Source organism: Schistocerca serialis, chromosome 1 (assembly GCF_023864345.2).
Source record: "Schistocerca serialis cubense isolate TAMUIC-IGC-003099 chromosome 1, iqSchSeri2.2, whole genome shotgun sequence".
NCBI lineage: Eukaryota > Metazoa > Arthropoda > Insecta > Orthoptera > Acrididae > Schistocerca > Schistocerca serialis.
Genome location: NC_064638.1, coordinates 702,459,894 through 703,613,326, shown reverse-complemented (window position 1 = coordinate 703,613,326; position 1,153,433 = coordinate 702,459,894). Strand labels below are relative to the sequence as shown.

The 1,153,433-nt window shown below is 42.0% G+C and overlaps 2 protein-coding genes and 2 pseudogenes across 2 annotated transcripts; 2 read left to right on the top strand and 2 right to left on the bottom strand.

Annotated features, from left to right (window-relative positions):
• The first annotated feature begins 42,460 nt into the window (after positions 1-42,460).
• Positions 42,461-42,578, top strand: LOC126427004 (5S ribosomal RNA; annotated as a pseudogene).
• A 190,208-nt stretch (positions 42,579-232,786) lies between these two features.
• Positions 232,787-983,656, bottom strand: LOC126480902 (uncharacterized). Its single transcript, XM_050104302.1, has 15 exons — positions 983,553-983,656; positions 707,002-707,960; positions 367,542-367,603; positions 348,241-348,359; positions 332,096-332,302; positions 329,933-330,232; positions 329,102-329,443; positions 327,750-327,988; positions 321,281-321,411; positions 316,135-316,266; positions 308,413-308,532; positions 302,387-302,452; positions 286,293-286,418; positions 250,760-254,194; positions 232,787-234,832 (listed from the first exon to the last, which is right to left on the bottom strand). Exons 2-14 carry the CDS (start codon positions 707,814-707,816, stop codon positions 250,881-250,883), a joined length of 5,973 nt encoding a protein of 1,990 aa, XP_049960259.1. The 5' UTR covers positions 707,817-707,960; positions 983,553-983,656; the 3' UTR covers positions 232,787-234,832; positions 250,760-250,880.
• LOC126425494 (5S ribosomal RNA) lies at positions 912,369-912,487 on the bottom strand (annotated as a pseudogene).
• Positions 983,657-1,084,411: 100,755 nt separating the features above from the next.
• LOC126480892 (protein CLP1 homolog) lies at positions 1,084,412-1,143,976 on the top strand. Its single transcript, XM_050104291.1, has 9 exons — positions 1,084,412-1,084,658; positions 1,088,675-1,088,836; positions 1,094,139-1,094,358; positions 1,103,300-1,103,470; positions 1,112,637-1,112,827; positions 1,123,128-1,123,347; positions 1,128,691-1,128,784; positions 1,139,269-1,139,394; positions 1,142,569-1,143,976. The coding sequence occupies exons 1-8, from the start codon at positions 1,084,566-1,084,568 to the stop codon at positions 1,139,378-1,139,380; spliced, it is 1,263 nt and encodes a 420-aa protein (XP_049960248.1). The 5' UTR covers positions 1,084,412-1,084,565; the 3' UTR covers positions 1,139,381-1,139,394; positions 1,142,569-1,143,976.
• Positions 1,143,977-1,153,433: the final 9,457 nt, after the last annotated feature.

Sequence of the window (1,153,433 nt, the reverse complement as noted above, 5' to 3'; positions counted from 1 at the left end):
TGTCTGTGAGAAGATCGTGTGAGCTGGCGAAACGTGTACCAGCATGTGTCGGAATTCGATAACAATAGAATCTTAGCCTGCCGAGACTGCAGATTACGGTTCCACGATATTGTTCCCGGCGTTGGTCAGTTTCCGATGTCCGTCATGTGAACGTAGAATCTATGAGTTCCGAAGGGTCATACGTATCGTGACTAGCACGGTACAGGACAGATATATTGTTCGCTCGGCCTTCCAGGATCGCAAATCCATGTCACGTAACTTCAGTCTAGAAATGGTTTTGTTTGCAGCTAGAAAAGAATCAGCAGTGCGGAAACGTCTGGAACAGCCTGGACTGTGGGAAAGGCTACCATGCTTGCGGCTTCCCCTGATGCGACAGTAGAGAGAGGCGCGCCTACAGTGGCGTGTATGACGACAACAGTGGACACATGAGGGGCACCAAAATATCTTTTCAAAAGAGTCCCGGATATGAGCACAGCATCAAGATGGACATATCCATGTTTTGAGGTTCCCAAGAGGACAAACATGTCGATGTCCAGCCTGACTGGAACCACAGTTGCTGCCTCAGGTGGGAGCTCTGTGTATAAAGTTCGCACAATGTGTATTTAAAAATTTAGCCATGTGTTCTTCCTACTGTACTGTACAGGCACAGTAATTATTATTACGTTATTTTATGCCTTTCCAACTGTTGCAAATTTAATGCCCAACGGCGTAATACTATCTCAGTAGGAAGGGTTGTCCCCCAGGAACCATAGACTATGCTGAGGTGGAGAGTCTTGCGTGCCTCAGCGATACTGAGAGGCGTACCGTAGGTGCATGCACACCGGGACTGTATCTATGCAGAGGCCAGACTAACCCGTGGTTTCTGAAGAGAGACAGCCTTATTAGTAGTTGCAGGGGCAATAGGCTGGATGATAGACTAATGTGGCCTAGTAATGCAAGCCGACATGGCTTCGCTACACTCCTATTGACAACGGCTGACAATAAGGGCGTTCACTTCTACTGCTTGGTTAAACGATCATGCCATCACCTCGAGTAAAATATTCTGGTGGTAAAAGAGTCTCCTATTCGGGTTTCCGGGTAGTGACTATTCAAGAGGATGACGTCATCAGGAAAAACCGAATTTGGGCATCTACGGATCGGAGCTTGCAATGTTAGACTTCTTAATCGGGTAGAAAGGTTAGAAAATTTAAAAAGGGAAATAGGTGCGTCTAAGTCAAATATAGTGGGACTTGGGAAGTTCGTTGGCCGGAAAACAATATTTCTGGGCAGGTGAGCATACGGTACAAAATCAAATAGAGTTATAAAAGAGTAGAACTTAGCAATGTGGATAAGCTGCTATAAGAGTATGGTAAAAGCGTTGTTGTAGCAAAGACAGAATAAAGGGAACTCCTATCACACTGGCACAAGTTTATATGAGAACAAGCTCCGCAAATGATTAGACCTAAAAGAATGTGTGATGAGACAGAAAAAATATTAGCACAGTTAAGGGAGACCAAATTTTTTGTGGTGCGCTGTTATTCGATAGCAGAAAAATGAAAGGAAGGAAAAATAGAAGGATAATGTGCACTACGGAAAAGGATTGAAAGAGGAATCACCTAGTAGAATTCTGCACAGACCATAATTTAACCATCTCTAACACTTGTTTTAAGAATCACGTAGCAAACTGTGTAGGTGGAAGAGCCCTGCACATAAAGATTCAGAATGATTACATAGAGGTAAGACAGAGATTCGAAACCAAATATTAAAGTGTAAGATATTTCTAGGGGCAGATGCATATTCTGTTCATAATTTACTGTTGATGGACTGCGGATTGAAACTGCAGAAATTGCAAAAAGGTAGGAAATTAGGATAGGACCTCGATAAATTTAAATAATCAAGCTTTTGAGAGTTTCAGAGACAACATTAGACGATGATCGACGGAATCAGGATACAGAAATACAATAAAGACGAATGGGTAGCTTTACGAGATGCTATAGTGAAGACAGAATAGGATCAAATAGGTAAGAAAGATCATGAGGTATTGTAGAAATTCCTGATAGCGCAATAAACAGTGAATTTAAATGAGAAAATATACAAATACAACAAAGGAAGCAAGTGAAAGGCAAAACAGACGTTAAAAAATGAGATTGAGAGAAAGTGCAAAATGGCTGCTAAGGCATGGCTAGAGAAGAAGTGCGAGGCTGTAGAATCACGCATAACTAGGGGAAACAACAGGTGCCGCTTATAAGAAAATTAAAGAGACCTTTGGATAAAAGATCTGTAGAAGGACTACACGAGGGAAATGAACACAGCATAATAGAAAGAGAAAACGAAGCAGTTGAAGATGGGATGGGAGACGTGATACGGTAAGAAAGGCAGATTGCAGAAACTTAACTCGAAACAAAGCCCCAGGAGTAGACGAAATTCCCTACGAATTATTGACATCCGCCCGGGTTCCCGGGTTCGATTCCCGGCGGGGTCAGGGATTTTCTCTGCCTCGTGATGGCTGGGTGTTGTGTGCTGTCCTTAGGTTAGTTAGGTTTAAGTAGTTCTAAGTTCTAGGGGACTGATGACCATAGATGTTAAGTCCCATAGTGCTCAGAGCCATTTGAACCATTTTTTTATTGACATCACTGGGAGAGTCAGCTTTGACTGTTCCGTCTCGTGTGTAAGATACATGAGAGAGGCGAAATACTCTCGGACTTCAAAAGAATGTAGTAGTAATTGCAGTTCCAAGAGACACAGTTGCTGGCACACATGAATGTCACCCAACAATCAGTTCAATAAGTCATAGTGGCAAAACACTAACACCAATCATTTACAGAACAATGGAGAAACTGGTAGAATCCGATCTTGGGGAAGATCTATTTGTGTTCCGGAGAAATGAACACGCAATGCAGTACTGACCCTACTACTTATCTCAGAAGATGGGATAAAGAAAGATAAACCCAAGTTTATAGCATTCGTAGATACAGAGAAAACTTTGATTGTAATACGCTTTTATACATTGTGAAGGTAACGACGATAAAAAATACGAAACGAAAGATTATTAACAATCTGTAGAGAAACCAGACTCCCGTTGTAAGAGTCAAAGGATATGAATGGGAAGCACTGGTTGAGCAGAGTGTGAGACACTGTAGTAGCCTATCCCCCATTCTCTCAATTTGTGCAATGAGCAAACAATAATGGAAACCAAGGAGAAAGTCGGGAAGGGGATTAGTCACGGGGAAGAATTAAAAAATCTGAGGTATGACGTTATTCCGTCAGAGACGCCACAAGATTTAGAAGAGATTGATAGGATTTCATAGTTTCTTTAAAATGAATTAGAAGATGCTTATCAATAAAAGTAAAACAAAGGTAAAGGAATGCAGTCGAATGAAATCGGGCAGGAATTAGACTAGGAAATGAGGTACTAAAAGCAGTGGATCAGTTTTGCCCTTTGGGCAGCAAAATGACCGAAGATGGCCAAAGCAGAGACAATGTAAGACGCTGACCGCCCAAAGAGAGGAATTTGTTGACATCAAATAGAAATTTAAATGTTAGAGACTATTTTCTGAACGTTGTGCCATACAAGAATGCTGAAGATCAGGTGGGTGTATCTAGTAATTAATGAGGAGGTACTGAGTCGAAAAGGGAAACAACGAAATTTATGGCACAACTGTATTGGTAATGGAGGAAACTGTGGGGAGGAGGCGAGGTGTAAAAAATGTAGAGGGAGAGCAAGGGATGAAAACAATAAGCAGGTTCAACTGGATGGAGGTTTGCAATAGTTATTCGGAGTGAAGAAGCTTCCACAGGATAGAGTAGCTTGGAGAGGTGCATCACACCAGTCATCGGACCATACACCACAATAAAAATAATTTGTCTGTTTGTTTAACTATTGATTAAACGTTGCGTCGACAAAGATATCGTTAGAGACAGAAAAACAGTAAAAGCTTCGGGCAGTTTTTAGAGCAGCGAAGCACTGTTTTGATCGTAAGCATACGAGGGGCACGAATCGACGGAGAATTGTGAGCATGTCAGATAGAGTGGCAGAAACTGGACCAAGATGTGTATCTAAATGGAAACTCAATTATCGAATCCCTTCGTTAGACCTCTAGTCACGTGGTGTGAATCGGTGACTGAGTCGGTAAGTGCCGGGTTACAAAATCGCAAGATTTTTCTGTCACTAATTACCAATGTCATCTCAGGTAATGCTTAGTGTTCGCGAAAAATGCAAAATTTCACAGTTTTTCAGGTTCTACGATAAACTGTATGTCCCAGTAAAACTACCTGGGTAAATTACTGTAGTTACAAGTCAGAGAAATATAAGGTCATACCTCTTGCATCAGGATGACGCCTAGTAAACCAAGGTTGTCTTTAAACCCAGCTTGAGGTTGAGGACGACTTCACTTTTATTTTTTTTTATTTTTTTATTACCGGGTGATGCTAACTGGGTGAGTAGTAAGCCCATCATCCCTGCAGTCCTTACTGATTCACGCTGCAGCATTTTAACCTTCTGACATCGTCAGATTCTCTGGTGGTATCATCTGTTTGGTACCAGACGTTAGAAGTGAGTCTGTTGATACCAGAGCCACATATATACTTTTTTTGTATTGGCATCTGTACACACTGTGGCATACAGGGGAATGCACGGCACATATGAACTTTTTCGAACAATAACTTCCCCTTAAATGCGTTTTTGTGGTATAAGACGTACTGTGTTTCGTCATTTGCAAAATCCTTGTTTTACAATTTGCAGTATAGGGTGGTTATTAGCAAACAGCTGCCTATACATATACTATAATCAGCTGCGATTCATTTTTTTGTAAATGGTCAGTACAAGTAAAACATTGCTTAAGATGCCATTGATTGCATATTCTGGTATGTATTACTGCCAATGAGGACCGGCTCATGTCATTTAAGCCGCCAGTCTTTCCCTTGGTTTCGTATTGTCTTCCATCTCTTCATATCTAGTAATAAATTTCCCATACTTGCACTCTTATCGCATTTAACGTCATGAAAATCTATTTTAATTCTAACCTTCGTTTGCCACTATAATGTTTTCCGTCTGTTGTTCCTATGAAAGCAACATTACATTTCTGAAGATGGCTTGTCACTTACGCAGTCAACATACTCCTTCTTCTGTCAAGCGTTGTTCGTCGCCTATTCTTGCTCACAACTCCTCATATCGTATTACATATCGCCACTTCATAATCTGCAGCACATTCATAACGCTTCCGTTTTTTCCTCTGGTTTCCGGGCAGTACATGTCTCTGTTGCACACAAAGCGGTGCTCTCTAGAGTTTTGGATAAACCATCTAGGTTTCAATGTCAACATTTGATTCTGATAACCTTCTACTGCTGAAGATAACATTATTCGCCTCTGGTAATCTAATATAGTCTACGAGCCTTAAGCAACAGCGACGACTAGGTATTACACTGTCTTCAATTCTTAATGCCAAATTCGTTTTTTTTGTCATATTACCGGTACCTGGTCTTTTTAGATTTTACAGATTACTCGTCTGTCACTGTACTTCACTTTTGTTCTCTCAAGATCTGAAATATCTTGATCCACCATAAATTGTCGAAGACTTTCTCAAGCTTGATAATGCCTTGGAAATACCTGATTTATTCTATTTCTTCATTCCATCATTGAGCACGAAGTTACAACAGCTTCCCTGGTACCATTACTTTTCGTGAAATCGAACTGTCATTCTTTCAGTACATCTTCAACTTCTCCAGTCCTTATGTTTTCTATAAAAATTGGAAATAAGACGGAAATGGGTAAGACGATTGGTAATTAAAGTAATTTAGAGTAATGCAATGATGGTGGAGTCTTCGTTGTGTTAACAAGTCTAAACAGTGAAAGCAAGGTGATGTAAATAAAGGAAACTTCATAAGAATCTCCTCCATACATCATTTTCATAGTAGACACCAGTCAAATTTGCCGAATAAAGCCGACAATTGGCACTCGAGCTGTAATATTCCTTAAGAATATTTCCGGTGACGTCATATAAACAACTATTTTCGGCTTAGGTAGGCATTTTTAAGTGGTTGCTTACGTCATTACGTATGGTGATAAATAAGAAGTTGCACATTCACTACGTTTATCTTGCTGGAACGTCTGAAACTGAAGTAAAAGTGCGTAGATTATTATACCCACTTATTCTACTGTCAATAAGGACATCAGAAAATGAGTAACTGTTATGCTCACTTATGTAGTACATTCGAAATGAATTTGCATGCAAAAGGCTACGAATAGACTGAAATACCTTTAGCTTCCTCCCTATCAGTGTGACAAGTGACGGCCACCTAAGTGGTTTGGTTAGTTGTTGGTGAGTAAATTCCGTCCATGGATTTCCGATGGGTGACCTAAAAGAGCGCATTGTCTGTATGGAAACGCACCGAGTGTGGAAACATGTTTTTGGAGACAATGCTTTAGCTCAGAAACAGACTTAATGACTACTATAAATGTTTAAAAAACGGGAAGAACATCGACTGAAGACGATGGTTCTGGTCGGCCGTCGACATCAGAAGATGTTCAGACGGTGAGAGACAAGATTCTGCAAGATTACAGACTGATTGTTCTCGACCCCTACACCACGAGAATGTATTCAGACAGAAAATTTGATAATGAGAAGGCGTGCGGCGAAGTTCTTGTCGCGACTAATTCAAGAAGGTCAGTAGAAGCGACCTATGGAGGCCTGTAGGGAACTTAAAACTACTGATTCAAGAGGATCCATACTTCCAAATGTCGCTGGTGAAGGAATTTGGTTTATGGCTATAACTCTGAAACTAACTAGTCACTGGCGCAATGGAAGAGTCACTATTCGGCTCTCCAAAAAAACAGATTGACAAGCCAAGAATAACATCATTAAGTCGTTGTTGAACGGCGTTTTATTTATTTTTTTTTTTATTGACTGGGATGTTCATAAAGAGCTCGTCCCTTCTGGTCGGACGGTCAACAAAGAGCTCAGTGGCGATGTTCTAAGATGTTTGAGGGAGCACGTGAGGATAAAACGTCCACAGAAGTGATGTACGAAGATCTGCGTACTCCACCTTGACAATACACAGTCGCATACAGCATACACTATGTTTTGTCGACAAACTTCCTGGCAGATTAAAACTGTGTGCCGGATCGAGACTCGAACCCGGGACCTTTGCCTTTCGCGGGCAAGTGCTCTACCCAAGCACAACTCACGCCCCGTGCTCACAGCATTACTTCCGCCAGAATCTCTCCTCCTACTTTCCAAACTTCACAGTCCTGAGTTTGAGTCTCGGTCCGGCACACATTTTTAATCTGCCAGGGAGTTACATATCAGCGCATACTCCGCTGCAGAGTGAAAATCTCATTCTGGAGGTTCACAGTTGTTCTCCAGTTGACATAATGACTAAACTTCGACCTTTTCCTCTACTCCATGATTACGATGAAGTTGACGAAGTGGAGATTTGATACTGTGGATGAGATTCAAGTAGAATCGCAGAGGTTTCTAAATACCCTAATAAAGAAAGACTTCCATTATACAGGATGATCAAAATTAAACTTTCAAAACGGTGTAGGAATAACACCACTGGTTAGAGTGGCGTCAAATTGCAACGGAATATTATCGGAGAAGGGGGAAAATGTATGGCAGAAGAAAAAAATAGTGCGAATATTGATCAATAGATGGCGCTGTATGTGTCAGAATACGTAAATGAAAACACCTGTCATGCGCAGGACCCATTGAGGTTGGTATAAACACGCCGGGTACACGACTTTTCCTCCTTTCGCGTCCGCGACGTTCGCCATGCTGTCTCAATGCAGGATAGCGTTCTGCTTGTAAAGCTATGTAATACAAGAATGATGGTTGTGCACACGTCGCTCTGCAGAAGTTCCGGACTCTGAAGGGTTTGAAAAAAGCCGTTGGTCCGATGACTGCCGTGGGTCTGGAGGTAATGAATCGGAAATTCAAATAGACGGGTTCTATTGGAGTGCAACCTGGTAGAGGAAGGAAACGAACTGATTCGACGTCAGTGGAAGCAGTGGCCACAGCAAGGCAGGAGAAAACGAGTTGTGGTGTGCAGACGTGTAGTGCACGGAGAATTGCCCGAACATTGGACATACCCGTGAGCAAGGTGTGTAAAATCCTACGAAACATCCTTCTTTGCTTTCCATTCAAAATCACCCATGTGCACGAGTTGCTTCTGTTGACCTTCCGCCGGCCGCGGTGGTCTCGCGGTTCTAGGCGCGCAGTCCGGAACCGCGCGACTGCTACGGTCGCAGGTTCGAATCCTGCCTCGGGCATGGATGTGTGTGATGTCCTTAGGTTAGTTAGGTTTAAGTAGTTCTAAGTTCTAGGGGACTGATGACCACAGCTGTTAAGTCCCATAGTGCTCAGAGCCATTTGAACCATTTTGTTGACCTTCCAGCAAGAGTGCTTTAGGAATTCTTGCTCGCATGGAGGTGGACAATGAATGGTCGTGGAAGATTTAGTGCACAGACCAAGCCCACTTCCATCTGACAGGATATGTCAATATACAGAATTTTCGAATATGGGCAACGGAAAATCTACACGCAAATCAAGCAATGCCACTTCATTCTGAAAAGGTCATTGTGTGGTGCGGGTTTACAGCATCATTTATCATAGGACCATATTTTTTCGAAGAGACAGATGCTTCAAGTCCTGTTACCTGTACCGTCACTGATAAGCGCTATGAGTGTCTTTTGCGAAACCATCTCGTTACAGCTCTCCAACATCGTGGATGTGTGGATGTTATCATTTTGATGCAAGATGGTGCACCTCCGCAGATTGCAACTACAGTTAAGCAGCTGCTGAAGCGCCATTTCGGAAATGCTAGAATTATCAGCCGCCATTTCCCTACACCCTCGCCATCCCGATCATCTGATCATAATCCATGTTACTTATGGCTGTCGGGCAACTGGTCGCTGTGACCGAGCGGTTCTAGGCGCTTCAGTCTAGAACCGCGCTGCTGCTGCTGCTACGGTCGCAGGTCCGATTCCAGCCTCGGGCATGGATGTGCGTGATGTCCTTAGGTTAGTTAGGTTTAAGTAGCTCTAAGTCTAGGGGAGTGATGACCTCACATGTTAAGTCCCATAGTTCTTAGAGCCATGTGAACAATTTTTGCTGTGTGGCTATCTGAAAGATGTGTTCAGTGTTCCGACTGCAAACTTTGCTGCATTGAAGGCATGCACTGCGCAACACATTCTGAACGTGACCCCGGAAACACTTCGATCAGTTGTGGAAACTGGCTGTTTCTCGGTTTCAACTTGTTGCAGAAAACGATGGACAGCACACTGAACATGTTTTGCGCCAGTCACACGGGAATAAATAATCTGATTTGATTTTTATTGATGCTTTTTAAGCGGTGTTTGGCCTCAGGACGTTTAAAAACCGATGTGATTGATTCTTTTTATGCGGTTTTTGGCCTCAGGACAATTAAAAACTCATGTGATTGATACTTTTTATGCGGTTTTAGGCCTCAGGACAATTAAAAACCTATGTGATTGATATTTTTATGCGGTTTTTGTCCTTAGGACAATTAAAATCGATTTTTCCCTTCCAATGTGATATGACCTTGCCGTGGTGGATGGCGTCACGTAACTAACAAGTATCACAAATGTACACCCATGCCGGCCGCGGTGGTCTAGCGGTTCTGGGCGCGCCGTCCGGAACCGCGCGACTGCTACGGTCGCAGGTTCGAATCCTGCCTCGGGCATGGATGTGTGTGATGTCCTTAGGTTAGTTAGGTTTAAGTAGTTCTAAGTTCTAGGGGACTGATGACCACAGATGTTAAGTCCCATAGTACTCAGAGCCATTTGAACCATTTTTTTTTGTACACCCATGCACACTGAGTACTACAATTTGTTTAAAGTCGAACGTACACCTTACGCATTGTTGTAAGATTCATTTGTCATCTGTAGTCGACCACTATTAAATTATGAGGCTTACAGCGCCACCTATAGCTACATTTTGTAACTATTTATTTTTCTTCTGCCATACATTTTTCCCCTTCTCCGATAATATGCCGTTGCAACTTGACGCCATTCTGACCAATGGTGTTATTTCTACAGCGGTTTGAAAGTTTAATTATAATCACACTGTATACTTCAAAAGTGGTAGAAACGTTGGACCATGTATTCATTGCAAAGAGACGATGGTGCAGAATAATATCTAGGTAAAATTTTATAGTTGTAATTAATAAATTTCGGGAACTTTTGAAAGGTACCTGTTATTACGAAACAAGGCATAACATTGAAATTGCATTTAAAAAAGTGTTACATTACCTACTTGAAACAGAAACACAATATTGCAGGCAAAGAAAACGGTAATATAGTTACCCAAAAATGATTACAATTTCAGATTAATTGGATAATTTATTCAAGAGAAAGAGCTTCGCGTATTGAACAAATCAATAACGCGTTGGCCGACCGCGGTGGCCACGAGGTTCTAGGCGCTGCAGTCCGGAACCGCGCTGCTCCTGCTACGGTCTCAGGTTCGAGTCCTGCCTCGGGCATGGATGTGTGTGATGTCCTTAGGTTAGATAGGTTTAAGTAGTTCTAAGTTCTAGGGGACTGATGACCTCAGATGTTAAGTCCCATAGTGCTCAGAGCCATTTGAACCATTTTCAATAACGCGTTGGTCCAAGCAGGTAATTCGTCTTGGCGTTGATTTTTAGAGGTGTTGGATGTCCTCCTGAGAGATACTGAAGCTCTTTGTCGTGAATAAATCATCTATTTTTTCTGAAGTTGTAATCATTTGTTTGCCTGTACATGCACAATCACATCTACCGACTTCCGTCCCACTCGGATAATTCCTTTGTTGTCCGTCGTCCTTTATACCTCAGAGTGTGGAATCACAATTAACCCAACTGAAATTTGATAAAATTTGCTGCCAATCTTTGAATAAATGTAGCAACCTGCTATCAGTCTATCTCGTAGGGTTGGGCTAGTGGACGATCCTATTTCGGCACTGCATTCTTTTGCATCTGCCTGAACGTGTCTCTCCATATCACAAAATTTTTCAGTCTTGAAATACGGTAGAGTGAATTCTGATCAAGAACAATTTTTACTACTTCAAAATGCGGAAACTCTTGTGATATGGAAAGCCAAGACGGGAAAACGAAGCTCCGTGTAGCAGGGACTGCGAATGACTTACCCTCCATGGTGTCCCGCGACGACGCCGGCAACTCTGGGGGATGGGCTGGCTTGCCGCCCCCAGGCAGGATGGAGCATCATAGCTGGCGCCACCACAGCTGGCGCTATCGCTGGCCACCCTGAAACAGTGCGGCCGCCACGGCACACTTCAGTGTAGGGTAGTGAGGTTCACTTTTGTTGCTGCTTCTCTAGTTCATCCAAAGAACGGTAAAAGACCATGAATATCTTTAGAATAGAAGTGAAGTATAGCAGAGAGTCACTGAACCACAGCTTGTCTTTTCACAAGTCGAATTCAGCTAGTGGACAAATAGGATTAATCGACCATGCCAGATGTATAAAATAGCTTTAAAAATGCAGGCCACGTCCAATGTATAGGTAGACGTTCAATTTTCATTACTCCAACAGGGAAGCTTGTTCCTCCAGTAGGGTCTAAGCAGAAGACTCCTAGTATAGAACAACGGAAAACGCAAAGAGCTGTATGGTTACGGTGCATTACATGATGTAGAAGTCAGTTGGTTAACAACCTTCACGAATTGAAGCACGGCAGGAAGTACTGTGTGGCTGTAAGCAAAGTATAGCTACTCAAAGACGTCCCCGACTGTGGGCTGGAATTATCAAAAATGGTTCAAATGGCTCCAGGCACTATGGGACTTAATATCTGAGTCCCCTAGACTTATAACTACTTAAACCTAACTAACCTAAGGACATTACACACATCCATGCCCGAGGCAGGATTCGAACCTGCGACCGTAGCGGTCGCGAGGTTCCAGACTTAAGCGCCTAGAACTACTCGGCCACTGCGGCCGGCGCTGTAATTATCGTACGGCACTGAAACTTGGTATATATTCTAATGCATTAACGTAAACCTGATATACCCTGGAAAAAATTAGTTCCAGTTTTAGTCACGATGTGCAAATCTGGTGCTGTAGAGCATCTCGTCTATGTCTGTGGTGCTCATATTTAACTCACTGTGAAACCGGCGGTTCATAATATCGACATTATTCCTTCCTCATTTGTTTGACCTTTTCTGTCCACGTCCCATTGCTAATATATTACGTATGGGAAAGTTTCTACATGTCTTTCTTGCATTCACAGCACCAGGTACGCCCCTGGTACCCAAAACTGGAACTAATATATTTCTAGCATAATTCAGTTCCGCATTAACGCATCAGAATATCTACCAAGTTTCGCTGCCATACGACAATTACAGTCCGCACTGAACTTCTAAAACTAACTGCATATTAATCATAATGACCTGGTACATTAGGTCCAGTGGGAGCGAACTTTGGACATCATGTCGCTCTACGTGGTATACAGAACGTTCAACATCAGACTTGCAGATCACTACCAGTCACGGCTGTATCTCGTTTAGGTCTAAAGTAGCTGTGCCACAGGCAGGAAGGAAGGCTGAAGTTTAATACTATAAAATATCTTACGACACTCCTCTCCTTGTGCTCCAGCGTAGTTGGACAACCATGATAAAGGAAACATTCAGTACTTGATGAGTGTTCCATACCTGGATTCACCTTATGTGATTTATGGACACAACAAAACGCCATGTTGCCCCCAAATACGGGTCCGGTGTCTGAGCCATCTCGGTCTGCACGTAACTGGATCAAATGGTGGCTAAACGTCTCCGCTTCCCCATCGCTACCAACACAACCACACTCTTTCATTGGTCTTGGGGGAACACGGCCTAGACAGAACGTAGCTTGGAGCCTGTATCTATGGTAAATGACCTGGTTATGAGCAAACGGGTGACAGTTATGATACATCACCAAGAAGTTCCTGCCAGCCCAGAAAGTCACGCTCTGGAGGGAGGCTTAAATCTTTCGCTCTGAGGACACTCTTATGGCACGCGTATCAACGACCGGTACTTAGTTTTTGTGACCGGTTGTCGCTAGCCCAAGGAGACGATCTCAAGTAATATAGCGAAACATTCGGCTAAAAGTCGTAAGTATTGAATTTCCATTATCCGTAAACATCGTTTCTGTATATGTAACATGAATGTATGGTTTTTTTTATAACAGCATTCAACTCACAGTTACTTTGCACTCAGAAATTGTTTAGAAGATTTTCAAAATCGCTTAGAATCTATCGTTAGATCCTTAAACATTTTAAGGCTTTGACTGCTGATCGGGCTTGGTAACGAACGTCTAGACTAGTCCGCCCTCCACAAATCTCTTCCTTTTACAGCTTGAATCTTTCGTGGAAGTAGATATCAAAATTTTAATATGATGGTAACATAAAAAAATAAAACAAATTTATGTTACTGTAGTACAGTTCTTTGTGAGGCAAAGGTACAGATCTAAAACTCCTCCTTCACGTACCAAAAATTAATGAACCAGAGACTGTCTAAACGTTCTCTCTGACGCTCATGTTACCATGTAAGAGAGACGTAGTGAGATGAAAATTACAGAATATTAATGCAATTTTCTATCGTTCTTCCTAGAATACGACTGTTCTTAAAAGAAGCATGTTGTAGAACACTTTAGCATATATCTTGCCGCTTTTAGAATTTCTTAGCTTCTTCCAGACAGTCAATAACAGTACGTTATAAAATACAGGTTTCCAGTACCATTGAGAGCATACATCGGCGTGCTGTCTTAAATAACTTTCATACATCGCTTTGTCAACTGCAATCTGAATGTGACTTAGAAAATATCAAACTGGTTCGTTATATCATAAAATGCTGCGTACAAAATTTATAAAAAGCGTAATGCTGTGGACTTCCCATGTTAATAATGACACATCATCGCATTAACAGCAGTTCCTAGCACTCTCTATAAGTTTGACAACATTTTGTGTGACATATGGCACCTCAGAGCTCTCTCGTTGACTTTGTCGTTTGCACCTGAATGTTATCTGTACTTTAAAGAGAGCCGAATATGGTACAGAATTCTCCATTCTGGATAGAGCTCAAACATACATACATACGAAGGAATAAAGAATCGTAACATTACAATGGCAGTACAGCGACCGGTTGTATATACGGTGCAACGGTAACAAATCGGGCAGCTTTAGGTGTATAATTAAAATCTCTACGCTAAGTCATATATTCGTCCAGTAATCGTATCCTACAAAGGACCAGTAATAAAATTTCTGAAGACATATTTCCGTCTCCGGCAGCTGGTAGCCGGTTAATTAAGCTGGTGAAGGGTCGGCAGCGCCTGGTCCTTTCTTTTCCATTATCTTCCGAGTACCAGCGCTAGTGTTGTTACCAGAGTGGCTTTAACTCAAGTGAGGGAAAGTAAATTTGGGACTTGTGACAAAGTTTCCCTAGTTATGGCTGAACTATCACCGTGAGGAACACTCACCACTCCGACAAAGCGATGTATAGCTGACCGAATCTTAACAGATACACGTATCTGTTGCTCCCCGCTGTTAATGTTTAAGAAGTTCGAATTCTATTTCTTCAGATTATGCGGTGGCATAACACTGTGCGAAGTCTGGGTCAGTGGTAAGCGTTTGGCAGAATGATATCCGAATGAGACTCTGCGGCTCCTTAGTGGTTCTAGGATAAACATAGAGTAGATTGATACCCATTGCAAACGGATACAAACAGATGTTTTGGTCCTATTATTTTGCAGTTACTGCGTCAGGAAATTTGAATAAAACTGCAGAGAACGCTTTACTATTCATGAAATACCAGTTGCTGTAATGAGATCATTTTATTTTTTAATTGACACGATCACTCAACGTGATTTTAATGACTTCACTGAACAATACAAAGACAGTACCAGATTCAGGACACCTGCAATGTCAACGAAGTAAATACAAATTTACGAGTGTCTTTCAATAAGAAATTCCCAATATTGTTTTCCAGAATATATTCATCCGTAAGATTTAGACTTTGGTGACAATAACAATCAACTTTTGTTTACATTAGTGCAGTATTTTTCTACATGGTCTCCATGATGTTCTATGGCCTTACCCTAGCGTTGTGTAAGACCAGATGTTGCCTACTGGTAAAAACTTTTGTCCCGTACTCATACCAATATTTTCAATGCATGAATCACACTTTAATGATCTTCAGAGTGCTTCCCACGAAGAGAATTCCTAAGTGGTCAAATTACAAGGGCTATTCGGAAAGTAAGGTTCGATCTGTCGTGAAATGGAAACCAATGTGAAAATCGAAAATGTTTTATTTGCATCTGTTACCTACACGCTCCAGCTACTTCTCCACATAGTCACCGCTCCGACTTAGACATTTATCGTACCGTTGTATCATCTTTCCAAACCCTCGTCACAGAAACCAACATCCCCTGCTTTCTGCCAATTTTCTAACGAGGAGGAAGAGGAGGAGGAGGACAAGATTAGTGTTGAACGTCTTGTCGACAAAGAGGTCATTAGAGACAGAGCATAAGGTCGGATTAGGAAAGGATAGAGAAGGAGAGTGGCTGTGCCCCTTCGAAGAAACCATTCCAGCATTTGCCTTAAGCGATTTAGGGAAATCACGGAAAACCTAAATCAGGATAGCCTGACGAGGGTTTGAACTGTCGTCATTCCAAATGCGAGTCCAATTTGCTAACTACTGTGCCACCTCACTCGGTACCAATTCTCTACACTGGTCTACAGCTGGTTATCTGCGCCGAAATGAGGTCTTCTCAGACAGCAGCTACATGTGATCAGAGACGAAAGGGGAAGCCGATTATGGACTGTATTGTGGGTGAACAAACACTTCCCATCGAAAACGCTGCAGAAGGATCTTCATTGCCTCTGCAGAGTGCGGCCAAGACTTTTAATGAAGAAGGAAAAGCATGACTTATGCGACGTCTTTACGTACTCACTGTGAGCTCAGAAGTGAAAAGAGCGATATGACACGGTCAACGGATATACTAGAGACACTGCCCAAAACATCGGCGCAAAGCTTCATCGGATTTTCTCTGCGGTTTCCGTTTCGCGCCCGATCAGACCTTCCTTTCCTAATAGCCCCCGTACACCCACGTCCGACGGTGACAGGTCTGGGCTATAGGGTGGATGAGGAAAAGCTGTCCAACCCCATTGGCGATGTGATCCCGTATTCTGAGACTTGTGTGTGGGCGTGCATTGTCGGAGTAAGGTTTCTTCTGGATTCTTGTCAGATAGAAAAGGTCAGAAACGGTTGTTGAGTTTTTTCATAGTCTTCACATATGCTTCTGAACTAACTGTTGACTCTTTTGGCAATAAATTCACGACAATGACACCAATACTGTCGCAACAGACTCTCATCATGACATTTTCAGCAGCAGGAGCCGCCTTAATTTTTTTGTTTTTTGATGATTGCGGGTAGTTCCACTCCACTGACTATTGTTTCTGGCTGAAACTGATGCACTCAGGTTTCGTCACCTGTCACGATCCGTGACAGAAAGGCCTCTCCATTGCTCTCAAACGGCTCCAATAGTTCAGGTGAAGTAGATTTTGTTCGAAATCCGTGATCGGTTGTGAGCATTAGTGGAATCAGTCTTGAGCGAACCATAATATATCCAAGAGTCACAATCACTGCGTACGCACATCCAACACTCGCCGATAGCTTTGGGGCCAAATGTCGAGTTGTGATGCGCCGGTCTGCACGAACAACGGAATCCGCGCTATTCACCGTGTCGCGAGCAGTGGCTGACACGATGGTCCGGCCGAGGCCAGTCACACAGCTCAGTTTCTGAACTTCCTGACGCTTTAACTCTCTTTAACCCACCGAGCGTGGTGGCGCTGTTGTTAGCACACTGGGAAGACGACGGTTCAAACCCGTGTCCGGAGACCCTGATTTAGGTTTTCCGTGATTTCCCTAAATCGCTTCAGGCAAATGCTGGGATGGTTCCTTTGAAAGAGTCCGCCCGGTTTCCTTCCTTAATCCGAGCTTGTGCTTCATCCCTAATGACCTCGTTATGGACGAGTCGTTAAACACTAATCTCCGACTCCTATCTTTAACTATCGTCCAACAGTACTCCTATCGACTGCATTATTACAACATACGGCACACAAACGTTAATGGATGTTCGCCACGGTTTCTTTTTCCGCAGTTACGAATTCAGTTACAACTCGTTCCTCGTAACGCGTGACTTGAGTAGGCGCCGTTTTGATGGTTCACTACGGCGCTGTCGTCTGTCGGAATTGTTTGGAGCTTGAGGCACTCGCAGAGGAAACACCAAATTTAAATCACCTAAAGGAAAAAAATGTGGCACTGCTTATTGAACGAGCCTCGTATAACTATTTATAGTCGTTGATCAAGTTTCTAAATAACATTGTATATTTGCCGACTCTGATAATAAAAAAAAAAGTGCTGTTTTTGGGTTCAAGCATGGCTTTAAAACTACTGTTTCTATTACGAAGCCATACTTGTGCTTTACGGCAAGAAGCTTAATGATCAATGGCAAGCATACCATCTTGCACCGGAAACAGAAAGCTCATCATTCGGGATTTTATCAACAGATGTTCGATTCCGGCAGGTCAGAATTGAGGCGAGCTAGACCTACTGTCTGTGGACAGTCATCCATCCATGATTCGTCTATTATTCCCTCCCTATAGCTCCAATTTACAGCTGATCTCTGTGGCCCATCTGCATGTGAATCGTGTAAATTTTGTTCCGGGTAATACCGTATTTTAGCTATTTGTGTTTTGTGTTTCTGTGACGAAAATTGGGAAACTGTCCCATACTTGCTCAGAAAAGCCTGTGTAACATGCCAACGATTATTAATCGGGTCAAGGATTCGATCCAGGTGTGGCTCACCCTGTATCACAAGATGACGTGAACTTAACAAGCTTCATCTTTAGTTTGAATCAGTTTCTAATAAAATAACAGCATGACTCGTGTTCGAAACGTAATTAATTCAAATCCCAGACCAAACTACCTGATTTGGGTTTATGATGTTTTTATAGATATTGTTATAGAAAAGTTGCAGTGGTTTCTCGGGAGACGCTACAGTTAATTCAACCGCTAAGCATTGCAAATGGCCAAACATACACGTAAAATTGGCTAGAAAATTGTGTATCACTAGATACAGGTCGATCACGCCGACTGGTTTAATACAGTGAGGCACCCATAAAAGTCTCTGGTGATCAGCGGAAGGCCACTATCGTACACCTGTGACCATCGCATGCCTGTCACTATCGCAACCTGTGCGGTAGTGTTCGTCTTGGAGGTAAGCCGCTTCGAATCCTGGTGATGGATGAAATTTTCACTGCCAGTATTTGGCCAGCAAGGGGGGATAGGCGTTAAAGTATAGTTCCTGGTCACCAGTCTGCGTCGCTGTTCTGAATGAAATTCCAGACCTCGCCGCAGTGTCTCATGGAGAAAGAACATATTGATGGCGATCCGGAACGTTGTTAAGTTCGGCAGCCCCCTCGGCGATATTCGATGGGAGTAGGCTATTTGTCGACACCGGATTTCGCCTTCTCCCTTTTCACATCATCAACACACAACGCAGATATAACACTACACTATAAACGCAAAAAAAAACATGTCACTCATGCACACTCAACAAATACACATACGACACAACTGTGGCATATCCGCAAGGAAAGAGGCCAATGTAAGCGGAGGAAGGCCACTCTTTCCAACAGGCGCTTGGGATATCCCAGCCAACAATGCCAAACGACTTTTAATTTAACTGTAGGGGAGGGGGGTGTGCACCACCTGCCGGTCGAGGTCCCTGTGAACCATGTCTCTGAGCGTTACAGCGCTGTGAAGAGGGCGGCACAGCCTTCGCCTCGCGAGAAGCCGCGAGATGGCGACACGGAACTGGAGGAGCTGACAGCGCCGCCTGTGCGCCCTACACCAGAGGGGAGTTGTACGGAATACGGACTGCTACGCATCGAAGCGGCCACCCGCGAAGCCGAACTGCTGACGTGCTAGTGTAACGTTAGGGAGTGAGCGGCAACACGGTGGGTCGCTACATCTTCTGGAATCTGTACGTTGGCCTGCTGTGAGAATGCACCTAAGTGTTTCATCGATGCGGAAGGACACTCGCAGGAATGCTATGCACATGTTGTCTCCTGTTACTGACGATGCTGTTGTTAGTTCCGCCCCTGCTCGGACTGCTGGCAAGTAGTTCACCAACTGAACTCGTTACAGTTACATTAGTATGCTCAAACGAGAAGATTTTGTAGCACAGTTTTGTAAGGTGTCATTTTTAATTGTGTAGTTGTGTAGCGTTTGTGTGATACATCATTGTCCTTCAACCTGTGAGTCGCGACCCCCTGGGGAGGTCTCATTGTCTATTTTGGGGAATCGCGGTCTCAGGAGGAAAGAGTTGCAGTACGGCCGATGACGTGTGTTTCTTGTCGAGAGTCTGCCTTCTTGGAAATGTCACACAGAAGTGACAAGGTTTCGTAAAAGCACATTGTAAAATCGCTAACGTTCAGAGGTGGTACTTATTTATAGTAATGAATATCTGTTTAAAACTATTGAAAACTTCAAATACGCAAAGGTTTGCAGCAGTGAGAAATGACACGATGTCGTCAGACTCTTCTGACATCTGCGGTAGGAACTAGAGCGGCGAATGGGTCAAAAAGTCTTGTACAGACTGTGTTAATGAGTTCATCTCTGTAAGGTTTGTGTGAAAGGGGGAAGGACATTCTTAGCTTTCAGGTCGAACGGCAATACGGGGAATTCGTAAAAGCGTATTTAAAAGTTGCTCACGTTGAAATGTAATACAAAATGGTTGCTGCGAGAGACACACACATCTCATATGAAAGACTTCGCAACGCTGTTACTACAATGCATTTCAGTATTCTTACTTAGAACTGGACAATAGGTCGCTAGCATTGTCAGCAGTGAGAGAAGGCACGAAGCACAGCAATTTTTACCGAGCGGCTCCAGGACGGTTTAGCTCACTGCAGATTGCACAGTATTTGACACGTTGTGTGTTGTTTCCTATATTCTGTGGTTTCATCGGGATTCTCACAAAATGGTCGTTGCTTATCGCCTGGTTCATTTCTCATTTCTTTTGTGTTGTTGATTGTGATTGCCGTGAAGTGAAACATTCTTATTTTGATCGTGATTTATAAAATAATTGAAAAATATATTCTAAAAACCTAATACAACGATTTTAACTGAATATACAAAACATTCTCGCAATTAATTAAAGCGAAATGTCTTATTCTGAAACTGATTGAAAGTAAATGAAACAACCAGCCCAGTCCAGGACTGAATACTAGAAGTTCTGTAATTTAAATTAAATTTATTTTTCATTAAAATTATACAATTTCTTGTTAACATTAATTGTGAACTGAACGTAGAATTTTTATAATAAATACACTGTGTTAATGATGGATTAATCCAAAATCTGAAAACTGTTTTCAGGAGCCGATCGATAAGTAAATAAACGAATCCAGTAAGCAACTTTGAGAAATTAGAAAAAAAAAACTCTTAAGCAAATAGACGTAAAAATAGGATAATGTGTTCTATCCCCAACAAAATACTTAAACAATTTATAAAATAAATTCTTGTCCACTCTTCAAATTGAGTGTTAAGCACTCATCTAGAGGAATCGGAATGATGTCAAGGATTAGGCTGGCTGCAGGCACCTATGACGACATCGCAGATTGTCTCTATGAAGGCACATTTTTAAGATTCTCAATAAAGGTGCGCGAGTGCCGCCGATAATTTTGCCGTGCTGGGGTGGGGTGGGGATGGGGGTGGGGGGTGGAGGTGATAGGGGCTCAGAGGGATATCCATTGTCGTTATATTCACGCAAGTGTTAAACGAGGATGGGAAACAAAAAGCCTCAAAATATAAGTAGCCTTTGCTTTCAGATCTCGTCGAATGGTTTTGAATGGTGCCTTGTGGTTCCAACCTGACACGGGAGTAAAAATTGCGGCCGCATTGCACTCCAAAGGGGTGCGATCATGTTCAGTGGAAATGCAGCCCTTGGAGAAGGGTTGAAACGTCTGGGGAATGTCAGCAGCTCCAAAGGTTGTCAAGAACGTCGTCCTGTTGGTCATCGCACTGAGGACTGTCGTTTCCGACCGCGAAATGTGTGAACCATCGTCCCATAGGAAAAGATAGTTTCATTGACGTCACTTATGCCACAGTCTGAGGGACGTTCGTGTCGATTCTGAATGGCAGTGCTCTGAAATGCTTTTCTCTGCTACCCATAAGAAAATCGCGTGATTCCAATACTGAGTGCCAAGGTCCTGACCTCCATCGTACAGCCATCAAAAGAAGGGGTGAAATGCATGTGAGAGGTGGTGTGACAACCTTCCCATCGCGTGACCTGCCCACAGTGGTGCTCGACAGAATTATGGTGAAATTTGTTGCCAAGGTGACGTCATTAACCCACCTCATACGTCACATGAACTTCTGAGCTGTGGCTTCTTTTTTTTTTCGCATGCGTCGATACCTTGCTTTTTGAAGCGTTGCCAAGGCCGTGGGTGACGTCGCAGAGCGCCACGCTTTTACGACCGTCACAGAGGAAGGTTGCAGGCACCTTTGAGTTTGTGTGTCGCAATGGGGCATAATTATGGTTTTTCGCAGGGTATCAAAAGGTGCTTTTTAGCTTGTTTGTCTCCTGTTCACCAAACATAATGTCAACCGTATCCAGGCCTGCTGGCAAAATAAGATTTTCGGTATCTTTATACAGCTTCCCTCCTTTAGCGACTCAATATGCAACTCGGTAGCTAGCTAGTAACGCTATCTCGTTGACACTGGGTACCTAAGATTAGTTGAAAATATAATCAATAATATAATACTATTTTAAATTAAGAAATAACAATACTATTTTATTACCTGAATCATAGCAGTTCGCTGCTGATTAAGGATTTTCAGTTTGTTTTCGAAGAAACTCAGCTACCTTACGATGTTTAGTTGAGAAATGAAGGATAAGCTTTCTTGGTTTCATACACACGTGACAATACTTCGTCGCAAATTACACACTGTGGTTTATTATTCACGACAGATGAAACCATACTTCAAGTTGTTGTCGTCATAAAGTCCATTTCTTTATATTTTGATGTTCTTTCGCCACCGCCGCTTGTGCCACTAGTTGAGGGCTGCGCAGATCTTCTGCGAAACCTCTCCATCTTATGCTCTCTCGGAACGAAGCGCAAAGACACAATAACCACGTCCCAAATCGATGGCGTACTCAGACGACTGATTGAAGTGAATAAAAACCCGTGCTTATGCGACCACGGACCACTTCTCCACTGCGGCACTGAGACTGCCTTGCGCAAGTGCACTTGATTTCCCGATCAGTATAGTATCAAAAGTAAATACGTTGCCTTTGAAATCACTGACATACGTTTATTAAGGGTCTGGGAGGGATGGGGGGAGGGTTCAAAAAATGGCTCTGAGCAACATGGGACTTAACTTCTGAGGTCAGCAGTCCCCTAAAACTACTTAAACCTAACTAACCTAAGGACATCACACGCATCCATGCCCGAGGCAGGATTCGAACCTGCGACCGTGGCGGGTGGGGGTGGGGGTGGGGGTGGCGGTGGGGGGGGGGGGGTGGGGGGGGGGGGGAAGGGAATTGCAGAATTTTTTTTTACTTCGAAAGAGGTACTCTGAAAGGGGGGCGGCATATTCAAAAAGGTTGAAAAGCACTGTGATACACTAATCAGGCTGCACGTATATGGTGGCTGTTTAGTTTTGCTATAAGTAAAAATAAGTGTTTTCCTTAAATAATAAGCACACGTTCGAGTTAGTTAATTTTTCAATTCAAAAGCAAGTTTATTTTTCTTAAAGTGAAAGATAATACGTAGAGAGGTTATTCATAATTTCTCTACTCTTAACAAAGTTTGAGCCGGCCGAAGTGGCCGTGCGGTTAAAGGCGCTGCAGTCTGGAACCGCAAGACCGCTACGGTCGCAGGTTCGAATCCTGCCTCGGGCATGGAAGTTTGTGATGTCCTTAGGTTAGTTAGGTTTAACTAGTTCTAAGTTCTAGGGGACTAATGACCTCAGCAGTTGAGTCCCATAGTGCTCAGAGCCATTTGAACCATTTTTGAACAAAGTTTTCCAAGCGGTCAGTCATCGTACTGGTTTGACGCAGGCACCACAAATTTCTCTCCTGTGCCAACCTCTTCATCTCAGAGTAGCACTTGTACCCCACGTCCTCAGTTGTTTGTTAGATGTATTCCAATCTCTATATTCCCCTACCGTCTGTACCCTCTACAGCTCCCGTTACTACGATGGAAGTTACTACCTGATGTCTCAATACATGTCCTACCATCCTGTCCCTTCTTCTAGTCAGTGTTCTCCACATATTCCTTTCTTCGCCGATTCTGCCGAGAACCTCCGCTTTCCTTATCTTAACAGCATACCTAATTTTCAACATCATTCTACAGCAGCACATCTCAAATATTTAGATTCTCTTCTATTCGGATTTCTCCACAGTTCGTAGCTACTACCATAAAATGCTGTCCTACAAAATTACATTCTCAAAAATTTCTTGCTCAGATTAAGGGCTATGTTATAAGACTTTTTTTGGCCAAGAGGGCCTCTTCACCTGGGGTAGTGTATTTTTTATGTCCTCCTTGTTTCATCCGTCCTGTTTATCTTGCTTCCAAGGTAGCAGACTTCCTTAAATTTTTCTTAAGTCTTGCTTCCATTACCAAATCAATGTCAGAAACGTCTCCCTGGTGCCTTTACTTTCCTTAAAAATGGTTCAAATGGCTCCGAGCACTATGGGACTCAACTGCTGAGGTCATTAGTCCCCTAGAACTCAGAACCACTTAAACCTAACTAACCTAAGGACATCACACACGTCCATGCCCGAGGCAGGATTCGAACCTGCGACCGTAGCGGTCTCGCGGCTCCAGACTGCAGCGCCAGAACCGCGCGGCCACTTCGGCCGGCTTACTTTCCTTAAAGTATCAGATTTGAACATTGTGACCATTTTAATGGGTACTGGTGGGATCTCCGTAACACCGAGCGAGGCTTTCTGTCCTCTCCTCAGCGGAGTGTACGAAGTGTGTCTGTTTCCTATATACGACAGCGGTTAATGCTTGTACAGTGGAGTGCTTTTATTGTTATAGCTGATTATTGCTGTCAGAGAAAGTGAGATGATTAAAATCTGCGGTAGCACACAGCGTTCGCCTTCTGAAAAACAAGAGGATTGAAGAGACTACAAGTGGGATCCAAAAGTGGCTACAACTCCTTTCCTGTCAGAGGAGAGACTTTCTCAACGGCCACTGCACATACTTTCTTCACGAATAGCTGCGAATCAGTTGACTCATGGTCCAGTTAAGTTAAAAGTGCCAAACTCACGGCTGCACTTGCGAATATTGAGCCATTGTCATTGCCTATCAGCCGTCACCGTACATTGCTACCTCATCTACTTCATTTAAATGACGCCGAACATTCAGACAATTAGGTTGACTCCCTTTGTAGGTTACAGGCAAATAATTTCCTTAATAAATACATATTTTCAATGGCTGAATGTTGGCAACGTTGTTGTCATACTCATATTAGCCAACAAATCAAGCGTCATCTAGTACTAAATTTTCAGGAACAATTATTATCATAATGACTAACTCATAACATACACTTTGCGATCAATAGTATGTGGTCACCTGGCTGTAAATGACTTAAAAGTTCGTGGCGCCCTCCATCGATAATGCGGAAATTCAATATGGTGTTGCCCCCCCCCCCCCCACCCCAGCCTTGATGACAGCTTCTACTCTTGCAGGAATACGTTCAGTGAGGAGCTGGAAGATTTCCTGGGGAATGACAGTCCACACTTCACGAAGTGCTGCGCTGAGGAGAGATATCGATGTCGGTCGGTGAGGCCTGGCACGAAACCGGCGTTCCAAAACATCCCAAAGGTGTACTATAGGATTCAGGTCAGGACGTTGTGCAGGCCAGTCCATTACAGGAATGTTATTGTCGTGTAACTACTCCGCCGTAGGTCGTGCTTTATGAACAAGTGCTCGATCATGCTGAAAGATGCAATCGCCATCCCCGAATTGCTCTTCAATAGTGGGAAGCAAGAAGGTGCTTAAAACATCAATGTAGGCCTGTGCTGTGATAGTGCCACGCAAAACAAAAAGGGGTGCAAGCCCCCTCCATGTAAAGCACGAACACACCATAACACTACTGCCTCCGAATTTTACTGTCGGCACTACACACGCTCGCAGATGACATTCACCTGGCATTTTCCATACCCATACCTTGCCATCGGATCGCCACATTGTGTACCGTGATTCGTCACTCCACACAACATTTTTCCACGGTTCAATCGTCCAATGTTTACGCTCCTTACACCAAGCGAGGCGTCGTTTGGCATTTACGGGCGAGATGTGCGGCTTATCAACAGCTGCTCGACCAACAAATCCAAGTTTTCTCAACTCCCGTCTAACTTTCACAGTACCTGCAGTGAACCTGATGCAGTTTGGAACTCCTGTGTGATGGGCTGGATAGATGTCTGCCTATTACACATTACGACCCTCTTCAACTGTACAGACGTATGACAGAAGTGACACCCAATCACCTGACCACATTCGAAGTCCGTGATTTCCGCAGAAAGCCCCATTCTGCTCTATCACCATGTCTAATGAGTACTGAGGTCGCAGATATGGAGTACCTGGCAGCAGGTGACAGCACAGTGCATCTAATATGAAAAACGTATGTTTTTGGGGGGGTTCGTATGCTTTTGATCACAGTGTATACCCCGCGAAGCGGCGAATGATTTAAGACAGGCCTTTATAATACACTCCTGGAAATTGAAATAAGAACACCGTGAATTCATTGTCCCAGGAAGGGGAAACTTTATTGACACATTCCTGGGGTCAGATACATCACATGATCACACTGACAGAACCACAGGCACATAGACACAGGCAACAGAGCATGCACAATGTCGGCACTAGTACAGTGTATATCCACCTTTCGCAGCAATGCAGGCTGCTATTCTCCCATGGAGACGATCGTAGAGATGCTGGATGTAGTCCTGTGGAACGGCTTGCCATGCCATTTGCACCTGGCGCCTCAGTTGGACCAGCGTTCGTGCTGGACGTGCAGACCGCGTGAGACGACGCTTCATCCAGTCCCAAACATGCTCAATGGGGGACAGATCCGGAGATCTTGTTGGCCAGGGTAGTTGACTTACACCTTCTAGAGCACGTTGGGTGGCACGGGATACATGCGGACGTGCATTGTCCTGTTGGAACAGCAAGTTCCCTTGCCGGTCTAGGAATGGTAGAACGATGGGTTCGATGACGGTTTGGATGTACCGTGCACTATTCAGTGTCCCCTCGACAATCACCAGTGGTGTACGGCCAGTGTAGGAGATCGCTGCCCACACCATGATGCCGGGTGTTGGCCCTGTGTGCCTCGGTCGTATGCAGTCCTGATTGTGGCGCTCACCTGCACGGCGCCAAACACGCATACGACCATCACTGGCACCAAGGCAGAAGCGACTCTCATCGCTGAAGACGACACGTCTCCATTCGTCCCTCCATTCACGCCTGTCGCGACACCACTGGAGGCGGGCTGCACGATGTTGGGGCGTGAGCGGAAGACGGCCTAACGGTGTGCGGGACCGTAGCCCAGCTTCATGGAGACGGTTGCGAATGGTCCTCGCCGATACCCCAGGAGCAGCAGTGTCCCTAATTTGCTGGGAAGTGGCGGTGCGGTCCCCTATGGCACTGCGTAGGATCCTACGGTCTTGGCGTGCATCCGTGCGTCGCTGCGGTCCGGTCCCAGGTCGACGGGCATGTGCACCTTCCGCCGACCACTGGCGACAACATCGGTGTACTGTGGAGACCTCACGCCCCACGTGTTGAGCAATTCGGCGGTACGTCCACCCGGCCTCCCGCATGCCCACTATACGCCCTCGCTCAAAGTCCGTCAACTGCACATACGGTTCACGTCCACGCTGTCGCGGCATGCTACCAGTGTTAAAGACTGCGATGGAGCTCCGTATGCCACGGCAAACTGGCTGACACTGACGGCGGCGGTGCACAAATGCTGCGCAGCTAGCGCCATTCGACGGCCAACACCGCGGTTCCTGGTGTGTCCGCTGTGCCGTGCGTGTGATCATTGCTTGTACAGCCCTCTCGCAGTGTCCGGAGCAAGTATGGTGGGTCTGACACACCGGTGTCAATGTGTTCTTTTTTCCATTTCCAGGAGTGTATTATTGGCTATCTGACCTAATGTTGAGACCTGCTAAGTCTGAAATATTATATTGAATTATTGGTAAACACGCATTCCAGCCAAATAATGCGGTGTGTGGAAACTGTAATATTGTGCAATAAGGGAGAAACTCAACTGCGCGACACCTAATGCGTCCTGATCATGCACTTTGGCGTGTGTGTGTGTGTGTGTGTGTGTGTGTGTGTGTGTGTGTGTTTGTGAGTGTATGTGGTCAACACCTGAAAAGACTGCGAAATAGGTATTTTCTACCTCTTATTGACTAGCATTCGAGAACAGAGACTTCAGAACAACCTGATGTGAACGGGTGGCCAGGCAGTCTGAGGATGAACATCCATGAAGAAAGATGCACAGTGTGAGCGTTCTGTACACAGTATTGATTTTAATTAAGTTTTACTTCAGTTGTGACTGATTGTTATTCACAGTTACTGTGAATTCACATCGTCCGCATTCCACAAATATAACTAATAAAAAATAAGAATTTTGCAATCACTAAAATATGTTTGAATGACCATTGCCGATTGCTAGTCTGCCGATTAATAATCACTTACAGCGACCGTGTGACACCTTCTGTGTAAGGCACACGTCTACAGAAGACACGAGGTCAGTGGACTGAATGTTCGCGACGTGCACCTGAAGTGTTCGTGCTCACCTGCAACGCTCTCGTGGAATATTTAGCTCACACTGTCACGTTTCCGCCACTAATGAGAAATACACTAAGGTGACGAGTCATGGGGTAGGTTCTCATATCCCGTCGGTCCTTCCTTTGCCCGGTGCAGTGAAGTAACTCGACGTGGCGTGGACTCAGCATGTCATTGGAGGTTCCCTGCAGAAATATTGAGCCTCTCCTGCCGTCCATAACTGCGTAAGGGTTGCTGGCGCAGGATTCTGTGCACGACTTGACCTCTAAATTATGTCAAGTGATCTGGGTGGCCATATAATTCTCTGAAATAATCCAGAACGTTCTTCAAACCGGTGACATGACGCATTGTCGTCTATAAAAATTCGACCGTTGTTTGGGGACATGAAGTCCATGAATGGCAGCAGATGGTCTCCAAGCAGCCGAACATAACCATTTACAACCAATGATCGGTTCAGTTAGACCAGAAGACCCAGTCTATTCCATATAAACACAGCCTAAACCATTATGGAGCTACCATCAGCTTGCACAATACCTTGCTGACAATTTGGGCCCATGGTTTCGCAGGGTGTGCTCCACATTCAGATCCTACTATCAGCTCTTACCAACTATAATCCGGAATCATCTGACCAGGACACGGTTTTCCTGTCGTCTAGGGTCCAACCGATATGGTCATGAGCCCAAGAGAGGCACTCGCGTCGGTAGTCTGCTGGCATAACGCATTAACGCCAAATATCGCAGCACTGTTCTAACGGATAGGTTCGTCGTACGTCCCATATTGATTTTTGAGGTTATTTCACTCAATGTTGCTTGTCTGTTAGCACTGACAACTCTACGCAATCGTCCCGCTGTCGGTAGTTAAGCGAAGGCCGTCGCCCACTGCGTTGTTCGTGATGAAAGGTAATGCGTGTAATTTGGTATTCTAGGCACACTCTTGACAGTGTGGTTCTTATTGAATTCCCTAACGATTTCCGAAATGGAATGTCCCATGCGTCTAGCTCCAATTCCCATTCCGCTTTCAACGTCTGTTAATTCCCGTCGTACGGCCGTAATTGCATAGTAAAGCTTTGCACATGGATCACATGAGTACCAGTGACAACTCCGCCAATGCACTGCCTTTTGTACCTTGTTACTGATACTACCGCCATCTCTATATGTGCAACCCACGACTGTCTCCTCAGTGTGCTTCAGTTGTGTTTGATACTTACTCACACTTGCTGTGAATACGAGTGCTACACAGTCCAGAAGTATTATTGTAAAAACTAAGAAGTGTGTTGGCATCACTAAAATATGAATTCTCATTGCCAATACCCAATCTGCCTATTAATCCTTTGTAGCGATCCTCATTGCTCTCAATGTGAGTGCTACTAACGACCTACTACCGGGTGATATGTTCAATGTACGGGAGACATCCATGGAAGACAGCGTGTTAGTGGATAGAACGTTCTTGACGTGTACCTGAACTCCTGCAATGCTCTCGTGAAATGTTTGGATGTTACAATATGCCCACATCACCACATTTCCGGTGGTAATGACAAGAGCAGATTTGCACCGTGGATGGAATACAATCTCAGTTAGATGAAAACTTAATCAAAAAGTTTACATTTTTAATAAATTTGTACTAACTACGATAGTATTTCACACTGATATCAGCGGTGACTTGTAATCATCGAATCGCTATTACACCCCAAACGTTCATTTGCGGACGGAGGTTTACTGCTCAAAGTATTTTTTAAGCCATGTGGCAGTTTTCGCTATTAATTATTAATACACTCTGTAGATCCATGTGAGTGGAAATGGGAAGAGGGAAAACGATTTTAACTGACGAGGAGAACACGGCAAGAGCTATAATCCGATTTCCGAGAAACTTCTCTCGGTGGAAAATCAACGAACACGTGTGTCGGCTTATCCGTAGATATTGGACCGCCTCTGAGAAAACGACGGTCAAAGTTTTCAAGGTGCTTTCTGTACCTTTTAGCGAGTAAACAGACCAACCGAAGCGGTGGCAGAGTGACTAGCGTCGCTGTTTCATACATTTCCGATCCGCGTTCGAAACCTGATTCTTATTTTTGTTTTTGTTTTTCTTTTATCTCCCTATGTCCGCAGAAGATATCTACGCGAATGTTCTCTCATGTGTGTTGAAATGACATTGTCGTTATTCGTCTAAAAATTGTGTGTCTGGTGAGTGAATTTAAAAAATAACAATACATTAACGGAAAAGTTAGCTAAAATTGTTTTTGGTGAAATTCCTGCAGTGTATTATGATCCATAGTCAATTGAAAGCGCCAGTTTTCGGAAAAGTGACCTGTTAAGCGTTGTTTGTCACGAAATTATTGCCGACGTGTGAAATCTTTTGCAGTATTAACGATGTTTTTCTCCCGAGTGAGATTCATACAAAGAAATGTCACAGTGCCTAAGCTGTCTTTGCGGGATGCTTGTGGTGTTCGGAGTGTCCATGTTTTGCATGTTTCTGCAATGCATATCATCCAAGGGAATGCACCAAATCTTCCTGAAGAGTAAACAAAAGAATAAAATATAGGGATTAAGGGGACATTGTATGTCCCCATGCCGCCAATGTTAATTATCGAATTTTGTGACCCATTATCTTGGAAACTTTTTAAAACACAAACTCACAATTTTCCATAATTATTGAATGCACCTTTCTAGATACACTGAACTAGAATTATTACTAAAATTGTATTGTGGGGCATGTTATCTTTTTTTTCTCAAAGACTCAATTTTTTGACAGAATTTTGTAAATAAACGAACATAAAAACAAAACAACTAAAGATATTTTAATTACTCTAGTTCCATATGTGTTGAATCTCACACCTGGCATGCTGTGAAAATTTCATGTCTCTACCATCAGTACTGTTTTAGAAAACGGGTCATTTATTGCAAAAAATGTAGCTCACAGATATTGAGGTTTAAAACTTTTTTATTACAAATTCTTATACAGACTTACATTTCTGCGTCTTTTATGCACCAGAATTGCCCAGGTCCATAGTGTGTGTCTTCTTCCGTGTCACCACAGCCCAGTGCTTTCCTCCTCCTCTTCTTTCTTGCTTCTTTTGTCATTTGGTGAGCAGCTAACTCTGCTTCACGTACACGAAGCTCATCCAGCCAGTTCCCGCAGTAATTTAGCTGTGTTCTGTCCAAATCTTACCTCTAACTTCTCCAGAACCTTAAGTCTTTCATGGTCCCCCCCCCCCCCCCCCCCGCCATTAAAAGTTATTACAGCATCAGACACTGTTAACTTTAGAGTCATAAGGCCAACAAATACATTTTTAGGTACACGGCACCACACATTATTGAAGGACTCATTCACATATCGGGTCTTCCCATGTAAACGCTTCTTTAGTAGCTCAGGATTCCAAGTCTCTGTCCGCCTCTGTAGCGCAGCGGTAGCGTTACCTCAAATGGTTCAAATGGCTCTGAGCACTATCGGACTTAACATCTAGGGTCATCAGTCCCCCAGAACTTAGAACTACTTAAACCTAACTAACCTAAGGGCACCACACAACACCCAGTCATCACGAGGCAGCGTTACCTCCTACCACGCAAGGGCGCCGAGGTTCGATTCCCAGCAGAGGACTGGGTGGTGTGTGTCATCATTTTCGTCTTCATTGCCACACAAGTCGCCGAAGTGGCGTCAACTAAACAGACTTGCAATACGGCGGCCGAACCCCTAAGGGGATACCCCGGTCAAAAAATGCCATGCAATCATTTCATTTTCCCAAGTCTCTGTAAATAGATTTGATTATCTCCATTCCTGTCAAAGGAGGATGTTTATGTGTAAATTCAAGTAGGGTGCCAGAAAAATCAGCTTGCGTATATTTACGCCAAGTGTTTGGTGGAGGTAGACACAAAGCATGACATGGCTTTTCGTCAGCTCTTTTCATCTTCTCTAAAGTGCCACAGTTATCCCTAATGGTCTTCCCATAATGTTCCTGTAATTCATCAATGACTTTATCGGTTAGCTTACTACAAAAATAGCCGACACTCACAATACTTTCAACAAAAACTAGTATCAGAAACAAAGAACTGATTTGCTTATTAGTAATGCCAACTTTTGAGACGTAGCAGTAGGCACAAAACAACGCAATTCACAGCCTTATAGACTGTGTAGTTCCCAAGATATGACTGCTCAACTGTGGCAGAATATGCATAGCCACAAAATTTGACAGTTACACGACAACATTCAAAATATTATTTGAAGGTCTCACAATTGTCTGATTTTAATGTATTATATACCGAAATGCTCAGGAGAATCTGTAGTACATTATGGAGTAGAAAACAGAAAATGTGAAATTTCAACGAATTTCACGTGCAATGTCTCCTTAAGATCAGGAATAAGAATGATATAAAAGAATTTGAGAAATGAAAAAGACTATAGCCCTCGAAAATACCGTACACACTTGTATTATAGAATAAATATATGACGCTTATTGTCAAATCCAGCTTTAATTTTACAATTAATATAACGCCTTTGTATACGCAAACTTAATAAGAAACATTCATGTAGTAACCTTCTACAGATATGGGTAGATAAATTAAAAAAATAAAACAAAAAAGTAGTAATTGGGTTTCGAACACAGGACGCAAAAGTGAAATGCTGTGATGGTAGCCACTATGCCACTAGTATGGCTAAACTTATCGTGCACTAAAAGGCATTAAAATTACGCTGAAAACTTTGACGATCGTTTTCTCATAAACAGTCGAGTACCTAGGGCTAAGCCGAGATTGATCGCTTATTTAGGCTCCTCTCCGACTGGGCAAAGTTTCTGGCAAATCGGGTTGTGGCACTTGCTGTGTTCTCCTTGTGAGTATGAAATTCAAACCTTTTCAGTTTTACTTTTTAACCATATTCGTCTAGGATTATTTTAGCAAGGGCACTAATGGCCTTTCAGCTGAGACATTCATCCACTCAGTGGCACACACCCACATCCACCCCTCTTTCCCCCCGCCACCCTCACCAACACACAGTCACATTAAGTCTAGTGCAGAGTGAACGTCAATAAAAGTTATTTGCTTAGGAAAACCTGAAACGTTTCAACTAGTCCAGTATAGTACCACTGTGCCATGGCGCTTATTGTGAGCAAATACAGAGCGGTCCACAAAAATGACACTCTTTGATATTCAATATTAATGGAACAAGATGACGTACCGTTACAATTCTTGTGTAGAGGGAATGTTAATTTATGTGTTCAAAGTGATCTCCATTTGCAGCCAAACAACGTTGATGCCGCTGAACTATTGACAGAACTGCGGCTGTCAGTGTTGCTGGTGTGATAGCCGCACAGGACGCCTGCATGGTTTCTCGTAGCTCGTTCAATGTCGCTGGCTTCTCTTGACAAACATTTTTCAAGACCCTCATAGATAAAAGTCAAGAGATGTAAAGTCTTGAGGACGTGATGGGCACTCAACAGCTCTCCTTCGACCTATCCATCGTCCAGGTAGATTTTCATCCAAGTAGGCTCTATCATCTCTGTGGTAGTGAAGTGAAGCGCCATCTTGTTGCAGGTAAAATCTTCCATTTCCATACACATCTCGGATGGCAGGTAAATCGATGTTTGCTGCATATGAAGATATTCCTCATGAGTTACAGTACCTTCACAGAAGAATGGGCTAATCAAAGCGCGTGATGACAGACCGCACCGCGTATTAACACTCGGTAGATTAACACATTGACGACATGAACCTGAGGACTTTGAGGAGCCCGGTACATGCAGTTGTGGCAGTGTGAATTGCGCCTCGTTAGACCAGATGACCATACCTGCAAGCCGTTCATCCTCGCAAAACATGCCTTCAAACGACTCCCAGTACTCCATCCTGCGATCCGGATCAGCCTCGTCCATAGCGTGTAGCGATCTTGGAACACGCACTTTCCACTTTGCAGCCTTCCGAATTCGTTGTATACTTGATCGGCTTACCCCGCTTTCACGTGCACCCTGCTTCACACGCTTCTGTGGTGACTTAGTAAAATGTTGCAACGCAGCAGCGCTCGACGTTGGACAGCACTATAAGCTTCAAATTTACCCCGAATACGATAAATTGTTGCATGTGTTGGTGGCTCAGTTCTGTACACATTACGCCACTGCCATTGTTCCTCCATCATGGTTTTGTACTTCCAGTACCACTTCAATATGACCTTCCATTTCTCAAACGACAAACTTATTTCATTCATTGCTGCACTGTCATCTGCTGGAAAACGGGCGCCAAGGGCTCTTGAGACAACAATGGACTACGCTACCGCTCAAAACTGCAACAGTTTGTGTCATTTTGTTTAAAGACATTGAGAGGTTCCAGAGTATTTGTACTTAGAGCTCAAAAAAATTCTTTTCACTTGATTCCTAAACATGTTGTTTTACTTCCTTAGGTGGCGTGTGCGAGGCGAGCATCGGAGGACGCGGCACACTGCGTTTCGTACAATGCGCCTGGTGGAACGACTGACGTCGGTCGAGTTTCGCCTATCATATGCAGGGCGAAACGACCTGCGAGACGTCTGAGTGTCGCCGCAGTTTATGTGTTTACCTTTCCTGGCACCGATTGACCGCATTGTCCTCTTGATTCTGAGAATACTTGTGGACTGTGCCCTGCTGAGTGCGACTGTCTGGCACCGGATGGGCGGTGGTCTATGTAGGTTGTTTTCGTAGCCGGCCAAACGGCAAGTTCAGTGCCCTCAGCTGAATAGCAGAGGCATGATGGGTAAACTTAAACTGATGCTAGTTGACGTCATAAAGCGCTGCTCTAAATTGGAGTGAACGGTCGCTATTGGCGCAAATGATGTTCCGAGACAGTGTGGGGGAATTTTGGAATCAGCACTCAATGCTGATTCGCGGTTTTCGAGGAGAGTAGGGAGTTGAGCAATGCTGGATTCGCTCTTGCATTGCATCTCAGAGAAGATTCAGGATCTGATCTTCGTCCGAGTCGAACTATCTTGCGACTTGGTCGCTCTTTTCTGGAAAAACTTAGAATTCTCGGACAGCCTTCGAGGCCAGGGGTTGGCACAGAGTTGCTGCATGGCAGAAGTCGGCGCCTACATCATCAGAAAGCTGTCTACCGAGGACGTGCTGCAGATTTCAGTACTGGTACAGTATTTTGCGGCTCCGGCTAGTAGGACCTTATCAATTTTATACTGAATCCCTCAGCAGCACGCGCGTTCGCTTTGCTACAAGTCCACCTTGCTTGTTTCTCCATATGATCCCATTTGAGCTCTCACTACTAACTGCTATACTGCTATATAGTCAGGAGATTAATATTTGATTCATTAAGAACTCCAGTCATTATCATCCATCTATTGCATCACAGCGAGTAGGAGCCCCTTGTTCTCGAGCCAACGCTTACTCTCATAATATTTCAGTACACCCTATCCTTTAACCTATTGTGTGTGTGTCGACAATCATGTGCATTTATGTTCTGATATATAATATGTTATTGTTGTTGTTGTGGTCTTCAGTCCTGAGACTGGTTTGATGCAGCTCTTCATGCTACTCTATCCTGTGCAAGCTTCTTCATCTCCCAGTACCTACTGCAACCTACATCCTTCTGAATCTGCTTAATGTGTTCATCTCTTGGTCTCCCTCTACGATTTTTACCCTCCACGCTGCCCTCCAATACTAAATTGGTGATCCTTTGATGCCTCAGAACATGTCCTACCCAATCCTGTTCAGTACCTCCGCATTAGCTATGTGATCTACACATCTAATCTTCAGCATTCTTCTGTAGCACCACATTTCGAAAGCTTCTATTCTCTTCTTGTCCAAACTATTTGTCGTCCATGTTTCACTTCCATACATGGCTACACTCCATACAAATACTTCCAGAAACGACTTCCTGACACTTAAATCTATACTCGATATCAACAAATTTCTCTTCTTCAGAAACGCTTTCCTTGCCATTGCCAGTCTACATTTTATATCCTCTCTACTTCGACCATCATCAGTTATTTTGCTCCTCAAATAGCAAAACTCCTTTACTACTTTAAGTGTCTCATTTCCCAATCCAATTCCCACAGCATCACCCGACTTCATTCGAATACAGTCCATTATCCTTGTTTTGCTTTTGTTGATGTTCATCTTATATCCTCCTTTAAAGACATTGTCCATTCCCTTCAACTGCTCTTCCAAGTCCTTTGCTGTCTCTGACAGAATTACAATGTCATCGGCGAACCTGAAAGATTTTATTTCTTCTCCATGGATTTTAATACCTACTCCGAATTTTTCTTTTGTTTCCTTTACTTCTTGTTCAATATACAGATTGAACAACATCGGGGAGAGGCTACAACCCTGTCTCACTCCCTTCTCAACCACTGCTTCCCTTTGATGTCCCTCGACTCTTATAACTGCCATCTGGTTTCTGTACAAATTGTAAATAGCCTTTCGCTCCCTGTATTTTACCCCTGCCACCTTCAGAATTTGAAAGAGAGTATTCCAGTCAACATTGTCAAAAGCTTTCTCTAAGTCTACAAATGCTAGAAACGTAGGTTTGCCTTTTCTTAATCCAGCTTCTAAAATAAGTCGTAGGGTCAGTATTGCCTCACGTGTTCCCATATTTCTACGGAATCCAAACTGATCTTCCCCGAGGTCGGCTTCTACCAGTTTTTCCATTCGTCTGTAAAGAATTCGCGTTAGTATTTTGTAGGCATGACTTATTAAACTAATAGTTCGGTAATTTTCACATCTGTCAACGCCTGCTTTCTTGGGGATTGGAATTATTATATTCTTCTTGAAGTCTGAGGGTATTTCGCCTGTCTCATACATTTTGCTCACCAGATGGTAGAATTTTGACAGGACTGGCTCTCCCAAGGCTGTCAGTAGTTCTAATGGAATGTTGTCTACTCCCGGGGCCGTGTTTCGACTTAGGTCTTTCAGACCTATATATAATGTATCTCATTGTAATATTTAATCCGCATATCATTTCGTAGATAAAGGCAGAATCCCATTTCCAGTTGTTTGTTATGATAAAGTTCTCTTTTTTTTGAGTAGATTACGATTTTTATTAAATTATTGTGAGTGTGCTCTCCTTATTTTACCAAGTAGCAGGGTCCACCATCATTTCCTTCCGTTACCATTGTGCGCATAATTCATTAGCTGGTAGATTAGGAGGGGGTCGAGTGCATGTCTCGTTCTCATGCAAAATTCGTCAGAATTAAAGAGGTACAAACTCTTCTCCAACCCGGCACCTCGCAATGTTAACCATCAAATAGGATCTACATTTTTCTGGATCTCTTTGTACGGAGTGGCATAGTGCAGGGGAAACATAGGGACATCTGAAACGAAACTCACCTCCGTAACCGTAGTATGGATAGGCGTGGTAGTAGACGGGGAGTTTCCTGTAGCTGGAGGCTCGCTGCTGGGCATCCGCTATCTGCATAGGGGACGCCCCACTCGCCGGTTTGAGCGACGGCGCACGTGTGGCCGTGGGCGCCGGCGCTTCAGTGACTGCGGGGACGGCAGGCGCGGTGCCGGGGGCGGACACGGCGGCGGCTGCGGCGGCAGAGGCGGTGCCGGGGGCGGTGCCGGGGGCGGAGGGCGCGCCGGGCCCCGTGGGCAGCCCGCGCTGACCGCCTGCACCCGCGCCAGCGCCACGGCCGCTGAAAGTCTCCTGGCTCTCGAGCTGCTGGCGCAGCGTGTACGAGTGGTAGAAGTCCTTGTAGCGGGGCGGCTGCGGCGGCGGAGGCTGGGCAGCGGCGGCCAGCGCGGCTGCGGCTGCGGCTGAGGCGCACAGCACGGCCACAACTAAGCGCGTCATCTGAAACCGGGAAAACAGACAGACACTCAGACTTGCGCTGCTCACTGTCCTCTTCACCTCGTTCTCCTCCCTCGCATTTCACACCTTCGTATGAATCAGCTGCACAATGACTGGAATTCACGATATCCAGTTTTATTGCGCTATACGTTAAGTTCGTTGATTTGAAAAAAACGTATAGAGATTGAAGATGGCAAAATGAGTTGCCGAAACTGGCTGCTTTCAGAATAAAATAAAATATCTTAAAGTATACCGCTGTTGGTAAAGTTTATTGAATTGAAAAGAATTACAATGTCGTCGTCAAACATCAAAGTTTTAATTTCTTCTTCCTGGGTTTCAATTCCTTCTTCAAATTTTACTCTACTGGCCATTAAAATTGCTACACCAAGAAAAAATGCAGACGATAAACGGGTATTCATTGGACAAATATATTATACTAGAACTGACATGTCATTACATTTTCACTCAATTTGGGTGCATAGATCCTGAGAAATCAGTACTCCAGAACAACCACCTCTGACCGTAATAACGCCCTTGATACGCCTGGGCATTGAGTCAAACAGAGCTTGGATGGCGTGTACAGGTACAGCTGCCCATGCAGCTTCAACACGATACCACATTTCGTCAAGAGTTGTGACTGGCGTATTGTGACGAGCCCTTTGCTCGGTCACCATCGACCAGACGTTTTCAATTGGTGAGAGATCTGGAGAATGTGCTGGCCAGGGCAGCAGTCGAACATTTTCTGTATCCAGAAAGGCCCGTACAGGACCTGCAACATGCGGTCGTGCATTATCCTGCTGAAATGTAGGGTTTCGCATGAATCGAATGAAGGGTAGAGCCACGAGTCGTAACACATCTGAAATGTAACGTCCACTGTTCAAAGTGCCGTCAATGCGAACAAGCGGTGACCGAGACGTGTAACCGGTGGCACCCCATACCATCACGCCGGGTGATACGCCAGAATGGCGATGACGAATACACGCTTCCATCGTGCGTTCACCGCGATGTCGCCAAACACGAATGCGACCATCATGATGCTGTAAACAGAACCTGGATTCATCCGAAAAAATGACGTTTTGCCATACGTGCACCCAGGTTCGTCGTTGAGTACACCATCGCAGGCGCTCCTGTCTGTGATGCAGCGTCAAGGGTAACCGCAGCCATGGTCTCCGAGCTGATAGTCCATGCTGCTGAAAACTACGTCGAACTGTTCGTGCAGATGGTTTTTGTCTTGCAAACGTCCCCATCTGTTGACTCAGGGATCGAGACGTGGCTGCACGATCCGTTACAGCCATGCGGATAAGATGACTGTGATCTCGACTGCTAGTGATACGAGGCCGTTGGGATCCAGCACCGCGTTCCGTATTACCCTCCTGAACCCACTGATTCCATATTCTGCTGACAGTCATTGGATCTCGACTAACGCGAGCAGCAATGTCGCGATACGATAAACTGCAAACGCGATAGGCTACAATCCGACCTTTACCAAAGTCGGAAACGTGATGGTACGCATTTCTCCTCCTTACACGAGGCATCACAACAACGTTTCACCAGGCAACGCCGGTCAACTGCTGTTTGTGTATGAGAAATCGGTTGGAAACTTTCCTCATGTCAGCACGTTGTAGGTGTCGTCACCGGCGCCATCCTTGTGTGAATGCTCTGAAAAGCTAATCATTTGCATATCACAGCATTTTCTTCCTGTCGGTTAAATTTCGCCTCTGTAGCACGTCATCTTCGAGGTGTACCAGCTTTAATGGCCAGTAGTGTAGTCTTTTGGTCCCCGTATTTCACCCTCGCCACCTTTAGAATTTGAAAGAGAGTTTTCCAGTCAACGTTTTCAAAAGCTTTCACTAAGACTACAAATGCTATTAACGTAGGTTTATCTTTCCTTCTCCTATCTTCTATGAGAAGTTGCCTCGCTTGTTGCTACATTACTCCGATCCAAACTGATCTTCCCCGATGCCGACTTCTACCAGTTTTGCCATTCTTTCTGTTATGGATTCGTGTTAGTATTTTGCAACCGCTACTTATTAAACTGATAGTTCGGTATTTTTCACACCTCTCAGCATCTCTGTCTTTGGAATTGGCATTATTACATTCTTCTTGATGTCTGCGGGTATTTCGCCTGTCTCATACATCGTGCTCACCAAATGGAAGAGTTTTGTCATGGCTGGCTCTCCCACGCCTATCAGCAGCTCTAACGGATTTTTGTCTACTCCCGAGGCCTTGTTTCGACTTAAGACTTTCAGTGCTGGCTGTGTTATTCTGAGGTCCCGAAATACGTTGACAAATTTGTTGGATTGCTGCAGTGCTCATTATCGAGACCGGCTTGACAGCCTGAAGAACACAAATAAGAGACAAATTGCACTTCGTACCTTTAAAAGTATTCCAAACCAACTAAATACATGAAATAAACACGAAGTGGCCGTTTACGAACTATTGTACGTCGCCCTTTCTCATTCACAGCGTACCCCTTGTGGTAGCAGGTAATCTATATCTCACAGTATTTTTATACAAATAATAAGTCACGAACCTAACAAATTTGGATGAAATTTCTCCTCGGGTTCCTATGGCGCGTTTTAGTGTCAATACCTTTTCATTCTCAACCCTGAGTAATGTAGGTGGCTCTTAATCCACCACCGCTTCTTTCCAGGTAGTAAGTAACCAGTGATTCTTTAAAGAATCGAACTCCCCTGTAAAAAACGGCTTCAAGCCTTAAATTACTTTACAGATGCGTTGAGGTTGAGCATGTGAGCGAGAAAAAGTTCAGAAGAGATTTCAAATTAGGTTTTAAGTTTGTTGAAATCACTACGTGCTGCTTAAATATAGTAACAAATGGTTCAAATGGCTCTGAGCACTATGGGACTTAACTTCTGAGGTCATCAGTCCCGTAAAACTTAGAACTACTTAAACCTAACTAACCTAACGACATCACACACATCCATCCCCGAGGCAGGATTCGAACCTGCGACGTAGCGGTCGCGCGGTTCCAGACTGTAGCGCCCAGACCCGCTCGGCCGTAATATGGTCAAGTCACTGCATTACACTCCTTTTTCACGTCCATCTGCTCCGGTTTGAGAGTTAGGTGGTCCTTACCCGACAGTGCTTCTTCCCAGATGCCAAGTAATATATGTACCAAGTTTGGTTCAAATCGATCCAGTAGTTTGTGAGGACATGTTGAACATAGATTCACACATATTTGTAGGATAAAGAGATTAGCAGAAGAGCGATTTTATGTTTGCCGGGAGAATTAGTGCAAGGCATCATTTTGACTCTGTCCTTATTCTAAAACGTTCCTTTCGTGCGCTACGTGGTCCGAAGTACCACTTCCGGTCACGGTACGAAATCACGCACCCTTTAGCAATGTAAGGTGTGTGAGGCAGATTACGCGACACACTATGCCGCAGATTTAATTGAAAACCTGGCGAAGTGGCTCACTCTTAGCTAGCACCACTGTCGGATAGTTAATGACTCCACGACCCGCTCTGTGATCTCTCTCTTTACCGTACAAGTTCCCGCTCAACAATCCGCAACACTCGCCGAGAAAAACGCGAAAGTGTCTAAGCAAATTTCCATGTACCTTCAGATTCTCCCTGTCTGCCGTAATGCAACAAATAACTCGATTGATGACAAAGAACGACCTGCTCCCAACTTCTGAAATGTGCAGGTAAGACGCCACCGATACCCAAGTGGCACCCGACGTCTGCACACCACGAGGGTTGCGGGTAAATCCTCAACTTAGCAAGCTCCAGACCGGTGCACAAAGTTATTTTACGTTTAAATATTCTACTCAGTCCGAATCAGGAGCAGAATGTAGGCATTTTCATTGGCCACTTCCCGCTCCCGCTTTTAGCACTTATGCAATGTGCTGTTTCCTGCAGAGGCTTTACAATATGTCTCCAGTGGGTGTTGGAAACACCGGTCGTCCTGGAGAAATCACTCGAGCTTGAGCATATATCAGATGCCCAGACCACTATCTGTTCAATAGAATAAAAATCAGCTTCAGTTGCCACGAATTTCTTATTCATTACACGACCGATTTCGGAACCCAAAGCTCCATCTTCAGGTGCCATGAAATAATTAGTAAAATACGGATGTGTGCCAGTCGGGCCAGTCAATCAAGAGGGGTCACAGGCACGCCAAACAAACCCACGGAAGCGTAGGATCAGCAACCAGGGCGCCCGAATCGACAGCCGACAAGGAAGTCACTTCCTCGTTTCGGAAATGCACTGAGGTATTTCTCCTGGCGTCATGGTGAGGAGATCCATCGAGTAAGACTTCAAATCACCGCTGGTAGTGACTGAAAGGAGGAGGATTAGGGTTTAACGTTTCGTCGACATTGAGTCATTATAGACGGAGCACAAGCTCAGAATGTTTGAAAGGTGGGGAAGGAAATCGGCCGTGCCCTTTCGAAGGAACCATCCCAACATTTGCCTTGGGTGATTTATAGAGATCGCTGGAAACCTCTCATGCGGCGATATCGTGCGGGACAACGCTCGTTCAGACATGAACTGCCTGCGTGGTGTTGAGGTATTCCTGTTGCCAGATCCGTCACTGTGTGGGACCAGGTCGGATATGAGATCTCTCTGACTGCCGGTATCAAAGATATCAAGGATCAGTTACAACAGTTATGGGCCAGCTGCCACAGGACAGAATACAACGACTTTATGACGTCTTTTCCAACCGAATCGGTGCGTGCACCCAGACTAGAGGGGGTGCAGCGTCATACTATTAAGTGCGCTCATACTGCCAAGTTCTTTGTAAATTTGCCTCCAATTTTTAATCACTGAAATGACATCACATATACTGTCAATCGGTAAAGTTTCAGTTCGTATCGTCCTCCTTCTCCGGGTGCTTGAATTTTTTTGTCTGGCAGTATGTTATTTTCGCCAACGGCCTTGCCGCACTGGTTACACCGGTTCCCGTCAGATCACCGAAGTTAAGCGCTGTCGGGCTGGACTAGCACTTGGATGGGTGACCATCCGGTCTCCCGAGCGCTGTTGGCAAGCGGGGTGCACTCAGCCCTTGTGAGGCAAACTGAAGAGCTACTTGATTCAGAAGCAGCGGCTCCGGTCTCGGGAACTGACATGCGGCCGCAAGAGCGGTGTGCTGACCACATGCCCCTCCATATCTGCATCCAGTGACGCCTGTGGGCTGAGGCTGACACGGCGGCCAGTCGGTACTTCTGGGCATTCATGGCCTGTGCGGGAGGAGTTTAGTTTTTTTTAATACATTAATTTCGCGTATTGGCCTAGGAAAAAATGACTATCTGTAAGGCTCTTTTCTCATTTTCACGATCCCTAATCGAGGTATACGACAGGGGCAGCCTAATGGTAGCAAGGATTTGTTCGGGCACAGGTTTTCTAAATTTACCCAACAGAGTTCCTTAAGAACTATACCGCTTTTCTCCCAAAGATATGTCCGAGCGATACTGTCACTGATCTTTTGCTCTTTTTGTAAACTGGAGTGGTCTGCTCTGCTCCACCATCACGTGGAACTGTTATCTGTGCGGGGGATTCTCGATAGATGTGCTCTAGAGCTAATGTAAAACCTTAAATCTAACGTGAATTGCATCTTTAGAGCTGCCTTAATCGTTCTGAATAGTCTCCGCTGCTTTTCAATATCGATAATGCTTGTTTGGGTATTTCTCATTGGTGAATCAGACATTGATATTAACCCGTGAATACATTTTTCAGTGAGAAAATAAATATTTCGTCTTTCCGTCTCCTGTATTCAATTTCAACAAAGAATCATCCATGAGAGATTATATGGGAGGACTGGATCCGTTGATCTAACAGCATTTCCTAAGATTTTCTGATATATTTTTCGCCAGGATCTGAATGTGAAAATTGTCGTAGAGTTCGTCGATATCTACAAGGATATACATTAGTTGCCATTGAGTTTCCTCTGTCAGTTTCGCTGTTTTCTCTTTTTTAGTGAGAGAACAACAATCTCTATTTTTGAAATATTCTGTAAATGACACAATTCATCCAAGGTGGGCCTTTGCTGTATTTTACTACATTAGTTATTGCGTATTTGTCTTGACTGAGGTCGATAATGACTTTGAGCTTTAACCACAATTGTTCCGTTTATCTTATTTGAACTTAAGGCTCTCATTTTATCTTCCAAGTAGGTTTTAAGTGCTGTAACTATCTTGTCGAGCAAACACAAATACCCTCCTTGCTTTCCTGCTGGATTTTTCGTACGGAAATTATATTTCTGTTGTGGCAGCCATAAAGACTTTATGAAAACAAACCGCGTCAAGAGCAGCAGAAATAAGAGCCGCCGTGCCGACAGACAACAGTGCTCGAGACGCCATCGCACTGTTAGTGTGCATACTTTTATTCACGCGAACAATCGGACCGATGAACTAATATCTAGAAGGGCTACGATCCTGCTGTTGTCAAATTACAACAGGTTATGGTAAACTTTTCGTGTTCTTAAAAGAGGCATAACTTGATAGTCTCACAAACAATCCGCTGCGTAACCTTTCATTATGTACAGAATTTAGATGGCGGTACTCCTACCCTCGCTTTGGGTTTGCACTGAAATGCTAATCATTTGCACAGCCAAACATGTAGTATACTTCATGCCTGTCTTGTGTTTGTTGCATGCCGCCTTCACTGTGTTTCAGTTTTAATGGCCAGAAGTATACATACCCCGCCCATGTCCAGTGAGTCTGTGATGAGCATGATTGTGAAACTAGAGGAATTCAGTGATGACATGTTATCCCTTATATGCTGCCTCAGTCGAAAATTTTGTAATGAACTAAAATTTGGCAGCTGTATACTTCGGAAAGCCGTTCTGTCGAAACAACCTAGGTTACACTTGTAGCTTATCTCCTTTTTCATCAACAAGAGATAATGTCATCCTTAAACAACCGGCAGTATTCCGTAAAGCCTTTAATTACAGTTCATGGGCAAAGTTTTACTGTTAACGGTAATGAGTTTGACATTAGGTTAGTTACGTATCTAGCAAAAGGGAAGAAGACTAGTCAGAAGCAGAAATTGAGTACACTTTCAGTACCGGCGTTAAGCAATCCTACGAGAAGGAAGTGGACTGTTCGTATGACTGCATCACATTGAAATAAGAGACACAGTGATCTCGCGGCGGTATCTTACGACAGAGAGTCAACGGCAAGAAAGATTCGTGATGGGAATCGTGCAATGTGTAAGTGACGCTGGCAATTAAACGTGAGTACAGCCTTCATAAAAGCTCACGTTTTCCACCTACGTCGTGTACTTCATGTTGACTGTAATAATAATAAATATCTGCCCCTGAAAAGAACGGATAACATGGCACTGCTGACTGGGAGAGCTTAACGACAGTTCAGTCGACTAACTTAGAAGGAATTACTCAACTTTCTTTGGCATCTTTGCGAAGTTTGATTTGAGTACCCGACTGATCAAGGTAGATCATTACTAACTGTTCATAATTTGAAAAACTGCAGCTGCATCTAGCTTGCTAATATTGCTGGCCTTTCATTTATTTACAGTTCTATTCCAAGTCTTCTAATAGCTTATCAAACTGATTTGTCGCCGAAAATTATACAGCAGCACCCAAAACCACTCACTTCTGTAATCGATTAGTTAAGGTCGGATCTCTGTTGTAGACAGCCAGTAGCAGACGGCAGTATTCTCGCAGCACCGGCGCTTCCGGGAAAACTTTCTGGCGGAATACTGTACACGTTTGACAGCACGTACAGGCGGAAACCCGAGGAGATCATAAACAAGCCTGATGTGGCTCTCAGCACAGTGCAAGTCTTTCGATCTGACGCCACGTCAGCGACTTGTGTGTCGGTGTCCCTATTGTCATATGAAAGCTTCTCCTTAGCTTGAACTCATGTGGCTTCATTCGCATTTTTGTTCGAGGTCCCGAAGATGAACACTATGAAGAAGAAACCAGAGTAGATCACCTGGAAGGAAATACAGGAACATTGAGTCCGACACCAGTATCATTAATTTGAACAATGTGAAGTTGCTGTAGCGTTCAGAAAGTGGATTCACACCGCTATGGCAGTCCTGTGGAGGACGCATCAGCAATAATCAGTGACAATGGAAGATTCAGAAGCCAATGGAAACTAGTGCATTAAAAACACTCAAAGTATACGCAAAAATGCGATCTGCTGCAAGATTCTCTTGGTTATCATTTCTTTTGTAAAACACTTTGGGAAGTAAACTAGTCCTCCCTTCGGATCTCCGTATAGCGACTCCTCAGGACGGAGATGTCAGAAGAACGCAGAATAATGTTCTTTGAATCTGAGCACAGAATGCCAGAAGTCTTTATGTCGTAGGTAAAACAGAGTTTGAAATTAGGGATGAACAGGCTGATGTTAGATTTGATAGTGATTACTGAATGGTAATGAAAAGAGAACAGTTTTCTAGGAAGATGACTGCAGGGTAATAACGACGTCATTAATAAATGGCATAACATAGTTAAGAACACAGATACTATGAGCAACATTAGCTCAGCACCAAATACACCTGTACGTGTTTACATGCTCATATCACAATCTGATGACGAGCAGACAGAGGCAACATATAAGTAAATGGAGGAACTGGTAGAATATGTCAGGAGGTATTAAAATTCCATAGCTCTAATGTATTGTAAAACTGTTATAGGAGAGCTGGGGAATAGGGACTACAGGAAAGAAATGAGAAGAAAAAGAGGTTGTCAGCGTTCTGACAAAGGTTTCCACCAGGAAATACAGGAAGACATAAACTGGAATACATTGTAGTTAGAGATTAAGAAAACAACTTCTGGACGACAAAGCATACCCAGGTGCGGACGTAGACACAGATTATAACCTAGTAGTTATGAATGTGATGTTGAAATTCAAGCGGACAGGAAAAAAGAAGTTACTATGAAATGTAATATCGAAAATTTAGCACCGATTGAGGTGAAGCAGATATTGTCTGAGACAGTAACCAATAGCCGAAGTAAAAGGGGCGTGACTGTTTGCATAGGAGATGAGTGGAATATACTAAATAAATACATAATCAAGGTTTCAAAGCACAGTAGTTATAATGTAACAAGAGGGCAGGATGCCATGTATACTCTTATCAAAAGTATCTGGGCGCCTATTAGTGGACATTTATATGGGGTATGTTGACCCTTTTCCTTTATGACGGCTTTAACTCTGCTGATGCGCTTTGAGTGGGGTATCCGAAAGTCTGTGGAGGAATGGCAGCACATTCTTCCTCAAGACCCTAAACCAAAGAATGTAGTGATATTGGATGTTGCTGGCGGTCTGAAGTCGACGTTGTAACTCATGCCGACAGCGTACCATTGGATTTAGGACGGAACTCAAGAGAGGCCAGTCAATTTCAGGGATGTTACTGTTTACAAACCAAATGGTTCAAATGGCTCTAAGCACTATGAGACAACTGAGGTCATCAGTCCCCTAGGCTTAAAACTACTTAAAACCTAACTGAACCTAAGGACATCACACACATCCATGCCCGAGGCAGGATTCGAACCTACGACCGTAGCAGCAGCGCGGTTCTGGACTGAGGCGCCTAAAACCACTCTGCCACAGCGGCCGGCTGTCTACAAACCATTGCCTGACAGATGCTGCTTCATTACAACGTGTATTGCCATGTTGATACAAACAATAATCGTCTCCAAACTGTTCCACTACTAATCGCAGTACACAATGCTGTAAAATATGTTTATATCCTTCCACATTGATCTTTATGTTAAGCACAATAAGGAGGCTAAACCAGCAACACAGAAAACACCTCCATACCATAATGTGTACTTCACTGTTTGAACTACACACGTTGGCAGATAACGGCCTCCAGGGATTGACCACACCCAAACCTTTGCATCGGATTCACACGGTGTAAAGCGTGATTCATCACTCCAGATCACTCGTTTCCAGTCATTCACGGTCCAGTGGCGTCGCTCTTTACACTTCCTCAAGTGCCACTCAGCACTGACTGCAGAAAAGTGTGTGTTGTGAGGAGCTGCTGGAGCACTGCGACCCCAACTTTTTAACCCCCTACGCACAGTCATTGTACTACCTGGACTGTTGCTAGCAGTTTGGAACTCACGAGTGATTCCTTTCCTTGATTTCATATTATTTGTATACATCCACCATCTGCTATGCTCGACGGTCCCTCTGTCAGAGCACGAGGTCTACCTGGTATGTGTTTAGGTATGGTTGTTTCTTCGCTTTTCCACATCACGGTCGCACCACCAACAGTGAACGTCGGCGGCTTTAGAAGCATTGAAATGCCTCTGAGGAATGTGTTACTCAGTTGACATTCAATGACTAGTCCACGTTCAAAATCAGTGAGTCCTCCTAACCGATCCATTCTGCTGTTGCGGCTTCTCTACCGACAACACAGTACTCCCCACTACCTTTTATACTGGCTGGTTCGCCTCCCGTGGAATCTAGTGGTCAAATTCGCTTTACGTAAGAGTGCTGCGTACTTTTCATCAGATAGTACACCCCCCATGAACCATGGACCTTGCCGTGGGTGGGGAGGGTTGCGTGCCTCAGCGATACAGATGGCCCTACCGTAGGTGCAACCACAACGAAGGGGTATCTGTTGAGAGGCCAGACAAACGTGTGGTTCCTGAAGAGGGGCAGCAGTCTTTTCAGTAGTTGCAGGGGCAACAGTCTGGATGATTGACTGATCTGGCCTTGTAACATTAACCAAAACGGCCTTGCTGTGCTGGTACTGCGAACGGCTGAAAGCAAGGGGAAACTACAGCCGTAATTTTTCCCGAGGACATGCAGCTTTACTGTATGATTAAATGATGATGGCGTCCTCTTGGGTAAAATATTCCGGAGGTAAAATAGTCCCCCATTCGGATCTCCGGGCGGAAGAAATGAAAGAGGAAGCCGCCTTGTAAAATTTTGCATAGAACATAACTTAATCATAGCTAACACTTGGTTCAAGAATCATGATAGAAGGTTGTATACCTGGAAGAATCCTGGAGATACTAAAAGGTATCAGATATATTATATAATGGTAAGACAGAGATTTAGGAACCAGGTTTTAAATTGTAAGACATTTCCAGGGGCAGATGTGGATTCTGACCACAATCTATTGGTTATGAACTGCAGATTGAAACTGAAGAAACTGCAAAAAGGTGGGAATTTAAGGAGATGGGACCTGGATAAACTGAAAGAACCAGAGGTTGTAGAGAGTTTCAGGGAGAGCATAAGGGAACAATTCACAGGAATGGGGGAAGGAAATACAGTAGAAGAAGAATGGGTAGCTCTAAGGGATGAAATAGTGAAGGCAGCAGACGATCAAGTAGGTGAAAAGACGAGGGCTAATAGAAATCCTTGGGTAGCAGAAGAAATATTGAATTTAATTGATGAAAGGAGAAAATATAAAAATGCAGTAAATGAAGCAGGCAAAAAGGAATACAAACGTCTCAAAAATGAGATCGACAGGAAGTGCAAAATGGCTAAACAGGGATGGCTAGAGTACAAATGTAAGGATGTAGAGGCTTATCTCACTAGGGGTAAGATAGATACTGCCTACAGGAAAATTAAAGAGGCCTTTGGAGAGAAGAGAACCACTTGTATGAATATCAAGAGCTCAGATGGCAACCCAGTTCTAAGCAAAGAAGGGAAGGCAGAAAGGTGGAAGGAGTATATAGAGGGTTTATACAAGGGCGATGTACTTGAGGACAATATTGTGGAAATGGAAGAGGATGTAGATGAAGAAGAAATAGGAGATAAGATACTGCGTGAAGAGTTTGACAGAGCACTGAAAGACCTGAGTCGAAACAAGGCCCCGGGAGTAGACAAGATTCCATTAGAACTACTGATGGCCTTGGGAGAGCCAGGCATGACAAAACTCTACCATCTGGTGAGCAAGATGTATGAGACAGGCGAAATACCCTCAGACTTCAAGAAGAATATAATAATTCCAATCCCAAAGAAAGCAGGTGTTGACAGATGTGAAAATTACCGAACTATCAGTTTAATAAGTCACAGCTGCAAAATACTAACGCGAATTCTTTACAGACGAATGGAAAAACTGGTAGAAGCGGACCTCGGGGAAGATCAGTTTGGATTCCGTAGAAATGTTGGAACACGTGACGCAATACTAACCCTACGACTTATCTTAGAAGAAAGATTAAGAAAAGGCAAACCTACTTTTCTAGCATTTGTAGACTTAGAGAAAACTTTTGACAATGTTAACTGGAATACTCTCTTTCAAATTCTGAAGGTGGCAGGGGTAAAATACAGGGAGCGAAAGGCTATTTACAATTTGTACAGAAACCAGATGGCAGTTATAAGAGTCGAGGGGCATGAAAGGGAAGCAATGGTTGAGAAAGGAGACAGACAGGGTTGTAGCCTCTCCCCGATGTTATTCAATCTGTATATTGAGCAAGCAGTAAAGGAAACAAAAGAAAAATTCGGGGTAGGTATTAAAATTCATGGAGAAGAAGTAAAAACTTTGAGGTTCGCCGATGACATTGTAATTCTGTCAGAGACGGCAAAGGACTTAGAAGAGCAGTTGAACGGAATGGACAGTGTCTTGAAAGGAATGTAGTCAAATTAAATCGGGTGATCCTGAGGGAAATAGATTAGGAAATGAGACACTTAAAGTAGTAAAGGAGTTTTGCTATTTAGGGAGTAAAATAACTGATGATGGTCGAAGTAGAGAGGATATAAAATGTAGACTGGCAATGGCAAGGAAATCGTTTCTGAAGAAGAGAAATTTGTTAACATCGAATATAGATTTAAGTGTCAGGAAGTCGTTTCTGAAAGTATTTGTATGGAGTGTAGCCATGTAGCTTTTGTTTGTTTGGTTAGAACAGCTCAGTGTCGGTTAGACCGTCAGTGAGAGAGCACTTCGATTTCCTGCTGCTAATAAGGCGAGTACACCGTTCGCTTGTTACACATTTTTACGAGCTTCAAACAGGTACAACTTATTTTCAGTTATCTGGGTAGTTACTATTTTATTTTTGTAATTTCTTGCGTGTTTGAGTGCCTACTAGACACAACCTTTTATTTTAATAACAGTGTAGTGTACAGTATCGCCGTTGCTATCGACCCTCGTATCGTACAGGCTTTTGTTTGTTTGGTTAGAACAGCTCAGTGTCGGTTAGACCGTCAGTAAGAGAGGACTTCGATTTCCTGCTGCTAATAAGGCGAGTACACCGTTCGCTTGTTACACATTTTTACGAGCTTCAAACAGGTACAACTTATTTTCAGTTATCTGGGTAATTACTATTTTATTTTTGTAATTTCTTGCGTGTTTGAGTGCCTACTAGACACAACCTTTTATTTTAATAACAGTGTAGTGTACGGTATCGCCGTTGCTATCGACCCTCGTATCGTACAGGCTTTTGTTTGTTTGGTTAGAACAGCTCAGTGTCGGTTAGACCGTCAGTGAGAGCACTTCGATTTCCTGCTGCTAATAAGGCGAGTACACCGTTCGCTTGTTACACATTTTTGCGAGCTTCAAACAGGTACAACTTATTTTCAGTTATCTGGGTAGTTACTATTTTATTTTTGTAATTTCTTGCGTGTTTGAGTGCCTACTAGACACAACCGTTTATTTTAATAACAGTGTAGTGTACAGTATCGCCGTTGCTATCGACCCTCGTATCGTACAGGCTTTTGTTTGTTTGGTTAGAACAGCTCAGTGTCGGTTAGACCGTCAGTGAGAGAGCACTTCGATTTCCTGCTGCTTGTAGGGTAAACATAGTCATGTGTAGGGACTGTGGTTGTTGTGAGCGGACGCAAGGAGAATTGGCCACTCTTCGGGGGCAGGTGGAGGCTTTGTCTGTTAGGCTCATCGAGCTCGAGGCGCAGGCGTCGGCTCGTAGTGGCGTTGGGGCAACTGTGGTGAGACCTATGCCTACTTCGGTGGCCTTGGAATCGCATGGAACCCCTGATGTCGCTGCGTCTTCCGGCAGTGAGCATCTTACCGGTCAGCCATCACTCCAGGGTGAATGGCGGACAGTGGTGGGCTCGCGCGTGCCTGGCCGAAAGGCGAAGGTGGGATCTGGCCGCGTGGCAGCTGCCTTACCCCTTTCCAACAGGTACGGGGTGCTTCCTAGTGGTGATGACATCGTTTCCGAGCCACCACAGGATGCCTCGCCTGTTGGGCCAGTGACCGATTCTCCGGCAAGGTCCCGACAGTCACAGAGGGCGGGCCTATTAGTTATAGGGAGCTCCAACGTTAGGCGGGTTATGGAGCCCCTTAGGAAAATAGCGGGTAGGTCGGGGAAGAATGCCAGTGTGCACTCGGTGTGCTTGCCGGGGGGTCGATCGCGGTCCTCTGGTTTGGAGCCGTGTGGAGGGTCTAAACCAGAGGCTCAGACGATTCTGCGACTATAATGGTTGCAAATTCATCGACCTCCGTTATTGGGTGGAGAACTGTAGGGCCCCCCTAGACAGGTCAGGCGTGCACTACACACCGGAAGCAGCTACTAGGGTAGCAGAGTACGTGTGGCGTGCACACGGGGGTTTTTTAGGTTAGAGGGACCCCCCCCCCCCTTGGGCGAAACGATAAAATACCTGACGGCTTACCAGAGAGGACATTATCATCGTTGATAAAGACCGTCCGTCCTCAGAGACCAAAAACAGGAAAAGTCAACGTAATATTGGTAAACTGCAGGAGTATCCAGGGCAAGGTTCCTGAATTAGTATCTCTTATTGAAGGAAATAGTGCGCATATAATATTAGGAACGGAAAGTTGGTTAAAACCGGAAGTGAACAGTAACGAAATCCTAGACACAGAATGGAATATATACCGCAAGGATAGGATAAACGCCAATGGTGGAGGAGTATTTATAGCAGTAAAGAATTCAATAATATCCAGTGAAGTTATTAGCGAATGCGAATGTGAAATAATCTGGGTTAAGTTAAGTATCAAAGGTGGGTCAGATATGATAGTCGGATGCTTCTATAGACCACCTGCATCAGCAACCGTAGTAGTTGAGCGCCTCAGAGAGAACCTGCAGAACGTCGTGAAGAAGTTTCGTGATCATACTATTGTAATAGGGGGAGACTTCAATCTACCAGGTATAGAATGGGATAGTCACACAATCAGAACTGGAGCCAGGGACAGAGACTCTTGTGACATTATCCTGACTGCCTTGTCCGAGAATTACTTCGAGCAGATAGTTAGAGAACCAACTCGTGAAGCTAACGTTTTAGACCTCATAGCAACAAATAGACCGGAACTTTTCGACTCCGTGAATGTAGAAGAGGGTATCAGTGATCATAAGTCAGTGGTTGCATCAATGACTAAAATCGGTAAGCGGATCTAAATCCCCTATTCAGTCACTCGTTGACCACGATGGCACCGAAACAGAGGACGACCGAAGAAAGGCAGAAATACTGAATTCAGTGTTCCGAAACTGTTTCACTGCGGAAAATCGTAACACGGTCCCTGACTTCAGCCGTCGCACGGACGCCAAAATGGAAAATATTGAAATAAACGACATCGGAATTGAAAAACAACTGCTATCACTTAGTAGCGGAAAAGCATCCGGACCAGACGAGATACCCTTAAGATTCTACAGTGATTATGCTAAAGAACTTGCCCCCTTTCTATCAGCAATTTATCGTAGATCGCTGGAAGAACGTAAAGTACCTAGCGACTGGAAGAAAGCGCAGGTCGTTCCCATTTTCAAGAAGGGTCATAAATCAGATGCGAATAATTATAGGCCTATTTCGCTTACGTCAATCTGTTGTAGAATAATGGAACATGTTTTGTGTTCTCGTATTATGACGTTCTTAGATAATACAAATCTCCTTCATCATAACCAACATGGATTCCGCAAACAGAGATCATGTGAAACTCAGCTCGCCCTATTTGCCCAAGAAATTCACAGTGCCGTAGACACTGGCGAGCAGATTGATGCCGTATTCCTGGACTTCAGGAAGGCATTTGATACGGTTCCGCACTTACGTTTAGTGAAAAAAATACGAGCTTACGGAATATCGGACCAGGTTTGTGATTGGATTCAGGATTTCCTAGAAGAAAGAACACAACATGTCATTCTTAACGGTTCAAAATCTGCAGATGTAGAGGTAATTTCGGGAGTACCGCAGGGAAGCGTGATAGGACCTTTATTGTTTACAATATACATAAATGACTTAGTTGACAACATCGGTAGCTCCGTGAGGCTATTTGCAGATGACACGGTTGTCTACAAGAAAGTAGCAACATCAGAAGACTCGTACGTACTCCAGGAGGACCTGCAGAGGATTAATGCATGGTGCGACAGCTGGCAGCTTTCCCTAAACGTAGATAAATGTAATATAATGCGCATACATAGGGGCAGAAATCCATTCCAGTACGATTATGCCATAGGTGGTAAATCATTGGAAGCGGTAACGACCGTAAAATACTTAGGAGTTACTATCCGGAGCGATCTGAAGTGGAATGATCACATAAAACAAATAGTGGGAAAAGCAGGCGCCAGGTTGAGATTCATAGGAAGAATTCTAAGAAAATGTGACTCATCGACGAAAGAAGTAGCTTACAAAACGCTTGTTCGTCCGATTCTTGAGTATTGCTCATCATTATGGGTCCCTTACCAGGTTGGATTAATAGAAGAGATAGACATGATCCAGCGAAAAGCAGCGCGATTCGTCATGGGGACATTTAGTCAGCGCGAGAGCGTTACGGAGATGCTGAACAAGCTCCAGTGGCGGACACTTCAAGAAAGGCGTTACGCAATACGGAGAGGTTTATTATCGAAATTACGAGAGAGCACATTCCGGGAAGAGATGGGCAACATATTACTACCGCCCACATATATCTCGCGTAATGATCACAACGAAAAGATCCGAGAAATTAGAGCAAATACGGAGACTTACAAGCAGTCGTTCTTCCCACGCACAATTCGTGAATGGAACAGGGAAGGGGGGATCAGATAGTGGTACAATAAGTACCCTCCGCCACACACCGTAAGGTGGCTCGCGGAGTATAGATGTAGATGTAGATGTAGATGGAAGTGAAACATGGACGATAACTAGTTTGGACAAGAAGAGAATAGAAGCTTTCGAAATGTGGTGCTACAGAAGAATGCTGAAGATAAGGTGAGTAGATCACGTAACTAATGAGGAGGTATTGAATAGGATTGGGGAGAAGAGAAGTTTGTGGCACAACTTGACTAGAAGAAGGGATCGGTTGGTAGGACATGTTTTGAGGCATCAAGGGATCACAAATTTAGCATTGGAGGGCAGCGTGGAGGGTAAAAATCGTAGAGGGAGACCAAGAGATGAATACACTAAGCAGATTCAGAAGGATGTAGGTTGCAGTAAGTACTGGGAGATGAAGAAGCTTGCACAGGATAGAGTAGCATGGAGAGCTGCATCAAACCAGTCTCAGGACTGAAGACCACAACAACAACAGTACACTATTGGCCATTACAATTGCTACACCACGAAGATGACGTGCTACAGACGCGAAATTTAACCGACAGGAAGAATATGCTGTGATATGCAAATGGTTAGCTTTTCAGGGCATTCACATAAGGATGGCGCCGGTGGCGACACCTACAACGTGCTGACATGAGGAAAGTGTCCAACCGATTTCTCATACGCAAACAGCAGTTGACCGGCGTTGCCTGGTGAAACGTTGTTGTGATGCCTCGTGTAAGGAGGAGAAATGCGTACCACCACGTTTCCGACTTTGGTAAAGGTCGGATTGTAGCCTATCGCGTTTGCGGTTTATCGTATCGCGACATTGCTGCTCGCGTTGGTCGAGATCCAATGACTGTTAGCAGAATATGGAATCAGTGAGTTTAGGAGGGTGATACGGAACGCCGTGCTGGATCCCAACGGCCTCGTATCACTAGCGGTCGAAATGACAGTCATCTTATCCGCATGGCTGCAACGGATCGTGCAGCCACGTCTCGATCCCTGAGTCAACAGATGGGGACGTTTGCAAGACAAAAACCATCTGCATGAACAGTTCGACGACGTTTTCATCAGCATGGACTATCAGCTCGGACACTATGGCTGCGGTTACCCTTGACGCTGCATCACAGACAGGAGCGCCTGCGATGGTGTACTCAACGACGGACCTGGGTGCACGAATGGCAAAACGTCATTTTTTCGGATGAATCCAGGTTCTGTTTACAGCATCATGGTGGTTTGGCGACATCGTGGTGAACGCACATTGGAAGCGTGTATTCGTCCTCGCCATACTGGCGTATCACCTGGCGTGATGGCATGGGGTGCCATTGGTTACACGTCTCGGTCACCTCTTGTTCGCATTGACGACACTTCGAACAGTGGGCGTTACATTTCAGATGTGTTACGACCCGTGGCTCTACCCTTCATTCGATCCCTGCAAAATCCTACATTTCAGCAGGATAACGCACGACCGCATGTTGCAGGTCCTGTACGGGCCTTTCTGGACACAGAAAATGTTCGACTGCTGCCCTGGCCAGCACGTTCTCCAGATCTCTCACCAATTGAAAACGTCTGGTAAATGGTGGCCGAGCAACTGGCTCGTCACAATAAGCCAGTCACTACTCTTGATGAACGGTGGTATTGTGTTGAAGCTGCATGGGCAGCTGTACCTGTACACGCTATCCCAGCTCTGTTTGACTCAATGCCAAGGCGTATCAAGGGCGTTGTTACGGCCAGAGTTGGTTGTTCTGGGTACTGATTTCTCAGGATGTATGTACCCAAATTGCGTGACAATATAATCACATGTCAGTTCTAGTATAATATATTTGTCCAATGAATACCCGTTTATCATCTGCTTTTCTTCTTGGTGTAGCAATTTTAATGGCAGTAGTGTACATGTGCATTATCGTCAATTTATCAAAGAAGTCACAGCGGATATATGTGGAAACTATCGGAGGATTAATCTGATTAGTCACTCCTGTAAACTGGTGACTAGGGTAAAACACACCAGAAGAGAAGTATGAAGATGCACTCGCAACAGATCAGTTACAGGTAAGGACGAGGTAGCAAAGAAACAATTCTGACGTTGCGTGTAGTAATGGAAGGCAGAGTGAAGGAAAGTTTGTGAGCGTGGAGAAAGCTTTCGTCGTTGTAAGGCGAATAGGATGAACGCCATCCTTTAGGAGCTAAAATATAGACACATTCGAATAACATACAACATCTACAAAACCCTAGTGGGAATAATATTAGGCTTACAACATTGCTTCCGCCGTTCTGCAATAGATGGCACCAGTCGCAAGTTGTGATGCAGGTGCTAGGTCGTAGACGTCGTACAATAAGTTTAGGCATTTGTAAACACAACACCATCAAAATATTAGTCAATTTGTAACAGTTTTTCTCGATTGAGCACGTCAGCTTTTCCGGGAAGTTTTAATTTTCTGCTTTAACATGAAATCTACGACTGAGGCTTATAAAACGCTGGCCAAGACCTATGGTGATACAACTATTAGTGAAACAAAGTGCGGAGAATGGTTTCAATGCTTCAAGAATGGTGGTTTTTACGTCTGAGACCGGCATGTCGACGAAAGAGAGAAAATTTTCGAATCTATTGATACCGACGGAAACAATCACAAGAGATCGTTATCGAAAGCAGTTGATGCGTTTGAGGCAAGTACTGGAAGACAAACGGCCGCAGCACAGCGATAGATATGAAAAGGTGATTTTGCAGCGTGACACTACTTGAGCCCACGTCGCGAAACCCGTCGAAACGTAATTGGAAACGTCAAAACGGGAATTCCTACCCACGGTCTGGCTGACCAGCACTTCCGGTCATATGAACAGGTGCAAATTTGGATCGATTCGTGGATCTCCTCAAAAGGTGGCCCGTTCTTCAGCGGCGGGATTCGTATGCTGCCCGAAAGATGGGAGAAAGTAGTGGCAGCGACGCCCAATACTTTGAATCGTAAAATGTTTGTAAGTTTTTCCACAATTAAACCTCGAACTTCGGAAAAAGCGACAGAAGCATAGTTATAGACCTAATAAATGTGTAAGGACAAGTGTCACAAGTTGATGATAAGCTTACCAGCACTGCTGTTCAACTCGTACGTCAAAGACTCAATGTAGAAAGTATGAGAAAATTTCGCGAACAGACACTGTTGCCAAGGTTTGCAGGCGCCGTAGGCCCCCTGAATGACATTTTGAAAGAAATCGAAGGGATACATATTTCTTTATCCATCGTATGATGAAAACAGAAACAGATACACAAAATTAAAAGACAAATGTGCACAATCACAAGCTCGTACACTTTTACGTTGGCAGATCTGTTTGTCGGATCCATTTGATCGCTTCATCAGAGGCATGGTGAATGTCCATTATTGTTCCTTTGTACGAAGAGGACAGTGAGCAACGAATGGTGGATGGACTGTAAAGAGGCGCCGCAGTCACAGTTTGCAGAACGAGCCCATCCTCAGTTGTGCAGTAGTTGACACCATCTGTCTCATCTGGCTCGAATCTGGTTCATGAGCATCCACTGACGTCCAGGGGTACCTAATTCTTGTACCCGCGTGGAAAGGTTTTCAACTAGATGTTTGTTGACTACTGATGACTGCTCCCACCGGATTTTCTATGAATGGTTGATATTTAAAGTGGACTCAAGAAGATTTTTTGCTGTGCTCAACGACAGTTCCCTGGATTTCAAGCGTTACTGTTCTGCTTATGCTATATCTCGACGAACGGGTACCTGAGGATTCTCCTTAATGTTTTTCTAGACTTTGTGGAGAGCTTCTGATCTTCTAAGAGCTGGAAGTCGGATATTTATGAGAACAGGGAGCCTTAGTCTGTTTGTACTCCGAACATGTCCCACAATTATTCGTACTGCCTCACGAGTTGCGCGTCTATCTTCTTGGAGTAAGCGTTATTGATCGAGATTGTACAGTGGTATGTAACAACAATGTGTGATCGGGATAAGGCTGTGAATCTTTAAACAGAGCATTAGCCTCCCATGATGTGCTAGCAAGTTTTTGAAGTACATTATTTCTCGTTTTGAGTTCAGCAGCTACATTTGAGAGATGCAGCTGGAAAGTTGAGTTCTGTCTAGTGTTATTCCTAGCCTACGAATCTGACTCCTGGTGTGTAATTTGCCTTACTGTTGTTTAGCCGAAGTGAAAACATAATTTTTTCTGAGGAATTAGATGGAGAAATAATTTCTTGTAGTAGGTTCCCGAGGCTTTATTCGTAAATCTCCATCTCGGTCACACAAATTTGACAATTTACTGTTAGCGGTTTCGGCTACTGCCATCTTCAGATCTGTTACAAAAAAAGAAAAAGAAAAACAGTGGTGTAACCAACGACATTCTGTTAGCTGGTAAAATCTATAACAAGTCTGGCGAAATATAAGAAAAATAAAATAATATTTACATAATTAACAGCCATCAGTCATGCACACCTGCCATACATATATGTAGATAACAACGTCAAAATCTGTACACATACCGTCGTCTGTAGCGATCGTAGCAAGTGCTGGTGATGGCCTAGGCGCGTTTCGTATTTGTACAAATAACTGAGGCTAGCAGGGGGCACTATAGCTGGGGTACATGAGTAACTAGTATTGTAAACTTAATAGTTAAAATGCAGTATTCGTGGTCATTAATTAAAGTTTCTTCACATGGCAAAACGAGCGTCTGACAATAAAACATGAACGGACATAAAATATGTGGAATTAGGTCCGTGCTTAAAATCCACATAAAAGGTGTAAAGAGTAATAATGTGAAGTTCCTAGCCTGGCAAAGTGAATAAAACACAGTTGTATAACATCCAGAATAAAAGTTTAAAAATTATCTCACATCTATAAATCGAAACCTTCTATCATGACAAAAAATTGAAACATAACCGTAAGTGTAAGGTAATTAACAGAACAGTGACTATTAATTAAAACCTCGATAGCCGATAACACATCCGGAGTGTGATCTCCATGGCGCCGTCTCCTTGCTTTTCTATATGAAGAAGTTCTTGTTTCCCTGTGGCAGAGCTTTCGGAAGAAGGCCCAGTCTCCTCGCCGCTGGTGGCCGGCGCACACGACCGCATGCCAAGCTGTTGCGACGCTCGACGTTGCTCAAACTAGTAGGTTTGCTATTACATCAAAACAAGCGTTCAGGTTAAACTCATGCTGTTCATTAAGCAGTAATTCTCGTTGCTGTTTTCTTTGTACATAAACTTCCATTTCTTCGAGACGGTTCAGTAATAGTCCCTTTGGTGCCTTATGTAACACTTCCATATTGTCTTCTGTAATTCCTGCTGCATGTTTTTTTAATTCCACATATTGTATGTCAATTCATGTTTTATTGTCAGACTCTCATTTTGCAATGTGAAGTAATTTTAATTAATGACAAGGCATACTGCATGTTAATAATTAAATTTACGACACTGGTTACTCATTTACCCTAGCTATAGTGCCCTCTGCTGGCTTCAGTTAATATGTATAAAAACCAGACGCATTCCAGATCATCACCAGCACTTACTATGTATGTAGATGTATAAATTTTGACGTTAATTCCTACATCACAATATTTTATTATATGTTTGGCTGGTATGAGTGCCGATGATCATATAATTTTTTTTATTTTTCTTATGTATCACCAGGCCTGTTATAGATTTTGTTCCAGATAGTTGAATTTAGTTCATTGTACAGTATTTTTTATTTGTAAGTTCACTGTACCACTATTTTTTATTTGTATCCATCTGAAGATGACAGTAGCCGAAACAGGTAATATTGAAATGTGAAATTTATGTGATTAAGGCGGACCTTCACACATAAAGTGTCTCGTTATGATCGCGGTCTCATTTACGGACTTTATGTCTTCAATTGATATTCCAAGGCTGTCATATCAGTCGATAAAGTGGTTTAAGCATCATCTTGGAGCTGTGCGTCACCAAAGAAATGCCATCAGCGTAAATGAATTTTTTGGACGATGTTTCCGGTGAGTTCTACATGTACAGACCGAAAAGGAGTGTAACCAGAACATGTTCTTGAGGTAAATCACCATTTAGTTTAAAGATTCGATTTCTGTTATTTTCAGAATAAATCTGAAGGTATCTATGCCTCAACACGTTCTTAAATAAGTGCATCATTTAATTACCCTCCGCGTGACCTCCGGATGGTGCTAACAAAACAACGATGATAAACCTCCCGGTCAAAGGACACACAAGATATCAGAGTATCCTTTTAAGGATCCATAGGTTTGTAGAATTGGGCCATATATTTAGCAGAGGCTAGACACAGGTTATGAATACTGAATAATGATGAATACCGAATAATGACTTGCATAACGGCAAAATTGGAAACAATGCAGTGGTAGAACAAGTAAATGAATTTTCCAATCGGAAGTAAGGTTACACAGGATGATGGAAACACGGAATGAATCAGAAGGATATTACGACAGGGGAAGAAAGATTTTCTCAATATAAGAGCTCTACTGATATCAGATACTTATGCGGAAAAGAGGAGCAAGTTCCTGAAAGTGTGCGTCTGGAGCTCAACATTGTATGGATGTGGAACAAGGACCATCAGAAATCCAGATTAGAGGAAACTGGAAACATTTTTAATATGGTGCTATTGAAATTGTTACAAATTAATTGGACAGATACAGTACGAAGTGAGGAAAGTACTACAAAGAACAAATAAGAAAAGAAGTCTTACGAAGATCTTTATCAGAAGAAAGGACAAGTTACTGGGACGTCTTCTACGGCATCCATGAATAGTTAAATTGGTGCTAAAACGAGAGGTAGAGGGATGAAACAATAGCGACAGACAAAATGGAAAACTGTTATAAAGGATACTGCACGTGACAGGAATATAAGGCTGAAAAGGTCAGCACAAGGTATTAAAAACTGGAGGACAACATCAGATCAGTAGCAATACTGACGACTTAGAAAAAAAGGAAAAGGACTGTCTAGTGTTTCACGCTGACTTTCTCACTCAATGCATTGAGCTATATGCGTAATAACGGGCTGTAGGAGCAGACTAACATAAAATGAATAATTCCTTTATAATGATAGTAAAATTGCATTAACCAAAGTGAACATGTATATGTGTAAAGTATACTAGGAACTTCCCTGTTTCAAAACATGAAGTAAATAATGGCTCCCACAGTTGATATAGATAAGCGCCACCAACAAATGGTTTAATTGGGAACTCGCCAGAATGGCTCTAGAGGAAAACATCAAAAACTAACTACCAAATTATGATAAACCAAGAAGAGTGCCCACCTTTATTTGAGTTACACTGACGGCTGTATCAAATTTCGAAATGACATACTGCTTGGTACTGCCATCGAACAACTTTCGTCTTGTCCAGTCATCTGCATCTACGTCCACATCAGTGGTTTGCAAAAAGCTGTAAAAGGCATTGTAGAGAGTATATTTTGTGGCATATGTTGGAGTTTGTTTCCGTTGGATTCACAGATGCAGCACTGTGAATATGTATATACGTTTCTGTACACACTATTTAGAGTCGTGTTATCTGTTTCTATGTGGGCGATATCTATTGAATTAAACAAAACTTGCAGATTTCAGCCTAAAAACCAGTCCTTGAAAATTTCTTTGCAGGTCTTCACCAGTTGTTAGCCTTCTTTACAGAATATCTACCTGTCAAAATTTTTCACACTTTGTTTACACTCTCTCACATTTCAACAACGTATGACCATCAAACTATCTTTCTTTGTATGCGATCAATATCCTTTGTTAATGTGATGCGATATTGACACAACACATCTGAGCAGGATTTCAGTATCGTCCGTCTTCGGCAGCATCCAAACTGTAACAAATTGTTTTTGAGACTGAAGGAATGTGTTTTCAGAAAACGCTTATCTTATTTGGAGTGATTGTGGTAATCTGTGAGTCGGTCGGCAGACCTAGTGGGTATGTAAGACGAGTTATAGATCCTCTGAGACCGAAGTGCCACTGGCCAAATTACTTGCTACTGACGCTGAAAGTGTTTCACAGCGATCGACAAAGTTGTTCTTCTAATACAGAGAGGACTCAGGTGTTCTGGAGTGCATTCCCCTGCCCAAGCTTAGAATTCTGGTCAGATTCTTCCGAATTTTGTTGGCGAATGCGGGTGTGATTGATAGGCCAACGCCTCGTATTAGTTTGTAAAGTTATTCGCTGTCTAGAGGAGGTGTTTGATAGAAGAGACGGACGTGGTGAAGTTTAAAAAACTGAATTTGTTTTGTAGAAACTTGTTTTGATTTTGTTGTGACTCTCAACTTACGTAAGTCGGATCAGTTATGTTTTGTTTTTATGAAGATTTCAGCGGGAAGTGCAAGGAAAAAATTGAAAACGGTGTATTGACATAGCGGTGTACGTTTTCAGCAATGATTTCTACCTATAATGGATATCTAAGGGTAGTTGAGAGTAGAGGTCAAAGATTCTCGTACTTAATTTCTTACCCAGCTATCACATAGCAACCACGAAGTCTCACTAGAAAACAGAATAAAATATTTCCTGCTTCTGTGCCCGTGAAAGCCTCCACAAGTCACACCAACATCCAAGAAAGGAAACAGGAGTAATTCGCTGAATTACGACTCATATCACTAACATCGGTTTGCAGTAAAATTTTGAAACGTATATTGAGCTCGAACATTATGAATCACCTCGAAGAAAACGATTTATTGACAAATAACCAACACGGATTTACAAAAAATCGTTCTTGTGAAATGAGGCTATCGACAGGTGTTGTCGAACTGATTCCATATATTGAGGTTTCGAGAATTCTTTTGACACCGTTCCTCACAAGCGACTTCTAATTAAATTGCGTCCTAAGGAGTATGATCTCAGTTGTGTGACTGGATTCATAATTTATTGTCAGGAAGATCACAGTTGGTAACGACTGACGGAAAGTCATCGAGTAAAACGGAAGTAATATCTGGCGTTCCCGAAGGAAGTGTTATAGACCCTCCGTTGTTCCAGATCTACATAAACGATTTAAGAGACATTCTAAGCAGTACTCTTGGGTTGTTTGTAGACAATGTTGTCGTTTGCCGCCATGTAATGTCAGCAGATCATCAAAACGAATTGCAAAATGATTTAGACATGACGTCTACACGATGTAAAAAGTGGCAATTGACTCTAAACAATGAAAAGTATGAAGTCTGACACAAGAGTCCCGAAAAGAATCGGTCAAATTTCGGTTACAGGACAACACTCACAAATCTGAAGGCTGTAATCAACTAAATACCTGGGGACTACAATTAGGAATAACTTAAATTGGAACAAACACGTAGATAACGCTGTAGGGAAAACAAACAGAAGACTACAATTTATTGGCAGAACACTTACAAAATCCAAAAGTTTCACTAACGAGACTGCTTAGTGCTTACACTATGCTTGTCCGCCCTCTTCTGGAGTATTGCTGTGCGGTGTGGGATCCGCTTCGGACAGGATTGAGAGCACATTGTAAAGTTCAAAGACGGGCAGCACGTTTTAGTGTCGCGAAATATGGGAGAGAATGCCACGCATATGATACATGAACTGATGTGGCAGTCATTAAAACGAAGATGTTTTTCTCTGTGGCAGGACCAACACAAGAAATTTCAATCAACAACTTTCTCCTCGGAGTGTGAAAATATTTTTTTGGCGCCGCCTACACAGGGAGAAACCGTCATCATAATAAATTAGAGCTTGCACGGAAAGATTTAAGTGTTCGTTTCTCCCGCGCGCTATTGTAGAGTGGAACGGCAGAGAAATAACTTAAAGGTGGTTCGATGAACCCCCTGCCAGACACTTAATTGGAAACCGCAGAGTAATCATGTAGATTTAGATGTAGATACACATATGGATGTTCCAGATTTCTAAATAAGCAAACCGAACTGTATCAGAGTTAGCGCAAAAACCGATGCCAGTATTGGGGACATTCCAGTCTCATGCAAAACTGCCCAGCGAGATGCACGAGATAAATCAGGTACCATGTTAGCCAAACCTGTAGATAGGTGTAATTCGAAAAATCAAATGTAATAAGCAGTGCAGATGCCTATTGAACGAGGCTGACATTATTTTCTCAGAGATGCTACTACTGAGGGTAAAAATTAAGGATGGGTTAAGTAAGTAGGCGTACTCCTTCAGTATAAACTGATATTAAAATCTGCAAGAGCACTTACTTCTCAGTCTAAAAAGTCGTTAAACATCGAATTTTCAGGAAGATTACTTGCACTTATGGACACTATATGTGAAATATTTTCACAACACAGACACCTGTACAAGGTGACAAATAACGGATTTCGGGTGTATTGTTGCAAATGCTTTTCAGTTTCTTACCTTGTGGTGATCAGACGTGGGTAGCCGGAACCTTGAGGACAAGTACGCCTCCGCTCACATCACATACCCATTCGGTCAAATATCGGGCCACTGTCATATCCGAATGGCCTAAAAATCTGGATAGTGTATGATTCGACCAGCCGGCCTAATTGAGATCAATGAAACCCCTTCACATTCTTTCAGGTGCTGGTTACTGTGTCTCACGTAAGTACGCTGCATGAGCATGTCCTTCACAGTGACTACTCAATGTCTGATGCTTCTCACCCCTCTTATAGTCCCTACCAGGCCTGGTAACAATACTAAACACAAACAATACTAATGCACTCCGGCGACCGTGCTACCTGTCAGAGAGAATTGCAGCTCCACTCTTTGCATACCCCCCGACTGAGTGTATTTGCACCAACTTACACTGACATCCCACCATGTCTTCTGGCTGCTTCACTTTCGTTGGCAGGCAGTGTAATTATGGACAACTAAATTTTGTTACCATTTGTAGAAACAAAGCAAGAGATGCTGTAAAATTCGTAGCTTTTATGATGGAAGGAATTACTCTTACGGTTGTGTGGGATTCTTCTACTGAGACGTTACAGTCTTGTGCTGATCCTCTAGTTCTTTGCGTCAGGTCAGGCACTTATAGTCAGTGACGTAAGTAACACTTAATCACGTACAAACCGAAAGTTGCTGCCTATTCGCAACATGGCGGACAATGTATACGATACGAATACAGTGTCTGATCAAAAGTATCCGAACATGTGGAACTGACTACTAGATGTCACAAAAGAGAGAGAGAGAGAGAGAGAGAGAGAGAGAGAGAGAGAGAGAGAGAGAGAGAGACAGACAGAGACAGAGAGAGTATAAAAGGAGGTGGAGAGAACTGTGTAGTCAGTAATAGAAAAGCGTGTCGGTGGTGGAGAGATCTGTGTGGTCAGTAATAGCAGAACATGTCGGTCAGGAATACTCAGTGACTTTGTACCTGTTGTGGTCATTGGATGTCAGCTGAGTAACGAATCCAGCAGGGACATTTCGACTCCTCTGAAATTGCCAAAGTCGACGGTGACTGTAATGTGAAGTGGTGAAGAGTAAAGGCAAGGGAGCGACGACAGCTAAACCAAGACCAAGCAGGCGATCTCATGTAGTGACAGACAGGGACCGTCGAGCACTGTGGGGGGTACAGTTTCGAAGTTTCTGACAGTTACATTTGTAACGTGCTGAAGAATGGTACGTGGATGGCACCGAGGGCGTTGCCGAACTGGGTGGTCTTCAGAGCACACTTTGCCATTTTATTCACGCATGTAGAGTCCTCCAGTGATCACGCCGCAGAAGGACGAGAAAAAGGAGAGATGAAAAAGCGTACAAATACTTTTCCCTAATGGTTCAAACCTGTATGGCTCAGCAAAAATGTCTGTCACACCACACTCCAGAGGGGGCGAGATGACGTTTAGTGGGGTTGCAGCCCCTCGATGTCCTTAGAGTCGGGTTGAAATGCCTAGGAGGTGGCAGCAATGGCCAGATTTGTCAGGAAAGTTGTCCTGTTGCTCGTCGCACTACGAAATGTAGTTTTCGACACCGAAATGTGTTGGAATGAACGCTCCAGGAGAAGAGAGGTTTCATCGACGATCCTTCTGCCACCCCTTGAGGCCCTTTCGTGGCGATTCTGAGCGGCGGTGTGTCTGAAATGTTTTCCTGGACCACCCACACGAAAACGGCGTGATTGCTACGCAAGGTTCCGCGGTTCTGACGACCATCGCAAAGGAGTCAAAAGAAGGAGGTGAAATGTAGGTAAAAGGCAGTGTGGTGGCCTTCTCAGGGTCTGACACATCCAAGGGGGTGTTTGACAGAATTATGGTGAAATTGTGTGCCAATGTGACATCATTAACCCACCTTACAGCTCACATGAACTTCTGAGCGTGTGTCGACACCTTGCGTCTCCGAACCGGAGGATGAAGTCGCAGTGTGCCACTCTTTTGAACCATTACAGAGGAACGTTGCAGGCTCCTTAGAGCCAAAATTCATACTTATGCGTTGCAATAATATATAATCACGGAGTTTTGAAAAAAGTTATTCTTTAATTTTGTAGCGCAGTGTATTAGTGTCTGTTGTAGCGCAAGAGATTGCTCAGCCTATATCAAAGAGTTCGATCCTTACTACCGTTCCACTTCCAGGTCTTGTATCGGTCTCTTGCTCGGTTTTAGCAAATCAAACGAAGCATATGTTAGATGACATCTTCTCTGAGGGCAAAACATAAACCGGAACTTCTGTATTTGGAAAGCAGTCTTAAAAGAGATTGGAAAGCCTCGCTTTCAACATAACCCGTGATTAGTTAGCACCGAGTGGCAGCATTAGTGAAGAGAAATTCGTAGCGCAGGACGTGCAGAATCGTTGAATCGTTGCAGGTCAGCTGGGAGCAAGGCTAGATATTCACTGCGGCAGAATAAAATAAAAACCGAACCTGCACGACCCTGTGGTTTGAGTTCGGGTGGAAAGATACTGCAGATATTGTGTTTTTGTGAATGATGCTCTATCCAACATAAAGCGCTGTCTTTGTCCTGTCAAGGAGTTTCCAGTCCAGCTGGGGACGTAGAACGATATCCCGCATCGGCTTACAAGGAAAAGAATTAACACGAAACGAATGGGACTGAAAAGAACTTTTACATTCGATTTGCCCACATTTCATTACAGTACAGAAAAACGATTTCATGCTAAGATTTGCTCTTGTAGATAACTACTTAATGAAGGTGTGTATTCAGTAGATTACTGCTTTTTGGAAATATAATCTGTTATTGTATTTTGAATTGTCGTTTTCATCATCTTTGCGACAATTTTTTCGATGTCATCCTTCGTTTTATTTCTTTTACTGATCAAATGCACATCTAAATGGCTGTACGTACGTTTCCGACATAGTGGGTATAGGAAATATAATGTTAATTTCGTTATAACATTTATCGCCGTCGTTCTCTACATCTATGCGATCTTTTGAACTTTGAACGAATCTCCAAAACTTCTTCGTCTGTCAAAATCAGCATTGTACGTACGAAAAGATCGAATACCACAAATTCATCCAGTGGTACTTTGGAACAGTCTAATAAGGTGGAAACTCTGCATATTTGCCGGCCGAAGTGGCCGTGCGGTTAAAGGCGCTGCAGTCTGGAACCGCAAGACTGCTACGGTCGCAGGTTCGAATCCTGCCTCGGGCATGGGTGTTTGTGATGTCCTTAGGTTAGTTAGGTTTAACTAGTTCTAAGTTCTAGGAGACTAATGACCTCAGCAGTTGAGTCCCATAGTGCTCAGAGCCATTTGAACCATTTTTTTCTGCATATTTCTCTGCCGTTGCGCGTGAAAAATAAATTCCCATTACCTATTTTTAAAAACAAAAAATACAAAACGATTAGGATACAAAACTCACTGATTTTTAAACAATTCACCGATTTCGACTCCTGTTACCGAATTCGGGAAATAACGTTATTTTCCAAGCGCAGTGCCCAAAGACAAACGGTGGCACAGCACCAGAGAAATGGTTCAAATGGCTCTGAGCACTAGAACTTAGAACTACTTAAACCTAACTAACCTAAGGACATCACACACATCCATGCCCGAGGCAGGATTCGACCCTACGACCGTAGCGGTCGCTCAGTTCCAGACTGAAGCGCCTTTAACCGCACGGCCACACCGACCGGCGCACCGGAGAAACTAAAGTATATATTGATCGATTTAATGGAACAACTCAGCTAATAAATTTGGGGATGTGGAGACTGTAGAAAACAGGTACATTTATTCATCCTGGATGCGAAATTTTTACACATTTAAATGATTTTTTTTTTAATTTCTTGGTAAGGGGAAAAAATGCATGAAAAGTACATATTATGTTGTTCAGTGGGCGTCGGTTGGCACTGAGATGAAAGATTCTGAGAACTGCAACAACTCTGATTCCACCTGTTTACCTCTACCCGTTGCAGTTTCTGTGCAATATACAGTCGAATTGTAATTCGTGTGGTAGGCGTTTCCGCGATCCGCACTGTTTGTCATAGGGAAAATAACTTCGCACCAGTTACGTCATTGCATTCAAACTGGAATACTCTGAGATGAGAAAAGTAATGGGGTAGCGACAGGCACATATACAGATGACGGCAGTATCGCATACACACGGTATAAAACGGCAGTACATTGACAGAGCTGTCATTTGTACTTCGTTCATTCATGTGAAGAAGTTTCCGACGTCACTATGGTCCACGACGGGAATTATCAAACTTTGAACGCGGAACAGTTGTTACGGCATGGGCCATTCCATTTCGGAAATAGTCCGGGAGTTCAATATTCCGAGATCCACAGCGCCAAGTGTGTGCCGAGAATACCAAATTTCAGGCATTACCTCTCACCACGGACAACACAGTGGTCGACTGCCTTCAGTAACGAGAGCAGCGGCGTCTGCGTAGAGCGGTCACTACTGACAAGCAACACTGCTTGAATGAAACCGCAGAAATCAATGCGGGACGTACGATGAGCGTATCCGTTGGAACACTGCGGCGACATGTGACGTTAACTGGCTGTGGCAGCAGACGACCGACGCGAGAGCCTTGGCTTCCAGCACTACATCGCCTGCAGCACCTCTTCCTGGCTCGTGATTATATCGGGTGGTCTCATAAGATGACTCCCGATTTTAGGTGGTAAGAGCAGATAGTAGGGTTCGAATGTGGTGCAGACCCGACAAAGCCCTAGGCCAGTGGCGTAGCTTGCCTTAGAGAGGCCCTGTATAAAAAATTGTCGCGGGGCCCTTTTACCCAACTGCGGCGAAGCTCAAATGGAGGGTAAAGATTTTTCACAAGAGAAACAAAAACTCTAATTTTGAATAACATAAATATTTGTTCATTAAGTATAGTTTACACGGGTAAGTAATTACTTACAATCAAGTCTCCTAGGAACCAAGCTAGGCAAACAACTCAAATATAAACTTTTCTCGAATTATTTTCGGCAAACTTACTTATTAACTCATCCATAGCTGAAGACGATTTTAGGTTCTCGAATTGTTCTACCTCTATACACAGCACTGACAAGACTGAAATCCGTTCTTGGTTCGTAGAATCCTAAGACAGTTTTTAATCAGTTTTAATTTCGAAAAACTGCTTTCAGCTGTTGCAGTTGTTACAGGAAAGGTCGAGAATAGGAAACATGCTATTATTACCTCCGGAAAACTGGATGCAAGGCTACTGAATTTCATCAGTAATAATTCCATGAGGTCTTTAGTGGAATGGATTTTCTGAATTTCAGGTTTTAAGCACATTTTCAAAGAAATTAATTGTTCATACGGATCAAATGACACGTCTTTACTGTATTTAGCAGTCAGTTTTCCCGCTTCGTTTTTTATTATTTCATTTGAAAGTGATAAGAGTTTCTCCGGTTGTAACACTTCGAATGTATTACTCAGATAACACAGGCTATGAAATCTTTGCTTAGTTTGAGAAATTAATATATCTAAACGGCAATAGTACACATTGACTTTGAAGTACGATTCCGGGTCTGAAATTCTCTCAGCTTCTGATAAGTCGTCAAAATATCACTTCGTCATCTTCCGTGGTTTATTTTTTAAAACAGTTGTTACCCCCCACTCTTTTGCTAGGTCTCTGAACTCGTTTAGCAAACCATGGAATGAATTCTGATTTCTTGTAGCGCTCAGTCTATTCAAAAAATTACTTAGTAAAATACTAACTTTCTGTAAGTCATTGTTTCCATGCTGCAGAGCCTTACAAAAAGAACTAGTGATTCCAAATAATAAATTTAAAAAGGCTGTAAGTAGGCTGTTTATGTTTTCTCTATGTAAGTAGGCTGTTTAGGTTTTTTTATTGGTAACGCCACCTCTGTATGACAATCACTGGCTGTGCTGTGGGCAGTCTGTGTCTGCTTTGCATTGTTGTAATACTCGCCATTGTAGTGTTAGGCAGCTGGCTGTGAACAGCGCGTAGCGTTGCGCAGTTGGAGGTGAGCCGCCAGCAGTGGTGGATGTGGGGAGAGAGATGGCGGAGGTTTGAAATTTGTCATGAACTGATATATATATATTATGATTTGTGATGATATTAAGGTAAATACACTGTTTGCTCTCTACTAATATCTTTCATTTGCTAACTACCCCTATCAGTAGTTAGTGCCTTCAGTAGTTTGAATCTTTTATTTAGCTGGCAGTAGTGGCGCTCGCTGTATTGCAGTAGCTTGAGCAGCGAAGATTTTTGTGAGGTAAGTGATTTGTGAAAGGTATAGTTTAATGTTTGTCAGGGCCATTCTTTAGTAGGGAGTTTTGAAAGTCAGATTGCGTTGCGCTAAAAATATTGTGTGTCAGGTTAAGCACAGTCATGTATAATTGTTGAAAGGGGACGTTTCATATGTCGACCCTTAGCCTAGGATACCTCACTGGAGTCTTCTGATTTTTCTTGTAGTTTGTGTAATTAGTGTAGCTATTGTTTATTGCTAGCGCGTACTTATAGAGAGAATTTCCTTTGTAGTTGTAGTTTTCATTGTTGTACAGTAAAACAGTTGTGGCATGCATGTAGATTTGCACCAAGTATTTCGCAGCTGCGCTGGCAATTAAGTAGACATTATTTCCATTGCTATGTTATTTTATTTTTGCTCTTCAAATTGTGCTTTTCTGTGTTGTCGTGTGAAATATTGTGACAATAATGGCGTGTGAAAAACGTAATACTAGGCTCCAAAGTAAACTGAGAAATGACAGTGAAGACGAAAGCAGTGTGTTAGCGCCGCAGAGTAATGAATTAACAGACATTCAAAGTAGTAATTTGGTAACTGTGCATAGGGAAATGGAGCGGGCTGCAAACAATGGTGTAGACAGTGAAACAGGTAGTGAACAGGGAAGCATTATCGATCGATCGGTCGGCAACAGCTCGCCTCAGGAATCCGAAATGACAGGACACAATTTCGCAAATACTGTAGATTCAGGTTTTGGGTTATCACCGTTTTCTCAAATAAGTCAAGACGCATTTTCTGCTTGTCAAAATGTGAATGTTGCCGGTGCAAATGCACTGCCGAAAAGCGTAGAGAAACAGATTCCAGACACTAATACATTATTATTGCAATTAATGCAACAAATGGAACAAAATCAGAGACAAACACAGCAAAAGCTTGAAAAGTTAGACACAATGGAACAACACCAGAGACAAACACAGCAACAGTTAGACACAATGGAACAAAATCAGAGACAAACACAGCAACAGCTTCAAAAGTTAGACTCATTGGAACAAACTCTTGAACAAACGCGTGAAGATTTAACTACTGAGTTACATCACATTGAAACGAAATGTCAAAAAGTCTGTAATGACGTAAAAACACAAATTTGTGAGCATTTCCAACCTATTTTTTCGCGGCATGAAAATGCATTACAGAATCACGAAGCAGCCATAAAAGAACTGCAAATTATTGTTCATGAAAATCATGAGACCTTGCAAGCTAAATTTGACTCAGTTGCATCTACCGATTCGGTTACGCAACTTGCAAAAACTCAGGATAACTTAAAGGACACAGTAGATTCGATTTCAACACAAATGGACACTCTGAAACTTGGTTCAGAAAAACACACTGAGGAAATAAGTACACTATCGGATAAAGTAGCCGAACTTTCAGATCAGTTCACTAACTTATCTACAAAGGTAGATGATGATCTGAATGACACAACACCTGTAGCCTTCACTGACACAGAAGAGTATGAACAAATAAGAAAATTCAAACAAAATCAGAATCAAATTAATACACAACACCAAAGAGAAATCCGGGAAGTACAAGATCAGCTGACACAGGTAATACAAGAATTACGTATTTCAGAGGACACTCGCGCTCCAACACGGGAAGAGGGACTTAGAAATACGGAAAAGACGCAAAATAATAACACAGGGCATTTCGGAAGTTATGAAAGAAACTGGCAATGTGCACCGAATTTCGATATGGAACCGCCGACACGACGTAACAATGACCGATATGCTACTCGCCGACATGATGATTTTGACTATAAGCTGTTCATTACTACACGTAAATTCAAAACATTTAAGAATTCTGGCAACGACATTCATCCACAAGCATGGCTCCATCAATTCTCTCATTGTTTTCCTCCCAACTGGTCGTTGGAACACAGATTAGAATTTATGTGTGGCTACTTGGAGAATGAACCAGCTGTAAGAATGCGATCGGTCATTCACGATTGCCACAGTGAAGGAGAATTTTACCATGCCTTCCTCTCAGCATATTGGTCTCAAGCTACACAAGACCGTGTAAAACATAACATCATAATGATGAAACACTTCGAACAATCTGAATTTTCCAGTCTTGTGAAATATTTTGAAGACATGTTGCACAAGAATCAATACCTGTCAAACCCATACAGCCCCTCAGAACTCATCCGCATTTGCTTAATCAAACTGCCTGAACATTTACGACATATTATTTTAGCAGGACGTTGCAAAGACGACATTGAAGCTTTTCAGGGACTGTTACAAGAATTAGAAATTGACACTGACAATTGCGGAACGCGAAACCAGGAACACAACAATTACAGGTCACATCCGTCGCAAATCCGCGATGAAAGAAGTAATAACTGGACACGACAAGGCTATTCTCACAACACAAATCGTGACCAAAATAGACACCACCCGTATGACAACCGTTGGCAGAGTAGTAATAACTACAGGGAAAGATCACCTCTCCGTGGTAATGACTATCACAGAGACAATCAGAGAAACAGACAATATGGGAACCAAAATAAATACTATCAAGGGAGACAGAATAACTTTAGACGCAATGGACCAGCGCGCAGTTACGATTCAGGGAGAAATTCTCCACCATGTGACCGACAAGAAAGAAACTATGGAATCTACCGACATGACGACAGACGATATGATCGTAACGACAGACCTGAATTGCATCAGAACTGGCGGGATTCAAACAGAGCAGGGCCCTCTCGTCACGGTGAATTTGTAGAAGTTAGGTCTCCAAACCCCAATAACGACGCGCGCCAACAAAGAGACAATAGGCAATGACTCACACCGCTGGCAGCCACAAAACATACTTATGAAACTGACGACGCAGCTGCCATAGCTAGTAATTACGTAAAAATGGAAGACATTAGGGACATCTTACTCCAGGAACACGACATAAAACATAACAACATTGCATATCCTGTGATTCACATTACAGTAAATGACATAAAATTTACGGCAGTACTTGACTCTGGCAGTCCCATTTCAGTAATCAGTGAAACAGCCTTTAGCAAATGCAACAAATCGAACGATTGCCCCACACTTCCGTTACGTAAGATTAAATTACAAGGTGCAATCTTTGGAAAAAGTGTAGATGTACGCCAACAAACCAACTTAGAATTCTTTTGTCAAAGCCACAGCTTCTCTACGAACTTCCTTATTGTTCCATTATTGTCGACGGAAATTATACTGGGAGTAGACTTTTTGAATGAATACAAAGCAATCTTAAACTTTCACGATGCTGAAATAACTTTAGAAAAAGAAGGTAAGTCAGTAGCTTTGAAATTTGAAGATTGGCTCTCAAACCACGACGAGGAAATTAATCGGCTTTACCTTCTGTTAGACAACAGTTCGGAGTTTTCTACGGAACTAGACACTAACAATCACCCTGCAAGTACTGACAGGGATGATATCGACGGCGCGTTTGAAATTAATGAGTTAATTCAGAATAAAATTCAAACAATTGAGAATTGTAATGACACTGATAGGCAGGACCTTTTTGAGATTTTACAAGCACATTCCACAGTTTTTACTCATAAAACAGGAACAATCAAGGGATTTCAATACCAATTTCGTGTTCGTGAGCATACTAAATTTTGTGTTAGACCATACGTAATTCCAGCACATTATAGGGACCGTGTTAGAACAGAAATACAATCTATGCTTGACGAGGGCATTATTGAGCCTGCAGTAAGCTCATACAACAATCCGTTACATGTTGTTGAGAAGAAAAATGGATCGATCAGACTTGTCTTAGATTCGAGACAAATCAATACTATCATTATTCCTGAAACAGACAGGCCGCAGACGATGGAAGAACTTCTTCAAAATTTTAATGGTGTAAAAGTGTTGTCTTCCATTGATCTCAGATCCAGCTTTTATCAGATCGAACTTCATCCAGAATGCAGAAAATACACAGCTTTCCTTTGTTTCGGCGTTTGTTATCAGTTTCGGAAACTTCCCTTTGGTTTGAACATTTCTTCAGCAGCATTCATTCGCGGGCTAAATTCCATATTACCTGAGTTCTTAAAACGTCACATCACCTTATATGTGGACGATATTCTAATAGCAGAAGCTTCATGGGAACTACATAATCGCATCCTCAACAGTTTGTTACGTATTTTTGCAGAATCTGGAATCACAGTTAACTTGGAAAAGTCTGAATTCGGTAGGTCAAAGGTGAAGTTTTTGGGACATATTATTTCTTCTGAAGGCATTCAGCCGGATCCTGAAAAGTTAGAAGCAATCAGAGCCATTCCAGTTCCATCCACAAAAAGACAAGTCCGCAGTTTTCTAGGTCTCGTAAATTTTTACCGTCGTTTTCTGAATATGCAAATTCTTGTTACACCAAAACTTTGTTCTCTCACTGGAAAAAATGCTATTTGGAACTGGGACGAACAAGCACAGTTGGAATTCAATTCTTTGAAAGAAGCGTTACTTCACGCGCCAATCTTAGCTCATCCAGATCTGTCACAAGATTTCTGCCTTAGCACGGATTCTTCTAAAGTCGGTCTTGGTGCCCATTTATTTCAAGAAGCCATAGAAAATGACACTACCGTTCAGAAAACCATTGCTTTTGCTAGCCGAGTGCTAACAAAATCTGAAAAAAATTATTCCGTTACTGAATTAGAAGCTTTAGCTATCGTTTGGGCATTTAACAAATTCCGTTTCTTTCTTTCTGGTAAGCACGTAAAAGTATACAGTGATCATCGTGCATTACAATTTCTTATGTCTTCAAAATTAAATCATGACAGGTTAAAACGTTGGGCATTGTTTCTGCAAGAATTCCGCTTCACAATAGTCTACATTCCCGGCAAGGAGAACATTGTTGCGGACGCATTGTCACGCGCACCGGCTGGGCTTGAGAAAAGTACCACAGAAGGCAACCTCGAGAAAAATTTCAGTATTCTTTACATTCAGAAAGTCGCCTTTGAAAACTTCATCACCACATCTTTAAAGGACATTGCTCATGAACAAGATAAAGATCCGATTTGGAAAGACATCAAGAGCAAATGGCATGAAAAGACACACACACAGATTCGGCATTATTACCTGGTTAGAAACAACATACTCTTCAAACGCTGCACTGTTGATGACAAGCTATGGGTACTTTGCATTCCTGACGATTTTGTTAATAAGCTCATTTGGTACATTCATTTCAGCTACGCACATTTTGGCGCACGGAAATGTTATCATATTCTTCGAACGACTTGTTATTTTAACAATATGGAAAAGCGAATTCGAAGAGTCTTGTCTATTTGTAAACTTTGTCAAAAGGCGAAACCATCCACTGTCTCACATCGTGCTCCGTTGTTTCCTATTATTCCTTCTAAATTAAAAGAATTTGCGGCTGTTGATCTCTTGGGACCGCTTGTCAGAACATCTAATGGATTTTCGTACGTTCTAGTCGCTGTTGAACTTACTTCAAAATTTGTTTCTTTCACACCGTTACGTAAAGCCACTGGACGGTCTGTATCCAACGCCTTTGTTAAAAATTTCTTACGTCAAGTTGGACACGTTAGCAAAGTCATTTCAGATAACGGACCTCAATTCAGATCTGCTGTTTGGTCACGCATGCTTCGCAACCATAAAATCAAACCTGTTTTTATTTCATTGTACTCACCACATTGTAATCCGTCTGAACGGATTATGAAAGAAATCAATAAGCTTTGCAGACTTTATTGTCACAGAAAGCATCAGCATTGGGACAGATATTTACACTTATTTCAAAATGTGCTGAATGAAATGCCTCATGATTCCACTGCTTTACCACCTACTCTTGTACTAAAGAATGAAGAACCACCGAACAGAATCAGAGAGCTTGTACCTTTCCCAAATACACGTAAACTTCGACACAAAGACATAATTGATTTGGCTCTTAAAAATATAAAATCTGCAGCAGACAAAAGGAGAAAACTACACGGTAAAGCAAATGCAAAGAAGTTGTATATTGGTCAGAAAGTTCTCATTAAAGCTCATTCATTGTCACATAAGAAGAAACACTTGAGTCACAAATTCTTTCTAGTTTACAATGGACCTTACAGAATCCGACGTATACCACATGATAATTGCGTTGAAGTTGAAACTCTGCGTACTAGGAAGAGTAAAGGTTTACACCACATTTCACATGTAAAACCATTTATTGACAGATAATCTGCCTTTTAACTTTGTCTTTGCCATAAAACGTTTCACTTCACGTTACTAGTATGCTTTAGAAACTGTTACCATGCAACAATGTTTGAAGTTAAATATCCAATCAAGAACCAAGAGAACTTATTTAAACAGAAATGACGAATGCATTGTTATAGTAAACAGACGTCACAGTGTTATTGTGTGTGTACATTCTTGCTTGTTTGTTGCACGATTACGTAACGACTATAAGGCTCACATACTTAGAACACTTACCAGTACTGCTAATGAGATTTTAATGCAACATTTTGGTTTATTTGAAAATACATTCTGAATTTAAAGTGCTTTCTGAGAGATACCAGATGACACAGAGGTTAGTTTATGTGACAGCTACACGATTTTTATCACGACGCTACTAATGAGTGACAATTTACAATGTTGCTTTTGCGGTGTATCTGTTTTATATCTGCACAGTTTTCTGAATTCTTCTGGAAATCAAAACATGTTTTATTAGTAACTTTTGTGGTATAGCTACAAGGAGACAGCCTTTTCCATAGCACAACAATACGTTACAGCACAGTACTTTCATCATCACAACAATAAGCGTAATAACTAAGATATCTCTACGCAAAGCATTTCACTTTTGTTTATCATGAGGTAAGTACATTGGCTTCTGCAGAACTTAGCTTTCGGAGGAAAATAACTACGACACTTCCACAGAGATTATCTTACAACAAGATGCACATTTAGCGCTACAGGACACGCATTTCAGTGATCAATTTTATACTTAAAACATTTATTTTTAAAGATTTTTGAATTACAAAGAAAGTTTTCCGTGATATATTTCATTCCATTGGTGTAATCTGTAACACCTGAGGGTATAATTACATTAATCCTCAGGGGGGTACACGCTTACTTTGTGTACCATGTGTGTGGCAAGCACAAGGAACCCTAGCTAATATGGTATTTGCTTATACAACTTTACACATCGGTACCATATTTCTCTAACGCACAAACTACACAGCTATCTGATCATTTAACTGAGAGATAAACATGTTTTTTACTACGTCAGTGACACATGTTTACGTAATTACACCGTTGGATAACTTCACACTTATGAAACTGTATTTTGTCTGTACTTTGTAAACTGTTCATATTTTTTCGGAATCATTGTGATACTATGAGAGCTTTGAATGATGTATTTGGTATGAGATCATGATTTTTAAAGTACGCTTGAGGCAGCTGACACTTTTGACATGAGCAGAGAATTATTTTAGGCTTAGAAATTATTGGAGGAAGTTACGACGATTTTGAAATTTGACTGAAGTGTTATGATGTTATTATTACGACGACGATGTGTATTATGTTGTTGAGGAATGTTTATTATGCTACGTATTTCTCACGATGAAATATTGAAGAAGTGTCGACGAATATGTATATGTATAATGAGGTAAGGAATAATGAGTAGTGTTTAGGGACTCTGATTTATGAAAAGGATGTTGGAAACCAAGAAACGTACTTTAAGAGTTATGAAATGTGTGACTGTATCACAATGATGACCAATATTTTTTTTGGACACTTATATTTATAGGATTTTGTTTCTACAGATTTGCAACGCTAATTCTTGACCTGTGAAATATTTTTATGTGCGACTGTCTCTGTAGCGGAAACTGCTGTCGTAAATATTTCCGTAAGAAAGTTAACGGACCACCTACACATAATGCGTCGTGGGCACCCAGCTGTGTCAGACGCCTGGAGAAAAAGCCATTAGCGCGTGCCTTTCAGAGCACAGGAAAACACCTGGAGAACAAGCCATTAGGGTGTGCCTTTCATCGCTAATGCGACACCCTCGTTACTTGAAAACATATGATTACTCGCACTTTGTGCTAATTACTGAAATTCTTATGAATTGATGGGAAATATTCGTACATCTGCACACCTGATTATGACAAGCGTCTTTCTATGAGAGTTGAGAGAATTTCTACTAACTTATGAAATGTCACATGACTACTGAATGATATTTTTATGCTTTGCTTTTCATAGTTGCTTATTTCATTTGATATCTGGTTTCCAGCTGTGTTGCAGCATTGCTTTTATAAAATGAAATGCATTTGCTAATGTGAACACTTTCTGTCAACAGATCTATTAAATAATTATTTTATGATCCACATTCTTTAAAAAAGGAGCACTTGGAATGGAGAGAACAATAAGAAGGGACTAATACCAGTAACTGCATCTATAATTTTCTTTTCAAGTACTTGGTAATTTCTTTTGTAGAATAAATTGTGATGCATCACTCTAATGTTAAGATGTGACATAGGTATTAGACATGGCCATTTTAGTGTAATATTTTTTCTGCTTGCGCTATGTCATGTTTAGGTATAAGTTGCTGCTGTTTGCCGGGCATAGTGTTATTGAATTTGACTTTTGCTCATTTATGCTGCTAGCTTTGCCAATCTGTATTTTTTGTCATTGCTGCTTGTGTTAATTGTTTTGTGCTGCTGCATTGCCTCGTCCCTTAGTTTAGCATCTGAGCTCAGTAGATTTAAGTTAGCTTAAGAGGGGTAGACTATATAAGAAACTAACTATGATGAATTGGAAGAAATGCATTTAGACGCTATAAGAAAATGGTTTGCCAAAAAAAAAAAAAAAAAAAAAAAAGTATTTTAGGTAGGATTTTCTTGGAAATAAATGATGAGGTAAGATAATGGAAAATAAAAATGAGGTAAGAGATGTGTGAACATATAAACACAGAAAGCATGCTTAGTTAGAATTTTTTTTTGGTGGAAACAAAGGATGAAATAAGAGGAAAGATATATGAAGTTTTGGGTTGGACTGCAGTACCAAATGTTACACTGAAAACGAACCCTGTCCTTTCCTATTGGTGTTATCCAAGTACATGTTTGTGTACCCTTGTGTATTTGTTTTCTTCCTGTCTCTGTGTAGTTTCATAGAATTTTTTCTTCTTTTAACATTAAGCTACATTCACTATGATGAGGAATACTGTTATCCTCAAATATAATTGGCATTAATAATATGTTATTTACTTTGTAAAGATGTTAGACATTATTCATTCTGTTTTAATGCTCATGTGTGAAGTTGATGTTTCGAAAGTTACTCTGATCTTTTATGTATGTACTCATGTCATAATTCCTGTAACACTGATGTATATGTTATTTCGATTCTTTTGTAAAGCCCATATTACTACAAATGTTATCTGTACTATTATGTTCTTTAATGATGTATTTGTACCTTTGTAATTGTATTCTTATGTTATTAAATTGTAATTGTCACCAGTTCATGATATTATTAACTTGTTAGTTACATTTCACTGCACACGTTTCTGTTGGTCATAGTATATGGACAATATGTGAGAAGTAGGGACTGTTAGTGTTTGCACGTGTGTTAATAATTCAGCAAGGGACTGGATAACAGCATTGCTGGTTCTAAGGACAATTTCAAAAACTTTGTGAGTGCACAAGTGGTGGTTTATGGACTTGCTATATCATCCGCAAGACTCTTCAATGGTGATTGTGCACCTGCACAGTCACAACAGATGGCTGCTGGCTATCTCTACAAGGACTACAGTGGGTCTGCATCTATGATGACCCACCAACGCCATTATTTCTACAAGGACTACAGTGGGTCTGCATCTTTGATGGCCTACCAATTGCTACAAGGACTGCAGTGGGTCTGCACCTCTGGTGGCCCACCAGTACCGTAATTTCTACCAGGACTACAGTGGGTCTGCTCTGTGATGACCTACCTACCAATCTTCTTCAAACTGTCGAATGACTCTGCTGTGGGTTTGCTCTGTTGTGGCCCATTACCTGTCAGCATGTCAAGAGTCAGCACTGTCTTTCAGTTGGAAGGACAACAGTACTACTTCAAGACTGCATGGAAATCCACTACTTCCGTGTGCATTTGCTTCTACTGCTCAGACTTTGAGAAAAACACTACTATTTTACCGTAATGAACGATCAAGACTGTCTTTATGGACTGTGAGAAAATTTGAGCTTTTGACCAACATTGTATCAATAAGTGTGTGCATTTGATTTCTTTGTTATTGTAATTATGAAAAATTTTATCAAATCATTATTGGCCACCGCCCAAAAAAATTTTGTAAAATTTTTTGTGGGGAGCATGGGGGCTATGTAAGTAGGCTGTTTATGTTTTCTCTATGTAAGTAGGCTGTTTAGGTTTTTTTATTGGTAACGCCACCTCTGTATGACAATCACTGGCTGTGCTGTGGGCAGTCTGTGTCTGCTTTGCATTGTTGTAATACTCGCCATTGTAGTGTTAGGCAGCTGGCTGTGAACAGCGCGTAGCGTTGCGCAGTTGGAGGTGAGCCGCCAGCAGTGGTGGATGTGGGGAGAGAGATGGCGGAGGTTTGAAATTTGTCATGAACTGATATATATATATTATGATTTGTGATGATATTAAGGTAAATACATTGTTTGCTCTCTACTAATATCTTTCATTTGCTAACTACCCCTATCAGTAGTTAGTGCCTTCAGTAGTTTGAATCTTTTATTTAGCTGGCAGTAGTGGCGCTCGCTGTATTGCAGTAGCTTGAGCAGCGAAGATTTTTGTGAGGTAAGTGATTTGTGAAAGGTATAGTTTAATGTTTGTCAGGGCCATTCTTTAGTAGGGAGTTTTGAAAGTCAGATTGCGTTGCGCTAAAAATATTGTGTGTCAGGTTAAGCACAGTCATGTAAAATTGTTCAAAGGGGACGTTTCAAGGCGATAAGCACTGTTCAATCATAGCACTCTAAAATATTAATTATACTTTTACATTCGTCACGATCGTCTTTTTGGTGGAAATTAAATTTATCTGGTACAATGTTTTCACTATTAATCAACAATTTTTCTTTATAGCCGATAAAGCGTCGTGTCTTGAAGACTATCTAGTAACGTATACCTTCTTAAGGGTCAATTTATATTTTAAATATTTATCATTACTCATATTGATCAGCGTTTTATACTATTGCCAAAAAGGTATATATTTTTTTCCAAATTACCGAAAAAATTGACACTTCAGGAACACGTTTCGCAGCATCACTTAAAATTAAATGTAATGCATGTTCCGCATAATGAATATAATCGGCATTTGGTGCTTGTTCCTTTATAAGGGCTTGTAATCTTCCACACATACCCGACGTAACATTTGCTCCATCGTAACACTGCCCTCTACACTTAGACAAATCAGTTCCGCATTCTTTTATAGTATCAAAAATTTCAGATTAAAACCTTTCTGCATTACAATCAGCAGTCCAAAAAGGACTCACAGATTTTTATTTCTTTAGACACACGATCGTCATTTTCTGCTATCGAGACTTATCGAAAAACTACAGAAAGTTGGTCAGTTTTTGACAAGTCTTGAGTTGTATCCAAAATAATCGCCATAAGTGAAGCGTTTTTAATTTCTAAAATAATATTTTCTCTAACTGCGGTAGCAAGTAAATTAACAACCTCATTTCGAATCGTGGGGCTTAACTAGTTTATTTCAACTTTTCTCTTTAACAGAAGTTCATTTAAAATAGGATCATAATGCGATAGTAAACGTAAAATTGACTTGAAATTTCCAGATTCGGAATTATGGCCTCATAAAGGTAAACTGCATGAAGTTAAAGTAATTATGACATTAACAACACGATGCAATACATCTCGCCAGGAAGTAATTTTACTACTCATTTCACTTTGCAGTAAAGTATCGATGGTATTACCTTGTAACCAATCACTGAAAGATAGAGCCGCATTAATATGCTGCCGTGAGTTTTCATTGTCAGACACACATTGTGTAAAAGTGCTTCGGACTGAAACACCGTTATCCCATGGGGATGAGTATGATTCGCTTTGACCGTCTGCAAACAACCAACAGAAGTACAATGCGGTTTGCAAAATATTAGAGTAACATAGCCAAGGCCTTGAAATTATTATACCGGCCTTATCGAAATATGAGTAATGATATGCTGAGAAACATCGCTTTGCTTCTGGATCCTTTGGAAACGGTCCTTGTGGTTTAAAAGGGCCCAACTTAAAAATTATTTTTCGTTCGCATTCAGTAAGGCTGTCACCAATATTTCCTCTGTCTGACCAAGATATATTATGAAATTCCTCAGATTTATTAAGATCTTCGGTATGGGTTTCATCTATTTCCCGAACCTCTGGCAGATAATGTGTTCCAGATGAATCAAAAAGTAAAATTAATATTGAGAATTTTTGGAACTTATTCAAAACTATGGGATTAAAAACGTCAATAAAAATCTTTAATTTTTTAGTTAATCTTTAAATCAGATCCGGCGAACCCAAAATGTTCCACTGGCCTCCTTGATGACGTGCAACGTCAAAGCGGGCCATATTTTGTATGTTGTTCAGTCTTAAGATCGCTGCGGGGGGGAGGGGGGGGGGGCAAGGTGCAGAAGACGGATGCACAACGGTACGGTGGAAGGAGTGAAATAAATACGCCAAATTTGCGCTATCTTATTCAGTGCAAGCAAAACACACACACACACACACAATTTTCCTACCGTGCCGTACGACTGCTATGGGGGAGATTCGACGAATACAAGTGATATTGCGTGGAAAAACACTTTCTTTGCAGAGTCTTTGAAATTCGTATGGGGTACATTTTTCTACCAAAGAATATGACATTAAAGTAAGCCGGTTCCGATACAGATATTTCATGAGTAAGAGAAGACTGACATTTAAAATACGGTACTAATCAAACTTTTACGATCCTGTTACGTGGCCTTGAGGCGTTGAAAAAGTAATAGATAATGTACCAGGAAAATTTTCCTTGTGCATCTAGTAATATTAGAAATTCCACTTAGCGCTCAACAAAGCGATAATACCAGCTATAACACACACGGCGTAACTGATACTGTAGCGTAAGACAAATGATCACTGCATAGATTGGCTGATGTTTCGAAGCAGCACGAAAAATCGTAAACATCACGGGCGCGATTCCTTCAGAACATAGGGGGATCGTCAAAATGTGAATAAAATAGTGGAGTACAGGGCTTAATGTGGGCCGGAACACGCCGGAACGTCGTTTCGGCACCTCCGAGGGAACACTTTTTTATGACCGAGTAGACGAAGTCCGCACCGGAGATTAAAAATAGTACATTTACTTTAAAACGTAATGTAAAATAGAATTCGCCCCTGCGCAGGCACCGGTGAACGTAACAGTGATTGGCCTGTGTGTTGCGAAAGAGTGTTGGAGATTTGCTTGCAAAAACATTCCACACGAATATCAATTTGCAATAGGTGCAAAACTGCAATGTGCATTGATTGACCAATCTGTATTTGTAATCCTCTGTGAGTCTACTGTATAAGGAGAGATATTTCTGTTCGCTCATGTTACACTTTTGCAAAGTGTTACTTATGTGCTATACTATAGTGATACTGTCCTTTCTCGATATAAAATGTGCCTTTCTTTTCTTTGATGAGATATTTTTTGGTACTCTGCATTCATGGCAAATGAATGTTGCAAAAAATACTATGCAAGCATACTGACCTATGATATTTTCCAAGGCCATCAAGAATAGAAGCCAACATTTGTAGTAGCACTTAAGACGAAACATTCGTACATTCGTCTTGGGGAATATGTAACCAGCAAAGTCAACACATCGAACATACCATTCTGCAATTTATATAGCTGATTCAGACGTTTTCGTCTAAACTATAATCCATAAACTCATCGATCTTACTCGAAAAATTCTATTATCGTCCTTACTTATAACGAATTTTCCATCCGACAAGTTCTCCCAAGGAACTATTTTTTTGCTACTGGAGATATCAGCGTGATAAAGCGCAAATATCTCTAAACGAGCTTTTATCATCTTTGATTAAATGTACCATACACACAGATAATCGCAGCTCCCGACGTACAATACTTTAGAAAAGAGTGAACAATGGGTAGTTAGCTCTGTACTTATATTTCTTGCATTCATTTCGGAAAAAAATTGCTGTAGCATTGGAAGTATGTTAAAATGGAATTTAATTGCCCTTGGAACTGAAAAAGAGTTCGTAATTCGCCTTAACCGAAATTCATGTTAACCGATAAATTTTACTATTAGAACTAATGTATTCCTGCCTGTACCAAATGTTTTTCGCGTTAACCATGAGTTCGTCTTGAGCGTTTTCGAGCTAACGAGGTTAAACAGTAATGTCGTGCTATACTGATTAAAATTCTATTTTATTAAGTGCGTACTTAATAAAATCTACAGTGACTCATTTTATTTTTCAACGCCCTTTACGCACCAGATGTGTTGGCTGGAAGAGGTCCCTTCCTGATATAACCCCAATGTTGTTCACAAATTTAATGTATACCATCTTGTAAGATAAAAAATTTATTTAATTAATACTTTCTGCACGAAGCACGTAAAATTAAACATCTATGTACATCTGTTGTGGGAAAACTTGTGTATCTAAAATTATGGAATGTATTTTTCTTATAAAGGTGCGTACTGCGTATGTACAAATCTAGCGAACGCGCTGCTCGCATGTATTGACTAGTGCAATTTGTTCGACTAGACGATAGAACTTGACGCAACTTTTCGCACGCCGCTGTTCTCAAGCGACATGCATCGCATGCGCACCCTTAATCTAATCCCATGATTTGCTACCATAATTCTAATAAAATTATGTACGTTGTACATTTCCGCGACGGCATGTAATGAGACTTATGAGCCCTACGTTACACGCCGTGGAACGCTACGTAACGTAACCTAAATTACAAACAATAATTATTTTTTTCCGTGGTGATAGATAATTTTTTAGTACTTACCATTGCAAAATAAATCACTCACAGAAAATGACTGCTGAAAAAAATGAAGAAATTTTGTCAGTTTCTATATAATTTCCTCCGTTTAGTTCCTCTTTTTTTCATAGTTCCATTGGGGTAATGTCTCTTTCTTTCATTTATTTCTTTCACAATAAAACTTATTAACGAACAAATAATCACTAGATTTACGCTGTTTGAACGTCATGAACTCCGTGCACAGATTGAAATAAACGCATATAGATTGTTATCGTTCAACTGAAAATTGTAATTATTGTTGTTTGAGACGTTCTGTGTTGCCAACATTTGGCCGCCCGGTTAATTAAACGTTTAGGGTACGGCCTAAGACTTAAGCGCTCACCTTGAGTGAGATTGTAGAAAACATTTTACGAATTTTTGCTAACATATGTCGGGCCCCCTGTAGCCCGGGTGCCCCTTATCACCTACAGTTTATACGGCGGTAGCTACGCCCCGGCCTCGGCCCAAGTTGTCAACAATACACTGGGCAAACTGGTGGTGGTCGCTCCAAAGTGGTGTGGGCTCTGTTTACATGGAATGGACCGGGTCATTTTGTCCAACTGAACCGATCATTGGTAGTCGAACATGGTTATGGTCGGCTACTTGTTCCGAAACAAGGATGGAATTTCCACGGATGACAACACGCCGTGTCACCGGGCCACAGTAGTTTGTGATTGGTTTGAAGAACATTCTGGACAATTCGAGCAAATGATATGGCCACCGAGATGGCACAACATAAATACCATCAAACATTTGTGGGGCATAATCGAGAGGTTAGTTCGAGCACAAAATCCTGCACCGGCAACACTTTCGATTATGGATAGCTAAAGAAGCGGTATGGCTCAATATTTCTGCAGTGGACTTGCAACGACTTGTTGCGTAAATGCCGTGTCGATTTGCTGCACTGTACCTTACAAACCATATTAAAACGTATCCCAAGACTTGTCATCTCAGTGCGTATTACAGAATGCTGCCAGAAATGGATATAAGTAGTGTAGGATGGTACTTCTGCGAGTTAGGCATGCTACCTGTTGCGTAAAAACCGCGCTCCTTTTTTTTTTAATGGCGTGAAAGAATATTCTGCTCAAAAGATAGGCAGTAAATTGGGGTTAACAGTGGAGCTAATTCACTTGCAGCTCGTCCCATGCGCCCTGGGAAATCATCACCTGGAATGCGCTTTTTGATTTGCGCCGCCATTTCGCAACATTTGGAGTTTGCGCTAACGTCAGTTGGGCCATTGCCGAGAACAAGGAGGTGCGTACGCGGCGGAATCAGGCTGGCCTTTGTGCGGCCCGCGGCCTGAAAGGCACAAAGGGATGCCGCCCGGCGGCCGGCCGCCTGCACGGGGCACTGTCCTCTCACAGCTGAGCCCGCGACTCTGGCCGGCGGCCTGCTTACGTCACGTGAAGTGCTCAGGACCGCGACACGCTGCACTGAGCTCTCCTCGCGTGCCGCAAGCGGGTTATGCGAGAGACGTGCGTGCGACTTTCGCTTTCAAAAAAGACCTCTACGCTCCGCAAACCACGTACCGATATTTGGCGAAAACAACATATACCAGCTACGACTCTGCTATTTTTCTTTTTTTCAACACCCTATCGAGATATCTTACTCGATATTTCTCAGTCCTCTTTCATTCCACGTGCCTACGAGAAATTTTATCGTTTATATCAATTCGGTTATCCTCGTCACGTCTTTCAAGGTAAATGGCCTGTACGACGAAAGGTTGTCATCTACTGGGTGCAACAGATATGTACGGCACAAATTGCAGGACACGTTCCTCACACGTAGACGGAGAAATTATGTTGTTACATAAATGGCCTGTACGACGAAAGGTTGTAATCTACAAGGTGCAACAGAAATGAACTGCACAAATTGCAGGACACTTTCCTCAGTCGTAGACAAGAAATTATGTTGTTACATCAACTTGAGTCCCGAAACGTTTTGTTTCCATTTTACAGCTCGTTTACGCTATCTCATTAACCATGGGAAACACGGAAGAACAGAACGTCAGAATCATTGGGAACATGCACACTTGGTGATGTCTGGTTTACCGTGTGTTCTGCCGGTGCTTTGCTTTAAATGTTACACGCTTTTCCGAAACTCCTTCACCAAAGAAAACGAAGTAAATATTCCTGAATTCCAATCAAGAACAACTGCCAAGATTAGAAACATAGTAGATATCCTCGGTGTAACAAAGCAGCTCAAATCACTTAATAAAGGCAAGGCCTCCGGTCCAGATTGTATACCACTCAGGTTCCTCTCAGAGTATGCTCATAAAATAGCTCCATATTTAGCAATTATATATAACCACTCGCACACAGAAAGATCCGTACCTAAAGACTGGAAAATTGCTCAGGTCACACCAATACCGAAAATGGGAAGTAGGAGTAATTTGCTGCAGGCCTTTATCACTAACGTCGATTTGCTGTAGGGTTTTAGAAAATATACTCTATTCAAACATTATGAAGTACCTCGAAGAAAACGATTTATTGGCACATAGTCAGCACGGATTCAGAAATTATCGTTCTTGTGGAACACAACTAGCTCTTTATACTCATGAAGTAATAAGTGCTATCGACAGGGGATGTGAAATTTATTCCATATTTTTAGATTTCCAGAAGGCTTTCGACACCGTTCCTCACAAGCGTCTTGTAACCAAACTGCGTGCCTATGGAGTATCGGCTCAGTTGTGCGACTGGATTCGTGTTTCCTGTCAGAAAGGTCACAGTTCGTAGTAATAGACGGAAAGTCATCGAGTAAAACAGAAGTAGTATCCGGCGTTCCCCAAGGAAGTGTTATAGGCTCTCTGTTGTTCCTGATCTATGTTAACGACATAGGAGACAATCTGAGTAGCCGTCTTAGATTGTTTGCAGATGATGGTGTCACTTACCGTCTTGTAAAGTCATCAGATGATCAAAACGACTTGCAAAATGATTTAGATAAGATATCTGTAGGGTGCGAAAAGTGGCAATTGACCCTGAATAAAGAAAAGTGTGAAGTTATTCACATGAGTACTAAAAAAAATCAGCTAAATTTCGATTACGCGATAAGTCACACAAATCTGAAGACTGTAAATTCAAGTAAATACTTAGGGATTACAATTACAAATAACTTAAATTGGAACCATCACATAGATAACATTGTGACTAGAGCAAACCAAAGACTGCGATTCATTGGCAGAACACTTAGAAGGTGCAACAGGTCTACTAAAGAGACTGCTTACACCACGCTTGTTCGCCCTATCCTGGAGTATTGCTGTAGGGTGTGGGATCCGCATCAGGTGGGACTGTCGGATGACATCGAAAAAGTACAAAGAAGGGCAGCTCGTTTTGTATTATCGCGAAATAGGGGAGATAGTGTCACAGACATGATACGTGAATTGGAGTTGCAATCATTAAAACAAAGGCATTTCTCGTTGCGACGGGATCTTCTCATGAAATTTCAATCACCAATTTTCTCCTCCGATTGCTAAAACATTATGTTGCAACCCACCTACATAGGGAGAAATGATCATCACGATAAAGTAAGATAAATCAGGGGTCGCACAGAAAAATTTAAGTTCTCGTTTCTCACGCGTGCCGTTCGAGAGTGGAACGGTAGAGAGACAACTCGAAGGTGGTTCATTGAACCGTCTGCCAGGCACTTTATTGTGAATAGCAGAGTAATCACGTAGATGTAGATGTAGATGCCCCTATTGCTATGCGACGTACTTAATTTGTTGTTCACAGGTAACATCAACTGTTCCAGAGAACAGTACGACCGCTGCAAGCACGCGGGATACTACGTGGAATTAATCACAGACTTGACTCGCGCAGTGGCAGAGTACACAAATGCGGAAATCGCAGATGCCCATTTCATGTATGTTGATGTATGAATTAGCTGACGACAATGGTGCCCGAGCTCAACGTTTTTACTGGCAGAGATTTCCAGGACGAAGGTCCGACAGGAAACCGTTTGAAGCCATTGGTCGTCGTCTTAGGTAACATGAGGTATTTAAGCCAGATTCTCGGGGCCTGGAAAGGCCTAGGACGAGTACACCGAAAAGGAATGTGCCAATTCTTCATGCAGCTGACGACGACCTTAGTATCGGTACAAGACATGTAGCTGCAACAGTGAATATTGGCCACACGACTGTGTGGCGAATGTTACACGAGGACCAGCTGAATTCATACCATTTATAGCCTGTGCAGGCACTATCAGCAGCGCACGAGTACTCCTCTGCAAATGGTTTATTCAACAAAGTGCAAACTCAGAGTTTAGTGCAACAGTGCTGTTCACAGATATGGTGTCGTTTCAGCGATATCAGATTGGAAATCTGCGATTACGCTACTGTCCAAAATCGTGGAATATGCGAAGTAGGTCATACTACCGATTTAATACGTGACACTTTCGAACATTCAATAATTTTCACAGATGCTCAATATACAAAACACGTGAAATATTTTATGCAATCAACGTATGGCAAAAAAGAGCCAACGAAAGAGGCACATTTATGTTACACGTTAAGACGTTCAAATGTAGCGCATTTATCTCAGTTTCTCTGATCGAATTGGCCTCACAGGCTTACAAAGGAAAAATCGGAAGCTGACTAAATGTATTTAAGAGTGGGAGAAACACACAAAACAGCAACTAATTTTATGACTCGAGAAGTATAGTGACACCTACTGCACTAGTGTAAGCATTTTAAGTTTGTGTGGTCCACATAAATTAGGAAACATACAGTGCCCTCCCAGCACACCTTTTGTGCTTAAGGAACCTAGTCCGTTTTGTACGTAACAGCAGCAACGCCCTCCCGCTCCATCTTACAAATCCACCAAATGCCCTAGGGCACTTGCAGAGTAAAGATAAAGATCCAAAAATTCTCTCTGGTAGTGCTTTGAGTCCGTTCCTTTCCTCTCTCTGCAAAGTCTTTCGCTTTATGCTTCATTCATTCGTCGCACATGAATTCGTCCTCAGGCTTCGGAAAAGCGGCGTGCAGGACTCTGTTCAGGGTGGTTTTTTTATCCACCAGTTCCATCTAAACTGAATAATGTTATCACGAGAATTAAAATATGGCGCTCCAGTCTTACAACGACTGGATGCTGTGGACGGGGTAAGTAAGCTTCAAAAGAAAACAGATCATGTATAGTTAAAGATAAATTCATTGGGGAAGCAAACAGTGTATACCGCTAAAACTGCATAGCGACTGTGGTTTCTCCTCTAAGAAGTAAAACAAACGTTAACTGGAATAATTTTTTATCGTTGACGGTAGAGATATTCAAGAGTATACCACATTCTAGCTTGGAATACCATAGATATTGCAGTATATAACACACAGTAAGATACTTTATATTGGTATTATTAGTACCACTTCTAGTACTAGTGCTAAGACCATGTCACAGCCAGGACATTAATAAGGCTCATCATAGAGATCAACATCATAAAAGATGATAAAAAATTTTGGCTCTTCGGTGATAATTCGATGTAGTGACACTGGCGTCTTCATGTCACACAAAACTGCGCAATTCTGATTCGTCTTCGGTACAACGTGAACGTAACCATCGACACATCAAGAAGAATATTTATTTTGTAAAAAGTTCTAAATCATTTTCAAATAACACTTAAAAGTTGAGCAGTTATATGTTGATTTAGCGAAAACAAAGAGAAAAAAATGATTTTAGAGAAAAAAATCAGTGATTGTTCCATCAACAACTTAAATTACTCGTAGAATGTGATGAGTGGAAAATACTAAATGACAGAGCACACGAAGTCTCGACTTATGTAAGAAACTAGGAAGCTACTAACTTGAAAAAAGCGATTTGTTGCAACGAAACTAATTCGGTCATCTTTTATAAAAATGAAAAAAAGATGTACATTATCTTCTTGCATGGTCTGTCACTAAAATAAAAATTATCAATAGTGAATGTGTAAAACAATTAAGCTGGGTAATACTTGTAGATTTCTTGTGTATTCTCCTAGAGATGTGATGAAGATGTGTGTAACAATAATGGGTTCATTCGACTAAAAGGTTATCTATGTTATTTTTTCCGATTAGATGATACATTAAACTCTTAGAAAAATCTTATTTAAGTTCACGAACTAGAGCGAAGTCATCTGATGGCAGCTCATAGCTTACAGTAAGTAATAAGAGATTAAATAGGGATATGCATATGGAAAAATTCGAAGCGATTACGTTATATGAAACAATACTGATATACTTGATGTGATACTCCTAAATGATTTTAGACTGTCAACTAATCATAGACTAGCAGGACGCAAAGTAAACACAGTTACTAAATTCGACAGAAACAGTCTAATTGTACAGAATATCACAAAATCACGGATGTAAATTATAAGAATGTTCAAGGATAGCGAGGCACACAAAAAATAGCAAGGAATACAAAATTAAATGAAACAAGGAAGTGACGTATTCCTTGTTGGCTTTCGTCTCGTAAAGATATTCAACGGCGTAGGAACGCGAACCCTTGAAACTACTAGCCACTCGTACCGGCGAAACGTCGGGAAATTTATTAATCTAACTTCGACTGAGGAACGCCAGAAGAAAGCATCAATACTCAACAGCTAGCCAAGAGAATCTCAGCGATACTTTCAACAACTGAGGAACTTAAGTGTGGGTACAGCACAAGAGCGCACGAGAAGGAAAAAAGAAAATGTTAAATGGTACGAGGCAAGCATCAAAAGTAACGCGAAGAGTTTCGAGTAGCTGGTGATTGATACATGAAAGAAAGTGCTGAATTATCACTAAATGTCTTGTAGTGGATGAGAGACAGCACAATGGAAAATTTTATTAGAGAAAAAATTAAAAACAATAATACTATAAAGGAAGTGAAGCATACTTCTGCTGAGAAGACATTAAATTTCATCAGATAAAATAGATGGAATCGTAACTAGCAGTAGAGAGAAAATTAATTAATGAAAACGCACCAGTTGCTTTTAGGGAGTTTCACTGATAGATTTGTACGCTGAGGTGACAAAAGTGGTGGGATAGCTATACACAAACATTTACAGATGGCGGTAGTATCGTATACGTATACATGGTATAAAAGGGCAACGCATTAGCGGAGCTGTCACATGTACTCAGGTGATTCCTGTGAAAAGGTTTCCGAAGTGATTGTGGCCGGACGTTGGGAATTAACAGACTTTGAACGCAGAATGATAGTTTCAGTTAGACGCATGGGACATACCATTTCAAATCGTTGGGGAATTCAGTATTCTGAGATCTACAGTCCCAAGAGTGAGCCGAGAATAACAAATTTTAGGCCTCACCACGCGGCGTTTGCATAGTTTTCAGTGCTAACAGACAAACAACACTGCATGAAATAACCGATTTGGGACTTAAGACGAACATATCCGTTAGGACAGTGCGGCGAAATGTGGCGTAAAATGGCTATGACAGCAGACGATCGACGCGAGTGACTTTGCTAACAGCGTAACATCGTCTGCAGCACCTCTCCTTAGCTCGTGACCATATCGCTTGGATCCTCAACAACTGGAAAACCGTGGCCTGATAGATGAGTCCCGAATTCACTTCGTAAGAGCTGATTGTAGGGTTCGAGTGTGGCGTAGACCCGACGAAACCATGGACCCAAGTTGTCAACAAGGTACTGTGTAAGTATGTGTTGGCTCCATAGTGGTGTGGGCTGCGTTCACATGTTATGGACGGAGTCCTTTGGTTATGTTCGGCTATTTGGAGACCATTGCAGCTATTCACGGACTTCGTGTTCCCAAACAACGATGGAATTTTTATGAATAAAAACGCACCATGTCACCAGGCCACAACTGTTCGTGATTGGTTTGAAGAACATTCTGGACAATTCGAGCGAACGGTTTGGACACCCAGATCGCCCGACATGAATCCCAACGAACGCTTATGGGACATAATCGAGAGGTCGTTTCGTGCACAAAATCCTTCACTGGCAAAACTTTCGCAACTAAGGACGGCTATAGAGGCAGTATGGCTCATTATTTCTGCAGGAGACACCCAACGACTTGTTGAGTCCATGAGACGTCGAGTTGCTGCACTATGCCGGGCAAAGGGAAATCTGACGCTCCGTTAGGAAGTATCCTATGCCTTTTGGCAACTCAGTGTAAATACTGTGTATAAATAAAGATGAAAAACAAGGCTTACATGTGTACGGCGTAAGTACAGATGGGGTATAAAACTCAGATTATGATGTAGAGGAGAAACGTCAAATGACAAAAAAAGTTAGTCAGGTGTATTTAAAAAGTTGTGCACTCAATGACATCATGAGAAAAATAGATGCGCCATCCTATAAAAACTGTACACTTCAATACATTAAAATATTGTATGTATATTTGGAAGTCTTCTTTTTTCATCTTCTGTTACACACAATATTTATATATCTGTCATATTTATGGCAGTTCTCAGAAACACTTGAAAATGGTCTAATGTAAAGGCGGAAACCGGTTGTGTACTCACGAAAGTTTTCAGCAACAGGTGGAGTGGTTTTCATTGATGAAACAAACAGTTGCGGAATCAGCACATCCTCCGTATATGGAGAAACCAATAACACAGAGAAAACTGCACAAATTTTCGAAGATTTCTGTAAATATTCACGAGCCGAATCGAGAACAAATACAGGCGATAGTAAGGTCAGAAATATATAAAGTCACTCAACGTTATCACGAAAGGAAAGACATTTGGAGATGATGATGTTTCAGTAGGAATGGTTTATGCTGAACGATGAGTAATATGAGAGCAAAATGGTAAAAGTGTTTGGCTAAATGGTTCAAATGGCTCTGAGCACTATGCGACTTAACTTCTGAGGTCATCAGTCGCCTAGAACTTAGAACTAATTAAACCTAACTAACCTAAGGACGTCACACACATCCATGCCCGAGGCAGGATTCGAACCTGCGACCGTAGCAGTCGCTCGGTTCCAAACTGTAGCGCCTAGAACCGCACGGCCACTCCGGCCGGCCACTGTAAAAGTGTGTACAAAATGTCTGAGGAAGAAGATATTACTAAAAATGGAACACTTTCGTAACTACTCAGCTTGACAATCAAAGAAGCAGGAAAAAAAAGATGGACCTACCAGTCTTCTCTTCGTAATGTACCAAACATTCACTAATACAGAAACTTCATCGAAATAAAAACATAATTTTATTCAGGGACAGAATAAGCCGGCTGGATAAGTGGGAAGAGCACAGTTAACCATTTGCAATTCGTGAGCAAAATCATAGACCGTCGCAATGAGTATCGCCTACCCATTTGTGTAACATTCTTTGAGTAACAGGACAGTAATTCCACCTATGATAGTATGATTAAGAATGTACGTTAAACGTCACCTGGAAAATGGGGAAGTCAAACCTGAGAGGGGAGTGAAGCTAACTGATTCCATATCAGCAAAACTTGTCTCAACTGCGCCAGGGGAAGCTGTCAGGTCCTAATGAGGGGAGATGAAGAAGCTATACGTACTAATAAAACATAGCTGAACCATTGTATTGTTTTCCTATAAGCAAATCTGAAGAGAAAATTGAAGATTGTAAGGGGTGATTTTGAAAGTACGTTTGATTGCGCTGTAAGAAGACAAGATATAACATATCGAAAATGAAACAGAGCACGTTAACAGAGAAGCAACACAACCGGTTTGTGATATTTTGTACTCAGGTCAGTTGACAACAATTGGATGGAAAGTAAATTTTAAAACAGAGGAATAAACATTGTCTGCAACGCCTTTGATAAACCAAAAAGCTTTCAGAACTGTTTATCCTATTTGCCTGAAAAGGAGAGTATAAAGTCAACATCTTTATTACCAGTTCTGAATTGTGGCAGGGAGATGAGGACTTTCAATCAGAAAATTAATCAAAAAGTGGCAGTTATTCTATCGGCAACGGAGAGAGTCATGCTCAAAATCACTATGAGGGACGGGTAAGCAAGCATATTCGTATGAGTGAGGAAACAGACTGGCGTGGAAGTCATTATGGTCTCAACGAAAATTAAATACGAGTGATCGGGAATACTGCCTGGCGAATGGATGTTATAGGGACCAAGGAAGGTCTGTGTTAGCTGTGGATGTCAAATGACTGTTGCTGATAATGATGGTGGCGATGACGAGACATGTGAACAGTTACGTATTTATCATCTTAGTTTCATTAATATAAAATTATCTTTGAATAAGTATTTTTAATGTGAGAAATGTTTGAACTATAGGCCCTCTTAATTAAATACTATTGGACTGTTTTTGTGTTTCCCAGGAGCAGGTTATGGTTGTTTCTGACATCATATTGAATGAAGTAACCAAACACGTTAACATAAAACGATGGACTCCTGCTTGGTGTGTTGGGTCAAACGAAGCAGCTTACGACTTTTCTTTGTTACAAAACACGGAAATTAATTTTTTCTTACAACACTTCCTACGTCCTTCAGTTTTGGAAAATGTCTCCCCACTTCATTGCCAGTGTATAATATTGTGCCCATTTACTGGGCGTCTTTTAAGGTTTGGAATAGTCTGAATTACATTCCGTTTTCTCTTGTTCTGTGGTCGCTGTAATATTTAACAAACAGAGTATAAAGCCGCCCATACATCTCTCTCGTTTTTAAGTTCTTTTTGTATGACTTCAGTACGATAGCACTTCTGTCTGAATATTGTAAAGCTTTAAACACTGAATACTGTCATGAGATGTGTAAGGAAATTCACGTCCTGAGCTCAGCTGATTTATGAAATAGGCCATATTCTGTACTGGCACAGGGCGGTACGCGAGTCCCTTCACTGTATTTTATAAAGTTTAAATCATTAACGAGCGATTCTGGTAAAACTACGTTATCATCTTCTGTTAAACTGGCTTAGCATTGGTAAGCTCAAACTCATCTGTTTTTCTACTCACTATTGTCTTGGTGTTCCACATACAGTAAATACCACGCAAAAGGAAGTTAAGATGCGGAAATTTGGAAATTTGTGGTAAGTTACTATGGGACCAAACTGGTGAGGTCATCGGTCCCTCAAGTTAAGATGCAACGTTCTCAAGGAAACATTATATTGTGTAATTGCAGGAGCGGTCATTCGTCACACAAAAACTTGGCATTTGACTTTATGACGGATAAAAGGTTAGAAGGTGGACAACGAAACTCTTTCCTTCACCTTTCCGTCGTGTCACTGACATTCGTAAGCTGCCAAGGAAACGGGGACCGATAATGATCACTCTTCCTCGCTTGGATTCACAAAAGCAGCGTTTTTCGCATTTCTTGCAAGGCAGCAGTACATATTATTGCATGCTCTAGGGATTTTATCATGACACACGCAGCTTACAAGAGCGCAGAAATGTCGAAGCGAATAGACGGCAGAGTTGACTTTGTCCATAAAAGACCAGTCTCTCTGGAGACGGCACCAGTTAAATTTTACTCGTTCATGGCCATAAATGCTAAAATTAAGAAGAAAATTTTTTGGTAGTCTGGTTCTCTAAAATCAGACTAATTTTTTTGTAGTCGTTTTAATCAGTAGAAGTTATCGCTGTAATTCCGACTACACAGTGAAATCACGTGACTGACTGTAGATTCTGAACGCTTATTCTACGTGCCCAGCAAAATTGTAATTTTAAGTAGAGGCATTCTGGTAGCGTTTTCTAGTTGGTGATTGGGGAATATATCGTCCAGCGAAGAATGTTGAAACTTAGATGGACAGGTCGAGTCACTTAACTAAACTTCGTCCGAACAGGCCTCGGAAGGCCCAACGATACCGACCGGCCACCGTGTCATCCTAAGCCCACAGGCGCCACGGGATGCGAATATGGATGGGCATGTGGTCCGCACACCGCTCTCCCGGACGTATATCAATTTACGAGTCCAGAGCCGCTACTTCTCAAGCAAGTAGCTCCTCAGTTTGCCTGACAAGGGCACAGTGCACCCCGTTTGCCAACAGCGCTCAACAGACTGGATGGTCACCCGGCTAAGTGCTAGCCCAGTCCGACAGCGGTTAACTTCGGTAATCTGACGGGAACCGGTGTTACCACTACGGCAAAGCCGTTGGCCGATCGAGTCACGAAGGAAGAACTATTGAACCGAATTGGGGAGAAAAGAGTTGTATGACACAAACTGAGTAAAAGACGGAATAGGTTAATCGGAGATATCTTGGACATAAAGGAATAGTTAATTTGTTAATGGGGAGAATCGTGTAAGTAAAAACTGCTGATGGAGACCAAGGTTTGAATAAAGTAAGCACTGTAAAGTTCATATAGGGTGTAGCAGTTGTCGAAGAGGCTTGCACAAAATACCGTAGCATAGAGAGCAGCGTGAAAACAAACTGACGATTACAGTAACATGATGTGTTTACCTTGCAATTAACTTGCTGCGTTAATTCGGAATAGGATGTACAGGTTTTCGTTATCTGTAATTCTAAGGTGGAAATCTCATACGGAACAATTTAAACTGAGGTACTAAGAAGGAACAATTGCACTATTTGTTAATGCACTTCGTTTCTCCATGATGGACAAAACATTTTACTCAAAAAAGGGATAACAAGCTTCTGCGTTATCTTTAATAGTCGCGCGGGATAGCCATGCGGTCTCAGGCGCCTTGTAACGGTTCGCGTGGCTCTCCCTGTCGGAGTTTCGAGTCCTCCCTTGGGTATGGGTGTGTGTGTGTTGTTCTTAGCGTGAGTTAGTGTAAGTTAGATTAAGTAGTGCGTAAGCCTAGGGACCGATGACCTCAGCAGTTTGGTCCCATAGTCCTTAAAACAAATTTCTATTTTTATCTGTAATATCTGTTCGTAATGGCAAGCAATAAAATGAATAAAGACAATTAGCTGTTGAACAGGAAGTGACTTAGTCAGTGGATTAATGTCTGCCGGTACATTCACGCAGGAGAAAGGGAAGCTAGAGTCTAATGTCGTGTCGAAATCGAGATCATTGTAGTTCGGATAGATCAAGGCCACGAGAAGGAAGAGACTGTGGCCTCTTTGGAGATATCGTCCCGGCATTGGCCTGACGATTTCCGGAAAGGACGGCAGAGACAGAGGCAAAGCAACTAGAAAACGAACAAAAGTGAAAGGGGTGCAATGTTAAGATTGACTGCGTCGGATGTGAGTGACAAAACAGCAATAAAAACATAAAAAATTGAATGTTGTACTGTACATTAAAATTCGTGGAAGACTAGGGAGCAGTTCTCAAAAATACCTCTTCACAAGGTGGTCTAAGAAAGTAAGACTTAGTAAGATTGAGGAAAGACCTATGCTATCCGTCATAACCTCGCTTAGTCAGCGTAAGAGCGTTACAGACATTCTCGACGATTTGCAACGGGAGATGCAGCAGGAAGGACGATATCAACCAATAAACGTTTACCGCTGATTTTCCTGGAGTGTACGTCTCGAGATGAGGTTACAAACAAATTACTTTCAGGCACAGACGTCTCATGTCACAATCATGACTGGAGCCACTCAAGTTCCGATGTAGGCAGGCGTACCGACTGCTGCTCCACCCCCACCCTCGAATGCAAGAGAAAGAGGTAAAGCGATACTGGTAGACGCCACAAACTGGTTGTGGCTTGCGGAGTACGGTAGACCGGAAGGCTTAATGTGAGAGGCATACGCGAAAGTGCCATGTAGGACGTTGTAGCAGCTTCAGACAAGTCTGCAGAAAACCTTGGCAAATTATGTCTCCGCTGGTGTGTAAAACGCGAGACACATACTATGTTCTACATCCTTTGTACGCAAATCGTGACGTAATTATGCGAGCACCGTCACAACAGTAAAAAAAATGTTGATCCTCTAGCGTGTAAGAATGAGGTGAAAGGCAGCGCGTAATCAGTGGAACAGGTGTAGTTCCGCAGTGAAACCAAACGGGACGGCGCGCGGTGCGAGAACAGGTTCTGTCCTTCTCACTGCTTACCGTGTGGCGGGGCGTCGTGGGCGCGGTCGGTCGGCTGCGGTCCCGCGCGGCTGCCCAACTGCCCGTTGCCGCTGCCGCTGCCGCCACACTGGCCGCCGCGTCAGCGGAAACGCAGCGCCCATTCACGCGCCGCTGCAGATTCCTCACCATAACAACATTCTTGCTGCGCCAGACGCGGCGTCTTTAAAGAATTCCGTGAGGAGACTTTCTACGAATTGTAGTACCACCGGCCTCCAAGAACACAGTCGGCCCCGGCTACTGACCATATTCGATCACCGAGTTGCTTCTGAATCGAATTTGGTTTCACCAAAATATTCAAAGTTATTCCAAAACATGAGATTTTGACGTGTACTCTTAGGATCAGTGTAGCCGATTTGGATGCCAAAGAAATGGCTTACCACTTTCAACATTGTCATTTAACGTCTAAACCAATAACCAACCACTTCCAGCGAACCAAAGAGTTTCCTTTATGCTGTCAATTAGTCGTTGGCGAATCAAGGGAAATCTTTTGCAGAAATTATAGCGCACCTGACAGATGCATTCAGACAGTTAAGGGATTATTACTCTATCAATCATCTTCGTCCAGACGCAAATAAAACGCAACTGTTTGCGTTTCATCTTAAGCACAAAAAAAATGGCTCTGAGCACTATGGGACTTAACATCTATGGTCATCAGTCCCCTAGAACTTAGAACTACTTAAACCTAACTAACCTAAGGACAGCACACACACATCCATGTCCGAGGCAGGATTCGAACCTGCAACCGTGGCGGTCACGCGGTTCCAAACTGAAGCGCCTAGAACCGCACGGCCACACCGGCCGGCTCTTAAGCACAACCAGGCTCAACCTAAACTTAACATCACACAGCAAGGCATACAGTTAGTAAATATGCACCATCTAAAGTATGTGGCAGTCACTCTGGATCATACTTTGACGTAGAAAATGTTCAAATGGGTGTGAAATCTTGTGGGACTTAACTGTTAAGGTCATCAGTCCCTAAGCTTACACACAACTTAACCTAAATTATCCTAAGGACAAACACACACACATATATCCGAGGGAGGACTCGAACATCCGCCGGGACCAGCCGCACTTTGACGCAGAAGCAGCGCTGTGTGAATACGAGAATAAAGATGGAAACCTGAAATATCCTTCTCAAGAAGGGGCTCTCGACCACAGACCCTGACAACCAAGGAAGTGGCAACACGTTACAGTGCTGCAGTGTATGCTTGCCCTGTCTCGTACAAATATGGCCACGCAAACGTAGCTGACAAAGCGCTAACGAAACGCGTAGGCTTAATACAGTTTGTTTGAAACTTGAGCAACTTGTAAAACACCAGCACACTATCAGCTCCTAGGCATAGAACCACCAGTTATTCGATGTGAAGTAACTACCAGTGGAGTGACAATAAATCGGGATCATCTGGGAAATTCATTTCCTACACAAATCAAAAAAAAGTTTTCCATCACCTCGGTTCCGAGAGTTCCGGAACCTGTGCAGGAAATTGGAATAGAGATCAACATAAACGTCATTTCCACCCTTTTTCTTGCTCATGAAAACCACACATGGCATATTGTGCCACCAAACAGCGAGACCTTCAGAGGTGGTGATCCAGATTTCTGTGCACACCGGTACCTCTAATAACCAGTAGCATGGCCTCTTGCATTGATGCATGCCTGTATTCGTCGTGGCATACTACCCATAAGTTCAGCAAGGCACTGTGGGTCCAGATTGTCTCACTCCTCAACTGCGATTCGGCGTAGATCCCTCAGAGTGGTTGGTGGGTCACGTCGTCCATAAACAGCCCTTTTCAATATATCCCAGCACATTCTGGCCACTGTAGTCGAGCGATGTCGTTATACTGAAGGAAGTCATTCATAAGATGTGCACGATGGGGGAGCGAATCGTCAGCCATGAAGACGAATGCCTCGCCAATGTGCTGCCGATATGGTCGCACTATCGGTCGGAAGATGGCATTCACGTATTGTACAGCCGTAACGGCGCCTTGCATGACCACCAGCGACGACCCCAAAACAGCAGGGGATCACCACCTTGCTGCACTCGCTGGACAGTGTGTCTAAGGCGTTCGTCCCGACTGGGTTGCCATTCGGCATGTTGTTGGGCCCATCTGTACCGCGCTGCATGGTGTCGTGGTTGTAAAGATGGACCTCGCCATGGACGTCGGGAGTGAAGTTGCGCATTATGCAACCTATTGCGCACAGTTTGAGTCGTAACACGACGTCTTGAGGTTGCACGAAATGCATTATTCAACATGGTGGCGTTGCTGTCTGGGTTCCTCCGAGCCACAATCCGCAGGTAGCGGTCATCCACTGCAGTAGTAGCCCTTGGCGGGCCTGAGCGAGGCATGTCGTCGACAGTTCCGGCCTCTCTGTATGTCCTCCATGTCCGAATAATATCGCTTTCGTTCACTCCGAGACGCCTGGACACTTCCCTTGTTGAGAGCCCTTCCTGGCACAAAGTAACAATGTGGACGCGAACGAACCGCGGTATTGACCGTCTAGGCATGGTTGAACTACAGACACGAGCAGTGTACCTCCTTCCTGGTGGAACGACTGGAACTGATCGGCTGTCGGACCCCCTCCGTCTAATAGGCGCTGCTCGTGCGTGGTTGTTTACATCTTTAATCGGGTTTAGTGACATATCTGAACAGTCAAATGAACTGTGTCTGTGTTACAATATCCACAGTCAAAGTCTATCTTCAGGCGTTCGGGGAACCGGGCTGTTGCAAAACATTTTTTTGTTATGTGTACATGGGTACGTTCCAGCGGTCCTAAGGTTGAGGTCCAGAAGAAGCATCCTTAACTCCACATTAGCGTTGCAAACAGCAGCAACCACAGCAAGGCAACATTTGTGGATTTCTACCTGGCCTCTCCCTTCGGAAACCCTCCCACCTGGGCACAAATAAAATTGGGTCGTCTCGAAGTCGCTCATCCACCTTCATGCTGGAGTTGGAAGATCCAGGAGTAACCTCCAGAAATGACACTTAGCTGTGTATGCCACTAACTATGATAATCGAGAACCACAGCGTACTGCGTCGTCAACTGTGCCCTGCATCTTGCACAGAGGAACTTTGCGACTACGAGTGCAACTGAAGTTGCAAGCTTTTGGTCAAAAGTAATGTAACTTGATTATCCTTTCTTTCATTTGCTTTTAATAGTAATAACCGTCTGTTTGCTTCTGACTCTGATATAAAAAGCAAATTCTGTTCAGCAGGTACCTCTCATGTAGCGCAATGTGCAGATGCAGATCCAGAGGGGAGGGGGTCACGGGAGTCTTGGAGCTGATGTCTGCCCCCTCCCCCCAAGTACACTTTACTAAAAGCTTTTATAATTTTATGTAAGTCAATTTCCACGTTTCACAGCTAACCCCCGAAACATAAAGAAGCATGACAACTAAGGACTCGAAAATGTCGAGGGATTCCAAAAATAAATTACAAGCTAAGTCTAATACAGGATACTTTCAAGTTGCTTGGATGAGAGTCTGACCACGTAATGGAGCTTGCGGCCTGATAGCCTACAAAGAACGTTCCAACCAGGCAACAGTGCACATCCCAGTCTGACAATAGCTGCTGACAGCAACAAATTCGGCGCGGTTCTTGAGTATCGGCAAACTAAAGGAAGTTTAGTGAGGCAAGACAGAAAACAGGAGACGCTATGTCAAGGAAGAAAGTACAGCAAGGCTGTCCTCCTGAACGCGACTGGATTCAAATGGTTCAAATGGATCTGAGCACTATGGGACTTAACATCTATGGTCATCAGTCCCCTAGAACTTAGAACTACTTAAACCTAACTAAACTAACGACAGCACACAACACCCAGCCATCACGAGGCAGAGAAAATCCCTGACCCCGCATGGAATCGAACCCGGGAACCCGGGCGTGGGAAGCGAGAACGCTACCGCACGACCACGAGATGCGGGCAATGCGACTGGAAGAAACAGCAGTTCTCCCAATTACATGCTCGCATAACAATTGTCTACACACCTGTGTTCACTGTCGTAGTGCTAAGTGAGAGCACACTTCGATTTTATGCTCTGTGAATTATGACGTATTAATGGTTGAAAAGGTTTATTGCTACCATAGTTCTTAAATCAGTTTCAAGACACGATTACTTGTTGAAATTTAGATTAATAACTTGCAAGTGCTGTATTTCTCTGAATAGCAATTCTTTGGTTGCTAAACAAATATACCAGCGATGTGCCAGTGGACAAATCAACTTCGTTATTATTATCTACATCTACACTCCGGAGGCGGTGTGTTGCTGACGATACTGGCACATTGTGTACCACTGTCGCTTCCCATCTCTTCGTGTTCCAGTCGCGAATGGTTCGCGGGAACAATGATTACTGGCAAACTTCCGTGTGAGCACGAAACTTTCCAAATTTACGCTTCTGGTGATGCAGAACGCCTCTCTTGCAGAGTCTGCCGCTGGAGTTGGTTGATTATCTCTATGACGCTTTCCTGCTCACCAAACTAACTTGTAACGAAACATGTTGCCCTTCTTTGGATCTTCTCTATTTCCTCTATCAATCCTATCTGCTACGGAGCAGTACTCAAATATAGATCGAACGAGGGTTTTGTAAGCCACCTAATTTGCTGACGGACAAATTTCCTGGAGATTCTTCCAAAGCGTCTCATTCGCATCTGTCTTTCAAGCGATTAGTTTTATGTAATCCTTTCAACTTTAAATCCCTCCGTATGCATACTACTAGATATTTTATGGGAATAACTGCTTCCAGTGAATTGCTGTAATAGTGTAATAACACGATAATGTGTCTTTCTATTTACACGCAATACGCTACTTTTTTTTACGTTAGGGGTCAATTGTCGCTCCCTGCATCAAATGTCGATCCTCTGAAGGTCTTCCTGCATTTCGTTAAATTTTTCTAGTTTTGCGGCTTCTCTATGTACAAGAGCATTATCGCGAAAACTCATGGAACTACCGATATTGTCTACTATGTTATTTATATATACTGGCAAAGTAATGGATTTGCAACGCTCCCTTTGGATACGCCCGATGTTATTTTTACGTCTTAAAACTTTTTGTTCATTGGGAACGACATACCGCGTTCCTTTTGCTAGAAGCTCTTCACTCCAATAATACAGTTGGTCTGATATTCCGTAGGCTCGTATTTTGTTTATTAGGAGGCAGTGCGGAATTGTATCGAATGCCTTACGGAAATCAAGGAACACAGTAGCCACCTGGGTGCCTGTATCTACTGCCTTGTCGATCTCGTGGACGAACAAAGCCAGCTAGGTTTCACACGATCGTTGTTTTCGGAACTTATATTGATAACTATAGAGGAGATTTTCGACCTCCAGGCGCGAGCATAAAACGTGTTCTAAAATTCAACAACAGACCGAAGTCAGAGACGTAGGCCTACAGTATTGCGCGCCTGTTCGACGACCTTTCTTGAAAACGGGGATGACACGTGCTTCTTTTCTGATTATCAGGAACACTTCACTCCTCCAGTCACATACGGTACACTGCTGCTAGTAGAGAGGCAAAACATTACAATAAATAATAATAATTTCGGCATCAGATGGAATGTTATTATCTCTGTATTAAAACAGCAGATATGCTAAGGTTGATCTTGTTTGTCACAGTCTGGTATCTTTACTTTCTTAGACTTTCTTAGCGTTGAATAGAGTTTGAGCAGATGGGAGTATGACCGTTCATTACTTAATAACAACCATTCAAGTGAAGAAATTTGTGCACAAAATAATTATTTTCCTTTGGTACCTTTTATTGTAGAGAAGGCATAGGAGTTTAGCCGTTCTTCGAAGTTGTAAAAGGAAGTGAGCGAAAACAGATTATTCCTGGCTAGCATTTGGTTAAGCTGTTTTGCTGCCGTACGTATGTAGACTGAAAAAATCAAATGGATTATTTATGACGAATTTCTTTAGCGAATATGTCTATTGTGACGGCACAGTTAAAACGCCTACATTTGGCTACATGACGACCATTGGTGAACACCATATATTATTTGTACTGTCCGCTTTTGTGCAATCAATACTTTCTCTTTAAGTGATGAGTTACTCCAGAAAATTATTTCGTAAAACATCATTGAGTGGAATTACGCAAAATACGAGGGGTTCAAATGGCTCTGAGCACTATGGGACTTAACATCTGTGGTCATCAGTCCCCTAGAACTTAGAACTACTTAAACCTAACCAACCTAAGGACATCACACACATCCATGCCCGAGGCAGGATTCGAACCTGCGACCGTAGCAGTCGCGCGGTTCCGGACTGAGCGCCTGAACCGCTAGACCACCGCGGCCGGCAATACGAGGGGTATTCAACAAGTAATGCAACACATTTTTTCTCAAAACAGGTTGCTTTTGTTCAGGATTTCAATACAACATATTATTCCCTAATCATTTGGCTACAAAACCTAGTTTTTCAACACAAACTCTGTTCATTACGACGGACTTAAGCCACCTTACTGTCTGTGTGGATATTAGTCTAGTTTCTTAATTTCTTGCGTTTTTGTGTACTTACTTGGCACACTCTAGCGTTCTAATAACTCTGTAGTGTACAGTTTTCCCGTCTTTTGTATGGATAAGGACTGTGATAGCTATGTTCAGATGCGAGCTGTGTTGGTGACCTTTCACACACTCCAGGTGGTGTTGGTTTCGGTCACAATGGTTGAGACTGTTGCCAATGAGAAACGTCCAGCGCGTCCCACTTGTTCACAGATCGGTCCACTACTGTGGCCGCCCCTGATACTGGCCACACTGAAGTTGACTCCTCACGCGTGGTCGAGTGGGTGGTCTTTCCAAGGTGTGGCAGAAGCAAAAGACTTTCCGAGGGGCCCAGTCGGAGGACCTCCCATCTGACGAGCAGGTTTCGGGTGCAATCTATGGCTAACGAAATCCCTCAACCAAATGCATAGCTCGTCCTGTTCCAGAGGAGGCCTGTGCCAACGAGGTCTGGGCATTCACAGAGGACACGTATATCTCTTAAGGATATAGCTACCAAGGAGAGAAAGGAATCCAGTTTCCACTCTGTTTGAGTACCAGGAGGATTCATTTCAGGTGTGGAAAGGCTACTTCCGGATGATGTGAAGAGCACAGGTCGCAGCAAAATGCAGTGGTAGCTCAAGTCGGAAATAAAAATGTGTGTCACTTTGGATCAGGAGAGATGCTCTCTGGTTTCAGCAGTTAGCCGAAGTGGTAAAGATTGCCAGTATTGCTTGTGAGATGAAGGTGGAGCTCACCGTCTACAACACGGCTGACACAGCCGACAGTGGTCCTTTGGAAAAGAGCCGAGTGGAGGGTCTGAATCAGAGGTTCAGTTGGGTCTGCGAGACTAAATACCATAACTTCCATACCCGCCAATAATAAACGCAAAATACACTTATTTAAAAAAATCAGACAAAACTTCGCTTGAAGCCTTCCTAAGAGACGGTCTCCCACTACCTCCAATCAGACTGTGTGGGCGTTGACCAGATGTGGTTGGGAATCAAAGAAATGGTATCGACGGCAATTGAGAGGTGTGTACCAAATAAACTAGTAAGAGATGGTACACAAAACATGTCATAACACTGTTGCAGAAGCAACGAAATAAGTGTGGTGTCACCGCCGACACCATACTTGCTAGGTGGTAGCCTTTAAATCGGCCGCGGTCCGGTAGTATACGTCGGACCCGCGTGTCACCACTGTCAGTGATTGCAGACCGAGCGCCGCCACACGGCAGGTCCAGAGAGATTTCCTAGCACTCGCCCCAGTTGTACAGCCGACTTTGCTAGCAATGGTTCACTGACAAATTACGCTCTCATTTGCCGAGACGATAGTTAGCATAGCCTTCAGCTACGTCATTTGCTACGACCTAGCAAGGCGCCATTATCAATTGCTATTTATATTGTGATGCATGTACAGTCAGACCGATGTTCACCAATTATGGATTAAAGTTAAGTATTTCAGCAGCTTCGTACTTTTCTTGATAGTGTAATTACTTTACCTGTTCCAGACCTCACGCCAGCCTGCGTGAGTTAAACGCGTGCCTTTCGGCTTCCTCCAAACCCCGTGAATTGGCTCCTGCCAATTCACAACAATAAGCACGACACGTTTCAAAGAACGCAAAGCCCCCAAGTTTGGCGAAGCTTTACAGAAGCTCGAAATTTAGTGCGAAGAGATGCTTTTAATAGTTTCCACAACGAAACTCTGTCTCGAAATCGAGCAGAAAATCCAGAGGTTCTACTCGTACATAAATTACACCAGTGGCAAGACGCAATCAATACCTTCACTGGTGATGATTTTTATAGCAGTGCCCTAAAGCAAAGATACTGAAGCCGGTTTTCCAATAATCCCTCACAAAAGGAGACAAAGTAAACATTCCAGAATGCGAATTAAGAACAACTGCCAACATGAGTAACTTAGAAGTAGATATCCTCGGTGTAGTAAAGCAGCATCAAACACTTAAGCAAGGTAAGATCTCCGGTCCAGATTGTATACCGTCAGGTTCCTTTCAGAATTGCTGGTACAATAGCTGCATACTTCACAATCATATACAACCGCTCGCTATTCGAAAGATCCGTACCCAAGCACTGGAAAGTTGCACAAGTCACACCAATATTCAAGAAAGGAAATAGGAATAATCTGCTGAGTTGCAGACTCATACCTCTAACGTCGATTTGCAGTAGAATTCTGGAACATATACTGTGTTCGAACATTTCGAGTTACCCCCGAAGAAAACGATTTACTGACAAACAGCCAATATGGATTCAGAAAATATCGTTCTTGTGAAACACAACTGGCTCGTTATTCTCACGAAGTAATGAGTGCTATCAACAGGGGATGTCAAATTGATTCTTTATTTTCAGATTTTCAGAAGGCTTTTGACACCATTCCTCACAAGTGACTACTAATAAAACAGCATTCCAGTTGTGCGACTGGACCCCTGATTTCCTGTCAGAAGGGTCAGAGTTCGTAGTAACTGACAGAAAGTCATCTAGTAAATCAGATGTAATATCTGGCGTTCCCAAGGAAGTGTTATATGCCCTCTGCTGTTCCTGATCTACATATACGATTTAGGAGACAATCTGAGCACCCCTCTTAGACTGTTTGCAGATGATGCTATCATTTTCCGTCTTAAAAAGTCAACAGATGATCAAAACAAAATGGAAAAATGATTGGCACAAGATATCTCTATTGTAGGAAAAGTGGAAATTGTTTCTAAATAAGGAAAAGTGTGAATTCATCCACATGAGAACTCAACGGTATCTGCTAAACTTCACTTACACGATAAATCACACAAATCTAAAGGCTGTAAAATCAACTAAATATTTGGGGGATACAATTACGAATAACTTACATAGGGACAATCACGTAGATAATGTTGGGTTGGTTCAAATGGCTCTGAGCACTATGGGACTTAACATCTATGGTCATCAGTCCCCTAGAACTTAGAACTACTTAAACCTAACTAATCTAAGGACATCACACAACACCCAGTCATCACGAGGCAGAGAAAATCCCTGACCCCGCCGGGAATCGAACCCGGGAACCCGGGCGCGGGAAGCGAGAAGAATAATGTTGGGGAAAAAGCAAACCAAAGGCTGCGATTTATTGGCAGATCACGCAGAAAATGCAACAGATCTACTAAATAGACTGCTTATATCACGCCTATCCGTCCCCTTCCAGAGTACCGCTATGCGGTCTGAGATCTGCATCAGACGGAGGGCATCGCGAAAGTTCAAAGAAGGACAGTTCGTTTTGTATTATTGCGCAATAGGGGAGAGAGTGCCGAGGATGCGATACGCGAATTGGATTGACAATCATTAAAGCAAAGGCGCTGTTCGTTGCGACAGGGTCTTCTTGTGTAATTTCAATAACATTTTCTCCTCAGAGTGTGAAAATATTTTATGGACACTCACTAACTTAAGGAGGAATGATCATCATAGTAAAATAAGAGAAATCAAAGCTCGCACGGATATATTTAAGTGTTCGTTTTCCCGGCACGCTGTTCGAGAGTGAAACAGTAGAGAAACAGCTTGAAGGTTGTTCAATGAACTCTATGGCAGGCACTTAATCATTTGATGTAGATGTATGTGCAGAATCCATAGTTTTTAAACATTGTCTAAATTTATAAGGAAGCTTGTTTAGGCCTTCTAAGCCGGAGTTCGATGCTGATCCGGAACAATGATACCTGTAGTCCGAATGTTGTCTTATGAACGTTGCACCACCTTTCCTCCCCTCCTCTTTCAAGGTAGCTTGTGATCAATATAAATTACGCAGCGTTCCACTACTTTTTTTAACGAGTAGACCAATATTCATAGTACTGCGTGTACCACTGATGCCAAATGTGTAGACACCAATGATTTAGTAGGCGATATTTCCAGAACATTTTTATGTACTCACTCACTGATATTGTCATGTCGTAACCACAATCAAGTCAAAATTCAAAAACAATGTCATAAACTAAGTACAGGGCTTAACAGTGAATGCACTCTTATTACAGACGCCAACGTACAGAAACATCTGCCTTCTGGATGGAGGGCGCCGCTGTTTATACAAACATCGAATGTTTCAGAACATGCAAATATTACAAACGTAAGAAATTTTGAGAACATTCTACAGACGATAAGTAATAAATAACAAGTATTTGCTGGCGATCAGATTTGAAAAGATGACCCGCAACACGCCAGCTAGAGATACTTGCCGATCTTCCACGCAGTGCAGCTCGCAGCAACATTTGTCGTAGCTGCGTCCATTTTCTGGTAGCACTGCTTTAGAATATCACATGTCACATAATTGTATAAATCGTAGGAATACTGTAAGATCTGAACGTCCTTTTGAACGACTTTATGTCCTTTTGAATGACATTATGTAGGCCCGCTGTGGTAATACTAAACAGCAGGCGAGAAAGAATTGAGCCTTGCAGCTGTGGTACACTTGTTTCTCTTTGTTGCTGTATGTGGTGATGACTCTCCTGCTAATCAGTGAAGTTTTGATGACGTAAACAGGGTACCAAGATTTTGAAATTTTTTAGCTTAATGATTTGTAATTTTGTCAATCAATCCAATGAAATGTTTTAGAATATATAGGTTGGAAGTGTGAAACTTTTCATACCTTAATCAATGACTTATATCTACAATCCTGGAAAGTTTTGATTCCTTCGAACAAAAGTATCCGCGACCGCCATAACCCTGAAAAGAAGCCAACGAGGCCAGCAAGAGAATCAGTTAACTAACAATATCTTCTTTTATGTTTTCAGTCATAAATGACAAAAATTCGTATAGTGGGTGCTACATAAGACATACATTCATTACTGAAACGGCGTGCCACACGTTTATTCATTCACAGACAGAAGCAGCCATTGCTTGCTACTACTAGCAAAAAATAATTAATAATGTTAATCTACTCACACCGACGATTATGAGAAAAGCTTCTAGATTCCTTTCTATACATATATTATGGGAGAAAAGTTACAAGCTTTTTTTACATATACAGGACACTTTAAGCAAACCATTTATTCGACATAGATCTGTTGTCTATATACTCATTTGCTGACAAACTCAAGAGAAATGTAATATAGGCTTTACACTTGTGTGGAATTCAAATCTCAGATTCCAAACCTTCTCATAAATTGAAGAAAAAGCAGCTAGTGAAGTATCCTTACACGTTGTTTTTGAATATCTGGCAAATTTAAACTTGCTGCGTGATGTCTGCTATCAACCAGAATATAAAACTCCAGTCTGAAACTTAGACAGCGCTCCATAGTTCATATGGGAATTATTTTTACTTCTAGTGTTATGGTTGTGAATCGCACTTCAGCTGCATCGTCCCAGAAGAATATGCCATACAATAGTACACGACTCCAGGCTGTTTTTTCGCGATTTTGGCCGGACTTTTGGAGAAACGGAAACCTTGGAGAAACATCTAGGAAGAAAATTTTGATATCAAGGAAGTATTTTATCTGCCATCTCTAACGTTTTCGTTCAACCGACACGTACTCAGTTTTCTTGATGTCCACTTGATATCACACACTCTCCAAAGCAATCGATGCACTTTCCCTTTTATTGGGGACGCCAGGCTCACCACAGTGATATCTTTGAGTGACATCACTATGATGTGTACATGCCCAGTTTCGACTGTCTAGGATATCTATCGACCTTCGTGGTCGTATCGAGTTCATATATTTGATTTCGTCGTTTTAGTTGAAACTTTTATTTCATAGGTTTTATATTATAACATATGTCCTACGAATATTGAGGATCTCTCTATAATGCTTCTGTATTGGTATGATTTGTTACAATTAAATGTAAGGCAACGACAGATCGGCGGTTAAGTGCGTTGTGGAAGTATAAGAGAAAAACACGAACACGGCTATGTGTGCTCACAGCAACGTAGTGCTTAGAGCTGTCGAGTTGCGAAGTGAGATATTGGTGGTGCGCTAATCGTGTGTCAATAAACCAATGAATAAAAAGCATAAAGAAAGCAAAGGTGATGCTCTTAGAGCAGGTTTTTTTTTATTTTTCTGGCCAGGCTATGTGTTTCTATTTACAAATTAAAAATTGTTTAAATACTATAAATTTTTGATACGTACGATACCAATAATTTTATTGCCCTAGACGCTTAATTCCACCTCTGCAAGCAACCAATACTGACAATAAATAATACAGGAATAGGTGAGTTTAAGGTATTTGGGGAAAAATTACCCAAATGTTATCATATTGGATCTGGAAACGGTGGGGTAGTGCCACATAGTACTAAGTGAAAGCCAGGGGCGTAACTTTAGGGCCTATAATGCGGGTGGGGACCGCAGAAAACCAAATAAAATATTATTGTTACTGTTATTGACATTAAAAAAAGTACAAAAATTAAAATATATACAAACATAAGTAAGTATATAAATATACGTATAATGTGTATAAGATAAACAGTCAAGTTAAATGCGAGTCTGCACAGAAAAGGTCAGCTCAAAACGATTCCGGAGAACCTATCAATGGCGAGTTGAGTTTAACACAGCTGGAAGAAAGTGTAAATAATGCTTGTCCTTGGCGTCTCTCGTAACACTTGGCTTGCAGCATGTTCTTCGGTCTTTACAAAAGAGCGGCTCGTATTTGTTATTACAAAACAATGACAACAATGATAATGTGTACCAAAACACCACATTTAGGTGGAAAATTATTCTTTCTTGGTGCGTGTGATAGACAAAATCCTTATCGGTCACCGGGTCCCTTTCTCAAAGATACTAAGCATTAAAATAGGTCCTTCACTAAGCATTAAGAAAAGTTCACATTGACATAACAAAGAATTAGGAGATAATGGCTGTGTTATTCATCTAAAAATGATAGTTTACAGTAAACCGTATCGATTCTTTGAAGAAAAGGAATCGGCGTCATCTTGGAGGGAAAGGGCGCGAGATTAGAGGCAGATAACCAAAAGTATAGTGCCACATGAAACTAGCTATGCACATTCGAAAGCATGTGTTCAGTTCGTGGCGTAAGAAAAACACGGTTGCCTTGGGTACGGATTCAGAACTAAAGAAAAGAGAGAACATAAGAAAACAGGTCCTTGAGTGTATTATGAATTCGACGCTGAGACTGGCATCCAATAATATAGCTTTTCGGAGACATAGGGAGGAAATGGGAATATCAAGCAGTGGAAACTTCTTAGCAAGTATCGAACTTCTCGCAAAGTAACGTGTGTCCGGGAAGAAAGGACGAATTTGAAATTTGAGCCTTTGCGTCATATGACGGTTGGCAGCCGTGGTTTTTTCATGTCTGTTATCTGCGAGCCTTCCCATTAGTAGCCTGATAGATTTTGTGTCGTGAGGGTTGTTGTTTGATGTTTATTTTCGTCATGGAGCAGATGGCAACTGAGCAACGTACGCAAGTGATAAAAAGTTATTACAAAAGCAGCGAGTCCCATGACAACCGTTCGTGAACTGCATGTGACACTAGGACGTAATGCTGTTCCAACCGAATCATCAGTTCGGAAGATGATCCGGAAGTTTGAGACCACGGGTTCTGTTTCAAACGTTAAGAAAACGGGACGACCGCGTTCTGTTTGAACACAAGAAAACATTGCAGTCGTGCGTGACAGTGTGATTGTAAGCCCCCGAAAATCGGTTCGCCGACGGGCTCAACTACTGAATTTATCACCAAGTTCTCTGGATGAAATCCTTTCAAAATATCTGAAAATGCATGCGTACAAGATACAATTTACACAAGAGTTGAAGCCTGCAGATCATGAAAAGAGACCTCGATTCGCCAAGTGGATCTTGGCTCGACAAGCGGAGAACGAGAAGACCACAAAAAGAATAATTTTTTCAGATGAAGCGCACTTCCATCTCAGTGGGTACAACAATAAGCAGAACTGCAGAATTTGCGGTAATGAAAATCCGCGAGTGATTGTGGACGATGAGAAGCACCCACAATGCACGACTGTGTGGGATGGGTTCTGGGTAGAAGGAGTGACCAGCCGGTACTTTTTCAGGATGAGGGAGCTGTCGTCACTGTGAACGGCGACCATTACCGAAACATGCTTTCTGATTGGTTATTTCATCTTATTGATGAAAATGAGGATTTTTGGTTTCAACAAGATGGTGCGACATGTCACACACCCCGTGAAACGATTGCTCTGCTGAATGAAAAGTTTCCTCAAAAATTATCTCTCAGCGTGGCAACCAGAAATGGACTGCCAGATCATGCCATATTACGCCTTGTGACTATTTTTTGCGAGGATCTGTAAAACTGAAAGTGTACGTGAAAAATTCACAATCAGTACACCAATAGAAGGATGAAATTAAAAGGTTATAACGGCATCCCAACAGATGTTTTTGGACGCGTCATACGAGAACTTCAAGGAACGCATTGTTCGTTGCCGCGGGGCCTTGGGTGGTCATACGGAGGATATAATTTTTCGTATATAAATGGGAGAAGTTACTTAATGTGTTCGTAAAAAATTACATTTTCAATAAGTTTTGTATGGTCTATAGCACTTTAAAGTACTTCTCAGACACCCTAGAGGATCCAGTATAACGTGATCTAATAAATAAATAAAAATGTACGAAAAAGAACCTTAGCACTTCAATTCAAAATGATTCAATAAATGTCCTACCCCCTTCAGTTGCAAAAGAAATTATTAATGACATTAAAGCTGCCTCATTCTTTTCTTTTATTACAGATACAACACAGTATATTACAAAGGAGATCAAATAACTCAAATATTTAAAAATGTTACAGTTTCGCATGATGTCACTGCAAAGCCTTGTAACGTGAAAATAAGTGAAAGCGTTGTAGATTTGCCTGAAGTAAAAGATCAAGGTGCATCAGGAATAGAAAAGGAAATATTAAGTACAACAGGCGAAAAGGGACTCTTGTTAACTAAAATCCGTGGTCAGGATTATGATGGTTGCGCCAGTATGCCAGGAATATACAAAGGTGTCAGAACGAGAATTCAAAAAGACAAAGAACTGCAAAATATCTGCATTTTTATAGCAGATAATTTAAATCTAATAGTTAACGATGCTGCATGTGGAATTCAAGAAGTCAGGTCATTTCATGACACAGTAGAAAGGTTGTATTTTTCCCTCAGTCATAGTATTAAAACATGGGAACTTTTGGTATCTTCTTGTAACTTAAAAAGGGTTTGCCCAAGCTTGAGCAGAGATAACCAGCATGAGCTCGGCCCACATCCCAACCGGTTGCTCGATTCAGTACAGATTCTAAAAGATGGTTCAAATGGTTCAAATGGCTCTGAGCACTATGGGACTCAACATCTTAGGTCATAAGTCCCCTAGAACTTAGAACTACTTAAACCTAACTAACCTAAGGACATCACACACACCCATGCCCGAGGCAGGATTCGAACCTGCGACCGTAGCAGCCTCGCGGTCCCGGACTGCAGCGCCAGAACCGCACGGCCACCGTGGCCGGCATTCTAAAAGACACACGTCGAATATACATTAGATTTACATAACAAATAAATTGTAAATAGTACACAAGCCTCCAACCATGAAAGGGGAAATCGAGCCAGACAACCGAGACCGATTGATGTGCAAGTGCTTAAGGTGAACAGAGTAAAATTTGCATAAAAATTAAATTACAACACACACATGGACTTTTTAGTCTGACTGGGAAACCTAAAGCAAATAACTGGGCCTATTTGACCCACAAGTACTTGAAGTTAACTGACAATGAAAAATGTTAAATATACCTACACATAGAAAATACATGCACCGGTAGTACAAATAAAAGCAGATCTTTCTAGATCAGGTACTCACAAAATAGAACTAAGCAAAATGCAAGCTGTCATATAACGGAATCCATGTTTAACTCGGGCAACTTCTTATCACAGGGTTGCTGGTTCAGATTAAGGGCAATGGCTAACTTAACAGTCAGTGGTATAAGCCAGGCTAGCTTACAGTAAGAACACCAAAGAACTAATAGCAAAAGCACAGGGTTTCCACGAACAGTGACCGACACTTTACTTCATACAAGATATGGTTCTCATCGTTTACTCCTGCGTTGGGCCCGTGAGAATTAAAGATGCTGTATGTGGCCATGTCTACCAAACAAGGTAGCAAGAAAGAGGCCTAGTCGAACCCCAAAGTATGACCCGCTACCGCAAATGTAGAGGTAAACGGCGACTCTCCAATAAGCGGAGGCACCGTCCCTTCCAAAAGCCATCCAGGCGCGGCAGTCGGACCTGCGCGGCTAGCAAGTTCAGGCAGTAATCCCGGCAGACTCGTTCACAGATAGGCAACTCCCAGGAGACCTCTAGCGTGAGCTGTGTGTGCGCTTAAATGCCACCATCTGAGTCGCAAGAGAAGCCATAGCAAGGGAAAGGGGGAGGAGTGGTGTAGTGCCAAGACCTCAAAATTTAAGGGACAACCTGTGCTTCAGCATCCTTATTATCAGGGCTAACTTTGAGTTGACTTAAATGCTCCCCGAGCTGTCACTTAGTGTAATTGTCCTGAAAAAAGCACCTAATGACATCGTACAGCCCCACGAAGTGAGGAAGTATCTTAGCAGTAACCTTCTGACCAGCCTTCCTCTGAGCCAAGAAATTCTTTAACCATACGACTTTCCCGAACTTGAGTGAGACAGATTGCCTGTCCTGTTATACCGGGTAGCCTATGTCCGGAATGACGAATGTGGTTCCCAGCAGCTTCTGAGTTCTCCCTTATGACCTTTGGATTAATATCCTCAGGAAGGTGATCATATATTTACCAGAGGTTTGATGTAAGCGAGTTAATCGGAAACGAAAATATCAACTTGGTAGGTGTAGTTTTGAGGGTTTCTTGCACAACTGCACGAAATGCAAAATTAAGTTAGTTGATGGACTTCGCCTGAGACTGGTCATGAAAAATAATCGGGGCTAATTTAAAGTTATGATTAACTCGTTCTTCAAATGATGTCATCGGGTAATAGGGGGTGGTTGTGATGTGAGAAATCGCGCTCTTAGAATAAAACCTCCTAAATTTTCGAGACAGAAAGGTCGGTGAATCACCGCTCACTAAAACCTTGGGTGTCCCCCACACGGAAAATATTTTTACCAGATGATGAAAGGTAGCCCCAGCTGTCATAGATTTACTCGGGAGCAATTAAATAAAATGAGTAAATCGTCAACCACAACAAATATGTATCCTTTACCTCTTTTAGTACAGGGAAAGGTCCCAGTTGGGCAGCTTATCCATAGGGTTTTCTTGCTAACTGGAATGCAGACTGCCCCTGCAGGTACTAGAACTAGCTTTAGAACTTGGCACTGGCTGACCAACTTCCTTACATTGGCATTCAAACTCGGCCGAGTTAAATGCTCATTTATCCTGATGATGGTTTTGTAACTACCCAGACGTTCATCACATAGAAGTTGGTGAATATGCTTAAAACTGTTGAAACAAATTCCTTCTGAAGACAGGTCCTCATTTTCCCATCATAGCGGGAACGGTAATACAAGAGACATTTGTTGATGGAATATCCCATCATCTGTAGACTGCCCCTAAGCTGTTGCTTCACGTTACTTAAGCATCCTCTTCTTGTTTTCTTTTTTAAGTCACCGAACAACACAAGTATATTGCCCAGGACTGAGAAACACAAATGGACTCCTGGCTAACTTGTGGGGTCTCAAAAACTTCTGAGTCACGTTGGAACATGCGACTGAGAGCATTAGCAACTAGGTTATCTGCACCTCTGATATGCTTTAACTCAAAATGGAAGGCGGAAATCGCAACCATCCAGTGGGCAGTTCTGCCTGTCTTACGGGGGCTAGCCAACGTCCGGGTCAAAGCTTGGTTATCTGTTTCCAGGTAGAATAGTTTATAGGAAAGGTAAATTATAAATTTCTCGAGTACGAATACCACTACTTAGGCCTCCAGCTCACATACGGGGTAGTTAACCTCGGTGCACGATAAGATACTCGAAGCGTAGGTCATCGCCTTCCACTGCCCACCACACTCTTGGACTAACACGGCCGCTATCTCTGAATTTGAGACCACAGTTTGCAAAATAAACTCGCTGTCGAAATCAGAAACAGGTAAGACGGGAGTGCTAGCAAAAGCTATTCTTAAGCTGCTGAATACAGATTGCTGGGTTCTGGTCCACTGAATTTTTCGCCTTTTTGGTGCACTTGATTCAGGGGAGTGGCCAGCAGGACAAAATTAGCGATAAACTTCCGAAAAAATTCACCGTTACTATAAACCTAGCCACACCTCTCTTGTCGTTAGATGGTGGGAACTCATGGATAACCTCAGTACGATCCTGACCGGTCCTGATTCCATCTGTTGACATGTTGTGTCCAAAAAAGAAAATCTGCTGACGGGTCAAATTTGGAAGGTTTCGCAGTCAGTTCAGCTATGCGTAAAGAGCGCAATACTTGGCGTTAATGAAGAAGTTTTCAACAAAGGTCTTGCCGTGTATTATCATCTAGATACTTGTAAGCACATTTGAATTTCAGCTCACATAACACAGAATATAGAAAATGCAACGACACAGCCATCCCTGTGTCCAACCCAAAAGAGACACGATTATATTCAAACAGATTCCAGTTAGTACAAAATTAAGCGAGAGGTTTTGACTCTTCGGCCAATGGCACCTGACAATGGGCCTAAGTAATACCAAGAATGGTAAAATACCGAGCTCCGAAAAACCAGGTAAAACAACTATGGAGGTAGGCTAATGGCATAGATTCTAATACCACTTTTCGTTTAAGGGAGTGGTAATCAACGACTGATTAATAACCGTAGTCACTAGGCTTAGGAACTAGAGGAAAGGGCGAGATGTGCGGCGACACTGACAACCTAATATCACCATTTGCTAAAAGTTGAATGATAATCTTATATAGCTCTTTCATTTTAGGAGGAGGCAATCGGTAGGGGGATTGCCGGACAGGGATTTGATCGGCAAGCTACGTTTTGCACTCAGTTTTGTCTGTGACCCCTAATTTATCAGTTATTCCGCAAGTACTTTAAGTAATTGGTAAGCCTCAATTATACTCAGATAAGCAACAATAAAAGGGTTTACTTTGCCTTTGCCATGATACACCTTTTGAATATAGGTATGGTTACAGAGCAAATCAACGGCCTTCCCGTGAGATCACCGAACGTAAGCGCTGTCGGGCTGGGCTAGCACTTGAGTGGGTGACCATCCGCTCGGCCGAGCGTTGTTGGCAAGCGGGGTGCACTCAGCCCTTGTGAGGCAAACTGAGGAGCTACTTGACTGAGAAGTAGCGACTCCGGTCTCGGAGACTGACATACGGTTGGGAGAGTGGTGTGCTGACCACATGTCCCTCCGTATCCGCATCCAGTGACGCGTATGGGCTGAGGATGACACGGCGGCCGGTCGGTACAGTTGGGCCTTCATGGCCTGTTCTGGAGGAGTTTAGTTTACAGAGCAAATGCCTTTGGGTAGGCAGAAACTTAAAAACGAACTCTGATACGTAGCGCCGTTGGCGCAAGTCGCTTCTCTGTATTCATTTAAGATCTCTGGGATCGACTCTTTGGCCGCTTTAAGGCTATTTAAGCGCACGACGCTGTGGAGAAAGGGGTGGTTTTTGGGTCGGTTGGTTGGCTCTCCCGTGTGCAGTCTGGTTGTCGGTGGTAGCTCTTTGTACACGCTCTGCTTCTCTCTGTCACGTGGGCAATGGAGCTGCGGACGGAGACGTGCGTGCGGTCGGTGAGTGCGTACTGCGTCTAGTGAGAAGGCGACGGTCTCGTGTGTGCTGCTAAACGATGTGAACGTGTGAAAATGGCTTTGGAATGTATCAGCCTGCAACCGGATACGCTACAGAATCAAACGACAACGGCTCTCCCAGTGTGTGGACGCCCATGTCATCTGTTTCGTATTGACCACTGGTGTACAACTTATTGCAGCGTGGTTACCTGTGTGAATGAGGTTTGCCTTTTTTGGACGCACTTGAGATACATGCAAGCAGTGTATATCTAAGTGCGGTCTGTGCACTCCAAAATAAGCACAGGTAGGATTTTCTGGCTGTCTGCTGGTATTTGGGTAACGTGTTCAGAGGTAAACAAACAGGGGCTTAATGATGAAAAATTTATTGTGTGCTAGAGTCCTGTCGTGTGGTAATTATTGAGTGTGCGGTTATGGAATATATAAAATATAATTAATCGGCTCTGGGGATATGTCATGAGCTAAGTTACGAGGGCGTGATGTAGTATTATCTCCAGCTTCTTATATTTTTGGGCATATTATCACTTCCTGTTCTGGCAGAAATAAGCCTGTGTGCACAGATTATTAATGAAAAAGTAATGCAGATATTTAAGTTGGTTAGTTCTGAATGTGAAAGGCTTGCGGGTCCCTTGTTGCCGTATTCTTGTTTTGAAATTTTTCTAATGTTTTAAGGACTGTGTTTCTCTGGATACTGCCCAGTTGCTGTGTGGTTTTATGTTGTCGTCCGTTGTATCTGGTCGTTTAACTGGGGGCTACGCCTTGGCGGCGGCCAGTTTGAATTGTAAACTATAGCGCGCTCGCTATGTTTATCAGTAGACCCTAGTTATTCGGCGAATCTGAGTATTTTAGTATTTGCACCTGGTGACGCCGAGTCGTCCAACTTTCCTTCTTCACTGTTCCTTCCAGCTTTCATTCAGGCTCGATCTGAGTTGTAGCTTCCGCGCACCTCTGATGTGCCATTACTTGTCACTGAAATTTTGTATTACCTGAAAGATGCCTTTCATTGTACTGGGTTTTTAATATCTTATTCAGAAAGAGAAATTGCGAGTTGTTTCTGCTATTATATCGTAAAAGGGTGTCCTGCTTCTGTGGGAGTTTTTCTCAGTAAACCATTTATAGTTTGTGTGGTTCTTAAGATTTATGTAAAGAGGGATTTAAAATTATTTTTTGTTTGGGGTGGGCTTTGACACCCGTAGACATCTTGTCTGTTTAGTAATGTTTCAAGCTTTAGGGAAATTATGTATGTTATTCTGGGGTAACAGCAGTTTGCTGTTGTCATGCTATTGCTAAATAAAATCTGTTGGAAATTACAAGCCAGAGTTTGTGTTTGATTGGTAGTTATTTCATTGTGTTTATTGAGTTGAAGTATCCTTGAGCATGTGTCCCATGTACCACTGTCAACTTAAGTAATCTGAAATTCCCCATCAAGTCTTCATTAAAAATCCCAACGCAAGCAAGACATCAGTCGACAGACATTTGACAACAGTAAAACGTATCAGACACGACACTGATCTCGTCCAACACAGGCAACAACTCACCATTGACTGTACGACATTGCTTGATTAGTTTTTGTAGAGGAGGAAGTTTACAAATGTGAAGATGCTTGTCATATCACTGATAATCGAACAGGGAGATGTCCCTATCCGAGTCAAGTATCCACATATTGGCTCATTGTTTAAAATAGCACAAAGAAATCGTAATTTGAGGTAGAAAAAGCCTTTATTATATCCATTGAGTGGCCCCCGGCACTTCTTACCGTGAGCCGCCACTCCATGGTGTCAGTTCCATTTTACCCTATCTCAGAGTACCGAAACATATTCTGCTATCAAGTGCTACATGTTTATATTTATTACCAGGAGGTGTGTCTTTAGCCGCAAAGGACTCCAACATAAAATCATTGATGTCACACCTATTGTCGCTAAATCAAAGGTTTCTTATACTTGCCAGTACTTTATCGAACTTAGTAGAAGTTTATGGTTTATTTGTGAAGCGAATATGTCATCGATCTTCTGGATGCATACCTTCTAGAATATCATTTACTGTCTCAATTTCGGAAACCCTAAGGGAAAGAACTGACATGGCTAACCGAACATTCTCAGAATATCGGACGAGTGGCTCGCTATGGTTTTGAACATGATAGAAATGTTGATCAGGAAACTCACATTTAGTTGTACTTGACAGCCGACCAACGATTAGCTCTAATAAAGGACCTCATCTACAATTCTGCTCAATTTACCACAGGTTAACGGCTAAATAATTTGAAATATGACTGAATTGGTAATTTGCGGAACTTTGGCCTGATTCTGCAAACAAACGGTTCACCACAAAAGATAAACAGTTTCATTACTCATATCTATTGATAACTTATCTATTCTCTGTACTATCGGCAAAAGCGAACTACGTAATTTGTTAAACGATGTCCAACTTCCCTCACAATTCGTACAATTCGAACAATTCGAACCAGAGGTTCCAAACCCCCCACTGTAAGTAGTTGGATCAGGAAGAGGAACATCTTATTTATCCTTCCCCGAGGTATCTTGCCAGCTCACCAAACTGGCATCGAGCTGTAAATCAATGATTTTTACTGTGAAGCTCTTCAATCAGAGGCGCCCATTTAAAGTGGGATTTTACCGTACTTGAATCCGGAGGCAGGAACACCCATGGGACTGACTCCTAAGGACCAGTGAATGCGAAGGTATAGTTCCCAGACATAAGTCAGTATTCACTTCCACACCAGACAGCAAACTACCGCACACTGTGCGCAAGTGCCGGCCGAAGTAGCCGTGCGGTTAAAGGCGCTGCAGTCTAGAACCGCAAGACCGCTACGGTCGCAGGTTCGAATCCTGCCTCGGGCATGGATGTTTGTGATGTCCTTAGGTTAGTTAGGTTCAACTATTTCTAAGTTCTAGGGGACTAATGACCTCAGCAGTTGAGTCCCATAGTGCTCAGAGCCATTTGAACCATTTGAACTGTGCGCAAGTGTTGACTTAACTCAGCTGTGCTGCCATCTACTTTTAGACCACATACTTCGAGCTCGTATTGGAGTTGGTTCGTAGTCTCGTCGGATATCGCCAGCGGAGCTCCCCTGTCCATTGCCGAATCCACCGTTACAGCCACCTGAAATGGACAAAACAAATAGAACACTTTACCTACGCTAGACAACGTTATTCTTTATCAAAAATGCTTAATTTATCTATAACATCAGCACACTATTAGAACCACGCTCTGCTAGCACTGAAATGACAGAGAGCTTGGATCTAGGGGTGATAAAGCACTGAACATTAAGAAGATAATAATTTTCAACATACTCATTTGTCACAGAGGACAAATTTAACTTAAACGATAATAAACAATATTTATTTGCTAATGGAGGCCAAATTTAATATAAGCAATGACAAACAATCAAACTCAATGGAACACCACAATACACCACAGTAAGTTAGCAGAACTTTAAATTTCTGTCCCTTGAGTATTTCAGAGAATTGCCTATTTAATTTATAACAAAGCAAAACCTCTGAACTTGATAAACATTAAAAATCTGCCCAAGAGGCATGCAATTGATTTAGCAAATTATTTCGGCTACTTGAAAATCAATATTACAATAACAGAATACGAATAACACTTCCAAACAATTTTTAAAAAGTTTTTAAGACAGCAGAATATGTGACATCTACATTGCTTTTAAAATAAGAAAGAGGACATCGGAAAACCAACAAGCACAAACAATTATTCTCAAGAGCAACCAAGAACAATTCAAAGCAAATAAAGAAGCTGAAAATCGTGGATCAGTTAACGCAGTAGCTAGCTTGAGCTTGTCCGGCACCCGAAACGGTTGTTTCATTCAGTACAGATCCAAAAACACAAGCAGGAAACGGCCAAAATAATGGCCGTTAATATAAGCCAGACCAGATTACCGTAAAACCATTGTAATATCCACGACACTATCTTCTAGCCACAAGATGTTAAAATGAACTAAGTGTACAAACATCAACAAATATTATCGATACTACCTATAAAAAACACTGTATCGTGTAAAAATGACGATAATTATTTCATTATTTCTGTAATAATTTAATTTCTGTGTGAATTAAAACTATTATCAGAGAACTACATTCATGGGCAACGACAATTGTAATCTTTTTTTGTTATTATCTGTGATAACTGTGGTTCAGTTGTTCTCCCTGTGCTAGCCGATGAACTGTTCGGACGTGTGAGGTCTGTAAAGAGAAAACCTGTAACTATATTGTTAATTATTATTTGAAAAAAATGAGTCGCTATGACGTAGACGTGGATTTGTATTTACTTCAATTGTAATCCAATCTAATTAATGTTTTTAAGTGTTAATTTTCAGCTCCGCAATTAGGAGCGCAGCCATTAGCGCTAGTAACTTACAGCGGAGTTTTCTAGTAGCTGGTATAAAAAATATGAAATATTTTTCATTGAGAATAATTTTAAATGCTAAAGAATAGAGAATAGAAGGCTTAAAGACTTTTATCTGAATATATTAACTTGATATAAAAGGAATCGAGAATAACAATAGACAAATTGACTATCGTCTGTCTGCCGCCATCTTAGCAAAAATATCTCCGCCGAGGTTTCAAATCGAGAGTTTTATCAAACATGTTGTTAAATATAAATGAATGGAAATAAATGTGCACCTGTGGTCCCGAATCTATTTTAAAAGACAGAATTCAACTCAGATTGAATCTTTAAAAATAGTGCTCACAGCACGTTACGTAATATCAATTTCTTATTTGCTGATGTAAGAAGCCTAATTATATTCGGACGAGTTACATGAAATATTTTAATAGAAGATATACGTCAGTGTTGTGTGAGGGTAGTATTTTGTGACTAAATGTTCCTTTTGCTAGAGAAAAGTGCTTCCATCTTAAGTAACAGTTGTGTAAAATCTGATAAATGAAATGCAATTTAGTGCCACTCACACGACTTTACAGACAACATTTCTACACAACGTCAAGTGGAGATTTCTTTAGCAGAGTGACAAATATTAACCGGGATAATCATTTTTGAGATCAAACGAATTGTTACGCTGACAATAGGTAACTGGTTATATTTTTTTTTTTTATCTAATGGTTCAAATAGCTCTGAGCACTATGGGACTTAACTTCTGAGGTCAGCAGCCACCTAGAACTTAGAACTACTTAAACCTAACTAACCTAAGGACATCACACACATCCATGCCCGAGGCAGGATTCGAACCTGCGACCGTAGCGGTCGCGCGGTTCCAGACTGTAGCGCCTAGAACCGCTCGACCACCCCGGCCGGCTTTTTTGATCTACCTGAAATATCATTTATAAGCAATTAAAGTCACGAAATACTATAAACAGGTTCCGCCACACCACTAAATGAAACTCAGTAGAAGAAGCACAGGAGTTTTCACGAACTGCAGCCAACACTTTACGGCACACAAGACATGGTGCTTCCCCTTGATTCCTGCATCAGGTATTGGATAATTAAAGACTGTGTATGTGGCCATGTCTGCCATCCTAGACAGCAAGAAACACGCGTAATCGAATTCCAAAATATGACTCATTGCTGCAAAGGCACAGGGAATCCACGAATATCCGGTATGATTAAGCAAACTCTCCAAAGTAGAACACCCACGAGGCGAATGCGGCGAGCGGACCTGCACAGCTAGCTAGTTTAGGCTGTGACCCAGGCAGACACCTTCACTGATAGTCAACACCCAGCATACCTCTACTGTGAGCTGCTCATGCACTTAAATCCTACTCGGGGCGCTGCTAGGCCACCACCTGATGTGATGCAAGAGAAGCCGTAGCTAGGTAACTAAACGCAAAGAAGTTCTGCAAGCAGAAAAATCAATACAAGTGTCTGCATATGGCTCAGCAGCAACGTCAATTATACAAACTATAAATGATTAGGAATAGGAAACGAATAACCTGCATATCGCTTACTTTTAAAGCTTGTCCAGGAAATGCACAACATGAATTCTAATATACAAGGCATTGTTGTGAGATTGGTATGAAAATGGCCCCACGCTGTGAAAAGTATAATAAAAGTATTTGAGAAATTACATTGCAACTATTGTCGTAACTGCGTCCATTTTCTGGCAGCATTCCTTTAGAATATCACAAATCACATAATTGTATAGATCGACGGAACGTCGACGTCTGAACGTCCTGTTGGACGGCATTATGTAGGTCCGCTGTGATAATACACTGAAGCGCCAAAGAAGCTGGTATAGGCATGCGTATTCAAATACAGAGATATGTGAACTGGCAGAATACAGTGCAGCGGTCGGTGACGCCTATATAAGACAAAAAATGTCTGGCGCAGTTGTTAAATCTTGATAACCTTCCATTTAAGCAGCAGTAACCGATCTAAGTGAGTTTGAACGTGACGTTATAGTCGGCGCACAAGCGATGAGACATAGCATCTCTGAGGTAGCGATGAAGTGGGGATTTTCCCGTACAATCAATTCGCGAGTGTACCGTGAATATTAGGAATCCGGAAAACATCAAATCTCCGACATCGCTGCAGCCGGAAAAAGACCCTGCAAGAACGGGACCAACGACGACTGAAGAGAATCGTTCAACATGACAGAAGTGCAACCCTTCCGCAAACTGCTGCAAATTTCAATGCTGGACCATCAACAAGTGTCAGAGTGTGAACCATTCAACGAAATATCATCGATATGGGCTTTTGGAGCCGAAGGCCCACTCGTGAACTCATGATGACTGCACGACACGAAGCTTTACGCCTCGCCCTGGCCCGTCAACACCGACGTTGGACTGTTGATGACTGGAAACATGTTGTCTGGTCGGAGGAGTCTTATTTCAAATTGCATCGAACGGATGGACGTGTATGGGTATGGAGACTACCTCATGAAACCATGAACCCTGCATTTCAGCAGGGGACTGTTCAAGCTGGTACAGGCTCTATAATGGTGTCGGGCGTGTGCAGTTGGAGTGATATGGGATCCCTGATATGTCTAGATAAGATTCTGACAGGTGGCACGTACGTAAGCATCCTGTCTGATCACCTGCATCCATTCACGTCCATTGTGCATTCCGACTTGGGCAATTCAAACAGGACAATGCGACACCCCACACGTCCAGAATCGCTACAGGGTGGCTCCAGGAACACTCTTCTGAGTTTAAACACTTCCGCTGACCACAAAACTCCCGGACATGAACATTATTGAGCATATCTAGGATGCCTTGCAACGTGCTGTTCAGAAGAGATCTCCAACCCTTCGTACTCTTGTACGTCACGGACAGCCCTGCAGGATTCATGGCGTCAGTTCCCTGCAGCACTTCTTAAGACATTAATCGAGTCCATGCCACGTCGTGTTGCGCCACTTCTGCGCGTTCACGGGGGCCCTACACGGTATTAGGCAGGTCTACCAGGTTCTTTGGCTCTTCAGAATGTGACATTACTGGCGTATAGGCAGAAGGAAACTGAGATTGTTGTTTACAAGCACAGGAGCGTCAGTTTGTGCTATTGTAAACTAATTAATCTTCTTTCTTTAATACGTAGCAGGAATAAAGGCGTTTTAAACTAAAACAATCGCTTCTCATTTGTTTCTGCTAGGTCTTATTAGTACCCTATATAACTACTGCACTCAAATAGCTGTTCAGTTCAATGTTACAATGACGGAAAAAAATACCATCATCATGAAGGAAATGTACAACGTAAAACGAAATTTGGTAGGCGATCTCTACATCTGAAAGATGATGCCTATTCAGATATATCGAAATAGATGACAGAGGGATAGAAAAAACAATTAAAATCGCTCAAAAGAGGAAAGGCCGCTAGACCTGATGGGATACCAATTCGATTTTACACAGAGTATGCAAAGGAACTTGCCCGCCTTCTTGGAGCGGTGTACCGTAGGTCCCTAGAAGAGCGTAGCGTTCCAGAAGATTGGAAAGGGGCACAGGTCATCCCCGTTTTCAAGAAGGGACGTCGAACAGATGTGCAGACCTATGTCTCCAACGTCGATCAGTTGGAGAATTTTGGAACACGTATTATGTTAGAGTATAATGACTTTTCTGGACACTAGAAATCTACTCTAAAGGAATCAGCACGGGTTTCGAAAAAGACGATCGTGTGAAACTCAGCTGGCGATATTCATCCACGAGACTCAGAGGACCATAGACACAGGTTCCTAGGTAGATGCCGTGTTTCTTGACTTCCGCAAGGCGTCTGATACAGTTTCCCACAGTCGTTTAATGAACAAAGTAAGAGCACATGGACTATCAGACCAATTGTGAGATTGGATTGAAGAGTTCCTAGATAACAGAACGCATGTCATTCGCAATGGAGAGAAGTCTTCCGAAGTAAGAATGATTTCAGGTGTGCCGCAGGGGAGTGCCGTAGGACCGTTACTATTCACAATATATATAAATGACCTTGTGGATAACATAGGAAGTTCACTGAGGCTTTTTGCGGATGATGCTGTAGTATACCGAGAGGTTGTAACAATGGAAAATTGTACTGAAATGCAGGAGATCTGCAACGAATTGACGCATGGTGCAGGGAATGGCAATTGAATCTCAATGTAGACAAATGTAATGTGCTGCGAATACATGAAAGAAAGACCCTTTACCATTTAGCTACAATATAGCAGGTCAGCAACTGGAAGCAGTTAATTCCATAAATTATCTGGGAGTAGGCAGTAGGAATGATTTAAAATGGAATGACCATAAAAAATTAATCGTCGGTAAAGCAAGTGCCAGACTGAGATTCATTGGAAGAATCCTAAGGAAATGCAGTCCGAAAACAAAGGAAGTAGGTTACAGTACACTTGTTCGCCCAATGCTTGAATACTGCTCACCGGTGTGGGATCCGTACCAGATAGGGTTGATAGAAGAGATAGAGAAGATCCAACAGAGAGCATGGCGCTTCGTTACAGGATCATTTAGTAATCGCGAAAGCGTTACGGTGATGATAGATAAACTCCAATGGAAGACTCTGCAAGAGAGACTCTCAGTAGCTCGGAACGGGCTTTTGTTGAAGTTTCGAGAACATACCCTCCGCCACATGCCGTCAGGTGGCTTGCGGAGTATGGATGTAGATGTAGATTTCGCGCTAGTCGCATACGCGAGGCGCTCGTAGCGTCACTATGAGAATGAAGATCAGGTTTGCTTTAAATACACGCTGTTACGATCGTCAGTGGTAGTTACCTTTGAGGCTGGACGTGGTGAGCTGATGTTAGTCAAGAATGCCTTTAAGGCCACAAATGCACCATTATCAACATCTCACCAAGTTTGAACGAAGTCGTGTAATTGGGATGCGAGAAGCTTCATGTTCCTTCTGCGATATCGTAGTAAGATTGGTTGGTTGGTGTGGGGAGAGGAGACCAGATTGCGAGGTCATCGATCTCATCGGACTAGGGAAGGATGGCGAAGGAAGTCGGCCGTGCCCTTTCAAAGGAATCATCCCGGCATTTGCCTGAAGCGATGTAGGTTCAAATGGCTCTGAGCACTATAGGACTTAACATCTGAGGTCATCAGTCCCCTTGAACGTAGAACTACTTAAACCTAACTAACCTAAGGACATCACACACATCCATGCCCGAGGCAGGATTCGAACCTGCGGCCGTAGTGGTCAAGCGGTTCCAGACTGAAGCGCCTAGAACCGCTCGGCCAAAGCGGCCGGCGAAGCGATGTAGGGAAATCAAGGAAAACATAAATCAGGATGGCCGGACGTGGGATTGAACCGTCGTCCTCCCGAATGCTCGCAATAATACTTGGCAGGAGTGTATACATTGTATATGACTGCTGGCGGCTGTGGTCATGAGATTATACGGCCGCAAAAAGATCGGGCTTCGGACGGCCAAGTGGCAGAACCGAGAAGGAAGACCATCCTGTTCGGCGTATGGCTCTGGCGCATCGCACTGCATCTGCAGCAGCATGAGCAGCAGTTAGCACCACAGTGACACACCGAAATTATACTGTCGGTTACTTCAAGGACAGCTCCGAGCATTCCAGAGACCCCAAACCGCCGCCATTTATGACTTAGTGGTGTCAAGCGAGAGTTAATTGGAGGGTAGGGTGCAGGCCTGTTGTATTTTCTGATGAACGCTGGTTCTGCCTCGATAAGTGGGTTAGAAGGAGGCCATTTCAGTGCCTGCAACCAACCTGTCTGCGTTCTAGACACACGGGAGCTATACCTGAAGTAACGGTCTGGGGCTCGGTTCCATACGACAGCAAGGGCACTCTCGTGGCTATCCCACGCACCCTGACTGTACGTCAGTCTCTTGATTCGACCTGTTGTGCAGCCATTCATGAACAGCATTCCAGGGGGTGTTTTCCAACAGGATAACGCTCGTCCACATACCACTGTTGTAATCCAACATGCTCTACAGAGTTTCGACATGTTGCCTCGGCCTGCTCAGTAATCAGATATGTCTCCAACCGAGCACATAAGGGACATCAGCGCACAACTACAGCGTCGTCCATAACAGCATTATCCGTCGCGGTATTGCCCGATCAAGTGCAACAGGCATAGAACTCCATCACATTAACTGACATCCGGCACTCTGGCGGCTACGCTGGTTATTAATGTACCAGCATTTCACATTTGCAATGGCTTATCTCCCGCTTGCATTAACTTGTGATCTTGAATGTTAATCACTTAAATATGTTACCGAGACAAATATATTTAAAAGAATTCATTACTTTCTATTAATTATTTTTGCTGTTGCGATTTTTTTTCATCAGTGAAGTTGAGCTTATGGAGAGCGACTTTATTGCACTGTTTATGTATATATATATCCACTCCCTTTATCCTTAAATTGCTCCTACGTAAATGTAATAGCAATTTGAATCCATCTAGGTGCATCTATTCAATTTCTTTGGCTTCCAAATGATATTCCATTATGCAGAACTCATAGGTATTTCTGTTTCATCTAGTAAGGTGAGAAGCTCAATTTACATATTAAATGAGCTTCACACGTTTTGATGGTAAATTGCAAATGCATGACGAATGTTACGTTTTTGTCCTGACCATGCTGACGTATTTCGTTTGGTATATACTGTCGCTAAGATTGAAAGGAGTGCTGGTCTCGAGCCCCGCCAATGCTTTTTATGCCCTGTCCTTTTCTGAAATCTATTTGACCCTTAGGAATGGTGTTCTGCCTTTCCAGCCACCATTGTAACTTACGTTCCAGTTTGTGTTCTAAAATCTTATGCACACAGGAATGCAACAAACCCGTATGGAGATGTAACATATGGGGACTTACGTGCCTCACGCTGTGGAACAACACGTGCTGATTTCATTTCTGATGCTTCTACTTACCAACACAAGACATCATTCGTGGTATGGAATCTCGCTTAATTCTATCGACGGTAAGGGCACATCATTTGGCCAACGCGCTGTGCTCTTATCTCGTGTTGTTGCCCTGACGATTTCTGGAACAATGAAATTTTTATTTAAATAATGTTGTAGTTGGTCGTCACTGTTCCCTACGATGATTAGTGTGTCCAGTGTGGCTGAATGGTTTACTCCAGTAAGTTTCTGGGCTAAAGACAGGAACTATTCTCTCCGTTTCCAGATCGACGTATTTTCTTTATTCTGTTCCAGACTGTGGTCATTAGGTCTGTGTGTTTACTGGGTCTCTCCACGTCTTCCTCTTGTTATTTTTGAGGGGGCGTTTAACTTTGGCTTATACATTAAGGAGGCTGAGAATTAATTGTAGCTACTACCTTCTACATGGTTCCCTTCGTTCCATAACTACTGCCTTATCTTCTCTTTCCCATGTGGCATATTGATGCTCTGGTGACGCACTTAATAAAGTTAGTTGGGTGTGTCTGCTCTTGAACGTTACAATTATATTATTTTGGACGTTCCGGTATCTGTTCAGAGTACACAACACAACCAATTTTTCTAATATTCCATTTATATTGCGGGAAGACTGTGCCCCTGCGGTAGGGCTTTTCTTTTTTCTTTTTTACTTCTTATTAATGTAGGTAAATAATCTGCTTCCAGGAGTTCTCATCTGAGACGATATGCAATGTTGGCTTACGAGGTGCTAGCACACTTCTGTCTAGGATTATTCTAATTGTGTTGAGGTTTAATTGTTTAAAATAACGAGGTTGCACTCTTTTTTTTTACTTTTTTTTTTACTTGGTAACAATTCTGCCTAATCCGTCTTGTAACTGATCTCAGATCGCACGAGGAGCATTTAAATCCTCAACAATAATTTTTGGCCCTTCGACTGAATTCAATTTGTTTTTGGGGTTGATCACTGCTAATGTTTCAGTTCGTCGATCTATAAAGAGAAAGGCTATCCAACATCCTAAGCGTAGCCAGTAGTGGAACTGCCAATATGAAATGCGACAGATTTATATTCTATGCAATGATTAATGAAAATAGAGCTTCCTCACTGATTCATCATTTTCCTGTTATGATAAAATACTTCCAGACATATGCAGCTATTCACGCTGTATATTAACAAAATGAAGTCTCTATTAGACTCTGTGGTAACAATTACCAGTCGTTAAACAACAATATACAATTTGCTTTTATTCAGGCTCAATTGAACACAGTAAAAGAGGAACCACCAGCCACGTGGAACAAGTCAAGGCGTATATTAACAACGTGAAGCAGCTATTAAACTCAGAAGTAATAATTACCAAACGTTAAACGACTATAAACTATAGCCGGCCGAAGTGGCCGTGCGGTTAAAGGCGCTGCAGCCTGGAACCGCAAGACCGCTACGGTCGCAGGTTCGAATCCTGCCTCGGGCATGGATGTTTGTGATGTCCTTAGGTTAGTTAGGTTTAACTAGTTCTAAGTTCTAGGGGACTAATGACCTCAGCAGTTAAGTCCCATAGTGCTCAGAGCCATTTGAACCATTTTTTGAACTATAAACTACACTCCTGGAAATTGAAATAAGAACACCGTGAATTCATTGTCCCAGGAAGGGGAAACTTTATTGACACATTCCTGGGGTCAGATACATCACATGATCACACTGACAGAACCACAGGCACATAGACACAGGCAACAGAGCATGCACAATGTCGGCACTAGTACAGTGTATATCCACCTTTCGCAGCAATGCAGGCTGCTATTCTCCCATGGAGACGATCGTAGAGATGCTGGATGTAGTCCTGTGGAACGGCTTGCTATGCCATTTCCACCTGGCGCCTCAGTTGGACCAGCGTTCGTGCTGGACGTGCAGACCGCGTGAGACGACGCTTCATCCAGTCCCAAACATGCTCAATGGGGGACAGATCCGGAGATCTTGCTGGCCAGGGTAGTTGACTTACACCTTCTAGAGCACGTTGGGTGGCACGGGATACATGCGGACGTGCATTGTCCTGTTGGAACAGCAAGTTCCCTTGCCGGTCTAGGAATGGTAGAACGATGGGTTCGATGACGGTTTGGATGTACCGTGCACTATGCAGTGTCCCCTCGACGATCACCAGTGATGTACGGCCAGTGTAGGAGATCGCTTCCCACACCATGATGCCGGGTGTTGGCCCTGTGTGCCTCGGTCGTATGCAGTCCTGATTGTGGCGCTCACCTGCACGGCGCCAAACACGCATACGACCATCATTGGCACCAAGGCAGAAGCGACTCTCATCGCTGAAGACGACACGTCTCCATTCGTCCCTCCATTCACGCCTGTCGCGACACCACTGGAGGCGGGCTGCACGATGTTGGGGCGTGAGCGGAAGACGGCCTAACGGTGTGCGGGACCGTAGTCCAGCTTCATGTAGACGGTTGCGAATGGTCCTCGCCGATACCCCAGGAGCAACAGTGTCCCTAATTTGCTGGGAAGTGGCGGTGCGGTCCCCTACGGCACTGCGTAGGATCCTACGGTCTTGGCGTGCATCCGTGCGTCGCTGCGGTCCGGTCCCAGGTCGACGGGCACGCGCACCTTCCGCCGACCACTGGCGACAACATCGATGTACTGTGGAGACCTCACGCCCCACGTGTTGAGCAATTCGGCGGTACGTCCACCCGGCCTCCCGCATGCCCACTATACGCCCTCGCTCAAAGTCCGTCAACTGCACATACGGCTCATGTCCACGCTGTCGCGGCATGCTACCAGTGTTAAAGACTGCGATGGAGCTCCGTATGCCACGGCAAACTGGCTGACACTGACGGCGGCGGTGCACAAATGCTGCGCAGCTAGCGCCATTCGACGGCCAACACCGCGGTTCCTGGTGTGTCCGCTGTGCCGTGCGTGTGATCATTGCTTGTACAGCCCTCTCGCAGTGTCCGGAGCAAGTATGGTGGGTCTGACACACCGGTGTCAATGTGTTCTTTTTTCCATTTCCAGGAGTGTATATGTGCTTACTCAATCTAAATTGACATAGTAAAGGAAGAAGCTTCAGCCATGTGGAACAAGTGAAGGTATACAGTTATACATTAGCAACATGAAGAAGCTATTAGACTCTGCAGTAATAATTGCCAGTCATTAAACACGGTAAAGCGTTTGTCCATCCTCAAAGTACACCGCATGAGCCGTATGCGGCTCGCGTTCATGCCGTTCATAGCTTGGCATCTTGTAGTAGCGATAGTGGCGTCCCGTTTTCTTAGTGTGTTCACTGGCGCAACTATGTTTGCTCGCCTTATCTGTCCGTGAGTGGTAGCAGCAGCGCTTATCGATAGCACGTACTGTGGTACCATCTTTGGAGCGACCTCTAGTATTTACAGGTCGTCGTGTGTCCGGGGAATTGAGTTGGGCCGGAGCAGCAGTGAGGACTGGACAGCCAGTACTAGACCGACCGCTGGCGACACACATGCATTGTCCGACGGAAGGATGTGTTCGCGAGAGTGCGCGTCAAGAAGCCGATTCAGCGAGTTTTAGTTGAATGGACCTTGATATTCGAGTAGCGCAACTTTCACATGTGTGTGTGTGTGTGTGTGTGTGTGTGTGTGTGTGTGTGTGTGTGTGTCCGCCTGTCGAAGTACCCTCATCGCAATAAGTTCTCAGTCCACGATTGATACTGGGATCCTTTCCGTACCTGACTTGAGTGGGAACGTCCGTTGGTTGGTCGTTCAGTCGGTCGTCGCAGCGGACGACGTGCATTTGGTTGTCCGACCGCTTCTGGACTCTCTGTGTTTGTGCCAAATTATAATTCGTCCGTGTTGTTTCACGGTGACTGGTTTCAGTATTGTTTGAAACATTGTGGAATTGTCTTCGCAGATCCGTGTGTATCTTGTGTGGTTTTAATATCCAGTTATTTAAATGCTGCCTGCGTTCTGGTGTCGGTAGTGCGAGCCTCGGACGGAGCAGCGAGGTGGTCTGTAGCGCGGGGGGCGGTCCGAGACTGCTGGAGGCGTGCAGGCACTGTCGGATCGAGGGGCTGTGGCTGACGACCGAACCCAGGACGTTTGAAGTTGGGTGAACCACGTCCAGCACTGAAACCTCCACTGTTTTAGATCTTGCTGTTGTTTGCATGTTGCTGCTCCCAGGGTCGGTGAGACCAACCACAACAAGTGGAGTCTGTCAGGTTGGCGGAAGCTATTAGCCGCCTTCTACTCCCTGATGTTAGTTTGGATTTAGTATTATTCTTATTAGTGACGTGCAACCAGCGGTATTTTCTGCCTTGTGGCCGCTAACGCCCTAGTTACCTGCCCTGGAGGTTAGCGTACTTCTCAGGCAGTGTAACTTTCCTCGTCGTGTTGATGCTGTCCGACATGGCGTGTAGTTCGACAGCTTCTTAAATTGTACTGTGCGTATGTTTTTGGGAAGTCTACCTTGGTTCTAGTGTTTCCTTTGGCCTTGGGTGTTTTTCTGAAGACGTAGTGCTGTCCGTCTCTTCGCCCTTGCCTAAAAATATTCCATCGTGGGACCGAGCGAGGTGGCGCAGTGGTTAGACACTAGACTCGCATTCGGGAGGACGACGGTTCAATCCCGCGTCCGGCCATCCTGATTTAGGTTTTCCGCGATTTCCCTAAATCGCTCCAGGCAAATGCTGGGATGGTTCCTTTCAAAGGGCACGGCCGACTTCCTTCCCCGTCCTTCCCTAATCCGATGAGACCGATGACCTCGCTGTCTGGTCTCCTTCCCCAAAACCAATCATTCCATCGTGGTACCGGTGATCGGTCGTTAGGCGGATTGGTTAGTCGGGCGGTCGGCGCATAAGCTACACCTAGTGTGAGTTGCCATCCTGTTACGTGAGGACAACTCTTGGCTGCCTGTCTCACCGCTTACACAGCTGTAGTCACCTTCCTCACGTCGATCCAGGGAGCTCTGTCTGTGGATCACTCCGTCTTATTTGGACAAGTTGTCATAGTTGTTCAAAATTTACCCTAATGTTTTAAGTGTTATTGCCTTCCCCACTTGTAATTCCGGCCTTCAGCCGACAAAAAAATTCAAATGGCTCTGAGCACTATGGGTCAGCGGACAAATTATTTTCAATTTTCTCTTAATAAGGCCTGCAGCTGTCACTATAGCCTATTACAGTTCGTTAAGATTGTTTAAAAGGATTTAATATTTTAACATGCAACTGCCTTCCTTACTTGTAATTCAGGCCTTCAGCCATTGAGTATTGTGAAAATTGCTTGTGGCCTTCAGCCCCAATAAATTTGAATCCTTTCTTAATCAGGCCTTCAGCCGTTAATTGTTTGTAGCATTGCTTGTGGCCTTCAGCTGACAAATAATTTTCAATTCTGTTTTAGTGAGGCCTTTAGCTATCACTATAGTTTGTTACAAGCTATTGAGATAATTAGATAGAGTTTTAGTATTTTTAAAGTTTAATTGTCCACTTTATTTGTAATTCAGCCCTTCAGCCCTTGTGTATTCTGAAATTGCTTGTGGGCTTCAGCCCACGAATAACTTTCGACCTTCTTAATCAGGCCTTCAGCTGTTGATTGTGTGTAACATTCTTTGTGGCCTCCAGCCGACCAATAATTTGCATTCCTTCTTAATAAGGCCTTCAGCCGTTACTATAGCTTGTTGCAGTTTCTTGATTGTTTAAGAAGAAAATATCTTAGTATTTATTAATGTGTAACTGCCTTCCTCACTTGTAATTCAGGCTTCACCTGTTGAGTATTTTGAAGTTGCGTGTGGCCATCAGCCGACAAAAATTTTGAGTTCCTTCTTAGTAAGGCCTTCAACCGTCAGTGTAGTTAAATCTTTTAAAATGATTGTTGAGAGTTTTTTTTTTAATAAAGTGTGTGTTTTCTGTGCAACCAACGGTAACTGATTAGGTCTCGTCCACACCTTTCCTGCTTTCCCTAAGTCCCACGTCTCACTGAACATAGCAAAATTGACAGGAAAGCCGCAATCCTAGAAAAAAGCTGGAGCTTCCTCAGTTAAAGGACGCAGATGCCGTTTATCTGATACTGCTAGCTTATGATCACCAGCCGGCCGCGGTGACCGAGCGGTTCTAGGCGCTTCAGTCCGGAACCGCATGACTGCTACGGTCGCAGGTTCGAATCCTGCCTCGGGCATGGATGTGTGTGACGTCCTTAGGTTAATTAGGTTTAAGTAGTCCTAAGTTCTAGGGGACTGACGACCTCAGATGTTAAGTCCCATAGTGCTCAGAGCCGTTTTTTTTTTATTATCACCAGGGCTATACTGATACCACAGAACAGTAGTTACCTGTGTAGTATGAGACTAGAGACCTGTTTACATTCTTGCCGAAGCCTGCCCGAAAGAATTGGGATTTGTGCATTGGCAAAAACAGTTTGACCCTATAGCATTTTTCAAGATGGTTTATAGAGGCATCAGGCATTAGTTTGTCAAACATCTTATCATTAATCTACATCCATAGAATGATAAATAATGGAGCGTTATTAAAACAACCAACATATCGTTCACAAAATTTTTGAGCGTAGGACCAATCTGTGAAAAAACTTAGATCGTTGGAATATTTTTGAGCAATCGAAAAATTCAGATACTTTTGTACACAACAGGCTGTGTTACTTTGCCGGTGAGGTGGCAGTCAATGTATTTCGCAGTGTGCCACCAAGCACAATCCTAGCTGTGCGCCAGTCAGCTGTTTCGTTTCAAAGACGCTCTCAGGCGCACGCCTCGTGCGGCCTTCTGTGTACAATGCCAATGCTGTCGATGTAAGAAACAATCTTTTCTAGAAGGACCCTTCCAAAATCAATTCACTCCCAACGTATAAATCAGAAGCAGTATTGTATTTCTTATTAAAGAAACAGAAGTGTACTTCACTTGTTTGTGAGAAGTGTCGCACTTCAGATATCAATATTACTTATATTAAAGGGAAAGGAAACAAAGGCATTGCAATTTTTTTTGGTATTGTACAGCACTTTATCTATTACTGGGTCTCCATGTCAATAAATTTCCTGTCACCTACCACCTTTAATTGTTAAATTTCCGCAACTTGATGACGCCATGCGTTGAAGGTCATTGATGATATGTCGTATGCACGTGACTGGGTCATTGTCGAAGTCAGGTGTCCAACATCAATGATCATGTGTGATGTCACCAGGATTCAAGGTCGGTAAAAATGTTCCAAAGGACCCATAGATATACTACTGCCGACATCTATATTTTATAAATTGCTGCTGCAACAACCTCATTGTCTTGTCTGTTTTTGACTACCATAAAATATCAGTTTTCTTGTCTCGTAACAAAATTCTTAAGGATATATTATTTTCTGGAGCTTTTGCAGTGATTTTTGGATGAATATACATGAAGTTACGCACTCTTTTGGTGAAAGTAAAGAACCTCAAACACTGAGACCTGAGCGTCCAGTACTACAAGCGCATGTTAGGTGTTTTGGCTTTACGAAAGCGAAACTGAGCTATTGGTAAAGGCTGTTCTAAACAATCTGACAACGTTGGAAGGAGGTAGACAGCTCTGCAATTAAGGGGTAACTTACTTAACCCACTTTTATGAATGGATATCACAAATACTTACTTCAGTCTTCTTTCGTACACCCTGACCTGTGGTGACCAAGTATTCTTTAGTGGGTCAAGCAAACCCATTCACCGACTGTTAGGGGTTGAGGAGGGTGGCGGGGGCAAAGACAGGCCTATTCACTGATTTCGTCCATTATGAATTAGAAACAGATCTTTCAGCACATCCGTTAAGCAAACATCTATACCCATAATGAGATTTTCACTCTGCAGCGGAGTGTGCACTGATATGAAACTTCCTGGCAGGAGAGCTTCTGTAAAGTTTGGAAGGTAGGAGACGAGGTACTGGCAGAAGTAAAGCTGTGAGGACGGGGCGTGAGTCGTGCTTGGGTAGCTCAATTGGAAGAGCACTTGCCCGCGAAAGGGAAAGGTCCCGAGTTCGAGTCTCGGTCTGGCACACAGTTTTAATCTGCCAGGAAGTTTCATCTATACCCATAGTTTGGACAGGTGTACTAGGCAGTCAGTGCGATGTTATTCTACAAAGACAAACCATTTGTTAATATTAAAAGCCGTAACAAATCAATAGTTGGCTTTTTACCGACCATGCTGACAGACGTGATATGGTTGCTGTAACGTTCAAAGAAATCTTGAGTCTCATTTCGAGTAAATACCGTACTCGTGCAATTATACCCTGCGCAACAAAATTGAAGGATCACTTTTTTTGAAATCGCGTAATTGTCTCCAACTGCGCCGCATTGGTTTAAAATTTGGCTCTAAAGTACCTACAATCTTCTTGTGTAATGGTGCAAAAGCTTGGCGCCCTGCGACTTTACCCTCGGCTCGAGCTCTGCGCCGCATCAAACAGCTAGATATCGACACATGGAAAAAAAGGGGGGGGGGGCACAGTTCGGAAGGCGAGCTAATGATGTCGCATTGGCACCAAATTTCACCACAATCCTGCCCAACACTGCCGTGGACATGTCACACGATGAGAAGATCTCCCCAGACCTTGTTACCCAGATTTCACCTCTTCTTTTGACGTCTCTGCGATGGAGACCAGAAACGCGATACCTAGCGTTAAAATCACGCGGTTTTCTTTCAGGTGGCCAGGGAAAACATTTCAGACACACCGTCGCTCAGAATCGACATGAAAAGGCTTTAGGGGCTGGCATAAAAGGCGTCAATGGAACCATCCTTTTCCGTTGTGCATTGACCCCCCACACTTCGCGGTTGAAAACGAAAGATCGCAGCGCGATGAGTAACGGGAAGATGTTCTTGACGACCTTTGACCTTGCTTACATCCTCGGTCATTTCAACACTTCTCTAAGGACACTGTGGTGCTTCATTCCCACTGAAAGTGATCGCACCCCTTTGGAGTGTACAATTTCTGCTCTCACGTACAGGTTGGAGCCACTACCGATCGTTCAGAGCCATTCGACGAAATTTTAACGTCATCCGAAGCAGTAAAGGGTACTTACGCTTTTCCAGCCCTCCTCTTTCGCGCCCTCCTCTGGCGTAATCACGCCGGAGTACATGCGCCTGAATAAAACGGCAAAGGGTCGCTCTAATACCTCACAGTTCGGCAACATCCTCAGTGTCATTCACACAACTTTGTTGAGCGCGTTGCAATAATTGCATAAGTATCCTTTACTGCTTCGGATGACGTTTAAATTTCGTCGAATGGTTTTCAACGATCTCTAGATACATTGTCGTATCTGTCAGTAATTTCGACCGCTATTCACCTGCGAGGCCGCTCTGGCGCCTGCGGATTAGGGAAAACCCAACCATGTAGTGTCAGTGCAGCTACAACTGACTCAGCAGTCGACAGAGTCCCACGCGCAACTATCACACCAGCAAAGTTTGCTGGTTGAACTCACCGCGCCGTGGATGAAGGAGAGAGGCCACACACACACACACACACACACACACACACACACACACACACACAACTATATAAAATATGTGGCAAGAGGTTCATCTAACTATTCTGAATACACTCGTACACACACCATCTAGTTACTAATAAATAGAGAGCCAACACTCAGTCACTCAATGAGTAGTGTGAATCTGGGAGGGTCCCAATCCCGTCCCCACACATTAACCATATGTCGTCATACTGCACTGCTTTCAGCTGCAGTGCAGTATGTACACTCAACAGCAAAAGAAACTGCGCCACTGCAGGAAAAACGGCTGAAAAATAGGACCATTTCGCAATAACAGCAGAAAAACACCACCAGAGTGCGACGTCAGTCAGAGAATTAAGGTCTTTGATTAATAAAGTGCGACATATCCGACACTAATTTTGTATTCACCCACGCCTACCATGCTAAGAAATACTTTATGACTGAATGTTCGAATCGCTGGGACAGCACCTAGTTACCAACAAATGCGAGGGACAGAGGCTATAACACTTTTAACCATGCACTGATAAGGCTCACTATCAACCATTCAGGCTTAACTAAGAATGGAACGCCAATTTTACCAACCTTTTTTTTTCGAAAACCGGTTATCTTCGTCTTTTGCTATGCGAAATGATAACTTCACACGTTTTGGAATCAATATTGAAGCCACAACACTATCTTCCACCGGCGTATGGACTCATATGTTATGGCGTAACCACAAACGCCGGAACAAAGATGAGAATCGAAAGACCAGAGAAAGCTGTGAAGTAACGGCGGCCAATGGTGCGCGGAATCGGACAGCGCCAGGCGCGACCCATACAACAGCTGCTGCTAGCTTCGGCCGCACACGATCGGCCCGAGTCTGCAACGTAATAAGTGCTACGCTGTCAGATCGAGTGTTTCCTTGGACTCTGTGTATACCAATAAATGCACTGTTTTCACGTCGCCTCTCGCTAGCGACATTTGCTAAAAATAAAGTTAAGTATTGTCAGTTTGCTTTCCGGAAATAAAACTACTGCTGTTATTTGTTTAAAATTGTTATGTAGCATTCCGAGAACGCTGCATCCCGTAGGCACCCTATTAGCGACCAGTGGGCAAGATGCCACATCATATATTCAATGAGGCCAATATATGTATGTTCCTCGTGGCGAAATGGTTAGAAGAGTGAAGCGACAATCTGACAGTGTAGATATCAAAGATACATGTTTCCATTTATTTATCGTTTGTACAAACTCATTAGAAAGAAAAAGACGACGATATTTCGGACAATGTTTAAGTAAATTACGAAATCGAAAGTGAGAGTAACGACATAGGTAGACTTAGTGCATATCTGCTTCGCAGTAATTCAAATACTTTTCTTCAAGCAGGTGAAGTTGCGAAAGATATGTTGTCTTATGTCAGAGAAAATATCTCATCAGAAAGCAGTTTTTGGAGTATTCTTAAAAGACAGAACCAAACATTGAATCATTACCAAATGTTCAAATGTGTGTGAAATCTTATGGGACTTAACTGCTAAGGTCATCAGTCCCTAAGCTTACACACTACTTAACCTAAATAATCCTTAGGACAATCACACACACCCATGCCCGAGGGAGGACTCGAACCTCCGCCGGGACCAGCCGCACAGTCCATGACTACAGCGCCTGAGACCGCTCGGCTAATCCCGCGCGGCGAATCATTACCAGTTCAGCGTAATAAATGTTACAAATTCGTACAGTTATACCTAATAATTATTATCCTCATGCGTTTAAAAGCAGTGATTACATTTTCTCAATAAATTAACAACAAAACACACTTCAACCAACAGCGTACAGGTAAGGGTGTAACGGCTTCTAGTGCGCCTACAGTCAGTCAGTCATTCAAGTTTTCCTGAATGGACAGTGTGTAAGGCGTTCGGATTTTACGAACCTTACATGAGCTTGATCCATAAATAAAAATCCTGGGCTTGAGAAGACAGTTCAGATGTTTTGTTCATTTGCGCGCTAAGTGGTAAGCTAAGTTTGCACACATTAGTACACTCACTGTGCAGATACAATGGTCGGGCGTTACGACAAGTGTTATCAAATTAATAACATCACTGATCACTTACTTGTCATAAGATATTAGCTATAATATACAAAGACATTTACAGACTTCTAGAAATAAATTATGCCCACAATTCAAAGCTTTACAGAGGACTCTGAACTCAGACGCTCGCATCACGAATGATGAGGTGAGAGCAATTAATGGGTTTTTTAATTCGATGTAGTTCGTTATTTCATAGTAAAATGATGAAGACAATAAAAACCGTGATCCGCTTCCTATCACTGATCTATCTAGGCAAACTATTGTAACACAATGCACTATTATAATCCTACGAATCTCGTCCATCACATGTGCCGCACTATTAGTTCACTCTTCATTCCCATGAGTAAAATGCTTGCGTAGATCCAGTACAACGCTGACTCTGTGAAATGCAGTTCCACAAACCCATCCGTGTCAACAAAGTATCCAAGTTCTTCATATGGTTTACCATATTATTCAGATTTTCGTCATACGTTTCATGTTTTGGACTCGGATTCTGGAACACTGTATATCGTGTCGAGGCGTCTACGATTATTTACAAACAAATTAAAATTAATGGCCCCTAAATCGAAAAACATCAAGTGGAAGACAAGGGAAAAGATGATGAGGTGAGCTGCGATCATGTGGTGGACCGGTTTGGCAACAATAGTACTGGACACAGAGCTATGGAAGAGGTCTGGAGAAGCCTTTGAACAACAGTGGGACACTAACTGCTAGTAATAAACGCAAAAAATAAACACAAACAAACGAACGCTCCATAGGATGTCATTAGTCATGCGCTGGGATAAATTGGAACCGCTGACCAATGGTTAACTGTAATAAGTTCGTGGTTCTGATTGTGGATGTATGACTGACACTGAGGTGCTGTCAAAGAGGTTTATGACCTGCGCCAAACGTAGAATATCGATTTGATGTTGATTTCTCTTTCTTGTCACTCTGGCGGTATCGAAGGTGTCGACAACACAGCATGTCCTCCAATGTCCTAGCTGTAGCTGCAGAGGATTCGGCTAAAAGTTGCAGTATGCGAAGAAACTGACATGCTATCCACGCGCATCACATATCTGGCACGTTTATTAGTCTGTAGGTATCCCCCATCAATACGACAGTGATTAACTGGCAATATCACTAAACTTGAGCTCTGTACCCAATTAACGCATGGTAATCAGGACCAGCCAACAACAGCCCTACATACTTTACATATATGTCTGCAATAAATATTTCCAGTACACGAGATATTTGTTCCTTCTGTTTAAGAATTCGACGTTGGACACATACGTGTTACGGTGGTTACCATTCACAATATTGGCATTCAACAATAATGATAAACAACCATTCACTGTTTTATCGTCATCATTATTAGTCACTGAGAACGCAGAAAAATACAAACAAATTATTATGACGATAGCTTCCACTATTGATGGCTGTTTGGCAGTTTTGCAGTTCTGCAGTTCAAATTAGCGACGTGGGAAGTGGGTATGTAGAAAAAGCTGGTGTCGTTGATTGAAGGCAGCACTTCTTGTAAATAACTAGCGGCCGCAGGACCCTTAACAGGAGAATGAGATCCAAAGTGCGTGATTTCCTGTCATTAGTGGATCTTTTTTGCTTTTAACATTAGTCTTAAGAATTTTCCTTTCCTCTCGTGTTTTTATGACATTGCAGCGTTTCTAGATGGGAGCTAAGTGGAGACAATTAAGTGGGCCTCAGTAGCGATGTATGTTTTTTTTTGATTCAGTTGTAAGAATGTGGAACTTGGCGCGATGTAATTAGGAGACTACAGAGCTGATAGTATTACATAGGTGGTAACGTTTTTATCCTCGTCTCGTGGGTCAAGGTGAGGCTCATTAATACTTTTATAAACTATTTTGGAAGTATTCAAGTGTTAGGAGTTGATCCGGGTCCGCTGATAAATATATCTTGTAATGGTATAATTGCCTCGTGTAGTGAGAGTGCGCATATTATCACTTTGGGACTGCGTTGACGCTAGGCACCGCGATCATGAGCTGCGAAAATAATAAAATGGCTATGATGCGTATTAGATGTTTATTCGTCACGTAGGGGCAAATCAACTAACAGATGCAACATACTTTCTTTGGTGCCTGAATGTGTAATCTGTTCAATTCTCACATCATCTAAAAACGTTACTTTAGCATTTTTCGAGTTCTTAATGACTTTGTCAGGTTCTTCCATGGCGATTCCAACTGTGGGTTTGCTAGTCTCGATATCTATTATTTCCGTTATATTTATTCGACCTACAAATTTTCAGTTAAGCAAGAGCTAATGAGGAACAGTGAAAGGATACATGTTGATGTTCCCAGGATCTATCTCGGACAGGAATATCCTCCAAGAGTTTCGATTAGTTTAGAGCATGTCGAACCGTTAAATATTTCAGCTACATTTCTCTATCAGAAGGTTTAGTTTAATCAGAGAACGATATTCATATAACACAACATTAGATTAGGTCCAAGAACATAATTTATGTTCCGTCCACACCATGGTAGTTCAAGGTGATGTTATCGTCTGGAACCTTCAACACAGCTCTTGCGCACATTTATTTGTCACTGTTCAACTGTTCACCAACTGTTTTTTAACCGAAAAAATTTGGGTATGCAACTACCGCAAAACTAGGGCCACCAAAAGACATGGAAAGCAACGATCTCCCATATGAAATCACCGTGGGCAAACATGAAAAGTCATTGGGTAATCGAAATATGAAACAGAAATATAGATGACTTAACCCCCAACTAACAACCTGCAATATCACCAGAAACTTCAACAAAACAAAGAAACAAATTCAAACGAAATAACATGGTTTATTCCCCATTTAACGAGTGCCATAACGACCATTAACTCCCATCGCCACTGATCGGCACTAAAAGGCTGTCTTCGGTTAGTTATTCAGTCTTCTTCTGTCTCCATACACTATACTTTTGAGGAACAACACTGCGGATTACCAATCAACACCGGAAGCTCCCATCATCAAATCAACAACAACACTCGCCAGCGAATGTCGAATACTGGCGGTAAAATTCAACGCCCACCGTAGATATAGAAGTTATTCTTGTAGTTTTTTCGTAACCGAAATGACTTGGCCAGTTCCTATGGATCCCAAATGTCAGATATGATAAATTGATACGAGTGTACTACGGAAATAAATCTGTGTCCACTCTGCCACTAGGACCTCCCTTCTGTCCCCAACTGGGGACAAAAACCGACTCCTCGTTGCCACGAGTTCCTAGCTTCCAATGAAATATTTTAAGACTTATGCATTTTCGATAATCAGCGCTCTAGCTACAGTTTATTTGACAGCCATCACTACTGGGAGCTACCGCCATAATACCTCGCACCTCTGCATTTAATCATGATGTCAGATGGCAGAAACAGTCGAAGAACATCCATGCTCTGGTACAAGGACATAACTTATAGTTATTTCAGCCCTTCCCTAAGCGAAATATAGCTCCTCCAATCTCCACAGATCTCGAATAGTTGTCTGGAGAAACTGGTATGCTATTGAAATTAGTCACTGCGTCCTGCTACGCTCTGGATGCTAATACCTTTGTGTGTGTGTGTGTGTGTGTGTGTGTGTGTGTGTGTGTGTGTGTGCACTCGCGTATTTGTGCGTGTATGAGAGAGAGAGAGAGAGAGTGGATCTTACAGAAAAGTAGATCGCAGGTGCTTTTGTCTTAAGGGAGAGAGAAAAGGATAAGACACGGATGTTTCAGAATACACAATGGGTAATGAAACAGGGTTTTTAAAGGAAGACTTACATGTTCTGCGAGGAATGATAGAGGAGAGAAATAAAAAAGGCATGAGATGGAGGGAGACATTACAGAAAAAGTACAATTTCAATGAAAACTGTTTGATTTGTTTATTAGTTCTGGGAGGATGGAGAGACAGGCAAGTGAGGCGAGAATGTCACACCTAAGAGAGCGAGAGAGGTAGTAAGAAGTAAAACTGGAAATTAAAGGTGAATAAATGTTTTAAAAAACTATTTACATATTTTTACGTGGCTGCAAGGGGTAGCAATAGAGGGGAAGAGAGAGACGAACTTCATATAACAAATAAAAGCCTTAAAAAGTCCCTCTCAATTTGCTAGTTTCCAAGCATGTAGGCACAGACCAAATAAAAGAGAAATGTATTAATTAAAAAAATATATGTAAAAGAAATCGAACGCAACTTAAAAAAATTCTATTATTTTGATTTTGACATTTATGTGTGGCTAAGTGATCTTCTACTAGCTGTCACTGACAGAAAATGGATCAAAAGAACAAGCAAATAAAACAGAATGTTTTCAGTGTCTAACGTCATGTCTTGGTATGGAATCTATGGGGCGCCGGACGTAATTGTAGGAAGAGACAACTTTATCTCAGGTTTCAAGGACGCAGTCGTTAAGTGTGGTAGCTGCAGCCAGTTGATAGGCTGTACGGTGAATTCTGCTTTACTGTATACCATTCAACCATCTCCGCTGTGTGAGCGTATTGCCCACAGGCGCCGACTCCACGGGGCCTGAAGGGGCACGAGCTCCCTCAAAAATTCGTTGGGGTGGTGGTGGGGGGGGGGGGGGGGGGAGCAGGAGCAGAAGCGCCTGGAACCCTTCCCCTCGCGTCGCCTTGACGCTTCGAGACAATACGACGCCGCAGCTATATAAAGCCCACCCTGCTGTCGCAGTCATTTAGTTTGGATAGTTTCGTTCAGTGCATACTACAAACGTGTTTAGTGTTCCGACTTTAGTGTCTAGTGGACTATTTTATATGACTATATTGTATTCGTTTACTTTAGTCTCTTAGTGTATTGTGAATTAAGTCTGCAATGGGTAAATTTGTTACCAAAAAGGCGCGCTTGGAAGTTGATGATACTGCAAGTCAACCTCCAACAATTATTGTGTCGTCAATTGCTTCGTCGTCTTCAGGCAAGAACTGTTCACAGCCGAAACCTGGACAGTCCGGTAAGGGAAGATCATTTCAGAAGTCTTGGTTGATCAAATATACATGGCTAGAATAAGAAGCAACTACCGAAAAACTTTTTTTTTTGCAAAAACTGCAAAGAGGCAGATGCTAAAAATCTATTACAATTTTCTTCAAAAAAAGAAGATGCATTTACTTCCGCAGGGTTTTCTAAATGGAAAAAGGCTTCGGAAAATTTCCGTCTTCATGAAAATACGTTTACGCGTAAAGAGGTGTTCTGAAACTAAATTTTATCACTAAGCGAAGTGTGGCCTCCCAATTGAATGAACAGGTAGATAGTGATACGAAGAAAGTCCGTTTAGCACTTGAGACAATTTTTACTAACGTGCAATTTCTATGCCAACAAGGACTAGCAATTAGAGGACACGAAGATGTAAACTATAATTTTTTTCAATTGTTGGAACTCCGAAAGAATAACAAACCTGAGTTTAAAGATTGGTTAAGGCGTTCGGGGTCTAAGTGGGCGTCCCACGATATTCACAACGAGATCATTGATCTACTAGGAAAGTCTGTGTTGAGAAAGGTATTGGCTTCGATCAAGAAGGTTGACGAAACAACTGATTCTTCGATTCACGAACAAGTGTCATTTTGTATTCGTACTGTCGATGATTTCTTAATCATCAACGAAGACTTTATTGGCTTATACATGACCCCCAACACTGAATCGCAAACTGTGTTTAGTGTTTTAAAAGACGATTTTGCTCTTCTTGATTTTCCGATGGATAACTTAAGAGGACAGTGCTACGATGACTCCTCGAATATGAGAGGTAAGTTCCAAGGACTAAAACAGTTAGTTTTGGATATACAACCAAAAGCACGTTATGTGCACTGCATTGCTCGCAGTTTAAACTTGGCAGTTGTAGACAGTCTTCGCCATCTTATGTCTATGAGGGATATTATGGCTTTAGCCAAGGACTTTATAAACACCGCAAGGGAATCCAACAATAGTATGGGACTTTTCAGAAGCATACGCTGTGAGAGTGCCAACGACCAAGCTGGTCTACGACCCCTTTGCCCGACTCAATGGACTATGCGAGCTTCTAGTATCTAGCGAATACTGAAAAACTTTGAAGAACTCCTAGAGTTTTTCTAAACATTTTCTGCAGAGGACAAAACAGAGGCAGGCTACAAATGTGCAGGCTACCTTGAGTCAATGTTACAATTGAAGACTTATTTGTTTTTACGTCTTTATTACCATGCAATGAACCAAGTAGAGGATGCCAATGAAAAAAGTCAATGCCCTCATCTAATTGTTGCTGATCTGGAAAAAATATATGAGGGCTTGATTTGTATATTGAATGGAAGGCGTGATAGTTTTGAGCACTTTTGGGAAAAACCTTCACAAGTTGATGATCCTTCGCTTCCTCGGAATCGAAGTATACCAAAGAACTATGAAAACAATGAAGCCAGCTCACCGCACACTTTCAAAACCGCAAAAGAATACTACAAAGCTATTTATATTGAAGTTTGTGAAACGGTGCAATCTTGCGTTACTGAGCGGTTTACTTCAACTGGACTCACACAGGTAATTGCAGTTGAACAAGAGTGCTTGCTTTTAGTAAACAGAGGTGAAACGAATTTGGAAAAATCAACTGAGTTTTTCAAAAATGAGCTAGACACTGAGAGACTGCGATTACACTTGAATATATTAGCCGATATCGCTAATAAAAAATGACTGGTCTTCAAAAACATGCATGATGTAAGAACGTACATTACACAAGAGCCTGCAGTAGGAGAAATGTTATGTGAAGTAGTGAAGTGCACTAACCTTCTCCAAGTAGTTCCAATCACGACAGCAACAGCAGAATGGTCATTTAGCGCCCTTAGACGCCTGAAGTCACATCTCCGATCGACAATGGGACAGGAGCGATTGATCAGCTTGGCTGTTCTTCATGCCCAACGAGATGTTTGGTTAAATTGGGTATCTGATCAGTCACAACGACTTCATATTCAGTAATCCAGTCAGACGGTCGACATTTGCACCTTTCTAAAGACACTCTAGCCCCAATAATGGCATTTAGAACAACATTAACACTTAACCAGAACTGTGGGTCATTTTGGACCCGTCGACAACAATGAAACCGTCCAACACTGGAATCGCACGGAGTTTCAGTTTCGTGAGCCAGTTTAATCTCAGTGCATTGTGAGGTGCACCAGGTACCGGGAGCTCGCTGCTTGAAATTTACTGGAAGTGGAGGTAAGTGCCAACCCTGGGTCCAATTTGACCCGCGATTCCAGATACAGGATGTTTTTAGTCAGTATATACTGACTTATTTTGTGGTGTTTCAGGTACTTAATTGCCACAATGGAGTCTCACTGAAAAAGAAATCTGTTAACTACCTTTAGACGTAAATTATTCGGACACACAACCTTTAAATGATTTTCAACCTTGTGATGAAGAGAACATAAGTGACGATGAAAATACACAACAAGAAATTTCTCCTTATTCGAGTAATTCATCGTCAGATGATTCAGTAGAGAGAGATAGCTGGCTGCCAAGTAGTGTGTATTTTCGAGGAAAAAAATCGACGCAAGTGGTCTACTCATCCACCAGCTATGTCAGAGTCAGAAGCCACAACATCATCACTCACCTGCCTGGTCTCATCTGTACAGCTCGTGAAAAACGGAACATGTCACCAATTTAATCATTGCTGTTGCTGATATCAGATGAAATGATCGCACATATTTGCACTCACACTAATCAGAAAATAACAGAATATTCAGAAAAATATAAAACTAATGCTACTTACACTAACCGTGTGAGTATTATGGAAATTAAAACATACTTTGGTTGTTGTTAGTATCAGCGTATTCAAATCTGACCATGAAGATGTAGAAAGTTTATGGGCAACTGATGGAACAGGCCGAGATAAATTCAGAATAACGATGTCAGTAAGGCGATTTATGTTCCTGTTATCTGCTTTGAGATTTGATTATGTGAATTCTAGGGACGAAAGAAGAACTAATGATCGGGCTGCTCTCATCTCAGAAATATTTGGAAATTTCATTCAGAACTGTCAAAAAAACTACAGCTGCTTAGAAAATTTGACAGTTGATGAAATGCTTTGCCCTTTTAGAGAGAAATGGTTTTTTCAGGGTTTATATGAAATCGAAGCCTGCTAAATATGGTATCAAGATTATGTGCATTTGCAACGCTAAAACACACTATTTATACAATATTTTTATCTATATGGGCAAAGGAATCACTAATAAAACAAGCCAACTTTCAGTTTCAAAACAGAATGTACAGCAGCTTGCAGAACCTTTATTTGGAAGAAACAAAAATATAACTCCTGATAACTGGCTCTCTTCTGTGGAGCTAGTTGACAAACTGATTGAAAATTGTTTGACTGACATGGGAACGATGCACAAAAACAAAAGGGAAATACCACCAGAATTTCTAGCCAAAAAACAATGGGTAGTAGGATCTAAGTCTTTTGGTTTCGTGAAGGATAAAACATTGCCATCTTATGCGCCAAAAAAGAATCGAAGCGTAGTGGTGATCTCATCAATGCACCATGACAATTTTGTCAATTAAAACAGTGGAAAACCTGATATAGTTGAATTTTACAGCAGAAAAAAGGTGGTGTTGATACATTAGATCAGAAATGCGCCAATTATTCAGTCTGTAGAAGAACTCAACGATGATCATGTGTAATTTTTCCAGCAATATTGAATGTTGCGAGTGCAAATGGATTCATATAATGGAAGGCATCAAATGCTGGAAAACGTATGAAACGTAATCGTTACATAAAAGAAATGGACTAAATTTGATAAGGCCATTTATCACAGAAAGAAAGATGGAGTATTCTTCATTTTCAGTAGATTTGAAGAGTAGAATAGATAATTTTCTAGGGGCAGCTGATGACCCACAAAATGACCTACGACTAGAAAGTTCACCTTATAGTCAAAGTGGCTCACGAAAAAGAGGAAGATGTTATTTATGTGGTCCAAAAACTGACAGCAAACTATCACAAAAATACGACAGATTTCTTAAGTTCATCTGTAAACGACACGCAAAAAAAAGTGTTCTGTACCAAGTGCCATTCTTAGTTCAGATACTGATATAGATAACATTTGGACACTTCAATGTTATATTTTCATTATTTTTGTTTCTGATTTATCGCATAAAGAGTCCCTATTTATGTCAAAAGGAAGTTCTGAGAATCTCCATAGTATATCTTGGTTTTTTAATCTAAGCCTTTTTTGTAATCGTGTAGCATTCCAAAGTAAGGTACTAAAAATTCTCGTAAACTATGAGACATGGGACTTAAAAAAATAACATTATGTAAAATTTTTGCTCAATAAAACTTGATTTATATTTGAAATAAAACTTATTTTTATACAATCATTACGCATTTACATATGAATTATATCTTTTATGGGGATTATGTTGAATTTTTATTCAAGGGTCCATTTGAACCCGCGATTCCATTATGTTAGTCAAAATATCGATTGTGGTTAAGGATTAAAAATCTTTATAAAAGAGAGAATTAAATACATACATAATGTTAAATTTTCAGTTTCGAAATATTAGTACTAGTTTAGTACTGTATTTTAGTTATTTTCAAATACTTAAATATTTTTAGGGTGTAAGACCCAATCAAAACCCGCAATTTACATACTTTCTGACTGAAAGCATTAGCATGCTGTTTTAATTTTATTAACTGTATTAAAGCATTAACTTTGAGATATTGTTTTTATTTAATGAACCCTGAGCCTTATTCAAAGTAAGCTTAAATTAGCTGTTTCACTTATTAATCTAAGTGCTATTACTGTGCGACAGCAATATTTTATGTTTTATTCTTTTAATGATAGTTTAGGATGTATTTAAATATAATTTCAGTCTTTTCAGAGTTATATAGTCACTGCTCTGTAATAGTCTATAAGTATGATTATTATTGTAAATTAATTATGTTTTGTTTCGTTTCCAAAGCCAAAAAATGTGTCAAGCTTGTCGAGTTTCCCAGAGTGTCTAGTTATCGATAGTCCAGTTTTTGGGGATCTAATGTTGATCATATGACTTTAAAATGCTTAAAAAACTTTAAAACTCGTAATTTTTCATCTAAAATCTAAAAAATTTCCTGGGGTGAGACCACCAGTATTGCCCCCCCCCCCCCCCTCACCCAATACTTTTTCTAAGTTGGCACCTCTGGTACTGCCTCTTGACAAGAGTTTCCTCAGTTATGTGAAGTACTTATGCTCTTCTCCCAGAAATCCAACCCAAGTAAAAACCCATAGCTGTCCATTTCTTCTTGTCCCTGCTACATATTTTTTTTTTCGACGTCATGTCTGTCGTAATATGTTAATCAATTTTAGACTGTCTTTGATTGTGGAAAACAGCTTCTAATCAACGAAAATTATGTTTTCCCACACTGTGATCAGATGAAGTTCTGGAATAAAACAGTTTTCTTTCAGAGTTCCTGTTCCACAGTGAATCTTCGTGCATGCAGTCCAGCTTTCTTCAGCGGTCAGTGAACTATAGTAGGATGTCAGTAGACGTTTAATCCCAGATACTGATCATATCACTTCTGGTGTCATGTTACACATCCAGTGTCAGGTTATATTCAAGGTCAAGGTCAGTCCCACTCCCACTCCTCGGAGGAATAACCGCCCCCCTTCCCCCAAACAATTATTTGATTTACATTCAAGGTCATGATGTGTCTCTACAGTGACCATGTGACAAAAAATTGGCGGAAACCGTTCTCAGCTAATGTGAGTACAATGAAACGGTGAGAAACCTCTCCTCTCCCCCCTGGACCAATGAGGATCAAGCGCCCCCTCCTTCCCCTCCCATCTTCATCTTTTACAACTTGCACACTTTGGTGGGTGGAGTTTATTCAGGAGCTGGGCAGCAGAGGAAGGGGTTTGGAGGCTGTGTTTCTGACAGGTGCATGTGCAAAGTGCTGAATAAAGTTGCACGGCTGGCACTGAGGGTGTTGCTGAAATGGAGGGTCTTAGAATGATCATTTGCCGTTTTATTCTCGCACATGTGGATGTTGCACTCTCATGTATTATGCCACAGGAGGATTAAAAGCGTAAGTGCTATTTACTGCTTCGGATCATGTTCAAATTTTGTCAGTTGTTTTTGAATGGTTACAACCTGTACAAGAGAGCATAAATTGTGGTCGGGCTGCACTCCAGAGGGGTGCGATCACGTTCAGTAGGGATGCAGCCCCAAAATTGCCTGAGAGAAGCGTTCAATCGTCCGAGGGCGTCAGCAAGGTCAAAGGTTGTCAAGAACATCTTCCTGTTGCTCATCACATTCCGGACTGTTGTTTCTGATGGTGAAATGTTTGGGAAGCAACGCCTCAGGGGTGTTTTCACTGACGCCCCATTATGCCACCCCGTGAGGTCGTTTCGGTTCTGAGCGGCGGTATATCTGAAATTTTTCCTGGGCCACCCATAAGAAAATCGCGGTATTTCAATGCTGGGTGCCGCGTTTCTGACCTCCATCGTAAAGACGTCAAAAGAAAGAGTAAAATTTGGGTACGAGGGGCTCTGTCGACCTTCTCATCGCGTGACACATCCACGGTAGCGTTGGGCAGGATTTTGATGAAATTAGGTGCCAATGTGATATCATTAACCCACCTTGCAGCTCACATGAACTTCTGAGCTGTAGTCTTTTTTTCGCATGTGTCGAAGCCTTGCAATTCAAGCTTCGCCGAGCCCGTGGGTGACTATTACAGAGGAAGGTTGTAGACACCTTTGAGATAAATTTCAAACGACTCGCAGCAGTGGGGGAAAATACCAAAGTTTCAAAGACGCGATACTTTAATTCTTTGCACAGCGGAGACTGTCACAGAAATGAATTGATTCCGGAAAGTGACCCTTCAATACTGTTGCGCAACACAGCTTTTCAGTTGTTGCTGGAGAAAACCTGTTTCTAATTTTACTATGGATCCTTTCATGCACCGACCACTTGCGCTCGCTTACAACTGTTGATAGTACACTGAGAAGTTTGCAGGCGAGATAGCTCAGCGACTGCCTGTTACGCAATCCTTCCACCAGGTAAAAGGAGAACCATTTTCAGCAGCAGCCCACACACCATCTAAGGAGAAGAAATCACCGCAGTTTCAGCGACATTAGCTAGCGTGCGTCCTTTTTCATACAGCAACAATCGTCACAAGGAGCTGATGAACTCCAATGCGTGGTTTTCGTATTCAGCATTCGGACTAGTGCGTTTATACCGCGGATCTAACAGATTTCCTACAGCATAGATAGACTTGCAGGTGGATTTTGATCTGCTTGTAATTGCAGATATAACACATAGTTGGTCTTTTGGAGATAACACTGAGCTATTGTTTTTTAAAAGGTCCACCTTCACTGCAATTGTACCCTCGAAACTTCACAGAAGTTCTCCTGTGAAACTTGTGGGGCTAGTACTCCTGGAAGAAAGGATGTTGCGGAGACATGGCTTATCCACAGCCTGGGTGATGTTTTCAGAACGAAATTTTCGCTCCACGGCGGAGTGTACGTTGATACGAAACTTGCTGACAGATTAAAACTGTATGCCGAACCGAGACTCGAATATGGGGCCTTTACCTTTCCGGGCAAGTACTATTCCAACTGAGGTAACCAAGCACGACGCGACACGTTCTCATAGCTTTACTTCCGCCAGTATCTCGTCTCATGCTCCGCTGCAGAGTGAAAATTTCGTTCTGGAAACGTCTTACTGTGTTATCGAAACGAACTGAAGGGGCAACAATGGATTCTAGATGATCTCTTCTTTCTTTATCAGACTCTCAAAACTCATTAAAGCTCCAGCCCAAGGAGTTGGTGAGGAACGTATCAAAGTTACAGCCTAATCCCTGATTTTTCTTTCTGCTTCGGTTCGAGCAGAGCGTGAGGTACATCAATGAATGTGGATGCTTTTATTATTTTCTTACCGAGCTGCTATAGTCCCTGTACTACTGGTACAGCCATGATGTCTTTGACGAGGAGACTGATATGAGCAGCACATTCTACACATGTATTTTTCTTCCACTATTCTCCAGGCAGCCCAGATATTTCTTGCACTGGCACCGTCGCGAACTTGTCGTCCCCTATCTCTTGAACTACTGTGATAAGGCTTGAGGCGATAAGTTGTCCTGTTTCTCTGCACCCATCAGGATGAATTCTCTTGAAGAAAAGTGGTGCTGGTATCGTGACAACAAAATTAATAATTTTGTATCTAGAAACATTTGTCCATCTACCAGAAATTAAAGCGAGGGCATTTGATCGTTTATCTTGTCTGTAACAACAACATGAACACTTCGATATTCAGCGTTGAGCAACATTGTCGCAATAACATGGTGGCTATTCACCTCATAGCTAGGACGAATTAAATGAAAAGCTTTCCTCCAGTATTGGGTCTCCAGCATTGATAAAGAGCTCCTGAAGTGTAAACAGCTCTAGTGGCGACGTTGCCTGAACCTCTCTCAGAAATTGTAAGAGTGCCTGATGAAACTGATGGTGTGACTCTCGAGAGACTAGATTGCTCATCAGGTGAGGTCGCAGAGGTAGCAAACATCGACGTTACACTATTTATTTGAGAAGTGGACCTAAAATTTTTTTCTGATCTCTGCAACGACTCCTGAGCCATACATTTGATAGTTTGTGGACGGAGTCTAGACTTCTGAAGGTGATCTCATAGACGAGTAACCAGTGCGTTGTGCTACATGCTTCCGCTGTACTTACACGTGGATTCCGTCTAGTTCTTGATGGTCCCATTTCACAATTCCTGCATTTCTGTACGATTCCACATGCTGAAGAACGCTGGTTCCATACAAACTCTCTGTATTTTGCGTGGCCCTTTACGTATCACCATTCAGTCCCTAGACTTTTCAGCATCACCGGTTTCTGAGGAATCTAGTAAAACACTGACAGCGTATGTAAACAAAACGATCGAAATGAAGTAACGCCCGATAGGTATGCAACACCTCAAACGTACAGGTAAAACAATCGCATGTGAATGTTGTTTGTTTATTTGTGAGAAGAAGTAGAAATATCTACCAGCTGTAACTTTGTTAATCTGGATTTGCCTCTTTGGTTTGCAGTGGTTAGACACTGGACTCGCATTCGGGAGGACGACGGTTCAATCCCGCGTCCGGCAATCCTGATTTAGGTTTCCCGTGATTTCCCTAAATCACTCCAGGCAAATGCCGGGATGGTTCCTCTGAAAGGGCACGGCCGACTTCCTTCCCCATCCTTCCCTAATCCGATGAGACCGATGACCACGCTGTCTGGTCTCCTTCCCCAAGCCAACCAACCAACCTCTTTGGTCTCACTGCTGTTTTCCTCGGTGTTTGGTTGCTGGCTGTAAACCGGTTTTATAACAATTTAGAAATGGTGAACACAACGCTGAATTACTTATGACTGTAGTAAGCTTACTACCTGAGCCCCCATCTTACTGTTACTCGCTCCTATGAACGGGAACGCGTTATGCAGATCTTGGTGCCTCTCGCGTCCGTCTAGAAACGATAACGTGAAGATGCCTAAATAAGGCGAAACGCGTCGTTGAAACATAAAAAACTAAAATTGCAACCAAGACTGCTTTTAACCAATACTGTAAACTAAAGACCCCCTCCCGCCCATCCCTTTGGGCGCCAACGCCCAGCCGTTTCCGAGAAAAATCGTTTTGAATAACGTGACGTGATTCATATATCGGTACTGTTGCACAAACAATCACTAAAGCTGCGTGGCCCAGACGATGAGCACCCGAAAGGCCGGTCCACACGCAACGATCTGTCTGCGCAGATATCTGTACATGCAGAAGATCGCTCCAAATGTGTTGTGTTCACACGACACAAACTCCAATCTATTACTCGCCTGCCATCTGTCGGTGTAGAAAAGAAATATCGGTGGCAAGCGACTACGCTCGCCGAAAACGTCAGAAGTTTAATTAATTTATTTTGAAATTTAGTAATTAAAGAAATTCTGTTGTGGTCTGTGTTCGCAACTTGTGTTGCAAAAAACATTCAGGTAAAACGCAGGAAACAGAGAGAGCGGTCAAAATGGTATACATAGTGGCTACTAAAGCGAAAGCATTTTTCGCACGTACATTTACTGCGAGAGTTGCAGGGCCACCCTAACGACTGGTGTAATTTATTTACAGATGGATGTCGAAACTTATAATTGTCGTAACCTCTCATATTATACGAAATAATACTTGAATGAGAAGAGTAATTTCTCTCCATGAACGGCTGACGGTGACATTAAGAATCCTGGCAACAGGAAGGAGCTATAAGGACATTAAATTTTCAACTGCAATTTCTAAACAAGCATTGAGTGAAATTATACCCAACACAAGTGAAGCTATTTACGCTGTCCTGAAGGATGAGTTCATGAAGGCAAGTCAAGTACATTAATTCTGTTAGCCGGTCTGAGTGGCCGAGCGGTTCTAGGCGCTACAGTCTGGAACCGCGTGACCGCTACGGTCGCAGGTTCGAATCCTGCCTCGGGGATGGATGTGTGTGATGTCCTTAGGTTAGTTAGGTTTAAGTAGTTCCAAGTTCTATGGAACTGATGATCACAGAAGTTAAGTCCCATAGTGCTCAGAGCCATTTGAACCAATTCTGTCGAGTTACAAATAATATTTTTGCTGATGAAGAATCACAGTATTTTTGCTGTTTTGGACGTGTTTGAATCACAAAATACCACAAACTTGGCTGGTATATTTCATCCACTCCAACACCAGATCTTCGAGATTTTTGAACTTTAGATAATTATTTACAGTAAATAGTCCACAACGATTTTTATTATTACCGTTTCTCAGTTCGCCGGTGCGTCAACCTCTCGTAATTTTTCAATTAATGCATTGTATGTAGCTGTTTTTTTGTTCCTGTCACTGTACTCTTTACTTTTAATCTTCCACAAACATGGATCATTTCTATAAAGTTCAATGAATTCACTGATAAACTGTCTAGAACACTGACTGCCATTTTAATGCTCCGTGCGCACAAAGACTGAACAAGCAGCTGTTTCGCGCCAGATTTGTGGCGATCTCCTATCCACACGCTCCAACTTGTCTGCGCAGATGTGGTTTGAACCCACAGGTTTGAGACGATTCGCTCAAACGTCCAACTTCGATGTTTGCACACACCTCATGTCGGTGCAAATCTCCTGTCCACACGCAACGATCTGTCTGCGCAGATGTGATGTGCACAGACATTTGCGCAGACAGATCGTTGCGTGCGGACGGGCCTGAATACTACCCGGGTAGTCCATATTCGATTCTTGGCTCAGACTTTCGTTTCCTTTCTTTCTATTTTTTGTTACTATCTGACGACGTATTATTCAGTTTTCCACGATTTTGTAGACTCGTCTATGTATTGGAACGTTATTAATCTTCATTACTTACAATTATTTATTACAAAATTACAGTACATTTCGTTCGTCGGCTTTAGCCATCGTCTAGATGCAGATGATACCTGTCGCAGAAGCACGCGAAACATAAATTATGTTTACATCAAGCACGTTGTATAAATGCAATGTCCTCACACTGGCAACATTTTTTACGACCGTCACAAGAAAGCATACTTCGATGGCATTTAAAAATGCAGGCCCCTGTTTAGTCAAATTTCCGGCAAACATATTTTGAAATATTGCTAGGCTCAATTGATTCATAATCAAGGAATGTATCTTGGTAGAATCTTCGTGCGATGATGCTTCCCTCTGGTCTTTTGTTAAAACTGGATCGTTTTCCAAGTGCTTCATCAAAAGTTTCACCTTTCTCAAATTTTAATTATACATTTTTACCATTGCCCACTTATTTCGTAGTGTTTTTATAGTGGCTCATTGCTGATTCTGATCTGATGTTTATCGATTTTGGATTTGTTATTATTGAGCATTTGTTAATTGAAACATTTTTCAGTCTGTTCTATTAATATCTGAGCTCATATTGTGCTTTATTTAATTTATATTGAAATAGAATTGCTGGGGTGGCGTGAAGCCCTATGCAGCGATAAGATTGGAGTAATTTTAAAATAAATTTGTCTTATCCAATTGAGATGTTACTTTTTTTGTGACCTGACGTCTTATAACTTCCAACTCTGCACTTGCTAAGGTGTTTTAATTCTATCAGAGTTTGGTTGCAGGGATGAGTGAACCGTTATACCAGAAATGGCATAAAAGTGAAATTTATTTTGTAAATTTTTTTGTGTACTGTGTATTTTCCAGTGTCTTTTTGTTTCTAGATAATTCTGTTATCAATCTTGATTGCAAAGGAGGCAGTTGGAATTGGACACCTCAAGAAAGATCAATTAGTTTATGAATCACAAATACACAGCCAGCTGGTAGAAGTCAGTGTTAGTGAATTGGCGTAGCATCTCTGTGGCGTGTTAGTTTATCTGCTGCATTTAAGCCCCACTATCCCTGGCAAGGTAAAGCAAACTGTCGTTGTTTGTCTCGGGTCTCTTGCCAGTGTACAACATAATACGGTATTTACTTGCTTCAAGATAGTTGACCCTTGCAGTTTCACTTATTTTGGATACAAGTTCATTAGATTTACATGAAATTAATACTGTTAAAAAGCAGGGGACAGAAAATGAAGAGTTGCAATGAAACGTTAGGGGACTCACCTCATTGTTTGCTGTAATCTAGTCAGGAAGAGAAGCCCATTGACATAATTTATGGATTACTTAGGGCAACTTCCATGCACCAAAATCGGCAATAAGTATATTTTTGTTCACTCTGCTTGTATGGCTTGTCTTAAGTAGGGTTTGACAGTTCAGCATCTTGATAAATATTTTCTTACTTTGGCACTCTCAAGACATTAGTGATAATGCACCTACCTTTACTTCTAGAGAATTTAAGAAATTTTGTTTCAGAAGTGTCATATTGCACTATCACTATGATCTTGTGCTATCCTCAACCATCATTTGCCAAATGTGTTAATCAGAACATTCAATCAGTGCAGATTACTTATCGTAGGCAAGCTAAGAATAACCGAGATAAATCCATCAACTGGCTTTCCTTTCAGTTCCAGCCGGCCAGTGTGGCCGAGCGGTTCTAGGTGCTTCAGTCTGGAACCGCGCGACCGCTACGGTCGCAGGTTCGAATCCTGCCTCGGGAATGGATGTGTGTGATGTCCTTAGGTTAGTTAGGTTTAAGTAGTTCTAAGTTCTAGGGGACTGATGACCTGAGATGTTAAGTCCCATAGTGCTCAGAGCCATTTGAGCTTTCAGTTCCACTGTGAATGAGGTGCATATGTCCACCTCTGAAAAATTAATGCTTGCCTACCTGATTAATTTTCTGAATCCAACCTTTGGTCCATCACTGACAACCTCCCCAAGGAAACTGATCATGACACCATTAAAGTAATCTGAGTAACGCTATTGATAACATTCATTTTACTCACAGGAGGTAGGCCTGTGGATATAATGATTGTAGGCAACCTGTCTCATAAGAGATGAAGGGTCCTGTTTTGGAAAGAACTTTAAGGGAGGGATATGAAAGCAAAAGTGGAAAATAACCACTTTGCTCGTGGTTAAGTAACCACCTGCATTGCATCCCAACAGGGGCAGGCACTCTCTCTGCCACATCAACTTAGCGGTAATCCACATAAACTCACTCTCAGTGATTTACCATCAATACTTGCAGAATGATCCCCCAGGGACAAATGTAGGAATTTATGTAGGAGATGGACAGTATGAGCAACTTCCAGAATTGAATATCCTTTTGAGTGAGAATGTGAGTTGCTATTCTGTCAACTTACATGCCCAAGGTGCAGCTCGTCTAGATTTGGCAGAAGAAGGCCTTGCGGTTGCCGGAGGGTACTCTGTACCACTGCTTGTCTACTGTTTAGTATCTACGAAAATCATAAGCAAAATGGGATTTCTGAGTGTTAGGTGCATTTATTTGGTGAGCACCTTAATGTGTAGAATGTTGGAGCTGCTATCTGCAGTTATCTGCTGTGCCATATGGTTTTGTACTGTGTGCTTTAGGCTTGATTTAACCCTGTTGTTACTTGAACAGTTCACCTACTGAACTAACTTAGATTGATAAAATTATTTATCCCATAATTATATCTCTCTATCAACTTGAAATGGAACATAACGAGGTGACGCATACTGCATAGAGCGATACCTTATCGAACCAGAGAACCTGATACTAAGTCAAGCTGAACACTGCCAGAAAAAAAATAATTAGTACCCTCTTTTAGAGGTTTGCAATCTTATTGTTGCAACAGTGTATATGGAGTACATGAAATGATTACATTTACACATCAATAGCACAAGCAGTTCTAAGGTAACAGGTAACTGACCCACATTGAAACACTCATATTAGTACAAGGTGTGGCCTCCACAGGCTGCAACGCAGGCACTGATTCTGGCATCCAGTCAATCCTACAGATGGCGAATCTGTCATGGGACATGTTATGCCGTGCCTCCTTGAGCTGTATACATAGTTCTGTAAGACTTGTTGGTTGACTAGTCACATGAGTCACCTCTCGTCCCATTGTATCCCACACATGCTCGACTGAAGGCAAATCCGGAGACTGTGTTGGAGAGGGACCTTGCTGAATGTCTTGTAAAGCACGTTGAGTTTCACAGGCAGTGTTTGGACGAGCATTATCACATTGGAACAACATATCCCCTTCCTGTTGCAAGAATGGCAAAAGAACAGGTCTAACAACATTCTGCATGTACTGAGCGCTTGTTAACATCGCCTCCAAAATCACCGAAGTTGAACAAGAGTTATAGCTTATCGCACCCCAGTTCATAAGCCCTGGGGTACATCCAGTGTGCGTTGGACGAATGCACCTATGAGATGGCACTTTGCAAGTCTACATTGAACATACAAACGACAATCACTTACGTGCAGGCATCCATCTTCCAATTGATTCTTTGAAAACACCAATATAGGTGTGTGCACCATTGGCGTAATGTCAGTGGAAGACTGGCTACAGGTGTGTGTGTCCTAGTCCCAGTTACAATAACCAGCTTGAAAAAGTTCATGTTGATAAGTCTGAGCTCACAAGCCTCTTATCCCTGCTGTGTTAAGTGTAGGGTCTGCCACTGATGTCCTTACAATATGATCATCCTGGTGGGCATCTGTGCTGCATGGACGTCCAGAACATTGTCTATGAGTGTGAGAATGCTCATGTGACCACTGGTACCAGGACTGTTGCACAGCTAACACAGTACATCCAACTTGTGTGGCAATTCTCCAGCAGGACCATCCCGCCACTCGGAAGGCCATAATTTGACCCTTTTCAGACTCACTTAGTTGGCTGTAGGCAGCATGAATGGATCTCCATGGCATGCATGGTTGCCTGCTTGTTTCAAATCCTTCCACCACACTGAGCCTTCTGTCTGTGAGCATTCTGTGTTAAATGGTAGACACAGATGGCTCTATGGTGACTATGTCACTACGCTCTCTGCTGGCGGATGCTGTTGAAACCATTATCAGTACATCTACTATCCCCAGGTGGTGTATCCTGTCATCAGATCAAAATCGACTTTGTCTTTCCAGGTGTACCAATTTTTTTCTGGCACTGTACATGCGAAGTAGATAAACTCCTTGAAGACATATTGTAACCACACTATGTAGCTGATTAAACTTTGGTTGTGAGCTTTGAATGTAATAATGATGATTTTTAATTCAAATGTAATGAAATATTACTTTTATCCAGAAGTAAATTCGACTAACTCAAATACTGAAACGCAAATTTATAAAATCCTTCCAGTAACACCTATCAGTTATTTCCATTCAGTTTAATGAGAAAACAGGAAACATGTTAGCCATGAAATCTGACCTCTAATTAAATTGTTATTTGGTCTTTTAAATTATGAATTATTGTGGAGCCAAATATTCTGTGTTCTGGGTGTGTTACACGCATTCTGGAGTGTTTGCCCTGTTTTGTTAATCCAAATATTGTAACTTATTTTACATATATATTTGAACTATTTGTTATTCTAGAATGATTGTCCTGTTTTGTTAATTCAATTCAATTTCTTATCATCCATTTTATCATATACATGACATACGAATTATCACAGGGAGAAAGAGAGCGAGCGAGAGAGAGAGAGAGAGAGAGAGAGCATAATTTATATTTTTAACAGTCAAGTGAAATAACATTTTCATAATTACACTTTAAGATTTTCTTAATTACACTTTACATATTTTGTCTTATTTTTACATGCAAGTTGAAAAAAAAAGATTTATACAAAGAAATCAAAAGATGAGTACTTTCTGTTTAGATAACAAAGAAATTCATCAATGTTATAGCTACTTTGACCTAATAGTAGCCTGTTTAATTCTTTTTTAAATATTTGTAAGTTTTGTATGTTTTTGATTCCTTTTGGTAAGGTATTGACTGTTATTTTGGGTACATACATCACACTATTTTGGTACAGGGCTTTTGAATGTCTGTTTATATGTAAATCATGAATGTTTCTGACAGTTGTGTACTTCACTGTTTAGAGAAGAATATTCTTGTTTTGACTTGGGGAAACATACTGATTCATACATGAATAAACCTATGAGGGTCAACTTTTCAACTCCTTAAAGAGTCCTCTACATGGATCTCTGCAGGCCACACCCTTCATAATACGAATTGCTCTCTTTTGGAGCTTAAAACAACTTTTTGTGAAACCTGTATTCACCCAAAACATAATAGCATATTTTACAATGGAAAATCGAGGATGGAATGTAACTATATTATGAGAAGGAAAGTTGCCACTCACCACATAGCAGAGATGCTGAGTAGCAGATAGGCACAACGAAAAGATTTTTACACTTAAAGCTTTTGGCCAATGGCGTTTGTCAACAATAGACACACATAAGCACACACACATACTTATGCTCATGCAAACCCAACTCGCACACATGATTGCAGTCTCAAGCGACTGAAACCACACTTCGAGCAGCAGCACCAGTACCTGATGGGAGTGGTGACTGGGTGGGGGAAAGAGGAGGCTGGGGCGCAGAGAGGGAGAGAGAGTATTGTGGGGATGGCAGACAGTGAAGTGCTGCAGGTTGGGTGGCAGGCAGGGGAGATGTGGGGAGGGGGGAGGGGGGAGGAAGTAGTGGAAAAGGAGAGAACTAAATAAATAAAATATAATATAATACATAAATAAAAAATACTATGTGTGGTGGTGGAATGACTGCTGTGTAGTGCTGGAGTGAGAGCAGGGAAGAGGCTGGATGGGTGAGGTCGGTGACTAATGAAGGTTGAGGCCAGGAGGGTTGTGGGAACATAGGATATATTGTAGGGAAAGTTCCCACCTGCACAATTCAGAAAAGCTGGTGTTGGTGGGAAGTATCCATAAGGCACAGGCTGTGAAGCAGTCATTGAAATGAAGGATATTGTGTTTGACAGCATGTGCAGCAACAAGGCGGTCCAGTTGTTTCTTGGCCACAGTTTGTCAGTGGCCATTCATGTGGACAGACAGCTTGTTGGTTGTCATGTCTACATGGAATGCAGCACAGTGGTTGCAGTTTAGCTTGTAGACCACATGACTGGTTTCACAGGTGGCCCTGCCTTTGATGGGATAATTGATGTTAGTGACCGGACTGGAGTAGGTGGTGGTGGGAAGATGTATGGGACAGGTCTTGCATCTAGGTCTATTACAGAGGTATGAGCCATGAGGTAATGGATTGGGAGCAGGGGTCATGCAAGGATGGATGAGTATATTGTGTAGGTTCGGTGGACAGTGGAATACCACTGTGGGAAGGGTGGGAAGGATAGTGGGCAGGACATTTCTCATTTCATTGCATGAAGAGAGGTAATCGAAAACCCTGGAGAAGAATGTAATCCAGTTCCACCCAGGACTGGAGCAAACCCTGGCAGAGAATGTAATTCAGTTTCTCCAGTCCTGGGTGGAACTGAATTATATTCTCCTCCAGGGTTTGCTCCAGTCCCGGGTGGAACTGAATTACATTCTTCTCCAGGGTTTTCGATTACCTCTCATCATGCCCTGAAATGAGAAATGTCCTGCCCACTATCCTTCCCACCCCTCCCACAATGGTATTCCACCATCCAGCAAACCTACACAATATACTCGCACATCCTTACACGACCGAGTGAGGTGGCGCAGTGGTTAGCACACTGGACTCGCATTCGGGAGGACGACGGTTCAAACCCGTCTCCGGCCATCCTGATTTAGGTTTTCCGTGATTTCCCTAAATCGCTTCCGGCAAATGCCGGGATGGTTCCTTTGAAAGGGCACGGCCGATTTCCTTCCTCATCCTTCCCTTATCTGAGCTTGCGCTCCGTCTCTAATGACCTCGTTGTCGACGGGACGTTAAACACTAATCTCCTACTCCTCCTCCTCCCTCCTTACACGACCCCTGCTCCCAATCCCCTACCTCATGGTTCATACCTCTGTAATAGACCTAGATGCAAGACCTGTCCCATACATCCTTCCACCACCACCTACTCCAGTCTGATCACAAACCTCACCTGTCCCATGAAATGCAGGGCTACCTGTGAAACCAGTCATGTGGTCTACAAGCTAAGCTGCAATCACTGTGCTGCATTCTGTGTAGGCAGGACAACCAACAAGCTGTCTGTCCACGTGAATGGCCACCAACAAACTGTGGCCAAGAAACAACTGGACCACCCTGTTGCTGAACACACTGTCAAACATGATATCCTTCATTTCAATGTCTGCTTCACAGCATGTGCCATATCGATCCTTCCCACTAACACCAGCTTTTCTGAATTGCACAGCCGGGAACTTCCCTGCAATACATCCTACATTACCGCAACCCTCCTGGCCTCAACCTTCGATAGTCGCTGTCCTCAACCATCCAGCCCTTCCCTGCTCCCATTCCAGCACTACACAGCCATCATTCCACCACCACACACAGTCTTTTTTTATTTATTTACTATATTTTATTTTTTAAAATTTTTTATTTATTTATTTCTCTCTGTTTCTCTCCTTTTCCGCTACTCCCCACCTCCCCCCTTCCCTCCTCTCCCCTGCTCGCCGCCCAACCTTTATCACTTCACTGTCCACCATACACCTAAAAATTTCATTTAAGTAATCTGTTCTATCAGACATTTCCCAATCTTTACTCTTAATTATTTTTTTTTACTTTGCTCCTTATCTGCCTAAAATTCATCCAAGTCATTTTTTGTAATTTATAATTAAGTAATTGTACTTGAACCATTGAGCTGCCTCATTCATTGTTGTAGCTGCACCAACTCTCTTGACAATAAGGCTCATATTGTCTGCAAAAATTACTGATTCTGCCCTTGTTAGACGGTTAGGAAAATCATTAATAAAAATGGGGTACACCACAGTTGACTTTCTGATATGCTGAGTAATATTTTGTGCCATTATGTATTATTTCAACACTTTGATATCTGTTGCACAGGTATGATTGAAACCAGCTGTATGCTTTTCCATGGACTCCATAGCAATACAGTTTCCCTAATAAAATATCATGGTCGATGACGTCAAATGTCTGGGATGGATCTAAAAATATTCCACAGTTTAAGTCATCATTATCCACTGCAGTTAAAACTTGTTCCAAGAAGTGACACACAGCTCTTTCTGTAGACCTGTTTTTCGTTAACCCATTCTGTGCATTTGTTAGAATTTTGCATTTGTTTGGGTAACTCAACAGTCTCTAATACACAATCCTCTCAATTACTTTAACAAAACCTGATAGTTGTGACAATGGCCTATAATTTTGTATGGTATACGGACAGTCTTTTTTATAAAGTGGCTTTATTATTGCTTGTTTTAAGCGCAGAAGGGAATTCACCAGTTTTAAATGATGTATTAATAATTTCAACTAATTCAGTTATTTTGTTTGCACTATGTTTTATGATCTTATCAGGAATACTGTCACAGCCACAGGACATTTTATTTTTCAGCTTATTAATTGCATTTCTTTCTTCTGAATGCTGGGTACAAAAACATTGTCTTTTCATTTGTGGGAACTTTTGATTTATGAACTTTTGAGTTTCCCAGGTTCTTTATAAGATTTTGAGAAGTGTTGATGTAGTAGTCATTGAACATATTGGCAACATATAGAGGGTCTTTATGGGAATCAGGTCACTTAGCTGCCGTAATAACCTGAACACCACTTGTATGAAACTCGTATTTATTCTAACTGCACAATTACACATGTACACATATAAACAAGCCTCTCGAGCTTCACGGGTCGAAACGTAAAACCACACTGCACAAAGGCGTGCGCCAAGACCCGCATCCCAAGAGCATGTCAGTGCGCAGATATACCACTCTGCTCTATTCCGGTGGTCGATGACCGCCACAGAGCCTCCCCCTTCCAGTGCGGAGCACGGTGAGAGGAGGTGATGTAGGTTGGCGTGGTGATCGGTCTGTTGTGATGAAGTCGCGGTGCCAACTGGGATCAAGCGGCCCAGCGATGCGGGGGTGTGGTGTGCCATGAGTGGTACGCGAATGCAGAGGTGGCCGTCCTCGTCGATCGAAGCAGTGATTGCCGCCTCCTCCACGTCTGTTGGTACCGCAAACATGCATAAGAGTGTAACCTGGGCGGCTGAATCGTCTAATGATGTGCGGGAGGGGGGGGGGGGGGGGGGGGGGAGACGTGCAGGACGAACAGTGTCCCATCTCGTAGCTGCAGAGACAGATCCTCGACCAGAAAAGGTGACACGTCGATGTGGAAAACGGCGATGCTGGCGTCGTCGGCCTGCGTCAGCAGGTCGACGGAAACACTATGGTGAGGGGAGGGAGGGGTGAAATCTTCACACGCGACCTTTCCTGCAGCCTCTGAGCTGGGGGAGGGAGAACATGAACCACTGGTGTCACACGCATCATCACACGCATCGTCACACGCGTCACGGGTACCAGAGCGGGGGTTCGGCATGTTTGAGGTATTAGAGATGGGAGGTGGCACGAGAGTGTGGTCGGGGTTGAAGTTGTATTCTGAAGTTGCCTCGTTGCTGAGGCGCCAAGCTGGTTTAAGGTGCGAGACAGACACTGTTGTATTCTACTGTTGCACAGAATGTCAAAGGTCTGCAGCGAGTGGCTTATCACTTTGTGTGGGCCCAAGTAGGATGGGTGTAGTGCGGGTCATACCGTATCATCACACAGCATCACGTAATCGCAAATTTGTTGGTAATTGTGCACAAAGGCACGAGGGACCGTGTGTGCTCGTGGGGGCGGGGGGTGTATATTCGCAGCGAAGTGTTGGACGCGTTCTATAAGTGTCGGAAGTTCTGACTGCGGGGGAGGGTCGGAATCCTCGACGAATTATGCTGGGAGGACGAGGGGTTCCCCGTACAACAATTCTGCTAGGGAGGCTTGCAAATCATCTTTGTAAGCCAAACGGACACCTAGTAGTACCCAGGGGAGGGCTTCGGACTAAGATCTGTTGTGGCACATCAGCGCTGCTTTTAATGTGCTGTGCCAGCGCTCGACCAACCCATTGATTTGTGGGTGGTAGGCGGTTGTACATAATTTGTTTGCACTGCATAGATCGCATAAATTGCCAAAGAGCACAGCTTCAAATTGTCGTTCTTGGTCTGTCGTGACTGAAGATGGGCAACCGAACCGCGCAATCCAGGAGGCGATGAAGGCCAGTGCGACAGAGTCAGCGGTAATGTCTGTTATTGGAATCATCTCCACCCACCGACTAACACAGTGAATGATAGATAAAATGTATCAGAAACCCTCAGAAGGAGGGAGTGGTCCGACCAGGTCAAGATGGTCATGACAGAACCTGCCTTTCGGTACCTCAAACAAGCCCAATGGTGGGTGTGCATGACAGCCGACCTTAGTGTGTTGGCAAGGTATGCATGCCTGTGTCCAGTTTTTGCAGTCTGCTCTGACCCCAGTCCATACGAATCACTCTGTTTTGAGGCGTGTGGTAGCCCGAATACTGGGATGTGCTAGGTCGTGGATAGCGGCAAATAACTTATGGCACAAGGTGGCTGGTACTAGGGGGCGGGCAGTACCTGTGGAGACGTCACAGAGGACTGGTAAGGCCGAACCTGGAATTCGGCGGGACTCAATTGAGAGCGAGGTGGACTGGCTATTCAGTAACTGTTGAATGTCGTCATCTGCTTGTTGCTGGGCAGCTAGGTCGTCGAAGTCCCAAGAAAACGAAATCATACCGACCCATGACATGTAGTCAGCAACAACATTGTCCGCACCCTTGATATAATGGACGTCTGTTGTGAATTGACATATTAGGTCCATGTGTCTGAAACGGTGGTGGGGGGAAGATCAGTTGTGGGATTACGCACAGCGTCTGCCAACGGTTTGTGGTCTGTATATATGGTCACTGACCTACCCTCAATGTCCTCTCGGAAATGCCGAACTGCCTCGTAAATAGCAAAGAGTTCTCCCTTGAAAGTGGACCACTTACGCTGAGAGGCTGACAACTTCCGCGAGAAGAAACGTAGTGGTTGTGTGGAGCCTGCCACCTGCTGCAGGAGCACAGCACCGATAGCAGCGTCGCTTGCATCAGCTGTGATTGATATTGGGGCATCAGATACCGGGTGTGCGAGCGTGACGGCATTCGCTAGTGCCGTTTTTAGTGCGACAAACGTGCGTCACATGTGGTCACCCGACGGGGCCTTGCGGAGCCCTGAAGTATTCTTTCCGATGAGTGCATTGGTTAACAGAGCCGGTAGGGATGCGGCGTGTGGGATGTGCCGCCGAAAAAAATTTATCATCCCTAAAAAACGACGTAGGTCGCGGTAAGCCTCAGGCGGGGGGAGGTCGCGTATAAAGGCGACTCTGTCTGACATGGGGCGGGTCCCTTCTGTGGAAACAGTATAGCCCAAAAATGTCACACTAGCAGACCGCAACTGAGATTTATCATCATTGATTTGGACTCCATTCTCGGCGAGAATACTAAGAACTGTAGATAGGTGCTGTTCGTGTTCCTTGAGGGTAGTTGATGAAATGAGGATGTCATCCAAATACGCGTAACAGTATGGGAGTGAGAAAAGGATGGAATCGATAAACCGTTGCCAAGTCTGTGCAGCGTTTTTGAGGCCGTACGGGATGTAACAGTATTCGTACAGTCCGAAAGGGGTGATAATTCCTGTTTTAGGGATGTCTTACTGGTACATGGGGATTTGATGGTACGCTTTTCGACAATCAAGTACACTGAAAAAGCGTGCACCATGGAGTTGTTGGGCGAAATCTTGTATGTTTGGTATAGAGTAGTAGTCTAAAATTGTTCTGGCATTCAACTGTCGGTAGTCGCCACACAAACGAAATGAACCGTCCTTCTTGGGCACGAGATGGATAGGCTAGGACCAATTGCTGTTGGATGGACGGACAATACCTGAATCTAACAGCTCCTGTACAGCGGTTTTGCTTGCTGGAATTTGGTGGAATTAAGGCATCGAGCCTTGTTGTGTACTGGGGGGGGCCTTCCGTGGTGTTCAATCAGTGACAGGTACCGTTAGTAATCGCGCCTATCAACTGCGGAACACCCTGGGGATCCACACTGGGACTAGGTGGGGTAACACGCACTACATTAGAGGTAGGAATGTCACTAACCTGTGGGAAAATGCTTCATTGGAGAGGTATCTGCGCCTTGGTGGAGTTCTCGTGGGTGTATCCCCGCAGTGCGGAAGCATCCCCTGCTGCCTCCCGTGTGTGTGACAGTTTGGCTGATGTGGCGGTGATCAACTGTTGCTGGCATGCGTTTTCGGCACGAAGGTCGGTGATCTCAAGGCACTGGGTTGTCAGACGCGACCGAGCGGCGGAGAGCTCTGTCGTGAGATGGGTGCATTCAGTTGTCAAGGTGGGCAAGGTATCACAGTGTGTGGCAGGGGGCGGGGGGAAGGTGGCGAAAATCCCTGGTGCTTCGGACGAAAGTACCTGGTCGTGTGTTGGGCTGGTATGTAACATATTCATACGTGATGTTGCTGAGGACTGTGGTGAGTGAAGTTCTTGTTTCAACTCTGGTATGAAGTCCGGAAACTGCCACGCGTTTGGATGCACTGCAACATGTGTGGGCCACGGTGCGTGGACTGTACTAGTGGGGTTATGTTGTGCACATGGGTTTAACACTGTAGTCGGAGCCAGCAATTCGTCCATGAATGAAATTGTAGACAAACTCATGGCGAGCTCCGTGTCACAAATCACGTGGTGGTTCATTGGTGCGTAACGGTGGCAGGAGGAAAGATGAGAAATGCGCGTACTGTGGTTGTATCGAAAAATTCTGGGGTAACCACAATGGGAATCAGGTCGCTTAGCTGGCGTAATAACCTGAACACTGCTTGTATGAAACTCGTATTTATTCTAACTGCACAATTACACATATACACACATAAACAAGCCTCGCGACCATCACCGGCCGAAACGTAAAATCACACTGCACAAAGGTGCGCGCCAAGACCCGCGTCGTAAGAGCGTGTCAGTGTGCAGGGATACCACTCTGCTCTATTCCGGTGGTCGATGAACGCCACATCTTCAACAACTTTTCCTTCCTTTTTTATGATAAGGTTATTTTTTGTCACTTTGGATTTACCTATGTTGTGATTTATGACCTTCCAAACTGATATGGTTTTATTGCTGCCATTTCTGATATTTAAATCGTTGTTCAGTTTTTTTGGTGCATGATTAACTTTTCTGTAGACTTTTATATACCATCTAAGATATGGCTTTAATGCTGCATTAAGGTTTGAATGCCAACCCAGATTTCTGAGAGTACCTGCAGATTTCTTAATTTCTGCGGTTAACCATGAATTACATTTGAGGCAAATTTTTACTTTTCTAAGGGTGAAAGCGATATCAAAGCAGTATTTATAATTAGAGAAAAGTGACTCATATTTAGAGTCTACAGCTTTGTTTGGGTCTCTGTTCCATTCAATGCTACCCAACATGCTATGAAAATTCCTAAGGCTACTTTCATTACTGTATCTTGTTTCTATATAGCAGAGATCGGCAACAGGCGGATCGCGGTCCGTATAAACGCGTCTGAAAAACAAAAATTTAGTCGAGTAGATTAGCAAATCATTTAGTCGAGCCGATCCATTTCATTCTATATTTCTCGGCAAGTAGCGCCTCCCACCACGCGTCACTGCCTTCGACCATAAATATAACAGACTGGCCCTGACGTCATTTTCGTGGCTCCTACATCTCTGGGTTAAAGTCACGTGAATGTTGGCAACACATGGTTGTTCGTGTTGCGCTTATGGCTGTACTCAGCGTTTTGTCGGGGGAAATGGCATTACATTTCACGCGTGTTTCCATGATCGTGCAGATGCGTTTATTGAAATCTGCTGAAGTGACTTTTATATTTTTTTTTTTACACTTGAAATAGAGTATAACGTAAATTAAAGTGTTGAAAGTGATGCCTGTAACGTCAGACTCATATTACATTTTGGAAAGTATCTGTGATAATTCGGTTACAGAAATAAGTATAACTGTTTCTCGTTCCTACTCATAGGTTTCCTAAACTTTAAGCCATCTGCTCATACGCGCCTTTTTGTATATACAAGTGAGATTATAATAAAGGAAGAGTACCTATAGTCGACACATTAAGAGAATGTTTTTCTACCTTCTAATACTATTAAATAAACGTACACTCCAAAATTACTTTCTGAAACTTCGAAGTCTCACCTGTCATTTAAAATATCATTTTTTGAAAACTGATAGTTTAAACTTTTGTAAAAATAGTAGGAACTGAACTTTTGAAGTGCACCTAAAATTGATACTCAAAAATGGACCTGCTCCTAAAGTCGACAATTTTGGCACCTACAGTTGACAGAATTCCCATATCCCATTTTCTTTTATAAGTGACTACAGCTCGAAACTCGGCGAATCCAATATTTAAAGTTTTGACACTAGCCCACTCTTACTGTTTAAAAGAATTTTAACGACATTTTACATTGATTGATAGTTTATAGTAATTTCGTCCCACTGCCCACCAGAGGGGCGTTCGATCTATTTGTTATATTTTATAAATGGAACTGTGAACAAATCCAGGTCAAATGTAGTTCTGACATAATTTTTCGCAAATAAAAAAGTAATTTTTGTTGGAAGCGTTTCGCAGTCAATTGAGAAATGTGGGTAAAATACGATACAAAGATAGGATGGCAGACCGCTGATTTGAAATCCCGCCACGTTTTGCCAACAGTCACGTGGTTTATGTTGGGGCCACACCAGCCCTATAGCTTCTGCACAGCAAGGCCAGTCTACTAGTATCTATGGTCGAAGGTCACACAGGCGTCTAAAGCTAGCGAAATGAGGGATGCTCAACTACCGGACCTACCGATAGATGGCTCTAGCGCGTGCCGGCAAGACGTTGTATAATTGAGTGTCCGCCATATCTGAATTTGGCAAACAAACCAAGTGTCAAAACACGGATGAAAATGTTTTTCGTTCTGCGCCCTCATAAGTATTTTATATTGGATGTTCTAGATATCTACACATCAACATAATGAATTGTTTCTAATCTAGCGAGAAAAAACAGTGACAGTTCTGCTATGAAATTCCTAAATTCGGGTGTGTTTTGAAAGTTTGACAAGCGGACCTATAAATTGTTTACCATTTTATGAGTGCTTTACTTATTTGCCCGTTTTAAAACACTATTTAAGATTCAATGGAGGTCAACAAATTACCTTACTTGCCGAAACTTTTAACTACTGGTATAATTCGGAAAATCAAGTGTGGACAACAGTGAAGACGTCTCTTGAAAAAAAGTTGACATCGTTTGCTGAGGGGTATCTTTACTGACAACAGAAATTACAACTGAACTATTAAAGTATTACTTACGTATAAACAGAAAAAAATGTTATTTTTCTTTATCTGAAGTGATGCATTGCCATGCTGACACTGTAATTGCAACATGCACTTACGAATTTGGCTCTCCCTTTGAACTAGGCCTAAGCACAATGAGAAACTCAGACAGGAGAGTACTGCAAATGTTAGAATAAGGAAAGGTTCTCATAAAAATATAATTAAAAATAATGTAAGTATATTTCATCAAAATATTGGGAGTTTAAAGAATAAAGTAGATGAGCTTCTGGTTTGTTTGGAAGATTTAGAAGCTGAGAATGAAATAGATATACTATGCCTGTCTGAGCATCACATTGTTACTGATATGGATAAGGTAAATGTAAGTGGTTATAAGCTCTCTGCATATGTAATGAGAGAAAATATGGAGAAAGGAGGAGTTGCCATATATGTCAAAAGTTATCATTGTGCAAAAAGTATAGAAACAAAAAAGTTTTGTGTAGAGAAACATATAGAAGCATGTGCCTGTGAGCTTAAATTAAATAAAGGCACATTTATAATTGTAACTGTATATAGGTCCCCATCAGGAAATTTTCATCTATTTCTGAAAAATTTGGACTCCTTGTTGTGCTATCTGTCAGACAGGGGGAAGCAAATTATTATTTGTGGGGACTTCAATGTAGATTCTCTGAAAGAGGGTAATAGGAAAAATGACCTTGAAGTATTACTCGGTTCTTTCAATTTGACACCCGTTATTGATTTTCCTACTCGGGTGGTAAAGGATAGCAGCTCACTGATAGATAACTTCTTTATAGACCAAGATAAGTTTAACCAGATAAATGCTCAGCCTGTTGAGAATGGTCTTTCTGATCATGGTGCACAGCTAGTTACAATATATGACATAGCTCCATTCAGCAATACTAAACAGTCCTCCAAAGTAGTACGTTCAGTCAACAATTTAACAATTGCAAATTTCAGGGAAAGCCTACAGCAGTTAGACTGGGATGAGGTGTACCGTGAACCTGATGCCAATTTAAAATATAATTTATTTCATGACATTTTTGTAAATGCATTTGAAAACTGCTTCCCCAAGAAAATAGTTAAATATACTCGTAAGAAACCCTGTAACAAACCATGGCTTACTAAGGGTATAAAAATATCTTGTAACCGGAAAAGGGAAATGTATCTGACAGCAAGAAAGAGTAGTGACCCAGAAACTATCAAAAATTATAAAAACTACTGTGTTATATTAAGAAAAGTTATTAAAAAATCCAGGAGTATGTGTATCATGTCTGAAATCAGCAACTCTGATAATAAAATTAAAACAATTTGGAATATTATTAAAAGAGAAACAGGTCAACCAAGAGCAGAGGAAGACAGTATTACCATCAAATTGAATGAAAACTTTACGAACAAAAAGTCAGAAGTTGAAAATATTTTTAATAATCATTTTCTAAATGTTGTGGATATAGTAGGATCCAGGTGTTCATTAGAAGATGCTAGGCTGTTAATGGAAGAGGCCATACCTATGCAATTTGATACAATTGAAATCTCACCCACTTCTCCCTCTGAAATTAGGAAAATAATAAACTTGCTTAAAAGCAAAAACTCACATGGAATTGATGGCATTTCCAGCAAAATACTAAAAGCTTGTTCTCAACAGATAAGTAAGATTCTCAGCCACCTGTGTAATAGCTCTCTGGAACAGGGCATTTTCCCTGATAGACTGAAATATGCTATTGTTATACCTTTGCATAAAAAGGGGGATAGATCTGATGTCAACAATTACCGTCCAATCTCCCTTCTAACAGCTTTATCCAAAATTTTTGAGAAAGTAATGTATTCAAGAGTAGCTTCACATATCTGTAAAAATGAAGTACTAACAAAATGTCAGTTTGGTTTCCAGAAAGGTTTTTCAACAGAAAATGCCATATATGCTTTCACCAGTCAAATTTTGAATGATCTGAATAACTGAACACCACCCATTGGGATTTTTTGTGATCTCTCAAAGGCTTTTGATTGTGTAAATCATGAAATTCTGCTAGACAAGCTCAAGTATTGTGGCATGAGTGGGACAGTGCACAAATGGTTTAATTCGTACCTAACTGGAAGAGTGCAGAAAGTTGAAATAAGTAGTTCTCGTAACATGCAAAGATCAGCACATTCCTCAAACTGGGAAACTATCAAGAATGGGGTTCCACAAGGGTCAGTCTTGGGTCCTTTGTTGTTCTTATTATATATTAATGACTTGCCATTCTATATTCATGAAGAGGCAAAGTTAGTTCTCTTCGCTGATGATACAAGTATAGTAATCACACCTGAGAAACAAGAATTAACTGATGAAATTGTCAATACTGTCTTTCAGAAAATTACTAAGTGGTTCCTTGTAAACGGACTCGCACTGAATTTTGATAAGACACAGTACATACAGTTCCGTACAGTGAATGGTATGACGCCATTAATAAATATACACCTTAATCAGAAGCATATAGCTAAGGTAGAATATTCCAAATATTTAGGTATGTCCATTGATGAGAGATTAAATTGGAAGAAACACATTGATGATCTGCTGAAACGTTTGAGTTCAGCTACTTATGCAATAAGGGTCATTGCAAATTTTGGTGATAAACATCTTAGTAAATTAGCTTACTACGCCTGTTTTCACTCATTGCTTTCATATGGCATCATATTTTGGGGTAATTCATCACTGAGGAATAAAGTATTTATTGCACAAAAGCGTGTAATCAGAATAATAGCTGGAGTCCACCCAAGATCATCCTGCAGACATTTATTTAAGGATCTAGGGATATTCACAGTAGCTTCTCAGTATATATACTCTCTTATGAAATTTGTTATTAACAACCAAACCCAATTCAAAAGTAATAGCAGTGTGCATAACTACAATACTAGGAGAAAGGACGATCTTCACTATTCAAGATTAAATCTAACTTTGGCACAGAAAGGGGTGAATTATACTGGCACTAAAGTCTTTGGTCACTTACCAAATAGTATCAAAAGTCTGACAGATAACCAACAAGTATTTAAGAAGACATTAAAAGAATTTCTGAATGACAACTCCTTCTACTCCATAGAGGAATTTTTAGATATAAATTAAGAAAAAAAAGAAAAAAAAACAAAAATATTAAAAAAAATAAAAAAAATAAAAAATAAAGGAAAACAAAAAACACAAAAAAATAAAGTTGTTATATTAACTTAAGTATGTTGTTAAATTAACCTAATTATGTCATATATTGGAAAATTCGACTCGTTCCACATCATTACGAAATATCGTATTCATGATCCATGGAACTAGTATTAATCTAATCTAATCTAATCTAAATGCCATGATTTTATTAACGCCTGTACATGACACGGTGTATTTAAACTGAGTGATATGGTAGAAGCACCAGTATTTAACAGTGCTTCAGTCTTTGATACGAGACAAGTAATACATTTGAATGAGATAAACTCAAAGCCCAACATTAAGGCTCCTCTTAAATGCATGACTTGTATTGGACTGATCCATGATGATGTAGGGAGTGAAGGAAGTTGTTGAAAATAACCTCGATCACAGCTGTTAATTTTAAGGTTGGCGTGTCTTAAAACTGTAATTTTCCAGTCTGACACCCAAACAAATTTAAAATTGAATTCAAAACATGTCAGTGAGCAAAATTAATTACACTTTGACTTGCAACCACAGAATTCTATTTCTGTGAATCTTGGTTCCAGTCTTTGACATGGTGTCAATCACTGGAATGAGTGGTTGTCAGTATACGGCCCAAGCAAAAAACAAACCTGAAAGTGAAAGCTGCAGAAGCTGGCCAGACAGGCACCCCAATGACTGCTACAATCTGTGTGAGACAAGGGTGACATTATATTGCAAATTTATTGTAAAAAGTTCCATATTGTCTGAGTTTGTCCTATACTGACAGGACAATCTAGTCCAGTCGATTTTCTTATCAGCAAAAGTACACTAGCCAGTACCAGTGGCACAAAGGTAGTGCCACATTACAAACTATCTGGTAACAACAGAAGTATTAGTGGACAATGTACAGTAAATAATATGTAATAATCTGAGAAATTCAAAATTGGTTTGAAGAAATAGGACAGTATTGGGAAAGAGAGTAACATTTTGAAAATAACAAATGACGCAAGTAGAGTTCTCAGTTATGAAAGCTCGCTTAAATTTTTTTTCCCTCTCTCTCTTTTCGATTATCAAGGGAAAAATGTGATAACATAAAAGTGCAAGAAAGTTGTGTACAATGTTGGAAATGATGAAAAAGATAATCTCACTATGCTTCCTCCTCCATGTGAAGAGTATTCCTGTAATAATAGCTAATAGCATACCAAGAACATGAGGGTGTCACAGTGGAGATCTGTTTTGTGGTACAGACACCTGATACAACTATTCCACAACAAAACGTACTTTCAGTAGGTGTGGTGCCAGTGCACTCCCACAGGATAACAGAATATTATGTACTCCAGGAATCACATTGGGTACACCACATACAGCATAAATTGTACAGCAACTACAATGCTTTGTGAGCAAGTAATAATAGTCAGTATCTTTAATTTTAACATAACTCTTGACTCCCATAATTATACGTGTGCTTGTACTACAGGTTATTGGTAAAGCAAATACTAATTGAATACGTCTTCACACAATTAGCAGAAATTCTGAAAAAAGTAAATTGTTTTATTACTGTATCACCTCTATGGCGAATTAAGAGGTACTGACTGGTTTCTTTGAACGTTTAATAGAAGCCTTCTTTTTTACCTGCTATTGATTACGAGCCATTCCAAGTTCTGTACAGAACAATCTCTCGCATTTTTCATGAGGTTTGTTATTCTGTACACTAACATTTCTTCTTCTAAATGGTAAATAATGCATTCAGACAGTGCTGGTATTAAAGGTAATTCATGAAATAAATTATATTTAAGCCAGAAAATTAAAGGTTCCACATGGCACATGAAAAGTACCTTGCTACACACATGTATGTACAGATTCCAAAATGTATGTGAATTTGAGTTACAAACTTTTTTAAATAGAAATATGAAGATCACAATACTTTGGGTCTGCAATAATTCAAACGTAAAATACTTTAGTTCCCTGAGGGAAACTTTGTTCTTTATGTGACTCGTGCAACTGCTTTCACTCTTAATGGAAAACTAAATGGTTTATGTTAAAGTTAACAAGCAAAAAGTGTAACCATTGTTACATAATTTCTGTGAAGTAAATGTTATTTCCTTCCTTTGTCATCATAACTCGATAATTTCAGTTCCGTATGGGACATAAGAACTAACAAAATGAAATGCTTTTATTACTATGACCAAACAAAATCTTTTTAACATGTAGTACACAGTTCAAATCAGCAAAAAGTGTAACCGTATAATTAAGGTAAATGTTGATGAAAATTAGGCATGTAACATGAATACTGAAATTTCCTGGATTTCCACGTGTACCTGTAATCACTGTATTCTGTACTTTGTAATGCTAGAAAGATAATTCTATATGATTATTTGCATTCTCTTTCCCCCCCCCCCCCCCCCCCCACTCCTTTCCACAGGAAAATATAATAGAAAGACATCCTAACAAAATAAGGACAAAATTCAGAAAATTAGGTTTTGCCTGACTCAGGTCCCCTTATTCTAGAATGGTTATAAAGTAATAAGAATGCTTATGATCAACTGGAACATTGTGTTCATTATAGGAAGTATTAAAACAAGAATTAACAGAGTAACAATTTTATTGCTCTTATGTTGCAGAGTATCCACAAACATTACTGTTTGAAACATAGGGCCACTGCATACTTCATTAGATCACACCCATCCTGTGATTAAACTGTTTTCTTAAAGTGAAAAATTCAAGTTAACATAGTTATTGAGGGACATATTTTCTCACACTGAAAGCCATCTGTCAAATAAGTCTCAGCACATTTTTTTCATTAATTTCACAAAAATCACCTGTTTTTAATGCAAGTGCATATTTTGTAACACCAAACATCTTAAAATAAGCTTGTATAATAAACAATTATAATTTTGTTACAATATCTACACAGGATGTAAAGACTTAATTTTACTTCAATGTGATTCATCTTTTGAAGTTCATCATTACACAACAACAAATCTATGGACAAAATAGTTTTAAAAAATCTGTCAAAATGTCGCACCCATCTACATGGAATGTCCCATTACATAATTTTTCCAATTTGAGCACTATACATGATTAAACAATATGAGTTTATTTAACTTCTGCCTTATACTTGATTTGTTGTTTAAAATTTTCTCAGCAGGCTTTTTTTCCACATGTTTTTAAGCGTATGCAGGAGTATAGGGATGCAATCTTACAAACAAGTTGAGTCTGATGTAAGTCCTCAATCCTAATTTCATAACGGCAATCATGAAGAGCAGGAAATGGGTAATCTACAAATTTATTTTTAACACAATGCAAAATCTTGGCCTGTATATGTTTGTCACATATCCCCAGCAGTCACAATCATCTGAAAGAGTTTCTGAGTATTCTACAACAGAGTACATGCAGTCACTTGTTTTAACCAGTTTTCCCCGTTTAACAAAATTTACAAATGCATTTTTATTGGCCATATTGGGAAAAGCATAGAGAGAATCACGTTCTAATGCAGATTTAACTACTGGTGGCTTCAGTATGTGAAGACAGTCTTTGCATGTGATCTGCCTTGAAAGGCGCAATGACACATACCCTGCGATATAATTGAGTATGTTTTACTTGTGAAATGAGAACTTAATCTTATCATCAAGAAGTGCACACCACTCCTCTACTTCATTTTCTGCAGCACTTTCATCACTTTCTACTATATGCTTTCTTGCATGAAAATCATAAACAGGTGGCAAACAACACACATTAAAATTTGAGCAATTCCCATTCATTGCAGTGACACTGTTACCCAAGAGCAACTTTCTCATGGCACATTTGAGCTGGTATGCTTTTGGATTGTTGTTCCAACCACATCTGGACCGAATGCAGGGGAAAAAAAGCTCTATGTGGTTTTGTGACAGTTTATATGTTAGCAAATACTTCAAAGGAGATTCAACATGAAGCATACTTGTCAGAGCTATGTGCCTTACTGATTGCACATTGAAAATTATCCCAAAAGCAAAAATATTTCTTGCATGGAGCAGCAATGGAACACCAATAATTTTTAAGCTTTTGATATAATTTTCAGTGTGTCTGAAAATACCGTGTTGACTGGGTGTTGTGTGATGTCCTTAGGTTAGTTAAGTTTAAGTAGTTCTAAGTTCTAGGGGACTGTTGACCATAATTGTTAAGTTCCATAGTGCTCAGAGCCATTTGAACCATTTTTTTTAATTTAATTTTTTTTTTTTTTTTAAATACCAAGCCAATAAGATTTGTTGTCAAGTCTCAGGGGGCTCTTATACCCTTTACCTAATGGATTTCTGGAGTTCAGAATATCAATAATCCTATCAATATTATACAAAAATTCTACTATTGCTTCACTTCCTTTAATATTTGGATCACCAACCCTCCTCAAACACTCTATACTATCTGTCACACTAGAACTCAGTCTGTGGAGCTAATGAAACATTCATTTTTCTATTTACATAACTTATATGTTGTCCTGATAGTTTGTTGGCAAATGTCATACCTTCTTCTTGTTGTACCTTGTTCAATTGCTCAACGAAAGGCCATCTAATAGTGCCAGTTGGAGATGATGTACCTTGTTCAATTGCTCAACGAAATGCCATCTAATAATGCCAGTTGGAGACTCAATAGCAGATACTTCTGCTTGAGCATTTCTGGCAAATTTAATCATATGACATGCCCAAGATACAATAAACATTGTAGCTCTTAAAATCACCCTTGGAAAATTTTAAAGTACAGCCAAGTGTACGTAAAGTGCTTATATTTACCTTGCAGCCATCACATGTAACACACCAAACCCTAATGCCAGAACTATGCAGCCTCTCTAAAGCGGATTTTATCAGTGTGGCCTGATTATTTGCCTGTACACCGTTGATAAAGAAATATGCAATCGGGCATATAAATTTGCCTTTAATAGAGACAAGCATGAAAACCAGAGCCTCAGATGCCTCTATTACTTCTTTTGACTGAGGCACTTCCCCACCAAACTCTAAAAAACCTGTGTATTGCTTAGTTCCTTGGTCCCAAACTACTTGCTTCCTAAGTGCCACACTGTCTACAATTAGACATGAATTGCTGAACTGGTCCCTTACAATTGGGTTCGAATCAATGTAGGCCTACTTAAAAACATCTTTTAAGAAGCCAGTTTCACAGTCGACACTTGCCCCCCTTTTGGGAATCAATGATTTATGGGTCAGAGGCATTAATTTTTGCAGGTATTCATATGCTGCTGGTGAATAAAAGTACACAGTCATCGCAAACATTTTCACATTTGTTGTGTATCTATTACCCTTTGACGAGAGAGAGTTGTCCACTAAATTGCACACTAATTCCACTTGTGTTCCTTTCTGATGATTGAGGAAGTTATGTAACTATTCAGGAAGATGCCCCTTCTCCTTCAATGAACTTATGATGTCATCCATGGAAAACACTTTCTTCTCTCTTCTTCGAAGTTTTTCACGGACACACTTCAGTTTACGTTTTAATTCGTGCACAATGTCTGAGAAAAAATTGCAAGTTTCGGTCGCTTGTCTTCCATTTCTACTTTCGGCTGTATACCACAATCAATTACTTGAGAACCAACTGCACTCTGAAATAAAGAAACAATTTCGTTATATATGATTGAAATAACTCAAGGCTTGATGAAAAAATATTATAAGAAAACTTTGGGGGTGTGAAAACATCCTTATACTAACGATTTCGACACAATTCGTAGCTTCTGCATTGGATAAATGGGACATGCTTTCCACGGAAGAATTCTCATTGACAACATTCTCCACGCAATCAGTAGCTTCTGCAGAGGGCAAATCAAGCACGGATTCCAGGACAGAACGCGAAAAACAAAAATATGGAACTGTATTACAACATTGCGTAGACCTATGTAGCCCATCTGTGTCCGTACGAAATAAATTCACAAAAGTCAAAACCACACACATAGCAAGGAAATTAATTAGCTACCTCAAATGGAGAAGCATCGTAGTCACTCAAAATCCTAAAATGTCGTCGTGGCTGCTTATTTGGTGGCATCAAATGTGTCGGAAAGTCAAAAATTGATGGCACTGCTTCGGATCTGAGACGTTTCTTCCACGTTCCAGGGCTCACTACGTAATCATCTTGTGGGAAAAGGTTTCCGCAAAGAAAACTGCAAGACTTAGGTTTAAAATCTTTCCGCTTCACGGAAGTAATCCACTTCTTTAGCAGCTCTGGGTGCTTTAGAGGAAACCTGTTCAAAAACATCGAATTAGCAAACGCACTAAGTTTGTATTGTTGTCGTATTGTATCGGCAGTCTTATCACCTGTGAAATGGTAAGTCACTTTCCTTACTCCATCGCTTCGCACAATTGAAAGCGGAACAAGAAATCACCATTTCGATAATCCTTAATTCCTTATACACCGTACAGACCGAGAGAAACTTCTTGGCAAATTCAAATATGGCGGGCAATACAGACGATAGTAATCAGCTGGTAGAGCCATCTATCGGTAGGTCCGGTAGTTGAGCATCCCTCATTTCGCTAGCTTTAAGTTACGTTGTGCAAGACGCGACAGTTGGCTGCGACTGCGACGCTGCCCACTCCTCTTTTCCCACCCTGGCAGACGGCGACACGGCCGCAACACGACTGGAGTCGTCGCCGTTTCCCAAGCTCCGGTCGGCGGCGGCGGATTCAAATACATAAGAAAAATAAGAATTCCGATTTTCTTGCTGTAAAAAATTCTGTATGTTAATGCAACAAAGTTACATCGGCTCCCAGAGTTAGTTTTTCGATACAGATTCTCCTTTTACTTTAAAAAATTGAAAAGTATCTCTTCCGGTTTTGCGTGTTTTTTTCGCTGTATATTACTTCTCTATCGATTGTGAGAAAAGTAAAAGGCACAAAAAATTGATGTTTGCGTATCTTACAGTTTCACATCACAGCTTGATAATGAGGTGTCTATTTTTCCGATATTAGTCACAGTTATTCCGATACTTAATTTACAAGTAACCTACTGCATAAAATTTGAATTGTGTGCAGTGAAAAATGTGGTCGCTGGCTACTTTACGTATGGTTCACGTTAGGTCATACATCGTTGCCGATGAAAAGAAGCTAACATATCGAAATTATTTTTAAAGTTGAGATCAGAATGATATCGATCTCCGTTTCCGAGATTTGGGCTCATATATCTCCGGGAGCGTCGCGACTAGCCGCCAGTTCTGTCGACGCGCAACGAGAATCGTGTGGTCATCACACGATAGAGAATGCATTTGTTTTGTTTCGCTGACACATTTGGACCTAACGAAACCATTTTATGTCATATATTTCTCCGGTATGAGTTACTAATATTTCTCCATATGCTCTTGACAATTTCATTTAAAATGCCACGAAATGTAGGTTTCTTAAAGCCAAGTGATCAAGCAGAACCCATTTTCTTGGTTTTGCTGTGGCATCTGAACCTGTTCCAAGCTTTCTTTCTCGTTTATTTCTCTGATACGAGTCCCGAATATTCCTCCATCTGTTTTTGCACATTTCACCTAAAATTCCAATGAAAGATAAGTTTATTAACAATAAGCGCACGATAGCGTCATTGCATTGTTTCAAGTTCTTGACAACAAGATAGGGTTACACCTTAAACATCTGTAGAATTTTCATTCTGAACGTCTACAGTATACACTGGCAGAAATGTGGAATAAATAATGTCCATGCTTGTTCACAAAATTTGGTTACACCTTAAACATCTGTAGAATTTTCATTCTGAACGTCTACAGTATACACTGGCAGAAATGTGGAAGAAATAATGTCCATGCTTGTTCACAAAATTTCCCCAAATCATACTTGTCAGTTTCTCCCACGCAGAAACTTTTGGAACAAGCTAAGGCAACTTTCATAGCCGACTGACTCTTTATTCCCATCCAAATGAACTTCCATATTCTTATATTCTGACAGCATACATCGTTATGGATGACATGAACATTTAATCTTGCCAAGCTGCACTCAAAAGATGACTCCAGGATTTACAAAAGACGAATTTCAATTGTGAACTGTGTCAGACCAGAAGGGCCTTGTAAAACAGTAGCGCACTTTTGGCACAAGTTTTTTGAGCACCATCTTCTACCAATGAATTGAAGTGAATGTGACAAATTACTTATTGCAGCATACTGTTTGCGCAATCTGTTGAGAAACGCCTTCCTCAAAAACGAACATCTATTGATTACAGAAAGCTGTACAACAATCTGGTGGTGGTTTTTCACAACTAGAAGGTATCATCAAGACACCAATCTACCGTTTACTTGTTATTGTAAAATGTAACTTTCTCGTTGTACTTTACATTGTTCATTTTATAATGTACTTGCCGTTTTCAATTTTTATCGTCACAAAAAAGAGTAATGCGAAAATTGACCTTCAAGTTCATTTTCATCATTCTAATTCTACATCTGCATGGATTATACTGATTTTCACAACAGGCCTGAAAAATTTGCATTAATGGGAAAATATTATATATTTCACCCACCTGCCAGTTTCAACTGTGCACCAATTTCTTCCCAAATTCTGTCTCTGAACATAGTGTCTCTATATTTAGGGTTTTTCAAATCGTAAAGGCAAGGATGTTGCGAGACCAGCTCACAGAGCATCACATTCTGTGAGTGGCTCATTTCAGTTTTCCTTGACTGGCTCGACATCTTTCTGGCAGCCGTACGTCTTTGTGTCGTCCGACTTCCGTCGCAACACTGCTCACTGGTGCAGTGCTGCGACAGCTGCCGCAACAGTCGCGCGTCGCATCCCAAACTCGAACTGCGCATGCGCCAGCAGGCAACTTCTGACGTCACGTAGCGACCCGTCGCAGTCGCTAGTGTGCGTCGCGTCTTGGACAACGTACCTTTAGACGCCTGTGAAGGTCACTGCTCACTCGTTCATTTGTTAAACAAGTCCGAACCTGTCGTTTAAGAGCACAGTGGGCGGTCGGTCTTTACTTCTTTTCGTCAATCGCACGCAGGCCGCAGAGCAATTATTCACTTGTTATACAATTTGCCGCGTGGAAAACCTTTCCGTACATACATACTTACATTAATAATGGGTCCTAAAAAGCGAAAAGTGGACACTGAAAATAGGAGATTTTTGACTGAATGTACTGAACAATATTGTTTTACGCTGCTTGATAGACCTCAAGCGGTTCCAGTTTGCTTAATATGTAATTAAACTGTTGCTGTTATTAAAAGTGGCAATTTAGAGCGACACTATGAAACAACTCATCAACAATTCCACAAAAATTTCCTCTTAGCAGTGAGGCTCGTAAAGAAAAACTACAGGTAATATAATTCTATTAGATAACGTATAAATGTGATAGGTATAACTGCTTTGTAAACTTATCACGATAAAATTTAAATTACAAGAATATCATTTCGTACGAAAAAAGCACGAAATTTCTGGTTCGCTGCATGAGTGAGCAAAAAAAAAAAAAAAAAAAAAAAAAAAAAAAAAAAAAAAAAAAATCGGCGGAAGCAGCGTTACGTGTTGCTGGACACTTAGTAAACACCAAAAACCATTTTCAGATTCTGAAATAATGAAAGAATGTTATGTTGGAAGTAGCCTCGGCACTTTTTGAAGAAAAAAAGGATGTTGTCGCTGCAATTCAATGTCAGCAAGAAGAACGTAAATTATAGCTACTGATATTAAAAGCACCCTGCTCGAACTTTTGGAAAATGCACCATGCTACGCCATTAAACTTGACGAATCAAGTGACAGTGTTGATGATGAACAAATATCTATTTTCGTGAGATTTTTCGACATTGAAAATAAGATATTCTGGGAAGAATTGCTCGCAATATTGCCTTTGAAAGGTACCACTCGAGGAGAAGATTTATTCAAAGCTATTGACGAATTTACTAATAATTCCAACATTCGTTATGATAAAATAATGTCGCTTTCAACTGACAGCGCCCTAGCGATGATTGGCAAAGAAAAAGGTGTAGTAAAGAAAATCAGGGATCAGAATCCAGGTCTAATATCGTATCAGTGTATAATTCATCAGACTGCCCTTTGTGGAAAACTCAGTGCTACACTGAAAGAAGTAATGGACAGCTTGGTGCAGTTGATTAATTTTATATCTCATTCTTCTCTTCAACACCGAAAGTTCAAGAAGTTTCTTTCAGAATGTGATATAGCATATTCTAACTCATCGCAATACAACAATGTTCGTTGATTAAGTAAAGGTCAAGTTGTTGAACGTCTCTGGCTAATAAAGGAAGAAGTAACCTTCTTCTTGCAAATATTGGATACGCAGGGAGCAAAGGAGCACTTAGAATTTATAACAAACGAGCGCGATATGATATCTATGGCGTTTCTAAAGGATATTCTGAAATATTTAAATTCGCTTAACATAGAGTTACAAAGGAGTGGGAAATTAATATGTGATCTGGTACAAAGCGTATCTGCTTTTCGTCGTAAGCTGGAAATTTTTGAAAAAGATATTGCAAGGCACGAATTTACTCATTTCCCAACAATTCAAATGAGTATAAAAAAGAGAACTCTGAAGAAGATATTGGAGTGTTTGTAAGATTTCTGCCCGGTCTAAGGGACGAATTTGCTACAAGATTTCAAGACTCTGCAGAAATTGGAAAGCTGTCTCAATTCCTAAAATTTCCTTAAGAAGGTTGATGCATCGGCAGAATGGACTGATGTGCCTGCTAAGTTGTTCAGCGTTTCAAAGTCTTCACTTCAAGTGGAGATAATCGACTTGCAAGAAGATATTTCTTTGCAAATGTATAAAACTGTATCCACTGAAGAATTTTGGGGTAAACATGTTTCAGAAAAATATTAAAACTGTAAGAAAGTAGCTATCAATATGGCCACTGTTTGGTTCGACATATATATGCGAATCGTCGTTCTCGAAAACGAATTTTTGGAAGAACACATGTCAGTCAAGGTTGACGGACGCCCACCTCGAAGACATACTTCGCATTTGGTGTACCCCTCATACACCGAACTTTAAAAAACTGGCTCAAGACCGTCGATGTAATTTCTCACATTGAATATGTTACAATATTAACTGAGAACTACTTGTTTTACTTGGTTTACCCTTTTTTGGACACTAACTTGACTTGAAAACAAAATATAAAACACTGCCTTTTAATTATTAGTGTTTTTCTGGACCTCCATAAAAATTTTACACCGGATCTGGACCCCACCGAAAACTACTTGCCGACCGCTGCTGTATAGTTTCCACTGCTATGTTTTTTCCTAACCATATTTCTTAGAAAGAGATTGATTGGCATGTGGTCAGAGAAACCAGTTTCTGTTCTTCAGCCTCATAACTACATGTCTCTTTATTAATAAACACCTGATCAATTGTTGTCTCACACCCATCTCCAGATCTGGTGATATCAGTTAGTAGTAGTAGTAGTTTATTCATCCAGAGACAATTTACATTGCATGGATTTCGCCAAAAAATACATAGTATATATATACACACATATAGGGTGAACAATACTATACAAAATACAGATGTGCATAGTAGACTACATAACATCAGACCACATTGAAATAGCATGTACAACTTTGATTATTTACATTGATGTATGAGAAAGACTTTTTACATGGAATACACAGTTGATATTTAGATATAACACATACCATTCTAGCACTTTTGTACATATTATTTATTTACATCATAGCAACAGTCAGATAAAAATTACTATTGGCACAGAGTACATAAATGTAATTGTTTAGTATGGAGTGGCTGTGGCTTCTAAATTATATGAGGTGAAGAGATTTAGCAATTGAACCTTGAGTGCATTATTATTACTTCTAAAGCTGACACTGAAATCACTCAGTGCAACTGTTGATTTTGACTCATGTCTCAAGTCATTCATTAGATCTTCAAGATTTTTTAAAAAATAAAGGAATATTCCCAGAAGGTGACCTATTTATACAGGCAATTACCAAACCACAGTCAGTCAGTTCACAGATACAGTATTCAAATTCTTTTCTATACACTGTACATTGCTTAACTTTACTTCTTTAGAACTAAGATTGTCTCTAACATAAATACATTTACCTCCAAATCTGTACTTTTCTCTGCAAAAACTGCTTATGATTTTAAATTTGGGAAGAACTGCTGTACATATTTGAGAGTTTTGCAACCATACAACAGATACTTGGTTAAAACTGTTACTTAACAAGACTTCAAGTTCACCCAACTTACTGCATAAACCTTGTACATTTTGATATAGGATTGAAAACTGATTATGAGATGCAAAGTTAAATAAATTATTACTTATCTTAATGCTGCTTTCCTTAGGTCCTTGACACTAAAAATTCTTGAGCTGATTTGGCTGCCTCACACTTCTTCTAATTGGTAGCCCAGAAATTGTTGCTGCTGCTGTTGTTGGTTACTGTGGTGAAGTGGTTACTGAAGCTGGTTGTGGTGTTGGTTGACCTTCTGCTGTTGTTGCTAGGACTGTTGTGGTGGTTCCTGGAGTACTCATTGCTGACATTGTTGGTGGTGCTGTAGATGAAGCTGGTTGTAGTGTTGATTGGGTTTCTACTGTTGTTTGTGCTATTACTGGACTGGGTACTGCTGCTAATGTTGGAGTACTCACTATAGCAATGGTCTCTTTATTCTTTTTTTATCTAGCATTTGTACATATTTGTGTCCAAGGAGTGACTTTCCACTTGCATACAAATGCAAACCGTGTTCAGTAAAGTCTTCTCTCTGGAAGATATCGACAGATAAGAAATGTGTGTTGATGAATGCTTTACATGTTTTTTGAACTGTCTCTTTGCTCTAGCAATCTACATTCACAAAAGAACTTTTTATCACGTCATGCCTGTGTGGAATTCCAACGACTGCTACTAATGCATTCTTGTTGCAACTCAGGGTTTCTTTCAATTTATTTGTGGCTTCAATTACTTCATTTTTATTTACGTCATTGGCACCCCCAATTATTACACTACATTGTTTAGAATTAGAGTTTTTGCATCTTTTATGTTTCTTGTTATTTCAACCAAATATTGTAACTCATTCATGAAAACTCTGTAACTTTCAATTGAAATTAGCAATTAACATCTTAAACAATGTAAACAACTAAATTGTGATTGTTAAAAACCATATTAGGAGATGCTGCAAACTCCATAAAGAGGTCAGTTCTGCAAAGCTCAGTGCGATGCAATTTGCGATGCGAATAAATAATGTTTCAATAAAATTTCACATTTTGGCTACATCACTTCTGTAGAAAATGACTAACTACGACAAAGATAGCCTGAATATGACGGCAGGTACAGGATCTAATTCACAGTTGAAGCAGAATGCAGCGAACCTATACCATGATTTCTTGAAACATCAAGAATCTAACTGGAGTGTTAACTCACCCAACAAGGTAGTTATATTTTAATGTGGTGGGGAAGCTGGAATCCCTTAAAATTTGTCAGTAAAGTCATGTTAATCACTTCTAAGTTACAGGTACCATCACATCACAAAATACTAAATTGAAAGTCAGGCATAACATTGGCAATAAGGACCATAAGTGAACTAGGTGGGTGGATAGAAAAGAATGACGAGCCACTTATCAGTACATAAAATTATTTATGACATCGCCACTGAAGACATACAAAGCTTAAGTGCAGTAGTCTACTCTAATACTGTAGTGAAAGAAATACGTTGTAGGTCATCCAAAAAACTTTTTGTATAGGATTGTGAAGTGTTATTCTTTTTAGTAATCAATATGGCAAACCAGGGTGAACTTATTAAGAATGAGTTAGTTTCAAATGACAGTGCTGAACGTAATGATAGCCACAGTGAGGGTGAATTTATCTTAGACAGTAATAATGAACATAATCAAGTTGTAAAAAGAAGAAACCGTAAACAAGAAGGCTAGCAGAACAGTAGGTATTTGCAGTCCATTTTGAGGTTTTGAACATGAGGAACTTTTGGGACCAAATGTTGATCTTATGGAACAGATTAAGAATCAAAGCAAAGAATTAGCAAATGAACTACATAGCAGTTTGTGAGAGGGAGAGAGGTTAGCATAAATGCATCAAATAATGTCTTGGGCAGTAAAGTTGAAGCAACCCACAGTAAACTATATGACACAAATTCAGAAATAAAAGAACTAAGGAACAAACTTATAAACACTAAAGTTAAAATTATCAAAACAGAAAAAGATCTCAGAAGCTATAAATCAGTTGTAAAATCGGTACACAAATGGATCGATACATGAATAAGTGCTGTAGAAGGCCAAGTATCTGAGGTACAATGAATTTCACAAGAACAGTTGGGCAAATCAATGGAAATTTTGAAATTATGCATAGTATCCTAAATCAAGAAAGGGAGGTGTTAAGATCAGAAATGTGTCAATATGATAAAAATCTTGAGTGTAAAATTAACACTACAGAAAATGAAACCAAAAATCGATTAGTTACAATTAACAGTAAAGTTGCTGAAGTGAAAAAAAATGTATCTATAGCAACGTGGATGCATGTAATAGTAATGTGGTTACTGTTTGCAAAACACCAACTGAACTGGAAGAATATTTTGCTACAAAAAGTTTTAACAATAACTATGTCAGAATGTGGGCTATCAAACCAAAGGTTTTCCCAGTTGTCATAAACTTCACTGTGTTGATTGTGTACAAAATTAGCAAGAAAACATTGTTAGTGGTATAAATGATGCGATCAAAATAAAGTTTGTAAAAATGTTTTTTGATGGGAAGCATTCTCATGGGCTATTATGTTAATATTGCTTACAGGTATCTTGAGAAAAGTTTTTTAAGTAAATTTTGATCAGAACTTGAACAAGCTAGAACTAAAAGCAATTTTTTAAATGAAGCATGCAACAAAGAAGCAGATGGCAGTATGAAAAATTTCACATTTAGATATATGGTTTGATGAGCTTATGCAGATAAATGCATTAAAGAGGAGGTTACCAGGAAAAATTCAGAGGGGATTAGTGTATGGACCAGACAATTCCATCGAACAATTTTTAAAGTGTGTAGTTCAGTTAGACAGAGCCTTAGAAACAAACAAAAGACATGACTGTAATCAGAATGGATTTAGTGACACTCAGAAAGGGGGGCTGGAATTAGAACTATAATAACATTGGTATAGGTCAGGTGTGCACGGTGCATCAGAGGCTGTTATTCAAATAGCTGACTATGGTGGGGTGCACACCAGGGTTTTTTTAGATTAGGCAACTCTCCATCCAATATAGATAACGACAGGAAATCCAGATGTATCAGTGCAAGATCGAAAGAAATGCCTCCCATAGGTGAAAGTATAAATATCCTAATGGTAAATTGCCAAATCGTTTGCAACAAAGTGACAAGAGTTTGAAGTGCTCATGAAAAGCAGTGAAGCTCACATAATACTAGGTTCAGAAAGTTGGTTAAAATCTGAGATTGATAGCAGTGAGATTTTTGGTGAAAATTTAAATGTGTATCAAAAGGGTAGCAAATGGGAAATGGAGGTGGCATGTTAATTGCAGTAGACAAGAAACTCAAAACTCACTGGAATAGAAATTGAAGCTGCATGTGAGATTGCTTGGGCAAGACCAAGTGTCAGGGGTAGGCATAAAAGGATAATTGAATCCTTCTGTCGCCCACCGGACTTACCTCCTGATGTAACCAAAATGTATAGAGAAAATCTCCATTCACTTGTAGATAAGTTCCCCAATCACACTGTAATAATTGTTGGAGACTTTAATCATCTAACAATTAATTGGGAAAATTAAAGTTTTGTTCCTGGTGAGTGTGATAAGATATCCTATGAAACTTCACTCAATGCCCTTCTCAGAAAACTACCTAGAACAAATAGGAACACCATTCATGATGGAAATATGTTGGATCTAATGACAACAAACAGACCTGATCTCTTTGAGGATGTCCACATCCACACTGGTCTTAGTGACCATGTCATGGTTGTGGCAAAAATGATTACCAAAGTACAGAGGACAGGTGTACAGTCACTGTAAAGAAACTTCTAAAGGAACAGAGGTTACTGCATAATAACTGTAAAACTAAGTATAGGGCTATAGATAGAGAGATGCTGAATGAAATGTATTTGGCTGTTGCAAGAAATGTTTGATGCCTTCTGTGACTACCATAGCGGAATATTGTCAAGTGATCTTTCACAGAACCCAAAGAACTTTTGGTCATATGTAAAGGCTGTTAGTGACACCGAGGTTCATGTCCAGTCCCGAGTGAATGAGACACTAACTGTAATTGAGGGTAGTAAAGCAAAAGTTGAACTGCTTAATTCCATTTTCAAATATTCCTTTACAAAGGAAAACCCAGGAGAACTGCTCCAATTTAAGCCTTGTACCACTGAAAAGATGAATGAAATAAGTACTAGTTTCAGTGGTTTTGTGAAACTGTTGAAATCTGAAATATGGGGTGTCAAGTGAAATTTGTGACTGGATTGAGGACTTTTTTATAGGGAGGACACAGAATGTTATCTTTAAATGGAGAGTCATTGTGAGATGTGGAAGTAACTGTGGGTGTGCGCCAGGGAAGTGTGTTGGGACCTTTGCTGTTCATATTATATATTAATGACCTTGCAAACAACATTAATAGTAAAATCAGGCTCTTTGCAGATGATGCTGTTATGTATGGGGTGTTTCTGTAAGAGCATCTGAGAATTTAACAGGACATAAAGGATGCTCCACTGAACAGTTTGGAGCAGGGAACCTGGGGTCGAAGAAGCCAGCTTAAGGAGATATGGAAGTAAACTTGTCTACCACTTTGTCTAGCATAACTGTTTTCCAGCTTATTTACAACTAACATGTGTAAAAGTTTACACATACTGTGTTGTTCATTTACATGCACATACTTTATTTCCTGCAAGAAAACAAGGAGGATGATCCATATCTTCTACCTGGTCATCTGAATGACCACCTGTACTTGAGGTTGAAGCAAAGAGTTCTACCTGAGTTGTTGGAGAATGTACCCTTGGCTGTTTGTGAGAGAAAATGGATACAACATGATGGAGCACAACCTCACTGCAGTAAGGATGTCCCTGTCCATCTCACTGCTGTATTTCCTGGTCACTGGATTGGAATGGGAGGTCCTATTCCATGACCTGTGAAGTCACTAGACCTGATTCCCTTTGGTTACTTCCTGTGAGGATATCTAAAGTCACTGCATATGAGACCCCAGTGGATTTGGAGAAGGAATTAGTTAGCAGAATTGTAGCTGCCTGTGATTTGATTTGAAACACATTAGGAATATTTTTCGGGGTGCATCAGTCTTGTTCACCGATGTCACGCTTACATTGAGGTTGAAGGCCATCAGTTTCAGCAAATTTTGTAAGATACAGTACAAAAGGTACATTTACTGTGTCAATGATAGTATTTGCAGTTAACTGTAAATAATCTAAATAAAAAAAGTACACATAATGTGATTTTATTCCTATCATCTCCTTAAGCATCAGAGAGCAGTGCAACAGACTTGGTGCAGTTTTCATGGATTTGAATAAATTTATCAGTGATAAATACATAGGACAAGATGGGCTGCATCTAACCAGGCAACAGCAGCAACATTTAGCAATATGTACAGTGATATTTTTAAGATCATATTTAGTAAGGGAAATTAGTATGCAGAGATGGGGGTGTAAAAATTGATAAAACAGCTGAAATAAAAATACACAAACAGCATTTTGAAACATATGTCATTAGGAATATACAAAAAGCAACAATATGTTTGTAATGCACTTGAACATAAATGGGTTAAGTTCAAACTATACAAATGGCAGAGAAACAAAATTTAATGACTTGCATATCATTTTGTTAGAAATACCAAATGTCAAGGTTGTGTGCTTGAATGAACACTGGATTACAAAGGATAGTATCAAAATCTTAAATAACCTTGATAAATTTTATATTGCCAGCAACTTTTTAACACTAGGAGGTTCGTGCATACTTGTGGGAAAATCAATGGAATATGAAGAGCAAGATTCGATTTTGATTCCCTTAATGAAGAATGTATATTTGAAAACTGCTGTGTAGACTTAGGGCAAAATGTTGTAATTTTATCTGTGTACAGAATTCCAGGCACAGAAATAACGAAGCATTTTCTGTCAAAATTCCAGTGTCTATTGCGAAAACTTAAAAAAAAAAACGAGAAAAGAGTCATAATAACTGCTGATTTCGACATAGATCTAGCCAACAAAGCCAATAACTCAACAAAATCCATTGATATGATTAAAATATCTGGTTTCAGTGCAAATTTCACTGATTTTACATGCGTAAACAAAATGTCTCCAACAGATATAGATAACATTTTATCCATTCATTCTCATAATGAGGCAAATAAGTTTTGTTTAGATATAGGACTCTCTGATCACTGTGCTCTGTTTATGCATTACCAAAACCCATAGAACCTTGCTCAAAAAAACCTACACCAAATGCCAGTTCAGCAAAGAAAATATGAACTCATTCTATCGTAGATTAAATAAGGTGGAGTGGGTATAGACCATAGTATTTCATGCTCTGAAAAATTTGCTACTTTCTTGAAAAACGTCCTACACATTTTTAATGAAACTTTCCCCCTTATTGTACATCATAAAAAAGTAGGAAATGAAGTAAAAGGAAGGAATAAAAATCTCTAGTGCAAGAAAAATACAGCTGCATGGGAAACTAAAAAATAACGAAAGTCCTAATTTTGTTACCTATGTAAAAAATTACAAAAATATTTTTAAAAAGCTGTAAAGGCAGCCAAAGAGCTGGCAAATAATAGATTTATGTTGGATAGTGAAAACAAATCAGAGGCATTATGGTCAGTGATTAAAGTTGGAAAGGTGCCACAAGTAGAGGCCATGGTATTTCTGAAATCAAGATAGAGGATTAAACTATTGTAAATCCTGCTCACATTTCAGATTTATTTCATGAATTCTTTATAAATGTAAACAAATCTAACATAAATGTTAAACATTAACCAGGCAAGGTAACTTTCTTCAACACTGAGCAATTTGAAGGTGAATTTTTAGTACATTTGCCAAAACTACTATAAAATATATATAAAATGTGATACTATCTATAAAAAGTAAAAAATTGGCAGATGGGATGGGATACCAACAAAAATGTTAAAAACAGTCTCTAAAATAATTGCACAACCACTAACTACAATAGTTAACCAGTCCCTTCAACAAGGTTATTTTCCAGACACACTGGATGCAATAGTTAAGCTACTATTCAAAAAAGGCACAAAAGAACATATGAGAAACCATTGCCCAGTCTCTCTTCTTCCATCACTTTCAAAAATATTTGAAAAGGTAGTCACCACACAAATTCAAAATTTCATAGAAAAATTTAAAATAATCTCAAAAAATTAGTATGGATTTCAAAAAGGCAAAACCACATTATCTGATATAAATCATTATGTTGATAAAATTAGCTCATCTGCATGCCACAGGAATTTTTTTGTGACCTATTGAAGGTCTTTGATAGTGTGAATCACTCCAGCTTCTCTGTAAACTGGAGAAGTATGGAATTAGGGTCATGGCATTAGAATGGTTTAAGTCCTAGAATCAACCAAAGAGAAAGAGTGGTTATATCATCAGAGAGAGGAACTTGTACTTCAAAATGAAAAACTATTTCACATGGAGTACCCCAAGGTTATGTTTTAGGTCCCATTCTGTTTCTGTTTTACATAAATGATCAGCCACTTAATATTGATTATCATTCAGCTTTATTTGCAGATGACACATCTGTAATCATTGGAAGTAACAGTACTGATGAAACTCCACATACTGTATTAAATACTTTAGAAAAATTAGATACCTGGTTTGATTTAAATGGGTTAAAATTAAACATGGAAAAGACTCAGTTAATGCAGTTTAAAACAAAACAAGCAGAATTAAATGATATTCAGGTCACTCACAGAAAACAGGATTTGCAGGAAGCTAGCTGTGTGAAATTCCTAGGAGTGCATCTACATAAAAATCTATCATGGGGATCACATATACAGTACCTTGCAAATAAATTAAATAGCTTAGCATTTGCAGTGAGGATATTGCACATGCCACCAGTATGAGCGTAAGAAAAATGGTATATCACAGCTACTTTGAGTCAGTAATAAAGTATGGAATTGTATTTTTGGGTAACTCAAACCTTATGTGTTGAATACTAAAACTTCAAAAAACCATCAGCAGAAATATGCACAATGCATAGCAAAGAAAATCATGTCGCCCACTCCTAAAAAATTTAAGTATATTAAGTATTCCCTCACTATACATATATGAGTTGATTATCTTTGTACACAATAACCCTGATTTATTTGCAGCAAATCATTTTCAACATGATTACAACACCATAAATCAAAATAATTTTATGCTGTCCACCCACCGTTCAAAACTTTATGCTCAATTCCACATTACATGGGTATGAAAATTTATAACAAAGTGAAAGTAAGAGACCTGCTCAGCATAAATTTAGAAACACTGAAAAAATCCTTGTGTGAGAAACTAGTGCAGAAATGTTACTATTCAGTAGAAGAATTAATAAATGAGAACCTGAAAATTTGAGCAGGAGAGAGCAAGTATTTAGGACTGTTAGTTTTTAAAAGTTTGTTACTTTTGAAGAAAAATTATTAATTGCTTATTTAACTTGTTATTCAGTACCAAATATTATATTACTGATATTATAAAGAAAATTGTAAACCTCTTTTTGTGTTTTGACGAGTCTCCTATACATTAAGTCAATGGCTTGAAATTATATGTTATGAGGCAATAAACTTCTCTTCCCTTCTCTTCTATTCTATTATAAGCTGAGTTCTCTGATTCCAGGTTCCCTACCTCAAATTGCTCAATGGAGCACCCTGTATGTCCTGTTTAATTTTTGCGCGCTGTTATAGAAACACCCGGTATAATGAAATACTATCTGAAAGAAGCTGCATAAATATTCAGTCAGATCTTGATGACATTCCAACGAGGAGCAGATATTGACAACTTGCTCTAAATGTTAAGAAATGTTAAATTTTGCACTTCACAAACTGAGAAAAAATGTTACTGTTCAGTAACAGTGACTATAATGTTAGTCACTGTTGCTGCTGGCCAACTCATACAACTACCTGGGTGTAACACTTTGTAGGGATATGAAAGGGAAGGGTAAAGCAGGTGGCAGACTTGGATTTATTGGTAGAATACTGAGGAACTGCAATCAGTCTATGAAGGAGATCACTTACAAATCATGCATATGAGTGGTTCGAGAATATTGCTCAAGTTTGTGGGACCCATACCGGATAGGAGTAACAGGGGGACACTGAACACATACAGAGAAGGACAGCAAGAATGGTCACAGGTTTGTTTAATCTGTGGGAGATTGTCACAGAAGTGCTGAAGGAACGGACATGGAAGACTCTTGGTGACAGACATAAACTATCCTGAGAAAGTCTATTAACAAAGTTTCAAGCACCAGTTCAAATGATTACTCTAGAAATATACTACAGCCCCCTACATATCACTCACACAGGGGTCATGAGAATAAGATTAGAATAATTACTGAATGCACACAGGCACACAATTAATCATTCTTCCTGTGCTCCATATGTGAATGGAACAGGAAGAAGCCTTGATATCTGGTACAGTGGGATGTACCCTCTGCCATGCACCACACAGTGGTTTGCAGAGTATAGATGTAGATTTCAGGAATAGGGGAGAAGTTCTGAAACAATAATTTTTTGTGGAAGAGGGTAGAGAACACCACCACAATGGAATGTTAGAAATAGGAATGGTAATAGGCTACATAACAGTAGACATAGACCTTGTGAAGGGAAAAATAGACCATTCAATCATAATAGGTATGAAAATAGAGGTAATGATTCAGTAAACTAATCAATGTTCCAATGGGAGTCTGTCTATTTGGGGTGAGTAAAAAAGAAAAAGACAGGCAAAGTATTTTAATAGGAATTTTGAGAGAAGGGGATTTTGGTGAATTTGTTGCTTAGCATGTTGATGCTGATGCGGTTGATAATCATGTACATAGAGGGAAAAGTAGTATTAAATATTAGTAATAAGGGAAGTGAAGAGGATGTATTAGGTTACTGTACTGAGATTAGTGAGGAAGATGGAACTGTTATTAGTAGAGACTCTGGACATTGTAGAAGATGTTTGTGTGGAAGTGAACAATGTAGGGAAAAACAGATTGCTACTTACCGTAAAGAAGACACATCACGTTGTAGACAGGCACAATTAAAAAGACACTTACATGAAGCCTTTGGCTGCAGCCTTTATCAGTAAAGACACCCCCCCCCCTCCCCCCCCCCCCCCCCACACACACACACAAGCACACCTCATGCACACATGACCACCAACTCCAGCATCTCAGACCAGAATGTAACATCATGTGGGATGCAGGCAACAATCTGGAGGGGATGGGACAGGGATAGTAGTGTATGGGCGGGGAGAGAGACAAATGCTGTCTGGTGGAATGTGCAGGGACTAGACTTCCAACAGTTGCAGATTGTTGGGCAGGGAGGTGGTTAAAAAAAAGGGAAAGGAGTGGGGAAAGATGGGCAGATGCATCAGCAAAGGGCTGCAAATAAACAAGATGGGAGATGATAATGGAGAGGAGATGATAGGACAGAGGGGGTGGAAACTGTTCGGTGGAGGGTGTGGGGACAGTATGTTACTGTAGATTTTGTTCACAATAATTATGGGAGTGGAGAATTTGATGTAAGGATAACTCCCACCTGCAAATTTCAGAAAAAGCTGTTGGTGGAAGGAAGGATCTAGATGGCTTGGGTAGTGAAGCAGCTTAATGGCTTCAAACAGCATTATTCTATTATGCATCACAGTATTTCACTCTGTGGAATTCAAATGTCTATATTTTGTAATGGAAGCCATCAAACCTATGTTTGAGACAGTGGAAATTAGAATGTCCTATGATGCCTCTCCTGGTGCCTCTTCTACTCACAGTCGACTGGTTTGACATCCTACTTCCCTTTAAAAAAGCCACAATTAATACTGTATGGGATTATTTGTAACCAGGAAAATAAGAACTCTTCAGGAAATTTGTGCTTTTTATTGCATGTTTATTTTTTTTTAATTTTCCTATTTGAAACTGAAACATTTGGGGGGTTTAGATCCAGAGCTGTTACCTCTGACCAACTGTCAATATAAACCCATCCAAGCAATAGCAGTGTCACCTGGTGAGGAGTGGCTGCTAGTCAGGTACATGCATGGTGCATGCAGTATCAGTGAGTGTGCTGTCCATGTGTAGAATGGGGAAGGTGCACAATCTATCTGAGTTTGACTGAGGGCAGACTGTGAAACTGCATGACTTGTCAGGTGTTCAAGGAGTGCTGTGGTGAGTGTCTTCAGCATGTGGCAAAACCAAGGAGAAACCATGTTGATATGTCATGGAGTTGGGTAACTGTCCCTCATTACAGATGCTGGACATCATATACTGGGCAGACTGCTAAAACAGGACAGGCAGCAAACTGTGGGGTAACTAGCATCAGACTTTAAGCCTGGGCAGAGTACAAGTGTATCTGGACACACAATGCACTGAACACTCCTAATAATGGGCCTCTGCAGCTGACAACCCCTGCATGTGCCAATGTTAACAGCACCAAGAAATTGGCAACTAGGACTGAAATGGATATGTGACCATTGGTGCTGGACATTGGCACAGGGGGCAGAGTGTACCATGATCTGATGAATCCTGATACTTTCTTTATCATGCAGATGGGAGGATGTGAATCCGTCATCTTCAGGGGAACAGCTCCTTGACATCTGTACTGCGGGACAGAGACAAGCTGACAGTGGCTCCGTTATGCATGAGGGAACAATCATGTGGGCATCCATGGAGCCAGTGGAGCTGGCGCAAGGTAGCATGATGGCCAAGGAATATTGTACACTGGTTGCAGCCCATGTTCATCCCTTAATGACTATCATCTTTCAACAATATAATGCGCCATATCAAAAGGCCAAGAGTGCAATGGAGTGGTTTGAGGAACATAGTGATGAGTTCCAGTTGACTTGCTTGCCCTCCAACTCATTGGATCTGTACCCAATCAAACACATCTCAGATGTGTTCGATTGTGGCATCAGAGTTCATGGTCGCCCTCCCCAGAATTTATGCAAATGTGACACGTGTGTAGATGTGGTGTCAGCTCTCTCCAGTGGCCTACAAAGGCCTCATTGCTTCAATCCATGATGTGTTTCTGCTGTTATCTATGCCTATTAGGTAGGTGGTCATAATTTTCTGGCCAGTCAGCATATGTACAGTCATGGACAAAACAAGCGAGACCCCTCGCCTTTTCGTTATGCTGATCCGCACAGCTTTAAAGTCTGCTACACAGCATAACAGGCAAGGTGACTAAGTGCTACCAATATACTATGCACAGGCGTGAAATTGACAAACTAAATGAACTTTGTCAGACTGTTTTAAATCATGTGTATGACTATATTAATGCTGATAAATGTGTTAAACACAACAAGTAAAAATAAGATGTAAATGAAAGAAGAAACACTAATTAGTATGAACAGTACTAATAAAAAAGAATTTCGGCTTATCAAGATAACATAACTGTTAAAGTAAGACAAAGTACCCCAGATTGTTACGAATTAGTTCCTGCTTGATGCTCTGGATGGCACTGTTAGTGTCACAGAGGAAGTTTCATATGGACAACATATGGGTACAGGATGACGTGGAATACGTGTAAAGAAAAATTGTCCACTGCCCCACACCACTGTATTTTCCAGGTCACCACTTATGTAGGGGTACTCACATTACATAAAAGAACATGTGCATGTTCTTGTACTAATATCCACTGAACTTTATTGCATAGTGTAACAGAAAACAACAACTTGTATCAAGAGGAAACAAAACACTGAAAACATTAGTCAAAAGAAACTAGTCACGAAGATAATGCACAGGGTGTCCTACCAACTATCAATTGTCACTCCTCCAGAATAGTTGACACATGCACACATATGTCAATATTTTGCAATTTTTTTCCTTGTCATTCCCAGTGTAGTGGGACGCGAAATTGAAGCGTCACCCATCCACCAGTGTCAGCCCAGTTTGCAGGTGAATATAAGTTTAATTTAGTTTTGTTTACGTATTTTTGTAATATTTTGTAATGGTTGTGAATTGTCTAAAGTTTTTGTATTTATTTTTTTATGTTTCATGTACAGAGAGGGCGGCACAACAAACGGAGACAGCATCTTCGCTGCCGGGACCAGAGAGAAAACTGCTGGTCACTATATGTCGTGGGTCGACAGCCAAAGAGCAACAGAAGATCCTGCATGTACAGAGAGGGCGGCACAACAAACGGAGACAGCATCTTCGCTGCCGGGACCAGAGAGAAAACTGCTGGTCACTATATGTCGTGGGTCGACAGCCAAAGAGCAACAGAAGATCCTGAAACCGAGTTGTTGCGTCGTGCTTCTAAAAATCAAATAATTGAGAATTTGTAATGTTTTGTACAACAATGATATCATAGGAATTTTAATCTTATTGAAAAAGTTAGTTTTGTCTCATCAAGGCTCAGGTTCATGTCTGTATGTAGGAAGATAATAAACTAGTGGATGCTACTAAAGTTGAACTACGTGTTCCGAGGATTTATTTATGAAGAATTATGTGAATGAATTAATACTATATTTGACAAGATTATTGAATTTTGACAGCGTTCATCGCGACTTTGAATCTCAAAAAGTTTATTCAATGTGGTTCTAATATCGATTAAATCAGATAACATGTATCAATATAATTTCTGAGGAGAAACAAACGACATCTAAAATTGAAAAAGTTTACGCAAACCAATTGGCCCGAGTGACGTAATTCTGCGCATACGACTCAAATGATGTTTTACAGTTTCATTCAAGAACCATTCTGAGACAATTTAAAAAGAATATAAATAATTTTGAAGTGGGTTGTAACTGACGTAGGTGACGAAATCTACACATGGTCATATGTCGAAAGAAAATCATTTATAAGAAACTTACGTTGTTACACTACACCGTGGTGACCTTAAAAACAGGACTTGTGTGCAACTAAGACACACAGGTACGAAACAATTAAAACATCAAGAGTCCTTCTGAAGTCAACGCGAGTCTTCGTGGAGCCTTCACCAGCCAGCGGCGACTTCGCGGGTGTGGGCAGCTGACGGAGCGCAGCCAAGCAGTACGGTCACGCAGTTATTCTACAAGAAGGCGCATCGGTTGGGCAGCAGCTTAATGCTGCAAACCCCGACAACCTTTTTCTCCTAAACTAACAGGCCCAGTACGTCAGCTGGGGGGCGTTCCTCCGGCTGGTATTAGAAGTGTTGCTGAGGGCTTCGCCTGTCAACGGTGGGCCGGGCGTGGTTGCAGAAAGTGACGTCTCCGGTGTTCGACTCAGCGTCCTGCCGTTGCGGAAGCGGGGTCGCAGCATCTCAGCGGCTGCATCGACGGCTGTTACGTCTGCAGCTCATAGCAGCACACTGATCACCGAGAACTACAAACTACAATATTAGTGTCCGGTGAGTTTGTTTCAAGTTGGAAGTGGAGTGTTGTACATAGGGAGTGTGCTTTTACAGGATTGTTGATTACAAGTCTGCGTGTGTAACTAGTTAATATCTTACAATAATGTCAGGAAGTGAAATGTCAGACGAAGAGCAATCTATGTCCGATAGGAGCATGAGATCCCTTTTTAGGGTGATCGCTAAATTGAAACAATCTAACAAAGAATCTAATGCTAGATTAAAAGAGGAATTAAAACAATCTAACAAAGAATCTACTGCTAGATTAAAACAGGAACTAAAACAGGAATTAAAACAGTCTAACAAAGAATCTACTGCTAGATTAAAACAGTCTAACGAAGAATCTGCTGCTAGATTAAAAGAGGAACTAAAACAGGAATTAAACAGTCAAACGAGGAATCTACTGCTAGATTAAAAGGGGAGCTAAAAAATCTACAGACAGGTTACAGGAACATCTTAATGAAACCAGTCGAGAATTAAGTGATAAAATAGAGGCTTCTAAAGTTGAAATGCAGGAAAAACTAGTAGGACTTAGTAATAAGATTGCTGATAATTGTAAAAGGTTAGAAGAACATATCCAGGAATCGCGTGAGGAAAAAGCTCGCATGCGAAATGGTATTACTGACTTAACCAAGAGACTAGATAATGTCAATGTCTTAGTTGTAAATGAAATAGAGAAAAATAACGATAAGTTACGAGATGAATTTTCTATGCAAACAGGAACTGTTCGTAGAGAACCTATTAAATTGGTTTCTACCAGACCTGTAGAGATTTCTTCAATAGATAATGTAGAATTAGAGATACTAACTCATCGAGTAGAAAAAGATCATACTGAAACAGAAAACATGAAATATTTAATTACCGAAATATGCAGTAACCTTGAGACTTCCAAAGATAATAACATTGATGAAGGTACAGAGCGTTCACATCGTGAACACAGTGAAGAATCGATATCAGTTAATCGTGTATCCAACACAGAAATGCGAATACAGGAAATTACTAAACGGTTATCGGAATTAGATAATAGTGAAAAAATTTCAAGTAGTAGAAGTAATAACGTAATCAGAGACAACAGTCGCATCTTGTTTGCTAGCTCGGATGACAACAATATAAATAAAGAAATCACGGCAAGCCAATCCAATGCAACTCCATCTCTGCAATCTAAACAAAATCCAACTATGTCTCTCGCAGAGTGTTTGGATGATATAATGACAAATTCAAATGTAGCAAGTCGATTTCCTGTATTCAAACCAGGAGGCGAACTTTACCCTATGATCTTTATATAAGCTTTTGAAACTTCATTATCTCATAAATGGAGTGATGAAAAACGGATTCAGTTTGTAATAGGACATTTAGAAGCAGAAGCTGCGGAATGGGCAGTACTGCATAGAACTGAATTTAGGGACTGGGATGATTTCGTTAAGCAGTTTAAACAAAATTATTCGTCAAGAGGAAAACAACAACACTTAACTTTAGAGTTGTTAGACCCTTCTCCTTATTCTAAATGGTGGAGAGGTTACAGGAATTATTTCAAATGGCATTTAAAGCGTGCTAAATTAATTGAAGAACCAATTATCGAAAGTCAGCTAATATGAGTCCTAATTAGTAGGTTACCGTATTATGTAAAGGAAAGAAAAATGTTATTCTACGAATTGTCTATCCGAACGAGAAAAGGAAGACCTTGTATTAGTACGATGTCATCCTAAAAGTTCGAAGAGCAATAAGGAATGTAGAAAATTCTTCTTTATCTTTGAAGGTCCGTATGTTGTACATAAGATTGTACATCCAAAAGTGTTACTTCTTATGGAACCTTCAACAGGTGTTATTAAAGGATTATATAGTGTCGATCAAATGAAACCCTTCATTCCTAAATAAGTTAATATTTAGTATATGTTACATAGGGAAGAGCGTTCATAGTTTATTCATGTGAAGTTTTTCGTGATAGTTGCGTGTTATTTTAAAGAAATAACAGAAAGTTTAAACAAGTGATCTACAATAATCTACCGGTACTTCAAAAGGAGAAAGATAACTAAAAGGGGATTTATATGGAAGAAATTTTGTTATTAGGTCAGAAGGAATTTTGTATATTTTTATATTTACTAGGATAGTAGGAACCAAAGGGGATGGTTAATAATTTTAGGGACCATGGGCGTCCAGAGCTATATGGCTCATGAGAACATAGCAGAGTGCCTTTAATAGAGATTTGTAATAGTGTTAATATAGAGCACACCAAACGGGGCTCTCTCGCTTGGTTCTCCTAAATAAATTGCCATTACCCAACAGGGTGTCTGAAGGGAAAGAAAGCCGTGCCGAGATTCTAAAGAAAGTTTTGCTTGGTTTCTTCTTGACCTCAGGCATAAATAAATAGGGCATTAGGGAAAAGAATGACGTAAAGTAAATAGTACTATTAATTATTGTGAGAAACTTATTAGTAATATACGTTTTTGGAAAGAATAACTCTAGTAAATGAATAAAATCACAATTTGAACGCTCTGTCCTAATGTAACAACATTAAAGAACGTACTAAATTAATATTTACAAGCAACTATTAAATGAAAAGGAGTAATCTCCATATATTCGGTTATGAATTACCATAATAGCACAATTAAGAGTAAATGACAAATAGTCACAACAATATCTTGGTAAAAGGATTAAATCTATCTAAGAGCAAGAACTCTAGATTACGTAAAATGTGAGGAAAATGTATTAACAGTTAAATATGGTATATAGAAAAAGTTTTATTTTCGGTTAAAACCTGACAAACTGAGCTTGTGGGTGGGGTATGTAGTGGGACGCGAAATTGAAGCGTCACCCATCCACCAGTGTCAGCCCAGTTTGCAGGTGAATATAAGTTTAATTTAGTTTTGTTTATGTATTTTTGTAATATTTTGTAATGGTTGTGAATTGTCTGAAGTTTTTGTATTTATTTTTTTATGTTTCATGTACAGAGAGGGCGGCACAACAAACGGAGACAGCATCTTCGCTGCCGGGACCAGAGAGAAAACTGCTGGTCACTATACGTCGTGGGTCGACAGCCAAAGAGCAACAGAAGATCCTGAAACCGAGTTGTTGCGTCGTTCTTCTAAAAATCAAATAATTGCGAATTTGTAATGTTTTGTAGAACAATGATATCATAGGAATTTTAATCTTATTGAAAAAGTTAGTTTTGTCTCATCAAGGCTCAGGTTCATGTCTGTATGTAGGAAGATAATAAACTAGTGGATGCTACTAAAGTTGAAATACGTGTTCTGAGGATTTATTTATGAAGAATTATGTGAATGAATTAATAATATATTTGACAAGATTATTGAATTTTGACAGCGTTCATCGCGACTTTGAATCTCAAAAAGTTTATTCAATGTGGTTCTAATATCGATTAAATCAGATAACATGTATCAATATAATTTCTGAGGAGAAACAAACGACATCTAAAATTGAAAAAGTTTACGCAAACCAATTGGCCCGAGTGACGTAATTCTGCACATACGACTCAAATGATGTTTTACAGTTTCATTCAAGAACCATTCTGAGACAATTTAAAAACAATATAAATAATTTTGAAGTGGGTTGTAACTGACGTAGGTGATGAAATCTACACATGGTCATATGTCGAAAGAAAATCATTTATAAGAAACTTACGTCGTTACACTACACCGTGGCGACCTTAAAAACAGGACTTGTGTGCAACTAAGACACACAGGTACGAAACAATTAAAACATCAAGAGTCCTTCTGAAGTCAACGCGAGTCTTCGTGGAGCCTTCACCAGCCAGCGGCGACTTCGCGGGTGTGGGCAGCTGACGGAGCGCAGCCAAGCAGTACGGTCACGCACTTATTCTACAAGAAGGCGCATCGGTTGGGCAGCAGCTGAACGCTGCAAACCCCTACAACCTTTTTCTCCTAAACTAACAGGCCCAGTACGTCAGCTGGGGGGCGTTCCTCCGGCTGGTATTAGAAGTGTTGCTGAGGGCTTCGCCTGTCAACGGTGGGCCGGGCGTGGTTGCAGCCAGTGACATCTCCGGTGTTCGACTCAGCGTCCTGCCGGTTGCGGAAGCGGGGTCGCAGCATCTCAGCGGCTGCATCGACGGCTGTTACGTCTGCAGCTCATAGCAGCACAATGATCACCGAGAACTACAAACTACAATATTAGTGTCCGGTGAGTTTGTTTCAAGTTGGAAGTGGAGTGTTGTACATAGGGAGTGTGCTTTTACAGGATTGTTGATTACAAGTCTGCGTGTGTAACTAGTTAATATCTTACAATAATGTCGGGAAGTGAAATGTCAGACGAAGAGCAATCTATGTCCGATAGGAGCATGAGATCCCTTTTTAGGGCGATCGCTAAATTGAAACAATCTAACAAAGAATCTAATGCTAGATTAAAAGAGGAATTAAAACAATCTAACGAAGAATCTACTGCTAGATTAAAACAGGAACTAAAACAGGAATTAAAACAGTCTAACAAAGAATCTACTGCTAGATTAAAACGGTCTAACGAAGAATCTGCTGCTAGATTAAAAGAGGAACTAAAAGAGGAATTAAAACAGTCTAATGATGAATCTACTGCTAGATTAAAAGAGGAACTAAAACAGGAATTAAACAGTCAAACGAGGAATCTACTGCTAGATTAAAAGGGGAGCTAAAAAATCTACAGACAGGTTACAGGAACATCTTAATGAAACCAGTCGAGAATTAAGTGATAAAATAGAGGCTTCTAAAGTTGAAATGCAGGAAAAACTAGTAGGACTTAGTAATAAGATTGCTGATAATTGTAAAAGGTTAGAAGAACATATCCAGGAATAGCGTGAGGAAAAAGCTCGCATGCGAAATGGTATTACTGACTTAACCAAGAGACTAGATAATGTCAATGTCTTAGTTGTAAATGAAATAGAGAAAAATAACGATAAGTTACGAGATGAATTTTCTATGCAAACAGGAACTGTTCGTAGAGAACCTATTAAATAGGTTTCTATCAGACCTGTAGAGATTTCTTCAATAGATAATGTAGAATTAGAGATACTAACTCATCGAGTAGAAAAAGATCATACTGAAACAGAAAACATGAAATATTTAATTACCGAAATATGCAGTAACCTTGAGACTTCCAAAGATAATAACATTGATGAAGGTACAGAGCGTTCACATCGTGAACACAGTGAAGAATTGATATTAGTTAATCGTGTATCCAATAAAGAAATGCGAATACAGGAAATTACTAAACGGTTATCGGAATTAGATAATAGTGAAAACATTTCAAGTAGTAGAAATAATAACGTAATCAGAGACAACAGTCGCATCTTGTTTGCTAGCTCGGACGACAACAATATAGATAAAGAAATCACGGCAAGCCAATCCAATGCAACTCCATCTCTGCAATCTAAACAAAATCCAACTATGTCTCTCGCAGAGTGTTTGGATGATATAATGACAAATTCAAATGTAGCAAGTCGATTTCCTGTATTCAAACCAGGAGGCGAACTTTACCCTATGATCTTTATAAAAGCTTTTGAAACTTCATTATCTCATAAATGGAGTGATGAAAAACGGATTCAGTTTGTAATAGGACATTTAGAAGCAGAAGCTGCGGAATGGGCAGTACTGCATAGAACTGAATTTAGGGACTGGGATGATTTCGTTAAGCAGTTTAAACAAAATTATTCGTCAAGAGGAAAACAACAACACTTAACTTTAGAGTTGTTAGACCCTTCTCCTTATTCTAAATGGTGGAGAGGTTACAGGAATTATTTCAAATGGCATTTAAACCGTGCTAAATTAATTGAAGAACCAATTATCGAAAGTCAGCTAATATGAGTCCTAATTAGTAGGTTACCGTATTATGTAAAGGAAAGAAAAATGTTATTCTACGAATTGTCTATCCGAACGAGAAAAGGAAGACCTTGTATTAGTACGATGTCATCCTAAAAGTTCGAAGAGCAATAAGGAATGTAGAAAATTCTTCTTTATCTTTGAAGGTCCGTATGTTGTACATAAGATTGTACATCCAAAAGTGTTACTTCTTATGGAACCTTCAACAGGTGTTATTAAAGGATTATATAGTGTCGATCAAATGAAACCCTTCATTCCTAAATAAGTTAATATTTAGTATATGTTACATAGGGAAGAGCGTTCATAGTTTATTCATGTGAAGTTTTTCGTGATAGTTACGTGTTATTTTAAAGAAATAACAGAAAGTTTAAACAAGTGATCTACAATAATCTACCGGTACTTCAAAAGGAGAAAGATAACTAAAAGGGGATTTATATGGAAGAAATTTTGTTATTAGGTCAGAAGGAATTTTGTATATTTTTATATTTACTAGGATAGTAGGAACCAAAGGGGATGGTTAATAATTTTAGGGACCATGGGCGTCCAGAGCTATATGGCTCATGAGAACATAGCAGAGTGCCTTTAATAGAGATTTGTAATAGTGTTAATATAGAGCACACCAAACGGGGCTCTCTCGCTTGGTTCTCCTAAATAAATTGCCATTACCCAACAGGGTGTCTGAAGGGAAAGAAAGCCGTGCCGAGATTCTAAAGAAAGTTTTGCTTGGTTTCTTCTTGACCTCAGGTATAAATAAATAGGGCATTAGGGAAAAGAATGACGTAAAGTAAATAGTACTATTAGTTATTGTGAGAAACTTATTAGTAATATACATTTTTGGAAAGAATAACTCTAGTAAATGAATAAAATCACAATTTGAACGCTCTGTCCTAATGTAACAACGTTAAAGAACGTACTAAATTAGTATTTACAAGCAACTATTAAATGAAAAGGAGTAATCTCCATATATTCGGTTATGAATTACCATAATAGCACAATTAAGAGTAAATGACAAATAGTCACAACAATATCTTAGTAAAAGGATTAAATCTATCTAAGAGCAAGAACTCTAGATTACGTAAAATGTGAGGAAAATGTATTAACAGTTAAATATGGTATATAGAAAAAGTTTTATTTTCGGTTAAAACCTGACAAACTGAGCTTGTGGGTGGGGTATGTAGTGGGACGCGAAATTGAAGCGTCACCCATCCACCAGTGTCAGCCCAGTTTGCAGGTGAATATAAGTTTAATTTAGTTTTGTTTATGTATTTTTGTAATATTTTGTAATGGTTGTGAATTGTCTAAAGTTTTTGTATTTATTTTTTTATGTTTCATGTACGGAGAGGGCGGCACAACAAACGGAGACAGCATCTTCGCTGCCGGGACCAGAGAGAAAATTGCTGGCCACTATACATCGCGTGTCGACAGCCAAAGAGCAACAGAAGATGCTGAAACCGAGTTGTTGCGTCGTGCTTCTAAAAATTAAATAATTGCGAATTTGTAATGTTTTGTACAACAATGATATCATAGGAATTTTAATCTTATTGAAAAAGATAGTTTTGTCTTGTCAAGGCTCAGGTTCACGTCTGTATGTAGGAAGATAATAAACTAGTGGATGCTACTAAAGTTGAAATATGTGTTCTGAGGATTTATTTATGAAGAATTATGTGAATGAATTAATAATATATTTGACAAGATTATTGAATTCTGACAGCGTTCATCGCGACTTTGAATCTCAAAAAGTTTATTCAATGTGGTTCTAATATCGATTAAATCAGATAACATGTATCAATATAATTTCTGAGGAGAAACAAACGACATCTAAAATTGAAAAAGTTTACGCAAACCAATTGGCCCGAGTGACGTAATTCTGCACATACGACTCAAATGATGTTTTACAGTTTCGTTCAAGAACCATTCTGAGACAATTTATAAAGAATATAAATAATTTTGAAGTGGGTTGTAACTGACGTAGGTGACAAAGTCTACACATGGTCATATGTCAAAAGAAAATCATTTATAAGAAACTTACGTCATTACACTACACCAGCCAACTCTTGCTAATTCCATTGTCAAACAAATGAAAGAATTATGAAGTGCTTAAGAGGATGTGTAGAGGAAAGGAGAGAAGTTTTGTGATAACACATAAATTACATTAGTGTAAAAACAACACTGACATGAGAGTGCATATGAAACAATATTTTAAGTATGTTCTGACTTATACGCATGTGCCTTTGATCAATAAATATGAAATACTACTCATCTTACCTACAAATGATGACCTTCAAAGAATATTAATGACAGTTACATTATAAAATTATTCTGAATGTTCTATAAAATATATACACTGACACTTATTGATATGAAGTACCATATTGAAAGATATTATCTAACACTGGAGTTTGGTACATTATTAACACCAAAAGCAATTTTCACATATTCAATATGATAAGACGGTGGCTGAAAGTATGAATGAATGTTTTGCTATCGGAGACAGTACATAAGTACAATGTCACAGACATGAAACTTAAGGTATACAAAAATGTTGTTAGAAACCTAACTATAACACTACACTGAGTCAGATGAGAAAAACACGTTTCAGAAATTGAGTTTAGATAATATTACATTTCATTATTACCTAACCTTGTAAACTTTGGCCTCACATAAATGTTGTTACCATGTTTGCCTCATGCTTGAATTAGTAAATAGTATGATTACCTGAGTTATTTCAATTTAATAGTGTTCTATCCAAACTTGTACTGTGCATCAAACATTTTCTCTAATTCCTATAGCTTTGATATGACTGGCTCATTGGTGGTAGAGATTATGTGCTGTTTCAGAGAAAAATTAAAGATCTGAGAAAGACAGAGGGAGAAATGAGATTGATGCTAATGATACATTGATTATGAGTTCTCATTGTACCAGTTATTCTATGGAGAAGAATTTGTATGTGGAGGAGGTGCTTCTGTAAAACTATTATTTAATAACCTGTGTAGCTACATTATATATGCATACAGTTGTATAAACTGTTCTCTGTTAAATACGCTCATGTAATACGATTGGTTCATTATACTCACCACCAACTTGCAGCACAAACAATAATAATGTTTCACCCACAGTTCTTATGGGCAATACTATTGGGCGGGAAGGGAGGGGGGGGGGCTTAAATGTAGCAAAATGGGGCAACACATAATGCAGAGAATGATATCTGAATGATCTGGAAAACTCGATGCTAATTTGTAACATATATATGCAAATAAGTAAACTCAATGTATTGTAACCATGTTATGTGGCTGATTTAACCTTGTTTGTTACTTTCAATGCAATAATGATGATTTGTGACTGAAATGTAATGAAATATGGTTTTTATCCAAAAGTACATTCAACAAACATAAACAAATACTGAAACACTCAATTATAAAATTCTTGTAGTCAAGCCTATTAGTTATTTGATTCAGACCAATGACCCAAGAATCATATTATCAACAAAATCTGACCTGTAATTGAAGTGTTATTATTGTCAAAATCAAAGTTTCTGTATGTTAAATGTTTTATTAGGAACTATTTGTTACTCTGGAATGTTTATCCTGCTTTGTTAATCAAAATACTGCAACTCATTCATAAACATTCTGTAACTTTTAATTGAAATGTAAATAATTAAACTGTGATTGTTAAAACCTGTATATGGAAAAGTTTCAATGGTCAGATAGAGGTCAGTCATTGGTTTCATTTTCTCAAGCTCAGTGTGAGATGACTTTTGATGCAAATAAACAACTTTTCAACAAAATTTCACATTTCAGTTACACCATTTTTTGAGAAGTCTGGTGAGTCTAGGATCTAATTTACAGGTGAAGCAGAGTGTAGCAAATAGATATCCAGATTTCTTCAAACATCAAGAATCTAAGCTGAGCATTAACTCATGTAGCCCAACAAAGTGGTTATGTTTTGAGCATTGAGTTCTATTGATTACAAAAATAATTTGAGTTGGTCCTGTAATTTATTGTGTATTCAGGGTAAGCCCAAGTTTCATTTTACCATCTGCTATTTTAGTTGAAGCCATGTGAGCACTCTCATCCAAATTTTACTTGTATATGCTTTTATGGAACTAGCTTCAGTAATGTCCACTTCAAATCAAGCTATGTATATTGCTAAAGGTTTCTGTCTGCCTATGCTACAGTTATTCCTGTTTATGAAGCTTGAGGCTGCTTTGTAAATTTGTCAGTGTTATTTGTGCTGGCTTTGTTTAACTTATTTTGGTACTCAAGTTTAATTTTACTGTTGTTAAAGCCAAGTGGGCACTGTCCTTTAAATTTTATTTTTACATTCTATATCATTGTCTATTTATTTCACCATGTTTTATAGGGGCTCATTGGCTGTTCTGATCTGATGTTTAATGGTGTTGGATTTATTATTATTGAGTATTTGTTAACTGAAACATTTTTCTCTCTGATCTAGTAATACTAGAATTCATGCTCTGCTTTACTTTGTGGCGCCGCGCGGGATTAGCCGAGCGGTCTAAGCGCTGCAGTCATGAACTGTGCGGCTGTTCCTGATGGAGGTTTGAGTCCTCCCTTGGGCATGGGTGTTTGTGTTTGTCCTTAGGATAATTTAGGTTAAGTAGTGTGTAAGCTTAGGGACTGATGACCTTAGCAGTTAAGTCCCATACGATTTCACATACATTTGAACATTTTACTTTGTGGCAGTTATCGACTGCAAGAGTCGACCACCTCATCTTTGAGAACGAACTTCTTTGAAAACTGTTGATCTCAGTGTGTTCCGAACTCTGTATTCGAGCGGATGTGTTTATACCGACATGATCAAAATAAAATTAATTCATTATAAACAAGTGAATACTTAATGTTGGGTTCGATATTACCATACATAACATCTCGATTCCCACACTGATGACCACGATGCTCACGAATGCCGCTTATGATGCCAGAAATGTGTATTGGAAAATCGCCATGGACAAACAATGCAGCAACCCTTTGTCGGATTTCTACGTCCATCGACTTCGCATCTTGCCGCATCTGGATGCAGTGTACAGGAAGTGTAATTAGTGTGTAAATTCCCGACTCTTGTGCAAATCATGCTTTTTGGTAACTTTTGTCACCTTCTCACACATCGACAATGTGACCGAGACACACACGTCGTCCGTCAAAACCCGCTCAACGCGTCGGTAATTTCACTTCCGGACAGTGCAGTGCTCCTTCGACAATTAATTTGGACTATTTTTACTTGCTTTTGTGTAATGAATTAACTTTGTGCAGTGCTTCGACATCAGACAATCATGCCAAACAATGGACTGCAATAAACGGGGACTATGTTGCAAATCCCAGTTTGCACGAACTCTGAACTACAGCTAAATCGCATGCCTGGTCGAATTCACTGCGTCTTCCGCACTGCGTGCAAATTCATTCGACCTGGTTTCCGCACAGCTCGTCTTCCAGAGTTCGAATGTTCAAGCCAACTTTTCTGCTACTTCTCCGCACTTGTACACCAGAGCGAAAGCTGCTTTAATTCAGCACCTGTCACCAACATCACAGGAAGAATTTCATCTAGGACATCCTACCAATCAACGACAGTGCACCAATTACACCAACGACAATGCCGACTGTTTCTCAGTGCAACACTGTACGTGCCACGCCTCCCTCTACGCAGCACCTGAGCAGCGCCGACTCTGCTCGACTGCTACAGACAGTGATGTCACGGCCGCCACCTGCTGGCTCACTGACCTCAACCCAGTCAAAACAAACAGCTGTGCCACATATGATCCCACCACAGCTACCGCACCCGCATCATGTCCACAACTCGCCGACACTACGCACGCATACCACCCGGCCAAACACTACTTGATTGCGCCCACAACTTGTTCACTCACCCCAGAAGACGATTTCAGCCGGATCAATGCTTCATACAGCAGTGAACGTGTTCTCAACTTCCGCCGCCAACTACTGAGTTTCACATTCGCAATCGCACACACGATCTCTTCTACTCGAACTGTTACGTCAGTACTGTGCCAACCTTTGATAGAGACAGATTCTGATTTCGACCCCATCTTACTCAGTGATACACAGCAGACTGCTTTATGACATACATTTTCACCTGAACAACTGTGACAGCTACGTGAGCAAATTGTGACATACAACTTGTTGGTACAAGATCAGTTACACATGCTGCAGCCAACAGCGACTGAGCACGACATGCAACGAACTGCATTTTCGCCTGAACGACTGCGACAGCTGCGTGAGCAAATTGCGACACAGAATTTGTTGGCACAAGATCAGCTACACATGCTGCAGCCAACACCAACTGAACACGACATGCAACGAGATGCTCCTGTCATTGTTCTGTCACCGACTGCTGATGATCCTTCGCCGTTACTACCAGCTACAACTAATACTCTGACGATCACGCTACATGGATCTATGTCACAACTGTCATCATCACGCCGCCTCAAGTGGAAATTCTACGTTACTGGTGTGATACAAGCAACTTATTTATGCTGCTGCCACCTTTCCTTGGTAGTTCCAGACACTTCGTTTCTGTACCACGGCATAACTAGCCGCATTTCAGTGCCGCCTGCTTTGCCGCCCTCTTCACTACCTCCACAATGTATGACCAACACATCTGCCATTTCTGCTTCAACGAGGGAGCATCTGCCCGACGAGTGAGCATCTTTCCGCTCTGACCCACGACCATGCAGCAGTTTCACATGAGCAGCTTGCAGCCTTACGACTCGACCGCAGCACCAACAGCGACAACACACATGCAGCTCCAGTTCCATCGAACTGTGTTGCCTCTCCCCCATGGACCAGTAGTTCATCCGCCGATTCGACTTCTTCATGTTCACATTACGTCTCATCGCCTTCCTTCTCTGACCATAGTTTCGCCGACCACGTCCGCCTTCCACCACCTCTCGCCGTCGCCATGCCTCATGCACAGGGCTCACGGCCATGCCCCCCAACCTTCGATCACAGCTGTTTTGCACATCGAAACAGCGACACTGTCAACTTCACTTGGAACATCCTGCCATCTACCGCTGTAACACACTTACCATCCACGGACTCTGAGGTGACGCTTCCGTCTACACCGAAGTCATCCGCCACCAAGTTTGCTGTTTTCTCCCTTGCTGCGACATCAAGCGCCTCTATAACTCCATCATTACCATGAGTGTTGCTCATCCGGCATCTCTTACGTAACCTGTTAAGTCACAGCATGCTTGCTCCTTTATGTCATGCGGCCAATAACAAACTGTTAGCAGACACGTTGGACTTACCGTGGTGCTTGCCGGCAAATACTTTCTGCGCCTTTGATCAGATCAAAACCCTGCTGCACCGCACGGCCTTGGCACGACGATATTCTCCCCAACGACACGCCACCGCCTTCTGATTCCACTGTGCCATCAGCAGCATGGCATGCTCAACCTGTGGACGCCTTCTGTGCCTCCCTCACTCCGCTGGTCGTGACTACCAAGACATCAAGAAATGGTCCGATCGCACTACTGGTGGAGGCTCTGTGGCGGTTATCGACTGCAAGAGTCGATAGCCTCATCTTTGAGAACGAAATTCTTTGAAAACTGTTGATCTCAGTGTGTTCCAAACTCTGTATTCAAGCAGATGTGTTTCTACTGACATGATCAAAATAAAGTTAATTCATTATAAACGAGCGAATACTTAATGTTGGGTTTGATATTACTGGACGTAACATCTCGATTCCCACAGAACTGCTAGAGTGGGGCAAAATTCTAAGCAAATATCATGATTTTAAATTTCAAGTTAAATTATTTAATTTCTAATTCTAAATCTGAGAATAAACATTCATTTGAGTTTCTGAGACTTAACACATCAAATAAATTCATAATAACAATTTGGAATACATTTTAAAATAAATTTGTCTTTTCTGATTGAAGTGTTATGTTAATCTTATGATGATTAGCTTGTCTATAGGAATTCAGACATTACATTAATCACGTGTTAGTTGTTCCACTACACCACTGGGTATTTTGACAATGGAAACAAATTTAGTACCATTTAACTCTCCACATATGATTAATACAGGATGTCAAGTTATGTTCGTTTACATGGACACTTAACATAAAAACTGTTTACATAAAAACTGTTTTTATTTGCATTGTGGATTGTCTATATGCTATTAACAAAATAACTGAACATCAGTGTTAACTTTTTGAGGAAGACATAAGTAAGTACGTGATACACACTAACTATTGGCCATTGACTAACTTTGACACTAAGATGCTAACATGATACTTGTTAAATGCAGACTGCCTGTGACAGTGTTCACCTTTGTAGACAAACGGAAGAATAACATAAAATATGGAGATAGTCATTGGTTATTGATACAAAAGAAACCAAATTTAGAGGAGAGATATTTAAAATGACCAGAATAGTGATCAATTAATTTATGGTTAATAAAGAAAAATTTAACAAAAAATGAGTATTATGTTGTAATTTAAGTGTATGATTCTATGGGTATTTACTAAGCTTCATGAAAATTTGTGTCTTAAATCTCCTAATTTGTTTAATTTCTTAATTAAAACATTATTTGGATAACCAAAAATATTTTCTAGATCAGAAAAGTTATGGCAACAAAATCATGATGTTATTTCTTGGAATTAAACATGTATTTAAGTCAAAATAAAAATAGTAGTTATTTTCTCTGGTCTCGTAAACTGACAACAGCCGGGAGAGCAGTGTGCTAAGCACATGCCCCTCCATAGCCGCATCTGGTGGTACCTATAGGATGAGGATGACATGGCAGTTGGTCAGTACTGTTTGGTCTTCTGAGGCCTGCTCAGTCAGAGTTTAATTTTAGTTTAGGTCTATTTTCTGATAGATGAAAAATTTAGTTACAAATAACTTTTAAAATAGGAGGTCTTTGAGAAAATTAAAATATTTACTGAAAAGAAACTAAGGATTTTGACAGAGGTACATTCTTTTATAAACAGCTAACTGTTTTCTCACTCAAATTCCATACTCCACATGTTTTGTAGGCATCCTACATGTCTGCAATTATATATGTTGGGTTTGATGCTTCCTTACTTAAGCCATAAATTTTTGTTGTGTTAAGAAATATTTTTTTATCTTTGGAAACTTGTAATGCATTGATGTTGACATCTCCTAGAAGTATCAGTGTGAAAATTCTGCTTAGGATGACATGCAAGAGTTCTCCAATATTTACAGTGATGGGAGTCATGTAATGAAACTGAAGTTATATCTGCAGTTCCCCAAGGAAATATTTTAAGGCCCCTGCCATTTTTAACCTGTATAAATGATGTAGGAGACAATCTGAGGAGCTCTTTTGTTATCTGGTGCCCACATATGTTCTTGTAATAAAATTCAGAAATTTAATCTGATATCAGTTATAAAAAATGATAGAAGTGCAACTGTGTCAGTTTCAGCTTCACTCTGACTGTGGCTTTATGGTTTGCCACTGAAATTCACTGCACGAGGCACAACAGCTCTGCTTATGAGTTCACCTGTTTTCTGTCTCATATATTTCTAAATTAATCACTTTTAGCGACTACACCAGTTCACTTAAATTAAAAAAGTAGTGGAACATTTCATTACTGGTATAGGAATTTACTTCAGTTATCAGGGTACCTTTTCATTCTGTTAATAAATGAATATGAACAGGCATTTGCTGTGTTCTGTCAGAAAATTATTTAAAAGAATATATTACCTCCTACATTTTCAACTCTCAGGGTAGCTGAAACTTTCTGGCAGATTAAAGCTGTGAGGACGGGGCGTGAGTCATGCTTGGGTAGCTTAGTTGTTAGAGCACTTGCCCGCGAAAGGCAAAGATCCCGAGTTCGAGTCTCGGTCCGGCACACAGTTTTAATCTGCCAGGAAGTTTCATATCAGTGCACACTCTGTTACAGAGTGAAAATCTCATTCTGGAAACATCCCCCAGGCTGTGGCTAAGGCATGTCTCCGCAATATCCTTTCTTTCAGGAGTGCTAGTTCTACAAGGTTCACAGGAGAGCTTCTGTTAAGTTTGGATGGTAGGAGATGAGGTACTGGCAGAAGTAAAGCTGTGAGGATGGAGCGTGAGTCGTGCTTCGGTAGCTTAGTTGCTAGAGCGCTTGCCCGCAAAAGACAAAGGTCCCGAGTTCGAGTCTCGGTCCGGCACACAGTTTTAATCTGCCAGGAAGTTTCATATCAGTGCACACTCCACTGCAAAGTGAAAATCTCATTCTGGAAACATCCCCCAGGCTGTGGCTAAGCTATGTCTCCGCAATATCCTTTCTTTCAGGAGTGCTAGTTCTGCAAGGTTCGCAGGAGAGCTTCTGTTAAGTTTGGAAGGTAGGAGATGAGGTACTGGCAGAAGTAAAGCTGTGAGGATGGGGTGTGAGTTGTGCTTAGGTAGCTCAGTTGGTAGAGCACTTGCCCGCGAAAGGCAAAGGTCCCGAGTTCGAGTCTCGGTCCGGCACACAGTTTTAATCTGCCAGGAAGTTTCATATGAGTGCACACTCTGCTGCAGAGTGAAAATCTCATTCTGGAAACATCTCAGGGTAGCTGTTTGTGACTTAATATGGGAGGTTATCTGCTTTGTGGCATTAGTATGTGTATCTACACAACTTAGAATCTGTATTACACATATGTGAGCCTAATCCAAAAAAGCAGGCAGAGTTTACGTCCATCAACATAAATCTGTAACAGTGGATGTTCTGAGACAGCACCAAAATGTCACTATTACCCAACCTGTTCCTAAATCAAACAATGGAAACCCAGGTGGGAATATCAACAAAGTAAAGAAAAGACAGATTGCTACTTACCATAAAGATGCAGACAGGCACAATTAAAAGACACTTACACATTAGCTTTTAGCCACAGACTTCATAAGAAAGAGCAAACACATACCACTCATTCACGCAAGCAAGAACACCTCATGCACACATGACCACCAACTCTGGCAGCTCAGACCTGAACTATCACACTGAATGGAAGCAGCAATCTGGAGGGGGCAGTGAAGGGGAAGAGATAGCAGTGTATGTATGGATGGATAGACTGGCAACAGGCAAAATGTCAAGAGGCTGTGGGGCATGGAGGTGGGGAAAATGGAGCAAAACAGAGAGGAAAGATGGGCAGGTGTGTAGGCAGAGGGTGGCACTCAAAGAAGGTGAGACACAAAATGGGAAGGAATTGATTGGACAAGAGGATGGAAATTGTTGAGTGGACTATGTGGGGACAGTTTGTTGCATAACTTGAGGCCAGGATAATTTCAGAAGTGCAGAAAGTTTTGTAAGGATAACTCCATTTGTACACTTCAGAAAAGGTGGAAGCAGAGGGGAGAATCCAGATGGATCAGGTAGTGAAGCAGGCACTGAAATCAAGCTTTTTATGTTCATTTGCATTGCGTGGCACAGGGTGGTCTACTCTGTCTGCTCTTGGCCACAGTTTGGCAGCGGCCATTCATCCTGGTGGATAGCTGGTTGGTATTCATACCAATATAAAATCCTGTGTGACGACTGCAGCAGATATGATATAGCTCATTTCAGGGTATGGCGATAGGTAATCAGAGCCCTGACAAAGGCTGTGTTTCAGTTTTTCCCATCCAGGATGGTAGTGGGTGATGAAGGGGACACTCCTCTGTGACTTGTTCTTGGAGGCGGTGAGAGAATTGGGAGTGTGAGAGGAAATGTCACTGGAGATCTGTTTGCAGACAGTCTGGGGTTAGTGCCTGCCCGTGAAGATCTTGATGAGATACTCAGCATACTGGCTAAAGGAGTATTGCTGCAAATACACCATCCCCAAGTGTCCAGGCAGTATGGGAGGGGCTTCTTTGTGGAAAAGGGTTGACAGCTGTCGAAATGCAGGTACTGTTGGTTGTTGGTGGGTTTACTCTGGACAGAAGTGCAGAATGAACCATCAGAGAGAATGAGGTCAGTGTCCAGGAAGGTAGCATGATGGGTTGAGGAAGACCAGGTGAAGTGGATGGGAGTGGAGGTGTTGAGGTTGTGAAGGAATGAAGGTAGGATGTCTTGACCCCGAGTCATCAAATAATGCAAATCAGTGTAGGAACTTGGCATTTTGGGAGGCTAGGAAGGTCTCCTCTAGATGGCCCATAAACAAGTTGGCATAGCAGGGTGCCATGAGTGTGCCCATGACTGTGCCACAGATTTGTTTGTATACCTTCCCTTCAAAGGTCAAATAGTTGTGAGTTAGGATAAAGTTGGTAAGATGTGAAGAATGAAGTAGTGGGTTTGGAGTATGACATTTGGAAAGGTAGTGTTCAATAGCGGTAACACCATGGGCATGAAGGATGTTGGCTTATAGGGAAGTCAGTTCAACAGTGACAAGTAGGGATCCAGGAGGTAAAGGGTGGGGATGGTGGAGACTTGGTGAAGGAAGTGGTTGGTATCATAGACATAGGAGGGTAGATTATGGCAATTGGTTGGAGGCGTTGATCAGTGAGGATTAAAATTCTTTCAATGGAGGCACAATAACCAGCCACAAGAGGTATCCAGAATGGTTGGCTTTGTGGAATTTGGGGAGCATGCAGAAGATGGGTGTGTGGGGTGTCACAGAAGTGAGGTGGGAAATAGATTCAGGGGAGAAGTTCTGGGAAGGGCCTAAGTCTGTAAGCAGGGATTGGACATCGTGTGAGACTTCTGGGATGGGATCACTCTGACAGAGTTTATAGGTAGAGGAGTCACATAATTGGCAGGGACCTTCCTCCAGATAGTCACTGTGATTTATTACAATGGTGGTGGAACCTTTGTCTTCAGGTAGGATGATTACATCAGGATATGTTTTGAGTTTGAGTATGGCTATTCTTTCTTCTGCTGAAAGGTTGGTGTTCTGAGGAAGGGACCTGGGGAAGGATGATGAGACCAAGTTGGAGGTATGGAATTTGTGGAAGGTGACCAGTTAGTGGTTAGGTGGGAGGGGTGGGGATGGGGGAGGATCACGCTTGGATAGTGGAATGAACATGTCATCCTTATGGTAAGTAGGAATCTATCTTTTCCTTAGAGTGTTGATATTCCAACCCGGAGTTTGCCTTGTTTGATTTTGTCAGACTGCTGTTCTTGCATCCCACAACCCTGTGATGTTCCCTTTGTTACTGTTCTCTATAGTATTACTCTTCTCAGTGTCCATACTTTCTCTTCTTTCCCATGTTTTTTCACTGCCTTATAAACTGTATCAACTTCCAAGTCACACTGTATCAACGATCATCTGCACGGAACACAAGTTTTCATGACTGCACAAGTTGTTGACACAGCATGTGATGCCAAAATTCTTCCCTCTGATAATTATATTTGCCCCTATGGATCCCATTTCATATCTCTTCCTCATGTACTTTAGCATTTTATTTTCCACACCTGTCAGTGGCATGAACTTTGTGATTCTTGACCTAACCCATTCCCCTCCCCACAGCACAACCATACTGCAATACATCATCCATTCCTTTTATCTCATGTCTACAGCTCGTGATCCAGTGGCTAGCAATGCTGCCTCTGGATCACAGGGTCCCGGTTTCGATTCCCTGCCGGATTAGGGATTTTCTCTGCCCAGGGAGTGGGTGTTTGTGTTCTCCTCATCATTTCATCATCATCATCATCATCATCATCATCATCATCTGTGACAGTGGCTAGATTGAATTGTTTAAAAATTGGACTGCGTAAAAATTGAATGCTGCTTAAACCATGGAATCGCCCACCCAACCATAAAAATTCCTTTTTCTGAATCCCATTCATCCTTTAAGAATGACCTTATCTTTTCAGATTCCCCCAGTCCCTGGCTCTCATAAATCTGGTACTGTAAGAACACACATGTATGGCATAGGCAACCCAGAACCACTGCAGTTCCCTCCACAAGTTACTGATACCTGTGCAATCCGTGATGCATACATCACTTCTCTGAAACTGAATCCCTTGTTGTCCAGCATCTGGAGGAACATTCCAGACACCACCTCCATACGTTATCCAACCTGCTGACATCCTACTGCCACTTTGGTGTACCTCTGTCCAATCCCTATCCTACCTACAGTTTTCTTTCTCATCCACCTCTCATAGCATGTAAACTCTGCCCTAAACCATCCCCTAAACCCTACCTAGCTGACTTTTTCAACTTGCCGCATACTCCAAAACTCCCTACCAACACTACACCAAATCCAGAGCCAAAACATTCCCAAAAACCTGTTCTTAACCTTTCCATCAAAATTCTCAACCGCATAGTAGTTTCAGTCCTATCCAAAGTCCTCACCTTTTGCCCTACGCCCAAATTTAATCATGATGTAATTGTTAGACCTATTCTCCTTCTCACTATCCCTGCAATGGGAACTCTTCTTTTGCCACTAATCCCTCAAACCAAAGCTAACTTTATCTCAACATTGAACACTGCCTCTCCCAGTTCATATCACCATCCAGCTATAAACCCCTCTGCCTCTCCCTTTTCACATAACTACCCATTATTCGTCTTCCAGGAATTCCTTACCTCCAACTTATCCTCATCATACTTCCCCAGGTTACTTCCTCAGAACACAAACTGTTCAGCAGAAGAAAGAACAACCATATACAACCTCAAAACAATTCCTGACCTAATTATCCTACCTGAAGACAAAGGTTCCAGCACTGTTATGAATCACAGTGACTACCTGGTGGAAGGACTGTACCAATTGTGTGACACCTCCACCTATAAACTCTGTCACAGTGATCCCATCCCAGAAGTCCAACATGACCTTCAATTCCTGCTTACAGACTTAGGCCCTTCACAGAAAGTGTCCCCTGAATTCATTTCCCTCCTCACCCCTGTGAAACCATGCTCTAAAAAATCTACAGACCCAACCATCCTGGATGCCCCTTCTGGCTGGTTATTGTGCTTCCACTGAAAGAATTTGGCCCTCATTGACCATCCAACCAATTGCCCTTAGTCTAGCCTACCATGTCTATGATACCAACCATTTCCTTCATCAAACCTCTACCAACCCCACCCCTTTACTCTTGGATCCCCACTCCTCACTTTTGATGCCACTACCCAATTAACCAACATGCCCATGGTGTTGCCGCTATTGAACACTACCTTTTCCAATGTCCTTCATACTCCAAGCCCTCTACTTCATTCTTCACACCTTACCAACTTTATCCTAACTCACAACTATTTCTCAATTGAAGGGAAGGTATACAAACAAATCTGTGGCAAAGCTACAGGCACTCACATGGCACCCTGTTATGCCAACTTGTTTATGGGCCATCTAGAGGAGACCTTCATATCCTCCCTTAATGCCAGATCCCTACTCTGGTTCAGGTTCTTTGATGATATCATCATGATCTAAACTCAGAGTCAAAATACCCTACCTTCATTTCTTCACAATCTCAGAACCTTCTCCCCCATCTGCTTCACCTTGTCCTCTTCATCCAAGAGTTTTACCTTATTAGCCATTGACTTCCTCATTTCTGATGGTTCCATCTGCACCTCTGTCCACATTAAACCTACCAATCTCCAACAGTACCTGCATTTTGACAGTAGTCCTCACTTTCACACCAAAACATTCCTTCCATATAGCCTGCTGACCCAGGAACAACATATCTGCAGAGACAGGAACTCCCTTACCCAGTATGCTGAGGGACTCACCAGGGCTTCACAGACAGGCACTATCCTCCAGGCCTAATCCACAAACAGACCACCCTTACCATTTCCTCACACACCCCCAGTTCTCCCACCACCCTCTGGAAACAGCCAAAAAGGAGTGTACCCTTCATCACCTAATACTACCCAGGATAGGAACAACTGAACCACATTATTCACCAGGGATTTGATTACCTGTCATGCCCTGAAATGAGGTACATCCTATCCGAGATCCTTCGCATCCCTCCTAAAGTGGTGTTCTGTCACCCACCCAGCCTCCACAACCTTCTAGTCCACCCCTGTGCTACTTCTAGTCCCAGACCCTTGCCACAAGGATCCTATCTGTGTGGAAGACCCAAGTGCAAGACCTGCTGAATCAATCCACTCAGCAATTCCTATTCCAGTCCTGTTACAGGCCTATCCTACCCCATCAGAGGCTGGAGCCATGTCATATACCAGCTCTGCTGCAATCATTGCACAGTATTTTATATTGGTATTAGTACCAACCAGCTATCCACCAGGATGAATGGCCACTGCCCAACTGTGGCCAAGAGCTAAGAAGATCACCCTGTGGTACAACATGCAGGTGAACATAAAACACTTGATTTCGATGACTGCTTCACTACCTGATCCATGTGGATACTCCCCACCACCACCAGCTTTTCTGAATTACACAGACAGAGTTATCCTTACAACAAATTCTCTGTTTCCAAAATTATTCTGGCCTCAAGCTAAGTAACATACGGTCCCCACACCTGCCACCCAACAGTTTCCACCCCTCTGTCTATCACCTCCTTCGTATTTCATCTCCCACATTCTTTGTGTGCCACCCTCTGCCAAAACACCCACTCATCTTCTCCCACTCCTCTCCTTCTTGCTCTATTTTCCCCACCTCCTTGCCCCACAGCCTCCCAACCCTGTGCTGGTTGGCAGTCTGGCCCCTGCATCATTAAGAAATTTGAATGATAATTTAAAATCCAGTAGAGAAATAAATTGCAGTGACAAGTACCTCCTCATATACCACCAGAATGTCCAGCAGTCACAAAGAAGGTTTTAGACCTTGAGATTTTGCTAGATCACAACTTCATTTTGTCAGTGTTCTATGTTTCTTAGAACACTGATTAAAGGCATATCAGATTGCTTCATTTCCAGTACCAGGCTACACACTTGCAAACTACTGCTGTAGAAGAAATCACAGAAATTGAGGAACAGCTGTTTTAATTAAAACTTGATTGAAATTCAAAACTATTGACAGTTTTTGGTACATCAGTGCAGAAAGAGACTTTGAAGCAACAGTTGTAGAAATCAGTGGTGCAAATATAGTTGTTGTGCGTATCTATCACTCTCAAAATTGAAACTTTTGGGCATGTATCAATAAACCTGAAACATTAATAAATAGGATACAAGTAGGAAAGAAATCAGTAGGCCTTTGTGGGGATTTCAACATCGACTTTCTTGCAACAAGTAGGGGAAAAGAACTGTTGCTCAACCGAACAGATACTTTCAATTCAAAACAAAAAATTACAACCCCAACAAGAATTACAAAAACTTCTGCCACTGTTGTGGACTAAATATTTGTTAAGAAACCCTATACAGCAAATTGTGTAAATACAAATTTTAGTGACCATGAAGCCCGATTGGTAATCCTCCCAGGATGTTTACCACCCAGCCAAGACCATAAAACAACTATGACTGCAAGAAGGTTCAACACACAGAGCATAGAAACACTCAGTCACTTATTATCAAGAGAAGGTGGGAAGAAGTTTCTCAAGAGCATGACACCAATAAAAAACAAATCTGAAAGCAAACTCACAGATAACAAAAAGTATAAAAGTCTCAAGCAACACAAAAAGAAAATTGCTCAATTACTGGAAAAACTACAACATATCCCTTCTCCTCAACAGTTATGTAGTATGTGTAGTATATAGTGTATGGATATATCATGTACCAGGCAAAAATAAAAGCCAATGATGAGTTTATATCAGAGTCATAAAGCAGGAAGGGAATATTAAAAAGGAAAATGTCACCCAGGACTGTGACAGCAAGGAAATTACTGGCCTCCAGCAGATTGCAAATCTCTTGAGTATGACGACAATAGAAAAAAATTTAATAATTAATAATAAGAGAGATAGGCCTGTCAACCAACAGAGCAAAGTAAATTCTTGCCTTCACTCAATCCATCTCTTACTGACCCCCAACCGATTGCAAATCTCTTGAATATGAAGAGAATACAAAAAATCCAGTAATTAATAACAAGAGTGGTAGCCCAAACAACTAACAGGACAAAGTAAATTCTTGATTGATCTCTCTCTATGAAACATCACCATATGAAATCATTTATATAGCAAAAACTTTCACAAAAATGTCCTCAGGGATCGATGGTATTCAAGACTTCACCGTTAAGGAATGTATCATTAACATTCCAACACCCCATACAGAGATAATCAACTCATCCTTCTCTACAGGAACCTGTCCTGATAGTCTTAAAATTGACAAAGTGATCCCTGTTCATAATAAAAGGTGACAAATCAAATTTGGAAAACCATAGACTAATCTCATTATTATCATTTTTTGCCAAACTCATTGAAGGAATCATATAATTAAGAGTCAAAGAAACTGGTACACCTGCCTAATATTGTGTAGGGCCCTGTGAGCATGCAGAAGTGTCACAACAAAACATGGCATGGACTCAACTACTGCCTGAAGTAGTGTTGGAGGGAATTGACACCATGAATCATGCAGGGCTGCCTACAAATCCATAAGAGAATGAGGAGGTGGAGATCTCTTCTCAATATCATGTTGCAAGGAATCCCTGATATATTCAATAATGTTCATGTCTGGCGAATCTGGTGGCCAATGGAAGTGTTTACACTCAGAAGACTGTTACTTTAGTCACTATGTAGCAATTCTGGACTTGTAGGATGTTGCACTGTCCTGCTGGAATTGTATACATCTGTCAGAATGCACAATGGACATTAAGAGATGTTGCATTGTCCTGCTGGAATTTCCAAAGTCTGTCAGAATGCACAATGGACATGAATGGCTGCATATGATGAGACAGGACGCAAACTTACATGTCACCTGTCACAGTTCAATATAGACATATCAGGGGTCCAATATCACTTCAACTGCATATGCCCCACGCCATTACAGAGCCCTCATAAGCTTGAACAGTCCCCCACTGACATGCAGAGTCCATGGATCCATGAGGATATCTCCTTACCTGTACATGTCCATCCACTTGACATATTTGAAATGAGACTCGTTGGACCAAGCAACATGTTTCAAGTCATCAACCATCCAATGCCAGTGTTGGCAGGCCCAAGCAAGGTGTAAAGCTTTGTTTCATGCAGTCAGCAAGGGTACATGTATGGGCATTTGGCTCCAAAAGCCCATATAGATGATGTTCCGTTGAATGGTACACACGCTGACACTTGTTGATGGCCTAGCATTGAAATCTGCAGCAATTTGTGGAAGGTTGTACTTCAGTCACATTGAATGATTCTCTTCAGGCATTATTGGTTCTGTTCTTGGAAGATCTTTCTCTGGCCGCAGCGATGTCAGAGATTTGATGTTTTACCCGATTCCTGATATTTATGGTACACTTGTGAAAATGTCATATGAGAAAATCCTCACTTCATTGCCACTTCAGAGATACTATGTCCCATAGCTCATACACTGACTATAACACCGCATTCAAACTCACTTAAATCTTGATAACCTGCCATTGCAGTGGCAGTAACTGATCTACCAACTGTGTCAGATGTTTGTTATCTTAAATAGACATTGCTGACCACAGCACTGTATTCTGCCTGTTTACATATCTCTGTATTTGAATACACATGCCTATATCAGTTTATTTTGGTGTTTCAGTGTATATAACAGATTAATGGAATTTCTGGATAAGAACCAAATCCTCACTGATGCCCAGCATGGTTTCTGGAAAAATAAATCTACCATATATAATTTCTTACGAAATGCTCTAGAAGCACCGGATAGAAAAAAAAATGTTGCTGGGTTTTGTCAGATCCAAGCAAACGTTTTGACATCTTGGACACCGAATCGTGTTGGAAGAATTCCAAAAATATGTCATGAGAGGCACCGCATTAAGATGAACACATGAACTAAATGGGAGCACTAGTACAAATTTTTCAGATGCAGTAATAATCAAAAGTGGAGTCCATCAAGGATCGATTCTTGGGCCTATCCTTTTCCTTCTATTCATAAATGACCTTGATCTAGGCAAAGAATTGCAAATAAATACCTTGTTTGCATATGACACTAGCATCCTTCATACAGGGGAAATACTAACATAGATTTAAAAAATACATAAATAAAGTTACAGATCAGCTAAATGACTGGTTGGAGAAAATAAACTAATAATAAACACATCCAAAACAACTATTCTTATTTTCTATTTAAAAGGGGAAGCCTGCAACACCTCTGCGATAATAAGCACCAGAAGATTGGGTTGATTTGGTGGAAGAGACCAAAAACAAGGTCATCAGTCTCATCGGATTAGGGAAGGAAGTCAGCCGTGCCCTTTCAAAGGAACCATCCTGGCATTTGCCTGAAGTGACTTAGGAATATCACGGAAAACCTAAATCATGATGGCTGGATGCAGGATTGAATCGTCATCCTCCTGAATGCAAATCCAGTATGGTAACCACTGTGCCACCTCACTCTCTAGCACCAGTGGAATTACTCACTCAGTGGAAACAAAATGTATAGCTTATGGCTTCAACATGATTTTAAATGACACACACATATAACAAAAACAAATACAACACTAAAAAAAGTATGCCACAGCCTACGTTTACTTGCACACAAAACAAGCTTTCACACTGTTCGAATTGCTTACATTGAATAGTTCCACAGTATTCCGCAATACAGAATTATATCTGGGGTTGCACATCGGCTAGCTCAGTCATCTTCTTGATCCAAAAAAGAACTATAAGAGCAATGCACCATGCGCAGCAGACTGACTCCTGCAGGAACCTCTTTCAGAAGTTTTCAAACCCCCCTCTCACCTGTCTTTATATTCTAGAAACTTGTAAGTATGTGAGGAAGAATTTCAAAAGGATGGATAAAAACTTTAATATACATGAACATAATACCAGGCAAAATGACAAGCTCCGCATCCAGTCAGTAAGGACAACAGCACTGAAAACCTCCACTAAAAATGTATGATAGTCTGCCATGCAAAATAAAATTTATTGTTTCATTTCCACTGTTTCATACATTGCTAAGAGCGTTCTTATTACATCACTCCTTCCTTTTAGTGCCAGAATTTTTAAACCGTCTTAAGTACAACAGTCTTAAAGCAAGAATGTGCAAAAATGGCTACTGCTGATAAAGTAGGATCAAATAGAATCAATTTATTGTGCTGTTAAAATAAATGTTGATGTTATACGTAACTTGTATTTGGGTGTTTGTGACAGTATGCATTCTCATGTGCAAATAACATCCCATACTTTGTAGAGATTTACAGGATGAATAAATAAATTTTAAAAAATTAAATTTTATGTTAGCAATTGGTTCATTATAAATTATATCCCTGCCATCTCCTGTAAACCATTTTTAACAACATTTGTCCTGGAGTCATTAATTATTCTAACTGATTGCCACTGAGGCATATCTGTACTGTAAGGTGCTATGTTATTTATCCCAACTAACTGTGCATTCCAATAAATAAGAAAAGACTGATGTGATAAACTATTGGAATTTTGGCAGGTGAAATTAAAAACATGCGGGAGCAAGATGTATGAACCAGGTCTGTCCAAAAATTTCAGAACATTTGTAACTTCTCGCCAATGATGTGTTTGAGCGAAATGCACTTGGCATCCCTCCACACACCTGTGTTTAATGTGTAACTGCTGAAAGATTCATTGATATATATCTGTTAGTTATTGGTCACACAGCTTGCAAATTTCAAGACAGGAGAGATAGAGGAGCAACTTACCTGTATTAAATTTTGCATGAAACTCAAGAAAACCTTTACAGAGACACACCTAATGATGGTGAAGGCCTACAGGAATGAGTGTTATGAATTTTTCATGTCGTTTATAAATGGCTGGAGGCTGGACGGAAGTTAAAGATGATCCTCGTTCAGAAGGTCCTCCAATGTCTATCAACAATGCTCGTGTTTGGAATGTCAATGCAACTGTCATGCCAATTGAAAGTTGACTGCCCCAGAAGTTGTGGAAGAATGTAACATTTCAGGTAGATCATGTCATGAAATCCTGGCACAGCATCTTGGAATGCATTGTGTTGCTGCCAAGTTTGTCCCATGCCTCATGAGTCAAGACCAGAAAGATCTTCGTCTTGCAGTCTGTGAAGAACTTTCGAATTGCACAAATGAAAATGAGATGTTCCTTAAGAGAATCATAACTGGTGATGTGACATGGATCTATGGTTATGATGCTGAGACCAAGGTTCAGTCTTCACAATGGGTTGGGAAAGGTACTCCAAGACTAAAGAAAACTCGTCAGCTCAGGTCAAATATCAAAGCCATGCTGATACTTTTCTTTAACTTTGAACAATTAGTTCATCATGATCATCATGAATTCATGCCACAGGGACAAACTGTTAACTGATGGTATTATTGGGATGTGTTGTGACATGTGTGAGAATATGTGAGAAGGCAATGGCCTAAAATGTGGCAAGACAATTCATGGCTATTGCACCATGATAACGCATCTACACATTCATCTCTGTTGTTGTGTGACTATTACACAATGAGAAAAATCACTGTGCTGCTTCAACCTCTGTACTCTCCAGACCTGGTGCCTGCAGACCTTTCTTTACTTCCAAAGTTGAAAACCCTCATTAAAGGATGAAGATTTGCAATGACAGACAAGATAAAAGAAAATTCGCAGATGGCGCTTTGCGTGGTACAGCAAGGGGCATACCAAAACTGCTTCCAGAAGTGGAAACAGCATAGGGAGCAGTGCATCAGTTACAGAGGAGAGTATTTCAAAGGAGACCATGCACAATAAGCAAAAGGTGAGCATAGAAAAATTTTGTGGACTAAGTTCCAGATTTTTTGAACAGATGTCATATATGGCTGATGACTAATGAGTGGAAGTGTAGTTGCTGATGGTGATGAATTCTTCTGGATAAACCATGTGAACATAGCAACTAAAGACTATGACAATTTCAAGCTACTAAAATAAAAGATTTTTTTCTTATAAGCAAACACCAATTGCTGCAGAAGATAATTATTTGCATAAGAAAAATCAGAATGTGTTTTATTTGAAGATGTATCATAAAAGTAATAAAGTTTGTACATTGATGTGTCAACAAATGCAGATTGTTAGTTTGCAATGAATTGCTTGTGAGGACACAAATATCTCTAATATGCATTATGGGTGCTATACAATGTAGAATTTTGAAATGAATACATGTTAAAAGCTTGATAATGAGTGTTTTTAAGTTTTGATACATTCATTCCTTTTGGAAGTTATAGATGATGTTATATAATTGTAATAATGTCTGAGGTGAAATATTGTCTTTGAATTACTTCTGAAAAATGTTTTTTTTGAAAGAAGGAAAACACATTAATTACTAAAATAAAAACAAAAGTTTTATTGTGACTTGAAATCCACATTATACAGAGCAATTTTTTGTTCTTTAACAATAAAAGAAGCACAGTTTCATGTGTGTAGAATTCATATTCGACATTACCCAAATTTCGTCAACTTTCATAATACAAAAACCTTACCTCAAGGCTCTGACAATGTAATCCTGCTTATTGTCATTATATTGTCCTACAAATAATTTGTTCCTGTGTTAATACTCAATGGCATAAAATAGTCCAGTAAGAAAATTAATTTATCATCTACTCCTGCCTACACAGTATGAAATAACTGGAGAAAACTATCTACTTCCTTGGATTTAATATGTAACAGAACTTTACAGCAGATGCTGCAATACTACTCACTGATAAAATATACTACCAATAGTGCCTGTCATGTTTCTCAAACAGATTTGCAGATAACTAAATTGCATTCAGTCACAGCCTTCTCTGATATGTCTATACCTTTCAGCCTGAATAAAACTAAATGTTGCTAAATTTACTTGAAAAATAATATTTTCATGGAAAAATATCACTGTGGATAAGTATAATGAATAACTTAGCATTGGGAGTAGAGCAAAAATTAAAGAGAAAACACAGTTTTCTAAAAACCTAATGTTTTATGGGAGACTGGACTATGATACTATTTTATTGCAGAATTTACAGAGGTATATTACTAAATTTCTGTTGTACAACATCTTATGACATGCCACTACAAGTGTCTGAGCTCCTTAATGTCCTCATATGAGCCTCACAAGTTTTGAAGCATCAGAGGGACCAGTATCTGAGGATATCATCCCTTACAAATATGTGATGTTAGGAAGACTTTCATCTAAGTAAAAATAGATAAAACTGCATTTTCTGCATATTTATCTAAGAACATGTTGTGACATAAATATTATGTATCATTCTGAAACTAAAAAGATAGCAAATAAAAATTTTACACAAACGTATATACATGTATATAACGTAAAACCAAATTGAGGGATAGGTTTTTCTTCTCACACTGTGGCTCACTGCAGCTCAGTGTCAGAGATGTAGTATATCATGGACTGATCCAAATTTACAATTTCTTAGCAGAGTTGAACATTTGTTACACTTTTTTTAAGAAAAAGAAAGGAAATAGCTCTAAAAGTTTTCAATGTTCTGAGCAATCTCTTTCTTTCTTTGCAACATTTTTGTTAGTAAGGAACTGAATTCTTCTTGTATTATGGCTATACACACACTCTGGACTACATTACAAAGCATTTTACTACAGGAGAAATAACAAAATGATAGTGTTATGTTTATCACTAATAGCAATCACAGTTTTTCCTTCCACTCCTTTTACATGAGTATCATAAATTTGAGGTGACAGTAAATGTCAAAATTTTTTTCGTGCACTGATCTGCCCTTTATATGAGTTCAAACTGTCTAACACGCTGTTCCCTGCAATCTGCAGATCAAAGCAAAATTCAAAGTCTTTATTGAGTTATCTTATAAATTTATCTGAAAATTTATGTAGCATTTGTTTATTTCTTATGGATAGTATATTAAATATAATACACTCTATAAGTGATTTCTCATAGAATTTCACTTTATGTTATTTCATCATGTAACTATCCACAGCAGTCAGAATGATGTCCTTGTTCTGACAATTATGTTTATAATGACTGTGTTTGGCTGTCCTCATAGTTGGTAAACTGTAAAGTATTTACACAGAAAATTTTCCTTCATTGAGTGCACAGATTATAGCAAGTGCTTCACACATAACTCATGAGTTATAAACCCCTGAACGATGCTCAGACAAGAAGCTTTACATATGTAAAGTTTAAACAACATCCTTATTCAAGCATTATGGTACAAGAAATAATAAAAAGTCAAACAAGTGAAAAGCATTATTGTGGTAAGTACACTTCAGTACAACATCCTTAGATAACTTAAAATATGCTAATAAGCAACAATTTGTTCCAGTGGATGTTGAGAACTACCATGTTTCACTTCAGACACGGTTCCAATGTCATTCCTGTCTTACATATCAGATTGCCCGGGACCTGCAACATTCAGATTGCAGAATTAGTATATACAGTTCTTTAGATTATAGAAAACTAAAGAAAGAGATAACTATAAATTAAAATCCTATTTTTTCTGAAATAAAATTTGTTTTTTGGGAAATACTGAGTGATAAACCTGTGTAAATGACTTCAAATTATTTTAATAACATATGTTTGACTGTTAAAAAAATATGCAGCAAGAAAACTTGAAATTCACCCACAAGAACTAGCAAAAAAACAAAACTCAAAGAATGTTTCAGTTAGTTCGATGATTAACTTTAGACGGTAGCTACTGAAATCAGAGCATGCATCCAAATCACTACACATATCAGACCACAAATACATGCTAGATATTGACAGTAAAATCCTAGTAGCCTATACCTTTTCTAATGTAACATTAAAAGTATCTAGCTAGTGTCACTTGTTACAAAAAGCTAGGAATATATCACATCCAAAGAGCAACTTTGAACTGCCAAAAGCAGTTAACAGTTGCCCTACATAATAGGGCTGCATTAAGGAATTGTTGTGTGTCTTATATACATAAAAATTGTATCACCACAATTTGTGCATAATGGATTTCCTGCCTTACTAATATTACGGAAAGAATTTTTGGATGTGCAGGAGGGAGGGATGTCAACGGCAATGGATGTCAACGGCAATGGATCTAAAGGAAGGAAAAGGATGGATGTAATACCATGATTTAAACAAAGTTAGGTCTCAGAAAAACAGCAACTGTCTTGAGGGTTAACTACGATGGTGCAGGGAATTATCATTCACTGCTTTTACTGAACTACGATCATAGTATAATCGACAGAACAGAAACTGCAGTGGTCTGCGTAGATGACATTTTTGAGAAAACTTAAGTTATAGTTCTTTTGAACCTAATAATTAACTGCCTTACAAAAGTTTTGCACATGACATTTTTCTCTGTAAGTGCCTCTGGCTTGAAAATACTACTTTAGATCTGTAATGTTTTGTTCTTTTATAATTCTTAAGTGAACATAATACGTAGCATCTATATATATTCAGTGACAAACAGAATAGATAGGATTTACATATTCAGGGACTGTTTTCTCATCAAGATTGAACATTATGTACTTCATGGCTGCATGGTTAATATTTTATTAAACATCATTGAAATTTCTTTGGACTCTCTCCCTTTATTAATTAAACATGTTTACTAAATTATGCTATTATCTTATTTATAAGAACAGCTCAAAGTAAATAATCCATGAATTTACTCCAGAAAAGCACAGATAACTTATAAGTATTATTTGAAACTATATTCTGTGAAATTTTGTACCATTTCACCAAGAAATTAGAAATTCATGAATACTACACTCTAGTGGAACAGTGTGTGACCGTTTATAAAATCAGAAAATTAAAATTACTGGAGGACCAATCAGCAAAGCAGTGTAATGACATATTAAACATAAGTCTTTGAATCAGATGATCTAGAAATACCATTCTAAGTAGTGGACACATATTGGCCAGACAAATCAGCAACCTCTGTTTTTTAATGACAGTTTATCTCCCATCATAGTTGCATGTTATTTCTAAGACAAAGTGTTTCCAGTTACTCAATCATCTTCTAAATCTGTTGTCTTGACAATCTCATCTGTTACAGTCTTAATTCTACTGTATCACCTTGTAGTGAAAATTGACCTGAAAATGGTTGTGTACACTGAAATAGGTTGTCTCACAATTTACATGCAACTGAGTCAGTCACTAAAATGGCAATCCTTAAAACTATTGAGCTTGAATAATTTTATGCCATGTACGGCAATTAATGTGACCTCATTTTCACAATCCAAGATGAAGAACATCAAAATATGTGAATATCTATGCCTGCTGTTCAGAGATCTTTTTACCTGTTTCTTCCACATTAAAAACCAAAGGAATATTACAGCTTACAATCTAAGGATATTCTCAAACTAGCTAATATTGTATTTAGAGATGTGTTCACAATTACTTGGTACATCAGTTGTCTTCCATTAACTAGTTCATCCCCTATTTTAAGAAAGTGAAAGATTCACTATATGCAACATAACAAATTCTCACAAAATAGAACATTTCTTCTTGGTTCAAACAAAATTGCATGTGTTAACAAATTAAATTATTTACCATTAATTTACAAAAATATCAACTCAGTAAGAAAATCCAACATGGCCTCAGGAATTTTAATGAAGATGTGTAATGCTTAAATCATCACCTATAATAGTATTGATTAAGTGGAAAGATTGTGGAGTATTTTGGTAATACTTCTAGAGATAATATCCCTTATGGTTCATGTATGTATATTTATGGTGTTTATATAAACCCACAGGGTACTCATATTTCTAGTTGTTGTTTCACAAAGTGTATTGAGACTTCAGTGTAATGTCTTAAGACGGGTATTACTGTTTCTCTCAATTTTTTGTGGTCGAATATGGATGCCAAAGGATAGTGTCTAACTTTCAAATCTGTCTCAGTATAACAAAATATTTCATGTAGATCAGGATACTGGGTAAAGGCTAAATTCTACTGCAAGTAAAATAAATTATTATTCATTTTACTTTTTTGAAGAAGTAATGCTTGAACAAATTACTTATTACATCAAAAACTTAAACCAGTTTGACAGATTTAGATCATTAGAGATCATTAAGGCAAATTGATATTTATCTTAGTAAGTGTTCCAGGATATACAATAATGAAGTAGAATTTCAATGAATGAATAAATTACTTTAGCACAAATTAAGAGTCTTAACTTACATTCATGGATAAAATACTTCTAATTATTGCCATTAGAAACAGAAAAAGATGAAATAATCATTCTAAGTTTCAGAACTGTTAGTTCCTTCTTCACTCAAGGGCGAAAGAGGGTTAGGCTGTGAAAGGTTAGAAAGAAGGGCCATGCCAATTAGCTGCCCATTAGTTGTGAAATCTTTTGACCTGAATATGCGCCTTCCATGAGCACTTCTCACTTAATTTTAATATATTTCCTAAACATCTTCTTGGTTTCCTTTACTACAAGAACACATGTTACATAAAATCACATTACATTCTCTTAGCACGCCTGCCACATTTTGACTGAAAGAAAGCAGTATTAATGTGCATGGGGTGGGCAGAAATATGGAAACACCAAAAACACATCATCATACTTAATACAGTGTAGGAAACCTATTGACATTCACAACAGCTTCCACTCATCTCAGAATAAACAAATACAGATCCTGTATAGTTTTCAATGGAATCTTACATCATTCTTCCTGCAAAATAGTGTCAAGTTCAGGTAATGATGAGAGAGGTGGATAGCAATCAGATTTCCTTCTCTCCAAAGTAGACCACAAAGGCTCAATATTATTGAGATCTGATGGCTGTGCTGGCCAGGGGAGAGGCAACAATTCATCCTCATGCTCACAAAACCAGTCTTGGACAATACAAGTTGTGTGAACAGGGGCTCTGTCATCTTGGAATACAGCACCACCACTGGGGACAAACATTGTACCATGGGATGGACCTGGTCAACCAAAATGGTCACATAATACTTGGCAGTAATGCGACTTTGCAGAGTAACCATGGAACCCATGGAATACCATGACATAACTGCCACAATCATTGGTAAGCCCCCAGTGTACTTCACTCTTGGGACATAACTTTAGTTTGAAACAGTTATGAAACAAGCCTCATCCAACCAAACGACATTCTTCCATTGCTCCATAGTCCAGATATTATAGCTTCAGCACCATGTTTTCCTGTTATGGACATTTGCATCACTGATGAGCAGTTTTGCAATTCCTGCTTGCCCTGCAATTCCCTGCTTACAGATCTCCATTTGTGTTGTTCTGGTCCTCATTGGATTTGTTCAGTGTAGCATTTGGTTCTGCAGTGACTTTGCAGCTGTCATACTCATTTTTCATCACAAATCCTCTTCAATGACTGTCCATCATGTTCACTCAACAAGCACTTTTATCCACACCATAACTTAGGAGATGATTTTTTTTCAGTTTTGGTGTAGGCAGTATAACTCTTCAATATAGTGACTGTCAAAACACCTAACATTTTGGTTACCTTGGTTATGGAAGCACTCGCCATACAAGCACCATCAATTTGTGTATGTTCAAATGCACTGAGCTACAACCTAATGCACTCACAACTACACAGAACATTGTGCTGACCACAACGGCACTTGCAATATATTGAGAACATTGCACAGGTGCCATTTGTCCTCAAATTCAGCACTGCAACCTGCAGGCTTGGCTACCATCTGCAGTAACGTTCAAGTATGTATTTCTCCTGGTGTTTGCATATTTTTGTCCACCTCTTGTATTAGTGCCTGGTGTACAATGTATGCCTGCACAATCCACTTAATGTAAATTATTTGTACATATTGTGTCTGAGTGGTAAATCACATCATATGCACTGTGTTCAAGTGGTTTATAGTGAAATGGGCATTCATTTTAAAACTTAGTGTAAGTTACAATATTTTTGTCAATTACATTGGAATTTAGCCCAAGTTAAGACAGATATCAAGCATATTATGTCATTTGTGAATGAATATCCAACAGTTAACAGTAGCCTTTTGATTCATATTCAGTTATAAATAATGTTTATATATCAATGTCAAACACTATATTAAGTGGGCCATTAGTCTCAAAACAAGTGAAACAATAATGAATGAATCTCAGCAAGTACAAGAAAGCAATATTATTTGGTATTTAAAACAGAAAAAGACTTGAACACTTTACAGTAAATCACTGTATGTATGTGATCAACAGCAGTTCAACATTTGATTTCAAGGCTTTGGAGAAAAAATACTACTTCCAATGTTCTGTGATTTATTACAAGAGAACTTTATGGTTCCAATATTCCCACTTCAGTTTAGCCATTTGATCTGCTATGTGAAGCTGAAAAATGTACTGCTTGAAATTGAGTCCAAATAAATTCATGGTCCAACAATGAATTTCAGTGTCTTATTTGAGCCGGCCGGTGTGGCCGTGCGGTTAAAGGCGCTTCAGTCTGGAACCGCGTGACCGCTACGGTCGCAGGTTCGAATCCTGCCTCGGGCATGGATGTGTGTGATGTCCTTAGGTTAGTTAGGTTTAATTAGTTCTAAGTTCTAGGCGACTGATGACCTCAGAAGTTAAGTCGCATAGTGCTCAGAGCCATTTGAACCATTTTTTGTCTTATTTGATAAGCAAAGGATGTCAAATAAAATTGCTATTATGCTGTTCTAATATTTGAGGACTGATTTGTAAAAATGGGCTCATTATATCACTTCATTTCTAAGTAGTTATTCATAAACAGTATGTTGCTCTGTGAGTGAAGTCAGGAAAGTTGACTGCACAATTTTTGAAACTAAGTTGTGTCATGCTATACCCATATCAGACATCATCTTCTGAGGGTCAAACAAACAATCCAAAATGTCAAAATATTTTGTTGGCTCTCACATACATACATAAAATAAAACAAGAGACATCAGAGCTCCCACAGAGAGATTTAACTGTTCAATTTATCTACATGCAATTCATGAGTGAAATGGTCGAGAAAAAGTCTGAAAGAGGTTCTATGAACCCTCTGCCAAACTCTCAAGTGTGAACTGGAGAGTAATCATAATGATATAAGGTAAGAGTGAATAGATATGCTCTGTGTGTCGGGCATATTTGGCGAGAAACTCATCTTGCCAAAATGCCCATCGTGTATCAATTGCTGGTGCAGCCTCAGTCAGATTATAGTCTATCTCTTATCACAGTGCGATCTACTTAGGACTATCCACATTACACAAATATAAAATTCTCATTTTAGAATCTGCATCCAAATGGTGCCTTCAACACTGACCAACATTCTGCTTTTGGGAACAGCAAAAATGCCTCTTGGTAACCGATACCATTTCCTGATGGATAAATATACAGTATGTCGCAGAGGATCCAGACTCTGGAGCCAGATGCTTCCTATAAATCATCTCATCTTCAGGAGCTTCTTTGGGAAAATTATTCCTCTGTTCAATTAAAAAGCAAGCTACTAAATTGATTCTGCTATGTGGCAAGAAAATGTCCTGAGTATCCAATTTACTGTATGTCTTTTCACGTGATTGGTACTGCAATCAGCAAGTTACTTCGTGCAAGGTACTAAATGAGATGAAAAAATTGTTTTCTGCTATCATTGTCATTATATTCAAATCAGAAAATATACCATCTTACAAAATTAATGGGAACTAAGAAATTCTGACCTTCACATATAACTGAGTGTATTCTAATGGAGAGCTTATGTACTATGCTATTGATGGTCAGGCTGTAACATTATATTCATGCATTGTGTAATATTTACCTTGTGGAAGCCACGGCATAATCATGAGATTATCTCACAGTATCACTTTCAAACAAATTAATAGTTGAAACTTCCTTGCAGTTTGAAACTGTTTCCAAACTGGGGCTCCAACCAAGACGTGAAAGGTAGGTTCCTGGTCTGGCATGCAGCTTTAATCTGCCAAGAAGTTTCATAAGAGTGCACATTCCACTGTAGAGTGATAATTCATTCTGGAAATTAAGAGCTGTACCATTCTTTACCATTTCTTCCCTCAATAATGATCTGTTACCAGTTATTATTATCTGTTACCTATTATTACATGTCTGTAAAACCTTACACTCACTCCTCACCCCACCCCCCCCCCTCCTTCCACACACGTACCCTGACCCCCTAAAATACATAGTTGTTGCTGTAGATAGTAAGTTGATAAATTTCTGCCTGCATCAATAGTTCAGTAAATTCCAATAGAATCAAAAAATGAAACTAATAACCATTCCATCACAAGATATCTTAAACATTCTCCTGAATTACAATTCAAGGACTATCTCAAATAGAAATATAAGTAAATATCATCGTAAGTATAGCAGATTCAAAGTAATAGTCTTAAAGGAAAACACATTGTAAGTAGAAGAATACTAATGAGTTTCATCTCTGCAACCTACCACCTGGAATTCGCATTGGGTCTATTGTGTTATCACTGTTGTTTTTCGTTATAATGGAAATTGAAACTGCAGACTATTGGAGTGAAGATATATGTTTATGGTGTGTTACAGTTTATATTACGTTTTTATCAATAGTACATAGAGCACTTGGCCTGGGAGGAGAACAAACATCCATGCATTTCTGTATGCGGTGGTGGTGGTGGTGCAGAAACCAGTGGTGACATCAATGTCTCTTTCAATTTCTAGATTAATAAGATAAAGATTTAAGTTAATGAATAAAAGAAATACTTAAATCAAAACATTACAGAATTTCTTGTAAGACTTCATAAACAAAAGTACTATTACAGTTTGGGAATGTTCTTTGTCCATTCTATTTAAATGATAGGGAAGAGAATATCTGTACTTACTGGAAATGTAAAATATGAAAGAAATTGTAATCTTTTCATCTTACCCTGTCCCCAGAAACTTAAACATTTGTTTACAAATCTAAAAGTATATGTTTAACATGGCATATACACTATATCCTAATACATTATAAAATCTACTACAAATTATGACTAAAGTATTATTTTCATTACAGGGAAAGAAATGTATTAAAGAGAAAAATTCTGTAACATGCTTACTTCTGCAATTAAAAAGAAAAAAAAAAGAATTACAGCTAGAATACAGAAGTGTTATGCATGTGTCTATATATAATCTCTTCTTTCCATATGTTGCAGGGAAAGTACACTAGCGTGTACTCTTGATTTCGTTAATTGCGTTCTCTGGATGTCACACTAAGCGAAACCTTTATGGAATTACACCGAGTCATATTATACATAAAAGACAACACTAGCTGTGAAAAACTACTTGTGTAGGCAGTCATTTAAAAAGTTCATAAAGAAGTTTCTTATAGAATTCATAGAAATGCTGCTGTTTTCAAAACTGATGTTATACAACATAGCTGCCATTTATCTATTTCCTTTTGCTTAGTATGTATTGAAATTTATTAGCAAGTGTAAAAAGATAACAGTCATCTATATGCTATTACAATAAAGCACAGTAACCCATAACAGAAAACAGCTTTCACCCCAGCTTTCAGTCACTTGCTTTTTTTCAGTAAAGAAAACATTCACACACGCAACTACACAGAAAACCAAATACACATTCCTGTGGTCACAGCAAGACTTGCCATGATTATAGGAATGTCTGTTGAGTGTCTGTGTGGTTGTGTGTGGAACAGAGTGCACTATTGTTGGAAAAAGAGCTAGTCTCAAAACCTAGTGTGAATGCTGTTTTCTTTCATGTATTACTGTGCTCTACATATTGATCTACTACAGGTGAGTGGTTACCTATCCCTTATTTCACACATTGCTCTATCCAGGAATATCCACTGTTGTCATTAGAACAGAGGTTTTATTTAAAGTGAATACTATGCTACTATAGGGATTTCCAGTCTCTCTATACAAATAAACTGACAATTTGTAGAATAATGGCTAATATATGTTTTTTTTTTTTTTTTTTTTTTTTTTCATTGGATTTTTGTTTGTTCCCAATTTCATGCCTTGCATTTGTAAGAGACCTTGGCACCCTAGAGATGGAGACAAAAGCTACATGGAAACCGTTTCTGTGCCTTGTATTTGCGTGAATGGTAATTATATGAAAGTGGCTTTTATCAATAGAGACAAATTCTATTAAGAAGAAGTGTACTGAAGACAGCGTAAGAATTCCAATAATTTGGAGAGGTTACTTTCAAATATCCGTTTTTTACAACATTCTTGTTACTTGCTTCTGTAGACATAATACTTCACTACTTTTTCTCCACCACTCCACATGACAACAATGAGTGTGCAGAATAAACTACAATTTTATCTGCACACTAACATAAAGGAAGATAATTCTGAATCCAAAATACTGAAAATGGACCATTTTACTAACCACAGCAATGTGATCACTTTCTGGTCTTTATCAAAATGTGTATGTAGAGATTTTCTACACATTTACTTACAACATTGGTTTATTATTTATGCTGAAGCAACTTGAGAAACTGAAGTAAATCATCAGCAATAATTTTATGTGAGAATATGTGCTCCAATAGGATTTAGTACTAGACAGAGATTTAATTAAATTAAGTCCAGTGCAGTAAAACTTCATAAATGAGCTCATTAAAGTGCATTGGCCTAGTTGTCCTTACTTTCATTTTAGCTGTTTTAAATCCAACAGTAAATTGATACCCATTTATGCAGGTAGCAAATATGGGGACAATTAACTCTCAATAGGCCTACTGTGCACTATTATTCTATTTCAAATCTATACTTACACTACTGGCCATTAAAATTGCTACACCACGAAGATGACATGCTACAGACGTGAAATTTAACGAACAGGAAGAAGATGCTGTGATATGCAAATGATTAGCTTTTCAGAGCATTCACACAAGGTTGCCGCCGGTGGTGACACCTACAACATGCTGACATGAGGAAAATTTCCAACCAATTTCTCATACACAAACAGCATTTGACCGGCGTTGCCTGGTGAAACATTGTTGTGATGCCCTGTGTAAGGAGGAGAAAAGCGTACCATCACGTTTCCGACTTTGATAAAGGTCAGGTTGTAGCCTATCGCTATTGTGGTTTATCGTATCGCTACATTGCTGCTTGCACTGGTCGAGGTCCAATGACTGTTAGCAGAATATGGAATCGGTGGGTTCAGGAAGGTAATACGGAACATGGTGCTGGATCTCAATGGCCTCATATCACTAGCAGTCAAGATGACAGGCATCTTATCTGCATGGCTGTAATGGATCGTGCAGCCATGTCTCGATCCCTGAGTTAAGAGATGAGGATGTTTGCAAGACAACAACCATCTGCATGAACAGATGGATGACGTTTGGAGCAGCACGGACTATCAGCTCGGAGACCACGGCTGCGGTTACCCTTGACGCTGCATCACAGACAGGTGTGCCTGCGATGGTGTATGACGAACCTGGGTGCACAAATGGCAAAACATCATTTTTCTGGAACGAATCCAGGTTCTGTTTACAGCATCATGATGGTTGCATCCGTGTTTGGCAACATCGCGGTGAATGCACATTGGAAGCGTGTATTCATCATCGCCATACTGGCGTATCACCCGGTGTGATGGTATGGGGTGCCATTGGTTACACGTCCCGGTTACCTATTGTTCACATTGATGGCGCTTTGAACAGTAGACGTTACATTTCAGATATGTTACGACCCATGGCTCTACCCTTCATTTGATCCCTGTGAAACCCTACATTTCAGCAGGATATTGCACGACCACAAGTTGCAGGTCCTGTACGGGCCTTTGTGGATACAGAGAATGTTTGACTGCTGCCCTGGCCAGCACATTCTCCAGATCTCTCACCAATTGAAAATGTCTGGTCAATGGTGGCTGAGCAACTGGCTCGTGACAATACACCAGTCACTACTCTTGATGAACTGTGGTACCGTGTTGAAGCCGCATGGGAAGCTGTACCTGTACACGCCATCCAAGCTGTGTTTGACTCAATGCCCAGGCTTATCAAGGCCATTATTACGGCCAGAAGTGGTTGTTCTGGGTACTGATTTCTCAGGATCTATGCACCCAAATTGCGTGAAAATGTAATCACATGTCAGTTCTAATATAATATATTTGTCCAATGAATACTCGTTTATCATCTGCATTTCTTCTTGGTGTAGCAATTTTAATGGCCGGTAGTGCATTTGCAATCTTCTGTGTAGTAAGGACAGCAGATACCATTAATGTCAGTCATTCATCTGTTGGAGAGTCTGCTTTTCAGCTAGATGAGAACTACAGTCCTGAGCTTCTATGAGGCATGTTTTATAAGTAAGTACTGTTTTGAAATTAAAAAAAAAAAAAAAAAAAAAAAAAAAGACGTGCTAGGATATCTCAATAATTTTATTTTTAGATGAAAGCCTTTACCTTAATCTACACACTGACGCCATTACAGTCTGATTCTTCCTTGCTTACATTGTGTACTGAGTGTTTAAGATGCCTCCGATAATCGTGAGTCCTGCCGACTGTGAAGTACGGGCTGTTATAATATCTCTTAGTGCTAAAGGCCTAAAAGTGATCAATATTCATTGTGAGATCTGTGCAGTTTACAGAGAAAACATTATGAGTGATGGAATGGTAAGAAAGTGGGTGAGAGCATTTAAAGATGGCTGCACAAATGCGGATGGTGAACAATGGAGTGGGCGTCCTTCAGTCGTTAATGAAAGTTTGGTGCAGGAAGTGGACAATACGGTGAGAGAAAACAGACGCTTTACGATTTCCTCCTTGCAGGATGACTTTCCTAATGTTTCTTGTAGTGTTTTGTATGGCATTGTGACCGAGCACTTGAATTACCAAAAATTGTGCACACGTTGGGTACCGAAAATGTTGATGGATGTGCACAAAACCAAACGTTTAGACAGTGAATTGACTTTCCTTGAGTGGTACCACAATGACAGTGATGATTTCTTAAGCCAAATTGTTATGGGCGATGAAACATGGGTGGCCTATGTCACACCAGAATCAAAGCAACAGTCCATGGAAGTTGAGCAAGGGAATCGTTTTGCTGCAAGACAATGCCCGTCCACATGTGGCGAATCAGACCAAAGATCTCATCACATCTTTTCGATGGGAAACTCTAGATCATCCTCTGTACAGCCCTGATCTTGTGCTCAGTGACTACCATCTGTTCCTGCACTTGAAGAAACACCTGGGCGGTCAGCATCTTCAAGACGATGACGAAGTCAAAACAGTGGTGATGCAGTGGTTAACAAGTCAGGTGGCAGACTTCTATGAGGGAGGTATTCAAAAACTGGTACAGCGTTATGACAAGTGCCTCAATATTGATGGAAATTATGTAGAAAAGTAGATTAAGGTACAGGCTTTCATGTAAAAACAAAACTATTGAGATATCTTAGCACACCTTTTTTTTAAATTTCAAAATGGTACTTACTTAAAAAACACGCCTCATATTTAGTTTTTATTTATATTCATTCACAATAGCAGATATATTATGATGCACTTCATTGATGCACTTCATAGAAAATGTAGGAATACAGTAAAAACTATTTCACTGAAACATGTATGAAGATGATGATAATTACTACCATCAGTGTGACACTATTCCCCTCCTAGAGATAACACTCACAGCTTTAAGACCAGAATCGGTCATCTTAGATTTAGATTACTTTAGCTGTGAAATGTATAAGGAAAATTATCTGTACCACCACACACTGACTGACATGGATGGTATTAACAATTAAATCCATGTAGCTCCATTAAGGAACTTAACAGCCCAAGCAGGAGGGTCACAAAGGAGACACTACAAAGCTCTTAACTTCAAGATACTCCAATAACTTTACCATATTACATTATAAAAGCTTCAAGAAATTTTACATCAGAGATACATTTGACAAAGCAGAGGTTGGTGAAATATACTATGGAAAGTAAATGATAAACTGATAACACAAAACTTATATAACAGTATTAATAATGACAACTACTCACCAAGTAAGGAAACTTCAAGCAGTTTATAGGCACATAAACAATAAGGTGGTCATTGTGGCTCACATTTTGAACTGAACAACCTCCTTCAGAGTGCACAGAGTGCATGACCACCCACCCACTCATTCCTATTCTCCCTCCTAAGAATCCTCAAGTGCATTTTCTCTGATGTTTCAGCATATATTTGCAATTTTGTTTTTGTAATGTATAGCTGGAATCAGCCCAAATAAATACTGGTCATCATGTCTTTTCTGTGATGCCCAATATCAATAGAAAGTGTGGTTTGTTTCCCAATACAAACAAATTGATTTTTTTATGCAGAATTTTGCATGAACGTTAAATAGAGCAATCTCAGATTAGTCTATTGTGATATCTGTTTTATCAGTATGTGTTAACAAGGACAGTAAAACATGAAGAATAGCCAGTATTCCAGTAACAACTGAGCAGCACCGCTACATGGCAGTAGCAGTCAGCACAGGCTGGGACAGTGCTGTAGCAGCTTGAGTAAAAGTTATTCTTGAAGTTTTACTGTCCCTGTGTATACTTGTCAAAAAGCAAATATCACACTAAACTAATCTGGGCGCATTCAATTGAATTGACACATAAAATTCTGCTTTAAAAATAATTTTGTTTGTAATGGGAAACAACACTGGGCATTGCATGAAAGACATGATGAGCAGTGTTTGTTTTGGCTGACTCCCACTACACACTGTAAAACTAAATTGCTAATATCTGCTGAACCATAAGAGGAGATTCATCTGATGACTATTTGGAAGGACACCAGAGGGAGAAAGAGAGAGAGAGAGAGAGAGAGAGATTTTTGAACCATCACTGAAGATCGTAACCTCAAAATTTGAGTAATAACGTTCAACTTCTTGTTGATTCATATCTATATTGATTATTCAATACTTCCTTCACATAGTGCATTGTTGTCTTTATTAACACTATTTTTTATCTTTCACTAAGGTTTTCCATTATCATAAAAATTAGGTAATATTGGCTTCCTTATATTTAAACTCACTATTAACAAACAAATGACATTATTAATACAACAATTAATCAGATCCTGTAAAAACAATTGTCCAATAGAAATTCAAGCAGACTTGCATATTCAGTCACTGTAATATAACTCATTTATCTGTCTGAGTGCAGATATTTACTGTTAGTTAATTACTATTTCAAACTAGTTTACTATACAGTCTGACAATTACCCATTCTTATCATTAAGAGGATGGCACACTATGAAATTTTATGTCTGGCATATTGTGATATACATACTGAAAAACATAGCAATAAATGTTTAAGAACATTGTTTAGTAATGACCAACGAATCAAAATTGCCATGTGTTATAAAGGATGAAAGAACAACAGCAAAATATCTCTTTCATGGTCCAAAGGTTGTGTAAGTGGGTCTCAGAAAAGAAATTAGAGAGAGGGTGGATTGAAATCAATCTGTAGTAACTGAAAAGAGTAGTCCTACACCAGAACAACCTGACTTCTAAAAACTTAATGCAATATGTTATCCAAAATTAAACTATTGGTGATAATAATATTTTTATATATGTAATGGAGATATTCTTGCGCAGTTTCTACATTGTTACTGATGTTTTTGTGAGTAAAGTAAAAATAACTTTAATCATTGCCATGTATTTCATGTATGTTGCAGTCCAATACTTTAAAATGGAGGTATTTTTGTCTCAGCCAGCTAGAAATAATACTAGCAATATCTTTTTAAATGTGTTCCTACTTTCATTACTATAATATAATTATTAGCCATTTGTGTGATTCTTTATTACTTTTGGGCACTGGAATGCTTATTACACCTACAAATCAGATCACTGTACATTATTAGACAAACAGCAAGCATGGTAGCTCTCAGATAATCTAAGTGTTTAAATGTAAGTGGTGACAAAAACTGTTACAGAATTTCAGAAAAATTGCACTCATTGTCACCTGCCTGGTGTTGCTTATGCTATTTTTCAAACTCGCATGCTGATTGTGGTAATGTACCATAAGAATTTTGTTTCTTAAAACAGCCTGGCTACAAATGAGTGACACTTTAAAAAATGATGATGAAGTGCTCAAAGCAAGGGTAAAATTTGCAGGATACATTGTGTCTCTCTTTCCTAAATCTCTGAAGTCCCACGTCACAATAGCTTCACTAGCAGTAACTAGCAAGGTACACTAGCAGCTGCTAAGAGCAGTAATTGTAACAATGAATAATTTTCCTTTCCCTCATTTTCATCTCTGATCTTTGACTGAGAAAACTGAAGCATTGCCTCAATGTAGTACAATTTCACTTCCTGGTTGTCCATATTGTCCAAGGAAACCAAGTTGACACTTGAAAGCAGCACCTAATGAGAGTGATTATAAATGCATTTCCCATTTATGGTCACTCTCATCAGCCTTCGCACCAGCATCAACTTGGTTTGTACAGACAATAGTTTGTCCCTGTTTAAACAAATGACTATAACTTATTGGTTTACTAAATATATTTTCACTCCTGATACTCTCTACAAAATTCATGCAGTTGTTTTCTACTTTTGTTAGTATTATACTTCAACAAATGAAAAAATGAAGCTCATGGTAACCATATTGATTAGCCTTATAACACAGTCTACTGTCAAGAGTTGTCATTGACTTTCACTACATTTTTGTTTCAAGGAGAAAGGTTAAGCTTTAGAATTAAAATTGACCATGAACTTCATACATGCTTCTGAATGTCAAAGGCATCCAATGTTATGCAGCTATTATGTACTGTAATCAAAATGAAAGTAATAGTTCACACAATATGACACACACACTAGTTGTTAGAGTCAGTGCAAGGGTAAATGCAAACATCTCTTTGAAGCAAACTGCACCTTTGCAAGCATTTTATGTGTCAGTTAAAGTTCAGAATAAAATCTGATGCCATCATAGAATGAAGAACACTGACTAACACCAGTTAATGATTATTTAGTTTATCTGCGCTCAAAAATGCAGGGTGCAGAGACAGTGAGTTGATTTCTCTGTTTATTGGTGTACAAATTTTGTAACTCATGATTATGAGTTAAAGAGAAAGTAGTTACAACATGGTTATTTGTACTTCTCCCAACTTTCTGAACTGATTTTGTGCAAATATTATGAATGCTTATTATTTTGAATGTCATTATTGTTATGACAGTTTTTGTAAAAGGGAGCATAAATTGTGAAATTTTAGAAGGAACTCTAAAACAGTAATTGTGTGTCTTAATAAATAAAAGTTTTGCTCCACATTAAAAAGCTCCCCTTTTTTTCTCTTTTTTTCATTTCTGAAAGGTGGAGTTTACTCCAGAGAGACAAAGTTCATATGCTTTTCAAATCCAGATTACGTCTAACAAAAATTTTAAAATGCAGACCAAAATTACCAAGAAATAATTAATAAGTGATTAACTACAGTACGCATCAAAATTATTAGAAGACTAAAGTCACAAAATTTATAAAAGAGGGTGATGCCGAGTACCTCCTGGGTATGACCCAGCTGGTCGACCTGCTACAGACATCTCAAATGTCTACCAAAAGCTCGAACGTTTGAACAAGTGATCACCCTCTGTTCACAGTCTGCCTGTCTCATCTCTTTCACATCATGAAGCTTGGGCTGAGGCAGGGGTCTCTGCACTGGACTCATTTTCTGGAATTACAGGAGCTTCAGGTAGGGGATCACTCTGAGACCCAGTCTTGTTCTCTTTTGAAGTCTCTGCTGACGCAAGATCCTTTGGAAGGTTTTTTGAGCTTGGTATCCTGGGACACTTAGCCCACAGTCCATTTATGAGACCTGTGCTGAAACCATGCGGTTGGGTGTGTTCTTGTAAAAGCTTAAATGCTTTTGAAGGAACAACATCATATTCAAAAGTTTGGTCAGTTCCATAATATGCATTTTGATTCCCCCAAGAATCATAATAATTGCAATAATCATAATAATTTGCACCATACATGGCATGTGTTGGGGGCATCAGTGGGTTGGCAATGTTGCTATTGGCAGTGTTGGCATTATTATTATTATAATTAATGGAATGTTGAGTCTGAAAACAAGATTGGTTTGAAGGCAAGCAAAACCCATTGCTTTCTTCTGAACCAGGGGAACTGACTGTGTCATATGGATCCATATCTTCTTGCAGTATACGTAGTGCAGCTGCGTGTAGTTTTGCCAGAGGTAATTTCTTCAGACGTTTACCTTTTTTCTTTTGCAACAAGCTTCGTATAAGCTCTTTAACTAAACGATCAGTAATAGTTGGAGAAGCAGGAGACCCAATGCCTGAAGAAGATGATAGACTATCTGGATCACTTGAACTATTCTGACGCAGTGGTAGTGTAAGTTGATCTTTCCTTGATTTCAGGGTTCCAACTGATTCTGTGTGTAAATCTTCTGCTTTTTCATCATCCTCATCATTTTCTTCATCTTCTTTCCCACATTCATCCTGGAGAAGTTTGAAAAGACGAGAATGTGTAGCTGCTCTCTGACATTTGCTTAACAGTTGTAACTCATTTAAATTTAATTCAGACTCTGTGTCTGCATCCGATATGGGACGACTTAAGTCAGATGTTACTCCTGAATCATCTTCTTCACTTTCTTCCTGAGATTTTGAATTACTGGTTCTCATCTCATTTCCTCCTTGACTATTTGTTTCTGTGGAGTCTCTTCTCTGATTATCTCTATGTGTCCCACTGGCAGTTTTTGGCTGTGTTTGGGAAGTTTCTAATTTGTTAAAAGTTTCATTATTGGAAATAATTTTACTATCAGTAACAATATTAAGTATCTTATCTTTTATGTCACTGCTGTCATTATTATTTGTATTTTCTGATTTACTGTTTCTCTCAGAAAAATGGTTTGTTGCAGGACTTTCAACTTTTTCTTTTGGTTTTATTGATATATTCCTCTCTCTTGTACTACTACTGGAACTGACGCTACTTATACTCTCAGAATTAGAGGAACTCTCATCTTCACTTGTATCTGTGTCTTCCAACTCATGATTAGCAGTATTAACCATGGCATGTTCATCCTCTTTGTCACATCGTTGTTCGCAAGTTGATATTTCTTGCATTTTATTACTGCTCTGTACCTTCCTATTTTGTTCACCTTTGTCTTTTGTTGTTACACCTTTAGCTTCTGAAGTCTTGTTACTCTTTTCATCATCAGTATTAGACCCAGTCAGTTTTTTAGTATGTGGAGCAAGTTTTACAGTTTGAATACTTGTACTACTGGAATCATCTTCCCAGTGACTGAAAGCACAGTCGCTATCATCACCCTTCACTTTTCCATCATCATCATCCTCTTCAGATACATTATTCAAATTCTCTGATGTAATATGTGACTTTGGAGGTTGTGGCTTTTTGTTGTTTGTTTTCTTCAGAGGCAGTGACAGACAAACAGATATATCAGAGTCAGACTCAGCAGTTTCATATACATCTAAATCTGATGCACTCCTTTGCCTGTTTAAATTATCCTCTAAACTCCCATGTCTTGAAAGCTTTGATATTTCAGATTCTTCTTTTTTGGTTATATCACCTTGCTGGTTAAAATGTTTATCCACATCTTGCTTCCACTGTTCTACTTTATCATTAGAACTAGATCGTGCTGTCAGACAAACAGTTACTGATACATCAGCTTCTTTTTGAGCTGTTGCCTTATTATTCACATTTGGTTTCAGCTCTCTTAACTTTGTGTCACCAAAAACTTCATCTTCCTTGGGAATCCTTTTCACCTGACTATCTCCAACGATCAGTGTTGTTACCTCTTCGTCATTTTCTGATCTACTGAATTTGAGTTTTAGTGGCAAACGTACTGTTACTGTTGATGAACCAGGATCCATTGCATCATAATCAACATCACTGTCATCTTCACAATTATCCAGTGTTGCTGTTGAACTGTCACCATCTTCACTTAAGTTACGAACATCAGCTTTCTCAGCTGAGTGAATGCGCTTAATAGACTCTACATCACTGCATTCACTTTCTTCAAAAATCACACTTAGCTGGTGTGGAAGGCAAGTCTCTTCTTCATTGTTATAATGTCCTCTGTCACTAACCTCTTCAAATTCATCATCTCCATCTGAATCTTCTTCCCTTTCTGTTTCATCATCATTCGTTTCAGAGCTATGAGAAAGAACATCTGAACCAGAGTTATTGTTATACACGTTTATATCAGAAACAGACCGAATCATTTGCAGACTGTTACTACTACTTTTAGCAGATTCATCTGCTTCATTTCTATTCTCATCCTCCACCTCAGTATCTGAATCACTGGTATCATCTTCTTCAGAGCTACTACTATCACTTTCATTGGTTGATTCTTTCTTGCCATTGGCTTCATTACATTTTGGTGTGATGCTCTCAGAAGTCTTGTCTGGTTCAGTTACAATTTTATGCATATTTTCTTTTTCATTGTTACAAATCTCATTTGTGTTTCCTTCTGGTACATTACGTGGATTTCCTGATGGATGATTCATGTGTGGAAGCATTACTGGAGGATGTCCCTGGGGAATTCCATGTGCAAAATTTGCCCCATAATATGCCATTTCATCAGTGGATGAATATCCAGAACATTCATCGGAATCACTTCCACTATGTGGGTATCTAAATTGTCTTGATGGAGCAAAATGATGAGGTGAATAGACTGGAGGATATGGTGGAGGAGGATAACCATATGCAGCCATTTCTGCCATGTAAGCATACATAGCTGAATATGGGTCCCAGTAGTGCGGAGAAGGAGCTTGTGAATTCTTCTGTCCTTCCAAATTAGGAACAGGATAGTATCTCCACCAGGCCTCAGGACCCCAGTAAGGAGGTACAGGTGACATATTAGGATCATAAGGATACCACTGCCCAGCAGCATTCTCATCATAGCCTTGATGTGAGACAGAGACAGGTGCCTCACATTCGTCTGATGACGGGGCACTAGCTACAACAAATAAAAATCAGAAAGGGAAGATACAATCTGTTCCTTTTATTTAGTATGCAATTTGCCATCGAATAAAAACAGCTAATTAAAAATATCTGAACAAAAATCCAAAACCTATCTCTGATAATAATTCATTGTCTCTCTATTATAACAAAATAATGTAGTTAGATATTTACATTAGTGAAGCTAAATCTGGGACACTGAAATACCTTTATATCTATGATGATAAATCACAAGGTATCATTTATATTGTTATTTACTTCTGGAGTGTTTATAGATTGGTCTATCAATGATGGTAGTCACAGTTCTCTTAATTTTTTTAAGAATTATGTTAACAGGTGCAGACCTCATGTTATTAAATGTATGAATTATATCAAATTAAGAACTACAATATAATTCTTGCAGCAATTACAGATTCACAGTACTCCAGTAGCAGATTGAGGTCATAAGTATTAACATATTTATATATCACAGGAGAAACAAGATTAAAGAAGAATATTCAACAACTCCTTGCCTATTCTTAAAAATTATTTATACAGCAAGCACACTGTGTACTGAAAGTAATTTCCAAAATAATATGTTTGGTATATTATTAATCTTATTGATCCCAAAAATAAAAAATAAACTCTGTATTTAGGAGAAATATGAGTGATACAGTTTATTGAAGCACTGTATTAAACAAGTGCATAAAATATTTTTATATGACATAGCTTCAGTTTTATTTTGTAATACGGAAAATATATATCTTTCAACTTAAAATTTTCTTCAGTGGTGTGGAATAAAATGGAGCAGCCTAGAGATATTCTTCTAATTAATCTAAACACATTCAGTTATAGAGAGAATAAATTGCTTTGAAGAATGTCGCAATACATTAGAATGTTGCAATATATTAGTTTGTAAAAACAGTGTTATATGAAAAAGAAGTTAAAGATTAATTCAGATACTGATAAATGCTATGCCTTTATACAGAACACATTTGATGAAATTTGTCAGATCCCTTGCACCAATAATGAACCCCAAGTATACATATGAGGTGGTATAAGTCAACATTAGGAACAATTGAGAGATAAATTGGATGGAGAAATTACATAGTAGAAATGCAAGAAAGGTGAGAGAGAGAGAGAGAGAGAGAGAGAGAGAGAGAGAGAGAGAGAGTGTGTGTATGTGTGTGTGTGCATGCATTGTTGAATGATCAGATGATCAGTTCTCCAATTCAGTACTGATATTTTGTAAAACAATTGATTTATAAGAGATACAGATTATATGTGTAATTTTCATAACTTTGTCAGTTCAGCACTGAAGACAAAAGAGATAATGGTTATGCAGCCTGTACATTCATGTGAGCAAGAGCAATAGAGGGCGTAAGTATAGAAAGCCAAATACTGAAGGCAGGTATTACCTTATGTTTAGACTTTGTGCATGTCACTTCTGGTAGAATTTGCTATAGATTTCTCTGTCAGTCACATCTGATGTGAAAAATTCAAATGTGAAACTGAGGAATGATTTGTCTCTTAAATTTGCATAGATTAATATAACAAAAATAAATGAAGATGGAGAATAACCTCACTGTCAAACAAGCCATTGAATTTAACTTGATATTTAAATTAAGTGGAACTTCAAAAATACTACAAAATGTTCAATATCAACATTATTCATATAGCGTAGCTGCAAGCTACAAAACATTGGCATGCTTAGTCAAATATCAAACAGTGAGGATTTAAAAGCCCAAAAATATATTTTCCTGGTTGTGTCTTTTAACATCAAATTTCAGAAATAAACTTGCAATATGTATTTGAAGGTAATTGTCACCAATTCTAATTGACTTTTTTCCAAACTTCTTTCACTGAGTATGAAACAGACTCACAGCTATTTGCTGAAAAGATGTTTTTAGAAATTTAAGTTATGGTTTCCTGCAAAACAAGATGAGTTTCTTCTAGTTTCTTCAACATGAGAATAGAAATTTAAATGCTACTTTCCTGTAAAATAAGATCCCTCTGTTCTATTATATTTGATGTGAGAATATTTAATGATGTGAAAACTTTTACCTGCCTTTCTGATCCCACTATTCTCTGCAACCTAGTAAGAATTAGAAAATGCTCAGGACTGAATGCACAGGTACCCTACAACTCAGTGTAAGTCATTTAGGATTAGAATTGTTTGCATATTCATTTCATAAATCATATCCATCAGTAACAATGCAAAGTTCTTCATAATTGTACCAAAAAACAGATACAGTATTGTTTGCCCTTCACATCAGTTACCTGATCTATTTATCCCAATTAGAAGTATTTGAATAATCTCTCCAAATTATTTGATGTGTGTGAATCATTTGCATGGCTTAGCAATGGTGCTGTAATCAAAACATTCTCCATACTTCTGTGTAACTTATATGACTATATTTACAGAGGCATTCCAACATTCTCGTCTCCCAAGAACATGGTGATCATATTTTCTTGTGACATCTCTTTGCCTTCATCATATTTTTTGTGACATCTCTTTGGCTAAACTGAAGTTCTGGATAATGTCAACAACCTAAATCCCATCACAAACCCGTTCCAGTACTCTGCAACTATGTGGGTTTTCTATTAACTGGCAAGGAATAAAGAACCTTGATATTCATTTCAGCACCACTTCTATGATGTGCTGAACATCAAAGGAACCCTGTTAGGTATTTTGAACTGTTCTTCATAACATTCAGGTTGATTTTTACAGCACAGTTGTTTAACCTCAATGAAAGCCTCCATGTTTGATAACAAAAATTTCCAATACTCCAAACCAACATCAGTGATATAGATTCACAGTTCATTTACTTTTATTTTTTGACCCTTAACAAAAATTGTCACTATCTAGCAAATTTCTTAGATGATTTGGGTGCATCATTACTGCTGTAGTGTAACTGTTGTAAGGGATAAATTCGTTGGTCTACATCAATTATACGCACTATCCTCAAGGACAAGGACAACATTAAGGAGATAGATGCTTTAAAGGGAATGACAAAGAGTACCTAAACAATGGTTCCATATTCTGGATGACATCAAAGCAATGGCATGGTGAAACTATCAACGAGAACATCATTTGTGAGAATGCAAGAATAATTTTTGCTGACCTCATTAAGAAGACACCAGGATCATCAGTGGCTGAAGAAGTGTTTAAGGGAAGCCATAGGTAATTTGAGCAGTTTAAGAGAAGAACTGGCGTCCACAGCATTGTGAGCCATAGTGAAGCAGCCAGCTCCAACACAAATGCAGCAGAGAACTTCATCAGCAACTTCAAGATGCTCATAGACTCTGATGATTATCTGCCGCAACAGGTTTTTAATTGTAACAAGATGGGTCTATTCTGGAAAAAGATGCTGAAGTGTACCTTTATAACAGTAGAGGAGGATACTTTGCCCTGTCACAAGCCAATGAAAGTCCATCTCACACTCCTGTTTTGTGCCCATGCAAGTGGTGATCTGAAAATTAAACAGCTGCTTGTTTACTATTCAGAAACTCCATGAGCCCTCAAGAAATAAGTCCAGAAGAGCAGGTCAAATGTGATGTGGAGGTCCAACAAAAAGGTTTGGGTGACATGTGGTATTTTTTTGTGATTGGACCAATGTAGTGATTGGTCCTTCAGTGAAAAAATATTTGCTGAGATGAATCTGCCACTTCATGTCTTGCTTGTTATGGACAATGCTCCTGCCCATTTCCAGGCCTACAAGACCACCTCCTTGAAGAATTTCAATTCATCAAGATCCACTTTCTGCCTCCCAACACCACTCCATTACTCTAGCCTATGGACAGTAGATTATTTCTAACTTTAAGGAACTCTGTACTAAAGCACTCTTTGAATTCACTGAAGCTATCAATCTCACTCTCAGATAGTTTTGTAAATGTCACTTCAACATCACTGCCTGCATCAAGATGGTCAAAAAGGTGTGAGAAGGGGTTATCGAGAGAACTCTCACTTCTGCTTCAACGAAGCTTTGGCTGGAGTGAATTGTTGAATGCAACTCTGAGGCATTTGAGTCAGTATCTGTGTAGTCTGTAGTCAATGAGACTGTGTCTTTGGCCAAGAGCATGGGACTAGAAGTGATAACAATGATACTGATGAGCTTGTGGATGATCATAGCCAAGAAGACCACCAAAGAGCTTATGGAGTTGCAGTGTGTTTCACAGCAGGAATATGTGGAGAGGAGTTCTTCAGAGGAGGAGGAGGAGGAGGAGGAGAAGGAGGCAATAACGGCACAGCAGCAATCTTCTGGTGCAATAAGAGAAATGCTGAAAGCATGGGAATTGGTTGCATCATACACTGAAAATCATCACTCCAATAAAGAAGTGGCAATGTGTGCTACAAATTTACTTGATGATAATGCTGTGTCTCATTTTCGCCAAGTGTTGAATCATCTGCAGAAACAAATGGCTATAGATAGCTTCCTTGTAAAAAAGAATTACTTCTGCATCATGAATAATTAAGTACATAATACTGTACATATTATTTTCTTTGAATAACTGGCATGAATAATATAAAACGTTTAGTACTTTTTCTGCATGGGATGCATTATTGTATTTTACATTAATTTATGTGGGATAAATTGTTTTGCTTAATGAGTGTTATGCACTAAGAATAAGATTCTGGAACGAGTTATGCTCACTATGCGAGGTTCCACTGTATGCAAATATCTCATCACAAGTTGATCCTGTAATTGGCAGGTACATTTTGTAAGTCAGTGCGTGGAACGGTGGTCACTGAACTTGCCAGTTCATGAGGTAGTGTGGCTTTAAATATACAAGGGACTATAAAATGAAAATATTTAATGGCTGAAATGAAATGTAAAGCTGAAATACTCAGTTACTGTCTTTTGACAGAGGATACTGTACTGGCATATGTTAGTCCAAGGGCACATTTTGGAGGGGGGGAAAAAAAATCTTGTGTAATTGTTGGACTCTAGTCAAAAATATTTTATTAATAAAGAAAGCTATTATCATCTGGTATATCAATGAACAGTTAGCTGGCTCAGTAGGTACAAAAATAAGTGCATATTTTTCATTGTCTATCAAATGCTAAGTCACAGAACATATTAAAAATTATAAAAGCACCTTGGGTGATTGTACAGTAAATAATAACTGCAGCTAAATAAGAAGTAATATGCGACTGTCAACAAAATGTTGAACTGAGCAATCAGTAATAACTAGAATTTGTTGAAGTGGAGGATGTGGTTATTAAGATTGAGCAAGGGACCTAAAGGACTTGTGAGCTTGGACTGAAAGGACAATATTCTGCAAATTACTTAAGATTAGCTTACAGAATTTAAAATGGTTAACTTTATATAATTTAATATAGCAATGTAAATCAGTGAATTTCTGAGGGTAACTTGGCTGGTCACGATAAAATACAATGACATCAAAGCAAAAATAACATTTCCAAGTAACTGGTCTTGGCAGAAATAGGCCTACTGAAAATTGTGAGAGTTTATTACTGCACTCTCCATAAAAAGGATTGGTTTTACAAGAAGTTGGATTAATTGATAGGAAAAACACTGAAAATCACTTGTGACATGTCTGAAAACAAATGTGTCTATAGTGTAAAGAAAAACAAAAAATATCTTTTCAGTATCTGTCAGATTAAGCAATAAAACTGATAATTATGAAAAAGGAAAAGAGATCTGACATGCATGACTCAGTAATGAAAACAAGAGGAGATGGCAGACATCAAAATCAAAAAATTTCAAGACAAATGTCCAAAAATTTTAGACAGTTGGTCATTGACAATTAAACAATTAACTGGAGAAAGCTGGAAGTTTAAATTTTTAAATGAATGAAATCTAAACACATTGTCAATGTAAATGACAATTCAGAGGTGTTACGAAATATATGTGAAGGGTAGAAGATTATAATGAAATCTGAGACAGATGAACTTATTTTATTATGATGATAAAAAGATAGTCTATATACTGTGGTCTATATACAAAACAACAACATGATTTTTATAAACTTGTAAACCTTCAACACGTAATAAGGGAAATGTGAAACAAAATGTGGTTGAAATCTGTAAGCAAAGTAAAAATTTTAACCATTCAATTTCTATGCTAATCCAACTGAAAAACTCAAAATGAATTAAATATTGAAAAACATTATTTTTGCAACTACATGAAAGGGAAGTTACAGTTTAACATTCTATCTGTAGGGTAAAGAGGATATTAAATTCACAGCACAAGCTTAGATTACATTAGGTTGAGTATGAAAAAGTACCTATGTCATTTTGAAAGAAACCATATTAACATGTGCTTTATGTGATTTAGAGAAACAAGAGAAAAATAAAAGTAAAACAGCGTGAGAATTTGGAGCCAACCCTCCAGCCAAAGTGCCTTAATCACTATATCATATCACTTGATTTTTGTAACCTAAACCCATGAGCATCAATATATACACCCTCTGCCTGTTATGCCATGTAATGGTAAATTGTGTATGCTGAGTACTGCATCAGAAAGTTGAGGAGGTATTAGATAAACATGCATTTTATTTTTATAAAAGTTTGGGTATTGCAAAAAGTTAATTTGTAAGGATTTATATCTCATAAATATGGTTCCAAAAAAACTTTGACCTATCAATGTGGCATAAATTACTTGAAATATGGAAATGTATAGAATGATATTATAAAAATAATTGCTGTATTTGAAAGCACTAAGAACATGATTAAAAGCAAGACTATCTTGGGTGAGGCATATCTATAATTGTCTCCTGGTCCTGCAAACAGTATTGAGAGAGGCATATCTGTAATTGTCCCCCTGCCCTGCATAGAGCAAGAAGCAACAGAAATTAAAACACTAGTTGAATGTAAAAGGGAAAACACTGAATGTGTCACAGATATAACAAAGTGAAAGGAAACTGTGTGATAATTTTTTGCAATAATGACGAAATAAAACTGAAAGCATCGGCCTTGTCACTGACAGTAGGTGTAATTTATCCAGTACCTGGATGCAGTGTTTCCAGATGTGATCATCTAGAATCAGAGTTATACTCTATGAATGAAGGGATAAAAACTTAAAAAATAAAGACTGTTGGGGAATTACAATTTTGGAATGTAAACCAGTGAAATTTTTTGTGCAAAAATACACCAAGTAACTACGTCAGTCATTGACAGGAATATCCACTCAAATTGCCATTATAATGAATTACATTTGAGAAAGCATTACAATAAATTTGCATGAACTTAAAATATTATCATGAAATGAAAGACATACTAATCAGCAGGAGATATTTGTAGTTTTCAACTTTCTCCTGAGTAGCAACCCTGCCAACAATCCGACAAAGATGATGTTATGCATGATGTCGATGATAACTGTACACATGATGAATGAATAATGGGATGTTCTACTCATGCCCTAGACATACTTTGCTCAACACAAGACCATTTTGTTTTTCTTACATGCAGTCCACGGTTCAGTCTTTTTTCTCCAGAAAATGAACGATGCTAAATCATCAGATGGTAAACTTGCATGGACTACCAGGAATTTATAAATATGTGAAATTACTAAATATCTTATGTTACAGTGTCTCTGATAAAAAGAATTGCATTTTGATATGTAGGCAAAACAGAAATGAGTAAGCTCCTTTGGAGAAAGCTAAATCATACATTGTAAGCAGTATATTCAATTCAGAAACTAGAACTGTATCTATTACATTTCTAAAATTCTAGTCAAGAGTACTAAAAGAGTTATCTGAATAATTTTCAAATCAGTACATTTTATGTAAGAAAATAAGTCTGTGTGTTGAGGACTTGCCTGTGTAGACAAGGGTGGCTTATTTAATCAGTGAAATGGGAATTCTGTTTAGCAACACGAAAAGTGATAAAACATGTTATAGGAATACAATTTCAATATTCTAAGCTGACAACAATTAAACTCATCCCTGTATCTTATATTATAAAGCTATTTTAAAGGAATTAACCAAACTGATTCATTCAAGATTTGCCATTTCAACACTCATGCTCAAAAGGATTACATAAGCAATCAGCAATCACAATTATTAAAAAGATCACATTTCTTACACACAATCCATGGTAAAATGTAATTTTCTTCATTAAATTAAAATTCTGGTCTGTAAACAACAGCTCATATTGCTTGAAATACCATGAATTTGAATTTCCTTCCATGGATATTACATTTATAAAAATGTATCTTTAAAATTTATAATGGCAACTGTGTTACAGTCATCTTTACTACCATACAGCTAGCAATGAGCTCTAGTATGACCAAAGATAAAATTTCATGTTGTCCATCCTCAGTAACCACTTTTCTAAAACTAAAAACCCAAAAATTATAGTTGTTTAGCAATGAAACTAAATATATATATCACAATTCTAGGTAAATTAACTCTTGAAAGTAAAGTGAAAAGTGAACATTGAAATTCATAAAACAATTTTTGGTCAAACAATGGCATTAAACTCTGATCTCAAATTACATTGTATGATGCAACTCAGTCAGATCATGCTTGCATTTATTAAAGTAAATATGACAGCACAACATGCTCTTCCATATAACAGGCAAAAAACTCAAGTTTCTCTTTCAAAATATTTAGTAACCTATTCTGCAGTTCCGTATAGATGCACATATTTTCCTTAAAAATGTCCCAGACAATTATGGGAAATACATTTCATTTAACACTTGGTGATAACATATAAATGACTTCATACTATCCATCATACACCATTATCCATCATACACTAGTAATGAAGTAAGTTCAGAAACAAAATTTCACATGATGTGTGTCTCATCAAATGTGACATCTGGCATAAAGCATTTCTTGCAAATCTCAAAAATATGGAATTACATTGCGTTAATATGAATGTCTGGCTCTCTAATGAATTTTGTCAGATATATATATATTGAATCTAAGCAGTATAATTTTATAAAAATAGTAGAATGGGAACAAAATTATAACTGCATTTGTTATGTACAGTTATAAATTCCAGATTTACTGTAAAATAATTGCAGCTCCACATCCGGCTACGTTTTCATGAATAACTTGTTCATGATTACAAAGCATTATATATCATTCCTTTAAGCTAAGTTTTTCTGTCAAGTCAATGGAGTTTAGAATATAAACAAAGGCAAAATTCAGCAGGATATTATACTCACAATGTATCTGAATTCAAATGTAAGTCTGCCATCACAACTGCACTACAGTCAAGTCTCTAAAGTTTACATTGTAGTCTAGTTTCTTTGCTCCCCTTATAATTTTCCAGAGGAACTTGATTGTATTTTTTTTCCTTCAAATTTCAAGTGGGTATGACATTCAGAATGTCACATTAAGGATCCACACTCATTCTACTCATAATGTCACACGTCATGACCCAAATTAGTCTTAAAAAATAGAAGAAACCTGTTTAATCAGTCATTGCATTATAAAACACTAAACGAAACATGAAGAGAAATTTAGTAGATGGGCTATCATATAAAAAAAAGTGCTGATTAGTGTAACTCAGCTGTCAAACTTGTATTCTTTATCGGAGTACAGAGACACTCTTTTCTCCAAATGCTACAACTTGACTGGTGTGTGTGTATGTGTGTGTGTGTGTGGGGAGGGGGGAGTGCACACATGCGAGTGCACATATGCCCTTTGATGAAGGGCACTGGTTTAATACCTGACTTACAGCAGGCTAGCTGTTTAGTGCTGTCAGTTTTGCCACTCCTTGTGCAATTTATCACTGCATTTTGCAGCTGACCAGGTCAACCTGTCCAGTATAATCTGCTCCATCTCTAAAGCTCTGAAACTGCATCTGGTCCATGAGCAGATGTTTGTCTCATCCTAGTAAGCTCTGCAGTTAGCACAACACTTTGTATATCACCATCTGATGTAATAAATGTCTTTTTTGTATTAATTTCTTGTGGTGTATTACTTGAGTGAAAAGAAGGGGAAGGCAATTGTGCCCTCTCACATTACACACTCATAACACAAGAGTGCCAACACAGGACCATAGGCGTAAAAGTGAACAGTTGCATGCAAAATTCACTACCATTTTTTAATGGGCCCGTTTACTCCTCAACACTTCTTTCTCTATACAGTGACTGGTTCCCTTTCATAATAAGTTTTGCTAACTTGAATTACAATTTCCCATTATTACAGCAATGCTTTTATACTGATAAAAACAATGTTTTTTCGCTCTGTCATTTCTTTCCTTCTTTTCTTTGTGCTGCAAGCAACGACACTAGTTTAATGAGCTGAAAGTAGTTCTGAGCTCAGTAATATTTTGAATGTGGCTTTGTTGTTATAATGGAAAACATTTATTGCAAAAACTGACTTAGGAGTTAGTTCTTATTTGTAAAATATGACCTATGGATAAAAATAAAATGAACTAAAAAATTAATTCTAATGCTTGCATTAACAAGGATAGCAAACAGACATACTCTATTCTGTGGTCGCAAAATGATTATTCTAGTGAACTCTGTTACTTACATGTGAAGTGGAAACAACTGAGAACCAATTCATGGCATGGAAGAAAGGATGGCTGAGAGGATGGTCTACTTAGTGAAGTAAAGTAGGACACACAACATGGAAAAAGAACATTGTTGTGATAACACATATTGGAGGTTTAACATGGTTCTCCTGGGCACAACAGAAATATTGTAAGGCACTAGCGAAGTTCAAGACAATCAGTAGACAAAAAAATAAAGGAATGACATAAAATGGAAAAATTGGATTTGACAACAACAAATAAAAATTCAAGAAGAAACTGGTTGCGTTTCAATCTAAAATAAAAGAATCTGCTCCAACCACAGCGCTTTGATCAAAAACAAAGAATATTAGTGTTTAGCATTCTGTCAACAATGATGCCATTAGAGAAGGAGCACAAGTTCAGATTAGGAAAGGATGTGGAAGGAAATCAGTTGTGCCCTTTCAAAGAATCAATCCTGGTATTTGCCTTAAGTGATTTAAAGGAATCACAGAAAACCTAAATATGGATGACCAGACAGTGATTTGAACCATCATTCTGCCAAACACAAGTCCAGCGTGCTAAAAAATGTGCTACCTTGCTCAGTACAAATTACAACTAAAACACAAAAGGTGATACACAAAACTTTAGAAATGACAGATCATTAGCAAATTTTCTGAAGAAAGGACAATCAAAATACGTAAGTAGTGGTGTGTGCTGATGATTCATTGACTTTATAGGTAGTGTCCTCTCTCCTGAAAGCCAAAGCTAACTGCGCTTAAGAAAGTAAATAAGTTTATCCCATAGTAGGACCATAATAATGCAATGTCCATTCACTGTCCTAGAATTGCTTCTTAACTGCGTTCCAATAATGACCTTACTATGTGAAACAAAAATTATTGAGTATTGTTCTCTTGGCTCTATGAAAACTGGTTTTCAACACAAACATTTTAAAGGCTGATTTCAGCCCACGTTGACTAATTCATTTTCAAAATTGAGACCTTTTCATACTTTCCCTCTCACCCTCTCTGCAACAGTTTTTTCCCATTAATCAGTCTTCTGACTAGTTTGATGCATCCCACCATGAATTTCTCTCCAGCACTATCCTCTTCATCTCAGAGTAGGAATTACACCCTACTCCTCGATTGTTTGCTGGATGTATTCCAATCTTTGTCTTCCCCTACAAATTTTATCCTCTACAGCCCCCTCTAGTACCATGGAAGATATTCCCTGATGTCTTAAAACATGTCCTATCACCTTGTCCCTCCTTCTTGCCAGTGTTTACCAAATGTTCCTTTCTCTGATGATTCTGCAAAGAATCTTTTAATTCCTTATCTTATTAGTCCAACTTATTTTCAACATTCTTCAGCAGCACCACATCTCCAATGCTTTGATTCTCTACTGTTCCAGTTTCCCCACTGTCCATGATTCACTACGTGTACAAGGCTGTGTGCCAGATGGACATTCTCAGAAATTTCTCCCTCATATTAAGGCATATGTTGATACCAGTAGACTTCTCTTGGCCACAAACGCCCTCTGTGGTTGTGCTAGTCAGGTTTTTTTGTTCTCCTTGCTTTGTCCGTCATGGGTGATTTTGTTTCCAATGTAGCCAAATTCCTTAACTTCATCTACTCATGATCACCATTTTTTATATTAAGCTTTTCATTATTCTCATTTCTGCTACTTTTCATTTCTTTTTTCTTTTCCTGGTTTACTATCAGTCCATATTCTGTACTCACTGGACTGTTCATTCTGTTCAACAGATCCTGTAATTCTCCTTCACTTTCATTGAAGATAGCAATGTCATCAGCAAATCTATATTGATAACCTTTCATCCTGAATCTGACTTCCAGTCTTGAGCCTTCCTTTTATTTCTGTCATTGCTTCTTCTATGCATAGATTGAACAATAGGGGTGAAATATGGCAACTTTGTCTTATATCCTTTTTAATCTAAGCACTTTGTTTTTGGTCTTCCAATCATATTGTTCACATATGGTTCTTGTACATACTGCATATTACCAGTCTTCCCCTTTAGCTTACTCCTATTTTTCTCAGAATTTTGAATATCTTGTACCATTTTACATTGTTGACTGCTTTTTCTAGGTTGACAAATCCTATGAGAATATCTAGATTTTTCTTCAGTCTTGCTTATCAAGTGCAATGTCAGAACCGTCTCTCTTGTGACTTTACCTTTCCTAAAGCCAATCTTTTCCTCATCTAAAAGATCCTCAGTTTTCTTGTCTATTATTCTTGTCAGCAGCTTGGATGCATGAGCTGCTAAGCCTATTGTGTGATAGTTCTCACCCTTACCTGCCCTTGCTATCTTTGGAATTTTGTGGATGTTATTTTTCTGAAAGTGTGATGATACATTACCAGTGTAATGGACTCTACACACCAACTTGAATGGTTGCCACTTCTCCCAATGACTTTAGGAATTCTGGCAGAATGTTATCTATCCCTTCTGCCTTATTTGAATTCTGACTGTAATACTGGATTTACCGCACTTTCCATATCAATTCCAATTTCTTCTTCTATCACATCATTCCATGTCGACTGCAGTTTCTTTTTCTACCACATCGTCAGGCAAGTCCTTCAATGTGTTCTTTCCACCAGTCCACTCTCTCCTCTGTGGAATGCCCATTCACCATTCTTTCTTTTAACTTCACCAAAGGTTATTTGGACTTTCATATATGCTGAGTCTGTCCTCCCGACACACATTTCCCTTTTGAATTCCTGCAGCCATTTCCCCTTGGCTACACTGGTTTGCTATTCATTTCATTCCTAAATGATTTATATTGCTATATTCCTATCTTTACTTGAACATTTTTGTACTTCTTTCTTTCGTAAATCAACTGAAGTGTTTCTTCCCATGCCCAAGTTTTCTTCACAGTTACCTTCCTTGTACCTATGTTTGTCTGTCCAACATCTGCAATTGCCCTTTTCAGAGATCAGAGATGTCCATTCCTCTTTAAATGAACTGCTTACTGTTGGTATTCCTTATCACAGAATCCACATCCTTAGCAAACATTGAATGTGTCCCATCATTCCTCAGAACTAATTCTTCCAGATGATTCTCTTAAATTTCACTTTACTCTTCATCATTACTAAATTGTGGCCTGAGTCTATATCTGGACCTGGGTATGCTTTAAATCCAGTATCTGATTTCAGAATCTCTGTCTGACCATGATGTAATCAAGATTGAAGGTTCCCTCCCATATTTCCGAGTCTTTTCCAGGTATACTTCCTTTTACTGTGATTTTTGTACAGAGTATTTGATGTTACCATCAGAAATTTATTGCAGAACTTGATTAGTCTTTCTCCTCTCTCAATACTACTGCCAAGCCAACATTCTCCCATAATCCTTTCTTCTATTCCTTCCCCTACTACAGCATTCCAATCTCAAATGACTATCAGATTTTCATCTCCCTTTACAAACTGAATTACAGATTCCATATCCTCAAATGCTTTCTCTGGTTCTTCATCTTCTGCTAGCAACACTGGAATGTATATCTGAACTATTGTTGTTGCTACTGATTCACTGTTGAATCTTATAAGAACAACCCTGTTATTGAACTCTTTACAGTAACTCACTCTCTGCTCTACTTTCCTATTCATAATAAATCCTACTCCCATTACACCATTTTTTAATGCTACTGATATTATCCCTTATTAACCCAACCGGAAATCCCTATCTTCTTTCCATTCCACTTCACTGACCCTCACTAGATTCAGATTGAGCCATTGCATTCGTCTTTTCAGATTTTCTAGCTTTCCTACTACTTACAAACTTCTGACATTCCGTGCTCCAACTTGTAGAATGTTATCCTGTTGTCAGTTATTCCACCTTTTTCTCATGACTAACTTCCTCTTGGCAGTTGCCTCCCAGAGATCGAAATGTGAGACTAATCAGGAACCCTTTGCCAATGGAGGGATCCATCATGACACTTTTTCAATTACAGGTCACATGTCTTGTGGGTATGCATTATGTGTCTTTAATGTAGTTCTTTCCATTGTCTTTTACATTCTCATGCTGATGCTCACTGATGATTTTTCTGGCTTTAAGTATAGTTTCCCATCCCAAGAGCAAGAGGTTGTCCTGAACCTCTGTCCATTACTCTGCTCTCTTTGACAAGGCCAATGGTAGAACAAGGATGACTTCTTATGCCAGAAGTCTTTGGCTGCCATTGTGATGATTTTTATTCAGAATTTAAGCAGTGGCTGTGTTTGATCAAGAACACAGGACATTTTTGATGACTAATCAAAGGCACTACTCCTAGACCACTGGACCAAGGACAAACTTACTAAGGAATAACTGATTACTTAAATGCATCAGCACTTTAAAGGAAAAACAGCCTACTTACACCTATCAAAATAGCAAGCAACTTATTGTTACAGCTTACTGTCTGCAGGATGCATGTGAATTACCATTCTTGATCTTGAGCGTTAACTGCTCAGCTTTCCCTAAGAGACTTTTCCCCATAGGTATGGGCAATATTTAACATAACTATTAAGATAACACTGAGTCATAACAATTGAGCAAATAAAAAGTTCCACATTGACCTCTATTAAATTTTCAGTATGGTACAATCCATTAGTGTGAAAATGAGTTTTCAGCTTTTACCTCATTCCTGGATAGATACCAAAAAAGTACTCAGTTTTTTTGTGCTCTGTGTTTCTTCTTTCTGTTTAAATTTCAGTAATTTTTAAGAAATAACTATCATTTATGTCTTATTCCTGTAATAGCCAGCCTCAGAGTTCTATCTCACAACTTGTTATGCACAGATAACTCCATGGGATCAGAGTGTTATTTGTATATCTGCAATGTATTTGTTCCTTCAGAATGTTCAGTCACTGCTGTTCTGTGTTGCAGCCATGACTCATTAATAGGTCAGCTTGGACAAGGTTTATTCGAAGCTATAAAATATACATTTCTTTGGTAACAGTTATCAGGGGCAGACTGTCAAACATAGAGTCTTTCCACAGTGCAAGCAGTACCACTACCCCATCACAGAAGCCATGACATGTTTACTGCTCCAACTATGTTGTGCATTCTTGACTGCAGTATTGTGGTTGTAAATGTGTTATGCAACTGTGATATACCATGGAACAGTATAATATAAAAAAATTTACATTCAATTTTTTGTGTATCTGTGTGTGATTGTTAACAATGAACAAAACCCCAGTTATTTGTGGGGGTATTTTTCTATAAAAGATGGAAGTAACAAAATTTCTCACAAGGAAACATCACCAGCCCCTGCAAAAATCTGGGCCATAATTCTCATAGTATACAGTTATGATCTTCCGAACATATAACTTTGAAATTTTGCAAGCACTGGTTGCCTGTCACTCTCTCCACCCCACTGCAGCCAACTAATTCCGCAGCATGAAGTGCTTTGCAGCAAAGCTACAACCACAGTCCTCCTATTAGCAGGACGTTAAAGCAAAGGAAGAGGAGGGAAGAGGTGGACACATCTGTTTCATAACAAAACTTTGTTATGAAATGCTGTTCAATAATGTGTCATTTTAATCAAAAAGTAGATAAGCATTATCAGTACAGTACATAATATGTCAGTCACATGAACATATATGTTCAATATTATTTAAAAGTATTCTCGTATTGATATTCTGCAGCTATTTATATGCTTGAAAAGCAAAATGAGTAAACTTAAATAACTGAAAAATAATTATGAAGTTAATTTTTTTATTTGATTTACAGTGTAAGGATGCCAATCACTTCAATGAATAGCACATATTCTGCATATGTACTTGACTTTAATATCTTTAAAATCCAAAGAAAATAATGCACAACAGTGAAGTTAATAACATAATAGTGCTCTGCTACTTCTTTAATGACACTCTCATTTGTTTCATTCATATACACATCATTTGTGAATCACAACATAGAAATGTTTAATGCAGCCAGATCTCTGGCATAAGCTACAGGTTGGAAACCATGCACACTGCCATAATGAACAAAGCAGGTTAATGGTGACACAGCAGTATTCCACAACTCTATTACCCACTACACCATACAATATTTTACTCTCTGGAATTAGGTAGCTGCACTGGGGCTGAGTAAATGACAAACAACCAGTGTACATGAAATTTAAAAGCTGTACATTCGGAAGGCCACAAGTGCATACCATCAGCATTATGGCCCAAACTTTCACATGCGATTGATAACTGGGTCTGATATCTTGCAAGTGTGCTTTTTTCCCCATTAAAATATGAGCTTAAGTTGGTGACTCTTCGATGTCAATGTGATATTTGTGATCATCAAAATGACTAAGTATCCTGAGAAAACATCTGGAGCAAAGTGATCCAACAATAAATTTACCAACTCACAATTAACATTATACTCACATAACCATGAAATCTGTAGAAAAGGTTCTGTTTCTAAAATATAGTTTGTCACTGAATGCAGCATAAATACATTGTTTAGAATCTTAAACCATAATGATTTTCTTAACCATATAAAACACTTAGAAAACACTGTTACAAGAATGTGAACTCTTTTGTTGTATTCAGTGCACTTCATGGCACTTATGGGACATATTAAATAATTAACAGATTTCTGGAACCTATTACTTGGTAGGAAATGGAATGTTATAACCTATTGTTCATAATTAATAGTTTATTCCATCCCTACTTCCACATCCCTCATGCTCACACAAAATGGCAAGTTGTTTAATTACTTGGAGTGCTGTTGGTGTGAAAGGTTTAAGAAGTTTGCAAATGAGCAGGGGAAAAAAAAAAGCACTTGTCTGGCCACCAAAAATAGCTTTCACTGGACCAGCATTTGTACATTGTTGCACTGTCATAAGATAAGCATAACAATGAATTATATTTAATATTCATAATAAGAGACACTTGCCACAGAAGTAGAACAGTTTGAAATTTCACTGACAAATCAAAAGTATAACATACAAAATGTATTAGTTCTATAAGGGTTATCTTACAAAGAATCAATTATTTGACAAAGATTGAATCATAGAGAAGAAATCACAATGTTTAATAAATTTATGTACTGTAACTGTAATGATATGTTACCTGCATAAAGCAATAGTTTTTCTGCTGGGAAAATTAATCAAAAAGTAACAACCTAGTAAACAAAAATGTGTCTGTCATATGATTGAAGATTCTTTACTCCACAGAATCCTCCAAAATGTGGCAACCAGATCAGTATAGTAGTTCAGGGAAAGTAACTGCATCAAAATGAAGTTATTCTGAATTTCCAAATAACTCATCCTGTTGATCTTGGTTTAAAAATTCCATGATTGTGCTAATAGAAAATTTAGAATGAAATAACAACAATGTGACAAGAATAGATTACTACTCACCACACAGGGGAGGCATTGACTGGCAGACAGGCACAGTGAAAAAAGATTGCTAGATATTATTAGCTATCAGAGTAAGTCCTTCATCAGGTGTAGATGAAACACACACACACACACACACACACACACACACACACACACACACACATATTTACATTTGCATATCATAACACACACAAACATCTCCAGTCATCTCCAAGCTCTAAGGCCCTCTCCATTATGCTCTCCAAACCTCCTACAAAGGTTTTCTGCTACTCGCCCAACCAACACAATATCCTCCTCTGTTCTTATTTCACCCCTACTTCTAATCAATTGCCCTAAGGCTTACATCCCTGCATGTGAATGTCCAGGGTGGAAGAACAGCAATATGAAAAGCATTGCATGCCACTCACCACATAGAGGAGCCAGGTAGGTACAATCAAAAGACACTGTGCCAGTATGCAACTCAATGCCTTCTCTACGTGGTGAGTAAAAATCTATCTGTTTCATACTGTTGGGGCCAAGAAACAGCTGGACCACCAGTTGCTAAGCATGTTGCGCAGCTGAATGTGCTTGACATCAATGATTGCTCCACAGTCTGTGCTTTCTGGTTTATTTCTACCAACTCCACTTTTTTTGAAATGCACAGATTACTGGAATCAAAGGGGCTCATTTTTTAGGTTAGAGTCAGGTTACAAATAAAGAGTATTGAAAGAATAATCTTGTGAGCTGTTATTGCAAAATACTTCTCTGATGATTGTAACAGTCTACAGAGGAGAAATATAGATGCATTATTGAGCTACCTGTTAGACAAGAAGAAATAGTTAGTAGAGTGCGTAGATTTCAATGTAAATGAAAAAATGAAAAATTAACTAGAACTATTATTATTTGGGTGTTTCAATCTAATTTCTGTAATCAGTTTTCCAACTTGTGGCCAGCAAAATAGTAAGACACTGATTGACAACTTTTTTGCAGGCAATGCTCATGCTGAAAGAATTAATGTGTACCCAACTACTAATGGACTATCTGATCATGATGCACAATTAATGGACAGAAACAGTACGGTACCTTTCAACTCTGAGACAAGTTCATACAAGGCAGTGAGGCTTATTAATGAAACAGGGTACAATGTAAGCTGAAAGGGATGGTAAGCTGAAAGGGACAGTAAGCTAAGAGGGATGGTATGGGATGAGGTGGATGTGGGAAGAGATGCTACTGTCAAATTCAGAATTATATAGTAATTTTTTGTGAATATTTGAAAGTGCTTTCCTAAAATATTATCCAGAAGATCCATTAAAAAAAAGTAAGCCATGGATAACTAAGGGAATTATATAATGGCCAGAGTAAGTCAAGATCCAATATTGCTTGCATGCTACAAAAAATGCTGTAGTACTTTGAAGAGAGACATTAAAATGTCCAGAAGTAGGCATTCCCAGACAGAAATAAATAATGCAGATAATAAGATTAAAACAAGTGCACAAGATTCCTCAACAATTAAATAAATGATAATGTTGTGACTGATAATAGTTCACAGGCTGCAAATACTTTAAACAATAACTTTCTAAACATAGCAGGAAATATGATTCAGTTAAAGAAGCAAGAGAATATATTAAAAATATAATTCCACAAAACCTTAAGCAACCAAAAGTAGCACCAACATCTTTCACTGAAATTACTACAATTATAAAAATTCTAAAAAAAAGTTCATATGGAGTTGATGCAATTTCACACAGAATTCTGAAAAGTTGTTCCAACTTCATCCTATCCTTTGTATATTGTTGAGTGACCTTCAACTTATCATTCAACAAGCAAAATGTATACATTTTGCAGATAATACTAGTGTTATTACAACTCCAATTAAAGGGTAAGCAACAGAAGAGGTCATAAATGATGTTATCCAAAGAATTATTAAGTGGTTCTCTAAAAATGGACTCCCCATAAATTTTAAAAAAACACACTACATTCAGTTCTGTACAACAAATAGAGTCATACCAAAAACTGATGTAGCACATGAGCAGGAGTCAGTAAATAGGGTAGAATGCTCCAGATTTTTTGGTGTACATACTGATGAATGCTACTGGAAGAAGCATATTACTGAGCTTCTCAATTAAGTTCAGTGACTTTTGCTCTTCATATTGGAAACAAACAATTCAACCTCCTCACATACTTAACATATTTCCACAAAGTAATGTCTTACTGAATAATTGTCCATGGTGGCTCATCAGTTAGGAAGAAAGTATTGATTGCACGAAAGTGAGCAGTAGGAACTGCATATGATGTTCACCCACAGATGTCATGTTGGTACCTCTTCAAAGAGCAAGACATTTTAACAGTGCTGTCACAGTAGATATGTTTATTAATGAACAAGTCATAAATAATCCATCACAATTTGAGAATACAGTGATGTCCATACACACAACACTAGAGGGAAAATGACCTTTATTACCCATTTTTAAAGCTGTCAGTGGTTCAGAAATAAATTCAATATGCAGCAACAAAAATTTTTGATCTACCCAATAACATAAAAATGTCTGACAGACAGCAAAGCACGTTTTAAATCTAACTTTAAATCATTTCTCCCACACAAATCCTTCTATTCAAATGACTAACTTCTACTTAAAAACTGCCAGAAAAAAAAAACATTCAAATGATCTATTGAACACGCAACTAACTGACAGATGGGAACTCACCCTGCAACATATCCTTCATTCCCATAAGCCCCGTCCTCAACCTTTGCTAGTCTCAGTTCTACAACTGCCTAACCATTCACTATTCACACTCCATCCCTAAATATGCCTTGATTCCTAGCAGTACACCTGAACATTTATCTCCTCTTTTCTACTTGTCCCTTCTCCATTTTGATTCCCAACCACAGCCTCCCAATACTGCATCTAGCCGCCCACTACTCTACTCCACAGCATCCCTGCAAGCTTCCACAGGCAGCAATATCATCTTCCCCCATCCTTACCCTGCTATCCCCAGGTGGGGTCCTCACCTCATACCTCTTCAGTTCCCCTCTCCCATCTCAACCAAGATCGCTACTCACTATTGATGCAGTCAATCAGGTCTTAAGTGTCCCAAGACAACATTGGTCATTTGTATGTGAATTGTATGTGAATGTGTGTGCGTTTTGTTTTGTGTTTGTATGATGAAGGACTTAGGCCAATAGCTATTAATCTCTACCACTCTTTTTTCAATGAGCCTGTCTGCCATTTAATGCGTCCTCTATATGGCATGTCATAATCTATCCTTTTCATACAAGAATTGTGCTATGTTTGTGTCTGCTAAAGCTTTATAAGTGTTGTCACATACTTAAATTATGAAAAAACACATATACAACAAAAAATCAGCACAAATATGAAGGAAAATATGAATAGTGGTTGTCAGAAACAGAGAAATAAACTTATGAGTAATAAGATGATTAATGTCACACTTAAAGTTAGTATAACCCAGTGTGGAGCTCCAAATTTGTAAATCTTACTTTTACATTGTTACTGTAACTGTTTCCATATACCATTAGAAACATGTGAAATACATATGCATGATGATGTTAGGTCAGTATCCTTCATACATAAAGAGTGTTTCACAAACAGTATTTATTTTCATTATTAATTATGTTGTGGCTTGGCTTGTTTAGGGAAGGAGACCAGACAGCAAGGTCATCGGTCTCATCGGATTAGGGAAGGACGGGGAAGGAAGTCGACCACGTCCTTTCAAAGGAACCATCCTGGCATTTAGGGAAATCACGGAAAACCTAAATCAGGATGGCTGGACGCGGGATTGAACCGTCATCCCCCCGAATGCGAGTCCAGTGTGCTAACCACTGCACCACCTCGCTCGGTAATTATGTTGTGATCTAAGACAGCTGCAATGTAGATGCTCCAGAGTAATTGTATATTTAACTTCTAAATTAATAGTCAATCTATAAATGGACATACCTATGAAAATATTGTGACAACACCAACTGTAAGGACTACAATAAAATTAAATCATTCACAAAAATGGGCCAAGAAATTGCCCCTAAAGGTGGATGAAGCAACACATCCTGGTCAATGGCATAGAATAGAGAAGGCAATGGGAAACATTCCCTTGTGTTAAGGATATCCCAAGTAGAATGCAGCCATAAAAGTTGGCATTAATTAGGATTTAACTACTGATCATAGATCTTGGAAGCCAAGATCTGGCAGAGGAGATAAGAGGCAACTAGGTCATCATCAAGCAAAATCTCTCTAAAATGGAGATGAAGATGGGAACAGGGAATGTATGAATGCTACTGAAAGTATGAAAACTGGATGATGTGAAAGATGCGATGAGGAAGAAGAGACAGATACATTATGTCTATGTGAAACAAGGTGGGAGAGAAATGGAGATTTCTACTGTGATGAGTTTAAAGCAATTTAAAGTGGTGGTAAGAAAAGAGGAAAGTATGGAGTGACAGTTGTAATAGGAGTCAAATTATTAAATAATGTTTGTGGTACTTACCATGTCATCGACTGTTTGATGCTGATACAAAAAGAAATAGTGCACCTGTGTACTTGTTAATATTTTCCAACATCGGATCATGACTTGGAAGACGCAGAGACTATGTATGAAGATATTGAAGAACTGACAAAAGGAAAAGATAATGTTACAATAATGGGTGATTTTAATGTCATAGTAGGATCCCATACAGGCAATACAACAGCAGGAAATTTTGGCTTGGGGAAGCAAATGAAATAGGTGAAAATTTGGTAGATTTCTGTAATCAAAATGATATTGTTATTACAAACACACTATTTGAAGTCCCTCTTAGAAGGTATACATGTGAGGTACCAGCCAAAAGGCAACTGCAGTTAGATCATATTAAGGAAGCAAAGGTAGAGGAACCAGATAAAATCATGACACAGTTATCTAGGTCCAGACGTAGATAGTGACCACACACCAGTGCTAGCCAAGAGCAACATTAGATTTAAAAGAACCTAGAGATCTGTCAAAAATAAACTGAGAATAGAAGGATTGAAAGGAGAAGCAATAATCATAGTTTTGGAGGGAAAAAAACAATAAAATAGCTAATGAGTGGTGAGCCATACAGTGGAAGAATAAGAAGATGGGGAAAACTGAAGCAACAAGTGAGGATTTAGAAACAAAGAAACTGGAGCCCAGAAAACTTTGGATGACAGAAGAAATACTAAATCTAATTTGAGAATAGAATAAGTGTGGGAAGAAAAACAATGTAGATGACTACAAAAGAATCAGAAATTACATCAAAACCAAATGGAAAGAAGAAAATGAGGAATAAACAAAAAGCATTGCTGAAGAGATAGAAAAAGATCAGAAAAAGGGAAAAGAGGACAAAGTTTATAAGAAAATCGGAGCCCTTCAGTACAAACATACAATGAAATCAGTGGGCCTAACAGTTAAAAATAAAGAGAGAATATTACTGATAGACAATGATGAGTATGCGTTCATTAGAAAGAGTGCATAGAAGAGATGTTTTATGATAAGGACTTCAAGAATGAAAGTAATCTAATTGAAGGCATTAATGAATGTAAAAAAGATGTGGGAGGTCCTACTATCATGAAACATGAATTTGAACATGCACTCTGGAGTCTCAAAGAAGGAAAAGCAACTAGTGTTGATGACATTCCTGCAGATTTGCTGAAAAATTTCAGTAACAACATGAAAAAAAAAAAACAATTATTCAGAACAGTAATTGAAAGCTATGAAAGAGGAATCATGCCAGAAGACTCCAGACAACACGTAACCATTACCACACCTAAAACAGAAAATGCAGTTGACTGCACCAGTTACAGAACACTATCAGTGTTATACACAACTCCAAAAAACTCATTAATATAGTTGAAAGCACAAAAAAAGGAAAGGTAGGTAAGTATATTGGAGAAGAGCTATTTGGATTCAGAGAAGGCAGAGGAGCAAGAGAACCAATTTTGACCTTGCACCATTCTGGTCCGAGCTACTAGTAATTTGTGTTTAAGGTGTTCATGCTTGTGTGAATGAATGAGTGTATGTTTCCTTTTCTGACAAAGACTTTAGCTGAAAGCTAATGTGTAAGCATCTTTTAGTTGTGCCTGTCTGCAACTTAATGTGTCATCTTTATGGTAAGTACAAATCTATCTTTCAGCTTGTAGTTCCCATTGTTTGATTTTGCTATTGGAGAGAAGGATGGATATGAATAGAAGAACGTATGTAACCTTCACCGACTTAGAAAAAGCTTTTGACAATGTAAACTGGGAGCTACTCATTAGGGCTATGAAAAAATAAGACTTGTCTGGAAGGACAGAAGAAAAATTAACTAACTGTATCAGAACCAAAGCACAAAAACAAACATCAATAATATACAGCCGGCCGAAGTGGCCGTGCGGTTCTAGGCGCTGCAGTCTGGAACCGCGAGACCGCTATGCTCGCGGGTTCGAATCCTGCCTCGGGCATGGATGTGTGTGATGTCCTTAGGTTAGTTAGGTTTAACTAGTTCTAAGTTCTAGGGGACTAATGACCTCAGAAGTTGAGTCCCATAGTGCTCAGAGCCATTTGAACCATTTTTGAATAATATACAGAAAGAGGCAAATTTTAGAAAAGGAGTTAGACATGGATGTCTCACATTCCCATATTGTTTCTTTGAGGAAGCTATTCAGATTGTGAAGGAGAATACAAAAGGAATAAGAGCCAATGATGAAAGGATAGATTTATTAGATTTACTGATGTCATTTGGGTAGTTGCAGGCTCTGAAAAAGAAAGGAAAGTATGTTGGAACTCCTATAATACACTCTTAAACAATGTAAATTAAAAGTGAACAAACAGAAAACAAAAGTAATAGTAGTATGGGAAAATATTGGAAAAATTAAAACAAATATAAAAACTGATGTGATCATAGTTGGCACATGAAACCTTTTTTTATAATCACAGAGGACAACAGATGCTTAATGGAAGTGGAGACAAGGGTAGCACTGGCAAACCAGTCATTATTATTAAGAAAAATATTTTAACCAACAAACATACAAACACAGATGTCAGAAAACCCCTTGCAAAATCATCTGTATGAAGTATACTGCTGCACGGAGGTGGAAGTTGGACTCTGGGTAAATTGGGAAGGAATTAACATGAAGCTGCTGAATGTTAATATGGGGGAAAATGACAAGAATGAGCTGTTTAGAAAGAAAAGCCAACATGGAACCTGGAAGTCTTAATGGAAGTAAATGAAGAGAGAAGATTATATTAAAGGAAACAGAAAAGAGAGAAATAAAATTTATTGGATATATCATTAGGAAGAATACCTTTATCATTATTGAGTGAGATGGCAACACATTGTACACGCATTTGGGAGGAAGATTGTTCAAACCCAGGTCCGGTCATCCTGACTTAGGTTTTCTGTGATTTCCCTAAATCTCTTCAGGCATATGCCGTGATAGTTCCCTTGAAAGGGCACGGCTGACTTCCTTCCCTGTCCTTCCTAATTCGAAGAGACCAATGATCTTTCTGTTTGGTACCCTCCCCCAAATCAACCAACCAAACTTTATCATTGATATTCTTGAAGAGTAAGTGCTAGGAAAGAAAGGAAGAGGACAGCCTTGGATGAATTATAAGGCACCAAGAAGAGATAGGATGTAACAGCACATAGAAATAAAATGACCAGTCATTGACAGAGAGAGTGGTTGCACCAACAAGGCATTAACCTTTAGAACATGTGTATCACAAAAAGTTAAAGGTAGAACATCACAAATTTACAACACCGAATGTAGACAGAATATAACTCAAAGGACCAAGAAAAGCAAATAATTATTATGAACAAGCCACAGTACAGAATAAAGTGAAGAAATCTGAAATATTACCATTTTCTTTTGTAAGATGCCAGAAGAAGAGCATTCGCATGATCTGAGCTGGAAAAAGAGGGAGGAGGAGGAGGGTGAGGGTGGGGGTTGGGAGGGTTTCACATTAATTTCATGGTGAATTACACTGGTCCACAAATTTTCACTTTTTTTTTTCCTTTTTTTTCTTTTCTTTTTTCTTTTTATTTTTTTATTTTTTTGCAATGCAAAAGCATTGTGACAAGGGCCCCTCTGCCACAAGTGAATGAGGTGGGCACTTCTGGAACAATTTGGCAACACTCGTTTATACCATGACTCATGTTTGAACTATCCAGTCATGTGAGCACTGTCAAATATAGAAACCAGGTGCTATTTCAGTTGTCATTTGTCACAGGTGAGTACTCTTGTGCTGAATTAGTTCACTTGTTACTTGAATGAGTGACATGATGATTGACAGAGAGTGTATGTGAGGTGAAGTGTTTCAAACTGAAGAATTGTGTTACTGTGCACCAGTATGCTTTCATAAAAAATGCCCTGCATCATCAGTAATAAACCTGATAACTTTTGTTATGCTTGTGCAGATGTTATTTGTGGTTTATGAAGGTGACAATTGACTAAAGCAGTGAAAGAAGCATATGCCTTGTATTTTCCATGTTGTGTTGGAGGCCAAGATAAATTATGAGCTTCACAAGTGTGTTTCACTTCATCTTCATGTACACTGAATGCTTCGATGGATGGAAAAAGTTTCCACAGAGTTTGCTATGGGTGCTAGGTAGAGTGAATCCACAAATCATGCATTGGATTTGTTACTTCTGTATGGTAGCTCCCTTGAGGAAGGGAGTCAATACCAAGAGGAAGATGAATATTCAATACCCTGGCATGCCATCTTTCATTCGCCCTGTGGCTCATGGTAAAGGATTGCCAGTTCCTGTTCCCTCATGTGTACCACAAGCATTGATAGCAATGATGCTGAGCTGACACACATAGCCAAAAAAGTTCAATCATTTCTACATTTACAACATCACAATCTGGAGAACCACACAAAATCCCACAGTGTGAACTCAGTTATCTGATTAGGGATTTAGATCTTCCAAAGTGTAAAGCTGAACTCTTGCCTCATGACTGCAGCAGTGGAATCTCCTATGACACAGTGTGTCTGTGTTTTGACAGCATCAGAGAAAGCTTGAGTGTCACTTTAATGCTGAAGGTGACATTAACTCCCCCCTCCCTGCCGTGACACTGACTTTTTGCTGGAAGACCTAAACATTACACACAAAGCAGACAAGTGGAGACTATTTATAGATGGCTCTCAAACAACACTAAAGGAAGCACTGTTGCTCAATAGCAATGAAAGACCATTCTTCCCTGTTGCATGTGCTGCCTCAGCTAAAAAAGTTATATTACGTTGAACTCCATTGCAAACTGTGTTAATTACAATAAGCATGAATGGCTAGTATGTGGATATTTCAAATTTATTGTGATGCTGTTGGGTTTGCAAAAGGGTTACAGTAAGTATTGTTGCTAGTTGTATGACTAGGACAGTCGCACAAGAGAAAGAAATTACACAAAGAGGGAATGGCCTCCACAAACAGATCTGGTGCCAGGTCAAAAAATATTGCTGAAGAACCTCTAGTGAGTCAAACAAAATTGACCTCTCCAGCCCCCTCCGATTGCATGTTAAGTTCAGAAACATCACAGCATTTGTTAAGACTGTTCACATGAATGAAGCCACATTTCATTATTTTTGTAAGAAGTTTCCATGATTCAATACAGAGAAGATCACAAAGGGGATATCCATTGGTTCACAGATATGCCAACAATTGGGCAACACACAGTTTGAGTTCACCCTAAGTCCTGATTAGCCGCATGAGTATAATTTTTTCTATGATGTGACAACTTTATTCTTGGGAAACAGGAGAGCTCAAAATTAAAACGACGTTGTGGATGAACTCATTCATGCTTACAAGATCATTAGCTGCTACAAGATCATTAGCTGCAACATAGTCCTGAATATGCAGTTCCTTACCCCCACCTCAATGTGTTCCCACAGAACTGTGGTGCATTCAGTGATGAGCACCAGGACATTTCTCTCATCAAGTAGCAGTACACAGGGCAGTGGATTACTGCTATGTTTGTTGATTTCTGATGAATGTTACAGAGAGATGCTCAATGGTGCAAATAAACCAGGTAAGTTCAATTAATGTACATATCCTACTGATTACACTAGCACAATACATAAAACATAAAGTTCCAACTTACTTGTATCACTGAGCTAGGAGATAATAATCATGAAATTCACGTTCAGTGGATGAAAATCTATAAAAACCATTTACTTTGGTTTCTGCAAAAAAAATCCACTGTGGACAAGTGTTATGAAATATTTGAGAGTTCATGACAAATGACTTTGGATATTCTAGGTGGTATTCTATACCAGCTACTTGTTTTGGCTTTTTTTAAAACTGATACCTGATACTGGATATCTGTTGGTGCAGGATGCAAGGGAGTCTGGTTTACAATGATTTCTTTTTCTGGGGGCAGGGGGCAGCAGTTGCACTTTGCTGGAAATACCCATGGAACAGAAATATGTTATATGATTTCTAGCCCCTATTCTGAAAAGTAGCTATTCTGAAACCAAATTTGATACTCCAGTAAAAGATTAAGAGGACTAATTACTGGCTAAGTTAATTAGGCAAAGTCATTACAGACATTATAGAAAAGAAACAAACTCACATTGCAATAAAACAAATAGAACTTACATCAATTAATATGTGCAGTGCTATCATTCACTGACACTAGGGTGAGAACTTAAAAAAACACTGGATTTACAAAAGTGAAGGTGATGGGTACCAGTATGTTGCAATGAAAACATGAGCCAGAAATGAGGTTATACAAAAGCTTGGCCCAAAGCAACAGCAAGAGCAGTATGTTGTCCTGAATGGGGTGACTTCAACAAAAACAAGTGTAACTTCAGGTACGCCCCAGGGCAGCATAATAGGTCCGCTGCTTTTAACAATTTGCATAAACAATCTGGTTGATGGTATTGACAGTGGCATTAGACTGTTTGCCAATGATGCTATAGTCTACAGGAAAGTAGTATCACACGAAAGTTGTGAACAAATCAATGAGGATTTGCAGAAAATAAATGCTTGGTGTAATGACTGGCAATTATCTCTCAATATTATTAAGTGTAACCTACTGCACCTAACAAGGCAGAAATCCCCATTAATGTACGAGTACAAAATAAATGCCCAGTCTTTGGAAGCAGTAACATCCATCAAGTATATGAGTGTGACTATACAAAATGATCTCAAATGGAATGATAAAAATACACAAGTCACGGGAAAGGCAAAGTCTAGATAGCAGTTTATTGGTAGAATCCTGAAGCGATACAGTCCTTCAACAAAGGAAATTGCTTACAATATGTTGGTTCATCCAGTCTTAGAGTATTGTTTGTCTGCATGGGACCGTGACCAGTTGGTTCTGATTCAAGAGATTGAGAAGGTCCAAAGAAGAGTGACAAGATTCACAACTGGTACATTTAGCCATCACGAGAGTGTTACAAATCTCATAGAAAGTTTGTAGTGGGACACACTTGGAGATAGATGACACACTAAACAGTGGAGACTGCTCACTAAATTCTGAAATCCAATCTTCGCTGAGGATGAAGAGCACATATTATTACCACCAACTTTCAAATCATGCAATGATCACCATTCAAAGATAAGGGAAATTAGAGCTCATACTGAGGCATTCACAGTCGTTTTTCCCTTGCGTGATCTGCGAGTGGAACAGAGGGGCTGAAATATGACTTTGGCACAAATTGTGCCCTCAGCCACACACCGCTTGGTGGCTAGTAGAGTATTTATGTAGATGTAGATGTATTCATTTAAAGATAAAAAAAATGAGGATTTGTGTCAGACGAGGAAACCTAACTACGAATCTCAAGTTTTTCAAGGGAATAAAAACCAATAGTTCACCATACACACTTAGTTCTTTCTAAAATTTTACATATCTGAAAAATAATGCACAGCAGAAAGTCTGAGTTCAAAAAAAGGTGAAAAAGTACTGAAAAGTGATGAAACTGTAATGATTTCACAGTAGGCTCAAAAGATCCCTATGACACATCACAAAACAGAACATAGAACAACTGCTGGCACATAGTTAGAAAACTTAATGAAGTAATGACACTATGCTGCTAAGCTAATGAGAAAGAAGAACCTCAACTGTTTACATGTAGATAGCTTTCTAATCTGAATAAGAAACAAATATAAAAAATGCTGATATTTGCAATGAAAGAGCACAAAAATTGTGGGATATAAAACAAGTGATACATAATCAAAAAGACAAGTCAATAGTTAATTAAAAAAGGAAACTGTAAAAACTTGAGTTGTTAAAAGAAATCATAACAAGATCACTATGAAATTTTCTATTTGTACTAAGAATATGACAAAAACAAATGAACTTGGTAAATCTCTGTGGACTGAAATATCCTGGACCAAAGCACAAGTTTTAAACTGGATATCTCATACTACTGAAGTGAGGAGAGATCCCCAAGTGGATTAGGAAGTTCCTTCAACATGAGCACAGAGGCTGGAGGTGAACCACGAATTCCATATACAGGCCAAACTACTTGAAGAATACCACAGTACTTCAGTTCATAACACACTTTCAGCTTTACACATATAAAAAATGCATCACAACTGGGCAAGGTGGCACAGTGGAGGGACAGTGACCTGATACGTGGGAGGAGTATAATTCAAATCCTTTGTGACAACTCTTCTTTTTGTTCCCTACATTTTTCCTGAAATCAGCTGAGGAGAGTATTGGAATGGCTTCTCTAACAACATGATGGTCAATTCCTTTTCCACTCAACCAAGTTAGACTTTTTTTTCATTTACACCCACTGTAATCTCTGGTTCTCCTCTAATTCTCACCAACAAATGATATAATAAATGTTATTACATTTCTTGCCATTTGGAAAAACGTTAAGAGAAATGGAAGATACCTGGGAACCACAGAACAACAATATAGTTAAGTATCTAATGAATAAATTCAGTGGAGAAACAGGATCAGGTATGGATACGTGAGTGGGTTATGTGCACAGATATTGAGAAAAGTGTTAGTCTTCTGAAGTCAGTATGTTAATATTTTGCAATAGAGAATTCTGCATAATGGTGAATATTGGGGCTCAGTTTCATAGCATAGCATCCAGAATTATTGTGTTAGGAAGTAAGTCCATTTGGTCAACCATTATAGAAGGGGTCTGTAACAAATACTGTACAACAACAAGCAGCAGCACTAAAAATTTATAGAAACACAACTGTTTCAAAAGACATTGACACCATTGTCTCATCTTCTCATACTGCTTCAATTTCTGTGTCTGGAAACAACTGATTTTACAATTGGAAAACCTGAATGACAGAACATCAAACAGAGTTACATCGGAATTCAATTTAAAGGTAACTTTTTATACAAAATGGACAATATATATTTCAGTGTGGTGCTCTGGCCTCACAAACTGGGCCTGGTTGTAGTGGAATGTGTACTAAAAAACATAGGTATGTGACAAACAGAAGAACTGCTGTTAAAAATGATTGATAGTGAGAAAGATGAATTATGAACTAAATTCAGTTTGTGGCATCCACTAATTTTCTTTAATGAACCATGTATTACTAGTAACAGGAGTTCTTTCTTCATGGAAGTCTTTCTTTATTAAGTTGTAACTCCTCATTATTTTAAGATAATTAATTCCCATGAGACAGATGTGAACATAAATACAAAAATATGAGTATAGAGACTGAGAGAAATCGTTTTCTTTAAGCTATATGTAAAACTGTTTTATTTTAAAATAGGAACTCGAGGCTTTCTTCCATATAACATTATTTTAAGCAACAGTATCTCAAGAAAAAATGCTTTATTGGTATCAAAGTAGTGTCTTGACACTTTCAGTGAATTTAAGATGATTATAATATGACACTGCAAGGTCCTGGTTGGGATACAAATAATGAAAGGAGTAAATGTAATTACCCAACATATAATCAAGGCACTAAGCAGTTGCAGGGAGCTGCGCGGGATTAGCTGAGCGGTCTAAGGTGCTACAGTCACGGACTGTGCGGCTGGTCCCGGCAGAGGTTCAAGTCCTCCCTTGGGTATGGATGTGTGTGTTTGTCCTTAGGATAATTTAGTTTAAGTAGTGTGTAAGCTTAGGGACTGATGAACTTAGCAGTTAAGTCCCATAAGATTTCACACACATTTGAACATTTGAGTTGCAGGGACACAAACAGTACCGAAGATGTTGCTGAGCCTATGTTTCTTAGGTTCAAATAATGACTGTGCCTGAAAAGTTCAGCATCATTGTCAGTCTTGTTTACATAGCTTTTGATCACTCAATGCCTTAAGTGCACACTATTTACATTACTCAAAATGATTATAGAGATAATAAGAAATTTTATTTGTCATAAACACTATCACATAATAAATTAATTGAAGATCCACATTGTTAGGCTGCATCATATTCCCTGCAGAGTTACATACAAACTAATTGTTTTAATTTAGTTTACTTACCACAGTTCTCGGGAGCTGTCATTGCCTGCAGCATCCTAAATGAACGAGAAGGAATACAACCTCCAGTATATTTCTTAGGCTCCTGAACTTGTTGCTCAGATGGTGGAATATATGGCTGAGGAGATTCTGCAGAAGCACACAGATGAAATGTATAGTATCTCTGGTATTTATAAAAGATAATCATTTTATTTTATTTTAAGGCAAATTAAGATTAAAGACATTAATTTCTTAATCTGTGGCAAAATCAGCACTGATGATTAAACAGTGGCATGTAATTACATCCATCCTAAACAATGTACAACATACCTGTTGCCACAGACCAACACCTACCACTGAGTTTATTTCAGGACTCTGCTTGATGATATGATACCTGCTTGACAACAGCCTATCAGAAGGAATTGGCTATATTCCTCCACAGACACCCAACATCCAGCAGAGCTACAGCTGCCATGAAAAAAGGAAGCTCTACCTATGTTATAGTAAGCAGCTGAAAATATTCTATAACAGGTAACTTACTACATTTTAAAGTATATACTTCAGTACTTTTGAAATCATGAACAGCTGTGTTGACAAAACACCAAATGGCATTTTGAAATGAAACATTTATTTGAAAAACCACAAAAGCATGACAATACCCCAATACTGTCTGTGTAAAACAAAAACACACTTTACATCACAGACAGCCATTGTACACAACTGCCAAACCAAAGAACAAAATTACGATGCTGTCCTCAGATCAGATTGCCTTATGCACCAATCACGCTGAATTGCAACACTAAACACAGCTCTAATCATCTCAGATCTTGCAACAGGGCTCAACATAATCTGTTCCAAAACACTGAGTATATCCTTTTGTCACCAGTCTAGTGTTATATCAAACTGCCATTTTACTTGCATTTAATTTTGTAGTAAATAACCATACATTTTTAACCATCTTTTGTGTTTTAGTCCTGTGAACTAGTTCCCATGTTTCATTTCCTTTTAGAGCACTCATTTCTTCCTCCATTGCTTTCTTCCATTGATCAGAATTTTCTGACTAAACTGCTTCTTTATAGTTCCTTGGTGTGCCACAAAGAGGCATCAGTCTTGGTTGGTGGGCAGAATCTTTACAGTAACATGATGGTTTCCTCAAATTTCGCTGGCCAGGGTGCCCGAACATTTCTAGGCGCTACAGCCTGGAACCGCGCGATCACTACGGTCACAGCTTCGAATTCTGCCTCGGGCATGGATGTGTGTGATGTCCTTAGGTTAGTTAGGTTTAGGTAGTTCTAAGTTCTAGGGGACTAATGACCTCAGAAGTTAAGTCCCATAGTGCTCAGAGCCATTTTTTGAACCTCAAATTTCACCGTTCACATAAATTATAGCTTCCTGTCTCTTCATTTCCTGCTTATAAGCTACTCACAACCTATCTTTCAGTATCATACAGATGATTATTAACCCTTTCATCAGTTATTGCTACATCTTGCTTCATAAAATTCCACTGACTATCCTTTTCAAAATCAACATTTTCAAGTTCACTCTCTGTAACATTTTCATCTACATCTGATATATGAATATCCCTTTCTGTCTCTTGAATAACTGGTTTCTGTTATTGTTTCCAGCTGAATTTTACATCTCTGCATGTATACACAGACATCTTTTCAGGAAAATAAACACAGTATTCACAATCATCATAACCAACCACATATCCTTTTAAAGATTCAGCATCAATCTACTTCTGTTTCTGTGTAGGAATCCACGCACGGCATTCTGTTTCAAATATCACAAATTATCCAAACGACCTTCCCTCTTCAAGAATATTTCAATTGGAGTTTTATCTTTAATCTTTTTGGGACCAGACCGATTCAAAGTGTATGTTGCAGTCAAACAGCCTCTAGCAACAATGCTTTTAGTAGGTATTCAGTAGAGCAGAACCAAGATGTATTCTATTTTGTCACTCAGCAACTCCATTCTGCTGAGGAATATATGGTGCAGTAATTGAATGTTTCGTTCCAATTAAGCCATTTTTATCATGGAACTCTTTGCCACCATCTCTATTTAATTACTTCACAGTAACATCAACTTGAGTCTTTATCATTTTAATGAACAGTGGTAATTTTTCTTTAACTTCATCTTTGTGTTGCAAAAGGTATGTTACTCTAAAATTGGTAAAATCATCCTTGAAAGCAGCAAAGTATTGATGGCCTTGCAAATCATTTTCTCCATCTGGTCCACAAACATCTGCATAAACTAATTCTCCAGGTTTAGTGGGTTTCTGTTTTCTTTTGTCAGATGCTAGCCAGTTATGTTTACCATAGACACATCCCTCACAAAAGCTACTGTCAATCTTTGTATCTATACCACAATCCTTCAAAAACTGGTGCACATAGGTTTCATTTTGATAATCCATTTTTACATGCCACCTCTGTAAAGTCTCATCAATTTCAGCAACAACACACGACTTGTCTTGACGAACAACCTTCACAGCTAAACGATAAAGCTCATTTTCACCACTGGATGTAGCAATCGCAATAGGAATATTGTTTTTGGAAAATACCCACAATTTTCCATCATTTTTGATTATTTGATTTATTCCTTGTTGTGCTGCCACACACTGTTGGATGGCTTGCAGAGTATAAATGTAGATGTAGAAAGTAGATTACAGCATCCATCAGGACAAAACCAAGTATCTTCAAAATATTGTTCTGTCCATTTTTGACCATTGAAAACCCATACATCAATACGACCTGTGCCAAATGCTTCAATCTGCACACCATTATTGGCACTATTCATCTCCCTCAGAGTTTCAAATGGTTCATACGTAGTGTACCAATTACACTGATCTGTTGTGTGATGTACCACACATCAGAAAAATTGTTGTATCCCACCATTAAAACTTTTCTCTCAGTTTTTGAAGTAGGCCTATCTGTACAACTACAACTTCCTGAATGTTCCACTGCTGTTACACCTTTTGACAACATAGCACAATCTTCTCTTTTGCCTGTCATAGTACTTGCGTTTGACCACTGAGCCTTTTTCTTACTCATGAAACTAACCAATCTGTTTTACACTGTTTTGATAAGTGAGTTGCTTTACCACATGGAAAGCATTTTCTGTCTTAATTCCTTTTACAAAGAGATGTTTTTAATGTATCAGATTCAGATGAAGACTGATGGTGTCTTGATTGCTGTTTGTTAATCTTCATTTTCGACATCATTGCTGTAGCTACACTTTCATCTCCATGGTGTGTTATTGTCACTTCATAATTTAATCACAATTTTTGTGACTTATTCCATGTCTTATCTTCAGCAGGTAAATCATGCCATGCAATATAAATGTAACTGAACTCTGCAGGCAAAGTTTGCAAAAATCATGCTGAGACGTCACCATCATCAATCAGCTTGTCTAACAATGTCAATTGAATTTGTTCTTAATCAAGTTTGCTTGAATGGCCTTGCATACAGGGTAACCAACTTAGCATTTTTGTCACTAGGTTTAGCGTTTTTTAATTCAGTCTGGTGATAAGATTTTTAGTTTTGTGACATGCTTCATTTCTGAACATTTTAAAAGCATTCCCGCGACTAATTTGGAGTTTTTTGAAACAATGATAGTAAATTGTACGTTAGTTTGACATGAAATGTGAAGAAATTGTTGGAATGAATTTACCATTCCTTGTTAGCATCCACAAAATATCAGTGTTACTGACATGGTAGATATTTATTACAAGTACTGTGTTAATGTTTCCAATATACCAGTATTTTGATATATCACTGTTCAATATCCAAAAATTTTCCTGGGATTCCCTACCCTATGGCTTATCATGACATTGAAATGACAATAACAAAATCAATGTAGTTCTCCATTTGCACTTTTAAGAAGCTGGTTAGTGATAGTCACTTTTTAATAAATTCATTGAACTGTTTAAGACACAGTACCTGCAAAGACTTCAAGCAGATTGGCTAAAAATTGAACACTACAAAAAGTGGTTGTGTAAAGTGGAGGGAGATGATGCAAAGTGCTGTTGTAAGTATTGTAAAGTGCAGTTATCAGCTAAATTAAGTGATTAACGAAGCATATGAACACTAACAAGCACATAAAAGTGGAAGTACCTTTTTGTTTTCCATATGTATTACCATTCAAACTAGTGAATCTTGAAACAAAAGTTTCATTATTCACTGGAAAGCACTGTTCTTTCACAGTAACTGACCACATGTGTGAACTCTGTAAATCGGGTTTTACGGATACCAGGAGTGAGAGAGAACTTAAGATACACAGAATAAAATGTTCTGCTACCATTTTCAATGTCACAGGACCATATTTTGAGGAATATTTGTTAAAATATATTGGTGGTGGGGGTTACAACTTAGTGACTGATGAAATTAATGATTATTCATTTATGAAGTCATTAGGTATAGCCATCATGTACAATTCAGAAACAAACTCAAAGCATTGCTACAACCTACTTGCAGATAATACAACTAAATGAATGTGTTGCTGACTCTCTTATCTCAAAGACTTGTATAACGGATGGAGGTTTGAATTTTGCAAAATTAGTAGCAATTGCGACCAACAGTGCATTGATAATGATTGGTATCAAAAATGGCGTGAATGACAGTCAGAAAACTGAATTATTTCACTTGCAGTTAATTAGATACATGTGTCATTCTCTGCAACAAGCAATTTCCTGTACTACTGTAGAATTCCTTCCTAGGAACTTTGATTTTCTACTCAGAGAAACCTAAAACTTGATCTCCCATTCATCAGTTAGACAAGTTATATAGAAGCAGCTGTATGGAGCAATTAATGACCAAAAACTGCCTTTGAAAATTGTGAATGTAAGTTGTCTTAAATCCATTGTTGGGATAGTAAATCAACTACATAGTGTTTTCCTGGCTCTAATTTCGCCTGACAAATGTCTCAGTACTATAAAAAAGTTTGTAATTGATATAGCAAAACTGTTTACAGACGATAAAGACATATTAACAGCTACTAACTTACAGTGGAATAATTTACACAATGTACAATAGGATGAAGTGGATGACTGTGTTAAATTTTGGGTAGAAGTATATTGTTATAGAAACTCTGGAAGAGAAAATTCTTTCCATGAACTGGCAAATATCACCTCAAGTGTGTTGTCACTCCCAAGTCCTAATGTAAATGTTGAGCATGTGTTCAGATTTGTAAACAATACAAAATCAAATGAAAAGAACAAATTGAAAATTGAGCCATTGCATTATATATTGTGCATAAAACATGAACTAAAAATGGAAGGCAAATGTTGCCATTCATGTGAACTGCCGAAAGAGATGTTGCAAAAGATAGAGACCACCATTGGTACTCTCAACAATCATCATAAGCTTCAGAACAACTTCAGCTACATTCTCTGAAGAGAAGATAAACAGCAAATACAAGAAAATATAATTGAGCATGAGGGGGTGATGGCAGAGCACAACAGTATGTTTAATCAAGGTACCTATGTTTAATTTTAAGTTAGTGAAGCATAAGTAGATTTTTAACAGGCATTTGTCTACCTGTTTACTTAATTCTGTACTGGTATATTACACATTTTTACATGTTTTATAACACATTTCAGGCATCATTTTTTAATTGTTTTGTTATATGCATGTTACAGTTGTCATTTTTCCCACTATTATGAATACTAGTGTTGTGTTTTACATAGGTTTATTCTTTTTACATTTTTGATAATACTGGTGTCCTATATAAAACACAACACCAGTATTGCAAATAGTGGAATAAACAATACCAGTATTACCAAACTATTTGCAATAGTCATATGATGTTTTACATAGGTTTGTTCTTTTCCATGTTTTTATTGTTTTTATCAGTTTTTGTTTTTAGTTCCTCCCCAACCAAAACCCCCTTACTTCCATGTCTGTCCCATTGATTTTATTTCATTTATCCACAGATTCTCATTTTCTAAAATTTTTTGGTTGTATAAGGTTGTATCACATGAATGGATTTACATTATCTACATCTGTATCATCTCTTTTCCATGTTTCATTTCTTTGTTTCTCATATCAGAATGCATTACCAGTGTACGATCACAAATTTTGTTCATGTGATGTAACTCTAAGGTGCATATTCGCTGTGCTACACTTCTTTGTTTGTGAAGAGTGATTATGCTTTCATATATTTGCTCTGTATTATCTTTGGCTTAGAAATGATGTCATTGGTCAGGGCTGACAAGTTGTAGCCTATTCTTAAGTCTGCCACCATATTATATTGAAGGCAGAAATCTAGCGACTTTCTGGGGTTTTTTTATGTTAAAACTGGTGAAAATTGAAGTTCTCATGCTGGTCACTCTACTAGTATACCATCAGTTGCTTCCCACAAAATGTTATGAAATTTGTGTTGAAGCAGATAGATATTTTCGGTTGAGTGAACATCATAAATTTTATGTAGCTTATCCCACATCTCTTTAGCAGTCTTGCATTCTCCAACAAAAAGTAATGGCTGGTGTCAAGCGATAGACTTAGCCATTCCCTTGCCTTTGCAGTTGCCTTGGTCCAATTAGCAAGACTGGTTTCATAATTTTGTCCACTTTCTTCTTGCTTAAGCAGCTCACCATCTATGACGTCAAAGATTTCGTCACATTACAAGATAGTTCTCATTATAATTCTTCAAGTCTTCCAATTTTCATCAGTGAGTTTTTCAATTTGCTGTCTTTCATTGGCCATTGTCTCATCTTCTACACTGCTATAACATAAAGTTATCACACAAATCCACTACAACTGTTGCACTTTGTGAAAACTTTATCAACTATGCCCATCTGCTACTATGTAGACAAAACACCAAATGCTGTTTTGAAATGAAACATTTATTCAAGAAACCACAAAAGTGCAACAATACCACAATACTACCAGTCAATAACAAAAATACACTTTACATCACAGACAGCCATTTGATTTTTTTTCTCCACTTTTTTCCATCTTCTTCATTGTTCTTCTCCTCAAAATAGTTTTGGTTAGTTTACTATATAACCAATGTGTATCACTGTCCCTTCCTTGAAACATTTTTGTTCACCAATGTTTTCAGTGCTGACTCTTACATGCCCATTATTAATTTGTCTAAGGTTTTTAAGTGTATCAGTAAAGTGAATTTTCTTGTCTGTCTGCCACACACTATTCCTGATTTTTTTGGGAGTCAGTTTGATTTGGGAATTGCTGATACAAAATCATCAGGAGAATTATAACTTGCAAATCATTAGATCTGAAAGGCACTATCAGGGAACAAAATATAAAATTAATAAAAAATAAGTACAAGCCAGTTTGATTCTTTTTGGGATATACTAGTATGCTACAAGTGGCTGACAATAAATAATTCCTGTATTCCAGTGCTTGCCAAGAATAGTCTTTATGTCAGATATGCATTGGTTTATGGATGTCATAAACCCATATTCAATGCACATTTTACGATCAGGTAGGCATTCTCACAGTCAAAACCTTCTGTTGGCAGTTGTGCTATTTGGGAGATAATATTGAATTTTTCCCTTGAAGACCTATTCTGCCAACACCTGCTCTGCCTTCCTGTGTTGACAGAATGCCTACTGACCCCTGAGTTCATTAAAAATGTAGACAGTACTTTTAGGAAAGTCTTTTGACATGCTTTTTTCTTTTAAGATAAACTGGAACAGTTCTTTTACATTGAATGAATGTGTTGGTAGGTCACTGGATAATTCTCCATACATGTTTATCTTGTTAACTGAAAGCAGTCAACTAATATTTCTCAGGAGAGCAATTTAGCAGGTGCATTCACTTTTTCTATATGCTCTAAAACATCTTACTGAACTACCTGTAGCCAAGATGTGAACAATCGACCAAAATAGGGAATGCCAAACACTCATATGTGACTGATTGATACATTGTCCATAGAAACATACAACAGCAGAGAAATGTTATTAACTTGTCAGAGCCTTTATAGACAGAAAATATTCTGCCCATATAGTCTGGAAAAATATTTGCACTACTAATCCCTACCTGTCACAATACCAACTCATAGCGACTGTGCATCAGTACCCTCCTCCGATTATTAATATCACTAGGCCCTTGAAAAGCTCAACCACAGCCTTCAACTTGTTTCTGAATATATCTTGTGTAAAATGGGGAATGGCTTATCCAGAATTCTATCCTTACCACCCAAAGCAGTATTCCTTCACTCAGACAACCTATACAATATGTTTATCCCTATCACAATCCAGCTCTCAACCTTGCTCTGCACAAGTCATTCATTAGTGCACAACCCAGGTGCAAAACCTCCCAAATGCAAGACCTGACCTACATAACCACCCACTACAGTTCAGTAACAGTCATTTCATATCCTGTTTCTTCCAATTTCCTGTCTAATCTAAATATATGGTAATTATCTAAAATTTCTAGATTCTTCTTTTTTCAATTTTTTTGTTTATATTAGATTCACATTTGGTTCAAATGTGAATTGTGGTTTATTCATTGATGTACATTTGCAATCCATGTAGTTTGAGAATGGGAAATATGTCAAAAACTTACTTTGCACTGCAGGAATTGGCATGGGTTTCAAAAAAGACAATTATGTGAAACCCAGCTCACACTATTCATCCACAGACACAAGTTCCCAGGTAGATGCCATGTTTCTTGACTTCCGCAAGGCATTTGATACAGTTCCCCACAGTCATTTAATGAACAAAGTAAGAGCATTTGGACTATCAGATCAATTGTGTGATTGTATTGAAGAGCTCCTAGATAACAGAATGCAGCATGTCATTCTCAATGGTGAGAAGTCGTCTGAAATAAGAGTGATTTCAGGTGTGCCACAGGGGAGTGTCACAGGACTGTTGCTATTCACATTATACATTATACATTATACATTATTCATTGATGTACATTTGCAATCCATGTAGTTTGAGAATGGGAAATATGTCAAAAACTTACTTTGCACTGCAGGAATTGGCATGGGTTTCAAAAAAGACAATTATGTGAAACCCAGCTCACACTATTCATCCACAGACACAAGTTCCCAGGTAGATGCCATGTTTCTTGACTTCCGCAAGGCATTTGATACAGTTCCCCACAGTCATTTAATGAACAAAGTAAGAGCATTTGGACTATCAGATCAATTGTGTGATTGTATTGAAGAGCTCCTAGATAACAGAATGCAGCATGTCATTCTCAATGGTGAGAAGTCGTCTGAAATAAGAGTGATTTCAGGTGTGCCACAGGGGAGTGTCACAGGACTGTTGCTATTCACATTATACATAAATGACCTTGTGGATAACATCAGAAGTTCACCGAGGCTTTTTGTGGATGATGCTGTAGTATATCGAGAGGTTGTAACAATGGAAAATTGTACTGAAATGCAGGAGGATATACATCGAATTGATGCATGGTGCACAGAATGGCAATTGAGTGTCAATGTAGACAAGTGTAATGTTTGGTGAATACATAGAAAGAAAGATCCTTTATCATTTAGCTACAATATTGCAGGTCAGCACCTGGAAGCAGTTAATTCCATAAATTATCTGGGAGTAGGCATTAGAAGTGATTTAAAATGGAATGACCATATAAAATTAATCATCGGAAGAATGGATGCCAGACTGAGATTCATTGGAGGAATCCTAAGGAGATGCAATCCAAAAACAAAGGAAGTAGGTTACAGTACACTTGTTCACCCACTGCTTGAATACTGCTCACCGGTGTGGGATCCGCACCAGATAGGGTTGATAGAAGAGATAGAGAAGATCCAACGGAGAGCAGCGTGCTTCATTACGGGATCATTTAGTAATCATGAAAGCATTATGGAGATGATAGATAAACTCCAGTGGAAGACTCTGCAAGAGAGACGCTCCATAGCTCAGTACGGGCTTTTCTTGAAGTTTCGAGAACATACCTTCACCGAGAAGTCAAGCAGTATATTGCTCCCTCCTTTGTATATCTTGTGAAGAGACCATGAGGATAAAATCAGAGAGATTGGAGTCCACACAGACGCATACTGACAATCTTTCTTTCCACGAACAATACAAGACTGGAATAGAAGGGAGAACCGATAGAGGTACTCTAAGTACCCTCTGCCACACACCGTCGGATGGCTTGTGGAGTATGGATGTAGATGTAGATGTAGACAATAATTTTTAGATCAATAAGAATATAACACTAAAATGATGTCCTTCATATAAATATGACGGATATGCATCAAGTTGCATCCAGCTCAATTACCAGTTCATCTTGCCTAAATTCATCTGCTGAGTATCGCATATTAAAGATACAAACCATCCCGTTTCTATTTAGATCCATACTCATCACAGCGGATGCCATCTCCCTATACATCAATGTTCCACATTCCAATGGCCCAGCTGCCATCAAGCACTACCTCTCACAATGTCCTTCCAACTCCAAACGCACTACCCCATTTCTCACACATCTAACCAGTTATATCCTCACACACAACTACTTCTCCTGTGAGGGAAAGATATGTAAACAAATCTGTGGCTCAGCCCTGAACACTTGCATGGCACCTTCCTATGCCAAACCGTTTATGGGTCACCTAGAAGAAAACTTCCTAGGATCCCAAAACTCCAAACCCCTTTCTGGTTCATGTTAATTCCACTTCATGATCTAGTCCCAGGGCTAAGACACTGCACATTCATTCCTCCAAAGGCTCAATGCCTTTTTCCCCATTTGCTTCACCTGGTCTCCTCAGCCAATTTGTCACCTTCCTGGATACTGACCTTCACCTCTGTGATGGCCCCATCCATAATTCCAAACCTCTGCTTATATCAAGCCCACCAGCCACCAACAGTACCTGCAATTTGACAGCTGTCATCACCTTCACACCAAAAATTCACTCCCATATATCCTGGTTGTTCGCAGCTCATGGTTTCGCAGTAGCATTCTCACTTCCTAAGCACGGGATCCTGGGTTCAAATCCTGGCGGGGTCAGGGATTTTCCCTGCCTCGAGATGACTGGGTGTTGTTGTGTTGTCTTCATTATCATCATTCATCCCCATTACAGTTGGAGGAAAGCAATGGCTAACCACCTCCACTAGGACCTTGCCGAGTATGGTGGTGCGTGTCTTCTGCATCGTTCCCCTATGCTTTGTCAAGGAGTATGGGACTTCATCATCATCATCATATCCTGGTTATTTGTAGACAGCATATCTGCAGTGACCAAAATTTCCTTGTCCACTATTCTGAAGGTGTCACAAGGGCCTTCATGGACAGGCGCTATCCCCCAAAACTAGTCCGCAAACAGATATTCCTCACCACATTATCACACATCCCTAATTCTCCCACCATCCCCAAGAATTGGCTGCAAAGGAGCACCCCCCACCCTCCCCCCCGCCCTCCAGCCCCCAATCGCCCAATATAATCCCAGACTGGAGCAAATGAATCACGACTTTCGCAAGGGCTTCAACTGCTATTATCTCAATCAGAAAATAGGGTCAACCTACTCACAATCCTTCTCCAGTCCTTTTAAAGTGGTATTCCTCCACCAAAACTAACTACACAACATCCTGGTCCATTGCTATGCTATTCCACTTTCACTAACAATCCTTTACCATCATGATCATGCCCCAACAAAGATCCAAGAGCATAAACTGCACAATTCACCTGCCCAGCATGTCCTACTCTAGTCCTGTTCCAATCTTATCCTACCTAATCAGATGCAGAGCCACCTGTGAAAGCAGCAATGTAATTTATTTAGGAATGATGTAAATAGGAAGTGCAGGGAAGACAAGGCAAAATGGATGTAGTAAAAATGTGAAGATATTGAAAAGAAATGGTCATCAGAAAGACAGATGCAATGTATAGGAAAGCTGAAACAAACTTTGGTGAAATAAAAAGCGAGAGCATCAATATTAAGAATGCAATGGAAATTCCATTGTTAAACACAGAAGGGAGTGGATAAGTGGAAAGAGCATAAGGCCTTAATGAGAATGAGGATTTGACTGATGGTATGGTAGAGATGGGAACTGATATGGAAGACATGGGCAATCCAGTATTATAGTCAAAGATCAACAGAGCTCTGGAAGATTTGTGATCAATAAGACAGGGCAGATAGACAACATTCCTTTAAACTTTCTAAAATCATCAGGAGAACTGGCAACAAAATTAATATACAATTAGAAACCTATCAACAGACTTTCAGGAAAATATCATGCACACAATCCTGAAGACAGCAAGGACTGGTAAGTATAAGAACTATTGTACAGTCAGTGTAATGTCTCATGTATCCAGGTCATTGACAACAGTAATATACAGAAGAATGGACAAGAAAATCCAGGAGCTGCTAAATGTTTATCACTTTGGTTTTAATAAAGATAAAGTCACCAGAGAGTCAGTTCTGCTGCTATGCTTCATAACTAAGAAAAATCAAGACACATTCATTGGATTTGTTAACCCAGAAAAAGTGTTCAACAATGTAAAAGGGTGCAAGATGTTTAAAAGTGGGAGAAAAATAGGAATAAGTAATATGGAAAGACAGGTAATATACAAATGTACAAAGAATAAGAGGGAATAATAAGAATGGAAGACAACGAATGAAGTGCTCAGACTTTTCAATTTGTACATCAAACAAGTAATGACAGAAGTAAAAGAAAGGTTTAAGAGTTGGTGAAAGGATATCAATGATATGATGATATTGTTATCCTCAGTGAAAAAGAATTGGAACTGCAGACTTGCTGAATGGAATGAGCAGTCTACTGACCACACATTTTGGATTGAGAGTAAATCAAAGCAAGACAAAAGTTATGTGGAGTAATATAAATGAGACTAGGTGATAATTAACATAAAAATTGGATACCACAGAGTAGACAGAGTAAAGGAATTCTGTTACCTTGGAAGCAAAATAACACATGATGGATGAAGAACATAAAAACAGAGTAGTACAGGCAGAGAGGGCACTCCTGGCCAAAAAGAGTCTACTAGAATCAAAGGTAGGCCTTAGTTAGAGGAAGAAATTTTTGAGAAAATACATTTTGAGCACAGAATTGTATAGTAATGAATCATAGACTAAGGGAACTCCGGAACAGAAGAGAATTGCTGTGTTTGAGATGTTGTGCTACAGAAGGATGCTGAAAATTAGGAACTGATAAGAATTGAGGAAGTCCTCTATAGGATCTCCAAAGAAAGGAACATAAACCGCTGACAAGATGACAGAACGGGATAATAGGACACGTTCAGACATCAGGGAATAATTTCCATGGCACTTGAAGGAGCTTTAGATGGCAAAATTTATAAGGAAAGACACAGATTGGACTACAGCTAGCAAATAATTGAGTAGTAGGGTGAAAGTACTACTCTGGGGTGAAGAGTTTTGCACAGGAGAGGGGAAAAATGTGCTTCATAGGAATGAGATCAGATGATCTTGGGGAGGAAGGGGTGTGGGGGCTGGGGCAGAGGGGCACTACACTCGTGTTCAGTGAGTGTTCTTCAGAGAGTTCTTACACAATTTCAGACTGCTGGAGTGATTCATTGACTTGTTGGTGGTACAAATCGCAAGTAGCTTCCAGAATTGTTTACTGGTAAGAGACAATGGCTGACATATGAGCCGACCTCATTTCATCCCACTTAAACATTCCCAGCACAGGAATACCTCCACTACCTGCCTGAATAGTATGCTGTTGTCAAGGTGGGTGCATCATAACATGTGGATTATGATGTTCTTGTTCCCACAACCCACCAGACCAGGTGACTTTTTCCCACGTTTCATATATTCAGTGGTGGGGTTATCACATCAGCGCTAACCTCTGTGCCTTGTGACAGGTGGGAAGCAGAGTCACATATGTGGAGTGGTGGCATCTGTACCTCATATTAAGGATCTTCTTCCAGATGGTTCAGCTATTCATTGGTTGTTACTAAGAGATGAACTGATGACAGATTTACTGGACTGTGGCCTCTTCTCTTACAATCTGTTACAGTGAAAGGCAAATACTGTCATTGTCACTTTATTACCCACAGTTGCTATCTTTGGTGGCAGCAGTTCTTGCTAAATTGAAAAGCCCAGTGCTTGCACAAAACAGCACACAACTCTCCCAGAGTGAACTATTTGCAACTTTTTAATAAACTCCCACAGTCAGAATTCAGTACACCTCCCAATCATTTTAAAAGTAAGTTGTATAACAGGTTAATAAACAACCCACTCTACAGTTTAAGAGAATTCTTGAATACTATTAGTGTAAAAATTGAATTTTAAGATTACGATTACAATTTGGTGCGACCAATAAAGATAGGATAAATGATTTATGCATGTCATGTGAACATTATCAATATAGTAGTTGCTACTGTATCATATCATTAATGTAAAGTCTATTCCACAGCACATGGTCAACTGCTAATAAAGAATCTGAACCTATGGAATGTTCATTCACCAAACATCAACAACCAGCCTGCTATCAAAAGCACTGATACCAAACTTCCTGTTGATCCTGCATTTATCTATCACTCTGATGACATGTGCAACATCTGATGACAATCCATTTGTTTGAGTTACCAAACAATTCCATCCATCACAATGATGGGCATGCTCACTCTCCAACAAAGCTACTGCCTCAAATTAAATGGCTAGCAATTGACAGCAGGCAGTTGCTGCCTACAAGTAAGTGTAAATGACTTTTTGCTGTAGTTTGTCTACTGGTAAATTATCTCATAATAAACAATAAATAACTTCATGTTCCAAAACCATAAAAACTATCTCAGGGGTCACACAAACAAGAGTACATATTCTTTGAAAAGCACAGAGATATGCTGGTCTTTATCATACGACTGAGGAATATGATGATTCTCTCCTCAAAAATTAAAGTGATGAAGCTCATGCTATTATCTCTCTATCACTCATGAGGTCTTACTCTGTGGATCAGCCATTAAAAAACCAAAAGCATTACCATTTTTTTGCTAGCAAATGAGAGAAAAAGTGACATGTTATGTTTACAGTGTACTTCATCAGTCACTGAAAAAGGCAGGTGCCCTTTATAATTACTCTTATCCCTGTTCCCTTTCATTCTTCTAATGAATATTGTTCAACTGCAACACTTGAACATCTTATCTTTTCCTCAGAGCAAAATTTCCACTCTGCAGTGATGCATGTGATGTGGTATGTATTACACTTAGCATGCAGGTATCATTCTGAAACCAACTCCTAAGCTGTGACTAACACTTTGTTACAAGAGACTGGTGAACACCTAAGTAGACAGGCACATGATAAATTTTTAAACAGTGTGGCAGATGTTGTCTGCTTACATTTTGTCCCTATCTCATTCCATATTCTCTGTCTCTGAACAACTGGCAGAGCTGGTGCATGTTCATACTGCCACAACCACAGCTTCTGACTCTCACTCATAAAATTAATACACTGTATATGCAACCCAACCATTCTCATTTTTAGTCTAATATGTGTCGAGCTTCTTTTACATTATCCATATCAAGCATCAAAAAGGCAGAATTGCCATCACCAACACAAATATCAACATTAAATGTACAACAGAATCCTAAATTGCATACAACAAATAGAACTGGTACAATAATAATATCAGCTGGCATGTTATGTGGTACATTTTCTCTTGTTGAGTATGCATCTCCCCACAGTTCATCTTTTTGCGTGCTCTATTCTTGGAGGTTGAAAATATTGGTGAGTAGGTAGTATTGAGTGACTGGAGCTGTGTATGTAAAGGCTACTTGTGTGTGTGTGTGTGTGTATGTGTGTGTGTGTGTGTGTGTGTGTGAGAGAGAGAGAGAGAGAGAGAGAGAGAGAGAGTTGGGGGAGGTCAGTCATAAAAACACACACACACACACACACACACACACACACACACACGTGCACCAGACAACATGTATGGGGCTAGCACTGTGAAATTCAGCGACTGTGCTACAAAGGTCAACAATGAACTGTCTGTCTATAAGATGAATGGCTGACTTTACTTATATGATCAGTTATTTACAAGCAAGTATATTTTCACTACCCAATACAAAGCAGATTCATGTTAAGTAAACTTCAGGTTACTTTATAAAATATCTTACATAATTACAAATAATTGCTTTCATCACACTTGTCATGATACTTTCCACACTGCTACCTTTATATGGAGGTCTGGAAAAAATATTTGACAGTAAATATTGACTATGTACCTGTAGCTGGCTGTACACTGGCTGGCCTTTGTGGAGGTCCTCGAGATGGGGCTGGAGCAGGAGGAACTGTAGACAGATATGTTGCACATGCATCACCTATCTAGAAAGTAGTATAACATTTACATGCAGTCCAAGGCAGTTACTGAATTGTTGGAATAAGTAATTGAAGACTGTCCTTTTGGAGTCTTTTAATTTCCTATAGTATTTACTGTAATATGAATGAGCATTATTTGCTGAAAAATGCTAACTTTGAAGACTTAATTTTGTTCTTGATAAAATTAACACTGTAATTCAACAGTGCACACAACAGAAGATACTGCAGATACAGAACACAGTGCAAACTGCATACAGCAAATGACTGACAGAAAACTCGTGGAAAAATATTATTAAAAAGTAGATTCTATATATTGTGCTGATGATAACTAAATGATACTCTATGTTAAGCTGATGGTGCCCATTACTGACTCAAAATCAGAATTATACACAGCCAAAGATAATAATGACAGCTTTATTTTCATAAGTGAAGCTCAGATGAAAAGGCCTAATCAGATGAATGAGAGAATATAATATTGTAACATACAGCACAATACATACAATGCAGAATGTCTAAAGTGAAACCTGGTGCTGAACATATTTTACAATTTTGAATTCTTTTCTCCCTTTTTTATTTGCATCTGCATACATCTGTTAAGTATTCAAGTTTAGTTTTACCTTCAGGCGCAAGCTCCATTTTACACTCAAGTTTATGGCCTTCTGTGATAAATGGTTATATTTCCTGTCATGAACAATGATAATAAATTTTGACTATTATCAGCCAGAACGTACACACACCCTAAACTTGACTGTCCCTGGTATACTTAGTATAAACCAAATTTCTTACCTATGATCAAATACTTTTCTCAAAAACTTCATCTGATTAATAAAAAGATACTTTTTGGAAGCAGAGGCAACTTAAAAGTTCTGCTGTCCCTTTTAGCACTCATACAAAAAGATGCAAAATCATGGTCTAAAATGTTAATCCAGATATTTGGTACTAGGTCTCATGAGACAGAACACTCATTGACAGAATACTCATTGCCTTCTCAAGAAAATGTGAAAACTAAGAAACTACACAAAACATGGTTATGCAGCATAGGTTAGTACAGTTGCAGCTAATAATGTACATTGCCATGCATAATCCAAAACTAATGAAACAAAATAATTTTTATTGCAACTTTAAATCAGAAAATTAGCACTAACACATGCAAATTCTGCCGTTATATCTTCCTAAGGTGGCATATTTTGTTAGAAGTAAACAGAAAATAAAGATTTTCTCTGAGTAAAGCCCTAGCATTGCTATAAATTCCTTGTATTTTATGACAATTACAGTACATCTAAATATGTGGTGTTTTCATGTGTTGTAAACTGTTACTTCATCAGATAGATCACAGTGTTAAGTGTTTTGTTTGTTTAAGAGAATATTAACAATACAATGAGAAGCTCCAACATTACTTTAGTTCCTAAAAAATAAGGAAAAACAAAAATCGTTTTGACTTTACAGAAATACAAGCATCCAAAAGCAAAAGCATTTGCAAGTTTTCACAGAGACTTAATTGATAGGGTGAAAAGGGATGCACGGAGAGGATGCATATCATCTTGAGGCATACTTTCATATGAGATCTCTACACCCATTACACAAAGTTTCAACTTGTACAACTATAGTTTTCTTCCAAAACATTATCACTTCTTCAACTCAAGACAGTAAAAGTCTGTGAACTCCTAGGTTCTGGCTGGTTGGTTGATTTAGGGGAGGGGACCAAACAGCAAGGTCATTGATCCCTAGGTTTTGTTGCTGGGTAAATGCTATGCATTTTTTCTTTTCTTTTTTTTTTTTAATATAGCTCAGTAATTCGTTGAGAACAGTGTTGTTTCAAACAATAAAATTACGATGTAATTGTTCGTAGAATTTTTTATACATTTGAAAATATGTTTCCTGGAAAACTGATTGCCTTGTGGGTGGAATCATGTGAAGTGTGGCTATAAAATAATAGGACTGATTCTTTCACAGAGTAAGCACAAATGTGCCAAAGATGAATGACCAATAGCTGTGAGGCCTTCTCAGTTGAATGCAGTGTCTTTGGTGTCTGTAAATAAATCAGTGCGGCTGGGGCCGTCTTATTATTTTGTTTTGTCAGAAAAATGATAAGTTAATAATAGAGCAACAAATTCTCATGAAGTTTCACATGGAATTTGGAAAAACTGCCACTAAAACCTATTGTTTGCTGAAAGAAGTGTATGGCAAAGACTGTTTATCCTGTATGCAGGTTTTTGAGTGGCTCAAGGATTTCCAAGGTGGCCAAGAAGACGCTGAAGGAGACTCACACCCAGGACGCCCTTCAACAACAGAAACAGATGAAAATATCTCAAAAGTATGTAATCTGATCAAGCTGACCATCAGCTGAGTATTTGATTGATTGCTAAAACAGTAGGAATTGACAATGAATGCATAAGGCAAATTTTACATAGCCAATTTACCATGACAAAATTGTCAAGATTGGACAAAAAGGAGCTAATGAAAATGTTTGTACTGACACTTTGATTACCACTGAAAATGATCCTAATTTCTTGGAAAGAGAGATAACATGTGGCAAACTTGGTTTTTCACTTATGATCAATAAAATAAGTGTCAATACATGCATTAGAGGGGCCTGGCTTCACTAAGAGCAATGAAAGACTGAAAGAGCAAATCTAAATTCAATATTCAAGGTAATGTGTAACTACACCGGGTTCCTGAAGGTCAAGCTATTAACCAACATTACTATTTTGAGGTTCTTGCTCAACTCCATGAGAAAATAAGGAAAAAAGGACTTGAATTATGGAAGAACAAGTCATGGACTCTTACCAAGACAACACACTTGCTCATACTGCATTGTATAGTTAGAGGTTTCTAGCAGAATACCGCATCCCAGTATTAGACAGCCCATCTCTTTCACCTGACCTAGCACCATGTGACTTTTATCTATTCCCAAAGGTTACATCTGCCTTAAATGGAATAACATTTCAGTCCACTGAAGCGGGGAAAGAAAAACTGGCATGTGCCATCAAATAGGACACAGAGGAAGACTTCCAGTACTGTTTCCATCAATGGAAAATTTGCATCGTACATTGTAGGGATACAGGAGGGGAGTATATTGACAGTGACAATAAATAAATAACTATGTATGTGTTTGAAATAAAGTGTTTACAGCAGTAGTCCTGTTATTTTATAGCCACGCCCCATAAGAAGTGCATACAACACTTTCATGACATTGAATTTTATTTGAACTCAGAATCACCCAATTCTGTATCAAAAGCTGAAAAAGTGACAGGACAAACATGTACTCTGTTTTGTTGCTGTATGTCAACTAGAGCATTTAGCATTTTTATGTAATGAAAGGAGGAAAGGAAACTATGGTTTCATGTCCTAACACCTGATAGGCTATATGCTTCAATTAGGAAAGGATGAGAGCAGAAGGCAGCAGTGGCAAATTAAATCTGCTACTTCTGAATGTAAATATAGTATCTCATCCACTTCCCCACCTCACTTTGGTGATGTGATATTATCATGCTGGAGAGAAATGGAAGATAATGAATCAGAGTTAGTGAATAAAGTAGCAGGAATGATAATGGAAAAATGAAAATTCCAAATTTATCTCATTAAAGAAATGAAAAGATAGAAACAGAAAATATGTAAGTACAAGCAGTTACAGAAACTGAAATGAGAAGGGACACCAACAGTAAAGGGAATCCTAAAGATTAAATTAAGTAAAAAACAACTGAATGGGAGCAGAAATGAATGAAATATTAGACAATGTTCATCATAAATTTTCACTTCTAATATCAGTTAATTTCAATGTAATTATAACCCTTTTACTTTCATAATTAAACTTCTCTCTTTTCCTAATTAGTTTTACATTACTCCCTCCCCATTAATATTCTTATGACTGTGTCACATTCTCTGCTTTCTCTTTCTCCATGCCCCCTCCTTCCTACAGATTTCTTCTCCATCTATCTATATCATTCTCCTCTCTCTATCCTTCTCACTGTTGCTTTCCTGTGGGAAATTTTGTTAGCTCTCCAAATGCTGCCTTTATTTTTTTCCCCAGAGGTATAGTATATGCTCAAACAGGAGCATTAATGTCTTGTCCATCAACTTTTTCAACTTTGAGAAAGAACTGATTGACTCAAAAACTAAAGAAACCCTTGTGTTTTCTTTACTAGTTGCTTATAAGTCTTGATAACTTAGGCATTTGGTGCTATCAGCCTTCATATATTGCCAAAAATGCTCTGTGCCAATTTTAAATGAAACTGCTTCTGATGAGATGTTTATGACTGCATTAAAATTGTTAAAAATATCACCTAAAAAGTAAAATGGAACAGGTAATGTTGGTTTACATTTGTTTCAAGTGATTAGTGTGAAGCACTCCTTCTAGTGTGGATGCAAGTACAAATCAACATCATTTGGAGACTATGAGCTGTATAGAAGTTGTATCCCCCCCTCCAATTAGTTTCCTGTTGACAGATACAACTGGATGTTGACATCACAAAAATCAATGAAGGCTCAGAAATAACACATAAATTTATCTGCCACGTATTTTGCCAGTGTGTTTCAAACATTGGCCACATTATGAAAATGCTTTACATAAGGCAAGAAGTCTATAAAGCTATGGAGATGTTTTAGAAAGAATGGCCTAGTTGAAAGGTGAGTATGATGTAGCATTGGAAAGAAAACATGGTGACGCTGGATTTCCATGTTGTGTTGGTGCCTTGGAGGCTCTCTGAATGACTGCAAATAGTGGTTTGAAATCATACTGAATGAATCCCAATGCCATGTTGTCAGGGTTAATGTTGATTTATTATTTCACAGTACTGGAAGAAGAAATTTCTTGTATCTTGAAACCAATCATATCTGAATACCATAATTCTGTACAAATTCTAAAAATGATGTGGCACATTGTCAATCCAAATTCAGCCATCTGCATCCTAATATATGTGTAGAGAACTTGTAATCTTTTTTATGGCTAATTACCAGTGTTACAGTCTGGCATTGAACTTTGGAATCGGCTCAATGCCTGTATTTTGGAGCTAGGTACATAAGTCACCACACAATATGACAATGTCACTTGTGGTGATCAAACCAGATCAATTGGAACCATATGACATGTGTAAGTGACCTGGAATACACAATGGACCTACCATTACTCCATCACGATACTGGAATATTCGAGATACATGACATTTGTACAATTTATCTCTGGGTCTTTAAGCAAACCATACAGAAGCTCATAGTTCTGAGTAACCCATCAATGAGGTTTCTCCATGATCTTTTGATATACTGATTAATTGCATAAAGCTTTGTACATGCTTTATTAAAACTGTCGGGCTAGTCACATAATTGGCTTGTGACAACAGTGCAAACAGATGCTCATAGTCCCTCAGTTCAAGGGAATTTTGACCATTGATATAACAACCATAGATGTTTGTGTGTGTGTGTGTGTGTGTGTGTGTGTGTGTGTGTGTGTGTTTTGGACAGTTTCTTCTAGGTGCGTAATTTTTTCTGTTGGTCACTGAATATTCTGAACTGGACTTCCAGTTGTCATTTTAAGATACAACTGAAATACAGTGTTTATATAATGATTTTTTGTGCTGTGTCATATTCATGTTTTCCAGATAAATCAAAACTTTTACACAATTTGCATCATTACAATTATATTTCAAGGTTTCATTGTTGCAGAGTTTTCATGTGGTAAGGGTTTTCTGAAACAATTTTATTTAAGCCCCCTCCATTTTTAATAGTTTTCTCTAACACACTGCACCAACATTCCATTAGAAAGGAGAATACTACCATATCAACTTTCTCGTTATCTCACTTTACTACTTTTTTATTACTTGTTTTTACTATGCATGGATTCATGCATGGGGATGTCACACTTGAAACATTTGTCTCTCATAACTATGAAAACACATGCAGGGATTTCCAGCAAACACCATCTATCATGTCCCCTCACCAAAGTCTGAACCACTTGCTCCATCAGTCATGCTTTGAAGCATACGAAAAGCACGTGAGGGAATTGCTGGCCCTCTGTATCTGGGATCTGATTCATTGTGCAGAAAAGAGTCCTCGTCCACTAAAGGAAACAGCAAAATTAAATGTTTTCAGCAGTAGCTCATGAAAATATAATGTATAAATATGCAAAGAGCCTGAAATGTTTACCAAAAACCATTCCCCAAAAGAAACTTCTATTAGCTGCAATATAAATAAATTGTAATACAGTGTTAAAGACCAACAAGTCTGCCATCTACTGTCTGCAGAAGCTTGTCCTGAAAGAGGAGGTATATTTACATCCATCACCGGTTTTCATCTGCCTGAAAGCTAATACTAAATTTAATTTTTTATACCACTTTCATCCAACATCTTGAAGACTCTCGAAGGGATATGACCACCTCTGTACCTTGGATTCTCTTCTTCCAACAAATGGCTTTCTTCTGCAACTGTCATTAAGTAAAAACAGAAAGTACTATACCTGAATATCACTCTCAGTGAGAAAATTACAAATGTAATCACAGTATTTCAGTTTCATGTTATTCTAAAGCTAGGATCCAGGTGAGTAGTTTTCAGTTACTTGGACTAGAATCTCATTAAATGTACTCTCATTAGCTGACAATAAAATAAAAATTTCAGCTAGTTTTTATATTATTTATGACACTAAATGTGACTCAGCAAGCAGTAGTCCCGATTTATTCAACCAGTAATAAAAGATTAAAGTTGAAACAAGATGATGACACTTTTGACAGTAGGAAGATGAGCATGTTTTTGTCACATACAATTAGCAGGAAAGTTTAGTAATAGGTTAGAAACAAATATAATATTTTACCTATTGGTCTTCTCTATGAACAGTTGACTTATTTATAAAAAATACTGATATATTTGATATACTTGGCTGCTGAGAAGATGAATATATTTGTGTTCAGTATTCTTACATCTAAGTGCTATTTCTTCAACATTATGAGCTATTTCTTCAACATTATTGTAGATAAACTACACTGTAAAAACAATTAAGCACCAAGTAAATAATTTAGGAGTAAATGAGACCATTCACTAAATTGTAAAAGTGTTGAGAGGCTGACAGGCTCACACAGAACAGATTGGAAAATTGCTAGTTTTCAGAAGAAATCATTTGACAACCTAGCATTCACACACACACACACACACACACACACACACACACACAGACCATGTGTACACACTACACCTCTGCCCCTACACTGAGCTGTCTCGGCATACAATTCTGTGTATGGTGCCGGCACAATGTAGGGGCACATGCGTGTTTGTGTGTGTGGGTTAAGGGAAAGGGGGGAGGCACCCCCTTGCATGCCCATGCTTGTGTATTTGTACCCTAACCCATCAAAGGATTTCTTCCACTATCTAACAAGTTTTCATTCTCTTTGGAGCATGACTGTCAATAACTCAATGTTCCTGCTGTCTGGTGAGTGGTGCTCTTTACTTCTAAATTATTAATGTTTTGCTATAAATTTTCTTACTATATCAATAAAGCACTAATAAATTTGCTGTTTGTTAATTTATTTAGAAAAGTCAGAAACATAATTGTACTGGATCTTAATGGTTGATAGGGTATCATGTGAAGTCTAACACATATTCTACAACAATAGAGTTTGAAATATTACATTTTCCTTTTAAGATATTTGCCAAGACAATAAAAAAGTAAGGATTTTCTGTTTGTTCTAAAACCTTTGAAAGCAGTTATTAGCTGATGAACCCAACATGTACTCATAATAACTTTGAATCAACCAATAGCTTAACATAACACCTGTGGAAATGTTAGTCAGCTTATACAAAGTCATGAATTCAATCGCAGTAATACAGCCTATGTGTCATGACGAATGAAGCACCAACAGTTACTTAACAATTTATTTTATTGCAGTATATGACTGACTCAGTCATATCCTTGACAGGTATAGAACAAATGTCAGATAAGTGGCAAGATTACATTGAATGTATGCACAGTGGAGAATAACTGTACAGTTGTGTGAGAGAAGTTAGGTAGAAAGTTTTATGGAAGAATTAACTGACTCTGTATTTATGCTGCACAGGCACAGCTTTAGGTTTCCATACTGGGGAAGGCTGTGACATTTAACATTCGGTACTAACTTAGGCCTCTGTCTATGCTACAGATCAGTCAGACACTTTATCACAACAAATCATACTAAAAGACACATTTTGGAGATAGCTTCAATGCAATGAATGTTAGCTTCACTGTATGCTTAATATTTTTCATATTTTCAATTCTAAATTTGAGATATTTAATGTTTTGTATGTTGCAAGATTAAACAAAGATGTTCGCATGAGGTCATGGGTCTTGTTCTGTGATTTGATGATAGATACAATCTGAGCAACTGCCATGCTGATTTAACTGTTAGAGGAACTAACAGACATTACTGTATTTGTTGGTTATTATATTTACATGTGTATATTATGAAAATATGTGAATGATTTATGCAATAAAGCACTCCGTCTTCTAGCCACAAGTGGCCCATCGGGACCATCTGACCACCGTGTCATCCTCAGTTGATGATGCAGATAGGAGGGGCATGTGGTCAGCACACCGCTCTCCCGGTTGTTATGATGGCTTTCTTTGACTGGAGCCGCTACTATTCGGTCAAGTAGCTGCTCAATTGGCATCACAAGGCTGAGTGCACCCCAAAAAATGGCAACAGCGCAAAGCGGCTGGATGGTCACCCATCCAGTGCTTAACTCTGGTGATCTCACGGGAACTGGTGTATCCACTGCGGCAAAGTCATTGCCGGTTCATGCAATACACAACATTAAAGATGTCACCAAAATGCAGATTTTTAATATGGTTTGTTGTGGTAAAGTGCTGGAAAATGTGATGTTGCTGGGAAAACATGTTAACCACCCTTCTTAGGTAGTTACAAACGGAAATTGCTTCCAATCACCTAATAATCCATGTTTTGCTTACCTTAATTCACTTATTCATAGGTGAAAAGAACTTGTCTCCTCATGTGCACAGCAAAATGGGCTACGACCATTTCATTGAAAATTGGATGAGTTAACAGTTCTTTTTCAAGAGAGCACATCATGAGCATACAAACTCTGCCATTATTAATATTATTTTGCATGACTGTTTTCACCAGTTATAGCATCCCCTGAGAAGCAGTATTCTGCCTCTCTAGTCATCACTGTGATGATCACTATTATCGGTAGCAGGTTAACACTTTCAGGAAAAGTTTTTACCAAGTTTTTTTCATAAAGAAATTCATTAAGGTCACCTGGTGCTTTCATGAATCCTATTGTCTGTGCAATATATTCAATTCATGACATAAGTCTGAAGACTATAATTAAAACAAATTAACAAATGCTTTAAGTTCTTTTTTAGGAAAAGAAATGATATTTTGAAACCATATCAGTTCAAATAGCTGTGCAGTTGACAGGTGACCATTAAAATTGAATCAATCACTGATCTGAGTCATGATGCAGCCAAAGGTGTCTCAGGCACACATCTTTCTTGATTCTGTGAAAAATTGGTTCTTATTGCTCCCATTGATGTTCAATGTCAAGTGAGGTCCTAACATAACATGTTGGATACTTGCTGCAAAGTGAAATACATATTCAGTAGTTTTCACTGCATCAGTATTCCTTTGCTGCAGTTCATCGAACAAAATGTCACAATGAGGTATGACTTTATTTAAAAAATGTAACCAGAAGAGGAAATATTTGTCTTGAAGAAAACCCTTCAGTTCCTTAGTTTTGTTTATTGACATGTAACCATTTTCACAGTTGTCAGTAATTTGTTCCCTGCACTTAACAATTTTGTTTTGGTATCTGTATGCAGCAGTTACAATCTGTGATTTGAAATTCCATGTGATGGACTGAGGACAGGTAGGAATACGTTTCTTCACTATTTTATCAAGAACAGCTGTGCATCTAGGAGACTGGATAAAAAGGTAGAAATTCCTTACACGTAAGCGAAAAAGCATACTTGCTTACTGCCTATCACATAATGTTCAATTCTTAAATTTGAATGACGTGTGAATAAAGTGAGCTTTTTCATACACATCTTTAATCCTAGTCGGAATTCCACTTTTGTGGTCACTCATATCAGGAGGACCATCGTAACACTAACCTATAATGTTTTTTCTGGTGCCTCATTTACCTGCTGAGAAGAGCTACAGCTCCACCATCTGGTGGGAATCTTTCATTTATATTCCCCAGTATCTTATATCAAATTATTAGGGCCAGCTGTGATAAATTTGCACAGGCTGTGGTTTCATTAACTTTGGTTGTGAAAATTTGTTCACTCCTGATAAGATTAAGGCATACCTCATAAACTGATTACAGCAGTTCATTTTGAATTATTTTGGACAGACATAGGAAAACATGAGTTTCTGATTTTTCAGTGTGTTGCTTCAATATACTATCCAGTTTTTACATTTCTGGATTCTTGGAATTTTCTGTTTCATCATGGCCCCTTAAGCCAAACTTGGATTTACCACAAAATTTAAAACAGTTTTCCCAGTACATGCAGATTTTTTGACATATTTTCCTTGTCTGTATATTAAGCAAGTAAGCACTATCTACTTGGCACACTTTTTCCACAATGAAAATTTCATAATGCAATTTTAATGTTGTTTCCTCAAATTATGTTTTTCTTTCTTTCTTTCTTTTCTTCCCATTGTGTAAAATTTCCATTCTCAGTCCAAGCACTATCACTACAATTTCTAACAAGATAAGTGACATGGGAAAATGCATTTCTCACTTCCCAAACACACAACCACTCAGCTGCATTGGACATTGCTCTATTAAAATTGTGTATATACATCCTTGCCTGGGTGTACACCTAATAAACTGCACACCGAATTCATATTGTGCTGTTTTCAGACTTACAGTATGCTGCAATTATTCACAAGGAAATTAAACCCACTGGGACTCAAGCACAATACACTCTCAAAAAGAAGTTTGCTAATAATGCACTTTATCCCACAAACACAATCAGCAAGCAAGGAAACGAAGTAACAGGAGACTTTTTGCATGCTTATTTCTTCTATATATTTGTGAAAATCTTGCTTAGGTGGTGACACTTGTATTACCATATTATAGCACATTCTATACGACATTTACAAACTTATTCCTACAGCAGGTGGAACTGCCAATGCCAGAAAGAACAAAACTATCTGAAACACTATCAAAACATTAATACTAAACATTGATCAATGATGACACAAAGCATAATTGAGGTATAAAGATGAGATACAAAGAGATAGGAATCCAATACAGAAGTTTCAGCCACTTTATTCATTCCATTTTGATGTAAGCAGTGGAACAAGAAAATCATGTGGAAGTTGGTAGGACAGATACGCTGGGGTCCCATAAGAGCTATACTACATAACAGCCATGCCCCTGAAGTCTACAACACAGAGCTAACCAATATTTCAAGGTGCAGCTGTAAGACCAGTTACTATATGTTTGACCCATTATTTGATATCAACAATTCAAAAAATTCTGGTGGTTATTTTTAAAATCTAAATGGGGAAACGTGCAAAATGCACCCTGATAATTTAAATTCTGTAATAAATTATTGATAATCACTCAGATTCTTTAACTAAGAGCTGCACCTGGTCCATAGTGTGACAGAACACTACATATCTGAACGCAAATAAGTCAGCAGGGGACAACAACAAACTACCATAGTTATTATAGTCAGTCAGAGATATAATAACTAGATTACTACATGTGATGACCAGAATATGTGAAAGCAGACACATACCATCAAGTTTCAAGCAAACCATTATCATCAAACTACCAGTGAAGGTGAAAATATTACACAGAAAACTTAAGAAAAATTGGAGAAGTACTGAATGACAAACATTCTGACTCTATAAAAGGTAAACATACCAATGAAGCATATCTAATCTTGTACTTAGTAATAAAAGGAAGCATAATGTAAAAGCAGCAGACTTCCATTCTATTTGTGGACCTCAGTAAACATTTGAACAATGCAAAGTGAAATACCAATATTATGAAAAAGACAGATTGCTACTCGTCATACAGCAGTCATGCTGAGTCGCAGACAGGCACAACAAAAAGACTACTAAGCACATAAGCCTTTGACCAAAAGGTGGTCTATTAAACACGTAAGCTTTTGGCCAGAAGGAAGTCAAGATGTTTGAAACCCTCATGACAACAGGCATAAGGCACAGAGAGAAATAAACAATTACTAAAATTTACAGTTACTGCCCTCTCTAATAAGCGTAAAGTTGAAAGTATTTTAAATTTAATCTTCATTTCTTCCTCACTGTCACACTTCAGTACAAATGCCAACACTCTGAATGATTCCTGCTTAATTACTTTCCATCAAACTTTCTTTTCAAAATTCTCATTATTTCACATCCAACAGCCACCTCTCCTTTGCCTTTTGTTATGAGAAGTTCTGTTGTCCTGTTTTTGAAGAGGAATTATTAAATGCTACAATCTTGATATGTATGAGACCAATAACAATTATGTTGTAAGTGAAATAAATGATTTTAAGTCTCTACTCAGAATCAAATATAGCTATTAATGTGAAATGCATGATTAATTGCTAAATTTATAGCATATTTACAAATACAAATGTACTGTCAAATCAAACAGCATGTTTAGATCGCTTCCACTATTTTGTCCCCATGTAGTTTCTCCAATCAGTATACGTCACCTATTTTTTGTCAAATTCTTCCTAGTTAAAAAATCTCAAAGACTGCATGCCATTAATATCCAAATTGTTGAACTATTAACAAATTTCAGTTATTTTGTATAGCACATACTGGTACAAACAAACAACTCTCCATATCTTATTTATGATTCTTTTTTCCCTAGTCAGTCTCCTCTCCCTTTACTCTTTCTCCATATCTGCTCTCCCTTTCTCTCTTTGTCAGAACAGACGAAAGACAGTTTGTCATGGACAGGGAGATGAAGTCATTTTCGTTAATTGCTCTCTCATTATGCTAGTCCCATTTATTGTCTCTCTCTTCTCACTATTTACTTCCTCTTTTTCTCGGCCTGTCTTTCCTCTCTGTTATGCATGAGTCTCTTCCTTCAAGTAAAGCATTTGTTGTGAAGACACTCCACTTTTCAATCTGCTTCTGCCACTTGCTGCCCTTCAAGTATAAGCTGTAACACCCTGTTAATTTCTTATGTAGTTTAGTTCAATGTATAACTTTTTTCTCCTGTGGCTCATGTTTTGTATGGTTCAAAATGGCTCTGAGCACCATGGGACTTAACTTCTGAGGTTGTCAGTCCCCTAGAACTTAGAACTACTTAAACCTAACTAATCTAAGGACATCACACACATCCATGCCTGAGGCAGGATTCGAACCTGCGACCGGAGTTGTCGCGCAATTCCAGACTGTAGCGCCTAGAACCGCTCGGCCACTGCGGCCGGCATGTTTTGTATGTTTTTGTTAACATTTCTTGTTTGGCTTGACCATATATCCTGAATTTGCATTGAGCTTTGTGTTCCTCCTTGCCTCTAACCTCAGCCTTTGAAGGAAAAATTTTTTTTTGGTTTGTGTGTAAATCAATATTCATTTTATATGCTGTTGGTTCTTCACTGATATTTATTCTTGTTCAATAGCAGAACAGTTACTATATTCCAAATTACTGAGTATTTGATGGCAATTATATTATATAAACAATTGAGAATGTTTCTAACTCTTACCCTGAGCTTTGAATCTGTTCATAAGTGCACGATCATCCTCACTCAGCTGAAGTTTTCTCAGTTGCTGCACTGGCACGCCTTGTGTTGACTGATTGCCATAAGGATACTCCATATGCTGACTATTCTCATTGCCTGCTGAAAAATTCAATGTGATATGTGTTATTTACAAATTTCTATTATAATGAAATCCACACATTAACATACATGTGGAAGATTTTCAAGTATTTATTAGCAGCTGTGTATTAAACTTCAATCTGTAAGTGTTAGTTAGATATTTTCAGTTTGCAATAAAAAAGTGTATAAATGTTTCTGATTAATAAGTGTTTTAATCTTAATGAACATCAGTCAGTGTAAAGTTCAACAAACTGGTTTTAAATGTCTGAAATTCTCTACTAATCTATAGATACATGCACCCTGATGTTCCTTGTTCAGTGTTTCGGAGAGGGTGTGTATGTATAGCAATAATTAATCTTTCTTTGCCATTAATGAATACAGCACAGGAAAAATGACTGCTCAGATTCCCCTGTATGATATCTTGTCTTATCCTTATGATCACCAAAGTGTAATCTGATATACTATAAATATTCTTGGAGTCATCACTGAAAACTAGTTCTTGAAATTTCGTTAACCCATTTCTTGAAGTATTCATTATCTTCCTTCAGCACATGACCTTTTCCCAAACAACAATATCAAGAGATAAAAATGCAGACTATGCTCTTTTATCACAAACATTGTTGCTTTAAGAGTTCAAACATTTCTGTTTGAGTCTTTCATGTACCAAATAAGACTGCAGTTACACGTAATACAATTTTGAAAAAAACTATTTATTTTAGTCCAGTGTGGACTGAATTCCATGTAACTGAGAAATATTCTACTATGTATTGTACTAGCACATAAAAAAACTCTCTCTTTCAAAGAGAAATTCCATTTTCCAATAGTCCTTCCAATTAATTGAATCTCACCACTTGTTGGCTGTTTTTAATGTATTCATTCATCTTCAAGCATTTTACATGCTATCAATGTTGTTATTGTTTGTACACAGTAAGGAATATCAGTTCTAAGGAAAACAATGTAAACTAGATAACATAATACTAAAGACAACACTCAGTCTAAGCCAGATAACCATAAAATACAGTAAAAGGGGTAACAATATAGACATGTTAGTTAGCATACAAATTCACAGCAAGATAAGAGTCAGAATATAAGGCCTTCCTTCACACAATGAAGGAATTTCTCAATGGCATAAAATGCATTTTGGCCAATATTGTATATCATCCCCAGATATCTTTAATGAGACAGTGCATCCAGACTGAATTCTGAAAACAATCCCTGAGGCTATGGCTAAGTCATGTCTCCATGATATCCTTTCTAGGACTGCTAATTCTGCAAGGTATGCAGGAGAACTGCTGTGAAGTTTCAAAGGTAGTAGATGAGGTACATCTGGAAGTAATGCTCTGAGGGTTGGCGATGAGTCTTGCGTAGATAGCTCAGTTTGTAGAGCACTTGTCCATGAAAGGCACATGTCTTAAGTTCGTATCTCAGTTTGGCACACAGTTTTAATCTGCCAGGAAGTTTCAAGATAGTACATTGAAATGTGTATGTTCTGACAAGCATAGGTTTGTTTTAAACAACAATATACAAGTTTTCAGTTAAATCTAACTGTAAGAAAGAAAATCCTGTGCTGTGAACAGGTGTGCTTTCATTTTCTTTCTTGCAGGCAGTTTCAACTATGATAGCAGGATATTTAAACAAGTTGTCTTCCCATATGTTCTGTTTCTCCAGATATATAATTTTAAACAAAAATTGTATACACAACAATGTACTGTTTTTTCCTTCCTCACAGCTGTTAACAGAAAAACTGTATATTAGGAAATTTCCATTTATGGCTTACCATATTATGACTAGAATATCACTATGCAACCTGCATCGACCAAAATTCTGTAATGCTTCTGAAATAAACAATATTATTTTGGAAAAAATTGTAGAAACACATAAGGAATACCAATAAATCAATACCATGGTCACCACTGAACATGCAGTTCAGTACAACAAAAATGTCTTAAATTCACTGACACAGAATCCAGCTGGCTTTCCACCACACAGAATGTAAGACAGGGCTGCAGTCTTTCATTCCTACTGTTCAATCTGTATATCAAAAGACCAACAAAAGAAATAAAAGGAAAAATCAGGACTAAAATTTGGGATGAGAGGATATCAATGATTCACTATCCTCATTGGAGGTGAAGAAGAATTAATGGATCTATTGAAAGGAATGACAGTCTAATGAGCACATAATACAGACTGAGAGTAAACTGAAGAAAGACAAAAGTGATGAGAAGTAGAAGGTATGAGAATTGTGAGTAACTTATTGTTAAAATTGGTGATCACAAAGTAGAAAAAAATTAAGGAATTCTGCTGCCTTGGAAACAAAATAACCCATGACAAATAATATACAATGACCATAAAAGCCCAAGAAAAATGGCATTCATGGCCAAGAGAAATCTACTAATATCAAACACAGGGCTTCAGTTTGAGGAATAAATATGAGGGATATTGATAAGCAACGCAACACATGTTTTTCTCATCCAATTTTAGTTTAAAGCTATGGAAATTGTTGTGGGACACCATGGAATATTCCCACTTCAGCCTCTTTAGTTTCACAAAGTTCCAATAGGTGGCACTGCTAAATGTAGCCTCAAAACTGCCATCTGTAACGGAGGTGCATTTCAAGCAGAGAGCTGTCATTGAGTTTCTTTTGGGAGAAAAAAAGAACATCATAGATATTCAAAGGTGCTTGCAGAATGTTTACCGGGACGTGACAGTGAACAAAAGCACAGTAAGTTCTTGGGTGAGGCATCTGTCATCATCACAACTAGGTTGCGCAAACCTGTGGAATCTCCATTGTGCCAGCTGGCTGCACACAGCTGTGGCTCCTGCAGAGCTGGAACATGCAGATACTCTCATTCAAGGTGACTGATGGCCCACAGTCACACACCTCCCTGTTCAACTGGATGTCCCTGTTGATGGTGCTGACACACTCATCCACCAATTGGGGCATTCAAAGGTGTGTGCCTGCTGGGTTCCTCAATGCCTAACAGAAGACTTCCATCTGTTTGGCCCAATGAAGGATGCACTCTACAGGAAGCAGTACATGGATGCTGGGGAGGTTATTGATGCAGCAAGATTTTGGCTCTGACATCAACAAGTAGAGTGGTACCATGCAGGCGTACAAACCCACCCAGTAATGTGGTGGAAGGCCATCACATTGAATGGAGATTATGTTGCAAAAATATGGTGAATAATATGGTATGTTGGAATCCTGAATAAAACCAACCTGCTTTCATAAAAAGAATGTATTGCATTACTTACTGAATGCCCCATGTATCTGAGAATGCATATCTGAAGCACAGGATTGTATGGTAGTGAATCATGCATGGATTGTGGGGAAACTGGAACAAAAGCAAACTGAAGAATTTGAGATGTGATGCTACAGAAGAATGTTGATATTAGATGGACTGTAAGGTAAAGACTCAGTGAAGAGAGGAAGGTAAGGAAATATTCTGACAAGAAGAAGGGACAGGACGATAGAACATGTCCTAAGACATCAGGGAATAAACTTGATGGTACAAGAGGGAACTGTAGAGGGTAAAAAATATAGAGGAAGACAGAAATTGGAATACAACAACAAATGCTTGAGAATGTAGGTGGCAAGTGCTGCTCTGAGATGAGGAGGTTGACACAGGAGCGGAATTTGTGGCAGCCCACATCAAAGCAGTTATAAGACTGCTAACTCAGAAAATCCGAAAAAATAAAGAACTTATCCCAACTAATTTACCAATTCATTTTAAGTAATTGGCATTCCCAATCAAGGTTTTATTTCCAATAACAAAAAAAACCAAGGTTCAAAGTCAGACACTCAAATATATCGGAACTCATTTACAGTCAGATTGTTTCTCCCATGGTCAATTGTATGTTGATCTTTCATAAAGCAGTAGTTCAGAGAATCAGTTCATACTCTTACCACAGAATATCCAAAAAATGAAAAACAGTGTGTATTCTCCAGTTCTGTAATTGTATTTTGCACAAAAAGTTTTTTTAAAAAAACTGTAAAAACCAAAATTGAAAAAAGGAAGTCTTTTTAATTCCTATCATACATACTTTATTATAATTTCGAGTTCTGTACATTCAAAGAGGGTGAAGTCACAATTTATATCCCGACACAATTCCCAGGGATAGCCTGGTTTAGGATGTATATCTGGTTCCCATTTATATTTAGCAAATGCTTACACTGTCAGGTGCAGCTGGAGAGCCATGGAATTACGTATATGAAATACTACATATACTACTACATACGGAATACTACATACATGGAACACTTTGAAATACTTCAGTTACAAATTCATGAAGAAATTCAACACAACCATTTGCAGCAAGTGTGGAACTGCATACACAGATAATTTAAACCAACTGCAGCAAGCAATTTGCAACAGTGCTCAGATGCAGTAATTTCAATATGTCTATGTTGTCAGTAGATTAATTTGGAATATTTTCAGTGATTTCAGCATGTCTATATTGTCAACAGATTAATCTGGAACAATGCTTTGTCATCATGACTATAAAACATGCTGCCTTATTCTTACTGCAATATTCGTTACAAGAGAAAATGTACAAAGATAAATCCCATGTTGTTAATATAATCAAGAACAGGTGTAGAGAGGTAGCTACATTAACAAAAATATTAAAAAATTTGCAGAGGCTGGTATGTTAGCAGGTAATCTGTAAGTTTTTCTTTGGAAAATTTAATTTTAAGTATGCCAAAATAAATTTTGAACTATCCATTAGAAAATTATCCAACATCTTGAAAAATAAAAATGATCTCTTCAAATATGCCATACTTGAACATTATTGAGAGATGAAAATGATGTGTCACATTATGATCCAAATTTAGTCCAGTGCACAGCCCTCACATGTCATATGCTTCACCACACATAATATAGATATTATATACTTGTTATATTACAGCAACTACCTCTTTTCATTTATAATTTTATCTTAAAAATTTCTCTCATAACAATTCATGCTACTGGAGACATCACATGATGTTATTTTCCACTCTACACCATTTCTATACACATAGATCACTCACCATCAGTATTGTCAGTATCTGTTATTTTTTGCAGCACTCTGAATGATCGAGACTGAATTGGAGCCCCATTTGCACCAGGAGGGCCCCAGCTCTGCTGCTGTTGTAACTGCCTAGGATTGTGCTCAGCCGTACTGAAGGAACATAAACTACATGTAAGTTTGTTAATTTTCAAAACTGGTGAGGTTAGATATCAAAAATTAACACACAGGATGTGATTACTAAGCTAAAAATGGAAGTATGAAATTAGTATGGCACAGATGAAAATAAATATCAGCTTGAAATTCTGCACCTAAATGGTCTCTGTAGATGTGTGGCAATAATAGGAAACAAAAGTTTGCTGCAAATTCTTTGTAAAATAGTGAGAAATATATCACAAATGAGAGCATGACTCTAAAATGATTTAGTGGCTCAGTTGTTAAGAAAGTTTTTTTTTATGAGTTTGCTAAGAACATTTCTACTTTGTCTTTTTGTTCTACTAGGGGTATCTGTATGAAACAAGTTGAAATTTTCTGTCAGAAATTCTAGTTTTACTTCGCTAATATTTATCAGTCAAAGTTGAAAATTACACACAACAGATCAGTGTAACAACTTCATTTCTTGTGCTGTTAAAATAGTTTCTACATTCTTCACAGATTTGGAAATTACACGAGTTGGAGGGAGAATCAGTAGAAATCAGATATTGTAACTGTTGACAGAGTTATTAATACACAACATTTATTTAAATTATCTAGTCACACAGAGTATTTCAGGTAAGAAGATAACATTGACTGTATATCCACAAGGCAAAATTCCAAATACCACTTACAGGCACTTTTAAAAGTAGGAAAACTTATACCTAACTTTCTGATCTGCTACTTCCTTCCTCAAAGAGGATAGAGGGATAGTTGGAGATGTTTGGAAAGAAGGAACAGATCATTCAAACCCTAGATAGAGAGGGACCCACACCTTCTGGGAAGACAATATGTCTTTGCTTCCACCCATAGCTGGGTCCCTTTTAATGTGGGGTCTGATGTGTCACATTATGATCCAAATTTAGTCCAGTGCACAGCCTTCACATGTCATATGCTTCACCACACATAATATACACTCCTGGAAATGGAAAAAAGAACACATTGACACCGGTGTGTCAGACCCACCATACTTGCTCCGGACACTGCGAGAGGGCTGTACAAGCAATGATCACACGCACGGCACAGCGGACACACCAGGAACCGCGGTGTTGGCCGTCGAATGGCGCTAGCTGCGCAGCATTTGTGCACCGCCGCCGTCAGTGTCAGCCAGTTTGCCGTGGCATACGGAGCTCCATCGCAGTCTTTAACACTGGTAGCATGCCGCGACAGCGTGGACGTGAACCGCATGTGCAGTTGACGGACTTTGAGCGAGGGCGTATAGTGGGCATGCGGGAGGCCGGGTGGACGTACCGCCGAATTGCTCAACACGTGGGGCGTGAGGTCTCCACAGTACATCGATGTTGTCGCCAGTGGTCGGCGGAAGGTGCACGTGCCCGTCGACCTGGGACCGGACCGCAGCGACGCACGGATGCACTCCAAGACCGTAGGATCCTACACAGTGCCGTAGGGGACCGCACCGCCACTTCCCAGCAAATTAGGGACACTGTTGCTCCTGGGGTATCGGCAAGGACCATTCGCAACCGTCTCCATGAAGCTGGGCTACGGTCCCGCACACCGTTAGGCCGTCTTCCGCTCACGCCCCAACATCGTGCAGCCCGCCTCCAGTGGTGTCGCGACAGGCGTGAATGGAGGGACGAATGGAGACGTGTCGTCTTCAGCGATGAGAGTCGCTTCTGCCTTGGTGCCAATGATGGCCGTATGCGTGTTTGGCGCCGTGCAGGTGAGCGCCACAATCAGGACTGCATACGACCGAGGCACACAGGGCCAACACCCGGCATCATGGTGTGGGGAGCGATCTCCTACACTGGCCGTACACCACTGGTGATCGTCGAGGGGACACTGAATAGTGCACGGTACATCCAAACCGTCATCGAACCCATCGTTCTACCATTCCTAGACCGGCAAGGGAACTTGCTGTTCCAACAGGACAATGCACGTCCGCATGTATCCCGTGCCACCCAACGTGCTCTAGAAGGTGTAAGTCAACTACCCTGGCCAGCAAGATCTCCGGATCTGTCCCCCATTGAGCATGTTTGGGACTGGATGAAGCGTCGTCTCACGCGGTCTGCACGTCCAGCACGAACGCTGGTCCAACTGAGGCGCCAGGTGGAAATGGCATGGCAAGCCGTTCCACAGGACTACATCCAGCATCTCTACGATCGTCTCCATGGGAGAATAGCAGCCTGCATTGCTGCGAAAGGTGGATATACACTGTACTAGTGCCGACATTGTGCATGCTCTGTTGCCTGTGTCTATGTGCCTGTGGTTCTGTCAGTGTGATCATGTGATGTATCTGACCCCAGGAATGTGTCAATAAAGTTTCCCCTTCCTGGGACAATGAATTCACGGTGTTCTTATTTCAATTTCCAGGAGTGTAGATATTATATACTTGTTATATTACAGCAACTACTTCTTTTACCTTCTAAAACTCACTTGAAGAGAGAACTAACAGAGTTCCGTTTCTTTTTTAACTGTTAAATTTGTCTACTGGCAGTCTGTGGAATTTTGCTACATGTGGTAAGAACCTGCAGCTCGTTTTGTCGCCTTAAAATTTTATGGTTTTTATTCTATGTACAATATTTTTTTTATGTTATACTAAATCAGTAATCATTTTTGTTGCTGACAATCAAAATCACTATCAGCTGAACAGTGATCTACATAATCGCAACACAATATAGAGAAATAATTTTCACATAGCCTTTGTCTCCACATCTATGGCTCAGAGTGAGTTATGTACTCTGGTGCAAAGTAATTCAACGAGTTTGTGTTTAACATAAAGCAAGAAATTGAGAATAATAATTAGTCCAAAAGAAAATTAGAAGCATGCTTTATTATCCACTCTTTCTACAAATTATCTGAATACCAATATTTAAAGAATAAAGTTCTGTTAACTACATGGCAAAAAAGCAAAGTTGATTGTAAAATTACATGACAAATAGTAATGTACTGTAAACATGAATCAGTTTTTGCAGATTTAGATAACTATTTTCTTTAAAAAATACCATTGCAATATTAACCAACCAATATGAAACAAACAGTAACTATTTAAAGTAAATTAGGAACAGCAGCCTTTTGAAAAGAAGCACTTTTTATTTGATTAAATTTAGCTGACATAAGTATGAATGGCATTAAACTGTATAGTGAAAGATTATGGTTAATATGTATATGGAGTAACTTTCTGTTCTATGTTTGTCCTTTCTTGATACTTACCTTAACTCATTCCCCATTTCTAAGGGTTCTGCTATATGAGATCTACAGAAGACAGTGAATAAATGAATGGAGCTTTTGCTCAGACTGGACAAGGATGGGTGTACAAAGCAATACACTTCATACCAAATGTATGCTTATTATCAAAAGTATGATCATATGGGGTTTCAAGTGAAAGTTGTGACTGGATTGAGGATTTTTTGGTAAGAGGGCTGCAACAAGTTAACTTGGACAGAGAGTTGCTGACAGGTGTGGAACTAGCTTCAGGCATGCCTCAGGAAAGTGTGTGAGGACCCTTGCTGGCCATCTTGCATATTAATGACCTTGTGGACAATATTAAGAGTCTCCTGAGACTTTTCACTGATGATGCAGTTATTTATAACAAAGTAGTATGTGAAAGAAGATGCACAAATGTTCAGTTATATTTGATAAGATTTCCAAGTGGTGCAAAAATTGGCAATTTGCTTCAAACGTTCAAAAATGAAAAATTGTGAACTTTATCAATGAGTGACAGCTGGAATCAATTAATTTATACAAATACTTGAGTGTAACAATTTGTTGGGATATGAAATGGAGCAATCAAATAGACTCAGCTGCATGTACTGCAAGTGGAAGACTGCTGTTCATTGGTAGAATACCATGGAAATACAAACAGTTTACCAAAGAGACTGACTGAAAAACACTCCTGTGATCCATCCTAAAATATTGCTCAAGTGTGTGGGACCTGTACCAAATAGGACTAACAGGGGATATAGAAAGAGTACAAAGAAGGGCAGGATGAATGGTCACAGGTTTCCTTGACCCTTGGAAGAGAGTTATAAAGATGTTGAAGAATGGAACTGGCATACACTTGAAGATAGACATGAACTATCCATGAAGACTCAACTAGATGGTTTCTAGAACCAACTTTAAGCGATGAATCTATGAATATATTACAATCCCCTGTGTATAGTTTCTAAGAAGTAGTTATTCCTGTACTCCAAATATGAAGGAAACAGGAGAATGTCCTAATATCTGGTACAATGGGCTGTATCCTCTGCCATGCACTTTACAGTGGTTTGCCAAGCATGGATGTAGAGGTACATAAAGATGTAGATGTACAAATGGTGTGGTATGGCTAAGGAGATGATCCTGACATTCACTTGAATGTGGTTTAGGCTGAGATGTAACTTGCTTGTTAGGAGATCTGCTTGATGAAATATTCAGGAACAAATTCATATAGGAGCAGTTGATACACTTTTCAAGTAAAATATTCAAATTTTTCATGTTGTATGTAAAGTACACCAGGAGATGCATTCAGTACCTTCACTGCCCAATAATGATGGTGATGTTATTGATGACAGCACCCCTAAAACAGTTTTCTGAAATTCCTTCACAAAAGAAGACGAAGTAAATATTCCAGAATTCTAATCAAGAACATTTGGCAACATGAGTAACTTAGAAGCAGATATCCTCAGTGTAGTGAAGCAATGCAAAACAATTAAGAAAGGTAAGGCCTCCAGTCTAGACTATACATCTTCAGACTATGTTGATACAATAGCACCATACTTTGCGATCATATACAACCACTTGCTCATAGCAAGATCTGTGCCCTAAGACTGGAAAGCTTCACAAGTCACACCTATAACCAAGAAGGGAAATAGGAATAATCCACTGAATTACAGACCTGTATCAATAATGTCAATTTGCTGTAGGATTATAGAACATACACTGTGCTCAATCATTATGAATTCAGAGTTACCTACAAATAAAACGATCAATTGAAAAATAGCCAAAACGGATTCAGAAAATATAGTTCTTGTGAAACACAACTAGCTCTTTATTCTCATGAAGTAATGAGTGCTATTGATAGGGGATGTCAAACTGATTCCATATTTTTATAATAGAGGGAAACATTCCACGTACGAAAAATATATCTAAAAACTCTTTGTCTTCAAATATGTCTGCTTGTGTCTGTATATGTGTGCATGGATATGTGTGTGTGTGCGAGTGTATACCCGTCCTTTTTTCCCCCTAAGGTAAGTCTTTCCGCTCCCGAGATTGGAATGACTCCTTACCCTCTCCCTTAAAACCCACATCCTTTCGTCTTTCCCTCTCCTTCCCTCTTTCCTGATGAGGCAACAGTTTGTTGTGAAAGCTTGAATTTTGTGTGTATGTTTGTGTTTGTTTGTGTGTCTGTCGACCTGCCAGCACTTTCATTTGGTAAGTCACATCATCTTTGTTTTTTAGATATGATTCCATATTTTTATATTTCCAGAAGGCTTTTGACACAGTTCCTCACAATCGAATTCTAATTAAATTGTGTGCCTATGGAGTATTATCTAAGTTGTGTGACTGATTTCATGATTTCCCATCAGAAAGGTCAAAGTTCATAATAACTGATGGAAAGCCATACAGTAAAACAGAAGTTTTATCTAGCATTCCGTAAGGAAGTGTTAAATGTCATCTGTTGTTCCTGACCTATATAAACATTGTAGGAGACAATCTGAGCAGCCTTCTTAAATTGTTTGCAAATGATGCTGTCATTTACAGCCTTATAAACTCATCAGATGATCAAAACAAATTGAAAAATGATTTAGCCAAGATTCTGTATAGAGAAAAAAGTGGCATTTGACTCTAAATAATGAAAAGTGTGAAGCCACTGACATGTGTACTAAAAGGAATCCACTATATTGCAAAATTCTTTGGGATTACAATTACAAATAACTTGAATTGGAACAATCACATAGATAATGTTGTGGTGAAGGCAAACCAAAGACTGTGATTTATTGGCAGAACACATAAAATGTAACAGGTCTACTGAAGAGACTGCTTAAACCATACTCGTCTGCTCTCTTCTGGAACATTGCTGTGTGGTGTGGGATCCGAATCAGATAGGATTGATGGAGGACATCAGAAAGGTTCAAAGAAAGGCAGCTCATTTTGTATGATTGTGATAAGGTAGAGAGTGCCATCGATAAGGATACATAAATTGGGTTCCTGGACATGATTATGTCAAGGAATTTACCTGGGAGGACCAAGAATAATGGTGGGCTAGAATGGATCCAAGTAATCAATTATTGTTAATTGTTATTAAGGTTTGTGAGGGAAGCAGTCATTAAAAGAGAGTTGCAATACATTCATCAACTTACATTTCACTGGTTCCAGGACCGCTTGGAGTTGGGCTTGTTGGTGAAGCTGAAGAAGGATTAAATTTGTTGTGAACATAGACTGGCTGTCTCTGTTGCACATGTTGTTGTGCTGATGGCTTTGATTGGCTGGGTGCTGGTTCACCTTCAATTTGGATTGGTATGATTCTCGTGTTTGTTTGCTGATTTGTTGCTGAAGGGGTTGACTTATTTGCCTGAACTGGAGTATCCCGTCCCTCCACCTGAAAGAAAGGTTTTTCAAAACTCACAATAGTCATCACTTCAGGTTTTTCATAAAAAAATGTGCAAAACCCACAGTAAATGTACAACATATGAATGTTAATAACTTTTTTGTCCATAGAGTGTATACTTACCAGTTGGCAAAATAGAAATGACAGAAGAAGCCTAACAAATACATATTTTTGAGTTTTACATCAGCTTGAAATAATGCAAGTATATACTAAAAATCCATGAAGTTGTAAATGAATGTCAGTATTTCTCTTCTTTTACAAATAATACAGAAGATGAAATGATAGGTGATTAACAAACTAAATGAAATGCTCTGGTATTATAGAAGATTCAAATACGAAAGAAAAGAGAAATCAGACTACAGTAATATATTCAGTGTATGTAATTACTTCAGTCTAGCTTGTGGGAGTAAGCACAGAAACTTTCATTATGTTTCAATCAGTCCTTCTACATGACCAGCTCTTTCACAGAGTCAGAATATGTACTCAATCCAAGATATAGTGCTATAATTATGTTCCTTGAAACTCCTGTAACTTCAAAACATGTACAAACAAATAAGAAATTTTAATTTATTTGAAGTGCACTTTCTTGTCCTCTCCCTTATGGGCTCAAATCAAAGCATTACACCCTCAGTATTGTTTTTCATAGCATAATCTATTTCTAATCAACTATTTAATTAGTACTAATCTATTATTTTGCCACAAGTAAAAATTCAAGTAAATAGGTAGAGTGACCTGTACCTTCTTTTAAGAGGTGACATGCCAAGTAGTGCTCTCAGAAACAAGTGAAGTGCAAAATAATATTCCTGGTTAAAGTTCGTGTGTTCCTTTCTCACAAAGGAATAAGGAATTGATTGAAACATGTCACCCTCTCACTTCTTTCCAGGTTTCCAGAACTTGGATCTTCATCTCCTGAAGATGAGCAATGACTTCCAACTTGTTCCTCTTGTTATGTACAGTTTTCTCAACAAAAATTTCCTCTTCATACAACTAAACAACTTTTTCAAAAAGTCTGTGTTTATTTATTTTTGAAACTGCCCTTGTGTGAAAGAGGTAATGTTCCAAAACAAAACTTGTGATGTGGCATTGGGGAGTAATCACACTTACTTGTATGGGTATGATCCGTGTACCACTTGGTGCGGGTGTGGGTGTGGGTGTAGGTGTTGGTGCTGCTGCTGCTGCTGCTGAGGGTTGTCTCTGCACAGGAGTTTCATCACGGTTGACCCAAGTTGGCACTTGTTGCTGCTGGGGGCGCTGACTCATCCATGGTGTTGGTGCTTTGTTCAGGGAAACGGGAGACAATGGACTGGCAGTCTTCTGCTGATCTTGCTGCTGCTGTTGTACTGGAGGTATGTAAATGGAGCCCACTTGAGCTCTTCCACCTTGTGGCTGTACAACAGGTGGGATGTAGATGCTTCCAGGTTCATTTTGTGGTGATGCAGGTTTTGCCTGTAAACATGAGGATTTCATACATGCTATGGAGTCGAGCAGTTCTCTTACACTTTTAGGTTTAGTGAAAAGAACTAATGAAACTGAATATTACCTGAACAGGATATATATAATTTTTTTGAATGAAAAGTAAAACCCAATTGTTAGTTGTCTAATCATATGGCTGTCAACAATAATTCACAGAACATCAACACATTCTCAACTGTACATTGTTGAACACAGAAGAAAGTAAATTGTGATTCATATATGACAAGAAATCTGAAACTTATAACTGGAGTGCAGCTATATTATCACAATATGTCTGTTTTGGACCAAACATCAATAAGACACTCTACTGTTTATTGTATATGACATACCAGAGTGATGTTTATTGTTGAGACATTATTAAATCTTACTCCACTATAGTTTCTGAAGTTACTTTTATAAAAACTGTCTGTATAACTGTATAATTAATTTTACTCCATCCATACAAATGAAGGGTCACCTTACCTGTGTTTGAGACCATTGTGGTGGCTGTGTTGTGGCTTGATTCTGATTAACTGGCTGAGGCTGAGGAGGTGGAACTGGAACTTTCTGCACTTGTGGTTGTGAGTGAGGTGGAGAAACTGGTGCCTTCTGCACTTGTGGTTGTGTCTGTACCTGTGGCTGTGGAGGAGGAGGTGGTGGAACTGGTGGTGACATTTGTTGGTTGCCTGTTGGAAAGACAGCGACTGGCATCTGAGGTTGCATAGCAGCCAAAGCTGATGGTGGGAGCTGGCCATGTGCCAGTGGTGATGTTTTTTGTTGTACCTGGAAAAGAAATTTGGCATTTTGATGGTGATGTAGTTAAAATATGTGGAAAATATTTTATACAGAAAAATCTGTACAATCCAGAATTCACATGAGATGAAAACCTATGTACAAGGATAAATACCCAGAACAGATCCACATTAGTTCAAAACAAAGGTAAGGAATACGCAAGAAATGTTATCTAACATACAGATAAAAATGTAGGACTATGTTACTGAATAAAGAACAAAAAGAAATTTTTAAATTCATCAATGTGATTTGCAAATCTGTAAATGGCACAATCACTCATGCTCAGAATCAAAGAACTCATCATCCGTCAAAAGAGGGATTGTTTGGAAATCACACAAGACCTATCATATATCCCTTGTAATGTTTCTTGACACAGCAGTCTACATTCCTATTAAATTTCTAAATGGGCCCATAGTTCAAACATTTTATTTTGTTAAGTAAATAAACATGTGGGCTGAAAGCTGGTGTCTTTGGTGACTTTCATTCATATTACCTGTCACTTGCTAAGAAGAATTTTTTTTGCTAGTTATTTGATCATAATTTCATTTTGAAGATATTGCTCTTGATAGTTGTCTTTATGAAGACAAGTAGGCCTTACCTGCTAATCTACATAACCACCAAAATAGATATTTCCAGGATGTGAACAAAAAATGAGATCATACAAGCACTCTTCTGCCGATTAAAAGGGATTGCATACACGTGCACTTAAAGATGAGAAAATCATCTTATGAAAAATTACTTTTGTGTGTTGGCATATTCTTTCAAAAGAAAGACTTTGCTTAAGCTAGTGCTATACAGATAATCATATTTATTCAGCTACCAAGCTTTCATTTGACAAACATTCCTGCCCCAAAAAACTGAAATCATTTCCACTGACAATATAGAATAATTGTGATCAAGAATCAGTCAGTATACATTTTCTTCAGTTATCCTGTGTATTTATATATCATTAAATTTTAATTAGAGTAAATGGTTTATGTTTTCCGTTTTCTCACTGCTGGTAAACATATGCTAAACACTTCTCCAATAACACTCAGTTGAATGTAATCAGTTGTTACATATAAATTAGATAAGGTCTTTCACATAATATCACAGTATGGAAGTATGATTAGAACTGGAATTCTACAAAAAAAGAGGGATGAGGGGGTATACATGATACCATTAACCACTTCACAGAAAAATATTTTAGGAAAAGAAACCATATTTTAACACAATCACTGTAGTGGACAGCATTACAGCACCACATAAAAAGTTTCTTCTTTAGCTCTGAACTAAAGATCAGCAGGCATCAACATTCTGCCACAAACAACTGTTTTGGTACATCAGATTGATATACATTCACGTCATCTCAAAATACTTGTTTTCCACTTTTGTTTTATCTGTGTTCCCTCTCTCTTCATTTCGATTCTCCCATTCACAAAAATTATTAATCACTACCCTACACATCCAGTATTTATTCTGACCTCAAGTCTTCTCCACTTTCTTCTGCTCCCCCCCCCCCCCCCCCCCCTCACCATTTACAACCTCAACCCCCTTACAACCCAACCCTCCACCCAGTTCCTCTATACACAACACTTTTCTAGCTTCTTGTTATTTCCTCTCATTTTAATATGACTGAAACTCCAATCTAATTTTTAATACACATCTCTGATGAAGACTGTAACCTCAATATCTTTGTAGACATAGTGCCTTACATTAAAAAGAATTGTATTTTGTCCCCACCAAGCAGAAAATTTTTTACTCATGTGAAAATAATGCAATTAAATTTCTGAGACATTTAGTTGGCAACAAGTCACTTTTACAGTAAATTATTAAATTTGTTTACTTGTAGAAAATGCATTCCAAGTTACTCACTGGCTGTTCTGGTACACCTTCTGCATTAGCATTTCGTGTTATGCGTCTCTGCATCCTGGGGCTTCGAATCTGTGACAGATCAAGGCCCCCTGGTGTGTAAGTGAAGGGCTTCTTATCCTTGGTCATCATTGCATTCTGAATGGCAGCAGGTGGCTCATAGGCGTTGCCTGTCTGCCCTACACGCCCACCTGTGCGTGTATCTGGAATCTTGAACAAGAAAAAAAAAAAGGTTAGCTTGCAAATGCTGTCAAATAGAAAGTGTACATATTAACTAGTTAGACAAATAGGTACATGTATTAAAACATAGACAGTTTTGTTCACAGTACAGTACTGTGAATTATAAGATCCAGATTTTCTCATCTGAGAGTGTAGATCAACTATATGTCATACTCAGGATGAGTTTTACTTGGTAACAAGTGGAATGAAAGCATCTAGAACAACATTCAGAAAACTCATTCTTTTAATAATGACAGACACTGTCTCCATTGGCTGAAATGCAATTGATCAAGCAGAATCCTTTTTTTATTTCATCTGAGAAGAAATTTGTAATTTGTTTCAAATACATCTCTAGAGTTCAAGTAAAATTTTCCTCCCTCCAACACATTTTTGAGGTTAGGTAACAAAGTAGTTACAAGGGGACACATCAGATCCAGCCTGTGCACACAGAAGTTCCCATTTTTTTCAGTGGCTTCTCATCTTTGTAAACACACAGATTTGCCTGCAATGTGTCGTTATGTGGCTCCTTTTCATCTACAATTATATAAGAACACCAGAAGTTCTTTGATTTGTGTTTCAACATTTCCAAACACAATTTTGCAATTTCCTCCTTCAACCCTGTTTCTCTGGAGACAATGAATGTGACAGCTATAGCGAGCTCTTCATAATGTTCTATGTGTATTCATTCATCTACATGTACACACACACACACATCAAAAGCCTAAGTAAAATGCATGATGGAAGGTGTGTTGTACCAAAAATAGAGACTTTCTGTCATCCTTCATCTGCAACTGACTTTTTGTTGATTTTGCATTTCTCAATCAGTTGGTAACCTTGACTCACAGTGGAGACAAAATTTTAAATTCTTTACAGAGAAACTGAAGAAGAAGCAACTCTGCACAAGTAAAACAAGGTTAAATAAATTGTGTAAATACCACTTCAATTTAACCCATTGGCTGTTACATGTCACAATGTAAATCACACTTTAGTCATGTGGCACGCCAACATTAATAATTATTGCTACAGATCTTTAGAATACTAACTGATTCATAGGTCCTGTCAGTGCATAAAAAACAACATGAATGAATACTGTGCAGTTACACGCACAGAAGAAGAATATATTTATATGGGTTCTCAATCACTGTCCCTGGACTATCAAAAGTCAGTTAATTTTTGCTGATTAGTGTTATTAGTATAGTATCATCAGCTTCAGAGAATGTTCAGCTTCACCCTCCTAAACATTTTTTCATATATAAACAACTCTGGCTGTTTCTAAGAAGGTCCAAAGTGATATTGCAGCTACAGTTGTCCCTAAGGATGCCAGTAATTTGTTACACTCATTGCTGGCATTGAATTTTTAATAGAAAATGCACATGACATTTTGGAAGGTGAAAGCAGCAAAGATGTTGAAAGCAGAAGTCAACTGTGTTGTGGTGACTTATGCATTGTTAAGAAAAGGAAGCTTAAGGCTGCCCCAAAGACTGGGAGAAAAACACCAATTAACCAATCAGATTGCATCAACAGGCATACAATGGATGCAAAGAAGTATAAGTGGCAAAGTTACTCAGTGTTCTGTAAGAGCCAGAAAACTATGTTCGACATTTACTTCAAATACGTGTCAGAAATTCATCCAAAGAAAGTGTTATACATTTTTATTGATGATAGGCAATCAATGCTTAACACATTTTGTTAGATGATGCCACTGGATCAGAGGAAGACTTATCTAACCAGTCTTGCGGACATTATTCCACCAAAATGCCCTGGGAAGATCACTAAGAAATGCTGGAGAAATTAGATGGAAAAACAAAGCATGCAGAAAATAAAATTCTAACTACTCTTTTGATGTTCGATCTAGACTGAAAAATATTGCAAATAGAAGGATGAGTTCTGATTCAGAAACACTGCATTCTTGAATAAAATGAGAAAAGAAAAATGATGAGAAGAGCTTCATAAAATAATTTCTTAACAGTCTTTCAAACTTGTTATAGCAACACTGCAAGAAACCCTTCTCCTAGCTTTACTACTACACAATCCAAATTACTATTTTACAGATTTTATAAGAAAAAATGCAATGTGGAGAAAGTTTCACAACACACATGGTTTATGAACCCACTAACACTAGCTTATTTTCTCTCTAAAAAGATCAGTGTGACTTGTGTTGTAGTTACAGGCTCAGAAATGTGAGTGGAGATTGTTCAAAGCACTACAAAGAACAGAGGGAGTGTGCAAGGCTGCAAAGAGAGACAAATAAAAATTATGGCCAGCAGAAGATCTGCTGGGAGTGTACCATGAATGCTGGGGTCATTAATTTAGGTGTGCCATTATGGTTATTACCACTCCTGAACCTGTTTTGTTCTCTGAATAGTTCCCATCATTATAAACATCTACTGCATATTCCTTGAGTTTGTAATTTTCTCCTAAAGTTACTGTACGTGCTGGATGGGACCACTGTTTGTAATATAAAGGAGTGTCTATGAAATGGGCTGTGTGTTCAATTTTTATATTCTTCAGCTATTGTGTGGAATTTATTAGTTAGAGGTGTAATGCCTGTTAGAATGCGCAATGCTACAGTTGATGTCATTCCTTGTGCCTTAGCAGTTTTTATGTTGATCAAGTGCTGGATTCTTCATACAGTTATATTTTCTTCTTAGTGTATGACTCCAAACAGGAGCTGCATATGCCAATATTGGTAGTATGGTGCCATTGTAAATTATTTCCATTGCTCCAGAACCAAGTTCCCAAATAAGCCTTGCTGATTTAGATAAAGAATGAGTAAGTTTCATACAGTTTTCAGTCACATACTGTATGTGCTCAATAAACAAATTTAGAATCAATAATTATACCAAAGTACCATAACCTTTCAACTTGTTGCAAATCATTATTGTGCAAAACAATACTAACTGTTGCTTTGTCTTTATGCCTTCTCCTTGTTAATAGCTTTATTTTCAACTTTTGCTAAATAAAAACGGATTTTTTTGTTTTGGGCCCAAGCTGTGAGTTTTTCCATTTCTCTATGCAGAGCTCCTCAGTAATAGTGACAGTTTCTGCTTTGGTCAATATGATTAAGTCATATGCAAGTGCTACTATCCTTGTGTCAGCTGTGTAATCCAAATACAGCAGAGAATTATACTGGATATTCCAAAAATCTGGGCCACAGCAAGCTTTCTGAACATCAAGACTGGCTATTATTATGTACTGTCCTTATGGTGTGCTTTCATCTATGAAGTTCTTAACAGCCAACATGCATTTACTATCCCTTTCTGTGGAGTAAATCCATACTTATAGTTGCCTAGGATATCCTTAGAGGAGACACGGTGCATACTCTGTTATTGCTTTTCCCTCCTTATGCAGAATGATGATGGAACAAAATTTGGATATTTCCATACTGTTTTCTTGACAAGGTTTGAGAATTGGTACTATTTTGGCTCTTTTTCACCATCTCAGAAAGCAAGCGTTCTTCCACAATTGTTATATAAAGAGGCAAGATAGTTGGGAAAAGCGCTATACAACTGAAGAAGAATCTTACTAGTAACACCATTTTCATCAGGCGTCTTCTTTGCAGGCAAGTTTGTTATTATTTACTCTATCTTTGTCTCTGTAAAATCTACATCATCTATTGTTTTGTTTGGTTGTAATGTTTGAATTTTTATTAGTGTATGATATTTCATGTCTTTTATTATATTGTCCTCAGGCACAAAATATTCGAGCATATAGGGTGCAGTTTTGATTAAATCCATTGTTGTCATGTTGTCACTTTTCCTTAGAATTGTCATGGGAGTATTATCTCTGATTTTCCCTGGAGCAATTTTAAGAGACAGACTGCATTCCAAGATGTTATTTCTTGGGGTCAAGCTGCAGTATTGCTTTCAGGACTGTGCTTTTGCTTTCTGAATAGCTGTGCTGTTCCTTCTTTTCTTTACAATATTGTTGCCTCCATAGCCCCCCCCCCCCCCCCCCCCAAATTCTGGCCTGTTTCTTTCAAGTTGTGTACCATTTCTTAAGTTCACACACTGAACCATGAAATACACTTCCATATCATAACACAACCTCCTCCATACTACACTGTTGGCACTACATGTGTAGGCAGGTAATGTTCTCCAGGCATTTGCCAAACCCAGCTGCTTTCACTGGATTGCCAAAGGGTATAACGTGACTGATTGCTCCAAACCACTCATTTCCAGTTACATGCAGTCCAGTAGCATCACTTTCTATATCACCTCATGTGTCGTTTAATATTAACTACAGAAATGTGGTGGCTTTTTAACTTCCTGCATGCAGTCATTGTGCTAGCTGCACTGCTCTTAGCACTTAGGATCTTTCCAGTGATTCCTTCCGTTGATTTCATAGGATTTTGTTCAACCATCCTCCACAATGCTCATCGGTCCCTGTCCACCACTACATGAGGTCTGCTGGTCTTGGCTTAGCTGTGATGGTTCTTTCATGTTTCCACATCACAGTCACGTCATAGACAATTGACTTGGGCAACTTCAGAAGGGTCGAATTGTCCCTGATGGATTTGTTACTCAGGTGATACCCAGTGACTAGACCATGTTCAGAGTCATGAGCTCTCCTGACTGCCCCGTGCCACTGTACTGCCTCTCTACTGGCAACACAGCATTACCCACCTCCTTTTATACCGGTTGGTCTCCCTCTTGTGATATTTAGTGGTCAGTTCCACATTACATTGGGGTATACAGAGATTTTTCATCACCTAGTTTATGACCTAAAATTCACCAAAGGTAAGTTAGCCAGCAACTACATTTTTCACTAAAAGCTTTTCAGAATGTATGATGGATTACTTAATTTCAAACTGTCACAGTAACTATAATCAATAATGAAAAGAGAGCAAGTTCATTGTCAAGTTGCAACATGAGACTATAAGGTACGAAAGAATCAAATGCTTTTATCAAATAGTTTTCTCAAAATTAAGTGAGAAAAACTTCATAGTGGACCACACACACAAATCTCATACCAGTGGTTTTTAATTATTTTGTGCAAGAAGTAGAGATTTTACTGAGAGATGGATTTAACTTTGCTTCATTTCCGTAAGAGATTAATTAAGTTGACTAAAGCTTCATCATCCAATGAAGACAGTGTCCCAAGTTAACTCTGAATCACTTCTATTGGCACAGAGTCACGTGCACACTATGCCATTGTCACATACCTGGCCTACATGTATTACATCACTGCTCATGCCACGTTGGTGGTTGTCTTGCCTTAAAGAGCATGAAACTGCATTTCCTATCCAATAAGCCTTGATATGAAGAGATATGAGATAAAAGCCGTGATCTTATGGAGTCTATTATGGGGATGGCAGTTATCACTGAAACAACCAGTTTTTGGTTATATCAGTTTTTTACAACAACAGTTTATGCTGAGTATTAAAATCACTCAACACAACACGTTTTGGGAATAACTGATTTTCAATTTTTAATTCCTATTACTTTCTGAAATAAATGTAGAAATTAATCAAAAGTTGAAAAATTTTTACTAACTTAGTTTCAATATACATAGAATCAAAATATTAAATTAATTAGGTGAATAACAGAAAAACTTTGTCCATCCACCATTAACTGCTTTTCCTGCATACCTCTGTTCTTGCAGTGGAGCTGAGGCAGGTAGAAAACATTCCATTCATAACAGAGGAAGCTCACAGCTGTGCATGCGAAAGGCAATTGGGGCAGCCTTCCCTTCGGAACAGATTGGTGGACTCGCCCAGTGCTGGGCACGAGAATGTATTTCCATGCAACGGCCAAATAATCCTGCGCGAACTCTAATCGTTGATCGTACCACTATTTGGGCATTATGAAAGTCAGTGCTGAAGCGTGAAAACTGAGGTTGAGAACTGTTTTTCTTGTTAATTTGTGCATTTTCATGGGCTACAAGCAGATCAAGGCATATTATGTATTTCAGGCAGCAGATCAGCTACTTTCTATTTTAATCATGATCTATAAATGAATTGTTAAGTTTTAAGTTCTCTCATCATATGATGTCGCAAGTTTGTTGCGGCTCTTTCTGTTTTTAGTCTATTGAAGCAAATGGAACATTATGCTTCACTGGTAGCGCACTTCATAAAATACTTCCAGACCATGGATGGTGCCATTCTGTAATACAACTGATGTCTACTGAGGACAATGACGTGGGGCAAGTCTTCTAAACCGCATGTACACGTATACCATCTAATACGGCACACCACATGGTGTTAGGTACAGTTAGAGTTGCAAAACTCTGCTGTAGACTGTCGTAAGTAAGTGTAGGCTATCATAGTTTTCCTAGTAGCTTTGGTCAATTAAGATCATAAGCACTCCGTCTTCAGGCCACGAGTGCCCTACCGGGACCATCCGACCGCCGTGTCATCCTCAGTGGAAGATGCGGATAGAAGGGGCGTGGGGTCAGCACACCGCTCTCCCGGTCGTTATGGTGGTATTCTTGACAGAAGCCGCTACTATTCGGTCGAGTAGCTCCTCAATTGGCATCACGAGGCTGAGTGCACCCTGAAAAATGGAAACAGTGCATGGCAGCCTGGATGGTCACCCAGCCAAGTGCCGACCACGCCCAACAGCACTTAACTTCCATGATCTCATGGGAACCGGTATATCCACCGCGGTAAGGCTGTCAATTAAGATCGTACTCACATTATCTACACGTTAGGTGTGCTGCACGCTTGTCGGGCATTATCTCATTTGGTCGCTTCGTTTTGCGTATGCGATCAGTGTCTTATTAGATTTCCCATAAAACCGGAAGAGGTGAACCGTATAGAACCTGAATGTGGATATATAAAGAGCAGTGCAACATAAGGGAAATTTTTGTTCTGCATAGTTATCCTCCTGTCTGTTGCTTAAAAACAAACAGTATTTATGGCAAATCTGAAATAGGCATTGTTTAACTCAGGGATCCCCAAACTATTTTGGACAAGTGACCCCTTTTCCAAAATGAACTGTTATCTCAGACCCCCATGGCCAAATTACCTACTTTTAAGATCAACCCCCTTATCCATAATGGTCCGCTAACTTAAAACAGCTGCTACAGAGTGTTATTTTTCATTCTGACTTAGGTCAATAGAAGAAGACAGAGTGAGAATTGTACTAACTTGAGACTTTACATTACTACAACAATGCTATTTCCTACAAAAATATTAATTATTCTTAGTACACGTAACACAACATAAACAATACAGTAGCTACCTATCTTGAAAGTTTTAAATAAGAACTTGTGTTAATTTAATAGGGGTCGATTTTTAGGCGTCGTCGACCCCCAAAATCAGTTTCCCTTTATGTCGACCCCTAGGAAACCGATATCGACCCCAAGGGGTCGCTATCGACCCCAAGGGGTCGATATCGATCACTTTGGGAATCCCTGCTTCAACTGAACTTCACTCGAAAATTTTAGACTTGTAACGTGAAACAGACGAATGTTGTAGTAAAAAAAAAAAAAAAAAAAAAAAAAAACGGATGTAGCATATAGCGCTAGAAAACACAATTTCCTCAAAAGAGGGTAAACTTAAAAAAATGCAAAACCAAAACTTATCAAACATTGCTTCACTGCTGCGTCGAGCTCATACAAAACATGTTTCTATTATTGCTAAACAACTTTCTAGCTTACCAGTTATAACAAGTAACTCCTGCCTCTGATCATGATGAAAAACATCCTATTTAGTACAAAATAACAACAATAATTATAGAGTTTTTTTGTGTTTGTGCATGTAAACTGTACTTGTATCAAAAGCAGTTATTTTGGTTGCATAGAAGCGCAGAGATTACGCGCACAGCCTATTTTCTTTGCTTAAAAATGCAAGTTATATTTTGTAAAGATATAAAATACAGAATGAACTAACACTGACCGATGTGTGGTTCTAATTATACGCAAAACATTCATTTATGTTTCTTTCCCTACCAATGCTACCATTATTGCCGGTAATCCTATCATTTATTACCTCATTCATGTACTGTATCAAAACTGCCGAACCGTGGTTTTGGTGGAGCGCAACGCTGTACCGGTTCTTACATCTGTTTGTTGCTCGTTTCTGTCGGCATTGTTATTAAAATAGCACTGATCGCTTTTCCCATTTTCTATTATGACATAGGATTTCTAAGCAATGGGAATTTTACGAATACCAATTACTTTTTTTTTTTTTTTTTTTTTTTTTTTTTTTAAAGATTTAGGTGAAAGCCTGTACTACTCAAACCTGGAAAACCGAGCCTACAGTTACGAACCTGACAGTGACAGCGTATCGTCTGGTTGCTATTTACTACGAGCTCGGTTTCCTCGAAGAGTGGCAAGAAATCTCGAGACGTCCAACAAAAATTTCTTGCAGAAAGCTAGTTCACGAAGCTATACAAAGAAAAATGGGAAATCAAGAAACCTATATGAGGTCATTTACAGGAACTTGCAGCCATTCTCCCCAAGGACTGTCAAGGCTGTTGTACGATGGCATCTCTTACGAATTGATCTCTACTTGGAAATTACTGTCTCAGCCATGTCGTGTTTTGTTGCTGCTTAAAGGAATTGCTGGAGCATCTGAGCTCATTTTATTATCTTGAAAGAGCGGTAATTGGTGTAGTACATTTTTCTTTTTTAAAAAGAAAGCACTGTAGAAATAGTATCAGGATTATAGGAATAAAATTATGTTATTTCTTTGAAGCTAGTCGATTAAAAATAATCTTTCAAAAAGTTTTGACACTTGCTATTTCACAAGCAAGGACACCGGAAAAGAAGTAAGTCGTGCAGGACACATTGACAAACGAACATGGTGTAACATACCCTACATCAATATTGCGTACCTAACATAAAGCCTTTCCCTTGTTTGTTTTGCTGAGTACCAAAATTTCATTGCAGCTCTAAAGCGCAAATTTTGCACTTCTAGGAAAGGTTTTACGCATTTTAGACAGTTGTTTCTCTCTCCACTGAAATTCATGTTTTGCTACTTAACGAAGCATTATTTCTTCAGCCTCAAATTATGGAGCTGAGAGGGTGGTGGTGGGGGATGTCTGTCGGTAAGCGTCCTTGTCTAACTGTCATAATCTGTGCACGAGATACGATGGAAGCAGTGAATTATTGTTGAATCGACTTCCTTAAATAAAGGGTCTCTAAATTTACTCAAAATCATTTCGCAGAATAACGTTGCCTTTCTTCCAAAGATTTCCATTAAAGTTTTTTGAACATCATCTCCGTTACATGCTGTTTCCATTACTAATGCTTCGCACTTTCCAAGGACATGCTCAACAGAGGTGTCATTCGTGCTGCGCTTTCCTTGTTAATCTCATTTCATAGTGTTTCGTCGTAGATCACATAACTAATGAGGAGGTATTGAATAGAATTGGGGAGAAGAGGAGCTTGTGGCACAACTTGACTAGAAGAAGGGATCGGTTGGTAGGATATGTTCTGAGACATCGAGGGATCACCAATTTAGTATTGGAGGGCAGCTTGGAGGGTAAAAATCGTAGAGGGAGACCAAGAGATGAATACACTAAGCAGATTCAGAAGGATGTAGGCTGCAGTAGGTACTGGGAGATGAAGAAGCTTTCACAGGGTAGAGTAGCATGGAGAGCTCCATCAAACCAGTCTCAGGACTGAAGATCACAACAACAACAACAGTGTTTCGTCGTATACCCCTTAGACGATATGGTTGACTCCAAAAGATTGCAAATTATTATAATCGGATACCGTCGCCTTTCTCATTTCATATTCAGTTACTACCAACATTGTATCACAAATCTCAAAGCAACAGTTTCCTATCGCGATGTCACGGAGTTTAGATATTCGGTTCAAAAGGCTCTGAGCACTATGGGACTTAACATCTATGGTCATCAGTCCCCTAGAACTTAGAACTACTTAAACCTAACTAACCTAAGGACATCACACAACACACAGTCATCACGAGGCAGAGAAAATCCGTGACCCCGCCGGGAATCGAACCCGGGAACCCGGGCGCGGGAAGCGAGAACGCTACCGGACGACCACGAGCTGCGGACTTAGATATTCGGAAGAAATCTAAAATACAAAGTGTGTTAAAAAAAGAAAAAAAAAAGAAATTTTGCTGTGTCAGCTTTATTGCTTATTGTACATTTTAAGCACCGTCCCTTCAAAACAGTCTCCTCTACCGTTCCCATCGTTTCTTCCAGTTTTGGAGCGCCTCCTGGAACACATTTTGTGAGATGGCGCGCAGATTTCTCATCGCATTCCTCCTCTATGGTTTGGAAATGACGTCCTTTTAACCTATTTTTCAGTTTGGGAAACAGGAAAAAGTCTGCTGGGACTAGCTCTGGAGAATACGGTGTATGGAGCACGACTGGAATGTGGTGTTTTGCAAGATAGTTCCAGACAAGGAGTGACGCGTGAACTGCCGCATTGCCATTATGCTACATCCAACTCTGGTTTTTCCACAGTTCAGGCCTCTTCTTGCTCACAGCATCCCTCATGCGCATTGGGATTCTCTGGTAGACTTCCTTGGTTACCATCTGACCATGTGGCAGAAATTCATGATGGATAATGCCTTTGTATTCAAAAAACACAATCAATATCACCTTGATCTTTGACCGACTCATGCGTGCTTTTTCGGACGAGGTGACCCCTTGCCCACCCACTGCCCAGACTGCATCGTCGTTTCAGCATCATAGACGTATACCCTCGTCTCATCGCCCGTTATAATGTTCTTAACAACGTTTTGCTTGTCATTAACAGCGGAAAACAGTTCCTCGCAGATTTCAACCCGGGTCTCTTTCTAATGTTCAGTCATCAAACGCGGTACGAATTTTGCCCTGACGACGCATTCGTTTGTCACTCAAATGTTGATGGCATGATCCCCACCTCCTCAGCAACTTCCCGAACAGTTAAACGAAGATTTCCGCGAATCACAGCACGAACACTATCCACATGGCCATCATCATCTGTTGATGTGGTAGGCCGTCCAGATTTGGAATCGTCACAGACCGACACACTGCACTGTTGGAAACGTTTAAACCACTCGTAACACTGTGTGCGTCTCATACAATCCTCCCTTTAGGCTTGGCTAAGCATTTGGAACGTCCCTGTGAAAGTTTTGCCAAGTTTGTAGCAGAATTTCACACATACACGTTGTTCTTCAAGCTCCTTCATTGCACTAACCCGACGAGCAGGCTGTCACGTACTTACTTCAGAGGCTGTGATTCGCTTGCTAATTGTCAGAGCGACACGAGGCAAATGGCAGTTTGTTGTCTAAACCTGCCGTTAGATGCGCTCAGTAGCCGGCGCTCTCTCGGCTGGTTGTCGCAGTATTTCAGAAGTCCGGTTTCTTTTTGAACGCACCTCGTATGCGTTTAGAACGCGACAAGTTTGCAACGTCCATGCGACCACGTTTAAATTCATCTATTCAATAACACTGATCAACTTGTTTTCTCGCTCACGAGTACCAGTAGTTATAATGCACTTTTTTATTGTGTTTTCCAATATGTGTTTGGAATTTTTCCGTTACCTGCAGTTTGTTTTTATTTCAACCATATAAAATAAACTTTTTTCGTTCTTTTATCTATTGTCAAATAAAGGTTCCTGGAGCATTGTAAATATGGTGGGACAAATGAGCTAACTCAAATGTTACCGGTGCATCCACAGACGTGTACAGTTATGCGCAAACGTGATCTAGTGTAGCAAGCATTCATCAGATCGATGACAGTTGTGAGATAAACGATGAATTGATTTGTCCCTTGACTTTCCTAGGGCATTCTGTATAGTTCTGTACTGTCATTTAGTGAGAAAAATACCAGCTTACCGAGCATCCGACTAGATTTGTGACGGGATTCAGAATTTTCTTGCCGATAGAAGACAGCACAAGTTCTTTCGGAACAAAATCGACCAGTGTACTTTCGGGGGCACCTCTATGGAGTATTATGGGGCCGTTACTGTTCTACATCTACATCTACCTCCATACTCCGCAAGCCACCTGACGGTGTGTGGCGGAGGGTACCTTGAGTACCTCTATAGGTTTTCCCTTCTATTCCAGTCTCGTATTGTTCGTGGAAAGAAGGATTGTCGGTATGCCTCTGTGCGGGCTCTAATCTCTCGGATTTTATCCTCATGGTCTCTTCGCGAGATATACGTAGGAGGGAGCAATATACTGCTTGACTCTTCGGTGAAGGTATGTTCTCGAAACTTTGACAAAAGCCCGTACCGAGCTACTGAGCGTCTCTCCTGCAGAGTCTTCCACTGGAGTTTATCTATCATCTCCGTAACGCTTTCGCGATTACTAAATGATCCTGTAACGAAGCGCGCTGCTCTCCGTTGGATCTTCTCTATCTGTTCTATCAACCCTATCTGGTACGGATCCCACACTGCTGAGCAGTATTCAAGCAGTGGGCGAACAAGCGTACTGTAACCTACTTCCTTTGTTTTCGGATTGCATTTCCTTAGGATTCTTCCAATGAATCTCAGTCTGGCATCTGCTTTACCGACGATCAACATTATATGATCATTCCATTTTAAATCACTCCTAATGCGTACTCCCAGATAATTTACGGTATTAACTGCTTCCAGTTGCTGACCTGCTATTTTGTAGCTAAATGATAAAGGATCTATCTTTCTGTGTATTCGCAGCACATTGCACTTGTCTACATTGAGATTCAATTGCCATTCCCTGCACCATGCGTCAATTCGCTGCAGATCCTCCTGCATTTCAGTACAATTTTCCATTGTTACAACCTCTCGATACACCACAGCATCATCCGCAAAAAGCCTCAGTGAACTTCCGATGTCATCCACAAGGTCATTTATGTATATTGTGAATAGCAACACACACACACACACACACACACACACACACACACACACACACACAGCTTCTTGTCCGCAGCATTGTCCATGTATGTTTATGTCACATGTTGCATAAAGATATGGCTCTGGTGTTTTACACCATACGACTCAAGAAATGATGTTAAAATTATCTTTGATATTCAGCCGTGTGCCATGCCGTTGGTCCCGAAACACGTTGACAAATTTTGTTGAAGTGATTTCATCAAAATAATCACGAAAAATTTAAATCTCGCACTTAATGTACCTTCCCCCTTCTATTTCTTTCCCCTCCCTTCCACCTGCTTCATCACACGCTGTCCCTTTTCCAACTGTTTTCTCTCACTCTGTACACCTTCCACCTGCCTCCTCTTAATCTGTCCCTCTTCTGCCTGACTCCTCAAACCCCCTCTCTCTTCCATCTGCCTCTTCACACCGTCTCCCTATTCCATTTCACATACTTTTCCTCTTCCACCTCACACCCTCTCCCTCTTCCACTCTATTCCTTCAACCTGCCATCTACCTTTCTCCATCTTCCACCTGTTTCATAAACCACCACCCCTCACTCTATTCATCTCCTTCTGTCCCTTAGTCCATTTCTTCCTCCCCCTCTCTCTGTCTGTCTCCTCCCCCCTCTCTCTGTGCCGGCCGATGTGGCCAAGCGGTTCTAGGCGCTACAGTCCGGAACCGCGCGACTGCTAGGGTCGCAGGTTCGAATCCTGCCTCGGGCATGGATGTGTCTGATTTCCTTAGTTAGCTTTCAGTAGTTCTAAGTTCTAGGGGACTGATGACCTCAGAAGTTAAATCCCATTGTGCTCAGAGCATTCTCTCTGTGTATCGGCTCCTCCCCTTCCCTCTGTCCACTTCCCCCTCCCTCCTCTCTGTCCATCTCCTTCTCTCCCCTCTCTCTGTCTATCTCCAACCATCTACTTGTCCCACCTGTCACCGCTCCTCCCCCCCCCCCCCCTCCTCACCACCGCCTCCACACAGCCGTGGCCGTCCACCCATATACCGCCTGCAGTGTATTCCAGTACTATCCGCACAATACGCCGGTCCTGTAGGAAATCCAATTGAACACACGGTCCTCTGGGTATTTCACAGTGAAGAAACACTATTTTTCCACCCTCACCTCCACCTCTGTAGGCGGCAGGTTTCCTTACCCTCATAATGCTTCTTTACAGACATTAAGTGATATGTGTACCACGTATGAGTGAAATTGATCCATTGGTTTAGGAAGAGAGGTTGCAAAATGGTTCAAATGGCTCTAAGCACTATGGGACTCAACATCTGAGGTCCCCTAGACTTAGAACTACTTAAACCAAACTAACCTAAGGACATCACACACATCCATGCCCAAGGCAGGATTCGAACCTGCGAGCGCGGCAGCAGCGCGGTTCCGGACTGAAGCGACTAGAACCGCTTGGCCACAGCGGCCGGCAACAGAGGTTGAATATATACAAAGATACGATACAGCTTATAGATACATAAATGACTGAATGGTTAACGTCAGAAAAAATGTGAAGCTACACTACTGGCCATTAAAATTGCTACACCAAGAACAAATGCAGATGGTAAACGTGTATTCATTGGACAAATATATTATACTAAAACTGACATGTGATTACATTTTCATGCAATTTGGGTGCATAGATCCTGAGAAATCAGTATCCAGAACAACCACCTCTGGCCCTAATAACGGCCTTGATACGCCTGGGCATTGAGTCGAACAGAGCTTGGATGGCGCGTACAGTTACAGCTGCCCATGCAGCTTCAACACGATACCACACTTCATCAAGAGTAGTGACTGGCGCATTGTGACGAGCGAGTTGCTCGGGCACCATTGACCAGACGTTTTCAGTTGGTGAGAGATCTGGAGAATGTGCTGGCCAGGGTAGCAGTTAACATTTTCTGTATCCAGAAAGGCCCGTACAGGATCTGCAACATACGGTCGTGCATTATCCTGCTGAAATGTAGGGTTTCGCAGGGTTCGAATGAAGGGTAGAGCCACGGGTCGTAACACATCTGAAATGTCCACTGTTCAAAGTGCCGTCAATGCGAACAAGAGGTGACCGAGACGTGTAACCAATGGCACCCCATACCATCACGCCAGGTGATACGCCAGTACTGCGATGACGAATACACGCTTCCAATGTGCGTTCACCGCGATGTCGCCAAACACGGATGCGACCATCATGATGCTGTAAACAGAACCTAGATTCATCCGAAAAAATGACGTTTTGCCATTCGTGCACCCAGGTTCGTCGTTGAGTACACCATCGCTGGCGCTCCTGCCTGTGATGCAGCGTCAAGGGCAACCGCAGCCATGGTCTCCGAGCTGATAGTCCATGCTGCTGCAAACGTCGTCGAATTGTTCGTGCAGATGGTTGTTGTCTTACAAACGTCCCTATCTGTTGACTCAGGGATCGAGACGTGGCTGCACGACCCGTTACAGCTATGCGGGTAAGATGCCTGTCATCTCGACTGCTAGTGATACGAGGCCGTTGGGATCCAGCACGGCGTTCCATGTTACCCTCCTGAACCCACCGATTCCATATTCTGCTAACAGTCATTGGATCTCGACCAACACGAGCATCAATGTCATGATACGATAAACCGCAATCGCGATAGAGTACAATACGACCTTTATGAAAGTCAGAAACGCGATGGCACGCATTTCTCCTCCTTACCCGTGGCATCACAGCAACGTTTCACCAGGCAACGCCGGTCAAGTGCTGTTTGTGTATGAGAAATCGGTTGGAAACTCTCCTCATGTCAGCACGTTGTAGGTGTCACCACCGGCGCCTACCTTGTGTGAATGCTCTGAAAAGCTAATCATTTTCATATCACAGCATCTTCTTCTTGTAGGTTAAATTTCGCGTCTGTAGCACGTCAACTTTGTGGTGTAGCAATTTTAATGGCCAGTAGTGTAAGAGAAACTATGGCACACACGGACGTTTACCGAAAATCGTTCTTCCAACACTTCCCATAAGGTGGCCTGCGGAGTATACATGTATGTGTAGCAAAATTTCCTGCTCTTTTATAGAATTAAAGAGACATATCAAACCAACTTTATAATAACTTGGATCATATAGAAAATACATTACTAGTAACAGTTTGCGAATTAAATAAACATTCAGAGAGAAATAGTGCGAAACCTGCTTTGAGGGACTTACCTCAGTGGCAATTCGAACGGCAGGCAAGGCTCCAGCACCTGGAGGCGGCGGTGGGGGCGGCGCTGGAGGTGCGGGGGCGGGGAAGGGCGGCGGCGCTGGCGCTGCGCTCACTCCATCACCTGCGTGTAAACACAAGGCGCTCAAGACGACGGCACCAGCTATTAGCTTCGACATTTTTCCAAAAGAAACTTTTTCTGATAATATTATTCCAGTAGATTCTTGTCATCCTCAAACTCACAAAATCGCCTTTTTTCATTCTGCAATTCATCGTGCTGTGAGCACACCTTTAGAACAGAACTGTTTAGAAAAAGAAATATCTCTATTAAAAGCAATGGCTACTAACAATGGATACGACCCTAAATTAATTGACCAAATTGTTAAGAAAAAAACAGCTGTAAAATGTTCAACTTTAGGAGATAACAGGGCGAAAAAGAATGAGGGTAATAACTTTATTTCTATTCCATTTTTGGGGAATGTTTCATATAAGATAAGAAGAGTTCTACAGAAACAATACGGCTACAGAGTTGCCTTTTCCGTAAATAATAGCCTGAAACAAAGAGTAATTCATACTATTGGAGCACGGGAAGAACTCAGCACTAAGTCCGGTGTATACAAAATTACGTGTAACGACTGCCCAAACTATTACATTGGACAGACAGGTCGACCCATTAAAGCAAGGTATAAAGAACACATGTTAGGTAAAAATGGGGAAAACGTACATAATTCCACGTTTGCCGAACATCTATGGCTTTTACAGCATACGTCACGTGAACTGGACGACGTAGAGTTGCTTCACGAAGCGAATAAGGGTTACAAAATGGACTTGCTCGAAGAATTAGAGATTTTCAAGCATCTGTCTCTAAGAGATGGTTTTGTTCTTAATGAACAGGTGCTACTTAGAAACAAAAATTTTTTAGACAGTTTCAAACCCCTCCTTGCCTTAATGTAATATAGTGTGACTGACTAGAAGTTAGTTTTCTTGCTTGTTGATGCCGGTGAAATACGCTTTTCCTGTCTTGTTGGGATTTTACATATTTTTGATGTTTGCTGTTTGTGATTTTCGATGTGTATGTGCGGCTAATTGACTAGCATGTTTTTATCCACAACGACAGATGGTTTCGGTTTATTATAACATTTTGGTTGTTTTCGCTAGTATGTATTTCATCGCCTACGTTACGCGAGATTGTCGCGCATTACACTAGTGCCCTCTCTCGTTAGATGTGTTCCATAGTGCAAGCTTCATCTGTTTGACACTAGGTCACAGGTAAATTGGTTCCATATTTTCTATTTTACATAAATGTTTTAAATGGTCTGATATGTTTTATTTTTTACGACAGAAAGTTTGAATTAACACAACTTTAAGTAATTTTTGATGCGCTTATGTAGGTATTCATAGATTTTAATATGCGCGAGTGTCTGGCACAAACCACAAGTGCCCTCTCTCGGCGAAACCATCTGCCCTAGTGCTTTCACATTCTTGTCTCGATAGTTCATAGGCGAAGTACTGGTGCTAAACTGTTCGCATTGACCCTGTGCCCATAGTCATGTTGTACAAATGGAGAAGATGTCTTAATTATTGACGACGCCTTTGGCACAATTGATTTATTAATCTCCATTGCATGATGTAATTTTAGTAAGTAACTAAAAGATTTCGTGCCTGTATTACTCTGGTAATTTCACTGTTACCTAAGCTTTTGTGTTTCTCACATCCGATGCTAAGGCTTTTCTAATGAAAGTGTCTTCCTGTTCAGGATTTTTTACTTCTGATGAAGGTATATTTATATGTACCGAAACCTTGGTCAAGAATTTTAATAAAAAAGTTTTATCCTGCAACTGTTTTGGCTGCCATCCTTTATCGTGAATGTTTGAAGTGTTAATGTTCTCCCCACTCCATCAATCGCTCCAGTCTTTTCTATTGTGGCCCATCTATCTGTTAAAACAGGTTTTCACAAGATTTTTTATTGTACTGTATTACAATGTATGTACGATGCACCAAATGATTTCGATCCGCTCAATGCGTGAAAAGCGAATGGCATATTCTCCAACGTCTTAAATTGATTTCCTTCAGTTGTGTATTTATGGCAGGTTTGTCTTTCTTTTCTGCAGGTTCTAGCAATTTACAAAAAAGTCAAAGCCTCTCAGTTTAAAGGTCACATACTTCACCTTACATTTCCATCCACAGAGTCATCAACTAACATTGTATTCTACATTTCTCGCCCGTAACGGGCAGACCATGAATCAAGCCCATTGCTTGTGTCTCGGTTATCATTAGTAAAGACAGGCCCCTCTGGCGACAACTGATTCATCTTACTATCTTGTTTCTCGTGACGTATAGGCAACTGTTGAAATAATTTTGTCAACAGTACTTTGTCCTGTCAGCTTCTACTCATATGAAACCAACCGGCAGCATACCTTGTTCGTTGACATCGCTGTCACCGCTGGAAGAAAGCCAAGCAGAGGACTGCTTATACTTGGTCATTCACTAGTAACTCATATGATTGTAAGGAGATGTTACAGTGTTTTTAGTACCTTATCTCATCAAATGATTAACCATGTGAATACAGGTATAATTACTGATGGTTACAAGGTCTTTGTTTATACAGCGTCCGTATCTTCACATCACAATTCCCTTCAGATTGGCATGCATGCATGTAGGAACAGGCACTGTTATGACGGTTACAGCTGTGGTAAAGGGTCCGGCATAAAAAACTCCCCGATTACAAAGTAATGTGCAGCGGACAGTAGAAGGAGCAGAGTGGTGGGGGGCGCGTCGTTAAGTAGCTGCCTACGTGCCGTTTTCAGTGTACGCCATGGCGTGGTCTGGTGAACATCGTGCCTTCGTAGTGGAAGATTTTATTCAAAATGGCGAATCGCCTATTAATACTCAACGTGCTTTTCGCGTTCGCTTTGCGCTCGGACGACGGGACCCTGTTCCCGATAAGAAAACAATTTATTCTTGGGTTGCTAACTTTCGTGAGACAGGTTCCGCATTAAAAAGGAAACCACCTGGACGACCACGGACTGCAACAGGCCCCGGAAATGTTGATGCAGTTAGAGCTTCAGTTCAACAACCTCCTCGACGATCCGCTAAAAAGCATGCGGCAGCATTACGGATATCTGATCGAAGTGTGAGAAGAATCTTGCATCGAGATCTTAAAATGCATCCTTACAAATTTGTAACTACGCAGGAACTGAGTGAACGAGACTGTGGTGTCCGTGTAAGTTTGTGCCAAGACCTTCTTTGGAACATTCGTCCCAACGATATTGTGATTTTTTCTGATGAAGCACACTTTCACCTTGCCGGAACAGTGAACAGCCAAAATTGCAGGTACTGGTGTGAACACAATCCCCAAGAACTTCATCAACGACCACTTCATAGCCCTAAAGTAACAGTATGGTGTGCTGTTTACAATTCCGGAGTGATCGGTCCTTACTTTTTCGAAGAAAATGACAGGAATTTAACCGTCAACAGTGAACGCTATTGTGCCATGCTCCGCGACTTTCTCCAACCGCAACTAAGGGAGCTTTTTGGTGAAATAGAGAACGTGTGGTTCCAGCAAGATGGTGCTACAGCCCACACAGCGCGGCAGTCACTGGCATTGGTGAAGGAAATGTTTCCTGGACATGTGATCTCGTTGCGTGGAGACATTGGCTGGCCCCCACGATCGCCGGACTTAACGCCCTGTGATTTCTTTCTTTGGGGCTATTTAAAAGCAAAAGTTTATGAACAACATCCACAATCTTTACGAGCCCTGAAAGAAGCAATTACACAAGAGGTTGAAGCTATTCCACCTGAAATGACTCAAAGAGTAATGAATAACTTCAGGGAAAGACTCAATCAGTGTGTCGACAGTGCAGGAAGCCATTTAAGGGATGTTTTATTTAAAAAGTAAGACCATAAGAGTATTTTCTAAAATGGCATAATATGTACTTTTATTTAGTATAAATAAAATTGTTCTACTTTATTTGTTTTTGTTTTTATTAGCTTTCCTTAAAGGGGAGGTTTTTCTGCCGGACCTTGTATTACGAAAGCGATTAACTTTTTGCGAATACGGATTGACGTCAGCTGTTTGTGACTGATGAAAATTTGTGCCTGACCGAGACACAAACGCCGCCCTGAGTGGCTGAGTGGTTCTAGGCGCTACAGTCCGGAACCGCGCGACCGCTACGGTTGCAGGTTCGAATCCTACCTCGGGCATGGATGTGTGTGATGTCCTTAGGTTAGTTAGGTTTAACTAGTTCTAAGTTCTAAGGGACTAATAACCTCAGAAGTTGAGTCCCATAGTGCTCAGAGCCATTTGAACCATTTTGAACTGATGACCTCAGAGGTTAAGTCCCATAGTGCTCAGAGCCATTTGAACCACTTTTGAGACTCAAACCCGGATTTCCCGCATATCGTGAGCGGTCGCCTGAACTTGTATTTGTTAGTCACAACAGTACTGTGTACAAATCCCAGTGTACGTGAAGAGAAATAGTGAAACGTTGTGCAGCGTCTGACTGTACGAATGAATTGGGCAAATGAACCAATATCCAAGGTACGTGAATACGTTTAGATATTTTACTCACAGTCACAGCACTCACATTTTCATAGGGTAGGCATTACTGACTACATTTTTCTTTAACAGCAGCTGCTGTTTTTGAAGGTACAGGTGAACATGAGACTCAAGACGTTTCTTTTTATGGTGCTGTAAAATGTTGCTGAGAATACCACACAGTCAGATATCAAATTCAGCTGCATACCGCATGTGGCACAAAACGCTAATAATGTAGTGTACCAGATACTGGAAAAAATCATGTGAAGTCAAATATATGTCTTCTTTGCCCGGGGACTGGGTGTTTGTGTTGTCCTCATCATTTCATCATCATCATCATCATTCGTGACAGTGTCTCGATTGGAAAGCGAAAAAAATTGGACTGTGTACAAATTGGGACTTTGTACGGGCGCTGATGGCCGCGCAGTTGAGCGCCCCACAAACCAAAACATCACCACCATCAAATATATTTCAGTACTAAACAACTAAATGCTACAGTTCGCTCTCGTGCTAACGTGATAAGTTGCATTTAGTTGTGAACAAACAGTTATGGCAAATTTCTTGCAGTACGTAAAAAAAATGGTAAACAGTGACTGGTTGCCGTTTGTTCATAAGTTAAATTGCTATCTTGTAATTACACTACGGTCGCAGGTTCGAATCCTGCCTCGGGCATGGATGTGTGTGATGTCTTTAGGTTAGTTAGGTTTAAGTAGTTCTAAGTTCTGGGGGACTGATGACCACAGATGTTAAGTACCATAGTGCTCAGAGCCATTTGAGCCTTTTTTTTTGTAATTACATACTTAAATGAGACGTTATGTTTGTGACGTAATTCAAAGGAAGATGTGTTATAACCAAAGGAGCGTAAGTTTACCACCACAATGGCCACCGAGGCGCCTTTCAAATTGTCCGCTGTTCACAACAGACCACTTACGGGATTGTGGGGCCTTGTTCTCCATACTCTAATGAGCCCGAGAAATCGCTACACACAGACACCTGTGTGACGGAAGTAGAAGTAAACCAGCATTCTCAGTGCAGTTCATCAGAGCGCGCGCGGTCTCTCCAATCGCACACTGGACGGTGCGGCTAGTTTACACTGTGCAGTCTGCCCACGTGCCTCGAAGGCCGCCACACACGTAACTGCATACTTGACAAGCACGCATGCACAAGTGTGCTAGCGTAAGCATGCTTGAGCGTGTGTGGGATAAATCTGCGCAAGCGTCGGGACTGTACAAGCAGCTTCATGCTTGATCGATTTTCGATTCGCATGCCAGTGCAAGCATTCAAGCGTATGCATCATTGACGTGTGTGCCAAGAATAGCCAGGCTCTTGCAAGCATTTGGCAGTAATTTTATTTGATTTAGCTATTGTCAGACCCTGTTAAGTGGTTCAAATGGCTCTGAGTTCTATGGGACTTAACATCTGAGGTCATCAGTCCCCTAGGACTTAGAACTACTTAAACCTAACTAACCTAAGGACATTACACACATCCATGCTCGAGGCAGGATTCGAACCTGCGACCGTAGCGGTCACGCGGTTCCAGACTGAAGCGCCTAGAACCACTCGGCCACAACGTCCGGCCTGACCCTGTTAAATTACATTCTGTAGAAAGGTTGTCCTGTATTATAGGACAAGTTAAAGAATTCATTATTACATGAAAAAAAACAGGGGAGAACAGTAATGCTGTCAAACAATTTTTGTCGCATGTCTACCGCGAGTAGTTAACATGGGAATAATATTTTCGCTTCTTCAAACACTATTCACTCCACATATCACATTTCCTCTTTCTTCATAATACAAGAAAAAAGGCTGCCTAGATCATGGCATCGTCGTCTGAAGTCGATATTTTCTGACAAACAAACTGATGCTTGTACAAGCATTCTTGGGCCGTGTGGAGACGCGAGGAATTTGTGCATACTTGCGCAAATATTCTTGTTGTTACGCGTGGGGCCTTAAGAGTCATTTCAAGCTTTAGACGGTGCGCGCACTCTCACTTTACGTCAAGGAAGGTTATCAGAGCGGGAAGTTGCCCGCTGAATTGGCGTACACCACAGTGACGTCATTTGAACATTCAGTTAGTATCGTGTCTCTCGAAATACTGAAGATGTGCCTCGTAGTCGTCGCTCACGCCCAACAACACTACCTCATGACCGCTACCTACAAACTATGGCGCACAGGTACCTTGAGAAGAATGCAACAGAACTGCGCGCCATCTTCATGCACGCAACTGGGAAGGCTGTGTCGACCGACCGCACGCAAATGTCGCCACACGATCAGTCTGGCCTATTGGCGTCCATATAACTTTTCCCTCCCCCCCCCCCCCCTCTCCCGCTCCCCGAGCACAGTGTTCAACAGAGAAGGTGGATAAAGGAACACTTGGATCAATGGCGTCAGTTCTGCTTCACCGACGAGTGCAGAATGTGTCTGACAGCTGATGATCGTCTTAGAGGCGTGTGGAGGCGACCAAATACCTGTGCACGGCTCAAGAATGCGGACCCATGGGTTCACCAACCCAGGTGGATCAGTTGCGTTGTGGACCGGTATCACGCAAGGGTGTGCGATCCTCTCATCGTTATCGAGGGTAAATCCGTGGCTATACAGTATCGGGACAGGACTGTCCAACCGTTGTCCAGCATGCAGTCAAAGTTTCGACGATGCGTCGTCTTTCACAACAATAGTGCACGAGCATAGCGCTCCCATCTCATGAACATTTGAATGTAACCCCGCGCACGTTCGTAGACACGAGAGTGGTGCCTTTCCTTTCTCGGGCAATATTTTTTGTTTATTATCATGTCTCTCAGTTCATAATTAGATAATAGTTATCATAACTGGAATGTGCTGATACGAATGACACGTGTGTATCACACAATCGCTAATGCTGATCTACTTCAGTCACAGTGATAAAGAGTAAATAAAGTGACTAATTTACTTCGCATTGCTCCATTCACATACACAACTTCGCATGCATATTCTAGTCGGGATTCAGTCAGTTTGTATCTATGTATTTATTAATGGCAGCTATGGCCTATTTTCCTTGGACCATTTTCTCCCCACTCTGTAGCTCAGTAATTCCATTTTGACACATCAGTAGAATGAGTTATGATTTTTTTTAAGCTTCTGTAGTTTTCTTTTATAGCTGTGACGTCCAGGCCTGTTATTTCTCCTCTAGGTTCATAATATACCGGGTGTTCAAAATCTCAGTATAAATTTGAAAACTGAATAAATCACGGAATAATGTAGATAGAGAGATACAAATTGACACACATGCTTGGAATGACATGGGGTTTTATTAGAACCAAAAAAATACAAACGTTCAAAAAATGTCCGACAGATGGCGCTTCATCTGATCAGAATAGCAACAATTAGCATAACAAAGTAAGACAAAGCAAAGATGATGTTCTTTACAGGAAATGCTCAATATGTCGACCATCATTCCTCAACAATAGCCGTAGTCGAGGAATAATGTTGTGAACAGCACTGTAAAGCATGTCCGGAGGCATTGGCGTCGGATGTTGTCTTTCAGCGTCCCTAGAGATGTCGATCGATCACGATACACTTGCGACTTCAGGTAACCCCAATAATCGCACGGACTGAGGTCTGGGGACCTGGGAGGCCAAGCATGACGAAAGTGGCGGCTGAGCACACGATCATCGCCAAACAACGCGCGCAAGAGATCTTTCACGAGCCATCTGTCGGACATTTTGTGAACTTTTTTTTGTTCTAATAAAACCCCTTGTCATTCCAAGCACGTGTGTCAATTTTTACCTCTCTATCAACATTATTCCGTGGTTTATTAAGTTTTCAAATATATACTGACTTTTGATCACCCTGTGTTATATACATTCACAGTGTTTTTTCCACTATTTTATTGTAACACTTAAGTTTGGCATCTTCCTTTTTCTGCTGTTTTCAGCCGTTTCATGGTCCATAAGCACACACTGACGGGACAAAAGTCATGGGATACCCTCTAATATCGTGTCGGACCTACTTCTGCACGGCGTAGCGCAGCAACTCGACGTGGCGTGGACTCAACACGTCGGTGGAAGTCCCCTGCGGAAATATTGAGCCATGCTGCCTCTACAACCACCCGTAACTGCGAAAGCGTTGGCGTTGCAGGTTTTTGTACACGAGCTGACCTCCCGGTTACGTCCCATAAAAATTCGATTGTATTGATGTCGGGCGAAGTTGGTGGCCAAATCATTCGGTCGAATGTACAAAACGTTCTTCAAACCAATCGAGAACAATTGTGGCCCGATGACATGGCGCATTGTCATCCATAAGAATTCCATCGTTGTTTGGGAACATGAAGTCCGAACGCAACCACTTCCAGTCAATGATTGGTTCAGTTGGTCCAGATGACCCAGTCCATTCCATGAAAACACAGCTAACACCATTATGGAGCCACCACAACTGAAATCTGAACTCACCTGACCAGGTCACGGTTTTCCAGTCGTCTAGGGTCTAACCGGTGTGGTCAAGAGCCCAGGGGAGGCGCTGCAGGCGATGTAGAGCTGTCAGCAAAGTACTCGCTCTGCTGTCCTAACGGATACATTCGTCGTACGTTCCCACACTGATTTCTGCGATTTCACGCAGCGTTGCTTGGCAGCTCCATGCAAACTCTGCTGCTCTCGGTCGTTAAGTGAAGGCCGTCGGCTACTGCGTTGCCCGTGTTGAGAGGCAATGCCTGAAATTTGGTATTCTCGGCACACCTGACATTGTGGATCTCTGAATACTGAATTCGCTAACGATATCCTAAACAGAATGTGTCATGCGTCTATCTCCATCTATCATTCCGCGTTAAAAATCCGTTAATTCACATCGTGCGGCTATAACCTTTTCGTCATGCGGCCGGAAACCTTTTCACATGAATCACCTGAGTACAAATGACAGCTCCGTCAATGCACTGACCTTTCATACCTTGTGTACGCAATACTACGGCCACCTGTATATGTGCATATCGCTATGCCCTTACGTTTGTCGCATCAGTTTTGTGTGATGATGATAAAACCTCCCACGACGATGGAAAATGGCACATGTACAATTTTTGATATGGGACACAGATTTTGAAAGGCTAAGTACTGAAGAAGAACTTGTTCTGGGAAATATGTTAGTGACATAAGAGAACTTACGAATCGCTATTTGTACACTTTAGTAAACTTATTCATATACATGTAGTTGCTAATGTTGTAAAGACGAAAAACCTGATCAACATGTGGCGGTTCATCTTGAGGGTTGGCAACATGAAATTGCATTAGTACACGGCATATGGCTCGCATGGACGAGGAATCTTCAACCAGTACTATATCAACTGCACGTGCAATGAAGTTCGGGAAGTAATAAGATAACAGCAAATACACCACCATCACTCACAGAAAGTGCAAGCTTTCTTATGCTGATTTCGCATCTCGTGTCATGTTGAAACAATTGGCGCTGCGGCGATGTACCGGTATGTTCGACCCTCTCTTTCCTGCTTATGTGCCTGAAACGGATGAAGCCTGTTTTACCACAACCACAATCCTGAGTAACCGCAGCGGTCATTTATAGACCCTTGTGTGTCTCCGCTACAGTAGTCAAGAGTCTAGAATCATCATTACAAATGATCAGAGAACTTGTATTTTGGCACTGTCAGAGGTTGGTTAACAGGTTTAAGATAGGCACACATTCCAAACGGGGTAGTGTGGATTCTGCATATAGGAAGTTAAGGAGATTAGTGTTTAACATACCATCAACAACTAGATAATTAGGGAGAAACACAAGCTTGGATAGGCGTCCCTTTCAAAGAAACCATACAGGCATTTACCTTAAGTAATTTTTGAGAACATTTGTCGTTAAGAACAGCTGTTTTCCTGCTCAAGTTGCAGTTGACGTTCGTGGAATTCGTAACGCGTTCTGCGTTCACCGCCACCGCCTACCAAAGTAGTATGAAGTCTAAAGATGGTCAGTAACTGACCGAAACGGGTGAACACAAAAATAAAGCTTTACTGAGGTCGAAACTGTTTATGCTCATTTTAAATTTACCTTAAGCAATTTTGGGAAACCCGGAACAGCTAAATCTGTATGAGTGGGCGGGAATTTCAAGCTCCATCCTCCCGAATGTGAGTTCAGTGTATTACCATCACAGTGCCACAAAGCTCGGGGCAAGGTCTACACAAGTTCGAAACTGAAATTTAAAAACTGTAAAAGTTTCATCAGATCCTGTAAAGAATGAATTATTGCGCTTTCGGAGAAAACAAGGGCGTATAGATGTGAAAACGGACAATCAATCTATTATCACTGGCGTTAAAAATTCAGAAGAATGTTTTATCAAACGGAACAAAAAACTGAAAGTAAATTATCAGAGCAGTAGTTTTGCTCAGGGAAAGGTAGGGGGCACTCGAGGAGTAATTCTAGCGCTGTGCTTAATAACAGAAGGCAGATTTAGGAGAAACAAGGAGACATACGAGTACATTGTTTTTGTAGATTCAGAGGAGTCTTTTCATCATACGGAATACAATATCATATTTTCCTTTCTTAGCTTATGTGGTGTCCAGCTACAAGCACAGAGCGCTAATCAGTTCTGTTGGAGGGTTGATCACTGTCTCTACTGACAGTTTGCGTACTTCATTTATTTATTTGTTTATTTATCGTACTGTTACAACAACAAATAGTAAGAAGTAAATATAGTGAACATTCGTGTTGTGAAGAGTCAGAGTGAGAAGGAAGTCGTTGTGAGAGTTGTTTGTCATCATCAGCATAATGACATCGCAGTGGTCACTGAAAATGTAAGGGAATTCAGTCGAGTGCTCAATCAAATGGAACTTGTGCTAGCTGGTGGCTGTAGCATGTACTCAAGCAAAAAGAAAACTAAGGTAATTATGTATGCAGCTGGTGGATAGTTACGTGTTAATCTTGGACAAGATACTCTGGAAGATTTGGATGAAATTTGCAATCTCGTTAGAAGAATAGATAAAAGAAGGAAGATGCAAGAAAGACGTAGAAGTGGGGGTTACACAAATCAGAAGTCGTTACCATAAAAAAAAGCTGCTGAAATTCAAGAATATAAACACTGAGATCAAAAAAAGATGGACGAAAAGTCATGTTTGAGGTCCATGGGCGCAAACTGTTGACTATGATGAAGACAGAAATGAAACGATTACAAGCGCTTAAAATGTGTTGCTGTAGGAGGCTGTTGAAGATGAGGTGGGTTGATCGAGTGAGAAATGAATATTTTCTGCCATCAGTCAGAGAGAAGAAATGCTTAATATAGACCATAATAAACCGAGACAGAAAATAGCCTGATACATGTAACGACAAGAGTTGTTGCAAAAAAATGGTTGAAGGAGCGGTAGAGGGAAAAATGGGAAGAGCAAGCCTATATACACATCAACAAAAGTTTTGCATCACCTCTTTATTTATAAATTCAAGAATTGGTTGTGAGGCATGCATACGTATTCATTTGCAATGTGTCCATATCCACCCATGGGAGTGGGGAAGGGGGGGGTCACAGTACTTCTAAGCAACGTCAGTACCTGATAGAGCGTGGTCCCCTGGCTCGGATGCAGGCTTAAATCCATCGTGACTTACCATGGATGAGATCATGATCCAAATTGTCCCACTCGTCAATGGCGAGTCGAACAGAGTACGTGGTCGTTGTCGAAGTCCAAAACCACCTCGTTCCATCGATCCCACACAAGTTCGATTTTGTTCTTGTTCGGGGAATAGACAGACCACTCATTTCTGGCGATACTAGAATGCTGAAGGAACGTGTTCAAGACAACAGCAGGGTGAGCACGTGAGTTATCAAGGTGAAAATCTCACCAAATGTTTGGCGATATGGTCCCACTGTTGGTTCAGTATCTCGTCGCTGTACCGTAGAGCAGTGAACTGCCTCCAACAACCACGAGTGATGTATGGTGGCCCTTGTTGCACATGTGGGACAGTGTTGGAAGCGTTTGATATTATTGGGCTGCCTCCACTCACGTTGTCTGCGATTATCAGGATACAAACAGATCTGAATTTCGTCCGTAAACAACACAATCCTGGGTCGCCCAGTAAGCATGGTGTCTTTCCAATCTGTAACTGAGTCAATGGTGTTATGGAGTTCGACGTGGTACTCGCCATGGTCGTCGGGAATGAAGATTCACTTCATGCTATCGTCTCTTACCAGTTTGACGCGATACGAGTACATGACGTACCATAGCCCCCTTCGAAAGCCAAATTCAGTTCTGGAGCACTCATACAACGGTTTCTTTGATTCAGAAGTTGTAGATATCAATCATCCAATGCACCCGTCGAATTTGGACGGTCTGTGCGATGTAAGTTCTTAATACCATCTGTCAAATGGATCCCATTCCACGTTAACACCATATCGCTCACTCCAGTGCACAAGTCGAGCAATTCCCCTGGTTGACAATCCTTACGCGCGTAACATTATGATGCAGATCCGATCACTGGTCGCGGCTGTTCTTAATGGGATCGTGGAAGTTTACTCTACTGTTCCACAGACGTCGCTAATGCGTCCCTACTGGTGCTTTACTTTCAACTGGAGTGCTACAATCCATTCGAGTGCAGCGTGCTACCCGTAGGCAGCGCTCATGGTAACTGCGTGTATGTTGACAAACAACGCCAAGGATGACCTTCCGACAGGTACAGGAACAGTCACTATAGCAACATGCCTGCACGACATATCGGGGTGATGCAAAACTTTTGTTGATGTGATTATAGGAAGGTAGATCGTAAATGATGTAATATGCTGCAGCTGTACTGAAACGAAGAGGAATGATGGTAAGCGACGGGAATACAAAACTGCATGTAACCAGCCTTAGGACTGATGACCGGAAAAACAACAACGACTATCTACCCTCCCCGCTGAATTGCATCAGTGTCTCCGAGAGATGCGTACCCCACATTTCTAGAACAAATCCCACTTTATGTTCGTACATGTACAGTATGTGGCCACGACATTATGGAATCCTAATCCTTACTCGCTCTGTAGCACACCCTGTTCCCGCATCCGCTACGTCAGACGTTTCCTGAAGAGCAGGTAGGAGGAGGACGTCTTGTTTCGTAGTGAGCTCTCTCACTTGATCTGATCCTATTTGATCGTTTCTTATCCGTCATGAGAAAGTCTAGAAAACAGCATTTTAAACAATTATTGAATAGATAAATAAAATCATTTTTTTTAAAAATGTGCCTACTTGCATTTTATCACCGTTAATAGACCATCGATAAATTGGAAATGTTCTCATTTTGATTTTTAATTCGTTCCCGAATGCGATTTACCTATCTTAAAGTGATACACGTGCTCTACCCCACCAACATGGTAACACCCTTTATATTTTCTACAATCTCAATCATGCACCTGTCTCAGCTTTCCTTTGTAAAACTCTGTTCATTCTCTGTGCATTCCTGGGGACTGATTACCCCGTAGTTTGGTCCCTTTACTCCCCACACCAGCCAACCAACCACCGTTTCTGTTTTATAGCTTTTTTCTTCATATTATTTAGTCTGTTGTTCATAATATTGTTGCTTACTGCATACTGCTTATTTTTTGCTGATGCCTTCTCTAAGTTCTTCTTTTCGTACGTGTAAGGGGTTTTTCATATAAGCACTTAATTCTCAGAACACCCAAACAGTGTGTGTGCATTCGAATACCATACTTAATGAACGACCATTGTGTTATAGTATTGTGCTAGCCACTGAAATTGCAACATAGACAGAATATCAAATAACAAAACTTTACATATTGTGCATATGCAGTACAGAAGGAACATGATTAAATTTTTGTAGGTGATTTGTGCGTATACAGAGTGCGAAATTTAGTACACAGAGCTGACACCTCTGGCAGCAACAACTGCTCTGTCCGTCCTGGACATCGCGTCGAATCGAACTTGGATGAGAGAAGAGGGTACGTCATTCCAGATCTATACCAGGGTTGATTGGTCATATTGGTTGGCGAGTTATGGTGTGCCAGCCTATCGACAACCCATGGAAAGATGTTCCCATTGGCAGAGAGACCTTAAGAACGCGCAAGCAGGACAACAGCCGAGCATCCTCTGTGTCGAGACAGATCATGACAGCGAGGGCAACACGCCATCTTGGGTACCGTTGTTCAAAGATGACGTCACGGAGAGCTTGAAAAAAAGGCACATCTGTCGCCCATAATTCCTCGGAACTGCAACAGCTGTTTTCCGGATCACCGATTATGTGACCGAGAGATGACTGTGTTGTGTGTCCAGTGGCACAGCATTATCATCACAACAGGTGCTGGACGCGGTATGACTGTGACAATACTTCCTGGCAATGTTCATACTACTCGTAGCCTCCTCACAGGAATCTGTCCATTGGGATCTTGTACGCAGAATAGGGACTCGTCTGAAAAGACGGCGTGGTGCCATTCCTGCACGACATCGGCGCACGACATCGGCGCGTCTCTCTCTGGTTCCGCGTTAAGGGTAAACTGCATCAGTGAACGCCATGTTGGCAGTCCATGGTGCCCCAGACGCCATCGCATTGTCTGTGTTTATTCGAGGGGGTGGTAAAAATAATGCCTCCCAATTTTTTTTATTCTGTTGTCAGAATCGGTTGAGGTGTTACATGTCACGCATATTACAGGGTCGGCTGGCCGCTGTGGCCGAGCGGTTATAGGCGCTTCAGACCGGAACCGCGCTGCTGCTACGGTCGCAGGTTCGAATCCTGCCTCAGGCATCGATGTGTGTTATGTCCTAGGGTTGGTTAGGTTTAAGTAGTTCTAAGTCTAGGGGACTGATGACCTCAGATGTTAAGTCCCATAGTGCTCAGAGCCATTTTTTTTATTACAGGGTCGACTTCGATAGAGGGGTTCCAACTTGTAGCGTGTAAAGGTGGCGTGTGAAGTAAATACATCTGCTCGTGAGAAATCTGTGCCTGGGCAACAGCGTGCTCTATTGAGTTCCTTACCGCAGAAAATGGCTCTGAGCACTATGCGACTTAACTTCTGAGGTCATCAGTCGCCTAGAACTTAGAACTAATTAAACCTAACTAACCTAAGGACGTCACACACATCCACGCCCGAGGCAGGATTCGAACCTGCGAGCGTAGCGGCCGCTCGGCTCCAGACTGTAGCGCCTAGAACCGCACGGCCACTCCGACCGCTTTACCGCAGAAAACGTGCCACACTCGGAGCATCCTCTCATTCAGCATGAGAATGCCAACCAATACACGAGCGCAGCGACAGCCATCCGACGCCTTGGGTTCACCGTCATCGTTCATCCTCGATATAGTACCGACATGGCCTCATCCGATTTTCACCTAAAACTTAAAGAACGTCTTAGAGGACTTCACTTCGATAGTAATGAAGCGATACAAGCAGAGGTGAGTCAGCAGGCATTGCGCACCATAGTAAACGTTCCATGTTTCGTTAGGGACACAACGATTCACAACGACTTACAAATAAACACTGTTCCAGAGGAGATTCGATCCATACCGGAAAGATTTTATGCCAGATTTCCTTCCTCCACCAACACATTCATTCGTGAATTATCCGTGTATGAAACATCACAAACATAAACGTCCTAAATTTATACTGTTACCCCATCGAGAATCCGGGCTGAGGCTGACATCCGGCATGGACTGAAGTAACATCGTTCTTGTGCAACGCAGCTATCTCTTTATTCGCACGAAGTAATGGCCGCTATCGACAGGGGATCTCAAGCTGATTCCGTATTTCTAGATTTCCGGAAGGCCTTTGACACCGTTCCTCACAAGCGACTTCTATTCAAGCTGCGGGCCTATGGGGTATCGTCTCAGTTGTGCGACTGAATTCGTGATTTCCTGTCAGAAAGGTCGCAGTTCGTAGTAATAGACGGCAAATCATCGAGTAAAACTGAAGTGATATCAGGTATTCCCCAGGGAAGCGTCCTGGGACATCTGCTGTTCCTGATCTATATAAATGACTTGGGTGACAATCTGAGCAGTTCTCTTAGGTTGTTCGCAGATGATGCTGTAATTTACCGTCCAGTAAGGTCATCCGAAGACCAGTATCAGTTGGAAAGCGATTTAGAAAAGATTGCTGTATGGTGTGGCAGGTGGCAGTTGACGCTAAATAACGAAAAGTATGAGGTGATCCAGTTGGAAAGCGATTTAGAAAAGATTGCTGTATGGTGTGGCAGGTGGCAGTTGACGCTAAATAACGAAAAGTATGAGGTGATCCACATGAGTTCCAAAAGAAATCCGTTGGAATTCGATTACTCGATAAATAGTACAATTCTCAAGGCTGTCAATTCAAGTATCTGGGTGTTAAAATTACGAACAACTTCAGTTGGAAAGACCACATAGATAATATTGTGGGGAAGGCGAGCCAAAGGTTGCGTTTCATTGGCAGGACACTTACAAGATGCAACAAGTCCACTAAAGGGACAGCTTACACTACACTCGTTCGTCCTCTGTAAGAATATTGCTGCGCGGTGTGGGATTCTTACCAGGTGGGATTGACGGAGGACTTTGAAAGGGTGCAAAAGAGGGCGGCTCGTTTTGTATTATCACTTAATAGGGGAGAGAGTGTGGCAGATATGATGCGCGAGTTGGGATGGAAGTCATTAAAGCAAAGACGTTTTTCGTCGCGGCGATATCTATTTACGAAATTTCAGTCACCAACTTTCTCTCCCTAATGCGAAAATATTTTGTTGAGCCCAACCTACACAGGTAGGAACGATCGTCAAAATAAAATAAGAGAAATCAGAGATCGAACAGAAAGGTTTAGGTGTTCGTTTTTCCCGCGCGCTGTTCGGGAGTAGAATGGTAGAGAGATAGTATGATTGTGGTTCGATGAACCCTCTGCCAAGCACTTAAATGTGAATTGCAGAGTAATTATGTAGATGTAGATGTATGCTGCCGGTCACGCATCTTTGTAAATAATGTACTGTGGCACTGTAAATTCTAATGTTTAAATTGCAATATTGTGCATACTAAACAACGTTTTGCTCTTTTTATTTCAAATGTCATGTTGTCCTATTGTTACATATATTGTTAAAATTATTTGTTAATCTTCTGTTATTTATAGTTATTAATGACCTAGTCCTTGTTACTCAATACTTGAATCCACATTCTATACTCATTTGTATTTTGTCATCTTGTGAGGTTTTTATTGCCTCCATGGCAAATGTTTTGCCCCATTACTGTCATTTTCAGCTAGATACGCGAAATATTATGTAATTTGGTGGAAAATCCGCGGGTCGGGACTCTATAAAATAAAAACGGAGTTTATAGCTTCATTAACAATGTCAAACATTCTACAGTGATAGTATCTACAAAACTGGTCTCCCGCTTGGAGAAATGTGTTCGTCACCAAGGTTACTACATTGAGAAATTAATATGTAGACATGAAGTATGAAGTTGTAGAATGCTAATAACGTTTTTTTTTTTTTTTTTTTTTTTAAAAAAAAGCGTTAAGGGTTTTCATATAAAATATTCGGAGGCATTCCTTTTGAGCAGGTCCTCGTATTTGTATTGCTACAAGCAAGTCCATTTCCGGATTCGGTGTGTGTAACGTGACTGTACGATGCTGCACGTCCGAGCGAGCAATGGGTCCGCCTTCTGGGGCACTAGTCCCGCGGGGTCGTTGAGGTCTTGCATGTACTGAGCATGGATCTCCTGTATTCCGTATTCACACAGCAGACCTGGGATTCCAACCAACGCAATCTGGAATATCGCGGAACGATAGACCGCAGTCTTGAAAGGCCACAGTCCTGCCACTTTCGAATTGTAACACACCTTGGTAGACTTTTCTCCTTCTTACACGAGACATAATACGATGATCTAACAACCAACCAACACTGAAATGAGAGTTTTGAACGAGAAACCCACTGTCTAGCCCTTCCTTAAGTAGAAAATGCGATTTCCGATAATCTTACATACTTTGTGCGAACGATCTGAAATGTTAACAATTTGCGTAGTCAAATGTAGGTACAGGAACAGTCACTACAGCAACATGCCTGCACGACATATCGGGGTGATGCAAAACTTTTGTTGATGTGATTATAGGAAGGTAGATCGTAAATGATGTAATATGCTGCAGCTGTACTGAAACGAAGAGGAATGATGGTAAGCGACGGGAATACAAAACTGCATGTAACCAGCCTTAGGACTGATGACCGGAAAAACAACAACGACTATCTACCCTCCCCGCTGAATTGCATCAGTGTCTCCGAGAGATGCGTACCCCACATTTCTAGAACAAATCCCACTTTATGTTCGTACAAGTACAGTATGTGGCCACGACATTATGGAATCCTAATCCTTACTCGCTCTGTAGCACACCCTGTTCCCGCATCCGCTACGTCAGACGTTTCCTGAAGAGCAGGTAGGAGGAGGACGTCTTGTTTCGTAGTGAGCTCTCTCACTTGATCTGATCCTATTTGATCGTTTCTTATCCGTCATGAGAAAGTCTAGAAAACAGCATTTTAAACAATGCTAATCTGACGCTTGTGGCACATCCACCGTGCTGCTTGAACACACGACAGTGTAGTTGACACTCCTTTGACTTTCTATTTCGTATAAGATGTTTAGTCCGCCACTAGCCGTATTAAAAATACTTTAGCGTTTGTAATATCAATTATCGGAGTACAGTGTTTTGACGTACAGAGCCTTATGAACCGAGAGTCACTTGTAACTCTTCAGAATTGTTAGTTTTCTTATGTTTCTGCTCTGTCTCCGTGCGTCTTTGCTCTAGCATCAGGATGCTGTTGGGGAGAAATATCAACCTAACCTGGAAATAAAATACAGAGAGTAAGCTTCGAAGGGCCAGGCAGAACTTACCCGCAGGTGTCCCTGGTCCTGGGCTGGGTGAGCCTCCTCCGGAAATCTGGCTCGACTGTCGTCTGCAAGAAAAAAGAGAACAAAATTTACCTCACATATTAAAATGCTGCACTTTAAAAAATTATAAATATGAGAACAAAATATAAGTAACAGAGCTGTCCTCAATGACCATACAAATGTTGTTTTTTTTTTTTTTTTTTTTTTTTTTTTTTTTTGCATGCAGCCCTCCAAACTCCATTTGTTCCACTGATATTCGGACTGCATACCATCCGGTCATCTTCCGAGTGAGTCAACCGACTCAAGCTACAGCCTTTTATCGTCTTTGCGGTTGATTGTAGTTTCTCGGGTTCCTTTTTTGATTATATTCTCGATCTTCCTTCTTGTATTCTTCATTTGATAAGTGGTTTAATATTCAATAAGAAACACAATTTAACCGTTCTAGTTCCACTGGGATCAATATGATCCCATAACCACATTAGAAAATCATATCTCACTTATTTTCAAAGCTTTTTTTACAGAATATATAACTTTCTCTCTCTCTCTGAGTCAATTGTGTCCAAAGATGTTTTGTTCCATTTTATATTTACAACACATTAAAACGTATTAATGTTGTTTTTTGCACTGAGTACCACTGGGGCCAATATGACCTCAATCTAAGTTTCATTTTTGTGTCTTCAATGTAATGTTTATGAAAATAGAAACATTATTGTTACATTGAACAAATGTAGTGTATCTTATTGTGTTAATTCGTTAAATAACTGCCAATATATTCTACGTAAATTGCTTGGGATCGATAGGACCCCAGTTGCACTCAGTGAGAGTAAAAACACCTGGTAGTAGGCCGGTTAAATGGGTAGTGCCTTATTTGCATGACAGAGTGGAAGAGGAGAGTTCTCTTGTAAGTTTTAGAGAAGCAGCACGACAACGGGGAGAGAAAGAAAGGATGAGAGAGAGCGCTCTTCGGAGTTTCGCGCGACCAGGAGCGTCTAGATTTGTCAACGTCTTGTTGCCATCCTCGACTCGGCGAGAGGATGGGCCTTGTAACAGCGCTGACCTTCCATCTAACTTACTCACTCGACGGAAGAAACATCGCGTGAAACGAGCCCACGCTACGTCTACAAACGACGGCGTGTCACAGTTCAACGACCGAGACAAATTACTGGTAGCAGATTTTATTTTGATTTACGAGGCAGGCAGCGATAAACTGTTGATCGTTGCCTCTTTTTTAAATCGAAATAAAATCAGATTAATTCGATAAATTATAAACAATGGAGCCAACAGTTACACAGAATTGTAACTGACAAAAACAAGTCTGTGTTCAAATCAGTTTTCATTAGATATTTGTTACAATGGGTAATAATGATAGGTTACCTGAACACGGGAGAAGTTGAAAATTAAAAGAGAAAGATTCAGATTTTTTCGATCATCTTTTAACAGAAAACCACTCATACGATATAGAATTTACATTCTGTAAAGAAAAGTAGAAAGGTGACCTTGGTAGAAATACTTGAAATCAACAAACTTGACACAGAATGCCAGCTTAGTACTAAATGCTCAAACTTAATTTTCTATCTCCCCTCTTTTAAATTAAGTTTCAGTTAGAAAGAAAAGAGTGAAATTGTAAACTCAAAATAATTTTTCGTCAATTGTTAAATGTATCTCTACAAAAAAACTTTGTATCCTTTTTTGGTTAATGTAATTACTTCTACGCGATTAAAAATGCAATACTTTCCTATGTCAACACTCCACAAGTCAGGTTCGCATCTTCTGTGTAAATAAAATCCGTGTAAGTTGCACTTCACTGTTTCTGTGTTCACGACACACAGTTGTCACCTGAAGAGGCCTAAAAAGCCGAAAGGAAGTGGGTGACCATATAAACTAATTTTGCAGAACATCAATAAGTGTTTCTTATTTAATATAATAATGACTTTAATAGAAAGCACAGGATCTAATAAAACACCCTCTGGCCAGTTTTACGACAAAAAGTAAGGAACGACTTAATCAATCCTGATACAATAGAAAGTGGTTAAAGAATATTTGGAATAGGATTCATTTATAAAAATGAGCAGCGTTTGTGTTTCTTTTCATTATTGAATAGTTGCGTTCTGGGGATTATATGTTTCAAATGGCTCTGAGCACTATGGGGCGTGACAGCTGTGGTCATCAGTCCCCTAGAACTTATAACCACTTAAACCTAACTAACCTAAGGACATCACACACATCCATGCCCGAGGCAGGATTCGAACCTGCGACCGTAGCGTTCACGCGGTTCCAGACTGAAGCGCCTAGAATCGCACGGCCACACCGGCCGGCATTTTGCAATACGTAACTGACGAATATTGGTAGTCATAATGGCACTTAAGTACTTTGGCTAAAGTAATATAAAAAAAGTAGAGTGGCAGTGTGGGGCATGCGTTATGGGAGTTGAATTCTAGTTAAAGAATGGAAGGATGAAGAATAATATTTAACAGCCCGTTAACATCGACGACATTACAAAACGGAACTGCTCAAAGATGGAGAAGGAAATGCCATGACCTTGCTGAAGTAAACATTAGGATTTCATTAGAAACGATTTAGGGAATCCACGGAAAAACAAAACAAGGACGACCAGAAGGAGATTTTAACCCTCGCGTAGCCAGTTCTTACTGCAGTTACTTAATGACACAGCTATTTTGCATGTGATAGGAACAGTACTAGCCTGGTGAAACAGTGTGTACGGAAGGACTTGAAGGACGGATGACGATTGGCAAACAGATTCAGAATTGTGTAGTGGATGCATCTAGCAGGAGAGCCCATCAACGTATGAGAAAGGAAAGAGAATTTGTCTGATTTAAATTCATTCATCATAATCGATGTTTTTCGGAAGAGTGCAACTGTAATGGAACATTTCACCAGTTACTTTTTTCATGCAAGCACGACGCCTTTAAGGAATTTATTCCCATTTTCAAATGCAACTACTTACACTGGTATTGTACGTGACGTCTGAGGGTGTTGTTCTACTTCGCTTGCCATGCAGCCGTCTTTTTATGATCTTAATGCGATCGCAAAATATAAATTTGGAATTTTTTACGCACTAATGTTAAAGAATAGTTAGAAAATAGTATTTTCTAAGTTTGTGTAAAAAATTCCAAGATTTATATTTTCCGATAACAGTAAAAATACAAAAGACTATTGCAGGGCAAGAAAAGCAAAACAGCACACGCGCAGGCATCACATGCAATAAATAGTTGCACTTGAAAATAGGAATAAATTCCTGAAACTCATCGTGATATACGTGCGGTGTTATATTTAAATCGAAATTTCTGTAGTTTGTAGTTATATGTAGCACAGCAGATGCAGTAAGCGAACTGGCTTGTGAGACTTGACGCAGTTTCCGTCTCGAGTGCACGTGCTGAGAGGAAAGACGGCGGCGGACCTCGCCCCACATGGTCTGCCTTGGCCGGCCATACTGGGCAGCGACCCGAGGCCACGTGAGCTCCAGTTATCACAGGTCGCGTCGTCATTTCTACACACCTACCTGCTATCAGCAACGTGCAATCCGCGTAAAATACTTTCATTTCTAATCCAGGAAGGTATTCATAAAATGAAAAGTAATGTGTTCACAGGCTCACACAAAATACGTGACACACAAACCTTAAGAGAACAATAGAAGCACTGTTTAAGAGGTAGGAGGAAGTTGACAGTAATTATATGTATAAAAGAGTTAATGTATAGAACATCTGTTGTCACTACACAATAAACATATTACTTATAAAGTTACTGAAGATTGATGTTTCCGAAATCAGCAATTTCGTGGTAAGTATCAGAAAAGCCGTTCGGGGAACCGTGAAGCGCATTCATAAGGAGAATAAAATTGTCGGTGCAGACGCGTACAGCTGGGTTCACATCGATTTAAATGGCGAGAGATACGTTATTACACCACAAGTTTAAAGAGATAGCTACACATTAGCACCTGCCGACGAAGTTACCTATCACACACCTTTTTCCCTACGTGAGTGTGCTAGACTAAGCTTGTTAGATTGGAGCAGATGCGTCCGAGCAACAAAAGATAAATTAAGTACAATTGTACGGTTCTGACCAATATATTTGTAAAATTTCCGGTAGCCACAAGGCAAATTCTAGAAGTGGAAGTCTGTTCCCACATATTCCTAATTGGTATTCATCTTGCCTCCCTCCCATCTTTTTTTGGTGTATGGCTGGCAAAACAGAGATTTTCTTCACACCCTCTTCAAATTAAGTTGGCTGTGAATAATAGTTGAATAGTCGTTTCGCCATATTTTAGCTCTATGACTTTCATAATCACATTTCCGAACAATTCAGTTAAGGTTTTCGGAAATATGGTGATCCATTTGTCACTGAAAGCTGCAAACAAGCAGGAGTGGTATGGGTCGTCGAAGTCAGTCACAAAGTCGACGTTCCAAAACTTCCCTGAAATGTTCACTCTGATTGAAATCATTAGTACTTGTGTGTCACGAGACGAACTGAAGGTGTCATCATACCCAGAAGACAAAATTGCAATAGAAGCGATCTTGGAGTGTCTAGCACTCGGGCAATCTCCGTTGCACGGGACGCAACGCTTGTAGCGGATACTTGCGTCGACGTAAGCTAGCGCCGTCGTGACGTTGTAAGTAGGGGCTGTCACGGCTGAAGAGGCAGGCTAGGAAGTTACCGAACGTCGGCCCAAAAAAGTCGTTCACTGCCAGCATCATCATACTTTCCTGAAACAACGTTGCCATGTGCCACATAAGCACCCCTCACCCACCCCGTTCCTCCATTTTCGGATTCTAGGGTCCCATGAAATTTCGTTATTTAAATAGAATCAGAGGATCGATACCCTTAGATTTACAAACAGTAGCTGACAGAAATCTATTCGTCGCCTCATCCGAGAGTTAGCCATCCCTCATACTGTAGGGTGTATTTTGCGTCAAAGTTTGTATTTCAAGCCATACAGTATTCAGTTACTACAAGCCGTTCATGAATATGATATACAAAACGTGTAAAGTTCTGTAGCCGGCCGGTGTGGCCGCGCGGTTCTAGGCGCTTCAGTCAGGAACAACGCTACCGCTACGGTTGCAGGTTCGAATCCTGACTCGGGCATGGATGTGTGTGATGTCCTTGGGTTACTTCCTGGCAGATTAAAACTGTGTGCCAGACCGAGACTCGAACTCGGGACCTTTGCCTTTCGCGGGCAAGTGCTCTACCGACGAGCTACCCAAGCACGGCTCACGGCCCGTCCTCACAGCTTTACTTCCGTCAGTACGTCGTCTCCTATCTTCCAAACTTTACAGAAGCTCTCCTGCGAACCAAGCAGGACAAGCACTCCTGAAAGAAAGGATATTGCGGAGACATGGCTTAGCCACAGCCTAGGGTATGTTTCCAGAATGAGATTTTCACTCTGCAGCGGAGTGTGCGCTGGTATGAAACTTCCTGGCAGATTAAAACTGTGTGCCGGACCGAGATTCGAACTCGGGAGGTACTGGCACAAGTAAAGCTGTGAGGACGGGGCGTGAGTCGTGCTTGGGTAGCTCAGTTGGTAGAGCACTTGCCCGCGAAAGGCAAAGGTCCCGAGTCCGAATCTCAGTCCTGCACACAGTTTTAATCTGCCAGTTTCATACCAGCGCACACTCCGCTGCAGAGTGAAAATCTCATTCTGTCCTTAGGTTAGTTAGGTTTAAGTAGTTCTAAGTTCTGGGGGACTGATGACCTCAGATGTTAAGTCCCATAGTGCTCAGAGCCATTTTTTTTTTTTTTTTTTTTTTTGTGAAGTTCTGTGAATTCATTCTGAGCGTGGAGACTGAAGGTAACAATTTTTTTTCACGTTTAGAGTTCAGTAATGACGCAACATTCCATTTAAGTGGAACAGTGGACCACTACACCAGCCACTTTTCATAGCCGAACACGAGAGAGACTGTCCTTAGCTTCACGTATTTTGCGCCTCACGTATTCGCTTTTTTTGGGGGGAAAAATTGTTACAGAAGTAGCGTACTTGGATATGTTGGTCTGGCTTTTCCCACAGCTGCGAGAACATGACAAAAACCTTATTTTTCAGCAGGACGGAGCAACACCATACTGGTATAGCTATGTAAGAGCATTTCTTAATAATGAGCTGTTTCAATGACGGATCGACTGTGAAGGGAGTACGGATCTCGCATTGCACCATTGGCCTCCAAGGTTTCACGTTATGTGAATCTTGTGGAAGTTTGTGAAAGACTCCTCTTATGTGCCACCCCTCCAACGAACTTTGAGTGAACTCAGTGACGCCGAAAAGTAAAAGCAGTAAACATGGTAACTCCAGACATGCTCTCAAAAGTATGGGACCATTTTGACAATCATCTGGATGATGATACACGCATCCGGTGGAGGGCAAAAGTATGGGACGATTTTGACAGTCATCTGGATGATGGTCGTGTGTCCGGTGTAGGGGAAAAGTTTGATGAAACTTTTTGCAGCACTCTGTAGACTTTTTGAGTAGGTGATATTTGCCTGGCCAGTTTGCTTGTGTTCCTGCTGAGCACTGCGTTGAGCGACACTGATTGGCTGCAACCAGCAGCGGTGGCGGCCATGTGTTCGCCACAGACAAGGTCGTCGGTGTCCGGCGAGGCCGCGGCGTTCTGTTTGTAGCCTACATGGCTCTGCCCGCTGCCGGGCCTTAGCCTATTCCGCAGACCCGCACTTCCATTCCCGTCATCGGCAAGGCCGCGCGCCACTGGGAGACTTGTCTCAGCGGCGTGATCTATTGCCGGCCCTTCCGAGGAAGCAAAGATTTGCGTTAGGCGCAGCACCTGCTCTCCGCGTCTTTCTCCCTTTTATAGACAATGAGGTCCGTGTCACGTAACGAATGTTTCGGTTTCACTGCCCGTGAGAGTGGAGTATGAGACAACTGGGTGACGGTCACGTATTTCGTGCAGAAGTAACCTCAGTCGAGAAACGTGAAAGCCTGCGTATCTGGATCTGGAGAGAATGAAGTCTTTTATTGTACTCTACAATGATTGCATCAGACATACCATACTTCAAATACATTTTGTGTCGATGTGCTCCAGATTTTGCAAACGTCCATAAAGTTAATGAAAGCTGGTACGATATTACTACTAAACTAAATAGCAACATCAGTTTTCACATGCTTAAAGTATTGACTGAAGTTGCTTCCATTTGTGAGTGATTATGCAGGGTGGTCAGAAACAGTGTGAAAAGCTCGTATGGGTGTTTCAGGGTACATTGTGCTGAAAAATAATTGTTAAGAAAAAAATTCGTTACTTTGTGTTAATTAGCATTGAAGTTAGTCAGTAACGCCGTTGTATGCAAAAATTCAAGCGTGTTCTTCGTTTGGTTTCCTAAGAGAGCAACAAAAAATTTTAATTAGGCGGTAGTAAGGATCGAAACCGAGCCAAAGACTGAGCAGTCTCGTGCGCTATCAATTACGCTATGAGAACAACTGACACTAATTTGGCGGGCCATTTGAATTCGCGCGCACAACGGCCTGATTGGTTAACTTCAAAGTTAACTAACTCAGAAACGGCTGAAAGTGTGGAATTTTTTTTCCAACGATTACTTCTCAGCACTACGTATCCTGCAACGCCCTTACAAGCTTTTCAGACTGTTTCTCACCACACTGTACAATTATAAAAGTTTCCTTGCTTCAGTACATCCCATATAAATTCATCCTCGTGGAGCCATGAAAAGTACAGGAAGCCTTGCTGCATTCCACAGCACTACACACCCTTTGCTTGTAATCATTTTCTTTGGATATGTAAGAATTGAGTAACAAGCAGGATTTTATTTGTGAAAATAAATAGTTCCACGAGCAATCGAAGAGCCCTAATTAGAAAAATCGTAGGAAACTCACTCCATAGCCTACTTTGGTAGCTTTGTTCCATTAAAAATTTATGGCAGGATCATTAACATGAGGTCCTCAGTAATGGAATCGATCCGATCCGACCTTTGAGCTGAAAGGTACCTTACAAATCCTTCGTGGAAGCAACTTCGATGATGAGGGCATGGGAGGCATTTTACCTTAAGAAACTTCCTTACCTTTCTAAAATAAACTCATGGAAGTTTTGGAACAGTTTCAGGAGTGAAGACGGCATCTTCACATTCACGATAATAATTTTGTGTATAATAACGAGCTCATGGTTTGAATACTAATTCTAATTGTTTTAATTGTTAAAAAGTGTGCACTCGTTTGAGGTTTAGTCACTGCTAGAAACTGTAGGTATTGGTATGAGAAAGTGAGCGCCCATCTACCAGTGGCAGGGATGTATGTTTGCTTTTGACGTTGTCATGGTCTTCAGTCTGAGGACTGGTTTGATGCAGCTCTCCATGCTACTCTATCCTGTCCCAGCCTCTTCATTTCTGAATAACTAGTGCAACTTACATCCTTCTGAATCTCCTTACTGCATTCATCTCTTGGTCTTCCTCTACGATTTTCAACCCCCACACTTCCCTCCAGCGCTAAATTGGTGATCCCTTGATATCTCAGAATGTGTCCTATCAGCGGATCCCTTCTTTTAGTCTTCTTTTCTCCTCAGTTCTGTTCAGCACCTCCTAATTAGTTATGGGATCTACCAATCTAATCTCCAGTATTCTTCTGTAGCACCACATTTCAAAATCTTGAATTCTCTTCTTGTCCAAACTGTTTATCGTCCATGTTTCACTTCCATACATGGCTACAGTTCACACAAATACTTTCAGAAAAGACTTCCTAAAACATAAATCTATATTCGATATTAACAAATTTCTTTTCTTCAGAAACGCTTTTCTTGCCATTGCCAGTCTACATTTTATATCCTCTCTACTTCGGCCATCGTCAGTTATTTTACTGCCCAAATAACAAAATTCATTTACTACTTTAAGTGTCTCGTTTCCTAATCTAATCTCCTCGGCATCACCTGATTTATTTCGGCTACATTTCGTTGTCAATGTTTTGCTTTCGTTAATGTTCATCTTGTACCCATCTTTCAAGACGCTGTCCCTTCTAACTCCTTTTTTGTCTCTGACAGACTTACAGTGTCATCGGCAAAACATAAAGTTTTTATTTTTTGTCCCTGTACTTTAATTCCTACGCCAATTTTTTTTTGTTTCCTTTATTGCCTGCTCAGTGTACAGATTGAATAACATCGTGGATAGGCTACAAAATTTTGCAAATGTGACTTGTTAAACTGATAGTTCGGTAATATTCACACCTGTCACCAACTGCTTTCTTTGAAATTGGGATGATATAAACCGTACAAATTATATATTAAAATGAGAAATTTGGACATCGCTTTTAGCAGTACAATAAACAGGTACTGCATAACAGTAGCGCAGTCTGTTTCAGTACATAGGGAACTTTCTGTAATCTGGCAATATATAAAAGAAATGAATTGGGTGAAATACCATAGTTTGTATTTCAAAAGTGTTGCTAATATGCTTTCCTAGCGAAGCGCAGCTAGTACGTTTCCTAGAGAGCTGCAAATTAGCGCCACCGTAACTGTGCATACTACGAGTAGGTGACTGTGGTTTGTGCACGTCTAGCTGCATGCAGCGTTTATGGCTTATAGAGGATATCTGACAGCGCGGGCACGATGGACAGTGTAGTTCCCTCCAAAAGCATCAAGGGAACTGTTCGCTTGTATCTCATCTAATGGGCAGACTGGCATTAGTGTTCTCTTGTGCTCCCACTCCACGGATCATTACGGAGAACATTGTGTGATTTAAGTCGAGATGTTAGCATATGGTCAGCACAAGCTGAATTGCACGTGTCACGATGTCATATTTCGTTGATAAAGCTCACTGCCATACGGATTCAAATCAGTCTCTGCGTGATCACGATGTAACGTCCCCAAACATAGGGGTCGGTAGTGTTTGTGCTGCCCCTGACGAGTGGATATCATTGCAAGTGAATTTGTGGTCGCGTTAACGGAGGAGGAAAAGATCTACAGTTACTTCCAACAGGAGGGAGCAATTGCCCATACAGCCGGCCAAACCTACGAGCACATCTACACAATCTTCTCGCCTGACAGAGTTGTTGGCAGAGGCCAGTCTGGTCGCGTTCCTAACTGGCAACCCACGTCATCTGATCTGACAGTTCGGGATAAGTCGCTAATATTTGCCATTTGGAAAACCACTTCTACATAGCACCTAGTCACTTCAATACCAGTGACCAGTGAAACGGTTAGTAATATCAATAAGAAAAATATACAGACAAAGTGGCGTATAAGGTGGCAATCTAAATTAAGAAGCAGAGCGCAATGAATCAGCTGTCACGACTACATGTTTGGCTTGTGAGTAACTATTTTTAAAGTTTGTAAAAAGGCCCAGCAGTGACATGATAAGAAGGAAAACAAAAACGCCAAGTTATGTAGGTGTTTTGCATCACTAGGCTAGTAAATAACAAAATATTATATGCTTCGGACGTTGCACTGTTGCTACGACATGAGAAGACGTTCCTACTCTCCCAGTATTCTAAAACGAACATAACACGCACACACACACACACACACACACACACACACACACACACACACAGCCGGCCTGAGTGGGCGAGCGGTTCTAGGCGCTACAGTCTGGAACCGCACGACCGCTACGATCGCAGGTTCGAATCCTGCCTCAGGCATGGATGTGTGTGATGTCCTTAGGTTAGTTAGGTTTAAGTAGTCCTAAGTTCTAGGGGACTGATGACCTCAGAATTTAGTCCCATACTGCTCAGAGCCATTTAAACCATTTTGAACACACACACACACACACACACACACACACACACACACACACACACACACATGCTTATATACATACACTTTCAAGAAACTAACCAAATTACAAGAACAAAGTGCACTGATTTAATCACAGATTATTCCGACACGGTTATTCTTAATGCATCCAAAAAACAAAACGTCAGACTTTAAATGAAGGAGAGGAAATTAAAATAACAATTTTTTTTTGCAAAATCTTGTTGTTACAAAATGTTTTCACCTCACTTTACGATCGCAAGATTCAAAGCCGAGACACTGCTGAAGATTTTAATTGTAGCAAATAATGACGAAAACTGAGCATCTAATGATCCTTCCTCATAGAAATGTGGGTTGACTGTCACAACATTTAACCTGTGTATTCGACCGACAGTGAAAGGAGGAGTCGATACGGAACACAACGACACGCCAGGAGCTGGAGGAACGCCCACCTGTTGCTGAACTGCTGGAGCGCGTTTCCCGGCTGAGGTCCGCGCTGGAGGCTGCTTCGGAGATCACTAGCTCCAGCGCGGAGTCAGCGTCGGCAGCGTGGCCACGCTCTGTGATCCACTTTCTTTCCAGCAGTAGAGGGGGCGAGGACAACAACGTCTGTGTCTGTGGATGAGCCGCCTGCCGACCTTGGGCGATTACCATGACGTACTGGATTGCATGGCTTCGAACACCTGTCACTCGGCTTTAAGAAAAATCAATCGCCTCTGGCGCTATCGATACATTTCAGACTTCTCAGTGACCCACTGGTGTCAAAAGGTGGGAGTGAATAATCATGCAATTTTCTATAGGTGTGAGATACTAAGTTGCTCTGTGATATCTAGACTGAAACACAGGAGAAAGGCTCTAGAGTTTAGCATCCTGTCGACATTGAGATAATTATAGATGGGATGCTGAAATGGAATATGGGGAAAGAAAGTACCTTTGGTCTTTTTAAAGCACCTATCTCAGAATTCGCCTGAACTGATTTAGGGAGACCACTGAGATATTCTTATCAAAAAATTAAACTTAATCTGTGGTAAAAAATTATCTTGGCAGAAGTATGTTAAATTGCACGAACAATTAAGGTAGCGATACAGAACGTCAAAGGCAGCAAAATGAACAAATAGCATGTAACACAGGGACGAATCAGCTGAATTACTTAATGTTACACTAAGATTCATAAACCACATTGTGTAAACTGCTCGATTTCGTAAAAGCAACAATACAGCGAGGGCCTGCGTCGAGCAGCCGTTTGCACTTCAATGTTAGAATTTACGAAATATCCTACTGAAATCAGGGACTCGAGACTCTTCATCCCTAAACTGTAATTCTACGAGATCCGTCACTCTTCAAGAGTTGTGCTGTAAATCATTTCCCGGAACGCGTCGTGCAAAATAAAAACGGAATCGTGATTGATGGCAGCAATGTTATTTCATAAAGAAATCCACTGTTTCGACATTCCCAGGCTTTCACCAACTCTTTTTATTGGATCAAATGAACGTTGTAAAAATTATTATGATCTTGCTATTGGTTATACTGATCAAATGTTTATTTGAGTCTTTAAATTCTGCAAGCGCTAGACATTTAATGAAACTTGAGTAATTATCATCACTATCCAAAATTCGTCAAGATGATACTCAGTTTACGATATAAATATGAGAAATGATTTAAAATATATTAATATTAGAAAATTATTGTAAACGAAAACGAAAGACATAAAATTTCAGCTTCTCAGTAAAGGAGATGGACCTGTAACGGTCTTTATCAATGAGGTAGAACTTCACTAACCTTCTTCAGTGTTTGAGAGGAAATGTAGCTTCAAATAGTAGCAATTAATCGAAGCTAATGTTATTTAGCTATCCCACTTTTCGCTGAGTAGCAAAAACGTAAACGTATTTGTGATATCAACTACTCATAACTAACTGATAATAGGAAAAACTGATCAAGAAAAAGAGCATTGAGGACTTAGAGATGGAAATGTTAAGGAGAAGGAATGAAAGACTGGGGACAGTGCCATTCTCGTAATGACTGATGAAGGAAAGAAAAGGTAATAATCTTAGAGCTATATTTTTAAAGTTGAGATCGCTATTCCCGGTTAAAAATGACAACTAAAAGTGATGGAAACGTTGCTCAAATGTTATCTCTGGTCAGCATTACAGTACGAATCAGGTCTCCAGTTTCCAACACCCTGAACGAAATGTGATTTGTAAAATAATGTTACCGATAAAAAAATGACTGGTTCCTCAAAAGACCCGCAAAATTAGAGGAAAAATAAAAATCATAAAAGTCTATCAAAAGAGTCTACACCTTACGTAATGTAAGACACACAGCTAATACTACACAGAAAAATAAAGGGCGACGACAGAACTGACGGGCTACAGATATTTCGGCTTAAGGTATCAGAAAATAGACGAGTATTCAGAAAGGAAACTGGCAGCTATACGACAGCACTAGTAGCGGGGTTACTGAGATTCAAGTGCAGTTTAAGTCCCACCTATATCAGTACCATCAGGGTCCAACACCTCCCCCCTCAAGGTCACCACTCAAGGTCACCACTCAAGGTCACCATCTGTCCCACCGTATTCCCCCCACCCCCCCACCCCTCACAAACAGTTTCGGATAAACTGCACCATGAATGAAACACACCTGCCACTTTTTCTACATCTACATCTACATCTACATTGATACTCCGCAAGCCACCCAACGGTGTGTGGTGGAGGGCACTTTACGTGCCACTGTCATTACCTCCCTTTCCTGTTCCAGTCGCGTATGGTTCGCGGGAAGAACGACTGTCTGAAAGCCTCCGTGCGCGCTCTAATCTCTCTAATTTTACATTCGTGATCTCCTCGGGAAGTATAAGTAGGGGGAAGCAATATATTCGATACCTCATCCAGAAACGCACCCTCTCGAAACCTTGCGAGCAAGCTACACCGCGATGCAGAGCGCCTCTCTTGTAGAGTCTGCCACTTGAGTTTATTAAACATCTCCGTAACGCTATCACGGTTACCAAATAACCCAGTGACGAAACGCGCCGCTCTTCTTTGGATCTTCTCTATCTCCTCCGTCAACCCGACCTGGTACGGATCCCACACTGATGAGCAATACTCAAGTATAGGTCGAACGAGTGTTTTGTAAGCCACCTCCTTTGTTGATGGACTACATTTTCTAAGCACTCTCCCAATGAATCTCAACCTGGTACCCGCCTTACCAACAATTAGTTTTATATGATCATTCCACTTCAAATCGTTCCGTACGCATACTCCCAGATATTTTACAGAAGTAACTGCTACCAGTGTTTGTTCCGCTATCATATAATCATACAATAAAGGATCCTTCTTTCTATGTATTCGCAATACATTACATTTGTCTATGTTAAGGGTCAGTTGCCACTCCCTGCACCAAGTGCCTATCCGCTGCAGATCTTCCTGTATTTCGCTACAATTTTCTAATGCAGCAACTTCTCTGTATACTACAGCATCATCCGCGAAAAGCCGCATGGAACTTCCGACACTATCTACTAGGTCATTTATATATATTGTGAAAAGCAATGGTCCCATAACACTCCCCTGTGGGACGCCAGAGGTTACTTTAACGTCTGTAGACGTCTCTCCATTGATAACAACATGCTTTGTTCTGTTTGCTAAAAACTCTTCAATCCAGCCACACAGCTGGTCTGATATTCCGTAGGCTCTTACTTTGTTTATCAGGCGACAGTGCGGAACTGTATCGAACGCCTTCCGGAAGTCAAGAAAAATAGCATCTACCTGGGAGCCTGTATCTAATATTTTCTGGGTCTCATGAACAAATAAGGCGAGTTGGGTCTCACACGATCGCTGTTTCCGGAATCCATGTTGATTCCTACATAGTAGATTCTGGGTTTCCAGAAATGACATGATACGCGAGCAAAAAACATGTTCTAAAATTCTACAAGAGATCGACGTAAGAGATATAGGTCTATAGTTTTGCGCATCTGCTCGACGACCCTTCTTGAAGACTGGGACTATCTGTGCTCTTTTCCAATCATTTGGAACCCTCCGTTCCTCTAGAGACTTGCGGTACACGGCTGTTAGAAGGGGGGCAAGTTCTTTCGCGTACTCTGTGTAGAATCGAATTGGTATCCCGTCAGGTCCAGTGGACTTTCCTCTATTGAGTGATTCCAGTTGCTTTTCTATTCCTTGGACACTTATTTCGATGTCAGCCATTTTTTCGTTTGTGCGAGGATTTAGAGAAGGAACTGCAGTGCGGTGTTCCTCTGTGAAACAGCTTTGGAAAAAGGTGTTTAGTATTTCAGCTTTACGCGTGTCATCCTCTGTTCAATGCCATCATCATCCCGTAGTGTCTGGATATGCTGTTTCGAGCCACTTACTGATTTAACGTAAGACCAGAACTTCCTAGGATTTTCTGTCAAGTCGGTACATAGAATTTTACTTTCGAATTCAATGAACGCTTCACGCATAGCCCTCCTTACGCTAACTTTGACATCGTTTAGCTTCTGTTTGTCTGAGAGGTTTTGGCTGCGTTTAAACTTGGAGTGGAGCTCCCTTTGCTTTCGCAGTAGTTTCCTAACTTTGTTGTTGTACCACGGTGGGTTTTTCCCGTCCCTCACAGTTTTACTCGGCACGTACCGTACAGCCACCTGAGCTGAAAAGAAGAATTGCATATTGGAGGGTGGTCATTGTGTTGCATAATGATGAGGTGCCAGTGTAGGGCGCATAGTAATGAGTCAGATGTGTGTGATGTGGCCTTGAGATTTCTGGTTGAGCTGGATCGTGCTGTGGGTGGTGTATTGTTGGGTTTTATAATAATGAGCTGTCCTGGGCACTCGGTCCTGCTGTTCATGCCCCTGCGGCCCCTGCCTGAACATTTTTGTCGTCTAATAAGAAAATGAGGTTTGCGGAAAAAGTGAGGCAGTTCACAAATTAGTATTTGGGATTTTGCCTATCATACTGCATGTATTGGTCATTGGGAGCAGATGGCACATAACTGTAGCCATTTCCACAGACTTATGTGCAAAATTTTGTATCCTGAACAGAATGTGCATCATAGAAGTCATACTAGTGGAAAATTTCATTCAAAAGTAATGTGATATTTAAGAAAATTATTGTTTTTGTCATTTTTCTCTCAATGTATTTAGAGCATATAGCGCTCCATTTTCTATTATGTGTGGCTTTTTCCTCGCAAAGAATGAAGAGGTTGTCCTATTTGTGATGTGATAGCATGATGAAGATCACTGATGTAACGAATCTGTTGTTAACAAACTGTAAAAGTGCTTCAGCCAATGATAAGAATTATGCAAGGACACAGATGCATGACTTATTGCAGCTGTATTTGAGCAGCATACAGTCTGCGTCCTCGGTCAGAGTGGCGCACACTGCCCAAAAGCACACTCCGAATCAAATAATCAAGGAGTAAGTGAATTGTTCAACGACAGCTTTTACCCATTGATTTGACAGTGATCCACATCATTTTTCTGAAACTGTTTCGTTCATACTCATTTCTTGTGGTTCCAAACAACATGAAAAGATATTCCGTGAACTGTCAGCACTACATATTTTTTTCCAGTTTCAAGATTGCCTTTTATAAGAAAATTGGCAGAGCATGAGAGGGATTGCCGTACTCAGAAACCAGTACATACCTACTGAGCAGAAAAGTTCATGAAATTTAAAAGTTTTTCATATAAAGAGTAGTAAGTATAGTTTGTCGTGTACAAGGACTTTGAATGGCTCCTCTTCCCTGTGGCTGACTGTGATGGTGACCACAAAAACAACTCTCATGTACCATTTGCTGCAGCATCATTCCTCTATCCATATCAGATGATACAAAGAAACTCATAAATGCCTATTTGACGATATAGTTTGCTACCTAACTGGAGTATTGTACAGAGCTTACCGACTCCCATCGTATTTAGTCATCAACTTGAGTGAGTGCGATATACGTGATGAAAACAAAATAGCAAGTCTCCAGCCAGTGCGCACTGAGATATTTTATTTTCGCAAGCAGTATTACGCAATTTATCTTAGATTCGGGTAGGCATCACTCGAGACTTTGCTTCAGTTGGATATGCATCTCTCACGTTCGGTGATGTATAATTTCACGTGTGGTTACGAATATCTGGAATCATGGGATACACTCTTCTATACTATGCTCTGCGTACCCAGTATACTTGCGGTGGACGCGGAATGTGAGCATGTGCAACAAGCAGACGGGGTACGAATTTAACGGAGAATTATGCATGACTTATTGCAGCTGTATTTGAGCAACATACAGTCTGCGTCCTCGGTCAGAGTGGCGCACACTGCCGAAAAGCACACTCCGAGTCAAATAATCAAGGAGTAAGTGAATTGTTCAACGACAGCTTTTACCCATTGATTTGACAGTGATTTCTGTCTATTGGAGTCTGACCCAGACATAAAGATTTTTAACGTATGTTTCCGGTGCAGCCTATATCTTGGCGTGTCCTAATACTTTGTTGCTACTAAGTTATATGGGTTGCTGACGTATATTGTTACTCTCTCTCGCAGAATATCGAAAACATCTTCTTATTGATCAAATTTGGTGTCGTATATTTTTTAAGTGAACATGATGACAGACATGTAGCGTATTCAGGCATCTTCCACGTTTTGTCCTTTCCTTCTTAATGTCGTTGTGTGAACTGATTTGACAGCTAATGTTTGCATCGTTAATTGATCCATGCACTTCGTAATTTGGTGCATAACTTGCTTTCAACAGATTGTTTCGTCTTTCCTCTGTTGTAAGATTTAAATATGTTGGTGCTAATGCGAGATCTTACAAAGCCGGTACTTCAATAGTGTGCAGTGAGTTTGTACAAGAGTGTGGCTCATTTTGTACGCTACAGCCCCCACTGACAATCTGAGAACTATTGTTTCTGATAATTTTACCTAAGTTTTGTTGCCTGTGGCATCCCAAGTTAGCATGTTCTGAAAATCTTCTCTAGGGCCTGTAGTAATTACACTGCACGTCACAATTAAAGGTTCACTTTTTCGAAACTCCGTGGCTGTCTCTGGTTGCGATGCATAAGTTTGAAATTTCGCCCAATGGTGTCTACAGTTTTCCCCGGAAATTGTGAAAAAGTATGGCACTCTGCAACGTCACTCTTGGGTAAGCTGTCGACACATGAGAAAAGAAGAACAGATCTCAGAAGTTCATTTGAGGTGTAAGATGGTTCACTACAGACACGCTGGTACTAAATTTCACCACAATTCTGCCAAGAGCCACCATGAACCAGTCACACTATGGAAAGATCGTCACACCAGCTCTTACCCACATTTCACCCGCTTTTTTGACCCTCTGCGATGGAGGTTAGAAGCACGACGCCCAGCGTTGAAATCACTCGGTTTCCTTACGGGTGGCAGAGTGACACATTATAGACACACCGCTGCTCAGACCCAACCCGAAAAGGCCTCTGGAGGTGGCATATAGGGCGTCAATGGAACCACACCTTTCCTTGCGGCGATTATTCCCACACATGTCGTATTGGGATAAGCAACAACGTTCTTCACAGGATTTAACATTGCTTATACCCCTGGACATTCCAACCCTTCTTTGAGACATAGTGGGACTTCGTTCCCATTAAACGTGACTACAGTTTTTGCCCCCGTCTACCGACTGGAATCACTAGGGATCGTTCAAAACCATTCCACGAAATTTCAACGTGATCGAAGCAGAAAAGCGTGCTTATGCTTTTTCAGCCCTCCTGTTTCACGCCTTCCTGTGGCGTGATCACGGAGGGGTGCGACATTAACACATGTGTAAACAGCTGCAAAAAGTCCCTATAAGACCACCCCGTTCAGCAGTAACCTCGGAGGCACATGCCCACATTTATTGAGAATTTTAAAAATATGCCTTTGCAGAGAAAATCTGTAGAGTTGCCCGAGGTACCTACAGGCAGGCAACCACTTGACACTCCTCTCTAAAATTACTTCACAGGTTTTCTCCGTAAATGCGCATTTTTAAACTTCTAAGTAAATGTGAGAGGGTGCCACTGAGGGTATTGCTGAAATGGAGGTGAGGGTCTTAGAGGGACTCTTCCTGTTATTCATACATGTGTCAATGTCTCACGCCTCCATGATAATGCCACAGGAGGGTGTGAAACAGGACAGCTGAAAAAGAATAAGCACACTTTGCTGTTTCAGATCACATTAAAATTTCGTCAAATGGTTTTGAACCGTCCGTAGTGGTTCCAACTTACACACAAAAGCAAAAGTTGTGATTGTGCTGCACGCATTCAATGGGGATGCAGCTCCACAGTGTTCTCAGAGAAGGGCTGAAATATCTGGGGGTGTCAGCAGTGTCAAAGGTTGTCAAGAACATCGTCTTGTTGCTCTTCACAACTGTCGTTTCCGACAGTGAAATGTTGAAAGGTGGCTACACTGAGCCACAGAGCCAGAGATTGCGCCAAAGAGTATTATTCCGCCGCCTCCACTGGCAGTGCTTGTCGAGAACTCGTAGTAGGCAGTGCTTGCTGAAATGTCGTAGTGAAAAGTTTGTGTCGAGAAGTCGTAGTGGAGAGTGCTTGTTCCATGTTTTATGCAGTTGTTTGATGGGATAGACAGCAGATGTTGTTCTAATGGAGATATTGTAATGATCAGAGTGCTTTTCGTCAATATATGTGAAGGTAAAATATTCCCGTTTTTTTTTCATTATTTCCATGTCTTAAATAATGCGTCATTACAGGTTCAGTCAACAAAGCATCTGGCTTGTGTTCTTGTATTAGAGTGATTCTGGTTTCCTTACGCAATTATAGTATTTCTTTTTTTTTATTACTTCAGTATAAATGGTATTTAAAATTTTTTGTCTTGTTGAAGAAGAACCGTGCCAGATGTGTACGTTGAATCACACTCCCACACACAGAACAATTGCACTTGTGTTTTGGTTTCGTAGGTTTTATAGTTGCTGGGGACTTAATTAATTAATTGTGTTAACGAAAATTTTCTTTCATTCTTTGTTGTTATTCTATGCAGTCAGATTGCGTACAAATACTAGTCAGGGCCAACCGTTTACGAGACTGCGTAATCGGACAGACAGCTACTAAAAAAATATTTGCATTTTATTTAATTAAGCCCCCATGCAATGTACGGGAATTAACTCCTCAAGGAAAGGGATGGTTTCATTGATCCCCTTTATGCCCTGCCCCCTCCTCCCCCCCCCCCCCCTGGCCTTTTCGTGTCGTTTCTGAGCATTGGTGGGTCTGAAATGGTCGACCACTCTGTCCTGGGCGTCGTAGTTCTGACCTCTATCGCTGAAGCGTCAAACGGAGGGGTGAAATTTGGATAAGAGGGATTTGAAGAGATTCTCATCGTGTGACAGGTCCATGGTGACCCTCAGCAGAATTGTGGTGAAATTTGGTGACAATGTGACATCATTCAAATGGTTCAAATGGCTCTAAGCACTAAGGGACTTAACATCTGAGATCATCAGTCAACTAGACTTAGAACTACTTTAACCTAACTAACCTAAGGACCTCACACACATCCATGCCTGAGACAGGATTCGAACCTGAGACCGTGGTAGCAGCGCGGTTCCGTACTGAAGCGCCTAGAACCGCTCGGCCACAACGACTGCCTTGTGACATCATTAACCCACCTCATACGTCACATGAACTTCTGATAGCTCTGGTCTTTTTTTCGCATGTGTCAACACCTTGCTGTTCGAAGCGTCGTCGAGCCATAGGATGACGTCCCAGGGTTCAAATGGTTCAAATGGCTCTGAGCACTATGGGACTTAACATCTGTCGTCATCAGTCCCCTAGAACTTAGAACTACTTAAACCTAACTAACCTAAGGACATCATACACATCCATGGCCGAGGCAGGATTCGAACCTGCGACCGTAGCAGTCTCGCGGTTCCGGACTGAAGCGCCTAGAACCGCTTGGCCACCGCGGCCGGCGACGTCCCAGGGCGCCACGCTTTTTCACCATTACAGAGGAAAGTTGTAGAAACATTTGAGAGGAATTTCAGACTTCTACGTCGCAATGGAATAAAATCTCGGGGTTTCGAGAAAGTGATCATTTAACCGTGTTGCGCAGTGTATTTAGTAAACAAATTTATGCAACTCCTTCCTTAATTACCGAAGACTGCAAAGTCTGCACTTTCTTAATGCACTTATTCCCCATTCGGGAGAAATTAAATGAAACTGCAAGGATAAAGACTGACGAAAAGGATCCGCAATTGATGTTTGGTAAAACACTGAATGAGTTACGTTGTCTGGGACAAGATGGCCAGTCTACCGGATCGCGTGCACTGCTAATCGCCATATCGGAGACGGATATTTCTTTTAATGACGGCTGTCGCTAGCACACCTGCTACTTGGCACGTGTCTAATCTGTCCTCACTTCCAGCTGGTGAGTCCTGCCGTCGATACAGCACATGTGCCCAGAGGATGTGGCTGGCTGCTCTTATTCACGTTAGCTGAGCCTTCTCCAGTGCTGTGACGTTAAGTTCTACGAGTAGCATTCCAATGCATGACAGTCTTATTTTCTAAGTTCACGTCTTGGTCTTTAAAGTGTTCCATAGAGTTTCGGTGCCATTTGCGGATAACACACTACATTCTCTGAGAGTAACATTTTACATGCCGAAGGAGCAGTAACTTTTTGTCAGCATTCAAAAGTCATTAAATTGGGATTTTGTCACAAATTCATGGCAGGTGTTTAATATTGTCGTCTGCAAAACACTTCAATGATACATCGAAGTATTTCACGCAAATTTTTCAAAGTAGCTTCGGCTGCCTTTTAATATTACAGATGTTCGGATACCTGAAGTAGGCAAGCGTACGTGAAATTCGATGCATATATACAATTAATTGTTCCTTGCAACAGGTTTTAAAAGTTGAGCGAATGGTCTCATATGTCACCACTGCCAGTTACCACAGCATGATGACCATGTCAGCGTAACGACAACAGGGGTAGGACCAAAAATTAAAGTTGCAAGAAAGGGGAAGAAACACTTAAAAATGCGTATAAAGCAGAACAGGAAGTGAGGTCTGAACTGGGAGTTGTCAGAATTCTATGAGCTACCCGTCTACTAACACAGCTTAGAGTCTTTTCCTGTTTTACACTGAATAAGATTTCATGTTCTTATAACACTGACAAATTTAAATATTTTTACAACAATCTTGTATCTCAAGATTCTGTGTTACATCCATACCTGTAGTATAAAACTGCCATCAATGAGAGTTGATTTCAGCACCACAGTGCTTTACTAGGCGGAGGCGGAGGCGGAAGGTCCTTGCCTTCATCGACCTTTGAACTGCCTCAGCTTCTTGTACGCAAGATTTTCAGTTGAACGTGGGCTCCAAATACTGATTCCTATTTTGTTTCATTTAGTCGAGTTTTTTCTTCTGTTGTGATCAGCGACTTCTCTTATTTCTATGGGAAGCATGTCACATTGCATAAACACTTTTTGGTTTGGACATGAGTCATTTCACTTTCTACTGTAACTGAATTTGCAAAAATATCATTGCAAAAGGTTTGGTGGCCATTTCGGAATCCGTATACAGTATTCTTGATTCACTTTATACACATATTATAGAAGTAAAAGAACCCACTGAGGATTGTATAAGGGAGCAAAACACGTTCGGATGAAATTAAGAGAAGGATACTGAGTTTTGCTCAAGGCAGGAGAGACTTCAACCCTCTAAGCGTGATTTTTCGTGTGCGCTCCTCTGCCTCAGTGCGTAATTTCTCCCAGCGCCACGACGTACCTTGCATTGTCATTAAAACATTCCTTTGTCGATTTTTGTTTATGGATCAAAACTAAAGCGGATTAGGACCGATAGAGTGGAATTTCGCATACTACACACCTATAAGATGTCTCTTTTCGAAGGTCTCTTCTTGTGCATACTCTACACTACCTTGTTGGTCTTTTCTTCGTTGTGCTTGGCAAGAACTCTGGAAAGTATGTGGCTTTGAGAGGAGTCGCGTTTTGTGTCCGAGGTGTGCGCCCAATTGACCCTAGTTGTGGAGAGGATACGGCCAACGGTTGCGCAAGATTAATCATGAATTGTAATCCGCCTCTTTTTTCTTTTTTTTTTTTTTTGTGAACAGAATGTATGCACTAAAGCGTGCAACGTCCAACAAGTGGTGAAAAATGTTTTTTCAGTGCGCTCTTGGCCACTTGGTGGCTTTGTAACTGGGAACAGCTCCTAGTCAAACCTTTCATATTCTTTTTGTAACCTTTGATAACACTTCGTTTTTGCACGAAGCCAATCTCTGAATTTACTTTTGGAAATGTGTGTTAATTGAACGTGTTCATCATCACGAAGTCTCTCGTCCTTCCAGTGTATCAACATCTGCTTGATTCTGTGTACCGTTACGTATTCGCGCTTTTTATTTTTTTTATTTTTCGTGAAGTCGGGGAATTCCTTTCTCTTTTTCTGCATTGTGCGAACAACGTCGGTGTTCTTATTGGGTAGTTTGTCAGCCAAATCTGGACTAATATACCAACTGTCGAGGGAAACACAGAGCTTAATTTCGGCCGGAACATGTAGGAACGGCATTCCGACACCTCCCAGACAATTTTTTTTTAGCTCATCGGAACAAGTCGGCACCGGAGATTTAAAATAATGCACGTTTATTAAATTATAAAGCAACTGTTTATCATAAATTGCCATTGCGTCGGCACCAATGAAGATGACAGGCGCGTGATGGCGAGGTACAGCGTGTGTGTGTGTGTGTGTGTGTGTGTGTGTGTGTGTGTGTGTGTGTGTACACAGTATACCCAAGAGAATTTGAGCATCATTCTCAAGTTGTGATTGGTACATACCGAAACCTTCGTGTCGACTGTCTTTTGTTTAAGGTTGCCAACAATCTCAGAGATCTACAGTATAATCAGGATAAGATGATCTTAATTCCAGAGTCGTGATCGGAGCAATTCGCATTCTGTTTACGACTGCCAGCAACCTCCGCGATTTTGTAGTATGGTGACGTCTCGTGTTATGTTTTCAAAAATCTAAACTTGTGGTTCTTATTGCTGTAGTAGTGGTGGTGGTGGTGGTGGTGGTGTTGGGGGCGGGGGTTTGTGTGGTTGAAGAGATGCATTTCGGCCTCTAACATTTTAGAAATTAAGCGCTGGGTAAATACATTTTACGAGCAAATCGCGAGCAAGCTTGAACATAATTCGACAATTATTTTCATTTCAGGATACGACTACCACAATTTGTGTTCTTACCAATATAATAAATGAAAAATACGACTGGCAGAGACTATATTATGTTGACTGGAGAGAGGTACCTTGTAGAAGAGATAGCATTAACCAGTAGCATTATACCAACTGCCTGCCTGAACTCGTCGTTATCATTAGCTACAAGATACAGTATGCTGTGGGGGGTTTAAACAGTCGAATCTATTGAAAACGAGCACTTAAAATAAGAATTTGTTTCCAGGATTGTAGATTCGAGGCCGTTTTATGTCAAACATGGAGTGGTTACTTCATATATTCCTTTTTGGTCTAGGAATACACCTATTTCGCAGAATCTATGCCATACTGTTTACTGTGTCTCCAGACACTGACAATCCCGACGTGTACTGCTACGCGCGATAACCATACAGAGCGAAGCAGTAGGACGGATCAAGTTTCTACTCCCAGATATATTTCAGAACTTACGGGTCTTGTTTCTCTGTTTAAACAAAAAAAGAAAGAACGACTTTTTATCCGCGTCCTCGCGGAGGTGCCAGCTGTCTGATAGTTGAAACTGTGAGCGCGATTGCTCGCAGGACTCAATTTGAGACGCGGCACACGTTTGTAAAAATAAACATCTGTGCTGGGAGGTCGGAGAGAAGCGATTTCGGCGCAGCGGGGCGTGCGGCCCGCTTTTAGAACAAAGACGCCGCTTTGCCGTAACGGAGGCACAGCCTCATTACTCGCCGGCCGTACTCCTCTGCGCCGCGCATTTATTTAAAAATAAGCCCGACGGCGTTCTTCACATTCGCACGAAGCCGCCGAGCGACGCCCCAGTCATTAACCTACTTAGGCTTCGGACATTGTTCCTCATCGAGTGCAAAGGAGACGAGGAGGTTGGTTGGTTGGTGCCACGTCGTCTTGGCGCCTCCTAGAACAAACTGAAATGCTGTCAACAACATCCAGACATCTACCTCACATCATGATTAAAGTTTTTCTCGGATCCATGTCTAATGCAATTTTGGATCATTCTTTACCTTTATTAGAAACAACTCCACTATCACATACATGTTTATGTTTGGATGGTCAACGGGACATCTATCCAATTTACCATATCTGGCACTCTTCCAGTATCCATCTATTTCTACATTTGAAATTAAAGAAAAAATGAATGACTCATGCGCTACTCAGTTTAAGGCTATATTCAGTAGAAACTTTCTCCAACATAAGTCCATGGCGAGTAAACTAGACGAATCAGACCTCATGGGGAGGTTTATCGACAATCGTTCTTGCCAGCCACTATTAGAGATTGGAACAGGGAAATGAAAGAAAATGATAATGGTACGAGAAATAACCTCCGCCACATATCATAAAGGGACTCGCAGAGAACAGAGAGAATAGATCTAAATACGTTATTCACGAATAATTTCATACGTAATGAGTAAACTCCGTGACTGTAATAGCAACGTCATTAACTACTTGCCATTTTTGACTATTTTTTCCCTTTCTCATTAGCTGTTTTCAGTGAGGGTCATCATCAGATCGCGTTGTGTTCCTGCGGCTGTCCACTGTGGCCGTGCAGTTCTAGGCGCTTCAGTCTGGAACGGCGTGACCGCTACGGTCGCAGGTTCGAATCCTGCCTCCGGCATGGATGTGTATGATTTCCTTAGGTCAGTTAGGTTTAATTAGGCATGGATGTGTATGATTTCCTTAGGTCAGTTAGGTTTAATTAGTTCTACGTTCTAGGCGACTGATGACCTCAGAAGTTAAGTCGCATAGTGCTCAGAGCCATTTGAACCAATTTGTGTCCTGCCTGGTAAACTATGAGCGCACGCTGAATAGTAATGTCTCCAAATTTTTTATGTGAGAACTCAAATAAAACAAACGTTGTTAACATTCAACATTCCTACACTTCACACCTACGTATTTGTCACAACATAGCTCTAGCCACGAATACATTTCTCGCCACGAGAGACCGGCTTGTTGATACTGTCACTGCAGAATGTTTGACTTTGTTGACGGAGCTACAACTTCTTCTCTGCTTGCACCGCTTCAAAAACACTTGTTCAAGTGGCTCTGAGCAGTATGGGACTTAACATCTGAGGTCATCAGTCCCCCTAGAACTTAGAACTACTTAAACCTTGCCGGCCGAAGTGGCCGTGCGGTTAAAGGCGCTGCAGTCTGGAACCGCAAGACCGCTACGGTCGCAGGTTCGAATCCAGCCTCGGGCATGGATGTTTGTGATGTCCTTAGGTTAGTTAGGTTTAACTAGTTCTAAGTTCCAGGGGACTAATGACCTCAGCAGTTGAGTCCCATAGTGCTCAGAGCCATTTGAACCACTTAAACCTAACTAACCTAAGGACATCACACACATCCATGCCCGAGGCAGGATTCGAACCTGCGACCGTAGCGGTCGCGCGGTTCCAGACTGTAGCGCCTAGAACCGCTCGCCCAACCCGGCCGGCTGCACCGTTTCCACACCATCAAAGTTAAATCCACAAAGGTGTTCTTTAAGTTTTGGAAACGAATGAGTCGGCCACTGTGACCGAACGGTTCTAGCCGCTTCAGTCCGGAACTGCGCGACTGCTACGGTCGCAGGTTCGAATCCTGCCTCGAGCATGGATGTGTGTGCTGTCTTTAGGTTGGTTAGGTTTAAGTGGTTCTAAGTTCTAGGGGACTGATGACTTCAGATGTTAAGTCCCATACTGCTCAAAGCCATTTGTAACGAATGACAATCTAATGGGACCAAATAGGGACTGCATGGAGGATGATCAATGACAGTGAACGCAAGGAGTCGGACAGTTCCTGATGTCGCAGCGCTCGCGTGTAGACTGACGTTGTCATACAAAAGTAGATGATGTTCCATGTGTGGACAAACTCTCGGGAATTCGAAACTCGACTGCAGCACGCTGTTTCTCACGCACCGACGTAATGCGTTACATTCCGCCATATTAGACGCTAAAATTCGGATTCCTCTAGCTGCAAATGTGTAGACATTAAGAATACAGACGGAGAATGTTAATACCGTTTGTTTTATTTGAAAAGCTTTATGAGATTTCATATTAAAAATCTGGAGGCATTACTTTGCAGCACGTCTTCGTATGTGTCATATGGCGTTAGCAAGTAACTGGATTCTGCGTGAGGTACGATGTAAAATGCGTAGTGTTCTTTCGTTTTTGCAGCAGGTGTCGAAACTCAAGAGACGCCTTTACTGTCGCACGACTTCGCATTTGATGTTGCACTACACTATGCCCGCATCCATCACAGTTACGTACACGAGACAGAGTTAAGGTCTCTGACACGTAGGCCACCCGAGTGTTGTTCGTCAGATAGACTTACACTAGGGCACAAGCCACAGGAACAAAATTAAATAGAAAGCAACATCCACCTATTCTCGATAGTTTTGTGTTATTTCACTGACTCCGCCTACAAACGAAAGTGCTGCCTTGACACATCCATTGCTTTGACTGGCTGGTACCATCTCAAGTGCTGTTTTAACAGTTACATAAATTTTTGTCCCCATTATGATCCCTCCACATTTATTTATTCAGATCATTATAGTCAATATTTTCATTATAGTCCACGTCTCTTATAGCAGAAAAAATATATAAATAATTTAATGTCAACCAACCACAAAGTTTTCCAGCTAATCTGCTGGTGTTACAAACTGTACAAAGTTCTTGCCAACTTTCAACTGATATGCTAGCTCTCAAAACAAAAATCTATACTCAAACATGTTTGTGCAGCTCTCACCGATTTAAAAATGAAGAACACAAGTAATATACTGTACTCTGTAAGACTCTAACGAGGTCGGGACATACATTGACAACTTAGTACAAATTTCGTGTCAACGCTCTTCATGTTACCAGCGCCGTTATTACAGCGCGAGTTCTTTTAGCAACCACATTCAAGCAAAGTACATTCATATCGAGGAGCAAATTGTGACATTATTGTAAAACGATTGAACTAGTTTCACTCTGAAGTGAACTAAAAATATGCTGTGATCCTCTATTGGGTGCTGTGAATTCGAAAAAGGACGAACGTGATTAAATGGTTCGAAGAGCGACGAATGCGTTTCCATGGTTCCGGTGCTACAGATGAGGCTGTTTTCATACGAGGCCGTTTTGGTTTTTTAGGATCGGTGGCAACTGTGCTGTGTTCTTACGATGTGATGCATGTTGGTGCTTTCGCTGTTCATTCACTTGGCATTCTCTTATGACGCATTAATATCAAAAACGTCGTACGTGCTGTATTACCAGTTGATATTTATTGCATCCTCTTGTGAAAGAAAAACAGATGTTTGGCATTATCTTCGTTCATTCGGGACAATTCGCTGGTTGCACGGACTGCCAGATAAATTTTTAGCGTTAGCTATTTTTTTTGCCCTTTACGTTCTATAGTGCACTCAAATCTCATAAGCGATTGGTAAGCCAGTATTAACGTCCGCCGCTGTACAGTTAGCGTGAATTTGTCAATTAATTGTCAAAAAATTTCATCAGCTTGATATCTAGGTCATTATTAATATCAAACTCTATTTTTAAAGTGCCAAAATTTGTCATGGAGCCAAGTTTTGAAATGTTTCTTCAGCTTGAGAAATATACCCTGCTTTATTCGTGAAATTTCGTCAGAAATCGCAGCTCTCATGAGAAACAGATGTAACCTTTTAAAACTGACAACACGCGAACAGTTTCTCGCTCTTGTAGGTATCTGTCCCATGGTACAGAAAGTGAATATTTATTTCGTTTCTAATTTTCTGTTCCACTTAACTAAGTTGTAGGGTGCTAGCGACCTGCTCTGTACTTCCATCGCGTCGGTGCTTCAGGCTTTCAGTGACGCAGCCATATTAGTTGGAACGAAACTTCTATGCCGTACCGGAACTCGAACCCGGGACCCCTGGTTGGTGACCGCTGCTGCATGTGAATGGCCACATATTCTATGCATTGTAACTCTAACGTATGATACTATAAACGATCTGGCAAAAATACCTCGACGCCGTGTGAATGCTACCGCAGATCTAAACGTTTTCATAAATGTTAGCAGCAGCGCCTTAATTGCTTTATTCTGATAAAGTCTGTACTTGGTTGACATCTTCCGAGCTATAGACAACATGTCGTATGTGTAACTGTGGCATGTGGGTGAGTGGCACCTATTTGTGGATGAGTATGCAATGAACGGAATGGGGTGAAACCCAGTGCCTCTCAAGAGGCATCCTGTGAGCCGTCGAGTTTTGTGTGTTCTTCCAACGGACGTTTCTTCGCATACCGAACCTTGTGCACTGGCTGTACGAGTATGAGGCACTTTGAAATAATGCAACCCATGGTATTAGTGAATAGCATAATGATGATGATGATCCCTATATAAGCAGCTCTCTTCCATCAACCGGCCAATTCCATTTCTCCCTCTTTTTTTTTTTTTTTTTTTTATGATGATGATGATCCCTATATAAGCAGCTCTCTTCCATCAACCGGCCAATTCCATTTCTCCCTCTTTTTTTTTTTTTTTTTTTTTTTTTTTTTTTTAATGGACTTGTAGTCCGGGGTGATATTTCTATACAGCATCACCGCTCTATTGGGGTCTGGCTGTGTTGGTGAGGCAGTGGATTTCCGCAGGGCAGTGACTGCGTCACTGCAATTCACTTTGGGGGTGTGGCGGTGGGACTTACCACCCTCTGACGGTGATTGTGCTACATTCTCCATCTAATACCCTGCAAGACTAAATTTCGTTCCACAAGTAAAACGTCTGCGAGTACCCAGAAAAAACATTTTTATTTCTTAATACATGCATTTTTCGATGTAGTCATAGCACCTGGTAAAGATTTGTGTAACCTTGTTTTAAATTACAAAATAAACTATCTGTAAGGGGCGATCAAAAAGCTTCCGTTCGAAGGCCATACAGTTCAGAAACGGTATGCCAGTCAGGCAAAATCACGGACCAGGTCGAAGATACCAGTTCAGTAAACCACTGTGTCCTGCTACGTGAAGGAGGCCGCAACTGCCTGCTGCACATCCTCGTCCGGCAGAAATCGTCGGTCGTTCAAGGCCTTTTTTAAGAGACCGAAAGCGTGATAATCGCATGAGGAGAAATCAGGACCATACGGCAGTGTCTCTAACCTGTCTGCGGTACGACATTTGGTATATGGATACGTGCGCTATCATGAAGCAGCAGTACCCCTTGGCTCAGTTTTCCCGGAAGTTTCGCCTTAACTGCATACCGTAATTCCTCCAGATCTCTCTTCGATCCTAGACACTCACAGGAGACGTGTTGTTGTTCGCTGTCTTCTTCCCTCAGCTCTTAATGAGCTCAACTTTGCACGAAGAATACCGTATTCCCTGTCGGGTATAAAGACACCGTGATTAACAGCATTGCACATCGTGGTGCGTGTTTTATTGCTTGTAGAAGCAACCTCAATCCGTATTTGGAAGGACTTATTAACAGAAAGAATAGAAATTCATCCTTAACGGGACGAAATCGGTAGATGTACGTACAATTCTTAACTATTGCTCCTCAGTATTATGGGCGAGATAGAGAAGTACCAAAGAATAGCGGCGAGTTTCGTCACTCGTTGGTTTAGTAAGCATTACCCAGATCCGCGTCAAACTGCATTGGCAGACCTGCCCAGACAGGCGTTGTGCGTTACCGAGCCGCGTACTGTTAAGTTCCGAGAGCGTTCGTTCCAAGAAAAGTCAGGCAACATACTACTTCCTGTCACGCACAAGCCCTGTAATGAACACAACAGGAAAATCAGAGAAATTTGAGCTCGTACGATGGCTTACCGACAACGAGTTTATTAGAGGCAGCGCTGAAGCTCTCTTGGGAGAAAGGGTGGGGGAGAGAGTCGGCCGTGTCCTGTCAAAGAGAACCACTCCGGTATTTGCCCCTAGCGATTTAAGGAAAACAAGGAAACCTGCACCTGGAAGGCGGGGCGGGGATTTGAAGCTCTGTCCTCTGTAATGCGACTCCCGTGCCTTGCCTTACCATTGCACAACCTTGTCGATCTGTACTCGGCGACAGTTGCTCTTCCCACCGATCGGGAAAGGAGGTAACATGCAGTGGTGCCAGAAATGCTCTACACTACACACAGCCAGGAGGCGTGCATAGAACTAGATGCATTTGCGATGTACGATCTGCATATCCAATTTGTTCATTTCAAGAACTTTGTTAATTGGAGCTAAGTATCTTTTTAGTGAACACCGTTTTTATGTTTCGTTTATGCCGTGTCCAATGGTTTAGATATTTCCTAAGTTCGATCACGCTTGACCCACAACTTACACTGTTCTAATTTGCATTGTTTTTCTTTAATTTATAGATACCAGGGAAATTAGGTAGCTATCTACGAAAACCCGAAAGCTTGCTAAATAAAAAATTCCCATGAGGTGTTATATTCGGTAAAATATCGGCAATGACAATTGATCGCTGTCTTGCTTCTCTTGGGAAATCCCACAATAATGTTCATCGTGTGTAAATTTAGCTGCGCGTTGACGGCTGCTGTTCGGCGTGGATCACCCCCCATCCCATCCCCTCCATTCCCCCCACCCCCCCGCCCCTCCCTCACCCACCAGAATATAACTAGCTGACGTCCTCAGTTTTAACATGAGACGGATACCTATGATTTTGATGACAGCGGCAATAAACATACAATGTGTTTTAGTATTTCAATAATAATAATTTGTTTACATCAGCGCTTAGAACAAAGCGTTAACATAACTCCCAAGAAAATAAAAGCATTCGTTCGAAAAATTCAAATTACACGTCTTGTGCAATTAATTTAACAACCATAATAGCAACAAACTCTCTGAAACGGGACAAAGTCATAATTTACACGATATAAAATCAAAGTATGTACTCACCATTATCAGTATTAAGTGGAAAGTTTAACGTAGCAGTTTTAAGAGAGAACTGTTCCGAACTAGAGTCGCGTAAGGCACCGGTGCAGATCGAGCGCCGGCCACTGGGGCCGAGCGGTTCCAGGCGTTTCAGTCTGGAGCAGCGCAACCACTACGGTCGCAGGTTCGAATCCTGTCCCGGCCATGGATGTGCGCGATGTCCTTAGGTTAGTTAGGTTTAAGTAAATTCTAAATTCTAGGGGACTGATGACCTCAGATGTAAGTCCCATAGTGCTCAGAGTCATTTGAACCATTTTGAGCAGATCGAGCCAGACCGACCACATTTACGATATTATTAAGCTCAGTAAGCAATTGAGTAATAGGTATTGCCAGTGCTTTGTGCAGTCCGTTTTGCTTCGGGTTGTGCGTTGCCCGTTGCCATACTTTCCTTATTTTGAAAATGAGTGAAGAGACTAATCGTGTTCCACGAAGGGTTTAGAATACGGTTCTCACAACACCAGGAGGGATCGACGTGTCAGTTCTAGTTTCGCAGAAGCGTAGGCTGGCAGTCTTTGCTCCACCGCACCTCTCCTCACTCCTCGAGAGGCCAGAGTTCTTGTTTGTTTACGCTAATGGCCGACTGCCACGTTACAGGGTCCGCACAGCATCTAACTTAGCAGCTATGACTGAAGAGATAATAATAGATCAAGTCATCAGACAATGATGTAGCTTGTTACCGACATTCTTTAACTTCTATACTGAGGATCTCAGAAGAAAATGGAAGAATGTAGTGCACGACAGTATGCAACGGAAAAGAAGCCGTCATCTCAGCGCTATGCTATATGCAAATTATGTAGTCTCAACACAGGGAAAGGAAGCAAACTTGTAACATTCGTTGTATACATTATATGAACCAGGAAGACGATCCTACAAAATGAAAACAACGGTAAGTCCCTATCCTTTGAAGAATCGAACTGCCATGTATAACGCAGCTTCAGGTATTTGATTACTTTACAAATGAGTTAATGTGTTAAATATTTGACTTTAAGCATGTAAGCGAGAAGAGGTTTAGGGAAGGTTGGAAATTATGCTTACAAGTCTTTTGGAAGACGATGAGAGATCTCATTGTGAAACACTAAATGAATATAGCGAGGGTAATTATCGCTCCTTTTTAAGTAGAAGCTAATTTTTGACGAATCTCAGTATTTATGTCATATCTCCTGAAGTGTTTGTCCTACAATGATAAAATCTCCTGAAGCGCATGTCGTATAATGATACAATCTCCTGAAGTGCGTGTCGCGCAATAACACAATTTTGGATGATTCAGTGGTATGTACACACTATCTACAAACAGTGTTGCGATTAGAGTTGGTAGTTAAGATGTAACAAATTAAAACGCAACGCCTGACGCTGAAGTTTTACTGCATTACAGCTAAAGTGCAGTAAGCCATATATTTTTTCCTATCAATATTTTGTGTGGGGAATTATCAACGAGAAAAAGTTTCGTAAGAGTTTGAAATTATATGTAAAGTTCGTTAGAAGTCACTAAGTGCTCCCATTCTCAAATACTGGGTGAATATAGTCGCTATATTTGCACGCAGTCAGTTAAGCTGGCTCAAGACAATCGCACAGTTCCTAACTGTAATACTTGTCTTACTGCGTCAAACTTTTACCATAAATCATATCTCTAACAGAATTTTAAATTTCTAAATTCGGTCAATAATTACTCGAAACACTCAATTTTTTTTTCTTTGAAGCCGTTAGGCAGGCAACCTGTTACTAGGACTGGGTTCCGGGATAGCAGTTTGGTAATACAGGTTCACCATTGAAAATAAACTTTCGAAAATATCAGCCTGATGAAGAAGGTACTGGAACAAATCTCCAGTGTTAGAAACGTAGGGCGCAGTATCAATTTAAATAACGGTAATGATGTGCAGAATAAACGCAATAAATTTCAGCATATGCAAATATGTGGAACGACACGTAATTCTTAAAGACTAGACAGACAAAATTAAATTTTAACAAAGGAACAGCTCTGCCTGTCTTTCTCTGTGGTAGTGAGTCTTGGAATGAGAAAAAGAAAAGAGAAACGCAGCATACGCTCTGCCGAAGCGAGATCTTAAATATCTGTCAAAGGTTGCTCACGGAGCATCAGAAATGAGAATACACGAGAAGAATTAGATATATTTGTCTAGAGATACAAGTGGAAGAATATAGGGAGAAATAGGGGCAGCATCTTAGACTCGTGGAAGACGACAGAATTCCAGTCGTCGTAAACAAGTACAAGCCCTCACGAAAAAGACTCTTCACTCCGTCTTCAGGCCACGAGTGGCCTACCGGGACTATCCGACCGCCGTGTCATCCTCGGTGGAGGATGCGGATAGGAGGGGCGTGGGGTCAGCACACCGCTCTCCCGGACGTAAGATGGTATTCTTGACCGAAGCCGCTACTATTCGGTCGAGTAGCTCCTCCATTGGCATCACGAAGCTGAGCGCACCCCGATAAATGGCAACAGCGCACGGCGACCTGGATGGTCACCCATCCAAGTGCCGACCACGCCCGACAGCGCTTAAATTCGGTGATCTCACAGGAACCGGTGTATCCGCTGCGGCAAGGCCGTTGCCAAAAAGAGTGTTCGGCAGACAGAAAAAATGGTATCGCATTGTGAAGTAGGATCAGCTATATTGCCTAAGCCTTCAAGTGAAAAAGAATAAAAAGAAGAGCTATGTAAAAATAGGTCTGCAGACTATAGCTATGTGAGAGCGTAAATTTTGAGGAACGCTGTTTTTCTTTCATTCCTTTCCATCTACAATCGGGGAAGTCTGTTGCGGTTATTTTTGTCTTATTGGAGCGTCTTTCCCTTTTTTGTATTATTCAACGACCGACGCTTTGCCGATTCTACCTGTGGAATTAAGAACGTTGTCGGATTTGTTGCTGTCAGTGGCTGTGGCCAGCCTGTGAATGGGCGCATTCTCCTGGCTGGAATGTTTCCTGCAGATGGTCAAGACATACGACCATCCGCGTGAGATAGCCCCTAGGCAACCTACTTGGAAGTCCCGTGTGTTAAGCATAGCTCGTAATTTTGTATAGTTATTGTCATTTTCGGAACTCTGGGACTCTCAGTTTTCATGCCAACTTGCCGAGAAATTTGGTTATTGACACAAGTAGCCGGACAGGGCGGCCGAGCGGTTCTAGGCGGTTCAGTCTGGAACCGCACGACCGCTACGGTCGCAGGTTTGAATCCAGCCTCGGGCATGGATGTGTGTGATGTCCTTAGGTTAGTTAGGTTTAAGTAGTTCTAAGTTCTAGGGGACTGATGACCTCAGAAGTTAAATCCCATAGTGCTCAGAACCATTTGAACCATTTGACACAAGTAAACATATAAACGCCTTTAGTAAAATGTTCTTTGGAGGAAGAGGTGCTATAACCCCCACAAATCCCCGTCTTGGATCCGCTCCCGGCTTCTGCTGTGGGCAGTGCGGCGATGCGGTGCAGCGTGCAGCGCACACAATGCAGCGCAGCGGCCTTCGGGGAGCCCACTTGCCCGACCCGTCCGCCGAAGGCGACCAACAAAACTGGAGTCCGGTTTTCCGAGCGAGCGGACGGTGCCTTGGCAGCGGGCGTCGCGACGCCAGAGCGTTGCACCGCGGGAGAACACGGCAAGGCGCCAGCTGACTAAATTTGGACAGAGCCGCCACCGCCGCCACCACCGTACGTCACGAGCGGGGCCCACGCGCCGCCTGCGCCGCTTCCACTCGCCACCGCAGACGCCGGCCGGCCGCCAGCCGCGCCTTTCCCATGCGAACCCTTACACACTGCGAACGGCCATCGACGTACACTACTAAATGAACAACAAAATTATGGAGCTCGCTCACGAATACTTTCTATGTTGTTGTTCAGTCCTGAGTCTTGTTTGATGCAGCTCTCCATGCTACTCTATCCTGTGCAGGCTTCTTCATCTCCCAGTACCTACTGCAGCCTACATTCTTCTGAATCTGCTTAGTGTATTCATCTCTTGGTCTCCCTCTACGATTTTTACCCTCCACGCTGCCCTCCAATGCTAAATTGGTGATCCCTTGATGCCTCAGAACATGTCCTACCAACCGATCCCTTCTTCTAGTCAAGCTGTGCCACAAACTCCTCTTCTCACCAATTCTATTCAATACCTCCTCATTAGTTATGTGATCTACCCATCTAATCTTCAGCATTCTTCTGTAGCACCACATTTCGAAAGCTTCTATTCTATTCTTGTCTACACTATTTATCGTCTATGTTTCACTTCCATATATGGCCACACTCCATACGAATACTTTCAGAAACGACTTCCTGACACTTAAATCAATACTCGATGTTAACAAATTTCTCTTCTTCAGAAACGCTTTCCTTGCCATTGCCAGTCTACATTTTATATCAAATGTTCAAATGTGTGTGAAATCTTATGGGACTTAACTGCTAAGGTCATCAGTCCCTAAGCTTACACAGTACTTAACCTAAATTATCCTAGGGACAAACACACACACACCCATGCCCGAGGGAGGACTCGAACCTCCGCCGGGGCCAGCCGCACCGTCCATCACTGCAGCGCCCTAGACCTCTCGGCTAATCCTCAGGACATTTTATGTCCTCTCTATTTCGACCATTATCAGTTATTTTGCTCCCCAAATAGCAAAACTCCTTTACTACTTTAAGTGTCTCATTTCCTAATCTAATTCCCTCAGCATCACCCGACTTAATTCGACTACATTCTATTATCCTCGTTTTGCTTTTGTTGATGTTCATCTTATACTCTCCTTTCAAGATACTGTCCATTCCGTTCAACTGCTCTTCCAAGTTCTTTGCTGTCTCTGACAGAATTACAATGTCATCGGCGAATCTCAAGGTTTTTATTTCTTCTCCATGGATTTTAATACCAAGTCCGAACTTTTCTTTTGTTTCCTTTACTGCTTCCTCAATATACAGATTGAATAGCATCGGGGAGAGGCTACAACCCTGTCTCACCCCCTTCCCAACCACTGCTTCCCTTTCATGTCCCTCGACTCTTATAACTACCGTCTGGTTTCTGTACAAATTGTAAATAGCCTTTCGCTCCCTGTATTTTACCCCTGCCACCTTCAGAATTTGAAAGAGAGTATTCCAGTCAACATTGTCAAAAGCTTTCTCTAAGTCTACAAATGCTAGAAACGTAGGTTTGCCTTTCCTTAATCTTTCTTCTAAGATAATATTTTCTATAGTCTCTATAAAATAGTATACACACTGAAGAGCCAATGAAACTGGTACACCTGCCTAATATCGTGTAATTCTGCAAAACGACGTGACATGCACTCGACTAATCTGTGAGGTACTGCTGGAGGAAACTCACACCATAAATCTTGCAGGAGTGTCCATAAATCCGTAAGAGTACGAGGGGTGGAGGATTCTGAACAGCACGTTGGAAGGCATCCCAAATATGCTCAATAACGTTCATGTCTGGCGAGTTTGGTGGCCAGCGGAACTGTTTAAACCCAGAAGAGTGTTCCTAGAGCCACTCTGCAGCAATTCCCTACGTCTGGCGTGTCGCATTGTCCTGCTGGAATTGCCCAAGTCCATCGGAATGCACAATAGACATGAATGGATGCAGGTGATCAGACAGGATGCTTTGGAACGTGTCACCTCTCAGGGTATTGTCTAGACGTATTAGAGATCCGATATCACTCCAACTGCACACGCCCCACACCATTACAGAGCCTCCACCAACTTGAACAGTGCCCTGCTGACATGCAGGGCCCACGGATTCATGAGGTTGTCTTCATACCCGTACACTTCCATCCGCTCGATACAATTTGAAACGAGACTCGTTCGACCAGGCAACAAGTTTCCAGTCATCAACAGTCCCGCGTCGGTGTTGACGGGCCCAGGCTAGGCGTAAAGCTTTGTGTCGTGCAGTCATCAAGGGTACACGAGTGGGCATTCGGCTCCGAAAGCCCGTATCGATGATGTTTCGTTGAGTGATTTACACGCTGACACTTGTTGATGGCCCAGCATTGAAATCTGCAGCAATTTACGGAAGGGTTGCACTTCTGTCACGTTGGACGATTCTCTTAACTCGTCGTTGGTCCCGTTCTTGCACGGTCTTTTTCCGGCCGCTGCGATGTCGGGGATTTGATGTTTTATCGAAATCATGATATTCACTACACACTCGCGAAATGGTCGTACAGGAAAATCCCCACTTCATCGCCGCCTCGGAGATACTATGTTCCATCGCACGCGCACCGACTATAACACGTTCAAACCTATTTAAATCTTGAAAACTTGCCATTGTAGCAGCAGTAACCGATCTACCAACTGCACCAGACACTTGTTGTCTTATAAAGGCGTTGCCGACCGTAGTGCCGTCTTCTGCCTGTTTACATATGAAGGGCTTATTTCAATAGTGGTACAAGTCCATTTTTGTTCCTTCTGAGATACAGAGTCCTAAAGTTAAATAAGCACTGACAAATCTGCAGTTGAGATACCAGAAATATTCAAGTATATAGGCCTATAGTTGAGCAATTCTGGTATCTCAACTGCAGACCTTTCAGCGTTCATTTAACTTTAGGACTCTGTATCTCAGAATGAACAAAAATGGACTTTTACCACTATTGAAATAAGCCCTTCATATCTCTGTATTTCAATTCGCATGCCTATACCAGTATCTTTGGCGCTTAGTGTATACAGCTACCTGTCTCCAGTGGCTTCAAAAAATGGTTCAAATGGCTCTGAGCACTATGGGACTGAACATCTGAGGTCATCAGTCCCCTAGAACTTAGAACTACTTGAACCTAACTAACCTAAGGACATCACACACATTCATGCTCGAGGCAGGATTCGAACCTGCGACTGTAGCGGTCTCACTGTTGCAGACTGAGCGCCTAGAACCGTTCGGCCACACCGGCCGGCTCCAGTGGCTTCTCAGACAGTAATAACCCATACATATTGTGTGTGTGTGTGTGTGTGTGTGTGTGTGTGTGTGTGTGTGTGTGTGTGTGTGTGTGTACAAGGTCTGTTCAAAAAATTCCGGTACATTCGTAATTTTGCGCCAATGGTGTGTTGGGGTGAATTGCGGTTGACATCCTTACACACGCCTGTGTTGGATGTGTAACTGCCGGAAGTTCCATTGCTGCATATCTGTTAGTTGTTATTCAGTGCTGTATTGCGTAGAACGTTGTGCCGCACAGTTTGCGAATTTTGAGATAGCAAGAGTTAAAGGAGCAACGTGTCTGCTTTAAATTTTTTTTAAATGTTCACTCTCAAAGTGAAATCCTCGAAAGTAATCAAGTTTGTGGAAAGAGATGAAATCTGATTCAACTAAGTCGGGACTGTGTGGAGGATGATCGATGACAGTGAACACAAGGCATCGAATCGCTGCAGATGTCGCAGAATTGTCATGCTGAAGGAGAGGGTGTTGTGTTCCATGTGTGGACGAACTCGTCGAATTCGAAACTCGATTACAGCATGCTGTTTCTCACGCACCGACATTATTACGATACACACCCCCTTATTACACGCTGCAATTCGGAACCTGCCCGCATCTCGTGGTCGTGCGGTAGCGTTCTCGCTTCCCACGCCCGGGTTCCCGGGTTCGATTCCCGGCGGGGTCAGGGATTTTCTCTGCCTCGTGATGGCTGGGTGTTGTGTGCTGTCCTTAGGTTAGTTAGGTTTAAGTAGTTCTAAGTTCTAGGGGACTGATGACCATAGATGTTAAGTCCCATAGTGCTCAGAGCCAGCCAATTCGGAACCCACTAGCGGCAGTGAGCTACAAATGTGTAGACATTAAGAGTAAAGAAGTATAGTATTAATAACGATTGTTTTATTTAAAAAGTGTAAAGATTTTCACACAAAAATTATGAGGCATCAATATTCATCACGCCCTCGTATATGTCGCTGCCTATAACTGAGCTATCTGATCAGCAATTGTCCGCAGCTCGTGGTCGTGCGGTAGCGTTCTCGCTTCCCACGCCCGGGTTCCCGGGTTCGATTCCCGGCGGGGTCGGGGATTTTCTCTGCCTCGTGATGACTGGGTGTTGTGTGATGTCCTTAGGTTAGTTAGGTTTAAGTAGTTTTCAGTTCTAGGGGACTGATGACCATAGATGTTAAGTCCCATAGTGCTCAGAGCCATTTGAACCATTTTGATCAGCAATTCAATTAAACTTTGGATCACTTCGCGTGACCAACTCTCTTCGAATCATTTCAAGGTCATATTCTCGCCATCGGCCCGTACACTACTGCAGATTGCCAGTGACACTGCCGGCCGATCGCCACAGCCCGCGGGACTAAATATAGATCAAGTAATCCTATTGTGACCGAAAATACGGTTTTATTTATTTTCACGTATACCATATATAACATACTGCGCATGTCCCTATCTCTGGCGTGTTAAGGCTTTAAACCAACATCTAAGTCACGTGACTCAGGGCAGAAAGCCCAGTTCCTGTCTTCACTCGCTCTGTGAAGTGGAGCTGACAGTTACAGTTTTTCTCATATATAGCTGAAATCAAGCATTGATTTTGACAATTCAACGAACTGTAGTTCTACTATTACACATGTAGTAGTGCAGTTAACGTAGTTTCCCCGAAATAACACAATAAAGCAATGATTATCGTTTTTACATCTGATCAAGTTGAGAAGTATTGACAGTTCTTTCTAAAAGCCACAGAATAATTGTTGTTTAGTGAACACTCTTTTTTGGCACCGTGAATTCTTGTCGTTCGTCACTTCCACAGGAGTGGAAGACAAAATAATAATTCCGCACGCAGCATTAGTTTTTGTAACGATTCCACAAGAATGTGTGTGAGAGAAATGTTACATGCTTTTGTAAGAAAGGAAATTCGTTTATGTGCATAATGTCTGGTATTTACACAAAATAAGCGCATATAATTTCTTACTTTTTCTCAATCCATTACAGATATCGAAACGATATCAAGGTAGGAAGCGTAATATATACAAAACGTTGATTATACGTGTGTAGTGAGCTAGATACTTCCGATATGTTGTATTAAAATCTTAGTTATTCATCAAGTTTTGCGTCCAAGAGCCAATATCCATCCTAACTTTCAACTCACGGAAATACCTCTGCAAGTATTTTGAAATAGCTCCCTTTCACAATTGAGATTTTCATCAGTTTGTGAAGTGTGTAGGGTCTAAACACGACTTCTCTGGGCATATATTCACTGAGGAACTGTAATTTTGTTGCTTGTAAACAGAACTGTCAGTACGTTTCACCTGGTCACATGTAAGAACGATAACCATCGCATTAATGTTAAGAACTTCGGAGAAATCAGATTAACTGCACAACTACATAAGGCAAATTATTTTCCTGTTAAAATCAATGCTTCATTTCAGCTATAAAAGAGAAACTGTATCAACTCCACCCCATACAGTGCTTAATAGCAGAAACTCGGCATCCTGCTCCGAGTCACGTGACTTAGATGTTGGTTTCAATCGAGGCCTACGAGAGAGATAGGCCGCGGCGCGTACGTCACGAAGGTAGGCCTGCGCTCGCTCAACTCAGCAGACAAACTACGTATCTACACCTATTAACCCATACTTAATTGTGTGTGAAATCTTATGGGACTTAACTGCTAACGTCATCAGTCCATAAGCTTACACATTACTTAACCTAAATTATCCTAAGGACAAACACACACACACCCATGCCCGAGGGAGGACTCGAACCTCCGCCGGGACCAGCCGCACAGTCCATGATTGGAGAGTCTTAGACCGCGCGGCTGTTAACCCATAACCAGATGTGTACGTACAAACGAGAACTGCATCTTCTACTGGAATCCGCTATTGTAGAGTCTTACTGTTATTAGTCCTACAATGATTGGAAGTCCATAGGCGTAATTATAATTTGTTGCGGTTCTACTAGGGTAAAATAAAATTAAAATCACACTAAAATGATAATAATTGCATAAGGCACCACTTCTTGTATGAAATGAAGACTGCTAAACAGAAGAGGGTAAATGCTGCAAATAAGCCGTTACACCATTTATATCGAGTATTGATCTTAAATTAAATTTTGATGTAATACTTTTAATCAGTAAGACTTCATAATAGCAGATTGCAGTAGAAGAAGCAATTCTCGTTAGTACGTGCATGCTCAGCAGCGAGTTAACAGGTCTAGAAACGCAATTTGAAATGGCTCTGAGCACTATGGGACTTAACATCTATGGTCATCAGTCCCCTAGAACTTAGAACTACTTAAACCTAACTAACCTAAGGACAGCACAAAACACCCAGTCACCACGAGGCAGGAAAAATCCCTGACCCCGCCGGGAGGAAAGAAACGCAATTTGCCTGCTGAACCGAGCGAGCGATCGAGTTCAGGCCTACCTTCGCGACATACGCGCCGCGGCCTGTCTTTCTTGTGGGCCTCGGTTTCAATGTAATGACGTCACTCGCGGTCTATGTTTTCTGTGATCTATGTATTTTCACTATTCGCCAATGATATCGCCCACTAGCTCTTATGCACATATCGATATTCGGACGAGGTGCAAGAACAGTAGACTTACAAACTGAACATTTCGAAAACACAAATCTCATTTGAACTGACTTCAAGCGCACGTAAGGCGGTTGCATCAGTATGTGATTTGAAGAGACCAAAAGTAATCTCAACCAGTTATCGCGTAAAACGTACTGTCAGAATAGAAAGAGAAGGTGTTCACTAACATGATTCTGATTCGCTACGTTTATATACTGCCAGTATCGATTTCCTTCGACTGGCTTCGAGAAGCGCTCATGCGCATGCATTATCGTGCTGCGCGCAGGCGAATTGCAATCTAGTTGCGAGTAACGCGCGCACGGCCGACAAAACGTCGCTTCGATCCGCTGTGAATGTGCTGGGCATTCTAAGACCTTGCGTTCGTTGTGCGTATCTGCAGGTTACGGAATAATACCGGCACCAGTTCTATTTTCTTTTCTTTTTTAGGAGTTTTTGGGACTCGCTATTGTTGCCTATGTGTCTTTTTTTTACATCCATACTCTCTAAAATAATAATATAACGCATGCTATCACTCACTTATCAAAACAGATTGTTACTACGAAGGAATAAGATCGATATAGCTGAGTTTTGTGCCGCCACACCTGCATTTTAGTGCATTAGCAGAGACGAGACCTGTTAACAATGAAGAGACTCCTGTCGTATCATTTGTTTTCGTAACAAACGAACATTGGTGCGATTTGTAAACCGACTGGCATCCTTATGTCTCCATCGTAAATATCCAGTTTATGTGATGCTGTCTCGTTACTGTTCCTCTTATTCACGCTGTAGGAAGAAGAGAGCGTGAAATGCAGTGTACACTTCAGCTAGGGTACCAAATGGGGCGACATCTTTATTGCTCCCAGGCAACGCAAGAATAACCATGAAGTGTCTTGTTGCCTTTCGATTTAGTCTCTAAATTAAATTGAGGACACTGAGGAGTACACGACTCCGTCTCTTCTCGTCTTGTAATTTGCGATCAGACAAGAAATTGTTTTGTCAAGACGATTCGAATCTGCCGAGTTCGTGTTCAGAGTCACACCAACGTAGAGAGATCGCCCAAAGAAGTGCTTGTAGGCAGTTGACTGGTACGAAGGTATAGGGTCTAATCTGATTTACAGTAGACGTGAAGAGACTGGCTGAACCCATACAGATATAGGAATAAGAAATCAGGTCCAATGGAACTACTGTTCGCAAGCTATACTAGCAACTCGAACATAACCGAAAACGCATCGAAAGATGGAAATAGATGATTATTTCAGGTGTTGTAACAGGCGTTACCCATCTTTTCCTTGCGATTCGAGGTATGTAAATTGGCCGGATTTCCAGTTTGTAAAGCTTTAGTAAATATCATATATTCTCGATTATGCATATAGTTGTTGTTGTTATTGTTGTTGTCTTCAGTCCTGAGGCTGGTTTGATGCAGCTCTCCATGCTAATCTATCCTGTTCAAGTTTCTTCATCTCCCAGTACCTACTGCAGTCTACATCCTTTTGAATCTGCTTAGTGTATTCATCTCTTGGTCTCCCTCTACGATTTTTACCCTCCACGCTGCCCTCCAATACTAAATTGGTGATCCATCGATGTCTCAGAACATGTCCTACCAACCGATCCCTTCTTCTAGTCAAGTTGTGCCACAAGCTCCTCTTCTCCCCAATTCTATTCAATACCTCCTCATTAGTTATGTGATCTACCCATCTAATCTTCAGCATTCTTCTGTAGCACCACATTTCGAAAGCTTCTATTCTCTTCTTGTCTAAACTATTTATCGTCCACGTTTCACTTCCATACATGGCTACACTCCATACAAATACTTTCAGAAACGACTTCCTGACATTTAAATCTATACTTGATGTAAACAAATTTTTCTTCTTCACAAACGCTTTCCTTGCCATTGCCAGTCTACATTTGATATCCTCTCTACTTCGTCCATCATCAGTTATTTTGCTCCCCAAATAGCAAAACTCCTTTACTACTTGAAGTGTCTCATTTCCTAATCTAATTCCCTCAGCATCACCCGACTTAATTCGACTACATTCCATTACCCTCGTTTTGCTTTTGTTGATGTTCATCTTATACCCTCCTTTCAAGACACTGTCCATTCCGTTCAACTGCTCTTCCAAGTCCTTTGCTGTCTCTGACAGAATTACAATGTCATCGGCGAACCTTAAAGTTTTTATTTCTTCACCATGGATTTTAATACCTACTCCGAACTTTTCTTTTGTTTCCTTTATTGCTTGCTCAATATACAGATCGAATAACATCGGGGATAGGATACAACCCTGTCTCACTCCCTTTCCAACCACAGCTTCCCTTCCATACTCCTCGACTCTTATCACTGCCATGCCCAATCGAATTACAAAGGTTCACAAATTCGAGCAAGAGAAATTTTCACAATATATCATTAATGACGTGCACTAAGTCAGCCAAGCCACCCGGCTAGTAATCGCCACAGAAATGATGTGCAGATATCGTTACTGCTAGGAGAGTAACTCCCATCCTATCGCGAAAGCCGGCCGTGCGGTTAAAGGCGCTTCAGTCTGGAACCGCGTGACCGCTACGGTCGCAGGTTCGAATCCTGCCTCGGGCATGGATGTGTTTGATGTCCTTAGGTTAGTTAGGTTTAATTAGTTCTAAGTTCTAGGCGACTGACGACCTCAGAAGTTGAGTCGCATAGTGCTCAGAGCCAGAGCCATTTTTGTCGCGAAAACCTTGCTCTTGGTGCTACACGGCCGCGCGTGCCCTCGGTCAACACGCAGGTCCGTGCCCAGCGGATGCCGGGGCGCGTGTCGGAGAGGCCTTCCGGCGTGGGTCACGGTATGGATATAATTAGCGGGCACAGCCCGTAGCGCCGGTGATTCAGCAGTGACGTCAGCGCCCGGCCAGCCTCAGTCCATGCATGGGCTTTATCAACATCCGGAAGCTGCCCTCTGCCACCAGACGATCTTACATCATGCCCTCGAATACCACCCGCTAACAAGCGTTTCACTTTGGTTCCTGCACTGAATCACTAACCGAGACACGAGAAGATGAGGCAAAGCGTAGGTGTCGAGGGAGCGGGACTTAATCGAAACTGCACGACTTGTGAGGCTATCAGATTGTATTTAAATTGTTACTAAAATAGCATAGCGGTAGGGTGTAGCACCAAGTCAGATCTGTATACTTGGCGATGCATTTTTAGAACAATGTCGTTTTGCTTTCTGTTGAGATAAGAGACATCATAGCTGTAGGCGATCCTCTGCCTGCATCTGCATGCATCTTCTAACAGCACCTTCAAAGAGCTCGTTATTGGTAGAAGATTTCCTCCGTCTGACGAACACACATTTTCTATATTTTGCCTATCGGTGATTCCTGTTGTCTTTGGTAATACATTAGAAAAGAGTTGTTGGTCATGAAGCATAGAATTCAGTCACACACGCCTTGAAACTGGAGTACAACGAGCAAGGCAGTGTTTCATTTCTGATTCAAATACTGAGAATCGAATAGTACTGGTAAGAGTGATCGTTTAATAACTATAATGTGAACGGAGCATAGCTTTTCGCGTGATTTAAATATCAAAGTACGAAATATTTTATGCGAATTACTGAAAAATCTCTTGAAAGAGGCTTCGACAACTTCTCATGTACGTATGTGCAGCTACAAATAAAAGCTGGAAACACAAAACTGTATATAGGAGCAGTTTTCACTTTGTATCATCGCTAATTTAAAATTTACCTGTATTCCACGATGTAAAATTTGTCTCACGTCTCATCTTAAGTAAGCCTCGTATAGTCGTCGGCTTTTAGTTAGCAGGTTCTAAACTGATGCCACTTTTAATATGTCAAAAATGTACAAATGCGTATGAAATCTTATTGGACTTAACTGCAAAGGTCATCAGTCCCTAAGCTTACACACTACTTAACCTAAATTATCCTAAGGACAAACACACACACCAATGCCCGAGGGAGGACTCGAATCACCGCCGGGACCAGCCGCACAGTTCATGACTGCAGCGCCCCAGACCGCTCGGCTAATCCCGCGCGGCTTTTAATGTGTCCCTTTAGTACTATTGCTGCTAGCTATTAATAGGTGTAGCAGTTTTTGACAGTGTTGACTAAGATTTTGCTACCCTCCATTTTTTCCAGTAATGCAATGCGTTTTAATAGGAGTGGCACATGTGTATGTTCTTTTAACTCACGACTGTGGCGCGTTGATCCACATCGCCACATATATTGCCACTAAATTAAAAAACTTCCATGCCCTCGCGGGAAGGGAAAAATTTTCATTTTGTTTTACGTTTTACACATAACTTTCATGTCGCCGGTTTGTTAGTTTTACTGCAGTTCTTTAGAACAGTTCTGTACTACTCCTGTTCAATATGTTCCTTTACCACTCATAATGCACTTTCAACGTTTTCCATGTAACTTTCTATGTGATGGTTTTTTCGTTTTGAATTGAAACCATTATTTCGATTGTGAATGGCCCCGCGTTCTTCTTCCCGTCAACACTTGGCAGTACTTTTGCCACTCTGGTTTACCAATATGCTTTCCCCTTTGTGTACGCTACTCTTTGCTTTGCGTTCGCTGGTGATACACCGTCCTGTACTCGTCCACCGCGGTGCTAGGGGTCACAGCACAAAGAATAAGTGTCCTGGTGGCCATTGCATATTTCTGTACCCATCCGTAGTATTGTCTGGTGCCACTTTGCCACTGACTTAGGCTTTACCGCACCTAGCCCGACTGTTGGTTTCTAAAGTATTGTATGGATCTTCTTTTTTGCTGTTTTATGTGTACTATTATGCGTAAAAATTATTATTTACTTAGGTCTCTTGTTAATTCTCAGTTTAATGGCTGATGATGCGCATATAAGAGCCCGAAACCGGTCGTGTTTTAAATAAAAAGAACCTTACAAATGAAGCAGTATTTTCAGTCTCTCCTACTTTGCAGTGGGGTGTTCGCTGATTTGAAACTTCCTGGCAGACCAAATCTGCGTGCTGCACCTGGAGTTGAATCCGGAACCTGGATAGCGGAGTCGACAGAGAATTTGCCGTGAAAAGCGAGGTTCCGCGTTCGAGTGTCAGGCCGACACAGAGTTTTAATCTGCCAAGAATCTTCGCAACACTACATCGTTAGAACATCATTGAATTTAAATTGTCAACTTATTGACACTGGCTACTGCGATATAAAACACAAAGCGGTGTATATGCGAACGTAAAAATGTTAATATGGGAAATTTATGACATTTTCTGACAGATTCTTTAGGACAGGAAAAGAAAACTTACCCACTGCAGTTTTGTCCATTTGGTTCAGAGTTAGCTTTCCCATAGAGATTTGATTTCGCTGTACGCTTAATCGGGTCTGCAATTGACCTTAAGTCCTTAAAATACCGTTCTTTTGCCTTGGAATATTCACTTGCTAATAATGAGTCATTTACGATTACCTTTACACGGGGGGGAGAGGGGATGGGTGGGTTAATTAATTTCCTCAATCAACTTTAATTATGTTCATCGCAAATGAATTTGAACCGACGCTGCTTGAATGGCGAGAAGGTTTTATGCAGGCATATCGCCAAAATACTACTAGAACGCTCTGTACTTTCCGAACTTGCAAAATAAACAAAGGTTATGTGATCAAGTAGTAGAACAATACATTTATATGAACTTAGGAAATAAGCTCACGACGGAACACTATATTTCACACGTTCTTTCAAGACTCCTCTGTCTCGCCACATGTCGAAATCTTATCAAGAAGCATACTTAAAGGTAGGCCATGCCTCTCGCCATCAAGGTCACTCGCCGCGGAAGGGGTTTCATAAACGTGGTTTCTGTCTTGCTTGGTGTGAGAATGTGATTTTTCTGTAGTCGGTGCTGAGGTTAGTGGAAGAAAGTCATTACAAACCACACCTTTTCTTTATCTCCAAACAAACTGCCACAACAAATATTGTGCACTTTGACTTGAGCCCTTGTAGCAATTCTGGATTAGACCACTTTTTAAGTATATATAGCTGCTGCATCACATCTACCTTCAAATTCAGTTCACGAGAGGAAGACATTTTTTACTGTCGTCTGCAATTTCGTTTTTTAACGATTCTCTTATTATTTAATTTCAAATCTACGTTAACAATCCGCAAGCAACCTTATGGTGTGTGGTGGAAGGTGCGTAAGTACCACTGTCACTTCCGCCGTTTCCTTTTCCATCCGCGAATGATGCGCCCGAAGAACGATTGTTGGTTGGCCCCCGTTCGTGTTCGAATCCTTCTAATATTGCCTTAGCAGTATTTTTGCAAAACGTACGTGGGTGGAAGCTATATAGTAGTTGACTGCTCTAGGAAAAGTACGCTTTCGAAATTTTAACGGTAAACCATCTCGTGATGCACAACACCTCTCGTGGCAAGACTATTCAAAAGATGACGAATTCCTCCCTTGTGCGGCTGTCCTTTAATTGCTGTCTATCGCCGCAAGATTTGTCTACGAAAGGGCAGCGGACGAGTGGGTGGTGTCGCCTGAAGAGAGTGTCGGCGCGTTGTGTGAGGACGGGGCGCCGTGATTCAGTCGGCTGTCGGCTGTCGTTCGGCCGTGTCCCGGTTTCCCTCCCCAGTCCCCAGCCGCGGAAAGTGAGCGGCCTCTTGACACTGACCCACACTACGTGGCCGGCTGCTCCTCTCCTCTCCTAGCACCTCGCTCTCTCACACACATTCCTTCCGGACTCTAAACGCTACTATGCTTATCGAACATTACGACATCAATAACACAAGTATTTGCCGAGTCTTCCTTGTATTTACATCTACATTCATATTCCGCAGACTACGGCGGAGTGCAGCACGTACACTGGTAGCCATTCCCTTCCTGCTCAACTCGCAAGTGGAGCGAGGAAGAAACGATAGTCTGTAGGTACATTCTGTGATGATGATACAAATGCTCAAGGATGATGGAGAAGGGTAAAAGTATCAATTTGGAGTAAGGAATCCAGATCCGGAAACGACCTAGTCGAAACTTACAAACGAAAATCGTTCGATACCCACACACATACTACACACGTTCCAGGAACACATCTCACATGTTATTCGTCGGCCGGCCATGGTGGCCGAGCGGTTCTAGGCGCTACAGTCTGGAACCGCCCGACCGCTACGGTCGCAGGTTCGAATCCTGCCTCGGGCGTGGATGTTAGTGATGTCCTTAGGTTAGTTAGGTTTAAGTAGTTCTAAGTTGTAGGGGACTGATGACCTCAGAAGTTAAGTCCCATAGTGCTCAGAGCCATTTCATTTTGTTATTCGTCAACGAATTTGTTTTCAATATGATGGACCCCACGTCACACTGGACTGAGAGCTCGTGCATACCTAGCTCAGACATTCCCTGAAAAGTGGATAGATAAGGAGGTCCTTTTTCGTGGTTACCGCACTTGGTATCTTCTTGTGGGGCAATGTGAAACGTCTGGTGCACGAGACGCCTGTCGAGACTGAAGAGTATCTCCTGGCAAGAATTCTCGCTGGCTTCGCCACTGTTCAAAAGGCGGGTACGACAGAAATTTGTGCGACTATCCCATGCCTGCATTGACGCTGGAGGACGCCATTTTGAACAATTATTATAAATGTAAAAGATTATGAAACCAATGCAGGCAAACGGAATTCATAATTACTGTACCCTAGACTTGCAGTTTTGCTGATATTAAATGGCTCAAATGGCTCTGAGCACTATGGGACTTAACTTCTGAGGTCATCAGTCCCCTAGAACTTAGAACTACTTAAACCTAACTAACCTAAGGACATCACACACATCCATGCCCGAGGCAGGATTCGAACCTTCGACCGTAGCGGTCTTGCGGTTCCAGACTGTAGCGCCTATAACCGCTCGGCCACTCTGGCCGGCTGCTGATATTAAGTTACGGGGAAATTATCTGAAGGTATTGGGCAGTATTCAGTAGGAATTCTGTACCTCATGATCAGGGTTCGGAAGTTGGGGCCCCTAGTTTGAACGTTGCGCGATGTTAAGGTGGAACTTCAATAAATTTTCGCTTATACCTTTCGACTCGATCGTTTGCGGACTAGAGTCCCTTTCCTCATACCGATAAATTCACACTTCTCCACAGTCCCTGAAAGTCTGTAACATCTCGAAATCATCCTGTGGGCACACTCTGTAGGCGTCGTCCTAGAAGCCAAGACAATGGTATTCAGGCATTCTCAACGATTAATAAAACATGTAACGTCACCTTCTCTTGATGCAACATCTAGGACGACACATGAGACAGAATTGGTAGTGCTGCTGAATCTTATGAACCAGCACAAGATTCCTTACGCGAGTATGAAGTAATGTAACTATATACACTATGGCAGACAGCGCCGTGTGAGTTCTCATCTAAGCAGTAATTACAGCGTTGCTCACACAAAAGCGTCTTTGGCGACCTGCCACCATTGAATCTGCCCGACAAAGAGACAAATGTTTTAGTAATGCCAAGTTCGGTTTCTGGAGAAGCATACACTACGACATGACGCAATGGAAGGGACGACTGAGAAACATTCTTAAAAGGCAAGGACATTCATTACCAATGCTGTGGGCGCCTTAGAATAGATAATTACGAATGTGAGTGGTCTTGCTAGTAGACTTCCATATGTGGCTACGTCCGTGCCGCATGTTTACCCTTCCCTCTTTGGTTCAATGCCAAATCAGTTAATGCTTGCGTATGTTCCCATTCAAAATGAGTAGACTGGTTCCTACCTTACGTTTTGGGAGGAACTTCCATTTACCACATCTAGAAAGTGATAGACCTTGATTTCTTTTCAGATATATTTTTGTTACGCTGCCCTTTTTTTCTTTTCAGAACGCAATTTTGCTTTGGTAACAGGAGTGATTTTTCGACTCCCAATTTTCTGATTGCTACCTCTTTATCTTGCTTTGGCATCTGAACTATAATGAATTAATTACAACGAGTTTTGTGGGAGAGTAAGTTTAATGTCGAACTGTAGGTTAAATGCCTAATTCCTCAAAACCTGTGTACAAGATGATTGTTGTTGAGCACCGTTTGTTCATCTTGTCGACAGTTGTTTCAGTTCGCTATTTTAACTACAGTTTCACTGTACTTTTCATGAAAATTGTTGTGAATACTCTACTACAGTTAAGAAATAATAATGACGCCCATAACACATTACCCTGTACACTGGTCTATAAGCGACAAGAATAGGTCCCCCATGACGTACTGTATTCACAGGAGAGACAGAAATATGTGATGGTTTGCGACAGCTACTTAAGTTAACGAGCTGAGCTGTCTGTTTCTCGACTGCTATCAGGCAGTTTCATTCCATTTCCATGGAACTTCTTCTTGTTCTCCTGCAGTCCACTGGACGGTCGCTATTAACGTCGGCCTTCAGTAGACTCTGCATTGCACAGTCTGTCAGCCTCTGAGATTGAAACGCCATTTTCGTGTGCAGTGAACTGAACTATCTCCGACATTCTATCCGAGCTGTGTAACTCGCCGCTCCTGACGCAAACAGCGATCTTGCATCAGATCTGGAGGTTGCGGTTATGCATGCCGTACGAGACACGCGCGAGGTAACACATATCGGGACATGTTGCTCAAACTGTGTCAGTATAGCATGCAAAGCGAATGTGTTTTTTTCTGATTGCTGTATCTGCATATAAGTAAGAGGTATTTTGATAAAAGAAAGAATGAGATCGCATGACATTATTCACGGGTAAATAGCATTGCACTGCAAGTCGCTGAATTGGTAAAGAACGAATTAGAGTTTAACGTCTCGTAGACAAGATCGTTAAGAGACGGAATGCAAGCACGGATTAGGGAAGAGCGGGAGGGAAATGGACCCTGCTTATTCAATGGATCTATCCCGGCATTCTTCTTTAGTAATTAACCCCTTAATGCCGAATGTCGCGAATTCACATCATATGAAAACGACGCTAATAAATGGAAGGTTAATGTTTTTGAGTGCCACTGACGGTAGGAGCAGATTCTACACGAAGCTACCAACGGTTCTGACCTGTACTTCAGTGTTCGTAGCGTTTTGGGTACTTCTACAGCGACTTGCTGTTCGCACCTTTGATCACACACACACACACACACACACACACACACACACACACACACACACACACACGAGATGCCTTCGTCATTCGCTGGACAATTACAGCTAGATACACAAGGTAAGTTCAGTTCTTAAAATTATTTGTTTGTTTCATAATATCTGACGTGTCGTACATTACATTTTGACGTAATAAAATAGTTGCACGTGGAAGTGGAAATACAGTTTGTAAAACACGTTCTTAGGTGCTTGTGTACGTTTCGGGGCACATGCAAGAGATGCAATCAGAGAAGTGAAAGTAATCTATAACACCGGAATATTTCAGTGGCCAATTGTGTCCATTATATGCGTATATATGCTTTAAGTTTCCAATAATTAGTGTGAACATCCGACCTCAAGAACTATTTTGATTGATTACGTTTCACTTTTATTGCGATGTGGAAATTCTGATTAATTGCCAAAACTCTGAAGCTTTTACTTTATTGGCGATGGAGTCCCGAGGTTTTATGCGCCAGGAAACGGAAATGGAAATTTCAGAATTCCCTGTAATAAGCAAAATGATCTACTAGAAGTCAAATCCAGAACAACAGAGGCACTGCGCCAGCAGGAAAAAGACATGACAAGTATAAAGGGAGGTTAGCCTTCAAACAGGATAGAAGCAAAACTTCTATTCTAGAAGCATCAGGGGCCAACAAAACGGATTTCAGGTACGTCTACCCGAAATGACGCAGTCGGTCATTGGCTTCAGGTTATAGACACAATACAAATATATAAAAGACCAAATTGTCAATGAGAGACCGTATTATTGTGTAGTAAGTGTAACATTCGTTTGTGACTAAACAACTGTCAAAGTGTGGGTATCGAATGGATAAAGAAGATAAATTCTGGTGTTAAGCGCTGTTATAACACAAAACAAGCTGATGAATAAACAATTTAACACTGGTATCAATTATCGCATCGACATCTTAGCGTAATGTAGACTTGTGCGTTCGTTAGCCTTCACAGTAATAGTTAAATACCGGTGATGCTTGCCGCGGATTGCACAGAATTTTCTAATAATCGTGGTCCATACTCAGTGGTGTCACCTTTCCTAGAACTTACATCGCTCCAGAGGCTGAGAGGCGAGAGTGACCGATTTCCACTCTTCGCTTCTTCAGTGAAAGTTAAAATGATACATGAATCGCAAATAATCAGTAAATAATGTAGATTATATGTAATATAACTGTAAGAGAGCAAAAAATCGCATCACTTCATGACACTGTCATTTCTGTAGGAGACGATCTATAATAATTACCAGTGTTACAGTCTCCCTGTGGGAACACTTTATAAACCAAGTTCGCAAATATTTGTGCAATGATAACTAGGTTTAGCAAATTAAACTGCCACGTTCAGATCTGAAAAATATTTAAGGAACAGGTTACACGCCAGTATGCAAATTCAAAAAAATATATAAAGAGACTCCATAGTCTCCTTCTTAAATATTTTTCAGGTCTGAAGATGGCAAATTAATTTTCTGAAACTATTATCAATATCGAAATATTTGCTATTTTGGCTAACAAAGTGTTCCCACATGAAGACTACTGCTGCACTAAAATGGAATACAGTTCGAGATCAGTACGTTACGAACACAAAATCATTACTCTGTAAAGCACTCACAGGCTGTACGAGCAGTACTCGTGTGAGTATCTGTACGTAGCGCGTCGAACAAATGTCTTGCTTGATGTTTTCATGTTGTGTCACTTGCTGTGCTTCTTGGATCTCAGTCAGTTACTCATTTGTACTGAATGTTGGAGTACACTGGTAGGCCGGTCACAGACTAGTCACGATAACAGAGGTTGGTACCTCCGGCGCAGGTCAAAGTCGTGTCTTGCTACATCGTCAACACACTTGTTGTTTCAGATGTTTCACTCGCTCAGCCGCAGACGGGTATGGAAACTATCAATATACGTCTTATTCAAACAGTCCTGCTAGAATACTGTGGTGCAGGGAGTACCGCACCACAATCGATTAGCAGCTCTCAAAACACTCTTGTGACATTATCCTGACTGCCTTGTCCGAGAATTACTTCGAGCAGATAGTTAGAGAACCAACTCGTGAAGCTAACGTTTTAGACCTCATAGCAACAAATAGACCGGAACTTTTCGACTCCGTGAATGTAGAAGAGGGTATCAGTGATCATAAGTCAGTGGTTGCATCAATGACTACAAGTGTAATAAGAAATGCCAAGAAAGGAAGGAAAATATATTTGCTTAACAAGAGTGATAGGGCACAAATCGCAGAATATCTGAGTGACCACCATCAAACGTTCATTTCTGAGGAAGAGGATGTGGAACATAAATGGAAAAAATTCAGAAACATCGTCCAGTACGCCTTAGATAAGTTCGTACCGACTAAGGTCCAAAGCGAGGGGAAAGATCCACCGTGGTATAACAATCATGTACGAAAGGTACTACGGAAACAAAGAAAGCTTCATCATAGGTTTAAGAGTAGTCGAATCATAGCTGATAAGGAAAAGCTGAACGAAGCGAAAAAGAGCGTAAAGAGAGCAATGAGAGAAGCATTCAACGAATTCGAACATAAAACATTGGCAAACAATCTAAACAAGAACCTTAAAAAGTTTTGGTCATATGTAAAATCTGTAAGCGGATCTAAATCCCCTATTCAGTCACTCGTTGACCACGATGGCACCGAAACAGAGGACGACCGAAGAAAGGCAGAAATACTGAATTCAGTGTTCCGAAACTGTTTCACTGCGGAAAATCGTAACACGGTCCCTGACTTCAGCCGTCGCACGGACGCCAAAATGGAAAATATTGAAATAAACGATATCGGAATTGAAAAACAACTGCTATCACTTAGTAGCGGAAAAGCATCCGGACCAGACGAGATACCCTTAAGATTCTACAGTGATTATGCTAAAGAACTTGCCCCCTTTCTATCAGCAATTTATCGTAGATCACTGGAAGAACGTAAAGTACCTAGCGACTGGAAGAAAGCGCAGGTCGTTCCCATTTTCAAGAAGGGTCATAAATCAGATGCGAATAATTATAGGCCTATTTCGCTTACGTCAATCTGTTGTAGAATAATGGAACATGTTTTGTGTTCTCGTATTATGACGTTCTTAGATAATACAAATCTCCTTCATCATAACCAACATGGATTCCGCAAACAGAGATCATGTGAAACTCAGCTCGCCCTATTTGCCCAAGAAATTCACAGTGCCGTAGACACTGGCGAGCAGATTGATGCCGTATTCCTGGACTTCAGGAAGGCATTTGATACGGTTCCGCACTTACGTTTAGTGAAAAAAATACGAGCCTACGGAATATCGGACCAGGTTTGTGACTGGATTCAGGATTTCCTAGAAGAAAGAACACAACATGTCATTCTTAACGGTTCAAAATCTGCAGATGTAGAGGTAATTTCGGGAGTACCGCAGGGAAGCGTGATAGGACCTTTATTGTTTACAATATACATAAATGACTTAGTTGACAACATCGGTAGCTCCGTGAGGCTATTTGCAGATGACACGGTTGTCTACAAGAAAGTAGCAACATCAGAAGACTCGTACGTACTCCAGGAGGACCTGCAGAGGATTAATGCATGGTGCGACAGCTGGCAGCTTTCCCTAAACGTAGATAAATGTAATATAATGCGCATACATAGGGGCAGAAATCCATTCCAGTACGATTATGCCATAGGTGGTAAATCATTGGAAGCGGTAACGACCGTAAAATACTTAGGAGTTACTATCCGGAGCGATCTGAAGTGGAATGATCACATAAAACAAATAGTGGGAAAAGCAGGCGCCAGGTTGAGATTCATAGGAAGAATTCTAAGAAAATGTGACTCATCGACGAAAGAAGTAGCTTACAAAACGCTTGTTCGTCCGATTCTTGAGTATTGCTCATCAGTATGGGACCCTTACCAGGTTGGATTAATAGAAGAGATAGACATGATCCAGCGAAAAGCAGCGCGATTCGTCATAGGGACATTTAGTCAGCGCGAGAGCGTTACGGAGATGCTGAACAAGCTCCAGTGGCGGACACTTCAAGAAAGGCGTTACGCAATACGGAGAGGTTTATTATCGAAATTACGAGAGAGCACATTCCGGGAAGAGATGGGCAACATATTACTACCGCCCACATATATCTCGCGTAATGATCACAACGAAAAGATCCGAGAAATTAGAGCAAATACGGAGACTTACAAGCAGTCGTTCTTTCCACGCACAATTCGTGAATGGAACAGGGAAGGGGGGATCAGATAGTGGTACAATAAGTACCCTCCGCCACACACCGTAAGGTGGCTCGCGGAGTATAGATGTAGATGTAGATGTAGATGTAGAGCAGCAGCTGTATGGGTTGGAAGTACAAACTGTACCAAAGTCCCCCAGCGCCGCAGCTGCCAACTCACGGGCATCGCGTGTGTCGATAGCGACCAGTCGCTGCCTGGTTAAATACCGGAGCACTGACCTACTGGAGACAGTTCTATTCAGTGGGTCGAGACGTGTACAGTCTCCAGTTACCGCCGAGTCTACACGCTGCAGTGTTCATCCGTCGTCTTCGAGACTTAGGCTCCTTCGCCATCGTAGGCCAGCTCTGGGCTCTGCGAAGACATCTCTCAGAGGCACAGTGATAGGACTTAAATATTTTAGAGGACTAGTAGTAATTGTATTGGGCACTCCACAAGAAGAATCCTATGAGTATCTCTTCATATTTAATAAATATCATTTTATTACGAATTGTTGGGAATCTTTCTGACTGAAGATAACTTGTGCCGTCCTTCTGCGTTCCCAACAAATGCGCCAGAACTAATTTAGATCGCTCTGGAGTCTGGAGTATAAGGTTGTCAACTGAAGACACCTCCTACCGACTGTAAATATGTACAGTGCTTTATCACAGAGCTGCCTGCATATGTACACCGCTTTATCTCAGCGCCACCATCATATGGGCAGTGCTTTATCTCGGCGCCAACTTCCTGGGTGCCATGCGTCTCGTTCAGAGGAGTCCAGATATTTCTACAGAGTCTGAGCAAGGAGACGGGCGAGATTGTACTCCAGAAGTCGCAGGCGCATGGGAGCTGATGCGCTCAGAAGCGTGACCTGTTTTATAGTAGCAACATGCCTTGAAAACATTCACCTGCGCACTCCTCATGTTATATTGCTGCACGAGAATACCCCGCCTAATGTTTCACGGAATGCGCAAGAACTTTATGCAACTCTCCCCTTCCTCTAAAGAGCCATCCAGCAGGCATGTCCAAGGCGAGGGGCATACAGCCACTTGGTGTTCGATCTATAAACGGCGAGGTAATTATGGAATTGCCTGGTACACATCCGCACTTGACTTGTTTGGTTTGAGGCCACAACGATTGGAAATCATCGCTACATTTAATACGGTTCATGAAAAATTAATTACATAATAAACAGAGATGAATTAACACTTTAAGCGTCACTGGAAAATATATATACCACTGGTCTTAAATGCGGTTTATTACTTTATTTATTACAAACAATCGATTTTAGTGATATTAACATATCACAGTAAAGGTTTCCATAACGGATAAAAATTTCATATTCACAACAGTTGCTGTGGTAAGTATGAAATCATTTGTATATTTCTAAGCCGTTGGGCTTGCGATACCAGCTAACAAGTGAATAGCGATATGAATATTTACCGACGATCCTTGAGAGACTTGTCTTTCGAGCTGGTTTTGTGTTCAGTTAGCGTTTGTCGTCTGTGGATTTAACCGTCGTCTCATATAAACGTTAAATGCATGAAGTTCATCAGGACTTTTCTTACGGTATGAAGTATAAAATCAATCAAGTGAACCTGGGTGGAGGAGGGAGGGAGGGGATGGTCGTGTCTAAGCATATTTACGGCTAGTTTTCTTCCGTGCTGTTCATGGAAGCAAACAGATTGCCCTTATTAAGTACCAAGTTACACCCAACTGTTCTGATTATATGCTGTAATATGAAATAGTGTTTCTAACTAAGGATGAAGTTTGCATATAATATTGCTTTCACAAATTGTCTACAAAGTGTTAGCCACTGAGTTATTATAAATTATTTCCGCTGACAGCGCACATACAGTATGAGTACTGAAAACATGTAACATGACGAAAATAGTTTACGTACATACTCGAATGTAATTGACACACTATTTATTCACTTTTGGTTCGTTTGTATAGTTAGAGGGATCATACCGACGTTTGTGAATTTTTGTTTTAGATCTATAAGAATGACATAATGGAGAGACAGGTGAAGTTCTGGCTGATCGTGTAATGCACTGCTCGGGGGAGGTTACAGAAGAGCACGAAGAAGACTCAGAATTTGGAGGAGACTCTGATGCAGATGATGTAGTTCCTATCTCTGCCGTTTCAAACACTGCTATAGTAACGAAAGTAGTGTCAAGTTGACCAGTGGGTGAAATGTACAGTATAAAAATGGTTCTGAGCACTATGCGACTTAACTTCTGAGGTCATCAGTCGCCTAGAACTTAGAACTAATTAAACCTAACTAACCTAAGAACATCACACACATCCATGACCGAGGCAGGATTCGAACCTGCGATCGCAGCGGTCGCTCGGTTCCAGACTGTAGCGCCTAGAACCGCACGGCCACTCCGGCCGGCTGTACAGTACATATTCAGTTGGTAGCGTAGAATGTTCGCCTCTGCTTGAAGAATCATTTCGTGAAATTCGTGAAACACTATGATACTGAAGTGGTTTCAAATGTGGATTCATATGCATGATGTAAAGTTGGTTGGGAAACGCAAGAATTTGGGATATGTTTTCCTCCTGAGTGCATATGCGTACTAACAAAAGTTGACATTGATAATTTTCTGCAGATGTTTTCAAACTTACCATTGAAACTTTCGTCTATGATTTCGTGCTCCTGATCCACTGATATGGATATTTACCACCCCATAAGCCTTGGTGGACATGGAAATCTATATAAATAGAAATTTTTTGTTTAAAATCTTAAATCTCCAAAAGTTCTTCACCGATTGCTTTGAAATTTTGACACAACATTCCATTCGAACAGACGCGTGTTTTATATATTTACTGAAGCGCCGCATGTAATATACAAATACTTATGTAATCTGTAAACGGAAATGTTGACACTAAAAATCTCGAAGAGTTCTTGACCGCATTACTTCAAATTTTTACACGATACGCAAATAAACATTCAGACAGACGTAGGCTACATATTTGTTAAACGACAGTCTTGTGCTTATGGCTTATGAGCTTATAATTATAGTACTACTATACAGTCTGAATCGTCCAAAACTTTGTAATCCTACCGATTTGCTGGTTAAAACTATGCGAAATACTATCATTGAAGCTACTATCCTCTCGAATCCAGCTGCTGGAGAGGTCACTCTCATAGCCCGTGTACCTATCACACAAACCAATTTACCTATTCATTTTAAGCGACTTCAGTTCCCAATCAGGGTTTCGTGTGCAGTGACAATAACCAAAGATCGAGGTTAGAGACAGGGGTAAGAGGACAGAGAAGGGTTACGAGGAAATGGACGTAGAGAGGGCGGAGGAGGGGATGACAGAGAGGGGGGAGAAGGTGATGCACAGAGAGAGGAGGGAGGAGCAGCAAGGACAAAGAGAGGGGAAAGAGGACATGGGCAGATGAGAGGGGGGGGGGGGGGAGACCGAGGAACTTCGACGTAACTCCAATACCCATATTTAGGAATTCCGAATGACTGCCCAGTTTCAGAAAATGACTCTGACAATTGCTGGTAATATGCCAGCAACCACGGTAGCATTGTGAAGTTGATCAGATTAGAAACGTGTGCTTTCGCCTTTCTTCCTTTTCCATTTGAGCAGACTGTGCCACAGCATCGTGTGGTCGGGTACAGCTAGTACGTAACAGATCGAGCAGTTTTACTGACTACTATGCCTTAAGAGTACACACGGACGGGTATTTTATTGTTCTGCTGGCCAGGTCATTTCGACACTCGAAGGGTTAATCCAAATATTAATCAGTGTGCTACGTAACGCTGAACGTATTTTCAAGTGTGCGGAACTTGGTGAGCTGAGCCGGCGATGCGGCCTGTGAGGGAGCGCGGCGGCCGGTACGCCGTAACCCGAGCGGGCGTCCGCGGTTGCGGCAGGCGGACCTCCGGCGCCGCTCTGCCTGGCGAGGCCGTCGCCAGGTGGCAGCACCATCAAGCTCCCGCAGCGCCGCCCTCCACGCGTTATTGTTTACTCGTGGTCGCTGCTCTGCGTCACCAGCATCCGAACAATACTTCCTTCTTATTCATGAACCGAATCACCACTACGGAGGCGCCAATGTGGGACGACTCCCCACACGCTTAGTCACCTCGCGGCTAGAAATGATCCATTCTCTGCTCTGCAGCAACAAACAAATGAGGAATGGTTAGACTAACTTGCTGTCGAAGACGAGGTTGCTGGAATGTGAACATCGGCCCCGTCCTTATAACATTTGCCGTAATAAGATTCCTCTGCATCGATTTAGGGAAAGCGTAAAGTACCTAAATCTAAATGGGCGGCTGGGATGTGACTGTCTTAGCTCCCAAAGTTGAATCCAGTACACCACATGTTAACAAAGATCCAGAATTATTTAAACAACACTCTAAATCAGTGGTCGTCAAACGGCGATCCGCGGACCGCATGCGGCTCGTATTGTGCCGCGAAGGTTCTCAGCTGTGTTTTATAATATGCGTCTACCAATTAAAAGCCGAATCCAAAACCGTCAAGGAACGTTAAGAATTTTCACGAGCGTAGTTTTCCCGCTCATAAGAAACAAGTTCATAGCGACAGCAGTATTTTAAGATGTGCTTAATTGTATTTGACGTTGGTGAATTCGGCCACGAGCTAACTTTGCCGCTTATGTGAGCGGGGGAATGTTTTGTTGTTTGTCTCTCAGTACCGACAACTCATGGGTGTGTGTGACTCGAACCGATCAGCTGCTATAGCATAAATTTCAAGCGGAAGTGACGTGGACACGTAATTGCGCATTATACAGACGGACATCTTTAAATGCGGTACATATTTTTAGTAAGAAATATGAAATTAAGTTAATGATGTGACAGTTGTGATGACTTGAAGAAAAATTATATTCAAACACTCAGCAAAAACTCGTGATCGTGCCTCATATTTAATAATGTATTTAGGTATGAGTACAATTACTGTTAGTAATCAGTGCGTTATCCGTTCATAGAGACAACGCAACACCACTTCACCGGGCAACTGGCGTCACAACTTTGGGCTCGCTGAAGGTGGCAGCAGTGTGATACAGAGAACAGTCGATACGAAGTATTCCAAATGGCGCCAACATTTAACAACTAGTGAATATGGGCGGGTGTCAACTTGTCGCAACCTTACTATAGCTAGTCTGTTGGGGGCTCATAACATACTAATTGATGTAGTTTACAAATAAATAATAAGATCGGTATATATGTGATCCGAGATGACGGCCCACAATTGGAGTCTTCGCACTTGGTCACAAACGTTTGACAACCACTGTTCTAAATGGTCAACATGTGTTGCTGCGGCAGGACAAGAAGGCATAGTCGAGGAGTAGCTGCTTCATATCCATCCATGACGTCAACAAGGAGACCACACGGCACTTGCATTTTTCTAATATTTTATCCTTAAGGAATGTGAAGTTGAGAATTCAAATATCAGTCACACAAGGCAATTAGATGCAACTCTCAATAATTCTCGAGAAAATCACTTTGAAGTTTTGAAGTTTTCCCAATGCCTTTAGTAACCTACCGACACTGATTTTGGCAATGTGAATCTGTCGTAGAGTGATTGTCTGCTATATGGACAGTCTGGGCTCGATTCCTGGCAGATACAAATTTTTATTCAAAGATGTATGTTCTACGAGCATTTATGTAAAACATGAAATGCGTAAAGGTGGAAAAATTCGTAGCGCTCGAAACGTGAAATCGCTGGTTCGAGTCTTGTTTCGGTTATTATTTTTTTCGTTTCTTTTTTATTCAGTTCAGTTTAAATATAGAGCTCATCAAATATATGCAATAATTGGCATTTTATGAAAAATGCATGTCTTCTCATTTCTAATTACATATTACACAGAAAAATCAATTTTCACTGCAAATATAAATTCTTATTTACGGACTGTTTGTAAAATATTGTTAATAATGGTTGCTTCCATTAAATAAAAACATTACAAATTAAATTTTTTATCTTTATGTATTTTACTCTTCATGGAGGTGCACGTAGAAAATGCACCTTTGTTTAAAAACTTACCACAGCTAAGAATCGAACTCGTGCCTCCCACATGGAGGGCAAGTGCTCTACCACAACGCCGTGCTACCTTTCCATAAGTTTGTCTTACTTTAGGATGTTAAATTCACCCTGAAGAACTTGGAAATCGATTTTCTCGAGAATTTTTGAGACCTGCGTCGCACCGCTTTGTAGGATTGACATTTGAGTTCTGAACTTTACGTACTAAAAACATAAAAAGTTACAAAAATCCGATTGCCGTTTGATCTCCTTGTAAGTATAAGTTTTCTCCGTCTCCTACATTTTTCCTGATTTACAGTGTCGTCCTTCAGGGAGAGCCATGTGTGGCGCTGCCGGTACAGCCATCAGTCCCAACAATAAGGCAGTGTCTGGCACCACAGACACAGAGTGTCCTCCAAGGAAACAGCGAGCTATGCGACTGTTAAGGAATAATTATTATCGTCGTTAGTTTCTCAGAAACACATCTAAAAAAGGCACAATCTGCAAACAGTGGTCGCTATTTTTTCTGGGTGATCATTGTCCTTAAAAAATAGATTTGACGAGGTTGCAACAAGGAAAGGAGGAATAGAGGGTCAACGCCCAGTCGCCTACGAGTGAATTAGAGACAGAACTCATGCTCAGACTGGACGAGAACTTGGAAGAAAATTATCTGTGTCTTTTCGAAAGAACCATCCTGTCATTTGCCTTAACTCACCCAGAGAAACCAAGGAAACCACAGATTGGCCGGACGGGCGTCTGAATCCGACTCGACGCTGATACCTCCAGTGTAATAAGCATTGCGCCATATGGTTCTGTCCAGCTTCCAGGTCTTGTGTTGTAATGCTTAAGGAGCAACTTCAAAATTTATTTGAACGAGTGATAGTCTCCGATTGCAGAACAGCTAAGCGGAATACCATTGCGAAGTGGTGGAGCAAATCGAACGTACCAGCCCATATTAGCTCTACAATGCATGTCTCCGAGATTCTCATGAAGTGACTATAGATTTACAGTTCAAGTTCTCTCTCACAAAAGTACTTTATATTTCCATAAAACTTTATTACATTTATCAAATACGAAATTAAGTCTTCCATTGGACGTATAATGATTATTTCTGCTGATAGTTTGCTGTGGTTTTTGTTTTACGTTAGTGTAACATTCTGTTCAGTATATGTCAGTTGCGGAACTAGGAACTTCATTTTCTTTGTGGTGGCGTCTGTGGTGTCGAGTGCCAAAGCAAGGCTGTTACCTCGCAACACACCTACAAGAAAAGATAGTCGTTGCAAGCTGCGTTGACGAATGAACGACACCGGCATAGCCATACCCAGAACTGTATCGCTACGCCGCCGTATCGGCTCTTCTGCTTACGACCGAACGCAGGACCGTTCAGCCTCAGTCTGCAATCATCGACTATGACGACGGCGTCGTCTTCCAGTAGGTCAGTTGTGTGATCAATTTATTAGATGTAACTCAACGTGGAAATTATTGTTAAACGTACTCTGTGTGAGAGAATTTGTTTTGTCTGCATCAAGTGATACGTTAACGTTCAGAAACAGCTATAAATATGAAATTCCTGTAGAAATGGATTATGCGTAACAAAGTGATCTAATATTCTATGTGCCATAGTAGCCACTCGATATGCTCCTGTAGCAAACTAAAGAACCCATCGTTGTACCGACGAGTGTACATTCATCCTGTAGAAAATTCTCTGCTCTGCACGACCAGTTTAGGCCCAAGAGACGTAAGTGGTCGCTTGGGGCGACAAAGGCGCCGTTGATGAAGAATATGTGCACAGAGTGTATCACAGGTTTATTTTTAAAGACCGTACTAAGAGCCCAAAGTATGGCAGCTAACGTGTGTGAGAGAGAGCAAATGCGGGCGCCAAATGAAATGTCGCTTGTGTGGAAAAAATGTTCTTGGACTAGCTCTGTGAATTGAAACGAATGAATAATGCCTGCAACAGTGAATAATAGATTCGGAATAATCATGGCTGCGAGTATCTATTGGCTGCGAGTATTATTTTTATTTTTCTCCTTCATATACCTAATGCCCTACACAGTCTTGTGGCGGCAGCTGTGAATCAAACCAACGGAACAACTGTAAAGGTGAGCGAGCAATATGAGGCAGTGGTGAAACACTGAATTTGTATTTGGGAGGACGATGGTTCAAATCCCCGTCTGGACATCTGGATTCAGGTTTTCAGCGGTTTCTCTAAATCACTCAAGGCGAATGGTGAGATTTTTCTTTTGAAAGCATACCTCCCGCCGATTGCATTCATCTTTCCCGACTTTGAGATTGTGCCCTGTCACTAATGATATAGTCGTCGACAGGACGTTAATCTTTAACCATTCCTTTTTCCTTTCACCACTATGTTGGTGCACAGCCTGGTCGAAGAAAATCCTGATGTAATGACGATGCGAATATTCCACCCAAAGAAGACAAAATAGAATAAAAATAAATCTTCAAAGCCGTACTACTTGTTTGGCACAATGAATACCAGGTTATGGTTTACAGTCTCGGTACACATATTACACTACGTACTGGACTCCTGTGCAGTCGTATTTTGCGAGGATGTTGTTGGCAGATCTTACAGGCTGGAATCCGTCCTATCTCCAAAGTAATAACCGCGCACGCCTGCGATTTCGTGTGGAGTCAAAGGTGCTCCAATGCTCTGCTTTACCGATATGCGATATTTTCTGTTCATCAGCAGACTTCGCCTCAATAGTTGGATTACGTTTTAAACTTCTCCGCTGAGTATCACTGTAGGGACGTGCGACACGTTGACGGCGGTTCATTCGTTAAACTGACATACTAAGCTTCTCGAGTTTCCCATGTGGCGGAAGAGTAAAGAAAAGATCGCCAACAATAAGCCAGAGCATCCGTATTACGGTGCATTCTAAAGGAATGTGTGCTTCGAGCAACAGAGGAGCACTATCGAGCTGAATTCTTAAGATGCAGCAAGACTAATCTGGCCGACCAACAATTAGCACTCCGTGCAAGCTGCAGAAAAAGGCGCTACAACCGCCAGAAAAAGGCACGCTGTTCGTGTTTATTCTGCACGTAGGAGACTAATGTCGACAAACCATTTTCCCTTTCCAACCCTCAATTAGAGCACACTGTAACACGACATAGACCTGCCATTAAAGACTCGCACGCCTATCACTCGAACACAGTACGTTACTGTACTCGAGATACAAATACAAAGTATCGATCGTCAACGTTCGGGGCCCAAATCACACAACAAAACTACTTTTGCTGGTACCGTTAGTCCGAGTTCCTCTCTATGGTGTTAAACCATTAATGAGATATCGACATGAAGTATAACAGAACACCAAAGCAAATGAATCAAAGAAAGAGTAATATGATTTAAGGAATCATCCAGAAATTTGTCTGAGTAAAACTGTATCAGGTAGGCTACACGGAGTTTCAACAGTACTTCACCCAAATTTGAAAATTAAGGAAAGGAGATTAAATTATAACGTATCATCGGCGACGACGTCATTAAGGACAGTACGACGATGCTCTAGAAAAGTATAGACAAATAATTCAGTAGCTCTCCTACATTATATTATACATTTCGATGATCGTAACTAGGAGAATAACCGTTGGCCACAAGTGTTCCCTACAGCAGAAAGGAGCACAGGTATTGTTTTTTTCGACCTCAAATGGCGATCATGCGCCTTCAGAGGAATGCTGTGACTCGGTTTCCTGTGACCTAGGCCGTGCAGGGTATTGTGTATAGAAACAAAGGCAGATGACGACGCGGTTCTTGTTTACATTCATGGCGCGCGAAGAGTGTGCCTGTCGCCACTTTGTGCAAAAAAAAACCACAAGAAGGGACGCGTGTTTTTCGCGTGAGGAACAGGCGTTTATTGTTGAGCAGGTGTGCCGAGTCCACAGTGAGTGTACACGGCAAACACTGGGGCAGCAGCCTGGGCTCGGAAATCCCGCGGTGCGCCCTCCACCGGCGCGTCCGACAGCGCATCGTGTCTGCGTCACTGGGCACTGGGTTGGTCTGCCTCCAAGAGAGGGGCAAAAGGAAACCAACGTTCAGAAACGGTATGTATGAATATGGCTTTCTGCAGTCATTTAAGTAGTGCGTTATTCCAGTGTTATGACTATTTTCTCTGTACCTAGAAATTAAGTGTAGTTCATGAGATCTTGGTGTAAGAACTCAGTCAACAATTAGATATGACTTATACCATAACAATACTGTTCGATTTTCATCTCGCTTAATCGCTCTGCCAGAGATATTACATAGTATTAAAGCTTATTGTTCCATAATATAATATTCGCGAAAAGTAAAGCAGGAGAAAAGATTTTCAACGGAGAAAGAACCGAACCAAATACATTTCTAGAAAGAACGTGACTAGATTTTAAAATCAAATATGAACTAAAACTGAAAACATAAAACATCAAATTTCTTTAGTCAGATGCAAAATTCTTGAGCAAGGAATGAAGAGAATTTAGAATTTAACGTCTCGTAAACGCCAAGACTACTAGAAATGGATGGAAACTACCTCTTTCGCAAAAGTGATTCAAAGAAACCAGGAGAAGCTAAGACGGAATGGTCAGCCTGGAATTCTAGCCCTGTCCCAGCCAAACATGAATTATGCCGGCGGCGCCCGTAATTTCAAGCAACGATTCGATACTCGGTTGCTAGTAGAGATTTTCTGGCAGGTAACATGCTTTTCGTCTCTAGCGACGCTTTATGCCTTTCCGAGGTTCAGATTCCACGTTAACATCCAGCTCTGCATCCTATACCTGACTGAATGCAATGTTTTCCAGATCGGAGTAAAGATACGCAATTCTCCAACAGTACCACCTTCAGTAAAAGCACTGTGGTCTCCAAACTAGGGCCTTAAACACAGTGCTTCCTCTGTCGGTAAACTCTTGAGACGTAAAATCTTCTATGGCTTCTTCTCACTTATGGCGTTCGCGAGATGTGCAAGCTCTCATGAGGTTCTTTGCCTCCGAGCGCCACCTCTAGGCGGTTGGTCTAAGACCACACGGAGCGGCCGTGGCAGACAGTAGGCTTTGAACCTTCTACCAGGTGGGTACCGGAGTACTTGCAAACTGCCGGCTGCGGTCAGCTGGCGGAACAGCGGGAAGTGAGCTGATCTAGTGGTTTGATTCTTGGCCACGTTTCCCGTAGCATGTTATTCGGTGACATTTCTGCTGGAACTCGTATTAGCTCCCAGAACTATGAAAACAGTTGTTATTTGCAATGCATTGAAGTACATTCGGTTTCTTTAAGTCTCTTGTTTAATCCAGGATTGCGGATGTCATACAGACTGTTTTGAGGTTCCTTTTCTGAACTCATATGGTTAGGTTTAAATAAGGAAATTTGATCAGAGTACAGAGGCGGTGCCTGCGTTTTAGCAGTGGCCGTTACTGACATGGGCTGGGGCTTGTGTTTATGAAGTTGTAACCACTATGGCTGCTGCGCGTTAATACCGTAGCACCCAGTTGTAAAAAGTGTATTCCTGGCATAAATTTCACGGTGTTGCATGCTATAGTAAACGGATTTCATATCCTGGACTACCTATGGTGCCATGAAGTGTGGTGCAAAAAGAAAGTTATGTATTATATTTTAAGAAGTATCCTGTAATGATTATTAGTTCAGTATTATAAGTTATTTTACGTCTGCCGGGTTGCTTTGTGGTTTTAGGATGTAAGTTGGGCTGCTCATTATAGTCATTTAATGATGTTTTATTTTACGTTATTTTATTAAAAGGTTTGCTACATGTTGAGCCTTCACGTGAGTGAGTTTTAGGCGTATTCTATGGTATATAATAATTTTTTGCGGGGTATGGTTTCTGGACTTGTTAATGTTTTCAGAAGAGTTTAACTTAAGTGTTGTGACTGTGTTACGGTATCCATATCTGGGGTGGACCTACATGGAAGTAAAGAACCACAGGTGCAAGCTAGTTCGACAAGATTGTGACCTTATGTCTCGACCGTGCTATCATTGTTTATTTTTCAGGTGATCAGAGTTATTTTCTTTATAACATGTAACTGAGTGGCCAATATGGAACTTTTTGACGTTTAAATAGCTCCCGGTGCTACTCTCTATATTGCGGTATTCCTGCAAACTGTTCTCCTCTGTTCCACGGCTTCGCTTCTTATATTTTTTATTAAAATTGAATGTGTTTAATTAATAAATATTATGAATTGTTATTCTGCGCTTTAATAACTCAGATCTCGTTCCACTACATGCGGTGGTACAACAGGTACACAATCAGAACTGAAAGGCGGTAATTGAGTTCATTGCAGCGTAGAACCAAAACCTCAAGAACAGTAGGCTATAAACAGAACTTAAATTAATGGTGAACAAGTTGGAATCAGTGTGCATCTGCTATTCAAATTAAAGGTAGAAGCACAATGCGATGCGATTGGAAGCTAATGACAATGAAAAACACCAGCACATCAGTCGAGTGAACGGAAATGGAAGTACGTCAGTGAAAGATCAAGGAGACGATTGTTGGAGCTAATACACATCACCGAACCGGGAACATCGCATTTTAATTTTATGTCTTTATATAGTTCAAATGGTTCAAATGGCTCTGAGCACTATGCGACTTAACTTCTGAGGTCATCAGTCGCCTAGAGCTTAGACCTAATTAAACCTGACTAACCTAAGGACATCACACACATCCATGCCCGAGGCATGATTCGAACCTGCGACCGTAGCGGTCGCTCGGCTCTAGACTGTAGCGCCCAGAACCGCACGGCCATTCCGGCCGGCCTTTATTTAGTCTACGATAGTGTTCACTGCAAGAAATGCCCATCTCCCTCGTATATAGCCCCAATTACTGAATATCTAAACCTAGCCAGAAGCATAAAGGCGTTCTGTTCATGAAGATTTAGAGGAAATACGACGTGTTATCTTCTTGTGACTAAGACGAACAAGAAATAGTTCAGGAATCTCTACAATCTTCGTTGACATGAAACATAAAGGTGCTCTGTTCTTGAAGATTTAGACGAAATATGTCGTTTTATCTTCACGTGACACTAAGATGAACAAGAAATAATTCAGGAATCTCTTTAGTCTTCGTTCACATGAAACTACAAAACCACCAAATAACAACAGGAGGAGCACCCAATAATTACAACATTTGCATAGAAACTCCATAGGAAACTTTAGTAGACACACGAAAAGTATCCCTACCGTGTTCCATCCACAAATGGGTCGCGGTAAAACATCACTTAATTAAAAAATCACTTAATTTCTCTGTACGCGCCCTGGTCGCTCTGTTCTTGAGGTCTCCCCGCAAGATGTACGATAGAGAAATCTGACTAGAACAGTTCAGCAAAGTTACCCGAAAAGAAAAAGAGGTTCCTAAGCACTCTTTCGAAGAGTCGACAAATTAGAATCCAGTGTCTGAAGACCTTCGAGCTGTTCCTGAATTGACATGGTGAAGATCCCCCTTACTTGAAAAATGCTTCGGGTGGCACTAAGGTTTGTATACGCTGTCTTTAGGAGCTGCGCATCATTGTGTTGCACTTAACGTAACGGCTGGTTGCTTAGACTGTTCTGATGGATTGATTCTCTTGCTGTTAATATATGCTAAAGTGTTGTAGCCCCAAAAGAAATCAAACCAAAAGAGCGCGTTGGAGTTCTCTAAATTCATTTTGCCACAACCTAACACGAAGAAAGGCTCTCTTTCGTACAGAGGTGCAGTTGAAAGAGAGCTCTCGATTCATAAACAACACCTGTGAAAACGGATTTCAAATGGTTCAAATGGCTCTGAGCACTATGGGACTCAACTGCTGAGGTCATTAGTCCCCTATAACTTAGAACTAGTTAAACCTAACTAACCTAAGGACATCACAAACATCCATGCCCGAGGCAGGATTCGAACCTGCGACCGTAGCGGTCTTGCGGTTCCAAACTGCGGCGTCTTTAACCGCACGGCCACTTCGGCCGGCAAAACGGATTTCCAGAAACAGTAATCTGTGGATATGCTGTCCCTTGTCACCAGACAGGCCACAACCCCGATCTGTAGCACTAGTGTTCGTCCTTGCATGAGCTTCGTACATGACTAGGAGAGGTGCCAAGTGAGTCAGCTTTCTCGCTCTGTCCTCCATCCAGTGAGGCGCGGACTGAAGCCAGGCGCTGTCACTGTCACCAGGCGACGCATCTGGAGAACAGGAAAAGCTATGTTCCCCTGGTGGCGAAACTGCGTGGTGGATCTGGGGTATACAATTAGGCAAAAACTAGGAAGCTACTGTCCAACGACGGTCCGTATTTTACTCTGACCTCTGACACATTAAGTCCGTAACATCTGTATGACTTCAGAAGCATAGTTAATATATATATATATATATATATATATATATATATATATATATATATATATATATATATATATATATATATAAAACACACCTGTAGTAGAGAAAATTCTGCCCCTCACTCACAGCACCTCTCAGTTTGATTCAGGATAGAGCCACTCGTTGGTTCATGAAAGTCATAGTACCCAAGGCATCACTTTCCTGTTTCGTGCAAGCCCCTCATTCGTCATTTGCCGTGACAGTGGTTCTTACGGCGTGCGAAAGTGTATGAAGCAGAGACGCCCTATACATGTGAGTTGGTGTCCGGGAGAAGTGTGAAAATATGGTAAAGTATGGTGGTCGCGGAATGTGTTCAAATGGTTCAAATGGCTCTGAGCACTATGGGACTTAACATCTGAGGTCATCAGTCCCCTAGACTTAGAACTACTTAAACCAATCTAACCTAAGGACATCACACACATCCATGCCCGAGGCAGGATTCGAACCTACGACCGTAGCGGTCGCGCGGAATGTGTCTCATAGGGACAGAAGTTTAGTTTCGTGTCTTGGTGTTTCCCGTCAGTGGATACCACGTAGAGTTGCTCTCGTTGGACAGAGATGTTTGCTGGAACGCATCTACTGAAAATGATGCTGAACGTTGGGTCAACAGAGACTGTGCGGTGATAGAATTGGATGGACCCTTAGTAAAAAGTTTCAAATATTAGAGATCATAATTTTAACAATTTTCGTTCATACAGTGATTACAAAACTGAAACCAGCAGTAAATAAATGAAGTTGAGATCTAATATCGATCTGCTTCTGTAGACGACATAATTCTATAGTACTTAAAGAATTTCTATACAAAAAATTACATCAGATTTCGGAAATAAATAAAAAATAATTAAAGGAATAAGATATAGCAATCGTTATTCTCTATTCTGATTTTAAAAAATCGGTAGAAAGAAGCAACAGAAGATAACAGCACATCTGTATCCTCCCCATAAGATACTAAACCACACCGATAATAAACGGGCCGCCACGCTGTAAGTAGGTAGGAATCCACGGGTACTTGCTAGACTAAAATCCAGGAAATATGCACCACCTTCTTCTACTAGGAATACTGTTGGACAGATTCTGTTCAATAGTAAAGACAACGTTTGACCTTTAGAATAGAGTACAATTTATAGTATTTTTTGCAATCTATGGCAGATTAGATGTAGGTCAATCTGGTAGAACTATAACCACTAGACTGCTTGAGCACAAAAGGAGTTGGAGACTGAAGAAGAAAGATTTCACTGGATGAATGCGGTGGTTTTAAACGGAATGTTCTCCACAAAAGAACTAAAGGCAGAAAGTTGATATTACTCGAAATTCTGGGTATTAATAAACACCAACCAAAGAATCCTGACAGTGTTCTTAATGATCAATCACAGTTTCATTATTCACACTTACTGAAATAGCATCAACCAGCTAATATTTTTCTCTCTCTCACCATTAGATAGTAGGAGTATTATAATCGATACACGCCCACATTTCATAGAGTCCTTTCTCTCCCCTGCCCACACCACCTCTTTTCGGCCATTCACAAGTTGTTTTATTTTATGCATATAACACAGCAGGCCGTGCCAAATACTCACTTGTACGCCGTTTCTGGCTTATAATTTCTTTCATTTTTATCTATGGCTATAAATTAACAAAAGATTTATATGTTCAAGTCTTCTTTGTGAAATGCATTATGCTTGTGTTTTTGTATAGACATATTGTTGACTGTGTGTTGTGTGCTGTGCTTAGGTTAGTTAGGTTTAAGTAGTTCTAAGTTCTAGGGGACTGATGACCTAAGATGTTAAGTCCCATAGTGATCAGAGCCATTTGAACCATATTGTTGTAAAACGTCACATCTGTTTGGAAAAATAATCTTTGCACAGTCATAAGCTTTCGCAAAGTGTTGCATGGACCATCTGTGTAGTGCTAAGTTAACTGAGGATGACCTAGAAATCCGAAAGCCGGTTATGAAGCGATAAATCGGAGCCCTGGTGAAACAGTACAAAGGGCAACGGAAGCTTTTGCTTGCTGGCACTGCACATTTTGGCAACTGTTGGAAGGGAAAATGGCGGAGGGAGGCCGGGGGGTGGGCGAGTCAAAACAACAGATGCCGTATGCGTTAGTGACGTACAGATCGTGTACCTCAGTGTTCGTGTTCAGTTGGCTGAGTGAAATTTCAGAAGGTCAACCAGTGGGTATATTTTTGGGGTGATGGGATCTTCAAAAGGTCTGGACATCGGAAAACATACCGTCTGGTTACATGTAGTGAGTCTTACACAAAAAACATGACTTTCCATAAGTCTATAACCATCAGCTAGACGAGTGGAGAAAATTGCCGAACGTCATAACCGTCTCCCTTAACAGCTGGCACGCATTCTGTCGACTATAGAGTATACTATTACAAAAGAAAGTAATTAACTACCATGAAAAAACTTAATAGCGGAAATTGTCTACTTCTTTTTAATAATGTTTTCACTTCGTCAATATATGCACTATCAAATAAAAAAAGTGAAGCACCCGGAACGGGAGGAAGAAATGAAGTGAGATTTTAAGGATTGAGATCGTAGTGATAAAATCGAATCAAATTTACGAAGAACTTGGCTGTATGAGCAAATTTCTCAGTATGAGCTTATGCCACCTGGACTGAATGCATGTACTGGTTCGATTGGGAACGGTGTCATAAAGCCGATGCATCCTTTTCTACAGCAAGCCGGCCCACAACTGTTGTAATTGTTCCTTGATATCCCGTATAGTGGCAAAGGGATGGGGTTCACGTCGGAGCTGGCCACACATTAAGTTCCGTGGGGAACAAAGGGACAGAATAGAGACATTGCTGGCCACGGAAGTGCGTCAACATTACACAGACAGTTCACAGACACATGGAATATGTAGACGAGTATTGCCCTGATGAAAAATGGTACGACAATATTGTCGCATGAGAGGTAAACCATGAGAACGCAGAATGTCCGTGACGTACCGTTGTGTCGACATGAGTTCCCTCAAGCACCATCAGCCGTGCACCTCACACCATGACGCCAGGAGTCCAAAACATTGGAAGAATGGTTTCTCGTCGCCGTACTCCCCGACGATGGTCATCCAGCGCCGTGCAGAAACGCATTTCTTCCCCAAACACAATGCCATGCTACTCATCAGCAGTCCATGATTTCCAGTCAAGGCACCACTCCAAACTCAGCTGTTTGTGTTATAGTTTTAACAGAAATATTCCCCATCCAGTTGCTGCAAGTCTCTGACCAGTGGTATGGGATGACACAGAATGTTGAAGGGAGTCAATTACTTGTTTTCAGATATGAAGGTTTTATGACATGCTTTGTACACGATAAGGAATTCCTAGCTTGTGATGGTCAGACGAGGTCGATCGGAACCTTGACAACAAGGATGCAAACCCTCAGGTTCCAAGCCGGTCAAATGAAGACCCACAATGACGCCCCGTTTCAAACTCTGTCAGGTGCTGATAAATCATACGAGTATGCTGCATCTCAACATGTGATCGTCGTCGCACCGCGTGACGGGGCTGCGTCTTATCTCGATTGTTGGTGGCGTCTGAAAACTGAGATTTGTGCCTCCAATCTGTGGTGTGTTTCTTGTACTGATGTTCCGGATGCCCTAGTTGTGGTTCCCAATCTTCCTTAGACCATTATCCTTGACTGCAATCAGATATTAGGTAGTACCACTGCCCTCCCCCCTCCCCCCTCCCCCCCCCCCCCCTCTCACACCGAATTATCACCAACTTTAGCACCTAACTAAACTGCAGAATGAAAGCCTTTTCTTGGAACACCTTTATTTTTAAAATGATGAAAGATGAATGACATTTAGTTTTGTGTGTGTGTGTGTGTGTGTGTGTGTGTGTGTTTGTTTGAATGAAGGGCGAAAGAATTCGTGATGCATTGCTAGTGCTACCAACAACTCTTCCTCAGATAAGAAAGCTAACTATCCACAGTGAGGGTAGGCACTTGTTACGAAACATACTTCCCCTGCATCGCTCCCCACCATTGTGGCACTTGTTTGACCTGTACACTGCAACCCCATTTTAAATCAAACAGATTTAGATGTATGCACTATACTTACTGTTTGTAAATCACTTGATTACTGCACTCCTTGCTTCTGAACTGGCAGAAATTGGACAACTTCAGGCTGTTAATGCGTTGTATCTAACCGCTCTAATAAAAACTAAACGAAAATCCGCCAGAACAGGCCATGAAGGCCCAACGGTACCGATCGGCCGCCGTGTCATCCTCAGCCCATAGGCGTCGCTGGATGCAGATACGGAGGGGCGTGTGGTCAGCACACCGCTCTCCCGGCCGTTTTGTCAGTTTACGAGACTGGAGCCGCTAATTTTCAGTCAGGTAGCTCCTTAGTTTGTCTCACAAGGGCTGAGTGCATTCCGCTTGCCGACAGCGCTCGGAAGATTGGATGGTCAACCATCCTAGTTCTAGCCCAGTCCGACAGTGCTTAACTTTGGTGATCTAATGGGAACCGGTGTTACCACTGCTGTAAAGTCGTTGGCCAAGCACTCTAATAATAATAATAATAATAATAATAATAATAATGACACTATGTACAGCACTATAGTAGCCCTTATGTAGTTACTACTATGTCGTGCTGTCGATTAATTCATTTTCCTGTCTAGCAGCGAGTAATGAAGGAATTTCTGGACTACTGCAGTTACAGTCTACACCATTTACTTGTTACGTATATGTTGCACTTTTATCATCAGCGATGTACAGAACAAAGCGCAACCTATGTGTGTAGTGGGAGAACTATGTGAGGAACCCTAATCTCCACCACATTAATGCTGTTAATTGAGGAAAAGTGATTATTGATACCTCATATAATCAAAATTAGAGTCTCACTAAATAGTGATAATAGGGTAATGGTCTTTTGAAAATAATTTAGTTTCGTGATTGAAAAAGGATCTAAATGCCGGCCGGTGTGGCCAAGCGGTTCTAAGCGCTACAGTTTGGAACCGCGCGACCGCTACGGTCGCAGGTTCAAATCCTGCCTCGGGCATGGATGTTTGTGATGTCTTTAGGTTAGTTAGGTTTAAGTAGTTCTAAGTTCTAGGGGACTGATGACCTCAGATGTTGAGTCCCATAGCGCTCAGAGCCATTTTTTTTTTTTTTTTTTAAGGATGTAATCGTTTGGTTTTTACCCCTCAGAAAACTCCATGTAACCCCTCAGGGGGTAATTACGCCCATGTTGGGAACCACTATGCTAGGTGGAGGTTGCATTTGTCCAGTTGTCTTCTGGCACTGGCGAGACAGTTGCACAGTAGACGTGGCTGACGAGTGGTTTGCAATCGCTGCAGCCGCGTGCCAAGTGCACGGATGCGCGAGGTGTAGACTATGCTGTCTTCCTGCGGAAGAGTCGCAGTCTGGCGGTACTTCGTGAAGGGTGAGTACCTCACTGGTCGGTTGCAAACCGCTTCGGCATGTGGACGGACAAGCGAAGAGCACGGTTTGGAAACCTCTGCAGACGGTCTATGTGCATGTTCGCCAAATAATTGGGTCGAAACAGCGTAAAGTAGATGGCGACGTCCAGCTGAGGTAGAAGTGTTGTCCCAAGATTCAAAAACTGGGAACAGAACCCCCATCCTTACAGAGACCATGTGGAAGTGGTTCTCGATGTGTTGTTCCCATTTTAATCTCCTGTCTATGGTGACGCCCAGCTACATTACTGTGGTGCCCCATTTTCGACTTCATTTGATGACCCGATGCGTCATTTTTTCGAGTGCTTGCTGTAAGCAGCGACATAGGTGAGCGAAAAAAAAGTGTGGGCTGTGTACGGGGTATACAGCATCGGTCCCACGACGGATCCCAGAGGTACGCCAGTACAGTTAGGACGTTCCGATTCTTCTCCTCTGCCCACACGTGGCATGTGATGCTGTCTCTATAAACTCTACCAGGTCTGGTAACAATATGATACAGGAACAACACGAATGGACTCTGATGCCCGTTCGACCTGTCACAGATAGTTGCAACTCTAATAATGTACACACATATCCGCAAATGATGCGTACGTGTAGCAGTGAACTCGAATCTACACTAAGGTGACGAAAGTCTTGGAATACCTCGTAATATCCTGTCGGACCTCCTCTAGCCAAGTGTAATGTAGCAACTCGACTTGGCACGGACTCAACAAGTCGCTGGAAGTCCCCTACAGAAATATTGAGCCATGCTCCTTTATTGCCACCCATGATTGCGAAAGCGTCGCCGGTGCAGAATTTTGTGCGCGAACAGACCTTTTGACTATGTCCCATACATGTTCGATAGGATTCATGTAGAGCGATGTGGGTGGCCAAATCATTCGCTCAATATGTCCAGAATGTTGTTTGAACCAATCGCGAACAGCGGTGGCCCAGTGACATGTCGAATTATCATCCACAAAAATCCATCATTGTTTGGGAGCAGCCGCCGGAGTGGCCGCGCGGTTAGAGGCGCCATGTCGCTGGCTGCGTGGCCCCTCCCGCTGGAGGTTCGAGTCCTCCCTCGGGCATGGGCGTGTGTGTTGTTCTTAGCATAAGTTAGTTTTAGTAGTTGTACGTCTATGGACCGATGACCTCAGTAGTTTGGTTCCTTAAGAACTCACGCACATTTGAGCATTTTTTTGGGAGCATGAAGTCCACGAATGGCTGCAGATGGTCTCCACGTAATCTAACACACTCATTTCCAGGCAACGATCGGTTCATTTGGACTAGAGGACTCCGTCCACTCCATATAAAAACAGCCCACACCACCATGGAGCCACTACCAGCTTGCACAGTCCCTTGTTGGCAATCTGGGGCCATCGCTTTGTGGGGTCTGCGCCACACTCGAATCCTACCATCAGCGTACTGAAATTGGGACTCATCTGACCAGGCCACAGTTTTCTAGTAGTTTAGGGTCCAAAAGACATTGTCACGAGCCCAGTAGAAGCGCTGCAGGAGATGGACTCGCAACGGTCGTCTGCTGCCACAGCCCATTAACGCCAAATTTCGCCTCCCTGTCCTAACAGATATGTTCGTCGTACGTCCCACATTGACTTCTGCAGTTATTTCAAACAGTGTTGCCTATCTGTTAGAACTGACAGTTCTCTGCAAACGCCACTCCTCTCGGTCGTTAAGGCGTTGTCCGTGGTGAGAACAGTGCCCGAAATCTGGTATTCTCGGCACTCTCTTGCCACTGTAGATCTAGGAATATTGAATTCTCTAACGATTTCCGAAATGAAATGACCCACGCGTTTAGCTCCAGCTACCATTCCGCGTTCAGAGACTGTTAATTTCTCTCGTGAGGAAACCATTTCACATGGATCACCTGAGTTCAGATTACAGCTCCGCCAATGCAGTGCCGTTTTATATCTTGTTTAAGCGATATTACCGCCATCTGTATATGTACATACCACTGTCCCATGACATTATCACCTTAGTGTGAATCAAACAATCGGGAAGGCAACGGCAGGTTCAACATATCGTCCCACGCGGTCGTCGGACGGAGCAGAACAAGAGAATCCTGCCTTTTCTCACCCTGTTGCACGCCGGAGAGAGCGTGCTGCGGTCCGTGTTACGGAGCGCGGCGGTCCGGGACATGCGTGTGGTAACCGAAGCCGTGGCAGCGTGAGTCATTAGGGAAGACCGGTTCCCACGCCGCCAGCCCCCATCCGGTACGACACAGACAGGCGCAAGGCGCCGGCCCCCACCGAATTCCTGTGACAGAGGAGGCTGCACATCGCTGACCCGGCGCCGTCTTCGAACCTGCTGCTGGTATCGTTTCAGCACAGGTGGTAGGAAACCCTACGTAACTGCGCCTGAATATCTGTAAGATGCAAACCAATACAAATCACCTTGCTGTCTCGTAGCAAGTGTTGTTTTGGCTTCGGCAAAGGATGGATCTGTTGTAGCGCCACAAATTTTAATCAGTTCTGTAACACAAACGTTGAACTGCGCAATTGCCGTAGGAACAGTCAGCGCTTTCCGGTAATGTTAGCTACAGGAACTACTTTTCCTAGGAGAAGGCACTCCTTTGTGTTTCCTCCAAGCTGATAAAACTCTGAGAGCCGTTCCCTGTGTCCATGAGGATACAGCTATCTGATGGAGCAGCTCATAGGCATTTTTTTTTTTTTTTTTTTTTTTTTTGGGCCGTTAGCGCGGAAGTTGTCGCCTTCTTTAATAACGCCAACTGGCGTCCATTACTTTGGAATCAGTCGTGTGTAATATGACGTCGGTAGCATTTCGGTCGCGCCACGGGAGTATACAAGCGCCTGACTAGCCTTCTGCAATTGCGAGACCACACCGCGTGCACTATGAGCTGACCGCAGAACTTTCACGTCGATTTTGGTGGAGTTAGGATTTCCGCCCTTACCGTTCTTTCTATTCATATCTCGCATCTGTCACGGTCAGTTACTACATCTTCTGGGTGTTACTTTTGATGATTTCTCACGTTCCACTGCTACGGCTCTCTACGAATTGCACAATCTGTTATATCTTGTGCCATTGTTTTTCTCTTGTTTCTCCTAAGGAGGGACGGCTATACGACGAGAAATCTGGAATAGTCCACTGATGTCCTGTACTGTAACAACGCTATCTCCCTTTCAACTGTGTTTTCAGTAGTTCAGTATATAATTGTGCCACTAATTACTGCTTGTCTATTCCTGGATTGTGGCTTCCCAATGTGCCTTATCATATGACCCATTCTGGTCGAATAACTTGCCTTAAGGACGTCATCCGATGCTGGCACGATTAATGTAATTACTCTCCTCTTCTTCAATAATTTAAATTTTTTGTACTGCTACATTCGTTTCAGGATAAATCACAATCAAGATAACTGGAGCTTGAACCTTGTTCTACTTGTTGATCGCCAGTTCTTATCATGGTTCTAATTTTGTATTCTCCTCATCTTGCCATAACTTCTGTTTTTGACATACATATCTCAAAATCATAGCTTTTACAAATGATATTTAGCATCTGTATTGATTTCTGAACCTTACATTCATCATTCGATAGGATGCACTGATCATCTGCGAGAAGCTCGTCATGATTTTATTGACTTCACCACTCACTCAACCACTTCCATAAACTATTTTTTAGGCTTTGTGCCTGAGCCCCCTGGCGACTTTAGTGTTGGCACGCATGACACTCCACTGGAGCCACTAATTACTTGGGCTGCGGATATCAGTTCTAATCGTATGTCGGGGGACGAGGGTCATTGATCGAAGAGTGTGTTGTTTGTTTCTGGGGGGCCGTGGTACGGACATTTAGCTGGAGGGCACGTGACTAGTGTGGTGTCACCGCCAGACACCACACTTGCTAGGTGGTAGCTTAAATCGGCCGCGGTCCATTTAGTACATGTCGGACCCGCGTGTCGCCACTGTGTGATCGCAGACCGAGCGCCACCACAAGGCAGGTCTCGAGATACGATATAGCACTCGCCCCAGTTGTACGACGACTTTGCTAGCGACTACACTTACGAAGCCTTTCTCTCATTTGCCGAGAGACTGTTAGAAGAGCCTTCAGCTAAGTCCATGGCTACGACCTAGCAAGGCGCCATTAACCGTATCTGAAGATAGTCTTATTTGTCTCAACAAGAAGAACGATGTATACAACAAAGAATAAAAGTTAAGTATTTGAGGAGCTGCATACTTTTCTTATTAGAATTCACTACTTATCCTGTTCCAGACTTGACGCCAGTCGGCGTGTGTGTACGCGTGCCTTTCGGCTCCCTTCTTAGTGTGGCGTAGCTAGCTTGTTACGCCACAACAACTAGCAAGTGGTTGGTTTTGGGGACTCTTGCTGTCCCGTTTGGGCCTTTAGAAGCCGCGAGTGGTTAAATCGGTCGGTGGCAAGCTTTGTTGGCTGGATTAAGGATTAACAGCGACGAGTTGCGGGAAGAGCAGCGGACTCTGCGTACAACCTGGTCACCGACTTCCGGCCAACTCTGCAAGCTTAAATTTTACGGTACCTGGAAGATCATAGTATCGGTTGGAGGCAATAACTCCTTTGCTTGTAGTCCTGGAAGTCATGTCTCCTTCACACCTGAGTGGAGTTAAGTGTTGTTTTTTATTGGCACTTGTTATCATAAGGCCATGTCTGCGCTAATATGGAATTAGATCTGTCATTAATGCGACTCCAAGTGACTGTGCGAATAGCCGTTGCTCAGTGTAACTGATAACAGTTTGTTGTTCCTGCCCATATTCCGTGCAAGTGTTACGAGCATTCTCTGTTGTAAACTGAATTAATGAAATTTATATTGCAATATTGTATGTGTCTCGTAATTGGATTTCCAGACGCTAATGTTTCACCTTGTTAATTTTCAAGTAATTTTAAGGAGTGTCAGCCGGCCGATGTGGCCGTGAGGTTCTAGGTGCTTCAGTCCGGAACCGCGTGACCGCTACGGTCGCAAGTTCGAATCCTGCCTCGGGCATGGATGTGTGTGATGTCCTTGGGTTGGTTAGGTGTAAGTAGTTAGAAGTTCTAGGGGACTGATGACCACAGATGTTAAGTCCCATAGTGCTCAGAGCCATTTGAACCATTTTTTAAGGAGTGTTAAGCTTTTAATTCGTAGGTGTAGCCATTTCTGGAATAAGTTAACGTTGCCTATATCTTAGACATTCTCGTTTGTCGACTTATTTGGACAAATTACTGTTCCCCTTATGGGTAATTGTGGCAGTGGACGACGCGTTCCTTATTCCTTGGCCCGGAGCAGCGACATGTTTTCTTCCTGTTGCGGCGACACTTCCTTTGTCGCACGACGTCTAGGTTGGTCCGCAATCAGACGCCTCTATCAGCCGCCTCATCTTGGCTCAAGTTAAGGAAAACTGATCGTTTGATGCGTGCCACGGCGGAGTGTCGCCAGTTAACTCTGGAACTCTTGATTTATTAAATAATGTGAATTCAGCAAGCACATAAGCTTTAAAGCGAGTTCTGCAAGTCCAGAGTTCTTTGTCACTATATTTGTTCTATTATTACTTGTTTAAACCTTGCACCTTCATTGCTACTTCTGGAGTGTGTTAAGTTTTAAAGCCTTTACTTTTGAGAATGAACTATTGAGTTTCCCGTTTTTGTCTACAGTCATTAGGTAATTCCATTCACTGTGAAACTTTTCCTGCCTATTGCTGTTGGCCGTGATAGATATTTGCTGTAATTTGTCACTTTTCTTGCATTTTGAGGGATTGTATTTTTATGTAAGAGTTATTATTAATGTTTCTGCTGGTGTGTACCAGTTGGGAGTCACGTTTAAATTGTATGCATTTCCAGCTTTTCTTGTATTTTGGGTATTTGTGAATTTGTTTAAAGGTCATTATCAATGTTTCTGCTGGTGTGTACCAGCTGGGAGTCGCGTTTAAATTGTATGCCTTCCCAGCTCTTCTTGTATTTTGGGGGATTGTGTATTTTATTGCTTAAGGGATTTTGTGAAGGTTTATAAATTGTTAAGGGCTTTCCAAAAGCCAAAATCTGTGGCGTGACTTGTTATCCTTTCTGTATTTTGTGTTGGCGTTGCCTATTTGTTTAAGTTTCATCCATGCTTGGGAATAGTTAGTACCTTCAGTGGCAGTCATTTGTAAATCATTTTACTGGTAAAACTCAGTTTGTTGAAGCAGCTTACCGTCACACCTAGTTTTTATGACTTCTTACTTGTATTTGGAGACTTATGTATATTCCTGGGTTAAGCCCTGTTCTTAACAGTATAAATTTTTAAAGATTTATATTAATGAATTGATCCTGTTCAGATTATTTAAATTATTATGAGCGTTGTTATTCATTTTTAACAAGGTTTTTAAATTGTAGTCTTAATCAGTGTTGTTAAGCAATAAAGTATATTCCATGAAGTGACAAATGACGAAACATGTGGGCCCACCTTCAATGTGTTATTCCTTAAAATTATCCCAATCCTTGTTGTGAGGTATCAATCGATAGCAGAGCCAATTTTCTGGATAAAATTCGAAACTTCTCTGCAGCATCTCATGCAATGATGACATGTGACACTGTTGATGACGATCCATCTGTTGTATGGGGACGATAGGCCCGGACGTCCCCTTGGTGTTGTTTGAGAGGAGTAGGCTATGTGCTGCCTTCACCCCCTTCCTTCTCTCATCATCACAAAATGCAAACACGATACCACATTACACACACACCGTTACAGTCGTCTGTACATGTGAGGTACCCTTCACACAAATCTCATACTTCGCGAAGGAAAGGTGCTAGTGGGCGCAAAGAATAGGGAGAACCTTTCCAATGAGGCGGCTGAACTTGTTCTTCGTGGCCTCCCAGCCAAGCATGCCATATGAGTTTTCTTCTTACTTTTATCATTGCGAGCTGTACCACACCTCTATGATCTCTCTTTTACAACATTGAACAAAACTGATTCCCTTTCGTTTGAGCCAATAAAGCTACACCTCAATAAAAGTCTGCAGCTCGTGGTCTAGTGGCTAGCGTTGCTGCCTCTGGCTCACGGGGTCCCGAGTTCTATTCCCGGCCGGGTTGAGGATTTTTCTCCGCCCAGGGACTGGGTGTTTGTGTTGTCCTCAATCTTTCATCATCATTCGTGAAAGTGGCAAGATTGGACTGCGTAAAGACTGGGAATTTGTACGGGCGCTGATAACCGCACAGTTGAGCGCCGCACAAACTAAACATCATCATCATCTCAATGAAAAGAATGTTAGTTGTCTCACAACATTTGATTCTAATTAAGTATTCGTTGGATGTAACCTTTGGGTTGCTCTGCCATCATTTGGAACCACGCCTGCATTTAAACAGCTCGTCACACATGACGTACATCGACCCTGGCTTTTAGTATTCCAGCTGGAAGCTTCAGCGTCCATTAGATACGGGAAGCGTGATTCACCACTCGAGGACCCAAACAAGGACACGCCTCAATTCTGCTGCCGAGAGTTGCTGTCGGCATTCCATACACCGCTTCCTGAAGAAGCAACAAGCTTCATATCTGCGGAGAAGCATTTCGATTCTGATCACAGCGATAAATAATGTACGAGTGCAGTGTTGCTTGTAGAGGTTACTATTAGGGCGTTTTAAACGTACTATTGTGGGTACCGCACTATTGTGTTCGCAGTTAACTGATTCTCTACGTATATTTTCTTAACTGAGGAAGGTAATGTTACTATCTGTTACCTACCCTAGCGGTCTTTTACGTGTGTAACAGTGAATGTAGGGGGACTTTCACGGTCATGCGTGCAGCAGTATACACCGAAATATCAGAGCTGTAGAAAACTGGTTAATGTATAGAATGTGGAAGAAAAATAAAGGAAAATCCATTTGGATAAGACTGATTATTTGAAATGATCGTAATTAGTTTTCACGATTGTTATTGTGCTGGCTTAGACCTCTTCCTACATGATAGTTTTGGAAGAAGCAACGAACTTGATTTCAACATTGCGAGCTACTGAGTTAATACGTTTCACATATTCTGACCTAACCTGCCTCTACAGTTGTTTTTCTCCATTGTCCCTTCTTGTGCCTAGGTATCTTACTTCAGTTATATTTATAGTACCGTACCTCCTCTCTTCGTAAGTTATCCGTTCACTGAAGTTTTACATCCTTCTATAATGCTACACCTCAAGACTAGTAACCGAATACTAGAGGTGAAAGATATTCTCGCTGGTAGTGCTGCATTTGAGCTGTAATGAATGGATATAAAACGAAGAAAGAACATAACTAAACTCCTGTCGAAAATCGGTAGCTGGAGAGTAGGGCCTGAGAGGACTGATCATCTGTACCACGAATGCACATCGAACCAGACAGTGGAAAAATTTATAACATACTTCATGAACTGTAAGTCAACCTGGCGAAGAGGAACTTTGTGAAGCATTTTTTCTTCTTGTCGGTCAAAGTATGGCGATGTAAACCTTCACACCACCAGAATACGAGCGGGCAGCCTTTGATTTGACCAGCAGCGCACCACTGAGATCTAGTTTCCACAGTCGCTATTGTTTCGAACACTTCTTTCTTTATACACGACAGAACTCGACGAAGAAAACGACATCTTGGAAAAGGAAGGAGAAATGAAGATCGAAACTTGACGCCCCGCTCCTTCCATGTGCGAGTCCCGTGTCTTCACCACTGCAGTAGGCCGCTCGCTGAAAATGAAAGTGGTGGTGCGACAGCCGTGCCCGTGGCCACCACCGTGACTCACGAGACAGGTCGATCAGCGGCCACTCTCGGCCACTGCTGTTCTCTGGCACGAACATGGGTGACTCAGCCCAAAGGGAAGCCCTATGACGTTTACTGAGAATCACAACGCATGTCTGGGAAATACACAAATGTTCGCAAAACAGAAGTAGGAGGGTATGTGTAGGAAGGGAGGGAGGGAGAGAGAGACAGAGTATATATTCCTGACGTAGCAGATGAACGGTGATAGAGTTATTTCTTGCGGTAGAGGAAACCGGGAAGATGGTGATGTTTCCAGTACTATCGGGCAGGATCAGCAGGACCTGCAAGCAGTTAGCGTATGCCACGTACTCCAGTATCTCTATTTGGAGTTGTTTTCTATACTAACTGAAGTTATCGGGAGCATCCACTGACCGATGCGTAAACAGAATTAATTGGAAAAATAGGACCAAGTTTCGTAACAAGTTGCTCATTGTTTTTGTGGACGGAATTGTGCCTGATGACGGGGAAAAAAGATTGTAAATTGTGATAACAGAGTTTCCTTTGAAAATTATTTAATGAAACCGATGTCCTGTTAACTACCCCGTTTATCCATGACAGTGACAGTAAGAGGGCGTGCTGAAAAGTAATGCCTCCGAATATTTTACGTGAAAACTCTTACAGCTTTTTAAATAAAACGATCTACGGCTCTATTCTTCATGTCTACAGTTTTATTTCTCAACATAGACATTCTGGCGACGAATACGTTTCTGCTAACGAGAGACCAATTTCTATATACCGTCACTGTAGAATGTTTGACTTTATTGACAGAGCCACAACTTCACTTGTGCTTGCATCGCTTCATCAAGATGAAAGTGACGTCCTCGAAGGTGTTCTTGAAGTTTCGGAAACAGATGACAATCGTATGGGGCCAAGTCGGGACTGTATGGAGGATCATCGATAACAGTACTTTTAAGGCGTCGAATTGTTATAGATGTCGCAGCGCTCGTGTGTGGTCTGGCATTGTTATTCTGTAGGACAAGATCTCCTCGTGTGGATAAACTCTTCGAATTCGAAACTCGATTACAGCAGGGTTTTTCTCACGCATCGAAATAGGTACGTTCCACATCGCCATGTAACACAATACAGGTCGTAGCCCTCTAAGGGCAAAGGGCTGTAAATATGAAGACATGTAGAATAAAGATGTAGAATGTCAATAACGATTGTTTTATTAAAAAAGTTTTAAGGTTTTCACATGAAATGTTCGGAGGTGTTGCTTTTCAGAACGCCCTTGTACGATTCTCGGTGAGTCTTTCCGGTGCGGTATCTGGGAAACCTTTAAGCCTCGGCCTTACTAGAGCATCAGGAATATGAAATGTCGAACAAGAGGGAATACACTATGTCCTAAGCAAGAAATGTGCAATTTATGAGGAAATATGGCCGTAATTTGACTTTTAAGAGTGGAGGAAAAAGTGTTCAAATGTGTGTGAAATCTTATGGGACTTAACTGCTAAGGTCACCAGTCTCTAAGCTTACACACTACTGAACCTAGCCGGCCGCGGTGGTCCCGCGGTTAAGGCGCTCAAGTCCGGAACCGCGCGACTGCTACGGTCGCAGGTTCGAATCCTGCCTCGGACATGGATGTGTGTGTTGTCCTTAGGTTAGTTAGGTTTAAGTAGTTCTAAGTTCTAGGGGACTGATGACCACAGCAGTTAAGTCCCATAGTGCTCAGAGCCATTTGAACCATTTGAACTACTGAACCTAAATTATCCTAAGGACAAACACACACCCATGCCCGAGGGATGACTCGAACCCCCGCCGGGACCAGCCGCACAGTCCATGACTGCAGCGCCCTAAACTGCTCGGCTAATCCTGCGCGGCAAGAGTGGAGGAACCGGCATCATTTCCACGTTGGTGGGTACTCGTTTATCTATATAAACGATTTAGAAGACAGTCTGAGCAGCCGTCTTACGTTCTTTGCACATGATGCTGTCGTTTATATCTAGTAAAGTCACCACAAGATCAAAACAAATTGCAAAAAGATTTAGAGAAGATATCTGAACTGTGCGAAAATTATCAATTGACCCTAAATAATGAAAAGTGTGAGGTCATCCACATGGTTGCTAAAAGGAATCCGTTAAACTTCGGTTACACGATAAATCAGTCAAATCTAAAGGCCGTAAATTCAACTAAATACCTAGGAATTGCAGTTACGAATAATTTAAATTGGAGAGAACAGGTAGAAAACGTTGTGTGGAAGTAAAACTAAAGACTACGCTTTATTGGCAGAACACTTAGAAAATTTAACAGATGTACTAAAGAGATTCCCTACATTACGCTTTTCCACCCCGTTTCGGAGTACTGCTGCGTGATCTGGGATCCTCAACAGATAGGATTAGCGGAGAACATCGAGAAAGTTCAACGAAAAGCAGCACGTGTTGTATTATCGCGAAACAGGGGTGAGAGTGTGACGGACATGTTACAAAATCTCCAATCTCCCCTCAAATCCTTCGGCTTCCTGAAGTACATGAACCCAACCACTCAGAACACCCGTTGTGACCGGGCACTGTGTCCATCCCCTGGGGTGGACACCATTAAAACAAAGGCGTTTTTCTTTGTGGCAGAATCTTCTCACGAAATTTCAGTCACCTACTTTCTACACAGAATGCGAAAATATTTTGTTGCCGCCGATCTACACAGGGAGAAACGATCATCATAATAAAATAAGAAATCAGAGCTCGCACGGGAAGATATAGGTGTTCGTTTTTTGCACCCACTGTTCGAGAGTGGACTAATGGAGAATTATTGTGAAAGTGGTTCGATGAACCTTCTGCCAGGAACTTCAGTATGATTTGCAGAATATCCATGTAGATGTAGATGGAGATGTAGGTGTGGGAAATTGTTGGGATCGGCATCGAAGGTATCTGAACTTTACGGTCGCTTTGACTGCTTGATTGGTGGAGCAGTATGTTGATGTCGTTTCTGTCCTCAGTAGCTAAGTGTCTGAAATACCTGGATACCGCTTAACCTCGTAAGACTGCTTTGGTAACATTCACCTTTCATTAACTCTATGTCCTCTTCAAACGGGGGGTTAAAACCTACTGTTGCCGACATTTTCGTCTTCTTCTGCTTGACGTTTCTGGTGTCAGCTAAAGCAGCAACGTCATTTTACACTACGACTTGTGGAAAAGACAAAGAAGTAATGAGATGTATGCCACCGATTTCAAATGGATGTAAGTGTAATGTGTCTCAGAGGCAAGGAATGTACAACAGACTATGCAGAGCTTTGTGATGGAGAAGACAAAGTGCTTCAAAGTCACACGTGTTTCATACCACTCGACCTCATGGTTCTGCGATGGAGGTGAGCCTGGGCTACGACGCCGGCCGCTTCGAGGACACAAACCTGCACGACAACAACACTAGGGACGTCATCATTTAAGACAAGGACACGCCGCTTGACGTCGCGCTTGAGCTTACACGGTCACTTCATCTAAAAGAAAACAGCCCCATCACAACGACTTATATCACATGTCGCTGTTAAGGAAAATAGGCGAAATCATGGCAGCAAAAATTATTATATTTGTCAGTATTGCTTGATAAGAGTGGGAGTTAAGTGTCACGGAAAATGAAAATCGAAGGGATGACTTCGCTGGAAAGGAAATGGGTACTAATTGCTGACGGAAAAGGCCTGCTGTGAACAGATTTACAGAGACTTTAAGGGAACAGACAGTTTTTATGTTAAATTCCTGAACAAAATAAACTTGTATCCGTAGAGAACAAACTCTAGATTTCACTCATGGAACATCCCATTAGTTATTAACAGACTGAACTCGCATACGGAGAAGAGAGCTCTGGCCCCTGTACGACAGTCATGGCTAATGTATCAGTGGTTTCCTTAAATAATTTCAAGCGAATGTCATGGTGGTACCTTAAAGAGATTAGACACAGTTGGGGCGCTCAGTCTTTTTCAACTGAATGCCTGTTGTGTAAAGACTGCAGTGTTGATGGATGTTTTTTTTTAAAATGCACTCATTGCATAAATACTGTTTTTTATCCAGCGTCGAAATTATTTCGAGCAGTTGAAATTCGCCGTTCCCTTCACAGCTGACAAAGCAAATAAAGTGTAAGTGAAATAACCAATACGATTCACAGGAAAAAAATGGAATACCTAGTCTTGTTTCTTTGCTGATACTCAGGGACGAAGTAGAGAGAACGGAAAACAATGACTCACCGAAAGCAATTCTAATGGATCAGTCACCAAGCTCTTTGTTGAGCAAGTGGTGCCCAAATGATACTAAAAACGCTCATTACGACACAGGCTTATTTACAAATTCGTCTTGATCTCTATAAATGGGCTAGGCGACTAAACAAAAAAAAAAAAGTGGACAACTTTTACGAGGGTTCTGAACAAACTTAATTATGTGTATCACAGTTACGTGCTAGATCCATCCCAAGAATCGAAAAACACGACGAGTTTTGGCTGTTATCGATATCGACACTGGCAAGACACTCGTCATAGGCTTTCCAAGACTTTCGAGAAGGTTTTAATTTTAAGTCTGAAAGATTCAACAGTGAATGCGAAATTACACAAGAAATTAATGAAAATAAATTAAAAACTACAATAGCGAATGCGAAATTGCAGAAAAATATGTTTATTTCTTTCATTTTGGAGTTATATCAGCATGCTATGCCAATTGGCAATTGCAGATGCTTTGACTTCGTCTGATGTCTTCCCGGTTGCAAACACTGGTAAGATATGATGGAAGAGAGGAAAATGGTACATCTGGCCATACGGCTATTGTTGCGCAGATGTCGAACTGTTGTGGAATACTCGAACGGATATTTTATGGAATATTGGAACTTCATATCGAACTATAGGAGTGCAATCCTGCATCACTTGCCGGATTAATTTGAAACATTACAGATGCTGCACGTGTCGTAGGCTTAGACTGTCAGGGAATATTTGTATGTAGAATGAGCAATTCGGTTCTAGGCGCTTCAGTCCGGAACCGCGCGACTGCTACGGTCGCAGGTTCGAATCCTGCCTCGGGCATGGATGTGTGTGATGTCCTTAGGTTAGTTAGGTTTAAGTAGTTCTAAATTCTAGGGGACTGATGACCTCAGAAGTTAAGTCCCATAGTGCTCCGAGCCATTTGAACCATCGAAAGTAACCTGCAACGCTAAGACCGGCGTGGTGCGATAGATGGGCGATCTTATACCTATCACCTCTTCATTACAAATATGCTGTTTTCACGGTTCATCGTAGCTCAACCAGTTAGCAATAAGTATTTGTAAATAGTATACATAAACCTCCCTCACGAATCAGTCTATTACTGATAACCAAATCAAAATCCGTACAGTAGTTCCTGAGGTTTTTGAGGATTACGAATGCATTGGAAGTTCGTAATGGCGAGAAATACACTGAAGCGCCAAAGAAACTGGTACAGGCAAGCGTATTCAAATACAGAGATATGTGAACAGGCAGAATACGGTAACGCCTGTATAAGACAACAAATGCCTGGCGCAGTTGTTAGATCGGTTACTGCTGCTACAATGGCAGGTTATCAAGATTTAAGTGAGTTTGAACGTGGTGCTATAGTCGGAGCACGAGCGATGGGTCACATCATCTCCGAGATAGCGATGAAGTGTGGATTTTCCTGTATGGCCATTTCACGAGTTCATACTGAATATCAGGAATCCGGTAAAACATCAAATCTCCGACATCGCTGCGATCGGAAAAAGATCCTGCCTAAACGGAACCAACGACGACTAAAGGGCATCGTTCATTGTGACAGAAGTGCAGCCCTTCCGCAAATTGCTGCGGATTTCAATGCTGGGTCATCAACAAGTGTCATCGTGCGAACCATTCAACCAAACATCATCGATATGGGCTTTCGGAGCCGAAGGCCCACTCGTGTACCATTGATGATTGCACGACATTAAGCTTTACGCCTCGCCTGTGCCCGTCGACACAGACATTGGACTGTTGATGACTGGAAACATGTAGCCTGGTCGGACGAGTCTTGTTTCAAATTGTATCGAGCGGATGGACCTGTAAGGATATGGAGACAACTTCATGAATCCATGGAACCTGAGAACCTGCATGTCAGCAGGGGACTGTTCGAATTGGTGGAGCCTCTGTAATGGTGCACACGTACAGTTGGAGTGATATGGGACCCCTAATACGTCTGCCGGCCGGGGTGGCAGAGCGGTTCTAGGCGCTACAGTCTGGAACCAAGCGACCGGTATGGTCGCAGGTTCGAATCGTGCCTCGGGCATGGGTGTGTGTGATGTCCTTAGGTTAGTTAGGTTTAAGTAGTTCTAAGTTATAAGGGTCTGATGACCTCAGAAGTTAAGTCCCATAGTGCCCAGAGCCATTTGAACCAACCCTAATACGTCTAGATACGACTCTGATAGCTAACACGTACGTAAGCATTCTGTCTGATCACCTGAGTCCAGTCATGCCCATTGTGCATTCCGACGGACTTGAGCAATTCCAGCAGAACTATGCGACATCCCACACTTCCAGAATTGCTACAGAGTGGCTCCAGGAACACTCTTATGAGTTTAAACAGTTCCGCTGGCCACCAAACTCCCGAGACATGAACATTACTGAGCATATGTGTCATGCCTTGAAACGCGCTGTTCAGAAGAGGTCTCCAGCCCCTCGTGCTCTTACGAATTTATGGACAGCCCTGTAGCATTCATCGTGTCAATTCGCTCTAGCACTACTTCAGAAATTAGCCGACACCACGCCACGTCGTGTTGCGGCACTTCTGCGTGCTCGCGGGGGCTCTACTAGATATTAGGCAGATATACCAGTTTGTTTGTCCCCTTAGTGTGTAATTCAAATTAACCATTTTCGAATTTTTTTTTTCCTGTACTTGCACTGTGAAACCTTACTTCTTTCCAAGTCTCAAGATTCTTGGTCTGTGGGATGTGTCCTGACACCACGAATCCTTCAGGGCTGTCCATAAATCCGTAAGAGTACGAGAGGGTGGAGACCTCTTCTTAACGGCATGTTGTAAGGCATCCCAGATATGTTCAGTAATGTTTATGTCTGGGTAGTTTGGTGACCAGCGGAAGTGTTTAAACTCAGAAGAGTGTTCCTGGAGCCACTCTGTAGCAATTCTGGACGTGTCCTGTTGGTATTGATGACTGACTCTGCAAGTATGAAAAAGATGCCCGTCTCTTTTGATTGCACTCACATAGCAATTCAAATGCTCTACACCGCCAAGACACCACTGTCGCAAGTACATGATATAAATTTCAAGTTTTTGCCTTAGTGTTTCCCGAGAGAAAGGGATCTTAACAGTCGGACAGACAGATAGACAACGAAGCGATTCTATAATGGTGTCGCCGGCCGGGGTGGCCGAGCGGTTCTAGGCGCTACAGTCTGGAACCGCGCGACCGCTACGGTAGCAGGTTCGAATCCTGCCTCGAGCATGGGTCTGTGTGATGTCCTTAGGGTAGTTAGGTTTAAGTAGTTCTAAGTTCTAGAGGACTAATGACCTTAGAAGTTAAGTCCCACAGTGCTCAGAGCCATTTGAACCATATAATGGTGTCATGTTTACCGATTGAGGTACGAAACCTTAAAAATGCGGTGACGTCGGCAGGGGATACGGGTTGGTCGGGCGGGGGGGAGGGGGGAGGGGCAGAAGGAGGGCAGGGCGTAGTAGAAGTTTTCCTGGGTTCCCGCAGCTCTAGTTAACCCTTTGAGTGCCCTATTCATCGAACTAGTAAGGTCGCCAGTTCGTAAATGCTACTTCGTCGAGCTGTTGCGTTTCATTTAGTTGTGAATTGCCCTTCGTAAGAGTCTCGCCACGCACGGAGGAGACGAACCGGACGCGAAAGTAGGCGGAGAGCTGCGGCGCGGCGGTGCAGTGCGCTGACAGCTATGGAAAGCAGACGCTCTCCCGACAGCCGAGCCGAGCCGAGCCGGCCCCGTAAATCACGTCGGCTGCACCGGACCGCGGCGGCGCGCCGGCCACTCCCAGGGCAGCGCGGCGCGGCGTGTCCGCCTAGACTGGCTCCGTTTACACGCCGGCCGCCGACTGTGTGCGGGCTGCAGCGACCACCGTGCAGCTCTAGCGGTAAATGACGGGCCAGAATTGCGACTCTTTTTCTTTCGAAAACTACACCGTATCGGTCGGCCTGTCTTCGGTCTAGTCAGCCGTCTCGATTTCCACATCATTACCAGCAGAGCGGTAACACACGGGCTTACTTGGTTTCGCTTCTCGGCAATTATTTAACTGCATGTTGCGTAAATCAGTTGTACGATTTATATCGAAGTGAAATTCTGAACACCATTTTCAAATGTTCTTTACCCGCCTCCGTGACCGAGGTCGCTAACACACACTTACGCGGTGGTTAAAAAATGGTTCAAATGGCTACTTAAACCTAACTAACCTAAGGACGTCACACACATCCATGCCCGAGACAGGATTCGAACCTGCGACCGTAGCAGTTACGCGGTTCCAGATTGTAGCGCCTAGAATCTCTCCGCCACTCCGTACGCGGTGGCGCTCGATTCACAGAGTAACCGGTTCGAATCCTGATAGTGGATGAAATTTTCATTGCCAGCATTTCGCCGGCAAGGGGAGGACAGGTGGTGGCGTAAAGTTTCTGATCACCACAGTTTTTGTTTCAATTTCATGGATTAAATTCCAGACTTTTCCGCGGTGTCTCACAGAATGGCGGCATGTCACTGTTGATAGTGACATGTCCGTCGAATGGGGAAGTTAAGCTCTGCGGCCCCCTTGGTGCTCTTCTCTTAGAGAAGGCTAGGTGCCGGCAACGGGTTTCACCCTCTCCCTTCTCTCATCGTCTGCAACACGAACATGACACGACGCTGCACATACATACACTCATTATAGACACCTACACTTAAGAGAAACACTTATTCACGCCATTCTCATACATCGCGACGGAAATATGCCTGCGGGCACGAAGGAGAGGGAAAACCTTTCCCAGCCATTCATGCCATACGATTTTAACTTTAAAATCTTTGAAACTTTCCTGGCAGATTAAAACTGTGTGCCGGACCGTGACTCGAACTCGGGAACTTTGTCTTTCGCGGGCAAGTACTCTACCATCTGAGCTACCCAAGCACGACTCACGCCTCCACCTCACACCTTTACTTCTGCCAGTACCTCGTCTCCTACCTGCCAAACTTTACAGAAGCTCTCCTGCTAACCTTGCACAACTAGCACTCCTGAAAGAAAGGATATTTCGGAGACATGGCTTAGCCACATTCTAAGGGATGTATCCAGAATGAGATTTTCACTCTGCGCTGATATGAAACTTTCCTGGCATATTAAAACTGTGTGCCAAACCGAGACTCGAACTCGGGACCTTTGACTTTCGCCGGCAAGTGCTCTACCATCTTTAAAATGTTTCTTTACAAACGAAAATCCAGAAGTATCAATCCAACTTAAATTCTCGCACCGCTGCAAAGATAAGTGGCGTTGAGAAACAGCTGAAAAGTTAAAACTGCGTAAATCTGGAGAGTTGATGGTATCCCTAACAGATCCTACACCAAAGTTTCCGCTGAGTTAGCGCTTCTTTTAACTGTAATATACCGTAGTTCCCGCGAACAAAAATATGTGCCCAGTAATAAAAACAAAGCACAGGTCACACATTTATTACAAGAAGGATCCACAAAACTGACTCCAATATCATTGTCGGCCGTCGTGGCCTTACGGTTCTAGGCGCTTCAGTCCGGAACCGCGCTGCTGCTACGGTCGCAGGTTCGAATCCTGCCTCGGGCATGGATGTGTGTGATGTCCTTAGGTTAGTTAGGTTTAAGTAGTTCTAAGTCTAGGGGACTGATAACCTCAGATGTTAAGTCCCATAGTGCTTAGAGCCATTTGAACCATTTTTTTGTGTAAACTTTGTTTTCAGAGATTTTGTATTAAGTTCGTGGCAGGGTGTTCATCGAAACACCTTCAAGCTCTTTCTCTGCCGTTCCACTCTCGAACAGCGCGCGGAGAAAACTTAAATCATTCCGTGCAAGCTCTGATCTCTCTTATTTTATTATGGACGTGGGCGGCAACAAAATATTTTCAAACTCTGATGAGGAAGTTGGTGATTGAAATTTCATGAGAAGATCCCGCCGCAACGAAAACCGACTTTGTTTTAAAAATTGCCTACCCAATTCGAGTATCATATATGCGGCACTCTCTCCGCTATTTCGCGGTAATACAAAACGAGCGGTCGTTCTTTGAACTTTCTCCGTGTCCTCCGTCAATCCAATCTGATACGGATCCTACACCGCATAGCAACATTCCAGAAGAGGGCGGACAAGTGTAATGTAAGCAGTCTCTTTAGCAGGCCTGTTGAATTTTCTAAGAGTTTTGCCAATAAAATGCAGTCTTTGGTTTCCTTTTCCAATCTGTGCGGTCGTTCCATTTTAAGTTATTCGTGATTGTAATCCTTAAGTTCAAATATGTGTGAATTCCTAAGAAACCAAACTGCTGAGGTCATCAGTCACTAGAATTACACAATACTTAAACTAACTTACACTAAGAACAACACAAACACCCATGCCCGAGGGAGGACTCAAACATCCGGCGGGAGAGCCGCGCAGTCCGTGACGTGGCGCCTCAAACCGCGCGGCCACTCCAGAAGTATTCAAAAATGGTCATGGGACTTAACAGCTGGGGTCATCAGTCCCCTAGAACTTAGAACTACTTAAACCTAACTAATCTAAGGACATCACACAGACCCATGCTCGAGGCAGGATTCGAACCTGCTACCGTAGCGGTCGCGCAGTTCCAGACTGTAGCGCCTAGAACCGCTCGGCCACTCCGGCCGGCGACACCATTATAGAATCGCTTCGTTGTCTATCTGTCTGTCCAACTGTTAAGATCCCTTTCTCTCGGGAAACACTAAGGCAAAAACTTGAAATTTATATCATGTACTTGCGACAGTGGTGTCTTGGCGGTGTAGAGCATTTGAATTGCTATGTGAGTGCAATCAAAAGAGACGGGCATCTTTTTCATACTTGCAGAGTCAGTCATCAATACCAACAGGACACGTCCAGAATTGCTACAGAGTGGCTCCAGGAACACTCTTCTGAGTTTAAACACTTCCGCTGGTCACCAAACTACCCAGACATGAACATTACTGAGCATATCTGGGATGCCTTGCAACATGCTGTTAAGAAGAGGTCTCCACCCTCTCGTACTCTTACGGATTTATGGACAGCCCTGAAGGATTCATGGTGTCAGGACACATCCCAGAGACCAAGAATCTTGAGACTTGGAAAGAAGTAAGGTTTCACAGTGCAAGTACAGGAAAAAAATTCGAAAATGGTTAATTTGAATTACACACTAAGGGGACAAACAAACTGGTATATCTGCTTAATATCTAGTAGAGCCCCCGCGAGCACGCAGAAGTACCGCAACACGACGTGGCGTGGAGTCGGCTAATTTCTGAAGTAGTGTTAGAGCAAATTGACACGATGAATCCTGCAGGGCTGTCCATAAATTCGTAAGAGCACGAGGGGCTGGAGACCCCTTCTGAACAGCGCGTTTCAAGGCATGACAGATATGCTCAGTAATGTTCATGTCTGGGGAGTTTGGTGGCCAGCGGAACTGTTTAAACTCATAAGAGTGTTCCTGGAGCCACTCTGTAGCAATTCTGGAAGTGTGGGATGTCGCATTGTTCTGCTGGAATTGCTCAAGTCCGTCGGAATGCACAATGGGCATGACTGGACTCAGGTGATCAGACAGGATGCTTGCGTACGTGTCAGCTATCAGAGTCGTATCTAGACGTATTACGGTTGGTTCAAATGGCTCTGGGCACTATGGGACTTAACTTCTGAGGTCATCAGACCCTTATAACTTAGAACTACTTAAACCTAACTAACCTAAGGACATCACACACACCCATGCCCGAGGCAGGATTCGAACCTGCGACCGTAGCAGGCCACTTTTCGCACCATACAGATATCTTGTCTAAATCATTCTGCATTTTTATTTTTGTATTAACAGTTGACTACAAGCGACGTCATTTCTAAACTTTTGGTCTGACGAGGTAAGGCAGAGATAAAAAAACAGTTAAATTTATAAATTTGGGTGGAAGGGTGATATTGTTGTGGGAATAATCCTGCTCTCACGAATGACGTAGCACACTAATAACGCTGGTGAGAACCGACAATTCCATTATTTTGCACTTCATTCGCTGTGCTCTACGCAACTCGCTGCCAACTGGAATCAACAATTTAGGAGGCCAGAGATGAAAGCATGGAAAGCGTATATACTGACTACTTTGGTCACTAAGGCGGGCTTGGCACTACTCCTCCGTATACTGATTATGGCTGACAGGCCAGTCACGTCTCTAATCAGCAGCAGTCAGTTCCATCTGTACAGTTCATCGGTTACTACAGGTTCTAAACTTACGATACATGCTATACACCTGAGAAGCAAGCGTGGGCCGAAGATCTTGACATTAGCACACCTAGCTGGTTTCACCATTTTGCACCGGTGACGTCGCGAATGCTACTTACGTAATAGAAATAATTGCACACAAAACCACCGCAAAACTCAATTACTCTTTTTCATTCACTGATAACCCCATTATATTTTTCTTTAAGACACCCACTCTTCTCTGTACGGTCACGGGAGTGTGTTACATATAACGAAATTCTGCTCTCTGCATTATTACATTGCGATTCACACATAAGTTTTTCGCAAACGGTTTACAGAATCACTTTAAGTGTATTTCTTGGCAGAGGGTTCATAGAACCACTTTGGGATAATTCAAATTCAACTAGGACATGGGAAAAATGAGCACATAAATATCTGATTTCTTTTGTTTATTAAGAAAGTCATTTGTCCGTCTGTAGGCGGATGTCAACAAAATATTTTGGCTTTTGGAGGAGGAAGCTGTTGACTGAAAGTTCGTGAAAAGACTTCGGCGTAATGAAAATGCATTTATTTCTTTAATTGCCACCCTGAACTCGCTTGTCATATCGTTGATTCTCTCTAACTCATTTTGCGATAGTGCCCTTGTTTGTTTTCGATGTCTTCCGTGAGTCCAGTCTGGTAAGGATCATGTACCGTGCAGCAATTCACCAAAGGAGGGCGGACAAGCGTGGTGTAGTCAGTCTAGTAGATTTGTACAGAGCGCTTCCGTGTCCGCAAATGGTGTTACCAGCTAGAGAGTACTCGCAAGTAAGTTATTTAAGTCTGAACTTTCGTCATTTTGAAAACACGTTGTGCATTACAGACACCATAAAAGTAGCACTATCTTTTTCTTGCAGTGGTAGGACACATCTACATATATATGCCGCAAGCTACCTTACGGTGTGTCCCGGAGGGGATTTTGTGTACTAGTCACCTCTCCGCTTGCCGGCCGAAGTGGCCGTGCGGTTAAAGGCGCTGCAGTCTGGAACCGCAAGACCGCTACGGTCGCAGGTTCGAATCCTGCCTCGGGCATGGATGTTTGTGATGTCCTTAGGTTAGTTAGGTTTACCTAGTTCTAAGTTCTAGGGGACTAATGCCCTCAGCAGTTGAGTCCCATAGTGCTCAGAGCCATTCACAACCTCTCCGCTTTCCTGTCCCAGTCACGAATAATCCACGGGTACGATCTGGAATGCAACAAAATTCTGAGACGTGGTACAAATGACACACGCCTGCTATTTCTTCAAACTGCGGATCTACGAATTACATAAATTTCTAGGGAAAAAAAGTGTTTGTTTCCAGTGCATTTGACCGTGTCCGCTCTTGTAATCGGGATTCTCGGTGTGATGTAACTTTCTAAATAAACTGATAGGAGCGGTCGCCCTGCATCCGTATTTTTATCGGACAGACGTTGGAAGTCCTCAGAAGTAAATACTGATAAAAGAACGGCCTGCTACAACAGTGACATCAAGTTCCGGCACAGAAGAAGAAAAGCACTTTATCTAGGTTTTCAAGGAAGTGTGGAGCATCGATCGGCTGCAAAGTTTTCGCTAGATCCCGAAGTTTCTGTATGTGACCAAGAAACTAGCAACCAGAAAATAAGTTTTGTAATATGATTCTAATGCCGTTGTCTTCGTTTCTCTGAGGACTGGTAACCCAGCCAGTTAGATGAAGAACATACAGTTTTATGTGAATTATGGATCACAACACGATACCCTCTTTCTTTTAACTGCTTGAACTGAAAGTCACAGTAAATGTTCGGAAACTGGTATGTGCCACGCGGTCTTAGGCGCCTTGGCTCAGTTCTCGTGGCTCCCCCCGTCGGAGGTTCGAGTCCTCCCTCGGGCATGGGTGTGTGTGTGTGTTGTCCTTAGCGTAATTTAGTTTAAGTAGTGTGTAAGCTTAGGGACTGATGATCTCAGCAGTTTGGTTCCACAGGAACTTACCACAAATTTCCAAACTGTTAGGTAACAAGCCTGACACATCAGAAACTGAAGTAGTGTGATGCACTCCTTATAACAAATTATGAAACATTTTATCCTTCATATTATTGTATGATACGCTACCAACAATTTCGAACGTGAAATGTTCATCGTCGCACTTTTTTCCTTTTTTCCCTTTTTGTTTCACTATTTTTGCTATATGACATTATAAATACAATCTTAAATTCTACACTCCGACTAAGGAAATTGTTGTGATGCCTACTTGATAATGATTCCAAACGCTTCAACAATTCTTTTGGATAAACACATGTACCCAAAAGTGGAGGGTAACATGAGTAAACCTCGAATCCGCTGCACTCTGGTAGATTTCGATTTCTTTTCAGGCAGTTTCTTACTTTTATTTAGTATGATTATATGCTAGAAACACGATACCGAAGCGTCAAACGACACATTTCGCACATGTAACGCATGTTTCTTATTTGCGTTTGCAGTCGATGTGTACGCGCCGTAACAGTTCTGGTAACTGTTAGACGAGGAAAGCAAGCAATGTGGAGGTGCTAGTTTTTAAATATTATGGAAACTGATAGGAAGAGAAGAAACGTGATGATTAATGTGGTAGTTCAATATGCACAATAGTCAAGTCAGTTCCAAAATTCTTCGAAAGAAGACGATAGTCTGTTAGACTATTTTAAAAACTTTTCTTTGATATGCCTGGAATCACTTCTGGGCTACTTCGTACACATCACACAGAAGGCGTGAAAATAATAGCAAATTTTGTAGTGTATGATGAGGTACAGCAGTAATTATTGCCCCTGCTGGGGTATACTGGACAGTTCAGATGTATCTGAATGTAATATAAGCAGCATAATGAACCACTTATTAAAAATTAAGTACAGAGTTATGAATGACATACTTCAGTTTCTGTTTCGTGTTACCTGACAGCTTGTGATTCAAGAAGGGGTTCTCTAGCGACTCAGTAGTCTACTATGTTCATGCGTACATTTCAGTCGTAATGTAAAATATTTTGTTGCAGCATAGTTATATAATAATATTAATTCAAGTGCAGCATATTTTAATCTAGCTCTATTAAGAACGGACTGAGATCTATCAGAAAGTTGCATTTGTAAAATCAATTAGTTTCAATGTCAGGTTGACAAAGACAATCAGAGAGTTGCGTGTTTCGTTCTCAGAAATATTGTATTTGGCAGCAGTGCAACTTCCTATTAGCAATTACTGGTACGCTTTCCCTGCTGCATTTCGTGATGGCTTGTAGAATATAAAAGTGGGTCAAAACAGTTACCAAGAAAGGCAACTGACTTCACACCCAGTTGCTGAGTATTCTGTCATAATTGAATAGTGCCTGTATATAGCATAACGACACGAAATCTGTACAAATTACATTTCGCTCAGTGAGAAGCAAGGAGGACAGCGGCCGCCTTTGTGTTGAATGGCCCGCCACGTCTCGCATCGTCATTAAATCTCTTTTGGAGGCACTGCATAATGGTTAGCATTTGACACGCCTTTGAACCCCGACATGGTACACTCGCCCGGATCTTTACGCATGCTTGCTCGCATAAAGGCCGCGTCGACATTTTGCATGGTCTGCTAGCCATAAATCATGAGAGGACGGCGCCGTGATATGAAAAGAGAAGCGAAGGAATACAAACCCGTCCTGTCTGAAATGAACGACCTAAGCTCTCTAGTTGAATACCCTCGTCACAGCTCGTTGCTCTTTCATGGAGAACAACAGCAATAATTACAGAAACGATACAGATTGTTCAGAACCTCGACAGTACTTTAATGCCCTTTCTCTTCTTCTTAGAGCAGTTCTCGTAAGTAACAGCTTCGTTTCAATACTGTCAAAGGTTCCTTAGTCAAAAATCTTGGACATACACGCTTCGTTGTGTCAGTTTGCAACATTACGTCGCGAGGAAGAGCACTGCTTGTTGTCTGACACAAATCATTCTAGTATGTTTGTCATAGGCGCCTAGGGAACACCACCTACGTAACGACAATAGTATTGGTGGATGTGATTTGAATCAAATATGTCTACTGAAAGCTGCTGAAAATTTCATCGTGATGAAAATCTATGAACTAATAATGACGACAAGGCAAGTGAAAAGAGGAATGGACGCTTCACTAGTTAAGTAACAAAGAGAGCACTGATTACTCTCCGATACTGCTTAAGCGTCACAATGTAGGTACATTAATATTACCTGCTGCTAGGGGCCAAGCCATCCAACTCCATAGAAGTAAATAGTCCCAGTATGAGAAGGTATAAGCAACAGAAACGTGCCGTGGTGTCATTCGCAGTATAAAATAGCTCATCACAGACCACATGCATATAAGAAGATGCAACAGTCTTACTCATAATGTGGCTACAGGCGGTGGAAATAGCAGAACAATGGCATGTTCACGAGAACATATTGTAACTGATTACGTAACCGCGGGAAATTTGTCCGAATCGAATCATATCACTCCCTTTGTTGCCACATCTAGCTTTATTTATCTCGCAGTTCAGGCTGATATGCCACCTCTCATCGCATTATTACGTCAGTTACGTATGATGCTAAATTTATTAAGAGACGGTCACACGAATTGTGGTTATCTGAATCCGGTCACCGTTATTGTGGCGGGTCGAGTGAGAGTTATATATGTGAAAGCATGGATCTTATACATAGCGTAGATAATGACTGGAGAATGGCTCCTCTGACATATATAAATATACCCTCAATAGAAATTAAACTAGAGAAATTGAGTCTAATAAAAGACTGAGATGGGTAGTGTGTCAGAAAGCTATTACATGTACCACTTTTACTTATCCAAGACAGAAAGGAGATCAGCATCGGTCGTAATATTATCTCTCTTTTTTATTGTATTGCAAATCTATATTTCAATAGACACTGAAGCTATCTTCAGTGCTGTAGATACACATAATACAAGAATACGGCACAGAAACAACAAGTTGATCAACCGCCATGTTACAATTGTACACAATTACAGATCCACGTAATAATGTAATTGTGCACAACTATGACATGGGGTTTGATCAATGTGTGTTTCTATGCCTGGTTGTTGTATTATTTTCATTTGTAGCCCTGATGAAAGCTGCACTGTCAGTTGAAATCTAGATTTGGATTGCTGTAAAAAAGACAGATGACAGATGATATTACGACGGACGCTGACCTTCTTTCTGTCCTGTAGTACATCATGGTCGTGGGTGTAATCATTCCTATGGAATCGAACATGACTTATTTATACCATAGGTCACTATTCAGCTATTAAATGACGGGACATACTGGTTCTGTCATACTCTGCGGTGAAATGTCAGTCACATATTGTTCTCGTGTCTGCGTAGGCAAATAGCTCCCTTTAAGAAATTTAAAAACTAGTAAATTGTTATCATAGACTACTTTTGCTTATCCATCGTGTAATTTGTAACAACTGTTACTTTTATTGCTCTTGTTATAACAAGTAAATTTCCCTTACTAACAACTGTATGCACATTTTGCATCAGCGTGAGACTCATGCTGAGTAAAACTGTCATCAATTATTTAGGTTAGTTTGAAAACTACAGCGCTTTACTAGACATGTTCCTGTTGGAGAAGGTACACCAGTGCCTTCCTCCGACGTTTGAACTGAGTTACTCCGCCAGCGATAGGGGGTCCCACAGTTTAACGTGGTCTCCGATCACGATGCAACTCGGCCTTTTGCAGTTATAGTAGCACCAATCAAACGACTGACGAGACATTTTCTGCTTGATTTGTTTCAGTTTCACCAAACGTGACACCGCGAATGGATGAAACCCTTCTGATTTCCATTCTCCGTTGTCTCAATTTTCTGTGATTGACGTAGATCCATCAAGACATTAAGTTTATCCGTGTCATGTGGGTATTGCTTGAAAGACTTTTATGAACTAGTATATGCTGCGACAATCAGTTGTTACTAATATTTTATTAGCACGACGTGTTTCGGCAGCTTACTGCCACCATCAGGTGCATTTACAGTTACTTTTAAGGTGTAATTAAAATGAAGTGAGGTTGTAGAAAATGTATCATGACATAACTACATCCAGATATAATGTTTTATCTTCACTGCATCCTACTGTTTTAACAATAGTACAATATTTGTAGCTAGTTTATATCAGCTTTTAAGAATCTTTGGACTGACGTTAACAAATGAATGAATGTGGAAGTGTTAAGTTGTGGTGTACTTGCTACTATGCGCTGAGTGCCAGACAACGAAACTATCAAAAGAATGTAAGTAAATGCTGTTACAAAACGAAGTAATCATGTCTATCAATTAATGAACGCATTATAACTTATGTATCTTCCTGAACAAGCGTATTTTTGACATATAACCTCACCAGAAAACACAGCAAAGGAAACTAACCTCACTTCATTTTAATTACAACGTGGAAATAACTGTTAACGCAACTGATGATGGCAGGACGCCACCGAAACGCGTCGAGCTAATAAAATTTTAGTAACAAGTGACTGTTGCAGCATATATTATTTCATAAAAAACAAATATTGTAGGGATTGCCAAAGGCCGTTGAAATTAAAATTTAAAAAAGCAAGAGATAAATACATCATATAGGAGAATACTATATGCCTACCCCGATAATGGCGGGTACTCAACCTGGTAGCTTCATCGGGTCTCCGAATGGTACGCATACAGATTTCTTCAATGCAATATTAGCAGTGATAACGAATTGAGAAGTATGGGAAAGGACACCACGATAGCTACAGGTAGGAGTCAGTCGGCGCGGGACGAGATTCGGGGCAAGCAGACGGGTAGAAATAAGAAAGAGGACTCACATCATGCTCTCGAGCTTGTCTGCGATGCCCTGGTCCTCGCGGACGCGCTCCTGCGGCATGGTGCTGAGCAGAGCGTTCGCCTTGTCGTTGTAGGTGCCCAGCATGCCGCGGTACATGTTGTACACCAGCTTCCGCACGTGCGGGTCCGAAGGGTCCACTTTAGCGGCCATGCTACCGGCGGCGGCTCCTTCCGGAGGCATTCGAGAGCGAGGAGGCGGCGCTGCGACCGTTGGGACGCGGTGGGTCGTGTGCTGCTGCTGCTGCTGCCGCCTGCTGCCTTCACGACGCGCGACCGGCCGGCGACTGGCGGCCGCTGGAGGCCGCTCCGCCGCGCCGCCGCTGATGACGTCACGCGCCGGCTGGCCCGCGTTTCCTTCCGTTACCGCTTCCCAGTAACTACTCCTCTTCCTGCTGGTAATGCATGTTATCTCTCCGCAATGTGGAGGATGTCTAGCGAAGTCGTATCGCGTACTCGCCAGTCACTGAAAACTGTTCACTGCCACCATTCAAAATGTAAAACTACCGTGGGCTATCGTAAGGAAGCGCAGACTACGGTAGTTTTCCTAGTAGCTTTGGTTAGTTAAGATCGTAATCGCGTTACCTAAACGTTAGGTGTGTTGCATACGTATCGGGCGTTACGTCAAATGGTTCTAATGGCTCTGAGCACTATGAGACTTAACATCTGAGGTCATCAGTCCCCTAGACTTAGAACTACTTAAACCTAACTAACCTAAGGACATCACACACATCCATGCCCAAAGCAGGATTCGAACCTGCGACCGTAGCTGCAGCGCGGTTCCGGACTGAGGCGCCTAGAACCGTTCGGCCACCGCGGCCGGCGCGTTACCTCATTTCGATCACTTTGCGTACTCGATCAATGTCTTACTAGAGTCTCCTGATCACTGGAAGCGGTGAACCGTCTAGAAACGGAGTGTGGATATGAAAAGGGCCGTTTAACCTACGGAATATCTTTGTTCTACATAGTTGTCCTCTTGTTACTTAAAAATAAACAGTATTTATAGCAAAGTTGAAATTGTCAATGTTAAATTTAGATTTTTTTTTCGAAGGTTGTTGATTTGTTATGTGAAATAGAGGGATGTTATTCTAAAAATAAGAAGAAATACAGATTTATTAACCGGCCGGTTTGGCCGAGCGGTTCTAAGCGCTTCAGTCTGGAACCGCGCGACCGCTACGGTCGCAGGTTCGAATCCTGCCTCGGGCATGGATGTGTATGATGTCCTTAGGTTAGTCAGGTTTAAATAGTTCTACGTTCTAGGGGACTGATGACCTCAGCAGTTAAGTCCCATAGTGCTCAGAGCCGTTTGAGCCATTTTTGAACAAATTTATTATACAGTGCTAGAAAAGGCTATTTCCTGAAAGAAATTAAAATTAGGAAAAATGGAAAATAAAAGCATATCAAACATCGATTCAATACTTCATCCAGCTTATCTAAAACATGTTTCTGTTATCCATAAACAACTTTTGCGCTTATCAGTTATAACAGGAAACTTTGCCTCTGATCATGAAAAAAGACGTTCTATTGAGTGCATGTAAAGTCTACTCGCATCAAAAGTTACTGTTCTGGTTACAGAAAAGCGCCAAATTTCCGCGAGTAGCTAGTTTTCTTTCGTGCAGTTTTGTTTTGTAAGGATATAAAATACACTCTCGATTAACACTGAACGTTGTGCGTTCCTAATTATGTGCAAAAATGGTTCAAATGGCTGTGAGCACTATGGGACTTAACTTCTGAGGTCATCAGTCCCCTAGAACTTCCATGCCCGAGGCAGGATTCGAACCTGCGACAGTAGCGGTCGCGCGGTTCCAGACTGTAGCGCCTAGAACCGCTCGGCCACCCCGGCCGGCAATTATGTGCAAAACATACAAACAAAAAACAATGAGAAGTCGTTGATTCCCAGTTCTTTTCTCACATATTCATTTACGTTTCATTCCCTACCAATGCTACCAATACCACCGGTAATCCCACCATTTACTACGTCATCTATGTACTCTAACTCAATTACAAAACCGTAGTTTTGGCAGAGTGCAGCTCTAGCCACCACGCAATCCTCTAACGGTTCTCACTTGCATGGCAGGTTATAAACTCACTGGACAAAATACTAGTCACTCCTACAAACGACCACACTGATCATTTTGGAACATAGTACATGATGCAGAACTTGTACCACGCTGCCATTTCTCACTCCACGGTCATGGCAGTGGTGTGTGCTGTATGTACCAGTCGAGCGTATGGAACCAGTGGAGTGAGATGGGTTGACGTGGAGACATGAAGAAAGCCAGAAAGGAGCTGTCGCGTCTGGACGTGCCCTTGACTAAAACGTCAATGTAATTGGCAGATTTGTCGTTGTATCAACGAGGACTCTCCGATGTTTCGGCAAGGATTCGTGTACCATTCTGAGCCAGACGATGGGGTGCAACAACTGTGGTAGTAAAAACGTTGTAACTGACAGGGCTTGTCAATTACAATCTGTTCCAAACACGACAATAACTGCTGCTATCAGTGAATACAAGTCCATCTGAAACCACATCCCGAGTGAGCATTGCTATCTGATGGGCATTTGGGTAGATATCTCTCTAAAGGCCATTGCCCCCAACTACATATAAAGCTAAACGAGTTCTGCGTGAAAAACAATACATAAAATGGACAGCAACTGACTGTGGGCAAGAAGTGCGATCCGAAGAATGGCGACTTGACCTCTTTTCAATTGACTGAATGTCGAGTGCTCTGACCGCCAAATGAGTCGTTTGAACAACAGTGTGTGGAGGGTATCGTTTAGGATGAAAGTGATTATGTGATGTTTTACGAAGTGTTTTTCGTATTCATTTGAGTTACCGCCAACATGACTTGGATGTTTATTTCAGTGTTCACAATGACGAAGTGTTGACCTTTCTCCCACATCTTCACTATGTGTATGCTGTGTACACTCACAAGATAACATGTTCTCAGCGCCGCATGCACACATTCCTGGTCAGATGGAACATTCAGACATCCTATCACACCTCGATTGGTTCGCTAAATCATCTAACACTAATCGCATAGAAAATTTGTGGGATTGTTTGGAACAAAAGATGAAACGTAACACTACGGAATCTAAATGTCACTTACTGGCATCAACTTGATATGGCCTATCTGAAGAAATTTGTTGACGCTTTTTGATGTCCAATTTGATGCCATTATCACAGCTAGAGGTGATGCTGCACTGTAGTAGTGTCGTACTTCCTGGGGGTGGTTAATTTTTTGTCCAGCGGTGCTATGTGTGACAAGTGGAACAAGCGTTAAGGAAGTTAATTTGACAAGAGCGAGTCAAAATCACCCTCTGGTCATTCGTATTATATTGACCGATGTTCCTCCAAATGAATGCAGTCGATACTTGATAGTTTGCCTGAACAAAGCTAAGCTTCGAGCAACTGATCTGGTATTTTGTTAGCAGTAACCTCCCCGACGACATGGAGCTAAATTTTAATCAACCATCTTCTATCTTTCTACCCCGCAGTTTATTGAATTATAAAACTGTATATATCTCCTTTCGCATCTTTGTCAGAGTGGATGTACAAGAAGGAATATAGAGCAGTGATCCTTCTCCACAACAAACAGAGAACACATTGTGTGCACGAGAAAGATTTTTCAGTCTATAGTGTTGGACTGTGTGCCTCATACATGCGAAATATGATGCTAAAAGTACACTATCTTATTGGTGCTATACGAACACCGCTGTAATCCGGAATTGACCACTAGATGTTACGAGAGACCAGCATAAATGGAGGTGGGCAGTATCGGGAGCTCAGTGACTTCGAACATCGACTAATCGCTGGATGTCATCTGAGTAACAAAATCATCAGGGAGTTTTCAACCCTTCTAAAGCTGCACAGGTCGACTGTTCGTGGTATGGTTGTGAAGTGCTAACATGAGGGAACAACCACCGCTAAGCGTGCTTCTTATATTGACAGATACCAACCGTCAAACATTGCGGAAGGTGGTTGAAAAGATCGCATGAAATAAGGACAAGACTCATTGCAAGTATCACGCCAAATTACTTGCGTTTAAAGTGAGAGGGAAGATGGATATCATTACAGAAACATCACAAAGAGGAAGGAGCTGTACAGTACATTTTCCACCAGAATTCTTATAGTAGATGAGGTCTATATCCATCATATCAATCCAGATAGGTATTCGATTCTCTGTTAACAAAACTGACCAGAGGTTAGTGTTACCAGATTCTAGAACGAAATGGTGTACTGACGATTTCCTGTCAGTGGTCTCACTTCATTATTGTAAAATATTATGCTTTTAAGTTAGTGTAATGATTTTAGCTTTAGCTTTACAAAAATTGTTTTGAAAGAGTATCTCTGATACCTGACAAGATTGCATCCATGCATGTTAGCAGTAACCTCCCCTGCTGAATCGTTCAAATCATGCGTCTTCTGATTGAATCCTCTTCTAAATAAGAAGACTGTTTGAGCATTTACAATGTGGCACTTTCAAACACATCAAAAAATTCTGTGTCTAATGGAAGACTTTAATACATATTAGAAAGACAGTAGTCGTAATTCCTCGGTGCTAGTTCGCTGTGGTTGGTGAATAAACAGAAAGCAGATAATCTCTACGTTCAAGTACGGGGGCAATTGGCCTTCCTCAATTGCACGTGCTTTACGTTAGACTTCAAATTCTACAAACCTGGAAATCTTTCGTTATTTATTTAGTTTGCATTTCCCCTCCGAAAATGTCACCGCCTGTACCAGAAGATGAAAACATTTCCGAAATCGTTTCTTTCTGTTAAACTGACGTGATACTGTAGTGTGGGAAATTTAAGCAGTTTCTCCTTAGCGTTCTCACACTGTAAGATATCTGTGTGAATATTTAGTAGTTGACTTGTAAGGCGGCAACAGAAAATAAATGTCAAAACTAGTCATTTCGGCTAGCAACAACGACAACAACAAAAACAACAACATAGATAGCTAGTAACTATTCACTCACTTAAAACGAAAGGGCTTATCAGGTGTAGTAGTAGTAGTAGTAGTTTTATTCATCCATAGATCTCTTTTTGCAAGGCTATATGACACGTCAAAGTATTTACAAGTTTAGACCAATTTAAAATAAGCTAATTCGTATACACATACATTTACAGACTTCAATTTAGAGACAATCATTAGATTTACTCGTGGAATACAGTATAATACTTTTTTTTTACAGATGACTTATTAAATAATGTAATGCCAGACTCTTCACTCATATCTCACTATCAGCCACTGCACACATTAAACACTCATAGTTTCATAACACTTCACCCACTACACACATAAATACACACACGCGGGCGCACGCACACACACACACACACACACACACACACACACACACACACACACACTGGTGATCCCTGGGCAATTTTCTGTAACGCAAATTCCCATTCGATGTTGAAAATTGCTTACAAAAACCTCGTCACGTCAACTCCTTTCCAGAAGCAGATAAACATCTGACTGCACCTGACGCAACATGTTCTTCTTGAAGTTCGGCATGTATATTCATTCCATCGAATTAGCTATCTTTGTGAGTCACCAACGAACGATGCGCCGAATGACAAAGAGCTTCAGAAACGGATGACGTAAGCACAGAAGCCAAGACCGCGGCACGGATGTATGCTTCCTCTGTTTGCAGCACGCATGGGACGTGTGCTGCTGTCTGCAACGTATTCCGCCTGGTTGACGTAATTTTCAGATGCCGTCCACAGAGTCAGGTTTCTCCGTTTTTGGAAAACAGAGTGTCAACTCAATACAACGTCATCACCATAACATCTCGCGGTTCTAGGCGCGCAGTCTGGAACCGCGCGACTGCTACGGTCGCAGGTTCGAATCCTGCCTCGGGCATGGATGTGTGTGATGTCCTTAGGTTAGTTAGGTTTAACTAGTTCTAAGTTCTATGGGACTGATGACCTAAGATGTTAAGTCCCATAGTGCTCAGAGCCATCACCATAAAAGCAATTGTTATTCGTGGCAGTGGTACAGTGTACTGCCTACTTCAAATTTTATAGATGAGTTAATACTACCGGCAAAACCGAGGGAATAGTTACACATCGCATGTACTGCGATACCTGTGCTAAATCTTTTCGAAAATATCAGTATCATAATAGGCCAATGACATGAAAATGTCTTTGTTTTATTCTCTTTGGTTTTGCATAACATATAATACGCAGTACACGGCAGATTATCTCTTCATCAAATGCCTGCATCTTTAGAGGCACTCGACAAGCGCACTGTACTCCTTTCCACGTTCCTCGTTAAGTAGCTCAAACATTTAATAACCAAGATTTATCTGATAAATCTACTCTGTCAAGTTTCGTAAACAAAGAACCATTTTATGACATTTTATTTCCTTGAAAGATAAACAAAGGCTTTCCGCTTCGGAGCGCTTCTGTACTTCACCTGACATTTTTATGGAAAAATAAATTTTGTTGAGGAACTCCCTTCTTTCTGTATGATGTACGGAGTTTGAGTTCTTGATGTACTAAGTCATTTAACAAAATGTTGTTTTGTGTTTGTAATAGTAGTATTTTAAATATTCGTTTACAGGAGCTCACTATATCATTAACATGCTTGTTATTGAAGTGCAGTGTGATTGGCAATGTAATTTGCGCACACTCACCTTCCGAACTTAGAAACCATATTTAAATTGCCGTGACACGACAATCAGAGCTACGATACAGTTTCTACAAGTAAAAAGGAAAGTAGGTGATGATTTAGCGACGTAGCACACTGACGACATAAATTATCTTGTGAGCTCTTTGTCTCACGCCAAAGGAGAAACCCTGAGGGCCGCCTTTTTACATATTTCGAGTGCAACGCGAGAGGCCGTTTCTGTAGAAGCTCTCTCACACTGGGGTTTCTTTCATGCTGTGTAACTCAACCGTTGTAACGTAGCTGGTAGCTCTTAGGCTTCAACGAAGCCTTTCAAACTATCTATAAAGTGAAGTCGACTGAGCTGAAACTGCAGCTGAGACCATACTCTGTGATTTGGTTGGCACGTCACAGGTTGGAAATAATACTAGTCGAGCAGTAGATGAAAATACGAAATTTCCATTGCTTGTGTAAGGTCAACATTACATAGAAAATTTTGTAAGATATTTCAGTTTTCGTCTTTACTGGCAAAGTACCATGAACAAATTTTGAGACGCTCCGGACTGTTGTTGCAAATGAACTCAAAACGAAGTGTAATACTTAGCTGTAATTGCTACAAGAAGTATGTAAGTAGTCTCGAGGTAGAAGCGTTTACTTCCGACATTTCAACCACTAAGATCGAAAGAAAGCAGGAAAAAAATTAACTTCCTTTTGGCGCCGTGTAATTGATGCATGCTGCAATCCTGTCTTCACGTGTTTGATCCATTTCTGGCGCAGCGTGCCGGTGTTCACACACGACGTGATCACTATAATAATCGGACAGTCAACAGCGTGTTCTTATATTCGCCCTCTGCTTCTTGGTATCTTCTCCGTCATTCTCCTTCTTGTAATGCGTGCATGACGAGCAACAGCCCGTCCAGGATTTAACAGTTACTGTAAATCTTTCGTCAGGTGACCCTCCGGTTGCCGCACGGTTTGCCCCTAAAATGGGAAGGAAAGTTACGTCCACTCTCCACCTCCGACCAGGGAAATTTTGTCTTTCGCGTCGTCGTGTTTTAAATGTTCGTGCGCCGTTTTTATTTGACGGAAACAGTGACTCAATTTATTCGTCGAAATGGATGTGCGAAACAGTGTAAAACCAGCAGCTAAGCTGGTAAGTTTATCAGACGAACGACCATTAATTTACTGGGCTTATCCACGTCAATCCCGGTTCGCCTGCCTTTTTTTTTTTGTATGCTATCGGGCATATGTTGACTATAGGAGCAGATCTCAACGTACAAACTGATAAAACATGGAAACACAAAACAAAATTCATCCAATACGCAGCCGATGTAGACGACATTCCTTTCCTCGTAACCAGAGACGCCAAAAGTCTCGGTAGTGGTTGCTCTACTCTAAGATGTATCGAGTATGACGCCCGAATGTAGCAAGAGCGTGTTGCGTATGGCACGAATATAGAAACGATATCTGAGCAGACTGTTACAGATAGGTGTGAACACGGTAGCACATCGTGAATTAATCGACTCTGTATGTGGGATTATAATCGGTGCAGCATATTAGAGATTACACAAGAACTCGCGTTTTAATGGTCAACAACGTCTGGGGCGCATCTTTAGTACTTCAGGGACAACGTTTCCAAAAACGTAAACCACCGCACGACTACATGCGTTTGACGAATGTTTCCGTGGAGCCATTCAGGGAAATAGATGGTCTACTATTTGTCTGATCGACTTCGATTTGAATGAAGGCTGTCAGAGACAGTACAGAGAAAAATGTACCATATAAGCTTCGGCAGTCGACGACCATTCATGTCACAGGGCTCTCCCGTGACTTTTGGCCGCACAGAGTGGTGGAATGGCACGCGGACAGAGAAACAAACGTCGGATCATCGAGGGAATTCTTCACCAGGAGTAGCCCTGGCCCCTGAAATGAGAGCGACCAAAGCCAGGACTCAAGAACGATACGCCATTTGCTACTCCATCTAATCAAAATTCCATTAACAGTACAATCACTAAATATCTCGAATGAGACCAGACTAATAAGCAAATACTTCCATCTTACAACTCTTAAGAGTATTTTAATGTTTATGGCTGTCGTTTTAACAGGAAGAGCACATCGTCGCTTTTGTCCCCTGGCTCGTTCCTTCGTAGTGCATTTGCCGACATTCTAGAGACGTGTCACGCTGAGAACGATGGGCATTAAGCTAGCACAACGGCCTTGAGGTGGTGGCCACAAGCTGCACCATTACTCGTAGCTGCTGGCTACGTGGGTGGCGCAGCTAAACGCGAGGTGTCAGCCGGCCGTGGGACGCACAGGCAGCTGCGCGTTGGAGCCTTGTACTGCACAACGAACAACGTACTTAGCCCTGCCTAACACCGCACATCCTTCTTGCACAACACCTTCTCATGTCCTGCACCGCTAACAGTAAGCCTCACAAATGCAATCCACTGTAAACTCTCAGTTGATGTTCTGGAATTTGCTCATTCAACGTGTTAACACGAACGATACAACGCTACCAGCCAAGTAGCGTACTTCGTAGCGTAAGCCTGGAGATTACCTTTCTCCCGGTCCCTGATGATGACATTCTAAACTGGAGTTGCTGCTTCTTCTACGGTAACTCCACAATTGTCCTTAAAAGGTACAGTAGCTCCTGTTCAAGTCCTCGCAATAAGTTAAATTATTTGGTGGCGGGATAGAGTCGGTATGTGGCAGAGAAATAAACTAATCGTCTTCCCATGGAAGGCAATCCCTACACTCTTTTTGTCATCAGTCTTCGGACTTGTTTGATGCAGCCCGTCACGAATTCCTCTCCTGAGCCAACATCGTCATCTCAGAGTAACACTTGCAACCTATGTCCTTAATTATTTCCTGGGTACATTCCATTCTCTGTCTCCGTCTACGGTTTTTATCCTTAATAGCTCTCTCTAGTGCTATTGAGTTTATTTCCCGATTTAACACATGCCCCTTCTTGCACGGTTGCCACTTTCCCAAATGACTTAAAATTCCAAAGGAATGCTGTGTATTTCTTCTGCCTTATTTGATCTTAAGTCTTCTTGGGATCTTTTAAATTCTGAATTTAATATGTCATCAGACAAGTCTTCCTCCTTGTAGACATCATGTATGTACTATTTCTACCTATCCGCTCTCTCCTCTGCGCTCAACAGTGGAATTCCCATTGCATTGTTAATGTTGCCACTCTTGCTTTTAATTTCACCAAAAGTAGTTTTAGCTTCTCTACACGATGAATCTGTCCTAGAAACAACCATTTCTTTTTCGATTTCCTCACATTTTTCCTGCATCTATTTCGCTTTGGTTCCCCTGCATTTCATATTCATTTCATTTATATTGCTGTATTCCTGAATTTCTTTGAACATTTTTGATTCATATTGCCATAGGGGCCTGATGGCCTCAGAAGTTAAGTCCCATAGTGCTCAGAGCCATTTGAACCATTTGAACCTTAACATGTTTGTACTTCCTTCTTTGGTCGATCAATTGAAGTATTTCTCCTGTTACCAATGGTTTCTTCGCAGTTAACTTCCTTGTACTTACGTTTCTCTCTCCGACTCCTGTGATTGCCCTTTTTAGAGATGTCATTCTTCTACTACTGTACTGCCTACTGAGCTATTCCTTATTGCTGTATCCATAGCCTTAGAGAACTTAAAGCGTATCTCATCATCCCTTAGTACTTCCGTATCCCACTTCCTTGCATGTTGATTCTTCCTGACTAATCTCTTAAACTTCAGCCTACTCTTCATCACTACTACATTGTGATCTGAGTCTACATCTGCTCCTGGGTGCGCCTTACACTCCAGTACCTGATTTCAGAATCTCTGCCTGACCATGATGTAATCTTACTAGGATCTTCGCGTAACTCCCGGGCTTTTCCAAGTATACCTCCTCCTCTTGTGATTCTTGAACAGAGTATTCGTTATTACTAGCTGAAATTTACTGCAGAGCTCAATTAGACTTTGTCTTCTCTCATTACTACTACCAAGCTCACGTTCTCTCATAACTCTTTCTTCTGTTCCTTTCCCTACTAGCGCATTCTAATCTCCCAAGATTATTAGATTATAATTTCCTTTTACATACTGAATTACCCTTTCAGTGTTCTCGTATGCTTTCTCTATCTCTCCACGTTCTGCTTATGACGACGGCATGCGTAGCCGAACTATTGTTGTCGGCGTGGTCTGCTGTCGATTGTGTTGAGAAGTACCGTATCTCTCAATGACTGTTCGCAGTCTGTCCTACTTTCCCATTTATAACGAATCCTACTCCCGCTATGCCATTTTTCGCTCCTGTCGATACTACCCTAGATTCTTCTGACAAGAAATCCTTATCTTCTTTCCATTTCTCTTCTCTCACCCCCACTACATCTAGACTGAGTCTTTGCATTTCCATTTTCCGATGTTTTAGGTTCCCTACCACTTTCCACCACCTGTCATTCCACGCTCTGACTCGCAGAACTTTACCCTTTCGTTGGTTATTCAATATTTTCCTCGAAGTTACCTCCCCTTTAAGGCACTCCCACGGAGATCCAAATGAGGGAGTAATCAGGAATCTTTTGTCTATGCAGAGATCATGGCGACACTTTTTAATTACAGGGCACATGTCCTGTGAATGCAACTTGTTTGTCTTTGATGCTGCACCTTCATGCTATTGATTATTGCTGATTCTTCAGCCTTTTAAGGGTAGTTTCGCACCCCAAGGGCAATAAGTTCCCTAAAACACTCTCCGCCCCTCCGCTCTCTTGGACAAGGTCGTTGGCAGAACGAGGGTGACTCGTTATACAGGGAATCTTCGGCAGCCGTTGCTCGTGATTTTTATTCCGATTTTACGCAGTGTCTGCCTTCGAACCCGGGACCCGCAGCGTTTTGATTGTTAGTCGAAGACGCTATCGCTAGTCAAGAGAAATACAAAATTGCATTAAAAAGTCGGAAATCAGTGAATCTTATGCCATGGATTCTATGCATATGTGACGAGAAGATACGTCACGTAAAACAGAACGCCACTAACTTTATAAAACTGAAGTTTTCAAACTATTTTAAGCTTCATACTCAATGAAATGAAGTTTTTTCGCAATAATTCTGAAGAGTTGTCGACATACGATACTTTAAAAGTGAATACTAGTGTACAACGTTTCACTTTTCGTACTTTATAGATATAAATATTACTATTAAAAGAAATGAACATAAGTGATGGTGCCAGAAAATGTACCACTTTTAAAAAGCAGTTCAGCAATTACTAATACCTCCAGCGCTACAGAAATATAATTCTTTCCAAAAATATGTACTGTTTCTAAACATTCGGACTATGAGTATGGGCGTTTAATGGTAGCCACAGAGCCAACTTGAGCAAATGCCCTCTGGCCGTGCCGCGACTTGGCTCGCCTCACACAGAACGAGGGTCGAACGCACAAAGCAGGACTCTGTGATTGCGGAAGGCAGCCTGCTGAGAGATAGGGCACACGCCGGCTGCTGCGACCCCGCTGTCTGGACACGTACGAGTCGTGAAAGAGAGCACGTGTGACGTGGCTGGCGCGTCGCGGGTGACAGCCCGACAAAATTATGTTCCGGATCCGAAAAATCTGAGTTCGTCGGTCATATCATTTTGTCGATGGTATGCGAAATATCTGTAGGTCTAAGTTGCTCTTAAAGGCATTGATTATAGGACAAAGAATGGAACAAATATTTTTTGTTTGGGAGTGAGCCCGTAGCGTTTTTTTCCGCAGTTGAATTAACGTGTCAGTTTAACACGTTGTCAGCTTATAGCTGTTGTTATAGTCCTTCTACGTAGTATGATAATATTCATAATAAAACGCTTGTAATGTGAGAAAAATTCAGAATGCGGTCCATCCTGTTCATTTGTCTCGAATCCCTCAATGTATCAGTAAACGGCGAATTGATTAAGTCATTCTCACAAAAGGATCCCCTTACGAAGGGATCTAGGCTTGCGCTTATACCTAGAGTGCGCCTGTTGGGTTTGAAAGAAGATGTTGCAGGTCATAGCTTTTATCCACTCGGTAGGCCCTGTTCGTGTAGTTCGAATGGAAGGGCACTGCGTGTGTATTGAGGAATTAGGGGTCGATTCTCGGAAGGGTACAGGTTGAATATATTACAGTTTTAAGCCTTTGTAGCTGAATATGCCACCAGAATAAATCACAAACCTGATGATAAACTTATAAAACCAGAAAAGTTGAGTGCTTTAAGATACACATAAAGCTTACTAATCTGTTCTACGGCAAACAGATAGACGGACCGGCAGAACGCTACATCCGCACTGTGTCTCCAACGTGCAGGAACTCAAAAACGAGGCCAGTTTCTGTGGGATGGCCTTTGTCGTCCACCAAAATGAAGTTCAAACCTACAACACCACGGAAAATTAAAATGTACCTCTTCACTATCTGGGATACCATTCCACTGTGACCCTGCTGCGATGATATGCTGTGGTGACCTTGCATTGATTATGCTACCCGACATCATGACTCCACAACCAAAATGTTTTGGGAATGTAACATATCATTCGTTTGCGTTTTTCTTAGCGATCGCTCATTATATTGAGCCCAGAGTAATCTTAGGACATTACCCCAGCCCATTTCTGTCAGTTTCAATCTTCTTTAGATCACTGCAGTCGGTCCAGTGGGTAGCGGGAGTCGAAAGATGTGACGGCGCCGGATTCATACACCGCAGCGTGACACAGTGCAGTTGTCGTGGTTCAGGAATAAATATGATTGACTAAAACGGTAGCAACATCCCAAAACATTTTGGCAGACCTGTTGCTTTCACCGCGCCCTGTACTGAGCCTATCTAATCGTTCTACGCGTTCCACAGCCTACACGCTAGAGATACAGAATTGTCTGTCTCATAACAAGAGAATTATTCAGTGATCATCACACTCTCTTAAGCTTTTATTACACTCTCTACAGGTACCTCAATTTGCATCGGTTCATTCATCTTCTAGGATTATTATAAATGGACATCAGTTCTTGTAGTCGTCGATAAATTAGGTTACTCACTGTGTCTAGTACTGTCATGCTATAACTGATTGCCTCTGCTTTCGACAGTATTCTGGAGTGGCAGTCGGTAGATATTATTCAATTGTTCTTTAAGAAAGTTGTGAAGGAGAGTTGTGAGGGAGAAATTTGGAAAGCGAATTAAACTTCGAGGAGAAAAAATTAAAAGTTAAAGTTTTGTTGACAACGCTAAAATTCTGTCAGAATGACAAAGAATTTGGAAGAGCAGTCGAATGGAATACTCTGAGGTGACAAAAGTCATGGGATAGCTCCTACTATCGTGTTGCGCCTCCTTTTGCCAGGCGAAGTGAGGAGTTCCGCGTGGCGTGGACTCAACAAGTCACTGGTAGTTCCCTCCAGAAATAGTGAGCCATGCTGCCCCTATAGCTGTCCATAGCTGCTAAATTGTTGCAGGTGCAGGACTTTGTGCACAAAATGAGTTCTCGATTATCTTCCGTAAATGTTCGGTGGGATTCATGCCTGGAGATCTGGGTAGTCAAATCATTCTGTCCAGAATGTCCTTCAGACCAATCACGATCTACTGTGGTCCTGTGACATGGTTCACTGTCATTCACAAAAATACAATCTTTGTTTGTGAACACGAAGTTCATGAATGGAAGCGAATAGTGTCTAGTAGCCGAAACATAACCATTTCTAGTCAATGATTGGACCAGAGGTCCCAGTCAATTACTTGTAGACACAGCCCACACCATTATGGAGCCACCACCAGCTTGCACACTGTATTGTTGACAACTTGGTTCCATGGCTTCGCGGGGTCCGCGCCACACTTGAAAACTACCATCTGCTCTTACCAACTGAACTCATCTGACCAGGCCCGCAGTCTAGGGTGCAACCAATATGTTCGTGAGCCCAGGAAAGAAGATGAAGGCGACGTCGTGCTGTTAGCAAAGGCATTCGTCTCGGTCGTGCGCTGCCACAGCCCATTAACACTAATTCTCGCCGCATTGCCCAAACGGGTACATTCACCTTGCGTCCCACATTGATTTCTGCGGTTATTTCACGCAGTGAAAACTTTACGCAATCGCTGATGCTCTCGGTCTATAAGTGAAGGCCATCGGCCACTGCGTTGTCCCTCGTGAGAGGGTATGCCTGAAATTTCGTATTTCGGCACAGTCTTGACACTTTAGGTCGCGGAATACTTACTCGCCTAACGATTTCCGAAATTGAACGTACCACGCGTCTAGGTCCAACTACCATCCTGCGTTAAAAGTATATTAATTCCCCTCATGCAGTCATAATCACGTCAGAAACATTTTCTCGTGAATCACCTGAGTACAAATAACAGCTCCGCCAACAGAAGGCCCTTTCGTATCTTGTATATATTACCGCCGTTTGTAAATGTGCATGTCGCTATCCAATGACTTCTGTCACCTCAGGGTAGTTAGCGCCTGAAAAGAGCTTATAGGATGAGCGTCATCAAAAGTAAAACAAGGGTAATGGGAACGTAGTCAAATTAAATCAGGCAATACTGACAAAATTAAATTATAGAATGAGACACTAAGAGAAATTGAGTTTTCCTATTTGGACAGAAAAATGAGTGACTATACTCGAAGCACAGATGACATACACTACTGGCCATTAAAATTGCTACACCACGAAGATGACGTGCTACAGACGCAAAATTTAACCGACAGGAAGAAGATGCTGTGATATGCAAACGATTAGCTTTTCAGAGCATTCACACAAGGTTGGCGCCGGTGGCGACATCTACAACGTGCTGACATGAGGAAAGTTTCCAACCGATTTCTCTTACACAAACAGCAGTTGACCGGCGTTGCCTGGTGAAACGTTGTTGTGGTGCCTCGTGTAAGGAGGAGAAATGCGTACCATCACGTTTCCGACTTTGATAAAGGTCGGATTGTAACCTATCGCGATTGCGGTTTATCGTATCGCGACATTGCTGCTCGCGTTGGTCGAGATCCAATGACTGTTAGCAGAATATGGAATCGGTGGGTTCAGGAAGGTAATATGGAACGCCGTGCTGGATCCCAACGGCCTCGTATCACTAGCAGTCGATATGACAGGCATCTTATCCGCATGCCTATAATGGATCGTGCAGCCACGTCTCGATCCCTGAGTCAACAAATGGGGACGTTTGCAAGACAACAACCATCTGCACGAACAGTTCGACGACGTTTGCAGCAGCATGAACTATCAGCTCGGAGATCATGGCTGCGGTTCCCCTTGACGCTGCATCACAGACAGGGGCGCCTGCGATGGTGTACTCAACGACGAACCTGGATGCACAAATGGCAAAACGTAATTTTTTCGGATGAATCCAGGTTCTGTTTACAGCATCATGATGGTCGCATCCGTGTTTGGCGACATCGCGGGGAATGCACATCGGAAGCGTGTATTCGTCATGGCTATAATGGCGTATCACCCGGCGTGATGGTATGGGGTGCCAATGGTTACACATCTCGTTCGCCTCTTGTTCGCATTGACGGCACTTTGAACAGTGGACGCTAAATTTCCAATGTGTTACGACCCGTGGCTGTACGCTTCATTCGATCCCTGCGAAACCCTACCTTTCAGCAGGATAATGCACGATCGACATGTTGCAGGTCCTGTACTGGCCTTTCTGGATACAGAAAATGTTCGACTGCTGCCCTGGCCAGCACATTTTCCAGAGCTCTCACCAATTGAAAACGTCTGGTCAATGGTGGCCAAGCAACTGGCTCGTCACAATACGCCAGTCACTACTCTTGATGAACTGTGGTATCGTGTTGAAGCTGCATGGGCAGCTGTACCTGTACACGCCATCCAAGCTCTGTTTGACTCAATGCCCAGGCGTATCAAGGCCGTTATTACGGCCAGAGATGGTTGTTCTCGCTACCGATTTCTCAGGATCTATGCACCCAAATTGCGTGAAAATGTAATCACATGTCAGTTCTAGTATAATATATTTGTCGAATGAATGCCCGTTTATGATCTGCATTTCTTCTTGGTGTAGCAATTTTAATGGCCAGTAGTGTAAAATGCAACAGTAGCAGCATCGAATTTAAATCCTCGGAAGTCTTTTCTGAAGATATTTGTGTGTGGTGTAGCCTTCCACAGAAGTGAAACATGGACAATAAACAAATTAGGGTTGAATCGAACAGAGGAGCGAAGAAATTTGGGACACGAGTGAAAGAAAGGGTCAGGTGATAGGACATGTCCTGAGACATCAACGAATCGTAAGTTTCGTAGTGGAGGGTTGTGTGTGTTATTGTGTGTGTGTGTGTGTGTGTGTGTGTGTGTGTGGAGGGGGAGAGGAGGGGAGGCTTGACTACAGTAATCTGGTTCAGACCGATGTATGTTGCAGTCGTTATCTAGCGACGAAGACGCCTGCACGGGATGGACTAGCGTCAAGGGCTGCGCAAAACCAGTCTTCGGACTGAAGTCCACAGCAACAACACTTAGTTGTAAAACTCCGCCGAGCGTGGAAAGTTTTTGATCGTGTTAGTACCCAAGCAGTAGGTAGGTGTAGGTTGCAGTTTGCTCATTCGAGGCGAAAATTCCTGAGGCAGTCAGGGATGGGAGAGGAGTAGAGGGTGGGAGTGCGGGCCTGCGGCGGCGCGCGCGTCCCGGGTCCTGGTCGGGACGGGCCAGCCTGCATTCCAGCGTCTGGGCCGCCAGCTGCGGCGTCTGGCGGAGAAAGCCGGCGCGCCGGCCTGCCCTCTGCCACCTTTCGCCGCTTCCTGACCACCTCAACGGCTCGCCGGCCTGCCCCGTAACCCACCCGCAAGACCACGCCTGCCCCACAAACAGCCATCAGCCTGATGCTTTCCACCTAAGCCGCATTACAGCTCGATTCTTGCAGCAACTAGCCACTGAATCAACATGTACGAGGGGCGTTTAGTATAAAACATTTTTTTTTTTCTTCTGAAGGCAGGTTGGTTTTACTCAGGATTCAAATACACCATTATTAGTCACTCTTTTGGCCAAAAAACTCTACTTTTCAACACAGTCCCCGTTCAGTGTGACGGCCTTACGTCTCCTTACTGGAAGGGCCTCCATACCCGCTAGGTACCACTCTACTGGTCAACGTCGGAGCCAACGTCTTGCTACGTCAATAACATCCCCATCATCCACTTACTGCTTCCCCTGGGCCAAACGGATGGAAGTCGGAAGGTGCGGGATCCGGGCTGTAGGGTGGATGAAGTTTTGTGAGCTCCTATCGGGTGCACAGACTCGTGTGAGGTCTTGCTTTCTCATGGAGAAGTGTGAGGTCTTGCTTTCTGATGGAGAAGAAAAAGCTCGTTCGCAATTTTGTAGCGACGAACACACTGCAGATTGGGTGCGGCCGACAGGCACGCGGAAGTTTGGACGGGTTTGCGCGACCTTGGTGTGATGATGACAGACATCTGACCCAACGACTCACCGTACTTTTGTTCACTCCCACGTCTCCTCAGATATTCTGCAACTACCTATGAATATCTCTGATGCTATATTTTTCCGCCAAAAGAAACCCAATGACAGGACTCTGCCTGGAATGTATCTCAATTACAGAACTCAATTTGTAGGCTACGTACACCGCCACCTATCTTAACTTCATGAAACGAAATGATCTGAAGCAGGTATATTCCACGATCTCCGATAGCAAATTCCTCATTTTTTTATCGAAATTGATCGACATAAAGAATGTGTTGTGTTCTTCACTTAAAACTTCCGGGCTGATAGGCCGTGGTCGACGTATAAAACTCCCCTCTGACGTTTCGTCCCCGACTGCGGGAGACATCCTGGGAGGTAAAGCGGCGAACTGCAAGGGGAACTCGAGGAAGTGCTGATTATATAGAGGGCGCCACCGTCCATCACGTGGCGTCAGCTATGAGACTGTCCCTGGTAATATCAACATTCTCGATTGAAAGTGATCGATCGTCACGCTTCCGATGCAACGCCGACATCCAGATTTTATCCAGTTTAACACCTTCCTCTTTCCTGTTAAAATTATTACGGTGTTTATCGATCTCGGTAGTATCTCTATACAAGCGCGCATAATAATGCGAGGTTTTAGATATAACGGTCGTCTGGCTGAATTTTATTTCATGATTACCTTCCTGGTAAACATGTTTGCTACGGTCGACGTATCCGTGTGACCCAGGCGGCAATTCCTCTTACGTTCAAGACGGGTATTAACAGTTCTCTTTGTGTGGTACCGACATAAACCTGTCCACAACTACAAGGAATTTTATGTACCCCTGGTGTAGCCAAAGGATGGCGTGCATCTTTTGCCGATCTTAAATATTCTTTTATTTTCCTGTGGGTCTAAAAGTAGTTTCCACACCATATTTCTTAACACTTTCCCAATGCGATCTGTGACCTTACTAATGAACGGAAGAAAAACCTTGCCGTTGGGCGGCTGTTGTTCATCGTTACTCCTGGTTCTCTGCCTAGAGCGAAGTGCTCGATCTATCTCCTTGCTAGAATGGCGATTATTTATTCAACGGCCCTTGGATTTTGTGAACTGCCACGGACTGAAAAAGTAGGTTCCGAGAAAATAGCATAAAGTCGCACTTTCAACGTAACTTGCTAAAAGACAAAGAATGTCACCCGGAAAACGAGTATATATATCAGTCCTCTTTGCCTTTGTTGCCCAGCGTTGCCCTGCACTGTGTTGTCATTGATAGTCTACCAACTCCTGCGCTTGAGGATACGACTGCAAGAACCGGTAACCACTAGAAGGAAGGAAGAAAGGGTCCAGCTTAGCCTGCTCTAGACAACAAAGCCGTTAGACGGGGTCTTTCTTCCGTTGTCCAAGAAGTACTTCCATTGTCCAAGGATAGGGAAGAAATCGGCCACGATGACGTTCAAGAAACCATCAAGACATGTGGATGCGATTACGCAGAAAAACACGAAAACCTAAGCTCGGATGAGCGAACGGCGAACTGAACCGCGAATCTTCCATAATACAAGGTCAGTTTATCACCGTCTGCATCAGCTCAATCGATGCTAGACACAAGGGTTGTGCAACAAGATTACACGTAGAAGCGCAGGATTCTTTGAACAACTTATAACGTTAATGCGGGTGAGTAGGAAAAACAAACCCATAATGTTCGGATACAGCATTAGTAGTGTCCTGTTTGACACAGCCACGTCGTTTAAATATCTGGGCGTAACTTTGTAAAGCGATACGAAATGGAGCGAGCAAGCGAGGACTGTGGTACGGATGGCGAATGGTCGAATTCGGCGCATTGGAAGAGTTTTAGGAAAGAGTTGTTCACCTGTGAGACATACCGCATATAGGATGCTAGTGTGACCTATTCTGGAGCACTCGTTGAGTATTTTGGATCCGTATCAGGTCGCATTAAAGGAAACATCGAAACAGTTCAGAGGCGGACTGCTAGACTTTTTACCGCTGCGTCATAATAATATGTCAGTGTTATGGAGATGCTTCGAGAACTCAAATAGGAATCCCTGTAGAGAATGCGACGTACTTTGCGTGAAACACTATTCAGAAAATTTAGAGAGCTGACATTTGAAGCTGACTGCCTAACGATTCTACTGCCGCCGATGATCACAAATATAAGAGAAATTAGGACACATACGGAGGCATAGAGACAGTCATTTTTCACTCACTATATTTGCGAGTGGAACAGGAAAGGAAATGATTGGTAGTGGTTCAGAGTACCCTCCGCCAAGCGCCACACGATGGCTTGCGGAATACGTGTGGATACTATCTTTTGTAAAAACTGTAACATCCGGAAAGAATTTTCCTGAATGAATCAAACCCTGGATGACATGTAAAATAATTCTGCTCCAACAAGTGTTGAAAGCACATCGTTCTCCTTTTTCTTGTGCCTTTACTCCGCATCTGCGCAGTCTCAGTACGGTTGTTAACGGATCTGGCATGGTTAATTTTTACTCTCCCCACCCCTGCCCCCTGGTCGCAATGTGTCTATCCCAACCGCCTGTGTGTGGTGTTACTCATGTGAAAGAATGCTAAAGTTTCCTAAATGTCTGCAGATTGTACAACACAGGACTTGGTACCAGCTCCATATTCAGATAGCCGCATGTGAGAAACCGCCTAAAAACTAGATCCATGGTGGGCCGGCACACCTACCCTCGCCGGCGCACATCCTCGTTGTGGAAGCCGCTCTTCAGTATGCACGGCTGTCGCGGCGTGTAAGTGATTCAAATCGCATGAAGATGGCACACGGCTAGGAGCACTTGCTCCCTCCTTGTGCGTCTAGAAAGGTCAGTGTTACGCCGATCTCAGTTAATCGAGACCTGCCAAACAGAGAGAAAATGTGGAAGCTGTTGCCCATATATTTCCTCGATATCAAGGGGGCGCAATATTAGCAGGTGAGTTCCAAGGCAGCAGAACGACTGTTCTCTGGGTCTGCCACATCATCAAATTTCGGATCTTAAAGGGCACAGGGTGAGCTGTTTGTACGGCAGTGACGCGTTTTAGGATGCAGTGAGTAAGAGAGCATAGCGCGACGCGACAAGCAACGTGACCACAGCTCGCCTTCTGCCCGTATGACTAACGGAACGTACGCCCGCAGTTTGTCGAGCGCTGAAGCACTGAAACAAGTGTGAATACGTCTTTGTCAACAGTTCGACGCTGTCTGCTGGTGGCACTCATACTACTGTATCGTCTTCCATTATCCAGAACAAAGCCACAGATTATAACGTGAACGCGAAATCTGTCGCCCTAGCGAGCTTGAAGCGTTAACAGGAAACCAATCTGCCATTAATCTCAACAGGAGAGCGATGCAACTTTGTACGAGACCAATAATCGCTAGTTCCGCTCACGGCTTCGATCTCATTTGAGGGCAACAGGAAGTCCGGCAAGCTCACGCTCTGCGAATGGCCTGATATCAGTCATTTCGTGTGAAATGCGACGTCTTGGTCTTGTCTTCTTGTTACCTGAGGCAGAGCGTCGACTCTTAACGGGACTATCTGATGGCTTTTAGTCAGTCGAATTCCTTCTGATGAGATATCTCGCAACGATTATAATGGGTTTTTAATGGCAAAATTCCATATGAACGAAGAACGAGCTAACTGTTTCAGCTCCGGGGATCTACGTCATGTGTTCCAAATTAAAAACGAGTATGCTTCCAAGAACTAAAACTATTGGTCACAGTAAATATTAGAAAACATGGTTATATTGTAACAACGGCAGAGCAGTATGTGGGTTAAAGAAAAGCAACAAGCCGAGCAAGATAATGTATTTAATAGGGGAATATTTGTGTCTTAGAGTAGTTTTTGTTATTCTAATGCGTTTAAAGAGATTCCCACTGATGAAGGGCTGAACTGGGCTGTCACTAAGCTAGAAAATTTTGGGATGTGTTGGTACTTTCATAGAATCTGTTTGAAAGAAAGATTTTTGTTGGCCATGAACAATTCAGATGAGATTGAGCTCAATAGCACTCCGTCGTCAGGCCACGAGTGGCCTGCCGGGACCATCCGACCGCCGTGTCATCCTCAGTGGAGGATGCGGATAGGAGGAGCGTGGGGTCAGCACACCGCTCTCTCGGTCGTTATGATGGTATTCTTGACCGAAGCCGCTACTAATCAGCCGAGTAGCTCCTCAATTGGCATCACGAGGCAGAGTGCACCCCGAAAAATGGCAACAGCGCATGGCGGCCTGGATGGTCGCCCATCCAGGTGCCGACCACGCCCGTCAGCGCTTAACTGCGGTGATCTCACGGGAACCTGTATATCCACTGCATCTAGGCCGCTGCCAGAGATTGAGCTCAATAGGTCTCAGAATCAAAAGTACTAAAGATTACTGATTCATTGGGAAAATACTATGTATTTCGAAGCAAGATTTTGTTTATACGACGAATAACTAATGTATCGCAATGGCATGAATAGAGTTTTGTCGCGTTTACATTCATCTAAAGTAAAATGGAACAACAAAAAGTTTCATTATGACCTGCATTGGAGTATTTGTAGTCATTATGTAAGGTTTACAGTTTTGTTTCTAAGAGAGACGTTGTTAAAACATCACTCTTACAAATCCGATAGTGTTTCCTAGTAACCAGTACTAGCGACGTTAAGCATCACCCTAAATAGCTAAAACAGACCACAGGGCTCGATGGAGTTTCAAGTTCTACGCGGAAGCTCCAAGTGAATTTAAAGTAGATCTCCTCAGCAAAGAGGTGTTCCCCTTGATTGGAAAACGGCGCTGATCACATCCACCTACAGAAACATGAAGTCGAACTGATCCACAAAACTCTCGCCCCTGCATCATCCACGTCTATTTGTAGCAGAATACTAAAACATTCTCTGAGTTATTACCTATCTGGGATGAAACAATCTTCTGTGTGGAAATCAGCAAGGTTCTGAAAACACTGATGATGCGTGACGCAACTCGCACTCTTCACACGCGGTGGATGGAGGAAACAAGTTGATTCGGTGTTTCTAGAATTTCGAAAACATTTTGATTCAGCACCATACGAAAGAAAATCTAAAGAAAATATCTAAACAAAATACGTACCTATGAATCACGTAACCAGGATTGATACTGGATCGAAATTTTCTGACGGGGAAAGAGCTGTAAATTATCCTGGATGGAAAGTCATCTACACATACTGCAGTAATAACTAATGTACGCATAGCCACACACCGTAAGGTGGCTCGCGGAGTATAGATGTATAGATGTAGATATGCTCTTGGCTGTTCATGTTACACATTGTCTTGGTGGATAATATTAGTTTCCATCTCAGACATTTAGTAGATTATGTAGTCACCCACAAGGAAAGTCTGTGTGGTAAAAATTACAGTAAAATAAAGTTAGATCTCGCCAGCATATCAGTAAAGGAGCGGCTTGCTCTTAACGTAGAGTTGTTCGAACTTACGCACTTGAAGAAATGTGGAATATATTGCAGTTTTGACTACCGAGTCAGAAAAAAAAATGGTTCAAATGGCTCTGAGCACTATGGGACTTAACTGCTGTGGCCATCAGTCTCATAGAACTTAGAACTACTTAAACCTAACTAACCTAAGGACATCATACACATCCATGCCCGAGGCAGGATTCGAACCTGCGACCGTAGCAGTCGCGCGGTTCCAGACTGTAGCACCTAGAACCGCTCGGCCACTCCGGCCGGCCTACCGAGTCAGAAATGGCGTCAAAGAAATCGTATAAATACAAGGGTTAGAACTTTAATAGTGGCAACTATTTATTTAGAGCTCGTGCAAAATAGATACGAGCTTCAAAGTTTTACTGACCTTCGAAGTAGACACCAGCATTGTGTAAAACCCGTTGCCAGCGATGTGGAAGTCGCAGGATACTCTTAGCAGTGCCAGTTGTGTTGGCGGTTAGAGCGGCGCGGTCTATTGCCCGACGAATTTGTAGCAGTCGTGAAGCGAATGCCGTGAAGTGTTTCCTTCAGTTTAGAAATCGAGTTGAACTCACGAGAGCTTAAGTCAGGGGAGTGCAGTAGGTGGTATAGCACTTAGCAGCCCCATCAGTCAAACAAATCAGTAACAGCTTGCACTGTACGTGCTTGAGCATTGTCCTGCAAAATGATGGTTAGGTCCTGCAGAAAGCGTCATTACTTCTGTCTTTAAGCTGGTCATATGTTGTGTTCCAACAATGAACAGCATAGAGACAGCTGGCACTGCTAAGAGTATCCTACGACTTCCACATCGCTGGCAACGGGTTATACACAATGCTGGTGGCTACTTTGAAGGTCAATATAACTTTGAGCACGTATCTATTTTGTACGAGCTGTAAATAAATAGCTGCCACTATTAAAGTTCCAACCCTCGTATTTTGGATTAACTATATGTAGAAATATGAAGTAGACGACCATATACACTCAGGTCTTCGTAAAATAAGTGGCAGGTACCACTCATTGGTAGAGTAGTTCCAAACTGCAATTTGTCTGCAAAAGAGATTCCATAGAAAGAAACCTGCACGCCAGTAATTGACTATTGTTCCATTGCACGGGACCCATACCAGGCTGGACTGACACTAGAGCGCGTTAGAACTTCAGGATCGTCTTTCAGGGCAGAAACTACTGATATTGATGATATTCAGCAGCCCCTGTGTGTCTATCCTGCAGAGATGCCGCGGATGTAATAGGCAAGTAACAGCTCGCACCCTCTATCCGGCGTGGAGCGCGCTGAAACCTTCAGCACATAGTACAGCAGAGTGCACCCTCAACCACACGGTGAAACGTTCCTTCAGACCCTGCCTCGAGGCTCCCGTAGGGTCGCGCCCGATCACATTCGCGGCCGCGGCCTGAATCCACATACCCCTGGCAATGTGCGGCGCGTTAGACAAAGCACGCATTGCTCCGGAAACGATGACTAGCGAAGTGGGGTTAATCCTCCGCTCTGTTTCACTATAAAAACAATCTAAATAAGAGTCGCCAGCCCCGCTATCACCCACTTGATAGGGTTAAACTTGTCACTACTCCAATGTCAGTAATCGAAGCCCTGTAGCAGTCCAACCATTTTCAAAGGGATTTCGAGATCCGACTACTGCACCGGAAATGTTCACAACTAGCAGCGTTATACTCCGCCTCCAACTGACTACTAACAATTCCTGTTGATAATATGAACATAAGAAAACAGTAACATAGGTAAATATCAAAAGGGAGAAAGTCTCACAAAACACCACACTCAAATTCGCATGGCAACAAACGAAACTTATTTGATAACAATTAATCTTAACTAAGTCCGTCCCTTTTGTCCTACACCACCACCAGCATGCTAATGGCTCATCGCTCTGCTCCGAAGCCTTTCTCATTACCGAATAAGTACAAGCTCACTATTCCACAACACTGGCAGAGAAAAACAAGGAAGTGCCAAGTGCAACTCCACGCCCGCAACCGCGAACGCACTTCGGATTCTCTCGGTATCCTGTACTGCATTAAGTAACTTGGTTGACCGCGAGTGGTCATCTATTACCGACTTATACTATACACAATGAAAACACTACGTCCGTCTTAGAGGGCACACGACCTCTCCATCCATAAGGACTGCCAGCCTACTCATCGATTTCGTGAGCTCCAGATCGCTCAACGAAGTTATTTAACCTTCAGGCATTCCAGCCAACCAGAATCAAGAGCAGAAAGTAGGACTACATTGGAAATTTCCTGCTTCTGCTTGTAGCGTTTCTGTAATGTTCTGTCTCCTGGCAGGACAGTGACAAACTTTTCTGTAGAGGATGTTTGAAACACGATCATTCTGGGAAAAATAATCTCCCTTAAAAACCGCTTAGTCGGTTCTGACCATCACTAATTTAGGAGGACTAGGAAAAAATCGGCCCACCACCTTCAGACCGACCAAAAAACCCCTTCCCAAAGCAACCGGAAACATGCTGAGGCTACTTCAAAAGCGGCTCGGAAATGATACGTGACACTTCGCAGTAATTCGCAGAGTGTAGGTGTAGAAGTAGGCTGGGAGCCGCACAACGTTACCTTATCGACAGGTAACATTGCCTGTAACGCCCTGTAAGCTCAGTGTAATCAGGAACCGGGCCGCGGTAGTTCAGATAGCATAGAAGTACATCCAAGGCTTTCTCCCACACCAGTCCGGTTCCCATACCCACGTTACTTCATGGCCAGCAAGGTCAGTAGAAAATAGCCGGCATCTCGCCTCGTCACGCCAGCTTCACCGCCTTCTACGGCAGTTCTTCGCTTACGTAGACGCACCTTTCTAATCTGTCTCGTTCTTTACTTCAAGTAGTCGGTGGCCTTCTCATTGATACAAACGTACCTTTTTAAACAGCAGGCGGATCAGATGAAATGCATTAGAAAGCTCAGACAATTGACAAACATTGATCGCTGTCTGCTAATGGCTTCCTATTCGCCTTAGGTAGCCGTGTGCAAGGGAAACGTGCAAATCGGATATGTGGCCGTTTGTGACACGCAACCTCGACAACATCTCTTGTAACGAGCAGATAGCGAACAGCGAGTGAAGTATGACTTTAGCCAATCAGAATATTGGCTTTACGTTACATTTTAACTAACTGCAGTTTTTCTGCAAAAGAGAATCCGTACAAGAATCTTGTACGTTCCTTTACTACCATTTCTCCTGCTTTTGCGTGCGAACGTAAAGGACCAGCGGGTAGGGAACGGAAGCTTACAATGGCTAGATTCTTCATTTGTGTGCCAATACTGTCCATAGTTCCTTTACAGTTCTTGAGGGTATTTTTGTTGTGTCGTTGCAACTACAAAAATGCGTGATTTTTCATTTACCTCAATAAAGCGAAACGCGTCAGGTGAAAAAATTCACGCATTTTTGTAGCTGCAACGAGCCTCAAGAATTGCAGTGGTTAGTCTGAAGTCGCGTTCATGAAAGACAATGGGAGAAGGACTGGAAAAGGATGAGACGCGCGCGCGCCTGTTTGTGTGTGTGTGTGTGTGTGTGTGTGTGTGTATGTGCGTGTGATGGGGAGAGGGAAACCGGCCGGTATTCACTGGAAATATTTTCAGGGAAATAACGTGAAAAGTAAATTATGATATGGACACAGAATTCAAGACTAACATGACTATAACGATGGCGAATACCTTAAACTGCTCATTCCAGTCGCAGCGGATGTGTGTAAACAGTGATGTAATTTATTCTCTATGTCACGTATTGAAATGTGTTTTGACAGTGTTAGTGGCTTATGCTTGAAATGCTACGAGATTAATTCACTGAATATTACACAAAGAAGAACGAAGTGATACGTGAGTATCTGAAATCCATCATTCTCAATCATGAAGTAAGGATACCGTAAACACTAACAGATAAAGCGTGTTACCTCAGCATTGGAGATAATGTTGCTGACATAAGAAATGGGTGATGTTTTGTTGAAAATCTGATATTTACTCCTGCCAGCCTGCAAAGGAATTGTGAAGCTTCGCATACTTAAATCCTGTGAGTGCAGCAACAAATATATCGACAGCTGTCTTCATGATCATCGTTTTTATTATTTGCAGGCAGAAATCCTTCGCAATATTGCGACTTTTCAAGTGATATAAGAATGTCGTTTCATGTGTTAGATCTCGTAATATATCTTCTATATGTGAAACAATCTGTTGCAGTACTCACATTAAAAATCCATTGTCAGTGCCGGAGCGTACGTACTCTTGAAGTGAAAGTTGTTAACAACTTACCTGAAACAGAAAGAAAATCATAGTCAAATTGTGTTGTCATTCGTATCTCAGACGTTATCAAGCTAATACGCGCTAGCAGCTAATTCTAACACTGAAAAGTCCTTCGTTTCTCTCGAGAAAATAACATAATCCAACGCAAAAAGATTTATAAACGAATTCCATAGACCGTATAGACTTTTTAAAAAGCTATGTATTCGGAAAAATAAAACAAATGAACAGAGACTCAACATGTATTAAATTCACAGAGACTCAAATGTGTATTGAAAACAATGCGTGATTATAGAATTTCTGAATCGATTCTGCACTTGTTACTTTTTCATTGCTACCTATCTCCTCGAGATCACGTGCTGCTGGACACAACATTGCACTATTTGAAACGTCGATCGGAACGTTTTGACCTTTCGATGATAGCAAAGGCAACACGAAACAACCAAGAAAAATATTTTGCAACATTAAGCTGCAGATGGATGCATAAAGCTTGATTTGCAAGCACTGAACCAAGTTTTGCCACACGCGTTGATCAGTAAGAATCAAGAGATATCACAATTTCACTAAGAAGAGTGGTGAGAGCAGATAGCGCTATAAGTTTTCTCAAGGTCCGACAATGGTCAGTAGTTCGAAGAAACTTCTCCGTGCTTGGATAAATTGTCTACATAATTCTCATATATTCAATTTATAGTGAGAGATTTGGATTACTAACGTCAGTCTCTGGATGATTCTCATTCACACCTGATCTTGGGTGAAGCAACACAGAAACTACAGGAGCTGTATGACATACAAACAAAGATGATTTCTTGAGCTATTCTACGTCTACCGTTCACGTCATTAAGCAAGACTCGCTAGAGGGAGGACTGTTTATTCGTGCGTTCCTTGACGGAGGAGTACATGGTGCAACATTCTAGTAAAAAAAAAAAAAAAAAAAAAAAAGCATCGACGACACCCAACTTACGCAGCTAAGATTGGATGTTAATGATAAAATTTCGTGTGTTACAATTCGAAAGATCAATCATCAGAGACAGAAATTTGATACAAAAATTAAAAACGTGGTTACCGGGAAGCGGTGCATGGAACAATGCGTGCCTTGAGTGGCAGAAGTATTTCGTTCCTTTCCTCGGCGGATATGACGTTTATTCGTTCATAACAACGGACGCAGTTCCATTTTGTACGGATGAAGATTCTACGGCTGTGAGATGTTTCGTATTCTCGTTGTCAGAAAGTTGGTCATATCAAAAACAAAATAAATAAACAGATGGGATGTATCGCGTTACCTTCTGAATAAATGGTTACGTTTGGAAGACCTTTCTCAGAATTTGAGAATCTCAGTGTACTTGGAAGCGATCAGAAGGAATAGGAGTAGCAGTAATTTTCGCGGCTGAAGAGGAGCAGCGTCGGTCGGCATCGAGCTCGTTTTTTCCCCTGTGTCAGAGGGGTCCTGGAATGTGACGTTTTTGTGGCCCGTGGCAGTGACCGATGCGATATCCGGAGCGAGAGCGCGCTGGCGGGAACCCCCTCCCCCCTTGACGACAGGCCAAGTCGCCCAGTCTCCTTGCCAGACTGCGCCGAGTTCTCATGTCGCCCTCCTGGTAACCTGATTTCTAGCCACACTTTTAGTTCTTCGTAGGTTTCCTTTTCTTTTACTTACAGTGTGTAATGAACCAAAATACGGCAGCAATATATTTTAATATATTCTATCTTATTGTCTATATACCAAAGTATAGCTATTACAAATTTTGATATTATCCATATTATGGGCTGTATGCTGCTCTGTGTATTATTGTGATGTTTAGCGTAAAGCACAGAAACTAAGTCTGCTATCTGATGTGTACAACTCTAGTCGTCTATCGCTAGACATTTTTACACAAAATCTCATGAATTACTTTCACTTTTCTGCCGCCTTCAGAATAGTAACGACATACTCAAAGGAAATATTAGGAAACTGATAAAAGAATCATTCCTCGAAATATTAAATGTGCTCAGTTAAAAGAATGGTATGTACAAGAAAGAGAGAGAGAAGTAATTGCGATAATGGGAAGAACCCAAAAAGCTGTGATTGGCCGAAGGACCCAGACGATTAATAGAACAGTTGTTTGACAAGGTCACAGGTAATTTCCTCTCCCATTTTTCATCCATTGTGACAAAATAAAACATCTATAGTCGTTCTTACGATTTTATTTTGTTTTGTTGCAACCAGTTTCAACGCTTCAATGCGTCATCCTCAGGCTGTTGTTCATGCGGTACGCGTTGATATGATCCCTATATATATCACATCAGTTGCCAGCATTACTGGATACGCAGATAATCTGAACCTGGCCAATTGACGGTTGATGGTTGGAGTGCAGACACGTAAGGTTCAGATTATTTGCGTATCCAGTAATGCTGGCAACTGATATATATATATATATATATATATATATATATATATATATATATATATATATATATATATATAGGGATCACATCAACCTGTAACCCATCAAAAACATCCCGAGGATGACGCATTGAAGCGTTGAAACTGACTTCAACTTGATAAAATAAAACCATAAGAACGGCTGTAGGTGTTTCATTTTGTCACAATAGTAAGCGGCCGTCGTCCCAGAGACTTCCTGCCAAAAGGATGGACATATAAAATTTTTTCATCCAATCCAAGCTTACCCTCCGTGTGCATTGACGGGATACTAATAACAACCTCCTTTTTTTCACTTGCAGTACAATATATTCGCAACAATGGCTGCATGTTTTGGATGATAACTGCATTCAGACTGCCGAGCAGGTACATGGATGTCTTGAAAACTGACGGATCGCCGGACGATGTGGCCGAGCGATTCTAGGCGCTTCAGTCTGGAACCGCGAGACTGCTACGGTCGAAAGGTTCGAATACTGCCTCGGGCGTGGATGTGTGTGATGTCCTTAGGTTAGTTAGGTTTAAGTAGTTCTAATTTGTAGGGGACTGATGACCTCCGATGTTAAGTCACATAGTGCTCAGAGCCATTTTTATTTTTTTTTATTTTTTAAATGACGGATCGGCTTCGTATGCAGACGTTGTTCGCCTATTGGTGATTCAATGTGTTGCCCCAGTAGCAGCCAGCGCTCGTACTTCGATTCGCAAGTGCTAATCGTTCTCCCAGTTTCGCACTCAAGTTAAAGTAAGTAAACACCTGCGGCGTAGAGAGCATGCACGGAATTCTTCTTGGGGCTCAATAATTAGGGATGGTGGTTATCGCTCAAACAGCTGGTTTTCGGTTACATCGGCTTTGTTACACTCCAGTCTAATCTGACTGTTAAACCTGCTCAAAATAACCGGCCACTGAAACAATCGGTTTTCAATGTTCTATTCCTATTATTTCCTGTAACAAAGGCAGAAATCGAACAAAGATCGAAAAATTTGGACTAGATCAGTTTCAAGATAGTTATACTCAAAATATTAAATCAGATAGCAAATAATAGAAATCTCCTCTGTCCACTGTTCGCTGATTTTCTCAAAAGTGGCTGAATACTACAAAAAACTCTGCGATCTCGTATTGATTCTAATTTTTTGAATTCTGCTCAATAATCATGTCGTAATTGGAGATCATATCGCTATTTGGGCATTTCAAACATTTAATATTAAAGGGTGAAAACTGAGGTTGAAGGACTCTTTTTTTCGTGTAATTTGTCCGTTTTCAAGGGGTACAAGCAAATAAAGGCATATTATGTCGACACAGGCAGCCGGTGCGCTAGTTTCTATTTTTACTGTATACTATGAATGAATTATTTTTAAGCCTTTAATTTATTACCGTTACCATAATTTCTTTCCTCTTTTATTATTTCATAGAAATGGCAGACAAACCTTTAATCTTTTAAAATACATGAAGTATTGTACTTCATCGCTATGTCACTTCGTAAAATATTTCCAGACTAGGGCTGGTGCCACTGTGCAGTACGACAGATGCCCGGCGACGGCAGCGAGGAAGTACCGTGTAGACCATGTGAGAGCAACTCTTGCACACGGTAAGTACACGGTGCACGGCAAAAGTGACATTACTGACTCAGCAAGGGTGTACCAGTTCTTAAGCCACGTGATTGTTGTTCGTTTCTGTAGGCATTGTTACTATAATAGCACTGATTGCTTTTCCCATTTTCTATAATAACGCAATATTTCAAGCCAATGTAAATTTCACAAATAAAAATTAGTTCTTTTTTAAAAGAGTTTAATTTCTGCGCTGCTGCAATGGTTAATTGATACTTCGGCTTTTAATCTTGTTATTAATAAAAAAAGACACCTATTATAAACGAGACCAAAGAAACACCGGCAAATACCGGTTATTCAGAACATTCCTACAATGGATCTCGAACCTTGCGACCGCCCTTAAATATTAGCTTAACTTCTCCGCGGTGCAGCAGCCGAACAGTATGAACAAGGGGGGTGGCAACAAGTGGCCGATGGCTTGGCTGCCTGCGATTCCAGTCCAACAAGTCTCAAGTATTCGTCAGCCAGCAGCTCCTCAGGTCCTGGGTTTACCAGTATAAACGAGAAGCCGCAGTAAAGATACCGCCGAGAATCAACGCCTTACTGCAGCCCCTAGCTACAAGATGCCAATTCGCTGTTATCTGCAAATCACCTGCCAGAGTAGCACACGAGAATAGCCCTCCGTTTACTCAATCCCCCCCCCCCCCCTCCCACACCCCGCCCACCACAGGCATCTAGACTTTGATCTGTCACACGACATACGACAAAATCTGACGTCGATTATCACGTGACAACTGATATAGGACGGTACATAGGAAAGAGCATTCCCGGAAACCGGCAGCTTAGTCATCCTGAAGAGCATGGCTGCAAAGACGGTTGTAACGTAGCGTTTTATAGTGGTTTTTAGTTTTTTCTATTTTAAAATAACGTGGTCTGATGCTCAATAAAGATTTTATTCAAATTGATACTGGCTGCAGGATCCTAAGCACTTTTATAATGCCATTGATTACGACTATGTCGCTGATAAGCGACTGATGCTTTCAGGCAATAACGTGAATGTTACCGGTGTTGGGCAGCGGCAGAGCCTCTGCCTACGGGACGATCCCTGGCAGGCGGCGCTGCAACGGACGGCAGGAGGCAGCGGGCGGCAGGCCAGTCTGAAGGTCAGGGCTTCAAGGCCTGCCGGACCATCACCCGCCAGCGCTGCCGAATCCCACGCCGACCAATCAGCCACACCGGACTAAGGCGCGCACTACCTAGGTTTAAAACTCGCTCGTTTACTAAATGAAACTATAATTGGCTCGGAGCACTATCGGACTTAACTGCTAAGGTCATCAGTCCCCTAGAACTTAGAACTACTTAAACCTAACTAACCTAAGGACATCACACACATCCATGCCCGAGGCAGGATTCGAACCTGCGACCGTAGCGGTCGCGCGGTTCCAAAACTATAATTCCGCGAAGGAATTATCAGTAGTGCTTAAAGTTAGTGGCACCCGTGACGAACAGGGTCAATTATTAAAAATCGTAATGTTAATAGATACGCACTAAACAAGTGTTTGCGTAAATTAGTGCGACCTGTATAAGGTTACACTCACGACAAAGCAGAGAGGTATTTTGTGTGTTACTGGTGAAACGTCCCCTTTGAACAATTATACACGACTGTCCTGAAACTGATACACAATATTTTTTTTTTTTTTAGCGCAACGCAATCTGACTTTCAAAAATCCCTACAAAAGAATGGCCCTGACTAACATTAAACTATACCTTTCACAAATCACTTACCTCACAAAAATCTTCGCTGCTCAAGCTACTGCAATACAGCGAGCGCCACTACTGCCAGCTAAATAAAAGATTCAAACTATGGAAGGCACTAACTACTGATAGGGATAGTTAGCAAATGAAAGATATTAGTAGAGAACAAACAATGTATTTACCTTGATATCATCATATATAAATATAGCAGTTCATGACAAATTACAAATCTCCGCCATCTCTCTCCCCACATCCACCACTGCTGGCGGCTCACCTCCAACTGCGCAATGCTACGCGCTGTTCACAGCCAGCTGCCTAACACTACAATGGCGAGTATTACAACAATGCAAAGCAGCCACAGACTGCACACAGCACAGCCAGTGATTTTCATACAGAGGTGGCGTTACCAATAAAAAAAACCTAAACAGCCTACTTACACTGGCACCCAGGACACCAATGGCTTCGGGAGGGAACTAATGGTACTGTTGTCGAGTCACCTTTACCTGTCAGAGCACCTGTGAGGTTAATTGTATATGAATGTACATATATACTCCAAAAGTACTGTGTAGTGTATCGGCGGAGTGCATGTCACTTCAGTACCGTCAAATTAATTTCCTGTTCCATTCACCTATTGACCAAGGGGAAAATGACCATCTGTAGGTGCCCTAATCTCCGTTATACTCTCATGGTGCCTGCAAGAGGTATAAGATTACGACACCGTAATAGTCGTATAGCATCTTTCGATACAATTTCGCTACATTTACCAAACAGGATTTCGTGAGAACTATATATAGTCTCTCTTCCAAGATTTCCAACTTAATAAAGTTCCTCAAATATTGCTGTTACAGTTTCGTAACGACTATACCAATACGACGATACTAGGAGCGGGTCTCTGAATTCGATATCTTTTGTGCACACTTGATAAGGACTGCAAACACAGGAACAACAGAACTGGCCGCACTGGCACCTTCTACGCGATTTCCCTTACAGATACACTGCATTTTATCAAAAGCTTTGCTAGAAAATTTGTCTTCCCTAATATTTATTTTGTGAGAGATACACAGAGGAAAGGACAAAAATAGCGCGTTGTATTGTAGAATAGGCTCAGGAATGTGCTGCGTGGAGCGTTAAGTACATGCTGTTGTGAGTCTGCCTGCGATTTGACTCCATTTCGATGACTAGCGTATCGTCATAAATATTTATTCGCGCAGTCTCTTAGGTAACCACAGGAAGTGAGTGTAGACCGATGACATTTCATAAAAGAAAAATCCGAGGTTGTCACCACGAATCCCTGTGAACCCTCGACTGTGAAGTCAACAATGGCAGAAAACTCAAACGTTCTGCGACTGTATATATTTCTGCTGTTGGGGTCACCCTCAATACGTAGAAGCGTATTTTCTGAAATTCGACGATCACCGTATCTTCAAATCCATCAGCTGTTTAGTACCACGGTCCACAGTGTAAACGACAAGTAGTCGCAATCAGGAGCGAATGTGATCAACGTTTTTAGAGAGGATGGGCAATGGTTGTCTTGCAACGCGACCAGTTCCCTGCACATCCCTGATTGCATTCATGTGTCAACAGTACGCTTCGATCAGGTTCTGCAGTGTGTAGAATGAACATCGGGATGTGTTATGAAGCGCTAAGCGGAGCTGTGATTGACAGTAACCCCTATCTTAAGGAAATTTCTTCATGCCATATCATTCTTTCAATAGACTCATGGCAGTAAATTTAAAAGACAAAACATCACAATACATTATACTCTGAATGTCTGCGTCTTCTGCGCAAGAAAGTTCTCCTTGGCCTGTCTTATCCATCAGTAACTCTAAGAGGGAGGTAGCCCGATTCCAGACACCAATATTTCTTGGAATAGTATAGTTTACATACGCCAATATGACAACACTGTTCTACACACGGCATAACTATCAGTCCACGCACCGTCGTCTGTCACCCAGCGATCGGGCCACGCCCATCTAGTTGACTGCCAGAGCGATACCGTTATGGCACGAGCAGGAGAAAGCGCACAGCTCCTGCAGTAGCAGTTGACAGTTGACACTAACCAACAACGTGAGATTGTATCACAAAGTGCAGTCAAATTAATGTCTCGTAGGAGCTGGCTTGATTTTATGAACAATTTATTAAACGTGATATTATTTTCCTAAGCAGCTCTGGGGAACAGGCCTCCATTGAATGGCAGTGTTTATAACAAGCGATAAGCACAGAATCTTTAGACTTTACTCTACCATAATTACAAAAAAAGTTACATTATCTTGCAGCAGTATTGGGAAATAGGCTGCGAGAATTGCAATTTAAAGCGGTTCAACACCAATCATATGTTGCTATCGCATGTGCTATAGTGTCATGATCATTATTATCCTTCACTGAATACATGAATTTCCCCTTGAACTCAGAGTAGCTCTGAGTACCGGCACAAAGCACAGGCCCCGTCCACGAGCAAAGAATGCAACATAATGTATTCGCAGAACTCGCCTCCGCATCCTCTCCCTCTGTCTATAGCAGAGTATCCGGCTCACCATACAACGGCTCACCCGTCGAAGACTGTCAAAATATCCTTGAGGACAAATACACAATCTTTGCTTTCAGAACAGGTTTATTATCCGCGTTGATTACGTTAGTTTTTTTTTAATTATTGGTTTCGGTTCGGCATGAATCATCCCCGAGGTACTCTTGTAACAGATACAATCATATCTGGGGATGGTTCATCTCGAACCAAATGCGGTCCTTTAAAAAAGTCAATGCAATAAAGACGGGTAATAAATCTGTTTAAGAAAATATATTGCACTTCTACATAACAAACAGCATTAACTTGAAAACTATCGTACGGAAGTCAGTTTCCAATCTTCACTGATGGTGCCCTGAGGGGTATGAATTTAAGTAATCTGGTGCGATGTGTACTTTCGAAAGGTTTACATTCAGTGAACCAGCAATTCCTACTGAAGAAAATATGTTTGTACAGATGTTTGACTGGTCTGAAAACTGATTGACAGGAAGAACAGGGCACATTGTGTAGAAGGATAGCCATAATGTTTATTGCTCCCGACGAATTTTCACATACGACGCGCTTATACGTCAAGATATGAGAATCAGGTAGCACCTGAAGAAGACAGCGAGGCACGCTGTTGAAATATCGCGCGAGAACGACGCGAACATCCGGCTGGATTCCCGAATATCCAAGATGTCAACAGATCGCGGGGAAAGCATGAAGAATTACAATAAAATTGTAGTTAATATGCGATTATACTTCGGCAAGATACAGAAATTGTACCTAAAATTGGGTGCTAGCATTTTATTTGGATATCAAGTGTAGGGTTACACTTCTCGAAATGTAGTTGACATTAAATATACGACTGTTAAGTCAGTCAGTTCGGTCAAATACCTGAAAATTACAACTCTCTCCGTCCAAGCAGGCCTCACAAGGACCAAAGGTACTACCGACCGCCGTGTCATCCTCAGACGATAAGCGTCATTGGATTCGGATAAGGAGGGGTCTGCACACGGTTCTTGCGGCGGTTGTCAATTTTCGTGATGGGGGTCGCTGCAGAATGTGTCTGAAATGATTAAAAATTTGAAATAGTATTGAAGAAAGACGTTTAATATCTCGATCAAACTTTGTTATAAAATTATAAGAACCAATTTTCAGGAGGAATCTGGAAACTTGAATATAATGTACCGTCAAAATTACGCTCTGTCTCTGTGCCTTACATGTTACATGTAGATAGTACAATCGGTAGTAATATTGTGTTAATTACTTCCTCGAAAAAATAGTTATGTAATTATTTTTTGTTTATTTACAGGCATATGCCTGCAGGTATATGCATGCAGCCATGCCTACGACATATTGTTTTGTGTCCTCTAGCGGAGTGCTACGGTTCTACGGCGCGGGAATTTCAATGACTACTATAACTGCAGACATATACCTGTAAACAAAAAATAATTACGTAACTCTATTTTTTCGGGGTGTTAATTAAAACTTTCGAGTACCACCTGTAGAGCCCACGGCAGGCGAAACGTTTGGTGCCGTTACTATGATGTCCAGCCCGTCCCCTGAGTAGTCGTGGGAAAGGGCAGAAGGCGCAGAGGCGCGGATTCGCCGGAAGTGGAAGGCGAGCTGAGCTGTTGCGAGAGCGCCCGCCTGTCGCGCGTCAGCGTCAGCGCGAGATACGAGAGCGCTCCCCGTTATGTCACCGCGCGCTGCCCGCCGGCCGTGACTTCGTTTAATCCGAGTTGATCCGCCTCAGGAGCTCGATGAGGCGTTACGACATGCTGCACTCCCCGGTATATGCGAATCGTCCTGCGGGGAGTCTGCTCAAGCGCTTTACAGAACCGATACTTCTAATGGTACAGCGGTGAGCGAGTCACATTTTCCTAAACGTAACAGATAGGGTATCGTAGAAACAGGAGCATTAGGCAGATAGCTCTCTAAAATGGTCCAGGCTGCATCCAGGAGGTGAACGTTATTCCTGAAAAACGCGTTGGATTCAATGATCAGTACTTCTTGCAAGTGTCTGCAAGCGAAGCAACTCCCAAGGGGAAAAGAATCTTAAATCTTGTTGAAAATACTGGCAGCTGTTGAAACATGCAGACAAGCAAGCAAGCGTATGTGAAAACTTGAAAGTGAAACTCAGAACTAGTACAAGCACCCAAGAGATAATTTGTGTTATTATTTTTTAATCCAGGGAGATCCATGTGAACCTTTCGTACTTTTATAGTTTTAAATGGTGACAGTATCTGGCGTAATGTATGGTTGGGATAAGGATAGTAGTGGGAATAAAAACATCTTTAAAAATGAACCGAACGGCGTGAAATAGTAATTTTGAATTTATGATATATTCTTCTATACATTTCTATGTGTCTAAGAATGTGTCTTCCATTGTTTCGACTGGTACGACGGGCATAGATCAGGGACTGTTAATAGGACCATATTACCTGTAACTTTCACTCGACAAACATTTTCAGTTACAGTAAGCACATTAGGTAGTAGTAGCAACAGGTAAATCGCAGTTCAGGGTGACAATGACAAATATGTTTGTCGTTTCTGAAACTATATTCGTTTAGAAAAGTCATATTGTACGACGGGCAGAGAGAACTGACTACCGTAGTGGCCACGGTTATCATCTATGCTGTATACAAATTATCAACTTAATAAATATTTTAAAACAAATAAAATAGTGTTTGTAACTTCTATCTACAAATGGCAATGTCCTGACTGACTGACTCGTCATCGACCAGCCAAAACCGCTAAGGATAGAAACTTGGAATTTGGCAAAGGTGTGAATCTTATTCTATAGACGTCGTTTAAGAGGGATTTTCCTAAATGTCAACCTTAAGGGGGTGAACTAGAGGATGAAGGACTTTTTTTGAAAAAGTCGCTATTTGGGCAATTTTGAAGCTAGACTTACGACAATCGGTGTTTGGTTCTCGGTCAGAAATAAATAAATACATGTTTCAGCATTTTTTGAAATTGAACCCTATGGGGGTGAAATCTTTTCTTGAAAATATACCATTATTAAAGAATCACTGAGGTATTTTTAAAGCTACATCTATGAACATTGGGTATTTGACTTCTCGGTTACAAATAAAAAAGTACATGTCCCAGAGTTTTGGGAAGGCGGTAAGTAGAGGATGCGATTTTTTACGAAAATGTTTTATTATGAAAGCATTTTTAAAGCTAAATATATGAAAATTTAAATTTCGTTTCTCACTTAGAAATAAAAACAATATGTGTTCCACTGTATTTGGAAATTAAACTCCTTTGGAGTTGATACGGGGGATGAAAGATTTTATGGAAATATTTGACTGTGCAAGCATTTTTGAAGCTAAATCTATGAAACTTTGTATTTGGTTTCTCTGTTAGATATAAAACACACGCATGTCACTGTTTTTGGAAATAGGGTCAGACTGATTCACTGACTCATCATCGCCCAGCCCAAACCGCTAAAAATGAAATTATTTTTGAGAAGGTGTTGATAATATACTCGAGGCATCATTTAAGAAGGGATCACCCGAAATTCCACTCCTAAGGGAATGAAAGGCTTTTTGAAATGAGGTCACTATTAAGAGGAATTTGAAGCTAAAACTACGAAAATTGGTATTTGGTTTCCCTGCCAGAAAATAAAAAATACGTGTTTCGGTATTTTTGTAAATTCAACCACTAAGGGGGTAAAATAGCAGGTGAATTTTTTTTCAAAGTAAGTAATTACTAAAGACCTACTAAATGATTTTTAAGGCTACACCTATGACAATTGGTATTTGTCGTTGAAAAATAAAAAAAAAGTACGTGTTTCAATGTTTCTGGAAATTCAACCCCTAAGGAAAAGCAATAGGGGATGAAAATTTTCAAGAAAATAATTCGTTACACTAAAAAAATTTAAAGCTAAATTTATGTAAATTGGTATTTCACTTCTTGGTTAGATACAAAGAAAATGTGTTAGGGATGAAAGTTGCCATGGAAATATCTCCACAAGAACGCAGAAGGCTTTATTAACAAAAACTTTGGACCCCAGCCACTATTTTCGCTTTTTGGTCAGAAGTACATTCGGAAGAAACCGTGCTTATATGGCCTTAATCAGCCTGAAAAGCTTAGAAGGTGTCGCAATTTGTGAACAACATTAAAATTCAATTAAATAAAAACAAAAACAAAAAAAAAAGATCTCTGTAGGCCATACAGTGTACGCTAGCGAACCAGCGGGCGTTAAGCTAGTACGATAATATGAAAAGAGATTCTTTTATTCGTGATTAATAAGTTAGCTTCGTAAGATAAAGGTGTGAAGCTGGGCATCCATGATACCCTTTTGCCTATGATAGTTAAAAGTCTCTTTTATTTTATAATTTTCTACAAATATTAAGTTTTAGAGCAAAATCGTTACGGAATTTCAGTAGCCGCTTAAGAAATCTTTCTAACGATTAGTATGTGTTGAGAAAAAGGGATGCTGACTTGAGAAATAACGTATATGAAAACTGTGACTTTTATTTGAATACTTTTATTCTAACATACAGAAGCCACAGGCCATACACATGGCAAAGTAACTTTCTACCTGTTTGTACTGCCTAGACATGATGAACCCGAACTCCAACGAGAATATTTCGAAGATCGATCAGAGAAATTGTCTGAGTATTTATGTGTAAGGTGCCTGTGATCTCCGCTAGCTCGTCACAGAGTACTTGCAATTCGTTTCATTTCTTGCCCCTATTTGACTTTGTACCGCTAGCTCACTGAAAATATCTGCACAGTGCAAATGTCACCGATGTGAGCTACGTAATTTGTTTGGAAACTAACTTTTTCCATTTACTCATGGCACTTGCATTTGACAACAGTAAACCCACTTTATTCTTTTTCCTCAGGCTTGCAGTCAGTACTGCTCGGTCTTATCTCGGATTTGCTTTTCTGGCAGTGTTACTTGTTCGATAACAGTGTGACAGAGCAGCAAGGGTAGATTATGCCGATAACGAATTATTGACGATATGCACCTCGTGTGTGGATTCACAGAATGCAATAGAAGAGCGACGCGACAAGTGTATGCTAGACTGTTCCCGCAGAGACGGCAGTCTCATCACTGTCCACATATTTCGTCTGAGCGTTGTTCCACTACCTTGTGTTTTGTGTTGTACGTTTTGGTCACTGCACATTACAGGCTGCTTCTTCGTTGTGAAGGAATTTTCACAGGACCATAGATAACTGGGGTAATAAACCGAATAAATCGTAACTAAATTGTTTACTCTGCAACGACGGGTCCCTACATCAACATACTCCGAGAATTTCCCTCAGCAACCTCAATAAATTTTGTCTGTTTGGGGCTCATCCTGCAGACGATACTCAAGTGATCTGTATTAACAGATACAAGAATTCGCGTAATTTTGCTCTTTCATTACCTGGGAATTCTCGTGTTATGTTCGAAATAACTCGTTGTGAATTTCTATGTGCATACTTTGTAAGTTTGCAATCAATGTTTTAAAGGTAAGGAAAAACTTAATACGACTTCGTTTGTCTACTTTCATTACGTAACAGTCCTGGTCGCAATTATTACGTTATAAAGTACGGTCTCATATTGGCATCGATTATAAACAACGACCATCTTCGGACAGGATCAATTGCAACTTCAAGCTCCTGAGACTATCTGGTTAGTGAAGTTTAGCACATAATTACACTCCTGGAAATGGACAAAAGAACACATTGACACCGGTGTGTCAGACCCACCATACTTGCTCCGGACACTGCGAGAGGGCTGTACAAGCAATGATCACACGCACGGCACAGCGGACACACCAGGAACCGCGGTGTTGGCCGTCGAATGGCGCTAGCTGCGCAGCATTTGTGCACCGCCGCCGTCAGTGTCAGCCAGTTTGCCGTGGCATACGGAGCTCCATCGCAGTCTTTAACACTGGTAGCATGCCGCGACAGCGTGGACGTGAACCGTATGTGCAGTTGACGGACTTTGAGCGACGGCGTATAGTGGGCATGCGGGAGGCCGGGTGGACGTACCGCCGAATTGCTCAACACGTAGGGCGTGAGGTCTCCATAGTACATCGATGTTGTCGCCAGTGGTCGGCGGAAGGTGCACGTGCCCGTCGACCTGGGACCGGACCGCAGCGACGCACGGATGCACGCCAAGACCGTAGGATCCTACGCAGTGCCGTAGGGGACCGCACCGCCACTTCCCAGCAAATTAGGGACACTGTTGCTCCTGGGGTATCGGCGAGGACAATTCGCAACCGTCTCCATGAAGCTGGGCTACGGTCCCGCACACCGTTAGGCCGTCTTCCGCTCACGCCCCAACATCGTGCAGCCCGCCTCCAGTGGTGTCGCGACAGGCGTGAATGGAGGGACGAATGGAGACGTGTCGTCTTCAGCGATGAGAGTCGCTTCTGTCTTGGTGCCAATGATGGTCGTATGCGTGTTTGGCGCCGTGCAGGTGAGCGCCACAATCAGGACTGCTGTTGCAACAGGACAATGCACGTCCGCATGTATCCCGTGCCACCCAACGTGCTCTAGAAGGTGTAAGTCAACTACCCTGGCCAGCAAGATCTCCGGATCTGTCCCCCATTGAGCATGTTTGGGACTGGATGAAGCGTCGTCTCACGCGGTCTGCACGTCCAGCACGAACGCTGGTCCAACTGAGGCGCCAGGTGGAAATGGCATGGCAAGCCGTTCCACAGGACTACATCCAGCATCTCTACGATCGTCTCCATGGGAGAATAGCAGCCTGCATTGCTGCGAAAGGTGGATATACACTGTACTAGTGCCGACATTGTGCATGCTCTGTTGGCTATGTCTATGTGCCTGTGGTTCTGTCAGTGTGATCATGTGATGTATCTGACCCCAGGAATGTGTCAATAAAGTTTCCCCTTCCTGGGACAATGAATTCACGGTGTTCTTATTTCAATTTCCAGGAGTGTATGTGAAAAGTATGCATCTTACAGTTCATGGAGTGACATTCGCCAAACAATTGCTTTCCCGAGTGCGTTCACACGGATGAAAATGCAACAAGAACATAATTTATTAAGTTTGTTATACCGAATAATTTTACCTTTGAAACACAATTATTTTTTGTCGTACTACAGTCACTAGAAACCATTGTTACTGCTCCCCACTATTGCCTCCCGATCGCTATTTGTGACGCATAGAGTACTACCTACAACATTCATCTTGCTAATACACGCACGGCAACTGAAAACTAACTCCTTTATATTCTATGCCTTTCTTGTAATTCGATACACATACACAGATTAAATTCCAGGTTTTTGGAAACAGTTGCAACGATTCTAGTTTTGTGAATGTGCACTAGTCCGACGCCCTTATTGGTGTTGAGTAAATCTGTATAAGCACTACCGCTACGCGCACTAGGAATCAAAGTTCATTTTTAACCAAATAATCAAAGAGATCTCTTCATGTTAGACTAGATGAGAACGACCGGCTGCACTGCCACTCCTCTCCCCCCCCCCCCCTCCCCCCCTTCCCCGCTTGCATCCCGCTCGACACTTGCTATTAAGCTATTAATAATAATGCGCGAGTTGTCGTCTCTTCATCAGACTGACTTCCTTCCTGCTGGTCCCATGTACGTTTCAGGGTCAACTGGTTCCACACATTGGAGCTATTACTGGCTAATCTCGATTGTCGCTTCAGCTTATTAACGTGTCATTGCTCTCGACGCGCTTCTCGTCCTTATTAAACAATAGGATATTCTCGTTCGAATGGAATGGTAATTCAGTGATGCAGTACGACAATAAGAAGAAATACGTAAAAAGTATAAATTGTGTATCATGTTGTGCGGCACATAAACCAGAAATATATTTTAAAAAAATATTAACACGCTCTATTGTTCGATTCCATTTTAAATGACTGGTTCTTCTCCGTTATTCGTACGTTGGAGTAGTTCATAGGTCTCACCTCTGACAGGGACATTATGGATGAAGCAAATCTGTATTTGGATCTGCACGTCAAAGTACTTCACTAAACTTCATGTAAATTTAGAAGCTGTTGTGTTCATCCGACCTGTGGAACCATTCATCTAACCACTGATAATCGATTCACGCCAAATCCTATCAACACTGCCACTTGACACATTTCTCTGCACATGAAAGGAACTGTTTTGGAAATAGACAAACATTTAAGTGACGTATTATTGGTCAGAAAACGTCTCAGATAGGAAGAGTTGTGGGCGAAGGTTGAGTTCGCTCAGTAATATTAAGGTTTCCCATTCCTTTTTCTGTCATCTGTGTCTCTCTTTCTCTTGTTTTAAATACAAATACCGCGGTGCATTTGTTGAATTTCCGCACATTACAAATGTGACACTTTCTTTTATGGCCGATAGCATTTCCTTGTTGTACAATCCCACCTTGTGGAGACGAATGTGGATTGTGCCACATGTCTACGACGCATGTAAATTTGTGTTCTGTGTGTGCTTGGTGTATTATCCACTTGCGTTGTATTATCCACTTGTGTGTGGTGTTCCGAGGCGGAAATGGTGCAACAGATCGGTAATCGCCAAAGGTGTTATAAAAATGAGACTTGAGATGTCATACGAACAGATGAAACTAGTCACACAAGATAAAAGGGATCCATGGGTGAAAAAAAATCAATTTCTGAACTAATTAATAGAATGCAGAAGTGGATATAGCCAACAGTACCATTAAGATTAGCCTGTACAAAAACTTAATGAACACCGAAATGGTATATTAATTACACAGAAATGCCCCACTCAACAGAAAACGTCTCCTAGAGAATGTAAAAGAAGGAGAGAGGAAGTGTTGTAGAAAATATTAGGACATCGAAAGAGTCATAATAAGGTAGATTTCAATCACTTGAAGGATTGTACAAGAAGTCGAAAAAAATTGCACTCTTTAAAAGAGAATACTATAGATGGTGTTTACAAATCATTCAGGGGGTTTTGATGTCTTATAGCTTCAAATACGTAATTTCCAGAGGGGTACACTAATAACCGACGAAGAGCGCAAATTTTAAAGTTTTGTTTTTGTCACTGCATGTTTCACTGAGTACAATTTACCTTCTCATCTTGCAATATTGATTGTTTCCTGATCTTATAGCTGGCATCCCAAACTGCATATTCCAACAAGTCTGAGCTCCACCTCATGGGACGGAGTAGTTCGTCACCATCCGAACGAGGAACGTGGAAGCCGGTGGATTGCGCGCCGCGCTCAAGATGATTTGGCACTCTTCAGGTGGCCCCGAATGCCTCCTGACCTTACAGATTGCGATTTTTTTCTGAAAGACGGTGTTTACGTACCACCTTTGCCGACAACACTGACTGAACTTCAGGATCGCATCACTGTTGCAATCGTGTTTATTAACACGGGCATGCTAGAATGTGAATGGATCGACTATAACTACTGTATTGATGTTTGTTGTGTAACACGAGGATAGCATGCCGAACTATTGTAATGAAGGGTAAGAAACTTGAAAATGTACTTTTCCATGCAATGCAACATTCATTACTTTGTATGTAACTCTTTGTGAAATATGCTTATCAAAAACTTGTTGAATCACTCTAAACATCCTTTATATTTATTGACTATTACAACATCCCCAGAAAGAAAAGGCAGGAGAACTCTAAAGTACCCAGATGGTTACAAATGAGCGGCTAAGAGGTTCTAGGACGTTGCGGAAGAACAGTATAAAGCAGAAAATAGTGTAAAATAGAGAGGATTATAGGAATATCAACGAAATCTAGGTATACGAGCAGGAAATGGATACGATGTATGGCGAATGGTTCTAGGCGCTACAGTCTGGATCCGCGCGACCGCTACGGCCGCAGGTTCGAATCCTGCCTCGGGCATGGATGTGTGTGATATCGTTAGGTTAGTTAAGTTTAAGTAGTTCTAAGTTCTAGGGGACTGATGACCTCAGAAGTTAAGTCCCATAGTGCTCAGAGTAATTTGAACCATTTGTTTCTTTTTTTAAATTTTTTTTAAATACGTAGTAATACACTGGAGTGACTGAAAGAGGAAAATCAATCTTGATACTTTTTGTGGTCCATAGTACTCGTAAAAATGACAAAACTAAATAATGATATCTAAAACGTCGAATGAGTATTAAATATTTATCGATTTTCGATGTCTGATAGACTGTTAATTTTAAGATAGGCAGCGTGAAACGGGAGCAGTACTGAATGTGATGAGTCGGTAGTAAAGATGGGTTTCCTGTGATTTTGTACTTTAAATATACAGGCCGATAACGATTCAAAGAAACCCCGTACGTCCTGGCATTTTCTTTGTCGTCGTGCAGTCATGGTATCGCCTAAATCAAAGAGAAACCTCTAAGATGTACGAAAGATAGAGGCTTTGTCAAAATACGAGTATTATGTTGTCGCCACTATTTTAAACAGAGAGAATAATCGATATGTTCCTATAAATGACAAGAAAATACTTTACCATTTCTACCATTTCTGCCAAAAGATGAAATCATCCAGAACTTCTTTACTGACATTTACAATTGGCCAACTTGTGCCAAAGAACGAACCATGTGTGGAATACAGTTACAAAGAGAATGAAAATTGGCGTAATTTGTTTGATTTTTGTCCATATGAGCAATAACGTAAAGTAATGATTCACGCCTGTTTATTGCAAAGTATTGCAAAGTATGCTCACTAAATTAATTTTCAGAATGAGATTTTAGCTCTGCAGCGGAGTGTGCGCCGATATGAAACTTCGTGGCAGATTAAAACTGTGTGCCGGACCGAGACTCGAACTCGGGACTTTTACTTTTCGCGGGCAAGTGCTCTACCGTCTTATTATTATTATTATTATTATTTTAATTTCATTTTGTTCGTTTTCGTTCGTTGCATCTGATCGGGGCGGACGTCGTAAGACACCCTTTTAAGTACGTTGTTGATCTATTAACTCAGTTCTTTTATTACAAAGAGCAGCTATCCCTCTGACCGAAAATGAGAGGGAGCCAGCAGCACCCGGTGTTCCCAGGCGAGAAATGATGATGATTAGCAAAACACAATGCCCAGTCCCTGAGCGGAGAAAATCTCCCAGCCAGTCGGGAATCGAAACCCGGGCCCTTAGGATTGACAGTCAGTCGCACTGACCACTCAGCTATCGGGGCCAACCCAAACACGACTCACACCCCGTCCTCACAGCTTTACTTCCGGTCCCGAGTTCGAGTCTCGGTCCGGCACACAGTTTAAATTAATTTTAACTTAACGTCAAGGAACTGTATCATGACTGCTTACAGTGCATTTGGCATACATATCTATACATTCATTTTAATGAAAAATGAGAAGAAAATCGGAATTTTGGCATAATTTTGATGCCTGTAGTGCTTTTTCTTTTTCCTTATTTGTATATAGTGAAAATTTTAGTTTTTCGCATATGTGGGGTTTCTCAGTATTCCCATTCAACTGAGATGTACATAACTTTGTATAAGTGTAGATTCTTTTGTGTTGCTAAAATACATACAAACAGAGCAAAGTTCTTGATTTCAAAAAATGGACTTGAACGCTGGTACATTTCAATAGTTTCTGAATATTAGTAATGTTTAGCAGCGTCGTGCTACGTCGATGTATTTGCCTGATAAATTTATAGATGCGCTGAAGCTGGGTGCGAAGTTCTACGTGTGGCTGCTTAAAAAGACGCGCCGACCAGTCCGAGTAGCGAACAGTGAGATCATGTAAACTGTGCGACCTCTGGTGGCGCCTACGAGTGGCGCTCCCCATCGGAGATCGCGGGCGGTGGAACAGCGAGCTCGCCCGGCGATGCGCTGGCGGGAGGTTCAAAAGTGCCGTTTCTTCTCTCGCGTAGCTGCGAGCGCCGCGCGGAGCACCGGCTGCGGTCGACGGAGATGCCATCGATACTGCAGAATGTGGCGTTAAACAATGGGGCTAATGAGCGCAGACGCTTTACACTCTGGTGCGCCCTGTGTGTGTGTGTGTGTGTGTGTGTGTGTGTGTGTGTGTGGGCGGTAAGCCGGCGAGAGGAGCTGGGCGCGCGCTAATAGCGGCCGGGGGCAGGGACCCGCGCCGGCGTTTATCAGGAGGCCGCGTAAATATAGCGCCAGCCCGCCTCGCCTCGCCTCGCCTGGGTCACCGGCCGCCGGCTAACAGCCCTCTGCTCAAATCTGACGGCCTCCTCTCATTCCCACAGGAAAACCTGAAACCACTCAAGCAGCAGCATAACAACCGACACAGCGACAGTGCCTCTTACAGCCAGCTGTAACTCCATCGACGAAATTTTGCAGGCTGTTGGAGGGAATGAGGATTTCGCTGTAAGGGACTTATCTCCGGTGGCTCATTACTGAGTAATAATGTATTTATGATTTATTCGGTTTGTTGCCCCTGTTACTCTTGTTTCTGTGAAAATATGTTCACGACAGCGAAAAAGCCTGTAGTGGGCAATCACGATATCGCATCACGGAAGGATCCGGTTTGACAGGGAGGCCTACGAACAGATGCGAAAGTACTGTGAAGGTGTGCACCTAGAGGGAACAGCTCAGCATAGAGTGATGGCTCTGAGCACTATGGGACTTAACATCCGTGGTCATCAGTCCCATAGAACTTAGAACTACTTAAACCTAACTAACCTAAGGACATCACAAACATCCATGCCCGAGGCAGGATTCGAACCTGCGACCGTAGCAGTCCCGCGGTTCCGGACTGAGCGCCTAGAACCGCTAGACCACCGCGGCCGGCTCAGCATAGAGTGTTGTGCCGCTCTTCCACTGTATTCAGTGAGAACCCACGCACGACGTGCATGTCGGCCAGCTCTTCTCCACGAAACCTATCCATGCTTCCTTGTATGACGTTTAACGTGCAGCTAATACTAGGGAAAAAATAGAGACAGAATCGAAGCTTGATGATGGGAGAAAGATGGACATTGCTGTCGTCAACTGCAAGTGAGTTAATTGAATAAGTTCGTTTTGTTGTTCTTGTTGTGGTCTTCAGTCATGAGACTGGTTTGATGCAGCTCTCCATGCTACTCTATCCTGTGCAACCTTCTTCATCTCCCAGTACCTACTGCAACCTACATCCTTCTAAATCTGCTTAGTGTATTGATCTCTTGGTCTCCCTCTACGATTTTTACCCTCCACGCTGCCCTCCAATACTAAACTGGTGACCCCTTGATTCCTCAGAACGTGTTCTACCAATCGATCCCTTCTTCTAGTCAAGCTGTGCCACAAACTCCTCTTCTCCCCAATTCTATTCAGTACCTCCTCATTACTTAGGTGATCGACCCATATAATCTTCGCAAACTTCTGTAGCACCACATTTCGAAAACAACTACTCTCTTCTTGTCCAAACTATTTATCGTCCATGTTTCACTTCCATACATGGCTACACTCCATACAAATACTTTCAGAAACGACCTCCTGACACTTAAATCTATACTCGATGTTAACAAATTTCTCTTCTTCAAAAACGCTTTCCTTGCCATAGCCAGTCTACATTTTATATCCTCTCCACTTCGACCATCATCAATTATTTTGCTCCCCAAATACAAAACTCATATACTACTTTATGTGTCTCATTTCCTAATCTGATCCTCTCAGCATCTCCTGACTTCATTCGACTGCATTCCGTTATCCTCGTTTTGCTTTTGTTGATGTTCATCTTATATCCTCCTTTCAAGACACTGTCCATTCCGTTCAACTGCTCTTCCAGATCCTTTGCTGTCTCTGACAGAATTACAATGTCATCGGCGAACCTCAAATAAACAGTGCATTTCGTCGGCATTTGGCAATTGGGAAGCCTCCCGCCTCGTTACGACTGGTATTTGAAAAGATGTGATGTTCTGTAGTTTACGCTTGATGTAAAGGAAAAGCTCAAACCTCCCCGCACACACACAAAACGTACGACCACTCCAGAACGTCTCATATGCTCTTAGTTCTTGGTATTGGACAAATCTCAAACGGTTCACTGTACCTTCCAATACTAAAATAAATATGTCATTGCGACTGAAGACCCTTTCTCTGATACCTTCAAATTGAAGCTAGAATTTCGAATTGACTAGAACTATATAACATTTCTCCTTAATAATGACATTTTTGCCATCAACAAGAATTAGTGCAGACTTACTACATCTTGCGTGATCATAGAGGTGAAGCACTAGAGGTGGTGACGTAATACAGGTGCAGTGCTGATATTTCTCGCTGTGAGTGAAGCTGAGGCATGCGATACCAATCTCAAACCTCCTTCAACAGTAGCTCTTGTAATGAGTTAAATTAAAAGGAGCTGGAGCTGTCATAAATTTGAGCAAATTATGTTGCCTCGATGCCTCTTATCTGTTACTGAAAACACAAACGTTGGCAATGAATAACAATACCCCGAGTCATAATGCGAACATCTCATTCGAAACGAAACTGCTGCTTTATTAACAGACACTGAAAGTATAAAGGCAAATCTTCAAGAATATAAAAAAGTGTAATTATGGTTTTTGAATGCTTAGTAGATAATCCTATTTCCCTTGAAACTTGTAGGAGAGCGTCAAAAACATTAAGAATTTGGAAAGCTTGCTACTCTGTACAAAGTGACCGTATTAGTGCATGGTGGGCTGTCATTTCAGTCACTATATTAGCAATGAGTATTCTGAAAACCTATTCCTAATACCGTTGCAGGAGGTTCTTCGTTCATCGGTAAATGTTTAAATTACTGTTTAACTATGTTATGTACGAAAGCAATAAAAGGTGATGTGCGGCTAATTGTGAGTTTAAATGAAGAAGGGGGTGGGAGGGGGGGCTAGACAACACTTGACGTGGTAATGGAAATTAGTCCCTATAGCAAGGAAGCAATAAACATACCTCTAACGCAACCAAATTTAGAGAGAATTTAATGCAAGAGATACATGCAAATAAGCTTTCATTGTCCGTATAAAGAGAAAGGAATCATTGGCCGAGGTTAGCTCTGCAACCGTTCATGAAATGAAATCAAAAACTTCTCGAAAATCAGTGGTTGCTCGGCATAACACTAAATGGGACTATTAGCAGATCAAAGCCGATGGTAACGCTCCGAGAAGAACTGTGTACTCAACGGCTTTACTCGGTCACTAACTTTCGTCAGAGAAGATGTATGGGAAGAGGAGTGCTCTCACATGCTAGTCGATGTAAATGTGACAGAATAACGAACACGATTTGTCACCGAGAAGCCGATGAAAGGTGACAAGAACAATGTCCTACCCGTATCTTGTTGCTCATTCTGTTATCAGTCCATAATAAGAAACGACGATATACAAAAAATAAAAATAAGAATTTGTGTGTCCGTTCATAGCAGTCATATGGTTAGCCTGGGACTAAATCTCATATTGATGGCCAAAAGCCCTTCCTAACCGGACGAAGTAATTTTTTTTTTCTAAGGGAGAGTAATGAATTAATTTGCACCATCAATCTTTAAGTTGTGTAAAATCTGTTGACTACTGTTTTAACTGTCTTTTTTGTATTTCAGCCAATGAAGAAGAATTATCTCGGCAGCTGTTTCGTAAACTCAGTACGCAGACTCGCCGGTGTGCAACCGCAAAATTCAACGTACAGCATCAGTCCGGCTACGCCGCACGCAGACTATTGTTCCACTCGTTTCAGTATGGGAATAGGTCACATTGGCATATCGTTCACGACAATAGTGAACTTTTTTTCACGAAGAATTCATTTTTCACTGCTAAGCTTTTGACATCACTGCAACGAAACACAGGTGTCACGAATGTTAGCGATCAAGTTGTCTGGTCGAACATCACTGCTTTCCAAAAAATTGGAAATAACGTCAAATTCACCTGTAGGCCTGCATAATGCAACTGGCACTAATGTTGAGGATCTTGTTTACGCAGCAGTGCAGCACACAATTACCACTTGCAAACCAGCAGCGCCACAGACTAACTGCGTCATCTGTACACAGCTGGCAGCTGCACGAACCACGTCCCTCAGTGTGAGTGTGGGATAGACTAATTGATAGAGCACCGTTAACGTATTGCCGAACAGGAAGGTGCACTGGTAAATTGGAAGCAGGTTGATCTCAGAGGTGTAAAGATCGTTAACGTCATCCATCTTGTTGTTTACAGAATGTGCCAAAGATTTCTAATCTCAGGTTCTACATTTAGAATGTTTGACCAAGGAAAGCGAGGGATTGTATGTCCGTCGATGATTGTAATTTTCTAATATACTTCTTTCACATCTGCTAATGCTTGCTAATGTGAAAAATATGGAATTACGTCGTTGTTCGAAGTCCACGTTACACTATAGTTCCCCTTGGAGAAGTCAGTTGAAAGTTCGGAGGAGGCAACAGCATCCCATCTCAAATAGGGTCGTACCTACTAAAGAACTGTGATGTTCAAGCGAATCTTCGTGTTAATGTCAGATTTACATTGCGACTACGGTAGGTCAGTGCACAGCTGCTTAGAGCAGTGATGATATTGATTGTTTTGAGCATACGCACGTAGAAGATGATACGTGTGCCTAAACGGGAACAGTCTTTCGTATATACCACTCAGTGCTCGGCACGGGAGAAAGCATTTGCTGTGGGAAGGCTATTTACATCCGGTCAGCATAGCAGCGGAGAATCTTTCTACTCACGGCTGAGTCGCAGCTAAGCTTGCAACGTGTCCTGCAGTGAGGAAAAAACCAGAAATTGTCACAAAATATTAAAAAGCCTATGAAAGGGATGCAGTCGCACGAGCCCTGTCTGTGTGTAAGTGGCATATCTTTGAATCTTATGGAAGTGCTACTGCCGATTCATGTAGACGTTTACCACGGTGCATATGTATGCCCTTATGTCGGGAGGTGTATAGAAATAAAGTGATGATTTCATCATTTTGTCGTAGGAAAGTCACCTAGTGGATGAAAGTATCGAGCAGCAGACAGTATATCACGAAGTGTGTGAGTCGATCTGCGATCTGAGCATCGTAGTGGAACATCAGGCCGTCTGGGGAGCCATATTGCTACTCGCAGATCACCTCTCCAACACTTGCCGTTGTGGGAAGATCTTTTGAAGAAAAGTGTCATTAGTTTCCAAGAAAGGTCATGGATAACATCTGTAACATCATCAAAAGTCGTGCTGCACTGTTGCTCGGGGTAATTACATGTCGTATTGACTCTACTGGTGTTATATTCTGAACAGACACGTCTATTCTGTGCATTTCAGACTTCTTATAAACTCTTTATCTGGAACTGTTTCTAGGTGTTGTACTTCAGCTGTGTCAATTGTTCAATAGAATGGAAAGGTTTAATAGCATTGAAAACATTGCTCTTTTTAGTGGTCGTTATTTTTGTGATTCCCTAGTTATAGAAGCCAGACAGAGTGAGAGAAGGCACTCGTCCTCAGCAGAACAGCAATTAGTGGTTTGTAAACAAAGCGTGGGCAGGCGCCAGGGGAGAGGCGAGGAGGCTGTATCGGCGCTGCACTTGGCAGCGTGCTACCGGCGCTGATGCAACAGCCTGCGCCCGCCTCTGCCAGCGCGCGTGCCTCAGGCGTGGGCTACTTCATTGCAGTACTGTGTCGCGGCCCTGATTCCTCGCAGCGACCTTGGTCAATCAGAGACGGCAAACGTACTAACTTTTGTTCTGTAATCAAGTAACAGTTTCTGATATGAAACTCCAACCAAAGTCAATACACTTCCGAGCAAACAGAAATCTACATACTATAAAGTACGATGCCGCGTTTTTGTCTGTCTGTATGTGAAGGCTAATCTGTTACTGGTTTCACTAATAGATACACTGATTCACGAGGAACGTTTCTGCTCATGATGATTCCTTGATAATGTTACAGGCGTTCAGGGATGATGGAGAACGGTAAACGTATCAATTTGAGGTAAGAAACCTGGCTCGGAAACTACTGGGTCGAAAGTTGTACGAGAAAATCGTCCTGACACCTCTGACAGTGGGATACATGTTCTAGTACAGTTGTGGTAAGACTGCATCGTAGGCGGCGATCAGAGGTGGTAGTAGGGACGAAAACAAGAAAAAATATTTATTAAACAAGGGCTTTAAAATGGATACCTTAGGACTAGCGTACACTTGTTCATCTTTGCTGCTGGTAATATCTCTTCTATTGAACAAGAATCGAAAGCTTTTGGAATATGCATTTTAGAGCCGGTATTTAATGGGCAGTTTTCTCTTGTTCTGATCTATACTACATCCATCCCCCCCCCCCCCCGCAATATCTGAAATGAACAAATGCTCACAGTTCTTAAGATATGCATTTTGGGGCTCATTCTTATTAGACACTATTTTCTTGTTTTGGTTCATACTACCATCTCTGAAATTTGCATACCCTACGTTCTTAGCAAGAGCAGTACCAGTGCATGTATTACTGAGTCAGAGGTGTCAGCATAATATTCGCTTATAACTTTCGGCTTGGTCGTTTCCGAACCAGCGTCCCTCACCTCAGACTGATACGATTACCCCTCTCCATCATCCCTGGGAGTTTGTAACATCATCACGGAATCGCCCTGTATATATTACCACTACGTCAGACTAGTCGTCCGGCTGTAGATACTTAGTGTTAGCCGCGAAAAGCTGGAACGGGTTGCTAGTAGAACATAAAAATGAAATAAAATTCTCACAAGATTACAAGAAAATTTGATTTTACTTTTAATGTTTTTGTTAATCTTTCTTCTTCTTTTTCCTGGCCTTTAACCCGTATCTACACATGGACGGCACAGTAATTCATGAGGCTGGCAATGTTAGAAGCAGAGAGCGGCCGGATGCCCATCCTAACATCCTCCACCCCCTCCACTCACACACACATCCGCCGCAGAATAATAATATGCGCAACGTTTTCCACGATTGTTATTGTTTGGCGGCGTTCAGCTGATGAAATGACATCACAGGAAGGAACGGTGCGTGTTTAAGCGATGATATGTATGGCTTTCTGTGAGAGTACGTCATCACTTACGTTCATTTAAAGTACGTCATATCCAATGGATGTGCTAAACCAGGCGCTAATCAGAAAAAAACGATGCAGTCGTTACTGTACCACAGTGTGTGCGTCACAAAACAAGGTTCCTACAAAACTGACATAGTCTTGTGTCGCCTTGAGAGATCGCTTGTGTCCTTTGCAGTTGCACGGTTTTGTTATCTCGCTTACCGTACACGCTCTTTTCCCCATAACTCAAGTCCTCACAGCTTTTTGGGTGTACCATTCCATATTTGACGCTATTTTACCTATACTGAACTCAACTCCCTGTTCTGAGTCGTTTTAGGTTTTGGGATTTGTATCGATTTGGAAGAAACAATTACGCTCCTGTTAGGGAGCCAGGATCGTGTAAATTCTTCCCATTTCTTGTGTTTGCTTGCTGTCGTGTTCATGGTCGAAGGCTAACATTGCTAACAATGTGAAGCCAGGGCTTGTTAGTTTACTTGTTGTTACTTATTACTGTCTTTAATTCAGGATGATATCTCTCTTCCGAACTAGACTTACTCATAGAATAAGCGCCGAGTCTTTACTCTAGATGCTCATCCTATGATATGCTGCAATCGATTTCCATCTAATGAAGCTGAAAATAAATAAGAAAAATCGTTTCAGAGAAAGTGTAACTTTGGTTTCGGGCTTATAACTTCTGTTGTGTAAGTCGCATATCGAAGAAGAAAGAAGGGAGTGAAAGATAGGGGTTACGAATAAAAGTGCAATGGGAACAGCTGAGAATACGAAGATTCACTGACGGCACAGTCCTTATTTGACAAAGTAACAAACATGCTCCTCCAAGTCTAGCGGCAAAAACTACGATGGAGCATGATGGTGTGGTTTAGGGTTAAAATTTCGAGAGCGTACGTTTCTGGAAGCGTAGACCAATGTGTTCCTTCCTTCCACGTATATTTCGAGAATAGGCAACGAAAGTAAATGTAAGAGATTCCAGGTCATATGGAGATTTATCAACAATCTTTCTCGCCACAGACCTTTCGTGACTGGAACAGGAAAGGGAGGCAGTGACAGTGAAACAGAAAGTACTGTCCGCCACTTTTCGAGTGTAGGTGTTGATGCAAGGAAAAGGTAGAACTTCTGCTTAGCATATAATCTGGATTATTGACAAACCATCAAATACGGAAGTGAGGAATAGAAGTTGGAAAGGCTAGCACTTGCTAAAAAAAGAAAATAAGAAAAAAAAGAACCAGTGAAGATATAATGAAACAAATGAAAGAATTTTTCTATATGGTAACGAGTTTACACAGGGTGTTCTAGGCAAGAAAGATTACAGAAACAGATTGAAACGGGTAAAGAAAGCTTTCTTCAGCGGGAGAGCTCCGCTTTCGGCAAATATTAACATGGGGTTGAACGCGATGTTGCGGAAAACTTACATTTGGCACAGTGCACTGTATGGAAGTGAAAAAGTGCTTTATAAAATATGAAAGAATAAACTGGAATCACTATAAATGTGCTCCCACAGAGGAATGTGAAAAAATCGGTACGCTGATAATGAAGGAAAGGGGCTCCCAGAAGAAGGTACTTGTGGAATGTGTGTTAAAGCACCTACAGACAACTGACCTGTGACTGGAATGGGACAGTAGAGAACAAGAATCGTAGGGACAGGGGCACAATGTAATACAAAAAATGGAATACATAGGAAGTAGGGTGTAGTGGAAAGCACAGATGAAAATATTAGCACATTCTATTGAGAGAGGTGGCGACGTAAATTAGTGCCAAGAATGGTGACTATTGAAAAGAATATCTATTTTTCCGATAACTTTAATATTTCAGAGGAATGATAAAAATTAACAGCTCAATTTAACACAGAACTGTTGTTTCTCAGTCTGTTGAATGAGTGCACTTAATACCCTTCTGCTTGCTATGAATCAGGAGATTTCTGCTCTCCTTCAGTATTTCTCCTACTTCTTGAAGCGTTCTAACTTGTACGGCCAATTTTGGAATGTCATCAGCGAAGGCGAGTTCGTTCTGTGGAAAAGGGTAAGCAGTGTAGTTGGTCCTAGGACATTGCCAAGGTCTGTGTAATATTGATTTACTTCTCACAAAGGAACGTACATCATGCAATATAGAATAGATCAAGTCTCGGATAATCAATATTGTCAGAATGTGTATAATTACACGCCTCAGTCTGCACCAGCCTGTTAGGAGGGAGTCAGAACAGTAGCTTTCCGGGAAGAGTTGGCTTTTGCCAGCCGCCGGCCAGTGTGGCCGAGCGGTTCTAGGCGCTAGATTATGGAACTGCGCGATCGCTACGGTCGCAGCTTCGAATCCTGCCTTGGGCATGGATGTGTGTGATGTCCTTAGGTTAGTTAGGTTTAAGTACTAAGTTCTTGGGGACTGATGACCTCAGATGTTAAGTCCCATAGTACTCAGAGCCATTTGAGCCATTTTGCCAGCCACAGAAGGAAGAATGTTGTCTCGATTCTTGAAGGGAATGTGAATAATTGGTGCACCTGATAGGTCTTAGATCCCCTCATTCAGGCAACGTCATCAGGACAGTGCACTGTCTCGTGTGACGAGGAAGCGTGCAAGCAAAGAACTCAAGAAATCTTTGTGTGTATTTCACAGACATTTCAAAATATTACTTTTAAAATTCATGGAAATTCAGGAAGCGTAGCATAACTTTACTTGCGGCTTCAGAGGTGGGTCCTGCGGACAGGTCTGCGAGGGCGCGGCGTGGCGCTAGGCGAGTCGGCTCCAGCTTGTGCGTGGCGCCCGCGTCAGCTCTGGCGACGCGCTTTATGGCCACGCTCTCCAATTCAGCGGTCATTAGGCGGTCGTTACGCGCTGCCACAAAGTCTTCGGCGGAAATTAGTTTTATGGTGCAGGCACGCGTCTTGGGCACTCGGGCCGTTTAAATCGCTTCTTCGCGCTCCGCCTGCCCGCTCGTGTCCGTGACGCGAGTTCTCACTGCTTTAAACGATCTATTGTACGCAGACACAGAAGCTAAGACGCTTGACACATTTATTTATCACGGCCCTTTTAACTACCATTAGCTTTCCACAGGCGTTAAAAGGCAGCAGGCTTTTCAGGCCGTGTTGGTGTAAGATCGCGCAGAAGAACTTCAGGAACCCCGCACGCAAGTGATTTGTTGCAGTACGCCTCATTTGATTTATCCCACTAAGGAAGCGGGCACATACCAGTCCTGTTGATATATTAGCCTAGTCTCACCATTCACCAAACATTCACGTTGATTTATTCAATACTTTTATCTCGAAGAAAGTACACATCCCATCATCTCTAAGGTTGCCGGAATACCACAGTATTTTTCTATATGTGGTCTTAATTGAGGTGGTATGTTGTTCTCGTCCTCCAACACCAGGACTGGCTCATCCAGCTTGTTATTAGTGAAACCTGTAGTTTAGCGTATAATCCGATCTCCATAGTTTTGCATTCACAAAGCTTTTACACTGGTGACAGTTAAGCTGAGATCTAGAGGGGACCATAACCCAAACCTTTGGATATGGAAACACCACATCAAGGTACATCACTTTATTGTGTATACAGGGTGAGTCATGTAAGACATATCACAACTTTTATTTCGTGAATGGTTTCAGATATTGAAACGAGGTTTTTCGGCAAGCGACGGTACACTAATAGGCACGTACTTTGGTATATAATAAAGAACCTTAACTCTTGTATCGATGGAGGTACTGAGGGAAGATTTTTTTTTTAATAGAATGATATACTTTTCTAACGACATTCTTAAGCGCATGTAAAGATGAGTGCAGTAATATGATTCTTATTACTTTTGAGGTTGAAGCTCTTCGCAGAAGAATCCGAGAAATATTCTAAAACTGGGAAGCAAATCGGCCGAAATAGGCCACTGAATTGTAAATATGCTCATGGCAAGCGAAAAGCTATTTGTAATTTATTCAGAAACCAGATGGCAGTTATAAGAGTAGAGGGGCATGAAAGGAAAGCATTGGTTGGGAAGGGAGTGAGATAGGGTTGTAGCTTATCCCCGATGTTATTCAATCTGTATTCAAGCAGTAAAGGAAAAAAAGAAAAATTTGGAGCAGGACTTTAAATCCATGGATAAGAAATAAAAACTTTGAGGTTTGCCGATGACATTGTAATTCTGTCAGAGACAGCAAAGGATCTGGAAGTGCAGTTGAACGGAATGGACAGTGAGGATATAAGATGAATATCAACAAAAGCAAAATGAGGATAATGGAATGTAGTCTAATGAAGTCAGATGATGCTGAAGGAATTAGATTAGGAAATGAGACAAAGCAGCAGATGAGTTTTGTACTTGGGGAGCAAAATAACTGATGATGGTCGAAGTAGAGAGGGTATAAAATGTAGACCGGTTATGGCAAGGAAAGCGTTTTTGAAGAAGAGAAATTTGTTAACCTCGAGTATAGATTTAAGTGTCAGGAAGTCTTCTATGAAAGAATTTGTATGGAGTGTAGCCATGTATGGAAGTGAAACATGGACGATAAATAGTTCAGACAAGAAGAGAGTAGTTGTTTTAGAAATGTGGTGCTACAGAAGAATGCGAAGATTATATGGGTCGATCACCTAAGTAATGAGGAGGTACTGAATAGAATTGAGGAGAAGAGGAAATTGTGGCACAGCCTGACTAAAAGAAGGGATCGGTTGGTAGGGCATATTCTGAGGCATCAAGGGATCACCAATTTAGAATTGGAGGGCAGCGTGGAGGGTAAAAATAGTAGGGGTAGACCAAGAGATGAGTACACTAAGCAGATTCAGAAGGATGTAGGTTGCAGTAGTTGTACTGTATGGAACCGGGGACCTAGAAACGATGGAGAGGCTCCGTCCCCGCCGTAGCCCGCAGTGGTACACAACCCTACAACAGGCTACAGCAGTCCACTCACCACACCGTCGCCCACACCGAACCTATGGCTATTGTGCAGTTCGGCCCCCAGTGGACCCCCCCGGGAACGTCTCACACCAGAACAGTGTAACCCCAATGTTTGCGTGGTAGATAATTATGGTGAACGCGTACGTGGAGAAAGTGTTTTCGCAGCAATCGCGGACATAGTGTAACTGAGGCGGAAAAGGTGAACCAGCCCGCATTCGCCAAGGCAGATGGAAAGCCGCCTTAAAAACCATCCATAGACCGGCCGGCACACCGGAACTCGACACTAATCCACTGGGCGGATTTGTGCCGGGGACCGACACGCTTTCCCGCCCGGAAAGCAGTGCGTTAGACCGCACGGGCTTGCAGTAGTTACTAAGAGATGAAGAAGCTTGCCCAAGATAGAGTAGCATGGAGAGCTGCATCAAACCAGTCTCTGGACTGAAGACCACCACAACAACAACAGTGTAGGCCCGTCTTGCTGCACATAACTGGCGTAAGAGATCTGTTTGGCGCAATAGTCCACTCTGACCGTATTGCTTTCCAATTTTACGCCATTTCTAGGACTCTTTTGAGAAGTGTTTCAACGTGAATGCTAACAGGGGCTATATGGCGGTAATTGTCTTCCTAAGAGCCATTGAACTCTATTATAAAAAGTATATGGTTCCACTTAAAACAAACCACACTTGTTACATTATCTCGATTGATGCCCAAGTTGAGAGCGTTACCCATAAGTAACATTACGTGCCCCTCAGCATACTGTCCGTTGCGGAAAATCTCGTTTCGATATCTGGAACGGTTCAGGAAATAAAAAGGAATTTAAGTCTTACGCTACTCGCTCTGTCTACATGGATTTCAAAGAGAAAGACTTTTGACTCCCAGATGCGCAATCACATGACATCCTGGCGAAGGCATCGTTAACGTGTTTCGTATTACTTCCTGACAAGTGGAGTCTGACTGGCTAATCTGTAACTGAATAATTACCAATTGGAGAGAGACGGATATTGAGCCATCGACACACTCGGAAAAAAAGGGTTTAATATCTCGTCAGCATCACGCTCATTAGAGACGAAGCATCCACTCAGTGGAAAAGGGAAATCAGATCGTCAGTGGCCTTACGAAAGGATCCATCCTGGCGTTTACCTTATTTGATTTAAGAAAACCACTGATATCCTAAACCAGAATAGCAGGGACGAAATTTGGAACTACTTCCTCCGACGAGGCCATCGTGTGAACCAGTGCGCCACGCGGCAGGGTACAAATGGTTCAAATGGCTCTGAGCACTATGGGACTTAACTTCTAAGGTCATCAGTCCCCTAGAAATTAGAACTACTTAAACCTAACTAACCTAAGGACATCACACACATCCATGCGCGAGGCAGGATTCGAACCTTCGACCGTAGCGGTCGCGCGGTTCCAAACTGAAGCGCCATGTCACGGATTGCCCGGCACCTTCCACCGGAGGTTCGAGTCCTCCCTCGGGCATGGGTGTGTGCGTTGTTCTTAGCATAAGTTAGTTTAAGCAGTGTGTAAGTCTAGGGACCGATGACCTCAGCAGTCCCTTAAGAATTCACACACATTTGAACTTTAATTTTCGAAGTGTAAGTGTAAACTTCATGGCGAAATTCAGGTGATAAATTGAAGCAGATGTGAGTCAAATAATTCCTTGAGGACACAACTGTAACTATGAAAGGTGTTGGACTAAAACAGAAAAATAAAATATTGTGACACAAGATGGCGTTTTACTGACAAAAATGTTCCTAACCCATAAGTTACAGTCACAGACAAAGGAGCCTTTCACGGAGGCATTGTTGTATAAAACATTCTAGGGTTTCTTGCTGCGTCAATTCAAGGTAAAACCTCGAGCTTTCGAAGATAATCTCCATCGTCTTCGTCAGGAACACAGTTCAGTTGCTCCTGAAGAAGATGATGGAGGTAACCGTCGAAAGCTCGTGGTTATGCACTGAAATGACGTGGCAAGAAGTCGAAGAATGTTTTTTTTACGTATGTTTGTTAGTAAAACCCCGTAAGTAGGCTTTCAGACGATAGTTAACCTTTTGACTATCTCTCTTTTATCGTAAATATTTAAGTACCAATGTGATCAAGGATGTATCAGTCAGAATCATACGCAGGGACGACGTGCAGGTTTTTGAAATCTCCCGCAAAAGTCAGAGGGAGTAGGGCAGAGCGGGCAGAGACGGCTGCGGGTCCGTGTCGGTGTCCGGGGCCAGACGGCTGAGGACAAAGACGCCACTGAGACCGCCGCCGCCGCCGCCAGGAAAAACTGGGCGCGCAGTAATGGCAGGCAGCGTCTGGACACGGCCCACGACGCCTCGCAGCTCCTCCCGGAGAGCGTCCGTGCGAGAGCGCCAGTTATCGGCGCCTCGTCATCACCGCATTTGCCGTAACCACCGACGGGGCACACAGTGCAGTCAGGCCGTACCGTTAGCGAGCGTAATGGGTCTCGAAAGTTTTCAATATAAGGTCTGGTATGGTTGTGAAAACTGCATCCGCGTGCAAAATCGCCCAAACAGGAAGAAGCAACGTAGGGCAGAATATGTACAGGTTTAGAAATCAGTGAACCATAAGCTGGCACTATAAAAGTCGCCATGACTGATGTAAACGTCAAAGACGAGTACGCGGCAGATCTATGAGTTGGGGAAGAACATATTTTTTGATTGCCCCCTTTTATTGGCATGTGTGCTGTGTATAATGCGAAAGGTGTGATCTATATTTAATTTATGTATATATATGAGGAAGGTATCTGTTCTTTCGGACATGTCCGAAAGAACAGATACCATCCTCATATCAATGTATATATAGTTAAGGCTCACCGGCCATTTGACCATCGTCTTCTTCTGTGCGGATGCACAAAAAGTGCCCGAACTCTTACAGGAATCGGCAACAAGCCGCGAGTAATGAGTATAATGGGCAGGGGCACTATTAATATAGTATGGGACAATAAGTTGGGAATGTGGGTCTCACGGGAAGCGTGCCAGAGATAAGTCCCTGCAGTCGCACTATCCCCTGTGTCCTCGGTGGCTCAGATGGACAGCTCAGCGTGTTCGGTCAGAGGGCTGCTCGCCCTCTCTAATAAAAAACCGAGTAAAGGTATCAACGATCAACTTGAACGGATGTCTTGTGACGTCCGCCCAACGAAAATACAGAACAAAACGAAAAAAAGAAAAAAACAAAAAAGATGGATAGAGCATCTGCCATGTAAGCAGGAGATCCCGGGTTCGAGTCCCGGTAGAGGCACACATTTTCAACTCTCCCCGTCGACTTATATCAACGCCTGTATGCAGCTAAGGGTTTTCATTTCATTATATCTTATTTAGTAGATTTTGACATAGAACTGAAACAACTCTGAATGATGTACCCCAATCTGTCACACAAATCGGTTCAGGATGATGCCATACCTGGTTAGTCGTTTACCTACAAAAGGTGTCGCCCCTGTGTACCAAATTTCGCAGCCTTTATACCCCAAATTTAATCATATATACTTATTACTACACTGCATAAGCACAATAAGCAAAATTTTGATATTTTCTGTCCTTCCAATTGTTGCAAATGTAATGATCGGCAGAAACAGTATCTTTCTCAGATGTCAGTTCGCTGCATCAGACAGTTACAATGTTGAAGTGTGAAGACGTCGTAAGGTATACCCGTCTCGTGAAAGTTTACAGCGTACCGCTGTTGCAGCCCGCGAAATGGAGTGCAATTATTGCTGAACGCAGCGAGTGTACGAAGCCACAAGAAACGACCTAATTAGTATTCACGAAGTGTGAGAAGCAAGTCGAGTCACATAATTACTACAAGCGAGAGCAGACCACTGTCTGCCCGAATCACGCCTCTTGCGTTACAAACTACAGTCCTCTGCTACAAGACAGTACTACCACAACTCTTTTCCGTCGAGAATAGTATCAACAAGTTGCTACTGTTCAGTCGCCGGTCTTCCACATGCAGTCGTATCGTCTAAGAAATAAATTCTTTTCGTCACTATGATTTTCCCTACAAAAGAAAAGGCATAAAGCAGATAAGTGCTCAAACAGCTTAATGTTTTACGTGTATGTGTGCTGAAACGCAGAAATCGCATCCCTGCTAGGTTGGAACATTAGCCTTTCTCTGGTTAAACTCACGTGCCGTATTAATGACCTTCAGCCTGGCACACTGACCGGCGTAAGTCTCGTTTTAGGAGACTTCTTTCTTAGGACGGAAATAATCTGGATTTCAGTTGCATCCCACAAAGTTGCTACTGTTACTCATAATGTATCGTGGTAGGCGACTTCCCTCAGGTCCAACGCTAGCAAATTTCTTTTGCTTCTGCGATTAAAAGTGAAATTAGAAACGCAAAGATATGAGAAGTTCGATGAATAATACATGCCCTTCAGTGCAGCTGTTTTAAACCTGTTCATGCAGCGCAACGTGTTGGGCAGTGTCGCGAGACGGGGAGATGAGTCACAACCGGATCGAAGTTACGCGCCAAATTAACGACTACTGGATGGTCTGATACACCGGTGGTTTTCCCATATACATACAGACGAATGTCTAGCTTATTTGTCGAGGTATACTTGGGGTACTAAGGTGCGGTTGTGGTATCAGGCACTTGGCCGCGGCCCAATAAGTACCAGAAACAATGACTAAGAACTCATCGGGTATGCATCCCGCAATAAGGGCCTGTAACGACAGGAAAAGAAGTTGAGAATAGTATGTTTTCATTCGCTTGCGTTTTCTGTTACTTTCATTTCTGGTTAATGGGAACATATTTGGACGTTTTGAGATGAGAATAATACTAAAGGGGATTGTTGATACGAAGGTTCATTTGAGAGTACATTAGTGATGCAACATCCAAAGCTGCTTTGAAAAACAACGCGAACGACCTAGGGTATCTATGACACTATCGTAAACAGAGTGACAAAGCATCTCGAACTATACGAGAATAATCTAATTGGTGTAATTAGGATATCTGAATACTCATCCCAACTCATAATAATGAATAAAAGTCGTTCATTGTTTTACAGCGAGAGAGTTATTGCGAAGCGAGGCGCAGTAATAAGCTCCTACGCACATTTAATTAAGTAACTCTACTCGTAGTTTATCTCTTATATTTAGATTCGACCAAGTTCCTCTTCGTACCTTATGTAGGAAGCGCCAAATACGCATGTTTCTTTATTACTGTGTATGCGCTGGAGTGTCTATACCAGTGTCAAATAGTGTTTTGTGTTCCAGTCATGTAGCTGCAGTTCTACAGTTTGTTACAAAAAGTAGTTTCAGGCAGAAAGATGATGAATAAGAAACAATTATTTTCTCAAAAAGACGTAGGTGCGCCAGTTCTACACCATGGGTTCTGGTCACATAGTTGGAGTGGTGCCTAAGGCCGGCCCTTTGCATAAGTTGATGACGTATACCAATGCTTAGTCCGTTTCTCTTCTAAGACGATCAGCATCTACTGTTTGGCAACGTACAGCATAAAATATAAAATAAATGTCAACCTCGATCTTGCACTAAAATGAAATGTGTATGACAGAGTGCATTACGTCGTAACTGTGAAGCGTTAGCTAGTTACTTTTATTAGATATTAAACGACCGTGCGATTTTCTTCCGCCGTCGTAATGTTCACACATATGCCTCCCGCTTACGGAACGACTAGAGGTAATGGCCTTGTTGTCAGGCATATGTGCGCTATCTCTTCTTGAATAAAAAAAGGAGTGGAAGGTAAGGCGTTGCATAGTGACTTGCGCAATATACATGTAGACGTAGGGAGATGTTGGATCAGTCGTGCAAGAACACTTTTTTATTTTAAAAGAAAAGAAAGTTTGCTCCTGACCACCTTGAAAAGTCGGATAATCAATTAAACAGCCTTTGGTCGGAGAATGTGGAACACTGGCCTCTTGGCATTAAGGCAGTTTCGTTAAGGTTGGTGTTTCCCGACTATAGAAGCAAAAAATGAGCAAGGACGCCTGAAGAACGTAACAGCCACATTCAGGTGTAAAGCTACTCTGTTTCCTTAGTTATCCAGAACTCATCAGCTGACGCAGAAGCGACGAGTTTCCCAGACTCGTAGTAGTATCCCTAGCTCGAGAGGGAACGTCACAGGTTTGTGTCCTGCCTCGAGGTAGGGTACCATTTCTGTGTATGCCTGTGTATACATCAGAGCAATAATCATAATCTACGTTTGTTTATAGCCACATGTAACACTAGAATGCAAATAAAATTAACGAGATCAAATATCACCATAGCCTATGTCCTCGTATATCAGTTGCGATAAGAGAAATACGATGTGGATCGAGGAAGACATGTGACCTCCATACAGAATTGCTGTTAAAGATTTGTACACACATCAAAAATGTTTTGCATAACTTCGGTTCCGAGAGATCCGGAAAGAGTACAGAAAACTGGAATAGAGATAAACATGAACATCATTTTCGCCCTTTTTATTGCTCATGAAAACCACACATTGCATGTTGTACCACCTTACAGCGAGACCTTCAGAGGTGATGGTCCAGATTGCTGTACACCGGTACCTCTAATACCCAGTAGCACGTCCTCTTGCATTGATGCATGCCTGTACACGTCGTGGCATACTATCCACAAGTTCATCAACGCACTGTTTGTCGAGATTGTCCCACCCCTCAACGGCGATTCGGCGTAGATCCCTCAGAATGGTTGGTGGGTCACGTCGTCCATAAACAGCCCTTTTCAGTCTATCCCAGGCTTGTTCAATAGGGTTCAGGTCTGGAGAACATGCTGCCCACTCTAGTCGAGCGATGTCGTTATCCTGAAGGAAGTCATTTATAAAATGTGCACGATGGGTGCGCGGATTGTCGTCCATGAAGACGAATGCCTCGCCAATGTGCTGCCGCTATGGTTGCACTATCGGTCGTAGGATGGCATTCACGTATCGTACAGCCGTTACGACGCCTTGCGTGACCACCAGCTACGTACGTCGGCCCCACATAATGCCACTCCAAAACAGCAGGGAACCTCCACCTTGCTGTACTGGCTGGACAGTGTGTCTAAGGCGCTCAGCCTGACCGGGTTGCCTCCAAACATGTTCCCGACGATTGTCTGGTTGAACGCATATGGGATACTCATCGGTGAAGAGAAATCGATGCCAATCCTGAGTGGTCCAGTCGGCACATTGTTGGGCCCATCTGTACCGCGCTGCTTGGTATCGTGGGTGCAAAAATGGACCCCGCCATCGACGTCGGGACTGAAACTACGAATCATGCAGCCTATTACGCACAGTTTTAGTCGTAACACGACGTCCTCTGGCTACACGAAAAGCATTATTCAAAATGGTGGCGTTGCCGCCAGGGTTCCTCTGAGCCATAATCGGTAGGTAGCGGTCATCCACTGCAGTAGTAGCCGTTGGGCGGCCTGAGCGAGGCATGTCATCGACAGTTCCTGTCTCTCTGTGTCTGCTCCATGTCCGAACAACATCGCTTTGGCTCACTTCAAGGCGCCTGGACACTTCCCTTGTTGAGAGCCGTTCCTGGCACAAAGTTACAATGCGGATGCTATCGAACCACGGTATTGACGCTCTAGGCATGGTTGAACTACAGACAACACGGGCCGTGTACCTCCTCCCTGGTGGAATAAGGGAACTGATCGGCTGTCGGACCCCTCTCCGTCTAATAGGCGCTGCTCATGCATGGCTGTTTACATCTTGGGGCGGGTTTTGTGACATTTGTGAACAGTCAAAGGGACTGCGTCTGTGATACAATATCTACAGTCAACAAATGGTTCAAATGGCTCTGATCACTATGGGACTTAACATCTGTGGTCATCAGTCCCCTAGAACTTAGAACTACTTAAACCTAACTAACCTAAGGACATCACACACATCCATGCCCGAGGCAGGATTCGAACCTGCGACCGGAGCGGTCATGCGGTTCCAGACTGAAGCGCCTAGACCGCACGGCCACACCGGCCGGCTTAAGTGTACTGTTCATGTGAGTTATAATGTAGTGTAAACCCCCAGCCTTCTTAATGTTAGCAGAGATAATGCGGCAAAAAAAATGAACGCCATCTACTGATAAACACTACCCACCTGAACAGTCCATGGGTGTACTGCCGGTTCAAAGTGTCTAACGGGCACATTATTTCGGCGATAGTATATGTCACCATCGTTAGGTTAACAAAACGATCTGGCGACCAGGGCGGACACAGATCTTATGTCAACGCCATCACAGAAGCCGACGGTAGCGTCTTCGCGACCGCTAACCCCGACGCGCGGCCGCGGGCGCTGACCGCGGACGGAGCAGCTTGTGGTGGCAGGCGATGTTAGTCGACCACGCGCCCTCAGGAGCTCAGTTCGTCGGCGCATCTGATCGCCGGAATATTGTGCCCGTTGGACACTGTGGACCGGTAATACACAAGTGGACTGTTCGATCAACAAATACGCGGGCAGCAACTGAAGAATCAGTTTACTCATCTGGGTTATACTTCTGCCCTTGACTTTTCTTATCCAAATTTCACTGTAACCTAAAAGTATAGACCTCACAAAATTTCATTTATGTTATTAATCAAATGAATACCCCTAGCTGCATACAGGCGTTGATATAAGTCAACGGGGACAGTTGAAAATGTGTGCCACTACCGGGACTCGAATTTGGGATCTCCTGCTTACATGGCAGACGCTCATCCATCTTTTTTTAAATCTCATTTTGTTCTATATTGTTCTTTGAATTTGTTCATGGCGTACGTCCGATTACAACCGTTCAGGTTGTTCGTTGATCGGTTCACTTAGTTTTTTTTTTTTTTATTACAGAGGGTAGGTAAACCCTCTGACCGAACACGCTGAGCTACATTGCCGGCGTCCATCTGAGCCACCGAGGACACAGGGGTAGTGCGACTGCAGGGACTTATCTCTGGCACGCCTCCCGTGTGACCCACATTCCCAACTTATTGTCCCGCACTATATTCATAGTGCCCCTGCGCATTCTACTCACTGCTCGCGGCTTTTTGCCGATTCCCGTAAGAGTTGGAGCACTGTTTGTGCATCCGCACAGAAGAAGAAAATGGTCAAATGGCCAGTGAGCCTTATATATATATATATATATATATATATATATATATATATATATATATATATATATATATGTGTGTGTGTGTGTGTGTGTGTGTAACATAATATATATATATATATATATATTCATTTATATATTATATTAATTATATTCATTTATGTGTTTTTCATGGACTTGTCACAGACACTCTCCTCTCGAAGACATACTACTCAATATATTACTACAAGTGTATGAAATATTATTCCCAGTCAATTAAAAGACGACGTAACATTCTCTGGCTTGACATAACCGATAGCCGTTTTACGTTATAAAATATTTGTCGCAGAATGTCAGCTAAAATCCTTACTTATAGTCGAAGTTATTTAAACTGCGAAGTGGTTCTATTTGACGTGTCACTTATGATCTAAGACAAACAGTCAGTGCGTATTTAATTTACCATATACTGTATTCCCTTTAATGTTCAGTTACAGAACATTTCAAAAAAAACTCAGTGATAAGTAATTGCCGCTTTGAATGAAAACACATTTATGTCTACTGCTGCACAGTGAACTTCTTTTGAGTGCTCCTGTAGCTGGTGATTATAATCACAGCTTACTTCCACGTCGGCTCTTGGCCTTTAATGTTTGTGTTGCATCATACGTAATTAAATACTTTCAGACTTACCAAACGGAGCATGTTATTCTCAATGGAAAGAAGTCTTCCGAATAAGAGTGATTTCAGGTGTGCCGCAGGGGAGTGCCGTTGGACCGTTGCTATTCACAATGTACATAAATGGCCTTTTGGATAACATCGGAAGTTCACTAAGGCTTTTTGCGGATGATGCTGCAGTATATCGAGTGGTTGTAACAATGGAAAATTGTACTGAAATGCAGGAGGATCTGCAACGAATTGACGCATGGTGCAGGGAATGGCAATTGAATCTCAATGTAGACAAGTGTAATGTGCTGCGAAGACATAGAAAGAAAGATCTTTTATCATTTATTTACAATATAGCAGGTCAGCAACTGGAAGCAGTTAATTCCATAAATTTGCTGGGAGTAGACATTAGGAGTGATTTAAAATGGAATGATCATATAAAGTTGATCGGCGGTAAACCAGATGCCTGACTGAGATTCATTGGAAGAATCCTAAGGAAATGCAATCCTAAAACAAAGGAAGTAGGTTACAGTACACTTGTTCGCCCACTGCTTGAATACTGCTCAGCAGTGTGGGATCCGTACCAGATAGGGTTGATAGAACAGATAGAGAAGATCCCACAGAGAGCAGCGCGCTTCGTTACAGGATCATTTAGTAATCGCGAAAGCGTTACGGAGATGACAGATAAACTCCAGTGGAAGGCTCTGCAGGAGAGGCGCTCAGTATCTCGGTACGGGCTTTTGTTGAAGTTTCGAGAACATACCTTCACCAAGGAGTCAAGCTGTATATTGTTCCCTCCTACGTATATCTCGAGAAGAGTCCATGAGGATAAAATCAGAGAGATTAGAGCCCACACAGAGGCATACCGACAATCTTTCATTCCACGAACAATACGAGACTGGAATAGAAGGGAGAACCGATAGAGGTACTCAATGTACCCACCACCACACACCGTCAGGTGGCTTGCGGAGTATGGATGTAGATGTAGATATAGTGAAGTAGGTGTCCTTTTCGTGCCAGGCAAAGAAACAGCCCAGTACAGTGTGGAAGCATATTTCAATTGCGACTTGCACCTGAGGGCGGACTGTCACTACCGGTGGCATTATGCAGTAATAAAAAGACGTTTTTCTGATCGAAGAGAACATTTATTTAGCAGCGAATGTGAGACACATTTATCGATAAAATCGGTACTGAAGTTACCACTTCCTTTTCACTTCACACCTTTTGAACACCGGATGCATTTCGTGTAACAACTTCTTCGGAGAGATAATTGCGGCAAGCCCTCTGAGAAGAGGTACTGGGCGAGCACGTTGCCGAATTTGATAGGGGCCTGTGCCGCGGCGCGCGCATTCCTGGCGCCTGTGTCACGTCGCGCCTTTGTGGCGGCCGCCCGGGCTGACTCAGCAGCCTTGGGCCTCCTGCCCCTGCCAACCTTATTACCTGCGCCTTATTAACTGGTCGCCGGGGCTGTAGGTGGCGGTCAGCAGCTGTCGCAGTAGAGTTTTCTGCTGTTCACTGATGAGACGTATTGGGCTGATGAATAATTCCAAGCGTCTTTGTTTTGCATGTTGGTATTCCAGTTACTATGGGTTTATTACTGACTGTCATTTTTTATTTGTAGTTCATAGTTGTTATTTGAATTTGTATATTGTCATTTTGTCATTGGACGTAGTGAGTGGAGCTGTGGACGCTAGAGAACGGAGTGACAAGTGGAGGAAACGGAACATTTCCGGCAGACTTTCCTGCTTGAGTTCAGTGGAGGTGGAGGCAGCCAGAAATATTTGCGCCATGTATGGGGATAATGCCATTGGACGAAGTACGGCAAGAAAGTTGTTTAGTCGTCTTAAGGAGGATCACCTTGACATCAGTGGCTCTCCGTGTTCAGGAAGACCTCGGGTTTTGTGAAGACTATTTTAACACATTAATCCACAATGAGCCACGTCAGTGTACTCGATAACTGACAAATATGATGAAATGTGATCATTCCGCCATCGTGCATGGGGAAGGTTCAGAAATCGGGTGCATGGGTACCGCAAAATCACAAAAATCGGTGAGTGGCCATATGTTCATCTCTGGTTGCTCATCATCAAATGGCTCGTGTACACCAACCATTCCTATCCTGTACGATTCTAACATAATGAAAAGAAAGGAATGATAGAGCCCAAACAAAGCAGCAACTTCGCGTACAGGGACTTGTGCGCGTCCACAAAAGATAATGTTGTACTTCTAGTGGAATAGCGACGGTGTGTTGTACTACGAATTGCTTCCCCGACGTGTAACCATCACTGCTGACATTTACTGTCAACAACTAAGATGTCTTGCAGACACAATCCAAGAACAACGACCAAGAAGACTGGATGAAGTGCTGCTACTCCACGGTAACGTCCGCTCGCATTCCGCTAGACTGACAAAAAAACACTATGCACGAACTGAGGTAGAAAGTCATTCCGCACCCACCTTTTTCAGCTGATCTTGCGCCCTCAGATTTTCACCTTTTGCGCTCTCTAGGAGACTTTAAGAAACTTCCTTTCCGGATGAAAATGCGCTCCGATCATGTCTCAACGAGTTCTTCGCCTCAAGACCTTGTAATTTCTGAAGTCGCTGAATCGAGAAGTTACTCCAGCGTTAGCGGATTGTTCTAAATAGTGAAGGAGAATATGTTATCGATGACTAAAGTCTCTGTTGTGTTTCTAAACTCATGAATAAACGCCACGAACTAATGCACCAAACCCGTATTATGGGAACATATAGGGATATATTTAAGCAGAGGATGCATTAAAAAAAGTGATGATTACTCATAGATAAAAGCTGGTTGTAAAGTTACAAATCTTTTGAATCGAATCTGGTACTACACTGTCTGCTCGTATAAAACGCCTTACGCCAGTAAAGACTGTGTCGATGTTGTTTGCAGGTTGGTACATAAATCCTGTAACAACATAGCATTGTAGAGAAAATAATAATTTGATAATGAAATTGCTGTAACTAAAGTTCGATTAATCACCGATTATGATTTTTGTGTGTTGTTCTCATTGTTGTTGTGCTATTCAGGAGGAAGGCCGGTTTGATGCAGCTCTACACGCTAGTCTCTCCTCTGCAAAACTTTTCATCTCCGAATAACTGCTGCAACTTACATTCACTTGATTCTCTTTACTGTATTAATCCCTTGGTCTCCCTCTAGAATTTGCACCCACTATTCTTCCCTCCACTACCAAATTGACGATTCTTTGATGAGACGTGCTATAAACCGATTTTATCTATTAGTGAACTACAGCAGTTTGACAACGCATGGATCTGCTTCAGTGTATGCCGCCTTTAGAATCTGAAGATGGTCATTGTATGGCCGAAACCGGTTATGACTGTGTCATAAGAATGTGACTGCGTCTATAAATAAACAAAAATATTTTTACAAATTAATCAATCACTCTCCGGCCGTAGTGGCCGAGCGGTTCTACGCGCTTCAGTCTGGAACCGCGCGACCGTTACGGTTGCAGGTTCGAATCCTGCCTCAGGCATGAGTGTGTGTAGGTTAGTTAGGTTTAAGTAGTTCTAAGTTCTAGGGGATTGATGACCTCATATGTTAAGTCCCATAGTGCTCAGAGCCATTTGAACCAATTGAATCAATCACTCACTCCACTGACAAAATGTCGTTTCTTCCAAAATCATTGCCTAGTGAAGTTGTGCTATAAATTTCTTTTTTCCCCGATTCGCTACTGTATCTTTTCATTAGTTACTGCATCTACCTATCTGATCTTCACCATTCTTCTAAAGCATAACAGTTCAAAAAATCCTACTGTCTTTCGTCTGAACTGCTTATCATCCGTATTTCGCTTCCGTACCTGCACTCCGGACAAAGACCTTCAGAAAAGACTTCCTAATACTTGAGATTTATAATAAACAGATTCCTTTTCTTAGAAATGCTGTTTGGCGCGAGTGTAACGACATCTGAACAGTGCGCTGCAGACGCGTGCGTAGTGAAAACGACAGTACGCCGCGAGTTAATCGACTTTTGACGTGGGATGATAATCGGTAAAGATGCGTAGACCATACAGCATATCGGAAATTACGAAAGAATTCTGATCGACGAGATCAAGACCATCCTTTTGTCGACCACCAATATCGCAGAGACAATTTTTCGAGACAATCAGTCGCAGAGGACGGTCACAAGTGTTTAATGAACAGACTCCAGCGACGCCTGCTGTCGATGTGAGTGTGAGGCACTGGGAATCATTTTACGCCACGTCTGTACTGTACAACGTACCCCCGCCCCTCCCCCCCCCCCCCCCCCCCCCCACCCGAAGGCTTCAGCAGCCGACGGCGTCTAACATATCCCGTAACTTGCCACAGAATATATTCTCTGCAGGACACTAAATACTGTACTTTGGGGTTATTTCCTACCAATAGCGGCCGCTCTCTGACATTTACGAGCGAGGGAAATGGCTAATATGCCTCCATACACGGCCTCACCTCTTATCTTATCCTCAAGGACACTACGCGAGTTACAGCAGAGAGGTTTCAAAGTCAAGGCCGTCTGTGAAAGATCAGATAAATCTGGATCTTCATACCGCCACCTCTCCTCCCTCCATCAACCCGATACTGGCGAATAAATTACCTTCGGGTTGATAGCCATAACGCGCCTTTGCGCCCTCGGTGCGGAGGGGATTAATTATTTGTGTTCCGTATTTACCTTGGTAACTGCAATTGATACAACTGTTCTCCGCTGTAGTTATATGAATGCCGCATGTACACATTTCCTTATTCATATGGAGTATACTAAGAAACGATAGTTCTCTGTGTCAGTTCAGGAAGGATTCAGGTTCTCCAGCTTGCGGCAGACCTGATCAGTGCTGCATCAAATGTTAATACTAGTTAAACGAACGTCGACCACCCTTAGATGTCATAACCAAGACAGTAGTAGATGTGTACTATTCAATGAAACTTTCCTCATTCGTGAGACTTCATGCCTAACCAGTTGTTCGAGTTTGTGAGTGGAGCAGCGTTTTGTGTACACTTCAAATAGACGAGTCCGCTCAGGTTACGAGGGAGTGTGCAGATTGTGGAGATAAAGAAACAAAAACTACGTACAAACAAGGACATCACAGAATGTCTCGGTGAATTCCCTGCAACACTGTTGCGGGGATTCGTACGAGTTAACGGGTAACGCGACGTTGTGCTTCCGAGCATATAACAAAATTTTCCATAACACAGGATGGCACGCAGAAAACAAACAGAACTACATAAGCGTTTCAAGTGTTCTTCTTTACCAACTGTGGTATTTTTCTCCAGAATGTAGGCGTGTAAAGAGAACAACATGCAGCTGTTTCAAGAATGCAACGCTTACGCAAAGTAACAATACAGGAGAGAACTATTCTTCGTTGTATTCTTGAGAAATACCGCTTTTGTTGAAAAATGGTATCACATCTAATGTGCAAATAGTGTCGACAATGCTGTTCGTTGCTATGTGACACGCATAACGTAAGAGCAGAATCAGGACATTTCATTTCCTAATAAGACTAAAAAACTGCAAGCTGACTGTCGCAGATAGCAAGGGCGTAGAAGTTATAGGTATGAGAGATGCAGATGCCGGAAGTATTTTGAGAGTTGAACTCCTTTCTGCTTTTGGACGACGCGTTGAGCACTGAGAGTAGGTAACTACCCAGAAGCACTAGTTAGATGCGGTTATAACAGTTTTATGAAAGGCAGGCACTACTTCAGCTGTGTTTTTTATGAACTTTGAGAGTAGCGTCACAGATCTAACTAATGATTACCTTGTTTTGTAACTCGTAGCAACGCCAGCATATTTTCAGTCGCTAATGCTGGAGGATGGCGTCATCCCGGAGGTAGCCAGTTCGAATCCTGGTTCTGGTGAGGAGGAGTTCCTGATCATAAGACTGTCGCCCTATGCATTCAACATAGAATTTGCGTTGCATTTTCCTCCTAATACTGTAACCAAGACATCAATATATATGCTAAACATATCTCCCATAAGGAGGGCATATAACTCCTAATTATGATCTGTCTGTCGGAAGGTGAACGTTAGGTTCAGTACTCAGGAGAAGTACGCTTTGTATCTGCACTCTTATGTCTTTCATCTTGCGTTAGCAACGTATTAGCAACACTACGAATGTCCGTGCATATTTCGGCCATTTTTGAAAAAAAAACGTAAATATGTAGCATGAATTATTCTGTTATAATCAGAAGCAATACTTTCGTTTACAATAGAAATTGTAGTTTTGAAGACTTAAATGACCAAAACATTCTCGCCTAACTAAACAGCGAAGCCCGTGAACCGGAACTTGAGAAGGAGCTTGATTTTATCGATGTTCTAATCCACCGGAAAACAAGAACCTACCAGGAAAAATAGTGAATGAAAAGCATAAACAGAGAAAACTGGACGATTATTTTGGAAAGTGAACTAAAAGCAAGTGATACAAATGCAATGTGATTTAAGTGAAGTTTTATGAATAAGTTAGTTTCCGACAAATACCGCATAGGTAAAAGTTATATTTAGAATGTTTTGTGAATATAGTAAATAGAAGTTTTTGGTGAAGACTTTCGATAGTCCGTATTTTTCGGTTCACTTGTTGATTTTCTTGAGCATTTCATTTCTTGGATGAGTTCTGCGATCTGAATGTTTGCTAAATAGTTGAAGCAATAAATGTATAGACAACTCCGAAAATATGTCACACTGATTTCAACAGTGATAATCTATATATACCCAGGTGGTTATAATTAAACTTCCCCTATTTAACACGTTATAACACGGAAACTAAATACTACACGAATACCAAACTTGGTATTAATGTCAAGGACATGGGGAAGAAAATAATGCGGGATCAAAAACGCTTTTAATGTGCTGCTACGGTACATCATACCATTACATACCGGTACCATTACTGCTACAAAAAGGGCTCAATATGGCGTCCATCAGTTTTCAGAAGAGTCTGAAAGCGCAGGATTGCATTCAGCACAGCAGAAAGAAGTATGTCCTTAGGTATGCTGGCTGCCTCTTTTGCTATGCTGCGCTTTAGATCAACACATCTGTGAATGTTCCCCTGGCAAACCCTGCCCTTCAGGTAGTCCCACAACCAGAAATCACAGGGAGTGAGATCAGGTGATCGTGCCGGCCAAGCATTTGGAAACGATAGGCCGATAATTCAAGCGTTTAAAAATGTGTTTCGGAGAAGCAGCTGAGCTTCACGAGCGATGTGCGGTTGGGTGCCATCTCGCATGAAAACTGCGTGAGTTCAATGCGACTCTCTCCTGCAGGGAGGGTATGACATCTGGCGGAGCATATCGCAGTAACGTTGGCCAGCCTCACTGCACGTCTTTGGTCCTTAAGCGGCTGCTTGATCAGAAAAGAATGGGCCAATGCTGAATGTAGCCGTGAAGCCACACCTTACGGTGACACGTTCACCATACTGAGGAACTTGGCATTCACAGCGACTGGAGCTGAAGACCCCTACACTCAGCAATTCTGTGTGTTCACCTCACCCGTCAGAGAAAAATGAGTTTCGTCTGTCCATAGGATGGTCCAGGGCCAGCCCTCGTTAACTTCAATCCCTGCGAGAAAGTGGAGAGCGAAATCAACACTTCGTTGTGGTCCTGTTGCACGATATGGATTTTTTGTTATTGTAAATCTCCTTTTGACAGGTGGTCTTTGGGACGACGGCCGTTTTCTATTGTAAGGGAAGTAAACGATTAGTAGTAGTACAGGGTACCCTCCGCCAAGCACCGTACGGTGACTAACGGAGTATGTATGTAGATGTAGAGGTGCACTGATCAGCCAGAATATTATGACCATCGACCTGCTGTCGATATAAACCCAAACCTGGCGAGGAATAACTGCTAGTCAGACACATGCACGGTACATGTAGTATTAGCGAGAGTGCTGTCCGTGTGTAAGATGGGAAAGGCGCGCGATCTGTTCTAGTTCGACCCAGGGCAGACTTTGATGGCCAGTAGGCTTGGCACGAGCATTTTGGTAACTGCACGAACTGTCGGGTGTTCAAGGAGTGCCGTGGTGTCTTCAATACGTCGCGTAGCCAAGATGAAACCACGTCCAGACGTCGTGGGGTTGGTCGACCACCCCTCATTACAATGTCGGACGTCGTAGGGTAGGCAGGCGGCGAACTGTGGCTCAACCCTCAGACTTTAATGCTGATCAGAGTACAAGTGTGTTTGAACACACAGAGCACCGAACACACCTAACGATGGGCCTCCGCAGCCAGCGGTCTATGCATGTGCCAATGTTACCACCACGACATCGGCAACTACGACTGAAATGGGCATGTGACCATCGTCACTGGACTATGGCGCAGTGGCAGAGCGTTGCATGATGTGATTAAGTCCGATACGTTCTTCATCATGCCGATGGGAGGGGGCGAATCTGTCGTCTTCCAGGGAAACAGCTCCTGTACTGCGGGACCGAGACAAGCAGACGGAGGCTACATTATGCCCTGCAGAACATTCACGAGGGCGCTCATGGGTCCAGTGTGAAACGTCCCCATTTGAAAAATTAATGAATTACTGTGCTGATAAATCTCTTACGTTATTAGATTTTCAAACAGCTGAGCAGAACTGAAAGTACTCAGACATTTCTCTCTTTACTTATTCTGATCAACACTAAACTGACACACAATATTTTTAGCGCAACGCAATCTGACTTTCAATAATCCTTACAAAAGAATGGCCCTGACTAACAATAACCTATACCTTTCATGAATCACTTACCTCACAAAAATCTTCGTTACTCGAACTACTGCAATACAGCGAGCGCCAATACTGCCAGCTAAATAAAAGATTCTAACTACTGAAGGCACTAACTACTGATAGGCATAGTTAGCAAATGAAAGATTTTGATAGAGAACAAACAATGTATTTACCTTAATCATGTTCAAAAGTCATCGTATATATATCAGTTCATGATATCCAATATTACAAATTTACTCTTTCTGATGGACACACGTCCATATCGTACGCTCTCAAAATTCTGCCATCTCCCCACATCCACCACTGCTGGCGGCTCACCTCCAACTGCGCAACGCTACGCGCTGTTCACATCCAGCTACCCAACACTACAATAGCAAATATTCCAACAATGCAAACCAGTCACAGACTTCACACAGCACAGTCAGTGATTTTCATATAGAGCGCTACGTGGCGTTACCAACATAGAAACCTAAACAGCCTACTTACAAGTGGAACTCGTAAAGGTACACTGATCAGCCAGAACATTATGACCATTGACCTGCTATCGATATAAACCCATCCAGACGATAGCAGCGTCACCTGGCGAGGAATGACTGCTAGCCAGACATACGCACGGTTCATGTAGTATTAGTGAGCGTGCCAAGGAGTATTTTACACTGGCTGCAGTCCATGTACACCCCTTCATGACGATCATGTGTCTCGACGATAGTAGCATTTACCAGCAAGATAACGCCCCATGTCACATAGCCAGGACTGTGATGGAGTGGTTCAGAAACACAGTGGGGAGTTTCAATTGACGTGCTACCCCCCTCCCCCCCCCCCAAATCGTCACATCTGAGCCCGATCGAACATGTCTGGGATGTGACTCAACGTGGCGTCATAGCTCATCGGCCCCCACCCTGCAGTTAAAGGGAATTGAGTGACCTGTGCGGCTGGTCCCGGCGGAGGTTCGAGTCCTCCCTCGGGCATGGGTGTGTGTGTGTTTGTCCTTAGGACAATTTAGGTTAAGTAGTGTGTAAGCTTAGGGACTGATGACCTTAGCAGTTAAGTCCCATAAGATTTCACACACACATTTTTTGAATTTAGTGTCTTGTGTGTGTATGTGTATGTGTGTGTGTGTGTGTGTGTGTGTGTGTGTGTGTGTGTGTGCAAATGTGGTGTCAACTCCCTCCACTGATCTACCAAGGCCTCATTGCTTCCATGCCACGAAGCGTCGCCGCTGTTAACCACACCAAAGCTGGACGTACCGGCTATTATGTAGGTGGTGGTAGTGTACCGACTGATCAATGTAGATATAATACGTAAAAATACAAGTATTCCTGAAGATAAGAGGTAAAGACGAATTGGCACTTTTCATTGTCAAGCGTAGGGGAAGATAAGCACTGGGGATAAGAATGTGTGGGTTATATTGCACGGGAAGGCAGTGGACAAGCTGCGAAAGCTCGGGAGGCGCCTGCGCACGCCAGGTGGGTAGAGCTGACGTGCCTCGCGGAGGTCCCGAGCCTCGCGCTATCGTCCATTAGTGGCGAGATGGGAGCTGCCAGTCTGGGTGGCATCCCACTCGCAGCTCGTATTTCTTCATTAAGCCGCCTTCCAGCCGGGCCGACGGTGATTTATGTAAACAAGCGCATAAATATATCAATGAGCGGCGGGGCAGGGCGCGCGCATGGAGCGGCATAATTAGAGAGCCAGAGGGCAATTGCCCCATTACGGCGTTACAGCCAAGTATGCGCCTTCCAGCCGACACGTCGCCGCTCTCCGAGCGCTGATTTCCACGCACGCAGGCGCTCTCCGCTATTGTCAGCCTCTGCAGGAAGCGTGAGACGCCCCATCTGCATATAAATAAGAGTCTGAATAGCGACTGCGTGGCTGCGGGCCATTTTCACGCCCTCAGGTGTGAATGGTACTACTGCGGTTAGGTAACACTTGAAATACTGGCGCCCTACATTCAGTCGCACATCTCACCTTAGGAGTAAATGTGGCAGTGATATCAATCGCCTTAAAATCTTAGCGGACATGACGAGTTAAACGTCACAAAAACACTGCCAGATTTTATATTCTTTCATTTGAGCAGGTCTTTCAGGGGGAGCTAGTGGCTCTACGTGCAAATATTAGATGTTCAGTGCCCAGCCAGTACTATATTTCCTTCTTTTCTGGCATCCAAGGTAACTTATGACAATGCTTTGTGTATCAGAAAATGTTGTTGCATCGTGGTTCGGATTCCACGCTGAAGCTAACGGGCATGTTTCTTTTGTGTGTACTGGGATACTGAACTATACGAATTTTTGTGCTACGTACTATTACCAAGTGTGCATGTCATGGGCCATCCAGACAATATCGACAGATATCGATTCAGTATGAATTTGAAGAATGGCAAAGCACGTAAAGGTTAAGGACATTTAGTAGCGGACCTACCTTGTACTGGTACTCAGACCTATCTCACTGTGGATTTTGTTACTTTCGCAGCAAATGCTGAGCTGATTAATCCTCTATCTACACATAATCACGTTTAAGGTATTTTGCGTAAATTGTGCTTATCTTGTATATAAGAATAAATATATCCATCTTTTGCAGCTGAACATTCATTATTGTTTTCAGACAAACATATTTTACCAATTAGAGTTTTGTGCTGTTTCACATCTCACTCGGACAGCTCCAGAGATCTGTAATATGTTATGCTTCTCTAAAATATAGCCACTGAACAATTTGAGTTAGGAAATCTGGAATGTGCGCTTTGAGCTCGTGCAATTATTGGCTGAATTATGGTAACTAATACTGCAAACAGTTTGCAGCGTTAGGCAGTCACCTCAATTTTTTACTTCGTTTATTGTTAGAGATATAATTTAGATTTGTATGTTACTGGGGTCTACTCGATATTTGAATTATTCATGAGCGTCTGTTTTTAAGAGATAATAAAAGAAACTGCTTCAGTCAGAATGCTTTCTTGATAAAAACTCTTTCACTTTTTTCCCGGAACAAAACTCTGTCACTTAGTGCAGCAAAATTCATTACGAATTTCCCCCCGTTCCTACTAGTTCATACCCATGCATTCAAACTGCACGCCTGCAACTGATGACATTGGGAGATGGCCGCCATGTCTGTATGTGACGAGTAGCGTCGTGTGCCACCTTCCGTTGATTATAACAGGCGACTCCCGTTACACGGTAGAAATGTTCGAAAATATCGTGCGATCGAAAAGTCGCCCACATCAAAAAGTAATGAAGATTATTGTAATATGTTTCTTATTTCATTAAGTTAACATTTCATTAAACCATGGTCAAAATGGTTGCATGAACTCATTTTTACCACGTGTGTGGCCACTTCGCGGAGCATGTTAGCACGGACGTTAATCTCCGTTGTTACGTTAGTCTTTAGATCCGTCAGTGTGTGCAGCATCATTTTTTAGAACGCTTCCTTTAACGTAGTACTACGGAAACAAGTCTGGAGACGTTAAATAGGGACAACCCCTAAGAAATGAATTCTTTCGTTGAATGTGTCACACGTGTTACCGTCCTGCTACAGCCAACAATGGCGTTGATTTACCTCAAGAAACGAAATAAACCGTGTGCTGATATCTTATTACAAAAAATGTTCACTGTAGCTTAAAAGAAAATGAGCTCACTATTTGATGACGCAATACCTTACACCACAGTCCAATTTTATGACGCAAGATGATTTTATTAAAAAAATGGATTTTCGATTGAGAAAATTCTTGTGTTTTGCCTATTAACGTATTCATTAAGGTGAAAGCACACTTCATTAGTGGAGAAAACATTATCCATCTTTGCGAGGCTATGAATATCAATATAAAACCGAAACTATGTACACTACGTTAGGTACTTTCCTCTATCTGGCGCCAGTTCGTGCACGCTACCAGCAAAATCCGCTCAAAATTTTAAGTTATACATTGCTTTCTGTGTTGTACCATACGCAATCTGAAAGCGAAGGCATCATCATATATTTCTCCTCAGCCACTTTAGAGTCCGTCAAAATGGCCTGTCTCGCTATTCTCTTCATGTCTGCAAATGATCCGCGCTCCCATTAACGGGCGATTATCTCGATACTGTTGAATTGTTCGGTACTGTGGTATCCGGATATTTCCCAAGAAATGCGTTTACAACAAGTGCAGACGAATGACTTGCAAAATATTGCTCAACTATGATAACTCGTTGCTTTTCAGAAAACGACGTCTTTACTAAGGAAACAGTTGTTGTGACCTGTAGCCATTAAATTGCCGGTAAAATCTGTGGCACTCTCTTGGGGTGGATGATAGAACGCAAACTTAATGGAATACAGATGTCATATCATTCGGCGCCTTTGAGAAAAAGTGATTTTCTAAGGATGAAACTAACATCAGTTACGATGATCGCAACCATGCCACTGCTTCACTGAAGTGAAAGGACAAGCTCTATTCTCTGGCTTGTCAGGTCTCAGAATTATTCTTTATAATTTCCCGTTACAATATTTACAACCATTTATGAGATGATATTGGACAAGTATGTGAAATTAGTTGCCATGATTGTTGCGGCAACTGGTGAGATACAGAACGGTTCTCACAAAATCGGCAGTAATGTTGCTACAGACACAATCTTGTGTTTGGATGGTGCATATGAAATGACCAAATAATACAACCTCCATTTCACTTTTACTGGTGAGGACGTCTGGAAACAGTTCTCCCTTTGTGAATGTCACAAGTATCCCTCAATATAACACTCATGTCCACTAATACTCTGTTTCTCTTAGGCTGGTGACTGATATTTTAAGGAGCTGCTCTGAAGTACTTCAGGGCTATGATATCGAGACTAGTTTGTAAAAATATACAACTTGTAACCATGTGCATCAACCGTAGTCGAATGGCTGGGGTCTCTGTCTTCGATGCGGAAGGACCCGGGTTCGACACCAGGTCCCTCCTCAGATTTTTCTGTGGTAGAATGATCTGTAACAGATCCACTCAGCCTCCTGAGGCCAAATGAGGAGCTGCGTAAATAAAAATCATAGATCGCTCCTCATACCACCTTGTAGGCAGCAGTCGGCCAGTTGGAATAGTCCTAAGACGTAATGCGTGGGTGGTGTTTACCTTAACATTTTAATTATGTTTACGAGTCAAAGAGGTTGACCTTAACGATCAGCTGAACACAAACATTTGATGCGAATATCTTTTTTCTTCTTCTCTAATATGGTATTATGAGGAGGAAGGCAACACGAAGCAAGCGCGTTCAGTGACCAGGACATTTGAACGTGGAACATAGGCCCTCCATTCTGGATTGATTAAGTGTGCTTAAGCCAATGCTTGGACAAGGAAGCGCACACACTGTGATGCAGTCCCCGTCGTCATAGCCAGACCAACACAAGAGTGGATCAGTCAGCAGCTCGTGGTCCTGTGGTTGTCGTAGCTGACACTACGCTTTTGGTTCGATTACGGCTGCGTCGAGGATTTTTTCCGTTGGGCTTTTCTGTTGTCGCACTACTTCATCATCATCGACGCGCAAGTCGCCGAAGTGCACCAGGCGACCGAACTTCCCCGAAGGGGACTCCTGGCCAAATATGTCCACCCACATTTTATTTGAGGAGTGGCTCGTCTGATCAGTTGCCAGTACATCCAACTGCTTCGCTACCCGTTTAGAGGTGCCAACGTCATTTCACCGCTCGCTGTCACTCCAAGCATTATTAGGCTCTTAGTTAAATGTGTCCCGACTTCAATTTCGTAGCATGCCACCGACCTTCACAGTCTCACCGTTAAATTTGCATTGATGTCGCGAAAGGCCGCACTAGGTTTGCAGCAGACTTCGTACGGGTTGTGTTTAGCAATGACATCAGGTCCTGTTTGTGCTCGGTTAACGGCTATGTGCTCATCAGGAGACCTTGTGGTGAAAACCTCAATCTTGGGTTTGCAGCAGAACAATATTCAGGTCCACTGGTGGTGTGGTGCAACGAGCAGCGCTTGCATTGCACACGCGGTTACCGCTAACACTGATAAAGGAGCGGTGACAGCCGGTGCTTTGTGTAGGAAATTGCCTCATTGAAGAGATGTTACAGCGAGACAGCGGGCGGTCGCACACGGAGAAGATATCGTAGTAAAAATTTTGCAACATTGCCGAAATCTTGTAGCCTCCCATGTCGGTCGGGGCTATGCTGAATCGCTGGTTAAGGAATTGCAGTGACCTTGGAGTATAAACAATCTAGAGTTTCAATTCTAGCAAATACGATGGAGCGGCCGCATATTATTGTCCAATATGTATGTGTTCAAGTACATTCGTATCACATCCTGCGCCTCACGATGTACAGCCTCAATTTGTCTGTATAATTTTACTAGAATAATTTTACTACATTTTCTGTGATATGAAGTTACACACGAGGTGTAGTCATGCTATTTTATTTATCACCTCGAAAAAATATAGTTGCCTATCAATCTTTTGTTTGTTTGCAGATATATGTCCGCATTCCTGCTAAACACTGCCACAATAACGTAGCCTGCCGCTAGAGGAACCAATACATAATGGCACAGGCCATTTATAATATGGAATACCGTGCGGTAACTCGTTTTCGGCAGCAGGGGAAACGATGTGGCCGTGTCAGACCAATGCAGACAGCTAAAGAAGTGATCTGAAATCCCCTGTCACAGATGCAACGTTTTCGTTGCTGCGGTAAACGAATTACCGCACGATACTCGATATCATCAATGGGTTGTGCCATTATGTGTTTCGTCCTCCAGCGACATGCTTCGGTACTGTGGCGCGTGGATTGTAGGGTATAGCAGGATTTCAGGCGTTTAACTGCAAACAAATAAAAAATACGCAATTATATTTTTTTGAAGTGACAAAGGAAATTTTATGAATAGTCCTCGTATCTGTAGGGACGTACTTAGTACTTTATAATATTTATAAAGTATTTGGTGTTTACGAGCAGGTTGGAATAAGAGGATTATGCGTGAGCTTCGATGGAAAGGTACCATTTTTTAGTGTTCCTTACATCGGTTGGTTAAGAGTATCACTTTGTTCTCCGTCCGTCGGTTTGTCAGCCTGCTTGTCTGTCTGTCCAGCTATCCAAAACCATTTTTCTCAGGAACGGACCATTTTTCTCAGGAAAGGGAAGACGTATCAAGCTGAAATTTGTGTCACATCTTATTGTCTATAGTCTCTTAGCGGTGCAATAAATATAAGCTTCTGAGTCAGTACAACCAAAAGATACGGCCATTTGTGTCATATGTTTTGACACTTGCAAGCTAACTCATCAAAATCTAATGGGTGCTTTCCACTGACCTAGAATTATGAAAGTTGTCAAAAGCAAGGTTTCAGACTACAACCAAAACAAAAAAATAATCGGGAAACTGTTAATTTATAATTACATCAAACAAAGAAACTTTTTGTTATTTGTTATCAAACTGTCTGTCCATCCGTCTGTTAAGACATGTCAGTTTGAAATTTATGTCATGTACTAAGATTTATGGTCCCTTGGCGGTAAAATAAACGCCAGCTTCTAAGTCAATGCAATCAAAAGGTACGGCCATTTGTGTCACATGTTTTGATATTTGCAAACTAACTCATCAAAACCTGTGAGGACTTCTTGTTGGCCTAGAATCATGAAATTTGGCAAGAAGAGGGGTTTCACAGTACGGGGCAAGGAAAAATCCGAAATTGTTAGAGTGTAATTATATCACACGAAAAAAATTGTCATTTGTTATCCGACTTAAAACTTAAAATTAAAACATTCTCGAAAGTCTTTGAATCCCTGGGACTGATATCTTGCCAGTATCAGCGTTGATAAAAGGCAAAAATCGCCTAGATCCTCGATGTTCAAAATGTCTGAACTGTCTGTACACATAATTAAGTGTGTACGGAACTCGCAGTGTGCGAGTCCTGACCAGGTTGGACGATCTGTCAACCCCGTGAGCTGCACTGATGCCTTTGACTGTGAGGTTGTATAGCATCTGCGTAGCTCATTCGTGGGAGTTCCGGTTATTGACAGCTGTTATATGTAAGATTTTCTTGTGTGTTTCAATATTATACAAGTGTCTTTGCAGCTGGCGAAGCAGTGTGACCGACGATATTGTTTTTTCTTGCGCGGGTAAGTTTAGTTAAGAATCCGGCAGTAAAATGTGAAATTCCCTTTAGTAACCTTGTAAAACTAAACAATGAGGTCTGCTCTAAGTATAACACCCTGGGATTTAGCGTCCTGTGTCAAGACGACGGAATAAAAGACAAATCGAATACTGTGTTAGAAGAAAAGATGGCAAGGGTAGTATTACGCCGTATTAGTAAACGATTTCTTGTGTCCGATCTATTTAAAGCAACACGTTTCATTAACACCGCAGAATGACTGCGAAGTAACAACGCTGACTGTTTAATATTTCATGACAATTCTGTACTTGGAAGAGGAAATACTTAAAGGAAATTTTTTCAGGTACCGACATGGAGTATATTTCAAGGCCTGAGTTGCAGCTCTTTAGTGGTAAAATGAAATGACCAATTAAAAAGAGAAGGTTCCCTTTTATGACAGCGTTTAAAGTTGAAGAGGTATGCAAGGACAAATGGGCGCTATTTTATGTCTAGTCATATTCTTCATGGTTCCTGAAAGCTATTGTCGAACGCAAAGATAACACTTCGAACGAAAATAATTACCAATTTTACTCACAAGCTGACGGTCTCAGCCACGTGACATTTCTCTGCCTATTGTTATAACGAAGACGTTAAACGTTAAACATTGTTCTCACCAAATAATTGCAAGGCATCTTTCTCTGATGCTACCACAAATTCTCGGTGACGATTCATTATACATGGAGATATTGATGCAGACCTGACTTCCATTACCCATGCTATCACCACGATTTGCATATACCCATGATGCTCGTACGAAGTTTTATAAGATTTCTAAGGCACTTAAGTTAAGAAGCACGTCGTATGTGTCTTATTTCCTTCCGTTCCCCTAAAATTCTCTTCTAGCAGGATCTTCGTCGTAACAGGAGCCTTGACATACTGACTTCAGAAAGAGGTACTTAATAACTTGGGTCACTGCAGTTTCACTTTCATAGTCGCTAAATGCGCTGGAGATCAATAGTGCAATTACGCAATGACTGGTTACGCGGAGGCGCCGAATTGGCTTAGAGCCCCGACAATATCGTGGGTCAGAGGGAGCAGCTCTGTGGTTCCAGACACGCTGCGTCCTATATCTTTTTTCTTCTTCTCTAATATGGTATTATGAGGAGGAAGGCAACACGAAGCAAGCGCGTTCAGTGACCAGGACATTTGAACGTGGAACATAGGCCCTCCTATATCTGCCGTCGCCTTCCATATGCAAGGTTAATTTCTTCTGTTGCTGCGGACGTCACATACCACTTAATTGATTTCAGGATACGGCAGTTGTCGGCTCCGGACGTAAGAACGAGTGTCCCAATTGGAAAAGTGCACTCAAGAGAACAGCGCTTCAATTGCAATAGAGTGAGAGAGAGAGAGAGAGAGAGAGAGAGAGAGTGAGAGAGGGAGGGAGGGAGAGAGGGTTCTAGGCGCCTTTCTCTGACTGCGGCAGAAATATTTGGTCCTCTTGTTTTCCAGTATATAGTGGCTCCATTCGTTTGATATCGAACAAGTAGCTGTACCACGAGGCTAATTGATTGGCATGTTGCGATAGATTTGCATTCCAAAGAGGAGGATGTACTGTTGGTTCTACCAGTCACACCTGGTATCACATCTGCGATGTGAAGGAGGTATCCGGCCATGTTGAGAATATGTGCATTCAGGGAACCGATGAAAAGGTCTCTGATGAAAAAGACATTGACTGGATGCCAGCTGACTTTATTACTTTGGTGTTACGTGTTTCGGACTTTGCCATCATCAAATCTCCTGGAACATCATGTTGCACATAAATATAAAAGTTATATGTATGACATAGTACCTCCTTCAACGTCCCAGCCCATTGATCACCGAAAATAAGATGTCCCTAATTCAAACAACCGTAGTTCTACGACCTCTTCCAAGTGTTGTAATATACAGCATGTCTTTCGATTCCTCCGTGTAATAATTTAATGTATATGCTCAACAGAGGAAGATAAAAACTCAGTTGGGCAAACCAAGAAAGTAAAATATTCTTTTTTGCAAATATGGACTTCGAATAGAGTCAGAATTTCCGTAACCCAAACGCAATAACGCATGGCTGCAAATGGGGTGGATGGAAAACCTGAAAATACTTGATGTTGTGTTATGGAATTAGCCCTTAGAAAAAAATGTAAGGCATAATAAGCGCACAAACAACTTTGTGTCCGGTCTCTAAATGAGGAAAGAACAGTTATCAGGAAAAATTAATGTAGCAGTAGAGGAAGCAGTAGAGGCCAAAAAGTACGTAGAACGACAAAGAATACTTAACAACAGGGTGATTGTGAAGTTTGAAGGAAGTTGCTAAGGCCAGAAAAAAATAAAATATCACATTTACTGCAAAGATATTCAACTGAAATGAAGTAACATTTAATTTCTCTCACGCCGACCTTAGTGCAATTGTTTGAAAAATATATGAATAAAACAATAATCCTTGTTAAAATCGGCTATCGCTGTTCTGCTATCAGCCTTTTGCGAAGGAGACACTTTTACTGTTCTGAAAGATACTAGGCTGTTCACTGTGCCGGCACCCCGAATATTAAAGACAACAAACGCTACATCTACACCAGTTCCTAGTTATATTACCTTACAGTACTTCACTTATCTGTCAGTAATGTGACTGAAACGGTCATTTCTGTACATTCTCTGTGATTTGCTCGTGAAGATTACATTATATTACTTTTAGGTTTGGTTACCGATTATTGCCCAGAGGGCAAAGACTTTTTGTAGGTTGTTTTAGAATGTGTTGAGACTCCACGTGACATCTAAGAACTATGCCATCGTCAACAATCAATTACGGGATTATTGCACTTTGTTTGTGAAAGTTCATTATGTGATAAAATACTGCAGTTGGTTATCGCTTTTCGTTTGATGTGTAACACGCGTTGCCGTATGTATGTATTGGAGACTGTAGTATTATGCTCAACACTAGAAGCAATCATTTTCCCAGACACGTATCACTGCAGATATCTCACTACAAAATTTCCTGCGTGCTTGCTACAAGAAATCATATTGGAGGATGGTAAATTTCGAGAGAGAGTATATTATGTGCAGTCAACCACTGATTTAGTTTATAACTTTCTCAATGTACACTGTTTAACGTGAAGTAGCCTCCTTCGCTAAGAGCTACGAAGTTGAGGTCGTTTGCATGTTATCTGTCTATAGTAATTTTCCAAGTTTATTTTATAACTGATGATGCATTTGGTTACTCTTGGTCGCGCGTGCGCCATTGATTTGTCATAAATGCCAGACCGGGATTTAAACTCGGACGCGTGCTTATCTCACGTAGTGCTCAAGGCGAGCAAATATGGGACCACTGACTGGCCACAGAGACAGGTGTCAAAGTCCGATACAGTTTTAACTTGTCACAAATGACCATACTGCATATACTCTAACAAGACTTAAAAAAATCCGTCTTTTTACAGTTCTTTGCACTTTGATGAAGTCACACACGCCGCTATTTCAGAGCTGCTTCGAATAAAAGCTTCTAACTGTAGCGGCCGGCCGCTGTGGCCGACCGGTTCTAGGCGCTTCAGTTCGGAACCGCGTTGCTGCTGCCGTCGCAGGTTCGAATCCTGCCTCGGGCACGGATGTGTGTGATGTCCTTAGGTTGGTTAGTTTTAAGTAGTTCTAAGTCTAGGGGACTGATGAGCTCAGATGTTAAGTCCCATAGTGCTTAGAGCCATTTGAACCATTTGAACCACCTGTAGCCATTAGCACACTGCTCGTATTCGCAGTCGACTCGAATTAATTGATCCTGAAGAAGAGTTAATACACAAAATTTTACACAGTTCTTTACAAAAGAACAGCATGTTGTTACTAGTGATGTAAGAAATTATCAGCGTCACCTCTCACAATGCAGTTCCCACCTCCAACATTATTCGCGAATGGGACGAAGGCAATGGAAAATCATCTGTGGTTAAACTATGATCGAAATTCATTACCCCGATCAAATATTCAGCGACTACGGTTCTGATTTTGTTTTTGGTCCAAAATAGGACACACTATAGAATATGAAAGATGTCGAAATACCGAACCAAAACCGGTTAAAATACTTTTATGCAGGGACATGCATCTGCTAATAGTTTGCTTTTATAGCACAACAGCTTCTTAATTAACATCGTGAGTTAAATTCATTTATTTAACTGCTCTTTATTTTTAATGAATTACTGCTGTCAGCATATTTCTGAATACCAATACGTTGTGGGAGAGTTATTGCATCAACTATCTGAAAGTGAAATATTATAAAACTAATCACGTTGTCGTAATAAACACACGATATTAAGGACAAGAAAAGAATTTTGCACTGTAATTCCTCATCGTTGTGAAAGCTGTCGAGGTACGTGGCGCAGTAGTTATGGAATTGCATTCGTCTTCGCAGAGACCGGGGCTCATCTCATTGCTAGCAATCCATCTCAAATAACTGCGATCGCAAATAAATTAAATGGTCTTTGAGTTTAACTCACCGTCGATGTCCGTAGCACTGCTGATAGAGAGAATAGAAGGCGATTTAGGGAAAGTGCGTCAGGTTGACCCGGAGACAGATCCTTTTACTCGTGAATGCGAATGCAGTGTCCTAAACACTCCGTCATCCAGCTCATTATATCAGCAACAGTGTGTGGTCGTAGTTTCTTTAACATGCTCCAGTAACCAACTGACTGAGCATCTTGGTAGAGACTATATTACATCGATGGTAACCGCTGCTTTAACCACTACAGTCTGTGTTATTGCGTGTGGACCTCGACGTGTGTCAATCGTATGTGATAGACAACCTCAGTAGAATGTGTGTCAATTAATTTTAGTTTTTTGTACTTGTATTTAGTAAGAACAGCGTCAGCACGTTTGCATTTTGGTTGTGGTGTCTATTAGGAAACTCCATGGAACAAATAATAAAATAAAATAAATTTACTAAGATAGAGGAATGAAGTGGAAGAAGCTTATTCTTTAGTTTACTGCTGAAGACAATATTGCTGTTGATCAAAATTTCTAGACGTACCTCCACGAAAAACCGAAATTTTAGAAAAAAACATGTCTTTGAAGAGAAACAAGGCGAAAATTTGCACTAATTCTGATGAGCTCTTTTCGAAGAGATACGTGAGGTAGCCTACCAAAAATTCTTGAAGAAAAAAAAAATTTAGTGACTGGCTGAGATTGTCACCAACGGTAAGGAAATTTAACGGACTGAAGTACTTTATGATAAACAGCCAGAAAGACGAGGATGAAGAAGACAGCAAACGAATTGGATGTAATGTTTATTAAGTTTCCATTAGAAATGTTTCTGCAAGTGGTTTGCTGCGTTAATTGGAATAAAATACTGGGTTTGATCCTACTGTAAGACCATTACCGGCTACCCGCGAAATCCTTGTCAAACTATATCCGTAAGTACATATTCTTGTCAGGTCATCAGCCGGATGAAACTGCCATTTGCACACAGTATTTCCACGGTCAACCTGGCCGCTATCGTCAGGTGACAAAAGCTAAGCTGCTCTCACCGATAACTGATTCAAACCGCGAACGACGTAACCCTTACAATGCAGCGAAAATATGAAGGCGCATGAGTTAAGGCAAAATGCGCATGGGCTTAATCGTTGCTGCTGCTCCCTGGCGCAAGAAGAGCTGCAGCGCCTCCAGCGATGAATAACGTCGAAAAGCGCTATGTCGTTAAAAATTATTACTCATTGCCCGCCGATTCAGATGCCGTTGTTTCTTTGTATGTGATAAAACAAGATTCCAAGTTTTACCTAGCGGGTATCCGTTATCACGGTTAATGCTATTATCTGATTTCGACGGTTTCTTTTGAAACAGAATCCCCGTAGCGCGAGGCGCTTGCATCCACTTGTGTCTCACTGCACAGCAACCTACGTCCCTCTGTATGACAGTGCTCAGCCACTGCAAATTTGTCAGGCTGTAATAATCGCGTACGGTTATGATGTTCAACACATCTGTCATTGACGGTACGAATAATCTGGCTAATGTATACTTTACCGCACTCGCATGGTATTTTGTAAACGCCAGGCTTCCTCAAACCTAAATCGTCCTTAACAAAGAAGTGCTCTAATCTTAGCTGGCGGACGGAATACACATCTGATTTTACGTTTCTTCGAAAGCCTACCTATCTTAGCACAAAGTGTCTTCAACTGGTTTAGACACCGGTCCAAACTCGAAAGCACATCGAATCTGCGCGTATAGCCGTTATGATTAAGCACGTGCTTAAGATGTGGCAGCTCCGGTGGCAAATTCTCAACATCAGAGATAGTATATGCTCTTTTACCATGGTGGATGATACCTGGTAGCATGTAAATACGTATCAATATGTGTCGGTTCCCTATAAACTCTGTGACCAAGAGTTAGGTCATATTTTTTATAAAACAGTACATCCAAAAAGGGTAACGATAATTAATTCAAGACCCTACTCTGCCGACAGGCGTTGATAAACATCAACGGGGACAGTTGAAAATGTGTACCCCGACTGGGACTCGAGTCCGGGATCTCCTGGTCACCTGCAGACGCTCTATCTATCTGAGGCTCCGAGGGCACAGAGGATAGTGCGACTGCAGGGACTATCCCTTGCACCCTCCCCGTGAGACCCACATTCCCATCTTAATGTCCACACAATACATTCGTAGTGCCTCTGCCCATTACACTCATTACTCGTGGCAGACAATCTTACCGAGTCCCGTAAGAGATCGGGCAATACGTGTGCATCCGCACAGAAGAAGAAGGTCAATGGCCGGTTAGCCTTAACTATATGAATATGCCCTCGGTGGCTCAGATGGATAGAGCGTCTGCAATGTAAGCAGGAGATCCCATGTTCGAGTCCCAGTCGGGGCACACATTTTCAACTGTCCCGTTGACTTATATCAACGCCCGTATGCAGCTGGGGTATTCACTTCATTGTAATTTCAAACAATATATTCCATGTGGTCAAACAAGAAACTAATCGTCAACATACCTCAAAAAACAAGTGGGCTTCAAAAACGATGTTTTCAGGGCCATATTCTCAAAGTTCTCCATAAAAAGATTGGCGACTATGGGGGATCTGCAGGTGTGTAAATGACTGTGCACAGGTTGTGTAAAAATGTGTCACAATTGCTATACAGGATAGTATTGACGAAAAATAGAAGAAAATTTCCCATAATGCTATGCCTGGAAACAAATGTATTGCGAATACATAGAAAGAAGGAGCCTTTATTGTATGATTATATGATAGCGGAACAAACACTGGTAGCAGTTACTTCTGTAAAATATCTGGTAGTATGCGTGCGGAACGATTTGAAGTGGAATGATCATATAAAATTAATTGTTGGTAAGGCGGGTGGCAGGTTGTGATTCATTGGGAGCGTCCTTAGAAAATGTAGTCCATCAACAAAGGAGGTGGCTTACAAAACATTCATTCGGCCTATACTTGAGTATTGCTTATCAGTGTGGGATCCGTACCAGGTCGGTTTGACAGAGGAGATAGAGAAGATCCAAAGGAGAGCGGCGCGTTTCGTCACAGGGTTATTTGGTAAGCGTGATAGCGTTAGGAGATGTTTAGTAAACTCAAGTGGCAGACTCTGCAAGAGAGGCGCTCTGCATCACGGTGTAGCTTGCTGTCCAGGTTTCGATAGGGTGCGTTTCTGGATGAGGTATCGAATATATTGCTTCCCCCTACTTATACCTCCCGAGGAGATCACGAATGTAAATTTAGAGAGATTCGAGCGCGCACGGAGGCTTTCTGGCAGTCGTTCTTCCCGCGAACCATACGCGACTTCAACAGGAAAGGGAGGTAATGACAGTGGCACGTAAAGTGCCCTCCGCCACACACCGCTGGGTGGCTTGCGGAGTATAAATGTAGATGTAGATGTAAATACCTATTAAGATACGGGCCAGTCTGTTACGTAGAAGTAGACATTATAGGCACTGCTGCATGTGGTTGCCATGCACCTTGACACATCATCAGCATTTCTTCGCAGTGAATCACATACTCTATCCATTGCACCTGACACAATTTGAAACGCCTCACATGGGGTGGTCACACGCTCCTGTGACGCTTCCACATTGTCGATGTGTTGGGCGTACACCAGTGCCTTTCAATGTCCTCAAAGCTATAAGGCCAACGGATTCAGGTCCGGTGAACCGGACGACCATTCTACCGGACTCCCACGACCAGTCTTTCGCCCGTGAAACTTTGCGTTGCGGTACGGTCGAACGATCCGTAGAAAATGGGTGGTACACCGTCCTGCACAAACCACAGTTCTTTTGATTAAAATTCTTCTGGGTATTATGCCACGTCATTGCTAAAAACTAACAATAATAATAAACTAAAACCGACGTTTCGGCCGAATTGCAACGGCCGTCCTCAGGGCACATGCCTGAGGAAGGCCGTTGCAATTCGGCCGAAACGTCGGTTTTAGTTTATTATTCTTGTTAGTTTTTAGCAATGACGTGGCATAATACCCAGAAGAATTTAATCACTATGACACCGGCCGCGGAAGCCTACGTTCTTTTATCACAGTTCTTGTGTTTCTGCAAGGGTAACGATCTCCAGTAGCTGGTAATGCATCGAGAAAAATCTGTGAATCACTGCATCTTCTAATCCGCTTGGTAAAGTGTATAGCCCTGTGAGCATGTCACCGACAGTTCCTGCCCACTGATACTGAAGCGATCCTGGTGCCTCACCTCCATGATTGCTTGAGGATTTGCATCTGCCTATACGTGCATACTGTGAAAATTCAGTTGGTCATCTCTTACGTATCCTGTCTGTACCACTGAGTACTACTGATTACTCATCACATGTAAATCGGCCCATATTTCAATAGGTGTTGGTTTACAGCTTTATAATTATAGGAACTTTTCTTCTAGTTTTGGCCAATACTACCCGCTTTAGGAAATGGTTATGCCTTTTTTAAACACCCTTTTTATGCAGTTTTCTTTTTTACTTTGTCTGAAATTGCCAAGTCCAGCAGCACTGTAAAAAGGATCCACGGATGAATAAAACTACTAATACTAAAACTTCCAATGGAGAAAGTGATGGATTGCTTGTGTGAGTGGATTTTAGGGTGTTTCTATGACGGCTGTGAAGTCGACGCCAGCCTGGCGGTTTTCCAGGCGCTGATACGGTCGCTTTCCCGGAAGACGACACAGCGCTGTCCGGTGCATTGTTCCTGGATTTCGCAATACTAAAACCAAGCTTTAAAGACAGCCCCAATGGACGATATCTTACTGCTCTCCGTAGCTCTGTTCCTTACTACAGATTTTCTAAAATTTATGCCTTACAGTAAATTCATCTACCTGTAGCGTCGTGATCCTTGATGATTCATGTCTGTTTTTGAACAATTGTAACCTACTATTCCATTCCGTCTCAAGCTTAGATACTCCACACTATTTTCCATTTCCACGCGGCTTGATGAACATCGAAAGCTCCTCTGCCTCAGTCCTGTAATCGGATTTCAGTACTATTGAAAGTCAGAGGTCTGTCATACAACAGTCCGTTGCAAAACTGCTGCTCCAGTTACTTTCATAGGAATGAATACGGCACTGCGTACAAAACTGTATAGAACACATTCACAACCAATTCAAGAGCTGTACGGACCCATTCCCATGCAGATCTCATCTCTATGGCAAGTCTTCACCATATCAATCATGATTATCCTGATATTTCTACTATCTGGTAATCAAAGGTACCCACGTTCGTAGGCGAGCTCTGTATTGCACTTCATTACTATAGCAGGTAACAGAAGAAGTCGTTTCGAATACTGATAATGCACAGAATTCTCACCATTCTATTTGAGCGCTGAGGGGAAGAAAAAGGTTAGCATAAAGTTTCTTTCGTGCTAACCTTCTGTCTCCGCAGAACTTCATGGTGTAATGGCAACTGATACCACTGACAATGATTAGTTAGTCGCTTGGAATAAGAATCTTGGCAGCGGCCTTGACGCTTTTAGAATGTGATATATGCAAATGCCGTGCTGCAGCCAATTCCTTCTCTCTCAGCGTCACTAGCAACACAAACATGGGATTACTCTTTCTACTCTACAGCCTGCAATAAGCACTCACACATAATATACAGTATTCAAGGGAAGATGCCAAAAGCTATTTTACATTCTGGCAAGGTCTTCTAACAAAGTATACCATTCGATCATATTTATATCTACCACTAGAAGGTGACATTTGCTTTTGTGTCATATTTCTTATTCGCTAGAATATTTGCGTTACACAACTCATTCTGGATTTCTTTTAACAGGCTGTGCGTGGTAAAGGAAAAGGTCCTATAGTCATTTCATAACTTGTGTCACATTGCTGTATTTGTTTTTGTGGTGTATGAAGTTCTGAGAGGGACTGATCACATGGGGCTAGGACTTACGTTCACCAGTGACAGCGAATCAGACCTCCGCAACAAATATCTGAGAAGAAAACATGTCACTGGCTTGCGTAACAATGCTACACAGTTATCTATAGAGTGACGCTGACGAAGCAGCCAGAGGCGCAGAGACGTCAGTTAGATCGCCGACTGACTCAGAAAGCAGACAGTGGGCCAAAATGCACAGCCTGTTGGACTTATCCGCAGCTGCAGATACGGTAAATATTTCTATGAAGCAGTTCTCGAAATAATATTACTTGCAGACATACGCAGTAAGTTTATCTGAAATATTTTGAAAGTAAAAAGTAGTTATAATTAAAAACTTTCGCTACTTCAGAGGGCTCCCACGAAAAATGTGTGATCTTAGGACATTGAAACCTTTTGGAAAAATTTGTAAGGACATGCTGAAGAGAATAAACGAATAAACTATCACTCTTCAATTTCCAAATGAGAGGGTAACATTTGTTAGTCTAGATTACAAATGGTGTCAGTATGACGGCCATCTGCACACACGATAATCTGGAACAGCACTAGAGACACCAGTTCACAGCTGTTCGCAGCCCTTTTCGAACAATGGACCATGGAATGTTCAGCTGTCGTGACACAGCTGGTGCACTGCTTGCAGATCGCACACTGAATCCAGCATTCTCAACCATGACAACAGCTACTTCTTCAACATTTTGTGGCGGTATTGAGCGTCGGCCGCTCTCAGGAACAATTCCCAAATCGCCAGGTAATTCGAACTTCCGAAACATTTTTTTCAACCCCAAAACAGAAAGAGGACTTCTCTGTATATCTTTAATGCGCCGATACCCGCGAAGAAAAAAGCACCTGTTGTTTTGATAATACAGCCGTACCAGTAAAGGCCTGCTCACCTTACCCAGATCCATGTTGACTGGCTGCAACTGTAATACATACTGATGTTACGTCGCCGCACCATTAGCGGCGCCCAACGGCAAGTCTTGGCACGAACACTACTAACAGCGCAATTCCAGCAGCGAACAGTCTGAACATCGTTCCTATAAAAAGGGGTACCCATACGGTAAATAGTCACTGACTCAAGCAACGAAAGTTTAATTATAACCACCCTGAATATTCGAGACTGGTGTATAAAATTAAGTACTTAGAGTACTGTTTCGTAACAGGTGAAGAATCTGTGAAGATCGATTTATAAGGAGGTTGAGGATGGGCTAACAAGAACTGAAATGCGTTGTGCAGATCAGTGATCAAGAACCCCAAATTTTCTGACGGAGTTGTGGTTGACAGAAAGACGAAAGACTGCGAAGGAGTTATCCGAATGGGACGGAAATCGGTAGACGTGGTGTACATGACAGGTAAACAAATCATCACAATGTCAGAAAAAATAGATGATTTATTCAAGAGGGAGAGCTTCACAAGAGCAGGTCAATAACACATTGCTCCAGTTCTGGCTCTTATGCAAGCAGTTATTCGGCGTGCCATTGACAAGTTGTTGGATGTCCACTTGAGAGATATCGTTCCAAATTCTGTCCAACTGGCGTGTTAGATAGTAAAAATCCTGAGATGGTTGTAGGGCGCTGCCCATAATGGTCCAAGCGTTCTCAGTTTGGAGAGGTCGGGCGACTTTGCTGGCCAAGGTAGGATTTGGGGCAAGCACAAAGCAAGTAGTAGAAATGCTCGCCGTGTGTCAGCGGGCATTATGTTGCTGAAACATAAGACCAAGGTGGCTTGCCATGAAGTGGACGAAAATTGGGCGTAGAATGTTGTCGACGTACCACTTTGCTGTAAGGGTGCCGCAGATGACAACTAAACGGATCGTTCTATGAAAAGAAATGGCATCCCAATCCATCATCCTTGGTTATTGGGCCGTGTAGCTGGCGACAGTCAAGTTGGAATCCCAGCGCTGTCCGGGGCATCTTCAGACACGTATTCGGTCCGGAATCACATTGACTAGAATAGAATTGTCTTCAGTGTTGAGTCCTGCTTCGAATTGAGCCCCGATGAGCAGCGAAGATGTGTCTGGAGACGCTCAAGACAGATACCAACCTGACTCGGCTGCCATATACGGCCCGACAACCAGGAGTGATGACCTGGGGTGCCACTTCATTTCATAGCAGAACCCCTTTGGATGTCATCCACAGCACCCTTACACCGCAACGGTACGTCGACGACGTTCTACGCTCCGTTATGTTGCCCTTCATGGCATGCCATCCTGTGTGTACATTTCAACAAGATAACGCCCTCCCGCACACGACGGAAGTTTCTGCTACTTGTCTTACTGCTTTCCAAATCCTACCTTGGCCAGCTCCCCCAGATCGAGAACGTTGGATTTTTGGGCACAGCCTTCCAACCAGCTTGGGATTTGTCGATCTAAGGTGCCAGCTGGACAGAATTTGGCACAATATTCCTCAGGAGGACATCCAGCAACTCTGTCATACATTTACAAACCGAACAACAGATTACAAAGGGGCCAGAAATGGACCAAAGCGTTATTGACTTGCTCAATTTATGAAGCTCCTTCTCTTGAATAAATCATCCAATTTTTCTGAAATTGTAATCATGTGTGTCTGTACATGTACATCGCATGTACAAAGTTCCGTTCCATTCGCATAGTTCCTTCGTGGTGCATCGTTTTTCACTGTATTACGGTGTATTTCCGTTACGACCAAAATGAAATGTAATTTTATCTCGCTTGAAAATGTATTTTACTTCGCTTGGACCTTGAGTTCATAGAACATTACCCCATAAAAAAAGAGCTGTAATGGATCGTGCAGCTCGATATGGCACGTACGTTTAGTGCTACCATACTATTGTTCGTGCTCTACAAGCCTGCAGCTATGAATAATGGAACGGTATAAATAAATCATGCAACGAGTTGCTCCTCTTTGAAGCCGGTTGCACCGTTACCGGACTTGGATGTTTTCTTATTTACGGCCGGCAGTAGTGAGCAGTGACGACGACGACGGCGACGACGATGACGGCGGCGTGTGCTCGTCGTGAGTTAGGTGAGAAGACTGGCCGGGAGAAAGCGCGGTGCGCCCCGCCAGAGAAAGCCTGCCGCCTCGCCAGGACCTCCTGTCGGAATTCCCGACAACTGCCGCGTCAGTTCTCTGCTGCTTTCTGAGAAACCTTTACCGTTTCCCTCGCCTTCTGGGCGGGTTAGTCTGAAAGAAAACTGATTCCATCCCGATGGCTTGTCCAACGCGGGACACATTCGAGAGAGGCTATTTTGCCAAGTATGTGGGTGGAGAGTTACAAAGGAGACTATCTAACACCTCCTAATGGGATAGCGGGATACGTTCACCGGACCCCATGGAATGCCAGAATCGCTTAGGCGGCAGACGGGCCTACAACCACAACTGAGTCACTTAATGGTCCCCTTTCTACGACCACACCGTCCCCATTCACGATATAACTGTTAAATCGTGTTCGTTGGAACAGAGGAAAATGACACCTTACCTTGCCACTCTAACTTTTAGCCTAGAAACTGTTATCTAGTGATGAAGATTCATCATGAATTTACCTACCAAATTTTGAAGAACCCGGTGGCAGTACAACACAGTATGTGACACCAGAACGCAACATTACTATCGAAATGTTTAATTTTACCCTCTTTATCGAATGTGTTTTTGTTTCCTTATTAGTTTCACTATTGAGTAAACATTGTCAACGAAATATGAGAAATGCATTTATTTGTTGTAGAGGAAGTGTTATTTGAAACTGATGAAAATAATTTTGTAAAATCTGTGACGTGGAGGCAATGGCAAAGTCAGGAACTTTGTGTTGTATCGAGTCATTGAAACTGTGGGGTTAAAACGAAATATTCCGATTACAGGCGCGCCTGCTACGGTCGCAGGTTCGAATCCTGCCTCAGGCATGGATGTGTGTTATGTCCTTAGGTTAGTTATGTTTCAGTAGTTCCAAGTTCTAGGGAACTGATGACCTCAGATGTTAAGTTCCATAGTGCCGAACTAGCGTAAGGAATATTATTGGAATTATGGAACATAGTTGCCGCCGAGTTGATGCCTCTCGCCTGCAGCACCCAAAAGTAAAATCGAACCACTCCAGCCCCATTCCTCTGTAAAAGCCATGGCTTTTCTTTAGGGATCTGGACAATAGAATTTTTGCATGAACTTTAATAAAAATTTTATTCTCTTCGTTAATCCAAGTCATAATTACCTAAAACAGTAGCCATATCCTATTGTCCAATTTTCCTAGTGTCACATTGTTGTTGTTGTAGTCTTCAGTCCTGAGACTGGTTTGATGCAGCTCTCCATGCTTCATCATCTCCCAGTATTTAATGCAACCTGCATCCTTCTGAATCTGCTTAGTGTATTCATCTCTTGGTCTCCCTCTACGATTTTTACCCTCCACGCTGCCCTCCAATACTAAATTGGTGATCCCTTGATGCCTCAGAACATGTCCTACCAACCGAACCCTTCTTCTAGTCAAGTTGTGCCACAAACTCCTTTTCTCCCTAATTCTATTCAATACCTCCTCATTAGTTATGTGATCTACCCATATAATCTTCAGCATTCTTCTGTAGCACCACATTTCGAAAGCTTCTATTCTCTTCTTCTCCAAAATATTTATCGCCCATGTTTCACTTCTTTACATGGCTACACTCCATACCTATACTTTCAGAAACGACTTCCTGACACTTAAATCTATACTCGATGTTAACAAATTTCTCTTCTTCAGAAACGTTTTCCTAGCCATTGCCAGTCTACATTTTATATCCTCTCTATTTCGACCATCATCAGTTATTATGCTCCCCAAATAGCAAAACTCCTTTACTACTTTAAGTGTCTCATTTCCTAATGTAATTCCATCAGCATCACCCGATTTAATTCAAATACATTCCATTATCCTCGTTTTGCCGCACATGTAGTGACTGGCGTCATCATACATGGGTAACTGACAGTTAAATCTGATATTAGCCAACTGGTTTCAGTAACAAATTGACCGCTTTAGGACTGAATTGCATCATCGCCTGAGTGAAATTTCACTGTAAAACAAATTTAGCAAGTGATAGATTCAACACACCAATCGAAATTGGCCTGTAATTATAGATCCGATTAACCAATCGAAACTGGTAACTAATTACATTTCTTTGCACCAAGTCTTTATGAACACACTGTGTCACATTATAACTGCTAAATTTTGATTAATACTGAAGACAAAAACTTTGCTAGAAAGTAAAACTAATTTTGTCTTGAGTCTGGAAGTTCACGCTGTTGCTAATAACTCAAAATCATTAATAAAAGTTTGAATAACACCAATAACGAAAAACTTTTGATTTTAACATCTAAAGTAACTACTCAAACAGTTGAATCTGGTAAATCATAACTATTTTTACTTCTACAATGGGCAATCAAAAAGTTCCCATTCGAAGGTCGCACAGTCCCGAATCGGTTTGCCAATCAGACAAAATCGCCGTGAGCGCTGAGGCACTCGTCCCACCGACGCATCAGGATGAGGATGCCGGTTTGGTAAAACACCGTCTCCTGCAGCGTGAAGAAGTCCGTAGCTGCCTGCTGCACAGGCTCATCCGACAGGAATTTTCGACGCTTCAAGGCCTTTTTTTAACCGACCGAAGAGTGATAGTCGCATGGGGAGAGGTGAGGACTATAGGGCGGGTGCTCGAGTCTCTCCCACTTGAGTCGGTGAGATTTCTGCGTTACAACATTTGCGATATGAGGACGTGCGTTATCACGAAACAGCAGCACGCCTTGTCACGGTTTGCATTCCAGAACGGTAATATTTTGACAGACATACTGCCACATATAAAATCTCTTTTTTCCGGTGGTTGTCTACCGGTGTTTGTCCTTCGGTAGCTAAGACAAGAATGACAACACATTGGTCCTACTTGGACGCATTTAGTAATACATCTACATCTACATTTACATACATACTCCGCAAGCCACCTGATGGTGCGTGGTGGAGGGTACTTTGAGTACATCTATCGGTTCTCCCTTCTATTCCAGTCTCGTATAGTTCGTGGAAAGAAAGATTGTCGGTATGACTCCGTGTGAGCTCTAATCTCTCTGATTTTATCCTCATGGTCTCTTCGCGAGATATACGCAGGAGGGAGCAATATACTGCTTGACTCCTCGGTGAAGGTATGTCCTCGAAACTTCAACAAAATCCCCTACCGAGCTACTGAGCGTCTCTTTTGCAGAGTCTTCCACTGGAGTTTATCTATCATCTTCGTAACGCTTTCGCGATTACTGAATGATCCTGTAACGAAGCGCGCTGCTCTCCGTTGGATCTTCTCTATCTCTTCTATCAACCCTATCTGGTACGGATCCCACATCGTTGAGCAGTATTCAAGCAGTGGCCGAACAAGTGTACTGTAACCTACTTCCTTTGTTTTCGGATTGCATTTCCTTAGGATTCTTCCAATGAATCTCAGTCTGGCATCTGCTTTACCGACGATCAACTTTATATGATCATTCCATTTTAAATCACTCCTAATGCCTACTCCTAGATAATTTATGGAATTAACTGCTTCCAGTTGCTGACCTGCTATATTGTAGCTAAATGATAAGGGATCTTTCTTTCTATGTCTTCGCAGCACATTACACTTGTCTACATTGAGATTCAATTGCCATTCCCTGCACCATGCATTTCAGTACAATTTTCCGTTGTTACAACCTCTCGATATACTACAGCATCATCCGCAAAGGGCCTCAGTGAACTTCCGATGTTATCCACAAGGTCATATATATATATATATATATATATATATATATATATATATATATATATATATATATATATATATATATTGTGAATAGCAACGGTCCTACGACACTCCCCTGCGGCACACCTGAAATAACTCTTACTTCGGAAGACTTCTCTCCATTGAGAATGACATGCTGCGTTCTGTTGTCTAGGAACTCTTCAATCCAATCACACAATTGGTTTGGTAGTCCATATGCTCTTTGTTCATTAAATGACTCTGGGGAACTGTATCAAACGCCTTGTGGAAGTCAAGAAACACGGACTCTAACTGGGAAACCGTGTCTATGGACCTCTGAGTCTCTTGGACGAATAGCGCGAGCTGGGTTTCACTCTATCGTCTTTTTCGAAACCCATGCTGATTCCTACAGAGTAGATTTCTAGTCTCCGGAAAAGTCATTATACTCGAACATAATACGTGTTCTAAAATTCTACGACTGATCGACGTTAGAGATATAGGTCTATAGTTCTGCACATCTGTTCGACGTCCCTTCTTGAAAACGGGGATGATCTGTGCCCTTTTCCAATCTTTTGGTACTCTACGCTCTTCTAGAGACCTACGGTACACCGCCTCAAGAAGGGGGGCAAGTTCCTTCCCGAACTCTGTGTAAAACCGAACTGGTATCCCATCAGGTCCAGCGGCCTTTCCTCTTTTGAGCGATTATAACTGTTTTTTTATCCCTCTGTCATCTATTTGGATATCTACCATTTTGTCATCTGTGCGATAGTCAAGAGAAGGAATTACAGTGCAGTCTTCCCGTGTGAAATAGCTTTTGAAAAAGACATTTAGTATTTCGGCTTTTAATCTGTCATCCTCTGTTTCAGCACCATTTTGGTCACAGAGTGTCTGGACATTTTGTTTTGATCCACCTACCGCTTTGACATAAGATCAAAATTATTTAGGATTTTTTGCCAAGTCAGTAGCCTACATAGAACTTTACTTTTACGTTTGCTGTGAAGTCCCTTTGCTTCTTTAGTAGTTTTCTAACTCGGTTGTTGAACCACAGTGGCTCTTTTACATCTCTTACGATCTTGCTTGGCACACTATCATCTAATGGTTGTTATTATTCAATTTCGGCATTTACCACACGCACGTCCGAAAGACACGAATGTCACACTAATCCCTTGCCCTACATGTCGGTGCTTATATACCAACTTCAGAGTCACGTTACGTTACATACACGCTGCGGTAACGCCGTCACAACGGAAACTTTGTGACCGCCCTTATATATAAGTAAATTAATTTTTTGTGATTTTGGTTATATTATGTATCGATGTCTTTGCTGTTGTACTCAGTCGCTGTTATGGTGTTTTAGTGCAGGTATGAGATGGTTAAAGTTTAAATGAAGCAATAGTGAGAGTGAGTTTTAAGCTTTGGAGAAGTCTGTCTGTAAATATTCCTTACAGTAAAGATTCTACTGACGTCAAGGAACGACGTCATTATTATCTCTTAGAGTGATACTGTAATCTGTTCAGTTTTCATTTTATTTATCATTGCGTTAAATACACTCCTGGAAATGGAAAAAAGAACACATTGACACCGGTGTGTCAGACCCACCATACTTGCTCCGGACACTGCGAGAGGGCTGTACAAGCAATGATCACACGCACGGCACAGCGGACACACCAGGAACCGCGGTGTTGGCCGTCGAATGGCGCTAGCTGCGCAGCATTTGTGCACCGCCGCCGTCAGTGTCAGCCAGTTTGCCGTGGCATACGGAGCTCCATCGCAGTCTTTAACACTGGTAGCATGCCGCGACAGCGTGGACGTGAACCGTATGTGCAGTTGACGGACTTTGAGCGAGGGCGTATAGTGGGCATGCGGGAGGCCGGGTGGACGTACCACCGAATTGCTCAACACGTGGGGCGTGAGGTCTCCACAGTACATCGATGTTGTCGCCAGTGGTCGGCGGAAGGTGCACGTGCCCGTCGACCTGGGACCGGACCACAGCGACGCACGGATGCACACCAGGATCGTAGGATCCTACGCAGTGCCGTAGGGGACCGCACCGCCACTTCCCAGCAAATTAGGGACACTGTTGCTCCTGGGGTGTCGTCGAGGACCATTCGCAACCGTCTCCATGAAGCTGGGCTACGGTCCCGCACACCGTTAGGCCGTCTTCCGCTCACGCCCCAACATCGTGCAGCCCGCCTCCAGTGGTGTCGCGACAGGCGCGAATGGAGGGACGAATGGAGACGTGTCGTCTTCAGCGATGAGAGTCGCTTCTGCCTTGGTGCCAATGATGGTCGTATGCGTGTTTGGCGCCGTGCAGGTGAGCGCCACAATCAGGACTGCATACGACCGAGGCACACAGGGCCAACACCCGGCATCATGGTGTGGGGAGCGATCTCCTACACTGGCCGTACACCACTGGTGATCGTCGAGGGGACACTGAATAGTGCACGGTACATCCAAACCGTCATCGAACCCATCGTTCTACCATTCCTAGACTGGCAAGGGAACTTGCTGTTCCAACAGGACAATGCACGTCCGCATGTATCCCGTGCCACCCAACGTGCTCTAGAAGGTGTAAGTCAACTACCCTGGCCAGCAAGATCTCCGGATCTGTCCCCCATTGAGCATGTTTGGGACTGGATGAAGCGTCGTCTCACGCGGTCTGCACGTCCAGCACGAACGCTGGTCCAACTGAGGCGCCAGGTGGAGATGGCATGGCAAGCCGTTCCACAGGACTACATCCAGCATCTCTACGATCGTCTCCATGGGAGAATAGCAGCCTGCATTGCTGCGAAAGGTGGATATACACTGTACTAGTGCCGACATTGTGCATGCTCTGTTGCCTGTGTCTATGTGCCTGTGGTTCTGTCAGTGTGATCATGTGATGTATCTGACCCCAGGAATGTGTCAAAAAAGTTTCCCCTTCCTGGGACAATGAATTCACGGTGTTCTTATTTCAATTTCCAGGAGTGTAGATATAAAGTGAAAAGTATCAACTTTGACTTAACTAAATGTCTTTGATCCTCTGAATACGTGTAGTTACTCCCGCACATGTAGTGACTGGCGTCATCAATACATGCGTAACTGAGAGTTACGTGAACTTAAATCTGATAGAGCCCAACTGGTTTCAGAAACAGATTGACCGCTTTAGGACTGAATTACATCATTGCCTGATTGAAATTTCACTGTAAAACAAATGTTAACAAGTGATAGATTCAATACACCAATCGAAATTGGCCTGTAATTATAGATCCGATTAACCAATCAAAACTGATCACTAATTACATTTATTTGCACTAAGTCCTTATGAAGACACTGTGTTGCAGTGCCGTTTTCGTGATTAGTTGTACGTCTTTCCACATCTTTTCGGTCAAATCACTTCGCAATCGATGGGTTTCTGACGGATTAGTTACACATAACCACAATCGGTTATAGGCAGTACTGGTCGAAGTGGGACGGTCCTGACGTAAGCATTGGCAAAGGATGCCGACAAAATTGGGAAACTGTGGGTTAGGAAGAAGAGCATGTTCCCATTGTGGAATGAGCACGTATCAGCTATCACCACAGATGGCGAAACAATACCGTGCACAAAAACGGTAATCAGTTACAATCTGAAAATTCACGCAGTGTAGTTTCAATCTCACGTGCATCAGCGCACAGTTAAAATATAATAAACAGCGACACCACTGTCAGATTTCCCTTTTAGCACGTTCGCCGGTCGTACGTGGTTCTCTTTCCTCATGGTTCCGACGTTGCTTTATTCTTCTTCTATGGTTGGTCTCAAATGCTACTCGATCATGACAACTGTAAGCATGTATCCATCGGAAGTCACTAAAGCAAACTACGTATAACGAGCGCGATGACACGTCCTGGTCAGGAGTTGTTCAAACAACGATCTGGCAGTTCTGAGCTACGTTCCATGTAGTTCTTTTAATCCGTTTCATGCAAACACTTATCTCCCGCTAACTGACATGGCTCTCCTCCTTTTACCATTTAGCCTTCGACAGTGCATGTACTCCTCATGGGTAAAATTAGAGAACTGCAGCAGTTTTCCGGCCATCACCAAATTTTATTAAGTCGCCGTGATTTCACCGATTAAGATTAATTTTATTTGTGTGTATATGAATAGCCTAACAAATTTCCATTGAAATTTTACCGAGCCGAGACGCTTAATACACAGAAAAATATACTTGCAAAGAAAATAGTGCTTGGCCTGCATTTCTCCACTGTAATCTATTCAATCCGATTTAACTTCATTGCACCAAATGTGCCGCGACCAGAGGACCGTTTCCTTAATGAAATGGCTGTAAGGTCAGCCGTTGTTACCCGTTGAATATGGAAACGGACGACCTATGAACATGCACAAAAATTACGTGGCCGTGTAGTTGTCACAATTCAAGTAGCTCATCAAGTTCGTTGCGAGACGTAAAAGAACATAATAAGACATCCGTATCAGTTTAGAATGCTCTACTGTTCTGCATAGAAACAAGTCTCAATGCATTGTGGAAGGTTCTGGTTGCTCTGAGTCTTGTCCTAAAATAATGCTTTGTTTTTATTGGAAATTGGAAATTTGTAGTATGTGCCTATGGGACCAAACTGCTGAACTCATCCGTCCCTAGGCTTACACATTACTTAATCTATAACTTACGCTATACACAACACACACAACCATGCCCAAGGAACGACTCTAACCTCTGACGGGGGGAGCCGTGCGAACTGTGGCAAGGCGCCCAGACCGCGTGGCTACCCACGCAACACTGTTTTTGTTTTTGCCGCTGTTGGCAACATTATTTTATATGTTCTTGTCACTTACTATAGTCTATACCCATCTTTGTTCCCTTTAGTGTTTACAAAGTGCATCTGATATTGTACGTCGACTTTTACATGCCAGAAAATCCCGAGACTGGACCCAGAATTTTCCACCATACGAACAGTAAAATAACTTCTCGCTACACGCTGAGTAAAGACGTCTGTAGCACCTGCAACGTAAAACAATGTCAAAAAATAAGACGTTTTATCGAAGCCTGTCTAGAACACAGAATTCAGTATTAGATCGAGGGATCGCTATATCTTACTGTAGTTACGTAAGGGGAAGCTGAGTCCAAAAAACATTTGCATCATAGCTACCAATAAAGTTTTAGCTTTTTGCATAACTTCAGAAAGAATGGCAGCCATCTGCATTTAATAATAGCACGCTTTCAGCGAGAACCTAATCTTAGCAGACATTGGCAGTGCCAGAATACTTTGGCAACGCAGCGGAGGTTGAATTGTCGAAGTTCGAAAATCTGAGTAGCATAGATGAAATAAAAACGGCTACAGAATTAATTATGAGTTCATCATAGCGACAGTGAAGTGGTTTTGGCGGGCAGCGAGACCAACAACTGTCGGTGAGGATAAAGAGAGCCAGTAAACGACAAATCAAAGTAGCGGGCTGTCGACCGCCCGCGCACGCAGCCAGGTTGGGAACACGGCCAGTGGGCAGCTACTAGTGCCGCTGCTGTTGCTGCTGCTACCTGCCAGCCCCGCAGCCCGGTCTAGGTCAAACGCGTAGGCTCCTTTTCCATGTGGTACGGCGATCAGAAGATATCGTGATCAATAAGAAGGGATTTCGGAAATAAATAAATCGCTCATTCTACAGCGGATTATGAGTTTAAGTCCCCAGAAATTAATATGCCAAGTACGGGCTCAAACCCATATACACGTCTTCTCTCTCTCTCTCTTTTTTTTCTTTGCCAGGATTCTTCCAAATAGCGTACGTCAGTGGATTAGGAAGATAGACAATCCACCTCGATTTCAGCACCTCCATTCCCATGCAACATGGGCTCTTCCGTTCCGTTGCTGGACAAAGACCACTCCGACCTGTCCCAGTCAAAGCCTACGAAAAAAATTGCAGATTTTGGCAGCATTGAACTCATGTTAAAATGCACATACATGGTTACCTTAAGAGTCATCAAAGGCGGAATGACGTCGTACATGTACATTCCTCAAGAGATCCATTTAATAGGTGCGCAAACGATACGTCGATTTCTCTTTCTTAGTTATAGTGATGTCTCCACATTACGCTAGCGTCGCAAGGAAACGTGCTGCACTTATGAGCTCACTTACAGAATACGCTTTTCCAGCCGGTGTGAAAGAGTCTTGATTTGCCGTAGGTTGCATTATTACACATTTATTGTGTTACATTCTGCTTTCGTACGTTGAATATTTTCGGATTGACGAGATGTTCAACGAACGAAACCGGTCGTAACATAATAAATGTGTAAAAATGCAGCTGATGTGCTGCACAATTAATAGTCTTTGGATAAATTACTTGCGCATTATCTTCTTAAGGTGGTGCATTACTTCTGCGGCCAGATTCCTTGTTCGTAGAAAGGATATTATTCGAATTCGATATGTTTAGTGTTACAGGGTGTCCATAGCAGTTGCAAAAATAATCCCCTGCCTTCTATCTTCTTCGTGATAATGTGTCAAATGAACATCTGCGTACATCGAGGACTGATGAATAATTATTAATCTGTAATGTAATTTGTGTGTTGTTGTAAATGATTATGAAAATGGAAGGAAGCAGATTGTAAAACCTGGCAGCGATACACGGTCCACTCCTGATGAACAACACCAAGGGGCTCGCCGAGTTTAACGTTCCCAGAGAAGGGACGGATCACCGTTAGTATCACACGTCTTACCTCCATGTTCCCTCACAATGATGTTCGTAATATAACCCAGAACATTAGTACACAGTTTGATGATAACGAACTAATGATTAACAAAAACCACATCAGCTGCTTTATTACACATTTATTGCGTTACGTTTTGATTGCGTTCGTTGAATATCTTCGGATTGTCGAGTTGTGCTACTTGAAGATGTTCAACTAACGAAACCGGTCGTAACACAATAAATGTGTGATAATGCAGCTGAAGTGGTTTTTATTAGTCATTAATATTGTTAGCTGTGGTGTTCAACATGATCAAAATGATGAACTATGGTAAGCTGCTAGCCAAATACTGATGAAACGTTCCTACATCATCACTCGAAACAGCTGTTTCTCTTAGTTACCAATATCGCTTGCAGCAATAAAATCAACACGTTTTCATATGGTAGCAAGACTCGCTTGCGGCCCTAAGACATCATTTACTCGCAATACCTTGATGTTGCAAACACTGTAACCTGGAGCAAAGAACGAAATCATTTGTTCTTACAGATGCGTTAACTACTTAGCTGTTGTCATTAATTATTCCTTGTAACAAGCATATCTATATGTTTCTTTATTATTTTTATAAACAGATATTATTTCACTTCTAGTTTTCTAAAACGTACAATTCATTAATTAATCTAGGATTTGTTACAAGTTGTATGCTATATGGCAATCATTAGCTAATGTTTTGCCACAAAGAGAGATACACTTTAGGCAACCAGGAGATGAATCGATGTTCACTTACAAAATAAGTAAACAAGAAAAGAAAGTCGATTCGAGGATAAATTTGTAATGCGTTTGTCTTCTCAGCTGATGAATTTTTCACAGGTTATAAACCACTGCCAATGTTGATCCAAAATATATTCGCATAATTTAAGACACGACCGAGGAAATTATTAAATATAACTTTACTCATCTTTCTCACATGCTCCGCTGAATTGACTTTCCGTGATCGTCTTAGATAATGGACTCCATCGCCTATGGGCGGGGGAGGTAGGGGGGGGGGGATTGAGGTTTCGTAGATTCGAGTACTGTATCAGCATGGAGATCTGAGCGTAAAAATTTCAAAATAAACTAATGTGTGCCAGATAATGACATAAAATGTCGAAACTAGCACAATAAAGATTTTAGCAGATTTTTGGGTGGTATACACAAAAACGTCTTTTATAAAAGGCACGGAGCGCAGTGTAAAGAATACTAACATATTAAGATCATTTACAGTTTTTTGTTGCTGCTGTACGTTTCTCGGCAGTAATATACAGGGCTACCAAGTAATTAGTCGAGTGTGTATCCAGAATGAGTTTTCACTCTGCAGCGGAGTGTGCGCTGATTTATTTTCTGTGAGGTTAAAACTGTGTGCCCGGCCGGGACTTGCACATGGAATCTTTTCCTTTTGCGGCTAAATACTCTACCGAGGGAGCGATCCTCCTAGCTTGGCTAGTTCAGTCGGCTAAACACTTGCCCGCGAAAGGTAAAGGTTCGTGGTTCGTCACCCAGTCGAGCGCACAGTTTTAATTTGCCAGGAAGTCTCATTTTTTAAAAACGTTACGCTACACCTTTGTACTTTATAAAGAGAAGTATAAAGATAAGACTGAGCTCTATTATTCTGGATAATTGCAAGCTGCGATAAACGTGTTGTTCTTGAATAATTATGCTGAATGAAGAACACACGAAAAATCTCAGCTTGTTTTCGAAAAAGCTAAATATGCTCGCAGTTATACGATTGCACTCTCAGATCCTGAGGAGAAAGGGTTTTCGTTCTTAATACCGCGTTCTCTCCTCCCCTTGCCGGTCAAACAGTGTCGTAGAAAATTTCTTCCGCCGTCAAAATTCTAAATGCATACCTCTGAGTCGAGCACCCCCACGCAAGAGTACGTCAGTGACCTCAGCTACAAATTATGAAATTTACATAGTATACACGCAGCATAAGCATGTAACGTTACACAGTGTACGTAGTTATTTACTCGCAGATCACAACGATACAGCTGACAAGAAAGTATTCCGGGTCTGGCTCTGCATCGTATTGTAATTAACCGTCACTGATGAAACCATCCTTCCGACCAAGTTTATAGTGGTCTTCTACTGAGTCTAGGCCCATACATTTGCATTATATTGTAAATAAGTGTACTGAAGAAACAAATTTTTCGGCAGCGGCTACAGTGGTGTTCTCCTAGTCCAGACCCACAAGGAGACAACTGTAACTGTGCCAGAAACTTTGGCTTCATCAGTGACAGTTATCTACAATATGACGCGGTACCAGACCCAAGAATCTTTCACGTCAACTGACTCTGGCCGCGGAAACCTATGCAATTACACAACGGTACAGTCGATGAATAGCATCTTTGACTCCTTCTTATTGGGTCTACTTTGAAGTGTGAATTACCAGAAACTGGGTGGCATCCGGTACAGCACATAGCTTACCCCTCTCGGATAGCACCTGGTGGGTCACCGAGCTTTACCTTCGTGTTCGGCGGCTGGATCACCATCAAAAGTGTCCCACGCCGTCACCTCACGTGGTGGTCTCGAGAGATTTGGGAACTAAATCAAGGCACAAAGTCTGACTTAGCAAGAGTGGGCAGCATTGAAGTACGGAAAATGAACATTAATGCAACAAGCAGGGCAAGCACTTCAACCTTTATGCACGTAACATATCTTGTATGCATATAATAAGCTTTGTTTTGCTTTTGTTCTTAGATTTCATAGATCGGAACCTATTACCAAACAATGAATTTTGTGGAGCTCCTTTTGTTTGCGTCAGTTTCAGGGTGCCTTAGTCTCAACTGCAACGTATCGATGTCACTGAGTCTGCGTATGTAGAATAATAGTTTAGGGAGTATCTTGGACAACAATTATAAGCTTCTCATGAAAAAGCTGTCGGTTTTCAGCAAATTGAGAACATAACAACATTTGTCGGAGAAATAAAGCCGCAAAGAAAGCAAGTATCTACTACAAACACCTTCAGCCAGACTTTTACGTACATTAGCAAACACTCCCAAAAAGACTTGGAATGTGTGTTATTGGAAGAGAGTGCGTTGAGTGTAGCAAAAGGGAGTCATTTATTAATACGTTTTGTCACTATTCCTGTCCCAGTTCCATCTGGTCTCTAAAAAGAAAGATAACACGAAGCCTTCTGAGTGGGCCTTGTTTTGTTTAATTCGGCATCGACATCCTTGTCTGCCAACACTTCACAACAACAGTTTTCTCGGTATCGCTGCCTGGATACACTCTCACACTTGAAAGGATGAGCTCTCTATTGCAAACGACGAACCGAATAGTATTTGCAACGCGACTCAGATCACTGCTTTTCAGTCATTCCATAAACATGTGTTTTAATAGAGACCGTGGGCAAATGTACCCAAGACTTTACAGAAACCTACACTCAGCAACAGGCAGTGGTGACTAAAAAAACAATTCAGATCTCCTACTATCCAGATCTGCGTTATCCGTGCTTTCCTTGCATCACTTCCGCAAGGAATAGCTTCCGTATCGCCTCTGTTAGCTTCGATGTAGAAGAGGCATCAATCAATAAACGTTCTTATCAGAAGGCAATTAAGTAATAAGTGAGCGGCATTATCTACCCCCTTCTTTATTCTGCTGAATCAACTGAAAAGACGCTGCGGTAGACGAGTGAGCAATTTTTCTGCTATTTTGCTCACGTTGAAACAGAAAACATTTAGTGTGGTTAGGACTAAGAGCCATCAGGTCTCAACGCTCTTTTGAAACAAGTGTATGGCAATGTAATGCCCAAGGCGCAGGAACTTTATGTCTGCGTCTTGTCCTATGAGAAAGTGTGCGGAGGGACATTATACGCCGACTCCTTTTGTTGCTGGCTAACACATATCAAACGCAACGCTGAACATTAAGTGTCGCCTGTGAAACTATAATGACAGTAATTTAAGATCGTCTCGCTAGTCGCTAAAATACCGCAAGATAAGAAAGCGTGGGCCGCATTTGCATGCAAACTACTTAAAGAGTACGTCTAGCGTTTAAAGACTTTCACGCAAGAGCCTGTATATCTTCTCTGGTCTCAGACTGTCCTGTTTTATTACGGCGCGCGTAACACATTAGGGAACGAGTTCCCGGCCACCATTAAGGATCTCAAGATTCGTGATGTGAATTTAGTCGAGGAGAAACCTGGGGAGCAGCCAGGTTCCCAATTTAATCCCCAGTCTGCTGTCGCCTTTCATTTGATTTTTGCTTTAATCACTGCAGACGACTTTTGTATGCTAAACAGATCTTTATTTAGTCCTGTTGCTATGCCGCTGAAAGCCACAGGAGGTATGTGCGTTAAATTTTCAGTACCGGTTTGGTCAGACTAAAACTACGAAGATATAGGCTTCGATCTCGGCGTCGTCTTAGTTTTATTTCTGGCACTTACATGATTTTTCTTCTGGGGACGCTCCGTACTCTTGCGAATTGCAAACCTGCAGTGTGATTATGACTGCATGTTGAACTCTTGGTCTGCTATTAGCGACTGGGTGAGCCAGTTCACATACTGGAGGAGGTCAAGCTCGAGCCTAATGTTTTAAACAATCTGCAAGCTGGAGGAAGTTTTACTGAGTACTTCTATAAGTGATACCTACACATCTTTACAGAAGTAAAGCGACGTTAAAAATCCGAGGAATAGTAGTAGGGCCCATTGTCCAGCGGGAATATGTGGCAAGATTCTCACCTACTGCGCAAGGAATGACTGCTGACTGCACTTATTCTGAAATATATGTTAAGTAAATCTCTTGTATTTAAATTTATTTTTTGCTTCCTAATAAGAACAAATGGCGCACCGCGTATTTCAGTATCTAAATTTGACGGTACATTAATTAACTGTGTAACAGAAAACTCCTGTGCTACAGACTAATGAAAGTACTTCGAAATAACTTCTGGTTTTATGGACAATAACGCTGCATATTTAACACGCAGTAGGTGAATGAGGTTAAAAAGACCCAGAGGTGGCTACTGATGGCTAACACTTGGGTAAGACACATGAATGTCCTTAACTGTATTTTGAACAAACGTGAAATTGAACTACTTGGTTAAGAGTCGAGGTAAGGTTAGCTCCCATTCAGGCTACATATTTAGTAAAATTAAGGAACTTACGGCGAATTACGACGAGTGGAGAAGCTAGATTCAATAGCGTAGCCGATTTAAATTATTATACGCAAGAAGAACAAATGCATAAACGCATTCTGCTTTCTCGACACGTTAATGCTTGCGGCTTGTTGCATAGTTAGTGATGTTGAATGTAGATAGCTTATAAGGGCACACATCTAAAAGAAGTCAATAGGAAATAAATGCAACTGTGTCGATCCGGTTAGCGATGTTCGACAAAGTTAACTGTCGTAAATTTGTTGGTCTGGAATCAAACCCAAGAACAAGCGCGAGCGTGAATGTAATGAGCAGTGGAGGTGATTACGCTCAGTGCTAATGCCATTCCTGTAGAGCTCGTACAAATTATGTAAAAGTTAAGATATTGGTAACTTGATCCCATTTAATTGTTACGCTACGTTAGATTAGATTAGGTTTTCGTTCCATTGACTCAAAATGAGATGATTCTCGTTGGTTTGGAACATGTGAGAAAGTATAACATAAAAAACATAAAACATTTGAATACAATACTAACCTTCCTGATCATTTTCAGGAGATAGTCAAGATATAAGAATGCATTACAGCAAACTGGAATTTCTAATATTTACAGAATTAAAACATTGTCAAAATGAAACATATTATTCATTAATCTTGATTGTTGTGATCAAGTTCTGTCAAAACTGAAATCTAACAGGCATTTTTACGTAAGCTGGTATAACAGTCACTGTTTAGATAACTAACATCCAAAAATGGAGTATTCCATTGAAAATTAGCCTGCATGACTGCTCCCAATATTTGTTTTTTTAATCTTTCTCTACTAAACAACTCCTTTCCCCTACATCCATGCCTGAGGAAAAGCCACTTTTAAAAGTCGTTCATGCTAGAATAGGATTATCATTCTACGATCGCACGCTGGAAGATCAGAGCTTGAATCTTAGCAGGGCCTCTTTAATTTGATGTTGTAGTTCCGAGCCGCATGCTTTGATGAATCCCGACGAAAAATCTAAATAATGTACGTCATCACCAATATTGCCTAATATCAAGACAATTTGAGAACACGGTCGCGTAACTGCAGATTAGTTATGTATATGCTGTATAGCCAATCCAAAAAGTGTAACTTTTTATTTATTAATTCCTAATTGTCATGTGACTACACATACGTCTCAGAAACATGTGACCGAGCGAGATGGCGCAGTGGTTAGCACACTGGACTCGCATTCGGGAGGACGACGGTTCAATCCCGTCTCCGGCCATCCTGATTTAGGTTTTCCGTGATTTCCCTAAATCGTTTCAGGAAAATGCCGGGATGGTTCCTTTGAAAGGGCACGGCCGATTTCCATCCCAATCCTTCCCGAACCCGAGCTTGCGCTCCGTCTCTAATGACCTCGATGTCGACGGGACGTTAAACACTAACCACCACCACCACCACCAGAAACATGTGAAGGCATAGTTTTCAGAAGAGAACATGTACTATGGGTCCCTTTACGTTAATTTTCATGGGATGCATTTTCCCTTTTAGTAAATTTCAAAGGTAATACCATCGTTGTCAGTTAGCCAGTGTATGGCATTCTTAACTGACACCGCTGGTAAGAGGTAAGTGCGATAGTCTTTGTGCCTTGAAGAGCGATAATATGTTTGTGGAACGACTAATCTGATCTGAACATCTGAACATTATGCACACCAGAGACGCAAAAGGATGACACAAAAGATAGATACTGTTAGCGAATAATACAGTAAATTTTGAGATTTTATCTTAAATTTTCATATTGGAATATCAATCCCGATAGTGAACAAGAAATTTTAATCCTTCCTGCCAATATTGCGCTCGGAAACTGATGAAACAATACCAGGCATAGGGAAATTTCCCTTGTTATGCCTAAGTTTAATCAGTTCGATTTCATAGCACAATAACTAAGCGCTATGTGTGTGTCAATGTTCACAGAAGTACTTTCTTTCGAATTTATAATAAAAATCTTCAGTGTATGTCCCTTATCCATTATTTAGTGTGAGTGTCAGTTCCTGCAAAGTGAAACGAATGAAAATGCAGGCTGATTTCTCATCGATGCCTTGGGAATCACTTCTCCGTAATAGGGATTCGTCATTGTTTGTAGGGCTCATATTCCTGCAAGGATGCATGCTTCGTGAACCAACCTGAAAACTGATAGTCTCTTCAGAATGAATGTCCATATGTATAACTTAGTTATTGGTGTCAATTATAACATAACCAATACATTATTTAATTTTTATAATCTACCTGTAGCTTTCACCTAATACCATTTCTGTCGTCTATTTATTTAAAATTCTCGCTTCGATTCTGGCGTTCTGTCGCCAATTTGTTTCTCGTGCAAATGTGCCTGGAAAGTTGTCGATTATTGTAGTTGACGTGGGGAGATTAGGATACGCCTAAGGAACCGAACGAACCTAAAGATAGATACCAGACTCCGCACGAAATATACCCATAAATGTATAATCACTACTTATACAGTAAAGCTATTGAGTCGTACATTGGCTAGGGCTCTGCTTGAATCTTCCGCCACTACGTATACCGCCTGTTGCAGCGACCGCACTCTCAACTACACTGTACGGTGTGTTGCGGACCAAAAGGGGCAAGCGCATGTCATTGCTGCTCTATACACAGACGACATAGAAATTCAGGCTTCATTCTGTGGAATATAAACGATTCTAATTACAGAATTGTCGTGCAGTAAAGAGGAGTCAACTGTTTACGCGTTAACGATGGTATTAACTACTAATATACTACACAACGATTGTTAAGAGTAAAGATATTAAAGGTGTTACGAAAACTTACAAGATAAAATACACATCCTATAGTAAATGCCTTCATACCAATTGTAGCGTCACACACGTACTTTCTCACCATCAGCGGTCAACCATCGGTGAGTTGCCGATACTTTTTTCCATAGTTGTATCAAACATAATTTGTTGAACACGTGATCCTTTCATTTCAAGCGACGATTCAGCAGTGGTATAAGAAGTGCTCTTTCCTCCTCTTCCTATTGCATTGGGAGGTGGTACAGGAGTAGAAAGACTGTCGATTCCCCTGTATGTCACCCTTATTTTTCAAACTTTCCTTCATTGCTATTACGTGAGATGTATGTTGGCGGAAGTTATTGTGGCCTCTCACGCCCCCGGACTACTGCAGTTTTTGAACATTTTCGTACTGGTTAAACGATGCCATGACTAACGTGCAGCTCTTTTTTTATTCTTCTCTCTTTTGTTAATCCAACTTAGTATGGCTCGCATATCGTCAAATGAAACTGCGGAGTTTTTCGAAAGAGGGTTTGGTAAGCAACCTCCTTGGGGTTCAACCAATAATTACACGTCTGACATTTACCTTTCTAAGGCTATATTTATGAGACCTAAAGTCGCTCCGCATAGATACTCCTCGATACTCGACGGTTGTGACTGCTTCCAATGATTAATTACGGATTATGTAGTCAAACAACATACGATTTCTTTTTCTGTTTATGCATACAGTATTTATTTATGTGAGATATCAGTTATGGCTCCTTGCACCAATCGCACCATCCTCAAATGCCTCTGCATTTCGTAACAATTTCCTAACTGTGCCACCTCTCCGAGCATAACTGCTTGTCTGTCAAAAGTTTCGGAGAGCTACATACGTTACATGCCAGGCCATTCAACATCGTGAGCAGTAATGGTCCAATTTGAGGTACTTTGGGCCTTATTTTCGATTCTGACGACGGCTCCCCGTTAAGAGCGACGTACAGATATTTCTTTGTTTTCAATCTAGTACCATATCTGTTCCAATACTCAGTATGCACTTCTTTCAGGCGACGGTGCGGAGGTGAGCACGTGTAACTATTATACTACGAATCTAACGAACAAAGAGTGGGTTTCACGCGATAGGTGCATGCGGAAATCGTTTTGAATGCTGATTTCCTACAGAAGAATTATTCGGTTTCTAGAAAATTCATCATACGCTATCTGATCAAAAGTATCCGCACAGCCCTACGTAACGCGGAATAGGTCACTAGATGTCACAGACAGGAAGATTCGTCATTTTAAATGGAGGCGGGTAGTATTACGTTGTCATTGTCTCGAAAGTGGAAACGAATGATTTGCAGTGATGAATCACATTATACCTTGAGTCCTGTGGAAGGGTCTGAGTTTGACGAATGCTCGGAGAACTTTACCTTCCATTACCTGTAGTGCCAACAGTGAAATATAGAGGAGACGGTGTTACGGTTTGGGAGTGTTTTCCGTGGTTTGGGTGCGGTTTCCTTATTGCGCACAAGAAAATGCTAGATGCGGAAGGATATGAACACATTTCACAGTGTTTTGTACTGCGAACAGTAGAGGAACAGCTCGGAGACGACAACGTATGTATTAGCGTGACAGTGCATCTTGTCACAAAGCGGCATCTGCGAGGCAATTGTTTGTGGAAAATAACATTCCTCAGACGGACTTTCCTGCTCAAAGTCCCCAGCTGAACCCAGCGTAACGTCTTTGGGATGAGTTAGAATGTCGATCTCCCTCCACATCCTAGCGTCCAACTCCGCTACTCTCTCTGGTTTCAGCACGTGAGAGAGTATCGCCTGCCATTAATTCACAGACATTCCGAGACCTTGTTGAAAGTCTTTCCAGCAGTGTTCAGGTCGTGATAAAGGCGAAGGGTGGTCACACCGCATAGTAATTTCCACCAATGCATATCCGGATACTTTTGGTCACATAATGTACGAGGGCAGTTCAATAAGTAATGCAACACTTTTTTTTCTGAAACAGGGGTTGTTTTATTCAGCATTGAAATACACCAGGTTATTCCCCATACTTTTAGCTACACAACACTATTTTTCAACGTAATCTCCATTCAATGCTACGGCCTTACGCCACCTTGAAATGAGGGCCTGTATTCCTGCACGGTACCATTCCACTGGTCTATGTCGGAGCCAACGTCGTACTGCATCAATAACTTCTTCATCATCCGCGTAGTGCCTCCCACGGATTGCGTCCTTCATTGGGCCAAACATATGTAAATCCGACGGTGCGAGATCGGGGCTGTAGGGTGCATGAGGAAGAACAGTTCACTGAAGTTTTGTGAGCTCCTCTCAGGTGCGAAGACTTGTGTGAGGTCTTGCGTTGTCATGAAGAAGGAGAAGTTCGTTCAGATTTTTGTGTCTACGAACACGCTGAAGTCGTTTCTTCAATTTCTGAAGAGTAGCACAATACACTTCAGAGTTGATCGTTTGACCATGGGGAAGGACATCGAACAGAATAACCCCTTCAGCGTCCCAGAAGACTGTAACCATGACTTTACCGGCGGAGGGTATGGCTTTAAACTTTTTCTTGGTAGGGGAGTGGGCGTGGCGCCACTTCATTGATTGCCGTTTTGTTTCAGGTTCGAAGTGATGAACCCATGTTTCATCGCCTGTAACAATCTTTGACAAGAAATTGTCACCCTCAGCCACATGACGAGCAAGCAATTCCGCACAGATGGTTCTCCTTTGCTCTTTATGGTGTTCGGTTAGACAACGAGGGACCCAGCGGGAACAAACCTTTGAATATCCCAACTGGTGAACAATTGTGACAGCACTACCAACAGAGATGTCAAGTTGAGCACTGAGTTGTTTGATGGTGATCCGTCGATCATCTCGAACGAGTGTGTTCGCACGCTCCGCCATTGCAGGAGTCACAGCTGTGCACGGCCGGCCCGCACGCGGGAGATCAGACAGTCTTGCTTGACCCTGCGGCGATGATGACACACGCTTTGCCCAACGACTCACCGTGCTTTCGTCCACTGCCAGATCACCGTAGACATTCTGCAAGCGCCTATGAATATCTGAGATGCCCTGGTTTTCGGCCAAAAGAGACTCGATCACTGCCCGTTGTTTGCAACGCACATCCGTTACAGACGCCATTTTAACAGCTCCGTACAGCGCTGCCACCTGTCGGAAGTCAATGAAACTATACGAGACGAAGCGGGAATGTTTGAAAATATTCCACAAGAAATTTCCGGTTTTTTCAACCAAAATTGTCCGAGGAAAAAAAAAGTGTTGCATTACTTATTGAACTGCCCTCGTACGTGAGTAAACATTACATCCTATAATTTTTCCACCAATGGGTATCCGGATATTTTTGATCACATATACGTGAGTAAACATTAAATTTTATGTGATCAAAACACACTGGCAATGAGACAGCTCTATAGTTTCGCATATCTGTCCTGTGACCTTTTTTTAGAGATGGCCTGCACATCTTTCTAGGACGGATAAATTCGCTCATACACTCCTACATACGTTCTTCGACAGTTTAACCGACTGAGGTTCCATTAAAAACTGTGCAGGTAAGATACTGCTTTCGAATTCGTCGAATGCTTTCCACCCATCTGCATTTAATATTGTTCAGATTTCGTTCGCATTTTATCTGTTTGTAAGAATGCAGCCTGCCCTCGTAAAATGATATCTTCTTCTGTTACCTGGAAAGATGAAGGTAAGAAATTTCCTAAGAAGTGTGTTGAGGGAGATCTCTCTAGAATGTAGAGGAAAACAGCTCGTCTTGTCAGCGGTCAGTGATGCCTGCCATTCAAGAGTGCTAAGGGGATTAATTCATAGTGTATTCCACTAACGAAATACGAAGAAATATACATTAATGAAATTATACTCAACGTGCCACGTGAAAGCTTACAACCACAATGCAATAGGCTTTACAATGGTCAATAGCGCAGCCACAAACAATACGTTACTTAGAAACTGACATCTTTCAGAAATAAATCGATTCCTACCAAAAGTCTGCAGAAAATCTTAGACATATATAAAGACTCCCAGAAACTACTGTAGGGGTTTTAATGTGGTTTCCACTAATAGGCTGATTAACGAGGAAAGTTTGTATTTACAATTTATAAATATTTCGTGCAAACTGCCTGAACTATGATTACGTAAAATTTCCTGCAGCTGTGACAACGAAGTCATTGCCATCTATAGGTGAATGGCAGACGGTAGCGTCATGCCGGCGCGAACTACTGCTACCTGGAGGGCGGTGAGAACTGCCGCAGACATCTAAACGACCTGCAGTGCATGAGGTATCCGATATTAAGCTGATAACAGATTTTTTTGGTATAGAGTTAATGTGCAAGAGTTGTGAAGGGAAATGCGGTTTCAACCGCATTACGAAATCTGTGGCCGCGGTTTCTGAAAATTCCAAAGGTTTTACTCTGAGCCTGTCTAGGATTTTTCGTTCGTTTGGCATGGGGAAAAGGAGAAAAGATGCTTCTGGGATTAAGGTTCAAAATGGTTCAAATGGCTCTGAGCACTATGGGACTTAACATCTGAGGTCATCAGTCCCCTAGAACTTAGAATTACTTAAACCTAACTAACCTAAGGACATCACACACATCCATGCCCGAGGCAGGATTCGAACCTGCGACCGTAGCGGTCGCGCGGTTCCAGACTGTAGCGCCTAGAACTACTCGGCCACACCGGCAGGCTGAGATTAAGGCTAGGAGAGAAAAATATTTCACATTTTGCTCTTGGAACTAGTAGCCAGCACTTTTTCGACTCAAGGGCGCCGGTGTGGCCATCTGTGGGAGCAGGCAGAGACGAGTAACGAGCGTGGCGACCGGCGTGCGGCCCAAAATAAGCAGCGGACGCTAATAACCGGCGATTCGGCTCCGCTGGCCTTCAGCTGCCCAACACCCGATTTAATGTCTAGCCGAGCTATCTTTAACTTAGCTTCGCAAGTCAAGAAAACTGCTTCCCCAGAAGTTATCTTTCTACTAAAACTCCAAAGACCTGAGGACATCGTCCTGCCTCGCCACTAAAACGATATTCATACGTCACCGTGCTCCAACGATGAGGATATACGAGAGAAATCAATAAAGTTTATTTAAGTACACAGTCTTGCAGAAGAATGACAAATTGTAGTTGTTGCTCAAAAATATTCACTAATGGCCATTAAAATTGCTACACCAAGAAGAAATGCAGATGATAAACGGGTATTCATTGTACAAATGTATTACACTAGAACTGACATGTGATTACATTTTCACGCAATTTATGTGCATAGATCCCGAGAAATCAGTACCCAGAATAACCACCTCTGGCCGTAATAAGGGCCTTGGTACGCCTGGGCATTGAGTCAAACACAGCTTGGATGGCGTGTACAGGTACAGCTGCCCATGCAGCTTCAACACGATATCATAGTTCATCAAGAATAGTGGCTGGCATGTTGTGACGAGCCAGTTGCTCGGCCACCATTCACCAGACGTTTTCAGTTGGTGAGAGATCTGGTAACTGTGCTGGACAGGGCAGCAGTCGAACATTTTCTGTATCCAGAAAGGCCCCGTACAGGATCTGCAACATACGCTCGTGCATTATCCTGCTGAAATGTAAGGTTTCGCAGGGATCGAATGAAGGGTAGAGCCACGGGTCGTAACACATCTAAAATTTAACGTCCACTGTTCAAAGTACCGCCAATGCGATCAAGAGGTGACCGAGACGTTTAACGAATGGTGCCCCATACCATCATGCCGGGTGATACGCCAGTATGGCCATAACGAATACACGCTTCCAATGTGCGTTCACCGCGATGTCGCCAAGCACGGATGCGACCATCACGATGCCGTAAACAGAACCTGGATTCTTCCGAAAAAACGACGTTTTGCCATTCGTGCACCCAGGTTCGTCGTCGAGTACACCATCGCAGGCGCTCCTGTCTGTGATGCAGCGTCAAGGGTAACCGCAGCTATGGTCTCCGAGCTGATAGTCCATGCTGCAAACGTCGTCGAACTGTTCGTGCAGATGGTTGTTGTCTTGCAAACGTCCCCATCTGTTGACTCAGGGATCGAGACGTGGCTGCACGATCCGTTACAGCCATGCGGATAAGAAGCCTGTCATCTTGACTGCTAGTGATACGAGGCCGTTGGGATCCAGCACGGCGTTCCGTATTACCCTCCTGAACCCACCGATTCCATATTCTGCTAACAGTCATTGGATCTCGACCAACGCGAGCAGCAATGTCGCGATACGATAAACCTCAATCGCGATAGGCTTCAATCCGACCTTTATCAAAGTCGGAAACGTGATGGTACGCGTTTCTCGTCCTTACACGAGGCGTCACAACAACATTTCACCAGGCAACGCCGGTCAACTGCTGTATGTGTATGAGAAAACGGTTGGAAACTTTCCCCATGTCAGCACGTTGTAGGTGTCGCCACCGGCGCCAACCTTGTGTGAATGCTCTGAAAAGCTAATCATTTGCATATCACAGCATCTTCATCCTGTCGGTTAAATTTCGCGTCTGTAGCACGCCATCTTCGTGGTGTAGCAATTTTAATGGCCAGTAGTGTATGAACTTCATGCGCACATAAAATTAGAATACTCGATAGAAACATCTGTGCTACAATTCCTAGTATAAAGTGAAAGACATGTGCTCGACCTAGTAAGTAACACGCTTTTTCCTAGTACTAATTATTTACGAATGGCTGTAATGGCTATCCATCGGCCAGAAGATTAGATGACTGGAAGCAGTGTTAAGCTTGCAACAGCATACTCAGCGTCAGCACATTTCTTAGTAAAACCAAGCTATCTTAGTGCTGGAGACGGACATTCATTTCCCTGTGTTCGATGACGTCTTGGGATATGCTACCATGAACAATTTCTTTTCCATACTGAAAAATGAGTTAACAAATCGTGCGGACTGCGGAGAGTTAAAGGACGATGCTTTGTGACCCTCTTGTTTGGTTGAGGCTAAATACAACGGTTTTTTTTCTGTTGGAGATGTCGCATTATTCAGTTATAATCCGGTTTTAAGGCGTCAAGCTATCAAGCGAGGTTTTTGAGGTAATGTTGTGCTGCTCGAATTCAGATTTAACTTACCAGTAAATCAGAACTATGGTAATAGTAAAAAAAAAGCAAAGATCGAAGATAATTGATCGGGAATGAAAATGGGCGTGAAAGGATATTTATCGAATAGAGAGAGGTACAGTGAAAAATTAAGTTGAACGATAAGTCTGATGAAGGAAAGAGGTGAAAAAGAAGAAAACAGTACTAAACAAGAAACGAAACGGTATTTACGATTAGAAAACGAATGACAAGCTAAATAGTGAAGTTGTTGGGAAATTATTATTAAACATTCGTGCTAGTGAGTGATAAAATAAGTTATAGCAACCAAGGACGGATGTGTGTGTAAAACTACTGTCAAGTAATTACGTCTATCTCCTTATGAGTTTCTAATACCTATACATCTTAGCGCTAAGAAGCTGGCCTGCAGTTTCTGGATATGAATTAGAGATGAATACCCACGGTTTTTAGGCTCACGAATTAACGTTAGGTTTTTATCGGCGCAAATAAAAGAACTGAATTTTAAATATTACAAATCATATTTGGAGAACTGCACTGTTTACCAGTGCGTAGTTGTGTGATTCGTGATACTTTCCATTATAAATTCTTTCTTCCTCGATAGGAAGGTAATTTATCGTAAATGATATGAATCTGTATAGGTATTTCAAATACGAAAGCTTTTTGTGGGAACAAAACGGTATGTAGTCCAAATTTATTAGAAGAATCTGCCAGTTTCGCAATGATTTCAGTTTTTTTTATACACGACATAGTTACAAAAATAGCTACAGTCTTTTGTTCCCTATACTTCGGCCATCGTTTTCTTTCTCATGCCTTGACATCGCCATTATTCTTCCCTATCTCATATTTCTGTCTTCACTTCTTGGTAATTTTGATCTTTAGATCTCTCCAGAATTCAACTGTGTTCTGATGTGCCCTATTCTGAACTTTTTTTATTCAGTACTATTTCCACCAATATATTTGTTAACGATGTGGACTACCACAAAAATACGGAGCAGATTTCTTCTAATCAGCTTGATTTAATAATCAGTTTTGTCCTACTGCAAATACTAAATGTACGCTGATGACCCCCAATTGTATCTACGTGCAGAATCAATAAACGTGAAGACAACTATCGAGAATCTAAATATTGACCTGTGTGCACTATCAAAATGGGCGCAGAATATAGGGTTAAAACCCAACCCGTCCAGAATCCAAGCGGTGATCATTGGCCATTCTAGGCTCATTAACCCGAAATATCAGGAACCACCATAATCTTTAACCACAGATAGGACAAATATCAACTTCTCTTCTTCAGAAAAGTCCAGGGGTAATAAGAGTTGAAAACCTAAACTGGACTGAACACTGCAGTGTGCAAGGAAGTATCACCATCTCTCCGTTACCTTCATAAATATAGAACGCTGTATCCTCTTGACCTGAAAAAAAAAAAACTTCTACCGACACTTACGCTTTCAGTTACTGATTACAGGGATATTATTCTGCAAGGTCTTTCTCAGGAAATCTCACGGCGCTTGGAACTGGTTACGAATGCCTGCGTTCGATGTATTTGTGATCTTCGACTATTTGATCATATTTCACCATCATATGTATGGCTACCAGGCTGTGTGCAGAGTAGCACAGAAATTTCCATACCCTCTGTCTTTCCTACTGTTTTGTCAACGTTCACTGTCTCTCATATCTCTCCTCGACTTAAACGATGTTGTCTGAACAACAGTGAGTGTCCCTGCACGCACTCGTTACCCCTGTACTTCCTTCTTTCCTGCCAGATATTCCTCATTTACCAATTTTCTTAGCTGGTGCAGTCCCCTTAAATTTCCTTCCCCAGAACTCACTGTATCAGAAAAATCTATTTTGTACACCTACCGAAATCGATATCGTTATTATTGTCATTATTATTATTATTATTGTTAGTGGCAGCACGGCCAGCAATAGTAGAAGTTAACTTAATTACCAGAATGAGATTTTTCACTCTGCAGCGGAGTGTGCGCTGATATGAAACTTCCTGGCAGATTAAAACTGTGTGCCGGACCGAGACTTGAACTTGGGACCTTTGCATTTCGCGGGCAAGTGCTCTACCAACTGAGGTAGGAGACGAGGTACTGGCAGAAGTAAAGCTGTGAGGACGGGTCGTGAGTCGTGCTTGGGTAGCTCAGTTGGTAGTGCACATGCCCGCGAAAGGCAAAGGCCCCGATTTCAAGTCTCGGTGCGGCACACAGTTTTAATCTGCCAGGAAGTTTAAATTAATAAGTTTGCAGTCAGAGATATTTGGTTACATTCCCTTTGTAGACCATTCAAATCACTTTAATACTATTTGTGATAATGAGGCTGTTATTTCTTAGTTAACTTTGATGTAAAACCGGTAGTGTGTGTGTGTGTGTGTGTGTGTGTGTGTGTGTGTGTGTGTGTGTGTGTGTGTGTGTGTGCAACCTTAGTCCGATGTAAGAGAGGTCCTGGTGGCACCAACCAGATCAGGTTAAGGAATTAAATTGTGATACGTAAGAGCATATTTTCTAGCTTTGAAATGTATACATTATATCTCTAAGACCATTTCTATGTTAGCCATTCTCGAAATGCTTCATTCTCCTTCTGATGAGGAAAAAAACATTTATGTTCCCGTGCAATAAATGAAACAAAGTAGATTATTCTAAATAAAAATTGTGTTTGTGGTCATTAGAAACTTTAGGTAAATTCTGCAATAAAACATTTCTGTTTACGTACCCGGCCACTACTGTAAGTACCTGACCCCAGTGCAACCTACTTACAACAGCGGCCGAACCGTTCGACCTACAAGCAATGTGACGGCGCGGTCGCGTCACCAGTGTGCCATAGGTGGCAACATTTTGTTTTAGTTGAAATCACACAGCTTCTTTGAGTCGCTGGGCAGAGATGGTGTTTGCTCCCTCTGGTGGAAACGGTGATAGCTTGCGGCACCGGGGTGATCGAGTGACTTCGCTGTGAGCCGCACAGAGCGTTGTTGCTCACTGCGGACTGGGAGCGGCATCGGCCGTCAGCAGGGGAAGCAGCGCCGTGTCATACCGGTCGGTCTACGGACTTGGCTTTCTGGAACGTGTGGCCCGCTGGAGCTGTGCGGCAGTTCTGGGTTTGAATTCTGTTGGACTAGGAAACAAATCGCGAGATCCCCCACAAAATTTGTTTAGCATGCGACTAGAGAGCTGTGCTTAGATTAGGTGCTCTAAGTTGATGAGTTGCTAACTCCACCCTCGCTTAGGCTCAGTTTTGTTTCCATGGAAACTGATGAACTTATTTTTCGTGTACTGGACAGGTTACATGACACAGGTTGCCTTGCATGTTGAAAGGTGCAACATTAAATTTCATTCATCTGATCTTGTAACATATTGTTCTGTCTTGCAGCTAATTCTCAGTTGCTTCAGATGATGATGATGATTAGTGTTTTAGGGCGCACAACAACGAGGTTATCAGCGCCAGTTGATTCAGGTAAACATTTCAGTGGTTAATTATAATGTAAATTACACAGTCTAAAGATGAATGATTGTTTACCAGTACACATGTTTGGATCGAAGAGGATGTATCATAGCAGTCTGGTTTTGAGCAGCATTGTCCAGGAGCAAAACCCGTAACTAGTAAAGTTCATTATAAAAGGGGAGATTTAAATGTTTGATTTTTAAAATAGTGAAGTTCTGTAAATTTTGATTTTACTGCTATTAAGCTGAAATTTTAAAAATGGTCTGGTTTTCACAGTATTTTGAAGATAGTTAACCACCTTAAATTCTTAAGAGATGGAGTCATTTTTCCTGTGAGCTTCGTTTTTACTGTCGTTTGGACATGGTCCCAGTTGTTTACAGTTGTTCATCCCGTTAATATTATCTATGTTTAGTTGAATCAAGTGAAAGATGTTGATTGTGGTGCTCTGTGGAACGATCCAAGTGATTTGTTATGTATTTTATTCTAAGTTGTGATTTACTAAACGTACAAAATTTTCTATTGATAACTCAGCTCAGTCAGTGGACACCATCCTTTCATCCTGCTTCCAGTTAAAGCGTCAGCGGAAACGTTTTATTGAAGGTGACAACGGCGTCAGAAACCTACGCTAGCGCATATGGTAAAATGTTTTATAGCGTTGATTTACCAAACTCAGAAACTACGGGAATTAATGGACTCATACTCTGTCTCTTCGTACACATGTAGATTCGTTATAGAACAGTAGTTCTATAAGTATATTGTCAATGAATGAAGCTGAAATGAGTCTACAAAAAAATTAACTTGTAGAGAAAATTTCTACTGCATTGCCAACCACGGTCAAGTCAGTTGGCACAACAATCCTACTTATTATTTAAGGTTTCTTTCAAGGCCATGTTTTGCAGTTAGTCACAAAAGTCGTTGTTTCTTTATTGTTGTCAAGATCTGGCGAAATACTCTATCTGATCAAAAGTATCCTGTTAATGGACAGTAATGTGGAGTATCCTCGCCTTTATAGCGACTTGAGCTTTGGTGTGGACACTTTGGATGAGCCATCTGAATGTCAATAAAGGAAAGGCAGCCGGCCGGAGTGGTCGAGCGGTTCTAGGCGCTACAGTCCGGAACCGCGCGACCGCTACGGTGGCAGGTTCGAATCCTGCCTCGGGCATGGATGTGTGTGATGTCCTTATAGGTTAGTTAGGTTTAAGTAGTTCTAAGTTCTAGGGGACTGATGACCTCACATGTTAAGTCCCATAGTGCTCAGAGCCATTTAAACTTTTTTTTTTTTTTTTACGAAAGGCATCCCACTCTTCCTCGGAGCCAAAGGTTTTCCGCTAGATTCAGGTCACGACTCTGGGCACATCAGTCCTTCTCAGGATTGTTAGTGCCGACAGACCTTTGCCTCACAGATTCTGCTTTTCGACATTGTCACACTGATACAAACACTCATCGTCTCCGAACTGTTGCTCCACCTGTACACAATAAGAGGATCACACCCTAACCATCTAAAACGCTCCCACACCTAACACAACCGCCACTGCATTTCACCGCACTACCCATGATGGCTGTTAACGATCTCTAGGCATGAGCCAATCCCAAAGTCTTCCACTGGCACGCCTCAAGTTACAGCATGATTCATCACCCCAAATCACTCATTTCCAGTGGCGTCGCTCTTCGCAGCTCCTGAAGCTCCTGAAGCGTCGCTTAGCATTGACTGCAGAAACGTGTGGCTCATGAAGAGATGTTCCATCACTGTATCCCATTATTCGTAACACGCTAAGCGCAATCATTGTGCTAGCTGGGCTGCTGGTAGCACTTTAGAACTCAGGAGTGATTCCTTCCGCTGATTTCATGCGAATTTTTCAACCACCCTCTGCAATGCTGGACGGTCCCTGTTCGTCAGTAATAATTAATTTAATTCCTCAGCTGCCAACACGTGTTGTTGATATACCTCGATGGGGACAGCTGAAAATGTGTGCCCCGACCGGGACCCGAACCCGGGATCTCCTGCTTGCATGGCAGACGCTCTATCCATCTGAGCCACCGACGACACAGATAAATGGCGCGACTGCAGGGTCTTATCCCTTGCACGCTTCCCGTGAGACCCACATTCCCAACTGTCCACAATCTACGTACGTAATGTACCTAATAGATATTTGCCCATCCACTCATTACTCGCGCACACTAAGGTGACGATTCCCTAGGTCTGCCTAGTCTTGTTTTAGCTGTGGTTGTTCCTTCGTGTTTCCACTCCGCAGTCGCATCATCGACAGTCGACTTGAGCAGCTTAAGATGGGTTGAAATGATCCTGGTGGATTTGTTTCTCAGATGGTATGAAATGACTAGCACACATTCGACGTCACTGCAATTTTCTGTCCTACACATTCTGCTGTTCCTTCTCTGCTGATAATACAATACTACCCCCCTCCTTTTATACTATACGGTCCGTTTGTCGTGATGTCTAGTGGTGCAAGGCATCTCTTCTCCTTTGTAGTTGGAGCACAGGGTGACGCGAGTTGTTTTCTCCGTGACCCAGGCATTTCACCTCACGCTCTATGTTTGAGATCGCTTGCATCTATTAATTTATTATTTTTTGGCCTCTGCTGTTCGCAATGTTTCGCACTAAGTAAGGTTGCAACGACAAATGCGTTAATACATGGCTTCATTAACGGGTCGCCACCATACTTCAACTGGAAATATCATCTATTATTTCACAAATGATAGGATGATACAGCTACAAAGTAATTGAATTCTATTATTGCACCAGCCCATTTTGTCGACTAGTAGTGGCCAAACAACGCTTAATAATGTATTAACAATTTATCAACTATTGATAGCTCTAACTTAAATTATGCTCTTTGTACTATGTGCAGCAAAGTAAATAAATTCGTCCTATGACTTCCGCACTCCACCTCATGCTAACACTAACAGACAACATCGGGAAAGCATACCGTTAAAAGTACGTCTGATCTCTTACCTGGTCCGTAACGAAGTGCCGAGTTTTGGGTCGTCTCTCTGCATGCGTAAGTGCGGTGTAAAGTGCAAGATTCTGATCAATGACTAGCCTAGCTCCTGGTGCTCGTTTGAATTGCGACAATGGTGCCTTACGACTCATATAGTCGTATAGAAACTGGTACGCAGACGTTCGAATTTCAACAGAACTGAATCCCGTCAAGTGGAAGCTTCCCGCTTCAGTGGCCGTTTAAAAAGAGGGGCAACTGCCTTGTCCCGGTGTGTTTGGGATGGGGCGCCAGCCATCGTTTAAATAGCTCACACTCTCACCTTTCAATGTGGCGGAGTTTTTCCTCCGTCGAACATTCCGAGACTCAAAACTTGCTGGACTCTAATACTCAGCTTACGCCATCCGCATTACATAAGTGTGGCCAGTTGCTTCTCAGAGTAATCGCAAAACGTGCAGTCTATGAGATCCACGTATAGCAGGTAAAGACGCCAGTGATACTTCAGGGTTCTGTGTCTTCTCGTCCGACGGACGTTCGAGTATATTTTACGTCGACGGTTTCAACCAAAAATTCGCAAGAGTCCGCTGGCCCCTCGATTCACAGCGCCTCTCTGTGACCCTGCAACTGACTTATTCGTAACTAAGCGGGAGCCTGGCCTCACCGTTCGTGTCCACGCTGCGCTGTGCCAGACTGCCCCACGCGACCGCAGCCCACCGGCCACCATAGATCTTCAGCCAAGTCCTGGCACACTGAAGTAACAGTTTGCAGTATCATCGCTGACACATTTGAACACTGACCAGTGCGTCCTGTCGCCAGTTTTATAGCACATAATCCAGTCTCATAAAGTGAAATCAGTTTTTGTGCGTGATTTCCCTATCTTATCTTCCAGTGCCAGCGTAAACAATTCACACACCATATTACACTTGCAAAGCAGTCATAACAATTACTGACACTACGCAGAGCACACATGTAAGCTGTTAAAGTGCTCTCTCGTCGAAAGGTTCACAACAGAATAGAAGGCGCACCAGTAACTCTCATAGAGAAGGATGTAAAGCTGAAATTATGTCGACATCGATATGGAATGGTTTAGAGAAAACAGTAAAAGAAGTAAATCAGGAAGACTAAATCGAAATTTAAATATACCACTTCCAACGGCTTAACTGCTGTTCCGTTTCGTAATTCTAGTGACACATTAAATCTACTGGAGGGCTAAGTAATACCTCTAGCCTCAACCACTCCAGTTCTAATTCTTCAGTCCACCTAGCAGATTATACAGCCACATCACTGCCAAAATTGTTTAGGTTAGGGACTGCGAAGTAGCAAGTATGCTCGACGTTCGACAGAGCTTTGTGCAGGAGTGCTGAGACAATGGGGTCGCAGTTTCACAACCGGCAAGGTTTGCTTGAAACACAGTCCTCTTCATTTTCTCTGGTCTTCTCCCAACCTCTCTGTCACTACTCTAGTCCAATTTTCTCCTGTATTCCGAATGCTTTCTTCGGCTTGTGAAGTTGACCCTTGGTCTTTTCCTCAGTCCTCTGCCTCCATCTTCATCTCGTGCATCTTCGTAAGTTTCCTCGTCTCATTCTTTCTCCTTATATGTCGTTTTCATCCATTTCCTCAATCTCCTGTTATACGGGTTCCTCATGCGTTATCTCCGTAACTCTTTCATTTCTCATCTGTTCCAGTTTCGTTACTTCTATCCGTCTTTTGAAAAACTTCATGTCACTCGTGCCATACTTTTGTCGTTTACTTCACCGCCCAGGTGTCTGCAGCGCACAACATTGTTGTACAATACCTTTGTTGTAATACCTTCTAACTTTTGTAGACTGACTATTTTGTTCCATATCATTCACCTCCAAATTCACAAAGCCACCAGAAAAATGGTTCAAATGGCTCTGAGCACTATGGGACTTAACATTTTAGGTCATCAGTCCCCTAGAACTTAGAACTACTTAAACCTAACTAACCTAAGGACATCACACAACACCCAGTCATCACGAGGCAGAGAAAATCCCTGACCCCGCCGGGAATCGAACCCGGGAACCCGGGCGTGGGAAGCGAGAACGCTACCGCACGACCACGAGCTGCGGACAGAGCCACCAGACTGACGTGCATTTACAGTTATCCGTTTGTCATTCATTCCACTTTCCTGCATTATATTCTCTAGATTAGTTGCCACGTTTAGTTGGAGACGACAGTTCAAATGCCCTTCTGGAAATTCAAATTTAGGTTTTCAGTGGTTTCACTAAATCATCATCATCATCCTGAACAATTTCAACTCCCATGCTGCGTCTGTTTGGAATACAAACCTCGCCATCTAGTCCTGTTTTCCGACCATCTTTCTGTGTTCACTCTGGTCCAGTTAACGCCTCTTTTTTCAACACACTCCTTCCCAGTTTTCGGTCATCTATACCTGTCGTACTTTTTCTCGTTTCCTTCGCGTCTTCATTTCATGTATTTTCTTGGGAATCCTCCTGTTTTCCAATCTCTTTAGGTGCCCATACCATCTTAGCCTTGATGTTTCTATCCTGCTCTGCAAAGGTTCATCTTTCATTCTTTCCATTGGCCTTTCATTCCTCATCCTACCTCTCGTTGGTATTCATATCGCACTTCTGAGGATTCATTTCACATGCCGGTAATCCGGCTACATCTCTTTTACATTATCCATGTTTTAGAGGCATCTGTCAGTATTGGTGTGTAGTAACTTCCACGTATTACTCCAATTTAATGCGACTTATTCCAAACCAGGCTCCTAACACTTATCAGGAATGCTCTTGCCTGTTTGTCATGTTCAGTGATCTTTCTCGTTTCTTCCAGATTCTTGTATCACACTTCCAAAGTACGTGACATTTTCCACCTTCAATTGTTCATCTCTATTCCTTGTTCTGCCAATTGGTCTATTTTTCTTTCTAGTTGTAACCAGGATCTCACAGAAGACCAACTTCTTGTCCAAATCGAGGGAGACGGGCAACGCCGCAGAGTAAAAGATGGCCTACAGGAGTGAAGTGCAGTAGGGACTTCAGTGCCCCGAGACCGACATGGTAGCTGTGAAGGCCCTGCAGGGACTCCGAAAAGTGGCAGTTAACCTAGCTAGCCGACAGTGGACCAATAACCACATTTTACTAGGGAAACAGCCCTCAGAAAGGATGGTTTCCCTAAATGGCGTAAGGCAAATGCCGGACACGGGCGGGTCTCTTCCCCATTCCGAGTTAGTGCTCCGTCCTTAATGATCTCGTCGTCGACGGGACATTAAACATAAGCTTCCTTTTTATCTTCCTTTTTTTCCTTGACGTACAATTTAAGCCGGTGGTGTACCGATAAATACCTCATCGCCGTACTTTCGAACTGGTCAGCGCGTTGGAGAGCCAGCGAGTGCGATGGAGGACCTTAAGTGGTGGAGCCACCTGTGAACGGAAGCGCGGCCGACCTTCTGTGCCGAGTGCGGGGCGGCGCGGCGCGGCCGAGGCCAGGTTTAGCAGGCAGCGGCATCACATGTCGCGCTATACTTAGCGCCCACCTTAGGTCGATGACTGCCCGCCGATCGCCGATCGGCTCCCTGACTTTCCGCGACTCGCTGCTGCCGTGTGCCAGTGAAAGCTGCACGTCATTACCTCTGCTCTTTCTTTAGAAGAATACAGTGAACAGACGCAGTGGCTATCACGATGACCTTGTGTCTCATTGCTTCTGCTCTTTCTTTAGAAGAATCCAGTGAACAGACGCAGTGGCTATCATGATGGCCTTGTGTCTCAAAACTAATACGGTCAGATTACTCTTCATTTCGAAGCCAGCACCTCCAGTGTTTCCTGATACCATTCGATTCTTGTAACAGAGCCTTCTTCTTGCCACGATGCACTTTAAGCGCTTTAATATGAGGGCGTTTTTTTCAAGGTCCGATCGGTCGCGAAATGGAAAACCACAGTGAAAACCAAAAATGTTTTTGATTTGCAACATTTAGCTGTGTTTTCCAGCTACGACATACTCGCCGCTCCGACTTAGACATTTGTCGTAGCGTGGTACCAATTTTCCAATACTCCCGTTATAGAATAGACATTAGGAGCCTGAGAGCCGAGACCAAACTACTCATACATACCTTCCAAGCGGCCGATCAACAGCGGCATAAGACACAGCATGAAGAAGAGGTCCCATGAACGTGATACTGTAACTAGTTTTTAGTCTTCCAATTTTTCTTTAATTTTATTCTCAAATTTTGGAGCCAGCTTTTAATGTGCCTCCTTTCAGTCAGGAATTAGTATTATTACGAGGGACTTTTCATAACAATGCAACACATTTTTTCTGAAAGCAGGTTGATTTTATCCAGGATTTCAGTACAGCAAATTATTCCCTATACTTTTGGCTACGAAACCCTATTTTTCAAGATAATCTGTGTTCAGTGTGAAGGTCTTACGCTATCTTACTGGGAGGACCTATATGCTCCCGTGGCACCCGTTTACTGCTCGACGTCGGAGTTAACATCTTGCTGCGTCGATAACCCTCTCGTCATCAGCGTACTGTTCCCGGAGGATTGCATCCTTCATTGAGCCATACAGATGAATGTGGCAAGGTGCGAGATCCCGGCTGTAGGACGGGTGAGGAAGAACACCGTAATGAAGATCTGTGAGCTACTCTAGGATGCGCAGACTGGTGTGAGGCCTTTCGCGGTCATATTTTCATGGAGAAGGAGAAGTTGTTTTGCATTTTTGTGGCGACGAACACGCGGAAGTCGTTCGTTCAGTTTCCTGAGGGTAAAACAGTACACTTCAGAATTGATCGTTGCACCACGAGAGAGGACATCAAACAAAATATCCCGCTCGGAGTACCGGTAAGACCTTACCAGCTGGGGATCCAGATTTGAACTTTTTCTTCGGAGGAGAGGCGGTGTGGCGCCATTCCGTGGATTGCCATCTTGTTTCCCGTTCGAAGTGATGAACCCCTGTTTCATCGCCTGTGGCGTTGTTCGATAAAAAATTGTTACGTTCAGCCTCGTAACGTGCTAATAACTCCGCACAGATGGCCCTTCGGTGTTCTTTATGGTCTTCCGTTAGGCGGCGAGGAACGCAGCGGGCACACAGCTTTGAGAACTGGTGGACGAGTTGGTCAGCAGTACCAACAGAGACGTGCACTTGTGCAGCGAGGTGTTTGATTGTGATCCGCCGATCTCCTCGAATTAGTGTGTCCAGGCGTTCCAGTACTGCTGGAGTCACAGCTGTGTGCGGACGGGCGGCACGCGAGATATCGGACATGTTCGCGCGACTTTGTTGAGACGATGAGAAACCCCTCGCCCAACGATTCATCGTGCTTTTGTTCACTGCCAGGTCTCCGTAGACAATATGTAAGCGCTTATGAATATCTGCGATGCTCTGGTTTTCCGCCAAAAGAAACCCAATGACACCTCTCAGCTTTTAACGGACCTCCGTTACACACGCCTACCGGAACTTCATGAAACTATAGGTGCTGTACGCCTTACTACATCTGCATGCGTATTTCGCAAGGCAACTTGTGGTGTGTGGCGGAATTTACTGTGTTTACCATTGTGACTCCCCACCCCCCTTTTCTTGTTACAGTCGCAAATAGTTCGCGATTGCCGGTAAGCCTCCGAGTGAGGTCGAATCTCTCCAATATTTTCATAGTCTTTTCGTGAGATATACGTAGGAGGAAGCAATATGTTTGTTGATTCTTCTAAGAATCGTACTTTAACAATAAACCTCACCGTGAGGCAGAATGCCTCTCTTGCAACGTCTGCCACTTGAGTTGCTATTGTGCTTACTAAATGAACCTGTGACGAACGCGGTGCTCTCCTCTGGATTTTCTCTATCTCCTCTATCAATTCTATCTGGAACAGATCCCATACTGACGAGCAATATTCAAGTTGACCAGTGGTTCACAACCTTTCTGACAGCATTGCTCCTGAGTGCAATCAGATATTAGTACACTGTGCACACTCCTCCTTCCCTCATCATTATCAACATTAGCGTATAACTAAATATTAGAAATAATAAGAATTTTGGTTTTTAAAATGATGAAACATTAATGATATTTAGTTTTTGTAGATGTTTCATTAAACCACGAACTGATGAATCAATGGCACAATTGATACCCCTTACTTCTAACAACTTTTTTTCTTTTTAGACTGGTGAAGCAATTCTCAGTGCAGCGCGAGTGGTACCTACAACTCGTTTTCTGAAAGGAAAGCTTACTATTCACACTGAGGGTACACAATTTTTACAAAGCACGAGTCCTCTGCACCAATCCCTTCCCTAACCATCCACATTCAAGTTAAAAGCGTACACTACAGTGACTCTTCGTAAATTATTTGATTGCTAGACTCCTTACTTCTGAACTGACAGAAATAGAACTCCAGGCTGTCATGGCTTAAAATTAAATGTGTGGTAAGTTCCTATGGGACCAAACTGCTAAGGTCATCGGTCCCTAGGCTTACACACTACTTAAATTAGCTTATGCTAAGGACAACACACACACCCATGCCCGAGGGAGGACTCGAACCTCCGATGAGGGAAGCCGCGCGGACCGTGACAAGGCGCCATGGCTTATGGCTTAGTCTCTGACCTGCCAATAATGATAACAACAATACATAATAATAATTATAATAATAATAATAATTAGAGGACCCTACGGCAGGCTATAATCTTTGTATTATTACTATTGTGTTGTTGCGAAGTGAATAATGAAGCAATTTCTGGTCTATTGAGCAAACTGCATACAACTCGGAGAACTCATTTTCATGAGATAATTAACCATATGTGATGCACGTGTCTCCATTATACTACCAAAGATGAATCTATGGGCTAGCGGTGCCGGCACAATAGCTTAGCGTGTTCGGACAGAGGGATAGCTGCCATCTGTAATAAGAAAAACTGAGTAAATTCATCGACGATGAACTTGAACAGGTGTCATGGGACGTTCGCTCCGAACAAATGTAACGATCAAAAACGGACAAAATGGGATAAAAAAAGGAGTAACGTTTTCGATTAGTAATGAAAACTTCATCGGCCCCGGGTTCGAAACCCGCCACCGCTTAAATTTTGAATAAAAATCTTCAGGAATGGCAGCCGAAGATTTCCGGCATATGAAGTCAACCTCATTCAGTCAACGGCCTTGTCAAAGATGACGAAGGAGCGAATAGAAGTTCAGGACATTTTCTTGCCCTTGGAGTGGGAAACCGCTCCTCAAGGCGGAAGAATCAGCAATGATCAACGACATGAGAATGCAAAAGGCAATGGAAGCCACTACATTAAAGACATATAATGTGTATCCACAGGGCATGTGGCCCGCAAATGATAAAGTGTCATAATGATCTCTCCTTTGGCAAAAGATTCCGGTTTAGTCCCCCCTTCCGATCTCCACAGGTACTGTCAAGGGGGAGGAGACCACGAGAAAACGATTGAATAACAAATGAAAGGATAACGTCCTATGAGTCGTGGTGTGGAATGCCAGAAGTTTGAGTGTGGTAGGGAAGCTAGAAAATCCGAAAAGGGAAAAGGTAAGGCTCAATCTACATACAGAAGGGATCAGAGGAGTGAAATGGAAAGAAGACAAGGATTTCCGGTCAGATGAATATAGGGTAACATCAACAGCAGCAGAAAATGGTACAACGAGAGTAGGATTCTTACGAATAGGATGATGTTACAGAGAGTAAGTTACTGTAAACAGTTCAGTGACAGTGTTATTCTCACCAGAATCGACAGCAAACAAACAGCGACAACGATAGTTCAGGTACACGTGCCGACGTCGCAAACAGAATATGAAGAGATAAAGTATATGAGAATACTGAACGGGTAATTGAGTACGGAAGGAAGACGGAAATCTGATAGATATGGGGGACTGTAATGTGGCCGGGAGATACGGGAAGATTTCATTTAGATTACGTCATGGTCAGGTAGACATTTCGAAATCAGATACTGGATTGTAAGACGTACCCAGGAGCAGATGTAGACTCAGATCACAATTTAGCAGTGATAAAAGCAGGCTGAAGCTTGAAGAAATTAGTCATGAAACATCAGTTCTCAAAGAAGTGGCGTAAGGTAATAGAAACGAGGAGATGCGCTTGAAATTCTCTAAGGCTATAGACACTGCCGTACAGAATAGCTCAGTAGGCAGTTCAGTTGAGAAGGACTGGATATTTCTAAAAATGACAATCATAATAGTTGGAGGGAAAAACATATGTACGAGAAAGGTAACTGCGAAGAAATCATGGGAACAGAAGTAATACTTCAGTTGAGTGACGAAAGAAGGGAGTACAAAAATGTGAGGGAAATTAATGACACTGAAACCCAAGTCACTTAGGAATTAAATAAATAGGAAGTGCAGGGGAGCTAAGGACTTGGATGGGTGACCATCCGGACTGCCGAGCGCTGTTGGCAAGCGGAGTGCACTCAGCCCTTGTGAGGCAAATTGAGGAGCTACTTGATTGAGAAGTAGCTGCTCCGGCCTCGGAAACTGACATAAGGCCGGGAGAGCGGTGTGCTGACCACATGCCCCTCCATTCCCGCATCCAGTGACGTCTGTGGGCTGAGGATGACACGGCGGCCGGTCGGTACCGTTGGGCTTTCATGGCCTGTTAGGGAGGAGTTTAGGGGAGCTAAGGTGAAACAGCTGCGTTACAAATATGAAGAAATCGAAAAAGAAATGAATGTCGGAAGGACTGACTCAGCATGTAGAAAAGTCAAAACAGCCTTCGGTGAAATTAAAAGCAAGTGTGGTAACATTTAGAGTGCAATGGGAATTCCACTGTTAAATGCTGAGGAGAGAGAGCATAGGTGGTAAGAGTATGCTGAAGGCCTCTATGAGGTGAAGGCTTGTCTGATGACGTGATAGAAGAAGAAACGCGAGTCGGTGTACAAGAGACAGGGGATCCAGTATTAGAACTGGAATTTAAGGGAGCTTTGGGGAACTTAGGGTCAAATAAGGCAGAAGGGATGGATAACATTCTATCAGAATTTCTAAAATCTTTGGAGGAAGTGGCAACAAAACGACTGTTCCCGTTGGTGTGTAGGATGTATGAGTCTGGCAACATATCTTCTGACTTTCGGAAAAATATCATCCACACAATTCCGAAGACTGCAAGAGCTGACAAATGCAATAATGATAGCTCTATCACCTTAACATCTCAGGCATCCAAGTTGCTGACATGAATAATAAGCCGGCCGAAGTGGCCGTGCGGTTAAAGGCGCTGCAGTCTGGAACCGCAAGACCGCTACGGTCGCAGGTTCGAATCCTGCCTCGGGCATGGATGTTTGTGATGTCCTTAGGTTAGTTAGGTTTAACTAGTTCTAAGTTCTAGGGGACTAATGACCTCAGCAGTTGAGTCCCATAGTGCTCAGAGCCATTTTTTTGAACCAAGAATAATATACAGAAGAATGGGAAAGAAAATTGAGGACATGTTAGGTGATGCTCAGAGTGGCTTTAGGAAGGATAAAGGCACCAGAGAGGCAGTTCTGACGCTGTGGGTTTTAATGGAAGCAGGACTAAAGAAGAATCAAGACACGTTCAAGGATTTGTCGACCTGCAAAAAGCGTTCGACAATTCAAATGGTGAAAGATGTTAGAATTTCTGAGAAAAATATGGATAAGCCATAGAGAGAGAGGGGTAGAACACAATATGTACTAGAGTCAAGAGGGAACAATGAGACTGAAAGACAAGGAACGAAGTGTTCGGATTAAAAAGGGTGTAAGACAGGGATGTAGTCTCCGTACAAACTGTTCGTTATATATTTTTAAGAAGCACTGACGGATATAACAGAAAGGTTCAAGAGTGGAATTAAAATTCAAGGAGAAGGGATACCTACTATAGATTCGCCGATGATATTGCTAAACTCTGTGAAACTAAAGAATAATTACCGGATCTGCTGAATGCAATGAACAGTATAATGAGTACAGAATATGGATCGGGAGTAAATCGAAGAAAGAAGAAAGTAATGAGAAGCAGCAGAAATGAGAACAGCGTGGAACTTACCATCAGAGATAGTTTGGCAGCAAAATAGCCCATGACGGATGGAGCAATGAAGACATAAAAGACAGACTAGTACTGGCAAGAAGGGCATTCCTGGCAAAGAGGAGTCTACTTGTATGAAACGTAGGCCTTAATTTGAGGAAGAAATTTGTTAGAATTACATTTGGAATGCGGCATTGTATGGTAGTGAAACATGGACTGTGTGAAAACCGGAACAGAAGAGAATCGATTCATATGAGATGTGGTGCTACAGAAAAATGTTAAAAGTTGGGCGGACTAGTCAGGTAAGGAATGAGTAGGTTCTCCAGAAAACCGGCGAAGAAAGGAATGGACGAAGAGCACCGTCAAGATGAGGGTACTGGATGACAGGACATCTGTTTAGACATCACGGAATAACTTCCGTGTTACTAGTGGGAGCTGCAGAGGTAAATACTGTAGAGGAAGACAGAGACTGGAATACATCGAGCTATTAATTGAGGACGTACGTTGCAAGTGCTACGATGAGATGAAGAGGTTGGCACAGGAGAGCAAATCGTGGAAGGTCACTTCAGATCAGTCAGAAAATTGAGGACTCTCAAAAAAATAAGAAAAAGGTGCGTCATACAAAGTACGAAGTACGTATTTTGCCTTGGACTACGTGATGAAGATGATGTTCACACATTCGTTTCACAAGTTGTAGCCTCCACCACATTGTGTCACACCCTAGTACTCGAAAAAACAATGTAATAATTGGTAATTTACGTAATCAGTATTACAGACTCAAGAAGTAGTCATAATAGCAATTATTGAACCCTTTTGTTTTTACGACTCAGAAAATTTCATTTTATCTCTCAGGGGGAAATTACCCTCAGGTCCGGTATCACTGTTCTAGACGATGCGAGAACTACATTCAGACCTATGTCAGCTCCCCCTCTTGCAAGCCAGCGATCTACACCTTGTGTTATGACAACAGGTGCGGCAAGCTTAGGCCTAATGTGGAAAGATCGGCGAGCCGGCCGGTGTGGCGGAGCGGTTCTAGGCGCTTCAGTCCGGAACTGCGCGACCACTACGGTCACAGGTTCATATCCTGCCTCGGGCATGGATGTATGTGACGTCCTTAGGTTAGTTAGGTTTAAATACACTACTGGCTATTAAATTTTGCAACACCACGAAGATGACGTGCTGCAGACGCTAAATTTAACCGACAGGAAGAAGATGCTGTGATATGCAAACGATTAGCTTTTCTGAGCATTCACACAAGGTTGGCGCCGATGGCGACACCTACAACGTGCTGACATGAGGAAAGTTCCTAACCGATTTCTCACACACAAACAGCAGTTGACCGGCGTTGCTTGGTGAAACGTTGTTGTGAGGCCTCGTGTAACGAGGAGAAATGCGTACCATCACGTTTCCGACTTTGATAAAGGTCGGACTGTAGCCTATCGCGATTGCGGTTTATCGTATCGCAATATTGCTGCTCGCGTTGGTCGAGATCCAATTACTATTATCAGAATATGGAATCGGTGGGTTCAGGAGGGTAATAAGGAACGCAGTGCTGGATCCCAACGGCCTCGTATCACTAGCAGTCTAGATGACAGGCATCTTATCCGCATGGCTGTAACCGATCGTGCAACCACGTCTCGATCCCTGAGTCAACATACGGGGACGTTTGCAAGACAACAACCGTCTGCACGAACAGTTCGACGACGTTTGCTGCAACATGGACTATCAGCTCGGAGACCACGGCTGCGGTTACCCTTGACGCTGCATCACAGACAGAAGCGCCTGCGATGGTGTACTCAATGACGAACCTGGGTGCACGAATGGCAAAACGTCATTTTTTCGGATGAATCCAGGTTCTGTTTACAGCATCATGATGGTCGCATCCGTGTTTGGCGACATCGCGGTGAACGCACATTGGAAGCGTGTATTCGTCATCGCTATACTGGCGTATCACCCGGCGTGATGGTATGGAGTACCATTGGTTACACGTCTCGGTCACCTCTTGTTCAGATTGACGGTACTTTGAACAGACCTCTTGTTCGCATTGACGGTACTTTGAACAGTGGACGTTACATTTCAGATGTGTTACGACCCGTGGCTGTACCCCTCATTCCATCCCTGCGAAACCCTACATTTCAGAAGGATAATGCACGACCGCATGTTGCAGGTCCTGTACGGGCCTTTTTGGATACAGAAAATGTTCGACTGCTTTACTGGCAGCAGCACATTCTCCAGATCTCTCACCAATTGAAAACGTCTGTTCAATGGTGGCCGAGCAACTGGCTCGTCACAATAAGCCAGTCACTACTCTTGATGAACTGTGGTATCGTGTTGAAGCTGCATGGGCAGCTGTACCTGTACACGCCATTCAAGCTCTATTTGACTCAATGCCCAGGCGTATCAAGGCCGTTATTACGGCCAGAGGTGATTGTTCTGGGTTCTGATTTCTCAGGATCTATGCACCTAAATTGCGTGAAAATGCAATCACATGACAGTTCTATTATAATATATTTGTCCAACGAATACCCGTTTATCATCTGCATTTCTTCTTGGTGTAGCAATTTTAATGGCCAGTAGTGTAGTTCTAAGCTCTAGAGGACTGATGACCTCAGATGTTAAGTCCCATAGTGCTCAGACCATTTTGGAAAGATCAGAGCAGCGCCGAATAGCTGTGTGAGGGAGTCGGAGGGGGAAGGCCGGTTGACAGCAGGCTGCTGGCGCCGCCCCCGCTGTGACCCGCCGCCAGCACGTGCTGCGCCGTCGCGTGGGCGGCGACTTGCGAATCGGAATGGGGACGGCACGCGAAAAAAGCCCACCGCGCGGCCGCCGCTGTAAAAATACCGGGCCTGGCGTCGCGTCGCGTCGTGTGCCCGCCGGCCAGGTGCTCACCCGGAACACGGCTGTTTGTTTTCAGACGCAGTAATTCTGCTCACGCGGAAGGCGGCGGTGCTTGGCGCTTGGCTCTTCTCGTGGGACGCCCTCGCCCTCTCGCTTAATGCTCCGGGGAAACGATCGCTTGGGTAAACACACCAAGTGTAAATGCGTTCGATGAGAAACTGGCGCAGTTGCCTTTTGGCCCTATACCAGCTGTTTTCGAACGTGGACGATGCGCTTTATTTGCGTTAGTGGAATTATTTTACTCCTTTTCTCGTAATTAGATAATGTACGTTATTCAGTAACGAGAGAGACGCTTCGAAATTAGAGACAGGGAACAGGACGGAAGTACTTCATGCACATAGCACGGTAGCACAGAATAGAGAAATAGGGTTAATTACCCCGTGAGGGATAAAATGAAATTCTCTGAGGGGTAAAAACAAAACGGCTTCGCTGCGTTTAGTTCACAAGACTAAATTATTCTTAAAATATCATTATTAAAGGCCCAATCATAGTAAGGTGACCACCACCTATATTCGACGTCAACGTGCAATAACCACTCCCAGACCACAGGTGGTAGCACCAATAGTGGAATGTATAAAAAGCGTGTCGCGGGGGACGCGGAAATCAGTGCAGTCGTCGTCATAATTCGGAACGGAACGATTTATCTGACGTCCAAAAGGGGTTGATCTTTAACTTTCGGGCCAAGAGTAAAAGCATTCCCGAAACGGTTAAGTTTGTACACTACTCGCTTGTCGCCATTATGAAAGTATACGGCGCATCGAAAAATGGCGCTATCCAAAGCTGACGCAGTGACAGCTGTGGTGCACTATAGGCCACAGTGACAGGGTGAACGACGGTTGCGGAGATGTGTACGGGCAAATAGTTGAGCAACTGACAGCCCAGATGAACCGAGGAGCTGCCACTAGTGTCTCCTCAACGACTTTTCGGCGAATGTTGTTGCGTATGGGCCTCAGCAGCAGGCGGCTAGTTCATGCACCTGTACTGACTTCTGTTCATCGGCGGCGAAAGTTAGAATTTCCACTCCAGAACCGCAACTGGACGTCCACTGGATGGCGACAGGTGGCCTTTCCATAAGAAATACATTTTATCCTCCATCGTCGTGAAAAGTCTGGAAGCAAACGGTCAAGGCCGGAGGAGGAAGCGTTTTCATGGGATTCCCTGGATTATCTCGTCATTCTGGAAGGCACAATGGATCAACACAAGTATGCATCTAAGCCTTACATTCAGTTTTTTTATCCTCGGCACGATGGCATCTACCAGTAGGACAGTGTAATCTGTCACCCAGCACACAGTGTACGTGTGTGGTTCAGAGAGAATCAGGATGAGTTTAACGCACTACCCTGGCTACGATACTCCCTAAATTTAGACACAGACCAGAATCTGTGAGACGACCTCGATCAGACTGTTGGTGACATGGGTTCTGGCCACGACACTGGAGTCAGCATGGCTCAAATACCCGTCAGCATCTTTCACAAACTCACTGACTCTTCCTGCATGTCTCGCAGCGGTCCGCTCTGCAAAATGTGATTTTTCAGATAGTAACAGTATTGTGACTGGACAGCGTATTATCACTATTCCTTAGACTGTGCCGGCACGGTACCTCAGCGTGTTCGGTCAGAGAGCTGGCTGGTCTTTGTAATAAAAAAGACAAAGTGAAAAGATCAACAACGAACTTCAACGGATGTCATGTGACGTCCACTAAGACGAAATACAACGAACCATTAAAAAAAAAAAAAAAAAAGGTCAGCGTGAAGGACTGCCATCCTCAGGGGGGCCAGGTTCAATTCCCGGCTGGGTCGGAGGTTTTCTCCTCTCAGGGTCTGGGTGTTCGGTTGTCTTCATCGTCATTTCATACCCATCCGGCGCGCAGGTCACCCAATGTGGCGTCGAATGTAATAAGACCTGCACCAAGGCGGCCGGACCTGCCCCGTAAGGGGCCTCCCGGCCAATGACGCCAAACGCTCATTTCCATTTTTCCATTACTTAAGTTACTAATATTTAATTTTTTTCTCATATACTGGCATTAACGAGTCTCACACGTGATGGAGGTTACAGCTTGTGAAATAAATGTATAAATATAATGTTCCTCACATAGTTCACCCACTTCGCACATACTTCGTATTTCCTACCAAGCATCTATGAGAGTAAAACTGTGACGTATGCGTCACATATGCTTTAATATGTCATGAAAACGTTTTCTACGAGTTTTAGGTAGTTATGACAATGGAACAGAAATTGCTTAATTATTTGCTTCGCAATAGACAAACGGACTAATTGACAGCACAACACAACAGTAAATATGGCTACTACGTACATTAGATGGAGGTCCTAACAGTATTATTATTATGGTTGGTAACGATAATACACGAAACACTGGCGGCCTGAAGTCTTTCATTTTTGTCATTCCAGAAGTAAGGAATCCAGAAGTTAAGTGATTTACGAACACTAAGCATAGTGCACACATTTGAAATGTCGGTGCAGGGTGCGGGTGAAGGTAGTGTCGCTAGAGAGAGGAGTGGTGCAGAGGAAGCACGTTTTGCCGGCCGTTGTGGCCGTGTGGTTCTAGGCGCTTCAGTCTGGAGCTGCGTGACCGCTACGGTCGCAGGTTCGAATCCTGCCTCGGGCATGGATGTGTGTGTTGTCCTTAGGTTAGTTAGGTTTAATTAGTTCTGAGTTCTAGGCGACTGATGACCTCAGAAGTTAAGTCGCATAGTGCTCAGAGCCATTTGAACCATTTTGAAGCACGTTTTGTACCAAGTGTCTACCCTCACTGTGGATAGTTTGCTCTCTTTTGTGAGAAGGAGTTGTACGTAGCATTCGCGATGCACTGAAAATTGCTTCATTATTCCAAAAAGGTCTTGTTGGAAGTATGTAGTACAAAATGTCTCACTGGCTCATTAATTTGTGGTTAAATAAAACACCTATAAAAAATAAATACCATTTGTCTTTCGGCGTTTGAAAAACAAGTGTTCAAAAAAAATTATTCATTCTAAAATTTAGTTAGGCGCTAATGATTATGGTGCGTTGAGGGGGTGGGGATTTACTAGCAAACATCTGATGACAGTCAGGGGTAATGGTCTCAGGAACCACTGGTATGCGAGGTTGCTAACAGCAAACAAGAGGAGTACTATTATTTATTTTTATTTTTCTGTTATTGTTCTTTTACGTTCGATGCTTTCACATGAAATAATGTTTGGCAGAATATCTATATTGTCCTTAGTGCTTCAGTCATTTATCGTTAAAGGTAATTTTTGTGAGACCTCGTGAGCTAATGAAGATTCACGAATATCAATGAAGTTCTACGCACGTTATACTTTATTTTCATTGACGTGTTTCGATGATAATTACATCATTATTTGCTGTATTTCGTAATACAGATCTTTAAAGAAGTAACTTTTGACATAAAACATCATGAAATCCACGCGATGGTGATGGTTGTGATGATGATGATGATGATGATGATGATGATACGACCATCGAGACAGATACCGTATGCAAATAAAGGAGGATTAACTCAGAACCTTTTTCCCGTTACTAACTGATTTGTCCCGTCAAAAAGCTGTCCATTACGAGGCTTCTTTTACAGACGTCGTGATCTCGCAGTGCTTCGTCAGATTGATAAAGCTTCGAAGGAAATCGGTCGTGACACAGCGAGAGGAACCACAGACCCGTCGGAGTCAATGTATTTAGAATACTACTAGGAAATTTTAATTAAGAAAGTGACTATATTTCTTAGAACAACGAAGAAGTTATACAGAAAGATACGGTCTTTAAGCAGATTGCAAGTAACCACACAATCATAGCACACAAAGCAAAAATAAAGCTAGAAGCAAACAGACCCAAACCGCAGGAAGTCAGAAATGAGGATTATACAATGAACATTAATTATGGTGAGCTAATGAAAATTTTCACTAATTTTCTTTATATACTTCTACGCCTCTAAAGCTGCTTTATTAATTTTTTGGTAAAACATACCACCATAAAACTGCTCTACTCCATCACAAATCTCCACAGTTCATCTTAGAATGATGTATCGGTTAATTTACGTCGTAGATGATAATTGTAACTCAAACAAAATTCGAAAGCACTGTGAGCAAGGACCCGGGTGATGTGAGTTTATACTAGTAATTGCACCGTTTTGTCCCTGCTTATAACGAAGGAGTGGTAATGGAGTTGTCAAGTTATGTAACTAAAGAAACTTCCTGGCAGATTAAAACTCGGGCTGAGATTCGAACTCGCTTCTGTGAAGGAGAGCTTCTGTGAAATTTGGAAGGTAGGAGACGAGGTACTGGCGGAATTGGGGCTGTGAGGACGGGTAGTGAGTGGTGCTTGGGTAGCTCAGTCAGTAGAGCACTTGCCCGCGAGAGGCAAAGGTCCCGGGTTTGAGTCTCGGTCCAGCACACAGTTTTAATCTGCCAGGAAGTTTCATATCAGCGCACACTCCCCCACAGGGTGAAAATTTCATTATGTTACTAAAGATTCAAGGAAATTAAGGACTAGAATATTTCAAATTTTTTCGTACATTCAATGAGCAGTGCCTAAAACTTGTCTAAAACTGTCGTTAAACATGTTCTTCAGTTCCGAAGTAGTTATCTGTTTAGCTAGTATCAAGAATAATTACGAGGGTTGTCCATAAAATAAGTTCCGATCGATCGCGAAATGGAAACCACATTGAAAAGCAGAAACGTTTTATTTGCAACAGTTAGGTACACCTTCCACCTACTTCTTTACATAATCCCCGCTCCAACTGGGAGTTTTGTCGTAGTGTTGTATCAACTTTCCAATATCCTCATCATTGAAAGCAGCGGCCTGTGCTTTCGGCCAGTTATCTGCACTGGTCTGCAGCTCGTTGTCTGTGGAAAAAGTTTGTGTTCATAGCCAGCAGTTCTTCTGAGCATAGATAGGACTCAGGGGGAGCCAGTTATGGACTGTATTGTGGATGATCAAACACTTCTCATCAGAAACGCAGCAGGAGCCTCTTCATTGCCCCTGCAGTGTGCGGCCGAGAATTGGCATGAAGAAGGAACTGCTCGACAGTTGTGTTATGTGGGCTGCATGACACAGGCGAAATCTCTAAACTGGCCCTCGTGCTTGGCGGGAGACGCTATTCCCCACGCATCTTTACGTGCTCACTGTTCACTCAAAACTGAAAAGAGCGTCGCGACACGATTTACGGGCATACTAGAGACACTGCCCAACACATCTGTGCAAAGCTTTACCGGATTTTCACAGTGGTTTCCATTTCACGACTGATCGGAACTTACTTTCTGGACAACCCTCGTATTAAGCAATATACGTCCCAGAAAAAGTAACAGAGTAGGGTTGAAGATAAAAATTCAGCTTCATAGCTTAACATACGCACCACATAACATACATTACAATATAAAAAATTATGCATGTCAAGCTAAAAAGGGAAAAACATTTTGTCCTTATCTCCGTTTTCTAGCGGAGGTCTCAGTATACATTCCTAGGCTTCTGCCGGACGTCAGCGACGTCAGCTCAGCCCTCACTTGTAGACTCTTTACCTTGCGTCGCATCATCGCCACAACTATTCACATTTAACGAACTCTGCTTTAGTGTCGAGAGTTGTAGGAAAATCATGGATACTGAAGGGTTGGTGGAGGAAGCAAACGCCGGCTGCTGGGGCCGTGCAGTTCTAGGCGCTTCTGTCCGGAAGCGCACTGCTGCTACGGTCGCAGGTTCGAATCCTGCCTTGGGCATGGATGTGTGTTATGTCCTTAGGTTAGTTAGGTTTAAGTAGTTCTAAGTCTAGGGGACTGATGACCTCAGATGTTAAGTCCCATAATCCTTAGAGCCATTTGAACCATTTGAGGAAGCAAACGACAAGAGGATACCAGTATCTCTTACGGGGACTGGGGGAATTCAGCTCTTTCAGATAGCAAACAAACTAAAAAATGTACATGTAAGCTACGGCCATATCTCTCTGTCATACAGTAAATCAAATCCTCCTATCTTCTCCCATTCGTATTTTCTTTCTCAGTCACTCATGACATTTCCTTTGCCCCACTCTTCACTACATGTATTCTACCACGTTCCTCTTTCTCTCCCTCTCCCATCCCTTCTTTCGGATTCAGTGCCTGATTGTACCACAATTGAATTCCAATTGTCAAAAATTTGTTCGTGCTGTTCCAGTTTTAATCTACGAATATTAATTTTTTTCTACTATAGCTGCTGCTGTTTCCACTGTTTATGTCATAATTATGTCTGCACGTTGAGTTCCTTATTAGATGTAATTAATGTAAAGTTAAAGCAATTACAGTCCTCGGTAAAAAATTTGTCTTTTGACCGGGTCTATTAGTGCCTTCATCAGAAATTAAATATTCATATTGGCATGTCACGTATAAGATAAATATCAAGCTATGTGGCTTTAGTATTGGTTAAAAACAGTCTTAGTTGCAATTTTATTTTTTTTTTATTTTTCAACGACGCGTTTCGCCTTATTTAGGCATCTTCAGGTTATCTTTTCTAGATGGACGCGAGAGGCACCAAGATCTGCATCACGCGTTCCCGTTCACAGGAGTGAGTAACAGTAACATGAGCCCCCATCTTACTGTCAAGCACTGGTTTGCTGTATGCCACATATGGATTGGAAGAATTTCTATAAGGCTTTAGTCACAAAAATTTAAAAAAGAATGTATTAGTCACAAATATTTAAAAAAAAATGTATTCTTTTTAAAATTTTTTTGACTAAAGCCTTATCGCTTGATATTTATCTTATACGTGACATGCCAATTTGAATATTTAATTTCTGATGAAGGCACTCATAGAAGTGTCGGAACGTGCTCAAAAGACTTAAATTTTGTGACCGATGACTGTAATTGCTTTAACTTTAATTTGCAAACGGTCGCTGACTACGCAGCCATGTTTAAAACTTTAAGTAATTAATGTAGTTTGAAATAAGTAGAGTGTCTGATTAGATATCAGGATCATGTTAAATTCATCCGTCGATATCTCAGTGCTCGGCCCAGATGACTATCACGTCTGGCATAAAGCACATATAGGACTTGAGCGCCTGGGCTGCACAGATAAATAGCACAAGCGGTAGCAATTGCAGTAAATCGCGCAGGCGACCGCAGACGGACAGGCAGACAAAGTGTGCGCGCTGGCGGCAGGTGCCCTCCTGGCTGGCCGTCGCTTCTGGCGTTCCGGCCGGCATTCCTGCCTGCGCGCTCATACTTTGACCTCCGGACCCACCGCACCGTCTCGATTTGTTGCTTCCTCATTCCTCGGAGACCTGCTCCTATCTGAAGATGCTGTGAGGCTTCGAGCTTTCCCAGGCGCTCCATTAATACGTCGACGTCGTCGGCGGATATCGATAAATCTCGCAGGTAAAGAACAATGACTCGGCCGGGCAATTCCGCTGCGCCGCGCGCTGCCAGCGGCGAATGCCTCGAGGGGCGACCAGCTCTGACTCTGGTTCGGGGTCAATCACACTGCAGTTGTCCCACCGGCCGTTTACTAATTCCACCATCCACTGCAGCGCACACTAGGAAGAACTCGCCAAACGATTTCTGTCACGCTTAGCAATGTCTATACATATTCGTAATAAAAGAAACGATAAAACGCAAAAAAAAAAAAGAACTGATCAGTCAGTCACATGTGGATCGAGCAATTCAGCTCAGTCTCTTTAACCCACTTACTCGCAACAGCAACTGCCACTTTTAGTTTTCTGCTAAGAGTCATCAGCTTGAGAAGTATTCCGTCACTTCACGACGTTGTTTTTGGGAGCTATGCTAAAGGACAGGGAATATCATAGTGGCTAAACTACGTGATAACGCAGAAGATTACACGTTTAATTTCAGCAATTTTTCCTAAAGTTCTAGCGAAATGAACCAGTTCGCTGCCTAAAGCAGTAGCAGAATCAGCAACTTTATTGACGAACTTATATTAAGCCAAAGTAGTACCGGTTACGACCCGCCAATCAGGTATCCCCAAGCCTTCATCTAGGTCATCTTGTACTCTGCTCCTAATATAGCGTCTGTGACTTTCTGGGTCCAGTTACGGATTAAACCGTACTTTGTTGTGGTCCATCAATCAAAGTTTTCAGTAGAATAGTTTTCTATACACTGTCACCAACGGGCTCCGTATGACTTGGCGTTTTGCAGCCAAGTAGAAAAAGTGAGGTACCGTGAAGTAAGATCCACTAACTCGAGAAAAAAATCCCTGTCAGATGAAAAGAAATATCAACAATATCTTTCTTCGTCGCCTTGGTGGCAACTGTCTGCCCGACTTCAGCGTGATTTTCTCTGATTAGTATTCACACATGCTTTGAAGTTCTGACACTGTTCGTTTGTTTACGCTATATATATAATGCATAATCTGCTGCGCGTGCTAACAGAGGCTACCGTCTCACAGTCTGAAGGAACATAATGGTGTAATGAACCAGCGATAACGACATCATTAGGAACTGAGCAAGCGTTCCAACTAGGGAAATTATCAGCCGCGGCCTTTTCAAAGAAACTATCTCATCGAGAACCCAAAATCTGAATGGCTGATTGGAACTTCAAGCCCCCTCCACCCAAATCCTAGCCACTAAACAACCACTCTCGGTAAAAATTCTTGTTCAGGCTGATTTCGATAAGAGCATCACCAGGAGATAGCTACTACGCTTAAATAAGGGCTTTCTTATCTTTGTTATGCGACAGCTTTCTGGATAGGTATACAATATTTAATTATAAATCGTAAAGAGAGGATATTAAAGCAACACAAAGATCAAACACTCATAAGTTATCCACAATTTAGATATAATGTTACTTGTAATCATTAAATTATAATCTAGAGACAGAATGACGCGAAGAACGGAACACCCAGGCTGAAACGGTGTTGAGGAGATACTGATGGCAATGCTATGGGGTAAGGTGGAGAGAGAGAGAGAGAGAGAGAGAGAGAGACAGACAGACAGACAGAGGAATAAACAGAGACCCAGTAGATGAAACACACACAGTACCTGCTCAGGGCTGTTCCCTGCCGCGAATTTACAAATGTAAAACTCTTGTCAAAATAATTTTACTGTAATTCTTAACAGTTTCAACAAATTATGGCTGATGGTAATATTTGTGTTCAGGACGCACTCATTAAGTATCAGTAAATTAGCACATCAGGAGGCAAGATAGTGATTAACAGATGAAAGGTGCAACTCTGAGTCGGCGACTCTGTCACCTTTTTCTTATTGCGTTGGCAAGGAGGACAGGTTTTGATTGCCGCAATGTAAATAGCTTTTTCTGTCTTGTTCGCTGCCAACCATTCTCATTTATTTGCCTGTGTTTCCTAGCAGTGTTGTTGCTGCACCATGGTAAGAGTTTAATTGCAACGCAGATTTTGTCTTCAATGGCCCAACAACAATGCAGTTAGCACACTTATCCTGCCAAATATAGAACCAAGGCAAAAATGCTGGAAAGAGGACGAAGAACACGAGAGCAATAAGTTTATTCATGATGCTGCGTGTCCTGATATTCAGTTTTCATCCTTCGTCACTTGAAGTGCGAGACGCTTAGCGTCGTTGGCGGCTACGAACGGCTGTGTATGCGGATTCAAGAGTTGGATGTATGAAATCACTGAGTCGAGTGAAAACTTGTGTCAAAGTTGTAATGTTTTACCTTCATTTTTTTCTGTTTTTGTTGTTTAAGTGTTCTCAAGACAGTCATACAAAATTCCCATAAATCATTTCAGGGGAACGATGGGCTGGATAAAAGACGTAATGTCAGTGCAAGGTAGTATAAATTCATTATTAGATACTAAGGGATAAATACTAGTGGAGTGGAAGAGGAAACACAGGACTGAGACTTACTTAATATCTGCATATTTTGTGTATCAACTGAAGAAAGCGCGGAAGATTAAGATTGTCTTTGAGCCTTCAACATTTCCCAACTGTTTCACGTTTTCACGGCACAAACCCCACAATAATTCATCCGGCCTTTTGAGGAAAACAGGAACGGATGATTTAACACCTTGTTCTAAAGACTCCCCAGTAACACAGTTGGGAATAATTCAAAATACGAGGGTTATTCCAAAAGTAAGGTCCGATCGGTCGCGAAATGGAAACGACTATGAAAATCCGATAAAGCTTTGCACAGATGTGTTGGGTAGTGTCTCTAGTATAACCCCAGTTAGCATCACGTCGCTCTTCTCATTTCTGAGCTCGCAGTGAGTGCGTAAAGATGTCTAGAAAATAGTGTCTGCCGCCAAGTACGAGGGCCTGGTGAGAAATTTCGCCTGAAGCTATGCAGCCAACATTACATAACTGTCGTGCTGTTTCGTCTTCACGACAATTCTCAGCCGCATCTCTGGTCACATGAACCGCTGTCTTTGAAGACAACATTTTGACACAGACAACGTGGTGTAGGCCAGCGTGGAGAATTGGCGGAAAGCACTGGCGGCTGCCTTCTATGATGAGGCTATTGAAAAGTTGGTACAACGCTATGACAAAAGTCTAAGTCAGAACGGCGACTACGTAGAGAAGTAGCTGAAAGGTGTAGCTAATTGTTACAAGTAAAACATTTCTGATGTTCACTGTGGTTTCAATTTGGCAATCAATCGGACCTTACTTTTGGAATAACCCTCGTACTAGTTGCACATAGCTAGTCCTGTAAACCGTATGTTCATATTTCAGGAAGAATCGAGATTGTCGTTCTTTAACTACTCTCACTGAAATTTTCGGCAACATCTTTTATATTTTCCCTTACAGTTTTGTCATCCTCTGCAATATGTATGAACATTTATCCTACGTTTCGAGAAAAGTTTTATAGGTCTCAAGGATAAATACTAAACTCTCGAATAATCCAGACGTTGCTAACAAAATGGCAGCAAGCATAAGTTTTCGGTAAAAGCGAACAGGTTTATTTGGCAAAAACGCTAAAAATCACTGGTAGGGACAGTGGTGAAATCAGAATTATGAAAAGATAATGCAGGCTGCATCAATCGTCAGCGTGAGGTGATCTGTTGTTGAAAGAAAACAAAAAGGTTCAAATGGTTCAAATGGCTCTGAGCACTATGGGACTCAACTTCTAAGGTCATAAATCCCCTAGAACTTAGAACTACTTAAACCTGACTAACCTAAGGACATCACACACAACCATGCCCGAGGCAGGATTCGAACCTCCAACCGTAGCGGTCGCGCGGTTCTAGACTGTAGCACCTAGAACCGCTCGTCCACTCCGGCCGGCTAAACAAAAAGGAAATCTGAAAAAAAATTAAGAAATATCACTGGAAGTACCAATCCTTGGTCTGAGCAGATCGTAGGCGGTAGCTCCGTACAGCGATGCGTGGGCAATAGAGACGTTTTAGAACTATTACAAAAAGTTTGTTTCAATAAATAAACAGTGGCTCTGCAGGTGGACATCAGACTATAACTCTCAAAGCACTTTATCAAATCGATCCTAGGATCTCGTTCTGTGACTAAACATGACACAAATATACAGCAATTCTCTGTGTATGTGAAAACTCAGCGTCGTGGTTCGGATTTCGTGAAGGATTCTGCGAGGTTGTCTGGGTGAGTCGGTTTTCCAGTAGGAAACAGCATAATACCTCCATTTGGTCCACTGCGACGTACTACGAGAAAGGAGCAGCCATATTTTCAGAGACGCAACGACCAGTGGATAGGCGCTCTCTGGGAGCCTGAATATTTAAGGGGTCTGGAACGGTTGTGGCCGCCACTGACTGTGGGAAGGAATCGTTACTTATGAAGGGACGGTCAGTGATATCTGTCAAAGAAGTCTTGAGCCTACATATTATTGCAGGCATAATGGTATGTGGTTACCTTGACGGACATTATTAAATGATCTGGGAAGGAAAGACGCTGGTATGTGCCTTCCATCTCGCCCTTGTAGCTTCCGTGGCGTTGTGCGAATCCCCCTGGCCGACGCGACCGGCGTCCACGCATTCTTAGCGACTTGCGACGCAGCAGACCAATTACACATCTACAAGGAAATGTTTACTGGTGCGCTTAAGTTAATCCTTTGCACTGATTCACTATTTACTTAGTCTTAATTAAGGTCGCTAACATCGCTTTGACCTACCAGTCATGGTTAAACCTCTCACTACTCCTACACCACTAACAAATGCCCTGTAGCAATTAACTATTTTCAGAAAGGTACCTAGATCCTGTTATAGGACTGGGAAATCTACACCGCTAACAGATTATACACCACCTTAGTCAGGTCCTAGCAACTTCCATCGACAATCTCCATCAAGATCAAACAGGACAGTTGTTAAACGTCAACAGGTAAAAGGCGTCACACAAAAATACCACATCACAAGCTTCTGCGGAAACAAATGTATTTTATTGCTTTCAGTTACAGCTGGCCAAGTCCGTCACTTTCATCAAAGCCATCCCCAGTCATCTAAGTGCTCCACGCTCTGCTACGAGGCTCTTCTTACTCAGCAAGAGAATGCTCACTAAAGCACAACACTCTCTGGGGAAAATCGGAAAAATAACGAGAATTACAACGCTTGCGCGTGGAAACGCAGTTTCCAGATCTTTCAAAGCTTTACACAACTTCCGAACAACTGCATTGATCACTGATCGGCGGTGTCTGAAAGAACAGACACCACATATATTTATGGGGATTACAGCCAATGGTCCCTTCAGTGTAGAGGCATACCAAGCTCGTGTTCTTAAGGGAAACTGTGAGATTCCGCGAATGATGTGGCTAATGAGCAGGAGTACTACATCAGTAGTCTGTGGTATAAGTTGAGAATTTGGGTCTGACGGGAGACGTGCTAGGGGAGTCCATGTGGTTTTTGTGACAACTGTATCTGAATGGCGCTGTGATCAGAGCATCAGCTTAGTAAGCAGAAGAACCAGGTTCGAATTCCAGTCCAGCACAAATTTTCATCTTGCTCCACTGATATAAATCAATGCCCACTGGCAGCTCATTTTAATTCCTTTGTGTCTACTCCAGTATTTTAGAAACTACACAAGATCTGTTTTAACATTTAGCCGTTTCTGCTATCCTGACTCAGCTCACTTGCAGATAGACGACGCGCTAAACAGAAGGGGAGAGCATCAGCTTAGTAAGCAGAAGAACCAGGTTCGAATCCCAGTCCAGCACAAATTTTCATCTTGCTCCACTGATATAAATCAATGCCCAGTGGCAGCTCATTTTAATTCCTTTGTGTCTACTCCCGTATTTTAGAAACTTCACAAGATCTGTTTTAATATTTAGCCGTTTTTGCTATCCTGACTCAGCTCACTTGCAGATAGACGACGCGCTAAACAGAAGGGGGTGCTCACTAAGTTCCGAAATCCAATCTTCTCCGAGGATGTAGAGCATATATTATCACCACCAACTTTCAAATCGCGTAATGATCATCATTCAAAGATAAGGGAAATAAGAGCTCGTACTGAGGCGTTCAGACAGTCGTTTTTCCCTCGCGCGATCCGCGAGTGGAACAAAGGGGGAGAAATATGTCTTTAGCGCGAATTGTGCCCTCCGTCACACACCACATGGTGGCTAGCGGAGTATATATGTAGATGCAGAAACGCTATTGGCATTCTTCAGCAAATAGCTGCTTCCTGATTCAAATGGTTCAAATGGCTCTGAGCACTATGGGACTTAACTTCTAAGGTCGTCAGTTCCCCAGAACTTAGAACTACTTAAACCTAAGGACATCACAAACATCCATGCCCGAGGCAGGGTTCGAACCTGCGACCGTAGCGGTCGCGCGGTTCCACTGCTTCCTGAATGCCCTTTTAAAAGTTTATTTCCAACAGCTGCTGGAGAACACGAGAATAGCAGACCCTGGCCACATCCCACACAGTCCCCATGCTGGACAAAGCTCCCTGCCAACGGGTACCGGAAACCCACTATGGCGGTCACAACTGCTAGAATAACGAACACACGAACGCGACTGGGAATGGTATGTTACAAAGCTAGCAGATAATGCACAGACCAAATTTTAAGCATTTAGCAGAATTACAAGTAACCTTGATCCCTTACACATACATAAACAAGAATGTGCTAATAACTCCGCAGAACACTTTCCGAAGCTGCGGAGATATCCTCATATGGATGATTCAGATAGTGGTCGTGCTGTATAACTTACGTTATACAGCTGCAGCATCAGCCGTCACATCGCGAAGTCGTACTTGGAAAGCAGAGACCACCTAGGAACTCGTCGCCTCCACTTAGCCTCTGATAGAGCTCTCCGAATGCAGAGTGTCTTGCGGTCGGTGCACAGGAAGAAGCACTGTTTGGGCGTGCCAGCGGCAACTAGCCGGTGCGGCGATCGGCGGTCGTTATATAGCTGCCCGCCATCCGCGGGGTAGCGGGGCGGCACGCCGCGTGCAGCCAAGGCCGGGTCACCCGCCACAGCCACGGGGGAGGCGCCGCGCACGCCTGCTATTTCGGGGGCGCCGGCCAGCAAGTCACTCAACCCGACCCAGCGCCGAACGGTAAAAATACCTAATGATGCCGCGCCATCAATTCCGCGTATGACGTAGCAGAGCACGTGCGCACCTCCGTCGCCTTGAGGGTTGTCCGCCGTCCGCTCGTCAGTACACGCGCTGCTCTTGGGCGGCACGACCAAAAAAGCTGATCGTGAGGCAGGACTCGTTGCGTATGTAGAGACTACTCAGTGATATGGTAAGGGAAATATTTCAGATATTTGTTTCAGCGGCCGCCAGGTTAGTGGTGCTCGTCGAATGGAGCACTTTTCTATCGAGCGCTGGTGTCTTCGGCTGCTACACGGATAAAGAGTGCTTATCCGCTGCCTGAGTTCAGAACTTCTGTTTATGGGGAAATACTTGAGGACTATTCTGTCAATTGGAGATAACACTTCAGTTTCGCATTAAAGGTGCCCCCATTCTAGCTCATAATCCTGGGCTCGTCAGGGTGAGGTTGCACATTTGCAACTGCACACTAAAACATTCCAAATGGATGCTGCAGAGCTGGTTTAAGCTTGTGGCAACGCTACTTCCACCTATCGCCCTCCAAGTTCCAACATAAGTTACTAACTGATCGCTAATTGGGTAAAGAGCTCCACATGCATTGTCAGACAACCTCCTCCTTTAACAATTACTTTGACAATCTCTTTTGGCTAGCCTTTGTGAATGCTAAAACGCAAGTAGCATCACCGTCTAATGCTATACTAATCTGTGGGTCGTCTCGTAACTGGATGTATGAGACCACGAATCAAAGGAATTAAATAGCACACAGTCTCCAACAGAACGGTCTAAAAGACCGCAACCGAGAAGAAGAAATCTTTCAGCTCCTTGCGGAGTGTGTGAAATGCTGGAGTGGTCCAGGAGGCAAGCTGAAGCTTTGAATCATTCTGATGCGCGATTGGATGGCGTCTGCTCATGGTGGGATAGTGTCTGGGTTCCAGTCCAAGATTGGCAAACAGTGTTAACATCTCACGTATAAAAGGCCCAGTGGTGTTGAAACAAACCTTTGCGTGACGAGTATTACGAGCAAAGTTAAGACACAAAGTACTGTTCTTAACTTCAAGTCAGCTTGTTGATCCATGTTTCGTACAGGACTAGAGTTATTGGTCCTTATAATCTGCACTGCTGTTTGGTGGAAGAACAAGAGATTGTGCTTTGTCTGTCATGACCTTGTGGGCGCGACGTTAAACTTCTTTTCTTTGTAGTAACAGTTTATTTAGACAGAACGTTTGGTTTTGGACTGCTCTGTAGTTTTGGATGGAGCAGTATAAGTTAGAACCTTAGGATGATAAGGAACCGCTGGACGCGTGCTTGGCAACAAGATCAACCGTACTTCTTCCCACAGTAATCTGCTGCCAGGAGCGACCCCATTTCCGTGGAGAAGGGAGATGATCTTTTGCTTCATTCAGGTACAGTTTATATCGTTTTGTAATTCTGTATTGTGGGTGGCTGTTGGTGGATATTGACAGCCTCCGTCATACTGAGCACTAACACGTTACGTCAAGGCTCAGAATTGCCTTCTGAACCATTGGAAGGTGCCAACCCCTATTTAATGCTGAATATAACTACACTTTGTGTGGTAACTCGACTGTTGAACGCTTGCCTCTGCGACGCTTTTAGTTAAAAAAAATTGTTCAAATGGCTCTGAGCACTATGGGACTTAACTTCTGAGGTCATCAGTCCCCTAGAACTTAGCACTACTTAAACCTAACTAACCTAAGTACATCACACACATCCATGCCCGAGGCAGGATTCGAACTTGCGACCATAGCGGTCGCGCGGTTCCAGACTGTAACGCCTAGAACCGCTCAGCCACCCCAGCCGGCGCTTTCAGTTGTTTCAAAACTATACCCATTTCATCGTTGCATATATACGAGGTGCGACAACAAAGTAATAAGACTGATTTTCTTTGCAAGATGTTGCAACCCTGCAGGCTCGCGTAGGCACAATATCTTTGACCTTGGTCTATAAGCTGCTTCTGGTCCAAGTGGCACATCGATGCAACTGCTCAGTCGTGAGTTGTGCTGTAATAAGTTAACACGTGTTTGAGTCTCTTGTCACGACAACGGGACCGCATAATATTGCGCAACGGTGTGCCATTTATTTTTGCGTTAAATTGGGTGAAAAAGCGACCACAACTTACGTTAAGCTTCAGAAGGCTTTTGGAGAGGAGATTATGTCAAGAGCTCAAGTTTTTCGTTGGCATAACATGTTTAGTGAAGGCAGAACGAATGTTGAAGATGAGGTGGACGATCATCAACCTCACGGACGGATGTCAATTTGGCCACAGTGCGTGAACTCGTACGATCTGATCGAAGATTATCCGCTAAAACATCAATCTAGAAACGGTTTGTCTAGTAATAACATTGCTGTTAATTGGATTCTGCATCACGATAACGCGCCATCCCATACTGCTCTGTCAGTACAGCAATTTTTAACCTCAAAACAAATTTCAGTACTACCAGAGCGACCCCATTCACCAGATATCGCTCCGTGCGACTTTTTTTCTATTTCCAAGAGTCAAAACGGCGGTCAAGGGACGCCATTTTCCAACAACACAAGGTGTCCAAGAAGCTGAGACGTGGGTCTTGGAGGATATTACAGAAGATGAGTTCCAGAAATGTTACCATCAATGGCAGAAGCGCTGGAAAAAGTGTGTACAATCAGAAGGGAACTACTTTGAAGGAGACAACACTAAACTTGACTAAAACGGTAAGCAACTTTTTTTTTCCCATCAGTCTCATTACTTTATTGTCGCACCCTATATTCAGTATTGTTCGTGAAAACGTCGTTACCATCAAGTGCCTAAATGATATGACGAATGTAAGACGCTGAAAGCCCTGTATGAGTTGTCAAATATCAAATTTACATCGGCCGAATTGCGCCGATGTACGATCTTACTTTACGTACGTATAAAACCTGGTAGAGAAGTACTAAATGTTCTTTCCTTACTGATAACCATAAACTCTGTATGCGACATCAGTAAGCCTCACTGAATCTAAAGTTCTAGAAGTTTTTATTGTCGTTAAACTGTAGCGAGTAGCGTAAAGATTGCACAGTACTGCGTGTGCGGAACACGTGGATTGAAGAGAAATGTACGACTCATAATTGTATCGCTGGGTTACGAAATGAGACATTCACTCCTCATCCGTACGATTGTGACAGACAATAGAGTTTCGCTCGAAAGCTGACGAACAGAGCCCTGTTACAGATGCGCCGTTGTCTTACCCCGCTAACGCTTATGTTATCCAGTGGACAGATCGCAAATATTACTATGTGCAGAATAGATGCCAAATCGGTGATGACTGCAATTCGGTGGACTTGGCATTACAGGTGACTTGTCAATACGCAACAAATTGTAAGCTTTAATTCGGATTTCGGTGATTGATTAGTACATGTCAGATGCCATACAGGTAAAACCTTATCCGAATGCACACCATTCAGAGTCACACTAGACGAACACCTGACGTACGATCTGAGGGCCATTGTAAGCCGTGGACATCTGATTCGAAGCCACTACGCGAAGAGCGCCTATATTGTCGCATAAATACTGAGCAGGAAAAGTCATAAAGTTTTATTGGTTTTTACATACTTGTCTATCGTTTTGTGGATTAACCACACTTTCTATGGCTAAGGATCCCTGTACGGTGTTGCAGTTTGCGCAAACAATAATGAGTTTCATTTATTCGCTCATGATCTGGTGCAGGTCTTTCCGGTTGACGCCATTTCGGCTGTCTATATGGCGCTTCAAGTGTAGCTCATTAGCCAAGGCGACTGGCGAGGAATGCCTTCTAGTCAGCCACACTGCATGTAGAATCAGTGAACGTGCTGCCCCTATGCAGAATGGGGAGAGCGCGTGATCTTCTGAGTTTGACCGAGGGTAGATTGTGACGGCCCGAAGGCTCGGCGCGAGCATTTCGGAAACTGCACGACTTTCGGGCGTTCAAGGAGTGCGGTGGTGTGGGTCTTCGATACGTGGCGAATACAAAGTGAAACCACGTCCAGACGTCGTGGGGTCGGACGGTCGCTAGTGATTACAGATGACGGACGTCGTAGGCTGGGCAGGTTGGTAAAACAGGACAGGCGAGGAGCTGTGGCGGAACTAACATCAGACTTTAATGCTTGGCAGAGTACAATTGTGTCTAAACACACAGCGTACCGAGGGCCTCCGCAGTTGACAAGCCATGCATGTGCCATGTTAACACCACGACATCGGCAAATACAACTGAAATGGGCACGTGACCAACGGCACTGGACGTTGGCGCAGTGGCTGAGCGTTGCATGGTCTGATCAATCCCGATACCTTCTTCATCATGCCGATGGGAGGGCGCGAATCCGTAGTCGCCCAGGGGAACAGCTCCTTGACACATGTACTGCGGCACAGAGGCAATCTGGCGGCAGCTCCATTACGCTCTGGGGAAAATTCACTTGGGCATCCATGGGTCCAGTGGAGCTCGTACAAGGCACCATGAAGTCCAAGGAGTATCGTACACTGGTTGCAGACATGGCACACCCCTTCATGACGATCATATATCCCAACAGCAGTTGAATTTTCCAACAAGATAATGCGCCATGTCACACGGCCAGGAGTTTGTTGAAGTGCTATGACGAACACAGTGACGAGTTCCAATCGCCGGCCGAAGTGGCCGTGCGGTTAAAGGCGCTGCAGTCTGGAACCGCAAGACCGCTACGGTCGCAGGTTCGAATCCTGCCTCGGGCGTGGATGTTTGTGATGTCCTTAGGTTAGTTAGGTTTAACTAGTTCTAAGTTCTAGGGGACTAATGACCTCAGCAGTTGCGTCCCATAGTGCTCAGAGCCATTTGAACCATTTTTGAGTTCCAATCTATGTGCTGGCTCGCCAACTCGCTAAACCTGGACCCGATCGAACACATCTGGGATGTGATTGAATGTGGCGTCAGAGTTCATCGCCCCCTTCCTCGAAATTTACGGGAATTAGGTAACTTGTGTGTGCGAAATGCTCCCGGGACGTACTACGGTCTCATTGCTACCATGCCACGACGTGTCGCCACTGTTATCCGCACCAAAGGTGGACGTAACTGCTATTAGGTAGGTGGTCTTAATGTTCTGGCCGAGCAGTGTACAGTGCATTTCTTTTAACAAGGTTCAGGGACGCAGCCAAGCCTAACGTCTTCCTCGTAACAGCATCAAATGTTCTCACGAAATGAGAAATCGTGGGGAGATGAGGAGTTTAGCACAAGCAGTAGTGCAAGGTACATCCATGCCACGTGCTTTCTTCGACAAAGCCGACAGATACTAGAGAATTTTTTCGCTCGTCGGTAATCGAAACAGGTATCTCTTAAAAGAGCGGCGCCACAAAAGCATCTGTTAACGACCACGATTATGGTTGCAGCCGCGTGTTCGCTAATGTTCAAACGCACCGATATTGTGCTCTTTATAACTGATGCAAGCGTTTCTCGATATATTCTGATGCATATGCTGATTCCTGTTGAAAGCACACTATCTTGGTTTCCCGCGCTGAAAGCACTGCCGGTGGATCAAGTGTGACAGAGGATTTCACGGTATTGGCTTCTTATTTCTATAAGCTTTGTACAGTGGTACCTAGAATTAACGTAATTTTGAAATTATTACGAAGATGAGAAGAGTTTCAAACAGTTTATTCGGCAGAGTTGTATAAGTTTAAAACATAATTAACGAATGCTGGCTTTGTTTTGAACTCTGTGACCAAAGTGTATGCTCATTGATGTTCGTTTATCTTCTAACTATAGTGGTATCGAGCTCGTCCCAGCACCAACTACCTGTGTGATGCTCTTTTCCCCTTTCAGAACAAATGGCACAGTCCACTGGTTCTCTGACGCGATCATCTGCGCCTCTGAGTGCACAGCGTGGGCGATGCTGTCCCATAAAGCGAGCACGGGGCGCACTGCCATTTTTCCGAGCCGTTTACGCTACCTGATATATAGGGCCACAGAAAACTTGCGACTAAAATGCACAGTGTTTCCCAAATACAATTAATGGTACCACTGTTACAGTGAAGTATTTCCCTATATATACTATCCAAAGCTGGCTCGCAACACAGTTTATATGCTGAAAGAGAAAAATGCGCCAGATTAATATCCTCACATTGCAGTTTTGCGTCAAGAATGATGAAACCTACAACATCTCCCACAGGAAGCGAGAATTTTTTCATAGTTATTCCACTCAAGTCCACGTTCTAAAATGCTTTTGAGTAATCCATCTGAAAAAAATAATAAGCATTTAAATAATTTCCTGGCAAACACGTGAGTCCGTCATACGTAATATGTGTCTGCAGTACTGAGAAAATTCACACCTTAACAAAAAGGCCGTCTCTGAAACGTGATCAAGACACGGTATTTCACTAAAAAAATAACATTAAAAATTAAAGTTGATTTATTTGTATGAGCACCAGCATTACAGTCAAAAGCTGTAGAATGAAAATATATTCTCCAACAACTGAAGCCATTTTATGACAGAGCACAAAAACAAAACGCGAAATAGGATCAATTTCATTTCGGACAAAATCACTTCTGGCGAAAACACACAGCAGTTGCAGCTGAAAACTGTAACGAAAAAAATCTTCGAGCGCGATTAAGTTGAGGGGACGGTAAGTCCTTTAGAGGAGATACGGCTAAACAGTGCCAGACGCACGCTAGATACACATGCCTAAACGGTCGTGTCGTGTTTACCTTGGAAGCAGCTCTCGGTGAGCATCCCGGCTCCACACCACTCCTTATATCCTCACGCTCTCAGTTGGAAGTGTGCGCTATTGGTTTAGCCGTCACCAAGTAGCCTCAACCATTTGATGTTGTAAAAGGAATTTTAGGTGATTCAGACTAGTTGTTGTAAGTTCAAGTTCTAAAATTAGATTATATTGCACAACGTCTCTTCGCAATAGGAAAAAGCGCACTTGTGTCCAATCACATAAAAAACTACACAGGCAAGATGAATAGTTAAGGCACTAAACTTGTATTCGCGAGGAGCAAAGTTAAAATCCTGTCTGAACAGCTTGATTCAACTTTGCTGTGGTTTTCGCAACTCCGCCTTGACGAATGATGGTATAATTCCTTCAACACATTCAGTGACGATTCTCTTCTCCACCGTTGTGCGAACGTCCTAGATCAATGTCTCTAATAAACTCAAAATCGACGAGAAGTTAAGTCTAACTAATAAAGCAGTTCATTTAAACTGTAAGGGCAATGTAATCTGATTAGTATAACTGTGGAGCTCAGATCTCTCACCTCGATGGTATTCGTGTATCATGTATCATTGTGAGGATGCAGTATGAGCTGATTCCTAACGAACGTCTTTCAAAAACAATTTGTACGAAGCTATACGAACTAATTGCTCGTGACTACAGGGGAAAGGAGGATGATACATCCTGACTGCCTGCAGAGGTGCTTGCAGAGTTCGTTGATGCACCAAAGTGCAATGTAAATCTGTCGTAAAGAACGTACTGAATCACCGAAAATTATATACAGTCACTTGAGTCAAGAGTCACTAATCAAGATATGGAAATAACACGGAGATTTTTGCCTTCAACAGCATATTTTGTCTGCCGCAGTCTTCAACCATCAACAGAAAGTAGTAAGAGGACAGTAAGGCCTATGTACATAACGCACGGAATGGCACGGCCCTACGGTCTCTACCTCCGAGAGTGGTACAAGCCCCAAAACAGGGACACTGACAGGGACAGAGGGGCGCCGGTGCCGTACTGACCTCCAGGGCGCCGTTTCCGCACTCATGACCTTGACCTGGTGTCCTGCGGGCTGCTTCCCTTCCCCGGGCTGGGCTTGCGAGACGCACTGACCGCGTGAGCCTTGCGGGAACTGGCCTCTGGCCTACGGCCGCCGCCGGGCGTCGCGACGCCCCCTCCTCTGCCCCCTCCCCCACCCGTCCCATCCCACTCGCCAGGCCCCCACCACCTGCCCCGGACGACGCCGACGCGTCTTCTAGAATATCTCACCAGCCGCAGACTGTTGTCCATTTTTTTTCTTCTTTCTTAGCGAACTAATACTGATCGGAGACAATCTCGTTCTGCTATTAACTAAGAATCATTTGTTACAAGTCTAAGGTACCTATTTCTCGGAGAGTCGAACTCGGATACGTGAATCTGGTAGGGTGTGCTCCTCCGATCCGTGTATTAGAAACACCCTAATGGTCCGACTGAGTGCTTTACTTGTAACTGACTGCTCTTCTGTAGGCTATCGATTCGCCGGCCGCGGTGACCGAGCGGCTCTAGGCACTCCAGTCCGGAATCGCGCGACTGCTACGGTCGCAGGTTCGAATCCTGTCTCGGGAATGGATGTGTGTAATGTCCTTAGGTTAGTTAGGTTTAAGTAGTTCTAAGTTCTAGGGGACTGATGACCACAGCTGTTAAGTCCCATAGTGCTCAGAGCCATTTAAACCATTTGAACCAGCTTTCGATTCTCGACCCAGCACACGGTTTCCACTTGTTACAAATAATTAATAATCTATGGTCAGTACAAGACCAAATGGAGAACTTAAACGTCTGTTCAGTAGGCCGTAAATAAATATTTCATCTAATTACTTAGATTAGCCGTCAATCGAAAAGCACTGCCGCCCTTCGTCTTAGAATCAAATCTGTATTTCGTTCCAGGTTTAACACAACGCCCCTGTCTCTGTCAGGGCTTCCTCTAGCCTGTTCTCTTATCAAACCTTGATTCGGTATCTTGTTCAAAGTCACCTAATCCCTTTACTCTCTCAAACAAACCATCACATATAACTCACAATAAGTTTTCCCTTTTTAACAAATCCACACATCTCATCCCAAAAATCAACGAAATCCATTGTTACCCCTAATAAAAATCGCCTTCCACTACCACAGCCAACAGGAATGAAGCAGCCCAGTTCGAGCTTCTCGTAAATTAGCAAGAGAATTGCCCCTTTTATTTTTTAAGTACAAAGCTGGCCATTTATATTTTCATTTTTAATATTGAAGTATATTAATGTGTCTTAGATTATGAATCTTCCTGTCAGTGTTTTAGAGTACTTGTCTGAAGAGCGGGTATAAATGTTAAGGATGACAACCCAACCACCTTCTGTAGGTTCTTACGAAGGAGAGAAAACAACAATAAAGTAGAAAAAACAAAGGGCAGAAAGATGCGTTCAGGCTGCTCTAATTCTGAAAAACGTTTTCAGTTCAGTTGCCAAGTGCTGTAACTTTCAGTATTGTCAATTTTTTAAGGCTTTCCAATCAAGGGACCACTGATCACATACCGCGTTTAGTGTTCGATTGAAGCAGAGATACATGAGCCATAATCGAATGAACTCCGTCAGCGAAGGGATGGCCGAAAACCTAGAACACCTGCTAGACGAGGTATCATTTTTGACGACAAACACCTCAGACTTAGTATTTGTAGCATGTGCCCAACACATCGCAAATCTAATCGAAGGGAAATTCTCTGTGGTGTTGTGGCTATACCGTAAGGGTTTCCATTACTTTGTTCAAATTTTTCGCTAGCCTTGCCGTAAGACGGGGATGGACGGTAAATGGTTGTCTTGAGTGCAGGGCTCTCTGTTTACTTGCGAAATATGAAAACTTAGGTTTCCTAAGAATTCTGTTGTTTATGACTGGGTAGAAAGGGCTGAAACGATGTAGACATCAATACCAGATTTTGCAGGCACATGACCCATTCTTGAGGCTTTAGTCGTATCCAATATTTCCGTAGGATTGAGCTGATTTCCCTGAAATTACGACCGGGAGCGCAGTACTGTATGGAAGTGGAAATAGGGGCCTAAGAAAACTGGAGAGTGCGGAGACAGAAAGATTAAGACGCAGGACAGACAACTGAATCTGCGTTAGACGAGTAGAGATGAAAAGGTGGGTTCGTTGGTTGGTTCGGAGGAGGGGACCAAACAGCGAGGTCATAGGTCCCATCGGATTAGGGAAGGATGGGGAAGGAAGTTGGCCGTGCCCTTTCGAAGGAACCACCCCAGCGTTTGCCTGAACCTATTTAGGAAAATCACGGAAAACCTAAATCAGGATGGCCGGACGCGGGTTTGAACCGTCGTCCTCCCGACTGGGAGTCCAGTGTGCTAACCACTACGCCACCTCGCTCGATCTGAGATGAAAAATTAGCAAAAGTAAGGGAGACTTTGTAACTGCATGGAACTACCCAAAATACTGATGACTGAATAAGGATTGATTCGTTATGAATAGTAGAAAGACACCAATAAGGATCCATCTGTAAGCCCTATAATCTTGCTCTGAAGAGTTGTACTGCCACTGAGGGTTCGAAACGGAATGTAAAGCTCCGGTATACACCGTGCACGAGTTTCGAGGAAAAGTAAGGAGATTTCACTTTTCCATCCGGAAGGAAGTCAGAGTGGAGAAGGCAACTTGCTGTAATAACAAGTGTAGTATGTGTAAGGTCAACAGACAAAACAATACTCTCTCCTTTAAAAAAAGAACACTAACCACTTTGGATCGCTTTGTGACCCTTCTCTGCTTGCGTAATTCATTACGGTTAAGTGTTGTGTATGTTGCAGCCTTTTTATGAATTCACCTCGGTACGATCGGTCGGCGTCGAGGTGTGACAGAAGGGCAGAAAGAAACTATCGTGTTCGGACGCGCCCACGACCAAACCGTGAATGAGGATTCCCTGGCGTATCGCCGCAGACGGTACATGTGTCTGCAAGGAATGGTATACCACATACAGCTTTGTAATGTGGCGTGAGAACAGTGGTTATAGAAGATCCTAACCAATGCAGAACGGAGACGAGGGTAACGCCTTGTCATTAGGAATCTGTTCCGAGCCCGATAGGAAATACTGCAAATCGATCTCAGTCAGTCAGCGAAAACTGCGAAGGAAACTGCACGCAGTGTACATTTGGAGTTGGGTACCACGCGGAGGCCATTGCTCACCAGCGGCACGAAAACCTACACATCTTCAGTGGGTAAAACAAGACAGAAATTGGACAGTGTTCGACTGGTGGCTTACAGTGTGACCTGGCGAACTGCGATTTTGTCTCTTTTCGAATGATGCAAGGCATCGATTGCACATAAGGCTCAGTATGACATTTAACCCAAAATATGGGCGGCCATGTACCTCAAGCTGGAGGTCGTTCTGTGACGTTTTTAGAGTGTTTTTCATACCATGGTTTCGGCCAACGTATTCAGGTCACTGTGAACATCAACCAGATTGTTTGTTAGAACATCCTCGGTGCCCAGTTCTTGCATTTAGATTACAATTTGCTGACGGTTATTGTGTGGCCACTGACATATGAAGGGCTTATTTCAATAGTGGTACAAGTCCATTACCTCCACTTTTCTGCTTATGATGATTCTGACTTTAATGATCCAAACAAACAAAAAGAAAGGTTCATCTCTAGCAAGAAGCCATAAGCTTGAATATTTCTGGTATCTCAACTGCAGATTTTTCAGCGCTCATTTAACTTTAGGACTCTGTATCTCAAAATGAGCAAAAATGGACTTGTACCACAATTGAAATAAGCCCTTCATATGAGGGGCAGTCGAATGGAAATCGAAACCAGACTCAACAAGATCATGAAATGTCTCCGTTCACAAGTGATTAGCACACGCATTAAGACGTTTATCCCACTGAGAGACGAGACGATCAATTCCTGTTTCATAGAACGCGGCCGCCGACGGATTCAAGGCCGCACCCACTTTTGCACTTCCTCGTCCGACCGAAACCGACGTCCAAGCACGGCTTGCTTCAAGTCGCCAAAGATGAGAAAATCACACAGTGAATAATCCGGGCTGTGCGGAAAACTTTGCAGTGTTTCCCAGCCAAATAACTGAAACGTAGCCTTCGTCCGACCGGCAGTGTGTGGGTGGGCGTTATCATGCAACAAGATGATTCCGTCCAACATCATTTATGGGCTTTAAGACTTTATGACACGTCGCAGTTTCTGCAGAGTATCTCCATAGCGCTGCTCATGACTGCGCTTCAACGCTCGAGGAACACGAGGAGCAGAGGACCCCTGCAGTGGATGAAGGAGGTTCTCATGACATTACCGGAACTTGTGTCCGCCCCAGGTAGCTGAGTGGCCAGCGCGGCTGGGTCGGAGATTCTCTCCGCTCAGGGACTGGGTGTTGTGTTGTCCTAATCATCATCATTTCATCTCCATCGACGCGCAAGTAACGTCAAATCGAAAGACTTGCACCCGGCGAACGGTCTACCCGCCGGGAGGTCCTAGTCACACGACATATACATTTTTTTTTTTGATTCCTCTCAGATGGAATTATCCTGTTGCAGGATAATGCCCACCCCCTCACTGCCAATCTCACGAAGGCTACACTTCAGAGAAAACCCTGCAACAACCTCCGTACAGCCCAGATCTTTTCCTGTGTGATTTTCACATCTTTGGCGACCTGAAGGAAGACGTGCGTGGACGTCGATTTCAGTCGGACGAGCAAGTGCGGGAGTGGGTGTGGCTCTGGATCTGTCAGCGACCGACCGCTTTCTACGAATAAGGAATTGATAGTCTCGTCTCCCAGCAGGATAGATATCTTAATGCGTGTGGTGATTACTTTTGAATGCAACCATTCCATGGTCCTGTTGTGAGGGGGGTTCAGTTTTCATTTGGCTGCGCTTTATATTTACAAGGCTGGACGCTTTTGATCCTGTTTTGAGGAACGCTCAGGTACGCTATCGTACCTCCATTAGGCAGGTAAATCACCCGATCTTAGTCCCACGTAACATGTCTGGGAGTATTTGGAACATAAGCTGAAAAGTAGCTGTCAGGATCTAAGCAGTTTGGTAGCTCTACGGGATCTAATCGTTAGGGACTGTTTCCTGTGGGATATGGCACTGCATTTATTGAGTTGTTTTACCACGCCATCTTCAGGTATTTATTTCATCCTTTCGACGCCATTGCAGGAACATTCTTTCCGGTGTACTTGCGTTGGAACTTTCTTCCATCTGTTGAACCAAATAAGTCGGCCTCGAAAGTGTACACAATTCGACTGTCGCATTTTGCGAAAGGTTTGGGTAAATGCCGGGAAGATGTAGTGGCCGCTCGGAGACAGCAGTGAGGACAGCGTAAGGGGCGACGTGGCCTTTCTGCGGCATGCTGGGAGCGCGGCCCTAGCGTTCCCCGGCGCGCGCCGCTGCCGCCGTCTAATTATTCCCTGCCTAGTCAGCGCGCGCTGCAACATTCAGCATGCGGCTTTAAACGTAGCTGCCTGGGATGCTACGAGCCACACAGTGTAAGGCACGGACAGCGGCCACAGATGGCATCAGTGGAGAACTACTCGGCCCAGTGACATTAATGTTACCACCGCTTATGTTCCATGTCAATATGCAATGACCACTCAGAGTGGAGCGTGGAGCGTATGTAAAGCATGTGGGGGGGAGGGGGCGGAAAACACTGCAGTCGTTATGATACTGCGGAAACGGAGCGATTTATCTGACGCGTCAGAAGTACATGATCTTTGACTTTGGACATGGGTGGAAGCGTTTCCAAAGTGACGAAGTTTGTAAACTGTTCACATCCAGCTGCATTTAAAGTATGCCGTGCATGGAAAAATGGAGCTATACCAAACAGTCGCAGATGCAACTGTGATGCAGCACAGGCCATAGAAGACAGGGATGAGCGACCGCTTCGGAGATGTGTACGGACAAAGTGATGTGCATCAGTTAAAAATGTGACCGCACAGATGAATCAAGGGGCTACCAACAGGTCTCCTCAACGACCCTTCAGAGAACGTTGTGGAATGGTTCAAATGGCTCTGAGTACTATGGGACTTAACTTCTGAGGTCATCAGTCCTCTAGAACTTACAAGGGGAGGCCGCCAATTGTGAATTTCAGATTCGATTCATACTGCGCATAATAAAAGCTCATGGCCAGAGGTGTAATGTGGCAAAGCACCAAGATGCACTTCTCAGCCGTTGTCGAGAAAATGGACAGTTAAAAGAAACCGTTGCGGTGAAATTGTCTCTACGATAAATAACTTTCCACAGCGTCGTGGCGCAGCAGTAAGCGCTCGGGTTTGTAATCCGAAGGTCGCCGGATCGCATCTCACACCATGCAACTTTTTTTTTTTAATATTTGTTTTTTGTAATTCAGATGTATGTACATATATATATATATATATATATATATATATATATATATATATATATATATATAGATGTACATGTGTATATATATATATATTTGAATGCTGATACAGGGTGTTTCAAAAATGACCGGTATATTTGAAACGGCAATAAAAACTAAACGAGCAGCGATAGAAATACACCGTTTGTTGCAATATGCTTGGGACAACAGTACATTTTCAGGCAGACAAACTTTCGACATTACAGTAGTTACAATTTTCAACAACAGATGGCGCTGCGGTCTGGGAAACTCTATAGTACGATATTTTCCACATATCCACCATGCGTAGCAATAATATGGCGTAGTCTCTGAATGAAATTACCCGAAACCTTTGGCAACGTGTCTGGCGGAATGGCTTCACATGCAGATGAGATGTACTGCTTCAGCTGTTCAATTGTTTCTGGATTCTGGCGGTACACCTGGTCTTTCAAGTGTCCCCACGGAAAGAAGTCACAGGGGTTCATGTCTGGCGATTAGGGAGGCCAATCCACGCCGCCTCCTATATGTTTCGGATAGCCCAAAGCAATCACACGATCATCGAAATATTCATTCAGGAAATTAAAAACGTCGGCCGTGCGATGTGGCCGGGCACCATCTTGCATAAACCACGAGGTGTTCGCAGTGTCGTCTAAGGCAGTTTGTACCGCCACAAATTCACGAAGAATGTCCAGATAGCGTGATGCAGTAATCGTTTCGGATCTGAAAAATGGCCCAATGATTTCTTTGGAAGAAATGACGGCCCAGACCAGTACTTTTTCAGGATGCAGGGACAATGGGACTGCAACATGGGGCTTTTCGGTTCCCCATATGCGCCAGTTCTGTTTATTGACGAAGCCGTCCAGGTAAAAATAAGCTTCGTCAGTAAACCAAATGCTGCCCACATGCATATCGCCGTCATCAATCCTGTGCACTATATCGTTAGCGAATGTATCTCGTGCAGCAATGGTAGCGGCGCTGAGGGGTTGCCGCGTTTGAATTTTGTATGGATAGAGGTGTAAACTCTGGCGCATGAGACGATACGTGGACGTTGGCGTCATTTGGACGGCAGCTGCAACACGGCGAACGGAAACCCGAGGCCGCTGTTGGATCACCTGCTGCACTAGCTGCGCGTTGCCCTCTGTGGTTGCCGTACGCGGTCGCCCTACCTTTCCAACACGTTCATCCGTCACGTTCCCAGTCCGTTGAAATTTTTCAAACAGATCCTTTATTGTATCGCTTTTCGGTCCTTTGGTTACATTAAACCTCCGTTGAAAACTTCGTCTTGTTGCAACAACACTGTGTTCTAGGCGGTGGAATTGCAACACCAGAAAAATCCTCTGTTCTAAGGAATAAACCATGTTGTCTACAGCACACTTGCACGTTGTGAACAGCACACGCTTACAGCAGAAAGACGACGTACAGAATGGCGCACCCACAGACTGCGTTGTCTTCTAGATCTTTCACATCACTTGCAGCGCCATCTGTTGTTGAAAATTGTAACTACTGTAATTTCGAAAGTTTGTCCGCCTGAAAATGTACTGTTGTCCCAAGCATATTGCAACAAACGGTGTATTTCTATCGCTGCTCGTTTAGTTTTTATTGCCGTTTCAAATATACCGGTCATTTTTGAAACACCCTGTATATATATATATATATATATATATATATACAGTTTTTTGAATTACAAAAAACTAATAATAAAAAAATTTGCATGGCGCGAGATCCGATCCAGCGACCTTCGGATTACAAACCCGAGCGCTTACCGCTGCGCCACGACGCTGTAGTAAACTATTAATCGTAGAGAGTAGTTCACCGGAACGGTTTCTTTTAACTGTCGATTTTCTCGACAACGGCTGAGAAGTGCATCTCGGTGGCCATGAGCTTTTATTATGCGCAGTATGAATCGAATCTGAATTTCACAATTGGCGGCCTCCCCTTGTTAGAACTACTTAAACCTAACTAACCTAAGGACATCACACACATCCATGCCCGAGGCAGGATTCAACCTGCGACCGTTGTTGTAGTGCGGTTCCTGACTGTAGCGCCTAGAACCGCCCGGCCGTTGTGGAATATTAGCATCCTCAATAACTGCATAGTTCATGCACTCATGCTGACTGCTGTTCATTGCCGATGCAGACTGGAATTTGTACGTTAATACAGCAACCGGACGATCAGTAAGTGGCAACAACTGGACTTCAAAGATGAATAACCTTTTATGCTCCGTCGGACAGCTGGCCTTTGGCTCGTTAGACGCGAAATTTCTGAAAGTAAACGAGGAATGAGTTTTATAGACTGGGGATGTTTCCTAGCATTCCCTGCGTGATTTAGTGACTCTGGAAGGCACGGTGGATCAACGCGCATCGATCCTTGGGGACCATGTCCTCCCCTGCATGTAGTTCGTTTCCTCTCGGTACGATAGAATCTATCGGCAGGAGAATGCAACGTGTCAAACAGCTCGCAAGACAGACAATATATAAAACAATTGACAGACAATATATAAAACAATTGAAGACGTCGAAATGACAACATCTGCTGCCGACAAGAAGAAGAATACTATAAAATCTGTTCCCGCACATTCACTACTAGATGGACCCGCTATCTTTTGTGGATGTAGACTGAACTTCAGTATTGATCTAAATGATACATTTTCTCATGGTAACGGCTGGTTGACAGTCGCTATTGTACGAGGTGGTACAGGCGTACCTAATGTATCAGGACTTGAAAGCTTCGTCGACCGTGGCGTCATAGCCTACCGCACATTCCACGTTTGTGAAAATGCAAATAAAGACTTTGGCACATCATCATATATGTTACCCTCACCTCGAATGGGCTGTTCGCACCATGGGTCCTCAACCGAGAAGCCTAGCGCAACTGCCTATTTGACTGGAGTCTGCATGGTTACACATCCCGACCGGTATCTTTCAGAACGTCTATGAATCTCGTCCTATACGTTTCTCAGCGGTCCGCAAAGCAAAAGGTGTTTATTCGGGCACTTGACTGGTTAAAAAAAATGGTTCAAATGGCTCTGAGCACTATGGGACTTAACACCTAAGGTCATCAGTCCCCTAGAACTTAGAACTACTTAAACCCAACTAACCTAAGGACATCACACACATCCATGCCCGAGGCGGGTTTCGAACCTGCGACCGTAGCAGTGGCGCGGTTTCGGACTGAAGCGCCTAGAACCGTTCGGCCACCGCGGGCGGCTCTTGACTGGTGGTCGCATTAATGTAACTGGACAGTGTAGAAGTGCAGTCGTTTGATGTGGAGCAGTAGAGTACCAGAGATGTCACTCGATGCTTACCGGAATACAGTTCTCACGAAAGACGAATTCTCTGCCGCTGAGGACAATAAGTCAAAGATTTTTTTCTTTTCGATGTTAGGCAGCTACATGCAACAGTACTGTGGAAAAATTGGCTGCCCTAGACCTACCCAAAGAGGTACCATGTTCGTACGTTACCTGAATCCCACTCCACAACAAATTCTGCTGGATGCTGGTGGACATGGATTTCACAATTTCAAATCTTATGATGGTATGAAATAACTATCGTTGTACAGAGTTATCGAAAGTGAACTTTTGTCTGGTTACTCAATAATATCCCTTAAGGAAAGACAAAATGTAAGGCCGAATTCAGGGGGCATGACGGTGCTGCCAGCGGCAGAGATACTTCGGTGCATCCGAGTGCACGAAGATGAGCACGGCTATACTTATTACAACGAGAAAGGCACTTTGAACAACCATTACAATAAATCTAAAGTAGACAAATTTATGATTTCGTAATAATTTTTATACAGAAAGTTTATTTATAACCTAAAAACTTATGAAATGTTTTATATTTAAAACTTATCATGCAGAGTGGGCAAGCCTCCGGCCTCGACGCTGTGTGATGAGACATGGACGCCCAACATGTTGTTGTGGTATCACCGTGCCTCAACCAGTTTCCATAGATGCTCAAGATAGTAGCACGCGAAGAGCCGACTACCTTAGTCGTTTCGGGGATGCTCGATTCCAGTCGCCCAGCCCTAATAATCTCTCTCTTGTCAAAATCGCTTATGTCAATAGTCTTCCTAATTGTCAGCCGAGCGGTTCTAGGCGGTTCAGTCTGGAAACACGCGACCGCTACGGTCGCAGGTTCGAATCCTACCTCGGGCATGGATGTGTGTGATGTCCTTAGGTTAGTTAGGGTTAAGTAGTTCTAAGTTCTAGGGGACTGATGACCTCAGAAGTTAAGTCCCATAGTGCTCAGAGCCAACTTTAACCAATTGTCGGCCCACATCGTTGCTAAAATGGTTTCCCATTCTCTTTTTGTTTTTCTTTGTTATTTTAACTCCTCACGAAGAGGGGGACCGGTAGCGCATAAAAACCGTTCTTAACTAAAGGTTATACATATTTAAAAGACGTTTTGTTATACATAAGACAATATTTATATTTTTTAAAGAAACACGTTGATGAACAACTTTTATGGTGTTTAAAACATTTTAGATGATTTTAAGTTACTGTTACAATTTAATTACTGATAATGTTAATGATGGTATAATAGTGATGTTGCCGGGACATGAAAATTATCACTCTCGTGATGGAAGTGGAGTAATGAGCTTGACTATGGAGCCCTCTGGTTGTGACTAAAAGTATGTGAGTTGGAGGAAAGGGCTGAAAGGAAGATAAGGGGATAGTGTGAGATGGAGCGTTGTGACTAGGGATGGAAGGAGATTTCAGGATGGATTTCATCTGCGGGTAGTGGGAACTGGTTTAGGTTCCGGTAGGACAAGGTGGATTAGGCACGAAGGAGTAGGGAAGGTGAGTGTAGTGCCGCGACAGTTTTGGATTCTTGGTTAGTGGTGGGATATTGGATGCCAGGATAGAGTTTTGCGATTAATGTACTGGATACGATGGTTGTCTAGGAAGAAAGAAAGGTGATACACACACATACTTTCTGTAGTAGGTCATTTGCCTGCAAATCCATGAGGCGGCTTTCTTTCTCGCTGTGAGCAGTGGTCCTAATGTTTCGGCTCATAGTGCATCTTATTTGCCCTACTAAATCCCAGCACTATGTGATTTGAGACTTACCAAAGGACAAGTCACTGTAAAACTTGTTGGACTAATTCTGCCATAAAAACAGGCGTGACCTGTTCAGTTTATGGAGTGAGAAGTGGAGGTGAGGGGGAAAAAACTATGAAGCGGAACGCTTGGCCGTTGTCAGTAGTACATGTCTGAGACGATGTTATAGTCCAAGATTTGGCAGCTTGGATGCGTTGCTTGCAGTGTCATGTCAACGTCACGTCGAAGGTGAATGTGTGACTCCACTTCTCAACACTACCGCGAAGAACAATGTGTATACGCTTTTTGTGCCTCACACTTCTCGGGGCCCTCTACTTCCTGCTGTGCTGGCGCGCTTGTTTACGAATATTCTTCCGTCGAGAAGGCTGTCTACACGGTATTTTAAGCCGTTCGTCGGAGGCCCCGCGCATGCGCTCATGCGCCGCCAAATCTCTCTCTGGTCCTGTTTTGCTGGCACGCGAAACGACCGACCTTCCGTCCACGCGCTTATAGCCGCCGACGGTCGCTTTGGTTACCTCGTGGAACGTTCAACACTATTTCACTGCCATTATTGGAACTCGTTTTGAAAATCTGACATTCTAAGCGCCAAAGTCACCTCATGTCAATATTTAACGTCCAACAATTTTTTACGTTTTAATCTCTATTCAAACACTTTGTTTCCAAAAAGGGTCAAATTGCTAAAGTATTTGATTATGATTTCCTCCTTATTTGACGCTGGTATGCTGCACTCATGACGGTCGCCGCCCGCTGTCCCAATACAGGTAGCGAATTTACACCTAGCATATACTCGCCCTTCTTACGTTAACATCTTTCAATCATTTTTTACAATTACACTTGTCATCCTGTGATGATGATGCGGTCCCATACTCCGAGGAGCGTAGGTGACGTTACAGGAGACACGCACCGCTGTACTAGGCGAGGTCCTTGTGGAGGTGATTTGCCATTGTCTTCCTCCGACCGTAATGGGTATGAATGATGACGATGAATACGATGACACAACAACACTCAGTCATCACAAGGCAGGAAAAATCCCTGACCCCGCCGGGAATCGAACCCGGGACCCCGTGCGCGGGTAGCGAGAACGCTAAGGCAAGACCACGGTTGTCATCATGTAAGGCGCGTCATTTCTTGCAGGGAATATCTATTTTACGATGTTATTACTTTTCTCTTATGCGTTCAATTGTATTGTTTCTCTACATTTATCGTTCATTTGATATACAGGCTACCTTTGAAGGTAGATCACGAGGGCAACATTTGCTTTCTTTTATTTCCTTCTTTCATTCATAAGTGAAAGTATTTTTTCTGTGTCAACTGCCTTTCCTGTACTGTGTGCTGATATGTCCTGCTTTAGTTACTACACCGAGCGTGACAATAATTAATACACTTACCTGCAGTCAAGAAGAGTAAGTTTCCGTCTCGTCGTATAATATTGATTTAAGCTTTTCTTGGTGCCACTAAACGGTTGAACCTTGATAACGTCACGGCCTGTTCCTTCCATATCTTTCACCGTATGTACAATTGCATAGCGTTTCTAATAATCTCGCCGGCGACATGACGTCGAATCTATCCTTCGCTTTTTTTTGTTATTTATTGTTGTTTCTTCCATAGTTATTTCTTTGTTTGTTAGGCTGTATACCGGCCTTCTCCTTTTGAACTCCGTCAGCACTTCTATCGAACCCAGTGAAGTCTCAGATAATTTCCATTTTGCGATATTCTTTTTCATTTGCAGCATACCACTAAACGATATGGTCCTTTTCTACATTTGAATTTGCGAGACCGCGTATCATCGTTTAGCTAAGATTCGATTTGACGTCTGCACCTGTGTATGTTCTGTAATGCAGAATATGGTTCCTAAATACTTATCATTAAGTAATCCAAATTATGTATTTCTGTGAAAGTAGACCAGACTGTATGTGATTATTTTTTGTGGCGATCTATAAAAGACTCTGTTTACGTGCCTCCGTTACCAACAATGAATGAACTAAGACGTCGCATAATAGCAGCTGTGGAAGCTGTAACTCAAGACATGCTACCTGCAGATTGGTAATAATTTGAATAGCGAATTGACATATGCCGTGCATCTCGAGGGGGATATGTTTAAGACTTATGAAAAGGTACGAAAAAAAAACTTTTTGAGTTTCCTGTTCATCAAGAAACAAAATTCATTGTACATGTTTATTAGTTTCAGAAATACAGACGTTCCAAATCGGATGTAGGCAAGGGGTTAGGGTGGCCGTCGAACGGAAACCTTTTGATCGCCCCTCACATTACATCCCGCATCACAACCATAATTTTTCTTGACGTTCTAAAAGTACAGGTTATATCGACAAAGCAGAAAGCTGACGGAAGGTGAAAGCTTTACATCCCGTTGACAAAGGGGTCATTAGAGATGGAACAAAAGATCAGATAGGACAAAAATTAGGAAGAAAATTGACACCGTACCTTTGAAAGAGACCATCCTAGCATGAGATTTAGGGAAACCGCAGAAAAGCTAAATCTGAAAGGCCTGATGTGGATTTGAATATTGCTGCTGCCGAATGAGAGTCCAAAACTAGACATAGTGAGAAAGTGTAGTACTAAATTTTATGTCCACCTCACACAGCTAGACCTAGGTTTCCCACCGTTATCTTAAAGCGTTTATACCAAATGCCGGAATTGTTTCTTTGGAAATGGTACGACCAACTATCATCATTTTGACTAATTCATTCATATAGTATTTAATATTCGACAAACAACCTCGCTGGCAGTAACAAAATAGGAGGACTAATGGAATTTAGCATCCCTTCGATGTGTCATTTGGAATGTAAAGCACACTTAGATGGAACAAGAAGGATGATTCAAAGAAATGTTACGAACTGACACTGCACATCGGGCATACACCAAGGATCAGTAACCACATGGGAACCGGGGTCACAAAGGCCATCCAGTGCTACTAAATGGCATTACAATTAATTAGTCACATGCTACAAATGGACGCCCACTACAGGAGATGCTCAAAGTCTTGTCCGCACGCACTAGTCGCTCCTGACATCGACGCTGCATTGCACGGCGCTCTCTGATACCTGGTGCATCTCGAAGACATCCTGCTGCTGCACCAAAATGGCTCTGAGCACTATGGGACTTAACATCTATGGTCATCAGTCCCCTAGAACTTAGAACTACTTAAACCTAACCAACCTAAGGACATCACACAACACCCAGTCATCACGAGGCAGAGAAAATCCCTGACCCCGCCGGGAATCGAACCCGGGAACCCGGGCGTGGGAAGCGAGAACGCTACCGCACGACCACGAGCTGCGGGCGCTGCTGCACCAATCTTGCCCATTAGATCCTCCGGCGATTCATACACAAGGCCCTTCAGCTACTACCACAGGAAAAAAATCGATTGGGGACAGATCGGATGATCGGGTGACTATGCGACTGGCCCACCGCGACCAAACCACCGGTCGAGAAAGGTTGCCGGCGGATGTGCCCTCATCCATTAGGAACTGATGTCGGCCATCATCAGCACGAGATGTGATCTTTCCGCAGGCATGAATACATTCTTGTACTCATTGTGACAAGGACGTCAACAGCTACCGAATGTATTCTTGAGGATGTTCGTGCCATGCCCGAAATACATACATGTCAGTTCATGAAGAGTGGTTGCTGAGACTGTTACGAAAGTATATGTCTACCTATTGCATTCCGGACTTGCTCTGTGGGAGACAAATGGAAGGACCGGGCATGCCAGTCCTCCAGGCGTTTGGAGTGTGAACTGTTGCGTGCGGTCTTGCGTTACACTGCCGGAATATGTTATTTCACACCGTGGTCATGAAAGGTAGGACAATAGGTTTTACCATTCTTGCCAAATACTGGAGAGCATTCAGACTTCCTTCAACAGCTACCAAATCAGTCTTGTTGTCATATCAAACAGCTATCCACGTAATGATATCAGGAGTTGGACTATGAGTCATGAATGTGTACTCTTTAGATTTATTTCGATGTCAGCTGAAGAAAAACGTAAAAAGATCTCCTGTTTCCTGGTTACATTAGCCTGTACTATAAAAAAAAAGAGTCATTGGCTTCATGGTCACAATGCCATCGCAAAAGCAGTGGCCTGCTTTGTGACATGTTCTCACTTACTATATCTCTTCACTGACGAGAAAGCGAAATGTTGTACCATAAACGGAGCATTAGCTCTGATGCGCAAGAATGGGATGAAGAAATAGCCCTTGTGATAGATGACCAACGACTCCAGTGTTCCCTTGAAGCAACATGAGAGACAACGAGAAGACTTACATCGTTATAGGTCTACTAGTCGAGCGAGAAGCTTATCTTCGCTCCTCACAAACAGATATCTTGAGTATGAAACCACTGAGTCAAAGCTGGCGGTGTGAGATGAACAAATAAAGCGCTAACAAATCATTATTTTGAAACAAAATAGTATCTGAATAAGAAAATCTAATATCTACATTCCAAGCGTATTTGATATTTGAAGGGCTTAGTTTCGAAAAGGGCCAGTTCCCTCTTTTGAAGTTTGATTTCCTATCAATACGACGGCTCCAAGAGACACGTAATTAGTTAATCATGGAAACCCTTCTTCACAGATATCTAAAAACATGCCATAAACAACAGTTACTTTCAAGCGCAGACTCGTTCGGAGACAATTTCTTTCAAAAACGGACAAGGCAAATCTATTTACATGTGTGTATCACAGATACTATCATTTTCTGTGTCTAAATGTGTTCCGACAAAATAAAAGTGTGTAACACGGTTAGTGTAAGTCATATGCTCTTATAACCTAGTTTTAAATATTTGTTAACAATTTCGTTCTCTACAGAAAAAAATGTTGAAGTTGCATGGAACTGAATTTGCGTTGTATTAAATTTTCCTCGGACAACCTGCAAAACTTATTATGCTTCCATCATGAGAAGGAAAATGAGATGCTTGAATTGTTACAAGTGCATTTCAGTCAAAGCTCGCGGTAGCTATCAAACATGCTCTTAACGTGCTTTTAGACGGACCATATTTTACGGCAACGTTCGACCGCCATGGTATTTTCATCAAAATTATTGCAATGTGGCTTCAACAAAGAACAATATTCCGGTACGGTCAGGCAATATTACTGATGTACGTTGCTGCCGAGATATAGCCAAGCTGTTGCCGGTATGGTGCATCAAACGTTAAGAACAATTCGTACGGCCGAGCATTATCTGTTTCTGTCCTTGTATGTATAACCTTCCCTCTCCTTTCAGTCTTGCTTCCTCTTCTTACGTCGACAGTGCCTCAGTAATAATGTAAGTGAAACAATATTATTTCGAGTCAGTTCGGAAGCATGTGCGCATAAAGGCATACGAATTTTTGTCGACGACAATGCACAACTGGAAAATCGAGAGAATCATGAATTTCATAAACGTGACAGCCAATTGTGGTAACAGCTAAGAAATATGGGAAGTAATGTATACGAAGACCACAATCTGAGAACAATACATTTTCATTGCTGCTGTCGTAGTAGAACGAAATCTGCAGCAGTGATACATAATTGTATTCTTAAGACTTTTAAATTTTTTTAAAGCGTAGATGAAAATAAAAGAAAGATTGAAGAGTAGGATTAAAATTCACTGTGAAAGGATATCAATGATAATATTCACTTGACGGCATTGTTTGCTGCCTGAAGATGAAGAAGAATTACAGGACCTGTGTAATGGAATGAACAATCTAATGGATAGAGAATATGGAATTAGTGTAGACCGAGGAAAGACGAAACTAGTGAGGAACAACAGAAAGGAGTTTAGGAAAAACTTTAACACTGAAACTGGCGACCACGAAGAACACGCAATGAAGGAATTCTGCTACCTCAGACGCAAAATAGCACGTGCCAGACGAAACAAGAAGGACATAAAAAGCAGTCTAGCATTGGCAAAGAGTGTGTTCCTGGACGAAAGAACTTTACTAGTATCAAACATAGACCTCAATCTGAGGAAGAAATTTGTGAGAATGTACGTTTGGAGCACAGCATTGTATGGAAATGAAACAAAGACTGTGGGGAAATCGGAAATGAAGAGAATCGAAACGTTTGAGATGTGGTGCTCTAGAAAAGTGTTAAAAATTAGGTGGACTGATAAGGAATGAAATTTTTCACAGAAACAGCTAAGAAGGGAACGTATGGAAAACACTGACAAGAAAATGAGACAGAGTGCTAGGATACGCGTTAATAAATCAGGAATAGCTTACGTGGTGGTAGAGGGGCTGTATGGGGTAAAAACTGCGGGAGAAAACAGAGATTGGAATACATTCAACAAATGATTGAGGACGTAGGGTGTAAGTGCTACACTGAGATGAAGAATTTTATATAACAAGTAATTCGTGGTGGCCTGCATCAAAGAGTCGGAAGATTGATGAATCATCACTTCTATTTCCCTGTTCATCGTCAGCTACTAATCAACGTCCTTTTTTATTACGATCTTTCTAAACATTACTTGTTCCCCCACTTTACACTGGTTGTTGAACGGCATTCAAAAAAATTATAGTTTTCTCACTGTACTGGTGAACTCAATGAAACATTAATATAAGCATTTACATCAAAGCGTTGCAAACGTCTTGCATTAAAAGATTGATTCATGAAAAAGCGGACTTGTATGTCAAAATATGAATCACCAGTAGCCAAAAACAGAAGCGTTATCACAATCGTGGTTGTAAACGTATACAGTCTTTCACGCTGATATTGGTTTTACCAATAACCCGACCAATTGTTTTTACGGTATATTCGTAACCCCGGTTCAATATTCTGGGAGAGATATGTATCCAGCACCAGTCCACGAATTGAAGTTTCGAAAGCAGTTACTTAAAGAAAGAACGCATCCACAAAGCCCGTTTTTTCTGGCTAACTTTTGTCCTTGTGGAATTTTAATACCGCGCTTGCTTCCAGTAGTTTTCTTTCGTTCAGTTCGCAGTAATAGTATGGTCCGTGTAAACGCTTCTGCCACGCAAATGTATTGGTACAAACAATGACGGGCACAGTGGCTGGTAATGTTGCTGAACATGTGGCTGTAATTCTTGTGACCAACAATATTGCTTGGCAACATTTCTGAGCTATATTGTCGGGTAGTTGCAATTTCTGAGACGTCACTTGAAGAAGCGAGTCTCGAATTCTCCACTCCTGCTTACTGGAGGACTGTGAGTACGAGTGGCGGCGAGCGCGTGTAGGTTCTGCTGTCGGCACTGGTCACGTCCATGTCCATGGTGTTTCCAGGCTAGAGCTCGGCAAAGTTAGTCGCGCTAATCTTAGCCACGGTGTTACGTCACAGAGTGAATTGTTCTATTTCTGCGGAGGCTGCAAGTGAGGAGGGAGGCCGCTGACAACTGGCGCACGCACATGGCACACGGCAGCAATCTCGCTGCAGCCTTGCGAGTTCTTATCGGGCCGGAGCGTTATGACCTCAGGCTACGTCTGACCACAAAACTGTTCTGTCCAGTATGCAATGTCAACCAGGTAGGTATTCCAGAAAATTTCTCACGGATTTTTTTGTTGTTGCATTTCTCAGCTTCGAGTTCGTATGATATGATGTTGAAATATTCGATAAGAGAATTTAGTTTACAAGACGATTACTATATTGTTCTAACGCGGTATGCTCGCGATGGAGTGTTAGGTGATACATGTGTGAAACAGCAGCAGTTCATGTTATATTTTATCTGTGGCAGTGACACCTGCAGTTGTTCTATAACGCTATTGTGTTACACCATACCTGCAATGTGTGCACATTACGTTTTAGTATTAGCCTGAATGTATTGTCCCAGAACTAAATAAAAATGGTTTCCATACCCCGTTTCTGATCAAGGTATTTGGGAGAACTCCCTTAGTTGTAGGACAAATGCTGAACCTGGCAATCCCCTCCTAAATTTGTCCAAATGGGGCTCCCTTTACCCTCTGGTCGCCCGATATCTAGCCGCAAAATCCCTGACTCTCGGATGGTTCCTTAATTGAACAGCCCACTCTACTTTTCGGAATAGGAAATGACAAGTATTTAAAATACGTGCGCACACCCATACAGTTTCAATCAGTCAGTGACACACGGCGATGCTGTTCGAAATACTTCGATACACACACAATAGACATACATATGTACACATACACTATCTGTTAATTTTTGATTGGAACAATGCTACCTATTGTCGAGTAGTACCAACACCAGTTCGTGACCAAGGCTTTCGGGAGGTTCGCTTGGTTGTAAGGCAAATTACGGAACTGATCATCCCACCCACTTATACCTAATAAATACCCTTTCTGTCGACATTTTCTGATCCTAAAAGATTTCAGAGTATAGAATGTCTTTTGTGGACTGTAGTGGTTTAATGCGTGTTTCGTGTATTATTAAGCATTTACAGTTGTTCAAAATACAGGATTGTGGAAGAAATGTGTGTCACTGTGGATGAACTTAAGTTACGAATAAATACATTATTCATACGATGTTGTGTTGTTTCCGTATAGTTATACTTCTCCTAATTTAGCGATGGTAATATTACATTAAAAATTACAAAAAATATATAAAATGGTTAGTTATGCTTTAAGAAAGCTGGAAATATGAAAGATATAAATGTACTCCCATGTTTAGAAACGGTAGGGTATATTAAGTACCCCTCTCCCAGCTCGCTCGTATTTGGGTGTAAAAATTGGAGCTCCGCAACTGACTGGAGCTTAAACACATTGCCTTACCAACTAAGGGCAGGGACTGAAATAGAAAAAAGTATATGTTTTGTGCACTGCAGCACATGTCAAGAAACTCAAAGGATTGAAACCAAATAAAAAACGCTCCAAACTCCTGGTTCTGAGGAAGTTTTGCGCGAAGTTGCCCTTCGTTATCAGGCAAATTCTGACGCTGGTAATCTACTCCCGAATGTTCCCAATTTTAACACCTTCGGCCGACTTCCAATTCGATAGAGTTTGAGTGAAAAGAACCGAGAACTCCACAGGGCTCCGCACTGCTACTTGGAAGTGCAAAAAAGGCTTATTTTGTCTCCTTACAACAATCAATATTAAACTGAATCTGGTCGTCTTCAACTCTGAATCCAGTGCCGACTCTTTCCCACGACTTGTAAATCAGCCATATTTCACCATATAAAGCTGAATCAGTCATATAAATTCTGCACGCTCTAATCAGAGCTACGTTAAAATAAATCCAGTCAAAATTTCGTTCAATGAATGATTCATTTAGCAGTAATTAGTTTCTGAATTACAACCATTTACGGTGCGTTGCGTTCATTTCTTGCGATAATTGTATGTTGTTTCCCTTTTATTATGAACACGTAAGCATGCTTAATACTATAAATATGTAACAGATCTGTCGACATTTTCTGATCCTAAAAGATTTCTGAGTACAGAATGTCTTTTGTGGACTGTAGTGGTTTAATGCGTGTTTCGTGTATTATTAAGCATTTACAGTTGTTCAAAATACAGGATTGTGGAAGAAATGTGTGTCACTGTGGATGAACTTAAGTTACGAATAAATACATTATTCATACGATGTTGTGTTGTTTCCGTATAGTTATACTTCTTCTAATTTAGCGATGGTAATATTACATTAAAAACTACAAAAAATATATAAAATGGTCAGTTATGCTTTAAGAAAGCTGGAAATATGAAAGATATAAATGTACTCCCATGTTTAGAAACGGTAGGGTATATTAAGTACAATCAAAGTGCCTGAACACTATGTTTAGCCTAAGAGAGTATTTTGAGTACTCACGTGGGCAAAAAATATATCTGACATCTTAAATGACATAGTAAATACGAAAAATCATGAGTAACGAGCACTCACTACCGAAGGAGAATGATCGTAAGAACAGATCATCGCTCTTTCTGATTAAGTTACACGAAGAAGAGGTTATGACAACCTCATAAATACGATTTAACGTAGTTATTATTTATTACTGCGTTGTCATTGTGTTGTCGTCTGAATAATTACCGTAGTGGTATTTATTAAACTGCCGCGAGATATAATCAATTGTGGCCATTGGCGGGAACAATGGTCCATTTGAAACGTTGACGTACATTACAGGCCCTTGTGCGTAACAGTGTTGTCTTGGGGCCAACGCTGCTGCCTGCGTCTGTTTGGCGGCACGTGTTCTAGCTACTGCTTGCGTTGCCAATGTTGTACCATGCCCTCTGCTCAATAAAGTCATTATGGAATAAGCTTTATATCGATCTAAATTTCCTTGCAAAGTGATACCTTTACATTAACTTCCAAAATCGCTTAGGTAGTGTGATCGATTTTATAAGATAATTCAAAGAAGATAGGAAAATTAAAAAGGAACGATACGAAAAATTTTAGGAACAATTAAGTATGACGTATAGGCTTTAAGAGAGCGGGGAGATAGCTTCCTTCTATGTAAAATACGATCCGAATTCCAAGGCTGTATAACGCTTTGTCTCGATCCTAAATAGATGCCAACGTAATAACTGAATTTAGATTTATCACTCTAAAACTATTTAATCAGAGTAAGCGTGTGAGCATGGACACTGATGTATTCTGTAATATAAAATAAACATATTTTGCGCGTTAGGAGTATAACAGCTTATGGAAAGGGATAACTGACAACAAAAAATCCTTCGAAGAATAGACTAAAACATCTGGTTTGGTACATTTTTCGACAATAAACTTATTTGTAAGTTGTAAGGCTTACGTTAACAATATTAAGAAATACAGAAATACATTTGTGAAACAAACCTGTTGGAATAGTGGACAGACTTCTTGGTCCACGACAACGAAGTCTATGATGGGAGATGTAACTGACTTTTAAATTGTACCAGGAAAGAGAAGCTGAAAGATGGAATGTATAACACGGTTTCTTGATGATACTGGTAGAATTAAAATGAGACTGTGGAACAAAATGAACACTGGACCAAACTAACCACAACGCTAATGTTCGACTTTCATACTATGACCAGCAGGACATTACGATGTTTGAGAAACCGATCATTATGGTGGGCTGTGTTTTAGTTCATGTTCGAAAAAGATCGTGCGATTAACTTTTTTTTTTAAATTTTAAAACTCATGACTTTTGGAATGAGGGCCATACATTCTTTATGCTGACCTGTCTTCCGAAAGGGCAGACACCATACATCGTTCGACGGCCCCCAACAATACCTTCTGTGTAGATGCAAACATGCGCTGGAACTCATACGGGAACCAGCGAGTGCTGCGAGTTTAGAGGCTTAATGGACGGGGACACTACATCAGTAGTGCAAGGACAAGTGGGAAGCTCTTCGTCGGTCAGGGACTGTGTCCGAATGGCCGAAGCGGTTATGACCGCTCATGAGATGCGGTAAATCCGGATTCGAGCTCCGGTCAGACACACTTTTTCATTTTTCCCCACCGAATTATTTCAATCCCCACTATCAGCCGTTGTCTGTCTTCCTTTGATGTTTAGTTACATTTAGTGCACAAAAGTTTCGCAATGTGTTTTACGAAGTAATCCTTTCTGATTTTCGTGGTCGGAACCAGCAGGCACTCTATGATATTGAAATTTTTCAATATTGTATCCCTCCATATCTCCCCCCCCCCTCCCGCCCCCTTGTATTTTATACGTGAGAATGAGAAACAATAATTTGTCTCTGAGGATCCTCAAGATTTAGAACATTTTATTCATATTACATTTTAAACGTGAACGTTTTAAGCTAGGTTTGACCTTGACTGTTAGTGATACAATCTGAAAATACAAACTGCAGTAACCAGTCACTTTTATTAGTCTTTCTTTAATGAGTTTCGGAAGGTTATACCTACATCCTCAAGGGCGTATGTGTTAATTAATAGGGAAAGGACGATTTGAAAGTACGATTCTTTTGTGCGCAGCTTATGAACTGGTGTTTCAGTGACCACAAGTTTCTTTTCCAGTCATTTCACATCACATGTACTTTCGGTATAGGGAATGGAGCAATAATAGCCTAATACCTCACAGCAGATGTCAAAGTGCCTCACTTTAGACCTCGTAGAAAAGTATTCCACTGTAGGAGAATCACGCCCCTGCGTGCTGCAAAATTCGCCATGGGTGTTTGTGTTACTATTTAAGTAGCGAGATTCGATCCATTTTGTTTATTATTTATTGCTAACCTTCATTTTTATTACGTAACGCATTTCTCCACGCTAAAACACTTTGGCAATAGTGTTCGTCTAAAGGCATTACTGACTAACGTTTAGTTTGCCAATATCTGCGAAACTCCGTGTATATCTTCCTAAAGCACAATTGTGCCCGAGATAAAATTTTCCAGCACGAGTGTCGTCCACATCCTGCGTTGTCTGGGTCAACCACTCTTCTCCATCGCCAAGACACACTACTCTATTAAAAGTTGAGTGTCGTCATCATTGTATTTCCCCATTGAGATCATGTCATACAGGCAAACTATGAAAGTCAAAGCAAAGGCAGATATAACTTGTAAACACGCACACATCACAGGTGGGACCTTTATGGTGTGCACATTGAATGGACTATTTTCTGTGTATATAAATTGTATATGAAAACGTATTACAGTGTTATGTAAATAACGTCATCATGTTAAGCACAATACGTGAATTATATTTTAATTTCGATCAATAGGACTTGTAAGTGTAGACTATATACTTCGATGTCATTAATTGAGACCCTTCCAAATTGAGTCTGGAAGATAACAAAGTCTGTGTTCGTGGTCTGCTTCGAGGTCTCCCTGTCCTTTGGTGTAATGACGTAACAATGGGCGTGGCGCCCGTAGAAGGACGCGAACAGTAATTGGAAATTTGTGGTAAGGTCTCATGGGACCAAACTCCTGAGGTCATGGGTCTCTAAGCTTAACACTACTTAACCTAACTTAAACTAACTTACGCTAAAGACGACACACACACCCATGGAGGCCTCGGACCTCCGACCAGGGAAGCCGCGCGGACCGTGACAAGATGCCTCAGTCCGCTCGGCTACCCCGCCCGGCTGAACAGTAATTAAGCGAATTTGAGTGTATTCTCTACCTCGAAATCCGTGGATTACAGTGAGTTAGGCATTGTTGTGGAAAAACTCGTAACAAATTTTCGTACTCCTCTGCGCCGAAGCAAATTGTTTCAATAAACCAGAAAAATCACCATGAAAAATCATCTTCGTCGTCTTCAGCATTATCGGCATAAGAACAGTGATTTAGGTAGACTGAAGATCTGTATGGCAGTCCCACTGATTGGTTTTTCGATTTCAATACACTATATTTTACAGCTGTAGTTTGTGGCGACCTTAAAAGTTGCTAACGCATTGTTATCTGACATAAGACACCATTCCTGTTTCCTGATTATCTTCCGAGGAAAAAATCTAAGAACTAATTTGTGCATGAACCAAGATATTTTTATTTGCAATTTTCGTGAATCATATAGTCCATTAAGTCGAGGTTCAATAACGGTAACAGAACTTTAGCCTAAACACTATTAGAATTATCAAATGCTGTTTCGACACAATTAAAGTGTTAACCAATCATTTGCGGCACAGCTAAGAAAGTTGTTGATCTATAAGTTTTGTTTTGTGTGCCCTTACAGTCTTTGTGTTAGCATCCAGTATTCAGGGGTTGTATTTCGTGTACCTTTAAGCCGTAAATATTTAAGATGCATTTACATCAGTCTTGGTCAAGTTAGGGCAGTAAATCTGTGTTGAGAGGCGATACGTTGTTGTGTGTGAGTACTAACTGAAGCAATTATCATACAGTTATTTCAGTACCACTATCTTTATAAATTGCTAAGCAAAACGTTTTACTTGAGCTGAACATTTAATTTTATTGTTAGCCGAGATATTTTGTGTCTTTACGCATGTGTCATTAGGAAGGATAATCATAAATATCAATTAGCACCTCGAAAAAATAAAAATGTGCGTTTTTTTTTTTTTTTTTTTTTTTTTTTTTTTTTTTTTTTTTTTTTTTTTTGCGGGCACCTGTTTGTGGTACTGGTAACATACTGAAATCTCCGCACCAAAGTACCATAACACGTCGACAGAGAAGCCGATACGAAAGGTCACAGCCCATTGATGAAATGGAGTGTCGTACGGTAATTAGTTTTCTGCATTTGAAGGGGGACGAGAACAACGCTACAGCATTTGATGAAACTGTATGACAACAGTGCACTATAATATGATACAGAAGTTGCGTGGCGGAGACGCTTCTAGTGCTATGAGACAATTCTGAATGACGAAGAAAGCGGTGGCAGACCATCTTCTTGTGAAAAACAGGGAATCGGAAGAAAAGCTGAGACTCTAGTGTTCTAATGCCAGCGTAGGACAAATGCGATAGTGGAAAAAGTGAAAATTAATGTGTGGTTTTCAACACCTTGCACGGATTTCCGAGAAAAGGTCGTTTCCCGCTTGCTTCTGCGAATGGTCACCCCCATTCAAAAAGCTCCCGAATCGAAGAAGCAGCAGAAACATTGCAGCTGTATCACACGGATATAGGTTACTTCTTTAGCCACCTAATCGCCAAAGACAAGTGCGGGGTGTATCACTATAAAACAGAGACAAGAACAAAGCAAGCAGAGCAACCATGTGGATTCATCACCGCTGAAGAAGCCGAAGAGTCAGCCTTCGTCGGGTCAGGTGATACGATGTGTCTTTTGGGACTGTCATGGTGAGGTGCTAATACGCGGTCCAGTCACATTTATTTGGCCACCGCCTGTGGTCGAAGTCAACGAGCAATAGTCACTCAGAAACGGCACGTGCACAAGGAACGGAGGATATTTAAACCGTGTCGGGGGGACGCGGAATTCAGTGCGGCTAATGTCGTAATGAAGAAACGGAGCGATTTACTTCACGTCCGAAATGGCATAATCATTGGGTTTCGGGCCAAGTGTGGAAACATTTCCGAAACGGCTAAGTTTCTAAACTGTTCGCGTGCCGCTGTGGTTAAAGTATACCGTGAATGACAAAATGGCGATATCCATAATCGGCGCCGAGGCAACTGTGGTGCATCACTGGCATAAATGACAGGGGTGAACGAAGTCTGAGGAGATGTGTACGGGCGAATAGACGTGCAAATGTTAAAAGACTGATCGCCCAGATGAACCAAGGGGCTCAGCGACTGTTCAGCGAGCGGGCCTTCGCAGTAGGTGCCTGGTTTATGCACACATGCTGACTGCTGTTCATCGGTGATGAAGGCTGGAATATGCATGCCGGTACCGCAACCGGATGTCCACTGAGTGGCGACAAGTAGCCTTTTCAGGAGAATAACGTTTTACGTCCCACAGGACTGAAAGCAAACTCCCTGCAACACTCACCGGAGGGGTCCGAGCTGTTCGCAGTTTACTTGCGTGGTTCGAAGAGCACCAGTATGAGTTAAGCGTATTCCTCTGGGCACCAAAGTCCCCAGATTTGTACCCAATCGTGAATCTGTGGAAACACCTCGATCGAACAGTTCTTGCCACGGATCCTCAACCGAAAAACCCAGCGCAGCTGGCAACGGTACTGGTGTCAGCAAGGCTCCATATTCCTCTGGTTACCTTTCAGAACATCACCAACTCTCTGTCTGCACGTCTCTCGCTGCATTATAAGGTTATATAGTCTTGTAATGGAATGTAGTCGAATTAAATCGGGTGATGTTGCGGGAATTAGATTAGGAAATTAGGCGCTTAAAGTAGTAAATGAGTTTTGCTATTTGGGGAGCAAAATAACTGATGATTGTCGAAGTAGAGAGGATATAAAATGTAGACTGGTAATGGCAAGGAAAGCGTTTCTGAAGAAGAGAAATTTGTTAACATGGAGTATAGATTTCAGTGTCAGGAAGTCTTTTCTGAAAGTATTTGTATGGAGTGTCGCCATGAATGGAAGTGAAACGTGGACGATAAATAGTTTAGACAAGAAGAGAACAGAAGCTTTCGAAATGTGGTGCTGTAGAAGAATGCAGAAGATTTGATTTGTAGATCACATAACTAAATAGGAGGTACTGAATAAAATTGAGGAGAAAAGAAATTTTTGCCACAACTTGACTAGAAGAAGGGATCTGCTGGTAGGACATATTCTGAGGCATCGAGGGATCACCAATTTAGTATTGGAGGGCAGCGCCGAGGGTAAAAATCGTCGAGGGAGACCAAGAGATGAATACACTAAAAGATTCAGAAGGATGTAGGCTGCAGTAGGTACTGGGATATGAAGCAGCTTGCACAGGATAGAGCAGCATGGAGAGCTGCATCAAACCAGTCTCTGGACTGAATACCACAACAACAACATAGTCTTGTGGCAAGTGATTACATTGACGTGAGTGGACAGTGTAAATTATGTTTATAAGGGGCAATGTGTCATAGGAGCATACTAACAAAAGCTCCAGACGAAGTACGGAGTGCTGTCAAGACGAAGCGTCGTGAAAAACTGTCCAAGGGCTGTATTTGCTCCAGGACACGCCCCGGATCATTCCGCACGACGCTCAGTCACTCGTGCTGCTTCTTTGGGCTACCCTGACATGCTGCTCAGTGATTTCTTTCTCTTTCCTGGAATGAAGAAACGACAGCGTACCAGGTATCTGCAGGTTGGCAACGAGCTGTTTTTCGAGAGGTAGAACGTTTCCTCAGCAGCCAAAAGAGTGACTTCTACAGCCAAGTTGTTTCCCAAGCCAGCAGAGAACATTTGCAAGCCGATCGGGCTGGCCGAGCGGTTGTAGGCGATACAGTCTGGAACAGCGCGACCGCTACGGTCGCCGGTTCGAATCCTGCCTCGGGCATGGGTGTGTGTGATGTCCTTAGGTTACTTAGGTTTAACTAGTTCTAACTTCTAGGGGACTGATGACCTCAGAAGTTAAGTCCCATAGTGCTCAGAGCCATTTGAACCATTTTTGAACATTTGCAACTGCTTCACTGGCACTATCTTCAGCTCCCTATACACGAAACGTGATAACCCGTCCTGTCTTTCGTGCGTACTAAAGGAATCACTATATCTAACTGGTTTCCGTACTTATCTTCACAATAGACGTGGACCATTCGCACATTTAACGCAACGGCCTTACTAAAGGAACGCTATACCAAATTGGTTTGAGTAGGTATCTTCACAATAGACGTTGACCCTCCACACACCTAATGAGAAATGTTGTAAGATGTGTGAATGGTCCATGTCTATTGGAAAGATAACTATGGACACCAGCGGTTCCTTTATTAAGTCCGTACGACTAAATGGCTGAATCCTGTTTCGTGTACAGGGGCCTGAAGATGGTGCCAACGAGGCACCAAAACTGGTAGAATATTCCAAATTTACGGTTGTTGGATATCTGTGTTCTGCAAGAATGTATTTCTCCTCACGTCTGGTCTCTGCGCGTGATCGAAGCTCTTGTCAGCAGCTACTTGGCCGCAGGGCCGGGTGAACGGGCCTTTGCTGGACAACCTCCAACAACCCGCGTCGGATCTCAGCGCGGCTGGGATTCCCCGCAATGTACGCAGAAAAAGAAATCAAAGCGGAGGCGAAGCGCGGCCGACGCACGCGTGGCGGGGCTGGCTGCCGGCTGCCGGCTGCCGGCTGCTGGCTAGCACGGCGACGCGTGTGCGTCGGCCGCCCGGCCCGCAACCAACACCAGGAATACTACCGGCGCCCACGCGCCCCCGCCGCTCCCCTCCAGCCGCCGGCACTCATCGTTCTACCCGTCCAAAGCTTTTGGTGCTACCACTACTGCTAAAGGCCTGAAACTTGAGGGCTCTCAGCAGTTCCGGATGTACGTTATTTCCGAATCGGGGCAAAAGCTTGATAGTGGCGCCCCCTCCCCCCCCTTCCCAGCATACTCGAGCGTTTGAGACTGGACGTCAAAAATAAGTCAATTTTCAAAAAATGTTCATTTTTCGGCGCTCATCTTTCTGAAGAGTTTGATACATAAAACATATATGTTCGAGGAAATGTAAGAACGCTGTTCGGTCTTAAGTGTGCCAAAGTGCAGTGCCAAGCCTCTTCACACAGCATTTTTCTATCGCACATCACTGTATTTCGCTCTGTGGAATTCAAACGTGTACATTTTGTAATGGAGGCCATCAAGCCTGTACTCAGACACTGGAAATTATGATGTCCTGTGGTGCCTCTGCTACTCTCAGTCAGCCGATTTGACATCCTAGTCCCCCCCCCCCCCCCTTAAGGATTACTTGTAACCAGGAGAATAAGAACTCTTCAGGAGATTTTCGCCCTTTATTGCCTATTAGCTAATACCTTTCCCCTTTTGTGGGACACAAAATTAAATATGGGAAGCATAAAACCAGTAAAGACAAGAGACAAGCAAGGCAGTACACATTTATTCAATCCTTAAGTCCAGGTATTTTTTTCTCTCTAGTCCTGCTACAGCTTAACACATCGTGCTTTCCTTTCTGCGAAAGAATCTATTATCTCGTCAAAATCTGTCAAACGTTTTGCTACATGAAAAATCAAAATGTATTTGTCTAATACTGAAAAAGCTATTAATACAAATAGTGTCCAAGGATGATGTGGTTTCTCGATTTGATTACGTCTATTTTCTCTCTGTCTGCCAGATAAAATGAAATGGGCCTGCCGGCCGTTGTGGCCGAGTGGTTCTAGGCGCTTCAGTCCGCGCTGCTGCTACGGTCGCAGGTTCGAATCCTGCCTCAGGCACGGCTGCGTGTGATGTCCTTAGGTTAGTTAGGTTTAAGTAGTTCAAAGTCTAGGGGACTGATGACCTCAGATGTTAAGTCCCATAGTGCTTAGATCCATTTGAACCATTTGAAATAGGTCTTTCTCGTATTTCAGCAGTTGTATCACATGCCAAATAAACGAGACTGTTTTGACATAAATGGTCTTTTTTATGCACCTCATTTACACAAATAACACGACAGAACATAATTCACGAAGTACCATTATCAAATGCCTATTACGCCTACTACAAGAAAAAAGTTTTACGTCAGTAAATTGTTTCACATTTCATTCATAACCTCCAGTTTCTCAAGCATGAGATCGAAAAGTAGTAGTACGAAATTTTTACACAAATTTGAAATCGTCATATACTTTCATATAACTTCTGTGGTGTCCGCGTTTCTTCTCATTCTTCGTTTTAACACGTAATCTTGTCATTACCAATTCTGTAACTATTCCTGCCATTGTCAAAACCTGTTCTCTGGTTAACTTCCCTAAGACTCCCAGAATCAAAAGTTCAGTTATCTCGTATTTATTCTGCGCTATTCCGAGAATAGAACTTATATCAGCTGCTAACCTGGAACAATACAACTGATAGTGTAGCGACCTGGTAAAAATTTTCTGTCAAAATTTCATTTTCTTGGATGTGCGTAGAACACAATATACGAGTATAATCTTTCTTACCTGTTATTCCTCTTGGTCGTTTATTTCCACTCTGATAGTCTGAATCTACGGATTTCGATCATGATTGTAGTAACGTTGATCATTCGCACACCAAGTCAACCACACAACAAAGAATTACGATTGGCACTCAAGCGTTCGGGTTCATCTTGCTCAGCTTGTATAGCCCCGTCGCATTTTGTCAGAGGGAAAGTTTTTTTTATTTCTAGATGCGAATGGGATTCCCCTGGCAGAGATATTACGTACACTATGCACGCATTCAAAAATCAACTTTCGTTCAAAAATCAACTTAGAATGTGTTCAAACATATTTGAAAACCGACTGGGATGCGTTTCAAAATCATAAGAATAATCGATAGACCAACGTGCGCTGGATGCGCTTTGTTAAACAATTCTTTTTTCTTCAGGAATATGAATTAGGGACTCACTAAAATTGACGCCCCGGGCAGATACCCCTGTTTACCCCCGCTTCCTCCCCCCCCCCCCCCCCCCGCCCCTGGTTCTCAGTTAAGATCAAAACTATCAAAACTCGCAAGCTATGCTTATTTTATTACCTGCATCTTGATTTCTTTTATTTTTATCTGAAGACAAAAAGGCTGTGTTAAGCATCACCACGTTCGGGTGCTTTCAACCTCCTTCACAATATAACTTACCATGTAGAAGCTAGTGTGACATACTTCTACATCTACACTGACGGAAAAATAGCTGCAACACCAAGGAGGGAACCGTACGAAACGAAAGTTGGTAGACGTGTTTATTCATCAAATTTCATGCCAATCACACAAGAATGGCGCTAGTAGCGCCTCAATGGGGATGCAAATCAAATTTGATGTAAATACACGCTGTAACGATCGCGAGCGTTGGTTATCCTCGAGATTGGACGTAGTGAGTTGATGTTAGTCAAGAACACCTGTAAGGCGGCAAAGGCGCCATTATCAACACCTCATTGAGTTTGAACGAGATCAGGTAGTAGCGACGAAAAGCTGTATGTTCCTTCTGCGATACTGCAGAACAACTTGGCAGGAATGTAGCCACTGTACGTTATTGCTGATATGGGTGGTCATGTGAATGTACGGTCGCAAGAAGATCGGGCTTCGGACGGCCACGTGGCACTACCGAGACGGAAGACCATAGTGTTCGGCGTATGGCTCTGACATATCATACTGCATCTGCAGCAGCAATTTGAGCAGCAGTTGACACCACAATGACGCAACGGATTGTAACAAATCGGTTACTGCAAGGACGGCTCCGAACCAGATGCTCTGTAACGTGCATTCCACCAACCCTAAACCACCGCGTTTGTGTCTTCACTGGTGTCAAGCAAGAGCTCATTGGAGGGCAGGGTGGAGATCTGTTGTGTTTTCTGACGAAAGCTGGCTTGTTAACCGACGCACCCATACTGGAAAATTGTACGTCGGTCTGGTGATTCGACCTGTTGTGTTGCCATTCATGAACGGCATCCCACGGGGTGTTTTACAAAAGGAGACTACTCGTCAAGACACCGCTGCTATAACCCAACATGCTGTACAGTGTCGACATGTTGTCTTGGTCTCCTCAGTCACCACACCTGTCACCATTCGAGCACATATTGTCAGATCAGATCGGAATTCCCCTATTAGGCAGAGGTTTTAACCACACTGACAATGAATCTTGTTTTAGAAGTTGTAAAGTTTGATCTCATGACGGCAGTATCCGAAACGACGTATGTCTTAAATTATCTAGACGGTTTTATTCACAAAATATCGAATGTGCGCTTACAAAGTAGTAGTGTTTGTCATTCTGTCCTCAACGTGGACTAATTCATTGGAAGAGGACTTCATATTTACGGGGACGTGCTGGAAAGTAATGCCTCCGTCTTTTTATGTGAAAACTCTTAAAGCTATTTAAATAAAAAACATTATTAACATTCCACGTCCATGTTCTTAGTATCTAAATATTTATTTCTCAATACAGTCATCCTGGTAACGAACACATTTCTCCAAACGAAAGACCAGTTTGTTGATTCCGTCACTGCGGAATGTTTGCCTTTGCTGAGGGAACCACTAATCTCACGTCTCTTTGGACTTCTTCAACACTACCGAAGTGAAGCCGAAGGTATTCTTTAAGCTTTGGAAACAGATGAAAATGGATGGAGCCAAGTCGGGACTATGATGAGGTTGATCGATAAGAGTGAACCCACGGCATTGGCTTGTTAGAGATGTCGCAGCGCTCGCAACTGGTTTAGCATTTTCGTGCTGAAGTAGAGGGTGCTCCATGTGTGAACGAACGCTTCGGAATCGAAACTCGATTACAGCACACTGTTTCTCACACACCGACATAGTTATGTTACACACCGCCATGTTTCATGCTACACTTGGGGTGGGGGGGGGGGGGGCTAGCGGTGGAGGGCTATGTAGAAATGATGAATTAGGATGTATAATGTTAATAACGTTTGTTTTATCTAAGGAGTTTTAAGAGGTTTCACATAAAAAATTTGGAAAAATAACGTCTCAAATCTTTCGCTTACGATATGCTTGTTCACTGGTACCACTTTCGATCTCTAACCAACATGCGATGGCGATTTAATATATGCAACGAAAAAATATGAAAATTATTACAAGAAGAAGAGCATATTTGCGGTACGTCTGATAAGGTATCGAAGATGACATAATTTGGAAAGGAAGTGTTCTCGAGAGGGTAAAATAGCCAGGAACAGAATGCGTGGCTTGGAATTCGGAAGTCGTTACGTTTCTTGGTTGCAGAACTTTTCATGTTGATGAGTGAAATAGTGATATGAAGGAAAAGCAGTGCCCGCGTAGCGTTCCGACACTGCGTGAGTACTGTGAAGAACTCAAGTGTAACCCGATTCTTAAATTATGGTTAATACTACTCGAGACTTACATTTGCATTGGAACGAAGCAGATTACTATAAAATGATGTGAACATTACGTAATAATTTAAATAAATTGCTTTGAAGACTGATCATCTCAGACATAATAAGTAACCGCTGGAAACCAAAAATATGTGTGTAATACTAAACCAAGTATGCAGACACGAGCAACGAGCAGAACAGGATAGAACTTAAAGAAGGGGAACATTAAAGCGATCGACGACTGACGAGGAGAACACTCCAAGTGCCATAACCCGATTTCCCAGAAACTGCGCTTAACTGATGACGGGTCAAAATAAGTGAATACTTTTCTCAGCTTATCCGTCTATCCTCATTATTTTCTGAAAAAATCACGGTCAATGTTTTTGAGGTACTTTATATGCCTTTTAGCGACTAAGTAGTTCAATCGAAGCGGTGGAGCACTGATTAGCATTACGGTTTCACACATTTGCGCCCCGTGTTCGAAAACCAGTTATTACTTTTTATTTTTGTTTTCCGTTTATCTATTCATATTTGTTTTCTGTTTACGTACTCATGTGCATAGAAGATTACTACACAAATGTTTCTCAGTGTATATTGAAATAACGTTGTCTTTATTCGTCTACTAATTGGGTGGTGTACGAATTAAAAAGAAAAAAAGACAGTAAATGAATGGAAAAATTATTTGAAATTTTTTGTGGTGATATTTCTGTGGCTATCTTGACTGAAAATCAAATGAAAGGTATTCGTGGTTTGCCGCGAAATTATTACAACGCGTGAAATCTTCAGCTATGTTAACAACGTTTCTTTGCCGACTGAGACTCATACCAAGAAATGTCGCGGTGGCAAACATGCCTTCGGGCTATGCTCGTATTGTTCAGAATTTATATCTTTCGAATGTTTCTACTTTCGGTATCATCCAAGAAAATCCAACAATCTTCCTGAAGAATAAACATTAGAGTAGAATATTAAGAACTGACATACGAATGAAATACAAGAATACGAAAAATTTAAAAGATTGTAACCGCTGAAAATACCATAACACAGGATGTATAATAAATGTATAGCCTTTATTTTGAAACGCAGTTGCAATTTTGCAATTAATGTAGTGTCCTTGTGTCTCCTAACTTGTTAAGGAACATCTGTGTAGTAATCTCCTACGGACATGGGTAGATAAATGAAAAAAATGAAATAAAATAAGTAAAAACAATAATTGAATTTCGAACACGGGACGTCGAAGCAGTGGTGGCTCGTGACTATACATTCTGGGTGTTCACAAATTTTTAGATTCAGATAAATTTGAGAATGTTAAATTAATAGCCGGCCGAAGTGGCCGTGCGGTTAAAGGCGCTGCAGTCTGGAACCGCAAGACCGCTACGGTCGCAGGTTCGAATCCTGCCTCGGCCATGGATGTTTGTGATGTCCTTAGGTTAGTTAGGTTTAACTAGTTCTAAGTTCTAGGGGACTAATGACCTCAGCAGTTGAGTCCCATAGTGCTCAGAGCCATTTGAACCATTTTGTTAAATTAATAGCATCTGCTGTAGTTATGCGTATAAACAAGTTTATACAACTACAGCCACTGCCAATAACAATAACAACAGTAACCATAACAAAAAAATGATAATAATAAGAGGGACAACTTCTCTGACAAAAGAAAGAGTCTTTTGCGGAATTTTGGTGTTTTGTACATAACTAAGTACAGTTTAGGGCAGTAACGAAATGATGTGTAAGCTTTGCCAACTCTCCATTTCGCATTTTTGTGTATGTGGGAATTTTCGTGCTTTTCCATGTTTTCAGACATATGAGTCCCTAACAGATGTATTAGTTCACAAATTTACTTCAGGGCTGAAAATGTAATATTTTTACGCTGTACGCACAAAACAACTTGTGCTAACTGTACACTTCCTTGTTAAATATTCGCCTGTAGTCACGCTTACATGATTTCGTCACTCACTCAGTAAAAGGATCTGTCCTCGGAGGTCACAGTTCCTTTGCAGCTAACTTTTCCTGACAATTTAGTTTTCAGTTCCCACAACATGATTTTCACTCTGTAGCGGAGTGTGCACTGATACAAAACTTCCTGGCAGAACCAACGCCAAACACTAAGTGCCGTTTGTGGAAACGATGAAACTCAAGTAGTAATGTCTATCAACATGGTCACTTGACTAGAATACAGATGAGGCTCTTGATACAGTTTTTCGTGAGTTTTCATATATACAGTGTGGACCTACATCACACATAAACCTCACTCACCACAAGGTCAACAGATTTTAAAAGCATGAATAAATACTACAATCTCACAACCGACGGTGATGTGCTTTAGCCCCATATGATTCTCAGCGCCTCAAATGGATTACTGCGTGATAAAATTCATACCTTAATATACTATAACTCATTCAGAAATTCACAAAATAGGTTTACTACCAGTACAACTTTAACACATACTGATGTCCAATCTAATTTTACTACAGTATATAGTGAGTGAATTAGCATATATGAGGAGTTTGCTATCATCTAACAGGATTTTTGCCGAGCGAATGGGGATAAGAGTCTGCCGCACTGTGCTGCCACGTGGTGGCAATGATGTAAACTTCTAATTGAGTGGCACGTTGTTCATTAAATCCGTATGTATTCGGCCCGTAAGGCTAACACATAATGCGACTTGTGTATGCCCAAAAGCTCCTTAAAACGTGCACAATTGAATGTGTGCTCGCGATCCATATATTTCAAATCGCAGCATCTATGTTACGTATAACACGATTCAAAGAAAAATAACAAATAAATTCACGAGGTGTCGAAAATTAGGGTGTTCACGTGTTCTTGTGCTCTTACATAGCAGCCACCACTGCGCAATAGTGAGAGGCTGCGACGCTATATATGTCGCTTAGGTTGATCTTATTGGGCTCTGAAAGGCATATACACTATGTGATCAAAAGTATCGGGACACCTGGCTGAAAATAACTTACAAGTTCGTTGCGCCCTCCATCGGTAACGCTGGAATTCAGTACGGTGTTGGCCCACCCTTAGTCAAGGCGACAGCTTCCATTCTCGCAAGCATACGTTCAATCAGGTGCTGGAAGCTTTCTTGGCGAATGACAGCCCATTCTTCACGGTGTGCTGCACTGAGGAGAGGTATCGATGTTGGTCGGTGAGGCCTGGCACGAAGTCGGCGTTCCAAAACATCCCAAAGGCATTCTGTGGGATTCAGGTCAGGGCTCTGTGCAGCCATTCCATTACAAGGATGTTATTGTCGTGTAACCACTCCGTCAAAGGCTGTGCATTATGTGAACAGGTGCTCGATCGTGTTAAAAGATGCAATCACCATCTTCGAATTGCTCTTCAACAGTGGGAAGCAAGAAGATGCTTAAAACATCAATGTAGGCCTGTGCTGTGGTGGTGCCACACACAACAACAAGGGGTGCAAGCCCCCTCCACGAAAAACACGACCTCACCATAACACAACCGCCTCCAAATTTCAGTGTTGGCACTACATACGCTGGCAGATGACGTTCACCGGGCATTCGCCATTTCCACACCATGTTATCGGATCGCCACATTGTGTACCGTGATTCGTCACTCCACACAACGTTTCTCCGCTGTTCAGCTGTCCAGTGTTTATGCTCGTTACATCAAGCGAGGCGTCGTTTGGCATTTATAAGCGTGATGTGTAGCTTTTGAGCAGCCGCTCGAAAATCAAATCTAAGTTTTCTCTTCTCCCGCCTGTCATAGCACCTGCAGTGGATCCTGATAGAGTTTGGAATTCCTGTGTGTTGGTGTGGATAGATGTCTGCCTATTGCACATTACGACCTTCTTCAACTGTCGGCGGTCTCGCCAGTCGAGGTCGTCCTGTACGCTTTTGTGCTGTACGTGTCCTTTCACATTTCCACTTCACCATCACATCCGAAACAGTGGACCTTGGGATGTTTAGGAGTGTGGAATCTCGCGTACAGACGTATGACACAAGTGACGCCCAGTCACCTCACTAAGTTCGAAGTCCGTAAGTTCCGCGGAGCGCCTCATTCTGCTGTCTCACAATGTCTAATCAGTAATGAGGTCGCTGATGTGGAGTACCTGACAATAGGTAGCAGCACAATGCACCCAATATGAAAAACGTATGTTTTTGGGGGTGTCCGAAGACTTTTGATCTCATAGTGTAAGTTACGTTGAAAACTTTGACGGTTGTTTTTTGAGAAACTATCGAATATCTACGAACAAACCGAATTATGCGTTCGCTTATTTTCACTCCTTTTCCGCGGAGCTAAGTTGCTGGAAAATCAGGTTACAGCAATTGCCGTGTTCTCTTCGTGAGAGCTTAAATAAAGGGAAAATTAACGCCAGTAAGCTCCTCGCAGTTAATACACGCACCCTGTGTCGTAGTATTTACATCAGTTTTGCGGAGATCTGATGTAATCAGTTGTGCCGAACCTGTGCCAGTAGTCGGCCGCGGTGGCCGAGCGGTTCTAGGCGCTTCAGTCCGGAACCGCGCAACTGCTACGGTCGCAGGTTCGAATCCTGCCTCGGGCATGAAAGTGTGTGATGTCCTTAGGTTAGTTCGGTTTAAGTAGTTCTAAGTTCTAGGGGACTGACGACCTCAGATGTTAAGTCCCATAGTGCTCAGAGCCATTTGAACCTGTGCCAGTAGTCTATTCGTTGTTCTCGGGCGACAACAAAGAGTACAGGCGAATTTCTGCTCGTCGTGCTGCCAGAGGCCAGCAGCGAATTAGGGCGCTGACAGCTGATTCGGCCTGCGGGACAGAATGGGGGCAGCTTGGCGCGTCCCCACTTGTTACAGCTTGTCGCAAACCACTCCATCTGGCGGCGCGTGTCGAACAGGGTGGGAGGGCGGATGGGCCAGACATTCACGAACGACGGTTCGCAGCCGGCGCGCCACGTTGTAAACTCCGTTCCCTGCCAACCGACACCTCCCTGTCGCTGCTGTGTTCCAACGGTTCTGCTCTGCGACGGTTCTGCGAATGTTGTGGAAACCGTGCCAATTGTTAGATTAGCCACAGTGCGACTCGCCCTACCTGCACGCCCGTCGATAGACTAAGGAGGTTCTTGTCATTGGAAGAGTTGCTGGGGACATCGTGAGCTCATATGAACACACCGATATGGCGTTCGTGTAACTGAGAGAGTTATTATGACAGTTCAGTGATTTGTCGGTATGCGGGTTCCGAGTGAAAGGCAGCGAAAAAATATTATGAAAAACTTCACTGCCTTAAGAAAAATCGCAAAACATAGTTGTCCGGTACAAACGGAAGTCTGTAGGTATGCTACTTCATCTGAAACGTGATGTCTATTCAGATTTTGCACCAGTCGTATAAGAGTGGCGCTAGTAGCGCCGGTACGAGAATGCAAATCATGTTTGCTTTAAGTACACGCTGTTAACCGTAGGGTTGCCATCCGTCCCGATATATCCGGACCGTCACCGTTATGGGGCTTATTGTGCCGACATCCCAACAAAACCGAACTTTGCAAAATACTGTTACGAGCTTGGCTCAAGTAACGCCATCTGTTAGCGTAATATGTAAATGTAGCGTCAGTTACTTTTATTTATGTCAGCAAATTTACCGTGACAAGGTCGTCTCACAGATGGCGCTGCATGTTGCGTATCCTGTATCGACTATGCAAGCACGTTCTTCGAGAAAATACCAGACTTCTCCAATAGTACGAGGCTGGAACTATTTAAGCAGCGCCACGCGGAAGGATTGGGCAGTTCGCATTTGAACAGCGATCTGATAAGACAGTTCTTTCTAAACGTAGTACGAACAACGAGTGCAAGTCAGTGATGTTTTAAGTGTTTACCGCGGGTATATAGGATGTGAAGTGTAGAGTGCCGTGATCTTCTATGACTAAAGTGTTTACAGTTAATAAACTTAGCTTATCATAGCATACGAAAATTACTAAGGATGGAAAGAGAAAAGGTCCCTTTCGGATGATTACGCAAAAGAGGGGCCTTTTGTCAAAAATGACTTACGGATCAGGAAGCGCTTTGTGAGGTTTGTAGCTGTTTCATCACAGTACATCACAGTTCAGTACAGTTCATCACAGTAGAGTAGCGGTGGCGTTAACGCCTACCACGCGGCGGGGCCGGTTTCAATTTCCGGCAGGGGACTAGGGGATGTGTGTCCATCATCATTAATCCGCAAGTCGCCGACGTGGCGTCAACAAGAAAGATCTTGCAATACGGCGGCCGAACTCCCCCAAATGGGGCCTCCCGGCCAACAATGCCATACGATCATTCCCATTTTTTTCCACGGTGGGACGGCAGATGCGAGGCATCACATTTTTACGAAGAATCATGCAAACAGATTCGCGGTAGCATCGATATCAAAGCCCATTTCTACATTCATGATTAAAGTAGATACCCAGGAAGAATTGTTCTTTGCTGCTGCGGAACTAACAAAGTTGTCAAGCATCATCAGTCCTTCAGTTCTCTTCACTATGCCGTAAAACTGAATGCCGCAGTGTTTCCCGACTCCAAAGTGCCGCAAAATAGTCTACAGCAAGGACCAAAGCTACAGCACCACACTCGGTGACCGAAAGCATAAAAGAATTGCAACAAGTTTCATTTTACGGCATAGGCACCGACGCATCGAACACATGGCCGAAAAGCAGTTTTCTTCAATTGTTCATTACTTTACTCAAACTGACGCAATCCAACAGAAGCTATTGACGTTTGATTCGCCGAGCAACGAAAATCAGGGACAATTGCCAAAGTTTTGTCTACATACTTTAAGACAACTGCAGATTCCATTAGATAAATTAATCGCCTTTTGTGGAGACAGTACCAACACTAACTTCGTAGGGCTTCAGGATGTCCTGTCCATATTCTCCACAATACTATATCAAGCGCTGCCAGAGTCTTAACTGTCGACATTAAATTAATCGGCTTGACAATAATTATTTTTCAATGTGCACGTAAAGGACAGAGAAGCCGATAGGGTTGCTTGTACGTCGATATCAATCGTCAGACTCTTCTGTCTCACCCAAAAACAAGATTTATGTCGTTAATGCCCGCCACTGAAGAGAATTCTTAAGCTCTGAATTCCATTAAAACAATTTTTTGACGCCGAAGAGAGTCCACCTAAACTAATTTCAGCTTTTGTCAGTAGTCCGATCAGGTGAAATTTACTTCACGTTCCTGTAGTCAAAACTGCCTCTGTTTGAAGGGAACATGAAACGCGTGGATAAGAATAAAGTCTCGATAATTGAAATAAGAAATATATTAATCTACACTCAAAGATGTCTGAATGAAAGGAAGACTGCCAGTTTTTTGACCTGCAAAGCAAGATGATTTTGAACAAATTAAAGAATAAGGACCCTAATCAAGAAATAATAAATTTGATTTCGAAACACGAGGAAGAGACAATAGCTACCTTTATCATAGCATTTGGTTATTTAGAAGAATGGGCTGTTTCTTTTAATAAATATCATGTATTTGATTGGATGACGCTATCTGAAATCCCAGAGTGGATGATGGTTGAAAATACCTGACTAAAATGGGGAGAAGATTTCAGGCGGCAATTGTTTTCAGGAGATCACTTTAGAAACTAAGCATGAGTCGAAAGAATGGGAGTTTAAACACTCCGTGGAAAGTAGGTGGATTTACTTTAATAAGGAAACCAAAAATCCTGAACGCAAATGCCAAGTGGTAAAACGGGGTGAGTATTTGTTTTGTATTCCCGCACACAACGCCACTACGGAAGAGTGTCTTCGTTGACGTCGGTCCAGTGGACAGATGAAAGAAATAGACTGCTGGCAGGGACTGTGGAATCAATCTTATAGTGTCAGTTTAACAACAAGCTGACTTGCATGACATTTTATAAATACGTAAAAGGAAAAAAAGGATTGCTGAAAAAGGCGAAATCTTCAAAATATGGTGTATCAACCAGTTCTGCCGCAACAGTTTCCCTGTAATTGTGTTCTAAGTAAAAAGTAATTCTATGAAACAAATTTTTTACTCTATTTCTACACCCGTATCTCAGTGCCCCAAGGAGGTCCCAGTTAGATATGACAAACCTATGTCACCGTCGTGAGCGTTAACTATCTTTGAAACAGGACGTGGTTAGTTGATTTTAGTTAAGTAAGCCTTTAAAGTGACAAAGTCTCTAATATCAACAGCTCATTACGTTTGAACGAAGTCGTATAATAGACCTACGAGAAGCTGGACGGTTCTTTCCGCGATATGCAGATAAACTTGGTAGGAATGTAGCCACTCTACATGACTGCTGGCAGTGGTAGTCACGAGAATGTACGGTTGGAAGATTACCGGACTGTGGACGGTCACGTGGCATTACCGAGAGGGAGGACCATCGCGTTCGGCTTACGGTTAGGTTAGGTTAAGTGGTTAGTGTTTAACGTCCCTTCGACAACGAGGTCGTTAAAGACGGAGCCCAAGCTCGGGTTAGGGAAGGATTGGGAAGGAAATCGGCTGTGCCCTTTCAAAGGAACCATCCCGACATTTGCCTGAAACGATTTAGGGAAATCACGGAAAACCTAAATCAGGATGGTTGGAGACGGGATGGAACCGTCGTCCTCCCGAATGCGAGTCCAGTGTGCTAACCACTGCGCCACCTCGCTCGGTGTTCGGCTTACGGCTCTGGCGCATAGTTCTGTATCTGTGGCAACAATTTGAGCAGCGGTTGGCACCACAGTGACATGATGAACTATCAAAAATGGGTTAGCCGGCCGTAGTGGCCGAGCGGTTCTAAGCGCTACAGTCTGGAACCGCGCGACCGCTACGGATGCATGTTCGAATCCTGCCGTGGGCATGGATGTGTGTGATGTCCTTAGGTTAGTTAGGTTTAAGGGGCTCCGGAACGCCCTATACTTGCAATGTTAAAATAACGCTTATAAATTACATCTTTCCTCACAAAGTATTTGAGGTAGGAAGTTGAACTTATTACAGATTATTTATTGGAATATGAGCTACAACTTAACACAGGGATTTTACAAAATTTTATTTCAGTTATTAAAGATGATTTTTTTTCAATTGTAATGAAAATTGACAACATTTTTTTGCATTTTTTTATTTATATATTCAAAAATATACAGTTTTTTGGAAAAAGGCTGTGTTAAATTATGCAGAAGGTACTGTGTAACATTTACTGAAAGTTTGAAACAAATATGTTTGGAAGATCCTTAGAAAACATGTAATTAGTATGAGAAAATAAAAGTTTTGGGAATCGAGCGACAAAGATTGGATTAACTTTTTAGTGCATTCCAGGTCCATAGGATGGATTATCTTCATCCTCTGCAAACGCCTCCTCCAGCTTCCTCTTGTTCCTCCTCCTGTTTACTCTTGCTTGTATTTCTAGACTCTTTACAGCCCTGTCTGCAGCCCGAAGGCGTTCCTTGTCTAAAGCAAGCATCGCTCGTTGTTGTGTTCGTAGATTTTGCTATCATTTTCTTCAGTTGCAGTTACTGCAACACTGTTCCAAAAGGTGGTCATGTATGAACACTTATCACATTTCAGTTGTATTTCACTAGCAAGTCCTACGTGCTTTATTATGGAGAGTTCCAGACCAACTTCACTACAATGAATACATCTTATACAGTTTGAAAAAATTCCTTTGAGAATCGACATATCAAATATTTCATTCACATCCGATTCGCCCATAAAACATTGATAGTTTTCACTCATTGAACCAAGCTTCTTCTGTGAAGTATTTTCTTTCCCACTTTGACTACTATGGGCAGGTGTACTTGAGAGGTTAGGTTCACTCACTCGGTTATCGTCTTTATTGTTTACAGTAATAACACGTACCTTTGGCTTTCCAACATTTCTCCTTTTCTTAAAAGCCTTCAGAGGATTTCTAATAACTTTACTTTTACTCATTATTATACTTCAACAAAACAGAGACTCAAGAAACAGAATTAATTACGAATATTTTCGAGATAACGAAAGAGTAAATAAACATGAAACAATCGACAATCACACCAGCGATATATATTGAACCATCACAGGTTAGCCACAACACATACTTTATCTCACATCACTAAAATGTACCTGATGAACACGGACGTTAATAATAACACCATTTGACAGCAGTTTAACAGCGCCATAGTGGGTCACGCCCATGTAGAACACATTTCAAAAAAAATTAAAAATAATTGTAGTCTTCGGAATTGAATAAATTATATATCTATTAAAAGTTAATAGTCTGCAGATTCAGAAAACGCAAAAAAGTAAAAATTGAACTTTTCATGATTTTGAGCCTTTCCAGAGCCCCTTAAGTAGCTCTAAGTTCTAGGGGACTGATGACCTCAGAAGTTAAGTCCCATAGTGCTCAGAGCCATTTGAACCAAAAATGGGTTACTTCAAGGACAGCTCCGAACTAGATGCTCTGTAACGTGCATTTCACTGACCACGGCCACCATTCGTGACTTCAGAGGTGTCAAGCGAGAGCTCACTGGAGGGCAGGGTGGAGGTCTGTTGTGTTTCCTGATGAAAGCCGGTTCTGCCTCGGTGCCGGTGATGATGAGAAGAAGTGTTGATTAGAAGCAGGCCAGATGGGGGCCTGCAACCAACCTGTTTGCGTGCAATGTGTGCTAGAAAGACCGGACCTCCACCTGGAGTTATGGTCTGGGGTGCGATTTCGTATGACAGCAGGAGCACTCTCGTCGTTGTCCCAAGTAGGCTGACTGCTAATTTGCACATCAATCTGGTGCTTCCACCTTCGTACTACTTACTGTTCATGTAAAGCATTTCAGTTTTTTTTTTTTACCGACAAGATAACACTGACCCTCATACAGCTGGTGTAACCCAACATGCTCTATATGTGTCGAGACGTTGCCTTGCCCTGTACAATCCGCAGACGAGTCTCTAATCGATTCATCATCGGATGCCAACTACAGCGTTATCCACAAACAGCACTAACCGTCGTTGTATTGACCGACTAAGTGCGTCAGGTATGGAACTTCATCCCAGAAACTGACGTCTGGCACCTTTACAAAACAATCCATGCACGTTTGCACGCTTGCATTCAACATCCTGGCGGTTACACCGATTATTAACGTTTCAGCGTTTCAAATTTGCAATGTATTATCTCGCTCTTACAGTGACCTGTGATCTGGAAACGTTATTCACTTAAATATGTTACCTAGAAAAATGTATTCCCGAAATTAGTTAATAAAGTAATTAATCATTTTTTGATGTTGAGACTTTTTCTGACAGTGTACCTACATTTACATCTGTGTTCTCGAAATCACTTTAATCTTCAGGACGTACTTATACTATGTAATTATTAAGGTCTCTTCTTTTTCATACACTTGTATGTGTCTATTTGTGGGCTATTATTATTTTTATCTGTACAGAGTTTACAGGAACGATATACAGGAGATGATGACAGTTTGTAGATTCGGCCTGACACCATTCGTTCTTTTATTTTATGAACAGCTTACAGACGAAGCCTTCTTCTCTGAGTGTATCCACACTTTCATAATCACAGCAATAGTCTCACTGGAGGCTAACATCTCGACCATGCGGGCTTTCTTCTTTGAACACTCTTGAAATTGCCTGTTAGTACAACTCGATATGTATCATAAGGATTCGAGAGGTATCTAAATGGAAAATGAACCACCAAAAGCTGATGTTTAAGAAAATTTTTTTTGTTTAGGCTATAACCTGTTTTTAGCAGTGTAACACCCAAAGAAACCGGAAAACCCAAATAAGAATGTCATGATAATTTAAAGTAGGGAACAGTGTTATCCTGACAGGTACGACAACTTTGACAAGAATATAACACCTTAAAGTTCTGATGAACACCAGTTTGAATAATTACTGAGTATGTCATGATATAATGGTAGAAAGAAAGAAAGGTTATTTTTAATTAAGTATCAAACATCTCAGGAATAACTGCAAATCAGTACGACGAAAGTTAAGTCCAAAGCAATATGTCGGTCAGAGATAACATTTATTGTGAAAGAGAGTTGTAAATGCGGCGAAAAGGAAATTTAATGCGTCTACAATGCTCGATCATGGAAATGTTAGTCGCTTGCTAGCTTGCTTGCTATCAAGTCGTGAGAGAGCACCGTTTGTTTTAGTACTACAAACGGAACGCTACGACATTGTTTCTATTAAAAAAAAGTACTATTGCGTGATAGAGCTGCGCGGACTGTGTTGTCAGTTATTCTGACTTGAGAACTTGAACTGAAGTGATATTCTGACAGTGTACGACGAGTTAATGAACTTCAATTATTGGAGATATTATTGTTGTACTCAACCTGCATCAAAGTGAACAGTTACAACGAAGAATGGACATAGTATCGATGACTGCAATACCTAATTAGCCTTGAGTAGGAAACATTAATACGACCACACGAAGATAATACAAATACGCCGATTGTAAAAGTTGTCGTAATTGTCACGATCACCGAACTGACAAGAATCGTAATTGATCTGATCCATCAGTGTGCGTGTGGTGTGATGATTATAAACTAACTGCTAAGAAGGAAGAATAAAAATTGTTCTTCAGTAATGGAAATCTCACGTGTTGGCTCCATCATTAATTGAACTGTGTGATAGTTGATGATCAAAAATAATTAACTGTGAACATTTTAATTGAAAGAGTGACTTGATGAACATTGAGCATTGAAAGGAGTGTTTTCCGAAATAGTATTACGACACACGACAGCAAAATAGCATTATAGATTATCTGTGGATTGCGTCGTGCCATAGTGAACAATTCTGCCTAGGAACGTAACAACAACTACTGATACTGAACCACAAATGAATTTTTCCTCGCTTCAGTGGTGTGAAGTGACGCCGGTGATGAAACTTTCACTCAATACTGCAATAACTAACTAACCGGGCATAGCAAATCATCATAAAACCATAACAGACAATTAAAATCAGCAGTTCGCATCGCTGAGAAGACTGCGCGGACTAGCAAACGTACTTTCATACATTACGCGAGGAACAACTTTAGAGATTTTCAGGTGCTGTTCCACGTTATCCGACGGGGACAACCATCACTGCGCGTCGCGTCTCCATTCCACCGACCGAGCTGTAGCAGTAGCGGCTCAACATCAACAGCGACAACAAAAGGAGAGAGGGGACATCACAGCAGCTATCCCACCTACAGATGGTTGCAGTCGATTCTTAGATACGTTGCAGACAGTGTTGATGGTACAAGTAAAGACTTTTATGATATAATGATTATGAACTCTTTTTTTGTATCATGACATGCGACAAATAAAACAACAAAGGACGCCACAGTGAACGAGAAAATGTTATGACCAGGTATAATTACTTTCGTCCGGCCACAACTGTGGATTCTTTGATAGCTCTGGAGAAGGCTCTTCAGATGTTAGTTCACTTCATTACATAAGTGAATAAAAGATTTACACTGACACACTTCTTTGCAACAGGATTAACAAAATTTTCTCTTGCAGTACAAAATGCAACATTGAAACAGTATAAATTCATCCGAAACTTAAACTACTCATTAGTCCAGACGATGATGTTGAGGTCTCGAACTGGACTGAGCTCTTTCATGCAGGACTCTATATTGACCTCCGCGTGAGGGCGCTGCTGTACTGCGAGGGACAGCGTATGTTGTGGAGTGCCTTCCATTGGTTGTTGCAGACTGCAGCGAGCCGTCGCTAATGCCTGTGGTATCGATTAGCGTTGCCAACTTTGGTGTGGCACCACGATATCTGGACGATACCACAGGAAAAAAATCATGTATCTTATGTTTGTCTTTATTTTAATACTTTTTTTGTAACTTCAAAGAGATAAGAAAGGCTGGTACAAAACGTAAAAAAATTGAAAATGAGCATTTCTATGACGAAACAAAGAAACTCCCCATTCTCGTGGCAAGCATGCAGTACAGTAACGACAATGACCTAAAGTGTCGTACTGTCAGAGGGTCCACCTGTTGTATGAAACCTCTGAGCATTAAGGAAGTGTACGTGACTTGCAGAATACCGGTGTGTTGTTCCAGGAGGCGCGTTATAATGTCAGAATTTTCAAGTGTGTCAGCATTCAAGACTATTTGTTACAGACAACTTTACCCTCTTTCTATGTAACTCAGCAACGAAGAAGAGCCTACAGCACTTCAAAGTTATCTCTGTCTCAATTATTAAGTGTACATACAGCAAATAAACTTATTAATGTGTTATCTTTTAATAGACGCCTTACTGTCTTTCTTACTCACTTCTACTACCGACACATCAGTAGACAGTTTGTTACTTGATAACGTAAACTTAGCAGCAGAAGGTCTTCAGTTTTGCACGGTCCAGTCTCACAACATCATTCTTTTTGTAGTTTGTTCTACAGACAGCGTCGATGTCAGTACTGGTAAGGTGTTGAATGAAAATCACGTTAAGATTCATTTTGGGATGATATACATTTCATATTAACGGGTACACAATGTCCTGAACGAATTCCCACCTATAAGGAGATGAGAGCGCGGGAGATCCCATGCTTGATTGACTCGAGACTAAATGTCTACTTAGGAAAGTTCCAAATCTGACTAGGAGTAGTTGATGCATAATTCGGAGGATGTCTAGTGTTGCTGCGTGACTTAAGATGAAATTTAGATCCACTGCCCCATTATGAACAGTAAACTGAGAGGGTGAAACTGCACGAAAAACGATGAATACCTGTTTGTTGGAAAATTATGGCGATTGTTTTTTTAGACTAATAGGATATCATCATAACTGAATGTTTGGAAAATGTTAAATGTTACTGATCATTATTATTACTATGCAATGTTTACAACCATTTATCTAGAGATCTGAAGCAGGAGCTACCTGGATTGACGAAAAGATAGTGCTCTATTACCAGGATAGATGGCTTGCTCAAGCTTCGTCTGTATCTGTGGTAACAGTTAGCCATCTGGGTTTCAAAGAATTTCCTCATTTTCTTCTATAAGACATCCTTTCTCTCTGCGCGTCATTTGTTCGTTTCTTATCTCCCAATAAAACTACTTATGGTAATGAAATTATCATAGAACGAATTAGTTACCTCTACTGCTCACTAAAATTATGCAGATTTGTAAACAAATTTCATTTCCGACGGATAAAAAATTTGGAGTCCTTTTGAACGAAATAGATTGTACTCAATGGAGGTAATGCAGAGGAATAAAACTGAATGTTCTCTGTAAAAGTTATAAACCAAGTTTCCAATCAAATGCATTTTCCAAACTCGCAAGTACTCGCTATAGCTGTAAAATTTCGTTTCTGTACCGCTCTTGTTCTCTTGTTTCGGGGAATACTGCGTACGACAGAGAAAGAGGCTTCCTTCTGCCTGGAAGTCTTGGGCTGGTCTTACCTAATCCCACTAAATGGGTTCAGGTCGGAGCGTATGAGGACAGATCGAGAAGAAGTGATTTCCCCATGACTGTCGGATCTCCGGCCAGAGGCAGCACTTTAAGGCAGCGCTGTAAAGAGGAGCAGGTAACGGCCAATGACAACGTCTGCATTGCTGATTACGAATGGCTGAAAGGCTGTATGTTAAATAATTCCGTGTAGTGGTGTGGAGCTGACGCAATCGAGGAGTCGGGTAGAAGCCTCCATGGTGTTGGGCGGAGTTTGCGTTGTTACGTGCTCATCATTTCGGAGGTCTGAAATTAGTGATGCTCTATGATCAATGAAGTTACTTTTCCGGTACGGGAAGGCTACGAAGTATTTAAAAGTGCGTTCTCGCGCGGGCGTCCAATTTTGCTTGGGCATTTCCCTCTTTTTGTCTGCGACTGCTGCGGGTTTTCGAGTGTAGACTTGTCGCTAAAAGAAGGCTTCAGAGCAGAGAGTGGAGACACCATCTAGCTGGAGGAGTTTTCGAGTAAAAATGACGGACTTGGCTAGAGTTAACTGATACTAATAAATTTCATTTGTTTCCGTGAAAATTTGAGCGTGCTGTTTTCGAGTGACGTCTTCCCTACCGACTTTAAACTGTGTTCCTGTTTACTTGTTACGGTCACTGTCAGATAACTAAAGCCAGTTGACATGGATTACCGAACACTCGCGGTGAACATAATCCAGTCCAGTAGAAAGGTATCAGAACGTTTCCTGAAAATACATAGTTGTTGTTTAATACTACTACAGTATATTATCCTTGTTTTGTTTTTGTTGATATTCATCTTATATCCTCCTTTCAAGACACTGTCCATTCCGTTCAACTGCTCTTCAGAGTCCTTTGTTATCTCTGGCAGAATTACAGAGTCATCGACAGTCCTCAAAGTTTTTATTTCTTCTCCCTGAACTTTAATTCCTGCTTCAAATTTTTCTTTGGTTTCCTTTACGACTTCCTCATTGAACACATTGAATAACATCGGGTACAGGCTACAACCATGTCTCAGTCTCTTCTCAACCACTCTTTCCCTTTCATGGCCCTCTATTCTTATTAACTGACGTCTGTTTTCTGTACAAGTTGTAAATAGCTTTTCGCCTCTGGTACTTTCAAAATATCAAATGGAGTATTCCATGTAACACTGTAAAACGCTCTGTAAGTCTACAGTAGCTATAAAATTGCCTTTGCCTTTTCGTAACCTATGTTCTAACAAGGGAACCTCCCCATCGCACCCCCCTCAGATTTAATTATAACTTAGCACAGTGGATAGGCCTTGAAAAACAGTATACAGATTAATCGAGAAAACAGAAAGAAGTTGTGTGGAACTATGAATAAATAAGCAAAATGTACAAACCGAGTTGTCCATGCACAACGTACGCAACATCAAGGATAGGATGAGCTCAGGAGCGCCGTGGTCCCGTGGATAGCGTGAGAAGTTGTGGAACGAAAGGTCCTTGGTTCAAGTCTTCCCTCGAGTGAAAAGTTTAATTTTTTGTTTTCAGTTTGTCACAAACTCTTATGTTTTCATCACTTTTTTGGGAGTGATTATCACATCCACAAGAAAACCTAAATTGAACAAGGTAGAAGAATCTTTTTACCCGTTCGCTAAGTGTACAAGTTAGGTGGGTCGACAACATATTCCTGTCATGTGACGCATATGCCGTCACCAGTGTCGTATAGAATATACACTCCTGGAAATAGAAATAAGAACACCGTGAATTCATTGTCCCAGGAAGGGGAAACTTTATTGACACATTCCTGGGGTCAGATACATCACATGATCACACTGACAGAACCACAGGCACATAGACACAGGCAACAGAGCATACACAATGTCGGCACTAGTACAGTGTATATCCATCTTTCGCAGCAATGCAGGCTGCTATTCTCCCATGGAGACGATCGTAGAGATGCTGGATGTAGTCCTGTGGAACGGCTTGCCATGCCATTTCCACCTGGCGCCTCAGTTGGACCAGCGTTCGTGCTGGACGTGCAGACCGCGTGAGACGACGCTTCATCCAGTCCCAAACATGCTCAATGGGGGACCGATCCGGAGATCTTGCTGGCCAGGGTAGTTGACTTACACCTTCTAGAGTACGTTGGGTGGCACGGGATACATGCGGACGTGCATTGTCCTGTTGGAACAGCAAGTTCCCTTGCCGGTCTAGGAATGGTAGAACGATGGGTTCGATGACGGTTTGGATGTACCGTGCACTATTCAGTGTCCCCTCGACGATCACCAGTGGTGTACGGCCAGTGTAGGAGATCGCTCCCCACACCATGATGCCGGGTGTTGGCCCTGTGTGCCTCGGTCGTATGCAGTCCTGATTGTGGCGCTCACCTGCACGGCGCCAAACACGCATACGACCATCATTGGCACCAAGGCAGAAGCGACTCTCATCGCTGAAGACGACACGTCTCCATTCGTCCCTCCATTCACGCCTGTCGCGACACCACTGGAGGCGAGCTGCACGATGTTGGGGCGTGAGCGGAAGACGGCCTAACGGTGTGCGGGACCGTAGCCCAGCTTCATGGAGACGGTTGCGAATGGTCCTCGCCGATACCCCAGGAGCAACAGTGTCCCTAATTTGCTGGGAAGTGGCGGTGCGGTCCCCTACGGCACTGCGTAGGATCCTACGGTATTGGCGTGCATCCGTGCGTCGCTGCGGTCCGGTCCCAGGTCGACGGGCACGTGCACCTTCCGCCGACCATTGGCGACAACATCGATGTACTGTGGAGACCTCACGCCCCACGTGTTGAGCAATTCGGCGGTACGTCCACCCGGCCTCCCGCATGCCCACTATACGCCCTCGCTCAAAGTCCGTCAACTGCACATACGGTTCACGTCCACGCTGTCGCGGCATGCTACCAGTGTTAAAGACTGCGATGGAGCGCCGTATGCCACGGCAAACTGGCTGACACTGACGGCGGCGGTGCACAAATGCTGCGCAGCTAGCGCCATTCGACGGCCAACACCGCGGTTCCCGGTGTGTCCGCTGTGCCGTGCGTGTGATCATTGCTTGTACAGCCCTCTCGCAGTGTCCGGAGCAAGTATGGTGGGTCTGACACACCGGTGTCAATGTGTTCTCTTTTCCATTTCCAGGAGTGTATATGAGACGTGTTTTCCTGTGGAGGAATCGGTTGACCTATGTCCTTGCGAGCAAATGTTTTCGGTTCCCATTGAAGAGGCACGTCCTTTCGTCTACTAATCGCACGGTTTTGCGGTGCGGTCGCAAAACACAGACACTAAACTTATTTCAGTGAACAGAGACGTCAATGAACGAACGGACAGAACATAACTTTACGAAAGTAAACTTATCACTCGAGGGAAGACTTGAACCAAGGACTTCTCGTATTCGCAGTTGCTCACGCTAACCACGGACCACTGGACCACGGCGCTCCTATGGTTACAATATCCTTGATGTTGCCTATCTTGCGCATGGACTGCTCAGTTTGTATATTTCGCTTATTTTTTCATAGTTCCACACAACTTCTCCCTGTTTTCTCGATTGATCTGTGTTCAGTTTTTCAAGGCCTATCCACTGTGTCAACTTATAACTAAATCTGAAGGGGGTGCGATGGGGAGGTTCCCTTGTAAGATAAGTCGTATGGCCAGTATTGCCTGGCATGTTCCCACATTTCTCCGATAGCTACAGAACTTTTTAATTAATGACGTTTGAGTTGTGAAGTTTAGCTTGCCTCGCGGGTCAAAGCTATTAAAGCTTTCCAGTCAAATCGCCGGAGCAACACGTCGCGTCATTGGTCTCGTGCACCGCACATCGCCCAGTCTGCGTGCATTCAGGTCGCAGCGGCGAATGCGATCTCGTGCAACACCTCTGGAGCTCCTTAAAGCGGACGAAAGAAACGTTTCATAGTGTGTGGAGTCCTTTTTTTTTTGAGTCATCAATCGGTCTTCTGCTGGTTTGATGCGGTCCGTCTCGAATTCCTCTCCTGTGCCAACCTCTTCATCTCATTGTAGCATTTGCAACCTACGTCCTCCAATTATTTGCTGGATGTATTCCAATCTTTGTCTTCGTCTACCGTTATTACAGTCTACAGCTCTCTCTAGTGCGATGGAAGTTATTCCCTGATGTCTCAACAGATGTTCCACCATCTTGTCTCTTCTTACATGCCCTACCATCCTATCACTTCTTCTTGTCAGTGTTTTCATATATTCCTTTCCTTACCGATTCTGCGGAGAACCTCTTCAGTCCCTACCTTATCAGTCCATCTAGTTTTCAACATTCTTCTGTAGCACCATATCTCAAATCCTTCGATTCTCTTCTTTTCCGGTTTTCCCGTAGTCTATGTTCCACTACCGTTCAAAGCTGCGGTCCATACATACATTCTCAGAAATTTCTTCCTCAAATTGAAGCCTACGTTTGATACTAGTAGACTTCTCTTTGCCACGAATGCCCTTCTTGCCAGTGCTAGTCTACTTTTTATGTCCTCCTCGCTCCGCCCGTCATGGCTTATTTTGCTGCCTAGGTAGCAGAATTCCTTGACTTCATCTACATCATGATCACTAACCCTGATGGTAAGTTTCACGCTGTTCTCATTTCTGTTTCTTCACACTACTTTCGTCTTTCTTCGATTTACTCAATATCCATAGTCTGTACTCATTACACTGTTCATACATTCAGCGGATCCCGTAATTCTTATTCACTTTCACAGAGGTTAGCAATATCACCGGTGACTCTTCTTGTAGGTATCCCTTCACCTTGAATTTTAATTCCACTCTTGAACCTTTCTGTTATATCCGTCATTGCTTGTTAGATGTATATACTCAACAGTTGGGGCAAAAGACTACATCCCTATTTAATCCGAGCACTTCGTTCTTCGTCTTGCACTCTACCTTTTGACTCTTGTGCATATCGTATACCACGGGCCTTTCCCTACAGCTTACCCCTATTTTTCTCAGAATTTCCAACATGCTGCGCCATCAGACGTTGTCGAACACTTTTCCCAGATCGACAAATCCTACGAACGTGTCTCGTTTCTTCTTTAGTCTTGCTTCCATTATCAACCGCAGCCTCAGAACTGCGTCTCTCGTGCCTTCACCTTTCCTAAAGCTAAACTGATCGTCGCATAACACGTCATCAATTTTCTTTTCCACTCTTATGTACACTGAAGCGCCAAAGCAACTGGTATAGGCATGTGTATTTAAATACAGAGATACATAAACAGGCAGAATACGGCGCTGCGGTCAGCAACGTCTATATAAGACAACAAGTGTCTGGTGCAGTGGTTACATCGGTTACTGCTGCTACAATGGCAGGCTATCGAGATTTAAGAAAGTCTGAACGTTGTGTTATAGTCGGCGCACGAGCGATAGGAAACAGCATCTCCGAGGTAGCGATTAAGTGGGGTTTTTGCAGTACGATCATTTCACGAGTGTACCGTGAATATCAGGAATCCGGTAAAACATCAATTTTCCGACATCGCTGCGGACGGAAAAAGATCCTGCAAGAACGGGACAAACGACGCCTCAAGAGAATCGTTTAACGTGACACAGGTGCAACCTTTCCTCAAATTGCTGCAGGTTTCAACGCTGGTCCATCAACAAGTGTCAGCATGCGAACCATTCAATGAAACATCGTTGTGGCCTTTCGGAGCCGAAGCCCCACTTGTGTTCCCTTGATGACTGTACGACACAGTGCTTTACGCCTCGCCTGGGCCCGTCAACACTGAGATTGGTCTGTTGACTACTGGAAAAATGTTGCCTGGTCGGAAGAGTCTCGTTTCAAATTGTATCGAGCGGATCGACGTGTACGGGTATGGAGACAACTCATGAATCCGTGGACCCTGGGTGTCAGAAGGGGACAGTTCAAGCTGGTGGAGGCTCTGTAATGATGGGGACCGTGTGCAGTTGGAGTGCTGTGGGATCCCCGATACTTCTAGATACGACTCTGACAGATGACACGTACATAAGCATGCTGTCCGATCTACTGCATCCATTCATGCCCATTGTGCATTCCGACGGACTTGGGCAATTCCAGCAGGACAATGTGACACGCCACACGTCCGGAATTGCTACAGAGTGGCTCCAGGAACGCTCTTCTGAGTTTAAACACTTCCGCTGTCTTCCAAACTCCCCAGACATGAACATTTTTTAACGTATCTGGGATGCCTAGCAACGTACTGTCCAGGAGAGATCTCCACCCCCTTGTACTCTCACGGATTTATGGACAGCCCTGCAGGATTCACGGTGTCAGTTCCCTCCAGCACTACTTCAGACGTTAGTCGAGTCCATGCAACGTCGTGTTTCGGCACTTCTACGTGCTCGCGGCGGCCCTACATGATATTAGGCATGTGTACCAGTTTCTTTGGCTCCTCAGGGTATATTATTCTTTGTCAGCAACTTGGATGCATGAGCTGCGAAGCTGACTGTGAGATAATTCTCGCACTTGACGGGTCTTTCAATCTTCGGAATTGTGCAGACGATGTTTTCTGGAAGTCAGATGGTAAATCGCCAGACTCGTACATCCTACACACCAATATTAACAACGATATTTGAAGATTTATGAGCTGTAGAAGAAGGAAGAGCACTACTCCGCACAAAGAGATTATTCGGCCACTGCAGCTACTCTGCATCTTACAACATTTGTTTTCACGGAAAATAAAAATAGGATTTAACGTCCTGTCGACGATGAATACATTACAGACTTAGTATGTGCTTAGAAGAATGGGGTATAAAATCGGCCGTAATCTTTGAAAGGAATTTTGCTACTTCTTAGGTGATTCAATGAAATCTCGAAAACCATAATTTTTTTATGGCCGGACGGGAAATCGAACCGCCTTTGTTCATAATACGAGTCCAGTACCTCACCACACCGACCCCTATCTCGGTGCGATGCAGATTTCAGAAACTCACGAAATGCACAATGGTCCGCGCTGTGCTCCTTTCCAACTTCTCGGCAGCTCACGTTTATGGGACCATGTCTTGTGCTTTGGATTCTGCTATCGTCGAATGGCCGACCATACTTACAGACAGACTTACCAGCTCCACGAGCGCAGCAGTTATTACAGATTTTTATCGCCGTCGCAACTACGCACGGCCCCTGGAGAGACCAGCAGGCCTCGAAGCCCGGCCCGGCGGCGTGGGCCACGGCGCGTGGTCTATGTCTGGAAGCTGACTCACCAGCCGGGCACGCATCTCCTCGGGCGCAAACATTTCAGCCCGGACAGCCGGCGCAGCAGAACAAACAGGCCGTCTGCCGGCAGGCCCACTGCCGCTGCGGGTTCTCTTCCTGCTTCCCAGCTGCTCCACAATACGTGCCTTGCTGAGACCTCATGCCACGAGTGAATAACACTGGCAAATGCAAGTTCATATTCAAACGTTGATTGTACTTGTCTATTTAGCTACAATGAGAACAGTACCGTTACCATCTAATCTCTGCAAAAAACTTTTTCGATCAAAGTGAGAGGTCTGCAAGCTATTAACGGTTCACGCAATTTAACCATGCTTACCTGCCATGGTCGTTATTTCGGTCTTTTACAACGGCCACAGCGTCTCTACTTTGTGACAGCTCCAAGTGTCGGAACAGTTGTCAGTCCTTCTACCTATACGTTCTTCGTTTCAAGCAATGTGCCGAAGTGGTAATAGAATGACCATGAATTCGCAAGGAAGGAGGTTGCAACCCCTGTCTGGCCATTCTCATTTATGTTTCCTAGTTTTCCTTAACTAACTTACGAGAAATCATTCAGTGTTCTTTCAGTTAACTTAATTTTCTACCTTAGCCTTACATCTAACCATCGTTCAATGGCTCTGAGCACTATGGGACTTAACTTCTAAGGTCATCAGTCCCCTAGAACTTAGAACTACTTAAACCTAACTAACCTAAGGACATCACACACATCCATGCCCGAGGCAGGATTCGAACCTGCGACCGTAGCGGTCGCGCGGTTCCAGACTGTAGCGCCTTTAACCGCTTGGCCACCCCGGCCGGCCTAACCATCGTTGCTTGTAATCTCACAGAAGACTCGTATACCGGAAAGGCTAGGTTCAAATTCCTGCTTCAACAAGACCACAGCCTACTTCCTACTGCCCAACTATTACAGTGCTTCGACTCTAATGAACTTGTCGTCAACTAGACGTTTCATTTTAAGCTTTGTATTTAGGGACAAGATACATGATGTAAGATAACGCATCCTCTACTCTGTGGAAATGAATGAAAGCGCGATATCATGTTGCCAGTCGTTTCGCAGTCGTGTGCATGATGTTTGACATCATATAAAGTGAGGTCAGCGTGACTACTGTGGAATGGTGCTGCCCCCCCCCCCCCACCCCCCGACACGAGGCAGTTGAAGGAACGGGAAAAGACAGTGTCTGTCAATCAGCCAGCCATTGCAGTGAACTGTGGTGGTGTTCCTCAGTACATCACGGACCAGAGACAACATCTGGATGATTTCACACAAGGAAGAATCATCGCGAAACTGGAAGAAGGGCGACGTAGCCCAGAAGTTTGTTATTACAGCTTTTTTCAAGTGCCGGGGGAGCATTACGAACCACTGGCACTGCAACCGTAGGGAGAGGAGTTGGTAAACCACGGTAAACTACAGCACTAGATGGCAGCTACAGTGTGTAACAGGCAGGAGAGGGAACCACGTCAAACAGCGGATGCAGTTTCAACCATATAAGGGCCGTTCAAAAAGAAACGAGCCGGTGTCTGGAATGCGCAAACCGGTGCCAGGAGGATAATATCGTGGCGTGTGTAACGAGGTGTGGCTCCGACCAGGGCGTGGAAGTTTACAGCCCGTCGCTAGAGGGCGCGCGTGCGCGTCACGTGACTACACAGATCTAACAGCAGCATGCATCAATCGTCCGACGCTGCCAGTCGCATTGCAAGCAGTGACATGGAGGCGTCAAAAGAAGAGAAAATAGGTGTTGTTCGTTTTCTGACAGCGGAGGGAGTAGGAGGAACTGACATTCATAGACGAATGTCACAAGTGTAGGCCGAACACTGCATGTCCCTTGCAAGGGACAAGGCGAGGCACAAGCGCTTCAGGGATGGACGGGTGTCGTTAGGCGATGATGCACGGTCTGGAGCACCACACTGCGTTACCGATGACATCGTCCAGCTGGTTGATGCACTCATCATACAGGACCGCCGAGTGACAGTGAAAGCCATAGCCGCTGTGGTCGGATTGAGCGTGGGAAGAATTCACACCATCATGAAGGAATGACTGCACATGCGCAAAGTGTGTGCCTAGTGGGTAACCCACAGTCTTCAACCACACCGGGAAGCATGTCGAATGGCCCACTGTCTTGCTCATCTGCAGCGCTATTCTCGGGAAGGGAATGCGTTCGTGGCACGACTGGTGGCTGGAGATAAGTCATGGTGTTATCGCTTCGAACCGGAATGAAAATGACAAAGTCTCCAGTGGAAGCATCCAGGGTCACCACCACCAAAAAAAGCCAAGGCCATCCACACGAGTGCAGGGAAGGTTATGCTGACGTTCTTCTTTGACCAAGATGGCCTCCTTCTGATTCACTTCCTGCAGCACGGGTCAACAGTGAACGCCCAGCGTTACTCGCAAACCTTGACCACCCTTCACCAAGCTCCACGACAATGCAAAGCCTCATACGGCCAACACAGTCGCGGCACTCCTGCAGAAATTCAAATGGAAGATTCTCGGCCACCCTACATACAATCCGGACCTCTGCTTGTGATTACGCCATTTTTGGCCACCTTAAAAGGGCTCTGAGGGGCAAACGAGTCACTTCGGACGATGACGTCCAGCTGTACATGCGGAACTGGTTAACATCGCAGCCCTGGGAATTTTATGAGACAGCCATTCACGGCCTTGTGTCACAGTGGGACAAGTGTCTCAACAGCCAGGGTCAATACTTCTAACATTCAGGTACTGGTTTCTGTAATTATGCCTCCGGTTCGTTTCCTTTTGAACACCCCTTATATTTAACAGTACCGCATGGCATGCAATCACGCGCCCCAAAGAGTCAGGTGATTGCACTGCGCTCGTATCTTTGCATGACGACCAGTACGTTGTGTTCCGTTGACACCTGCACATAGGTGGCAACGTTTGCTATGGTGCCAAGAGCATACGAACTGCACCAGCGACGGGTGTGGTCGCGTGGTCTTCTCGGTTGAGAGCAAACTCAATCTGAGTTGTTATTCTGGGTGTGTCCACATATGGCGAGAGGCAAGAACAGGTAATGTACTCTGGAACACTGTCGAACACGATCGTTTTGGTGGTGTAAGTGCTACGGTTTGGGGAGGCATAGAGTTGTACGGGCGTTCTGACCTCCAAGTCTTTGAACGCGGTACACTCACCGCTCACCGGTCAACGTTATTGTGACACTGTACTCCTTACCCATGTGCGTCTTTTCTGAGGTGCATTCAGTCCTGACTTCATGTTTATGGATGGCAATGCGCGACCGCATCGAACAGTGGTGGTGGAGCAGCTCTTGGAACGAGAAAACGGTTCAATTGGCTCTGAGCACTATGGGACTTAACATCTGAGGTCATCAGTCCCCGAGAACTTAGAACTACTTAAACCTAGCTAACCTAAGGACGACACACACATCCATGCCCGAGGCAGGATTCGAACCTGCGACCGTAGCGGTCGCGCCTAGAACCGCTCAGCCATTCTGGCCGGCACTTGGAACGAGAGTTTATTTGTTCCAATGGACTGGCGTGCTCGTTCCCTCGAGTCAGATCCCGTCGAGCACATGTGGGATGTGTTGGGGAGAAGTATTGTAGCATGTCCACAAGCACCAATGACCACCCAGCATTTGCCAACCGCACTGGTGTAAGAATGGAATGCTGTCACAAGAACACCTTATCAACGCTTTGGGCCAGCATGGGAGCACGTTGCAGAGCATGTACTTCTGTCTGTGGTGACCACACACCCTATCAGTAACCATTTCCCACCTTTTGTAATGTCCAGGAAACCATCATAAATCACGGTGACTTCACTCTGATTATTGTCATCGAATAAAAGTGTCATTTATGTTTGTCTCATTGCGTATTTCTTTGTTGCCTTCTATACTGTGCTGTAGCAGTTCTTCCTACGTATGGTTCAAGTTTCATCGAGCTATGTTACTTGGGAATAACACACCAAGCGAAACTTACTATCGACCTTCAGTATTTCGCACCAGAGTAGTTGGAACTAAGTAAATAACTTGTAGGTCACAGGCTTTTCCTCCACGACACAATATCTTTTGGCCTCATTAACAGGCTAGTATGAATTTCCGGAGCTTCCTCCAAAGAAATCGTAGTCGATTTCTTTACAAGTCAAATAAAATAATATGGATGAAGATATAATGTTAACTTGTTGAAAGAAGGCTAAATCGAAGAAAAGAAAAGTTACTTACAAGGGTACTCTTATTGTACCATTAGACCATTTAATCTTTTTTTGGAGTAATTTACTTGAACAGGGATCGAGCAGGAATGCACTGTGCCCTACACAATGAAAGTATTCCAGCATTTTATTTGGGTGATGTAGAGTAATTTCGAAAAACTGAAATCTAGATTGTAACATATGGATTTCAAACCCGATACTGTCAAGTACAAGTCCATTACCTTTAGTACTGCGCATGCTCACTTGATGAAATAGGAAGCCACAAGCAGAATCAGATGTGTAGACTGCTGACGACCAAAAATTTGTGTAGTTGTGCGATCGACAACTCAAAAATCCTATCCATTACATTGCAGATATAGTTTCCGAAACAACTTGGGTTACATTTTTTGCAGTCTAAAGTGGCAAAAAATTCATTATTTTTGCAGTGTTTATGATTGCTTAGGGCCAAAGGAGAAGAGACATTACGACCTGTCAGTCGATCTTTCCTGTGGTTCGGGTCACTATGGCTATTTACATCACCATTATTTGTCATGTCTGATGCAGGGTAAGTGCAGACCATAGAAAAAAGCTGTAAAAGTTCATCCTTATTCATTTTCTTATTGCTTTCTTTTACACTAGTCCACAATGACTAACACGATAGCCTTTCTTACAATTTAAACCTGTAGAATCCTCCATCTTACGACTCAGGTCTTTTATGATCCGGTTTAGACTTGAGCTTCTATGTTATAAGTTCGTGTAGTTTGAACAACATTTAAAAACTTTATGTACACAACACCAAACTGTCAAGAATTAAGTGCTAAGTACAGAATCGATTTTAATATACTGAATATTTGGAATATCCCATGTTTTTCAGTCTGTACAGTGAGCAAACAGTTAAACAAGCCTTGGAGAAAGTTGATAAGCGAATTAAGATTCTCAGAGAAGAAATAAAGAAAGTTAGGATTTAATGATGGCATTGTAGTTCTACTAGAGATGGTAGCTTCTTGAATAGAGAGTTTATAAGATGAGCATTGTAAAACAACGCTGATGGATTGTAGTAAAATTAAGTCGAATGATGCTTAGGGAATTGCACTACGAAATCAGACGCTGAAAGTTGCAGATGAGTTTGGCTATTTACGCAGTAAAATATCTGACGATGACCGAAATAGAAACGATATAATATGCAAACTGTAAAAGTAAGAAAATAATTCCTGAAACAGAGGAATTTGTTGACATTTAATTTAAATTTAAGTGTTAGGAAATCTTTTCTGAAGGTATTTGTCTCGAATTAAGCCTTTTATGGGAGTGAAAAGTGGACGATAGACAATTCAGGCAATAGGAAAATATCGTTTGAAACGTGGTGTTAAAGCATAATGCTAAGCATTAGATGCGTATATCGAATCACTAACGAACAGGTACTGCTACGAGCTGGAGACAGAAGGAATTTGTGGCACAACTTGATTAAAAGAAGGGGTCGTTTGGTATGACACATCTTAAACCTCACATGGTATATGGCATCTTTTTAGACCCCAAAACTCGTTTAACTACAAACAGTTTTAACGCAGTTTTGACGTGGATGTAGACTTCTCGTCCTCCAGATATGCTTTCCATGAAATTTTTGCTATGGGAGCAATGTGATTTTCAACATTATATTTCAACTTTATTACGAAAATAAAAACTTAGCAGCAATGCTCCTCCAAAACAGACGTTCATCTGTCCATTGTGGTAAACAATTTTTAGAAAATAAATACACGTGGATTGTGACGACAAATTCGCAGTTAGGAACTGCATTTTGCTGAAGTAACATGTGATATTATAGTTGACCCGTCATCGGTGGTGATATACGTTTCGAAAGGGGCTATAGTCTCGAGCCGGCTTTAGCAGATTTACAGATGAGTGATAATGATAACGAATAAGTTTTTGAAAATGAGGATGAGAATGATAATAATTCAGGTATGATAGAGGAAGATATGCAGGTTGGAGATAAAGTGGATGCCAGTGAACATGAAGAAGATGATAATGGTATTCAGCAAACGAGTGTACCTATTCTTGTATTTATAAGTGGACAGATAACGTATGACACAGTACGATCTGACGTGCGCAAGCAGTTTTCAAGGAATGTGATAAGTGAAACTGCACGTATTCCCCGTCACCTTAAACCACAGTTACAGACAAGGGCAGATTGTGTCAGACTTTTTATCACCAATCACATGCAGAGTGTAATAGTAATGCATACCAGTAACTCTGCAGACGACAGTAAAATTCTACACTCACACCTTCAACGCTGGATTGAACGTGATTCTGAAGAACTGCAGGCAGTCTTCGGTCTACCAATAATAGCTAGCTTACACAGAGCACGTGAGAAATCTTTGAGAGAATTTTGGTCAGATGAGTATAGCTTACTTATTTCTCGAACCACAATGAACTTTTCAATATCAATTAGTTACAGTGCTGTTAGATAGTGTGTGGTATATGAATTTCTTGTGATAAAATAAATTTTTGAACTAAACAAACTAAACAAGATGTATGTTTTTATATTTCAAACATAACTAGTACATAATTGTATAAGATATACATAACTTAATTATAGCAAGCAACAATGGAGTTGTAATTTCAACAATGTTCTTGCGCGTGTCAATAAATCATTACTATTTTGGTGGAAATATTTTATATTTCATAGCCGTAAAGTTGACAGAATCACTTTGGGTCAAAAATGACCACGGACATATATTTATCCAGATCTGATACCATGTGAGGCTTAAAGCATCAGGGAATTATCAATTGGGTTGTGAACGAAAGCGAGGGACGAAAAAATTATATCGGAAGAACAAGGACAGACTAGAATGGTGCCTCTGACTGAATATCACTACGTGGTGAAATACAGAGTCATGTAATACTGTTACAGCACACGTTATGTTATATAATATGTAAATAAAATTATTCGGTTTTCTAAATGACGTCATGTTCGCTTTTAGCCGTGACTGTTTACTTCGTTATTTCAGTTTCGACATTTACGTCTTTTTCAAGCATGTAGAAAGACATAATACAAAGTCTTAAGAAAAAAGAGAATGAGATTAATAGTATATAGCCTGCCGCGGTAGCCGAGAGGTTCTAGGCGCTCAGTCCGGAGCCGTGCGACTGCTACGGTCGCAGGTTCGAATCCTGCCTCGGGCATGGATGTGTGTAGTTCTAAGTTATGGGGGCTGATGACCACAGATGTTAAGTCCCACAGTGCTCAGAGCCATTTGAACCATTAGTAGTATATACAACCAATTCCTTGGTTTATAAACTTTTACATACTTACAATACCTGATGTTAAGTCATAGAAATAGGGTAAAATTAATGGTCTTGCAGGACTGCGTTACTCTTAAAGGTAATATAGTCATTAGTTGTTATTAATGACACGAGTAGATTTGTTACTGACATGTAGGCTGTTGCCAGTCATGTAGAGAACCTATTCTTTGAAAAATTTCTAATGCAGCTAGCAAGATTTTTTAAGAACAAGTGGAATGCTCATGAAAAGCTCATTCTCTTTAACGGCATGAGAGCTGAAATTGAGAGTTTTCTATTACAATTAAACCGTATGCATCCAAATATTGTTTTTACACTGTAACTAGAGAAACAACATTCCATTAATTTTGTGAGTTTCATGATAAAGAACAACAATGACACCCATAAATTCGGAATGCACCGGAAACCGAACTGCCTGTCAGCATAATTCATAACAGTTTGTGCTACCCAGACGTACATATGAAAGCACTTTTTACACTCAACGATCAACAGAATCATTAAGCTTCTCTATAACAAAACAAAATTACCGAAATGTTATGCATATTAAAAGATTAAAGCTTGCTAATAACAGCTTCGCCCCTGAATGGTAGATAAAGTGCGTACTACAAAATTACAGAACAAGAAATCACATTGACACGAGAAATAGATCCAGATAAAATTAAGTACGTTGATTCGCCTTATCATGATACTACTTAAGATAGAACAGCCCTCACTGAAGCGTGGATATTAAACGCGGAGTTGTACGCCAGTCATCAAGCTATACTTTACGTAGTCTGCTTACAACTCGACAAGGTCTTAGTATGTACTGACTCGATGAGTGCCCTAATTTCCTTCCGAGAGCACCCGAAGTAAAAACTGTTAATTCTTTGGGACACGGCATACTGCGAAGTCTCAGTCGAACAAAGGAGCTGCGGCAACGGATTAATCTTGAATGAATACAGGGATGTGTTGGAATTAGGAGAAAGGAGCGGTGAGCATCAACTGGCGAAAATGGTGCAGCGTCTACTTCCCATCGGCATACCCCTACCATACAGTGATTTGCGTACTGAACCCGCCAGAAAAAAAATAAAAAAAAGCACCGGTTCGGATAAAGTTAAGGGGACGTAAAACATAATATCAAAGACACATGGTTTAGGCTGTAGTACGATTCAACAACAGATACCACGCCATTCTTGGTTTCTCAACTTTGTACTCACGAGAATAGAAATTCTTACTCTTAAAAAACTAAGAGCAAGTCATATGAATACCAATAAAATGAGACTTACGTTAAAATTCATTTCTTCGTCAAATTGTGATTCCTTCAACATCGACGAAGACATTGTACAGATATTAGTAGAATGTGATAAATGCCATCGTCCAGGGACAACTACACTGTAGAATATTTTAAAAATTAAGGACTGTTTTTCCCTTAGGGTAGCTCTTAGTTCAATGAATATATCCGCTGTCAAATGCATTTGCTATTTCATTCGTCTTTGTAAAAGGTAACTTTAAAATTTGAGGATACCTTTACATTACATTTTGCATGCACATAAACTGGACTGTATGATAAAATTTTGTGGCTTTTATTCTAACGGTGCAGTCACATTGATGTATTTTGTTGTCTCCTTATTTAGTTTAATTTTGTTTTATGTTTTGTATTAAAAGTAGACCAATGACCTGTTTGTATCATTATGTGTAATAATTGTATCGTGAAATGGGCTCCATCTGAAACCAAATAAAATAAAATATAAGTAGCCCGCGATTTTCGTGAAATTAATGTGCGAGTCAGGTTCCTCACCGGCAACAAGGCAGGGAAAATATTCAAGCACACCACCATTTGCGCACTCAGGAATTCGTGAAATCAAATTTGGCGAATGTGAAAGTTTCTATGTGCAGCAGACAGGTAGGTGTTTCACTTCCAGATACAGATCAGACTGCTGTATTAATTGCCAAACGAAATTTTCAAAGGAGCATTATTTTTAGCGAAAATTTCGTTGTCATTGAACTGAGCAGACTTTAATCTTCGATAAACCCATTGCCATAGGATTGGCCACTTCGGATATTTCGAAAGCGCTTCTTTTAGACTTCCACTATGAACATAAACGGAAAAAAATGGCAACAACAACAAAATTATTGATGTTGGGTAATGAAATGTCGGGAACACATTTGTCTTGGTCACATATGCGAGTGATTAACATTGCAAGATCACAGGTTAATATAAGCGCGAGATAAGCCATTGCAAATATGAAATGCTGGTGCATTAATAACAGGTCTAACAGCCAGAATGTTGAATGCAAGCTTGTAAAAGTTCCATGCATTGTGTTGTGCAGATGCCGAATGTCCGTTTGAGGCAGGGAGTTCCATGCCTGTTGCACTTGGTCAGTCAATAAAGAGACAGTTAATGCTGCTTGTGGATGACGCTGGACTTGTCTCCGATTATTCCCCTTTATGTACTCGATTGGCGACATATATGGTGATCGAGCAGGCCGAGATAACATGCCGACGCTCCGTAGAGCATATTGCGCTGCAACAGCGGCACGTGTGTGAGCGTTATCCTGTTGGAAAACACCCGCTGGAAAGCTATTCATGAATGGTAGCATAACAGGTCGAACCACCAGATTGATGTACAATTTAACAGTCAGGGTGCTTGGGATGACTACAAGAGTGCTCCCGCTGTTATACGAATTCGCACCCCAGACTATAGCTCCAAATGTAGGTCCAGTGTTTCTAATATGCAGACAAGTTGCTTACAGGCCCTCGATTAGCCTCCTTCTAACCAACACCCGGCCGTCACTGGCTCGAAAGTATAACCAGCTTTCATCAGAAAACAGAACAGACCTCCACCCCATCCTCCAACGAGCTCTCACTTGGCACCACTGAGGTCATTAATAATCAGTTATGGGCTGTTAGTGATAGCACAGTTTGTCGTGCGAATAAACCGCGCAAAAACAACTGTAGTATAAATAATTGTAGGTTATTTAATCGTTCAGACCCAAGTTCCTCAACCATATTTAGCCCACAATATGCACACGGGCATCATTACAAAGAAAGTTACGTAATGCGAACGTACGAACCTTAATAGAACAATTTGATTAGTGGCTGCCCAAGACTGGTTTCAGGGAAGTTGGTAAGGAAAGATTCTGTAGTCAGTATCTTTCCCAAATCAGAGCCAGCAGAATCAAATCACTGTAATACTTTCGTGACATTTTATTAGTTAGGTGTGGTTTGGCTCTTTGGAGTCTTAGTTTCTATGCGAAACAGATGAGAATGTTTTTGGTGGCTACCTCGTGATTCACTCACATCATAGATTATTCCAAGAGGTCAGACCTCTTCTACTATTTTAACTCACAGTTCCCTCGGTTTTCAGCACGGACTTGAGTTAGATCTTCCTTGCACTGGGTGTGTAAAGCAGGCGCTCGGATATAACGTCCCCTCAAGTTTTCTGACGTCCCAGACGAATTTATCTCTGGAAGCAGTCCAAGCGACTTAGTAATTCGAAAGACACGTTACTGAAGGACGTCTATACATAATGAGAAATACTGGTAGAACACAAAACAAAGCTCTTATTCACATCATTAACACCGGTACATTTCTGAACTTACAAGATTAAGACTGATAACGGCAGTGATTAAGCTGGTATTATGGAAACGTCATCACGAAGAGCTCTTTTTCCTAAATTCTGTTGCAGAAGCATAGTATTCAGTTCTAAAATATCCGAAAAATAGTTGGCGGAGCAACATCATCACTGTAGGAGCTCCGAAACCTAAGAAGAACATTATTCTGTCCGACGATCAAGACATATCATTATTTAATGCCGCAAGTCGAGATACCAATCACCTACTGTACCTAGCAACATGTACAGCACTGTCATACGAACTGTATTCTAGAGGAACATGCGCCTGGTATGGGATTAATTACCTGTTAAGCATGAAGAGATGTTTCGTCATTCGCCCCAATTCTGTAATTTTTAAACATGTTTTAACACGAAACTTATCAACGCATTAAAACTGTGTGCTGGTCCAGACCTTTCCATCGGAGGGTAAGAGTCTTAACCGATTAGGATATTCATACACGTCTCACGCCCTTTCTAACAGCTTCATTCTATTAATATTTCTCTTATGCTTCACTAATTTCTACAGAGATTCTCCTGTATCCATACCTAGCTGCGACATATTAACTTTCCTTTTGCGACCTATCTGCACAAGCCTCATTCCCCGCCAAACAGCTTCACGCCACTAGTACGTTTCTCATACGTTACTGCCCCCACGAAGCTTCTCTTGCATACACAGGTAACTCTTGGAACTCGCTATAGAAAGGATATGGCAAAGAATCTACCCAATCACACGCTATGGGTACTTTCCAGGACCATACTTCACTTCACAGTGGAGTGTGTGTTGTTATTTAGAGTCGAATGAGGACTCAAACCCAGAAATTTTGTGTTGACCGAAGCGCTTACCTGTACGGCTGCGTCTAAGCCTTTTCTCCACCACGTCATTTCTCCCAGGAATGACTGTCCAGACAGTCATGCAGGAGACCTTACGACAATCTGCCGAATGCTGAAATTGAGAAACAGCATGTTCCACAACAGATCGGAGTGTGTCAGGGGTGACGTTAAGAATGTGTTGCGAATACGTGCCTCCATTTCATCTACGTTTGTAATCGAAGCACTGAACACAATATCTTTCAGCTAACACCACAGCCAGAAGTCACACGGATTAAGATAAAGTGATCTGGATGGCCAGGCTGTAGAAAAATGACGGCTGGTAGTTATAGTGTTTCCAAAACACCTCTGCAGTAGCTGCTTCACTGGCTGTGCAATGTGTGGATGAGTGCCGCCTTACATAAAAATGATCCTACCCACACATCCACGTTGTTGAATGGTTGGAATGACGTTAGTGTGAAGACTCTTATAACGTTTATCGCCGACAGTATAGGTAACAGGACCTACAGGAACCATCTCCTACAAAAACTACGATAAACGATGCCGTCACCCCGCACCACACTGTTATCTCTGCAGAATGAAGTGGTACCAGCTATGTGCGTGCCAATTTTCCTTTCCCATATTCTGGTATTCTGTGTATTGACATGTCCATGGAGATGGAAATGGGCTTCATCTGCCTACAGAATGTCCCATGGCCGTACATTGTCCACTTCCACGTGAACGAGAAATTCTAGAGGGAACGTTTGTTTAACTGACACGTCGGCATGAAGCAATTCCCGAGCATGTTTAATTTTGTGTGGGTATAAATGCAGGATGTTTCATAGAATTTTATACTCCGAGTGAAGATTTCCAGAGTTCGAGCAATTCCCCGCGCACTGCATGTTTCCACACCAACGCTAGACATCTGCTGCAACGCTGTGCTGACATCTTCTGCTGATGTCAGATCAGTTGTTTACCACTGCCACTTTGCACTTCAAAATAATCGTTTTTAAATGTTTTTTATTCCAGTATTTGATCACAATATCAATTTTTAGACGATGACCGGTTTCAGTCGGTAATGACCATCCTCAGATCTTTTTTACATGTCAAAACGATGCCTGCCATTGTGGCCTTATCTTTACCAACAGTGGTCAACCTATCACTGCGACGGCTATGCCGAGCATCTCAGACGGAAACCGGGAAACAGTCGCGTACCACACGTCTTTTATTTTGCATATTCTGCCCCTTACATCAACATCTAGTGGAAAAATTTTCGTTAAATTTTTTGATTGCGTAACGTTCACCCCCTCTTCGATAACATTCCGTTCAAATTTGACGCCATTTTGAGCAGTGTACAGCGTTTTGAAACTGGAATTTTAATTACAATCGCTCTGTATTTCTTACTGTTTGATCAGTTATGGAATGAAAAGTCTTATTTGTTATGCAATCTAACAACGAAAATACCTAATGAGGATGCAAGTGAGAGGAATTTTTGTAAACAGACAGACTTGAACTGCCCTGTCATGTAATCTACTTTTTCCAGTTATATTGTATCCTGTGACGAAGGCTTTCCCATCACAAATTTTCCACAATACAATCCTGACATTGTTTACAGAAGTTTTAGAGTACTTACCCATTTTCTTCTGATGACGGCTGTTGAACAGGGAAGATTTCTTGCAATGATTTCCTGGAACGAGTCCTCTGCAAGGACCCAGGTGCAGCTCCAGAATCCGCCTCGCTGGAGTCGAAGTCTGCGTGGCGGTCGTCTTGCTGAGACACGGGAGATATTCTTCTGCCCCGACTGCCTGGTGGCTTCGTCTTAGGGACGCCGAGAGGTAAGTGATCTTCTTCTGGATTCCACTGAGTACCATTTTCGTTTGGCATGTGATTGCCATTTGTCGTTACCAGTGACTGATAGAAAACGTCATCGTTCTTTTCGTCGATCAAGGCTTCGGCAAATTTTATACGTCTTTCTGAAAGGTCGTTCGGAGTGGCTGGCGTTTCTTGTACCTCGTCTTGCCAAAAGCCTTTGGACAGAATGCCATCGGCGCTGTTTCTGTAGCCGTTCGCCGGTGGGCCGGTTGTTGACACACCGACCTTTCCGTCGCTGTACGTCCTGAGCGAGCGCTGAGTCACATCTTGAAACTCCGACGTCTTCCGAGGAACTCCCAGCGAGGTCTGTCTGCGTAGACTGTGGTGTTGCGTGGCGCCGCTGCCGGCGACCGCGGTCTGCTCGAACATCTCCCGCAGGAAGGCCGTCTGCGAGCTTCTCCTGGAGGGAGTGCCGCGCTGGAAGTAGGAACCAGAGTTGCTCGCGTCAACGGAGGGAAGGCGGTACCGCGGGAACGTCCCGGTCATGGGACTGGAGGCGGGGCTGGACACGGGGCTGGAGACGCCGGAGCTGGAGACGCTGGAGCTGCGCGAGAGCCGACTGCGCGGCGCCTTCATGACGAGCAGCTCGAGGCTGGTTCCCGGCTCGGCCACCACGGCGTCCACTTCGTCCTGCGTCAGCTCGGCCGGGTCGCGCCCGCCTAGCCGCAGGATGACGTCCCCGGGCGCCAGGTAGTGGGCCCCCACCGTGCCATTGCTCACCTGTCGACAGACGCAAGTATTAGTTAGCAATAGCGAGTCTATACCACACAGAGAGGTAAGGCGCAATGCTTAGAGGTTTGAGCGGATAAAAGAAACGATATCTGCATCCGCGAGTCCGTTATCGGCACTTGCATCCCTTAACGTTAGAGTTCCGTAAAGAACTTTAACCCTTACTGTATTCACAGCTGTGATGATATCTTATAATTTCGGAAGTAAACGTTCAGTGTGTGTGTGTGTGTGTGTGTGTGTGTGTGTGTGTTTGTGGTTTGAGGTTTTCGGGCGCTAAACAGCATGGTCATCAGCGCCCAAACGCATAGAAACAGGAACACATGCGGTAAAGGGACGAAGACGGACAGCGAACAAGGAGAACGGCTAAAAGACACAGATCTGCCGCAGTTCCAAATCCTCACATACAGAGGCAAAACAAGAGGAGAAGAAACGCACTAAAAAAGGAAAGGAAACACAAGGAAAAGAGAACAGAAATCGAAATGAAACAAGTAGGTAATCGTGACTGGCGGACCTCTTACCTAAAACCTGGGTGAGCCAGTCACCCAGCAGCACATTAAAATCCTCTTCTTAAAATCCGAGGCAACAAATTGGACAGGACACAAAACCGTAAGACCTTAACTACAGTCGTTGCGTCGTCTTGCAAAATAGAAGGCAAATCCAGTGGCAAGGAAACCACCGCCCTCTGGTCAGAGAATAAAAGACAGTCAAGTAAAATGTGGCGGACAGCCACAAGCACTGGACGCCACAAGCACTGCAGATTGGGGGGTCCTCCCGCCGGAGTAAAAAACCACGCTTTAAGGGACTGTGCCCGATGCGGAGGCGAGTGAGGAGAACCTCATCCCGCCTGCATGGCTGGTAGGACGTACGCCATGGCCACGTGGTGGCCTTGACCAGACGCAGCTTATTTTCACCGACTGCCAGCCACTCCTCTTCCCATTGACGCATAACACGAAAACGCAAAAAGGAGGTAACAGCATGGAGAGGGACGGCACATTCAACAACGTGAGGGAGGGAATATGCATCTTTGGCAGCCACATCAGCCAGTTCGTTTCCCCTAATACCCACGTGCCCTGGCACCCAGCATAAAGAAACCTCCTTCCCCTGCCGTTGCAGGTGGAGTAGGGCATCATGGATGTTCTGGACGACCGTATCCGCTGGGTAAAAGTGTTGCATGGTCTGAAGGGCACTCCACTTTATTATTATGATTTTGTTTATTTATTAATCGACAGAAAGTGCAAAATGGCTAAGGAGGCATGGCTAGAGGACAAATGAGCTTTTAGAAGCATAAATCACTAGGGAAAAGGTAGATACTACCTATAGGAAAATTAAAAAGGCCGTTGGAGGATAGAGAAGCAGCTGTATGAATGCCAAGAGTTCAGATGGATAACCATTCTTAATCAAAGAAGGGAAAGCTGAAAAGTGGAAGGAGTATATAGACGGTCTGTTCAAGGGAGATGTACTTGAGGGTAATATTATAGAAATGGAAGAGGACGTAGATGAAGATGAAATGGAAGGTACTATATTACAAGAGGAATTTGACAGAGCACTGAAAGACCTAAGTCGAAACAAGGCCGGGGGAGCAGACAACATTCAAGCAGAACTGCTGATAGCCTTGCGGGGAACCAGCCATGAAAAACACTTCCATATGGTGTGCAAGATGTGTGAGACAGGCTAAATACCCCTGAAATTCAAGAAGAATATAATAACTCTAATTCCAAAGACAGCAGATGTCGACAGACGTGAATATTATCGAACTACCAGTTTAATAAGTCATGGTTGCAAAATACTAACACGAATTCTTTACAGAAGCCAGTTAGGATTCCAGGGAAATGTAGGAACACGCGAGGCAATACTGGCCCTAAGACTTCTCTCAGACGATATATTAAGGAAAGGCAGTCCTCTGTTTACAGCATTTGTAAACTTACAGAAAACTTTTTGACAGAATACTCTCTTTCAAATTCTGCAGGTAGCAGGGGTAAAATGCATGGAGCGAAAGGCTACTTCCATCTCGCACAGGAAGCAGGTGGCAGTTATAAGAGTCGAAGGGCATGAAAGGGATGCAATGGTTGACAAGGGTGTGAGACAGAGTTGTAGCCGATCCACTATATCATTCAATCTGTACATTGAGCAAGCAATAAAGGAAACAAAGAAAAATTTGGAGTAGGAATTAAAGTCCAGGCAGAAGAAATAAAAATTTTTAGGTTTCCCGATGACATCGTAATTTTGTCAGAGATAGCAAAGGATTTTCAAGAAAAGTTGAACGGAATGGACAGTGTCTTGAACGGATTATATAAGATGAATATCAACAAAATCAAAACAAGGATAATGTAATGTAGTCCAATTAAATCAGATGAGCGGAAGTTAGATCAGGAAACAGGACACTTAAAGTAGTAGATGAGTTCTGCTAATTGGACAGAAAAATAACTGATGATGGACGAATTACAGAGGGTACAAATTGGAGACTGGCAATGACAAGAAAAGCGTTTCTTAAGAAGAGAAATTTGTTTAGTTTAAGTGTCAGGAAGTCTTTTCTGAAAGTATTTGTATGGAGGTTAGCCATGTATGGAAGTGAAACATGGACGATAAAAAATTTAGACAAGAAGAGAATAGAAGCTTTTGAAATGTGGTGCTACAGAAGAATGCTGAAGATTAGATGGGTAGATCATGTAACCAATGAGGAAGTACTGAACAGAATTGGGCAGCAAAGAAATTTGTGGCACAGCATAACTAGAAGAAGGGATCGGTTGGCAGGACACATTGATATATCAGGGGATGAGCAATTTAGTACTGGAGGAAAGCGTGGAGGGGAAAACGTAAAGGAAGATCAAGAGATGAATATCTTAACCAGATTCAAAAGGATTAGGTTGCAGTAGTTACTCAGAGATAAAGAGGCTTGAGCAAGATAGTGTGGAGAGCTTCATGGAACCAGTCTTCGGTCTGAGGACCGTTACAACAGTTATTTACATTTCATCGTTTCTCGCAAAAAATAAATACAAATAAAAAAAATAAAATATTAATATGCATTTGTAGAACCTCTACCTCCAAAACAAATACTTTATCAACTACGGATCCGCAAATCTCCGTAGACTATAATCCAGTAGATTGTGGCAAATCTGACAGGAGCCTTGCACCTGGCCTGAATTTTCCTCTGTTGAAGTCCGCACTCGGCTTTGAAACTTTTCTGCAAATTAACTGCTGGACTTACGTCAATTTCTTTTTGTACCTACGAGTCTCACAAAACAATTTTTTTCCTTATTTAAGTTTTAACTGATTTTGCTGAAAAGAAATTTCGTATCCGTTTCGTACCCACTGTGTATATTCTTTTCTTCTTGCTATACAAAATGTTTTCTTCCGTACGGACTACTGCAGTTTTGTTACTCGCTTTAATATGCAGCCACTTTCCATCACCTCATAAAAAAATGTGTCCATGACGCTAATTTTACTGGCGCATTTTCAGTGATTCTTTACAGAAGAATGGAAAAACTGGTATAAGCCAGTTAAGATTCCAGCGAAATATAGAAAAAGGCGAGGCAATATTGGCCCTAATACTTGTCTTAGAAGATAGATTAACGAAAGGCAATCCTACGTTTATAGCATTTGTAGACTTAGAGAAAACTTTTTGACAATGTTGATTGGAGGATATTAACCTCCGTTGAAAGTCAGCATATAAATCATGTAATTCGTACAATAATAATAACGCTGTCCTTTAACTTTTAACCACAAAGTAATTATTATTAGCGGAAAAATAGTCCTATCGCAGCACAAAAAATGCGAATATCCTCCAGTTTAAAAGATTCTGAGCGAAAAGTGCGGTACCAGCTGCCTCGTTCTCCCTTTCTCAGAACCTTTAAAAATTCTCCCAAAAATTTTGGCAAGCGAACTTATTCGCGCTCTTTTTAACGTGCGACTTACCTCTCATTCCCACAATCTCCCCAAACTGTAACACGCCCATGCCCACTGGTCCATCGCTGTAAGTCCCTCACACCCATCCGTATCCAGTTGCTCATTCTCACTCACTCATTCAGCCCAGCTCATTGTCATGATCTCTTTGTGTCTGTTACTGTCTCTTCTCTCACGCCCACAGTCTCCTCTGTTCTGCCTTTCTATTGCTTTCCCCTCTCAATGCCACTGTCTCCCTCTTGATCTCTCTTACTGCTACTATCTCATTCAGTTCTTCACACTGCTGCTGCCTCTTCTCACTGTCATTCTCTCTTTCTACATCGTTGTCATTGTTATAGACGCTGTCTCTCATTGTCACTGGTTCTCACCCACTTACCCTTTCTCCTTCTCTTTATCCCTCTCCCGGTGGCATTGTCTTCTTCATTCCTTTCCTAGCGCTATTCTGTCAACTATGTTCCACTGCCACTTGTCCCTTTCTCTCACACTGTTATTATTTCCTTCGTTCTTTCTATATAACAGCAGCTGTCTACTCTCTTCCAGTGTTTATTACATTTCCCTCCTTTCCCACTTCCATTGTCTCTTTCTCTCTCAGCATAAAAAGTGCGAATATGTTTGCATGCCAAAATTTCTGGGAAAACTTTTAAAGGTGTTGAGGAAGGTAGAATGAAACAGCTGGTATAGCACTTTTCAGTCAAAGTCTTTAAAATAAACAGGAAGGTAATTATCTTTTTTTGCTCCTATAGAAGCATTTTTCCGCTGGTTCCCTTATTTTTCCTGCCACAGCAGGGCATGACACTCATATGAGAAGAACTTTATGGGTCAATAAAATTTTGGTAGTTCACTTACATGAAACTGAAATAACGTAAAACTAATTTTACACTTCCACCGGATTTTACGTGCACAAAAATTTTGCATGCGCTTCAATACTACAATGTGTGGTTCCCGGTACCCTGCTGTTGATATTGGAGACACTTTACAGCGTATTTCTCCGTGCTACGTCACTTTACAAACTATGTTTCCCCCTCATACCGCATTTTACTTGTGTATTTTACGTGTACAAGCAGCGTAACTTTGAACCTCTGCACCTCGGAAACGGATAAACATATTAATATATTTTTCAAGACTGTTCTAGAACAGGATCTCAGGAATATATAGCAAATATTTCAGACATTACCGTGCATAGCCGCCTTGGAATCCGCGGCCCGGTTTTGGTACGAAAAATGGCAAAAAAACGCTTCTCTTGGGGGTTTCTTAGGAACTGCCCATATATTAATAGAGATTTTTGAAAATGGGAAGATGACACTTCTATATAAATGCCTAGAGAATATACTGTCAAAATTGGAGAAATCTTATGCAGTTTTTTTATTATTTACATTTCGCCTCATATCAGATTTTACGTGCTTATTTTACTTGTATAAGTAGGGTAAAATTGAACTACAGTATCTTTGAAACAGATGAAGATATAATTAAACTTTTCAAGGTAGTTTGATGCCTGGATCTTAGGAATACATCGTGGAAATTTCAGTCATTTGCTGTGTATAGCCGTCTTAAAATTAGCGGCCATGTTTTGGTACAAAAAAGGTAAAAAAAACTTTTTTTTTCTAAGGAACCGCCCATGAGCTAATGGCGCCCCCATAACCCCCTTAAGACTCACCGTATACCACATCGAATGCAAAAAGAGGCAACTAATTTTCTACATTTGCCTACACAGGAGGAAGTGCGTAATATTCATACTTTAACCCTGTACTGTAGGATAAAGACACCCAAGCGGCCATTTTTTTTTCTCATCAGTCTTCTGAGTGGTTTGATGCGGCCCGCCACGAATTCCTCTCCTGTGCTAACCTCATCATCTCAGAGTAGCACTTGCAACCAACGTCCTCAATTATGTGCTGGATGTATTCCAATCTCTATCTCCCTCTACAGTTTTTGCCCTCTACAGCTCCATCTAGTACCATGGAAGTCATTCCCTTACGTCGTAATAGATGTCCTATCATTCTGTCCCTTCTCCTTATCAGTGTTTTCCTCTCCGATTCTGCGCAGAACCTCCTCATTCCTTACCTAATCAATCCACCCAATTTTCAGCATTCATCTGTAGCACCACATCTCAAATGCTTCGATTCTCTTATGTTCCAGTTTTCCCACAGTCCATGTTGCACTACCAAACAATGTTGTACTCCAGACATACATTTTCAGAAATTTCTTCCTCAAATTAAGGCCGATGTTTGATATTAGTAGAAATCTCTTGGCGAGAAATGCCCTTTTTGCCATTGCTAGTCTGCTTTTGATGTCCTCCTTGCTCCGTCCGCCATTGGTTATTTTAATGCCTAGGTAGCAGAATTCCTTAACATTATCTACTTCGTGACCATCAATCCTGACGTTAAGTTTATCGCTGTTCTCATTTATTCTACCTCTCATTACCTTCATCTTTCTTCGATTTACTCTCAAGCCATACTCTGTACTCATTAGACTGTTCGTCCCGTTCAGTAGATCATGTAATTCTTCTTCACTTTCACTCAAGATAGCAATATCATCAGCGAATCGTATCATTGATATCTTTTTACCTTGAATTTTAATTCCACTCCTGAACCTTTCTTTTATTTCCATCATTGCTTCTTCGATGTACGGATTAAACAGTAGGGAAATAGACTGCACCCTTTTTAATATGACCACTTCGTTCTTGGTCGTCTGCTCTTATTATTCCCTCTTGGCTGTTGTACATATCGTATATGACCCGTCTCTCCCTATAGCTTGCTCGTACTTTTTTCAGAATTGCGAACATCTTGCACCATTTTATGTTGTCAAACGCTTTTTCCAGGTCGACAAATCCTATGAACGTATCTTGATTTTTCTTCCATTACTAACCGCAACGTCAGAATTGCCTCTCTCGTGCCTTTACCTTTCCTAAAACCAAACTGTTCGACATCTAGCGCATCCTCAATTTTCTGTTCCATTCTTCTGTATACTATTCTTGTAAGCAACTTGGATGCATGAACTGTTAAGCTGATTGTGCGATAATTCTCGCTCTTGCAGTCTTCGGAGTTTTGTGGATGATGCTTTTCCGAAAGTCAGATGGTACTCTTACGTCGCCAGACTCATACATTCTACACACCAACGTGAATAGTCGTTTTGTTGCCACTTCCCCCCAATGATTTTAGGAATTCTGATGGAATGTTAGCCATCCCTTCTGCCTTATTTGATCTTAATTCCTCCAAAACTCTTTTAAATTCTGACTCTAATACTGGATCCCCTACCTCTTCTAAAACGACTCATGTTTCTTCTTCTACCACATCAGAGAAATATTCCTCGTCATAGAGGCTTTCAATGTATTGTTTCCATCTATCCACTCTCTCCTCTGCATTTAACAGTGGAATTCCCGTTACACTCTTAATGTTATCACTCTTGCTTTTAATGTCACCGAAGGCTGTTTTGCCTTTCCTGTAGCCAGCCGGTGTGGCCGAGCGGTTCTAGGCGCTTCAGTCTGGAACCGCGCGACCGCTACGGTCGCAGGTTCGAATCCTTAGGTTAGTTAGGTTTAAGTAGTTCTAAGTTCTAGGGGACTGATGACCTCAGATGTTAAGTCCCATAGTGCTCAGAGCCATTTGAACCATTTGATCCTTTCCTGTATGCTGAGTCTGTCCTTCCGGCAATCATATCTTTTTCGATGTCTTCACATTTTTCCTGCAGCCATTTCGTCTTAGCTTCCCTGTACTTCATATTTACTTCATTCCTCAACGACTTGCTTTTTATATTCCTGAGTTTCCCGGAACATTTTTGTACTTCCTCCTTTCATCGATCAATTGAAGTATTTCTTCTGTTACCCTTGTTTCTTTGCAGTTACCTTCTTTGTACCTATGTTTTCCTTCCCAACTTCTGTGATAGTCCTTTTTAGAGGTGTCCATTTCTCTTCATCTGTGCTGCATACTGAGCTATTCCTTATTGCACTATCTATAGCCTTAGAGAACTTCAACCGTATCTCGTCATTCCTTAGTACTTCCGTATCCCACTTCTTTGCTTATTGATTCTTCCTCACTAATGACTTAAAATTCAGCCTACTCTTCATCACTACTATATTGTGATCTCAGTCTATATCTGCTCCTGGGTAAGCCTTACAATCCAGTATCTGATTTCGGAATCTCTGTCCGACTATGATATAATCTAACTGAAATCTTCCCGTATCACCCGGCCTTTTCCAAGTATACCTCCTGCTCTTGTGATTTCTGAACAGAGTATTTTCTATTACTAGCTGAAGTTTGTTACAGAACTCAATTAATCTTTCTCATTCCTTGTCCCAAACCCATATTCTCCAGTAACCTTTTCTTCTGCTCCTTCACCTACAACTGAATTCCAGTCGCCCGTGACTACTAGATTTTCATTCCCTTTTACATACTGTATTGTCCTTTCAATATCATATACTTTCTCTATCTCTTCGTCTTGAGCTTGCGACGTCGGCATGTATACCTGAATTATGGTTGTCGGTGCTGGTTTGCTGCCGATTCTGACAAGAAGAACCCTGTCACTGAACTGTTCACAGTAACACACTCCCTGCCCTACTTTCCTATTCATAACGAATCCTATTCCTGCTACACCATTTTCTGCTGCTGTTGGTACTACCCTATACTCATCTGACTAGGAATCCTTGTGTTCTTTCCACCTCACTTCACTGACCCCTACTATATCTAGATTGAGCCTTTGCATTTCCCTTAAAGATTTTATAGTTTCTCTACCACGTTCACGCTTCTGATATCCCACGCCCTGACTCGTAGAACGTTTCGTTGATTACTCAATGTTTTTCTCATGGTAACCTCCCCCTTGGCAGTCCCCTCCCGGAGGGAGGTATCCTGTGGATACACGTTACGTGTCCTTAATGCAGTGGTTTCCACTGCCTTCTGCATCCTCAGGCCATTAATCATTGCTGATTCTTCCGCCTTTAGGGGCAGTTTCCCACCCCTAGGACAAGAGTACCCTGAACCTCTGTCAGCTCCTCCGCCCTCTTTAACAAGGCCGTTAGCAGGATGAGGGTGACTTCTTATGCCAGAAGTCTTCGGCCGCCAATGTTGATTATTAATCAAAATTTAAGCAGCGGCGGGATTCGAACCCGGGACCGAAGACGTTTTGATTACGACTCAAAGACGCTACCCCTTTCTTTTTTTTCCTTGTTCCGTTTTGTTCGTTTCGTTTAGTCTGGGCGGACGTCACGTGACATCCGTTCAAGTTGATCGTTAATTCCTTTACTCAGTTTTTTTTGTTACAGAGGACAATCGGCCCTCTGACCGAACACTCTGAGCTACCGTGCCGGCGCCTGTAGACCCTCCTATTGTGTATAAAAAAAAATACTCCCTAGTCCATGGGCTATACTCTCTAGTCCACGGGCTAAACAAAACACTTGACCTTGCCTTTCTATCACCAACGAAACCCGATGTGTGAGGCACGGAGAAATCCCGTTTTTATGTGCGGCGTTTCTGTTCCGTCTTAACGACAAGCGTCGGCACGACGATCAAGAACGGAAGAACAGAGTGAGCTGTCAGACGACGTCAATCAATAGCGCGCTGACGAACCCCTCTCTAGGACGACGACAACTCAGGAGCAGGCTCTACACGAAGAGAACACAAGCGCTGCGACGCCTAGCCGCGGCAGAGTGGAAGACTAGCCGTGGTACAAACGCTATAGCAGTGACTTCTGAACTGTATTGTTTTGCTTGCAATGAAATTGTATATACCGAACGACATTGATTAACATTGATTATTTGCATGTCGCCATTTTCTTTCGACACACCTTTGTGAATACGCAATGTTACATATTTTCAATTTAACTTGCAGTAATAAACACCATTAACACGATTTGCTCGAATTGTTGTCTAGCAATCCGAGAAAACAGCTTCCTAGGCACCCTGTATCAGACGAGTGGGCAGTACACAAAAAGTTTCGTTACACATTAGGAAGCGCATGCTGTCACATGTGTACCGACTGTGGATATCAACAGATACATCCACGGACATTTAGAGGTGCGCAGACCACCAGATATGGTTTACAAGGTATAGTCTTCCAGGTGGTGTCCCCTTACGTCTTTCCGACCTTTAAACTGACATCCAGCTAGCTATAGGGGACCATAAAGTGTAATGTAAACCTTGAAGCAGCTGGGGGATTTGGCATTTTTCATATACGGGGTGTTTCAAGATACCTATCACATGTTTATAGGATTTTTTATAGGGGAGTTGATACACTCCTGGAAATGGAAAAAAGAACACATTGACACCGGTGTGTCAGACCCACCATACTTGCTCCGGACACTGCGAGAGGGCTGTACAAGCAATGATCACACGCACGGCACAGCGGACACACCAGGAACCGCGGTGTTGGCCGTCGAATGGCGCTAGCTGCGCAGCATTTGTGCACCGCCGCCGTCAGTGTCAGCCAGTTTGCCGTGGCATACGGAGCTCCATTGCAGTCTTTAACACTGGTAGCATGCCGCGACAGCGTGGACGTGAACCGTATGTGCAGTTGACGGACTTTGAGCGAGGGCATATAGTGGGCATGCGGGAGGCCGGGTGGACGTACCGCCGAATTGCTCAACACGTGGGGCGTGAGGTCTCCACAGTACATCGATGTTGTCGCCAGTGGTCGGCGGAAGGTGCACGTGCCCGTCGACCTGGGACCGGACCGCAGCGACGCACGGATGCACGCCAAGACCGTAGGATCCTACGCAGTGCCGTAGGGTACCGCACCGCCACTTCCCAGCAAATTAGGGACACTGTTGCTCCTGGGGTATCGGCGAGGACCATTCGCAACCGTCTCCATGAAGCTGGGCTACGGTCCCGCACACCGTTAGGCCGTCTTCCGCTCACGCCCCAACATCGTGCAGCCCGCCTCCAGTGGTGTCGCGACAGGCGTGAATGGAGGGACGAATGGAGACGTGTCGTCTTCAGCGATGAGAGTCGCTTCTGCCTTGGTGCCAATGATGGTCGTATGCGTGTTTGGCGCCGTGCAGGTGAGCGCCACAATCAGGACTGCATACGACCGAGGCACACAGGGCCAACACCCGGCATCATGGTGTGGGGAGCGATCTCCTACACTGGCCGTACACCACTGGTGATCGTCGAGGGGACACTGAATAGTGCACGGTACATCCAAACCGTCATCGAACCCATCGTTCTACCATTCCTAGACCGGCAAGGGAACTTGCTGTTCCAACAGGACAATGCACGTCCGCATGTATCCCGTGCCACCCAACGTGCTCTAGAAGGTGTAAGTCAACTACCCTGGCCAGCAAGATCTCCGGATCTGTCCCCCATTGAGCATGTTTGGGACTGGATGAAGCGTCGTCTCACGCGGTCTGCACGTCCAGCACGAACGCTGGTCCAACTGAGGCGCCAGGTGGAAATGGCATGGCAAGCCGTTCCACAGGACTACATCTAGCATCTCTACGATCGTCTCCATGGGAGAATAGCAGCCTGCATTGCTGCGAAAGGTGGATATACACTGTACTAGTGCCGACATTGTGCATGCTCTGTTGCCTGTGTCTATGTGCCTGTGGTTCTGTCAGTGTGATCATGTGATGTATCTGACCCCAGTAATGTGTCAATAAAGTTTCCCCTTCCTGGGACAATGAATTCACGGTGTTCTTATTTCAATTTCCAGGAGTGTAGTTAAGGTTTCCCCATTCATTGAAACAATCATAGCTTGTGGTCCGTCTCCAATACATCGTCGTCGAGCGCACGTAAAACCACAATCTGGTCTCCTTTTATTTATTTTTTACAACAGTGCGAAACTGGTACTTTCGCAGTTAGGAGGGTTGAATGTGGTGATCCACGAACGCGCTGCCCTCTCGATTTTGTAGAGGATGTCCTTCGCCACATAGAAGAGATCCAAACGACGAATACTTAAAACATTGCCATGCCATGCGCTCCTGTAGAGCACATATGTCAGAGCCCACTGTTTCCTCTATGTGCATGCAGTGACGTGGGGGAACTGAAAGTGGTCCGATCTTCAAATTTATTTTACATCCACGCGGTACGTTTCTGGACCTAAGTCTTTTATCAAAACTTTATCAAAGTATCCTCTATACTGCAGGCTGTTCCAGCTCGTCGGCTCCGTTGTGAGCCGCGGAGCGCTCCCTGCTCCAGGGAGCCGTGTCGCTCGCTGTGACCATTCAAGTGGGCAGGCACGCCGGCACGTGGCACGGCTGGCTGAGGCAGGCGGCAAGGCAAGCGTTTCGATGCGCCAGCTGCGTCTTACAAGATCGACAACCTCATACTCATGGCTGCTAAGACGTGGTGACATGATACACCAGGAAATACGATGTTCGGGAAAGAAATAAGAAACAACTGTTTTACAAGAAATTGCATACTAAATTTATTGGGGCTCTGCAGCTTGACGTACCTCTCTTTCAACAAAGTTGAATTTTGCAAATCAATAATCTCCAATTGAAGTGACGATGACAAGTCATCGGGGGAAACTGAAAAAGGAGTGCTGAAGACCTTAAGTCCCTTTCCAAACTACTAAGGTCTCGGAATCGTGTTTCAAACGACGTGATGAGCCGCTTTAACTTTGCTTGGTAATCGCCGAAAGTAGTACCTTCAGGTAGTTTTAAACAAGCAAGACGATTGAAGAACGTTAAATGTCCATTACCCATGTGCCTCTCAAATAAACGTAACTTTTCCATGAACGCTTTGATCTGGTCGTGCATGACAACGATTAGCTGCCCTTTGCCTTGAAATGACAGATTTAAATTATTCAGACGCATAGTTATGTCAGTTAGGAACGCCAAGTCTGATATCCATTTCATATCTTTCAGACAACGCATTTCTTCCCCTTTCATTTCGAGGAAAAGGGATATTTCCTCACGAATGGCAAAGAAAACGTCAAGAACTTTTCCCCGACTCAGCCAACGAACTGTACTGTGGTAAGGTATAGCCCCATACTCCGCTTCCATATCTTTCAGGAATCCTTTGAAATGGCGATGATTCATACCGTGACGCCGCACAAAATTCACACACTTCACGACATCTTTCATTACGCCACCTAGCTCTACTGTTTCAGCACACAGTGCCTCTTGGTGAATAAAACAATGAAGAGTCAAATGTCTTTCCCGAATTCGTCCCTGAGTTAATTTTTCAAACGAGAAGCAAAACATTGGTGACGTCCGATCATTTATGGTGCACCGTCTGTTGCTACGGAATGGGGCTTATCCCACGGCAAATACATATTTTCCACTGATTCACTAACAGCTTCAAAAATGTCACATCCTGTTGCTGTGTAATCGAGTGGCACCACATCCAAGAGTTCTTCAGTTACTTGCAGCTCCATGTCGACACCACGCACAAAGACTGCAAGCTGAGCACAGTCCGATATGTCGGTGCTTTCGTCAAGCGCTAGTGAAAATGCAACAAAGCTCTCCCCCTATTTCCTGAGTTGTGTCTCTAAATCTGCTGCCATGTCCAGGATTCGGCGAGACATTGTTTGCTTCGACAGGCAAACCCCTTCAATTGCCTGCACCTCCCTTGGAAACAAACAGTCTGCAACTGCTACCATGCACGATTTTATGAGTGGTACCACCGAAAACGGCTTGCCACTCGTCGCAATGATGTGAGCGACTCTGTAGCTTGCTCGAATTGCAGATTCAGTAGTGGTTTCTCCGCTCTCATTCACCTGAAAATTATAAACGCATTACAGAACACGAACTATGTTGCATGTTTTGATATCCTCCGTATTACGAAACCGTTTTTAAATTTACGTCTTCTGGTATGTCGTTTTTAAGCCTGGCTACCAGTTCTCTGCGTGCAACGCCTTCTACCTGATCGTAGTGCGCTGCGTGAAGACGTGTATAATGTCGTTGTATATTGTACCTCTTCGCAGAATTAAATACTTTAGGATATAGAAGACACTGTGGACGACCATCCCTCTCAATAAATGGAAGAGTATCCTCCAATAGAGGTACAGGGCTCCCGCGGCTAGTCATAGCAGTCATTGTACACGGATTATTGCGTCAGTTGCGGCTGCATGCGGCCAGGGGGCAGTGAGTTCGCTTTCCCCCTCCACGCGGGCTCCGAGCTGCCGCAGTGAGCGCTCCGGAGCGCTCCGGCTTCCTGGAGCTCGGTTGGAACAGCCTGCTCTATAGCCTGTAACAGGAACTGTGAACAAGCGTTAGACAAATCATTGACAGACGTTACTGGTAGGATAATTGACAGAAAAATACCTAAGACTGAGCAAAAACTTAATCCTCCAATTTTGGATTTGCAGCCTGGCTCATTTACAAACTTTAAACTTTTTCCTTATTCTGTTTTCTTGTGTACTACGTACAAATTAATTTCCTTGTCTTTAAACGCCAATACTCTTCTCTTACAAGAAATTTTTTTTCTCATTCGTCAAGTGATGATCCCAAGCAGAACATCATCTACTTCAAAATGTTCCCGTGATGCACTGTAGCGAGTCCAGTTCGTCACCAGGCATCGTGTGAACTGTTTTCGTAGTTGACAATATGTTTGGAAGTAAATTTTCAGAAATAAGCCTCATTATACACCAACGATTAAAGATACGAAGTTTATGAAGTAAAAGAGTAGTAGATCGGTACGTATTGCTCTATTTTTGGCTAGGGATACAATTGGTTCTGCTGTTATCTTGTGACGTCCAAGATGGGCATGTCCGACATTATGGAATACCGCTGTTACATAAAACCCACCTTTACTGTGAAAGTGCTGAAAACGAAGATTAGATTTGTGCCCTCTGCAAATCGATGAAAAAAAACGAATAATTGTTTCAGAACTAGGTTTTGAAGTAAATACACATAACAGAGTATTATTGAATCAAACTATTTTTCCTGTTACTGATAAGTAATTCTTTTAAGAGTCTAAATTAGGAGCAATTTCAGAAATGTGTTTTGTGTACATAAAGTATATTTTTCCCCAAGTTTAAATGATTATCTGCATTTTTACAACCCTGTTACATATTTCCTGAGTATTCTATTTTAGCCTCGAAGTGCACCCCTTTTAAAACTTTTTTTTTTTTTTTTTTTTTTTTTTTTTTTTTTTTTTTTTGGAGATAAGTTTTACAAATTTTTCAAATTGTGTTAAGAGAAATACTTTAAGTTTATGATAAACTATGAAACTATGAGAGCTAAGAATGGGTTCAATATGGAGACACAAGTTCAAAAGTAAATGGTACTCCGTAATGCCCGAAGATCATCTAAAACTTTTTCGGTAAAAACAAACTTATTTTATATACCATCAAAACCTGTATACTTTAGGAATATCTATAATAAGAACGCAAACTATCATATAGTGTGATTCTCTATATTACTAGTAAGATCATAAGCCTCATCTTGAATAAGTAAGAACGGGACGAATTTTTTCTTCATCCGTTTCACAGGAAACGAGCTGTAGTTAAATACAATTGACGGGCACAATTTCTGTGCGCACTAGCCCTGGCTGTGTAGGCAACCCAACACACACTACTGCTCTGCTGGCAGACATTTAGGGGGAATACTTTCGCGAACATGAGGGAAGCGGACTATTATCGCAGAACTGATAGGACTCCTATGCGAAGGTAATTTTAATTTCTGGTAAAAGCGCTGTCAAAGGTGACCGAATTGTAACGTCATCAGGCGGATTTCAGGTCTTCTCTATCTTATGTGGGAACTACGCCCGTTACTGTTACGTATATTTATCCAAAAGGTTTAAAGAAATATAAATCTTCGCACTCGTATATGCGTTGCAACCGCTTTTCTTCCAGCCTAGTAAACAAGTATCACACAATGACACTGTAAATAAGTAGCAGACGTCACATAGCTAGTCTTGAAATTCCCGCTGGTGGTGCTTATTTACCTAATTATTAGATAATTGTGATTTTCACTGCAGTAATATTTTATGTCAGAGCAGGTAAACAAGCATAATAGCATACAGTTTACGTTATGTAATTGGGGTGGGGAATTCCTGGACGGTTGCTGAGGATCTTAGGTTACGAAGTAGTTCCCTTTTGTTTCGTTCTTTGTAAACGCATCATTCCTTGATCAGACATATGATACAGATTTGAAATTTCTACCCTCTGAATGATAATGATGAATCGATTTGTTTTTGGTGTTCTACGTCTTCGTCTTCGGCAGCCATACTAAAATAGGCTGGGATGAATACTTATATCAAATAACAAAAGTATGAATGTAAATATCTCCCTAAACTGCACGGAATAACACTTGTTCGCTCGCTCTCTCTCTTTCTATCTCTCCCACCACACACACACACACACACACACACACACACACACACACACACACACAATAAAACCCGGACAACATAAATTCTTAAAACCTTCTGGTAAATAAGGATAGCAATTGATAGCGAGGAGATGAAAATGCTGTTGCAAGTTTGCTTGGCTGTATCGCCCTTAAACTACAAATGGGTGATGGTTCAGTCTCTCTGCAAAACACTACACTCTCCAACCTAAAAACTTTTTCTGGAGTCGAGGCAGTAAACAATACATTTTGTCATACGTGTTACACTTGTCTCATCATCAACTAAAATAGTTTAAACGTACTGCTGCTCTGTCGTTATAATAAAAAATACACTCAACTGGAACGTAGCCTATTGATATGTGTGAGCGACATACGCCACAATAAAGTGAATGCTCTTGGATAAGGGGGACGCCATGGATCAGAGGACAATGCTCAACCCGTAGTAGGGTGAGTGCTGCTTCATCTCGTCACTATTACTGGAAGTAGACCATCTACAGCCGGAGAATTAATTTTAGCGATTGCAGCTGATTGTCCGACATTTCTAGTCACCAAATTCCACTGGAGTATGATCTTTTCGCACAGTAGAGTGGTATGTCAATGACACAATATTCCAGAATGTGTCCACTGCAAGACTGCTTGCTTGCTGTGTTAGCTGACTCACTAGTTCGGGTCGCGAGTTAGCTAATACGAAACAGTTCCCGCCCCTGTTTTTGTAGCAGTGGAAAGGAGCCCTGAATCATTGGACCTTTTGCTCAGCTGGGTACATTCGCTCAGGAGCTTAGAGAACACTAAGTAAGTCGGAGCGTATGAGAAATTCTTTTGTAGATAACTCCAGTTTTGCCAATTTGCCCCCACAATCGCATACAACTTTGCGCTATAATGAATTATGAAGAAATATTGGATGCTGGGTATTAGTTTTTCTTTTGCATATCAGCCACAGCAATATCTTCAGCAGCATGTAGTCGGGATGAAATTAGGTGTATCGAAGGTCAATTGCCTGGGAAGTGTAGACATGATAGATGACAGTGCCTGCCACATCCACCGGATACTATCTGAGTGGCAAGGCAGATGTGACAAAATGCCTTGGAAGGAGTACCACTACTTGTGCAGCAAATGGTGGAGTTTTTTTTTCTCAAATTTATGGCCAGCTAATTTCTCCCAGTCTTGAGAAAAACGTGTTTAAAAAAAAACAGTGAGTAAATTTTTTTTTTTTTGGGGGGGGGGGGGGGGAGTTTATTGAGTTTTGGGATTTTGTTCGTATTGACGATTAAATAATTTTTGGAGAGGAAAAACCCGAGAAATTAGTGAAGATCTGTAATTTTTTACATTTAAACGCAATTGAGCTTTACAGTCATTATGATTCTATATCAAGTTCAACCTTTTTTTGGATTGTAGATATTATTTAACTGTGTTTCTTATATTACGAGAAAGATTAAATAACAATTTCAATCAAATAAATTCTTGTGGCAGTAAATAGTTGCTTTCAATAAATATGATGGCTCTTTTTAATTTGTGTAAGGGTATGTAACATTTTATATGTTAAGTACAGAGTTGCGAGATTCTTAAGAGACATTTCACATCATGCTTTCCTGAACGAAGATATTGACATACTAGTAATCTCAACCGTGCACCTGGCAAATTTAATAACGCAATTCCTGTTCAAGAAAGGCTTAGTAAATAGTTGTTAATGGACATCTTGTAAACACCGCGAGCTGCATTTAAAATGTTTAATAGCCAAACCGTAATTAACTGCTTGTGATGCTCACATCATTTACAATGTCCTAAATTAAAAATTGGAAACCGATGGTTTTAAAGTGGTAAAGTTGATATGGATTGATATGAACGATGATGCAAGCTCTGTAACTGCTCTGTTAAAAGAAATAGTTCCTGACTTCGTTGTTGGTAAGTGTGTCAGTCATTTTCATCACCTTTGTGCATAAAAAGCTGCAGCAGTCTGCACAGGCCAATTGGAATTGCTTGTTAGATACGCACACAACTGATTTTCTTACAGTCGTAAAAGACTGGACCAATGCAAACAGTTATGTCAAACTGCGAATGAGAATTGCAATAAAAGAAAATCGAGGACTCTCTGATAGACGCGCTAGCTAGGTATTTTACTACTGGTACAATTTTAAAGCAATGGGACGAATTTTCTCTCGCTAAAAGCGACGATAAATGCTATATGGCTGAACAACAATGCAAGATAATGGATTGTTCAGCATACAGTACGCTATTGATATTTTTCAGAAATGAATTAAAAACCAAATGCAGAATTAATTTGATTTAAAAAATGAGATTGTTGTGGGTGAGAAATTCCTGGAAGACGTTTTTAGATTCTTCAGATCTTTACTCAGGAAGATTCTTGTCCCCCTTCTGCTAGAAAAACTAAAGGATGACGAAATCACAAATTTTCATTCTGAAAATCACCTAATCCATACTGAAGTCTTGTACTTGGGTTACGAATTTAAATCCATAGCACAAGTTCGGAAGCCAGAAGAACATTCCGATGTCTATGAGAGATGTAAAAGTTTCTACTAGAATTTTGTAAGGAATTTCAGATGCGATTTTCAGAAAAGGTAGCAGTTTGGCAAAACATGACTGTACTTCACTCTTCCACTGCAAATTCTCAGCACTGACCAGATACTGTTGCATTTGCCTCCAGCTTTAGAAGTACAAAGATAACTGGTAAAATAGATGACATCAACTCAGAATGGAATGCCCTACGAAATAAACAATAGAGAAAGGTTTCAGATACTTTAGATTTCTGGACAGAGGTTTTTCAAGATACGATGCATCTGGTACTGCCCGATTTTGCAACAGTGGCAGTTTTACAGCTGGGTTGCTGACACTGCTTATATCAAATGCTACAGTTGAAAATGCATTTTCAGGATTTTCTTGCATAAAAAATAAACTCAGGAATAGGTTCTCTACAGCGTTAGTAACTGCTTTTCTAACCATTTAAAAAGGGAAAAATATGCTGTATTCGTCCTGAACCACCGTCCAAAACGGTGAAGAAGTTCACTGTATCTATGTTCGACCATGAATAAACACAATTAAGCAAAGAAGTTCTGGAAGACCATGGAGACATCTAGAGACTACCAACGTCATTTATGAGCTATATAAAGATAAAATGCTTTACAAGCAGCTTCCAACATTATTAAAATCGTTGTTGTATGAATAATGCACGATCAGAAAGTGGTAGTACTCTTCGAATATTGGCAAACGATACTCAAAACAACTCAGGTCTTTGAGAAAGAATGCAAGCATGACAGTTCTGTTGAGATGTTCACCATAATGTAATATATTACAATTCTTTGCTGAAATTTAGACATTATTGATGTCTTTGCTATCATATTCTTTCTTTCCACTCCAACACGCTGGCACTCATAGAGAGAGAGCTAGTGAGTCAGTATTTGCATAATATATTATATATCGTAGGTATTTTCACAGGTATTACTCCATTTCGTCGGAGCGAGCGTAGTCCTGCTCAAAAGCATTATATTCTATACTTCCTGTGGAAAAATTGCCCTTACTGGAAACTTCAAAATTTGCGAATGGAATCTTGTTTATTCTGTATGGAGTTTATCTGAAATACAAAATAAACACAAGGCATATTAACACTGTCACATTACTTGTATAACTTCATGCAAATGCAAGTTCTTCCTAATTTAAACACTTGAAAGTTCATTGCATTTTCTAACAGAATTGCAGGTTACAGTTGCGCCGTGTAAAGTGTTATAAGTTATTTGGATGGTTCCGGATCCCCCCCCCCCCCCTTCCTGGCCCAAAAATCAAAAATAAAAGTTTAATAATATAGGTATTTAGTTTGATAAACTGTTTAGAGGATTTTGGCCAGATTTAGGGTGATTTCAAATGCGATATAGGGGGAATTGTGTTTCAGAGTTGGCTATATCGTTGACAGTTGTGTAATGAAGTTCCTATTGCATTTTTATTACATATTTTTGTACTTTATGAAATGTTATTCTGTACTCGACATTTACTTAAAACTGCTGCATGTGTTGAAAATTAGGAGTATATGATGTCGAGAAACCAATAAATACTACGCGAAATGAATTTTACTCTGAAATATACAACGAAAATTTTTTGAGCAAATGAATTAGTATTCGTACTATGTTCGCAGATCGTTTCCATCCAGAAGACAAAAGTGCACAAAACAGCGCAGAAAGATCTTGAACATTGATGTAAACTGTTATTTATGAGACGTTCTATGTCCGCCTTGCTACAGGATAGGTTTACCCGATATGGAGCAGTCATCGTGCAGTAACCTTTCTATTCAAAAGGGTTTACCAGGATGCTGATATCTCTACGTATTTGCAGACAAAATAAAACAACGATATTTGATAAATCTCTGACATGCCTCTGAATTCAATAAAAACGTAAAGCAGGAATAACGAAATCAGGCTGTCGTTTTCTCTTGAAATATTTTTGCTGATAAAACAACCAAAAACATGACATAGGCTGTAATGTAATCACATAGCTTCTCAATAAATTTCGCGCAGAAAAATAATTCCTCGCAACGTCTGGAAATTACTATTGGCGCCAAAGCAACTGCTTCTGAATGTTTGAAAAGAAAAAGGAAAAAAAGTTTGACCTCTCCATATGAATGTGGTATAGCAGCGCGTTATTTCTAGTATCGTCAGGTATAATACAAACAACCGCAATCTTTGCTACGAACCACAAATATAAAATTAAACTTAAAATACTTGAAAAAAAAAAAACAACAAAATCTTTTCGTTTACCTGAGTTCTGATGGTCGAGAGCTTCTTCTGAAGGAATAGCTTGAGCATGTAACATTTTTACGTACTTTTTACGTAATTCATACGGAAATTTGCACTGAGTGATTGTTGTTTAATGCTTAGTATAATTCATTACTTTGTTGAGAGATGCTTTCCATGGAAGACAAAATGTGATGTTCGACGCAGTATTATCTTTGATGGCGTTCTTCGCGCAGTGCTTCTGCTCTTTGCATGCCGTTTCTATCTTCCTTGTTTTGACCTAAACCATATGTTCGCTCTACATCAATAAGAATCGTGTTAATAATTATGACACACGCAAAAAGGCGACATTTCATTCAAAAACTACATATCAAAATTTGTTTTTTTTTCTTTAATAATATATAAAGAAATATGAACACACATGCCAATCCTTACTACTGTTATTTATTTTTCGTTGCATCGTTCCGTGGCTAAATGTTCTGATCAATGTACAATGATGTACTATCATTTGAAGTAATCAGTAACATTAATTTGGATTTCGCAAAGAGAATGAAGGTGAAACTAAGTACTCGTAGAATCAACAGCAACCTGGAAATCGACGAGTATTATCGCTCTCTTGATGGTGTTGACGAAGTGCTGGTGACAGGTTACTATAAATTTTATATGCTGAGTAGTTTTCTATATTTGATCACGTGTTGTTTTAAATTGTCAATCCATAAAGCACGGCGACAAAATATCGTTTGTGCACTTGTACACTATGACCAGTAACTGCGTACTAGCGAGGTTAGAACGATAGTGGTGAAACGGGAAAAAAATATTAATTGCGCAAAAAACGTACAAGAAAAGTTATTAACGCAGTTGTGATCTGTATACAAGGTACGATATTATCATAATAAGAATAAATCTATAAATAAAACTATCTGTTAAGTTTTCATTGTACACAAAACTAGATACTTGTTCATAAAGTAGCGCCAGGGTTGCGAAGTAGCTTTCCGGTGCCTATTTGCAACAGTGATAATAAACTGCACAGTGAACTCACATTTCCAATAATCAATAATCAATAAATCCATTAAGTGAAAGGCGCTGATTCCGTTGACAGAAGTTTGTATTGACGTGTTAGTAAAGTGACTGCGATTGAAATGGACACATTTGTATACATCTGGTTTATATTGTACAAGTGAGACACAACACAACGTTTGCTACTATGTATGATTAGATTTTAAATCTGAAAGCCTGAATAGTTTAATCAAACATAGTTTTTTTAGTTGAATGTATTACTTCGTTTTGCATTTTCAGAACCGTATCTTCCGCAGTATCGTGAACTCATGCTTCATGATAAGAAGTATTAACTGTCTTCAAGTGCAGGTCCGTATATCACATATAAGAAGCTTTTGTCACATATGTTTCGACGCAGTAGGTACGTGAATACAGCAGAAAACTGTAATGTAACAACACAATTATGGATGTGTCACCATTTGAGTTTGATCATGCACGGTTCTGCACATCACCTACTTAAATTTTGCAATATGTAAGGCTAAATTCGTTATTTTGGTCTCACATTTCTCCAAACTGAGCATCTGTACCACTGTTTACTCTATAAAGTTAAAAAAACAGTTAATCTACGTACTGAACAAAATTAACAGTTTTAGACCTTGTGCTGCGATCTAACGGCGTCCTCTTGAACCCTCTTCTTGCGCTGTTGGCACTTAGCCTAGAACGGTGCCAATGGCTACACTGTGTTCTCTCTGTAACGTGGAAGATGAATGTCTGTTTATCTGTCTCTTAATAGAGCTGTTTACTTGTTGCATTAGCAGAATAGTACTCAGTGTGCACTCTCGTTACTACTAACAGTGATCTCCCATTATCCCTATTTTGAACTGAGATGTCTCAAATATTTCGGCCGTAGCTCTGTCGTAACTATGACACATTTTCTCTGTCGTATATGAGCAAGCGAAATATGAGGAGGTGAACTATGAAGGGTTTCGTTAACTGTTCCTGATGATTTAGGTCTAGCAGTGATAGACATATTCGCTTGAGAAATACCAATCGGAGGCACAAAATCACGAGCTGCATTTCGTTTAGGTGTAACTACCTAATATTCAACATAAAATAGCAGAATATACGAACTATTCAGAGTAACCAAGTAAAAAGTTTCGTGATGCTATAACTATTCAATATGGACATTGCTACTCCACATTACCGTTCAACACAGATCTCCATTTATTGTGGAGTAGATTTGCGAGTAACTGCCTACTTCCCACGTCCATGACAGAGCACTTGATCTCTCAGATACAAGGGCTCACATACGATAGTTAGTAGGGGGAGTGGGCCGAGATCTGTGGTATGGAGTATTTTAAATATTTCATAGATGAATGTCGATTGCTAAGAAACCATAAAAATTTTCCACTTTTAACTCTATTAAAAGGAAGAAAAACACCTGACTGCACGTATTTTTCCTTCCCCTGAGACATAAGTGTGTGGAGAGGGGTGGAGGAAGTGGGGGGGGGGGGGCGGGAGAGAGATTATATGTTGCAACAATACTGGCCATTAAAATTGCTATACCACGAAGATGACGTGCTACAGACGCGAAATTTAACCGACAGGAAGAAGATGCCGTGATATGCAAATGATTAGCTTTTCAGAACATTCACACAAGGTTGGCGCCGGTGGCGACACCTACAACGTGCAGACATGAGGAAGGTTTCCAACCGATTTCTCATACACAAACAGCAGTTGACCGACGTTGCCTGGTGAAACGTTGTTGTGATGCCTCGTGTAAGGAGGAGAAATGCGTACCATCACGTTTCCGACTTTGATAATGGTCGGATTGTAGCCTGTCGCTATTGCGGTTTATCGTATGGCGACATTGCTGCTCGCGTTGGCCGAGATCCAATGACTGTTAGCAGAATATGGAATCTGTGGGTTCAGGAGGGTAATACGGAAAGCCATGCTGGATCCCAACGGCCTCGTATCACTAGCAGTCGAGATGACAGGCATCTTATCCACACGGCTGTAACGGATCGTGCAGCCACGTCTCGATACCTGAGTCAACATATGGGGACGTTTGCAAGACAACAACCATCTGCACGAACAGTTCGACGACGTTTGCAGCAGCATGGACTATCAGCTCGGAGACCATGGCTGCGGTTACCCTTGACGCTGCATCACAGAGAGGAGCACCTGCAATGGTGTACTCAACGACGAACCTGGGTGCACGAACGGCAAAACGTCGTTTTTTCGGATGAATCCAGGTTCTGTTTACAGCATCATAATGGTCGCATCCGAGTTTGGCGACATCGCGGTGAACGCACATCGGAAGCGTGTATTCGTCATCGCCATATTGGCGTATCACCCGGCATGATGGTATGGGGTGCCATAGGTTACACGTCTCGGTCACCTCTTGTTGGCATCGTCGACACGACACTTTGAACAGTGGACGTTACATTTCAGATGTGTTGCGACCCGTGGCTCTACCCTTCATTCGTTTCAGCAGGATAATGCACGACCGCATGTTGCCGGTCCTGTACGGGCCTTTTTGGATACAGAAAATGTTCGACTGCTGCCATGGCTAGTACATTCTCCAGATCTCTCACCAATTGAAAACGTCTGGTCAATGGTTGCCGAGCATTTGACTCGTCACAATACACTAGTCACTACTCTTGATGAACTGTGGTATAGTGTTGAAGCTGCATGTACGTGTACAAGGCATCCAAGCTCTGTTTGACTCAATGCCCAGGCGTATCAAAGCCGTTATTACTGATTTCTCAGGATCTATGCACCCAAATGGCGTGAAAATGTAATCACATGTCAGTTCTAGTATAATATATTTGTCCAATGAATACCCGTTTATCATCTGCATTTCTTCTTTGTGTAGCAATTTCAATGACCAGTAGTGTATATTCATGACACTGATGACAACGATGGGATGTTACCCCATGTTTATTTCAGGTAATTTTCACAAGATGAATCATGAGCAGCCAAATGCCGTCGTATACGGATGAACATTGATAAATCCGATCAACTGCAGAGACGGATTCCTGACTGGAATTGGAGAAGAAAGGTCCCATGAACATGTGTCCGGAAATGCATCGCTGCCACGGTAGACGGTGTTGACGAATAAAGGTTCCTCTAACGACGTGCCGTATGTTTCTTCTGTGCTGCCGGCTGTGATTGAGACAGCGTGCTGTAAGCTGCAGAATGGTCCGGTGTTCACGTCGGGAACAAGCCGAGATGGTGTTTGTGTACGGCCAAGCAGATGGAAACGGGTAAGAGGCAGAACGCGGTCCTCAAAATCTGGTGTACGGATAGTCCGCCGCCTTCTTGCAGGTTCGTCCGTCTGAAAGTACCATGATCACACAAACGCCCGAAAAGGGCTTGAAATGTTGTGTGATGTGTTTGGTGTCTGTGAGCGTACTGAAACAAGTATAGCCGTGTTGCCTCTCGGTCGTTTCCATCTGCGTGGCCGTACGCAAACACCATCTCGGCTTGTTCCTGACATGAATATTTGACTATTCTGCCGCTTACCTACCCTACGTCAATCACACAGCCTGCAACACACAAGGAACACACAGCTAGCGGTCAGAGGAACATTCATTCGTCAGCGCCATCTACCTTAGTAAAGATGCGTTCTCAGATGCATGTTCATAGGACATATTTCCCTTCATTTCCAATCAGCAAACCGTCCCCGCAGTTTGTCAGTTTTATTAATGTTTACCCTGTATAATCCAATGTGTAAGCTTTTGTCTATAAATGACGTAACATCATCGTACGAGCCTACGATGTTTTATCCTAAAAGAATGTCGATACACTGTATCACACACTCGTCAAATATCCATGTGTAATCGTACCATATCGGAGTCTATTGTACGGTACGGCTGTACAAGGGGATTTGACGAGATACAGTGCGTCGAGATTCTTTTAATAAGATTCATCTGATGGCTTAAGCCGAAACGCGCTAAGGGGAATATTAAAAAACAAAAAACTAGACAGTTAAGGCGGAAACGTGCATTAACATAGCGTAAGTACTATCGGCTTACAGCACCTACAAGGATTGAAGGACTGATTTCGCAACATGGACGAGCATCACTGTCACTCTCTATTCAGGCTATTATGCAAACAGCAGAAAAGCCAAAACGAAAGCAACTGCATCACTCGGAAGAAATTACGCTAGTAAATCGAAACTCGAATAGTGAATAAAACATTTTGCCACTAATAAACGAGCAGTTGTTGAGAGATGGCCTACCCGTGGAGACAGCACCGTTCTCCCTATGTCAGGCCAGTAGACTGAAGTGTATGGAGCGATAGAAGGGGAGTGGACCACCCGATGGGTGCACAGCTTTCTATTTGAGTAGTGACAAAATACTTTCTCCGTACACGTGATTTATAAATTTTGAGGACGTTATCATCTGCTCAATATTTTCTCCTGTTGGTTCCTAAGGTGCACTTTTAATACCTGCTCAGTTTGAAAAAAAAAGTGAGATCAAAACAATGAATTTACCCTTACATAAGGCAGAACGTACGTTGGTGATGTGCAGGACTGCGCATGATAAGACTCACATGGCTACATATCCGTAGTTCTATTGTTACATTGCAGCTTGTGGTGAACTGAGAATTCTTCTCTGCTGTCGGACATGAAACGTCGAGTAGATGACTAATGAGATTGCCCTGTGTTAGGAGCCAACAATTACTTGATATCGACAGTTAAATAAAATCAAACACAAATGGTACGAAATTAAGGGGTTCATGTATGAATGTTAAAGATGGCAAAACATGAAAGACATGCATTTATTTCAGTGCTGTTTGCACAAAGCAAAACAAAATTACAAATCTCACGGCTGATTTGACAGGGCGTAGACACGACTCAGTTATTACGGGCAGGAGGCGGGACGAATCGTCTCACGATTATTCGTTATCGTTCGTAGTGTAGTGCTGTCGGCGGCAGGCGCAGCGTCGGTACGGCGCGTCGCCTCGGAGCTGTTGCGGCGCGAGTGGGCTACACTTATCAGTCGCGCCTGTGCGGCGAGGCCCAGGTACGATCTCCGTTGTGTCTGCCCGATGTCGTTTGCGTGATATCGTCGTGTCGGAAGGAGGATGTTGGCGGTGGATGGAAGAGATGTCATGTCCTCTCGTTTCCGCGCTATCTCACCCACTGCCTTTTTCGCTCCACATCCGTCTCTCAGCTCAACTCCTCTTCGAAATTTTCTTCCTTTCGGCGTTGTCCTTGGCGGACAAAATTTTCAATGCAGCCCAATGACAAATCGCCGTTTCATAGCCACGCCTCTCCGTGCAGAGAGAAACTTTCCTATCTTACGTGGTCTGGCGTGTACTTCTTGAATCGGCATCTTTCCCACGATTTCATATTCTTACGATGCTTTCTGCATTGCGAAGCTGTTGTGAGAGCAGCTACACAACACTTCTTAGTAACCGCTATCCCTGCGTGAGGCCAGGACAGACTCACGTTTGGGCTTCGCCTCAGAGACTGCTGGCGTCCGCGGTTTATAACGAACGTCCTTACTGTCGAGAAAAACATCATCTTAAGAACGCTGGCTTCTTGCATACAACTCTCTGCGCGTGGTCTCCGCGCTTTATGTACACTTCTCCCCGTGCCCTTGAGGTGCTGGATGCTGGAATTGGGGATCGATTCCCGGCGGGGTCAGGGATTTTCTCTGCCTCGTGATGACTGGGTGTTGTGTGATGTCCTTAGGTTAGTTAGGTTTAAGTAGTTCTAAGTTCTAGGGGGCTTATGACCATAGATGTTGAGTCCCATAGTGCTCAGGGCCATTTTTTTTTGCTGGAATTGTCGGCCCATTTCTGCTTTCTAAGGCAGGGAAAATGACTGCTGCCAGGCCAGAAGAACTCACACGCTTTTGCGCGTACGTTCTTGGCGTCCATCAGTTCTCCGCATGGGTCTCGGTCAACCACGCCCTTCTCAATGAGTTCCTTCTATAGTGAGGCGAGAGTGTCCGCCCGACTTCCCACTGTGTGCTTGCAGAATGGCTGCGGTGTCCCCCCTGGGGCTCCCTCCTCCTCCTCCTCGGCCGCTGGTGCTGCAGTTGGCGAAAGCAGTCCCGACCGGAGGTACCACGAGTTTTCTGTTTTATTCACGTAAGTACTCCGTCGAAACACTTGTCACAAAAGTTTCTTCAAGCTTACATTGTAGCAAAACCTGCTTTTACATTCCTATGTTACTTTCCCCGCTCTTTACGTTAATATTTTGGTTTGTAACCTCGTAAGCATTATTCTCTCAATTAATTGTTTTCCTGCCGTTAAAACCTGCTTTTACATTCCTATGTTACTTTCCCCGCTCTTTACGTTAATATTTTGGTTTGTAACCTCGTAAGCATTATTCTCTCAATTAATTGTTTTCCTGCCGTTAAAACTTTCGTGTGGATAACCTTTCCCACTTTTGTGCTTTTGAACCACTGACATAAGCTTCGGCATCGATTTTCAAATCGATTTATGTCCAAACTACATCGTGTTCCCGCTCATACACAACCTGTGGGATAATGTATAACATAAAACTGTAGAGTTTGTTTCAGACTCTAAATCATTTCGTGTTCGAAAAGAAATATACGTGGCATTTTTTGAGGCACTTTCAAAGCGTTTCCGTTATGTTTCATCACCTGACTCTACTACAAACTGCAATAAATCATCGAAAACATCATCTGAATTTGTTTTTCCCCTTAAAGGCAAGTCATGTAATCCACGAAACAATACGCTATCAGTCTGTGCTAATTACACAAGATTCTCATCGACAAGTTCTTCTACGCCCTTACTTCGGTTTGTAAAAATATCAACAAAATTATTTGTCTTTTCAACTACATCTTTATGCCATTCGGAATTCATATGCTTTTCTCCAGATCAGTGAAACGTTTTCTGACTGAACAGATGGCTTATCAATGCGCCATGATGACTGCCATATGTTATGCGTGACGAGAAAAGCACCCACAACTTAGGAAACGCACCTTTAAATGCTGCACAACAAACCAACCATAGATACAATGACAACGCGTCCAATCGAAATGATATCATTTCGCGATATACGTCACTCACGACATTATAATTTTTGTCAGCTTGCCATAGATTAAATAAAATCTTACAACTTATGAAATCTTCAATCCATTTTTTTCCAATTTAATTTCCGAAGTCGAAAAACACTACTACCCTTTTCATCAACGCACTTGAAGCCAGCAGAGGTACCAATGGATAGGACTGTATTTCCTCCGTTAGTTTAATTATTGGGATCTTTAGTAGAGATATTTGAGTTAGACTCACCCTTTTTCTTGGCATACTTCATCGCAATTAATATATTTTTCGACTCCCTCACTTTCATTTTCGGTTTTCATTCGTTTATGAAGTCCAAAAATCTTACGACTTTCAGTCATTTTTCACTCAATTCACTATGCTTCTGCACCTCACAATGAACAAAATTTCAAGTAAACCACATTCATACACCACCACTCAGTCACTGCGTATTGTTGACTATGAAAACACTGAGAGATAGCTCCATCAACTGTCGACAACACTCTCGCGCCGTACCAATCAGCTGAGTTCCGTGTCAGCGCGCTATAGAGATGTTCAGGTTCAAAAGTAATTACTTGGAGACTGTTGTACAATTACTCAGTGAGTGCCACCCACGGTTAGATCTCACACACTGGCAGCAGGTCCGATGAAGATGACTTCTTACGTCTACCGACAGGTATTGATCAACAGTCACACAATACAAATGAACGTCTTTCCAGCAAATGAAAAGAAATATAATGCTATTTTCTACATTAAATTAGCACATGATACGTATGTTCGGCATACGTGATATGTATAAGACAGTTTTACCAAAATCGAATAATTAAAAGTTGTTGCAGGAGTAAGAGTTTCTTAACGTCAGCATAACATTAACTGCAAATAAAGTAGATACATTATTTTTATTAGGATTTCCATTTTAAAACAAAAAGTGACAAAAAGAAGGATTCGTGCAAGTGCCGATAAGTCAAGGTTGAATAACGTAGCAAATAAGAAAGACAACTTAAAACTTCTTTTAGAGACTTTCTGCAGGCGGCATTTACTGTGGAGACATCACAGAGGAACACTGTCAAGAAGTATACTGAAATTAAATTGGGGGTGGAATCCCATGAATAGGAATCTCAGGATGCGAAAAAAGGAAAAGGAGATACGGAAATCCTACGACTTAAAACTAACAGTGAAGATGCTTCCCCATCTTCATTCTATGAACGCTGCAATTGCCAAATGTAATTAGAAATCTATTTACGTATGCCTGCTGACTATTAGCGACACTTTTTCTTCTTTATGTAATAAAAGCATATTCATTAATCTTAATTTTTATATAGTTTAAACAGTTAGTTATAAAATGTAATTGTATTAAAAAGATTCTTGTACAAATACAAGAACTAAGAAAAAGGTAGGGGAAAAAGATGACGGAATGTGTAAGGTGACTGTTTGCGGTAAACAGGAAATTCAGGCTTGAATATCTGTCTGGCTTTAATTTACAATTGTCAATGTGTCCTCATTACCTTGTAGGTTTAGCATGAACGATTTGCACTTTAGCCTTTCTCGGAATTGTGTCTTCACTGACTTCATTACTATGGATCCATTCATTTCATTTCGGTGCATATGTAATAAAATATTGTGGTTTCGCTACATTTAATTTATTTCACACAATACTGCGATGGCAGTCCGTATATGTAAGTAGAAATTCATATACTGGCACCAATGGCTATTGGATATCCTACTGACCAAAGTACCAAAATCATACTATTGCTTTTAATCATTGAGAGAATACATAATTGTCGTTTTATGCGGAAAGAAATATAAAGGTCGACGGGAAGAGCTCGCTGTAAATCCGGATTGAGTTGTGGCTCTTTCTGCTGCATGTCGCGACTGCGTACTAACTCGCTACCGTGAGCGCGTGTCATGGGACATCTCTTGTCTTTTCATTCAACTGCGTGTCACAATAAAGCTACAAAACACAAGCGTTCGTGGTAAGCAATGACCAGAATTATTTCCCATTTAGCTGACACCAGGATACATCACTATATTACGGAACGTATGTGCGGGAAATGGTAACCCGATAATTAATTAGTGTCCTTCGGCATTTAGTACCGAAGACATCTGGACTCATCGCAGCAACGCCAGGGGCAATAATCCGGTAACATAGCAACAATGGTTGAAGATCAACTCCTTCGTGAACTGGTGCTGAGGTCTGGTTGCACTATTATGCTTTCTCTATCGAAGAGAAAACATTTCGATGAGGTGCACCAAATGTGGCACCAAGTCTCCACACTTATCGTACTGGTGATGGAAATGTGCCTGACAAAAGAAAATGTAGCATCTAGAAGTCGTGGTCGTATGTCAATGTAATTTCGTACATGTACACACTATCGGCGGGTGTGTAAACGATTAGGGTTGCAATTCTCTGTTAAAGGTAGAGTGCATTAGTGTCACACGTGTTCAGTGTTGTTACCATCCCTGGTAGGGTATATGAGGGCATGCGTCAGATGTTGGGAGATCGTTATGAAGGGCACGGAGATGCAGCGTACTCGTTTGTGACAGCGTTATCAGCAACTGACAGAGTTTGAAAGGGGTCTCTTTGTGGGCTGGTCGAATCGTGGAGTATCCAGATTTGTGGGGCATTGAGATTTGGCAGAGGCCCAATGTTGGACTGCGTCGGAACGTGAGGGCTGGCATACTCGTTGTCAAGGTTCCGGTCGACCAGGTCTGATCAACACAAGGTAGGATCACCGTTTTCTGTCACAAGCACGGCGTAACGTTATCACATCAGCGCCTGCCATCCGAGAACAAGTAATGGACTTCCTATAACAGTCTGTGTCATCCCGTGCCATTGGACGGAGACTAACAGCAGCCAGACTAGAGAATTACCGTCTCCCGTATTTGGAGTGTTGCAGTGTCGGAGAAACATTGACTGTCGATGAAGCGTTTAGCATTGTGTTCAACGATGACTAGCGGCTCTGTACTGCCCCGGATGTCCATCGTTGATGAGTACGGCGGCAATCTGGGGTGAGGTCCCCTTTTTCCTACGTTTTGTGAGGCACTGTGTTGTTACCCTTGGCGTTATGTTTTGGGAAGCCATCTGGCAACCGCCGGTCGTGGTTGAGGGGAAACTGACGGCACAGCTGTACGTCACGGACATCCTACGTCCTCACGTGGTACACCTCATGTGACAGTCTCTTGTTACCAGGACAATGCTCGTCCGTATATGGCACCTGTCTCTATGAACTGTGTGCGTGATATTGAGGTACTCCCACGACCAGCAGATAGTATATGTGTGAGACTAGCTTGGGCATCAACTTCGTCCCAGTACCAGTATCCGGGATATCAAGGCTCAGTTCAAGAGTTGTGGGCCAGCTTGCCGCAGGAGAGAACACAACGGCTTTATGACACCCGTCCAGGGCCAAAGAGGGTACTTATCAAACTGAAAAGTGGGCCTACACTCCCAGTTCTTTGTACATTTTATTCGATTTTTTAATCTCTAAGATAACATCACATAACCTCTCAACCTGTGAAGTTTCGATTTCTCCTTATGTTTTGGGTGGATCACTATTTTTGTTAGCCAGCGTATTTGGTACCGATAGTAATGCGTTTAATATAAATTCGCAACAAGATAGAATGAAACATGTAGGGTGTATCATAATTAACAGCGAAAACTGAGACTCGTGAAAGTATACAGTAACAGAATTAAAAACGTTCCAGTAAATATAAACGAGCCGTTTGTGAGGTGTGATTACGAGCTGCCATTGACTCTTGTATGAAACATTGTCGTAGTTAGTGAGAAAGTATTTGAAATATGATCTTTTCAATTAAGTCACCATCTAACTGCACTCAAATTTCATCCAACGTGCCTGCTTGTGGAATGTTGTACATACGCAATGGGACACCCGCATTCTTTGCTACTTATGAAAGACGACATCAAACGCTTCGTATGATCCAAGATCGACAAATGGAGCAGAGCTTGCAAGAACGTCTAGCTCAAATTCTCTGGATTTCTGTCTGGGGTTCAAATTTTGGCACTTCAAGAAACACCAATGACGGACAATAACACTATGATTTCGGCACTTCTGGTAGTTGCTTTTGCAGTCTCCAAAAATATTTTAAACTCAATAACGGAGGTAAAACCCATTAATAACACACCAATGACAATTTCTCTTAAATGCGCAAGTAAAGCATACACTTTAATTAATGCTCTTATACCAGTCAATGAGGATAACCGTAAAAAACCTGATGAGGTTCATGAAACTTAGGAAACATTATAAAGCATCATCTCGAAAATTTCCTCAAACACGTACGAAAGAATTCGTAATTCTCTGCAGACAAGTGCACTATTATATTTAAATGCGAGGAAAGACTGTAGAATGCCTGCTTTTTTAACAGCTGCGAGTTTATTGTAAATTGTAGTGGAGGTTCGTGACTGGGGAGTTAGGTGAAGAGCTAGTAAGAAAAAAAAGTGTACTCATATTTACGAAAGCTTGGTTTAGTAACTGAACTTGCCTATTTCTTCTACACCAAATCAGCCCTTCAGTCTTTCAAGGCCGCAAACTTGTCTGTGATGTCTTTATAGAATGGCTGAGTTTCTATTAACTGCGCTAGAAGTTCTTTCTGAACTGAAATATTCGCTAAAGGAGAAAGTCTTCTCTCCTGAAATTGCGTTCCTGAGGTATGTTTTTATACGCTTTAGACGCCAAAAGCTTCGTTCATAGATGCTGCAGTAGAACAAATGGACAGAATAAAGGAGAACTGCGTACAAATATCCGTAAGAAGTCCTTACCCTGATTAAGCGTTTCTAGCATCTTTCCGATGGAAATAATTCTGTACTTCTCAGCAGCATACAAAATAGAGAGCTCGTTTCTTCAGCACTGTGTCTTGGAGAATACAGGCCCAAAATATTTTGCAAGTTTTCAAATACACTAGAAGAAAAACGTGGGATACTCCTCAAATTTTGTGATACCGCCAAGGTAAACAAAATTATTTTTTTCACAATCGCGAAATCTCTCATCCACTTCTATCAAAACATGATCCAAAATATCGATAACGAAGTGAAACATACGTTTCTAATAAAATAGACGTCATATCATGAGCTGGATTCATATTTAAAACAAACAGCACTAAACGCAGTACAGATGTAAGTGTGCTCCACGCGCACAACAAAACTGGTTCAAATGGCTCTGAGCACTATGGGACTTAACATCTGAGGTCATCAGTCCCCTTGAACCTAGAACTACTTAAACGTATCTAACCTAAAGACATCACACATATCCATGCCCGGGGCAGGATTCGAACCTGCGACCGTAGCAGACGCGCGGTTCCGGATTGAAGCGCCTAGAACCGCTCCGCCACATCGGCCGGCACAGGCACAACAACCACTGCTTTACAGTCTGCTGTCTGGAACTGGAAATAGCCTGGAATAAAATATCCATCTACGACACCGCGTGCCCCTTCCACAAACAAACTCAAGCAGGTGGCGTCACGATTCCCATAGCAACCATACAGCTAAGCTGGGCCTGTTGGTCCACCCATTAGGTTGAGCTGCGAGAAACGGAAGCATACTTCACTTCGCCTGATCAGAATCGCACGCTTGCTGCTACGAGAGAGTTCTGCGCAGTGCAAAGCAGGGAATTACGTTTTGAGTAAAAGCTAGCATATGTGGTAAAACAAAGTTTTGTAAAGTCTGCAAGGATAAAGATATTGGTGAATTGCTATTTGCCCTACTACCCTTGAATAGCCGCCTCTGACGTACTGAAGCTGTATTGCATTTATTGTCAGGGTAGGCCATGGGTGAAATTTCAGACCAGTTAGATAGGAAACGTCTGTAATAACTACACTCATGCTCATAAATTATGGATACTGCCGTGCATTTGACCTGCGGTCGTCGCACGGGGGCGTTGGCAGTAGTCCACTTACGCAGAGGTGTGTTGGTGCATGTCAGAGTACGACGCAGCGAGTAAGTGTGCAGACGTTTTCAGAGGTGCTAATGGTGACTGTGTGTTTAAAATGGCTCAGTGAACACATACTGATGACGTTATGAGGGGTAGAATACTAGGGCGACTGGAGGCTGGTCAAACACAGGAGGTCGTAGCACGGGCCCTCCGTGTGCCACAAAGTGTGATCTCAATATTATGGCAACGATTCCAGCAGACAGGAAACGTGTCCAGGCGCTACAGTATCGGACGTCCCCAGTGTGCAACACCACAAGAAGACCGATATCTCACCATCAGTGCCCGCAGACGGCTATGGAGTACGGCAGGTAGCCCTGCTCGGGATCTTATCGCAGGCACTGGAACAGTTGTCTCCAGACACACAGTCTACAGACGACTGAACAAATGGTTCAAATGGCTCTGAGCACTATGGGACTTAACATCTATGGTCATCAGAGCCCTAGAACTTAGAACTACTGAAACCTAACAAACCTAAGGACATCACGCAACACCCAGTCATCACGAGGCAGAGAAAATCCCTGACCCCGCCGGGAATCGAACCCGGGAACCCGGGCGTGGGAAGGGAGACGACTGAACAGAAATGGTTTATTCACCCGGAGACCTGTAAAATGCATTCCACTGACCCCTGGTCACAGGAGAGCCCGTAAAGCCTGGTGTCAAGAATACAGTACATGGACATTGGAACAGTCGTCTCAGGTTATATTCACAGACGAGTCCAGGTACAGACTGGTGATTCTCGCCGGGTTTTCATCTGGTGTGAACCAGAAACCAGATACCAACCCCTTAATGTCCTTGAAAGGGAACTGTATGGAGGTTGTGGTTTGATGGTGTGGGGTGTGATTATGATTGGTGCACGTACACCCCTGCACGTCTTTGACAGAGGAATTGTAACAGGTCAGGTGTATCGGGAAATCATTTTGCACCAGTATGTCCACCTTTGCAGGGGTGCAGTGGGTCCCACCTTCCTCCTGATGGATGATCACGCACGGACCCACCGAGCTGGCATCTTGGAGGAGTACCTTGAAACAGAAGGTATCAGGCGAATGGAGTGGCCTGCCCGGTCTCCAAACCTAAAACCCATGGAACACGTCTGGGACGCTCTCGGTCGACCTATCGCTGCACGTCTTCAAACTCCTACGACACTTCAGGAGGTCCGACAGGCACTAGTGCAAGAATGGGATGCTATACCCCAGCAGCTGCTCGACCACCTGATCCAGAGTATGCCAACCCGTTGTGCGGCCTGTGTATGTGCACATGGTGATAATATCCCATGCTGATGTTGGGGTACATGGGCAGGAAACAGTGGCGTTTTATAGCACATGTGTTTCGGGACGGTTTTCTCAACTTATCACCAATACCGTGGACTTACAGGTCTGTGTCGCATGTGTTTCCTAAGTGCCTATACTATTAGCGCCAATTTTGTGTAGTGCCACGTTGTGTGGCACCACATTCTGCAATTATCCTTAATTTATGAGCATGAGTGTAGAACAATACGTTGTACTGAATCCAGTGGCGGCTCCAGTCACAATTATCTAGCAAACGTCTAGTCTGAGAAGCCATAATTACCGGAACATTTTGCTTCGATTAACACATATTTTACTCCGTGTGGCTTTCTGCCGTCAATTGTGATACTCCCACTATCAAAATATATCAGAATGAGAGCTTTCCCAAAAACAATGATTCCGCGAAGAAGATGAGCGGTTAGGCAGTTTCTCACTCAATGGTTGATTTGCCGGCTCTTGGCGCCGTCTGTGCTGGGAAAACATCGTCCTTTCTTTCGCATCCAGCACGTGCAGCGGCACCTGGCAACCGCGACAGTCCTGCGGTCCACTATACAAATGGCAGCCGCCACCTGTCGCCGCCTGCATGTGAAGTGGAGCTGCTGGCGCCCAGCGCTCTGCGGTTCCCAAGGCAACGCGCGCTGCGTTGCCCGGCGCTACAACACCGTGCCCGGCCCCCTACGAGCGTGTGGGCCTTGCACACAAGGTAACATGTAATCTGAGGCAATGTACACAGCTGGCCATTTAAACTGCTACACCAAGAAGAAATGCAGATGATAAACGGGTATTCATTGGACAAATAGACTAGAACTGACATGTGATTACATTTTCACGCAATTTGGGTGCATAGATCCTGAGAAATCAGTACCCAGAACAACCACCTCTGGTCGTAATAACGGCCTCGATACGTTTGGGCATTGAATCGGACAGAGCTTCAATGGCGTGCACAGGTACAGTTGCCAATGCAGCTTCAACACGATACCACGGTTCATCGAGAGTAGTGACTGGCGTATTGTGACGAGCCAGTTGCTCGGCCACCATTGACCAGACGTTTTCAATTGATGAGAGATCTGGAGAATGTGCTGGCCAGGGCAGCAGTCGAACATATTCTGTATCCAGAAAGGCCCGTACAGGACCTGCAACATGCAGTCGTGCATTATCCTGCTGAAATGTAGGGTTTCGCAGGGATCGAATGAAGGGCAGAGCCACGGGTAGTCACACATCTTAAATGTAACGTCCACTGTTCGAAGTGCCGTCAATGCGAACAGGAGGTGAGCGAGACGTGTAACCAATGGGACCCCGTACCATCACGCCGGATGATAACGCCAGTATGGCGATGACGAATACACGCTGTTCACCGCGATGTCGCCAAACACGGATGCAACCATCATGATGCTGTAAACAGCACCTGGATTCATTCGAGAAAATGACGTTTTGCCATTCGTGCACACAGGTTCGTCGCTGAGTACGCCATCGCAGGCGCTCCTGTCTGTGATGCAGCTTCAAGGGTAACCGCAGCCATGGTCTCCGAGCTGATAGTCCATGCTGCTGAAAACGTCGTCGAACTGTTCGCGCAGATGGTTGTTGTCTTGCAAACGTCCCCACCTGTTGACTCAGGGATCGAGACGTGGCTGCACGATCCGTTACAGCCATGCGGATAAGATGTCTGTCATCTCGATTGCTAGTGATACGAGGCCATTGGGATCCAGCACGGCGTTCCGTATTACCCTCCTGAACCCACAGACTCCATATTTTGCTAACAGTCATAGGACCTCGACCAACGCGAGCAGCAATGTCGCGATACGATGAACCGCAATCGCGATAGGCTATAATCCGACCTTTATCAAAGTCGGAAACGTGATGGCACGCATTTCTCCTCCTTAAACGAGGCGTCACAACAACGTTTCACCAGGCAACGCCGGTCAACTGCTGTTTGTGTATGAGAAATCGGTTTGAAACTTTCCTCATGTCAGCACATTGTAGGTGTCGCCAACGGCGCCAACCTTGTGTGAATGCTCTAAAAAAAGCTAATAATTTGCATATCACAGCATCTTCTTCCTGTCGGTTTAATTTCGCGTCTGTAGCACGTCATCTTCGTGGTGTAGCAATTTTAATGGCCAGTAGTCTATTTATGGCCGGAGCGACTGCATTTTCACTTGTGGCAGGGGGTCCAAACAACAGTTTGCTATAACAAATGGTGTAAGAAACTTACACTCACTCGCAAGATGTATGGTTTTCCCCCTTTTTCTTAAATGTCAATAATCTTTTGTTAACTGTTATGCGAGGTGGTCAGAAACAACCCGAAAACTTGTAAGTGTGCTGCAGGGTAGGCTGTGCTTAGAAATAAATATTAAGAAAAAAATTCGATACGTTGCGCCGTTTCCCAGTTAACTAGCGTTGAAGTTAGCCAATCAGGCGATTGCGCATGCGGCCTGTCAGATACGAGTAGTGTAAGTTGTTCTCATAGCACGGATGATAATGCACGTGATTGCTCAGCCCTTAGCTCGGGGTCAAGCCTTACTACAGTCTCATGTACAATTTTTGTATCACCCTTTTGTTCGGTTTTAGGAAAGCAAATAAATAACACACTTGGCGGCATTGTCTCTGGTGGGCTGTCTGGTGGGCTGCTTGAATTTGTGCACACAGCGGCCTAATTCAATGTATATTAACTCAGAAATAGTACAATGTATCAAATATTTTGCTTTAATTATTTCTCGACACAACCTGCACTGCAACACCCTTACAAGCTTTCAAATGGTTCAAATGGCTCTAAGCACTATGGGACTTAACATCTGAGGTCATCAGTCCCCTAGACTTAGAACTACTTAAACCTAAGTAACATAAGGACATCACACACATCCATGCCGGAGGCAGGATTCGAACCTGCGACCGTAGCAGTAGCGCGGTTCCGGACTATAACGCATAGAACCTCTCGGTCACAGCGGCCGGCTACAAGCTTTCCAGACTGTTTCTGACCACCCTGTATTTATAAAGCAGAGTGTATGTATGTCCGCGATCTTCTCTGAAACCCCTGTATCGATTTCAAACAAATCTGGCAGAGAAACAGTCAGCCTCAAGTGTATCACCACTGTTGGGTTTGTAACCTCCTAGTTCCAATAGTAGTGGAGACACAGGCAAAAAGTGTTTTTTCAGTCCCTGATCCACAGCATGTCTTGCACGAGAGGCATGTTGTGTGCGAACAGTATAGACCTGCCAAATCAACCTGCTTTGCAGGACAGCTTACATGTTGGATGCAAGAAATGGTTTCTATGCTCTGACATAGAAGCTTCCCTGCACGACAGGTGTCTTGTGGTGGAGTAATTTTGCCTTATCGACCTGCTGAGCATGGCAGTCTGTACATCAGGAGGAAATAAATTATATTCGAGCCACGGTGTGTAGTCTGTAGACGGAGACCTAGGCATGAATACATGAAGGCGGCTCAAATGGATGTAGGCTGTAGTAGTAATTATGGTAACATGTAGAGGCTTGCACGGGATGGACTAGTGTGAATAACAGCATCAAAACAACCTTCGGCAACAACATCAACAAAGGTTATTAATTCAAGGATAATGTATAAATTCATGGTATGACCACTGTGCTTCGATGAGGTTTTGCTAATTCTGCTCTCGCATAGATACAGCGATTGTACTGTTTTAGTTCGCTGGAAACAGTTGTACTTTATGTTCTAGATGAACTGGCTATTAGTAATCACGTTACATACCGCACTGAATGAAGTTTCTTTGCTTCTTAGTGGATGTAGTTTTTCAGAATCTGTTATTATTTAAATTCATTTAAACGGATGTTAACATGTTGTTGCGTTTCGTGTCTTGAGCCGTGCGCTCTTTCGACACAGAATCGAAAGTGTGAGGGCTCTGATGATGTCGCCGCTTAGCGACCTAAAACACCTAGACATTATCATCATCATCATCATCATCAACAACAATAACAACTTCATCTAAAGCACGATACAGCCATCTAGCTAACAGCTTGCTTAGCGCCCCGCCGAGGGTACGCACGCGTCCTGCCGTATCTACTTAACGCCGCCACCATCAGCTCAGCATCAGTGGTTGCCGAAAAAAAGAGGATACCCAAGCAGTGGCAGCGGCTGGCGGTTACGTGGGATATAGACGCTGCAAGCAGCTTCCGGAATCGCATAGCACTTTCAACGAATCTCTGCATTACAAATCTGTCAAGTTCCCAAAACATGGGAATCACACCGCTCGCATATGGTGGAAGACGGCCTTTCTGTTACGTCTGCTGTTTGGTATCTACGGAAGTGGAAGCAAAGTGGAATAGTTGTAAAACTACCATAGGCTACCGTAGACTATAGTAAGTAAGTGTAGACTACGTTAGTTTACCTAGCAGCTTTGGTCAATTAAGATCGCAACTGTGTTACCTGTACATTATGTGTGTTGCATACCTACAGGGCGTTAGTTCATTTCGATCGATTTGTTTGTGATCAGTGTCTTACTAGATTCCCCTAGAAACCGAAAGTGGTGAACCACTAGAAACTGAATGAGGATGTATAAATGGCCGCATTCCTTATTGAACATTTTTGTTCCACATAATTAACCTTCTGACTGTTACTTAAAAGTAAACAGTATTTACAGCAAAATTGAAGCTATCATTGCTTCACTCAGGTTTATTCGAAAATTGTTTATTTGTAACGTGTAACAGAGGGATGTTGTAGTAAAAGAAAAAAAGATTTACCATAAAGTGCTAAAAAAAGGCAATTTCCTCAAAAAAGACCAAATTAAAAAATTAGAAACAAAAAAGTATCAAACATTGCTTCAGTACTTCGTCGAGCTCATATCAAACATATTTCTGTTACTGCTTAACAACTTTCGCACGTATCACCTACAAAAGTAAACTCTTGTCCTTCATAGTGATGAAGAATGTTCCATTAAGTACAAAGTAACAACAATAATTATATACATTTTTGTGTTGTGCATGTAAACTGTACTTGCATCAAAAGTAGCTGTTTTGGTTGCATAAAAGTGCATAAGATACTCAGGCAGCAAATAATTTTTTTTTACTCATAAAATGCACCTTATATTTTATAAGGATGCTACCAATACTACTGCTAATTCTACCATTCACTGTGTCATTTATGTACTGTACCAAAACTACCGTGGTCGAGCCGTTCTAGGCGCTTCAGTCTGGAACCACGCAACCGCTACGGTCGCAGGTTCGAATCCTGCCTCGGGCATGGATGTGTGTGATGTCCTTAGGTTAGTTAGCTTTAAGTAGTTCAAAGTCTAGGGGACTGATGACCTCAGATGTTAAGTCCCATAGCGCTCAGAGCCGTTTCAACCATTTGAACCAAAACTACCCAAATGTAATTTTGGTAGAGAGCAACTCTAGGAACTGCTGACCCATCTGTGCTTCCTTGGTCAGCAACTTAAAGTGTAAATTGTACTAGAAACTAGTGGTAATTATCCAGTGTGCTGAGGTGTTACTATACTGTGTGTTTTGAGGCTTCAGTTAACCACAATGTTGTTAACATGCGTTTACCGATGATTATGCCGATAAACTTGGTTGTTCTTTGCGCTTATTTCTGTCTATTGGCTTTGCGTACTCTTCAGAATTCATGAACATTATAGGTTTTCCCTGTAATGTGTACTGAGCGTAAAGGTAAGTCTAATTTTCCGTTTATTTTAAGCCTCATGGGCGTTCTGGTTCAAATTTTATATTTATATATCAAGACATGCACATGCTACTGGTCTCTGTTTGTTCATGTTAAAAATATTCCTTTTTATTGGGGACGAGCCTAATTTGTAATTTAGGAGTGTTATTTACGCTGGCATGAACACGTGGGGCTAAATACATAACATGCCGTTGAAGCCAACTGGGCGTTATTTTCAAATTTTATTGAAACGTCACTCATAATTGTCCATTTGTTTGGCAATGTTCTTTAACAGCTTCTCATTGCCTGTTCTCACCTGATAACTAAATGTCCGTACTAGTTAATTTTATTGGTGTGCAATATTTGCTAGCGGAAATGTCTTTCTCTCTCTTTTAGCGCACATTTGCTTGTTTAATCTGTGTTGGAGCAGAAATAATGAAGAGGCTAAACTCAGCATTTGCCTATCCCGAGTTAAATTATTCATTTTGCAAGCTACAGTATTTCATATCTAACACTTAATTGTTTCAGGTAAAAATTTGAGTGGTGGTTAATTTTTATGTAAACTATATGTGCGGAAGAGGATTGATTTTTTACCCAAAATTATTACTTAATGGAACCAGACGTTTGTTAACCGCAGCCAAGTTTGAGAAAGACTGTCTGGGATCCAAACCCAGAACCATCGGAGTTCTTTCTCAAACGGAAGCTACCTTTCTTACATGTTTGATTTTTGAAACTGTGTTGTGTAATTGGCAGCTTCCTTGATCATTTGGAAATTATGTTTTTAAGATTTGTTTTACTATCGTTAAGCTGTATTTTTTAGGAATGCTCTGATTGTTAAGTGTGGTGTTCTAATAATTATAAAGTTGCTTTCAGTTTGTTAAGAACCTAAGTTATATTGCTTGTGAGCCTTGTTTTTACGCCTTTTAATGAATTTAATAGTGTCACTGTTTATGTTGTTAGTTACTTGAGCTCAAGCTAGATTTCGAGGATAAAACTGTGTTTTGTTTTATGCTGCAAAGGTTGTTATTTGTGTAAAGGTATCAGTTATCGTATTTTGTAACACGACTCAATGAACCAGTCCCAGCCTTGCATCCTACTGTCCAGTTGAGCCACATCATTATAATCTGTCTTTTATAATTGACTCTGTTATATTTGGGAATGAAATCTGCAGAAAAACGGACTGGTGTTTTCTGCGTCTTCTGTATTCATTTCTTTAGCAGAGGCCCAACTCCTTCCCGTCTTAAATATTCTGGAAATTTCCCTGATGCAATTGACCCTTTTATTATGTTTGTCGAGGGACCTTGTATGCTTTGTGTCTATTGTTTTAACACACATACCGGTAGACCTAAGCTTGCTGACTTTTTATTTTTTGGGTTTTGTGCTGTTTTGTAGAGGCTGGCGCCTGTTACAGTCGTTAGGCAGATACGAAGAGACTTACACGATAGACTAGCATGGAGAGCTGCATCTCATGTGTCTTTAGACTGTAGACCAGAACGACAACAGCTTTTGAACTGAGTTGTTTATTTATCATCAGTAAAACTGGATCAACATTTTCATTCAAAAATATGAGAGGTAGATGCTAAGAATGTTAGAAAAAATCAAATAAGTGTTAAGACATAGAATAACGGTACCAGTAAATTACTTGAATACTCTGCACTTTCCGCGGACAAAAACGAGAAAGATAATATAGTGTAAGCAAGCTATATTTTCCCGCTAAACTGTGTTCTGTGCCTTGTTTCTACCCTGGACTAGCGACTTTGGCAATGGTCCACGCACAGCATGTAGTTACCAGGTCAGGCACCAGGCGGCGACAGCTCGCGGCTGCCACATCTTTACATCCAAGTATCGGTCGAGTAAACGAATCTCATACAGCTTTAATACTGACGTCGTGCCTGAGGATGTACATTGCTTATTCAATTCTGTGTAGTTTTATTTGCCTATATTTTCAGTTGAATTTCTTTTTATTATGACATTGCATAATGGTTGGAATTCTAATTAGTCATTAAGCGCTTTTGCATAAAATTCATGTCAGAGAAGCAAATCGTTCCCAATTTCATATGCAGTCTATCTTTAAGCAGGCAAATGTATGGCATACTTTTATTATGCGCTACAAATTACTGATGCCGTGTGCGTGCTATTGTAAGACTGTTAGAAATTAAGTACTTCAAAAATGTGTAATATTTCTGTTCGTCGACAAAGAACATTAGATGGCACATTTGTCCAACGATCATCTAGCATTTAATGATAGTAACGGAAACTGAAACCAGTGACCTTTACCAATTTCCTTTGGTCATATTGTACTACATGTCACAAGGTTTAATACATCTTCAGTAACATTTAGTTCAGTATTTTGTTATTTGTCCATGCATTCGACGATGATGTCCCATATGGTTATCGAAGGCGTGTTTTTACGGCAACATCTGTATCTAAAACTCGGTCGAATTTCCTCACCAACAGCAACTCCTAAACGAGTGTTCCGGAATATCCTTACTGATTGCAGTACATTTAGCAGTTTGCCGCGAGTTAACGCACAAGCATAACAGACGTTTGTAACTGTGATCAGGGCCAAACTTATTCCAACAACTGAAACTCTTACAAGCTCAGACAAATTGCCACCAATAAGGCAAGGCGAGGGCGGTGATACACCGGAGCCTATACGAGAAACAATGATACTTTCGAAACCCGTAATAAAAGCTGCGAATAATTAAATAATAATTTAATACCGTTCAGAGAGAAAGAAACTGTGTCAAGTAATGCTGGTAGTAACGCAAACAGGTTAGTTGAAATGATTCAAATGGCTCTGAGCACTATGGGACTTAACATCTGTGGTCATCAGTCACCTAGAACTACTTAAACCTAACTAACCTATGGACATCACACACATCCATGCCCGAGGCAGGATTCGATCCTGCGACCGTATCGGTCACGCGGTTCCAGACTGAAGCGCCTAGAACCACACGGCCACACCGGCCGTCAAACAAACAGGTTAGTCAGTGTGAATTATAAATATAGATGTAGCTAAATTGTCGACTAGGGAAAACGTAATAACTAACCAGATTCCGAAAATAAATTAACGTTCAGAATTAGACAATGGAATGATAGATGAATCTACTTCCACTGAATCAATTTATACAGGATCTAGTCCAAATCTGCCGGGTACGTGCACTGAGAAAAGTCAAGATTATACAGGACGACAGAACTTAGATCAAATGTGCGTTTTTTTTTATTGGAGACAAGGAGGGAAACGTGAGCAGACTACAGCCTGTGTTAGCTGGTACAATACTATAACTGTCCGCAGCTCGTGGTCTCGCGGTCGCGTTCTCGCTTCCCGAGCACCGGGTCCCGGGTTCGATTCCCGGTGGGGTCAGGGATTTTCACCTGCCTCGAGATGACTGGGTGTTTGTGCTGTCCTCATCATTTCACCATCATTCATCAAAGTGGCGAGATTGGACTGTGTAAAGACTGGGAATTTGTACGGGCGCTGATAACCGCGCAGTTGAGCGCCCCGCAATCCAATCATCATTATCACCAATACTGTAACTGGCACAATACTGTCTCGAAAGAGTCTGGAACTGCGTAAGAATTCTTAACATAGCACCAACAGGGAGAAATGGATTGAAGATCGAGTGAAGTTCAGCGACGGCAGCTTATGACGTCATGACGTCAGGCGTTGTAAAAATGGAACGCAACTTGAAGCATATACCGCACTTCATACAAGGTTTTTATACGTGAAGTGTCAACGGATATCGCCCAAAACGAGATTAAACAGGACACTGAGCCCACAGTAAAACTGTTTGAAGTAATGACTCTTACTACATGTGAGCTACACGAAAGTGTGGAGACTGAATTTAAATTACAGACTAGCATTCTCATTTATGAGAGGTAAGCACAGCTTCATTTGGTTAACTCTTACGGCACCACATAATCTAACAGCGCCTGGCCCTGCATTTCTGCTACAACTGCTTATGCTTCCGGCAGTGCAACAGACGGCCGCTACGTGAGCAGCGTGGTCACGTTCACACGACGGTGAACTTCAAGTCGCACACAGTGTCGCGAAATGAGACCGCTTGTTCCTCATGAGGGGACCAGTGATTCTCTAGCGGGTTAGACTATAAAAGCCAGTGTCTTGGTGACGTAATAATTTATTAAAGTTGATCAGTTTTGATAAAATATTATGTGACCAAGACATCGAAATATATAATCAAGTCAAACACAATAAGTTGTAACAACAGAGTTCCCACAAGGGAAATATCCAACAATGCAACAAACATAATTTGCAAGAGGTATGAACAGTGCGAGCAAGGACAAGAGCTACCTATTCGGTACACTATATTCATAAAGAAGCAAATGATTGGCTTTAAATTCAAGCACATACCCACACGGTGAGATGACAACAGGAGGATACAAGCAATCCTGGAGAACTATTACCTACAGTATGTGAAACACTGTCCCTGAATTACAATCAAAGAGCTAATTTCCAGAACGGACGTTGCAAAATAGATCCAAGCCCAGTAATTTATGACTGAAATCAAGCCCAGTAATTTATGACTGAAATGAATTGAACAGACGCAGATAGCATTAGATACACAGTCTACACGATACTCACAAACGACAAAAAAGCAGCTCCATGCGCAACAGGACATTGGGGAGACATGTGGTGACTTTCAATAACACAGCAAAATTTGTTGCATTACCCATATAGGCCTAATCTTGAGTATTCATCTGTAGCACCATACTTCAAAGGCTTCTATTATCTTTACCGAATTGCTTATCGTCAACGTCTCACGTACGAGACTATCCGGTCAACCCACCTAACCTTTATGTAAATGTACATTATACAGACCATACCAACGTAATAAGGTGACTAATGTGATACATCTGTGATACGCTGTGGCCGACGGCATTCATTTAACGATCGCGAGCAGCGACGGTTGCGCAGAGTTGTCAGCGCTAACAGATGAACAACACTGCGTGAAATAACCGCAGAAATCAATGTGGGCTGCACGACGAACGTATCCGTTAGGAGAGTATGGTGAAATCTGGCGTTAATGGGCTGTGGCAAGAAAGGACCACCACGAGTGCCTTTGCAGCACGACATCGCCTGCTGTGCTGGACTCGTGCCATATCGGTTGGATACTAGACGACTGGAAAACAGTGGCCTGGTCAAATGACTCCCGATTTCAGTTAGCACAAGCTGATGGTATAGTTCGAGTGTGGTGGAGACCCCGCGAAGCCATGGGCCCAAGCTGTCAACTAGGTACGTGCAAGCTGTCGATGGCTCCATAATGATGTGGGTTGTGTTTATATGGAAGGGGTTGGGTCCCTCTGGTCCAACAGGACCGATCATTGACTGGAAATGGTTCTGTTCGGCTGCAAGCAGACCATTTGCAGCCATTCGTGGACTTCATATCCCCACACAACAATGCCCCATGTCATCAGGACACAATTGTCCGCGACTTTTTTGAAGAACATTCTGGACATGAAAGAAGGATCCTTTATTGTATGATTATATGATAGCGGAACAAACACTGGTAGCAGTTACTTCTGTAAAATATCTGGGAGTATGCGTACGGAACGATTTGAAGTGGAATGATCATATAAAACTAATTGTTGGTAAGGCGGGTACCAGGTTGAGATTCATTGGGAGAGTGCTTAGAAAATGTAGTCCATCAACAAAGGAGGTGGCTTACAAAACACTCGTTCGACCTATACTTGAGTATTGCTCATCAGTGTGGGATCCGTACCAGGTCGGGTTGACGGAGGAGATAGAGAAGATCCAAAGAAGAGCGGCGCGTTTCGTCACTGGGTTATTTGGTAACCGTGATAGCGTTACGGAGATGTTTAATAAACTCAAGTGGCAGACTCTGCAAGAGAGGCGCTCTGCATCGCGGTGTAGCTTGCTCGCCAGGTTTCGAGAGGGTGCGTTTCTGGATGAGGTATCGAATATATTGCTTCCCCCTACTTATACTTCCCGAGGAGATCACGAATGTAAAATTAGAGAGATTAGAGCGCGCACGGAGGTTTTCAGACAGTGTTCTTCCCGCGAACCATACGCGACTGGAACAGGAAAGGGAGGTAATGACAGTGGCACGTAAAGTGCCCTCCGCCACACACCGTTGGGTGGCTTGCGGAGTATCAATGTAGATGTAGATGTAGACATTTCGAGTAAATGATTTGGCCCTGCAGATCGCCAAACATGAATCCCATCGAACTTTTATGAGACATAATCGAGAGGTCAGTTCGATCTGATTCGTTTGTAAGTTTAGCAATCATACGAGAGCAAAATCAGCTGAACTTACTTCTTTGAGAAGCTCAACAGTATGCTTCTTCCAGTTCAAGTTTTCAACAGTGTGTACACCCAAAAATTTGGAGCATACTATCCTGTTTACTGGCTCTTGCTCTTGCTCGTGAGCTACACCAATTGTTGGTATGGCTCTGTTTGATCAACAGAATTCAAAATAGTGTTTTTTTTTTAGTCCAAGAATTTAAGAAGGGTATATTTTCTGAGAAATACTTTACATTTCTTTGAAAAATCGTTTGCAATCTCTTCTGTAGCTTTCTCTCTAACGGTACTCGTTTTGACAGTATTACTGTGTGGATGGACAGAAACCTTTCTGCAATCACATCGTCCAGGACCATGTCCTCCCTGTGGGTGCACAAGCTGCCGTCGCGCAAATGTGGCATGTGGTTCTCCTCTGTGGAAGTCGCATCGTACAGAGACCACCAAGGACGCAGTAACAACGGCAGATGATGTTGGTGACATGGAAGTAGCTTGCATGGAAGTAGCTTGCATGGACTGTCAAGTAGAGGAACACTTTGGCGTACGCTTATGGTAGGGGCTGGGTAAGTTGAAAATCACAGAGTGCGATTCATTCCACTCACAAACAGACAGTTATTGGGGGTATGTCTAAGGTGGGACACTTTTTAGGAATGAAATGTGTACCTGCCACCAGTTCTCTCCGAAGGATATTGTAGAAACCTAGTGTCCCATCATGTACTTTCGTTTATTGCCTACAGCAGCGCACAGGTTAATTGTGCCTTGAGCAAGACACTGCAGCATGCGTTGATCTAGGGTTGTGTCTGGTTTGCTCCCTCCGTCCCCACTACCATACGTCATATCAACACAGTTCTATTGTGCTCTTCTAAGACGACATTCAGAGAGGTGCCTGCGACTTGTGACCAGCAGCGACCAATGTCTCTGAGTTGTGGGTGGTGGCTGATCGGTCATGGTTCACCCGGTTTCCTCAAGCTTTTGGTGTATCGTTGAATCCACTGCAAGACCCGTTGCAGCAGTAATCGAGGAGAAAGAGGGAGGGACTGTACCTAGGTGTACTCGGTCGGTGTTCGCAACTGAACTACTCATCATCGTTCCGTGTGCAGATGAGCTCCCTTGGTTCTGTACGAGTGGAGTGTGCTCTGTGCCGACACCGAGTTTCACCCTCCAGTTTCCTTTCACATCTCATCCACAACGACTACACAAACAGAACATCCCAGTCATCCAGACGAACCAGATACACATCTGACACGTCTTAACAGAAATTTACTTCCTTACATGTTAACTCTTACAATAGAGTAAAAACGGCATCAAGACACAGTTAATAACCCTATTGGTTAAGAACAGAGATAACGCCGTTACCGATTTCACACAGCCACGGTCTCACCATCTCGATTGTCGATATACCGTTTATTTGCCTTATTAATACAACGGAGATGCTGAAAAAACTTGGTTCTAAAAACAAATGATTTTTTTAAATATTTGGCAACCACTTACTAATGTCTCGCCAGTTGATTGCTATGTAGTTAGTACAATTTGCTCCAATAATTAGTTAATTATCTTCATTCAAAGATTTTATGTGCACTCTAAGACTAACTAATCCGGGATGTGATTCTTTTACGATTTTAACTCGTCATTATGCCTGAACAATGTGAAGATCGGCTTACAAACGCGTTTAGCGAAGAAGACCCATCCACGGCAACAATTTTAATTGGTATAGCAAATTAAAGAGGTATAGGTTTTTTGTTAATGATGAATGCTGGTAGAAATTATGCCACTGTTCGAGCAATGCTTGAAGAACGTCGACGGACATCCTTTGAATTCATTCGGGTGACATGGACACTGGTACGAGACAAATTCAAAATAGTTTGCATCAGCGATTAGACGTGAGAAAACTTTGTTGTCAATGAATTCCACTTAAACTGACGCCTGATTAAACACAACAGCACACTGGTTGGTGCAGAAAACTGGAAAAATTCCAAGGCGGCACTTCAAATGTGGCTTGCAGTATCGCTACTGGTGACGAATCTTGCATTTATTCTCATGATCCTGAAAAGTTGATGGGCTCAATGGGTTTTTCAAATAGAACCAAACGACCGACGAATTCGTAGTGCTGGGAATAAAATGGTTGCTAGTTTTCTTCTAAAACAGGTCATATTGCTAATATACCTCTAGAAGAGAGACATACCCCTTATTGCCGAATGGTGCACCAATGATTTTTACCGCAAATTTTATATCACGAGAACGCATCGTCACATCCAGCAGAACTAATATCTGAGTATCACCTGAGCACCATGGACTCTCCACCATACAATCCTGACATACAACCTTGTGTTTTCCTTTTGTTGCCAAAAACTGAAGGTGAAATGCGTGGTATCACTTTTTTGTCATATGAAGCACTGCAACAGTAAAAGACTCCCGGTTTCAGAATAGCCTCGGGAAGAGCGGCATCATTGTTTTACGGACCGATTTTATGAAATGCAAAAATATGTTCATGATGAAGAGCAATATTTTATAAAAACAATAAAAAAACTAATGCTCGTTTGATTTTCTAAAAATTTTCCGTGTCGTCCACTTCCCAAAATGTCGAAGGAAGACACTGGCAAATACTTTGACGAGAATTTTACAAAACCCTGTGTCACATCAATTTCCAGCCCCAGAGCCACATTACTGTTTATGTGATAGACTGATTTTTATTTTCGTACAAACTGTTCGAACACAAAGTCTGAGTGCGGTAGCGTTCTCGCTTCCCGCGCCCGGGTTCCCGGGTTCAATTTCCGGCGGGGTCAGGGATTTTCTCTGCCTCGTGATGACTGGGTGTTGTGTGATGTCCTTAGGTTAGTTAGGTTTAAGTAGTTCTAAGTTCTATGGGACTGATGACCATAGATGTTAAGTCCCACAGTGCTCAGAGCCATTTGAACCATTTTTGAACAAAGTCTGAAATGTTTACACTCCTACTTAATATTTGTTTCTAGTCGAATACACGACAGGTTATATGGCATCACAAGCAAAATTTGTACCCGAGTGAGCCGGTGGGGACTCGTAGATTTCTTGCAGGGGTGGGGTATTTTACTACACTATAAATTTACAGAGCCATCATGTCGTTCAACATTACAAATTCACTTGCACGAACGCCACGAGCACGCTGCATGATGTGAAGGTTATGAGGTGCCGTGAAGAAAGTGCCGAGTCTGGAAGCGGACGTCGCTATCCGAATCGACACAGAAGCTTCGTCGTCTCGCAGAGGGACGGGTCGCGTGCTCGCTTCCCATGACGGCAACGCCCAAAGACTGCGTCCACTGCCAACAGACACTGCCCTACCCCCACCATTCGCCAGAGAATGGCTCTTCCATAGAAACAACGCGAGTGCCACTTAATGCACTGTTGCTTGTATTGTTTCTCCACTTGCTACGTTACGCAGGAACATATTCATATACAGGTATTTCCTTCAGAGACTGGACAGTTTAGTACATGCACTCTCGCTTGTCGTAAGACATACGTTTTAATCTCACCATTCCTCTTTCAAACATTTTTCCATGATTGCGAGGTTTTCTAGGATTTCCCGTTGTACCTTTTGAAGAACGTCATACACGATCATTAGGCTCCTTAGTTCAGAGTAACATATAGTGTGCTTATGTACTCACCCGCTGGCTTTACACCACTGTTATAAAAGTGACATTTTCAGCGTCTTTCTTTGAACGGGCACGGTCGACTTTCTTCCCCATCCTTCCATAATTCGATGGGACCGATGGCCTCGCTGTTTGGCTCCCTTCCCCCAACCAACCAAAAGTGACATTTAACTGTCACATTATGATAAAATAATGTATAAAGAGAAACTTTTTTAACTGTTAGGACTAACATGCAAAAGTCTTGAAATTATCACTTTCAGGATCCTGTCTTCGCGGAAGAAAAGATCTGCACTGCCACAGACACTGACCTGCATTTTTCCTCTGTCATGTCACGTATAACACGTGAGGACAACTTGGTGCGTTCACAGATAATATTCTCAGGCTATAAACAGGTAGTTTACGTAGCGATATTTGTGCTTGCCGATGTTCAGATGTCTCAGAACTTTAACTGTACCATGTAAATGTACATTTCAAATACACTCCCTCGTTAGATTCATGATTGGTAACATAAAGTTATTCGTGTGGTCCCACAGAATCCGGGGAAAAAATAATTATGGAATTATAGAGCTATGTGCCACCAATGAATAGCGCAAAAGTCGGTGGGGATGATTTTAGTAAGGTGCTTAGCCTGAAATTAACTGTGGGTCAGTTTGCCGAATCAGCACATATGAAGCTCGGACTTTTTCACTCTTTATCCACGGATCCAAGAAGAAGCACATCAAAACAGGCCCATCCTCTGTAAGTTATATATAACACATCTTACATACGTTATCCCTGAAACAACGGGTTTTCCGTTGTATTGTTTCTTTCTTTTACATCAGTTTAATCTGAGTGATAAAAACGATCAAAATAACTTGTTTCTGAAGTAACCGGTTCTCGGTCTTTTATGTTTCATTATTTCTTGTACTAAACGTGGAAATCGAACACATATTGAAAATTTTTACCTCCCTCAGTTTGAAGATACACAGAACCAAAATATCAAATTAAATAGTCAAATAAAAGAAAAACGCCTTCCAACGTTCGCTGCTTTTCTCGAAAAGCAATAGGTGGTTGAATACTACAAAAAATCACCAGTATTCTCTTATTGATTCCAAGTTTTTGAAACTCTGTTTAAAAATCACGTTGTAATCGAAGATCCACTATTTGGGCATTAGGAATAGTCAGTGCTAAAGGGTGAAAACAGGTTGCAGGACCCTATTTTCTGTCCTTTTTCAAGGAATACAAGCAGATAAAGGCATAGTATGTAGACACAGGCAACAGATCAGCTACTTTCTACTTTTATTTGAAAATGTGAATGAATTGTTAAGTTTTAAGTTTTCTCCTTGTATGATGTAGCGAGTTTGTTATGGCTCCTCAATATCGTAATCTTTTAAAGCAAATAGAGCATTGTACTTCACTGACAGCGAACTTCGTAAAATACTTTTCAGACTAGGGATGGTGCCATTTTGTAATACAACTAATGTTGGTCAACAGCGAGAAACTACCATGTAGACTAGATAGTGCAGGTCACGAGCACTGCATGTACATGGGTACTATCCAACAGACTACGCCACACAGCGCCACAGGGAACAAGTACACCATTGTCTTAGCAATCCTGCACCAGTCCATGTGTTTGTTCATCGTTTGTGGGAGCATTTTTATTAAGATAGGACAGATCGCTTTTCTCATTTTCTGCATAACGCCATCTTTCAAAGCAATGGCAATTTTACGAATAAAAGTTACTCGTTTATTAAAAAATATTTATTGAAAAACCAAAAAATTTAGCACTGCTGCTGTGGCTAATTGATAGTTTGGTTTTCTACCCGGTTGTCAGTTAAAAATAAAAAAAACCTGTTATAAGAGAAGCCAAACAAATATCGAAAAATTCTTGTTATTCACAACTACTGCACCGGTACCGGTTTTCGAGAGTAAGTTTTTCCCATCCCTACACTGAGGTGACAAAAGTCACGGGCTAACGATATGCACACATATCGCTTACATAATTTATAAAAGGGTAGTGCATTGGCAGAGATATCAGTTGTACTCAGTTGACTCATGTGACAATTTTCCGAGATGACTACAGTCACACGACTGGAATTAACAGACTCTGAACACGGAATGACGCCTGGTACATTCCATTTCGGAAATCGTTAAGGAATTTAATATCCCAAGATCCACAGGGTTAAGAGTGTGCCAAGAACACCAAACATCAGGGATTACCTCTCACCACGGTCAACGTAGTGGCCGACAGTCTTCACTTAACGACCGACTGTAGCTGCGTCTGTGTAGAGTTGTCAGCGCTAACAGACAAGCAACACTGCGTGAAATAACCGCAGAAATCAACGTGGGACGGACGACTGACGTATCAATTAGGAAAGTGCGGTGAAATTTGGGGTTAATAGTCTATGATAGCAGAGGCTGACGCGAGTGCCTTCGCTAATAGCACGACATCGCCTGAAGTGCCTCTCCTGGGCTCGTGACCATATCGGTTGAACCCTAGACATCTGGAAAATCGTGACTTGTTCGGATGTGTCCCGATTTTAATTGGTAAGAGCTTATGCTAAGGTTCGAGTGTGGTGCAGACCACACGAAGACCTGGACCCAAGTTGTCTGGAAACATTTATGCTCGGCTACCTGTAGACCATTTGGGGGCCATTCTCGAACTTCATGTTCCCAAACAACTATGGAATTCTCCTGGATAACAATGCGCCATGTCATCGAGCCACAGTTGTTCACGACTGGTTTGAACATTCTGGAAAATTCGAGGTTTAGTCCCCCAGATCGCCCGACACGAATCCCATAGAACATTTATGGGACGTAGTCGAGAGGTCAGTTCATGCACAAAAACCTGCATCGGCAACATTTTCGCAATTATGGACGGATATAGAGGCAGCTTGGCTCAATATTTCTGCAGGGGACTTCCAACGACTTGTTGAGTCCATGCCACGTCGAGATGCTGCACCAAGCCGGGCAGTAGGAGGTCCGATACCTTGTTAACAGGTATCCCATGACTTTTGCCACCTAAGTCTGTGGTATGATTTCATAACATAATGAATCGGTGTTAAGAAACAAGTGATTAATATGTGAAGCACCACAGATTGCATTTAATCGTGACACAAATGAAAAAAATAATTGTTTCGAACGTCGCTGGGAGAACTAATTAGTGTTAAAGGAACATCGCTGAGGCGTTGGGGGAGTCTAGGAAGTCGACTCTCGAGGCTATATGCAGATGACAGGCTGACGGCTAAATTACTTGAAACAAAAGGCGTTTCTCACCAGAGTAGCTCAAGTTATATTACGTTGAAACTTTCAGATATGAGAATGTGGGAAGAGTTTTTGAGAGCGTTCCCAACGTAAGATAAAATTCCACATAAAGCAGTAAATGGCGAAACAAGATACATCAAGAGAGCAAGGTGTAGCGGAAGAGGTCACAGAAGTGGTTTACTGGGTGATACTCCTACCTGAAGGAATGCCTCAAACGACAGCCTTAACATTCGAAACTAGAAATAAACCTGAACATTGAATTCTGTCTGGACTGGGAAATAGTACATGAATTATTTCTATCGATGCCCGTACTTGCACGAAGACGTTAAAACAATATGAACCATTAAAGGTGCAAAGAATCTCTTCGCGCTAATACAGACAGAACTATTCCTGAAGACCGCCAGCGTTCTCACGCCTAACCATGGAACAAAACTGCTGTCACTAATTTGCACCCGTCAGCATCCATCAGCCGTAAGGATTAACGGAAAATGAAGGTATATGCTTCGGCAGCTCCTTGATTAAGGGTGGTGGACATAAATAACAGTAGATAAAATGGAAAGAGTTCGAACATCAAGCCGAAAAATATCAGTTATAAATAAAATAGTTAAAAACAATCAGCGAAATGAATGTTTGTTAGTAGGAAACGCAAACCAATGAAATAAAAAGCAGAAACATATGAACATAGACGACGGTAGGTGGGATTACCACTAAACTGTAAGTAGCGAAGATTAACGAGTGTCTAAATGAAACTCTAACCTTGGAATGCAAGTAGTACGTAAGGGAAGGGCACGGAGGGGCGTACGGCGTGATGGCTTGTATTACTGAATCGAGGTATGTGTCAAAGCAGTTTTAATCGTAACTGAACTGTAAGTTTGCTACAGCCATAAATAAGGGCATATTAATGGAAGAAATGTTAGTCCAACAAACGATTTACTACGGTGGGACTGCAAGGACAAGCGCCCAATTTAATTTTCTCGTCAATCATGTCAAGATGTTTCGCAAATTCAGTTTGTCGTCTGTAGGAAGACAGCTTTATTGCATGATTGATCTGCCTGGTGTTATGGGTCACGAAGTCGTTGTGATATCTTATAGTGGCACCCCCTTATCGCACTCTCTCTGTTTGGAGCATTTTCAAGATTCAGAGTAGATTATGCCCGCTCGTTGAATGGCATAGCTTCCAGGCAGCTTCTGTAGACACTAGACTTAGTATCAACACAAAGTACTGCGAGTACGCTTAGAAGCTCTAGGATCCACTCTGAAGAATGCACTGCTACTCGAAAGAATGGAAGCATCCTTCCTCAGCAGTAAACTGTTGCTGAAACATCAACAATGCTTTGGGGATGAGTTTACAAATAAAACTTGCAAGCTTATACTATCCCAGCCAATAGTCAACCCACAAATCAATACGACCACTTGTGGAGGCATTTTCAATGCTAAGCAAATTCCAGAACCTCATTCGAAGAACGAGGCTGCTATCCTACTTCAAGCAAAAGTACGAACGTATTAACCAGGTATGGGACATACGTATTAAAATCGACTACTTGAGAACCCTAGTAATTAACAACAACAATTTAGGAATCATTCTCTCACAAACGCCAACTGCTACGTGTGCGCTTTCAATTGGTTCAAATGGCTCTGAGCACTATGGAACTTAACTTCTGAGGTCATCAGACCCCAAGAACATAGAACTACTTAAACCTAACTAACCTAAGGACATCACACACATCCATGCCCGAGGCAGGATTCGAACATGTGACCGTAGCGGTCGCGCGGTTCCAGACTGTAGCGCCTAGAACCGTTCGGCCACCCCGGCCGGCCGTGTGCGCTGACCGAAGGGTCTAAATACAATGAGTCTGCCGGCTACACTTACACAGATATTAAAAATAAAAAGAGTGAATTATTTCGCCCACTGGAAGGGGGTCAATTTACACAGCTAACTAGTGACCAACGAGGACACTAAGCTATAGCATGTCCATCACTAATAACCAAAATTTAATAATCACAGACTCCAACTACATGGTGCAGAAGCCGGCCGGTGTGGCCAAGCGGTTCTAGGCGCTACAGTCTGGGATCGCGCGACCGCCACGGTCACAGGTTCGAATCCTGCCTCGGGCATGGATGTGTGTAATGTCCTTAGGTTAGTTAGGTTTAAGTAGTTCTAAGTTCTTGGGGTCTGATGACCTCAGAAGTTAAGTTCCATAGTGCTCAGAGCCATTTGAACCACTACATGGTGCAGACACTGACGTCAGTTGGTCAAGACAAGGAAGAGTTGTTATTTACCATAGCAAAAGGCTGCTGCTGTATCAGAACTACAAACAAACGGTACACAAGCGCCGCTTTTTTTTTTAAATAAAAAATAAGTAAGAACGATACATCGGTCTTATAAAGTGGTTTTCTCTGTGACTAGAGCCAACTACTGAACATCTGGATCTAGAAAGGGCTGATACGGAAGACCTCAAAAGAATCATGTAGATGACCTAGCTAAATGTGACTTCCGTTTACGATCAAAATTACAGCCATGAGGAGAACTATCGTTCCATTCAATCGGCCCATTCGATGACCATCGGTGAAATGTAAATATCACGGGCGCTGGCAGCGAGTGCAGCGAGGGTGTTCCCCGGCGCTTTGCGTGCCGCATTGTTTACGCGGCGGCGCTGGCTGGCGCGGGTCCCGGGCTGCGCCTGGGGCGGCAGTTCCCAGGTCGCCGGTGTTCTCCGCGGGTTGCGCCAGCGGCCAGCAGCCAGCCACCGCTGCAAGAATAGCCGCGACTCGCGCCACTGCGGTCGCGGCCGCAGCCGCAGCCGCCACCGGCCCGCGGCCGCCTTCCGAAGCGGCAGGTGACCACTGCCAGCAAGTCGGTGCTCGGATGTCTGTCCTCTGCAACTGCCGTGTAGGGGTGTTCTAGGCACACTACTTCGTAGCTTCGTAGGACAATCGCCTTAACCTGCCTTCCTTCTACCTTTTGACCATCATTGTGCTAATAACACAAATATGTTTCGCCCCTTTGAGCCTTGTTAGCAGCTGTGTTACACTGTAGACTGGTCGTGGTCCTCGTCGTATGAGACAGCAACGTCCATCTGATCCTGCCACAACTGTCACATGTCGGTCAGGTGGCGTGATTACAGTCTCTGATATCATCCGCTTAATTCCATATATCTATATTAACACTTCGCCGTCCGCACGTCGCGTACAAATTTATTCGCTTGGCGCCGGCAGCGCTAAGTCGAATTACTTGGTTTGTCGCCGGCCGCTTGTCATCTTTTCGTTGATGACAAGCTTGAAACACATTGACTTATGAGCGCTTTAATTTTCCGGAAATCCTCTATTTTGCCGTATCGTTCCACAAACTCGAATTTTCTCTTCAAGTAACTTCTCTGCAAGTTCTACACTGTTATAATAATTATCCATGCAGAGGTGACGCCACTTTCCATCAGAAGGTGTCAATAGAGCCGCCACTGTTTTTGCTAAAGGCTGTGCAGCGCCGGAATATATCTTGAATGAGGAAATGTTTCCCGTACTCGAATCACACAGCATCCGAATGAGTATGCTGTACTTCGTAATTTTCGACGGATTGTAAACTTTAAAATTTAACCGTCCACGCCACGGTATCATTCCTTCATCAGTTGAGATGTTTTGACTTTGATTTAAGGTTTCTTTAAACTTTTTGGAAAAATAATGAATTACGAATTGCACTTTGACAAGCCGGTCGGCACTATCCAGTTTATTGTTGCTGTCGAAAAAATGTAATAACCATAATATTTGTCTGAATCGGTTGCGGGACATCGTTTTGCGAAATATCGGTGTGTGTATCAAAGGATTCGTTTACCAATTATCATTGATTCTTGCTTTTCTTACAATTACCATAGGGATAGCAAGCCCAAACCATTTTCTAAGTTCGGGTCCCGTAACGTCGACAAATGCGGCATTTTTTAAAATCCAGTTTGCTTCCGTTGCAATTTTGACTGTAGTACTTTTTGGTTTCGTTGCTAATATATTCAAATAGATCTTTCCCAATATATAATTGCACGATATCCTCGACGCTCTGTGTATCTTTGAGAAATATGTTTGGACCCGAGGATCCTTTAAAACCATTATTGGTCCTCGGTAAATCAAAATCTGACCATTGTGCACTGTCTTCTTCGTCTGATTCAGCCGAATCAGTTGGCAATCGTAGCGTTCGCCGAATTCTTCTTGGGCGTATTTCACTATCTTCCTACAATTCTGCTTCACTTACATTTTTTTGATATCCAATGTCTTCTTACCAATCGGCCAAGTCGTCCGGAACGTCAGACAAGACGTCAGCGCTTTCATCGTAAATAATCCTATTGTCTCATTCGTCTGCCATGATGAAAGGGCACAAGTACTTATAAAAAACAAAACACTTGTTGACGTGTGTAACTTATTGCTACCTAAACGAGACACCAGCAGAATGCAAAAGATACTGACGTGTTGTCGTTGGTCACTGCACGATACTATGCTCGCCGGCCACTCTGCGATACTATGCACAGGACACTATAGTGGTGTCGCCAGCCGTGACGCTATTTCGCGCACGTCACCACTGTGGTGTCGCCGAACGGCATAGTGTTAATATTACACTCCAAGACAAAAAAATGACGTACCACAAACAAATTATCCGAATGAGGCGAAAATCGGTAGATGTGACGTACGTGTACAGAAAAACAAATTATTACAATTCCAGGAAAAATTGGATGATTTATTCAAGAGAAACAGCTTTACAAATTGAACAAGTCAATGGCGCTTCCGTCCACCTATAGCCCTTATTCGGCATGGCATTGATCGATATCCTCCTGGTGGATATAGTACCAAATTCTGTACAATTGGCGCGCTAGATCGTCAAAATCTCGATCTGGTTGGAGGGCCTTGACCGCAATTCTCCAAACGTTCTCAATTGAGGAGAGTTCTTGGGGCCTTTCTGGGCAAGGTAGGAGCCGGCCGAAGTGGCCGCGTGGTTCTGGCGCTGCAGTCTGGAACCGTGAGACCGCTGCGGTCGCAGGTTCGAATCCTACCTCGGGCATGGATGTGTGTGATGTCCTTAGGTTAGTTAGGTTTAACTAGTTCTAAGTTCTAGGGGACTAATGACCTCAGCAATTGAGTCCCATAGTGCTCAGAGCCATTTGAACCATTTGTGCAAGGTAGGGTTCAACAAGCACGAAGAGAGGCAGTAGAAAAACTTGCCATATGCGGACGGGCATTACACTGAGGTGATAAAAGTCATGGGATAACGATATGCCCTTATACAGAAGACGGTAGTATCATGTACAAGGTATAGAAGGACAGTACCGTGTTGGAGCTGTCATTTGTAATCAGGTCTCTCACGTGGAAAGGTTTCCGACGTAATTATGGCCGCATGACGGAAATTAATACACTTTAAACGCGGAATAGTAGTTGATGCTAAACGAATTGGACATTTCATTTCGAAAATCGTTAGGAAATTCAGCATTCCGAGAAATGCAGTATCAAGAGTGCGCTAAGAATACCAAATGTCAGACAATACTTCTCACCACAGACAACGGAGTGGCCGACGATCTTCACTTAATGACCCAGAGCAGAGGCGTTGGCGTAGAATTGTCAGTGCTAACAGACAAGTAACATTGCGTGAAATAACCGGAGACATCAATGTGGGACGTATGACGAACGTATCCATCAGGACAGTGTGTCGAAGTCTGGGGTTAACAGGCTATGGCAACAGACGACCAACGCGAGTACCTTTGTAACAGCACGACATCGGCATCCCCGCTCTCCTGGGCTCGTGACATATAGACTGGATCCTAGACGACTGGAAAATGGTGGCCTGGTCAGATGAGTCCCACTTTCATTTGGTAAGACCTGACGGTAGAGTTCGAGTGTGGCGTAGACGGCCGGCCGCGGTGGCCGAGCGGTTCTAGGCTCTTCAGTCCGGAACCGCGCGACTGCTACAATCGCGGGTTTGAATCCTGCCTCGGGCATGGATGTGTGTGATGTCCTTAGGTTAGTTAGGTTTAAGTAGTTCTAACTTCTAGGGGACTGATAACCTCAGATGTTAAGTCCTATAGTCCTCAGAGCCATTTGAAGCATTTTTTTGGCGTAGACCCCACGAAGCCGTGCACCCAAGTTGTCACTGTGCAAGCTGATGGTGGCTCCATAATGGTTTGGGCTGTGCTTAATGGAATGGACACTGTCCTCTGATCCAGTTGAACCGACCATTGACCTTAAATTATATTTTGGTGCTTGGAGTGTGCTTGGAGGACATTTGCAGCCATTCGTGGACATCATGTTCTGAAAGAAAGATTGAGTGTTAATGGATGACACTACGCCATGTCACCGGGCAACATCGGAAGTTCACTGAGGCTTTTTGCAGACGATGCTGTGGTGTATCGAGAGGTTGTAACAATGGAAAATTGTACTGAAATGCAGGAGGATTGCAGCGAATTGACGCATGGTGCAGGGAATGGCAATTGAATCTCAATGTAGACAAGTGTAATGTGCTGCGAATACACAGAAAGATAGATCCTTTATCATTTAGCTACAAAATAGCAGGTCAGCAACTGGAAGCAGTTAATACCATAAATTATCTGGGAGTACGCATTAGGAGTGATTTAAAATGGAATGATCATATAATGTTGATCGTCGGTAAAGCAGATGCCAGACTGAGATTCATTGGAAGAATCCTAAGGAAATGCAATCCGAAAACAAAGGAAGTTGGTTACAGTACGCTTGTTCGCCCACTGCTTGAATACTGCTCAGCAGTGTGGGATCCGTACCAGATAGGGTTGATAGAAGATATAGAGAAGACCCAACGGAGAGCAGCGCGCTTCGTTACAGGATCATTTAGTAATCGCGAAAGCGTTACGGAGATGATAGATAAACTCCAGTGGATGACTTTGCAGGAGAGACGCTCAGTAGCTCGGTACGGGCTTTTGTCAAAGTTTCGAGAACATACCTTCACCGAAGAGTCAAGCAGTATATTGCTCCATCCTACGTATATCTCGCGAAGAGACCATGAGGATAAAATCAGAGAGATTAGAGCCCACACAGAGGCATACCGACAATCCTTCTTTCCACGAACAATACGAGACTGGAATAGAAGGGAGAACCGATAGAGGTACTCAAGGTACCCTCCGCCACACACCGTCAGGTGGCTTGCGGAGTATGGATGTAGATGTAGATGTAGATGAATTGTTCGCGACTGATTTGAAGAACATTCTGGACAATTCGAGCGAATGATTTGGCCATCCAGATAGCCCGACATGGGACATAATTGAGAAGTACGTATTGAGAAGTACGTTCGTGGACAAACTCCTGCGTCGGCAACATTTTTGCCATTATCGATGACTATAGAAGCGGCATGGTTCAATATTTCTGCAGGTGGCTTCAAGTGACTTGTTGAGCATATGTCACGTCGAGTTGCTGTACTAACACGGGTTAGATTGAAGTCAGCTGATAGGTATTCCTGCTTAAGGGAAGTCTCTCTAACAAAGAAACCACTTTCTACAAAGCTTGGGTATCCGATTAATGAGGGAATTAGTATATTTCATCAAAATATACAAGGTATTCGAGATAAAGTTAGTGAACTGCTTATAGATGTTGACTCTGAAATTATTGGTATATCTGAACACTTATTAAATAAGGAGATAATTCAGAGGCTTCCTTTACCAGGGTACAGGTTGGCTGGCAGCTTTTCTAGGAGCTCTTTGCGGTGTGGGGGAGTAGCCATGTATGTGAAAAACGGTATCCCATTTGAGTCAATTGATGTTTCAAAGTACTGCACTGAAAAGGTGTTTGAATGTTGTGCAGGTGTGGTTAAATTTAGTGGAGCTAAACTTCTTACTGTTGTTATTTATAGATCCCCAGACTCCGATTTCACAACATTTTTGCTAAAGCTAGAGGAGGTTCTTGGTTCACTTTATAGGAAATACAAAAAGTTAGTTATATGTGGTGACTTCAATATTAATTGTATAAGTGATTGTGCAAGGAAAAGGATGCTGGTAGACCTCCTTAATTCATATAATCTTATGCAAACCGTATTCTTTCCAACGAGAGTGCAAGGGAACAGTAGAACAACCATAGACAATATTTTTGTTCATTCGTCATTATTAGAAGGGCATTCTGTTAGCAAAAAAGTGAATGGCCTTTCAGATCATGATGCACAAATTTTAAGTCTAAGAGATTTTTGTGCTTCAACACATGTTAAATATAGTTACCAACTTTTTAGGAAAGCTGATCCAGTTGCTGTACAGACTTTTGTAAACCTTATCAAGGAACAAGATTGGCAAGATGTTTATAGTGCTGATACAGTAGACGATAAATATAATGCTTTCCTCAAGACTTTTCTCGTGCTCTTTGAAAGTTGCTTTCCGTTAGAACGTTTAAAACAGGGTACTAGCACAAACAGGCAGCCTGGGTGGCTGACTAAAGGGATAAGAATATCTTGTAGAACAAAGTGGCAATTATATCAAAACGTTAGAAACAGTCAAAATCTAAATGCAGCAGCCCATTACAAACAGTATTGTAAGGTGCTTAAAAAAGTTATTAGGAAGGCAAAAAGTATGTGGTATGCAGATAGAATAGCTAAGTCTCAGGATAAAATTAAAACCATATGGTCAGTCGTAAAGGAAGTGGCTGGTCTGCAGAGACAGGTCGAGGATATAGAATCAGTGCGTAGTGGGGATGTCCGTGTTGCTGATAAGTCGCATATATGTACAGTACTTAATAATCACTTTCTGAATATAGCAGGTGAACTAAATAGAAACCTAGTCCCAACAGGGAATCATATAGCGCTCTTAGAAAAAAGTGTTCCGAGACTGTTACCTGAAATGCTCCTCCATGATACTGACAAGAGGGAGATTGAGTTAATAATTAAATCACTAAAGACCAAGAACTCTAATGGATATGACGGGGTATCTAGCAGAATACTGAAGTACTGTTCCACGTATATTAGCTCAGTACTTAGCCATATCTGTAACTTTTCCTTTAGCAGTGGTCGGTTTCCTGACCGATTAAAGTACTCGGTAGTGAAGCCACTTTATAAAAAGGGAGACAGGGATAATGTTGACAATTATAGACCTATTTCTATGCCATCGGTGTTTGCTAAAGTTATCGAGAGGCTTGTATATACAAGGTTACTGCAGCATTTAAATTCACATAATTTGCTGTCAAATGTACAGTTTGGTTTTAGAAATGGCTTAACAACTGAAAATGCTATATTCTCTTTTCTCTATGAGGTTTTGGACGGATTAAATAAAAGGTTGAGAACGTTAGGTGTTTTCTTTGATTTAACGAAGGCTTTTGACTGTGTTGACCACAATGTATTACTGCAGAAGTTGGAACATTATGGTGTAAGGGGAGTAGCTTACAATTGGTTCGCCTCCTACTTTAAGAACAGAAAGCAGAAGGTAATCCTCCGCAATATTGAGAGTGGTAATGATGTTCAGTCCCAATGGGGCACTGTTAAATGGGGCGTTCCCCAAGGGTCGGTGCTGGGGCCACTGCTGTTCCTTATTTATGTAAATGATATGCCTTCTAGTATTACAGGTGATTCAAAAATATTTCTGTTTGCTGATGACACCACCTTGGTAGTGAAGGATCTTGTGTGTAATATTGAAACATTATCAAATAATGTAGTTCATGAAGTAAGTTCGTGGCTTGTGGAAAATAATTTGATGCTAAATCACAGTAAGACTCAGTTTTTACAGTTTCTAACCCACAATTCAACAAGAACTGACATTTTAATCAGACAGAATGGGCATGTTATAAGCGAGACGGAACAGTTCAAGTTCCTAGGCGTACGGATAGATAGTAAGCTGTTGTGGAAAGCCCATGTTCAGGATCTTGTTCAGAAACTAAATGCCGCTTTATTTACCATTAGAACAGTATCTGAAATAAGTGACATTTCGACACGAAAAGTAGTATACTTCGCATATTTTCATACGCTTATGTCATATGGTATTATTTTTTGGGGTAATTCTTCTGATTCAAAAAGGGTATTTTTGGCTCAAAAACGGGCTGTTCGAGCTATGTATGGTGTAAGTTCGAAAACCTCTTGTCGACCCCTATTCAATAGTCTGGGAATTTTGACATTGCCCTCACAGTATGTATTTTCTTTAATGTCGTTTGTTGTTAGCAATATTAGCTTATTCCCAAGAGTTAGCAGCTTTCACTCAGTTAATACTAGGCAGAAATCAAATCTGCATGTGGAATGCACTTCCTTGACTCTTGTGCAGAAAGGAGTGCAGTATTCTGATGCATCCATTTTCAATAAGCTACCACAAGAACTCAAAAATCTTAGCAGTAGCCCAAACACTTTTAAGTCTAAACTGAAGAGTTTCCTCATGGCTCACTCCTTCTATTCTGTCGAGGAGCTCCTGGAAGAGATAAAAAATTAAGCAAATTCCAGTGTTACATTCTTGATTTTCTTTATTTAAACTAACGACTTGTTTCATTTTATCTGTTTCTACAATCGTGTTATAATTTCATGTATTGACTCGTTCCATGACCATGGAGACTTCTCCTAAATGTGGTCCCACGGAACAATAAATAAATAAATAAATAAAAATAAAAAAAAAGAAGGTCCGACGCGATGTTAGGTGGTATCCCATGTCACCTCACTGTAAAGCCGCGTATGGCTTGCCATGAAGGGCAACTAAGCGGAGTGTAGAATATCGTCGATGTACCTCTGTGCTGTTAAGGTGCCTCGGATAACAAACAAAGGAGTCCTGCTATGAAATGAAATGGCACCCCAGACCATCACACCTGGTTGTCGGGCGGAATGACGGACAACAATCGGGTTATAAACGTAGGCTTCCGCGGCCGTTGTCGCAGTCAATAAAATTCTGCTGGGTTTGAGGTCGCATTGTCATCTATAAAATTCCGACGTTTCGGCGACTGTTGCAAGGCGCCTAAACGTCGGAATTTTATAGATGACAATGTGACCTCAAACCCAGAAGAATTTTATTGACACTGACAATCAGGGTGTTTTCCCAGCGCTGTCCGGGGCGTATCTAGACACGTTTGCGCTGGTCATCTGACCTGCATTCGAACCGCGACTCGTAACTGAAAACAATTCTACTCCAGTCAGTTTTCAGGCCGCATTGTCATCTATAAAATCCGACGTTTCGGTGACTCTTGCAAAGCGCCTAAACGTCGGAATTTTAAAGATGACAATGCAGCCTCAAACCCAGAAGAATTTTATTGACACTGACAATCAGGGTGTTTTCCCAGCGCTATCCGGTGCGTACGTAGATACGTTTTCACTGGTCATCTGACCTGCATTAGAACCGCGACTCATCAGTGAAAACCATTCTACTCCAGTCAGTGATGTTTCAGGCCTCGATGACCAGCGAAGCCGTGTCTGGGGACATTCCGAACAGCGGTGGGGTACCAACCTGTCACCCGCCGTACCGCCCGACAACAAGGTGTGATTGTCTGGGGTGCCATTTCACTCCACGCGAGGACCCCTTTGGTTGTCATCTGCGGCACACTAACAACACAGAAGTTTGTCGACGATATCAGAAGTCAACAAATTTAACCTTTTTTGTACATCTGGTTTGTAAATGGGTGGATTTATCTAATTTTTGGGTATCAAATTCACTGGAAAAATCAGCTTTTATCTATCATTTCCTAATTACACGGCAGAATCAGAAGCAGTACTGGTGAACACTGACAGAATTAAAGAAAATGAGAACTATATATTCAGAACTTTAGAACTCAGCACTAACATGTATATATGCGAGAAGATCTACATTATTTCACGACATCTTTTGAACTTCATTCCTTTCTGTATTCGAAAAATGTGCCAACGACGCTCTTTTGTTGTTTGCAGTTCAAATGGTTCAGATGGCTCTGAGCACTATGGGACTTAACATCGGAGGTCATCAGTCCCCTAGAAGTTAGAACTACTTAAACCTAACTAACCTAAGGGTATCACAAACATCCATGTCCGAGGCAGGATTCGAACCTGCGACCGTAGCAGCAGTGCGGTTCCGGACTGAAGCGCCTAGAACCGCTCGGTCACTGCGGCCGGCTTGTTTGCCTTTTCTTTATCGTACCGCCCATCTAGTGACAATTTCTAGATCTTATAGCACCCCTGTACCAAAATAAACAAAAATAAAAATTAGATATCTAAACCAAAGTACAGTAAACAGCGAAATATAGCAAATAAACAATAAAAATCCTTAAAAATTCAAGAACCTTACATAGTCTATACGCCAAACTATATACTAATTGATACTCGTATGTAGTATCTCAGATGCTCAAATGGCTGTTGACCAGCGTATTTTACGCGTTGTTTTGTTACACTTATGGCAAGATATCCTCGACTTCCATTTCAGCAAGATAACGCTCGTCCGTACTCGGTGAGAGTTTCTACTGCTTGTCTCCGTGTTTGTCAAACCAACCTTGGCCAGAAATGTCCTTGGTTGTCTCACCAATTGAGAGCGTTTGGACCATTATGGGCAACCGATTTCCGTCCCATTCGAATAATTCCTTCTTATTTTTCTTTTAAATCGGTATGGAGATAGAATGAACCCTAAGGAAGAACGTAAGCCTCTTTGTATAGTACAAGATACTTATTGAATTGAAGAATATTACACGTATCAGGGGAAAATACCTACTCATTGAAAAAGCTGTTTACGCTTTGACTTTTGATCTTTATCAAATTTGTGAAAATGCTTTAACTGATTGCTGTGTGCAACCTGACACGACCATACGTACTGAATACAGTGCTCATACAATCCTCAACGTCTTTAATACGTACTTCCACACTATTTGTTGCATAATGTTCACGTTGTATAACGTACAGCTACTTTAATAGCACGTCATATCGCTGTGCACTGCCACCGATGCCTGTCTTTACGTGCTGCTCAAAACTATTGATATGCGAGGACAGCTGCGGCTAACTGCTAGTGTGCTAGTTTACAGTACAGTTGCGGTTCCTTCCACTGTTCCTCTTAGTAAGTGGGCAGATCTTCTGGTACGATTTGCTGTGTACATTTAACAACCTTTATTGTTTCCAATACAATGCCAACCTCTGAAAACAGACTTAAACTAGAAACTACTTACCCATATTTAAATCGTTCATCCAACAAACCCTGTAGCAGTATGAGACTACTTCTCGTGTAAAAACTTAAAAACGAACTATATAGTGTTTAATGATCCACGTACGTTATAGGTTTAGCGCAGTTCACTAGTCCATGGCCGGCCAGTGTGACCGATCGGTTCTAGGCGCTTCAGTCTGGAACCGCGTGACCGCTACGGTCGCAGGTTCGAATCCTGCCTCGGGCATGGATGTGTGTGATGTCCTTAGGTAAGTTCGGTTTAAGTAGTACTAAGTTATAGGGGACTGATGGCCTCAGATGTTAAGTCCCATAGTGCTCAGAGCCATTAGAACCATTTTGAACTAGTCCATGCCGTGACAAAGCAGTTTTCAGTGTTCAGAATATTATGGCAATGGCAGCCATCAAACCAGCACTTCCAAAATGATGTAAACAACAGGATAGAATTATTAATTAATGCCACCACGAAGAATTCTGTAGAGTAGTGTTTTAACGTACGTCTTCACGTGCCCACATGTAACATCTGTTATGACGTAATCACAAACTTCCTGATTCGTGTTATACCTCGTATCTTTCCAGTCACGTATCTCTGCCAGCATGAAGCTTCGAATCTACGTACAAAGAACCATTGTGGATGAAGCAGGCTAACTGGGGATTTACAACGTGTTTATTATTATCACATACCTTTTTCTGCATACATATTCTGAAATGAGAGTCTCTGAGGGATAAGATGAGATAGTCGAAAAGAGTTTCAGATCGTTCCAGCGAAACATATAGAATTTCTATCGGTTATTCTGTTACCAGAGTTAAGCATTTAGTAGGACCGCAGTAACATCAAGTTGCTACAACGTGAAATCGCAAAACTTAAAAGTGGAACACCGAGCGAGGTGGCGCAGTGGTGACGACGACGTTTCGAACCCGCGTCCAGCCATCCAGATTTAGGCTTCCCCTCATTTCCCTTCATCGATCCAGGCAAAGCCGCGATGGTTCCTCTGAAAGGGCACCACCAATTTCCTTTACTATCCTTGACACAATCCGAGCCAGTGCTCCGTCCCTAATGACGTCTATGTCGACGGAACGTTAAACCCAGTCTTCCTTTCTTTTAAAAGTGGAGAGCGTAGTAACATTTCCACAGGAAACCACGTTAATGTTTTACAATTTCATGATCAAATTACTTTGTGTATCAAAGGTCATTTTCAAGCAGGACGAGTACCTCGAAATCTGTGCAGAGAGTGTGACGATCCATAGAAGATACATTATGTGATCAAAAGTATCCGGATACCCCCCAAAACATACGTTTTCCATATCAGTTGCATTGTGCTGCTACCTACTGCCAGGTACTCCATATCAGTGACCTCAGTAGTCATTAGATATCGTAAGAGGAATGGGGCGCTCCGCGGAACTCAAGGACTTCGAAAGTGATCGGGTGATTGGGTGTCACTTGTGTCATACTCCTGTACGTGAGATTTCAACACTCCTAAACATCCCTAGGTCAAAGGTTTCCGATGTGATAGTGAAGTGGAACCGTGAGAGGACATGTACAGCACAAAAGCGTACAGGCCGACCTCGTCTGTTGACTGACGAGACAGCCGACAGTTGAAGAGGGTCGTAATGTGTAATAGGCAGACATCTATCCAGACCTTCACACAGGAATTCCAAACTGCATCAGGATCTACTTCATGTACTATGACAGTTAGGCGGGAGGTGAGTAAACTTGGATTTCATGATCGAGCGGCTGTTCATAAGTCACACATCACGCTGGTAAGTGCCAAACGACGCCTCGCTTGGTATAAGGAGCGTAAACATTGGACGATTGAACAGTGGAAAAACACTGCCTGGAGTGACGAATCACAGTACACAAAGTAGCGATCCGATGGCAGGGTGTGGGTATGACGAATTCCCGGTGAACGTCATCTGCCAGCGTGTGTAGTGCCAACAGTAAAATTCGGAGGCGGTGGTGATATGGTGTGGTCGTGTTTTTCACGGAGGGGACTTGCACCCCTTGTTGTTTTGTGTGGCACTATAACAGCACAGGCCTACATTGATGTTTTAAGCACCTTCGTGCTTCCCACTGTTGAAGAGCAATTCGAGGATGGCGGTTGCATCTGTTCATAATGCACGGCCTGTGGTGGAGTGGTTTGGTTACATGACAATAACATCCCTGTAATGGACTGGCCTGCACAGAATCCTGTCCTGAAACTTCTAGAAGACCTCTGGGATGTTTTGGGACGCCGACTTCGTGCCAGGCCTCACCGGCCGATATCGATACCTGTCCTCAGTTCAGCACTCCGTGAAGAATGGGCTGCCATTCCCCAACAAACCATCCAGCAGCTCATTCAATGTATGTCTGCGAGAGTGGAAGCTGTCATCGAGGCTAAGGCTGGGCGAACACTATATTGAACTGCAGCATTACCGATGGAGTGTGCCACGAACTTGTAAGTCATTTTCAGCCAGGTGTCCGGATGCTTATGATCACATGGTGTAGTTGCAGCTGCTTCCCTTTGACTTTTCCGGACACTGTATTTAATATGTTAACGACGTTGATAGCAGTAAATTTCTCTTAAAGGGCACTTTCGTGTCTGCGTTGCTTAATGTCGGTAGACGAACACAATGAAGTGCCAGTGTGTAACAGGAACTGGGCTTTTCAGGAACTGGAATTATGTCCACGCCCTTTCAGAAATAATATTTTGGTGCTCTGAATGTCATTTCCAAACTTATTTCGCTAATCTATTGGATGCTGCTGAGTGAACTGAAAATCCCTTCTACCCTGTTGGTGGAATAGCGATGATGAAGCTATTGTGCCGTCTATGGATGAAATATTGAAGTTGCAGGGCTAGCTTCCGGCGGCGACTACTTCATCAGAGACAAAGCACATCTCGGATAGGACACATATAGGGAAGGTTTGTTTACAAGTGAACCATCCCGGCATTCAGCTTCATTCGTTTAGGAAACACGGTAAACGTAAATCTTGATGTCCAGACGGAAATTTGGCACTCGCTCCCGGCAAACACGGGCCAGTGATTCAGCGACAAATGGTTCAAATGGCTCTGAGCACTATGGGACTTAACATCTATGGTCATCAGTCCCCTAGAACTTAGAACTACTTAAACCTAACTAACCTAAGGACATCACACACATCCATGCCCGAGGCAGGATTCGAACCTGCGACCGTAGCAGATGCAGCGACAGTTCACTAGCTATCACTGGACTCGCACGTCATTGCCTCGCATGTCACTGATTGCAGCTACCTGAATCATTCCTCTCTAGTGTAAAAGAGTAGGCTGTTTAACGTCAGATTAAATCAGACGTAAATATTTCCATCTAGAAGTAAAGCAACTAGGCTGGGCTCTGCTGTTAAGAGATATTTGCCGCTTCACGTGATTTCTGACACACTCGTACGAGCACCCAGTTGCAGTTATTAGTCCAGCCGACGTTACCCTGTGGTTTGTGTGTATTGTGCGTTTTGACATGCTGTTGGAAGAGGTATTGGTGTGAGGCGATTGCTTGTGTATGCCACACAATTCGTGAGGAGACAAATATTATACCATCATTTTAGCCCGTCGATGCATGCATGCATGTTTGAAGGACATAGTTTTGTGAAGATGTAGACGCTATATAAACACAGACATTGTAGCCGTCAATGATGTAGCCATGCCTCGACGGGCTAAAATGACGATATAAGATTTGCGGGAATCACGAACTGTGCGAGCGTAAGTGTTGTGAACATGTCACAGATGGAAGTTTTGATCGGTCCTGGAGGCGTGCTCGGACAGCCAAAGTTGTTAAGGGGATAACTGGGAAATCCTGGTTCGAGTTCCGGTCCGGCACAAATTTTCATGTGTCGCAAACAGCTCAGGTCAATGCAAAACCGCAGAATGCGAATGTATCGTGTAATTTAAATACTGTTGTTCATTGCTGTATTCCATCTTGCGAGAGACGCTCCCGGACAGCTGTCAGCTCTGTCACCAGGTTTGAACGGCAAAACAATGTCTTCAGTACTGCCTGAAAGCTATGAGCACCTGGAACTGCAGCAACGCTGAGGTGTTGGCATAGGAACGCAAACAAGGGGATGTCGCGTGTTCGGTAGTGGTAGATGCACGAAGCAGGCGCGGAAAACCCACTTAATTATCATTAGGAGGCCACCGTAGTATTTGACAGGTAGTCTACGAAAAATTCCCTCAGCCATAACTACTTAACATCAGACCCCGATAGTCTGTTTCTGATCAAGCGCTCGGAGATGAAGCGACTTTTCCACCCAGTGCGATCGCCTCTCTGATATCCAGAACAAGGACTCATAATCTCGCGGTCACGTGTTACAAAGGGCTGTTTCAACCGAAGGGATGAAAAGAAGGAAAAGTTACACCTCTCTTCTTCTTCGAGGTGCGTAGAAACGGAGGATCAGCTCAGTTGACGAAATGACGTTGTTTTTGGTCATCATTCGTCTGACAGGTTTGATGCGATCCACCACAACTTCCTCTCCATGTCAGTGTAGCACTGCATCCAACGCCTCAGTTATTTGTTGGAATGACCCCAATCTCTATCTTCCTCTACAGTTTTTATCCTTTACAGGTCCCTCAGATAACACAGGAATTGTACCCTGAGTTTTAAACTCATGTTCTGTCGTTCTGACTCTTCTTCTAGGCAGTGTTTCCCACACATTTCTTTCTTCGCCGATTCTGCGGAGAACCTACTCATTTCTTGTCACTCCGTACAATTTTCAACATCCTTCTAGAACACAGCATCTCAAAACTCTTCGCTGCTCTTATTTTTCTGTTTTTCCACAGTCCAAGATTCACTCCCATGCAATGAAAATGGAAATGACCGTTTGGTAACATTGGCCGGGAGGCCCCTTGCGTGGCAGATCCGGCCGCCTTGGTGCAGGTCTTATTACATTCGACGCCACATTGGGCGACCTGCGCGCCGGATGGGGATGAAATGATGATGAAGACAGCATAACACCCAGTCCCTGAGCGGAGAAAATCCCCGACCTAGCCGGGAATAGAACCCGGGCCCGTAGGTCGTCAATCCGTCACGTTGACCACTTTTTTTTTTTTTTTTTAGTTTTGTTTGCTTTACTTCGTTTAATCTGCTCGGGGCGGACGTCGTAAGACATCCATTTGAGTTCGTTGTTGATCTGTTGACTCAGTTTTTTTATTACAGATGGCACATTGCCCTCTGACCGAACACGCTGAGCTACCGTGTCGGCTACCACTCAGCTATCGGGGAGGACACCTCCATGCAATGCTGTGCTGGAATAGTACAGTCTCAGAAGTTTTCTCCTATTTTCACGCTATCAGATTTCTTTTAGCGGGAAATACCCTCTCAGACTGGACGGCACTTGTACCCACTGTCATTTCGCTTAAAGTGAGCTATAGGAAAAATCGAAATTCCGTAATCATATGTTCAAATTATCCACCACAGACACCAGCACTTATATTTATGATGCTTACTAATTCCTTCTGTGTCCGAATTTCTTGTGAATACGTCTACTTTTCGACATCAGTGAGATAACTAAGTTATGTAAAGATATAAAATGATATTACATTGATCCTTTAAGTCACTGATACGCGGGTCCATGGCAAAGATGATAGCGCTGGCTGACTCAGGAGCTCTCTTCTTGAGATAGGACCACACTGATGGATCAGATTATCATCTCAGAAAATTTGCCAAGTAAGAGAAGAAGAATTGGTGGCATACAAAGGGATCTCAAAAGCCCAGACCGTTGTTTCACTTCGAAGCCGTATCTTTTCATGTGGAATGATATCGCACTATAGACAGTAATTCGTTCATATGATTGAGAGATTAAGCTAGACGTTTTGCATGATGGATTTAGAAGCGTGCAGACGACGAACCACAGCGCAACCTTCTTTTCACTATGTTCTTTCACAAACTTGCAGAATTTGCTGCTTCCGTCGGTTCTCTTTCAAAAGAACAAAAGTGACGAAAGGAGTGGTAGAAATTAAAAAGACTGCCTGACTTCCGATTCTCAGCTAATAGGTACATCTGACCTGCTAATCTTCTGCTGTCTTGACAGTGACCAGCACTGGACCTTATCTTTTCTAGTAGGCATTTCTCATTGCAAATTAAAAGATTTTAGGAGACAAAAGGGGAACTTTACAGACCAGAAGTCGGGCATCTCTGGTAAAATCTTGTATACATTTCTATAAAAAAACACACATGGAAATGCGAGGTAGCCTGTTAAATTAAAACACACTTACGAACCTCACCAACCTGACAAAAGTCTTGTTGCAGGATAAGACAAAGGAAACAATTTGCAGTACAAACGAGCGTTCTGCCACTCGTCCAGTCCTTGATCGAAGAAAGAGAGAGAGAGAGAGAGAGAGAGTACACTGAAAGATAATTGGTAATGAATATTATGGATGAGAAAGAATAAACTGAAGCCCAGGCAGGTGCAGTACAAAGCACTATCGCGCAAGCATGGTTATCTTCGTAGCACCTGCCGATCGATATGCAAACCGTTCCATTTCTGGTGCTTTAGAATCGAAACTATAGCGATTGCTTTATTTTTAATGCGAAACAATACTAACCATAGTTGTAATTTCGATGGTTGCTACTGAGAACACTAACCAAGGACAAAAACATAGAAATAGTGGCAACTTCTGCGCCACAGAACTCCGCAGTTCAAGAAACACGAATGACGGACAATAACACCATGGATTTCGGCATTTATCGTCTTTTTAAAAGTAAAACTGATAAAAGGATACTTAATAATGCGCCACATCTGGGAGTTGCTTTTGCAGCTCCAAAAATATTTTAAACTCAATAACGGCGGTAAAAACCCATTAATAATAGACTAATGACAATTTCTCTTAAATGAGCAAATAAAGCATACACTTTAATTAATGCCGATATGCCAATCAATGAGGATAACCGTAAAAAACCTGATGAAGTTAATGAAGCTTGGGAATAATTAGAAAGCATCATCTCGAAAATTCCCTCAAACCATGCCAAAATTCTAATGGGCGATTTTAATGCTCAATTAGCTAAAGAGAAAAAAATATACGAAAATGATGAGTGGATTTCCTGTGCATCCATGGACAAACCAAAATGGTCAAAGACTTGTTCAAACATGCAAAAATTTTAATCTTAAAATCATGTCAACACATTTTAAAAAGAACCTTCTAAACAAAAAACCTGGCGGGAACCCAATACGTTTATTGGGGAATTTCAAATCGATCATGTAGAAATTTGATACCCTAACTACAAAGAAATTTTAAATTTCCATGTTAGGAAAGGGGATAATATTGATACTCACCATTATCTAACGCGAATAAAAGTAAAACTTCAACCTCAGAAACTCTTCAAAACAAAAAATGTTATCCCATAATTTGACACAGCTAAAATAACCCCAAGTTTAACAAGTGAACTTTACAATAAACGATCCAACAATTGGCAAAGCGTAAATGAAAAGTTTATCAAAACACTACAAAATTAAATTCTGCTTCGAAAGAAACAAAATATCCTTGGTGGAACGCGGATTGTGAAACACCAGTTAAGTCTAGGCATGAGGCATTCAAAAATTGGAATAGTAACAAAACCGAAAAAAGCCACAACACCTTTCTAATTATTAGAAAAGGAACATCTAAATTAATCCGACAGACTAAAAGAAAATACGAAAATGCGCAAGTTTTGGAAATAGAACAAGATTTCCAAAAGAACAATGCAAGAAACTTTTACAAAACAACTAACTGCTTACCAACTTCAAAGTCTTTGCTTCAAAAATGAAAATGGCAGTTTGGCTCTTAACAACCAGGAAAATTGTAAGGCACTTGCTAATTATTCTGAACTGTGCGGCTGGTGCCGGCGGAGATTGGAGTCCTCCCTCAGGCATGGGTGTGTGTTTGTTCTTCGGATAATTTAGGTTAAGTAGTGTGTAAGCTTCGGGACTGATGACCTTAGCAGTTAAGTCCCATAAGATTTCACATATATTTGAACATTTAAACGATTATTTTGAAAAACTATTGAACTGTCCAGAACCCGTGAATAAATTCCAACCACAGCAAATTAATATTACCAACCGTAGCTCTAAAGAACATGATGAAATCTAAATAACTAAACAATAAAGCACCCAGAGAAGACGGTATAATCGCAATTACTAAAATCGTCTGGCCATAACACTATAAGTGAGGACTGGAAAACTGCCCTAATTCATCAATTGCATAAAAAAGGGGATAGGACTGATATTAATAATTACCAAGGAATCTCTCTCCACCCAGTCGCATACAGAATTCTCTCGCAGTGTTTACTTGATCGAGCCGAAGAATAGCTAGAACCTAAAATTGGTGAATACCAAGCAGGCTTTAGACCAAACAGATCTGTCCGGAACAAATTCTTGCTTTCAAACTAATCATCAGACTCCAAAAGATTTCTAGTAACAATATTGTATGTACATTTGTGGAATTTAAATAGGCTTACAACTCAGTTCATCGTGAATCTCTTCTCCGAATTTTAAAGGAACAAGGACTAGATAATAAAACTCTAACACTGATTAAGGAAACGTTAAATTCATGGGAGAGACTTCTGAACAACTGCAAATAAAGAGTGGTGTTAGACAAGGAGATGGACTCTCTCCATTACTGTTTAACTGTGTTTTGGTAAAGGAATTACAAAATGGCGAGAGCAAAAGTCGATTCAAAGTATAGAACAATCAGTCAAGTTCAGTAGAAATGATATTAGAGTAGACTGCCTGGCCTTGGCAGATGATCTGGCAACTTTAACTAGGGATGTTACCACAACTCAAAAACAAATTGAAATTCTTAAAGAAGTCTCAGAAAAGGTATGACTACAAATATCATTCAAAAAATCGGAATACATGACATGCAACAAACAAATACCAAAGTTTTTGAACACGAAATATGGAAAAATAAAAAGGGTATCTCAGTTTAAATACTTGGGGGAAATCTTACAAGAAAACGGTCTGGAAAAAGCTGCAAATGAAGTTCGCTGTCAAAAGATGACAACTGCATTCAGATTAACACAAAATATTTATAATAAAAATCGCTTTCTAAGTTCAGTAAACTTGGACATTACAGCACTGTAATCAAACCTGAATGTCTTTATGGAGCAGAAACTTTAATTTTAAATAGGAAGAGGGATATTGAAGAAATTCAAAAGAAAGGAAGAAAGATTATAAGGAAAATATTAGGCCCCAAATTTATTGATGCAGAAACTTATAGGTTGAGAAGTAATAAGGAAATAGAAGAATACACAGACATACATGGTGACATGAGAAAAAGAAGACTTAAATTTTATGGGCACGTCAAACGGGGAGATTTCGGACACCGGGTGAATTCGGACAGTATGGCTTATTTGCTCTTTGCCACTGCATAGAAGCAAAGAGTTACTTATTTCAACGTCCGTGCGCCAGTTATTTTAAGCGCAAGATTGCATTTATTGCTTTCTACAACTTTTGTTTTGCGTCGTTTCCCTAGATGAATAGTTGACGAACAGTCTCAGTGTTAAAAATCCATGCATTATCGCAAAGTGGAAACTTTCTATTGTTGCGCCGAGCGGGAACTTACAGTAACCGTAATTGTCGACGCGCTCAATAGCTAACAGCATTGAGACAATTTCTGTACAAATTTTTTGAGTTTCTCGTGCAAGGTTATAAAATAACGACGTTTTTTGTAAAACTGTGTACTGTGTGGGGTGATTTCGGACGATGCCAAGAACGTATAAGAACAGGAGAGGTGCTACAGTACGATGTAATTATGACCCGGAACTTTTAGATAAAGCTGTTCGTGATATTCAGAGTGGTAAATGATCGTACAGAAAAGCGTGTGATTCGTATGGTACACCTCAATCAACTCTGCAAAATAAACTGCAGGAAGCACACCCGAAAAAAACGGGAGGACAGCCAGTGGTAAATAAAGATGAAGAAGAAATGTTGAAGCAAGGTATCTTGAGGGCTACAAATTGCGGATTTCCCTTCACTAAATTGGATATTAGATACATAGTTAAAGGCTACCTTGATAAATCTGGCCGAAAAGAGAAGAAATTTCGTAATAATTTGCAGGATTAGCAGGAAAAGAATGGGTGCATCTATTCCTCAAACGACAATCAGAAGATCTTTCCGTTCGCTTAAGCGAAAATATTAAATGAGCTCGTGCAGAAGTGAACAAAGAGACTTTTAAGACGTTTTTCTCCAATATCAAGGCAAAGCTGGAAAATCTCCCACCTAGCAACATGATCAATGTGTAGAATGTCACCAAAATCAAATAAAAAGCATGTAGAATTTAAAAAAAGAGGCAGTAATTGTCCGAATTCGCCCTCTATACACTGTAACTTCGGTCAGAGATTTAAAAAACACATGTGTCCGAAATCATCCCATTCCATGGGGTGACTTTGGACACTTTATTTAACCGCCTCAGATAAATATACCTACACATACACTTTCTGGTTCTGGGATATTTTATTCGTTACACATATACCCTACCACTTCCATAACAATCAATTTAATCTAACAATATATACGAAAGTTACAATCAAAATAACAACAAAACTGTCCGAAATCACCCCGTTTGACGGCACGTCAAAAGAAAGGCACCCACTAGGTTGACAAAACAAATAGTAGAATTCTACTAAAACAGAAGTAAGGCCAAAACTGAGCCAATGAAATGGACTGCTGCGATTAAGGAGGATCTTAAAGCAGCCGGTATAACTCAGGCAGACCTTACAGATAGGAAAACATTTAGACAAAAGATATTTGATTGGAAAGTTGGTCAGAGGGAAATTAGAAAACGGACTGGAACACTATGGTCTGATGAAAGAAAGAGACTTCATTCTGAAAGGATGAAACAAATTTGGGCACAAAGAAAGGCTAACCATCAAACGTGACATTGACGGATTGTATCTCGCATGGTCCTACTGGGCCCATACTTGAATAATAATAAGTAACGTTTGACAGTCGTTCTTACTGCACACGTCGTGGTAGGCTAGAGAAAAGTTTCTGCAGTACAGTCTCTTTTACAATTATCATTACACTCCACAAACAACATTGCGACGATGTGCACGACAAAGGCTAATTAGCAGGTGATACAACACCGAGTTCTTGGAAGAAGACTGTGAAAACCAGCAAGAGCAGGACCTTCCAAGTAGTGCGATGCATGGTATCTACAACGATATTGATATTAAAAAGAGCGTCGAAACCAAACAATTAGGAAAATTCAAAAATTGAAGAAACAATTTTTTTTAAAAAACAACAGCAAATTCAGAGAACTCTGAAGCAACATGAAAACATTTGGCGGTATACCCTAGCATACCAAGACGGAGCTTCGTACCATTCCCTTCGGCTCCTTTGAGAGCAGAGTAACTGAGAGGCGAATTGGAGCGAAGGAACGTCTTCTGTTCGATAGTTACAAAAGCTCCGCGGAAATCGTCGTGAGAATGTCAGCAGATTAGGCTATTGTTCGTGAAAGCAAACACTTTATCTGGCAGTTACCGCCGTTAAGGCGGAAGATTGTATTTAGGAAGAGGGCCCGTCGTGACCACAGCGGCTCGTGGCCGGGCCGAGATAAACGCTGAGGCCCGCGGAGGTGCGGCGGTGCCGGCCCGGCCACACAGCCGCCACGAACTCGTAAAGGCGCTCCGGCTCTGGGGTCGATTTGTATCACTTCACTGTGGGGAGAGGGCGGCACTCGGATCAGCGAGATGAGACAAACATTTCAGGCATTACGTTCGTAGAGGCGCTGCAGGTCGACCACCAGAAAATTAAAGATCAGCATACCAGGGCCGGCTGCAAAATAACGCCAATCAACTGTTTGTGTGACGACACCTAACGTTATTAAAGTCCTGCATCTTTATTCTTCACGTCTACATATTTATTTCTCAATGTTATCATCCTGACGATGAACACATTTTTTCCAGCAAGAGACCTGTTTGTCACTGTAGAATGCTTGACTTCCTTGATAGAGCCACAGCTAGGGATGACGGATCTACATCTACACAAATACTCTGCAAATCACATTTAAGTGCCTGGCAGAGGGTTCATCGAACCACCTTCACAATTCTCTATTATTCCAATCTCGTATATTTCTGTACGAGCTCCGATTTCCCTAATTTTAACGTGGTGATCTTTCTCGCTTTTTAGGTCGGTGTCAACAAAATATTTTCGCCTTTGGAGGAGAAAGTTGGTGATTGGAATTTCGTGCGAGGATTCCGTCGCAACGAAAAACGCCTTTCTTTTAATGAAGTCCTGCCCAAATCCTGTGTCATTACTGTGACACTCTGTCCCATGTTTCGCGATAATACAAAACGTGCTGCCCTTCTTTGAACTTTTTCGATGTACTCCGTCAGTCCTATCTGGTAAGGATCCCACACCGCGCAGCAGTATTCTAAAAGAGAACGGACAAGCGTAGTGTAGTCAGTCTCCTTAGTAGGTCTTTTTCATTTTCTAAGGGTCTTGCCAATAAAACGCAGTCTTTGGTTAGCCTTCCCCACAACATTTTCTGTGTTTTCCTTCCAATTTAAGGTGTTCGGCAATTGTAATACCTAGGTATTTAGTTAAATTTACGGTTTTTAAATTAGACTGATTTATCATGTAACCGAAGTTTAACACGATACCACAGTTTGTCAAGAGTAGTGACGAGCCAGTTGCTCGGCCACCATTGACCAGACGTTTTCAATTAGTGCTAGCCAGGGCAGCAGTTGAACTTTTTTCTGTATCCAGAAAGGCCCGTACAGGACCTGCAACATGCGTCGTCCATTATCCTGCTGAAATGTAGGGTTTCGCAGGGGTCGACTGAAGGGCAGAGCCACGGGTCGTAACACATCTGAAACTGAAATGTAACGTCCACTGTTCAAAGTGCCGTCAATGCGAACAGGAGGTGACCGAGACGTGTATCCAATGACACCCCATACCATCACGCCGGGTGATAAGCCAGCATGGCGATGACGAATACACGCCTCCAATGTGCGTTCACCACGATGTCGCCAAACACGGATGCGACCATCATGATGCTGTAAAAAGAGCCTGGATTCATCCGAAAAAAATGACCTTTTGCCATTCGTGCACCCAGGGTCGTCGTTGAGTACACCATCGCAGGCGCTCCTGTCTGTGATGCAGCGTCAAGGGTAACCGCAGCCATGGTCTCCGAGCTGATAGTGCATGCCGCTGCAAACGTCGTCGAACTGTTCGTGCAGATGGTTGTTGTCTTGCAAACGTCCCCATCTGTTGACTCAGGTATCGAGACGTGGCTGCACGATCCTTTACTGCCATGCGGATAAGATGCCTGTCATCTCGACTGCTAGTAATACGAGGCCGTTGGATCCAGCCCGGCGTTCCGTATTCCCCCCCCCCCCCCCCCCCCCCCCAGATCCACCGATTCCATATTCTACTAACAGTCATTGGATCTCGACCAACGCGAGCAGCAATGTCGCATACGATAAACCGCAATCGCGATAGGCTACAATCCGACCTATATCAAAGTCGGAAACGTGATGGTACGCATTTCTCCTCCTTACACGAGGCATCACAACAACGTTTCAGCAGGCAACGCCGGTCAGCTGCTGTTTGTGTATGAGAAATCGATTGGAAACTTTCCTCATGTCCTCACGTTGTCGGTGTCGCCACCGGCGCCAACCTTGTGTGAATGCTCTGAAAAGCTAATCATTTGCGTATCACAGCATCTTCTTCCTGTCGGTTAAATTTCGCCTCTGTAGCACGTCATTTTCGTGGTGTAGCATTTTTAATGGCCAGTAGTGTAATATGGTCATAACGGTACGCGCTGAACGGACGTATCGTATACACTTAGAGGATAAGTCATGGGTTAGCGATCTGCACATATACAGATGGTGGTAGTATCACGTACACGAGGCATAAAAGAGCAATGCACTGCCGGAGATGTGATTTGCACTCAGGTGATTCATGTGAAAATTCCGACGCGATTGTGGCCGCACGACGAGAATTAACAGACTTTGAACGTGGAATGGTAGTTGGAGCTAGACGCATGGGACATTCCATTTCGGATATCTTAGGAAATTCAATATTTCAAGATCCACAGTGTCAAGAGTGCGCTGAGAATACCAAATTTCAGGCATTACGTCTCAGCACAAGCAACGGAGTGGCCGACGACCTTTCCTTAATGACCGAAAGTAGCGGTGTTTGCGTAAAGTTGTCAGTGCTAACAGACAAACATCACTACGTGAAATAGCCGCAGAAATCAATGTGGGGCGTACGACGAAAGTATCCGTTAGGAGATCGTGGCGAAATTTGGCGTAAATGGGCTATGGCAGCAGACGACAGCCTCGCGGGATTAGCCGAGCGGTCTCACGCGCTGCAGTCGTGGACTGTGCGGCTGGTCCCGCCGGAGGTTCGAGTCCTCCCTCGGGCATGGGGGTGTGTGTTTGTCCTTAGGGTAATTTAGGTTAAGTAGTGTGTAAGCTTAGGGACTGATGACCTTAGCAGTTAAGCCCCATAAGATTTCACATACATTTGAACATTTTGCAGCAGACGACAGAGACGAGTTTCGTTGCCAACAGCACTACATCGCCTGCGGCGCCTTTCCTGAGCTCGTGGCCACATCTGTTGGACCCCAGACGACTGGAAAATCGTGACCTGGTCGGATAAGTCTTGTCTTTAGTTGGTAGGGTTCGAGTGTAGTGTAGACTAACGAAGCCATGATGAACCCAACAGGGCACTGTTCAAGTTGGTGGTGACTCCATAGCGGTGTGGGCTGTTTTTACGTGGAATGAACTGGGTCCTCTAGTCTGACAGAACCGATCATTGACTGTAAATGATTATGTTCGATTACCTGGAGCCCACTTGCAGCCATTCGTGAACTTCATGTTCCCAAACACCGACCAAATTTTTACGGATGACAATGCGCCATGTTACTGGATCTCAGTTACTGCGATTGATTTGAAAAACAGTTTGGACAGACTGAGCGAATGATTGAGCCACCAAGATCGGCCGGTATGAATGCAATCGAACATTCATGGGACATAATGAAGAAGTCAGTTCGTGCACAGAATCCTGCACCGGAAACACTTTCGCAATTATGGTCGGCTATAGACGTAGCGTGGCTCAATATTTATGCAGGGGACTTCCAACTATTTGTTCAGTCCCTGCCACGTCGAGTTGCTGCACTACACCAGACAGAAGTAGGTCCGGTAAGATATTAGGTGGTACCCCATGACTTTTGTCAGCTCAGTGTTCAAATGGTTCAAATGGCTCTAAGCATTGTGGGACTTAACATCTGAGGTCATCAGTACCCTAGACTTAGAACTACGTAAACCTAACTAAGCTAAGGACATCACACACATCCATGCCCGAGGCAGGATTCGAACCTATGACCGTAGCAGCAGCGCGGTTCCAACCTGAAGCGCCTAGAACCGCTTGGCCATAGCGGCCGGCCAGCTCAATGTGTTGCGTTGCGTGACTGAAGTACAGATAATAAAACGTTAAATTTATAGTGTCATGAAAGTGTGACTAGAACCTGAATTGTCGTTGTTACCGTATCTCAACACCCACCAACCACACTTCAGTATAACAGCGCAATTCATTGCTCAGTGTCCTGAGACCTCCAGAAATTGTGGAAAAACACTGGTTCGACCTAGCTTTTCCTGACAGCCTATCATGTGTATACTTCTTTACCGGTACGTAATTACTGCAACCTCCATACCGCTACTATCCCTCTACAGTTTTTAGTCCCACACTTCCCTTCCTTACCAAAGAACCTTCACGTCAGAGGACATGCCCTATGACCTGACCATTGCTTTAGACAAATTGCGCCATAAATTACTACTCTTCTAGTTTGATTTAGTACCATTTCACTAGTTATTCAGTCTACCGATCTAATCTTTATCATTATTCGACGTACAGTACCACGTTCCAAAAGCTTCAATTCTAATCTCAGGTGTACTGTCTGCCGTCCACGTTTAATTTTAGTACTAGTCCACGTTCCAGACGTCCTGTCAACTAAATATATACTCGATAAAATATTGATCCTTCCTTACTTTTTGTAAATGACGACTTGGCTTATCCCAGAGTAAAAGGAGGAAAAAAGTCAAAGAATTCGAATTCTTATTAACCATTGGGACCGACTTCATTTGTGAACTCAACCAATAATCTAAACTTGTAATAAACTGTAAGTAACACTAGGCACCACGTGGTGCAGTACAACGCAGTCACCTTTCAGAGTCTGATGTTGCATACGTTCAGGTAAGCTCTACCATCCATATAGTCTGATGCCTGTTTTGCAATTGCCACACTGCAGACGACCGACACGATTGCCTTTGCTAAGAGTACGACATCACCTTGCAGCGTCTATCGTGCACCCGTTGGTTGGACATTAGACGACTGGAAAACCGTAGTCTGGTTAGATGGGTCCCGATTTCAGCTTGTAAGAGGCGATAGTACGGTTCAAGCGTAGCCCATACCGGATGATTTGGGCGCCCAGATGACTCGACATGAATCCCATCGAACATTCATGGAGCATTATCGAGAGGTTATTCCGTGCACAAAACCCTGCGTTGGCAACACTTCAGCAATTATGGACGGCTACAGAGGAGGCGTGGCTCATTACTTCAGCAAGAGACTTCCAACGACTTGTTGAGTCCATGCCACATCGAGTTGCCGCGTTCACCCTCGCAGTAGGAGGTCCGACACGATGCTAGGAGGTACCCCATAACTTTTGTCACCTCAGAGTATGCAGCCTTCCAGATGTAGTAACTGATTATGGTGAGCACGCTTTCACACCATCAGTGTTCCGTGTCCTAAAAAGACATTATTCATTAGCACAAAACTTGTTTCAGAAGTCTATACTAGTCGCCAGAAACGACTTAGTTTATGCTGTCTGCTTTTCTAAAAATAGATACATGTAAAAAATAAGCGTATAGTAATACGTATTTCTGTCTATTATGTGTATCAGTTGATTGATTCTCAAACTGAACTCCAGTGAATATTATTTGAGAAAATAACATTAAAAAACTTCCTGGCAGATTAAAACTGTGTGCCGGGCCGAGACTCGAACTCGGGACCTTTGCCTTCGAGTGTCGATCAGGCACACAGTTTTAATTTGCCAGGAAGTTTCATATCAGCGCACACTCCGCTGCAGAGTGAAAATCTCATTCTGGAAACATTAAAAAAAATTCCGGAAATGAGTAAAATCCACGGGCTTATGACCTACACTGGTATTAGAACTGGTTACTATAATCAGAAACTGTTCAAGACACCAAATCTTTTAATAAAGTGTACATGCATAACTAAAAGTTTCCAAATAGTCCTAGATATGGAACCCCACCTCATATGATTGGGGAAGCTAGGGAAGAAACTACATCTGACAAGATGAGAAGAAGAAGTTTTGAATGTTCCTTGCTGCATGTGCTTTCCGCTGCAATGTACGAGGGGCGTTCAGAAAGTAAGCTCCGATCGGTCGCGAAATGGAAACGACTAGGAAAATCCGATAAAGCTTTGCACAGATGTGTTGGGTAGTGTCTCTAGTATAACCCCAGTTAGCATCACGTCGCTCTTCTCATTTCTGAGCTCGCAGTGAGTGCGTAAAGATGTCTAGAAAATAGTGTCTGCCGCCAAGTACGAGGGCCTGGTGAGAAATTTCGCCTGAAGCTATGCAGCTAACATTACATAACTGTCGTTCTGTTTCTTCTTCAAGACGATTCTCAGCCGCATTCTGCAGGGGCAATGAAGATGCTCCTGCATCGTTTTCAAATGGAAATGTGAGATTACCCACAATACAGTCCGCAATTGTCTCCCCCTGAGTTTCATCTCTGGTCACATGAACCGCTGTCTTTGAAGACAACATTTTGACACAGACAACGAGGAGTAGGCCAGCGTGGAGAATTGGCGGAAAGCACTGGCGGCTGCCTTCTATGATGAGGCTATTGAAAAGTTGGTACAACGCTATGACAAAAGTCTAAGTCAGAACGGCGACTACGTAGAGAAGTAGCTGAAAGGTGTAGCTAATTGTTACAAGTAAAACATTTCTGATGTTCACTGTGGTTTCAATTTGGCAATCAATCGGAGCTTACTTTCTGAACAGGCCTCGTAGATTCAGGAATATGCTGAAGTAATCTACTCTTCAGAGCGCGCTTCGGTGGGTGTTGAGATTATGCGCCATTCGCAGCTGCAACAATCGACCTCTATACCCAACGGCGCCCCTGGCCAAGACGCCAGATGATCAGCCGGCATCACACTCATTAATGCACTATGGGAGAAGAGGTTTAGCTGTGTAGTGTGTCGTCTGTACTTGATGGTTATCGCGTAATGCGCATGAAAGACAGTGATACTCCTCGGGGCTGCACTGTGGTGATGAGAACATCGTGGACAGAAGCATGTTCTTCTGGGTGTTTTACACAAGCAAATACGTGCATAGAGTCAATAGGCAGAAGACAGCGTCGTGTTACAGGAACGAAAATGTGTTTCTGTCCCCTGTGCTACAACATCGGGTGGGCATTCAGTTAGCTCTTCAGCACTTTTCTCGGCCTACTGGCGACTGAAACACTCACCGATTTTTTTTCTGGCAGTGTCTGCCACGTAAGTACCGCTGTTATATGCTTGTAGTCTTTCACATATCACTGTAATACCCATATACTCTTTCAGGTATCACTGTGATACGCTTACACTTTTCACTTCTTGCAATTTCACATTGTGTACAACTACATTCAGTAAGGTCGACTCATTTAAAATTCGTAATTTAGTCATCTCGTCCTTTATTGAGGAGAGGCGCAACATTGTTTCATGGAGATTACTCCAACGTTTATAGAACTGTTCAGAGAGCTCTTTAGACCAAGGCTACACTGTCGCTCCGGGTTTCTATTTATTACATATCACACTCTATCTCTAAGTGTCATATTACCTGCATGTCGATTCAATTTTCTTAAACTGTAATTTTATTACCATTTTAATAATTCAGAGGTACATCATTTTAATGTAATGGTACCATAATGTTACCCCTAATGTCTACTGCTTTAGTGCAGAACACATTAACACTCCAAGTCCAACTAAAAAAAAGAGCTTTTGGTGGCCGAAGACATTTAACAGTATCTTCCTAATTCTGTCTTGCACAAAATCTGCGACCAGACACCGTCTCGACCTGCAATCAGTAGTGACCAATAGCATGATAATGCACCTCAGTCTATAAAGAAGCCTACTAACATCACGTGTACCAATCGTGAGTGGAGCAAGAGATGTAGTGAGTAGTGATACGCTATGTGTCTGTCCCCAGTCACCGTGTGCGGTGACCTGCCCTGTAAAAATGTGTATGTAGATGAAAACTCTTTCTTAGCATAATGTTCATGCAGTAAGCTAGCCCCTCCCCCGGAATACAATCTGGGTTTACGACTGAATACTCCTCAGTTACTGACAAGAGGCAGTTCTGACGTTATGATTGATAATGGAAGCAAGGGCTGACGAAAAATCAAGACACTTTCATAAGATTTGTAGAGCTGGAAAAAGCACTCGACATTGTGAAATAGTGCAAGATGTTCAAAATCCTGAGGACAATAGGGATAAGTTATAAGGAAATTAGGGTAAGATAAAATGTGCACAAGAAGTAAAAGACGACAATAACACTGGAAGATCAAGAACGAAGTGCTCGGAGTAAAAGGAGTGTAAGACAGCGATGTAGTCTTTCGCCCCTACTGTTCAATCTGTACATCGAAAAAGCAATGACGGGAATAAAAGAAAGGTTCAAGAGTGGGGTTAAAATTCAGGTTGAAAGGATATCGATGATAAGATTCGGTGATGACACTGCTAATCTCAGTGAAACTGAAGAACTACACGATCTGCTGAAGAGAAGGAAGAATTTAATGAGAACAGAATATCGATTAAGAGTAAATCGAAGAAAGACGAAAGTTACGAGAAGTATCAGAAATAAGAACAATGAGAAACTTAATATCACCATTGGTGGTCACGAGGTAGATGAAGTTAAGGAATTTTGCTATTTAGAATGCAAAATAACCCATGACGGACAGAGCAAGGGGGACATCAAAAGCAGACCAGTACTGGAAATGAATGGGAGTTCGAAAAGTCAGACTGTGGGTCATGATTACTGTGTCTGGGAACAGGTAAATCTGCTATCTCTCCCAAAATAGGCCCATGGCTTGCAATGCCCATATGAACCTGGCTAAGACAAGTCTACGAATATCAAACATAGACCGTAATTTGCGAAAGAAATATCTGAGAACGTATATTTGGAGCACAGCGTTGTATGTTAGTGAAACATGGACTGTGGGAAAACCGGAACAAAAGAGAATCGAAGCGCTTAAAATGTGGTGCTATAGAAGAATGTTGAAAATGAGGTGAACTGACAAGGAAAGAAACGTGGGTTCCAAGAAGGAACAGGATGATAGGACGTTTGTTAAGACATCAGGGAATAACTTGCTTGATATATGGAGGGACCTGTAGAGTAGATTGAAATCAACAGTGTAGATTGCAATAATATTTATTTAATTACCAGTTTCGGCTTATGTTAAAACAATCTTCAGAATGTTTGGCCGCCTATGGCTGGCGCCCCGGTTTTCTCGTGATACCACGACCGAACACTGTCGTACAGTGTATTCTGAAGATGGCTTTGACATAAGCCGAAACAGGTAAATAAACCAAAATTATTGCGATCTCGACTGTTGATTTTAACCTAAATATAGCACCAGGTCGCTGCACTCCATAGGTATTGTTGTCCAAATTTATGGAGCTGTAGAGGATTAAAATTTTTGAGCTTGGAATACAACCAGGAAGTAATCGAGGACACTGATTGCAAGTTCTACCCTGAGGTGAAAAGGTTGTCATAGGAGAGGAATTCGTGGCGGGCTGCATCAAACCAGTCAGACGACTGATGATGCAAAATAAATAAATGAATAAATAAATAAATGAAACTGCTCAAGTGAAGATTATGTGCGAGACAATGAATAAGGACAGCATCTGAATGGGAGTTCGAAAGGTCATGATCACTGTTTCCAGAAATAAGTAAATCTGCCGTCTATCCCAAAATGAGTCCATGGCATGCAGTGGTCATATGAACTTCTGTAAGTAACGCAACATCTAACATTGGAAGAGAATGAAAAAAAAAAAAAAAAAAAAAAATATCTATGGTGATGAAACAGCAGTGTGAAACATGTCGGGATGAGGAAATAATAAATGTTTTCACTAACCGGCCCTGACTTTCATCGTAGTGCTACATTAGATTTACGCTCTGTAAAGCCGGCCGCAGTGACCGAGCGGTTCTAGGCGCTTCAGTCCGGAACCGTGCTGCTGCTACGGTCTCAAGTTCGAATCCTGCCTCGGGAATGGATGTGTGTGATGTCCTTAGGTTAGTTAGTTTTAAGTAGTTCTAAGTCTAGGGGACTGATGACCTCAGATGTTAAGTCCCATGGTACTCAGAGCCATTTGAACCATTTGAACGCTATGCAAGAAAATTAAGTATAAAGAAGTTGCACGGAAAGTGTAGCGAATCAAAGTTAGAAATAATTGTGGCGAAACTAACTGTGAAAGTTTTCGTAACACGGTGATTCGATAAGATTCTCTTGAGAAACTAACCACATCGCTCCGCAGAGTTCCCGCAACCTTTTGGGAAGCACAAACTTCCTCCTTCCATTTTGCCCCGGAAATATCAGGAAATTGTTGTTGCAAATTTCGGGAAAAGGAAATATATGACATGGAATAATTGGAATTACAATACGTGAAAATATTATGTCAAAAGTTTATAAATCAGATGAAAATCTGCTGGTAATTGTCCCCCCTGCATCCTAAACAATTATGATAAAGGACAAATAACTTAATTCTTACACGTCGATAGCAGCTCCATTGCGTTCGTAAATTACACTGAGAATGGTGCGGGGCCAGAGCTTATCACTAATGTGGACAGACACTCAGATAGTGCCGCTGCCTGGGCTGCACTAAGGGCGATGACTTAACCGGTTCTGCCCAAACACTGCAGGCGCGACCGGAAGGCTAAACACGGCGCGGATCTGGCAGTGATCGCGTCACTTCCTCTGCACGCGGCCTCATTTGCGAAGCCAGTTCTGCTCCCAGCATCCGCTGCCCCTGTGGCGTGTCGACCCACTGCCTGCCCACCGCCAGTTCCTGTTCAGTCCTCGTGGAAAATTTGGTTAGCCGGAGCTGCATCAGTCTCCCGTCCGCATACACAGAACATGTTCAACCATTATTTCTCATTGTCTACGTTTTATCGACTGATCGAATATAGCCTTTCATTTCTACACTGACGCAGAAAAGATTGCATCACCAAGTTGTGCGACAGAAACCAAAGTTGATAGGCGCGTTTCTGCATACGAAAGATGATGTCTTTTCAGATTTCGCGCCACTATGAGGATGTAAATCAGGTTTGCTTTAAATACACGCTACAACGGTCGTGAGCGTTCGTTGCCTTTGATATTGGACGTGGTGCGTTGATTAGTCAAGAATGCCTTTGGGGCGACAAAGAAGCCATTTTCAATGCCCCACCGAGTTTGAGCGAAGTCGTGTAACAGGGCCACCAAGCTGAATGTTTCTTCTGCGATAATGCGGGAACCTGTGGCAGGAACATGGCCACTCTATATGACTGCTAGCAGTGGTGGTCACGAGAATGTTTAGTTTCAATAAGACTAGTGTCCGGACGGCCACGTGGCATTACCGAGAGGGAAGACCATCATGTTCGGCGTATGGCTCTGGCGCACAGTACTGCATCTGCAGCAGCAATTTGAGCAGCAGTTGGCACACAGTGACACAACGAACCGTTACAAGTCGGTCACTTCAAGGGTAGCGCCTTGCCGGACGCCCTGCAGCGTACTTCCACTAACCCCAAACCACCTTCGTTTGCGAATTCAGTGGTCTCAAGCAAGAGCTCACTGGAGGGCAGGGTGGAGCTCTGTTGTGTTTTCTGATCAAACCTGGTACTGCCTCGGTGCCAATGATCGCTGTATATTGGTTAGGAGGAGGCCGGTTCAGGGAATATGACCAACCTGTCTGCCTGCTATATACACTGGAATCACATCTGGAGTTACGGTCTGGAGTGCGATTTACTATGACAGCAGGAGCAATCTCGTGGTTATCCCACTAACCCTGACTACAATCTGTGCTGCCATGAATAGCATTCCAGGGGGTGTTTTCCAACATGATACCGCTCGCCCACATACCACTATTGTAACCCAACATGCTCTGCAGAGTGTCGACATGCCTTGGCCTGCTCGGTCACCATGTCTGTCTTCAGTCGAGCACGTGTGTGACATCATCGAACTACAACTCCAGAGTCATCCACAATCAGTATTAACCGTCCCCGTAGTGACCGACGAAGTGCAATAGACATGGAACTCCATCCCACAAACTGACATCCGACACTTATACAACACAATGAACGCACGTCTGCATGATTACATTCAACATTCTGACGGTTACATAGGTTATTAATGTACCAGCATTTCACATTTGCAATGGCTTATCTCGCACTTACATTAACCCACGATCTTGCAACGTTAATCACTTGCATACGAGTATGTTACGTAGACAAATGTATTCCAGAAATTTCATTACTTAACGTAAATTATTTTTTGGTGTTGTGATTATTTTTACGTCAGTGCACATATCTCGTTTTTCAATGTCTATACTCATATCCACGACACTCATAATCCTTGACAAGCAGTGCTTTACATTCAAGTCTATTTCTTTCCTATCATTTTTAATATTGTCTCCTTGTCCCTTTGTTACACAGGTGGGTAATGACCCTCCCTTCGTGACAGTTTTCCATATAATTGACACACAGTTCTGACTTGTACTTGAAAGTACTGGCAAATGTCGGGAGGAAGAAATATTAGTAGACGATGGCCGAGATAATGGAAAATGATTATCATATCAGTACCGAAGAGATTATGATAATCGAAGTATTAAACAGCATACGATAGCTACGGCGGCGGCTTTGCTCCTCTAAGTAGTTAAATTGTTAGAGTTCGTTACCAAATGTTATCTAAAATTCTCAGACGATGCTCTTTTCGAGAATCTTATTTTAATGGCTAATTAATAAAGTAAAGAAGCGACACGAGACTCTGGTGAACAGGTTTCTGTTGAATATTAGTTCTGTAACGTTCTTAATCTAGAACACTGTTTCCGACTGGAATGTCTTTCCATGCTGTTCTTTACTTTCATACTCCCAAATTTCTGCAAATCTCTTTAGAAATCCAACTGCGGTAATAATAGTCAGGATGCTGCCTTGCCACGAAGTATAAAAAACAACAACGACATGTGATGACAGAAGTATGGAACCGTAATAACATAACATCACTCGCTTCAAACCGAATGTTACAGAGTAGAGTACGTCTTCTTTCTTCAGTATGAAGTGTTGCTTGAATGTCTGCGATGAGATGTGGTCCATTGCTGCTCTTGTTTGCAAACCATGAAACCCTGCGTCGGGTCATCTCCTACTCTTACCGAACATCACCAAAGGAGTCACCAGGTTATACGTAATCAACCATCAAGAATGTGACACGCCCTCGCCTGATGTGACACTGCCGACAAGCCTGAGATTTTACCCAAAACTATGTTGCCCTATATTAGTTGTGACACGTTCATTACCTGGACACCTCCTCATACCGATCATTTTACGCTGATGACCACAGCTACGAAGAAGGGTCAGTCTTTCAGATACTAATGCATTAACACGCATATACTGAGCAAGCGTAAGCATCCGTTGACGTGCGACTAGAGTTGTAAAACTGACGTAGGCTACTGCAGATTATAAGAAGTAAGCGTAGACTACGGTAGATTTCTTAGTAGCTTTGGTCAGTTAAGGACGTATTCGTGTTACCTGTACGTTAGGTGTGTTGGTGTGTTGCATACTTATCGATATTAACTGTTAACGATCGCTTTCTTTACGTATGCAATCAGTATCTTAGTAGATTCCTCTAAAATATGGAAGCGGTGAATCATCTAGAAACGGAGTAAGGATATATATATATATATATATATATATATATATATATATATATATATATCAAAAGAAATCCGGCGACCAAGCCAAGCGGGCCTCTGTCGATCCACCGATCAGTATATACACTATGTGATCAAAAGTATCCGGACACCTGGCTGAAAATGACTACAAGTTCGTGGCGCCCTCCATCGGTAATGCTGGAATTCAATATAGTGTTCGGCCACCCTTTGCCTCGACGACAGATTTCACTCACGCAAACATACGTTAAATCAGGTGCTGGAAGGTTTCTTGGGGAATGGCAGCCCATTCTTCACGGAGTGCTGCACTGACATGAGGTATCGATGTCGGTCGGTGAGGCCTCTCACGAAGTCGGCGTTGCGAAACACCCCAGAGGTGTTCTACAGGATTCAGGCCAGGGCTCTGTGCAGGCCAGTCCATTACAGGGATGTTATTGTCGTGTAACCACTCCGCCACAGGCCGTACATTATTAAAGGTGCTCGATCGTGTTGAAAGATGCAATCGGCATTCCCGAATTGTTATTCAACCTTGGGAAGCAATAAGGTGCTTAAAACATCATCGTAGGCCGTTGCTGTGATAGTGACACGCAAAACAAGGGGTGTAAGCCCCCTCCATGAAAAACACGACCGCACCATTACACCACCTCCGAATTTTACTGTTGGCACTACACACGCTGGCAGATGACGTTCACCAGGCATTCGCCATACCCACAACCTGCCATCGGATCGCTACATTGTGTACCGTGATTCGTCACTCCACACAACGTTCTTTCACTGTTCAATCGTCCAATTATACCAAGCGAGGCTTCATTTGGCATTTACTGGCGTGATGTGTGGCTTATGAGCAGCCGCTCGACCATGAAACCCAAGTTTTCTCACCTCCCGCCTAACTGTCAGTACTTGCGGTGGACCCTGATGCAGTTTGGAATTCCTGTGTGGTGGTCTGGATAAATGTCTGGCTGTTACACATTACGACCCTCTTCAACTGTCGGCGGCCTCCGTCAGTCAACAGACGTGGTTGGCCTGTACGTTTTTGTGCTGTACGTATCCCTTCGCGTTTCCACTTCACTATCGCATGGGAAACAGTGGACCTAGGGATGTTTAGGAGTATAGAAATCTCTCGTACAGACGTATGACACAAGTGACACCTAATCACCTGACCAAGTTCGAAGTCCGTGAGTTCCGCGGAACGCCTCATTCTGCTCTCTCACGATGTCTGATGACTACTGAGGTCGCTGATATGGAGTATCTGGCAGTAGGTGGCAGCAGAATGCACCTAATATGAAAAACGTAAGTTTTTGGGGGTATTGGGAAACTTTTAATCACATGCTGTATAATATACTCAATAGAACGTTCTTCATCATGATCAAAGGCGAGAATTTTCTGATAATATTGATAAATGGGAAAGTTGTTTAGGAATAACGGAAACATATTTTATATAAGTTCGATGATGTACTGAAGATATGTTTCACGTAATTCTGTTTTGCCTTTTTTTGTCGTTGAGCAAATTGCGTTTTCTAGCGCTTTATGATAAATCTGTACTATTTTCTTTATTTTCACTGCAGCATCGCCCTGTTTCACGTTACAGATCAACAGTTTTCGAATGAAACCTAAATTAAACATTGACAGTTTCAATTTTGCTATAAGTACTGTTTTCTTTAAAGTAAAAGACAGAAGAATAATTATGTAAAACTAGATGTTCCTTATGTTACCCGGTCTTTTATGTTAAAAGATAAGGTGTACTAGTAAGTGCCAACAGGCTGTGAAGACATGGTCGATCGCATCAGAAACGCCTGTGCCGACATTCTCGCAGATGTGATTCTGTCCTGTGTACAGTCGTTTGAAATCCGGATCACTAAGAGTGTTGAAGTTGGCTTTACTACGTTTGAACACTTTAATTGGAAAAGTAGAGTAGCGTTCGCTTCGAGCCACGGTCACACTGGTGTGTCAAGTAGCCCCCTGTTCGATATTCTACATGTCGGAGGAATACAACGTTGAGAATGGGGTTGCCAATTAGAAGTTATGAAATACTGGCCTGTCCTACCTTCGCAGCTTGATCCCACGTGGCATTTGATATTCAAGGGGCGTTGGATAGAATGCCACAAATTATGATTGTGTACCAATTTCTATTCCTCCGATTACCACACCACCTGTCTCGAAACGAAGAAAATGTTTCAGACAAAGCATATGTAGATTGTGCCATAGAATCGTAATCTGTAAGTAAAAACGTGGGTTCCCACTGAAGAGTTCAACGTTGCCCCCGGCAAGTTATGCGCATGGTGGGGTGGCGCATCGAATGTGATATCGTTGGGGTCCGCAGCTCGTGGTCGTGCGGTAGCGTTCTTGCTTCCCGCGCCCGGGTTCGATTCCCGGCGGAGTCAGGGATTTTCTCTGCCTCGTGATGACTGGGTGTTGTGTGATGTCCTTACGTTAGTTAGGTTTAAGTAGTTCTAAGTTCTAGGGGTTGGTTGGTTGTTTTGGGGAAGGAGACCAGACAGCGAGGTCAACGGTCTCATCGGATTAGGGAAGGACGGAGAAGGAAGTCGGCCGTGCCCTTTGAAAGGAACCATCCCGGCATTTGCCTGGAGCGATTTAGGGAAATCACGGAAAACCTAAATCAGGATGGCCGGACGCGGGATTGAACCGTCGTCCTCCCGAATGCGAGTCCAGTGTCTAACCACTGCGCCACCTCGCTCGGTAGTTCTAGGGGACTGATGACCATAGATGTTAAGTCTCATAGTGCTCAGAGCCATTTGAACCAATTTGATATCGTTGGCTGTCACCCTCCGAGACAGACAAATTGAAATTGTAACTTTGTATAGTTTTAGAGATATTTCAATGTATTCCGTTAAAATATCCGCCAATGTTCGTGGATGTGAATTGTACTCGTATCAAAAGTAATTTCTTTGGTTACATAAATGCACATAGGTTTCATGATAGACTGATTTTTATTACTTATAAAATGCGTTTTCTATAAGGATATAAAATACAAACTGGACTAACAGTGAATGATATGAGGTTTTCGTTGTGTGCAAAACAAACAACCAAGAAGATATCTTCGGCTCCCAGTTTCTCATGTGAGGTTTTCATTGCGTGCAAAACAAACAACCAATAAACAAAAACAAAAAGAATTCGTCGGCTCCCAGTTTCTCCCTTACACATTCATTTATCTTTCTTTTCCTATCAATGCTATCAATACTAGCGGTAATCCTACCATTTACTACGTCATTTATGTGGTGTACCACGAATCGTAGTTTTGGTAGAGCGCAACTCTACATACGATGCTCTACTGTCAACACTGAATTCTTGTGAACAACACTGCTAATGCATAATCTCGAGCAATCCTTTCATCCTTACTCTGGGAAACTACGATCACAGCCATAGGTGGAAGCACAAGCGGCCAAAGACACTACTAGCTAGGGCATGACCACCTAGGGTAAATTAACATACACCAACAAGCGACAAACGTCGGTAAGCCCCTGCATATCAGCAACACTGACTGGTAATTACCAGCTGATACTAGAGCCGACCAACAGGCCACAGCAGGGACACCGACGAGCACGCCCACTAACGCACAAACAATTCGCCAACATCACCCTACACTGTGCATCCGATATATTACCTATCGGACACAAAACGATGATAAACCTCACTGTTGCAGGTTGCTGAAGCTGAACGAGAGCCCAGCACCGGCACCCAGCGGCAGGCGCCGAGCAACACCACCGCACAACGCCAAAGATATCGACATGCATGATACTCACTACTAACAAAGCCTACCCTTGCACGACCTATCACAGGCAGCAAGACATCCGCTACTGCTCTTACCACACGACCTGGCTATCGCAGAGGTTTTTTTTTCCCTTGGCTCTTGCCTTGGCACTTTTTTTCCTCTGCCCTTCAAACCGCTACCCTTCGTTCGACTTCGACCCAATCTATCTCCAGATGAGCGCGAATTAATGGTTAACCTTAACCAGACGTACGCAGACATCGCAGTACCCACATCGTGCGACACCTCACTTTAGTGAAAACTAACCCTTATGCAGAGATGGCAGTAGACCTATTGAGTTGGGCATCGTGCCGGTGTGGGAGTGGAGGGGCTCCACCTCTTTAAAAAAAAAATTAAAAAAATCGATTGTTCTTACATGTGTCCTCCAGAGTCGACTGTGGTTAAAAATGGCTCTGAGCACTATGGGACTTAACATCTGTGGTCATCAGTCCCCTAGAACTTAGAACTACTTAAACCTAACTAACCTAAGGACATCACACACATCCATGCCCGAGGCAGGATTCGATTCCGCGACCGTAGCGGTCACGCGGTTCCAGACTGAAGCGCCTAGAACCGCACGGCCACACCGGCCGGCAGTCGACTGTTCAAAATTCAAATGGCTCTGAGCACTATGGGACTCAACTGCTGTGGTCATAAGTCCCCTAGAACCTAGAACTACTTAAACCTAACTAACCTAAGGACATCACACACATCCATGCCCGAGGCAGGATTCGAATCCGCGACCGTAGCGGTCACGCGGTTCCAGACTGAAGAGCCTAGAACCGCACGGCCACACCGGCCGGCAGTCGACTGTGTTCCACTTTCTTTCGAACTACTGTTTTCCCGCGTTAGTGCTGCTAAGCGTGACAATGGCGGCGTTACGTAACGAACGCAACCTGGAATAAAGATGTCACTTTGACTAATGAAGTACTTCATGGCAGGTGAAAGCTAATGGCAACTATACAGCATAACGAATATCACTGTACGGCCGACATTGCTTTTGCTCTCTGCTTAAGCGCGAATGCCATATTCCTTAGAACCAGATGGCGCCTCGGGCGATATGGCAGAGAGCCGCGTACGCCCGCCGCTGACCGGTCCGGGCGCTTCGTGCGCCAGTGAATGGGTGACGTCAGCTGGGTCACGCCGCGTTCCCGGTTCACGGCCGCCGCTGCGCAGCGCGCGCACCGCCCTTCCTGTGGCATCCACCGTTCTGGGAGGTGGAGGAGACGTCTGTGTGCGCGGCCGTCGACCGGCTAGAGGCCACCAGCGCCGTGGGTACAGGACACAAGCGGCGTCCAACACCTGCGTGTGTGTGTGTGTGTCGCGACAGCAGGGCGGAAACAAAGGGCACCATAATTTTGGTTTGGGGGAGGAAGAAAAATGTTAGTATGGCCCGTCGGCTTCAAGACGGAAAACCAACTCTAATGCAGAAGCTTATGGGAAATAACATCCGTCTCAGTGTTCAACAAACTATGAATCATTCGTTTAAGTGACTTCGGAAATTCTGTAACTACTGTGGTGTGCGTACTGTAAGACCTTCGGTACACACACCATCAGATTATTTGACTTGTCTCGTGGTCTTATCGTGGAGTGTTGATCTTCTGCCGTTACGTCAGACAATAGAAATGCCACTTGCACGCTTAGAGTAGCAGATTGACGGTGATCAACTTTAAGCAGAACTTGATTAATTTTCACACACATTTATTAAAATAATAACAAGCATAAAAATAACTTAACTTTGTTCTGGATGCTATTTACAATTGACAATCTGAAGTTCCTTTGGTCTTGCCATGTTAATCTTATTCTCACATATCTCTGATACTTGACAAAGTGTCTATACATTTCTCTTCATGGCTATGTACAGGAATATGATAATCTTATTAGGCGCAGACTGAAACTTGACTGCAGACTAATGCAGACTGACTGATCGGAGGTCTGTACACTCGTCATAATACCCCGAGCGTTCAGGTATCACTGCGCGAGTGTGATCCGCGAGGAGAAAAGGCTCTACGTTAGCAGCAATCTCATTGGCTGCGTTACATATTAATACGCAGATCGGCGGAAGCAGAATTTGGTCCGTCTCTAAGACAGCGCCATCTCGCAGTGCGGAGACGGACGAGCGCTGCGCCTGCGCTGTTGTGCTTAGCGGGGCGCGCTCTAGTGGGAGAGTTCTGTACGCGCTGACTACGCGGAACTATGTACACAACAATTACGAAGGCTCTTCGGTAAATAAGGTCTGAAAGGTAGCAAAATGGAAACGATAGTGAAAATCCAATGGAGCAGATGTGTTGGGCAGTGCCTCTAGCACGCCTGTCAATCGCGTCACGCCGCTCTTTTCAGGTCTGAGAACACAGTGAGCACGTAAAGGTGCCTACAACAGTAGTGTCTCCCGCTAAGTATGGTCGAGTGTTGCGAGGTTTTTAGCCTGGTTTCATGCAACCACACATAACGTAACTGTCATCCATTTCCTTCCTCATGAAAATCTCGGCCGCACACTGCAGAAGCCATAAGGATGGCCCTGCAGTGTTTTCGATGGCAACTGTTCGATCACCCACTACAAAGTCCGCACTTGGCTCCCTTTGATGTTCATCTGTGCTGACATGAACCGTTGGCTATGAAAAAAGTCTGGAACAGACAACGAACTCCACACCAGCGTAGAGAAGTGGCGGAAAGCACGTGTCTCGAGCAAGTTGGTCACTTCCTATTTGTGGTGACTTCAAGGCCTCAATCAATGCACAGTCCGTCATGTCGCTTACCCGATTCCAAGTCAACGACATTATGGCACGACTCACAGGAGGCAAGATTTTCACCAAGATTGATTTGCGGGATACTTACCTTCAGCTCCCTCTAGACTAGGCATCACTGAACATTCTTCTCATTAACACTCTGTCTAGACTACTCCACTACAATAGGCTTCCATTTACCTTGCCGGTTCCGCAGCTGTTTTCAATGGTATTTGGAATAGTTGACGCGGAATGTACCGGGAATGGCGAATTATTTGGACGACCTTCTCATCAACAGTAAAAACGCCCAGGAGTTGGCATCCAACGTTGGTGCCTTCTCTGCTGTTCTCAAACAAACCGATCTCAAGTGCAGTATGGCCAAAATTTTTTTTTCTCCCCTCAAGTCGAATATCTTGGGCCTGTTCTCAATTCTTCAGGAATACGATCTACACCACAGTATGTCCTGGCTGCCCGTCAACTTCCAATCCTCAGGGACACTAACCGACTACAGTCTATGCTCAGCCAACTTAACGATTATCACAATTTCATCCCATACGTCGTGGTCTTTGTGGAACTACTCCATCGGTTGTTACACAAAAATGTGAAGTGGAATTGGACTCTCACCTGGGATAAAGTCTTCAGAGATCTCAACCAAGCCTTGCTCCGTTAGACACATATTTTGGTCCACAATCCGTCAAATCTTTTAATAGTAGCAGTTGATACTTCTGATTATGGCTTGGCCACAGTGTTACCTCACAAAGTAAATGGTGTGGAACATTCTATTGCGTTCATATCAAGAACTCTGATTCAGGCGCAACTCAGCTGCAGAGTAATAGAAGAGTGTGGTCCAGTTATGGCGTTTGGATTCAAGAAATTCCACGACCATGTGTACGGCCGACGTTCCACGTTACTGACGGGCCATAAAGCCTTACCCAAGGCAACTCCAATACTCTGAGCAAATCAGCGAGTGGCCTCCAGAGAAGGGCATTGCTTTTTCTAGCTATACATTCTATATCAGATATCGCTTAACAGCTCAATGTGCCAATGCCAACATACTCCCTGAGTTACCACTGGGACACGACACACAACCCGAATGGACACAGAAGTGGAAGAACATACAGCAACCGTTTTCTTGGATGAAAAGGTAATCGCCCATCAACGCAGATTTGCTGATATGGTTGCGGCAGCCACTCCCAGATGCTTCCTCTCCCCAGATGTCTCATCGCCCTGATTGGAATTCCATTTAGACTACGCATGCCCCTTTGTTGGCTATTCTTGGTTTATCGTGGTCGACGTCAGAACCGGATTCTCAAGTATTTTTCGGACATCTTTAACGTGCTCGAGACAGACTATCCAGGTTCCAACACGGATTTTCACTATGGACTCCAGGAAACTATAGTTACCGATAACGGCCCTCGATTCGCATCTTCCGAATTTACCTCTCTCTGTTATTCGAACGGCAACGATATAACCCACACAGAGCCTTTTCATACCACATTCAGTTACACTGCTATCATATTTTAGCTGAAGCCTCACTCTGTTTTCGGCTATTTATCGCTTCACGGCTCAGAAGCGGCATCAGCTTCGCCAAGCTAGACCAAACTCACCATCTCTCATCCCGCAAGGATCCGACGTCTTGACGCCAAAGTTATTCTGTCGAAGATGACGTTTGGGCATTGGTTTTCTCCAAAAATCGCCGCCAATGGGCTCCGGCAGCAATAACCCATTTGTTGGGAAAAGCCATTGTGGAAGTAATACTACAAGAGAGCTCGATTTGTCACAACCATGGCTATCAGCTGCGCTCACGGAAAACGGAGAAGCATCCTAGCAGTGGATTATCATAATCTTTTGTTCCCGAGTCGGACCTCCCACCTCCCCAAAACTTGGGCAACACAGCACAACCGCCACAGCCACAGAGTCCATTGCATTCCGCCTCTACTGAGGTGTCAGCCCCCATCTGCTCCCGCGGTTCAGGCCCGATCTCAGCCCACCCGGCTCTCCAGTTCCACCGGCGGTCAACGAAGAAGCACCAGGTTCCTCAGACATCGAGACGTGTTACACCCTCTCGTCCTTCTCACAGCAACGGCCTAGTCTCGCATGGGTTGCATTAGCAGACGCCAGAGCTCAACCATGCATTCTGCCTAGGCCAGCAGCCGGCACTGCGGGAGCCGCCAGAGGTCACTGCCTAGCGGACCTGTTTGCCCATGCGGGCAACGTGATTGGAAGGAGTGCCTCTGGTATATGCGGCCTCTATATTTTTACGACAGCACAAAGCCGCTTCGAGGCACCTTCCGTCGAGCTCTTGGCCAAGCACCTACTGCACCCTCAGTTCCTCAAACAGAGCTTCAGTCGGAACCTTCGCTACTTACGAGGCCGTGTCACACCAGTCACCTCCCCCCGACGGGGCTGCTAACACCTCGCTTCACGATGGCCTGAACTTGGCCTTTGCATCGCAGACGTCCATGGACTCGGTGTCGTCCGTCGATCTGCACCCCATTATTTTGTTCTACTTCTGAGTGAACGTTAACTTTGACTGATTCATCATTGTGGCATTCAGTCTAAGCTGTACTTCGACAAATTCAGTGATAATCACGAACTATCAAAAAACTGCAGTGATTTACTTTTCTGTAAAGCAAGGAGTATTTTGCTTATGTACTTTCCAGTGAAACTGTTATACACTACTGGCCATTAAAATTGCTACACCACGAAGATGACATGCTACAGACGCGAAATTTAACCTACAGGAAGAAGATGCTGTGATGCGCAAATGATTAGCTTTTCAGAGGATTCACACAAGGTTGGCGCCGGTGGCGACGCCTACAACGTGCTGACATAAAGGAAGTTTCCAACCGATTTCTCGTACACTAACAGCAGTTGACCGGCGTTGCCTGGTGAAACGTTGTTGTGACGCCTCGTGTAAGGACTAGAAATGCGTACCATCACGTTTCCGACTTTGATACAGTTCGGATTGTAGCCTATCGCGATTGCGGTTTATCGTATCGCGACGCTGCTGCTCGCGCTGGTCGAGGTCCAATGACTGTTAGCAGCATATGGAATCGGTGGGTTCAGGAGGGTAATACGGAACGCCGTGCTGGATCCCAACGGCCTCGTATCACTAGCAGTCGAGATGACAGGCATCTTATCGACATGATGACGGTTGCAGCATCATGGACTATCAGCTCGGAGACCACGGCTGCGGTTACCCTTGACACTGCATCATAGACAGGAGCCCCTGCGATGGTATACTCAACGACGAATGGCAAAAAGTCATTTTTTCGGATGAATCCAGGTTCTGTTTTCAGCATCACGATGGCCGCATCCGTGTTTGGCGACATCACGGTGAACGCACATTGGAAGCGTGTATTCGTCATCGCCATATTGGCGTATCACCCGGCATGATGGTATGGGGTGCCATTGGTTGCACGTCTCGGTCACCTCTTGTTCGCATTGACGGCACTTGGAACAGTGGACGTTACATTTCAGATGTGTTACGACCCGTTGCTCTACCCTTCATTCGACCCTTGCGAAACCCTACATTTCAACAGGGTAATGCACGACCGCATGTCGCAGGTCCTGTACGGGCCTTTCTGGATACAGAAAATGTTCGACTGCTGCCCTGGCCAGCACATTCTCCAGATCTCTCACCAATTGAAAACGTCTGGTGCATGGTGGCCGAGCAACTGGCTCGTCACAATACGCCAGTCACTACTCTTGATGAACTGTGGTATCGTGTTGAAGCTGCATGGGCAGCTGTACCTGTACACTCCATCCAAGCTCTGTTTGACTGAATGCCCAGGCGTATCAAGGCCGTTATTACGGCCAGATGTGGTTGTTCTGGGTACTGATTTCTCTGGATCTATGCACTCAAATTGCGTGAAAATGTAATCACATGTCAGTTCTAGTATAATATATTTGTCCAATGAATACCCGTTTATCATCTGCATTTCTCGTTGGTGTAGCAATTTTAATGGCCAATAGTGTACTTTTCTTTACCTTGGCTGCACTTCAACCGGCATAAGGTTTAGCAGTTATCATAGGTCCATGTTCAATAAAGCGTTGATCCTAGTGTTCAGTGCTCTAGAGTCATTTTCTGCAAGATAGTATGTGTCTGCAAGAGAACATCTCACACTATCTCGTGAAAAATAAACCAGAAGCATAGCACATGCCAAGGTAATGATTACAGTTTGCACGGGCATCTGAGATTCCTATATTTGGCTGTGGCAGATTACATGAGTCTGCAGGCTCTGTGGCCTTAGTCACTGAATGTAAAATCTCCTAAGTTGTTAGACCGCGTCATGCTCCTCTTCACACTTGCTCTTCTCAAACTGACGTTTCGGATCACTATTGAGGTAATCATGAGCACTCTCCTGGTGTTCTCGGTCATCTGTTCAGTTAACTGGGCAGCCTAACAACCTAGAAGATTTCACCTCTTACAGCAGATACTGTACTGCCTACCCAAGATTCATAAGGATGGGACATCTCCTCGCCCAATAGTGAGCAATATAGGAGCTCCTACTTATTTTCTGGCCAAATATTTTACTACACTGTTGGGACCTCTCACAGACAAGTGTGATCACCATATTGAAATAAATGATATCGGAATTGAAAAACAACTGCTATCACTTAGTAGCGGAAAAGCATCCGGACCAGACGAGATACCCTTAAGATTCTACAGTGATTATGCTAAAGAACTTGCCCCCTTTCTATCAGCAATTTATCGTAGATCGCTGGAAGAACGTAAAGTACCTAGTGACTGGAAGAAAGCGCAGTTCGTTCCCATTTTCAAGAAGGGTCATAAATCAGATGCGAATAATTATAGGCCTATTTCGCTTACGTCAATCTGTTGTAGAATAATGGAACATGTTTTGTGTTCTCGTATTATGACGTTCTTAGATAATACAAATCTCCTTCATCATAACCAACATAGATTCCGCAAACAGAGATCATGTGAGACTCAGCTCGCCCTATTTGCCCAAGAAATTCACAGTGTCGTAGACACTGGTGAGCAGATTGATGCCGTATTCCTGGACTTCAGGAAGGCATTTGATACGGTTCCGCACTTACGTTTAGTGAAAAAAATACGAGCTTACGGAATATCGGACCAGGTTTGTGATTGGATTCAGGATTTCCTAGAAGAAAGAACACAACATGTCATTCTTAACGGTTCAAAATCTGCAGATGTAGAGGTAATTTCGGGAGTACCGCAGGGAAGCGTGATAGGACCTTTATTGTTTACAATATACATAAATGACTTAGTTGACAACATCGGTAGCTCGGTGAGGCTATTTGCAGATGACACGGTTGTCTACAAGAAAGTAGCAACATCAGAAGACTCGTACGTACTCCAGGAGGACCTGCAGAGGATTAATGCATGGTGCGACAGCTGGCAGTTTTCCCTAAACGTAGATAAATGTAATATAATGCGCATACATAGGGGCAGAAATCCATTCCAGTACGATTATGCCATAGGTGGTAAATCATTGGAAGCGGTAACGACCGTAAAATACTTAGGAGTTACTATCCGGAGCGATCTGAAGTGGAATGATCACATAAAACAAATAGTGGGAAAAGCAGGCGCCAGGTTGAGATTCATAGGAAGAATTCTAAGAAAATGTGACTCATCGACGAAAGAAGCAGCTTACAAAACGCTTGTTCGTCCGATTCTTGAGTATTGCTCATCAGTATGGGACCCTTACCAGGTTGGATTAATAGAAGAGATAGACATGATCCAGCGAAAAGCAGCGCGATTCGTCATGGGGACATTTAGTCAGCGCGAGAGCGTTACGGAGATGCTGAACAAGCTCCAGTGGCGGACACTTCAAGAAAGGCGTTACGCAATACGGAGAGGTTTATTATCGAAATTACGAGAGAGCACATTCCGGGAAGAGATGGGCAACATATTACTACCGCCCAGATATATCTCGCGTAATGATCACAACGAAAAGATCCGAGAAATTAGAGCAAATACGGAGACTTACAAGCAGTCGTTCTTCCCACGCACAATTCGTGAATGGAACAGGGAAGGGGGGATCAGATAGTGGTACAATAAGTACCCTCCGCCACACACCGTAAGGTGGCTCGCGGAGTATAGATGTAGATGTAGATGTAGATGTATTCGGAATTCAGAGGACTTAGTAGGACGCCTGAAGACAGTTAAGTTACAAGCGTCGGATGTTTTAGTTAGTTTTGACGTTATATCTTTGTTTACGAAAGTACCTCTGCAGGGCTCGTTAGAGCTTATCAGCAGCCAGTTTGAGAGAGACATTGTGGCATTATTTAAACATCTGCTTACCTCAACTTATTTCTTATTTAATGAACAGTATTTTGAACAAGTGGACGGTGTCGCCATGGGAAGTCCTCTGTCTCCCATGGTGGCAAACTATTTTATGGAAGACTTTGAGGAAAAAGCACTGCAGTCGGCAAGTCTCAAGCCTTCTCATTTTTGGCGGTATGCACACGATACTTTTGTGGTGTGGCCCCACGGAGTAGAGACATTACCTGTGTTTCTCCAACATTTGAGCTCGCTCCATCCCAATATACAGTTCACTGTGGAAGTGGAAAAGGATGGCATCTTACCATTCCTGGACGTCTTAGTCAGAAGAAGAGCTGATGGTACACTGGGACACAGCGTCTATCGCAGTTCAACTAATACAGAGTTATATTTGCAGGCGACAAGTTGCCATCATCCTCCGCAACGCGATAGTGTCCTCTTTGGTGCGTAGAGCACGTGTAGTCTCAGATGCCGACAGTCTGCCTGGTGAGCTACAACACCTGAGAACGGTATTCCAACAGAATGGCTATTCCGACGGGCAGATACGCCATGCATTCTGTTCCAAGCAAACTCAAAGCAGGGATGTAAATGAAGTAACGGAGGCACCCACTGCAACAGCGTTCTTACCCTATTTTGGCGGCATGTCTTCGAGAATAGAAAGGATACTCAAACAGCACGACGTCAAGTGTGTTTTTCGTCCACCAGCGAAACTGAGGAATTTATTGTTCTCGGTCAAAGACGACCTTGGCCTCAGGAAACGTGGCGTGTATAAAATCCCATGCCAATGTGGAAAATCTTATATTGGACAGGCATGCCGAACCGTGAAAGAACGCTGCGTCGAACATCATCGTCATAAACGCCTGGGGCAACCTCATAAATCAGCGGTAGCAGAGCATTGCCTGGACACGGGACATCGTATGCTTTACGAACAGACGGAAATTTTATCCCCAGCATCATCTTTCTGGGACTGTGTTATTAAGGAGGCTATACATATCCTCACGGTGGACAATCTTATCAACAGAGATGCAGGTTTTCAACTGAGCGCCGCCTGGATTCCAGCACTGGCTGCCATTAAATCAAAAACAAGGAAAACAAGAACTTCCGTTTCCTCAAGTGACGCAACGCGTAGTTGAGATTTTTTAGTTCATACTTTAACCGTAGGAGCGCCCGGCAGTACAGTCATTGCCCATAGCGCACGCCCTTCTGCGGCTCCAAGCTGGGGGCACCAGGAGCGCCGCTTTCCTCCAACTACGAGCGTCTTCCCGCGCACGCTTATTGCCTGCTCCCGTCATGATAAATTCTGACGCCGCCGCGCGATTATCATCAGTCGCACCTTGCAGCAGCGACAGCAGCAGCTACCACCACCTGATGATGTCGAGCAGTTGCATCGAAGACATATTGTGCGATTTACACAATACGATCCGGCGGCAAACCCAAGAAGCGTATTTGCAACAGATCCGTCGGGAAAGCATGAAAAGTCACAGCAGATAAATATTTTGCAGAGTTTGGCTAACGGCGTAGGGATAGGTTAACCTAAGCACGACGTGTAAATTGAAGCTATTATCTATGCTTGGAAGAGCGCAGTTTGTATATCATGTCAGCGAGAGTGGCGGTTAGCGTCAGTTACCAGCGTCGGTCCCCAGGCAGCAATAACCCAGCGCCGGATGTCTGCGCTTGGCGAGCTGACTGGACCGCTTCACCTGGTTGTTGTGACTGGATCAATAAACGAGCTGATTTAAATCTGGTTCAAAATGGGTGACGGATTTGTGATAGCTTGAGTTATCAGCAAGGGCGAGCCACCGGCTGACGGCTCACATCCACATCACACCCTCTAGCTGCGAACCGACAACGGCCTCTCGACACGACAGAAAATACTGTGGCGAGCAAGTCAAGTTTACGACGACGATGTGTTAGTGTACTATACAGGAAACGATTTTGGCTGTCCTGCACTCCTTGTATCGTTATCTGACACGAAACTGAACTTAAAACAATGAGACGGCAACATATAACATTTACGAAGAAGACAGCATGAAGACCAAAGAACACTAAATGCAGTGGGTCATCAACTGTGAGGAAAATATCCCTGCTGTCCATATGTTTGGGAAGTGTACATCTCCCTATGCGTGGAATGAAGAGTCTTCGTGGATCTGCGAAGCAGCATTGTTCCAAGTATCCTGTTACCGAGTGAGTTACTGGGAGGGTATGTGAACGCCCTTCACGTGATGTCGGTTAACGCAGTAATTTATGAGCAGCGCAAGCAGCCCGCAGCAGGTTGGACAGGTCATAAACTTGTAATGTGAGGTGGGCATGCCGCAGAGAGCAACCAATAAAACCTCTCATCTCCCAAGAGGCCGTAGAAGGGATGCTGATGGTCCTTGTTAACAGGATACTGTAGTCAATAACATGTTTCTATTCAAGAGTTCTACGTTGTTACTCTACTCTATAATTGACACTGCAGGGATTTGTAAGCAATCCAAGTTGCATTTTACACAGTTCTTCAACTTGAAAAGAGGACTAATGTGGATTTTTCTCATAACTTTTTTTCTGGAATGCACCTCAGAGACTATATAATGTTGAAATCGCGTTTTTTATTACTTTCAGTTATACGCCAAGGTTAACTAGGCTTATCATTGGTACCGACAGTCGCGTTGTTTGGATGCGCAAGCGGCGCAGTTAACGCCTGACAAGGGAGAGTTGGATTTCACTGTCAGTGAGTGTCGGTGGCTGTCTGTGGCTGGTTCGCTTATAGGAGCCATGGAGCGGAATGTGACGGTAGGAAGGTTGAAACTGTGTTAAAAAAAGAATTTATTGATGGTGCGTTTGTTCTGTGTGTTGCGAAATTCTGTCGATGGTACGCATAATGCAGTATGTGACATAAGTTCACATCCGGGTACAACTACCGCGCAACGTGGACAGAACCAGTAAGATAACAATTATGTTCAGAATCAGTAGACATGTTTCATGTTTAAAAGCAGCATGTGGACAGCACAGCCCTGACAAGGAACTACTTAAGAGAATAACTCACTGGAACTGAGTCAACTTAACTGATATTTAGCATCCACTCATTGCCTTCCTATTGGACATTATGTTGATTGAAACATTTCAGCATAGCTGCTGTCAAGCTTCTACTGAGGAAAGAGCGGCCTGTACTGTATCTGGCAGGTAGATGGGAGAAGTACACGTTCGTAAAAAATAATCTCTCTCACCACATAGTACCACCAAAATCTCCAGCCGGACCGCTTGCAGGCTATGAACCAAGGTTAGTTGGTCACAGAAGTCACTAGTAATTTCTTAGTAAAATGCTAATAAAAAACACAAATACCTAATACCTAACTGTGGACGGTTACAATTAAAGGGCAAGTACTCGCGGTGGTCCAGTGTGGGCTGTAATTATCATATGGCAGCGCAACTTGGTTATTGACTACCAGCTGCAAATCTGGCGCTGTACAGCATCTCGTCGACGTCTCTGGTGCTTGTATTAAACAAACTGTTTAAGTGGCTGTTAATAATAAGATCAGCAGTAAGCTTTTCTTACTTGTTTCAGCTTTTCTCCCCACGGCCCATTCCTAATCCATTACATGCGGAAACATTGCTATACATCCTTCTCGCGTTCACGGCGCTAGATTTGCACCTGGTGGCCAAAATATGAACTAATTTTTTTCCAGCCTAAATCGGTTCCGCATTGATGCATTAGAATATCTTACAGTCTCGCTGCCATACAGCCCACACTGGACGTCTGGGAACAACTGCACTTAAATTATAACCAACCAGTATGAGCTAAATAATACAGTGAAATGGCCTAAACTACAGCGAGGAAATAAAAAGTGCGTGCTGCAAGGAAGCCAGGGGGTTGACTTCCAAATGGTACATTTATGTTGGGAGCATACAGAAAACGAAACTTGCAGAATGTTCAGAGATATGACAGGAAGGCTCATTGCAAGCAAAAAACTTCATACGGTCATATACCTATTCCGAATTGTTTCCGAGAGAGAACTCATTTAATGAACGTTTGTTAGGGTAGTGTTATCCAGCCCTAAATGGTGTATGTGTCGAGTGGTTGCAGAAAGCTGCTGTTCACTTTCAATAAGTTCTTATTATTAACCACAAATCCTATGACAGCAACAGTATCCCACCGCTTGAACAATGGCGTTAGTATCGAAGAAATATAGTGTTTGATTCTAAATTAAGTGAGAAAAAATCAAGCTACTTTCTCAAGTTCGTAAAACGGAAGCCACCATTAGTTCAACAACAAACAAATACGCTGTTAACGAATATGTACGATATTGATGGAGGACAATAAATCAAGGAGGCTTGAAAAGCCAGAACCGAGTAGTCTAACTGATATAAGGGTCAGAATGAATAACAGAAGCGAACCGTGCTTAAGTGCTTGTTCTTGGATACCAAATGACAAAAATTATATTCAGAGCATTCTAAGAAGCAAAAGAGTTCAACTGGATGATGCATGTTTGTAGTGAGTGGAACAACAAAGCTCGTGGACACAACAGAGGCTCAACCAGATGCTCTCTCACAGCCAGTAAATAGCAGAAATGAAATACCCCGGAAGTCTGAGCTCTTCGCGCAGTACGCTGTCGTCACCCTCGCATCGTTGAACATGTTTAGCCAGTGAACTAACGACAAACAACTGTCAGCGCGAAAGCGAAAAGATGCTGATCGACACATCCCAAACGACCACTCTCGGCAGCTTGTGTGTCCTGCAGAACGAGAATATTTTTTCTTTTTATAATCATTGCTTGTTTCACATAGCTTTCCATCCTTATCCTAGCCTATCCTTTGGATCTCCCTTTTCTTCTGACCACTCGCTATAGCAGATATCGTTCCCTACAGTTATTCACATCTCGTACCCCCACCAGTCCCAAACAATATTTCATAGATCGCTGCACACATTTTCACCCAACTCCAGCTTTATAGCCCTAAGAGCATGAGCTCTAGTTCTCATATACCACCATTATGAGTTTTGTCCTCGTACTTAATGTTATCACCCTACGGCATTACGACTGAAATAGCTCCGGTTCAATATTTCGCATTTGTCACAGACTTTGTCTCAGTTGTATTTGGTGCTGTGCATCAAACGTTTAGTTTCAAAAGTCCCTTTCCTAAACACAGGTCAGAGCTTGGGACCTAAAGAACATCTTTTTTGAACGATGTTCTTGTAGACAATTGCAGAATATATTAAACTGTTTCTTATCCTGCTCGTTTCTTATGATCTTACTCTGATGTTACTGCATCACTGAAGCTTCCCCGTTTTAATCGTAAAGTAATGTTATTCTCTTTTCCGGTAACATTCGAATTATGTGTTAATTGTGGTAGGTCTCCTAACTCTTCAGTACTTTGAGGTGCCTTTATCTGGAAGCAGTAGCACTATTGCATGTCCTACATTCACTTATATACCTGTTCTGAAGTTTCGTTTCACTTCCTTAGTTACCTCCTGTTGTACGGGTTAGGCAGCAGCTGCAGCGTGCCCCTTCTTCCACATGAGCTTTTCGATGTTGCTTATCCATTTTTACTAAAGCACCTTTGGTTTTCGCAAGTTTGTTAAACGTTTTGTGTATCGTCAATTTCGGCTCAGAGTTCCCATCATCTTTATCCACTTTCCAAGAGGCATTGGCTACATATGAGTGTTTGGAATTCTCCTATTTACTACGAAGTCGCAATAGTTTCTTGGGTTCCTTAACCCGTATATGTCCTAAGTCAAGCTGTTCACAATCTAATATGTCTTGCCTTCAAACTTTCTTTATATTCTTCTGTACTCTACGAGCATTGTAGACAGTCTTTTGGAAGATAGTATCTCAAACACTTCGAAACAGTCGTATGATGGTTACAAGCATATCCTCGAGCTATACTCAACCCCTACCCCCATGAACCATGGACCTTGCCGTTGGTAAGGAGGCTTGCGTGCCTCAGCGATACAGATGGCCGTACCGAAGGTGCAACCACAACGGAGGGGTATCTGTTGAGAGGCCAGACAAACGTAGTGGTTCCTGAAGAGGGGCAGCAGCCTTTTCAGTAGTTGCAGGGGCAACAGTCTGGATGATTGATCTGGTCTTGCAACACTAACCAAAACGGCCTTGCTGTGCTGGTACTGCGAACGGCTGAAAGCAAGGGGAAACTACAGCCGTAATTTTTCCCGAGGGCATGCAGCTTTACTGTATGGTTAAATGATGATGGCGTCCTCTTGGGTAAAATATTCCGGAGGTATTGTACCCCATTCGGATCTCCGGGCGGGGAATACTCACGAGGACGTCGTTATCAGAATCTAATATTTGTTTAATAAGTCACAGCTGCAAAATACTAACGCGAATTCTTTACAGACGAATGGAAAAACTGGTAGAATCCGGCCTCGGCGAAGATCAGTTTGGAATCCGCAGAAATGTTGGAACACGTGAGGCAATACTGACCCTACGACTTACCTTAGAAGCTAGATTAAGAAAAGGCAAACCTACGTGTCTAGCATTTGTAGACTTAGAGAAAGCTTTTGACAATGTTGACTGGAATACTCTCTTTCAAATTCTGAAGGTGGTAGGGGTAAAATACAGGGAGCGAAAAGCTATTTACAATTTGTACAGAAACCAGACTGCAGTTATAAGAGTCGAGGGACATCAAAGGGAAGCAGCGGTTGGGAAGGGAGTGCGACGGGGTTGTAGCCTCTCTCGGATGTTATTCAATCTGTATATTGAGCAAGCAGTAAAGGAAACAAAAGAAAAATTCGGAGTAGGTATTAAAGTCCATGGAGAAGAAATAAAAACGTTGAGATTCGCCGATGACATTGTAATTCTGTCAGAGACAGCAAAGGACTTGGAAGAGCAGTTGAACGGAATGGACATTGTCTTGAAAGGAAGATATAAGACGAACATCAACAAAAGCAAAACGAGGATAATGGATTGGAGTCGAATTAAGTCGGGTAATGCTGAGGGAATTAGATTAGGAAATGAGACAATTAAAGTAGTAAAGGAGTTTTGCTATTTGGGGAGCAAAATAATTGATGATGGTCGAAGTAGAGAGGATATAAAATGTAGACTGGCAATGGCAAGGAAAGCGTTTCTCAAGAAGAGAAATTTGTTAACATCGAGTATAGATTTAAGTGTCAGGAAGTCGTTTCTGAAAGTATTTGTATGGAGTGTAGCCATGTATGGAAGTGAAACAAGGACGATAAATAGTTTGGACAAGAAGAGAATAGAAGCTTTCGAAATGTGGTGCTATAGAAGAATGCTGAAAATTCGATGTGTAGATCACATAACTAATGAGGAGGTATTGAATAGAATTGGGGAGAAGAGGAGTTTGTGGCACAACTTGACTAGAAGAAGGGACTGGTTGGTAGGACATGTTTTGAGGCATCAAGGGATCACAAATTTAGCAGTGGAGGGCAGCGTGGAAGGTAAAAACCGTAGAGGGAGACCAAGAGATGAATGCACTAAGCAGATTCAGAAGGATGTAGGTTGCAGTAAGTACTGGGAGATGAAAAAGCTTGCACAGGACAGAGTAGCATGGAGAGCTGCATCAAACCAGTCTCAGGACTGAAGACAACAACAACAACAACAACAATACTAAGCCTTCCTTGGACATCTATTTCTATTTCTTCTATGTTTCATACATTTTATATTCGTCTAATAGGTAAAGAGATGAAATGAGATATTCGATTACATAAGGTCTCCGACGAGGGGGTACGAGATGTTCAGGGACATGAGAGGAACGATCGTTTGAAGCAAGTAACTTCATATGGATGTATACCCTACTCCGAATTATTTCCGAAATATAACACATTTAACGTACGTTGTTATGTATGTTATGTATTATTCAATACAATGTCATGTTTGTACATGTACGTATGTACAACGGTTAGTAAATATTACACCATGCGTTTTACAAAGTATCAGTTGAAAAATACGTATTTTTAACACGTACACCTCCAAACATTATCTTACATGTCACATTGCAGCCATCGTACAGTTCACAACAAATACTCCAATATCCCATAGTCAACATCAATTTTTGTGCACGCTTGGGAGAACATGTTGTGATGCTTGTCTGAATACCTTTGCACCTTCGCTCGTCCTCAAGATGTTCAACAAATTAATTTTCCAAAAAATGCAAGTAGTTCTGTCATCATCGGCTCTTCTAAAATGATTGGATCTATCAATATGTTGCCAACCATGCTGCACCTAATATTGATCGAAGAACAAATCTGGAAATTGGTTTCCACTACAGCGTGTGGATTTTCCTTCGACCATCGATGATTATTATGTGCGTTGTTGATTTCATTTCATGTAAACGTAGCTTCATCAGTGAATAGTATCAATGAAAGCAAATGACAATTTTTATTTAACCAGTGACAAAATTCTTGTAGCATTGTCGCCGAAGTGAAGATTGTGGACCCGCAGTCTGTGGAATGGCTACAAGTTTTCCCGCATGCAGTGTTCTTCACATACGTGTTCGTCGTCGGACACAGATACGTGCAGAATGTAGCCATGTGCTGGTGGTAGGACTGCGCTGCACCATTTTAATAATGGGTTGCCATTCCCGCAAACGTTGGAGAAGGTTGTCGAAGTACACATGCAGAAGGCAAATGGGAACTTGGAAGAAAATCTGCTTCGCGCAGTGTACTGAAAATAGTGGCAAACACTCTATGATCGAGAATTCGACGTGTCAGAAAGAGTCGACAGTATTCATAGGCAGCAGCAGGAGCAATGTCATTGCAGAATCCGTAACATACGCCACACTACATGTTCTTGATTAGTGTAGATGTGTGCCATTTTAGCCAGCGCGAGTACAGACACAGTTAACCAATACTTCTCTCTGATACACTCTCAAACCGTCGTAGTACTTCACTCGCAACACATCGTGGACAACTATGTGCTCGAGGTGCTAGTTTATTGGCAGGAAGTCATCCCGTGCACAGAGGTTGTCAGCGACGAGATAGAGTGGGCTAGAATAAAATGCAGAAGGGATGGGGTCGATAAGGCACATAGCGCGCGCCATCAGCCCAAAAACAAATGTCCATTAAATGTGTTCTCGCTCGCAAACCATTCGGAATAGGTATATTCAAGTTTCTTGCTTGAAATGAGCCTTCCTGTCATATCTCTGAATATTGACCTTTCCCCCTGGGACACTTGAATATAAATATTAACTTTTGGTTGTCCCTGGCTTCTTACATACAACGGTAAATTTTCACATACTGTGTAATCTATTGGAGCAATCTTCGGCTGATTGTACTTCTTGTAATTTGGTATTTCATAAAAAGGAGTCTGAGACTATTTACGATATAAAAAAAAGAAAAAAAAACACTAACTTTCCCTTCTGTTGCTGCGGTAAGTTGGTAAGTTTCATAATAACTCGTTTCAGAAATATGCCCCAATACCTAGGCGTTTTTGTATATACAGGTGAGTCAATACAGAAGGTATTACACTTCGTCGCACCAGGGTGTGGCCTAGTGTCTCATTCCACTTGACTGAGGAAATATGCTTAGCCATGGAATCTTTAGTTTTTATTGCAATCTCTCCAGTTATCAAACACGGTTCGCATTGCGAGCTGAACACTAAGACCACTTGCTTCTTCCCAAGGGCGCCCATACCCTGAAGCAAGGGTGGTCCGCGTCCCTCCCTCCCCTAGCTCTTAGGGAAGGGAAAAAAGATGATGATACCAAAGTCATTATTACGTAGGTTTTTAACAGGGGCGGAAAGAACTTCTTTATGACTACTTGCAAGCCGCCATTCGACTTCCAAAAGATTAAAAATCCTCCGTATCCCCAAATCTTGCCCCCCTCCCCCCCTACAAACTATCGTACACCTCTTCCTGTAGTAATGCTGAGCGCTTATAGTGAAAGCTGTCCAGACCTACCCTGAGTGATATGCTGTTTACTCTAACAAGTGCGTCTGCGGTGTCAAAGCAGCATGGCTGTGTATCGTGTGTCAAACTGAGTTTCTTCTGCTTTCGGGAACAGATGGGGAATATCTAGTCACTAAATGATGACACTAGGAATACTTTCGTTGTGGCACCCGACCCAAACATAGCTGGTTCGAATTCTGGTGGGGGAAGAAATTTTTATGTCCAATGGGTGTCTGATTACCAGAGTCTGTTCTCTGCTGGATCTCAAACCTCATCAAAATCACCTGTGGACTAACAGCATTTTACAACGTTATTAGTGATCCGCCCGTGCTATTGTTGAGCATCAGGAAGGTGTTTTGCGACTGTAATTAATAAAATCTTATTTGGAGCAGACGCGTTTCGTTTTGTTTCTGGTCCATATAGAATTTTATTACAGTCACAATAGAAGGAGAAACCTCTGTATTACTCGTAAAACTGCAAATGCGGTAGAAAGGCCTCTGAAACAAAAAGACAACATGTAGGTACGTGTAGCGTCTAACGACTCATCAACGATGAGGTCATTGGAGCACCTGCTCGTATTGGGGATGCGGAATAAAATCCTCGGAACGCTTTCAAAGGACCCACCCCTTATTCGTCTTTCACAATTTAGGGAAATAACGAGAAACCTAAATTTTGATTGCTGCAATATGATTTGAGCCTCTCGAGGCTGCATGTTTCTGACAGGCTTCAGTTTCTCATATTGTTTCACTACGAATGCACCCGTAAAACACACGCACTATAATACACTGTGCAGATATTCATCAGTTATCTACACGAAACAGATAAACACTACATACTCCTTAGGGAGAAAGACAACGAAAAGTTGCCTTCAGCAGTACCCTCCACAAGACAGCACTACGGTATTCTGCCACTGTCCTGAACGTGGGCTGCCTGAGAATCGAGATGGATTTGATTTTATGACAGCAACATAATACACTGCTAGACCGTTGCTAAGGTACACAGACACTATTGCACAGGAATAATCAAAGGCACGATGGACGACTTGAAACACAGTATTACGCATTACGTAAATAAGGAGGAGGAAATGGCGTATTTCTAACGAGAAATGGTACAGATTTCACCACGCGGGAAATCAAGATAGCAGACGTAAGTAACGTTCATGTTTGACACACGTCAGACTTCCAACATTAAGTTTTTGTTTGTCCATCCTTTTGGCAGGAGATATCCGGGACAAAGGCCGTTTACTCCTGCGACAAAATAAAACACCTACAGCCATCAACTGACGGTTGGGGTGCTGACACATTATCTGCGTATCAAGTAATGCTGGCAACTGATGTGATATATATATAGGGATCATATCAACCCGTAACGCATCAGCAACAGCTTGAAGATGAAGCATTGAAGCGTTGAAACTGCTTGCTATAAAATAAAATCATGATGGCTGTAGGTGTTTTATTTTGTCACAATTCCAACATAAAGGTCGATATCGGACTCTCAGTAAGGAATGTGCCGTCCTCGGGCACTAGTTCACATTTTGTAGCTGTTAACCCTGCTGAATACCAAATTACTGAAGAGTCCTTGGGACGCTTTTCAGTTCTTGTACAGTCTGGGAAGGGGTGTTCGTCGAGAAACACGTGTACCAAGAACATCGCACGCATGCTCTATAGGGCTCAGGTCTCGGGGTATGCAGGCCATTCCATTCCTTTAATATCTTCACTTTCCAGTGTGTCCGACATTTCAGTGGTACTGTGTGGGAGAGAACTGTCGTTCATAAACAGAAATTCAGGACCTACCGCACACTTAAACAGACGAACATGAGGCAGAACAATCTCCGTTCAGTACCGCTGTGCCGTAACGGTACCTCGCGCAAAATATCCAGCGGTGTTCGGCCATTGTATATAATGCTTGCCCTTATTATAACACCTATGCCATATCAATGACGTTAACGAACATTCAGTGGTGTGTAACTGTCACCCTCTCCCTCCACACCAACTTGTGGCCAGAATCACTTGCCACACTGAAGCGGAATTCGTCGGACCTCTATAGCTGACCCCAACCAGCATGCTCGCTATACCAACGAATTCTTCCTCGACGATGGCTGGCTGGTGTGAGATGTATTTAATGGGCTTCCGAGCGTTAATCAGCCTGATTTAATCGCTGCAAAATGGTCTGGCAAAGACCGGTGTGCTGGTGGCCGTTGCAGGGTCTGTAGCGATCTGCCTAGTAGTCAGATGACTATTTCTTGCTGCCACTAAGTCTATGTATCGATCGTCTTTCGCTGTGGTGGTCCGTCTACAACCACCAAATGCTTTCACGGAGCATTTCCAGCTTGAGCGGCCTTTTTTAAACGCAAGATGACACTTTTGGACACGCCCATTACTATGACCACAGTTGTGACGCTCTGACCGGCTCCGAGCCGTCCAACTGCTCGTCCATGATCGTAAGAACTCAAATGATATCTTGCACACATATTTCCGTAGAACACGGAGTGTTCCACTAATAGTCCTACAACAGTCTTCGTCAAACACTGTACTACACGAACTGTCGAATGCATGCAGAGCGTCCGTTCTGAGTCTTCGATGCAGTTAACACGTCCCGCCATGTACATTTCCTTTCACTGTTATTGGTCGGGAGTTCAGTAGCAATTGTCGGTTGCATCGTAGCAGTTGACTGTGATAGACAATATTTTTCCAGATAGTTGGCAACAACCGATTAACTCCTTTTTGATCGTCTTGTACTTAGTCCTCATATAGTGTCGGTATTACTCCGAGGAGTTTGCCGATGGAGTATTTTCAAATGGTTCGAGATGCTCTTGGAATCAGTTACATACGTAATTGAGTAGCAAACGATTAATCTGTCATTTTTTTGCCTAACAGTAGCGATGCTTCGAATGGAAGCATCTTTGCACCTTAGACATCCGTACATCTTTTTAAAACATGAGTCAGCCGTGCTGCGGCTCTCGTTGGTGCTGTTTGTAGGTTTCCGTCGTCTGTTGGAGGCCAGACCGTATCGTTTAGTTGACATGGCTGCGATTGTTTGTCTTCTTCTCGTGTTGACTGGTGCCACTTGGTTTCGCAAGCGTTGCCTGTCCGCTAGTGGCAGCAGCGGCGGTTATCGATATGTAGTAACTGTGGCCCTATCTTTGGGGCGACGTGTTGTTCTTCCGAATTGTGTCAGTGTGCAGGTCGGTAGGGGGACTCGGGAAGAGCCAGGTCCGCATAGGGCGCGAACACGCCGGGGCCGCTGGCGGCGCGCCTGGACTGCTGGTTCCAATGGTTCAAATGGCTCTGAGCACTATGGGAGTTAACATCTGAGGTCATCAGTCCCCTAGAACCTAGAACTACTTAAACCTAACCAACCAAAGGACATCACACACATCCATGGTCGAGACAGGATTCGAACCTGCGACCGTAGCGGTCTCGCGGTTCCAGACCGAAGTGGACTGACGGATCGAAGGCCTGTGGTCACGAGGGTGCACGACCTCGTGGTAAACCGGATCCTGCAAGCATTTGGATTCAAATAGAGAAACCTCCACCATTGTGAGATCTTGCGATTCTTCAGTGACTTAGATTTGTGTTGCTGCTCGTAGTGTTGTCAAGTTGAGGAGCAGCGAGTGGAGTGCTTGGGGAAGGCGGATCTGATTGCCTTTCCTGGACTTCTAATTACTATTTATTGCGTTCAGTTTGTTACTGTCTGTTAAGTGAACCAGCGGTATTTTTCCTGCCATGTGGCCGCTAACGCCCCAGTTACCTGCCCTGAGGATTAATGTACGTAACGACAGTGTACATTTCCTCAACTTGCCGCTGCTGTCCGGTGGGGCGTGTAGTTTTAACAGCTTTCTTGATTGTAGGTTGGTTGGCGAGTCTTGTACTCTGGTGGTAGTGATCCCTTTCTCGTTCCGGGTGCTCTAAGCACAGTATTCTGTGGGCGGAATCCAGACCGCCAGTTCTGGCATCGGCGTATTTTTACATCTTTGCATTTGTTTTATTGAACGTCAGGTAGCCTCGGCAAGATTATCATCAGTCATTCGTTAGACTGCGACTAGTCTGAGTTAGCATCTTGTAAACTAAATGCAGCTCTTGCCTGCCTACCTCATCGCTCGCGATGTTCGATTCCTGGTGCACCGTCTGTGACTGACCCTTATGTTTTATTATTGTATTTGCTATTTTATTGTGTTTTTAATTTTTTTTGTAATTACCATTCTTGGCGTTACAGCACGTTTAAATGGTTGTGCTATTAAGTTTACCATCATTTTGTCTCACCCGTTTGGTGATCAGTTGCCTGTCTTTTTTAAATTAACCTTTGCTATTGCATTGTTGTTTTGCAGTATGTTTGTTAATTTTTTTATATAATTGCCGTTCTTGGTTTTAAAGGCCTTCAGCCGCGACTGTGGTTACGTGCCTTAAAATTCTAATTGGGATCCCATTGGCTTGTTTTTAAAACATTATTTGCTGTGTCTGTATTTTACGCTCATTTGGTAAATTGTAACGCACTGAAAGCACTATTACGAGGGTCGGTCAAAAAGTAATGCCTCCCATTTTTTTTCTACTTAAAGAAATTAAGTTAAGTGAAAAATTTGAATTTGGCGCCATTCCTCAAACCTTCTTCTGCAATCCACTGCAGTAGTAACTTTCTGTGTCAACAGGTGGCAGCACAGCAGAAGTTTGTAAGATGGCCGACATCGATGTTCGTTTGAGACAGCGTTGTGTGATTGAATTCTTGAATGCAGAAGGTGAAACGCCCATACGCATTCATGAAAGACTGAAGAAGGTGTATGGTGTTGTGACAGTGGATGTCAGCACTGTTAGACGATGGGTTCGTCGTTGTAAGGAAGCTGAAGGGCAAACACCGTTGACTGACGAAAAGCGGAGCGGCAGGCCGGTGAGTGCAGTGACTCCACACAACATTCAGCAAGTTGATGACATCATTCGTGGTGACCGTCGGGTGACTGCAGATGAAGTGTGTCGCATTATTTCTCTTAGTAAAGGCAGTGTGATCACGATTATTAAACAATTGGGGTACTCAAAAGTTTGTGCACGGTAGGTTCCAAGAATGTTAACCGATCAGAATAAAGAGGCAAGGAAAACAATAGCCTCCCAACACTTGCAGCGCTTCCGTTTGGAGGGAGATGAGTTTCTGAAAAAAATTGTGACCGGGGACGAAACATGGGTGCATTTTTTTGAACCCGAATCAAAGAGGCAGTCAATGGAGTGGCGTCACACAAGCTCGCCGAGGAAGAAAAAATTCAAAACTGTGCGATCGGCAGGGAAAGTTATGGCAACAGTTTTCTGGGATACAGAGGGTGTGATTCTGGTTGATTTTTTGGAGCAGGGATACACAATAAATTCTGTTCAATACGTCACAACCCTCAACAAACTTAAAGCACGTCTTCAGCGAGTTCGCCCAACAAAATCAATGGCAGATGTTCTTCTTTTGCATGACAATGCAAGACCACACACCAGTCGTCACACCTCTGACGAGATTGTCAAAATTGGATGGGAAGTTTTGCCTCATCCCCCATACAGCCCTGACCTGGCACCATCAGACTTCCATCTGTTCGGGCCACTAAAAGAAGCTCATCGTGGGATTCATTTTGAAGATGAGGAGGCCGTCAAAACATCCGTGCGTCAATGGCTTAGGAAGCAGAGCTGTGATTTTTACCGTGCTGGGATACATGCCCTTGTTCAAAGATGGACCAAAACTGTAGAGATGGGCGGAGATTACATTGAAAAATGACAAAATGATCCTCAATGTTGTGGTTTTCAACCTATGTAATTGCATTTAAATTTCCTGACAATTAAACGTAGAAAAAAAAATAGGAGGTATTACTTTTTGACTGACCCTCGTAGTTACACAGTTGTTTATTCCTTCATTAATAATGTGTGATATGTATGTTTTTGGATAGGGTCCGCCTTTAGAAAAACACATTTTTAACCTAAACATGTTTCACTGCAGTTGCCGCATCTTCAGTGGGCTTTTATTTTGCATCTTTTTACCACATGGTGTGGTTTTTCTGATGTGTTGTGTTTCTACAGTGGCCGTTTTTTTGCACAGTTTGTCATCTACAACCACTTATGACAAACTGTGAAAAAAACGGCCACTGTAGAAACACAACACATCAGAAAAACCTCACCATGTGGTAAAAAGATGGAAAATAAAAGCCCACTGAAGGTGATGCAACTGCAGTGAAACATGTTTGGGTTAAAAAACAAAAATGTGTTTTGCTAAAGGCGGACCCTATCCCAACACAAACATATTGTTAAAGCAAACACGGAAGAAAAGAGCTTCACCCCAAGATGATTAATGTGTGATATCTTTATTTATTGTTGAGTCTGGAATTAGCGTTTTAAAATAAATGTGTGTAGTTGCAAAACGAAACCAATAGTAACTGATTACGGCTCCGTCCACAATCGTAACCGAATCTTGCCTTCCTCGACTACCAGGTTACAAGAACTACCACAACAGATGCCATGGCCTATATTCTCCACTACCGACCGGGTTGGCCGAGCGGTTCTAGGCGCTTCAGTCTGGAACCGCGTGACCGCTCCGGTCGCAGGTTCGAATCCTGCCTCGGGCATGGATGTGTGTGATGTCCTTAGGTTAGTTAGGTTTAAGTAGTTCTAAGATCTAGGGGACTGATGACCTCAGAAGTTAAGTCCCATAGTGCTCAGAGCCATATATTCTCGACTTGTAAATTCAAGTGGATAGTGAGGCTTCTGGGCTAACAGTTCCCTCTCCCACTCCCCCCTCCACACACACGTACACGTACACACACACACACACACACACACACACACACACACACACACACGCACACACACACACACACACAGTTGGCGGTTAGCTGTCACTCCACTTCTCTTAAGTTTCCACATCATATGTCTCTGTAAAATTAGTAGCCGGCTTTATCTGACAATTTGTTTCAAGAAACGACGTTTTGTCCCAATTATGGAAACACGAAAGCCGGTATCTCGGGGTACGAGGCGCGTCTGGTGAAGATAACCCTGGCAGCGCCGACGTCGCCTCAGCGACCCGCAGGCGGCGGCGCCGGCTGCAACTGGAGCCCGTCCATCGTCCAGCGTCCAGCGTGGCCGGCCGGCCTGTGGGCCGGCTGACGCGGCGGGATCCCTCCTCGTGTCAGCCTCCGGGAGGGCCTTGCGTTCGCTCTCACAGCGTAATGAATGCTGCGCACCCGAGGAATCAGTAAGGTGTTGCTGAATGCAGTTGTACTAGGTGGGTAAAATAAAACTGACCCGAAATAAATTTATAAGACTAACATGGAACTGACCCTTTTTGATGAAGAAAATTGTGATGTTGATGCGCCAGTCTGTTGTTGAAAGATGTCTGTCACCCACTTTTTCCGCATGCCCTAACACGAAGTCTCGTTTGACTGGGTGAGAGGAGCAACGTGTTTTGTGTATTAGTGACCACCTGAATGCAGCACAAAATGGTGCTCACGATAAAGCAGCGCTTGTTCATTGTCGAGTTTTATGTGAAGCACAGTTCACGGAGAACGGGTAAGGAACTGAAACTTCCTGGCAGATTAAAACTGTGTGCCGGACCGAGACTCGAACTCGGGACCTTTGCCTTTCGCGGGCAAGTGCTCTACCACCTGAGCTACCCAAGCACGACTCAGGCCGCGTCCTCACAGCTTTACTTCTGCCAGTATCTCGTCTCCCACCTTCCAAACTTTACAGAAGCTCTTCTTCGAACCATGCAGAACTAGCACTCCTGAAAGAAAGGATATTGCGGAGGCATAGCTTAGGACGGGGCGTGAGTCGTGTTTGGGTAACAGATGGTAGAGCACTTGCCCGCGAAAGGCAAAGGTCCCGAGTTCGAGTCTCGGTGCGGTACACAGTTTTAATCTGCCAGGAAGTTTCATATCAGCGCACACTTCGCTGCAGAGTGAAAATCTCATTCGGGTAAGAAACTGTTTACGAAACTTTGTGAGGCTGGGGGTATTTAGGCAAGGCCTCCAGCAAAGACTGCAATGCAAAACATAGTAGCAAAATAGCGCTAAACGGTCTCTGCATCGAATAAAAACCGTAACTGTCCGGAAAGAGTTAGAACACCGTAAAAAATTTTTTTCGAGAGAAGGAAAGCCGGAAACAAAAGTATGACGAAATCTGACTGCCGTTTATCTGTGCAAATGGGGTTTAAGATATCGAAGTATTGGAACATTATCACACCGCAAAACTATCGATACGTAGCCCTAATGGTGAAAAGAATCAGGCATCTCACCCCCGGACAGATCGCTGCAGACCCTACAATTGCCAGCAGTACACGTGTCTCTGCCAGACCATTTCGCGATGATTAAATCATGCTCGGAAGCACGTTAAATACCGGATGATCAAAAAGTCAGTATAAATTTGAAAACTTAACAAACCACGGAAAATGTAGAGAGCGAGATAAAAATTGACACACATGCTTGGAATGACATGGGGTTTTATTAGAACAAAAAAAAAAAAAAACCACTCCATATTGCTAGACGTGTGAAAGATCTCTTGCGCGCGTCGTTTGGTGATGATCGTGTGCTCAGCCGCCACTTTCGTCACGCTTGGCCTCCCAGGTCCCCAGACCTCAGTCCGTGCGATTATTGGCTTTGGGGTTACCTGAAGTCGCAAGAGTATCGTGATCGACCGACATCTCTAGGGATGCTGAAAGACAACATCTGACGCCAATGCCTCACCATAACTCCGGACATGCTTTACAGTGCAGTTCACATTATTCCTCGACTACAGCTATTGTTGAGGAATTATGGTGGACATATAGAGCATTTCCTGTAAAGAACATCATCTTTGCTTTGTCTTACTTTGTTATGCCAATTATTGCTATTCTGATCAGATGAAGAGCCATCTGTCGGACATTTTTTGAACGTTTGTATTTTTTTTGGTTCTAATAAAACCCCATGTCATTCCAAGCATGTGTGTCAATTTGTACCTCTCTATCTACATTATTCCGTGATTTATTCAGTTTTCAAATTTATACTGACTTTTTGATCACCCGGTACATCCCACATCAGCTACGTCAACGGTGGCCACTTAGAGCACCTTCTGTGATGTTCATTAGCAATGGTAAATCCCAAGTCAGTGTTATTGTAAGTAATTATCAGGCGAGTTCACTTTTGCCCACCCTGTGTAACGAATTTTTCTTACAGTTTAACAACAGTATGTCTGTCGAACTAAACTGCACATCTCTTTCCATTGTCATTCTAGGCAAATACCACTCTAATTCCTCGTCGTCTCGGGAGTCTACCATGTCTTCAACTGCTCAGACACTGCTGTTCCACAATGCTGTTACATATTTCGCCATCTTTGCTCTGGAAACTTGACTCCAACATTTTAAAAGTCTTCATTCACACCTGTCGACTATATTACTTCGAAGTAGCTCAACATTACTGGAAAACAGCTCAACGTTAGTGAAAATCACTAGACTAATAAAAACATGCAACCACTGAAAAACTTTTTTCCACATATTATAAACAATAATCTACATAAATAGTTAGCATTAAAAATTTCTTGAACTTTGAGAATCCAACATAATATGCCTCAATTGGAGCCTCTGAAGATTGTGGCGTGGAATCAGATAGGGACTAGGTGTTCCCGATATCTCTGCCTCTATGCTGTACAGTGCGGGACCACAAAGCGTCGATACTACGTAGTTGTCCACGACGAATGAATAGATTTCTGTCAAGCTATACTCGAAATTTTGATTTTAATTATCTTTAATACCAGTGGTTGACTGCAAACGTACATCACTTGGTTGTCGTTTTCGGTCTGTGATGACCATATACAGACCTATTTTAATATACAGATAAATGCGCAACGCAAACTGCGTAAGAAAACATAATAGGAACAATGCTTCCACTTGAACATATACATGGTGTCCCGGAAATGTTGCTACAGACTTTGAGGAGTTGTAGAGAGTGCCTTGAGAAACAAATCGAGGATAGAGTGTCGAAATTATAGGAGCCGGCAGCTGCAACTGGCCCACTCCTTCGGCAACAAACATGACTTTATATGCTGATGGACCGTAGACAGAATGTCTCGAAATGTTGTTTGCTATTCAGTGATCATAGCTGTTTGCCACTATAGTCAGAGGAGAAGATGGAGCAGGCTGCTGCATAGACAGGCCTTGTCTCCTATGAATGTGATGCTCTATTTCGTTGGTGAATGACGCTTTCGGGCATGGGTTTCCATCTGCAGTTTATTTTTCTCCTTTATACCGAACAAAATTGCAAATTTTAGAGGGTTCCAGGAGAAAAATAAACAGCGAATGAAAGCCTGTGTCTCAAACAGTCATCCACGTAGGCAACAAAACAATGCATTCATAGGCGACAAGGCCTTTCTAAGCAGCAGCTGGCAATCGTTGCAATCACTCGCGACCACTGAGTAACAAACAACATTCCGAGAGTTTCCACCTATAGTCTGTGACCATACAAAGTCACATTTGCCACCCAAGGGGTTGCCTAGTGGCAGGTGCCAGAACCTACAACTTCAACGCTCTGTGGCGTCGTTGGAATATGTTTCTGGACGATTTGTTCCTCAAGGCACCCTCTAAAGCCCCTCAAAGTTTGTCGCAACATTTGTGCAACGACCTGTATATTAAACACAGGTTAGATAAACGTACAGAAATGTCTAGATGTAGCAAAGTCTAGGGATTTGAAGACATTTACAGAAGAACGCCCATGTCAGCTAGAATCATATGCGGATTGCATCCAGGATGTCCAGATATAAAAACCATAATATGGCATCCAGCATGGTGAGATACCATAAGCAAACTGCCGACTGACGGGACTGTTGACATCGTACTGTGCTGCGAGCACGAGAACAGAACACCAGCACACTTTGCGACAGTTACAGAGTTACAGGGCGTCGCAGCTGCATTCACAGCTTACAGGAGCAAATGTAATAACAGTTATGATATAAAAGAAGGTTGAAAACTAGGTAGACTGATAAGATAACGAACGAGGAGGTTCTATGTAGAATTAGTGAAGACAGGAACAGGTGGGAAACACTGACAAGAAGAAGGGACAGGAATATAGCAGGGAATAGCCTGAAAAAAGTAAATCTGGAGCGTAAAGTATTAGAAATGCCAACCAGTCATTAACTGTGACATACAAACAGTACATTTCTGTACAATAAGAACATAGCACATAAAGATCTTAAGCAAGAGACGCTAACATACGTAAAACAGGAAACGATGCTATCCCTCTCCGCGCAGAGGACAAATAAATAAAAAGAATAAAGGCTTTAAGTGAACTGTGCGCCAGATTCATAAACAAAAACCGCTTCTAATCTGTATCAGAATGTACAGACGTTTTATGTACGCTGTATTTAAGAAACCACAAGTGATGACGCTTCGTGCATAAAAGCGAAATGTTTCTCTTCTAACACTATCTTAAATTCCACTGCGCTTAAGACAGAGAGAGAAAAATAATTGAAAATTAGTATACGAAGCATATTTAGAAATTAATTTTTTGTTCGTTTTTTGAGGGTTGGCAACACTGAGTGGTAGAGGTAGATCTGCTGACCACAGCGAGGACCGTAGAAACACCTTAGTACGTAAACTCACGCTGTACTGTCCAGCTGCGTGAGCGATGTCGGTAAGAAATCCCGCCAAGTGTGAACCGAGCGCTGTGATTCGCTTGCTACTCACGGAAGGAATAATACCTGCCGAAATCTTTCTGGCGAATGAAAACGATTTACGCCGAAGGTAATATGAACAGAACTAGAGTCTTTAGGCAGAACAAATGTTCATGACGAACAGAGGAATGAAAGACCGTCCATTTTGACTGACGAGTTGGAACAGAAAGTCGAGGAAGCTGCTCGCGAAATTTCTGAGATGTTTCCAGAACTCTTCAGAACTGCCTTATACGAGACACTCAAAGAAACGTCGGGATACCGGAAACTGAGCGAGATGGGTACCAAAACAGCTGAAAGAGCTGCGCAAGAAATATGTGGTCAGTAGCGCCCACGAGGTTCTTGACCGACTTGAATTGGGACGTGAGGATTTTTTTAGGTCTGTTGTGCCTGGAGATGAAACTTAGATGGCTGATTAAAAGCCTGAGACAAAAAGAATTCATAACAGTGGTGTCACACCAATTCCTCTTCTGTCAAAAAATTCGAAACTATGATCTCGGGCCTCAGTATTTTGTGACAGAAAAGGTATCATTTTGGTAGAATTTCTGCCTCATCGGAGACCATCAACGCACAAAGGTATTATGAGACTCTAAAAAACTCAGTAGGAGCGTTCAAAACAAAAGGAGAGGAATGCTGATGAGAAGAGTGTGCTTGTTGCAAGACAACGCACGTCCTCACATAGCCTTAGCAACCAAAGCGCTCTTGGACTTATTCGTTAGGGATGTCTCGAACCCCCCCCTCCCCCTTTCGTACTCCCCTGTATTGGCGCCTTTATCATCTTTTAACCTCCCTAAAGGAACACATGAGCGTACTTAAACTTTCAGTCAACGAACAGGGGAAGAAACAAGTTCTGGCGTGAGGGAAGGAGCTTGCGTGAGAGTTCTTCGCATAAAGTAGCATGTGCCACGGCCTACCAAATACATTGAAATGGGTGGCATTTAAGTGGAAAAATAGTCAACAAGTATATCAACAGTATCATGTAATTTTTTTCAAATACGCTTTTTCTAAATACACTACTGGCCATTAAAATTGCTACACCACGAAGATAATGCGCTACAGACGCGAAATTTCCCCGACAGGAAGAAGATGCTGTGATATGCAAATGATTAGCTTTTCTGAGCATTCACACAAGGTTGGCGCCGGTGGCCACACCTAAAACATGCTGACATGAGGAAAGTTTCCAACCGATTTCTCATACACAAACAGCAATTGACCGGCGTTGCCTGGTGAAACGTTGTTGTGATGCTTCGAGTAAGGAGGAGAAATGCGTACCATCACGTTTCCGACTTTGACAAAGGTCGGATTGTAGCCTATCACGACTGTTCAAATGTGTGTGAAATCTTATGGGACTTAACTACTAACGTCATCACTCCCTAAGCTTACACACTACTTAACCTAAATTATCCTAAGGACAAACACACACACACCCATGCCCGAGAGAGGACTCGAACCTCCGCCGAAACCAGCCTCACAGTCCATGACTGCAGCGCCTTAGACAGCTCGTTATCGCGATTGCGGTTTGTCGTATGGCGATATTGCTGCTCGTGTTGGTCGAGATCCAATGTATGTTATCAGAATGGAATCAGTGGGTTTAGGAGAGTAATACGGAACGCCGTGCTGGATCGCAACCGCCTCGCATCACTAGCAGTAGAGATAATAGGTATCTTATTCGCATGGCTGTAACTGATCGTGCAATCACGTATCGATCCCTGAGGCCACAGATAGGGACGTTTGCAAGACAACAACCATCTGCACGAACAGTTCGACGACGTTTGCAGCAGCATGGACCATCAGCTGGGAGACCATGGCTGCGGTTACCCTTGACGCTGCATCACGGACGGGAGCGCCTGCAATGGTGTACTCAACGACGAACCTGGGTGCACGAATGGCAAAACGTCATTTTTTCGGATGAATCCAGGTTCTGTTTACAGCATCATGATGGTCGCATCCGTGTTTGGCGACATCGCGGTGAACGCACATTGGAAGTGTGTATTCGTCATCGCCATACAGGCGTATTACCCGGCGTGATGGTGTGTGGTGCCGTTGGTTACACGTCTCGATCACCTCTTCTTGTTCGCATTGACGGCACTTTCAACAGTGGACGTTACATTTCAGATGTGTTACGACCCGTAGCTCTACCCTTCATTCGATACCTGCGGAACCCTACATTTCAGCAGGATAATGCACGACCGTATGTTGCAGGTCCTGTACGGGCCTTTCTGGATACAGAAAATGTTCGACTGCTGCCCTGGCCAGCACATTCTCCAGATCTGCCACCAATTGAAAACGTCTGGTGAATGGTGGCCGAGCAACTGGCTCGTCACAATACGCCAGTCACTACTCTTGACGAACTGTGGTATCGTGTTGAAGCTGCATGGGCAGCTGTACGTGTACGCGCCATCCGAGCTCTGTTTGACTCAATGCCCAGGCATATCAAGGCCGTTATTACGGCCAGAGGTGGTTGTTCTGGGTACTGATTTCTCAAGATCTATGCACCTAAATTGCGTGAAAATGTAATCACATGTCAGTTCTAGTATAACATATTTGTCCAATGAATACCCGTTTATGATCTGCAATTATTCTTGGTGAAGCAATTTAATGGCCAGTAGTGTAAATGGAAACATCTATTTCACCTAATTTCTGAACATTTCTCGTGATTTACCGATCACAGAGGTGCGTAATGGTACAACTGTCGTGGCTTATGACAAGTGTCTTGGCAGTCGCGAATTTTGTTATCATAATCAGGTCCGCCACATCTATAGAACAATACTGCTAATAAACTTGCAGGCTCTAGCATGTTGGTAACCGGCCGGTGTGGCCGTGCGGTTAAAGGCGCTTCAGTCTGGAACCGCGTGACCGCTGCGGTCGCAGGTTCGAATCCTGTCTCGGGCATGGGTGTGTGTGATGTCCTTATGTAGTTAGGTTTAATTAGTTCTAAGTTCTAGGCGACTGATGACCTCAGAAGTTAAGTCGCATAGTGCTCAGAGCCATTTGAACCATTTTTTATGTTGGTAACCTTGCGTTAGCGAGATACGTATCCAGCCTTTCTTGACTTACGATATGTCTGACAACGCTGGTCACTGTCAAAGAGTTCGGCCGCAAGCGAGTGCCCACAGCGCAGCGGGAAGGCCTCGCCCAGCGAGAGGCACGCCGCGGCTGAGGTGGGCGGACTGCATCCTCGCGTTTACGAGCGCCGCGCCGGAGTGGGCTGTTGCCGGCCCGGACGCGCCGCCGTCCGCTGTGTATGCCATACGGAGCGTTCGCCCGAAATAGCGACGGTTTTCACCCCGTCCGCGGCCTGACAGCTCCCGTCGTGCCCTCGCCGCTCGTAAAGTGACGGCTTTATTTTCTCTCTTTCCGTGTGGTTTGGTGTAGTCTGCACCGCGGCTTTGTGGTCGCGTTCCGCCCCTCCGGACCCCTGAACTCAGGACGCTGCGCGTCCGCACCGCTGTAACGTGCCGACAACGTTCACCTTACCCACCTCTGCCAGAGGTACGCTGGGGACAGACAGTAAATAACTTTTACTGCGGATGGAGATGTTTGCATTAAAGATTCAAACGTGCCTAGTAAATATGTCAAAGAAGAATATTTTCGGTTTTCCGCGTAACGGATGCCTACAATAGAAATCGAGACTGCAAAATGATTATTATAAGGAACAAGACGTCTCTCAGGAAATGTTGCTCTTACTTTAGTTACGAAAGACAAAAGGAAAAAGGAACTTGTGCACCCCCCCCCCCACCCCCCACCCCCTCCCCGTGTTCTCCAGATGTAACTACTAAATGAATTTTCGCGAAACTGACTGATGTCAATCCGCAGTAGGATTTTGGAACATATACTGTGTTCCAACACTGTGAATTACCTCTAAGAAAACTATCTCTTGATACACATTCGGCACTGATTCGCAAAACAGTTAGTGCTTTCACATGTCAGTGTCCTTGCCGGTTCCGCGGAACAGCTCAATCTGTTTAATTTCCAGTATTCTTCTCTAATGGCACATTTCCAAAGCTTCCATTCTCTTCTTTACCAGTTGTTTCACAGTCCATCATTCTGTATACAATAAGAACATTTTCTGAAGTTTCTCCTCAAAGAAAGACGCACGTGCATTTCGTATTAGTGGAAATGAGCGTTTGGCGTCATTGACTTAGAGGCCCCTTACGGGGCAGATCCGGCCACCTTCGTGAAGGTCTTATTACATTCGACGCCACACTGGGCGACCTGCGCGCCGGATAGGGATGAAATGATGATGAAGACAACACAACACCCAATCCCTGAGCGGAGAAAATCCACGACCTAGCTGGGAATCGAAGCCGGGCCCCTTAGGACGGCAGTCCGTCACGCTGACCATTTAGCTATCGGGGCGGTCTTCGTACTAGTAGACTCCTTTTAGCGACGAATTCCCTCTTTGTCTTTGCTAGTCTACTTCTTAACTTCTTTCTATCTCCCTCAGCTGTTATTTTACCAAACTGAAAATAATGGCTTTTAGTGTGTATCCTCATCCACTGCAAAGTCGCTTCCCATACACTGATCTTTAAGGATACGAATGTCCAGCTGTTTCACGGGTACAGATTTAAAATATTGACGTATTCTGCTGCGATTAAGTGAAAAATCAATTGTAGGTGATGATGATAATAAGCATCTTATCAATGACCACCCTTTTCTGAGCTAGCAAAAATTGTTTGTGACATTTCTGGTCCAGTGCGTCAGATAACGACCAGCATGTTTTGTGTAACATCGTGGACGATATGACTTCTTACGGTACCGCCTTATCAGACTGACCCTGCTTTCCCAAATGTCAAATCTGTGGCTGACAGCTCAACATTTCTTCGAAATAGCGCGATGCTCTAGAATTCGTTTAAGAACGTCGCAGCGAGCCTGTCGCACAAACATCTTACACATTCTAAAAGCGGCGTAATTTATTGCCATTCGAACGAGTGGAATTTATTAACCGTCAGCGAAGTTTTTGGATTCTAACATTTACCCTTGTATTTCAGCGTCCTAACATAAAACAATTGAAATTTATACAAACTTGTAGAAGAAAGACAGCTTAGTATGGGATATACACATATAAAAGTCTAAGTTAACTGTACCACCACATAGCAGCACGTTATTTATAACAGTGTGCCAGAGAATAATTTGTACCCCAGTTGCTAAAAATCAAGGAAGAGACACATATATATTGAGGTTGCAAAATTTATGCATGAAATGTAAAGAGACCCAACGAAAAGGCAAATGACGTGACAGAAAAACTGAAACGTATAAATCGAATCAACAGAAATAAACGTAGAGTACATTGTAAAACTGCTCACAGTGTAGCAACGGAAGCAAAAAGACGAGCGCGTGCAGCAACGTATGTCCCTGTTGCATCTCATAACAGCTCTTTGGAATTCAAAGTGCAACTTCCCCTGTCTACCCAGTGCTGTTGTAGATATTCTCTCTTGTAGATATTCTTCCAAGCACAATGTCACCCTCTAGCATGAAATCATCATTGGTTGCACGGGCATTGGGACATTCGTGGGATCAAGCGATCCATCGCGACAGACCTGCATGTTAAAAAAGTGAGGAGGTTGGTTCATAATAATGCATACTCTGAACAGACACTTCCTTTTACGACAGCTTTCCTTGTAACACATCTTTAATAGATGATAACCTAATGCCGTTTGGCGCATAGCGAAGGGTACTCTGCACCACTGTTAGTAATTCCCTTTCCTGCCCCAATCTCAAATGGAGCGAAGGAAAAACGATTATCCGCTGATTTCTCTCGTCTCGGCTCTCCTTACGCGAGATGTATGTTAGTGAGAGCAGGATCGCTCTGCAATCTGTCACAAATGCCGTCTCTCACAATACCCTTAATCGTGTTTCGTGAAAAGAACGTTTTCTTCCTTCCAGGGATCCACGGAGCAGATCACCGAATATTTCCGTAACATTCAAATGCTGATCGAAACAGTCGGCAAGGAATCTGACATTACACCTCTGAACTGCTTCGTTGTACTGCTTTGATCCGACCGGGTGGGGATCCCAAACAGTCGAGCATTACTCAAGAATGGGTTGTACAAGTGTTCTGTATGCGATCTCATCTATAGATGAACTACGCTTTCCTAGAATTCTTCCAATAAACCGAAGAGGACCATTCGCCTTACCTACTACCGACCTTGCGTCCTCGTTCCATTTTAGTGCTCTTTGCAACGTTACGCCTACATATTTAATACATGTGACTGCTATTTGCAACGTTACGCCTAGATATTTAGTTTATGTGACTATCAAGCCACGCATCATCAATCCTGTATTTAAACACTACAAGATCATTTTTCCTACTCCTCTTTATTAAATCGTATTTTCCCACATTAAGAGCAAGCTGCCATTCATCACAGCAAATAATAATTCTAGCCAAGTCATCCATTGACACGCTTTCCACTATACGAGATCAAGGTGGGCAGTGCTTGACATGAAATTTAAGACTGCATTTTTAGGTCAGATATGCAGTTTTTCGGTGTAGTCCTCGTATATGTCAACGCACTTAGACCAACAATGAGATTCCGTTCCTGAAGTGCGCTTATGAATGTCTACAAAATATCACGTTCTGGCTGTTATGACATCTTGATTGGTAGCAAAACATTTTACAGCCACATTTTCTGTAGATGTGGAAATACGTCGAAGACATTGGTTGGTAAATCTAGTGGATGAGACGAATGTTCCAAAAATTTGCAATGAAAATCTCTAAGAATCCTTAATGCCAAAGCACCTTTGATTGTTCTGATGAATTTGGTTTCTTTAGGAGTCCGAACCTCTTCTCACATTCGTACACTCGTTAGTTTCTTCCAGTCAAGACAGTTAATGTTATTTTCTTCAATTTTCGGAACTATCAGCCTAGATTACGCGGCTTACTGCTCACGGTTCCACCAGTGGCATGTCATTTTCTACTAAAGCCAAGCTGAGTTTAATGTGGAAAGCATCGTCGCAGATTATTAGTGCAATATAGATACGTGAAATGTAGTCCATATTACTCAAAACGTATACCAGACAGATCAAACACAGTGTGACTAGCATCACGCAACGGACGTATTGTTTTTGGGTAGCTTTTGATGCTCCTCCACAAACTCCTCCAGCGGTAATGTAGTCATGCTATAGTGGACAGAGACGGTCATAGAGATGCCGAATATACTCATGGTAATCAGGGGTCACTCGAAATGCAGATCGGACCACATTTAATCCCTTCATGAGGATAGTTCTGTGCGATGTTGATGTACAATGGCAGAAACGTTAGGTAACCATGATAGCTTTAGTAACCGGCGAACGCCTAGCGGAAGCGCGCAGAGTAAATTGCTCTGTCCTGCTGGAAAACCGTCGAGCGGTTCTAGGCGCTTCAGTCCGGAACCGCGCTGCTGCTGCGGTCGCAGGATCGAATCCTGCCGCGGGCATGGGTGTGTGTGATGTCCTTAAGTTGGTTAGGTTTAAGTAGTTCTAAGTATAGGGGACTGATGACCTCAGATGTTAAGTCTCGTAGTGCTTAGAGCCATTTGATCCATTTTGCTGGAAAACCATACGTCTCCAGAATACGCTGGATGGCGATCTTGACCTATCCTGCGCTTCTCAGTGTTTCCCGAGCAAAACCTAGGTATGTAAGGTCATTCTAGCCTTTTTTGGGTCATCAGTCTTCTGACTGGTTTGATGCCGATCGCCACGAATTCCTCTCCTGTGCCAACCTCATCCCAGAGTAGCACTTAACACCTACGTCCTCCGTTATCTGTCGGATGTATTCCAGTCTCTGTCTTCCTAGACAGCTTTTAACCTCTACAGCTCCGACTAGTACCGTGAAAGTCACTCCCTCATGTCCCTTCTCCTTGTTAGTGTTTTCCACATATTCATTTCCTGTCCGATTCTGCGCAGAACCTCCTCATTCCTTATCTTATCAGTCCACCTAATTTTCAACATTCGTCGGTAGAACCACATCCCAAATGCTTCGATTCTCTTCTGTTCCTGTTTTCCCACAGTCCATGTTTCACTACCATACAACGCTGTACTCCAGAGGTACATTCTCAGAAATTACTATCTCAAATTACACTTCTCTTGCCCAGGAATGCCGTTTTTGCCATTGCTAGTCTGCTTTTGACGTCCTCCTTGCTCCTTCCGTCATTGATTACTTAACTGCCTAGGCAGCAGAATTCCTTAACTTCACCTGCTTCGTGACCATCAGTAGCGATGTTAAGTTTCTCGCTGTTCTCATTTCTACTACTTCTCATTACCTTCGTCTTTCTTCGATTTACTCACAGTCCATACTCTTCCGTTCAGCAGATCATGTAATTCTTCTTCACTTTCACTCAGAATAGCAATGTCATCAGCGAATCGTATCACTGATATCCTTTCACCTTGAATTTTAATCCCAATCCTGAACCTTTCTTTTACTTCCATGTCTTGCACCCTTGTTAATCCGAGCAGTTCGCTCTTAATCGTCCACTCTTATTATTCCCTCTTGGCGCTTGTAAATATTGTATATTACCCGTTTCTCCGTATAACTTACCCCTATTTCTCTCAGAATTTCGAACATCTTGCACCATATTACATTGTCGAAGGCTTTCTCCAGATCGACAAATCCTATGAACGTGTCTTGATGTCTTGATTTTTCTTTAGTCTTGCTTCCATTATCAACGGTAACTGCTTCTCTCGTGCTTTTACCTTTCCTAAGGCCGAACTGAACCTCATCTAGCACACTAGCACATCCTCAGTTTTCTTTTCCATTCTTCTGTATATTGTTCTTGTCAGCAACTTGTATGCATAAGCTGTTAAGCTTATTGTGCGATAATTATCACACTTGTCAGCTAATGCAGTCTTAGGAATTGTGTGGATGATATTTTTTCGAAAGTCAAATAGTATGCAGCCAGACTCATAAAATCTACACATCAACGTGAATAGTTGTTTTGTTGCCACTTCCCCCAATGAGTTTAGAAATTCTGATGAAATTTTATCTATCCCTTCTGCCTTATTTGATCTTCACGCCTTTATAACTCTTTTAAATTCTGAATCTAATACGGGATCCCCTATCTCTTCTAAATCGACTCCTTTTTCTTCTTCTATCACCTCAGACAAATGTCCCCTCATAGAGGCTTTCGATGTAGTCTTTGCACCTATCCGGTCTCTCCTCTACATGTAACAGGATGGTCCTCGTTGCACTCTTAATGTAACCACCCTTGCTTTTAATGACACCGAAGGTTGTTTTGACTTTCCTGTATGCTGAGTCTATCCTTCCGACAGTCATTTCTTTTTCGATGTCTTCACATTTTTCCTGCAGCCATTTCGTCTTAGCTTCCCTGCACTTCCTGCTAATTTCATTCCTCAGAAACCTGTATTTCTGTATTCCTGAGTTTGCCGGAACATTTCTGTACTTACTACTTTCATCGATCAATTGAAGTAGTTCTTCTGTTACCAATGGTTTCTTCGCAGTTACTTTCTTTGTACCTATGCTTTCCTTTCCAACTTCTGTGATGGCCCTGTTTAGAAATGTCCGTTCCTCTTCAACTATACTACCTACTGACAAGGGAACCCTATATAGTGTAAATACGGATTTTGATGCGCTTCAAATATGTTGTAGAGGCACTTACTCTGAGTACCTGACTATCCGATTTTTTTAGCAACGGGCCTTAGTTTTTGAGAAATCCGATTTTGAAGTTCATTGCGCAATTTGTATGTCCATAACATCAGAGCCATTTCCATTATGTCAGCGTAGCGCAGCGGTAAAGGTTCATGGCTGCCGCGATGGAGGTACTGTGTTCGAATCCTGCTCGTGTACTTTTATTTTTCAAAATCGACCGAATGTTTCAATTTTATTTCCAAGAACATCAACAAGTGTGCGAAGTTATAAAGTTGTATTTAGTTATTAATTTTTCAAATATTCATTCCGTTTGTAGTTCGCAGTTGGAGTTCCAAATGTTCGTACAACGGTCGCTTCTTGTATTACCTGAAATCGATCTCCGCCCATTATCATTCCCTCTCGCGTGAGGGAGAGCTCCTAGGCCAATGAGGATGCGAGTTGCATTCCTTTACGTTCGCATCTAACTACAGCGTCAGTTACTCGCAAAGCGTCTCTAGTGCTGTGTGTTAGAAAAATTCTGTGAAACGGAAGGACCAAGTGGTTCTGCAGTAGTGCAGCTAGAAGATCCATAAGTAGAGGAGCTGAACGAAGAATCAAAAGGCGAAATCACAAATGCCATTAAATACGCCGAAAATCTACTCCGCGATCTGAATCTCGTAACGAATACACCGTCTTGCGTGATATCTGCCAATTCCGTTGCAATTTGCGATGAGATATGTATCGCAATTCAGGATCTCTTGGCCGAAAGACAGATCATTATTAATGATGAATTGACAGATTTCAACGAAGAGGATGAATTGGGAGAATATGATGCGAACCACAAACGGAATGAATAATTGAAAAATTAATAACTAAATACATCTTTATAATTTCGCACACCTTACACTGTTTGTTGATATTCTTTTAAATAAAATTGAAAAATTTGGTCAATTTTGAAAAGAAAAATTACACGAGCAGGATTATTTTTTGTAACCATTTATATTTATTTAAATTATTAACAACAATATATTAAAAAAACATTTCTTTCTATTAGCCTATACTATTCCTAGAGTTGCCGAACATGGTACCTCCAGCGCGGTAGCCATGAACCTTTACCGCTGCGATACTCTGACATATTCAAAATACCTCTAATGTTAAAGATACACAAAGCGCGCAATGTACTTCAAAATCGATTTTCTCAAAAACCAACTCCCGTCGCTAAAAAACCGGATAGCCAGGTACTCAAGGTAAGTGCCTCTACAATTTGAAGCGCATCAAAATCCGTGATTTACAGAATGGAGGGTCCCCTTGTGAGCTATTCCTTATTGCTATATCTATAGCCTTAGAGAATTTCTAGCGAATTTCGTCATTCTTTAGTACTTCCGTATCCCACTTCTTCGCGTATTGATTCTTCCTGATTAATGTCTTAAACATCAGCCTACTCTTCATCACTAATGCATTGTGATCTGTGTCTACATCTCCTCCTGAATACGCCTCACGATCCAGTATCTGATTTCGGAATCTCTGTCTGACCATGATGTAAATTAACTGAAATCTTCCCGTATCACCCGGGCTTTCCAAGTAGACCTCCTCCTCTTGTGATTCTTGAACAGAATATTCCCTATTACTAGCTGAAATTTGTTACAGAACTCAATTAGTATTTCTCCTCTCTCATTCCTTGTCCCAAGCCCATATTCTCCTGTAACTTTTTCTTCTACTCCTTCTTCTACAACTGTATTCCAGTTCCCCATGACTATTAGATTTTCATCCCTCTTTACATACTGTATTACCCTTTAAATGTCCTCATATACTTTCTTTGTCTCTTGATCTTCAGCTTGCGACGTCGGCATGAATACCTGAACTATCATTGTCGGAGTTGCATTGCTGTCGATTCTGATGAAACAACCCTATCTCTGAACTGTTCACAGTAACACACTCTTGGCCCTACCTCCCTTTCATAACGAATCCTACTCCAGTTATACCATTACCTGCTGCTGTTAATATTGCCCTGTACTCATCTGACCAGAAAGCCTTGTCTTCTTTCCTTTTCACTACACTGACCCCTACTATATTTAGCTTGAGCCTTTGTATTTCCTTTTTTTCAGGTTTTATAGTTTCCCTACCACGTTCAAGCTTCTGACATACCACTCCCCGACTCGTAAAATATTATCAAATGGTTCAAATGGCTCTGAACACTATGGGACTTAACATCTATGGTCATCAGTCCCCTAGAACTTAGAACTACTTAAACCTAACTAACCTAAGGACATCACACACATCCATACCAGAGGCAGGATTCGAACCTGCGACCGTGGCGTAGAATGTTATCCTTTAGTTGATTATTCAGTCTTTTTCTCATGGTCACCTCCCCTTTGGCACTCCCTCCCGGAGATCCGATAGGGGGACTATTCCGGAATCTTTTGCCAATGGAGAGATTATCATGACACTTTTTCAATTACGGGCCACGTGTCCTGTGGATGCACGTTTCTTGTCGTTAATGCAATGGTTTCCATTGCCTTCTGCATCCTGATGCCATTGATGATTGCTGATTCTTCCGCCTTTAGGGCCAGTTTCCAAATTTGTTCAAATGGCTCTAAGCATTATGGGACTTAACATCTGAAGTCATCAGTCCCTTAGACTTAGAACTACTTAAACATAACTAACCTAAGGACATCACACACATCCATGCCCGCGGCAGGATGCGAACCTGCGACCGTAGTAGTCGCGAGGTTCCTGACTGAAACGCCTAGAACCGCTCGGCCACAGCGGCCGGCAAGGCAGTTTCCCACCCCAAGACAAGAAAGTGCCCTGAACCGCTGTTCGCTCCTCCTCCCTCTTTTACAAGGCCATGCGGAAGTCTTCAGCCGACAATGCTGATTATGAATCAAAATTTAAGAGGTGGCGTGTTTCTAACCCGGACCAAGGACGTTTTGATTACCCCTTTCTTTCTTGTTTGATGTCATTTTGTGCGTTGCATTTGTTCGGTGCAGACGTCCCATGACATCTGTTGAAGTTCATCATTGATCTATTCACTTTTTTTTTCTTTTCTTTTTTATTACAGAGGGCACCTAACCCTCTGACCGAACGCGCTGAGCTACCATGTCGGCACTGTCACTCTCCAAACCCTTATGGCAGAGGCTATCCTGTGTGCTGGTCTCTTAGCGACTCAGGCAGTTGTCAGTCTACCGTCAATGACGCTGAAGCAGAATCCGCCCCTTTCTACTAACACTAATTTGTGTGTGATGTACTCTACGAGGTAGCGTGACTGGCATCACCGTCGTTCGAAAATGAGCTTCTAGCACGGAGTTCCCGATGATCCTTACTGTTATTCTGGGTCCTAAATTGTGTTGTGGCCGCTGCGTTATCATAAATGGTCGCCTTTCTGGTGAGGCGTCAATGCGTGAAATTATGTGCATTTGTCATCCAGAACTTGGACGACAAGCTAGTGCACCGCCGTTGAACCAGGCACTAGCATTGACAAACATCTGAAGTATTAATCAGGACCATCCAACCTCACACATGGACCCACTATTAGACATCGTTAATTTCCCTTAACTGCACAGTTCGTGCTTTTAACGCTGTCATGCCATGTTGAGACCCAGAACATCACGCAATTCTTCAAATAAGCCACATACCTTGTCTGATCACACTCCTATTAGTGAACATTAACATGAGGTGTGCCCACCATGCTCCTTACACAGTACCTACTCCGTCTACGCCACGAAGCTTTGAAGCATTGCCTTTACTGGCCTACCTCAGTGCCCCATGCAAACACTTCCTCTGGTGACTATATCGGCGTACCTCGTGTATATCTATGTGCATGAGCATGTGAGCGCGATGTATGTTTGGTGTTGGGGGGGGGGGGGGGGGAGGGAGGCGGATCGCATTCAAAATATCAGTCTCACTATCAGACACACAAACCTATCGAGTCGCTAATCTGTTTAGCAAACTTGGAAACGAGTACGAAAAGTGAAGGTAGGAAATATTATGGCTTCTGACCAGGGTAATCAACCTTTCTTTACCTATACTCCGCTTCTGTATCTCTGTCAGCAGTAAAATTTTAGAACTGCCCGCCCTTTCCACAGTAATGGTGATTCACATAGTAGGGAAGTAACTTCACTATAAAATTTATAAAATAGAGTTACAGCAAGTTAAAACATGTAATAATAATTACTTAGCAAACACTTTGTCAAAATTATATGAAAAACTAATGATTTTTTAAAAGTTCTTACCACATACCGCCCACCATTAAAGCTGGAACGCCAACTAGTGGGTGATAGGGACCGTGCTGACTACCACTGAACTAGACGCTCCGACTTTTAGCTGTGTAGAAAACTTTTGATGCAGACAACTTCCTCGCTCAGTATTTCTAAGTTGAAAAATAGCAAATAAACAGCAAAATTTACATATTAAATTGCATTAGAAGGTGCATCCTTTGCTAAACTATGTAATGATACTATGAGATGTAGTGCTTTGGGTCTGTGTTTTATTATTAAGAAGGCTTTTGTTCGCCGCGTCCTTAGCGACTTTATGGCAACACCTGGGCGATGCCAAATGGTGAACATAAGAAGGGCATCACGCTAACATTGACCTCGGGTTTGATGAAGACATTGTTCCCCGAAAGGTGGACTGATCCGTACCACCGGTTCTCCATTTCCGTAAGGTCTACTCAATCAGTGCAAAAAGTTTCGAGACTTGATAAATAAAATATAGAAAAGAGTTAAGATGGTGATTTCAGTGCTTCAAGTGTTCTACATATTCTCCCGCCCCCCCCCCTCCCCCCCCAACACTTGAGTGCAACGCACAAACCGTTCATGCAAATGGGTGAAACAGCCAGAAAAGTCCTGCTCTGGAATGTTGTCCAGCTCGAGTTACACATTCGCTTCAGTATCGTTTATGTCGTAAAAGCGTTAACCCTTCATGTGTCTTTCTGCACTTCGTCGTTTTTTGATTGTAATAACACCAATTCCCGTCACCCGTGATGATTTTTTCCAGAAGAGGTTTGCTTGCTAGATAATAGTGGTTAACCTTCAACTGTTAACCAATCACCTACCTAAAGCGAAAAGTGTACATCGATAAAGGAAGCGTAGATGTGGACTTCGACATAAAAAGACGGTAGTTTAAGGCTGTTATGAGTCCGTTTCATACTGAGTTGAATCGCTCCGTAACAAAAATGAGATAGTTATGCCTGTAACATACATCTGCATCTACATGGATACTCTGCAAATCACATTTAAGTGCCTGGCAGAGGGTTCATCGACAGGCTTTTATACTCGATCTTCCGTTAACGATATGAAAGACTCTAAAATGACGACTTCCTAGTTCTATTCGAAGTACCCTGCCTTGCGATACTAGCGTACTTGAAATTTGAAAATTCTAGTATACCTGATCACAAAATGAGGTAATTGGAGGCATTTAATCTGAGCAGCAGAATTATAGTAGTATGCTGACGGCCGTTCCTACTATTATTACAAGCTGTTACTGCTGTCGTCGGAGACATCCGGCATAGTGCAACATGGCGGATGTCGCTCGAACTGTGTGTTATTGGTGCGTGAAATTACTGTGCTGGTCATTGCCTGAGAAGACTACAAGCTATTTTGCGAGGTATGGCACATTTAACGGAACAGGAAAGGGTTACAAGCCACGCTGATTTATACGGAGGCGCGCTCATTACATCGACCGCGACGTTGTTAAAGTTAATTAGATACGCCAATTACAGGAGCCATAGGTTGCTCTTCACTTCATAAGAATAGCCACATACTGCTAACTCTACAACATGTTGGCACTCATTAGCGATAGAATTGCATACCACGGATGAACAGTGCAGAATATGATAACGCCGGAGGAGAAAACATTGGGAACATTTTCAGTTTAGTTGTACCTAAGCATTTCAATATTATCTAGAAAGCTGAACTACAAAGTGAAGAAAGAATAGAAATAATTGCTAGGGGGAATTAAATACCTTGCCAGATAAAGGAAAGGCGTAATAGGAGTTAAAGAGTAGAAAACTTGTGACTATAAGGATGATTAAAGAAAAAAAACTGTTACGGAAAACAAGGCAACCATCAAAGACAAAGATAGATTTCTCGGAAAAATATAGTACGAACGTGATAGATTATGCTGAGTAAGAAAAACTATCCTTAAATACTTTCACGACGATGTGTGAACGTATGATGAAAATTTCGTTCGATAAACAACTGAAACCCATTAAAGCCCGAACAAAAATCAGAAAGTCGAATTAGTAGATTCTTCTGTCACTTCTTGGCAGAACAGTCTCACATTGAAAACAGAGGATCTGTGCTTCGTTCCAGTAAAAAATGGTTCAAATGGCTCTAAGCATTATGGGACTTAACATCTCAGGTCGTCAGTCCCCAAGACTTAGAACTTCTTAAGCCTAACTAACAACCTAAGGACATCACATACAGCCATCCCGAGGCAGGATTCGAATCTGCGACCGTAGCAACAGCACGGTTCCCGACTGAAGCACCTAAACTGCTCGGCCACAGCGGCCGGCTGTTCCAGTAATATTCCTTCATTACTAACCGATTCAGCGTCATCTGATCCTGCCCTAATAAGCCGATATGCAGACCTCAGTAAAAAGTTTAGAGGAAGAAAACGCAATTTGTCAATTTTTCAGCATTAAAAAAAACTAAATCAGGAAATTCGTCTGCTTGACATTACATTTCATCGACTAAAGTGGCAATGAGACTAACAAACCGAGATATAAATGACCAAGCATTCAAGGATTTGCTTAAATCAATTGAATTACATGAATGACATGGAATTCACGGAGGTAACTCGTATTAAATAAATGAAACTTTAATGATACGAAAGGCTATCAGTTAAATAACAGTCAGAAATGCTGAACCGTCTCCTAACGGAGATGTCCGCATGCAGCTTCGACCGACGGTTGCTCCCAGGCTATGAAATCAGCCACGACATTTATCCATCCTGTCAGCTACAGCGCCTGCCTCCCTATCCTACACCACATCAGGGCTTTCCCCACTCGCTACTTCCTTTACCATGCAGCGGCCCACACACAAGTCCCCTACGCTATTTTCGTCTCCTATCATCCACATCCTACTTACTTCAACCTTCGCAATTATTTACAACTTAATGGAGCCCTTTATTTGCAGTCACACCATATGATCCTACAAAACGCCAAACCTCCCCTGTTTTCCAGGGAAGGTCCTTCAACTTTTAACAAATGTGCACTTTTTTTAAAACTTTTTAAACATTCCTGCGCCTATATTCTGGAATTGAGAACTATTTATGTTTGTTAAAAAATAATGCTAAGAGACCCAGCGTCAATGAAAGTTAGAGTCAGGTCTGGAAGCATGCTCAGAAAGTCTAATGGCTTAGGTGACTTATGGGGAAAAGCAGAAATCCTGGTTTGTGACCCGATCTGGCACAAATTTTCATTGGTCACGGAATGTTCATTTCATTAAATATTCGTATGGTGCATGAGATGAATAAGAAACACAGTTAATGGCATTCCGGAAGTAACGCCAAATTAGGTGTACGATTTATTCAAAGCATGTAGGCTACTGTGGACGGTGATTCGATAGCAAAGCAGCGAGGCAAAGTACTAGGAAGAAAGTTATTTCTGATCTTCTCAAGCATTACTTTGTATAGAATCTTGGAAACTGCACAATATTTCAACGAGTCAGTTGCTCGTCGTGTTCAGGAGTGACTGAGAAGACGATCAGTTGCCCCTTTCAAATATTTTGTAGTTTTCATGGCGCAGTTCGACGCAACGCCTCAGAACCTCGCAAGCAGTTATTACGCCGGGAAAGCCTCAAAGACAAGAAGGTTTGCAGAGATTTTGCAAAAGAACATAATTTTCCAAAAGCGGGAAAAGCAGTAACGGTACTTACTTCACTACAAAGGGGACAAACAATACATTGAAGAAGGATGAGCACATCAGTCTCCCCTACGTAATGTACAAGATATTCTCTAAAATTACTACCAACCACGTAGATAAAACACTAGATTTTTATCAAGGGAAGGAACAAGCTCTTTATACTAATGGATGTGGCGAATTGAATCATTTTCATGTCATGAATGAGACTATAATGAGCGTGTATACCACTTACTCTAACTTTCATAGATTTTGACAAAGTTTTTATCTATACGAACAGCCCTTAAGAAACTGAGGATTGATCCAACCTTATGGTACTATACTTAAGATTGTATACATCAATGCTATACTTTCCGTCATACTGGCAGTGGATACAGATTGAGAACCCCTTCTCCCCATTTGAGGGTCTTTACCTATCAAAATATACTGCGAGATATTTTTACTCTTGAGTGCTCAAAATGTTCCGCAACAGCAATTGTTTCTGTTATCTGACTGTCCGATCTGTGGAAGTTACCATATTTGTGTGTAAAACAATAGGCGTCCATTGCTGTAGCCATATATGATCAATAATTCTATTCCCTGCAGCTCCTCAATACCAGAAGCTGCGAATTTAACCACTAATTTGATAAAACCGGACGCCTTGAAACCGACTAGAAGACGCTGTACCCAACATGTGCAGGAATCTTTCGATACGTCAATCCAGCTTCCCTCAGGCTCAAAACGCGATCCCGTTCAAGTGGCTGAGGCGGTTGAACGGGTACAGTGTATCGGTGGTGTGTCGCTGCTTTGAACTGTGGAGCGTGAAACATTCCCACACATGTAGACCGGGTTCTGCACGTACAGGCGTCAAGATCGATGCATTATGTGTGGACAACCTAACGTCATCGAGAGAGGAAATCCGGGCACATGTTGCACCTTTTGCACCTTGTGTGTTATCAGGGGCCATTGGGAATCTCCTACTTGCAACAGCATTAAGTTCACGTGTGCCTCTGTTAGGCTACCACAGACACCACGACACGGTCGGGCATGGTTATTCTGATGTCATGGAAGAGAATACAGAAGAAAGAAATAGCGCTCTGTTGTCTTCATTGATGAGATTAGTTTCTCTCTGAATGCTCTGTTGTCTTCACCGAAGAGATTAGGTTCTCTCTGCATGCGAATGACGTACGTACATCTGTATGGAATGGACCTTGTGAGCTGCTTATCCCAGCACATGCCCATTCCAGGTATCATGGTTCAACTCGAGGTCATATTTGTGTTTCCGCAGCTTAAAGTAACCAGTGCCCGTTATTTTGCACAGCCTGTTACCCGCGTGCCACTGCCATTAGTTCGACAGGAAGGTGATGTCCTATTTCAGCAGGACAACGCACGTCCACATAAGGCTGCTGCGACGTAACGTGCTCTTCGGGGCTCACAACAATTGCTATGGCCAGAAAGATCGCTAGATTTGTTGTCAATTAACACGTATGGGACGTGATGAAGCGGGAATTTATTCATTACCCAGGGCCTGCAAGAAATATTGCCGAATTGCAACAAGATGCGCAATGTGCTTGCGAGAAACTTTCGCAGTATACAATTCATCACTTTTATGGCCGCTTGCATGCGAGAATACATACCTGCGTTGCGACACACTGTATTGATGCGACTGTTTTGGCACCCTTCATTGTGACGTGTGTTTCACTCGGTCTGAATTTATCGTCATATACTCCTACAATGACGAACTATATGCCGCCCCATTTGTCAACGAAATGGTTTTTCTTCCGCAGATATATAGCAGCTGTCACTCATTGAGAAATAGAGAACAATAGCAGATGTCGAAAACAGAATATGCATGTGAAAATATTCCATAAGAATGGAAGCAATGGCAGAGAGCATCAAACCAGTCGACTGAGACTTAATAAAAATACCTAGAATCGTTAAATAATGCATCCCACGGATATATATTTGTTCTTTTTTTGCCACTTCTGAAGTGGTTTCTATTAGTTGAGTCAACAGATGCACTACACTGACAGAAAATCGCGATGCTACAACAAAAGTATTGAATGCGGAATGGGCGTTGCTGACATGTCATACTGTAAAGGGAGAGAAGGAGAGAGAGAAAGAGATTGAGAGAGATAGAGAGAGAGAGGAAAGGGGGTGCAGCTGTGGCGGGGGGGGGGGGGGGGGGGGGGGGAGGAGGGGGGCTAGCAAGGGAGAGCTGTTCCCAAGACATTAACACTATAATGTCGCTTTCATTGTAATGAAACAATGGCATGAAGAGGGCTGCTGCAATGTTCTACTTTTTTTCTGGCCGCCGACAACGTGTGACCGCTGACTGGCTCATTCACCCAGCTAGTTGACGTGCTACGGGCAAAAACTCTGCAACAGAATTGAAGTCTGTGTGTACTCTATTAGGTACAATTGACCTTGCAATTACCTCAGGAGCATCTGCCATATAAGGATAGAGCGAAGACCAAAAGTGACATAGATGTTGAGTCATTCTGGGACAGAGTCGGTTTTAATACAGTTCATTTACGTTTTTGTAAGAACGTCTTTTACAGATGTGTCTAGTGGCATATTTATTAGTCATGGACACGTACATATTGCGCATAGAGCGTAATGACATACTTGTGTATACATGAACATCGTTTCGTCTCAGTAGCTTACAAAAACGAAAGAAGAAATGGGGGGAGGGGGGGGGGGGGGCTGCGGAGGCCAAACGACATAGATACAACATAAACAATCATCTAAACATCAATTACACTTCCCTGATGAAAGAATGCTTCAATGTAAAAAAAAGCCCTAGGTCGCTTGAACCAGAGTGAATCATACTACCCGTTTTAACACTAGTTTTTCAGATCCTCGAATCCTTCCACAACGATTTTCTGTAGGACTGATTTTGTGAATAAAATTTCTTCAGAGAGAATGGTGTAGAAAAGGAGAGATTGGTTTATCAAATGCTACCCTTCATCTCTACCATTCTGTTGCTTTTAAGCGTACTGGGGCACTAGTTAAGAAACCGGACTAGTTTTCGTTCCAATTCATGTGGAATTTCCGCTTCGCCCATATGTGTGAGGTTTTGCATGATACCCTTATTTCTTGTGCAGCTCAACATATGTTCCGTCTCGGATCACGTGGACAGAACGTTGAACTTTAAAATTCCTTCCTTCCTCCCAACCTCTTCTGTTCTATATATTGACTACATTCCACACTTTTAATCTGTGTGCTTACTCCAGCCTTAGTCGGTGCAGACAGTTGTCACCGTCCACTACTCCCGCCTTTTCTTTATCTCCTTCTTCACACTGCTTGCTTAAATGTTACTTCACATCTTCACTTCGTTTTTAATATCCTTTCGATATCTGTCGGGCCATATTTTTAAAAAAATCTTTTTTTCTTCTCCGTTTATCCCACAGGCCGCATTTCATTTTTACAGAATGCTCCCATCGAGAGATACTGTTTCCCAAAAGTTTTTATAATTTCTGAACTGAAGATTGACTAAGCAATCATTTGTAACTTCCACTGCTCATTGCTTTGTTACTTTTTTTCATTTGCAATTCTTGTACGTCACTACAGCATAATATTTCATTGCCTTATGCGTCTTCCCAAATTTTGCTATAAAATAATCACCGTGTCTTCTCATTACTTTCGTATTTATTTTGTTTATAATTAACTGAATTCTATTTATGTAGCCCAGTCCATTAAAGAGCTTTTTCAGTTGTAAGGGCTAGGGCGTCTTCAACCGTCAGCTGTAGTACTTGTTTCTCTTGATTTGTTTAAATTTCTTTTCTCAACACACAGTGTTTCCGTGTTGGTGACAGAAACTTTCACTCCTGATGGAAAACAGCAAATGAATGGATAAGAACACCGGTCCCGAAACGACTCAGGCGGAAGTTACGAAATGTGTCGCGAGATACGTCTGGCAGTGCAATACGAAAACATACGATTACTCAAACGATCCGTCAGCCAATACAAACGATCCACTATAATGGACAAAATTATACATCTAATACTGCAGAACTACCAACCTATGACAAAGAACATATTTGTTTATGTGAAACAGTTAGGTGAGTGGGAACTTATCAGAGACCACAGAATTTTCACGGTACATTATTAAATGACATTGGCTATATTCACAGAGAATGGTTTTATTTTCGAATTTCACGGATGCTCAGTGTAAAAGCACGAACATTTCTTGCATTACTTTCGAACTAAGTCATGCATCCCTCTGTCGTGGGATAAGGCAGGCGCGGATCCAGGTTTCCGTGCTGAAGGGGGCGAGGGCGGGGCAGTTACCGTTTGATGCTGTGTGTCTACCTGCCACCCAAGCGTAACTTGAAATGTCGCTCACTTGTAGCTTACCAACAGGTGCCTACGATTTCAATGATAATAAGTATCAAATAGATGAAATGTTTTAATATAATAATAACAATAATGATAATTTGTTCACATCTGAGCTTAGAAGATCGATTTAGCATCATGTCCAAGAAATTGATGTTCAGTAAAACGTAGAATTTGAAATTATTTGCCGGCCGGGGTGGCCGATAAGTTCTAGGCGCTACAGTTTGAAACCGCAAGACCGCTACGGTCCCAGGTTCCAACACGGCCTCGGGCATGGATGTGTGTGATGTCCTTAGGTTAGTTAGGTTTAAGTAGTTCTACGATCTAGGGGACTGATGACCTCAGCAGTTAAGTCCCATAGTGCTCAGAGCCATTTGAACCATTTTTTTTTTAAATGCATTCATCCGAAAATCTGGAAGATATATTTGTCATGCAATTTATTTAAGAACTATAATAGTAACAAATTCTCACAGCTCTGACAACGTCATAATTTACACGCTATAAAATGGAAGTGTGTACTCACCGTTACCAGTGTTTCACTTATCGCTGCAGTTGTGAACACAGGTCTGCAGGCTATGTTTATCTGACAGTAAAGAAGTAGTCAAATGTTTGAGCGGCTCGAAAATAAGTCTCCCTATAAATTACACAATGTGTTTTTGTCCGAACTTTCATAGCCAAAGGAAGAGTGGGAAATGGGATATCAGATCGACTAGGGTGAGGTCTGGATATTAAATTGACCTCGATGGGGTCTAGTATTATAACACAAAAAATTTACTTGATTAGTAGCTTGAAGAAAATTAAGTATTTCACGAACAGCTGCTGATAGTTATGTAAATGAAATTTCAAAAAGTTTGTCTGCTCAATACCTAGCTATTTTGCACAAAGAAGTTACATTGGCATGACATTTAACTGTCAAAACATATTCCTTCGAATTAAGCGCGAAATTCAGGACGTTTTGAGAACAGAAAGACAAGGAAAGGAAATGAGATGTCAATACAATCACGTATTCTGAACAAAACTTGAAAAGAAAAGGAAGATCTGTCAAAGTTTATGTGAAATTATTTGTCTAAAAGTAAGAGAAACATTTTACCCACCTTCCAATGACGCTCGAAATCATGCAAAGCAAATGAGTTGTTTCATATGTTTCTCTGAATAATTTTATTTTTTATTTGTAAACAAATCATTTTACAAAACATTTAACTGATATTTTTCACGATTTTTCTTTTAATTTTTCGTGGAGGGTCTTCCCATTTTGTCTTTTCTGTGATTTAAGGTTCCACTTACGGACACACGAATTGTGTCGGATTTGTTATTGACAACTAGTATGAATTTGCGCCTTCACTTTACCTGGCTGGAACGTTACCGGTCAGGCCGAGAGCACATCGAATGGAGAACAGCCTCATTCAAACAACTGAAAAGTATCCTGTGTTAAATGCAGGTTGCAAGTGGCAAAATTCCTGTCCATTTACGATAAAACTTAGTTTTCGAACATGCTACTGTATTCTCCGAAAGTTAGCTGTGACATTTGAAAATTGGTGTATGTAAAAATATAAACGCTACTACTGAATTTTATTTTGATAGTGTCAAGATCTCCATGTTTTCTCCCCCCACTTCCCCCCTCCCCATTCGGATATTGCTTTGATTCGTGCCTATGACAGAGAACATGAAAACGAAACGAGAGGCGAGCGAAAAACAAGTGACAGTCCAGGCGGAAGATCAGTATAAAGCACAGACGAGACAATAGTTCGGGGGTCGCATACGTCACTGACCGCCGGCACAGGTCACCAGAGCAAGCGAGCTGGACGTATGATGGAGCCAAGGCTAAGGCCCGTGACTCAGTGGGCCGCCATCATGTGTCTACGTCATTGTTTGTACAGCGGCGCTCAGGAGCTGCCCTGCAGCGTCAACGCCACTGCGCGCGCAATGTCAGCTTCGAAAATTGCTCTTCACCATCGAGATAAAACCAGATCGTTTTGTGAGCACGTGGATTGTACACTTTCATATTGCAGATCTGATTCTGTACCAGTGGTGTCCTCACTTGTCTCGCCAATATTCGGAACTCCCATGTTCATTGTATTCTACTATAGCAGTGTGAATCCTGCTCTCAAAATTTGTACAGATACTCATTGAGTACTTTCACAAAATAGTGTTCAAAACACAGTGTGTAACAAGTGTAAGTGTAGATACTTCTAATGGTGACTGAAGATGGTGTCTAACAATTACTGCCATTACAAATCATATGTTCTTAGGCTGGGTAGTTGTAGTTCCAAGTAAATGTAGTAGGAGCAAGCCATTAATGATTACTTTCTCCTAGGCAGCAGGACGGGCGTTAAAGTGTGGACACATGGTAGCAAGACGGTTGGTATATATTGACAGGCGTAGTCCACTTTGTGGAGCAGAGCAACCGTGCACAAAAATCAGGTCCTAAAGTTAGTAACGTGTTTATGGGAAGATTGTTTGACACAGAGAAAAAACAACTACAACACTGATGTGTGTTCGTATTAAGGTACTACATCGGAAAATATCGGCATTTGTACCCATTATAACGCAAAGTGAAGTAGTGACAAGATACTGGAGATATACGCATAGCAAAATATGGAACAAAACAAATGCATTCTATTGACTGGAGAAACTCCAATAACTAAGCATATCGGGTAAACAATTGTCACTCCCAGAAGACATAACCCTGATACCCATTAACAGATCCTTTAGCCTTAATAATGACAGCAATTAGGAAGAGAGGAAAGAACACAAGTTTCTTCAGATATGCCACATCCTCCCGAAGCCGCTCAATGATGATTAGATCCCATAGAGCTTGATTGCTACAATTCTCCACCTTTGTAATATAGTCGGTTGATTAATTGGGCCATTCAAGGTCCCATAGGGAGGCCTGAGCTCTCGTCTAATGAGGAATGTATGCGTGCTGCCCTGCGAATACGGCTGTTGTTATCTTGGAAGATGGTGGTGTTCACAGCACACTCGTCATGAAGACGTAGAAGAGAGGGGAACACTTGCTCATTGGAATGTTGAAATAAACACCCTATTTCATGTTCACAGTAATATGAATGAGTGGGTCCAAGTCATGGTACGGCAGACACTACCGCATACGACTGAGCTACAGCGCTGGCCGGAGTGGCCGTGCGGTTCTAGGCGCTTCAGTCTGGAACCGAGCGACCGCTACGGTCGCAGGTTCGAATCCTGCCTCGGACATGGATGTGTGTGATGTCCTTAGGTTAGTCAGGTTTAATTAGTTCTACGTTCTAGGCGACTGATGAGCTCAGAAGTTAAGTCGCATAGTGCTCAGAGCCATTTGAGCCATTTTTGAGCTTCCATAAACAGCATTGTTAAACATCTCGTCGGGCAGTTGGTGCACTCGACTTTCGTTCGTTGATTCGGGCGAGGGGACCAAACAGAAAGGTCATCGGTCCCATCGGATTAGGGAAGAATGGAGAAGGAAGCCGGCAGCGCCCTTTCAAAGGAACCATCCCGGGTTTTGTCTGAAGCGATTTAGGGAAATCAAGGAAAACCTAAATCAGGATGGCCGGACGCTGTTTTGAACCGTCGTATGCGCGAATGCGAGTCCAGTGTGCTATCCACTGTGCCACCTCGCTCAGTTTGTGCACTCGGCGCCTCACAGTATTTAGAAACGAGACGAATTCGCAAGCTGTCGCACCACTCCATATGCCTCCAATTATTAACAATCTTCTAGGCGCGCAGTCGGGAACCGTGCGACTGCTACGGTCGCAGGTTCGAATCCTGCCTCGGGCATGGATGTGTGTGATGTCCTTAGGTTAGTTAGGTTTAAGTGGTTCTAAGTTCTAGGGGACTGATGACCACAGCAGTTGAGTCCCATAGTGCTCAGAGCCATTTGAACCATTTTTTATTAACAATCCAGTTTCTCTTTTGCTTGGTCTATTGAAGTCGTGCAGCTGCATGTGCCGCTGTAAGCAGTCGCGTTTTGTGAGGTACCAACTCCAGAGGTCCGTTGTATGCAATATGTCTTCGTAAAGTTAGTTACGAAACTTACTGAGGTGGATTTCCATCCACTGAAAGAAGCAGTTACTATAGGATTTGAAACCTATTGTCACTGAAAACGCATCGTCTCCGGTCGCTGTCGGTTGCAATATTTTTACGACACAGTTCTTACGCCATGTTAGGGCTACGAGTGCTACACCATTGCTTCTGGCCGCACTGGGAGTTGTGGTAATACAGCAACAGACCCGGAAACCCTATTCACGGCGCGGTTGTGGGCTCGTCCTTTGTAGCTCCTTTCCGTCATTCTATCACGTCTCCACGACTTATTATGCTGATTCTATAAAACTGATTGGCACAGACCGATCACTTCCCTGTCATCACTTAGGTCAATGGTGGTGAGTGTCACACGACATTACCATGAGCGCTTCACAGCGCTCACTCAGCTATCCTAAGTGGATGACAAATATTTCGTCCGGCGAGCTTATTTTCAACTGAAACAACTTCTTTCACTGATGACAGCAGTCACGTTTCACAGCCGTGCGGGGTAGCCGCGCCGTCTTAAGGGCCTTGCCATGGTTCGCGCGGCACCTCCCGCCGGAAGTTCGGGTCCTCCCTCGGGCATGGGTATGTGTGTTGTGCTTATCGTAAGCGAACCTTGCAGAACAGGAGAGCTTCTGTAAAGTTTGGAAGGTAGGAGACGAGGTACTGGCAGAAGTAAAGCTGTGAGGGCGGGGCGTGAGTCGTGCTTGGGTAGCTCAGTTCATAGAGCACTTGCCCGCGAAAGGCAAAGGTCCCTAGTTCGAGTCTCGGTCCGGCACACAGTTTTAATCTGCCAGGAAGTTTCAGGAATGTACATGATCAAACACTATGTTCCTGTATCGTTTGCCAGTGAAAACGGATGGCCAACTTATCATGAGCCCCATTCCGTTCCATGTAAACAGGAGAAGAACGCCATCACCTGCCTGAGCGGCGTGCTGGTGGCACGTAGGCTGCTCTGCCTGTTGTGGATTCCGACGCACGATCGCACTGCGACTCGTCACTGCCTATGACTATGTCCCACTCATCGAGCGTTCATTGGTGGTGCTCTTTCGAACAAGTCAAACTCCGTACGCTGTTGACGTGCAGTGAGTAGAAGTACACGTCTAGGCGGTGGCTGGTCTACTTCATAACTAGAAGGGGGTTCTAGAGTCTTCGGCTGCTCACAGACTGCTGTTGCCCAACATCAAATAGCCATGTGACTTGCTGGACTGTCTCCTGCACTGTAATCGGCCTTCATTAGCCATGCCGACACGAACGCACTCTCTCTCCAGCCTTGCGATTAATGAATTTCTCACGACTATAAGAAGATGAAAAACACAGCCTGTGAGCATTAAAACATCTGTTCCGATCTCGAAATGGTGAATCAAGCAAAATTGTAACCATCCTAACGCAGTTCGCGGACGCACAACCTCAAAGCCTTCGAGTGTCTGACGTGCACAATCTCTCCTATACGGGAGTGAAACTTGCGTTTTATCTATCAGGAAAGCAAAGAAGATCGATAGCGTAAAATAAATAAATTTCACCCGATCATGATGTTTCTGGTCACAGCACATACTTTCAGCGAAGTCTACTGTGAACAACTGTGTATTTAAATACTTTCAAACATATTTATTTGTCATTGTCCTTACTGTAACAGCCATTAACACCTAGAAAGAACCATAGCTTAGAAAAACAGCACAACAAAGAGATTTGTAGCATTGTCTACGTATACAAAATGTAGTGCTATGTTGGAGCAATAACATTTAACTGTTTTTGTTGTTGTCGTTTTCAGTCCGCAGATTGCTATGATCCAGCTCTCCACATTAGTCTATTTTCTTCAATCCTCCTCATCTCCGAATAGCTACAGTAACCTATATCCATTTCAAATTGGTTACTGTATTCAACCCTTCGTCTTCCCCTACAACTTTATCTCCCCCCCCCCCCTCCCCTCCCCACATACACACACTTCCATCCGTTACCAAACTGAAGACTTCATCATACCTCAGGATGTGTCCTATCAACCGGTCCCTTCTTTTAGTCAAGTCTTGCCATAAATTTCTTTCTTTCCCCACTTCGGTCCAGTGCCTCCCCATCAATTACTCGATCTACTTATCTAATTGCCAACATTGTTCTGTAGAACTAAACTACAAAAGATTCTATTTTCTTCTTGTCTGAACTGCTTATCGTCCACGTTTCTTTTCATACAGGGTTACACTCCAGACAAATACCACCAGAAATGACTCCTAACTCTTACAATTATATCTATGTTAGTAAATTCCTCCTTTTCAGAAATGTTTTACATGCTATTTCCACTTTGCGTTTTACACTGTCCAGTCACATTAATGTGATCACCTGCCAGAAGCCTGATTGACCAATTTTTGTAGAGCGGACCGCTGCGAGAGGTGCAGGAAAAGGGTTAGTGAGGTTCTGGGAGGTATCGAGAGGGATGTGCAGCCATGCCGACTCCAGTGCCGTGGCCAGCTGTATTACGTTTCTCGATTGAGGATCTATGGCGCGAACAGGAAGTATGGCGAAGTGGTCCCACCGATTCTCGATTGAATTTAAGTCCGGGAAATCTGGTGGCCAGCGGAGTACGGTAAACCCATCGTGATGATCATCGGACCACGCTCGTATACTGCAAGCTGTGTAACACTTTGCATTGTCATGTCGGTAGATGCACACTGCATGTGGTGGATAGATGCATACTTGTGTTGATCCAGTGTGCCTTCCAAAGTGACGAGACCACTCGGGGAATGCCTCCGGCCTGGTCCTTTCCGACGATTGTTGCGGGGTGTTTGCTTTCACGCCGTACAAGCCAACGTCCGTCTGTCCCAAGGAGCATTAAAAGATATTATCTGAAAAGACTACCTATCACCACTCAATGGACGTCCAGTTGCGGCAGTGGCGAGCAAATTCCAGTCTTCGTCGCTGATAAACAGCAGTCAGCATGCGGTAGCCTGTGCGCAGCAATGTTCGCTGAATGGTTGCTGGTGAGACACTGTTGGCAGCTCCTTGTCAGTTGCTCGTCTATTCGCCCGTACACACCTGCCCCGTGCTGGGCAGATGCAGACTTTTCCACGACCCTACATGATGATATAAGATGACTAATTTCCGGGTGCAGACTGCTCGTTTTGGGGTAGGGGTGGCTTTTGAATGAGAAGCCTAAGAATATGATGTGATTTCTGACACTAGTTAATGCTTTTAAATTTGGCTGGGTTTCATGATAGTATTCTGAATGTACTCTCAATATTTTACTATTGCCCAGTTTATGAAATATGTTCCAATATTAATTGATGGAACATTAGTATTATTATTGTTATTATTATTAATTGTTATTATTATTGTTATTGTGTCATCTGAAAGCCCCTATTTATGAGTATGGTGTAAATCGTGAAATAAATATTTAATGATCATAAATTTTTCAATATCGTAATTACTGCCTGAATTAACTAATGAGAGGTGTTGTTGGATTCCGAAAAAAAAACTATAATAAAGCCATATTGTCAAAGTTCAGAATCTTGCTGTCATTGTACAATCTAACTTCTGCACCATTTCAGTGCAGTAATGTGTTCATTGTAAATAAGTATTATAGTCGTTCTATTACATGTTTATTACCTAATAAATATAAAAAACTTTTCTTATTTTAAATTCAGTGTATTAGTGTTTGTAAAATGATTCTTTCATATAGTGTTCATTAAAAAAATTACGATCATTCCACTTGGGACCTGTGGAAGGTACATTAGCTTATTTGTTTAAGTTGTAAATATTTGTCGCGTATTATTGTTTTCTCTGACATGTTCTACATCCTGGAGGACCTCCTCACTATGGATCAATTGGAATGAAAGTGAATCTAATCTAATCTAACCTCCGCAGCCGTCGTTTACCACTGTCATCTATATGGTCCCTGGTGCTCCACAGTTTCCACGGCGGTGGTTTTGGATAGCGCCATTTTGCCATGCACGGTACACTTTCTACATCTACGTCTACATCTACATGGTTACTCTGCAGTTAACACTTAACTGCCTGGCAGAGTGTTCATCGAACCATTTTGATACTACTTCTCTATCATTCCACTCTCGAATGGCGCGTGGGAAAAAGGAACACCTAAATCTTTCCGTTCGAGCTCCGATTTCTCTTATTTTATTATGATGATCATTTGCCCCTACGTAGGTGGGTGTCAACAAAATATTTTCGCATTCGGAAGAGGAAGTTGGTGATTGAAATTCCGTAAATAGATCTCGCCGCAAAGAAAACCGCCTTTGTTTCAGTGACTGCCACCCCAACTCGCCTATCATATCAGTGACACTCTCACCCCTATTGCGCGATAACACGAAACGAGCTGCCCCTCTTTGCAACTTCTCGATGTCCTCCGTCAACCCTACCTGGTAAGGATCCCACACCGCGCAGCAATATTCCAGTAGAGGACTGACAAGTCTAATTTAGGCTGTCTCTTTAGTGAGTTCGTCGCGTCTTCTAATTGTTCTGCCAACTAAGAGCAGTCTTTGTTTCGCCTCCCCACAATATTATTTATGTGGTCTTTCCAATTTAAGTTTCTCGTAATTGTATTTTCTAGGTACTTAGTCGAATTGACAGTCCTTAGATTCGTGCGATTTAAAGTATACCCAAAATTTATCGGATTTCGTTTAGTACCCATGTGGATGACCTCGCACTTTTCTTTGTTTAGTGCCAATTGCCACTTTTCGAGCCATACGGAAATTCTCTCTAGACCATTTTGTAATTGGAATTGATCGTCTGATGATTTTACTAGACGGTGAATTACAGTGTCATCTGCAAACAATTTAACGGGGCTGCTCAGATTATCACCTAGATCATTTATATAAATCCGGAACAACAGAGGGCCTGTGACACTACCTTGCGGATCGCCAGATATCACTTCTGTTCTACTCGATGGTTTACTGTCTATGACTATGAACTGTGACCTCTCTGAGAGGAAATCACGAAACCAGTCACACAACCGAGACGATACTCCATGTGCACGCCATTTTATTAATAGTCGCTTGTGAGGGACGGTATCAAAAGCCTTCTGGAAATCTAGGTATATGGAATCGATGTGAGATCCTTTGTCGACAGCACTCATTACTTCATGGTAATAAAGAGCTAGCTGTGTTGCACAAGAACGATATTTTCTGAATCCGGGTTAGTTATGCATCAATAAGTCATTTTCTTCAAGGTGATTCATAATGTTCCAGTACAGTATATGCTCCAAAATCCTATTGTGATATGGGTCTGTAATTTAATGGGTTACTCCTATTTCCATTCTTGAATATTTGTGTGACCTGTGCTACTTTCCAGTCTTTAACCACGGTGGTACGCTAGTACTTTAGATACTTAGTCCAGAAAGTGCTTCGGGCCTTGGATCAAAATCCGATAATCATTGTTTTGGACGTCTGGTAAAGCCTGTCGTTTTCGCATTACGACCATGATTGCACTGTTTTACGCATCTCCCCGACACGCTTTACAAACTCAAACGCTGCCACCTGCCGAATGTGAGCGTTTATTGCACGTTGACTTCAAATATAGGCAGCGGTCACGTTAATGTGACTGGACCGTATATATCTTCTTCTTTTCGGCCATCATCAGATATTTTGCATGCACGTTAAACGCTGTCGTTGTGCCCACAATTTCCCAGTGTGCATTGTCGCGGAGCCTATCAAACAAACATGAAGTGAGAAGTGTGCCATGGAATAGAAGAAGCGCTCTTAAAAGTCGAGCGTAATCTGAATAGCAACACTACTTCAGGGGAGTCTGAGACACGCAGGTACTCGTCTCCTTCACGCATTTTAATATGTCATGTTCGAGTAGGATAATTCGACGCGGGACATGATGGCATTCTTGGAAATGTCGATTAGCACTGCTTCCCTGGCCTGTGCGTTCACGACACACATCTACCACCACACGTATCTGGGACATTGTTGATGGGCAAATTGTTGTCACGGACCTTCTGTTGACAAATGGTTCAAATGGCTCTAAGCACTATGGGACTCAACACCTGAGGTCATCAGTCCCCTAGATTTAGAACTGCTTAAACCTAACTAACCTAAGGACAACACACACATCCATGCCCGAGATAGGATTCGAACCAGCGACCATAGCAGCAGCGCGGTTCCGGACTGCATTCTGTTGACAGTTTGTGGGTTTGCCTACAACCGCTTGGCGAGATATGCCTCAGGAAAAAATTGCCCATACCTTGATTTTAGATGCACTAACTGGAGCCAGTTGAAACTTGGCGGTAACGTTTCTCCTATACGGAAATCATTTACAGTGTTCCAGTCCTTATTAATTCATTGTCAAGAACCTAATATGTTTTCTAAAGATCAGTCATATCCTTTTCACTGTGTAACTTTCACAAACGTTAGTGAGTATAACTGTCCGTTTCTTCGTGGAAAAATTTCGTTCTATACACTGAAGGCAGCCAATAAAACATTACTCTGCATTGGAACCTATGCCACGAAAGGACAGATAACACTTGACTGCAACACCACAACACAATCGCGTCGGGACCCACGCCATGTGCTACAAAATGATGCTACGCAGAATTCGCTAACGAGCAGCTGTAAATGTTTAGACTTTTTTGCTGACGGCCTGCACGCATTATTTTTAGACCGATTCTAAAGGCCTCATTCTCGGTCGTACAGCAGCTGCTGGTGGCCGTTGTTCTTGCTGTAAACAAGTGTCTGTCCTTCAGCACATCTAAATCTGTACCAGAATTCTAGTTCTCACCTAGAGAAATGCACTGCATCTTCAGCGAATAACGGGGAAACGCAGTTGTTACTCGACAATACCGTACTTAGACTCGGCCATTGCACGTGGTCAACTGACATAATACAGTCGTACACAAGAATAAGCTGGTGTATGTTGTTATAGTGAAATACAGTAGAAAAAGGCAAAGTGGTTACGGGCTGGTGTGACAGTTCCTTATATACGTTGTTAGGTTTTTACGAAGACCAGAAGAAAGAAAAAGCGAAAACCAATGAAAATATTCATGAAATGTTGAAGTTTTATAACAATACGGAGTAATGGATAGCAAGGATGATGAGTAAAGGATGATGAGTAAAGCTACAATTTATGCTCCTGAGAGGAAAATGAAAATGAACACATATGTCGTGTCTGCTCTTTCGGAAATGTCCGATAGGACAGACATCATTTTTGATCCATCAACCAGTAGGAATGAAGACACAAAGGAGTTATAGATATTGGCTGCGAGTGGGCATCGATTTAAGGAAAGCTAAGAATCTGTGCCGGTCTGGGATTCCAACTAGGGTCTGCTGCAGATGCTCTAAGCACTGCGCCATCACAACTACACGGACTGCCGTAGCACGCCTCGCGTTAGGCACAAAATCTCAACCTATCCACGCACTGCGAATAAAGCGCCTCTTGCCCATTATTCTCATTACTCGTGCCATTTCACAGATTCCCGTAAGAGGTCGAGCGCGGAGCGCATCCGCACTGAAGATATTGTATTCTTGTTCTGCAATCGACGGGACACATATGGCACGCTGTAGGGCGCCAGCTTCGCTCCCACAAACGACCGACCCGCCACTTACGGAGATTTCGTGATCTGTGCGTAGATATCTGGTGCCACATACCTCCGGGATCCTACCCAGAAACTGTCGGATCCATTCCGCTCAAAATCGCTGTTGTATTACTTTCCAAAGATGGACCAACGCACTATTGTAAGCAATAGGTCATAATGCTTTGCCTCATCAACGTAAATCTGCATACTCGGCCACTGCAGCACTTCAAAAAAGACGTACATTCTCTCTCATCAACCGTTCAATCGTTTGAGACTGTTGAAGTGGTGAGAGATCTCTGTCATGGAGTTGAAAGTCCCTCTCCGACCAGCTGGCTTTCTTAATTTGAAAACGGTTTGTAAGAAAATTTATTCCTTGGTATATAGTCTCAAAAGAAATACAATATATCGTGAAGATCCTTCCGAGTGCTCAATGGGCACTGCTGCAGGAACAACCACGTTTCGTGTTCTGAGAATGACTGAAGCGGACCGACTGATTCTGAAATAAAAGTTCAGCGCCAAATATGCTGCGAACATTTATGTCTGATTGCGAAATTTAGGTTGGTTCAAATGGCTCTGAGCACTATGGGACTTAACTGCTGTGGTCATCAGTCCCATAGAACTTAGAACTACTTAAACCGAAATAACCCAAGGACATCACACACATCCATGCCCGAGGCAGTATTCGAACCTGCGACCGTAGCGGTCGCACGGTTCCAGACTGTAGCGGGCTCTGAGCACTATGGGACTTAACTGCTGTGGTCATCAGTCCCCTAGAACTTAGAACTACTTAAACCTAAATAACCTAAGGACATCACACACATCCATGCCCGAGGCAGTATTCGAACCTGCGACCGTAGCGGTCGCACGGTTGCAGACTGTAGCGTCTAGAACCGCTCGGCCAGTCCGGCCGGCCGAAATTTAGGAATCGACATTATTCTAACTGCTAATGAAACATCACAGTACTATATGAATGAAATAATTATAACCATTTGCTGCTGAGTTTTTAATATTTATTTATTTCACTATCTACATTTCGTTGCAGAGCCATTTTCAAGTCCAGTGGTAAAAAAAAAAGGACTGTATGGCTCTACAATCGACATCGCAATAGTGAAACAAATAGATAATAAAAACTTACAGTCAAAAGGCGGCAATGATTTCATTCAACAGGTATACTATGATTGTGATCCCCAACCAAAGAAAAATAGTGGCAGTAATAATTTACCAAAGAGACGACGCAATAATCTTGCTCCAGTGTCTTCCTGAAGATTACTTATCCTTGATAATGAGTTACATAAGTGCATTTTCTTTGCCTTGGCCAAACCTCATCTGAAGGGGGCCCGAATACATACTTTATAGTTCCGCATCCACCTTACAATTCAGATTTAGCCGCATGTGATTTTTTTTTTTTTCCTTCTTCCACAAAAGCAAAAGAAGTCTACCATAAGCGAGGTTAGTTGAACATAGTATTGGGTACGATATCATCTATGGCTTCTATTACTTTGCAGGTGAGATTTTTCGCCGCGCGGGATTAGCCGAGAGGTCTAAGGCGCCGCAGTCGTGGACTGTGCGGCTGGTTCCGGCGGAGGTTCGAGTCCTCCCTCGGGCATGGGTGTGTGTGTTTGTCCTTAGGATAATTTAGGTTAAGCAGTGTGTAAGCTTAGGAACTGATGACCTCAGCAGTTAAGTCCCATAAGATTTCACACACGTTTGAACGTTTTTTTGAGATTTTTCTTTGGGGTAGACCGAATATTTATAATAGATTTTCTTTTTCCTATATGTTTTCAGGAACTTTTCTCGCTTGTATTTTTGCGTAAATGTGTGTATTTGGGAGGTAGCATACGGCATCGACTGAAACTGGCAGACAGATACTTTCTAGAACTTGCATCTTTCTTATGTTGGTATCTACAGCTTGAGAACAAATTTGAGAACCGTATTTATAAACTGTGAGATCAAAGACAATGGAGATTTTTAATGTAGTCTTAGTACTAATGCTATTGAATTTCATTAATGCACACGAGAGGGCTATTTTTGTTTCAGTCGTGAGAGCGAACCCACAGTGAAAATTAAAAATGTTTCATGCACATACCTTCCAGCTACTTCTCTACATAGTCACTGCTCCGACTTAGACAGTTATTACAGAGTGATACAAACTTTCCAATACCCTCTTCAATGAAGGCAGCCGCCTGTGCTTCCCGCCAATTCCCTGCGCTGATCTGCAGTTCGTTGTCTGTGTCAGCAAAGAGATGAAAATCAGAGAGAACCAAGTCCGGGCTGTATGGTCGGTAATCAAACACTTCCCATCGAAAATACTGCAGAAACGTTTTTGTTGCACCTGCAGTACGCGGGCGAACATTGTCTTGAAGGAACACACGCATGTCACTTGCGTTACGTGGGCTGCATGAAACCAGGCGGAACCCTCCAGCATGAAGAAATCGAATGGCAGCACTTGGTGGGAGATTCCATTCCTCTAGGCATCTTTACATGCTTACTGTGTGCTCAGAACCTAAAATAGCGACGTAACGCGATCAACAGAAGTATTGTACTCTGTTCATCACAAGAATAAACCTGTTGTAAACAAACACCAACGCGATGACTGGTCAGAAGCCGTAGCACGCGTACGCTGGTGTTGTTACCGTCTTGGAACTAGGTCCTATTACGGAGTAGGTATCTTATTACTAAGTTACTTTAAATGCAACTTTAAGACATTCTAATGTAATAACAGCCATCAATGTTGTTCTTAATCATGTTTTAGCTATGTAGTTTTTATTTCAAAACTCATGTACGGTTGTAGTCTCTCTACTGTTGTGCTCTGATTGTCGTGCAATTAATGTGCAGTAAGAAAATGGTCGAGGCTGCTTCCTGCTCCATAGTGAAACACGCGCGTAGAATGGAATTAAAAGGTGCTGACAAACTGGATGTTTGGAATGTGTTTCATAAATTTATAGAAAAAAATTGCGGTTGAAGTATACACTGGATGAACAGCGGAATCGGTAGCGTAGTAGACAGATGTGATGCTGTAGTTCGTGGATCGCTGGTTCAAGTCTCGCTTTGGTCATCTTTTTTTTTTTTTTTTTTCAATTTGAAATATCTGCATCTCGTAATTGTGAAATTCATCATCATTTTTATGAATAATGCACGTCTTCTATTTACATATTGCACGCGAAATTCCATGAAAGCCCCCAGCTGTACGCGTTAGTGGGAAATACCATTTACGTTCCAATTCGTGATAGCAGTCGATTTATTTATAACTGTTTCTGGGGTGCGTAGATCGAAGATACATATATGAGCCACATTAGTCTCAAGAAGGGGCATGGGTTAGTTTTCAGAGTCGTTTTCACATGGCCAGGTGGCTTTAACGACCTCCTCTCTGGTTATGGGTACATCATAGGCCATTCCTAAATTCATTCAGGTATCAGGTTTCTTATATTTCTTATATTTTCATTCAGTTATCAGGTTTCTTATATTTCTTATATTTTACAGGGGTCTAATCCCTCAGTGTAAAACTGAATATGTCTTCTTATTAGGAGAGCGCAGTGCGTACGGATATCTTCCTCACCCTGAACTTAAAGGAGCTGCTTCCATCGCCGGTTTGTCGATTTGAGTGAAACACCATACAAATACTTTGTAATACCGCTTCGAGCCTTGATAACGGTGTCTTCGGCGAGGGAATGTGTCCACAAGTTTCCTCAGGTATTCTATATCCAGCCGAAGACACTTATCGATTATAAGATTCGATATAACTATCCTAATGCGGGGGTGTTTATTGCTACGTTCCACCCACTGTTTCAAATAGTCCGACAGTTTCCGTGGGACTATGATCAGAAGACTCAGCGAGGTGCGATAGATGCCTGGAAAGAATGAATACGGCTGTTGTTATCTTGGAAGACGGGAGTGGAGACAGCGTGCTCACAGAACCACCACCAGCCTGGGCTACACCCCCCACACGATGAGGGTTAAACGCCTCATTGACTCATTGGTGCACTAAACCCTGTAACGTTACATGTATATAGGGGAGCTAATCGGCCACCTAGAATTAGTGCAGGGTAAGGTGAAATTGTTTACGAAGCTGTACGGCCTCAGGTCCGATATAACGACGCGGCCGGGCGGGCCGCCCCAGCCGCTCCAGGAGAAAAAAATGGTTCAAATGGCTCTGAGCACTATGCGACTTAATTTCTGAGGTCATCAGTCGCCTAGAACTTAGAACTAATTAAACCTAACTAACCTAAGGACATCACATACATCCATGCCCGAGGCAGGATTCGAACCTGCGACCGTAGCGGTCGCTCGGCTCCAGACTGTTGCGCCTAGAACCGCACGGCCACTCCGGCCGGCGCTCCAGAAGAGTCAAGTGCTTTAGCAAAGGACCGAATGTGAGAAAAATCGCCGGCCGGAGTGACCTAGCGGTTCTACGAGCTACAGTCTGGAACCACGCGACCGCTATGGTCGCAGGTTCGAATCCTGCCTCGGGCATTGATGTGTGTGATGTCCTTAGGTTAGTTAGGTTTATGTAGTTCTAAGTTCTAGGGAACTGATGACCTCAGAAGTTAAGTCCCATAGTGCTCAGAGCCATTTGAATCGTTTGAGAAAAATTCCGAAGCTGTGAATTTGGACTGTTGTTACTAGCATGTCCTTTATGCAGGAGATGCTTCAGAAAATGGCGGTGTGTCATAAAATCTTAAAGACGGCTAAGTTACAGCTCTTTGAGATTCGACAGTGGCTCACAGTCGGATACTAGCGCAAATCTGAATACATCTGCGATCTCAGAAAAATGAGGTGCATACAATGACAAAATAATATCTCAACACCTTTAAAACTACAGAAGTCAGTACCTCACAGCGAATAACTATTTTGACAATAACCCTCTGCATTATCAAATTTTAATCGTTTTTAGCGATTTTAATAAACGGTATCTCATATGATAGCACTGCACTATAGCTATCATCCCTGAAAGCTGCCTATTTGCATCTCTTTTATTTATTGATTTACGACGTTTTTTACATCTTTTTCATTATGCAAATGTTTGTCAGAACACTATCTTCTCCACACTTACACAGCAAACGAATGCAGCATAAATACCTCATATTTTGTTATACTTGTGTTTTTATTTAATGAATAATTTACTAGTTTGCCAAAAACATTTATTTAAATGTTGATTGCAAGAGCTATTCAAAAAACTGTGCTAATTTAAAAGTGGCCAATCGCATGTGTTAGCGGACACCACCTTTGTGAAAGAATGCCAGAAGACACTTCCGAATGGCAGGCCTAAATAACTGTTTAAACTATAATTAACGACAATTCGTTGTCATTTAACATCAGCACACACGCACAAGAATTCTACCTCATTTATTTATGAACCAATAATTACTTTTATTTATTCTAAACGCTCTGATTGTAACCGAATGTTTATAATATTTCTCTTATTTAAATGTTGTTATAATAGTTAAGTGCTGGAAAGTGGTCAAGTGAGTCAAATCATGTCTGCAGAGCTTGAGAACGATATGTTTTTGGTGGAGATGGCCTTCGGCCAATGAGCATTGGACGGCAGTGGAACACTGCTGGAGTCACGTGGAGGGGGGGGGGGGCGCTCATGGGAGTGATTCTGGACGCTTTGTGATGAGTTACGGAGGAAGGAAGACCTTTGTAGAGTAACGTGCGCTGTTCGGTGGCACAGATGATTTATTCTGGGAGGTGAACGGTCGCTACAGTACTCCAACTATTGAAGGGACTCTAACTCATGAGCGATCTCAATGTCCTCTGCTTATGTTACGCAACTGAGGACAGATAGAATATGAATTGCTGTTCTTTGTACCGCTTCTGTTAATTTGTGAATCATCATGTTGAACCCTGTACTATTTTGAGCTGATGGATATTTCGTACACTGCGACAAGCAATGGACTTAGTTATCGCGAGTCTTTGATGACTGTTTGGATTGGGCATTTTGCTACCATTCTTTTAATGCTCTCGTCGTAACTTTACTGCATTTTATAAGGGTATTTTCCTGTCTGTTTTTTAACTGAATATTGTAGGATCACTTCCCGTTTATATGAGATGTCCTTTTCTTAAATAAACATAATTCAACATAATTCTGTCGTATATATCAATAACAGGCGTCAGAATAGAACGGTTGTTATTAAATTAATAATTAATTTTTATTTTATATTTCTTTGTACTAGGTGATCAAAAAGTCAGTATAAATTTGAAAACTTAATAAACCACGGAATAATGTACATAGAGAGGAAAAATTGACACACATGCTTGGAATGACATGGGGTTTTATTAGAACCAAAAAAACACCCCATATTGCTAGACGCGTGAAAGATCTCTCGCGCGCGTCGTTTGGTGATGATCGTGTGCTCAGCCGCCACTTTCGTCACGCTTGGCCTCCCAGGTCCCCAGACCTCAGTCCGTGCGATTATTGGCTTTGGGGTTACCTGAAGTCGCAAGTGTATCGTGATCGACCGACATCTCTAGGGATGCTGAAGGACAACATCTGACGCCAATGCCTCACCATAACTCCGGACATGCTTTACAGTGCTGTTCACAACATTATTTCTCGACTACAGCTATTGTTGAGGAATAATGGTGAACATTTTGAGTATTTCCTGTAAAGAACATTATCTTTGCTTTGTCTTACTTTGTTACGCTACTTATTGCTGTTCTGATCAGATGATGCACCATCTGTCGGACATTTTTTGAACGTTTGTATTTTTTTGGTTCTAATAAAACTCATGTCATTCCAAGCATGTGTGTCAGTTTGTACCTCTCTATCTACGTTATTCCGTGATTTATTCAGTTTTCAAATTTATGCTGACTTTTTGATCACCCGGTATTTTATTAACTCGATATTCTAGCCAATGCATAGACTGTCTGACTGCAGGATCACAGCTACAGGTTACTATTTGCAGCCAATTAGCTGCGGGGAATGAAAGCAGACGTGCACGCCTCGATCTTATGACTACATCGAACTATTCTTTTTAAACAAAACCGTGCACAGCTCCAGTATGTAACCACAGGTAAAGATGCAACTGGTATGCTCGTATGGACTGCTGTTTCGAAGAGCACCTACTACTCAAGCAGTAAAACCGTTAGGTGCCGTCACAACCCCCTTCCATAATTTTGGATCTGTCACGTTTCTGCGTTCTCAGGCGCATTGGTGACGTGCCGTTTTATGTCCTGCTGTGACCAAATAAAGAGCTTTTGCTACGTACCCGACTCCGAAAATTGGCTACATGCCGTTCAGTTCGCAATGTTCGCTCGGAAAATCATTGTGATGGATCTGCATTCACTGACAACAGCAATGTCACCGGGTTGGAAACCGATTGTCTTAGACAATATGGCAGCTTCTATGATCTACTTGTGACGGAAAACGATGTGGCATCTCATTGATCGCTTTCCTCTCCACGAGGTAAAATCTAGCGCGCCAGATTATCTATTTCACGCCCCGTCCTTTATTGGAGCATGAAATTCTACACTTTGACGTCACCAGCTCCTCGGCTACGTGCGTTTTCACCCTCCACCCTCGTCCCGTAAGTGGACTTCTTAGTGTACTGTACGTATGTGTACAATGTAATCTCGTTTTAAGCCATTGCTCAAATTATTTACATTGCGATGTCTCTCTACATATGAGTCCATATGTAGTAGCACCCTGTTGGTACTACGGTTCATAAAGTACAAAGCCTGGCGCACACCTCCTTCACTGTCATGATTTATGTCATCGCTTGAGGGTCACCTCTATGCTACACTATCTACAGTGTTTTAAACTGACAAGTGTGATCTTTTGAGGGAGTGGCTAATATTTTTTTCTGGCGAGCTTGAGTACCCCTCTTGGACGTGCGGTCTAACGCACTGCTTTCCGGGCTGGAAGGCGTGCCGGTCCCCGGCACGAATCCGCCCAGCGGATTAGTGTCGAGGTCCGGTTTGCGGCCAGTCTGTGGACGGTTTTTAAGGCGGTTTTCCATCTACCTCGGCGAATGCGGGCTGGTTTCCCTTATTCCGCCTCAGTTACACTGTGTCGGCGATTGCTGCGCAAACACTTTCTTCATGTACGCGTACACCGTAATTACTCTACCACACAAACATTGGGGTTACACTCGTCTGGTGTGACACTTTCCCGGAGGGGGGTGGGGTCCACTGAGGGCCGAACAGCACAATAACCCTGGATTCGGCGTGGGGCGGCGGTGGGGTGAGTGGACTGGTGTAGCCTGTTGTGGGGTTGTGTACCACTGTGGGCTACGGCGGGAACGGAGCCTCTCCGTGGTTTCTAGGTCCCCAGTTCAATACAATACGATATCCATTTTGCAAGTACCCTAGATTACACCACAATAAGCCTGAATAACTACACAAAAGCGCCAAAGAAACTGGTATAGGCATACGTATTCAAATTTAGAGATATGTAAACACGCAGAATACTGCACTGCGGTCGGAAACGTCTGTATAAGACAAGTGTCTGGCGCAGTTGTTAGATCGGTTACTGCTGCTACAAAGGCAGGTTATCAAGATGTAAGTGAGTTTGAACATGGGGTTACAGTCGGCGCGCACGAGCGATGGGACACAGCATCTCCGAGGCAGCGATGAAGTGGGGATTTTCCCGTACGACCATTTCATGAGTGTACCATGAATATCAGGAATCCGGTATAACATCAGCTCTCCGACACCGCTGAGGCCGGAAAAAGATCCTGCAAGAACGGAACCAACGACGACTGAAGAGAATCGTTCAACGTGACACAAGTGCAACCCTTCCGCAAATTGCTACAGATGTCAGTGCTGGGCCATCAACAAGTGCCAGCGTGAGAACCATTGAACAAAACATCATCGATATAGGCTTTCGGAGCCGAAGGGCCACTCTTAGCTTTGACGACTGCACGACACAAAGCGTTACGCTTCGCCTGGGCCCGTCAACACCGACTATTGATGACTGGAAACATTTTGTCCGGTCAGACGAGTCTCGTTTCAAGTTGTGTCGAGCGGATGTACATGTACGAGTATGGAGGCAACCTTATGAATCCATAGACCCTGCATGTCAGCAGGGGACTGTTCAAGCTGGTGGGTGCTCTAGGATGGTGTGGGGTGTATGCAGTTGGAGTGATATGGGACCCTTCATACGTCTAGATACGACTCTGACAGGTGACCCGTACGTAAGTATCCTGTCTGATCGCCTGCATCCATTCATGTCCGTTGTGCATACCGACGGACTTTTGCACTTCCAGCAGGAAAATGCCAAACCCCCACACGTCCATAATTGCTACAGAGTGGCTCCAGGAACACTCTTCTGAGTATAAACACTTCCGCTGGCCACCATACTCCCCAGACATGAATATTGTTGAGCATATATAGGATGCCTTGCAACGCGCTGCTCGGAAGAGATCTCCACCCCCTCGTAATCTTGCGGATTTATGGATAGCCCTGCAGGAATCATGGTATAAGTCCTTCCAGTTCTGCTTCAGACATTAATCGATTCCATGCCACTTCATGTTGCGGCACTTCTGAGTGCTCGCGGGAACCCTATACGATATTATCAAGTTTACCAGTTGCTTTGGATCTTCAGTGTAGAAACGTTCGTATCAAAGATAACGGCATAAAAGTACACTACTGGCCATTAAAATCGCTACACCACGAAGATGACGTGCTACAGACGCGAAATTTAATCGACAGGAAGAAGATGCTGTGATATGCAAATGATTAGCTTTTCAGAGCATTCACACAAGGTTGGCGCCGGTGCGACACCTACAACGTGATGACATGAGGAAAGTTTCCAACCGAGTTCTCATACACAAACAGCAGTAGACCGGCGTTGCCTGGTGAAACGTTGTCGTGATGCCTCGTGTAAGGAGGAGAAATGCGTACCATCACATTTCCGACTTTGATAAAGGTCGGATTGTAGCCTATCGCGATTGTGGTTTATCGTATCGCGACATTGCTGCTCGAGTTGGTCGAGATTCAATGACTGTTAGCAGAATATGGAATCGGTGGGTTCAGGAGGGTAACACGGAACGCCGTGCTGGATCCCAACGGCCTCGTATCACTAGCAGTCGAGATGACAGGCATCTTATCCTCATGGCTGTAGCGAATCGTGCAGCCAGTCTCGATCCCTGAGTCAACAGATGGGGACGTTTGCAAGACAACAACCATCTGCACGAACAGTTCGACGACGTCTGCAGCAGCATGGACTATCAGCTCGGAGATCATGACTGCGGTTACCCTTGACGCTGCATCACAGACAGGAGCGTCTGCGATGGTGCACTCAACGACGAACCTGGGTGCACGAATGCCAAAACGTCATTTTTTCGGATGAATCCAGATTCTGTTTACAGTATCATGATGGTCGCATCCGTGTTTGGCGACATCGCGGTGAACGCACATTGGAAGCGTGTATTCGTCATCGCCATGTTGGCGTATCACCCGTCGTGATGGTATGGGGTGCCATTGGTTACACGTCTCGGCCACCTCTTGTTCGCATTGACGGAACTGTGAACAGTGGACCTTACATTTCAGATGTGTTACGACCCGTGCTCTACCCTTCATTCTATCCCTGCGAAACCCTACATTTCAGCAGGATAATGCACGACCGCATGTTGCAGACCCTGTACAGGCCTTTCTGGATACAGAAAATGTTCGACTGCTGCCTGACCAGCGCATTCTCCAGATCTCTCACCATTTGGAAGCGTCTGGTGGCCGAGCAAGTGGCTCGTCACAATACGCCAGTCACTATTCTTGATGAACTGTGGTATCTTGTTGAACCTGCATGGGCAGCTGTACCTGTACACGCCATCCAAGCTCTGTTTGACTCAATGCGCAGGCGTATCAAGGCCGTTATTACGGCCAGAGGTGGTTGTTCTGGGTACTTATTACTCAGGATCTATGCACTCAAATTGCGTGAAAATGTAATCACATGTCAGTTCCAGTATAACATATTTGTCCAATGAATACTCGTTTATCGTCTGCATTTCTTCTTGGTGTAGCAATTTTAATTGCCAGTAGTGTAGATGTTACGCAGTGCTGCATGTCCCAGCACTGAAGGAGGCCTGCAGTACGCCCACGTGAAGCAGTCCGCGGCCGCGGTTCCGGCCCGCCGCCCGCTGGCGCAGGTCGCGTGCTCGCGAGCCCCGAGGCCTGCCACGCGGAACACGGCGCGTGCCGCCAACAAAGGCCTGCCCGCCATTCAGACAACCCGACACCGCAGGTGCGAGCTGCCCGTCTCCTATCTGCCTGCCGGGCTCGTCGACCTTCCTTGTAAACACAACCGGCAGAGTGGTTCCTTGTTGCTGACCGGTACTGTGCAAACTGTTCACCACTTTCTGCGATTGCATTTTCAGGAAACGCTGTAAAATTATTGAATAAGAAGGTGCCCATGTCGGCGTGCCTTACGCTCTTTTTAAGTGTCATCTTTTATCGGCTGGCCACAGAAACATGTAACTCTACACAATAAAGCCGAGTTATCGATATCACTGGCGCCTTAGACTCACAAGGAACCCCTTGAGTGAGAGATCGGAAGATCAATCTATAGTAAGGCTCATTTGAAAGCATTATGTTAACAGTTTTGACATGAAAAATATTGGCAGTTTATGACTGGCCATGTCATCAGGGAGACAACAGAAAACGAGTGTCCGGGATGTTCAGAGATCAACCTTCTATGGACTGTGTGTACTACACTTCACAAAATGGACATCGTCGACATTCACGAAATGTTCAAAACAAACCATTAGCTTGCACCATGAACACAGAATGAACAACAGCGCGTCACTGTGACCACAAAGGTTCGCACCATAAAGATTGAAGGCGAACTCCTTGGGAGTTACAAATCGTGCAAGACATTCAGTTAAACATTCACTCTTAATGAATGCATATAGAATGATATTGGTGTAACGCGCTGACGAGAACTGATCGAATGTGATGGCGTGTAACCGACTGCAAGAGTGTCTGTCGTGGAGCTTATCGTGAAACTGGCTATCCTTTAAGGCGTAGTTGCAGATAGTGCAAAAATTTGTATTATAGGAACGGAAAAAAACAAACATCCAGAGGTTAAATTTGTCAGACGGTTCCAGATGGTATGAACTGCCACGGCACACACTTTTCAGGAGGAATACTTTGCCGTAAAGGACTATGATTTTTATTCGCAGACCATGACTCAAGCAAAAGCTAGTTATTTTGACCAGATATTGGCCAAAAGCAGTGCTCACACCGTAGTTACACTTCTCTTACGCTCATTTTTTCAATCTTACTTGCTGTGACGCAAATATTCCCTACTGCGCTTGCAAGATCACGTAAACGAAAAAGAATCGTAGGGGACAAAGCACCTCCAGCTTCTCACAGCACAATAAATAATTTTCCAGGTAATTAACCATCTAGATTAACGGTCGGCATAATTGTATACGAATGCGTTCAGTCACTGGTGTTAGTTGATCCCCATACAACTTTCTTGGTACCTGCAATTTCCAGAGTTCCTTTCATATGCATTTCGTCTTCAAATCCCGATTGGTCGGAGTTGAACACACATTCCTCACTGAAAGATGGGATAAGTTATGTAATCTGCAAATTTTCGAGCTGCATTCCGCATTTGCTATGCATCGTTAATTGAGCATATTTTGACTAAAGTTCAGTCTTGATCACGTCATGTATGTTTTAATGACACAGGTAACCGGTTTCGGTTCTTTCTACAAAACCATCATCAGACCCATGGCTCCCTTAGGATGGTAGGCGGAACTCTCATACATGACGTGATCAAGACTGAACTTTAGTCAAAATATAACAATTAATTGATCACTGCTTTCCAAAAATGTTTATCAAAATTGTTAATTGAACAATCTCTTTGAAATTTATTTATCTTGTGCCTTACAATTCTGTAAAACTGTTTGAACGTATGCAACCAGCCACTGTTCCCCTTGAGGTCACTGTAATCTACGTCGCGAGCAATTTAACGTGCATAACGCATTGGGTCACTACCATGCACATCCTGTAAATTGTATGGAGCATCCTTGAAACGCGCAAACACCACTTTTTGCAAAAAGTGCGCTTTGTCCTCCCTCGAATATTCGTAGTTTCTCTTATGCATTACACTGTCATATTACTGCTGACTTATTCGAAACCTATACTTTTTTTTCTTTTACTACACTGCGGATGATCTTCCACGTGCTTAATTATGCTTAGTACCAGCTCCTTGGACAACGATTGTCCTTTACTACGGTTCACTGGGGACAGCATTTTGGCTCCCTGTCCGATAAGGATGAAGACCTACATGGCTTGTCACCTGTTTCAATATCATTTTCACCAACTGCGACGTAGTCGCGTATGCAAACAGTGATCCAATACCGTCAGATGTTTTTTATTCCAGTCTTTGATCACAATATCAATTCTTTAGACGATGACCGGTTTCAGTCCGTAGTGACTATCCTCAGATCTACAATATACAAAATATATACACCTAGTGAGCAGTGTGTCTTTCAACGTAATATTGCAATACGTGTCACAATATACTATCATACAACCAGGGAAATGTACAGATAAAATATGGTAAAATGTACCTACTGAAGTACAGCAGCTACCAGAAATTTGTTTGCCTACATCCTCCCTAGATGTCGATACTGTGGGCTTAGATGTAGTCATCATTTACGAAAAAACATAATCTGATAAAAACACATTGGGTAAAATACATGTAGCGAACTTTTAAAATTGATAATTATCATAGAAACCAATTGTGATACATTAAAAGACGAATACAGTTACCCATATAATATTATTAAAAGGAAATATACGAAGAGAATAGGACGGACCCTTTTTGTGGTATCGGAAGAACTTAACCACTAGAGGGCTTTGCACGTGATATGTCTCCCACTTTCATTTGTTAGACACGTATCGTCATGATTGTACTCATCACATACATTGTCCGCTCAGTCGAGCGTATACGACGCCACACATTCCACTGACCCATTTTGCAGGAATGCTAATACTTCATCTGCCACTTCTTTCTCACCCTGAGAAGTCCACGCACGCCCGGGTACAATCGTGGTTCCGCAGGCAAACGCAAACATTTTTGAATGAAGCCACCGAACGTGCTGTTTCTCAGTGGGATAAATTTATTAACAGTTATGCCGATTATTTTTTGAAATAATAAACAGTTTACATATTTTTTTCCGTCTGTCTCATTTTTATTTGAGTGCTCCTTATAAATTAAAAACTCTGGCTTGAAATCTCGTGTTTTCCGGGTTGTCTGATTGAATATGTAATATTGTTGTGTTATGAACACCTAAACACCTCAAAAATCTCACTGCCTTACAGTTTCACATGTCAAGTACGTTTGTCACATGGTCATTTCGTAGCCGCCCATATCTGATCCCGTTGTTTGCTTGAAACCATGTGAGCCAGTATCCGGCTGCAGAGCGGCGTGGATTTTTCTTCGGCTTGGAGCTGATAGCCCGGTATCTTCCAGATCCTCTTAAACGGATGTAGCTGGAACCTACATGGCGGACTTACAGAGAGAGTAATTTCCCCATGACAGGTGCTGCTTCCAATATCCGTTGCGGAAAAGATTCTTAATGTCCTGCCAGGGGTCGTCACCTTAGAGAAGCGTTGAAAGCATGGACGGGAAATCGTCAATGAGATTGCCTACATTCTGCTGTTGAGTTACGTATACTCATCTTGCGCGGGAAGCGGCACGACAACTTGTCACTATGTATGGATTGATGGTATTACCTTCACACTGCTGAAGGTGTTACCATCAATCCTCACATTTTGTTCCTGATCCCAACTGGCTGAAAGGCTAATGTGTCAGAAATTTCATGGAGCAGTCTGGAGATGAAAAATCGAGAAGTCGGCCGGCAGCCTCGAGGGTTGAAGAAATTGTGTGCCGTTTCGGGCGGATGTCGTGTTTATAACAAAAGTCTGGAGTAGACGATCCTTCTTGGAACATACTCTGACCAACATCCTTCAACTGTAGGCGACTGTTCAGTCTCACGGATTAGCACTGCTCTTCTCTGCACTATCCGGATACGTAATAGCGTTTATCCGTTACTGGAGGCTTTAAGCATCCTGCAATGAGACTATCGGTCTCTTTGACGGCTGCAGTCAGATAGCGTAAGATGACCTCTAGAATACCAAGGCAATACGTTTCACAGAAAGACACTATATCGATGTTGATGTATGGATTGTCGAACCTCTGATTCAGCGATTCAGATTGTTTAGAGTGAAGATTTTCATTTTGGATCTCCGTACTGTCGTTCTTCAACGTAAGCTTTACGTATGCATAATCGTTACAGTGAGGTAGCTAGTTTCCTGACCATTCTATGTGTGATCCATGTCGATTTTTTTCACTTGTGGATGAAAGACTCCTAATTGAAAGACATGATTTTAGCTGGTTCCACTGAAATAATGCAACAGTTATCTACGTATGAAGACTAGATTTCTCTCGTATGATTAAAATCTTCTTCTTCTGCAGTAGAGCCCATCCCTTCTGCATACAGGAAGCTTCACTCATTTGGACTTAATAGCTGGTTATTGGCGCATATTTCGGAAGAATTTATCCTAAAATACTTCTCCTCGATAGGCTACTTCTTCGTACTACGCAGCGATTGTACCGTCCTTGGAAGTCAAGAGAAAAGTTGCAGTATTCAAAAAGAGTGGTCATAAGTTTATTGAAACAGAAGTCATCGATAAGGTTGTACAGTTTCGTATATAGTAATGGATGATTTACAAGGTCACTAGCTGCTGTCAGATCCACAAAAGTCAAATTAAAATCATTGCAACTGTTACAATGTTGCTTAAAAATTATTCTGAAACATTTAATGTATTCCCTCTCCCAACTGAAAAGAAAAGAATAATGTTCCCGTTACATTAATAAAAGTAACTTAGCGTCGCTTTCCTGGAAGTTGTTTGTTATTGTCTGAGATAAATGGAACACTGACAAGCGGACTGTTTTTCAGATATTAGTACATTTCATTAGCCGGCACTGCTTGACGGTGTGACATCGAATGGCTCCAGAGAAGGCGGCCGTTGTTGCATACATGGTGGAGGCTGTGTCGAACAGGGTCAAACATTTACAGGCAATGGATCTGTCAGTCTGACTCATTGCTTACGCATAGAACCAATGTGTTAAGTGACCATCTACCAGAAGCTGAAGTGCCTCACATCAGGCCTAGAAGCAAAACGTCCCACACTACAAGTATTTCCTACATGTCTCCCTTTCCCCCAGGCGTTCTGTAAAATTCTCCCTGGGCACGTCCTTTCATTTGATTGGAGACAGATTTTTGGTAGCACCAAACGAATTATATGTTAGCGGTTTCGTGTCACTTGAGTTACACTCTTCGTGCTAAAGGTACATAGCCCGACAAATGCGCGATCTAAAAGCAATCCAGAATAAAGCTTAGTTTGCTGGTATCTCCCAGAATCTGCAACTTCCCTGTCTTGGTGAGCCACAAATCTTCTCAGATCTCTTAGACTTTGTCCTCCCATTGCGTATTACCGTCCTGACGTACAGGAGAAACCTACTCATACGATTACACTGACTGTAAAAAAAACATTTCAACACCAAGAAGGAGTTGTGCGAGATAAACTAATGTTGGTAGGTGTATTGTCACATTTGAAATAGCTTCTATTCAAATTTCGCGCCAGTCGCCTAAGAGTGGCTCTAGCAGCGCCACTATGAGTATGTAAATGAAGGTTGATCTAAACACGCGTTATAACGGTCGTGAGCGTTAGTTACCTTTGAGACTGGACTTCGTGAGATGATGATAGTCCAGAACCCTTTTAAGATGACGAAGACACCAACAGATCAACAAGTTTAAACGAGGTCGTGTAATAGAGCTACGAGAAGCTGAATGTTCCTCCTATGATACTGCAAAAAGGCTTGGCAGGAAGGTAGCCATAGTACATGATTGCTGGCAGGAGTGATCACGGAAATGTACGGCTTCGGGTGGCCATATGGCAGTACCGAGAGGGAAGACCATCGTGTTCAATGTATGGTTCTGGTGCATCGTACTGCATCTGCAGCAGCAATTTGAGCAGCAGTTGGCACCACAGTGACACAACGAACTGCTGCATACCAATTATTTCAAGGAAGCTCTGAGACAGACACCCCATAGCGTGCATTCCACTGGCCCCAAAACCGGTGAGTGCTCATTGGAGGGTACGGTAGAACCTTATTGTGCTTTCCGATGAAAGCTAGTTCTGCTCGATGCCAGTGATGGGTTCATTAGAAGGACGCCAGGCGAACATCTACAACCAGCCTATCTGAAAGCTAAAGCTGGATTTACGACTGGAGTTATGGTCTGGGTGCGAATTCGTACAACGGGAGAAGCACTCTCGTGGCTATCCCACGCACCCTGACTAAATTTCTACGTCAATCTGATGAGTAAATTGATCTGGTGATTCGGTTTGTTGCGCTGACACTCTTGATCAGCATGCCAGGGGGTGTTTCCTAAAAGGATAACGCTCGATCTCATGACGCTGTTGTAATCCAACATGCTCTACAGAGAGTCGACATGTGGCCAGATCACTAGATCTGTCTCTAGTGGAGTGCATTTGTGACATCATCGGGCAACTCCAGCGTCGTCCACAGCCAGCATTAACTCCCTGTATTGGCCGAGTAAGTGCAACAGGCATAGAACTCCGTCCCACAGACTGACATCCGGCGCCTGTACCACACAATCCATAGACGAATGCATTCTTGAATTCAACGCTCTGGCGGTTACACCGGTTGTTACTGTACCAGCATTTCCCATTTGCAATAACTTTTCTCGCATTTACATTAACCTGTGATTTGCAATGTTTCTCATTTAAATATGTTACCTAGATAAACGTGTTTCCGAAATTTCATTACTCTACATTATTTCTTGGTGTTGGGATTTTTCCCGTCAGTGTGTTTTTGGAGTGAGGCCTACCCTTGGCATCAGTGTATGGCGAGTCCCTGAGCCTCGGGATGCCTTCGTAATTTTTTCCGGGATGAAGCACTGTTTGCTTGGATATGAGTCGAGGGTCAAATATGGATAAGGGTCTATTCGCAATTGAATGTTGAAGCAGTTTATGAAAGTGGCTTAATCTTTCACGTTGCAAATATCATTTGGGATCTATTCAGTACGGTATTTGACTATCGTTTCAAGTAATTTGAGCTGTTTTTGTAACTAGTCAAATACAGATACATCCAGTGTACAGTCTCCCGCTGTTGGACTGTGCGCTACAAACGGACGAACAGGATGACACATCTGAATAACGGCGAATCAGTTGGGTGTGGATGTCTGCTTGGGAATTACAAGTACAGGATGGTAGAGTGAAAAAGATGTTCACGAAAACAGAACGTATGAAAGTATATTCGCGAATGGAACATGGTGGCTTATCTATAGTTAGCGACATAATGTTACTACAATACAGGGATTAACAGTACTTAATCTTTTTGTTAATTAGCTTAGATGCGCAGACCATGTAACTAATGAGGAGGTACTGAACAGAATTGGAGAGAAGAGAAGTTCGTGGTACAAACTGACTAAAAGAAGGGTTCGGTTGGTAGGACACCTTGTGAGGCATCAAGGGATCACCAGTTTAGTAGTGGTGGGAAGCGGGGGTTACAAATGGTGGTGGGAGACCCGGAGATGAATACAGTAAGCAGACTCAGAAGGATGTAGGTTGCAGTAGTTACACGGAGATGAAGAGGCTTGCACAGGGGCCGGCCGCTGTGACCGAGCGGTTCTAGGCGGTTCGGTCCGGAACCGAGCTGCTGCTACGGTCGCAGGTTCGAATCCTGCCTGGGGCTTGAATGTGTGTGGTGTCCTTAGGTTAGTTAGTTTTAAGTAGTTCCAAGTCTAGGGGACTGATGACCTCAGATGTTAAGTCCTGTAGTACTTGGAGCCATTTGAACCTTTTTTTTTTTTTAACAGGTGTTTGCAATATCACTGTGGACATTCCCCAGAACCAGTAAGGCTGAGAAGAAGAACCGAGACGGAAAAAGTCGTACCGATTTCATTGTAGCTTTTTTAAAGTAATGAAATTTTTCATTACGGTTTTTCATGTCTTATTCTACTAGAAGAGTTTCACCATTGCAGGTGATTGACTTCAATCTCTTGAAGATTTCTGTTTCAAGTAGTGATAGTCCAATGGGCCAAAATCGCTACAAAGCAGTGGAACATGCACTGTGATGCTCGTTATTGTCCACTATCATGCTTTGAAGTATGTGCTGCAATATTTTGCTCGCTACAGTCACTTCGAACACTTATGAAGCTGATAACTAATGCAATAATTAAATACTTGTTTGCTGTGACAAGATTACGGTAACCTATACGAAAGTGTAACAGTGGTTCTCAGGAAACTTAAACAGGAATTATTTAGAAGAAAGTTGTTCCACGGAATACTGTTGGATGAATTTAGATAACCGGTTTCCGAGAAAGACCGCATCGCAGTTTTTCTACCTTCGTCGTATGCACGGTGCAGTAACAATGGGAATAATAGAGATTGGGACATCTATAGGGGCATATTCATACTCATTTTTATATCGCTCAGTAAACGAATTGAACACAATAGAAAGTCTCTAATATCAATATGAAGCACGCTCCACCACGCACTATACAGTGGAGTAAAAAAAGTACGGTGCCCAACAGGTCTCAAAGTCGGCCTGGAGATAATTTGATACTATTGCTGAGGGGTTGGCTATATGTGGCTACGGATGTTAAGTGTTTCTTTCTCTCACCTCCACTGTCAATTACACATCTCTGTATTCCATGTGTAATCGTCGCAATTGCTTATAGTGAATACCTAGACGGTAGACACAACACTCATACTTCATTGTTGATAGAACAACGTCGGCGATTTAAGAATAACTTCTAACAATAGCGGCTGAGCTCAGGGGACTGAAATGCATCAATCAATACCTGAAATGACCCACGTCACCGCGCTTTCATCTAATCCTACGTTTATTTATTAACATTAGTACGTGTGTTGTAGGAGAGCTGGTGAAATTGAATGAGTTTCCGCAATGGCGAAACACGGAAGGTCATGGTCACATTTAAATAATAGTTCGGTACGTAACAGGAAAGAATGAAGTCATATTTGTAGGTGAAGAATCTGATCGTAATTTGAGGCTTTGGAAGTGACAAATTAATACCATTTATGTTAATACATCAGACATTATTAATCCAATCTGGGATACTAAGTGAAGAACTGCGTCAGTCATACATCAAATCGTCCTGACGAACATTTTTCAAAAACACCATTCTTGCGCAAAGATCCAATAAAGTGACGGAGATAACGCTACAGCAATTTGCACTCCCAGCAGTGATCAGACGGTCCGTTAAGATAAAGACGGCTATAACTCACGACATCCATTAGTAAAAGCAGCGTAAGACTTGTTGAAAGCACTCTAGCAAAACGTGTCGACGTAAGAAACGAGTTCGGAAATGTCGAAAATAACTGTATGACGCTTGTTCCAATGCCTTGTAGTTCTGTAATCTTCAGAGTCGTGTCTGCCTTCTGAACGATGACATTTATTTCGAAGGGAAGCAATATAGCTGCGGCAGTTTAGATAACAGTCCAACAAAGACGGCTTTCATCGAAAGCCTTCGATTTAGGCCCGTGATTGCGACATGTCAACTCCAAGACAGAAATATCGACAGTAACTGACGGAATAAGAGTCAAGATTAGAAAGAAACTGTGATTTTCGCGTAGGACTGGAAATTTTCTGTCGTGCATCATTACGTAAACTACGCCCTGGATAAAAACTTGTGGAGGATTTTTCTCCTTGGAACGCCGGCCGAAGTGGCCGTGCGGTTAAAGGCGCTGCAGTCTGGAACCGCAAGACCGCAACGGTCGCAGGTTCGAATCCTGCCTCGGGCATGGATGTTTGTGATGTCCTTAGGTTAGTTAGGTTTAACTAGTTCTAAGTTCTAGGGGACTAATGACCTCAGCAGTTGAGTCCCATAGTGCTCAGAGCCATTTTTCTCCTTGGAACATTTCAGTGAAAAGAACTATGCGGGATGATTTCAATGTTCAAGAGTTTTGTGCGGTTATTCCGATAATTTTAGCGCTGTCATCAGCATATTTCACACAATTCTTGAAAATTGCTTTACGCTGGAGTTTTTTTTTTCATTGTATAATGCAAATTATTGATAAATTCTTACTTTTCGCTTTAAATTAGGCACGTTTAATAGAATTAAGAAATTATTTTTCTCTGTTCTTCCTCACTCCCGCTCTAACCCACTCAAGTGAATCTGATTATCCATATTATCCAAAGCAGGAAGCCGATATCAAAATAATGATCCCTAAGATGCAATTCCGACATTAATGCATTGCAATATCGTTAAGTGTCAACACCAAATCCCGCCGCCATGCCACCTCATGAGCAGACGTGTCATGAACATTGTGACCATTCACTGTGCTACAGTCACTGTTGCTTTTTACCTTTTTTTCTGTTTACAATGGAGTCACAGAGGTTTGTTTATAGTTTCGCAATCTTCTACTCTCTACCAAAACCAGCTACATGACAAACTCAAACGACTGTCAGGAACATAAAACAGGAAAACGTTCGGTTTTAATATGAGCTTTGTACCGTCCAGTGTGAAAAGATGGGGTAACTGCTGCAGAATTTGGGTCTGTTTGATGATGAGGATTAAATATCTAAAAGAAAAAATGTATCTGGAATTTAATAGGATTCAGTTAACTTTGCAATATAAAATATAATGTCCTAACCGGGAAATCAAAACTGCTTGTATGTAAAGTCTGTCATATGTAGTAGTGCGCTTATTAAGTTACATTCTTTTCTGGTGTTACATGTTACCCCGAAGATTTCTGCAGCCCGGCGATATGAGTCTTCTGCTGTCCGACGTTTCGCTGATAAGTTCGTCGCAGGCTACATCTCAAGAATAGATTAGACTGTTCGTAATAATCTGTTTTGACGTTGCCCACAAAACGAGAGGATTCTAGATCGGATTCTGGTAAGCAATATCCGCCCTAGGAAAATCTTAAAAAAGAAGGCAAAAACTATTATGGTGAACAAAATTCTCCGCTTAAAGTTCTGACCATGGGCAGCCTCTTGCATTGCTACTTAAATTCATCAGTCCGAAGACCTGTTCCGATAAGCAACACGTCGCCATTTATATATGTTGTATCATTTTAAAATAAAATTTGTAGCTTGCTTTTCGTATTAAGAAGTGGTGTATTTTCCGATATTCTTTTTACTCAACAACTAATCTCGTTTGTATCTATTACTACTTTAGAAAATTATTAAACTTTCTGAATTACAAATTTAACAAGATGACTGACTTTCAACACTGCATCAATTTAGCTTCCGACAAGAAATCATTACTCAATCGGAGAACAAGCATGAGTCCCCTTTCATAATTCGTTAATCGCTTACTAGCCAAGACCAGAGACAAATGCTGCATGCCACACAAAGCAAAGCTTCTCTTTCGCAGTCAGAAAACAGATTGTCGATTGTGTGGAAATTGTGAATATGTTGAATCTGCGTCATTGCAAGCATATTTACAGTATGTCTAGACAGAAAAGCCAGGTGCAGTTCATATCTGCGAAAGCAAAGCTGTTTTCCTATTTCTGCCTCAAACGGTCGATCCACAAATTGTTTCTCGTAAAGAAACAGGAAAAAATCACAGTTCACCTAGAGATCTGGAACATTACGAGATACTGAAAGCGTAGGCAAGCTGTCACAAACAGATGACAAGGATTGTCAGAACAACCTCTTTGTATGAAATAGGAAGCACAAAAATTAAAAACTACCACGACCCAATAACAGAAACATCACATTGCTACATGTTTTCCCATTAGTGACACAAATTTTTATTTACTAGTGGTAAGAAATGCTTCGTGACACTTTCTCTGCCACAAAACACTCTAAACAGTAAGATATTGTCTAAATTCTAACGCGAGAACCTCAACCAAAGCACGTGTAAAGGGCGCAGGTCGAGTGAACCTCTTTATTAGTGATAAACTTTGTATCCGGTCACAGTATTGACACATGCGATAACAGACAGCCTTGCAAACGTGTACTGCATAAAGATAACGTAAGTTATCTTAAATAGAAAACTATCTGGGTATTTATCGTTAAAAGTGATACATTCCGCCACACAACTTGTGCGTCTGAACAGCTAGCCTGAAGCTGTATAATTAGTTACGTTTACTAGTTTCATCCCATTGTTAATCTGCTACGAGGACTTGTAAAGCTTATAGAATAGTCGAAGTTATGACGTAAATTGGCATAGACATTTAGTGCCAAATCTTTCATAAGCGACGCACAGTCACATATATTAGGAGCTAATAAATGACATCAACACAACAGAGTTATACAGAACATCACACGACACAGAAATGAGAGCGAATCCATATGCTGCGAGACGCTCTGAAAGACTGAACTTTTTGAATATTTGAATATTATAAGAAAGAAAGCTACTTTCGCACCGGGCGTAATAACTTGCGCTAAAATATAATTTTAAAGATTTCATTTCGAAGTTATATTGGTCTGAAAACTATGTGGCTCTACAACCATAGACAGAAATCTCTGCAGATGCGAATATACGCAGTAATATTTATTTTGCGGATAAGAACCTAAGCCAGTTCGGATACCCAACGTTATACATGAGGTGTTTACAATAAACATTAATTTGTACTGAAAAGCTCAATTGAAGTGTTGATATTACAATTTTCGTCTCTCTCCATTGCAATAAATGGATAATGCCACTAACTATTGTTTAAGTCACTGTTATTGCCCTTTCGGTACGGGGTGCCCCTGGCCTACATTGGCTTGGATTCCTGTACCATTTCCCTAAACAAAACTCACGTGGCCACCAAAAGCAGGCACAAAGCAACTCAAAGATGTTCTAGGGTACTCTATCCATTGGAATTTTTGCTTCATGGCCTCATTCCTGTTTGTGTATCACAGACGACATAAATAATGTTTGGTATAAAACCAATGAATATCCCAACAGCAAGTACACAAAATGATGCTTATTAAACTGATACGTGTAGTACATTACCAGATCTAACATTATTGAGAATTAACGCTCATTTGCTAAACACACTATATAACTAACATGCAACAGTACTCAAGACGTTACGACAAATTGTAACACAACTCCATTTAACCTCTCATATGGCAGGTTAGATCGTATTAACGTTTCATAGTCAACCTCTACATTCTTAATCAGTTGAAGGCCTGACTTCAACAGATGCAAATATAAGCTAGGGGAAACCTACTGCCAGAGTTTCGGTGTACCGAACAGGTCAAGTGGTTTAAAAAATTTCAGTGTTCGCAGGTGTGGATGAGGGACTCGTGAGTGAGCTGCGGACTGGAATAGCATTTATTTTATCCGCGTAGATCTCTCTAATAATAGACACAATTGAAAACAAAAATTAGCTAAATTAAGAAATTTCCGAGATCTGAAGTTCCGATATTTAATGTGAATTAATCCTCTGTTTTTTTTAAAATAAATAGGATAGATAAATGATTCATGCACCTACGAAAAATATTTTGTTTTAGAACCAATATTTAGTCTGTGTAATATAGCTGTTACTGAAAAATCAAGTAGAAAATTGCTCATACCGCTTTATATGTATGAGGTCATTTGATATGAAAAAAGCGTAGCCTTTCACTGAAAAGTGCAACATCCCTTAAAATAATTTTTTCGGATAATTTGCGTCGGTTCAAAACTGTCAGATCAGAATATTTAGCGAACAGGTCGCTGCTAACTGAGTTTTAGCTTGCGACTACAGGTTTCCTAAACGCAGAACTTTTCATGCTGCCCTGTCCTTTGTCTACGGACCGGACGAGATGGAGCAGAGATTAACTGCCCGACATTCGAGAGGACAGTTGCTCAAATCAGGGTCTGGCCTTTCACGTATAGATATTACGTAGTTTCCAAAAATTGCTTAAGGCCGGGTTCGCACATTGGGTCCAACGTTGGCGCGAACAGTGTTCGTCCAATGTCCGGATCGATGAAACTTCATTGGAACCAACGTTGACTCAAATGTTGGTACGACTGCGTCGCTTGTCGGTATTTTTCTCAAATATCAAAGGACGTTGGGACAGTATCGATAGCCGATCACACACTGGTGTCAACGTTATTTTGTTTTCTCTCTTTGCCTTTTCGAAACCGAGTTTGTTCGTTCGTCGTCGTCGAGGTCGTCGTCGTCGTCGTCTTCGTATGTTAAGTTTTTTGAAATGTCTCAGGAACAGTCGACCGATATTATTCACTCTCAAAACTACAAATGCACCTCAGAGTTTGTGCGTCAGACAAGTTTAAGTTGAGTCTATACGAATTCAACTTAATTTTGGCTTCAGTGTGTGGGCGCTGTCCCATTAATATTGGCCAATGTTGGCGCCAGCTTTGGCAACAACATGTGGACAAAGGGGTAGGAACAAGAGAGGGTAACATTTGTTAATTGTGTACCACGCTTACGTTCCAGACTACAAACATTGTTCATTGTGACGGCCCTCTGCATCCACGACGGCCTTGGGCCGCTCTAGAGACATCATTTCACAAATGTTCGCAGCACTTTTCGAATAATGGGCCACGGAATGTTCAGCTGTCCTGACATAGCTCGTTCACTACCTGAAGGTGGCACATTGCGTCCAGCATTCTCAGTTATGGCAACAGTAACTTCTTCAACAATTTATGGCGTAATTGGCAGTCGACCTCTCCCACGAGCAGTTCCAAAATTATCAGCTAATTCGAATATACGAATTATGTTCAACACCGGTACGAAAAAAATGATTTCTCCAGATTACTTTAAAGCGTCAATATTCGCGAAGATGAACAGTGCTATTGCTGTTGTTTCCATAGAACAACTTTATGAGAAAGCCCTGCTTACCTTCTCCGGGCCCATGTTGACTGTCTGGAACTTTAGTGCACACTAACGATTGTACTTCAACCCTACATCGCAGCATCAGTACACATGTTTAGCGGCAAGTCATGACACTAACACTACTAACAACGCAAATCCCTCAACGCACACTTTGAACATCATTCCTATAGCGTTGGTTATCCAAACTGTATAGAATTTTCCATCTACACTGGCTCAAATAGCGGAAGTTTAATTATGATCACCCTGTAGTACTGATCCCCTGCAAGGCAACAAAGAGTTCAATTTAATGAGTAGTACACAGCGGTCTTGTTACAATATTTTGTTGACAATGTACTGTTCGTAGAAACAGCTCAGCATTTGGCAGACATCGAATGAACTCTATAGAAAGAACCGAATTAAACTTGACAAATAGTGCGATAGGATAAATGATAAACTAACTTTTATGAATATTTCGGATATAAGGAATTGTATTATGAGGGCTGCGACTGTTGATCAATACAAACAAAACAGTTTCTGCGTCAGATATATCAACAGTCGCAGTCCTCATAATAGCATCCGTTATGGACGAAATATTCACTTATATGCCAAGCGGGGCAACGAAAGAGGACAGAAATCGCGAGACAGTAAGGGTAAACTTCTGAAAACCAACGCTAGTATTGATTTTAACACAGACTGCAGGAGATATGGAAGTATCCAAAATTACATCAAGAATTCGTGATCTGGTAACACAGTCCGTCAGAAAGTCAAGAAAATGTGGCTAGATACCGAAATTAGAGTACTCCAGAGAAAGAAAAACTTCCGAAATAGACTATTCCAACTAAGTGTGGCACAAAATCAGTGACAGTATTAACAAGGAGTACGTCACTACCAATAAACAGACACAAAAGCGAGGTATCCAGAAGCAGAAAAAAGTTATCCAAAAGCTAAAACGTCCAGTTGACATCAAATCATATAAATAACGATTCAGGGATGCAACATAAATTCCATAGCAAAGTTATAAACATCACTAAAAATCGAATTCAGTGATGAAGAACTTGACCTACTTAATAAAGGTCTGAAACACAACATAGAACCACCACTCAACATTATGAATATTAAAGAGTCAATAGTAGCTACTAAGAATACAAAGGATGCCGCTAAGTTAGACAACAACATTAAAACTGTTGTAGTAGAACAAGTTAAAAATCTGGCTGAGAAAGAAACCAGCAGAGAAACAGAAACATCACCACCATTAACGTCACAAAGGCACACAGAGGAAATTCAGTAATTATTTATAAGAAAATTAATTCATCCAGAAAACATTAACGTTCTTTGAAGAAAATGTCTTACAGTTAGATAAAGACCCTACCAACAAATTCCAAACTGAACTTAAGGCCCTTCTCAAATCACTAACTTCCTGCTTACCGAAAGGGAAAATCAACAATGTATATGCATGAAACCAACAGCACCACGCCTTAGATCTCAATCAAAAGATTGCAAAAAAGAAGGCTCTACACGACCAATATCAAACTCAATAAATTACCATGGGTACAAAATTCAACAGGAACTCAACGAGATCCTACCGGATAGCTATGTGTTGGAAAGCAATAGCCTCTCATTTCCTAGTGATCTGAATACATACACCGTACTAACAAATACCAAATGATCTTTCTAGATGTAACAAATCTGTATACTAACATCCTCATTCATGATGTTTTATCCGTTATTAAACAAAACCTAATAAAATACCAGAAGCTCTCCCCGACAGAAATCACCTTCTGGAACTGGTATCGAAATATAATTATTTCTCTTTCAACGGAAAAAAGCACAAACAAACAAATGGGCTAGCTATTGATGACAGCATATCAGGAACTACAGCCGAAATATTCCTCAACTACCTAGAGCACAAACTTTTCACAAAAACCAGCATGAACTCAAAAAGTTCAATACACCGAAGATATGTAGATGATAGATTTCTGTCCATTGATGGGAAAACAAAGATGATGTCCAAGACATCCCTCAAATATTCAACAAAATGCGCAAAAATATTAAATTCGTCTGTTAACGGAAAATAAATAACACTATTAATTTCCTCGATTTAACCGTCTGCAAACAAGATAACAAATATTTCTTCCAAATTTACAGGAAACAAGCCACTACAGACATAAGCGTATATGCTTCCTCGTGTCATCCCAAAAAGCACAAACTAGCAGCTTATCGCCTGATGATCCATAGAGCTCTAAAAATTCCGCTAAGTGAAGAGAGCCTCCAGAATGAAATAAAAATCGTGAAACGAATAGTTGTAGCTAATGGATATATAAGCACACTGACAATTTAGTTAAAAAAATAAAAAAGAAAATGAACGAAATAACCACAAGGAACTAATAAAATACAATAACAACGTGCACCTCCTTCCTCGGTAACTTCTCCCAAACAGTTGCCAGTATGTTCAGGCGACACAAAATGAGAATTGCATTCCAAACAAACAATTAAATTTGTCAAAGACTTCCTCATAACTTAAAAACAGTCAATAAATTCTCATCCTCCGGCATATAAAAACTAATATGTTGTAAATGTTCGGCTCAGTACATAGGTCAAACAGGTCGTAACTTCCACACCAGATTCAAAGAACGAATCAACGCCTTCCGATATAACACACCATACAAATTTGCAATAGCCTCCCATATAAAAAATAATTTGACAATGTAGAAAGCAACCTTGAAATACTTCCTAAGCTGAGGAAAGGACATAGAATGTCTCTATACGAAGGACTAGAAAGCTATATAACCAGAAAGAAACTTGGGGTTATCTACTCTACAATAGTGAAATAAGCTCAACCAATTTTTTCAAAAGCTTTGACAAACTACTTAAAGCGTTCTCATAATTTACAGTTTCAATGCACAGCAATTAATGTAACCACTCCCACTCATCCCCGAATAAGTTCAACCTAGAATGCGTGTGCATGATCTGCTGTAATATTTTTATATATAAGAAATTAATACAATAATTGAAGTGTTCACATTTCTATATTCAATTGCATCCCATTGACATTTTTTAAAACAAAAGGAAAAATATTTATGTTCATAATCATTTGGTCATTATATTTGCATTCCAATGCTGCAGTATATTCACATTTTTTTTAAAAAAATGTATATATAACTATCTACAATACTATAACTGAGTTGCGTACATGCCAGTATTCTGGTGCAGCCCATTCAAATAGTTAAAAAGGAAAAACATATTTTCTTAGAAACCATTCTATCTTTTATCTTTGTATCCATGTACAACATGTTTGAAATGACAGTGTAAACGTAATTTGTAGTGTAGAGGCAATAGAACGCAGATCTTTACAGATCTACCGTCCCTGTAAGTACAACTTACTGTCAGAAAATCATGTTTTTTAACCTCTAAAGAGGCTTTTCTAAATAAACAATTTTTATCATTATCAAAAGGCGCAAAATAACCTACACTGCCTTTGATCTGCGACTGTGAAAGGACGTCTGTACTCTTTACCAACAGTAGCCACATAAATAAACCACCCTTCACCTGAAGATGATGGCGTGAACGATCGAAACGCGTAGTGGTCAAATAAACAAGCGACTGACGCAGAAATTGTTTTATTTATACTGTATTTTACGTTTGATAAGAGATCAGTAGTCGCGTGTAAAAAGAGCTTTTTCCAGGAATATACGAAGAAACCAGCGATGCCAGGTCAGTAAATCGCAGATAGAGGAAAAAATGTAGATCAGTTTCTTACGGGCAGTGCGCTCTGTACGTCACGCATTTCTCCGTTACGATTTCATAACACTAACTGAATTGCTATCCAAATGACAGAGAAAGACGGAGAAAATATTAAGCAGATCAATTTCCTTTGGACACAGGTCTTCGTTACGACTTTTGCGACCAGCTGGTTCGCCTCCGCTGACAGGCGGGCAGAATGTGGGCAGCCGTCACTATCGATCCCAATATAAACGTCCAGCCAGATGTCGCAAGGCTCAGGCCAGAATTATCTTCACGGGGACTCGACTCCGCTGCCTTCTGAAGTTCGTGGTACTACATATGTGTCCCCTGATGCTCTTATCTCTCCTCATCAGAAAAGGTGCAGCGTTCACGTACTCGTCACAACGCGAACCATCAATGTTGCTGTGTAAAACATCGTTTATCAACGTTTCAATCGACTTGCTGAAGTCTTCTTCACGATAATTGGTTCTGCTCTGATGAAGAAACTCGCCGTGTCTTTCTTAAAAGGCAATTTTGTAAATATTCCTCGTTAGGAATTGGCAGATTACTGAAGGTGAAGATCTTGTTTCCTTCCTATGTCATATCCGAAAAAAATGGCTCTGAGCACTATGGGACTGAACATCTTAGGTCATAAGTCCCCTATAACTTAGAACTACTTAAACCTAACTAACCTAAGGACATCACACACACCCATGCCCGAGGCAGGATTCGAACCTGCGACCGTAGCAGCCTCGCGGTTCCGGACTGCAGCGCCAGAACCGCACGGCCACCGCGGCCGGCATATCCGACTTTGAATTTATAATCTATGGTACCTTTGATAAATAATCACCAGTGGCCTGAGAAATAAGGTGCAATGCAGCAGATTTCTTTCTACTCTTCAGGTGGTTCTAACATAACGAAGGCTTTTCATACCACTCGATTTAAAACAGAAGGTGGAAACACTGGTACATAAAACCCAATACCAGTTCGACCATCTGCAAATTAAGCACTGTACGTTCAGTATTTCACGTAAGTCGTTACCTTGGATACGTTCCTCATAAGCCTCGCTCGCAGTGCAGTACTATGTGGTTTGGAAAAAAATCATGGATGACTGTCACGTCAACGGCGTCATGGATGGCTGTCATATTAGGAAGCGGTAGAAAACTCGAGAAGAAAACAGTGTGTAGACAAAAGCGTGAAGCTTTTAAGAATGAATCGAGCTGTGGGGAGTGCAATGTGAGGCCACGCGCCATTTGAAGAATTCTAGGAAAGTTCAGCGCGCCAACAGTTAAGAATGAGAGGGTGAGCTCCTCATCGGTGGTTCGACTGTTTTATCGGTAGAACATCTGCCAGCGAAAGGCAAAGGTCCCAGGTTCAAGTCCAATTTTAATTTACCAGGAAGTTTCAGATCAGCGCACACTACACTGCACAGTCAAAATTCATGATCGAAATCGTTCCGTACGCTGTAGCTACTTGTGAGCCATTTCTTCGCAGGTAGTTTTCTTCCACGAGTTCTATAAAGGGGCGACCAAAAAATTTTCGTTCAAAGGTCCTACAGTCCTGAATCGGTATTCCAAATAAACAAAATCACCAGAGGGATTGAAGCTATCATTCCACGGACGCACCTGGTTGAGGATATCCGTTTGGTAAAGCACCGTGTCTTGCTGCGTGAGGAAGTCTATAATTGCCTGCTGCACATTCTCTTCCCACAGGAATCGTCGATCCTTTAAAGCTTTTTTTAAGGGACCGGAAATGTGGTAACCGCATGGCAAGAAATCAGGGCTATATAGGGGGGTTCTCGAATGTCTCCTGCTTGAGTTGCGTAATTTCTACGATATGGGGATACGCCTTATCATGAGACAGCAGTACCCCTTGTCAACAACGGTGGTTTTCGATATACATGGTGCCCCATACGCGTTTTTCACTCTCCGATGGATGTCTACCGGTGTTTGTACTTCAGCAGCCAAGAAACGAATAACAACACATTGGTCCTGTTAAGATGTACTTGGTAATAACATTGCCATAGTTCACGTTTCCGAATTTACCACACTCACTTCGAAAAGACACGAATGCCACTCTAATCCCTTGTCTTATACACCTGCATCAAAATATACGCTACAGCAACGCCCTCAAACGGAAACTTTGTGATTGCCTGTTATATTACCGCGACGATTGCAGGAGAACTTCTGCGAAGTTTAGAAAATAGAAGAAAGATATCATCGGAATTAAAGCTGTGCGATACCGGAATTAAAGCTCTGTGGCCGAGTGGTGAGTCATACTTGGATAGCTCAGTTCGTAAAGCAGTTGCCCTCAAAAGGCTAAGGTCCCAGTTTTGAGTACCGGCCCGACACACCGATTTAATCTGCTAGGAAGTTCCATATCAGCGTACATTGTGGTGCAGAGTGAAAATTAATTCAGTTTGTGATTCGTTAGTAGTTAAATACAAGGAATTTTGTATGTGTGATAGTTCCTTGTCTTACCTACAGTTCATAGTGTAACTAGTAGACAAATAATGACGTACAATAGCTGACTCTCCAGGGCTATCTCAGTTGTGAAAGTTGCTGCTTTTCAGACATCTAATAGACTACTTACTTCCAGAGACCGAAGTTTGAATTTCTTTTATACTACACAACAGGTGTCTTTTATTATTATATTATAATTTGGCTGACAAACTATCAGCCATTCTCAAGTTGAGTCACTAGTAAGATTTTTAACGCACTATACACTGTAAAATAAACACGCATCCGTCAAAGATAACAAGAGCGTCAGTCACAGGTAAAACTTTACGCCTCTAAGAGCAAAACAAAGCAAACACAGAGTCAGCGAATCCACAGTGCTTACTAAGCACTTGATTTATTATGGATAGCTTACATTGTAGTGCCAGGCAGTGGAGTCGTAGAACAATATTTCCTTTGAAATAGCAGACGTGAAATCAGGGGTCTCCACGATTTGTCGAACTGTAAATTCTCATATGACTGGGTAGGTTGTCTGCTAATTGTATTTCCACCGCTTTCTTGACCATTGAATCCCAGTAGTTCGAGACTGTGACCAGTATCTTAAATTTCCTTAATCAAAGGAATGCAATCCTGGAAACTCATTTCAAGTGTGCGCTCTCAAAGAAAATATTGTTCTAGGTCTCCACTGCCCCACGTTACAACGTCAACCACCCATAGTAGTCAATCAAATAGTTCGTAAATACTATGGATTCTATGAATCTGCGCTTACTTTTTTTTTAGTCTTAGAGGCGTAAAATTTTCTCTATGACAGACGCTCTTATTACTACTACCTTTGACGCGAGTGCGTTTACTCCTCAGTGTAAAGCGCATCAAAAATCTTGCTAGCGACTAACCTTGAGAACAGCTGAACCGCTGTCAGGCGAAACATCGGTACACGAGTTAATAATACCCCGGAGAGTTAATAATATCCCGGACGCACTACCGAAAAATTATGGAGTATTCCATCTTCTGGGAAACTTCAAGAAACACGGCGCACCTGGTATGAATACGCCATTAAGCCTGCTCAATAAAGGACCAGCGGAAACTTTCATCTCTTGTGTGAAAATTGCGTGGAAGGACACACATTTTCTGATTCACCACGGTACGTGAGTGGCACGGAATATATCTTAAGTGTCTGTAATTGCTTTTGTTAGTCGAATTTTGCCTTTATTGCCGTTACTGAAACAATATGCAAGCAATGTGAAATCTTGGTTGTGGAAATTTCTGAGTAAGCTTGGACGAGTCATGGACCGTTTTTTTATATGTGTGTGTGTGTGTGTGTGTGTGTGTGCGTGTGTGTGTGTGTACGCGCGCGCGCGCGCTTCCGTAACACCTTCCCAGGAGTGAAACCCAACCTTTCATGAAGTCCTACATGTTTTATATGCCGCATACCTATAATGGAATAGGGCGTATAACGTTTTGTGAGCAATCCCCTTGGTAAACAAAATGCAGTTTCCACGAAATCTACAGATGAGTCTAAGCCTACCGCATTCTTCACCCATAAATGAGAATTGGAAATTTGTGGTAAGTTCCTATGGGACCAAACTACTGATGTCATCGGTCTCTAAGCTTACACACTACTCCTCTCTCTCTCTATTCGTTTAGTCGGTTCCGACTCCTCGTGACCCCATGAACCAAATCACGCCACTTTTTCCTGTCTTGCACTTTCTCCCGTAGACCTTCCAGGTTGGAACACATTGCTTCTGTGATGCCATCGATCCATCTCATCCTCTGACGTCCTCTTCTTCTAGTTCCTTCAATCTTCCCCAGCATCAATGTTTTTTCCAGCGAGGCATGCCTTCGCATTGTGTGTCCAAAGTAGGTCAGCTTTTGTTTTAACATTAGACCTTCCAGGGAGAAATTTGGTTTTATTTGCTCCAATATTGATCTGTTGGTTCTCTTTGCAGTCCATGGAACTCTAAGAAGTTTCCTCCAACACCACAATTCGAAGGAGTCAATTCTACGCCGTTCAGCCTTTCTAATGGTCCAGGTCTCACATCCATACATCACAACTGGAAAGACCATAGCCCTCACAATACGGATCTTTGTTGCTAGTGTTATATCTCGGGACCTTATAACCTAATCAAGGTTTGACACCGCCTGTCTACCGAGCAACAGGCGTCTCCGGATTTCATGGCTGCAGTCGCCATCAGCAGAGATCTGGGAACCGAGATAACTGAATGTGGTTACTACCTCCATGGTTTCTCCTGCTATATCCCACGAATTGGTAGGTGTAGTTGCCATAATTTTCGTTTCCTTCACATTCAGCATAAGACCGGCCTTTTCACTTTCGTCTTTCACCTTCAGGAAGAGTGTTCTCAATTCTTCTTCACTTTCTGCCAACAGGATCGTATCATCTGCGTACCTGAGGTTGTTTACGTTTATTCCAGCTATTTTAATTCCTGTTTCTCCTTCATCTAGCCTCGCATTCTTCATAACATGTTCTGCATACAGATTGAATAAGTACGGTGACAGTATGCAGCCTTGCCGGACCCCTTTCTGAATCTTTATCCACCGTGGCTTCTTGGTCAAGGTATAAACTCCATATCAGACGAATGAGGTGATCTGGTACACCCACGTTTTTTAGTACGTTCCATAATTTGTTATGATCGACGCAGTCAAAGGCTTTGGCGTAGTCAATAAAGCAGAGGTACACATCTTTCTGCAATTCTCTCGCTTTTTCTATAATCCACCGAATGTTAGCAATTTGATCTCTAGTTCCTCTACCTTTCCTAAATCCAGCTTGTTCTTCTGGTAGCTCTCGATCTAGATATTGGCGAAGTCTATTTCGTAAGATTTTCAACATAACTTTGCTAGCATGTGAAATAAGTGCGATTGTTCGGTAATCTGAGCATTCTTTAGAACTTCTCTTCTTTGGAATGGGGATGAATACTGATCTTTTCCATTCTGCTGTAATTGCCCAAGTCCGTCGGAATGCACAATGGACATGAATGGATGCAGATGATCAGACAGGATGCTTATGTAGGTGACACCTGTCAGAGTCTTATCTAGACGTATCAAGGGTCCCATATCACTCCAACTGCACACGCCCCACACCATCACATAGCCCCCACCAGCTTGAACAGTCCCCTGCTGACATGCAGTGCCCATGGATTTCTGCAGCTGTCCCCATACCGTTACATGTCCATCCGTTCGATACAATTTGAAACGAGACTCGTCCGAGCAGGCAACATCCAGTCATCAACAGTCCAACGCCGGTGTTGAGGAGCGCAGGCGAGGCTTAAAAATTTGTGTCGTGCTGTCGTCAATGGTACACCAGAGGGCCTTCGGCTCGAAACCCCATATCGACGATATTTTATTGATTGGTTAGACGCTGACACTTGTTGATGGTTCAAATGGCTCTGAACACTATGGGACTTAACATCTATGGTCATCAGTCCCCTAGAACTTACAACTACTTAAACCTAACTAACCTAAGGACAGCACACAACACCCAGTCATCACTTGTTGATGGCCTGGCCTTGAAATATGCAGCAATTTGCGAGAGGGTTGCTCTTCTGTTACGCTGAACGATTCTCTTCAGTCATTGTTGGCTCCGTTTGTTTTGATGTTTTTCCGCATTCCTGATAAATGGTTTAAATGGCTCTGAGCACTATGGGACTTAACATCTGAGGTCATCAGCCCCTAGAACTTAGAACTACTTAAACCTAACGACATCACACACATCCATGCCCGAGGCAGGATTCGAACCTGCGACCGTAGCAGTCGCTCGGTTCCACACTGAAGCGCCTAGAACCGCTCGGCCACACTGGCCGGTGATTCCTGATATTCATGGTACACTCGTGAAATGGTCGTACGAGAAAATACCCACTTCATCGCTACCTCGGAGATGCTGTGTCCCACAGCTCGTGCGCTGACCATAGCACCATGTTCAAACTCACTTAAATCTTGATAACCTGCCATTGTAGCAGCAGTGGTCGATCTAACAACTGAGCCAGATACTTGTTGTCTTATATAGCGTTGCCGACCGCGGCGCCGTATTCCGCCTTTTCACATATCTCTGAATTTGAATACGCATGCCTATAACAATTCCTTTGGCGCTTCAGTCTAGCCTGATGCAAGGTACTTTCACTGTACGCGATGAGTATCGTAACTGACACTTAATAAATGTTTATTTCACGAGCTACTCTTGATGGTGGCTCAGATATATGACTTTTCCCGCTCTGAGTGAAGCGTCATCGGACGGTGCTGGCTGTGGAAAGCAGGAAACACGTTGCTACCGGCAGTGTTTACACGGCGAGAGCGGGGCGACAGTTGCGACACTTGGCGAACGGCCCGGCGGTAACTGCAGCGCGGCTCGCACGGCGGCTCCCCGAGATTGGCCGAGAGGCGGGTAAGAGCGCGTGTGTGGCCACGTTGCCAGCTGCGTCGCCTGACAGGCGCTGCACGCGAAGAGTTTTGCTCGTTCCGTACAGGGAGAGCACAAACGAATGGCGCAGTTCCAAAAGTAAATAAAGCGTGTCAGGTGGTTACCACATACATCGTGAGAAGCAGCAGCTGTCCAAGTTTCCGAATCTCTGTTTACAGTTTGCAACTAATGCTCTCTGTTTTGGTACTGGCACTGGGTTTCAAGCTGGCTTTCCAGTTCGTAAGAGCTTCTTCCGTATCGCGTTGTGAAGTACAGGAAAGAAGTACAGGAAACTCGGGGTGAATTTCTAACTTACGCATCGCGGCAACAAGTTTACCTTAGTGCCAATTGTAAGTTGCCGGTTCATATATTTCTCCAGCGCAGCTAGCTCGCTCGTGCATTACGCGATATGCGGGATGGCGATAAAAGTGCAACAAAAAGCGTCATGCCTTTTCCATTACAAAGAGCAATTCAGTTACAACTAGGATTATAAAACTGTCATTGGCTGCCGTAGACTATCATAAGTACGTATAGACTACAGTTGTTTTCCTAGCAGCTCTGATGAAGTAAGGTTGTACCCAGTTACCTGTACGCTAGGTGTGTTGCATAACTATCAGGAGTCACCTCATAAAGATCGCTTTCTTTACGTATGTGACCAGTGTCTTACTAGATTCTTCTAAAAACTGGGAGCGGGTAACTGTCTAGAATCAGAGTGAGGATATATAAATGGCCAGGTAACCTATGGAACACTTCCGTTCTAGATAGTTATCCTCCTGTCTGTTACTTAAAAGTAAACACTATTTATAGCAAAATTTTAATTGTCAATGTTTTATTCGAAAATTGTTGATTTGTAACTTAAAACAGAGGTATGTTATAGTAAAAAATAAAGAAAACGGCATTTCCCAGACAAAAAGATAAAATAATAATAACAAAAACGCAAAACAAAAATATATCAAACGTTGCTTCAGTACTTCGTCGAACTTGCATTTCTTTTATTCATAATCAACTTTCGCTTTTATCAATAATAACAGGAAACTCGTGCCTTCGATCGTGATGAAGGCCAGTCTATTGAGTACATTAATATATATATACTTTTTTTAAGTTTGTGCAGGTAAACTGAACTTTCATAACAAAAATTACTTTGGTTATGTACAAGGGCAGAAGTTACGTGATCAAATAATTGTTATCACTTTTAAAATGTAAATTATATACTGTAAGGATACAAAATACACAATGATTTAACATTGAATGATGAGCTGTTCTAATTATGTGCAAAACAAAAAAAAAAAAAGAGAAGTCGTCGGCTTACAGTTTCTCTCTTATACATCCATTTTTGTTTCTTTCCCTATAAAGGCTACCGACACTACTGGTAATCCTGCCATTTACTATCTGATTTACGTATCGTAACAGAGCTACCGAACTTCAATTTAGGTAGAGTGGAACTCTAGTTATAACTGAATGGCGTGATTTTCGTCGAGAGTACGACACTTTAATTTATCAAAGCAGCCGACGACAACGCGAGCTCTTTCAGTAACAACGCATTGCACCATAGGTAATCACGGTCGTCTGATCTCACAATTTGTCATTTTTTGTGTGTGTCTGAGAAAGACTCTACGTGCCTCCCCTCCCGGCAACTCCGGGCGAACTGCGACGCTATGTAGTAACATTAGACATGCACACTAAAATATCGAGCGAGTCTGATTATTGTCTGGATGTTCGCCGTGCGTCCCGTGGAGGGCACATTGAATGTTTCTCAGAGTAAATGGAGACTTTCACGCCAAATGAAACTGTAAAAAGGACCATAAGTACATGTGCATGCTTGTTAAAGATATACACTTGTAAAATCGAATGGTTCGTATAAAAATCAAAGCTTTTTAATCCTATGTGTATGTCAAAATCTGCCCCCAGATTCTACTTTTAGTCCTGTGGAAGATATAGTTTTGTAAAGTCGAATCAATATTTTTTAAACACCATGTATTAGCATTGACCCCAAACCGTAGCACAGCGGTCAGTGTGGCCTAATGCCATGCGGAAGACTCGATTTCGATTCCCGGTACTGTCAGACATTTTCCTTGTAGAGAGAACTTGAACATGGTGCATTTAACCTCGTGATGGCAGCTTACGAGATACTTGAAAGAAAATTAGTGGTTCCAAGGTCTGAAAAATCGACAACGGCCGAGAGAGCGTGTGTTGACCACATGCTCCTCCACATCGCATCCACATGATCCCATATGGCAGAAGGATGACAGGACAACATCATGTGCTTCTCAGTGCCTGATGGCAGAGTTTGTCACTGTCTGTGGCAATACAGTGTGAGCTCAGTACATATTGCCGCACCGTCAAATCATACTGTTATGTCCACCTGGTACATGTGACGTCTAAAGTGTGTGGTTCATGACATGTGCACGAAACTGCGCTTACGAAGTAGCTCCACAAGAAGACTTACAGGCTGCCTGTATCCATTCCGCTTGTTACTGTCATGTCTGAAGGAAGTCCCTTTTGCAACTGATAGTCATCAATACTGGGACATGGAAGGCAGTATTTGGGTAACGGCGAAGTTCGTAAACTTTTCGAGTGCTTTTATAGTGAGTACACAAACAGCACATGTATTGGAAAACTATCAGGAAAAAAGAAGGGTCGTACAGCACTGTTGACTGGGAGGATCCGAGGGGTAATGTTCAGCGACCCAATCAGGATGGAGTTTGTTCCTCCGGGCACAACGATCCTTTTCACTCTGTTTGTGAGAGCTGTGTCCAAAGAGTATTTGTTGACTGCAGGTTACTGAGTGTGATGTGTCGGGTCTTGATTGTGGAAAAGGATGAGGGTGAAACCTGGTGCCTCCGCATAGTCTCATCCTCTCGAATATCACCAAGAGGACCGTCGGGCTTAAAGTACTCGTCCGATGGACGGACCACCCTGCGCCGTGTAAAACGCTCTCACTTGATGAGACAATGTGGAGAGGTTTGCAATTTAATCCAGAACATTGGTACCAAGTCTAATGATCAGCAACAGAAAGCTATCACCTCTGCTCCTCTTGTTTCCGAAACACTGGTGATGAAAATTACTTCTACCACGAGGATTTGGAGCCAGCTACCTCAGAGATGCAAGCCACTGCACAGGTGTGTGTTTAAGACGTCGGTTACGGAGGCAGGGTACTACGGTAAAATTGCGAAGCTTCGAATACTATACAGGTCCTTGGTGGATGTTGACTATGGTGAAACTCAGAGAGCAAATACTTTAGGGAGCAACCGTACTCACTTCTACTCTGACAGTTCCCAGAAGTGAAGTGATGGTGTCCACTAACAAGACAAAATATTTGAATTTGTTCAACATTATCGATGTTGAACTGCTGTAGATTGTTGACCCGAAGCCTTCTTCGATTGGTCATATTTTCTGTTTCATAGAAAGGATTGACGCCAATATGGCGGCGAAATACACACACACGTTTGCAGCCGTTACTAGACGAACAAGAGGGACGGAGCCAACATTATGTTTCCCAGACAGCCCCTAGGATTTCTAACACGCCACTAAGGCACTCTTGACCAATTTGGTTGCCATGTACGGAGATATGATCTACCATACCCGATTCCTTCTTCGCTGGTGAGGGTAGGCTCAAATGGTTCAAACGGCTCTGAGCACTATGGGACTTAATTTCTGAGGTCATCAGTCCCCTAGAACTTAGAACTACTTAAACCCAACTAACCTGAGGACATCACACACATCCACGCCCGAGGCAGGATTCGAACCGGCGACCGCAGCTGTCGCGCGGTTCCAGATTGTAGCGCCTAGAACCGCTCGTCCACCTTGGCCAGCCGCGAGGGTAGGATCTCTCAGCTACATCTCTCTTTCCCACGGCTACGAGCATCCGAAAAGGTCTCGAAGACATTTTTGTTCTATACGAGGGGCACTCAATAAGTAATGCAACAACAAATATTTTCTCACCCAAATTTGGTCGAAAATATGTGGAATTCGTTGTGTGACACAGTGAAATATTTCCACTTCAGCCGCCATAGTTTCGCGAAGTTCCTATAGGTTGTGGCCCTATGCGTAGCCTTCAAAATGGCGTCTGTGCAGAGAGCTTACATTGAGTATCGTTTGCTGTGAAACCAGAGCATCGCAGATATTCATAGACGCTTGCAGAATGTCTACAGAGACCTGGCAGTGAACAAAAGCACGATGAGTCGTTGGGCGAGACATCCGTCATCACTGCAACGAGGCCGCGCAAACATGTCCGATCTCGAGCGTGCCGGCCGGCTGTACACAGCCGTGACTCCTGCAATCTCGGAAATTGAAGAAACGACTTCAGCGTGTTCGTCGCCACAGATATGCAAGTGAACATCTCCTTCTACATGACAATGCAAGGCATTACACAGGTCTGCGCAGCCTGGATTTCGCATCTTCCACTTTAATCTGTTTGGCCCAGTGAAGGTCGTACTCCCCGGGAAGCAGTACTTGGATAATGCAGAGGCTATTAACGTAGCAAAATTTTGGCTTCGACGTCGATCAGTGGAAAATATAAAATGTCAGATCAGTCATAGACTGCTGAAGGCGTTTTGATTCGTCATTTTGTACTGAACAGCCGAGGTCCAGCAACCATCTGTATAAAGATAGACATACACAGACTCGATCAGTAGAGTGTTACCATGCAGGAACGGTGGCCCAATTAGTCAGGTGTCTTAAGGCCGCCGTATTGAACGGAGATTGTGTTGAAAAATAGGATTTTTTGGCCAAAAAAGTGGGGAACAGTGTGATGTGTTGTAATCCTGAATAAAGCCAACCTCCTTCCAGAATGAAATGTGTTGCATTACTTATTGAACGCCATTTATACTATGTGTGTATTTTATTTTACTTCTCCCTTCAAGCGTCTTTTTATGTTCACAGTAGTATAGAAAAAACACGCAAAACTTGATAGGTATCTTGGAAAATTAGATAGTAATATACGGTACAGTATTTTTTTAGGTATCATCCTGCAAAAATTCACACAAATGCAACACGTAGTACACCAATGCAAATGAAAAACAATATAATTCACCAAATAAACATTGACTGAGTTTTTGGCAAACAATGTGTGTGCGCTTCTACACGATGAATGAAAATTTTCCAAGGTATCCATTCAGATTTTCTTGTTATCCCGACAGTAGTGAGAACGCAAAAAGACGCCTGCAAGCCGAGAGAAGCAGAATAAGACACACGCAGACTTAGTATTAAAAACAATGGTGCTAACTTCCACAGCAATTGACAGCGAGAGTAATTTCCTGTGCTACACATGACAGATGAGAGCAACTGCAGTAATTTAAATCATATCAGTCATGTTCATATTATTAGCCCTTTAATTTCAATTTAGATGCGAAAACGAAGGTTTTTGGTTGCGTCATCGTGTCCGTTTGTGTGTGTGTGTGTGTGTGTGTGTGTGTGTGTGTTTGCCCGTTTGCAGCTATTTGAGAATGAGGTTTTTGACTCCGAGCAGAACTCATTAAACGTAGTTCGTACGAGCAACGGCTGTGCTGATGTTATACAGGCTCCCCTGTAATCGAGGTTGTATCTAAGGAATCTGCGACGTGTCGGAGAATATTACAAGCCATCCATTTAGATTTTCTCAAAGATATGAAAACAGCGAGTAACTGAACGGATGCGAGAACGTGAGTGCTCCCAGGTTATTGACTTAGCCCTGTGCCGCAGTTATTAGCTCGGCCACATGTTCCACAGATACAGACATTGTAGTTCAGTTCCTTCAGTTTCACACACGATTATTACGGAAGGTACTTTAAGATAATCCCCTTGGATTATTGCAGTCTTCTATGTAACCTGTACACATTCTCGCTGTTGGAGAAGTTGATAAGAAAGAGCCATGCCAAATGCTTTCATCTGGCCTTTATTCACATATTTTTTTATCACTAAATTTTTTTCTAGGTAAATCGAGTCTTACGTAGGAGGTATTTGCAATTACTCGCCAATTCTGATGTTGAAATCTAAGTCTGGAAAGGAATTCTGGGCTACATTTAATTACATCTCGGAAGAAATTACATGACTCTACATTCACTTAAGTACTTAGATATTCATTAATTTGACATTCTGAAAGGATTCATTGATTGTTGAGCTACTAATAAAGTGAAGACCGCCTCAAATCACCGTCAGTCCGCAATATATACTTTCTACTGCTGCTCTGAACCATCTTGTACGAGTGCCAGACGATTCCTTCAATAAAACCGTAACAGTTTTTACTTGCGTCATGTTTCTTCAACAAAGTTAATATACATCCTTGTACGTGATCTCGATCTCCATGTCGCAGCACGCCAAATCCTAAACATCCTTCTTTAAATTTATCCACAACGGCTTCCAATCGATCGATAGTAGCCTTTGTCACAGAGCAGTGAAATACAGTAGCTTTAGTCCCCTGCGGTACTTAATCGTCCGCAACACCACGGATTACAACAGAATGCTTCCGGTAAACAGTATGATCAAAATTTCGTTATCAGAAAGCTTTACAAGGTCCCGGTATCAAATTATGTTCTCTCCTCAGATGAAAAGTACAATTTTTGACATTCTGTTCTCTAGGGAGCAAACATGCATCACATCCTCGTCAATTAGATACCCACGAAATTATTTACTTTCTAAAAATGCTGAAGGACACGCCCAGAAAATAATTTCATTTAAATAAGTAGTCTGTAACAAGTGTCTGCTTTCGGCCCTAAATTCTTAGCTCTGCAAAGAGAGGCTCTTGAAAACCATTGTTCGGGTGTCTCGAAATACTGTCTCTGCCATCGTTGTGCATATAAACCATCAAGAATTTTTTTGTTGAGAATACTGACACTTTCAGAAGGTGCTTCAACATTCATTCAATTAGCACTAGACAGAAAAATGGTTTTCACTTACATAACACTTCCTTAAGCATTGCACAGAAAGATGTCCACTATTCAGTAGATCTAATTTTCGATAGGCTTCCAGCAGAACCGAAAAAATTGAGTGATACACCATAAGTTTTCAAATCCGTGTTGTAAGGTTTCTTGAGGCACACCCATATTCCGTACAGTAGTTGCTCATAGTAGCTGAGGACTTTTCACTGTAATATGTTATTTATTCGTACACTCTCTCACAGTTTTCTTCTGTTTTATTAATTCTTTAGTTTCTTTGGTTTATAAGTATTCTAATTAGCATTCTGTAAACTAGGATATTGAGTCGTTCCACGATCAAGAAGCTTTAGCTCGCATATTCCCACGGAACGTGATAAATAACGGAATATTAAAAATCAATTTTTGAACTGGAGGTAAATCCTGGTAATGGATATACATAACATGTCATGTAACCGAATATTTTCAATAGGTGTATTTTAACAGGTGAATATTCTGCCGTGGCTTCTGGCAGAGAACGACAGAATGACCTATACAAAATGGAACAGCACCACATTGCTGGGACCAGGTGCAGATTTATCGATGACATCGTCCCAAAATAGACCAATGGCGCTCGTTTTATGCGTACTAATCGATGATCGGCAACTAAAAACTAAAGTAACTCCGCCTGAACAGGCCATGAACGCCCAACGGTACCAGCCGGCCGCCGTGTCGTTCTCAACCCACAGACGTCACTGGATGAGGATATGGAGGGGCATGTGGTCAGCACACCACTCTGTCAGCCGTTCTGTCAGTTTACGAGACCGGAGCCGCTACTTCTCAGTTAAGTAGCTCCTCAGTTGGCCTCACAAGGGCTGAGTGCACCCCGCTTGCCAACAGCGCTCGGCAGACCGGATGGTCACCCATCCAAGTGCTAGCCCAGCCCGACAGCGCTTAACTTCGGTGACCTGACGGAATACCGGTGTTACCGCTGTGGCAAGGCCGTTGGAAGCAGAGAAACTACATGATAGAAACTCTAATGGCAGGTATAGTGGTGCGTCCACCACAGGCTGGTGAAAGTAGGATTTAGTGTCATTTTGGTGCTTCAGCTTATGCTGACAAGTAAAACGGAATTCAGAGCAAGTACTTTGCATTGACGGTAAAGTTTCCTTGCGGTAAGAGTCAACTGTCCAACAAATAACTGTCAGCAGAAATGGTTCAAATGGCTCTAAGCACTATGGGACTTAACATTTGAGGTCATCAGTCCCCTAGACTTAGGACTACTTAAACCTAACTAACCTAAGGACATAACACACATTCATGCCCGAGGCAGGATTCGAACCTGCAACCGTAGCAACAGCGCGGTTCCGGACTGAAGCGCCTAGAACCGCTCGGTCACAACGGCCAGCTGTCAGCAGAAAACTGACGCTTCAGGTAGAGGGATTACGTTGGTCTCATATATAATTTTTGTCAGATTTTTCCTCAAGCGCATTTCATTGAAAACGAGCAGCTTTAAATATACAAAATAACAGTCTTGGACTAATCATCAGATAAATCTTAAGAACGCACTAACGAGCAATAAAGTGGTGGCACCCGACTAGTGATTCGGATTCTTCTGACGAGAGAGACGAAAACATTCTAACATATTACAAACACCTGCTAGACAAAGAATTGAGCTCTGACTCTTTCCTTTCGTGATTATTGGTTGTTTATGGTTTAGTCACAGCATGGTACGAACGCTGTTGTTAATTTTCCTATCAGAGCAGTCTGTTATCGCACATATTTTTACAATGGTCGTCGGTTTTCATCTTTACTGAACACGTGAAAACAGACTGTACGAAAAGGCATTATAATAATTCAGTTGCCTCTACTTGACTGAATGTCACGCACTGCAGATATGAATTAAAAGACGCCTCAGTTACAACTTTTCGTGTTGTATTAAATACACGATGCATTTCGGACCCTGTAGACCCATCGTCAGGTGTAATTGGTCTTAATATATGCTTTATTTCTTCTCTTGAATGAGGTAAAATGCATACTCCTGTCACGAAAAGGTTTAGTGTTACGTCATGAATTTCGAAAGTCGAACTCGGAAAATATGTGCCAAATAGTGGAAAAGATAAATAGGTTCAGAGGTGTGAAGTTCGGAGTTGCCAGACAGTACGCAAAAGTGCTAAATTGAATTGCAGACCATTCTGCACGGTCTCACGAAATCTGAGTGCATGGAGCTGCTGATGGTTTACCGTCTGCCGCTTGGAGACAGTAATGTCGGCGTCTCCTTTCTGCTACTCTGGGGAAGAAGGTGATGGTTGTTATCTCGTTCCTCCCTCTTACCTCTCCTACCGACGTCAGCATCGTAAAATCACGGACTCTCAGTGGGTTCACCTCTGACGTAACAGATGTAGTCGGCGCACTTAAGGACCAATCTATGCAAGTGGACGATTCAATTGTCATTCCGTGTCTCGCAGCAGTAACGCCATACGACTGCTTTACTCTTCACCCTCTCAACTCCTTAGGGCGGAATGTCGTCGAAGGCTCTCGTTCCTCACGATACATCTCATTCTGCAACAATGGACCCATTCTAGCATCTAGCATAGAGCCTTCTCGACTAGCTGTAGGTAATACAGTGCATATACCAACAATGATTCGAGTTTCATTAAAGTTCTTCTGATGTACAGCTACATATAAATGAAAACTAACTACTGAGCTGCTCTTACAGGCACCTTTCGTCCAGGTGGCCATGATGAAGGCAGGCCACAAAAGTAACCAAACCGTGCATGGGGGCTTAATTAAATATATTTTTTGAAAATACTTTTAATTTTACTAACTGTCTGTCCGATTACGTTGTCTCGTAATCGGTTGGCCCTGACTAGTATTATTACGCTATCTGACTGCAACAAACAATGTAAGAAAATTTTCGTAAATACAGTTAATTAATTAAGTCCCCAGCAACTATAAAACCTACAAAATCCAAGCACAAATGTAACTGTTCTGTATGTGGGAGTGTGACTCAACGTCCTCATCTGGCACGGTTCTTTTCCAACAAGACAAGAATTTTTTTAAATACCAACTATGCTGACGTGACAAAGGAAATTTAGAAAAACTGTAATTGCGTAAGAAAACCAGAATTCACTCTAATACAAGAACACAAGCCAGATGCTTTGTTGACTGAACCTGTAGTGACGCATTATTTCAGATACACAATTAATAAAAGAGCATTGTAAGTTTTACCTTCATATATATTGACGAAATGCACACAATAACATCTGCTATCTCTCCCATCAAATAACTGCATAAAACATGGAACAACACTCTTTACTACAACATCTTACTCCAACTTCACGACAACCACCAGCTCTTAACACACACTGTCCTCTACGAACTCTCAACAACCACTGACTTCTACGATCTCTTCACAAGCACTGACTGCCATGAACTCTAAACACACACTGTCCTCTACGAACTCTCAACAACCACTGACTGCCATGAGATCTTAACACGCACTGTGGAGGCGGCTTAATAGTACTCTTTGGCGCAATCTCTGGCGCAGTGGCACAGTGTAGCCACCTTTCATATGCCCCTCCTCCACAGGCCAGAATTTGATGGTATTTTTGCCAGCATTGGTGGTGAAAATACCACCAAATTCGTCCAGAAAAATACAGACAAAAATAAAAGATAATATTAATACCTAAATATCACATAATTAGTTAAAATTTTGGCCTTGCACTGACCTTTTACTAACCTAATATATGAAATACAGTAAGCAATACAACTTCTTTTCATGCATGTGGCTTTACATAATAGTTTACACAATATACAAAAAATCAGTTTATACAAATGTTCACATAAAATGCTCTCAATGATTAATTATACAAAAAAAAAAAGATACTAACAGGTGACATCTTTTCAGTAGAAGCAGTCCATCAGTTGCACCCAGTAAAGTTTAGCAGGTACACCCAGCAACAAGTCACATTAGTTCAGTAGAAGCAGTTCATCAGTGGCACCCAGCAATGTTGAGTTGGTGCAGACAGCAACAAGTGACATCATTTCAGTAGGAGCAGTCCATCAGTTGCACCCAGCAATGTTGAGAGCAGGTGCAGACACCAACAAGTGACACAATTTCAGTAAAAGCAGTCCATCAGTGGCACCAAGCAATGTTGAGCAGGTGCAGACAGCAACAAGTGACACCATTTCAGTAGAAGCAGTCCATTAGTGGCATCAGCAATGTTGATCAGGTGCACACAGCAACAGGGGACATCTTTTCAGTAGAAGCAGTTCATCAGTTGCACCCAGCAATGTTGAGCAGGTGCAGACAGCAACAAGTGACATTATTTCAGTAGAAGCAGTCCATCAGAGGCACCCAGCAATGTTGAGCAGGTGCAGACACCAACAAGTGACATCATTTCGGTAGAAGCAGTTCCATCTGTGGCACCCAGTAAAGTTGAAGGGGTACACACAGCAACAAGTCACATTAGTTCAGTAGAAGCAGTTCATCAGTGGCACCCAGCAATGTTGAGTTGGTGCTGACAGCAACAAGTGACATCATTTCAGTAGAAACAGTTCATAAGTAACATCATTTCAGTAGAAGCAGTCAACCAGTTGCACCCAGCAATGTTGAGCTGGTGTAGACACCAACAAGTGACACCATTTCAGTAGAAGCAGTCCATTAGTGGCATCAGCAATGTTGATCAGGTGCACACAGCAACAGGGGACATCTCTTCAGTAGAAGCAGTCCATCAGTGGCACCCAGCAATATTGAGTAGGTGCAGACAGCAACAAGTCACATCTCTCAGCAGAAGCAGTTCCATAAAATTCACTAGCACTGATCACACTGTTCATCAGAGTTTATGAGCGGAAATTAAACATGTCCTAGTGGCACCAATCATGAAGAAAAGGTACAAGTAAAAGTCCATAATTTTTTTACAATTACTGATCACACAGTTCATCAGCAAAAATTAAACACGACCAAATGTCACACATCATGTTGAAAAGTGCAGGTAACAGTTCAGAATATTTATCTTCACTAATCAGACAGTTCAGGCATGAACAATAGTTTGAATGCACATACAGATGCATTTACAGTAACATACAAATCATAACAAACACACAAATGATATCAGATAATTGTCCTATTAACTATTACAATACACAAATACCAGTAAACCTATAATATTTATGGGTGTCAGTGCAAGCCACTACAAACAATAAAATAATATTTACGAGATAGGTGGGTAGGATTAGGAAAGGAAAACACACAAAACACACTCATTCATCTTTCATCCACATTAAGTACTACTGTGTAATTGAATAGTGTTAACTGTGTAAATGTAATTCTGTCAAAATCTGATGTTCATCATGTGTATCAAGTAGTAGTGGCAGGAATGTATAACAGTCAATAATAGTTAGGTCAACGTCATAGTCATCATGTCAAGACCAATGTTTGCCAAGCCAGATCAAAATGTACTGTTGTTGAACAACTGTCAGTGAGCCAAGATATGCAATTACTTCCTCTCTCCAAAAAAAAGTATATACTGCTTAGTTATTTAACAAAGTGTGTGTATAGACTATCTTCCTTCTATTTTAGTGTTCTAGTCTGCTATCTTCATCCTCCTTGTTCCATAAGACCAACAAAAAAAGAATATGCTCCTCACTTACTTTACCTCTTATACACCAAAACTCCAATAATCATCAACTTAATCTCAATACGTGACTAATACTTCTTCAATACGTCGATACATATAACTCTAATCATCAATATCATTTACCTTACCTCTTGTCCACAAAAACTCCAATAATCATCATATACTCTCAATACCTATAATAATACGTCGATAAATATAAACCTCAGCACCAATATCATTTCACTTCCATAACAACTCTTTCCTCTAGTCAGTCTCCTCGAACAAGTACAGATAAAATCCTAATGCAACTTCAATTCAGCATCCCATACAATCCGAAGACACAGTGTCCACACACAACCTCTGTGTAATCCATCTGACCCAAATTTTCTACTCATTATAAATTATAAACAAAGAAATGCATACATGACCTCTAACAGACTTAGTTCGAATAACTCTCAGTAATTAAGTACGATTACGGAGTGTGAATAATCATAATGTTTCACAGTGTGTACACCACTTCAAGAATTATGGCAGACAGAAGCAAACATGTGGAGTATTTCTTGTGTCAAGTGTCACTTCCTATTTCAATTGCTCACGAAAATGCAGTGTGATACTGTCAATGGTCTAAACCTAGTTTTGGTCTGTCATGTCGTTAGCTTCCTTCCTATTAGCATAAATTTATACAGCTTCCATAAAACCTCAGCTCATGTGACTTCAACGAAGTTCTTTGTACCAATGTCGTTCGTCGAATTATAGCAGTTCATTTTCGTATCTTAAAAATATAAGGCACTGAGCGTAAGCAAAACAAGCAATAGCGAGTAAATATACCGGTAGAGAACAGAATGTCAACAAGTGGATGCAGCACAATTCCTACAACGAGGCTCTGCCAAGCGAACAATCTATAATTAATACAGTAGTGTGACCTAAACTCTATGTTCATACACAGTATATCAGCATTTCCATACACCAAATTAAAGAGTAGTTATGACAACAAACAGAAATGTATAAATATGCAATACATACGCATAGCAGCAAACATATATCTTACGTAATAAACAAGTCATTAGCATCATATCAGCATAAGCAAATAAATGTTCATATGTAATCTTAATAAGTAAGCATGGAAGCGCAAGCAGATAAATGACAAAGTATAACTTACATACCTAAACACATCAGCACAATAAATCAGGTTACCATTACAATTTAAATAAATAAGCACAGCAGGCACATAATAAAAAAAAAAAAAATATGACATCAGTGAAAAAGCATAGCAGCCAAGCGATGCATAATATATACAAGTCACAACCCAGTTCATTAATAATCATTGTCAAATTCAGTTAACGTACGCAAGCGCGTCGCTTCACACGTAAATTCATAGAACATGAAATTAGCACAAAGTATGAATCACGTAATCGCAAGCAGCAAATTTCGTCTAAAGTACGTACCTAAGTGGAAATATATTACCTGAAAAATAAACTCAATTAATAGTTACCCTTTTTTTTTTAGTTAATTAGTTTCTTCTTCGAAATTACATTCTTCCTGAAAATTTCTCGATAGCAGGTCGTCTTAACGTCGGAGACACACAGAATTTACCTGAAGTTCTCAAATATTTTACACAACCGTATCCTGGAAAATACTGAATGTTAATAACAGAATTCATCAAGTCACTATAGCTTTATACTGAATTTAATCGGAGAAATTAAACTGTGTATTTGTTTACGGCTGTCAGTGCATTCGCACTGAGCGCTCGATCAGCTGTAGGCGCGTGACGTAGGAAGCAATTGTTCGCGGTCAACGACTGCCTTGTGCGGCGCGCAGACTTGACTGTTGCTTTGAGTATGTGCCGCCGCCAAAACACAGCGCGGTATCCTTGTACTCTCTGCGTGTTTACATGTAGCTGTTAGTTTCTCACAAGTATGTCATTCCACAAAAATTTTAACGTTTGATATATGATGTATTCCTTTAGAGCGTCGTGATTTAAGAGTTTCTACTTCAACAGTGTTATCATGAATAATTTTGCGAATTCTATATGGACCGTTATAAAGCAGAAAAAATTTGCGACACAAGCCTTTTCCTTTGTGAGACAAACGGTGGGACCGAATTAACACCTTCTGACCAACTGACAAGATTTTTAAACGACCATGACGTTTAGCTGATTTCTCTCTTCTAGCAGCCGCAGACGCAATATTTCGTAGAGCCAGGTTGACAACTTCAGAATGCCGCAGTTTCCGTGAAGGCGGAAAAGGAACGATTTCAGAAATGCGATTTGTTGGTACTTTATTTTTTAATATCAATATAGGCGGTAAAGAAGTTGAATCATTAGAGAGTTCATTCAGAATGTTTTGAAAAATATGAAGATACTGATCCCAAGTTCTGTGATTCTGATGACAATAAAGACGGCACAATTTATTGATTTCCTTCATCCATCTCTCTGAAGCGTTAGATTGAGGGTGAAAAAGTGAAATGAAAATTGGTTTAATGTTACGACGGTGTAGAGTACGAAGCCAAATTTTAGAGCGAAACTGTGATCCATTATCTGATATAACCTTGTCAACATGACCAACTTCTTTAAGAAAATGTTTGATGAAAGCGTTAGATACTGAACGAGCTGTTGCTTTGCGTAAAGGTGTAAAACACACATATTTTGATGTCAGTTCCACTGCTACGAAAATGTACGCAAAACCATTAGTAGATCGAACCACTGGACCAAACAAATCGACTGCAGCCATCTCCTTTAATTTCGCTGGAATGATAGGAAACAACGGTGCTCTGTGAGAAACTGTTGGCTGCTTAGCATTTTGACATAATTTGCATTTGGCAAGAACAGATCGAATACGTTTTTCCATATTACTGAAGTAACAATTTTCTCGTAATTTGTGAAAGCATTTTCGGGGACCAAAGTGTGCATAACTGAGATGCGTATACCAAATCAATTTATTGACCCACTCATCAGGAATACAAACTAACCAAACGGAGTTGTCGACCGATTTTCGTTTAAAAGGAATGTCATTGCGAACTGTATAGCATCTAGTTTCTCTGGATCAGGAAGAATACCCTCTGTAGAAATAATGTGGCCGAGAAATTTCACCTGAGAACGACCAAATTCAGATTTTTCTAAGTTCACTGTAATGCCAACTCGTGCAAAAATACGTAACAATGAATCCAAAATTTTGTTGTGCTCACTCCAAGAACGTTTAACAATAAGAATGTCGTCAACATACGAAGTAATATTGTCACGAAGATAAACAGGTAAGATTTCGTTTAAACTAGAATGAATGCTGCTGACGGTACAGTAAGTCCAATCGGTAATTTCCAAAGTCACTTTTGGGTACATTAGTCAAATCCGGTTATTGTTTAATTACTCACTAGATAGATTGATAGTCGAAGAGCTGGTTTGACAGATGCAAAGAATAGTAAAAGAGTAGGCAGCGGTCCAGAAAACTAAAAGAGAAATAGCACCACTACAGCTCGGGGCCCTATGCTCGCTACGGCACATATTCACTTAGAGTAGTGAATCCCCTGAGGACTTTAATAACTGCACATAATTTCTAGTTTGTGACTTAATGGCAACTTTGGCGGAAGTGCGTACGTAAATTGATCTAGCCATGCACATGGATGTATGTCATTCTTAGAATTGCGGAAGATCTTAAATTTCCGGACAGTCAAAAAGTGTTTATAATCAAAGTTTTCGCCTCGTGGCGACAAAGACCTACCGCGTCTGTCCCAGTCCGAATGTCGATTATTGTTAAATTCACGCGCCTCGCGCTCTCTTACTGCATCCCGTAAATGAAATAAATTGCTTTCTTCAAACCCCTCTGCTAAACTAAGACTTGTCAATTTATCTGAGATGTCCTCAACTCTTTCCGATGAGTCACTTAATTGTCCTTTCTGTTTATTTACGTCTTCTGTAAATGTCGCGACTCGGGTTTCGGTGTTGTCACATTTGGTAGTTAACTGTTCACACTGTTGCGTTAAGTTATTTATTCTGTCATTCGGTACGGATTCCTCGATTCTCTCAAGTATTTCTTCCTTATCGTGTGCACATTGTAAATTTAACTCTGAAAATTTCTGTACTATCACGCGATCTTTTTCTTCCTGTTCCCTACCCTGTTCCTCCTGTCCGATTTCTGTTGAAATTAAGCTATTATTGTGAGCCTTCAAAATCGGTTGTACTTCTTCTTTAATTTCTTTATTTGATTCGTCTTCCATGTATTTGAAACATGTCCCTGTTCGTGAGCCTAACTGTGTTTCCATTGTTCCCCATTCAGTTTCTAATTCAGATCGTAACTGTGATCCCACTGCTTTCATCTCGGTTTTAATTGTTCCTATTTTTGAGCATAACCGTGTTGTCATTGCTTCCATCTCAGTTCTAATTTCAGATCGTAAAGTTCCCATCTCAGTTTTAATTGTTCCCATCTGTGATCCCAGTGAGTCTAACTTTGTTCCCATATCAGTTTTTAATTCAGATTGAAAATTTAATAGTACACTCATCAACTGCTCCATATTAAATTGTTCATAATTCTTTTCGCCCCTAACATCTCCCGCAAAACTAACTTCCTTCGTCACAGCTGTAAGGCTATCTGTGTTCGATACTATTTCAGAATCTTCTGTCGTTAATCTCAGATTCTCTGAATTTTCCGATTGAGAAAAATTTTGAAATGGTTCCGGACTGTCTTCCCGACTTATTAAATTATTTTCAACTCCATTATTCCTCATACAGTTGTCCTGTGTTGGCGAGTTCGCCATGTCAACAATTTCGTTCTCACTATTCATCATTTTTGTCTTTTTCATCGATCGCGTAATCATTTACAAAATATACGAAAGATTCGTCACTGTACGAAAATTACACACCGTGACTCTTTATCTCCAACAACACTATTCACACTAGATGTTTCCCTCAAACACGATCAATCGAACAATTGAAATAATTGCACTAAATTGTCAAACCGTTGACAAGACAACAAATTTAATTCTGAGAGAAAAAAAAATACCATTAGAAGAATGACAATTACCAAATCTACACATGCAAAATAGACTACAATTACTAACTACAAATTACTACAACAATACTACAGTCTACAATTTTCACAATCAGAAGAATCCAAGGGACGATCCGAAGCAGCGGTCGCCACGTGCATGGGGGCTTAATTAAATATATTTTTTGAAAATACTTTTAATTTTACTAACTGTCTGTCCGATTACGTTGTCTCGTAATCGGTTGGCCCTGACTAGTATTATTACGCTATCTGACTGCAACAAACAATGTAAGAAAATTTTCGTAAATACAGTTAATTAATTAAGTCCCCAGCAACTATAAAACCTACAAAATCCAAGCACAAATGTAACTGTTCTGTATGTGGGAGTGTGACTCAACGTCCACATCTGGCACGGTTCTTTTCCAACAAGACAAGAATTTTTTTAAATACCAACTATGCTGACGTGACAAAGGAAATTTAGAAAAACTGTAATTGCGTAAGAAAACCAGAATTCACTCTAATACAAGAACACAAGCCAGATGCTTTGTTGACTGAACCTGTAGTGACGCATTATTTCAGATACACAATTAATAAAAGAGCATTGTAAGTTTTACCTTCATATATATTGACGAAATGCACACAATAACATCTGCTATCTCTCCCATCAAATAACTGCATAAAACATGGAACAACACTCTTTACTACAACATCTTACTCCAACTTCACGACAACCACCAGCTCTTAACACACACTGTCCTCTACGAACTCTCAACAACCACTGACTTCTACGATCTCTTCACAAGCACTGACTGCCATGAACTCTAAACACACACTGTCCTCTACGAACTCTCAACAACCACTGACTGCCATGAGATCTTAACACGCACTGTGGAGGCGGCTTAATAGTACTCTTTGGCGCAATCTCTGGCGCAGTGGCACAGTGTAGCCACCTTTCAACCGGAATTTCATTTAACATCGTCGGGTTTATTTTTATTTTACTCCATGATCATGCGTCCCAAGAGTTTAATCGAATCTCAGTTCGAAGGTGAAACAATAGTGGATATCGTCCTACAAGGCGACCCTTAAGGAACTCTCAGTATTACAAACGACGAAAGAAATCGTCATTTGAAGAAAATGTCCACTGTGTTTCAGTGGTGTCACATGTATGTTTAATATACACTTGGTTTTTCGCTACCACCTCGTGGGTTTTATTGCGACGCAGAATTGCTTGATTTTCTTGGAAAATGCGGTTGCTGGACAGATGGCTATCCGCTGGATCATGGCGCATTGATTAAGGCAATAAACTCGCATTAGGAAGTAACGGGGTTCAAAACTTCGTCCAGACACCTAAATGTAAGTTTTCTGTGCTTTCCCTAATTCTATGGTACGATTTCGTTGAAAAAGCGAATTCCTTGTCCTTTCAACGCTTGTGCTCCGTGTAACTAAACGAAGACAAAAATGTATAGCAAAGAAGGTGAGCACGCAAGGTGAACTGTTACTCGCTTTATGGGAGCAGCTGCCCTCAGATGTTTAGAGATGTGCTGTGAAAGAAACACAACACGTTCTGGTGTGAATACAAAAGCACATCGTGCTGATCGTGGACTGGGAACTAAACATAACTCACAGTATGGAATTGCACATTGTTGCCACACCGTTGCTTCCAAAATTTCTCCTAGCAGCTTGGACACTTGGTATAGCACTGGGAATGTTTCTCTGTAAGGTCACTGGCTGCTGAGGCTCGGTTGGTCTAAACTCTCCACCAACGCAGAGCGAATATGTTACAGTTGCAACACATAACCTGGGCATGTCAGTTTTTCCAAGTGTTGTCGCTCAATACCAGCGCAATTTTTCTTGTGTGCCTCTTAACCGAGATGCTGACAAGACGTTTCTTGAAGGCCCTGTCCACATTAACTTAATTTTTGTGGTACCCTTATTTCTAAGCATCATGAAAGTGGACCTTCAGTTTTTAGTGTGACTGAGATTAGACGATGTACACACCACTAGCTTAGGTTTGACCACTTACGAATAAATTTCCTCGTGGTTCACTGATACATAATGTTTCCCACGATTCACAGCTTTCACTGCTAAAGCTACGGCGTCAGCCTAAGTTAATCGTTTTGGTACGGTTTCTGGTACGCCAGTGAATAAGCAGGTTGAACAGGACTGGGGCCAGAAGGCATTTCGTTCTGTAGATGTCCTATTTTACCGGTTTGGTCTCCCGCAACCTCTTGAAATAGTTGTACCGTATTTAATAGGTATTCACGAGTCTGGACAGAACGTCTCACACACGTAGTACACCAGTCATCATGTTTTGATGTTAGCTGAAAAACACAACAAGAGATATAACAAGGACATTCTTGTCCGAACATACGAGTATACGCTTATTTTCTGGTAGAACATTTGAAAAAGCTAATAGATTCACTATCGAACTTGTCCTTCAGAATTAGCTCTCCTAACTTACTGTTGTCCTTATTAATCTACAATTCCTCCGTAAGTTATTATACGGATTTTTTAAACGATTTAGTAAATTAACCCGTAAGCACACATGCGTATTTTTATGACGCTACTACACGCGTGGGGTACTTTTACCCCAGGTAGAAAAAAATATTTTGATGAAACTCTCGAGAACATTGGAATATACGCATATATATGACAACTTTAGAGTATTTTAAAGATACACTGACAAAAATTAAATTTCAAACAGGCTGTCTGTTCTGGAGAGTTTGTCTTTTGTATCTAGTCAGAATAATTTCCAATAAATTCATCTCAAACTGAAAATTATTGTTCCTTACATATTAACCTAGAGCAAGTGTTGAGCGCAGTTTTGTTTTTCTGGTCTTTTTTCCGAAACGAACCTCATGTCTCTCAGAAGATGATTTAATTTTCTTCTGTCTTGATCCTACCACTCTAGTGATGGATCTCACAGCTGATTTGACTAGAGAGGGCAAGGTTTCTTCGTGGCGCAGATGTTGTCCACAGGGTGCCATCCTTTCCTTCGTAGATTATCTGCACTGCAATATCTGAAGATATTGCCACAACCTCTGAATCATCACTATCTACCTGTTACTCACTATCTGTATTACGACGACTCTCTCTGAAATGCGCTTATTTTCGCTCTATTCTACATAGAATTCCATGTCTTTATCATGTTTCGAATTTTCGATCTGTTCCCACAGTTCAGTGGCTACAGTGCATACATTTTCTATCACAGTCGCGGGATATCTTTTACCCAGACACACCTCTACTCAAAAAGACGATGCGTGAAACTAAAGAATTTGCACAATGCTGTAAGGAGGAGGAGTTGGTTAGAAGGTAAAAGGTTTATGCAGGATCACAGTTGTAGAATTTATCTAACAAAGCTACTAACGTATCAAAGCTACAGCGGGGCATAGTTTACTCCAAGGGTGTGCTTGCGGGTTAATAATTTTTATGCTTTTCAATGAGTGTCCAGAGTTTTCTAAATGCGTAGCTGTGACTGATTTCATGATAAGCCTATCAACCTAATACTTGATGCCTACAGAATCTCTAGAGTGGAAATACTTGGCTACACATGGCACGACTATATTACTACTGACATCTCTACTATTAAACTGTACCACGTCTGTGCAGTTAAAATATACCAGAACTCAAGAGAAACCGTTGTTGTTGTACTTGGTCTACTCAGGCAAGATTTCATGCACAATGTGCCTCAACTCGGAAGGTAGACTTTAACAGCCCAGTGACAAAGAAGTCATTAAAGACGAAATGCACCCGAACTAGAGAGTTTACAGGTTGTATACAAAGATAGAATTATTTGTTTTTATGATCATGACACTTTCTAGAGTCCTCATTTTTGTGTCTGTACGTTTGTTCCTGCGATGGTGAAATGTTAAATGGTGTGGACGAAACTTCCGAGTTACCGTTATCAAGCGAATGAACTTCTAGTTTAGTGTTGTTATCTGCGTCATGGCGGAGATTCGCTGCTGTCGTGTTACTATTGAAAGTGTTTTATGTTGGTCGTAACGTCGAAGTTATATCTGAATTATATTTGTGGCTGTTGCTTAAGAACGAGTGGAGGCACAGGGCTGGAAATACCACGTGCACTGCAGTGATGTTACTGGAGGGTCTAAACAAGTCTGCTACTACTCAGTAGAACTACAACATATTCCAGTCATAACAGAAAAATTTGCTACAAAACCGACTTACTTCAACTTTTTATAAAATTCCTGCTATCAAAACTTTGGATGGAAGAGGTGGAAGAATTATTTTACGGAGAAAGTAATATAGTATAAGGAGATCAAAACAAAGAAAACTTTGAGCGCAAATTGGCGCATCCTCAAAAAGAGAAAAAGAAAGATTTCTTTAAAACAGGAATCTGCTGTTGTGAACCATTTGACCGGCACTGGAGAAGTTTGAGACTGTACCTGCGGACCAGCGAAATCTGAATGTTCGGAAAACTGGCAAAGAAAAGCTTGCTGTAGAAAGATTTTAAAAATTTAAGTCGACAGATGTACAAAGTGGCGAAATACTCGAAAAAGTAGGCAAAATAGAAAGTATGAAAACTGCTTACTTGAACAAGTGGCATATAGGTTTGACGAGTGTAAGATACATAGGATTAGGAAAATTAGTTCGGAAGGAAGCTAGACAGACAACTCTGTGTAGAACAAGACCGAAGGAACTGTGTGATACTGATCGAATCGAAAAACCGATTGCTATCGAAATAGGTTTCCCAGAAGGACTTTTATAGTTGATGCCATATTGCCTAATAACCACATTGTTTACAATTCAGCTGACTGAAATGCAGTACATATGTGCCACTCCCCGCCGCCCCCTTCAGTTCCCACCTTCTCCACCAATCACTTACACCATCCTTACGCAAAGACTGGCTAATGACTGGTTACATCTCCAGCGCTACCATCACAACCTGTTCTGTGAAAAATTATTAGATGTCGATTGCTAGGTGTTTGATATGGCTTCACTGCTGAACCGAACATTCTCATTCTCGTAGTCTTCTGAGAACATTCACAGATCCAGTAATAACGCCCATATGACCCATGAGAAGTTCATATCGCATTTGCCTACTTAAAAAAATCGAATTCCCTCCATGGAACGATAGAGACTGTTCGACAGATTCCATTGATGTACACACATAAAAAAAAGGCTTTCATCACCCCGGTTCCCAGAACTCCTGAAGACAGACGTTGACTGTGGTTATTGTATCGCAGACACAGTCCCTTCGACTGTTCAGAGATGTCACTAAAACCGGACAAAGATGTATACAACCATGCATGAGCTGCACCTATTAGATGGATGGGGTCCGACAGCCGATCAGTTTCAGTCATTCCACCAGGAAGGAGGTACACGGCTCGTGTTGCCTGTAGTTCAACAATGACTAGAAGGTAAATACAGCGGTTCGATGGCGTCCGCATTGTTACTTTGTGCTAGGAAGGGCTCTCAACAACGGAAGTGTCCAGGTGTCCCGGAGTGAACCAAAGCGATGTTGTTCGGACATGGAGGAGATACAGAGAGACAGGAATTGTATATGATAGGCCTTGCTAGGCCGTCCAAGGGGTTCTACTGCAGTGGATGACCGCTATCTACGGATTCTGGCTCGGAGGAACCCTGACAGCAACGCCACCATGTTGAATTATGCTTTTCGTGCAGCCACAGGAGGTCGTGTTACGACTCAAACTGTGCGCAATAGGCTGCATGATGCGCAACTTCACTCCCGACGTCCATGGCGAGGTCCATCTTTGCAGCCACGACACCATGCAGCGCGGTGCAGATGAGCCCAACAACATTCCGAATGGACCGCTCATGACTGGCATCAGTTCTCTTCACCGATCAGTGTCGCATATACCTTCAACCAGACAATCGTCGGAAACATGTTCGGAGGCAACCAGGTCAGGCTGAACGCCTTAGACACACTGTCCAGCGAGTGCAGCAAGGTGGAGGTTCCCTGCTGTTTTGGGATGACATTATGTGGGGTCGATGTACGCCGCTGGTGGTCATGGAAGGCGCCGTAACGGCTGTGCGATACGTGAATGCCATCCTCCGACCGATAGTCCAACTATATTGGCAGCATATTGGCGAGGCATTCGTCTTCATGGACAACAATTCGCGCACTCATCGTGCACATCTTGTGAATGACTTCCTTCAGGATAACGACTTCGCTCGACTAGAGTGGCCCGCATATTCTCCAGACATGAACCCTATCGAACATGCCTGGGTTAGGATGAAAAGGGCTGTTTATGGACGACGTGACCCACCAGCCACTCTCAGGGATCTACGCCGAATCGCCGTTGAGAAGTGGGACAATCTGGACCACCAGTGCCTTGATGAACTTGTGGATAGTGTGCCACGACGAATACAGGCATTCTTCAGTGCAAGAGGATGTGTTACTGGGTATTCGAGGTACCGGTGTGTACAGCAATCTGGACCACCACCTCTGAATGTCTCGCTGTACGATGGTACAACATGCAATGTGTGGTTTTCATGAGCAATAAAAAGGGCGGAAATGATGTCTACGTTGATCTCTATTCCAATTTTCTGTACAGGTTCCGGAAGTCTCGGGACCCAGGTGATGCAAAACTTTTTTTGATGTGTGTATAATATCTCTGGACACGCGGATAAGTTCAGCCAGCAACTGTAGTCAACTAGGAACTGTTCCTCCGTTACCCAGTGAAGGTATCGCCGACACGGGTGAATGTGGCGACCTCTGCGTCTGCTGGCCACTTGAGTGCTCGCTGTGCTGTGTACACACAAACTGGTTCCACAGCTGGGCGTTCAGCGCTTGGTGTTTAGGCAGCGCAGCAGCGGCTAGTGGGCACCCAGCGCCAAGTAAACCTTTTCCCGCCACTAATGAATACATTTGGTGTTTATCCCTTTTGTGCCAAAGTGTATTGTCAATTTTAACTGCGATTATTGTCTACTTGTGCCCACAGTCAAGCAATATTTTAGAAAAGAGAACATTTTCCGCGTGGACTGTTTATTTAGCTAACACATAATCTAGAAACACAATACAAAGCTTCAGACAATGAAAGATAAAATTTATTAGAGAGAGAAGCAACAAACAACGTGAAATTGAGATTCACCACAGTGGAACGCAGTCAGACAAAATTTAGAAATTTCAGAAAACTAATCACTATAAAATTTAGGGAATCTAAAGTACGTTCAAATGGTTGAAATGGCTCTAAGCACTCAGCACGTAAGAAGTTCATAAAATAAATTTCTAAAATACATACGTCTGTTGGTAGATTATTGCATCAAGAAAATCAGGTTCACACACGTCGCAGGAACGCAATTTCAAACCATCTCTACTATGACTTTGGCTAGAACGATGATGTCAGAGTAGGATAGGGGTTGTAACATTGTCTCCCAGGTCTAAGCGAGGCTGGCGAGCATTCTAATACAATTTCACACATATAGCAAGTTCTCGAATATCCTGGTTACCCTATACTGTATGGATAACCGAAAAAACACAAATAATCAAAAATACACATATTTTCTGCCGGAAGCTGCTTTCTACTAAATAAAATGTTCTCGGGCTTTCAGCCATTTTAACCAATTAACGCAGCCGGAAGACCGAAAACGTTTTATTCAATGTTACCGCTGCGAGACTATGCATTTTTACATTGCTATGTACTATATTCATAAAAGTCATTTGAAAGCCCACTGCAATAGTTACGTGTGCGCGTCTCAAACGATGGGTTGGAAATTGCTGTTATGGAAAGGACAGGAAACAGTGGACTGGAAATTATCAACTTTTAGCTCCTATGGAAGGGACAGGAAATCAGTCATGGACATGTTATCTGGGTAGAGACCCCACACTTACCTTCGGATGAACTGAAGAATAGCCGGCCGGAGTGGCCTTGCGGTTCTCGGCGCTACAGTCTGGAGCCGAGCGACCGCTACGGTCGCAGGTTCGAATCCTGCCTCGGGCATGGATGTATATCATGTCCTTAGGTTAGTTAGGTTTAATTAGTTCTAAGTTCTAGGCGACTGATGACCTCAGCAGTTAAGTCGCATAGTGCTCAGAGCCATTTGCACCATTTTTTGAACTGAAGAATATTTCGGAGATGTCCGATGGTGGAATTGGGTTGGTTGGTTTTGGGGAAAGGAACCAAAAGCGAGGTCATCGATCCCATCGGGTTAGGGAAGGATGGCGAAAGAAGTCGGCCGTCCCCTTTCGAAGGAACCATCCCGGCGTTTGCCTGAAGCGATTTACGAAAATCACGAAAAACCTAAATCAGGATGGCCGGACTCGGAATTGAACCGTCGTCCTCTCGAATGCAAGTCCAATGTGCTAGCCACTGCGCCACCTCGCTCGGCGTGGAATTTGGGTCTGCATTGTGTTCCGGCGGTAAAATAACAAATTACTTCAACTTCGTCTTTTTTAAGTTGTTAACTATGCAGGGATAATCCGTACCAGAATATCCGCAACCTTTCTGTGTAGGAGTGTAAGAAATTGATTTTGGCGCAGCCACGAAATTCCCGTCGCCGGCAGCAGCGACGAAACGACTGAAGACAGTGGACCGCGGCAGCGGAAGCTACATTTTACATCACGCAGAGGTAAGGTACAATACAGACGGACCGCGACGGACACGTATTCGGGCTAGATTCTTTCCGTTGTATGCTGTATTATCATTTCACCATCGTTCATCAATATATCACCCTTTTCCCCAAATCTCTCGAGTGAAAGAGGAACGTCTCAGACGACGAGAAAACAACCGACTGCATTCACACAAATTCCGACATGTCTCCTCCAGATTTCTTGTAGGGACGGTCGGACAAATGGAGGAGAGAAAGCCACTTTCGCAGAAAGCCAGAGCGCCGGGCTCGGCCCGCGGCGGCCGTGACCCCTGCCCTTGGCGGCAAACGGCGCCGGTAATTACGCGAAGGCGTGTGTCGCCCGACCTGGAGCTGAGCTGCGGCGCGGCAGAGCCCTTTGTCCGAGCTCACCGGTACCCGCGGACGCTACGCTTTCTTGCTTTGTAGGTCGGCAAAAGTCACAAATTTCATACTCCCTCAGAGCTCCACCTTTCGCGGCTTATGAGCGTCTACGTTTTCATTAAGGCTCCGCAGTAACCGCACTCGTACACACAAATCCGGATGAATCCGAAATCAGATGATGCGTACAGCAGTGAATAAATCTGCAGAGTGTAGTAATACACTCATGCTCATAAATTAAGGATAATGCTGACACATGGTGAAACATCGCTCTGGTGGGCGGTTTGCGGGTTCAAATCACCTCGGGGTATCACCATGTCCTGCATCTGATCTGCGGTCGTCGCACAGTGGCTCTGGCAGCAGTCCACATACGCAGAGGTGTGTTGGTGCATGTCAGAGTACGCTGCAGCGAGTAAGTGTGCAGACGTTTTCGGACGTGCTAATGGTGACTGTGCGTTGAAAATAGCTCAAAGAAAACATATTAATGACGTTATGAGGGGTAGATAATAGGTCGACTGGAGGCTGGTCAAACACAGCAGGTCGTAGCACGAGCCCTCCGTGTGCCACAAAGGGTGATCTCAGGATTATGGCAACGATTCCAGCAGACAGGAAAAGTGTCCAGACGCTACAGTACGGGACGTACACAGTGTACAACAGCACAAGAAGACCGATATCTCACCATCAGTGCCCGCAGCCGGCCACGGAGTACTGCAGGTAGCCTTGCTCGGGACCTTACCGCAGCTACTGGAACAGTTGTCTCGAGACACACAGTCTATAGACGACGGAACACACATGGTTTATTCGCCCGGAGACCTGCAAGGTGCATTCCACAGACCCCTGGTCAAAGGAGATTCCATAAAGCCTGGTGTCAAGAATACAGTACATGGTCATTGGAACAGTGGTCCCAGGTTATGTTCACGGACGAGTCCAGGTATATTCTGAACTGTGATACTAGCCGGTTTTTCACCTGGAGTGAACCAGGAACCAGATACCAACCCCTTAATGTCCTTGAAAGGGACCTGTATGGAGGTCGTGGTTTGGTGGTGTGGCGTGGGAATATAATTGGTGCACGTACTCCCCTACATGTCTTTGACAGAGGAACTGTAACAGGTCAGATGTATCGGGACGTCATGTTGCACTAGTATGTCCACCTTTTCAGGGGTGCAGTGGGTCGCACCTCCTTCTGATGGATGATAACGCACAGCCCCACCGAGCTGCCATCGTGGAGGAGTACCTTGAATCATAAGATATCAGACGAATGGAGTGGCCTGCCTGTTCTCCATACCTAAACCCCATCGAGCACGTTTGGGATGCTCTCGGTCGATGTATGGCTGCACGTCTTCAAACCCTTACGATACTTCAGGAGCTCGGACAGGCACTGGTGCAAGAATGGGAGTCTATAGCCCAACATCTGCTCGACGACCTGATCCAGGGTATTCCAACCCGTTGTGCGGCCTGTGTACGTGTGTATGGTGATCATATCCCATATTGATGTCGGGGTACCATGCGCAGGAAACAGTGGCTTTTTGTAGCACATGTGTTTCAGGACGGTTTTCTTAATTTATCACCAATGACCATGGACTTAAAGATCTGTGTCGTGTGTGTTCCCTATGTGCCTATGCTAATAGCGCCAGTTTTTTGTAGTGCCACGTTGTATGGCACCACATTCTGCAATTATCCTTAATTTATGAGCGTGAGTGTATATACGAAATGGATTTGTTGTACCGAGACAGTTCTGATGTTATGAAAGGATGTGCACACTGAGTAGATGGAAGAGAATAGGATGAACGTTATCCGCATGGCTTTAAACGTACCGCAGAGCATCGACCACATCTTTCACCCGATACTGAAGCGTGGCAATCGATGTGAAAGGTCTGCAGACACCAGAAACGTCAAAATTATACCACGCGGCTGTCATTGGGTGAAGAAAAATTTCCCTTTATTTTGTTTCCGTTACTATACACTTCAACTGTGAAACCATCTTCAAATCGATGCATAAGTACAACCCATCAGAATAGGTATGCGGGCTGTAGTGTCTCATTTCACTATTGACAACTTTTAGCTGGCGTCTAACCAAGGGGCGCGGTTATCGCTGCCTCGTCTAGTCTTCACAAGCGGCCTCTATGGTCGCGTCTACGGGGTAGAGAGGCCTCCGGAGAGCGCGGCACAGGCAACTGGCTGAGTTTCCTCCCAGTGCGGATCAGCACGACGTCTTTTCCGGCTCGTCGTTCACTCATCTTCGCCATGACTGGGCAGATGGCAAAGGACTGGTTCGCTTATGTTGTGCGCAAATAGTTGTTCAGCTCTGTGTACCGATTTCCCGCTCCAAAGACTGTTTGAAACAGATGTTCGTGTTTATGTTCATTGAGTCGTCATGCACGCCCTATTATTCAGCTCTGTGACTCTAGGTTTAGTGTATTGCCCTGTCTGTTCTGTCTGATTTTGAAGTAACTCGTCTTAAACTGTTGGCCAGCTTCTCTCCCAAAAAAATTGCCATGGTTAATGATTTGGTTGTGTAATGTGCCTAGTAGACAATCAGCTCGAGAATGTGCAGTAAAGCACTGTGGACAAGATGGGAGTGGCCGCGCGACCGGCGACGAGGGGCGACCGGAGGCGCCGATGCCATAGAGACGTCGGACAACGAGGAGTCCCGACGGCGCTGCCCTCCGTCGGCCGGGCCACGTCGACGTCGCGAGGGCGGAACCCGCCATGACGCCTCAATCGCTGCCACCTGCGGCCGCGTCATAAGACGCTCGTTAGCCGCTTGAGCAATTTCAAAGGAGTGGACAATTTGGAGGATCTCTTCCACGGAGGGGTTATCGAGTTTCGACGCCGCAGTACGGACCTCAGGATCGGAAGCCAGTTGAACCACCGCATACGAATCCGTACGCTGCTGATTGGTGCACGTAAAATAGCATCGACGACTGAGACCCTGCAAGTCCGTGACCCAGGAACGATACGATTGATCAAGCCGAGAGGTGACCACATGGTAGCGCTGGGAATAACAGTTTGTCAGCAAAAGGCATATCTCCTGGGTAGAGACAGCCACAGGATCGGACAACGGTGCCAACTTGCGGAGAAGAAAGAACGTGTCTGAGGAGGCTGAAGACAAAACCAACGACCGCTGCAAGGAGTCATCCGTGACTTGAAAAGCCTTGAAATGTTGTTTCAGCCGATGTAAGTACGTCTCCCAGTCTTCTTTAGCGTCATTAAATGGTGGGAACGTCGGCGGACGTGGGAACGCATCGGACATCCGAGGACTCGAAAGCTGTTGTGGTGATGCGTCCTGGGCATCGACTTTGTCCGTTAGCAATCGCATCGACTCCTGTAAGATGTCTAACTGGAGCTACTGTTGCTCCAGCAGACAGACCAACTTCGCCTCCATGCCAACAACGACCACCGTCATGCATAGCTGTATCAGGGACCTACGCCTTATCTAGCTTTTTTTTCTAAAAAATTTTTTGCTGTTTATTTTAAAATTCTTATGCACAAGAAACAGCTATTCCTAAGTATTAATAGTTGTCACGATTTTGGAAGCTGGCGGGCTCTCTGGTACTACTATTATCCAGCCCTTTTAAGCATTCTGTTAGCTCCAGCTAATGATAAGATCCTAGCAAGTTCTCTGTTAGTGAAACTAGGGCGTATCAACTTACTGGAAACGCACTGTAGTGTAATCATGGGCAAACCATAGCTTTACTTTTAGTACTGTATAATCCAGACACTTACTTATCTTTATTGTTTGTTAACAGCACTTACTAAGTTGCTGGAAGAGTGTTTTCTGTCGGCAGCTTCTTGCCGCGGCGGCCTGGCTTCCTTGCAGCTGTGTGCGTGGCTCTCGAGCATTTCGTAGCGCGGCTTGCTCTTTGTTTACAGTCACGCGTCCTGGCTGTCTGTGCTCAAGCTATCTTACGTTACCTGACTTGCATTGAAAACGAAATTTTGCTATCGGCCAAGAGGACTTTGTTTAACTGGCTTTGCACAAGAAGTTTCCCCTTAATGTTTAACACACGTATCATCCTTGTTCTAGAATTATTGTAAATTTTTTGATATGCACATTTTAGAGATCTGCCTAATGTCTTGAAGAAGTTTATCTAGAGCTATTTCAATCATTTTAGTTGGCTGATTTATTTTAAATTGTTTACTTTAAAAGTTTTAAAAGTTGCAAAATTGTTAAGGTCTTATTTATTCAATTTGTTATTATTATTATTGTAATTCAATGGCTGTCTAATTCACCATTTTGAACGCCTTTATGTTGCAATTGTTGTTGTCCAAAGATATATGGTGTTACTTAAAGGGATCTAGTTCTTCCATGTCATTTCCCTGTTCCTGATAATTCCCGATTTAAGTACGGTCTTTCTGGTGGGCTGCACTTGCGAATGCTTTTAAAAATAATTTCACAGTGAAAACTGTACAGTAATCGAAACAAAATGAAGGGAAATTTTTTTCATCTAGTTACAGCCCGAGTGATAAAATGTCAAAAGAAGACGTGCGGTATCACGTGTCGATGCCACCCTATGGGCGCCTTTAAGTTGGCAATGGATTAGCAACTTTCCATCAGACGCGGTCGCTCAGCGTATGGCCGATCCAATGGTACGCGCCCTCTGTGTCATGCCTGCAGCAGCTCCGTACCACAAGCGCCGTTTCTGCCGCAATACGTGACGGCTGGTGACAGCCAGACCCACATTCGCACTTGGGGCCTCTTCGCTACGACACCGTCGTTCCTACTTACTTCAGGGAGCCGAATCCTTCAAATGGTTCAAATGGCTCTGAGCACTATGGGACTTAACATCTATGGTCATCAGTCCCCTAGAACTTAGAACTACTTAAACCTAACTAACCTAAGGACATCACACAACACCCAGCCATCACGAGGCAGAGAAAATCCCTGACCCCGCCGGGAATCGAACCCGGGAACCCGGGCGTGGGAAGCGAGAACGCTACCGCACGACCACGAGATGCGGGCGAACCGAGTCCTTGTTGACATTGTCATACCTGGACTCTCTTTCTTGCTGCATTATTTGTGATGAGTCTTTGTATGCCTGGAGAAATCCAAGATAAGTAAAGCTTCTGTTCCTAGTGTTAACTTGTTCGCTAGTCATTTCTGCTCCTGAGAATACAGTTGCCAGCCCTCTCTGTAGTCCACTTCTCCTTACCATTGTGTATCCAGTCACACACAACAATGTGGAACTACACTGTCTGATCAAAAGTATCATCGAAACTCCTCTATGTAATGCAGAATTGACCACTAGATGTCACGAGAGCCATATCCACCCGTATGTAAAAGGACACGAGGAGTATTGTATGTCAGTAAAGAAAAAAAAGTGTGTACCATTTTGGCCGAGAGTCGCCTTTTGTGTAGTTCGTCCGCCTGGGACAAGCCTTTTTATTTGCAGATTTATCGCCACTTCGGCAACTTGCGTATCTATGATGACGAAACGATGGTAAGAACAACACAACACGTAGTCCCTGAGTCCGGGTGTCGAACCTGGGCCCTCGTATGGAGGCTGACTATATTGTCAGTAGAGAAGGAGCAACAGCGGAATTGGTCGCTCAGGAGAGCTCGATGACTTCTACCGTGAACTGGTAACAGGATGTCAATTGAGTAACAAATCTATCATTGACATTTTAACCCTTCTAAAACTGCCCAAGACATCTGTTGGTGATTACCTGTGAAGTGAAAACTACAATTAAACCAAGACCACTAAGACGACATGTGCTGACGGACAGTGACTGTTGAGCTTTGCAGAAGGTGGTTGTAGGGGAAGGAATCATTTGTGAGTCCCAAACAGCTACCAGAGTCCATCTAGCATGACTGTGTGTCGGGTATTACAAAGAATGGGGTACAGCCGTGGAGCAGCTCCTCTTAATCCATTCGTTTCTATAGTCAGTGCTAAGCGAGGTGGTGCAAAGAGCAACCGTTGGATATTGGATGACTGGAAAGCTTTGTACTCTATAGTAAGCCAATGGAAAGGCAAATACTTGGGGTACGCACCTGTCATCATGTGCCGGCCGAAGTGGCCGTGCGGTTAAAGGCGCTGCAGTCTGGAACCGCAAGACCGCTACGGTCGCAGGTTCGAATCCTGCCTCCGGCATGGATGTTTGTGATGTCCTTAGGTTAGTTAGGTTTAACTAGTTCTAAGTTCTAGGGGACTAATGACCTCAGCAGTTGAGTCCCATAGTGCTCAGAGCCATTTGAACCATTTGCTCAGAGCCATTTGTCATCATGTGTACTGCCAACAGTAGTACAGACAGGTGGTGTTACAGTACCGGGATGCTTTTTTGTGGTTGGGGTGTCGTTTCACTATTGTGCTTAAGAAAAACCTAAATACGGCAGGATGTGAACACATTTTACTGCATTGTGTACGACGTGCAGTTTCAGAGATGATTGCCATAGATATTTGTATGACAGTGCAACCTGTCTTAAAGCAGTAACTCTCAGACAGTGGTTTATGGAGAATAACATTCCTGAAATGGACTGGTCTGTTCAAAGTCGCGACATGAACCCAACGAAACACCTTTAACCGGCCGCTGTGGCCGAGCGGCTCTAGGCGCTTCAGTCCGGAGCCGCGTTGCTGCTACTGTCGCAGGTTCGAATCCTGCCTCGAGCATGGATTTGTGTGATGTCCTTAAGTTAGTTAGGTTTAAGTAGTTCTCATTCTAGGGGATTGATGACCTCAGATGCTAAGTCCCATAGTACTTAGAGCCATTTGAACCATTTGAAACACCTTTCTAATTAGGAAGAACGTTGACTTCACTCCAGACCCCAGAGTCGTACTCTCTCCTTGAGGAAGAATGGGCTGCCATTCCCCCATAGACATTCAGACACCTCATTGAAAGGCTCCCCAGCATCGATCAAGTCGTCACAAAGGCGAAAGGCGGCCACACACGTGTTAATGTCCACTAGGTGGCCGGATCGCATAGCATATTTGCGTCAGTAGTTCGACAGCGTCTGCTGCGTTCTTCGGCTTGGAACATCCAGAACACTAAAAATACTTCCAACTGCAGTGACCATATGACCAGCATCGCTGACGTCCTGAGGTGCAAATTGTAATGTTTTCGCATGAGACTCGCTTTAACCTATCCTACAATATAGGTTGTGTACATGTTAAATGGTAACTGTAACTTTGAACAACTTAGTGGCAAAACTAAACCGTCTATTCGCGTCGTACTTGCAGCTTCTGTGCTACTCTATGAATTCTCAGTCGGGGCAAAAAATCCCAGCGCTCTTGGTGCTTGAGACGACATATGCAATACGTTTCCCAGAAGGTTAACTGGAAAACGTTTATTGGTGTACTCAAACCAGTTCAGCCACCAGTTCTATTTGGATATTCATTTTCACATATTTCGCCCTCGAAAACGACAGTTGGCAGTCCTATGTTCAAGAGGACAACATTCTTGTCACCCGTTGGCGCTGCTGACACCCATCCGGACGATTCAACCCATCTCTATAAACAGCGTGGGTCTGCAACCACATTGAACGTGTTTTGGGGTACAGTGACTGCAGTCTTTTCCCTGGTATATGTGGATGAACAACTAGGGAGAGTTCTAAACCATTTGACGAAATCTGAACTTGATCCAAAGTAGAGAAGGGTGTTTATGCTTCTTCATCCCTCCTTTTTCGTGCCCTCCTGTGGCGTCTGAACGACGGATTGTGACTTTGAAACGCGCGTGAATAAAATGGTATATGGTCCCTTTGGGGCACCTCAGTTCGACAATATCCTCAATGCCACATTAAAAATGTCTCTGTATAGAGTTAACCATCCACCAACCGCTATTCGCCAACATGACAGACAACCCTCTCCACAGAAGCGCCTATTGGCGGCATACAAAATCAGAGGAATTTCGAAAGGGTTGCCTATCCTCCCGGTGTTTAGGGATCGATGGATAGATCCTTCGTACAGGCATTTTCGAAGTCCCAACAAAGGTGCAGAGTGGCACTGAAGGCATTGTCGAAATGGGGGGAGGGTCTTAGAGGGACTCTACTCACGCACGTTTTAATGTCCCGTGCAATGGCCACAGAAGCCCGCGAGAAAGGAGCAATGAAAATGCATAAACACCTTTTTCTGCTCCAGATCATGTTCAGATTTCGTCGAATGGTTTAGAACTGCCATTAGTGGTTCCATACAACACACCAGAGAAATAACTGCGTTTGGCCTACACTCCAGATAGGTAAGATCACGTTCAATGAGTTACGATGTACTTAGAGAAGCGTTGGATCATGCAGAAGTTGACTAGAAGGTCGTCCTGTTGCACGTTGCACCGCAAACTGTCGTTTTCGCCCACGAAATGTCTGAGAATGAACGTCTCAAGGAAAGGCATCGTTTTATTCTTGCCTTTTAGGATACCTCCTGAGGCCTTTTCATGTTGATCTTGAGCAGCAGTGTATCAGAAAAGTTTTCATCGGCCAGTCACAAGATAACCACGTGATTTGAACTCTGGACATTACGGTTCTGACCTCCGACGCAGTCGGCCGAGACAAGGGGACAGATACCGGTAAGGGGAAGTGTGACGACCTTCCCGCGGTGCGATAAGTCCACGGTGACATTGATCAGAATTTTGGTAAACCTGGTGCCAGTGTGACAACATTCATCTACCTTACACTTTTCCTTTTCTTTCTGCACGTGTTGATACCTTGCTGTAAGGAGCGTCCCGAGCCCAAGGGTGATATCCCAGGGTGCCACGCTTCTGTATAATTATACAGGAAGATAGCCAAATTCCGAGCTTCTGGTCGCACTGGGAAAAAATTAAGTGCTTTGAAAAAATGACCCTTTAATTTTGTAGTGCAATTGTCGCTGCTTCAATAAATAATTTCAGCTAGTACGTAAGATTAACTGGTTCTTCTTTCCGTAATCTCAGGATATTAAGCTTCGGTAGCGTTCTGTATAAGCTGTTTCTGTAACAAACTCTCTGATTCACATTAATGATCTAACCTGACATAACCTGTAAAAATTCACGTAATGGAAGAACGTGTCATGGCCATAATTTGTTTGGCAGTGGCGAAGGAGAAAGCAGCACAGAGTCAGATCTTGTGTTAATGTCCTGAAACCCATATGAAGACCCTTGGTAATGTTTGACGATATGGTGGCATGTGACACTGCTGACAGTTGTTTGTCTGTCAGCAGAAGGTGTCAAATTCCGCGGCCACTGCTACTCGACCAATGGACTCCATGTGCCGGCACTGGTTGCTTCTTTCCATCTACCTTCTCTCTAATCGTCGTCATCAAATATAATCAAAAAAAGTTTTGCATCACCTTCGTTTCGAGAGTTCCGGAACCTGTACAGAAAATTGAAACAGAGATCATCATAAACATCATTTCCGCCCTATTTATTGCTCATGAAAACCACACATTGCATGTTCTACCACCATACAGCATGACCTTCAGAGGTGGTGGTCCAGACTGTTGTACACACCGGTACCTCTGATACCCAGTAGCACGTCCTCTTGCACTGATGCATGCCTATATTCGTCGTGGCATACTATCCACAAGTTCATTAAGGCACTGTTGGTCCAGATTGTCCCACTCCTCAACGGTGATTCGGCGTAGATCCCTCAGGGTGGTCGTCCATAAACAGCCCTTTTCAATTTATCCCAGGGATATTCGATAGGGTTCATGTCTGGAGAACATGCTGGCCGCTCTGGTCTAGCGATGTCGTTATCCTGAAGGAAGTCATTCACAAGATGTGCACGACGGGAGCGCGAATTGTCGTCCATGAAGACGACTGCCTCGCCAATATACTGCCGATATGGTTGCACTATCGGTCAGAGGATGGCATTCACATATCCCACAGCCGTTACGCCGCCCTCCATGACCACCAGTGGCGTACTTCGGCCCCACATAATGCCACCCCAAAACAGCAGGGAACCTCCACGTAGCTGCACTCGCCGGACAATGTGTCTAAGGCCTTCAGCCTGACCGGATTGCCTCCAAACACTTCTCCGACGATTGTCTGATTGAAGGCATATGCGACACTCATCGATGCAGAGAACGTGATGTCAATCCTGAGCGGTCCATTCAGCATGTTGCTGGGCTCGTCTGTACCGCGCTGCATGGTGTCGTGGTTGCAAATATGGACCTCGCCATGGACGTCGGGAGTGAAGTTGCGCATCATGCAGCCTATTGCGCACAGTGTGATTGGCGCAGCGTACTGTAAGCAGTGGAATGGTCCGGTATTCACGTCAGTAACTAGCCGAGATGGTGTCGGTGTATGGCCTAGTAGATGGAAACGGTCGAGAGGCAGCACAACTGTACCAAAATAAGTACCATCACTTACACGCACCACATCATACAACATTTCAAACGCTGTGTGGGTGTTTGTGTGATCATGGGTCCTTTCAGACAGACGAACATGCTGGGAGGTGGCAGACTGTGCGTACACGTGATTTAGAGCTGCAGGGTGTTTAGACGAACCCTAGTACAAGCTCCAGGGAAGTGGCCCGCCAACAGTGTAAGCCAAAGTACGATTATGTGTAACCTGCATGACAACCGCCACTATTCCTATCATTTGCAACGAGTGCAAGAATTATCAGCAGCGGATTTCCCTCTACGGGAAGGATTTTGTCAATTGTTTTTGTACCAGACCATCAGAACTATAGGATATCTGTCATCAGTCCACTTTACGGAGAATTAATCTTTACCAGAACGGGCATCATCAATCTACATAATAGTCATCTGTAGGCTGCAGACACGACACGTGGTTAGAGGAACTTTCGTTCGTTAGCGCCATCTACCGTGGCAAAACACATGTTCGTAGCACCTTTTTTCCTCCATTTCCAGTCACAAATCCCTCCTTACAGTTGGTCGGTTTTATTAATTTTCACCATTATATAGGACCTTAAAGCACAATACACATCAGACGATGCCGGAACAATACAGTGACCTTTTTGAATTTCAAAAAAGGTTGTGATTCTGTTGACAGGCAAAAGCTTTTTAATAGCCTAGAAGATTGCGAACCGCCAGAAAAACGAGGGCCATTATTAACGAAACGTTATTAGCTACCAACTCAAAAGTAAAGTTCAAGTGTGAAGCCTGAAACACATTCCAAAGTCACACAGGAGTCCGACAAGAAGATGGCTTATCGTCTTTCCCCTCCACCGTATTGGAAAAAAATAATCCGAGAACGGGAAAATCACGTCAAAGATATCCAAATTGGAAAGAAGAAAGGAAAAAGTCACTGAAAAATGATTGTTCTTTCCAGATGACTTGTCTGTATAGAAGTAAAACAAAGATGAAGCAAAACTAGCCCTAGATAAGTGCCTGGAATCTCCTGTAAAATCGGACTCCAAATTTCCTATAAAAAACTCCGCATATGGACACCAAATCAACCGGAAAATTCCCATTGAAAACACAGTATGGAAAAATCTCGCAGATTTCTCATTTCAAGTACTTAGGAGAAATGATTCAACTGACAGGGCTGAAGACGATCTTCAACACAGAAAGAATATTCAAAATACAAAAGGTGTACAAAATGACATGGAATCACTACAACAAAAAAGCAATATTCAATCATGCAAAGCTACGTCACTACACCACGAGTGTTTTACCAGGTATCTCGTACTGGTATGCGGCAGAAATTACAGTAATTAGAGGGATGCCAAAAATTCATGACGTAAAGAAACAAGAACGAAAATTCTTGGAAAAATTTACGACGCTGTTCTCCGAGACGGAACTTGGGTCAGAAGACCTACAATTCAAAAGATAAATTTAGGAAAATACACTCCTGGAAATTGAAATAAGAACACCGTGAATTCATTGTCCCAGGAAGGGGAAACTTTATTGACACATTCCTGTGGTCAGATACATCACATGATCACACTGACAGAACCACAGGCACATAGACACAGGCATCACATGATCACACTGACAGAACCACAGGCACATAGACACAGGCAACTGAGCATGCACAATGTCGGCACTAGTACAGTGTATATCCACCTTTCGCAGCAATGCAGGCTGCTATTCTCCCATGGAGACGACCGTAGAGATGCTGGATGTAGTCCTGTGGAACGGCTTGCCATGCCATTTCCACATGACGCCTCAGTTGGACCAGCGTTCGTGCTGGACGTGCAGACCGCGTGACACGACGCTTCATCCAGTCCCAAACATGCTCAATGGGGGACAGATCCGGAGATCTTGCTGGCCAGGGTAGTAGACTTACACCTTCTAGAGCACGTTGGGTAGCACGGGATACATGCGGACGTGCATTGTCCTGTTGGAACAGCAAGTTCCCTTGCCGGTCTAGGAATGGTAGAACGATGGGTTCGATGACGGTTTGGATGTACCGTGCACTATTCAGTGTCCCCTCGACGATCACCAGTGGTGTACGGCCAGTGTAGGAGATCGCTCCCCACACCATGATGCCGGGTGTTGGCCCTGTGGGCCTCGGTCGTATGCAGTCCTGATTGTGGCGCTCACCTGCACGGCGCCAAACACGCATACGACCATCATTGGCACCAAGGCACAAGCGACTCTCATCGCTGAAGACGACACGTCTCCATTCGTCCCTCCATTCACGCCTGTCGCGACACCACTGGAGGCGGGCTGCACGATGTTGAGGCGTGAGCGGAAGACGGCCTAACGGTGTGCGGGACCGTAGCCCAGCTTCATGGAGACGGTTGCGAATGGTCCTCGCCGATACCCCAGGAGCAACAGTGTCCCTAATTTGCTGGGAAGTGGCGGTGCGGTCCCCTACGGCACTGCGTAGGATCCTACGGTCTTGGCGTGCATCCGTGCGTCGCTGCGGTCCGGTCCCAGGTCGACGGGCACGTGCACCTTCCGCCGACCACTGGGGACAACATCGATATACTGTGGAGACCTCACGCCCCACGTGTTGAGCAATTCGGCGGTACGTCCACCCGGCCTCCCGCATGCCCACTATACGCCCTCGCTCAAAGTCCGTCAACTGCACATACGGTTCACTTCCACGCTGTCGCGGCATGCTACCAGTGTTAAAGACTGCGATGGAGCTCCGTATGCCACGGCAAACTGGCTGACACTGACGGCGGCGGTGCACAAATGCTGCGCAGCTAGCGCCATTCGACTGCCAACACCGCGGTTCCTGGTGTGTCCGCTGTGCCGTGCGTGTGATCATTACTTGTACAGCCCTCTCGCAGTGTCCGGAGCAAGTATGGTGGGTCTGACACACCGGTGTCAATGTGTTCTTTTTTCCATTTCCAGGAGTGTACGTCTACAATTCTACGGACACATATGTAGGGTGCATGAAAACAAATTCGCAAAGAAAAATTTTAACAACGTTAATGCAGGCAGATTAAAGACCAGCTGGGGAAACAAACATGACAAGACACAACAGTTGAAAGTTTCAGGAGAATAAATTGAGGACAGAAAGTAATTCAGAAGTAAAATCAAAAACAAAAGACTGCATCAAGTCTCAAAGAAAGAAACAACAGGTAAAAGAAACTGGACGGACGAAAGGAAGAAAAAACGCAGTGAATTAGTGAACAGGTTTTGGGAAGAAACGGAAACGAAGCCGTAACATGTCGCTGTAGCGTCAACAAGGTCTTTAGCTGCCATCCGCTATACCAATGTGACCCCAGCATAACTGAGTAATTGGGATGACTGTTTATTCGTCATTGGCCTATGCCAATTACTAAAGTCGTCGACGTACAAGTATAATTCATTTTATTTAGGTTTTCGCGTAATGGAAGGAGACTCAAAAAAAAAATCATCCGACTTCACAAAACTACATCTTCTCCACTGTATGATGGCAGAACCTTGGGGTGTACTTTCAACTACCCATAGAAACTAAAAGTTTGCCTTGGCACGAGCTGTACGTTGCCGGTCCATGTGGTTGGGGTAGCGGTCTCCCTGGAGCAGCCACTTTTCTGGATGTCTCGACCATTATCCTGTGCGTGTCGAGGAGAGATAGAGACAACACAGAACCAGATGGCGTTTTCCGTTCTCCTTTTCGAGAGGTGTATTTCAGCTGTACGTTTTTGCACTGGGATTTTCTTAATAATCGGCTGCATCACGGATGGGTCGTCCTTAAGAGGCGCACGGATCTCACTATGGATCACTGGCCTCGAAAGTGGCCCGATTTCTCGGATTGTTTTTTTTATGCTCTTTCTACGTGCCTTCCTTTCCAACAACTTTGAGTGAAGTGCGATTCCGCATAGCAACAGCGATGAATGCCGAAACTCAAACCGAGCTAAGCGGCTCTGTGGTTAGCACACTGGACTCGCACTCAGGAGGACGACGGTTCAAACCCGCGTCCGGCCATTCAGATTTAGGTTTTCCGTAATATCCTTAAATCGCTTCAGGCAAATGCCGGAATGGTTCCTTTGACAGGACCTGCCCGATTTCCTTTCCCGTCGTTCCCTAATCCGAGCTTGCGCTCTGTCTCTAATGGCCTCGTTGTCAAAAATGGTTCAAATGGCTCTGAGCACTATGGGACTTAACATCTGTGGTCAGCAGTCCCCTAGAACTTAGAACTACTTAAACCTAACTAACCTAAGGACATCACACACATCCATGCCCGAGGCAGGATTCGAACCTGCGACCGTAGCAGTCCCGCGGTTCCGGACTGAGCTCCTAGAACCGCTAGACCACCGCGGCCGGCGCCTCGTTGTCGACGGGACTCTAAACGCTAATCTCCTCCTCCACCGAAACACAAAACATGCTTGTAGAAATATGATACGAGTTTCTCTATCATCTGGACGTTTGTGGTGCTTTCGGTAGACGGCATATTGAATACTTGTGAAATTTAAACGAAAATTTTAATCCTAAAAGTAATTGTAAGATTCATGCATGTAAAATCGGATAGTTCATTTGAAAACAAAAACTTCGTAGTTCCACGGTAAGCTAAAATTCACCCAAGGCTTCTATATTGATTTATGCAGTGTCAGCAACAGCAACGAATCTCATTTCCCAATGAAATTGTTGCTATTCACGTTTTAGAACGCAACAATGTTCTGTACGTGCGTTCCTGAGTGCGAGAAAAAAAATTGTTGCTAGTACTACTGACTAACTATTCTGTTAATTCATTAGATCATTCAGTGAATCAGATTCTCAGAAATGAATCTCAGTGAACACTATTTACTACAGATCAAATCAACTCAACGACAGAATATTAAAGAAACAACTGTGAATGATGTGACTGTGGTCGGACCACACCAAACGAAAACCGCGAACGCATAAGATTCATATGTCTGACAACTTTTAGAGTTACGGTAGTTGTAAAAAAAATAAAATAAAAAAACACAAATCCTGTGATAGTAATTGAAACAACAAAATATTACAATTAATAAAATATTCCAGGCTATTATGCCGCGGTCGAAGGGATTTCGCTTTAAAACCCGACGTTTCGTCCCCATCTTCCCCATTTTCAATGGGGATCGTAGATTTTGTTGAATGTCCGATTGACAGCCTGGCTTGCTACACCGGTCGTCAAAGTTTACATTTTACAATCACAACGACATATTTCACGGCAAATATGCTTGCTTCCTCCTCCGCTCCCCTCGCTTTTCCGTTTCTCCATTTCACTCTCTCTCTCTCTCTCTCTCTCTCTCTCTCTCTCTCTCTCTCTCTTTCTCTGTCTCTCTCTCTCTCTTCCTGTTCCCGAATCTTTCAAACTGAACTTTTATTCTTTATCATAAAAGAGTAATGTGTCACGAAATGTGAAGTCCGTTGTCTTGTTTTTCACCACTAAGTTCTTTTACAATACAGTACACCTTTCAGGAAGAGCAGCGAATCGTAGGTGTACCACTTCGATACGTACAGCTCTTCTCTGCCCGATCCTGATGTCTTCGAGAATGAAAATCTGTTAAAATCACGGAGGAACTGTGACATCAGGTTGTGAATTTTACTGCCCAATTCTTTATCCGGATGCCGAATAAAGATGAGAGGTGGTGAACTTCATCGCGTTTGGTGATGCTGTTCTTATAATAGGGGAATGCAGGATCCCATTACGAACGCCTTTCGCAGAATTCTTCAGTTTTACAGTATTATCTTTCGTCCACTCCATCTTCACGGACTGCTAGTCAGTGTATTCGATTGATCACTTGCAACCTAGATGCAACACCAGGAGTGTATCAGGGACTTGTGCCGTGTTTTCGATGAGCGAACGGACACAGGCACATATGTGCCAGAACAGAGTATTTCTCGGAATTCTAGCGTCTATGTTGCAGGCACATGTCACAGGAACTTACAACTTGTGCCACAACTCATCGGCTACGTGTGCCGGGCACAAATCTACGTGACGCATCCCTCATTGTGAATGTAGCTTCACCCTGACAAAACGTAACTCATAAAGAATTCTGACACAATAATGTGACTCCACGAATATATTATACGACCCACGTATCAAATATACACAACAACGAGTCGTCGGAACGTCTTTCAAAATCTCATTGACATGTAACTTCTTCAATTCAGAGCTCCCGTTCTGTGCACTGCACAATACTCATTTCCTGGACTGTCTACTCGTGTTGGAGAAGTAAAGAGGCTTGTTTCGAGTTGTGATTTTATTGAGAAGAGTGCGTTGTCGTCACATCAAGGCGGAAAACATTGCTGCCTGAGACAGCTTTCATTTGGGCATTCTGTACGGACGGAAGAGGAAACTGCAACAGAGCGTGTTTTATTGCCATCGCACGGAGGGACAACGTGTTCAGACTTGGGAGCGCGGCTTGCTTGTTAGGAGCACGGCGAGTTTCCCTGTTGTCCCGCTGGTCGGCATCGCACCGCAAGGCAGTAAAGGGGAAAGCGGCCAACGGCCGCATCGTACATCTCATGTTGCGGGGAAACTCCTCTTTGTAGCTGATACTAATGAAGACAGGCAATACAAGCAAGTTTTCACTCGGCTCGGCTATTGTGCGTCATTTCTGAGAAATTGAAAAAGGGCGAGAAAGGGAAACTGCTGTCTGAACTTCGTAGTGAACGTAACAGAGCATCGTCGTGTCACTGACAGACATCGGTGAGGAGTCTAAGTGTCTCTGAGTTGGAAATGATTTAATACCGATTATTCACTACGCATATTTACGCGTTCACTGTAATTCCAGTTGCTTCTTGCCAATGGATGTAGCCAACAGAAGAGAGTCTTTTTTATCTTCGTAAAAATAAGGGAGCATATCGCGACTTCGAATTATTGACTGAACGCTAGGGGATGATCGATTACTGATCAACACAAAGTTCTCTTTTGGCAAGGTTCCATGAAAAAAGTGTGTTCTAATATTTCGAAGTGGAAATTCAAAGTATTTCAGTAAAATACTTGCCGTTCGATTGGAAAGAAATCGCATTATACAGGGTGGTCCATTGATAGTGACCGGGCCAAATATCTCACGAAATAAGTGTCAAACGAAAAAAACTACAAAGAACGAAACTCGTCTAGCTTGAAGGGGGAAACCAGATGGCGCTATGGTTGGCCCGCTAGATAGCTGTCACAGGTCAAACGGATATCAATTGCGTTTTTTTAAATAGGACCCCCCAGTTTTTATTACATATTCGTGTAGTACGTAGCTGGACCACTTTTTTCGCTTTGTGATAAATGGCGCTGTAATAGTCACAAACGTGTAAGTACGTGGTATCACGTAACATTCCGCCAGTGCTGACGGTATTTGCTTCGTGATACATTACCCGTGTTAAAATAGACCGTTTACCAATTGCTGAAAAGGTCGATATCGTTTTGATGTGTGGCTATTGTGATCAAAATGCCCAACGGGTATGTGCTATATATGCTATGCTGCTCGGTATCCTGGACGACATCATCCAAGTGTTCGCCGAATAGTTAGGTTATTTAAGGGAACAGGAAGCGTTCAGCCTCATGTGAAACTTCAACCAGACCTGCAACAAATGATGATGCCCAAGTAGGTGTTTTAGCTGCTGTCGCGGCTAATCCGCACATCAGTAACAGACAAATTGCGCGAGAATCGAGAATCTCAAAAACGTCGGCGTTGAGAATGCTACATCAACATCGATTGCCATATTTCTATGCACCAGTAATTGCATGGCGACGACTTTGAACGTCGTGTACAGTTCTGCCACTGGGCACAAGAGAAATTACGGGACGACGACAGATTTTCTTGCACGCGTTCTATTTAGCGACGAAGCGTCATTCACCAACGGCGGTAACGTAAACCGGCATAATATGCACTATTGGGCAACGGACAATTCACGATGGCTGCGACAAGTGGAACATCAGCGACCTTGGCAGGTTAATGTATGGTGCGACATTATGGGAGGAAGGATAATTGGCCCTCATTTTATCGATGACAACCTAAATGGTGCAATGTTTCCTACGTAATGTTCTACCGATGTTACTACAAGATGTTTCACTACATGACAGAATGGCGGTGTACTTCCAACATGATGGACGTCCGACACATAGCTCGCGTCCGGTTGAAGCGGTATTGAATATCATGTTTCATGACAGGTGGATTTGTTGTCGAAGCACCATACCATGGCCAGCACGTTCACCGGATCTGACGTCCCCGGATTTCTTTCTGTGGGGACAGTTGATAGATATTTGCTATCGTGATCCACCGACAACGCCTGACAACATGCGTCAGCGCGTTGTCAATGCATGTGCGAATGTTACGGAAGGCGAACTACTCGCTGTTGAGAGGAATGTCGTTTCACGTATTGCCAAATGCATTGAAGTTGACGGACATCATTTTGAGCATAATGTGGTATTTACAGGTAATCACGCTGTAACAGTATGCGTTCTCAGAAATGATAAGTTCACAAAGGTACATGTGACACATTGGAACAACCGAAATAAAATGTTCATAGGTACCTACGTTCTGTATTTTAATTTAAAAAACTTACCTATTAGCAACTGTTCGTCTAAAATTGTGAGCCATATGTTTGTGACTATTACAGCGTCATCTATCACAAAGCGAAAAAAGTGGTCCAATTAAAACATTTCTTTACGTACTACACGAATATTTAACAAAAATTAGGGGTTCCTATATTAAAAAAACGCAGTTGATATCCGTTTGACATATGGCAGTGCCATCTAGCGGGCCAACCATAGCGCCATCTGGTTTCCCCCTTCAAGCTAGACAAGTTTCGTTCTTTGTAGTTTTTTCGTTTGACGCTTATTTCGTGAGATATTTGGCCCAGTCACGATCAATGGACCACCCTGTATACTCATATGAAGTTAATCATTTTGCATTCAATTAATGATTACATTTACGTCAAAGGCTATGGTCTGAAAATTGACGTGATGGTCCGAAACTAGTCAGCACAAAGCAACAACTATTATCGCAACTGTGATGGATTGGAGGAAAATAAAAATAATTAAATACCTTTCCGTCTTGCAATTTTTCGAATGATTGACGTTTCTTTTATTGGATATAGAACACTTAAGATTTGCAAATCGTCTAGAGGCTTTTTGCTGTGTACACAATCATCACATGAAATTGCATATTTGATTGTTAGAAATCTCACGAAAGGATAAATCTCGTCTAGAAAGCGAAAGTGAATTTCAAGGACAAGATTTTTTCTGTAGACGTATTGATAGCGCCATTATATGAGTAGCCTGAACCTAAAAAGACATTTCATTTGAAGATGAAACATTAACAGTCCATATAATACATGGAGTTGTGTCTCACGCTTAACGGAATACTTAATGAGTTAGCAGATTGTCGACTTCAGCAAATAGGAACTTCATGCACAGAACTATTGGCACTGTTACGTACGTGATTATGTTATATCCTAGCCAGTAATGCCACCCGAGCCCGCTGCCAAAAGGTTGGCAGCATCAAAGTCCGGACGCCGTCCACATAAGCAGCGCCAGCGAGACAGGAAATCGCCGCAAGTCTGCGCGCGCCACCGCTGGCTTCTGGTTTCTTAAGCGCTGGAGTCGCGAGCGCTAGGACAGTTCTGTATTCGCCGCTCAGTTGTATACTCGCCATCGAATTGTGTACTGGCTAGTCAGTTGTGTGTTCATCGCAGCCGAGTTGTTGTTTGTCGTCAGCCGACGCTGACCTAGCCACTCCGACTCGAACTAGACAGATTTCTGTAGACACGGAGTTCACTACTGTGTTACTGTATCTTCGTTAATAAAGATAAGTACCGACTTTTATTTAATCAGAGTGTTTGGGTTTTCATCTTTCTGTTCACTGTTCCAGCGGACCGGTCGGCCCGCTATTAAAAGTGTGGCGGTGACTTCGTAAGCCGTTTCTACAGCGAATTGCTTGTCGCTACGAACGCCGCCACAAAAGATTAACCATGCAAATAAACCTCTGTCGAAGCCCATAATGTAGTGTGAGACAGGAAATGGCGGACAAGACAGAGTAGCAGACAAGTCTTGCAATACACACAAGTTATTGTCATTAAATTTTTTTCTTCAGAAATGCAAAAAAAAAGATAGTGAAATAAACAGCCATGGAAAGAAACCGTCCTTCATTTTCATCACCTGAGCCAGAGAACTAAAATGTTGACATGGGCCGCGCGGGATTAGCCGAGCGGTCTTAGGCGCTGCAGCCATGGACTGTGCGGCTCGTCCCGGCGGAGGTTCGAGTCCTCCCTCAGGCATGGGCGTGTGTGTTTGTCCTTAGGATAATTTAGGTTAAGTAGTGTGTAAGCTTAGGGACTGATGACCTTAGCAGTTAAGTCAGATAAGATTTCACACACATTTGAACATTTTTGATTTTGTTGACATGGCGCCCAAAAAAGAGAACCAATGATGGAACTCTGAAATTGTTCACATATTTCGAGACTTTCCAGTTCGTAGATGAATGAATATAAAGATAGATGTATTCTTACTTCACTGAGGTAACTGTAAACCTCTTTGGCTACCAGACTACCAACAAATTGTGCGATTGCATATAGAAATAATAGTAAATTAATGTACTCCAAGGCGATACCAACAGCTGAACACGAGTACAAGATCTTGTATGATCAACACTGGCTGACTTACGTCTTGCGAGTATCGTTCATCCGTGCAGACGATCTGGCGTTGGCCACCCAGCAGAGAACTCTTGGTGCTGGTGAGGAGATCCTATCCGAAGACCTAAGCACAATAAATGAATACTTCAAAAAGTGGAGACTGAAGTCAACTGCTTTCACCTTAACAACAGAATGGCCAATGCGAAGTTGAATGTCACCTTTAATGGTCAGGGTCTTCACCACCAAGACCCTCCAAAATATCTAGGAGTGACTCTTAATAGAACCCTTTCTTACAGGAAGCACATAAAAACACCACAGCGAAGCTGAGATCACGCAGTAACATCATACAGAAGCTGAGTGGTACCTCATGGGGCGCAAGATCTACGATACTGCGATGCGCTGCCTTAGGGCTGGTCTATTCTGTTGCTGAATACTATGCCCCAGTGTGGCTCATTAGCACACATGTGAGAGAAATTGACGTGGAGCTAAATGCAGCAATGAGGACAATAACAGGCTGCAGCAGATCTACTCCTCTATACTGGTTACCACCTCTAAGCAACATTACGCCACCAGACCTCCGAAGACAGAACGCCCTCATCAAGGAATACCAAAAATTACTTAAAAGCCCGAGCTTCCAATGCACTCTGACGTTCCTGTACTCCGAATGAACCGATTAAAATCTAGGCAGCCATCTGACCTGCTGGCAGCACCGCTACAGGCAGCTACTTTAAGTATCAACAAAAAGTGGACAGATATGTGGAACACTATTGCCCATGAGGAACATCAGACCCTCCAAAGACCTGACACAAGACTAGCCGGTATGGAACTAATACGACGTGCCCAGGAAACAATTAATCTGATCCGCACAGGTCACGGTATCTGTGCTGAAAACCTCTACTGATGTTGAAGGGCTTCATCTTCTCAGTGTGACTGTGGAAATGAACACCAGACGATCCATCACATTGTAACAAGCTTTAGCAGTAGAGCCTACCATGGGAACTTGGAAGATTTTTTGAAGTGACAGAGGCAGCCCTTGAATGGATCGACAAATTAGATATTAATTTATAGACTTATTTTTCAAATTATAAATTATGAAAGTAATATATTTTTGTAAAATTTTGTAAAACTATGTAATCCACAATTGCTAGTCGCTGTTCATATGTAATGCCATACGCTAAATAAATAATCAGTAAGAAGGTGCTCAAAAGAAACTGACACTCAGCGGCCCGGCTGCTCAGGTTAGCCTCGTGTGTCAAGTATTTATACTACCGCCATTCACCGCCTAACCGCTCTCTTAGAGTCTGTACTCCACGAACCTGTGGAAATCTCAGCCTCAGATTTTAGGATGCACCAATCACTTCGACACTGAGGATAAAGCGTTTTTGCGACAGCTTACTTTCACTCAAAAGCAAGTGATTTAGAACATTTTCTCTCTGAGACTGTCGACGTAGAGATAGGAGACGCTACTGCCGTTTTGGCCAGGTAGCCTGATAGGTGATATGACTTGCGCTGTTTGTATCATTAATGTTCTACCAATTACAGCATTTTAAAAACGTTCTCTAGTTACGTTTCAGAGGATTGATGTGGTAGTAAAAAATGTACATTTTATTTTCGCGGAAAGTCTGGTGGTCTGATATCTGTCAAATACTAAAATAAAATACATAGTTATTAGGCTGCTAAATCGTTGTGTTCAAAACAACGGCCGATCCGCGAGTAATCTACGGCCGTGGAAAGTATTATTCAGATGTTTCCCAACTTGAACGTCTATGTGTGTAGGGTTCCCGTTGTATCGGAACATAATCGATCTACAATAGTTAACAGGACGTTCTAAAATCGATTTTAGGTTCATTTCAAGTAGAGATACATAGTAACTTTCAGTTACCATAATACATAATGTGTTCACTCTGTCTGGCCTTATATATTGCCAGCACACAGTTCAGAACAACTTTGCGGGGACGGTGTCATAAAAGTGCTGCGCTAGCATTTTAACAGTGCCAAGCGAAGCAGTTGTTTTTTATGTCTCTTCCCTTTCGACAGCAATCTCATCAGTAAACAGATTACACGTTGGCAAATTGGTGTTTGTAAGAAGCCACTGTTAAAACCCCACGCATCACGGAAGCCGTAGAATGAGAGGTGTTAAGTGTTCTCCACAGCCGTCAATACTACCTTGTCTGTTGCTGCTCGACCAGCTTCCTGCTCGTATCAGACCGTTCTACGATCCCTTGATTTTAATTATGGACTACTGCTTTCAGCGTGCTACTTGTTTATAACTTGATTTGAATGATGGGAAGTGGCTTCAAGGCAGCTACTTCTCCGCCATGACTTGTTAAAAAGAATCTCTATTACAGCAGGAAACGTCTTCAGTTGACGCAAAGCCAATATTGACAATTAATAAAAAGTATTTCACAGCCGTTGTGGATCATTTCATTCAAAATGTGGATCTCTTTTGACTGATGCTACTCTTGTAACTGGAGCCAATGATTCTGCGCTCTTTTCTCTCCAGTTCTTCGAGGGAGCCTTTATTTGTATTTAGTGTTAGGGCTTCCTCCGCATACATAACTATTGGCCTCAGAAACGTTTAATAGCGATGTATCTTAGTGTTTTGTGAAAATTATTTATTGTTGTAAATGATGGAGACGTTTCGTAGGCTATTTCAAATTTACGTAACAGCTCCGTAAATACTTCCTTAGCCAGTCCGCTTCTTGATAATGATCTCACCCACGTACTTAAATTTTTCTACTCTGCTGATGTCTCCGGAGTTTTGGGCGTCAATGCTGATGACAATCATTATTTCTGTTCTTTCAAATCATATGTCCAGACCACTTTGTTCGGCAGTTTTCTTTAGCAGATTTGAACCATAGCACTTCCTACGTATTTTTGCAGAATGTCTATATTACAGGCGAAAACCAGTCTACCACGATTCCCTTGGATTTAGTTTCCATTCTCATCGGGCTATAGTCGGTTTTCATCTGTTTAGTCCGCCAGGACCTGATGATTTTTTTCAAGAACACAGCTGAAAACTATCGGAAACAACCTATCGCATTGTCTCACTCATTTTGACCTGAAAGGAAATTGGGAGGCATCCTAGGAACTTTATCTGAGAGCTCGTATCCCTTCGGGGTGGCTCTAATTAAGTCCAGCAGCTTAAGGACAACTCCGAATTCATTAAAGATGTAATTACATTAGAAACCGAAGAAATAAAAGAATGAAGGAATTGAAACTTTGATTGGATACAAACAGTCCTGTTGGCAGAACATCCGCAACTGAAAATGTCTCTGAGCACTATGGGACTCAACATCTTAGGTCATAAGTCCCCTAGAACTTAGAACTACTTAAACCTAACTAACCTAAGGACATCACACACACCCATGCCCGAGGCAGGATTCGAACCTGCGACCGTAGCAGTCCCGCGGTTCCGGACTGCAGCGCCAGAACCGCTAGACCACCGCGGCCGGCCATCCGCAACTGAGCATTATAGCAGAGGTTGAAAATACCGCTGCAGTTGTATTTTCACACGATCGGTTTCGGACTGTACTCCCCGTTCTGCGCTCATACGCAGCACACCGTGCCTGGTACACGCGGCGCTCGGAGATCACAGCAGAGCTACGACACCTGAGGATGGGCTTATAACAGTCTGAAACCGGTCGTGTGAAAATAAAGTAATTCACAACTGAAGCGGTATTTTCAACCTCTGGTTTGGTTGGATAGGTTACATTTTATGACGATAGATCGATAATAATGAACAGCATAAAATTTTTGTTCGTCTCGTAGTGAGGACATACTGTCGTTGATTCGTCACACAGTGGGTCCCGGTGTTAAGGATTAAAAATGTCTGTTACGCACAGAACGCGTAATCTGAATGTGACAGTTCTTATGCAGATTAGGCAGTCTTTTACGTACGTAACTAAAGTCTTATGAAGACCAATCGCGTTTCGCATTATCCTAAATGATCGTCAGTGCTCACCGTAGCACGGCTTCTCTTGCAATTTTGTTTGTTAGGATCTACTACAAGCAATATTAAATTATCATCGTTAGTCACTGTTTCTTTGTTTCTTACCTCATTCTTCACGTTCTTCCACACGTATGTGGAGGGTTTAGTACAGAGCACTTTCAGTGACACTAAATATATTCACGTTTCTTGTTGTGAAGGTCCACTGCCATGTGTTTTTATCGTTATGAAGGTCTCCTGACATGTCGCCATTTCGTGTACTTTGTTTTGATATTGCAGGATGCGTTTACCTTTTGTTTTATGGTGGTAGGAGCATCTGCTACTGCTCCGGTCGTGTATGTGTGTGTGTGTGTGTGTGTGTGTGTGTGTTTGTGTTTCTGTAAGGAGTGCTAATATGTCTAATACGCATAACTTCTGCGTGGATAAACTATTGCTTTACTGTGGTGTGGGGGTGGGTGATCTAGAATTGGTGTTTAAAAATGACACACACACACGCACACGTACAAACAAGGGCATATCATATTTCAAGCACACGTATACACGCATCCAGACACACACACACACACAGACAGACACACACGCGCGCGCGCACACACACACACACACTAGTCGAAAAATGAAGACCTACCCAGAGGAGCAACAGATTCTCCTACCACCACCAAAACAAAACAAAAGACGAAGGCATCCCGCAACATCCAAACAAAGTACACGAAATGGCGACATGACCTTCATAACGAAAAAAACATATTCATATATTTAGTGTCAGTGGAACTGCTGTGTACTAAAACCTACCACATATGTGTAGAAGGACTTGAAGAATGATCTAAGAAACAAAAAACCTAGAGTAATGACGATAATTTAATACTGTTTATAGCAGTCAGTAGGAGAACTGTCCATCACACTAGCAAACAAAGTTATAAGACAAGCCTTATTGGTACAATGACCACTGAAGATGCTTTAGTATAAAGCGAAATGCGTTTGGTCTTATTAAGATTTTTATTACAGTCGTAAAGGGTGGTATAACCTATAAAACTGGTAATACCGCGACTGTAGAAAAAATAGGCCATAAAACAAAATGACAATTGCGTTATAGATGACGCGACTTTCAGAAGAGGCCGCATTACGAGGCGAGCTCATGGTGTGCGTTGTTGCGAGCGCCTTATCTCGCGAGATAAGCGGCCCCTGTCTGGTGTCGCCGTATCTCAGCTGCGGATCGCCCGCTGACCATTGTCCACTTGACCCCGCCACCACTTCCTTCCGAGCGTCCGTTAACTCAATTACGCCGGCCACGACGGCCGTGATGACGACTCCGCTGAACTGTTCACTTACGCGAGCTCTCTGCCTCTTGATTGACCGACGCCTTTTATGTCCTGCCTGTTATATTACTTGCCCTTATAACGCAATACTGGAGACAAAAAAACTTGCAGTACCCATTTTCTCAACCAACCCACGTCTAACCTGCTCATTGTCCGACAGCACGGTCCAGTGAAACAGCTAGGTCGCTACGGCTCGGAAAAGGGAAATGAGGCGCATTCAGATCGCTGCCGGAATAAATGTGCAGCTCTAAGCTTAAAGACACAACAATGGTGGCAATTGGTCAAGGGCCCTGCTCTTGCGGCGGTCTAAGGTTCAATTCAGAGATGTCACCCAACCACTACAGAAATCCGCCTCCGTTGCTGAGATCGCATCGCACACCCGTGCGGTAGTACTAGGCTTGGTAGGTAGCTGGTGTGGTGGTGCAAGAAATATTCAGTACCAGTATTTGGCTGGCGAGAGGAGCAGAGGTAGTGGCGTGAAATTCTCGATCACTCAAATTTGCGCCAATGTTCTGGACTAAATTCTAAATCTCTTCGCAGTAAGCCGGCCGCTGTGACCGAGCGGTTCTAGGCGCTTCAGTCCGGAACCGCGCCGCTGCTACGGTCGCAGGTTCGAATCCTGCCTCGGGAATGGATGTGTGTGATGTCCTTAGGTTAGTTAGGTTTACTTAGTTCTAAGTCTAGGGGACTGATGACCTCAGATGTTAAGTCCCATAGTGCTCAGAGCCACTTGAACCATTTTGTAAACGTCTCTTTGATGTATTTTATTTTGCTAAAATTTTCAGATGGAAAATGTAAAGGTCCTTTAAGACAATCCGCTATGCAGTTCACCTAAAACTTCCACAAACTCCGCTAACTGTAAGGGACTAACACTCGCTAGTCCATCGCTGTAAGTCGCACATGTCTGTCCACTCCCATTTTCCCTTTCTCAGTCACTCTTCAGTCAAACTCATTGTCTTTATCTCTTTGTGTCTCTCTCTGCCATCGTCTCCTGTGTCACAACCACAATCCCCTTCTTTCTGTTCTACTACTTCACTGAACTCTCACTGTCACTATCTCTCTCTTGCTAATATTCCATTCTTTCCTACTGCTGCTATCTCTTCCCAGTGTCACTGTCTCTCTCTTCCTCGTTATCATTGTCATACAATCTGTCATTATCACTGGGTCTCACCACGTTCACTTTCTCTTTATTCCACCCTCCAGCACTGACCCCTTCATTATTTTTCTAGCACTGTTCTGTCAGTGTCCACTGCCACTGTGTCCCTCTGTTTCCCTCGCACTGCCATTATTTCTTTCGCTTTTTCTGTAACACAACCACTGTATTTATCACTTTCCGTCTCTTTGTCACTGCCATTGTCTTCTTTTCTCTCAGTTCTCTCAACATACAAAAGGGCAAATATGTTCGCAAGCCAAAATTTTTTGGAAAAGTTTTAAAGATCCTGAGGAAGGTAGAATGAGGCAGCTGATACCCCACTGGAACTGCGTGATCTGTGCGTAGAAACCTGGTGCCCCATACCCCCTGGAACCTACCAAGAAATTGTCGAATCCATGCAAGGCAGAAACGCTGCTGTTTTGCGTTCCAAAGGTGGACCAACATACTATTAGACATGTGGTCATAATGTTTTGGCTCATCAGTGCATGTTCCAACAGATTTAAGTTGTGAAGTTTAAGTTTTGTGATTTCACTGCGTAAATAGTAACGTTGAATATAATAATTGCTGTAGACCTGTACTAGTAGAATATGTTCTGACTGTTGAATGTACCTGGAGCTTATTACAGAAAGCGCTCATCTTTTTACCTGCTCCGCTGCTAGCAGCATACTGTGTATAGCGAGCACGGTCACAGTAACAAATAGTGAACGTGGTCATATTTATAAATCGTATTTTGTATACTGATGGACATTAAAATTGCTACATAATGAAAGAGGCTTGTAACAAACGTCAAACTGGCACGAAGTGCGCTACATGCTTGAGTATGAAAATAACTGACATTTCAGCGAAAACACACAACTTAGGTTTGATTAACTCCATCCGCATTCTCTACATAAAAAAACATTTACACAGAGCAATTCTCAACCAGAAATCGTACATGTCGGAATTTTACCGCGGCAGTATCGTAGTGTGTCGTGAATACAGTTCATCGATCCGCAATACTGCTGCTCGCTGTGGTCAAGACCCCGCTATGTCATTGGATACAGAATAGATGCATTCAGATGGGCCATATTCAATACCATGGCAAATCTCACTGGTGCAACGCGACTAGCGCCCGAAAGAACAGACATGTTGTTTGCACGTACTCGCAGGACCGTCCAGCCACCTCACATTCCTTGAGTCAGGAAACTGGTTTTCTTAAGGCATCAAAAGTATCCACACGGATAGTGTGACGATGTCTGGTGTTTCAACACCACTGGCCAGACAAGTATGGCCTCTGCATGCAGCATGACGATAGATTCATCCGGGTGAGGAGGCTCTGACAAGAACGAACGTTGCCGGATTGAATTCGTCATCGGCGCCCAGCACCGGGCGTCATGGTATATGGTGCCATTCGGTACACATCGCCATAACCTCTGGTATTCATAGTCGGTAATCTGGACAGCAGGCGTTGCGTTTCTGACGTGTTACAGACAGCAGTTGCGACCTATCCTCAAAGTCTCTGTGACGTATTCTGTTAACAAGCTAATGCAAGATCTCATGTTGCTCATGCTGTGCTGACCTACTTCGATACAGCGTCTTCCAGAGCTGCAGTGGTCAACGTGTTCTGAGATCTCTCATCAAGGGAAAACATCAATCTGGTATATTCTTTCTAGTATTTTTTAACGCAAATTTCGTCATCCGCTATCCTTTTTTGGCGTTTCAGCTTTTATGATCAGCGATGTATACTGTGAACCTTAATTGACCCACGTAAGATTTTTTAGACGTCTTGCAACTTTAAAATATTAGCATGGCCTGAGGAGCGCCGTAAAACTAGCTGACAAATCCCCTCCGTGTTGGAGGAATGAAATCATCAACGAAGAAAACAGAAACATCATCTGTGCTACTCAGAGGAACGAGCACATGGCCGTCGTTTTACAACTATAGATGAGATTAAAAACTCTTCACTGAGAGAACTGAAAGCTATTCCAAAGATCTGGTTCTAGGATTGTCTCGGAAACTGAAAAAAGCGCTGGCGCAGGTGTATAATATGTGATGGGGACTATTTTTTAGGGGCTAACATCGATGTAGACGAATAAATAATTTTTTTTTTCAAGGAATAATTCCCCTTACTTTTTGGACACATCTCATATTTCTCTGTGTTGTCTCACGAAATTTATATTTGTAAACTGGCATTTCACAATCACCATTGTATATAACACACTTCATCAGTTACGCTAGTTCTGTTGAACAGAGTGGGGAAGCAATTTAGCCGTCGCTTGTCGTGGAGAGATCTCAGGAGATCACAGGATGGAGAAATCTCAATCTCAGTCTGAGTCCCGGAATGGGGCTCTAAACACCACCGCTCCTAAATGCGGTTCCCGTGAGATACCCCCTGTTGTCATTCTACTCGTCAATGAAATGAATGTGTGGGTAAAATTACTGTAAGTAATGGATTTATATTTACAAGTAAATGTCAACATCGAAGCGCCTGGAAGGTACAGCTCATCGTTCTACAAGTAAGACAAAATGTGCAAGATCATTTAAAATATTCAAAATGGTGCAGACTGTTCAGCGAAATGCGTCACGAAGTCGAAGGGTTGGGGGTTGTTTGGGAAAGGAGACCAGACAGCGAGGTCATCGGTCTCATCGGATTAGGGAAGGATGGGGAAGGATGTCGGCCGTGCCCTTTCAAAGGAACCATCCCGGAATTTGCCTGGAGCGATTTAGGGAAATCTCGGAAAACCTAAATCAGGATGGCCGGACGCGGGACTGAACCGTCGTCCTCCCGAATGCGAGTCCAGTGTGCTAACCACAGCACCACCTCACTCGGTCGAAGCCGAAGAAAAATCTAGCAAAGGAGCACGCATTCCATGAAAATCGGTGTGTGAAACGAAATGATAAGGATGCAAATGATATTGATAGTCATAGGGGAATCAGTACAGCGCCTCACACCGAGGAGAAGATACAAGGGGCGACCAAAAAGGCCCCGTTTGAGGGCGTTGTTGCAGCGCATATGCAACCCAGTGCGACTCTGATGCAAGCAAACAGGCACCGAAATGTCGGTAAGGGGTTAGTGTGGCCTTCGAATGAAAATAATCGAAAGCCTCTTATACGTGCCATACGGAAACCTACGCGTCACACTAGTGTTGTAAGTCAGATGGATAAACCTTGTGAAAAGTGGAAAACGAAGAAAATGTGGTCCGAAGAGGGTCATATCTTTCTGTTCCTACGACTCGATGCTTTCTCTTGTTGGCTAGGCTGGCGGCAAGTATGCCAGTGGGGTCGCTTCCGTTCTCCAGAAACGACAGCCACTTCATACTAAGCTATTTCGTGTGGGCCGCTGTCTGGAAGACGCATGTGGCGGGAAATACACTAAACTTGGCCAAAGGACGATGTGTACAACTTCTTTCCTGGCCAGCACATTGACATGACGTGACGTCCGTGCCGGCCGTTGTGGCCGAGCGGTTCTAGGCGCTTCAGTCTGGAACCTCGCGACCGCTACGGTCGCAGGTTCGAATCTTGCCTCGAGCATGGATGTGTGTGATGACCTTAGGTAGTTCTAAGCTCTAGGGGACTGATGACCTCAGATGTTAAGTACCATAGTGCTCAGAGCCATTTGAACCATTTGTGACGTCCGTGGAACACGAGTGTGTCTTGTTGGTCGGCGAATTGTTCCTCTACGTCCCTCCTTAGTCAGAGGTTCCGTGGCGTCCCGTGAAGCCGTCCTCGTGTTCGCAGCCAGAATAAAAAAAATGGTTCAAATGGCTCTGAGCACTATGGGACTTAACATCGATGGTCATCAGTCCCCTAGAACTTAGAACTACTTAAACGTAACTAACCTAAGGACAGCACAGAACACCCAGTCATCACGAGGCGGAGAAAATCCCTGACCCCGCCGGGAATCGAACCCGGGAACCCGGGCGTGGGAAGCGAGAATGCTACCGCACGACCACGAGCTGCGGACACAGCCAGAATCCATACACTTTTAGCGATGCACGGAAAAGCTACACGAAGTATCGACATACTGCTCCGCTGATGTACACGGAAACGTTTATTGCTGACGCGGCTAAATCTTCTGTACTGTTACACTATAAAAACGACTGTGAATAAGCCTTGCTTTCACCTGTGACATAGGTTTCAAATTGCCACTACTTCTACGCCACTAATAAATGCCCTGTATTCATCGAACTAATTTCAGGAAGATCCCGAAATTCGGTCTCTGACTGAAAAACGTACACCACTAACAATTAATGGTTCAAATGGTTCTAACCACTATGGGACTTAAAAAAAATGGTTCAAATGGCTCTGAGCACTATGCGACTTAACTTCTGAGGTCATCAGTCGCCTAGAACTTAGAACTAATTAAACCTAACTAACCTAAGGACATCACACACATCCATGCCCGAGGCAGGATTCGAACCTGCGACAGTAGCAGCCGCGTGGTTCCGGACTGAAGCGCCTAGAACCGCTTGGCCACCGTGGCCGGCACTAACAATTAAAACACCACTTACAGTTGACTCCTTAAAACTTTCTCATATAATTTTTACAAAGACAAAAAAGAATACAGTTTGAAGTAGGTAGGTCAAAAGGTACAAAAAAACACCACACTTCAAATTTCCATGGATCAAATGGAATTTATTGATTTCAATAAGACCTCCTTAACTACGCCACGTCCATTAAACACCACTCCTAGCTCAAGAAAGGGCAACACTCGTCTACATAATTGGGTCGTGAGTAATTGGAATTATACTCCTCCACACAGCAAGCCACACTCAGCATTGAAGAAAATAACTTTATGGGTCATGAAAGGTCACTCACTAGCGACGTGACACAGGTAGTGTTCAAAAACATCACATCCGACCCACTAGGCCCTCGACTTGCTTCCTACACAAGTGAGGGCTGCCAACCGAAGTCCTCATTTTCCGAGCTCCACACAACTCCCCGAAATGCTTCAACTTTCGGGTTTCTCAACCAGTCAACCTCCAGAACAGAGTGTAGACACTTCTACTGGCAGCCGCGCAGAGTGGCCGCGCGGTTTGAGGCACTGTGTTACGGACTGCGCTGCCTCTCCCGCCGGAGGTTCGAGTTTTCCCTCGGGCACATGTGTGTGTGTGTGTGTGTGTGTGTGTGTGTGTGTGTGTGTTCCTAGTATAAGTTAGTTTAAATAGTGTGTAAGTCTAGAGACCGATGACCTCAGCAGTTTGGTCCCATAGTAATTCACATGCATTTCAACATTTTTTTGAACTTCTACTGGTCATATCCTGTTCCCACTAATAGCATTCCTGTGTAAATTGATGTTTCATGAAAGGACTTTCAGAAGTTGTTTCCAACTGCTGGAAAATTATCTGCCATAAGGGAAAACTAGGCCCTGAACACAACCCAGTTGGAAGGATTATGGAAAGGCCGACTCGTCACCTCCAGGCTGGATAAATTCTCCCTTCCTTTGGACACTGGAAAGCAGCTCTGGCGTCCACGCTAGCCGAGGATGCTGACGGACGCAACCAGGAACGATAAATCACACACATCCGAGCTCTCACAGATTCTATGCTATGAAGTTCATTACTGTGAATGATGCTCTTGCGGAGTTTATCTTGTAGTCAGAGATCATTTACAATGGTGTCATCTCAATTATTTGTAACACATCTCATCTGTGCTATAAGGATCATTTCGCTCACACATATCACGCAATTTTCACAAACGTTAATATAGAGAGAGAGGCAATTATTACAGCAGTTTCTTGTAAACTTTGTTGATGCTAGCAAACAGTTGAAGAGAGAGAGTATCAGTGGTTGTTACAGTGAAATCCCGCTTTCGATTTCCGGCCTGGTCGGACATTTTCTTTACTCTGGGACTGGATGTTCGTGTTATCCTAATCATTTCATCCCATCATCATCGACGCGCAAGTCACCGAAGTGCCATAAAATACAAAGACTTGCACCAGGCAGCTGGACTACCCCAGACGAGGTCACCCGGCCAATAAAGCCATAGAGTCATTTCATTTCGGTGAAGCACTGTGAGAAATGCTCTTCCATAAGTCTGATTGGACGGGATACCGGACCATGTCGGCATAATGGCAAAGAACGCGCTGATCAGTGAGCAATTACTTGCACCCACTGTAATATCCCAACCGCACTGTGATTGCTATCGACTACTTGCCGTTAGGGCAAAAGGAGACAGGTCATCATTATGTAATGAGTATATGAACTTGAAAGGAAGTTAGTATTGGCATATCTAACAACATATTCTCCATGGTTTCCCAATTCTGCTCTTAAGCAGAATGAAAGACAAAACAGAAATGATACCAGGTGTTCCCAGAGGAAATGTTGTAGGCACTCTGATGTTCCTCATCTAAATAAACGGTTTTGGAGAAAACCTGAGTAGCCCTCTTAGATTTGCTTACAGATGGTGCTGTCATTTGCTATTTAGTAAATAGATATTCTCCACTACTCTTGTCCGTCCTCTTCTGGAACACTGCTGCGTGTATGGAATAGTACCAGATAGATTTTACGGAGGACATTGGAAAAGTTCAAGGAAGTGTAACTCATTTTGTATTATCGTGATATAGGGGAGAGACTGTCACAGATGATAAGCAAGTTCAGATCGAAACATTAAAACAAAAGCTTTTTCGTTCCACCGAGATCTTTTCACGAAATTTGAATCACCAACTTTCTCCTCTGAATGCGGAAATATTTTGTTGGCACCAACTTGCATTGCGAAAAACGATCATCTTAATAAAATAAGGGAAATTACAGCATTCACGGAGGTGTTTCAGTGCAAGCTTATCCCGGGCGCTATTCGAGAATGGAACGATAGAGAAATAGTTTACAAGTGGTTCGATGGACCCTCTGCCAACGCGTAGATGTACGTGTAGATCGTTAATTGATTAAGAGCACACTTTATGGGACGTAACAAGACAGGTAAGCTATCACAGCTAATATCCGCTCCACGTTGCTATTATTGCGCAACTGACGATGACATACTGCCTATTTTATTGGAATGTCTAAAATAGTAAAGTCTTTCGGAGAAAATGCTATACAGGCAACTGAAAAATTGTTGATTACTTCTCACTCCAATTAGTTCTAAGTCCTTTGAACTGCCAGTAAAAGATACCTGTAATGTTACTTTAAGTTTATACTTCATTGATTAGTTTATAGGTAAGCTTAACTTTAAATGATAGCCTGTACAATGTCTTTATCTGCATGAAAACAAAGCGCACAACTATTGATTTTAAAAATTTTACTGTGTTCATTCCTTACGTTTAAGGCAGTGGTTCTGTGAGAGTAAAATTGAGATATATACATCACATATGCTTAAATATCTCATGAAAATGCCATCTCCAAGTTGTAATAATTTCCCACAATAAGACAGAAATTGCTTCATTATTCACATGACAACAGTATCTGGTGTAGGGCCTGCACATTATTATTGTTATTATTGTTAGCGCCAGTGGTGCGACATAAAGCATGTGTGGCCTGAAGTCTTGCAGTTACCGCTAGTTCAGAAGTTACTGCTAGTTTAGAAGCAAGGAGGCCAGTAGTCAAGTGGTTTACAAACAATAGGCCAAGGTATTGCGACAACATTTTGACTGGTTTTAAATTAATTTTTAACTCAAGTAAATATCGCTAGGGAGAGAAGTGATGCAGAGAAAGTATGTTTTGTAACAAGTGTCTACCCTCAATGTGGACGGTTAGCTTTTATTTCAGAGAAGGAGTTCTAGGTAGGACTCCTGACGCACTGAGAATTGTTTCATCATTCGGTAAATGAAGGTTGTTAGAAATAAGCAGTGCTAATTGTTACATTGACTCATTAGTTCGAGATTTCATATAAGAATTTTAGAAATGAAAGTATTCGAAGAAATTTATTTTCGTTTTAAAATTTAGTTAGGCGTTAATGTTGAGAACGTGGGAAGGAGAGGTGGGGTACTATCTAACATCTGCTTACGCTCAGGAGTAATAGCCTCAGAAAGGTTGGGAACGAATGGTGTAAATCATCCACAATTTAACTTACCAGCACGCTTCTGATATTTGTTCTTTGTTGTATGAGTCATTGTTTTACCCGTTACCAAAAAGACAGAGGAACACAGAAAAAGTACGTGAATCATCAGTGGCGCTAAAGTTGTCGGAGGGCTTCGCCAGAGCGCGGGAGGACGAGAGCAGTGAGTGAGCACAGAGCAGGCGGGCCCTGTTCTCAGAGGCCGCAGCACGCATGCGGGCAGGCAGCGCCGGTACCCCGGGTCAGAGGGCTCGCCGCCGCGGGGAGATAAGCTTTGGCGCGCTGGCCGGGACCCGCGAGCTCTGTGCCCGCCGCCAAACTTACTGTGCGGCCGACGCGGCCGAGTGGCGACCGTGCTTGCAAGCGGATTCGAATGTTATGAGACACAGGCTATGGTGTCACTAGAGTATGACCGATTCTGTAGGAGTCCAGTTTTGTGACAGGCTAAAAAATGAATAAACATACACTACTGGCCATTAAAATTGGTACAACAAGAATAAATGCAGATGATAAACGCGTATTCATTGAACAAATATATTATAGTAGAACTGACATGTGATTACATTTTCACGCAATTTGGGTGCATAGATCCTGAGAAATCAGTACCCAGAACAACCACCTCTGGCCGTAATAACGGCCTTGGTACGCCTGGGCATTCAGCCAAACTGAGCTTGGATGGCGTGTACAGGTACAGCTGCCCATGCAGCTTCAACACGATACCACAGTTCATCAAGAGTAGTGACTGGCGTATTGTGATGAGCCAGTTGCTCGCCCACCAGACGCTTTCAATTGGTGAGAGATCTGGAGAATGCACTGGCCAGGCAGCAGTCGAACATTTTCTGTATCCAGAAAGGCCCGTACAGGGTCTGCAACATGCGGTCGTGCATTATCCTGCTGAAATGTAGGGTTTCGAAGGGATCGAATGAAGGGTAAAGCCACGGCTCGTAACACATCTGAAATGTAACGTCCACTGTTCAAAGTGCCGTCAGTGCGAACAAGAGGTGACCGAGACCTGTAACCAATGGCACCCCATACCATCACGCCGGGTGATACGCCAGTATGGCGATGACGAATACACGATTCCAATGTGCGTTCACCGCGATGTCGCCAAACACGGATGCGACCATCATGATGCTGTAAATAGAACCTGGATTCATCCGAAAAAATGACGTTTAGCCATTCGTGCACCCAGGTTCGTCGTTGAGTACACCATCGCAGGCGCTCCTGTCTGTGATGCAGCGTCAAGGGTAAACGCAGCCATGGTCTCCGAGCTGATAGTCCATGGTGCTGCAAACGTCGTCAGTGATACGAGGCCGTTGGGATCCAGCAACGCGAGCAACAATGTCGTGATACGATAAACCGGAATCGCGATAGGCTACAATCCGACCTTTACCAAAGTCGGAAACGTGTTGGTACGCATTTCTCCTCCTTACACGAGGCATCACAACAACGTTTCAGCAGGCAACGCCGGTCAGCTGCTGTTTGTGTCTGAGAAATCGGTTGGAAACTTTCGTCACGTCAGCACGTTGTAGGTGTCGCCACCGGCGCCAGCCTTGTGTGAATGCTGTGAAAAGCTAATCATTGGCGTATCACAGCATCTTCTTCCTGCCGGTTAAATTTCGCGTCTGTAGCACGTCATCTTCGTGGTGTAGCAACTGCAACGACCAGTAGTGTATAAGAAAAGGAAAAGGTAGAGAGAATGAACAGGAGGCTGAAGAAGAAATGCACTGGTAAGCAAAACTTAAGGACAAAAGAAACTTTCGTATTATATGTCTGTGCCATGGAACGTAGCACGATGAAAGTTGCACAGTGCGTAAAAATAACTGCTTCAGCGTAGTACAGAATGTAACTGAAAGAAAGGCGGAATTAGACGATCAGAAATGACTCTTTTATTCACAGACGACTGAAATCACCGCGATTTATGACGGTCCCCTGGACATCACAAATAGCAGGATACGGTCCTTAATAGGGTGCCATCACTATAGTCGACAGTTCATGACTTGCAACGTGCTCCACTGTTGACCACGAGGTTGTTAAGGAATTCTTGTGGTCGGGCGTTCCATTCCTCAACCATCGAGCTTGTCAAGTGCTGGATGATCATTAGTGCACGTGGACGTGACGCAATACGTCTCCCCCACGCATCCCACATGTGCTCAGTGTGACTTAAGACAGTGAAACGGGCAGGCGAACCCATTTGCCGAGTATCGTCTCCTTTCAAGAGCTGCTCCACCTGCTCTGTTTGATGCGGCCGCGCACTGTCATCCATAAAAATGAAGTCAGGTCCAAAAGCACCCCTGAAACGCGCACATGGGGAAGCAGTGTCACAACGACTTTGAGTGCTGAGTGTACCGTGTTCATAGACTAGCAGGTCGGTACAGCTATGCAACACTGTGCCTCCCCACAGCACAGCACCTCCATCACGGAAAACGATCATGTTCGCCAATGCTGCACGTACCCACATATGGCGAGAGGTGGGAACACTGATGCAGCCAGGGTCAATGTCGAATATGATAGTTTTGGTGCTCCATGTCCTATGGTGTGGTGCGGGGTAATAGTGCATGGACGTACTGAACTCCAAATCTTTGAATACGGTACACTCGCAGCCAACGTTATTGCGACACTGTACTCCTTTGCCACTTCCTCCTTTGCAGGGGTGCAGTCGGCCCTGAATTCTTTTTACAGATGACAACACGCAACACGTCGAATGGTGCAGCTGGAAGATCTCTTGGAACGAGAGGACATTCGGCGAGTGGGCTAGCCTGTCGGTTCCGCCGTATTAAATCCAGTCGAGCACGTGTGAGACGCGTTCGGGAGACGTGTTGCAGCGCCTCCACATCACTAACGAGCATCCAGCACATGTCAAGCGCTCTGGAAGAGGAATGGAACGCCCTGACATATGAACCATTACCAATCTTGCTATCGGTATGAGAGCACGTTGTGTGCCGATTTTCGGCACGATTGTGTTCCGGCCGCGAGTGTTAAGGTCGATGTTGGCCTCGCCAGAGATACTGGGGCGCCGAGTTGGCGGCGAGTAGCCCTCTGGCGACGAAGAGATGAGGATTGGAGAGTACCGAGCGAGAAGGGCAGAACGGCAGAGTGTTGGGGTCCGGATGGTCCGAATTGTGCATTAATAATTTTGGCACTCTGTGGTGGTGAACTGATGGTGAAACCGAGACGCTTGGGAATTCAACGCTGCTGTGGAACGATAAGACGTGGGCTCTGCAATTGTGTGGACGCAATTTACGGCGAGCTGTGGCCGATGTCGTTTGTGGGTGTTTTGCCACGGCAGATAAACAAGACAGCGTGGGCCCAACCTGAAAATGCTGTGCTGTAGCATGTTCGCCCACAATAAGGATGTCATGGTATTGGAGAAGAAGGCAGTGGAATACGGTACGTGTATTGACCTTCAGTGACTTATGTGGTGTTCGTTTACTTAACTGTGTGGAGAATGAGCAGTAACTGTCACTTTTCAACGAAGTTTATCTTTATGTAAAAGTGTGGCCAATGCCGGATGGGCGTTGTCATAAAGTTATTATATTTCTTATTTGTGAACATAATTTCCTGTTATCAGGATTACTCATTGGACAGATTTGAAATTGTCAGTTCTGCACTGCAGTTCAGCGGGTTATAAATACTGGAATTTGACAAATATGCTAACTGTGAGTTTTGGATATGTTTTTATATCTGCGTGTTAAATGAAAGTGAATTTTGAAGCCTGTAAGGTACCTTCTACCGTTACGATTCTGTAAATTTTTGTTTGGAAATGATCTAGTTTGTTATTGTTATTGGTTGAGAATTTACTTCCAGATTAATCAAAGGAACAGTTATTTAACCAGCCTTCTATGAAGTGTTTTAAGACTTGTTTTTCAGTGATTATTAATAAATTACGTAAATCAGTAATGTTGTGTAAGTAGTTATTGAAGACACCCATCTCCGTTAGCCAATCAACCATGGCCAGTTGTAAATGGGCATTGATGTAACATTAGGGTACTAGAGGCTATTTGTTAAGTTGTGGCAACGCTAATCCTGTTGTTTGCTGTTATTGCTGAAGTGTCTAGTCGCCCCTAAATTAAATACTAATTCCAAACAGTTGCGAAGCATTCACTACCGTCTGTGGTGATCACACCCTATTAAGGATCGTGTCCCACCTTTTCTAATGTCCAGCGGCCATCATAAACCGCGATGACTTCAGTGTAATTATTGTCGTTGAATAACGTTCGTCTCATTGCGTATTTCTTTCACTAACCTTCTGTACTATAATGTAGCAGTCCTTTCTAGGTATGGTCCACGTTTTCTACAAGCTTCGTTACTTGGCTGTGACACATAATACGAAAGTTAGCTTTGTCCTTACGCTTTGAACGCTAGCAGCGGAAGAAGCAGCGGAAGAAGGGTATGGATTGGCAACCACTAAAACGGGAAGAAGGACGACATCTACGAAAAAGAATCACGAGGGGATCTGAATTGGAGTCTGTGGAGCAGCAGTTCCACGAGACCTGCTTTTCCGTACTAGATAATCGTCTCTTCTTCTTCCTCGCCTGTAGCTACACAGTTCACTGTGATTCTTGGCTTCTTTAACAATTCTCCACCAGTCATCACGATCCAGCACTCGTGCTTTCCATCCGCTACTTCCCATTTTCCATCTGTCCATCTAATTCTCTGTTGACTAGTGTCCTTTGACTCATAGATTCCCATCAAATGTCCTCTTAACTACTTCCGCACCATTCATCTGTACCATTTGCCATCCCCACGCCGTTCGGGTAACACCAGTGTCCTAACAGGTGATCTTTATACACAATGGTCAGTTTATGGTAGTATCTGCTCTTACTATTTCACAGATTGAGCTGCCGATTCTTCGAAGCACCTTCCTCTCAAAGCCATCTAGCACTCCAGTATCTTGGTTAACTTACTGGTTTCCTAGGCATGTGTAAGTACTTGTCTCAGGAATGTTTCGTAAATGGTTAATTTGATGAAACAAGTTACGAGCTTTCAAGAAAACTGTTTTTTAAGTGCAAAATAGACTCTGTTGGATGATAGTAATCTCTAGTTTCATAAGAGATGTCCTGGGTGATATTCGAATGCAGATATTTAAACTGATCAACTCTTTCAGAAGTGTAATTGCCTAAAGTTATTGAGGGTGGTATGTTTGTTTCCCAACAGCGAAGTATTTTGTTCTCTGCTGACTGATATTCAGTCCCATAATCCTACTGGTCTGCTCAACTGTGATCACTGTTTCTTCCTTTGCCTTAAGAGCTCTGCTAGACTGGGTCACTACTGTTATTTCAAGTGAGCTATCACAATGGATGTTGTTTGTTAAAACAAGGATAAATAATCGCTTAATTTATGCAAGCAATGCGACTGTGAACGGTGTGTTGTTCTATGTTTTGATCTGAACCGTACATAAAACAAGTACTGAATTGTGCGTATTTTACTTCATTATGGAGTCATGGTTATCTTCGTAGCCGAATAAGCGGGTTAAGCAACTGTGAGGATTAAATAAAAGTGGGATCAGCCTAAGGAAGAGGAGGTGGACGGGGGTGAGGGAGGGGGGGTTGGAAATTCGAAGTTTACCCAGGGCTCAAATGGCTCTGAGCACTATGGGACTTAACATCTGAGTCATCAGTCTTACCCAGGGCACCAGCTACCCTACTTACAGCAGGGGACACGGCTGTGTAAGCTTTCTCCGCATTACTTCCGGCGAGGTTAATGGCAGGTTTTATGCTCAGTGACCGAAACACACCAAAGTTCCACTCTGCGCTAATATGCGAAATCAGACTGGACCTCAAGGTCACTACTTTATCACCCTCAGTTATCTGAGCAGTTCATTTACCCATCCATTCCACTCCAGTGTGGAGAGTTTTCGTTTGACAGAACTTCCATGCAGACAATAAAACACATGGCAGAAAAAGTGCTTTTTCTGGCTGTCTGGACGAGCTATCTGCTTTACTGTTCTTCAACTTGCCTCAGATAAATTTCATTCAACACTACTCTTGACATATTTACAGTCTGATGCCAGACAAGTCACAACCCACGCTTGGTAGTATGATACACGAAGATTTACAGTTATTTTCACTGAAACCCCTATGAATGTTGGTCTTTGCACTTATCATTGTAACACCAGTATGTCGCCTATAAGTTAGCAGAGTGGGTAGCGACGTAAGAAGGAGGAACGCCGGAAAGTTACAGATTAGCGTCCTTTCGACGTCGAATCACTTGAGACGGAGTGCTAGCTCAAGCAACTGAGGGAGGAAATCGTCTGTTGTCTAGACGACGAACTCGGGGATTCTAACCCATTTTTTTCTGATATGGGTACAGTATCCTGTCCACCATGACACTTCACTCAATGAATGAACACTGGGCGAGGTGATAAAACATTGAACACTTATTCAGTAGGAGTTGAACTCAAAAATAACCTCTCGTCTCCTTAAGTCACTCCAAGTGGAGCAGCAAAACGTCACAATGGTTCCTCAGGAAAGCCTATTGTCTTCGGGTTCCGGTCCCGGTCAGGCACAAATTTTTATTGACGTCATTCCATTATACAGCTGATGGTTGTCCACAATCGCAACTGTGAATACATTTTATATGTAGACTATTGTAGCTTCGCTTGATTCTGACAAACCTGCCGTCCATAATGTCTAACTTTCTGTATAAAAGTAAAACAGTAATGCCAAAGACAATAACGAAAAACAGAAAGACAATGCGGTTTTTATTTCTTCTTTTATTGAATTTTTTGTGATGTGTAACGTGTACTGCCTAGTTTGTTTCTGAAGCATTCCACACACTCTACAGACATGACCCTTTATTAATTTGATGGACGGCCTATACTAATTCGAGTATTGCTAAATAAATCTGTACTCGTACCAATCTGCGGCTCTTCATAGTCCCTGCCATACATGTAGTCTCTCTTGTAGATGGTTCAAATGGCTCTGAGCACTATGGGACTTAACATCTGAGTCATCAGTCTTACCCAGGGCACCAGCTACCCTACTTACAGCAGGGGACACGGCTGTGTAAGCTTTCTCCGCATTACTTCCGGCGAGGTTAATGGCAGGTTTTATGCTCAGTGACCGAAACACACCAAAGTTCCACTCTGCGCTAATATGCGAAATCAGACTGGACCTCAAGGTCACTACTTTATCACCCTCAGTTATCTGAGCAGTTCATTTACCCATCCATTCCACTCCAGTGTGGAGAGTTTTCGTTTGACAGAACTTCCATGCAGATAATAAAACACATGGCAGAAAAAGTGCTTTTTCTGGCTGTCTGGACGAGCTATCTGCTTTACTGTTCTTCAACTTGCCTCAGATAAATTTCATTCAACACTACTCTTGACATATTTACAGTCTGATGCCAGACAAGTCACAACCCACGCTTGGTAGTATGATACACGAAGATTTACAGTTATTTTCACTGAAACCCCTATGAATGTTGGTCTTTGCACTTATCATTGTAACACCAGTATGTCGCCTATAAGTTAGCAGAGTGGGTAGCGACGTAAGAAGGAGGAACGCCGGAAAGTTACAGATTAGCGTCCTTTCGACGTCGGATCACTTGAGACGGAGTGCTAGCTCAAGCAACTGAAGGAGGAAATCGTCTGTTGTCTAGACGACGAACTCGGGGATTCTAACCCATTTTTTTTCTGATATGGGTACAGTATCCTGTCCACCATGACACTTCACTCAATGAATGAACACTGGGCGAGGTGATAAAACATTGAACACTTATTCAGTAGGAGTTGAACTCAAAAATAACCTCTCGTCTCCTTAAGTCACTCCAAGTGGAGCAGCAAAACGTCACAATGGTTCCTCAGGAAAGCCTATTGTCTTCGGGTTCCGGTCCCGGTCAGGCACAAATTTTTATTGACGTCTTTCCATTATACAGCTGATGGTTGTCCACAATCGCAACTGTGAATACATTTTATATGTAGACTATTGTAGCTTCGCTTGATTCTGACAAACCTGCCGTCCATAATGTCTAACTTTCTGTATAAAAGTAAAACAGTAATGCCAAAGACAATAACGAAAAACAGAAAGACAATGCGGTTTTTATTTCTTCTTTTATTGAATTTTTTGTGATGTGTAACGTGTACTGCCTAGTTTGTTTCTGAAGCATTCCACACACTCTACAGACATGACCCTTTATTAATTTGATGGACGGCCTATACTAATTCGAGTATTGCTAAATAAATCTGTACTCGTACCAATCTGCGGCTCTTCATAGTCCCTGCCATACATGTAGTCTCTCTTGTAGATGGTTCAAATGGCTCTGAGCACTATGGGACTTAACTTCTGAGGTCATCGCTCCCCTAGAACTTAGAACTACTTAAACCTAACTAACCTAAGGACATCACACACATCCATGCCCGAGACAGGATTCGAAACTGCGACCGTAGCGGTCTCACGGTTCCAGACTGTAGCGCCTAGAACCGCTCGGCCACCCCGGCCGGCTCTCTCGTAGATAATCTTAACTCTTGCGTTTATCACTTTTTCTATCGCTATTATTTCACTGTAGTTGCTACCAGGAGACAAACTTTTCTTTGTAACTGTGAAACTAATACATTAGTAACGACAAGCAAAACACAAATTCCATATGAGAACTGTAATAAGACAAGAATATTTTCTCTTTGTAACGTGCGAACATTTATCTAAGCAGAGATTATGGTGGCCTGTTGCATTGTATAACTGTAACAAGAAAGGAGGACAAAATTCTCGCAGCTCCCAGGAACGGAGATCGCAGTTGTCAGGTTTCGGGAAAGATATTCGATATGAGAGCTCTTCCTGTCTACTGTTACAGGACAGCCAGCCGACTCGGAGTCACAGTGGCTACCCATTCATGTCACGGCGGTGGTCAAACCCGAATCCGCAGACTTAGTGCAAAATCTTTCATCTTTCTTCCGTTAGTGTTATTGTGCTTTTTAGTGACGAATATAAAAAGAAAATCGAAAGAAGGTTTTACACCCGCCATAAGAGACGCAGCACGGATAACTCCGGGGGAAGGAATCAGCCATAGCCCTTTTGAAGATACAATCCCAGTATTTCCGTACGGTGATTCAGAAGAACGACAGCAGACATAGAACTACGTGGTAGCCAATGGATACCAACCCAGCACCATCCATAAACGAGTCCAATGCTTTAAATACGGCGCCACGTAAAATATGTTGCCCCATCCCAGTCAAGATAGCACCTGTGATAATAATTCCCCATCCTTCTTCTGCAGGTCATCCGTTAATCCTTTTATGTTCCTTTCAGGTTTTGGCGTGAATCTTAAGTCCCAATAATCTATCAAGTCGTTATCTACCCGAGGACATAAGCAACTCAGCTTTCATGTTTCAGATTACAGTGAATATGTTGATGTAAGCCAGAGGATTCCAGATGTTCTACGTCGCAAATTTTTCTTTATCTCGTTCCTTAGGCCATTAACGCACAAGCGGAACGGTATTCACGGCACACAGCCTCTGCTAGTTTAGAAATATGAATACCTGTTTTACCCACACCAACAAAAGTTTTGTATCATCCGCTAATTTCGAAATTCATGGCACTCAAAACAAAAACTGGCGCTGACGCATTCGTATATATTCATTAGCAATACGCCCAAAATCTCTTACCGAAAAAGGTGGCGCAGTGGCTAGCACACTGGACTCACATTCGGGAGGACGACGGTTCAATCCCGCGTCCGGCCTTCCTGATTTAGGTTTTCCGTGATTTTCCTAAATCACTCCAGGCAAATGCTGGGATGGTTCCTTTGAAAGGGCACGGTCTTCCTTCTCCGTCATTCCCTAATCCGATGAGATCGATGACCTCGCTGTCTGGTCTCCTCCCCCAAACAACCCAACCCCAACCCAGAAGCTTCAATTAAAAAAAAAGCATTTGTGTAATGACAAAACCGTCTTTTTCCCAATGGGGTTTTTTCTCAGCACTCCTGAGCAAAGTCAATACGTGGCGCAACGTCCCCTTGCTCGTACACAGGCTTGAATCCGTCGTGGCATACCATCGATGACATCATCGTCCCATTCTTCAATGGCGATTCTGCGTAAGTCGCGCAAAGTACATGGTAGTTGCTGACGCCCAAAAAAAGCTCGTTTCAATCGATAGCACACATGCTCGATTGGGTTCATGTCCGAGGAACAGCTACGCTACTCTATTCTGCTGATTCTAGCATGCTGAAGGAACGAGTTCACGACGATCACGCGAATTATGATCCAGAGAGATGAAACTGTCACCAAAATGGCAAAATCTCATCCGTGTACCGTAAAGTAGTAAGACTGCCTTCAACAACTACGAGAGGTGTACGGTGGTCCCATGTGATGCTATCCCGGCACATCACTCCACGACCAGCATTTTGTTGCACATGTGGGACACAGCGTCGTAGGCGTTCGATATTACCGGGTTGTCGCCAGGCACTTTGCGATTATTAGGGTACAAACGCACCCGAGTTGCGTCCGTAAACAACACCCGATGCCAACCCTGGGGCGTCCATTCTGCACGATTTCTTGCCCATCTGTAACAGAGTTCATGGTGCTGTGTGCGGTGTGGTGCTCACCATGGTCGTTGAGAACGGAGATTCGCATCACGCGGTCGTCTCCCAACAGTTTCATGATGATACAGATATGTATATAAACTCCGAATTCAGTTCTGGAGCACTCAGCCCACGGTCCCTTTGGGTGAAAAGTCGTAGTTACCGATCATTGTGTGCACCTGTCAACGGCCTGTGCGACATAAATCCTCAACACTACCTGTCTATTGGAACCTATTCCACGTCCACATCATTTTGGCTCCATTGCACACATCGACCAACTTCACTGGTTGACAAGCCTTCTGCGCTTAACGTGATAATGCAGTCATTGGCAGCTATTGCCCTTCGTGGAATGATGGGTAATTACTCTACTATTGCACAGTCCCTAACGCGTCCCTAGTGGTACTTTACTTTCAACTGAAATGCTGCAATCAATTCGAGTGTGGCGTTATACCTATAGCTAACGCTTATGGTAAAAGTGCGTACGTTCACAAACATCTTGGGAGTCACTCCCTTCCGGCCGGTACAGGAACAGTCACAGTACAAACACGAACGCACGACATATCGAGGTGATGAAAAACGTTTGTTGATGTGTGTAGTTTATAGCTTTCACTGCAACACACTGTCATAAAATCGCACATTACTGAAGAAAACAAACACCATCAACTCAGTTTTCCGTAACCGCTTCATACTTCTTCAAGGCCGTGCGTGATATCTTCACCTACATTTGTCAAGAGATAGCCTCTATATCGACAAAAGATTAATTAAACAGGCGCCCTCGAGGTCACACATAGCCATTGAGTTCATAATCTGCAACGTCAGCAGTACAAGTGTCACTGCCAAAATATGCGCAGCATTACAATATGCGACATGTCTCCACTATGCTACGTTGAACTTCTATTGAGTCTACAACATTGGTTTATGATTGTTTTGGAAGTAGGTGACGGTGATGCACCCGTCTCATATTATGATATAACTGTTATTTGAAGTAACTTATTTCCGCATATGACTGTAAGCGAAGCGAGTACGCTGACGATGTGTGCAAGACGAACACGAATCCCAGCAACATAATTTTCTGAGTATTTTGGAACAAAGGACCCGTGGACGCTGGTGCTTCGTCAGAGACTAATAATGTCATTCTAATTTATTCGGTTTGTTATTCCAATTACCTACGTTTCCGTGAAAATGTTTTCACATCAATGAACAAGCAATCACCATGACACGCATACATACGGTTTCTCAAAGATGCCTGCGTGCGGATGCAGAAATACTGTAATGGGGCTACTGTCACAGTGAGAGGAGCTCAGAATATCGCCTCTGCACCGCTCCTCCAGTGTTTTCAGTGAACACATACACGAGGTGCATATCGGCAGACTCTCATCAGTAAACCTATCCATACTGCTGTATACTGCTTTTAACGTATAACTAACACTGCTGGAAAAACAAACCTGAAACGGAACAGAGCAGTACTGAATGCAAGCTCGAAGAAGAGTAATGTGAGCACAACTGTTGTCGACAGCAAATACCGCGCCTGAATGGAAAAAGGTTTTTTTTGTTTGTTCTTTTTTCTCAGAAAAGATACTCAGCGCATACATACTCAGCGAATACCATCAATGTTTGCACAATCGTGGAAATATTTTCATTACAATGCAGTTACAAAGATAAACGAAATGTAAGCGATTACTCTATAACGGGTCACTAGACACCATTCGTCCCTTACTGCAAAATATTCAAAAAAATCCTTGAACAATCTCTGAAATGTTGTCGGTGGAATTCGTGTTCACCTTGTATATATGATTTTGTTCATGAAAATATATGCTTATATTTCTCTCTCTCCCTCCCCCTCCTCCTCCCTCTCTCTCTCACTCTCTCTCTCTTTCTGTGTGTGTGTGTGTGTGTGTGTGTGTGTGTGTGTGTGTGTGCGCGTGCATGCATGAGAGGGAGTGAGAGAGAGAGAGAGAGAGAGAGAGAGAGAGAGAGACGGACGGGAAGAGTGGGACTTCAGAGCATGTTTTAGACTACTCAACTTCAGAGAGTAATAAAATCGTCTGAATACATGCTTCTCTACATTTGACATCCGGACAAACTCTTCACTTCCGCTGACACTCCAGTTTAGATTATGCAAGTCATGTCATTGTCTACTCAGTGCTGTTGAGGGCAGTTAACGACGCCTGAATGTGACACGTCACCCAACCCGCCCTCTTTACTTTCTCGCTTGTCACTCCGGCCATCCGACATTCAAATAGACTGCCGTGTGTTAAGCCGAGCAATCCATTCTGAAATGTGTATCACTATAACGGCATTGTAGATAACCAAATATGAATCGTGTAAGCGAAGTTCTTGCGCGACGGAAAAGAATGGATGCCGTTCACCTTGATATCTGTATCCATTACTTAAAAATCTACATCTACAGCTACATGATTAGATAATTTACAATTTAGTGCCTGGAAGAGGGTTCATCGAATCATGTTCAAGCTGCCTCTCTACCGTTTCACTTTCGAACAGCACGCGGGAAAAACGAACACACAGATCTTTCCGCGTGAGCTCTGATTCTCTTATTTTATTATGAAGTTCTTTCATGCCTAAGTAGGCGGGCACCAACAAAATGTTTTCACACTCTGAGGAGAAAGTTGGTGATCGAAATTTTATGAGAACGTCCTGCCGCAACGAAAAACGCCTTTGTTTTGTGACTGCCTTTCCAACTCGCCTATCATATGCGTGACACTCTCTCCGCTATTTCGTCATAATACAAAACGAGCTGCCCTTCTTTGACTTCCGTCAGTGCTAACCTACACAGCACAGCAGTACTCCAGAAAATAAGGAAGAAAATCATCAACTTAAGGAAAGTAACGGACCGTTGCCTTCTACTTTCTTTCTTTACTCTTCTATTGCCGAATTAAGGCCGATACGACTCATCTGCAGACGATTAGGCTATTTACAGTGTTGAAACACACGCTCCACGTATAAACCAGCCCCAAAAGTAAAATACTTCCTATTCACGTTGCCAATTAATGAGTATCTGAAGATCTTGAAACCGATGGTTGGAGGATAGACAAATAAAATGGAAACTGACTAGTTGTGGTGTTCTTCACGGTGTATTGCCTCGAACAGCTAAAGAAGTTCAAAGTGGAAAGGTAAAGAAAAAGAAAGATAACGACGTAAAAAAAATTTTACACAGTAGACTGGTCTGTGCATAAAAACACCTGGCCTATTAAGTGCTCTTCGTATTTCTGAAAGACTTCGTTCTTTCAATCAAGAGATCGTGACTATAACAAAGGTATGCTACAACGAAGCCATTTCAAAACTACGACTGGCGCCTGATTTTGCCTAATGCAAATCGCGTTGCTGCACAACCTTTTCCTGCAAAAAGGTTCCAAACAGTTATATATTAACATCGTAGTAAAGTATTAATTCTAACAGCACTTACTAAGTCCAAAAAGAGGAGCTTTAGGAAGTGTTGTATTCAGAATGTCTCCCAAGAAATGACCGTACGGCAGCATTTGTGTAACAGACACAGGTGAACGTGCCATTCTTTTGTAAACGGAAAACCTATTTATCTAAAAACAGTGTCTGCGATGTATGGAATACTGTAGAGAAATGCCCATCAGGGCAGTGCAGTGCGACACATTGTCTTTCAGACAGTGCCAGGAAGGTAACAGCATTGGTACACAAGGCTACATACTCCTTCGTACAATGATCAGCACTAACAGTGGAAGCTGATATCTTATCTAACTTTGATCCTCTACATCGCGACTAACTCTCCGACGATATGAAAGACCTTTGAGCTCTGCGGAACATTCGCTGAAAGCAAAATATACCTACAGTGGCATGTTTGTTAAAAAAGCGTTTTCTCCTATGAAAATACTTTCACATAGCGATAACAGATCAACAATAGTGGTAACGTTTATGTAATTAGTTTGAAGTATTGCGCTGTGAAATAGAAAATTACTCTAGACCCTCTGAGGGACAAGAGAAAATCGTAAAAACTTTCGTTTGTGAAGGAACTTCAAGTGGCAGAATCAGCTGCAAGAGGTAATCTCTGCTTACGTATCAGCTAGGTGATTGAAGAATCGCTCTATCCCGGCATGCTGGAGGGGCTACGTGAAAAATAGTGTTCGTACTAATAACTACATCGAATAAACTGGAACCGTTCGTCCAATGACATGAGGGCTGGAGATTGACAATGCCAGTTGAGAAAATCCTCTGGTACACTCTATGAAGTTTGTTACGAATAAATAATAAGCATAACAGATGATTAAATGGAATGCCTATTAAGACGTAGTTTCTTCAGTCTGAGGCAAATTTGAGTGAGTTATACGACTGTGTGCTTAATTAAGTAATAGGTGTCTTCAGTCGTTGCTTAATACAATGATTTCATGTTAACCATTAATTTATCCATATTAGCGGTTAATGCGCTCCTTGGTTGTGGATCAAATTACTTGGAGCAATATAGCAACCAGACAATTTTTATACAACTTTATTTATATAGGGACACGTTTCGTTCGGGCTTAATGTGGCGTAATGCATTTATTTTCCATTAGTAGTACCATTTTGTGGACTGCGTTTTGAACGCGGTAACTGCCTTTTGTTCCGTAGCTTACACCTCCTCGTTTCTTATTTACATGCACAACACACGCACTTTTAACATCACTGGTGCAGTTTATTATTTGCGAAAAGCCTCTTGGCATTATTAAAATTATATAAAAAGTTACCAATTGTTGTAGTTGTTCAAATAATATCTGAGAAACGCTAAATGTGACAGTCAGTGCTGTAGCAAGTGGTTATTTTCGTTTATCTTGCTGGGCGACTGTCACTCATAAGGAAATCAGGATTTAGAATTATGTAGAAAATATTGTTTGCAGAAACTCCCCGGCCCCTCCTTACGGCTAATTACGGCTTGACATTAGTGTTAGTCTAAGCATTCGACGTGCTTTCATTGACGGTTCGCTTCGTGGCGCAAAGCGTTGGCAAATTGCAACGTGCTGCCCTTTTCGTTGGTGTACGTCAGAAAGTCAGTATTCCCTACTCTGAAGGCGATCTAAACACGAAACTTGATGCGCAGGGGAATAAACAAATTATAAAAACTGAATTAACTGCAAACAACATCTTCCGAGACTGTTCAATTCTTCTTCTGTAGAAACAGCGTGCATTACGGCTGCGTCTCCTACAATTTCGATGCCCCTAGTCTTAGCGACTAAAATGCAAATTCCGCTCCTTGTGGCGGTTTAGTGAACTCATAGGAAATGGTCGAATGGGGTTTTGAAAGCCACACATTCCGAATAAGAGGGTACTGGGTTAAACAGTGAAACAGCATGATCGAAGTTAACATTCTTAGTAGTTTTAATACAGCGCAGTCATACTATACGTTATCGTCGAGTTAAAATATCTTTGTCATTTTTTGAAACAAATATTTGAAAGCTACTGGCTATGTACAGGCTGTTTTAATGTTTATAATGAATTGTATAATTTATTGCGATCCATAGTTTCCGCTAGATATTTGCTTCTACATAAACGAGGATATGATTTAATGGTTAGGAAAAGAGAGAAAGAGGAGAAGTGGTGATGAATAAATCAGGTTTAAGACAGAACTAAGTAATTTGCATGTTTTAGTTCGCTTGAAAAGCTAGGTTTACTGTAAGGATGTTACAGATAAGATTGTAATTAATTTTTGTGCTAAGAACGCCCAAATCGAAACCAACCATTTTTTGGCACTTATGATGGTAGATATAACACTGAAATTGCAAGCAAAGCTCAAATTAGTCACCTATCTAACAAGAAACCGACCAGCTAGATTGCATCTACATACTGCACCTCGCCAATAAGCAAACTGTTAAACAGTTGTGATCTAGATAAATAAGGGCAGTCAGATGGAAATGAGACAGATAGAAAACAAAGTAAGTACACCGTTTATTAGTTCAAAAATAATCGTCATCGCCGTAACTGACAATACATTTACCCCAATGTGAAACAAGACGGTCCAAGCCTTCACAGGAAAATGTTTGCTGTTGTCTAGGGACCGATGATTTTACCCTAGTGAGTACCCTTTCATCCGAAACAAACCGACGGCCACGAGTGTCTTTCTTCAGGGCTCCAACTACTATGAAATCGAATAGGCAGAGATCGGGACTGTGTGAAGGACCTGCAAGGGCTTCCCAGCGAACTTCTACAAAGTAATCGAAACAACCACGGCAACATATAGGCCTGCCCACGTGTTCGATTTTCTCCCGACGAAGAGGTGGACGCCTAGGTACAGCCATGCTTTCGTTGACAGTGGCAAATATTTTTCCTTGAAAGCACTGACCGTCTTGTCTCGCAGTGGCATAAATATATTAACAGTTATAACGATTACTTTTGAAATAATAAACCATTTTTTTTTTCAATCTGTCCCGTTTCCATTTGATTACCGTTACAGTTAACTCATTTCTTCGTCAAGTAACTCGGGCGTGAGAATGGAAGTAATGAAAACATCGTTTTCACGTTTTACTCGGCACTCGTGACTTCTACAATAGCGTAATTTCAGCTTTACAGCACTACTGAGAGTACGCTATATACATTGTTTACAGCGCTGATGACGTCCGTACAAGAGTTCAAAACGTTAGAGGTCGCTGTATGCCCCTGCTCGCTTCGACGCCAGCACTACAACACACTGACGCTTCTCGTTGTACTTTCGAGTGTTGTCAGTGCACAGAGACGGTCGATACGGAGTTTTACGACGTCAGAAGTACTGCACGCTGTCGTTTGTTGCTGGGGAGGAGACTGGCGGGAAGGGTGCGGAATGGCAGCCGCAGCAACAGGTGTGTGCGAGTTACCTGCTGGACTGTGAGCGCGGCATCGGCTTTGACGGCGGCGAAGCCCCAGGCGGTGGAGGCGTCCCCGCGCTGCAGCAGCAGGCTCAGCAGCTGCTGCGGCTGGCCCGCCATGGCCGCTACTGGCGCGAGGCGCGCCGGCCACAGCCGCGGCGGAGCAGGCGGTCCCCCCCACGGGCCGCCGCCGCCGCTGCACAGGTACGCACCGCCAGATAAACGGCACCCGCCCCCCACCGCACATTACGGTCACTCCGGCCGCCTGGTCCAGCAACGGCCGGCACAGCGGAGCAACGGCAGCTCTGTTTGGGTCCACTGCGCTTTACTTGCCCCTTCACACTCATGCTCATAAACTAAGGATAATGCTGATACATGGTGAAACGACGCTCTGGTGGGCGGTTTGCGGATTTAAATCACCTTGGGGTATGACCATGCGGTGCATTTGACCTGCGGTCGTCGTACGGTAGCGCAGGTGTGTTGGTGCATGTCAGAGTACGGTGCAACGAGTAAATGTTCAGACGTTTTCAGACATGCTGATGGTGACTGTGTCGAAAATAGCTCAAAGAAAACATATTAATGACGTTATGAGGGGTAGAATGCTAGAGCGACTGGAGGCTGGTCAAACACAGCAGGTCGTAGCACGGGCCCTCTGTGTGCCACAAAGTGTGATATCAAGATTATGGCAATGATTCCAGAAGATAGGAAACGTGTCCAGGCGCTACAGTACGGGACGTCCACAGTGTACACCACCACAATAAGACCGATATCTCACCGTCAGCGCCCGCTGACGGCCACGGAGTACTGCAGGTAGCCTTGCTCGGGACCTTACCGCAGCTACTGGAACAGTTGTCTCCAGACACACAGTCTACAGACGACTGAACAGACATGGTTTATTCGCCCGGAGACCTGCAAGGTGCATTCCACTGACCCCTGGTCACAGGAGAGCCCGTAGACCCTGGTGTCAAGAACACAGTACATGGCCATTGGAACAGTGGTCCCAGGTTATGTTCACCCACGAGTCCATGTATAGTCTGAACAGTGATTCTCGCCGGATTTTCATCTGGACGTGAACCAACGCCTTAATGTCCTAGAAAGGGACCTGTATGGAGGTCGTGGTTTGATGGTGTGGGGTGGGATTATGATTGGTGCACGTACACCCCTGCATGTCTTTGACAGAGGAACTGTAACAGGTCAGGTGTAACGGGACGTCATTTTGCACCAGTTTGTCCGCCTTTTCAGGGGTGCAATGGGTCCTATTTTCCTCCTGATGGATGATAACGCACGGCCCCACCGAGCTGTCATGGTGGAGGAATACCTTGAAACAGAAGATATCAGGCGAATGGAGTGGCCTGCCTGTTCTCCGGAGCCGGCCGGGGTGGCCGAGCGGTTCTAGGCGCTACAGTCTGGAACCGCGCGACCGCTACGGTCGCAGGTTCGTATCCTGCCTCGGGCATGGATGTGTGTGATGTCCTTAGGTTGGTTAGGTTTAAGGAGTTCTAAGTTCTAGGGGACTGATGACCTCAGACGTTAAGTCCCATAGTGCTCAGAGCCATTTGAACCATTTTTCTTCTCCAGACCTAAACCCCATCGAGCACGTCTGGGATGCTCTCGGAGGACGTATCGCTGCACGTCTTCAAACCCCTAAGACACTTCAGGAGCTCCGACAGCCACTGGTGCAAGAATGGGAGGCTAGCAGCTGCTCGACCACCTGATCCGAGTATGCCAACCCTTGTGCGGCCTGCCTACGTGTGCATGGTGATCATATCACATACTGATGTCGGGGTACATGCGCAGGAAACAGTGGCGTTTTGTAGCACATGTGTTTCGGGACGGTTTTCTCAACTTATTATCAATACCGTGGATTTACAGATCTGTGTCGTGTGTTTTCCTTATGTGCCTATGTTATTAGCGCCAGTTTTGTGTAGTGCCTCGTTGTATGGCACAGCATTCTGCAAATATCCTTAAATTAAGAGCGTTACTGTAGTAACATACACTTAGGGGGAAAAAATCGCAACACCAAAAAAATAATTAATGAAGAGTAATGGAATTTCGTAAATACATTTGTGTGGATATATTTAAGTTGTTATCATTGAAAAATTAGAAGTTAATGTAAGAGCGAGATAAGCCATTGCACATGTGAAATGCAAGTACGTTAATAGCTGGTGTAACGGCCACTATGTTGAATGCAAACGTGCGAACGTTCACTGTGTTGTACAGGTGGCGGATATCAGTTTGTGGGATGGAGCTCCATGCCTGCTTCATTCAGCCGGTCAATACAGCGACGGTTAAAGTTGGTTTCCGAATGACAATGGAGTTGTCGTCCGATGATGTACCACACGTGCTCGATTGTACACAGGTTCGTTGACCGAGTAGGCGAAGGCAACACGTCGACACTCTGTAGAGGCATGCTGGGCTACAATAGCAGTATGAGGCCGAACTTTATCCTGTTGGTTAACACTGCCGCACCCCCCCCCCCCCCCCAATGTTTTTCGTGCCTGGGAGCACAACAGATCAAATCACCAGATTGACGTACAGATTTGCCGTCAGGGCGCGCGGGATAACCACGAGCGTGTTCTTGATGTCATAAGAAGTCGCACCTCAAACCATAACGCCAGGTGCCGGTCAGTGTCTCTAGAAGATTATGTAATAGACAGGTTTCTTGGAGGTCCTCAACTGGCTTCCTTCTAACCAACACGTAGCCATCATTGGCATCGAGACTCATCCAGCTACCATCAGAAAACACAACAGGCCTCCACCCTGCCCTCCAATGAAGTCGCAAATGACAGTGATGTGGGGTCGGTGAATTGCACGCTACAGGGCATCTGGCTCAGAGCTGTCCTTGAAGCAACCGATTTCCAGCAGTCAGTTGAGTCACTGTGGTGCCAACTGCTGCTCAGATTGCTGCTGCAGACGTAGTATGATGCCCTACAGCCTTACACTGAACACAATAGACTTCGCTCTCAGTGGAGCCATGTAGCATTCCGGAGGCTGTCTTCTTGCAACAGTTCATTCTCGTGACCACCGCTGCTAGTAACCATGTACAGTCGCTACGTTCCTGACAGGTCTTTCTGCAATACCGCAGAAGGAACATCCAGATTCTAGTAGCCCTATTACGCGACCTCGTTCAAAGTCAGTGACCGAGCTAGGTGGCGCAGTGGTTAGCACACTGGACTCGCATTCGGGAGGACGACGGTCCAATCCTGCGTCCGGCCATCCTGATTTATGTTTTCCGTGATTTCCTTAAATCGCTCCAGGCAAATGCCGGGATGGTTCCTTTGAAAGGGCACGGCCGACATCCTTCCCCAGTGCGATGAGACCGATGACCTCGCAGTTTGGTCTCTTCCCCCAAACAACCCAACCCCAAAGTCAGTGACGTACTGATAATGCCGTCTTTGTCACCTTAAAATCGTTAGTGACTAACATTAACTCACCACATCCAATCTCAAAGGTAACTAACGCTCGCCACCGTTACAGCATGTGTTTAAAATAAATCTGATTATCATCTTCATAGAGGATGGCGCGAAATTTGAATAGACATCATGTTATTTTCGTTTATGCCGCTTGGAGTTGCAATATTTTTCGTCTGTATATTCTCAACTGAAACATCTCGAACAGAATGACTCCTCCGTACCAACGAGCGCAGATTTCGAAAAAGTCGATCCTGCGAAACCAAAAATGCGCCTTTGTTACCCAGCAAACCGAAAGCCATGAATAGAGGTAATCAGGTGGATGCAGTATTTATTAACGTAAGAAAGGTGTCAACGCAGCAACACGACAGCGTTTACCGCAACAACGATCGTAATATATTTTATCAAACGAAAGTATTGGCTGTACTGAGCATTTACTCCGTTTCAGGAGTGTGGTGAGATGCAGATCACAATTATGCTGTTGTTCTGCTGTTAATATACAGGAATCTAACCCATCTTCTGTCTATCCTTCTTCTAACAAATATTAATTGACATCTTCCGCCGCCGTGCTGTCTCTATGTTCGAGCTAATCTCAGGAACTACCGCAGGGATTTTGACGCGGTTTTCGCTAACAGATAGATTGATATACGAGGAAGGTATGTGTGTATTGGGTGGTCAGAAACGATCTCAAAAACTTGTAAATGGGTCGCAGGGTGCGTTGTCTTGACAAATAATTCTTAAGAAAATATTCGATACGTCGCCCCGTTTCCCTGTTAATTAGCACTGAAGTTAGCCAACCAAGACGTAGCACGTGCAGATTCAAGTGGCCTGCCAGATACAGTTAGTGTCAATTGCTCTCTTAGTATAGATGATAGCGCACGAGAACTCGGCCTCGGATTCGGCTTTGATCCTTACCATCGTCCCATGTCCAATTTTTGTATCGTTCTCTCGTTCTGTTTTACGAAACCAAACAAAGAACACGTTTAACTACACCGTCTCTGACAGGCTGCAAGAATATGCGCGCGCAACGGCCTGATTGGCTACCTCCAACGCTCATTTATTCGGGAATGGCGCAACGTAACGAATTTTTTTTCTTAACAGTTACTTCTCAGCGCAACCTATCCTGCAACTCCCTTACAAGCTTTGCAGACTGTCTCTGTTGACCCCGTGCAATTTGTAAAATATTACTGCAAAATGGGCGAACTATGATGAAATATGTCACCATTGTGAAAACGATGCCATTGTCATATAACAAGAAATGGCAGAACCGTTGCAATGACAGCCGCTCGCGCAGTGCTCTGTACCGTTGACAGAGAATGCTCTGTACCAACGATATCTGGCGAAATATGCTTTATATCTATGTGACGTGGCGAAGGATTCTGCGTACCGATATTGTGTGGTAGAAGATGCTCTGTACCAACGTAGAATAGCAAAGCGCGCTTTTTATCACACTGCGAGACAGAGAACCCTTCATATGAATTTTTCGTGGCAGAGGGTGCATTCTATCTATGTTTCATAGCAGAGGGTGCTTCGTAGGATGTCACATTGGGACATGCGGGGAAAAAAGGAAAGAGAATCTACACTATGAGATCAAAAATATCCGGACACCCATAAAAACATGTTTTTCATATTAGGTGCATTGTGCTGCCGCCTACTGCCAGGTAGTCCATAATAACGACCTCAGTAGTCATTAGACATCGTGAGAGAGCAGAATGGGGCGCTTCGCGGAACTCACGGTCTTCGAACGTGGTCACGTGATTGGGTGTCACTTGTGTCATACGTCTGAACGTGAGATTTCTACACTCCGAAACGTCCCTAGGTCCATTGTTTCCGATGTGATAGTGAAATGGAAACGTGAAGGAACACGTACAGCACAAAAGCGTACAAGTTGACCTCGTCTGTTGACTGACAGAGACCACCGACAGTTGAAGAGGGTCGTAATGTGTAACAGGCACACATCTATGCAGATCATCACACCCGAATTCCAAACTGCATCAGCATCCACTGCAAGCACTTTGGCAGTTAGGCAGGAGGTGAGAAAACGGATTTCGTGGTCGAGCGGCTGCTCATAAGACACACGTCACGCCGGTAAATACCAAACTACGCCTTGCTTGGGTAAGGAGCGTAAACGTTGGACAACTGAAAAGTGGAAAAACGTTGTGTGGAGTGACGAATCATGGTACACAATGTGGCGATCCGATGGCAGGGTGAGGGTATGACGAATGCCCGGTGAACGTCATCTGCCAGCGTGTGTGATGCCAACAGCAAAATTCGGAGGCGGTAGTGTTATGGTGTGGTCATGTTTTCATGGACGGGGTTCGCACCCGTTGTTTTGCGTGGCACTATCACAGCACAGGCCTACATCGATTTTTTAAGCACCTTCTTGCTCCCCACTGTTAAAGAGCAATTCCGGGATGGCGATTGCATCCTTCAACACGATCGAGCACCTGTTCATAGTGCACGGCCTGTGGCGGAGTGGTTCCACGACAATAACGTCTCTGTAATGGACTGGCCTACGCAGAGTCCTGACCTGAATCGTATACAACACTTTTGCGATATTTTGGAACGCCGACTTCGTGCCAGGCCTCACCGACCGACATCGATACCTCGCCTCAGCGCAGCACTCCGTGAAGAATGGACTACCATTCTCCAAGAAACCTTCCAGCACCTTGATTCAATGTGTGCCTGCGAGAGTGGAAGCTGTCATCAAGGCTAAGGGCCATCAACGTATTAAATTCCAGCATTACCGATGGAGGGCGCCACGAACTTGTAAGTCATTTTCACCCAGGTGTCCGGATACTTTTGATCACATAGTGTAGATTGCGCCGAACTGGCACTGTAGTCGGGTGACCGGTAAGTGGACGTAGCTCGCGGTATTGCAGTCGGACCAGGCGGCGCGGTAGCTCGTAGCTCCCATCATTGCCACGAGACGCAAGTCCAGATGCCATTTCAATATGGAACAAATAAAGTTCGTGCCTCCTGAGAACTTTTCTGCTATGTTCTGTTTAATACGTTTTTATTTGAAAGTGAAGATATTCTATTACCTACTGTTGTTCTCTGAATTTTTATCATATCTCTGTGCAGTGGCCTCCCAACATTACCACAACGCTAGATGCATCGTCTGGCCATAGGTACTTCGAGCTACACGTGCAAAGCTGCGGACGGTTGCTAGTAAGATCTAAAATCGACTACGGTTGCGTGTCGTTCCGCATAGGCAATAGGAAATCAATTTCGAAACTAGAAGAAAATCCAGTTCAGCTGAATCTGGGTTGGTCTGAGAGTTGAATGTTCCACGCCAACGAACTGATTGTTGAGAAAAGCTTCAGAAATACCCATCGCTTCACGTAATGACAGACATATTTCTCCTCAGAAGACTTTCTGCAATTGACCAGCCACTAATGTAGAATGTCGAGAAATTGTTTATGGTGAAATGAATGGACAAAGAAGAATTGCTGCCCCAAATTCGGAACTATGTACAAACTCCACAGCGAAATGATATCAGCAGTCCGCAGCTCGTGGTCGTGCGGTAGCGTTCTCGCTTCCCGCGCCCGGGTTTTCGAGTTCGATTCCCGGCGGGGTCAGGGATTTTCTCGGCCTCGTGATGGCTGGGTGTTGCGTGCTGTCCTTAGGTTAGTTAGGTTTAAGTAGTTCTAAGTTCTAGGGGACTGATGAGCATAGATGTTAAGTCCCATAGTGCTCAGAGCCATTTGAACCAATATCAGCAGCCCGAAATTTCTACTTTCCAATGAAAACATTCGCCGAAGCAGAGCAGTTAGTAAAAATCTGAATTGCTGATAACCGCTCGGTGTATCATTAGATATGCACTAAAGGCTCCAAAACCGCAGGTAATGAAGAGTGGGGTGCGCTTTCCCGTGTCCAAACGGAGGTTACAAGGAATTGATTTTCCTTCCCAGTGAGACTTCTAGCATTCACGGCAGAACCCACAGCTGTACTTCCAGCTTTAGTTTACTTGCCCCAATGTACAATAAGGTGACAAAAGTCATGGGACACCTCCTAGTATCGTGTCGGACCTCCTTTTGCCCTGCGAAATGCAGCAACCCGACGTGGCTTGGGCTCAACAAGTCCCTGCAGGAATATTGAGCCATGCTGTCACTATGTTATTGTGGTCTTCAGTCCAAAGACGGGTTTGATACAGCTCTTCATCTTCATCTCCGTGTAACTACTGCAACCTACATCCTTCTGAGTCTGCTTACTGTATTCATCTTCTGGTCTCCCTCTACCATTTTTATCCCCTCGCTTTCCTCCACTACTAAAATGGGTGTCCCACGATGCCTCAGAATGTGTCCTACCAACCGAACCCTTCTTATAGTCAGGTTGTACCACGAATTTCTCTTCTCCCCAACTCTATTCAGTACCTCCTCATTAGTTACATGATCTGCCCATCTAATCTTCAGTATTCTTCTGTAGCACCACATCTCAAAAACTTCTATTCTCTTTTTGTCTAAATTGTTTATCGTCCATGTTTCACTTCCATACATGGCCACACTCCATGCAAATCCTTTCAGAAACGACTTCCTGACATTTAAATTTATACTCGATGTTAACATATTTCTCCTCTTCAGAAATGCTTTTCCTGCCATTGATAGTCCACATTTTATATTCTCCCTGCTTCGACCATCATCAGTTTTTGCTTCCCAAATAGCAAAACTCACTTACTACTTTAAGTGTTTCATTTCTTAATCTAATTCCCTCAGCATTACATCATTTAATTCGACTACATTCCATTATGCTCGTTTTGCTTTTGTTGACGTTCATCTTATAACCTCCTTCCAAGACACTGTCCATTCCGTTCAATTACTCTTCCACGTCCTTTGCTTTCTCTGTCGGAATTACAATATCATCGGCAACCGTTAAAGTTTTTATTTCTTCTCCCTTGACTTTAATTCCTACTCAAATTTTTCGTTTGTTTCCTTACTGCTTGCTCAATATACAGATTGAATAACATCGGGGATAGGCTGCAACCCTGTCTCACTCCCTTCTCAAACATTCCTTCCCTTTCGTGCCCCCCGACTCTTATAACTGCCATCTGGTTTCTGAGGAAATTGTAAATAGCCTTCCGCTTCCCTGTATTTTACCACGAACAACTTTAGAATTTGAAAAAGAGTATTCCAGTCGACATTGTCAAAAGCTTCCTCTTAATCTACAAATGCTATAAACGTGGGGTTATATTTCCTTAACCTATTTTCTATGACAAGTTGTAGGCTTACTATTGCCTCGCCCATTCCTACATTTCTACGGAATCCAAACTGATCTTCCCCAAGGTCGGCTTCTGCCAGCTTTTCCATTCTTCTGTAAAGGATTCTTGTTAGTATTTTGTAACAGTAACTTGTTAAACTGATAGTTCGGTAACTTTCACACTTCTCAGCAGCTGCTTTCTTGGGAATTGGAATTACTGTATTCTTCCTGAAGTCTGTGGGTATTTCACCTGTTCCATACATCATGTTCACCAGATGGAAGAGTTTTTTTTATGGCTGGCTCTCTCAAGGCTATCAGTAGCACTATCGGAATGTTGTCTACTCCCGGGGCCTTGTTTCGACTTAGGTCTTTCAGTATTTTGTCACATTCTTCACTCAGTGTATCTCCCTTCTCATCTTCACTACGTCCTCTTCCATTTCCATAATGTTGCCCTGAAGTACATCTCCCTTGCATAGACCCTCTATATACTACTTGCAACTTTCCGCTTTCCCTTCTTTGCTTAGGACTGGTTTTCCATTTGAGCTCTTCATATTCATACAGGTGGTTCCCCTTTCTCCAAAGATCTCTTTAATTTTCTGTGTGCAACATCCATCTTACCACTAGTGATATGTGCTTCTACATCCTTACATTTGTTCTCTGACCATTCTTGCTTACCCATTTCAAACTTCCTGGCGATCTCATTTTTTAGACTTTCTATTCCCTTTCACCTCCCTCATTTACTGCATTTTTGTATTTTCTCCTTTCTTCGATTAAATTCAATATCTTTTGTGTAACTCAAGGGTTTCTACTAGCCATCGTCTTTTTACCTACTTGACCCTACGCTGCCTTTACTATTTCATTTCTCAAAACTACCCATTCTTCTTCTACTGTTTTCCTTTAACCTGTTCTTGTCACCTGTTCCCTAATGCTCCTTCTGAAACTCTCTACAATCTCCGGTTCAGTTTATCTAGGCCCCATCTTCTTAAATTACTGCCTTTCTACTGTTTCTTGAGTTTTAATCTGCAGATCATAACTAATAAATTGTGGTCAGCGTCCACATCTGCTCCTGGAAATGTCTTAAAAATTAAAGCCTGGCTCAGAAATCTCTGTCTTACCATTATATAATCAATCTGAAACCTTCCGGTGTCTGCCGGCCGGAATGGCCGAACGGTTCTAGGCGCTACAGTCTGGAACCGCCCGACCGCTACGGTCGCAGGTTAGAATCCTGCCTCGGGCATGGATGAGTGTGATGTCGTTAGGTTAGTTAGGTTTAAGTAGTTCTAAGTTCTAGGGGACTGATGACCTCAGAAGTTAAGTCCCATAGTGCTCAGAGCCATTTGAAACATTTTGAACCTTCCGGTGTCTCCAGGTCTCTACCACGTAGACAACTTTCTTTCGTGATTCTTAAACCAAGTGTTAGCTATGATTAAATCATGCTTCGTGCAAAATTCTACCTGAAGTCTTCCCCTTTCGTTTCTTTCTCCCAATCCGTTTTCACCTACTACGTTTCCCTTTCTTCCTTCTCCTAGTATCGAATTCTAATCCTCCATGACTATTAAATTTCGGCCTTCTTTAACTATCTGAATAATTTCTTTTATCTCACCATATATTTCCTCAATCTCCTCCTCATCTGCGGAGCTAGCTGGCATATAAACTTGTACTGCTGTGGTGTGTGTGGTCTTCGTTTCTAACTTGGCTATAATAATGCATTCACTATGCTGTTCTAGTAGCTTACCCGTGTTCCTATTTTGTTATTCACTATAGCCGTCCATAATTGGGAAGATGTTGCCGATGCAGGATTTTGTGTGTGAACTGACGTCTCGATTATCTCCCATAAATGTTCGATGGGATTCATGTCGGGCGATCTGAGTTGCCAAATCATTCTCTTAAATTGTTAGAATGCTCTCCAAACCAATAGCGAAAAGTTGTGGTCCGATGGAATGCTGCACTGTCATCCATAAAAATCTCATCGTTGTTTGGGAACATGGAGTCGGTGAATGGCTACAAATGGTCTCCAAGTGGCCGGAAATAATCATTTCCTGTCAATGATCGGTTCACTTGTTCCAGAAGGCACAGTCCATTCCATGTAAACACAGACCACATAATTATGGAGAGAACAGCTTGCCCAGTGCCTTTTTAAGAACTTGGGTCCATTGTTTCGTAGGCTCTGCGCCACATTCTAATCCTACCAACAGCTCTTTTCAACTGAAATCGGAACTCAACTGACCAGGCCACGGGTTCTCAGTCGTCCAGGGTTCAACCGAAGTGGTTATGGGCCAAGGAGGGGCGCTTCAGGTGGTATCGTGCTATTAGCAAAGGCACTCGCGTTGGTCGTTTGCTGCCATAGCCCACTGACCAAGTGCTGGTGATGGTGAAGGCAGGCACTGGCAGCTCCCTCTGTCAGCCGTGGCTAGTGCAACGTGGCGTCGTACGTAGCTAAGCCTCCAATCAAGACATTGATTGTAGAACTGCGGCTGCAGTCGGCGCCTGGCCCAGAGCTCGATGGAAGATATCTCAGAGTGGCTTCGCACCGCACTAAATACACAAGCTGTGTAGTGTTACAAGAGAAACTATTTGCCTAGGCAGCATTCACGACTGAAACTCTGTCGTCTGCTGATGTGACGCCTCCGAGATTCGGCCGCTGGTACACCAGTGCTGTAAGAAGGGTTGCCGATCTGCATGGCATACAGCCCTTATGCAGCAGTTCCCCAGACATCTTCACCGAATACAGCTTTGTAATAATCCTTACTGTGAATATGACGAAGTAACAGTAAGAGATGGCAATCACATTTTTTTCCGAATGTAAATTGTATACAAGCCATCTAATTGATTTGACACAACTATTAATCACATCTCATCATTACCAAGCAGCTCACCTTCAACAAAATGATATATAACTTTTAATACTAATTTCGGAATTTTTAAATAAATTTAACGTTGACCTGTGAAATCCTAGAAAGCACCTAAACACTGAAACATGGTTGTATACCCTTCAGGTCAAAAGCAAAAAGAAAAAAAAAGAAAAAAGCGAAAACGGATTGAGGACATTGGTAGGGAACGTGCAGCATGTTTTTTGGATGGAGAGTCATCTACAGCAGTATCAGTAGCTTCAAGCATGCTCCAGAGAATTGTGGACACTTACTCTCCATGTTGTTGCTTAATGATATGGTGGACACTATTTACAGTAATCTCGGACTCTTTGTTGATGCTTCAGTTATGTCTAATGAGTACTATCTGAAAAAAAACTGCTCAAACATCCAATCAAATCTTGATAAGATTTCAAAGTGATAAAAAGAGTGGCAACTTGCTTTGAATGTTCAGAAATGTAAAATTGTGCACTTCACAAAACTAAAAAACGTGATATCAATGAATCACATTTGAAAGCAGTCATCTCATACGAATGCCTGGGTATAAAAGTTTATAGGGATATGAAATGGAAAGCACTACTACAGTAATTTTTCTCATAGTGAGAATATAGTTTTTAAAGAAATTGAAGAAGGAAGGAAGATTGCTTTTAACGTCCCGTCGCCATTGAGGTCATTAGAGACGGAGCACAAGCACGGACTGTGTCGAGGATGCGGGAGGAAATCAACCGTGCCTTTTCCAAAGGAACCATCCTGACATTTTCCTACAGCGATTTATGGAAATCACGGAAAATCTAAATCTGCATGGCCGGACGCGGGTTTGAAATTTTGAAGGAAAAGGCCCTGTACATTCCAAAATCGAAATGTTTATGTTTTAGAAGAAGTCTCCCACTTTAACCTATTATGTTGCGACGTAAACTGACAGCTTGAAAACGAAATAAAGACAAAATAAAATAAGGATCAGATGCTTTATGGTACAAAACGAAGAACACCGAATAACGTGCGGAAAGAAACAAAAATAAAATGTCTGCACTTGTTACGACATACAGCTCAGGAATCTGGACATTACGAAAGCAAGACGAAACCCGTATACAGGCTATTGAAACGAAAATTGTGGAACGAAAAAAAAGGTTACAGTCCGGTGGATCATTCATTTAGGAATGGTCAGTTTCCTGATCGATTAAAGTACTTAGTAGTAAAGCCGCTTTGTAAAAAGGGAGAAAGGGATAATGTAGATAGTTTTAGACATATTTCTATGCCATCAGTGTTTGCAAAAGTTATTGAAAAGGCTGTGTATGTAAGGATAATTGATCATTTTATATTACACGATTTGCTATCAAATGTACACTTCGGCTTTAGAAGTCGTTTAACAACTGAAAATGGTATATTCTCTTTTCTCTGTGAGGTACTGGATGGGCTAAACAAAAGGTTTCGAACACTTGCATATTTTTTGATTCTACTAAGGCATTTGATTGTGTTAATCACAAAATATTGCTCCAGAAGTTGGACCATTACGGAATACGGGGAGTAGCTCACAATTCGTTCATCTCTTACTTTAGCAACAAGCAGCAAAAGGTCATTATTCACAATGTTGATAACGGCTGTGATGTGGGGTCTGAGTGGGGTACTGTCAAGTGGGGGGTGCTCCAAGGATCAGTTTTGGGGCTACTCCTGTTCCTTATTTATATAAATGATATGCCTTCTAGTATTATGGGTAACTCTAAAATAAAAAAACTGAAGAGTTTCCTCATGGGTCACTCTTTCTTTTCTGTCGATGAGTTCCTTGAAAAATTAAGCTCATTCTTATTGTATTGTTTATTGCGTTTACTTAAACTTATGGACTGACTTTTTTCGGGTCATAAACATTTATTTTTATCTGGCTTACTTTTATGTTGTAATTTCATGTACCGACACGTTCCATGACCTTGGAGATTTGCTCCTCAATTTGGTCCTACGGAACTTGACGTGTAAATAAATGAATAAATAAATAGAAACTAAGTCATCAAACCTGTATTGGTAATTCATGTAGTTACCTAAGTAATAATGCAAAAGAGAGTAAAATGGCTAGAACATATCGATACGATGCCAGAAAAAAGAAAAACAAAACAAATATTGACCTACATACACAAGGAAAATAAGATCCAGGAGGATCACGGAAGAGATGGCAGGACTGAGATTGGAATAGGTGAGTGGTATACTCCTTGAGGTGAAGAAGAAATGAAAAAGAAGGAAAAAAAGGACAAGAAGGCGTTAAAGTAAATGATCAGGTTCGTGACAACTTCGGTTCATTGATAAGATACTGAGAAAATGGAGTCAGTCGACGAACGAGATTTCTTACAAAACACTCGTCCGATCTATTCTTGAATATTTTTCAAGTGTGTAGAACCTGTATAAGATAGGAATAGCAGGGTAAACTGAGCGTATACAAGAAAGAGCAGCAAGAATGGATACAAGTTCGCTGGAGCCATTGGAGAACGTCTAAGAGATGCTGAAACAACTAAATTGGCAGACGCTTCAAAATAGAAGCAAATTATGTAAAGGTTTTCTTTAAAATACTGCTCCCATCGCAAACTTTGTCAGCTATTGTACAGGGTGATTCAAAAAGAATACCACAACTTTAAAAATGTGTATTTAATGAAAGAAACGTAATATAACATTCTGTTATACATCATTACAAAGAGTATTTAAAAAGGTTTTTTTTCACTCAAAAACAAGTTCAGAGATGTTCAATATGGCCCCCTCCAGACACTCGAGCAATATCAACCCGATACTCCAATTCGTTCCACACTCTCTGTAGCATATCAGGCGTAACAGTTTGGTTAGCTGCTGTTATTTCTCGTTCCAAATCATCAATGGTGGCTGGGAGAGGTGGCCGAAACACCATATCCTTAGCTCTGCGAGTCGATTTTCCTGGGCTGCGAACAAATGCTTGCTGGATGCGTGCTACATTTTCATCACTCGTTCTCGGCCGTCCAGAACTTTTCCCTTTGCACAAACACCCATCCTCTGTAAACTGTTTATACCAACGTTTAATACACCACCTATCAGGAGCTTTAACACCATACTTCGTTCGAAATGCACGCTGAACAACTGTCGTCGATTCACTTCTGCCGTACTCAATAACACAAAAAGCTTTCTGTTGAGCGGTCGCCATCTTAGCATCAACTGAAGCTGACGCCTAGTCAACAGCGCCTCAAGCGAACAAATGTACAACTAAATGAAACTTTATAGCTCCCTAATTCGCCGACAGATAGTGCTTAGCTCTGCCTTTTGTCGTTGCAGAGTTTTAAATTCCTAAAGTTGTGGTATTCTTTTTGAATCACCCTGTATTACTTATTTATTTAGCGACATGTTTCGAGGGAATACCTCATCTTCAGGCTAAATGGCATTACAAAAACAACTTTACAATAAGGTCATACTGATGTTACATAGTCTTTTCGTAAATGCTATGGTAATCTTTGTTCTTCTGACGTGGCAGTCTCGTTGTGATGCGCTGAGGTGTTTCCATTTCCGTGGCTGTCTTGGTCACTGTTCACAAATTGGCGCTAACATAGCAGTAACTTGGAAACACGATCACAAACAGTTCTGTAGTCTGTTTGTAGGCACTGGCCTACATTGATGTTTGAACCACCTTCTTGCTTCCCACTGTTGAAGAGCAATTCAGGGATGGCGACTGCACCTTTGAACACGATCGAGCACCTCTTCATAATGCACGGCCTGTGGCGGAGTGGTCACACGACAATAACATCCCTGTAACGGACTGGCCTGCACATAATCCTGACCTGAATCCTATAAAACACCTTTGGGATGTTTTGGGACTCCGACTTCGTCCCAGGCCTCACCGACCGATATCGATACTTCTCCTCAGTGCAGCACTCCGTGAAGATTGGGCTGCCAATCCCCAAGAAATCTTCCAGCATCTGATTGAAGGTATGCCTGCGAGAGTGGAAGCTGTCCTCAAGGCTAATGTGGGCCAACACCATACTGAATTCTAGCATTACCGATGGAGGTCGCCACGAACTCGCAAGTCATTTTCAGCCAGGTGTCCGGATACTTTTGGTCACATAGTGTACCAATAATTCCTTCAAAATACGTGCAGGTAAAATTTTGAGCATTTATTGTCGTGATTATGTGTCACTAGTAAAAAATAGTCAAAAATAATCTCTGGCGTTATTCATTCACTTTCTTCTACCATTCTGGAATTAGGCCCCAAAAGTAAAAAAATTACAGTTTTCGCCTCGTGCTAACCGAACTTAACAGTTTGCTTTCTTGAAGATCATCCGTCGAAGTTCGTAAAGCAATTTTTCTGTACCTTGTAAACTTTGTACTGACTTTAATGCCTTGTTACTGCCGTGGTAGCTTCATATGCCACAAACGGTTCTGTTCTCCAATTACCACCAGAAATCTGCTCGGAAAGATTGCTATTCAGAGTAAAATTTAATCTGTTTGCCCCATAAACTAGTACTGATGTTAAGACGTTGGCAACACTGTATACAGTTTTTAGACGTCTGGGCCTACGTTTAGCCTGTGTTTACGGCGAGAGATGGCGTTACCGCTTGATGCTGTCTAGGGATAAAAAGAGGAGGAACGTTTGTTGCTACTATAGAGGAAAATACAAACATCAGACAAAAAGCGCAGGCCTCCTCGTTACTGTAAAGCATCCATCTGCCTGACAAGAGCTTACGTTTTTATCTGTCCATTACGAACGCCACATTAATCTTTTATCATATCTCGCCACGGGACTTACGAATTTCAAACTTGCAAAGTAGGTTTCTAGATTTGTTCAGCGTTACATTCTCACAAATATAGTGTGTTCTGAAACAGAAGTATTTCTTACTATTTTCATACTAGCTGAGGTACCCGGCCGGCTTCACTCAGGGAGTTGACACGAAACTGTGTGGTAGCCGGAATAAAAGGATAAACTTGAAAGAGGTACGCCTGTTTCCGGTGGTTTGTTTCACATTAAAGTGATATCCGTCCTCTCCTTGCAGAAATATTAACGTACATTGGAGGGAATCATATGAACGCCGTGTGTCTACAGTATGTTGTAGTCCTCTTCTTCGTTGCTCAGTTATGAAACGGTTTGTGTTTTCACTGTCCACAATTACTGTCGTCACTTCGTCTACCTGAGGTGCATTAAATCGACGTTCTTGTTCTCCATGTGCTCTATTGTCGGCTCGAATTATAACTTTGCAGTCATCGGAAATCATTCGGTCTAGCGCTATTTTGAGTATGTGAATCAGTTGATTGCATTCGTGTAAGATCCTCTGTACACCTCGGACTACTACGAGTCTCAATCCAATGATGTTTGTGCATCGTTGATCAATTTCTGTTTCTTGTAGAAATTTATGGTGTTCGTTGGGTAGTGGTAGTAATGATCCCATTTTGTGATAGATTTGTCCATGGATGGAAAATACATAATTGACTTCATCTCCGCTAGTGTTCTTCGAACTGATACTGAGAGAACTTATTTGGAAATAGGCATTATACGCTTTTATATTTTGAAGAAAGTGTTCTGTTTCTGGAGTTTCCCCATTCAAGTAATGTAAAAATACCTGTGGAGGTGCTTCCAGTAGTGGTAATCGAATTTTTCCATTCATGCAAAAGGATCCTGGTGTTTTTCTACTGAATTTTTTGGCGATGCAAAACTGGCAGATGTTATCCATTTCTCCATTACGACGTGTTTGTGTTTGTTATATTCTTTCATCGGGTCGTAGTGGAATGCTTCATTTGTTAAGTTGTACTGTTTAATTGTCCTTATTCGTGATTCTCGTGTGGTGATATTTTCATGATTGGCTTCAATTCGCAGTCTTTTATTATAAGATTGTCTCGCAATTCTTGATTCTTCAATCCGTTCATTTCGTCGTTCTTCGGTTTCTCTGATTCTCACGGTGCTCATTCTCGTTCGTTGGGAACTTAAACGTGCTTCGCGTTCTTTGTCTGTTTCGTTTTTTCGCTGTGCTTTTTGTCTTCGCCGTTTTTCTTCAGAACTGCCAAAATCTTTTACGTTTGGGCAGTGTCTAAAACCTAAATCAAATCAACGTTTTATTAACAAACACACGAAATACACTTTACACACTTTATTTTCGATTTGTATTCAGTCACTTTATCACTCTGACTACTCACACTTCACTGTTCGTTTCTATTCACTCACTGCACTACTTTTTCGGTTCCTCCCTTCGTCACTGATAAGAAACTGACGTTCGAACCAACGACGGGTCTTGCTTTATATACTCCTACCAATGGGTAGCCCCGCCAGAACATCCTAAAAAGGCTTCGAATGGTCCACCATGTTCCAGATCATTCCACAACATTCGAGAGCGTTCTCGAATGTTCCTGAACATTCCAAAACACCCCGGATCATTGTGGAGTGTTCCGCAACATTCTGGAATGTTGTGGAATTCTCTCGAATACTCTCGAATGTTCTCGAATGCTCTAAAAATTTCTAGAAGGCAAAACTTACCAGCGCTTATATCTTCAAAAGCACGCCTTTCGTGTAAAAGCGGGAACCTTCTTCATGAATAGGGGATGGAGGGCTACCCCACATACAATTCCCTGGATCGTACCAGAACCCGTTTCTGCATTTTAGCGGCACGACTATTGTAGACTTATATTTAGGTTACACCATTCCCAATTTTTTGTTACAGTCGCTTCAGCTACTGTGAGTAATGGACCATTTCTTTTTCAAGTTACTTAAGCTTTATGGAAAACCGGTACATTAGGTGCCACCATATTTGAAGTACCGCGTGGTTATAGTTAAAGTGCAGCTACTGACGGAGGTCCAGTGTGGGCTGTAATTATCTCATGGCAGCAAAACTTGATAAATATGCTATTGCGTTGATGTAGAACCGGTTTACTCTGGAAAAAGTAGTTCCAAATTCAGCCACCAGATGCAAGTTTGGTGCTGTACACTGTTTGTATGAACGTATGACATCCACGCTGTCACTTGGTGCAAGCCATAATGTGAGTGAGCAGTATCGCCATCCAGAAGAGAGACTGTGGGCTGTTGGTGAAACTGTTTTGTGTGAACGACAGCAATTACAGTGCTGCACTGAAGGAGTATCGCCGACTGAAAGATCTGTGGACAAGCCCAGTGTCATTAAACGATTTATGGAAGATGATATTGAAATTCGGAAACACGGGTGAGCTTGGTGTAGCCCCTGGAAGGGGAAGGCGTCCTGTACCAGTGGAAGTTATTGACGAGGTTGCTGTTGCTGTAACTGACCATGCAGCACGGGCCTCGGGTAGTGCTAGTGCTCGTGCAGTGTCACGCGAATTGTCCACCCATAGTCAACAGCACGGATAGTTTTGAGGTTTATTTTATACTGCTACCCGCACAAGATCCAGACAGTGCAATAACCGAAACCTCATGATCCTCAGCAACGTTCTGAATTTGCTCTTCGGTTTATGGACCGAAGTCGATTGGAAGGAACACAAAGAAAATGTTGTGGCGAAGGCTAACCAAAGACTGTGTTTTATTGACAGGACACATAGAAAATGTAACAGATCTACTAAGGAGATTGCCTACACTACGCTTATCCGTCCTCTTTTAGAATATTGCTGCGCGGTGTGGGATCCTTACCAGATAGGACTGACGGAGTACATCGAAAAAGTTCGAAGAAGGGCAGCACGTTTTGTATTATCGCAAAATATGGGAAAGAGTGTCACTGAAATGATACAGAATTTGGCTGGACATCATTAAAAGAAAGACGTTTTCCGTTGCGACGGAATCTTCTCACGAAATTCCAATCACCAACTTTCTCCTCCGAATGCGAAAATATTTTGTTGACACCGATCTACATAGGTAGAAACAATAACCACGATTAAATAAGGGAAATCAGAGCACTTACGGAAAGATGTAGGTGTTCGTTCTTTCAGCGCGCTACACGAGAATGGAATAATAGAGAATTGTGAAGGTGGTTCGATGAACCGTCTGCCAAGCACTTGAATGTGATTTCCAGAGTATCCATGTAGATATGGCCATGCATTGTCTACGGAGTGACGTTGGACATGTTTCTCTACAAGGTGCAGTGAATACACAACGGTTCAAATGGCTCTGAGCACTATGGGACTTAACTTCTGAGGTCATCAGCCCCCTAGAACTTAGAACTACTTAAACCTAACTAACCTAAGGACATCACACACATCCATGCCCGAGGCAGGATTCGAACCTGCGACCGTAGCGGTCACGCGGTTCCAGACTGTAGCGCCTACAACCGCTCGGCCACCCCGGCCGGCCAGAGCTGCCAGAGCTGCCGAAACTGTGGTCCTGTTTAACCGTGTGTTGTGCACGAAGAGGCACTGCACTCGCCGTGTGTGACTGTGTGGTTTGGATTCACAAGCACTTTACTCTCGATCTGTTCTGCTTTCAAGAGAACACACCCAGAAGGCCTCTCAGGTGTACCGTGACGTCCGCACGTTATGGAGACCTCCATGTGCAGCGTGTGATTCCTGCTTTGGAGTGCGCAAGTGTGTGGAAACCGTTGTTTTCATGCAAGATGGGGCAACACCTCATGCCGCTCGACCAGTAAAGATCTACTTAACGCAACTTTCCAGTAACGTGTTATCTAGAGGTTTTCCAGACGAACGGCCTGCAACATCACCTGACCTGAATCCACGTGACTTTTGGCTCTGGGGTATTCTAAAGAGTGTGTTTACCAGGAACACGTTCGGTCTCTGCTTGATCTGAATGGCAGTATACAGAAACGTTTTTCTCATATTCCACCGGAACTGCTTCAAGCAACTGTTGATCACGCCTTTTGAAGACTGCAGCATCTCGTCGGCGTCTCCGTTTCACATATTGAACAAATTGTGTAAGCTGTGTTTAATAATAAAATTAACATTATGCCTTTTTCACTTGTTTGACCTTTTCTGCCTACATCCCCTTCCTAACCCATTACGTATGGAAACATTTCCATACACCTTTCCTCTATTCGCAGCGACACATTTCCACCTAGGTGCCAAAATTTGAACTAATTTTCTCCAACGTAAATCGGTTCTGCATTAGCATATCTTTCAAATTCCTTTGTCATACGATAATTACAGCTAACACTGGACCTCTGTGCATAGCTTCACTTTAATTATAACCTGCTGGTACATCGTATTGAATGCGCTGCAAATTCAGTTTTGCCCAGTCCGCCGAACCATATATGCTATTCGTTATATTAACAATGGAAATCATCTTGACCTGTTTGACTTTATCTCTCTCTCTCTCTCTCTCTCTCTCTCTCTCTCTCTCTCTCTCTCTCTCTCTCTCTCTCTCTCTAATGTGATCTCTGAAACAACGTTGCCTAGCTGCGACGAGGGATAAGTACCTTTTTTCAATGTTCCGTCGTCGCTCCATAAGTGTTAGGAGAAATTGAATTTTTTAACTTTCTAAAATATATAAATTGATATTTCCATTTATAATTAAGCATTTTCACGTATTTTCATACCGAAATATGTTATGCTACCCTGCATACAACTTAAGCAGCTGATTGTTATGACACCTCACTCTTTCACGCTGTCAACAAAAGTTTTACACAACCAGCTGGTAGAGGTTTATACACATATCATCTTCTTATTGTTTCCAATAATTTTCGAATTTCGGCTTAGTAATAACCCTCTTACTAAGAACTGTCTGGTAACTACGAACAGAGCTGGAATATCGGCACATCTCACTTAACCTTATCTTCTTGGCACCCGGCGCACGGTAATCGCCAGTAAGTCCACACGAGTTGTGATCCATTTCCAGTCCTATTACAGCGCATCAGCTGATAAGCACGATAACTATGGTATCTCTAACGCGTTTTACAGCTGCCGAAGCAATCAAAGACAGTCACTACGCTGAGCAGACCTTTAACAGATGCACGTTTTATTGAGCGTAAGTGATCGTTTTCGTGTATTTCAAATGTCTCGTTCTTGGCTCTAGAAAACTCAAAGGCACCGGAGAGGCAGTTCTCACGGCGTACTTGATAGTGGAAGCAAGATTTAAGAAAAATCAAGACGCTCTCGGCGCGTCGACATAGAAAAAGCGTACAACAACGTAAAATGGTGCAAAATATTTGAAATTCTCAGAAAAATTGCTGTATGGAAGATATCTAATTTACAATATATACAAGAACCAACAGAGAGCGCTAAGAATTGAAAACTGTGTAATAAAACTGGTTACGGTGAGATAAATGTACTAACCGACCTTGGTTCATATGAAATGACCAGTTCCCAAGTTAAAGACTCAAAACCCAGAAATCTACTGCCATATAGCTATATGAAAACGTATAAACGTCAACATATACAAACACTAAATGTAATTACGATGATGATTATGGACTTCTTAAAAAGATAAGCGATGATAAACAATTATTTGTATTTTATTTACGACATATATGTTTCAAAGAGTATATTTACACAAATAGATCGATATGTAATAATATTTTCTTTGCTACATGTTGTTAGAGGTAAATCTTTGTCTTTGAGTAGTTAGTGGTACGCGTTTGAAGTGCGAGGATGGAGTACAAGTTGTGTGTGTTGTGTTAGCATCGTGGTTGATGCTGATTTGTATTGCAAAGAGAAATGATTGAAAATATATGTGTTCAACACCAGGAAGTCCACCAGTGTTCATACTATTTAACAGAATGAAATCAAGCATCCTCTAGATCAGTACAAAAAGTTACATTTTAGAATGGACTTCCAACTTTGCGACTTAAACAAATAAGAAGAATAAAAGATGAGTATTGAAATTTTACTCTTTCTACCTCTCTCCGCAGCGTGTCACAATCTCAGCGCGCCAAGTGCTTTGTCCTGCCGCCTAAATTATTAACTTACTTCGAAATTCAAAAGTCAGCTTTGGGCTAAAAGAGGCTGTCGACGGTCAGAACGGGAAGAAAAGCGTTTTGAATAAAACGGGTGTAAAAAAAAGGAGGCATCTCCCCTACTCTTCAAACTGTACAGCAAATAAGCAACGATAGAAATAAAATAAAGGTTCAAGAGTGCGATGAAAACGTCAGGGTGAAAGGACGTCATGACAGTAGTCGCTGATGACATTGCTAGTCTCAGTGAAAATGAAGAATTACGAGACCTTTTCACGAAACGATCACCACGGAACACGGAATGAGAGAAAACCAAAGAAATATGAACGTAATGAGGAGTAGCAAAAGTGAGATCGATAAACGTAACATCAAAATTGGGGACAACGTAGCAGGCGAAATAAAGGTATTCTGCTCCAATGCGAAAAAGTATCGCTTGGTGAGGGGAGCAGCGAGGGCATAAAAAGTAGACTAGAACAGGCAAATAGGGCATTCCTGGCCAAGAGAAGTCTACTGGTGTCAAACATAGACCTAGAATGTACGTCTGGAATACAGCATTGTATGGTGGTGAATCATGGACTGTGGGAAATCTGGAATGGAAGAGAATCGAAGCGTTTGAGATGTGGTGTTACAGAAGATCGCCGAAAATGAAGTGGTAAGTGAAGAAACGAGAAGGTTCAACAGAGAACGTACGTGGAAAACAGTAGGAGAAGGGGCCGGATGGTAGGACATGTGTTAAGACATCACGGAATAACTTCCATGCTACTAGAGAGAGCCACAGAGGGCAAGACAGATGTGCAACATATCCACCAATTATTCGAACGTTGGGTGTTGTGACGAAATATTTTATGGCGTTTGGCGTCAAGGTAATTTTAGCGTATGTCTTCGTAGACCAGCCCTCCCTCCTTCGTCTTATTTTTACTGGCTCCACGTGGATTGCACACTGGCTGCCTTGTCTTTTATTATATTCTCTTGTTAGGTTCCACGATTTCTCTCATTTTGATCTGCAGCTTGGCATTTGATGCTACAGTATTTAACTGTAAGCTGTCATACTTTTTACAAACCTTATGTTACATAAAGTTTGTTAAAATCTCACGAGAGCCATTTAGTAGCGCATGTATTAATCCATATGGATTTGTCATTTTAATGATTACTTAATACATTTAAAAAAATGGGAAGTATATTTTAATATAATTTACATTTCATTCTTGTTTGCACTTATCAGTCATCAAACAGGTTGCACTGTTATTGTTCACTGAGCGCCACCTGATGGCGGTCGAATAATTTACCTTCTTTCCTGTGCATGTGTCGCCGCCAATATGTACTCAAACCTCAAACGTTTATGTACTAACTGGCGACATACACTGTATTGATATTTTAAAGTGTTTGGTACGTATTACTCATGCATTTTATTGCATTTGTACCATATTTATTGTGAGCACTTTCCTTTTCCTGATGTATTGAAATAATGTGCATTCCATGGATATTTTTCTCTTCTTACGAAAAATATTTTTGTAATGTGTGCAAAGAACTGCGTATCCCATGTTTTCACTTTTTCTCTCATGACAGATCCACTGATGGCAGTTAGCCGAAACACATGATCAAAATAAAAAGTAATAAAGTGCGGCCAATGCAGAAAAATTTTGTCTTTTACGTGGGTATGTATTGTCATGAAAATGGGTGTTTATAATGTCCCATTATAAATTTTTGCTAATATTTTGTTGTTCAAATGTATTTTGTAGATCAAAATAATAGAGCGAAGCTGCAAAAACGTCGCATATCGATTGCCTACAACCAAACAGTATCTCGAGCAGCGAAGACGTTACAGAACGCAGCAGCTGGTCACTGGAAGATGAACGGACGGCCATTCTTAATAAAGTACTAATCGTCAAAAGTGATGGTACCCCTGTACATCTGTGTGCTTTACTGGTTCGGAAATGTGTTAAAATGGGTCTTACGGGCAGTTTCAGTTGGACTTAGATACTCGCTGCGTTAGAGTAGAAACTGACCATATGTGTCTGGGAGTCCGGACATAGTCAGGAGCGAGCTTGTAGGTGTGGTAAGTCAGCTACAGACAGTCACAGCAGGAAAGGTTATACCTCCTCGAGTTTTCTGCCAGTAAAATACGGTAGAGCAGGTTCCAATTATCATTGTTGGAACTGGTTTTAAAAGCACATTACTGCTAGTACCGGGAGATCTCGTGAAATAACGGTACAAAGAGCGGAGGTGCAAGAACTGTTAAGATTATTGCATCATTGTGTTGATACAGCCGTATCTAGACCGAGCAATTATTATTGGTATTTTGGTGTGAGAATTTGTTGAGGTCGGAAAGTGATCAAATTTCTGCCGTTATCCGGTGGCTTGTGGTCCTGTTCAGGACCCTCTAAGGCAGTGGGTGACTTGGACTGAGCCAGATATTGACTCATTTGCAGGGTTTTAGTTTAGCAGGCACAATAGATTTTAAAATGGATCTTCGCTTTGGTCATATATCGCGTGTTGCCCGAAGGTTTTCAAAGATCTTTCCCTGAATTGTTAAACATAAAGAAACATTAATGAGAATTTTGTGCAGAATTATCATACACTTACAGAATTATTATGCCGAGTGACAATTCATTAAAGAACGTCAGTGGGATGCCTTTGACAGTACCTGAATAGGTAGATTTCTGATCCAGCTGTTTAATTTCAGGGCCTGAAATGGTGGTTTCACTTAGGTTTTTTGTTTAAACTTTTTAATTATTTACTGTCGTTCTTGATTTGTGCAGTTAGCTTTGCTGGCACTCGTTGACAGCCGGCAATAGACTGCAATAAAGATAATAACGATCCAATAAATATTTGACTGACGGAAAATTAATAATCAGATCCATACTTCTAATTTGAAGTAAAAAAAGCTTTTCCTAAACAATGTTGAGTCTCAAAGAAAGAAATAAAGAAATAATATTTTGTAAAATACGTAAATGAGAGAACAAAGATCACAGTAATTCTCTGTTAGCCATATCAGAGAGTGACAGTCCAAAGACACATTTTACATGTTTCACGTATATTTAGACAGTGATGATCATTTCGATATTATTCGAAGTAAATAAATAAAATAGAAATAATGAATTTGAGTAGCAGAGAGATATAAAATGGGAACTTTTGATGGTAATTTTTGTGAGAGAAAATAAAATAAAGAGAATATAAGCCGATGGAAACTGATAACTAATAAGGAGGAGACTAATATTATATCTCTGACTTGGCAGTTACCGTGATCTTTCCTTCCAGTTATCAAAATTTACATGACAAAAGAATGGAGGCAAGAGGTTCGTAGTCATAGTTAGGTAAACTGTAAGTAAAAGAATATTTGTTAAAGTTAGGTTTGCCTGAATAGTCAGCATTTTAACGACAGATAATCGTGACATAGAATACGCCGTGTGTAGTAACGAAAACTTCCTGCATGTGAACTGTTACCCTGACCCATAAAACTAATTAACAGCCGAACACACCTTTAAGATATAAGTTAGTATGCACAACTGTAATGGATTACACAGATGATTTAAGGCCCTGTCTTAGACCCTAAGGTGGAGGTTTTCGCATATAATTTATTTAATGTGAATGAAAATTGAACAGAAACAATTTTTCGATTATTATAGTAATGTATTCAATTGGAACATAATTGTTCCAAATAGATCATGAATGTATATGAAATGATTCACAAACTCCTTATACGAACTGCCAACTACTGGATTCAGCATTACCTGAACTAACAAGACATATGCACTTCTAATGCACCTCAAATCTCATAACTTCGACAAAAACAGTGACGGTGGCCCTGACAGTTTTTGAGAAAGTCGTACATTCACTACAACGATGCTGGACCTGCGCCAGATGATTGTACTGATTTCCGTAAGTGCGGACCAAGAAAAGCCCTATCACGTCAGTGCTCACCGTAATTGCTCACCGAGAGTCGTGCAGAACGCCACTGTCACGCGAATGGCCCTACGGTAGAAGATGAGAGTCACTATCGAAACAACTCTGGTTCCCACTCGTCTGCCAAGATGTGTGCCGCTGTCCGTCTCCAACGCAGTCACCTGATATGCACAAGATGTGCACACCTCCACGTCTCTCCTGCAACTCTGTAATTTTTAGACCAAACTTACACCCTTGCCAATCGCATTACAATATGCCCTTCCACTTCTAAACAACTGTCTCTTCAGCTCTGGTTCCGTAATGTCACTAACAAATTTACCTACGGTGCGTTGTTACGCCCAGCAGCTAGGCTCACATCAGACATCTGAAATTAGAATGTTGCTCAGTAGGCTAGGCCTTTATTTTCTGCAAGCTATGTTTCGTTCAAAAAACATAAGCTGGTTATCTTCATAGCGTTCTTTGTAAAACATGAAAAGCGCTGCTCTCCTGCTTCTAGAGTAGCCTCCCAGCCTCAGTTTGGCCACTGGGCAGAGCTCGGTTGTAAAACGCACAATAGCCTACTATTAGGGCTGTTCATAAAATATCGATATATCAAACTTCCTGGCAGATTAAAACTGTGTGCCGTACCGAGACTCGAACTCGGGACCTTTGTCTTTCGCGGGCAATTGCTCTACCGACTGACCTACCCAAGCACGACTCACGCCCCGTCCCCACAGCTTTAATTCCGCCAGTACCTCGTCTCCTGCCTTCCAAACTTCACAGAAGCTCTTCTGCGAACCACTAGGAGACGAGGTACTGGCGGAATTAAAGCTGTGGGGACGGGGCGTGAGTCGTGCTTGGGTAGGTCAGTCGGTAGAGCAATTGCCCGCGAAAGGCAAAGATCCCGAGTTCGAGTCTCGGTCCGGCACACAGTTTTAATCTGCCAGGAAGTTTCATATCAGTGCACACTCCGCTGTAGAGTGAAATTTCATTCTAGAAACATCCCCCAGGCTGTGGCTAATCCATATCTCCGCGATATCCTTACTTCTAGTTCTGCATGGTTCGCGGAAGAGCTTCTGTGGAGTTTGGACGGCAGGAGACGAGGTACTGGCGGAATTAAAGCTGTGGGGACGGGGCGTGGTATCGATATATCGATTTATCTTCAAAAAAATCAGCGTATACGGGCGACGCACTTCACGGATATATCGATACCAAAAGGGTACAATCGAATTCCGATATTTTTATTTTATATTATATTTTTTTCACAGTTTTCGGTAAATATTTGAAGTTGTTCTTGAAATTGTGGTAGAATATAATTTTACTTTCACTGTGCGAAGGAGTCCTACTACTTTTAAATCTTTCCTCACGTACAATGTTTCTCTTTGACTGTGTGAAGCAAGTATATATGGCACAAAAGAAGCAATCCGATTGCAATGGGGTGTGGTGGTATGACCGGAAAACAAGTTGTGTTAAAATCAATTCTTAACTCAACTATTGTGCTGTTTCATCACATTGGTATTCTTCAATAACAGTTGCTAAAAATGATGAACAAAAATATAAATGACAAGATTGGTCTTTACGGTGGGCGGAGACGTGTGAAGGGAAACGCTGCCGTATTCGGCGCTCGGCGCAACCAGTAGACTGCAACGTTTAGCTTCACCACGCAATTTTAACACTTCAACTGCTAGGTTGGCACAAATGAAAAACTAGGGAAGTCGACATAAAGTATTCCGGCCAAATCCGATATTTGAATAAACCAAATGACGCATCCATCGGACACCTTTAAAGTGCCACTTACATGCAGTTACTATTGTTAGCAAAGTGGTTATCACGACGTGTGAACGTGCATCGTTTTACTTTCAATTCTTGCTCTAAGGGGGATAGGCGGGCTGCTAGCTTGTTGATGTACAGAATATCTAATAACAAAACAGTACTTAAGCATACAACTCAATTATTGTGGTTAAGTACGTGGTCATATCGATATTTCGATACACTTCCTCGATATATCGAGAGCTGATAATATCTTTAAATATCGATACATCGGATTCACGATATCTTTAAAAATATCAACAGTCCTACCTGCTATTCCCTATGGCTGGCTATGGCGTCGTGATTTCCACGGAGGCAACACCTGAGACTCCAGTCTAGGCTGATGGATAGCGGCTCCTATTTTTGCTGCATTCTCTATCCTACCTCTCCCGAATCCAGTGCACCGCATCGTCCCACGCACAGAGAAATCATCCAGAATACAAGAGAGTCCAGCACTACGTTAAACGCAAAGAAATGAAGGTAGAGGGAGCTCAGTACGTAGAGTCACTGGGATCTGATACATCTAATTAAAACATTGCCGTTGAAATTTGCATCATTATTACCCTCAATTGCTGAATCATCATAACAGTAAATGAAAAAGACATGTGAAATTCCTTGCTGTGTTTCATATAAATTATGTCTCCCTTACAACTCAGCGATTAGTGCAGATCCAACTATGAATAATTAAGTAATTTGATGGGTATGTAAGTTCTACAGAAGTATACATTAATTAATTTTGTACTTTACTTATTACAATTGAAATATTAGGTAAGAAAAGGGCCCATACTTGCACCAAATGCCAGTAAGACGTGAATTATAAGTAAAAAATATAACAATGTTTCTAGCCCTTTGCACACTAGATATTTACGTATTTAGAAAGCACTGAGAGTTATTGACTTCTCAGGAGTATTTTGCAGTAAACCAAAGACAACTTATTAATTTATTTGGGTATTAACGAAGTGAAACATTGTTGGTGTTATAACACATAATAAAAAGAGATGTATTGGATATTAGATACCTAGCACTGCTCAGAATGAAATTCTAGATTTAATTTTGTAAATTCAGTCACATACACACAACCTCTTTGTCTGTATATACGTCAGCGACATGTGTAATTGTACAAGGTTACGTATACACATGTAGTTGAATTGTGTATTGGAAAGGAATAATGTAAGTCAGATACAAGCAGTACGTCTACCCATCAACTACATACGTAATTGCTGATTGCCTGCAGGAGTATCCAGACAGTAAAATGCACAGTTTATGTACTGGTATTATAGTCGACATAGTATAAAGGTGCGCTAGTACGTATACTAACGAGGTAGTTGGAAGACACAAAAATAATTACAACAGCAGCATTTAAAACAGTGTTAATTGTTATTTAATGTATTTTAGTGTCTTCAAAATGACCCTAACATCAGACCTGCCGAAAAAGCGATGGCTAAAAAAAAAAAAAAAAAAAAAAAAGAGAGAGAGAAGTCATCACGTTTACATTGACGTATATTAAATGCAACAGACTTTGAATTCAGGGCAGCCACAGCCTGGATATAACATAGCAAGAAAACATAATTAAAATGAAAAAGTATCTACACGACGAAAATAGAAAATACTCACAAATTCCAGTCTTGTTCGGATGGAAAAAAGAGGTATCACAGGAGCGTTCTATGTGATTTTATTTCTGACGTCCGCTACTTAGCGAAAATTGCTGATTACAAACGGTGGGTCACCCGATTCTCTTTTCTCGATCAGAACACGAATTGATTTCGTGAGTTGTTCATCCTGTACATACTTTTTCATTTTAGTTATGTTTCCTTGCTACCTTACATGATCCTCGTTTAACAATTTGTACAGACTGAACCTGATGATTCAGCTAAAATGCTGCGAAGCCGGTCGTGCGTATAAAAAATGGACTTACAGTCTAAGCAGTTTTATCTTTTCTAAATGCTACATCTAACGGTATACGAGGAATTGTGTTCTTAAGTACAATCTGTATAAAAAGTCCTTAAAACACAAACGACATTAAATGCAGTTACTTTTATACTGAGCGATAGGTTTCGTTGTGGGATTAATAATCGTGATATATTTTCCTCAAAGTTTCCAAAATTGGCGCAATAAGTTGACTTGGGCCTGGGAGCGATCACTTACAGGCCGATCATCCCGTTGTTACTTCCTCTGCGTGACAGTTGCCCTTTTACGGTTAGTTCTTCAATCATATTCGTCAAGGGTTTAGCTAAATATTGCGTTCCAGTGTCCATAATTTCCTTTCCGTTCCCAGGTCTCTCCTACTGGCGGTCAATATCTCCAAGTTTCCACGGAGTTATACCGGCGATGTCTGCGTTAGATATCCACTTTAAAGCTTTTTACTCTCACTTTATCCATTGCCGTATTTATCCTCTTATGGTTTCAACCCATATCTTCACTACAGCACTGTCTCACACCTCGAAGTAATATCATTTCAGTGGACTGCAGTCCCGAAAATTCTCTTTTCGCATTTGACTATGTTTTTCTTCCGAGCAGCGAAGGTGGGTCATCTATTGCTTTGTAAAATTGTATCCCCGTTTCATTTCCTGATTTGGTCTTCAGGATTTTTTCCTATTGTTTGACTTATTTGACAGAATTTACTGATTTTTGCATAGCTTCAGTCTGCCGACCTTCAAATTGCACTCTACGTATCTGACGCTTAATATCTGTTAGAAGACATGAGACTAATTTGGAATGTGAAGAATCTTTACCCTTGGTTAGCCACTACACTTGCTTTGATCTTATACACTAGCAGTCCACACTATTGGTAATTTTCATATTACTCCATGCAAATCAGTCAGCTGGCACTGCTTTGAGAAATACCAATGTAATTCCTTAAGAGCGATTCTAGAAAATCCACTTCCGCGTTAATAACAGCAAAAAGTGCTTAGTTCCCGGGAAACGCACTTCATTTGCACATACCCCAAAAGAGAGAGAGAGAAAGGAGAATTCCTGACTCCTTAAAACAGCAGCTTTCGCTTTGTGTGAAACTCCCATTAGAAAGTCGTAGGCCTCCCAGAGAACAGGACATCTGTGACAAGTCGACAGAGTACCCATAAAAAAAACGCGACAAAGTACTTCGGAACTGGCACGACTTCTCAGATGGTGGATGGTACAGAAGTCGTCTGTGTTTTCTTTGCATAATATCAGCAACTCGTGGTCTTATGGTTAACGCTACTGACTCTCGACCACAGGGATCCGGGTTCGATGCACGATCGGGACTGGCTGTGTGTGTTGTCTTCATTATCATTTCATCATCATCGACGCGTAAGTCGCCTAAGTGGCGGCAAATAATAAGATTTGCATCACAAGGCGGAAGTTCCCAGAAAGCGACTACCCGCCAAAATTGCCATATGCACATTTCATTTTTCCCTTGTGTAATTTGTCATGCGGACGGCATGGTAAAGGCATACAACTTGTGCAACGCATCACAGTGAAATCTATGTGGTGAGAAATGTTTGGCAACAGTGTATAGGGTTATTAAGAGGATGGACCCAGTTAAATCGGTCTTTACTTCATGAAATATAAATTGTATGTGATTAATCCACACATCGTTGCCTTGATCTTCACGTCATGCACGTTGTACTCGTATCTTGGTAACCGTTCGGGAAAATGTATTATTTTGGTTAGAAGCAACGAGCGGATAAATGCTCCTATGGGAGCACAAAAAACGCGAGTATGCTCCTATTTAAAAGATTCTGACTGAAAAGTGGGGTACCAGCTCTCTCATTTTACCTTCTCAGCACCTTTAAAAATTTTCCGACAAAATTTGGCATACGCACGTATTCTCACTCTTCTTAACATGCAACTCACCTCTCACTCCCACGAGCTCCCCTAACTTTAAGTAGCGCACACCCACTAGTTCATGACTCATACGTATCTACTCCCATCTGCCCAGACTCACTAACTCATTCAGACCAACTCATTGTCATTATCTGTTTGTGTCCCTCTTACTGTCACTGTCTCCTGTCTCACAGCCACATTCTCATTCGTTCTATCCTCTGACTACTGTCTGCTCTCACTGTCTCTCTCTTGCTCTCTCTCTCTCTCTCTCTCTCTCTCTCTCACTGCTAGTATCTCATTCATTCCTTCCCACTGCTGCTCTCTCTTCTCACTGTCAATATCTCTCTCTTCCTCGTTGTCATTCTCATGGACTCTGCTTCACATTATCACTGGCTCTCCCCCACTTCCAGTTTCTCCACGTCTTCATTCCTCTCCTACTAGCACCGTCTCCTTCACTATTTTCCTAGCACTGCTCTGTTACTGACACCTATGTTCCGTTGCCACTGTGTGCCTTTCTTTCTCTTACACTGCAATTGTCTTCTTCGCTCGTTATACACGACAAATGCTGTCTGTTATCTTCCAGTATATATTACTTGTCCGCCTCTTTCCTACAATCAATGTCTTCTGTCCTAACATAGAAAGTACGATTATCACTGCATGCCAAAAATTTGGGGCAGGCAGTATGAGGTAGCTGGTATGCCACTTTTCAATCAGAGAGTCTTTTGAACAGGAGCATATTCACCTTTTTTGTGCACCGATAGGAGTATTTTACGATACTTTCCTTGTTTTTCCTGATACAGCAGGGTATGTCAGCCACATGAAAATCACTTCATGGTTCAGTAAAATTTTAATAGTTTCCTTGTGTGGCATTGAAATACGCAAAACTAATTTTAAGCTCAAAACGGATTTTACGTCCACAAACATTTTGCATGTGCTTCGCTACTACAACACTGGGTTCCTAGAAACCTTCTGATGATAACGGGGACACTTTACAGCGTATGTCTCCTTGCCGAGTCACTTTATAAACTACAGTTTCGCCTCTCATAGGATTTTATGTACTGTGGCAGGGTAATTCTGAACCTTTGTTTCTTGGAGACGGATCAAGATATCAAAACAATTTTCAAGATTGTCCAAGGTCGGGATCTTAGGAATACGTGTAAAAATTGGAGCCATTTACTGTGCATAGTCATCTTGGAACCAGCGGCTCGGTTTTGGTACCAAAGAACCACGTTTTTGGGGTGTTTCTCGATAACTGAATAAAAGCCTAGACAATATACCCCCAAATTTGAGCAATTTTCTGCTGTTTTTTGCTACTTATATTTCGCCTCACGCAGGATTTTACGCACGTATTTTACGTGTACAGGTAGTGTAAATATGAATCTCTGTTTCTCAGAAACGTATGAAGATACCAAGAAAATTTGCAACGTTGTTCTATCTAGGTATCTTAGGAATACATCCTAATAATATCAGCCATTTTCTATGTATAGCCGTCTTTCCATCCGCGGAGCTGCTTTGGTACCCAAAAAACATGTCTCTGGTGGTGTTTCTCGATAACGGGTAAAGATTATCGAGAATGGGAAGGTGGAATCTCTAGACAAATGCCTAAAGAACATACCGGTAAAATTTGAGTGAAATTTATAGCATTCAAACCTTGACCCTTTTCAGTACGATATAGTATGAGGAGCTTTCTGTTGGATATACAAATGATGTAGCCCAAGAACTACCCAAAACACGTGACTCCCACCTTTCTGTCATTAATAGAACCCGAGGTATGAGCCCCGAAACATTCCGTTCTTACGCGCGGCTTTTGGAACATATTGGAGGTGCATGCTGTCGCTTGCATACTTACAGTTTCAGATCGTATGCGGATGTACCAGAGTTTAACCGTGTAACGTCCGATGTTGTGTTAACGAGCTCCTTCTTCTCTATTACTCCGTTTCTGCTGACTGAATCGAGCAGAGAACCAGGACCTAGATTCAAAATTCTACCATCGACTGCCGTTCCATCGTCACTATTTCGGATATGGTTTGGTGCTGCTGTGCGCTGGTTGTAAACACAACACACCGTACCACCTTATGACTGTTGTGCAATATTCCCTTTTGTTAATCAGATATGACTGTAATGTGATATTATTACAGGCTTCTCTGTGTCAATGTTACTCGGACCTGTGAATACCTATAAGTTCACATATACGAAGAAAAACCCTATGAAGAGCGTGAAAGACCATACTTCATTTGCGCCATATGAATTTAGGTTCCTCAGTGCGGCATTTGCGAATGGAACGCGGGTTAGCGTGTCTGCTGATGTTATTCTTAATTTTCTTTATTGTAATTTCACTTCCACTACCATAAAGGGCGCTTGTTTGGGTATTTAATGGTGCGCTGGTAAGCTATGGTTTCGGAGATCTTTCTAAACGCCGAGGTAACACTGAAGGTTTAAGGAAAAATAACATTCTGAATGCTTTCCATGGTTCTGTGTGTGTTGTGAGTGGAGTTGTTAGTGTAAAATTTTATATTCACTGTTCCGACGGGAGAGACATCCAGGTCGCTAGTAAGATATTATTACCTATGTGTTTGTTTCACTTTATAGGCGCTATCGGAGGGATACTGACACCTTAAGTCATTTTTCGTTTTGCTTTGGGATCTGTCACTTCCATGGGAAAACTCAAGGCTCTCCGCGTGATCCAGGAATGTCAAACGCACCAGGAAAATGGAAAATGTTAAATCTGTAACCAGTTAGCATAGTTTCGAGTACCTGGATAATGTCGACACCCTTACCGGGTAATATCAACTGCATAAAATACAGGCAGAATAAAATTTCTCTTCTAAGTAAGTAACGCATGTCATTAACTTAACATGCATCAAAATACGTGCGCAGCTTGTTTTTGAAAATGGTGTTCAAGTTGGAAAAATAAATCTGCTGCAGCGTTACTGAAACCTAGCACTCTGCCGATACATTGTGCTGATGGTTTTGTTAAGCTTATTTTAGGATTTCTCTTCTTAAAACCAGAAACCCAGTTTTTCCAATCATTTTGGTAATTTTATTGTAATTGTGCTCAAGTTCAAGTTTTTTGGCAAGTTCATAAGCAATTCACCGCAACTCGACCAGGGAAAGGCCATAGAATAATTGTGCCATCGTGGTCACAAGGTTGACTAATTCTTGTCATTGTTCAGGAGTAAAAACAGATCTTCTCCCCAAGGAAGGTTTTTGTCTGAATTTGATATTAATCATTCATAAAGCGTAATTTTTAATGTGTTCAGCTCCTCTGATACGCTATTCTGTCATCTCCCTGAGTTCACTAAGCTTAATGCGTTTTTTGGGGATTCTTCAGTCCATTTAGCCCTCTCTCATTTTCTTTTTCTTGTGCTCGCCATCTGAAATTAAGACCTTGCTTATGCGTAAACAACTTTTTTTTTTATTTAGAGCATAGGGAAATATTGATATCCTGTTGACACTGGCCCACATTCGTCTATCGATATTACTTCACTCAGACATCATGGCTGAGAGCAGACTTTAAAGGCTTTGCTAATACTCAAAAAGTTACAAAACTCTTGCTAAAAGACGCACTAAGAAACATACTATCTGCTGACCTACGTTATTACCGTTAAAAAAGTTTTGAAATTATTACCTCACTTTAAGAATAAATCAAATACACCATCAAAACGCAATAAAAATTAATTTTTAGCGCACACAGTAACACTGTCGTTTACAAGAACTCGTCGCCTCTGCATCCAGCTTCTGGCATCCTCCACTTTGCTGCAGCACTATCTCCCTCTGACTACAGCACTACTGTACTCAACTGAGAAAATGATGGTGTCGGTATTGTTTGGTATATCGGTATTCCCCCGGTCTCCCCTATTCCAGCGCTCGGTATGATCTGTGCGAAATAACCTAATCTTGATAAATACGGAACACTTGTAAGCCTTCTGTTGTGATAAAAAAACACTTCTTTCAGAATTAGTTCCTGCCTTTATTGTTTTGCGCTTATTTCTCCTTATTTCTGTTGTCTTAATGCACCTAATAATTTTTACGTCTCAGTGAAAAATTTGACTAAAAACGAAGTATTGTCACTGACAAGACGTTTTCTATATAGCACGCTACATGATATACACTATGTGGTCAAAAGTATCGGGACACGCCCAAAATCATGCGTTTTTTATATAAGGTGCATTGTGCTGCCGCCTGTTGTAAGCGACCTCAGTAGTCATTAGACATCGTGAGAGAGCAGAATGGGGCGCTCCGCGGAACTCACGGACTTCGAACATGGACAGGTGATTGGTTGTCACTTATGTCATACGCCTGTACGTGAGATTTCCACACTCCTAGACATCACTAGGTCCAATGTTTCCGATGTGATAGTGAAGTGGAAACGTGAAGGGACAGTACGGCACAAAAACTTACATGCCGACCTTGTCTGTTGACTGACAGAGACCGCCGAGAGTCGAAGAGGGTCGTAATTTGTATTAGTCAGACATCTATGCAGACCCTCACACAGAAATTCCAAACTGCATCAGGACCCACTGCAAGTACGATGGTTGGAACTGTAATAGTGGAAACTATTTATTTACAGCTCGTACAAAACAGATACATGTTTCAAAGTTTTACCGAACTTCAAAGTAGTCACCAGCATTGTGTATAACCCGTTGCCAGCAATGTTGAAATCGTAGGATACTCTTAGCAGTGCCAGTTGTATTGACTGTTCGAGCTTCGTGGTCTATTGCTCGACGAATTTGTGGCAGTTCTGAAGCGAATGCCGTGAAGTGTTTCCTTCAGTTTAGAAATCGAGTTGATCTCACGAGGGCTTAAGCCAGGGGAGTGCAGTAGGTGGTTAGCACTTAGCAGCCCCATCAGTCAAACAAATCAGTAATAGCTTGCACTGTACGTGCTTGAGCATTGTCCTGCAAAATGATGGTGAGACCCTGCAGAAAGTGTCATCACTTCTGTCTCCATGCTATTCATTTTTGGAACACAACCTACGGCCAGCATAGAGACAGAAGTGATGACACTTTCTGCAGGACCTGACCACCATTTTGCGGGACAGTGCCCAAGCACGTACAGTGTAAGCTGTTAGTGATTTGTTTGACTGATGGGGCTGCTAAGTGCTATACCACCTACTGCACTCCCCTGACTTAAGCCCTCTTGAGTTCAGCTCGATTTCTAAACTGAAGGAAACACTTCACGGCATTCGCTTCAGAACTGCTACAAATTCGTCGGGCAATAGGCCGCGCCGCTCAAACTGTCAACACAACTGGCACTGTTAAGTGTATCCTACTACTTCTACATCGCTGGCGACTACTTTGAAGGTCAGTAAAAATTTGAAACACGTATCTATTTTATGCGAGCTGTAAATAAATTGTTGCCACCGTTAAAGTTCCAACCCTCGTATTATGAGAGTTAGGCGGGAAGTGAGAAAACTTGGATTTCATGGTCGAGCGGTTGCTCATAAGCCACACATCATGCCTGTAAATGCGAAACGACTCCTCGCTTGGTGTAAAAAGCGTAAACATGGGACGATTGAACAGTGGAGAAACGTTGAATGGAGTGACGAATCATGGTACACAATGTGGCGATCCGATGGCAGGGTGAGGGTATGACGAATGCCCGGTGAACGTCATCTGCCAGCGTGTGTAGTGCCAACAGCAAAATTCGGAGGCGGTAGTGTTATGGTGTGGCCATGCTTTCATGGACGGGGTTCGCACCCGTTGTTTTGCGTGGCACTATCACAGCACAGGCCTACATTGATGTTTTAAGCATCTTCTTGCTTCCCACTATCGAAGAGCAATTTGGCGGTGGCGATTGCATCTTCAACACGATCGAGCACCCGTTCATAATGCACGGCCTGTGGTGGAGTGGTTACACGACAATAGCATTCTTGTAATGGACTGGCCTGCACAGGATCCTGACCTGAATCATACAGAACACCTTTGGGATGTTTTGGAACGCCGACTTCGTGCCAGGCCTCACCGACCGACAGCGATACCTCTCCTCAGTGCAGCACTCCGTGAAGAGAATGGGCTGCCATTCTCCAAGAAACCTTCCAGCACCTCGATTGAACGTATGCCTGCGAGAGTGGAAGCTGTCATCAAGGCTAATGGTGGGCCAAAACCATATTGAATTCCAGCATTACCGATGAGGGACGCCACGAACTTTAAGTCATTTTCAGCCAGGTGTCCGGATACTTTTGATTACATAGTGTACCTTCATACATCGTGTGTTTAAATGTTATAAGCGACGCACTCAACCGTTAAGGAGGTCACTTAGAGCACCTGCGTTATAGTCGTGGGTAATGTGCTACGGTCGTCGGTTTTCATGCTCTGCCTGGTTATTATAAGACTGGGTCTTCTTTCTTTTGTGCCTGTGGCTATTGTTCCGCCATCCTTAATGAATGAAAGCCGCAGAAATCCGCTGAAATGTCTTAGCAGGGAAGGCCGAAACGTCTTCCCAAAACACATTTTAGAAAAAGTACTTGATAGAATATTACTGAAAAATACTGTTTTGTTATGCAATCTATGTTAAAAGGACAAATGAGAACATGGGATGCGTGCAGTCCGTATGTGGGAAGAGGGCGCTCACATCCTCGTCCGGTAACCCTTCTTTAAGGTTTCCGTTATTTGACAATTTTTTTTTTTTTTTTTTTTTTTTTTTTTTGTCTGAGGTCGGACATTTCCGGTCAGTTCCCTGACTCGCTCCTGTTCAGTCCGAAGTTGTGCATCGTCATTAGTCGGCGGGACGCGAAACTCTTGTTCTAGTGCTGTTGGCATCCCTCAGTGCGAAAAACAGCGTAACACTTTCATGCCGATGTGCTTTTTGACCATTTATTATTGTATATATACTTGCTTTTATCTTTATGTAAATTTATATGTCCACGATGTATGAATTAATTTGTTTATTTTGCTGTATAATCAATTATGTATATTAAATATCGCTGAGTAATCGCTGAAGGAACGTTAGGGAAACGTTAGATTTTTGTCAACGCATAAGTATCGTTGGAGTAGCGGCGTCTCTGGCCGCGGGAGGATGTTACGAGAGCACGCGCTACACAGAGAGAGAACTCTGGTGTGAGACTTGGTGAAGTGCGGACGCATGCATGGCGTGCATTGTACTGGAGGAGTGATTGTTTAGCGGCACGTGGCAAGTGATGAGCGTGGGCGGTGGAAATATTGGCTGCAGTAACATCAAGAACCCGCCAGGCCAATATCATTGCCAATAACTCCCGTGCTCGCTAATTATCATGGAAAGGAGCCAGCAACAGTATCGTGGTCAGCAACTTCGTCAACGTATTTCTTTTAGCTATAATTATTTCAGTAACTCTTATTATTCTGTTCCGATCCACGTGGTACCCCTTCTCGTTGGCACAGTACGTGAATGATAGCACAAACCTTTCGAACAACCATGCTACAATTAAGTAGGCGGAAAAAGTTGTCCTAGAAGGCATCTTGTTGTTAACCTCCCCCTCATTAGCCGGCCGGTGTGGCCGAGCGGTTCTAGGCGCTTCAGTCTGGAACTGCGTGACCGCTACGGTCGCAGGTTCGAATCCTGCCTCGGGCATGGATGTGTGTGATGTCCTTAGGTTAGTTAGGTTTAAGTAGTTCTAAGTTCTAGGGGAGTGATGACCTAAGATGTTAAGTCCCATAGTGCTCAGAGCCATTTGATCCATCCCCCTCATTTATCGACTTTATATTGAATCTTCGGAACGATAGCCTTTTCAAAAAAGTTTTTTCCAACACTGAAACAAGGAAAATAAGTACAGTAAACGTGGGTCCCGAACGCATACTTTCCGGGATAAACACGTGTTTATAGGAAGGCCTGCGCGACGCTTGGTTCAGATATTAGTAGCACAGTGGTTGCAATGGTGCTCCGTCAAATGCGTTGGCATGGTTATTATGATGTATGGGTGTTCTTAGTCATTTGGGTGATCCGAGTCGTGTTTCAGGCTACGTTAACATTCGTCGTGTTTGTGTGTCTTACTGCACAGTACTGTCAAACCTAGGTACGTATCATGGTGCTTTACCTTCTTCCAAACGCGGGTTAACTTATGTGTTTACTGTTATTGCGATGTTCGAACGTCCAAATGGCGTGGTACATCTACAAAAAAAAAAAAAAAAAAAAAAAAAAATATGGTTCAAATGGCTCTGAGCACTATGGGACTTAACTTCTGAGGTCATCACTCCCCTAGAACTTAGAACTACTTCAGCCTAACTAACCTAAGGACATCACACACATCCATACCCGAGGCAGGATTCGAACCTGCGACCGTAGCGGTCGCGCGGCTCCAGACTGTAGCAGTACATTTACAGTTTCTCTCTTTCACCAACCATTAGCAATATAAGCCTACTATTCGACAAATGAAATAGTGGATATGATGCTCTGCTATGCTTTAGCAAACGGACGTAGTCTGCGAGCCCCTGCCCTCTACGCTGAAAAATATCCATAGAGGAGAGTGCCCTCTGATAAGCTGTGGAAGACAGGCAGTTGAAGGCCCTCTATAGTCATGACATGAAGGAGCGTGTGTTACGTTCGGTGGAGAAAACGTCTGAGGCCAGTGGGCGACGGTTAGCAGCAGCAGAAGGCGTATCTCACCCTATTATTTGGAGCGTATTTCATGAATAGTTGCTGTACCCATATCATCTACATCGCTTTCAGACCCTAAGGCCACAGTATCATCATGGCAGATGGCGGTTCTGTCAATGACGGCGTGCCGCAGATCCACTGTTCACATCCAAGACTTTAGTTGCCGAATAGGCAGAGAGTTCACAAGACATAACGCGCATGTATGGGCAGATGTAAATCCCCAAGCAATTCAGGAAAGAGGGTATCAACATCGATTCTCATTCAACGTATGGGCAGACGTACTTGCCGATAGGCTAAAAGGATCATACGTGCTACCACAAAGGTTAACTTGGCCGCATTATCTGGACATTCTCATTAATGTATTGCCTACCTTGCTGGAGGTTGTGCCGTTGCAGCAACGAATACAAATGTGGTTCATGCTTGAAGACGTACCAGCACGCCTTCGTCACAATGTGCGCGAACTTCTAACGCAGACATTTTAGGACCGCCAGATTGGTCGGGGGCGGAGACCCACAACTTAGCCTGCTCGTTCCTCAGACCTCAATCTCCCTAGACCTTTGGTTATGGGGCACCTGAAGGAATTGGTCAACGCCACGCCTATCAACGATGAGTGGACACTTCAAAGAGTGCGTCATTTCTTCCGCTGGAGGGCAGGGGAGTGCATTGTCACGAATGGACGCCACGTTGAACACATCCTGTAAGCCCTTGTTTATCGCAGAAAGTATGCATTTCAGGACCCATGTCTATTGGACTTATCTAAGGAAGTATGCATTTCCAGACCCATATTTTTTGGACTTATTTTTGTTGTTTCGATGATTTCTACCACCTCTCAAAGCATTCCACACTTTTTTCGAACACCCAACGAAATATGGAGATCGAAACATTTAAGTTACTAACCATTCTTACAAACAACACATCTAGCAAAGAACGAAACAAGTTCGGAGTAGATAGTAGAGGTAGAAACACGGGTCTCAGAGGTATTAACAGAGGAGATGAGGTATGCGAGAGGAAGGTTGTGAATGATTGAGAGTTATGAATAGACGTCAGTAGTGCCGATGATTATGTGATGTGCAAGCGACAGAAATCACGAACAAATATATGAATATATTTTAACGTGTAACGTAGAAGAACTGAGATCAGTCAAATGTTGTGTCTCTGATGTAGTCGCATACGTTATCGTAATTTAATTCAGTATAAATACACTAGGGTAGTACGTCCACCTGAAAAGAATTGCGATGATTGAAAGTTTTGCTGAGTTACTCAGTAAATGGAACATTAATTATAGTTTCAACATCAAATGATATTTAGATTCGTGTTGTCAAATAGGTTATGTATGAGACTTGTATGGAGTTGAACTGGCTCGAGATATCAAGATTACTCAATCTATAGAGACTATAGAGTATGAGATACAGGATATTTAAGCAGGACAGTGAAAAATTTAGGAGGTGGTAGAACAGGCTGATTCGAATAAAACATAATGTATAATACGTATCCATTTTATTGGTTCCAGGGTACGACTGTACTGGCCACTACACATTGAAGTTTGAATAGTCTGGCTCGAGCCCCTCGTGCTACGGCACGAAAATGTATATGTTTGTTACACTCAGCTTAATTGAGTGACCCAGAGATGCGACTGGTCTCAGTGTTTGGCTACGTTTTTCGTCATAGGGTGCCAGCTTACACCTGTCATAAACTCAATTTTTAACCTGAAATAAAATATAACAAAACAATGCAGGCAGGTATTGTGGTGAAATTTAAAATATTGAGTCACTCACGTTGATTTATAATTTGAGCAAGTAGTTTATTTCTCTTCAATATATTCACTAATATCAAATACAAAATCAAATAGGGGTATTGCAGGAGTAGGTATAACAATGAATAAAAAAATAGTAGTGTGGGTAATCTACTACAAACAGCATAGTGAACGCATTATTGTGGCCAAGACAGACACGAAGCCCACACATACCACAGTAGTATAAGTTTATATGCCAACTAGCTCCGCAGATGACGAAGAGATTGATGAAATGTATGATGAGATACAAGAAATTATTCACATAGTGAAGGGAGACGAAAACTTAACAGTCATGGGTGACTGGAATTCGGTAGTAGGAAAAGGAAGAGAAGGAAACGTAGTAGGTGAATATGGAAAAGGGGTAAGAAATGAAAGAGGAAGCCGCCTAGTAGAATTTCACACAGAGCATAACTTAATCATAGCTAACACTTGGTTCAAGAATCATAAAAGAAGGCTGTATACATGGAAGAGGCCTGGAGATACTCGAAGGTTTCAGATAGATTATATAATGGTAAGACAGAGATTTAGGTTCAAAATGGTGCAGATGGCTCTGAGCACTGTTGGACTTAACATCTGAGGTCATCAGTCCCCTAGAACTTAGAGCTGCTTAAACCTAACTAAACTAAGGACATCACACACATCCATGCCCGAGTCAGGATTCGAACCTGCGACCGTAGCGGTCGCGCGGTTCCAGACTGAAGCGCCTAGAACCGCTCGGCCACACAGGCTGGCAGAGATTTAGGAACCAGGTTTTAAATTTTAAGACATTTCCAGGGGCAGATGTGGACTCTAACCACAATCTATTGGTTATTAAAACTTAAGAAACTGCAAAAGGGTGGGAATTTAAGGAGGTGGGATCTGGATAAACTGACAGAACCAGAGCTTGTAGAGAGTTTCAGGGAGAGCATTAGGGAACGATTGACAGGAATGGGGGAAAGAAATACAGTAGAAGAAGAATGGGTAGCTTTGATGGATGAAATAGTGAAGGCAGCAGAGGATCAAGTAGGTAAAATGACGAGGGCTAGTAGAAATCCTTGGGTAACACTTCTGTTATTTATTGAATTTAACTGTTGAAAGGAGAAAATATAAAAATGCAGTAAATGAAGCAGGCCAAAAAGAATACAAACGTCTCAAAAATGAGATCGATAGGAAGTGCAATATGACTAAGCAGGGATTGCTAGAGGACAAATGTAAGTATGTAGAGGCTTATATCACTAGGGGTAAGATAGATACTGCCTACAGGAAAATTAAAGAGAACCACTTGTATGAATATCAAGAGCTCAGATGAAAACCCAGTTCTAAGCAAAGAAGAGAAAGGGGAAAGGTGGAAGGAGTATATAGAGGGTCTATACAAGGGCGATGTACTTGAGGACAATATTATGGAAATGGAAGAGGATGTAGGTGAAGATGAAATGGAAGATACGATTATGCGTGAAGAGTTTGACAGAGCACTGAAAGACCCAAGTCAAAACAAGGCCCCGGGAGTAGACAACATTCCATTAGAACTACTGATAGCCTTGGGAGAGCCAGTCCTGACAATACTCTACCATCTGGTGAGCAAGATGTATGAGACAGGCGAAATACCCTCAGACTTCAAGAAGAATATAACAATACCACTCCCAAAGAAAGCAGGTGTTGACAGATGTGAAAATTACCGAACTATCAGTTTAATAAGCCACGGCTGCAAAATACTAACACGAATTCTTTACAGACGAATGGAAAAACTGGTAGAAGCTGACCTAGGGGAAGATCAGTTTGGATTCAGTAGAAATGTTGGAACACGTGAGGCAATACTACCCTACGACTTAGAAAGGCAAACCTACGTTTCTAGCATTTGTAGACTTAGAGAAAGCTTTTGACAATGTTGACTGAAATACTCTCTTTCAAATTCTGACGGTGGCAGGGGTAAAATACAGGGAGCGAAAGGCTATTTACAATTTGTGCAGAAACCAGATGGCAGTTATAAGATTCGAGGGGCATGAAAGGGAAGCAGTGGTTGGAAAGGGAGTGAGACAGGGTTGTAGCCTATCCCCGATGATATTCAATCTGTATATTGAGCAAGCAGTAAAGCAAACAAAAGAAAAATTCGGAGTAGGATTTAAAATCCACAGAGAATAAATAAAAACTTTGAGGTTCGCCGATGACATTGTATTTCTGTCAGAGACGGCAAAGGATCTGGAAGAGCAGCTGAACGGAATGGACAGTCTTGAAAAGAGGATGTAAGATGAACATCAACAAAAGCAAAACGAGGATAATGGAATGTAGTCAAATTAAATCGGATTATGCTGAGGGAATTAGAATAGGAAATGAGACGCTTAAAGTAGTAGATGAGTTTTGCTGTTTGGGGAGCAAAATAACTGATGATGGTCGAAGTAGAGAGGATATGAAATGTAGACTGGCAATGGTAAGGAAAACTTTTCTGAAGAAGAGAAATTTGTTAACTTCGAGTATAGATTTAAGTGTCCGGAAGTCGTTTCTGAAAGTATTTGTATGGAGTGTAGCCATGTTTGGAAGTGAAACATGGACGATACATAGTTTATACAAGAAGAGAATAGAAGTTTTCAAAATGTGGTGCTACAGAAGAATGCTAAAGATTAGATGGGTAGATCACACAAAAAATGAGGAGGTATTGAATAGAATTAGGGAGAAATTTGTGGCACACCTTGACTAGAAGAAGGGATCGATTGGTAGGACATGTTCTGAGGCATCAAGGGATCACCAGATTAGTATTGGAAGGCAGCGTGGAAGGTAAAAATCGTAGAGGGAGACCAAGAGATGAATACACTAAGCAGATTCAGAAGGATGTAGGTTGCAGTAGGTTCAGGGAGATGAAGAAGTTTGCACAGGATAGAGTAGCATGGAGAGCTGCATCAAACCAGTCTCTGGACTGAAGATCACAACAACAACATATTCACTAAACACTTAAAATGCAGTTTGAGGGGCTCTTTAGTAAGGGCGGCCGTTAATAACTGATGCTACAACACTTCACTATAAAATTCATCTGTCGCGATCACGGCACTCGACAGTCTGTTCACAATTCACAAAATACACTCTTGTTTGCTGTCCTAAACCTCTATATTGCACTCCACTTGATCACTTTCGAACGTCGCTACGTACATACTTGCCCCCAAACGTGGCTACCAATCCACTACTACCCCAAGATGCGTGGCACATCCGGCTCTTAGCGTCGCTCAAAACCAACTGTCATCAAAGATGGCCGCCCTATGCACCCTCGAAACAACTGCCTAACTCAAAACAATGTTTGTCAAAAAGAATTAAGAATATTCTAAAACTAAACACAAAAACACATATGATACATTGAAAAATATGGAAAATTTCCGGGCAATAACAATTTAAGGTCAATTTTCTGTATCTCACACCGTTCCTAACAAATAATGTTCTTGTGACGTGAATTGATTTTCCCAGATTTCTTATACTAAAAATAAGGAAACAAATAAAAATACATACTTAATTACTCATCTACCTCTTTAAACTTTAGAATGCTGCCGCTAGTTTCATCTCTTTAAATTTATTTATTACCAAAAACACAGTTTCGCTCAGTCGAATCACATATTCCGACCTCTCATTCCAAAATGGTACATATTCAGCTAAATCGGCTATGATTGTTCGATGCAGCTCTGTTAGCCGCATCTGTAAACACTTTGTTCATATTAATACGCCAAAACATTGCGAAGATAGTAGCTTTTGAACTTTTGAAATTTACGATTTTTAAGACGACAATAACTTTTAAACTATTACATATTTTTGTGGCGCGTCTAGATAATTTAGCTTTACATCTTTTTCTGTTCATGAGTGCCAACTCGCACCTCCGTGTCACTCTTCGTTTTGTTTTTATCAATTTTCCGCTGGAATACAAATTTCTCCAAGCCCGAAAACACGGCCATACGCGCCCCTGCCAAGCGCTAGGGTTTTTCCGAGGCCGCGTAAACGCTAGCCGCTCGCCACGGCCCCGTAGGAACCGCCAGCCATGTGCTCTGCGGCGGGAAACTGCCGCTCTAATCTCCCGCCACAGCTTGTATGCTCACAAGGGATACAAATTTTAGAGTGTAACCAAAATACAGAAGGTGTTAAGCAAAGGCAAGTGATTAAGTTCAAGGCTGATTTTCAGAAATTGCTCCTCTGCCTTTAATATACTTTCGAATATTTTTGAAAACCACATGTAGCTCCTCTGAAGACGTCTTGGCGTCCTTTTATGATTGCAGTGCTATTTGTAATCCGAACAATCAGTTCGTCTCGTTGTTTATTTCTTGTTTGTAGACTTCGCTTTTAATCAGTCCCACACGCGTAATCGAAAGGGGTAAAGGCTGAGAACCGAAATGGTCAATAAATGTGACCATTTCTGCCGAGAATTTTCCGGGAAATCTTAGGTTTAGTTGATGTGTCACTGACTACTGAATGTGCAGATGTTTCATCATCCTGAAAGAATATACCCATCCTTGTATCCAGTGGAACCTCTTCCTGTAATGATGGAAGCTCGTTTTCAATTAGGTCTAAAGAACGAACCCGTAAAATGAAGCAGTAACAACAGACCCCAGTCAACAGACTGTTAATCATGAATGAGCGAGGTTTCTACCGCTGCCGCCGCATTCCAATCTCCATCGTTCACGGTCATTCCAGTCTCCTTCATTGAGACCTCTCGCCGCCATTGCTTTGTTGACGTAGTCTTTGCAGCATCTCGCAGGTCTACCGCGCTTTCTTCTTTGATGTGGAGGCAGCGGACTGTGCGTACACCAGATTTGGAGGACCGGGCTGTGCCTCTCGACCGTTTCCGTCTGCTTGGTCGTACACAAGAACCATCTCGGCTTGTTCCCGACATGCCTACCGGACCATTCTGCTGCTTACACTTCGTTACGTCAGGCGCGCAAACTGCAACACACAAGGGACACACGGCAGGTGGTCAGAAGAACTTTCAATCGTCAACGCCATCTACCGAGGCAACGACGCATTTCCGGACACATGTTCATAGGACCCTTTTTCCTCCATTTCCAGTCAGGAATCTGTCACTGCAGTTTGTCGGATTTATTAATGTTTACACTGTGTACATAATTATTTTTGTACGGAACCTTAGGTGCGTGAGTCCTACTCGCAGTTAGCCGGATTTTTTTTATATTTACTTACTGTTAAATTATATTGTATAAACTCTTTATATTTAACATTCCGTTATCAGATCTAAGAATTATAAAAAGGAGTTTTGTAGGTATTCAATGCACTGAATGTGTTCTACTATATGTTTTAGAAACACATATTAGGTAAGATTTTCAGAAAGTAGTAAATAATACGGTCAACGTGAAAACAATATCGACAAAACATTTTAAGGGAAGTTAAGAAAAGAAAAAGGCAGACCTTCGAAAACTGAACTCTAAAGTAATTTGAAGAATAGTACATACTTAAATCCTTCGGTTTTCATTTCAAAATATTCCCACAATACATTAAAACAGCAGTTAGTAATATCCACAGTTGCAGCTAACTAAGGTGCTGGAATTACGTAACGTATAATAGTGATACATATTTGTCGAATAAAAGAAAGTACACACAACTCATTATATTGGAATTCTGTATGTAGTGTGTTAGCGAAGAAGGTATCGTTTTCTGCTTGAATCCAGTGCGGCCGATGTCAGAATTGTCTGATCGAGTCGTGAATGATCCTGGAAAAAAAACGTTGCGTGCCTTCCAGTTTCTCAGTTTCGGTCTATGCACGTGGCTTCAGCTTACCGTTTGTTCCAAAGTATTCTTAGCAGCATGTTGGTTGAAAAATGCACCTGGGAATACTCAAGCGACAGCACAGCGTGTGTATCACTCTGGCATTCCACCCGCCGGGGAGGAACAAACAAAGAGCCCAAGAATGTACCGGACGTGTCTCTGTAAGAGTTCTCAATGCTAGTTGGCCAGTGCCGTGTCTGCTGCAGGCCCGATGTACCACAGAATTAAAGCCACAAGAAGCACGGGGTTAAGCAATGCTGCAGATGTTGAGAAGCAGATTTCCACTATCCTTTCAAAACCACGATCTCACATCTTCTCGCTAATTAGATCTCCCTCAACAAGAGAAAGTGTGTGGAAAATGGTATAATTATTCAACTCAGTTGTATTGGAACAACGGTACATCTTTGAGACAATATTTTTTCCGAGTACAGGCTACAGAAAATTGTGTATTAGTGCATTATTCTTACAGTATAATAAATTGAGCGAGCGAAGCGCACAGATGTAAAACACTACTGGACACATCTACGGTAACTCTGAGTTAAGTTTTCCATGATTTCCCCAAATCACTTAAAGCGAACGCTGGAAGTGGCACCGCCTGTTTCCCACCCAATCGTTCTCCGGAACTTGAGCAGCATATCATATGATTTCTTCGTCGACGGGAGGTTGAATCATAATTTTCCTTCCTTCGTAATTTTGAAAAGAGGATTTTATATCCCTATGAGTTTCTCTATATCTTCTGCAGCTCTGTCGGTCCTAGGACCACCGGAATCTCTCATAATTGAATATTAATTTGAATTTCTCTGCAAGACCTATATTTCCAGCGCTATTCATATTTATCTATCCATGAACCTAATTTTCGTCGCTGTACAGCTTTCCATAAAATTTAACGGTTGTTTATGTAATCTCTTCTATGTCTGGGTTACTTATTACTTTTGAGTACTAGATCTCCTGTTTTACAGATGTAGTTTATATTCGCAGTTTCCAGCATTTAGTTTATCTACATTATAAAATTTATCTTTTATATAGCAATCTCATACCTACTTGCTTTCTTTCCTGTTTCCCTTATTGGTTAATTTATTACTTATATTTGGTTATCTGTCATTGCCACTAGAAATTACCTAAACATTTTTTCATTCATTTCGATACTGCACTTCCTTCCTCACTCTAAGGCGCAGACTTTTTTCTGTAATCAAATAGACCGCTTACACACTTTCATACTGAACTTTTGAGCTCTGTTCCCGTGCTTGAGGAAAAATAATAATGAACTAAGAATGGGTCCGCCTTAGAGTTCTGTTTTGTCACGCAACATGTTTCACCACCGTTGTGGCATCTTCAATGATTTTTTATTACTTTCTTAAAATACACACACATAGGTTATTTTTACGTTAAGGAATATAATATATCAGATTTTGTTGTCATTTAAATTGTATGTACATTTTGTTTGATTTTACTTTTTAAGTATTTGTGGCTGCCAACCAAAATTAGCCACAGGTCTAAATTAGTATACCATGTCATCTGCAAACATGAGGAATGTTAGAAAATCCGTCAGCATTGAATTTTTATTTTTTATCCAATCTTAAAAATGTATGTTCTGATAAAATTCGTGGCGTATGCCCTTTTTTGGCTTTGCCATTATGTTGCTTTGCTAGTTCCTAGCTGTGACAGGTCTGCTTTTATATACTAAACGTGTTTTTGTGACGTTGGGCTGACCCGGCGGACATTGGCAAAAGTTTTATGAAGCTTACTTATGGCGAACTATTTCGTGTAGTGTGTTATTCATTGAATATGATCCGTATTTTGAGACAGTTTACTCACATTTTCTCCTGTTCGGTTGTAAATACTGCATCCTGTTACGTTGTGGCTTGGACGCACGTTTCACTGCACCAATTTACGTCTCTGACGCTCTCCCGACGGTCGTTAGTTTACTGTTTTGTTCTGGTTTGACGTCTGTGAACTTTGAATCTGTTCCGTTTACGTGTATGTGTGTTTTTTATTTTGTGCTGTCCGATAATTCGTTGAGAGTGGTGACAGTGTTTTGTTACACAATACTGTTTGGTCACTGATAACTTTTTGCCCAGTTTGATAACTTTTTGGATATTGTAACTTTCTTCTAATGTTAATAACTGGTACAGAAGGTTACTGTGTGTAGGATTTGGAGGCCTGCGTGTATGCCACGGGGTGATGGTTGTTTTCGATGAGGTGGTCTGCAAATGTGGAATGTGTGCTGTCACTTTTCAGCGCTCTGAAATATTCAGACAATGGAGCCTCCCCATCGCGGCCCCCTCAGGTGTAGTTGTAAGAGGGCCCAGTGGACATTTCGTCAAAAACTGAACACAGATCAAGCATGGAAACAACAAGATAAAAAGCAGAAAAGAAACAGTGAACGGTCCAAAAAGAACAAGTGCAATATAGAGCAGGCAGAAAGATAAACAGTGTAGTGGTTTCCAGGATTCCGGATTTGTGGACTTGTTCTGATTTGTTTTTCCTCTGTATACATGTGTACAAAAAAGTGGAATAAATAAATAAATAAATAAATAACAACAATATGAGCAATGTGAGGGTGCAGCACGGCGGCGGGAAGGGGGAGGCACCGTGGCCAGGCTTCGAGATTCGACCCCTGCTCACCTTGTTTCCTCCAACCTGTAGCTCATTGTGGCGCTTACTAAAAGAATATATAAAAAGTTTAAAAAAGGTTGGTAGAGCACTTGCCCACAAAAAAAGGAAAAAAAAGTGGTTACAGTATTGGACTGCTAAGCGGGCGCACCGTGTTCAAACCCCCCGCGTTCCCTTTTTAGTCCTCTGTTCTCATTATTCAAATTTGTGTCTGTGTCATGGCGTAATGTCCATTTGCGAGGTGTAGAGTAAGGACCTATAATGACAATTGCACAACTATTCTGTTAGCAGCCGAAATGGTTCAAATGGCTCTGAGCACTATGGGACTTAACTGCTGAGGTCATCAGTCTCCTAGAACTTAGAACTACTTAAACCTAACTAACCTAAGGACATCACACACATCCATGCCCGAGGCAGGATTCGAACCTGCGACCATAGCAGCAGCGCGGTTCGGGATTGAAGCGCCCAGAACCGCTCGGCCACAGCGGCCGGCTGCGAGGGAGTTTCGAACACGCCTGGACCACTTGACAGTTGTTGTGTACATAGTTCCGCGTAGTCACCGTGTACACAACTTTCCCACTAGAGCGCGCCCCGCTAAGCACAACAGCGCAGGCGCAGCGCTCGTCCATCTCCGCACTACGAGATGGCGCTGCCATAGAGACGGACCAAATTCTGCTCCACCGATCCACGTATTAATTTGTAACGCAGCCAATGAGATTGCTGCTAATGTAGAACCTTTTCTCCTCGCGGATCACACTCGCGCAGTGATACCTGAACGCGCGAGGTATTATAACTAGTGTACAGATCTCCGATTAGTCAGTCTGCATTAGTCTGTACGAGTCTGCATTTATCTGCACCTGTCTGTACCAGTCTACATTAGTCTGTACCAGTCTATAGTCAAGTTTCAGTCTGCGCCTAATACGATTACCATATTCCTGTACATAGCCATGAAGATAAATGTATAGCCACTTTGTCAAGTATCAGAGATATGTGAGAATAAGATTAATGTACCAAGACCAAAGGAACTTCAGATTGTCAATTGTAAATAGCATCCAGAATCAAGTTACGTAATGTTTATGTTTGTTATTATTTTAATAAATGTGTGTGAAAATTAATCAAGTTCTGTTTAAAGTTGATCACCGTCAATCTGCTACTCTAAGCGTGCAAGTGGCATTTCTATCGTCTGACCTAACAGCAGAAGATAAACACCCCACGATAAGACCACGAGACATATTGCTGGCACTCGCCTACTTCGTTAGAGCGACAAGTCAAATAATCTGATGGTGTGTGTACCGAAGGTCTTACAGTACGCACACCACAACAGTTCAACACCAGCACCACTTACTGACGACGCCGTTGCTCTGTTAAGCTGCTCTTTATTGACGTTCTTGCTCTTGGACCGTTTACTGTTTCTAGTTTGCATTTTTTTCACAGCTCAGTACATCTTCTTCCTGTTTTCATGCTTGATATGTTTTCGGTTTTTGACGGGCTGTCCACTGGGCCATCTTATCACTAAATCTGAGGAAAGTGCGATGCGGAGTTTCCCTTGTGAGAATCTCGTCGCCAATTTCTACGTGTCTGGAAAATTGGAAATTTGTGGTAAGGACTATGGGACCAAACTGCTGAGGTCATCGGTCCCTAGGCTAACACACTAATTAATCTAACTTAACCTAACTTACGCTAAGGACGACACACACACACCCATGCCCGAGGGAGGACCCGAACCTCCGACGGAGGGAGCCACGCGAACCGTGACAACGCCCTAGAACGCGCGGCTACCCCGCGCGGCCTACGTGTCTGTCCGATGTATTGTGAATCACAGACTTCGCAAGTTAGCTGGTATATACTTGCTAAGTTGAATTTATCTGTGGTGGTGTTAGGTATTCTTAATCTTTTCTGCAGAGTGTTGTCTGTTTTGTGTGCCATATTTATTATACCTTGATTTCTCATGGTGTTTCCTATTCTGTGAGTTATTCTATTGTCGAATGTCAGGCTGTTTCATTTTTTCTATTTCTCTGTGGTTTCTTCATCTTCTGTGGTTTGTGTGTTCTCTGTTGTGCGGTTGTTGCTGGTAAGTTGTGTTGTGGTACTGTTGTGTGTTTGTGAAACAATACAAAATAAAACACACACAGGCATAAACGGAACATATTCAAAGTTCTCGGACGTCAAATTAAAATAAAACGGTAAACAAACGACAGTTGGGAGCGCATCAAAGACGTAAATCTGTGCAGTGAAATGTGTGTCCAAGCTACAGCAACATAACGGGAAGCAGTATTTACAAAAGAGCAGGAGAAAACGCGAGCACACACTCTCAGAATACGAATCATAATCCATGAATAACAAACTAAATGAAATAGTCCGCCATAACGAATATTCACAAAACTTTTACCAATGTCCAGATGTTCAGTTCAACTACACAAAAACACGTTCAGTTCATAAAAATAAAATTTTCATAGCTAAGAACTAGCAAAATACTACGACGGTAAGCCCCAAAAAGGGCATGTGCCACCAATTTTACCAGAACATACATATTAAAGATTGGATAATAAATAAAAAAATTCAATGCTGACGATTTTCTATCATCCCTCATGTTTAAAAATCAAATAAAAACTGTCTCGATGGCGTTTTCGGGTTTTTATTCATTAGAAACGGGTTTCGGCCTTTTCCTCAAACCATCTTCTGGCTTTTCCCCACAATTTTGGCTGCTGGTGGTGGCAGACGGGGCTAGATCCGTAGAAGTAAGTGACATCTTTACTTCTATGGATCTCACTCCGTCTGCCGCCACCAGCAGTCATAATGGCGGGGAAAAGCCTGAAGATGGTCTAACGAAAGGACCGAAACCGGTTGCTAATGAATAAAAATCTGAAAACGAGATCGAGATTTTTTATTTCATTTTCAGCATTTTATAGCGATCGTTGCTTACTCCAGTTACAAAATGCTTTTTAAAGTTTTAAATCCCTAATGTTCGCAGATGACATGCCTTGCAAATTTAGACCTGTGGCTGATTTTGGTTAGCAGCCGCATGACACACACAATGTATAATTAAAGGTAAAGTGTACATACAATGTAAATGTCAACAAAATCTGATGTGTCATATTCCTTGACCTAAAAATAACCTGTATGTATGTGTTTGAGGAAAATAATGAGAAACCCCTGATGGTGTCACAACTGTTGTGAAACATGTTTGTGTGATAAAATAAAATAATAATTTGTGTACCTTAGACCCATCCCTAATTCATTATCACTTACTCACTTACTTGTGTAACAGTCTTTTTTCTGAAGTTATACACACACACACACACACACACACTACAGAGCGAACCAAACGTGGTACATACATGACACATACAACTTCGTATATGGAATGAAATACTACAGGTGAAAGGACGCTTACGTATAATAGAACTCTGGAAAGCATGCAGCAAATCCGATAAATTTTGATACGCATTTGATTTAATATATGAAAAAATATTGTGTCCATGAGACACACACAACGGCCGTAGGAGTGGGATTGGGAATGAAAATGTGACTTCTAAAAGCGAGCGCTATTAGTGTTGAATCCGTAGTTTTCAGGTTTGCTAGGGTGTTTGGTGGCAGTCCCGATGGCTTCTAGTTTAGTCGACTACAATAACTATAATTATGTACAATTTTACGAAAGATTTTACAAACGAAGAGAACTGTACAACTCGTTCCATAATTACTAAATATCAAAGAAATTTGTGTTTTGAGAAATTAAGGACTAGCTAGTATAGAGTAGCGGCTTTCTGCATAGAAGCAAACTCCATTCGGAAATATGAAGAACGCGTCATTCCACAAAGTGTTTGATGGAAACAACTGTGGATATGGCTAGTCCTCGACAGATACCGTAGTAGCGGCCAGGAACACACGATGGAAGAATGTGTTGTTTGGAGTACAGTGCCTAAAAAGAGTAAGACCAAGCTGCAACAACCTCATTCAACAAGAGCTAAACTGAGTATTACAGCAGAATGTCGCACGGTAAAGCACGTGATTTTCCAAACTAGTCATTTACTACATCAGTGAAAAGTCAGCACTTTCATCCAATTCATAAACAACTGACTACTGCGACACTGTTGTACGTCTTTAGTTAACAGGGTTTGGCTGGTTGCTAGAATCTTTTTTTCTTTAGCCAAGCACAGTTGTGTCTTCCTTTTAAAACACTATTTGAATCAATAACCGAATAAATCCTTGTCCTGCTGGGTTAGTGCTGCATATCCAGTATGCTTTCTGTCAACCTTCCTCTCCTCTTTTGGTACAACTGACAATACGCTCATAGATGTGGTTTGTACGGGGCGTTTGATTGAAAGTAGCAGCACAAATGACTTGCCTGGAGCGTACTGAGCCGGATTAGTGTGATTAAGCGACTTAACTACTAGCACCGCGTCCACTTTCTACAAGTCGAGTGTGGCCTCCTCCAAAAGATGAGCAGCCCAGGATAAGGATGTAGCTGTCGCAGGGAAAGAGTGATTTCTTAAAATGGTCACAGCTCATGCCTTTTCACACCTTTTCGAAATGAGACTGTATTATGTATCAAAAGACACTTCCATAAATGAGGCGTCAAAATCCTAACCTTTGATTTTCTCTTAAAATTGCATGACACAGCTCAATTTTTCGCGTTTCAGTTTCCTTCGGAATACAAACAAGTGCGTTGTAACATGAAGTTACGCCTCCACTAACACCTAACTCACCACATGAAGGCAGAATATGAATTAATTGTCGCAGGGTTATAGAGAGAGTCGTTTACGAGATACCGTGTTTTGAAAAGATCCCACACCGACACTTGTTTGTGCCATTCAACCAGCGTAGTTGCTAGGTACGACGTTGTTATGTTTGGTTACTGTGCGCTTGTGTGTTCCTTGAATGCATTGCGACTTGCTAGTCAGTTAGTGTGTGACAGTGCAAACAGTAGGTCGTGAGTGGTCGATGGGATTTAGCAATGCAGAAAAGGTCGACATGCTCATGGTGTAACGAGAGTGTAGAAAGAATGCAGTTTATTCTTGTACGGTGCATGCGGTAAGATATCCCAATACATGTCGATCATCTCGGCAATTATTTATTTTCCTCTTCAGCCAGTTACGTGAAAGTGGTTGTGTAACACCTAGACAATGTAACAGAAGGAAACAAGTGACAACAGGAGAGGATGAAATTAATGTTCTTGCTACTGTTGCAGCTGATGCGCACGTTAGCTTCCGCGCAATCGCACGAGGAAGTAGCATGAGTCAGGCAAGTGTCCTACACATTCTTCATCGACATAGTTTCCATCCACATCACATCTGTCCGTCAAGAACTGCATGGAAGAGATTATGAGAATCGTGTTAACTTTTGCACGTGCGCATTAAGACAAGATACTTCAGATGTATAATGTATCTTGTTTATTGATGAAGTCACATTTAGCAACCAGGGCCAAGTAAACCACCGAAACATGCACTACTGGTCTTTTGACAGCGTTGGTTTCGTCAAGTGGAACGTCAGCGTCCATGGAGTATAAACATGTGGTGTGAGTTAGTGAACCGTCAGCTCATAGGCTCGTTTATCACAGCGGAACACAACGTACATAAGTGTCGCAGCCTCCTAACATACCATGTTCCACGGACGCTAGAAGATGTTTCTCTGCAGACTAGGACGAACCTATGGTACCTGCATGATAGCTGTCCAGCCAATAGTGCACGAAATACAACAGCATGTCTTCAAGATTTGATTCCAAATCGTTGGACTGGACGCAGAGGACCTGTACCTTGGCCGGCCCGTTCCCCGAATTTAATGTCTGTAGACTTTTTTCCGTGGGGAAAGCCGAAAGACGTTGTCTACAAGGTCATACCAACTACACCCGATGATATTCAACGACGTAATATTGTAGCCTGCTCGGACATCTCCTCTGAAATGCTAGCTCGTGTGCAGCAGTCGTTCCACAATCGATTGGAAGCGTGTATTGCCGTTACCGGTAGTCAGTTTGAACACAATCTCTGATGATCAATTGTCTCGTTACTGTTCAGAATACACATAACTATGGTATGGACTTGCGTTGTTCTTTAGTGTGTGCTGTTACAGGAACTGTACAAGTTTCTGTATGGGAACTCTTCAAAAAACGATATCTCTTAAACGACAAGTACTAGAATATTGCACCAGACACCAGTGACATTCTTATTTACCCTACTTTTAGTTTGCTGATGTCAATAAACATTTTTCCATTTAAAAAGTATACAATATGTTGGATGGCTCACAGTACGAGGCCCTGACTACCAATCCACTTTGTGAAAAGCGTACATCAATAGCACTTTCCATTGCTGCAATATTTGCGGTGCATCTTTTAGGAGATTCATCTCTTTCCCCCTCTCTCCCTCTCTCCCTCTCTCCCTCTCTCCCTCTCTCCCCCTCTCTCCCCCTCTCTCTCCCTCTCTCTCCCTCTCTCCCTCCCTCCCTCTCTTTTTTGTCTCTTTCTCTCTCTAACGATGGGGTGTCCTTTTGTATTGTTTATTCCTCTGAGTGGCGGCAGGACGTAGGTACTCTGCAGGGTGTGTGTGCCTTGTGTGTTGCCTATAATCCAGTCATCTGCTGCATACGAAAGGGGATAGGCTCAGTAAAATTAAAGTTTCTGATCCGTTTCCAATAATGTAATTCACACAAAGTTGTAAGGTGGGCAGGTCATTTTGATTTTTGTAAGTTATCAATGCGCACGACACAAAGGGAGCAAATTATGTTACTGTAAAACAACCTTTAGTTTTTTGTGGCACTGTCTTTGCCTCTGTGCAGCCTGATACATTCTTATTTAAAATGTGGTAGGTGATGGACGTATTCAATAGTATTGGTAGTATAGTATTCACAGGACATGTGACCTGTAGTTGAACAAGTGTCATCATGATTTCTCCATTGGCAAAAGGTTCCGAGATAGTTCCGCGTTCGCATCTCCGGGAGGGGACTGCCAAAAAGATTGAATAATCAGCGAAAGGATAACGTTCTACGAGTCAGGGCATGGCATCTCAGAAGCTTGAGCGTGATAGGGAGACTAGAAAATCTGAAAGGAGAAATGCAAAGGCTCAATGTTGATATAGTAGGGGTCAGTGAAGTGAAGTGGAAAGAAGATAAGGCTCTCTGGTCAGATGAGTGTAGGGCAATATAAACAGCAGCAGAAAATGATATAACGGCAGTAGGATTCCTTATGAATAGGAAAGTAGGGCAGAGAGTGTGTTACTGTGGACAGTTCAGTGACCGGGTTGTTCTAATCAGAATCGACAGCAGACCAACACCGACCGTCGCCGACGTCGCAAGCCGAAGATGAAGAGATAGAGAAAGTATATCAGGATATTGAAAGGGTAATACAGTATGTAAAGGAGGATGAAAATCTAACAGTCTTGGGGACTGTAATGCAGATGTAGGGGAAGGAATAGAAGAAAATTTTACAGCAGAATATGGGCTTGGGACAAGGAATGAGAGAGGAGAAAGACTAATTTTTTGTAACAAGTTTCAGCTATTAACAGCGACTACTCTGTTCAAGAATCACAAGAGGAGGAGGTGTACTTGGAAAAGGCCGGGTGATACTGGAGTACAGAGTATGGACTGAGAGTAAATTGAAGAAAGACGAAGGTAATGAGAAGTAGTAGAAATGAGAACAGCGAGAAACTTAACATCGCTATTTAAGGTCACGAAGTAGATGAAGTTAAGGAATTCTGCTACCTAGGCAGTAAAATGAACAATGATGCACGGAGCAAGGAGGACAGCAAAAGTGGATTAGCAATGGCAAAAAGGGCATTCCTGGCTAAGAGAAGTCTACTAACATCAGATGTTAGCCTCAATTTGAGGAAGAAATTTCTGAGAATGTGCGTCTCGAGTACAGCACTGTATGGTAGTGAAACATGGACTGTGGGAAAACCGGATCAGAAGAGAATCGAAGCATTTGAGATGTCGTGCTACAGACGAATGTTGAAAATTAGGTGTACTGATAAGGAGGTTCTGTGCCGAATCGGAGAGAAAAGGAAGCCGGCCGTTGTGGCCGAACGGTTCTAGGCACTTCAGTCTGGAACCGCTCTGCTGCTACGGTCGCATGGATGTGTGTGAGGTCCTTAGGTTAGTTAGGTTTAAGTAGTTCTAAGTCTAGGGAACTGATGACCTCAGATGTTAAGTCCCATAGTTGTCAGAGCCATTTGAACTATTTGAAGAGAAAAGGAATATTTGGAATACACTGATAAGGAGAAGGGTCAGGATGACAGGAAATCTGTTTATGACATGAGGGAATGACTTCCATGGTACTAGAAGGAGCTGTAGAGTGCAAAAACTGTAGAGGAAGACAGAGATTGGAATACATCCAACAAATAATTGAGGATTTAGGTTGCGAATGCTACTCTGCGATGAGGAGGTTAGCTCAGGTGAGGAATTCGGAGCGAGCCTCATCAAACCAGTCAGAAGACTGATGACCAAAAAAAAGAAAAAAAAGTACCTGATGGAGTCTGATGCAGCTGTAGTGCCTCAGGGTGATTGTCAGGCAGCTTTTTTGCGTTTTTCTGGACGATTATCAGCCACATTTCTGTGTTTTTCTGGGCCCAATATGTCCTTGATGGTTGGAATTTATCACAGATGGATTCTGTGGTGTGAGTGGAGAGAACTTATTATGTGTTCGCATGTCAAGTCTTACAGGTGATGTCCCCCTTAGGTGACGGAACCGTTACCATGATCTCTGTGGACACCTCTCGTGACCTCAATGATTGGAGTTTTAATCATGCTATCTTTAACCTTTATCATTCTCCGTGCTTATTTGCTACGTTATTGGAGGAAAGTACCAGCCAGCAATTTCTTTTGACAAGGTTTATTTTTGTCCAGTGCTCAAGTAAATTGCTTAATGGCTAAATCTATTTCGACTGATTGGTCATTTTCACTTACTCTACAATAAATAAGAAATAGTGTACATAGGCAGTGTATCACAATTAACTGTGAAAGTTGATTTCTCATGGATATAGAAGCAAAAACTATCCAGAAAAACATGGATCCGCAAAAGAGACGTTTAAGAGATAATTCTCCATATGCGGTTACAAGCCACCAATGACTTCAGTATGAAACATTTTCCTACTTAATACAAATTTATTTGAAATCTGAACTTTTTAGGTAGTCCTCATCTAACTGGGGACTAAAATAACTATCATTTATTTTGATGATCTGCTTTAGAACACAGATGGCATTGGTGTGGTTGGTGCTAGTATGTTGATAACTCATCCAGTAAATGCTGGGTAGGAAGGAAGGCTGGAGGGGCAGAGGACAATACAGATAAATGGAGTATGAGATGATGTGGGATTAGGAAGCAAATGCTGCAGAAGAAGCGAGGGTGGATCACGAGGCTGGGGGAGGTAATCGAAGCCTTGATCCAAATAAAGGATATTGATTCTAATGCTACTACTGTTAGAATGGATAGATACCAATTCGTATTTCTGGGTCAGGGAGAAAGAATCTGTTGAAAATAACTTGACATAGAATATGAAGAGCGTGGAAGGGAGGGACATCTTAGTACAGGTGCAGCAGCCCAGCCTTGGATGGGATTGGTGAGATGGTGGGGGTAAGTTCTTCGATTTCATGGCATATATAGGAACAACTGGCGAAGGATGCGAGTCATGAAGCTGATTGTATCTGAGCCCACTCTGCACTGTCGCTAGATCTATTTATGCAAACAAAGACACGCGTTACATTCAATGTCAGTCCCACCCCTCCCCCTCAAGCCTCTCGCCTGCCCCCAACCCCTTCCCCTGCGGACTTACCCACTTCTAGAAGCCAATTCTTTGACTTAAAAAGGGTGGCAAATTCAAATGGGCTTTGTCCTATTGATTGGGCACAGAACCCAGCCCGCGTGGTTGCCGGACCTCCAAACCACTCCCTTTGGCCAATCGCCCGAAAATTAAAACTGACATCACTTATGTTCATGAAAGTCTGATTTAGGGTTCTAATATAAACCAAACGCTCACTTAGCTGTAGGACCACTTTCAACAGTGACATCACTCGGCTTTGACACCAAATCATGCACACGTGCTCTTATGCTATATTTACGCAAGTGTAGCTTTTTACTCTTGACGTAAAAAAATTGTGATCTATCAAGCTCCTGTCTCCTCGTTTCTTCCCTACGAACCTGGGTGAACTGGGTAATGTAAAAATGGCAGGAAATTCAAAAGTGGTGTTGTCCTACAGGTTGAAGCATAGTAACATGTCACCAATAATTTATTATCCAATTAGCTTATTACTGCAATTTATGTCACCCTTATCTTCAGTCACAAAAAATATACAGGAGAACAAAAAAAAATTTCTGCAGAATAAGTTTACGGAGTCCATTTAGATATATACGATGATGAAGTACGTAACCTATAAATGAATTTGTTTGAACAGAATCTGGTTCTCATGATAATCTATTCTATAAAAAGTACATGTTTTTTACTAATTTACCCTCATTAATGTGTCTTTTTCGAAGTAAGGTAACCGTGCCCAATATAGCTCAAAAATGGTTCTAATGGCTCTGAGCACTATGAGACTTAACATCTGAGGTCATCAGTCCAGTCCCCTAGAACTTAGAACTATTTAAACCTAACTAACCTAAGGACATCACACACATCCATGGCCGAGGTTGGATTCGAACCTGCGACCGTAGCATTCGCGCGGTCCCGGACTGAAGCTCCTAGAACCGCCCGGCCACTACGGCCAGCTATTTGGGGGGGAGGGGGGGGAAGCTGATACGGGGTGCATTCAGCCTCTAAGGCCAACTATGTAGTTACTCGACCGATTAGTAGCAGTTTGCAAGGTCAACAAACCTAATACCTGGGAGAACGGTGGTGTGGTACAGAGGGGCCAAGCAGAGACACTTCTCCACGAAGTCATGATACCAGTTGGGTGCCTGTGGAGCATCTCTGACGCTAGTAAAACAAAGTTCAGTTTTTTATGAACCATGTTTACAGTCGTCTTGTTCCACACTGGCCTTGTAGCCGATGTCTCATGTGGCTGCATGTTAGATTCCCGGTGACCACTGCCGCGTCAGCTCCTCGTCTGCAGGCCCAAACGAAGAGTGAGTATCCCACGAACAGCGGCACACTGCCGGCATGGCTATGGTCCAGCACGAAAGGGTTTCCTACAAGATGCTGGAGTGTGCTCGATCCCGCTCCGAATTCTATGTTGACCCATCAGTGACGTGTTGTTACCGGAATGTATGTGACCGATCGATCTCCTTCCTGCCGGCGAGGTAGGTTTCAGCACCCAGAGGCGCCTAAGTGTTGAACAGGGACGTGAACCCCACGAGGCCCTGCTGCCAGTTTCTGCGCTGAAGTTGGGTGCTGCCAGAACTCCGCGATGTGGTGTTGTTGGAAGACAATCAGCTTCTCCATCAGCAATGGTAAGCGGCGAATAGTTTGAAGTTCACCAGGCGAAGACCGTCGTCTCAGGTACATCTTCGGATGTTTCATAGACTGTTCTGGAGTATCTAAGACACAGATTCGCTACAGTATCGTAATCATGGAATCGAGTGTTTACTATGAATGCCATCTATCTCAATCATCAACTCTTTGATAGCTGCAGAGCTCGAATATCTAAAGGGAGGCATCGTGAGGCTACGATGCGATACTCAGTCCGTAATGACCACATGTGTCCTTAATCCGCTACATTCGCTTAACAGACTCTTAACTGCTGTGTAGGTTCTCTGACACGGATTCTTTTGAAATAGGTACGGTTGCTTTCGACATTTCGTACGAGCTAACATACATGCGTGTCACTTTTCCGTTAGGTTCCTGTCCCGTGCTATTTTCTGCTGAGATCGTCCTCTCTCTTTCTCGGCGCGGTGTTGTAACGGCTGATAGCCGTGAGATGAAATTGTCTTCCTGCTATCTCACACCTTGTATCTTAATTAATAATCCATTGCCTCGTAATTCTAGTTTCATTATCCCGGTTGGTTTGCCGTTTCTACAGCTAGTGATGATTACTGCTTCTGGCGCAAACATGGATAAAGCCAGTTATGTCCACTTTTCTGAAATTTTGTCTGGGGTGCTAAGACTTTTTCCTCGCACACTCCTTCCATTTTCCCCAAAATCAATTGTAAATCACATGATTTGTTGTTCGTCTGTAACACCTTTGTTAGATAAATAACAAGATTTTCTCTAATACAATCTCTGAAATCTGCTGCAGACATTACGACATGAGTACCCCTCTGTCCAGAAACTAATAAATTTAAGACATTCCTGGTGTTATGGGCATATTGTTCTAATTCTATAGTTTCGTATTGTTTTAATAACAATAAGGATTCCTTGCCCCATGGGCCCTATACGTGTTTTGTGCCATCTACTTTTCCTTTTGTATCTTCTGATAAGTATTTTACATTTCTGATTGTGCTGTTCAAATTCTTGATATCCTCGTTATCGACTGTTCTAAACACAGATTTTAATAGTATCCCTTCGGCATCCAACCAACCACGTGTTTTACATTTGTTGTACAATTTGCTTTATCTGGTGCATCTGAATCCTCAGTTTCTCACATGAGAGTCTTAATTCCTGATACTAGTTCTGCATATCTTCCAGTAATACACCTTTTTCTACTTCCTTTCGTAAAGCTGTAAGCCTATCTTGCAGTCTTCGTACGTCATTCCTTACTTCACAAATGTTAAATGTAAAGGCGACTGTCCGTCTGCGACTCTTTAGTAGAATATCTGATTGCCTAGCAAATAAAATTCCATTGTATAGCGGTTGATACCGTGTCATATTTCCTCAGCAACAGTTTAATAGCGCTATGCTCAGAAAAAGTTTTCTAGTCAGCATCTCGGCATACCACACGAGAGAAAGGGATGCACCATGAATCCCCTCTCTCCTTTATACAAGTGAAGAAACACGTAACATGACAAGTAAGGAAAATTGAGACTAACCAAAGTAATAAACAAATATGATATGCGCATAGTATCCCAGAACTTACGCTATTTACATCTAGATCGAAGCGCATAAGGTACATTTTGCTGATGTACGTGCTTCCTTTGCATTTCTGCTTTTTCTTTAACATTTTAAGGAATTTGTGGCAATATGTAGTATCTCATTCTGTCCCCGCAAACTCCTGTGTACAGTGGTGCATAAACATTCCGTGTCATTAGTATTTACCATTGTAGTTACTCTTTGACATTAGAGATACGGACAATTCCATGCCGCTCTTTACAATCACTGTTAAGCCTTCCACGCTTGTAAACTACCTTGTGTAGACGTGTTTTATGTGGAAATAAATGTTTAATTATATTAGATACCACATATTTGGTGACCCTGACGATAACACAACACAATCGCGTCGGCTTCGGCGTTCCGCGGCGCATCGTAACGCGAACGTTCATTACTTCCGCGTCAGCCGCGACATGCTCGTTCTCGCACGAAAATGGACAATCAGCCAGTCACCACAGGTCCAGCTACGAGCAACACAGTTAACAGGATTGCTATTGAGGAGTTTGATGGACTATGGGCGTAAGTCCGAAAAGTGCATTTCCGATAAATGTGAGTTGAAGATTTGCATGTTTATATCTTATTGAAAAACAGCTATATTTCAATGATGTAATATTTCTGTCTTCGACCATACTCTCAACATACAAAATCATTCCTTACAATTGAAGATATTTCTTCCATTTGTGATATATTATCCAAAATGTGATGAATGGTTTACGCCCTTTTCCCATCAAACCATGATACCTCTACAAAATATCATGAAAACTGAGTTGAAAATTGCTTTTATTATTTTATTATCCAGTTAAACTGTACATTAACAAAAAATAATGTTCATGGCAATTATAGTTTATGTTCCTGTTCAGGATCAGTAGCTTCTTGACTGTTTACACTCTGTGTATAAGTTTTCATACCAGCCTTTTACGGTATCAGGAAGAAAGCGCAACAGCTCTTGAATGTCCTTCAACTTTCCCCACTGTTTCTTGTCCTCTTTTTGTCCGTAAGGCCATTTTCAGACTCATTAGCACTCACTTCACTCATTATATGGCAAAAGTTGTCACGCAACGCAGCTCAGATTCGATCAAATAACCTATACGCAATAAACAAGGTGACAACTGCCTGTCATCCACTGCCTTCTTAAGATGATTGCTTAGCATTTACCAACGTTATCGATCTGAAATATTCAGGGTGGGTAATTCAAATATGGAGGTATCGGTTTAGCACTTTGATGGAAAAAGGGCGTAAATCCAATTACGCCCATAGTCCATCACACCCCCTCAATTAAACCCCCGCCGTTCTGGGAGCACAACCCGTTACAACACCGGGTTTGCGCAGCTTAAAATCAGATATCAGCTGAAGCATACCTATGTAGTAGCAGCCGGCTGCGGTGACCGAGCGGTTCTAGGCGCTTCAGTCTGGAACCGAAAGACCGCTACGGTCGCAGGTTCGGTTCCTGCCTCGAGCATGGATGTGTGTGATGTCCTTAGGTTAGTTAGGTTTAAATAGTTCTAAGTTCTAGGGGACTGATGACCTCAGATGTTAAGTCCCATAGTGCTCAGAGCCATTTGAACCATTTTTTATGTAGGAGACTTAGCCGCTGAGGTACAAGATATCCTTGCGGCACCACCCGACGCCGAACGGTATGCATCAATTAAGAAAGTGCTAATGACACGCCTGTCACAATCGGAAGCGAAGCGACTAGAGAAGCTTTTACGTATTGAGGACCTCGGCGATCGAACCCCGTCACAACTTTTACGCCGTTTGCGCACATTGGCAGCAACACAACGAGCGACGACGTGCTGTGCAACATTTGGTTGTCCCGATTACCCTCTGACACTCTAAATTTTCTGACTGTGTGCGCATGTGGTTTAAATGCACTAGCGCAAACAGCGACAAGCATCGTCGAGATGTATCCCGCAACTAATGTGTCAACGCTGATATCACGGCAAGAGAATACGTCTGCATTGACACTAGCACAGCTCCAGTCGCATTTACCTGAGCTTACCACGCAAGTAACCACATAGTAAACATTGCTGCTTAACCTTGGGTTACGCCGTATATCTAAGTGGCGTTTCACAGTAGTTGACATATTGCAGCCTATAGTAGGAGTCGATTTCGTATCCCTTTATGATGTGATACCTGACTTCCGACGCAATCAGCTGATCGACTTCACTACAAACATGCATACTCCAGGGAAGGTCTGTTGCATCACTCCGATGACGGTACGTACAGTCGCAGGAGATACGCAGCAGACACGATTACTAAAAGAATTTCCCCAAATCATGCAGCAGCCGCCTAATATCACGCCGGTTAAACATACAACGTACATCGCACTTTGACACGCCAGAATCGTCGTCTCACTTTAGCCCTAGACGTTTGACGCCACGTAAGTTGCGAGTGGTGAAGCAGGATTCCACAGCATGCTGTCAATGGGCATTTGCAGAGTTTCGAGTAGCAGTTGGGCAGCGCCAGTCCAGGTGGTACCTAAGAAGAAGAACAGATCGCATCCACGTGGTGAATACCGGCAGCTCAATGCGAGAACCATTCCAGATCGCTACCTGATGGAACATACAGAAGGCTTCTCTGCCAACGTTCATGGTAAGACTATATTTTCCACTACTGAGCTACTCTGGGCGTATTATCAGATCCCCGTTGCTGTAGAAGATATCCTCAAGACAGCAGTGACAACACCTTCCGGTCTATTCAAGTTCACTAGGTCGCCTTTTGGTCTGTGCAACGCAGCACAAACATTTCAGCGTTTCATGGATGAGATCACTAGGATCTTAGGCTTCTGTTATGTTTACATAGATGAAATTTTGGTGATGTCTGCTACGGAAGAAGAGCATTTACAACATCTGGCTCAGATATTTAATCGTTTACGCACACAAGGCTTAGTAATTAATCCTTCAAAGTGTACTTTTGGAGCGAGAGATGTGCAATTTCTAGGTTGCACGGTAGACGCGCATAGTATTCGACCGTTACAAGATAAAACGGGAGCTCCATTACAATCAGAGAGCTACAACGGTTTTTGGGGGTCATAAATGTTTACCAAAGATTTGTATACAATTATGATCGATAATGGCGCCCCCGAATGAATTTCTTAAGGGCACCCCAAAGCCAAATGGCAAATTGCATTGGACAAGCGAAGCAGACGACGCATTTCAAGCGTAAAAAAAGCGATTGCAGAGGCTGCACAATTAGCAGACCCCATAGCAAGGCTCCACTTGCACTTGTGGTTGGTGCCTCATCTACAGCAGTTGGTGCTGTGCAGCAGCAGCAACAGGTCGAGCATTGTTGGCAGCGCATAGCACTCTTCAGTAACAAGTTGCCACCTTCACAGCAACTACGCCATTTAGATTACATTAGAAAATTCACCACTTGCAATGTTATATACAGGGGCAGCTGAACATGCCAGCGGATTCGTTATCACGTTCAGAGACATCAGACACATGTTCACATGAAGCTGTAGCGGCTAGTATTGATTTTTGATGCCCTCGCACAGGCCCAACAACGTGACAATGATTTACAAGAGTTGTTGGAACAACCGGGACAACTGAAGTTACAACGTGTCGCGATACCTGAAGCAAATGCTGAACTGTATTACGACCTATTTGGATCGAAAACACGTCCATCTGTGCCGCAATACTTTCGCGCACAAGCAATTGCATCAGTACACAATCTGGCACATCCAGGAGAACAAGCCACTTTTAGATTAGTCAAACGAAGTTTCTTCTGGCCTGGAATGCACGCAGATTGCATAACATTTGTCAAGCAATGTATTGAGCGTCAGAGGAACAAGATCACGCAGCATGTCAGAGGACCGATAGGTGCATTTCTGCCGCCTACCACCATCGCACTGGACCGACTCAAGCCCGCGTTTCTCGATGTGTTGGACACAGTAAGGACGGCAGGAGGTAAACGAGAAGACAAGAATACAACACCAGAAAACGTTCCCGTACCACACAGCCACCACGAGACACTATGGACGCCAGGCGCCTCAGAGAAGAAAATGATTCCAAAACCTGGTGTCTCACCTCCCGCTGGAACCACCGACTCCAGTGGCACAGTGCCAGGTTTCAGGAAAGCAGTGGTAATGCGTGCAGGCCGACAAGTGAAGTTTAATCTGCGATATTGTTGACACTAGGGTGGGGAAGTCATTTAGCATCTCATTCTGTACCCGCAAACGCGAGTGTACAGTGGTGTATAAACATCCCGTGTCACTAGTATTCGTCATTATAGTTACTCTTTGAGGTTAGAGATATAGACCACTACATGCCACTCTTTACAGTTACTTTTACGTCTTCCGCGCTTGTAGCCAATCTTGTATAGACGTGTTTTATGTGGGAATAAATGCTCAACCAACCCGCCAGGTTAGCCGAGATCGCTAAAGCCGTCGGCACACGGACCGTGCATCCGAACGTTGAGCGTTGAGCATGCCGAGTCTGCCGGCCGAAGTGGCCGTGCGGTTAAAGGCGCTGCAGTCTGGAACCGCAAGACCGCTACGGTCGCAGGTTCGAATCCTGCCTCGGGCATGGATGTTTGTGATGTCCTTAGGTTAGTTAGGTTTAACTAGTTCTAAGTTCTAGGGGACTAATGACCTCAGCAGTTGAGTCCCATAGTGCTCAGAGCCATTTGAACCATTTGAACCATGCCGAGTTTCTGAAGTCATAGCGTGGAATAGCACGTTCGGGAGTCTTTCCGAACGTGCAGAGCAATATCTGGCATGTCAGATTTTCTGAGCGTGCCTCTGAGCGTTGACCAATGAGATGGCACAACGCCACCTACGTCACACGCACGCCGTCTCCCTTCAGTACAGAGTTGTGAGGCGCCATATTGGCATTCATTTCAAGCCTATGTGTATATATGCCGTTTCTGAGCACCAGCAAATTGAGAATCACTGGAAAACTTTTGTTTGTTTGTTGTGTGATTCGTTCCAATAAAATAATGAGAAACATCATATTCGTGGCAAAAGAATTATTGTAACTTGCGTATATGAGAGTAGGCTATTTGAAGACAGCGACACACTGAAGATCCACCAAAAACGCATTGTTCCTGGTACAATTTGTTATAATTAAATTTCAATTAGTAACATAATTATCTATGATTAACGTTTTTAGCAAGGAGTAAGACAATATGGTTAAGCACAAGAAGCGTGTTGTTGGTTTAGCGTAATGAGTATTGTCACTGTCCTATGATGCGTTTTTGTTGGGGCGGTGGTACGCGTCTAAACACTTCCAAGTTTTTTTCCCTAACATTCGCGTTAGACTGATCTGTTAGACTGATCTGTTATTATTAGTTTAAAATAAGTATTGAAACACGTATGTAACATAGCAGCGATGGCGAGGCATTGTAGCATCTGTGACCAGAGAGTATGCGCTTGACCGCGCGAGTGTTGCGAGCGGTTCTCTGTCAGTAGTCGTTGCGAGTCGGTAGCTCTGTTTAGTTGCAGAGCAGTTCGCTAATAGTCGTCATGCAGAGCGGTCGGTCAGTAGTAGTAGCCCAGTGCGGTTGTGTGATGTAGGCGGTCGGCAACACTGGTCAAGATGGTGAATAAGGTATACTGTTAATTAATATAATTATTAGATAATGAAAAATTGTAATTATTCTCCAACAAGTTCCCCAATAATAATTTTTATTTCAAAAGCATTTTTTCAAAAATTTAATTTTTTATTGAACTAAAGATCTCGTTGCACTTCCCATTTCATTCCACTTCTTTTGAAGAAAAATTTCACTAGAATCACAAAAAAAAGAGAATATTATTATTTGCAATGCAGTTCCTCCAAGCGGTGCGCAACAACAAGAGCAGAAATGTGACATCCATTTATTCTGAGGTAAGACTTTAACTCTGATTGTTTTACACAGGGCCAAAGACCGATATTTCGGTTTAATTAAATTTTCTTATCACTGAATGGACTTTAATTTTTCATGAGGATTTTATATTTGAGTCAGATTGCGAATTTCACATTTTTGTTGCCATTGTCAGTACATTTCATTGTGGGCAGGTTACGCTTACCGCAATGTCCATTAGCATCCATAAATAATATTGTTCATTACTTTTAAATTTTTGTGGGGAGGTTACACTTGGCGACACCCAGTCCAGGATCGAATTTCGTTGAGAGTCTTTTGAAAAACAGTCACATATCTGCTCTTATTTGCTTAGATATAATTAGGATTTGGCGCAACGCTTTTATTAACTTGTGACTTTCTTTCTACAGGTCAACGGCAATTCGTTGCTCTATTGTATTTGTGTGTTGCTTTTGCATTGTGCTTATTTGTTTTGTGAATAATTGTGACTATTGCAAAAATGCCGCGAAAGACTGTGAATAGTGTATCGCGAAGTATTGTGAATGAAATTACCGACTTAAACAACGTGACCGATAGTAATTGTGATACGCAGTGTAATGATGACAATCGTGCGTTCACTAACAATCAGTGCATTCCAACCACTAATGATGACTTTTACCTTAATGATGAACAAACGAACTCAGTTGTCTCGTCTGTTAACTTGACGACAATTGATGACGCGGAGCGGTCTATAGTAATGAGCGCTGCCGAGCTTAACACACCCGATTTAGAAAATCTAAGTAATGTACAGACAAATTTTTCGAATGAAAATGGTCAGTGTAGTGAGAGTATGACGGATCCATTTAATTCCGAAATAATGCCTGACAGTGTACTTCCGACTGACAAACCTTTTTCTAAATTACAGAATGACCAAATGGTCACGGAAAGCGAGAGAGTTCTAGATCCACCACTAAACAGCACAGAGAATATAAACGCTAGTTTTGACTTGGTACGAATTATGAGAAGTTTGCTACAACAGCAAAGTGAGAAAATAGACAACAGTAGTAAAGATCTCAAACAAAAATTTAGTGAACAGGACAAAAAACTTAATAAAATTGATGAAAATTTTAGACAACTTAGGGAAGATAACAAACAGCTAAATGAAAAATTAGACGACAATTCTAGACAGCTTAGTGAACAAATTAGAGCTGTTGCCGCGCAGTGTCATGACACTAAGGAACAGTTGCGCACGGAAATTGAGGCTTGTTCACAAAAAAATAGCGAAGAAATTAAGTCTGTTGCGCAAGAATTAAGGGAAATGCAAACAGCCGCAACAGAAACACTCAGAGACGAAATTAGCGGAGTCGCTAAACAATGCTCTGAAAAAGCTACACAATTACGGGACGAGTTTAAAGCAATAACGGTAGAACTTTCGCGCACAATGGACGCAAAGATAGACGCGAAATTCGAACAGCAGAACACTCAGATTAACGAGCGCTTTAATCAGCACATACAGAACAGTGATACGCGTTTCCGCAAATTTATTCAAGATCAAAACAAAGCAAAACGACAAGTCATGGAAACAATCACTGCACAAAGACAAGAAGACAAACGTAAAATGTTCGCGAAAGCGAAGACGTATGTAGACAATAATATTACTACAGTGTCCGACAAAATTAATACCATAGAACAATTGAACGCGGAATTACGGGATGAAATTTCTGACCTTAAATCAAAAACAGATACACACACAGTAAATATTCAAACAGTGACAGACAGATTCGAACAATTAGATCTAACACAGGATTGCGATGTCATCAAAGCTGATGTTAAAAAACTGAGCGAAACTACGCGTAAGTTGCAAAAACAGATTAATGCGTCCGATTCTAAAACCGACGATCAGGTTAAAATACTGACTGAAAAATGTGATGAATTGGCCAGTCGTATTGATGTTATTGAAAATACTAATGACAATAAATCAGATGATACTGCACCGGTTTCATTTAACCAAACACCTGAATTTCAAAATTTACAGCAGGCAATTAATGAGATCGATTCGTCTAACAACACGTTACGTCGGAAGTTATCAAATTTACAACAAGAAGTAACAGAGATGAAAAACATTTCAGTTAATAACATACCACAACAGACGCCACTTTATGAACATGTGTCAGACTCACGCAGCGCGTATAATTTGGGTAATCTACAGAGAGTACGAGACTTAGATTCCGATCAACCACAGTTCAATAGATTCTCTTACGATCCTGAACCTGTTCCATTACACAGAGATGATAATTTCGACTATAAACATTTTCTGTCAGTGAGAAAGTTTAAAGTTTTTAAAAACGATAGAACGCAGATTCACCCACTGGATTGGATTCAACAATTTAGTTTTGCTCTTCCACCGACTTGGCCTGTAACACATGAACTTGAATTTATTTGCAGTTTTTTGGAAGGCGAACCGGCAACTCGTATGAGACCGATCGCGAGACAGTGTTACTCGGTAGAGGAATTTCAGAATGCTTTTCTGTCAGCGTACTGGTCGAAGACGACACAGCGCGGAATTAAAGATCAACTAATTAGTTTGCCAAACTATGAAAACTCAAATTTTCCCAGTGTAACGCAATTTTTTGAGCACATGGTACAACAAAACCAGTACCTAAGTGAACCGTACAGTGAATCCGCACTTATACAACTATGCATCTCTAAATTACCACGGTCATTACGAGTGTCACTTCTAACGGGCCAGCAAAAAGAAAACATTTCAGCATTCAGAGATCTTTTACAGCTCTTGGAGGTACAGCAATCCGATTATTCTTTTGTAAACAAAAACTTTTCGTGTAACAACCAAGGTCAACAAAAGTACTACAATTATGATCAGGGACGTAATTTCAATCGGAAAGATAACAGACGCTTTAGGAACGACAACTACCAAAACTTTAATAACAGGCAAAATTCTAATTATCAATACCGTCAAAATTTTCAGCAACAGGAACAACACTTTGGTAACAATAGAGGTGTTTCACAACAACAACATCAAAACCAGCCGGTTAGCATACCTAACCAACAATGGAATACACAAGGTCAACCAGGCTTTAATGTTTCGCCGCGTGGACGTATAGTCCCTGGTTCAACAAATAGTAACGCACGGGAGCAGAGAAACAACTATGTACAAAGAAGACAGTATTTCAATTCCTATCGCAATACACCGTATAGGAATGATTATTACGACAGACGTAAAAACGATGAGCACAATTACCAGCGTACATATAATAACAGTCGGTCTCACCAACAGCAAAATCATACGCAAGAACATATTCTCATGAATGAACCCGACAGTAGGTACCATCCAGAGCGTAACACGTCTGGAAGAAGTAATAGAACAGTTCAAATAGTAGAAATGCCACAGAATCCTCCTAGTAACAATAACACGTCAGATAGAATCTGACTAAATACTGCACAGGACGCATCTTCTAATAACACAAGCACTACCTTTGACACGCAAAATGTTGTTCACGAAAATGTAATTACTTTTGACGACATCAGAGACACTCTTTTACAGGAAAGACCAGTTATTCAGAAAACCATTTCACATCCTGTTATCGAAATTAAAATTGGTTCATCGAAATTTTCAGCAGTAATCGATTCCGGATCACCTATATCAGTAATTAATGAGGAGACTTTCAACGAGTGCAACAAAGAGAATACCTATCCGACATTACCTTTAGGCAAAACAAAATTGAAAGGAGCAGTACCGAGTAAAGGAGTAGACGTTAAATTACAGACGCATTTATCATTTTGTATCGCAGGTCACACGTTTCACTCTAATTTTTGGATTGTTCCTTTATTGACAACAGACGTTATTTTAGGTACAAATTTTCTGGTACAACACGACGCAGTTATCGATTTTCAAAATTCTTATTTAATGTTAAAGAATGAAAATGTACAATTGGCTTTAGAATTTCAGCACTCTTTATCTGCGGAAGAACAAACAATTAACCGCACAGAGGTCATTTCCGCAACACGTAACATAGACTGTAATCCCACATTGATCACGGATACGTACGCACACAACTATAATACTCCAGACGAAGCTGACTACGACGTAATGCAATTGATTTCTGATAAGCTTAAAGAGAGCAGTGCAAGTACAGACGACGAACGAACGCAGTTACACAAGATTCTTTTACAGCAAGCTCCAGTTTTTGACAACATTCCTGGTACTATGTCCGGCTTTATGTATGAATTTCAAGTGAAACAGCACGACACATTTAAAGCAAAGCATTATCCCATTCCATATATCCACAGAGAACAAGTTAAAAAAGAATTGCAGGATATGCTTGATCAAGGAATTATTGAACCAGCAGTTAGTCCGTACATAAACCCGCTGCATATTGTTAAGAAAAAAGATGGCTCACTTCGCCTTGTACTTGATTCACGTCACATTAATGACATTATTATTAATGAAACAGATCGACCACAGACACTAGAGGAACTTTTACAGAAATTTCATGGTACAGCTATTTATTCTACATTAGATTTGAAATCGGGATTTTGGCAAATTCAACTTCATCCGAACTGCAGAAAATACACAGCTTTTCTCTGTTTCGGCGACTGTTATCAATTTTGCAAACTACCGTTCGGCTTAACTATTTCTTCTGCAGCTTTTATTCGCGGTTTGAACACAATACTTCCGACAGAACTTAAAGACAGAATTACGACGTACGTAGACGATATTCTTATCGCAGAAGCTAACTGGTCTGAACACAATCTGATTCTTGAACAACTGTTACAAACTTTCCATGCACAAGGACTTACAGTTAACCTCAGTAAATCGCATTTTGGCAAAACTTCCATAAAATTTCTTGGACACGTAATTTCAGCAGAAGGCATTGCGCCTGATCCAGAAAAACTTCAGGCTCTACGTGACATTAGTGTTCCTACGTCGAAGAAGCAATTACGCAGTTTTTTGGGCTTAATTAACTTTTTTCGTAAATTTATTCATCACTCTGCTTTAGACACACCCAGATTGTCCCAATTAACAGGTAAAAACACTATTTGGTCTTGGGATAAGCAAGCACACTCTGAATTCATGAACCTGAAACATGCTCTGTTGAATGCTCCACTTTTATCGCACCCAGATCTTACTAGAAATTTTTCCATTGCTACCGACAGTTCCAACACCGCTTTAGGCGTACATATTTTCCAGGAAATTGAAGAAGATGGTTCAATAGTAATTAAAAACATCGCATTTGCAAGCCGCATTTTGTCACCCGCTGAACGAAATTATTCTGTTACAGAACTTGAAACATTATGTGTTGTATGGGCTTTCACGAGATTTAGGCACTTTCTTTATGGCAGACATACCACCGTTTACACAGACCACAGAGCGATACAATTTTTACTTTCGGCCAAATTCACTCACGATAGATTAAGTAGATGGAAACTATATTTACAAGAATTTAATTTTACGATTGTTCACATTCCCGGCACACAAAATGTTATAGCAGACGCACTATCGCGTTCTCTCGACAACAATCAGCAAGACGTAGCAACCAACTTCTGCAAAACAAATTTCAGTGTCATGTACATTCAGCAAGTTGCATTTGAAAACTTTATTTCATCGTCATTACAGGACATAGCAAAAGAGCAAAATAAAGACAACGTGTGGAAAGAAATTAAACACCTTTGGCAAGATAAGAATAATGTTACGATTAGAAACCACTACACTGTGCGCAATGACATTCTGTTTCGTCGCTCTCATCCTGACAGCAACAATTGGTTATTATGCATACCTGACGAACTGGTTAACAAATTAATTTGGTACACTCATTTAAGTTACGCACATTACGGAGCACGAAAATGTTTTCTTGTACTGAGACAGAACTGTTATTTTACCAACATGGAGAAACGTATACGACGAGTTTTAGCGTCTTGTAAAATTTGCCAGAAAGCTAAATCAGACACCACTTCACATATTCCTCCTTTATATCCCATTATACCTGTTAAATTAAGACACATGGCCGCAGTAGATATTTTTGGTCCGATTCCGAGAACTAACAGAGGTTTTTGCTACATTTTTGTCGCTGTTGAGCTCACTTCAAAATTTGTTACTTTCACTCCGTTACGCAAAGCTACTGCTAAAACTGTTTCGAAAGCATTTGTAAAACATTTTCTATCTCATGTAGGGCATGTAATGAAAGTAATTTCTGATAATGGATCACAATTTCGTAGTAGCGTATGGACACGCATGTTACGAGCCAGAAACATTTCTCCGATCTATATATCCAAGTACCACGCTTCTTCGAACCCTTGTGAAAGATTAATGAAAGAAATTGGTAAACTGTGCCGAATATACTGCCACAAAAGACATATTGATTGGGACACACACATATTCTCATTCCAAGATATAATTAATTCCATTCCAAATGAATCCACTATGCTATCTCCGTCTGTTATACTGAAAAATGCTGAACCACCTAACCAAATTAAAGAATTAATAACATTTCCTACATCTCGTCGATTACGACACCACGAAATAATTAACATTGCGCTGAACAACATCAAACGTGCCGCAGAGCGCCGGAGAAGACAGCAAAAACAGGTTTGTACACGCCGCGACTTTCACGTTGGACAGAAGATATTGATACGTACACACTATTTATCCAGTAAATTAAAAGGTAAGTGCAGTAAATTTGAACTTCTATACGCAGGTCCGTATCGGATTCGCAGCATCCCTCACCCCAATGTTGTACACGTCGAAACTTTGAGAACCAGAAAATCGAAAGGCAATCACCATATCTCAAACATTAAACCGTTTATTGAGTGAAACCACTGTATGATTAAACACACTATGATGCCATTTACTAATGCAATTATTTCACCTGACTAATTACTGATGATTATCGTATTTTTTCTTGGCAAGTGCCCGGCAAGGTAAGGTTAGCAGGTCGCTTTTCTTGTCGTTACACATCAGACCGTGCACATTTTCCACTTTTTTGTGTATATGATTGTACTCCAGTTTTGTTTGTATGTATTGTAAAATAGTTAAGATATAACACACAACAGTCGACTTTGACATTTTTTTTGCCCTATGACATCTCAACATCGTGACTGTTTTACATTTTTTTTTTGCTACTGCATTGTATTATTCTGTGTACATTTTTGCATCTGAACACTGTCAACGTCTTTAACATATTACGTTTTCTGTCATGTTATGCTGTATGGTTAATTGTGTCACCATAAACCAGTCATTATTTAGTGGGTATATGATTTAAATGCAAGACATTAATCTCTGTTCATCAATTTCAGAAAGAAATGATGTATGTAAGAAATAAATTCAACAGAAATGGGAATTTCACCTACGGAATAAACGAAAGAAGATGCAATAACTTTATGAGGAAGAGTAAATGGATCAGGATTAACAAACATTAACAAGACTATACTATACTCATCACAGAATAGCAGTCTTAACTAATTTTTTCTTTCAGAATACAAGGTGATTGATGCAGGCTGTCAGACTGAACTACACATCTTAGTTTTAGTGATGAAATATGCTAGAGATAAGGAATAGTTGTATAATGAGTAATGAAGTGATTTTTTGCAGATGATGATGAATACTGATGAATAATGATGAAGGATATGGTATTATGAATAATGAAGTTTTTCTTTACAGGTGATGATAATAATGAAGTTATGATAATATGGATAATGAATAATGAAGTTTTTTTCTTTACAGATGAGGATAATGTTGAAGTTACGTATTTATGCTACGTAGTTATTTAAGTATTTGTTGCAGTTTGTTTTGACAGCAGGTGTTACATTGCATAGTAGGATGACGGAAAGTTTTGGAAAGGACAGCTATGAAACACATTTTTATACACATTTCGCTACCTGTTAATTCGAAGTTCACTACTTTTCAGCATAGTGTGCGTTTCTTCTTTCAGGTCAATAATCCATTTTGTAATTTTTCCAGGAGAAGTTTTTCATGATACTTACTAAACCTGTTACTTATTATACCTGTTCTAGTACTTGCATTTTTATATTTTTACCCATTTGTGTCTATCGTTTATAAATGTGATCACATGTACTGCCTTGTTACATAATCTTGCTACAGCTGACTCATGACGAATGACGTTACCTATCCTCATTTGCTGCAATAGGTCAAAAGCAAATAGTGTTATGTTTCAGCAATTAATTATCGATCCCAACGCAATGCATTGCTACCAAAAAAATGTATTACCAGTCCCACATAATGTCACTAGTTTATGATAATTCTGAATAATACTGATCAACTCTGAATAGCATGTCACTTGAGTAATGACCTCTTAATGAGACTAAATTCAAAATAATGCTTTGTCACTAGCTAATAACTGCCACTGTTTATTGTAATGATACTACTTATAATGCCTGTGATTATTAATGATTTGACTGTAATTAACTGATTTTTAATAATGACTTCGTAATAATCTGAATAATACTGAATGATGATTCTATTCAATACTTGCTGGCCACTGAGTGCCAATAATTAATGTCACTTGAAGAATTGTTATTAATTATGCCATTAATTAGCCCTTTTTTTCCCATGTTGAGTTTTCATGTTTTGGTTAATGGCCAATGAGTGCCAATAATTTGTATCACTCAATGTATTATGTTAATGCTAGGCCAATAATTGACTCTCCTTTTCAATTAAGGCTTCTGATGAACATTATTCTGTCTTACTAAATATACTTTGTAACTGGCCAAGGACCGCCACTGTTTATTGTAATACGATTACCCATGGTGCCAGCTAGTGATTCTTAATAGATTGTAATGACACATAATTAATTAACTATGGTACTGTTTAATAATGCTTTGTAATTAATTAAGGCTAATAATTACTATATTGGAATGACAAATGATTAATTAACTAACTGTAATTAGACAAATGATTAGTTAACGACAGATGATTAATTAACTGTAATTAGGAGAAGGTTAATGACTCTTAATTATACTCTGTAACTGAAAAGAATGCGATTATTTCATAATACTTTGTAACCAGGAAAAGAAGGCTACTGATTCTATGTAAAACAATTAATGAACATTTTTCTGTAATACTACATACTTGGTACAGAAATGTTCAATAACTAGGCTATGAATGCCACAAACTACTAATTAAGTCTGTAATTGTCAATATTATGTGACTTGATGTCCTTCACCTCATAAGCTGACTACCCTGAATTACTGCAATGTCCATTTGTCCTGTTTATCCCAGTGATCATGGAGCACTATATTTGGTTTTGCACTAATTCCACGTTGGTGTGCCTTGTAAGAGTGTGGTGTTCACACGACATGCTGTCCACCACCATGAGCGATGAAGACATTATTATGGTCCCACTGTTTGGTGTACGTAATGTACTGCCAAAATGAAAACATGGAACATTACTACGACAGTTCAGTGTCTTGGCTACACTGATAAATTCTGATGGGAAAAGAACTTCAAGTTGTGTCACTTGGTGTTGTACTTCTGTGGAAAGATATGGACTTTCAGAACAGCCGTGTGCAATCTAAAGTGCTACAACCATGATGCAATCCTTCCCTTTCCTATCCTAATTCTTGTCAAATAAGGAAAATAATTTTTTTTTTTGGTTAACAGCATTTATGTTCGTAGGTTATACATTTTTTTCGATTCGCTGAACTCCAGTGCGAGTACACTTGTGTCACTGGTCGACATGATTTTTTTTGCCATTATGTTTATTTGTTGTGAAAATGCTAAAGACATTTTTCAGTGCGTGTGCACTTTGGACATGATTTTTTGCCATTATGTTTATTTATTGCGAAAATGCTAAAGACATTTATTTTTTCGACTTGTTCTGAAGTACAGTATATGTACACTTTTGTCTTTTATATTGTATATACATTTTTTATTTTCTGAACTACAGTGCATGTGCACTTCTGTTAGGTGTTAATATGTTTTCTACTGAACTTCAGTGCCTGTACACTTTTCTCATTTTTCAATATGATTTGTACTATTCTGTACATTCAATACTTAATTGCGTATGCACTTATGTCATTTGTTACTAATTGTATGTACATTTCATCATTTGTTGATATGTTCTCAACTGTAGTGCATGTGCACTCATGTCACTTGTCAACATAATATTTTTTGCCAGTCTGTTTATTTGTTCTGAATATGCTAAAGAATTTTTTCAGTGCCTGTGCACTTTGTTATCTGTCAAATAATTTGTATATACATTTTTCTGATTTGCTACTATGTTTAGTATTCACATTTTGTCTTTGTCTGATATATTTTGTACTTAGTGCGTGTGCACAACATTTAAATATTCTGTAAGTTGTAGGATTTTGTTAATTAATGAAAAATTTTGCCGCGCTTGGCAAGTCCAAATGACTCACCATCGCTGCCAAATTTTTGCCCCCCCCCCAGTGGAGGGTTATGAAACACGTATGTAACATAGCAGCGATGGCGAGGCATTGTAGCATCTGTGACCAGAGAGTATGCGCTTGACCGCGCGAGTGTTGCGAGCGGTTCTCTGTCAGTAGTCGTTGCGAGTCGGTAGCTCTGTTTAGTTGCAGAGCAGTTCGCTAATAGTCGTCATGCAGAGCGGTCGGTCAGTAGTAGTAGCCCAGTGCGGTTGTGTGATGTAGGCGGTCGGCAACACTGGTCAAGATGGTGAATAAGGTATACTGTTAATTAATATAATTATTAGATAATGAAAAATTGTAATTATTCTCCAACAAGTTCCCCAATAATAATTTTTATTTCAAAAGCATTTTTTCAAAAATTTAATTTTTTATTGAACTAAAGATCTCGTTGCACTTCCCATTTCATTCCACTTCTTTTGAAGAAAAATTTCACTAGAATCACAAAAAAAAGAGAATATTATTATTTGCAATGCAGTTCCTCCAAGCGGTGCGCAACAACAAGAGCAGAAATGTGACATCCATTTATTCTGAGGTAAGACTTTAACTCTGATTGTTTTACACAGGGCCAAAGACCGATATTTCGGTTTAATTAAATTTTCTTATCACTGAATGGACTTTAATTTTTCATGAGGATTTTATATTTGAGTCAGATTGCGAATTTCACATTTTTGTTGCCATTGTCAGTACATTTCATTGTGGGCAGGTTACGCTTACCGCAATGTCCATTAGCATCCATAAATAATATTGTTCATTACTTTTAAATTTTTGTGGGGAGGTTACAGTATATGCTATAATATTTGATGTTATGTAAATATAAGTTCACCTTTTTTTGAGGGGTGACTTTGTTCGATTGTCTTAATCTACAGGACAGCTCGCGCTACTTGTATAAAGATATTTTGCTCCTTTTTCTTTTACACTTCGTAATTCACATGTTGCAAAGATTCTGCTACTGGGTAGGAACAGTGATCAAGTAAGACTGACCTTGGGGTTTTACTAAAATGTGGGAATTATGAAATAATGTTCATCTTATGCAGGGAAGTCTTCCAAATGTGTAGTGCACTGTTTGTAATGGAACTTTTATAAGCCTGTGTCCTTATTGATTGGACATGGTACTTTCCTATTCGTGGACGATGTAGGAAATGTGCGTTTTAATAGAGCTAACGTGTGAATTTTACGCGCGCCCGTTTCGTAAACAGTGTGATTTACGAACTAGAAACATCCCTTAACTGCCACTGGAGAGCGTTGCGATCGCATATACCACGCTGGGGCCCACTTACCGTATGCACAAGTCGCATCGTTCCTGAGCGTTCAGCAGCACGTTGAACTTGGCACACTCAACGTTAACGTTCGACAGCACGGTCCGTGTGCCGACGGCTTAATGCGCTGCTTTCTGGACTCGGGCAGTCGCGCCGGCCCCAGATCGGATCCGCCCGGCGGATTACCGACGTGGGCCAGTGTGCTCGCCAGCCTGGATATGGTTTTTAGGCGGTTTTCCACATCCCACTAGGTGAATGCCGGGATGGTCCCCACGTTCCGCCTTAGTTACATGACTCACAGACATCTGAACACGTTTGCACTATTACATGGATTAGACTAGATGCAGACAGCTGGGGTATACTAAGTCTGTCCCGGTGGTTACAGGGTGGCGCCAGGAAGGGCATCCGGCCACCCCTTAAAAACATTAACCTTGCCAAATTCGATCCTAACCATGCCGACCCCACGAAGCTGCGGGACAAGGCATTAGCAAAAAGAAAAAATAAATGTTCAATCAATGACAGATTTACATATAGAGCCCCTAAGCACAGGCCTAGGGGTGGAACCTTAAGGGGGATGGCATTTTTTGCTCAATACTCATTTTAATCTGTTAAATTTTAAAGTAACTGCTCTTACAAAAGACAAAAATTTTTAATATTGTTAAACAACTTGCTAGTTTAAATAAGCCTTACGAAAGAAATTCGACAATACAATCTTGGAAATATACATAGTTTACTTGGTGACTCAATGGAAATTTAACATTCATCTACATGATTCTTCAAAATATTTTGAACTAAGCTGTCAGGACAGCAGTCTACAATACAATGTTTGAAACATTATTATTCTGAGAATGTTGTTGGCTTCTACTTAACTATTTTCCCTGTGAAAATACTGGGACCCCTGAAAAGCTGTAATAAACTGATCAGCAGTTTCTTAAATACTGTAACATATGTGGGTCTCAGTATGTAAAACCCGACTGTACTGAAATTTCTTGCAGAAACTACGGGGAAGTATCAAGTCAGCCGTCCATTACTGTAATTAATGCGAAAGCTCTTTGGTCTTCAGTATCTGAGCTTTGATTTAATGACACCAGTTTAACAAAACATGTTGATACGGGGAATGTTTTACATTTTTAGCACATGTTTATATGAAAAGAACATAAGCAGAATATCTAATAATGTGTGAAATACACTTCACAACAGTTTAAAAATTTTATTTATTTATTTATTTACTTAGTTACTTTTTTGGCAAAAAAGGAAGAAGAAACCAACTTTCGTTTGCCTCATTTATTGTGCTGCAGCCTGCGCAATATCAAAGTTCCCTCTCTGTGTAATCGAATAGTACGTGGCATTGTAAATTTCATATTAAACTTCTTAACTAAACTTTTTTTCTTTGAGGAAAGGTTATTTTTATTTTATGTTGGAACAGAAGGTGCATTTGCTTGTAGACATAACAGCACTGTTCACACAAATGACAACACACCACATCAACTGCCAACAAGACTACTTAAACTTTGTAGTCTGTCTTCTGTGCCAACCGAAACCGCTAAAATGTTATAATAATAAGTGGGATACGATTCGATCCACCACATCTCACTGCAAGAAACTGCAAAAATTAATTGATTTTTAAATTAGAAAGACAGTGTCAGGAATATTCAGAATATTTTTGCCACCCAGCTAAAATTCATACGACGCGGGAAACAAAAGCAAAAAAGGGACTATCCCGTTTTCTTTACGAGACGAATTCCAGCCGGCAGGTGTGCTTCTACTGCTCACTGACAACACAGAAACAGGCGACAATGAAATTAAATTATTCTGCATTGTCGTTCTTTCATAGCACAGTTATGTCGAGTAATCCGAGTTGGTTAGTTCATCGCTCTTAAAGGAAAAATATTTGCGTTCGTGAGCCGTGTTTAAAGTAAAAAGCTTTGTGCTCATGTGCAGTGTAGTACGATTGGAACTGGATACAGTCTTTCTTTCTTTCCTTTTAGTTTTTTTTTCTTTTGTTTTAGCTGTTGGTTGACAATTTTGTAAGTGCCTTAACATGAATAACAGTGAAAAAAGCAAACGTGCAAAATGAAGTGGAGCGACATTTCGCAAATTATCGAAGGAAGGGCGAGTACGAGAAGCCTATGTTCTAAAAACGCTTGGCACAGTAGATAAATTTTTCGCAAAAAGTGTTCAAGTAGTACAGATGATATTTCTGGCACTACAGCTGTTGTAAAAGAAGTAAATACATACGAAACAAAATGAAGGAAACCAAATTGTTCCTGATTTCGAGTTTCACGAAAAACTAAGTTTCGAGTCAGACATTACAAAAAGAAATAACCTCGGTAGTTATGATCCTGCAGAATGTTGTGTCAATAAACCATCAATCGACATTCTCTTACAACGTGGCATTAACCAAAATTGTAACGGTGATTTTTCTAATTCAAGAAGATCAATAGGGGATAAAACCAGATATTTGAACAAAAAAGTATTTTACTGTAAACTTTTAAGTGGTGAATCAACTTCATTTTCTAGTATACTCCTGTACCATCAGTGCTGTTTTATGTGCACCATGCACCGGACGTTGCCCGCAATTGCTAATAATGGTATTGCAGATTGGAAAAATATTTCTAATATTTTATCTCATCAGGAGAATTCACTTGAACATAAAAATTATGAGTTATCCCTCTTAACAAGAAAGGAGTCACTTGGAACAATAGATAACCATTTCGAGTCATATGTTGAGACAGAAAAAAAGGTACTGGCGCAGTGTGTTGAAAAAGTTGTTTGCAGTAGTGAAGAAGCTAACAAGTCGTGGACTTCCCCTGTTTAGACACGTAGAAAGATTCCATTCGTTACATAATGGTCAATTTATAATGTCTCTTGAACTTATAGCCGAATTTGATCCTTTTCCCTCAGTGCACATTGAACGATAAGGAAATCCAGGGCAGGGACATACAAGTTATCTTTCTTTAACAATCTTCTAAACGAATAAAAAGATATATCGTAAGTGAAATAAAACACGCCAAATATTTCTCTATAATGGTAGATTCTACTGCGAACATTTCACATACTGATCAATTATCTTTCATATTAAGATACGTGAACAAGAATGGTGAACCTGTTGAACTTTTCCTTCTGTTTTTACCAAACCCGGGACACAAGCCCGAAAACTTAGCTGAGGCTGTACAGTCTTGTCTATAAATTCCATTGATATTAGTGACTGTAGAGGCCAGTCATATGACAACGCAAGCAATATATCAGGAACCTACACTGGTTTGCAGGCACACATTAAAGAACGAAATCCGAAAACGCATTATGTGCCCTGTGCATCACATTCTTTGAATTTAGTCGCCACTAATGCTGCAAGATGTTGTCGGAAAGCATGTTCATTTTTCAATGTAGTGCAAAATAATTTTTTCCCTGCTTCTACATAGCGCTGGAATAAACGTCTTTCTTTCATGAAACCAGGAAGCAAAACGGTAAAATTCTTATCAAAGACACATTGGTCAGCAAGAGAGGAAGTGTGTGAAAACTGGGAGGGCGATATCAATGCCCTCACACATATTGCCAATAATACATTTGAAAAAACCACTTGTGCGAAATGAGGCTTCAGCTTTATTGAATCAACTCAGCAGACTAGAAACAGTATTCATGATGACAGTTGGGAACGATATACTCCAGAGATTTAATAGTGTAAATCTGAAATATCAAGGTGTAAATATTGATACTAAAATAGTGCAAGAATTATATGAATCACTTGTAGGATTTATTGCATCTATTCGTGGCATGTTCGACTATTATGAAAATAAATCCATGGAGATGGTGACTGATATAGACTGTGAATGCACCTGTAAGAGATCACGAAAACGCAGACTTCATTATGAGGAGGAAGCGGACTCTGAAGAAGTTTTTCTGACTGGAAGGGAAAAATTTAAAGTGAAACATTTCTCCCAGTACTCGACAACTTGGTACGCCGAAGTAGTGAGGAGGAAGGAAAGCTATAGAACACTGTTGGACTCCTTCACAGTTTTCAGTAACCTTAAGAACAGTTCACCTGACGATATTGCTGAAGGTGCAGCAAAACTCCAAGCGTCATATGACACAAATTTAGAGCCTACCTTCCCCAGTGAATGTGTACATTTTACGGAACTTTTGCAATCTTCTGAGATTAGTGATATACTAGTCGAAAGGAGTAAATTTTTACCAAAAGACAGGTTACAGTCCGTGTTTCCGAATGCTGACATTGCTCTTAGAATATTTCTATGTTCGGCGCCTACAAATTGTTCAGCAGAACGCTCGTTTACGGCTCTTAAAAGACTGAAATCGTACCTACGTTCTACGTTGTCTGAGGAGAGATTGAACGCCTTGGCCATTCTTCACATCGAAGCCGGCCTCCTAACTGATAACCGTCTGAACTATGAAGATATGATCAACGACTTTTCTGCCGTCAAAGACAGAAGCAAACTTTGCTGACTGGTGAGTTTCTTTATTTAATCACATAAGTTTTAAAAATTTAAGATTATAATGTGATTTTTATTATAACTAAGAGCACATGCATTGGATTTACAAACTATGAATTACCTGTTTATTTTACAATAACCGATGGCACAACGCGGAACTAAACGTCGTTTACGTGCAGACGTGACCGAAGGCGTCCGTTAATACTGAACAATACCCGAATGACCCAGGCTCTCAGCGTTGTACATTCAAGTCATACTGATTGATACTGTAGTATATTACAACTGATGCGTATTCTTGGCGTCTGCTGAAATGTATAATTGCGGAAATATACGCTGTCGGAGAGTACGCTCAGATGAAAAAGTGTTAATAAATAACTTAGTTCAGTTCTGTAGATAAAAACATAAAAGCTTTGCCAATACCGTTAGAAACAGCTATGGTGAGAGCAGTAACTGCAGTACAAAACTGTTTAGCGCTTACATGGATTAAAAGTATTGCATACACTTATTATGCGGCATCTAGCTACACAGACCCTAAATCTTTACACGTTAACTATTAGATTATAAAAGAAATTTAATTTTTCCACTATAATCAGTAAAATTGTGTAATAGCAAATCCAGTTCTATGATTGTTCGTCTGTACTTAGTTATTAGTTCGTGCACCGAAATCTCTATTTCATTTACACTTCTTACGCTTTCCTATAGATTCACATATTTCTTATTATCTGCTATACATTCAAGTTATTAGACCGTTAAACGACAATTTAATTTTAATTTTGAACGCATCTCTCTAAAAGTACGTATTAATTTCTAATGTATACTCGTTCGCTTTAATTTTTAGGTCGTAACACAACTATTTTATTTTCATTTTCAACGGTTTCGTGTAAAAGAACCTATTCAAAGTGAATGTATAACAAAAATCCGTTGTCTGCTACACTCTCTGCTGAATTTTTAGGCCATAAATGAAAAGCTATTTTCCTTGTGTTCGTTTCTGTTGACTTTAGAAAGAAGAATGTGTTAGCACAATGCAGTTTTAAGTTTGTTTTATCCACTGCCGTACACCGAGTACAGTTCAGGAGGAATATTACATTTTGATTGAGTGCGACTAGACCGCTGACGCGGCCTTCAGAACAACGAATAGTACGGAAACAGCTCACAGCGCTCCCACCCAAAACGGCGATTGTGAAGTGATCGGGTAATAGTTATTATTTAAAACACGTTCCTTTTGGGGGGCGTCATATGATATGGTATGCCTAGGGGCGCAAAATTTTTAAATCCGCCAATTCGGTGACCTAGAGGGCCAATTAGTAGGGCTACCTCTGCCGATACACTGACCAGTGTAAACACTGTTCAATACCTCCCATGCTCCAATTGCGTACTGTGTTAGGCAGTCGTTATGCTGAAACCATATGTGTTGTCGAACGTCCAGGGCAACACCCTGCAGTAGTTACAGTTTGTTCCTGTTCCAAAAACGTTCGATATTTCCATCAGTTCAACGTGCCATCGATAAAATAAGCGCCAATGAGTTTGTTCCCCATGATGCCACACCATATGTTAACCGACCAAGGACGTTGATGGTCAACTTGCCGTCCCCAGTGAGGATTGTCTACACTCTAGCCACGCATGTTAGGCCGGTTAACGCTGTCATGGTTTGTGATTGTAGACCTATCGGAAAATAGTACCTCGGCAAAGAACGTGAAGGGTCGTTTGCATTTGTTGACGTGCCCATTCACAAAACACTACCCAGTTATTGAAACCGGCGCCATGAAGTTCTTGATGCACTGACAAGTGGTATGGGTGATACTTCTGACGATGCATTATTGTGACATGCCTGACTTGCGATATACACTCCTGGAAATTGAAATAAGAACACCGTGAATTCATTGTCCCAGGAAGGGGTCAGATACATCACATGATCACACTGACAGAACCACAGGCACATAGACACAGGCAACAGAGCATGCACAATGTCGGCACTAGTACAGTGTATATCCACCTTTCGCAGCAATGCAGGCTGCTATTCTCCCATGGAGACGATCGTAGAGATGCTGGATGTAGTCCTGTGGAACGGCTTGCCATGCCATTTCCACCTGGCGCCTCAGTTGGACCAGCGTTCGTGCTGGACGTGCAGACCGCGTGAGACGACGCTTCATCCAGTCCCAAACATGCTCAATGGGGGACAGATCCGGAGATCTTGCTGGCCAGGGTAGTTGACTTACACCTTCTAGAGCACGTTGGGTGGCACGGGATACATGCGGACGTGCATTGTCCTGTTGGAACAGCAAGTTCCCTTGCCGGTCTAGGAATGGTAGAACGATGGGTTCGATGACGGTTTGGATGTACCGTGCACTATTCAGTGTCCCCTCGACGATCACCAGTGGTGTACGGCCAGTGTAGGAGATCGCTCCCCACACCATGATGCCGGGTGTTGGCCCTGTGTGCCTCGGTCGTATGCAGTCCTGATTGTGGCGCTCACCTGCACGGCGCCAAACACGCATACGACCATCATTGGCACCAAGGCAGAAGCGACTCTCATCGCTGAAGACGACACGTCTCCATTCGTCCCTCCATTCACGCCTGTCGCGACACCACTGGAGGCGGGCTGCACGATGTTGGGGCGTGAGCGGAAGACGGCCTAACGGTGTGCGGGACCGTAGCCCAGCTTCATGGAGACGGTTGCGAATGGTCCTCGCCGATACCCCAGGAGCAACAGTGTCCCTAATTTGCTGGGAAGTGGCGGTGCGGTCCCCTACGGCACTGCGTAGGATCCTACGGTCTTGTCGTGCATCCGTGCGTCGCTGCGGTCCGGTCCCAGGTCGACGGGCACGTGCACCTTCCGCCGACCACTGGCGACAACATCGATGTACTGTGGAGACCTCACGCCCCACGTGTTGAGCAATTCGGCGGTACGTCCACCCGGCCTCCCGCATGCCCACTATACGCCCTCGCTCAAAGTCCGTCAACTGCACATACGGTTCACGTCCACGCTGTCGCGGCATGCTACCAGTGTTAAAGACTGCGATGGAGCTCCGTATGCCACGGCAAACTGGCTGACACTGACGGCGGCGGTGCACAAATGCTGCGCAGCTAGCGCCATTCGACGGCCAACACCGCGGTTCCTGGTGTGTCCGCTGTGCCGTGCGTGTGATCATTGCTTGTACAGCCCTCTCGCAGTGTCCGGAGCAAGTATGGTGGGTCTGACACACCGGTGTCAATGTGTTCTTTTTTCCATTTCCAGGAGTGTAATTGCCGGGCGCTTACCCTTGTGTTATGGCGCACTGCAGCTAACAGTTATTTCATTAGCTTCTCCTGTAACATGTTTGATTCGTTTCATTTTGCCGCTCTGTAAGCTGCCATGAGACATAAAAGCGTTCACAACCTTTTAAAAGTACGAACTAGAGCAAGCTTTCCCACGAAAACGCTCGGCATACAAAGCAACAGCAGCCTCCTACATTCTCCATAAACCAGGATCATTTTAATTTTTTATTCTTTGGCTGCAGCGTTAATCGTCCACTTGTACGTGTGTTCTCCAAATGACAGGTAGGTGTGCTGGCAATGAACACTGCGCAAATATGACAATGTTTAGAGCCGTTTATCTGTTCTATGTCTGCATGATACGTGAGCTCCGGTCGCCCACAGCCACGGTGGCACCTCGAATAGTTGCCTGTCCGGTATCTCGGATGAACACAACGTCGTGAATAGGGTTTTCAATTAGAAGTTAGGAAATACTGGTCTTTCACCACGTGTCATTGGATATTCAAGGACCATTGAGATGCACGTCGTAAATTACGATTGTATCCCCATTTCTATTCCTCTAATTACAGCGCGATGTACGGCGGAACGAAGAAAATGATTCAGGCAAAATGTATGTAGATTTTGCCGTAGAGTCGTGATCTGCAATAAAAAAATAGGGGTTCTCATTTATTTCAAAGTTGGCCCTCGTCACCCATGCACGGGATTGGATGGCAGATAGAATGTGGTATCGTTGAGAGAAACAAATTGGAATTATAACTTTTTTTTATCCTATGTATAGTTTTCGAGATATTTCGATGTCTTCAGTTAAAATAACCACCCAGTATGTTTCGTGTGACACTTCTGGTACGGTCCTGACACCAGCCACACGTCTTGCCACGTCTTTCACAATATGTGTTCAACCATTACAACGATATTTCAGCACTTATTGCTGGCAATTGTCTTTTCTGGTTTGTGCATTATTCTACATGAGCCTCTAACTCGTGTTGTCTTTGACTTCAGGTTTGTTTTGTATCATACTTTGCATACGCAAAGTTCTACGTTTTTCAATGAGTAAAGCATAATGTAACGAGACTTTGGAGTACATTATAGATACCGTCACTTTACACTACTTCAAGGTTACTTGATTCGCATGACGCCGGCTCCAACTTGACTATGGGAACGTCAAAATGTCCGTTACACCTGTTCTGATGGTGGTGTTCGAAACGCAGCTTGTCAGAAAAGCAGCTGTGGAGATGGCAAGGAGTTAGTCAAGCCTGAGCGGAGTTTGGAATGCAGCAGAGCTTGTGGCATGACATATTGGATCGTTCTGTGAAGGTTTCCCGCTTAGCACGAATGACAGTGCCATGATTCATCCAAAAGTACGCGGTCCAATTACATTAACGAGACCATCGTCTACGTTCGATGCCAAAGTGCAATAACCACTAACAGACAGCAGGTGACAGCACTAGCAATGGAGGGTATACAAAACGTGTGTGTGTGTGGGGGGGGGGGGGGAAGGTGGAAAACAGTGCAGTCGCTCTCGTAATGCTGAAATGAAGAGATTTATCTGACGTCCAAACGGGTGGTCATTGAGTTTCGGGGCAGAGTGGAAGCATTTCGGAAACGCAAGTCTGTAAACTGTTAATGTGATGTCGTGGTTAAAGTATACCTTACATGGCAAAATGGGACTATCCAAAACCGCCGCCCAGGCAACTGGGATGTACTCTGATAGACTGTTGAGCAACTGACCGCCCACGTTAAGCAAGGGGCTACCAACAGTGCCTCCTAATGACCGTTCAGCGAACGTTGCTGTGTATGGGCCTCCGCAGCAGGCAATTGGCTCATGCATCAGTGGTGACTGCTGTTCACTGCCGACGAAGGCTGGAATTCGCACGCCAGTACCTTACGTGAATGTCCAAGGAGTGATGACAGATGGCCTTTTCAGGTGAATCATTCATGCGTGTACGGCCCTGCAACAATCAGAAGGGTCCAAGCCAGAGGAGGGAGCGTTATGGTATGTGGAATGTTTTTCTGTCATTGCCTGGGTGAGCTCGTCATTATGGAAGGAGAAATGGATCAAAACAATTACTCTTTTATCCTTGGGGACCATGTCAACCCGATCTTGCCGTTTGTTTTTTCCTCGGCACGATGGCATCTACTAGCAGGACAATGCATTGTGTCACACAGCTTGCAGTGAATGTGCATGGTTTTAAGGAGCACAAGGATGAGTTCACCGTACTCCCTTGTCCACCAAACTCCCTTGCTGTACACCCAATCGAAAATCTTTGGGGCCACCTCGATCGGCCTGTTCGCGACATGGATTCTCAACCGAGAAACAAAGCACAGATGACCACGTCAGTGGAGCCGTCATCGCTTCAAATCTCTCCCTGTCGGCACCTCCTAGAATCTCATTGACTCTCTTCCTACACGTCCTGCTGCGAAAGGTTTCTGACAGGTAATCAAATTCGTTACTGGACAATATATATGACGAACACAGTGCATAGTCCACAAAACTGTGGAGATTTTAGGCCATAAAACTGTGCAGTTTGTAGGCCTTTTCTGCAGTAAACTCTTGCTAACCCCAACACTATCTTGTGTTTATATTGTGACTGACGGTCTAACAGGGTGCAGATGCTCACAGCTGTTAACCTGCATTTAATATGGTACGTATTGTGCATTGCGAAGCGGCACATTTGGACTTTCCGTCAACAGCGCCGAGATTACGGTCGCTTTCGGTGACGCTTTCCGCGAGAGGGCTCTTGCTGTGTGCGGATTTCGACGCTAGCACCTCTCGGACCGTCCTCTGGCGGAATGGCGGAGGTCATTTGCGGCCAGCGAGGGAGACGGAACCAGAAAGGTCTAGAACATGGACCTGTCCAGCGTGTGGAGAGTCACAACGGTCAACACCGAGCGAAGCCAAGCCGTATGTGCACATCACCTGTTAGGAAAGCGGACAGTGTCTTTCTCTGGTGCCCACGTGTGTTTCAATCATTGTTGTGCTGATGCCTGTTCTCAGTATATTAGGTAGTCGTGTTGTACGTAGTATAGGCAGCCCACCCGTGCAGGGGAATGAAATGACAATAAAGGGAATAAATACATCGCATCGGTGAGTAGCTGGTGGAGCTCCTTGGTAGCAGAGTGTAGCTCCTGTGTGTCATTTAGCATACTGTGTTATTCTGCTTGCCCTATTCATGGCATAGTTAGCATAGGGGTAAGCGGGGCAATGCACTGGGGCCCCAAGTTCAAGGGGCCCCTCGATCTCCATGAACGACGTTCGAAAAAGTTACATAATACCTTAGTTGAATCATGAATTTTCGAATTTTAACTTCCTGGACCCTGACCAACAAAGCTCGAATGGCACGAACTGAAATCACAAAAATTTCTCCCATCTCAAGAGCATAAACAAAACAGCGTGTATTGCTCTCCGCTAAGACGTGGACGCTACCGCCTGTCGGGCGTTGTCGATTGAAGTAGGAGTTACCATGGCTGCCAATCTTTTCCAACTAACAGTGAGCGGCGATGGATTACTAGCAGTGTGTTTGACAGTGTGTGACCACATTTTAATATGAAGTCTCAACAATATATTAGTGCGGAATGCTGTTGCTGCCGCGTGTCATTTTTACCATCGAAAGCGACGGTATTGCGCGCGAAATTGCAGGCCCTGCCAAACACCAACATTTTCTCCCTGCGTCTGCCAAGGCCTTGCTCCGCACGGTCCTAGAATTCTCCGCGGCAGCGAGGAGGCACGTCGTAGCGGACAAGCAATAATATGGCGTTGAGTATGGTAACCCAACTGTCTGTGTAGGGAATTTCCCTAAACGAAAGATCCTTGTCACAACAAACACTGCCAACATAATCCAAAACTGGGAAGTCAAAGAAAATGCTACAACAAGTGATCACAATCTCATTACTTTTGGCCTAGGAGACAGAGAGTGCCACTGGGCCATAGGGTGGGAGCTGCAACTGAATTACAAAAGAGCAGATTGGGAGAGACTAGCGAGAGAGTGCGACATTCCTCCATTGCCAGAAGCTGACGTGCAACAGGACCTGGGAAAGAGGGCTGAAGAACTGGTGAGTGCAGTTACCAGAGTGGTGAAGGCAGCTGTTCCAACCAGAAGGAGGGCCATGGCGGCCTCCCCGTCACCATGGTCAGCGGAACTAGAGGATTTGCGTCAGTCTGTCAGAAGGCTGAGGAGGTACTACCAGCGCAGTGTCGTCTGGTGGGAAAAGCAAAGATGGTTACTGCAATACCGGGAGGCGAAAGAGAAATTTCAAAAAGAACTTAAAGAAGTCAGATTACAGAGCTGGGAGAGATTTGTATTGGACCAGTTGGCCTTGGGCCCATGGGGTGTACCCTATAAACTAGTTAGGGGAAAGATCCGCTCCCCAATGAGCTATCAACGATCAGGCATAGGGATGGGTGACGGAATCCTGGCAGGAAACTGCCGAGGTCCTTCTCCAGGCGGTTCTAGGCGCTACAGTCTGGAACCGTGCGACCGCTAAGGTCGCAGGTTCGAGTCCTGCCACGGGCATGGATGTTTGTGATGTCCTTAGGTTAGTTAGGTTTAAGTAGTTCTAAGTTCTAGGGGACTGATGACCTCAGCAGTTAAGTCCCATAGTGCTCAGAGCCATTTGAACCTTCTCCAGTCCCTGCTGCCTGATGATGATGTGGATAGTGACACCGAAGACCAGTCTCAATTACGAAACGAAGATCCTGACAGAATGACAAACGATAGGGCAGTCTACCCCTTTTCTGAAGGGGAGGTGACTGCCCACATTAAAGCAGACGGCATTGTGGCGGAGGTAGTGCAGTTCCTGGCGCCCCAACTGGTAGCTCCACTTACCCATCTATACAATGAATGTCTCAGACAGGAAAAATTCCCAAAAATTTGGAAAGTAGCCAACGTAGTGATTATTAAAAAAGGACCCAATAAGGACCCAGCTGAAGCTAAGTCCTACAGACCGATGTGCCTATTAGACATCTTAGTGAAGTTATTCGAAAAATTGCTAGCTGACAGACTGACTGCACACCGAGTGCTGTGTGGGATGAGCGGCAGGCAGTTCAGCTTCAGCCCGGGGCGATCAGCAACTGACGCAATCGCTCTGGCGGCCGAGGTCTGTGGCTCTACCCCGTACAGGTACATTGTCGGCATCATGGTTGACATCAGTGGCGCCTTTGACAACCTATGGTGGCCTTCGCTCTTCTCCTGCCTGCGGGAGAAAGAGTATCCAGGGGCGCTATATGGTTGCCTGAGGAGCTATTGTGAAGGGTGGGAGGTCTGGCTATCATCCCCTGGCGGCAGAGTTGGAAAAACCTCAACTAAGGGATGTCCCCAGGGTTCTGTCCTAGGTCCCCTGTTCTGGGATATCCACATGGAACCACTTCTAGACAGTTTGCAACAGAGTGAAGAGGTGCTAGAGGTGATAGCCTACGCAGATGACCTCCTTCTGCTGGTCGGCAGCCGGAGCCGTGAAGACACAGAACCAAAAATAGAAAGAGCTATGGAAAAATTGCAACTATGGTGTACTAATACTAAAATGTCAATTTCACCAACTAAATCAACATACCTATTGCTGAAAGGACAACTAGTAAGAAACCCTACAGTTAGAATTGGGGGCTCACCAGTTCTCAGACGACAAGAGACTCGCTACTTGGGTGTCATCATCGATGAAAGGTGGAACTTCGGAAGGCACATTGAGTCTGTAACCCAAAAAGCACTACAAGTACTCAATAACCTCATCTCCATAGAACACAAAAGATTTCACCTTCCACCACACCTAATAAAGTTGTGCACTAACTTCAGTAGTGGGTTACGGATCGGGAGTCTGGGCGCACAGGCTCACAAGGGTAGTGCCTGCCATGACAGTGAGAAGATTACAAAGGAACATGCTGTTAAGATCTGTGGGGGCTTACAGAACATCCTCAGGAAGTGCCCTATTAGTGATAATTGGGCTCTGTCCTCTAGATATTAAAATATGGGAACAATCAGCATGGTACTGGCTCAAGAAAGGGAACGACATGAAAATAGAGAACATGCTGGGAGCTTTGGCTAGGGACAAGGGAGAAATACAAAGAAGGGGTGAGGACTTATGGCAGGAATCTTGGGAAATGGATGAATCTGGCAGAAGAACCTTCGGATTCTCGCCCCCCTTTTCGATGATGTAGCAGCTACATTAAGACAACAACTTCCAAACAACAACACATACGACTTATTAAGACACGAAGAGACATTCAAAACTCTGAACAACTTGGAAAATGAGGTATCGCGAAAAGTTCTGACTGCATACCTGAGGGACTTTCGCGACTAGAACCAACCACTGAACGTGTCCTAATACCCTAATCCTGTACTGCCTGTGCGTGGACAGGTCGACTTTTAGTTGGAATCCACCACGTGCTGGGCTAGGGGAACTGGGGTACACCTGTTCTCGACTAAGACAGCACCGGATTTGACGTAGGTTAGTAGTAGTTAGTAGCATTAGAAGTAGACACCAAATTAGGAACCTGCAGCGACAAGAAATTTTGGCCTGCCCAGTGTCAGGGGCACGCTCATCGGGATTAGCTCGATGAGCAAGGCCTTGAAGTAGGTTTATATCTAGGCTGACACACCTGTAACGCTGCAGGCAGTTAGGAATTAACAAGTAGGTAGGAAAATTAACAGCTATGTAGTAGTGTACAGATTAACAATCGTAATCTGCCTATTAACATGTACCGTGTCACACTGTCAGTAGCTCATAAATTAATTGTAACATTGTAATAACTGTAATAGCTGCTGATAACATATAATATTTTATTAACATTAGGACCCACTAATCACTAACGTGGTGGGTTTATTTGTGTAACTATTATAGTTGTTATTGAAATAAAGATTTTTTTAAAAAAGCAAATGATCCTTAATTACAGATGCCGATAAATTGTTGTAACCAATTGCACTCTAAATTTCATAAAAGAAGAAGAGAAAATGAGGATCTTGGTCGTGGATGGTTTTGAAGATTGTACTAGTGATAGTCTCCTCATCATTGTAGCAAATAATAGCTCCAGTGGTGACCTGTATGGCTGTATCCATCAGTTACAGATGTTGAGAGAGTTAAAACATTAACAGATGAACGAATAACGGTAAGTAGCCTACTGTCTTCAGTGGCTTCACATTCTTCACCTGCTCTTTTTCTGAGCTGACATATTGTAATATGTTTAGCACAATGTTTATATCAGAATTATTCTTAACAATGTGTAAAGTCAGTGCCGTGCAGTGAGTATTCGACTCGAACACATACGGGTAATCAAGCAATAGGACTGTTTGTTTACTTTGCAAAGTTTTTGTTGAAGTCAACTAAGACTGTGGATAAAAAAAGAAACCCAGTGGTGGGTTTAAGCAAAAACAACGTCAGGCAAAAGAAGAGAGTTTAAAAATATTTACCGAAATTGACAAATTTCTTACTAATCGTTCTACAACTACTTGCGGCCCAAACATTTGTCTTGATTGTGACTCTTATAACGTGGTATCTGTTGAGAAACTCGTTGAAGACGATCTGACAATAATTGCAGTTAAAAATACCGACGGCCACAATGATGCCACCAATCATGTTGACGACATCCGAATGGCATACAAAACAGGGAAAGAACCGTCAGTATCGGGAGAAAGCCTTTATGAGCACAGTCTGCATTGTTGCCAGATGTATCCAAGATGGCGGCGACGACGTCATCCAAGATGGCTGCGTGTAGACTTGGTAACAGTGCATGAAGTCATCCAAGATGGCGGTATAACGTCATCAAGATGGTGGATTTTGGTGAGAAGTTTGAATTTTGGCAGGAAGAAGGTCAATTGGGCTACCTCCACTAACCTAAGCCCCCTCCCCCAGAAAAATGGCGGGAAGTTCGAATTCCAATAGGATAATTCATCACACCCCAATAATCTCTACTAAGCAAAGAAAATCGCTGGAAGATAGGTCACTTGGGATACCTCCACTAACCTAAGTCACCCAACCGCCACTTCCTCTTATGAACTGGCGCCAAGTTTGAGTTTTGATGGGAAGATAAGTCACTTGGGGTTTCGCTACTAATATAAGAAGATGGCACAAAAGAAAGGACACTTGCACCAACCTCACTCACCCAACTACCACCTCATCCTAAGGTGTTGGTGGGAAACGGAATCAGCCTGCACTAGGCTGATGGAGATAGGAAGGAGTGTACTTTATTTATTTTGGAGCAATTTATTTAGGGATCGACTATATCACAGCGATACAGAACACATGCTCTGACATGCCCTGCAGCATACAGACCTGCAAACTACTCCTACATAACTCATGCATAATGCTCTACACACACACTTGCTGATTGAATACCGTCAAAAATAACACGTTGCACAGACTACACACTCGCAAATAATGCAATACATTTATGCCCAGAGAGCCAAACAACTCGTAAATTGTCAAAATAATAAGCCATCTAAAAAACTCTGGAAACATGCTTGCTGATGGTCAACTGTCGAAATCATGCACCAGTCTTTATTTAAACAGTTAGAGACAGACCAACCATCGAGTGTGTTCACCAGGAGGTCCACACTCCAACTGACCTAGTACACAGTACCACCACCAGAAGGCACTGTTGCCCATTCTGTGACGTAATCCAAGATGGCAGCTAGACATCAACTGATGACGCAAGTACCATTATCCAAGATGGCGTCAAACAGTGTGTTCACCACAAGGTCTACACCTAGTAATCATAGAGAATAATAAGAATGTTGGGCTGACTGATTTGAATGGGTGCGGATCTCCTTCAGGCTGTAGTATCTGTATCTAGTTTGGAGACATACCACATTGTGCACATTTCCACTGAATGGTCAAAACACGATCCTGTTGCAGTAAGTCAGGTCGTTCTGTTACTACATAGGTTGCAGAAGGTGGTGGGTATGTCTTTCTCTGACTTATGCTCAGTTCCGACATAAATTGGAACGACCTGCTACCTACAGGATTTGAAAGACAGTATTCCAGTCAACATTGTCAGAAGCTTTCTCTAAGTCTACAAATGCCAGAAACGTAGGTTTGTCTTTCCTTAATCTATCTTCTATGATAAGTCGTAGGGTCAGTATTGCCTCACATGTTCCAACATTTCTGTGGAATACAAACTGATCTTCCTCGAGGTCGGATTCTACCAGTCTTTCCATTTGTCTGTACAGAATTATTGTTAGTATTTTGCAGCTGTGACTTATTAAGCTGATAGTTCAGTAATTTTGATACCTGTCAACAGCTGCTTTCTTTGGTATTGGAATTATTATATTCTTCTTGCAGTCTGAGGGTACTTCGCCTGTCTCATATCTCTTGTTCACCAGATGGTAGAGTTTTATCATGGCTGGCTCTCCCAAGGCAATCAGTAGTTCTAATGGAATGTTGTCTACTCCCAGAGTCTTGTTTCGACTTAGGTCTTTCAGTGCTCTGTCAAACTCTGCACATGGTATCATCTTTATCTACATCCTCTTCCATCCCCATAATATTACCCTCAAGAACATCGCCCTTCTATAGATCTTTATACTCCTTCCACCTTTCGGCTTTCGCTTCTTTGCTTAGTACTGGTTTTTCATCTGCACTCTTGATATTCATACAAGTGGTTCTCTTTTCTCTTAAGGTCTCTTTAATTTTCCTGTAGGCAGTATCTATCTTACCCTTAATGATATATGCCTCTACATCCTTACATTTATCCTCTAGCCATCCCTGCTTAGCCATTTTGCACTTCATGTCGATTTTGTTATTTAGACGTTTGTATTCCTTTTTGCCTGGTTCATTTGCTGCATTTTTATATTTTCTCCTTCCATCCATTAAATTCAATATCTCTTCTGTTACCCAAGGATTTCTACTAGCCCTCGTCTTTTTACCTACTTGATCCTCTGCTGCCTTCACTACTTCATCCCTCAGAGCTACCCATTCTTCTTCTACCATATTTCTTTCCCCCATTCTTGTCAATCGTTCCCTAATGCTCTCTCTGAAACTCTCTACAACCTCTGGTTCTTTCGCTTTATACAGGTCCCATCTTCTAAATTCCCGCCTTTTGCAGTTTCTTCAGTTTTAATCTACAGTTCATAACCAATAGATTGTGGTCGGAGTCTACATCTGCCCCTGGAAATGTCTTACAATTTAAAACCTCGTTGCTAAATCTCTGTCTTCCCATTATATATTGTATCTGAAACCTTCCAGTGTCCCCAGGCCTCTTCCACTTGTACAACAGTCTTTTATGATTCTTGAACCAAGTGTTAGCTATGATTAAGTTATGCTCTGTGCAAAATTCTACCAGACAGCTTCCTGTTTCATTCCTTACCCCCATTCCATATTCACCTACTACTTTTTCTTCTCCTCCTTCTCCTACTATCGAATTCCAGTCCTCCATGACTATTAAATGTTCCCCTCCATTCACTATCTGAATAATTTATTTTATCTCATCATACATTTTTTCCATCTCTTCATCATCTTCGGAGCTAGTTGGCATATATACTTGTATTACTGTGGTAGGTGTGGGCTTCATGTCTCTCTTGGCTACAATAATGCATTCACTATGCTATTCATAGTAGCTTACCGGGGCTCCTACTTTTTTATTCATTATTAAACCTACTCCTGCATTACCTCTATTTGATTTTGTATTTATAATCCTGTATTCACCTGACCAGACGTGTTGTTCTTCCTGCCACCAAACTTTAGTAATTCCCACTACATCTAACTTTAACCTGTCCATTTCCTTTTTAAATTTTCTACCGTACCCACCCGTTTAAGAGATCTGACATTCCACATTTGCAGAACGCCAGTTTTGTTTCTCCTGAGTTACCAGATATAGTTGGCATGAAAATGAAAAGCGAGTGTACTATGCTTCCTTTCATTCTATAATGTCATACGGGCTATTTTCTGGGCTAACTCGTCAAGCCAAGCTAAAGTTTTCTGAACCCAAAAACGTGCAGTATGAATTATTTGTGGTGTGAACTCGAGAATGTCCTGCAGATGATTGCTTCCCAATATATTTATTTCTTACTTGCATTTATCATTAGAAAAATATCTTTTTTTTTTTTAAATCAATAGTTCAGTCCATGGAATCAATACTAGAAATAAGAAAAAATTCCTCAAAGATATAAAGTCATTTATTTTAGTTCAGAAAGGTGCCCACTATCCAGCAATAGACATTCTCAATAACATGTCAGCATCCATAAAAGTTTAACTAACAATAATGTTCAGCTACATAAGAGTCTAAAGGGTTTGCTGGTGGCCAACTCCTTCTACTGTGTTGGCGAATTTCTTAACAGACCTGACTAATGTATGTATGCTATTAATAATATCACATAATGCTAATATTGCGTAGAATCTGACTTCTGTACAAATTCGGAGCAGTAAAGCGACCATTGTAAATAAGTGATATAACTGTTTTCTTCTTTGTTATTTGATAATGTGTGGCGACAACAGCCTAAGAATTATCATGTGCCCTTAAGTGTACTGATCATTTAATATTTGATGACAAGTTTTATATCTTTTAAATGCAAATATGCTCATGCGTATTTTTTATTTCGGATCTGTGGAAGACACATTAGCTATCTGCTCTTATTTTGTAAACATTTATTGTGTATTCTTGTTTTCTGACACATTCCACATCCCACAGGATCCCCTCACTGTGGATGAATAGGCACATAAAGCACATCTAATCTAATATAACCTAAAGTAATAAATGTTCCGTGACGAACGATTTGAATATATTTTCCATTGAATGGTCTTCCATAAGTGAGATCAGATATTTGAAAGCGAAAATGTTTAGGTTTTACAATAACAGAACTGGACTGACTCCTGTACTGTGTATAAATAAGGACATACATTTCCATTAAGTAATCTTTTACGAAGTGAAAAAAGTAAAGTCTGTTGAAAAGTACGTTATTTGCCATTCAAGGAAAAATGGTGGATAAGGTAGACAAGCTCTGTGTATTCCATTACATACAGATAAAAATGTTGTTTCCCTTCTCACCAATTTACTATATTACACTGATTAAGAATAAGTTCTTAGCACCTCAATTCTGATGCCGGTGGGTGTGTGTTTGAGGTTTACGGGCGCTAAACAGCGGGGTCATCAGCGCCCATTTTCTGATGCCATACTCTCATCGTTCCGCACTGGGCTAAACGAATTGATGTCGTGTTGACGATTCATCTAGCGTGAATCCTTCACCATTTAACGGCGACGTGAAGTGTCAGTCAGTTCAATTCCGTTGACATCTACTGTGAATCGGCCTGAAATTTCCATTTCGAATCGACGGAATGCGAGTATGTCTGTCTTTTGATGACTATCTTTAGCGCTGGCTCAAGACCACAAGTATCTTTGGCTTGTCACAGCTTGTTCTTGTTTGTACTTTGCAGTTTATGTTTTAAGTCTTAGAATCAAGTGTGTACAAGCAAAAGTTAACACTTCTGTGATTTACTGATGTGTTGCATGATACTCTTCTGAACGTAGTTAATATTTGATCGGACGCCGGAAAAAAATCGAAATGAGTGAGGTACCAACACAAGAATTTAAGTTAGACCCAGACTGCGAACTGAGATTCGAGGTCGAAAGCAAGAACGAGAAAGTGAACTTGGAGGTAGGTTTTGTGTTTTGTATGGTTTATTATTCCGTTATAGACTGTACTAAGCTTATAAGTTTTTGTTACTGTCACTTTTCATCATGAATCAGTTTCCATATTTTCAATTGATGCTTTGATAGTGCAGCAGAAACCTAATAGTACAGTCATAGGCTTGAATACTTACGTTTTACCTGCAGCAACATTACTCATTATTTCATTGTTTATTTACAAATGGTCACCGGAAATACTTGTAGTTCCTCTATATTATGTGCTGCAGGAGTCCTGGATTAAATTTCCTTCAACACTTTGTGACTACGAATAGAGTAGCAGATACAATGAACTGCAGGTCTACCAACAGGTTTCAGTTGGAAAACTGAATATGAATCAGTTAGCCACAACATTTAGTTAAAGTTTTTTTACTTCTTAAAATTGAAATCGCCTACAAGAAATGTGGACCTATACGTACATTGCACATCAACATTCAGTGCAACAGAGTTGCTGGTTGGGTAATTTGGTTAATTTGCGAATGCAGGAAGTGTGAAGGGTTAAGATTGTTGAGATATAGTGATATTTGACTGCAGTAAGCATGTTAGTAGAACAAACTTGAGCCTTGGCTGAACATTACAGATGATTCCTTATTTAGTGACTTTAACTCAAAGGTAACGAGGTACGATGTGTCAGAAGGATTCAGTGAAAGTGATGGCTTATACAATATTGATGGGACACACATTTTGCATCATTTTAAGCGTTTGGTGCCATTCGTCACCTTTACTCATGACTTAACCAAATTTGTTGCCTGCGTGTGTTTTCACTATGCAGATAATGCTGCTGTACACACAATCACTGGAAATTTTCTGTATCTAGAACTAGCTCTATTCCAACTGTGACATTTCTTTCAAAGGCTTAAGCTGACTTTCACCATTATAAAATGGTGAAGTCATATGACAATCATTACCACCTCAGTCGCTGAAGAAAGAAGCATCAGGCACTTCATGGTTCATTTCACAGAACACTCAAACTGGTTCAGTCACGAAACTTTCTCAGAGTAAGCTGATCACAAGATCAACGCCACTGAGGAAGTGATAGTTCAGAGAATATGTATGTTCTTCCAATGGTGGTGTAAAAACATTTGGCAATGTTTTCCATAATGTTTCAAAATTGTGAAACAAATTTCAGTGGTGAATTTGGAAAAATTTTCAGTCATTTCACGTATAAGCTGGCATGGGTCCAAAATTAAAGTAGATAGCTTCTAAAACCTAAAAAATGTTATTTCTGGGTGTATCAAGCTAAAAAACACTAAAAAAAACATACAGTTGAGATATAGTCCTCCCCAAAGAAATGTAAAATTTGGCGCCTAAAACTGTTTCATCAGATTTGCGGCTGCATATATTTTGAAAGAGAAGGGCAGACACTGTTATACAAAAAGCACAAGAAGACAGCATGGTGTTGTATTAGGAATCCTTGGCTGAATCAGTCCATAAAATAATGATTTTTGGCTGGTTAAAAATGAGCTCTCCCAGTTGCACAATGAATGAGCTATCATTTTTGGAGTAGTACAGTAGCCACTAGATGTTTTGAAAACCTGATCAATAATATATTACTATTAAGTAAAAAAAGTTGTTTAAGTATACAAAACCAGGCACTTGTAAGTTAAGAGCACTTTTCGTAAAAGTCATCAAAGTTTGGCAAGGTGCCTGGGTGGTGTAAGCTATGAGAGGCTGTAAAAATGAAACTAAAGTAGATATTGTGCTGGAACTTTGTACATATCCAACCAAAACATTGTAGAATCTTCCCATAAAAATTCATTATATTCGGAAATGGTTGAGCTGGAAACAGTGGTCCTCTTTACTATGGCTAAAATGATTGCCATCCCATTTCCTTATAGATGGATTGCTCATTTTGGAGTGCCTGTCTGACCAAGACAGGTTGCTCAAGTCAGGTATATTCAAATCACTTTGTTTTGTTAAGCATGAAGCTTATTCAACAGCAGATTTCTGTCTGTCAGAAAAGGCTTAATTGAATGTTTACAATGCCATTCAACTCTGCTTCCAGTGCCACAAATTATCCATTCTACTCTTGGGTCTACATGCTACTATCAAGGAAAAGCTTAATGCTACAGGGGCAGAACTGGCCAGTGGCTGACCAATTCAGTCAGCTGGTGAATTACGCTCATCTATGCTTGATGCTTCATTCAACAGTTACATTCACACATTTGCCAGCTTCAGTCAATCTGCCTCAAGATAATATCATACTAGTAACCTTTTCATATTTGTTGTACTTTGCACATGTGAATAGATCTGCCAGACGAGGCACAGGGTACAAGCCTTTGCATCCACTGCGTGCTCTACAACATACATTTCTTAGTCAAAAAGACATTTAAAGTTGGTCCCACAAGGAGAGGTCCCTAGTGTTGCAATCAACTTTTTACAACCATCTATATGGTAGTGTAGGTTAAGAACCCAGGTATCTCACCCTGAAGTCATTCACTCCGGTGGGCTCTTGTGTATGAATAAAAGCCAAAAAACAATTTAGCCTGTTCCTGCATAGAGTAAATTAACACCAGCCTTTCGACTGCTGCCGTAGCAGAATAGGCAGTGTGCCAACTGGAAAACTGAAAGTGCTAGGTACGAATCCTGTAATATTCATATAACTTCTATTTTATTTTTATTCAGTTATCTGCTTCAAATTTAATGTTTTTAAATTTTCTAATCTGTTGCCAAGTCATTTTAACCATTATATAAATTTCTTATTTGTTCTCATATTGTCTTCCTGTCATTCTTTTTTCATTTGGTATCTTTGTCCATGTGGTTTTAATTCTTTTTATTTATGTATTGTGATATTTAATCATTTAAAAATACTGATAAAGCAACTAAAAAAAATAGTTGTCAGTATTCATATTGATTGTGCAACAGTCACAAAAATTTATTTTTCATTGAGCGACTTACAGTTTTTTATATGGTAATCATCATACAGTCATTTGAAAAACAGATTGTTCTCGCACAATGGACAGACTATAAAAGCTGTCTTTCTACTTTCACGTAGGTTCTTCATCAAATTCCGCTATTCTTTCATCATGACATTTGCCAGTTGATGAATTTGCGTTGCTGAACATTTTAAATGCTGCACACTCATAAAACAAATGCGATAAAGAAGCAAAAAAGAACTGATATGTGATTGGTAACTGCAAATCAATCAATGATTTTGAGCCCAATGGAGGAAAGAGAACAAACAAGGAACTTAATACAATGATAGAAACGACTTGGCAGAGGATTAGAAAATTTGAAGCAAATAACTGAATGAAAATAGAATTTAAAAATAAAAGAGAAATTATAGGAATGTGACAAGATTTGTAACCGCCATCTTCTGTTTTCCAGTTTGTTATGTTGCCCATTACACTACGGCAGTAATCGAAAGTGTGGTATTAATTTAATGCTCTATAGAAACAGGCTGTTTTTTTTCCTCATAAACAAGGGCCCACCTGGGTGTATGGCTTCAGGATGTGATACTTGGATCCTTAACCTGCACCACCAGATATGTGGTTGCAAAAAGTTGATTTGCACCACTGGGGACCTCTCCTTGCCATTGGTCTCCCCAACTGTGATTTCAATTGATCGCCTTAGACTGCCATTTTGCACATCAAATACTGACACAGAGGATACTGGACATGATGCAAAGGATGGTGCTCATCTCACCTGATAATCTGATGATGGGTGAGGAAGACTTAATTACCAAAACCTGCATTACTTATCACACGACCTAGCTGTCAGTTCTGTTTCAATAGAAGGTAGTGTTTGGACATGGGACCGGGGCGGGGGGATTACTGCTCTTAATGATGAAGAATGGCAAAACCACTACTTTGCTATGGGCTGCAGTCGAATTTATACCTCGGGATGCTCTTTGTTCTTACAGGACATTAAGTTATTAATTGGCTGTGTTTCTTTGTTAGCTTAACGGTGTTCATGGTCTCTTCAGTATTCTTTTAAAATCTTATGTCAAAGTATTTCAATTAAAACACAATAAATTTATGTTCACAGCTGAAAAATGGTGTTGCCGAAATTTTTGGTACTGAACTTGTAAAGGGAAAGGCATATACTTTCACCACTGGAGCAAAAGTTGCTGTCTTTACTTGGAAAGGCTGTGTTGTGGAGCTGAGAGGCAAAGTTGATGTGAGCTACATTGCAAAGGAAACTCCTGTTGTAAGTTATTTGTAAAAAATAAATAGTGTATGTTTGATAATAAATGTCATCTATTTGGCTTTTATATATACTCTGTTCACATGAAATAACCCTGTAATCATCCAAAGCCAGCTTTGTAGTATATGTCTGCATTAAATTTTCCCAGAAGCAAATTTATGTCCTTTGCAAGATCTAAGGTATGTTCACAGTATTGGAGGAAGCGGCCTCAAACTCTTTTCTCTGTAGCCTAATCTTACATTCAAGTAATTGATAGTTTACATGTTCACCTTATTTTTGTGCAAAAGTCAAATTCTTACGTTACATTAAGGGTATCTGCCAGAAATTTTCGGAGGAAACTGTGTGAAGAATCAAGGTATTTCAGACAGAATTGATGCTGTTACAGTTTATGGGATTAAAAAAAATGAAAATAGAAGGCAAGTTAATTTCAAAATATTTTGATAACTACACGTCATGGATGCAATAAAATAGACCGTGCTACTTCCTGGTCATGTAATACTAACGAAGCCATGGTCATGTTGTTATTGGGTGCCAACATGTGAAAAGTAGTACTGTTTGAATTTCAAACACGTTACATTTTGTAAATATTTCTTAGTCTAATTATTACATTATGAAAAGGATAGATTGCTACTCACTGCGTAGCAGAGATGTTGAGTCGCAGACAGGCACAAGAAAAAGACTACTAAACATGTAAGCTTTCAGCCAGAAGGCCTTCACACACACACCCTCTGGCTCCTACTTGTGAAAGCACCCACATGATTTGCCAACTGACCTACCTACGCTGTGAAGCTTTCTATGTGGGAATGACCAACAACAAACTGTCCATTCGCTTGAATGGACACAGGTAGACAGTGTTTGTTGGTAATGAGGATCATAAACATGCCTTGGTGTACGGCCAGCACATCTTGGCACAGTGTTACACCGTCCGGGTTATCTTGATACTTCCCACTAACCCCAACCTATCAGAACTCCGGGGATGGGAACTTGCCCTTCAGTATATCCTCTCTTCCCGTTACCCACCAGGCCTCAACCTCCGCTTATTTCAAGTTGCCACCGCTCATACCTCACCTGTCATTCAACAACATCTTTGCCTCTGTACTTCCGCCTTGACTGACATCGCTGCCCAAACTCTTTGCCTTTACAAATGTCTGCTTGTGTTTGTATATGTGTGGATGGATATGTGTGTGTGTGCGCGAGTGTATACCTGTCCTTTTTTCCCCCTAAGGTAAGTCTTTCCGCTCCCGGGATTGGAATGGCTCCTTCCCCTCTCCCTTAAAACCCACATCCTTTCGTCTTTCCCTGTCCTTCCCTCTTTCCTGATGAAGTAACCGTGGGTTGCGAAAGCTTGAATGTTATGTGTGTGTTTGTGTGTCTATCAACATACCAACACTTTCGTTTGATAAGTTACATCATCTTTGTTTTTTTTATATATATATATATATATATATATATATATATATATATATATATATATATATATATATATATATAAAAAACAAAGATGATGTGACTTACCAAACGAAAGTGCTGGCAGGTCGACAGACACACAAACATACACACAAAATTCAAGCTTTCGCAACAAACTGTTGCCTCATCAGGAAAGAGGGAAGGAGAGGGAAAGACGAAAGGATGTGGGTTTTAAGGGAGAGGGTAAGGAGTCATTCCAATCCCGGGAGCGGAAAGACTTACCTTAGGGGGGAAAAAAGGAAAAAAGGACAGGTATACACTCGCACACACACACATATCCATCCACACATATACAGACACAAGCAGACGTATTTAAAGACAAAGAGTTTGGGCAGAGATGTCAGTCGAGGCAGAAGTGCAGAGGCAAAGATGTTGTTGAATGACAGGTGAGGTACGAGTGGCGGCAACTTGAAATTAGCGGAGATTGAGGCCTGGTGGATAACGGGAAGAGAGGATATATTGAAGAGCAAGTTCCCATCTCCGGAGTTCGGATAGGTTGGTGTTAGTGGGAAGTATCCAGATAACTCGGACGGTGTAACACTGTGCCAAGATGTGCTGGCCGTGCACCAAGGCATGTTTAGCCACAGGGTGATCCTCATTACCAACAAACACTGTCTGCCTGTATCCATTCATGCGAATGGACAGTTTGTTGCTGGTCATTCCCACATAGAATGCATCACAGTGTAGGCAGGTCAGTTGGTAGATCACGTGGGTGCTTTCACACGTGGTTCTGCCTTTGATCGTGTACACCTTCCGGGTTACAGGACTGGAGTAGGTGGTGGTGGGAGGGTGCATGGGACAGGTTTTACACCGGGGGTGGTTACAAGGGTAGGAGCCAGAGGGTAGGGAAGGTGGTTTGGGGATTCATAGGGATGAACTAAGAGGTTACGAAGGTTCGGTGGACGGCGGAAAGACACTCTTGGTGGAGTGGGGAGGATTTCATGAAGGATGGATCTCATTTCAGGGCAGGATTTGAGGAAGTCGTATCCCTGCTGGAGAGCCACATTCAGAATCTGATCCAGTCCCGGAAAGTATCCTGTCACAAGTGGGGCACTTTTGTGGTTCTTCTGTGGGAAGTTCTGGGTTTGAGAGGATGAGGAAGTGGCTCTGGTTATTTGCTTCTGTACCAGGTTGGGAGGGTTGTTGCGGGATGTGAAAGTTGTTGTCAGGTTGTTGGTGTAATGCTTCAGGGATTCCGGACTGGAGCAGATTCGTTTGCCACGAAGACCTAGGCTGTAGGGAAGGGACCGTTTGATGTGGAATGGGTGGCAGCTGTCGTAATGGAGGTACTGTTGCTTGTTGGTGGGTTTGATGTGGACGGACGTGTGAACTTGGCTATTGGACAGGGTAGAGGTCAACATCAAGGAAAGTGGCATGGGATTTGGAGTAGGACCAGGTGAATCTGATGGAACCAAAGGAGTTGAGGTTGGAGAGGAAATTCTGGAGTTCTTCTTCACTGTGAGTCCAGATCATGAAGATGTCATCAATAAATCTGTACCAAACTTTGGGTTGGCAGGCCTGGGTAACCAAGAAGGCTTCCTCTAAGCGACCCATGAATAGGTTGGCGTACGAAGGGGCCATCCTGGTACCCATGGCTGTTCCCTTTAATTGTTGGTATGTCTGGCCTTCAAAAGTGAAGAAGTTGTGGATCAGGATGAAGCTGGCTAAGGTAATGAGGAAAGAGGTTTTAGGTAGGGTGGCAGGTGATCGGCGTGAAAGGAAGTGCTCCATCGCAGCGAGGCCCTGGACGTGGGGGGTATTTGTGTATAAGGAAGTGCCATCAATGGTTACAAGGATGGTTTCTGGGGGTAACGGATTGGGTAAGGATTCCAGGCGTTCGAGAAAGCGGTTGGTGTCTTTGATGAAGGATGGGAGACTGCACGTAATGGGTTGAAGGTGTTGATCTACGTAGGCAGAGATACGTTCTGTAGGGGCTTGGTAACCAGCTACAATGGGGCGGCCGGGATGATTGGGTTTGTGAATTTTAGGAAGAAGGTAGGGGTGCGGGGTGTCGGTGGGGTCAGGAGGTTGATGGAGTCAGGTGAAAGGTTTTGTAGGGGGCCTAAAGTTCTGAGGATTCCTTGAAGCTCCGCCTGGACATCAGGAATGGGATTACCTTGGCAAACTTTATATGTGGTGTTGTCTGAAAGCTGACGCAGTCCCTCAGCCACATACTCCCGACGATCAAGTACCACGGTCGTGGAACCCTTGTCCGCCGGAAGAATGACGATGGACCGGTCAGCCTTCAGATCACGGGTAGCCTGGGCTTCAGCAGTGGTGATGTTGGGAGTAGGATTAAGGTTTTTTAAGAAGGATTGAGAGGCAAGGCTGGAAGTCAGAAATTCCTGGAAGGTTTGGAGAGGGTGATTTTGAGGAAGAGGAGGTGGGTCCCGCTGTGACGGAGGACGGAACTGTTCCAGGCAGGGTTCAATTTGGATAGTATCTTGGGGAGTTGGATCATTAGGGGTAGGATTAGGATCATTTTTCTTCGTGGCAAAGTGATACTTCCAGCAGAGAGTACGAGTGTAGGACAGTAAATCTTTGACGAGGGCTGTTTGGTTGAATCTGGGAGTGGGGCTGAAGGTGATGCCTTTGGATAGGACAGAGGTTTCGGATTGGGAGAGAGGTTTGGAGGAAAGGTTAACTACTGAATTAGGGTGTTGTGGTGCCAGATTGTGTTGATTGGAATTTTGAGGTTTTGGAGGGAGTGGAGCTGGAAGTGGGAGACTGAGTAGATGGGGGAGACTGGGTTTGTGTGCAATGAGAGGTGGTTGAGGTTTGCTGGAAAGGTTGTCAAGGGTGAGTGAGTTGCCTTTCCAGAGGTGGGAAACCAGGAGATTGGATAGTTTTTTGAGGTGAAGGGTACCATGCTGTTCTAATTTGCGGTTGGCCTGCAGGAGGATGCTCTGAATAGCCGGTGTGGATGTGGGAGAGGAAAGATTGAGGACTTTTATTAAGGATAGGAGTCGACAGGTGTGTTCATTGGCTGAGTTGATGTGTAGGTGAAGGATTAGGTGGGTGAGGGCAATGGATTGTTCAATTTGGAACTGGTATAGGGACTGATGGAAAGAAGGGTTGCAGCCAGAGATGGGAACTTTAAGTGTGAGGCCTTTGGGGGTTATGCCAAATGTCAGACAAGCCTGAGAAAATAAAATATGCGAGCGTAATCTGGCTAGGGTGAAGGCATGTTTGCGGAGGGAATGTAAATAAAACTTAATGGGGTCGTTGTGGGGGTGTTGTGAGGGTGACATGGTATTAGAAGGTGGAAAGTGTAACATGAGGTTGAAATGAAAATGAAAGATAAAAATATATGGGGAGAGATAAGGGTGAACTAGAAAGTAACTGGAGATCTGGTATGAAAAAAGGCGAAAAAGTGTTGGTTAGGTTGATCCTGTGGTGAACTTGGGTTGGTAGACAGCGATGTGCATGAAGGTTAGGTGGTTGTGTTGCCGCTAAAACACGTTAAAGGACGGAGAAATTTGGGAAAATTTCGAAGAAACGTGGGAATGTATTAAAAGGAGTGGTGTTGTGGTGAAAGATTACGAAAATGGGGCTAAAAATTGTCTGACGAAGCAATAATGATGTTTAGATATATTTTTCCTACGTGGAATGTTTCCCTTTATTATATATCTTTCTTACATGTTTAGTAGTCTTTTTGTTGTGCCTGTCTGCGACTCAACTTCTCTGCTGTGCTTACACAGCTCGCACACATATGACCAGTGTCTCTGGCTATATGGCGAGTTGCGATCTGTCCTTTTCATAATACTGTCATTATTCCATCCTAGATTTTTCCATTGTTTGATACTGTCTAACTATTCTGTTTTTTCTCTCTGTTTAGATAATGTATCTAAATGCCCACGCGTGCCTAGAAAAACTGAGAGAAAAAGCAGCAGAAGAAAATACCCGAGGACCCATCACTATGATAGTTGGACCTACTGATGTTGGAAAGTCAACACTTTGTCGTTTGCTTCTTAATTATGCTGTTCGAATGGGCAGAAGGCCTGTATTTGTGGACCTTGACATTGGCCAGGGACAGATATCTGTGCCTGGAAGTATAGGTAAAATCTGTTTGAAATGTTACTACACTTACCTCTTTACAGTTCTGGGACCTAGTTGGCAACTATAGTTTCCTTGAATTGATGTAAGGGCCAGAAATTTTTCTTGGTTGTGTCATGATGTATCAAATGCAAGCTCATTGTTTTGCTTACAACTCCAGTTTACCATGCAAGGAAACTGCTTAAGCTAGACAATAGATATATACTGGGAGTAAATGGTTGGCTTTCAAGAAGAGTTAAGAGGTTCGGCATACCAGAGAAGGCACTGTGGGTTTTGTAGGAAATAACTTAAAAACGTTTGGAGCATTATTCTGTGATTATTGTGAAGGTTGAAGTGAATGCAAGTGGGTTGTAAGTACAAAGCTTTGTGTGAAGCCCAGTCCATATGTAAACTGTGTAACTTGATTGGAGTTGTTTACAAAATGTATTCTAGAAAATAAAATCAGAAATCATGCTAAGAAAGCCAGAAGTTATCTTCCAAATGTGTGTTTGACATAGGCAAATGCTAAAAGTATGTTATTTGTTGTGTCTAGGAATCCTGCATACCCGGTTTGCTAGATAATCAATCAGACAACTTGTATTAATGACTTTTGTTATAACTAGACAATTACAAATACTTAACTTTGATGTTACACAGATGTGTCACAAGCAAAGGGCAACGTACAAAATAATCAGTCTTTGCAGTGGCTGCGTTTCTCTGAATGAGCTACGTAGAGATTCTAATGAAGAGGCTACGATGTGTTGGCTAACGAAGTGCCTAGCATTGAAGCTGTTATCGAAGTGGGCAGTCACTAGTCGGGGTGCGGCACTTATGTCCTCTTCAGCTGCTGTCTGGAGAGAGGCCAGTTAGCTTGGGATTGGCTGACCTCTTCTCACAGCTCTCTCTTCTCTGTCGTTCTCGACTGGCATGCCGGTGCTGACTTTATGCTGTTACATTCCTCCCCCCTCCCAAAGTGACAGACCGTTGTTGTATATGGAGCATGGCAACGAGGAGAGAGGGGGGGGGGGGGGAGGCAGGAGCATGGATGCTCTGATGTACCGGAAGCTGTGGCTGCATGGGACGTCAGACTTCAGGTCATGCCTGCTGCGGCATGGGCGGGTCCAGCTCTATCAGTAGGACAAGAGGAGGCGCAGGCTCCGTCTCCACGGGGTCCCGCAGTGTTGTGATGACACCATCTGGCGGCTGCTATGGCAGCACTGTTCTCGGGTTCGTGAATCTGGGGGAAGAGATGCAGAAGGATCACAGTGCAGGTGACAGTGGCAAATTTGATTGTGGTGTTGGCATTGCAATCCATCTGGGCCTGAAATGAGAAACATGAATGCGCCAAGTTGACGAAGGATCTTGCCTCTCACCCACCATCTGCTGCCACTAGAAACCCTGAAAAACACAATATCGTGCAGCATGAAGTGATACTTGTGGCCTTCCATCAGTGCTGGATGTTGAGGAGAGTGAAGCTGGTGGAACAGTGTTCGGTGGTGGCGGCCATGAAGCAATTCCACTTGCAATGGTCCATCTAATGAATGCAAACAATAGAAGGCAAGAAACAGTTGCAATGCTTGATGCCTGGTGTGTGCAGTGTAAGTTTGACCATCTGTTGCTTGAAGATTCTGACAAAATGTTCCGCTTTGCCGTTTGACTGTGAATGGAACGATGCACTAGTTAGATGCTGTATGCCATTGCGTTCACATAATGCTTCAAATTCATTTGGTGTGAACTGTGGGCCGTTGTCTGACACTATGACTTCAGGAAACCTTAGAGGCAAAAAATAGATGACAATACCTGAACTGTGCTACATGATGATGTCGTGTTCATTGGGACAGCAAAAGGAAATTTGCTATAGGGATCTACCACAATCAACCAATGAATACTCCAAAAAGGTCCCACAAAGTCTATGTGCACATGTTCCTATGGTGATTGCGACTTAGACAGAGTAGAGAATTCTTGTGGCAGAGCCACTCGATTTTCCACATATGCGTGACACTGTGAAATCTGTTCTATTTGGGTGTCTGTATCCTGCCAAGTAAAGTGGCAATGCGCTGACTGTTTCGTACAAACAATCCACCAGTGTCCTTGGTGAAGTATCTGTAACACTTCTTTTTGCAAAGCTTTGGGTATCAACACACATGGCTGTCCACTGTCATTTTGAACAGGGGCACATCTTTTTGTACAGCGAGGCTATGTGGACATGCAAAGTCTCAGCACTGTACTGAGTTTGTTATGCTGTGCAATGAGTGAGGCCAATATGTGCAAATGTATTTTAGCAGAATGTTCAAATCTGAATCAGCATCTGTGGCCTGTACAATCTTCCTGTAGTTCAGAAGAAAGTATTGAAGCAATTCAGATTACTGAGCATCGATGTGACAACAAGATGCAGCAGAAGCATCAAAGTCAGTATCAAGGCCAATCGGAAGATGTGAAAGTGTGTCCGCGTTACCTTGTTGAGCTGTTGGATGGTGCTCAATCCCATACTGGTATTGAGACAACAACAAAGCCCATCTTTGCAATTTTTAGGCAGTTCGTACAGGAACTGGCTTCATCGGATGAAACAAGGACTACAGTGGCTTGTGATTCATTACTAAGTAGAACTTTCTGCCATACAAACAGTGGTAGAATTTCGTGACACCTTACACGATAGCCATTGTCCCTCTAAGTTTTTGAAAAGCTTCTTGGCACTCATCTGTCCAAACAAAGGGGATGTTCCTGCAATGCAAGTGATGCATAAAACTGACTGCAATTCTGTGACATTGCAAGGAACTGGCAGGTCACATTTGGCTAACAAATGTGACTGACTATGAGGTACACATTGACTGTTTATGACATAACCAAGATACTGCAACCCAGGTTAAAAAAATCACTCTTGTCCTGTATACACTTTAGTCCTGCATCAGATAAAACACGAAACAAAGCACGCAAATTTGCAATGTGTTCTTCAGGTGTACGACCTCCTATGACAATATCATCCAAATAATTTGAACAGTTTGGTACTTGAGCAGTCAGGTGTTCTGAATACCGTTGGAAAATGGTAGGTGCGGAAGAATTGCCAAAAGGCAAACGCAAATATTTAAACAAAAGTCAACACAGAGGTGAATGCGGCCTGAAGGTTAGGGGAACAAAACCGGTGGACTTGCCCATTGACTAACTTGTATGGGTAAAATAACTCCACTATCTTGCAATTCTGTAAGTTCAGCAGCCACATTGTCCTGTAATGCTATGGGATCAGTTCTGGCCCGGAAAAATTTTGACTGAGCATTGTCTTTCATAGTAACATGTGCAGAAAAATTTTAGCTTTGCCTAAACCTTCAGAAGAGAGTTCAGAGAATTCTTTCAGCAAGCGAGCTACACTGTCATTGGCTTTGAACGCAGTCACTGATAACACATTGTCCTGAATGTGAAAGCGGAGGAAATCAAATGAATCAAGGCCAAATATGTTCTCAAAATTGCGTGATTGTCCATTACAAGCGGTGAGGTGTGTGCTAGTTTTAGATGGGTGGGGATCCTAACAGTTTGTGTGTTAAGATTCAGCAATGTAACAGAGGCACCCATGTCCAGCTGAAATTTCACATGTTTTCCATTAAGATGCAAATGAACAAAACATACCGTATTTACTCGAATCTAAGCCACACTTTTTTCCGGTTTTAGTAATCCAAAAAACCGCCTGCGGCTTAGAATCGAGTTAAAAGTAGGCAGAAGTTCTGAAAAATATTGGTAGGTGCCGCTACAACTAACTTCTGCCATCGAATATATGTAGCGCTACACAGGCATGCTTTGCACGCACTAAGATAAATACTGGCACCAAGACCTCTGCGTCAGTAAATAAATTAAAAGAAAAGGTAGAAGAATGTAAACATTATGCCATGTATTCTATCATGTTTGCTGCTATCTTATGTAAATCCTGTCTGCCTAATAAACTACGAAAATAGAGTGAGACGACAGCAAACACGGAAGAATATACCGTACATATCATGTCATGTTTATATTCGTATTATTCTTATGCTGAACAGTGATACAGTCAGAAATGAAGCACGGCAATTGACTAGATTTTAAAATCTAAGGTGAATCTAATTTCTGTGCAGAATGTAATGTACTAAAGAGGCATCTGCAAAGATTTTCAAAAGGAGAAAAATTTTTGCTCAACTTTTGTTCAAAACATCTTCTATCACACGCAGCCTATTATTTGGTTCTTGTTGACCATTATCAAAGAAAGCTGCAGTGTACGTAACAACAAATAACAGTCTCTCGCCATTGTTTCGCTTATGAGACAATTCCTCTCTTGTTTTTATTGTAAGCTGCGATAGCACGCACAAAAGCAAGCCATGCCACGAGCGGCGACAGGTCGTAAACACTCATTATCAGAGTGCGAGAAACAATGCATAACACAGTACACTAATGCCTTTTAAGCTTAGAGTGACGTAAACACCTATAACAAAGAGAACGGCACTTATCAGATCAAAGCAAAATAAGCAATCGATTCAAACCAGATGAAGCAAGTGAAAAAGGAAGGATTCCCCGTATAAATATGGACGGAGCGCCTGACACACAGCAATGGCTACTTGGTAAAGCTTAACTGTTAAGCTTACGACTCGAACCAAACTACTGTAGCTGTATCTTCATCCATTCTACCTAAATTGTGTATCATGTTACAATGGACCAACTCTGTTTCGATTTGGAGTTGCGGTCTAAAACTTTTCTCTCCCCTTAAATTTAGAGTCTCAAATTTCAGGTGCGGCTTAGATTCGGGAAAATTTTTTTCCCTTGATTTCGAGTCTCATTTTTCAGGTGCGGCTTAGATTCGAGTATTTACGGTATGTTGGACTGGCACAGCACTGAAGAAACTGTTTGCTTGCTAGTTTTGCTAATGCCTGCTGCAGGCTTTGAATACACTGCATGTATTATATGGGCCTTGTGACTAGATTTTTGCGAGTGGGCTGAATTCTTATGTTTGTTCCATTGCAAACATACAGATTGTGCATAACCTTTCTTGCCACAAGCATAACCCTTTGCTTGTCGGGGCAGGCAATCTCAGCATTTGTGCCTTGAATAGCACCAAGGGCATGACTTAATTCTGTTCACTGATGGGGCCACCTGTTTAGAGAACTGTTAACATGGCAAGGCGCCTGCATGCTGTCGCTGCCTGCTGGCCGTGAGCAAGGGACGACTCAATGCGACAAATGGTGGCTGCTCAAATTTATCGGCCACTACGGCACCTGAATCATACTGATCTAGAATTTGATATGGTGGATCTGGCTGTTTCAGAATCCATTCTATAAGTGTGACATCAGTTACATTGTACACGATCGCATCACACAACATAACATCTGTATATAAAGTACCACAAGCTCATTTGAATTTGCATTTCCTCTTCATACCCTGCAAATGTGTTATCCACTTGCGATAAGTTTGTCCTGACCTTTTCTTGCAATGAAATAATTGGTACCTAGTTGCCACCACATTCATTTGTTGGTCATAGTACTTAGTTAGAGAACCTTCAACCTGATCATAGGAAAGTTCAGTCAGAGTGGCCCTAGGGAACGGTTTATGAATGAGGCGAAAGACTGCGCTTCCTATCGTTGACAAAAAGTAATGTAGTTTCACAGTACCTGATACTTTGTGAGAAATGATGTAGGCTTCATACTGTTGCAACAACTCGAGCCATTCCTCTTCATTTTCATTAAACTGGGAGCTACAGTTGCAGCATGTTTGTTGGTAGGGCACACTGTGTTGGTCGCTTGGTTGGCCAGTAACTGATGTACCATGTTTAGAAGGTGCAATCTGCTGCGTCTGAAACTGAAACATCTGTGTTAGTTGCGTTGTATCCATCGCTTGCAGCTGGAGCACCTGAGCAGGAGATGGGAGATGTGGGTTGCTCATTTCGGAATAGGCAAATGCAATAAACATACAATGCAAGAAATAAAAATAAGCATACAACCAAAGAAAATTTCTGCAATTCCCACCTGAAAACACTGAATAGGAAAAAAACACTATAAGAGACACTGTTAAAACATGTAAACACACCCCTGCAAATAAAAGACAAGGTATAATTAAGACACCAGCAAAACACACAAGTCCACGACAAAACAAAATAGAGACAATTGGTTGCCGCTGGCGGCTCGGGGTTCAACCTTAGCGGGTTGTCACTATGTTATTCGGACATCTTCCTCGCCGTGTTATTCATTCACCTCGTTGCCATGTTGTTGTGTCTAGGAACCCTTCATACTTGGTTCGCTAGACAAACAATCAAACAACTTACATTAATGAGTTTTATTATAACTGGACAATTACAAATACTTAACTTTGATATTACACAGATGTGTTGCAAGCAAAGGACGACATACAAAATAATCAGTCATTGCAGTGACTACTCATCTCTAACTGAGCTACGTAGAGATTCTAATGAAGAGTCTACGATGCATCAGCTAACAATGTGGCTAACATTGAAGCTGCTATCGAAGTGGGCTGCCACCATTCGGGGACGGTGCTTATGTCCTCTTCACCTGGGGGCTGCTGCTGCCACTTTGTTGTCCTGTAGGGAGGTTGGTCAGCATGCAATTGGCTTACCTCTTGTCACAGCTGTCTCTTCTCTGTCGTTCCTGACTGACATGCTGGCGCTGACTTTACACCTTAACATTATTTACGCATAGTGCTATCAAACGTGTTAAGCCCCATGTTAGTCTTATGAATTTTTTAAATGTTCCACGCACTTGTCCATAAGTTGTGGGTTTCAGAGATCCATGAAAAAACCATTGCTTGCTAGCCAAGCTGTGCAGAATAAACTGTGACAGCACAACAGAGAAACATGGGACATATGTGGCTTGGCAGTACAGGGACTTGTAGTGTGCCTGCACCATTCTGTGTGGGTAGATGTCTTGTGTATAATGATTCTGTGTCCATGCCATTGTGTCAGTGGTTAAATCTGATTGATGAAGTGTCGAACATTCTAGGCTGAAGAACTTAGCCCGAACAGGGCCTCCACAGGTCATTGATAGCCTCTAGAGGACACTTGTCAGACAGTAGAAAATACAGCTGCAAGCTGCGCTGGACATCTTGATCCACTATGTGCCATAGCACTACATGCCAGTTTGATGTTCTGTATTCATGTCTCACTGAACTAGATCTGGTAATTGGCTTGATAGGACATAAATGTTCATAAAAAATACTTATATATAGAGGAAGCATGGCTTCACAGAAAAGCAAGTGCCTAAATATACAATATAAAAATGCTGTTCATTGTCAAGCGTTCAGTCAAATACAAGAAATATTATGTCATTGTTTCAGCATTGTGAATCACTGTATATTATAAAAATGTATGTGTGTTCAACATCTCCTCATAAATTACTGGATCAATCTCAATCAAACTGCCACACATATCTCTTGCTATGTGGAAAGAAGCACTGTTTGGTGTAAGAACCACCTACCTCTCTAAGGGGTGGCAGGGAAAATAAGTGTAACACGCCACGTGCAAATGCACCGGCTATATTTACTCAGTATTTGTGAATGAGTGCACTTAGCAACTTGCAACAAATGATACATGATATGTAATACATAATTTCAAACCTTAATAAACTTTTGCTCACTGACTCTCTTCTGCCCTCCAAAATGGGGTGGAGGGGAGGATACAGGTGAACAGATAGAAGAGGGAGGAGGAGATAGACTAATAGGAGGTTGGAATAAATAAATACCCAGACAACACCGGGTTTCTCAGTTAGTTGAAAGATAAAATGTACAGGTGTGACAGCACAGAACGTAAATTAAATGAAAATTATTAACATGTACAAATAATGATTTATAATGCAAGAGACAGGCACAAACTATAAGCAAAACTGCTGATTTGCAAACAAGAATAGTGAAATTACTAGTGACCACAAAATAAGGGCTGGCATGTTGCCAAATGTTGTGTCATAAGTGCAGGTAGAAGGCATTCATTAATAAGGAGAGTGCAGAATGCATATTTTACAGTCTGTCAAAACATAGCGTGAGAAGCCTTCAGATATCCAGGAAGTCGTTTCTTTCTGCTGAATCTGTATTTCACTTTTTGATTCTAATGGAAGGTGTGAATGTAGAACTTAATCGCATAAAAAGCACATTTTAAAATTACAATTTATACATGGCAAGATGTCATAATAATTAAGTGATGAATGACAACCAATTTCGTGTACCATGTTGCTCCATAATGTTTCTGCCATTAAATTAGGAATTGATATTTTGTGTCTTTCTCAACAAAATTGTGAATTTGAACATGGTACTTTGAGACTTACGAAACTGTTGTTGTACAATGTTCCTACAAGACTCCACATCACTGTGCAGCAAGATTTAGCACTACTGAGCATGATGGAGCAGTGGTTAAAGCACTGCCTTCATGTTTGGGAAGAACAAATTTAAGATCACCATCCAGGTTAAGACTTTCTGTGAACGCATTAAACTGACTGATGTGGAAGGCTCATTTCTTTGAAAAGGGCATGGCTGATTTCATTACTCACCCTTTTCTCACCAATGCTGGTACTCCATCTGGAATTACCTTGTTCTATATGGGATACTGAATGCTAGTCCTCCTCCTGTCGACACAGCTGGTTTTGAATCCTGGTTGGGATCATTGTCAAATGACCATAATTGAAGATGACCTTAATAATATAAATTATTTAGTAGTAGTTGCTTCAGAACATACATAAGGAGAAATACTGCAAATCCAGTCTAAAGCATATAGCATTTCGAAAACCACATTATGTCCGGGCTACTAGCTGCATACCATTTAGTTTATATTCTCCTTTTTTAGTAAACTATGTTGTAGATTGTAGATGCTGTTAACCTCACAGGTACTGCAACTTTCACTTAATGTACTCAAAATTTAATTAGTTTGCACTATACATGAACATTGTGAAAAATAGAGAGACCTGTAATTAAAGTAGGATAAGTGGTATTTCTTGTTATTCTACATTTAATTATTTTTAGGTGCTCTTCTTGTGGAAAGACCAGCATCAGTTGAAGAAGGTTTCTCGCAGCAAGCCCCACTGGTCTACCACTTTGGTCACTGTGGTCCAGCTGCAAATCTGACTTTATATAATATACTAGTTACAAGACTGTCTGAAGTTGTCTCTGAGAGGATGCAGGCAAATAGAAGAGGTGAGTAAATAGTACAGGGTGTGTTGAAAATAATTGTACAATATCAAGACACAATACAATTTTTAATTGCTAAACCAGGATATTGGAATTTGTTTCAAAATATGCAGCTCAATGTAATTATTATTATTATTATTATTATTATTATTATTATTATTTTTTTTTTTTTTTTTTTTTTTTTTTTTTTAAAAAAAGTTCTTATAAAGTTCGTAAATGTTCACTTTTTGCCCTCTTTGGATGCCTAGTGAGTGTTGATATGCTATGAAATTGTCCCATACACATGCAAGCATTTGGTCAGCTGCAAACATCAACTACTAAGAACGGGAGGTGATGAAACAGAGCACATCCAAGTGCCCAGTCCAGACATTCACACCCGGCAACTGCATATTAGTATGATGGGAAATTAAAAAGTAAAGGACTTTCGAGAAAAGACATATTTATCCTAATGATATAAAACTGAAACATATATTATTTTTCAACATAACATCCCTGCTCGTCAGCACACTTCGACCTACGTTTCGCAAGTTTGATTCCGCTGGAAAAAAAGATTTTAGGTTGCACCTGTAACAAATTTCACATTGTATTAGTGACTACTACATAGGTCGCAAACCTTCTTCCTTTGAACACTTCCTTCATTGGTCTAAACATATGGAGATCACTTGGAGCCAGGTTTGGATTGTGTGGTGGGCATTCCAACAATTCAGATCCCAACTCCTTTATTGTTTCTGCCATGCATTTGGCACTCTGGTACAGAGCCGAGTGGAGGGCCTGAATCAGAGGCTCAGATGGTTCTGTGACCGTGTAGGCTGCAGTTTTTTCGACTTGCACCAAAGGGTGGTTGGCTTTTGGGTTCTGCTGAATCGGTCAGGTGTCCACTATACGCAGGAGTTGGCTACATGGGTAGCAGGGTCTGTGTGGCATGGACTGGGCAGTTTTTTAGGTTAGAGGGTCTCAGGAAAACACAGGAAGGGCTTCAGTCACAAAGAGTGCAGGCCGAACACAGGAAGAACGTAGATACAGGAACCATTAGTAAATTGTCATAGTTTTGTTGGGAAAGTACCAGAGCTCCAAGCACTAATAGAAAGCACTGATGCTCAAATCATTACAGGCACTGAAAGCTGGCTAAAGCCGGAGATAAGCTCAGCCGAAATTTTTGCAAAGAACCTAACTGTGTTCCGAAAGGATAGGCTAAACACGGTTGGCGGTTGTGTGTTTGTTGCTATTAGAAGTAGTTAATTTTGTCACGAAATTGAAGTAGATAGTTTCTGTGAGTTAGTATGGGCAGAGGTCATTGTTGGCAACCGGAGTAAAATAATGATTGGATCCTTCTACCAACTTCCCAGTTCAGATGATGGAGTTGCTGAAAGGTTCAAGGAAAACTTGAGTTTGAATTCAAACATGTACCCAACTCATACGATTATAGTTGGTGGTGACTTTAATTTACCCTTGATATGTTGGCAAACGTACGTGTTTAATTCTGGAGGTACGCATAAAACATCATCCGGAATCATGCCAAACGCATACTCTGAAAATTATTTCGAGCAGTTAGTTCATAGTAAACAGTTTTAAAAACACACTTGTCCTCTTAGCAACAAATAATCCTGAGTTAATAATGAGCATCAAAACTGATACAATAATGAACACAGGGTTGTCATAGAGATTGAATATTGTAACCTCCAAATCCTCCAAAAAAAAATGAAAAGTACACCTATTCAAAAAAGCAGATAAAAATTCATTTAACGCCTTCCTGAGAGACAGTCTCCACTCCTTTCAAGTTAGTAGTATAAATGTAGACCAGATGTGGCTTGAATTCAGAGAAATAGTATCGGCAGCAATTGAGAGATTTATATCATATAAATTAACAAATGACAGAGCTGATCCTCCTTGGTACACAAAACGGGTCAAAGCACTGTTGCAGAATCGACGAAAGAAACATGCCAAATTTAAACAGATGCAAAATCCCCTAGATTGGCGATCTTTCATAGGAGCTCGAAATTTAGTGCAGACTTCAATGTGAGATGCTTATAACAGTTTCCACATAGAAACTTTGTCTCAAAACCTGGCAGAAAATCCAAAGAGATTCTGTCGTATGTGAAGTATGTTAGTGGCAAGAAACAGTCAATGCCTTCTCTGCATGATATTTATGGAGATACTATCAAAGACAATGCTGCCAAAGCAGATTTACTTAACACAGCCTTCCAAAATGCCTTCACAAAAGAAGACAAAGTAAATATTCCAAGATTGGAATCAAGAACAGCTGCCAACGTGAGTAACGTAGAAGGAGATATTCTCGGAGTAGTGAAGCAACTTAAACCACTTAATAAAAGCAAGTATTCTGATCCAGACTGTATACCAATTAGGTTCTTTTCAGAGAATGCTGATGGGTTAGCTCCATACTTAACAGTCCTATACAACTGTTTCCTTGACGAAATATCCATACTCAAAGACTGGAAATTTGCACAGGTCACGCCAATATTAAAGAATGGTAGTAGGAGCAATCCACTAAATTACAAGCCCATATCATTAACATCCATATTCAGGAGGATTTTGGAACATATATTGTGTTCTAACATTGTGAATTACCTTGAAGAGAACGGTCTGTTGACGCACAGTCAACAAGGGTTTAGAAAACATCGTTCTTGTGAAATGCAACTAGCTCTTTACTCACATGAAGTGTAGAGTGCTATTGACAAGGCATTTCAGATTGATTCCATATTTCTGGAAGGCTTTTGACACTGTACCACACAAGTGGCTTGTAGTGGAATATCATCTCAGTTATGTGACTGAATTTGTGATTTCCTGTCAGATAGGTCACAGTAAGTAGTAGTTGACAGAAAATCATAGAGTAAAACAGAAGTGATTTCTGACATTCCCCAAGGTAGTGTTATAGGACCTTTGCTGCTCTTTATATAGATAAATGATTTGGGAGACAATCTGAGCAGCCATCTTAGGTTGTTAGCAGATGACACTGTCATTTATCGACTAAGTCACCAGAAGATCAAAACAAATTGCAAAATGATTTAGAAAAGATATCTGAATGGTGCGAAAATTGGCTGTTGATCCTAAATAATGAAAAGTGTGAGGTTGTCCACATGAGTGCTAAAAGGAATTCGTTAAACTTTGGTTACATGATAAATCAGTCAAATTCAAAGGCCATAAATTCAACTAAATGCTGAGGAATTACAATTATAAACAACTTAAATTGGAAGGAATACTGAGAAAATGTTGAGGGGAAGGCTAACCAAAGACTGTGTTTTATTGGCAGAACACTTAGAAAATGTTACAGATCTATTAAGGAGACTGCCTACACTAGTCTGTCCTCTTTTAGAGTACTGCTGCGCGATGTAGGATCCTTACCAGATAGGACTGACAGAGTACACCGAAAAAGTACAAAGAAGGGCAGCACGTTTTGTAGTATTGGGAGAGAGCGTCACTGAAATGATACAAGATTTGGGCTTAATATCAGTAAAAGAAAGGCATTTTTCATTGCGACGGAATCTTCTCACGAAATTCCAATCACCAACTTTCTCCTTTGAATGCGAAAATATTTTGTAGACACTGACCTACATAGGGAGAAATGATCACCACTATAAAATAAGGGAAATCAGAGCTCGTACAGAAAGATACAGGTGTTTGTTTTTTCTGTGCACTATACGAGATTGGAATAATAGAGAATAATACAGAGATGAACCCTCTAGAAGGCACTTAAATGTGATTTGCAGAGTATCCATGTATATGTAGATGTAGAATGTGGCTGAGTGTTATCTTGCTGCAGGATGACACCTTTTCGCAGTTTTCCATGTTTGTATCAGATTGCAGGCTTCAGTTTGATTCAGAAAACACCACAATAGTTCTCACTATTCACCGTCTCACCTCTTGGAGTGTAATGAACACCCACATTTTGTCTACAGTAACAGTTTGCTGTAAAAATCCATCTACCCTGGTGGTAATGGGCCAAATGTCTACAAGAGATGTCCATCCTTTGCATTGTATGCTGCACTGACAATTCTTTCGGTATGCACCTTTCACACACAGTCTGAAAATTTAGCCTGTCATATAAGATGGAATACATTGAACCATGTAAAGTATTGGCGATTTCTGCCACTGTGATTTGTCTGCTTTCCATCACCATAGCTTCAACTATTTCCAAATAGTCCTCAGTTGTTGACGTTGATGGTCTGCACTATCTTTCCTTGTCACAGAGAGAAGTTCTTCGCTGTTTGAAGTGCTTTATCCATTCGTAATAAATAACTGTCATCATACTACACTGTCACTTGACAAGTAATTTATGCAGATTTAAAGTATTTCCTTCTTGGTGCAGATCGACGCTGGAGCTGCCATGTTTCTTGCTGTGCTACTAAATGATGACTAATGTGGAAATAAGAGTGACACATTGTATTGAATTGCTGCAGATGACAGTACTTCAGCCCCTAGCAGTGTTACCAAGCCCTAGGACAAGAAATTGCAAAAATCCCTTTAATTTTTGACTTCCTCTCGTACTATTAAGGTAACAATCGTGATGGATCCCTTCATAAGGAACAAATATGATTTGGGCTGCTAACCAGCCCACAGTGTGTACTGCATGGTGACAAAGTTTGCTCTTATTTGGACTGAATGTATTACTGGTGCCCCCAAAGAATAACACATTACTTAATGGCTCTGGAGACTCGTGGGCTCTTTTGGCACATGATCAGCATGCAGACAGGTTGTGTTGATCCATTGCTCTGAGGTTCTAAAAGGAACTCAGATCTGGCACTGTTTACATGTCTTACCAAACTCTAAGGGGCTCGACGGACTGGATAGAGTTGTTGGATATGCTACTAAGGACTTTGGTACTCCGGCCAGGATGAAAGAATATTCTGGTTAGTGAACTAATAGGGCTCAAGAAGTGGTTTAATGCCACATTACATGCCTAGGTACTTCTGCATCTGTACCTTTCTGTGAGAAATTTACTATAACAAAAATCTTAAAAACCAACTCCTTCCACTATATTTTGTTTGAAAACAATAAATTGCTGAACTCTAGGATTCAAAGATAGATTAGTATAGTTGAATTAAATAAGATGAAATGAGATAAATAGGGTTGGAGAAAGTGCAATGAACTTACGGAAGACCAGATAGAATTGTCATGGATGTAAAATGGCAAACATTAAGAGAAAGGTTTACACATCAACCATGGTCTAATAACCCATGTTTTAAGTGAGATCAGTACAGCCATGAAAGGGTACATTGTATGATCAATCCTCCAGTTCAGCGAACTTAAAATGTAGAATTTCTGAGGACAGTTTAATGTAACGTATTATCCATTAAGAGATAAACTGAAGCAATATGAATTTATTGTGATGTACTTGATCCAAGAATCAGCAATAAGAGAGATGAAACCACAGATGGTAGACTACCACCCTGTCTCACTCCCTTCTCAACTACTGCCACCGGTCATATCCTTTGACTCTTATAATTGCAAAATGGTTTCTGCACAATCTGTAGATAATCATTGCTCCTTGTAGTGTATCCCTCTTACATTCAAAATTTTAAAGATTGTTTTCCTCACAACTTTGTCAAACGCTTTCTTTAAATGTGCAAATGCTATAGTTGTAGATTTGCCTTTCTTCATTTATCTTCTAAGATAAGTTGTAGGGACAGTATTGCGTTGTGTGTTCCTACAGTTCTCCAGAAGCTATACTGATCTTCGCTGAGGTGAGCTTCAATCGGTTTTTCTATTCTTCTGTAAATAATGTGTGTAAGTATTTTAGAATCATGAGTAAATAAACTAATTTGACTGAATACAAGCAGTAAATATCTGTTGAGATGGTTGTAGTGGATTCTGCTGCTGTGTGTCACAAATCAAACAACATATTGTCAGAAAGACAATTATGATGTAATTCACAAGATGACAAGGAGGGAGAGACAATCTCTGCAGTATTTTGCCTTGGAGGCACAAGAATCCTCATGCCTCCACCCCATACTGATATCCCTTGACACACATTTAGCACTTAATTCTCTTCAGCCACTACAAATTTTACTGGCTTCTATTAGTAGAGCGTATCATTGTTAAACATCCATGTTCGTTTGTGCTTAAAGTAAATCAACTTCAGTTCCATGTGTACAGCCATCTGGTAAAAGCACCAAGAATGATTTGAAGCATCTCATCTATGTGTACACTTTGCATGCCATTGTCAAGGTGAATGGTGAAGAGTATTTCTCACCAGTATTGTCAATTTTCTATTCTAGTCCATCTTTATTAAGTGATTATTTATTTATTTATTTGGGGGGGGGGGGGGGAGTGCTCTGTAAGTCTCTGTATACACCCTTATGTTGTTCCACAATCTTTGTATGGGGAATGTGATCGCAGCAGCATAATGCTCGCACGGTTTTCAAACACAAGTTTTCTAAATTTACCCAAGAGGGTTTCACAAGAACTGCATCATCTTATTTTCTAGAACTCCAGTTTGCGTTCCCTGAGCATTTTCGTTTTATATGGGCTATACTGATCTCTCTCAGCCCCAGTGGTATGTGTCTGAATTCATTTGGTGTCTATTGTTCATGCCTACTTGATAATGACTTTAAACATTTGAATATTACCCTAGAATTAGTTGCATTGGTATTTTATATGCCATTTCATCTACAGGTACATTGCATTTTCCCACAACTACCTCTTTGCTGTAGGCATTATCACACATTTATCCATATTTAAATAGAGTTGTTCATTACACCAAGTTGAAATTTTGTCAGAGTGTTTCTGCATTTTATTATGAGTGCCCGACAATGGTAATTGCCTGTAGACAGCAGCATTGTATGCGAATGTTCTTATAGTGCTGCTGTTGCTAGCTAATAAATCACATACATATATTGAGAATATTGGAGATCTTATTTCACCTCCTCAAGACACAGCTGATTTTAATTTCTTTACTGTAGAACATTTGTTGTCCATTGTAATGTACTGTATTCTAATAGTCAAATGTTCATAGAGCCAATCATATGTCTGGGAAGATACTTCATATGACTGTGTCTTGGTGAGTAGTTGACAATGTACAATGTTCTAGGAGGATGAAATCTGCTTATTCACTTGGATCTGTTGTTTACAAAATGTTCTCTCTGGATGAGCAAGTTGTATTCTAAATACATCTGCTTCTTTGAGAGAAGCTTTCTTTTTTCCAGGAATATCGTAAAGTTTGAGCTTAGAATATGCTCTTGGCAGTTGCAAAAGATGGATGTCAGAAATATTGGTAAATAATTCTGTGCATCCATCTTTCACCGTTATTGCAGACGTCTCACTATGAAAGTTATTCTCAATGAGCTTGGAAGGGGTTTATTAAAATATGACTAGAAGTCCATCAGGGCCTAGTGCCTTGTTCACTTTAATAAGCCATAATTTTTATATATATACACCGGGGGTGTTTATGCCGATATCTCTCATTTGTTTGTAAGTATATGCAGTGGCCAGAGATTGGTACATTTTTTTAGTATGGTGTTTAATATTCCTGCTTCTTGTCTGGTGTCTGCAATACACCAAATCTTAGGATTTTTTAAAAGATTTTTCAGTAGGTCTGACTGTGAAAATTGTTGTAGGATTCACATTTTTCCCTTATTACAGGCAAGTGAGTTGCTGTTATGTTTTCTAAATCAGTTTCTCTGCATTCTGTTTTATAGTGAGTGTGTAATAGTCTCTATTCTTACAATACTCTCTGAATGGCACTGTTAACCTAAGTTTGGTCTTTGTCGTCTTTTATTACTTCAGCGTCTACATATTTTTGTAGACTATGTTTTACAATGTCTTTCAGCTGTAACTCCTAAATATTCTGAGTTCATCTTTTAAGTAAGTTGATAGCGACATGTTTATGAGTTCAACCATTATTATTATTATTATTATTATTATTATTATTGCTAAAAGTTATGTTCCCTTATGTTAGTGTTGAGTAGATGTTAAGGGAGTGACTCTCCCTACAATGCCAGCCCAGAGTGGCCAGCCTGGACCTTCTCCTGCACTGACATTCCCAAACATAACTATCTTTTTGGTTAGAATATAATCGAGGGAAACATTCCACGTGGGAAAAATATATCTAAAAACACAGATGATGTGACTTACCGAACGAAAGTGCTGGCAGGTCGATAGACACACAAACATACACATGAAATTCAAGCTTTCGCAACAAACTGTTGCCTCATCAGGAAAGAGGGAAGGAGAGGGAAAGACGAAAGGATGTGGGTTTTAAGGGAGAGGGTAAGGAGTCATTCCAATCCCGGGAGTGGAATGACTCCTTACCCTCTCCCTTAAAACCCACATCCTTTCGTCTTTCCCTCTCCTTCCCTCTTTCCTGATGAGGCAACAGTTTGTTGCAAAAGCTTGAATTTCATGTGTGTGTTTGTGTTTGTTTGTGTGTCTATCGACCTGCCAGCACTTTCGTTCGGTAAGTCACATCATCTGTGTTTTTAGATATATCTTTTTGGTTATTTACTTATCTTTTTGACCTCCATGAATCAACATGCTTTTTTAGCAAAACTGTTTATGGTACTAATTTGGCTAGTAGCATTAATTTGTCACAGCAGCTAGATCTCTGATACAGAAGAACAACACTGCTTTTTTTCCTTCTTTCTGTCGTAATTATGACCTGAATGTTCTGAGAGAATTGGGAAACTGATAACAACGCAATCTAGTCTCTTAAAACAAGTCGCAGTCTTCATCTGAAGCAGTGTGTGTGGATGCGAATTAGAACCCCAGTCCTTCCAAGTATTATTTCAGTGTCATAACTACTCCACCATATCACCTTGAGAAAAAGAAGCAGTGCAGCAGTGACTTCTGAAAGACAACAAAAGAGGTACATGACTCTGTCTCTGACAGTCTATTTCTAATTCACTCAGAATTTAAAAAAACATGTAATAAATACTATCTAAACTCTAATTGTAAACAGGGGCTATGTTCAGAAGTAACTGCAAAGAATTTATCAGAGAGCTCTGCTTCTTAATTCATCATAGCTCCAATCTGGCAAACACTGAATACAGCCAGGGCAGAATGGTGGCAGGCCTGATTACTTGAGGGGGGGGGGGGGACCTTTGAAAATTAGTTCTTTACCTTATGTCTAATACTAGCAGTATCTGTATATGTATTTACTGAAAAACCTGATTTTGGTCCAAAAAAGTGTTTAGAACATGTGCTGTCTTTCTGTCCACAGCAAACGCCTCTGGAGTGATAATCAACACATGTGGTTGGGTTAAAGGCGATGGTTATAAACTTCTGACACATGTTGCCCAAGCATTTGAAGTAGATATTATTATTGTGCTGGATCAAGAACGACTTTATAATGAATTAGTTCGTGACATGCCACCATTTGTAAAAGTGGTATTCCTTCCCAAGAGTGGCGGAGTGAGTAATTTTTGTTGTTATTTTATGTTGCATTGTACTAACACTTAGCTATTAATGTTACCAATGCTCTGTCGATGCAAGTAAAATATAGTTTGTAGTTTTTCTTCGATGTTCCTGTCAGTTATGCATCTTAAACTGCTCTCATAATGATACATGAATTTAAATCTGCAAAATCTTATTGCAGATTTAATAGTAACAATGTTGGATGTTTCCAGCAGATTAGAATTGTATTCTGATCAGGGTCTCGAACCCGCAACCTTTGTCTTAAAAGAAACGTTTTTGTATATGGGCTATTTGAGGATGGCTCATAGTCAGTGACATGTATGTGAACATATTCCACAAATATTCTTTTGATGACAGATTGAGGTTTATACTAGTTATGTAGGTACTTCATCCCTGATACTTGGGCTATGCATGGACAATCGATTTCTTGTCGAAAGACTGTACTTGGGTGTTTGTTGCGTATATTGCTAAGCATATGAGACTGAATGTTATGTGCTGAGGCTTTCATGGCCACCAGATCTGTGTCTCATCCGTGATAGTTGACCTGAAGCTGCGCTGGTTATCTCTAAATATCTTGTGTTCCCTCAGTGGTTATTTGGGAAGACCAGGTTTCGATTTTTGGTCCACAGTGCAAACAAAGTAGTGGGATTCAGGAGAGAGAGAGAGATGGAAAGGGGGGGAGGGAGACTAATTTGGTTAGTACACAAGGTATAAATTACTCATGGATTTGAAAGTACACTTTAGTTATCTATGCCTTAGAGAATCAGGTGGGTTCTACTCCCTGAAGTTAAGCTTGGTACTGAATTTCTGCTACAGACTTTTTCAAGCATTTGTTATATGGGGTTGTTTCAAATCTACATAGCTTACACATCAGATGCTCAACTTGTACTGCTGTGCCTTACTGATGGTTCTAACTTAGAATCACAGAGAAAGTCTTCTCTAAGTATCAGTTCTTGATGCACTGCTGCTGAGGCTTAGAGTGGGAGCAAATATTCCTTCATGAGAGGAAAACCATGTGCTTGTAGTATGTCTACAGTAATATGTTATTAGCTCATGTCATTTTCTAATGCGAGCCCCTAATGTGACACGCTAATCTCCCTTGGTATCTGTCAGAAACAGGTACCCTCACATATCTGTTTAGGCTGACCAGGTCACTATGACTATCACATTGAAATACATAATATATCTGTGAAATATTGATACTAACGTGGAACATATGTCTCGTGCTCCCTTTGTTTATGTGATTTCTGATGCTCTACACATGCTACCAACACTATCATGTGTTGACACCTGCAATTTAACTTTTACTTCTGGTTGCTTAACTTTTTTTAAGTATGATTTGTAGAAAAAACTCTCATTAAGTTGGACATATACTTCAAGGTGTACATGTAATTGAGTGAACTAACATGTGTGGACATCATGAGCTGATTGCCTGCCCCCCCCCCCCCCCCTCCCCCCTCCAGTTCTAAAGAAACTGTTGATGCATTTCCCTAAAGCATTATATCCTAAGTGCACAGAGGAACTGTATGAGTGTATAGAATGACGGAAGTATTGAAACTTCCTGGCAGATTAAAACTGTGTGCCAGACCGAGACTCAAACTTGCGGCCTTTGCCTTTCATGGGCAAGTGCTCAAGAGGATGGGGCATGAGTCGTGCTTGGATAGCTCAGATGGTAGAGCACTTGCCCGCGAAAGGCAAAGGCAAAGGTTCCGAGTTCGAATCTCGGTCTGGCACACCGTTTTAATCTGCCAGGAAGTTTCATATCAGAGCACACTCCGCTGCAGAGTGAAAATCTCATTCTATGACGGAAGTATTGGTAGGGTCATAAAAGAATCGTTTTATATCCACTTTCTTTGTTATTTTTTGCAAATTTGAGTGTTATTTTTCGTCAGTTTTGGTATTATTTTTCTGCCAGGTTTGGTGCTATTTTCTGCCACCTTTGCCATCATTTTTTGCTAATTTTTATGTTAGTTTCTGTTTAGTTATTTTTGAAGTGCCAATTGTTCCTTATTTTATCTAATTTAATTGTTTTTCATTGTTAAGTTGAAAATTAAAAAAATATGTACCCGCCATGTAATCAAAAGTATCCGGGCACCTGGCTGAAAAAAGACTTAAAAGTTCGTGGCGCCCTCCATTGGTAATGCTGGAATTCAATATGATGTTGGCCCACCCTTAATCTTGATGACAGCTTCCACTCTCACAGGCATACGTTCAACCAGGTGCTGGAAGGTTTCTTGGGGAATGGCAGCCCATTCTTCATGGAGGCATTAATGTCACTCAGTGAGGCCTGGCACGAAGTTGGCATTCCAAAACATCCCAAAGGTGTTCTACAGGATTCAGGTCAGGGCTCTGTGCAGGCCAGTCCATGACAGGAATGTTATTGTTGTCTAACCACTCGCCACAGGTTGTGCGTTATGAACACGTGCCCGATCGTGTTGAAAGATGCAATCGCCATCCCAGAATTGATCTTCAACAGTGGGAAGCAAGAAGGTGCTTAAAACATCAATGTAGGCCTGTGCTGTGATAGTGCCTCACAAAATAACAAGGGGTGCAAGCCTCCTCCATGAAAAACACGACCACAGCATAACGCCACTGCCTCCGAATTTTACTGTCAGCACTACACACGCTGGCAGATGACGTTCACCGGGCATCCGCCATACCCACACCCTGCCATCGGATTGCCACATTGTGTACCATGATTTGTCACTCCACACAACATTTTTCCACTGTTTAATCGCCCATTGTTTATGCTCCTTACACCAAGCAAGGTGTCGTTTGGCATTTACCGGAGTGATGTGTGGCTTATGAGCAACCACTTGATCATGAAATCCAAGTTTTCTCACCTCCCGCCCAACTGTCATAGTATTTGCAGTGGATCTTGATGCAGTTTGGCATTCCTGTGTGATGATCTGGATAGATGCCCGCTTATTACACGTTACGACCCTCTTCAACTGTCGTCGGTCTCTGTCAGTCAACAGACGAATTGGCCCGTACGCTTTTGTGCTGGATGTGTCCCTCACGTTTACACTTCACTATCACATTGGAAACAGTGACCTAGGGATGTGTAGAAGAGTGGAAATCTCGCATACAGACATATGGCACAAGTGACACCCAGCCATCTGACCACGTTCGAAGTCCATGAGTTCCGTGGAGTGCCCCATTGTGTTCTCTCACAAGGTCTAATGACTACTGAGTTGCTGATATGGGGCACCTGGTAGTAGTTGGCAGCACAATGCACCTAGTATGAAAAAGGTATGTTTTTGGGGGTGTTCGAATACTTTTGATTACATAGTGTATTTACTGACATAATAGATCACATTATTTGAAGTATTTTAAAAAAGAAAACGATTATAGTAAGCCCATTCTACATCTACATCCATACTCCGCAAGCCACTTGACGGTGTGTGGCGGAGGGTACCTTGAGTACCTCTATCGGTTCTCCCTTCTATTCTAGTCTCGTATTGTTCGTTGAAAGAAGGATTGTCGGTATGCTTCTGTGTGGGCTCTAATCCTCATGGTCTCTTCGCGAGATATACATAGGAGGAAGCAATATACTGCTTGACTCTTCGGTGAAGGTATGTTCTCGAAACTTCAACAAAAGCCCGTACCAAGCTACTAAGCGTCTCTCCTGCAGAGTCTTCCACTGGAGTTTATCTATCATCTCCGTAACACTTTCGCGATTACTAAATGATCCTGTAACAAAGCGCGCTGCTCTCCGTTGGATCTTCTCTCTCTCTTCTATCAACCCTATCTGGTATGGATCCCATTAAAACTAGTCAGTTAAGGAAAAAATAGTTTTGCAGCCGTAAACTGTTGAAAGTTCAACAGAAAGCATTGTCATAATTTCAGAATTCGCTTCTGCAACATTATGCTGCCACTCTGTCAATACTGTACTGAATTGTGAAGACTGTCACCCAGTGTCTGAATTTGAACAGCACAATACCAGATAATTGACAGTATCCACATATCCTGCTGACGATGTGAAAAGTTGCTTTTCCATTTAATTATGAAATGATATGTATCCCTTCAAAATATTGTACACAACTTAGACTTGCTATTGTAAATACATGTATCAGAATCTTTGTCTTGCCAGCATTAATAGAGTTCATTATCACAAGAATTAAAGGGAGGAACACAGACATATACATAGACATATACATGGACCTGTGGCCATAATTTAACTAGGAGTATAGATAATGGTTTTAGCTGGTGACGAGAGATTGCCCGATGTTTTTGTGCAAGAAATCATAGCAAAAATGTCTTGGTTTGGGGAGTTCATTAATGTGGTGTGTCAATTAAACTGCATATTTTTGTAGTGCGCAATTATGAATACAAAAATCATCAAATAAATCACTTAAGTTTCACAGATATGTAAATAAAAGTGGAGTCAAACCAAGTACACATGAGCTCATGTAAACATTTTTCTGGCTGTAAAACTGTGAATGTTTATTTCAGTATTTATACAATATTATTTTTACTATTTTGTAAATTATGTTTGTGGTAGCAGTGTGGTGAGTCATGTGGATCAGGGCCTAGGTTAGATGCCATGTTGATTTATGCATTTACACAATTACAGCACCATATTTGATATTTTTCATATATATGCTTTCATACTGAAAAATAGATAGTTTAATTGATTCACTGCAGTAAAGATGTCTCAACAGCAAGTCATTTTTTGTATGATAGTTCTTGCAGAAGTGTCAGGAAATATCAAGTCAATGACGAATTGTTACTAGAATGGAGATCATTTGAAGCAGGTTATTTTTAGAATGAAATTTTCACTCTACAGCGGAGTGTGCACTGATATGAAACTTCCTGGCAGATTAAAACTGTGTGCCGGACCGAGACTCGAACTCAGGACCTTTGCCTTTCGCGGGCAAGTGCTCTACCAACTGAGCTACCCAAGCACGACTCACGTCCCGTCCTCACAGCTTTACTTCTGCCAGTGCCTCGTCTCCTACCTTCCAAACTTTACAGAAGCTGTCCTGCGAACCTTGCAGAACTAGCACTCCTGAAAGAAAGGATATTGCAGAGCCTGGGGGATGTTTCTAGAATGAAATTTTCACTCTACAGCGGAGTGTGTGCTGATATGAAACTTCCTGGTAGATTAAAACTGTGTGCTGGATCGAGACTCGAACTCGGGACCTTTGCCTCTCGCGGGCAAGTGCTCTACCAAAGTAATACCTTCTTGGTCAAATAGGAAATGCTGACAAAACTCCCGTATATTTTAACATGCTGTCAAATTATACGGTTGATGCCAAAGGAAAGAAAGACGTAAATGTTCTTATATCAGGGGGTGAAAAACAGCTGATGTCCATCATGCTTGCTTGCACAGCAGATGGACATAAATTACCCCCATTCATAGTTTTCAAGCGAAAGACTTTACCAAAATCGGAAATGTTTCCAAAAACTGTAGTTGTACGAGCAAACGAAACTGGGTGGTTTTCCGAGGACATGGTGCTGGAATGGATTACGCGTTTGTGGAATCGTCATCCTGGCGCAATGCTTGGTTTATGCAGCCTGTTGGTATTACATGCGTATGCAGGCCATACAACATCTGCAGTTTAACAAAAATTAGAGGAAAGCAAAACACACTTGGCGGTAATTCCAGGTGGGATGATGTCGATTCTGTAACCACTTGACGTCTGTTTGAATAAACCATTTAAGGACAAGCTTAAATGCATGTACACAGACTGGATTTCGAAAAGCAACAGATAACTGACACCAACAGGACCTGTAAAACATGCAAGTTTGTTACAAGTGTGCCAGTGGATTTATGATGCATGGAAGTGTGTTCCAAATCAGACTGTGCAACAAGCATTTAAAAAATGTTCGCTATCCAATGCACTAGATTGTATGGAGGACAATGCTCTGTATGAAGAAATGAGCAACAAAGAATCGAGTGATAGTGATTCAGAATCATGACTGATATTTTAAACATTTCTTACAAGATGTATTACAAACCTAATAAAATTTTGTTTTAAATTTCAGCCTTTAATTTCTAAGTTATTTTCATTCTTATTTTAGAAGTGTTGATACTCTGCACTGCACAGGATAGAAAAGTGTGGAGAGCTGCATCAAACCAGCCCACAGACTGAAGACAACAACAACACATTCTGCATTTGAAGTCATCACTAAAAATCTAGGATGTATGCCAATATGGCCAACTCTACCGTTCTGAATTTTTTCCTACCTGTGACAAGAGATGGCTGCTAATAGGAACTTTTATGAATCGTGAATCACATGCCGTATTCTCTTCACCATAAGAATAATACGAATGTAAACATAATGCTGTGTATTCTTTCATGTTTGCTGCTATCTCATTTAAATCCTGACTGCCTAATAAACTATGAAACTAGAGTGAGACAACAGCAAACGCAGAAAAATATACATATCATTTCATGTTTATGTTTGTATTATTCTTATGTTGAATAGTGATACAGTCAGAAATGAAGTATGACAACTGACTAGATTTTTAAATCTAAAGTGACTCTAATTTCTGTGCAGAGTGTAATGTACTAAAGAAGCCTCTGCAAAGATTTTCAGACTGAGAAAAATTTTCATTAAACTCTCATTCAGAACATCTTCTATCATACGCAGTCTATTATTTGGTTCTTGTCGGTCATTATCAAAGAAAGCAGCAGTGTAAGTAACAACAAATAGCAATCTCTTGCCATTGTTTCGCCAATGAGACATTCCTCTCTTTTTTTTTTTATTGTAAGCGGCAGTAGCACGCACAATAGCAAGCCGTGCCGCGAACAGTGACAGGTCGTAAACACTGATTATCAGAATGTGACAAACAATGCATGACACAGTACAATAATGCATTTTAAGCTTAGAGTGACGTAAACACCTATAACAAAGAGAACAGCACTTATCAGATCAATGCAAAATAAGCAATAAATTCAAACCAGACGAAGGATATGAAAAAGGAAGGGTACCCATATAAATAAGGATGGAGCGCATGACGCATAGCAATGGCTACCTGGTAAAGTTTAACTGCTAAGCTTATGACTCAAACCAAACTACTGTAGCTGTATCTTCATCCATTCGGCCTAAATTGTGTCTCATATTACAATGGACCAACTTCGTTTCGATTTGGAGGTGCAGTCTAAAACTTTTCTCCCCCCTTGCATTTCGAGTCTCAAATTTCAGGTGCGGCTTAGATTCAGGGAATTATTTTTTTTTTCCCCCCCCTTGATTTCGAGTCTCATTTTTCAAATGCAGCTAAGATTCGACTGCGGCTCAGATTCAAGTAAATACAGTTACTTTAGAAGCTAGTCACATTCACACGAAGGTGTTGTCATACATTGACTTGTCAGTGGCTTTGTTGGGTGTACTTAGCAATTTTTTTTTAAATAATGCAACTTGTTATTTTTCCTTTAGTATTTGCAATATCTCGCATGTTGTAATAGCTTTTTCCCAGTGTTTTATCTTGTTGACATATTTTTCTATGTAGAGGCGTTTGCTACCTTATCATTTGTTAACTGGTTCCTGGTTGAAAACTTTCTTTTTCGATCTCTCTTGGACATCCTTTGACGAATAATTGGCCAAGAAAGACTGTTCAAACACTTTGTAAGTTTTACATGTATCAGGCGTTTCTGTGGCCCATAGAACTGCATCTTTTTCCATTGATCCAGCCATGAACTTTATTTTCTAAATGTCAGCCCAAGATTTGGGTTGGACCCCATGGAATGGCTTCATAACAACCATAGGGTTGTGGATCATTTGTCAGGTATAAAAGCACTGAATTGGCTGTGTTGTATCATGTTCTCCTCTAACATCGCATTTGCAATGACAGGAGTGGTACCTAATCTGTACAAAGCAGTACTTACTGCAGTGTGGAATTGCAGCTCTGTACTAGTACCTGCATGCAGTATATGCCCACTAATAGGTACTGATACGCTGTTCGTTGATGTGATAGAAGAGCTGTTGCTCGCGATCATCTGGTGACAAGATCTTTAATTTCTTTTACTTCATTGATCAAGGTCAGCACTCTTCTTTTTTTTTTTCCTGTGCTCCTTTTCAGTGTGCTGAAATTGTTGACTATTGTTTCGTTGATGCACCTATTAGTTTTTTTTCTTTAAGAGTGTGATTTGCTAATTCCCCTCATGCCTGCTGTTTGTGTTTCCAGTGGGAAAATTTTTTTCCTAATATCTGATAAATTTGTTCTTCTTTCTCCTTCAGCCAATTGGTTGTGTCTGTTTGTATAGGTCAGACTGCTGAGTTATTAGCCTTTTATGCTCTTCACTGATGGTTTCCATTTTAACCACTAGATGGCGAATAGCAAAGCAATAGAATAATTAGTACATAATAAGTGTCTGTCATCAGTTTGGTGTCTGCAAAATCAATTTTATATTTTACACAAAAACATTCTTATTATTTGTATTTTTATAAGTATTGCTTCTTTTATATAAGATATCAAAAGAATGTTCATTATACAGATTTAATTTTGAACCTCGTAAATCTGAAGTACAGGCTCTCTCATTTGTACTTCTTTTTTGGTGCATGGAAGTGAATAGTATTTAAATAAAAAATTTTTACCTGCCACTGGAATCAGTACATCCAACATCTCATTTTTTTTCAAATATAGGAAATTTTCCTTAAACACTCATAAGTTTAAGATTAGTAATGGAGTACAGTTAGGTTGCCAAGTACAAATAATAAACCCAAAAGGGGAAAAAGTTTTGTTTTTTCCATAAATTTTTTCTGTAGCATTATCACTACAATGTGACTGTCGCTGTGCTCGTCCTATCAGTAATATATATAATCTTAAATAGCCTTCGTATAATGATGGCAGTCATGCTTTATACTCTGATGCCTTAAAACAGACCCTCTTCATAGGAAAGATCGTTCAGAAACACGTGATAGCGAAAATCTTATCAGTGATAATTCAGTTTAAATCTCTGATGCTGTGACCATGGAAAATATGTCTTTGTGGAGTCCTTTGTTTAATTTACGATAAAATCTGTAAAGTTTCGTGTTGATATTACAGAGAACGGGAGAAAAACCATTTTTGTAGAATATTGATTTCATGTTATATTTCCAAAAATTGTACATTTCGCATCACTTTTCACTTCATCATCTATGTGAAATATTCGTGTCCCTAAGTGGTATGTGATGGAAAGGGACACCATATGCACTCTGTACAGCAAGTAAAGGAGACAGAGAACACATGCGTACACAAAAAATTTACTTGGAAATTGAGGTGGATGGTAGAAAACAGAGGACTATCCATCAGAAGAGGATTACAAAAAGAAAAGTGGATAAGGGCAAAGATGTGAGTGATTATTATTAATAATAATAGTCATCACTAGAACCATTAGCTCAGATTGATGGAAATTAGTCAGAATAAAACATAAGGCTTTCCCCATTGATATCTGCTAAGGGTATATACTTTTCATGGAATGAGTTGTACGTATGCTGTCCCCAGCACTGAATACAGTGCCATACAGGATAATACAATTGGCATTTACTATTTGGCAAACATGCATGTGTAAAATCCTATTACTTTCTTGCATTCTACAAGGATCATTCAATCTTTGCCCCACATTTTTTTTTCTCAGAGATTAATTATTGTTAAGAGTCAGAATTTGATTACAATATAAATCAACATGTCCTGTCCACGTGTGTAGTCTCCATCACAGTGGAAGAGTATGTGTTCCCTGCTGGTAAAAGCTCTTGTCCTGTAGGCTTAGCCATATTTCCACTGCGTGACTAACACTCTTGTCATCTTCAAAGTGTGTTCCCCAATTGTCGAGTTGTGATGCGCCAATCGGCATGAATAATGGCATCCAAATGATCCAGCATGTCTGGAGCAGTGGCTGTGATAGGATGTCTCATGTGTTGCTGAGCTCTGTTTCTGCATTTCCTGAGGCTGTAACTTTCTTTACCTTATGTCCAACTGTACTACTAGCAGTTGCAGCATCGTCATACACTGCACGCAGACATTTATGGATGTTCACCACTGTTTCTTTTTCTGCACACAAGAATCCAATAACAGCATGCTGCTTGTAACGTGAGTCATATGTAGACACCATTTTGATGCTGTACTACATTTCTGCCATCTGCCAGAGTGGTTTGAAACTTCAATAGCACACAGAACAAGCATCGAATGTGAAGCACAAACAAGGATGTTTGTGTATGTATGTTAACGGCTTTTTAAGAAAATGTGGGACATTACGACTCTCGTACAAGTGCAAGGATTTTGATAATAGAAAACTGATAAGACTATCATGAACATAATATAAAAGCATAGACTAAATAGAACTAACTGTTATTCCCATACTTTTCTTAGGTCGTTGAGAGGAGTCAAAGTCAACGTGCTGAAGCGAGGGATTCCAGAGTCAGAGAATACTTCTATGGACTTCGTTCTCCATTGTATCCACATTCTTTTGATGTGAGATTCAGTGAACTAAAAATATATAAAATCGGAGCTCCAGCATTGCCTGATTCGTGCATGCCTTTGGGAATGAAAGCAGAAGATAACCATACAAAGCTAGTTGCAGTAACACCAGGTATTTCTTTAAATTTTCCTTCCATGAGGGTTTTTTTTTTTTTTTTTTTTTTTTTTTTTTTTTTTTTTTTTTTTTTTTTTTTTCCCCCCCATTCAACCTGTTTGTTTATTTATTACATCTTCTTGTTAAAAAGACATTTAAAAGAACACATGCTATATATTAAGATTGAACCTTAGTGTTTTTGTCAGTCTAGCAGAATGCCACTGGGCATTAGCATGGAATAGCATCGGTTCACACAGTCTTCCTGGTTGTTGTACTTGGACTGTCTGCAATATGTCTCAATTGTTGACGTTAAATGTCAGCAGTGATGTTTACCCTTGTGCAAGCAATTCGTAGTAGACCACACTGTCACTATTCCAACAGATCCATAACATTATCTTTTGTGGATACATGCAGGTCTTTGTATGTGGCGTTACTGCTTTCTTTGGACTCAACCATTCCTTTATTTTCCTTATGTTAGCATAAAGACACCATTTCTTGTCACTAGTAACAGTACAAGATAGGAATGATTGGTGTTGTTGACGAATCAATTGATGACGAAAAAGCAGAGATATACAAATAATAAATGACAATCGATTGTTTAACCTATAGCAACAGGAATACCGACATGCAGAACAAAAACACTATGAACTTATGCACCAACCTAATATTTCACATTATACTTTGAGATGTGGTACTGGATAAACGCTGCACCTCTATCTCACACTCTTTGCGACCACTGCTTCCCTTTTATGCCCTTTGATTCTTATAACTGCCGTCCAGTGTCTGTACTCACATTCCTATTTTCTTATTCATTATTAGACTTGCTCCTGCGTTACCTATGTCTGATTTTATATTTATAACCCTGTACTCACCTGACCAGAAGTCCCGTTTCTGCGACCAAACTTTACTAATTCCCATGATATCTAACTTCAATCTATCCATTTCCGTATAACATTTTCTAACCTTCCTGTCTGATTAAGTGATCTAAGACTCAGTTCACATAGAAATGGCATGGCACAGATGTGTGGTGTGGACATGGCACTGTTTCACAGCACCTCCATGGTAACAAGTGAAACAGTTCACACGGAGATGGTGTGGTTCAGTCCGCGCTACATCAGTTTGACATCACAAGTGGTGCACCAAAGGGATGCATGACAGAGACATCCATGATGTGCAGCTGTTTTGATTAATTTGAAGTCATCTGATAAATGTCAAAAACAAAACAAAAATAAATTGATTTATGTAGGTGAAGCAATGCTACATCTGTCTCTGAAGATAGTTTTGACAATATTATGAAAAGGAAATAGGTTACTACGCACCATATAATGGAAATGCTGATTTGCAGTCTGGCCTCGGCAGCAAGAGACACTGGTCATGCGTGTGAGAGTTGCATGTGCGTGAATCTGTGTGTGTGTGTGTGTGTGTGTGTGTGTGTGTGTGTGTGTGTGTGTGTGTGTGTGTGTGTGTGTGTTACTTATTACAGAAATAGAAACTTCATTTTGAGAAAATACAACAACACAGGCCAAAACATTGCAGTACAAATCTGCACTGACAGCAGCAGAGGATACAGAAAAATTTAACTCTATTCCTCTTGCCATTAAACTGAACAGGTACAGTCAGCATTACATTTTCCGTCCTCAATCATTGGATTTTGCCAGACAGATGTGCAAATCCACTATTCACTTGGTGCTTGCTCATATGAATTCCATGGGACGTGCTGTCAAGTAAGGCTTTCTTCCTGCACTTTTGACTGACAGAATTGTATAACACAGCTTAGAATTGTATAACACAGCGTAGAGAAAACTGTGATGTTGTCTAGTGGCAAATTTCTTTCACCAGCACCTCTCAGCTTCTTTTCAATGCTTTGACAAATCCAAGGTTGTTGAATGTTACGATATTTCCTTCCCCGTAGTGTAGTAGGATTGTGAGATGAAATCTATAGGCAGACATACTCAGTTATTTCAAATGAGCCTTTGTGGTCAGTGTGCTAAGATCCCTGAAATCTCTGATTCCATCTTTCACAGAACAAATCCATTGTCACTGGCATTGGCAGTAACTAGAATCCAGTTTTCTGGGGAAAGGATATTTTATTCCTCTCTGTAAGGGCAAAATCTCTGTCACATGGTAGGAAACATTACCCTGTAGTGGAGGAATTTCTGGTCAACAGCAGTGAAATATTTACAGTTGATCAGATTTTGGAAAAGTGTCAGAATATTTGGGACATCTTTCACAAAGTCAGTTATGCACAGGCTTACGTTCAAATTAAAATCATATGAAAAATAAGTATTATGATCAAAACATTCCAGTCCTGTTGCTTTTCTATGAAAACTGTCTTTCACTTTGTTTAAGACAATATAGAAATGGGTTTGAGACATTCTGTAAAATGCTGGAAACATTTGAAATACATAATCAGTTCTTTCATTATGTCGGTTGTGCCGTATTTCTTCCCTTTTTTCATCAATAATGGATGTACCCAGTATCTTGCTCAACATTTACAAGTTACAAAAGATCCACTGCATCAATATCTTTGTCTGATGAAACCAATATATTCTGATCATTGTTCATGTCCTGTTTGCACCATGTCCCTGACTCACCGCCATCAACATCCATGCCACACCATTTCTGTGTGAATTGGGCTTAATCTTCCACGCTCTGACCTGTAGAATGACAATTTTGTTTCTACTGATGGAATGGAAATTTCTTAATTTCATTATGCTTTCCACTTTTCATATTATCTTCCTCTTATAATCGTATTTCTTACTCTGCCCTTTCTATCATCTCTGAATTGAAAGTAGCATAATTCTTAATAATATACTATATCTGACCTTTCTCCCTCTCCCTCTTTGACACCTTTTCCTTTTTCGTCTTTGCCCCACTCCATATCACGTGTGGGCGCCCATTAAATGAGGATATGATTGATCTTCTACACCTCTCCATCCCTTTTTTCTAACCTCACTCAACCAATTTCTCCCCTCTTTCTTCTCTAAAGAGGGAATGTTTATTTACAAAACAAAGGAGTATTGTTCTATACTGTAAGTAGTAAAGTCACTCCTATATGATTATTGTTTCTGTTATCTGAAACTTTTCTGTATTTGTTAACTGACAGGTGAAAGTTCCATCATTGTTGTAAAATGAAAGAAACATATGTTATATATACAGGGTGATTCACGAAGATATCCAGATATTTCAATAGTTATTCTACAAGTAATACTAAAGAAAAATGTTCATATAAACATAGGTCCACAGATGTTTCGTTACGGAGTTACAGCTAATAAAAGATTTCACCTGACATGTAGCAGCTTCCCAAATATGAAGCCATCGCAAAACTGTGCGAAGTTAAAGCAAAGCACAATTTCCATTTATTTTATTTTTATTGGTTTGCTGAATGTAATAAAACATGTCCTAGACGTGTATCTGCAGTAGTTTACCAGAACATTCAGAGAAGCAAAGATTATTATACAGGTACACATTTAAATGAACATTTTCTCCAGAAATGGATTGGTCATGGTACTACATTTCTGTGGCTACCCAGATCACCCTATTTATAACACCAATGAATTTTTGTGTATGGCGATATATGAAAGACATAGTTTATGAGGACAAAGTCAATACATGTGAGGCATTACTTGCTCACATTAAGTAATTAAGAAGAACCCTGTGATACTGAAACAGGCAACAAAATCTGTTCATGCACATGCAGCTAAATGCATTGAACTCTGTGGAGACGTTTTTGAACATTTATTGTTAATGTATTGTGAAATTGTATGTACACTGTACAACTTCCTTAATTCTGAGCTTTGTTTTTTCCGGTGTAACATGAATTCACATGTGCTATGGTATTAATAAAAGCAGATTATGTGACACATTCATACAGTTTCAGTTAATGTTATTACCATCATTTTTTCCAAAATAAAATTCTCTACAACTTCTGTTGAAAACGTTGTGCAATTCTCTGGAATTTAAAGAAAGTTGGGCCAAGTAGTAAATAAATTAAAAATTTTAAAAATTACTTCTTTGCTTTTCTGGATGTTCTGGAAAACTACTTCAGAAATACATCTAGGACATGTTTTATTAGATTCATCAGATCAATAACAGCAAAATAAATAGAAATCGTGCTTTATTTTAGCCTTTTACAGTTTTCCGATGGCTTCATGTTAGCAAAGTTGCTAAATTTCAGGCAAAATCTTTTAGTAGCTGTAACTCCGTAACCAAACATAAGATATCACTCGCCGAATAACGGAAGTGTTGAGTTGTCAACAGGTGTACACAAAAGAGAAAGGAAACTTTGTTGAACACAAACACACACACACACACACACACACACACACACACACACACACACACACACACACAGGTACAGGCAAGGGAGATAGAGATAGGAAGGGGGCCGGATAACTAGCAGTTCAGAGGGAGGCAGCTGGTTTGATGGCTAGGAATACAATAGGGAGGAGCAGCAGGTGCTGGAGCGAGGCAGGTTGTGCACCTGCCACATCTCCCTCCAACATTCTGAGCCAGCAAACAAGCTGCTTCCCACTGAGCTGCTAGCTATCTACTCTCAACCCCACTTCTTGCCTCCCACCTCTCTCCCTCCACTCACCCCAGCTGACAGAATCACCACCCCACCTTAGTCCATCTACCGAATTGCAGCCCTGTGTATATGTGGGGTCACGCATGCGCATGCACACTCTAGTTTGAGACAGAATTTATTCCGAAAGCTAGCAAGTTTTCTCTCTCTTGTGTGTGCCTTTCAAACCTAAATACTTTTGCTATTCTGTGAATTGTCTTCTTTACTTGTAAATTATTTACAGAAACAAATGTTAACAATTCTTGATACAGATGAGGGGCAGCTATGTAACAGAAAACTCAAAGACTGACGTCCACAATTTAAAAAATACAGTAGAATCTGTAACTTTTGAGTGTGGCTGAAAAAAAGCGAATTCTAGAAACTTTGTTATTAGATAATAATCACAAGTTATTTTTCCAGAGACTTTATAATTTAAAGCAATAAATTTATTTTACATACTAATGCATTGAGTTTTAAATGTTAGCATTACACTCAAATACTAGAGTAAAGAGAAACAGCAATTACATGTTATTTACAAGCTACAACTTGGTTGTTTTTTTTTTTTTTTTTTTTTTTTTTTTAGAAAGGGACAAAGATACAGATGCCAAAATGTTCCAGAAATGTATATATCTTTTCGCAGTCACATTCAGTACATTTAATTCTTTACTTAATTTTGTGACCAGGTGCTCCTCCTATAAGAGTATGATTAACTTTGAATTATATAGAGCCTTCTCCAAAATGTTATCTGATGCTGTTGTAAGATTGGACTTATAAAATTGCAAATCTCTTGCTTTCAGGACCTAATCTGTTGCATCATTTGCTTGCTGTTAGCTTCGCTGCCTCTACAGATGATGATGTCATTCACAGTAATGTTGCAGGTTTTATATGTGTGTGAGTATAGAAGTGTGTTACGAAGTCAGACTTTGTTAATAATTATGGTATGGAAAGTTTTGGGAGAATGTAAATAATGTACGAGTAAAGGTAACAACTGACTAAACAATAGAAATGATGTGTTATTGATAGGCACACAAAAATAATGAAGACTTTACTAGTTGTTGGACAGATCCTTTACTTAAACTATTCAGAGAGTTAATAATTAATTACATTAATTTGAAGAAAATGATATTGTAGTCGAACTTGATTAAACAGTTCTAAATGGTGTATTTCCAAGAAAAAATCTGATTTGGTTGTTAGTAAATGTTACTGGAAAATTCAGTTAGATTTTTTTTCTGAACCACAGTTGTAAATGTGCAGTAATACCAAGATGATGATAGCAGAGTTAAAGAGGTGAAGAAATTTATATTGTGGTTTGATAAGTACAAATAGTGTAATCAGAAATAAGTTTCATTCGAAATGCTTGCTGAGTATTTCAAGTTTAACACAAGACATCATTGGAAGTCATTGAACAGCATTAAACCGTAACTAACCTCAATGCCTTTGACACTGCAGAATATTAGGAGGGTGTCAAACAAATTCAGAGTGGCAAATTCTCTTACTTGTGGTCCAGAACAGTTACATGCTGTATCAGTTAAATTTCACAGTGCATTTACTGATTGTTTCTCTCCAAGGCAATAGGTAATTATATTGAGTTGTCCTTGTACGTGTAACAGTGCTTAACAGCATTTGCCATATTTCAAATGCTATGTAACTGACTGCCAGAGAAATTGTTGGCCAGTGGGATGTGAGGTATCTAATATAGCTGCCTTGTAAGGAATATATGCGTTTAATATCACTTGCCTGACAAGTTGTTGAGCACAATATGAGAGGGCTAGTGAGGTTGTTTAATGTTGTTTTGTGTACATGTAGTTTGAATGCAATAGTGTAGTAGGTAAACTGGAAGAAAGGTGTACCATAGTTAAAGTGATCCTGGAAAATCATAAGTGGATACAAATAATGGAGACAACCACTCACTGTATTGTGGAGCAATTGAAAAGTATATGGATGTGCAAATAAAGTGACTCAGCTTACATGCTTTCACCTTATGCAGATTGTAATTACGATTCATAGGCTCTGCTGCCACATCATAGTTCTTTTTTTGTATGCCTCAGTTCTGCTGCTACACAATGAGAGTTGTCTGCATTCACACACTATTTGAACTGCAATTGATGTGATTGAATTGGAAATTCATTTAGCATTGTGCTAAGATTGTGGAAACAATAGGAGATCACTGGAAACACCTATAGATTCCATGCAAATGCTCATGTGTGGAATGTGGTCTATCAGAAGACTGCTGTTTGATGACAGCTGTGAAATGTAACCCATAGAATAGTGTGTGTGTGTTGATTTTATTAGACATGGAAATGCATGTGATGTGAAACTGTATTACAATGACTGCAAGTATTAGGACACTATGTGTGTAAATTTTTAAACTGTGTGCTACAAAAAATTGCACAAGCAACCAAATCTGTATAATCAAACAATGGAAACTCCAGGTTGGAATACCAACAATGTAACGGAAAGATAGATTGCTGTGTACTGTAAAGATGGCACATTAAGCTACAGACAGGCACAGCTACCTTAATTGTCATTGACAAGTATCTTGTAATTGTTACTATCAGCAACTTGAAGGAGTCATCTTTACGATAAGTAGCAATCTTACCTTTTCCTTATGTTTGTTCAAGTTTCTTATAACATAGACTGACAGATGAAGAGGGTGAGTTGAATTCTGTTCACATATAAAAGTTAGTTTATTTAATATCCAGTGATTGGCATTTAGTCTGAACCAAGTATGAAATAGATGTGGGAAGAACTATCAGAAACTGAGCTTTCAGCCAACAAGACCTTCATGAGAGTTAAAACTTCCTTGGCATGCATATTGTTCCACAAAATTTCCGGAGAACTGCCGGACGTTTGTAACTTCCTGCCACAATATTTCGGTGCAGAGTCTTCTGGCCATCTTCAGGTGATACTGGCGAAAACACACTGAGCTCTGGTATTTAAGGCCCCGTTGGCATGTGCGTGGTGGATCCATTTGGTATTGCACGTGCGCTACTTGAGCACGTTTGATTCTGCTGTGCCGCGATCCCTGCGCATTGAAAGCTCGCCGCTTTCATATCAATTAAATTGTCTTCCTGTAGTTCCATTATAGAAGTACGCTGGCTATGGAGGACACGAAGTTTTTCAATGATTGGATTCCATACCAAATTCAACTGAAAACCACCGTCTCCATTATTAAGAGACTCACTGTCAGACAGTCATATTTCCATGGATTCATTAATAATAGAACTTCAGTGCGCAGTTAGACATGTGGGCCACAATATTTGTCTCACTGTTGTTGATGACATGACCAGTGGAAATACAGTATTCAGTGATGGCAGTCATACAAGGCTGAAGAAGGTGAGTGTGCCGCTGATGTTCTCCAATGCGATCCTGCACAGTACATGTTATTTGCTCTATATAAGATTTGCCGCATTCACACAGAATCCTGTAAACACCTGCCTTGCACAACTATAGGTCATCTTTGACAGACCCCAACAGCAACGAAAATTTTGCAGGAGGGCGAAAGATTGCTTTCACTTATATATTCTCAGTATTCTGCCTATTTGCCCTGAAATATTACCAGTATATGGTAAATAGGCAGTCGTTTTAAAGGCATCTTCCTCCTCTTTGCTCCGTCGTTTACAGGTCTGCAGTGCTCTCTCCACTTCAGAAATACAATCTGCAGGTGCTCCAGTTCTGTTTGCAAACTATCGGTGTCAGAGATGACGTGGACTCGGTGAATCAATGTCTTCAAAACACCTATCGTTTGTGCCGGATGTTGGCAACCAGCAGCTTGCAAGTAAAGGTCTGTGTGAGTGGACTTTCTATATACTGAATGACCACGTGTGCCATCGCTCTTATGTCACACCAAGACATCTAAAAACAGCAGGCAACCCTCCTCCTCCTCCTCCAACTCCATAGTTGTAAGAACTCTCGCAGATAATGCAAACCATGACGCCAAACTATAAAAGTAACATCAACATATTGCCAAAATACTGTTGGTTTCAAAGTGGCTGAGGCGAGCGCTCACTCCTCAAATTCTTTCAGAAAAAGATTGGCCACTGAGGAAGACAAAGGACTCCCCATGGCAGACACTGTCTGACTGTTCACGAAACTTGTCATTAAACAAAAAATAATTATAGGAGAGGGAGTGCTCAAACAGCGCTGTAATGTCAGCTCCAAACCTATTGCCATTGAGATGTAGTGAGTCCACAAGAGGTACATTTGTGAAAAGTGAAACTACATCGAAACTGACCATATAGCCTAGATGGAACTGAACTATTTGGTTTCAGTTTATTAATCACCTCCTTTGGTAAGGAACTGTTAGTCTGAAGTTCTGCTGTTTTCCGCACCACTCGAGTCGTAGGATCCTTATCAATTTTGCGATATGTTGAGTCGCTTAATAAAACATAGGTCTTATTAATATAGTCCTCTTGTAGTATTAAAACAGTAGCATTACCTTTGTCCGATTTATTTAACACTGTATCCGGGTCTGCTCGCAAGTTGCGGAGGGCTGCCCTCTCCATAGGCGAGATGTTGCTCTTCAGCCGTGTTGCTCTTCTCAACACACAGCAAGACTTAAGTTATTCCAGCTGCAAAGTAATGACTTGTTGGTCAGTTTCGATGTAGTTTCACATTTTTACAAATGTACCTCTTATGGACTCACTACATCTCATTGGCAGTAGGTTTGAAGCTGACATTACGGTGCTGTTTGAGCACAGCCTCTCCTCTACATATTTTTTATTTAACAATGAGTTTTATGAGCAATCAGACAGTGTTGCCATGGGGAATCCTTTGTCTCCCCCGGTGGCCAATCTTTTTCTGGAAGATTTTGAGGAGTGAGCACTCGCCTCAGCCACTTTTAAACAAACAGTATTTTGGCGATATGTTGATGATACTTTTATAGTTTGGCCTCACAATTTGAATCGTCTGTGAGAGTTCCTACAATATCTGAACTCCATAGACGAAAACATGAAATTTACTATGGAGTTGGAGAAGGATGGTTGCCTGTCGTTTCTAGATGTCTTGGTGCGACATAAGAGTGATGGCACACGTGGTCATTCAATATATAGAAAGTCCACTCACACAGACATTTACTTGCAAGCCGCTAGTTGCCACCATCCGGCACAAACAATGGGTGTTTGAAGACATTGATTCACCGAGCCCACGTCATCTCTGACACCGATAGTTTGCAAACGGAACTGAAGCTCCTGTAGATTGTATTTCTGAAGAATGGGTATTCATCCCAGCAAGTGGAGAAAGCGCTGCAGACCTGTAAACGAAGGAGCAAAGAGGAGGAAGAGGCCATTAAAATGACTGCCTTTTTACCATATATTGGTAATATTTCAGGGCAAATGGGCAGAATACTAAGAAAATATAAAGTGAAAGCGATCTTTCGCCCTTCTGCAAAAATTTCGTTGCTGTTGGGGTCTGTCAAAGACGACTTAGAGCTGCGTAAGGCAGATGTTTACAGGATTCTGTGTGAATGCGGCAAATCTTATATAGAGCAAACGACATGTACTGTGCAGGATCGCATCGTAGAAAATCAGCGGCATACTCGCCATCTTCAGCCTTGTAAGATTGCTCTCACCGAACACTGTATTTCCGCTGGTCATGTCATCGACTACAGTGAGACAAATATTGTGGCACATATATCTAACTTTTGGAGTCCTTTTATTCATGAATCCATGGAAATACGACTGTCTGACAGTGAGTCTCTTATTAATGGAGACAGTGGTTTTCAGTTGAATTCGGCATGGAATCCAATCATTGAAAAACTTCATGTCCTCCATAGCCAGCGTAGTTCTATGATGGAACCCCAGGAAGACAATCGAATTGATATCGATGCAGTGAGTTTTCGCCATGGAGGGATCACGGTGCCGCAGAATCGAATGCGCTCAACTAGCACACGTGCAATGCCAAGTGAATCCACCACGCATGTGCCGATGGGCCTTAAATACCAGAGCTCAGTGCGTTTTTGCCATTATCACCTGAAGATGGCCATAAGACTCTGCGCCGAAATATTGTGGCAGGAAGTTACAAACATCCAGCAGTTCTCCCGAAATTTTGTGGAACAAGGCCTTCATCAGAAATAGACAACATACAGATACATACTGGTGCAAACGCAACTCACATGGACATGACCACATGGCCTCAGCAGCCAGAGACTGTGGTCACGTGTGTGTGATTTACGTTTGCTTGAGTGTGTGTGTGTGTGTGTGTGTGTGTGTGTGTGTGTGTGTGTTTTGTGTGTTTCCGACAAAAGCCATGTTGGCAGCAAGCTCACTTTTTATTGTGCCTGTCTGCGACTCAGCATCTCCACTGTGTCGTGTTTAGCAACTATCCTTTTCAAAATATTTTTACGTGCCATCCTGGATTTTCCGTTGTTTGATATTGGCAGGAAAAATGATGATAGACATGTTTGGAGCATTATACAGAATGGTCAAAAGGAAATGAATGTTTCTAAGTATTGAATAATAGAAACCGGCTTTGTTTTTTAAAAAAAAATTTCATTAAGATTATGTCCTCCTTGCTGGACACAAATTTGGATCTTCTCCTAAAAGCTACACATGGCTCTCTCCAACATTTCATTTGGCACAGCTTCAGTTTCGTGATGAATGGAAACCTTGAGGTCATCGATTGTACGGGACTTGTTCATACCGATTTCTGATTTCAAGTAGGCCCAGTAAAAATAGTTACAGAACGGGTAAACGTGGGGGCCAAGCAACATTTGTCGAACCACTTCCATGGATGTTCTTGCCATGTGAGCTGTGGCACTATTCTGTTGGAACCACATATCTATCATGTTCACTCGACACGTTTCAAGTTCTGGGTAAAGGAAGTTGTTTAACATATTGACATAGTAGTGTGCTGATATAACAGTAACTGTGGTTCCTCCGTCTTCCAAAAAGTGAGGTCCAGCAATCCCTATCTTGGAGATACCACACAAAACTGTTACTTTTGAGCTGTGGAAAGGTTTTTGGTGGTGTCCTTTGTTCTCCGATGCCTGGTATTGACAGTTCCCTACATTAACATAACCATCCAGATGAAAATGGGCTTCATCACTCCTGAATACTGGGACATCTGTATCTTCTGTTAAAACAGCATCCGCTATGCCAAAACTTTTTCTTAATCTTGAGCCCACATGTAAGATGCATAGAAGGGAATGACGTGACACACCCAGCAATACAGCTTCTCGCCTAGCAGATCATTTTGGACTAGCAGGAACTGCCGTTCTCACATTGTCCATGTTTTCTAGAGTATGAACTGAATGGGGAAGGCTAGTGGTTTCTTTTTCATCACAGATGCAGTACTTCTAAATGCTGCAACCCATTGCAGTATATTGTTTCAATTTTTGACTGAAACTCACTGTCCAACAGTTGACAGAAAAAGCTGTTGAATCATGATGACGGAATCATTGTTTCTAAAGAACCGCTCGACTGCAAATACATGATGATCTATGCTCCATAGCAACTGAAACTGCATTGTCTGAGCTGTCTGCCACATCAGTACCCCCATTCGTCGCCGAGTACTAATCGTTTAAGAAACATCTTTCCTTTGCTCCACCTTTTAGTTTGTATCAGTGATCTGATCTGTAGATCAGTGGAGTTGTTGGTAATCTGTAGATCAGTGGAGTTGTTGGTACTGCAGGAGTGTGTGTCCATGACAGAAGAACCAAGCTGTCAGTATACGATGTTCAGCTATTACGAGGAGTTTTGAGTTCTGAGTAAACATTGACAGATATCAACAATACAAGGGAAAGGATGGATCACTAATCACCATAAAGATGACACATTGACGTATAGACATGCACAACAAAAAAAGACTGTTACATATTTAGCTTTTGGCCAAAGCTTTCTTCAGAAAAGGGAACACACACACACACACACACACACACACACACACACACACATGGTGCATGTGAATGTATCTTGATGAATAGTTACAAGCTGTACACTTCAACTTTAGGATTCAGTCAACAAAGAGGACTTGGAAATTGAAGTGCAGAAACATTTCGTCATTGGCGCCAATGAGCACTACTACATCATTTACATCTGTGTGATTTTGTTACTTACTTGACCCTCAGTTTATTTCATGTCCGAGGTAATAATGGATCATGTCGAAAGCTCAGATTTTAGTAGAAATCAGTCATATTTGTTAGGAGGCAATTTACGGATTAATCTGAGCGCCTCCTGTCAGGAAAGACGCAACTATTTTATACTGCTTAGTATTTTAATATTATTGTCATTGACAACTTAACAAACAAAAACCTATTATTAAAAAGTTTGGAATTGGGACATATGATGTCCGTGCACTTTCAAACGTGTCGTAAAATATAAAATCTGAAAACTACCTTATACCAACACTTTTTAGCAATATAAATTTTTGATAGAAAAAAATCAGGAGTCTGTATACTATTAACATAATATACATTGTAACATTACAAATGTTGTTAATAGTACCAACATTGCATTGCAAATACTAAAAAAGTAACTTAGATTAAGAATAGATGTTTTTTATCTTCATAAATGTTTGAAACAATCAAAGTATTTATAAATAAAATACTTAGTATGAAAAAACAATTAAACTTAGGTTTGGTGTACAACATGCATGCATTTTTGCTTTAGGTGTTGCTGACTGTTGGAACTTGAAAATTTTAATTAATTTATTTTTTTTCAATAATAATAATAATAATAATAATAATAATAATTTGTTGAGAATGAAGAAAAAGAAAGAGAAAGATTTCAAAGAGTATAAAATAGTTACAACAAGTACACTTTTGACACCTTTTTGAACATTGCTGATAGTGTTGTTCCAGTTGGGTTCTTGCTGACATTTTCTGTGGACAATTTATATTGTGAATAACACATAAAAAAGTTTTATCTAGTATAAAGTATTTCTAAAAAGCACATTTATGACACATTTGAAAGTGCTTGGGCCTCGTGGGTCCCATAATCCAAAATTTTTGGTAATAGACTTTTGTTAAGTCGTCAGCAATAACATACTAAAATGCCTAGTAGTATACAATAGTTGCACTTTTTTGTCACAGGCTTCCAGACTACATCCTTGCATATTGTATTATGAAGAGCTAGTGTTCTTTACAGGCTTATGGAAGTGTAGCAGACTCGTGTTTGATATTTATCCATCTTTTTGTAGTAGTGAATGTGCCTTTGACATATAAAATGTAACATTACATCTTGTACTGTACATGTGTGCTTAAATATATCTAATTAAAGAAAGATGGAAAGATGAAACTGGTTTTCTTTGTTCCAGTTTGTCAGTTCTGGACACAAGTGAATTTAATGAAGTTCTCGCAACTAATTTTAGGGCTAAAATTAAAAAATAATATTGTAAGTTGATAATTTAAATAATGTGTTACAAATTTGTTAGTCTTTTGCCATGGTACAATTTATAACCTAAAATGACATCATGTGGTACTTAAAGGAGGGAGGATACTGCATTTAAATCATCATATTGGTTGACATTTATGCGAATTCAGATAACAAACTAAAAGCACAAAAAATTTATGTCCATTGTTATTACGTATCTGTATTACCAACATGCATTTCCATTGTTTAAAGAAAGAAACATTCCCAGAGAACTAGTAACTACACACTTTAGAAGATGGCAAATGGAACTAATAAATGATATGCAATTTTCTAAAACTGATATGAGAGAAATACTCTTCATAATCAGATTAATTTATTTGAAACTGGCTGTTTAAATAACATTCCCAAGTTCCATATCTGTCTTGAATTGCACTGATCATAAAGATGTGACTCGCATTTGGGAGGGTGATGGTTGGAATCACTGTTATGTCATCCAGATTTGTGTTTTCTCTGTTTTCGTGAATCTTGTAATCCAAATAATAAGACGATTCCTTCTCCAAATCAAAGCTTGTGCTCCATCTATAATGACTTAATCTGTTGAACACTAAACTCTGATCTCCCTTCCCTCCTTAGAGGCATGAAAGAATGATTTCTTCTTCTAATTTTAGATGATCATACCTGGCAGAGTTGTCCCTCTTGAGCATGCCTTTCACATAGACTCTACATAGAAAGAACTGCTTCGGTATAATGAAGAAGGTAACTGAAAGAACTAGGCAATGAGACAAACAGAAATGACACATTTATTAAAAGACAGTAATTATCCTTAAGTCACCACAATTCATGATGGACCTCTGGGCATTACAAAATGTGGGACATGATTCTTAATAGGGCATGTGATAATTACAAACAGCAAAGCATGCTCTGAAACATGCTCCCATGCTGGCTACAAGGTTGGTAGATAGTTCTTGTGGTAGGGTTCTCCATTCCTCCACCACCACACTTGACAACCGCTGAATGGTCGTTGGTGCATGTGCATCTGCTGCAGTACATCTCCCTAATGTATAACACATGTGTTTGATGCTATTTAGTTCGAAAGAATGGGCTAGCCAGTCCCTTTGCCAAATATTCTTTTGTTCAAAGAGCTCCTCCACCTGTGCTGGTCAATGTGGTCATGCATTGTCATCCATAAAAATGAAATTCTGAATATACCCTGGATATATTGACTAGATGTGGGAACAAGTAACGCACCTCGGAACATTGTTGAGCATGATAGTTTTGGTGGTCCAGGTGCTATATAATTTGGGGAGGCATAATTTTGGATGGGCATAATGATTTCCATATCTTTGAACCCATTAGGTCACCAGTCGGAGTTATTGTGACACTGTATTCTTCCTGCATGTGTATCTTTCTTGTGTGCATTCAGCCCAGGTTTCATTTTTATGTGTGACAGTGTGTGACCACTTTAAACACCTTTAGTGGAGAAGCTATTAGAATGAGAAGATATTCTGAAAATGGACTGGCCTGCCCATTCCCCTTGATTTAAGTCCCTTTGTGCACATGTGGAGTGTATTGGAAAAACAGATTGCAGCATGTCAACATGCACTAATGGCCATCCAGCAGTCATCAGCCATGCTTTTGGAGAAGTGGAACACTCTACCACAAGAACTCCTTACTAACCCTGTGACCAGCATGGGAGCACTTCGCAGAGCATACATTGCCATCCATGGTGATCACACACCCTCCCTGTCACACCATTTGTAATGTCCAGAGAACTATTGTGAATCAAGTTGGCCTCAGTATAATTATTGTAATTGAATAAAAATGTCATTTCTGCTTGTCAAATTGCATATTTCTTTCAGTTGTCTTTTGCACCATACTGTAACGATTCTTGGCAATGACGCATCATGCAAAAGTTATTTTTGTCCTTAAGTTTTGCACACCATTGTATGTGTTGTAAAAGACAGTATCTTGTTGTGCTTAATGCTCCAGTTCCATTAAATTGTAATCTCATGTACTTGAATGCATATATTTCAGTCGTCATTGAAATATCTTCTTTGTGTGTTCCAGAACAAATGTTGACATGGAAAGGCAAAGTTTGACAGTACTGAGCCCCCAGCCGAGGCCACTTCCAAAGACTTTATTGCTGTTATCTGAAGTACAATTCATGGACAGCCACTGACATTAGGTGATACGGTAAGTGGAAATGTGTAACTCTTTTTACACATACTGCAACAGATACCCTTGTTTCGTTTCATCAGACTTTATTCAGTTGGCTCTGTTGCATGTGATTGGTTCGGTGGGGGGTGGAGGGGGATGGGGTTTCTATTCCAGTAACTTTTCTTTTCTATAGTAGACCCAGCTGGTTGACACTGTGAAGGTTCTTACGACGCAACACTACATTCGGATATTACTGTTGTAGTTCGGACACGTGCCTAATGGAAAAACCTACCTGTAGCACTTGACGGTTGCTCCTAGTTGTCTCCCACTCTTTCACTGCACAACATTCTCAAAAACAGGTGCTGTAAAGTACACTACTGTGTATGAAAATTTGAACACCAAGAACACGACATGCAGTTACAATGAAATTTATTCCATAGAGGGACATGACAATACACAGATGATTAGGATTGCAGAATTATACATGCATTGTGAACTTTAGACTGCAGTACAGTGTGAAGCCACTATGTGCTACAATCTTAGCCTCCAGATATCATGGCATGGAATAAAAGAGGGCTTGGAAAAGTTGCCAGAGTGTACACTGCCACATGGTTGGTAGGCGTGTTCAAAAGCAACACCAGTGACGGCAGGAACAAGTTGCTGATCAACCCAGACTTATTCGAAGGATGACTTGTCGGGTGAACATGCAGCTCAGGAAAGCAGTGGTACCTGTTGTTCTTCAAAGAACATGCCACACATGGCTGGACCTTGTCCTGCTGAAATATGGCATGTAAAGCTGCCTGCATGTGGGGTAGTGCATCAGGCTATAAAATCTACTGATCTGGTGGATGCTGTTCCAGCTGCCTTCACAAAGTAAGAGGCAAGGTCACTTGTTATAAGCAACGGGATTCCAAACCATCACATTAGGTATTAGTCTCCTACACTGCTCAAAATGCAGTCCGCCCAGTTGCACTCACCACATTAGTGTTGTAACACGTACACAGCCATCACTGTTGGACAAGTTGAAGTGGGACTCATCAGGAAACACTTCGTTTTTCGATCCACCAGCAGTGAGCTGTTGTTCACAAGCTCATTGCAGTCTTAGGTGTTGTTGCTATCTTTTCAGTAGGAGCCAACATAATGGCATGAATTCCACAAGTCAACTCCTCAGCATATAGTGTATACTGTCAATGCAGACATGACCACACACTTTGCAGTGATCCACTATGAAGTCAACACTGTTAATGAGACTGTTCTCTTAGTTTTTATCCTACATTGTGGTCACTTTGTGTGCTCAAGTACCCACACATTGATGTGTAGGACTGTCTTCCAGTTCCAGAAATACATCACTGTTGTAGTAGTATGCCCTATAGGAGCTGCAGTGTCCCATTAATGGAAAACCTGTTTCCTGGAGACCAATCGTTTTGCCCTGTTCAAACTCGCTCTCATGTTGATATTGTGCACTTTGACATTGACTAGTAATTCCGACACTTGCTCACATATTTCCACGTGGTTTGACGGCTCTTCACTGTTTATGTGGGGCATAACACTGACCGGTTCAGTCACACAAAAGACTGAGCTGCTGGTCCTACATGCACCTCTCTCTGTGCAATCTTAATCACATATTATGGTTCCACTGTTCTACACATCCTCCGATTTTGCAGTGAGTTGGACCATTCCTTTTAGTAGTTCACAGTGGGTGAGAACACTCTTTCTCAAATATGACTTCATTGAATTTAATAAAGTAATTGTTGTAATACTATTAATCACTTAAATTGGTCTGCACTGTTCATACTATAGCAAAACATGTTAATCAAGTGAATTACTTGGTAGTGCCAGTTCCTCTATGATGTTTTTCACATTTCAGAGCATACAGAACTGGTTGTTCCCATCACCACATAGTTTCTTTAAACAGAGAATGTTACTGTGGTTCAACTAAACAACTCAAACCCAGTACACTCCAATGTTCAGTACACCTCTCTTTGTTGAGAGCTCTTACAGAGCCACACATGACAGAACTAGCTTTCATATCTATCACTTTTTGTGTTGGAACTTGAATTTTTACACCTTAGTTTATATCATTAACTTCACATCTGTGGTTTCACCCAATATTCAGTGAAACAAAATTATTTAAGAATGAGGTTTTCACTCTGCAGCGGAGTGTGCACTGATATGAAACTTCCTGGCAAATTAAAACTGTGTGCCGGGCCGAGACTCGAACTCGGGACCTTTACCTTTCGCGGGCAAGTGCTCTACCAACTGAGCTACGCAAGCACGACTCACAGCCCGTCCTCACAGCTCACTGGCAGAAGTAAAGCTGTGAGGACGGGCCATGAGTCGTGCTTGCATAGCTCAGTTGGTAGAGCACTTGCCTGCGAAAGGCAAAGGTCCCGGCTTCGAGTCTCAGCCCAGCACACAGTTTTAATCTGCCAGGAAGTTTCAAAATTATTTAAATATATATTTGTTCATTTTTGTAGCGCAGATACATGGTAAGCAAGTGCATGTAATATAAGGGATGTGCATAAATGTACATGGCTTTTTTTCCCCCTGTGAGCAGTATCTACCATTAAGATCACTAATGCCCTGAGCCTAAAAGTGTTTGCATTCTGCATATAAAGTCAGTGAAAGGAGCCACAAATTACAGAATAAAAGGCAGCTGCAGTATTCAGAATGCAGTTGGTAAAAAGTTGTATTGATGAATGTATAAATTTATTTCTCCGATGAAGATAGGTGAAAGCCCAAAACATGGCTTGGCATGATGAGCTATTTAAAAAGTGCCTTGTTTCTGTATTTCTTTAAATAATTCAATTCATATACATCGAGCTTAGTAACCATTAACAATGGTAAACTAACATGAACCATATTGTTCTAATACAGAAGAGTGCGAGGATAATGAGAGAGCACTTGTCTTAGTAACATAACATTTAGAAGTAATGATGCTGTAGTTATATGTATTATTATGTGGTGGTAAAGTACCATCAGGTTAATGTTTCATAATTTATCAGACACAAAACTGAAGTAACTTTCAATGCACGCTGCTGGTTTCTCAAAGTCGGGCTGTGATTGCTCTTCAAGTTAAATGTATATTGAGGCATGGCTTTACATACCACTTGTCAAAATATTGTGCTGGTTGTATGTTTTAATCATGTACCATTCATTTTATTTTTGATAAATGGTGATTTTGTATTTTTTATGTTATTTCTTTTACAGAACCAACTGTGGATGCTGAATCATATAGTTTTGTCACCTGGAGTAAGGGTTCAAAACTACAAAAGCTTGGAGACTATTGAAGTGGCACAAGGACAGCAATAAGCAAGCCACAAATTGTTGAGAATGGTGGAAAGAATTGAAGTTACAATGAATGTGATCATCAGTAATTATGTGGCACTTGATTTAGCCTTGAGTGATAAGATATCATTTAGAAGCAAAATGTGTATTCATTTTATGAATGATGCACTACACATGAGTGGATCACAGTATTACCAAGTAGAATTACAGTATTTTCCCTCTACCTTGCACTGACCCACAATTTTTACATTATTTTGGAGGTCTATAACATAGTCACTACTTGTACACAGAGACTAGACCAATTAGACACAGTTAAAGTGTGAAAAAGGTTCCATTGTGCATCATCTTTTTACTCTATTAAAAATAAAATGCAGCAAAGTAGTTCACTAATTACAGTCTGTTCATGCAGAACAACAGTGACACAGAACCATTTAATACAAAGCTTTTGTCTGCATAAAAAATGTGTGAATTTTGTCAGTTTGCATTTTTGTCTGTGAGATTTACAAAGTGGATTAAAAATAATTTTATTGAAGAAGGATAGAGTTATGCAAAAATTATTTCCATTTATATGGTCTGTTAACTGTGTAATACATTCTTTTACACACATTTTGCACTCACTCTCCCCCTCCCCTCTCCCAGTACTATTCACTTTAAGATTCAAATGGAGTCTTCTAAGTGTGGAACAGTCCACAGAATTCATTATACAATGTGTCACACTTTGTTTGTTCGAATAGCACAGTGATTTTGTTCCTATTTCAAAGGAAGCAGAAGCCTAATATGACCTGTAACACAATGTACATTTTGAGGATGAGTGATTTAGGTATATCTGAGTGTTGTACACTGTATATATTATTGTAATTTATCTGGATCTAGACTTTTCTCGCATATGATCGTTGGCAAACATTATTAAAAAAACGAGAACATTTTATTCTCCTTGGGAATGAGAGAACAAAACCTGTTTACTTTCCTTACACAGGAGAAAATGTATTACTGCTGGTTCTTATGTGTATTGGTGTATTCACTGGTGTTCTTGTGTGGAAATGTAATGTAATAACTAAACTCTGCGTGTCTCATGCAGGGCTACTATGTGTCTTGGTACAAAAATGTAACACTGAGATAAATTTTTATCACTCTGATAAATATAAGAGACAGAGTGTAATATGGTGGTAATTGTGTACAAAGATTTTAAAATAATTTTGTTGTTGTCATTGAATATGTACATAAAGCTGTTTACACTGTGATGAAATTTATATTTATGACTATCTGTGTATTTATATTTTTGTAATTAATTTTGGGAAACAAATGAAATAAATACTTATTTGTTAATGTCGTCTTTGTTTTGCATTTACCTAACTACACATTAAATGACTAAGAACTGGCAAACGAATGTACAAAGTGCCACACATGTATCTTAATATTCAAAAAGGTTGTTATTGGGGTTACTCAGTCACAGGAGAAAAAACATCCTGCTAAAAAAATAATGCAGATAATGTTCTTCGTAAATGCTCCAAATGTTTTTTAAATTTATTAATTCAACATGGGATATAATTCACTCTAGCTGGCTTGCAGACAGGAAAAAGGTGGCTGCTGAATGTACAATGTCCTTGTCCTACCAACAAAAAAGATTAGTAATTCTAGACAACCAGAACTATCACCCTTGGATACAATTGTTCCGTTTTTACACCTTAATAAAACAGAGATGGTAATTTTCATCCAACACAGCATTGCATCTAATATAGATGTATAATAAATTGTTAAGTTATTGGTGATGATTGCATGTATTACAGGTAAAAAAATTGAGAAAATTTATCTTGTATCTCATTAACAAGCTTACTACGGTCAGTTTGAATTCCTTACAAGTGTAACCTGAAATTATGTTAATCATTTTTAATCTTGTCCTTTATTTACTTTTCACATAAACCAGGCCAGAAAATGAATTTTCACACAAGTGGTGTCATAACTTTCAGTTGTTTCTTTGCTAAAGAATGACAGTTCCCATATTTAAAAAATCCAACAATTCACATTATTTTACTCCTCAAACCTATGTTTTACAGCTCTATCTTAGATAATTTTGCCAAACTCTCATGTGCTGCAGATATCAGATCTTGCTTTTCCATCATGTCAACAGAAAGCAGATCTCTAATAACAATATTTTCTGACCCAGTGTACTGAATATTTTGTCATAAACTGTACAAATTCATTGCATGATGCCTAGTAACATGTGTTGTTAAGATTGCTAGTTTTGTAGACGAAAGTGAATTCAGGAGAGTGTAAAATGAATCATAGTTTCTGTTTCAGGCGTGTCATTCCTAGGGTTCTAATTACCTTATCATAGCTTCATTTCTATGTCCCACTTCAAATACTCTAACTTCTCTTTGGAGACAAAGGTGTCGTGTTTAAATATAAAAATATATGTGAAACTTAACCAAGATTTAGAAGTCACATTGGAGGAAATAGCTAAATTGGCTCTCGGCAAAAAGAAATCTTTTAGTTCTTGGACTTTGATGGCCAACAGACTTTGTATTGCTGTAATTATTAAACTGTTGAAATAATTTTCAATTTAAATCAGAAGTGACAATATGAAGTACCACTTATTTAATGTTTATCTAAATTTTTATGTTCTCTAGCTACTTTTATAAAGTCAATGTCAAATCAACAATGTGTGTGTACACACACACACACACACACACACACACACACACACAGACACACACAGGTACAGATGTTCTACATGTAGATGACGTGAAACTTTGTGATGGACTGGGATTCGAAATCGTGATACTTTGTGATGGACTGGGACTCGAAATCGCATTTCCTGCTTACTGCTCATGACATCGACAAATCTGGGTCCAGGTCCCAGTTCGACACGAATTTTCATATGCCACCAACATGTAGAACATCTGTACCTAATATAGCTGACACCAAGTTCTTCGCATTCAGCAAATTTATTTCAGTCTAATTTTGAATGGCTGTCAGTCATCATCAATGTTCCAAAGACCACTTCTTGTATAGTGTGTATGACATGAGCATATCTTCGTGTATTCATCCAATTACAGTGAATAAATATGTGACATGTATATCCTTTCTATTAACTGCTCCTTAATGTCTAATGACATGTAATCAGTACATTTTTGAATGTATCATTTGGTAATGAAATCAACTAAAAATTTTTTAAACAATGAAAAATCTGTGATGCAATAATAACAATATTATGAAAGGATAGATTGCTACTCACCATATAGTGGAGATGTTGAGTTGCAGACAAGCACAACAGAAAGGTTGCTAAACAAAGTGAGCTTTTGGCCAAAAGGCCTTCTTCTGAAGTAGAAAAAACACACACACACACACACACACACACACACACACACACACACACACACTGGACTGCAAGAAGCTGTGCATAACGGGAGCAGCAATCTGGGTGATGGAGGAGGTTGGAGTGGGGACAGGGAGGGACAGCAGTGTAATTAATGGCAGGTATGTGCAGTCTGGAGGTTAGACACCGGGGGGGGGGGGGGGGGGGGGGAGAAGTAAAAGCTCTGTGGGTGCATTGTTAGAGTGGGAGCGGGTAAGGGGATTGGGGGGGGGGGGGGGGGTGAAGGGTGAAATACAGCAATTAGCGAAGGTAGAGGCCAGTCAGGTTACAGGAATGTAGTGGTATATTGTGGAGTGTTCCCATCTGCACAGTTCAGAAAAGCTGGTGTTGGTAGAAAGGATCCAGATGGCAAAGGCTGTGAAGCAGTCATTGGAAGTGAAGAACGTTGTGTTGGATAGCGTGCTCAGCACCTGGGTGGTCCAGCTGTCTATTGCCCATAGTGTGTCAGTGGCCATTCACACCGACAGCTTGTTGGTTGGCATGCCCACATAGAACACAGCACAGTGGTTGCAACTTAGTTTGTAGATCACATGATTGTTTTTGCAGATAGTCCTGCCTTGAGGGGATAGGTGATGTTTGTGGCCAGGCAGGAGTAGGCAATGGTGGGAGGATGTCTATCCTTCCCACTATCCGTCCCACCCCTTCCACAGTGGTGTTCTGCCACTGTGCTGCATTCTACGTGGGCATGACAACCAACAAGCTGTCTGTCTACATGAATGGCCATTGACAAACCATGGACAATAGACAGCTGGACTACCCAGTTGCTGAGCACACTGCCCAACACAACATTCTCCACTTCAGTGAGTGTTTCATAGCCTGCACCATCTGGTTCCTTCCCCCACTTCCTTTTAAGTGCATGTTTCTTCCAGTGTCAGGCTTTGCCCTATTCATCAGCTGATAGGAATCAAAGGTCTTCATCAAATTGTATATTTGCTTTAGCACTTGCCCCTGAATGTGTCTGATCTCTTAGAATTTTAACAAACGAGCAGCTGCAGTTCCATTGTGGAATGTGAGTCCGCTTCTACTAGATCCAACTGTTAATGAGGCCATGTGATAGCTTTACGTCCTCCTCACCAGAATTGTCAACTCCCCAGGCCTCGTAAAGCTGGAATCACACAAAGTGTACCTCATCGCACAAAACATTTCCTTGTGTTCAGTTCCTCATTTTCTGCCAGGACGTCTGCAACAAATAATTCATTTGCTAGCAGTTTGGTGCCAACAACCATGCAGAATATCTTCCCATTTTTTACGGGATCTTTTGTGGGGAGCTAAAGGAACCAAGCTCATAGTTTAGCTGGGTCCCCAAGTGCCTAGATGTAACTGCTGTCGATGGAGTGAAACTTAAGATGATGAGCTGTCCTAATATAGTACTATGAAATATACTTTGAGAATGGTGTCATAACCACTCCTCCCACAGGGAAGTACTTCTGTCCATGCCTGGAAGCTATTCCTGGTAATCTAAATATCTGCCAATGTGCAGCCCAGTGCTTATTTTACTTCCACCCACTCCACATGTCTTGTACTTGAGTAGGCCCATATTGCCAGATCCAAACAACAAATGAGTAGTAATTATTGATATCTGTGAACATATATCTAAGAAACAGTTGATTCCTCACCCTTCACCCACCACACAAAATTCTGCCACTTCCACCAAGCACTGTAGTAGTCATATTTATTGCGAGTGCTATCCAGTGGCCAGACTGACACCATTCCATCTTAACAACCTCAATCTGTGGGCCATTCACATCTATTTCACATTCACATCCATTTCACTCTGCCTCTGGAAATGTCCCCCATACTGTTGTTTGGCATGCCATGTCTTCTACAACTATTGCAGTGGGGAGTGTGTCCCATTCATCTGTTACTGTAGTATTTTGCCTTTACATGGAAAACATTCCTCCTTTTCCTAGGCTTTGAGCAAGACTCAGTCTTCGCAAATGATGAAGCCTGTAGGGATTCTGCCCTTACTTAGAGCAGTACTCTGCTGGCAATCAAATCAGAAAGCCATCAAATGCTTGCTGCTCTGTTTCATGGCTAGTAGTGTCATTCTCACTTCCGTATTTGCGAGTTCACAGGGCTTAGCATTTACTCCCCATATGTAATCCATGATTGCCTCAAGACCTTCAATGCTATTCTTGGTAGAACTGTACTACCAACTCATGTTCTCGAATTGATAGCATTCCAATGACCTACCCATAATTGTCAAAGGTGCCTGCTTCCCTCAGTTTTTCATGGCACCTGATAAATGAACAACCTTCATTCCATTTTCACAAAGTAGTTGTCACTTGCAGATTCTCAAAAAACATTGCATTTTCCTGGGGCATTATAGAGAACAGGATAACTAGGTTAACACTCCAGCTGTAAGGCTTTTGCAGCAGTACTAACTGGAACTTCTACTTTCTCACTTTCTTTCTGACTTGCTACCTCATTAAGTAAAAGTTAAATTATGACTACAAAACTGCCTGCTCTGCAGCAGTGCCTGCATTCTTTCTTAATTTCTGTAATCAATTTAGACTGTGCCAAAAAACCAAGGGAAGTGCAATACACAAGCACATCCATTGCACTGTGACAGTGCTGCAAATACTGCTGCTGCTGATCTCCACAGGAGCTCCAGACCTGACGCTTCTTGCCACTTCTAACACCAGATTATAATATCCCATATGGCTGTAGGTATAATTAAGATTGTCAACTGACATCAACCATGCAGGTGATGGTTGGGGACTAAATGTTGGCAGCAGCTGTGCATTAGAGTGCAGAGCAGGAGCTTAGGATGCGGCAGCATTAGATGGACTCTAAAAATCCAACTCCAGACCCACTCATCCAAACCATTTATTGATGATGTATAAGTGTCAGGAAGTGACCTTCCACACAGCTCTTGCAGGCAGCTCTATGTGAATGATGCGGTGGCATGGTTACAGCCATCCTATCGTCTCAATTCCTCAAGCCAGAGCAATCTCAATGGATGGAGTCCAACAACTGTTTCCTTAGTTGAGGAATATCAGACTGTTTATGTGCCATGTTCCGGCATGAACTGAAATATGGTCAACTTTCCTTGATGGCATCATTGTGATTTCATATGACTGACTGCTGCACCCTGGTCCACTTTTATAGTAAGCTGTGAGGTAGCACTATAATTCTTAGAAATTTCTTTCTCAAAGAACTGTAATTTTTTTCTGAGATATACAGGTTGAACAGTAGAAGAGAGAGAGAGAGACTGTTTGCCTGCTTTACACCGATTCTAATCCAAGAACTCCTTTCTTGGTCTCTTATTCTTATATCTTGGTTCTTGTACACTTTGTACTTTACCTGTCTTTCCATGTAGCTTATAGCTAGTTTTGTGATGATTTCAAACACCTTGTGCCATTTTACAATGTTGAATGACATATTTAGCTTGAAAAACCCTATGAAAATATCTTGATTTTTCTTAAAGTCTTGCTTCCACTATAAAGCAGAACTTCACCTTTCCTGTTAGATGACTAACGTAAACTCAACTTTAATTTCCAGTTTTTTATATATTATTCTGGTCAGCAACTTGGATGATTGAGTTGTCAAACTGAATGTGTGATAGTTCTGCCTCCTTATTTTCTGAATTGTGTGAATTACAATCTGCTGAATGTATTTGCTCCAAAGTTGGGTTTTAATGTTTGCCCTTTATCTGGGTTGTTTTTGAGCCAGATTATGTGCTTCTCATCTGACCCAAATATACCATGTTACATTTTCTTTTACTGTAATTTTTTTTCCAGTTCTATTCAGCACAATTTAGATACACGATCCCAAACATTGAGAACTTCTTCCGAGTTACTCGTATTTCACTTGTGGCTACTTCTCCAATAATTTCTTCTATCTGCATAATCCTAACACTATGGTTACCATTACATTTATATTATATAACAGCAATTCTGTGGTTGGTTAGGCATCATTGCCACTGGATTCTTCCTTGATGCAGCTCCAAGAAGCTTGTCGATCTCCACAAAGTGAGGAAGTCATTTGTCTCTGACAGCAGCTCCAGTAAGCTCTGGGGAACATTCACGTGAACATCTATGGGCCCAGTGAAGCTCGTGTGAGGCACCACGATGACCAAGGAATAGCGTACACTGCTTGCAGACCACGTACAGCCCTTCATGACGATCATGTTACCTGACAGCAGTGGCACTTTTCAACAAGAAGATGCATCGTTTAACAAAGCCAGGAGTGTGATGGAGTGATTTGTGGAACACAGTGGTGAGTTTCGGTTGATGATCTGGGATGTGATTGAATGTGGCGTCAGAGCACATCGCCCTACTCCCCAGAATTTACAGAAACTAGGTGACACATTATTTACAGACGAATGGAAAAACTGATAGAAGCCGACCTTGGGGAAGATAAGTTTGGATTCCGTAGAAATGTTGGAACACGTGAGGCAATACTGACCTTATGACTTATCTTAGAAGAAAGATTAAGGAAAGGCAAACCTACATTTCTAGCATTTGTAGACTTGGAGAAAGCTTTTAACAATGTTGACTGGAATACTCTCTTTCAAATTCTAATGGCGGCAGGGGTAAAATACAGGGAGCGAAAGGCTATTTACAATTTGTACAGAAAGCAGATGGAAGATACAAGAGTCGAGGGGCATGAAAGGGAAGCAGTGGTTGGGAAGAGAGTGAGACAGGGTTGTAGCCTCTCCCCAATGTTATTCAATCTGTATATTGAGCAAGCAGTAAAGGAAACAAAAGAAAAATTTGGAGTAGGTATTAAAATCCAGGGAGACGAAATAAAAACTTTGAGGTTCGCCGATGACATTGTAATTCTGTCAGAGGCAGCAAAGGACTTGGAAGAGCAGTTGAATGGAATGGACAGTGTCTTGAAAGGAGGATATAAGATGAACATCAACAAAAGCAAAACAAGGATAATGGAATGTAGTCGAATTAAGTCGGGTGATGCCAAGGGAATTAGATTAGGAAATGAGACACTTAAAGCAGTAAAGGAGTTTTGCTGTTTGGGAAGCAAAATAACTGATGATGGTCGAAGTAGAGAGAATATAAAATGTAGACTGGCAATGGCAAGGAAAGCGTTTCTGAAGAAGAGAAATTTGTTAACATCGAGTATAGATTTAAGTGTCGGGAAGGTGTTTCTGAAAATATTTGTATGGAGTGTAGCCATGTATGGAAGTGAAACATGGACAATAAATAGTTTGGACAAGAAGAGAATAGAAGCTTTCAAAATGTGGTGCTACAGAAGAATGTTGAAGATTAGGTGGGTAGATCACGTAACTAATGAGGAGGTATTGAATAGGATTGGGGAGAAGAGAAGTTTGTGGTACAACTTGACTAGAAGAAGGGATCGGCTGGTAGGACATGTCCTGAGGCATCAAGGGATCACAAATTTAGCATTGGAGGGCAGCGTGGAGGGTAAAAATTGTAGAGGGAGACCAAGAGATGAATACACTAAGCAGATTCAGAGGGATATACACTCCTGGAAATTGAAATAAGAACACCGTGAATTCATTGTCCCAGGAAGGGGAAACTTTATTGACACATTCCTGGGGTCAGATACATCACATGATCACACTGACAGAACCACAGGCACATAGACACAGGCAACAGAGCATGCACAATGTCGGCACTAGTACAGTGTATATCCACCTTTCGCAGCAATGCAGGCTGCTATTCTCCCATGGAGACGATCGTAGAGATGCTGGATGTAGTCCTGTGGAACGGCTTGCCATGCCATTTCCACCTGGCGCCTCAGTTGGACCAGCGTTCGTGCTGGACGTGCAGACCGCGTGAGATGACGCTTCATCCAGTCCCAAACATGCTCAATGGGGGACACATCCGGAGATCTTGCTGGCCAGGGTAGTTGACTTACACCTTCTAGAGCACGTTGGGTGGCACGGGATACATGCGGACGTGCATTGTCCTGTTGGAACAGCAAGTTCCCTTGCCGGTCTAGGAATGATAGAACGATGGGTTCGATGACGGTTTGGATATACCGTGCACTATTCAGTGTCCCCTCGACGATCACCAGTGGTGTACGGCCAGTGTAGGAGATCGCTCCCCACACCATGATGCCGGGTGTTGGCCCTGTGTGCCTCGGTCGTATGCAGTCCTGATTGTGGCGCTCACCTGCACGGCGCCAAACACGCATACGACCATCATTGGCACCAAGGCAGAAGCTACTCTCATCTCTGAAGACGACACGTCTCCATTCGTCCCTCCATTCACGCCTGTCGCGACACCACTGGAGGCGGGCTGTACGATGTTGGGGCGTGAGCGGAAGACGGCCTAACGGTGTGCGGGACCGTAGCCCAGCTTCATGGAGACGGTTGCGAATGGTCCTCGCCGATACCCTAGGAGCAACAGTGTCCCTAATTTGCTGGGAAGTGGCGGTGCGGTCCCCTACGGCACTGCGTAGGATCCTACGGTCTTGGCGTGCATCCGTGCGTCGCTGCGGTCCGGTCCCAGGTCGACGGGCACGTGCACCTTCCGCCGACCACTGGCGACAACATCGATGTACTGTGGAGACCTCACGCCCCACGTGTTGAGCAATTCAGCGGTACGTCCACCCGGCCTCCCGCATGCCCACTATACGCCCTCGCTCAAAATCCGTCAACTGCACATACGGTTCACGTCCACGCTGTCGCGGCATGCTACCAGTGTTAAAGACTGCGATGGAGCTCCGTATGCCACGGCAAACTGGCTGACACCGACGGCGGCGGTGCACAAATGCTGCGCAGCTAGCGCCATTCGACGGCCAACACCGCGGTTCCTGGTGTGTCCGCTGTGCCGTGCGTGTGATCATTGCTTGTACAGCCCTCTCGCAGTGTCCGGAGCAAGTATGGTGGGTCTGACAGACCGGTGTCAATGTGTTCTTTTTTCCATTTCCAGGAGTGTAGGTTGCAGTAGGTACTGGGAGATGAAGGAACTTGCACAGGATAGATTAGCATGGAGAGCTGCATCAAACCAGTCTCAGGGCTGAAGCCCACCACAACAACAACAACAGGTGACTTGTGTGTACAGATGTGGTACCAACTCCCTCTAGTGACCTATCAGGGCCTCACTACTTCCATGCCAAAGGTGGACATACCAGCTATTACAAGGGTGGTTTGAATAGTTCTCGGAATCACCACAAGATGTCCAGCAATAGTGCAACGAGCTGTTCATGTGATGTTCATTGGACTGTTGCCTGTAAACTTGTGCCACATCAGTGCTCTTGGAAGGGAACTGTGGTGGTGACATGGCTCTCTTCTTGTTCCCACGTAGCGATTTGCGAAGATGGAAAAAATCGAGATTCGAGCAGTGATTAAGTACTTTATAAAGAAAGGTATGAAAGCAAAGGACATTCATGCCAATTTTCAGAATACACTGAGGGACACTGCTCCTTCATATTCAACTGTTACCAAGTGGACAAATGAATTTAAATGTGTCGGGAGAGC

Excerpts from the sequence above, each read along its gene's own strand:
- LOC126480902 (XM_050104302.1), bottom strand. The coding sequence starts at position 707,816 with ATGAAGGCGCCGCGCAGTCGGCTCTCGCGCAGCTCCAGCGTCTCCAGC. Across the intron at positions 308,533-316,134 it reads GAACAGATTCAAAGCTCAGG|TGGACGAGGACTCTTTTCTG; the intron begins GTAAGAGTTAGA and ends TGTTTCCTTTAG. Across the intron at positions 302,453-308,412 it reads AGCAAGTGGTTCAGACTTTG|TTCCTCCTGCTCCAGCCCCA; the intron begins GTGAGGGGACAT and ends ATCTGTCTACAG.
- LOC126480892 (XM_050104291.1), top strand. The coding sequence starts at position 1,084,566 with ATGAGTGAGGTACCAACACAAGAATTTAAGTTAGACCCAGACTGCGAA. Across the intron at positions 1,084,659-1,088,674 it reads ACGAGAAAGTGAACTTGGAG|CTGAAAAATGGTGTTGCCGA; the intron begins GTAGGTTTTGTG and ends TTATGTTCACAG. Across the intron at positions 1,123,348-1,128,690 it reads GCTAGTTGCAGTAACACCAG|GACCTAATCTGTTGCATCAT; the intron begins GTATTTCTTTAA and ends TCTTGCTTTCAG.